The following is a 1,084,848-nucleotide window of genomic DNA, read 5'->3' on the forward strand; positions in this document are numbered from 1 at the left end:
GGACCGTTTGTCCACTCCACATCTCCAACAAATGTCAGAGAATGTCGGAAACATCTTACGGAGAACGGTCGGCACCCGATACCATCTAGTCTGAAGCTTATAATTTGTCTCTTGGGCCTTGCAAGAGATGGATGTTTTAAAGGGGAACTCCAGTTAGAGGTTAAAAGAAATGAAACTTCTGCAGAAGCATAACGCATTACTTACATATCTATCCCAGTTTTGAAACTACCAAAAATCTATTTGTTTTTTTTGTTTTTTCTGTATTGTGTTTCTGTCCTTCCTGGTTGAGCAGTTTCCATAATGCAATGCTTTCCCTCAGCTGTTCATCACAGTCCCCCACCCATCACAAACAGTTTAATTAGTGCAGCAGCTGCTTCTGGCCAGTCAGAAATGGTCGATCACTCAGGGGATTGGGGGGTCCAGCCAAGACTTCTGTGACATCACGCCCTGCCCCCTGTCTGCATCATCAGCCTGTCCTCAGCAATGTGAGACAGAGGCATGGAATATTGTCTTCTGCTCCCAAATTAGGAGACAAATGTGAATTGGCACAGAGGCCATTTTTCCTCACTTCCTGGATTTCTATCAGCTACCAGTGTGGCAGAACCGTACAGGTATGGTAATACATTATATAGACACATGTATATAACTTTTAATAAACAAGTTTTCCTTATGTGGAGTTCTTCTTTAAAGCACATGGTCAAGGATTTGGTACATACAGAAGCAGTGATTACCCTACCAAACTCCTTATGTGCATTTTATTTTTAATTGGGTTCGCTGAAGTTCCCCTTTAACATTTTAGGCTCAAAAACAGTATGCCATGGGAACATTAGGGGTGTAGAGTGGGTTCAGGGGTCCTGCCTCGCAGCTTTCTAGCCAGGCTGTAGTGAGGGGATTAAAGGGACACTTCCGTCAGATAAACATTTTTTACTCATTATTTATGGAAATCAATTTCTAGAATTTGAGTATTTTTTTTTTATTTCTCCAATTTTATGCAATTAAATATTAAACAACATTTCTATAAGCATTCAGGAGTCAGGCTTCAGTCTACTTAATTGCAGAGAAATCTATTTTACTTCTATTCTACTTCACTGCTGCTATAATGGGAAGATGTAATCTGCAATATAGTCCCGTTATAATAATGGGCGGGGATTAAAATGACAATGTCAGTGTGAATCCAGGAATTGATTTGAAAAGAGGAGAAATCCAGTCTTTCCTTTATGACCTGTTCTCTGATTATAGTCTGTTCCTGGGTTTGGCTTCAAATCTTTGGCAGATAATCTGTTGTCAGATCTGTTGGTGAAATAGGGCCCTAAGGGTACTATTACACGGAACGATAATCGGCCGAATTGGCCGAATTGTGTGTAATAGCGGTGCGTGGCCGGCGACTAACGATATACATTACCCATCCACGTTCCAGGGCTGCTCCTGCCGTCCGCTTCTCCCGGGGTCCCGCATGCGCTCTAGCTTCACAGCGGCCTGTCAGCTGATAGGCCGCGGCGGTCCCGGCCTGTGATTGGCTGAGCGGCCTAACAGCTGACAGGCCGCTGTGAAGCTAGAGAGCGCGCGGGACCTCGGGAGAAGCGGACAGCAGGAGCAGCCCTGGAACGTGGATGGGTAATGTATGCCAGTTTAGCAAGGGCTGCAAGGACATCGGTAACGATGTCCTTGCAGCTCTTGTCAAACGATTATCGGGCCGTGTAATAGGCCCAGTAAACGAGCAACGATCTAGCAGATCGCTGCTCGTTTACAGGTATTATCGGGCCCTGCTCGGCCCGTGTAATACCACCCTAAGTCTCTGAGAAAGATATTGTGCTCTTGCAAGGTTCTGGCAGAGAAGCGTAGATAATCGACAGTGATGACTCAGCAAACCACAAGTTTGCGGTTTGCTGAGCTATTACTGTCGATCACCTGCACCTCTCTGAGGAGGATATCATGCTCTTGATAGGTTCTGGCAGAGACTTACCTTCTGTTCATTGTCACTCAGACCAGTCCATTGCTGAGGATCCTCCATTGTGCTGCAGTGAACTTCTGATGCCTTTCCTAGTGTTGTGCCTACCTACACAACCTTAGAAGGTGAGTGAGTTTAGAAGCCAGGACCGGCCTTATGGGTGTGCGAGCAGTTCAGCCGCACAGGGCGCTGTGCACTCCCAGCAGGAAGGGAGCACCACTTTGCCTCTGATCTTGCTTTAATCTGTGCAGGAACTTTTTTCAGTGTAACTGCTCCTGTTGCACACAAAATCTAAGACAGCGCTCCATAGCGTAATTCAGACAGGCCTTAAGTGGTGAAAGTAAGCACAACTCTCACCTGAGCAGGTTGTGCTGGTGTAAGACACAACTCTTACTGATAACATGTGAATGAACCGCAGCCACTCCTGACTAATCCCCACAGGGATTAAAGACAGTCAGTATCCTCCTCCACTTCAAGGCGGATAAAACAGGTGCAGGTCCAAGGGGTAATAGTGATATAAAATATCATAAAATTTATTCAAAGAATTATGCCAGCGACACAATGCGTTTCGAGACCGGTCCGGTCTCTTTATCAAGTGTCTCACCACCGCTCTGAGGGACAGTGAACTGGCCCCCTGTGTAAAAAGTTTTGGGACCCCTGCTCTAGGGTATATATATATGCCTACTTGTATGTGTATATGTGAATGTATGTGTGTCTGTGTAAGCAGTATATACAGTGTGTGTCTGTATATACACTGTGTGCCTGTGTAAGCAGTATATACACAGTGTGTATGAGTGTTTGTATGTATGTATATGTACCTGAATGTATTCTGAATATATGTCTGTGTATGTTTACATATATGACTGTATGTGTGTGTATATATGTGTCTAAAAGGCCTTTTCAGCTTCCTCACAACCCCCAGACCATCACCAGCCTAGCTCTTGAAGTCTGTGTGCCATAAGATTTGATGGTGGCACACCTGTAAACTTCACAGTTTCCCTGGCGACTTCTCTTCACAGTTTCTCTGGCGATCTATCATGTCCTCTCTCCGCAGTTCTAGTGTACATCAGTAATAATTCAATATTGTAATAAAATATTATTGGGAAGGCTGGGTACTTCTTTGGGATGTGACACACAGTAGTAGCGAGTGGCTGGCAGTCTGAGGAGATTAGGATCCTATAAATGAGGTTGCCGGCTGCCCAGTAAAATTGTCAGTGTAGTTGGAGAAACTATGAAGGTTACCATACTTTTACCGCCACATCTCACAGCACATAGCTCCAAGAGATAGCCTGGGGGGAGCAGGGCGCCAAAAGAATATTCTGCACAGGGCGCCATCTACCCTAAGGCCTGCCCTGTTAGGAGCCTTTAGGGTGGCCATATTATACACAGGTTGGTACCTGGCATTATAGCACCAAGAAGCGCCCTTTTGTTTTTTTTTCTTAGAGTGGCAACTCTATTGTTCTCTGAATGAAGGGTAGATAACATGGCTGACGCAGTGTACATTCTTAAGACCCTATTCCACGGAACGATTCGTTCATGACGACTGGTCGTTACATCATTTGTCTTTCAAACATTTTGAAAGACAAACGACTGGTATAGCAGTGATCTGCTGCGGTCACCCAATGGAATAGGAGCGGCGACAGCAGACCGCCGCTATCCTCTATAGGCTGCCCGGACGATCTAGCGATCACCCAGGCAGCCCCGCGCCCCCCTCACCCGCTCACTGCTGCAGCATAGAATAGTGGCGGCAGCAAGCGGGGAACGAGGAGCGTTCGTTTGCTCCTCTAAGTTGGCCCGTGGAATAGGGCCTTTAGAGCCGAATTATACGGCCCAATCAGTAATGTAGGCAAGCACCCATCTGCTAGATTGGCAATTACTTACTAAGCCTATTACATTGCTTGATAATCATGCACAGAGTCAGTCTCAGGCCGCTCAGCCAATCACTGACTGTTTCGGTCCCTTCTCAGCCAGTGATTGGCTGAGTGGCTTGTCACTTCAGAGTCCGAAGCGAGAAGGACAACGGAGAGCGTGGAGAGGTATGTATAAACTTTTTTTTTTTTTTTTTTTTACACGGTCATCAGCCGTCTGCTGTGCATCGCTTTTACACATAGCGATGTGCATCCGGCGGCCGATGATTTTTAGGCTGGAATAAACAACAATAATAATTATAGTGCACTATATTGTAATCCGTATTCTTCTTCTTCCGCCTTTTCCAGCCTCCGTTCAAACTGCGTTTCAAAGCCCTCGGCGGTGCAAGTGTGCTATCTATTTTTGGTTCCGATCGGATTTGTAGTTTTTAAGAAATTTACGTTTAAAGACCCCTAATTTCCCATACAAACTAATGGCCCATTGGAAATAATGGCCACACTCTAAACGCTAACAGCCAATCACAGCACATATGCAAATAGCTGAAATGTAGCAGCCAATAGAAATTCTAAGGTCTTGTCCGTCAATGCCTCACAACATCCACACAGTCAAATGTCCACTATTGGCCAATAGAAGATGGAAGGTCCTTAACTATTTGGTCTCACTGACATTAGTAAGATTGTCATGGTAACCGAGCAATGATTTTTACCATTATAAGTCGCAGAGCTGCTCTTAACCCCTTAACGACAAAGGGCGTACAGTGCCTACAAGTAGTATTCAACCCCCTGCAGATTTAGCAGGTTTGATAAGTTGCAAATAAGTTAGAGCTTTCAAACTTCAAACAAGAGCAGGATTTATAAACAGATGCATAAATTTTACAAACCAAAAAGTTATATGGCTCAGTTAAATTATAATAAATTTTAAACACAACAGTGTGGGTCAATTATTATTCAACCCCTAGGTTTAATAATTTGTGGAAAAACCCTTGTTTGCAATTACAGCTAATAATTGTCTTTTCTAAGACCTGATCAGGCCGGCACAGGTCTCTGGAGTTATCTTGGCCCACTCCTCCATGCAGATCTTCTCCAAGTTATCTAGGTTCTTTGGGTGTCTCATGTGGACTTTAATCTTGAGCTCCTTCCACAAGTTTTCAATTGGGTTAAGGTCAGGAGACTGACTAGGCCACTGCAACACCTTGATTTTTTTTCCCTTTTGAACCAGGCCTTAGTTTTCTTGGCTGTGTGCTTTGGGTCGTTGTCTTGTTGGAAGATGAAATGACGACCCATCTTAAGATCCTTGATGGAGGAGCGGAGGTTCTTGGCCAAAATCTCCAGGTAGGCCCTGCTATCCATTTTCCCATGGATGCGGACCAGATCGCCAGGCCCCTTGGCTGAGAAGCAGCCCCACAGTATGATGCTGCCACCACCATGCTTGACTGTAGGGATGGTATTCTTGGGGTCGCATGCAGTGCCATCCAGTCGCCAAACGTCACATGTGTGGTTGGCACCAAAGATCTCGATCTTGGTCTTATCAGACCAGAGAACCTTGAACCAGTCTGTCTCAGAGTCCTCCAAGTGATCATGAGCAAACTGTAGACGAGCCTTGACATGACGCTTTGAAAGTAAAGGTACCTTACGGGCTCGTCTGGAACGGAGACCATTGTGGAGTACGTTACTTATGGTATTGACTGAAACCAATGTCCCCACTGGCATGAGATCTTCCCGGAGCTCCTGCCTTGTTGTCCTTGGGTCAGCCTTGACTCTTTGGACAAGCCTGGCCTCAGCATGGGAGGAAACTTTCAAAGGCGGTCCTGGCCGTGGAAGGCTAACAGTAGTTCCATAAGCCTTCCACTTCCGGATGATGCTCCCAACAGTGGAGACAGGTAGGCCCAACTCCTTGGAAAGGGTTTTGTACCCCTTGCCAGCCTTGTGACCCTCCACGATCTTGTCTCTGATGGCCTTGGAATGCTCCTTTGTCTTTCCCATGTTGACCATGTATGAGTGCTGTTCACAAGTTTGGGGAGGGTCTTAAATAGTCAGAAAAGGTGGGAAAAACAGATAATTAATCCAAACATGTGAAGCTCATAGTTCTTTGTGCCTTAACCCCTTAAGGACAGAGCCTGAAATGGCCTTAAAGAGAACCAATCATCAATGAAAATAAAAAAAATTTTTTACCCTAATTAGATGTATAAACTTATTTTATTAATATTTGTAAATATAATTTATTACTTTTTTGGCTGTGTTTTTAAAATATTTACTTTTTACTTTCCTATCTCGCGCCGGCTCTTTTCAAAAGAGCCGGCGCGAGACAGGAAGCTTCCGTCATGCAAAGCGGCAAGGCCGGGCGCCGCCATCTTGATGACGTCACTTGCGTTCCACTGCTGGAACGCAAAAGACTAAATCAAGATGGCGGCGCCGGTCTTGCTGTAGCGGACCAGAGGATCAGGTAAAGTATAAGATACAGACTGCAAAGGCAGTCTGTATCTTCATTTTGTCTATTTATTAAGATACAGACTGCCTTTGCAGTCTGTATCTTATACTTTACCTGATCCTCTTGTTCGGTGCAGGAAGGCCGCGCGCCGCCATCTTGAATACGTCACTTTGCGTTCCAGCGGTGGAACGCAAGTAGCAAAATCAAGATGGCGCCGCCGGCCTTGCTGTAGCGGACCAGAGGATCAGGTAAAGTATAAGATACAGACTGTAAAGGCAGTCTGTATCTTTCTGAAGTCTATTTATGAAGATACAGACTGCATTTGCAGTCTGTATCTTATACTTTACCTGCTCCTTTGTTCCGGTGCAGTAATGCCGGGCGCCACCATCTTGATGATGTCACGCTGGAACGCACCGCTGGAACGCACGTGATGTCATCAAGATGGCGGCGGCCGGCATTACTGCACCGGAACAAAGGAGCAGGTAAAGTATAAGATACAGACTGCAAATGTAGTCTGTATCTTCATAATTAGACTTCAGAAAGATACAGACTGCCTTTACAGTCTGTATCTTATACTTTACCTGCTCCTTTGTTCCGGTGCATTAATGCCGGCCGCCGCCATCTTGATGACGTCACGTGCGTTCCAGCGGTGCGTTCCAGCGTGACGTCATCAAGATGGCGGCGCCCAGCATTACTGCACAGAGGAAGAGGAATTAGGTAAAGAATAAGATACAGACTGCAAAGGCAGTCTGTATCTTCATAGATAGACTTAGGGAGAGAGAATCTTTGATAATAGGGATAGTAAATTTTAGGTGATTGGTTCTCTTTAAGGACAGGGACAAATTTAATGAATATGACCTGTGTCACTTTAGTCATTAATAACTTCGGGATGCTTTTACCTATCTGGCTGATTCTGAGATTGTTTTCTCGTGACATATGGTACTTTACATTTCTGGTAAAATGGAGTTGATACTCATAACGAATCTTTATGAAAAACACCAAAATAACGTGAAAAATTGTGAAAAAATGCATTTTTCAAACTTTGAAACCTTTCTGCTTATACAGAAAATGGTTATGCCACATAAATTATACATTAAATAGCATTAGCAACATGTCTACTTTATGTTGGCGGCATTTATTAAACTATATTTCTTTTTTTTTAGACAATAGAAAGCTTAAAACATTAGCAGCAATTTTCCAAATTTTCTGTAAAATTTCAAAATCAGATATTTTCAGGGACCTGTTCAGGTTTAAAGTGTATTTGAGGGGCCTGTGTGTTAGAAATCCCCACAAAGCACCCCATTTCAGAAACTGCACCCCCCACACTCTGCAAAAGCACACCCAGAAAGTGTTTTAACCCTTTAGGGGAGTCACAGAAATAAAAGCTAAGTGTGTAAGAAATTTGAAAATTTAAATTTTCTGTGCAGAGATTTTATTGTAATCCAATATTTTTCATTATTATAAACCTATTACCAGAGAAATGCACCCCAATATTGATTGCCCAGTTTCTGCAGTTTATAGAAATACCCCATATGTGGCCGTATTGCGCTATTTGACGCAACCACAAGCCTCAGATATAAAGGAGCGCCCAGTGAATTTCAACGCCTCCGTTATATTTGGTTATTTTTGACCGTACCACTTCAGGTTGGCAGAGGCTCTGGGGTGCCAAAACCTAAAAAACACCCCTAAAGGGACACCATTTAGAAAACTACACCCCTCAAGGAATGTAACAAGGGGTGCGGTGAGCATTTGGACCCCACAGGTGCTTCACAGATTTTCAGAACAATGTGGTGTAAAAAAGGAAAAATTCTATTTTTTACACTAAAATGTTGTTCTAGCCTTCATTTTTCATTTTTACAAGGGGATAAAAGAAAAAAAAAAACACCAAACGTGTAGCGCAGTTTCTCCCGAGTAAGGAAATACCCCACATGTGGACATAAAGTGCCAAGCGGGCGCAGGAAGAGCCTCCAAAGGGAAGGAGCGCCAATTGGCCTTTGCAAGCTGGATTTTACTGGAATGGATTTCAAGGGTCATGTCGCATTTACAGACCCCTCGTGCTGCCAAGACACTGGAAACCCCCCACAAGTGACCACATTTTGGAAATTACACCCTTCAAGGAATCTAACAAGGGGTGCAGTGAGCATATGGACCCCACTGGTGACTGGCACAAATGTGGAACAATGTGACGTGAAAGGGAAAATTTTAATTTTTTCACTTTCATGGCACACATGTGCCCGTCATCAAGGGGTCCATATCCCCGCTGCCCCCCTTGATAGATTCCTGAGGGGTGTAGTTTCCAGAATGGGGTCACTTGTGGGGGGTTTCCAGTGTTTTGGCAGCACGAGGGCTCTGTAAATGCGACATGGCGTTCATCATCCATTCTGGCCAAATCCAGCCTCCAAAATCCAAATGGCGCTCCTTCCCTTTGGAGGCTTGCCCTGCACCCACACGGCGCTTTATGTCCACATGTGGGGTATTTACGGACTCAGGGGGAATTGCTCTACACATTTTGTGTGTTTTTTTCTCTTTTAACCCCTTGTGAAAATGAAACATTTAAGGCTAAACCAACATTATAGTGTAAAAAATGTAATATTTAATTTTCACGCCATATTGTTCCACATTTGTGTCCGTCACCAGTGGGGTCCATATGCTCACTACACCCCTTGTTACATTCCCTGAGGGGTGTAGTTTCCATAATGGGGTCAATTGTGGGGGGGTTCAACTTTCTTGGCAACACAGGGGCCTTTTAAATGCAACATGGCCCCTCGAAATCCATTCCAGCCAAATCCAGCCTCCAAAAACCAAATGGCGCTCCTTCCCTTTGGAGGCTTACCCTGCACCCGCATGGCGTTTTATGTCCACATGTGGGGTATTTCCATAATCAGGGTAAATTGCTCTACACATTTTGTGTTTTTTTTATCTTTTAACCCCTTGAGAAAATGAAAAAATCAAGACAAGATCAATGATTTAGTGTAAAAATTAAACATTTTTTTTACACTAAATGTTGGTCTAGCCTTGATTTTTTCCTTTTCCACAAGGGGTTAAAAAAGAAAGTGAACACAAAACGTGTAGGGTAATTTCCCCTGAGTACGAAAATACCCCACAAGTGACATAATGTGCCATATTGGCACAGGGAAAGCCACCAAAGGGACAGAGCGCCATTTAGAGGCTGGAATGGAGGATGGAGGCCATGTCGCATTTACAAAGCTCCTGTGCTGCCAGGACAGTAGAAACCCCCCACAAGTGACCCCATTATGGAAACTACACCCCATAAGGAATCCAACAAGGGGTGCAGTGAGGATATGGACCCCACTGGTGATGGGCACATATGTGGAACATGTGCCGTGAAAATAAAAAATATTTTTTTTTATTTTCACGCCACAAATGTGGCCGTCACCAGGGGGCCATATCCCCGCTGCCCCCCTTGTTAGATTCCTTATGGGGTGTAGTTTCCAGAATGTGGTCACTTGTGGGGGTTTTCTTCTGTCCCGGCAGCACAGAGGCTCTGTAATTGCATCATGGCATCCTCTAATGGGAATGGCGGCCATACCTACTTAGCTGGGGAAAAGGGACAAATCTAATTTATTTGGGGGTATTAGGCCAATTATTAGTTTATAAGGTTGAAAATGACAGGTGTCCATCAAATTCAACCTGTGTTGATCCAGAGGAAGGCAAAAAACCGTCGTGAGGCAGACGACAGTAGCCTCATCACAGGGGAAAAATTCCTTCCCAACTCCATAATGGCGATCAGAATAATCCCTGGATCAACGTGACCCCTGAAATAGGAATAAGGGACAGAATTTAGAAAATGTAGAACTCCAATGACGTGTGGTGTGCCTTGGAGAGATCCAGTATGCAGAGGCCGGGGGGATCAGGACAGGCGTCAAACTGGAAAATGGTGTCCTTCCTGATCCCTCTGTTACGCCACACTTTGCACTTCTTCTGGGGTCTCCCGTTCTCCAGTGTGGGGGACGTCACCTGGAAAATGTTGTCCTGGTGCGATACGGGGTCCTTCATATCCAGAAGCGCTGGGTTCGCTCCATGGCTGCTAAATATTAGGGCTTTATTACTACTTCTGATATTTTCGTATTGTGCCGCAAGCTACAGTAGCTCGGGCAGCGAGAGACCAGAGGAGGGGGTGCTGGTATAAAAGTAATCCCCGTACAGGTGGTAACCTTTATCCAGCAGTGGGAAGATCAGTTCCCGGACGATCTCCCAACTAACTCTGAGGACGGGAGGGGGGGAGTGGGTTCATCTGGGGCTGGATTCGGGTGTCCCTTCCTTCATACACTGTAATGGTACGTGCACACTGCGGAATGGCGAAGGATAACCCTTTGTGCATTCCGCAGCTGGCACCCACCGGCGGACTGATGCAGACGTGCGTCTCCGCTCGTGTCACACTCCATTCTATGCACGGGCGGATTCCGCCCTCTGTCCAAAGAATGAACGTGTTCATTCTTTGGACGGACAACGGAATCCGCCCGTGCATAGGATGGAGTCTATGACACGGATGGAGACGCGCGCCTGCATCAGTCCGCCGGTGGGTGCGAGCTGCGGAATGCACAAAGGGTTATCCTTCGCCATTCCGCAGTGTGCACGTACCCTAAATCTGTAAGAGTACCCTGAGGTACTGTCACAGAGTTTGTAGAATTTCACGGCATACCGTGATCTCTTATTGGGACGGTACTGGCGGAAAAAGACGTGTCTGGGGGGCAGCGTACGCTACGCTACCCCCAGACACGTCACTGGATGATGATGATGATGAGGATGAATGGAGGAAAGAAGGATCCCCCCATTCATTCTCACTGGCTGTTTCGGTGTTGGAGGCAATAATAGCATATGCGTCCGACGCCGAAAACACCCTGGGGGCCATCTTTATACGGGGACTAGTATATGGAGTATGTAAATGTTTATTGTAAAACTTTATTTCATGTAGTGTAGTGTAATGTAGTGTTTTTTTGACAGTAAGAAAATAATATCCCTACGCCAAGAAAGGAGCTGCTGATAAATGCCGCACTTATGTGCGGCACTTATCAGCAGACAGTGGCGGTAGGATATAGGGGGAAAAAACGCTCCTACGCCAAAAAGGAGGAGTTGCTGATCAGTGGCGCACTTACGTGCGATGCTGATCAGTACTCAGCGGCGTTAGGGCGCAAAAAAAGTAAAAAAAAAAAAAAATCTTTTTAACCCAAAGCAACTGATCAGTGAATGATATTCACTGATCAGCCGCTAGGGGGCAGTAGAGAGAAGATTGCCGGAGATTACCGAGGCCCGCCGAACACGAGGACCCGAGTGTTTCCGAAGATTTCCGACGCTGGACGAACGAACCCGGAAGCGACGCGAAGAAGACGCGAGGACGGCGCGGATCGCAGATCTTCGCTCCGGACGGCCAGATCAGGTGAGTATGGTACACCTGCACTACACACACCTGTTCTGCACCTCTCAGCTACCTAGCTGGGGGGTGCAGAACCTGGCAAATCAGTTTTTTACAGACCGGCCGGCCTATCACGGCGATCGTGGGGGTGGCACCGCGGCCATCTTTAGTGGGGACACTAATGGCGATTGGTGCTATCTCGGACAGCACCAATCGCCATTACTTTCCGGGTCACTGATGACCCGGAAAGCTGAATTTAGCTGCTATATGCTGATCTGTATAGATCAGCATATAGCAGCGATCGTCGGCATGGGAGGGGTTAATCACCCTCCGTGCCGATGAGCAGAGATGGCCTGCTATACATTATAGCAGGCCATCTTCCCCGGCCGCTGTGTGTGAACACACAGCGATCGGCGAAACATCGGGCGTACGTATACGCCCGTTTGCGTTAAAGCCCACCCTGCGGGGGCGTATACGTACGCCCAATGTCGTTAAGGGGTTAATACTTTAGGGGAACCAAACAGAATTCTGGTGGTTTGAGGGGTTGAATAATAATTGACCCTCTGAATAAACTTTTCTCAATTTTAAAAAACAATAAACAAAGAAATAACATTCTTTTTTGCTGCAGTGCATTTCACACTTCCAGGCTGATCTACAGTCCAAATGTCACAATGCCAAGTTAATTCCGAATGTGTAAACCTGCTAAATCTGCAGGGGGTTGAATACTACTTGTAGGCACTGTATATTTACGCCCTTTGCCGGTAAGGGGCTTCAGAACGGGGCCGCGCGGCGACCCCGCTCTGAACCGCCACAATCCTGGGGGCCACATGTAGCCCGGGACCGCGGCTATTAGCGGGCATGGTCCGATCGCCGTGCCCGCTAATCAGGTAATTGGAGGCAGCTGTCAAAGTTGACAGCTGCCTCCGATTACCGGCTGCAGCACTTCCCCGGTGTCTAGTTGGGTGAGAAAACATCCCGGAGGAGCTATCTCTGTACCTGATGCCGGCCGGGGGCCTCTCCAAGAAGGCGCCGTCCCCGGCTCGGCACTCGTTTGTTTTCGGCTGCAGCAGCCGAAAGCAAACGAGTGCCGATCTCATTGATCTTTGCTGTATATCTATACAGCAAAGATCTCAATGAGAGATCAGAGTGTATATAATAGAAGTCCCCCAGGGGGGCTTCTAGTATATGTGTAAAAAAAAAAAATAAAGTGTTGTCAATAAAAAGCCCCTTCCCCTAATAAAAGTTTGAATCACCCCCCTTTTCCCAGGTTTTAAATAAAAGTAAATAAATAAATAAACATGTTTGCTATCGCCGCGTGCTTAATCGCCCAAACTATTAATTAACCCATAGCTGCACCAGGACGTTACTGAACGTCCTCGTGCCGCTATGGGAGTTCAGAGGGGGGTCGCACAGTAAACGGCGTAAGCGCAAAAAAATCCCAAAGTGCAAAATTGCGCATTTTTGGTCGCATCAAATCCAGAAAAATTGTAATAAAAAGCGATCAAAAAGTCATATATGCGCAATCAAGGTACCGATAGAAAGTAAACATCATGGCGCAAAAAATGACACCTCACACAGCCCCATAGACCAAAGGATAAAAGCGTTATAAGCATGGGAATGGAGCGATTTTAAGGAACATATATTTATTAACAATGGTTTGAATTTTTTACAGGCCATCAGATAAAAGAAAAGTTATACAGTACATGTTATATATCGTATTAATCGTAACGACTTGAGGAACATATATAACATGTCAGTTTTACCCCAGGGCGAACGGTGTAAAAACAAATACCCCCCCAAATAAACTGCTTGACACTTCAGAGGGTAAAGAGGGAGGCCGGACGTTCCCAGCGGCCGGTATGGGAGAGCCGTGACTTGCATGAGTAGCTGCACCGCGTGCCGATTGTCAGAAGAGTCTGAGTCGCTCACCCATGACAAGAATCTTTTGGGGGTGGGGGGAGAAGTGCTCGGGTCCCCAGAGTGAGAGGCAGCAGTCGGACCCTCTGTTGCTGCAGTATGTGAAAAGCGGGTTCTCATAGGCGGTAGGAGAGAAGTATTACCCCTTAATGACCGCGGCAGCTGTAAAGGATGGCTGGCGCCATCTTGTCCTGGAGGGATCTGGTCTTTCCTCGATTTATACTGCCGACGTGTTTGTTTTCTCTGCTGGTGCAGAGGGTGTAGGACAGGGTCAGCCAGAAGAGAGGGTTAGCTGTAGGCAAGATTCGGTAAAATTGCTTGAAGAAGGCTATAACAGGCAGGAGCTCTGCTAGAACACGTCTTCTCCCCGCGGCTGCAGGCTCCACCCCCCTCACTTCACTTAGTCACGTCACGGCAATTAACGAGTTAATGACACGCTGCAGCCTGTCATTAATGGTGAGGTGCCGGCTGCTCACTGCAGCCGGCCCCCACCTCCTATGAAGCGCATTCCGCTCCGGAGCATGCTTCATAGCAGGAGAAACACTCAGGACATACAGTTACGTTTAGGGTCGTCTGGTGACAGACTTCCATGGCGTAACTGTACGTCCAGGGTCGTCTAGGGGTTAAAGGAATGGGACACATGTCGCTCTTAAAGGGACGGGATCCAAGTCGCTCTTAAAGGGACCTGACCCAAGTCTCTCTTAAAGGGATGCGACCCATTTTGCTCTTAAATTGACGGGACCCATGTTGCTCTTAACTCCTTAACGACGCGTGACGGGTATACTTGTCATGCGGCCGTTAAGGGGCATCAGAGAGGGCTCCCGTCGTGAGCCCTGTCTGCAGCCCGCGGTTCCTGGTTGCTATGTGCAGCCAGGGACCGCAGGTCTTAGCCACCACAGCCGTCTAATTCACTGTTCAAATGCAGCTGTCAAAGCTGACAGCTGCATTTAAATAGTGACTGTGCCCCAGTCCCTGGTGTCTAGTGGGGGAGCTCCCCCCCCCCACAATGCAATCGCGGGGGGGAAGATCCGTTCTAATGAGCCGGCCGGGGCTCAGTGTTGGATAACGCTGATCCCGGCTCGGCAATCCATTCAGATGCTCTGCAGCAGACCATTATAATAGAGCACAGATCTATTGGATCATTGCTTTATGATATACACAGCATTATATACACAGTACTGTGTATATAGAAGTCCCCCTGAGGTCTTCTAATTATTGTATGTGAAAAAAGAATAAAGTGTTTTTATTTATAAATAATCCCCTCCCCTAATAAAAGTCCAAATTACCCGCCTTTTCCCATTTTTTAAATAAAAAATAAATAAACAAACATGTTTGGTATCGCTGCCTGCGTAATCTCCCGAAATATTAATTTAATTAATTCATGATCCTTCAAGGTAAACGGCATAAGCGCAAAGAAAAATTCCAAAGTGCAAAATTGCGCATTTTTGGTCGCATCAAATCCTGAAAAATTGTAATAAAAAGCAAAGGCACCAATAGAAAGTACAGATCATGGCACAAAAAATGACACTTCACACAGCCCCATAGACCAAAGGATAAAAGTGCTATAAGCATGGGAAATGAGCGATTTTAAGGAATGTTTATTTTCTGTAAAAGGTTTTATTTTTTTTTACGAGCCATCAATTAATATAAAAGTTATACAAGTTTCATATCGTTTTAATCGTACCGACTTGAGGAACATGTCAGTTTTTCCATAGGACACACAGCGTAAAACAAAGCCCCCCCCCCCCCCCCCCCCCCCCCAAAGAAAAAGAAATGTGTTTTAGCCTGTCATTTCAAAGTACAATTAGTGACGGAAAAAATAAGGGCTCATGTGGGTCCGTAGGTGTAAAAATGCAACTGCTATGGCCTTATATACACGAGGAGGAAAAAAACGAAAATTAGCCAGGTCCTTAAGGGGTTAAAGAGACGGGATGAAAGCCTCTCTTAAAGGGGAACTCCAGGTAGAGGTTAAAAAAAATGAAACTTCTGCAGAAGCATAACGCATTACTTACCTGTCTATCCCAGTTTTCAAACTACCAAAAAAAACATTTGTTTGGGGGGGGGGGGGGTTGCTCTGTTTTGTGTTTTTGTCCTTCCTGGTTTAGCATTTCTCAGAATGCAATGCTTTCCCTCATGTGATCATCACAGCCCCCACCCATTGCAATCAGTAAAATTAGTGCAGCAGCTGCTTCTGGCCCAACAGAGATGGTGAATCACTCAGGAAATTGGCGGATCCAGCCAAGCCTCCTGTGAGATCACGCCCTGCCGCCTGTCTGCATCATCAGTAAACACACATTGTGTGGAATATTTGTCTCCTAAGGGGGGATAGCAGAAGGAGCAGGAGACAATGTGAATTGGCACAGGGGCCTTTTTTTTTTTTACTTCCTGGACTTCTATAAGCTATCAGTGTGGCAGAACTGTACAGATACAGTAATACATTGTATAGACACATCTATATAACTTTTAATGTACTTTTAATAGAAAAAAAAGTTTTTCTTATCTGGAGTTCCCCTTTAAAGGGACAGGTCCCATGTCATTCTTAAAGGGACGAGACCCAGGGTTAAAGTTTTTCTTAAAAGGAAGTCACTGTTAAAGGGGTGCTCTTTTCAAGCACTGTGAGGGAGATTTATCACAGGGTGTAAAATTTAGACTGGTGCAAACTGGCCACAGCAACCAATTACAGCTCATTTTTTCTTTCACCAGAGCTGGAAGATGAGCTGTAATTGGTTGCTGTGGCCAGTTTGCACCAGTCTACATTTTACACCCTTTGATAAATCTCCCCCTATGTATTTCCCTGGAAATGCAAATCTAGTATTAGAAGAAGTTGTTCCGTGCGGAATCTCTGTGCCGATTCCTTAGTGTGAACGAGGCCTAATAATAGAAACAATAACTGCTAAGCACTATTTGCAGAATAATCTGCCCCAATTTATTTCAATAACCTGGGCAGGCAACACACACAATAAAACAAACATTCACGGACTGCTTCTGCTGTATTCGCATAAGACTGAAACAGAAGGGAACATCAATACTACATCTTGGGCATAGAGGGGGGCCTGTTATATGGCAGCACATAGGTAAAATATACACTAAATTAGGGGTATAGAGGGGGCCTACTACGTAGCGGCACTAAGGGACATATATACTACATTAGTGGCATTGAAGGGGACTACTATATGGCGGCGCATAAGAGAACATATTAACTACAGGGGTGCATAGAGAGGGCATGTTATATGGTGGCATATAGGGGACATATATACTACATGAGGGGGTCTACTATATGGCGGCACAAAGGGACACATATATACATTTGTGGCATAAAGGGGCCTATTATATGGCGGCACTAAGAAAACAAATGTACTACATTAGGGCCATAGAGGTGGACTGAGCAATATCTGCACCAATCTGTTTAAAAGTAACTAACAGCCCCATTAACCCCAGCACACTGATTGGCTGATAGAAACCAACAGGAATCAACCCACAGCGGATTGCGCTGCAAATTTGCAGCGAGAAATCCGCTGCGGATCCGGTACATGTGTTTGTACCCTAAAGCTATAAATAAATAGATACAAAACAAAAAAGTCACGGCACTCAGTTATTTGTGCATGCCAGGACCCAAGGTGTGAACTGCATACAAAGTTTCAAAAATCTGCAGCACTCGTACAGCATTCCGTGGCTTTATTATCCCATGTGCAAAAAGGAAAGCAACGTTTCTGTTTGCTCTATGCAAACAGTTTTTAAGCTGTGAGGATATACATGCCCCTTCTGGGGAGTTTATACACTGCAATACAGGTGCTCATAATCAATCAGTGTCAAAACACTCATCAGTCTTTGTAGACTGAGGGTACAAACACACTGGGCGGATCCTCAGTGGATTTCTCGCTGTGGATTCCTGCCGAGCACACTCATGGCCAAACAAACTTGCAGCGGGATGCACATCCCACTGTATGTCAGCAGCCCGCCCCATTCACCCTCCCCCCCGCGGGCCGCGGACATACTCATAGAGGGATGTCCATGTGTGCGTGTGTGTGTGTGTGTGTGTGTACAGTGCTTTATAAGTCTCGTCCCTATACTCAAATTTTAATTGTAATCAAAACCTTACAGCTTCCCCTACACTGCAATCTGGTCATCATGTCTATGGAGTGCGATGCCCTGGCCCCTGGGGGCCACTTCCGCAGTACTGTTGTTATGAGCGGGCAACAACCGGGGCAGCTGCAGGGTGTATACTTGTCACGGTATAGGCCTGAGGGCGGCACAGCTGTAGGGCCAGTCTGTGGAATCTGCGGGTGATGATGGGCATGCGATTCCTCGCTGCACCTAGTCAGGGCACCAGTTAGTGGACACCAATGCTGGGGTTCAGTAACAGCGGTTTTATTATAGATGAGGTAACTAGTAGCAACAGTTCTGTCCAGTTGCAACCGGGTATATAGCAGGCTTTGACAAATAAGGCAGGAGTGATGCATAGGCTGGGAGAACACGTGCCGGATGATGGGAGTAGGAGTATGAGAGAAAGTAGCGTTGCTGGGTGGATTAGCTTGAGAATAATACTTGCTGTGAATACTTGAAACGATGATGAGAAATAACGGAATGACACCCAGATGAGAGAAGGAACTCCGGACACTTGAGCAGGAAGATACAGCCGAAGACTTGAATACAGCAGAGCACCTGATCCACACTTCGAGAGGTGAAGTGGGACCTGCGACATGTCCAACTCCTCTGAGGCAGGAGAGAGACGACACACACCCTCCTTGCTTGGAAGCAGGGGGAAGACTCACTCCTCAGGAGGAAGTGGGAGATCACATGGTTGCCCCTGGCCAGAGCTAGTTGGCCATTGGAGGAACCATGGTTACAGGGCACTGGCACGGTGACGTGATCAGCAGCCTTGCATACCACTGTACAATGTAATAATACACAGGAATATATAAGAATATGCATGAGAATACACATAACCAGAGAATACCAGGGGAATACTAGCAGCAGTTGCAGTGCAAACAATTACCAGAACAGGCATTGACATAGCAATAGAAATGAGCATAATAGGAGTAGTAGTCTGCATGTTCTGGGACACTGCAGGAGACTCAACTTAGGTCACAAACGGAGTGTGAAAATACTATTTACTGCAGATCAATATGCCTAACCAATTAACTCCAGCCACAAGTGGAATGCACTCTGACAGGGTCTCCCGGCTGAGGAATTCAATCCCTCCAGTGGGCGGTGGAGGCAGCACAAGGTCTTGTTACTGTGCAAAACTCAGTGACCATGTGCAATAGATGAATGTGAACTGTGTCCAAGTGACATACTGGGTCCGGCTGTTCTGCTGTGAGTTGTGTTGCTGTGTTCTAGGCGGAGACCGAATAGGTAAGTGAATATTAAATGAATAAATGGACAAATAAATGTATCATTTGGATATGTATATACATCTCCTATGGAAGTGTCCAGCACGACCAGACTGCAATCTATGGACCGACAGGGGCTAAGCATATCACACCCCCCTTATCTACAATCGGTATATGATGTAACAGAAATCGTATATATATAATATTGGGATGATGCACTAATGTCGATACCTGTGTATAATCTACTAAGAAGTACCGTTCTCAGTCTTCACTTAATTGCCATATAATCAGGGGTGTAACTAAAAATGGCTGGTCCCCATAGCATACCAGACCTGAACAATACCACCATACTGTGACTGGATACCAACATCATACCAGACCTGAACAATACCACCATACTGTGACTGGATACCAACATCATACCAGACCTGAACAATACCGCCATACTGTGACTGGATACCAACATCATACCAGACCTGAACAATACCACCATATTGTGACTGAATAACACTGCCATACCAGACCTGATACCACCATAAACACAGAAAAATGCAACAGCTCACTGCAACAGCAAGATACAGACCCACCATAGATATGAAAATAATTAAAAGCAGCCCCCCCAACTGCCCAAAAAATTCCCACAAAAATAATGAGTCTCTTGGTTACTATTTGCAAACAGCGTAAACTGCCTCACCACGATAAGGTGGACTCATATCGAGGCAGACCCAGAGCCTACCAGTCTGCTACTGCATGTACTGTGTGTGTGTGTGTGTGTGTGTGTGTTTATATATATATATATATATATATATATATATATATATATATATAATACATCCAGCCTGGCACTGCATATGTGATATGCAGTGAGATTGTGAAGAACAAGAAGAAAGAAGGAGAGAGTGTTAAAGCGACTCTGTACCCACAATCTGACCCCCCAAACCACTTGTACCTTCGGATAGCTGCTTTTAATCCAAGATCTGTCCTGGGGTCCGGTTTTAGATTATGTCAAAAAAGAGACTAATTTTCTTCTATAGTTGTCCCATTCGAAGTAAAGTTCTGTTTCCCTCTGCCCCCCCCCTTAAAATCCTCCCATTCCCTTCCCACGCCTGCAGCTCAACCCCCCCTAGGGCCTATGTGCCGATGACGCCACGGAGGGGCGGGGCTAAGTGGTGCTGTTACCCTGAAGCCCCGCCCACTTAGCACAATCTGCAGTTGATAAAAAAATCACTTTTTACTTGAACAAGTACCATGGCGTATGATGTAAAATAAGATATGAAAACTGCTAAATTTACCCACTACACCTGTGTAGTGAAGTCATAATGCAAAAAGGGGGTGACAGTGTCACTTTAAAAGTCCACATTCAGACCATGTGGTTTCAAGGTGTTCAATCTGAAAATCCACTGCAACTTCTTAAGCTTCAGAATAGCCTGTCTATCACCACCCATTTTTGGGGGAGGAATGTGATCCAATAGCAAGAATGTTTAGCCTCGGTAAAGTTTTTGAAAACCGGTAAATTGAGTCGCCCTTTTGTATATGTTCAATGTTACTGGTCAACTCTTTGGAGCATGCCCAGAGGGATGGTCAAGCTCACTATAAATAAAGTGGACTTACTCCACCATGTAGTGAGGCATTTGCATACCACTGGTGTATGACTGTCTACTCATTGGCCAGACATTATTCCCTTCCCCCATATCAGGGAAATTCGCAATTTGAAGCACACAGACAAAGTAACCTGGGAGATCCATTTTGAGGTCTCAGTCAAAATTGCTCTAACATTTTGGAGGGGGCACCCGGATATTCCAATAGCGTACCTGAAGACGATCACAGACGGAGCCCTGATATAGACAACCGGTGACCCACCGATGACCCACCGATAAGACCGCGAGACTCCGAACCCGGAAGACAGAGTCCGGAGCCTGGGCGTGGGACGGCAGGATAGCCTACTGTGGCCAAAGCCCAGAACTGAAGAGACTGTGGGGTAATATCGAGAGCCTGGGAGGATGAGTGAGAAGGACTGCTTTGCACCAGCCTTGATTATGTGCTGCCTGGGGGATTGGTGTTGTCGACCCCCCGCTCTGCCCCTGTTCTTCTGCCCTTTGGGCGGCGGGCGGTGGGGCCGCTACGGCGTCCCGGCTGCTTGCGGTCCAGGGGCAGTCTGGTAGGGGGGCGGCCCCCTCCCCCTCTCTAGCCTGGAGGCGTCGCCGGTTAAACTATCAACGCAGGCCTGCTTTTAACAATCTGCTATGCTTATTACCCCAGTTGTGGCCTTGAACAGAGGAAGTAGGCTAAGGGTACTATTACACCAACAGATCTGATGACAGATTATCTGCCAAAGCTTTGAAGCCAAACCCAGGAACAGACTATAAACAGAGAACAGGTCATAAAGGAAAGACTGGATTTCTCCTCTTTTCACATCCACTCCTGGGTTTGGCAGATAATCTTTGGCAGATAATCTGTCGTCAGATCTGTTGGTGTAATAGTACCCTAATACACCCTGGAAGCTCCATTGTGAACTGTGTTACCTGCTTATTGAAGTTATTATCCAGATGTGAATATTGGAATTAGGATACGATCACTATGTGACATTTAAAACCCCTCCTTTTCTTGCAGAAATTAGTCCTGGAGGAAACTGCTAACAGTGTCCCGGCGATCAGAAGGTCTGGTGCAGATTCAGCTAAGGTTGGACTGTTTATATTTCTCAAACCTCCTGCTAAGTGGACCAATGTAAGTTAATCCATTCATTATCCTGCGGTGAATACTTACACACTATGGTCTACTTCTTTTTAGAGTAATCAACTCCACCGTAAAACTGTCACTAAGTAAAATAATGCCTCCAAAAACTCAGCAAAGACGTTCAGGGGGGATATCTCCCCAAAAAGATAATAACAAAAACTCTAGAATAGAGAAATACTCGAAATCGCCAGTGGCTACAACTAAAAGCTGGGTCGGTAGTGAGAGGTGGAGAGGAGAGTGGGGGCTCAAGATCCGCAACATTACAAGACTCGGAGGATAATGAGGAAGGAACTGGGCCCACAGAAATAACAAATAAAGTGGTAGAATCAATCCTCAAAGAATTACAAGTTTTTAACAAATCAATCACGGCCCTTTCCGGTCAGGTGGGGTCAGTATCTTCCGATTTTATGCTTTTACGGGCAGATATGAATGGTATTCGGGATAGGATGGTCGAGGTTGAGAAAGCCTTGCTACGACTGGAAGGTACTTTGACCTCCTTTAATAATAGCACTGAGGACCTCCAGAAGGATGTTAACTCTATGTGTAATAGACTATGTGAGATGGAGGATAGATCAAGGAGGTCAAACATAAGAATGATTGGATTCCCTGAGGGTTCGGAAGCCGGAGACCCGATTAAATTTTGTACTGCATGGATAAAAGAGAATTTTGATTTATCAGATTTTTCACCCTTTTTCTCTCTGGAACGTGCTCATCGAGTTCCTTTTAGGGCCCCCCCCCAGGGAGCTCCCCAAGGACTATGATAATAAAAACCCTATGCTCTGGTGACCGTGATTTGATCCTAAAACAGGCGACACTAAAAGACTCACTCAGCTATAATGGAACAAAAATCTCGGTGTACCCGGACTATTCCAGGGAGACGCAAAGGAGGAGAGGCTCGTTTAGAGAAATTAAAAAGAGACTGCTGCTGGCATTTCCTTTTCACAATTTTTTCCCTCTAAATTAAGAAGGACAGAACCTACTTTTTTACTGAGGCCAAGGAAGCTTTAAAATGGCTTGATTCGGAAGGAGTGATTCGGAAGGATGGGGGGGGGGGGGGTTGGGTATGGAAGAAATACACAGAATTTTTATTTTTATTTTTTTCTTAATTAAATATGAGTTTTAGGGTCTTTTGTTGGAACCTGAGAGGAATGGCCGAAAGGACTAAGAGAGTAGCTGCCTTTGATCTTATTAGCCGTCACCTCCCTGCAGTAGTGGCCCTTTTGGAGACGCACGGTATGGAGGAGACGAGGGCTAGGATGAGTCGCAGATGGGCATGTGCGGAGTATCACTCGGTCGTGTCAGCCTACTCAGCAGGTGTATCGGTGTACATACACCATAAAATCCCATATCAAGCCATCTCATCTAAAATAGATAATAGAGGCAGGTATGTCCTGCTCCACTGTAAGATCTTCGCTAGTGAAGTACTGCTTGCTTTTATTTATATTCCTCCACCATTTTCCTCTCAGGTTCTACGAGAAATAATTAGATGGTTTGATAAGAAGGCCGATTTACCAATGTTTTTGTTTGGGGACCTAAACTGTATTATAGATAGAGAATTAGATAGAAAGGGGCCACAAATTAAGAACAGTAATTGGTCCTCGCCTTTAAAAAAGCTTCTGAGTGAGATCGGATGGCATGATGTATGGAGACGGTTGTATAGGAACCGGAAGGGATTTTCATGTTTCAGTTCGACCTATGGTACCGCCTCTCGTATTGACTTAGCACTTTGTAATAGTAGGGCTTTATACTCTTAAAAAAAATGGTTTATAAAGTAAGGGCATTGTCGGAATGAAATCCTCATTGAACCAGATGTGCAAACTAATATCAGGAGTTTTATGTTCAACTCCCATTGGTTGGCGTTGTTCGACAATAAAGATATAATCCGTAAAGAATTAAAAGAATTCTGGGATATAAATGTGGGTTCAGCAGACTTACATACGATCTGGGATACGCTTAAGGCCTATCTTAGAGGCATCTTGAGTAGGGAAATCATTAAAAAGAAAAAACTGTTTAATAAACAAGAAGCTCAATTAATTGAGGCTTTACGCTTAGCGGAAAGTCAGCACGCGCAGAATAGTGTAGGGTCCTCTGTAGATAATTTAAAGGAAGCACAGAATAACTATAGAGACTACCTTACTTAAAAAGCACAGCATAACATTTTTTTTAGAGGTAGTCAAAGATTTGTAGAAGCAGGGAAGTCGGGTAAATTACTCGGTGAGGTTCTGAAGGCCCAAGGAGAGAATAAATATATAGCAGCCCTAAGGGACGAGTCAGGTAAGATCATACATAAACAGGAGGAAATACGGGGCAGGTTTTGGAATTTTTTTCAGCAGTTATATAGATCAGAAGAGGATTTGACGGAATCTAAATATGATAACTTTCTGTCTAGGATCCAGCTGCCTAAGGTAAATGAGGAACAGAATAGGCAATAAGAAAGACCAGTGGATCTGAAAGATCTGTGGGATGCCCTTAACAGTTTTCAGGGGTCTTCAACCCCGGGGTTGGACGGGCTACCCTTTGAAATATATCGGGAATTTGGGAATGTCCTATTACCCTGTTTTTTAGCTATTTTGAATGACTCCTATAGAAAGGGCATCCTCCCCGAATCAATGAGGGTTGCTAATATTGTTTTAATCACCAAGAAAAACAAAGATCTTTTGGAGCCAGAGGCCTACTGTCCAATCTCCCTGCTCAACACCGAATGCAAGATATTTGCTAAGGTGTTAGCACGGAGATTGGCGGAGGTTTTGCCAGGCTTGGTGGTCCCTGAGCAGGTGGGGTTTGTACCTAGGAGGTCAATTTTCGAGAATATATCCAGAGCCTATATGAATATTCAGTTGGAAAATGGAGGGCCCTCCTCCATCCTGTCGTTGGATGCTGTGAAGGCCTTCGACAGGGTGGAGTGGGGATTCCTCTGGAAAGTGCTGGAGAGGTTTGGAGTGGGTCCCGAATGCATCTCTCTTATAAAATTGCTCTATTCATCACCAAGAGCTCAATTATTAGTGAATGGTATATCTACGCAGGGATTTGACCTGAGGAGAGGGACACTCCAGGGGTGCCCCTTCTCTCCACTTCTATTTGATCTGTATATGGAACCCCTGGCGGAATATATAAGAAGTGATGGGGGTATTGAGGGTTTCTGCATTGGAAGAGGGGGTAGTCCTGATAGGATCCTATTATATGCGGATGATGTATTGTTATTCATTAAAAACCCACCAGAGAAGTTTATGTCAATAATAGATGATTTTGGACGAATCTCTGGATTTAAAGTTAACTGGGGGAAGTCCTCTCTTCTCCAAATGGGGAATTGTGGTGGGGATGAAATAGATCTGCACCTCCCAGTTATAGGACAACTCTGGCGGGACCCCCCCCCCCCCCAAAAAAAAAACCACAGACACCATACTCACCATCCCTCCGGTGACGATCGCCACTCCATTCGCCCGCTGTATGCCTCACCGTCACCTGCGTCCGCCGTCCAGCGATGCCTCTTACTTCGGGTCCATGGGAGAGAAAAGGCTGCCAGTGCGCTTGCGCACCGGCAGCCTTTTCATTGGCTGGAGCGCATCACATGGCTTCCAGCAAGCTCAGCCATCAGGGCTGAGCAAGCTGAAAGCCATGTGATACGCTCCAGCCAATGAAAAGGCTGCTGGTGCGCATGTGCACCAGCAGCCTTTTCTCTCCCATTCACTTTCAATAAAGACGCTGAGGAGGAAGAAGACCCGGACCGCCTCTGGCTCTGACGTCGTCGTCACCAGATGCCGCCTGGGAGAAGAGGACCGTGACTATCGTAATAGGTAATGTATACATTCTTTAACTTCCGGGGGGGGGGGGGGGGGGTCGGGGGTTGGAAAGTGGGGGAAGGGGGCCAGACCGGGCATTTAACCACATTACAAAGTTATAAAAGTGTTAAAAAAGCCCAAAATTTTTCGTGGGAGTTGTCCTTTAAGTATGTAAATAAAATAGATTATCTAGGGGTACAGATAAGTGCCGACATTAAAAAATATCTAGAGCTGAATCTCAGTCCATTACTAATTAGAATTTAAAAAAAGGTAGATACCTGGCTTAAACTTCCCCTTGCAAGGTAGAGAGGATAGCTACTCTTAAAATGGTTATTCTTCCTCAAGTCCTATATTATTTGAATGCATCCCCTATATGGATCCCCGATTTCTGGTTTAAGAGGTTAACATCTGTCCTCAACCGGCTGATATGGGGCCGTAAAAAAGTTAGAATGAAATATGAGGGTATGACCAAGGTAGAGGGAGACGGGTCTGGGTCTGGGTCTGCCTGACTTCCGACTTTACTTTTTGGCTGGAGTTGCCCATAGGTTGGCTCGTTGGAAAGAATCCCCAATTATTCTTTTTTTACTGGATAAACACTATAATCAGGTGGAGGATTTTTTTTGTTTGGCTGGAGGCAGGTCACTGTAATCTTAAGAGTTTAGGACACTACACATTTATTGGCTTATATGAGAAATCATGGAAGGCCCTTAAAAATATTTGTAAAATTAAAGGTAGCTTAGATTTCACCACTATTTGGGACAACAAGAATTTTAAGGATGTATTAGTTAATAAAGAATTGGCACAATTTTGGGTGAATAAAGGGATAACAAAGATATCTCAAATCTGTAAAGACGGGATGGCCTTGACTTTCGAGGAGTTACAGGGAAGAAATAATTTATTAGATGCACAAAGGTTTTTTTTTATTTACAAATGCAATCTGTTACACGTAAAATTAGGAACACAGAATGGAAAAATGTTGATACACATGAGTTAATAGAGTTGATGCACAATGGAATAGAAGGCAAAAGTAGAGGAGTACTGCCTTAAATTTATAGGTTATTGTTGAAGGAGAGGCATAGTTCACAGTTACAGAAGGTGAGGGGTAGATGGGAATCTGCACTAGGGGATATTCATGACATTTTATGGGGAACTATACTAAAGAATTTAAAAAACTGCTCGAAGAGCCCTTCCCACAGACTGATTCATTTTAAGTTATTTTACTGGCTTTACATAACTCCTAAAAGATTGATGACATACGGAAAAGATGAAGTAAGGTGTAAGAAATGTCAGGAGGTGGGTGTAGATCTATCACACTGTGGGATAGGGCTTTGGAGCATATTGATCATACACTCCGAACTAAGTTAAAATCTAGTCTATCCGTGGTGGAATGTATTTTGGGAGGACTGGTGGATGATGGGGCATGTAATACGTTAATCAATAGGTTGTTGGGGTGTGTAAGGGTATTCATTGTAAAGAAATGGATCGATGATAAGCCCCCTGCCGTGGAAGAGTGGCTGTCCCTGACCTACAAGGTCAAAGAATATGAACGACTGCTGGCTTCTAAGTCATCTAAAATAACCTTGCGTTGGAATAAGATATGGGGAAAATGGATTTAAGTTTCATGGTCCACCACCCACCCCCCCCACCCGTGTATTTCTTTCACTGGGGTGGGAGATAGAGGGGGGATGGGTGGGACATAGAGGAGGGATGGAGGGGGGGGGGGGGGGTTGGGGTGAAAAGGATTAGGCATTGGTTTTATAGTTGTTGTAATGGTGGATTTGTGTCGTTAAATATGTTCATTGCTTTTTCTTTAAAAAGAAAAATAAAATAATTAAAAAAAAAGTATGAATAGATGTAAAAGTGGGCAGTAACAAGGAGTAGAGAATAGAAGGACACAGATAAGTTAGTTGGAAATTATTGGTACGTTAGATAGTGTATAGATAAGTTTGGTAAAAGTCCACAACACATTGGGTTGGTGAGATAGAAGGCCAGCACAGTGGGGATATTTATAAAAAGAACTAGAAACCGCTGGGCTTAGCCAGCGCAAAGCATTAGCTTTGAGGTACGTAGCCTGATACGGTTACAGGGGTAGTCTTTACGTGAAGTTACATGATATTACGTAAGTTTTACAAGGGAGGTTACCGGATTTTAAGGGGCTTGATCAACCTCTTTATAGTTAACTATGGGCGCACATAGTTACACGGGTGTCCAATATGGACAGGCCATCCTCAAGGAAGGATGGGGTTTGACTGCAGCTGAGGTAGTATTGAAGGAAATTGGAGAATGGGCAGTAAAAGATAAAAAATGGGCAGTGGAAAGATTACAACAAAGCAAAACAACCAAAAGAAAGACGTTAGACATAGAACTGTGCAAGAATTTCAGTGATGAGAATGTGACTGATGTGGGGTGTCAGCAGGAAGACGTAGTGGTGATTTCTGCTCGACAAGACTCCATAGACAGGTCTTTTCAGAAACAAACCCTGCACATCAAGGAAGCCAGCTTAACCTCTTAAGGACATAGGACGTATGCGTACGTCATATGTCCTCACTTGCACTTCAAAGCGGGGCCGCGCGGCGGCCCCGCTTTGAAGTGCCGCGATCCCGGGTGCCGCGAGTAGCCCGGGACCGCTGCTATTAGCGGGCACGGTCTGATCGCCGTGCCCGCTAATTAGCTAATCGGAGGCAGCTGTCAAAGTTGACAGCTGCCTCCGATTACCGGAGGCAACGTTTCCCTGGTGTCTAGTGGGGGAGATCGCCGTTACTGATCTCCGTTACTGATGCCGGCCGGGGACGCGTCCAAGATGGCGCCGTCCTCGGCTCGGCACTCGTTCGTTTTCGGCTGCAGCAGCCGAAAGCAAACGAGTGCCGATCTCATGGATCTCTGCAGCATATCTATGCTGCAGAGATCTCAATGAGAGATCCAAGTGTATATACTAGAAGTCCCCTAGGGGGGCTTCTAGTATATGTGTAAAAAAAAAAAAAAAAAGTGTTGTTAATAGTAAAAAGCCCCCTCCCCTAATAAAAGTCTGAATCACCCCCCTTTTCCCAGGTTTTAAATAAAAGTAAACAAATAAATAAATAAATAAACATGTTTGCTATCGCCGCGTGCGTAATCGCCCGAACTATTAATTAATCACATTCCTGATCTCGTACGGTAAACGGCGTCAGCGCCAAAAAATCCCAAAGTGCAAAATTGCGCATTTTTGGTCGCATCAAATCCAGAAAAAATGTAATATAAAGCGATCAAAAAGTCGTATATGCGCAATCAAGGTACCGATAGAAAGATCACATCATGGCGCAAAAAATGACCCCTCGCACAGCCCCATAGACCAAAGGATAAAAGTGCTATAAGCCTGGGAATGGAGCGATTTTAAGGAACGTATATTGGTTAACAACGGTTTGAATTTTTTACAGGCCATCAGATACAATATAAGTTATACATGTTATATATCGTTTTAATCGTGACTTGAGGAACATGCATAACAAGTCAGTTTTACCCCAGGGCGAATGGCGTAAAAACACATTTCCCCCAAATAAAAGAAATGCGTTTTTTTTTTCAATTTCACCACACTTTGAATTTTTTTCTGGTTTCGCAGTGTACTTTATGCAAAAATTCAGCCTGTAATTGCAAAGTACAATTAGTGACGCAAAAAATAAGGGGTCATGTGGGTTTCTAGGTGGAAAAATGCAAGTGCTATGACCTTTTAAACACAAGGAGGAAAAACCGAAAACGTAAAAACGAAAATGGGCCATGTCCTTAAAGGGTTAAAGTGTCACTGTCGTGAAATTTTTTTTTGCAGAAATCAATAGTCCAGGCGATTTTAAGAAACTTTGTAATTGGGTTTATTATCCGAAAAATGCATTTTTATCATGAAAAAGCAGTTCGAAGCTCTCCCCCCTGTCTTCATTGTTCTCCTATGGAGAGAGCTAAAGAAAAGACCAAAACAGGACAACAAAGAGTTAATCAACAAATCCCTCACGGGATATCTCCTGTGACAGTCACCAGTGACCTGTCTGGGCTCGGATTACAGCTGTCACCCAGCTCTGTGCCTGTAATCCTCTGTTATCTGCTTTCTGCTGCCGGCTAACTCCCTCCTTCCTCCTCCCCCCTCCCCTCTCCCTAGAACAGACAGGGTACGACTCCTGCAACAAGTCACAATTTTCAGATTTTTCAGAGTGGATGAAAAAGAGGAAGGAGGGGGGGACCTGGGAAAAGGCTTTTTACATGCAGATAATAGCAGATTTGGCTAATAAACCCAATTACAAAGTTTCTTAAAATCGCCTGGACTATTAATTTCTCCCAAAAAAAAAAAAAAAAATACGACAGTGACTCTTTAAAGATGAAGGTACAAAGCTAGTGTTACTGACACTGTTCCAAAGATAGACAGTGTTACATAGTTTCAGTGATAGTGATGGATGGATGAGAGGGATGTGTGTCTCTGCTGCTGTGGGGATTGGAACCAGATGCTAAGTACCGTATGAATGGAATGTGCTGGTTTCCTGTTCTCCACTTGGGAAAGTTGTGTTGGTCTTTGTTTGTTAGCAGTGATGGTTTGGTTTGAGTAGATGACTGAAGCTTCATGTATCTTAAGATTCTTTTAAATTGGTTTATATCAAAAGAAATCCAGGTGGTATTAGGTGTACACACATTAGTTGGGTTTAACAAATTGAATAATTCTAATCAAACAATGATGAGTTTTGTTTTTTATTACAGTTATATGACATTGAGAAAGCCTTGTAAGGAGAAATGTCATTAACTATCTGCTTATATCTTAGGAATAAGAAAAAGGAAAATTTGGCCAGGAAAATAGAATATGGTATAACTGTATAGTTGATAAAACAATTTCGGTTTGGTAAATGACACTTTTTTTTAAAAATCTTTTTATTAATTTTTTCAATAAAAATAATACAAAACAGTCTAGGTCAGCAGTTTGGACATATTCACATCATAAGTCCAAACATCAAGGTACATATTACAAAAAAAACAAGACGAAAAACCATATTTCCACAACAAAAACTCCCCCCCCCTCCCCCCTCCCTCTCCGCAGGTGCAACAGCATACCACAAGTGTTAGTTAAAGGAGCCAGCTAACCAATGCGGTTCCATAACAATGTCTATCTTCAAGTATCCATAGCTTTCAACCGGCCTAGAGACCCCGCCAACTCTGACGTCAGTTACCATTTCGTGCCCACGAATGGTGCCATCAGCTCTTTTATCTCAAGGTCATTTTGCGGTGTTCATTTCTTTCATCAGAAGATTCCAGAATTTTTGGGTATGTTGACACGTCCATATGCCATGAGTCAGGTCAGTAGAAGTCTGCTGGCATTCTGGGCATGCCAGTAATCTGTCAGGCGCCAGGGGATGGGGAGATATATTAAATCCATAGATGGCTCTATGCATTCATTTATACTGAGTTTCTCGCCACCGTTCACTAGAGACCACTTTTCGCACCGCCGCCCATCCATCTAGAATTTTTTTTGGCATGTCATTATCATTGAAGATGGTTGCCCATTTGTTAAACATGTTCATACTTAGAGAATCGTTGGACCGAGTCCCCAGCTTGTAGTAGAGATAGGATAGTGACAGGTTGGTTGGGGGATCATTAACCATTGCGTCCATTTCAGTTGATTTGGTTAGGGAGGATATATCCCGTAGTCGTGAGGTCATGAACCCCATGACCTGAGAATAGACCAAGAACTGAGATGGATGCAGTGAGAATTTAGCACAGAATTCTGGGAAGGTGAGGAATCTGTGTTCCTGGTGATGGAACATCTGATGCAAGAAATGAATTCCAGATAGTCTCCACTTCCTGAACATCAGATTTTCTCCACCTTGTCTGAATTCAGGGTGTCCCCACAGGAGAAGATATCTAGACAGTAATTGTGGTAAACTGTACATCTTTCTCACGATTTTCCAGGTCGCTATAGTGTCTTTTAGAATAAGATGTTGTTTAACAGCAGAGGGTAGTGCCGAATATTTAGTGTGTAACAGTGCCGTCAATGACCAGGGGGCGGCAAGCGCCGTTTCTAAGGTGGCATTAGAATAAAAATTAGATTCCTGTATGCAATCAATGCAGTGTCTTAGTAAGCAAGCAATATTATATCTCCTCATCCGGGAAGTTTAATCCCCCCCTAGTCCTGGGGAGCTGTAACTTGGTCAGTGCTATCCGGGGTCTCTTACCTGACCAGATGTATCTCGAGAAGGCAGACTGAACCCTTATAACATCCTGATGTCGCAGCAGTAGTGGTATGGTTTGGAGATGATATAGTATTTTGGAGAAGCTTAACATTCTGATCAAGTGGCACCTGCCCAGGAACGAAAGGGGAAGTCCCTCCCATCTCCTCAGCTCAGCTATTATTTTCTGGAATAGCGGAGGGTAATTTAGATGATACAGAGATTCTGGGGTACGGCCAATAAGTATTCCTAGGTACTTAATCGATTTGGTGGTTACTTTAATCGGTGTGTCTGTAGATAACTGGGAACGAAGAGATTGGGAGGCAGACAGGTCTAGTAATTCACTTTTTGATAAGTTGATTTTAAACCCAGAAAATTCCCCAAACGCCTCCACCATCTGGTATTTAACTGGTGGATCTGTTTGTGGGGAGGACAAGAATAGCATTAGGTCGTCAGCGAATGCCGTTATTTTCGTCTCCACATGACCCACCTTAATTCCCCGTGCCAAAATGACACATCTTGAGTATAATAATGTGCATTGTGATTTCATTTTTTTTTTTAAATGAGCTCTTTATATATGTTGTTTTTGTGTGTAGATGATGTGATGGGCCCTTGTGTGTTTTGTCTTTGTTCTTGTGTATCGTTTTATGTCTGTCTGTGTAATAAACTTCAGCAGCAGCTAAGATGACCAGTCAACACTTCAATGGCCAATAAGTGACTGGACAGAAGACCACTGTACAATTTAGCCAGATCAGGGGGCAGTGACATAGAGAGTTGGGAGGAGAAAGGTGAGATGGAAGGGAGAGTGACAGCCCCTTTACCCATCGCGGACAGAGACAGTGTGACGTTACTTGGAGAGAAACAAACAGAACTCTGACTGACTTGTCTATGGACATATGTTCTTGGTGCATATACAAACAGTGTACTTCATATGTTGATATGTTGCATTTATTTGGGTAACAATAATTTGAGATACTAATAGGATGATATATGCATTTTTATATTACAAGATCAATTTGAATACATAACAATCTGAACCTCCATCTTATTAGGTGTGCTATCCTCAGATCATGTATGTGTTAATCGTATGAAGCTAAGAGTACATGAATTAGCTAATAATGGTGGAATCATTACTAATGCAGATTTTTGATTGTTCCAGTTTTATAAAGATGGATGATACAAGACAAGATATGCTGTGACTATGGAGAATGAAGTGATGCCACACCAACCACTCCCATCTGACATTGGAGATGAAGGTACTCTCTGAGATGTGTAAAATGGCTGAAGACTTTAAAGGTCTATACAGAGTACAGGTACACATTTTGAGATTGTCCACAGTTATGGGACTATTTGGCAGAGTAGAGACTTTGTTGAGTCCTTGGGTGAATTAACCAAAGTGCAGAGTTATATTTCATCTATTTAAAGTGACATTGTCACCTCCTTTTTTGCATTCTGACATCTCTACACAGGTTTAAAGGGTAAATTTAGCGGTTTTCATACCTTATTTTATATTATACGTTATGGTGCTTGTTCAAGTAAAAAGTCATCTTTTATCAACTGCAGATTGTGTTAAGTGGGCGGGGCCTCGCGGCATTAGCGCCACTAAGCCCCGCCTCTCGACAGCCATTGGAACAGGCTGGCCAAAGGTCTAGACTCCACCCCTTTACGTCTGCCAACCAATGGGCGCAAGGGGGCGGTGCCGACGGTGCTGTTGTGGGCGGGGCTAAGTGGTGCTAATGCCACTGTTGATAAAAGGACACTTTTTACTTGAACAAGCACCATGACAAATGGTATGAAAACCGCTAAATTTACCCCTTACACCTGTGTAGAGATGTCAGAATGCACAAAGAGGTGGCTGCAGTGTCCTGCCCCTCCCTGTGGTGGCACTATAAGGTGTACAGGTGGATTGGGGGGGGGGGTGCAAATGTCTCTGGAAATGGTATAAGTCTTTTGCAGAAAGAAGCACAATAAGCTGAGAGACCAATGGAAGAAGAAGGAGGTGGTACAGGGTGAGGACGGCATCTAGAGAGGTGGTAAGATCCTGGATTCTGCTAACAGCCTTGTACCCCATGATGACTCAGTATATGGCATCACACGTTCAGCACATGAAGTTGTGTATAGTATAGTATCCTTACATTGGTGGCCCCAGAATTCAACAATGATGAAATAAAGTGTGCACAGATGTGTATCATCTATTCTTATAGCTTATATAAAACAGTAATGGTACCTGTGTAAAGGCCTATGACTATCTTACCCATTCCAGAGACTATGAGTAGACTTCACAATGGGTCACTATGAGAATGTCCGGGTCTGTACTAATCTCTTTTTAGCTACAGGAAGTAATATGGCCAAGGAACAATTGTCTGAAGTGACTATGTGATAAGATGTCCCTGAGATCTGGCTCAGTAGCTGGTATCGTCCATCACGCCTGGTGACTATGTGATAAGATGTCCCTGAGATCTGGCTCTGTAGCTGGTACCTTCCATCACGCCTGGTGACTATGTGAAGAAGCATGTGAGGAGAAGTTTCCAGATATGTTGGTCACCTTCAGAAGTATTTAACAACTCCACTATGGATAAAGCTAGAAGGCACTATGATCTGCAAGTGTATTTCTAAAGGAACTGTTATATGACTCTTCACGGATCTTCAGTGTCTACAACTAAAGCCATCATGAAGTTACTGCAACAATGATAATTTATCAGATCATCCAATGTGTATACATTCTCTGATAGCCGCATAGTCTATGCTGTACATTGTTACACATGCTTTTACATTGTTACATTGTTGTTTGTCTTCCAAGAGGAGAAGCTGATGATGTCAGATTACTGAGATATAACACTGTATGGAGAGAATCAGAATCAGTGTTAAGGTGCCAATAATAGAGGAGGTTAATGCCCCATATAGAGTGAAAAACATCACAAGAGAGGGAAATCCTAGGTTGAGAGATTACAGTAAGGCCTGGTCACTGGGAATGTAAACTCCCTTATGGTAGGGGATGTTTAGGATTAAAGGTGAAATGCAGTTTCGATGGGTAATAGAAGTTGTAGTCTCTATAGGTTGTTGGAGTTGTATGATACATAACCCCAGTTGGAATTGATGATATAGAAGAAAATGAGGCCAATACTAGGAATAAAGGGATGGAGATACAATGGCCATTCTATTGATAGTTGTGACACTAGATGGTACCATAGCCCAATTGAAAGTCAGGTGAACAGTAGTGTGTGATGTATGACCCCGTATGGTTACTGGATATGACACATGTAATAGGTCACTATAGAAGTAGTGTTATAAGTTACTGTCTCATCTGATCATTGTTTGTACTTAGTTTGTTGAATCCAGCTGGTTGGTTTAATACGTTTCAGAAGTTTGCATTGTCATCTATGTGATGCTGGGAGGATCAGTTTTTATTCCATTGATAGAGATTAGGTACGATTCAGAAATTTACACTAACACCATATTAGGAAGTTTCTACACAGTGCAGGTACAGGTATACATCTATCAGACATTACACATCTCTTGCTTTTGCCTTTTCTGGTGAATGATTGTGCCCTGCTCTTCAGAACGGTATAGTAGCTGGAGAAGGTGAAGCTTAGAGGTGTGAAGTGAAATTATGGTTAAAGGAGAAGTCCGGCCAAAATTATTTTTTGATATTTTATTACTTATGGAAAGTTAGACAAATTACTAATGAACATTAATTATGGGAAATGCACATATAGGGCTATTTCCCTTAATTTAGTGATTTAGTAATTTGAGTGATAGTCTGGGACTTTAGTGCTTCCACTCTCCGGATATGTAGTCCGTTTGGTTATAAATACAGTCTCATTACAACTAACTCTGTGTTGCATACATGTTGCGATTCCACATCAGTTCATTAATAAAATTCATAAGTAGGAGATCAACAATAGTAATGAGCTGCGATGTAGTGGCGTTTGTAACGCCTCTCACCCGTCCTGGAGCGGCTGTTAGTGAGGCACTTCCTCTACTGGTCTCCCTTGTGAAGAGGCCGGTTGGTGATCACGGCTTCAGGCTGGAGCGGTCCTGCAGCGCGTCCTCGTGTCTTCTGCAGTTTGATTCGTGCGCAGTGTCACAGCCGCGCTCTCATTCCTAACCTCTCCGTCCTGAGACAGATCACTTTTACTAACAAGAAAACACAACACAACCTCAGTTTTAGGGAAAGACAGGCCATTAAGGAACTCCAGACAAATGCAAATATTATCATCCGCCCTGCAGATAAGGGGGGAGCTATAGTCATTCAGAATATTGAAGACTATAACCATGAATGTTTCAGACAATTAGCCGATCAAGCCACCTACACCAAACTTCGGTCTGACCTCCACAGCAGTTTATCAATCATCAATTATCAAGTTTGAGATAGAGGCTAAACAATTAACAGCACGGTTCCAAGAGAAAAAATAACCAAGCAACTATCATCCAGAATTCATTGGCCAAAGTTAGGGAATTAGAACGTCTATCTTTCTTTAACACAACTGACAAAACCTCCACAAAGAGAACAGAATCCATCATTCTCCCTTTCAATATTGAGCATAAAAAAGTAGAGAAACTCATCACTAAAAACTGGCATCTGATACAAAGGGATAGAGAAGTGGGACCTCTTCTCCCCCAAAGACCCCCAATTGTGTACACCAGGGCCCCAAACTTGGGAATCCAAATAGCCCCTACTGTACCAAGAAAATCACAGCGCACCACCAATCAATCTTGGCTAGAGATTCCGGGGGTTCCACAGATGTGGTAGTTGCCTGGGATGCAAAAGCACCCCCACCCCGAGAGATAACCTAAGCGTATCCTCCATTTCTAATAATTTTAAAATGGACATAAAAGAACTACTCACATGTAACACAAAGGGAGCGATATATGTAATCCAGTGTAGTTGCCCCAAACAGTATGTGGGGCAAACTAAAAGACAACTGAAAGTTCGGATCACCGAACATATAAAAAGGAGAGCTAACTCACCCCCTATCATCTCACTTTAAAGAAATACATGGCTGTGACCCCTCCCAACTGACATTTACAGCTATACAGAGTGTCCAGAAAGATTGAAGAGGGGGCGACTATATAAGTAAGATGTCCAGAATTGAGTCTCAGAGAATATTTGAGTTTGATAGCCTCGAGCCCATGGGCTTGAATGCAGACATGGAAGTGTTTGGTTTTTTGTAAGAAAATCCCTCGGTCCTAGTGACCTCTGTGCCACGGGCGATTCCGTGCTTGGCCGTCTTACACGGCACCGGAGCCGCCCCTGCCACCTTGGTTGCGTGTCATGACCATTTAGTATTATATCTGTACAACACACACAATTTATATAATCCTTGCAAGTTTATTATATATTATAATCGGAGATATAACTGATCTATTGTAAACAATATTAATTAAAACTATATCACCTATGCAATTTACTATATTCATCCTAATCTTTTAGTATCCTATTCACATTATGCGGTTATAATGCGTTTTTGAAGTCTGTCCAATATGACAATTGCTCTCTTATAGCATACATATTTTTGGTTCTAGAAGAATATATTGATAATTTCTTTCTACTAATGAGCATATGTACATGTCAATTTTTGAAACATCCGAATGCAGCAAACACTAAACTATGTCCTGGAACACCTTGGTCCGGTCCACATTTTCCTTTGAACACAGGACCAATAAGAGGACTAGTTATAAATACCCTCCACAGAGGAGGACAATACCGAATATTATCATTGCCACTGATGAAGGGGTTAATTTTTAAAGAACCTTGAAACGCGTTTGAAACACATTTTTGAGGACTAATACCATATAGGATTAGCCACTTTAGATTGAGACTGTCATTTTTAATTTTAATTTTTATTATTCCTTTTTACTTTTTATATTTTTTTCATTTTAATTTGTACTCTTCTAATCTACCTCCTATTGTGCAATTTCGCTCTTTTTTTGGGGGCCCCCCCTAGTGTATTCCAGTATCCCCTACATCCATAGCCACTATCTATAATTCAAATTCACATCCACATCTCCATCACCCCGGACGGAGAGGTTAGGAATGAGAGCGAGGCTGGGACACTGCGCGCGAATCTAACTGCAGAAGACAAGAGGACGCGCTGCAGGACCACTCCAGCCTGAAGCTGTGATCACCAACCGGCCTTCTCACAAGGGAGACCAGCAGAGGAAGCGCCTCACTACCAGCCGCTCCAGGACGGGCGTTATAAACGCCGCTACATCGCAGCTCATTACTATTGTTGATCTCCTACTTATGAATTTTATTAATGAACTGATGTGGAGTCGCAACATGTATGCAACACAGAGTTAGTTGTAATGAGACTGTATATATAACCAAACGGACTACATATCAGGAGAGTGGAAGGACTAAAGTCCCAGACTATCACTCAATCATCTACTATCATTTACTTTGTTCTGAATGAGCACAAACTACATTGTGCCTTCTTTGAAACAGTGACTTACAAGAGATGAATCCAGGGGTTTAATATTACACTATTTTTATATACGACTATATACCTGGCCAGCACCTAGCGGTACCGCAATATATAGAGACTATTTTTCTTTTTCTTTCTTGCCTCCTCTTTTTTATGCAATATTTTTTATGCAATATTTACTATTTTTATGATATTCATTGTGTATTCCATGTGTTGATTTTACTTTTCTTATATCACACAATCATGTTTACTACAAGTACTGCTTATTGAATCACATTAAATTTATATCTACTGTATGAAGTAGGGCTGATCTTTGTTCTTGAGGACTATACACTATTTTCATTATCCTATTCCATAAATGAATTCAATCAGTACATAAGAAGGGCACCGAGCAGGGAGGGAGAGACGTCCCGTTGCATCTACCTCCCCCTCCCTCCCTGCTCGGTGCTGCCGCCGCCACATATTCGCAGTACTATTGCCCCATCATCTGTTCATAGTATGAGCAGATGATGGGGTAATAGTACCATGGCCGATCTCCATCATTGCCGATCTATCATCGTCGATCCGCCACCGCCACACTGGACTGGACTATATACACTGAACTACTGCTCCCATCATCTGCTCATAATATGAGCAGGTGATGGGAGCAGTAGCTGGATTATCGCTATCACTTGCCTGATGCCGCTTTGCGCTCCCCCATGCTCCTTCTTCCGGGGTCCGGTAAACTTCCCCCTATCCCACTGCTGACTCCCCGCCTGGCCGCCGCTCTCCACTCTCCGCTCTCACATACAGGCTCCCGGTGCCCGCACTGACCATCTTCTCCCACATGTGCTGGCCAGGAAGTATCGGGAGCCTGTATGTGAGAGCGGCGGCCAGGCGGGGAGTCAGCAGTAGGATAGGAGGAAGTTTACTGGACCCCGGAAGAAGGAGCAGGGGGGAGCGCAGGGCATGATCGCTCCTGTGTGATGAGCGGCTACCCCTGCGCCCGGCGGCATCAGGCAAGTGATAGCGATAATCCAGCTACTGCTCCCATCACCTGCTCATATTATGAGCTGATAATGGGAACAGTAGTTCAGTGTATATAGTCCAGTCCAGTGTGGCGGTGGCGGATCTTTGGGCGGGCGGCGGCGAATCGGCGTTGATGGATCGGCAATGTTGGAGATCGGCCCTGGTACTATTACCCCATCATCTGCTCATACTATGAGCAGATGATGGGGGAATAGTACTGCGTACATGTGGTGGCGGCAGCACCGAGCAGAGAGGGAGGGGGGAGGTAGATGCACCGGGACGTCTCTCCCTCCCTGCTTGGTGCCCTTCTAATGTACTGATTGAATTCATTTATGGAATACTTTTGGGAGCAAGGACACTTGCTCCCCAAAGTATTCCATAGATGTATTCATTCAATAAAGCATACTGTACACTATATTACATTACTTTACATAGACACCCATAGAAACAATAAAGTCCCATAGACTTCTACGTATAGAGCGCCCCCTGCTGGACACTCCATAGTAATTACACCGTTCGGCGTGACGTCACTGTTTCTGAGAGAATTCTAACACTCCATGATCTACTAAATTAAGGGAAATAGCCCTATATGTGCATTTCCCATAATTAATGTACATTAGAAATTTGTCTAACTTTCCCTAAGTAATAACATATCAAAAAATAATTTTGCCCGGACTTCTCCTTTAAGAGGAGGAAAATGATGGAGTAATTTATATGTAACATCTTTATATGATTAACCAATAATTTCACTAATACATCTGATATAGGACAGCATGGAGAGGGGGTCTTGGTTACAGTATGCACACAACACCAGTTTTCTCACTCACTAGGATCAGCATATGTCTTAGGCTAAAGCATGCTTCCTAACAAGGATATAAGATACTATGCCATCTGCTAAAACCCATTACTATGTGCAACTACGTGCAAGTCCTTGTCTACCATATTAGGCATTACCTTACCTTGTCTTCTTTTAAACTATCTATGTATATGTTAAATGTTAGAGAGAGTTGGTCAAGCTTGCTCACCATGGAGTGAGGCATTTGCATACCACTGGTGTATGATTGTCTACTCATCTGGCCAGACATTCTTCCCTTCCCCATACTAGGGAAGTTTGCAATTTGAAGCTCACAAAGTAACCTGGGAGATCCATTTTGAGGTCTCAGTTGAAGCGAGTAGTATGATGGAGGGGCAGGAGAAAGAAGGGGGGTAGTATGATGATGGAAGGGCAGGAGGATGAAGGGGGTAGTAGTATGATGAGAATTTATTGCTCTTTGTGTACTGGATTTGGTAACAGTGTGATGGTATGTTGATAGGTACAGTATGGTTTATATATATATATATATATATATATATATATATATATATATATATATATACTTACTATTTGTTAGTTCTGTTCTAGGGTCACTTCCACACACTGAGCCCCCACATAACTATGTATTCTGATCTCCCACAAAGCATCCAGTGTACAATGTACCTAAGACGCTCCAACTACAACAGCTCCAGACACTACAACTTCCAGCATTTACTGATAGTCTGCATCCCTCAGGATATGCTTGGAGTTGTAGTACATATTAGCTGCCACTGTAGAAAGATATAGTGCTGGACCTTCAGGGCTGATGGTTGTAACAGATTACAGCCACCAGAAGCTTCTGCACAACAATCAATTGTTAAAGGGGTTATCCAGCACTACAAAAACATGGCCACTTTTCCCCCTACTGTTGTCTCCAGTTCAGGTGTGGTTTGTAATTAAGCTCCATTTACTTCAATGGAACTGAGTTTCAAAACCCCACCCAAACTGGAGACAACAGTAGGGGGAAAGTGGCCATGTTTTTGTAGCGCTGGATAACCCCTTTAAAGGTTTGTTCTCTCTGAAACTACAACTCCCAACATACCCTTTATTAACCCTTTGAGGACCAGGCCCAAAATGACCCAGTGGACTGCACAAATTTTGATCTTTGCGCTTTCGTTTTTCCCTCCTCCCCTTCTAAGAGCTCTAGCACTTTCAGTATTCTATCTACAAGGCCATGTAATGGCTTGTTTGTTGCAGGAATAGTTGTACTTTGTAATGGCGTCTTTCATTTTACCATAACATGTATGACAGAATCCCAAACATATTATTTATGAAGATATAAATAGGTGAAATCGTAAAAAAGAATGCAATATGGTAACGTTTGAGGGGTTCCTGTGTCTATGTAATGCACTATATGGTAAAAGCGACATGACACTATTATTCTATAGGTCAGTCCGAACACAACCATATGCAGGTTACACAGATTTTCTAATGTTATATACAGTATATATTTTTTTTATGAAATCCTTTTTTTTGGCAATTAATTATTAATAAAATGGGACCCTATTGTGACGCTTATAACGGTTTTATTTTTTCACCTATGGGGCTGTATGGGGTGTCATTTTTTTCCGCCATGATCTCTAGTTTTTATTAATACCATATTTGTGAAGATCGGACGTTTTGATCACTTTTTATTAATTTTTTTTTATACATAATGTAACATAAAATTGGTAATCCGCACACTTTTTTCCCTCTTTTCGTCTATGCCGTTCACCATTCACAATAACGCTTGTTATACTTTAATAGATCGGACAATTACGCATGCTACGGTATATTATATGTTTATTTCTTTTTAGATGTTTTATTTATATAATGGGAAAGGGGGGTGATTTAAACTTTTATTGGGGGAGGGGTTTTGGGGTAGTGTGATAGTGATTTTAACTTTTTTTTTTATACATTTTAAGTCCCTTTGGGGGACTTGTACACTCATTACTTTCATTTTATACACTGATCATTGCTATGCCATAGGCATAGCATTGATCAGTGTTATCGGTGCTCTGCTCATTTTGGCTTGTGCAGGCTCAGTGAACATATCGCCGATCGTACTGCGCAGAGGCAGGTGAGAGACCTCCAGCCTATAGAGAGACCTCTATAGACCAGACTGGGTATGTCTGATGCAACAAGTCACAATTTCCTGATTTTGTGCAGTGGATGGAAATGAGGAGGGAGGGGGGACCTGGGTAAAGGCTTTTTAAACGCAGATAATGGCATATTTGGCTAATAAACCCAATTACAACGTTTCTTAAAATAGCGTGGACTATTGATTTCTGCAAAAAAATAAAATAGGACAGTGACTCTTTAACCCCTTAACCCTTTGAGGACCAGACCCAAAATGACCCAGTGGACCGCGCAAATTTTGATCTTAGTGTTTCCGTTTTTCCCTCCTCCCCTTCTAAGAGCTCTAGCACTCTCAGTTTTTTATCTACAAGGCCATGTAATGGCTTGCTTGTTACAGGAATAGTTGTACTTTGTAATGGCGTCATTCATTTTACCATAACATGTATGATGGAATTCCAAATATATTATTTATGAAGATATAAATTGGTGAAATCGCAAAAAAGAATGCAATATGGTAACGTTTGGGGGGTTCCTGTGTCTACGTAATGTACTATATGGTAACAGCGACATGATACTATTATTCTATAGGTCAGTCCGAACACAACCATATGCAGGTTACACAGATTCTCTAATGTTATATATTTTTTTTAAATGAAATCCTTTTTTTGGCAATTAATTATAAATAAAATGGGACTATTGTGACGCTTATAACGGTTTTATTTTTTCACCTACGGGGCTGTATGGGGTGTCATTTTTTCCGCCATGATCTCTAGTTTTTATTAATACCATATTTGTGAAGATCGGACGTTTTGATCACTTTTTATTAATTTTTTTATATATATAATGTAACATAAAATCGGTAATCCGCGCACTTTTTTCCCTCTTTTCGTGTACGCCGTTTACCGTTCGCAATGACGCTTGTTATATTTTAATAGATCGGACAATTACACACGCTACGGTATATTATATGTTTATCTATTTATTTATTTTTATATGTTTTATTTATATAATGGGAAAGGGGGGTGATTTCAACTTTATTGGGGGAGGGGTTTTGGGGTAGTGTGTTAGTGTTTTTAACTTTTTTTTTTTTTACACATTTGAAGTCCCTTTGGGGGACTTTTACATAGATTACTTTGATTTCTACACTGATGAATGCTATGCCATAGGCATAGCATTGATCAGTGTTATCGGCGATCTGCTCATTGAGCCTGCCTGTGCAGGCTCAGTGTAGCAGATCGCCGATCGGACCGCACGGAGGCAGGTGAGAGACCTCCGGCAGTCCGTTTTACCGATCAGGACTGCGACTGCGTGAGTGTGACTGCGAGGAGTGTGACTGCGGGGGTCCCGATCGGTAAGTGACAGGGGACTCCCCCTGTCACTTACACTTAAACGCCGTTTAAGGAGTTAATGACACGCGGCAGCGCGATCGCTGCAGTGTGTCATTGCCGGTGAGGTCCCGGCTGCTGATTGCAGCCGGCCCCCACCTGCTGTGAAGCGCGCTCCGCTCCGGAGCACGCTTCATAGCGGGAGAAACACCCAGGGCGTACAGTTACGCCCTAGGTCGTCTGGGGACAGACTTCCATGGCGTAACTATACGCCCTGGGTCGTCTAGGGGTTAAGGACCGGGCCTGAAATGGCCTTAAGGACCGGAGTAAATTTTATGAATATGACCAGTGTCACTTTATTCATTAATAACTTCCGGATGCTTTTACCTATCCGGCTGATTCTGAGATTGTTTTCTCGTGACATATTGTACTTCCCATTTCTAGTAAATTGGAGTCGATACTTATAACAAATCTTAATGAAAAAAAACAAAATAGCGTGAAAAATTGTGAAAAAATGCATTTTTCCAACTTTAAAACTTTTTTGCGTATACAGAAAGTGGTTATATCACAAATTATATCAGCAAATTTCCAAATTTTCAGTAAAATTTCTAAATCAGATATTTTTAGGGACCTGTTCAGGTTTAAAGTGTATTTGAGGGGCCTGTATGTTAGAAAGCCCCACAAAGCACCCCATTTCAGAAACTGCACCCCCCAAACTCTGCAAAAGCATATCCAGAAAGTGTTTTAACCCTTTAGGGGAGTCACAGAAATAAAAGCTAAGTGTGTAAGAAATTTGAAAATTTTAATTTTCTGTGCAGAGATTTTATTGTAATCCAATATTTTACATAATTATGAACCTATTACCAGAGAAATGCACCCCAATAATTATTGCCCCGTTTCTGCAGTTTATAGAAATACCCCATATGTGGCCGTATTGCGCTATTTGACGCAACCACAAGCCTCAGATACAAAGGAGCGCCTAGTGCATTTCAATGGCTCCGTTATATTTGGTCATTTCTGACTGTACCACTTCAGGTTTGCAGAGGCTCTGGGGTGCCAAAACCTAAAAAACACCCCTAAAGGAACACCATTTAGAAAACTACACCCCTCAAGGAATGTAACAAGGGATGCGGTGAGCATCTGGACCCCACAGGTGCGCCACAGATTTTCCGAACAATGTGGTGTGAAAAAAGACAAAAGTATTTTTTACACTAAAACGTTGTTCTAGCCTTCAATTTTTCATTTTCACAAAGGGATAAAAGGAAAAAAAAAGACACAAAATGTGTAGCGCAGTTTCTCCCGAGTACGGAAATACCCCACATGTGGACATAAAGTGCCAAGGGGGCGCAGGACGAGCCTCCAAAGGGAAGGAGCATTTGGAAGCTGGATTTCACTGGAATGGATTTCAAGGGCCACGTCGCATTTACAGAGCCCTCGTGCTGCCAAAACACTGGAAACCCCCCACAAGTGACCCCATTCTGGAAACTACACCCCTCAAGGAATCTAACAAGGGGTGCAGTGAGCATATGGACCCCACTGGTGACGGGCACAAATGTGGAACAATGTGACGTGAAAATGAAAAATTTCATTTTTTCACTTTTACGGCACAAATGTGCCCGTCATCAAGGGGTCCATATCCTCACTGCACCCCTTGTTAGATTCCCTGAGGGGTGCAGTTTCCATAATGGGGTCACTTGTGGGGGGTTTCCACTGTCTTGGCAGCACGAGGGCTCTGTAAATGCGATATGGCGTTCATAATCCATTCTAGCCAAATCCAACCTCCAAAATCCAAATGGCGCTCCTTCCCTTCGGAGGCTTGCCCTGCGCCCACATGGCGCTTTATGTCCACATGTGGGGTATTTACGGACTCGGGGGAAATTGCTCTACACATTTTGTGTTTTTTTTTCTCTTTTAACCCCTAGTGAAAATGATAAATTCAAGGCTAAACCAACATTATAGTGTAAAAAATTTAATATTTCATTTTCACACCACATTGTTCCACATTTGTGCCCGTCACCAGTGGGGTCCATATGCTCACTACACCCCTTGTTACATTCCTTGAGGGGTGTAGTTTCCATAATGGGGTCACTTGTGGGGGGTTTCAACTGTCTTGGCAACACAGGGGCCTTTTAAATGCAACATGGCCCCTCGAAATCCAATCCAGCCAAATCCAGCCTCAAAAAACCAAATGGCGCTCCTTCCCTTTGGAGGCTTACCCTGCACCCGCATGGCGCTTTATGTCCACATGTGGGGTATTTCCGTACTCAGGAGAAATTGCGCTACACATTTAGTGTTTTTTTTTACCTTTTAGCCCCTTGTGAAAATGAAAAAATCATGACAAGATTAATGATTTAGAGTAAAAATTTTAAAAAAATTACACTAAATGTTGGTCTAGCCTTGATTTTTTTCAATTTCCACAAGGGGTTAAAAAAGAAAATAAACGCAAAACGTGTAGGGTAATTTCCCCTGAGTACGAAAATACCCCACATGTGGACATAATGTGCCTTATGGGCACAGGGCAAGCCACCAAAGGGACAGAGCGCCATTTAGAGGCTGGAATGGAGGATGGAGGCCATGTCGCAATTACAAAGCTCCTGTGCTGCCAGGACAGAAGAAACCCCCGACAAGTGACCCCATTCTGGAAATTACACCCCATAAGGAATCTAACAAGGGGGGCAGTGAGCATATGGACCCCACTGGTGACGGGCACATGTGTAGAACATGTGCCGTGAAAATAAAAAATACAATTTTTTTCATTTTCACGTCCCAAATGTGGCCGTCACCAGGGGGCCATATCCCCGCTGGCCCCCTTGTTAGATTCCTTATGGGGTGTAGTTTCCAGAATGTGGTCACTTGTGGGGGGTTTCTACTGTCCTGGCTGCACAGAGGCTTTGTAATTGCATCATGGCCTCCTCTAATGGGAATGACAGCCATACCTACTTAGCTGGGGAAAAGGGACAATTCTAATTTATTTGGGGGTATTAGGCCAATTATTAGTTTATAAGGTTGAAAATGACAGGTGTCCATCAAATTCAACCTGTGCTGATCCAGAGGAAGGCAAAAAAACCCTCGTAAGGCAGACGACAGTAGCCTCATCACAGGGGAAAAATTCCTTCCCGACTCCATAATGGCGATCAGAATAATCCCTGGTTCAACGTGACCCCTGAAATAGGAATAAGGGACAGAATTTAGATAATGTAGAACCCCAATGACGTGTGGTGCGCCTTGGAGCGATCCAGTATTCAGAGGCCGGGGTGATCAGGACAGGTGTCACACTGGAAAATGGCGTCCTTCCTGATCCCCCTGTTACACCACACTCTGCACTTCTTCTGGGGTCTCCTGTTCTCCAGTGTGGGGGACGTCACCTGGAAAATGTTGCCCTGGTGCGATACGGGGTCCTTCATATCCAGAAGCGCTGGGTCCGCTCCATGGCTGCTAAATATTAGGGCGCTATTACAGCTTCTGATATGTTCGTATCGTGCCGCAAGCTACAGGGCAGCGAGGGACCAGAAGAGGGGGTGCTGGTATAAAAGTTATCCCCGTACAGGTGGTGACCTTTATCCAGCAGTGGGAAGATCAGTTCCCGAACGACCTTCCCACTAACTCGGAGGATTGGGGGGGGAGGGGACATCTGGGGGCATCTGGGGCTGGATTCGGGTGTCCCTTCCTTCATACACTCTAAGGGTACGTGCACACTGCGGAATGGCGAAGGATAACCCTTTGTGCATTCCGCAGTTGGCACCCACCGGCGGACTGATGCGGGCGCCTGTCTCCACCCGTGTCATAGACTCCATTCTATGCACGGGCGGATTCCGCTCTCTGTCCAACGTATTCATTCTTTGGATGGACGACGGAATCCACCCGTGCATAGAATGGAGTCTATGACACGGACGGAGACGCGCGCCCGCATCAGTCCGCCGGTGGGTGCCAACTGCGGAATGCACAAAGGGTTATCCTTCGCCATTCCGCAGTGTGCACGTACCCTATATCTGTAAGTGTACCCTGAGGTACTCTCACAGAGTTTGTAGAATTTTACGCCATACCGTCATCTCTTATTGGGACGGTACTGGCGGAAAAGACGTGTCCGGGGGGCAGCGTACGCTACGCTACCCCCAGATACGTCATTGGATGATGAGGATGAGGATGAATGGAGGAATAAAGGATCCCCCCATTCATCCTCACTGGCTGTTTCGGTGTCGGAGGCAATAATAACGTATCCCTCTGACGCTGAAAACACCCTGGGGGCCACTTTTACATAGGGATTGGTATATGGGGTATGTAGTGGTGTAGTGTCAAACTTTATTCAATGTAGTGTGGTGTAATGTAGTGTTTTTTACGTGTTTTTTTACAGTAAGTATAAAAAAAAAAACTACGGCAAAAATGGTGTTGCTGATAAATGCCGCACTTATGTGCGGCACTTATCAGCAGACCGTGGCAGTAGGATATAGAAAAAAAACACCCTACGCCAAAAAGGAGGAGTTGCTGATTAGCAGCACACTTTCGTGCGATGCTGATCAACAATCAGCGGCGATAGGGTGCGGAAAATAGAAAAAAAAAAATTTGAAAAAAAAAAACAAACAAAAAAAACTTTTATTACATACTGAACATCCCTGTAGCTGCTGATAAGTGTATTACACATATCAGCCGCTAGAGGGCAGCAGAGCGGAAAATCCCGAAAACCCGACGCTGGAGCCGAAAATAGCCGAACGTGACGTCACGGAAGAAGCCGAAGACCCGAACGACAACACGAGGACGCCGCGAACCCGGAAGACGCCGATCAGGAGCCCGGGACAGGTGAGTAATGTACGAATACCTGCTCTGGACCCCTCAGCTACCTAGCTGAGGGGTCCGGAGCAGGTATTTATAACTTTTGGGGACTTTGATCGCCGTGAACGGCCGGCCGATAGCGGCCGGCCGTTCACGGCGATCGGGCCGGTGGCACCTGGCCACCATTACTTTTTACAGTAATGGCGGTCAGTGCCGTCCTCGGACAGCACCGACCGCCATTTTTTCCGGGTCATCGGGTTACCGATGACCCGGAAATGTTCCGATCGCCGCTATTGGCTGATCTGAACTGATAAGCCAATAGCGGCGATCGTCGGCATGGGGGGGGTTAACAACCCCCCATGCCGACAGGGAGAGATGGCCTGCAGTGTATTTCTGCAGGCCATCTCTCCCGATCGCATGCGGCCGGTCCGCGGCGCCCTCTTAAAGGACCCGCGTACCGGTACGTCATGGGTCCTTAAGTGACAGTGATCCATGACGCGCCGGTACGTCATGGGTCCTTAAGAGGTTAAAGCTTTGATAAGGCTAGGTAACGTGATTTTACCTACTTGCACCGTACCTATATGACTACACCTATATATACTGCCCTCTGAATTAGGAGATGATCAGAGCGTGATAGAGAGATGGTCTTGAAGAAGGAAAGGAATGCTGGCAGCACGTCAATGAGCACAGCTCCTTGAAAGTTATCATCTGTAGTCACAACACACAAGGAGAAGAGAGCCAGTAATCTATAAACAATTTATGGAAAATAACACGTTGTGCTAGCTTGACTGCGCAGTACAGGAAACTGCTACCATTTATGGACTGGCCTACCAGAGTGTGACATGTATGTGTCTTGTGACTTGGAACCCCGCCTGTATTAGATGTATACATATCTCATATGAATACACTGTGCATGAGTAGTACCGCCCCATATTCTGACTATCAAATGTGATTACCATAATAAAACTTAGCCATTATTATTCAGGCTAAGGGCCCATTTACACAGAAAGATTATCTGACAGAATATCCGCCAAAGATTTGAAGCCAAAGCCAGGAATGGATTTGAAAAGAGGAAAAATCTCAGGCTTTCCTTTATGACCTGACCTTTCTGTGTAAATGGACCCTTATAATCCTGATACATTGTCTTATCTGTGTCGGTGATTTATAAGTTCAGATATTAGGAAGAGCCCGGCACTCACCAAGTAGATTATGCTTCTTTATTGTAGTGTAGCAAACATATGGTACAAGGACGCGTTTCGGCCAAGCATGGCCTTCATCAGCTTAGGGCTGTACACCCCTAAGCTGATGAAGGCCATGCTTGGCCGAAACGCGTCCTTGTACCATATGTTTGCTACACTACAATAAAGAAGCATAATCTACTTGGTGAGTGCCGGGCTCTTCCTAATATCTGAACATTTTTCTCACCTCGAGCACCACCGCCACGGAAGTGCCGTCTTTTACATATTTCTACGGTGATTTATAAGTGACGAGTTGGTAATACTGTAGGTTACAGCTCTAGATAAACTTGAAACCATCCTTTACCTGGGTTGTTGACTTTTCTCCATAGAGACGGGTCAAAATCTAAATTTAGACTTATCATTTTGGCGCTCGATGGCAGGGACTCCATCAGCCTCTTGCAAACCAGAACGCAGATGTGACGGGATGTGATTTATCCGTCATCGGAAGCACAGATATATCTGTGCCTCAGGGGAGTGGATCTAATTAGATTCCTGTCACCTGCATTCTCTATATGTCTGTAATGCCGGGTCTAATTTGTTAGACAAAGAACTCTGTAACCCAGGATAGGACAAGGTTAAAGTGTTGCATTGCCGTCGCAAACTTGTGTGTTTGAGATAAGCTGTTGCTATATTTATGCTGAATTAAGGAAAGGGATTTGTTAGGAATGTGACTTTGCGCTCCTCGGTCCGTGCTGGGCGGCCGAGGAAGCGCTGAATTTCTGTCTGTGTTTGCACTGAATGAATTGTCTCTGAATTGTGTTTTACGTTTCAGCCACACCTGCCTTGCCTGTGAGACTTCTGGCAGTGCAGGGGTTACTGCACTGCTAGGTCTGTTCAGCTGAGCTTGGTGCTGGGATCAAGGCTGCTCCAATCAGCTGCTGGACCTAGTCTCATCCTGGATAAAAGGCAGCCAGCTCCTCATTTCCTTGCTGGCTATTAGAGTAATCTAGTCCCAGCTCCCCTTATCCCTGTCCTGTGTACCCTGTCCTATCTACCCGCTGTTGTTACCCTGTTACCTGACCTCCTGCCTGTTACCGACTATCCGCTATCTTCCTGATTTTGTACTTCGCTACCCGTGTATTGCTGACTTGGCTCATTTGACTCCGCTCTATTGTGTTTGTTCGTCTGCCTGCGTTTTGTGTTTCACTTACATCAGTATAGGGAGCGGCACCGTGGTTGTCCACGACCGCTTAGGGTCGTTTGCGGCAAGTAGGTAGGGTCAGAGGGTGGGTCTAGCTTCAGGGCTCACTGTCTCGTACTGTTTCTGCCTACCGAGTATGACAGGATTGCCGAACTTACTCACTTCTACGTCCCTACGGGGAGGCTGTGATTAATGCTTAACCCTTGTAGTACAGCATAGCATCAAGAGCAGCTGCAAGGTCACAGACAGAAGCAGGGGCTGTCTGGCAAATTTTAGCCTGGGGGGCAAGCACACAGCACTGGCCCATGAGTAGCCAGCTAGCGGCCCATCCTTCAAGGAACACTCTTCCCTGCATCAGTGCGGGGAAGGTAGATGGCCACCCACTCTCATACTTCTTTCAGCTGCGATGTTCCAACAGTAACATCTTCAGCCCTTCCAGTCATTTGTGAATAGTGAATTCTCACTTTCCTGTATAAATATATCGGACAGCTCATCAATGACACAGAACCGTCCCATAGACTTACATTGACAAAGTGACTTCTGTCCCCTTCACACAGAGCAGTAGGAATTCTCTGGTCACAAATGACAGGAAGGGCTGGAGACATTATCCAAACTGTCGGAACACTGCCGCTAGCAGAAGTACAGGACCGGGGTGCCATATACTGACCCTGCACTGATGTGGGGAGCAGGGGCGTTGCTAACGTCTCATGGGCCCTGGTGCAAGAGGTCAACTTGGGCCCCCCCCCCCTTTCACGACCAAGTGATGCTACTGGTAGGTGTATGTGTGTGTATGTAAATATATATATATATATATATATATATATATATACACACACTCCAAGACAGATATTACCAATAACACCAGCATATAGGAAGTGAAAATATTATCACCATATATATTACCGCCATACTGTTACTGTATACTGAGACCAATATTGCCAATAATACAAGTATACAAGGGGCAAATATTAACGCCACACCACAACCATCACCACCATATTGTTACTGACCAAAACCAGTATACTGAGACCAATAAAACACAGTACCAGATAACAAGTAACAAATAACACCACCACATACTGACTAACACCACTGCTGCTACTGAATAAGATCCACTGTACACAGATCACTATCACCTCACACACTCATATAGAGGTGGAAGCAGCTCCACACAGGTTGTATACACCATATACATTACAGCGCAGATATATCAGGTGACTCACAGGGGACGTCTTCTCTGATCGGAGTTCTTTCCTTTTCATCTTCTTCTCCATCTGCCCTGGGCCGTTATGAGAATTTCTCCGAGCCACAAATCCACAGAATCTGCCAGACAGACATATTAGTCTTCTCACACTGACACCACCCTCATCTCTCTACACACTGCACATCTGTACTGTCCCCTTTACACCCTCATTTAGTAGGTATAGTATATATAGATGGCCCCCACTGCATGTTGCACCCCCCTTCCCTTATAGATGGCCCCCTCTCCCCCTCCCCTTATAGATGACCCCCTCTACCCCCATTATAGATGCCCCCTCTCCCCCCCCCATTATAGATGCCCCCCTCCCCTTATAGATGACCCCCTCTACCCCCATTATAGATGCCCCCCTCCCCTTATAGATGGCCCCCACTCCCCCCCTTGAAGATGGCCCCCTCTTCTCCCCCCCTTATATATACCCCCTACCCTTATAGATGGCCACCTCTCCCCCCCTTGAAGATGGCCCCTCTTCTCCCCCCTTATAGATGCCCCCCTCTCCCCCCCCTTGAAGATGGCCCCTCTTCTCCCCCCATTATAGATGCCCCCCTCTCCCCCATTATAGATGCCCCCTCTTCTCTTCCCCCCTTATAGATGCCCCCCTCTCCCCCATTATAGATGCCCCCCCTCTCCCCCCATATAGATGTCCCCCTGTTCTCTTTCCCCCCTTATAGATGCCCCCATCTCCCCCATTATAGATGCCCCCCTCCCCTTATAGATGACCCCCTCTACCCCCATTATAGATGCCCCCCTCCCCTTATAGATGGCCCCCACTCCCCCCCTTGAAGATGGCCCCCTCTTCTCCCCCCCTTATAGATACCCCCTACCCTTATAGATGGCCACCTCTCCACCCCTTGAAGATGGCCCCTCTTCTCCCCCCCTTATAGATGCCCCCCTCTCCCCCCATTATAGATGCCCCCCTGTTCTCTTTCCCCCCTTATAGATGCCCCCCTCTCCCCCCATTATAGATGCCCCCCTGTTCTCTTTCCCCCCTTATAGATGTCCCCCTCTCCCCCATTATAGATGCCCCCCTCTCCACCCATTATAGATGCCCCCCTGTTCTCTTTCCCCCATTATAGATGCCCCCCTTCTCTTCCCCCCATTATAGATGCCCCCCTTCTCTTCCCCCCATTATAGATGCCCCCCTGTTCTCTTTCCCCCCTTATAGATGCCCCCCTCTCCCCCATTATAGATGCCCCCCCTCTCCCCCCATTATAGATGCCCCCCTGTTCTCTTTCCCCCATTATAGATGCCCCCCTTCTCTTCCCCCCATTATAGATGCCCCCCTCTCCCCCCATTATAGATGCCCCCCTGTTCTCTTTCCCCCTTATAGATGCCCCCCCTCTCCCCCCATTATAGATGCCCCCCTGTTCTCTTCCCCCCTTATAGATGCCCCCTCTCCACCATTATAGATGCCCCCCCTTCTCTTCCCCCCATTATAGATGCCCCCCTTCTCTTCCCCCTATTATAAATGCCCCCCCCCCTTTCCTCTATGCTAAGCAGTATTAAAAAAAACAAACACACAAACTCACCTGACAACCCGCTCCCCCGGCGATCCTCTTCTTCTTCAGGCGCTGTCCCCGGCTGATGCGCGGCTGCCGGGGGTGTCCCGTCCTCCCTGTACGCTGGGGCTGGGACTTCTGACACAGGAAGCGTCTCTGACGTGCGCTTCCTGTGCCGGAAGTCAGGGCCCCAAGCAGCTCACTGATGCGCCGCGCTGCCGGGGATAGGACGGGACACCCCCGGCAGCCGCGCATCAGCTGGGGGCCTGGGCGAGCACGCTCTTGTGACCGCAAGCAAATCAATGCTTGCGGTCACAAGAGTAATTTAAGGGGTGAGCAGTGCAGTGGCAAGGGGGCCGGGTCGCAGTGGCGACCGCTGCGACCCTGGTAGCTACACCACTGGTGGGGAGGGTAATGATAGGTAAGGGCTGGAGTGGTCCCAATTAGAAAGATTGTGCTGGTATGGTTTTTAGCTGCACAGTATAGATTTACTGTCCAGCTCCCAGAGACTACCGGCCACTGAGTATAAGATGCCGGCAAAGCTGGGTGACCATATCATACTGAGTATAAGATGGTGGGAAAGCTAGTAGACCACATCACACTGAGTACAAGATGCTGAGAAAGCTGGGTGACTTCCATCATACTTAGTATAAGATGGTGGGAAAGCTGGGTGACCGCATCATACTAAATAAATGATAGTTTGAAAGCTGGGTGACCCCCATCATACTGAGTATAAGATGGTGGGAAAACTGGGTGACCTCCATCATACTGACTACAAGATGCTGGGAAAGCTGGGTGACCTACATCATACTGAGTACAAGATGCTGGGAAAGCTGGGTGATCCCCATCATACTGACTACAAGATGGTGGGAAAGCTGGGTGACCCCCATCATACTGACTACAAGATGCTGGAAAGCTGGGTGACCTCCATCATACTGACTACAAGATGCTGGAAAAGCTTGGTGACCTCCATCATACTGAGTATAGGATACTGGAAAAGCTTGGTGACCTCCATCATACAGACTACAAGATGCTGGGTGACCTCCATCATACTGTGTACAAGATGCTGGGAAAGCTGGGTGACCCCAATCATGCAGACTACAAGATGCTGGAAAGCTGGGTGACCTAAATCATACTGACTACAAGATGCTGGAAAAGCTTGGTGACCTCCATCATACTGAGTATAGGATGCTGGAAAAGCTGGGTGACCTCTATCATACTGACTACAAGATGCTGGGAAAGCTGGGTGACCTCTAGCATACAGATTACAGGATCCTCGAGAAGGTGGGTGACCTCCATCATACTCACTACAAGATGCTGAAAAAGCTGGGTGACCTCCATCATACTCCCTACAAGATGCTGGAAAAGCTGGGTGACCTCCATCATATTCACTACAAGATGCTGGAAAAGCTGGGTGAAAACTGGGTGAGCTCCATCATACTGAGTACAGGATGCTGGAAAAGCTGGGTGACCTCCATCAAACTGAGTATAAGATGCTGGGAAAGTTGGGTGATTTTCATTATACTGACTACAATATGCTGGGAAAGCTGGGTGACCACATTATACTGAGTATCAGATGGAGAGAAAGATGGATGACCTCCGTCATACTGACTACAAGATGCTGGGAAACTGGGGTTTCTCTTTTTTCACCATAGCTTTTACCATTCTTGCTCTCAACCCCCCCCCCCCCCCCCAGGCAATCCCCCACCCATGGTTTATCCCGCCTTAAAGGGGTACTCCAGGCCAGGGTTATTTTTATTGTATGGCCGGGGGGGGGGGGTATTTTATTATATGGCCGGTCACTTACCTCCCCGGATTGTGACGCCCCTTGTCCCGTCTGGCCACCGCTTCCTGGACTGTGCTGCCGCTTCAGACGTGACGTCTCAAGCCGCAGCTCAGACCAGGAGGTGGCAGCGGGACAGGCTAACGGTGCGGCGCGATCCGGGACACGGCGCTGGAACCAGGGAGGTAAGTGACCGGCCATATAATAAAATACACCCCCCCCCCCCCCCGGGCATACAATAAAAATGCTTGGGTACCCCTTTAAAATGCCTCACATTGGCACCCCTATTAGTAAAAATAATAACAAAACAAAAAAACTAACACACATACTTATATGTATCCTCTATTTACTCCTGTAGATATATATATGTAGATATGTATATATATTCTCAATATCTATCCTGTATGTACTGCTGTATATATGTCTCCTGTGTGGGTCTCCTCCTGTATATATGTATCCTCTATGTCAGTGGTAGGGAACCTTGGCTCTTAAGCTGTTGCAAAACTACAACTCCCATCATGTATGAACAGCTAATGGCTGTCCAGACATGATGGGAGTTGTAGTTTTGCAAGAGCTGGAGAGCCAAGGATCCCTACCCCTGCTTTATGTCCTGCTGTGTAGGCCTGCTCTTGTATAGGTACCTTGCTTTCTGCAGAACACCATCTTTTCTGTAATCAAGCTCTCTAGCTAAGAGGCAGGAGTGACAGCTGGGAGGAGAGCGACCTCTAGTGGCCGAAGGAAGAACACTGCCTGCAGCCAAAACACTGACTTGCAGAGCAGTGTTCTGTTAACTATACACCCCATAGGTTTATAGTTCGTACAGGGGGCGGGGCTTCATCGGCCACCAGCAGCCCTCTTCGGGTGATGAGAACAGGAGAGGGCTGGTGCGGTAAGCGGCCACAGCAAGACCCTGAGTCTGTAAACGAACTGTCAGAGGCCACAGTGCGGCCCTATAATGTACTGGGGGCAGACCAGCCCGAGAGGCAAATGCCCCCCTGACCCCCGGCCCAGCCCGCCCCTGGACAGAAGGCACATAGACACTCTCTATGAACGGGTTCCTGAAGTGAAAACAATCTGTTTGGTGACCGGTGGAAATAGTACTTGTACTATTACTCCTTACTTGTGCCCTGACGGTTCGGTACAAGATGTAGGTGCCATGGATCAGTAGACCCATGGATTATTCTCGCCGCTTAGGAGGACAGCAAAGAGGGAAGGCTTCCTGCCCGCACAAGCAGGAGCCTACTATAAGACCTAGATAGGTCTGGACAATCCCCTATAAGCTACCTAGGGCTGGGTGCGAGAATGGGACAGATGTTCACTAAAAAGAGGAACCCATCATCTTTATGGGAGAGCTATGAGAAATTGAATAGCTAAGATATAGTTAGCGACGGGCATGAGAAGATGCGGTGCAAGACCTAGAACAGATCTTGAGGAGGTTTGATTTAAAGGCAGACACATGCCTTAGCCCAACCAGCCTCTGTCTCTCTGACCAATACCTGGGAAACTCTTTACACTCCTGTGCACACTTATTTTTGCCTTGTGGGTAGGTAACCAGGCCTATATGTAGCATGCAGGGCAAAATAGGTCCTTGGAATTTCCAGAAACCTTAGGGGTTAATCAGAGTTCTATCCCTAGTGGGGTAGAAGATGTTAGACAACTAAGGGGGAATCTAGGATTAGAGTTCTAAGAGGGGAGGGTGTGGAGTAGATAGAGAGATGAGAGACAGAGGGTCAGACAGAAGGAAAACAGGATAGGATAATGGGTGGGAAGCACAGGTCCAGCTGGGTGGACATGTGCGGGTGACCAACAAAATCTAGATAGAGACAGAATATTTACACACAAGGTTTGAGATAAGGGGAACGGGGTAATCTCACAACTCAGGCTGCAGTACCACTCTGCGCCACCAGATGTCCCCTTATCGAAAAAACAACCCGCACTAAAATTTATACAAACAACCACTGGGTTTTAGTTTAAAAATATATATATGATTTTTATTATGTATACATTGGTACCAAATACAAAATGTTTCTCATAAGAAAAAGGTTTAAAAATGACCACAATAAAAAAAGTGCAATACCATAAAAAGCTGGTGTTAGCAGATATACATCATCATGGAAGGTGCATCTATAATAGTCTCTTTTAATTCTAGTCCTCTGCCTCACTATGTCACACAGGGGTATATATGTATCTAGGGACTTAATGATCTCCTAGTCTCCCATATGCTTACATATAATTGCAAGAGGTATACAATCAGCTATTATTATCTTCTAATCCTATTGCACTCACCCATGCTGCCAGAACACCAAAGAGAGCCGTCCCTACGTACGTTTCGTTATCTTCCTCAGGGAACTGCCCCTATCTATTCCTTACCCCCTTATATATGTCTGGATCCTAATTAGTTTGCCCGTATTTCCGGGATTGCAGCGCGCCGAGCCGGAAGCGGAGGCCACGTCACATCCGGGCAGGCAGCTCACTCCTAGTGCGCATGACCGCAACATAACGTCACGGACATGCGCACATCGGACACTGAGGCCCCCCGGATACGACGTCGGCGTCAACAACCGTCTCAGCGCGCACGCCCAGAGTTGCCGGGTCACGTGTCTAAATCGTCCAATCAAAGTATGCTCTATCTATGCCATTGCAGATGTATATCTAAACACCACCCTATCCAAATACGCTGACCAGTGCTGAATGATCTTAATGTAGCAGGGATGTTTGCTCTCTGCCTGTAAATCCCATTATGTGAATACAATTTAAATCTACCTATTGTTTTAAAAATATATACATGTACATGATTATAAAGAGAAAAAAGTGAAATATCAATACGTAATCACATTATAAAGTGCAAGTGTGCAAAAATTGTAATTAATGCAAAATATACATTAATTAATACTACAATAAAAATCAAATCCATATACAGTGTAGAAATGAATAGAATATAATTATTCTATTATTATCATAAAGTGCTAGTGAAAAAAGTGCAATAAATACATGAATGAAACTGTGCAAAAATCCTGTGACAAAAATATATAGGGGGCTCGAATGAACCCCATATTGTGGGTCAAATGACACAACATATATCACTATATCCTATATTGATATCACTATAGTCCCGCCGGCTTCCCCATATTTCAGCACTGCCGTCTTCCCCATTTCCATGGTGTACTTCAAAAACCATCTTGCAAGGCACAAGGTTCACCCTAACTTGATCCAAGAGAGATCCTAAAATAGTCAAGAAACCTGAAAAAAATATATTAATGCAGATAGAGAAGAGTAAAGAAATGAAAAAAGACAGAAATAACAAGAAAAACAGTATAAGTATGGGTTCAAAGAAAAGAAACAAAGCTACAATTCTCATTTAGGCCACTTGGGGCCAAAGTACCTAAAATAGTGATCCACCGACACTCCTTTTGTGCTAAAATCTTCCGAACATTGCCTCTTCTGATTCCAACCTTGACTTTCTCAATGCCTCTCACCATAAAACTTTTAGGGTCACTGCCATGAAAGAGTTTAAAATGTTTAGGTATTGTTTTAAGAGTGTCAATCTCATCAATCTTTTTAGCTGCCAGGATCCCCCTTACGTGTTCCCGCACTCTAACTTTTAGCTCCCGTGCGGTCAGCCCCACATATATCTTACCACAGCCACACGTGGCATAATATACCACATGTGTGCTGCTACAAGATATATAATCCCGTATTTTATAGTCTCTCTCCCCATGAACTGAGGAGAAAGAGTCAGTTCTCAACACATTGGGGCAGGCAACACAGTTGCCACACGGGTAACATCCTGTTCTCATATGAGTTATCCCAAATGGATTCTCTGGTTTTGCCACGTAGTGGCTCTTAACCAGAAGATCCTTGAGATTTTTACCTCTTCTGGCTGTCATGGATGGAATATTAGGTAGTTTTGTTGCTAGCACTGGGTCTGTTTGTAAGACCGACCAGTGTTTCTGGAGAATACTCCTCATTGTCTCCCACTTACAGTTATATGTCGAGACAAATCTCACAGTATTGTCATTTTTCTTTCTCCTCATGTTGTCACCCGTCTGTAAAATATCTTCTCTCTTAGTTGTTTTCGCCCTTCTAAAGCCCCTCTCTATTACCCTATTACTATAGCCCCTATCCCTGAAGCGACCTTTAAGGTCCTCCGCTTGGGCCATAAATCTGGTCTCAGAGGAGCATATCCGCCTCATACGAAGGAACTGACCTGTAGGTACAGCTCTGATGGTGGCCGGTGTGTGTGCAGAGGTGGCGTGCAGCAGAGAATTAGTTGCTGTTGCTTTCCGAAATACGTCTGTCTGCAACAATCCATCGCTGCCACACTCAATTTGGATGTCAAGAAATTCTATCTTTTTCAGATCACTTTTATAGGTTAGTCTAATGTTGACATCATTTAGGTTCAATTCCTCCATGAAGTCCTTCAATTGGGACTCCGACCCCTGCCAAACAAACAGAACATCATCAATATACCGTAGCCAACACTGCACATGGGGTGCAGCCTGGGCGCCCCCACACTGAAAAACCCCCCTCTCCCAAAATCCAAGGAAGAGGTTGGCGTATGAAGGCGCACAGGCCGCCCCCATGGCAGTGCCCCGCGACTGTAAATAAAAACTATCCTTAAATACAAAGAAATTATGTGTCAAAATAAATTTTAATAGTTCTAATATTAGTCGGCAGGTGTCGGAGTCCCAATGGCTTGCATCGAGAAAGAACTTCACGGCTCGTAGGCCATCATCATGGCGAATACAGGTGTACAGGGACTCTACGTCTGCTGCCACCAATAACATGTCTGGATCCACAAAGATCCCATCAACCCTTGCCAGTGCGTCCGAGGTGTCCCTAATATATGAGGGCAATGTACTTACTAGAGGTTTTAAATAAAACTCAATGAATTTACATACTGGGTCACATAAACCATCTATCCCGGACACTATCGGACGGCCTGGCGGGTTAATGGGATCTTTGTGGATCTTGGGGAGAAGATAAAAAGTCGGTATTTGGGGATAATCTTTTATTAGTCCATCATAGACTTTTTTCGGGATAATTCCCTCCTCTACTGCTCGTTCTAAGATTTTTTGCAGTTCTAGGGTAAAGGGTATTACAGGATTAGATGGTAATTTTATATATGTATTTTTATCTCTCAATTGTTTAAAGGCCTCCCGTTCATATTTCTTCGTGGGCCAAACCACAACATTCCCCCCCTTGTCCGCTGCCTTGAAGACAACGTCGTCTAATTCACGCAGATCTTTTATTGCCATACGTTGATTTTTTGTGAGGTTATCCCCTGTTATAAATGAGGAAATCTCTCTTAATTCTTTTTCTACTAATTTAGTAAAGATCTCAATCTGCGGGCATAACGAAAAGGGGGGGAATGTTTTAGATCGGGGTACCACATTTGAGGGGAACCTACCTGGTCCCTGCCCATCTTGTTCCTGTAAAAGTTCCTCCAAGGTACGTATTGCCTCCATCTCCTCTGTAGTAAAATTATTTATATCTCCCTCTTTTTTGGAATGTAGTTTCATTAGCATTAATTTTCGGGAAAATAATTGGAGGTCCTTTAATGCTGTAAAGGAATCAAAATGATTACTTGGAGAAAAGGTTAAACCCATTGATAAAACGTCAAGCTGGATATCAGTGAGGCAATGTGAGGAGAGATTTATTACCTCAAGCCCTTGTCTTGGTTTTTTTCCATAATGGACTGTGCTGGGGGATTTTCTCTTTGTTCCCCCTCCTCGCTCTGTTCTGGTATAACTGAGGTCACGTGTAGCATCAATACGTGTGTTGTCTCTTACTGTGTCCCTCATTCTGGGACGTGTATCTACCGAGACTCTTGAGGACACCGAACTTGAACGAGACCTTGATATTGATCTAGACCGTGCTCTTATCCCATTCTGTCTCCATCTATATACTCTATTATTTTGCACGTCAGATAGGTCTCGTTGAAATTTCTTTGTCTTAATTCCACATATATCTTTTTCCCATTTAATAAAATCACTGTTCAGTTCCTCATTCATTTTTTCTAAGATATCTTTTGGGAGAGTATTACTAATCTTGGTCTGAATTTCATCGGCCTCCTCCTCCAACTGTAAAAGGGTTTTACTATTTAATTGTATTAATAACTCCATAAAACCCCGTGCACACTTATTGGAGTGGTCTTCCCATTTTGCTCTAAATTCTGTATCCTCCACTGGGAATGAAGGGAAAACCTGAACTCTTAGGCCTCTTGGAATCAAACCTTTAGATATATATTTCTCAAGGAAAGCTTTGTTCCACCATAATTTTGTTCTTTTATTTAAGATCTCTTTAAGTTCCTTAATGGAGTCTTTCATTGTATGATCATCAGATCCGGAACCCATACTAGGGTCATCTTTAAATACTTCATCCAGTTGCAATAACCATGACCGATCACGTGTCTTATAGTCCATGTTGGACAACAAACCACAAGCTGTGAAAACACACAGAAATAAATAATTACACACAAGGTTTGAGATAAGGGGAACGGGGTAATCTCACAACTCAGGCTGCAGTACCACTCTGCGCCACCAGATGTCCCCTTATCGAAAAAACAACCCGCACTAAAATTTATACAAACAACCACTGGGTTTTAGTTTAAAAATATATATATGATTTTTATTATGTATACATTGGTACCAAATACAAAATGTTTCTCATAAGAAAAAGGTTTAAAAATGACCACAATAAAAAAAGTGCAATACCATAAAAAGCTGGTGTTAGCAGATATACATCATCATGGAAGGTGCATCTATAATAGTCTCTTTTAATTCTAGTCCTCTGCCTCACTATGTCACACAGGGGTATATATGTATCTAGGGACTTAATGATCTCCTAGTCTCCCATATGCTTACATATAATTGCAAGAGGTATACAATCAGCTATTATTATCTTCTAATCCTATTGCACTCACCCATGCTGCCAGAACACCAAAGAGAGCCGTCCCTACGTACGTTTCGTTATCTTCCTCAGGGAACTGCCCCTATCTATTCCTTACCCCCTTATATATGTCTGGATCCTAATTAGTTTGCCCGTATTTCCGGGATTGCAGCGCGCCGAGCCGGAAGCGGAGGCCACGTCACATCCGGGCAGGCAGCTCACTCCTAGTGCGCATGACCGCAACATAACGTCACGGACATGCGCACATCGGACACTGAGGCCCCCCGGATACGACGTCGGCGTCAACAACCGTCTCAGCGCGCACGCCCAGAGTTGCCGGGTCACGTGTCTAAATCGTCCAATCAAAGTAGTATGCTCTATCTATGCCATTGCAGATGTATATCTAAACACCACCCTATCCAAATACGCTGACCAGTGCTGAATGATCTTAATGTAGCAGGGATGTTTGCTCTCTGCCTGTAAATCCCATTATGTGAATACAATTTAAATCTACCTATTGTTTTAAAAATATATACATGTACATGATTATAAAGAGAAAAAAGTGAAATATCAATACGTAATCACATTATAAAGTGCAAGTGTGCAAAAATTGTAATTAATGCAAAATATACATTAATTAATACTACAATAAAAATCAAATCCATATACAGTGTAAAAATGAATAGAATATAATTATTCTATTATTATCATAAAGTGCTAGTGAAAAAAGTGCAATAAATACATGAATGAAACTGTGCAAAAATCCTGTGACAAAAATATATAGGGGGCTCGAATGAACCCCATATTGTGGGTCAAATGACACAACATATATCACTATATCCTATATTGATATCACTATAGTCCCGCCGGCTTCCCCATATTTCAGCACTGCTGTCTTCCCCATTTCCATGGTGTACTTCAAAAACCATCTTGCAAGGCACAAGGTTCACCCTAACTTGATCCAAGAGAGATCCTAAAATAGTCAAGAAACCTGAAAAAAATATATTAATGCAGATAGAGAAGAGTAAAGAAATGAAAAAAGACAGAAATAACATGAGAAGATGCGGTGCAAGACCTAGAACAGATCTTGAGGAGGTTTGATTTGAAGGCAGACACATGCCTTAGCCCAACCAGCCTCTGTCTCTCTGACCAATACCTGGGAAACTCTTTACACTCCTGTGCACACTTATTTTTGCCTTGTGGGTAGGTAACCAGGCCTATATGTAGCATGCAGGGCAAAATAGGTCCTTGGAATTTCCAGAAACCTTAGGGGTTAATCAGAGTTCTATCCCTAGTGGGGTAGAAGATGTTAGGCAACTAAGGGGGAATCTAGGATTAGAGTTCTAAGAGGGGAGGGTGTGGAGTAGATAGAGAGATGAGAGCCAGAGGGTCAGACAGAAGGAAAACAGGATAGGATAATGGGTGGGAAGCACAGGTCCAGCTGGGTGGACATGTGCGGGTGACCAACAAAATCTAGATAGAGACAGAATATTGTAGTGTGTGGGGCAAACCCAAGCCACATAATTATGTTACACCTCTGTACCCATTTTATATCTGTATACAAACCCCAGACCCTGCAAAAAGCCAACCTACCTCCAATGGTGGCGTATATACCCTATGTTCTGCAGAAATCTTCCCCTTGGTCAGCTGTTGAAGTAGTTACTTTGATTCAAAGTGCCCCTGACCGATAGTAAGACCAATGCCTTTTGGAAGTGGGCAGCCTAAATTCAAATAGTGTACATTGCCATATAAGTGGAGATGGACAAGGAGAACAGTCCAGCTCATTGCTAGATATAGTACCAAGAGAGCTGAATAGGTTAATGAATATGCTGGAGGAGTTTAGCAGCATACAATGATTTGGCACATAATCAGCCTCACAAAAGTTTTTTGTTTGTGTTATTTGTTTTGATTTTTGTACAAGGTCATCAACCAATGGGCTGCAGATCACATGCAAGCAGAGTTAGAGAAAAAGAAAAAAAAAATCAGAGCTGTTAATGTAATCCCCTAAACTATATACTGTTATATTGCAGCCAGTTTTACAAAACTGGTGTTTCCCCTTTAGAAGTAGTTATGTTACTTTTTACAAAATGTTGATCATTTTCTGTTGTCCCGATCATAAAACATGTACTTATTTATGTACGCCACTTTTCTGTAATCAGCCCTCAAAGATGGCGACTGAGCCAACCACTCCCCCATATCATTCACGTCTGTATTATAATTGTGACGTCTCAAAACCACGCCCTAAGCCAACACCCCTACATCCGGTTATCTAGTCCGGTGGCCATTTTAACTCCTGGCATTTCTGTCCCCCGCTCATACTGCTTAGTGTCACTGAGGGGGGCGGGCACAGGACTCTCCGATTAAAAACTGTTTTGCACATTTATTAATGAATGTTATTACCTGATGGTTAGGAAAGTTAGATAAAGGTTTGTTCAAAGGAAAAGCAATAAGACAGTTTGAAGGAGCAAGGTCTATTAGACCTATTAGTGTATAAGATTGTTGTACGGAAGTGTCAGTAGGAGTCAGAGATAAAAAGCAAGTTTTATTAGGAATGTCAAGAGAAAAGTAATAATTGGTAAAGATCAAACGCAGAATTTTGTGCACTTATTAAGAACCCGATGGTATAAGAGCCCGTAGTAACTTATTACTGTAAAAAAAAACTACAATATTTTTTTTTTTTAGATATATCTATCCCAATATTGCAAGCAGATTTTCTTTAAGTGTGTGTCCCCAACGTATGATACTTCTAAGAAGTTTTTCACTCTTGTAATCTATGATTTTACTGCTCACTGCTCAAGGTTAGAAGTGAGGCACATAGCATTCTGCTTACTGATAAGAGCAGTGTATTGAAGGAATGGATTAATTTGAGCTAATAATAGTACAAATTAAGCTGAAGCTTCTGACACTTATAAAAAGAATATTCTATATACTCTATGTTTTACATTTCATCTTTAAAGCGACTCTGTACCCACAATCTGTCCCCCACAAACCACTTGTACCTTCGGATAGCTGCTTTTAATCCAAGAACTGTCCTGGGGTCCGTTCGGAAGGGGATGCAGTTATTGTCATAAAAAAACAACTTTTAATCCTGCAGCGCTGTGTCTAACGGCCGGGCCTTACATTTGTATATGCATTAGGTTGGCACCACCTCTCTGTCCTTCCTCCCCACCCTCCTCATAATTAGGAATGATCCAGGAACATTTACTGCTGTTTGAGCTTTGCACAGGTGTATTAATGATGCAGCCCATGTTCATTATACACACAGCCTGGGAATTGGAAGCAATCTGCCTGGAGCATTCCTAATGATGAGGAGGGTGGGGAGGAAGGACAGAGAGGTTGTGCCAGCCTAATGCATATACAAATGTAAGCCCCGGACGTTAGACACAACGCTGCCGGATTAAAAGTTGTTTTTATGACAATAACTGCATCCCCTGCCGAACGGACCCCAGGACAGATCTTGGATTAAAAGCAGCTATCTGAAGGTACAATTGTTTTTTTTTTTTGGGGGGGGGGGGGGGGGGTCAGATTGTGGGTCCAGAGTCGCTTTAAGGTGTGTTTTATTTGATCTATAGCAAAAGAAGGTTAAATGAAACTAGCTGAGTGTAAAATGATTTATTATTTTTTATTTTATTTTTTTATTTTTAGGGTTAATAGTTTTGTGATGATTAGAGCAAACTAGCTCATGACTTTATAAACCTATCCCTAGTAAAGCCAAACCCATATCCATGGCTCCAGTCTGCTCTCCTTATGGCCCCCAATATATATATATATATATATATATATATATATATATATATATTATTTTTTTTTTGCTTAGTGCATTGAATCCATCATCTCTGTTGCCTCCTGATGTAGATTTAAATGGGGGAGGGGATTGAGGTAAATGGGAGTAGCCCATTTAGATTTTTTTTATTTTTCAATTTTTTAAACACAGTATAAACTTTTTATTTTTAAATAAAGATGTTTTCGTTACTTATTGTGTTTGATATTTTAAATCTGAATGATGAAAATGTAATTGAAAGCCCAAATATTAATGAAAGTTTAAAAGTTTTCATTGTAGATTATCCCAGACTTTTCAAAGATGAATGACACAAGACGCAAGGATATATGTTGACCGCCATGCACCGTGACGTTCCACTGCAGAAACCGCTCCTGCCATAAGCTGGAGGTGAGGACAATCACTGAGACATGTCAGATGGTTGGAGGTAACGTTGCAGATGTCTATGAAGCCCACCATTATGGGTTAATTGGCAAATGAGAGATTTGTTTGGTCCCTGGGCAGGCCAATAACTAACCAATAAAAAAAAAACCTGTTCAAAGAAGAAAAGCTGCCATAGAGAGGTTCACACAGTCAACTCCAGAGATGGATGATGGATGAAGCTGCCGATGCTGTGGTTTCTGTGCCCTTCCCAAGGTAACCGTACATAGTGTCCAAGGGAATAGGGAGATGCTTCCGGTCTCTTCCTAATTTAACTGTACATAGTGTACAGGTGGATGGGGAGATGTGGATCTGTTTTTTAAGTCTTTTCCACAGACCAGCAGCGAGAATCTGAGAGACCAGCGGATGGAGAGGAGGTACAGGGTGTGTTTGCCAACCGCCTTGTATCTTACTATAAGTTATCTGACAGAACCAGCAGAAGGAAGCCATGTGTAATGTGGTGTAGTATATTCACATTGGGCGGCCCAGGGGTCAACAAATATAGCAAAGAGGGTTGTGTAGGTCTGTATTATCTACACCTGTCATAAACTACTGTAAGTAACACCGTAAAGTGACTGTCTGCATAGTCTGTCATCTTCCTGCCTGTTTCAGGGAATGTAAGTGGACGTCATCCAACTGCCACAGGTGGTCTATATAGGTATGTCCTTGTCTGTACTGATGTCTTCTTTACAGGTCAGCCAAAGCTATGGGAGAGAACAAAGCCAATGTCTGAGGTGATACTAGTGGCCTTAAAAAAAAGCTATATAACTGAGGCCAAGAGTCCAAGCATCTGTAAAGAGGCCTGTCAGTCAAAAGATAGGTTTAAGTTTAAAGATCCATACCAATGTTATTAACCATTACAAAAAGATCATATGGTATATTATTATTATTAAAAAAAAAGATTGAAACCTTAGATGATGTATAGTATATACTTTGCTTTTATTTCTATGGTGGTTATTTTATGTGTAATATGTGATGATCTCAGTGAAACAAGAGACAATTCAGTATGATCCAAATATTATATCGGTAACAAGCGCCCAGTTACTTCCTATTATTGGTATTACAGTACATTACAGTATATGATTATTTACAGGAAGAGATGTGACCAGTCATAAGACCTGTATGATCTAATCATAAAGACGTTTTCTAGGTACAAAATGAATTAAATAAAAGACTAAAAAGAATTGGAAATTTTGAGAATCCCTTACTGAAGATTGTGAATAGGTTATTATAAGTGAATCTAATGTTACATAGTAGGTCACATTGTAGAGATTTTATTGCATTTATCTGTTATGCTGTTATTGGTTTATGTATCAATCAACTTTTTATTTTGCTTTTGCCATGAGATAAGATTTGCTCACATCTAAACTTTTCCTTTTAGAGCCTGTTTGTGCTGTCCTCTGAAGGGAGTAGTACACACCGTTGAAGGAAAGCTAAAATTATTATGTTAATTTGTTTTCCCTGAGACCCATTGGCATCACAACATATGGGGTAAATTCGCCCCTGCGACGAAGGAATATTTAATAAAAAAAATAACAATTAAATTTTAATCCCCTCCTCCATGAGGTATAAATAGGCTCCACCTCCCCCTAGACCTCAGTCTAATTATAAAGAAACATAAAACACAGGGAGGGAGTCTTGTGATGCCAATGGGTCTCAGGGAAAACAAATTAACATAATAATTTTAGCTTCCCTTACGTCCCATTGGCATCACAACATATGGGGAATTAGCAAGCATTATCCCCAATGGGCGGGTTATTTATTACGTCCGCATTAAGAACAGATCTTGCAAAGGTTGTTCTTGACAAGAAAGAAGTATCTAGCCTGTGATATCTCACAAAGGTAGTCAAAGACGACCAGGTAGCTGCCTGGCATATGTCCTCAAGTGGCACAGCGGCACGCTCTGCCCAAGTGGAGGCCACAGCTCTAGAAGAGTGAGCCCTGGTAAATTCTGGTGGATCCAGATCAGCAGAGGAGTAACATAAGGCAATGGAGTCACAGATCCATCTGAATATTGAAGGTTTTGAAGCCTTTCTCCCCTTGTTCTTTCCTGCGAAAGGGATAAAGAAATTCTCGTCTTTACGAAAATCACCCACTCTATGCAGATAGATCTTGATAGCTCTGGATACGTCCAATAAAGAAAGATTCAAGTCTTCTTTAGATGATCCAGTAGGAGAAAATACAGGCAATACTATTGGCTGGTTGATGTTGGCAAATGAAGCCACCATAGGCAGGAATCCTGGAAGGAACCCAAGGATAACCTTGTCTTGGGGAAAAAATCACGTATGGAGGTGCGGAGTCAAGGGCTTGAAGTTCTCCAACTCTCTTAGCAGAGGTAATGGCTAGTAAAAGAGAAACTTTCAATGTTAACTTGAAGTCTACTTCCTCCCAAGGCTTAAAGGGAGGAAGACACAGGCGTCTCAACACAAAGGATAAGTCCCATGGGTCTACCAGGTTAGGCCTAGTCTAGCCTTAACAAAATTCTTTACCTCCAAGATCTGAAAGAAACGTGAGTTTAGGTGTGCAGAGAGGGCTGCTATCTGCACCTTGATGGAACTAGGTTTTAATCCTTTTTAGAAGCCTTCCTGTAAAAACTCCAATGACTGTGGAGTAGAAGGTTTAAGTCCATCAATACTCCTGCTTGCACATCAATCTTGAAAATTTTCCAAATACGTGCATAAGATTTATTTGTAGTGCTACTACGAGCGTGAGAAAGGGTATACTATACCTTCTCAGAAAAACTAGAGTCTAATACGGTCCTCTCAGTCTCCAAGCTGTCAAGCTGAGGCTGGAAAGATTCCTGCACAGGTGCTGACCCTGGAATATTAGATCCGGATGCAGAGGTAATCTCCAAAATTCCCCTCTGCTCATATTCATGGGCAGGGTGAACCATGACCCCTTCGGCCAGAAGGGAGTTATTATTACTGACGACTGATCTAGACTGATCAAACTCTGGGAATCATGGCTATGGGAGGAAAGATATACGCCAGCTGGTATGTCCATGGTATTGTCATTGAGTCCACTACCGTGGGATTGTCTGCCCTGTAAAGGGAACAGAAATTCCTCAATTTGGCATTGCTTGCTGATGCCATGAGGTCTTTCTGAGGAAGCCCCCACCTCTGGGTTAACTGAATGAACACTCTCCTTGAGAGAGACCATTCCCCCGGTAATGTCAGGCCTCGACTCAGTCAATCCGCCAATATATTGTCGACACCCCTGATTTAAATCGCAGAGAGTCTGGTTATTCTGGTTTCTGCCCAACAGAAAAATCTTCTCTACTTCCCTGAGGAGAGAAGGGGATCTGGTACCTCCCTGTTTAGGTACGCCACACAGGTCATGTCGTTCATCCGGATTCTGACTGCTCTCTGTAAAATAGGAGGAGAAAAATGAAGAAGAGCTAGGTAAATCGCTCTGAGCTCCCCCACGTTGGAGGGCAGAGCGGATTCCTGTTGACTCCAAGATCCTGCAGTCGTGATGACTGTCAGATGAGCTCCCCAATCTGTTCCTGAAGCATCTGTCGTGATGGTTATCCAGTGTGGTTCTGAAAATAAAACTCCATGTTTGACTTGTCTCCACCACATTAGAGAATGTCTTGTTTGAGTCGATAGAACATGCATCGCATCCAAGCCATTCAGTCCTCGGTTCCATACTGTTAGTGCTTCTCTCTGAAGAAATCTCATGTGCCATAACGCCCATGGCACCGCGTCCGCAGCTGAGGCAAGGAGCCCTAGAAAGCGCATTTATGTTCTTATGGATACCTGACGAGGAGGAATTAGGAATTAAGTCTGATTTCTCTATGTTGATAAGCCAACCTAATTGTTGAAGTATGTCCTGGACATAGTTCAACTGAACTCTCAGAAGATCCTGAGTCTGAGTCATAATCAACCAATCGTCCAGGTAAGGGATAACTTTATCCCCTGTAAACGGAAGCGAACCATCATGGTGACACTACCTTTGTGAAAACAAAGGGTGCGGAGGTATTCCGGATGGAAGGACTTTGAATTGTAAGTGTCTTACCTTCCCCTGGATTTGGATGGCGAAGGCTCTCCTGTGAGCCTTCAGAATCGGTACATGAAGATATGCATCCGGTAGATCTATGGTGACCATAAAATCTCCCTCCTGGAGGATAGATTTTACCGATTTTATGTTCTCCATGTGGAACGTCTTCTTTACGATGCACCTGTTGAGATATCGCAAATCTATAATAAGCCTCCAATTTCCGGATGGCTTCAGCACTAGTAACACTGGGGAGTAAACTCCCTGACAGATCTCAGATAGAGGAACACCCTTTAGAGCCTCAATGGAAAGGAGGTAAAGAATTTCTGTCTCTAGGACTAAGTGTCTTTCTGGCTTAAGATTTCTTGACAGAAGAAATCTTGGAAGAGGAAGAGATGATAAATGAAGGACATAACCATTTTGAATAATATTTAACACCCAGTGATCTTTTCTTAATTCTTCCCAGGCAGGGAGAAACAAACTCAGAAGTCTGTTTTCTTGTTGGTGTCCTTATTCTGCTGCTTCCCGAACCTCTTCTGGATTAGTTTCTTCCTCAACCTCTGTACTGGTATCTCCCTTTGCCTCGCTGAGGAGATTTTGCTCTGTGAAAGGAATCACCGCTCTTATAGGACAATGGTAGGGACTTCCCCTCCTTGTCAGACAATTCCTCCATTAATTTATCCAGCTCAGAGGCAAACAGCCTACCTGGCTGGAACTCCATATTACAGAGCTGAATTTTGGAGTTAGCATCTCCAACCCAGGGTTTTAACCATAGCGCCCTTCGGCAGCGGTCGAGAGCTTACTAGTTTTTTTACGCTAACCTGGTTCCCTGAGATGCATCATCGCAGAGGAAGTCAATGGCCATAATGACCTTTTTTAAGGAGCGAAGGACCTTGTCCCTGCTAGCTCTACCTTCCAAATTTTCCTGGACCTTGGCCAGCCATCTTCTTAGGCTTCTAGAAACCTCAAAGAAGAAATGGAGACTGCCCCTTGGGCTGCCGCTGCCGTATATGATGTCTTGAGGGCTACCTCCACCCTTCTATCCATCGGATCCTTAAGATTGGATCCGTCCTCCGCAGGCAGCACAGTACATTTCGACAGTTTGGCTATGGCCGGGTCCACCTTTGGAGGCTCAATCCAGTCCTTACATTGTTCTTCCTTGAGAACATATAAGGTCTTAAACCTCTTGCTCAAACCCGGAGCCTTTTCCGGTTCCTTCCATTCCGCCTGTAACATAGACAATGAAGTCTTACCCACAGAAAAAGCCCTAGGCTTTTTTGAGGAGGACCAATCCTATCCTCTTCTATTTCCTCAGGGTGTATTTCAGCTTGCACAGCTTAGCAGAGCTTGTGAATTCTATCAGCTGTGAAATACCCCCTGAATAATTCTTTCCCATCTTCAGAAGTAGAAGAGGTTTCAGAAGAAGATGACTTAACTTCATCAATCACAGTAAAACTGAAAATGACCATAATCCTACAGCCATAAAGTAATATACTCAAAGGCTGGGAGTAGAGAGAGAAATACTCCATTTGGTCTTTAACTTAGGACACAGGCGGCGATTCTCATTAGCCGCTAAAGTCTTTTGCACATAGTCCTTGACCCATACAACTACATCCTGAACATCAGGCTCCTCATAGGTTTAGGTCTGCATGAAGGACAGCGTACTTAGGCATTATAAATATTTTTAGGCATTCATAAATATTTTTATGAAAGAAAGGATGAATCTTATCTGGAAAAAATGATCCTCCTACGGTATCCATAGCCGTCAGGTAGTGGAGTCTCACACTCGGCACATGAAGTGCTTCCTTAGAAGGTCTTTTGCCAGCAGCAGGACTGGTCTCCATTTCAGACATCTGCAAATAATTAATGTATTACAATACATATAAACCACTAGCCTGGCTAGAGTAATATCGGAAAGAGACACTAGGTGGCAGCAACACTTACTTTTAAGTATATAGAAGAGAGATCACAGCACTTTGCACTCAGATGTTTTCTATTAGATCCAAATGAGCCACAGAAAATCCTTCCAGAGGAAGACAGCCAGACCTAGAGGTAGCAACAGCTTACCTTCTGCCTTAAAAACACACAGCTAATCCGGCATGCAGAGAGCGCGCCGCTGCCGGCCCCCGGAAGTGACATGACGCCGACGCCACAGTGCTGAGACGCACGCAGCGCCAATGCGTTCCACAGTCGAACGCGACTGGAAGAAAAGCTAGCGGCTCGGGTGACACGCAGAGTGCATTCCAAGACGCACTAGGTAAGAAAAACTTAAAAGCTAAGATCTGCAGAAGCAAATATCAGGATACTACCTGGACACCGGCTCCAGCGGCATCCGAGCAATCATTACCTGGAGAGAAAACCTGAATGCAACAGGTTAACAAAGCATAAAAACGGAGGAGGGACAAAGTCCCCTAGGGCTAACAGCAACGAAGTAAAAAAAGACTGAGGTCTAGGGGGAGGTGGAGCCTATTTATACCTCATGGAGGAGGGGATTAAAATTTAATTGTTATTTTTTCATTAAATATTCCTTCGTCCCAGGGGCTTGCAGGGGCAAATTTACCCCATATGTTGTGATGCCAATGGGACGTAAGGGAATCTTCAATTTCTTAGCAATTTCTCACATGGAATAGCCTTTATTTCTAAGAACAAGAATAGACTGTCGAGTTTCAGATGAAAGTTCTCTTTTTCTGGCCATTTTGAGCACTTAATTGACCCCACAAATGTGATGCTCCAGAAACTCAATCTGCTTAAAGGAATGTCAGTTTTGTAGCTTCGGTAACGAGCTAGACTGTTTTCAGATGTGTGAACATGATTGCACAAGGGTTTTCTAATCATCAATTAGCCTTCTGAGCCAATGAGCAAACACATTGTACCATTAGAACACTGAAGTGATAGTTTCTGGAAATGGGCCTCTATACACCTATGTAGATATTGCACCAAAAAACAGACATTTGCAGCTAGAATAGTCATTTACCACATTAGCAATGTATAGAGTGTATTTCTTTAAAGTTAGGACTAGTTTAAAGTTATCTTCATTGAAAAGTACAGTGCTTTTCCTTCAAAAATAAGGACATTTCAATGTGACCCCAAACTTTTGAACGGTAGTGTATATATAGGTTTGGGTATTGATAATAAGCTTTTATTTGTTTTGTTGTAACTGAGCTGTATATTGGCATATACTGTACAGACTCACCCATTGTTTAGTATTTTCTTTCGGTTATTGCAGATCTATCTACCACATCTGCAGAAAGTTTGTTTCTATAACTTTCAATAAAACATATAGTACTATTTTTGTCTATCCTATGGTGATGCCCATAAACTAATGGGAGTCCTTCAGGGTCTTATGCATGATACTGATCTGTTTGCCAGTAAAAATGTTTGTGTATTCTCTCTTGTATAAAACCTCGACAAACAAAAAGAAGGTCTACCATCATATAGGTGACTAACGTGATTATGTTTCTTTCTCTTATCGGTTCTCTTGAATCTGTGTCGCCTGGACATTTCTGGAGGTTGGATGCTAGAGTATTACTTGGAGGATGGGTCCACCCCTGGAGAAGATGTGGCCCCTCAAGCAACACTCGCCGGCTTGGGAGAGCATCTGAGGAACCATCTGGCTATTCACCAACTCCAGTGATCCCAGTCCAAGCTTCACGGATGTCAAATGGGGGACTGATAAGGCTAGGTGACGTGATTTTACCTACTTGCACCGTACCTATATGACTACACCTATATATACTGCCCTCTGAATTAGGACATGATCAGAGCGTGATCAGAGCGTGATCAGAGGGTGACAGAGAGATGGTCTTGAAGAAGGAAAGGAATGCTGGCAGCACGTCAATGAGCACAGCTCCTTGAAAGTTATCATTTGTAGTCACAACACACAAGGAGAAGAGAGCCAGTAATCAATAAACAATATATGGAAAATAACACGTTGTGCTAGCTTGACTGCGCAGTACAGGATGCTACTGACCATTTATGGACTGGCCTACCAGAGTGTGACATGTATGTGTCTTGTGACTTGGAACCCCGCCTGTATTAGATGTTTACATATCTCATATGAATACACTGTGCATGAGTAGTACCGCCCCATAATCAAATGTGATTTCCATAATAAAACTTAGCTATTATTATCCAGGTTTATAATCCTGATACATTGTCTTATCTGTGTCTGTGATTTATAATTGACGAGTTGGTAATACTGCAGGTTACAGCTCTAGATAAACTTGAAACCATCCTTTACCTGGGTTGTTGACTTTTCTCCATAGAGACAGGTCAAAATCTAAATTTATACTAATCAGCTTCATAAGTATAGGGTATTCTGAGAGTTATAGTTCGACTGAAAACATGTCATTCACAAGTGAGTTTTCGCAGATCCAGATGAATCCAGGATAGGGCCCGGGTCAGCATGTTGCTTTTTACCGATTCTTCTTTGGTGGGCCCCAAGGATCATTTCCTCTGGTGGGCCCCAGGTATCCCAGTCCGACACTGTGTCCATCTCTACTTTCTCCTTGTAGTTATCCATTTGAAAAAATGCCCAGACCTTGAAACTAAGCTATTTCAATAAAACAAGTTTAAAAGAGCAATCTTCAGCAAAATATGAAAAGAGAGCGGGAGTCTTTTTCCCCAAAGCTGTCTGCAGAATATTACACCAAGGACATACATGTTTCACTATTAGAGTATAGAATAGAGGAACACAGACAAAATGGAAGTCTCTAAACTCCACAGGGATGGTACATACAGGGCCGGATTAGGGTTGGTGGAGGCCCTGGGCAACAATTTTGTTGGGGCCCCCCCATTTCCTTCCCCCTAAAATAAACCATACAGCAATCTATACAGGTGGCTGATTACTGTAGGGGACTTACAGTAAGACAGGATGGGGGAGGGGTGTGCATCGCGGAGTGTTCCCACTTAATTCAATGCGAGAACACAGCACTTTAGCACTTTCTGTGCTCTCTTGCCCACTGTGTTAGCCACCACAGATAGCATATGCAGTTGTGAATCGCAGGCAGAACCTGGATTTGCAAGTCTAGGTCCAATCTTCAGTTCCCAACCATATAAACTACCTGAAGCATTAAAAAGCACCTAGAAAGTACTTAAAGGCTGTGTATAATCTATAGCGGCATATATAGCTGCACACAGGCTACATGTCATATGCTGCACACAGGCTATATATACCTTATGCTGCACACAGGCTATATATACACCATATGCTGCACACAGGCTACATGTCATATGCTGCACACAGGCTATATATACCATATGCTGCACACAGGTTATATATACACCATATGCTGCACACAGGCTACATGTCATATGCTGCACACAGGCTATATATAGTTAATACGGTTGAAAAAAGACACATGTCCATCAAGTTCAACCAAGGAGGGGATGGATACAGGGAAGGGGGAGGGACAGCGGCATAGCCACCGTGGTCGCAGGGGTCGCCGCTGCGACCTGGCCCGGCGTCAAGGGGGGCCCGCGCCCAACAATCTATCCCCTGCTCCCGGCCGTCCACCGCCGCGGGTTCCCGTCGCACTGATCACTCTTGTGACCGCAAGCATTCTTTCGCTTGCGGTCATAAGAGTCAGTGTCGGACGGGCCCCCGGCGATGCTCAGCTTCCCAGTGGTGTCCCCGGCATTCCCGGGCAGCATAGGCACCAGGGAGCTGTGTGCACCGGAGTTGTTACTTCCGGGTCAGGGAGCGCGTCGCTCCCTGACCCGGAAGTAGCAGCCCCGGCAGCGCACACTGAGCTCTCTTGTGCATATGCTGCCTGGGAATGCCGGGGACACCACTGGGAAGCTGAGCATCACCGACACCTCAGAAGAATAAAAGAGAAGGGAGCTGCGACGGGGGGAGCGAGGTGTTAGGTGAGTTTTTTTTTCTTTGTTTTTATCTGCTTTTCAGGTGACAAATATAAAAGGACAACACAGGCAATCTACAAGGGGGGTGGCAACAAAAGGGGGGCATGTATAGGGGAACAACACAGTGGGGGCATCTACATGGGGGGCAACAGAGAGGGGCCATCTATAAGGGGGGGCATCAATATGGGGGACAACATAAGGAGGACAACATAGAAGAGCCATCTGTAAGGGGGGCAACACAGGGGGCTATCTAAAAGGGAGGGGGGCAACATAAGTGGTCCATCTACAAGGGGGGGCAACATAAGGGGGCCATCTATAAGGGGAGGCCTTGTAAGGAGGGCATCTATAAGGGTGACATCACAGGGGGCCATCTAAAATGGGGGCAGAGGGGGACAACACAGGGGGCATCTTTAAGGGGGAATACACAGAAATGGTCAATCTGTAAGGGACACTACACAGAGGGGGGCATCTATAAGGGGGACTACACAGGGGGGGTGTATACTATAGGGGATACAGAGGGGACCATCTATAAGGGAGACTTCAAAGGAGCCATCTATAAGGGGGACTAAACGAGGGGGAATCTACTATAGGGGGACTACACAGAGAGGGGCTGCACAAAGGAGATGCACAAGGGGCCATCTATATGGAAGACTGAGCTAGGGACCATCTACACAGAGGGGGGCATATACTATCATGAGAATGACATAGTCAGCCTACCCACTTAAAGTGACTGTACCACCAGGCCCAGACTGAAGCACTGGAGGCGACCGACCCACCCCCAGTGGGAAGAAACCCTAGCCCCTCTATGACGTGTCTCCATTAGAATCAATGGATCCCTATCATAGAGGTGCGGGGGTTTCCTCCCACTAAGGGTGGGTCGGCCGCCTCCAGTGCTTTAGCCTGGGCCTGGTGGTACAGTCACTTTAATGAGGGAGTAAAGGGGCCAATACAGATGTGCAGTGTGTATAGAGATGAGGATGGTGCCAGTATGAGGAGCCTAATATGTTTGTCTGTCAGATTCTGTGGATTCGTGGCTCGGAGAAGTTCTCATGACGGCCCAGGACAGATGGAGAAGAAGATGAAAAGGAAAGAACTCCAATTAGAGAAGACGTCCAATGTGAGTTACTTGATATAACTGCACTGTAATGTATATGGTATACAGAGCCTGTGTAGAGATGGGGCTGCCTCTATATGACTGGATGAGGTGATGGTGATCTGTGTACAGTGGATGTTAGTCAGTATGCGGTGGTGTTAGTCAGTATGTGGTGGTATTTGTTACTTGTAATCTGGTACAGTGTTTTATTGGTCTTAGTATACTAGATTTGGTCAGTAACAATATGGTGGTGATGGTAGTGGTTGTGGTGGTAATATTTCCCCCTTGTATACTGGTATTATTGGTAATATCAGTCTCAGTTTACAGGATTTGGTTAGTAAAAGTATGGCGGTAATATGTATGGTGATAATATTTCCTATATACTGGTATTATTGGTAATATCTGCCTCTAGCTATTATCTATGTATCGCAACGCTTGGTCGAGGAACGGGGGGGGGGCCCAAGTTGAACTCTTGCACCAGGGCCCAAGGGACATTAGCTACGCCCCTGGGGAGGGATGATAAGTTCTATACATATGCATTTATATTATTTTGGTCTAAGAACTTGTCTAGCCCTGTTTTGAAGCCCTCTACTGTTTTTGCTGTGACCAGATCCTGTGGTAGACTGTTCCACAGATTCACAGTTCTCATGGTAAAGAAGGCTTGTCGCCTCCGGAGGTTGAACCTTTTTTTCTCCAGGCAGAGGCAGTGCCCTCTTGTCCTTTAAAGGGGGTTTTACCTGGAATATCATAGGTTGCACAAAGACTATATATCATAGGCTGCACAAAGACTATATATCATAGGCTGCACACAGGCTATATATCATAGGCTGCACACAGACTATATATCATAGGCTGCACACAGGCTGTATATCATAAGCTACACGCAGGCTATATACCATACACTGCACACAGGCTATATACCATACACAGCACACAGGCAGTGGTTTTGGCTTATAAAATCTGTAAGATAACTCTGTGTAAAGGCGAGTTAAGCGCAGTGATGTAGCAGAGCCGAAATTCAACACACAAATACAGTAGCAGAGCTGAATTTCAGTACAGATGTAGCAGAAGTGAATTTCCTTTAGGTAATATGATGTTTTTCACTGTAATGTCCCTGCAATGTCCCCTAACATCAAGTCCCTTCTGTGAAGTAGCTTTTACTTGTGCAGTCCCATGCAAAATATAGGGGGGCTGGCCTGTCCACTCTTTTGGTTCATCCTGCCTGAAGGATTTGGACCGGAGCCAGAGCACACTGGAGAACTAAACATGTCTTGTCTCCTTGTCTGGCGTCCTGTGACTGGCGGCTGGAGTGTCCGTGTGGTGCAGCTGACCTGAGGAAACTGGTGAGAGAGGAATGGGATTGGTGAATGTGGCGGTGAGAATGGAAATGGCCCAATTCATGGTTGGTAGGAGCAGAGGTTGGGAGCGGGGCCACAGTTTTACACTGGGGTACCTTGGGCCCACCAGGGAAAGTGACTCTAGGGTTCCACCCTACATAAACAGATTTCACCAGCAGCAGCAAACCATTCACATTAGCACAGTGACTTTGCATATAGCCATGTATGTGACCAGTGATGCTAGCACACGGCCAGTCACATTAGCAAAGCGACTTTGCATATAGCCATGTATGTGACCAGTGATGCTAGCACATGGCCAGTCACTGGTACAATTGTTTCTGTAGCACCATATGTACACAGCACAGAGTGCCTGCCACATACATTTTTGGTTCCTGGTCCAGTTAGGAAAACATTAAAGGGGTATTCTCACCTGCTAAGTGAAGGGGGGACTCCTTCCTGACAGGAATTCCTTTTTCTTGTAGTAAACTACTGGGTGTAGAGAATTCTCCTAGTACTTATCCTGTATTCACAAATAGAATTATTTTCTCATGCAGTTTTGCCACAATTTCCGCTGATACAGTAAAACTCTGCTATGAAAAAGCAGCGTGTGTATTATAGCAAAGAGCAACGTTTCCCTTTTCACTTCAGGGCACCCTACCAAATAGTTTTCTACAAAAAAACAAAACAACTTAATTCAGTGACTAACAGGTGACGTCTTCTTTTATCTGAGGCGTCACTTTCCTTTTCCTCTCCATCTGGCCCGGGCCATAATGATGATTTCTTGCAGCTACAATTCTTCTCTTCAGAACCTGCCAGACAAACATCTCAGGCTCCGCAGCAACTTCCTTCCCTTTCTCCTTCCTACCTATAGGCTCCCAAACTGTAGTAATTCTGCTGCTTGGTGTCATGTGCAGTAAAGTGAGTAGGAATGTGGGTTACCCCCTGTATGTAGGATCCTCTGCTATGTCCTCCATATAGTAATATAGTATATACCCCTGCTCTGATATATGCCCCAATAGTATATACCCCTGCTCTGATATATGCCCCTATAGTATATACCCCTGCTCTTATATATGCCCCTATAGTATATACCCCTGCTCTGATATATGCCCCTATAGTATATACCCCTGCTCTGATATATGCCCCTATAGTATATACCCCTGCTCTGATATTTTCCCCCATAGTATATACCCCAGCTCTGATAAATGCCCATATAGTATATACCGCTGCTCTAATATATGCCCCTATAGTACATACCCCTGCTCTGATTGTGCCAATACAAAACAAAACCTCATACTCACCTGATCTGGGCAGATGACAGGTCTTCTCTCTTCTGGCTCTTCTCTGTTCCTTCAGCCTGTCAGCCGCTGTGACAGATCCTCCAGAAGGCTCTATGATGTCACATCCCTGCTGGAGAGATCAGGTTTCTTTGCTGAGGTCCCGCAGTGTCCTCTTCTCAGTGAGGGGGAGGGGCGAGGGGGGAGTGAGGACCTCGGCAGGAGACAGGCACCCAGAAGCTTGCCAGGAAGAATCCATTCAAAGATGCTTACACAGGATTAACCCTACACCTCCCTCCCTCCATGGACAGCATGCAGTGTGGCCAGTGCTGTGTCCAGGTAGGGTTTCCACATGCTTTTTGCGCGTGGGACTAGCTCCCAGACACCACTTCCGTGTTTGGGCTAGTGGGGGCCCCCTAGTGGTGGAGGCCCCTGGGCAAGTGCCCCTGGTGCCCTCCCTTTAATCCAGCCCTGGGTAGATAAGTCTCTCTTAAAGGGGTTATCCAGCGCTACAAAAACATGGTCACTTTTCCCCCTCTCTTGTCTCCAGTTCAGGTGTGGTTTGCAATTAAGCTCCATTTACTTCAATGATACTGAGTTTGAAACCCCACACAATCTGGAGACAAGAGAGGGAGGAAAAGTGGCCATGTTTTGTAGCGCTGGATAACTCCTTTAAGTGACTTTCAAAGGGTCGGTATCAAAGTCGTTCTTAAAGAGCCGGGGCCAAATTCGCTCTTAAAGAAACACTACACACAGTAAGTCGCTCTTAAAAGGGACAGTACATAAGTCTCTTTTAAAGGGACAGTACCAAAATCGCTCTTAAAGCAACAGTATAAAAGTCGCTCTTAAAGGGACAGGGCCAAATTAGCTCTTAAAGGGTCGATGCCAAATAAGCTCTTAAAGTGATGGTACCTAAATCGCTCTTAAAGGGGCGGTACCAAAGTCGCTCTTAAGGGGGCGATACCAAAGTCGCTCTCAAAGAGATACAGATTCCACTTTTAATTCCTCACAGAGTCTTTGAAAAATGAAAGGTGGAATCTGATTGGTTGCTATGGGCAACTAAGACAATTCTACTTCACACCAGTTTGATAATTCTCCCCCTGTATATTTCCCTGGAAATGCAAATCTAGTTAATTATTATTATCGCAGTTACTGCTGCTTTTATTAGATTTTTTATTACACAATTTATCTTACACAATCTTCTGCTTATAATTGTTCAATGCTTCTCCACTACCTTCTTGTTTAAGTAGTCTGAATGTTGTTTTTTTCATCTATTTCATCACTAACAGCTGTAGTATGTAGTATTTAAGGTGGCCCAGGACTGACAATAGGAGAAGAGACATTTGAAGGGTGGAACTGAACCAAGGGGACAGTAGTTGAATTGATTTTAGCTGGTTTATATTTCATTCTAGGCTTTTATTTTTATTACTGCAAGCACCTGCTCTGGTTGTAATAACATAAGGAATGCTGAATCTTCAATGAGCAAAAAGACGTCTAAGTGCAGCACCCAGGGCCGTATTAATAGCTGCTGCCCTAGGCACTAAACCTGAAGACACCCCATTTTCATGCAGCGATTGGCATCAGGATTTTCTAGTTTCTGAACATCATATTGATATCTGATCAATCTTAGGCCACATTCCCACATTTACTGTACGTCACCACAGGATTTGTAGGCAATAGTTCCAGGCATCACATTTAACAACGTCACTCCAGACCTGACCAATACCACTATAGCGCCCCCCCCCCCCCCTCAAAAAGACACCAGATTTACTGGCAGGTCTGAATGGGAGGTGGGAGACTAAAAAATTAAAAACCAAAAAAAAAGTAGGTTTCTTCCCCCTGCAAGGTGCTGCCCCAGGCACCGTACCACGGGTGCCTAGTAGTAAATAAAGCCCTGACAACACCAACAAAATGTCCATTGCTCCTGATGTGAACTGAAGTGTCACCCAAGAAATTTGCTGCCTTAGATATCACTGGTAAGTACTCAAGGGTTTTCTCACAGGCTGGTTCTTTTGCCATATAAGACCTGAGGTCCAAGAGCCACACCCTGAGGGAGCCAGCTACACATGTTGCAGCTATACCAGTCCTTATTGAACTAGTTGCTTAATCCAAGATCTTTTTGGTCTAAAAATTGTCCTTCCTGTTCATGGGATTTGGCAGGAATCCTAGATCTTTAAATGGTAAGCTATTCCTTTTTTGCAATCTTTGTTACTGGGGCATGGGCTGTGGGGGCCTTATTCCACCCCATAGGGCCCTATTACACAGGGCAGATATTGTTACATGTAATAAAAACAACAATCACCCGAGTAGCCTATTACCGGCTGATCATTGTCTTTTAACATTTGCAAAAAGCATTGGCAGCCGACCGCGCATCGCTATGTATGATAGTTATGTGCGGCTGATGGCTGATGACAGTGTAAAGAAAATGAGATTATACTTACCTGTCCAGGCTCCCCCGCTGTCGTGCTGCCTTTTCCCTGCAGCCACGGCTAAAGCTTATGAAGCCATTTCTTAAAGCGATATTGTATCAACCAATTCACCCCCCCCCCCCCCAAACCAATAGTACCATCCGTTTGATAAGAATCGTTCCCATTCTTGTCTTTTAAAATGTGTCCAGTGCCTGGGTTAGGGTAAAAAGAAATCCTACTCAGGGGTGTTCCTAATGACAAGGCGGGTGGGGAGGAAGAAAAGAGAGGCATCACAGGCCTAGGCCAGCGCTTCTCAAACTTTTTCTACTGGAGCCTCACCCAACAGACCAAAGCAATGCCTGGGCCTCACCAGACTATCAAAGAGGGTGCCTGGGCCTCACCATCTGTGGTGAAAATCCATTTAAAAGCTGAAAATAATGCTAGGGCTGGCTTTCACCCATCTCTCAAGCACCTCTTCAGCTGGGTCTCACCAACAACTAGGGGGTGCCTCACTGGTAAGGCCCGCCTCACAGTTTGAGAAGCACTGCTCTAGGCCATGCCTCATTAACTCGGTTGCTGCAGATTATGGTTATGTTCACACGGCGTATAAGACCGGCCGTTCCGGTCTCTGCAGTACCGGACGGATGATCTTTCCAGCCGCAATGTTCTGATGCGGGCGCATCAGCGCGTGCCTGCATTAGAACTCTCATAGCACACAATGAAGCAAGCGTCCGGACATGTCAGTTCTTTGAGGCCCCGCATGGGATCCCAGCCAGAGCGTATCCCATAGAAGAATAGGCAGTGTTCCACACCGTACAAAGTACGGCCATTGTTGCAGATGGCATTTTAAAAGACATAACTGGGAAGGATTTAATCTCAAAGAATCACAGCCGCTGCACCTTTGTGCACACTGGGTGAGCCATGTCAGATATAGGGGTCGCTTCACACCTCTGATATATCACAATCAAGAAAAAATTTACTGACACGACAGTTTTGCTCTTATTTCTTTCTGTATTCATTTTTTCAGCAAAAAAGCAAATTTTACATACTTTTCAAGACTTTGCATAAAATACCCATGTGCAAAAAAATGGATACTTAATGGAACTCCGTCTTGGCGTCCAGCTCAGGGCGCTGTTGAAGTCCACATAACAGTTGTCCAGCAGAGACCTCCAAAGCCGGTGGGAGGCTCAATCATGGCGTCTTCACATAGCACGCGTACTGTATAAGGATTTAATCTCATCAAATGGACATTACCAGCAGTTTGGAGAAGTTGGTTGGCGTCATTAAGTGACAGGTCATTCAGCCAGTCACTGGCAATGTCCTGTCTTGGCCAGTGATAGGCTGAGTGGCCTGTCACTTTAGAGACTGCTTCAGAAGCTTCAGCAATGGCTGTGGTGAGTGAGGAAAAGGCAGCAGGATGCTGGGGGAGCCTGGACAGGTAAGAATAATTTGATTATTTTCTGTATAAAGCAAGCCTGTACAGACATAGCTAACGATGCCTATGCAGTCACTGCCCCATAATTATGGAGCCACCCTTAGTGTCTGTCTCTTCAAATTGGTACTTTCTTGTAAAAAATCTGGACACAAAATAATTCTTAGCAAGGTTTTCCCATCAAGACCTTCATATAAGGCATCTTCTGCTGAATGGGGGGACACGCTAATTGCCTTGATAAGATGATAAGCTGATCTGTATCCTCCCCTCAAAATAACTGGCTAGTGGAAATCCTTAATGCCTCAAGGCTGTAAACACTGTGCATCTTTAAGAGGACGCTCTGCAGGGACCAGAGAGGGTGCACACAGACCTCCCTCTTCTTATGCCTGCCATACTACAGCACAATGCCAGAGGGACTACTACAGATACAAATGTGAACAGCGCTCCATAGTGTGATTTTTAAATTACAAGTGGTAGGAGAGAAATTGGAGACTCTGAATTAGACCAGAATTAGTTGTGCAAATGTAAGGCAAAACCCTCAGTGGTAGTAGGTTGGTAAATGAACCGCAACCACTCCCAGGAACCAACTGGTTACTAAAAGCAAAATATTCCTCCACTCCAAACCTTGGGTAGCATCGGGCACAGGTCCAAGATAAGCATAAAGTCTTAACTCATAAGTTGCAGGCTGGACTGGACAGAGCCTCCATAAACTTACCGAAGGCAGGGCCGCCCAATAGCTTGTTTACAGACAGGTAAAGTGTCCTTAGGGTCTGCTTTTTCTGTATTAGAGATGCCAGCTGGATGCAGGAAGACTGTGATAGACCAGTATTAGTCAACCTTAGGTTTCAGGCTGACACAGCTAAATAGTGTGGATGTATCCATAGCTCTGAAACAAGTGAAGCTGATAATTTGTATATGTAAAGCAGTTGGGCATTCCAGTCGCCGCGTGTTCATTCACCACTGCTAGTCCTTCAGGCCTTCGGGCCTAGCCACATGTGTCCCTTGCATGTACTATAGATCTGGCCACCATCTGATCTGGTGACCGGATCTATACTACATGCAAGCGGCGTGTGGAATGCACGACTGCCGTTACATATACAAATTGTCAGCTTCACTTGCTTCTGAGCTATGGATACATCCACACTATCTAGCTGTGTCAGCCTGAAACCTAAGGTTGACTAATACTCGTCTATCAGAATCTTCCTGCATCCAGCTGGCATCGCTAATACAGAAAAAGCAGACCCTAAGGACACTTTACCTGTCTGTAAACATCGTGCGGCCCTGGCTTCGGTGAGTTTATGGAGGCTCTGTCCAGTCCAGCCTGCAACTTATATGAGTTAAGACTTTTTATGCTTATCTTGGACCTGCGCCCGATGCTACCCAAGGTTTGGAGTGGAGGAATTTTTTGCTTTTAGAGGGACTACTAGGAACAGAAGCTTTGGGCAGCAGAAGATCCAGGCTGCATCTGGAGAACCCCCCAGCAGACTTCCAGCTGCTCCCCACAAGGAGACTGCACTGCCAGGGAGCCCCAAAAAGCAAGTGCTGATGGGGGACCTGCAGCCTTTGAGGAGCAGTGAATCTTCTTCTCCTGAAATACACTGTACAGAAGCGCTCTTTTCAGGCCTCAAATCCACAGAACAGGAAACTTAAACTGAGGGGTGAAGAGGTGTTTCAGATTTTTATATTCTCAGGTTTCCTGAGAGGTGGGAGGTCCTCTCCAGGGGTGCTGTCATGTGAGTTAGGGTAAAAGTTTATTATTGAAAATATGCTAAGCACCTTTTACACAGAAGTATGCAAAGGATCATGAAAATCATCCATAGATCAAAATGAAATACAGTCTGCTTTGAAACTTCATGTCTCATCTATTTATGCCATCAGGTCTACAACCACACATAAAAATAGGGCAGTGAATAAAAAAAGAAGATGAGAGAGAGAGAGAGAGAGAGAGAGAGAGAGAGAGAGAGATCAATTCTAAATCCTGATCACTTAAAGGGGTTGTCCGGTGATAAAAAATTATTCACAGAATAACACACATTACAAAGTTATACAACTTTGTAATGTATGTTATGTCTGTGAATGGCCCCCTTCCCCGTGTTTCCCCCCACCCACGCTAGACCCGGAAGTGTGGTGCATTATACTCACCGCATATCGTGTCGTCCACGGTCTCCGATCGTCAGCAGTGACGTCTTCTTCGGGAGGCCGGCGGATCTTCCCGAGTGCCGGCAACCCTCTGCAGCGTCATCCGAAGCTCAGCCGCGATTGGCTGAGCATAACTGTGCTCAGCCAATCGCGGCTGAGCGGCTGATGACGCGGCCACGTCATCAGCTGCTCAGCCGCGATTGGCTGAGCACAGTTATGCTCAGCCAATCGCGGCTGAGCTTCGGATGACGCTGCAGAGGGCGGCCGGCACTCGGGAAGATCCGCTGGCCTCCCGAAGAAGACGTCACTGCTGAGGATCGGAGACCGTGGTCGGCACGTGACAGGTAATGTATAGCGCACCACACTTCCGGGTACACGGGTGGGGGTGGTGGGACACGGGGAAGGGGGCCATTCACAGACATAACATACATTACAAAGTTGTATAACTTTGTAATGTGTGTTATTCTGTGAATAATTTTTTATCGCCGGACAACCCCTTTAACTAGTCCTACAATGTAAACAGAAACAGTTGAATTAAAAGTAATATGCAGATAGTTGACTCCACACAATATATATACTACAGGATAAAAAGGATTAAATATCAAAATATACAGAACAAAGGGAATTGTTATAATAAAACCTGGCCAGAGATGCAGCATAAGAGGTTTAACCAGGTAAATAAAATTTATAGTGTATTTTTCAACATCACTAGAACTGCTAAACTGAAGAGTACATCATAGACCTTGCATACATTCCGCTTCCTAAACAGTTCAGCATTCCCATGAGAGATGCTGAGAAAGAACTTATGTAGCTACTGAAGGTCAGAACAGACAGGCATCTGGCAAAGAAATTAAATTCACAAAGAAGACAAAAAAAAAAACAAAAGGGAACATTTGGCAAAGCACACATCAAGGAAGGGATACTATTAAAAATACACATAACAGAACTGTAGGAGTCTTGTAACCGATCACATCTTTTTATCCATCGTTGATCCACCCCTTTTATAGCTTGTTTCTGAGTCTGGATGAAGGGGCACAAAATGTATCCACGGTTTCTTTTCTCAGGTATATGCATAGTAATTACTGGAAGCAGAAAAAAAAAATATTTGCAGGCTTAGGAAGGTTAGCAATTTGGTGATAAAAATACATGTAGACTTAAAAAAGAAATGTGTAGAAACGAACAAATATAAAAATACATAGAAAAAGAATTTTCTTATTCCTCTGCAACATTTCCCATGATATTTTTTTTGCTTATCTGGTAGACTAAAAAGTATATTGTCATTGTATATCATTTAAAAACAAAGTCTCTGTATATGGGCTACGTATTACGTGGATTGTGAATACACCATTTTACATATGGGCTTATACTGTTAGGGTGTTATTACACGGGCCGTTGAAGGCTCGATAAAAACTGTAAACGAGTGCCGATCTGCTAGATTGGCGCTCGTTTACTGGGCCTATTACATGGCCCGATTATCATTTAACAAGGGCTGCAGGGACATCGTCTGACAGGCCGCTCAGCCAATCACCGGCCGTGGCGGTCCCGGCCAGTGATTGGCTGAGCGGCCTGTCAGCTCAGACAGGCCGCTCTGAAGCTGGATCGCGCGGGACCCGAGGAGAAGACCGCAAGAGGAGCCCTGGATAGGTAATGTATATCATCAGTTGCCATCCGCGCACCGCTATTTACACGTAGAGATGCGCGGTTGGCACCCGACAATTGTAGGTTCAAACCTATATCAATCGTTGTCATCGGCTGATTGTTGTATTTATTACATGAAGCGATAATCGGACGAATCAGGCCGATTCGGACGATTATCGTTCCGTGTAATAGTACCCTTTAACTGTAGAATGTAGCAAAGTCTGCAGTTTTAAAGGAAAACTATCAGCTCTTTGTCGCCCCTTTCCTCCTCTTCCTGTTGCTTGTAAGTCCCACCATTTCCCCCAACTTTAATCCTAAACAAATATGTAAATTAGTACATAAGGAGTACTGGGGGTGTTCCTTGGCCTCCCAGAGCATCGTTCATCCCCCCATGTCTCCTACATTTATGCCTACTTATGCATTTTCAAGTATGCATAAGCAGGATGGTCTTAAGTACACATGAATGTAGAAGAAAACAGGCAGGGGGAACAGTGCTTTGGGGGGCAAAGGAACACCCCCAGTGCTCCTAACAAACTTATTGACATATTTCTTAAGGATTAAAGTTCATGAAAACAGCAGGATTTACAAGAGGAGCGGCAACAGGAAGCTATCAGCAGGTTTATTTGAATTAACTATTCTTCTTCTATTCCCATTGCTTTCAGAGGAGACTATGGTGAAAAAACTAAATTTTGAGATTAAAAAAAATATGGCAATATTTTCACTTTTATAATGTGCTTCATTGGAGTAATGGGAAATTGGACGGCAGTGCACACACAGTTGCTTTTGCAAAATATGACCATTATTTTACTGTGTGTGACCCTAGCCTAAAGATGGCCATAAATCTTTAAAGTCACTGTACCACCAGGCCCAGGCTGAAGCACTGGAGGCGGGCCGACCCACCCTTAGTGGGAAGAAACTCCAGCCCCTCCATGACGTGACTCCATTAGAATCAATGGAACCCTATCATAGAGGGGCTAGGTTTTCCTCCCAGTAAGGGTGGGTCGGCCCGTCTCCAGTGCTTTAGCCAGGGCCTGGTGGTACAGTCACTTTAATAACAGACAGCTGAATAATCGCTCAATCGCCAGTTATCTCACCTGACAATCACAATGGCCAGTGTTCTTTATGGGGAAAAATGTGTTTTTTTTAAAAAAAATGAAAGGTGGAATCTGATTCAATTCTACTTTACACCAGTTTGATAAATCTCCCCCTAAATATTTCCCTGGAAAAACAAATCTAGTGAACTATTATTATTGCAATTTCTGCTTCTTTTATTAGTGTTTTTTTTTACACAATTTATTCTTCTGCTTATAATTGTTCAATGCGTCTCCACTACCTTCTTGTTTCAGTAGTCTGAATGTTGTTTTTGATTATCTATTACATCACTAACATGCAGTATTATGCAGTATGTAAGGTGCCCCAGGACTGAGAATAGCATTTTCTGAAGATTAGGAATAAGTTTGCAAATGACTAGAACTTGTTTCACTGATGGGAGAAGAGACATTTGAAGGGTGGAAATGAAGAGAATGCCTAGGAAGATGCAACAAAGGGGACAGTAGTAGAATTGACTTTAGCTGGTTTATATTCCATTCTAGGCCCCCCGGACTCATCACATAAACTGCGCTTCTGGCACCGCATCAAGAGAATGCCACCCACCAGGCCCCCTTCCCAATCTCCTCCCTCCCTGAGGCCACCGGACTCCACAGACTTATGAGGTGATGTGTGCACGCACTAGCCGGCACGACGTACCGGACGCTGGGGACACGCTTCCCCAGTGACGTCACCAGGCACTTCATACATTGGACGGCCAGACCTGCTGCAGAGGCCACGCTTCTGCGGCACCTCTCTCCTGCTTCTTCTGCCTCATGTCACCTGGCAGTTCAAGCTTAGATAGCGAGTGAGTATTGTAACTGGGGTTATGGGGGAAATGGCGGCCGCCGGGTAGTGTGTATGGGGGGATCGCGGCCAGTGCAGGCATTGTTAGTGTGTGTGTCTGTTGAGATGGCGGCCGGGTGGGGTATTGTATGTAGGGGGGTCAAGTACTTTCCCAGCATCCTGTATGTCAGTGTATGTCACTATGTAAATGGATAATCAGATACCAGGGGAGTTATTTATCACACTGGCTCAGCAGCTTCTCCCTAATGTCCTACATGATCCTGGGGCGACTTCTAAGGGAATGAGGAAAGATATAAAGCAGCTTCTCCTGTGTGTGTGCAGTGGATGCAGCCAATCTCCAGCCTTCACTTCCTCAACTACTCAGAAGCAGCCTAGATGGAGCAGGTCATCTTTTCTGCAGACAAACTTCTATGTTTCTAACTATATATTAACCATACACAAAGAAACACTGCTAACAATGCCAGATCCCTATAATATAGAGGTCAGCCATAGTGATATAGAGGGGGTCACACATAATGATATAGAGGGGTCAGCCATAGTGATATAGAGGGGTCATCCATAGGCCTATATGTATCTGCTCTCTGTCAGTGTCCGCGCTCCTGTATCATCGCGGAACCACAGAAACTACTCGTTTAGCCAGTCAGTGACTACAACTTGGCCCCGCCTCAGTCCCTGATTGGCTGAGTGAGTATTTCTCAGTGGGGCTGTTATTTCACAGGATTGGGAGTGCATTGCACTGTGGGGGCATGGGGACGGGTAAAAACCAACCACCCCCTGTCCCCCCTGGATTTTTTACTGTTGCCCAGAATACCCTTTTAATTTCTGCCTCTCTCTCTCTCACACACACACAGCCTGCGGCAGCAATAGCACGTGCAAGCACACACATGCACAGCCTGCTGCAGCCATAGCAGACGCACAGCCTGCTGCAGCCATAGCAGACACACAGCCTGCTGCAGCCATAGCACACACAGCAAAACTTCATTTCAAAATTCATATCAAAACTCAATTCTAAATAGTTTTAGGATTTTTTCCGACTCTAACTCCAAAACTAGCTCTGACTCCACAGCCCTGGTTGCAGTGACATAAGGAATGTTGAATCTTCAATTTGCTGCCTTAGATATCACTGATAAGTACTCAAGGGTTTTTTCACAGGCTGGTAGGAATTGCCAAATAAGACCTGAGGTCCAAGAGCCACACCCTGAGGGACCCAGCTACACATGTGGCAGCTATACCAGTCCTTATTGAACTAGTTGCTGAATTCTAGATCTTTTTTTGTATAAAAATTGTCCTTCCTGTCCATGGGGTCTGGAAGGAAGCCTAGATCTTTAAAGGGGTTATCCAGCGCTACAAAAACATGGCCACTTTCCCCCTACTGTTGTCTCCAGTTTGGGTGGGGTTTTGAAACTCAGTTCCATTAAAGTAAAAGGGGCTTAATTGCAAACTGCACCTGAACTGGAGACAACAGTAAGGGGAAAAGTGGCCATGTTTTTGTAGCGCTGGATAACCCCTTTAAATGGTAAGCTATTCCTTTTAAGCTATTCCTTTTTTAGGAAACAGGTAGGGTGAACAGTGCTCTGGGGGGCCGAGGAACACCCCCAGCTCTCCTAACAAACTAACTGACATATTTCTCGTTCAATACTTTTTATTAGATTTTCTCTAACAATTTTTTTCTGATACAAAATCAAATTGGTATCAAATTAGTTTAAAAAACAAAGCACTATAGTGCCAAGGTAACAGCAATAAGTAAATGATACAAACATTCATGAATACAAAATATTCATAATAACAAAAAAAGAACTTTGGGTGTATATGCTCTCCAAAAGATTATCAAAAGGGTATAGAAATGTCAATCATTAAGGGAAATGCATAACATGTAGGTATGATAGATGTTATATTGTTAGGACTAGGATCATGCGTTCGGCTCCTAGCGATGCCGATGCGTGCGGTCAAAGAATACATAACAACCGCTCAGGCTGGTTGCTGGGGGCGTGACGACGGCGTCCATAGCAGCCGGACTGCTTTTTATGTTTTTCACTAACTCTGCTCTGCTACTCTGTTGTAGCAGTGGCCAGGGTGCTCTCCCCTGGCTGATCAGCATAAGCTGTAGTAGGTTTCACTAATGGTTGATTGACAGTTAACAAACCAGTCAGCTGTCAGTACCTGGTCAGTACCTGGGCAGCCCCTATCACGCCTGGGGCTGGGACTACAGGTTGCATAAATATCCTCCTCTGTCTTCCACCCCTTGCCTGTGAAAGTGCCTAGTTCGCTAGTGTATCTGGATCAAGTGTTTTTCCCTGCTTTGTATTTCTGGTATCTTGACTTCTGGCTTCTGACTAATCGACTACCCCTTGGACACGTTTTTGTACTGCACTGCTTGACTGTTACTGACTCGGATTCCTGACCTTGCTCTCATTGTGTTTTGTCTGTCTTGTTTCGTTCAGTGTTGCACTTAGTAGGTTAGGGTCTGCCGTCCAGTTGTCCGTTTGCCACCTAGGGCATCTGAGGCAAGCAGGTAGGGATAGCGGGGCGGGTGCCAGCTTCAGGGCTCACCTGTCCTTGTGTCTCCCTGTCCCTATCCTAACATATATAGTGATATGTAGCCAAGGGGCTCAACAACTCAAGCAATTTTCATAAGAGGAAGAGGAAACCTGGAAATTTTTGATATTCCATATGATTGTCAGGACTGACTGTTAGAAGGAAATACATAAAGGAGAATTATACCAGGGTTCCCATATACTTTTGAAGCGGGCAAAGGACTGGGATATTACGTTCTCATATATGAAAGTAGTGTTAATAGCTGCAATTACTTTCTGTTTTGTTGGAAGATTATCAGGCTTCCAGAACCTTGTTAGGATAATTTTGAACAGAATAAATAGTTTGCATGCTAACATTGGGAGGGCTGGGTGTATATCTTTTATACCAATGAACAAAAGCACTAATTGGGGATTCCATTCATTTAAAGGGAACCTGTCACCCCCCGTGCCGGGGTGACAGGCTCCCGACCCCGTAAGAGCCCTCTATACTCACCTAATCCCTGCCGGGTCCCGCTTCTGGAGGACTCTCCTGTCATTCTCTATGAGAGTTGGACTCATCTCTCAGCGCGCGCCGGGCTGCAGCGGCTGAGATCTCAGTCACCCGACCACCTCCAGAAGCGGGACCCGGCGGGATTAGGTGAGTATAGGGGGCTCTAACGGGGGGTCGGGAGCCTGTCACCCTGGCACGGGGGGTGACAGGTTCCCTTTAATGAAGGGTATATTGTAAAATATAGGTTTTTGCACTCTTGCCAGTATGGGTGAGTTTGGGGACATTTCCACAATATATGAAACAAAGAACCCGTGTTCTTGCAATTCCTCCAACACAGATTGGGTACATTAGGGAACATAGAGGCTAGGCGATCAGAAGTGTAATACCACCTTAGTATAGACTTGAGTGTTGATTCTATATGTGCACTACATGAGAAAGCTTTATGTATTGCTTTAAAGGAACATGACCAATCTGAGAGGGAAAATTGCTGGTTAAGTTCCCCTTTCTACATTTTAAGGGGGTGAGTTTTAGTACATTGATAATATGAGTCCATAGATTCATAAAACGGTTTTAGTCCCTTCTTTATACCTGTTAGTAATCTTAGAGCATTAAAATTAATATTCAGATCTGAAGGTGATAGATCATTGATGATGTGTCTTATTTGGAGGTAAACATGGAATTCACTTGAAGGGAGTGAAAATGTATCTTTCAGAGCTTGAAATGTCATTAGAACCCCATTTTGTCTGATTTGTTCTAAGGATAAAATATCTAATGAGGGGTGTGACGTAGAGTCACTTGATTTGTGAAACCTTATCCATGCTTGGGTAGACGCTATTATTATGGGATTGTGTGTTGGAATGGTATATATTCTCCAAAATGGGGTAATTAGGGTGTCTTTTAAGGATCAGGGTGAACAGTGATGAGTTTCTATTTGCGCCCAAGGGTAGATCTAATGTTGAGTCCCACCATCCTTTTAAGAAAGAGAGCAAAGTATCAATATAATAATTTTTCCGATTGGGAATGCCCATACCTCCAACGTACCTATGTTTTGACAAATTATTGAAGGCAACACGGGGTTTCTTGTATTGCCAAATGAACCGAGACATCACAGATTGGAGTTTTTTTTTTTTAAACTTATAGATATAATATTTTTGGTAGATAAAACATTTTAAAGTTGCTACCCTTCTTATCCATGATAACTCAAATTTAGATGTGTTTCTACATTCCTTATCAAGGGTTGCAAGAAATGGAACGTAAATCTGGGCATAAATAGATTTGATGGGGTAAGATGGGGTAAGGTTAGTTCCTAAGTAGTTGACAGAAAGTTTCTGCCAACCAAATGGAAATGATTCACGAAGGTTAACATGATCAGGGAGGCTCATTGGCAGGATTTGGGACTTGAGTTTGTTCAAGTGATAGTAAGAAATGTGTCCGAAAGATTTAATCAAAGACATGACATGGGGAAGAGAGGTTTCTGGGTTAGTGATTGTAAAAATTATATCATCGGCATATAAGGAGAAAAAAGCGACTCTGTACCAACAATCTGACCCCCATCCCCCCCAAACCACTTGTACCTTCAGATAGCTGCTTTTAATCCAAGATCTGACCTGGGGTCCGTTCGGCAGGGGAGGCAGTTGTTGTCATAAAAGCTTTGCACAGGTGTATTAACGATCCAGCCCATGTTTATTATACACACAGGTGGGGAATAGGAGGCAATCTGCCTGGAGCATTCCTAATGATGAGGAGGGTAGGGAGGAAGGACAGAGAGGTTGTGCCAGCCTAATGCATAAACAAATGTAAGCCCCGGGCCGTTAGACACAGCTCTGCCGGATTAAAAGTTGTTTTTATGACAATAACTGCATCCCCTGCCGAACGGACTACAGGACAGATCTTGGATTAAAAGCAGCTATCTGAGAGGGGAGCGGCGCGCAGACATAATGCCTCACACAAAACATGAGGAGAGAGGAGGCAAGATGGCGTCTGTGACACAGTCAGATGAGAAACTGCCACCAAACACTGCAGCACAGCTACCCAGACACAGACCCAGATGACAATATAATACCTGGGCTTAACATTTCATGTAAAACACTGGCTATTGAAGTAGCAAAAATACTGGCACCAGATATTAAAGCTTCTGTGGAAAACACCATAGCTGCCAGTTTTCATCAAATACAGACAGAACTCTCCATTCAGACTGCACGTATTACAGAGGTTGAGTCTAGGTACAACACAACTGAAAGTGAAATTTCTGTCATGAAATCTCAAATACAACAGCTCTCACTATCCAACCAATTCCTGAAAATTAAAACTGAGGACATAGAGAACCGCTCCATAACCAGCTAATGAAAATCTTTTCAGACGAATTACCTCAGGCATTAAATTTGACAGGACAATTCATTATTGAGAGAGCTCATAGAATTGGCCCGCCGCCATTTAGTGGCCAGTCAGGAAAATCACAGACCAATATACGTCCTAGACAGCTAATCGCTAAGTTCTTGAATTTTGCTGACAAGCAACTAATATTACAAACTTTCAAGAAAGCTAAAACAGAAATAACCATACGTGGACACAGAATCCTCCTATTCAATGACTTCTCTGCAGAGGTAGCAAAGCAACGCAAAACATTTGCACCTATTTGCTCCATGCTAGTTAAAGCACAAATTAAATTCGCTTTGCAGTTCCCAGCAACACTAAGGATCTTTGATGCGAATGGCGCATCCACCACTTTCACTAGGGTTGAAGATGCAAATACTTTTCTTTCCACTGTACAACTCACAGAAGTCTTGCTACAAGACACGGCCAAGCGAAGGAGACTAAACAACCCGTCTTCTCCTACAATGGATCCCATGAAAGGATAAACATCATCTCTCCCTTGGTTTCATGTGATTCACTTTAGTGAATATAGTCTTTTATATACTATCAGTATATTTCACCATCTTAATAGGCAGAATTACTATATCCACATATTTCACCTGTTGGATGCACAAGATGATATAATAGCTGTTGATATAATGCATAATTATCGTATACTGTATCTTGTTGTTATCTTACGGAATATACACAGTCAACGCATTTCTTATATTTTCATATTCCTATTGAAAATCTAGTCTGGCTGTAACAGATAGCCATTCTGGGTATACATCTATATATGCCAGTATTCATATGAATCCAATCTGTATATATACTTCTATACTCTTCTTTATCTTTTTCTTTTAATCTCTAAATAGTACTGAAATGTACAATTTAATACTCTAAATATATAATTTATATAACTAGATTCCTATCTGATGACATGGTTTCTCTCAAGTGCTATCTCTTATTTCCTTTTCTTATTCATAGTTTTACTAGTTCTAAGTGAGTAAATAAATGATGCACGTACTTACTAACATATCCTCTCCACCTCTCCTCTATATTTAAATCTTATATTCTTAATAATATTTTACAAGTGTGATATATTAATAATAATATTTAGTCCGGTGACAGGATTCTCCTCTTTGTGATTCAGTGTTAGATGACACTATGTTTTAGGCCTCATTTTGGGTGTGGGATGCGAGACCCACATATAATACAGTACGTGAAAAAAGTGAAGTCAACTACTTTTCTTTCTCTCGCATTGTAGAGTTAAGTACTTTCTATGTAATTTTCTTTCTCTATATCTTATTTTTTTGTGTAAATGTGTGTCTCTGTTATGTCCTTCGCACGACCGGCCCGCCCAGCCTCCATCATTCAGGTAACTTTATTGCTCTTTATTATCTGATACTGGTATTGTCATGGTGAAAATTATTTCATGGAATGTAAAAGGTCTCCTTTCTCCCACTAAACGTTTTATGGTTCTTCGCCACCTAAAAAAACTTAAATGTGACATTGCTTTATTACAAGAAAAGGACTTTTCTAGAATGCAAAAATTATGGGTAGGAAGGGTCATAGGTTCATCAGCTTCCCAGAGAAAAGCAGGAGTTCTCATACTTATCCACAAAAACCTATCCCAAAATGTCATAGATACTAAATCAGATGAAGAGGGAAGATTTGTCAGACTTTTAATGGACTCTCCCGCAGGGCGTCTCTGTATTTATAATCTATATGGCCCCAATACCAAACGAAAACCCTTTTTTCGTATAATAGAAAACTCTTTATTGCAGAAAAAAGAAAACAATATACTGGTGGGAGGGGACTTAAACGTGGTACATGAGATGCAGGAGGACAGAAAGAGAAATAATCCTTCTTCTAAATTTCCTACTTCTTTTCCTTCCAATCTTAAATCTTTCCTTCCTTCTTCTAAACTAACCGATATATGGAGACATCATAATCCAGAGAGTACACTCATTTTTCACACTCACAAAATTCATGGTCTACAATTGATTATTTTTTGTTATGTCCCTCACTAGTCCAGAAAGCCTCAGAATCCAAGATATTAGATATGGTCATATCTGACCACTCTCCTATTAGCATAGATTTAACTAATGATTTTCCAAGGGGTTCGGATATATTGTGGAGATTCCCTACATACTTAGCCAATAACTCAGATTTTCCTCAATTCTTGAAGGAATGGTGGTCTGAATATTGACTCAACAACAAAGAACATAAACAAAATCCTGTATTATTTCGGGAAGCCTCTAAAACTGTCATAAGAGGTAGAATTATATCCCACTTTCAGGGACTAAAAAGAAAGGCAAAAGAAAAACATGTCAAAACTTCTGCCTCTTTAAAAAATGCTTATTCAGACTTCCTATCCTCACCTTCCACCTCAAACCACTCAATTTGGGAATCCGCCAAAAAAGAATATGATTCTGCCATTGAACAGATAGAAAATTTTAAACTTGACCTACGATCGGGAGAATTCTATAAATTTGGGAACAAATCCGGAAAACTACTAGCGAATTTTGCCAGAGGTAGACGATGCCCAGAACATATAAAAACTCTCACTGACGAAACAGGTACCTTACACTCTAACCCTAAAACTATAAATACTATTTTGGAAAAATTCTACAGAAAACTATATTGTAATGAAGATTTAAATATTACTGAAGGTCATAAATTTTTAGATAAAATCACAATGCCCAAAATCACTGAAACCGACAAAACTTTTTTAAACAAACCAATTTCATTAAAAGAAATAGAACATACAATCTCTAAACTTAAAAATGGTAAAGCCCCAGGCCCAGACGGCTTCTCTGGAGAGTACTATAAAGCACTTCTACCTGAAATTACTCCCACCCTTATGGAGGTTTTTAATCATATCTTATCCAACAAATCCTTGCCTGCGTTGAGTAATATTGCTTTTATTAAACTATTGCATAAATCTTCTAAAGATCCCACTCTACCGGGCTCCTACAGACCTATATCTCTTATAGATCAAGATATGAAAATTTTATCTAAAATATTCGCAGACAGATTATCCACTATCTTACACAAAATTATTGGTGAACATCAGATGGGATTCATGAAAAAACGTGCAGCTGTTACTAACATACGAACGGTATTAGCTGTACAGGACGCAATCTCTGGCCGCAAACTAGCTACATCTTTCCCTGCTTTATTCTCTATTATTGCCGAAAAGGCTTTCGATAACGTTGACTGGAGATGGTTGGAAATGGTGCTAGATAGAGTGGGTATCACAGGCACTTTCAAGGAATACATACTATCTATGACAAACCTAAAGCAAAAATTCATACTCCAGGATTTCTTTCCTCTAGCTTCCCCCTACAAAAGGGCACACGACAGGGTTGCCCTCTCTCTCCCTTACTTTTTAATATCGCCCTAGAACCGTTGGCCCGTTTTCTCATTTCCTCTAATACATATGATGGTATTACAGTGGGAAAAAAAAGAGATAAAGTTAACCTGTTTTGCAGATGACATGCTTTTATTCTTACGTTCTCCCAAATCCCATCTACATAATATCTTGGATTCCCTGATATCTTGGATTCCCTTGGCTCCTTTTCTGGATACAAAATTAATATCTCAAAATGTCAATTACTTCCGTTACATAGAGGCTCTCCAGATTATACTTCTGAAGGTATGCCTGTAGAAATAGCTAAATCATATATAACGTATTTGGGGGTCCATATAGGTCGTTCTCCTATCGCACTCTATAAACAAAACTATAAACCACTTATTCTTAAAATTTGCTAAAATGATGTCATTTCCTAAACTACTTTATCCTATCCAAACAATACCTCTGCTACTCCACCATACTGATATTTCTCGTCTACACTCTATATTTATAAAATTCCTGTGGAATGGTAAAAAGGCAAGAATTGCTTGGGATAAACTTTGCCTTCCAAAAAATAATGGAGGCTTACAATAACCTGATATACGCCTATATAACCTAGCAGCATTGTTCCGCCACGCCAAGGACTGGCTTCAAGCATCTTCTCACTTTTCTTCTATTTCTTTAGATTCTCAACTTGTTTCTCCTCTATCTCTTTCTGGCCTCCTGCACTCCATACTCCCTCATATACCTTCTAAAGTTAAAAAACCTCTTCTCATTAACCCCTTAAGGACCGGGCCTGAAATGGCCTTAAGGACCGGAGCAAATTTTATGAATATGACCTCTGTCACTTTATTCATTAATCACTTCGGGATGCTTTTACCTATCGGGCTGATTCTGAGATTGTTTTCTCGTGACATAGTGTACTTCACATTTTTTGTAAATTGGAGTCGATACTTTTAACGAATCTTCATGAAAAAAAACAAAATAACATGAAAAATTGTGAAAAAGTGCATTTTTCCAACTTTAAAACTTTTTTGCTTATACAGAAAATGGTTAGACCACATAAATTATATATTAAATACCATTAGCAACATGTCTACTTTATGTTGGCGGCATTTATTAAACTATATTTCATTTTTTTTAGACAATAGAAAGCGTAAAACATTAGCAGCGAATTGCCAAATTTTTTTGTAAAATTTCAAAATCAGATATTTTTAGGGACCTGTTCAGGTTCAAAGTGTATTTGAGGGGACTGTATGTTAGAAAGCCCCACAAAGCACTCCATTTTAGAAACTGCACCCCCAAAACTCTGCAAAAGCACATCCAGAAAGTTTTTTAACCCTTTAGGGGAGTCACAGAAATAAAAGCTAAGTGTGTAAGAAATTTGAAAATTTTAATTTTCTGTGCAGAGATTTTATTGTAATCCAATATTTTTCATAATTATAAACCTATTACCAGAGAAATGCACCCCAATATTTATTGCCCCGTTTCTGCAGTTTATAGAAATACCCCATATGTGGCCCTATTGCGCTATTTCACGCAACCACAAGCCTCAGATATAAAGGAGCGCCTAGTGAATTTTAATGGCTCCGTTATATTTGGTCATTTCTGACTGTACCACTTCAGCTTGGCAGAGGCTCTGGGGTGCCAAAACCTAAAAAAACACCCCTAAAGGGACACCATTTAGAAAACTACACCCCTCAAGGAATGTAACAAGGGGTGCGGTGAGCATCTGGACCCAACAGGTGCTTTACAGATTTTCCAAACAATATGGCGTGAAAAAAGACAAAAGTATTTTTTAAACTAAAACGTTGTTCTAGCCTTCAATTTTTCATTTTCACAAAGGGATAAAAGGAAAAAAAAACAAAAAACATGTAGCACAGTTTCTCCCGAGTACGGAAATACCCCACATGTGGACATAAAGTGCCAAGCGGGCGCAGGACGAGCCTCCAAAGGGAAGGAGCGCCAATTGGCTTTTTGAAGCTGGATTTCACTGGAATGGATTTCAAGGGCCACGTCGCATTTACAGAGCGCTCGTGCTGCCAAATCACTGGAAATCCCCCACAAGTGACCCCATTCTGGAAACTACACCCCTCAAGGAATCTAACAAGGGGTGCAGTGAGCATATGAACCCCACTGGTGATGGGCACAAATGTGGAAAAATGTGATGTGAAAGTGAAAATTTTTATTTTTTCACTTTTACGGCACAAATGTGCCCGTCATCAAGGGGTCCATATCCTCATTGCACCCCTTGTTAGATTCCTTGAGGGGTGTAGTTTCCAGAATAGGGTCACTTGTTGGGGGTTTCCACTGTCTTGGCAGCACGAGGGCTCTGTAAATGCGACATGGCGTTCATCATCCATTCTAGCCAAATCCAACCTCCAAAATCCAAATGGCACTCCTTCCCTTTGCAGGCTTACCCTGCACCCGCATGGCGCTTTATGTCCACATGTGGGGTACTTCCGTACTCAGGGGGAATTGCTCTACACATTATGGTTTTTTTTTATCTTTTAACCCCTTGTGAAAATGAAAAAATCAAGACAAGATCAATGATTTAGAGTAAAAATTTTTAAAAAATTACACAAAATGTTGGTCTAGCCTTGATTTTTTTCCATTTCCACAAGGGGTTAAAAAAGAAAATAAACGCAAAGCGTGTAGGGTAATTTCCCCTGAGTACGAAAATACCACACATGTGGACATAATGTGCCATATGGGCACAGGGCAAGCCACCAAAGGGACAGAGCGCCATTTAGAGGCTGGAATGGAGGATGGAGGCCATGTCGCAATTACAAAGCTCCTGTTCTGCCAAGACAGTAGAAACCCCCCACAAGTGACCCCATTCTGGAAATTACACCCCATAAGGAATCTAACAAGGGGTACAGTGAGCATATGGACCCCACTGGTAACAGGCACATATGTAGAACATGTGCCGTGAAAACAAGAAAATGTAATTTTTTTCATTTTCACGTCCCAAATGTGGCCGTCACCAGGGGGCCATATCCCTTGTTAGATTCCTTAGTTAGTTTCCAGAATGGGGTCACTTGTGGGGGGTTTCTACTGTCCTGGCCGCACAGGGGCTTTCTAATTGCATTATGGCATCCTCTAATGGGAATGGCGGCCATATCTTTTTAGCTGGGGAAAAGGGACCATTCTAATTTATTTGGGGGTATTAGACCAATTATTAGTTTATAAGGTTGAAAATGACAGGTGTCCATCAAATTCAACCTGTGTTGATCCAGAGGAAGGCAAAAAACCCTCGTAAGGCAGACGACAGTAGCCTCATCACAAGGGAAAAATTCCTTTCCGACTCCATAATAGCAATCAGAATAATCCCTGGATCAACGTGACCCCTGAAATATGAATAAGGGACAGAATATTGAAAATGTAGAACTCCAATGACGTGTGGTACGCCTTGAAGCGATCCAGTATGCAGAGGCCGAGGTGATCAGGACAGGCGTCACACTGTAAAATGGCGTCCTTCCTGATCCCCCTGTTACACCACACTCTGCACTTCTTCTGGGGTCTCCTGTTTTCCAGTGTGGGGGACGTCACCTGGAAAATGTTGTCCTGGTGCGATACGGGGTCCTTCATATCCAGAAGCGCTGGGTCCGCTCCATGGCTGCTAAATATTAGGGCTGTTATTACGGCTTCTGATATTTTCGGATCGTGCCGCAAGCTACAGTAGCTCGGGCAGCGAGGGACCGGAAGAGGGGGTGCTGGTATAAAAGTCATCCCCGTACCGGTGGTAACCTTAATCCAGCGGTGGGAAGATCAGTTCGCAAACAATCTCCCCACTAACTTCGAGGATGGGGGGGTGGCATCTGGGGGCTGGATTCAGGTGTCCCTTCCTACATACACTCTAAGGGTACGTGCACACTGCGGAATGGCGAAGGATTACCCTTTGTGCATTCCGCAGCTGGCACCCACCGGCAGACTGATGCGGGCGCGCGTCTCCGTCCGTGTCATAGGCTCCATTCTATGCACGGGCAGATTCCACTCTCCGTCCAATGTGTTCATTCTTTAGACAGACGATGGAATCCGCCCATGCATAGGATGGAGTCTATGACACGGGCGGAGACGCAAGCCTGAATCAGTCCGCCAGCGGGTGCCAGCTACGGAAAGCACAAAGGGTTATCCTTCGCCATTCCGCAGTGTGCACGTACCCTAAATCTGTAAGTGTACCCTGAGGTACTCTCAGAGAGTTTGTAGAATTTCACGCCATACCGTCATCTCTTATTGGGACGGTACTGGCGGAAAAGAAGTGTCTGGGGGGCAGCGTACGCTACGCTACCCCCAGACACGTCACTGGATGATGAGGATGAGGATGAATGGGGGAAAGAAGGATCCCCCCATTCATCCTCACTGGCTGTTTGGGTGTCGGAGGCAATAATAGCGTGTGCGTTCGACACCGAAAACGTCCTGGTGGCCATCTTTATACGGGGATTGGTATATGGGGTATGTAAATGTGTAGTGGTGTAGTGTAAAACTTTATTTCGTGTAGTGTAATGGTGTTTTTTACATGTTTTTTTTAACATTAAGTGTAAAAAAAAACCTACGCCAAAAATGGTGTTGCCGATAAATGCCGCACTTATGTGCGGCACTTATAAGCAGACCGTGGCTGTAGGATATAGAAAAAAAAACACCCTACGCCAAAAAGGAGGAGTTGCTGATCAGCGGCGCACTTACGTGCGATGCTGATCAGCACTCAGCGGCGATAGTGTGCAGAAAATAAAAAAATAAAAAAATTGGAAAAAAAAACAAAAACCTTTCTTCAACACTATAGCTACTGATATGTGTATATTATATACACTTATCAGCCGCTAGGGGGCAGTAGAACGCAAATTCCGGAAAAAGCCGAAGTTTGACGACGCTGGAGCCGATTATTGTCGATGGGGACCGCTGGAAAAAGACGACGACGCCGACGAGGACGTGATCGGAACCCGGAAGATGCGATCGGGACGTTGGATCAGGTGAGTATGGGTCAATACCCGCTCTGGACACCTCAGCTACCTAGCTGAGGTGTCCAAAGCAGGTATTTAACCCTTTCATGGGGTACTTATATCGCCGTGATCGGCCGGCCGGTCGGTGCTGTTCTCGGACAGCACCGACCGCCATTGCTTTCCGGGCCATCGGGTCACCGATGACCCGGAAAGCTGCAGATCGCCGCCATTGGCTGATCTGAATTGATCAGCCAATAGCGGCGATCGTCAGCACGGGAGGGGTTAATCACCCCCCGTGCCGACAAGCAGGGATGGCCTGCTATACATTATAGCAGGCCATCTTCCCCGATCGCTGCGTGTGTACACGCAGCGCTCGGGGAAACCGCGGGTGTAAATGTACGCCCGTTTGCATTAAGGCACGGGTTTTGGGGGCGTACACTTATGCCCGCGGTCGTTAAGGGGTTAAAGATACGATTGCCTCCCAATCTCCCAATGCTTGTTTCTACAATGCTTCCCCTATGAGAAACAAGTTCTTTCCCCCTGGGCTACTCGAGCAACTTATTCCAAATTTGGAAACAACAAGGAATCATGCACTTGGGAGACATCTTAAGAAAAGATCATTACAATTTAATGTCATGGGGGGAAATTTGCAGTAAATTTTCCCTACCCACATCCGAAGAAGCTCAATACAAACATATTAAATCCTTTTACATGTCTCATACTATAGGAGACCATAACACTCTCTCTTCCGATACTTTTCATAAACTTCTACCGTCTGACAAGTCTCACCTTCCATTACGGGACATATATGATATTTTCAAAAACCACACTCAAATGAACAATAAACTAAAGGTTTTTAAATCATGGGAAGCAGACTTTCCTATCCCTCAACTACAAAACAAACTTCTAGCAGGCCTGAAAGCAGTTAGAGCTTCTATAATAAATGAACAATGGAGGGAAATGCACCTAAAAATTCTACACAAGGCCACATACGCGTTTGACCGGTCTTGGAAAAATGCACCCGAACATTTTCTGAAACAATGCCCTAAGTGTAGTCTTCACAAAGCTGATCTCCTTCATGGGCTTTGGCATTGTCCAAAACTACATAAATATTGGACAGAGATCAGGGAACTAATAGACTCCATTTGGTGTATTGCGCTACCCAACGATCCACCCCCATGTATTTTTCATTATCATTCAGTGAATTTGGATGGTGTAGAAACCCGCATATTTTTACTGCAGGGAATCCATGTTGTTTTACTTGTTACTATGAAATGTATATTACTGGACACTGGATAAAGGATTCTATTCCCACTATTTTTGAAGTCAAAGATACTGTCATACATCTCCTCCATTTGGAGAAAATCAATGCATTACATAGTCCGAATCCATCTCTAAAGAATTTTTTCAAAAAATGGAGGTTAATAATAGCTGAACTATTATCTCCTACTGAAATCATCACCTTCATGTCCTGTTTTAAAAATACAAAATGGTATATGGAAGCTGATGCCGCCAATAAACTAGGAAAACTCAAAATTCATGCTTCCACTAATTGAAAATATGTTATTTATTGAGCACCTATCTCTGACTTCAGACGGGGGAGCGGCGGGCTGGTCGTGTGTCTTGTGTTGTGTATGTCTTGTGCTTTATGTTATGTCCTTCGTAAGTTTTACTCTTTATTTTATATCATTTATCTGTCTTGTCTAGTTCCTCAATCTTGTCTCTTTTCAAGGTATTCTGGTATTAGGTACGAGTAAGAAACTGTTCTACTATTGGATAATATATCCCCCTTTTGTTAACAGCATTCTAACAACATAACTTATATGCATCTGGTAATGTACTCCGACTACGGACTACAATTTTCCCACTTCTCAAACTCTACAGAACATACTAAGGGACTCTTTTTGGGACATTTTATGTCTGACTTTTACACTAAAGAAATGTAATATTTTTCTTTTGTCTTATGTTGTTAAGTAACTAACATCCTCTCATAATGTGATGAATGAGATACTGTACAATATATAAATTTTTGTTACAATGCCGAAAACTAATAAAATAAAAAAAAAACAAAAAAAAAAAACAGCTATCTGAATGTACAAGTGGTTTGGGGGTGTCAGATTGTGGGTACAGAGTCGCTTTAAGTGAGAGTGTGGGCCTATTGGAATGCCAGTGATGTTAGGGTGGGATCTAAGGGCCTGAGCTAAAGGTTGAAGGGATAGGATGAAAATTTTATGGGGAAAGGGGGCAGCCCTGCCTGGTTCCATTACTTATAGGGAAAGATTCAGATAGGGATACGTTTGAGAAGCTCGTGGAGGGGGAGGAGTAAAGGGCAGTTATGGCTGATAATAATTTGCCTTCAAATACCATGGCCCTCAATGCCCAAAACGCAGTTAATGCAATCAAACTTTTTTGGGCATCAAGGGCCAGGGTCAAAGCGGGGATGTTATAATGTTGGATATGGTGAAAAATGTTCAACATACATCTTGAGTTGTCGCAACCCTGTTGGCCCTTTACAAAACCGGTCTGATTTGTATTAATTAACCCCTTAAGGACAGAGCCTGAAATGGCCTTAATGACAGAGACAAATTTTATGAATATGACCTGTGTCACTTTAGTCATTAATAACTTCGGGATGCTTTTACCTATCCGGCTGATTCTGAGATTGTTTTCTCGTGACATATTGTACTTTACATTTCTGGTAAATTGGAGTCGATACTCATAACAAATCTTTATGAAAAAATCCCAAATAATGTGAAAAAATTTGAAAAAATGCATTTTTCCAACTTTGAAACTTTTTTGCGTATACAGAAAGTGGTTATACCACATAAATTATATATTAAATAGCATTAGCAACATGTCTACTTTATGTTGGCGGCATTTATTAAACTATCTTTCATTTTTTTTTAGACAATAGGGAGCTTAAAACATTAGCAGCAAATTTCAAAATTTTCAGTAAAATTTCAAAATCAGATATTTTTAGGGACCTGTTCAGGTTAAAAGTGTATTTGAGGGGCCTGTATGTTAGAAAGCCCCACAAAGCACCCCATTTCAGAAACTGCACCCCCCAAACTCTGCAAAAGCATATCCAGAAAGTGTTTTAACCCTTTAGGGGAGTCACAGAAATAAAAGCTAAGTGTGTAAGGAATTTGAAAATTTTAATTTTCTGTGCAGAGATTTTATTGTAATCCAATATTTTTTATAATTATAAACCTATTACCAGAGAAATGCACCCCAATAATTATTGTCCCGTTTCTGCAGTTTATAGAAATACCCCATATGTGACCCTATTGCGCTATTTGACGCAACCACAAGCCTCAGATATAAGGGAGCGCCTAGTGATTTTCAACGCCTCCGTTATATTTGGTCATTTTTGACTGTACCACTTCAGGTTGGCAGAGGCTCTGGGGTGCCAAAACCTAAAAAACACCCCTAAAGGGGCACCATTTAGAAAACTACACCCCTCAAGGAATGTAACAAGGGGTGCGGTGAGCATCTGGACCCCATAGGTGCTTCACAGATTTTCCGAACAATATGGCGTGAAAAAAAATATATATATATTTTTTACACTAAAACGTTGTTCTAGCCTTCAATTTTTCATTTTCTTAAAGGGATAAGAGGCAAAAAAAGACACAAAATGTGTAGCGCAGTTTCTCCCGAGTACGGAAATACCCCACATGTGGCGATAAAGTGCCAAGGGGGTGCAGGACGAGCCTCCAAAGGGAAGGAGCGCCAATTGGCTTTTGGAAGCTGAATTTCACTGAAAAGGATTTCAAGCGCCATGTCGCATTTACAGAGCCCTCGTGCTGCCAAGACACTAGAAACCCCCCACAAGTGACCCCATTCTGGAAACTACACCCCTCAAGGAATCTAACAAGGGGGGCAGTGAGCATATGGACCCCACTGGTGACGGGCACAAATGTGGAACAATGTGACGTAAAAGTAAAAAATTTCATTTTTTCACTTTCATGGCACAAATGTGCCCGTCATCAAGGGGTATATATCCTCACTGCACCCCTTGTTAGATTCCTTGAGGGGTGCAGTTTCCAGAATGGGGTCACTTTTGGGGGGTTTCCAGTGTTTTGGCAGCACGAGGGTTCTGTAAATGCGACATGGCTTTCATCATCCATTCTAGCCAAATCCAACCTCCAAAATCCAAATGGCGCTCCTTCCCTTCGGAGGCTTGCCCTGCGCCCACATGGCGCTTTATGTCCACATGTGGGGTATTTACGGACTCGGGGGAAATTGCTCTACACATTTTGTTTTTTTTTTCCTCTTTTAACCCCTTGTGAAAATGATAAATTCAAGGCTAAACCAACATTATAGTGTAAAAAATGTAATATTTCATTTTCACGCCACATTGTTCCACATTTGTGCCCATCACCAGTGGGGTCCATATGTTCACTACACCCCTTGTTACATTCCCTGAGGGGTGCAGTTTCCATAATGGGGTCACTTGTGGGGGGTTTCAACTGTCTTGGCAACACAGGGGCCTTTTGAATGCAACATGGCCCCTCGAAATCCATTCCATCCAAATCCAGCCTTCAAAAACCAAATGGCGCTCCGTCCCTTCGGAGGCTTACCCTGCACCCGAATGGCACTTTATGTACACATGTGGGGTATTTCCGTACTCAGGGGAAATTGCGCTACACATTAAATGTTTTTTTTTTATCTTTTAACCCCTTGTGAAAATGAAAAAATCATGACAAGGTTAATGATTTAGAGTAAAAATTTTACAAAAATTACACTAAATGTTGGTCTAGCCTTGATTTTTTTCCATTTCCACAAGGGGTTAAAAAAGAAAATGAACACAAAACGTGTAGGGTAGTGTCCCCTGAGTACGAAAATACCCCACATGTGGGCATAATGTGCCATATGGGCACAGGGCAAGTCACCAAAGGGACAGAGCGCCATTTAGAGGCTGGAATGGAGGATAGAGGCCATGTCGCAATTACAAAGCTCCTGTGCTGCCAGGACAGTAGAAACCCCCGACAAATGACCCCATTCTGGGAACTACACCCCATAAGGAATCTAACAAGGGGTGAAGTGAGGATATGGACCCCACTGGTGACGGGCACTTATGTAGAACATGTGCCGAGAAAATAAAAAATACCATTTTTTTCATTTTCACGTCCCAAATTTGGCTGTCACCAGGGGGCCATATCCCCGCTGCCCCCCTTGTTAGATTCCTTATGGGGTGTAGTTTCCAGAATGGGGTCACTTGTGGAGGGTTTCTACTGTCCTGGCCGCACAGAGGCTTTGTAATTGCATCATGGCATCCTCTAATGGGAATGGTGGCCATACCTACTTAGCTGGGGAAAAGGGACAATTCTAATTTATTTGGGGGTATTAGGGCAATTATTAGTTTATAAGGTTGGAAAGGACAGGTGTCCATCAAATTTAACCTGTGTTGATCCAGAGGAAGGCAAAAAAAAACCCCTCATAAGGCAGACGACAGTAGCCTCATCACAGGGGAAAAATTCCTTCCCGACTCCATAATGGCGATCAGAATAATCCCTGGATCAACGTGACCCCTGAAATCGGAATAAGGGAGAGAATTTAGATAATGTAGAACCCCAGTGACGTGTGGTGCGCCTTGAAGCGATCCAGTATGCAGAGGCCGGGGTGATCAGGACAGGTGTCACACTGGTAAATGGTTTCCTTCCTGATCCCCCTGTTACCCCACACTCTGCACTTCTTCTGGGGTCTCCCTTTCTCCAGTGTGGGGGACGTCACCTGGAAAATGTTGTCCTGGTGGGATACGGGGTCCTTCATATCCAGAAGCGCTGGGTCCGCTCCATGGCTGCTAAATATTAGGGCACTATTACGTCTTCTGATATGTTCGGATCGTGCCGCAAGCTACAGGGCAGCGAGGGACCGGAAGAGGGGGTGCTGGTATAAAAGTTATCCCCGTACAGGTGGTGACCTTTATCCAGCAGAGGGAAGATCAGTTCCCGAACGATCTTCCCACTTGTTCCGAGGATGGGAGGGGAGGGGGCATCTGGGGGCATCTGGGGCTGGATTCGGGTGTCCCTTCCTACATACACTCTAAGGGTACGTGCACACTGCGGAATCGCGACAGCTAACCCTTCGTGCATTCCGCAGTTGGCACCCGCCGGCGGACTGATGCAGGCGCACGTCTCCGTCCGTGTCAGACTCCATTCTATGCACGGGCGGATTCCGCTCTCCTTTCAACGTGTTCATTCTTTGGACGGACGATGGAATCCGCCCATGCATAACATGGAGTCTATGACACGGGTAGAGACATGCGCCCGCATCAGTCCGCCGGCGGGTGCCAGCTGCGGAATGCACAAAGGGTTATCCTTTGCCATTCCGCAGTGTGCACGTACCCTAAATCTGTAAGTGTACCCTAAGGTACGCTCACACAGTTTGTAGAATTTCACACCATACCGTCATCTCTTATTGGGACGGTACTGGCGGAAAAGACGTGTCTGGGGGGCAGCGTACGCTACGCTACCCCCAAACACGTCACTGGATGATGAGGATGATGAGGATGAATGGAGGAAAGAAGGATCCCCCCCATTCATCCTTACTGGCTGTTTCGGTGTCGGAGGCAATAACGTATGCGTCCGACACCGAAAACACCCTGGGGGCCATTTGTATACGGGGATTGGTATATGGGGTATGTAGTGGTGTAGTGTCAAACTTTATTCAATGTAGTGTGGTGTAATGTAGTGTTTTTTTACGTGTTTTTTTACAGTAAGTATAAAAAAAAAAACTACGCCAACAAAGGAGTTGCTGATAAATGCCGCACTTATGTGCGGCACTTATCAGCAGACCGTGGCAGTAGAATATAGAAAAAAAACACCCTACGCCAAAAAGGAGGAGTTGCTGATTAGCAGCGCACTTTCGTGCGATGCTGATCAACACTCAGCGGCGATAGGGTGCGGAAAATAGAAAAAAAAAAATTTGAAAAAAAAAACAAAAAACTTTTTCTACATTCTGAACATCCCTGTAGCTGCTGATAAGTGTATTACACATATCAGCCGCTAGAGGGCAGCAGAGCGCAAAATACGGAAGAAGCCGACGCTGGAGCCGAAAATAGCCGAGAGAAGCCGAACGTGACGTCACGGAGGAAGCCGAAGACCCGAACGAAAACGAGGACGCCGCGAACCCGGAAGACGCCGATCAGGAGCCCGGGACAGGTGAGTAATGTACAAATACCTGCTCTGGACCCCTCGGCTACCTAGCTGAGGGGTCCAGGGCAGGTATTTACTATATTGTGGGACTCTGATCGCCGTGCCACTGGCCCGATCGCCGTGAACGGCCGGCCGGCCGTTCACGGCGATCGGGCCGGTGGCACGGTGACCACCATTACTTTTTACAGTAATGGCGGTCGGTGCCGTCCTCGGACAGCACCGACCGCCATTTTTTTCCGGGTCATCGGGTCACCGATGACCCGGAAAGGTTCCGATCGCCGCTATTGGCTGATCTGAATTGATCAGCCTATAGCGGCGATCGTAAGCACGGGGGGTGTTAACCACCCCCCGTGCCGTGAAGCTAAGATGGCCTGCTATGATTTATACCTATACGCCCGTTTGCGTTAAAGCCCAGGCAACGGGGGCGTATGGGTACGCCCGATGTCGTTAAGGGGTTAAAGAGGGTAAAAAAGGGGCAATTCTAAGGGCTAATAATTTGGCATACGACATATTTCTTTAGGATTTCAATCGTCAGTTGTCTCATCTGACTGCCTCCATTCAGAATGGCCGGTGTTCCTTATGGGGATGGGAGAGATAAGCTGCAATAAGAGAGCTCTAGCTCTCTTTAAAAACAAAGGTGTCAAGCAGTGGTTTACCATCATGTGAGCGCCGGATAAGGCCTTCTAAATCTAAAGGACCTTTTACATGAGCCAGTTATCGTGCAATAAGTCCTTAAAGTGACACTGTCACCCTTTTTTGCATTATGACTGCTCTACACAGGTGTAAAGGTTAAATTTAGCAGTCTTCATACCTCATTTTCTATCATACCTCATGATGCTTGCTCCAGTAAAAAGTGATATTTTATCATCTGGGATTGGGATACCTGGGCGGGGCTTCACGGCAGAAGCGTTACATAGCCATAGGCCATGCCCCCTCAGCGGCCATTGGTGTGGGCCAATGTAGTGGGGGTGGGGCCTAGACCTTTAGGCCGACCCTTCCAATGGCTGCTGAGGGGGCAGGGCCTATTCTTTGATGACGACAAAGAGGGGCGTTGCTAAGTTGCGCTGGGGGCGTGGCTAAGTAATGCTTTGCCCGTGAAGCCTCAATTCTGCAAATCATTGCTCTGTGTAATAAAAACAGAAGAAATGATCATCTGCTGATTGTTTTCTTTCAACTTGTTGAAAAATCATTGGCCGTCTACAACACATCACTATATATTATAGTAGTGTGCGTCTGACGGCTGATGAATGTGTAAAAAATGTATAAACTTTATACATGGTGTTCTTATCTCCTCTGCCCGCAGCTGCCACAGGCTGGCCGCAGTGCTGTCCAATCTCGACCAGTAATTGACTGAGCGGCCTGTCACTCCAGAGACCAGCACAGAAGTTCAAGCGGCAGCTGCGGGAAGCGAGTAGAAGCAAGAAGAACACTGGGGAGTGTGGACATGCATGTATAAAGTTTTTATTTTAGTTAAGGCAAGGGCTGCACAGACATCTCTAACAATGTCAATGCAGCACTTGCCTGACGATTATAGAGCCATGAAATAGGCTTAGTAAGCGAGCACCAATCTTGAAATCAGCACAAGCATGATATGTCAGCTGTACTCCACGAAATTCAAGAGGGGCGCAAACAATTTTGTAGGGCCATTGCAAACCTAGGGCATGGGAAACCCTAAGTACATCCTCTAGGACACTATCCTGGAAAGATTAAATCTTTTTTTTTTTTTTTTACCAAAATGTAGCCAGTGATTGGCTGAGCTGGCAGTCACTTCAAAAACAGGTTTGGAAGTGCTGGAGGTGGCTACGGTGAGCAGGGAACACGGGTACAAGACAGGTAAGTATAAACTTTTTTTTTTTTTTTTTTTTTTTTTAATCCTAGTATCAGTCATCGGCCATACATTGCTATTGCACGTAGCAATGCATGGTCGGCAGACGGCGATTGTTAAACATGCTAAAAGACAGTCATCAGCAATTTCTTTGGCTGATCCTTGCCTGTATTACACAGAACGATATCTGCCTGAAGCGGCAGATTATTTCTCCATGTAACAGGGCCCTAAGAGCAACCTTAGGTGCAGATTACAGTATTAGCTGTAAATAATATTTACACAGGATATTCGCATAGAGGTTTATAAGCCATGAAAATAACATAAGAGCAGATATCTCTCAGGACTTTATTAAAGAGGCACCACAAATTTTTAGTGGTGGGAGTGCATAGAAAATAATAAACATCCTATTCTCACCTAACCACACTCCCCTGGGATCCTCTTATGTCATCTTTAGGTCCCTCGCTGAAAGCTCTGGACATGACTTCCAAGACGTCCCCCGGTGGAGTGTGGTTAAGTGGTGGTCGGGGGAAAGGGGTGACATTCTGGTTTTTCAGGAGACTACTCTCTGGTCTTCTCCCAGTGTTTACTGAATCAGCAAATCAGCAGCTGAGGCAGGACTCCGCTGCAGCCACTGATTGGCTGAGCAGAGACTAGTGCAGTCTGAGCTCAACCAATCAGCCTGCAGCAATGTCCCTACTCTGCTGTTGATTGGCTGAGATTTGAAAATCCAAAGCCTGGCAAACTTCAACCTCAGTGTGACGGGCTGTGGTGAAAAGAGAAGACATCGGAGGTGAGTGTGGATGTTGTACTTCACTTCCTTGCTGGAATGGTTGCAGTGTGAGATCAGTCTGGCTCCCAAAGGGTTAAGTGGGGATCTAATGCGTCCTCACTTAACCTCATCCTTTTTTTAAATTGCCACTGGCTCTAAACTAAGGGTGAAAAGCTAGGGGGAGAGAGGGCACCCCTGACGCGTGCCTCTACTTAAAGTAAAAGAATCAGACAAGCTTCCATTCACACTGATCAAGGCACACACACCCTTGTACAACAGTTTTAACATTTCAATAAAGTTCTGGCCTATTCCGAATTGTCTCATTGCTACCCATAAATACTCCCACTCCACCCTGTCAAAAGCCTTAGTCACATCTAGCGACAGGATAGAGTTAGAGTCGGGCCCTCAAGTCCCCTTCATATTCTCCCACAGTCTTCTAACATTGTGTTTAGACATTTGGCCAGGGACAAAACCGCACTGGTCTGGATGTATTATCTCCCCCAAGACACTGGCCAGTCTATTAGCTAATACCTTGGCGAAAATTTTTGTAACAACATTTATGATAGATATGGGCCGGTATGATTCTACCTCCAATTTGTCTTTCTCCTCTTTCGGAATTAGAATGATAATGGCCGCACATTGATTCTGGAAGTTACCCTGTGGTCATTGAGTGATTTAGGACCTGCTGCAAAGCTGGAAGCAACACCTCTCTATGTTCTTTATAAATAGCCACCGGGAGCCTGTCACCACCCGGGGCCAATGAACCCTTTAATGCATCCAGTGCTGAACTAAGCTCCTGCAAAGTAATGGGAGAATCCAACATTATTTTATGTTCAGGGCCAATACACGGAACCTCAATGCTCTGAAAAAACTGAGCCACCTCCTCCTCAATTGTAGGTAACCTCAGACATATATAGCCTAGCAAAACATTCCCTGAAGACACCACTAATTATGGCATCTTGGCTTGGTATCTGGCCGTTTTCCAATCTAATTAGAGTGCTTGAAAACCACTATATTGTAATCCGTATTCTTCCGTTTCTTCTTCTTCCAGCCATTTTTCTGCGCGTAAAACAGCCCGAGCCGTTTTGCGCACAGACTCAGTTCAAACTGCGTTTCGAAGCCCTCGGCGGTGTGAGGTGTGCTATCTATTTTTCGTTTCGATCGAATTTTTCGTTTTTAAGAAATTTACGTTTAAAGACCCCTAATTTCCCATAGAAAATAATGGCCCATTTCAAATAATGGCCACACTCTAACCGCTAACAGCCAATCACAGCACATATGCAAATAGCTGCAAATAGCAGCCAATAGGAATTCTAAGGTCTTGTCAGGCAATGTATCACAACATCCACAGTAACATGTCCACTATTGGCCAATAAAAGATGTAATATATGGAAGGTCCTTAACCATTTTGTCTCACTGACATGAGTAAGATTGTCATGGTAACCGAGCAATGATCTTTACCATTATAAGTAGCAGAGTTCAGTCAGTAAAATAGCAGAGCTGGGGCAGCCATGTGGGAACGGTACCCAAGCCACTCTTAAAGGGATGGTACCCAAGCCACTCTTAAAGGGACGGTACCCAAGCCGCTCTTAAAGAGACGTACCCAAGCCGCTCTTAAAGGGGCGGTACCCTAGCAGCTCTTAAAGGGACGGTACTCAAGCCGCTCTTAAAGGGACAGTACCCAAGCTGTTCTTAAAGAGACGGTACCCAAGTTGCTGTGTAAGGGGAATTACATAAGTCGCTCTTACAGGGACAGTACCCAAGCCACTCTTAAAGGGATGGTAACCAAGCCGCTCTTAAAGGGATGGTGCCCAAACCGCTCTTAAAGGAACAGTACCCAAGTCGCTTTTAAAGGGACTGTATCCAAGTTGCCCTTAAAGGGACGGTAACCAAGTCGCTCTTAAAGGGACCTAAATGGGTCCCTTTAAGAGCAACCTGGGTCCCTTTAAGAGCGACCCGGGTCCCTTTAAGAGCGACCTGGGTCCCTTTAAGAGCGAAATGGGTCCCTTTAAGAGCGACCTTGGTCCCTTTAAGAGCAACCTGGGTCCCTTTAATGCCTTAGCGATCCATGACGTATCTGATACGTCATGGTGCCGCGGGGGTGTTCAGAGCGCTGATCCCGGCTGACATGTGCAACCGGGCAGTGCCTCTATTAACCGCGATCGGAGATCCGTTCTTCTGCCCATGTCGGGCCTCAGCGTCGGAATGACACTGATCCCGGCTCGGCAATAGATTGCTATGGCCTGCAGCAGGCCATAGCAATCTATGACAGATCTGATGGATCTTTGCTGTGTATATACACAGCATTGATCCCTATGAGAGATCAGTGCTGTTTATATACAAGTCCCCCAGGGGGACTTCTAGTTAAAGTAAAAATAAAAGTAAAAATGTTTTTTTATTAATAAAAAATCCCCTCCCCCATTAAAAGTCCAAATCACCCCCCTTTTCCCATTTTATAAATATAAATAAATAAATAAACAAATAAATAAACATATTTAGTATCGCCGCGCGCGTAATCGCCCGAACTATTAATTAATCACATTCCTGATCTCGCACGGTAAACGGCGTAAGCGCAAACAAATTCCAGGGTGCAAAATTGCGCATTTTTTGACGCATCAAATCCAGAAAAAAATTAATAAAAAGTGATCAAAAAGTCATATATGCGCAATCAAGGTACCGATAGAAAGTAAACATCATGGCGCAAAAAATTACACCTCAAACAGCCCCATAGACCAAAGGATAAAAGTGCTATAAGCCTGGGAATAGAGCGATTTTAAGGAACATATATTTGTTAACAATGGTTTGAATTTTTTACAAGCCATCAGATACAAGAAAAGTTATACATGTAACATATTGTTGTAATCGTAACGACTTGAGGAACATGCATAACAAGTCAGTTTTACTATAGGGTGAACGGAGTAAATGCAAAACTCCCCGAAATCAAAACAAATTCCTTTTTTTTTTTCAATTTGACAGCGCAAATTATTTTTTTCCAGTTTCGCAGCATATGTTATCGAAAAATAATGCCTGTCATTGCAAAGTACAATTGGTTTCGCAAAAAATAAGGGCTCTGCAAGCGCTATGGCCTTTTAAACATAAAGTGGAAAAAGCAAAAGTGCAAAAACGAAAATTAGCATTGACCTTAAGGGGTTAAGAGCGAACTGGGTCCCTTTAAGAGCGAAATATGTCCCTTTAAGAGCAAAATGGGTCCCTTTAAGAGCGAACTGGGTTCCTTTAAGAGCGACCTTGGTCCCTTTAAGAGCAAAATGGGTCCTTTTAAGAGCGACCTTGGTCCCTTTAAGAGCGACCTTGGTCCCTTTAAGAGCGACCTTGGTCCCTTTAAGAGCAACCTGGGTCCCTTTAAGAGCGAACTGGGTCCCTTTAAGAGCGAAATATGTCCCTTTAAGAGCAAAACTTAATGTTAAAAAACAAGTAAATTACACTACACGGAATAAAGTTTTACACTACACATTTACATACCCCATATACCAATCCCCATATAAAAATGGCCCCAGGGTGTTTTCGGCATCAGACGCATACATTATTATTGCCTCTGACACCAAAACAGCCAGTGAGGATGAAGTGAATGGGGGGGATCCTTTTTTCCTCCATTTATCCTCATCATCCAGTGACGTGTCTGGGGGTTGCATGGGGTACGCTGCCCCCCAGACACGTCTTTTCCGCCAGTACCGTCCCAATAAGAGATGACGTTATACATGTAACATATTGTTGTAATCGTAACGACTTGATGAACATGCATAACAAGTCAGTTTTACTATAGGGTGAACGGAGTAAATGCAAAACTCCCCGAAATCAAAACAAATTCCTTTTTTTTTTCTCAATTTGACAGCGCAAATGATTTTTTTCCAGTTTCGCAGCATATGTTATGGAAAAATAATGCTTGTCATTGCAAAGTACAATTGGTTTCGCAAAAAATAAGGGCTCATGTGGGTCTCTAGGTGAAAAAATGCAAGCGCTATGGCCTTTTAAACATAAAGTGGAAAAAGCAAAAGTGCAAAAACAAAAATTAGCTTTGACCTTAAGGGGTTAAGAGCGAACTGGGTCCCTTTAAGAGCGAAATATTTCCCTTTAAGAGCAAAATGGGTCCCTTTAAGAGCGACCTGGGTCCCTTTAAGAGCGACCTGGGTTCCTTTAAGAGCGACCTTGGTCCCTTTAAGAGCAAAATGGGTCCTTTTAAAAGCGACCTTGGTCCCTTTAAGAGCGACCTTGGTCCCTTTAAGAGCGACCTTGGTCCCTTTAAGAGCGACCTTGGTCCCTTTAAGAGCGAAATGGGTCCCTTTAAGAGCAACCTGGGTCTCTTTAAGAGCGACCTTGGTCCCTTTAAGAGCAACCTGGGTCCCTTTAAGAGCAACCTGGGTCCCTTTAAGAGCGAACTGGGTCCCTTTAAGAGCGAAATATGTCCCTTTAAGAGCAAAACTTAATGTTAAAAAACATGTAAATTACAATACACGGAATAAAGTTTTACACTACACATTTACATACCCCATATACCAATCCCCATATAAAAATGGCCCCAGGGTGTTTTCGGCATCAGACGCATACGTTATTATTGCCTCTGACACCAAAACAGCCAGTCAGGATGAATGGGGGGGATCCTTTTTTCCTCCATTTATCCTCATCATCCAGTGACGTGTCTGGGGGTTGCATGGGGTACGCTGCCCCCCAGACACGTCTTTTCCGCCAGTACCGTCCCAATAAGAGATGACGGTGTGGCGTGAAATTCTACAAACTCTGTGAGAGTACCTCAGGGTACACTTACAGATTTAGGGTACGTGCACACTGCGGAATGGCGAAGGATAACCCTTTGTGCATTCCTCAGCTGGCACCCGCCGGTGGACTGATGCGGGCGTGCACGTCTCCGCACATGTCATAGACTCCATTCTATGCACGGGCAGATTCCATCGTCCATCCAAAGAATGAACACGTTTTTTTCCAGTGTGACACCTGTCCTGATCACCCCGGCCTCTGCATACTGGATCGCTTCAAGGCATACCACACGTCATTGGAGATCTACATTTTCTAAATTCCTTCCCTTATTCCTATTTCAGGGGTCATGTTGGTCCAGGGATTATTTTGATTGCTATTATGGAGTCAGGAATGAAATTTTTCCCTGTGATGAAGCTATTGTCGTCTGCCTTACAAGGGTTTTTTGCCTTCCTCTGGATCAACACAGGTTGAATTTGATGGACACCTGTCCTTTTCAACCTTATAAACTAATAATTGGCCTAATACCCCCAAATAGGCATGGCCGTCATTCCCATTAGAGACTTGCCATAATGCAATTACAAAGCTCCTGTGCGGCCAGGAAAGTAGAAACCCCCCACAAGTGACCCCATTCTAGAAAACTACACCCCATAAGGAATCAAACAAGGGGGGCAGCCGGGATATGGGCCCCTGGTGACGGATACATTTGTGCCATGAAAATGAAAAAAAAAAGGGATTTTTTATTTTCACACCACATGTCCTACATATGTGCCAGTCACCAGTGGGATCCATATGCTGACTGCACCCCTTGTTAGATTACTTGAGGGGTGTAGTTTCCAGAATGGGGTCACTTGTGGGGGGTTTCTACTGTCCTGGCAGCACAGGAGCTTTGTAATTGCGACATGGCCTCCATCCTCCATTTCAGCCTCTAAATGGCGCTCTGTCCGTTTGGTGGCTTGCCCTGTGCCCATATGGCACATTATGTCCACATGTAGGGTATTTTCGTACTCAGGGGAAATTACCCTACACGTTTTGCGTTCATTTCCTTTTTTAACCCCTTGTGGAAAGGGAAAAAATCAAGGCTAGACCAACAGAGTAAAAAAAAAATTTATTTTTATACTAAATCATTGATCTTGTCTTGATTCTTTCATTCTTAACAAGGAGTTAAAAGATTAAAAAAAAAAAAAAACACAAAATGTGTAGAGCAATTTCCCCTGAGTACGGAAATACCCCACATGTAGACTTAAGGCGACATGCGGGTGCAGGGTAAGCCTCCAAAGGGAAGGAGAGCCATTTGGCTTTTGGAGGCTGGATTTGGCTGGAATGGATTTCGAGGGCCATGTTGCAATTAAAAGGCCCCTGTGTTGCCAAGACAGTTGAAACCCCCCACAAGTGACCCCATTATGGAAACTACACCCCTCAAGGAATGTAACAAGGGGTGTAGTGAGCATATGGACCCCACTGGTGACAAGCTAAAATGTGAAACAATGTGGCGTGAAAATGAAATATTAAATTTTTTACACTATAATGTTTGTCTAGCCTTGAATTTTTCATTTTCACAAGGGGTTAAAAGATAAAAAACACACAAAATGTGTAGCGCAATATTCCCCCGAGTCCTTAAATACCCCACATGTAGACATAAAGCGCCATGTGGGCGCAGGGCAAGCCTCCGAAGGGAAGGAGTGCCATTTGGATTTTGGAGGCTGGATTTGGCTAGAATGGATGATGAACGCCATGTCGCATTTACAGAGCCCTCGTGCTGCCAAAACACTGGAAACCCCCAAAAGTGACCCCATTCTGGAAACTACACCCCTCAAGGAATCTAACAAGGGATGCAATGAGGATATGGATGAAAAATGAAAATTTTCCCTTTCACGTCACATTGTTCCACATTTGTGCCCGTCACCAGTGGGGTCCATTTGCTCACTGCACCCCTTGTTAGATTCCTTGAGGGGTGTAGTTTCCAGAATGGGGTCACTTGTGGGGGGTTTCCAGTGTTTTGGCAGCACAAGGGCTCTGTAAATGCGACATGACCCTTGAAATTTATTCCAGTAAAATCCAGCTTGCAAAGGTCAATTGGCGCTCCTTCCCTTTGGAGGCTCGTCCTGCGCCAACTTGGTACTTTATGTCCACATGTGGGGTATTTCGTACTCGGGAGAAACTGCGCTACACGTTTTTTGGGTTTTTATTCCTTTTATCCCTTTGTGAAAATGAAAAATTGAAGGCTAGAACGTTTTAGTGTAAAAAATAAATTTCTTTTTTCACGCCACATTGTTCTGAAAATCTGTGAAGCACCTGTGGGGTCCAAATGCTCACCGCACCCCTTGTTACATTCCTTGAGGGGTGTAGTTTTCTAAATGGTGTCCCTTTAGGTGTATTTTTTATGTTTTGGCACCCCAGAGCCTCTGCCAACCTGAAGTGGTACAGTCAAAAATTACCAAATATAATGGAGGCGTAGAAATTCATTAGGCGCTCCTTTATATCTAAGGCTTGTGGTTACGTCAAATAGCGCAATAGGGCCACATATGGGGTATTTCTATAAACTGCAGAAACGGGAAATCAATATTGGGGTGCATTTTTCTGGTAATAGGTTTATCATTATGAAAGATATTGGATTACACTAAAATCTCTGCACAGAAAATTAAAATTTTCTAATTTCTTACACACTTACCGTGCTGGAGGACAATAACCCCCATCCTGGACTGATAAACAGGGCTCCAGTGGTGTGGAGGAACGGAGTGATCCTTCTGGTGTGTGGCGTCATCACGTCTTGAGCATGTTGCATTGGTGTAGAGATACGGTATTCCTGAAAGCTTGGAGTAGTGTAGTGGTACGTGAAAAGTCACTAGTAGAAGTTCTGGTGCATTTCAAAAGGGAATTTTTGTAAGTAAGAGACATTAGCAAGGTTATAGCCACTGTATATATATGATATGAAACAGTTTGTGTATAAAAAATCTAGTTTTAATTAAAATTCGAGCTAAAAACGAGAAAGAGTCATATATTAGAGCGCTGGTGCCATCTAGTGGGCAAAAGTGGTAATGCGTTCCTATATATGTTCAATGCACTCATTTAAACCTTCAGGTATCAATGTCTGCAATTTGTATATCCAATACGACTTACGTTTACATAAATTGGACCAGCGGTCTGTGTTTTCTTGTGAAATCTGTTCAATGGGACAAATAGATACAACATCAAAGGAGCGATTATGTACTTCTGTTAGATGTTTTGATACGCTCTGTTTAAGGAAGCCCCTATGTAAGATCTATGGCCATTTATCCTCTTGTGGAAAGCTTGTTTCGTTCTGCCCACATATTGTATGCCACAGATACAAGTCAATAAATAAATAACGTATGTAGAAGAGCAATTCATATGTTGTTTAATAGGAAATGTTTGGCCGGTACTATGAGATTTGAAAGAAGTGGTTCCATGTGCAACACAAGCAGTTAGGTCTCTCGCATCTAAATGCACCTTTTTTCTGTGATGATGCTGTTTCATTTTCTTTTAAAAAATAGCAAATATTTAAAAAAAATAGCGAAGCATTACCACTTTTGCCCACTAGATGGCACCAGCGCTCTAATATATGATTCTTTCTCGTTTTTAGCTCGAATTTTAATTAAAACTAGATTTTTTTTATACACAATCTGTTCCATATCATATATACAGTTGCTATAACCTTGCTAATGTCTCTTATTTACAAAAATTCCCTTTTGAAATGCACCAGAACTTCTACTAGTGACTTTTCACTTACCACTACACTACTCCAGCTTTCAGGAATACCATATCTTTACACCAACGTAACGTGCTCTGACGTGATGACGTCAAACACTAGAAGGATCACTCCGTTCCCCCACACCACTGGAGCCCTGTTTATCAGTCCAGGATGGGGGTTATTGTCCTCCAGCACGGTAAGCAATGAATTCTACCTATATATGAACACAATCATGTTTATCTAAACAGACCATGCACTTTAGTGACTACATACACTTTATGATTAATCTGTACAATCATTTCTTTGCATGGATTAACCTCTTTATTTATGTGGAGATATACGGTTGGTTGGTTGGTTGTTTATTTATCTATTGATTTACTGGTAAGAACTGGTTATGAATTCATGGACTTATGATTTATGAACTTTTGAACTTCGGAACCCCATGGACTTATGGGCTGATGAACTTTGCATATGTTATTTGCCCTTTGTTTACACAGTGACAACCTGCCATGTGCATATATTTCTTTACCTCTGTCCCAGGACTTCCTGAGGTCACCGACCCGGAAGCCCAATACGATGTCATTAGGATGTGCCTATATATTGCTCATGTAGTGTCTGCTCTGTATGCTTGATAAAGGCCCATGTTAGACAATATAGGGCCGAAACGCGTTGCAATAAAGAGTATATGTTTACTATGCCATCTACCTCTGGATGATCCCTGGTTGCACCGCTGTGTGCAAATCTGAATACTCCTGCGCTTATTATACCTGGTGTGGATTCGACTCTTGGTCCTGTAATCGGCTGATTACACATCTGCATTAGGGAAAACATGGCAGTTTATAAAAAAATGTGCTGAGCTTAAACTTAAGTCGGTCTTCGAGTTTACTCTGATATGGGGGAATACTAGGTTTGAGGAACTGAGGAGGATTGGAGTGATAAGAAGCCTGGAGAATAGAGGTATTATGAACTTGGGTAATGTGTATAACAGAGGGCAGGTTAAGAACTGGGAGGTAATTAAGACAGGGCCGGCTCCCTAGGACGCAAGGGTCCCCGGGCAGCCGCCTCCCATGCCCAATGGGTAAGACGGCCCTGCGCGCCCCCCCTTCCCCTTCTCTTGCGACCGCAAGCACTTTCTTGCTTGCGGTCGCTAGAGGAAATCCGGCCCCGGCTGATGCGTCGCTCCCCGGGGGATTCTCCGGGAGCGCACGCATCAGGAACCTCAGTGCGCGTCGCTGGGGCTTCCTGTACTGGAAGTCCTGGCCTGGGCGCACAGTGAGCTTCCGGATGTGTGCGCTCCCGGAGAATCCACCGGGGAGCGACGCATCAGCCGGGGAAAGAAGAGGAGAGGAAGCAGCGACGGGGGAGCGCTGGTAGGTGAGTTGGGTGTTTGTTTTTTTTATCTGCTGTGCAGGGGGGAGCCATCTATAAGGGGGGAATACAGGGGAGCCATCTATACGGGGGGGATACAGGGGGGAGCCATCTATAAGGGGGGAATACGGGGGAGCCATCTATAGGGGGGGATACAGGGGGGAGCCATCTATAGGGGGGATACAGGGGGAGCCATCTATAGGGGGGATACAGGGGGGAGCCATCTATAGGGGGGATACATGGGGAGCCATCTATAGGGGGGATACAGGGGGAGCCATCTATAAGGGGGGAATACGGGGGAGCCATCTATAGGGGGGATACAGGGGGGAGCCATCTATAGGGAGGGATACAGGGGGAGCCATCTATAGGGGGGATACAGGGGGAGCCATCTATAGGAAGGGATACAGGGGGGAGCCATCTATAGGGGGGATACAGGGGGAGCCATCTATAGGGGGATACAGGGGGGAGCCATCTATAGGGGGGATACAGGGGGGAGCCATCTATAGGGGGATACAGGGGGGAGCCATCTATAGGGGGGGATACAGGGGGGAGCCATCTATAGGGGGGGATACAGGGGGCAGCCATCTATAGGGGGGATACAGGGGGAGCCATCTATAGGGGGGATACAGGGGGGAGCCATCTATAGGGGGGATACAGGAGGGAGCCATCTATAGGGGGGATATAGGGGGGAGCCATCTATAGGGGGGGATACAGGGGGGAGCCATCTATACGAGGGGGGGGGGGATACAGGGGGAGCCATCTATAGGGGGGATACGGGGGGAGCCATCTATACGAGAGGGGGGGATACAGGGGGGAGCCATCTATACGAGGGGGGGATACTGGGGGGAGCCATCTATAAGAGGGGATACAGGTGGGAGCCATCTATATGAGGGGGGGGGATACGGGGGGATACAGGGGGGAACCATCTATAGAGGGGATACAGGGGAGAGCCATCTATAGGGGGGATACAGGGGGGAGCCAGCTATATGGGGGGAATACGGGGGAGCCATCTATAGGGGGGATACAGGGGGGAGCCATCTATAAGGGGGGAAAACGGGGGAGCCATCTATACGGGGGATACAGGGGGGAGCCATCTATACGGGGGGGATACAGGGGGGAGCCATCTATCCGGGGGGGGGGATACAGGGGGGAGCCATCTATAAGGGGGTAATACAGGGGGGAGCCATCTATAAGGGGGTAATACAGGGGGAGCCATCTATACGGGGGGATACAGGGGGAGCCATCTATAAGGGGGGGATACAGGGGGGAGCCATCTATAAGGGGGGGGGGATACAGGGGGAAGCCATCTATAAGGGGGTAATACAGGGGGAGCTATCTATAAGGGGCCAATACAGATGTGCAGTGTGTAGAGAGATGAGGATGGTGACAGAGTGTGGAGCCTAATATGTCTGTCTGGCAGATTCTGTGGATTTGTGGCTCGGAGAAGTTCTCATAACGGCACAGGGCAAATGTAAAAGAAGATGAAAAGGGAAGAACTCTGATCAGAGAAGATGTCCCATGTGAGTCACTTGATGTATCTGCACTGTAATGTATATGGTGTACAGAACCTGTGTAGAGCTGGGTACCTCTATATGACTGGATGAGGTGATAGTGATCTGTGTACAGTGGATTAGTCAGTATGCGGTGGTAATATTTGTTGCTTGTTATCTGGCATATATATAGAGAAGGGCAAAACAACATGTCTCATATAGACAGAGGAGCAACAACATGACTATTATATTATATATGAACCATGTTGTTTCCCTGTATTCTGTATACAGGGAAACAACATGGTTTATATATAATATAATAGTCATGTTGTTGCCCCTCTGTATATATGAGACATGTTGTTTTGCCCGTCTCTATATATAAGCCATGTTGTTTCCCTGTATATTGTATTATACAGTATACATACAGGGAGACAACATGGTTCTCATATATAATAGTCATGTTGTTGCCCCTCTGTATATGTGAGATATGTTGCAGATTGCTGTTGGAAGTGCTGTCTCCATTGCGTTTTTTGGATACTTTGAAGCCAACCTGGTCTGGTTTGGTGCGGCACGCACGGTTATTTTTTGTTTTTGTGCTGCTGAAAGACTGTGTTGTGAATTAAAGTTTATGTTAACAATAATTTGTATTTTTTATTGTACGTAATTGTACTGGCTAGGGGCGGGGTTGCAAAGATGGGGGGTTTTGATGGCGGCGGCCGCGGGGGGTGGGGCCCAATTCGCACCTCTGCCCAGGGGCCCATAATGCTGTTAAGATGGCCCTGAATTAACCCTTAGACGACCCAGGGCGTATAGTTACGCCATGGAAGTCTGTCCCCAGACGAACTAGGGCGTAACTGTACGCCCTGGGTGTTTTTCCCGCTATGAAGCGTGCTCCGGAGCGGAGCGCGCTTCTTAGCAGGTGGGGGCCGGCTGCAATCAGCAGCCGGAACCTCACCGGTAATGACACGCTGCAGCGATCGCGCTGCCGCGTGTCATTAACTCCTTAAACGCCGCGGTCGCCGAGTCCCCTGTCACTTACCGATCGGGACCCCCGCAGTGTGACTGCGGGGGTCCCGATCGGTAAAACGGACTGCCGGAGGTCTCTTACCTGCCTCCCTGCGGTCCGATCGGCGATCTGCTGCACTGAGCCTGCACAGGCAGGCTCAATGAGCAGATCGCCGATAACACTGATCAATGCTATGCCTATGGCCACAGGCAGGCTCAATGAGCAGATCGCCGATAACACTGATCAATGCTATGCCTATGGCATAGCATTCATCAGTGTAGAAATCAAACTAATGTATGTAAAAGTCCCCCAAAGGGACTTCAAATGTGTAAAAAAAAAAAAGTTAAAAACACTAATACACTACCCCAAAGCCCTTCCCCCAATAAAAGTTGAAATCACCCCCCTTTCCCATTATATAAATAAAACATATAAAAATAAATAAACAAATAAACATATAATATACCGTAGCGTGCGTAATTGTCCGATCTATTAAAATATAACAAGCGTCATTGCAAACGGTAAACGGCGTACACGAAAAGAGGGAAAAAAGTGCGCGGATTACCGATTTTATGTTACATTATATATAAAAAAAAATTAATAAAAAGTGATCAAAACGTCCGATCTTCACAAATATCGTATTAATAAAAACTAGAGATCATGGCGGAAAAAATGACACCCCATACAGCCCCATAGGTGAAAAAATAAAACCGTTATAAGCGTCACAATAGTCCCATTTTATTTATAATTAATTGCCAAAAAAAAGGATTTCATTTAAAAAAAATATATAACATTAGAGAATCTGTGTAACCTGCATATGGTTGTGTTCGGGCTGACCTATAGAATAATTGCATTATGTCGCTTTTACCATATAGTGCATTACGTAGACACAGGAACCCCCCAAACGTTACCATATTGCATTCTTTTTTATGATTTCACCTATTTATATCTTCATAAATAATATATTTGGAATTCCATCATACATGTTATGGTAAAATGAATGACGCCATTACAAAGTACAACTATTCCTGTAACAAATAAGCCCTTACATGGCCTTGTAGATAAAAACTGAAAGTGCTAGAGCTCTTAGAAGGGGAGGAGGGAAAAACGGAAACACTAAGATCAAAATTTGCGCGGTCCACTGGGTCATTTTGGGCCTGGTCCTCAAAGGGTAAAGAGTGAATATGATCTTCCTGAGGCACTATGATTTGATTATTTTCGTTTAAGGACTGCGTTAAAGAAGCTAGCAATTTTGAAGAATGGGTTATTTGATTATGATTTTTTGGTCGATCGTATTATGAGACAAGATATAGGGAAAAAGGTGATAGCACATATATACGCCCAATTGAAAAGTAGAGGTGAAAATAAGAAGTAAGGAAAAATGGGAGGAAGAGATTGGGAGGTTAACAGACAGCCAATGGCTCAAAATACTCTCTGGAATAAACTTGGCATCTAAATCCGGAAATCATAGAATTGTAAAGTTTAATATTGTACATAGAATTTATTTTACTCCTGTCCTCTTAAAGAAAATAAAGAAATGGCTGGACAGTAACTGTCCCATGTGTGCGTTACCCCATACAGCCCAGCTATGGCCATATTAGGGAAGGATACAGGATTGAAAGCAAGTAAAAAAGACTGTAGAAAGACCTTGAGATTATTATTTCTTGCCCGTTTGGTAATTTCCCGAAACCTGATAAGTGCTACCCCTCCTAGAAAGGAGATGTGGGAAGGATGTGTTAGAAAGTTTGAGCCTATGTACTGGTGATGGATCAGTGTCTGCACAAAGGAGGGGAAAAAAATTAAAATGGAGTGGTTATTGCATGGTTTTTTTTTTTTTTCTCCACCCCATGGCAGAGGGAGAGGGAGGGAAGGGGAGTGAACTGTAATATTTAAGTAATGTGAAATGGAATCTGTCAGTTGTCTACTGTTTAAGGCTATGTTCACACTGCGTATGAATCCGTCTGTAGTGCGAACCGCGAATATACGCACATAGTTTTGAGGTTGATGCGTTCGCTTGAAAGTATACGATATACGCCCGCACAGTGCACACTACGTATGAGCTTATAGCCGGATCGTATACGGCGCTGTGAGAAATTGTTTGAGAACGGAAATGTTGAAACTCACGGCCGTGGATTTCCATGCGGTCCAGTACGAAGTACTTATTTCAGCCAAATTGAACTTGATTTTTCGATCCAAAAGGTTCTGCGTGGTTGATGGGGCTGGGCGAAGATTTCCAAGTAAATGACCTGCCTCAGATCGCTTTGAAACAAGCTAGGGAAACATAACTGTACTGCGGGCGTATGTTCGCGGTTCGTACGCATCCGGCCGCATGTCTATTTTTCCCACGCCCATAGTTTCAGCCGCACTATACGGCGGCGTATGATCTACGGACGGATTCATAAGCAGTGTGAACATAGCCTAAATATGAAAAATAATAAAAGAAAGGTAAACAATGGGAAAAAAAAAAATCAATGCACAATTCCTAATGTGCATTAATTATAGGAAATGCACATATAGGGCTATTTCCCTTTACTTAGTAGATCATGGAGTGTTTAAATTCTCTCAAAAACCGTGACGTCACAAATCAGGTGTAATTCCTATGGAGTGTTCAGCAGGGGGCCCACTATATGTAGAATGTCGATGGACTGTATTGAAGTATATAGAAGAGTATGTAACGTCATGTAAAAACTACACTTTATTAATGGACTATGTATATGGAATAATTTGGGGAGCAAGAACACTTGCCTCCCAAATGGAGGGCACCGAGCAGGGAGGGAGAGAGGTTTTGGTGCATCTAACTACCTCCTCCCTCCCTGCTTGGTGCAGTGGGACAGAAAGACACTACTACTTCTCCCATCATCTGCTCATAGTAAATCCCCAGCACCAAGCCCGCCCCTCAGCCGATATAGCCCCCACCCACCCCACACCCGCTGCACTTACTATGAGCAGATGATGGGAGGAGTAGTAGTGTCTTTCTGTCCCACTGCAACAGGGAGGGAGGGAGGAGGAAGTTAGATGCACTGGCACCTCTCTCCCTTCTTGCTCAGCGCCCTCCATTTGGGGAGCAAGCAGGGCTGGACTGGGACTGAAAAGCAGCCCTGGCACACACACCCCACCAGCCCACATACAAGTCTCCCTGCACCCATTGCACCAACTGTGCCACGTAGAAAATTTTTCAGATATAATCAGATACCAGGTGTGCGCAGTATTATCACCCTGCAGACTATATAAGAGTATACAGATGTGATCAGAAACAAAATACTGAACAATTATAGATTATCTGTTTGCTCTCCTGTCATCTGTCTTATGATTCATACTAATAAAAGCCACAGTATTCTGCCCTGTAAACTATTCTTCAGGAAAAGCAGAGCCCCAGGAGAGCTTCATCTTATGGCCATGTTCACGCAACGTATGTTTAGCATAAATCACAAATTGCAACAACGGCCGTGATTTATGCGAAAACATACTTTGTGTTGGAATGAATAGAATGCTGGCCGGAGCATATACACACATTGAATAGCGGCCACATGCCAGTTCACACAATGGAGCGTGCGGCTCTGGCTGCATGCTTCATTGTGTGCAGCGGTGAATTGGGATGTGGGGCACATGGGTGCCCCCGCATCTGAATTCACCAGAAATGAAGATCAGCAGTAACACCGGCCGTTCTGTGACCCGCCCAGGTCACAGAATGGCAGGTGTTATACCATGTGTGAACATGGCCTAAAGTTACACTACTGAAATAATTCAGGGGCATCTTTCCTCCCTACCTTTGTATTGTGCAGTTCCCCTGTTATTCTTCCTGGAAATTGTTCCCTGGTCCCTATACACTGACCCATCCAATCATCACTGACAGTATCAGACTGTGGGGACACATCTTATTAAACAGAGGATGGGTAACAACCAGATGTCAGTCAGGCCTGGGATACATAGAGTGTTATAGAATGTTCTATTCTTGTGTCACTCTCCATGTAGACCAGGCCTGAGAGAACAACACCAAGCTCTAATGTAGGATTCTCCAGAATTGTTACCTCATGGGGGGCACAGATATTCCCTATAACAGAGGTCAGGAGAGCGGATAGTGACGGCCGGGGACTCACAGGTGACGCCTTCTCTCATCCGAGTCACTCTCCTATCCCAGATCATTAAGGAATGACCCCAGACCCCTAAAAAAATGAATATTGGCTGGTGTAAACTGCCCACAGCAACCAATCACAGCTCCTCTTACATTGTACCAGAGTTGAAAGCTGAGCTGTGATTGGCTGTTATGGGCAGTTTACACCAGTTGTATATTTACACCCTTTCATAAATCTTCCCCAATAACTATACAGTTTAACACCTCTTAACCCTATTCTTTATAGTGCACCAACTCCCTACCTGAGGTTGAAATGCACTATAAAGGATGGGGGGGGAGCAAATAACACCGCCATACCATGACCTCATATTACCACCACCTAATGACTAACAGTTATACACTGTATGCAGACCATGTATACCTCCATACAGTCAGCATATTACAGCACAGTTACAGTACACTCAGTGACTCACATGTGAAGTCTTCCCTTATTGGCGTCTTCCTCTTTGGTTGTTTTCCCCACTTGGCCCCGGCTGTCATGATGACGTCTTCTGGTCACCACTCATCTCCACAGAATCTGTCAGACACATTAGGCTCTGTTCATGACACCACCTACCTACCTCTATACAAGCTGCCCATCCATAGTGCCCCAAATGGTTATAACGCCCCCTTCTGTTGCCCATGCAGTATTAAATCAACCTTAATTCCAGAGTGCTACTATAATAGTGTCCCAAATAGTATATCCCCCAATAGTGCCCCCTATAGTAGGTAATCCCCCCATATACTAGTTAAAGCCTCTTACCTGATGCTTGTACATCACATTGCTAAAGAAATCTGTACATTAGTATGTTAGGAGCCCTGTGGGCGTTCCTGGGCCCCACTGCACCATTTGCCCCTGCATGTTGTCTCCTACACTCATACGTAAGACTAATTTACAGATTAGGATTAAAGTTCAAAAAAACATTGTGATTTATCCAAGCATCGGAGGAGCGAAGCTGGGAAGAGGAGGTAAGGGGCTACCAGGAGCCATCAGCAGCTTCAATTATAGCAGTTTTCCTTTCATTTCAACTGGGCCTCTTATAATAGTTTCCCCAATAGTAGGTAACTCCTCCTTGTACTGCCAGATATACTATTTACTCCCCCCAATAGTGCCCCTATAGTAGGTAACTTCCTCCCATCCTCTCTGACAGGGGCGTAACTAGGATTCATGGGGCCCCATAGCAAAAAAAAATATATGGGGGCCCCCCCAACATGCTCACCAGTCCCGGCAATATGGTGCTGTCCCTCTTCGGCAGCTCTGAGACGCTGTCCCCTAGGATGGGGCTGGGTGAGGAGTAGCAGGTTAGGGTGAGTCCCTGCAGGTGTGGGGACCACTTTGAGACCGGCGGGGGTGGGGGGTGTTTGACACTGGGGGCCGCTCATTATACCAACTACTATACAGGATGCTAGGAAAACTGAGAGACCCCATTATACAGGATGCCAGGGAAGCTGAGTGACCCCATTATACAGGATGCCAGGGAGGCTGAGAGACCCCATTATACAGGATGCTGGGAAAGCTGGGTGACCCCATTATATAGGATGCCAGGGGAGCTGAGTGACCCCATTATACAGGATGCAAGGGAAGCTGGTGACCCCCATTATACAGGATGCCAGGGAAGCTGAGTGACCTCATTATACAGGATGCTAGAGAAGCTGAGTGACCCCATTATACAGGATGCCAGGGAAGCTGGTGACCCCCATTATACAGGATGCCAGGGAAGCTGAGTGACCCCATTATACAGGATGCTAGGGAAGCTGAGTGACCACATTATACAGAATGCCTGGGAAGCTGAGTGACCCCACTATACAGGATGCCAGGGAAGCTGAGTGACCCCATTATACAGGATGCCAGGGAGGCTGAGAGACCCCATTATACAGGATGCCAGGGAAGCAGGGTGACCCCATTATACAGGATGCTGGGAAGCTGAGTGACCCCCATTATACAGGATGCCAGGGAAGCTGGTGACCCCATTATACAGGATGTCAGGGAGGCTGAGTGACCCCATTATACATCATACTAGGGAGGCTGGTGACCCCATTATACATCATACTAGGGAGGCTGGTGACCTCATTATACATCATACTAGGGAGGCTGGTGACCCCATTATACATCATACTAGGGAGGCTGGTGACCCCATTATACATCATACTAGGGAGGCTGGTGACCTCATTATACATCATACTAGGGAGGCTGGTGACCCCATTATACATCATACTAGGGAGGCTGGTGACCCCATTATACATCATACTAGGGAGGCTGAGTGACCCCATTATACTTACCACCCTTCCAGTTGTCCATGGCATCTTTCCTCCTCTGGCTCTGTGTACTCTGCTGGTGGGCATCGGGGGCGGAGCTTACCGCGGAGGGGGCGGGGCTTACCGGACATACCCGGGAGTCGGTACTATTGGCAACTATGGAGAGGGGTCGGGGACATGGCTCCCAGGCTGTCGCTCTCCTCTGGCTTAAATATGCGCCCGATGCATGACGTCACTTGCCTGTGCCGGCCCGGGATGCTACTTTTCTCTCAGCACAGGGGGCCCTGTATGTATTCCCAGAGCGAGGCTGGGCCCAGCAGACAGCGCCACCCACTGCACACACAGAAGTGCAGTGATAAGTGTGTGACAGTTTGGCCCTGACTCCGGCAACAGCCCGAAGAAGCTACTTAAGCAGCACCATTGCGGCGGCTTAATCAGCTGCTTTGGGCCGCTGTCGGACACCAAACTGTCACACACTGTCAAAGCCCCGCGGCCCACAGACTGACAATCTGGGCAGCCCAGCGGGCATTTGCCCGATCTGCCAGATTGCCAGTCCGGGCCTGGGAGCAAGTGTCCTTGCTCCCCAAATTATTCCATACACATAGTCCATTAGTAAAGTGTTGGGTTTTTTTTACATTACATACTCTTATAGTATATAGTCTATATACTTTAATACAGTCCATAGACTTCTACATATAGTGCGTCCCCTGCTGGACACTCCATAGGAATTACATCTGATTCGTTACATCACGGTATTTGAGAGAATTTAAACACTCCATGATCTACTAAATTAAGGGAAAAAGCCCTATATGTGCATTTCCCATAATTATTGTACATTAGGAATTTGTCTAACTTTCCATAAGTAATAACATATTAAAAAATACTTTTGGCCGGAGTTGTCCTTTAATTTCTAGGATGGATACCTTTATGGATTTATGGATCTTAATGTTTTTAAGGTGTCACCTCACTTCTTGTTGTGTTAGGCAGGTGAGATTTATGGAAGGATTTACATCATCACTAGTCATGTTATGTTATAGGATTCTCCCCGTGAATGCAGTAGAGAAGAATGTATTTAGTAGACCAGGCTTTTCCTCATCCCCCTCCACCAGAACACCCAACATTTTCAGTTTTAAGTCTCCTATTATTTATATGGGGAAGAACATTTTGGGATTCTTACTTTCTGTAGTAATTCTTTCTGTTGCAATTTTTACTTCTTTTATTTTACAATATATTCTTCTACCTATAATTGTTCAAGTTACACTTGTTTTAGTAGTCTTTTTTTTTATTTATTCATTTATTGCATCCCTAAAAACTGTAGTTAACCACATTGGTTATCTCCTATTTCTATTACATTTATTCCCACAGGCTTAAATTATAATCCAAATCTACACCTGCTGGAAGCAAGTGTAGATTTAGTACACTAGGCACAGGCTCGGGCGCCCGGCTGGTCGAATACACTAAGAGGCGTGTGCTTCTTAGTGAATCCTGCCGGGGGGGACGGGGGCTGAGCCTTATATAAGAGCGGCATACTTGTACACCGGTTTTCATAAATTCCCCCATTGTGTTGTTGTCACTATTACCTAGGTGACCCCCACTTCTACCTTTCTGGCCTATTGGTTAAAATCAGGTCCAGAATTGCCCCTTCCTTTTGTTTGTTCCTGCACTATTTGGGAAAGGTAACTTTATTTTAATATTTCCAAAAACCTGCTTCCTTTGCAGTAGCTGCAGGTTTCTGCTTTCCAGATTATATTGGTGTAGTTAAAGTCTCCCATAATAATGCTTCCTCATTTGTCTCATTAGGAGATTTTCTGCCTTTTCCCCTATACTTGGAGACTTATAACTCATTCCTATAAGGATTTTATTATGCTTCCTTTCTCCCCTTATTTCCACCCAAAGATACTCCACATTATCAACACATAAATGCTTCCACCCTCCTGCAGAATGGGCAGGATTTAACATACTGTATAGGCAGACCCCTCCCCCTTTCTTATTTGTACAGTCATTTCTGAACAGGCTTTGACCCTGCAGATTAACCTCCCAGTCATAGCTATCATCCAGCCATGTCTTGCTTATCCCCACTATATTGTATTCCTCTTCCAACATTATCAGTTCTAATTCCTGAGCTTTATTAGTGAGGCTTCTAGCATTTGTATACTTATGTTTATCCATAAGTATAAACATATACATATAATGCACGCGGTCCCTGGCTGTACAAAACAGCAGCGGGAGCCCTCTCTGCATCTCCTTAACGGCGGCATGACGGGTATACCCAACATGCGTTGTTAAAGGGTTAAACTGATAAGAACAGATACTACACTGATCTTAGCCAAAAGGCCGAGAAGCCATATAACAAGTTTTATTTGTGGATAACACATTTCAAGGTCGTTCTCTTTGTCAGATCCATAAAACATATACAGACAGTGAAAGGATTTATAGGTTAAAATCGGAGAATGAATTTTGAAACTCCCGAGAAAAATTTCTCATTGGTTCTTACATAAAAATATAAACAATATAAATATAAAATATAAAAAAATATAAACAATAGGGGAGATTTATCAAACTGGTGTAATGTAGAATTGTTTTAGTTGCTCCTAGCAACCAGATTTTACTTTTCATTTCTCACAGGTTTTTAAAAAAAATAAAAGGTGGAATCTGGTTGCTGGGGGCAACTAAGACAATTCTACTTTACACCAGTTTGATAAATCTCCCCCAATGTCTTAAAGTTTTATAATTTACAGTGGTACCTTGGTTTAAGAGCATTTTGGTTTAAGAGCTCACAGTTTTTCAAAATTGTGACTTGGTTTAAGAGCATTGTTTTGGTTTAAGAGCTCCCTGTACTGGGTGGGAGCGTGAGTGGAGGAGGGTCATGGTCTGCATAGTGTGGTCTACAGCCCTGTACTCTGACCCTGGAAGTCTCCCTCACCTTCCAAATCATAGCAGATCCACTTCAGGCTGAGGCTTGCATCAGGGGACAGGACTGTGGAGATAATCTCTTCATAGCTGTAACCCCCTCTCTCTCTCTGGACAGAGAGTGCTGCATATGTGCCCACATCTGCCCTGTTCATTCCTTCATGCTCCCTGCAATCTCTGTCCTTGTGTTTCCCATCCTCTGCATTACTGTACAGTAACTTATAATATCACATATTCTGCTGAATGTTTGTTTCATTTGTTTTACATGTTATTCAGAATAATAAATCCTTATTTTTGGGGTGTGGAACCAATTGTCTTCATTTCTATGATTTCTTATGGGAAAATTTGCTTTGGTTTAAGAGTGGATTTGGATTACAAGGTCCTGGAACAAATTATGCTCGTAATCCAAGGCACCACTGTATAGCCTAAAAAACACAGACTTCTCATACTATCACCTAACATCACAATAAAAATGTCATTTTAACAAAAATAAACTCGAAGCACGACAGAGGTAAGTGGCTAAGTTAACCATTTTATTTATCACTATTGCTTGCAGTCTCACGCTATGTGCGCCTGTTGGTGCTCTCTATTTTTCTAGTGAGTTGGTGCCAATGTGCACTATGACCGCTGGGTCTTCACCAGCCCCTCCCAGTAATCTGTCAACCCGATCAGCAATGTGACAAACTACAGTACCAGGTATATTGTACTTTTTACAGAATAGACAGCCAGTGTAGTGACTAGCACAGGGAAGAGGCATTAGTTTATCAGCTGGACAGGGAGATAAGTCTGGTAGCTGCATTTAGAATGGACTGAAGGGGGGTGGCTGGATGCTGTGTTGAGCAGCGTGTGCTGCTAAGCTCCATACAGAGAACTGGGGTATAACTTCATATAGTGACACTCCCACAACTCTCACTGCTGCCTGACTGGTTTCTTAAAGAGTAAGATAGTTAAGGTTGAAAAAATATTCCATCAAAGAGTCCATCAACATATGAGTCAATGACACCTGGAATTTCTAGCCAGTTTTCCATGTCAGTACTTGCCGGGCGTTAAGCCGCGTAGCAGTCTGCAATTTGACGAGGGCAAGCACCTTCAGCTTAGAATGGCCATTGACACAGAAGAAGGGCCTCATATGAGGAAGAATTCTGAACTGATACTTGCCCAGTCTGCATCTTTGTGGTCCTCCCAGTCCTTTAGTTCTAATGTGGATAACATTAACTCCTTGATGAACCTCTCTCTGCATAAGTACCTACAAATAGCTACTAAGGTGTGCTATGGGCCAAAATCACAGACGTCGCGTACTTTATCGTTATGATGCTGAGCTCTGAAACAGTTTAATTGTTCATGCTACTGTACGGATACAGCCGTGTGGTTCAGACCTTGGAGGAGGACCAGGATTCCACTCAGGCTTATGTAGCTTATTAGAGAAAGAGCCAGATTGCAATGGGTTAAACATAATCCCTTGCAGACAGCAAATGGCTACAAGGGCCCTCTCCCTGCAATCAATCTCTCTCTCTCTCTCTCTATATATATATTTATATATATATATATTTGCATGTCAGCTCCTGTGCAGTGAACTGAACATTTACATTTATACTAGCTAGAGAGAGATAGCTAGAGGCAGAGAGAGACAGGTTTAGAGAGGGTTATAGAAGGTTGAACCATGTCTGGAAGAGGATGAAGTGCCTTGGTCAATGACACAATTATTCTGCTGCTAGACACAGTGTTAGAACAGGTCACCTGAGGTAATCTGACAGGTGACTCGCTGGCTTAATTTAACTGAAGAGAGCTGTGGACAGCATGTTGATCACAATGACTCATTATACATGAGTGATTCTCCAACATCCACAGCTCTCCTGTGTGAAATCAACCCAGTTATTAAGGAGGTATTTTTCTATAACTCTCTCTCCTGGGAAGATCGACCACAGACGTTAAAGAAGGGCTGCCCCCAAGTATTGGCGGTATTGATGGATCTTGTAGTTTTCCCAGGGTCCAGCTTCCTAATACTGTTGTCTAAAGTTATCTCAGTGACATCCTTGGTGTTGCTGAGGTGCAGTAGAAATCAGCCTACAATGAGTTGAGCTATTATGGTTCAACAGTTAATTTACTCAAACTTCTGTTACAACTGGTAGAAGTCTTATCTGTGGAGTACCTTCGAAACCACCACCAGACAGAAATCTATCGACTGCAGATTTCTTTCTCAAATACAACGCTTATACCTTCTATGAAATATAACAACACAATATTCACAAATAAAGTGCAATAGGCATAAATATTATGATAAATAGAAACATAAGTTATAAAGTGGAATGGTCTTCTGCTCAATGAGAAACACTCTTAAAGTCCTTGGTAAGCCACTTGTAGTCAGCATCCATTCTGGTTCAGAGTACCCCTTTGACTTTTAAAGTCACTTGACACAGAGCCCATATTACAGTTATCCTGTAAATACCTGTAAACTAGAGTCTGGTGACTGCTGTAGTGGTGACGAGATAAAAGAAGAGTTCTGGCATTGTAAATCTATATAGTGTCCTTTGAACAAGAAGTCCCTAGAAAGACGTCCTCTAGATAGAACATAGGAAGTAGTATCCAATACATTTTCTGCATAAAATTGTCACTAAACATGATCCTTTATAAAAGACAACAGTAGCAATCACAATAGTGGTGTGTTTTTAATACACTAAACCCCAACAAAACTAACCACCTCCCTCTATAACAATAGGCAGTTTTACTGCAAAATACATGATGTAATTACCAGGAACATTTCTTAAATATTAATGTGGCCAACATGGCACAACTTTCAACCTGTGACCAATTTGGCATACATAGCTGTATTGCCTACACAATGCATAACAGACTCTCTAAATGTCCCTACTGAGCACCTCGCTTATGCAAGGCCAAGAGACCACAATCTGTGGACCCTGAAACATCTGAGTACACATATTTGGCATTCTTTGGGACTTGGGGAATTCTCTTAAAGCAGAAGGTGAGATGGTGTGTTCTGACTTTGGCACTGCCCCTAAAACAGATAATCGGGGATAATCTACAGGTCTTTGACAGCGCATTATATAATCTCCTATAATCAAACCAAAGATTATTGGGTTAACTAAATTTGATCCTGACCACCTATTTTTTTTACAGATCTCCTGTACTATTAGGTCACTTTACTTTACTATCCCGGCCTTTACTAGCCCCTCCACTACCCCTAATTGCTTAACTTCATCTAAGTTTAGAGTTATATCCAAGTACTCTTCTATTCTTAACTAGAACTAGATAGCTTAACTAGAGCTTTTACCATAGGCCCTTTACCTCATATTCCAGATTCCAACACATCCGCCACTAATTGTTGAAAAATATCATATATTAGGGACCCTGTCTTTTCTCTTTTGCCAGTAATTTACCAAATATATTAAAGAGGCAAGGTAAAATCCCTTAAAATCTGAAAGCCCCAATCCTCTTTCCCCCTTTTCTACTGTTAAGATATCTAGTTTCAGTCTCATAATTTTTCGGCCCCATATCAGGGCATTTATCATTGACCTAATTCTCCTTAATATTTTATCCCCTATCCACATTGGGTTAGCTCTAAAGACATAAAGGAGTTTTGGCAAACAGATATATCTCAATAGAACCATTCTATCCACTTTTGAAATAGCTAATCTTTGCCAGATTTCCACTTTCTGCTGTTCATCTATGACCCTATCATTCAATTCATTATACTCCTCTAAGCTTTAAATCTTCCTCCTACTTCGAAAGTCTCCAACGGGGGAATCTAAGATCCAGATTATCAGCCGGGTCATTAATATAGATTTAGACCAGTTTATTTGAAGTCCTGGGAATACGCCTATCTGATCTATAAGATGTATTACTCTAGGTACAACCAGCTGGGGATTCTTCAGGAACATTAATACATCATCAGCATAGAGAGACACCCTGTCCCCTCCACCCCTCGCCGATCAATTACTAAATGATCACAAAACAAACTAGCCATGAGTGCAATACAAAGTGCGAAGAGCAAAAGGAAGAGGGGGAACCCCTGCCTCGACTAAGGGGAAAAGGCTCAGACACCGACCCATTAACCAATACTGCTGCTGTAACATTTGTGTATAATAATTTTATCATTCCAACAAATCTCTGACCAAAGCCAAACTTGTTCAAAAGTCCCCACAAGAACTCCCACTCCACCCTGTCTAATGTCTAAGTAGCATCAAAAGACAGGTTGGAATGGGAGTCAGGAACCTGGGCAAACTGCAAATTTTCAAATAATCTTCTAATATGATGACCGTATGTCCTGGAATAAGCCCAAATTGATCTTCATAAATAATACCATTAATAACTTTATTCAATCTATCAGCCAGCACCCTTGTGAATATCTTAACATGAGTGTTTATTAACAAAATGGGCCTGTTAGATTCTACCTCCAAACTATGTTTTTTTTGTTTCTTTTCTTTAGCCTCTCTCATTGAAGGAGGTAACTGTCCAGTTTCAATTGACTGAGGCAGGACTTCCAGGAGAGCTGGTAAAATAATATCCCTGTGGATTTCGCATAACTCAAAAGAAAGTCCGTCCATCCAAGCCGAGTAAAGAATTCCCAGGAGTGGAATCTTGTGCTTCCAAAGAAATGGGGGCTTCCAGTTCTTCCCTTTGTTCCTGACTTCTTTCTTTAAATGTATCCTTTCCAAAAAATGTATGCTCTTCCTCAGTATATTTACATTCAGTGGAATATACCCCCTTAAAAACTCTCTAATTTGGGTCACAATCTGTTCTATTTGGTTTATTATACCTCACTTCAGCTGTTCCCAAAGCTTGAATTTTCCTGGATTCTTCCTAATTCTTAATTAAAGCCACAATTTGGACTCCTGACCCCCTGATATTTCTTTCTTGCCACAAATGCTACTTGATTGTTAGCCTTTTCTACTAGATATGAATTTAATTCCTTCTGAGAGGATCTCAACCTTTCAACTGATTTTTGTGTGCGTGTCTCTTTGTATTCTTTTTCATGCTCCCCCACCTTTCATTTAGAGAAGTTTCTTTAATTTTAAAACCCTTTTTTTAAGTAATGACTCTAAAATTCCCCCCTCTAATAACTGATTTCATGCAATCCCATGAAGCTGGGTTCAAATTTATTTTCCATATATCTTCTATATCTTTCCCTATTACCTCTTTTTGATCAATAAGCTCAAACCATTGTGGGTGAATAGTGCAAACAATAATATTCAGTGAAGTGTCTATCTCTACCAATATTGGACTATGGCCAGAAATAGTTTTTGTCAAGTATTTCACCTTCTTAATCTTGTGTGACATATTGTCATTTGTAAGCATCACATATATTCTAGAAAACGTTTTACTAGTTGGGTGCCTTTATCTTCAGACATCTCTGAATCTATATTCCTTAGCTAATCTCTCTAAATGTGGAACACCAGGAGGCCTCTTCAATTCCTTTTTCCCCAATGTACCTAAGTTTTCACCTTATACCTAAGCCTAAGAAATCCTTTGCATATTCAAATAAGAGATCCAATACAGTATACAGGGACAGAATATATATGAAAACCAGAATACACTCAAGACCCTTAACCACAGCATGAAAAAAAACATAGCATCCTTTGATCCCTTCACCTCTACTCTATCTTCTTGTGGATTAACACAGTAAAGCCGATTGAATAATATGAATAAAAGGAGTGGTACCAGAGTTAAAAAGTGTTTTTGGTTAGATGTGTTTCTTTAAGACTCACAATTGCTGGGAGATAATTCTTCAAGTAGCCCCAGATAACTGTTCTTTTGATTAATTATATTCCATGATATGATCCTGAAAACCATTTAGATAAAATTAGTATTACAATCAGAGGATCCGGTCTACTTACTTATGATCTTCAGTGTGTGTGTGTGGGGGGGGGGGGGGGGGTAAATTCTCGCCTCAGGCAGCAAAAAAGGTAAAATCGCCTTGATTACAATACAACTTATAAACAAACAAAAAAAACTATAACCCCTTCCCTCAGCATCCCTTACCTCCCCTCCCCCATTCTTCTATTTTGACCAGGTTAACAAACCTAGTCCCTAAACCTGAGCAATTCAGACTAAACCTCCTAGAAATACATCTGACCCTGTCACTTCAGACCCTTTTGATCATACCAATTAACGGCTTCTTGGGGGGGGGGGGGGATTTAAAAAAAAGTGTCTTCTCTTAAAATATAACCCTTGTAGTTGTTTTTTGACCAGTACAAAGGCCACTCTTTTCTTCTGTGTATTTTGGGCATAATCAGGAAATAGGTATCCTACAAAGAAGGGCTACAACACTTATATAATCCAAATACAATGCTTTATTAAATAATCAACTACATAATAAAATTCACACAGAATGGAGTAAAATAATTCTTCACACAGGATCCAACATCACAGCCACATGATTATAACATAGGAGGGCGCATATACAAGGCAGATGCCAAATCACAAACCACAATGGGAAAACAATGTTAAGACTCCAATGTCTATTGCACTGCCCTTCGCCAAAGTGCTAACTAACCTCCATACACCACTACAATCCTAAAGTGCAAGTGCCCAGATAGTACAACATTATATAAAGAGAATTGAAAAGTATAAGCTAGTGATATTACCTGTCACACTGTTTGTAGATTAACTCCTAACACGCTTTTTGCGTCCGGCTTGATCACAGAGGCCATACTTCCTTGGCCTAACCACTCCTTTTTATATGCCAGGTACTGGGCTGCTGGCGTATCGACGCTTCCCCATGTGAGTCACATTACGCTGCGACCCGACGTCAGACGCACCAGCCGGGAGGTCAAGGGCGTCCGACGCAGCGGTCGCGTTGCCATGGGACCACGGACGCGCTCACACTGAGTACGGCGTTGGACATATTGGTTCCCTATCTAAGGAGATTGCTGCAAATACCCATAAATAGATCCAGCGCTGGGACTGCGAATAGCCAGAATGCCACATGTCCAAACTAATAATAATAGAAATTAATGAGTTATATCTTCTACATTATATTCTACATGATTATCCTATAAAAGTGTAAGTGCAATGTGATACCTTATAGTCATGAAACATAAGTGTAATTACATCAATAATCTAAAATTTCATTCAATTCAACATATATCACTAAAATATAAGATATTATATTTGTAATAATATTTTAAGAATAAATATACAAATACCATGAAATCTAAATCCATATGCATATGATAAACATGATTAGATGGTGATCAAAAAATGAAATCATTTAAAAAATATATATACATAAAAAATATTCCTAAATATATATCTCTTAAGGTGTTAAAGGTAAAAAAAAAAAAATTAAAAATTCTGAAAATATAAAATATTTTTTTAGAAAAAATATAAATATATATTACGGTGTATAATGTACAAATGGAAATATGTGTAATCGTGTACGCTAGTGACTACTCTAAATATACAAACACCGACGAACATAACAATGTGCAAACACACAAAAGATGACCAATCCTTATTATGGATACAACAATGTGATGAAAAGGTGCATAGTGCTAAAATTATTGGCAACAAATATTTAATCTATATTGCGTAAACCCCAAATATATAAAAGAACCTGGCTCTCTATTATAGGAGAGGGGGGGATTAGAAAAAGACCTTGGCACAATTAGAAGCTCGATGGATAACTAAAGTGGATTGTGTGAGCCCGAAGGGCCTTAATGAGGTTCTGAGCTTTGCCCCATTCTTGTAATTCTGAGGTAATGATAGGGATGATCATTCTTGCAATTTAGAGCTAGCTATCGATAGGGATGATCAAATATGTGTGTAGCATGGGGTCCCTGTTGATCAGATTGTTTTTATGTGATATTAATGTTTTTATGTTTTTTATTTATAGATACCACCTAATCGCTCCTTGTAGCTGGGCCATCTGAGGATTCCTGTGAAGAAGATTTGGCACATACAATTACATTATAAGTTGGGACATCATCATATTTGTATTACGGACATAATGGACATCGCATGGGTTCTTTTATATATTTAGGAGTACGCAATATAGATTAAATATTTGTTGCCAATAATTTTAGCACTATGAACCTTTTCGTCACATTGTTGTATCCATAATAAGGATTAGTCATCTTTTGTGTGTTTGCACATTGTTGTGTTCGTCGTTTTTTGTATATTTAGAGTAGTCACTAGCGTACACGGTTACACATATTTCTGTTTGTACATTATACACCGTAATATATATATATATTTTTTTTATTTTTTATTTAGTAATATTTTTTTATGTATATATATTTTTTAATGATTTCATTTTTTGATCACCATCTAATCATGTTTATCATGATGTACACAATATGGATTTAGATTTCATGTTATTTTATATATTTATTTACAAAATATTATTACAAATATAATATCTTATTTAGTGATATATGTTGGATTGAATGAAATTATAGATTATTGATGTAATTACACTTATGTTTCATGACTATAAGGTATCACATTGACCTTGCACTTTATTAGGATAATCATGTAGAATATAATGTAGAAGATATAACTCATTAATTTGTATTATTATTAGTTTGGACATGTCAAGCAGGTTATATGCAGTCCTAGCGCTGTTTCATTTTAATGCTATTTGCAGTCCCAGCGCTGGATCTATTTATGGGTATTTGCAGCAGTGGCGTCGCTAGGCATAATCATTCGGGGGCCCAAGCCCTGAAAGAATTTAGCCAACCCCCGAAAGTTTTTTTGACCCCACTCCCGCGGTCCGCCGGTGCCGAAATCACTGCACCTGCTGCCTCTAGTAGTGACGCCTTGCCGGCACCGTGTATCGCCTGCCCGACGAGTGCCCGGACGCCACTCCACTTGTGACGTCACCACGCTATTTATTGGACAGCGGGCTGCAGTGGATGGCCACGCGCTCCAGCCCCACCTCTCTCCTGGCTCCGCAGGCATGCTCCAGTTTGTCAGCCGGCGTCCACTGTTATGCTACAGCCGTGTGCCCTGCCGCACTCCGCCACCTCCTGCTGCTGCACATTGGTGAGAATTGTAACCCCGGGGGAGGGAGGTTAGTGTGTGTGTGTGTTTGGGGCGTGGGGGATGGCGGTCTGCTGGTGTAGTGTGTGTGTGTGGGCGGCTCAGGTGGGGTAGAATAAGGGCCGCTTTAACCACAGGGCACGTGTCCACTGGTTAAAGTCACATGACAGGGGCCCCCATGAGCAGGACCCTATTTGCCACTAGGCACCTTTCCACCTATCTAATCCGCCGCCTGCCGCTTTTGGCCGCGTCTTACTGTGGCGCTGCATCTGTCTGTTATTCAGCCCACTTAATTCGGTGTGGTAACTCGGAGAACGCACAGACAGTAAAGCAGCAGAGCACAAGCAGCTCTCCTACTCCACCAATGAAGGAAGCAGCTATTTGTCAGGACTGCCCACCAATGGGCCGGAGAGGAGATGAATTGTCCCCTCCTCCTGCCAGACTGACTGCATCACAGCCCAGCATAAGAAGACCTGTGGACAAGGTGGTTGATCTAATAATCTAAGCGCTTTTACCAGGGCCACATCTGCCTCTCACCCTTTCCCTGTGCCATACATCCGCCTCCGCCGCCGCAGGGGCCTGGTGTGCTGTGGGCTTCTTGCTGATTGAATACCCATTGTATGCCGCTGGACTATCTGCTTACCTAGTTGTTGTCTCCCCCTTCCCAGCAAGTGTAGTTTAGGCTGCTGATAAGAGTGTCGGACATGCTCCAGGTCAGAGGCTGCAGAAGAACATAAGCACTAATAAGACTGGATTCTCTTTTTCTGCCACAATAAGAGGGGGACAGTTGGTAACAGGCTGCTTTGTGATTGTATCGTTTTCGGTTTGGCCATGTGCTTTAAAGGCTAGCCCTAGAACCTCTCTCCTGTTATCATCCAGCTTTTCCTGATAACAGAATGACAGATAGCTAAGTAATGCAATGTCTGCTTCACCTTCCCCCTATCTTTATAACTAGATGGGTATACCATTCAGAAGCATGGAAAAAATGAAGTTGTAATGTTAATGACTTTAGCTACCTGTCAGATGGCAGCCTGTATCACTCGGCTTTCCCAGGTGCCTGAGTGACCAATCTGGGGCAGCCACCACTGCTCCTTTATCACTGATAATCCAGTCCTGTCAGGTCCTCATCTGTGTGTCTGGACTTTAAATTTACCACTGCTCTGCATAACTTATAGTTAAATATGGTTACCATTTCAGCCCCATCTTTCTCAGGCTTCTGAATTGATCAGAACCAGGAGAGTTTAACTATAAAGCATTGTGAGGGATAAGTTGATGAAGTGGGACCCATGCTTTTATACTTCGTCACCATTACACCTTCCCGTCCTTTATAGGTTATCATTAGTGATAAGCAAGTACTAAAATGCTGGGGTGCTTTTTACTCAAGATGGAAATCTCCCGATACTCAAGTGCTCATTTCGAGTAACGAACCCCATTGAAGTCAATGGAAAACTCAAGCATTTTTGCAGGGGACCCAAGTTCGGTAGAGGGAAGGTCGTTTGAAAACCTGTCAACCTCAGAAAATGATGGAAACACAACGGAAATGCACAGGAAACAGCAGAAGCAGCATGCATGGATGCCTCTGAGGCTGCCTAATTGCACCATTATGCCAAATTCTGGGCAACAGCCTGGTTAAAACAGAGGTAGGCATATAAACCACCCAAAAACTTTGCCAGACATAGCATGGCGGTGAGGACACAGAGAACCATTAAAAACAGAGATACAGTAGCATATGAACCACCCCAACCATCTTGCCTGACACAGCATAGGGGTGAAGACAGAGTGACCAAGGTAGAAGCGGTAGCCAGTGAGCCTCCCAAAAATTAGGCCAGACACCGCATGGCAGTGAGCACACAGAGAACCATCAAAAGTGAGTGAGAAAGCAAGTGAGCCTCCCAAAAAATTGGAGTGAGGCCAGGGGCTGGGATTTATAGTGAACACAAACCTAGGTGCTGACAGCTAACTGGCTAGGCCAGCTGTCAGTCACCATCAAGGGTACACCTGATGCCAATCGACCGGGGTTGGTGAGGCCCTGGCCACGGCTACACAAAAAAAAAAGATAACACAGCTGTCTGGTTGCCAGGGACGCGATCAGCAGGCCCCCAGCAACCAGTCCTGCTCCACCGCAGACGTACTGTAGTGACGTCAGAGCATGGCAGTCAGGACACAGATAACCATTAAAAGTGAGTGAGGTAGCAAGTGAACCTCCTAAAAATTAGGCCAGACACAGCATGGCAGTGAGCACACAGAGAACCATTAAAAGTGAGTGAGGAAGCAAGTGAGCCTCCCAAAAATTAGGCCAGACAGCATGGCGGAAGAAGACTTGGCTGTTGGTTGAGAATTGAAGGAGGTGGAGGAGAGGAGATTCCAAGAATCTGGCTACGTGGAAGACTGGGTGGTGGATAAGTTACTGGACACATTATCCGCGTGATCCTCTGTTAACACTGCTGCGGTTTCAATATTGGTCTACCATGAGACCCCGTAAGTTGGGCAAAGAAGCTAGGAAGTGAACACCACTGCTCCCTCCTCAACAGGTGCTGCTGTGTAACCCTGCCCTGAACCAGGGCCTCTGCCAACTGCATAGCTTGGAACCCCATGCCCTTGTCCTCGACCCTTACCCCTGGGGTTTACCATTTTATGGACACTGCACAGTATGGAGCTTAGATACAGTATGCCTTGAGTAAGAAATACAGAAATAAAAAATATACTAGTGTTCCCACTAATTTTTGGGGGGCTGTGGGATACAATCTGTTGGTGGCTGCACCTACAGTATACACACTCTGTGACACCCCCTTTACACTCTCCAAGCAGTAGTGAACTTAGATATGGCTTGAGTAAGAAAGACAGAAATCTGGAAATATACTAGTGGTCCCACCAGTTTTTGGGGGACTGTGGGATACAATCTAGTGGTGGCTGCACCAATACACTCTGTGACACCCCCTTTACATTTTGCAAGCAGTAGTGAACTTAGATATGCCTTGTGTAAGAAATACAGAAATCAGAAAATATAGTAGAGGGCCCACTAGTTTTTAGGGGGCTGTGAAATACAATCTGGTGGTGGCTGCACCAATACACTCTGTGACACTCCCTTTACACTCTGCAAGCAGTAGTGAACTTAAATATGGCTTGAGTAAGAAAGACAGAATTCTGGAAATATACTAGTGGTCCCACTAGTTTTTGAGGGGCTGTGAGATACAATCAGGTGGTGGATGCACCAATACACTCTTTGACACCCCTTTACAATGAGCAGTGAGGTTCTATGCTGGTGTACTACAAATCACAGCAATACAATGTACTACAGCAGCACCACCAACCAAAAAAATAATAAAAGAGTACTGAGCACTTCTTAGGGGTCTGTATGCAACACATAATGTCCCCTTTCTGCCAGCAGCCGATCACCACACTGTTGCTGCTGAAATCGTGGTAGCAGCACTGCAAGTCCCAGCCAGCAGTCTGTAGTAATATAATTTAAAAACTATTTGAAGCCCTTACAAGGGCTGTTTGGTTGTTTCGCTAGTATTCCCTGCCTAGTGGAACCAGGGCCATTTTAATACATTGGTGGGCCCAGTGCACAGCCCTCAAGAGTGGGCCCCCCCCTTCCCTTTCGGCACATTGTATAATGTACTGAATTTGCCCCCACACTGTATCAAGAGCCCCAATACATACAGTAGTTACCTTATAACACTATTTCCACCATACAGTGATTACATATTACATAAAAACTGCACTGAACAAAACAGAAAGATATCACCAATGATACCATTACCTAATACTGCCACATCATGACCCCTAACACTACAACCCTATAACAGAGTGCAATTACATCCAGTGACTCACCGGGGGCGTCTTCTCTGATCAGAGTCTGTCAACTTTTCTTTTTCTCTCCATCCAGCCTGGGCCACCTTGAAGTCTTCTCCTGGCTGTGAATCTTCTCTCCAGAATCTGCCAGACAAATATTTTAGGCTCCAACACAAACAGTAGTTAGGTCCCTTGTACCCCTATACAGTAGTTACACCCCTCTGTGCCTCCATAGTTTTAAGGTGTCCCTGTAGTATATAGCCCCTCATGTGCTCCTCCAGTTATATACAGCCCTCCTGTGCGCTCCCCCATTAGTATATAGCCCCCCTGTGCACTCTCCCCAGTAGTATATATCCCCCCTGTGCTCTCCCACAATAGTATATAGCCCCCCTGTGCTCTCCAATAATATATAGACCCCTATGCTCTGCCCCATAGTATATAGACCCCTGTGCTCCCCAATAGTATATAGCTCCCTGTGCTCCCCCCAATAGTATATAGCCCTCCTGTGCTCTCCCCAATAGCATATAACCCCCCTGTGCTCTCCATAATATATAGCCCCCTGTGCTCCCCAATAGTATATAGCTCCCCTGTGCTCCCCCATAGTATATAGCCCCCTGTGCTCCCCCATAGTATATAGCCCCCTGTGCTCCCCAGTAGTATATAGCCCCCTGTGCTTCCCAGTAGTATATAGCTCCCCTGTGCTCCCCAGTAGTATATAGCTCCCCTGTGCTCCCCAGTAGTATATAGCTCCCCTGTGCTCCCCATAGTATATAGCTCCCCTGTGCTCCCCCATAGTATATAGCTCCCCTTTGCTCCCCCATAGTATATAGCTCCCCTGTGCTCCCCCATAGTATATAGCTCCCCTGTGCTCCCCCATAGTATATAGCTCCCCTGTGCTCCCCTATAGTATATAGCTCCCCTGTGCTCCCCTATAGTATATAGCTCCCCTGTGCTCCCCCATAGTATATAGCCCCCTGTGCTCCCCCATAGTATATAGCCCCCTGTGCTCCCCCATAGTATATAGCCCCCTGTGCCCCCCATAGTATATAGCTCCCCTGTGCTCCCTTATAGTATATAGCTCCCCTGTGCTCCCCCATAGTATATAGCCCCCTGTGCTCCCCCATAGTATATAGCCCCCTGTGCTCCCCAGTATTATATAGCCCCCTGTGCTTCCCAGTAGTATATAGCTCCCCTGTGCTCCCCAGTAGTATATAGCTCCCCTGTGCTCCCCAGTAGTATATAGCTCCCCTGTGCTCCCCAGTAGTATATAGCTCCCCTGTGCTCCCCATAGTATATAGCTCCCCTGTGCTCCCCCATAGTATATAGCTCCCCTTTGCTCCCCCATAGTATATAGCTCCCCTGTGCTCCCCCATAGTGTATAGCTCCCCTGTGCTCCCCCATAGTATATAGCTCCCCTGTGCTCCCCTATAGTATATAGCTCCCCTGTGCTCCCCTATAGTATATAGCTCCCCTGTGCTCCCCCATAGTATATAGCCCCCTGTGCTCCCCCATAGTATATAGCCCCCTGTGCTCCCCCATAGTATATAGCCCCCTGTGCCCCCCATAGTATATAGCTCCCCTGTGCTCCCTTATAGTATATAGCTCCCCTGTGCTCCCCCATAGTATATAGCCCCCTGTGCTCCCCCATAGTATATAGCCCCCTGTGCTCCCCAGTATTATATAGCCCCCTGTGCTTCCCAGTAGTATATAGCTCCCCTGTGCTCCCCAGTAGTATATAGCTCCCCTGTGCTCCCCAGTAGTATATAGCTCCCCTGTGCTCCCCATAGTATATAGACCCCTGTGCTCCCCATAGTATATAGACCCCTGTGCTCCCCCATAGTATATAGCTCCCCTGTGCTCCCCATAGTATATAGACCCCTGTGCTCCCCATAGTATATAGACCCCTGTGCTCCCCAGTAGTATATAGTCCTCTGTGCTCCCCCATAGTATATAGCTCCCCTGTGCTCCCCCATAGTATATAGCTCCCCTGTGCTCCCCCATAGTATATAGCTCCCCTGTGCTCCCCCATAGTATATAGCTCCCCTGTGCTCCCCAGTAGTATATAGCTCCCCTGTGCTCCCCATAGTATATAGCTCCCCTGTGCTCCCCCATAGTATATAGCTCCCTGTGCTCCCCCATAGTATATAGCCCCCTGTGCTCCCCAGTATTATATAGCCCCCTGTGCTTCCCAGTAGTATATAGCTCCCCTGTGCTCCCCAGTAGTATATAGCTCCCCTGTGCTCCCCAGTAGTATATAGCTCCCCTGTGCTCCCCATAGTATATAGACCCCTGTGCTCCCCATAGTATATAGACCCCTGTGCTCCCCCATAGTATATAGCTCCCCTGTGCTCCCCATAGTATATAGACCCCTGTGCTCCCCATAGTATATAGACCCCTGTGCTCCCCAGTAGTATATAGTCCTCTGTGCTCCCCCATAGTATATAGCTCCCCTGTGCTCCCCCATAGTATATAGCTCCCCTGTGCTCCCCTATAGTATATAGCTCCCCTGTGCTCCCCCATAGTATATAGCCCCCTGTGCTCCCCCATAGTATATAGCCCCCTGTGCCCCCCATAGTATATAGCTCCCCTGTGCTCCCTTATAGTATATAGCTCCCCTGTGCTCCCCCATAGTATATAGCCCCCTGTGCTCCCCCATAGTATATAGCCCCCTGTGCTCCCCAGTATTATATAGCCCCCTGTGCTTCCCAGTAGTATATAGCTCCCCTGTGCTCCCCAGTAGTATATAGCTCCCCTGTGCTCCCCCGTAGTATATAGCTCCCCTGTGCTCCCCATAGTATATAGACCCCTGTGCTCCCCATAGTATATAGACCCCTGTGCTCCCCCATAGTATATAGCTCCCCTGTGCTCCCCATAGTATATAGACCCCTGTGCTCCCCATAGTATATAGACCCCTGTGCTCCCCAGTAGTATATAGTCCTCTGTGCTCCCCCATAGTATATAGCTCCCCTGTGCTCCCCCATAGTATATAGCTCCCCTGTGCTCCCCCATAGTATATAGCTCCCCTGTGCTCCCCCATAGTATATAGCTCCCCTGTGCTCCCCCATAGTATATAGCTCCCCTTAGCTCCCCCATAGTATATAGCTCCCCTGTGCTCCCCCATAGTATATAGCTCCCCTGTGCTCCCCTATAGTATATAGCTCCCCTGTGCTCCCCCATAGTATATAGCCCCCTGTGCTCCCCCATAGTATATAGCCCCCTGTGCCCCCCATAGTATATAGCTCCCCTGTGCTCCATTATAGTATATAGCTCCCCTGTGCTCCCCCATAGTATATAGCCCCCTGTGCTCCCCCATAGTATATAGCTCCCCTGTGCTCCCCCATAGTATATAGCCCCCTGTGCTCCCCAATAGTATATAGCTCCCCCTCCGATATAACATTGAAAAAAACAAACACTGTTACTCACCTAGGTCCACGCGTTCCTCTTCTCTTCCCTCTTGTGGCCGCACTTGCTGCAGTCACAAGAGGCTGCACTCCCCTTACCCTCGCGCCGATGCTCCAGTGACGTCGGGCGCTAGAGGGAGAGTGCGGTCTCTTGTGACCGCAGGAAGTGCGGCCACAAGAGTGACTGACAGGGAGGGAGCCAATGGTTCTCTCTCTGTCAGTGTCGCTGCTGCAGCGCTGAAGCGCCGCAGCAGCAGCGGCGAACGGCGGGGCCCTGAAGGGGCCCCATGGAGGGGTAAGTAGATTACCCATCCATGGCGCTCCCCCCAGACAGGCTGGTGGCCGGAGCCCTTTGCGACCGCACTGGTCGCACATAGCAACGTCCGGCCTGCTCGGGGGGCCCCTTTAACCGGTGGGCCCTCTGGTTAAAGCGGCCCTGAGTGGAACGCTTATTCCCTCCCTAACACTCTCTCTGACCAGCAGCAGCTCTGTCCCTGATCTCTTTCAGCATACATGTGAGCCGAGCCTTGCCGGCCGCGCTTTTTATATGGCAGGGTCATCTGATTTGGCCAACCAATCGCTGCTATCGACATGTATGGGTCCCACGTGATCGGAGGATGTACCAAAGAGTCTCCTGCATGTTTATTGGCTGAGAAATAGCGCCCAAACTTACAGGAAACAGATGATGAGATTTTCTCGAGTATCGCGAGATGCTCGCACCCATAAAGTGCAGAAACATCTAGGTTACATCTAGGCACTTTGAATTCACTTCTGTTAAAAACGCACCATATTGCGTTTTTAACATAAGTGCAATGTGGTAACATAGCTTAACACTCATCCCACTCCGCTTCTAGGGACGTTCCGCATTCAAAGTGCCTAGATGTAACTGCATTCTGTTATAGGGTTGTTAGGATAGTGGTCATAGTGTGGCGGTATTATGTAATGGTATCATTAGTAATCTCTTTCTGTTTTGTTCAGAGCAGTTTTAGGGCAATATGTTATTACTGTATGGTGGAAATAGTGTTATAAGATAACTACCGTATGTACTCGGGTTCTTAATACAGTGTCTGGGCATTTTCTGGACTATTCACTGTTTGTGGAGCACCGATTCTGAAAACGCTGGGTTTGGTGGTGGGGTGGGGGTTGTGGAGTGCCAAAAGGAAAGGGCCCACTGTTGAGGCCTTTGCACCGGGCCCACCTTAAAACGGCCCTGGTTAGAATGTGTGTGTGTGTGTGGGGGGGGGGGGTCAGGTCTATAAATAACACCTAAAAAGTAGCTCAAGATTCGTAAAGAGTACCAAAACATATACCATCCGAAGAGCTCTGTACTATCCCGGTACACTAGCACCTAAACCCAGTGTACCGGGATAGTACAGAGCTCTTTGGATGGTATATGTTGTGGTACTCTTTACAAATCTTGAGCTACTTTTTAGGTGTTATTTATAGACCTTAATGCAGGGGTCTCAAACTTGCGGCCCTCGGGACACTAGTTTGCGGCCCCCACCTCAATGGTAACTTTCATGTAAGTGCGGCTCTCATCAGCTTCTCAGCCGCGATTGGCTGAGCTTAACTTTATGCTCAGCCAATCGCGGCTGAGCAGCTGATGACGCGGCAGAGGGGGGCCGGCATCAGGGACGGCTGCAGCTGTTCGCCAGCCTCCCGAAGACGACGGAGAGGTGGGCGGCGGCGGCAGTGGTGGGAGGGGAGGTGTGCGGCGGCGGTGCGGGGCAGGTGAGCAGTGCAGGGGCCTACAGCCGCCTAGCAGAGCCGCCGCCCCATAGCGTCCCTGCCGCACATGCAGCTCCCCGGTCTCTGGAGGAGGAGGCCGCGGGGACTGCAAGGTGATCGCATCGCTGCAAGTCCTGGGGCTGTTTAGCAGGATCGGGGGATGCAGTGCAGACGATCACCTCACCCTGCAGTGCCCGCGGCCTCCTCCTCCGGAGATCAAGGAGCTGCATGTGCAGCTGAGAGGAGAGTGCCGGTGCCGGGGGGTGAGAGGAGGAGGAGGAGGGGTGTGTGCCCAGCTCCCCCCAGTCCCCTCTCAGTGACCCCCAGCTCCCCCCCAGTCCCCTGTGTCACCCCCCAGCCCCCTCTCAGAAACTCCCAGTCCCCTGTGTCACCCCCAGCCCCCTCTCAGAGACCCCCAGTCCCCTGTGTCACCCCCTGCTCCCCCCAGTCCCCTGTGTCACCCCCTGCTTCCCCCAGTCCCCTCTCAGAGACCCCCAGTCCCCTTTGTCATCCCCAGTCCCCTGTGTCACCCCCTGCTCCCCCAGTCCCCTGTGTAACCTCCCAGCTCCCCTGTGTCACCCCCTGCTCCCCCCAGTCCCCTGTGTCACCCCCTGCTCCCCCCAGTCCCCTGTGTCACCCCCCTGCTCCCCCCAGTCCCCTGTGTCACCCCCTGCTCCCCCCAGTCCCCTGTGTCACCCCCAGTTTCCCTCTAAGAGACCCCCAGTCCCCTCTGTCCCCCCCAGTCCCCTGTGTCACCCCCCTGCTCCCCCCCAGTCCCCTGTGTCACCCTCTCCTCCCCCCAGTCCCCTGTGTCACCCCCCAGTCCCCTGTTTCACCCCCCAGCTCCCCCAGTCCCCTGTGTCAACCCCCAGTCCACTTCTTGTGGAAAACCTGATGCGGCCCAGCCTCACCCGGACTCTACCTCCAGCGGCCCCCAGGTAAATTGAGTTTGAGACCCATGCCTTAATGCATTTTTTTAATTTGTGACATATTGATCTTACTATGTAGTACCCTATCCTATTTTTTCCTTTCTGTGTACCATTATCATCTCCCTCTCCCGGTACTATGATGTTACCCCAATGATTGTGGGGGTCACCAGTATTCATATATGACCTCTGTGGTCATGTTTTAAGTCTTTTTGTGGTGTGGTTTTTGTATTCAATAAAGATTTATAATATTTTTATATAATATCTTGTGGAGTGCATCCATTTTTTGCACATATGCTTTTGTTCTCTCTTTTACTTATTATTATATGGGAGCACAGCACTGGAAATTATTGCTATATGGGGGCAAAGCAGGGGGCATTTTTATTATTATATTGGGCAAAGCAGGAGGCATTAATATTATATGGAGCACAGCAGGAGACATTATTACTATATGGAGGACAGCAGGAGACATTATTACTATATGGGGGCACAGCAGAAGGAATTATTACTATACGAGGGCACAGCACGTGACATTATTACTATATGGGGGCACAGTAGGGGACATTATTACTATATGGGGGCACAGCAGGGGATCCCACATACAGGGGGCAACCCACTTACCTACACACTTTACTGCGCATGATACCAAACAGTGTAATTACTACTGTATGGGACCCTATAGGAGGGGGAAAGGGAAGGAAGTTGAAGGAAATGTGCAGAGCCTAATATGTTTGTCTGGCATGTTATGAAGAGACGAATTGTAGCTGGCAGAAATCATCATGGAGGCCTGGGCCAGAGGAAAAGAGAATGTCTCAGATCAAAGAAGACGTCACCTGTGAGTCACTGTATGAGGTTTTTTCCTTTTGTAGAACCTTATCTGGTAGGAGTTCCCTGAGGCAGGAAAGGTTGGGAAACACTGACCTAGTGGATAGGAACAAGGGCTAGCCTCCCAGAGGTTGTGTATGCAGTGGAAGCTGTGAAGAGGCTGGCTGGGCTGTGGTGTGCACCACTGGGGTGTACTGCTTTCGATGACAGTGACCCTGACAGGAGACCAGGGCGGGTGGCTGCCTGTGTCTACTTAGCTGCAGTTATTATGAGTGGAGGAAATAGAGCTGGGCTAACAGAGCAGTAATTAGGGTAACTAGCTTCTGCACTGGGCTCCTTCACTAACCGCTTATGACAGCACTCAGAGGGCCCGTGCACCGGATGTTTTAGGACCCTAGCAACATCCCTGATTTGCAGCAATCTCCTCAGTTAGATAGGGAACCAATATGACCGACGCCGTACTCAGTGTGAGAGCGTCCTTGGTCCCATGGCAACGCGACCACTGGGTCAGACACCCGTGACCTCCCGGTTGGTGTGTCTGACGTCAGGTCGCCGCATTATGTGACTAATCATGTGACTTACATGGGGAAGCGTCGATACACCAGCAGCCCAGTACATGGCATATAAAAATAAGTGATTAGGCCAGGGAAGTACGGCATCTGTGATCAAGCCGGACGTGAAACGCGTGTTGGGGGTTAATCTACACACAGTGTGACAGGTAATATCACTAGCTTATACTTTTCAATCTTCTTTATATAAGTTGTGATCTGTGTATATGATCTGTGTATTTGCACTTTAGGATTGTAGTTGTGTATGGAGGTTAGTTAGCACTTTGGCAAAGGGCAGTGCAATAGACATTTGAGTCTTTACATTGTTTACCCATTGTGGTTTGTGATTTGGCATCTGCCTTGTATATGCGCCGTCCTATGTTATAATCATGTGGCTGTGATGTTGGATCTTGTGTGGAGAATTATTTTACTCCATTCTGTTTAAATTTTATTATGTAGTTGATTATTTAATAAAGCATTGTATTTGGATTATATAAGTGTTGTAGCCCTTCTTTGTAGGAAACCTATGTTGTAGCCTGGGCAGGCTTGTGGTGCTATAGGAATATAAACAGGAAATAGCATAATTTTATTATCCGGGGGCGGTGGTCACTGACCGACACGGTGTGGAGTTAGCGTAGGGACCCGTGTGAACCAGAGGACCTGCACGTTGGTACACGGGGCTATTATGGCTTGATCAAATCATATACAGACACTCTGGTGTTGATTTTTAATATAGGCCAAGTGGCATTAGTATCAGCCATAGATGGGATGTGCAGCCGTTCCTTTCTCTCCAGTTTTCTTAATTTTATTATTGTTGAACCGCAATTCCCACTTCACCACAATCTGTCTAAGGTTACTCCCTGGGGGGACAGTTTACTAGGGACCCTATGTGCCCTCTCCACTCCAAAGTATTCAAACAGTTTCCCTTTCCTCAGGGCCAGATTAAAGGGAGGGCACCAGGGGCACTTGCCCAGGGGCCTCCACCACTAGGGGGCCCCCACCAGCCCAAACACGGAAGTGGTGTCTGGGAGCTAGTCCCACGCGCAAAAAGCATGTGGAAAACCTACCTGGACACAGCACTGGCCACACTGCATGCTGTCCATGGAGGGAGGGAGGTGTAGGGTTAATCCTGTGTAAGCATCTTTGAATGGATTCTTCCTAGCAAGCTTCTGGGTGCCTGTCTCCTGCCGAGGTCCTCACTCCCCCCTCGCCCCTCCCCCTCACTGAGGAGAGGACAGTGCGGGACCTCAGCAAGGAAACCTGATATCTCCAGCAGGGATGTGACATCATAGAGCCTTCTGGAGGATCTGTCACAGCGGCTGACAGGCTGAAGGAACAGAGAAGAGCCAGAAGAGAGAAGACCTGTCATCTGCCCAGATCAGGTGAGTATGAGGTTTTGTTTTGTATTGGCACAATCAGAGCAGGGGTATGTACTATAGGGGCATATATCAGAGCAGCGGTATATACTATATGGGCATATATCAGAGCAGGGGTATATACTATAGGGGCATATATCAGAGCAGGGGTATATACTATGGGGGAAAATATCAGAGCAGGGGTATATACTATAGGGGCATATATCCGAGCAGGGGTATATACTATAGGGGCATATATAAGAGCAGGGGTATATACTATAGGGGCATATATCAGAGCAGGGGTATATACTATTGGGGCATATATCAGAGCAGGGGTATATACTATATTACTATATGGAGGACATAGCAGAGGATCCTACATACAGGGGGTAACTCACATTCCTACTCACTTTACTGCACATGACACCAAGCAGCAGAATTAGTACAGTTTGGGAGCCTATAGGTAGGAGAAAGGGAAGGAAGTTGCTGCGGAGCCTGAGATGTTTGTCTGGCAGGTTCTGAAGAGAAGAATTGTAGCTGCAAGAAATCATCATTATGGTCCGGGCCAGATGGAGAGGAAAAGGAAAGTGACGCCTCAGATCAAAGAAGATGTCACCTGTTAGTCACTGAAGTAAGTTTTTTTTTGTAGAAAACTATTTGGTAGGGTGCCCTGAAGTGAAAAGGGAAACGTTGCTCTTTGCTATAATACACACGCTGCTTTTTCATAGCAGAGTTTTACTGTATCAGCGGAAATTGTGGCAAAACTGCATGAGAAAATAATTCTATTTGTGAATACAGGATAAGTACTAGGAGAATTCTCTACACCCAGTAGTTTACTACAAGAAAAAGGAATTCCTGTCAGGTTGATAGGAGTCCCCCATTCACTTAGCAGGTGAGAATACCCCTTTAATGTTTTCCTAACTGGACCAGGAACCAAAAATGTCACATACATGGCTATATGCAAAGTAGCTTTGCTAATGAGACTGGCCGTGTGCTAGCATCACTGGTCACATACATGGCTATATGCAAAGTCGCTTTGCTAATGTGACTGGCCGTGTGTTAGCATCACTGGTCACATACATGGCTATATGCAAAGTCGCTGTGCTAATGTGAATGGTTTGCTGCTGCTAGTGAAATCTGTTTATGTACGGTGGAACCCTAGAGTCACTTTCCCTGGTGGGCCCAAGGTACCCCAGTGTAACACTGTGGCCCCGCTCCCAACCTCTGCTCCTACCAACCATGAATTGCGCCATTTCCATTCTCACCGCCACATTTACCAATCCCATTCCTCTCTCACCAGTTTCCTCAGGTTAGCTGCACCACACGGACACTCCAGCCGCCAGTCACAGGACGCCAGACAAGGAGACAAGACATGTTTAGTTCTCCAGTGTGCTCTGGCTCCGGTCCAAATCCTTCAGGCAGGATGAACCAAAAGAGTGGACAGGCCAGCCCCCCTATATTTTGCATGGGACTGCACAAGTAAAAGCTACTTCACAGAAGGGACTTGATGTTAGGGGACATTGAAGGGACATTACAGTGAAAAACATCATATTACCTCAAGGAAATTCACTTCTGCTACATCTGTACTGAAATTCAGCTCTGCTACTGTATTTGTGTGTTGAATTTCGGCTCTGCTACATCCCTGCGCTTAACTCGCCTTTACACAGAGTTATCTTACAGATTTTATAAGCCAAAACCACTGCCTGTGTGCAGTGTATGGTATATAGCCTGTGTGCAGTGTATGGTGTATAGCCTGCGTGTAGCCTATGATATACAGCCTGTGTGCAGCCTATGATATATAGTCTGTGTGCAGCCTATGATATATAGCCTGTGTGCAGCCTATGATATATAGTCTTTGTGCAGCCTATGATATATAGTCTTTGTGCAACCTATGATATATAGCCTGTGTGCAGCATATGACATGTAGCCTGTGTGTAGCATAGGACATGTAGCCTGTGTGCAGCATATGGTGTATATATAACCTGTGTGCAGCATATGACATATAGCTTGTGTGCAGCATATGGTGTATATATAGCCTGTGTGCAGCATAAGGTATATATAGCCTGTTTGCAGCATATGACATGTAGCCTGTGTGCAGCTATATATGCCGCTATAGATTATACACAGCCTTTAAGTACTTTCTGGGTGCTTTTTACTGCTTCAGGTAGTTTATATGGTTGGGAACTGAAGATTGGAACTAGACTTGCAAATCCAGGTTCTGCCTGCGATTCACAACTGCATATGCTAGCTGTGGTGGCTAACACAGTGGGCAAGAGAGCACAGAAAGTGCTAAAGTGCTGTGTTCTCGCATTGAATTAAGTGGGAACACTCCGCGATGCACACCCCTCCCCCATCCTGTCTTACTGTAAGTCCTCTACAGTAATCAGCCACCTGTATAGATTGTTGTATGGTTTATTTTGGGGGGAAGGAAATGGGGGGGGGGGGGGGCAACAAAATTGTTGCCCAGGGCCTCCACCAACCTTAATCCGGCCCTGCCTTTCCTAATGGTTTCCATTAACCATGCATGCATGCATACATTTCTTCATATCTTTACTCTCTGCTGCTTCTGGGAAACCCCCCACTCTTAAGTTCCCCCTTCGGGATCTGTCTTCTAGGGCCAGGACAAGGAGTTTTGGTGCCCTAGGCATTGAAAGCAAATGGCGCCCTTCCCCCAAAAAAACAAAAGGAAAGAAGTGCAGGTGCCTGCCGCATGGGGCTGGAGTCAGCTGCGGGGCACAGTGGGTGCAGGCAGGGCCGATTCTAGCTTTTCAGTTTATTTCCCCTACTGTATCCTCCCTGTAGCCCCCACACAGTTTATATCCCCCACTGTATATCCTCATAATCCCCCTCCTGTGTGCCAGTTACTCACCTCACCAATCGTTCCCACACTGCTGTGGCCGCCTGGATGCTGGATGGTCAGGCTGCACACTGATCTCATGGAGCAGCCTGACCAGGAAGACATCACTGGCTGTCACAGATCACTTCTAGATCGTAGGCCTAATGCAGCCTACAATTTAGAAGTCAAAGGCATAGAGCAGAGAGCTGATGTCTCCCTGCTCTGAGCTTCCTGTCAGCTCTGTGTGTACCCTTAATAATTCAGCAACACAATGAAACTGCAATGTGTGAACACAGCCTAGATGTTCTGCAACAGAACAGGGTGGAGGACTGTGATGAACAGCTGAGGGAAAGCATTGCATTCGGGAACCTGTACAACATTCTGGGAACTGCTCAACCAGGAAGTATGAAAACACAACACAGAACAAAACCCCCCAAAAACAAATGGATTTTTGGTAGTTTCAAAACTGGGATAGATAGGTAAGTAATGCAGAAGTTTCATTTTTTTTAACCTGTACCTGGAGTTCCCCTTTAAATTCTGCCATAGACAAGGAATCGGCTGCAGACAGTTCCCCCAATGTTAGTAGATAGCAAGGACATAGTTCTTCCCCAGAGGGAATGCTAGGGTTAGCCAGTGTTAAGTCCTGAGATCTTACACTCTTTAATTCCCTTCCCTTGCACATTTTCAGAGCACAGCAAGCATTCTCTCCCTGCCAGATAGCCCCTGGTTACCATCCTTTTACTCTGGTATAGAGAGAGATAGTCTCTCCGCTCCAGTCCAGAAGTCCGTTTGTCTCTCCTCTTCAGGTTGTGCTAGCTGCTTTTGCTCCGTGCCGTGTCACACTCTGGGACAGTGCTTCTCAATTCCAGTCCTCAGGCCTCACCAACAGGTCATGTTTTGAGTATTTCCTTAGTATTTTACAGGTGATATAATTATACTCAGTACATTAGGTATTCTCACAGGTTTTCTTTCTATGGGATATCCTGAAAACATGACCTGTTGGTGAGGCCTGAGGACTGGAATTGAGAAGCACTGCTCTAGGACATGGGTCTCCAAACTGCGGCCCTCCAGCTGTTGCAAGACTACATTTCCCATCATGCCTGCACAGCCAAATCCAAAGGTTTAGCTGTCCAGGCATGATGGGAGTTGTAGTTTCACAACAGCTGGAGGGCCGCAGTTTGGAGACCCATGCTCTAGGAGATACCAATGAGACCTTATGCTGACCACTGTAGCGTACACTTCAGAGAGGCTGCTTTTACCAGCCTCCTTCCCTGCGCACCACGCTTAAGATGGACAGGGTGCTTATAGTGCCACGTGCACTACCTCAGCAGATCATTTCTATTTCCCGGTCCGCTCTTTAGCCTTGTCGCTCAGCATTTAGGACCACCACCAGCAGGGTTCCCAAACCCTGGCACCTCTCTCACCAGCCACCAACAATTCCGGTAGCAATGGAACCTGTGCCCATCGATCTATGCAGCTACAGGAGCAGCTCACAGCGTCCAGCTCTCACAAGTTCCCCGCAGCCTCACGGTATATCTGAGGTAAGGCTGGTGCCCAGAGTCTAGCTACATGCATCCACCACACTGAGGTTCCAGTACGGAGGTGTGGTCCTTCAATTGCTTCAATTTCTTGGTCAGTCAAACCCTTGTTTTAAAGTGACTGTACCACCAGGCCCAGGCAGAAGCACTGGAGGCAAGTGCTTAGTGGGAGGAAACCCTAGCCCCTCTATGGTAGGGTTCCATTGATTCTAATGGAGTCAAATCATGGAGGGGCGGGGGTTTCTTCCCACTAATGATGGGTCGGCCCGCCTCCAGTGCTTCAGCCTGGGCCTGGTGGTACAGTCACTTTAAGAATGTGCCATTGTTAACATACGGTGTGTTAATGCGTACAGATTATTGGTTGCAATTGGTGAAAACAAAGCCAGGAATGGATTTGAAAAGATGAGAAATCTCAGTGTTTCCTTTATTACCAGTTCTATATTTATAGACTGTTCCTGGCTTTGGCTTTTATTTAGATGTAACTAAAAGGGAAAACTATTATTATTATTATTATTATTAATATTATTATTATTACAAACAGGGTTATTCACCCTTTTTCTAGTATGTATCTGACCCTCCCCCCTCCTTCTCTCACTCTTAATATACAGTAGATTAGACGATATTTAGAAGCAAGTGAGTGGCAAACTACTACACGCACAGACAGCAAGCCTGGGGGGGGGGGGGGGGAGCGCAGGGAGTTGCAAGAGGGGCTTTAAGGACAATCTTTAGATTTCCCAGGTGGTACACAGAACATAGCGGCGGTCTGCTTCCACTGCTCCTATTACAGGGAGTGATGGCCAGCAGACCATTGCAATAGTTATCAGTATTTTGGTCCATGCAATTGACATTGAGCATGTTGGCTGATTGTTGCCTTTCTGCACAAGCTATTACACAAAATGAATATCGGCCAGAACTACCGGTAATTGCCGAAAGTGGCCCATAGAAGATAGTAGCAGTCCTATTACATGGAGCTGCAGCCAGAAGACCATTGCTATTGTTATCAGGATTTTGGATCATGCAGAAAGGTAACAATCAGCCGACATAGAGCATGACATCCCCTCCCCTCAGTGACGCGCCTCCATCAGAATCAAGTCTGGCCATGTCACCGAGGGGAGAGGGATATCGTTACACTGGGAGCACTGGGCTCGCCTCCACTGCATAGAGTGGGCTGGAGTGCACGTAAAGAAACTGGCATGAAACACGAGTATTGGGCAGCATTTTGAGAAATGGACTGCACCACTGTGAAGTAAGTGCCAACAAGATAGTGTAAAAAAAAAATAAAAATCAGTAAGCGAATAGGTACATTCACTTTAACAAGAGTGAAGCCTCTAGACTTCTCAATTTAGATGCAGGGATGGCTGTTTCTTAAAGCGACTCTGTACCCACAATCAGACCCCAAGCCGCTTGTACCTTCGGATAGCTACTTTTAATCCAAGATCTGCTCTTTCCTGCAGGTGACAAGAGAGTGAAAGGGATTTAATGTGGAAAGTGAAAGACAGATTCAAACATAACCCCAAGACAGAGTGATTGGTGTTTAGAGGTTATGGATGTAGGTCTGTTAGCAGAGGGAGGAAGCTCAGTTTTAGTATGATTTAGCTTTAGATATAAGCAAGACTGTTAGACATGGTAGACTGTCTTTGGCTGGTATTTTGTGGGAGGGCAGGGCTGATGTCAAAGAAAAGGGTATATAACTGGGTGTCATCAGCATAGGGATGGTATTGAAAGCTAAACTTGCCAATAGTTTGTCCAAAGGGGGAAATTTAGAATAAGAAAAAGAGGGGACCAAGGACTGATCCCTGAGGAAACCCAACAGTAAAGGGAAGAGAAAACGAGGAAGAGTGGCAAATGGTACGCTCAAGGAGCGGTCAGATAGGTCGGTGGAAAACCAAGTAAGCGTCCTTAGGGACAATAGAATGGAGCATAGTGAGGAAGAGCTGGTGGTCTACAGTATCAAACAGTACAGAGAGACCCATGAGTGGTTGCCTTTAGACTTAGGAGTCAGGAGATGATTAGAGACTAGTTGAGAAGAGAACTTTCAGAGAGATAGTGGGTTAGGCGGGAATTGGCCAGATTGATAATTGGCTGTGGAGGACCAGCCTATAGATGTTTTTTTCAGTTATGGGATGTTTGAAAGTGGAGAGAAAGATGCCTACAAAGAGGAAGATGTTGGAATTTTTAGATAGGTAACTAGTGACAGCAGGACAGAGAAACTGTATGAGGTGTGAGGGAATAGGGTCACTAAAGTGGGTGGGTATTCTCACCCTTGTGTGTTGAAGAATCAGAAAGCTGAGAGAAACCAAGGTTAGCCAAGTTATGAGATCAGGCTATAAGAGTTAGGTAAGGGAAAGAATCTGTCAAAGAGGGGGACAAGGGTTCGAGGATTTCATCTAGGGGTGTAGTGAGCATTTGAACAAGCGTTTGATGAATGTTTTTAGCATTAGGTCATGAAAATGTATATCTTTTCCAGAAAAATTTATTTAGATTAAAATTTCTCATTTTAAAAAGGAACACCACAATTTCCCCAAAGTATGGCAGTACCATGTATGTTGTCATAAGCTGTTGTTTGAGCATAAGTAAACCACAGCCTTCAAACTATTTTCACTCTAAAGCGGAGAGTGTGAACCTCCAAAGTAAGGGCCAGCAGGTTAAGGGATTTAGACCCCATAGGTGTTTAAGGAAATAAGCTAAATCATTTGTAGATGTACTCTTAAAAATGACTCCTTTTCACAAGGAACACAGCAGAATATGCACCTGAAAAATTTGTACCCTTTAAATCAGTACCCTTTAGGTGACCATAAAGTGCTGTTTTTCTAGTACAGATATGCCAGAATACTTTTTGAGACACCATGTGCATTTGCAGTGCCCCTGTAGGATGAATAGAGTAGAAACCCCCAAGAAGTGACCACATTTCTACTTAATAGACATTTTGAGGAAAGTTTTTGGCACTACATCACAAAAACTAAAATGTACATTTTCCTAATACGTATAAATTACTCCTACATGGGGGATAATGCAGGGGTATATTATTACTATGCATGGGAAGATTATTAGTATATGGGACAATGCAGAGGGACATTATTACTATATGGGGGCAATGCAGGGACACATTATTAGTATATGGGGACAATGCAGAGGGACATTATTAGTAGTATATGGGGACAATGCAGGGGGACATTATTATTAGTATATGGGGGCAATGCAGGGGCAAATTATTAGTATATGGGGACAATGCAGGTACACATTATTAGTACATGGGGCAATGAAGGGGGGCATTATTAGTATATGGGGACAATGCAGGGGAGAATTATTATTAGTAAATGGGGCAATGCAGGGGACATTATTCTTATATGGGGCAATGCAGGGAGACATTATTACTATATGTGGGCACAATAGGAAACATTATATGGGGGCACAGCAGGGGACATTATTACTATAGAGGGTCACAGGACAGGGGACATTATTACTACATGGAGGTACAGTAGGAAGCATTTTATTATATGGGGGCACAGCAGGAGACATTATTCCCATATGGGGGCACAGCAGGGGATATTATTCTTATATGGGGGGCACAGCAGGGGATCCTACACACATTAGTGCACCAAACAGCAGAATTACTACAGTTTGGGAGCCTATGAGAGGAAAAGGGAAGGAAGTTGCTTGAAAAGTGTGGAGGCCTAAGATGTTTGGCAGGTTCTGAAGGGACCAATTGTAACTGCAAGAAACCATCATGGAGGCCTGGGCCAGATGGAGAGGAATAGGAAAGTGACCCCTCAGATCAAAGAAGACGTCTCAGTTCCCCAGGGATGAACTGAGTGAGGTGTTTTTATCAAGTTTCACCCTGTTGCCAAAATGCCGTAGAAACTGCCCTGGTACTACAGTGTCACCTCATTTTGTAATCTACACTACCGTTCAAAAGTTTGGGGTCACCCAAACAATTTTGTGTTTTCCATGAAAAGTCACACTTCTTCACCACCATACGTTGTGAAATGAATAGAGTCAAGACATTGACAAGGCTAGAAATAATGATTTGTATTTGAAATAACATTGTTTTTACATCAAACCTTGCTATCGTCAAAGAATCCTCCTTTTTCAGCAATTACAGCATTGCACACCTTTGGCATTCTAGCTATTAATCTGTTGAGGTAAACTGTAGAAATTGCACCCCACGCTTCTAGAAGCAGCTCCCATAAGTTGGATTGGTTGGATGGGCACTTCTGGCATACCATACGGTGAAGCTGCTCCCACAACAGCTCAATGGGGTTCATATCTGGTGACTGCGCTGGCCACTCCATTACCGATAGAATACCAGCTGCCTGCTTCTGCTGTAAATAGTTCTTGCACAATTTGGAGGTGTGTTTAGGGTCATTGTCCTGTTGTAGGATGAAATTGGCTCCAATCAAGCGCTGTCCACTGGGTATGGCATGGCGATGCAAAATTGAGTGATAGCCTTCCTTATTCAGAATCCCTTTTACCCTGTACAAATCTCCCACCTTACCAGCACCAAAGCAACCAAAGCAAAAATCACATTACCTCCACAATGCTTAACAGATGGCATCAGGAATTCTTCCAGCATCTTTTCATTTGTTCTGCGTCTCACAAACGTTCTTCTTCGTGATCCAAACACCTCAAACTTGGATTCATCCATCCACAACACTTTTTTCCAGTCTTCCTCTATCCAATGTCTGTGTTCTTTTGCCCATCTTAATCTTTTTCTTTTATTGGCCAGTCTCAGATATGGCTTTTTCTTTGCCACTCTGCCCTGAAGCCCAAAATCCTGCAGCCGCCTCTTCACTGTAGATGTTGACACTGTTTTGCGGGTACTATTTAATGAAGATGCCAGTTGGGGACCTGTGAGGCGTCTGTTTCTCAAACTAGAGACTCTAATGTGCTTATCTTCTTGCTTAGTTGTGCAACGCGGCCTCCCACTTTTTTTTTCTTCTCTGGTTAGAGCCTGTTTGTGCTGTCCTCTGAAGGGAGAAGTACACACTTTTGTAGGAAATCTTAAATTTCTTAGCAATTTCTCGCATGGAATAGCCTTCATTTCTAAGAACAAGAATAGACTGTCAAGTTTCAGATGAAAGTTTTCTTTTTCTGGCCATTTTGAGCATTTAATTGACCCCACAAATGTGATGCTCCAGAAACACAATCTGCTCAAAGGAAGGTCAGTTTTGTAGCTTCTGTAATGAGCTAGACTGTTTTCAGATGTGTGAACATGATTGCACAAGGGTTTTCTAATCATTAATTAGCCTTCTGAGCCAATGAGCAAACACATTGTACCATTAGAACACTGGAGTGATAGTTGCTGGAAATGGGCCTCACCAAAAACCAGACATTTGCAGCTAGAAAAGTCATTTACCACATTAACAATGTATAGAGTGTATTTGTTTAATGTTAGGACTAGTTTAAAGTTATCTTCATTGAAAAGTACAGTGCTTTTCCTTCAAAAATAAGGACATTTCAATGTGACCTCAAACTTTTGAACGGTAGTGTATACCCGTCAAGTAATTTATTTATGGGTATAGTAAGATTTTTTACCCCACACCCCACAAGTTAAAACTGAAAATTTTCCAGCCATTTTAGTGGCATCATACTGTTTGTTGTATCCCGCTTATACCCCAGGAGATGCACACTACATAAATTTAGGCTCAAATGAAAATGTATCAGGGGCAGTTAAGTGCCAAACTTGGGGTTACAAATTATCACCCATCCACATAATAGGTGATAAGTTATTGGTGGGGGTCAAACTGTTGGAACAACACTGATCAAATAAACAGTGGTCCATGTGGTAAGGGGACCTGGCGAATTGTGTCTGTTTTCATGGTATGCCACTGATAGTAAGCACCCCAACTGTGGCTTGCACCAGCACCTCCCCAGACAGCGCCAACCACATAGTGTACTCATACTCACCTGGCCTGGTGCTCCCCAGCTCTCACTTGTGTGCCGGGGAGCTAGGAGAATGAAGGAACACTGTTAGGCCAGGTTAGTTTCGGGGTGTACATGATCCATGGGGCCCTGTACAGTTTTTGCTATGGGGCCCCATGAATCATAGCTAAGCCCCTGCTCCTGAGTGCCCCTGCATGAGTGAAGCAGCAATTGTGTAAGTGCACTGCCACTCCATTCAAACTCTAGGGGTCTGACAAACATAGCAAAATACAGCACCTGGCTATCTTGAGCAGTCCCATAGTATGTGATTGAAGTCACAGTTCAGTGTGGATACTGTTGCTCCATTCATAAAGGGGCATTCATGGACCCTCTTTGTGATTAGTCAGGGCCACAGTAGTGTACCCTTACCAATCACCTGAAATCTAACCTATGGAAATTGTAATCTTGAGAAAACCTTATAATCTATGTGTCGCTATATTTTTGAAAAAGTTCCTCTGGGTGATAAAGTAGAGGCCCAGAAATGGGTTATAAACTGGACTTCCCCCAATCTATGGAAAGACCTGCACATCTTCCAAATTGTTCTATTACCTCTATCACGTATGGCAATTTTACTACAGCCTCTTCCAGAAAAATTTGCATATCATCCGCATACATGTTGATTTTATCTTCCTTGTCTCTAGCCCCAAAACCTCTTATGAATTTGCTTTAATTATATTGGATAATGGTTCCGAAGACAGAATAGGGGATAATGGGCACCCCTGCCCTTTCAGATGTTCCTCCATTAACCGCAACCTTTGCTTTTGGATTACTATATAGTAACCTTACCATATTCATATATTTATCTCCAAATCCATATCCTCCTAGGCTATTGCAGCATCCAGAGACAGGATGGAGTGGAATCGCCCCCCAGCCCCTATTTGGATATTATGGAACACCTATGTGATATTCTGCCTAATAGTAAGGCCTGGAATAAAACCACTTTGATCCACATGGATCAGATGTGGGATAACTTTCTTTAGCCTATTAGCCAATACCCTGGCATACAGTTTTATGTCTACCTTTAATAATGATATGGGCCTATATGATTTTTTTTTTATCATCAAAGCTACATGAGGACTTTTTCATGTGGAACCAATTGTATTTTGTAGCGACACTATTCATTTTACCACAAAACAGTGATAAAATGGAAAATAGAAAATTAAATAATCTGTGGGGGAAAATTGGGGGGGAAAATGCAGCTGGGGTTCCTTTTTTTACAGTTCGCTTAAAGGGAAAATGCCATGTTATCGGTGAGTCAGTACAATTACAACCATGCCATATTTTTCCTTTACTATTTTTATGGTAAAATTAAAGGTGTCATTATAAAATATATATTTTTTTTAAATCATTAATCTCGGTACATGGAAAAATGACTCTTTGAAGGTGAGATGGAAAAAAACAAGTTCACAAGTAGTCCAAAGAAGTGCTAATCACTGAGATTGCCATGTGAGGCTATGTTAACCCAACGTCAAAAATATTGTAGAGGCGTCCGATTTTGCTATTAAAAAAAAATGTCCGTTATGGCTGCGATTTAACTGACTGCAATGGCAATGCATTGAAGTCAATGTAAAGACTGACATCCAATGTACACAGTGTATTGAATAACGGACGTTTTTACCTCGGACGTTTTTACCGGGGACGTCAAAATAATGAACATGAACATTATTTTTGGACTTGTTTTGTAAAAAGCAGATATTTTTTATTAGTTGTTCACACACAGTTTTTCTTTTGTCACCATTCTTTCTCCGTTTTTACTATTAAATTCAATAAACTTTTTAATTAAGCCACATCCAAAGGCCAATTAGTAACCCCAAAGTAGAGTAATGTAGGGGAGGACAGCTAAATGACATTTGAAAATAACGGATGTCATTTCAAACAGAGCTGAAAAAACATTGTGTGTACATAGCCTTACTGTGCAGCCATTAATCCATGGAAAAGGGCTTTGAAAGAGTTCCAAAAAATGCCACACAGATGTCAATTGATATGAAAATGGATAGTGGCTTTTATTTTAGCAAGAGACACACATTTGTTCTTGGCTAGTATCCATGTAAAAAACTTGGAAATGTCTTTTGTGTCAGCCTTGACTATGCCACGTCAAATTGAGGGGCAGAAAATGATTATAATTTTTTTTTTTTGCAGCTATAATATTTCAATTATCTCTATAATCTTTGCATAAATAGGATTTGTTTTTCTGCATAACTTTAAAAGATGTTAATGGATAGAGCCCAGCAGAAGTGAGGCCTACACCTTATTCATTTTAATAGTCAAAGCAGCTGCTTACTGTCACTTTATATTATTGAAGTGGTTGGTGCCCAAGAGTATTAAACAAAATCTATCAGCCATTTTTGGAAAACTTAATGCTATAAATATACTGTACATGTTCATTCTTCAGCGCGGACAGGGCAGAAGCGCGCGCCTCCCATAGACTCCCATTATAAACGGGAGGCTAACGGCATTCCACGGCGGAATTCCGCAAGTTTTGCTCAGTGGGAACGGGGCCTAAATCTAAAGGTTGCATTACACAGCATGATAATGAGGTCAGCGCTTGCTTCCACCTTGTTCCCTGCATGCTGCCTATGCTATTACACGCACAGACAGCGAGTGGAGAGCAGTGGGAGGGGCTGTGGGGAGCAGTGGGAGGGGTGGCCTGGATAATCCTTAGATTGTCCAGGCTTTCCATTGAAGTCAGTGGCGGTTTACTGCTTCCACTCCTATTACACAGAGAGGTGCGCAGCAAAATGTCACTGACGTGTCCATGATTTTTCAACATATTAAAAGACCACGATCAGCTGTCATTGTTCGCGCTATTACACCAAACAATAATCATTGGATAATAATTTTGTGTAATAAGTTTACCATTTTACTTCATCTTACTTCAGTGCTATGAGAAAGGACAGAACAATAAAGCTCCTCCTTTCAACTGTAATTGGTATAAATACTATGGAGCTCAAAGGGTGCAGTATTGATTCTCACTGAAGAGAGAATGGAATGGGGAGACTTATTGGCAGGCATATTTTAAAGCGATTCAGTACCCACAATCTTTCCCCCCGAAACCACTTGTACCTTCAAATAGCTTCTTTTAATCCAAGATCTGTCCAACTTGCAGCCCTGTGTCAAATGGCCGTGGCCTAGAATATCTGTTCCCTAACTGTGCACCACCCCTCCGTCCCTCCTCCCCACCCTCTTCATCATTAGGAATGCCCCTAGAACATTTTCTCCTGTCTGAACATTGCACAGGTGCCTTAACGATCCAGCCCATGTGCTGTGCTGACACAGGTGATGAATTGTAGAAAATCTGCCTGGGGCATTACTAATGATAAAGAGGGTGGGGAGGAGGGACAGAGGGGTGGTGCAAAGTTAGGGCACAGATATTCTAGGCCACGGCTGTTTTGTACAGGGCTGCCAGTTTAAAAGTTGTTTTTAGGACTATAACTGCATCACCTGCCGAACAGTCCACAGGACAGATCTTGGATTTAAAGCAGCTATCTGAAGGTACAAGCGGTTTGGGGGGGGTCAGATCGTGGGTACAGAGTCGCTTTAATGTCAAATAATCTTTTGACAGGTAAATGATCTTAAACGATAACAGAACAAGTACTAATACTATTCCTTCAAGAACTTACTGTGTCACTCTCCTCGTCCGAGACAGATTGAACCTGGGGGTTATAGTGGAGTGGAGAATAAACCCAGGTCCGGTCATCTGGAGGCTACACAAGTATTGAGGAGAAAAAGTTTAAAAGAAGAATATGGGGGAAAAAAGACAGAAGAAAGTAACAGCAACAAAATATATGGATGTACATATGCCTGAAGGGTCTACAGGAGCCTCTTATATTGCTACAGAAAATACTCAGACTCAGGTCATGTTTGTTTTGTCACCTTAAATAAAATGATTTCACTGATGATACTCACAAAGTCAGTAGATGATGGAGCAGAGTGCATCCTGTTGAAGCGAGGGGAATACACCCAATATCGCCCATCTGTGAACTACTTGAAGAATGAGATGCAGCCAACACAGAGGTGAGAGACAGATCAATGAAGTGAGTGAGAGAATGGGATGAGATTGCAATGTATAACATAATACAGACCATAAAGTTTAAAGAATGAAAGGAAATCATAAATTCCTCTATATGGCTATGTTAACACAACTCCCAAAAAGGAAAAAAGACGTCCGCTTTTTGTGTTAAAAAGACATCCGTTATTGCACCCTTTTTATTGACTTTAATAAATTGCATTGAACTGTCTGGAATAACGTACGTCTTTTTCACACAGTGTATTAAATGACGAATATCTTTTGAAGTGAATGTCTCCAATACACTGTGAAAAAGTCCATCATTCCAGACACTTTAATGCAATTTATTTGAGTCAATTAAAAGGATGAAATAACGTGCGTCTTTTTTACACAAAAAGCGGACGTCTTTTTCCCTTTTCGGACGTTGTGTGAACATACCCTTAGGCTGCAAAAAACAAGAAAAAGTCTATGTATAAAGACAGTAGAAGAGGAAAGGCAAAATAAATGAAGTATATTTTTATACTATAATTCAGAAAATTGAAGACATGAAGAGTCAAGCTTTTAAGACATAGCAGTGATTTTATTTAATGCTAGCAGTGGGGAATAATTACTACAATTTGTCAAATTTATACGTTTGATTTTCATAAAAATATGTCTTTGATTACATTTTGTGGTGCAGGAAATGAAAACTAAACATTTACAAGCTAGACAAATAGAAAATTTAGATTCCAAAATGTGGGAAATTTCAATCTTGTTAAAACATTGTTTAAGGGTACAAACCCACACACCGTATACGCAGCTTATTTACTGCTGCGATACGCAGCAAATACGCAACAAACACACAACAAATACGCAGCAGATTAAATCTAAATAACTGGACACAGCATCAAATCTGCACCACCAAATCTGCTTCAAATCTGCTGCGTTTTTTCTGCGTATCTGCTGTGTATACGGTGTGTGGGTTTGTACCCTAAAGCAGCACTTGTGAGCTATTCTTATAAAAATTACAAATGGGAAGTAGTCCACCATTTACTACACATGCATGACTGTTGACAGAAATACATTTTACAAGTAGCTGCAATAATGTCACTTAAAGATGAGCCATGAGCTTAAAAATTTGTTCGCGATTATTGCGTCCATTGAATAAAATTTGCAAATGCAATACAAATGAATCTCATTAAAACAGCCAAACTATAGTAGCTACTAGAGATGAGGGAGTAGTACTATCGAGTAGCTATTTGATCGAATACTACACTATTTGAAATACTCGTTTTCGATCGAGCATCTGTCCAAAAGCACAGTAAAAATTTGTTTCCCCTCCCACCTCCCTTCGTGCTTTTTTTTTACTAATAACTATGCAGGGGGGGGGGGGGGGTTTGACAGACCCTAGGAGCACACTGGCATCACGAGAGCAGCGTCTACATTCTTTTGCTGGCTTAGGGCCCTATTCCACCAGATGATTATCGTTCAGATTATCGTTAAATCGTTTTCAGCCAAAGTCCGGACCAGACTATAAACAGAGAACAGGTTGCAAAGATAAGATTTCTCCTCTTTTCAAATTCATTCCTGGCTTTGGCTGAAAAAATCTGTAACAATCTGTTAGACATCTTTTGGTGTAATAGGGCCTTTAGGGAAAGTGAGCATCTTATCAGATTGTAGGCAAGAAAGACAGAAAAACCCCTTGTTAGGGCTTACTACACAGCACAGCATAGTATAGCATAGCATAGCATATACATACGCATATACAGTGCTTAGACTAGCAGCATATCAGCTAGTTAGACACACAAGCAGGCAGGCACGCATGCAGCTTAGAATTTTCCTGCATAGACCTGTGTCTGTCTATTTTGTCCTACAGGTTAATTGTTGCAGGACAGTTTATTGCACTCTGCGCCTGTTAAAATAAAAAACGTCTTACGTCTCGCCACCAGGCATACATAAAACTTCAGATGTATCTAGTGTATGCCAGGTTTGGCCTAGTTTCAGTGTGATAGCAACAGTCACAGTGCTTAATTTGGCTCTGTGCCAGGTGTTATAAAAATAAAAAAACACCTCTCATGTCTCGCTGCCAGGCATATGTAAAACTTCAGATATATCTAGTTTGTCCTACTCCTGGTGTGATAGCAACGGTAGCAGTGTTTAATTTGGCTCTGCGCCAGGTTTTACAAAAATAAAAAACACCTCTTGCCACCAAGCATACGTAAAATTTCAGATACAGTATATCTAATGTTCACCAGGTTTGGCCTACTTCCGATGTGATAGCAATGGCTCTGTGCCAGGTTTAATAAAAATAAAAAAACACCTTTCATCCCACCAAATGTGCCTTATTCACTTAACAGAGACTGTCGTCGTGGACATTCTGGAGCATACACGTTTACCTAGATTGTGTGATTGCATTTACCTCCGAATCTCTCTCCTACCCCTCTCCTACACTCCCTCCCCAACCTACCCCTCCTAACCCCCCTCCCCCACTACCCCTCCTATTCCACCTACACTGCCTTCTCCCGGGGGGTATCCCTGATGATACATAAATCTCCAAGATGGGAACCTGGCACTTCATACGTGGAGTGCAGGGCGGTGTTTGCCCAAGGCAACCTGGAACATATCCCCGTAGTGCTTTTGGGCATATATATAGCCCGCTTACTGAGTCTCTGGGCATCTTACATGAAGCTATACGCTTTGCAGCTGCCTACCCCCAGGCAGGTATAATTTGCATTGGAGAATTTAACTGCTTGATGGATGCCACACTAGATAAACTCCATGTATTACCCGCCCAACCGAGAACACATACTTGCACACCGCTGGCCTGTCCGATGGGTGAGATAGGGTGGGTAGACTTGTGGCATAACACACACACACAGCTTTTGGAATTCACATGCTACACTCCGGGATGAGATTCCATGTCTCGGATAGATTACAAGTTGTCATGGCCGCAGCGGCGTCCCGTGCTCCGGGCCGCCGCCGCGACCTCTCCATGCAGCCCCCGGGGTCCATGGGCAGGGACCCGGCGCTGCTACTAGTTCAGCCCCGGGGGCGCCTTACCTCGCCCCGCTCCTGTCACCCGCTGTGCCGGCCGGCGCGCGCGTCCCCGCCTCCTAGGGCGCACGCGCGCCGGCTGTCTCAGATTTAAAGGGGCAGTCCGTCCCTAATTGGTTGCTGCACATCACACTCTGCTATAAATTCCAGCCCTGCCCCACTACAGGTGTTGGAGCCTCTACATGCTTCCCATAGCGTTTGGCCCAGCTCCCTGTTGTTCCTGATTCCTGTCCGCTACCTGGTCCCTAGTCCTTGTTCCTGATTCCTGTCCGCTACCTGGTCCCTAGTCCTTGTTCCTGGTTCCTGCTCCTCTGTCACACTATTGCTCCTGTGTTCAGCCTGTCACCTGTGGTTACGCCTACAGACCTCTGCCAGCACCATCTCCTGCCTACTGCTCCTGCCTCGCCTGCTGTCACTAGCAACCAAACCAGGGGTAGCGACCTGGGGGTCGCCTGCCGCAGCAAGCCCATTCCGCCTTGCGGCGGGCTCTGGTGAAAACCAGCGGCCCCTTAGACTCCGCTCCCTAGCGCGGTTTTGTGCCATCACTAGTGTCGGCTCAGTGGATCCACTACTCCAGGCGTTACATTAGGCTCCAACCATGGATCCCGGCGAGGTGCATGATATCCGCGACATAGCCCGAGTGGTCGCCCAACAGGCTCTACAAATCCAGCAGCTCACTGCCGCCTTACAGCAGCTTACTACAGCCCAGCACACACCACCTCCTGCTGCTTCTTTGACACTTCGACTGGCTCTCCCAAGCAAAAACGCTGGTGACTCCAAGTTGTGCAGAGGATTCCTGACTCAATGCACCATGCATATTGAACTCTTAAGTAGTCAGTTTTCCACCGAGCGCTCTAAAGTGGCTTTCATCATCAGCCTATTGGAGGGTAGAGCTCTGGCTTGGGCCACACCACTGTGGGACCGAGATGACCCTGTTGCTGCCAATCTCCAAACCTTCCTGGCCGAGTTTCGCTCCGTCTTTGAGGAACCTGCCCGTGCGTCTTCGGCTGAGACTGCTCTACTCAATCTCTCACAAGGGAGTTCCTCCGTTGGCGACTACGCCATCCAGTTCCACACCCTGGCAGCGGAATTAGACTGGAATGAGGCCGCTCTAATAGTTACCTTCAAGAAGGGCCTGTCCAGTCGGGTGAGAGACGTGCTTTCCGCCCGAGACCTACCTACCTCCCTGAATTAACTCATCCTACTGGCCACCAGGGTCGATACTCGTTTTTCTGAGAGAGAGGAGGAGGTCTGGCATGAAAGGCGACTAAGCCTGTCCCGTCGCCATCACCAGCTGGCGCAGGTCTTCCAGAATCCTGACGTTCCGGTATTCCAGTCGACTCCTGAGATTCCTATGCAGGTGGAACGGGTTCATCTGACGCCTGATGAAAGAATTCGTTGTCTGGAGCTGAATCTCTGCCTCTACTGCGGTGGTCTGGATCACTTTCGGCTGAGATGTCCCCAACGTCCGGGAAAAAACAGCACCTAGGTCCGGTGGGAGAGGCCTCCCTAAGTTTGAATGCCACCTCTCCAAGGTTGTCTGTGCCAGTCTCCATCCAGACACCCACGGGACAAAATCACCAGACTACTGCCTTTCTCGATTCTGGGTCAGCAGGCAGTTTTATTGCAGCTACATTGGTCCAAAGATGGCGGCTACCCATGACCCAACTAGCCAGACCCCAGACTATCTCCTCGGTCACGGGCGAGATTCTTACTGACCATGTGCACTACCAGACTGCACCTCTAGTCCTCCAGGTGGGCACTTCACATCAGGAAAAGATCTTCTTCTACGTCCTGCCCCATTCTTCTTCCACCATCCTCCTTGGACTCCTTTGGCTGTGATTACATGCCCCTAAGCTAGACTGGAGAACCGGGAAGATTCTCAGTTGGGGTCAGGACTGTTTCAACCGGTGTCTGAGGTCACCTCAGCCCAAGTACTCTATGTTGTCTACCGACCCCGCCAAGCCTCTATCCGGCCTACCGGCGGATTACCAAGTCTTGCCTGATGCCTTCTCTGCCACGGAGGCGGACTCTCTACCACCTCATCGGGCGTACGATTGTCCCATAGACCTCCTTCCTGGAACTTCTCCTCCACAAGGTCGGGTGTATCCTCTCTCCGTACCCGAGACTGAGGCCATGTCCTCTTTCATCCGGGAGAACTTACAGAAGGGTTTCATCTGCAAATCCACATCCCCTCGCCACATAGGGATGGACTTCATCACCGATTTGCCTCCATCTGCAGGCAAGAAAGAGGGGGAGGCCAAAGGGGGGGGTACTGTCATGGCCGCAGCGGCATCCCGTGCTCTGGGCCGCCGCCGCGACCTCTCCATGCAGCCGCCGGGGTCCATGTGCAGGGACCCGGCGCTGCTACTAGTTCAGCCCCGGGGGGCGCCTTACCTCGTCCCGCTCCTGTCACCCGCTGTGCCGGCCGGCGCGCGTCCCCGCCTCCTAGGGTGCGCGCGCCAGCTGTCTCAGATTTAAAGGGGCAGTCCGCCCCTAATTGGTTGCTGCACATCACACTCTGCTATTAATTCCAGCCCTGCCCCCCTACAGGTGTTGGAGCCTCTACAAGCTTCCCATAGCATTTGGCCCAGCTCCCTGTTGTTCCTGATTCCTGTCCTACCTGGTCCCTAGTCCTTGTTCCTGGTTCCTGCTCCTCTGTCACACTATTGCTCCTGTGTTCAGCCTGTCACCTGCAGTTACGCCTACAGACCTCTGCCAGCACCATCTCCTGCCTACTGCTCCTGCCTCGCCTCGCTTGCTGTCACTAGCAACCAAACCAGGGGTAGCAACCTGGGGGTCGCCTGCCGCAGCAAGCCCATCCCGCCTTGCGGCGGGCTCTGGTGAAAACCAGCGGCCCCTTAGACTCCGCTCCCTGGTGCGGTTTTGTGCCATCATTAGTGTTGGCTCAGTGGATCCACTACTCCAGGCGTTACACATGTTTAGGAATCCCAAAGCATGTGCCATGCTTTCACAGGTTTCACATGTTCAGAGAGCAATCTCTGACCACTCTGCTATCTTAGCTTCTTTCAACTTCTCTCTTCCCAGTGGTGGCGGTGGTTGCCGTAAGATACATTGATTCTGGCTCTCTCAGTTTGGGGAGCAGGATAGGATCCCTGAACAATTAGAAACCTTTTTAGGGGCTCACATGCCGATCCAGAACCATGGCATCTACTGGGAAGCTTTAAAGGCATACTTGAGGGGATGTGTCCAAGCAGCCATTACACACATAAAAAAAGAAACAACTAGAACTGATAATGAACTGGCAACGACCTGTGCCCACCTTGCGGCTCAATTTATTGCTCACCCTTCAGATGCAGAGAGGGAGGCTTGGTGACGGACGGGGAGACGGTACATGGAAGTCCTTTATGAAAAGGCCAGATGCAGAGTATTTTTTACAAATCAGAAATTCTTTGAACAAGGAAACCAGTCCAGCAGCCTACAAGCCTATTTAATTCATCAAAACACAGCTTCCCCTGCAGTGATACAGATCCAGAACTCAGAGGGCTCACGCCTAAAAAATAGCAAAGACATTATGGACACCTTTTCTGACTTCTACCAACTATTATATTCATCCAACCTAATAAAATCCCCTTCTGACATAGATACTTACTTACAGCAGACTTCCCTACCTACTTTGACTCCAGACTTTCTGACCTACCTGGACTCTCCTTTTACACTGGACGAATTACGTGTAATCTGATTTTATTAGAAACAACATCTCAAAATATACATACAATCATACACAACCGAATATGATGTCATATGTAAATGCCAGACATTGAAAATTTTTGTTTTAGAACAAGGCAGCATAGAACACAGTAATACAAAAGAACCACATAGCATAACTCGAGAACAGCAACTACTAGTTATCAACAGGATAAGTGAGCTGTTATGGTAAGAGACCCTAAAAAGTATCATGTCTCTTAACCAGCTACCAACTTTAAGAATCTGCAACTAGAAGGGAGTAAAGAAAGAGAGGGGAAGAGTGAAGAAAACGTGAGAGGAGGGGGGAAAAAGGAGGGTAGAAGAGAGTGTATGAGGGGGCCCCGGGGAGGACTTTGTCGGAGAATGAAGGAAGTAAGCTCAGCCACAAAAGCAGCAAAAGCAAGCCAGCGTAGTCTCAGTGTGGAGATACCCGCTTAACCTGTTAGTCGGAGGAAGGTATCTGATTCCATGAACTGTCGCCATGGGAACCAAAGTTTGTCAAACTTTGCTGACTTTTCATGAAACTCAGCAATAAGCTCCTCCATCCGACCAATTTCTCTGAGTTCCTCTATCCATTCTGCTAGTGTAGGGAGATAAGTCGTTTTCCAGTGACGGGGAATTACCATGCGTGCTGCCGTGAGAAAGTGTCGCAATATCCCCTTCTTGACCTGTGCAAGGGAGCCCGGGATAAGTGACAACAAGGTCAGTTGTGGGGTGTTGGCAATAGTCCTGCCTGAGTATGCATTATAGATAGCCAAGACCTTGCCCCAAAATGTGTGAACTCCAGGGCAGGCCCACCATATGTGGAGCATGTCGCCAACCTCCCCATGGCATCGCCAGCACACCGCTGAGGTTTCAGGGAACATTCTGTGAAGCGTGGCTGGACAGTAGTACCATCTGGACATAATTTTGTAGTTCTTCTCTTTTGCCTTAGAAGCCATGGAAAGGCCATGCAACAGCCCACACATCTTTTGGGTAGCCTGCTGATCAAAGGAAATATTTAAGTCCTGCTCCCATCTGTCAAAGAAGGTCGCCCTATCTGGATTTGCCACACTAACTAATATGTTGTAGAGTACAGATATGCAGTGTTGTATTGCTGAAGTAGCTAAGACCAGATTGTCAAAGTCCGTAGGCGTCACCCTTTGGGAGATAGGCCCTGAGAAATTAGGACAATTGCTCGTATTCCAACCACGAAAGAGTACGGCCCTCCAACCGTGCTTGTAAAGATGTCAGGGAGGATACATTATCCCCGTCCATGCAGTCCCGCACCCGCGGATGAGATTGACGGTCCCATAGGAGGAAACGGGGTACCCTCCATCCCGTCTGGAATGCTGGGTTTTGAAGCAGTGGGGATAGTGGGCCTGGACAGTGCGATAAGTTGTTCCCTGTGACCCACTTGTCCCACACGCATAAGGTATGCAAGACCAAGAAAGGTATGTCAGACATGGCTCGGCGATCCTGCGAAGGGATCCAGGGAAGCAAGGCAATGGGAGAGAGAGAAAACTCCAAATCAACCCATCTCTTCATCCCCTTGTTATGTACTCAATCCAGGACCCTGCACAGGACCGCCGCCCCATGGTACAAGCGCATGTCAGGGAGATCCATGCCACCCACACACTTGGGTTGTGTAAGAGTAGTGAATTTAGTCCGAGGTCTGCTTCTTCCCCAAATGAATTTAGTAATGGCCCTCCGCAGGGTCTTGAAAAAGGCCATCGGGACATCTATTGGTACTGTCTGAAACACATACAGTAGTCTGGGCAAAACATCCATTTTAATAATAGCAATTCTCCCAAACCATGAAGTGGGCTTCAGAAAGTATTTGTCCAAATCTGAGAGGGTCCTAGTCAGCAGTGGAGCATAGTTCAATGCAAACAGAGAGCCGGACGTAGATGGGATTCTAATTCCCAGGTAGAGAATGGAATCTTGGCGCCATTGAAACGCGAAGGAGTCCCTGACCGCGCTGAGTTCAGTTTGTGGAATGGAAATATTAAGGCCTTCTGATTTAGTAAGGTTGACCTTAAAGTTGCTCAGGTCTCCGAACCTCTGGAATTCCCGCAGTACCGATGGAAGAGAGATAAGCGGGGAAGAGAGGTATAGAAGAAGGTCATCGGCATAGAGAGCAAGCTTGTGCTGGTCCTGCCCTACCACAACTCCTCCAATCGAAGCATTCCTTCGGAGTGCTACCGCCAGATGCTCCATTGTCAGTATATAGAGCATAGGAGACAAGGGACAACCCTGCCGTGTACCTTTAGAAATCTCAAAGGGTTCAGACAATAGGCCATTAGCTCGGACCCTAGCGGAAGGAGAGGAGTATAACACCATTGTCTTCTCTATAAACTGAGGACCTAGTCCCACCTGAGCCAGGGACGCCCGCAGAAACCCCCAATGGACCCTGTCAAAAGCTTTTTCTGCGTCAATCGACAGTCGACAGGAAACACAATGGGGATCCCGTGCAGCCGGCCCAGGACCTCAGGGTAAGTGTACGAAGAGTATTGTCCCTTGCCTCTCTGCCAGTAACAAACCCGACCTGGTCCCCGTGAATGATTTTAGGGATGTGGTCACAGAGACGGGAGATATCGGGTGGTAGTTTTTACAAAATTTATGGTCTTTATCAGGTTTGGGCAGGACCACCACATGAGCCTGTAACGATTGCCTAGGAAAGGGACACGTTGCTGATACACCATTGAGGCATCTAGTCATGAAAGGCAAGAGAAGCTCTTTAAAGGTCCTATAGAAACAAACTGTGAAACCGTCAGGCCCAGGGCTCTTACCCCCCTTAGCTTCTGTAATCGCACAACCTAGTTCAGTCTCTGTAAAGGGGGCATCTAAAGCCTCCGAGTCCTCAGTAGAAAGCCTCGGCAGGGCCGTATCTTCCAAATAAGCCGATATCCTCCCCTCCAGGGCACCTGCTGGCAACTCTGAGAAACGACCCTTAATGTTATAGAGGGATTTAAAATAAGTTTGAAAGAGAGCAGCAATGTCCCTGGGATTATGAACCGAGTCGCCCCAGGGGCCCTGAAGAACCGGAACATGCACAATCTGACCTTTTGGGTGAATCAAACGAGCAAGGGCTCTGCCACTTTTGTTGGAATGTTCATAGAGAAAGCAACAGAACCTTTCCTGTTGAGAGCAAGAGATTTTATTTAGAGCATCTTTCAATTGTTCCCTGGCAAGAGTCAGCGCAGCCAGGGACTCCCCCGTTGGATTCTGTCTGTGAGCCATCGACAGAGCGTCTACCTGGCTGCTAAGTTTAATGATTTTAGCGGCTCTCTCCTTTTTGAGTCTGGCTCCCTGCTGTACCAGAACACCCCGTATCACACATTTCAGCGCTTCCCATTAAAATGAGAGAGCCGTGTCATCTCCAGCGTGATTGTGCAAAAAGTCGCTAATGGTTTGGGTGACAGCTGCCTTACAGAGGGCATCTTTAAGTAGCAATTCGTTCAGTCGCCAAGTCCACTCCCTGGGCACCAACCCCGGCAGAGACAAAGTCAGAAAAACCGGTGCATGGTCGGACCAAACAGCCTTGCCTATAGAGGTCACCGGGAAGAGAGTCAGAGCAAATTGGGCCACTAGGAACAAATCCAATCTGCCATAAGATTGGTGAGCGTCTGAGTAGTGCGTGTAATATTTATCTGTGGGATGGGAAACTCTCCAGACGTCCACCAAGTTATGGAGGCTCAAGACCGATTGAGCAAGCCTGATTTCAGACCGTGGCACCGCTGTCCTGCCCGAGGAGGTGTCCATGGAAGGATCCATGACCATGTTAAAGTCTCCTCCGATCACCAACAACCCCTCACTGAAGGTAGAAATTGACCGTAGTATAGACCGGAGGGTGGACCCTTGTTTGGAGTTAGGTAAGTAGATGTTGCCTATGGTGTAAATGCGGTTCTGAATTTCCAATTTAACAAACACAAATCTTCCCTTAGGGCAAATCAAGGAATCTATGAGTCTATGTGGGAGAGATTTATGGACCGCCATGGACACCCCTTTGGACTTTGATATAGGATTGGTGCTATGTACCCACCCGTTGTAGTAATTTAGGCGCATGTGAGGCGTGTGGCCTGTCTTAAAGTGAGTCTCTTGCAATAGCAACACTTGTACTTTCTGTCTATGCATAGAATATAGGATTTGGGAACGTTTCTGTGGGACGTTAAACCCTCTGACATTGAGGGAGGCCAGTTTAACTCCTGACCCCGACATTCTCTCACCGTCTCTCCCCGAGCCCAAAGGACAAGAGGAAATGGGGAGGGATAGAGGGGGGGCGGAGAGAGAGTAGCAAGAGTAAGAGAAAGAGAGGGAAAAAGAAAGAAGAGGTAGAAGAATGGAGAATGACCACCCTGCAGTCAGAAATAGAGGGCTGCCAAGAGAGGAAGGCCCCCGGATACTAGCAGTAGCTACACTGCGAGGAAAACCCCAATAGGGTACCACGACGCACTCGGCGTCTAGTCTAGTGAGGGACGGACTAACAGATGAAGTACTGTGAGTCCTAATCGGGACACCATGTATGTGAGACACTTGTAGGAATCTAGAGTAACCCTATCATAGCATATAACAGTAAACAGCAAAACAATTAACCCTACAATGAAAGGTAAATCAGGCATGTATAAGCAACATCGTTAGAAAAACAAGAAGAAAGTTCCTCCGAAAATCAGAAGAGCATATACTGGAAGCGTGGAACAGAGGTTAGGAAAGCTTAGCAAAGGCCGCCCCAAAGGCAAGCCGAAAATCAGGCACACATACTGTACGTACATATATATATATATATATATATATATATATATATATATATATATATATATACAGATATACATACACATATACATATATGTACATACATCACAAAATCCCCCCCAATACCCATCAGTCTCCAGAAGCTGAAGCATTCATCGGGCGAGAAGGTCTGCTGGACGATTGCAGAATCGGATCCCAGTCAGGTAGAGTAATCTGTGGGAGATTCAATGAAGACAAGAAGACAGGCAGGTCCTCAGGAGCATGTAACTCATGCCGCTTGCCACCTCTGCGGACCACCAGTTGGAATGGGAATCCCCATGAATAAGGGATATCTTTGTCACGCAGTAGATCAAGCAGGGGCCTAAGGGCACGCCTCTGGGCCAGCGTCGCTCTAGATAGATCCTGTAAAAATATCAGGGGGGCTCCGTCAAAATCAATGAAATCCTTCTTTCTGACCTCCCGCATAATCTCTTCTTTTATTCTGTAGTGATGCAAGCGACAAATAACATCTCTGGGTCTATTCACATCTGAGGGGATCGGACCCAAAGTGCGGTGCGCCCGATCAATTTCAAACTCCTTTCCAGGTGGGCGCTTGAGGAGGGTGGCAAAGAGATCCTGCAGTGTGGGAATGAGGTCCACGGGTCTAGTCGCTTCCGGCAAGCCTCATATACGAATGTTATTGCGCCTACTGCAGTTTTCCACATCATCATGGAGTTTATAGAGATGTCGGATCTGTCTTTCCTGTACTGCTAAGGTAGCCTGCACATCGTCAACTGTCGAGGCCAGGGAGACTTGTTCAGTAGTTATATCAGAGACTTTGGCCTCCAAATTTGTAACTTCAGTTTTAAGAGAACTCAGTTCTTGTTTATAGGAGGTTTCAAGGCGTTCTACAGACTTTTCCATGTCAGAACGTGTGGGTAGGGACTTCATGTATTCTTTCCAATCCCAGTTTTGGCTCATTTCTGATGTAGCAGAGCTCAGGTGGCAGGCTGCACTATCCTTTGCAGGGGTAAATGTTGCTGGGGCAGGGGAGAGGGAAGCCATTACTGCTGTAAGTGGGGAGGTAGGGGTAAATCGCCCTGACTGTCCCCCTGCCTGAGTGGCGTCTCCCCTATGTGGCTGAAAGCCTGTAGTAGCCGGCTGCTGTGAGGTACCTGAGTGCCCTTGCTGTGTGCAGCTCCTTATCGCCTGCTGCTGCTGGCTGGAGGAAGCCGGCGGCGTCACGTGATCGGGACCCGGACCGAGTGCGGGGTCTGCCGCGGTGCTGGCTGCAGCCGTGTCTGCTGTCGCTGTCAATGATGGTCGCTGCTCCCTGAGGACAGGGATTGGGCCTTGGCCTCACTCGATGCGGCCAAGGCCTTTGATTCCGTTAAGATCCCTTTTTCACTGGCGGTGTTGAGGAAAATGCAATTTGGCCCAAACTTCATCAAATGGATCTCCCTCCAATATAAACGCCCTAAGGCAGCTATAGCAATCAATGGACTGGTGTCACATTCTTTTCAATTACAGAGGGCACCTGTCAAGGTTGTCCCCTCTCCCCCTCTTGTTTGTTATTTCTATTGAACCTTTGGCAGCGCTGCTTAGATGTGATGCAACTATACAAGGCGTGTCCTATTCGGCTGAAGAGGACAGAATTGGGCTTTATGCCGACAACATGATCTTATATTTATCCGACCCTGACGTGTCCCTCCCCAGAGCCATCCATATTATAGATGATTTTGGCCAATACTCCGGCCTTCGCATTAATAGGGATAAACCAGCCCTACATTACCTAAGTTCCACGAGACGTCCCCTCCTCCACTCGACTGTAGAAAGCCTCAAGGTGGTAGTTTCAGGTATCTGGGAATCATCATAACCAGCCTGGTGTCTCAAGTCCTCACGCTTAACGTTGAGCCTTTGCTTGATCTCTTTAGGAAAACTTTGGGATAACCAGGCTTTCACACACCTACTCACATTGGACCATGCCACCTATTGGGCGGAGAACGGTGTGCACTACATTTCCGATTTGTACACGGATGGGGTTTTGAGAGATTTCACATCCATTAGAGATACCTTTGGTATACCTCGAACTCACTTCTACAGATTTAACGCACTTAGCACACAGATTACCACCCCTTCTACTTCTCTCTCATCCTATCCACTCATAGGCATAATTAGATCCCAGGGGCCAGGTGGATTCATCTCATCACTGTACTCCCATCTTATAGAGGCAGCGGCATCCCATGCAACCTTGCCAGCGATACAAAAATGGAAAGCTTTAATTCCTGATCTGGATTAGGAGGATATCGGGTCAATCCTGGAATCTCACTGGTCAGTATCCCCGGCCATAAATAACAAGCTTTTTCAATTATATATTGTTCATCAGGCATATATTACCCCTGTACGTCTATACCACATGGGCCACATTCCTTCCTGCCCAAAATGTTTCTATTCTCTGGCCGATTTCTGGCACATGGTGTGGGACTGCCCCACCCTGTCCCAGTTCTGGGACGTGGTTTTACATCTCTTGTCAACAGTCATTATCATTCCTTTACCTTAGTGACCAGCTATCTGTTTGTTTGGTCTGCTTGAAGAGGAGGAATGGGACCATTATCATTGTATTCTATTTCGAGAGACCTTTTTCTTGGCTAGAAAGGCCATTGCCATGAAATGGATCGACCCGTGGCCTCCCTCACTAGAAATGTGGAAATCCCTGGTAAACAACATAGTACCGTATGAAAAGGTCCTATATATACACATAGGAAATGCCAGGGTAAATACTATAAAATATGGGAAGGGTGGACACAATCTCCTTTGACGGCCCCGCCTACGTCCATTATTCCTACATTGCAATAACAGATTATGGGGGTTGTACTCTTATCTGCATTATACAGGAAAAGTCTACTGTATAGAATGACATGGAGTGCTGTACCGTTGTTTACGACATATGGTTTATCAGCTATGTTCAGCTGCAAGTTGCAACTGTATTATGGCTAGAGATGAGCGAACCGGTTCGGCCGGTATGGAATCCGGTTTGGAATTTCCCAAAAATCTGAGTCCGATCGGATTCGGATTTTTGGAAATCCGCTCCGATTTTTTTTATTTTCTTGCTTTCTAAAATGGCAGCCACCATTCTAAAAAGCAGGAAGTGTTCCGGGCGGGAAAAGCGCTTTCCCATGATGCCCGGAACACATCCAATCAGCAGGGATCTTGTACTAGCCCACCCCCTGTGTGACATCGGTATTGCTTTAAAAGGAGCGATCACATGACCGCACGACGCAGTGTGTAGATGGAGAGAGAGAGACAGGAAGCAAGCTGCTGTTGTGTACTACAGACTAGTGAGAAGATATTGTGGGAAAGGAAAGATTAGGAAAGTGGAGAGGAGAAACATCTAGTAATTGAGAGTGAAATATAGAGAGGGCAAAAGATAGATAGATTAGGCATTGGACAGAAAAGGGTGCACGGGACCAAAACGTGCAGTACAGATATACAAGTCCTATACTTCTGAAAGTGTGTATATCACATCTGTCTTATCCTGAGTTACAAAAATACCTGGTTCAGGTGTATAGCATTGTATCTTAAAAAGAGTGCTATATACCCAATTTCTATACTTGGACCCTTCTGATTGAAAGTGTGTATATCACATCCATCTTATACTGAGAGACTAAAATACCTGGTTCAGGTGTATAGCATTGTATCTTAAAAAGAATGCTATATACCCAATTTCTATACTTTTTCCTGCATAGACCCTGTAATGGTGAATTTCCTGCATAGACCCTGTAAATGGTGAGTTTCCTGCATAGACCCTGTAATGGTGAATATTGAAGTCTAAAAAAAACCTGACTTAGAGATATCGAAAAGATAATGATGTTACTGACATGTAGAGCCCTAAACTCAACCAAATACACTACCCCCGTATCATATAGATGCTTTAACCCCTTGCCTCCACAGCATGTTTTGGCCTTAATGACCAAGCTCATTTTTCATAATCTGACCTGTTTCTCTTCATTTCATTATAACTCTGCAATGCTTCAACGTATGCTCACAATTCTGGGATTGTTTTCTCGTGACACATTGTACTTTATGTTATTGTATTCAATCAGTCAATATTTTTGGTGTTTTGTGGGGAAAAAGTGCAAAATGTTATGAAAAATTAGAAAAATTTGCATTAGTATGACTTTGAAAATTACTGCTTCTAAAAAAGTAGACCAACAAAACACAGTAATCACTGAACTCAAGGAGAACAGAGAAAAAAATTCCAATGAAGTACTCAATCAAGAGTCTCCACTGATGCCCCCAAAAATCTAAATATGCAAAACAAGAGTCCGTGGAGCCTCAGTTACGAGTCTCAAAACACGGGATAGCCAGATATCTCTAGCCTGTTGCCAATGGGGTGCCTCCATGATGGGGAGAGCACTACACCACCCTGATAAATAACCCCTTAAGTCCCACTCGGTTGCGAGTATTGGAACATAGACAGGGAAACAACAGGGTGGCCCCTTTTGTCAATGTCTAACTCAAGGTGCGAGTATTGCGATCATGACAAGGGCTTGCAAAGGCAGGCTTCCACCCACAGACAGCCATTTCGGGGTTTTTGCCCCTCGTCAGTGTGGGGTAGGATTCTGGCTAGTTGGGGCAATGAAAAATCAACCAACAAAACACAGTAATCACTGAACTCAAGGAGAACAGAGAAAAAAATTCCAATGAAGTACTCAATCAAGAGTCTCCACTGATGCCCCCAAAAATCTAAATATGCAAAACAAGAGTCCGTGGAGCCTCAGTTACGAGTCTCAAAACACGGGATAGCCAGATATCTCTAGCCTGTTGCCAACGGGGTGCCTCCATGATGGGGAGAGCACCACACCACCCTGATAAATAACCCCTTAAGTCCCACTCGGTTGCGAGTATTGGAACATAGACAGGGAAACAACAGGGTGGCCCCTTTTGTCAATGTCTAACTCAAGGTGCGAGTATTGCGATCATGACAAGGGCTTGCAAAGGCAGGCTTCCACCCACAGACAGCCATTTCGGGGTTTTTGCCCCTCGTCAGTGTGGGGTAGGATTCTGGCTAGTTGGGGCAATGAAAAACCATCAACAAAACACAGTAATCACTGAACTCAAGGAGAACAGAGAAAAAAATTCCAATGAAGTACTCAATCAAGAGTCTCCACTGATGCCCCCAAAAATCTAAATATGCAAAACAAGAGTCCGTGGAGCCTCAGTTACGAGTCTCAAAACACGGGATAGCCAGATATCTCTAGCCTGTTGCCAACGGGGTGCCTCCATGATGGGGAGAGCACCACACCACCCTGATAAATAACCCCTTAAGTCCCACTCGGTTGCGAGTATTGGAACATAGACAGGGAAACAACAGGGTGGCCCCTTTTGTCAATGTCTAACTCAAGGTGCGAGTATTGCGATCATGACAAGGGCTTGCAAAGGCAGGCTTCCACCCACAGACAGCCATTTCGGGGTTTTTGCCCCTCGTCAGTGTGGGGTAGGATTCTGGCTAGTTGGGGCAATGAAAAATCAACCAACAAAACACAGTAATCACTGAACTCAAGGAGAACAGAGAAAAAAATTCCAATGAAGTACTCAATCAAGAGTCTCCACTGATGCCCCCAAAAATCTAAATATGCAAAACAAGAGTCCGTGGAGCCTCAGTTACGAGTCTCAAAACACGGGATAGCCAGATATCTCTAGCCTGTTGCCAACGGGGTGCCTCCATGATGGGGAGAGCACCACACCACCCTGATAAATAACCCCTTAAGTCCCACTCGGTTGCGAGTATTGGAACATAGACAGGGAAACAACAGGGTGGCCCCTTTTGTCAATGTCTAACTCAAGGTGCGAGTATTGCGATCATGACAAGGGCTTGCAAAGGCAGGCTTCCACCCACAGACAGCCATTTCGGGGTTTTTGCCCCTCGTCAGTGTGGGGTAGGATTCTGGCTAGTTGGGGCAATGAAAAATCAACCAACAAAACACAGTAATCACTGAACTCAAGGAGAACAGAGAAAAAAATTCCAATGAAGTACTCAATCAAGAGTCTCCACTGATGCCCCAAAAATCTAAATATGCAAAACAAGAGTCCGTGGAGCCTCAGTTACGAGTCTCAAAACACGGGATAGCCAGATATCTCTAGCCTGTTGCCAACGGGGTGCCTCCATGATGGGGAGAGCACCACACCACCCTGATAAATAACCCCTTAAGTCCCACTCGGTTGCGAGTATTGGAACATAGACAGGGAAACAACAGGGTGGCCCCTTTTGTCAATGTCTAACTCAAGGTGCGAGTATTGCGATCATGACAAGGGCTTGCAAAGGCAGGCTTCCACCCACAGACAGCCATTTCGGGGTTTTTGCCCCTCGTCAGTGTGGGGTAGGATTCTGGCTAGTTGGGGCAATGAAAAATCAACCAACAAAACACAGTAATCACTGAACTCAAGGAGAACAGAGAAAAAAATTCCAATGAAGTACTCAATCAAGAGTCTCCACTGATGCCCCCAAAAATTTAAATATGCAAAACAAGAGTCCGTGGAGCCTCAGTTACGAGTCTCAAAACACGGGATAGCCAGATATCTCTAGCCTGTTGCCAACGGGGTGCCTCCATGATGGGGAGAGCACCACACCACCCTGATAGATAACCCCTTAAGTCCCACTCGGTTGCGAGTATTGGAACATAGACAGGGAAACAACAGGGTGGCCCCTTTTGTCAATGTCTAACTCAAGGTGCGAGTATTGCGATCATGACAAGGGCTTGCAAAGGCAGGCTTCCACCCACAGACAGCCATTTCGGGGTTTTTGCCCCTCGTCAGTGTGGGGTAGGATTCTGGCTAGTTGGGGCAATGAAAAATCAACCAACAAAACACAGTAATCACTGAACTCAAGGAGAACAGAGAAAAAAATTCCAATGAAGTACTCAATCAAGAGTCTCCACTGATGCCCCCAAAAATCTAAATATGCAAAACAAGAGTCCGTGGAGCCTCAGTTACGAGTCTCAAAACACGGGATAGCCAGATATCTCTAGCCTGTTGCCAACGGGGTGCCTCCATGATGGGGAGAGCACCACACCACCCTGATAAATAACCCCTTAAGTCCCACTCGGTTGCGAGTATTGGAACATAGACAGGGAAACAACAGGGTGGCCCCTTTTGTCAATGTCTAACTCAAGGTGCGAGTATTGCGATCATGACAAGGGCTTGCAAAGGCAGGCTTCCACCCACAGACAGCCATTTCGGGGTTTTTGCCCCTCGTCAGTGTGGGGTAGGATTCTGGCTAGTTGGGGCAATGAAAAATCAACCAACAAAACACAGTAATCACTGAACTCAAGGAGAACAGAGAAAAAAATTCCAATGAAGTACTCAATCAAGAGTCTCCACTGATGCCCCCAAAAATTTAAATATGCAAAACAAGAGTCCGTGGAGCCTCAGTTACGAGTCTCAAAACACGGGATAGCCAGATATCTCTAGCCTGTTGCCAACGGGGTGCCTCCATGATGGGGAGAGCACCACACCACCCTGATAGATAACCCCTTAAGTCCCACTCGGTTGCGAGTATTGGAACATAGACAGGGAAACAACAGGGTGGCCCCTTTTGTCAATGTCTAACTCAAGGTGCGAGTATTGCGATCATGACAAGGGCTTGCAAAGGCAGGCTTCCACCCACAGACAGCCATTTCGGGGTTTTTGCCCCTCGTCAGTGTGGGGTAGGATTCTGGCTAGTTGGGGCAATGAAAAATCAACCAACAAAACACAGTAATCACTGAACTCAAGGAGAACAGAGAAAAAAATTCCAATGAAGTACTCAATCAAGAGTCTCCACTGATGCCCCCAAAAATCTAAATATGCAAAACAAGAGTCCGTGGAGCCTCAGTTACGAGTCTCAAAACACGGGATAGCCAGATATATTCTAAAAAAGTAGGTCACACCACATAAATGAGTTACTAAGTTACATTAGCAATACGTTTGCTATGTGCTGGCATGATTTGGTTAACATATTTTATTTTTCTAGGGTGCTACAAGGCTTAGAAGTTTATCAGCAATTTTCACATTTTCATGAAAATTTCAAAAATCTATTTTTTTAGGGACCAGTCCAATTGTGAAGTGAATTGGAGCAGCTTGTATGTTAGAAACCCCCATAACTCACCCCATATTAAAAACTGCACCCCTCGAAGATTTAATTGAGAGGTGTAGTGAGCATTTTGACCTTAAAGGTGTTTGAGGAAAGCATTTCTTATTAGGACATAAAAAATTAAAGATCGGCTTTTTTTCCATTAATATTTTCTTTTAGTTTAAAATTTCATATTTTCACAAAGAACATATGCAAAAATGCACCCCAAAATTTGTAACGCAAGTTCTCCTGAGTACAAAAATACCCCATATGGGGGTATAAACCATGTTTGGGCATATGGCAGGGCTTAGAAGGGAAGGAGTGTCCTTTTGCATTTTCAGTGTATATTTTCATGGAGCAGTTTCTGGGTGCAACATGCGATTGGAGTGCCCCTGTAGTACCAGCAGAGTGGACCGCCCCACAAGTGACCCCATTTTGGAAACTAAACCCTTCAAATTAATCATCCAGGGGTGTAGTAAGTATAAGCACTCCCCAGGTGTTTGGAGAAAGTATTTAGCAGTGGGCAATGAAAATGGAAAAAATATTCCAGTAAAATTCATTTTTGGCTTGAAATTTCTAATATAATAAGACAGACAAGGAAATAATACAAAAAATGTGTTCCCCAATTTCTTCTGAGTACGGCAGTACCCTATGTGGGTCACAAACTGTTGTTTGGGGAAAGATGCTCTTCTCACATATTTTGTTAAAACAGTTTTTAGGGACCATGTGCGTTTGCAGCACCCCCCATAATGCTATTACAGAGGAAACCCCCCAGAAATTACCCGATTTTGGAAACTGGACATCACATAAAATTCTTCTAGGGGTGTAATGAGCATTTAGACCTCACAGGTGTTGGAGGAAAGTCTTAAGCATTTTCCCGTGAAAGATAAAATCTACATTTTTTACTTTATTATTTTATTTATGTTTTCACTTTATTATTTTGTTCCCCTATGGGACTAAACGCTGCAATTGTTAGATCGCTAGTATAGCACATAGCAGTACATCAGTGCTGCTATGTGCCATTCCTGTCAGTTTTACACTAACAGCCTGTGAGACAGAGCTTGTGGCGCAATCTCACAGGTTACCATACTGGGGGCCATGTTTAGCAGGTACACAGTGCAAGCACACACACACATCAGGACCCTGTGATAGCTAGTATAACAAATAGTAGTTTATCAGTACTGCTATGTGCTATAGCCTGACATTGACAGGTATAGCACATATCAATTCTGATGTACTACTATGTGTTATACTAGCTATCACAGGGTCCCGATGTGTGCAATCTATAGTGGTAACAGGAGGAGGGAGCTCCCCCTGTCACCCATCGGGACCCGTGCAGTGTGATGGGGAGTCCCGACGTGTGGCTGAGCCTGCTCATAATCAGTGGAGCCTGGCCCCCCGGCGTATCTGCAGATCTGACCCCCGCACCCCCCCCCTCCCGCTGAGTACATATAGTAGTATATAGGAGTGACAGGAGGAGGGATCTCCCCCTGTCACCTATGGGGACCCTCACAGCGCAATCGCGGGGTCCCGATGTGTCCCCCAGCTTGTGGAATCAGTGCACCAGAAGGCTCTGTCTCACACACTAAGTGACAGCCTGTCAGATCCTGCGGCGCGATCTCACAGTAGCGATCTGTGCAGTAGTTACTGTAGTGTAGTGTAGTAGTAGCAGCAGTTACTGATGCAAAGATTCTACAAGCTGGGGGACACATCGGGACCCCGCGATCGTAACTGCTACTACTACACTACACTACAGTAACTACTGCACAGATCGCTACTGTGAGATCGCGCCGCAGGATCTGACAGTCTGTCACTTAGTGTGTGAGACAGAGCCTTCGGCGCGATCTCACAGAAGCAGTTACTGGTGCACTGATTCCACAAGCTGGGGGACACATCGGGACCCCGCGATTGCGCTGTGAGGGTCCCCATAGGTGACAGGGGGAGATCCCTCCTCCTGTCACTCCTATATACTACTATATGTACTCAGCGGGGGGGGGGCGCGGGGGTCAGATCTGCAGATACGCCGGGGGGCCAGGCTCCACTGATTATGAGCAGGCTCAGCCACACGTCGGGACTCCCCATCACACTGCACGGGTCCCGATGGGTGACAGGGGGAGCTCCCTCCTCCCGTCAATCCTATAGATTCCGCGGTCAGTACTGACCACGGCATCTATAGGGTTAAACTGACCGTCGGGGCTCAGGTGTGTCTCCTGGCTGTTGCTAGGAGACCCTAGGTCCTGCCGGTGCCCAGAAACAGTAAACATCACTGTGCGATTTTGCACAGTGCTTGTTTACTTTCATGACGTCCTGGGACGTCATGATGCATTAAGCACTGGCATTTCATGACGTCCCAGGACGTCATTTTGGGGCAAGGGGTTAAACTATGAAATCCGAAGAAATACGAAATTCTGTCAAATTCTGTCATTATTCTTGTATATCTACCATGTCATGATTCTCTGATTTTACGAGTCAAATAAAACCGAATTTAAAAAAAAAACACCTCTCACGTCTCGGCACCAGGCATACATAAAACTTCAGATATATACAGTGTACGCAGGCTTGGCCTAGTTATGGTTTGATAGCAACGGCTGCAATATTGTTGTTGTTTTTTTTTAATTCATGTTTCTAGGGCTCAAGTAAAAGGCTTAAAACTTAATGTTTGTAGGGCTCACCTCGACATCATCCAAATCAAGTTTTTTGATGGTCTCAACTCTAACTTATCAAACTTACATTTTTACTGGTCTCACCTCAAGGCTCTCAGACTTAATTTATGGAGGGCTCACCTGAAGGGCCTCTAAATCAATTTTTAGAGGGCTCACCCTGTTTATTGTCACTTCTCCTCCGAGTTGGTATTGATTATTTTGGTGCCTTCTAACCTTCTTGTATTTAGTAGTTGTTTCAAATGAAGAAGCCGTCCAATCAACAATAAGCCACTGTGTCGGGTGTTTTTTTTTCTCTTCAATTTCAAACTAAATGTAATTCAACAAAAATGTTAATTTTTTTTTTTTAATTAAAAGCATCTAAAAATGTGTATATGGCTTTTCCAATCTCGCATCAGGCTAAAGCTGAGTCTCAATATTTTTGTTAGTAGAAGCGACAAGCTGACCCCAGGCACTAAAGTGCTGGAACGGTTCAATGGGAAGACCCCTGTGTTTCCAAAAGAAAGTACTTGACTGTACAGTTCACGGAGCTAATGCAAAAGAAATTCTTGAAATATTTTTTATTTAAGCATTATATTGCCCCCAAAAATTGCACCCCAAATACACTTATTGCGGGAAATGCACATAAAGTGCTTTTTTCCCTGCACTTACTACTGCATCAAGGCTTCACTTCTTGTATTATTTGGTAATGTCACGCCCCGACTCCTAGAGCTGTGTGGGCTAAGGCTGCTGGAGAGGATGATGGCAGAGGGTTGCTCAGTGTCCCTCCAGTGTCCTGTGTACCTTTGTGTCCTCCTGCCATCATCCTCACCAGCAGCCACAGCCCGCACAACTCTGGGAGTCGGGTCGTGACATCACCATTTTATCCAGGAAGTGAAGCCTTGATGCAGTAGTAAGTGCAGGGAAAAAGCACTTTATGTGCATTTCCCGTAATAAGTGCATATTGGTGATTTGTATAATTTTTGGGGGGCAATACAATACTTTAATAAAAATTTTCGCCTGACTTCTCCTTTAGGGCCAGAGAATAGGAACTGATGATAAAGAACTTGTCTGACACAGCAAACTTTGCCTTTGGTATCCAGAGGCACATCGATCTGGGAATTCAATTTGACCCAAGCATAGGAATTAATGGGCTGTATTTCAATGTGGTTCTTGGACGACTTTGCTCTTCTTGTTAGCAATATTAAATCAAAGTGTCAATTTTATTACAATTATTTTACCTTAATTTATTTTGATTTGAATTCAGTTATAATTTTAATTCAATTTTAATTCAATTTAAGTTATTTTTTTAAGTTTTTTTTTTAATTTAGAAAAATAAAAGATTGTCAGCATAAAAAGACCACTGGGTCCATCTAATCTGCCCTTTTAGTATTTTCTTTCTTATTATCTTAGGATAGATTAAATTCTGTTATTGTAGATTTACCAACCACCTCTGCTGGAAGTTTGTTCCAGGTATCTTTCAGTAAAATAATATTTTCTCACATTGCTTCTGATCTTTCCCCCAACTAACCTCTCACTGTGTCTTCTTGTTCTTGAGCTCAGTTTTTTACTAAAAACACTTCCCTCCTGAACCTTATTTAGTCCTTTAACATACTTAAAGGTTTCAATCATGTCCCCCATTTCCCTTCTTTCCTCCAGACTATACGGATTCAAATCTTTAAGTCTTTCCTGATATGGTTTATGCCTTACACCTTCCACCATTTTTGTAGCCCGTCTTTGGACCCGTTGGACCTCAATTTTATCAATGTCCTTTTTTAGATGAGGTCTCCAGAACTGGACACAGTATTCCAGATGTGGCCTCACCAGAGCTCTATACAGCGGGATCACAATCTCTCTCTTTTTACTGTTTATACCTCTAGCTATACACCCCAGCATACGATTAGCTTTCCCCACCGCCTGGTTGCACTGGTGACTCATTTTAGGGCTGTTAAAATCACTACCCCTAAATCCTTCTCTTCTGAAGTCTTTTTCAACACAGTACTGCCAATGTGATACTCGGATAGAGGATTCCTCCTCCCCAAGTGCATTATTTTACATTTGGAAACGTTGAACTTCAATTTCCACTGTTTGGACCACTTATCTAGCAAAGCTAAATTGTTTTCCATATTACTGACACCTCCAGGAATATCAACCCTATTGCACACTTTTGTGTCGTCAGCAAACAGACAAACTTTACCTACCAACCCTTCTCCTACAGTATGTTACTTACAAACATATTAAAAAGAATAGGACCCAGAAAAGACCCTTGTGGCAAACCACTTGTAACCAGTCTCTGCTCGGAATATACACCATTAACAACAACCCTCTGATATCTATCCTTCACAAATCCACTGAACTATCCAGGGATTAAGTCTAATTTTCTCCAACTTCTCTATCAGCTCTTTATGGGGAACTGTATCAAAAGCTTTGCTGAAGTCCAGATAGGCGATATCTACAGCATCACCTTCATCTAGTACTTTTGTGGCATAATCAAAGAAATCAATGAGATTAGTCTGACATGATCGGCCCTTAGTAAAGCCATGCTGGTGTGGATCCATCAAATTGTTGATTCTTAGGTGATCCATTATCTTCTTTTTTAGAAGAGTTTCCATCATTTTCACTACTACAGATGTCAGGCTTACTGGCCTGTAGTTACCGGGCTCTTATCTATTCCCCTTCTTGTAGATTGGTATAACATTGTCTGTTCTCCAATCATCGGGGACATCTTCTGTTAGCAGGGATTGGTTATACAGATCTGTCAGGGGGGAAGCAATCACAGATCTGAGTTCTTTAAGAACCCTGGGATGGATCCCATCTGGACCCATTGCCTTATTCAGCTTTAAACGGGCAAGTTCCTCTGCAACTTCAGTCTCTGAAAATACTGGAGCTGAACCCATATAGCTGGAGGCAATGCTGTGTCCAACCATCCTGTGATTGTGAAGGCCGCCTTCTGAAAACACTGAGTAGAAGTAACTATTCAAATAGTCAGCGATCGTCTTATCTCCAACAATAAACGTATTCTCCCCATTACTTATTTTAGTAATCCTGCAGCCATTCTTCTTCTTCTTCCTGTAACTTACTGTATATATCTGAAGGTTTTATTCCCCTCCTTAACAAATTTTGCCATTTCTTCTTCTTTTGAGGCTTTAGCAGCATTTATAATCTGCTTTGCCTCCTTCTGTATAATTTTATACGTCTCTCTGTCAGCTTCATTCCCAGTCTCCTTATACTTCCTATACACTGCCTTTTTTCCTTTTACAATGGCCTTAACCTCTCTAGTAAACCATAATGGATTCTTCTTCCTTTTACTTTTGCTAATGTAAAGGGGAAGTGTACTATATGTGTATAAATGTATATAAATTTATATGTGGATATATGTATACACAGATAGAATGTACACTGTCCTTTTCACCTTCCAATTAATGACCCCCAGCATTTATCCTGTTCTCGCCAGTTTTATAACCCAACAAGACAGGAGATTCCAGTAGGACAATAGATAGTTTCGGTTCCTGCAGCACAAGATGGAACTGACCCCTGAAATACTCGCTTGTCCACCGGGAAGGGGGCAGTTGGGGCATAGTGCCAGGCTACCTTACATGTGTACATAGAAACATGCAGGAACACACCCACAAACTTATGTATATAAACTCCAGCAATAGGGAAGCTAGGGAGGTCTTCACATCTTCATCCACCATCACACCATCCTAACCTGGACAGAGGGAGAAAGACTACTACTACCACCATTAGATCCAGACCGGATCCGGCTAAGTATCACTCAGCTGTGCCTCTCCCTCTGCTCCTATACTCTCTTCCCCCATAATACTATCTCTCTCTCTCTCTCTTCACCCCTCTCTACTCCCACAAACAGCTACACCTTAACCCCCTCACTACTGTGCAACCCACTCTCTCTGCATTAACCCCTCCTATTCTGAACTGTGCAGTTTACCCTGTGTTATATGGACAGATTAGCTGGGCAAGGGGAGGCGGTGTATGCATGTAGAGGTGTGTACGAATTTAGGGATCTAATATTCGGGTGGGTAAGGTTCATTAACTGTGGTGATTTATCTGCCTTTACTTTACATTATTAATGTGTTCGCTAATAAACATATTTTACTAGCACTATAAGTGTGATCAATCGCCGTGTATATTATAGGTCTTTAGGGGAACAGAGGGAAACTATACTAGGGAATAAGAAAGGGAAGGTGTAAAGTTGGAGCTCCCCTTTACTAGAGGTGGATCCCAACCTTACACCTTGTAAGGGAGTTATTAATAGAATATACAATATTTATTGATATTCATACTGTTAGGAATATGACTTTGAGCTCCTCGGTCCGTGCCGGGCGGTCGAGGAAGCGCTGAGTTTGTCTGTGGTTTTTTTTTACTCTGTCTGTATTGTGTTCTATTTGCCAGCCACACCTGCTTTTCCTGACAGACTCCTGGCAGTGCAGGGGTTACTGCTCTGCTTGATCTTCTCAGCTGAACTTGCTGCTGGGATCAGGGCTGGTCCAATCATCTGCTGGACCCAGTCTCTGATCCAAGATAAAAAGCAGCAAGTTTCTCCCTTCCCTGCTGACTATTAGAGTTCACTCGCCTGCTCAGCTCCCTGTTTAGTTACTCTGATCTCTGTATTCTGACCTTCCGCATCTGACCTCGACTATTCTCCTGTTTGCTGTTTTTGTACTTCACCGCTCGACTGTTGCTGACCTGGTTTGTCTGACACCTCTTATTGTGTTTTGTTCGTCTGTCCGTGCTTTGTGTGTCGCACCTATTTAGTGTAGGGACCGACTCCGTGGTTGTCCGGGCCATTTAGGGCCGTCCGTGGCAATTAGGCAGGGTCAGTGGGTGGGGTCAGCTCAGGGCTCACTGTCAGTGTCTTGTCAGACTGCCTTTGCCATACTGACCATAACACATACCTTACGGAAGCCCTTCTTCATATGGCGAGCCAAGCCCAAACTGTTTAATATTTATTTTTGTGCTTTCCTTTGGTAAGAACTGTATTGTTTTGTGAACTAAGATAGGCGGGAGTGGCGTGGACAGGTAACATAGGTACACGGTGTGGTGTTGTGTTATACTGTGCGTCTAGGCCTTGAAGTTTGGACAGGTAACACAGTTTTCTTTAGGCTTGCGTTTGAAAAATTAACAACAGCGAACCTATTTTATTTGTAATTTTATTCCTCAAGTATTAACGACTTTCTGTTTCCTTTACAATATCATCTGAGTAAAGATTTCTCGGTGAACGACTCATTGACGTCTACAGAACCAATGTTAATGTTCTTCAGGAGAAATTTAGCTGGTCGGAAAAAGGGATTAGAAAAGGAACCTTTTTCAAGCAGCCAAAGACAGAAGGACATTGACCGAGATCACTACTGAGAAAGTGAGTGTGGATTTTTCAACTCTTGAACGTTTAGCTAAACACAGTAGCTTCACACCAATAGCACCCACCGCGTACATGTCAGCAGAGATGTTATGGTCGGCTATATTAGATCAGGCCTATGCATATGATAACTCACATATCGGTAAAAAAAAGTGTTCTTAACAAAACTTCAAAACTGCTCCAAATGTTAGCAAAGCTAGTGTATACATATGAAGACACTATTTAGAAGCCAGAACACAGTGAAACACTAGCAGCCAACAAAAGGAAGGTAGAGGAAGTATGATGTTTCTAACTTTCACTGCTATTGTTGTGTAGAAAAGGTCAAGCAGGTACATATACTGGAATCTCAGTTAGAAGAAGAAACACAGTGTACAATTGAGAGAGGAAAGGAAATTTGCATGTTAGAATCAAGAATCTCTGATCAAGAGAGATACTGTTCTGACATGGACAAAGAAATCCTTAGGTTGTACACCGACATTAACCATTTCAAAAGCAGGGTTGCATCTACAGATGCAATGTTGGCGACACTCAAAGAGGATTTGGCTGCAAAGTCACAAATTATTGCGAACTTGCAACAAATCATCACGGATGTGTCTAGGTCTAGTGCATGGTACCCTTGCCCATGAAACAAGTTTGTGTTTCAGGAATGGCACAGGGAGACACAGGAGCAAGTGCTCCAATGCCTTATACTGATCACAGATCTGTGACTCCAGGTCCTGATGCTAGGACACAGGTAGAGCGCATGTTACAATATTCTCCAACACCCTTGGAGAATAGACATAACCGCTCACACGAGGAGGAATTAGATTGGGAACTGGGAAGTGGATGGGAAACTGTAAGATCCGCTGCCAGTCTGCCAAGAAAAAGTACAGGAGTTTATTCCTAACCACAACGGCATGGAAAGGATAAACTTCCTGTTAAAAATTTGCAAAGAAATCCCAAAGTATGATCCCAATGTGGATCCATTTACTGCATGCAATATATTTGAAGGCCACTGCAAAAAGTTTTCTGTGCCTCCAGAAAATCGCATGGAGTTGTTCAAGCTATGGCTACCCACACACCTCAACCAAAGGTATGAGGCAACTGGGAGAAAGAATCCCAAAAATGGCAAATTCATGATGAGGAAGAACGTCTTTCAATACTCATGAAATTAGCAACTGGCCATTGGGATGTTACTCCTGATATCCTGGCAAAGTTCAAACCCACCATACATGATGAGCCTTTGTCTCTCCGTGGCAGGTTTGAAGCCATGTACAGGAAGGTTACAAAAGATCAAGGTATAGCAGTTCCACAGGGCATGGTTCGCATGTTTGTGGAACGATTCCCATATCTTGAAATTGCAATACGTGCAGCTAAAGAACCATTGCTCACTGATGCAGCAATGATAATTGAGCAGTACAGACAAGATCTGCTGCACAATAAAAAATCCATAAAAGTTAGGGAACGTGGAAATGTAATTTTTTAAATCACATGATGATCGTGGCCACCATTCAAAGCCATACAAACATGTGTATCCCACAGCTCCACCGGCTCCACCATTGGAAAAGACAGGAAACATACGTTGTTTCCTGTGTTTACAATATTAGCACATGAGAAAAAATTGTCCACAAGGAGTCCACAAGACCCATTTTAACCCAGAATAAAATGGCAATAATAATGGTTTCAAAATAAAACCTAATTATGCCAAACAAGTGGGAGAACAGGCAGAAAGAACCCAGGGACATTTGCAAGGACAGACACTTAAACGTGTGGCGATTGTGAATGCCCCTGACAAATCAGAAGATGGAACAACACGTGCAGAAAATCACAAGTCTACACGTCGGGTTCCTCAAGAGAAAACACAGGTGGCAGTATGTACCACTGAGGTACCTACTGGGAGTCTAGTGCATCTGGACTGAAGGTTAGGGATCCCTAAAAATCTGGCTACAGTATGCCACATCATACTGGATACCTCAGGGAGACCCTATATTGAAGCCAGAATAAAAGATCAACCCTCACAGATTCTGCTTGACACTGGTGCTGAGATTTCTATCACCAATGTCAAACATGATGTGCTCCCTGACAGCCCTCAATGTGTGGTGATTGGATTTGATCACCAACAAGGGGGGGTGAGAGCCCACAGAATCAATGATGTTGTTATTAAGATCGCCAGATCTACAACCTTAAAAATCCCAATGTGGTATTACCCCGGTTCCGACAACATCATTGGTACCGACGTAATGACACAGAATGGATGGATCATTGACCTGGCAAACTGCATAGTGTGGAGGGGTCCTAGACAATCAAAGGTGTGTGTCATACAACGCCAGAATCTGGGACCACCCCTGCCCGCAATTGAAAATACTACCAACATGCTGGAACATAAATGGCCAGAGATCTCACACAACGTAGATCTTGAACCAATTCTGTATGAACATCCAGATTTGTGGGCCCAAAGCAAGAATAACTGCGGGAGAATAATTGGTGTCAAGGTGGACATCCAAGGTCCAGACCCACCACCCCAACGACAGTACCGCTTCCCACCCGAAGCAATGCAGTCGATCCTGGACACAATCCGGGATCTGGAAGAAAGGGGTGTGGTCATGGAGTGTAATTCAAAGTCCAATAATGCACTTTGGCCTGTTAAAAAGAAGGGAACGCCTACTACATGGAGTTAACTATTGACCTCCGTGTCCTAAATAAATACATCCCCATGTCCGCACCTGTAGTTGTCCAGACTCCTGACATCATGGCAAAAATAAGTGGCAAAAGTCACATATTCTCAACCATTGATATTGCCAATAGGTTCTTTTCAATTGAACTGACAGAGAGCTGCAGGTACAAGTTCGTACAGTAGGGAACAAACAGTATGTATTTTGCGTACTCCCCCAGGGGTTTCACAGCAGCCCTACATATTTTCATCAGGCATTAGCGGCCATATTAAATGTGTTCTCACGACCTGAATGCCTGCTACAATATGTAGATGACCTGCTCCTTCATACAGAGACCATGGAAGAGCACCTGGTTCTGTTGAGGGAACTGCTGGGACTCCTGTCCCATGCAGGGCTCAAATTGAGCCCTCACAAGGCAAACTTGGCCAAATCAGAAGTCACCTTCCTTGGCGTACAGATTTCCCATGGAGCCAAGGGCATTATGGCTGCCCGTGTGGATGTCATGGTGAAATTACCTAAGCCAGGTACTCTTAAGGACTTGCGAAAGTTCTTGGGAGTTGCTAATTTAATGAGAGAGTTTATAGAAGATTTTGCTGCCAAAGCAAAACCACTCTATGAACTGCTCAGAGGAGATGAACCTTCCTTGAAGGACTGGTCAGAACATCAGGAAGAGGCCTTTTTGACACTGAAAAGAGACCTCTCTTCTGCCCCAGTCCTAGCCACCCCTCATCCTGAGGGAGAAATGGCAATTCAGGCCCACGCTGGTGTAGAATCTATCTCAGCAGTCCTGCTACAACAGATAGGATCCGAGTATAGACCTCTGGGATACTTCTCCAGGCTCCTTACACCCAGAATTATTGAATCAGACCAAGCTCTCTGTGGACTACTAGACATAAAACAGAGGTTTCATGTGCCTTATCATCCACAGTCAGCCGGTATTGTGGAGAGAATGAACCGGACCATCAAAACCCGGCTCTCCAAGGCACTGTTGGAAAAAGGCTCCTCGTGGGTAGCCTCCCTTCCAGCAGTGCTCATGGGTATCAGAGCTACCGAGTCCACTGCAACTGGGATCCCACCTTTTGAGCTCATGACGGGGCACAAGATGCCACTTTGTTTCCCGAATGAGCCACAGGTATCAGAGCCCATAAGAAATGCTATTGCCAGAGATGTGTTCCTCCAGCAGGTTCAGCAGAACCTGAAGGAATTGCTGCTGGTCAAGGTGTTCCGCAAGGCTGGACCCTGGGATGCCAACTGGGAGGGACCATACCAGCTTCTTGAAGTAATGGGGGATACCATGCTAAAAGTGCAAAGGCCAAAAACCTTTAAGAAAAGGTCACGCAGAAGGCAAGCTGCCTTCTGGATCCACATCGACCAAGCAAAGGCCACCCGAGCCTCCCCAACCTAATTTCATAACAAATGGGTTGGGGAAGGGGGGGTCAAGATGGTTGATATGGATCCAACTTTTATTACACATGTCACACAATATCAAGCAGTAAAGAAAGGATTGTTATCTACATTATCCCTCACCAGATGACAAGATCAGAAACTAGGCCCACAAGATGGGGTCAGACACTCAGGGTTCTCATACACATAGTGATATCAAAAATCGTGACCCTAGGAAGCCCAACCACCCACAGTGAAGAGAGAGGTAAGAGCAACAAGACATCAATATCTAGTCCCCTTCTAATGGTGCAATGTCTAGAGGGTAGAATCTTACAGAGCCATACAGTAACTTTGAATTTGCACCAGGCCAGTGGTATTTGTATGGGTTCCGGAGAGATGGGCTTGCTGACGGATTAGTCCAACATTACACCCCGGCAGAGAACTACTCCACAATACAATATGATTTGCATGATCTGTGCACACTAGAATACAAACACTATGTAGCCTCTGATCCAACTCCCATTAAATCTACCAGGTGGGTATCTAAAAACCCACACTTACACCTATATGGTGGTACAGTCAGGAATACAACCGAAGTTCAATACACCAGGGAAGGTGTTCTGGGTCCAGAGGACACCACAGGGGCAGAATATGATGGTTGGTACATCCTGAAAGTTGTTTTCTCCTATTCAGAAAGAAAGGATGATCTAAGGGAAAGGACATATTTTGATAGGCCGGTGCCCATTATGGGTACCCTGAAAGCATATTGTATGTTGAGAGACTCTCATATGTTATTGACTAGAGAATCAAGTTACCCACAAGGCCATGTCCCTACTGATTTTTTGCAAACCAGTGTGATGATGTTGAAGTTAAATTGCAGCAAGACGGGGCAAGTGCTCTGGAATGACAAAAGTGACCCCTTACAGCCCACAGGCCTGTACTGAGCAAAGGTCCTAAAAGTGCGAACCGATGCAAGGAGCCCCAGGTATACTCAGGTAAAGGGATCTCCATCCATACGATCCTTTATGACCACCATTATGAGAGACATTTGTGTACCAGAGGTGATAGGATATTATTTTATTACCTATGCCCATTGGGGACCTGATACACAAATGGTAGTTTCAGATGCCAACCCTTGGAGATGGGATATTGTATGTAATGGTGTAGATCCTCCCATCGTAGATGTATGGATGGATGGCACCCCTATGACTGAAGAATACCGAAACATATATGTGTCCTCAGACTGGAAGGACCCACGTGGTAAAGATATTAATCTCAACATCAACATAGATGGAGCATTTGAATGGCCATTTTGTGAGGCTATAGATGAAGGGTGTTGGACTTTCACTCAGTGGGCAGCACCTATCCAAGATTTGGTTCTACGGGCAGGTGACAAGGATCAATGGTACCAGTTTAAAGGAAAGGGGCAGGTATGTGTCACTGTAGTCAAAATCCTGTCAGACACTGAACACCTCCAACCAGCAGTACCACACACAAATCCTTGCGATGCCCCTACACACAAATTAGCTGACCCTATTGTCCCTCAGTTGTCATCACCATGGACAATAATTACAGGGACCATGTTTACACTGAACACCTGGAGGATTTCTATAAATGACTTTAGGGTGGATTTCTGGGATCACCGTTGTGAGGAGTTTGTTAAGAACCAAATTGATATGTTGAAAGGATGGATAGAGGCAGATAAACCCAGGTACAGGAGTCACAGAAGGAGAAAGGATTTGATTGCTATGGGCCTAGGAGGATGAGCAATGGGAATAGGGGCCCTGAACACTATGGATTTGGAGGTCCTGAGGAGTAAGCTTGGAGACTTGGCGGGACATGCCAGCAAAGGTTTCAAGACCCAGCTTGATGCAAACCACATTTTAGAGGGTTTGCAACATTCGCACATAGATGCAACAACCTCTCTATCTTCTGCTCTAAGAGAAAAGTTTAGAAGGTTAGTTGTGGGTCTTCTGGTAGAGCAAGACAAAGTGCAGCTTGCCCTGGCATGTACACAGGCCCAGAGTGAACTCTCAGGCAACCTAAAACATATTGTGACCTCTTTATATAGTGGCCATTACCCATTTAATCTTCTTCGAAGGATAAGTAAACTCATACCTTCTTTTTGCAGTAAACCATACTAAATGGTGGCTAAATCAGTGGCATGGCTGCCTTAATCTTACTTGTACTGCATCCTCCTTAGTACCATCATCTGGTAACTCGAGGCTAGGATATAACAATGAGACCATACTTCATCCACAGCTCCCCCCTGGTGTCCTAACTTATGAGGGAGACCATCCTTATCTGTTTGATACAGATGGGTGTTGGAAGAAGGAGGATGCCATCCTCTGCCAAGGTGGCTATGACCGGGTGCTTAGACACCAGTGTTGGGATTCTGAGGGGTCCTGTGAAATGAAGGCTGGCCCTCTTCCGTCTTCCAAAATAAAATATCTGGGCCAGGGCTATTGGTGTTGGTATCAGGATAAGAATATTACTTTTGCTTTGTATGCTACTAACTGCACCGAAAGTGGAAAACTCCTCCCAGGGGCATATTGTACCCTTAACCCCGTTTTAGGTATAGATGTAGCAGATCAAAAGGGGAGGACACCAATCACTCCAGAAAAGAGAATAGACATCCGCCCTGACACCCCAGTGAGACTTCAGAAAATTCCTCTTGGATTTAGCACAGAACTGAGACGTTTGCTGCTAGACTTCAGCAAAGAGGAAAAGATCGTGGAAAAACTTAGAGGATTGGGAAAACAAGCCACCATCCAGCTGGAACACGACAAAATCAAAATTACAGGGATTGTGCATGCTCTAGATAAGGACTCCTCCGTGTCTTGGTGGGAGAGCCTTTTTGGTTACAGTCCAAAAGCTACGTCCTTCTTCAATCTGCTGATACATCCAATCATCATCCTCCTTATTCTTGTTGTCTTAATGTATCTTGGACTCCTTTTAGTTTATCGAAAGACAAAGAGACTGGCTAACCAACTACAGCAAGGCCAGATCCAGCACCATGAACTCCTACAAAGACAAGGGTCAAGGGCACATTGCTAATATACTGTACAGCCCTTTGGCCTGAGAATTATAACATATCTGTATATATTCTGATTTGTAATTATAGTTACATTTGCGTATATTATGTGTGTACATATAGAGACTCTAGGTGCAAATGTGTGACAGAACAGAATACATTTGCAGCCTATAGTCAATCCCCATCTGCATGTGGGTTTATGATCTACATGTATTTTGGAAGTGTAGAGATATGCTGTTTGCATGAGTCTCTATGTGTACAAGGTTTGATCGAGGTAATTACAACTTCAACCCTAAGAAAGGTATGATCCCTAAGGGATGGATTGAATGAGGATAATGGGGAATGGAGGCAATACTCCTCTCCACAATTAGGTCTTGGGCATAGAGACATCACCTTCTGCTTGGGGAGCCGGACCTGCGTTGGTAAAGACTCACGTTTCTGTCCATGAAACCCACAACAATTCAACAGAGATCCTCACTTCAATCAAGGTGATAAAGAGAAGCTCCTGACTAAAGTCAACGCCAAAGGATACCGACCTGTCTTTGAAGTCGACTTGGTCGGACCTGCCTTGGTAAAGACTCACATTTCTGTCCATGGAGCCAGCAACAATTCAACAGAGTTCCTCACTTCAATTAAGGTGATAAAGAGAAGCTCCTGGCTAAAGTCAATGCCAAAGGATGCCAACCTGTCTTTGATCCAGAGAACTGTTAAGTCGGCTGGGTAACAATTCAACCTAAATGCTGCCCAGGTTGACAAGATAATAAACCTTGCTGCTGGAAGAAATAGGCCATTTTTGAGTATGACTGATCAAACCCCAAAATGTCATTGGGACAGGCTGACACAGCAGACGCTCAGCAGATACAAGACTTGCACTCCAGCAAAGAGCCTCATTCCAGATCCAAGAAGAAAGAAGACCATCATAGTTGAACATAGGGTGTTCTGTGGATGGAGATGTTGAGTTAGGGTGGTATTACACGGGCCGAGCAGGGCCCGATAATACCTGTAAACGAGCAGCGATCTGCTAGATCGTTGCTCGTTTACTGGGCCTATTACACAGCCTGCAAGAGCTGCAAGGACATTGTTACCGATGTCCTTGCAGCCCTTGCTAAACTGGCATACATTACCCATCCACATTCCAGGACTGCTCCTGCCGTCCGCTGCTCCTGCCGTCCACTTCTCCCGGTGTCCTGTGCGCGCTCTAGCTTTACAGCGGCCTGTCAGCTGGTAGGCCGCTCAGCCAATCACAGGCCGGGACCGTCCCTGGAACGTGGATGGGTATTGTATATCGTTAGTCGCCGGCCACGCACCGCTATTACACGCAGCGGTGCGCGGTCGGCGCCCGACGAAAATAGGGTCTAACCTATATCAACGATCAGCCGATGATCGTTGTCATCGGCTGATCGTTGCATTTCTTACACGGAGCGATAATCATATCTACCATCTATGACGGTGCCGTGCGCCTTCTTACAGTATATAAATTTATATGTGGATATATGTATAGAATGTACAGGAGCTGTATACCCGAAAAAAAAAAAAAACAGTTTAATCCCCCAGGCACGTGACAAGCACAGGCGGGGAGGTAGTCATCTGGGCAGCTCCCCACCCTTGTCTAGTCACCGTGCTCTGCCTGTCAGATCGCTTCGAGGGATGATTGACAGACAGAGAGACCAGTAACGGACCTCTGTGCCTGTTTTTTATCCCCTCGGCAGGGGCGTAACTACCACTATAGCAGCCATAGCGGCTGCTATGGGGCCCTCCACATCAGGGGGCCCCATGGCCTGCTCCTGCAATACACTGGGCCCCCTGAGCCGTCATCATTTGCAGCACCGGGTGGCCCTGCTGGTCTCCTGGGTTTTGCAAATGTCCCTTTAACTGCAAGTACTCCTGACCAGAGCTAGCAGTTATGTAGTTATGACTTCACTTGACAATCAAAAGTTTGCTATGGGGCCCAGCCATTTCTAGTTACGCCCCTGCCCCTCGGAGTGCGCTGGCAGGCAGAGTGTGGTGACTAGACAAGGGCGGGGAGCTGCCCAGATGACTACCTCCCCGCCTGTGTCTGTCACACGCCCGGGTGATTAAACTAATTTTTTTTCGGGTACAGAACTCCTGCTGCGGACGGTACGTGCCACGGCTGCTGCAGGAGCTGTATACAGTGGTTCAAAAGCATGTAATGCAATGCAATGAAATAGATTTACACTAAAATAGCTTTACACTGATTATATTAAATAAAGAGTGGCAATTTTTCCAACAGCCTTCAGTTGGAGAAGATTTTCCCACTGAACTGTATTTTCTTAAAAAAAAAAAAATGGCGGAAATAATGTGTTAAAAAACCTTGCTGAATCTGGGCCTCTGGCTATTCCAAGACATGCATACATACAGATGTAGCCATCGTCACCATGATCGGGTTAACGCTACTGTGTAACTCACTTCTAACAACTGACTGCTGCCTGATCACTGACTACAGTTTGCAGCATTGTATCTGACAGTGACTGACTGATACTGTTAGCAACACTATTATTTTGTATAACACATCTGTACTGTGTGGCACTGATAGTCACTCATTGAACCACAGTATTGGATATATCACACATATATATATATATATATATATATATATATATATATACAATCTCCTCAAAGCCACTACTCTAATATCACATCCATGCAGTTCCCTATAGAAACACACTTCCCAGATGCTGAACACATACTGTACATCACTCTCACCTGTCAGCACTCTGTCCCACGCTCTCCTCTCTGCTCACTGCAGGGTGACAGGCTCCTTGTCTCTGCAGCTCCAGTGAGATTGGAATTACTGCAGGTGATGTGGGGCCCAGTGCACTGGTTACAATAGGTGAGACAGAGCACACATCAGTATTATGCCAAGTCTCACCTACTCTAACCAGTGAACAGGGCTCACCACATGCCGCAGAGAAGACTTTTTTTTTAACATAGGGATGCTTGGTGATTGGTATAAAACTAAGTACATCTCCCCGTTCACACCAATTGGAGCTGTGGCGTGAGGGCTTAAGTCACAGTATCTGCTAAGCATGAGGTTGTGAGTTCGAATCCCGGGTAAATTTATTAAAGGGAACCTGTCACCCCCCGTGCCGGGGTGACAGGCTCCCGACCCCGTTAGAGCCCCCTATACTCACCTAATCCCGCCGGGTCCTGCTTCTGGAGGTGGTCGGGTGATGAAGATCTCAGCCGCTGCAGCCTGGCGCGCGCGCTGAGAGATGAGTCCAACGCTCATAGAGAATGACAGGAGAGTCCAGCGCTCCGTCATTCTCTATGAGCGTTGGACTCATCTCTCAGCGCGCGCACCGGGCTGCAGCGGCTGAGATCTTCATCACCCGACCACCTCCAGAAGCGGGACCCGGTGGGATTAGGTGAGTATAGGGGGCTCTAACGGGGGTCAGGAGCCTGTCACCCCGGCACGGGGGGGTGACAGGTTCCCTTTAATGAAAGTTGCTCCTACCCATCAATCACAATAAAAATTTAAGTGGTGACAATTAAATAGGAAGTCATGAATGAAAATTAAATTATTGTAAACAACCAATTATTACTTGCAAAGTGGTATTTTAGTGTTTTCATTCATGACTTCCTATTTAATTGTCACCACTTAAATTTTTATTGTGATTGATGGGTAGGAGCAACTTTCATTAATAAATTTACCCGGGAGTCAAACTCACAACCTCATGCTTAGCAGATACTGTGACTTAAGCACTCACGCCACAGCTCCAATTGGAGTCAATGGGTAGATTTATTCATTATTATACCCATCCCTATAATACATAAAAAATAGAGGGAACTACAGTAATGGCTGATGATAGGTGAGCAGTGCAGGGACTGGCAGCCACAGGGGATTACCCTCAATGATGGGAATGCCCCTTCTTTAATCCCCTGCCCTGCGGACCCCCTGCTCACCTACTATATCATCAGCTGCCGCTCTGCTGCCCCCCAGGACCCTTCCCAAGCTGGCTGGCACTTGTGCTTCTGCACCTGCGGCCCCACTCACCTACTCTGTCGGCTGCTCCTGCTGTTCTCCACCACATCTCCAGACTCTCTATAACCCCGCAGATGGGTGGAGAGCAGCAGGAGCAGCTGACAGAGCAGGTTAGTGGGGCCACCAGTTCAGAAGCACAAGTGCCAGCCAGTTTGGGAAGGGTCCTGGGGGGAACGGTCATCACTGTCTAACATGGGGGAGTCAAGAAAATATGTTCCTGTTGACAGGGCCGGCCTTTGGGGTGTGCGACCTGTGCGCTTGCACAGGGCGCCTCACTCCCGGCCAGCTAGGGGGCGCTCTGGTAGACAGAGTGCTGCACTGCACATCTAACTTAGAAATGGAAGTTAGATGTGCTGCCTGTCTGCCGGGCGCCTCCCCCCAGCTGGCTGCCTGCCTCTTCTATGCAGCAGGGGTGAAGAACGCTGAGGGAGAAGCACGCAGAGAGGGAGAACTGGGACAGAGGAGGAGGCAGAGACAGAAGGTGGGAGAGACAGCAGCTGCACGGGGGAGGGCAGACACACAGGAAGTGCTGCAGGAGACACGGCCCTCCCGGGAACAGGCAGGTGAGAGCTGTGGTGCCGCTGGTACAGAACACAATCACCAGCACTGAGGAGAGGAGAAGGGCTGTAACCCGGGAATGCTGCTCTTAGCTGGGGGGAAAGGTGAGCGCTGTGCTTCCTGTACATAAAGAATGACTGCAGCTGTACACACCACACACAGGCATGTCTGTCATGTACCGCTCTCCACAGGCTGCAGGGGATGGCCTGGAATGGCCTGCTCTCTGTGTTATTGAAAGACTGATAACCCCATGGCCGGGGTTACACTCTCCCCATAGCTCCTTCCCCTGTGCCTGCTGCAGGGCAGCGTCATAACAGGCACTATACACTGGAGGCTGCCATGATGTGTGATGAGGAGCCCTGTATACACTGGAGGCTGCCATGATGTGTGATGAGGGGCCCTGTATACACTGGAGGCTGCCATACTGTGTGATGAGGAGCCCTGTATACACTGGAGGCTGCCATAGTGTGTGATGAGGAGCCCTGTATACACTGGAGGCTGTCATAGTGTGTAATGAGGAGCCCTGTATACACTGAGGAGGCAGCCATAGTGTGTGATGAGGAGCCCTGTATACACTGGAGGCTGCCATAGTGTGTGATGAGGAGCCCTGTATACACTGGAGGCTGCCATAGTGTGTGATGAGGAGCCCTGTATACACTGGAGGCTGCCATAGTGTGTGATGAGGAGCCCTGTATACACTGGAGGATGCCATGATGTGTGATGAGGGGCCCTGTATACACTGGAGGCTGCTATAGTGTGTGATGAGGAGCCCTGTATACACTGGAGGCTGCCATAGTGTGTGATGAGGAGCCCTGTATACACTGGAGGCTGCCATGATGTGTGATGAGGAGCCCTGTATACAATGGAGGCGGCTGCCATAGTGTGTGATGAGGAGCCCTGTATACATTGGAGGCTGCCATAGTGTGTGATGAGGAGCCCTGTATACACTGAGGAGGCAGCCATAGTGTGTGATGAGGAGCCCTGTATACACTGGAGGCTGCCATAGTGTGTGAAGAGAAGCCCTGTATACACTGAGGAGGCTGCCATAGTGTGTGATGAGGAGCCCTGTATACACTGAGGAGGCCGCCATAGTGTGTGATGAGGAGCCCTGTATACACTGAGGAGGCCGCCATAGTGTGTGATGAGGAGCCCTGTATACACTGAGGAGGCTGCCATAGTGTGTGATGAGGAGTCCTGTATACACTGGAGGCTGCCATAGTGTGTGATGAGGAGCCCTGTATACACTGAGGAGGCTGCCATAGTGTGTAATGAGGAGCCCTGTATACACTGAGGGGGCAGCCATAGTGTGTGATGAGGAGCCCTGTATACACTGAAGGCTGCCATAGTGTGTGATGAGGAGCCCTGTATACACTGGAGGATACCATAGTGTGTGATGAGGAGCCCTGTATACACTGAAGGCTGCCATAGTGTGTGATGAGGAGCCCTGTATACACTGAAGGCTGCCATAGTGTGTGCTGAGGAGCCCTGTATACACTGAGGAGGCCGCCATAGTGTGTGATGAGGAGCCCTGTATACACTGAGGAGGCTGCCATAGTGTGTGATGAGGAGCCCTGTATACACTGGAGGCTGCCATAGTGTGTGATGAGGAGCCCTGTATACACTGAGGAGGCTGCCATAGTGTGTGATGAGGAGCCCTGTTTACACTGAAGGCTGCCATAGTGTGTGATGAGGAGCCCTGTATACACTGGAGGCTGCTATAGTGTGTGATGAGGAGCTCTGTATACACTGGAGGCTGCCATAGTGTGTGATGAGGAGCCCTGTATACACTGAAGGCTGCCATAGTGTGTGATGAGGAGCCCTGTATACACTGAAGGCTGCCATAGTGTGTGATGAGGAGCCCTGTATACACTGGAGGCTGCCATAGTGTGTAATGAGGAGCCCTGTATACACTGAAGGCTGCCATAGTGTGTGATGAGGAGCCCTGTATACACTGGAGGCTGCCATGATGTGTGATGAGGAGCCCTGTATACACTGGAGGCTGCCATAGTGTGTGATGAGGAGCCCTGTATACACTGAAGGCTGCCATAGTGTGTGATGAGGAGCCCTGTATACACTGGAGGCAGCCATAGTGTGTGATGAGGAGCCCTGTATACACTGGAGGCTGCCATAGTGTGTGATGAGGAGCCCTGTATACACTGGAGGCTGCCATAGTGTGTGAAGAGGAGCCCTGTATACACTGGAGGCTGCCATAGTGTGTGATGAGGAGCCCTGTATACACTGAAGGCTGCCATAGTGTGTGATGAGGAGCCCTGTATACACTGGAGGCAGCCATAGTGTGTGATGAGGAGCCCTGTATACACTGGAGGCTGCCATAGTGTGTGATGAGGAGCCCTGTATACACTGGAGGCTGCCATAGTGTGTGAAGAGGAGCCCTGTATACACTGGAGGCTGCCATAGTGTGTGATGAGGAGCCCTGTATACACTGAAGGCTGCCATAGTGTGTGATGAGGAGCCCTGTATACACTGGAGGCTGCCATAGTGTGTGATGAGGAGCCCTGTATACAATGGAGGCTGCCATAGTGTGTGATGAGGAGCCCTGTATACACTGGAGGCTGCCATAGTGTGTGATGAGGAGCCAGGACTTAGGGGGGGTGGGGGTCTGCTGCACACATGCAACTCCCAGCATACCTCCTTGTGCACAACTCCCAACAGGTATGCTGGGATTTGTTGTGCACAAGGAGGTATGCTGGGAGTTGGAGTTGTCCAGCAGCAGCCTCCTGACACCACAACAACTCCCAGCATACCGTCTTGTGCACAAACAGCCCAGTATCATATCCACAGTCTGGGCACGGGTCATTACATTTGTATTTTTTAGCATTCCCTCCCAAAAAAACTTTATTAAGTATTAAACTGGTATCGAATATTGAAATAAAATTCTGGTATCGTGACATAACTAGTGTGTACATAGTTCTGTCATGTGTTTGTCTGTGTGATGTGCCTATCTCTGTCGTGTGTGTGTGTGTGTGTGTACATAGCTCTGTCATGTGTCTGTCTGTGTGATGTGCCTATCTCTGTCGTGTGTGTGTGTACACATAGCTCTGTCATGTGTCTGCCCGTGTGATGTGCCTATCTCTGTCGTGTGTGTGTGTGTGTGTGTGTGTGTGTACATAGCTCTGTCATGTGTCTGTCTTTCTGTCTGTGTGTGTGTGTGTATAAAGCTTCTGGTATAGCTCTGTCATGTGTCTGTCTGTGTGATGTGCCTATCTCTGTCGTGTGTGTGTGTGTGTACATAGCTCTGTCATGTGTCTGTCTGTGTGTGTATAAAGCTTCTGGTATAGCTCTGTCATGTGTCTGTCTGTGTGTGAGTATAAAGCTTCTGGTATAGCTCTGTCATGTGTCTGGTATAAAGCTTCTGCAGCAGCCACGGCCGGTACATGCCACGGATGCTGCAGGAGCTTTATACAGTGCTCCTGGGAACCATATCAGCCCAATTGGGCTGATTGGTTCCATTTTAAGTGTCCTTTCCACTTTGCTGATAGCCTGCATATTTTCTGCACTCAGACCTGCTGCAGAAAATCCTTAAAGTGACTGTACCACCAGGCCCAGGCTGAAGCACCCTTACTGGGAAGAAACTCCAGCCCCTCCATGATGTGACTCCATTAGAATCAATGGAACCCTATCATAGAGGGGCTGGGGTTTCCTCTCACTAGGGGTGGGTCGGCCTGCCTCCAGTGCTTCAGCCTGGGCCTGGTGGTACAGTCACTTTAATGTATCTGCCCTTGTATGAATAGACCCTTGGTGTGGAGGCTTATGTGTGGGTCTGCATGTGCTGTGCATATGTATGTGTGCTGTGTGTGTCTATCTGTGCTGTGCTGTGTGTGTGTGTATGTATGTGTGGGGGGCTGGGTGTGGTAGTTGTTTAGGGGGCTGGGTGTGGTAGTTGTGTGGAGGGCTGGGGGTTGTAGCTGTGTGTATGGTTGGGGGGTAGTTGTGTGAATGGCCGGGGGGTTTGTTGTGTGTATGGCTGGCGGGGTAGATGTGTGAATGGTGGAGGGGTAGTTGCATGTATGGCTGGGGGGGGGGTAGGGTAGTTGTGTGTTTGGCGGGGGTAGTTGTGTGTATGGCGGGGTGCCCAGGTGATGGGTGTTGTCTGGAGGGCTTGGAGGCTGAAGGAGCTTCATGTTACCTTAAAGGTGTGTGTGTGTGGGGGGGGGGGGGGGGCGCCGAAAAAGGGTTTTGCAATTTACGCCATTTACCCTAAGGCCGGCCCTGACATTATCCCACCTGACCCCCCCTCCTTCTCCACCACCACAACACATTATCCCCCTGACCCCCCTCCTCCTCCACCACAACACATTATCCCCCTGACCCCCCTCCTCCTCCACCACAACACATTATCCCCCTGACCCCCCTCCTCCTTCACCACAACACATTATCAGCAGATGGGATTCTTGCTCATATGAGCGCAGATCGGGGGGGGGGGGGGCAGAGGCTGCCGGGCGCCCGGGTGACAGTCTGGGGGTGGGGGCGCGTGTTGCGCTATCCAACCCAGGCTGTGTCAGGTCCCGGGGGTGCCAACAGCGCCCCCTAACTGTCGGACGCCCGGTGCAAGAAACGGCCCTGCTCTGGGCTGCTGTAGATTGGCAAGCCATGATCAGTGTCAGTGGGATGCTGAGGCCCGCCCGGTAAGAGGAAGGGATCCCCTTCTGCGATTGCATCACCGGGGGCACTAGACCACCACGGATGGGCTATAGGAGGCATTTAAATGCTGCATCTTAATTTCAGGCGCGGTGATCAGCACGCACCCGCTAATAGCCGCGGTGCAACGCCTCTCTGAATCTCCATAGCGAACACATGACGTTCCACCACCAAGACGGAAGAACTGAAGTGAACTGAACTGATCGCAGTGGGCAATTCTTCCAAGTAGGCACACTGGGGTAATATAAATCTTTATTTCCCCCTCGCCTGTTGGAACATGATCGTAATCGGCTGCGGGGGTCCTGATCAGTCAGTGACAGGTCCTTGTCCTTTCACTAACTACCTTAAAAGAGAAGTCTGGCGAAAATTTTTATTGTATTGCCCCTCCCCTCCAAAAAAAGTTATACAAATCTCAATATACACTTATTACGGGAAATGCTTATAAAGTGCTTTTTTCCCTGCACTTACTACTGCATCAAGGCTTCACTTCCTAGAAAACATGGTGATGTTGCGACCCGACTCCCAGAGCTGTGCGGGCTGTGGTTGCTGGAGAGGTTGATGGCAGGGGGACACTGAGGGGCACAGGGCGCTGGAGGGAGACTGAGTATCTCTCTTCCATTATCCTCTCCAGCAGCCACAGCCCACACAGCTCTGGGAGTCGTGTCGTGACATCACCATGTTATCCAGGAAGTGACATCACCATGTTATCCAGGAAGTGAAGCCTTGATGCAGTAGTAAGTGCAGGGAAAAAAAGCACTTTATGTGCATTTTCCGTAATAAGTGTATAATGGTGATTTGTATAACTTTTGTGGGGCAATACAATACTTCAATAAAAATTCACCGGACTTCTTTAAACACCGTGACCGCTGTGCATCATGGCGTTCAAATGGGTTAATGACAGGCTGCTGCGGGACCACGGCTGCCTGTCATACCAGAGTCTGAGGGCTGTAATTTAAACAGCCCTGCACACATCAAAACCCCTTCACAGCCAGGAATGTTTATATATGTTCCTGCTGCACATACCGCCATATAGCGGTATGGCTGGTGTAAAGGGGTTAAAGAGGTCCTCTACATCCAGTGTCTCAGGGTCTAGGGATTCTGCTAGGCTCAGCAAGAGCTTTCTTGCTGATGTCACTGGCAACTGGAATTAGGTCTCGGACACCCAATCACCACTCCCACAAATCTGTGTTACACTGGGACCACCTTCTGTGCCACCTTGGCTGCTGACACTGGCCGTACCCTGAGAAGGGCCAGATTTTTGGCATGCTTGGACATTTTTTTTTTGTTTGTAAACTGAACTAAACAGATTTTTTTTTATTGAAATGTAAGCAAAAACAGGAGGCAAGTCAATCGTTATGCACAAGCAGTGACTGACTTGCTATACTGTACCAACAGCAGCCAATAACTTCTTATTCACAACCACTGACTTGCCACAATGCAGAAGCAGCACAAAGTTTATTTGTATACTGGAAACTGACAGCACAGCTTTCACAAAAATCTACCCACAATCCACCCTCTCCTCTCTCTGCTCTAACTGCCTGCTTCCACCTACTCTCCACTTCATGCACAGACATTTTTTGTGTAGTTTCTCCAATATTTATTAAGCCACAAGGGCACTTCAACAGGTAAACTACATTCCTACTTTCACACGGAAAGAAGACTCTTTTTTTTTTTTTTTTTTTTTGTTTCCAGTATGGGTGTGACTCCCCTTTGATCACATTAGAACAATGCTGGCAGTGTAAACATTGAAAAGGGCCTGTACTCCTGCTGCGAATAACCCTCTGTGAATCTGAAATCTTAGTACCCACATCTGCCTTTACTAGCTTATCCCTTAGGTTCGGAGCCCTTTTGTTACACATGAGTGGTAATGACTTAAAGCGACTCTGTACCCACAATCTGACCCCCCAAACCCCTTGTACCTTCGGATAGCTGCTTTTAATCCAAGATCTGTCCTGGTGTTTTTTTCGGCAGGGGATGCAGTTATTGTCATAAAAACAAGTTTTAATCCTACAACGCTGTGTCTAACGGCCTAGGCTTACATTTGTATATGCATTAGCCTGGCACCACCTCTCCGTCCTTCCTCCCCGCCCTCCTCAGCATTAGGAATGATCCAGGAACATTTACTGCTGTTTGAGCTTTGCACAGGTGTCTTAACGATCCAGCCCATGTTCATTATACACACAGCCTGGGAATTGGAAGCAATCTGCCTGGAGCATTCCTAATCATGAGGAGGGTGGGGAGAAGGGAAGGAGAGGTTGTGCCAGACTAATGCATATACTAATGTAAGTTCCGGCCGTTAGACACAGCGCTACAAGTTTAAAAGTTGTTTTTAAAACAATAACGGACCCCCAGGACAGATCTTGGATTAAAAGCAGCTATCCAAAGGTACAAGTGGTTTGGGGGGGACAGATTGTGGGTACGGAGTCGTTTAAATTCTGCTATTCCTGGAGGTGCATCTTGTTATATGTGCCAGTATTTTCTAACCACTCTGTCTATAATGTGATTTAATGGATGAAATTTACAAAAAAGGGAATGTGCGGTAAGTTCTTTTTTTCTTGAATCACTCTAGGAATCATCGCCTGGTTCAATATATTTTTCTAGGATAACCCCTATCACTGAATCTATCTCTGTAAAACGTAGCTCACACATCTTGGTCTGAAACTATCCGGCACACACGATCAAATAGTGTGAAGTACTATTGCGATCTGTCTCCTTTCTATATAGATCATTTAGAAGCCTCCCCTCTTTGTAGTATCTAAGAAATTCACTCTCGTTTGGCCATAATTCATTGTAAATGTGAGATTACAACCCAAATACTATTCAAGTACTCAACAGTGTGTCCTGTGGCCTCTCCCTTATGCAAATAATAGCATCGATGAAACAATACCAGATCTTGGCATGTTTCTTAAACATCGAGTTAGGGTAAACAAAACATTCGTCAAAATCTGCCATATACGTATTTGCATATTGGGGGGGGCACATTAGATCCCATCGCTGATCCCCGTTGCTGTAAGTAAAAGAAGTCTTCAAAAATTAGAATTGTCCTCTCGTAATACAAGATTGCTGTGTATGGGCTATCTGACAGGAGATTTTTTTTTTTACCGATGCTATGCCTTTCTCATGTATGATAGACGTATAAAGGCTTTCAATGTATATCATCACTAGCCAACAGTCTTGTGTCACTGGTCCCACATTTTTTTAGTTTTTGTAGAAAATCACTGGTATCCAGTATGAAAGATTTGGTATTTCTCACTAGGAGAGTTAATGTTTTTTTCAAGGACTATAGATAAAAGGTTTAGTATCGAGTCCTGGTGGGTCATCTGAACTAACGTAGTGGCGGAGGCTGAAGGAATCCCGGCTGAGTGGAGTGTATACTATCTGACATGTCAGTTTTCTGCGGCCGCTATTCATTGAATAGTGGCCGCAGAAAACCCTGTCAGTTGGAGGGGCACCGGCCGCACACTCCATTGAGTTCAGTGGGAAGTTCTGATGCGTAGTTCTCAGCAGAGTTACAAAGATTGTAATGCATCTTGTTTTTTACGGGACAGGTTACCACGCACATGAAACACACCCTTCTCATATTTTTTTCTTAAATTTTCCATTTCTGACATAAGTTATACAAATGTCTCTGTGGCATGATTGCTAGAGATAAGTTTTCCAAAAGTCCGAGTCCGATTGGATTCGGATTTTTGGAAGTCCGCTCTGATTTTTTCCCCCCTTGCTTTCTAAAATGGCAGCCACCATTTTAGAAAGCAGGAAGTGTTCTGGGCAGGAAAAGCACTTTCCCATGATGCCCAGAACACATCCAATCAGCAGGAATCTTGCAGTAGCCCACCCCCTGTGTGACGTTGGTATTGCTTTAAGAGGAGCGGTCACATAACAGCATGACGCAGTCTGCAGAGAGAGAGAAAGAGGAAGGAGACTGTTACTGCACAGCTCAACATTGTCAAAACGCTGCTGGTGCTGCTGTACTACTGACTACTGAGAAAATATTGTAGAAAAGCAAAGACCAAAAGATTAGGAAAGCGGAGAGGAGAAACATATAGTGATTGAGAGAGAAATATAGAGAGGGCGAAAGATAAATAGATTAGGCATAGGAGAGCAAAGGGTGCACAGAACAAAAACGTGCTCTACAGATATACAAGTCCTATAGCTGGATCCTTGTGATAGTGTCTATCACATATGTGTTCCTGAGAGACAAATATACCTGGTGCATGTGTGTAGCATAAAACTCTAAAAAAAAAACTGCTATACAGATAGACAAGTACTGAAGTGGAACGCCTGCTAGACTGTATTACAGAAAATACTGTTCTCATCTACCAAGTGTAGAAATCCTAATTTGAATATAAAGTCATGGCAAAGCGGCAGCAGGAAACCTCAAAAAGCGTTTCAGGCAGAGGGCAGGGCAGAGAGTCTGCCTGAAGGGGCAGAAGAGGAAGTAGCGCAGGAAGAGGGTCCAGTGGCAGGCCTGAGCTTCCTTTGTCACACCCGGGTCGTGTCCACACGTCTAATTCCACAGTCCTGGAGTGGCTGGCTCACACTTCGACGTCCACAAGGATGAGTAGTGAGACAGACAGCCAGGTATCTGTGGGTACCTCGGACACGACCCTGACTTGGCACGGGCATGCAGCAATTCCCCCACCTCCTCCATATGACATCATCAGTAACATCCCGCTAACTTTTGAACCGCCGCCTGCCAGGGAACTGTTGGTGTCTATGAGCAGCCAATTGCTCTTTGATGACGATGAGCACGTGGGGGGAAGAGACAGGGGACAGGGCATAGCTGTGTCGGAGGTGATATCAGAGCAGGCCTATGTTAGGCCTGGCAGGAGAGCAGTAGGCAGTAGACGAGAGAGGGCTGAGCAGGAGCCTGATGAGGATGATAGCATCATTCTGGAACAGGATGATGCTACATCAGATGTTACATGGGATCCACGGCAGGATTTGCCTTATTCGACGGATTTGTCAACCTCCATGTTGACTACTGTTGCTCCTGCCTGGCGTCCATGTTGGCTACTGCTGATCCTGCCTGCCCTCCATGTTGGCTACTGCTGATCCTGCCTGGCCTCCATGTTGACTACTGTTGCTCCTGCCTGGCCTCCATGTTGACTACTGTTGCTCCTGCCTGGCCTTCATGTTGGCTACTGCTGATCCTGCCTGGCCTCCATGTTGACTACTGCTGATCCTGCCTAGCCTCCATGTTGGCTACTGTTGCTCCTGCCTGGCCTCCATGTTGACTACTGTTGCTCCTGCCTGGCCTCCATGTTGGCTACTGTTGCTCCTGCCTGGCCTCCATGTTGGCTACTGTTGCTCCTGCCTGGCCTCCATGTTGACTACTACTGCTCCTGTACTGGCCTCCATGTTGACTACTACTGCTCCTGTACTGGCCTCCATGTTGACTACTGCTGCTCCTGTACTGGCCTCAAATAACTATTGCTGGACCTCCACTGGCCTCCAATAACTACTACTGCTCCTTCACTGCATTTGTGACCTTTAATGGTGAATATTAAAGTTTAAAAAAAAAATTGACTTTGAGATATTGAAAAGATAATAATGTTACTGACATGTAGAGCCCTAAATTCAACCAAATACACTACCCCCGTATCATATAGATGCTTTACACTATGAAATCCGAAGAAATCCGAAATTCGGTCAAACCGGCCATTAAAAAAAAAATCCGGAAGTCCGGTCGGAACGAACTTTTGAAAAGTTCGCTCATCTCTAATGATTGCTTTTTGGGGGGGGGGTTGAAATTTGTTTTAATCCGCAGTCCCAGGTTATCAAGGCAGTTTATCAGTCCCAATTTTCTCTTGGGCTGTCACATTAGCAACATCATCCTTCTTTTTAGAAAAAAACAAAATTCAACTAATATTACGAAAGAACCTTGCTAGGCCCATGTCCATTGAGACAAACGTCTTGATTGACTCAATTGAATCTGGCTCTGCAACGATAGGGTTTCCTTCTGTTGTCTTGAGATGGTTATTAGCATAATATCAATGGAACATTTGTTCAATATTTTCTCAAAGTCCGCACAGTATCCTCTGCAAAAAAGGTTGGCCTCAAGTTAGGTCTGTCATCGCTGTATTTTTTCAGCCTGCACATATTCAGCCAATGTTGCTGTGTGCAAATCATATCCTGCAATCTTCTTAAGGCCTTGTTAGTTTTTTTTTTTCACTCTCTCCGTACGCTAGAACCTCATGGTTTAAATAAAGACTATGAAATAGGGAAACTGTTATAGATTTGTAACATAATAGTTATTTTTGTTTATTTTGCTTTTATTTCAGATACAGCTGAATGATGGACCACAGTAAATGTGGTAATACCACTTAGGTTGTCATTCAGTTATTTGCTTATTAAGATATTTCTTTATTATTCTTTGTATCATTCCATGTGTTTTGCAGCAAGACGCTAGTGCCTAAATTTCCTTATTCGTCTGCATAGTGACTCCTACGTGGACCTCCGAAATAAAGGACTGCCCTGTGGACCTTTTTTATTACAGAATTTTGCAGGTGCCATATTGGGCTTGCAAGACAGTTGAGGTGCCAAAAAACTCCCCAGTGGACCTTATTTTGGAAAGTACACCACTGACTATAAACTGCATGTATATTCTTCTAAGGGGTAGTGTGGCGTTTAACATTTCTTCACTAAACAACACACATTACAAAGTTATACAACTTTGTAATGTGTGTTATTTAAGTGAATGGCCCCTCTCCCCATGTTTCCCCCCACCTGAAAATGTGGTGCAGTATACTTACTGAATCGCTGTTGACCAAGTCATCTTCAGGAGGCCGACCGGGTTTGACCCAAGATGGCAGCCGGGGTCGACAGTGATTCAGTAAGTATACTGTACCACACTTCCAGGTAGGGGGAAACATGGGGAAGGGGGCCATTCACTTAAATAACACACATTACAAAGTTGAATAACTTTGTAATGTGTGTTATTTAGTGAATAAATGTTAAATGCTGCACTTCCCCTTTAAGTGGAGAGCTACGGAGAGTGGAGGCGCATGAGCCCTCCAATAGACATGCTGTTTGACACTGAGGGTGCATTTAGACCCCACAGATTTAGCATTGTACCATAACAGTCCTCTAAGATTCATAGCTTTTTTTATCATTCCATCAATGTACTTGTAGGATCACAATAACACTACTTAAAGCAATTATCCCAAGATTACAAGTTACCACCCATCCACAGCATAAATCATAAGTGATTGGTGGGGGTCCAACTGCTGATACTCCACCAAACATAAGAGCATTGTTCCTGAGTCTCCCTGTATGAGTGAAGCAGCAGTCATGCATGTGTTCTTGCAATCTATTCAAAACCTAGTGGGTCTGACAAAGATAGTGAATAATACAGCCCCCAGCTATCTCAAGCAGTCATATATATATATAGTATGTAAAGGAAGCCACAGTCCAGAGTGAATATTGCTTCATTCACAAAGGGGCATTTAGTGATCAGATTTTGTGATCAGTCAGGGTCACAGTGATTAAACCCACACCAATAACTTATGATCTGGAAATGTCATAAATTCTAATCTTCGAGTATGCTTGTAGAAAAATCCTGTTTTTGTGTTGCCATATTTTGACCATAACCATAACTTTATTTTTCACATGACGAAGATGTGTAGGAGCTTGTGAATCTAAATACTGTAGTTTTTATTAGTACAATTTAGGAGTACATGTGGCATTTTCACCAGTTACACATTTTTGGGGATGTAAAATTAAAAAAAAATTGTAATTCAATCATTTTATTTGTGTGCACTGTGCGGTATAAATGATATGTTATGTTATGATATGTTTATTCTGCAAGTCTGTATGATTATGTGATACCAAATTTATAGCTTCTTACAGGTTTTACTATATTTATGTTATTTTATGTTTACATTTGCACAATAGAATCAATTTAATAAAAATCTATGTCCCCATATTTTGACAGCCATAACATTTTCATTTCTTTTCTTCTTGAGCTGCATGTGACTTTATTATTTCAATTCTCCTTTTTTGGAGGCACTGTGACCAAAACCAGCAATTTATTTATTTATTGTTATATGTTTATTTATTACAATTAGAGATGAGCAAAGCGATATCCGGTGAAGCAGGATTTGCTGTCAATCCCACTGTCAATTCGCTTTGTTTTGCACAGCGTTTTGTTATCAAAATTCACTAAACATGGCGGCCAAGATGACGGCCCCTCACATGTTAGCTTACAGTATTGTCGTTTGGTGGGGGAAACAGATTATCCATAATCCCATGCGCCCCATCCAATCACCTGCGAGCCCCACTGTGATGTCAGCACCTCCTTCTCACCCCTTATATAAGGTGATTCACCTTCGGGGGGTGGGCAGTTGGCTGTATGTGTAGTGGATAGCAGGATCGCAGCAGAAAGTTAGTGTAGAGCAGGGAGAGAAATACAGAGAGAGGGACAGAGAGAAGGGGAGAGGATAGAAGTATGGATTGTGAGTAGATTCTGGGTATATTGTGGGTGTTTTTTTGTGACAGCAGGGAAGCCAGAGTCCAGTATCGCAAGTTACTGAGTGCTACTTCTCTGCATTACACCAAGTCACTGGGAGCTGGTTTTGTGCATTATACCAAGTCAATGGATGCTGGCTAGGCATTATACCAAGTCAATGGGTGCTGGCTGGGCATTATACCAAGTCACTGGGTCCTATTATCAGTCAGTGGGTGCTGTAATTTCAGTTGTCCATTGAAACTAGTCTGTGGGTGTGGTGCTTGAAGGTAACCCAGTGTTTCTGCTCAGTGGAGTTCCTGCTTTGTCAGACCTCTGTACAACAAAGTATTCAACACATTACATTCCCAGTAGACCCCCTCCCTTCCCAATTTGGTATAATCTGTGGCCTCTCCCATCTTTTGAGGCACCAGTCGTGGCACTATCCCCCATATAAATAACTTATTTGGCTCCTTCTAAATTTATTTAGCTCCTTCAACCATTCAAATGTGAATGCACACTAAATCACGCAAGGTAAACTGACTCTCAGCAACAAATTGCTGCTGGTAGTAGCTTTAGAAGGTTGTTCTATCACAGGTAGAGGACATCATCCTCCGTCATATATTCCCCAGGACGAAACATTTCTAACATTTTCTAAAAGCCTTATACCAATCAAGAAACCACAAGAGCCATTAAAACCCACACAATAAGTACCTTTGGTTGAATCACTGAGCGACGTCCAACTATCCTGGTGATATTGTAAAAACTCCAAGAACATTTATCAGCCAATTCACCATGCATGTCCGAAAAGATGGACCATGAATGCTATTATTCCTTCTCACAAGTGCCAGTGACTAAACACCCCATGGCTAATGGTAACAAGAAAGGAAATGTCCTCTTCGAGAAACATAGTCATGGGGATCGGTGCCTGGATAATACTTTTTTTGGGAATGGGTTGCATGGTGCACTTTGTGGAGGCATTGAGCTGATGTGGATTATATATGCCTGTGTTGGAAATGGTTTAAATTTAGGGTACACAGCCAGTTCTGGTGATTATATGACACAGATTCTTTAAAAAATGAAAGGTGGAATCTGATTAGGGGCAAATAAGACAATTCTACTTCAAACCAGTTTGATAAATCCTCCCCAAAGTTTTCAAATATGATATGTGTCATTTTATGTATTAATAACTTTGGAATGCTTTTACCAATCCAATGATGTGAGGCTCAAGACAGGTCAGCTGATGTTGTTACAGTCCACATTTGCATTGGCTCTGGCAGATGGTCTTATGTGCAGTGTACGAGAGGCTGAAGTGGGTACAAAGTTTCCACACCATTTTTAGGAGATCATTCAGTCCTGGAAAGGAGCAGAGAAGCCTATGCAGAAGGAGTTTTAGTTAGTTATAGTGTTTATTAGTAGTATATTGTAGTGTGTTTTATACAGTAATATATATATATATATATATATTTATATATACACACACACACACACACTACCGTTCAAAAGTTTGGGGTCACCCAAACAATTTAGTGTTTTCCATGAAAAGTCAAACACCTCTTCACCACCATACGTTGTGAAATAACTAGAAAGGTTAGAAATAATGATGTGTATTTGATATAACATCGTTTTTACATCAAACTTTGCTTTCGTCAAAGAATCCTCCTTTTGCAGCAATTACAGCATTGCACACCTTTGGCATTATAGCTGTCAATCTGTTGAGGTAAGCAGCTCCCACAGGTTGGATTGGTTGGATGGGCACTTCTGGTGTACCATACGGTCAAGCTGCTCCCACAACAGCTCAATGGGGTTCAGATCTGGTGACTGCGCTGGCCACTCCATTACCGATAGAATACCAGCTGCCTGCTTCTGCTGTAAATAGTTCTTGCACAATTTGGAGGTGTGTTTAGGGTCATTGTCCTGTTGTAGGATGAAATTGGCTCCAACCAAGCGCTGTCCACTGGGTATGGCATGGCGTTGCAAAATTGAGTGATACTGTCAGGATCGGGCGATACAGACAGGACAAGACAGTGGCCCTAGGTCTGAACCCCCCCACTGTCACCTGCCTACTTGCCTCAAGCGGCCCTAAGCAGCCGTGGACAACCACAAAGACGTTCCCTATGCAGCGTAAGTGAAACACAGAACAAGACGGACAGACAAACACAATATAGAATAGTAAAACAGTCCGGGTCAAACCACACGGGCAACGCAGTACACAATCAGTAACACAAGGGATAGTCAAAAGTCAGGCGGAGGTCAGAACACGAGTCAGGCAGAAAGGAATTAGGACGGGTTCGCAGGAATAGGACAAGGGGAGCTGGGATCAGAATGAACTAATAGCCAGCGATTAGAGGCTGGTTCTGACTTACTATTATACTGGATCAGGAGCCTGGACCAAAGGCTGATTGGTCCGGCCTCCTGAATCCAGATACAAATCAGCTGCAGCACTGCAAGCTGAGTGGCTGAGCGATCCGTCACTCAGCCTGCATTGAAGCTGTTCAGCTGAGTGCCGGACGGTGGTCACGTGACCACGGCATCCCTGGTTGTCAGGGATGCCGTCTGGTCTCCGTGACGTCACTCGGCTCCGGCGGGCTGAGCGGCGGCATGCTCCTGAGCCGGCCGCCGGAGCCGAGCTGGAGACAGACGTCGCTGGAGCCCGGGAAGGTAAGTTCCTGACAGATACCCTTCCTTATTCCGAATCCCTTTTACCCTGTACAAATCTCCCACCTTACCAGCACCAAAGCAACCCCAGACCATCACATTACCTCCACCATGCTTAAAGTGACACTGTCACCCCCTGACATCTCTACACAGGTGTAAAGGGTAAATTTAGCGTTTTTCATACCTTATTTCATATCATACGTCATGGTGTTTGTTCAAGTAAGAAGTGTCCTTTTATCAACTGCAGATTGTATTAAGTGCCTTAGCGCCACTTAGCCCCGTCCCCTTGATGCCCATTGGTTGGCCGATGTAAAAGGGGGTGGGGTCTAGACCTTTCGGCCAGCCTGTTCCAATGGCCGGCGAGGGGGCGGGCCAACTGTGGCATTGTGGGCGGGGCTAAGTGGTGCTAATGCCGCGAGGCCACGCCCACTTAATACAATCTGCAGTTGATAAAAGGACACTTTTTACTTGAACAAACACCATGACGTATGATATGAAATAAGGTTTGAAAAACACTAAATTTACCCTTTACACCTGTGTAGAGATGTCAGAATGCAAAAAGGAGGTGACAGTGTCACTTTAATAGATGGCGTCAGGCATTCTTTCAGCATCTTTTCATTTGTTCTGCTTCTAATAAACGTTCTTCTTTGTGATCCAAACACCTCAAACTTGGATTCATCCATCCACAACACTTTTTTCCAGTCTTCCTCTGTCCAATGTCTGTTTTCTTTTGCCCATCTTAATCTTTTTCTTTTATTGGCCAGTCTCAGATATGGCTTTTTCTTTGCCACTCTGCCCTGAAGCCCAAAATCCCGCAGCCGCCTCTTCACTGTAGATCTTGACACTGGTGTTTTGCGGGTACTATTTAATGAAGATGCCAGTTGGGGACCTGTGAGGCATCTGTTTCTCAAACTAGAGACTCTAATGTGCTTATCTTCTTGCTTAGTTGTGCAACGCGGCCTCCCACTTCTTTTTCTACTCTGGTTAGAGCCTGTGTGTGCTGTCCTCTGAAGGGGGTAGTACACACCGTTGTAGGAAATCTTCAATTTATTAACAATTTCTCGCATGGAATAGCCGAAGAACAAGAATAGACTGTCAAGTTTTAGATGAAAGTTCTCTTTTTCTGGCCATTTTGAGCGTTGAATTGACCCCACAAATGTGATGCTCCAGAAACTCAATCTGCTCAAAGGAAGGTCAGTTTTGTAGCTTCTGTAACGAGCTAGACTGTTTTCAGATGTGTGAACATGATTGCACAAGGGTTTTCTAATCATCAATTAGCCTTCTGAGCCAATGAGCAAACACATTGTACCATTAGAACACTGGAATGATAGTTGCTGGAAATGGGCCTCTATACACCTATGTAGATATTGCACCAAAAACAAGATATTGGCAGCTAGAATAGTCATTTACCACATTAGCACTGTATAGAGTGTATTTCTTTAAAGTTAGGACTAGTTTAAAGTTATCTTCATTGAAAAGTACAGTGCTTTTCCTTCCAAAATAAGGACATTTTAATGTGACCCCAAACTTTACGGGGTCACTTTACGGTAGTATATATATATATATATATATATATATATATATATATATATATATATATATATATATATATATTAGTGTATATAGTTCATTAACCCTTTTCCCTGTAACTTAGCCTAGTGAATTTGATTTTTATTATCTTGACTTGCAGAGATGAAGCTGCGCAATGGTAACTTTACCAGTTGAAAATGTGGTGTGGGGGTCCAGGTTCTTCCAGACAATGTGATGGTGCCTTCCATATGCCCACACATAGATATAGTACCTGGGTTTCAACACAAACCAACCCACTTTATGCTCACAGATGCTACAGATGGCTACATGGTCTTTTCGGCCACCAACACGGAAGAACTGCCAGACAGCTGATCGCAGTGGCCGATTCTTCGGAGCGGGCACACTACTAGGCTGTTTTGGATTGCCCCAGCTGCCTTGGGGTACCCGTTGAGTGCCTGGGCCTTGTCTACGTCTACTGGTTAATGCTGTATGCTTGCCCCTTTTTCCCCTTTTTGTTGTTAGTTCTGTGTTATATTGGTTAATAGTATACAGTAGTGTGTTCTATATAGTAGTGTATATAGTTCACTAATATGTTATGGTTAGTAGTAGTTAAATTGTTTGATTGAAATATTGTAGATATAGATTGTATAGGTTGTTAGTGGTAAGGAATAAGTGGAATTATGGTGTGCTTGATTATAATTTGTTATTTTTTATTAAGTTCTTAAGTTCAGATATGATAGGTTTATTTTTGGATTTTTGAATCTAAATTTTTAATATTAGAAATACATTGCAATAAACTTAGCCACTTGTCCATTTATAATCTTTGCCGTAGGGTGGGTGCTAATGTACTGCTGTCTTCTAGCTACTGTTGTCTCAGTAGTGGCAGTGTTTTCCCACTGGTCCCCACGGAGGAGGCAGAGGTAGATGTTTTTGACCTCCTGCTTCCAAGTGAGGATGCTGACCACTGACTTGCAGAGACAAGGCTGTGCGATGGTAGCTTCAGCTGTAGGTGGTTAGGGGAAAATAGTGGCTTGAGGGTCCCGGTTCTTTCTTACACCCAGATAGGATGTGGCATTCCAGCTGCTGTTGGATAGAAGGTGTATCACACTCTATGATCACAGATGCTACAGATAGCATCATGGTGGGAGGATGAGGCAAGGGTGGAGCTAAGCTGAGCTCTCCCGCTCGCCGATCGCACTACAAGCTGACGGCACAGAGCTAGTGCGGAGTCCAACATGCTGCTTCATTAAGTGAAGGGATCCAGGAAGCAGAGAGCGGTGGAGACCCCCGGTGGCTTCGGCACTGAGAAAGTGAGGCGCCGGAGTGCTGGTTCCTGTGTCTGTGCTCGGAGGCATCTGGCGGCCAGCGGTGGATACAGAGTTGACAGCTGCATCCAATAACCGAATGCAGCCGTTCCCTGGTGGCTAGGGGGGAGGATCGCTCCTCTGGGACATTGTCCCGGAGGAGCGATTCACACATCTTACCTCGTCCGGGGTCAGCGCCGTAATGGCGCTGATCCCAACTCGGCACTCGATTACCTCCGGCTGCAGCAGCCGGAAGCAATCAATGTGCCTATTGTGCGCATTTTTGGTTGCATCAAATCCAGAAAAATTGTAATAAAAAGCGATCAAAAAGTCGCATATGCGCAATCAAGGTACCGATAGAAAGAACACATTATGGCACAAAAAATTACTTCTGACACAGCCCCATAGACCAAAGGATAAAAGCATTATAAGCCTGGGAATGGAGCGATTTTAAGGAACATAATTATGTTAACAATGGTTTGAATTTTTTACAGGCCATCAGATACAATGAAAGTTATAAATATTTCATGTCGTTGTTATCGTAATGACTTGACGAACATATATAACAAGTCAGTTTTACCCCAGGACGAACGGCGTAAAAGCGGAAAAAAAAATAAAATAAAGGAAATGCCTTTTTTTTCAATTTCACCACACTTTGAATTTTTTTCTGGTTTCGCAGTGTACTTTATGAAAAAAATCAGCCTGTCATTGCAAAGCACAATTAGTGGCGCAATAAATAAGGGCTCATGTGGGTTTCTAGGTGAAAAAATGCAAGTGCTATGGCCTTTTAAGCACAAGGAGGAAAAAATGAAAACGCAAAAATTGAAATTGGCCGGGTCCTCTAAGGGTTAAATGTACATTAAAAGTTATATAGATGTGTCAATACAATGTATTACTGTATCTGTACAGTTCTGCCTTACTGGTAGCTGATAGAAATCCAGGAAGTGAAAAAAATGGCCTCTGTGCCAATTGACATTGTCTCCTGCTCCTGCTGCTATCCCCCCTAGGAGACATGTCTCACATTGTGTGTGTTTGCTGATGATGCATACAGGGGGCAGGGCATGATCTCACAGGAGGCTTGGCTGGATAACCCAATACCCTGACTGATTCACCATCTCTGACCGAACAGAAGCAGCTGCTGCACTAATTTTACTGATTGTAATGGGTGGGGGCTGTAATGATCACATGAGGGAAAGCATTGCATTCTGGGAAATGCCAAACCAGGAAGAAAAGAAACACAAAACGGAGCAAAAAACCCCCAAACAAATGGATTTATGGTAGTTTCAAAACTGTACTTCAAAGAATTGGAAAAAACTGAAACAGCTTTTAATATATATGCATCTAAAATGACTCTTGTCAAAAAATGTTAAAAAAAGAACGATAACAAACAAGTCTCAGATAAAAAGACTATTGCTGTATGTATCCAACCCACTCGGAAGGCCCTGTTATGTCAGATGCAGTATATGTGGACACTGGGACAAGGGTGAGAAATGGGGGGGGGGGGGGGGGAACCAGACTGGGCAATATGGTGCTATAAACCCTAATCTGGATCCCTAGCTGAGCCTCCTAGCTGAGCCTCCCCTAGGCAGAGTATCTGCCCTCAAAAGAGTGGCACCTAACCCTGTCTCCTATAGCTTTCCCTACGATAAAGGGAGCTAGCTATCTTACTAAACAAGGTCCACCTATATACCCTAATATGTGCTATTGGATGGTATCCACTCTATATACAAAAAGGTATACGCACTAAGTAGAGGCAAAAAGTGTCCAATATTTAGCAATCCTGTGTACAATGCAACATGCAGGTGTAAAAAAAATATATGTATGCCACCTATTGTACACCGTGTACTTGGTCAGTCACGATGGTCGCACAGGATAGATGTATAAGTGCAACTGTGTAATACACGATTATTTGTTAAACACTGCTGATCAAACACGTGTGGTATAAACTACAGCAGCATATAGTGACAATATGTGTGTATTTTACATGGGAAATAGGCGCACGACACACACCACATTACGCTATAACAGTCAGCGCAATAATCAGGCAGTAACTGTAAACCGTTGAGATCAAACATAGGTCTCAATGTAACAAAATATGCCGCTATAAACTGAAAACTCTGGCGTATCCAAAGACGCAGGATAGATGCAATATGGCCGCCTAAGGTCCAAAGTGCTCATAAGTGCTGGATACCACCGGAGACCTGACCACACTAGTGTATCCAAAGACACGGCACAGTAAAGCAGTGTAGGTACGTAGGACAAATAATAGAGGTAAAATCAATCAATATAGAGGCAGAGTCAGAGGTTTTGAAATCATATACTCATCTGACTACTAACGCGTTTCATATCCTCCAATCATCAGGAGACCAGGTATGAGGATGATGGATAGCGTCCATGTTCCAGGTGTCCATGGAGTGTGTGTAAACTCGCGATATCTCCATGATAGATTTGCCTCACCTTCCCGAGGATCCAAAAATATGGCGGCTTCCTACTAAGCGACACTTCCGAATAATCAATCCTTCAAAATCACAAACCCGCCAAAAACATGGCAACTACCTGAACGGCGAAAAAAAGATCATGTCTGCCGAGATAGGGCTCCTGCGTGAGTAAATAATCCACCGAAAAGGAACCCTCACTGTAACCACACGATAGTTTCAAAACTGGGATAGACAGGTAAGTAATGCGTTATGCTTCTGCAGAAGTTTCATTTTTTTTAACCTCTACCTGGAGTTCCCCTTTAAGGATATCAATTTGAAGTTTCCATTGCACCTGAGTAAGGCAACTTCCTCAAGTTCACACAAGTGGTATGAGGTATCCACTGCAGTTAGTGTTTTCCCCTTAGGTGCCACTACTGTGTTTGCTAGTAACTTGTTTGCACAGCTGAAGCTTTCCAGGGGTTAACTATTGTAAGTTACATATTGCCTTTTGTCCACTCACAGGTGCAGGTGCTTTCCCCCCTTTCTTTGTCGCTGCACACACACAGCCCACTAATCACAGACAGGGCTAGACAGATCCCTGTAGTTAGGACTTAGTTCCCCATGGCTTCACAGGGAAATTCTATAAACAATTTGCAGATTTCCTTGCCCCACACCTCATGAATTTGTTTAATTCTCCAGCTCACAACAATTCCCCCCGTCTTTTTTAGACGCCTTTATAACCGTTATTCCAAAGGAAGGGAAAGATCAAAATATTTGCAGCAATTATAGACCCATCTCTCTTTTAAACATAGACACTAAAATTTTTGCCAAGATAATCGCAATAATAATAATAATAATAATAGACTGGCCACGCTCCTTGAGTCTCTGATCAACCCGGACCAGGTCGGTTTCATCCCAAACAGGGAGGCTAAGGACAACACCTTGAGAGCATTCGCCTTGGCTAACTATACTCACAATTCAAAAAAACGTGCCTTGTTTTTGGCCTTGGATGCGGAGGCTTTCGACCGGGTTGATTGGAGATTCATGGAAGCTACTCTAACACAAATAGGATTAGGCCCCAACATTTTAACAAAAATCATGTCCCTTTATAAATCCCCCACCGCTAAAATCAAGATAAATGGTACTCTGTCTGAAAAAGTGGCTATAGAGAATGGAACGAGACAGGGCTGCCCACTCTCCCCACTTCTGTACATATTATGTATGGAACACCTGCTAGTTGCTATCAGACAAAACCCAGACATCACGGGCATCAAATTAAACAGCTGTGCTCAGCTTATGCTGATGACCTTCTACTTTTTCTATCAAACCCACACATTTCTCTTCCATCCTTGATGGCCACCGTAAAAGAATATACATACTACAGCAATTACAAACTCAACATAAGTAAATGTGAAGCCCTATGTATAAACATTTCAGACAGAGACCAAAAAAATCTACAAGAGAACTTTCCCTTTCACTGGTGCAAAAAATCCCTTAATTATTTAGGCACTAAGATAGCCACCTCCCAGAAAGACATTATTGAAGAAAACTACAACCCTATACTAAAAAAGATCAAAGAGGACTTACAAGACTGGGGAGGAAGGGGGTTCTCCTGGCTGGGAAGGATTAATATTCTGAAGATGAATGTCATACCAAGACTATTATATCTGTTTCAGGCTGTCCCAGCAGTGCTAACGCACACCTTCCTAGCCAGGATGAACTCCCCATTGACTAAATTTGTCTGGGCAAACAAACCTGCCAGACTAAAAACAAAAACATTAATGCTACCCAAACTAGAAGGAGGACTAGCCCTTCCTAGCTGCAAATTATACCATCAAGCTGCAGTTTTAAACAGGGTTCTGGAATGCTTTCATTACAGACACAAGAAACTCTGGGTAAAACTGGAAAACGCGACAACTGGCTTTGATACTGCAGCCATCCTTTGGACACCCAAAAACTTACTAAAAGACATCCCCTCCCTCTCTCAGTCCCCAATTAGTGCAACGATACTCGCATTAGCAAATTTATATCCCCAAACACCCTTGGGCCTATTCAATCCCGATGGACCTATGATCCATTGGGTAAGAATCCAAGGTTTCTACTGGCACTGCACACAGACTCATTTTTAGGGATTCCCATGAATGCAGGTATCACCTTCCATGACTTATTGACTCAGGATGGCCTAAAACCACTAACGGATCTCCCCTACAAAGAAAGAAGAGAGACAGAGGACACTAAATTAATTCAAATCCAATATTCTCAACTACAATCATTTATAGAGAGACAAAATACAAATTTAAAATTAAACAGAAAGTTGCTGCCTTTCGAAAGACTTTGCGCTTCTAATTCCCCCACATCGAAACCAGTTTCAACAATTTATAACCTACTTTTAGCTGACAAAGAAGAATCTCCCCCGGACTTTATAAAGAGCTGGGAACAAGATATAAACACATCCTTCACTAAAGACGAGATTGAAACGGCATTTTACCTAACTCATGAGACTTCGGTGTCGTGTAGTCTACAGGAGAAAAATTACAAGGTACTGTCTAGATGGTACATGGTGCCGGCTAGACTAAAAATCATGTACCCTGATAGAGGTGATGCCTGCTGGGGATGTGGGGAAATGGGAGGCACAATGTTACATATTTGGTGGAATTGTCCACGAATCCACTCTTTCTGGACCCATGTAGTTAAAATCTGCAACCAAATTAAAGAACAAAAAATTCAAAATAGCCCGCAACAAGCATTATTAATGATGGTACCTTTTCCTCCTCATCACTGTAAAAATTCCATAATAGGTTTGCTACTGACCGCTGCAAAAGCAGTGATAGCTAAAAAATGGAGATCCCCATCTCCACCAACGTTAAAAGAATGGATGGAGGAGGTCGACACTTACTTTAGACTTGAGGAATTAGTCTCTGACGTCACAAACACTAGACAAAAACATTCACACAGATGGGCTGCTTGGTCCACGCTAAAAGAAGACAGTCAACTCATGAAAGACATTGTCAAAGACTGCACAACTGCTTAGATGGCTACAGCCACGTTTCAGGAACTGGTTCCAGCATTTTTCCAGACAAAACTATGTTTTGTTTATTTTTTCAAATATCCTCACATTTGCACTTTAATTTTGTGCATGGTTCCTTGAGGTGCCCCCTTGTCGCCAACGTATATATCACACAGGTAAGAAAAAGCAAGAACTCTGATGATTGTCCTATTAATAAAGTGACTACGGTCCCACCACATTATCTCTCCACTCTCAACATAACTTACCAAGATTGGGGAAAGTGTTCAGCCGTATCCCTCTTTCCCATACCCCTCTCACCCAGTCCCTCATTCCCCCCTTTCTTTTTTCTTTCTTTCTTTTATTACCTTAGTTTTTTGTTATATTGTAGTATTGTCTTATTTCAAAAAACAAAAAAGAGAGTGAAAGTGACGAAGCCTTGTCATAACCACTTTCATTTTCTTTTTTGAGCTAATCTAAAACCAATCCTGGTGATGGCATTCACATTGGGTATAGACAAGCATAACCGCTTTATATGGCAATGTGTTACACTATTTGATATGTTTTATTACTTAAAACCTCTTCTCTCTTTCAATAAACCATAAATTTGAAAGGACTTAGTTCCCGGTCGGTTGAGTCAGTTCAGTTGGAGTTAGTTGAAGTCTGGATTCAGTGAGAGAGAGCGGACACACAGGTCTCTGATGAAGCCAAGACGGTTCATGGCTTAGGCCAGGTCCTCTGACAAGGACAAACTAGTCAGTTCTTTTTCCTATAAGCCCCAGATCTGCTATGCAGTGCTAAAACTCTACAGGGGGAGAAAAGCCATATAGGGATCACCTTATCCATGCCAGGAACCTCTCTACAAAGTGCAGGCAGTTACCTTAAGGGTACAAACACACACACCATATACGCTGCGTATTTACTGCTGCGATACATCGCAGATACGCAGCCGATTAGACCTATATAACTGAACAAAGCATCAAATCTGCACCATCAAATCTGCTGTAGATCTGCTGCGTATACGGTGTGTGGGCTGCGTATACGGTGTGTGGACGTATACGGAGCGAGTTTCTCGCTGCGTATTCGCAGTGAAACTCGCTGCGTATCCTGTCCCTGTGTAGTCAATGGCAGGCAAAATCGTAGCCTCCTTAACACATTCTGCAGCCCCGTCAGCCCTGATCGTCCCCACAGCCACCCGATCCCCCCCCCCCCCCGCAGCTCCGATTGCCCGCCCGGCAGCCCCAATCGCCCCCACGCCTGCCCTATGCCCCCCGGCAGCCGTGGGGACGATCGGGGCTGCAGGATGTGTTAAGGAGGCTGCGGGCGGCGGCTGGCTGGAGCATATACTTTACCTGGTCCCCGCTCCGGCTTGCTGAAGACACCGGGAACCTCCGGAGCCAGGATCAGGTAAAGTATACGCTCCGGCGGCCAGGGGGTTAAAAGGGCGGGCTGCAGACAAAATCGCAGCAGCAATTTTTCCTGCCATTGACTACACAGGGACGGGATACGCAGCGAGTTTCACTGCGTATATGCAGCAAGAAACTCGCTCCGTATAAGTTCTGTGTGTTTGTACCCTATGAGAGTCATAGAAACTGGCGACAGTGGTACCGAAAATTTTTTTAAAGTGGGGGCCCAGAAGCTCGGATATGGTACCACAATATAGTCATAGTTGAATCAGAAGGTGGCGGGGCAGTTGCTGGGGTTTTAAAAAAAAATCAAGAGCACAAGCCCCCTACACACACACAAAATCTTTCTATGCATGAGGGCCAAACAATACTGTTTTAGGCCATGTTCACACAACGTAAGTTTTGTATTAATCATGTCTGTTGTTGCAACAATGGCTGTGAAACAAAACGTACGTAGTAGTGCAGTCAGAGGGAATCCTGGCTAGAGTGTATACACATAGTACATATATACATACACATAGTATACACTCCGGCCGGGATCCCTACCAGCCGCATAAAAAACTGACATGTCAGTTTTGTGTGGCCGCTATTCACTGAATAACGGCCGCACAAGCCTGACAGATCACACAATGGAGAGTGCAGCTCTGGCATCCCAATTCACTAGAATTGAAGTTTATCGAGCCAGTACTGCAGTATCTGCCAGGATAAACTTCACTGAAACCAGACGTTCTGTCACCTGGCCAGGTCAAAGAATGGCTGGTGTCATACAATGTGTGAACACAGCCTAAGGCTCGGTTCACACGTTGTAACAGTGCGGCTGTATTTGCGGCTGTAATTGTGCGGCGGTATTTTTGGTGGTTCGTGTGTATGCTTGGAAGTATAGGATATGCGGCTGCACAGTGCACACTATGTCTGAATCTACGGCCCTATCGTAAACGGACCCGTAAAAAATGAACAAGACCATTGTTTGCGGCTGGACATGCGGCCGAGGATTGACAGGCGGTCCGTACGGAGTACTTCAAAAATAGCCGGCAAGTATGCCGAATGCCGATGCCTCTAATAGTTAATATATTAAATTAATCAAACACATTTTCTTTGTAATAAAGACACTTTCGTTGGTCAATAATTTATTTCTAACGAATCCATCATTTTGCAATTAAATATACTGTTAAAAAAAATAGATATATAAATAAATGTATATTTATCTATATATTTATTTTTTGACAGTATATTGAATTGCACAATGATGGATTCGTTAGAATTAAATTATTGACCAACGAAACTGAATTTATTTCCACGAAAATGTGTTTTATTAATTAAATATTAATTAGTACAGGAAGCTCTATAAGCCGTTAATTCATATTCCCGGCAATAGAGCATTCTGTACTAATCATCACTTTACTTTAATTAAAACATCAAATGTTTCTTCTAATTATGTTATGACAATAGCATTATTAGAAGAAACATTTAGAATTATATGTGCGCTCAGCTGATTGGCTGTTCGGCTGAGCGCACATATAATGAGCCGGTCCGCAGTACAGTGACTTCATTGTGCTGCAGACCAGCGAAGAGACAACATCGGGGTGAGTATAGAGCTCTCCCCACCCCTTCCCCAGCACTGCACCCCTCCCAGCAAGGAAGGGGGGGGTCAGTTAACCCCTTCCTTGCTGGGATGGGTGCAGTCTGACATCAGTCTGGCCCCCAGGGGGTTAAGGGGGATGCAATACATCCTCCCTTAACCCCTTGGGGGTCAGACTGTAAGCAGCGATCTGTAAAGATGCTGCATACTGTAAGGAGCACAACACCGCTCACAATGATGGGTGTTGTGCTCCTGTTTGTGTGTTTTTTGTGTGTTTCTCCCTTTTTGTTTTTCAGATATCGGTATCCTGGGGATTACGTCGGATTCCATGGACTACGTCGATGACCAGCGGTTGTTCTTTGAATTTTTTTAATAAAATGGTCAATGAGGGGTGTGGGGGTGTTTTTATTTGAATAAAAAAAATTTTAAACTTGTGTCTTGTCTTTATTTCTTTACTTTATAGTCTTAGTAGTGGAAGCCGTCTAATAGACGGAATCCATTACTAAGTTGGGGCCTAGTGTTAGCCGGTATAAAATGGCTAACACTAACCCCCTATTATTACCCCAGTACCCAATGCCACCAGGGGTACTGGGAAGAGCCGGGTGCCAGTGGTCCCGGAGCGTCAATATTGGCGCTCCTGGACCGGGCGGTAGCAGGCTGGTAAGATTTAGGCTGGGGAGGGCCTAAAACAATGGCTCTTCCCACCCTGGTGTTACCAGGCTGCTGTCGTTTGGTTTTTAACCCGGCTGGTTATAAAAATAGGGGGGACCCTATGCGGTTTTTTTTTTAAATAAATAAATAATTTAAAAAAAACGCATAGGGTCCCCCCTATTTTTATAACCAGCCGGGTTAAAAACCAAACGACAGCAGCCTGGTAACACCAGGGTGGGAAGAGCCATTGTTTTAGGCCCTCCCCAGCCTAAATCTTACCAGCCTGCTGCCGCCCGGTCCAGGAGCGCCAATATTGACGCTCCGGGACCACTGGCACCCGGCTCTTCCCAGTACCCCTGGTGGCATTGGGTACTGGGGTAATAATAGGGGGTTAGTGTTAGCCATTTTATACCGGCTAACACTAGGCCCCAACTTAGTAATGGATTCCGTCTATTAGACGGCTTCCACTACTAAGTCTATAAAGTAAAGAAATAAAGACAAGACACAAGTTTAAATTTTTTTTTATTCAAATAAAAACACACCCCTCATTGACCATTTTATTAAAAAAATTCAAAGAACAACCGCTGGGACGTAATCCCCAGGATACCGATATCTGAAAAACAAAAAGGGAGAAACACACAAAAACACACACAAACAGGACCCCCCTTCCTTGCTGGGAGGGGTGCAGTGCCGAGGAGGGGGTGGGGAGAGCTCTATTCTCACCCCGATGTGTCCTCTTCGCTGGTCCGCAGCACAATGAAGTCACTGTACTGCGGACCGACTCATTATATGTGCGCTCAGCCGAACAGCCAATCAGCTGAGCGCACATATAATTCTAAATGTTTCTTCTAATAATGCTATTGTCATAACATAATTTGAAGAAACATTTGATGTTTTAATTAAAGTAAAGTGATGATTAGTACAGAAAGCTCTATTGCCGGGAATATGAATTAACGGCTTATAGAGCTTCCTGTACTAATTAATATTTAATTAATAAAACACATTTTCGATGAAATAAATACAGTTTCTTTGTTCAATAATTTAATTCTAACGAATCCATCATTGTGCAATTAAATATACTGTCAAAAAATAAATATATATATAAATATACATTTAATTATATATATATTTATTTTAACAGTATATTTAATTGCAAAATGATGGAATCGTTTACATTTAATTATTGAACAATAAAAGGGACTTTATTAGACAGAAAATGTGTTTTATTAATTCAATATATTAACCATGAGAGACATCGGCATTAGTGCAGAGGATCGCAAACCCCGGTAATAGCGATTCATGTAAACTGTGTTCCCTGCTTTCCCAGATGCATCCAGAGGTGTTTGCATCACTTTCTTAACATTTTATTTGTTATTTTTAGTTGAACCAGATTTCCAAGTAAATGACCGTATGTTTTGAGCCGCATGTCTATTTTTTCCCACGGCCGGAGTTTCACCCGCACATTTACAGCCGCATAAAAAATACAGCCGCACAGTTACAGCGTGTGAACCCAGCCTAAGGGTGCGTTCATACATACAGAATCTGCAGCAGATTTGATGCTGTGTTCAGTTGTTTTAGATCAAGTCTGCTGCGGGTCTGCTGCGGATCCGCAGCAGAAGATCCACTGTGTGTGAAGCTACCCTTAATAGTGCACAGTACCTGCTTGCCATCACATGTGCAGCAGCATAATCTCTTTAGGGTGCGTTCACACGTACAGGATCCGCAGCAGATTTGATGGTGCAGATTTGAAGTCCCCGGCTGCAATCTGCAGCCGGGCAGTGCCTCTATTAGCCGGTGCGGGTCCCGTTGCTGCGTCGGCTAATTAAGCACTTCAATGCAGCTGTCAAACCTGACAGCTGCATTGAAGTGCTTTACACTTCACATCCCTGGTGTCCAGTGGGTCGGATCTCCCCCCCCCCGCGATGCGATCGCGGGGGGGGGGAGATCCGTTCTTCTGCCCGTGCCGGGCCTCAGCGTCGCAATGACGCTGATCCTGGCTCGGCAATAGATTGCTGTAGCCTGCAGCAGGCCACAGCAATCTATCACCGATGTAATCGATCTTTGCTGTGTATATACACAGCATTGATCTCTATGAGAGATCAGTGCTGTGTATTTATAAGTCCCCCAGGGGGACTTCTAGTTTATGTAAAAAAAAAAAGTAAAAAAAGTGTTTTTATTAATAAAAAAAATCCCCTCTCCTAATAAAAGTCCATATCACCCCCCTTTTCCCATTTTATAAATATAAATTAATAAACAAACAATAAACAAATAAACATATTTGTTATCGCCGCGCACGTAATCGCCCGAACTATTAAATTATAACATTCCTGATCTTGCACGGTAAACGGCGTCAGCGCAAAAAATTCCAAAGTGCAAAATTGCGCATTTTTGGTCACATCAAATCCAGAAAAAATGTAATAAAAAGTGATCAAAAAGTCGTATATGCGCAATCAAGGTACTGGTAGAAAGAACACATCATGTTGTAAAAAATTACACCTCACACAGCCCCATAGACCAAAGGATAAAAGCGCTATAAGCCTGGGAATAGAGCGATTTTAAAAATATCATTGTAATCGTAACAACTTGAGGAACATAACAAGTCAGTTTTACCATAGGGGAACGGCGTAAATGCAAAACTCCCCAAAATCAAAACAAATTTGTTTTTGTTTTTTTCAATTTGACAGCGCAAATTATTGCGTGCATGAAATAGCGGCGGCAGTGAGCGGGTAGACAGGAGCAAGCGAGCGCTGACAGCGCTCATTTGCTCCTCACAGTCGCCCCGTGGAAAAGGGGCTTTACCTAGTATTTTACTATTTGGCATATAATTGTACTTTGTTACTTCGACCCAAGGGCATAACCTATTATTTTTATTAAGATACTCCGGTATAGTTTTTTTTAGAAAACCCTCAAACGTTTTACCCACAATAGATGTTAAAAACTTCCAGGCCAAACTTCCAGGATCACTTTTTAACCCCTTTCTGAACACTGGCACCACCTTTGCTTGGCACCAGACCTGTGTAACAATCCCTGTCATAACAAAATCTTTAAAGTGACTGTACCACCAGGCCCAGGCTGAAGCAATGGAGGCGGGCCGACCCATCCTTAGTGGGAGGAAACCCCAGCCCCTCTATGATATGGTTCCATTGATTCTAATGGAGTCATGTCATGGAGGGGCTGGAGTTTCTACCCACTAAGGGTGGGCTGGCCCGCCTCTAGTGCTTCAGCATGGGCCTGGTGGTACAGTCACTTTAAATACTTGAAATAAGAGTTAGTCTATCACAGTACCTAATTCCTACAGAACTCTCGAATGGATGCCATCTGGGCCTGGTGATTTGTAGATTTTAATATTTTTTTTAGGTGGCACCGCGCTTCTTGCTAGGTTAAATAGGAACTTCGGATGGGGGGGATTCTATTAAAAGTACATAAAAAGTTTTATAGATGTATTACCATATGTTTGCGATTCTGCCACACTGGTAGCTGATTGACATCCAAGAAGTGAAGAAAACTGACCTCTGTGCCGATCCACTTTGTCTCCTGCTCCCTCTGCTCTCCACTCTCAGAAAACAGAGATTGCATGTCTCTGTCTCACATTGAGTTCGTTTGCTAAGCGCAGGCTGATGATGCAGACAGGGGGCAGGGCATGATGTCACAGGAGGCTTGGCTGGATATTGTATCCCACCCCCCTGAGTGATTCACCATCTCTGACCAGCCTCTCTATCCTACACCTGAGCAGACAAGGAGTGACAGAATCAGGTGTTACAATTTCACTGTGCAAATGTCTGCAGTGAAATTAGGGCTATGTTCACACATGCTGGAGTTTCATTGCAGTACTGCAGCGTCATCACAAAAATGATGCAGTAACACAATTAAATGATGCTAAACAGCACAGAGAATCAGAACCGGCACTGCCAATCCCACCTGGACTAATGCATAAATAGTATACCCCATGTAAGATAATATCGGATAAAGTCCTTGTGGGGCTCAACTTCAAAGATGCTTAATCATAATACATGTGTGGAGATGAGAAGAAAAAAATAAATTCAAAAAGTCCTTTACGTTATTCCAGTATCATTGTTACAGGTAGAGAATACAGTGTGCTGTGTGGTGTTAAAGAGAATAGAGCGTGCTGTGTGATGTTACAGGTAGAGAATACAGTGTGGTGTTACAGGTAAAGAATAGAGCGTGCTGTGTGGGTTGGACCACAATGAAATGATAAAGTACTGCATTTAATTCAGTGACAAAATGAAACTGCGTGTGAACACAGCCTAGATGTTCTGCAACAGTTTTGGGCGGGGAATGGGAAGGGTGGAGGACTGTGATGAACAGCTGAGGGAAAGTAATGCATTCTGGAATCTGTAGTATTGTGTACAACTGCTCAACCAGCTACTACAGCCACAAAATGCAAAACGAAAACCACCAAAGCAAATGGGTTTTTGGTAGTTTTAAAACTTGGTTAGACAGGTAAGCAACACTATGGGTGGCATTTATTAAGTCCGGCGTTTTTTACGCCGGACTTATAAATGCCCCCGCAGCTCTGGCGCTACGGAGATTTATGTAGAGGCGGACTGCCTCTACATAAATCCCGTGCGCGCCGGTGCGCACCGCTGAAAACCTACGCCAGCTGAGGACTGGAGTAGGTTTTCGGAGTACATTTGGGCGGAACGGATGGTAAATCGCGCGGACTCTGAGTCCGCGCCCTCCGTTCCGCCCACTACACGCCCCCTTTCCGCCCCCCTGGCGTACTCGGCGGAAAGTGCCATTTGCGAATAAAAAAATACGCAAATCGGCACTTTCCGCCGAAAATCATCCGTTCGCCGGATGATACATGTGGCCCTATATGCTTCTGCAGCAGTTTTATTTATTTTTTTACCTCTACCTTGAGTTCCCCTTTAAGCATTATAGATTTATGGATAATTTACATGTAGGATCATAATTTACAGTAGGATCATCCCTACTCACGCCATCTGTTATTGGATTACCTTTTTCTTGTGTACCTTTATGCCTGAGGGAAACGGTTAAAGTTGGTGAAAATTGTCCTTTCTGAAGTTCAATGGTTTTGTAGACTCCCCCGCCCCCGCCCCCCAACACCCATTTTAACCCCTTAAAGAGGACCTGTCACCCCCGGTGCCGGGGTGACAGGCTCCCGTTCCCCGCTAGGGCACCTTAGGCGTACCTGATCCCACCGGGTTCCGCTTTTTGATTCGGTCGGATGACGGAGATGTCAGCGCCCGAAGCCCGGTGCGCGCGCTCCTGAGATAAGTCCAACACTCATAGAGAATGACTGGTGAGTCCGACGCTCCGTCATTCTCCATGAGCGTTGGACTCATCTCAGGAGCGCGCGCGCCGGGCTTCGGGCGCTGACATCTCCGTCACCCGACCGAATCAAGAAGCGGCACCCGGCGGGATCAGGTACGTATAAGGTGCTCTAGCGGGGGGTCGGGAGCCTGTCACCCCGGCACAGGGGGTGACAGGTTCCCTTTAAGAACCGGGCATGAAATGGCCTTAAGGACCGAGGCAAATTTTATGAATTTGACCTGTGTCACTTTATTTATTGATAACTTGGGAATGCCTTTGTACTTTACATTAAACTTGTTATTAAAGTTATTAAACTTGTTATTAGGGTTATTAAACTTGTTAAACCAACAGCTGAAAACTGCGGAAATAGTTTTCCAACATCAACAGGGACAGTTGAATCAAATTCAACATGAGTGGGATGAAATGGCAGGGTCTCAATGGTGGAAAAATCTTAAAAAATCTGTAGATATGTGGTCAGAATCGTCAACACAAAAAGCTGTATTTAACATCTTGACGCATCCAATTGTAATTATTGCTATTATTGTTTTTCTTTAAGTGTTATATCAGTTATTTGTGATGTGGAAAGTTAGAAAAGTGTACAAAAAGATTAAGGTAGAGGTAGAAAAAGGGGATAACTTCCTACGAGATATGATAAAAAGGATGCAGTATTCCAATTCTAATCTAAATTTGAACAAAAAACCTGTCTATGCAGAGGATTCTGACATGGTTATGAAGAATAAGGGATATGCTTGAGGACGACTGTGATACGAATGTGATACGAAAGAAGAATAAATGAGTGTGATAGAATGGTTATGATCTGAGTATATATATATTTATTTCTCAATCATAATCAGGGGGACTTGTAAAATATACTAACATCACTAGTCTCTAACATAGTATAACCATGTCAATCTAAAGCATAAGACATAGTTTAAAGTTATAGTTGGTAGTAAGAGGGTAGATATATAGTATAAGGTATGAACCATGCTACGGACATCTTGTCTCAGGGAGTTAGTTCTGAGAATAACTTGTTTACTGCATTGCGGTAACATATGCTAGCATCAGTCATATAGATATATATACATTTGTAGGGAGAAGCAGAAGTATATTCTGGGATGTCACGTAGCTCCTTAGAAGTCACCATATAAGTTGAGGCTCAGAGACGGGAGGGGGGAGTTTTCAGCTATATAAGCAGGGAATATAGGATAAGATGGGAGGGAGGCCCTGAGAATGCTATCCATCTGCACACCAGGGTTACGAGACCTCTCCCAGGAACATCTAGCACTGGACACATGAACTGAAGGACATTTTTCAACTCCAGATAATGGACTCTGCTTGAAACAACAACCTTTGTAAGATAACTTGTTATTCTTATCTATACCTATAACTTTTGTATGCTCATTATTTTTGTGCATTAAATCATTGCTCCTATCTTTTGAGCAAGAAGCATATGGACTACGCTTGTCACCTTCTTTACAACTGCTGCTTTACTCTTTGCTGTGTAAGAGGATACGTGAGTGGCCCAAATTCTAACACACGGACACTCCAGCCGCCAGTCACAGGACGCCAGACAAGGAGACAAGACATGTTTAGTTCTCCAGTGTGCTCTGGCTCCGGTCCAAATCCTTCAGACAGGATGAACCAAAAGAGTGGACAGGCCAGCCCCCCTATATTTTGCATGGGACTGCACCAGTAAAAGCTACTTCACAGAAGGGACTTGATGTTAGGGGACATTGCAGGGACATTACAGTGAAAAACATCATATTACCTCAAGGAAATTCACTTCTGCTACATCTGTACTGAAATTCAGCTCTGCTACTGTATTTGTGTGTTGAATTTCGGCTCTGCTACATCACTGGCATTAACTCGCCTTTACACAGAGTTATCTTACAGATTTTATAAGCCAAAACCACTGCCTGTGTGCAGTGTATGGTATATAGCCTGTGTGCAGTGTATGGTATATAGCCTGCGTGTAGCCTATGATATACAGCCTGTGTGTAGCCTATGATATACAGCCTAAGTGCAGCCTATGATATATAGTCTGTGTGCAGCCTATGATATATAGCCTGTGTGCAGCCTATGATATATAGTCTTTGTGCAGCCTATGATATATAGTCTTTGTGCAACCTATGATATATAGCCTGTGTGCAGCATATGACATGTAGCCTGTGTGCAGCATATGGTGTATATATAACCTGTGTGCAGCATATGGTATATATAGCCTGTGTGCAGCATATGACATGTAGCCTGTGTGCAGAATATGGTGTATATATAGCCTGTGTGCAGCATAAGGTATATATAGCCTGTTTGCAGCATATGACATTTAGCCTGTGTGCAGCTATATATGCTGCTATAGATTATACACAGCCTTTAAGTACTTTCTTGGTGCTTTTTAATGCTTCAGGTAGTTTATATGGTTGGGAACTGAAGATTGGACCTAGACTTGCAAATCCAGGTTCTGCCTGTGATTCACAACTGCATATGCTACCTGTGGTGGCTAACACAGTGGGCAAGAGAGCACAGAAAGTGCTAAAGTGCTGTGTTCTCGCATTGAATTAAGTGGGAACACTCCACGATGCACACCCCTCCCCCATCCTGTCTTACTGTAAGTCCCCTACAGTAATCAGCCACCTGTATAGATTGCTTTATGGTTTATTTTGGGGGGAAGGAAATGGGGGGGCCCCAACAAAATTGTTGCCCAGGGCCTCCACCAACCTTAATCCGGCCCTGATGCATTGGGCTGGCACAACCTCTCTGTCCCTCCTCCCCACCCTCCTCATCATTAGGAATGCTCCGGGCAGATTGCCTCCTATTCATCAGCTGTGAGAGGACGGCACATGGGCTGGATCGTTAAGGCACCTGTGTAGTTTTCACTACAGAGGAATAGGAAAAATGGTGAAGAGGCCCAAGGCTGCCAGTTTAAGGGTGCCTTCACACCTACCTACACGCAGCGTTAATAACGCTGCAAGTCGGCTAGGTCCTGGCAGATCACTGTCAGTACATACACGCAGCGGTCTGAACGACCGCTGCGTGTATGTAAATCTGCCGGCTGCTTAACCCCTTCTGATGCTGGCCGGCCGCCTCCCGCTCAGTTCTGTATACATTACCTCCTCGCTCCACGGGGTCCCGGCGTCCTGCTCTCCCGCCCGGCCAATCAGTGGCTGCGGCAGGGCAAAACACTGATTGGCCGGGCGCGAGAGCAGGACGCCGGGACCCCGTGGAGCGAGGAGGTATTGTATACAGAGCTGAGCGGGAGGCGGCCGGCCGGCATCAGAAGGGGTTAAGCAGCCGGCAGATTTACATACACGCAGCGGTCGTTCAGACCGCTGCGTGTATGTACTGACAGTGATCTGCCAGGACCTAGCCGACTTGCAGCGTTATTAACGCTGCGAGTCGGTAGGTGTGAAGGCACCCTAAAAGTATTTTTTATGACAATAACTGCATCATCTGCCGAACAGACCACAGGACCAATCTTGGATTAAAAGCAGCTATCTGCAGGTACAGGTGGTTTGGCAGGGTCAGATTGTGGGTACAGAGTCGCTTTAAAGTGTATTTGAGGGGACTATATGTTAGAAAGCTTCACAAAGCACCCCATTTCAGAAACTGCACCCCCCAAACTATGCAAAAGCACATCCAGAAAGTTTTTTTTTCCAACCCTTTAGGTGAGTCACAGAAATAAAATTTTAATTTTCTGTGCAGAGATTTATTTGTAATCCATTATCTTTCATAATTATAAACCTATTACCAGAGAAATGCACCCCAATATTGATTGCCTCGTTTCTGCAGTTTATAGAAATACCCCATATGTGGCCCTAATGCGCTATTTGACGCAACAAGCCTCAGAAACAAAGACGTGCCTAGGGAATTTCAATGCCTCTGTTATATTTTGTCATTTTTGACTGTACTGCTTCAGGTTGGCAGAGGCTCTGGGGTGCCAAAACATAAAAACACCCCTAAAAGGAACACTTAGAAAACTACACCGCTCGAGAAATGTAACAAGGGGTGCAGTCAGCATTTGGACCCACTATGAAATAGACACAGAGAAACAGTAGATGGCGCACCCACAAACATATGACAAGTGTATTAAATTCTAAATGACATCTTTTATTATCACAAACACATCAAAAAACAAAGCAAATGGACAAACATTTAAAAACACCTAAAAACCCAATAAGGGTAAACCATCACAGGGAAAATGCATGGAGATGTGGCTCCCACCGCAAACAATATGCATTCCAGGCCCTGTATTCTACATGACCACATATATCTCAGACACTAATATCTGATATCAGTATCGTGTCTGAGGTATATGTGGTTATGTAGTATACAGGGCCTTAAGGGCATATTGTTTGGGGCTGCGGTGGGAGCAACATCTATATTTCCATGCGTTTTCCCTGTGATGGTTTACCCTTATTGGGTTTTTAGGTGTTTTTAAATGTTTGTCCATTTGCTTTGTTTTAATTTTTGATGTGTTTGTGATAATAAAAGGTGTCATTCAGAATTTAATACACTTGTCATATGTTTGTGGGTGCACCATGTACTGTTTTTCTGTGTCTATTTCATAACAGTTCTGTGGTTGGAACATAGGCAGCATCCAGGGTACATTTTTATAGCAGCTTCCGCCTTTTGTTGTATAGTAGCATTTGGACCCCACAGATGTTTCAAAGATTTTCAGAACAACGTGGCGTGAAAAAGGAAAAATTTATTTTTTTACACTAAAACGTTCTAGCCTTCAATTTTTAATTTTTACAAGAGGATAAAAGAAAAAATAAACACCAAACACGTAGTGCAGTTTCTCCCGAGTACGGAAATACCCCACGTGGACATAAAGTGCCAAGCGGAGCAGGATGAGCCTCCAAAGGGAAGGAGCGCCAATTGGCTTTTGGAAGCTGGATTTCACTAGAATGGATTTCAAGGTTCATGTCACATTTCCAAAGCCCCCATACAGCCAAAACAGTGGAAACCCCCACAAGTGACCCCATTCTGGAAACTACACCCCTTAAAGGACAACTCCCATGAAAAACTTATTCCCAGTAATTGAAGCACATTACAAAGTTATAGAACACTGTAATATACTTCAATCACCTGTCTGTCCTCCTTCCCTGTCTTTTCCCCCCTCAACCCCCCACCAGAAAGTGTAAGAAACTCCTTCATACCTAATTACTGTCGTCACCAGGCTGCTCTCTCAGCTCCTTCTAGTGACGATGAGTCATCAGCAGAAGGGCGGGACTAGGTCCTGTCACACCAGCCTCCCCCTCCCCTGCCTGGTCAGGTGACTAGGCTTGCTCAGCTCCCATTGGCTGAGCAACTGTAAGCCATCTGTCATTCTGCAACTCAATAATGACTCGTGACTGACTCCCGGCACATAACTAGCTACAGGACACCCTCCCCCATACTCCCTCCTGCTGCCGAGTGGACTCAGTGAGTGAGTGAGTGATGTCACTTGCTTATCTTTCTCCTCACTCCCGGCATGTCAGCTACACAGACGTCTTATCTCTCTCCTGCTGCCCTGACCTAATCCTGCAGAATGTACACTACAGTGAGGTGAAAGTATGTGTGTGCAGCTTCAGTGTGTGTATATAGCAGCCTGACTGAAGAGAGCCAGAGAGGGATGTCATGTGTAGTGTATGATGGGAGTTGTAGTGAATGGAGGGGCAGGCACTTGCTGTGTCACAGCAGGGGGCTGGCTTGTCACAGCAGCCAAAGTGCATCATGGGAAGCTGAAACCAGGAAGCAAGGAAGAAATGAAGAACAAGACTAGAAATCAGAAGGTACACAGACGGAGGGAAATTCAAACAGTGACAGCTCAGGAGGGATGATAAGTATAAAAGCTAGGTTTCTGATTGGTTTTTGTTTTTTTTTTCTTAGCGCGGGAGTTGTCCTTTAAGGAATCTAACAAGGGGTGCAGTGAGCATATGGACCCCACTGCTGACAGGCACAAATGTGGAACAATGTGATATGAAAGTGAAAATTTAAATTTTTTCACTTTCACGGCACAAGTGTGCCTGTCATCAAGGGGTCCATATCATCAATGTACCCCTTGTTAGATTCCTTGAGGGGTGTAGTTTCTAGAATGGGGGTCACTTTTGGGGGGTTTTCACTGTTTTGGCAGCATGGGGGCTTTGTTAATCTATTCTAGCCAAATCCAGCCTCTAAAACCCAAATGGCGCTCCTTCCCTTCGGAGGCTTGCCCTGCGCCCACATGGCGCTTCATATCCACATATGGGGTATTTACAGACTCAGGGGAAATTGCTCTACACACTTTGTGTGTTTTTTTTCTCTTTTAACCCCTTGTGAAAATGAAAAATTCAAGGCTAGACCAACATTATAAAGTAAAAAATGTAATATTTCATTTTCACACCACATTGTTCCACATTTGTGCCAGTCACCAGTGGGATCCATATGTTCACTACACCCCTTGTTGCATTCCTTGAGGGGTGTAGTTTCCAGAATGGGGACACTTTTGGGGGTTTTTAACTATCTTGGCAACACAGGGGCCTTTTAAATGCAACATGGCCCTCGAAATCCATTTCAGCCAAATCCAGCCTCCAAAAGCCAAATGGCGCTCCTTCCCTTTGGAGGCTCGTCTTGTGGACGCATGGCGCATTATGTACACAAGTGGGGTATTTCCGTACTCAGGGGAAATTGCTCTTCCCATTTTGTGTTTTTTTATCTTTTAACCCCTTGTGAAAATGAAAAAATCAAGACAAGATTAATGATTTAGTATAAAAATGTAAAACATTTTACACTAAATGTTGGTCTAGTCTTGATTTTTGCCATTTCCACAAGGGGTTGGAGGATGGAGGTCATGTCGCATTTACAAAGCCCCTGTGCTGCCAGGACAGTGGAAACCCCCCACAAGTGACCCTATTCTGGAAACTACACCCCTCAAGGAATCTTACAAGGGGTGCAGTGAGGATATTAACCCCACTGGTGACAGGCACATATGAAGAACATGTGTAGTGAAAGTTAAAAATACCATTTTTTTTCATTTTCACGGCACAAATGTGCCTGTCACCAGGAGGCCATATCTCCGCTGCACCCTTTGTTAATTTCCTTATGGGGTGTAGTTTCCAGAATGGGGTCACTTGTGGGGGGTTTCTACTGTCCTGGCAGCACAGGGGTTTTGTAACTGCAACATGGCAAACCTCTAATGGGAATGGGGGCCATGCCTGTTTAGTTGGGGAAAAGGGACAATTTTTAATTTATTTGTGTGTATTATGCCAATTATTAGTTTATAAGGTTGGAAAGGGCAGGAGTCCATCAAATTCAACCTGTGTTGACCCAGGGTAAGGCAAAAAATCCTTGTAATGTACCAATGGTAGCCTCATCACAGGGAAAAAATTCCATCCCAACTCCAAAATGGCAATCAGAATAATCCCTGGAACAACGTGACCCCTGAAATAGGAATAAGGGAAAGGATTTAGAAAATTTAGAACTCCAATGATGCATGGTACGCCTTGAAGAAATCCTTTATGCAGAGGCCAGGGTGATCAAGACAGGTGTCCCACTGGACGACGGGGCAGCCAAAACGCTGAAGATAGACGACGGGGAGAAGAGTACGAAGTGGGACCGCCGGATCTTCACTCCAGACACCTGGATCAGGTGAGTATGGTGCTCCTTCACCATACACACCTGTTCGGCACCCCTCAGCTGCCTAGCTGAGGGGTGCAGACCCAGGTAAGAAACTCTTTTTTTACACTTATCGCCTTGATCGGCCGGCCAATCACAGCAATCGTGTGGGTGACGCCGTGGCCACCCCCATACAGTACATGATAGGTGACTGGTGCTGTCTCGAACAGCACCAATCGCCATTGATTTCTAGGTCACCGATGACCCGGAAAGCTGAATTGTGCTGTATTTGGCTGGTCTGCATTGACCAGCCAATTACATCGATCGTCAGCACGAGGGGTGTAAATCACCCCCCATGCTGACGAGCCCAGATGGCCTGCTATACATTATAGCAGCCATCATTACCAGATGGCTGTGTGTGTACACACATCGATTGAATAAACCACTTGCGTTAAGGCGCAGACTGCGGGGGCGTACATTTACACCTGCGGCCATTGAGGGGTTAAAGGATTAATGAAAAATTATTCATTTATGGTCATCATTTCCTAGGTAACCCTCTACCTCTTCAGTTTGTGTGGCCAGGTAAAATTAGGTCCAGGAGTGCCCCCTCTTAAATGAGTGTTGCCCCTATGGATAAAGGGATTTATGATGACAATCTCTGTATGGTGCTGTGAAATTTGTTGGCTTTATATAAGTGATAAAAAAAATGTATGGTATGTCAGGTGTAAGGGTCAGCAATTAGTCTTAGATCACTTGCGCTATTAAATTTGATGGGATGAGAATGTCTAATCATGGACATAAACGTCAGGTAAGAAAGGCTATTTTCAGCAGAAGTGGACAGACGTGAAACAGATGAAGGAGGTCAAAATAAGTGAATGAACAAAGTGGAAAACTGAAGGTGATATTTTCAATTTAGATCTAACTGATGGAGGAATTATCAAGCTATGAAAAACACATGTCCATGTTGTTGAAATGAAAAACATATTTATAATGAAATAGCAAACTACATGGGTTTTATATCACAAAGCACTAAAGGAAACTACTGTAAGTCGAAGGGGGCATTCACACGTCCACAATTCTGCACACCTTACAGACAGGGAAGGCATGGAATGAATTTGTTCCCCGCCCGGCATGATGTGTCAATATCATGCCTGCAGCAGGGAAAATCTTTGAATCGCTGCGGCTCGGTCATTACAGTGCTGCGATGATACAAAGAGTTTCCCAGCTGCCGGCATGATATTGACACATCATGCCGGGGCGAGGAACAAATTCTTTACTTGCCTTTTCCGTCCGTAAGGTCTGCAAAATTGCGGATGTGTGAATGTAGCCTTAGGGGCAAATTTATCAAAGTAGGGATCTTGTGCACAAAAGCTGTGTGCTTTTTTTCAAGTTTGTGCCTTATGCTCCTTATAGGTTCTAAAATGTAGCACACAGAAAAAGCAAATACTTGACAAAAAGCAATGTACATAAAAATTTTATGTATTTTATTGGACACAAAATACTTAAATATCACCAATTAAAAACCTTTTTTGAACACTGTAAATCTGACCTTTAACCCACCCTCACATTTAGGACTTACTGTATGCCCAGTTTTGCATTGAGTTCCCGCAAATGGATGTACAGTTGCATTCGTGGATGACACAATATTTTCAACCAAACCACGTACGCACAAAGGCCTGGGGTGTAAAGACCCCCTTTACTGTAAACATCAACTTTAAATAGAACTTTTATTTAATAACTTCAAAGGCAGTACAAAAGGAGGTTATAAGCACAGTTATATGTGACTCAAAAGTAAATTCAATTATCGGATCATATGCAATTCCCAAATATCCACTATTAGTATATTTGCCAAGGCTGCAGCTCTTGGTCTTAACAGTCGCAAATATAACCGCTATTTAAAATGTCATTTAGCACCATTTCAAGGCGTTTTGTTGCATAATGCGACATCCTGGCTATTACCCTGCCACTGCCTGAATTAGTCTTTTATGTGGTCGCCTGATAGCTCCTTAGCGAACAATACCATTACTGTGAGGCAATCCACATCCGAACCATCGAAACTAACACTGCAGCACTGGGGTCCTAGGTTCAAACACCGCTAGAGGTAAATGGATTGGTTGATGCCATAACCATCAAAAAAGCCTATACTGATTACTTTATATACTTGTGGTGTGTTATTTTTTCCCCCCATACATAATTCTTTTGCAGTAAATTTCTGTCACATCGATATTGACCAAAACATTGACCAGCATGAAATTGACCACAAATTACCATCAGCGGCTGTCTATGTATGTTATACTTGTACAGTAAAACCTTGGATTACAAGTAATTTGGTTTAAGAGCATTTTGCAACACAAGATAATTTAAAAAAAAAGTAACTCTGTGAACTAGCAGATTTCTTAATACAAGCACCCTGTTGTCCCTATCCTGATACTCTGCTTGGTAGAAAGCCCTCACCTTACCTACCATATTTTTGGGTTGTGGAACAAATCGTCTGCATTTCTTACGGGAAGTTTTGCTTTGATCAACAAGTGTTCTGGATTGCAAGCATATTTTTGGAACAAAGTTTGCCATGTTGTGAACATTATTTGATAAGGCTCTAAATGCCTCCTGGCATTGATCCTGAATTACCAGAGCAAGTGTCACTATTAATTAGGGAGATTAGCCTAAAAGATTCCGCATCCAACATGTCCTTCTCAAGCTTGGGGAGAAACATAAGGGACGATTCACCCATAGACAATGGTAATTTCTTTCTCTCAGCTGCATCCCTTAAAGTTTGACATAATGCTGGCAAAAGAACACCCCTATAAGTTCTATAACGTTCATAAGGGAGTCCATCCTTCCCAGGGGTAGTATTCCCCAATATTCCATCTAAAGCCTTACTTAGCTTTTTAACCCTTAATGGTGCATCTGACTCCTTACTCTGCTGAGAGCTTATCTTGGTGAAATCTATTTTTTGCTGAAAATTCGGAAAGTCTTGTCTGGAACTAACTCCCTCGGACAAATAGAGATGTGAACAAGTCTTTTTTATTTTCTCTTCAATTCCCTTCACCTTATTAACTAGGGATGGTCCGAACCTGCCGAGGTTCGGGTTTGTACGAACCCGAACTCTCGGTAGTGATTCCCGCTGTCGGACGCTCCGTGGAGAGGGTGGATACAGCGGGAGGACCACCTGGAAAACTGGGATACAGCCATAGCCATAGGCTGTATCCCAGTTTTCCAGGCGGTCCTCCACTGTATCCACTCGCTCCACGGAGCGGCCAGACAGTGGGAATCTGATGCCGAGCGTTCAGGTTCATACGAACACGAACCTCGGCAGGTTCGGACCATCCTTATTACTAACCCATTTTTTCTCTTGTATATTAAAACTTTTCCTTAGTGCAGTAGTAGTTAGTAGGGTAGTTACTCTCCTTAAGGAGAGCTCGTCATAAAGATGTGAACAAAGAGAGGTCCCATCAAGTCTCGCTCAGTCAAGGAGCCTTAGAACATTGACTGGGGATTTTATGCCAAGCTAAACCATCTCTCCAAAAGGAAATATTTCCCATCTGCAGATAGCTATTTCAGGGGTTTTGCCCCTCATTAGTGCAGAGCAGGGTGTTGGCTGGCTAGAGAGAGGTCTATCAACGTGGGTCAAATGGGTAGTTACTTTCCTTAAAGAGAGCTCGTCATAAAGACGTGTGAAACTTACAGACCATTACTGCTCCACTGAGAATTCTGGGAAGAAAGGATATGCAAAATAGCTCTCACACCTCTTGAACAATAAATTAAATAAAGTCTCCAACACACTTGACTTGAAGGGTGGAGGTATATAGACAAATTCTAGTATACACTTCAAACACTCCACCCTGCAATGTAAAAATACTTATCGGCCCTCCCTATCTACTTTTTTCCTGTAAAGATGACACTCTACGCTCCTGTGTATAAGTACTGAGACTTTTCTAGAATAGTTGGAATATATGGAGTGGTATTGATGCAACCACCATAATTTATTAAGGACATGAACAGAGTCATCTTTCAGATGAGTTTCCAATAAACCAACTATGCTAGGTAGATAATTTTTTATGTAATTCATAACCGCCAGTTTCTAAAGTCGGTCAGCCAAACCCCTGATATTCCATATTCCCGCTTCGGGATTAGCCCCCAGATATGAACCGCAAACCACTTTCATCGCTGTGTCCCTGAATCCTTGGCACTCCCACTCAGACACAGTCGCTGATACCCCAAAGGCACCGCCCACTGATGCGTACACCGCTCTCACCGGCATCACACATGCAACACTCTAGGTTACCTTTAGCCAGCACTGAATATTTTGGTGTCTGTGCTGTGTCGCACAGCGCCCTTTCTTTCCGACCAGCAGTATGGATCAGTCACCAGCGATTCTCCTGCTCGACTCGGCTTTCACCCGTCTGTCTCCACCACCGCAAACTCCACCACAGACGGCACAAACAGAACCCAACTCCGCACCACAGGATCGACAGGCCAACTCCAAAGGACCAGGGCTTCACTCCAGCAGGGGCTCAACAGTGACATGCCCAGCTTCTCCAGGCCTCCAGCATCTCCCAGAACAGAACAAGTCCAATGGATCACAAGTACGCCAGCACGAAGCAGAAGAGGTGTGCCTTAGCACCTCCTCATGCTCCTCCTTGTTGATTGATCGTCCATGCCCAAACATTGCCAACACAGGCATATATTATCCACACCAGCTTAATGCTCCACCAAAAGACAATATGTAAACCAATGACCAAAAACAGTATTATTAAGAGACACATCCCTATGGTTCACATGCGTGAAGTCATGAGACCTAGAATCCTCATGCATTCTCGGATGGACACCTTCTTCCTTCTCTGGAATCTGTAGAATTCCAGGAGAAAATGATCCATCTTCTAATCCAGAAAGAAGACAGAAGATTCTGAGAATCCAACAGAACTCCCAGAAAGACCTTCTGCCTTCCGGGTACCAGGTCCGATTTTGGAAGATACATGATCCATCCCAAGTCCGCAAGTAACTTTTATTAGGGAGAGATGACCTGATGTCATCCATGTACGGGAACAGGGTTACCCATACCAGGGATTTGATGTGATCTGATGCTAGGTGGCAAAGAACCACAGAAGCTTTCCCCTGACCAGCAACCTGTCACCGTTTAGAAGATGAGGAGGGCTTACCGGAGCTAGGGTTAAGGAGGAAACCTTTCCCCTGTTCTGCCCCTCCTTTCAGGAAGATACACCTACCTGTCTTTCCCGAAAGGGCTGTTTTTTAGACTTTGGTTCCTCAGGGAAACATCATGTGGCAGAGAGTTGCACAGTCTTACCGCTCGTACAGTAAAGAACCTGCGTCGATGCTGAAGATAAAATCTTCTTTCCTCTAGACGTAGGGACAGGAAAACTGAGGGTGTGCCTTGGGGAGGGGCCTTTTATACTTAACTGTGTCCTGTCCCTACAGAGATGAAGGGAGCCTCCTCCAGTCATGGTGCTGTCATGAAGGAGGATGCTGTGGAAATATATTTTTAGATTTAAAAAGCTGCCTTTTTTACCATTTTTTTTCTTTTCTCTTTGTGTACAGAATCATGACTTGCAGTAACTGTAAAGACTATAACTGGACAGTAAAGAATATAATAATTTACTATCAAAATTGTGCAATGCATGGCATTTAAAAAAAAAAACATTGCTTAAAAATTTGCAGCTGAATGCTGAGGATTTTATGTAAAGCACTCTAACTAAATAACTGAACACAGTGTGAAATCTGCAGCAAGCACAGTACATCTAAATAGATCCTTTAAGGGGCTTTCCCACCTAAGAAAGTTATTTCCAGGTCTGGATACTGGTCTCTAGAGTGGAGCAGCGGGTCATCCATGCGTGCCACTGCTTCATTCATTCTTCATGAGAGGCACAGAAACAGCAAAGTACGGTGTTAAGAAGTTTCCAGCAGCTGCCTTAGAAGATGGATAGAGCTGTGGTGCAGGTGGGGATTGGGGCTCTGTTTTTTGAGATTGTAGAGGGGTCCTAGTTTTTGAACCCCCTGAAATCAAGTACTTATTCCCCATCCATAAGAAAAAAAAATAACTTTGTCAGATGGAAATAAAAAAAAATTTCTGCCATTAATTAAGGTGCTGATGACATTCTGAAAATTTTCTTCTTCTTAAAGTGACTGTACCACCAGGCCCAGGCAGAAGAACTGGAGGCGAGCCGACCCACCCTTAGTGAGAGAAAACCCTAGCCCCTCTATGATAGGGTTCCATTGATTCTAATGAAGTCACGTCATGGAGGGAATGGGGTTTCTTCCCACTAAGGGTGGGGCGGCCCGCCTGCAGTGCTTCTGCCTGGGCCTGGTGGTACAGTCACTTTAAGGCCCTATATCCTTGTATTTTAACATGTTAAAAAAACTTCAACGATAACGGCGGTCTGCTGTTGGTTCGTGCAATAGGAGAGGCGGCAGCAGATCGCCGCTATCTATGCCCCCCCGGACTCCTGCAAACGTGCGCTGATCTGACAGGTCAGATATTAGACAGAAGAAGGGGAAGGCATATCCTCTCTCTGACCCCCCCAGTGAAGAGAGGAGGCATCTACAGCTAATGGGCAAAATCCAAAATGAGAAAACAAGAAACAAAAAGTTTCTTGTTTGCTCTGGTTGCGAACAAGTCCATTGGCATCCAAACCTTTTTGTTATCATGCTAAAGACCTAGTTTAAAGGCCCATGCCTTCTGGATTAACTGAACCTGGTTGAGTCTGATGTTTTGTTCTCTTTTCCTCTTAGTGTACCGCTGAAAGAGAGGATAGATTTTTCTACAGAAAATAGGTAGATTTGAGATAAAAGTCTTGACAGAAGCTGAGATCTTTTGTACATCAGAACACACACACACATCAACGAAAGTGATGCTGGAGCTCCACAGAAAAGTAGACTTCTTCTTGACAGATGCCATCTCAAGGAGGGAACCTAACACTGGCCCAAAGACAAATTCACCATTTCCAGTTTTCCTTTAGAGGCTACATCTCCTTGTCCATGCTCTAAACCAATTCTAGTTATAAAATCAGCCACCTTAAAGGGGTATTCCACTAAAAATATATTTTTTTGCAATATTTAATAGTACCTAAAAAGTTAAATATATATGCAATTGGATGTTATTATAGCCTCTGCACAATTTTTGATCTTTTTTTAGGTGTCTCACCCCATGTCAACACAAAAATGCTGTAACACTGAGTCTTCTCCATCTTGTTTATTCCTCTCCCCCCTCCTTTACAAGACAAGGGTCACATGTCCTCTGTCTCTGTTTTGGGCTGGGTGGTAAACATTTACTACTTCTGACCCGGCCCACTGCAGAGACACAGGACATTATAGACTGACAGGAGAAGTGACAGGAGATACATTTCCCCAGCACAGCAGCCCCTGCGCACAGATGGATGAGGGATAGAGGGAGAGACGTGAACGCAAGGAGAAAACAACAATGGATGAGGGAGAGACGTGAACATGGGGGAGGAAAAAGCAATGGATGAGGGAGGGAGGAAGAAAGTATGACAGAAGGGAGGAGGGCGAGGAAGACATAGGAGGTGTGGTGCATTCTGGGAGTTAAGAGTCTCCTGTACAGTGCCATATTGAAAAGCATGACAGAATTTTAAAAACTTTGATTTGAGATATTGTCATGCATTAAAACAGGCATGGACTCTCGGGACAGGGATATAATATTACCGCTTTATAAAGCTTTGGTGCGGCCCCATCTGGAGTATGCTGTCCAGTTTTGGAACCAGATTCATAAAAAGGATGTTCTAGAGCTGGAGAGGGTACAAAGACGGGCAACTAAACTAATAAGGGGAATGGAGCATCTTAGTTATGAGGAGAGATTAAAAGAATTACATTTGTTTAGTCTGGAGAAGAGACGTTTAAGGGGAGATATGATTAGCTTATTTAAATATATAAATGGCCCCTACAAGAGATATGGGGAAAAGATGTTCCAGGTAAAACCCCCTCAAAGGACAAGAGGGCACTGCCTCCGCCTAGAGAAAAAAAGGTTCAATCTCCGGAGGCGACAAGTCTTCTTTACCATGAGAACTGTGAATCTGTGGAACAGTCTCCCACAGGATCTGGTCACAGCAAAAACAGTAGAGGGCTTCAAAACAGGGCTAGACAAGTTCTTAGACCAAAATAATATAGATGCATATGTATAGAACCTATCACCCCTCCCCCTTCCCTGTATCCATCCCCTCCTTGGTTGAACTTGATGGACATGTGTCTTTTTTCAACCGTATTAACTATGTAACTACTATGTAACTATGTATATAGAACAGAAGCATGCAAAAAATGTAAGAATAGTGTTAAAACGCCAGTGGGACACAGTGAGTACAACAGGACTGCTTTTGCAATTCTTTTTTTAAACTGCATTGGGTGCAATACCCCTTTAACAAAAATCTGGCCATCTTTGCCCGGACACTTACCTTTGATATCAGACAATTATAACAAACATCCTTGTATATTTTTAGGCTGACATCCATCCAGCCGATCCCCCAAGAGCACATGTGGTCCAAACACAGCAATCATCCAACCTGCATCAGACCTGTTACACTTGCATCTGTGGTGTCCCACCATGGGTTTTGCTATAAGTTACACCCTTTGCAAAAGCCTGTACTTTTTGTAAGTAAGTGGTGATGTAGTAGTGTAATGCTAGGTATAAATGGTGGCTATTTGAAGCATATTGGCAGCCATTTTATGTGTCATTCTCCATTTCACATCTTTAAAGGTCCTTCACTGATGGATGACCCAGATGACTGTATATATGAGACTTCTAGGTCATCCAACAAGTTTGAAGAAGGCTTTTACTGATTCAATGGAAATAGTTTGCCGAACCAACAGAACATTTGACCAGTCCCAGTGATTCAACAGAAAATAGTATAGCGCATAGCATCATCTAAACAAGAAAACCTCATATCATTGCTTTAGGATTAATCTGTGCATTGTCCCATTGTGTGAGTATTGTCCTCTTAAGGATTAGAACTGGCCATTCTATTCTTTAACATGAGGTAATACAAACAAACAGGACAGAGATCTGTGTATTCTAAACTTAGTGTAGCACTAAAGTGTATGAAGTTATTGATTCTAACTGTGTATAAAACCTGAGAGCTGCAGCCATCTGGTAGAGAGGTTTGGACCTATGGTAAGGACGCTTCCATAGTGTAGGCCCAGGACTTGGTCTCTGTCAGATCGCTGGAAGCCTCTCCCCAGTTGAAATTCTATGACAGATGAAGTATCGTTATGTTCCTGGCAGTGATTTGTTCTCTGTCCTGCGCCGATTTGTGGCTGATAGTTGGTTTTGGCCACTTGCGGCTTTGCTTGTGGCTGATACTAGAAGGACAGATGATGTGACTATGCACTAGTGATATTGTAAGTACTTAACCTTTGTATTCATATCTATGCAAAAGTGTACGCAATCTCATACTAAGAACACCTGGTTATTGTATTTCTGATATACCATCTCTATATAATCCTTTTTATAGATCTTTTTTATCATTTGTTTGATAAAATTGCGTTGTATCTTTATTGGTCGCCTTCTTTAAATACGTATCTGAACCTTTTGCTTAAGAGTTAGCAAAACAAGTAGTGTTAAAGTTTCGCCACAAGATGTCACTATTGTATGAATATGTACTTAGTTGCTGCACAGCTGTAGGATTGAAAGGGTTATTGCTTGTTTATATGTCACATGGATCTGTGGACAAATGACAGTACTTTCTTCTTTTATCCAATCTCTCTCTTTACTTCTTCTACATGCACTCATTTACCCATTCACAGCACACCTTACAAGGGCTGTAGATAGGAAGTCACGTGGGTAGAGGAAGAGTAGTGGTTCTTTATTGATGGACTATGTAGAGGAAGGACGCAAGCTAGAGCCCTCCCATACAGTGGTTCATTTGGGCCCTGGCCCTCTGCCAGTTGCCCAGTCTCTGTGTGCAGTCTAGGCTTTGACTCAGGCACATGAAGCTGACAGTTTCTCTTCAAGTAACTCCACTCAGCACTATGCAGTGTTAAACCCTGCACTAGAGAGGACGAGTCAGAGATCATCTCAAAACACTACGTGGACAAGGAGAGTGACAGTGTAGGACAGTATCCACAATAGCAAAGCTAGGAAGTGATCCGAAGCCTGTGAACTCTATCTCGCAGCACGGGTGTCAGCAGGGAACCCTCAGCATTCCGCTCATCCCAGGTAACAAGGTCTGGGACTTTTGTAACCCACTAGGAGGGGTCACCCGACACTGGTAGAGCAATATGTAGCTCATTCCGACAAGAGTCGATGCACGGGCACAAGTATTCTTCTATTTCTACCTCCAACATCCTGGCAGAGCACAGTACTACTTGGGTTGGGACTCTCACGACATCCCCCTCTCTGCTCCTCTGATTTTTCTTGCTACCTCTCAGCACGCAAGCCAGTCGGCACGACTGTACTACCTTCTATACTCTCACTACAGATCTGGATCCTAAACTATCAAGTGTGTTACTTAAGTGTGTTACTTGTGTCAAGGCAAAGCTGTATGTTCTGCTGCATACAAGTATCTTCAGAGTAAACAGATTTTTTTTATGATAAAGAGACTCTGTGATTCTTCGTCAAGCACCAACACAGTATACACTCAATCCTTGGGACATGGGTGGCATTGCCAATAGTCTGGGTGGGTCACAACTTCACTCTGGACCACCGTGACAACAGCCCAAGGGACCCCGTAACAACCTGACAGGACACTGTCCACAGGGGAACAAGGTGTAACCGGCCCTTTAGAATAAAATCAAGTGGGCCACCATACCTGTGTGCCCAACCGGAACTGGCGTCACAACATAACATCATAGGGTCCGGCTACATCTCGGCCAACAACCATAGAACTGGCGTCACACCTTACCATCTGGCAAGTGACTAGCCGTGTTGCTTCCACACCAGAGGTGCAAGACCACAACAACGTCTACACCTAAGCGACCACCATAGCATCCAGAGGTAAAATTTCCTCCCCAGGGAGGCATAAGGAAGCACAATCTATGCAAAGGGGACAATTACTGTAGACATATGCATCTCTCTCTGTAGGCTATATCACTTTGAATAAGTACTTACTGGAGCTCCAACTTCATATACGGTACCCTCTAATTTTATGGTGGCAACACTCCACTGAGGTAACCTCTTTCATCTTCATATATCCATAACCATACAATAACAGTGACTACTTGTGGTTACTTCCAATAAAGCAGCACAGTAGTCAACAAGAGAAGTATATCAATTGGTATACGCCTCATCAGACTGGACCATTCATCCATCTGTATATCCAAAATATGCATATTTTACTTGTGGTTAGTAACACTCCTTTATTTACTTCCCCAGATTGTTCTGCACAACTCTGTGAGAGGACAGCAGAGTTCCACACAATCCGTGATTAACCCTACTGCTATCATTGGAATCAAATGACACAATGGGGGAAATGCATTGAAAAGTGGATATACTGTACTGTAAAATCTTAGAGCTACAATAAGGAGTGTATGTCATCATTACTGTATTTACTATATGGATACCATAGCACCTAGTGGAACTCAACTGACTGAACTACTACCTAGTGTAGAGTAAGATCCGCTTGGTGTAGGGGATGCCTGACCCTAGCAGCTCCTAATGTACAAATATTGGATGTAATAAATAATAGTATATAATTGCCCGAGACTTATGCTGCGTTTACACGTAACGATTATCGTGCGAATTCGCACGATAACGATCGGATTCGAGCGATCATTGTACGTGTAAACGCAGCGAACGATTAAACGACGAGCGAGAAATCGTTCATTTTGATCTTTCAACAAGTTCTCAAATCGTCGTTGATCGTTCGCAAAAAATTCGCAGATCGTTCCATGTGAACAGTCGTTCGCCGACTTAACCAATGTGTGAGATAGGCTTTCCGTACGATATATCGTACCGTCTAAATGCTAATCGTTAAGGGAAAAAAATCATACTCCGACATCGTTAATCGTACGATTGGGCGAAATATCGTTCCATGTAAACGTAGCATAATCCTACCCTATACACCAACTTCCTTTCTGACACCTTTGTTAACAATCACAAGGGATGGATATGCAAGTTTGCATTTTGTATTTATGCTATTCATATGGATTTAATCTTATCTTCATGAATATAATTTTAGTTTACAGAGTTACAATTTTTAGAAGGAGGCAGCGGAGATGTGAACGGGCATTAGAGGAGAGCTGAAAGGTGTCCAAGCACGCGTAGAGTTCATCAGGGAGCAGTGGGTAAAATGAGAGGGCTTTCTACCCAGTACAGTATCATGATGGGGACACAGTGTGCGTTTATTAAGAAATCTTGCTAGTTTATGCTACGTTTACACGGAATGATAATTCGCCCCCATTGTACAATTAACAATTTCGAAGTAACGATTTTTTCTTATAACGATCAGCGTTTAGACGGAACGATATATCGTACAGAAAATTTGTTTTGCAATCGTTTCGCGATCGCTTAAGCCTATCTCGCACATAGGTAAAATCGGTGAAAGACTGTTTACACGGAACGATCTGCAAATTTTTGCCGAACGACGATTTAAGGACATGTTCAAAGATCAAAATTAACGATTTCTCGCTCGTCGTTCAATCGTTCGCTGCGTTTACACGTACGATTATTGTTCGAATTCGATCGTTATCGGGCAAATTCGCACGATAATTGTTCTGTGTAAACGCAGCATTAGAGTTACAGTTTTTTAAGATTGTTAGCTTGCCTTGCAAAACGCTCTTAAACCAATTTACTTGTAATCCAAGGTTTCACTGTATATAATATTATGCTGATACATGTTCAATGCATGTTCATTAAGAGATATTTTAAAACTTTCCTTCTTTTGAAAGGTGTATTCCCATCAATTAAACTTTTGTAAGGTGATAGGGAATGCAAAAGAAAGCAATTTTCTAATGCATTGCATTAGCAAAATTGTTTACTGTTTAGGTTTGGCCCCATCGTGTCCCTGTAGTGTTGATAGATCATTGCCTAGGTTCCTGACCACCGATCTAAGCTATAAGAGCCATGGGCAGGCTAAGGATCCAGTCGGGTGGTTGGGACCTCAGGAAGCAGCAACTATGGGTTTACTTCCCTCCACAGTCACACAAGTCTTTAGGGCTTAAAATATTACCACAAGGGAGAAACAGTGTATGTCATAATACTAGGCACAACACAATTAAGGGACAAAATAGTAAATCCTTTATTTAACATACAAAATACATAGAAATAAGCAAACCCTTAACCCAAATAAAAACACTTAAAATATTCCCGTACTGAAGGGACCCATGCAATGTAAATGGTCCCTACAACCAAAAAAACTGTGTATTAAATAAAAGGTGAAAAAAAACACCAAATAAGGACAACTTTTGGTAAATATCGGTATCCACATACAATCATATGGTAAAGTGCATAATCAATCAATAAATGACTCACAGCATAGAGATATTATACAGCAGAAGGTGAAAAACAAATACTAAAAATAAACAGTGCTAGTGTAAGGTATATGGATATCTCCCTGAGGGGTATCACAAAGCTGTTAGTGGTCCAGAAATGCCCTACGTGTTACGCCATGATCCCAAAACTTCATAAGGGGTACAGAATGCCCATAGGAGGCTTGCTTATACATTATTATAATTACACATAACAGCTGTAATCTTACCAACTTGTATATCCTCTCCAATAAAGGAGATCCCATGCTGTAAGCTCCTAGAGGTCATGATGCCCCTCAGCTGCTGCAAAACCTCATAATGCAACTCCTGCTGCAAAACCTGATTACAAAACTCAGCTGCTGCAGAACATACTACACCTCAGCTGCTCCAGAACTTCATAATTCACCTCAGCTGCTGCAGAACCTCATAATACACCTGAGCTGCTGCAGAACCTCATAATACACCTCAGCTGCTGCAGAACATCATACTACACCTCAGATGCTCCAGAACTTCATAATATCCCTCAGCTGCTGCAGAAACTTATAATACACCCCAGGTGCTGCAGAACCACATAATACACCTCAGCTGCTAAAGATCATCATGGTACACCTCAGCTGCTGCAGAACATAATACTACACCTCAGCTGCTGCAGAACCTAATAATACAAATCAGCTGCTGCAGAACCTCAAACAACTCAGCTGCTGCAGAACATCATACTGCACCTCAGCTGCTGCAGAACATCATACTACACCTCAGCTGCTGCAGAACCTAATAATACAAATCAGCTGCTGCAGAACCTCAAACAACTCAGCTGCTGCAGAACATCATACTGCACCTCAGCTGCTGCAGAACATCATACTACACCTCAGCTGCTGCAGAACCTCATAATACACTTCATACACTTCAGCTGCGGAAGATCCTCATACTACACCTCAACTGCTGTAGAACATCATACTACACGTCAGATGCTATAGCACTTTATAATATCCCTCAGCTGCTGCAGAACCTCATAATACACCCCTGCTGCTGCAGAACCTCATAATACACCCCAGCTGCTGAAGACCATCATACTACACCTCAGCTGCTGCAGAACATCATACTACACCTCAGATGCTCCAGAACTTCATAATATCCCCCAGCTGCTGCAGAAACTCATATTACACCTCAACTGCTGAAGATCATCATACTACACCTCAGCTGCTGCAGAACATTATACTACACCTCAGCTGCTGCAGAACCTAATAATACAAATCAGCTACTGCAGCACCCCATACACCTCAGCTGCTGCAGAGCATCATACTGCACCTCAGCTGCTGCAGAACATCATACTACACCTCAGCTGCTGCTGAACCTCATATTACACTTCAGCTGCTGAAAGATCATCATACTACACCTCAGCTGCTGCAGAATTATACTATACCTCAGATGCTCCAGAACTTCATAATACCCCTCAGCTGCTGCAGAACCTTTTAATACACCTCAGCTGCTGCAGAACCTCATAATACACCTCAGCTGCTTCAGAACGTCATACTACACCTCAGCTGCTGCAGAATCTCGCAATACACAATGACAAAATAATACTGATTACTGGGGTAACATGGGAATAATTGCTATACATCTAAGTGGTGTGTTTGTAGTATGGATGTAAATATATAAATTACATACGTGTATATCTCTATTTAACCCTGCTGTTCTGTTCGGTCAAAAATGACCGAATTTGAAATTTGATATTTTTTTAAATATTCATTCATTGTGGTTCATTGATTTTTCCTCTTTTTAAGGGGTTCTAACCAATAGCAGTTTTTATTTATTTATTTTTTGTTTCCTTTTTGCTCCACATCTTTTTTAATTTTGTACTGTTCAGTCAAAAATGACGGATTTATACTAATCTCCAGCCATTCTTTGAAAAAAGAAAAGGAGTTATAATCTCATTTTGGTCAATCAGTATCAGACAACAGAAAGCCAGACATAATTTTACATTACAATGCCACTAAAAAGGCAATTGATACTCTAGATCAACTCATAGGCACTTACACCTGTAAACGCAAATCTAATCGGTGGCCAATGGTTGTTTTTTACAATATTCTTGATGTGTCTGTGTAGAATGCATTTGTGTTACGGCGTGAAATAGATCTAAATTGGAACAAAAATAAACTGTATAAAAGACGAATGGGAATTTTTTTTAGAGGAATTGGGAAAATCACTGGTTAGCCCATATATTGAACAAATAAAATTAACACCCAGAGGTGATGGAGCTGCAGCCATTGTCCACAGGATCCAACAGCATGCTGAAGAAAGTGAACCAAGGGCTTTCACTAGCACTGCGACGATGGCCACGGCCTCCACCAGCAGCGCAACCAGCCTAATAAGGGTACAAACCGACACACCGTATACACAACAAATATACACAACAAAGATACGCAACAAATATGCAGATTTGTTGGTACAGATTTGATGCTGTGTTCAGTTATTTAGATCTAATCTGCTGCGTATTTGCTGCGTGTTTGCTGCGTATTTGTTGCGTATCGCAGCAGTAAATACGCTGCTTATACGGTGTGTGGGTTTATACCCTAAGTGTACAAACCCACACACTGTATATGCAGCTTATTTACTGCTGCGATACGCAGCAAATACGCAACAAATACGCAGCAGATTAGATCTAAATAACAGAAAACAGCATCAAATCTGCACCACCAAATCTGCTTCAAATCTGCTGCGTATCTGCTGTGCATACGGTGTGTGGGTTTGTATCCTTAAACAGAAATGATGCGCCTTCTTTCCAACATCAAATAATCACAAATCAAATGTGATATGTTGCAAACTACTTATGCAAAACACATGTAAATTATACTTGTGACAAATGCAAATAGTAAATTTAGCACCTGAACCTTATTTCACATTTTATATAGAAAAAAAATCTTTTTTTTTTTTTTTTTTGGAAAAAAAAAATATTTACATACAGTTTGATGTTACTAGTTATAGTTTACAGTTTTATAAAGACTTTTTTTGTGCAAATGTGCAATATGCATGAATAATGCAATAAGGCCATCTGACATTTTTTTGACACAAAAAAATATATAAATTAACCCCTTAAGGACCGGGCCTAAAATGGCCTTAAGGACCGGCGCAAATTTTATGAATATGACCTGTGTCACTTTATTCATTAATAACTTCGGGATGCTTTTACCTATCCGGCTGATTCTGAGATTGTTTTCTCGTGACATATTGTACTTCACATTTCTTGTAAATTGGAGTCGATACTTATAACAAATCTTTATGAAAAAAAAACAAAATAACGTGAAAAATTGTAAAAAAATGCATTTTTCCAACTTTAAACCTTTTCTGCTTATACAGAAAATGGTTATGCCACATAAATTATATATTGAATAGCATTAGCAACATGTCTACTTTATGTTGGCAGCATTTATTAAACTATATTTCATTTTTTTTAGACAATAGAAAGCGTAAAACATTAGCAGCAAATTTCCAAATTTTCAGTAAAATTTCAAAATCAGATATTTTTAGGGACCTGTTCAGGTTTAAAGTGTATTTGAGGGGCCTGTATGTTAGAAAGCCCCACAAAGCACCCCATTTCAGAAACTGCACCCCCCAAATTCTGCAAAAGCAGATCCAGAAAGTTTTTTAACCCTTTAGGGGAGTCACAGAAATAAAAGCTAAGTGTGTAAGAAATTTGAAAATTTTAATTTTCTGTGCAGAGATTTTATTGTAATCCAATATTTTTCATAATTATAAACTTATTACCAGAGAAATGCACCCCAATATTTATTGCCCCGTTTCTGCAGTTTATAGAAATACCCCATATGTGACCCTATTGCGCTATTTGACTCAACCACAAGCCTCAGATATAAGGGAGCGCCTAGTGCATTTCAATGGCTCCGTTATATTTGGTCATTTCTGACTGTATCACTTCAGCTTGGCAGAGGCTCTGGGGTGCCAAAACCTAAAAAACACCCCTAAAGGGACACCATTCAGAAAACTACACCCCTCAAGGAATGTAACAAGGGGTGCGGTGAGCATCTGGACCCCACAGGTGCTTCACAGATTTTCCCAACAATATGGCGTGAAAAAAGACAAAAGTATTTTTTACACTAAAACGTTGTTCTAGACTTTTCATTTTTCATTTTCACAAAGGGATAAAAGAAAAAAAAAAACACAAAACATGTAGCGCAGTTTCTCCCGAGTACGGAAATACCCCACATGTGGACATAAAGTGCCAAGCGGGCGCAGGACGAGCCTCCAAAGGGAAGGAGCGTCAATTGGCTTTTGAAAGCTGGATTTCAGTGGAATGGATTTCAAGGGCCATGTCGCATTTACAGAGCCCTCGTGCTGCCAAAACACTGGAAACCCCCCACAAGTGACCCCATTCTGGAAACTACACCCCTCAAGGAATCTAACAAGGGGTGCAGTGAGCATATGGACCCCACTGGTGACGGGCACAAATGTGGAACAATGTGACGTGAAAGTGAAAATTTTCATTTTTTCACTTTCACGGCAAAAATGTGCCCGTCATCAAGGGGTCAATATCCTCACTGCACCCCTTGTTAGATTCCCTGAGGGGTGTAGTTTCCATAATGGGGTCACTTGTGGGGGGTTTCCACTGTCTTGGCAGCACAAGGGGTCTATAAATGCGACATGGCGTTCATCATCCATTCTAGCCAAATCCAACCTCCAAAATCCAAATGGCGCTCCTTCCCTTCGGAGGCTTGCCCTGCGCCCACATGGCGCTTTATGTCCACATGTGGGGTATTTACGGACTCGGGGGAAATTGCTCTAAACATTTTGTGTGTTTTTTTTCTCTTTTAACCCCTTGTGAAAATAATAAATTCAAGGCTAGACCAACATTATAGTGTAAAAAATGTAATATTTCATTTTCACGCCACATTATTCCATATTTGTGCCCGTCACCAGTGGGGTCCATATGCTCACTACACCCTTTGTTACATTCCCTGAGGGGTGTAGTTTCCATAATGGGGTCACTTGTGGGGGGTTTCAACTGTCTTGGCAACACAGGGGCCTTTTAAATGCAACATGGCCCCTCGAAATTCATTCCAGCCAAATCCAGCCTCAAAAAACCAAATGGCGCTCCTTCCCTTTGGAAGCTTACCCTGCACCCGCATGGCACTTTATGTCCACATGTGGGGTATTTCCGTACTCAGGGGAAATTGCTCTACAAATTTTGTGTTTTTTTTTATTTTTTAGCCCCTTGTGAAAATGAAAAAATCAAGACAAGATTAATGATTTAGAGTAAAAATTTAAAACAAATTACACCAAATGTTGGTCTAGCCTTGATTTTTTTCCATTTCCACAAGGGGTTAAAAAAGAAAATAAATGCAAAGCGTGTAGGGTAATTTCCCCTGAGTACGAAAATACCCCACATGTGGACATAATGTGCCATAAGGGCACAGGGCAAGCCACCAAAGGGACAGAGCGCCATTTAGAGGCTGGAATGGAGGATAGAGGCCATGTCGCAATTACAAAGCTCCTGTGCTGCCAGGACAGTAGAAACCCCCCACAAGTGACCCCATTCTGGAAACTACACCCCATAAGGAATCTAACAAGGGGTGCAGTGAGCATATGGACCCCACTGGTAACAGGCACATATGTAGAACATGTGCCGTGAAAATAAAAAATACAATTTTTTTCATTTTCACGTCCCAAATATGGCCGTCACCAGGGGGCCATATCCCCGCTGCCCCCCTTGTTAGATTCCTTATGGGGTGTAGTTTCCAGAATGGGGTCACTTGTCGGGGGTTTCTACTGTCCTGGCCGCACAGAGGCTCTGTAATTGCATCATGGCATCCTCTAATGGGAATGGCGGCCATACCTATTTAGCTGGGGAAAAAGGGACAATTCTAATTTATTTGGGGGTATTAGGCCAACTATTGGTTTATAAGGTTTAAAATGACAGGTGTCAATCAAATTCAACTTGTGTTGATCCAGAGGAAGGCAAAAACCCCTCGTAAGGCAGACGACAGTAGCCTCATCACAGGGAAAAAATTCCTTCCCGACTCCATAATGGCGATCAGAATAATCCCTGGATCAACGTGACCCCTGAAATAGGAATAAGGGACAGAATTTAGATAATGTAGAACCCCAGTGACGTGTGGTGCGCCTTGAAGCAATCCAGTATGCAGAGGCCAGGGTGATCAGGACAGGTGTCACACTGGAAAATGGTGTCCTTCCTGATCCCCCTGTTACGCCACACTCCGCACTTCTTCTGGGGTCTCCTGTTCTCCAGTGTGGGGGACGTCACCTGGAAAATGTTGTCCTGGTGCGATACGGGGTCCTTGATATCCAGAAGCGCTGGGTCCGCTCCATGGCTGCTAAATATTAGGGCTCTATTACTACTTCTGATATGTTCGGAATCGTGCCGCAAGCTACAGGGCAGCGAGGGACCGGAAGAGGGGGTGCTGGTATAAAAGTTATCCCCGTACAGGTGGTGACCTTTATCCAGCAGTGGGAAGATCAGTTCCCGAACGATCTCCCCACTAACTCAGAGGATGGGGGGGGGGGGCATCTGGGGGCTGGATTTGGGTGTCCCTTCCTTCATACACTCTAAGTGCACGTGCACACTGCGGAATGGCGAAGGATAACCCTTTGTGCATTCCGCAGCTGGCACCCACCGGCAGACTGATGCGGGCGCGCGTCTCCGTCCGTGTCATAGACTCCATTCTATGCACGGGCGGATTCCGCTCTCCGTCAAATGTGTTCATTCTTTGGACGGACGATGGAATCCGCCCATGCATAGGATGGAGTCTATGACACGGGTGGAAACGCGCGCCTGCATCAGTCCGCCGGCGGGTGCCAGCTGCGGAATGCACAAAGGGTTATCCTTCGCCATTCCGCAGTGTGCACGTACCCTAAATCTGTAAGAGTACCCTGAGGTACGCTCACAGAGTTTGTAGAATTTCACGCCATACCGTCATCTCTTATTGGGACGGTACTGGCGGAAAAGACGTGTCTGGGGGGCAGCGTACGCTACGCTACCCCCAGATACGTCATTGGATGATGAGGATGAATGGAGGAACAAAGGACCCCCCCATTCATCGTCACTGGCTGTTTCGGTGTCGGAGGCAATAATAGCGTATGCGTCCAACAGCGAAAACACCCTGGGGGTCATCTTTATACGGGGATTGGTATATGGGGTATGTAGACGCGGAAAACCGCAACCGCCGTAATAACATTCGGGTGCGGGGGATCCCTGAGTCTGTCAAGCCCCAAGATCTCATGCATACACTCCAGGGCATTTTTAACCCACTGCTGGGAAAGCCTCCATCGGCACCCCTGGAAATGGACCGTGCACATAGGACTCTCGGCCCCCCCAGCAATGATCCTGCTAGACCCCGGGATGTGGTGTGCAGGATACACTATTTCCAGATCAAGGAAGCTATAATGCGCAAGGCAAGAGATCGGGGGCCTATAGACTTCAATGGGGCAGCTGTCCAGTTACTCACAGATCTATCCCGCACGACTTTGGCTAAGAGAAGAGCGCTCCGCCCACTGCTTGCTGTGCTTTGGGATCGAAATGTCTCCTACTCGTGGGGGTACCCTTTTCAGTTGCAGATCCGGCACCCGGCGGGCAACGTCCACCTCCGTACACCATCTGACCTCCCAGCGGTGCTAGAGACTTTGGACCTTCCCCGAGTTAGTATCTCAGAGTGGCCATTCCATCCGCCGCTTCCCCAAGGAGCTGGGCCAGATCGTCCTGGTCCCCGAAGGCCTCCACCGGAAAGGAGGCGCAGGCGGCGATCTCCAGAACCACCTCCGGCTGACCTGTGAAGACAGGCCTCGTGCTGCCTCCTGAAACTGGCCGTGGATTGACCTACCCCGGGCTTGCCGGCCACTAATTTGTGATTGCCTGTGGGGTGACCTGATGCCTACTTCCCCTGCGAGCTCCTACCCCCCTATCCCATTCCCTTCTTCGCCCTTCCTGGTCCTCTCCTCCCTTCCTTCCCTCCCTAATTCCTCCCCTTCCCTTTCCTTCCCTAATTTCCCTTACCTCTAGGCACCCTACGGCGCTGGATGGGACTCTGTGCATACTGCAGCATGGGACCTAGCCTCGGGGGGCTGATATGCCCTGGCCTCCCTATAATATTGGGGGTGGGTTGGGGGACGCCACGGCTTCCTTTTGTTGTCTGTTGGGGAGTTTAGGGGATCTCGATTCCTCTTATAGGATCATGGGGTGGTTGCTGTGCGTGCGGGCCGCGCGCCGGCGTCGCCACCGCTGGTCTTCACCTTGCTATCCCTCATGCTGGTGGCATCGCCTGCGCTCGGCGCCTGCGAGCGCAGCGTTTTCATTGGTGTTTTGTCTCCCTGTTCATGTCCTGGTTTATGCATTGTCTCCCACAACTTAGTCCAACTCTGCTCTTGTAGAAAATTAGTTTCTTGTTATTACTGTTTCTGAATTTCCAATGTTCGGGCGGTGAGGTGCTGGAGACGTACGGTATATTTCTATCTGCCTCTCCAGTCACTTCCCACATAGTTCACCTGAAGTGTTTGAGATAAACACAGTTACACGTTAGTGTATTTCTTTTCTTCCGTCCTTAGTGGATTGAGGCGGACAGATTGCCTACTTTTCTGTCCTTATCCTTCCCTCTTTCCTCCTTACTCTTCTTTCTTCCGGGTAATTGAGGACCCTTCCCTTCGGGCCTCCCTGGTTGCCTCCTCTATCACCTCCTCTTCTTCCTCTTTCTCTTATCCTCTTTTTCCCTCCCCCCTCCCAGCTTACCCCCCACAATGAATTCCCTCCAGATCACTACACTGAATGTCAGGGGCTTTAACAAACCTGAGAGGCGTTCGCAGATACTTTACCATATGCACAAAAAGAGGGCACACATCTTGTTGCTCCAGGAAACCCACTTCAAAACGGGACATGTCCCGTCTATACCTAATCGATACTACAGTCAGTGGTTTCACAGTACTAATGCAAATGCCAGAACGAAGGGAGTGAGCATAGCTCTACATAAATCGTTACCTGTATCCGTACTAGATACTTGCATTGACCCGGAGGGACGGTACCTTTTCCTAAAGCTCCAACTGGCTGAGAGAGTGTTCACCATTGCTAATTTTTATCTCCCCAACCAGAACCAGGTCCGGATGGGACGGCGATATCTCAGGGAGCTAACTCGTTTTGCTGATGGCCTCCTGATTACTGCAGGAGACTTTAATCTGGTGTTGGACCGTCGGGTGGACTCCTCCTCGGGCAGATCCTCCATCTCTCCTACCCAGCTACGTGCTCTCAAACGGTCGCTTTTTGACAACAGGCTGGTGGACGTGTGGCGGATACTTCATCCCGGGGTAAGAGACTATACGTACTATTCCTCGGTTCACGACTCTTATAGTCGGATAGATTTCTTCCTTATCGATCATCACCTGCTTTCCTGGCGCCCTTCGACATCCATAGACCCGATACTGTGGGCGGACCACTCCTCGGTATCCTTGTCCCTTCCCCTCCCCAATCAGACACCACGGGAGGGGTCCTGGCGCCTCAACCCTAACCTCCTGAAAGATGTAGTGTGCCAGGCTAATATCAAGACCGCCATAACTGACTTCCTGAATAATCACAGGGCAGATGAGACACCTTTACCCACCCAGTGGGAGGCACTCAAGTGTGTGCTCCGGGGGGGTCCTTATTCAAAATGGTGCCAGACTAAAACGCGCCCATAGTGCTAAAATTCAGGCCCTGCTCGCCAAGATACAGCAGGACGAGTTAGCCCATAAGCAATCCCTGAACCCTAAGGTCTTGGCGTCATTGCTGGAGGCTAGAACTCAATTGAAGGCCCTAATTGATCAAAAATACGCCCGCTTCCGGGAACGACTACGTCGTTTCTACTATGAACAATCCAACAAATGCGGCGCGCCCTTGGCCAGATTTCTCCACCCCAAAACGGGCAGCTCCTTTGTACCCTCTATTGCCGCGAAACATGGCACTACGCACGACCCCACAGACATTGTCGCAGTCTTTCGGGAGTACTACCAGACCTTATATAATCTTAAAGGGCCACTGCATGATATGGATGATGACACCTTCTGAGCAAAAGTGGACTCATATGTCACTTCCACGGCACTACCTACTCTCTCCGGGGAGGAAGCGGTCGCATTGGATTCCCCATTCTCTGAGGCCGAATTGGCATTAGTCATTAAGAATACGCCCAATGGGAAGAGCCCGGGACCGGACGGGTTTACTGCCCCATTCTACAAATTGTTTTCTTCCTTGCTCACCCCTTTTCTAACCCGGGTCTTTAACTCTATCTCCCCTTCCTGCTCTTTCCCCTCCCAATCCCTGATGGCCACTATTGTAGTACTCCCGAAACCCGGCAAGGACACGTCCTTGTGCGCTAGTTATCGTCCAATATCATTGATAAACTCTGATATAAAATTTTTCTCTAAAATGATCGCGAGTAGACTGGCACCATTGCTCCCTGCTGTTATTCATACCGATCAAGTGGGCTTTGTCCCCCGCAGTTATGGCTCTGTATGATGGCCCCACAGCTAGGGTTAAAGTCAATGGCCTTTTCTCGACTCCTCTGTCGATCGCAAACGGGACACGACAGGGCTGCCCGCTGTCCCCGCTGCTCTATGTTTTAGCTATGGAACACTTGGCGGTGGCTTTGCGGGCATCCCCCGATATTTCGGGTATCCGTCTGGGGGGCTCCCATTATAAGGCAGCGCTCTATGCGGATGACCTGTTACTCTACGTATCCGACCCAGCTGTGTCCATTCCTGCGATCCTCAGAGAATTTGACCTGTATGGCCAAGTTAGCAACTTCAAGGTGAATTACTCAAAGACTGAAGCCTTGAATGTCTCCCTCCCGCCACCCTGGTGCGGTAACTCCGCGACTCAGCTTCCTTTAAGTGGCAACCTCGAGCCCTCAAGTACCTAGGGGTGTGGGTCCCCACGGACCTGACTTCCCTATTCTCCCTTAACTCCCCCCCCCTGTTGGCCTGTACGAAAACGGACTTATCAAACTATAACCGTGCCTGCCTCTCCTGGTTTGGTAGGATTAATGTCCTTAAGATGGATGTCCTCCCTAGATTCCTGTATTTTTTTCAGGCCCTACCGGTTTGCATCCCGAGCATTTTTCTGAAACAATTACAAACCCTCTTCCGCAGGTTTGTCTGGGGCCCAGTGCGCCCGCGCATTAAGTACAAAACGCTTACGCGGACTAAACAGAACGGCGGCGCCGGCCTTCCCGATTTTTCCCTGTACAGCAAGGCCTGTATATTGCTGCGCCTGGTTGACTGGTTTCATAGAGCCTCTGATAAACAATGGGTTGCGGTTGAGGGGGCGCTGTCCCCTATACCTCTTCGGTCCTTGCCCTGGATATTCCCTGTACATCGCCCTCCGTTGGCTTCCTTCCCCCCACTCACTAGATACTTTTTACAGGCTTGGGACAGACTTCTCCCACTTTACAATCTCTCACGCCGCCCGGGGCTCATGAGCCCCCTATTTGGGGACCCGGCTTTCCCTCCAGCCTGTGACCGACCCACCTTTTTGCTCTGGTCGGCCTCGGAGGGCGCCAGGATCAGCCAGGTTCTAGGGTCAGCAGCTGTGATCCAGCCATTGCAGGAGTTACAAGATCTCTGCCCGGGGAGGAGGCTGTCCTGGTTGGAGTATGAACAATTAAAGGCATACCTGGCCCGATACTTTCCGGGGGGTATTCATATCGCTGAGCAAACTGAGCTAGAATCTTTGCTCCTGCAACCGTCACCTCCGGAAAAAGCCATCTCCCAACTATATCGCCTCCTACTGGCTAAGGATGCGGACCAGATCCTGCCTTATATCTCGGCCTGGGAACGGGAACTCTGTGTTACACTCTCTGAGCCAGACCTGGTGAAAATATTCACTCTCACGCATAAGTGGCCTTTGGCCTGCCATGCTCAGGAGAAGAATTTTAAAATTCTAACGCGATGGTACCGATGCCCCTCCCTGCTCCACAAGGTATATCCAAACGTCCCTGATACGTGCTAGCGCTGCATGACTGCTGTGGGATCTATGCTTCATATTTGGTGGGATTGCCCCACGCTGCGACCCTTTTGGGAGGCAGTCTTCGAGATCTATAATGTAGTTACAGATAAAGATGTGGCCCCCTCTCCTGCCTTGGCCTTGCTTTCTCTGGTTCCCAGCCCCTCTTCTGCTGCCAAGAAGGGTCTGCTGCGCCACTTTTTGACGGCAGCTAGAACTGTCATCCCTAGACATTGGAAGTCCACGGTAGCACCTTCCATTGCTGAGTGGGTTCTCGAGATGGACTTTATTTACCGAATGGAGTCCTTGACAGCGGAGGAGCAGGGCCGCAGCAAAAAGGTGGAGCTCACCTGGCTCCCATGGCTCACTTTTAAGGCAGACGCTTCTCTGGCACGATGGTTGGCATCGCAGCCCTCTTTTGGCAATCTATATATACTCCTGACACTCTGGGGAGATTTCAGGTGGGTGTTCCTCCCCGCTCCTCCCCTCCTTTCCCCATCCCCCTTCCGTCCTTCCGTCCTTCCCCCTCTCCCCTCTTTTCTTTCTCTTTTCTTTCCTTCTTGTTTCTTCTTCACTTCCTACATCTTTTCTCTCACTCTGTTCTTGCAAGTATATTCGCTTGTTATTGTTGTAGCTTATGTATCTCCATTAGGTCACTAGGTGACCCTTTACACTAGCATCTGTTTCGCTATGCTTAGGTGACGTTTCTTTGCCTATGCTGTTTGTTAGAGAACTCGTTACCTCCTGACTGCCTCTTTATGGAGATCGCACAAGCCTAGCTACCTGGCTTTTCATTGCATTTTTGTCTATTTTACTTATTTGTTTATTCTTTCCTTACTTATTTTTATGCTGATATCTTCGTTGCTTAGGATTACTCTATTTCCTCTTTGCTTGCTCTGTTGTGAAAAACTGTTAATAAATCTTGATTTACAAAAAAAAAAAAGGGTACCTGTCACAAAGTTAATGTCTCCAGAGCGGTTTTCAGATGCAGATGCTGCTGGGAGATTGGATTACCATGTTTTTTATTTTTGAACTGTTCTGGTGTGGGACATATCCAAAGCAATCTAAGGTACTACAGGCAGCTGTGTCTGCATCCTGCCCCAGAGACATTAGTCAAACAACGCACATGAGGGGAGATTTATCAAAAATGGTGTAAAGTGAAACTGGCTCAGTTGCTTCTAGCAACCAATCAGATTCCACTTTTCATTCCTCACAGACTCTTGGGAAAATGAAAGGTGGGATCTGATTGGTTGCTAGGGGCAACTAAGCCAGTTTCACTTTACACCATGTTTGATAAATCTCCCCCATGGTCTTATCACACGTCTCACATTTCATTTACACACATTCATTTTTCATCCAATGCCATTCTCATCAATTTTGTTTTTCCACAGTTTTTGTTTCTCACTAAGTGTAGATATCGTTCCGAGTAACTGATTTCATTGTGATGTATTGATCAATGTGGCCAGTGACTCAAGTTTTCCTTTCCGTCACCTGGTGGTAGATGTCTGGATTCTACAAGTATTGGTCTCTTTTCATGAATATAGAAATTGAACCCATGGACCCTTTCTTGACAACAGGCCATCCATGCTTGGACTTGAGATTGGACTCAAATGTTGAGAACATTTTATGTATATGTTGTAAATAACTCATTGTTTCAGTTGTATATAGTCCCAGTTTCCACATTGTACCATTCCTATAGGAAGACTGACTCATGGTTCCTAAGGGTATTTTTTTAGAAAAACTTTTTAAAGCTGTTCCAATGTCCCATGGGGGTGGGAGTCCTGTGCCCTCTAACTATAAGGGTATATTACATTTAAGCGTTTTGCCATATTTTTTTATATTGAGTGCTTAAAAAAACATGGGCAATCACTCTTCCTTTAATTTGTCTAAGAAGCGTGTTTGTTTACAGCTTTGTTAACTTCAATATTGTTTGGTGATTGTTATGTTGGTGTAAACACAATAACACTGTAACCATGATAACACATTTCCATTATACCCTGGTTGGCAGCTGATGGTGGTCACTAGCTAACATGTATTGATGGCCACTCTGATAGGTTCATGTATTTAATATATTAAAGAGGTTGCCCAAGAAAAATTCACTTATACTCTATCAACAGGATAGGGGGAAAGTAGGAGTCTGTGGGGGGTCCAACCTCTGTACCCTCTGCCAATCTCTGTATCGGGCCTCGACAACTCCGGAAAAGCGACCCGCGGCTCTATTCATTCCTACAGAGCTGACAGAAAGAGCCAAGTACAGCGCTCTTCTGGTGTACCCGTCACTCTATAGAAATAAATAGAGACGCAGGTCTTGTGCTGGACCTGCGGCCTTATTCATAACAGAGCTGGCGGGGCCCGATACAGCGAGATCGGCGGGGGGTACTGAAATAGGACTCCTCCGACCTCCGAAGTATGCATATGATATGGCTGCACAATACTGGTATGCAACGGTGTTATTTGCGCATGCGCCTATCCTAATGAAGATAGCTGAGCACCATCTTACCATCTTATCAACGACCATATGTGTATCTGCGCATGCGCATTACCCTTGATAGCCGCTATGGACTACACATGCTGTTTTTTTTTTTTTTTTTGCACTGCTCACCAGTCGACGTGGTACAAGTGCCCATGTATGTGTGCCTTGGCACAAATTGGTCCGTTTGTGCTGCTGTCCTTTACTTATTTGTTGGGTTATTGGGTATATAGCCAGTACATTTGGCTGCGCATGCGCACTGCTTCTAGCACACGTCACAGGCATTATATTGGCTTCAATCTAGCTGTTTACGGCATGGGATCCCCTTCCTCCTTAGTAGGGATATACAGGTTGGTAAGAATACAGCTGTTAATTATGTGTAATTATGATAATATATAAGCAAGCCTCCTATAGGCACTCTGTACACCTAAAGAAGTTCCGGGATTGGGGCGTAACATGTAGGGCATTTCTGGACCACTAACAGCTGAGTCATAGCCCATGGGGAGATGTCCATATAGCTAGCACTGTTTCTTTTGGGTATTTGGTTTTCACATTTGGCTGTATAATATCTATACGCTGTGAGTCATTTATTGTCTGATTATGCACTTTGTCATGTGATTGTATGTGGATACTGATGTTTACCAGAAGTTATCCTTATTTTTTTTTTTTTTACCTAGTATTTAATAGGTTGTTTGTTGGTTGCATGGACCGTTCACATTGCACGAATTCCTCCAGTACGGGAATACTTTAAGTGTTGTTAATTTAGTATTATATGACATACACTGTTTCTCCCTTGTGGTTATTGTCTATTTATGGTATGTCATTCTATAAGCACCCGGTACATGTGCAGTTTGCTCTGTTTAGTTCTTTGCTCTAGGGTTTGGAATGTCTATGGAGGCGTGAAACCTCCCAGAAATACACAATAAAGGTCAGATAATTTAGATCGGCAACTCTATGAGTACTATTACACGGAGCGATAATCGGCCGAATCTGGCCAATTATCGTTCCATGTAATAAAGACAACGATCAGCCCATGATTGTTGTCATCGGCTGATCGTTGATATAGGTACTCACCTATAATCGTCGGGCGCCGACTGCGCACCGCTACGTGTAATATCGGTGCGCGGCTGACGATATGGAAAGAGGAATACATACCTATCCAGGATGTAGGGCTCCTCTTCCTCTGAGCTTCTCACCGGGTCCCGCGCGCTCTGGCTTCACAGTGGCCTGTCTCAGCTGACAGGCTGCTCGGCCAATCACAGGCCGGGACCGCCACGGCAAGTGCTTGGCTGAGTGGCCTGTCAGCTGAGACAAGCCGCTGTGAAGCTGGAGTGCGCGGGCCCCTGGGAGAAGCACAGAGGAAGAGTAGCCCTGCAACCTGGATAGGTATGTATACAGTTTAAACAAAGGCTGCAAGGACATCGGTAAAGATGTCCCTCCAGCCCTTGTTAAACGATTATCGGCCTATGTAATAGGCCCAGAAAACGAGCGCTGATCTAGCAGATCGGCGCTCGTTTAGAGGTATTATCGGGCCCCCATCGGCCCGTGTAATACCACCCTATGTCCCAGCACTGTACCCACCCCCACCTGCTCCTAACCAGGAAGTAAGCGGGGAGGAAGTGGTGCCGATTTGAATTATCAGAAGATGAGGCAACCCGTTTAAGAATAATTATGGTTATATACTGAAAATAATTATACTAAATGTCTAGAGCAGCATGTCTAGACATTTGGCCACTTTATTGCTGCTATACCATCACAAAATAAAATTAAGAAACCTGTAAAGTACTTACAAAATAAATATCGGTCACAGGCACCTCATCATCTTCCTCAGATAGTTGACTGCCTGTTTCTTCACATGGACATGGCCTCTCTGCACACCCTGATGCCTCACTGTAGAGTGAAATGGTTGCAATAAAAACTTTGCCGGAAAAAAAACAATTCCTGCATATCCTATGTATATTGGCAGGACAAACTAATTAGACAGGACAACCCTTGTAAAAGAATAAAAAGAAATTTTTATTCCCTTTGGGGCAAAAAAACATTCATTTGGATGTTATTTCTTACCCATGCTTCTCCTCCTCTAGTAGAATGATAGGATTAGATTGTGTGGGCTCCACCTTAACTGCAACCTGATGAATGCTTTCCTCTGCTTGGGTCTCCTCATAGGTTCTAAACAGAAACACAATGTATAAAACACAGAGCTTAACAACAGTTTCTCCAACAATGTTTAGTAAAAGTGTTTGTCATAGTACTGGCGCAGAAAAGGGGTACAACGGTACCCCTTTGCACTTACAATTACACATTGCACTTAAAAGTATCACTGTCATTATAACTTTCAAAATCTAAATTAACAGTAGATGTCATATAAAGCAAGTTTGCAACTTACATTTATTATTTTGTTGTTGTTGTTATCATGCTGTAAAACAAATCTGAACAAGCTATTGTCTCCCATATAGTTATTACTGTACCAGTGTGATGAATATTCCTGTGTGCATGAGTATATGTCATGTTATGTATTTATAGAGATTTAATAAAGCAGTACATTTTCAGATTGAATCTGTCCTTATTAAGGTTTTATCCCTTCAATCCCTTAGTGACCACTGATATGGCTTTCTACAATGGTCAATACTGGTCCTTATTTTGATCCCATAGGCTTTTCACAGTGCTATCAGAATAAGTGTTCCTGGGCCGGTATCTCAAGGGATCAGCTGTCAGTGTGACATGATAAAATAACCCCCCACCGGCTGTGTAAAAAAAACAAAAAACTAAAACATAAAAAAGCACCAGAATTGCTGTATTTTGTCAATCCACCTTAGAAGAAAAAAAGTATTAAAAGAGATCAAAAAGTCATATATTGGTATCAATAAAATTGCCTCTATATAAAGTAACTTTTAATAGATATGCATTAGCCCTTAGAGGCATGGATGAAGAAATCCCGGCACTCGCAACTGTAATTTCATATATGATGTTTTATTGTGTGAAAGCTGCACGCTGGAACGCGTGCAGCTTTCACGCAATAAAACATCATATATGAAATTACAGTTGCGAGTGCTGGGATTTCTTCATCCTTGCTACTGAACATTGCTACATGCACCGCAGGTTGGTAAGAATACAGCTGTTAATTATGTGTAATTATGATAATATATAAGCAAGCCTCCTATAGGCACTCTGTACACCTAAAGAAGTTCCGGGATTGGGGCGTAACATGTAGGGCATTTCTGGACCACTAACAGCTGAGTCATAGCCCATGGAGATGTCCATATAGCTAGCACTGTTTCTTTTGGGTATTTGGTTTTCACATTTGGCTGTATAATATCTATACGCTGTGAGTCATTTATTGTCTGATTATGCACTTTGTCATGTGATTGTATGTGGATACTGATGTTTACCAGAAGTTATCCTTACTTGTTTTTTTTTCTACCTAGTATTTAATAGGTTGTTTGTTAGTTGGTTGCAAGGACCGTTCACATTGCACGAATTCCTCCAGTACGGGAATACTTTAAGTGTTGTTAATTTAGTATTATATGACATACACTGTTTCTCCCTTGTGGTTATTGTCTATTTATGGTATGTCATTCTATAAGCACCCGGTACATGTGCAGTAGGGATGCACGATGCACCGAAATATCGATACTACTATCGATATTTCGGGCAAAAAAACGGTTCGATACCAGGATTTCCTGGTATCGAAACTTTAAGTTAAGCTGAGAACACGGTGGGCGGCTAGCTGAGCGCCGGCCGTGTTCTCTATGTGCCTCCCCCTGCCCCCTGCAGTCTCCTCCTCTGCTCTCCCTCCCTCCACTCCCATTGGCGCCATTTTCAAATAGCCGGCACTTAGCTATTGCTAGTGCCGGCTATTTAAGTATATAGATGCCGCTGTCACACTGACAGCGGCATCTGACCCCTCCTGAGCCCGCTCCATATACAGCGAGGGTCGGCTACTGTGTGTAACAGACCCCCGCTGCTGGTGTCTCTCTGATAACACAGTCCGGCTCCGCCAGACTCTGTTATCAGAGAGATGATTTATGCAGAGGAGCCGGAGCTGCACGGACGAGAGCGGCTGGAGAGGGAGAGCGGGAGAGGAGGACGGAGGAGAAGGCTGGAGGGAGAGCGGGATGTCCGGGAGAGAGGACGGAGGAGAGGGAGAGCGGGAGGTCCGGGAGAGAGGACGGAGCTGCACAGAGGAGAGCGGCTGGAGAGGGAGAGCGGGAGGTCACGGAGAGAGGAGGACGGAGAAGGCTGGAGGTGGGGAGGATTAAGAGGGAGAGCGGGGGTCTGTGAGATCCGGGAGAGGAGGCCGGGGGAAGTGCAGCACATGTGAGGATCCAGCCGGCTGGCAGGTGGGGGAGGTGGCCGGGACTAAGAGGAGCAGATAAGATCGGCTGTAGTGTGTGGGATCCTGTGTAACCTCCTCTTCTCTTCCTCCGCAATCTTGGTAACTGGTGCAGCAGAGCTGTCTTAGTGATAGCTGATGCAGCAGAGCCGTCTTAGTGATAGCTGATGCAGCAGAGCCGTCTTAGTGATAGCTGATGCAGCAGAGCCGTCTTAGTGATAGCTGATGCAGCAGAGCCGTCTTAGTGATAGCTGATGCAGCAGAGCCGTCTTAGTGATAGCTGATGCAGCAGAGCCGTCTTAGTGATAGCTGATGCAGCAGAGCCGTCTTAGTGATAGCTGATGCAGCAGAGCCGTCTTAGTGATAGCTGATGCAGCAGAGCCGTCTTAGTGATAGCTGATGCAGCAGAGCCGTCTTAGTGATAGCTGATGCAGCAGAGCCGTCTTAGTGATAGCTGATGCAGCAGAGCCGTCTTAGTGATAGCTGATGCAGCAGAGCCGTCTTAGTGATAGCTGATGCAGCAGAGCCGTCTTAGTGATAGCTGATGCAGCAGAGCCGTCTTAGTGATAGCTGATGCAGCAGAGCCGTCTTAGTGATAGCTGATGCAGCAGAGCCGTCTTAGTGATAGCTGATGCAGCAGAGCCGTCTTAGTGATAGCTGATGCAGCAGAGCCGTCTTAGTGATAGCTGATGCAGCAGAGCCGTCTTAGTGATAGCTGATGCAGCAGAGCCGTCTTAGTGATAGCTGATGCAGCAGAGCCGTCTTAGTGATAGCTGATGCAGCAGAGCCGTCTTAGTGATAGCTGATGCAGCAGAGCCGTCTTAGTGATAGCTGATGCAGCAGAGCCGTCTTAGTGATAGCTGATGCAGCAGAGCCGTCTTAGTGATAGCTGATGCAGCAGAGCCGTCTTAGTGATAGCTGATGCAGCAGAGCCGTCTTAGTGATAGCTGATGCAGCAGAGCCGTCTTAGTGATAGCTGATGCAGCAGAGCCGTCTTAGTGATAGCTGATGCAGCAGAGCCGTCTTAGTGATAGCTGATGCAGCAGAGCCGTCTTAGTGATAGCTGATGCAGCAGAGCCGTCTTAGTGATAGCTGATGCAGCAGAGCCGTCTTAGTGATAGCTGATGCAGCAGAGCCGTCTTAGTGATAGCTGATGCAGCAGAGCCGTCTTAGTGATAGCTGATGCAGCAGAGCCGTCTTAGTGATAGCTGATGCAGCAGAGCCGTCTTAGTGATAGCTGATGCAGCAGAGCCGTCTTAGTGATAGCTGATGCAGCAGAGCCGTCTTAGTGATAGCTGATGCAGCAGAGCCGTCTTAGTGATAGCTGATGCAGCAGAGCCGTCTTAGTGATAGCTGATGCAGCAGAGCCGTCTTAGACAGATATCACTAACTTTATTTTTAACACAATAAAATAAAAAAATAGTCCAAAAATTGGTATCACTGTAATAGTGCAGGGGTATTATATTTCTACCACTGTATTTTGTTTTGTTTTTTTATACTTTACTAAGTATCGAACTGGTATTGAGTATCGAAATAAAAAAGTTAGTATCGGTATCGAACTCAAAATTCTGGTATCGTGACATCACTAATGTGCAGTTTGCTCTGTTTAGTTCTTTGCTCTAGGGTTGGGAATGTCTATGGAGGCGTGAAACCTCCCAGAAATACACAATAAAGGTCAGATAATTTAGATTGGCAACTCTATGAGTACTATTACACGGAACGATAATCGGCCGAATCGGCCCTATCTGGCCAATTATCGTTCCATGTAATAAAGACAACGATCAGCCGATGATCGTTGTCATCGGCTGATCGTTGATATAGGTTCTGACCTATAATCGTTGGGCGCCGACTGCGCACCGCTACGTGTAATTGCCTCTATATAAAGTAACTTTTAATAGATATGCATTAACCCTTAGAGGCAAGGATGAAGAAATCACGACACTCGCAACTGTAATTTCATATATGATGAATCCATAGACATTCCATAGACACCGCACCACAGATGTGACCGGAGTGCCGGTGGTTTTGAAATTTGTTAACCCTTAGAGGACCCGACCAATTAAAATTTTTGCGTTTTCGTTTTTTCCTCCTTGTGCTTAAAAGGCCATAGCACTTGCATTTTTTCACCTAGAAACCCATATGAGCCCTTATTTTTGAGCCACTAATTATAGTGCTTGAAAAGCACTATATTGTAATCCGTATTCTTCTTCTTCTTCTTCTTCTTCCGTTTCTTCTTCCAGCCATTTTTCTGTGCGTAATACAGCCCAAACCGCTTTGTGCACACACTCCGTTCAAAGTGCGTTTCGAAGCCCTCGGTGGTGTGTGGTGTACTATCTATTTTTCGTTTCGATCGGATTTGTCGTTTTTAAGAAATTTACGTTAAACGACCCCAAATTTTCCATAGAAAATAATGGCCCATTGCAAATAATGGCCACACTCTAACCGCTGACAGCCAATCACAGCACATATGCAAATAGCTGAAATATAGCAGCCAATAGGAACTCTAAGGTCTCGTCATGCAATGTATCACACCATCCACAGTCACATGTCCACTATTGGCCAATAGAAGATGTAATATATGGAATGTCCTTAACGATTTTGTCTCCCCGACATGAGTAAGATTGTCATGGTAACCGAGCAATGATCTTTACCATTATAAGTACTCAGATCGCTCTTAAAGGGACCCAGGTCACCCTTAAAGGAACGCAAGTCGCTCTTAAAGGGACCCAAGTCTCTCTTAAAGGGACGGGAGCCATGTCGCTCTTAAAGGGACCCAAGTTGCTCTTAAAGGGACGGGAGCCATGTGGCTCTTAAAGGGACCCAAGTCGTTCTTAAAGGTACCCAAGTCGCTCTTAAAGGGTCCCATGTAGCTCTTAAAGGGATCCAAGTCGCTCTTAAAGGGACGGGACCCAAGTTGCTTCTAAACGGACGGGACACTCCAAAAGGTATGGGACCCATGTAACTCTTAAAGAGACCCATGTCGCTAGAGCGACCTGGGTCCCTTTAAGAGCGGCCAGGGTCCCTTTTAAGAGCGACCTGGGTCCTTTTAAGAGCGAAATATGTCCCTTCAAGAGCGACCAAGGTCCCTTTAAGAGCGGCCCGGGTCCCTTTTAAGAGCGACCTGGGTCCTTTTAAGAGCGAAATATGTCCCTTCAAGAGCAACCAAGGTCCCTTTAAGAGCGAAATTGGTCCCTTTAAGAGCAACCTGGGTCCCTTCTAGAGCAAAATATGTCCCTTTAAGAGCGACCTGGGTCCCTTTAAGAGCAAAATATGTTCCTTTAAGAGCGACCTGGGTCCCTTTAAGAGCGAAATTGGTCCCTTTAAGAGCGAAATATGTCCCTTTAAGAGCGACCTGAGTCCCTTTAAGAGCGAAATATGTCGCTTTAAGAGCAAAATGGGTCCTTTTAAGAGCAACCTGGGTCCCTTTAAGAGTGAAATGGGTCCCTTTAAGAGCAAAATGGGTCCCTTTAAGAGCGATCTGGGTCCCTTTAAGAGCAAAATGGGTCCCTTTAAGAGCGAAATGGGTCCCTTTAAGAACGAAATGGGTCCCTTTAAGAACGAAATGGGTCCCTTTAAGAACGAAATGGGTCCCTTCAAGAGCGACCTGGGTGCCTTTAAGAGCAAAATATGTCCCTTTAAGAGCGAAATATGTCCCTTTAAGAGCAAAATATGTCCCTTTAAGAGCAAAATTGGTCCCTTTAAGAGCGACCTAGGTCCCTTTAAGAGCAAAATGGGTCCCTTTAAGAGCGATCTGGGTCCCTTTAAGAGCGCAATATGTCCCTTTAAGAGCAAAATGGGTCCTTTTAAGAGCGACCTGGGTCCCTTTAAGAGCGAAATTGGTCCCTTTAAGAGCGAAATTGGTCCCTTTAAGAGTGAAATTGGTCCATTTAAGAGCGACCTGGGTCCCTTTAAGAGCGAAATTTGTCCCTTCAAGAGCAAAATATGTCCCTTTAAGAGCAAAATGGGTCCTTTTAAGAGCAAACTGGGTCCCTTTAAGAGTGAAATGGGTCCCTTTAAGCGTGAAATTGGTCCCTTTAAGAGCGATCTGGGTCCCTTTAAGAGCAAAATGGGTCCCTTTAAGAGCGAAATGGGTCCCTTTAAGAGCGAAATGGGTCCCTTTAAGAGCGACCTGGGTCCCTTTAAGTGCAACGGGGGCCCTTTAAGAGCGATCTGGGGCCCTTTAAGAGTGAAATTGGTCCCTTTAAGAGTGATCTGGGTCCCTTTAAGAGCGAAATAGGTTCCATTAAGAGAGACCTGGGTCCCTTTAAGAGCGACCTGGGTACCTTTAAGAGCGACCTGGGACCCTTTAAGAGTGACCTAGGTACCTTTAAGAGCGACCTGGGTCCCTTTAAGAGCGAAGGGACCCACGTCGCTCTTAAAGTGACCCAGGTCGCTCCTAAAGGGACCCATGTCGCTCTTAAAGGGACGGGAGCCAAGTTGCTCTTAAAGGGATGGGATCCAAGTCGCTCTTAAAGGGACGGCACCCAGGATTAAAGTTAAATGGAAGTCACTGGTAAAGGGGCGCTCTTTTCAAGCACTATGTATTTCCCTGGAAATGCAAATCTAGTTGTACTTTGCAATGACAGGCTGAATTTTTTCATGAAGTACACTGCGAAACCAGAAAAAAATTCTAAGTGTGGTGAAATTGATAAAAAAAACACATTTATTTTATTTAGGGGTTTTTCGTTTTTACACCGTTCGCCCTGGGGTTAAACTGACTTGTTATATATGTTCCTCAAGTTGTTACGATTACGATGATATGTAACATGTATAACTTTCATTGTATCTGAAGGCCTGTAAAAAATTCAAACCATTGTTAACAAATATATGTTCCTAAAAATCGCTCCATTCCCAGGCTTATAGCGCTTTCATCCTTTGGTCTATGGGGCTGTGTCAGGAGTAATTTTTTGCGCCATGAAGTGTTCTTTCTATCGGTACCTTGATTGCGCATATGCGACTTTTTGATCGCTTTTTATTACAATGTTTCTGGATTTGATGCGACCAAAAATGTGCAATTTTGCACTTTGGGATTTTTTTGCGCTTACGCCATTTACCATTTGAGATCGGGAATGTGATAAATTAATAGTTCGGGCGATTATGCACGTGGCGATACCAAACATGTTTGTTTATTTATTTGTTTATTTTTATTTATAACATGGGAAAAGGGGGGTGAATCTGACTTTTATTAGGGGAGGGGGCTTTTTATTAAGAATTTTTACACTTATACACTTATACACTTATACACTTATACTAGAAGCCCCCCTCCCCACTAGAAACCAGGGAAGTGCTGCAGTTAGTAATCGGATGCAGCTGTCAACTTTGACAGCTGCATCCGATTACTCTATTAGCAGGCACGGCGATTGGACCGTGCCCGCTAATAGCTGCGGTCGCGGCCTATGAGCGGCGCCCGAAACCGCGGACCCGCTTTGAACGCGTGGAGGCGGCCCTGGATGTACGGGTATGTCCAAGGTCGCCTAGGGGTTAAAATGCTAAAATAGCAACAGACAATGTAAAGTGCTCACCTCCACAGCACACATATACACAAAAAATACAAAAATAGCCACAGGCCAAATATACACAATGTAGCCTAGATTTTAGCACAATGGCTCACAAAGGAGATCAGCATATACAACTAGATTTGCATTTCCAGGGAAATACATAGTGCTTGAAAAGAGCGCCCCTTTACCAGTGACTTCCAGAGCGCCCCTTTACAAGTGACTTCCAGAGCGCCCCTACCACGTCCGTAGGGGAACAGTGAGCCCTAACTGAACCCAGCCCCTTGTCCCTACCTACTTGGACGTACTGCCCTAGGTGACAGACCCCAACTGGACGGCAGTCCCTATGCTGCTAAGTGCAGGGCCAGACAAGAAGAAAATTCAGCAGTCCAAGTCAAACCAGCAAGGTACGTATAAACCACAAATCAGAACCAAAATCACAGTGAGAAAACAAGCCAGAGGTCAAATCCAAGATAGCAAAACAGTACAAAATCACAATACAAAAGGAATACGGTTTAAATAGGCCAAGGTCAGAAACACTGTCAGGAGCGAGGTACAAAATCAGATAACAAGCCAAAGTCAGGAAACAAGTGCAGAGCTCAGGAACACAGGGAGTCAGAACAAAGACTAATGTTGGTGTAGTCAGGGCCGTATTTGCCATTAGGCACCCGTGGTCCGGTGCCTTTGATGTTGTATCTATTTGCCCCATTGAACGGATTTCGCAAGAAAACACAGACCGCTGGTCCAATTTATGTAAACGTGAGTCGTATTGGATATACAAATTGCAGACATTGATACCTGAAGGTTTAAATGAGTGCATTGAACATATATAGGAACGCATTACCACTTTTGTCCACTAGATGGCATCAAAGCTCTAATATATGACTTCTCGTTTTTAGCTTGAATTTTAATTAAAACTAAAAAATTTTATACACAATCTGTTCCATATCATATATACAGTTGCTATAACCTTGCTAATGTTTCTTACTCACAAAAATTCCCTTTTGAAATGCACCAGAACTTCTACTAGTGACTTTTTCACTTACTACTACACTACTCCAGCTTTCAGGAATACCGTATCTTTACACCAACGTAGCGTGCTCTGACGTGATGACGTCACACACCAGAAGGATCACTCCGTTCCTCCACACCACTGGAGCCCTGTCTATCAGTCCAGGATGGGGGTTATTGTCCTCCAGCACGGTAAGCAATGAATTCTACCAATATATGAACACAATCATGTTCATTTGAACAGACTACGCACTTTAGTGACTACATACACTTTATGATTAGTCTGTACAATCATTTCTGTGCATGGACTAACCTCTTCATTTATGTGGAGATATATGGCTGTTTATTTACTTTATTGATTTACTGGTAAGAACTGGTTATGAATTCATGGACTTATGATTTATGAACTTTTGAACTTCGGAATCTCATGGACTTATGGGCTGATGAACTTTACATATGTTATTTACATAGTGACAACCTGCCATGTGCTTATATTTGTTTACCTCTGTCTGCCATGTGCTTATATTTCTTTACCTCTGTCTGCCATGTGCTTATATTTCTTTACCTCTGTCTGCCATGCGCTTATATTTGTTTACCTCTGTCTGCCATACGCTTATATTTGTTTACCTCTGTCTGCCATGCGCTTATATTTGTTTACCTCTGTCTGCCATGTGCTTATATTTGTTTACCTTTGTCTCAGGACCTTCTGAGGTCACCGACCAGGAAGCCCAATATAATGTCATTAAGATGTGCCTATATATTGCTCATGTAGTGTCTGCTCTGTATGCTTGATAAAGGCCCATGTTAGACAATATAGGGCCGAAACGCGTTGCAATAAAGAGTATATGTTTACTATGCCATCTACCTCTGGATGATCCCTGGCTGCACCGCTGTGTGCAAATTTGAATACTCCTGCGCTTATTATACCTGGTGTGGATTCGACTCTTGGTCCTGTAATCGGCTGATTACACATCTGCATTTTCTTCTCCCACCGTTGGTGGTGACGTCCCCCAGTACAGCTGCGGAGTACACCCCTTTATGCTGCATATAGAGTTGTGCCTAAATTCTGCACAACCTATCCAGGTGAGTGGACCCCTGTAAGACCCTGCTACCTGTTAGGGTCACGGCGGCGTCCCGTGCTCCGGACCGCCGCCGCACCCTCTCTCCCACATCTGCAGCAGCCGGTGTCCATATGCAGGGACCCGGCGCTGCTGTTGCTTCGGCCCCGGGGGGCGCCTCACCTCACCGCACTCCTGCCCGTCGCTGTGCCGGCCGGCGCACGCGTCCCCGTCTCCTAGGGCGCGCGCGCCGGCTGTCTCAGATTTAAAGGGGCAGTGCGCTCCTAATTGGCTTGAATGTCAATCACTCCCCTATAAGTTCCAGCCCTGCCCCCTTTCAGGTGTTGGAGCCTCTACATGCTTCCCATAGCGTTTGGCCCAGCTCCCTGTTGTTCCTGATTCCTGTCCGCTACCTGGTCCCTAGTTCTTGTTCCTGATTCCTGTCCGCTACCTGGTCCCCAGTCCTTGTTCCTGGTTCCTGCTCCTCTGTCACACTATCGCTCCTGTGTTCAGCCTGTCACCTGCGGCTACGCCTACAGACCTCTGCCAGCACCATCTCCTGCCTACTGCTCCTGCCTTGCCTCGCCTGCTGTCACTAGCAACCAAACCAGGGGTAGCGACCTGGGGGTCGCCTGCCGCAGCAAGCCCATCCCGCCTTGCGGCGGGCTCTGGTGAAAACCAGCGGCCCCTTAGACTCCGCTCCCTGTTTTGTGCCGGTTTTGTCCCGGTTTTGTGCCATCGCTAGTGTCGGCCCAGTGGATCCACTACTCCAGACGTTACACTACCATTCACCTGGTTATCTTTTATTACACGAGGAAGCGCCCCCTGTCCCTTTTTTTCTCTATATCTACAGTACACCCTCCAGGCGGCCATAAAACAAGACATATCGCCCCCGGTCATCTATCTTTTTTTCCCTAATTTCGACCTGCCTGTGTACATATACCGAGACCCCAGATGAATAGGAAGAGAGACTAGAGTGGAAGGATTGTGAAGCCCAAGAGCGAGTAATCCTTGACACAGTATCAGGCGTGCTATGAGATTCCAACAAGCAAACTATCGCTGGGAGATACCTTCTTATTCGGTAAAAAATGGCACACCTTTTAGTCGGGTCCCCCTATCCCCCTCACATTCCATGTTATTATTCTAAGCTCCATTATCTATGTGGATAAAGAGAAAAACAAAACAAAAAAACAACAGACCCTGCAGCGACGGCCCAACCCTCCTCCTCCAAGTCCACCCCCCCATCCCGAACCCCCGAGTAACCCGCTCCACCCAGCCCCCCCCCCCAACCCACTCTGTGACCCATTCCACTTAATGGGTCTTTTAACCTGGCATACCACCCATCACCTGCCGGCACCACTAAACAAAATTATCATGTGTGAGTGCAGGGGTCAACTAACTTATCATGCCTTAAAGCCCTGTGAATCCATCCACTCAGATGCTTCCTCAGTTTTAACAAAGAAGTGGGATTTATCTTGGTATATTACCCTGAGTTTGGCCGGGAACAGCAAGGAGTATTTGACACCGTTGACCTGAAGTCTCTTTTTTTACACCGTAAAAACTAGACCTTTTCTTTTGTGTCTCCATGGCATAGTCAGGATAGGCTGAAATTCTAGATCCCATACATGTCCAGCTTTCATCTTTACCACTTTCCCTTGCGGATCTAAGAATGACCTCTCTGTCCCCTGAGCACATAAGCTTCAGAATGATAGCTCTAGGCCTACCTCCCTGAGGAGGTGCCCTCATTGGGATCCGGTGGGCACGCTCAACACAATAAAATGACGACAGTTTCCCATTGCCCACCGCTTTTCCCAACCACTCCTGGATAAACCTCCCTGTATCTTGGCCCTCAACCCCCTTGGGGAATATGATCAATCGTAGATTTTACCTTCTAGCCCTGTCCTCCATATTAGTCACCTTGTCATTTAGGGTTTTGTTACTGATCAGTAGTTCGTCTAGCTCTTTCCTAATTTTTGCAAGTTCATCTTCTGTAGAAGAAATACGGGACTCTGCTTCAGAACATCTGCCCCTGACTTTCCTTAAGTCTTCCCTAATCAGGGAAACCTCCGCACCCACACCCTCAATCCGAGTAGACAGCCCTTCCACCGAAGAGACACATTTATTAATAGCATCAAAGATGGCTGATAGAGAGGGACCTTCACTTTCACTCATATCTGAGCTACCACTTTGGTCCGCCCTCCTCTCATGGGTGTGGCCAGGGGGATTTTTGCCACCTTTTTTGCTAATTGCTGGGGAGGCAAGGAATTTATCCATCTTCCCAGATCTCTTTGAACTTTCTTTATTGGGACTGACTGCCTTCTTGACTGGCATCTTTTCAGGGCTAGATGTCTCTTCTCCAGAGGAGCACCTCACTACTGATTCTTTGCTTTTACCTTTCCTCTTTCTTACTTTTTCTCCTGCCACCTTTCAGCTTACCCCTTTCCAACAGAAAGTGACAAGCAAAAAACATGCAAGCAGGTGAATATGGTTAATTCACACAAGCACCTAGTAGATTCCAAAGAAGCAACAGACTAAACAGTTCATCGCACTGAGTGTGGAACAAGGGGAAAAAAAGCTCCTCACGCACAGCAACAAAACAGACAGGGCTTAGCTCTTAACTGCAGTCCAGGGCTATGAGCCAAGTCCTTGCTCCATAGATAACTCACTGCTCCAACCCCCAGCCCCTCATCCCCCTCACACATAAGCAGATACAAGCCTGTCTTCAGTTGGTCTGGGCAGCATGGATTCCTTCTGTCATTCCACTCCTCCAGTTCAAATGCTTAGGGTCTGCACAGATGTTGTATAAGTCCCAGGGTCAGCATACACTCGTCTCTTCAGCTAGTCCATACAGCCAAGCATCAGCATGTAGTCAGCATGGACTCCTCTGCAAGGTATCATCAGTGCTCACACATCACAGTAGGGAGCAGCCGCATGGTGCAGGGAGGTGTTGGTGGGAGGAGCACATTCACCTGGCTCCCATCATGCCCCACTCCGAGAAGAGCAACCTTACCACCACAGGCATGCACGTCACTTGGAAGCAAAGCACTTGGTTGAGAGGGAGAGAGCAAACGCAGGATAACCTGAGCTGCCACTGCCTCTTCCCCTGTTTTGTGTACTGGCACTGCAGTCCAAACCACCTACCAGGACACCTCCACATCTTCCTCTGCTTCAACCCCTTTGGGGTCTTTTCCTTCAGCCTCCCCTTCGCCTGCACCATTGTGAGTCTTGTCCCATCAGTTGTCAATATCCCAGGTGTTTATTGCACATGCCCAAGCCTTAAACGGGCACATCTCCAAACTGCTGGCCCTGGAGATGTTGCCGTTTAGGCTTTTGGAGATGCAGGAGGCCGCGCTAAAGCTCATCAGCTTGGGTGATAAGAAGCACAGCGCCTCGGAGGTGATGGACCCCATTTCGCAGCAGAAATGTGGTTGTCGCCACTGCAGCTAGGACCAGGCATGGTCGTGTGTGATAATGGCCATAACCTGGTAGAAGCTCTGGAGCTTGGCTAACTCCAACACATTCCATGCCTTGCTCACATTTTTAATTTGGTAGTGCAACAATTGTTTTCTTTTTTCCCCATTTCCAATTTTTATTAAAAATTTTTATAACAGAAAGAAAAGAGAAAACCAAGTAAAACAAGCTTATGACATGGGTCATATAACAAAAATAAAAATAAAACAGGGGTGGTGTAAAGGGGGAGTTGGATGAGAAAGCAAACCAGGAAAGGGGAAGGGACCTGGGGAAACACATAGTAAAACAAACCAATCATCTTACAATTCGTAAATAGCAGCTTATACAAACCACTGTGTCAGGTAGACTAACAAACGAAGAACCAGAATTTATCAAAAAGGTATTTTGTGGTGTATTTGCCTGGCAAGCAAAAAAGAAAATGGCCAATGATTTAAAAAAAAAAAAAAAGGACTGCCAGAGCCACTGGTGAAAGTGTGCCGCTTGTGGGTACACTTTTGGAAGTCTACCAAAGCCGCTGCTTGCCTCAAAAAATTCCAGCAACGCCTACATTTGCCAAAAAAACGGTTCTTGTGCAACGTGAGCACTGGCTGGAATTCCCCATATTATATACTGTCCAGCATCTGCATATACAGTAATATGGGAAGCTTTGATGGACTACCAGCTACAAAACCCACATGTGCTTCCAATTCAGCTCCCTCAGTTTGTCAACCATGATTGGCCATGGATGGCAGACATATGTGAAGTCTTACGCACATTTGAAAAATCCATCAAGAGGGTCAGCTGAGATGACTCCATAGTCAGCATAACCATCCCACTCCTATGTGTTATGAAAGAATCCCTCATTGCCATAAGGGAGAACGCCTTGCGCACAGAAGAGGCCAGGATAGGAGAAGACTTAAAGGGGTAGTGCGGCGCTAAACAATTATTCACTAAATAACACACATTACAAAGTTATTCAACTTTGTAATGTATGTTATTATAGTGAATGGCCCCCTTCCCCTTGTTTCCCCCCACCCACGCTAGACCCGGAAGTGTAGTGCTCTATACTCACCCGATTCATGTCGACCTTGGCCGCCATCTTGGGGACAATGATGTAATCTTCGGGAGGCCGGCCAAACCGCTCCGACCATCCCTCATGCCGGCCCCCCTCTGCCGCGTCATCAGCTGCTCAGCCGCGATTGGCTGAGCATAACTGTGCTCAGCCAATCGCGGCTGAGCAGCTGATGAAGCCGAGGAAGGGGGGCCGGCAAGAAGGAGGGCTGGTGCGGGGGAAACACGGGGAAGGGGGCCATTCACTAACATAACATACATTACAAAGTTGAATAACTTTGTTAATGTGTGTTATTTAGTGAATAATTGTTTAGCGCTGCACTACTCCTTTAATGGAGCTAGACAGTCAGACCACACTCCTGTCAGCTTCTCAGCACCAATTGTAGGAGGAAGAGGCGGACAAGGACGTGGAGGAGGCTGTCAGCTACACTTGCGAGGGTAGCAGTGAAGTTGGGTACGTCCCAGTGGTTCAGCATAGATGGGGCGAGGAGGGGGTGGAGGAAGAAGAGGAGGAAAGCGAAGTGATGCCGATTCACAGTCTGGCACACATGGCTGACTTCATGTCAGGCTGCTTTTCCCGGGACAAACGTTTTGTCCACATAATAGAGAACAAACATTATTGGATTTTTGCAATCCTCGACCCACAGTATAAAGCTAAGGTCTCCTCTTTTATTCCAGTAGAAGAGAGAAACAATAGATTCTCTGAATACCAAAAGGAACTTCTGCAGAACATGATGGAAATCTTCACACCTAATGTTGCTTGAGGCAGAGAGAAGACTTCATCCCAGAAACTGAGAACATCTAGCAGGTCTACAGCCATCAGGAAAACACTCTCCAAAGAGTGGGACATTTTCATGGCAGCCACTTGGGAAATTTCCACCACTGTGGGGCCAGTTGTGAGCAGGAGGGAAAGTATCTGCAGATGTTGCGGGAGTACCTGGCGGTTCGAACCCTGTCCTCTCTAATCCCTGTGCGCCCTACACTTATTGGGTCTTCAAACTAGACACGTAGCTGGAACTGTCCCTCTATGCCTTGAAGGTGCTGGCCTGTCCTGCCGCCAGCGTTCTCTCAGAGAGGGCATTTAGTGGAGCCGGGGGCATTATCACCAATAAGCACAGCCGTCTGTCAACTGACAGGCTGACGCTTATCAAAATGATCCAAACTTCAAAAACACATCAACCATAGGCACAGGCTTTGTATCCAAAGGGATATATTTATTTCATCCCAGAAACTGAGAACATCTAGCAGGTCTACAGCCATCAGGAAAACACTCTCCAAAGAGTGGGACATTTTCATGGCAGCCACTTGGGAAACTTCCACCACTGTGGGGCCAGTTGTGAGCAGGAGGGAAAGTATCTGCAGATGTTGCGGGGGTACCTGGCGGTTCGTAACCCTGTCCTCTCTAATCCCTGTGCGCCCTACACTTATCGGGTCTTCAAACTAGACACGTAGCTGGAACTGTCTCTCTATGCCTTGAAGGTGCTGGCCTGTCCTGCCGCCAGCCTTCTCTCAGAGAGGGCATTTAGTGGAGCCGGGGGCATTATCACCAATAAGCACAGCCGTCTGTCAACCGACAGGCTGACGCTTATTAAAATGATCCAAACTTCAAAAACACCTCAACCATAGGCACAGGGCTTTGTATCCAAAGGGATATATTTATTTCATAGTCCAATAATTATAAACGTGTTTTCAAGGCACACGGCCTCTTCCTCAGATAAGAATGGACAAAACTAGACAAACGGCATAAAACACTCCATGAATAAACAGGCATGTAGCCAAAAATACAGGCTGACTCACGTGTATTTAGAAGTTAGAGTGGAAGAAAATCTAGGTTCCAGTGACCACCAGTGTCTATGGTTTGACGTACAAACTGACTACGTCCAATCCAATACTACAACAAGAGTATTGGATTTTAGGAAGACAGATTTTAATAAAATGGGGGAGTATTTAGATAAAGAATTAAGAGGGTGGGATAAAACATCAGGGGCGAGCACTCAGTGGGCAGAATTAAAAAATGTCATATTAAAGGCAACTAGACTATATGTACGAGAAGTTAGCAAAAGTAAAAGGAAGAAGAATCCATTATGGTTTACTAGAGAGGTTAAGGCCATTGTAAAAGGAAAAAAGGCAGCGTATAGGAAGTATAAGGAGACTGGGAATGAAGCTGACAGAGAGACGTACAAAAGTATACAGAAGGAGGCAAAGCAGATTATAAATGCTGCTAAAGCCTCAAAAGAAGAGGAAATGGCAAAATCTGTTACTGCGGGGAATAAAACCTTCTTCAGATATATAAGTGACAGGAAGAAGAAGAAGAATGGCTGCAGCATTACTAAAATAAGTAATGGGGAGAATACGTTTATTGATGGAGATAAGGCGGTCGCTGACTATTTGAATAGTTACTTCTGCTCAGTGTTTTCAGAAGGCGGCCTTCACAATCACAGGATGGTTGGACACAACATTGCCTCCAGCTATATGGGTTCGGCTCCAGTATTTTCAGAGGCTGAAGTTGCAGAGGAACTTGCCCGTTTAAAGCTGAATAAGGCGATGGGTCCAGATGAGATCCATCCCAGGGTTCTTAAAGAACTCAGATCTGTGATTGCTGCCCCCCTGACAGATCTGTATAACCAATCCCTGCTAACAGGAGATGTCCCCGATGATTGGAGAACAGCCAATGTTATACCAATCCACAAGAAGGGGAATAGAGAAGAGCCCAGTAACTACAGGCCAGTGAGCCTGACATCTGTAGTAGTGAAAATGATGGAAACTCTTCTAAAAAAGAAGATAATGGATCACCTAAGAATCAACAATTTGATGGATCCAAACCAGCATGGCTTTACTGAGGGCCGATCATGTCAGACTAATCTCATTGATTTCTTTGATTATGCCACAAAAGTGCTGGATGAAGGTGGTGCTGTGGATATCGCCTATCTAGACTTCAGCAAAGCTTTTGATACAGTTCCCCATAAAGAGCTGATAGAGAAGTTGGAGAAAATTGGACTAAATCCCTGGATAGTTCAGTGGATTTGTGGTTGGCTGAAGGAGAGATATCAGAGGGTTGTTGTTAATGGTGTATATTCTGAGCAGAGGCTGGTTACAAGTGGTGTGCCACAAGGGTCTGTTCTGGGTCCCATTCTTTTTAATATGTTTGTAAGTGACATAGGAGAAGGGTTGATAGGTAAAGTTTGTCTGTTTGCTGACGACACAAAAGTGTGCAATAGGGTGGATATTCCTGGAGGTGTCAGTAATATGGAAAATGATTTAGCTTTGCTAGATACGTGGTCCAAACAGTGGAAATTGAAGTTCAACGTTTCCAAATGTAAAATAATGCACTTGGGGAGGAGGAATCCTCTATCCGAGTATCTCATCGGCAGTACTGTGTTGCAAAAGACTTCAGAAGAGAAGGATTTAGGGGTAATGATTTCTGAAAGCCTTAAAATGAGTCACCAGTGCAACCAGGCGGTGGGGAAAGCAAATCGTATGCTGGGGTGTATAGCTAGAGGTATAACCAGTAGGAAGAGGGAGATTGTGATCCCGCTGTATAGAGCTCTGGTGAGGCCACATCTGGAATACTGTGTCCAGTTCTGGAGACCTCACCTAAAAAAGGACATTGATAAAATAGAACGGGTCCAAAGACGAGCTACAAAAATGGTGGAGGGTGTGAGGCATAAACCATATCAGGAAAGACTTAAGGATTTGAATCTGTATAGTCTGGAGGAAAGACGGGAAAGGGGGGACATGATTGAAACCTTTAAGTATGTTAAGGGACTAAATAAGGTTCAAGAGGGGAGTGTTTTTAGTAAAAAACTGAGCTCAAGAACAAGAGGACACAGTGAGAGGTTAGTTGGGGGAAAGATCAGAAGCAATGTAAGAAAATATTATTTTACTGAAAGAGTAGTAGATACCTGGAACAAACTTCCAGCAGAGGTGGTTGGTAAATCTACAATAACAGAATTTAAACACGCCTGGGATAGACATATATCTATCCTAAGATAATAAGGAAGAAAATACTAAAAGGGCGGACTAGATGGACCCAGTGGTCTTTTTCTGCCGACAATCTTCTATGTTTCTATGTTTCTATGTATTAGTTATAACAACATATAGAGAGAGATTTATCAAACATATTGTAAAGTAAAACTGGCTCAGTTGCCCCTAGCAACCAATCAGATTTCACCTTTCATTTTCAAAAGAGTCTTTGAGGAATAAAACATGAAATCTGATTGGTTGCTAGGGGCAACTGAGCCGGTTTCACTTTACACCATGATTGATAAATCTCCCACATAGAATATACAAAGAAAAGTAAACTTACAGTTAGTAGTGTGTGAGACCTAGCATGCTGCCCACACCTCTATCTGCAGTAGCAAGACCGTGTAGGACCTTTGTCATGTTGGTAATGCACATGCTCACTGGGTCATTGTCGTGGTAACAACCCGATGCCAAAGGTCCTTCTACACTCAGCAGGAGATGTATTGCTACATAGCAAATTTTGTTAAGCTATGTATGTGCTGTTTTAATGGAAACATGAAATAAACATATAATGAAAATATAAACTGTACGACCTATGTATACGAACAGAAATATAGAGATGGCTAAACCGCCGGCCCCAGGCAGACATACGGCTCCGATAAGTGGACTGGCATGTATGTCTGGGTGTCAGCATGCAGGCACCCACCAAAGAGTAAAAAATATATCAACACATACAAATAAATAAAAACAATTTGGGAGATTTATCAAACATGGTGTAAAGTGAAACTGGCCCAGTTGCCCCCTAGAAATCAGATTCCACCTTTCATTCCTCACAGACTTGTAAAACACAATAGTGGAATTTGAACATGCCTGGGGTAAAAATATATCTACCCGAAGATAATAAGTAAGGAGTTACCAAGTGGTTAGATGGACCAAGTGTTTTTTATCTGCTGACAATCTTCAAGGTTTCTATGCACCTGGCTTCTGTTTAGCCATGCAGGGTCTCCTCCTGTTCTTCGCTCTGCAGCAGAGCTGTAACGCACATGTACGCACTGTAACGCACTGTAAAACCAAAGCCCTGCTGCTAAGAGCAGCGTCATGTGACAGCAAGCATAAAACAGCTTACCTGCATTCACAAGAGCAATTAGCAGGGCCAGTGGATCCTCACTCTGTAAATCAGAGCACTGCTCTAAAGCGCTCATTAGGAGCGGCTGCAGTTAAATGTGTTTTGTGCAGCACCTGGTGACTGAATGGGGCCCCTGACCGAAGCCTGATGCCAGCTATGCAGTCTCTGCCTGTGGGCGGCTCGGACTTGTGTCCCTTCTGGGAGGGGCCTAGTTTAGCTCGGGTTCCCAGGCCCAGTCTAGCTTGGAGGGCCAGTCTGAACCTGGTCACCACATTTTAAAGATCATAAAAGAGAGCACTTACCTGACATCATATCCCGATGATTGAGTACGCCTTCTGTGAGAAAGAGACGAACAGTTTATGCACAAGTGTAGACAATGTTGTATGTTAAATGACATGCTAAAAAATAAAATAAAACTGTGTACCAAATGAGGGCTTGTTTTCTGCATGACCAATTGTAATTTGTAATGACAACCTTCACATTATCATAAAATATACTCCAAAACACACACAAAAAAAAAGGTTTTAAAAATTTTGGGGTTCAGTCTTTACACAATTCACTGTGTGGTAAAATAGGCGTTACCTATATTCCTTATTTTGTCACTATTACAATACTCAATTTGCACATATTTTACTATGCTGAAAAAAAGAAAAACCTTATGAAAAAAATAAATAAAAAATAAAATATTCACCATTTTCTTCCCCCCTATAACTTTCTTACTCGTCTGTGTATGAAACTGTATTCTGCTAGCCCTCCCCGTACAAAGGAATCTTTAGAATGCCCAAGTTTTCCTGTGTTCTCTATGGGGAGGGGTACACCACAAAGAGAGCTCTCTTACTGCAGCTTATCCCCCTCTGAACCCCTATCATCATCGACATAATCTGTTGTTGGTTGTTCTCGACAGCCCCATACACCACTGTGAGTGGTTTGGTCAACATACTGTAAGTAAACCTGAGCCAGCTAAAACTGGTACAGTGTGTTTAGTCTAAGTTTTATTTATCTGCCTTACTATATGCTACTTACTATTTCCCCAGTTTTATTGCTTGAGCAAAGAGCAACCTTTCAAGGAAGCATAGAAGATTGTTTACATAAAACTGCCTCACACACAAAAGCCTACTCACCGATAACGGGGGTGTTCCGAGGTTTCAGACGGAGAGCGTTCTGGAATGGACAGAGAGGTGGAAGACAGAGTAGTGGCAATTGAAGCCGTAGTGGCCTCTTCAAATGATGGAGGTGTGCAGGGAAGCAAGTCTGCACGACCTACAGGAATATAAAATGAAAAAAGCAATGACTACAAGATACTGAAAATGTAATCCAACAAATGTTAACCCTTAGGGGACACAGCCAGTTTTCATTTTTGCGTTTTCGTTTTTCCCTCCTCGTGTATATAAGGCCATAGCGCCTGCATTTTTCCACCTAGAGACCCAAGTGAGCCCTTATTTTTTGCGCAACTAATTGTACTTTGCTATGGCAGATGTAATTTTTGCCTAAAATGTGCCGGGAAACCAGAAAAAAATTCAAAGTGTGGTGAAATTGAAAAAAAAAACGCATTTCTTTTATTTGGGGGAAATGTGTTTTTACGCCATTCACCCTGGGGTAAAACTGACTTGTTATGCATGTTCCTCAAGTTGTTACGATTAAAACGATATGTAACATGTATAACTTATATTGTATCTGATGGCCTGTAAAAAATTCAAACCGTTGTTAACAAATATACGTCACTTAAAATGGCTCCATTCCCAGGCTTATAGCGCTTTTATCCTTTGGTCTATGGGTCTGTGTGAGGTGTCATTTTTTGCGCCATGATGTGATCTTTCTATCGGTACCTTGATTGCGCATATATGACTTTTTGATCGCTTTTTATTACAATTATTCTGGATTTGATGCGACAGAGATTGCGCAATTTTGCACTTTGGGATTTTTTTGCGCTGACGCCGTTTACCGTGTGAGATCAGGAATGTGATTAATTAATAGTTTGGGCGATTACGTACGCGGCGATAGCAAACATGTTTGTTTATTAATTAATTAATTTATTTTTATTTATAAAATGGGGAAAGGGGGGTGATTCAGACTTTTATTAGGGGAGGGGGTTTTGTGTTATTAAAAATACATTTTTCTTTTACTTTACACATATACTAGAAGCCCCCCTGGGGGACTTCTAGTATATGTACTCTGATCTCTCATAGAGATCCATGCAGTATAGTTATACTGCATGAATCCATGAGATCGGTGTTCTATTACTTTTGGCTGCTGCAGCCAAAAGCAATAGAATGCCGAGCCGGGATCAGCGCCATTACGGAGCAGACCCCGGCCCGGGATGGATGCAGGGATCGCCCCCCCCGCAATCGCGCCGCAGGGGGGGCGATCCCCCCACTAGACCACCAGGTATGAATAAAAGCAAGTATTTAGAAGCAGCTGTCAACTTTGACAGCTGCTTCTAAGTACTTAATTAGCGGGCACGGCGATCGGACCGTGCCCGCTAATAGCCGCGAGCCCGGGCTACACGTGGCACCCGGGATCGCGGCAGTTCAGAGGGTGGTCGCCGCGCGACCCCCCTCTGAACTCCCATAGCGGCACGAGGACGTTCAATAACGTCCTGGTGCAGCTATGGGTTAAACACTGCACATGATAACATTAAATTCCTCACCACCAATTATTTTTTACAGAGGTGATAATTAAGGATGGTCCGAACCTGCCGAGGTTCAGGTTCGTATGAACCCGAACGCTCGGCATCAGATTCACGCTGTCTGCCCACTCCGTGCAGCGGGTGCATACAGCGGGAGGACCGTCTGGAAAACTGGGTACAGCCTATGGCTGTATCCCAGTTTTCCAGGCTGACCTTCCGCTGTATCCACCCTCTCCACGGAGCGGGCAGACAGCGGGAATCATTGCCGAGAGTTCGGGTTTGTACGAACCCGAACCTCGGCCAGTTCGGACCATCCCTAGTGATAATCCTAATTTGCTACTCAATCACCTCCTACTTGCTACTCAATCTCCTATCTATATATCTGTCTATCTTCTATCTCCTGTCTATCTATCTATAGCAGGATAGTGAAGCGGCACTGGAGTTCAGGTAGGCAGGTGCCAGCGGATGAGCGTCGACCACAGCTCACGGTATATATAATCAGGAAAGTCCACGGCACACTTAGGATCAAAGTTCAACGGTGATTTATTGTATCATAACAACAGCAATCCAAGTGACACAACGTTTCTACGGCTTCACGCCGTCTCACACTTGAAAATGACGGCGTGAAGCCGTAGAAACGTCGTGTCACTTGGATTGCTGTTTGTTATGATACAATAAATCACCGTTGAACTTTGATCCTAAGTGTGCCGTGGACTTTCCTGATTCTATCTATCTATCTATCTATCTATCTATCTATCTATCTATCTATCTATCTCCTATCTATCTATCTATCTATCTATCTAATCTCCTTCCTCTTCTACCTATCTAGAGTATACAGCAGAACAACCACACAGGTGTCCAGGTTGCCAGTAGGAATGATCTCAGCTGTGGTCCAGTAGCTGCAGTTTCCCACAATACTTCCAGTTCCAGTGATAGATGTGTGCTTTTATTCCACAGCAAAGTAACAGGTGCAGCACAGCAGTACAAAAAGTCAGATGCAACATTTCAGCGCTCTCCAACGCTGTTTTTGAGCATGCTTGTAAAAGGCTTTGGAGATTGCTAAAATTTTGTATTTATGAAATGTTTGCATCGAATTTTATTTTTATGCCACATTAACAAGGAGCAAAACTGGTGGAATTCTCTGCCACGAAATCTCACCAGCCTCCGTGTCATAATGGGAGTCTATGGGAGACTCGTGCGCCTCCTCTCTTCGCACAGAAGAATGAACATGTTCATTCTTCAGCGTGGAGAGAAGAGGCTCGCGAGCCTCCCATAGACTCCCATTATGACACAGAGGCTGGTGAGATTCAGGAATTCTGCCAGTTTTTCCCCATGTGAACGGAGCCTTATCGGGCCATATCGCCCAGCCCTAAAAACAGCACTGGGAAAAGTTGGCTACTATATAGGGCACCATTGGGGGGGTAAATACTATATGCGTTGCTTTTTCTGTGCCGCACATTTGACACAATGGATGCAGGGAGAATTGTATATGGTGGTGGGGTGGGGTTGGCTGGTGGGGTGGGGTGCGCCCACATCCGAATTTACCAGAAATGAAGATCATCCGGCCGGTACTGGAGTACCAGCTAGGATGATCTTCAGTAACATCGGCCGTTCTGTGACCCGGCCGGGTCACAGAACAGACGGTGTTATACGTCATGTGAACATGGCCTAAGGCTAGATTCAAACTCGCATTGGACTTTGTTCAGTATCTCCACTACATACACCATTTGGTGCCACAAAACAGAGCCAGATGTGTTAAACAATGGGGTCCACTGGGTCTCCTCCAGTGTTGATTTATTCCACAGGCTTGCAGGATATTTTGTCCACTTAGAGTCTTCAAAATAAAAGGTACTTAAAACAGCTCTGACACAAGTGTGAACCTAGCCTTATTGATGTTCATATATACGTGTTTGTTTAATGTGAATAAACTCACAATTCATGAGACACATCTGCATTATTTCTTGGTGGTTAGGGGATCTCATGCATAGCATCCTACATAAATACTGCCATGAACAGTTCCATTGATACGTTGTAAAAAATGAAGAAAACAAAATGCTGGAATAAAAAATAACTGATTACACTTACCAGCAGGGCTGGGCCATATGGCTAACAATTTATGTCTAAATTTCTTTTCTTTTAAAATTACATGTATAGTATTTTTAAATAGATTTGCATTTCCAGGAAAATACATAGTGCTTGAAAAGAGCACCCCTTTACCAGTGACTTTCTTTTAAGAGAAACTTTAGCCCAGGGTACCGTCCCTTTAAGAGAAACTTTAACCCTGGGTGCCATCCCTTTAATAGCGACCGGGGTCCCGTCCCTTTCAGAGCGACTTGGGTCCCGTCCCTTTAAGAGCGACCTGGGTCCCATCCCTTTTAAGAGCGACTTGTGTCCCTTTAAGGCTGCATTCCCACGTTCTGTGATCCTGACGGATCACGGACGTGGAATGCATGTACCGGAGTCCCCCCGCGGCCGGACAGCATCTGTAATTAGATGCTGGGAGTGGGGGAGACTGTATTCATAAGCGCCGCGCTGTAGTAACAGCACCGCGCGGCTGATTCATTACAGCGCGGCGCTTATGAATACAGTCTCTCCCGCTCCCAGCATCAAATTACAGATGCTGTCCGGCCGCGGGGGGACTCCGGTACATGCATTCCTCGTCTGTGATCCGTCAGGATCACGGAACGTGGGAATGCAGCCTAAGAGCGACTTGGGTCCCTAAAGAGTGACTTAGATCCCTTTAAGAGCAACCTGGGTCCCTTAAAGAGACCCAGGTCGCTCGTAAAGGGACCCAGGTCGCTCTTAAAGGGACCCATTTCGCTCTTAAAGGGTCCCATTTTGCTCTTAAAGGGACCCATTTCGCTCTTAAAGGGACCCAGGGACTCTCAAAGGGACCCAGGTCGCTCTCAAAGGGACCCAGGTCGCTCTCAAACAGACCCAAGTCGCTCTAGCGACATGGGTCCCGTACCTTTTGGAGCGACTTGGGTCCCTTTAACCCCTTAGTGACCGCCGATACGGCTTTCTACGGCGGTCACTAATGGGCCTTATTCTGCTGCCATCAGCTTTTTACGGCGATGGCAGAGAATAAGATTGCGGGGCCGGGACGGCCCCCACCCCAACCCCTCAGCTACCTCCGGCCCCCCCGCTTACCGTTATTAACGTTATAGCGGCGGCCGTCGGTAAAGAGGATTACTGGTGCTGCCGCCGCCTTTCATCTCCCCCCGCCGTGAATCTACGGCGGGGGGAGATGAAATAAGTGTATATCAGACCCCAGATCAGACCCCCCCTAGTGCCCCGATAACTAACCCCCCTCCCCCGGCGGCCATCATTTCCAAGATGGCCGCCGCCATCGCTGTGAACCGACTAACGTCGGTTAACAGCGATGAAAGAGTTAAAATGAATGAAAGCCCCATGCTCTCCACCACCGGAGGTAGCGGAGAGCATGGGGCAGTCATCGGGGACCCCCCTGTGGGGTCCCGGTACAAGCGATCAGCGGTATATACTATATACCGCTGATCGCTTGTACCATGTGCTCCCGGCACTTTTTATCCCCTGTCACCATAAATGATTGGTGACAGGGGATAAAAAGTGATGTCCCCCCACCCCCCAAGTCGCCCCCCACCCCCCCTGTCACCCACGTCCCCCAGTCACCTCCCCTTCCCCATATACTCACCGGAACCCACGGAGCTCCTTCCTCCTCGACGTCCTGGCTGGTTATGAAGTGCGCATGCGCTCCACAACCAGCCAAGCTCTGAAAATTTAAAGTGACAGAGACCAATTTGGTCTCTGTCACTGAACTATGATTACTGTGATAGAAAATATCACAGTAATCATAGTAATACAGTGAAAATGAATATGTAAAGTACAAAAAGTGACAAACATACAAAAAAATAAAACACACACTTTTTATTATAGTAATAATTGCAGTTTACTCCCAAATTACCCCTAACCCCTCCCCAGATTACCCGTAACCACCGCACGTTGCCCGTAACCACCGCACGTTGCCCGTAACCACCGCACGTTGCCCGTAACCACCGCAAATTGCCAGTGATCCCCTCCAAATTGCCCGTAACAACCCCAAATTACATGTACCCACCCCAGATTACCTATAAGCACTTCAGTTTATCAGTAACAATCCCAGATTGTCTGTAACCCTTCCAGGTTGCACATAACCCCCCCAGGTTCCCCGTAATCACGGCAAATTACATGTAACCCCCCCAGATTGCACGTAACCACCGCGCGTTGCCTCTGACCACGCCACGATGCCTCTGCCCACGCCACGATGCCTCTGCCCACGCCACGATGCCTCTGACCACGCCACGATGCCTCTGACCACGCCACGATGCCTCTGACCACCGCACGTCGCCTCTGACCACCGCACGTCGCCTCTGACCACCACACGTCGCCTCTGACCACCACACGTCGCCTCTGACCACCCCAAATTGCCAATGACCCCCTCCAGATTGCGGTGCCCATGTCAGATTACAGGTACCCACCCCAGATTGCCTATAAGAACTTCAGTTTATCCGTAACCACCCCACGTTGCCCGTATCCACCCCAGATTGTCTGTAAGCACTGCAGGTTGCGCGTAACCACCCCACGTTGCCCGTATCCACCCCAGATTGTCTGTAAGCACTGCAGGTTGCCTGTAACCAGCCCACGTTGCCTGTAACCACCCCAGATTGTCTGTAAGCATTGCAGGTTGCCCGTAACCACCCCACGTTTCCCGTAACCATCCCAGATTGTCTGTAAGCACAGCAGGTTGCCCGTAACCAGCCCACGTTGCCCGTTACCAGCCCACGTTGCCTGTAACCAGCCCACGTTGCCTGTAACCAGCCCACGTTGCCTGTAACCAGCCCACGTTGCCGTAACCACAGCAGGTTGCCCGTGACCACCACACGTTGCCCATAACCACCACACGTTGCCCGTAACCACCCCGCGTTGCCTGTAACCACCCCACGTTGCCTGTAACCACAGCAGGTTGCCCGTGACCACCCCATGTTGTCCGTAACCACCCCAGATTACCTGTAATTACCTCAGGTTGCCCATAACCACCCCACATTACCTGTAATCTCATTTTTTTTATTTTATTTTAGTAACTGCACTATTCTAATAACCATTACTAGCTGCGGTTTTGCTCCTGTAAATTGGCGCTCCTTCCCTTCTGAGCCCTGCTGTGTGCCCATACAGTGGTTTATACCCACATATGATGTACCGTTTTACTCAGGAGAACCTGCGTTACAGATTTTGGGGTACGTTTTCTCTCCTGTTCCTCGTCAAATTGAGAAATTTCAAACTAAACCAACATATTATTGGAAAAATTCGAGTTTTTCATTTTTACTGGCCAATTTTGAATACTTTCCTCTAATACCTGTGGGGTAAAAATGGTCACCACACCCCAAGATGAATTCTTTGAGGGGTGCTCTTTCCAAAATGTGGTGACTTTTGGGGGGAATCTATTCTGCTGACACTACAGGGGCTCAGCAAACGCACCTGGCGCTCAGAAACTTCTTCAGAAAAATCTGCACTAAAAATGCTAATTGGCGCTCCTTCCCTTCTGAACCCGGCTGTGTGCCCATGCAGTGGTTTATGCCCACATATGGGGTACTGTTCTACTCAGGAGAACCTGCTTTACATATATTGGGGTGACATTTCTCTCCTGTTCCTCGTGAAATTGAGAAATTTCAAACTAAAGGAACATATTATTGGAAAAATTCGAGTTTTTCATTTTTACTGTCTACTTTTGAATACTTTCCTCAAATACCTGTGGGGTCAAAATGCTCACCACACCCCAAAATAAATTCTATGAGGGGTGTACTTTCCAAAATGGGGTGACTTATTGGGAGATTTTACTCTGCGGACACTACAGGGGCTCTGCAAACGCACCTGGCACTCGGAAACTTCTTCAGCAAAATCTGCATTGAAAAAGCTAATTGGCGCTCCTTCCCTTTTGAGCCCTCCTGTGTGCCCATACAGTGGTTTACGCCCACATATGGGGTACCATTGTACTCAGGAGAACCTGCGTTACAAATTTTGTGGTACTTTTTTCCTCTTGTTCCTCGTGAAATTGAGAAATTTCAAACTAAAAGAACATAATATTGGAAAAATTTGAGTTTTTCATTTTTACTGTCTACTTTTGAATACTTTCCTCTAATACCTGTGGGGTCAAAATGGTCACCACACACCAAGATGAATACTTTGAGGGGTGCACTTTCCAAAATGGAGTGACTTATGGCGAGATTTTACTCCGCTGGCACTACAGGGGCACTGCAAACGCACCTGGCGCTCGGAAACTTCTGCAGCAAAATCTGCATTGAAAAAGCTAATTGGCGCTCCTTCCCTTCTGAGCCCTCCTGTGTGCCCATACAGTGGTTTATGCCCACATATGGGGTACCATTGTACTCAGGAGAACCTGCGTTACAAATTTTGGGGTACTTTTTTCCTCTTGTTCCTCGTGAAATTGAGAAATTTCAAACTAAACGAACATATTATTGGAAGAATTCGAGTTTTTCATTTTTACTGTCTTCTTTTGAATACTTTCCTGTAATACCTGTGGGGTCAAAATGGTCACCACACACCAAGATGAATTCTTTGAGGGGTGTACTTTCCAAAATGGGGTGACTTATGGGGGTTTTTCTCTCTGCTGACACTACAGGGGCTCTGCAAATGCACCTGGCACTCAGAAACTTCTTCAGCAAAATTTGCATTGGAAAAGCTAATTGGCGCTCCCTTCCTTCTGAGCCCCGCTGTGTGCCCATACAGTGGTTTACGCCCACATATGGGGTACCGTTGTACTCAAGAGAACCTGCATTACAAATTTTGTGGTGCTTTTTGTCTCATATTTCTTTTGAAAATGAGAAACTTTAATCTAAACGTATATATTATTGGAAAATTTAAATTTTCAATTTTTTTACTGCCTAATTGTGAATACTTTCCTCCAGCCCCTATAGGGTTAAAATGCTCATTATACCCCTAGATTAATTCTTTAAGGTGTGTAGTTTCCAAAATGGGGTCACTTATGGGGGTTTTCAGGATACCAGACTTCTAAATCCATTTAAAAAAAGAACTGGTCCCTAAAAAAATCAGTTTCACGAAAATGTGATAATTTGCTGATAAATTTCTAAGCCCCATAACACCCTAAAAAAGTAAAATATGTTTACTAAATTATGCCAGAATAAAGAAGACATATTGGTAATGTGACTTAGTAACTAATTTATGTGCTACGACTTTCTTTTTTTAGAAGCAGAGAATTTCAAAGTTCATAAAATGCAAATTTTTTTTATTTTTCATGATATTTTGATGTTTTTCACAAAAAACACACAAAGTAGTGACCAAATTTTGCCACTAACATAAAGTGCCATATGTCACGAAAAAACAATCTCAGAATCGCTAGCATACGTTAAAGCATCACTGAGCTATAAGAGCATAAAGTGAGACAGGTCAGATTTTGAAAAATTCGCCTGGTCATTAAGGCCAAAACTAGCTGCAGCACGAAGGGGTTAAGAGGAACATGCGTCCCGTCCCTTTAAGAGTGACATGGCTCCCATCCCTTTAAGAGCGACTTGGGTCCCTTTAAGAGCGCCTCTTCTACTTATAATGGTAAAGATCATTGCTTGGTTACCATGACAATCTTACTCATGTCAGGGAGACAAAATAGTTAAGGACCTTCCATATATTACCTCTTCTATTGGCCAATAGTGGACATGTGACTGTGGATGTTGTGAGACATTGCCTGACAAGACCTTAGAGTTCCTATTGGCTGCTATATTTCAGCTATTTGCATATGTGCTGTGATTGGCTGTCAGTGGTTAGAGTGTGGCCATTATTTCCAACGAAAAATAGATAGCACACCTCACACCGCTGAGGGCTTCGAAACGCAGTTTGAACGGAGTCTGTGCGCAAAGCGGTTCGGGCTGTATTACGCGTTGAAAAATGGCTGGAAGAAGAAGAAGAAACGGAAGAAGAAGAAGAATATGGAATATGTGTCAGAATACACTAAGGGGGGACATTTATGAAAGTAACGCCCAAGGCGTACGCGGGGCAGAAGGCGCAGATTCGCCCCTTCTTCCTGATGTAGCCTGCCGTATCCCTTTCTCACCTCATAGGAGGGCGGGGGAGTGTTGCGGTAGGACGTGGAGGAAGCGTGGCATCCTCCCATGCCTCATTTATCATGATTTACACCTGGGAGCAGGTGTAGATTTGTTGCGCCTCTTAGTGAATTCGGCCGCGGGGGGAGGGGCTTAATTTAAGACCGGCGTACAAGAACGCCAGTCTGGATAAATCCCCCCCCCAAGTGAACAGTACATCCTATTCATGTTTTGTTTTTTTTTAGGAGAATTACCAACATAAAACCTTGGTCAGCCCCACTTGGGGTATGTTTACATTAAAAAAGGGCTGTGTGTGAAGGGGGGGATACGTTAGCATAACAACAGAAAGTTATTTTATTGTATAATGTAGTACAGGGTTCCTCACCCTAAGGTACGCATACCACAGGGAGTAAACGGGAGGCATCAGAGGAAAAAAAGGGTGAGGAGGTAAGTTTGGAAAATCCAGTTAGGGCTGGGCAGTTAGAGCACCTCTCGGTTCCTCTCACACTGAGCTGACAGTGCAGTGTGTAGTGAAGTTAGAAACAGCTCTGTGTTGTTTAAGTGTTTCATTTTTTTGAGCAATGCAGCATCATTCAATCGACTGTAGTGGGTGCAGTTGCATCATTATCTGTACCACAGGCCGTGCTTCCCCATCAGTGAGGTGACCAATGACCTCTGCACCGCCTGCTCGCGTCCTCCCTCCACCTCATCATCCCTGTACAGCATCCTCTAGCTCCTTCCATACCTACCTGTGCCCCTGCTGGTTCCCAAATAAGTAAGCCTGTCTTCGTCCTCTCTCCTCTGTCTTTCAGCCTATCTTTATCTATCTGTCTATCTGCTCCTTGTTATATCTATCTCCAACTTCTTCTATCTCATATCTATCTATCTATCTATCTATCTATCTTATATAACAGCAAGTCCAACAGCACTCGAGAATTTGAAAAGCAAAACTTGGTGATTTATTCCATTAGAAAAAAAGCAAAACAGCACATGTGTCAGTACAGTATATGCCATCCTCAGGCATATAGGCCTTTGAAGCATTGCACATACCCGCACATGCTGTGCTGTTTTGCTTTTTTCTAATGGAATAAATAACCATATTTTGCTTTTCAAATTCTGGAGTGCTGTTGGACTTCTGTTGGGGTTTGGAATCCTGATTGGGGTTTTCCAGCTGGCACCCTAAGCTGTTCTGTGTGCTGCTATCTATCTGTGTTTGCGCTATCTATCTCCGACTTCTCTTATCTACAGTGGTTTGCAATAAATTTGAATATCACCAAAAAGTTGTTTTTTTTTTATCAGTAATTCAATTCAAAAAGTGACCTCATATATTCTATAGAGTAATCACATACAGAGTGAAATTTTTCAAGCATTTATTTCTCTTAAAGTTGATGATTATGGATTACAGCCATGAAAAACCCAAAAGTCAGTATTTCATAAAATTAGAATAATTAACCCAAAACACCTGCAGTGGCTTCCTAAGTGTTATAAAAGGTCTCAGTCTGGTTCAGTATGCAACACAATTATGGGAAAGACTGCTGACTTGACAGTTGTCCAGAAGGCAGTTATTCACACACTCCACAAGGAGGGTAAGCCACAAAAGTTCATTGCTAAAGAAGCTGGCTGTTCTCAGAGTGCTGTATCAAAGCATATTAATGGGAAGTTGAGTGGAAGGAAAAGTGTGGTAGAAAAAGGAGCACAAGCATCCAGGAGAACCGCAGTCTTAACAGGATTGTAAAGAAAATGCCATTTAAAAATTTGGGAGAGATTCACAAAGAGTTGACTGCTGCTGGAGTCAGTGCTTCAAAAGCCACCACATACAGACGTCTGCAGGACATGAGCTACAAGTGTTGCAGTCAAGCCACTCCTGACCAAGAAACAGCACCAGAAGTGTCTTATTTGGGCCAAGGAAAAGAAGAACTGGACTGTTGATGAGTGTTCCAAGGTGCTGATTTCAGGTAAAAGTAAATTTTGCATTTCATTTGAAAATCAAGGTCCCAGAGTCTGGAGGAAGAGTGGAGAGGCACACAATCCAAGCTGCTTGAGGTCTAGTGTGAAGTTTCCTCAATCAGTGATGGTTTGGGGAGCCATGTCATCTGCTGGTGTAGGTTCACTATGTTTCATCAACACCAAAGTCAACGCTGCCGTCTACCAGGAAATTTTAGAGCACTTCATGCTTTCCTGTGCTGAAAAGATGTTTGGAGATGGAATTTTCATCTTCCAGCAGGATTTGGCACCTGTCCACACTGCCAAAAGTACCAAACTCGCCAGACCTAAACCCCATAGAGAATTTATTGGGTATGTCAAGACACCAGACCCAACAATGCATACGAGCTGAAGGCCGCTATCAGAGCAACCTGGGCTTCAATAATAACTCTGCAGTGCCATCAGCTGATCGCCTCCATGCCGCATTGATGCAGTCATTCATGCAAAAGGTGCCCCGACCAAGTTTTGAGGGCATTTACTGTACAGACTTTTCATTTGGTCGACATTTCTGTGTTAAAAAAACATATTTTTTTTCGGTTGGTTTTATTTAATATTCTAATTTTCTGAAATACTGACTTTTGGGTTTTTCTTGGCTGTAATCCATAATCATTAACTTTAACAGAAATAAACGCTTGAAAAAGTTCACTCTGTATGTAATGACTCTATAGAATATATGAGGTAAAGAGCCTCTTAGACATACCCTCTCTATTATGTATCAATTACTACTTGCCTCACCCGATGAACCTATCCCTGACTTTATTGTTAAATGGGAGGCGGATTTAAAGATTAACTTTACTGCGGAACAACGCAAGCGTATCTTTTGCCTTGCTCATAAGTCATCAATCAGCTCCAGATTTCAGGAGACAGGATAAACTGCTGTCGCGCTGGTACAGAGTTCCAGCAAAGCTCCATGCCCTGATACCGACAATTGATCCGTTGTGCTGGAGATGTGGGCTGCTGAGCGTACACTGATGCACATGCTGTATTCTGGGACTGCCCTATACTTTCTGTTGGTGAGGCCTGAGGACTGGAATTGAGAAGCACTGTTCTAAGAGACACCCTGCTCCGCAGGGATCGCGGCCCTCCTCGGACTGATTTCTGCCCCCCACCCCCTCCTTACTCTGTCCTATTCTGTCTTATTTTATTTGTTTATGGCCCAATCTATTTATACTTTATCTTATTTATTTTATTTTTCTTCCTATTTATTTATTATTTTTTTCTTATCTCTCCTCTGCCTTTACTTTCCCTTCCGTGGGAAACTTCTATCTTTGTTCTTTACTCAGGCTCTGGATCTCGTTACTAGGGCTTTTTCCTTTTGCACTGTTTATAACATATTGAAAATTGTTGTATGTTGGGCGAAAGGGTTGTAACTTCTTCCCCAAGCGGCTGACTTTACCTTGGAACATAAGGAGTGATTTTGACTCTTTCATATGTTGCTGTATTCACTCTTTGCCTGTATTGTCATTTATCCCTGTCTGGTGTTGGAGTTGTTTCTGATGTTTTTGCCTGACATCAAATTAAATAAAGAATTTAAAAAAAAAAAAAAAGAATATATGAGGTCACTTTTTGAATTGAATTACTGGAAAAAAATAAATAAGTTTTTGTTGATAATCTAATTTATTGCAAACCACTGTATCTACCTCCAACTTCTCCTATTTAGCTCTCGAATTAAAGTAATAAACGTGTGCTTTTATTCCATTTCGCAGCAAAGTAACAGGCGCAGCACAGCAATACAAAAAGTCAGCATGCTTGAAAAAAAAGAGGAGGAGATCACTGAAATGTTGCATATGATTTAATTTTTTAGGCCATATTGCCCAGCCCTAGGGGGCAGTAATGAGAGAAGTTGGCTACTATATAGGGTACTACCGGGGGGGGACCACTATTTTAGGATTGCCTACTGCATGAGAGAATCAATGGGGTTGAGGGTGTAACTTCTATATGGACCAGTGTTAGGGTTGGTTCACACTACGGAATCCGCAAGGATAAGTTCCAGTAGATTTCGTGGCTCGTACCCGTTCATGGCGGCGTGCCTATCCGCTCGTGCCATAGACACCATTCTATGGCCGGGCAAATTCCGCCTTCTGCCAAAAGAACTTACATGTCTATTCTTTCGGTGGACAGCGGAATCAGCCCGGCCATAAAATGGTGTCTATGGAGCCGGCGAGGACTTGTCGGCGTGGATTCCGTAGTGTGAACTTGCCCTTAAGGGGTACTGTTAAAGGGTTTTCAAAGATAAAATAACTTATCGACAGAATAGGGGATAAGTAAGTGATCGCCGGGGGTCCGACCTCCGTACCCCCTGGCAATCTCTGTATTGCCCCACAGATCCTTTGTTTTGAATAGGGAACTGTACATCACCAGACGCTCTATTCATTCCAATGGAGCTGTTGGAAAAAGCTGTAGTGCTGTACTCTGCTCTCTCCAGCAGCACTATAGTGATTGGCTGTCTTCGGTGTCTCTGTTAGTGATTGACTGAATTGCCTGCCGCTTCAGACACCAGATCTGAAGTTCCGCCGGCCAACATACAGTCTGCTAAACAGTGTGCTGGACAGATCATAACATAAATCAGTTGGCTGTGTGTGGGGGGCAGCCTGCCCCTTCAGAGACCAGCTCTGAAGTTCAGCTGACCACTGTGGACATTGGGCAGAAAACGTAGATACCAGGGAGCTGGCAGAGGCACCAGGGAGCATAGAGAAGTATGTATGTACTTTATTATTTTATTTACAGGTTCAACAGTCATCAGAGCATCACTATTATACTTACCAATGCGCAGATTTTAGGTTAGGACCAAAAGACACAATCAGCCGATGATCATTGTCATCGGCTGATCATTGTCTTTATTACATAGAGCGATAATCTGCCGAACAGCCCTGATTCGGCAGATTATCGCTCCCCATAATAGAGCCCTTATATGTGTGTCAGCAGATTCTGTGGAGAGGTGTTGTGTCCAAAAGAAGTCATCATGACAGTCTGGGCTAAGCGGGGAAGACAACGAAAGAGGAAGCGTCTGATGAGAGAAGACGTCACCTCTGAGTGCCTGAATGATGGAGTCACTGTCCTCTCTCTTGACATCTGTTATCGGAAATATTTTTGTCCCCATAAGATAATAGTTAGCATCTTAAGTTAGACCTCCGTGTTGTTCTTTTCCTCTGTTATTCCTCCTAGAAATGTAAGACAACAGGCCTGGTCTACATGGAGACTTTTACTGACATATATTATAACACTTCTCTAGGTATGCCAGGCCTGACTGTCATCTGGGTCAATATTAATGTAGCGGGTTGCACACCAGTAGCAGAGTGGATAAATGATTGCTATGTTCTAATTAATATCCACAAGTTTGCTTGAAAAAAATTGAATGAGTCTTTTGTGCTGCAGGTGCATAAAGTGCTTGTTTATTTTACAAAGATTCATTTAGCTTCACACATCATAACACAATCTTTAGTCGGATGTTTCGGGGGTTATCTACACCTTTGTCAAGGGGTCTGTGTTCCGGCGATCCGGGTCGCAAGATGGCATCTGGGTATCACCAATCTTCTGCTCAATATGTGGTGAGGTGGTTGGTGTTGGTGTCAGCTCAGCCAGTGATGTTATAGTCGTGACGTCAATGCTCGTCCGACACACAGGTGTGATGTTGATACCTGCTTATTTGTGTAGATGGCTGTGTTTCCCAAATGGTCGGTAACCTGATGGGTTGTAGTGAGTCCCTTGGGCTCTTGTCACGGTAGTCCTGAGTTGCAAGTGACCCGCCCGGACTATCGGTACTGCCACTCACAAAAAAGGGAAAAATAACCCAAGGTGTACGGTGCTGTATGTATAGGTGCTGGTGCATAAAGAATATTCCCAGCAGTATAAAAATACAAAAGCTTTACTGTTAAGTCCTTCCATATAACAATACACGTTTCACAGAATAGATAAATCTTCACACAGATTTTTAGTGCTTGAACTTGTTATGCTTGAGGAAGTGCTTGAGAGTAGCAAGAGAGAAGAGAGGTAGTTGTAGTGGTGCATGAAGAGTAGAGTATAGGAGTTGGCCAGAGGAGCCCCAATTCAATGTAGCTGTGTACTCTGCCGGAACCTGAAGATATACTTTGTAGTGAAGTGTTTACTTGTATTTGTGTATAGACGTTGGTCTGACCACTTTCTGCCCTACAGTTGTAAGCTACTCGTCCTGTCAGGGTAATACAAGCCCCAGTCGTGGTTATCTGGGTGTAGCTAAGTGTCTGGGGGTGTTCCAGTTACCTGCACTGCACGATAGGGTAGGTAGGCATTAAGTACTGGCTGCTTTGTCCTATCGAGGTTAGTTCCTCTTGTGCTCAGGATACTGCCCTGCTCTGTGTAGATGCGTTCTCAGCGTGGGTTAAGGTGTTCCTTGATGACCTCTCCCTTAAAAGTGCTTAGCACTGCATGGTAGTAATTGTGAAAGAACTGGTTGTTTCTTGCTGTATCTATACACTGTGGTGTCTAAACTAGACTGGCTCCATTGTCCCAGACAGGGGTCCTGGCATCAGCCAAGCCTTGGCTTAACTACAGCAGGAACAGTAGTTTTTGCGTCTTCCCTCTCTGAGAATCTGGTAGGAACTTAACTGCACTTCCTCCACCATGTAACTCCTTCTACAGGGGCCTACAGTGTGCCGCGCTCTGAGTGGTGGAGACAAGTGTGTGCAGGAGAAAGGAAAAAAAAGAGATAGGCTGAGAAGAAAAGAGCACCTCCTATTGGTCAGTAATAAACACATGGTACAACAGAAACATCAACCCAATGCTGACCCCAGCTGTGCAACACACAGACATAAAGAAAGCACTGACACCTATTGGCAAAACCCTAGAATACCTCATCACCACTTTATGTATAATCTGATTTTATTGGCAACCATGCAAAATAACAGATACACATTAAATCACATGCAATAAACTGCGACCTGCAAGTCGCATGGTGTCAGGTTTTCTAATATAATAAAAGAATACAAATAGAAGCAGCTATCAGTTATAGCATAATGCTGCTAGAGGTGCCCAAGGCACCAAACAGAACCACCAGCAAAAAGTAACATTGATGGATATGCAGGTTGGAAGAAAAAGGGAAAAGAAAGACAAAAGAAAAGAAAGAGGAAAAAAGGGAAACAAAGATGAAGAGAAGATCAGAGGGAGAGAGGGGGATGGCAGGGGGAGGAAAATGGCTACCACAGTCAGATAGGCTCGCCAACCCCAGAAACACAGAATCTCCGGATGTCAGAAGTTAGCGGATAAGAGCAAGGAACTCCTCTGAATCCATGAACAAGCGCCAAGGAAAACAAATTTTTTCTAATTTGTCAGATCGATCATGGGCCTCAGCCACTAACTCTTCCATTCTGCCAAGGTCTCTAAGCTCACTCATCCATTCTGCCAGGGTAGGTACAAGGGGAGTCTTCCAGTGCCGGGGGATGACCATGCGGGCAGCAGTCATGAAGTGTCGCAAGAGTCCCTTTTTGGAGAGAGAACCCGGTAGTTTAGATAACAAAGTCAGTTGGGGAGAGTTGACGACGATCTGTCCAGAATACGCAGTGTAGATTCCCAAGACTTTGTCCCAGAAGTCACGGATCCCCGGGCAAGCCCACCAGATGTGCAACATATCACCAGCTTCCGTCAGGCACCGCCAACAGTGGTCAGAGGCCTCAGGGAACATTTTATGCAAGGTGACCGGGCAGTAATACCACCTCGAGATAATTTTATAGTTCTTTTCCTTAGCTTTAGCAGCCATGGAAATGCCGTGGGTTAGTTCGCATATCGTCTGGACTGTGAGTCAAGAGAGGTGTTGAGGTCTGCTTCCCATTTATCAAAGAAATAAGCTCTGTCAGGGTTAGCGATACTGACCAAGATCTGATAGATAACCGAGATACAATGCGGAATGGCAGATGTGGAGACAACTAGGTTGTCGAAGTCAGTGAGTGCCGGGTTGTAAGTGTCCCGTGGGAAGAGGGCCCTAATGAAAGAGACCAACTGACTATGTTCCAGCCAGGACAGCCGACCTCTTGCAGACTGGGCTTGAAGAGAAGCCAAGGAAGAAACTGTCCTGCCCGTCATGCAGTCACGTATTCTAGGACAGGCAGATCGGTCCCATAGCAGGAACGTGTGTGTCTGCCATCCGGGCTGGAATTTCGGATTCTGGAGAATAGGGGAGAGCGGCCCAGGGGTAACAGACAACCTCCGTTTAGCAACCCATCTATCCCAGACACAAAGCGTATGAGACATCAGAAAAGGGAGACCTGGGAAAACCTGACGGTCCTCAGGAAGTATCCAGGGGAGGACAGAGGGGTCAACCGGCACAGGGAAAACATCAGGTCCACCCATCTCTTCAGACCTCTGCTGTGTACCCAGTCCAGGACCCCACGCAGAACCGCCGCCTCATGGTAAGAACGCAAATCAGGGAGACCCATGCCACCCAGGGATCTGGACTGTGTGAGAGTTGAGTATTTGATCCGTGGTCGGCTCTTGCCCCAGATAAATTTTGAGATGGCACGGCGTAGGGTCCTGAAAAAGGCCACCGGCACGACAATGGGTACAGTCTGGAAGATGTACAGCAGTTTTGGAAGGACATCCATTTTTACAATAGCCATCCGTCCAAACCAGGAAGCTGGTTTCAAGAAGTAAGAGGTCATTTCTGACAAGACCCTATTCAGCAGGGGAGTATAATTCAAGGCAAAGAGAGAGCTAAGAGCGGAAGGGACTCTAACACCTAGATACTCAATAAAGTCCGCATGCCATTGAAAAGGAAAGGAGGCTCTGACCACACCAAATGTCTCCTGTGGGATTCAAATGTTGAGACCCTCAGTTTTAGACAGGTTGACCTTAAAGTTACTAAGGTCACCAAACCGCTGAAATTCCTGGAGAATGGAGGGAAGGGAAGTGATAGGAGAGGATATATATAGAAGCAGGTCATCCGCATAGAGTGCCAATTTGTGGTGGTCCTGCCCAAACACTGCCCCCTTGATTGTGGGATTTTGCCGTAGGGCCACAGCCAGGTGTTCCATTGTGAGAATATAAAGCGTGGGAGACAAGGGACAACCTTGGCGTGTACCATTGTGAATCGTAAATGAGCTAGAGAGTATGCCATTGGCCCGAACACGGGCTGACGGGCAGGAATACAACGCCATGATCTTATCTACAAAATGCGGACCAAGTCCCACCCCTGCCAGGACCGACCGCAGGAACCCCCAATGCACTCTATCGAAAGCCTTTTCAGCGTCAACAGAGAGTAAGCACAGAGGGGATCCCGAACGGCCAGCCCACGACAGCAGCGAAAGTGTCCGAAGGGTATTGTCCCTTGCCTCCCTGCCCGGGACGAAACCAACCTGGTCGTCATGGATGATTTGGGGGATAAGGAGACTCAGACGAGTTGCCAGCACCTTAGCGTAGAGTTTGAGATCACAGTTGATAAGGGAAATAGGGCGGTAATTTTTGCAGTATTTGGGGTCCTTACCAGGCTTGGGCAGGACCACCACATGTGCCTCCAAGGATTGGCGAGGGAAGGGACAGGAAACAGAAACGTCATTAAAGCACTCAGTCATAAACGGAACTAACAATTCCTTAAATATTTTGAAAAATCCGGCAGTAAAGCCATCAGGCCCCGGGCTCTTACCCCCTTTAGTATTAGTGATGGCTGCCCGAAACTCATCTTCCGTGAGGGGAGCTTCCAATTCTTCAGCCGACTCCGCAGGAACGGTAGGTAATGCTGTGTCTAGCAGATAAGCGGACACCCTAGTCTCCATTTCCTCCATTGACAGCTCCGAGAAACGGCCCTTAGTATTATAGAGAGAGGAGAAATAGGAGCGAAAAAGAGCTGTGATTTCTTTGGGATTATGTACCTCCTTGCCTTGGTGATCGAGGAGACTAGGGATGTGCGTAACCCGCGTTCTCGGATGAATCAAGCGGGCCAAAGCTCTGCCGCTCTTATTGGCATGTTCACAGAGAAAGCTACAATACCATTCCTGCTGAGAGGAGGAAGACTGAGCAAGAGTATCTTTTAGTTGTTCCCTAGCCAGGGTCAGTGCAGTCCAGTTCTCATCAGTGGCATTTCGTTTATGGGCTGTGGAAAGTGCCTCAACCCGACCTAGCAACGCTACAATTTTTGCGCTCCTCTCTCTCTTAAGCCGAGCCCCATGCTGGATCAGGGTCCCCCTAACAACACACTTAAGAGCCTCCCATTGTAGAGGTAAGGGGGTGTCATCAGAAGCATGATCTCGCAAGAAGTCCTGTATTGTCTGTGACACAGCTGCTTTGCATGCCACATCCCGAAGAAGTGACTCATTCAGTCTCCACGACCATTCCCTGGGTACCAACCCCGGCAATTGCAAGGACAAAAAGATAGGGGAATGATCCGACCACAGGGCAGTGCCTATGCTGGCCGCAGGGCTCAGAGTCAACGCAAACTGCGCCACAAAAAACGTGTCCAGTCTACAATATGTGCGATGTGCATCAGAATAATGGGTAAAATCCTTATCCTTAGGATGAAGGATTCTCCAAACATCAACTAGGTTATGTAGACTAAGGGTCGACCTTGCCAACGCGTACTCAGAGCGCGGCACGGCGGTCCTGCCGGAGGAGGTACTCATCACCACTTTAAACTGGGAGTAGAGGCTTTTTGACAGGCAATCTTGTCAGTGATGATTGAACAGGGTTGAAGGGAATGGTAACACCCAATCATCAATTTATACATAGATTTCCAGGAGGAATAACAGGGGGACAGCATAATACAGAGGCAGGGAGGAAAGATGCCCCTGAATTATGAAAGTAGTTTAAGATGAACCTATTTTAAGGCTCTCTTTTTCCTGAAGAACTTAATAGTTTACAGGGAAAATATTTTTTACCTTAAGGGTGCCTTCACACCTACCGGATCTGGTACCATTCACGCCTATGATAGCACATTAGCGGGACCGGAGCCGGGATCCTCACTGCAGCCGCGCCACCGAGCAGGTACTTTATGCTCTTGGCGGCGGGCTGCAGGATGCGGCCGGGGATGCGGGCTGCTGGATGCGGCGGGGGATGGGGGGATGCGGCCGGAGATGGGGGATGCGGCCGAGGATGGGCTAATGCGGCGGCGGGGCTGCTGACAGCGAGGGGTTAAAACACATATTCACATATTCATATTGACATTACTTGAGCATTAACCCCTTCCCCCAATATGACGTCCAGGGACGTCATGAAGAGCAGTGCCAGAACGCATCATGACGTCCCTGGACGTCATGCTTTCCTGCCTCCCCCCTCTGTCCCTAGTTGAGATCGAGCAGCAGGAGGAGGCTGTGTCACACAGCCTCCTCCTGCTGCCACTGCCCAGAGAGGAGCCGCGCTCCCCCCAAGCAGTTAACCCCATAGACGCCGCGGTCTGTGCGACCGCAGCGTCTATGGGGAGAAATGCTCCCCCTGCCGATCGGGTGCCTGGGAGGAGGCTGCGGCACATGCTGCTGCGCTTCCCCCAGGCACCCCTTCTCTGCTGTTGAGCCCCCCCGTGTGGCCGCCCCCTCCCCGCGTGGTCGCCCCCTCCCCATGTTTCCCCATCCTCAGCCGGCCCCTCCTGCCGATCGGGTGCCTGGGGGGAGGCTACGGCACATGCTGCTGTGCTCCCCCAGGCTCCCCTTCTCTGCTGTAGAGCCCCCCAGTGTGGCCGCCCCCTCCCCGTGCTAACCCCCCCCCTCCCCTGGCTCCCTCTGCAATCTCTCTCCCCCCCCCGACCGTAGCCGCGCGAGCATATATATATATATAAAATAAATATATATATATATATATATATATATATACATAATAAATACATATATATATATAATAAATACACACATTCCGCATCCCCCCTTTAAAAATGATCCCCTATAAATAAGATACACATATTTGGTATCGCTGCATCCGTAATGACCCCGTCTATTAACCCGTTACATTAATTATTCCACCCGATTAACGCTATAAAAAAAATAAATAAAAAACTAACAAAAATGACAATTTATTGTTAATCCCGCCCCCTAAATAATTAAGGAAAAACCACATGTCAAAAAGTCACATGTACCCAAAAGGTGTACCACTAAAAACGTCAGCTTATGCCGCCAAAAAAAAGCCCTCACATAACGCCATTGGTGAAAAAATTTAAATGTTACCACTCTTACAATATGCAAGACACAAACAGTATTTATAGTATAAATGCCATAAACTATAACAAAAGCTATATAACATGGATATCACTGTAATCGTACAGACCTGATGAATAATGATAACATGTCATATGTGACGTATAGTAAAGGGCGTACAAAAAAAATGATGAAAAACATCTGCTAAATTGTGTTTTTTATTCATACCACCTCATAAAAAAATAATTAAAAAATGATCAGGGTATCACATGTCCCCCAGAATGGTACCGATGGAAATGTCAACTTGTCTTACACAAATATTTTGGCACCGCAAGTCCTCTGACATGGTATAATGGCTAAAAAAACCTCTGAAATAAAAAAGAACCCCAAAATTCCCCAGGTCTCTGTCATGTCTGCGGCCTGTGGTTGAGTCAGGTGACGCACTGCGGCCACATATGGGGGATTTCTAGAAACATTGGAATATGGGGAATAAATAGCGAGTGGTATTTCTCGGTTAGTATTTGCTGTGTAAGAGGAAAAAAATGGATTAAAATGGAATATCTGCCAAAAAAATGAAAATGTTAAATTTCCCCTTCAACTTGCTTAAATTTCTGCGAAACACCTAAAGGGTTAATACACTTATAAAATGTTACTTTGAATACTTTGAGGGGTGCAGTTTTTATAGTAGAGAGATTTATGGGGGTAACTACCATACAGGCCCCACAAATCCACTTCAGAACTGAACTGGTCCCTAATTAAATCAGAATTTGAAATTTTCCTGAAAATTTGAAAAATCGCTGCAAAATTTCGAAGCCCTCTAACATCCTAACAAGTAAAAGAACGTTCACCAAATGAGGTCACCATAAAGCAGACATGTTGTAGATGTTGCAGTAGTAATTAGTTCATGTGGCATGACTATCTTTCTTATGAAAAGAGAGTTTTGAATATACAGAAACATACGTTTTTCAAATTTTTGCCCAAATGTTGTGTTTTTTACAAAAACCTACTGAGTGTATCAACCAAAGTATACCACTAAAATAAAGAGGAATATGTCACGAAAACACAATCTCAGAATAACCGCAATAGTTAAAAGCATCACAGAGTTACCACTTCATAAAGAGAGACAGGTCAGATTTGAAAAATAGGCCCTGGTCATTAAGGCCAAAACAGGCTGAGGAGGCAAGTGGTTAATACTGAGATATGCATGTACTTAAAATGATTACAAAATGAGAGAAGCTGTCAAAAAATTAGGAAAAATAGAAAAAATGTACAAATAAAAACCAAGTGGTTATGACACAGCTCTCAGTGGGGTTAGTGGAACAGAGTCCCCACGTGTTCCGTCCTCAAGACTTCATCAGGGTTATTATTTGTACATTTTTTCTTTTTTTCCCTAATTTTTTGGCAGCTTCTTTCATTTTGTGATCATTTTGAGTACATGCATATTTTTTCATTTGATCTTGACCTTTGGGTATTTAGTAGTGAATATGTTGGATTTGGCATTATTGTTTGCTTTTATGGTTATAACTTTATTTCTATATGCAGCTCCCAGTACATCTGGAATAGGATGGGGTGTGGCTGCACACTGAGCCTTACCATGTTCTGTGCTGGATATGTGTGTTGTAGGTTTTAAGTGTTTTTAAATGTTTGTATTAAGCAGCTGTACTTAATAAAATTGATCTTGTAATTTCTTGTAATTGCTTAGTGTGCAGCCTTTTATTCCTAGCTTGTTTCTCATGTTTTGTTTCTCATGTTGTGTAGTTTGAGCTAGGGGTTAGCACCCAGTAGTTTGCAATTGAAGTGGTGCCCACAGATGTTTTGTGTATAACTTAATACAGTAGACATACCTTGCTACTGGGGCCAATTTATCTGACTACAGGGGCATACTTGGTTGCATGGGGCATTTCTGTCTAAAGGGGGCATATCTGGCTGCAAGAAGCATTGCATCTAGCTACAATGGGCATATTTGGTTACAAGGCGCATTAATATTGTGGAAGGGGCATTATAAATGGCTACAGGGGGCATTGTTTAAGCCCACAGAGGCTACTATTATCTGGCTACAGGTGGCATTATTTCTGACTACAGGGGGCATTGTTACTGAGGAAGGGGACATAATTATTTGGCATTACTTGAGCATTAATACTGAGACTTCGAGATCAGTGACATTTTTATTGTGTGTGTGTGTGTAATCTGATCTGGGAATCAACTTCCAACAGATCGCAACCAGCATCTGGAACATCTCATCACATGAGGGGTACTGTACTTGGCTTGAAAAGATGCAGCATACTTGCATGGTCCTTAGTAGATTCTGTTAAAGGGTACCTGTAATATAGTGTTATCACTAATAGTACTGACTTTAGCGTGTTTTTGCATGCTTCACCCCTGACAGGAAGTAGAAAAGCGAAGGACTACAAACTGAGTAATGCTTACAGCTCCTCAGGATCTCCCTTTCTTTGCAAACAACACATCATCTTTAGTATCACAAGTCCCAGTCCCCTCCTGCCTACATCACTATGGGAGTTTCATTGCAGTACTGTTGCGGTACTGCAGCGGCTTCACAGAAATAATGCAGTACTGCAATGAAAATCACTCACTGTACAATTCCACTATTTTACCTCAATTACCGCAATTTGCAGAAAAAAGCAGGAAAATATAACCAAAAATGCAATAAAAACACTATTGGTGAATACAGTCTTAGCAAGAGTGAAGGGTAATTACATGATGCTGCCTTAGGCTGTGTTAACACATTGCAGTTTCATTAAGGTATGGCATCATGACTTCCGGTTCCGGCGCGGCTATGTAAATAGGTGAGAATCGGAGCTCCCGCCCGGTACCAGCCTGTACCTCTCCAAAACTGTCCGGTGGATGACAGACTGCACGCCCTCTAGCCCCAGGGAGCCCCCGGGAGTCACCATGGACAAATTCGTCCAGAAAGGGGCCCCGAAACAGTCTGGCACGGCGCCAAAAGTGCATACCTCTGAGCTGCAGCACGCCGGACCCAAGATGGCGCCCGCAACAGGAGAGGGAGGAGGAGACACAGCTGACATGGAGACAAGCTCTGTGCAGCCGCAGCAGCAGCAGCACCAGGTCAGGCAGCATGACACACACAGCTCCCAGCCTCCGGCCATACAGCCCCTAACCACTACTCCCCCATCAGTCACACCAGCTGGGCCAGCATTTGACTACAAGCAAATGGCCGCTGAAATGATGAAACTAATGTCCCCTGAGGTGCAAAAATCAGTGGAACAGACTATCAGATCCACATTACAACAGATCCAGTCTGAGCTCAAAGATCATGCCACACAAATCACCTCATTAGAATCCAGAGTATCCTTTCTAGAAGACGAAAACAAGGAGACTCAGGATCGCTTGCAGCTAGTGGAAGATGAGTTATCCAGAGTTAATGACAAGCTTGAGGATTTGGAAAAATCGGTCGCGGCGCAACAACTTGCAACTGGTAGGGGTGAGCGAGAGGGTCCTACCATCTGAATTACAGACTTTTAGCGAAAAAGACCTACCTAAGGCAATGGGACTGCAACATCTCTGTAGAGTAGAGAGAGCACACAGATTGGGCCCTCCACTTGACACACGCAACCAATCAGAGTCATCCAATCTCCCTCAGAGACCGCGCCAAGTTATCTTTTAGCTTCTCGATTACAATGATAAACTTGAACTTTTACGCGCATTTCACAAACGCAAGGAGCCGCTTACATTCCATCGCGCAAAAATTCTATTGTTCGAGGATTTCTCTGCGGAGGTAACAAAAAAAAAAAGACGGGCCTTCAGCTCTATTTGTTCTTCCCTCTACAAGGCTAACAGACGCTTCCAGTTGCAGTATCCAGCCATTCTGCGGATCTTTCACAGTGATGGTTCCTATTCATCATATACTTCCCCCGAAGCAGCAGCTGAGGCACTGAACCTGCCAAAGACTTAATCGCAGTCCGAAGCTACCAGTGGTCGCCGTGGAGGTAGAAATCGTTCCTTGTCACCAATGGAAGCAAGGCTGTATAGGATCAGTGCTGCACACCTCTGCCTTAAATTGTAAAGCCGGTGCTCAGTGGTAACTGGGTTCTTCAACCATAAGTCTTGTATAGGAGAAAACCACGGCACTCGATGTTGCAAGAATAAGAGAGGGTTTTTATTTAGCAAATAGATACAAGGTATTTACTCCGACCGTACATAAGGAATGCAAGAGATGAGACCAATAACATATAGTGCGACGTTTCGGTCCGCTATGGACCTTCCTCAGGCAATGGGGTCTCTGTAAAGAACAAATATGCGGTAAGTCAGTACAGCTAGTATATAGTAATACTTGGGGTAAAACCACAGTATCTAAGGTGTAGGGCATACAACACAAAATAACAAATAAAAAATTCCATATCCAAATGGTAAGCTGGAGGACTATATACATATATACATATATACAAATGCAGACAAAGGGAGGCTGAAGACTACGTAGGGGACAGCTAGGTATAAGATTCGTCCCGCCCCCGGACATGACGCAGTACGGCTACTGCCGCCATGTGACCAGTCTACCCCAGTGTCACATGACTCCACCTCTTCCGCCCCGCACATGACGTCTATGCCACGTGACTCGCTCGTACGCGGTCATGTGATCTCGCCCGCCTCCATTTAGCCCGTCTGGCGGTGCCCCACACACACTCCACCGACCCTTCTCCCTGCATATAGCACATGAGGTAAGAATGAGGCTCCATATTCTACCATGTTTTTGCACTCCAGATATCGCTTCTCCTTACAGCCCAGTATGCTTCTGTGCTTTTTCCTCTTCCTGAGTACTTTTCTCCTTTGTTGTCTCCTTTTCCCCTCTCCACCCCCCTACCCCCTCCTCCGTGGTCATCATTTCCTTTTCGTACTTGCATGCCTCTACTCCTCTCTACAGACTGCATGTCCTAGAATTGGCCACCAGATGGCACCATATAACCATTATGTATAGCCAGCCCACTAATCTTATACCTAGCTGTCCCCTACGTAGTCTTCAGCCTCCCTTTGTCTGCATTTGTATATATGTATATAGTCCTCCAGCTTACCATGTGGATATGGAATTTTTTATTTGTTATTTTGTGTTGTATGCCCTACACCTTAGATACTGTGGTTTTACCCCAAGTATTACTATATACTAGCTGTACTGACTTACCGCATATTTGTTCTTTATAGAGACCCCATTGCCTGAGGAAGGTCCATAGCGGACCGAAACGTCGCACTATATGTTATTGGTCTCATCTCTTGCATTCCTTATGTACGGTCGGAGTAAATACCTTGTATCTATTTGCTAAATAAAAACCCTCTCTTATTCTTGCAACATCGAGTGCCGTGGTTTTCTCCTATACAAGACCAATGGAAGCAAGACACAGTTCCCCTGCCCATAACAGATCTTCGCAGGGGAAGCATGCAGAGCGCAGAAGACGTTCCTCTGGTCGATTTGCTGACGGAGCTCGATCTCCCAAGCCGGATTGAAAACTGGACTATCTCCTCATTGGACACGTAACGTAGACTTTTGTCAGGCAACTACAGTACAGCTGGTCATTATGAGCAAAGCATCTCTGTGCTCCTTATCTCAATAAGGAACACAGACAGGAAAGTTTATAGAACCAACCTAGCAGGGCGCTGTCAATGTTCCATTATAAGTTATGTTAACACCTTTGTTTACAGGTTATTCCCCCTCTCCATTATTGCATTTTGAGATGTATTGCGATATTGTAAGGTGCGATTACCTACTTTACCCTTAACTCAGGTATAACTGTTCTGATATATGATAGCACAGGCTCCAGTCACACCATAATAGTTATACATTCATGGAGACTGAGTTTTCTATAGTTCATTCTCCCAATTCACTACTAGTGGGCCTTGCCTCCTGATCTTCTCGTCGAGGCTGGGGAAGGGACTCCGATGTATTACGTAGCCGAAAAAAGAAAGTCCTCTACCCACGTGACGGGAGTGATTGTAAGGCCATCTCCACACTTGTTATGGGTTATTGTTTGGTAACCCGATTTATCGGGACCCAATTGTTTATTGTTTTTTTTTGTTCTCATGTTCATTTCATGGCAAACCTTTCAACTACTACAGCATGTGACTTCATTATATATATCTGGTATATACTCAGGGAAACAGAACCGATTCATAACAACCACTCTAGACTCACTGATTCCTTACTTACTTGCCTGTGGCTCTTCTCCCGTCTTAAATTATTTTCATGGTAGACACCATCAAAATAATTTCGTGGAAGGGGCTTCGTTCGCCACATAAACGGGTCAAATTACTCCGCCACTTAAAGAAAATGCGTCCTGACGTTGTATTGCTTCAGGAAACGCACCTAGTCGCGGCCACTGCACTGTACTTGTTATTTCGACAGCCCAAGTACATAACCTTACATTTATCAACATTAACTTCATTTGCTATTTATCTGCCCAAGCCTCCAGCAAATCCCTCTGTATTATAATATTCTCCTCTGTGGTGATTACTTTATCCAGTTTAGTATCATCTGAAAAAAATGATTCTACACCGTAGCCCCACTACAAGGCCAATAATAAACATATTAAAAATAGGTGGACCCAATACTGAGCCCTGCGATAACCCTTTAGTACCTGTCACCTAACCACCCTCTGTTTCCTATCACTTAGCCATTTACATATATTTTCTCTTACTCCCAGCATCCTCAATTTAGACCAACCTTTCATGCAGCACAGTAGCGAATGCATTTAAAAAGGTCTAGACTATAACTGACCTCCTTGGAGAAGCTGATCAGATTAGTCTGACAGGACCGATCGCTCATGGTGTTGTGCTATAAGATTATTTTCATTAAAGAGGTTATCCAGTTTTCTCCCTTTCTGTTCCTTTCTTTTTATTTTCCAAATATTTTTATTTGATTTTTATAAGTAATAAAGCAAAGAACTACAAGGTGCCATGCAAGGCATAATCATTGTGTCGTATACAAAACAAAAATATGAAGAACCGTTGCTGGTAAAGGGACTGTAACAGAAGAGAACGAGATATATGATGAGATACTCAAGAGCACAGAGTGAATATTATGACATACAGTGGGAGATACCCATACCACCACAGAACAGAGGAGCTTAAGAGTAAACAGAGTGGCAAAGGGTAAAAATCTTCATAGAAGCTGTAAGGCCCCCAAGGTTCCCTTCAGCGACTCCGTACAATACCATTTTGTGAATTAGAATGGTTTAACAATGTCGTGAATTGCGTGCAAATCATAGTGTTTCAAAATAAAGGGTCTCCACTTCTGGAAGAATTTCTTAGTACCAGAATCTTTATGCCTCTCCGTATCTATCTTATCAATCCCAAAAAAGAGTTTTTTCTGTGCCACTACCAAATCAAGGTCAGGTACAGTAGGCAATAGCCAATTGGTGAACAAACACCGTAAAGCAACCAGCAAAGTGATGTGCACCAACTGTGGTATTGCCCTGGTATCCGATGCAGATTTGGGGGGTCTCAATTGATGAAATAGGAGTGCTTTCAGGGCCAAGTCAAGCTTAACCTTGTAATTGGTATGAATGTAAGATATTATCATGGTCCAATAGGAGACCGTGAAAGGGCAAGTCCATACTCTATGCCAAAGGTTAGTCAGTAAAACTGGCTGGGAGTCTGAGGTCTGCGTCCGGTGAAATCTAATACCGTCAGAACCTTGCGGATGTTTACTACGGATACTACTTCCTCACAAAACCCACCTGGTGGGTCCCCACTAAATTAGGGAGAAGGACAGACAACCCATCCGCAAGATCTTACTTGGCAATTTTATATCTTGGTTTATTAGGGATATGGGGCGGTAGGAACCCCGGTTCAATAAGTCTTTACCCGGCTTGGGGAGGACTCTAATATGCGATTGTTTTGCCAGGGCGGAAAAAGTGCCTGTATTCAAGACAAAATTAAAATAATCGGTGAGCACCCGAGTGACTTGAGCTGACAGAATTTTGTAGAATTCAGCCGGGTGCCCATCGGGTCCAGGAGCCTTCCCATTATGTAAGGATTTAATAGTGGCCATAACCTCTTCCTTTGTAATATCAGTACTAAGGAAATTACGATCGTCATCCGATAATGACGGTAACTGGAGACTTTTCAGAAAACTCGCATTATCTGTCGCGCTCGTCGGGGGGAGCGTCGTAAAGCTTTGTATAAAAGTCAGTCAAAATGTCATTAATCTTACGAGGTTGTTTGCTTACGGTACTGTTGGCGTCTTTAAGGGCTAAAATATGGGAAAGGGGATGTCTACCTTTGGCCAATCTGGAAAGAAGACGCCCCGCTTTGTTGCCTTGGCGGAAAAAAAATCCGTCTCCAAGCTGGATCTATAAATATGCTCCCGCCTATCTAGCCAAAGCTCGTAGGACTGTCTCGCTTCCTGCCATCCCTTTTTTGTCTGGTCATTAGAGGAGAGCAGGAAGTGAGAATATGCTATCTGTAGCGTTGTGCTGGCTTTTTGATAATGAGCTAAGGTTTTACGTTTCATAGTAGAGTGGTAAGCCAAAATTTTACCTTGTATTACTCCTTTTGCGGTTTCCCAATAAAAGGTTCCGTTTTGTCTATGTTCAGCATTATGTGATTCAAATTCCAGCTACCAACCTTTCATTACCTCATAAAAATGCGCCATCTTTTGCTAAATAGGAGGGGAAGCGCCAAATATAATCAGTAGACTTAGGATATGAGGTGTAAAGTTCTAGCGTCACTGGAGCATGGTCAGAAAAAACCATGTCCCTAATCACCACTGCCGCAGTTCTGGACGACAACAGTGGACTAACTAGGAAGTAATCTATACGCGACCATGATTGATGGACATGCGAGAAATGGGTGAAGTCACAAGTATCAGGATGACGCTGACGCCAAATATCGCACAGATCTGTGGCAGTGAGGAACATAGGAAGTAGTCTATCACTAGGCCGTATGGGCATGCGCCTACCAGACGGGTGTTTCCTGTCTACCCCTGCATCAACTACTGAGTTGAGCTCACCCCCCACTAATTTCCAAGGTTCGCTGTCGCTATGCAATTTGCCCATAACCCTATCAAAAAACTGTTTGTTGTCAGTATTAGGCCCATAAACTTTGGGTCTGTCCCCTATGGTCTAGCATTCCATGAGAAAAGCGTCCCTCAGTATCAAGGTCAATACTCTTGCTTTCCCAATGCGTTTCCTGGAGTACTATATCAGGATGGAAGCGCTTTAGATGTTGCAGTAATATAATACGCTTGTGGGGCGAATTGAGGCCTTTAACACTCCATGTGATTACATTTATCGTTTCAACCATAAGCAGACCTTCTCAAAGGGGCAAACAATCGGTAAAAATAGAGTATAAATACAGTAGAGGATGAGGAAGCAACGGGTAGAGCACATACAGAGTAGAGAGGCAATATAGGAGCTGGATGAGCAATTATCCATACAATCCCTTCCCAGTAGGCTGGGATACTGGAGTCCACATAAACCCACAAACAACTAAAACAAAACACAAAAAACAGAAAAACAACCCAGTAGAGAAGCAGTTGTCTCATGATTCTCTATAGCGGTAGTGATAGACTTCCTTTTTTCAGGAAGTCTATCTGTTAAAAACGTACTCCCTGCATGAAAGAGTAATAAGAGCTGCAAGGTGTGGCACAGAGTACCAATAACATATGGTATAACTAAATGCAATGAAAACATGAGTAAGCTATAAACACAGCAAAAGCAAGAAGATGTACGTGGGTGTTTACACATCCGGACTCAGGCAACAAGACCATAAGAATAAGAAAGAAGCAGTCCAGAAGGTAAACCCCTGCAAAGGCACTTAGTAGAAAGTTGTCATCAGTTGCGCCTAAGACTTAATCAAAACATAACAATAGAGGAATGAAAAGGTGTTAATTAGGACAAACTATCTCAGTCAGGAGATGGAGATCGGTCGCCTTCAGAATGCCTGCCTGAATATCTGATGCCCTTGATGGTCGGGATTCCAACGGTGATGGTGAGCGCTGTTTACTAGAGCCACAGGGACCTTGGGGGGGCGTAAGGATGTCCGCCAGAGCCTTTTCAGCTTTAGCAGGAGACGTGAAGGAACGGGATGAGCCATCCGACTTATACACACTCAGGGTAGCTGGATATTGCAATTGAAATGCTACGATCTATGCGAAGGTTATTCCTTTGTGAGCGTTTTTCCAGGTCTTCCAATTTGTCAGCCATTTTAGAGTATCTCTCTTCCGATTTGCTGAACTTTGTGTACAAATCCTCATTTTCTTACTCCAAGTAAGTAATCCTTTGTTCCCATGTGTCAAGTCGAGTCGCGTTTTTTTGTATTTCTGGAGCAAATAGTTTTGCCACGTCAGCAGCTAGTTGCATATGATTGATGCCTGAGGAAACAACAGCAATATCAGTGTCACATGGCGCGTTACCTTGTGGCGAAGCAGGGGCTGTGTCCCCTAAAGAAGCAGGAAATAGATCTGTCTGGCTAGTAGTCATGTCCAGTTCCGCGGGTGGAGGCGCAGCTTCTGGTTGCGTAGTGGGTAGTTTGCCAGTGTTGACAGCAATATAGTAACAGGACAGTAGATGGCGCCAGAAGATCACAAATATGAATTTTCCCACAGGAGTTAAAGGACAACTCCGGCCAAAACTATTTTTTATTATGTTATTACTTACGGAAAGTTAGACAAGTTTCTAATGTACATTAATTATGGGAAAGGCACATATAGGGTTATTTCCCTTAATTTAGTAGATCAGGGAGACCTCTGATTCTCTAAAAAAAAAAACGTAACGTCACGAACCGGGGGTGTAATTACAATGGAGTGTCCAGCAGGAGGTACACTATATATAGAAGTCAATGAGTACCATTGACTTCTATATATAGTGCGCCCCTGCTGGACACTCCATTGGAATTACAATGGATGTGTATGTTAATGTAATATACAGTATGTTTTAGATTGAATACATTTATGGAGTACTTTACATGGAGTACATTTATGGAGTCCCCAAAGTATTCCATAAATGTAATCAGTCAGTACATTTGGAGGGCACCGAGCCGGGAGGGAGAGAGGTGCATCTACCTCCCCCCTCCCTCCCTGCTCAGTGCTGCTGCCATACATACACACTGTACTACTCCCCCATCATTTGCTCATAGTATGAGCAGATAATGGGAAAGTAGTACCATGGCCGATCTCCATGGTAAGGCCGCTGAACCGCTGCTCCCCGCCCGCCGCCGCAGCCGCTCTGGACTACTACTCCCATCAACTGCTCATAGCATGAGCAGGTGATGGGAGGTAGTAGCTTGGTTATCGCTATTACATGGCTGATGCTGCTGAAGCCGCACAGGGGAGAGCCGCTCATGACAGTGCAACCATCATGCCCCTCCCCTCCCCCCTCCTTCTTCCTGGATCCAGCCAAACTTCAACCCTATCCCATGGCTGACTCCCCGCCCGCCCGATCACACATAGCGGCTCCTGGTGTCCCCGGCCGGCACGTGTGGGAGAAGGGAGCCGGTATGTGTGATCGGGCGGGCAGAAAGTCAGCGATGGATTAGGGTTGAAGTTTGGCCGCATCAAGGAAGAAGAAGGAGGAGGGTGGAGCGGAGGGGGATGGTGGCTACACTGTGATGAGCGGCTCCCCCCTGCGCGGCATCAGCCATGTAATAGCAATAACCAACCTACTACCTCCCATCACCTGCTCATGCTATGAGCAGTTGATGGGAGTAGTAGTCCAGAGCGGCGGCGGCAGGCGGCGAGCGTCAGTGGGGAGCGGCGGTTCGGCGGGCTTACCATGGAGATCGGCCATGGTACTACTCCCCCATTATCTGCTCATACTATGAGCAAATGATGGGGGAATAGTACAGTGTGTATGGATGGCAGCAGCACCGAGCAGGGAGGGAGGGGGGAGGTAGAGCAAGGACACTTGCTTCCCAAAGTATTCCATAAATGTATTCAATCAAAAACATACTGTATAGTACATTCACATACACATCCATTGTAATTCCAATGGAGTGTCCAGCAGGGGCGCACTATATATAGAAGTCAATGGTACTCATTGACTTCTATATACTGTATAGTATGCCCCCTTCTGGACACTCCATTGTAATTACACCCCCGGTTCGTGACATCACTTTTTATATTTTAGATAATCTGAAGTCACCCTGATCTACTAAATTAAGGGAAATAGCACTATATGTGCATTTCCCATAATTAATGTACATTAGAAATTTGTCTAACTTTCCTTAAGTAATAACATATTAAAAAATAGTTTTGGCCGGACTTCTCCTTTAATAGTGATAAAATGGAGTGATGCAAACGTCCACTGGGTGGCTCCAGATAGCTTGAGTAAGTTCAGCAGTTAGGTGAAAATCCCAATAATTGTAGGGAGGGTGAGCTCAGGATGTTGGGAGTTACACAAAGGATGTGTGGATTAATCACCAGGTTGTACGAGGCATGCACCGGATGATGAGTTATACAAAGGATGTTATACACAGAATGATGTGGGAACCGCACAGGATGGTAGGAACTGTACACTGGATGGTATGAGCTGTATACCAAGAGGTAGGAGGTATTTACTGGATGATAGGAGTTATACACAGAATGGTGGAGATAATGCACAGGCTGGCAGGAGTTATGCACCAAATTATGTGAAAGTTGCTCTGGATGGCAGGAGCTGCACACCGGATGATGTTGGCTGTGTACTAGCTGTGAGAAGTTATGCACAGGGTGGTGGGAGCTATGTGCAAGATGAAGGGGGTTACACTCCGGATGGCTAGAGTTCCGCACCACTGTACTGCCGCAGAAGATGTGACGCTGGAGGGCTGTGCAGGCACTATGTGAAGTGCTGGTTCAGCTCAGGGTAATAGCTGTGCAGCAGGGCAAATATGCTGTTGCGGTCCCCAGCTGCTGCCCATTTCCACATGGGAAAGATGGCTCCCCCCCCAGCCAAAGAAGCAGGGTTGTGTGCCCAGAGACCCTGGCCGGCTATCCCAGGCGTGGTTCCCGCTATGTGCAGGTACTGAAGGGTGAGTCCGGTGGCGTGAGGGGAGGAATGGTAGTGTGCCTCACTTGCTCACTGTTCCACAATGGCGGCAGCTCCCTTACTTCCGGTTCTGCGGTGCAGCGGGGCCCCGGATGGCGGTCGGGCTGTCAGACGGGTGAGTCAGGTCTTGTCACCCTGTCAGGGAAGTATGGGGGGTCCACAGGAGCTGTTCTAATTAGCGGGGTCGGCGGGAGCTCCGGCACCTCCGTCCTCACATGCCTGCGCCGGAACAGGAAGTTCTGTTCCTTTCTTAAAAGTTATACATACCACCCATGTGCTCTCAGTTTCGGTCTGGTCACTTTCCCTGACTTTGACCCCTCTCCAGCCTCACAGAACATTTCATGGCACTGGGCAGTCTTGTCAGTGAGAGATTCTTTTCTAATTGGTTCCCTTCCTCGGGGCTGATTTCAATATCTGGGCGTCTGAATACCTATGGGTTTGTTACACTCAGTTTCACATGTTTCTTTTTAGCGATTAACAGTGCTCATCAGAACCTTCATCACATGGTCCCCAATAGAATCACAGAAATGGACCCTGCTGCCTAATAGCAGTGCAGCATTCTGGGGAGAAGAAATAGACCATCTGTGTTTTATGGAAGGAGAGAACAGCGACCACTACTTCCCCTATCCAGCAGAAGCTCTAAGCTGTATATACATGCAGGGTCATCACAGGACCTCAGTGGCAGTCTTCAGCACTACATAGAGGCTAGGTTCACACTATTTATCTGTGCGGCTGTATTGCGGGCGGTAAATCATCGGCCGGATTTTTCCGGTTCATGCGTACGCTGGAAAGTATACGATATACGGCTGCACAGTGCACACTATGTATGAATCTACGGCCCTATCGTAAACGGACCCGTAAAAAATGATCAAGACCATTGTTTGCGACTGGAAATGCGGCCGTGGATTGACAGGCGGTCCGTACGGAGTACTTCAAAAATAGCCGGCAATGATGCCGAATGCCGATGCCTCTAATAGTTAATATATTAAATTAATAAAACACATTTTCTTTGTAATAAAGTCCCTTTCGTTGTTCAATAATTTCATTCTAACGAATCCATCATTGTGCAATTAAATATACTGTTAAAATAAATATATATATAAATAAATGTATATTTATATATATATTTATTTTTTGACAGTATATTTAATTGCACAATGATGGATTCGTTTAAATTAAATTATTGAACAACAAAACTGATTTTACAACGAAAATGTGTTTTATTAATTAAATATTAATTAGTACAGGAAGCTCCAGTAAGCCGTTAATTCATATTGCCGGCAATAGAGCATTGTTTGGTGTTTTTTTTTTTTTTTATAAAATGGTCAATGAGGGGTGTGGGGGTGTTGTTATTTGAATAAAAAAAATGTTTCACTTGTGTGTTGTCTTTATTTCTTTACTTTATAGACTTAGTAGTGGAAGCCGTCTAATAGACGGAATCCATTACTAAGTCGGGGCCTAGTGTTAGCCGGTATAAAATGGCTAACACTAACCCCCCATTATTACCCCAGTACCCAATGCCAACAAGGGTACTGGGAAGAGCCGGGTGCCAGTGATCCCGGAGCGTCAAAATTGGCGCTCCTGGACCGGGCGGCAGCAGGCTGGTAAGATTTAGGCTGGGGAGGGCCTAAAACAATGGCTCTTCCCACCCTGGTGTTACCAGGCTGCTGTCGCTTGGCTTTTAACCCGGCTGGTTATAAAAATAGGGGGGACCCTATGCGTTTTTTTTTATTAATTATTTATTTATTTATTTTAAAAAAAAAAACCCGCATAGGGTCCCCCCTATTTTTATAACCAGCCGGGTTAAAAACCAAACGACAGCAGCCTGGTAACACCAGGGTGGGAAGAGCCATTGGTTTAGGCCCTCCCCAGCCTAAATCTTACCAGCCTGCTGCCGCCCGGTCCAGGAGCCCCAATTTTGACACTCCGGGACCACTGGCACCCGGCTCTTCCCAGTACCCCTGGTGGCATTGGGTACTAGGGCAATAATGGGGGGGGTTAGTGTTAGCAAATTTTATACCGGCTAACACTAGGCCCCGACTTAGTAATGGATTCCGTCTATTAGACGGCTTCCACTACTAAGTCTATAAAGTAAAGAAATAAAGACAACACACAAGTGAAATTTTTTTTTTATTCAAATAACAACACCCCCACACCCCTCATTGACCATTTTATAAAAAAAAAAACACCAAACAACCGCTGGTCATCGACGTAGTCCACGGAATCCGACGTAATCCACAGGATACCGATATCTGAAAAACAAAAAGGGAGAAACACACAAAAAACACACAAACAGGAGCACAACACCCATCATTGTGAGCGGTATTGTGCACCTTACAGTATGCAGCATCTTTACAGATCGCTGCTTACAGTCTGACCCCAAGGGGTTAAGGGAGGATGTATTGCATCCCCCTTAACCCCTTGGGGGCCAGACTGATGTCAGACTGCACCCATCCCAGCAAGGAAGGGGTTAAGTGACCCCCCTTCCTTACTGGGATGGGTGCAGTGCTGGGGAGGGGGTGGGGAGAGCTCTATACTCACCCCGATGTGTCCTCTTCGCTGGTCCGCAGCACAATGAAGTCACTGTACTGCGGACCGGCTCGTTATATGTGCGCTCAGCCGATCAGCCAATCAGTTGAGCACACATATAATTCTAAATGTTTCTTCTAATAATGCTATTGTGATAACATAATTAGAAGAAACATTTGATGTTTTAATTAAAGTAAAGTGATGATTAGTGCAGAATGCTCTATTGCCGGCAATATGAATTAACGGCTTACTGGAGCTTCCTGTACTAATTAATATTTAATGAATAAAACACATTTTTGTTGTAATAAAATCAGTTTCGTTGTTCAATAATTTAATTTAAACGAATCCATTATTGTGCAATTAAATATACTGTCAAAAAATAAATATATATATATATAAATATACATTTATTTATATATATATATATATATATATATATATATATATTTATTTTAACAGTATATTTAATTGCAAAATGATGGATTCGTTTAAATTTAATTATTGAACAATGAAAGGGACTTTATTACAACGAAAATGTGTTTTATTAATTCAATATATTAACCATGAGAGGCATCGGCATCGGCATTACTGCAGAGGATCGCAAACCCCGGTAATAGCAATTTATGTAAACTGTTTTCCTGCTTTCCCAGATGCATCCAGAGGTGTTTGCATCACTTTCTAAAGATTTTATTTGTTATTTTTAGTTGAACCAGATTTCCAAGTAAATGACCGTATGTTTTCAGCCGCATGTCTATTTTTTCCCACGGCCGTAGTTTCAGCCACACATTTCCAGCCGCATAAAAAATACAGCCGCACACATACATAGTGTGAACATAGCTAGATACTGTAAACCAGATGAGCGTCCGTATTCCTGCTCAGCTGTACTATGAAATGCTTAAGAAAAGCTGATTGCCTGTGCTGGCGGCTTCTATCATGTTACAGTAGAGGCAGCCGCATTTGGGAATATACTGAGGAATCATATGGGGAAATGATGGCTGGGTGTTGTTTGTGTGGTTATTACTTCAGATTGGCTAGTGGTCACTGGGGGGAGAGAATGTGAGAGGTATTACAAGAAGTATGACAATTGTTATATTTTAATAGATCGGACAATTATGCACGCTATAGTATATAATATGTTTATTTGTTTAATTATTTTTATATGTTTTATTTATGTAATGAGGGGTGATTTAATCTTTATTGGGGGAAGGGCTTTGGTGTATTTTTTTTTTTTTAAATTAACTTTTTTTTTTTAACACATTTTAAGTCCCCCTGGAGGACTTTTACATGCAATGATTAGATTGCATACACTGATCATTGCTATGCCGGTTAGACCACGCTGAGGAATGTAAGAGTCCGTGAAAGCGATCGGGACCCCCGCAGTCACACTGCAGGGGTCCCGATCGGTAAGTGACAGGAGCTGCAGCCGGTCCACACCTGCTACGAAGCACGCTCCACTCCGGAGCGCTCTTCATAGCTCCTTAGTGACCCAGGACGTACATTTATATCCAGGGTCGTCTGGTGACAGACATCTATGACGTAACTGTACATCCAGGGTCATCCAGGGGTTAAGGTAGCACCACACTTTTTGTTGGGTTAGGTATGTCATCTGGGATTTTCCTCTGTGAATACAGTAGAGAAGTATGTATTTAGTAGATTGGCCTTTTCCTAATCCCCTCCAGCATTACACCAGATTATTCGTGAGGGGACCAAGAGGTTTTGAAGGTCATACAACTATGGAAAGAAAACACCTATTCTGGTAAACACCTGAAAGTGATAGCTATCCTGTACAAGTCATAAAATAGCAGGTAGAGGATCTGGCTTGACCAGCTTCAGAAATGTTTGATATTGAGGATGAACTGGCACATGTAGAAAAGCATCTTTCAGAGCTGTGCAGTGGTGGATTAAATGTACTCTGGCCTGTCCACCCAACCTGCCCCAATATTGCTTATGATCTTTCCCCTTAACTAACCTCAAATTGTGTCCCCTCTTTTGATTATGTGCCCTCTTTCCCTTCTTTCCTCCAGACTATACAGATTTAGATACTTAACCCCTTAGGGACCAAGCCTATTTGGACCTTAATGACCAGGCTCCTTTTTCAAAATCTGACCTGTCTCACTTTATGCGCTTATAACTCAGTGATGCTTTAACGTATGCTAGCGATTCTGAGACAGTTTTTTCCTAACATATGGTACTTTATGTTAGTGGTAAATTTGGTCACTGTCTTGTGTGTTTTTTGTGAAAAACATCAAAATATCATGAAAAATTTGCACTTTACGAACTTTAAAAATTCTTTGCTTCTAAAAAAAAGAAAGTCATATCACATAAATTAGTTCGTAAGTCACATTATCAATATGTTCTTTTTATTCTGGCTTCATTTCGTAAACATATTTAACTTTTTTAGGGCGTTACGGGGCTTAGAAGTGTATCAGCAAATTATGAAATTTTCATAAAATTTCAAAAACTGATTTTTTTTTAGGGTCCAGTTCTTTTTTTAAGTTGATTTAGGAGGCTTGTATACTGGAAACCCCCATAAGTGACCCCATTTTGGAAACTAGACACCTTAAAGAATTAATCTAGGGGTATAATGAGAATTTTAACCCTACAAGGGCTGTAGGAAAGTATTCACAATTAGGCCGGAAAAAAATGGAAAATAGAAATTTTCCAATAATATATTTGTTACGATTAAAGTATCTCATTTTCATAATAAACATGAGAGAAAATGCACCCCAAATTTTGTAACGCAGGTTCTCCTGAGTACAATGGTACCCCATATGTGGGCGTAAACCACTGTCGCCAATTAGCCTTTCCAGTTCAGATGTTGCTGAAGAAGTTTCTGAGCGCCAGGTGCGTTTGCAGAGCCCCTATAGTGTCAGCAGAATAAACCCCCCCCAAAAGTCACCCCATCTTGGAAAGTACACCCCTCAAAGAATACATCTTGGGGTGTGGTGACCATTTTGACCCCACAGGTATTAGAGGAAAGTATTCAAAAGAAGACAGTAAAAATTAAAAAAAAAAAAAAAAAAATTTCCAATAATATGTTTGTTTAGTTTGAAATTTCTCAATTTCACGATGAACAGGGAAGAAAACTCACCCTAATATATGTAATGCAGGTTCTCCTGAGTATGACGGTACCCCATACGTGGGCATAAACCACTGTATGGGCACACAGCGGGGCTCAGAAGGAAGGGAGCGCCAATTAGCATTTTCCATGCATGATTTTTCTGAAGAAGTTTCTGAGCGCCAGGTGCGTTTGCAGCGCCCCTGTAGTGTCAGCAGAATAGAACCCCCACCAAAGTCACCCCATTTAGGAAAGTACACCCCTCAAAGAATTCATATTGGGGTGTGGTGAGCATTTTGACCCCACAGGTATTAGAGGAAAGTATTGAAAAGAAGACGGTAAAAATGAAAAAATTGAATTTTTCCAATAATATGTTCATTTAGCTTGAAATTTCTCAATTTCACAAGGAAGAGGGGAGAAAACTCACCCCAATATATGTAACGTAGGTTCTCCTGAGTAGAACGGTACCCCATATGGGGGCATAAACCATTGTATGGGCACACAGCCGGGCTCAGACGGTAGTGGGCGCCAATTAGCATTTTCAGTGCATGATTTTGCTGAAGAAGTTTCTGAGCGCTAGGTGCATTTGCAGTTCCCCTGTAGTGTCCGCAGAATAGAACCCCCCCAAAAGTCACCCCATTTTGGAAAGTACACCCCTCAAACAATACATCTTGGGGTGCAGTGAGCATTTTGACCCCACAGGTATTGAAGGAAAGTATTCAAAACTAGAACGTAAAAAAGAAAAAAAAAATTTTTTTCCAATAACATGTTTGTTTAGTTTGAAATTTTTCAATTTCACTAGAAACAGGGGAGAAAAAGCACCCCAATATTTGTAACGGAGCTTCTCCTGAGTACAATGGTACCCCATATGTGGGCATAAACCACTGTATGAGCACAAAGCACGGCTCAGAAGGGAAGGAGTGTCATTTTAGTTACAGGCAATATGTGAGTGTTTACTGGCTATCTGGAGTTGTAATGGACAATCTCGGGGTGTTTACTGGCTATCTGAGGTTGCGACAGGCAATCTGGTGTGGTTATGGGCAATCTGGGGTGGTTACGAGCAGTCTGTGCCAATCTGGGGTGGTTACGGGCAATCTGGGGTGGTTACGGGCAATCTGGGGTGGTTACGGGCAATCTGGGGGTGTTTACTGACTATATGGGGTGGTTACAGGAAATCTGGGGGTGTTCACTGGCTACCTGGGGTGGCGACGGGCAATCTGGGGTGGCGAGGGGCAATCTGGGGTGGCGACGGGCAATCTGGGGTGGCGACGGGCAATCTGGGGAGGCGACGGGCAATCTGGGGAGGTTGCGAGCAATCTGGGGTGGTGACAGGCAATTTGGGGTAGCTACGGGCAGTCTGTGGCAATCTGTGGTGGTTACGGGCTGTCTGTGATGGTTACGGGCTGTATGCAATGGTTACGGGCTGTATGCAATGGTTACGGGCTGTCTGCGATGGTTACGGGCTGTCTGCGATGGTTACGGGCTGTCTGCGATGGTTACGGGCTGTCTGCGATGGTTACGGGCTGTCTGGGGGTGTTACGGGCAATCTGGGGAGGTGACGGGCAATCTGGGGAGGTGACGGGCAATCTGGGGAGGTGACGGGCAATCTGAGGTGGTTACAGGTAATTTGGGGTGGTTACAGGTAATCCAGGGTGGTTACAGGTAAACCAGGGTGGTTACGGGTAATCCAAAGCACTTGACTTTGGTGACGTGTAAAAAAGTGCAGGCACCATTTGGAACAAGCGATCAGTGGTATATAGTATATACCGCTGATCGCTTGTACTGGGACCACACCGGGTGGTCCCCGATCATTGCCCCATGCTCTCTGACACCTCTGGTGGTGGAGAGAATGGAGCTTTGATCATTTTTAGAAATTCCATCACGGGGGCGTGGCCTGGACATGGCGCTGAGCGGCAGCACAGAGTAAGAGCTCCGCTTAGCCACCGGTGTTTTCGCCGCCCGACAGCGTCTGATAGCGGTCTGACACAGCCTTGATGCCCAAGAAGGCTCCCCCCAAGGCCCCCGAACCTACAGAGGTGACCCCGAACCGGAATAGAAGCGGGATCCGGCGCTTCTTCACCGACACGCCGGCTGCCAGAGCGCGCACAGCTACTCCCAAGATGGCCGACCGCTCCTCACAGCAAAGCACACGGGCGGCGGTGGGGCTGCAGCTTGCTCCAGCGCTCTCACAGGACTTCCCCCCTATGTTGTGTGACCGGGATCCCCATGATCTTGCCTCCAGGTCCCCCACAGGAGAGATGCCTACTTCAGGTATGGAACTGCAGGCGCTGCGCGCCCAAATGGCGGCCATACCTACTAAAGCTGACATGGAGGGGTATATGGCCAAGATGGAGGCAGTCTGTAAGGCTGAGATTCTCTCCCTAAAGTCTGATTTGGTGTCCCTAACCTCCACAGTGCACACTTTAGAGGAAGTGTCAGCTGACATAGAACTTGCACAGGAGTCACAGCAGCAGCAGCTGGACTTACACACACAGCAGATTCAGCAACTGTACGATATGGCTGACGATGCAGAAAATCGGAATAGGCGGAATAATATCCGCGTGCGGGGGATACCAGAAGCGGTTAAACCGCCTGACCTATTTCCAACACTGCAGGCCATATTTAATTCACTCCTGAACAAACCGCCTGACCATCATATTGAAATGGACCGGGCTCATAGAACACTCGGCCCGCCTAGCTCTGACTTGGCAAGACCCAGAGATGTTGTGTGTCGGGTGCACTATTTTCAAGTTAAAGAGGACATTATGAGGAAGGCCAGGGACGCTGGCCCCACTGATTTTGATGGAGCCCAAATCCAGCTCCTGACGGATTTATCCCGGACCACACTGGCCAAGAGAAGAGCGTTGCGGCCTCTATTGACTCTCCTGCGTGACAAAAACCTGCTGTACTCCTGGGGCTACCCCTTTCAGCTGCAAGTTAGACAAAATAACCAAGCATTTTGCCTGCGTACTCCTGCAGACCTGCCGGATCTTCTTGCGGCCTTACATCTCCCGCCAGTTTCTATTCCTGACTGGCCCTTCATGCCGCCGCTGCCTTCGCGCGCTCCTCGCCCTCACCAGAGCACGTCGGGACCTCCGTACCCCCGCAGACGCCGCAGAAGAGCCTCGACAGCACAGGTTCCAGATGCACGTCTTCCTGAAAGTTGATCTTTTCATGATCTCCTTAGGTGGCACCATTGATGCTAGCATTCCCTTGGTCAACATCTCGACTTAGAGACTGTTTGGTTACCCCCTGTTTTTCACTCTTTTTTGCCTCTGAATGTTGAGTGCTGTGACCATGACTGTTCTTTGAGTGTTCCTTTGCCTTTCCTTTTGGCTCTTATGCCCCTGTGGCCTTATGACGGTGATATGTGGCGCGTGACGCGCCGGATTTGGGGGGGGGGGGGGGGGGGGGGGGAGGGGGAGGGTTGCCTGTTGTGTTCTTGGCTATTTCTGTTATCGCTATATAGTTTTGTTATGACCACACTTATGCTCCCATAGGGTGTGTTAGAGACGCCTGGTGGCACTATAATGTCTCTCGGCACTTTCCAGTTACCCCCCAACTAGTCTATTCGTGTTAGTTTTTACACGATTAGCCCTTAGGGCTCCTCTTTCCTTTGTCCTTAGTGGACCTAGGTGGACAGTTCTGCTATAGGCCTGTCCTGTTTTGCTGGCTTCGGCCGGCGTTGTTTCCACACCTTTCTTCCTCTACTTCTCTTTCTCTAGTTTGGTTATTCTTTTTCTCTTATCCCTTTGTTTCCTCTTTCCCATACTCTGACCCTGCTTCCTCTCCCTTCCCACCCCTTCTCTTCCACTTTGTGTCCGGTTGCATGATGGCCTCGCTCAGGATCACTTCTCTGAACATCCGTGGTTTTAATAAACCAGAGCGACGCTCACAACTGTTATATCATATGCACAAGCAGGGGACACAGATACTGCTGTTGCACTTCAGGACCGGACACATTCCAGACCTACCCTCCCGATACTACACACATTGGTACCATAGCACCAATCCTGACGCTAGATCCAAGGGGGTGAGCATTGCTTTTCACAAATCTGTGCCCGTCTCTGTTCTGGACTCACTAGCGGATTCCAAAGGCCGTTATTTGTTCTTAAAAATACAACTGGGTAACCGTGTATATACAATTGCTAATTTTTATTTTCCCAACCAGAACCAGTCGCGGGTTGCCAAGCAATATCTGACTGCACTGTCGGGATTCTCAGAGGGGCTCCTTGTGACGGCTGGCGACTTTAACCTGGTGATGGATAGATCCATGGACTCTTCCTCGGGCAGGTCAGCTCTCTCTCTCCCACAGACTCGTTCTCTCCGAAAGACCTTGTTTGACAGCAGGTTAGTGGACGTCTGGCGGGTCCTGCATCCGAGAGACCACGACTATACATATTATTCCGCTGTACATGATTCCTACAGCAGGATAGATATGTTTCTCATTGACCACCATCTCCTCTCCTGGCAACCCAGGGCGACTATTGACCCCATGACATGGTCGGACCATGCCCCCATCACATTGACATTGAGCCTTCCGGATCCCACTCCCAAAGAGTGGAACTGGAGACTCAATCCCAATCTGCTTAAAGACGTCGGCTGCCAGGCAGCGGTCAGGGACGCCATCAGCAACTTCCTCACTACCCACGCCTCTGATGACACCCCCCTGCCCTTCCAATGGGAGGCCTTGAAGTGTGTGGTCAGAGGGGTGTTGATTCAACACGGGTCGCGCCTGAAACGGGACAATGCGGTTAAAATGTCACGACTACTGGAAAAAATTCATGACCACGAGACATCCCACAAACAGTCCAGAGACCCTGCGGTCTTTGCATCCTTACTTGACCTTAAAGGTCAATTACAGGCCTTAATCGATCAGAAATATGCACGCTTTAGAGATAGGGTGCGACGCTTCTTCTACGAATTTTCCAACAAATGTGGGTCTTCCCTTGCCAAATTCCTACGTCCTAAAGCCACACAGACTTTTGTCCCTTCTATTGTTTCCCAGCAACATGAGACATGTCACACACCCCTAGCAATCGTGAACACATTTAAACATTACTACCAGACACTCTATAATCTCAAAGGCCCGCTGGCTGACATGTCGACGGAGGCATTCCAAGCAAAAGTAGAACAGTATGTGCAGTCTACGGCCCTCCCAGTGGTCTCGTCAGACACAGCCGCGGACATAGACCTGCCCTTCTCAGAACAAGAGTTGGCCCTCATTATTAAGAATACTCCAGGGGGTAAGAGCCCAGGTCCCGATGGGTTCACAGCCCAATTCTATAAATCCTTCGCACCACAACTCACCCCGTTCCTGACGAAAACATTCAATGCCGTAAGCCCCTCCTGTCCCTTCCCTCCACAATCTCTGATGGCCACAATAGTAGTCATCCCCAAACCAGGGAAAGACCCTAACGTTTGTGCGAATTATCGCCCCATCTCTTTAATTAATGTGGACCTGAAGTTTTTTTCCAAAGCGCTGGCCAACAGACTGGGTCCCTCGCTCCCCGGTGTTATTCATACTGACCAGGTCGGGTTTGTCCCACGCAGGGAAGGGAGGGACAATGTCAACAAAACGCTGCTTCTGATGTCCCACGCACAAAGGTCCAGTGTACCCGCATGCATGGTCTCTGTCGACGCCGAAAAGGCATTTGATCGGGTACACTGGACCTTTCTTCATGCCACCCTGCGACAGATTGGCCTGGGGGAGGGTATGTTAGGACGGATAGCGGCACTATACGTCGGTCCGACTGCGAGAGTCAGGGTCAATGGCATTATGTCAACCCCGTTCCCTATTGCGAACGGAACGCGCCAGGGATGCCCACTGTCGCCGATGCTGTATGTCCTAGTGATGGAGCACTTGGCAGTGGCCTTGCGCGCGTCCCCTGACCTCTCAGGTATCAGACTTGGACGCACTGATTACAAGCTGGCACTTTATGCTGACGATCTATTGATCTATGTATCTAATCCGGCGGCTTCCTTCCCGGTCATTCTGAAGGTGTTTGAGGCCTATGGCCACGTCAGCAACTTCAAGGTAAATTATTCCAAAACGGAGGTACTCAATATCTCCCTCCCCCCCGACCTGATCCCGGCGTTGCGCGACTCGTTCTCGTTCCGCTGGCAAACGTCGGCTATTAAATACCTGGGAGTGTGGATCCCCACAATCCTTTCTAAATTGTTTTCCCTTAATCTCCTCCCTTTGTTGACACGCACCAAATCTGACCTTGCCAAATACAATAGACCGCAGTTGTCCTGGTTCGGACGCATTAATGTAGTGAAAATGGATGTCCTGCCGCGCTTCCTTTATGTGCTTCAGGCGCTACCCGTACACATCCCGGCCACCTTTTTCAGACAGGTGCAGACTCTGGTGAGGAAGTTTGTCTGGGGCCCTCTTAAACCGAGACTAAAATATAACACCCTGACACGCTCCAAATTGAGTGGTGGGGCAGGACTTCCAGACTTCCTACTTTACTATAGGGCGACGATTCTCCTCCGGGTCGTGGATTGGCTACATGGTGGTGGCAGCAAACAGTGGGTGAGCGTGGAGGGGGCCCTGTCACCGATTTCTTTGAAATCACTTCCATGGGTATTCCCTATCAACCGGCCGCCCATGGAGACCTTCCGACTTCTGACAAAATGTTTTTTGCAGCTGTGGGACAGGCTGCTACCGCGGTGTGGCCTCTCGCACCGCTCTGGAGTCATGTGCCCCCTCTTTGACGACCCGGCCTTTCCCCCTGCCTGTGGGAGAGAGAACTTCCTGGGGTGGTCTTCGGCCGCCGGAGTACGATTGGGTCAGGTCCTGGGAGCTAGTAAAACCCTCCCGCCCTTACCTATTTTGCAAGCGGCCTGCCCGGAGAAGACGCTTTCTTGGTTCGAATATGCACAGTTGAACGCCTCTCTAAAATGTAGATTCCCGAATGGGATTTTATCTAACACTCCTACGGACCTGGAAGCGATTCTCTTGGAATCCTCTCCCCCGACCAAAGTTGTCTCCCGTATTTACCGTATCCTGTTAGCTGACACGGCGGCTTCCGACCGTTCATACATGGGGGTTTGGGAGCAAGAACTGGGTCGCTCCTTCTCGGCATCGGAGAGAGTACACATCTATACCCTGACTCACAAGATGCCCATGGCCTGTCACTCCCAGGAAAAAAACTTTAAAATCCTCACTAGGTGGTACAGGTACCCACAACTCCTCCACAAATGATATCCGAATGTAACGGACCTCTGCTGGCGGTGTCAGGCAGAGGTGGGCACCATGCTCCACGTATGGTGGGGTTGTCCGGTCGTGAAGCCCTTCTGGCACACAGTTTTTAAGATCTACACTCAGGTCACTGGCACCTCTATCTCACCCACACCCGAAGTGGCTTTGTTGTCCCTGCTCCCTGGGCCTCCCTCTGCCGTCAAGAAAGGCCTGCTGCGCCACTTCCTCACAGCGGCTCGAGCAGTGATCCCCAGGCATTGGAGGACCCCTCTTCCGCCTACCATTGCCGAATGGGCTGCTGAAATGGATTTCCTGTACAGGATGGAATCCCTGACGGCTGAGGAACACCTACAGGGTAGCAAAATAGACAGGTTATGGTTTGCCTGGACATCCTACAAATCTGATCCCCGGTTTGTGCAGTACCTGGCTTGAGGGGCTTGGACGTGCACCCGGCCACCGAGTTGATCTTCCCTACCTCCTTTCCCCCTTCCCCTCCTCACCCAACACCCTGCCTTCCTTGCCTTTCTTCTCTTTATCCTTCTCTCCCTACTGCTTAACGCTACTCCTCGCTTTTTGTTCTCCTTTTCTCAGATATTGGAGGCTTTACAGTCTCGCATTTGCATCATATAGGGGGTTATTGCCCCCCCCCCCCTTTTTTTCTTTTTTTCTTTTTCTCTTTCTTTTTCTTTCTTTGTGCCCCGTTGGGCATCTTTGGTATTAAAATATGGTTCATTAGCTCAATTGATACCTGTTTCGAATGCAAACTACGAACTTGTCTACTTATCGCTTACCTGGTTCATTTACTATGTACATCAGTGTGGGGTCTGTTTCCCCCAGCACACGCATATCTGTACTTTGTTTAAAACCTTTAATAAAAGCTGATTTACACAAAAAAGAAATTCCATCACTGTGAACAGAGTCTGGCGGCGGCCATCTTGGAACAGATGGCCGCCCAGGGAGGGGAGGGTCAGTGACCAGGTCACTAGGGTTAATTCTGGGGACAGGGGGGGACATGTTCTCATCTCCTCTCACCGTGGATTCACTGTGAGAAGAGATTAAAGCGTTTAGCTGCGTTGGCAATGCCCGTTACCGGTCGCCGCCGTTGTACTGTTAATAACGGCGATCGCCGGTGAGGGGACTGGCCGGGACTGAGCCCACACTCTGCCCCGACTTCTCAGCGACCTCCAATAGCTGAGAGGAGGGGGCTGCGTGCATTACCAGCGCCGCTGCACTATTCTGCACCATCGCCATAAAGAGCTGATGGCAGCAGAATAGAGCCCATTAGTGATCGCCGTAAAAATCCGTATCGGCGGTCACTAATAACATAATACATGTATTCTCTGGGTCACTACGGTTACGGCGATACCACATTTGTATAGGTTTTTTTTAACTATTATCACTTTGGTGCAATAGAAACTATCTTCCTAGCAAAAAACCCACAAAAACTGTCGCCACATTGCAAGATCCATAGCGTTCTTATCTTTTTTGCGACAGAGCTGGTTTGGGGGTTAATTTTGGCGGGAAGATCTGTAGTTTCTATTGATACCAAGTTTTATATGTATATGACTTTTTGATCTCTTTTATGACGTATTTTCTAAAGTGGATTGATAAAATACAGCTATTCTGGTACTGTTTTTTTTATTTATTTTTTACAGCGTGTGTCGTGCGGTACAATTATTGATATAGTTTTATAGATTGGGTCGTTACGGACGTAACAATACCAAATATGTATAGGATTTGTGTTTTTGATCACTTTTATGTCACGTTTTATTGGGTATAGGGAATGTAATGCATCTTTATTATTGGGGGGGCTGGGGGGGCTGTGTTGTGTTTGGTGCAAATTTTTTTTCCCTTTTTTTTCCCTTCACACTAGTGTACATTACTGTACACTAGTGTAAAAAACTTAGATCACTGATACAATACATTGCAGTACCTGATGTACTGCAATGTATTGTATAATGCCTCATGCTGACAGGCAATAGCCACAGCCACCCCTGTCAGCATGAGGCATCTCCATGGTGACCCCAGGGACCTTCATTAGGACCCCGGGATCACCATGGAGACATCGGAGGACCGGACGGCGCCGCGGGACATCGCGATCACGTAAGTGACCCACGGCGCCGACCGGAACCCGTTAGATGCCGCTGTCATGGTTTGACAGCGGCATTTAACGGGTTTAACTGCCCGCAGCGGAGAATCCTCCGCTCTGGGCAGTTTCAGGTGGGGGTCAGCGGTCACACTGACCACTGATCCCAAGCCCTGCTGCCGCCGCCAGGCGCAGTTCGTTCAGATGCGTACGCCGTTAAAAGGCAGCACGGCGAAAAGGCAGCACGGCGGTCACTGAGGGGTTAAAGGGGAATTTTTTTGAAAAAAATTCCAAACAGGGCAAGGTTCTTACTAATGTTTCCCCTTCATGTGGTTTTACAATAGTCCCATCACTCTGATCCAGTTTTCTTCCTGCTCTATATCTTTTGCTATTGCTCTTCCGTGCACTAATCTCCCAGTATTCTTCGCAATGCACACTCAGAAAATCCTGTTTCTCCCACCCCTGTATCCCTGTCCCTCCACAATGCTCCGCCCCTTTTAGGGCCTTGCATCAATGTTAAACCCCTTTCCGTCCACAACCCACCCTCTTTCTACTCCATGTCAAGTCTGCATCCTCAGTCTGCTCGGCAAACAAACTCAATGTGAGATGGAGCTCATATGGTCTTCGTCTCCTGCAGGAGGTGGTGGAGAAAGGAATAAGTCTCAGACATGATATTTATTTTTGACAGCATGAAGGTAGTTATACACTTTAGACTTATGGCAGCCAAACCAGTCGCTTGCAGTGGATTTGGCAATCAGTCCATGGTGTATGGGACCACCGACAGTTGATGGAAAATATAGGCACATAACACAATTTTTGGTGTTAAGGTGGCCACAGCTTTACTTAAATTACAGGACTTAAACAACAACAGAAGCTGGACGAAGGGCTAGGTCGCTGAGATTCATGGATACTGAGAGATCACCAGCTGTATGACCGACAGCATTTAGCCAGACGGCAATAAAGATGGTGGCACATTCTGGCTTGCCATTCTATCAGAGCCAGTACATTTTAAGGGCACCAACGACCCTACTGAAGAAAAAAAAGGTATGTGCTCAAGCACCGTGCCCGCCCCTGGATGACTCAATTATGACATCCTTAACCCCTTAACCACGCATGACGGGTATACCCGTCATGCAGCCGTTAAGGGGGATCAGAGAGGGCTCCCGGCGTGAGCCCTCTTTGCAGCCTGCGGTCCCTGGTTGCTATGTGCAGCCAGGGACCACGGGTATTAGCCGGCGTGGGCCGATCACCGCGGCCGGCTAATTAACCATTCAAATGCAGCTGTCAAAGCTGACAGCTGCATTTGCATAGTAACTGTGCCCCCTCTCCCTGTTGTCTAGTGGGAGATCTCCCCCCCGCGATGTGATTGCGGAGGGGAGACCCGTTCTAATGAGCCGGCTGGGGCTCAGCGTCGGAATGACGCTGATCCCGGCTCGGCAATCCATGTAGACCATTATAATAGAGCTCCGATCTGATGGATCGGTGCTCTGTTATATACACAGCATTGATCTCAATGGGAGATCAGTGCTGTGTATATAAAAGTCCTTCTAATTACTGTATGTAAAAAAAAAAAAAATTAAGTGTTTTATTAATAAAAAATCCCCTCCCCTAATAAAAGTCCAAATCACCCCCCTTTTCCCATTTTATAAAAATAAATAAATAAATAAATAAACAAACATGTTTGGTATCGCCGCATGCATAATTGCCCGAAATATTAATGTATTTAATTCATGATCCCTCACTGTAAACAGCGTCAGCGCAAAACAATTCCAAAGTGCAAAATTGCGCATTTTTGGTTGCATCAAATCCAGAAAAATTTTAAATAAAACGATCAAAAAGTTGCATATGCGCAATCAAGGTACCAATAGATTTTGCTGTTATGGTTCACAGCAGCACAGTATAGATCTACTGTGCAGCTCACAGAACATAACAGCCGGGGAAATAGATGTTTTATTATGCTGCACAAGCTCAGGAGAGGGGCGGCATCTAAGCGATGTGAGAAGGTACAAGGTGTTACAGTAGATGACAGATATGTGTCGCCGAGGTGCCTAGCCTCGGTGAAGTGAGCTGGTAGCTTTTGTCATTAACTTTTGGTTAAAGGGGAACTCCACATAAGGAAAAAAAAATTCTATTAAAAGTACCACACTGGTAGCTGATACAAATCCAGGAAGTGAAGAAAAATGGTCTCTGTGCCAATTCACGTTGTCTCCTGCTCCCACTGCTCTCCCACCTTAGGAGACAAATATTCTATGCCTCTGTCTCACATTGTGTGTGTTCGCGGATGGTGCAGACAGGGGGCAGGGCGTGATGTCACAGGAGGCTTGGCTGGATCCCCCGAACCGCTAAGTGATTCACCATCTCTGACCGTCCAGAAGCAGGTGCTGCACTAATTTTACTAATTGTGATGGGTGGGGGACTGTGATGAACAGCTGAGAGAAAGCACTGCACCCTGGGAACTGCTCAACCAGGAAGGACAGAAACACATACAGAACAACCCCCCCCCCCCCAAACAAATTGATTTTTGGTAGTTTCAAAACTGGGATAGATAGGTAAGTAATGCTATATGCTTCTGCAGAAGTTTCATTTCTTAACCTCTACCTGGAGTTCCCCTTTAAATAGTATGGCTGTTTGCACAGCTGATCCGGGCTGGCCTTTCACTGGAGCAGTCTTAGAGCTGGGTGGGATGACTGCTCCCACGTATTCCAGGCCGGGTTTTCTGTGGCCTGATAAAATTCAAGTAGCTCAGCAGAGCTAGGGGTGTGGTTCCAACTCTGGAGTTTGTTGGACTTGCAGCAGAGTGTGTCAGCTGGGAACGTGCAACTGAAAAGGACCTGTAAGTTTTTGTGACATCCACTTGGACTTTATATTCTGTTTTGCTGAAGTCAAGCCATTGTTGTTTTAGTTCTACTGCACCTGGAAATAAAAGGACTGCTGTTTGGCTAAACTGCATATGGAGAAAGACTTTTCAATCACCACTTGAACTAATCCCCACATATGATGTTTTAGATGTGGGCAGTAATCCTGTGAACTTTCTGTATGTCCTGGGTCAAGGCTGCAGTACAGAGCTAGACCACACCAGCAGCCATGGAGGTGGTGATCAAACAGCTTATGCAAGCAAACCTCCAACAACAGCAGAACAAGTGCTCAGCAACAGAGGGCACATACAGAGGCAATGCAGGCCCAGCAGGAGACTAATAAACTGTTCATCCAGCAGATGGCTGTGCTGTCAGATGCCATCCGTGTGTGGGAAAATCCACCCGGAACTGTGCTGGATAAGGGAAATCAAGTCAGAAGGACTGTGAGGGAAGCTCTACAGAAGATGACACCAGAGGATGACATTGAGGCTTTCCTTACCATGTTTGAGAGGGTGGCTGACCGGGAAAATCTGTCACCGGATCAGCGAGCTGAAGTCCTGCCCCCATATTTAACCAGGGAGCCCCAAAAGGCTTATTATGATTTGACTTTGCAGGACGCTAAAGAGTACCCCAAGTTGAAAGCCAAGATCTTGGCACGGCTCTGTGTCATATTGGCTGTCAGGGCTCAGAGGGAACACCACTGGGCCTATCACATGGGCAAACCTCAGAGATCCCAGCTATTTGACCTGTTACGTTTAGTTTAGAAGTGGTTGCAGTCAGAGCTATGTTCCCCAGCCCAAATGGTGGAGCATGTGGTGATGGATAGGTTCATGCACTCTCTTCCCCGACCTATCCAGTGCTGGGTTGCACAGGGTGACCCCCAGACTGCAGATGACCTGGTGGGACTGGTGGAGAGGTTTCACACTGTGGAGAAATCCCTGAGGGGAGGGGAGTAAGTGTCTCTACTGGGGAGCCCAGAGGGACAGTAAGTTACCTGGCCCAAAATCCTTTCGAGAGGGTTGTCCCAAGACTAAGGGAGGGGCGGAACCCGTAACCAAAGGGTCTTCTCGGGAGATGCTGGAGATGTCGGGGTCCACGTCATATGGCAGCCCAGTGTCCACTCACAACAGAGCCAATGGACTGCTCTGCAGGCCGCCGCAGTTCCCTCTTTGCACACCCAGCATACAGCGCTGTTCCCACCAATGGAGAGGGACCCCCAATGTGTACACTGACTGTTAATGGCACTCTTGCCACGGGACTATTGGATTCAGGGAGCCTGGTCACACTCATCTCAGCCTCTCTCCCTCATGTGCTGCTCCCTGGGAAAAATCTGGGGGTCACGTGTATCCATGGGGACACCAAGGTGTATCCAGTGGCACGAGTGGTTCTGAAGACAGACTGGGGTACCCTGTCACATAATGTGGGATTGGTTAAAAAACAGTTGCATGAAGCTATTATTGGTTGTGACTGTCCCCTGTTCTGGGACCCGTGGGAAAAGGCCACTATGCCAAATCGTCCATGGGGTTCAGACAACCTGAAGGGTCGGGGACAGGAGGTAAACCCGGAGTTCCCGAGGACTGTCCTAGTAGGGGAAAATGAGGCAACCTCAAAGGATAATGTCCCTGACATGGTGATGGTGATGGTGTCCTGGGGAAATTTTGTTACAGCCCAACTTAGAGATTTGACCCTGAAAGGCATCCTAGAGAATGTTGTGGTCCTTAATGGGGTTCCCCAGCCTGGGGCAGACGACCAGTATCCACACTTTAACATGAATAGGGACCCGTTATATCGGGTGACCAAAATAAGAGACAAGGTGGTGGAGCAGCTACTGGTGCCAGAACCATATAGGAATATGGGAATGGATATGGCCTGCTCACATGTGTTGGGTGGTCACCTAGGGGCAGGTAAATCGCTCGAGAGAGTTCTACAGCGTTTCTATTGGCCAGGATGTTACCGAGAGATTTGTCAATCTTGTCCTGTCTGCCAGGTCAATTCCCCGGTAGCCCATTTTCGTAGTCCTCTGGTCCCATTACCAATTATTGAGGTTCCCTTTGAGAGGATAGGAATGGATCTGGTAGGGCCGTTGATAAAGTCAGCTAGGGGGCATCAATATATTCTCATAATTGTAGACTATGCCACCCGGTACCCTGAGACTGTCCACCTAAGAAGTCCCACATCCAGAAACATCACCAGGGAGTTATTCCATGTCTTCTCCCGAATGGGCATTCCCAAAGAGATCTTAACAGACCAGGGAACTCCGTTCATGTCTAAGGTGATGAAGGAATTGCGCAAGGTATTGAAAGTCACTCAATTGCGCACATCGGTCTATCACCCACAAACAGATGGCCTTGTTGAACATTTTAATAAGACCCTGAAGGCCATGCTGAAGAAAGTAGGGGAGAAGGATGGGCGGGACTGGGATTATCTTTTACCATACCTGCTGTTCTCAATTAGAGAAGTGCCCCAATTCTCTACAGGGTTCTGCCCCTTTAAATTGTATGGCAGGCACCCCAGGGGTCTCTTAGATGTGGCAAAGGAGACCTGTCAAAGTGACAATAACGCCCTACAAAAGTGTGGTAGAGCATGTAGCCCAAATGCAGAGAGGATCTCCAAGGTGATGCCCACTGTAAAAGAGCATCTTCTGCAAGCTCAAGAGGCACAGACCAGGGTCTATAATAGGTCTGCTCGTCTGAGACAGTTTAATCCAGGAGATTGTGTACTAGTGTTAGTCCCCTCTGTGGAGAGCAAGTTCCTAGCCAAGTGGCAGGGTCCCTACGAGATAGTGGAGAAGGTGGTTGAGGTCAACAATAAGGTCCATGAACCAGGAAAGAGGAAGCCCTTTCAGATCTACCACATTAACCTGATAAAACCGTGGAAGGAGAGAGACCCCCCTGAACTTTCTTGCCTGGTGACATAACCAGAGACAACCTCTGAGGCAGTTAAGATTTCAGAGACCCTATCCCCCTCCCAAAAACAACATTTTAGGGAACTGCTGCAGAAGAATAAAGATCTCTTCACGGATACTCCCGGGTGCACCTGTGTAATAGAACATGAGATTCTTACAGATCCCCAAGTAAGAGTAAATCTGATAGGATCCCTGAAGCCCGCTGGGAGGTCATTGCCAAAGAGGTCGAGAGAATGTTAAAACTGGGTCCAGTCCCATAGTGTTGGTGCCAAAACCAAATGGTAAAAGGAGATTTTGTAATGACTACCGCAGGCTTAATGAGGTATCCATGGTGGATGCCTACCCCATGCCCAGGGTAGATGAGTTGGTGGAACGACTAGGGCGGCCCAGCTACATTAGCACCCAGGACCTCACTAAGGGAAACATTGCAAATCCCACTGTCCAAACAAGCTAAGGAGAAGACTGCTTTCTCCATACCTGAAGGGTTGTTTCAGTACCTCCAGATGCCATTTGGGTTGCAAAGGGCCCCTGCCACTTTCCAGAGGGCCATAGACCATGTTCTACATCCCCATAGGAAGTATGCCGCTGCATATTTAGATGACATTGTCACCTTCAGTCATGACTGGGGAAGTCACCTCATTAAGGTTCAGACTGTCTTAGACGCCTTAAGGAAGGCTGGTTTTACTATAAACCCAAATAAATGTGCCCTAGGGATGGAGGAAACTAAGTTACATAGTTGGGAGAGGAGAAATTAAGCCGCAATTGAATAAAGTGGAAGCTGTTCAGAACGGGCCCCCCCACTCACAATGAAACAGGTCAGGGCATTTCTGGGGATTGTGGGATACTACAGGCGGTTCGTCCCCAAGTTTGCAGAGACAGCAGTTCCACTCGTTGACCTCACAAAGGGCACAAAGTTGGCCATGGTGAATTGGTCCCCAGAGGCAGAGAGGGCCTTTCAGGAGCTAAACAGGCTCTGTGTAGACAGCCAGTGTTGGTGGCCCCAGACTTCTCCCATGAGTTTGTGGTCCAAGCAGATGCATTGGATGTTGGTTTAGGTGCAGTGATGTCCCAGGTAGTGAACGGGGAGGGGCACCCAGTAATTTTCCTCAGCAGAAAACTGTCCCCAGCAGAGAGAAATTATGCCATCATCGAAAAAGAGTGTTTAGCTATAAAATAGGCATTAGACTCTCTTAGATACTATTTATTGGGAAGGAAATTTAGGTTAGTGTCGGACCATGTCCCACTTAAGTGGATGCAAGATAAATGCTTTTTGCTTTATTTGTATAGCGTACACAGATTCCGCAGCACTTTACATAGTTTTTGCCAATTATTGCTTCCTGTCCCCATTAGGGCTCACAATCTAAATTCACCTATCTGTATGTTTTGGGTGTGGGAGGAAAGGGGAGTACCCGGAGGAAACTCACGCAAACACAGAGAGAACATACACAAACTCTTTGCAGATGTTGCCCTTGGTGGGATTTGAACCCAGGACCCCAGCACTACAAGCCTACAGTGCTAACCACTGAGCCACAAGGGAAATAATGCCAGGGTTACCTGCTGGTTCCTTGCCCTGCAAGAGTTCTTCTTTTCGGTAGAACACAGACCAGGAAAAATGCAGGGAAATGCAAATGCGTTGTCAAGGGTGCATAGTCTGGTGGCTGAAGGTGCCCTGGCTTTTGACAGAGGGGGTATGTGAGAAGGTACAAGGTGTCATAGTAAATAACCGATAGGTGTCACCAAGGTGCCTGGCCTTGGTGAAGTGAACTGGTAGCTTTTGTCAGTAACCCTAGGATACTGACACTTTTGGTTAAATAGTATGGCTGTTTGCACAGCTGATCTGGCCTGGCCTTTCACTGGAGCAGTTTTAAGAGCTGGGTGGGATGACTGCTCCCACGTATTCCAGCCCGGGTTTTCTGTGGCCTGAAAAAAATCCAAGTAGCTCAGCTTACTACGCACTGACAGGCAGAGAGCAGTGACTAGTTACAGGCGGGTCCCAGCCCACATGACTAGTTGCTACCCCTCTCCCAGCCTCGCTTGGCATAATTAAACTTCTTTTCCACCTTTATAAAGCTACTGCTGCAGTCACGGCAGGTATGTTCTGCAAGTTACACAGTAGATCTATACTGTGCTGCTGGGAACCATATTAGCCCAATTGTGCTGACTGGTTTCCTTCAAAGTGATACTGTCACCCTCTTTCTGTATGAGAACTTTTTTACACAGCTATAAAGCCTAAATTCTGCAATTTTCATACCTTACTTTATAATAGTTTTCTTGGTGCTTGGTCCAGTGAAAGATGCTTTTTATCATCGGTGGACTGTGCCATCTGGGCCGGGCTTAACAACTGTTGCGCCACTCTGCTTACCCACATTGGCGCTGTGGGCCTCGCACCTCTGTGACGCCATTGGTGCCTAGGCCCCCTCTGTGGCAACTGGAATGAGCTGATCTAGAGGGGGTGTGGCCTAGACTTCTAGGCCGGCCCATTTCAATGCCGATGACGTGAGAAGTCCTCATACAGAAAGGGAGTGACAGTATCACTTTAAGGCTGGCTTTAAGGGTCCATTTACACAGAAATGGACAGATTATCTGCCAAAGATTTGAAGCCAAAGCCAGGAATGGATTTGAAAAGAGAAGAAATCTCAGGCTTTGCTTTATGACCTGATCTCTGTTTATAGTCTGTTTCTGGCTTCAAATCTTTGGCAGATAATCTGGCAGATAATCTTTCTGTGTAAATGGACCCTAAGTGTACTATTACACGGAACGATAATCGTTCGAATCGGCCCAATTCGGCCGATTATCGCTCCAAGTAATTAATACATTGATCAGCCGATGACAACGATCATCGACTGATCGTTGATATAGGTTCTGACCTATATTCGTCGGGCGCCGACCGCGCATCGCGGCGTGTAATAGGGGTGCACGGCCGGCGACTGACGATATACATTACCCATACACGCTCCAGGGCTGCTCCTGCGGTCCGCTTCTCCCCGGGTCCCGCACGATCTAGCTTTAGAGCGGCCTGTCAGCTGACAGGCAGTGCCGGCCTGTGATTGGCTGAGTGGCCTGTCAGCTGACAGGCGGCTCTGATGCTAGACCGCACGGAACCCAGGGAGAAGCGGACCGCAGGAGCAGCCCTGGAGCGTTGATAGGTAATGTATATAGTTTAAGCAAGGGCTGCAAGGACATCGGTAACAATGTCCCTGCAGCCCTTGTTAAACGATTATCGGGCCGTGTAATAGTAATAGTAATGTAGCAGATCGGCACTCGTTTACAGGTATTTTCAGGCCCCCGTCGGCCTGTGTAATACCACTCTAAGTTATGGAAGCAGGGCCGTCTTAACATTATAGGCCCCAGGGAAGAGCTGTGAACTTTCCCCCCTGCCCCTTAACCAAACCATAAATTGCCCCCCCTTCCTTAACCAGGCCCCAGTATATTATACACCCCACTATCAGGTCTTGTGGAGGGGGTAAAGAGCGGCCTGTAGAGGCTGGATGCAGAATATACTGCCTCCAGCCTGAACTAGCAAGTTTGCTTTTCTATAAACCAGTACTTAGGATTAAATTAATTGGGGGTCGCTACCAGCGTGCGGGGCTTGCCAAAACAGGAAAAGAGGAGCTGGGGTTGCTCAGAGCTGTAACTGTGACCAGGGGGCTACCTATGACCCATGGGCCCCAGGACACCTGACTACCCTTCCCAATGGAAAAGACATCCCTGTATGGAAGTACAGATAGATAAATGAAAGATACCATGTCCTAACCTTAACCTAACAGCTATCTAACAATGTCAGCAGTTTGGAATGTGAACTGCAGCTGACAGATTCACTTTAATAAGTTGTCCACAATAACAAAGAACTTTTAGGGTATATTCACACGGGCGTCTCGCATAAGAAATCTGCAGCTAATCCGCAATACATATATTAATAATAAGAATAATATGTGTGCTGCGGATTAGCTGCGGATTTCTTATGCGAGACGCCCGTGTGAATATTCCCTTAACAACCTACCTTCATCCTCTAATGTAGGATAGCTGCATGCTCCTCGCAGGTCATATTTTCCTTCCTCTTGTTCTATAGGAATTTGTCCTGCAGAGAATGCTGCAGATGGTCCCAAAGGTCGAGATGCCAGTAGAGTGCTTCGTCCCTTCTTAGATGGAGAGGACTTCAGCGCTGCAACAAATAAAACTATAATGTAGCGTTAGAGATAATTTAAAGATTTAAAATGTTTTAAACATTTTTTCGCTCATATACTGCAGCATTGGCTATTAGAGGTTCTCATTTGTGCATTGTGCTCACCTGTTTTGGTGGATGTGGCAGGAAAAGGATTTCTGCCATCTTGATTCATATTTGCCCACTGAAATAGTTTTTTAGTACTGTCCACCTTTCCTATGATACCTCTGGCTTTGCAGATAAAGGAGGTGAAGTTTCATCACTGCTGTTACCCTGCTGTTACTACTGCTGTTAGGGCCATATTATACAAAGCGATTATCAGCCATTACGGCCGATAATTGCTTAGTGTAAGGGTCCCTTTACACACACAGATTATCTGGCAAATTTTTGCAGCCAAAACCAGGATTGGATTTAATAACAAGAGAAATCTCAGTCTTTCCTTTATGACCTGTTCTCAGTTTATATTCTGTTCCTGGCTTTGGCTGCAAAAATCTGTCAGATAATCTTTGTGTATAAAGAGACCTTAATAAAAGACAATGATCAGCCGACATGCACGATTGTCAGCTGATCATTGGCTTTCAACGTCTTTCAAAGCGTTGAATGACGAACAACAACGATCTGCTACCCATGCAATAGGAGTGGCGACAGCAGACCACTGCTATCTCCTATGGGCTGCCTGGACCATCTGACAATTGACCGGACTTACAGGACTTACCCGCTCGCTGCTGGCGAGCGAGCAGGGAACGAAGAACAAGCAAAACCACACCCTCAATTCTTCCCCAATAGCTGCTCACGCTCAATTTTGCTGGAATTATTACATTTAAACTCATGTTAAATAATACAAAATAGAATGCCTGCCACCTGACTATACAACACTGAGGTGAAACAGAGCAAATGCACTACCTTAAATGCACAACATATTAAACAAAACAATGAAAAGCCTGTCCTTAAGGAGTTTTGCTAAAATAACCCAATATTTCATCAAATCACAGCCGCCCACTCCTGCCTTTCTCTCTCTGCTGCGGGGAACACAGAGCGGGGAATCCCCATCATAATGACGGAAATCCTCTGTGCTGCTGTCCCCTGCACCACTCACCTAGCAGCCACTGGCTCCCTCTTCCCCTGTCGGATCTGACTCCTCTACCTTCACCAGCTCCTGGCACCTTTATCTAGGCCGCCACAAGCCGGAGCGTGCAGCAAGTAATATATGCTCCATCTGGCGGGGGTTAACAGGGTGGTCTCCTTACATACTGGCAGCTGAATGTCAATCCCGCTGCGAGTATGTCTTCTCATAGAAATTACAGGTTAGGGATCCGCAGAGGATTTTGCTGCAAATTTGCAGTGAGAAATCCGCTGCGGATCCGCCCTGCGTGTTTGTACCCTCTGAGGAAAACAGTCATGCCACATAAACTAATTATTAATGCCACTACAGCATGTCTACTGTATGGTGATGTCATTTGGTGAACGTCCTTTTATCTTTTAGGCTACGTTCACACTACGTATATTTCAGTCAGTATTGCAACCAAAACCAGGAGTGGATTAAAAACACAGAAAGGCTCTGTTCACACAATGTTGAAATTGAGTGGATGGCCGCCATATAACAGTAAATAAATGACATTATTTCAATATAACAGCCGTTGTTTTAAAATAACAGCAAATATTTGCCATTAAATGGCGGCCATCCACTCAATTTCAACATTGTGTGAACAGATCCTTTCTGTGTTTTTAATCCACTCCTGGTTTTGGTTGCAATACTGACTGAAATATACATATACTGACTGAAATATACGTAGTGTGAACGCAGCCTTAGGATGTTAGAGGGCTTCAAAATTTTGCAACGATTTTTAAAATTTTCTGGAAAATTTCAAATTCTAATTTTTTTTTTTTAGTTACCTCCATAAATCCCTCCACTGTAAAAACTGCACCCCTCAAAGTATTCAAAGTAACATTTCATACGTTTATTAACCCTTTAGGTGTTTCGCAAAAATTTAAGCAAGTTAAGGGAAAATTATAAATTTTCATTTTTTTGTCAGATATTCTATTTTAATCCATATTTATTCTCCTGGTGAATATTGGAGGCTTTTTTATTTCAGTTTTTATATAGCCATTATACCATGTCACAGAGGCCTTGGGGTGCCAAAATATTTTAGCAAGACAAGTTGATGCCGTTTACTATACGTTACATATGACATATTATATTCGTCAGGTTGGTACGATTACAGTGATATCCATTTTTAAGATAGCGTTTGTTATAGAATATGACATTCATACTAGAAAAACTGTGCATATTGTAAAAGCTGTAATATTTTTTTTTTTTAAATTGCCAATGGAGGTATCTGATAAGACTGGGAGATGTTATTTTACCTGCTCCACCGTGACTTGTGGGACTACACCTACTGTATATATACAGCTCTCTGAATTAGAAGCTGATCAGAGCGTGAGAGAAGAATGTGAACTCTCGCTCACAATGATTTATTCCAGGAACTCTGACGCATATGTTAAGTTTGCAATACTTGAATGCACTGTGCATGAGTAGAAACACCCCTTATCATGTCCATAAAAGCTAATGCTAAGTTTACACGAGGCGATTATTGGCCCGATCGTACGATTAACGATTTCTAAGTAACGATTTTTTTTTTTTAAAACGATCAGCGTTTAGACGGTACGATATATCGTACGGAAAAATTGCTTTGCGATTGTGCGCCCGCAGACTGGCCCGCCCCCCCGCTCAACCACAGCCCCCTGCGCCACCCCGATTGCCACCCCCGCCGCTCCGATCGCCACCCCTGCCGCTCCGATCGCCACCTCCGTCGCCGCTCCGATCGCCCCCCACCGCCGCGCCCAAGAGCATACGTTACCTGCTCTGCGCAGCAGGTCTTCCGACATCCCCGACTCCCATCTTCAGCGCATTGATTGGCTTAAGAGATGAGCCGGGAATTTCAAACGGCTCCTCTTCAGCCAATCAGTGCTCCTCTTCAGCACTTATTGGCTGAAGGGGAGCCGTTTGAAATTCCCGGCTCCCCTCTTCAGCCAATCAATGCACGGCAGCACTGATTGGCTGAAGGGGAGCCGTTTGAAATTCCCGGCTCCCCTCTTCAGCCAATCAGTGCTGCCGTGCATTGATTGGCTGAAGAGGGGAGCCGGGAATTTCAAACGGCTCCCATGGGCGATCGGAGCGGCGTCAGGTGGGGGTGGCGATCGGAGCGTCGGTGGCGATCGGAGCGGCGGCGTGGGTGGCGATCGGGGCGGCGATCGGAGCGGCGGAGGGGATCGGGGCAGCGGGGGTGTCGATCAGAGCGGCGGCAGGGGTGGCGATCGAGCCGGTGCAGGGGGCTGCGGATGAGCGGGGGGCCAGGCTGCGAGCAGGAGGCCGGGCGGGGCTGCGGAGGGCGGGACTATCGCGCGACGACTGTTTACACGGAACGATCGGCGAATTTTTTGCGAACAACGATTTATGAACATGTTAAAAGATCAAAATGAATGATTTTTCGATCGTTCGCCGCATTTACACGTACGATTATCGTGCCGACGATCGCTACTATTGGCTGATCAATTCAGATCAGCCAATAACGGCGATCTTCAGCTTTCCGGGTCATCAGTGACCCGGAAAGCAATGGCGATCTGTGCTGTCTGAGACAGTACCGACTGCCATTACTTTTTAAAGTAATGGTGGCTACAGTGCCACATCCCATTGCCATGATCGCAGCGATACATGTCCCCAAAAAGTGTTAAATACCTTTTCTGAACACCTCAGCTAGGTAGCCGAGGTGTTCAGAGCAGGTATTTGGCCATAGCCACCTGATCCTGTCGTCCGGAGCGGTGTCTTCCGGGTCCCGCGTCGTCCTCTTCTTCCCGTCGTCTATCTTTGGCCTTTTCAGCCAGCCCGTCGTCTATCTTCGGCATTTTTTGGCCCCACCTTCGTCTATCTTTGGCTTTTTCCAGCTTTTGTGTACTACTGCCCCCTAGCAGCTGGAAAGTGTATATAATACAATTATCAGTAGCTATAGGGTAGTAGAGAGTTTTTTTCCTTTTTTTTAAAACACACCTGCGCATGTAAGTGCGCTGCTAATCAGCAACTCCTCCTTTTTGGCGTAGTGCTTTTTTTTCAATATCCTACTGCCACTGTCTGCTGTTAAGTACCGCGCATAAGTGCGGCATTTATCAGCAACACCTTTTTTGGCGTAGGTTTTTTTTTTTTTCTTAATGTTAAAAAGGCACATAGAAACACTACATTACACTACACGAAATAAAGTTTTACACTACACCACTACACATTTACATACCCTATATACCAATCCCCATATCGGGTGTTTTCGGCGGAGGAGTATGCTATTATTGCCTCCGACATCAAAACAGCCAGTGAGGATGAATGGGGGGATCCTTTTTTCCTCCATTCATCCTCCTCATCATCCAGTGACGTGTCTGGGGGTAGCGTAGTGTATGCTGCCCACCAGACATGTCTTTTCCGCCAGTACCTTCCCAATAAGAGATCACGGGATGGCGTGAAATTCTACAAACTCTGTCCGTCACGTTAATTCTTTGGACAGAAGGCGGAATCCGCCCGTGCATAGAATGGAGTCTATGACACGTGTGGAGACACGCACGCCCGCATCAGTCCACCAACAAGTGCCAGCTGTAGAATGCGCGAGGGGTTATCAGTCACCATTCCGCAGTGTGCACGTACCATTAGAGTGTATGAAGGAAGGGACACCCGAATCCAGGCCCCAGAATGCCCCCCCCATCCTCGGAGTTAGTGGGAAGATCGTTTGGGAACTGATCTTCCCACTGCTGGATAAAGGTTACCACCTGTACGGGCATAACTTTTATACCAGCATCCCCCTCTTCTGGTCCCTCGCTGCCCAAGCTACTGTAGCTTGTGGCACGATCAGAAAATATCAGAAGCAGTAATTAGAGCCCTAAAATTTAGCAGCCATGAAGCGGACCCAGCGCTTCTGGATATGAAGGACGATGTATTGCACCAGGGCAACATTTTCCAGGTGACGTCCCGCACACTGGAAAACAGGAGACCCCAGAAGAAGTGCAGAGTGTGCCGTAATAGGGGGATTAGGAAGGACACCATTTTCCAGTGTGACACCTGTCCTGATCACCCCGGCCTCTGCATACAGGATTGCTTCAAGGCGTACCACATGTCATCGGAGTTCTAAATTTTCTAAATGTTTTCCCTCAGTCCTATTTCAGGGGTCATGTTGATCCGGGGATTATTCTGATTACCATTTTGGAGTTGGGAAGGAATTTTTTCCCTGTGATGAGGCTACTGTTGTGTGGCTCATGAGGGTTTTTTGCCTTCCTCTGGATCAACACAGGTTGAATTTGATGGACTCCTGTCCTTTTCAACCTTATAAAGTAAAAATTGGCATAAAACCCCCAAATTAATTAAAAATTGTCCCTTTTCCCCAACTAAACAGGCATGGCCCCCATTCCCATTAGAGGCTTGCCATGATGCAATTACTAAGCCCCTGTGCTACCAGGACAGTAGAAACCCCACAGAAGTGACCCCATTCTGGAAAGTACACCCCATAAGGAATCTAACAAGGTGGGCAGCAGGGATATGGCCCCCTGGTGACGGGCACATTTGTGCTTTGTAAATGAAAAAAAAAAATTGTATTTTTTAATTTCACACCACATGTTCTACATATGTGCCAGTCACCAGTGGGGTCCATATGCTCACGGCACACCTTGTTAGATTCCTTGAGGGGTTTAGTTTCCAGAATGGGGTCACTTGTGCAGGGGTTTCTACTGTTCTGGCAGCACAGGGGCTTTGTAATTGCGACATGGCCTCCATCCTCCATTTCAGCCTCTAAATGGCGCTCTGTCCCTTTGGTGGCTTGCCCTGTGCCAATATGGCACATTATGTCCACATGTGGGGTATTTTCGTACTCAGGGGAAATTACCTTACATGTTTTGTATTCATTTCCTTTTTTAACCCCTTGTGGAAATGGAAAAAAATCAAGGCTAGACCAACATTTAGTGTAAATATTTTTTAATTTTTACACTGAGGCTGGGTTCACACTACGTATATTTCAGTCAGTATTGTGGTCCTCATATTGCAACCAAAACCAGGAGTGGATTGAAAACACAGAAAGGATCTGTTCACACAATGTTAAAATTGAGTGGATGGCTGCCATTTAATGGCAAATATTTGCTGTTATTTTAAAACAACGGCTGTTATATTGAAATAATGGCAGCTATTTACTGTTATATTGCGGCCATCCACTCAATTTCAACATTGTGTGGACAGAGCCTTTCTGTGTTTTTAATCCACTCCTGGTTTTGGTTGCAGTATGAGGACCACAATACTGACTGAAATATACGTAGTGTGAACCCAGCCTAAACCTGAACATGTCCTTAAAAAAATCTGATTTTGAAAGTTTAATGAAAATTTTTCACGTTATTTAGTTTTTTTTATAAAGATTCATTATAAGTATCGACTCCAATTTACCAGAAATGTAAAGTACCATATGTCACGAGAAAACAATCTCAGAATCAGCCGGATAGGTAAAAGCACTCCCAAGTTGTTAATGAATAAAGTGACACAGGTCATATTCATAAAATTTGTCTCGGTCTTTAAAGGGGTACTCTATAGTGCTATAGTGCTATTTCCCTCAATTTAGTAGATCAGGCAGGCTTTACTTCCTCAAAAAAAATGTGACGTCACGTCTCAAGTCTATCTACCAGCAGGGGGCGCGTGTACAAGTATAAAAATGGAATAGACGTCTATTCTCCCTCCCTGTGCTGGTCCCCCCTCTCTCTGCCTGGTCCTATTACAGCTGCTGCTCACCCCAACTAGCCGCCTGTCTTCTCAGCCCGTCTCCCCCCTCCCGTGCAGGAGCGCTCGCCCTCCGCCAAGTCCCGGCGGGGTGAGTGCTCCTCCACCGCCCCCCAAATTGCCGGCCCTGATTTATAAGCTGACCGCCCGGTCCTGTGCACAAGCGCTCACCCGCCGTCCGATCCCAGATGCTCATGCATCTTCTATCTTGCCGTCCGGTCCTGTGCACGAGCGCTCACCCGGTGCTTGGTCCCGGCAGAGTGAGCTCTCATGCATCTCCTATCTTGCCGCCCTGTCCTGTGCATGAGCGTTCACCCGCCGCCTGATCCTGCATCTCCTATCTTTTGAGGAAGTAAAGCCTGCCTGATCTACTAAATTGAGGGAAATAGCACTATATGTGCATTTCACATAATAAGTGTATATTAGAGATTTGTATAACTTTCTTTATGTAATAACATATTTAAAAATACATTTTGCCCGGAGTACCCCTTTAAGGCCATTTCAGGCCCGGTCCTTAAGGGGTTAAGTCAGACAAAACAAAAGGGCTCTTTTTTTTGCAGCATAAACTGACGTTTTTAGTGGTACACCTTTTGGGTACATGTTTCTTTATTTTTAGGGGGCGGGATTAACAAAAATGTTCATTTTGTTTAGTTTCCTATTTATTTTTTCTTATGGTGTTAATCGCATGGGAAAATTAATGTAACGGGATAATAGATGGGGTCATTATGGACAGCAATACCAAATAAATGTATCTTATTTATAGGAGGATCATTTATAAAGGGGGATGGGGAATGTGTTCCCTTTTGTGAACAATTTAATCCAGCCATCGCTATTATACTTCTGCTAATGACCTCTGTTGTGTACAGCCCCCCACCCATAGTAATATTGCTCCCTACTGTATACAATGCCCCTCCCATTATGCTCCATATTAAAAAAACAGGCCCTCGGAGCCCACTGGCATCGCCAGAACAGCATCTACATTCATTGGCTGGCTTATTCACGTGACCTTCAGGTTATAAGAATTTAGCTTTTCCTCATTGTCAGATGCCATCTTGAAGTTAGTGAGGGAGAGAGATTCCAGCAGGGACAGTGAGGATTTAGCTGCATCAGGCAGGAAAGACCCCAAAAGCCCTTGTTAGGGCTACAAGTATACACAGCACAGCATATATCTAGTTATTCCCTATGAATAGGTCAACTACCAACGCAGTTGCAGCTCATTCTCACAGACAGGCAAGCAGGCATCTGCTCATTGTGAAGAATTGCCTGCATTTAATCTTTTTGCTCCTACAGTCTACAGTCATGGCCAAAAGTTCATATTATGAGTAACAAAAGCTTATATTGACAGTTAGAATGAGTTAATGCAGCAAGTCAATATTTGCAGTGTTGACCTTTCTTCTTCAGGACCTCTGTAATTCTCCCTGGCATGCTCTCAATCAACTTCTGGACCAAATCCTGACTGATAGCAGTCCATTCTTGCACAATCAATGCTTGCATTTTGTCAGAATGTGTTGGTTTTTGTTTGTCCACCCATCTCTTGATGATTGACCACAAGTTCTCAATAGGATTAAGATCTGGGGAGTTTCAAGGCCATGGACCCAAAATCTATATGTTTTGTTCCCTGAGCCATTTAGTTATCACCTTTGCTTTATGGCAAGGTGCTCCATCATGCTGTAAAAGGCACTGTTTATCGCCAAACTGCTCTTGGATGGTTGGGTGAAGTTGCTCTTGGAGGGCATTCTGGTCCCATTCTTTATTCATGGCTGTGTTTTTAGGCAAGCTTGTGAGAGCCGATTCCATTGGCAGAGAAGCAACCCCACACATGAACGGTTTCAGGATGCTTTACAGTTGGCATGAGACAAGACTGGTGGTATCGCTCATCCGTCTTCTCCGAATAAGGTGTTTTCCAGATGCCCCAAACAATTGGAAAGGGAAAATGACTTTACCCCAGTCCTCAGCAGTCCAATCCCTGTACTTTTTGCAGAATATCAGTCTGTCCTTGATGTTTTTTCTGAAGAGAAGTGGCTTCTTTGCTGCCCTCCTTGAGACCAGGCCTTGCTCCAAGAGTCTCCGCCTCACAGTGCGTGCAGATGCACTCGCACCTGCCTGCTGCCATTCCTGAGCAAGCTCTGCACTGCTGGTAGCCCGATCCCGCAGCTGAAACAATTGAGATGGTCCTGGCGCTTGCTGGTCTTTCTTGGGCGCCATGGAGCCTTTTTGGCAACAATGGAACCTCTCTCCTTGAAGTTCTTGATGATGCGATAGATTGTTGACTGAGGTGCAATCTTTCTAGCTGCGATACTCTTCCCTGTTAGGCCATTTTTGTGCAGTGTAATGATGACTGCACGTGTTTCTTTAGAGATAACCATTGTTTACAGAAGAGAAACAGTGATGCCAAGCACCAGCCTCCTTTTAAAGTGTCCAGTGGTGTCATTCTTATTTAATTATGACAGATTGATCTCCAGCCCTGTCCTCATCAACACCCACACCTGTGTTAATGGAGAAATCACTGAAACGATGTTAGCTGGTCCTTTTAAGGCAGGGCTGCAATGATGTTGAAATGTGTTTTGGGGGATAAAGTTTATTTTCTAGGCAAATATTGACTTTGCAGGTAATTGCTGTTAAGCTGATCACTCTTTATAACATTCTGGAGTATATGCAAATTGCCATTTAAAAAACTGAAGCAGTAGACTTTGTAAAATGTAATACTTGTATCATTCTCAAAACTTTTGGCCATGACTGTAGTGTTGCAAGTAGTCCGCATACATAGTGCATAGACTAGCAGCATATCAGCTAGTTAGATAGACAGATGGGCAGACACGTAGCTTAGAATTCTCCTGCATAGACCTGTGTCTATTTTGTCCTACAGTTGAATTGTCGCAGGACAGTTTATTGCACTCTGCACCTGTTAAAAAGGATAAAAACACCTCTCACGTGTCATTGGCATGCATATCTAAAATTTCACATATATACAGTGTCCACCAGGCTTGGCCTATTTCCGGTGTGATAGCAATGGTCGCAGTATTTGATTTGGCTCTACACCAGGTTTAGAAAATAAAACAACACCTCTGACGTATTGCCGGCTGGCATACATAATATTTTAGATACATACAGTGTAAGACAGGCTTGGCCTAGTGTTATAACTACGGTCGCAGTATTTTATTTTGCTCAGCCCCAGGTTTAAAAAATAAAAAAAACCACCTTTGACGTATTGCCAGGTGGCATACGTAAAATTATAACTTTATAATCATTCTTGCACTGTGGGACAGGGCAGTGCAGGGTCTAGATGGATGTGTGGGACAGCAGTTCAGTGTCAGGATGGATATGTGTGTGTGTGTGTGTGTGTGTGTGTGTGTGTGTAGTGAGCTAAGGGGGGAGGGGGTTTTACTGTGGGACAGGGCAGTGCAGGGTCTGGATGGATGTGTGGGACAGCAGTTCAGTGTCAGGATGGATATGTGTGTGTGTGTGTGTGTGTGTGTGTGTGTAGTGAGCTAAGGGGGGAGGGGGTTTTACTGTGGGACAGGGCAGTGCAGGGTCTGGATGGATGTGTGGGACAGCAGTTCAGTGTCAGGATGGATATGTGTGTGTGTGTGTGTGTGTGTGTGTGTGTGTGTGTGTGTGTAGTGAGCTAAGGGGGGAGGGGGTTTTACTGTGGGACAGGGCAGTGCAGGGTCTGGATGGATGTGTGGGACAGCAGTTCAGTGTCAGGGTCTGGATAGATATGTGTGTGTACCCCCCGGTTCAGCTTCTTTCTCTGGATTCCTTAATTTCTCCCTATCAGTAACTTGCATTTATGTACTGCTGAAAGTTTAAGGGTTAAACCTATTTGTTTGCTGCAATAAAAAGGTCTCTGATAAGAAGAAACTGAAGGGGGTAGAGAAGTGATTATTATTCACTGTACAGGTCCATATTACTACAGCATGGCCCATTGTCCAAAAATCTAGTCAGCTGATTGGAGACATGTCAAGCGTTTTGATCGGTTGGGGTCTGAGTGTTCACACCGGTACTATTCGGGAGAACAAGCGGGGAGAGGACAGAGCTGCAGCGCTCCTGCTCTGTGTCACATGATGAGTCAGGCCCCGACTGATTGTCTATGTAAGTCTATGGAGCCAGACTGATTTTACTGACACAGAGTGGGAAGCGTATGGTGTATGGAGTATGGTGTTCTCCCGATTGGTACAGGTGTGAACACTCAGACCCGGATTGATCAAAACTTTTGACGTATGTATGATATATCAAAAGGTTTTTTTATGATGACAATGACCCTTGAATTATTATTTTTTTTTTAATTCAAATCTTTATTTTTACAATTTTATAAAAAAGAAACAAAAATATTTTACAAAAGAAATTCAAGTACAAATACAAACTCAAACAGTGTGTACATTCCAAATACAAGTACCAATAACCGGTATGGCCCAAAAATTTATCAAACCCACAACAGTATCGGTATCCAGATCCCTTGGCACAAGCATAGTTATTTAGCAAAAACAAATACTCTATTTATAACTTAAAGGGCAATCACCCTAATCATTTTCAGTATGGTGTTCTCCTGATTGGTACAGGTGTGAACACTCAGACCCGGACTGATCAAAACTTTTGATTTGTGTATGATATATCAAAAGGTTTTTTTATGATGACAGTGACCCTTGAATTATTAATGCATTAAAGGACCATGAAAAACTTTTTCCCAGTAATTGAAGCACATTACAAAGTTATATAACTCTGTAATGTGCTTCAATCACCTATCTGCCCCCCTTCCCTGTCTTTTCCCCCCTCCACCCCCCACCAGGAAGTGCCCTAAACTCACACAGACCTCATTACTGTCGTCACCGTCACCAGGCAGCTCCTTCTTGTGAGGATGAGTCATCAGCAGGAGGGCTGCTCTAGGTCCTGTTACACCGGCCTCCCCCTCCCCCTCCTTGTCAGGTGACTCTGCTTGCTCAGCTTATCTTCTCTAGTGACATGACTCCTTCACTGAGTCCATGGCAGCAGGAGAGAGGGTATGAGGGGAGGGGGGAGCTGCCTATGTGCCGAAGTCAGTCTGAGGGAAGATAAGCAATTGAGATGTGACAAGTGATGGCTTGCAGTTGTTCAGCTAATGGGAGCTGAGCAAGCCTGTCACCTGACAAGGCAGGGGAGGGGGGAGGCTGGTGTAACAGGAGAAGGAGCTGAGAGAAGAGCTTGGTGACGGTGACGGCAGTCATTAGGTCTGTGTGAGTTAGGACACTTCCTGGTGGGGGGTGGAGGGGGGAAAAGGCAGGGAAGGGAGGCCGATAGGTGATTGAAGCATATTACAGAGTTATATAACTTTGTAATGTGCTTCAATTACTGGGGAAAAAAATTTCATGGCACTTGTCCTTTAAGTCTAAGTGCAGCCTTGGATTTGTAGGGTGATCTGTGTGGTGATATGTATGGTTATACATGGTGATCTGTGTGGTGATATATGTGTGGTGATGTATGTGGTGATATGTGTGGTAATAATATTTTATTATATTTTTGCTCTATCCCCTGGGGTTCTCTGGTCACCTCCACACACTGAGCCTTTACAGAACATCTTGGCGGAATTTATCTAGACTCGCATACCCTTACACCGGTCCTAAATAAAGCCCCGTCCCTATGCAAACTGTTGATTTAGTATGAGGTGCATGCCTCTTAGTAAATCTGTGGGACTTACACCTTTTCCCTCACACCTTTTCCCTGGTTTATGCCAGGGCCATAAATGATAGATTCCCCTTATGTATTCTGATCTTCCATAATGCATTAGGTGTACATTGCACCTAAGAACCTGCAACTACAACAGCTGCAAACACTACAACTCCCAGCATTTACTGATGGCCTGCAGCTCTCAGGATATGCTGGGAACTGTAGTACATATGAACAGAAAACAAGGGGTTTTACCCTCAGGAACTACAACTCCCAGCATACCCTGAGAGCTCTATAAGTGTAGGGCATGCTGAGAGTTGTAGTTGAGATCAGTGCAGGATGGGACAGGGTCAGCATGTCATTTCTCACTGGTTGTTTAAGTTACCCCATCATCAGTTCCACACACAGTTCCCAGACTGCAGTACAGCACAGACACCGGGCCCACCAGAGCACTCTTCCAGTGCACCCTGATGACTGTGCTGTGCTGTAGGGACCTCCTGTGAATCCAGGACCTAGATACCTGGGTGAACATGTCATTTTGCAGAGGGCCCTCTGCAGCCTGGGTCCATTCCTGCTCCTGCTCCAGCTTCCTGCACCTCTGCTCTGGGTGTGTGTATGTGGGGGGGAGGGGGGTGCTAAACTGAATCTTTGCCCAGGTCCAGGAAAAGCTGGCTACACCTCTAACATAGAGGCTATATTGAGTTTGGAGTGTATTGTTGAGGGGCTGTGTATGATAGTGGTGTAATACTGCGATTTGAGAGTGTTAGATGCACCCAGGCATGCTTCCTGGGTTGTCCCATTGCATTCCAGAGGTGTCTGGATCATTTTCTGAGGTGTCATTGAGGACTTGGTGACCTCCAAGTGGTCGAATTTACATTTCCAAGAAACAAGCATTTTTCTCCTATAGACTTTATTGGGGTTCGATATTCGATCGAATAGTCGAATACTGTGGTCTGTTAACCCCTTAAGGACAGAGCCAATTTCGATTTTTGCGTTTTCGTTTTTTCCTCCTTGTGCCTAAAAGGCCATAGCACTTGCATTTCTCCACCTAGAAACCCACATAAGCCCTTATTTTTTGCGTCACTAATTGTACTTTACAATGACAGGTTGAATTTTTGCATAAAGTACACTGCGAAACCAGAAAAAAATTCAAAGTGTGGTGAAATTGAAAAAAAAAACGAATTTTGTTTATTTTGGGGAAATGTGTTTTTACGCCATTCGCCCTGGGGTAATAACTGACTTGTTATCCATGTTCCTCAAGTCGTTACGATTAACCCATAGCTGCACCAGGACGTTATTTAACGTCCTCGTGCCGCTATGGGAGTTCAGAGGGGGGTCGCGCGGCGACCACCCTCTGAACTGCCGCGATCCCGGGTGCCGCGAGTAGCCCGGGCTCGCGGCTATTAGCGGGCACGGTCCGATCGCCGTGCCCGCTAATTAAGTACTTAGAAGCAGCTGTCAAAGTTGACAGCTGCTTCTAAATACTTGCGGTTATACATGCCTGGTGGTCTAGTGGGGGGATCGCCCCCCTGCGGCGCGATTGCGGGGGGGCGATCCCTGCATCCATACCGGGCCGGGGTCTGCTCCGTAATGGCGCTGATCCCGGCTCGGCATTCTATTGCTTTTGGCTGCAGCAGCCAAAAGTAATAGAACACCGATCTCATGGATTCATGCAGTATAACTATACTGCATGGATCTCTATGAGAGATCAGAGTGCATATACTAGAAGCCCCCCAGGGGGGCTTCTAGTATATGTCTAAAGTAAAAGAAAAAAGTATTTTTAATAACACAAAACCCCCTCCCCTAATAAAAGTCTGAATCACCCCCCTTTCCCCATTTTATAAATAAAAATAAATAAATAAATTAATAAACAAACATGTTTGCTATCGCCGCGTGCGTAATCGCCCGAACTATTAATTAATCACATTCCTGATCTCACACGGTAAACGGCGTCAGCACAAAAAAATCCCAAAGTGCAAAATTGCGCATTTTTGGTCGCATCAAATCCAGAATAATTGTAATAAAAAGCGATCAAAAAGTCATATATGCGCAATCAAGGTACCGATAGAAAGATCACATCATGGCGCAAAAAATGACACCTCACACAGACCCATAGACCAAAGGATAAAAGCGCTATAAGCCCGGGAATGGAGCGATTTTAAGGAACGTATATTGGTTAACAACGGTTTGAATTTTATACAGGCCATCAGATACAATATAAGTTATACATGTTACATATCGTTTTAATCGTAACGACTTGAGGAACATGCATAACAAGTCAGTTTTACCCCAGGGCGAATGGCGTAAAAACACATTTCCCCCAAATAAAAGAAATGCGTTTTTTTTTTCAATTTCACCACACATATAATTTTTTTCTGGTTTCCCGGCACATTTTAGGCAAAAATTACATCTGCCTTAGCAAAGTACAATTAGTTGCGCAAAAAATAAGGGCTCATTTGGGTCTCTAGGTGGAAAAATGCAGGCGCTATGGCCTTATATACACGAGGAGGGAAAAACGAAAACGCAAAAATGAAAACTGGCTGTGTCCCCTAAGGGTTAAAACGATATATAACATGTATAACTTATATTGTATGTGATGGCCGGTAAAAAATTCAAACCATTGTCAACAAATATACGTCACTTAAAATCGCTCCATTCCCAGGCTTATAGCGCTTTTATCCTTTGGTCTATGGGGCTGTGTGAGGTGTCAGGAATGTGATTAATTAATAGTTCCGGCGATTACGCACGCGGCGATAGCAAACATGTTTATTTATTTATTTGTTTACTTTTATTAATAACCTGGAAAAAGGGGGGTGATTCAGACTTTATTAGGGGAGGGGGCTTTTTACTATTAACAACACTTTTTTTTTACTTTTACACTTATACTAGAAGCCCCCCTAGGGGACTTCTAGTATAAGTGCTTTGATCTCTCATAGAGATCTCTGCAGCTTTCAAATATTTCACTACTCGCTCATCTCTAGTCCTATACATAAATCTAAAAGGAGGCGAATATGGGAGAGAAGCCTCCTCTATTGACCTCCAATAGTATAAAAGCATTTAAAACACAGAAAACTGTATCCTGTTTGCGTCCAAGAGAAGATACCCCATAGTGACCCTAGACCCTATTGCACAACATGGATCCTACAATAAAATAACCAGAGTAATAAATAATGCGACATGCATAGTTGCCAAAAGTCCCAGTTTTCAGAAGACAGTCCTGGCAAATTCATGTCCTGTGAATCCCCATCCCCTCCGTGGGAAGTGCCACCCCTCGCTAACCCCCTATGTCGTTTGCTATAAGCTATAATTACACATGAAGGGGGGGGATGATAAAGGGGGTAGTAGTATGATGATAGAGGGGCAAGAGGATGAAGGGGTAATACTATGATGATGAAAGGGGTAGTAGTATGATGAAGGGCAGTATTATGTTGATATGGGGAAGCTACATCATATGGGCACAGACAAGCAGTACATACAGTCAGTCAGCAGAGTGCTTGCTCTGGGCTATAGCCAGCATGCTGCTCTGAGGGTGACCCTTGGTTGCCAAAGGTTCAATATCATCCACAGCAGCCATGGTACCAGCTACAACTGTATCACTTCCTGATGTGTATCTAAGCTTATCAACTGTAATACCGTCTGCTGAGCCACTGTATCTCATCCTATCATGTGATACTGTCTGCTGAGCTGTGTATGTAATCCTATCCAGTATGATACTGTCTATTGTATTGTTGTATCTAAGCCTATCATGTTATACTGTGTGCTGGTGACCTGATAGTGGCATGTGTAATATACTGGGGACCTAATAGGGGGTGTATAATATACTAGGGGCCTGATAGTGGGGCATGTAATATACGTGGGACCTGATAGTTGGGTGTATAATATACTGGGGACCTGATAGTGGGGTGTGTAATATAGTGGGGATCTGATAGTGGACTGTAAGTTGAATATTCTAATGCTTTAGTTAGTTATTCTAATGCTTTAGAAAATACATACTGCAACCATACAGTGTAATTGTGTTAATGATAGAAGAGATAACTCATTGTCATTGCATAAATACAGATGCTTTTTGTAAAACAGATAATAGTAGTGGCTGGTTACTTTCTAACCGTTCAATAGCTATAGTCAGCTTTTATAATTATACACTATCTCTTAAGGCCCTATTCCAGGGGCCGTCTACAAGAGCAAACGAGCGCTCTCAGCCCCTGCTCCTGCTCCTCGTTCCCCACTCGCTGCCGCCGCTATTCAACGCAGCAGCAGCGAGCGGGAGGGGCGGTGGAGAGCCATAGGAGCCCATAGGATACAGCCCATAGGATACAGCAGCGTCTGCTGCCGATGCTCCTATTCAACGGAGCAACGGCAGCAAATCGCTGCTATATCAGTCGCTTGTTTTTCAACATGTTGAAAAACAAGCAACTGCAACGATCAGCCGACATGAACTATGTCGGAATATTGTTGCACTCTATTCCACGGGACGATTATCGTCCGTAGCAGCTGATATCGGCCGAATACAAACGATAATCGTTCCGTGGAATAGGGCCTTTAGTTGTAACTGTGCTGGCTTGCCCTATTCTAGTATTCACTTTTTGCTAAAGCCCCTATTACACACGGTGACGGAGAGGAGCAAACAAAATGTACACAAACTAGGCTGGCACCACAAACCGTAATAGATGGAGTGCTAGTTTCCACAACCTAAACAACATACAAAATTACCAACAAAAATGGCTTGAAAAAGTAAACTGCACCTCCTGATAGTAGAAAAGTTATATACAATCTTTATTATTTATTCACATATATGCAAGGGACAGACATTTAAAACCATTTAAAAACAAACAAAATACTATTCACTGGTTCCAATCCAACACGGCAAAAACTGACCTATCATAGGCAAATGCTAGGAGCAGCAGCATAGATGAAAGAGAAATAACCCAAATGAAATACAACTCAAACCATAAGTACCAATACCCCAATATCCAATATATATCCTAATATCCGAAATATAAGGTGTTAAATACAAATGACCAAATGATACATGTACTCGTCTTTTTGAGGACTGAACAGGGCTGGGACATGACCCCCCTCCCCCTCCTCACTACTTTTGGCAGTTGGGGTAACATTCCCGGCATCATGTGACTCACCGCTTCTCCACAAATCACTCGTTGTGCAGTTTGTTCTGACTAACTTGGATACAGTACCACAGTATTTCTGCATTTAGGGTAGCTTCACACGTACTGGATTCGCAACAGATTTCACGCCATGAGTTTGCAATGAAATCCGCAGCGAATCCTGGTAGTGTGATCTTCAATGGGGTTACATACCCGCAGCAAGTATGTAACCTGACCCCTTTAACCCCCGCCACCCGCAGCTGCATGTGAGGCTCATAGCTCCCGTCGGTCCCGTTCAGCCAATCAGTGCACAGCCCCGCCGCAGTCACTGACTGACTGAGCGGGACAGATGGGAGCTGGGAGCCTCACTGTAGGGGATTAAAGGGGCTAGGTTTTCCATCCACTGCGGGTATGTAACCCCCATTGAAGTGACAGTACCGGAATTCGCATCGGTTTTCTTGAAATCCGCTGCAAATTCGGTACAAATGAAGCTTCCCTTAATCTGCCCTATGTAAGTTCCCCCTTAGCCCTGCCCTGTCACACACCATAACACTTTTTTATCACATATTTTATTGAAGTTCTGTCAATTGCACTTTGCGTGTTCTGTAGTGTACACCATGTAACAATGTTTAGCATGGTTTTGGTCGCTGTTAAAAGCTTTGTAGTTTGCAGACTTTATTAAAGATGTTTTATAATTTGTGATTTGTAGATGTTATAAAAGTTTTGCAAACAACCCCCCAAAACATTAGACTTTGGCAATCCAGCAGTATATACTGTTTAAAAATTTTACTTATGCCAACAGGCAAAAGAGGCAACTATGTCAATAGAGGTGTTAACACTGTGGGGGGAATTTATGAAGACTGGTGTACAAGTACACTGGTCATTTATTTGGCCCCATCCCCTTTTCCCCGGCAGGTAAATCCGGCCAGCCAGGCGCCCGAACTTGCGCCCAGCGTACCAAATCTACATCTGCTTCCAGCAGGTGTAGACTTGGATCATGATTTACGCCAGGCATTAATCATTACCAATGAGGCGTGGGAGGAGGCCACACCTCCTCCCCACCTTGTCACACCCCCTACAAGCTACCCCAGCTTATGGCTTCTTTCTCTCTTTGACATACAGTATATTGGTTGGTTTTCTATCTCTTAGCCCTTTGTGTAAAATCTATTTTCACGTCTTTAACCCATTCAAATTCCTCATAGTCTGGAGTGGGTGAGAATGACAGTCCTTTCTTCAATACTCGCATTTGGTCAGGATTTAATATTAGGGACGATAAATTGATAATCTGCATCTCATCATCTTTAGTGTTGATTTCATTAATCAAGCTTGTCTTTCATCCCTAAAAAAATTAGAAGGGATGTTTGGACCTGTCGCACCCATTGGTAATTTGGGTGATGTATTCATTGTTGTAACATTGTCTGGGGTACTCATAGAAGATTGTTGTAATACTGGTGTTGAACTTTGTAACCCGCCTGCATTGGTCCCATATGGTGAAGAATATAAGGATTATGGTTGTACTACTGAGTTGCATCTTGCCTCTGCAGATGCTTCGGGGACTGGGATGATTTATACACCGGTTGGTATTTTTTTTGGAAGGTTTTTCGCTTGGTGCCCAGTCTTTGGTCCTGTTATGAAGTGGTATTTGTGCTGTTTTCTGGTTCAGATATATCTGATTAAGAGTAATCAGTGTCCCTTTGTTTGGGTCTAGGTTGAAGCTGGTGCGGGTTGGGCCTCTTTTTATATTATATATATTCACTGTTTCAAGGTCCATCGTATCTCTGGTAAATTTTCTGTGTTTTCTTTTCTATTTTTTTGCTAATTTAATTAATTTTTTCTTTTTTTAATTCTAGTTTTTTCTGGGTTTTTCTTTTTAAAGAAAACTTGTACTTCCTGAATTTCTTTGTCCAGTTGTTCATTTGATTTTTGAAAGAAAGTCCTTTCGTATTGTAAAAGATAGTTCACCCGTAGCAGGAAGCTATCTGTTAGAAGATTTTTCCACCCTTCTTAAATTTGTATGTTCTTTGCAACTGCCTAAAGGCTGTCTCTATATAAGTTTGGCCTATTGGTAAAGTTTCTTTTGAAAAAACCTAAGAAGCTTCAGGTGTATAAAAGTCACTTAGGTTTTTGAAACAGAAAACCGGCCATACTAGTGTTGTTCTATATTAGATTCTTGTCCTTTATGAGAGTAGGGCACAAAGAAAAACACAGTGCGTCTTGGACGCAAGCAGGATACAGTTTTCCATTTCCTTTTAAATGCTTTTATACTATTGATGGTCAGTAGAAGAGGCTTGTCTCCCATATTTGGCTCCTTTTAGATCTATGTATAGGACATTTTTAACCCCTTCACGTCAGCCATCTGTATATATACGTTCCTATTGCACATGCCCCGTGCAGTAGGAATGTACATATACGTTCCTGCTTTGACGGGGGTTTGTGATGAGAACGGGATCGGTGCAGGGACAGCGATCCCGCTCTCATCTGAGTGAGGCACCGGAGATAATGAGAATCAGCTGCGATCCCGCAGCTGACCCCCATTAACCCCTTAGTGACCGCCGAAACGGCGGTCACTAATGGGCCGGTGCCGCCGCTATATTTCATCTCCCCCCACCGTGAATCCACGGTGGGGGGAGATGAAATAGCTAAAATCAGACCCCAGACCAGCCCCCCTAGTGCCCCGGTATCTAACCCCCCCTCCCCGCGGCGGCCATCAGATCCAAGATGGCCGCCGCGATCACTGTGAACAGACTAATGTCTGTTTACAGTGATCTCTTTGTAAAAATGAATGAAAACCCCATGCTCTCCGCCACCGGAGGTAGCGGAGAGCATGGGGCAGTCATCGGGGACCCCCCCCTGTGGGGTCCCGGTACAAGCGATCAGCGGTATATACTATATACCGCTGATCGCTTGTGCCATGTGCCGCCGGAACATTTTATCCCCTGTCACCAAGAATGATTGGTGACAGGGGATAAAAAGTGATATCCCCCCACCCCCCCAGTCGCCCCCCACCCCCCCAGTCACCCCCGTCCCCGAGTCACCCTCCCCTACCCCATATACTCACCTGATCCTGGAGCTCCTTCCTCCTCGGTGTCCTGGCTGGTTATGAAGTGCGCAGGCGCTCCACAACCAGCCAGCTCTGAAAATTTAAAGTGACAGAGACCAATTTGGTCTCTGTCACTAAACTATGATTACTGTGATATAAAATATCACAGTAATCATAGTAATACAGTGAAAAAGAATGTGAAAAGTACAAAAAGTGACAAACATACAAAAAAATAAAACACACACTTTCTATTATAGTAATAATTGCAGTTTACTCCCAAATTACCCCTAACCCCCCCCAGATTACCCGTAACTACCGCAGCTAGCCCGTAACCACCCCAGGTTGTCCGTAATCACGTCAGATTGCACGTAACCCCCCAGATTACCCGCCTCTACCGCACGTTGACCGCAACTACCGCACGTTGCCCGTAACCACCGCACGTTGCCAGTGACCCCCTCCAGATTGTACGTAATCACCCCAGATTGCCTGTAACCACCCCAAATTACATGTACCCACCCCAGATTACCTATAAGCATCTCAGTCTATCCGTAACAATTCTAGATTGTCTGTAACCCCTCCAGGTTGCCCGTAACCACCGCAGGTTGCGCATAACCACCGCAGGTTGCGCATAACCACCCCAGGTTTCCCGTAATCATGCCAGATTACATGTAACCCCCCCAGATTGCACCCAACCACCGCAGGTCGCGTCTGACCACCGCACGTCGCCTCTGACCACCGCACGTCGCCTCTGACCACCGCACGTCGCCTCTGACCACCGCACGTCGCCTTTGACCACCGCACGTCGCCACTGACCACCGCACGTCGCCACTGACCACCGCACGTCGCCACTGACCACCGCACGTCGCCTCTGACCACCGCACCTTGCCTCTGACCACCGCACCTTGCCTCTGACCACCGCACCTTGCCTCTAACCACCCCAAATTGCCAGTGACCCCCTCCAGATTGCCCGCAACCACGCCAGATTACAGGTACCCACCTCAGATTACCTATTAGCACTTCAGTTTATCCGTAACCACAGCAGGTTGCCTGTACCCACCCCAGATTGTCTGTAACCACCCCAGACTGTCTGTAACCACCCCACGTTGCCCGTAACCACAGCAGGTTGCCTGTAACCACCCTAGATTGTCTGTAACCACAGCAGGTTGTCCGTAACCACAGCAGGTTGTCCGTATTCACCCCAGGTTGTCCGTATTCACCCCAGGTTGCCTGTAACCACCCCAGGTTGCCTGTAACCACCCCAGGTTGCCGTAACCACAGCAGGTTGCCCGTGACCTCCCCATGTTGACGGTATCCACTCCAGATTACCCGTAACCACCCCAGATTACCCGTAACCACCCCAGATTACCCGTAACCACCTCAGACTGCCCGTAACCACCCCAGACTGCCCGTAACCACCTCCAAATTACCCGGAACCACCCCACATTACCTGTAATCCAATTTTTTTTTTATTTTATTTTAGTAACTGCGCTATTCTAATAACTATTACTAGCTACTGTTTTGCTCCAGCAAATTGGCACTCCTTCCCTTCTGAGCCCTGCTGTGTGCCCATACAGTGGTTTATGCCCACATATGGGGTACCGTTGTACTCGGGAGAACCTGCATTACAGATTTTGTGGTTTGTTTTCTCTCATGTTCCTTGTGAAATTTGGAAATTTCAAACTAAACCAACATATTATTGGAAAAATTCAAGTTTTTCATTTTTACTGGCCAATTTTGAATACTTTCCTCTAATACCTGTGGGGCCGAAATGCTCATCCTACCCCAAGATGAATTCTTTGAGGGGTGTACTTTCCAAAATGGGGTGACTTTTGGGGGGGGGGTCTATTCTGTAGACATTACAGGGGCGCTGCAAATGCACCTGGCGCTCAGAAACTTCTTCAGAAAAATCTGCACGGAAAATGCTAATTGGCGCTCCTTCCCTTCTGAGCCCGGCTGTGTGCCCATACAGTTGTTTATACCCACATATGGGGTACCGTTCTACTCAGGAGAACCTGCGTTACAGATTTTGGGGTGAATTTTCTCTCCTGTTCCTTGTGAAATTGAGAAATTTCAAACTAAAGGAATAAATTATTGGAAAAATTCGAGTTTTTTATGTTTACTGTCTACTTTTGAATACTTTCCTCTTATACCGGTGGGGTCAAAATGCTCACCACACCCCAAAATGAATTCTTTGAGGGGTGCACTTTCCAAAATGGGGTGACTTATGGCGAGATTTTACTCCGCTGGCACTACAGGGGCTCTGCAAACGCACCTGGCACTCAGAAACTTCTGCAGCAAAATCTGCATTGAAAAAGCTAATTGGCACTCCTTCCGTTCTGAGCCCTGCTGTGTGCCCATACAGTGGTTTATGCCCACATATGAGGTACCTTTTTACTCAGGAGAACCTGTGTTACAGATTTTGGGGTGAATTTTCTCTCCTGTTCCTCGTGAAATGGAGAAAATTTTAACTAAAGGAACATATTATTGGAAAAATTTGAGTTTTTCATTTTTACTGTCTAATTTTGAATACTTTCCTCTAACACCTGTGGGGTCAAAATGCTCATCCTACCCCAAGATGAATTCTTTGAGGGGTGTACTTTCCAAAATGGGGTGACTTATGGGGTTTTTTCTCTCTGCTGACACTACAGGGGCACTGCAAATGCACCTGGCGCTCGGAAACTTCTTCAGCAAAATCTGCAATGGAAAAGCTAGATGGCGCTCCCTTCCTTCTGAGCCCCGCTGTGTGCCCATACAGTGGTTTACGCCCACATATGGGGTACCGTAGTACTCAAGAGAACCTGCGTTACAAATTTGGGGGTGCGTTTTCTCTCATGTTTCTTTTGAAAATAAGAAACTTTAATCTAAACGTATATATTATTGGAAAATTGTAATTTTTCATTTTTTTACGGCCTAATGGTGAATACTTTCCTCCAGCCCCTGTAGGGTTAAAATGCTCATTATACCCCTAGATTAATTCTTTAAGGTGTCTAGTTTCCAAAATGGGGTCACTTATGGGGGTTTCCAGTATACAAGCCTCCTAAATCAACTTAAGAAAAGAACTGGTCCCTAAAAAAATCAGTTTTGGAAACTTTTACGAAAATGTGGTAATTTGCTGATAAATTTCTAAGCCCCGTAACACCCTAAAAAAGTAAAATATGTTTATGAAATGAAGCCAGAATAAAGAGGACATATCGGTAATGTGACTTAGTAACTAATTTATGTGATACGACTTTCTTTTTTAGAAGCAGAGAATTTCAAAGTTCATAAAATGCAAATTTTTTAAATTTTTCATGATATTTTGATGTTTTTAACAAAAAACACACAAAGTAGTGACCAAATTTTGCCACTAATATAAAGTGCCATATGTGACGAAAAAACAATCTCAGAATCGCTAGCATACGTTAAAGCATCACTGAGCTATAAGAGCATAAAGTGAGACAGGTCAGATTTTGAAAAATGAGCCTGGTCTTTTAGGTGCAAATAGGCTTGGTCTTGAAGGGGTTAATAAAGAAACTTAATTTTTGATGTGCAACCTGCGGTATGCATATGCTTTCTTTCTTTTTCATGGACAGATATGTTGGGACTATAAGATTTTTGTGGTGAACATTTTTAAAGATGGTTATGTTTTTTCTAATTTTCCATTTTACTATCTCTACTATAAAATATTCCTGAAAACTTTTCATTTTGGCCACTAGTCATAAAACTAAGCTGAGATAGGCTCCTGGAAAGTGACCTGCACATTATTACAGCAAAAGGTGACACCATTAGATAGCAAAGATAATAGCATTTCTGTCTCCGCCTACCTGTAGAATAACCTTTACACAGTTAACAGAAATTACTAGGCGTGCTCACAAGTGTGTCACATAAAAGGGCCGCATCTGCCATGAGGACGCCACCACTGTCTTCTGTATCGTTAAAGTGACTCTGTACCCACAATCTGTCCCCCCCAAACCACTTGAACCTTCAGATAGCTGCTTTTAATCCAAGATCTGTCCTGGGGTCCGTTCAGCAGGTGATGCAGATATTGTCCTAAAAACAACTTTTAATCCTACAGCGTTGTGTCTAATGGCCCGGGGCTTACATTTGTATATGCATTAGGCTGGCACCACCTCTCCGTTCTTCTTCCCCACTCTGCTCATTATTAGGAATGATATAGGAACATTTACTGCTGTTTCAGCTTTGCACAGGTGTCTTAACGATTCAGCCCATGTGCCGGTCTGCCACAGGTGGGGAATAGGAAGCAATCTGCCTGGAGTATTTCTAATGATGAGGAGGGTGGGGAGAAAGGACAGAGAGGTTGTGGCAGCCTAATGCATATACAAATGTAAGCCCCGGCCGTTAGACACAGTGCTGTTGGATTAAAAGTTGTTTTTATGACAATAACTGCATCCCCTGCCGAACGGACCCCAGGACAGATCTTGGATTAAAAGCAGCTATCTGAAGGTACAAGTGGTTTGGGGGGTCAGATTGTGGGTACGAAGTCACTTTAAGGCGTAAGGGTGCAGGCACAGCTGATAGGTGGCACAGGGCAGTGAGCGATCAACTCTTTGTACTGTGTCTTTTACTTCTAGACTGCAGGTTGCATTAGGTCCGTGTTACATGGCTTGATCACTAATGTAAACGGGAGCTGATCTACTTGATTGGTGTTTATTTAATAAGCCTATAACATGGCTTGAAATTCCTGCAGCAAGAGCCAGCACGGACATTGTTTGCGATGTTCTTGAAGCACTCGCTGTATATAACAAATAATAAAGTATATACGTTAACTCTTAACGCTCCCAGTGTTTTTCTCCCCTGCAGCCACTGCTTGAACTTCACAGCCGACCTCTGAAGCCAATCACTGGCCGAGACGGGGCAGCACCACGGCCAGCGATTGGCTGAGCGGCAAAGATTAGTGTAAAAGCTTCAGCAGAGAACGGGCAGAAGCATAAAGTACACTGGGAGCACAGAGAGGTTTCTATTAAGTTTTTTTCTTTACGCAGATATGAGCCATCGGCGGATGATTTTTAGACAGGGCCAAAAGACGCGATTAGATGATCGTTGTCATCGGCTGATAGTTGTCTTTATTACACAGAGCAATAGTCTGCTGAAATGGCCTAATTTGGCAGATTATCGCTCCATGTAATAGGGCCCTTAGGTCTGTGGTCTAGAAGTGATCTGGAGCAGAAAGTGATGGGCGCCTACAGGCAACTCGTTGAGATCAGTATGCAGCCTGAACCAAGCAGCATCTAGGAGGGAAAAACTGCTTGGGAGCAACTAGAAAGGTGTGTAGCTGTTTTTTTTGTTTGTTTTTTTACTTTGCTGAAAGAAATTATCTACGAGATAAAGGGCACAGGAGAAGGGATTATTCGGCTTGAGAGGCACAGGAGGGTAGATTATTGCTATGCTAGAAGCTGCCCATATAAAATTGCACTGAAAATAAATGTAAAAAAAATTGCAAGCAGCAAGATTATAAAAAAACAAACAAAAAACATGTTCTAGTATCTGGCTATAATCAATACAAAATCTAGGTGATACATTGCCTTTAAGAGAAAACCACTTATCAATCAGCTATACCAGTAAATGACAGTGAACCTTCAGTTCAAGGACACTTTAACTCTTCAGAGCTTCAGAACATATCAGGCTCTGTTATTTGAGTGAAGGGTCAAATCATGGATACTGATATCCTAATAAGGTTTGCATTGGTGATTCAGTGACCAGGGCTACTTACAGGATGTTTTTCGGAACACTGTGTTGGTCATGAACTTAAAGAATCGTTCAGCATAAAAACTTGGCCGGTGTACAGATACTGTGTCCTAAAAAAGTAAACAAAAAGTATATAAAATCAAATATCCACATACAATATACACCATAAATGTTTATACTATCAATAACCAGTGGCCTAGCTGAAGATACTCCCAGAATATTTTATTGTCTTCTGACCCACATTGAGAACATAACAGAAAAGACAGTCAAGTTGACAGACCTCATTGTTACCAGGTTGGCTTTTTAACCCCTAGCTGCACCAGGACGTTACTGTACGTCCTGGCGTCTGTGGGGGCGTTCAGAGGGGGCCACGCAATGACCCCCCTGAACCGCCGCGATCCCGGGTGCTATATGCCGAGACCGTGGCTATTAGCGGACATGGTACGATCGCTGTGCCTGCTAATTAAGTATTTAGATGCAGCTGTCAAAGTTTGCAGAGGAGCGATCCCCTCATCTGTTACTGGCCAGGGTCTGCGCCGTAATGGTGCTGATCCCGGCTCAGCATTCTATTGCTTTCGGCTGAAGCAGCAATAAAACACTGATCTCATGGATTTATGCAGTATATCTATACTGCATAGATCTCAATGAGAGATTAGTGTAGTGTTACTAGAAGTCCCCCAGGGGGATCTTTAGTATGTGTGTAAAAAAAAAAAAAGAAGAAAAATGTTTTTTTCATTATTAAAAAAAATCCCCTCCCCTAATAAAAGTCAGAATCAACCCCCTTTTCCCATTTTAGAAATAAATAAATAAATAAATATGTTTGGTATCGCCGCATGCGTAATCGCCTGAACTATTAAAAAGTCGAACAAAGCAAACAAGCGATTTTAAGCAACATATACTTTTTTAAAAGGTTTTAATTTTTTAAAAGCCATCAAATAAAATAAAAGTTATACAAGTTACATATCGTTGTAATTGTACTGACGCGAGGAACAATACCCCCCCCCCCAATACACGGCTTTATAGCGCGTGTATAGGAAAAAACGAAAGCGCAAAAATGAAAACTGGCTAAGGGTTAATTCAAAATAGACAAAATTACAGGTAACCGCTAAAGAATATTTTAGACATCTGCATTGTCTTCCTAGACAAATCTGCATTGTTTCATGAAGGGCTCATTGTTTCACGAGGGATAATTATTTCACAAGGGATAATTGGTCTAACAAGCCAATAATGCCCTATGTAAGTCAACAAGCAGAGGATGGAGAAGCACATTCTCAGTAGTAGGCTGATTGATTCATTCTAAGGGCCCTATTACACCAAAAGATGTCTGACATTATTATTTTTTTTAGGCAAAGTCAGGAACGGACTATAAATAGAGAACAGGTCGTAAAGATAAGACTGAGATTTCTCCCCTTTTCAAATCCATTCCTGGCTTTGGATGAAAAAAAATCTGTAAGATAATCTGTCAGACATCTTTTAGTGTAATAAGGCCTTAACATGTTAAAGGGGAAGTCCAGGTAGAGGTGAAAAAATAAACCTGCTGCAGAAGCATGTAGCATTGCTTACCTGTCTAACTATGTTTTGAAAGTACCAAAATATATTTTCTTTGCTCTGTATTTTTGGCTGTACTTCCTGGTTGAGCAGTTTACACAGTACTACAGATTCCAGAATACATTGCTTTCCCTCAGCTGTTCATCACAGTCCTCCACTATGCCCATTTTCCGCTTAAAGCTAATGCAAAACACATATAGGCTGTGTTCACACATTGCAGTTTCGTTGTGTGATATTAATTGCAGTACTTTATCATTTCATGTTGGTCCCACCCACACATCACGCTGTTACTACCTGTAATGTTGATATTGGAAAAAATTAAAGAACTTTTTGAATTTTATTTTAGTTTTTTTTCTTCTTCTCATCTCTATGCATATATTATGATCAAGTATCTTTTTATCTTTAAAAGTTGAGCCCCACAATAAGGACTTTATCAGATATTATCGTGGGATATACTGTTAATGCCTGTTTTTTGTCCAGGTGGGATTGGCAATGCCAGCTCTGATTCTCAGTGCCATTTAGCATCATTTAATTGTGTAACTGCATCCGTTTTGTTAAGATGCTACAGTACTGCATTGAAACTCCAACATGTGTGAACATAGCCCTAATTTCACTGCAGATTTTTGTACAATCAGTGAAGTTGCAGCAGCTGCTTCTGTCACTCATTGCCTGCTCAGGTGTAGGACAGAGAGGCTGGTCACAGATGGTGAATCAGTCAGAGAGTGGGAGACAAGTTCCAGCCAAGCCTCCTGTGACATTACACCCTGCCCCTGTCTGCATCATCAGCCTGTGCTCAGCAAACAAACTCAATGTGAGACAGAGGCATGTAATCTCTGTCTCCTGAGGGGGGAGAGCAGTGGGAACAGGAGACAATGTGGATTGGCACAGAGGCCGGTTTTCTTCATTTCCTGGATGTTAATCAACTACCAGTGTGGCAGAACCGCACAGATAAGGTAATACATTGTGTCAACTAATCTATAACTTAAAAATAACTTTTAATGGGGAAAAAATCCCCTATCCGGAGTTCCCCTTTAAAAAAAATTCTTGAGGATATGGAAGGACAAATAATACGATAATCCTGCATGATAAATCAAGCCATGTAAAGGCTTATTATTAATGTGTGTTAATCTAGGACAGCTGACGCATAAATATGACATTGTGGCCATTATTATTATATGAAAGTCACAGCAGGTGACATTTCACTACATGGGGGTGCAAAATAGAGGGCATTATCACTAAGCGAGGTACACAGTGGGTGCATTATTACTATAGAGGCACAGCAGGGAATATTTTACTATGCGTGGGTGCACAGCAGTTGGCATTATCACTATGGAGCACAGCAGGGGACATTTTAATATAAAGGGGTGTACAGCAGTGGGCATTATTACTATATGGAAGGCACAGCAGGTGACATTTAACTACATGGGGGTGCAAAGTTGAGGGCGTCATCACTAAGTGGGGTGCACAGCAGGGGACGTTATTATTATGGAGACAGAGCCCTGGGTATTACTTGGAGAGGGAATTATTACAATGTGGAGGGCACAGCAGGGGGCATTATTACTATATAAAAGGAACAGTAGGGAGCATTAATACTCTAAGGTGGGCAAAGCAGATGCACACATACCTACTCCTTTTACTGTGCATGAGACCAAAAGAGAAGAATTACTACTGGTTGGAATCATTTTGTTTAGGGAGGGGGGTGGTAAGGGAAGGAAGTTGCTAGAAAAGCACGAAGTCTAAGATGTTTGGCAGGTTCTGATAAATTGTAGCTGGACGAGAACACAATGCTGGTCTGGGCTGGATGGAGGGAAAAAATGGGAAAGTAAAGACCTCAAATCAAAGAACATGTCACCTGTGAATTGTTGAATGATGTTTTTTTGTATAACATTATTTGGGGTGTCCTAAAGTTAAAAAAAAATTCCAAGGGGTGCCCTGTGTTGAAAAGGGTTGGGAAACACTGATCTAAGAGAACATTCTCAACTAGATTTGCATTTCCAGGGAAATACATAGTGCTTGAAAAGAGCGCCCCTTTAATAGTGACTTCCCTTTAAGAGAAACTTTAACCCTTGATACCCTCCCTTTAAGAGCAACTTTGGTAAAGTCCCTTTAACCCCTTAAGGACCGGGCCTGAAATGGCCTTAAGGACCGGAGTAAATTTTATGAATATGACCAGTGTCACTTTATTCATTAATAACTTCGGGATGCTTTTACCTATCCGGCTGATTCTGAGATTGTTTTCTCGTGACATATTGTACTTCCCATTTCTAGTAAATTGGAGTCGATACTTATAACAAATCTTAATGAAAAAAAACAAAATAGCGTGAAAAATTTTTAAAAAATGCATTTTTCCAACTTTAAAACTTTTTTGCGTATACAGAAAGTGGTTATATCACATAAATTATATTTTAAATAGCATTAGCAACATGTCTACTTTATGCTTGCGGCATTTATTAAACTATCTTTCATTTTTTTTAAACAATAGAAAGCGTAAAACATTAGCAGCAAATTTCCAAATTTTCAGTAAAATTTCAAAATCAGATATTTTTAGGGACCTGTTCAGGTTTAAAGTGTATTTGAGGGGCCTGTATGTTAGAAAGCCCCACAAAGCACCCCATTTCAGAAACTGCACCCCCCACACTCTGCAAAAGCATATCCAGAAAGTGTTTTAACCCTTTAGGGGAGTCACAGAAATAAAAGCTAAGTGTGTAAGAAATGTGAAAATTTTAATTTTCTGTGCAGAGATTTTATTGTAATCCAATATTTTTCCTAATTATGAACCTATTACCAGAGAAATGCACCCCAATAATTATTGCCCTGTTTCTGCAGTTTATAGAAATACCCCATATGTGGCCGTATTGCGCTATTTGACGCAACCACAAGCCTCAGATATAAAGGAGCGCCTAGTGAATTTCAATGGCTCCGTTATATTAAGTCATTTCTGACTGTACCACTTCAGGTTTGCAGAGGCTCTGGGGTGCCAAAACCTAAAAAACACCCCTAAAGGGACACCATTTAGAAAACTACACCCCTCAAGGAATGTAACAAGGGGTATGGTGAGCATCTGGACCCCACAGGTGCTTCACAGATTTTCCGAACAATGTGGCGTGAAAAAAGACAAAAGTATTTTTTACACTAAAACGTTGTTCTAGCCTTCAATTTTTCATTTTCACAAAGGGATAAAAGGAAAAAAAAGACACAAAATGTGTAGCGCAGTTTCTCCCGAGTACAGAAATACCCCACATGTGGACATAAAGCGCCAAGCGGGCGCAGGACGAGCCTCCAAAGGGAAGGAGCGTTTGGAAGCTGGATTTCACTGGAATGGATTTCAAGGGCCATGTCGCATTTACAGAGCCCTCGTGCTGCCAAAACACTGGAAACCCCCCACAAGTGACCCCATTCTGGAAACTACACCCCTCAAGGAATCTAACAAGGGGTGCAGTGAGCATATGGACCCCACTGGTGATGGGCACAAATGTGGAACAATGTGACGTGAAAATGAAAAATTTCATTTTTTCACTTTCACGGCACAAATGTGCCCGTCATCAAGGGGTCCATATCCTCACTGCACCCCTTGTTAGATTCCCTGAGGGGTGCAGTTTCCATAATGGGGTCACTTGTGGGGGGTTTCCACTGTCTTGGCAGCACGAGGGCTCTGTAAATGCGACATGGCGTTCATAATCCATTCTAGCCAAATCCAACCTCCAAAATCCAAATGGCGCTCCTTCCCTTCGGAGGCTTGCCCTGCGCCCACATGGCGCTTTATGTCCACATGTGGGGTATTTACGGACTCGGGGGAAATTGCTCTACACATTTTGTGTTTTTTTTCTCTTTTAACCCCTTGTGAAAATGATAAATTCAAGGCTAAACCAACATTATAGTGTAAAAAATTTAATATTTCATTTTGACGCCACATTGTTCCACATTTGTGCCCGTCACCAGTGGGGTCCATATGCTCACTACACCCCTTGTTACATTCCTTGAGGGGTGTAGTTTCCATAATGGGGTCACTTGTGGGGGGTTTCAACTGTCTTGGCAACACAGGGGCCTTTTAAATGCAACATGGCCCCTCGAAATCCAATCCAGCCAAATCCAGCCTCAAAAAACCAAATGGCGCTCCTTCCCTTTGGAGGCTTACCCTGCGCCCGCATGGCGCTTTATGTCCACATGTGGGGTATTTCCGTACTCAGGAGAAATTGCGCTACACATTTAGTGTTTTTTTTATACCTTTTAGCCCCTTGTGAAAATGAAAAAATCATGACAAGATTAATGATTTAGAGTAAAAATTTTTAAAAAATTACACTAAATGTTGGTCTAGCCTTGATTTTTTTCCATTTCCACAAGGGGTTAAAAAAGAAAATAAACGCAAAACGTGTAGGGTAATTTCCCCTGAGTACGAAAATACCCCACATGTGGACATAATGTGCCTTATGGGCACAGGGCAAGCCACCAAAGGGACAGAGCGCCATTTAGAGGCTGGAATGGAGGATGGAGGCCATGTCGCAATTACAAAGCTCCTGTGCTGCCAGGACAGTAGAAACCCCCGACAAGTGACCCCATTCTGGAAATTACACCCCATAAGGAATCTAACAAGGGGTGCAGTGAGCATATGGACCCCACTGGTGACAGGCACATGTGTAGAACATGTGCCGTGAAAATAAAAAATACCATTTTTTTCATTTTCACGTCCCAAATATGGCCGTCACCAGGGGGCCATATCCCCGCTGCCCCCCTTGTTAGATTCCTTATGGGGTGTAGTTTCCAGAATGGGGTCACTTGTGGGGGTTTCTACTGTTCTGGCCGCACAGAGGCTTTGTAATTGCATCATGGCATCCTCTAATGGGAATGGCGGCCATACCTACTTGTAGCTGGGAAAAAGGGACAATTCTAATTTATTTGGGGGTATTAGGGCAATTATTAGTTTATAAGGTTGAAAATGACAGGTGTCCATCAAATTCAACCTGTGTTGATCCAGAGGAAGGCAAAAAACCCTCGTGAGGCAGACGACAGTAGCCTCATCACAGGGGAAAAATTCCTTCCCGACTCCATAATGGCGATCAGAATAATCCCCGGACCAACGTGACCCCTGAAATAGGAATAAGGGACAGAATTTAGATAATGTAGAACCCCAATGACGTGTGGTGCGCCTTGGAGCGATCCAGTATGCAGAGGCCGGGGTGATCAGGACAGGTGGCACACTGGAAAATGGTGTCCTTCCTGATCCCCCTGTTACGCCACACTCTGCACTTTTTCTGGGGTCTCCTGTTTTCCAGTGTGCGGGACGTCACCTGGAAAATGTTGCCCTGGTGCGATACGGGGTCCCTCACATCCAGAAGCGCTGGGTCCGCTCCATGGCTGCTAAATATTAGGGCGCTATTACTGCTTCTGATATTTTCGGATCGTGCCGCAAGCTACAGTAGCTCAGGCAGCGAGAGACTGGAAGAGGGGGTGCTGGTATAAAAGTTATCCCCGTACAGGTGGTGACCTTTATCCAGCAGTGGGAAGATCAGTTCCCGGACGATCTTCCCACTTGTTCCGAGGATGGGGGGGGGGAGGGGGCATCTGGGGGCTGCATTCGGGTGTCCCTTCCTTCATACACTCTAAGGGTACGTGCACACTGCGGAATGGCGAAGGATAACCCTTCGTGCATTCCGCAGTTGGCACCCACCGGCGGACTGATGCGGGCGCGCGTCTCCGTCCGTGTCATAGACTCCATTCTATGCACGGGCGGATTCCGCTCTCCGTCCAACGTATTCATTCTTTGGATGGACGACGGAATCCGCCCGTGCATAGAATGGAGTCTATGACACGGGTAGAGACATGCGCCCGCATCAGTCCGCCGGCGAGTGCCAGCTGCGGAATGCACTAAGGGTTATCCTTCGCCATTCCGCAGTGTGCACGTACCCTGGATCTGTAAGAGTACCCTGAGGTACGCTCACAGAGTTTGTAGAATTTTACGCCATACCGTCATCTCTTATTGGGACGGTACTAGCAGAAAAGACGTGTCTGGGGGGGCAGCGTACGCTACGCTACCCCCCAGACATGTCACAGGATGATGAGGATGATGAGGATGAATGGAGGAAAGAAGGATCCCCCCATTCATCCTCACTGGCTGTTTCGGTGTCGGAGGCAATAACGTATCCCTCTGACGCCGAAAACACCCTGGGGGCCATCTTTATACGGGGACTAGTATATGGGGTATGTAGTGGTGTAGTGTCAAACTTTATTCAATGTAGTGTGGTGTAATGTAGTGTTTTTTACGTGTTTTTTTACAGTAAGTAAAAAAAAAAATTACGCCAACAAAGGAGTTGCTGATAAATGCCGCACTATGTGCGGCACTTATCAGCAGACCGTGGCAGTAGGATATAGAAAAAAAACACCCTACGCCAAAAAGGAGGAGTTGCTGATTAGCAGCGCACTTTCGTGCGATGCTGATAAACACTCAGCGGCGATAGGGTGCGGAGAATAGAAAAAAAAAAATTGGGAAAAAAAAACAAAAAAAAAAAACAAAAAAACTTTTATTACATACTGAACATCCCTGTAGCTGCTGATAAGTGTATTACACATATCAGCCGCTAGAGGGCAGCAGAGCGGAAAATCCCGAAAACCCGACGCTGGAGCCGAAAATAGCCGAACGTGACGTCACGGAAGAAGAAGAAGACCCGAACGAGACCACGAGGACGCCGCGAACCCGGAAGACGCCGATCAGGACCCCGGGACAGGTGAGTAATGTACGAATACCTGCTCTGGACCCCTCAGCTACCTAGCTGACGGGTCCAGAGCAGGTATTTATAACTTTTGGGGACTTTGATCGCCGTGAACGGCCGGCCGATAGCGGCCGGCCGTTCACGGCGATCGGGCCGGTGGCACCTGGCCACCATTACTTTTTACAGTAATGGCGGTCGGTGCCGTCCTCGGACAGCACCAACCGCCATTTTTTCACGATGACCCGGAAATGTTCCGATCGCCGCTATTGGCTGATCTGAACTGATAAGCCAATAGCGGCGATCGTCGGCATGGGGGGGGGTTAACAACCCCTCATACCGACAGGGAGAGATGGCCTGCAGTGTATTTCTGCAGGCCATCTCTCCCGATCGCATGCGGCCGGTCCGCGGCGCCCTCTTAAAGGACCCGCGTACCGGTACGTCATGGGTCCTTAATTGACAGTGATCCATGACGTGCCGGTACGTCATGGGTCCTTAAGAGGTTAAAGACCAGCTTAACTACTGACCCTTGAAGAGAGGCTTGGGTACCGTCCCTTTATGAGCGACTTGGGTTCCGTCTCTAAGAGCGGCTTGGGTACTGTCCCTTTATGAGCGACTTGGGTACCGTTCCTTTAAGAGCAACTTATTTAATGCCCTTTAAGAGCGATTTGGGTACCGTCCCTTTAAGATCGACTTGGGTACCATCCATTTAAGAGCTACTTGGGTACCGTCCCTTAAGAGCGATTTGGGTACCGTCCCTTTAAGAGCTGCTTGGGTACCGTCCCTTTAAGAGCGACTTGGGTACAGTCCCCGAGCTCTGCTATTTTACTTACTGAACTCTGCTACTTATAATAGTAAAGATCATTGCTCGGTTACCATGACAATCTTACTCATGTCAGGGAGACAAAATCGTTAAGGACCTTCCATATATTACATCTTCTATTGGCCAATAGTGGACATGTGACTTTGGATATTGTGATACCTTACCTGACAAGACCTTAGAGTTCCTATTGGCTGCTATATTTCAGCTATTTGCATATGTGCTGTGATTGGCTGTCAGCGGTTAGTTTGGCCATCATTTCCAATGGGCCATTATTTTCTATGGGAAATTGGGCTTCTTTAAACATAAATTTCTTAAAAACGAAGAATCTGATCGAAACCGAAAATAGATAGCACACCTCACACCGCCGAGGGCTTCGAAACGCAGAATACGGATTACAATATAATACTAGATTTGCATTTCCAGGGAAATACATAGTGCTTGAAAAGAGCGCCCCTTTACCAGTGACTTCCAGAGCGCCCCTGTACCAGTGACTTCCAGAGCGCCCCTTTAACAGTGACTTCCAGAGCGCCCCTTTACCAGTGACTTTCTTTTAAGAGAAACTTTAATTCTGGGTGCCGTTCCTTTAAGAGCAACTTGGGTCCCATCACTTTAAGAGCAACTTGGCTCCCATCCCTTTAAGAGCGACATGGGTCCCTTTAGGAGCGACCTGGGTCACTTTAAGAGCGACCTGGGTCCCTTCGCTCTTAAAGGGACCCAGCTCGCACTTAAAAGGGACCCATTTTGCTCTTAAAGGGACCCAGGTCGCTCTTAAAGGGACCCAGGTCGCTCTTAAAGGGACCCAGGTCGCTCTTAACCCCTTAAGGACCGGGCCTGAAATGGTCTTAAAGAGTCACTGTAGTATTTTTTTTTTTTTTTTTGCAGAAATCAATAGTCCAGGCGATTTTAAGAAACTTTGTAATTGGGTTTATTAGCCAAATATGCCATTATCTGCATGTAAAAAGCCTTTTCCCAGGTCCCCCCCTCCTTCCTCTTTTCCATCCACTGCAAAAAATCTGAAAATTGTGACTTGTTGCATGAGTCGTACCCTGTCTGCTCTACGGAAATGGGAGGGGGAAGGAGGAAGGGGGGAGGAGGAAGGAGGGAGTTAGCCGGCAGCAGAAAGCAGATAACAGAGGATTACAGGCACGGAGCTGGGTGACAGCTGTAATCTGAGCTCAAAAAACAAGCAAGCTAGTGGATTCCACCAAGGTGGTCCACTTGCATCCACCGGCGCTACTCACTATAAATGTATATATCAGAATGCTGTCCAAAAGGAGTACAAGTGTCACATATGAAATCCGCTCCTGGGCTAAAAACAACACTGGCTAACTCTGCAGCCTTGCCAATCCGTCTAATGCAGGCACTACAAGTCTCAGCTCGCCCTCTCCAGCATAAGATACCATGGAACTGATCCTACTTGGGTAATTGGAGCAAACAATAAGAGAGCAGGTCCAGCACAAACGGTCCGCGGCAAGAGAAAACAGGATACAAATCCAGTGTAAACAGTCCGGGATATTGGATGCAGTGGCACAGGTAATAATCCTTCAGAACTTGAGTCCAGGAACAGGCAGTATAGTGGATGGAGTGTGGGCACGCTCCGGCTGGCAACGTGCACCACAAAAACTTCCGCCCGTAGATCTTAGTGATGTCACAAAGCCAAAGTAAGGAGGCCGTAGTAGACCAAAAAACCTCCAACTAGTTTCAGAAAATGGTTCGTTTTCCTTCATCAGGGAGGGGCTTCATTGGTGTGCATTTTCTGAAACTAGTTGGAGGTTTTTTGGTCTACTACGGCCTCCTTACTTTGGCTTTGTGACGTCACTAAGATCTACAGGCGGAAGTTTTTGTGGTGCACGTTGCCAGCCGGAGCGTGCCCACACTCCATCCACTATACTGCCTGTTCCTGGACTCAAGTTCTGAAGGATTATTACCTGTGCCACTGCATCCAATATCCCAGACTATTTACACTGGATTTGTATCCTGTTTTCTCTTGCCGCAGACCGTTTGTGCTGGACCTGCTCTCTTATTGTTTGCTCCAATTACCCAGGTAGGATCAGTTCCATGGTATCTTTTGCTGGAGGGCGAGCTGAGACTTGTAGTGCCTGTATTAGACGGATTGGCAAGGCTGCAGAGTTAGCCAGTGTTGTTTTTAGCCCAGGAGCGGATTTCATATGTGACACTTGTACTCCTTTTGGACAGCATTCTGATATATACACTCACCGGCCACTTTATTAAGTACACCATGCTAGTAACGGGTTGGACACCCTTTTGCCTTCAGAACTGCCTCAATTCTTTGTGGCATAGATACAACAAGGTGCTGGAAGCATTCCACAGAGATTTTGGTCCATATTGACATGATGGCATCACACAGTTGCCGCAGATTTGTCGGCTGCACATCCATGATGCGAATCTCCCGTTCCACCACATCCCAAAGATGCTCTATTGGATTGAGATCTGGTGACTGTGGAGGCCATTTGAGTACAGTGAACTCATTGTCATGTTCAAGAAACCAGTCTGAGATGATTCTAGCTTTATGACATGGCGCATTATCCTGCTGAAAGTAGCCATCAGATGTTGGGTACATTGTGGTCATAAAGGGATGGACATGGTGAGAAACAATACTCAGGTAGGCTGTGGCGTTGCAACGATGCTCAATTGGTACCAAGGGGCCCAAAGAGTGCCAAGAAAATATTCCCCACACCATGACACCACCACCACCAGCCTGAACCGTTGATACAAGGCAGGATGGATCCATGCTTTCATGTTGTTGACGCCAAATTCTGATCCTACCATCCGAATGTTGCAGCAGAAATCGAGACTCATCAGACCAGGCAACGTTTTTTCAATCTTCTACTGTCCAATTTCGATGAGCTTGTGCAAATTGTAGCCTCAGTTTCCTGTTCTTAGCTGAAAGGAGTGGCACCCGGTGTGGTCTTCTGCTGCTGTAGCCCATCTGCCTCAAAGTTCGACGTACTGTGCGTTCAGACATGCTCTTCTGCCTACCTTGGTTGTAACGGTTGGCTATTTGAGTCACTGTTGCCTTTCTATCAGCTCAAACCAGTCTGCCCATTCTCCTCTGACCTCTGGCATCAACAAGGCATTTCCGCCCACAGAACTGCCGCTCACTGGATGTTTTTTCTTTTTCGGACCATTCTCTGTAAACCCTAGAGATTGTTGTGCGTGAAAATCCCAGTAGATCAGCAGTTTCTGAAATACTCAGACCAGCCCTTCTGGCACCAACAACCATGCCACGTTCAAAGGCACTCAAATCACCTTTCTTCCCCATACTGATGCTCGGTTTGAACTGCAGGAGATTGTCTTGACCATGTCTACATGCCTAAATGCACTGAGTTGCCGCCATGTGATTGGCTTATTAGAAATTAAGTGGTAACGTGCAGTTGGACAGGTGTACCTAATAAAGTGGACGGTGAGTGTACATTTATAGTGAGTAGCGCCGGTGGATGCAAGTGGACCACCTTGGTGGAATCCACTAGCTTGCTTGTTTTTTGTTTTTATTGTATGGATGACAGGTCCATTGATATCCCCGTGCAGCACCACTAATCGGGTTGTGGCGCATTTATGACTGTCTCTGTGAAGGAGACAAATACCTCTGTAATCTGAGCTCAGACAGGTCAGTGGTGACTGTCCCAGGAGATAACGGTGAGGTATTTGTAGATTAATGCCCCTATTCCACTGGTCGTCAGAGGAGCAAACGAGCGCTCTCAGCGCTCGTTTGCTCCTCGTTCCCCCCGCTCGCTGCCGCCGCTATTCAGGGCGGCGCAAGCGAGCGGGTGAGTGCGAGAGGGGCGGCGGGTAGCTGCGGGGGGGCTGCCCGGGGGATCGCCAGATCGTCCGGGCAGCCCATAGGATATAGCAGCCTCTGCCGCCGATGCTCCTATTCAACGGAGTGACGGTAGCAGATCGCTGCTATATCAGTTACTTGTTCTTCAACATGTTTAAAAACAAGCGACTGCAACGATCAGCCGACAAGAACGATGTCGGCTGATCGTTGCACTCTCCGTCCCGCCCCCCCCCCCCCCCTTACCGACGATCGCCGATATTAACGTTATAGCGGCGGCCGGCGGTAAAGGGGATTACCGGTGCCGCCGCTGCTTTTCATCTCCCCCCGCCGTGAATCCACGGCGGGGGGAGATGAAATAAGTGTCCTCTCAGACCCCAGATCAGCCCCCCCTAGTAGGGAATTACTAACCCCCCTCCCCCGGCGGCCATCATTTCCAAGATGGCCGCCGCCATCCCTGCGAACAAACGATGTTTGTTCGCAGGGATGGAAAAGTTTAAATGATTGAAAGCCCCATGCTCTCCGTCACCGGAGGTAGCGGAGAGCATGGGGCAGTCATCAGGGACCCCCCTGTGGGGTCCCGGTACAAGCGATCAGCGGTATATACTATATACCGCTGATCGCTTGTACCATGTGCTGCCGGCACTTTTTATCCCCTGTCACCATAAATGATTGGTGACAGGGGATAAAAAGTGATGTCCCCCCACCCCCCAAATCGCCCCCGTCCCCCAGTCACCCCCCCTTCCCCATATACTCACCTGATTATGGTTGCGCATGCGCTTCACAACCAGCCAACTCTGAAAAATTTAAAATGACAGAGACCAATTTGGTCTCTGTCACTGAACTATGATTACTGTGATAGAAAATATCACAGTAATCATAGTAATACAGTGAAAATGAATGTGTAAAATACAAAAAGTGACAAACATACAAAAAAATAAAACACACTCTTTTTATTAATTATAGTAATAATTGCAGTTTACTCCCAAATTACCCCTAACCCTACCCCAGATTGCCCGTAACCACCGCACGCTGCCCGTAACCACCGCACGTTGCCCGTAACCACCCCAAATTGCCAGTGACCCCCTCCAGATTGCCCGGACCACCCCAAATTACATTTACCAACCCCAGATTACCTATAGGCACTTCAGTTTAGCAGTAACAATCCCAGATGGTCTGTAACCCTTCCAGGTTGCACATAACCCCCCCAGGTTTCCCGTAATCACGCCAGATTACATGTAACACGCCAGATTGCACGTAACCACTGCCCGTTGCCTCTGACCACGCCACGATGCCTCTGACCACCGCACGTTGCCTCTGACCACGCCACGTTGCCTCTGACCACGCCAAATTGCCAATGACCCCCTCCAGATTGCGGTGGCCATGCCAGATTACAGGTATCCACCCCAGATTGCCTATAAGAACTTCAGTTTATCCGTAACCACCCCACGTTGCCCGTATCCACCCCAGATTGTCTGTAAACACTGCAGGTTGCCCGTAACCACCCCACGTTGCCCGTAACCACCCCAGATTGTCTGTAAGCACAGCAGGTTGCCCGTAACCACCCCACGTTTCCTGTAACCACCCCACGTTGCCTCTGACCACGCCACGTCGCTTCTGACCACGCCACGTCACCTCTGACCACCGCAGGTTTCCTTCGACCACCGCAGGTTGCCTCTGACCATTGTATGTTGCCTCTGACCACCCCAAATTGCCAATGACCCTCTCCAGATTGCGGTAACCATGCCAGATTACAGGTACCCACCCGAGATTACCTATAAGCACTTCAGTTTATCCGTAACCACCCCACATTGCCCGTAACCATCTCACGTTGCCCGTAACCACCCCAGATTGTCTGTAAGCACTGCAGGTTGCCCGTAACCACCCCAGGTTGCCGTCACCACAGCAGGTTGCCCGTGACCACCCCATGTTGTCCATAACCACCCCAGATTACCTGTAACTACCTCTGGTTGCCCATAACCACCCTAGGTTGCCCGTAACCACCCCACAGTACCTGTTATTAATTTTTTTTATTTTATTTTAGTAACTGCGCTATTCTAATAACCATTACTAGCTCCGGTTTTGCTCCGGCAAATTGGCGCTCCTTCCCTTCTGAGCCCTGCTGTGTGCCCATACAGTGGTTTATGCCCACATATGGAGTACCGTTTTACTCAGGAGAACCTGAGTTACAGATTTTGGGGTACGTTTTCTCTCCTGTTCCTCGTCAAATTGAGAAATTTCAAACTAAACCAACATATTATTGGAAAAATTTGAGTTTTTCATGTTTACTGTCTACTTTTGAATACTTTCCTCTAATACCTGTGGGGTAAAAATGGTCACCACACCCCAAAATGGGAGGGATGTACTTTCCAAAATGGCGTGACTTATTGGGAGATTTTACTCTGCTGGCACTACAGGGGCGCTGCAAACGGACCTGGCGCTCAGAAACTTCTTCAGCAAAATCTGCATTGAAAAAGCTAATTGGCGCTCCCTTCCTTCTGAGCCTTCCTGTGTGCCCATGCAGTGGTTTATGCCCACATATGAGGTACCTTTTCACTCAGGATAACCTGCGTTACAAATTTTGGGGTACTTTTTTTCTCTTGTTCCTCATAAAATTGAGAAATTTCAAACTAAAAGAACATAATATTGGAAAAAATTTAGTTTTTCATTTTTACTATCTAATTTTGAATACTTTCCTCTAATACCTATGAGGTCAAAATGCTTACCACACCCCAAAATGAATTCTTTGAGGGCTGCACTTTCCAAAATGGGGTGACTTATGGCGAGATTTTACTTTGATGGCACTACAGGGGCGCTGCAAACGCACCTGGCGCTCGGAAACTTCTGCAGCAAAATCTGCATTGGAAAAGCTAATTGGCGCTCCCTTCCTTCTGAGCCCTGCTGTGTGCCCAGACAGTGGTTTACGCCCACATATGGGGTACCATTGTACTCAGGAGAACCTGCGTTACAAATTTTGGGGTACTTTTTTTCTCTTGTTCCTCGTGAAATTGAGAAATTTCAAACTAAACAAACATATTATTGGAAGAATTCGAGTTTTTCATTTTTACTGTCTTCTTTTAAATACTTTCCTGTAATACCTGTGGGGTCAAAATGCTCACCTCATACCAAGATGAATTCTTTGAGGGGTGCACTTTCAAAAATGGGGTGACTTATGGGGGTTTTTCTCTCTGCTGACACTACAGGGGCACTGCAAAAGCACCTGGGGCTCAGAAACTTCTTCAGCAAAATCTGCATTGGAAAAGCTAATTGGCGCTCCCTTCCTTCTGAGCCCCGCTGAGTGCCCATACAGTGGTTTACGCCCACATATGGGGTACCGTTGTACTCAAGAGAACCTGCGTTACAAATTTTGGGGTGCTTTTTCTCTCATTTTGTTTTTGAAAATGAGAAACTTTAATCTAAACGTATATATTATTGGAAAATTTAAAATTTTCCATTTTTTTTACTGCCTAATTGTGAATACTTTCCTCCAGCCCCTGTAGGCTTAAAATGCTCATTATACCCCTAGATTAATTCTTTAAGGTGTGTAGTTTCCAAAATGGGGTCACTTAGGGGGGTTTTCAGGATACCAGACTTCTAAATCCATTTAAATATGCAAAACAGGAGTCCGTGGAGCCTCAGTTGCGAGTCTCAAAACACGGGATAGCCAGATATCACTAGCCTGTTGCCACGGGGTGCCTCAATGATAGGGAGAGCACCACACCACCCTGATAAATAGCCCCTTAAGTCCCACTCGGTTGGGAGTATTGGAACATAAATAGGGAAATACCAGGGTGGCCCCTTTTTGTCAATGTCTAACTCAAGGTGCGAGTATTGCGATCATGACAAGGGCTTGCCAAGGCAGGCTTCCATCCACAGACAGCCGTTTCGGGGTTTTTGCCCCTCATCAGTGTGGAGTAGGATTCTGGCTAGTTGGGGCAATAGCAAATCGACCAACAAAACACAGTTATTACTGAACTCAAGGAGAACAGTGAAAAAAATTTCAATGAAGTACTCAATCAAGAGTCTCCACTGATGCCCCCAAAAATTTAAATATACAAAACAGGAGTCCGTGGAGCCTCAGTTGCGAGTCTCAAAACACGGGATAGCCAGATATCACTAGCCTGTTGCCCCAGGGTGCCTCCATGATAGGGAGAGCATCACACCACCCTGATAAATAGCCCCTTAAGTCCCACTCGGTTGCGAGTATTGGAACATAAATAGGGAAATACCAGGGTGGCCCCTTTTTGTCAATGTCTAACTCAAGGTGTGAGTATTGCGATCCATTTAAAAAAAGAACTGGTCCTTAAAAAAATCAGTTTTGGAAACTTTCACGAAAATGTGATAATTTGCTGATGAATTTCTAAGCCCCGTAACACCCTAAAAAAGTAAAATATGTTTACCAAATTATGCCAGAATAAAGAAGACATATTGGTAATGTGACTTAGTAACTAATTTATGTGCTACGACTTTCTTTTTTTAGAAGCAGAGAATTTCAAAGTTCATAAAATGCAAATTTTTTAAATTTTTCATGATATTTTGATGTTTTTCACAAAAAACACACAAAGTAGTGACCAAATTTTGCCACTAACATAAAGTGCCATATGTGACGAAAAAACAATCTCAGAATCGCTAGCATACGTTAAAGCATCACTGAGCTATAAGAGCATAAAGTGAGACAGGTCAGATTTTGAAAAATTAGCCTGGTCATTAAGGCCCAAACTAGCTGCAGCACGAAGGGGTTAGGGACTGGAGCAAATTTTATGAATATGACCTGTGTCACTTTATTCATTAATAACTTCGGGATGCTTTTACCTATCTGGCTGATTCTGAGAATGTTTTCTCATGACATATTGTACTTCACATTTCTTGTAAGTTGGAGTCAAAGAAATTTGAAAATTTTAATTTTCTGTGCAGAGATTTTATTGTAATCCAATATTTTTCATAATTATAAACCTATTACCAGAGAAATGCACCCCAATATTTATTGCCCCGTTTCTGCAGTTTATAGAAATACCTCATATGTGGCCCTAATGCATTGTTTGACGGAACCACAAGCCTCAGATACAAAGGAGCGCCTAGTGAACTTCAATGGCTCCGTTATATTTGGTCATTTCTGACTGTATCACTTCAGGTTGGCAGAGGCTCTGGGGTGCCAAAACCTAGAAAACACCCCTAAAGGGACACCATTTAGAAAACTACACCCCTCAAGGAATGTAACAAGGGGTACGGTGAGCATCTGGACCCCACAGGTGCTTCACAGTTTTTCCGAACAATATGGCGTCAAAAAAGACAAAAGTATTTTTTACACTAAAACGTTGTTCTAGCCTTCAATTTTTCGTTTTCACAAAGGGATAAAAGAAAAAAAAAAAAACACAAAACATGTAGCGTAGTTTCTCCCAAGTACGGAAATACCCCACATGTGGACATAAAGTGCCAAGCGGGCACAAGACGAGCCTCCAAAGGGAAGGAGCGCCAATTGGCTTTTGGAAGTTGGATTTCACTGGAATGGATTTCAAGGGCCACGTCGCATTTACAGAGCCCTTGTGCTGCCAAAACACTGGAAACCATCCACAAGTGACCCCATTCTGGAAACTACACCCCTTAAGGAATCTAACAAGGGGTGCAGTAAGCATATGGACCTCACTGGTGACGGTCACAAATGTGGAAAAATGTGGAAAGTGAAAATTTTCATTTTTTCACTTTTACGGCACAAATGTGCCCGTCATCAAGGGGTCCATATCCTCATTGCACCCCTTGTTAGATTCTTTGAGGGGTGTAGTTTCCAGAATGGGGTCACTTGTGGGGGGTTACCACTGTCTTGGCAGCACGATGGCTCTGTAAATGCGACATGGCGTTCATCATCCATTCTAGCCAAATCCAACCTCCAAAATCCAAATGGCGCTCCTTCCCTTCGGAGGCTTTCCCAGCGCCCACATGGCGCTTTATGTCCACATGTGGGGTATTTACGGACTCGGGGGAAATTGCTCTACACATTTTGTGTTTTTTTTTCTCTTTTAACCCCTTGTGAAAATGATAAATTCAAGGCTAGACCAACATTATAGTGTAAAAAATGTAATATTTCATTTTCACGCCACATTGTTCCACATTTGTGCCCGTCAACAGTGGGGTCCATATGCTCACTACACCCCTTGTTACATTCCTTGAGGGGTGTAGTTTCCATAATGGGGTCACTTGTGGGGGGTTTCAACTGTCTTGGCAACACAGGGGCCTTTTAAATGCAACATGGCCCCTCGAAATCCAATCCAGCCTCAAAAAAACAAATGGCGCTTCTTCCCTTTGGAGGCTTACCCTGCACCTGCATGGCGCTTTATGTCCACATGTGGGGTATTTCCGTACTCAGGGGAAATTGCTCTACACATTGTGTTTTTTTTTTTATCTTTTAGCCCCTTGTGAAAATGAAAAAATCAAGACAAGATCAATGATTTAGAGTAAAAATAAAAAAAAAATTACACTAAATGTTTGTCTAGCCTTGATTTTTTTCCATTTCCACAAGGGGTTAAAAAAGAAAATAAACGCAAAGTGTGTAGGGTAATTTCCCCTGAGTACGAAAATACCCCACATGTGGATATAATGTGCCATATGGGCACAGGGCAAACCACCAAAGGGACAGAGCGCCATTTAGAGGCTGGAATGGAGGATGGAGACCATGTCGCAATTACAAAGCTCCTGTGCTGCCAGAACAGTAGAAACCCCCCACAAATGACCCCATTTTCACGTCCCGAATGTGGCCGTCACCAGGGGGCCATATCCCCGCTGCTCCCCTTGTTGGATTCCTTATGGGGTGTAGTTTCCAGAATGGGGTCACTTGTGGGGGGTTTCTACTGTCCTGGATGCACAGAGGCTTTGTAATTGCATCATGGCATCCTCTAATGGGAATGGCGGCCATACCTATTTAGCTGGGGAAAAGGGACAATTATTAATTTATTTGGGGGTTTTAGGGCAATTATTAGTTTATAAGGTTGAAAAGGAAGGGAGTCCATCAAATTCAACCTGTGTTGATCCAGAGGAAGGGAAAAAACCTCGTAAGGTAGACGACAATAGCCTCATCACTGGGAAAAAAATTCCTTCCCGACTCCGTAATGGCAATCAGAATAATCCCTGGATCAACGTGATCCCTGAAATAGGAATAAGGGAAGGAATTTAGAAAATGTAGAATTCCGATGACGTGAGGTACGCCTTGAAGCGATCCAGTATGCAGAGGCCGGGGTGATCAGGACCGGTGTCACACTGGAAAATGGTGTCCTTCCTGATGCCCCTGTTACTCCACACTCTGCACTTCTTCTGAGGTCTCCTGTTTTCCAGTGTGGGGGACGTCACCTGGAAAATGTTGCCCTGGTGCGATACGGGGTCCTTCATATCCAGAAGCGCTGGGTCCGCTCCATGGCTGCTAAATATTAGGGCTGTTATTACTGCTACTGATATTTTCGGATCGTGCCGCAAGCTACAGTAGCTCGGGCAGCGAGGGACCGGAAGAGGGGATGCTGGTATAAAAGTTATCCCCGTACAGGTGGTGACCTTTATCCAGCAGTGGGAAGATCAGTTCCCAAACCGGGGGGGGGGGGGGGGGGGGGGGCATCTGGGGGCTGGATTCGGGTGTCCCTTCCTTCATACACTCTAAGGGTACGTGCACACTGTGGAATGGTGAAGGATAACCCTTTTTGCATTCCGCAGCTGGCACCCACCGGCAGACTGATGCGGGCGCGCGTCTCCGTCCGTGTCATAGACTCCATTCTATGCACGGGCGGATTCCGCTCTCTGTCCAATCTGTTCATTCTTTGGACGGACGATGGAATACGCCCGTGCATAGAACGGAGTCTATGACACGGGTGGAGACACATGCCTGCATCAGTCCGCCGGCGGGTGCCAGCTGCGGAATGCACAAAGGGTTATCCTTCTCCATTCCGCAGTGTGCACATACCCTAAATCTGTAAGAGTACCCTGTGGTACTCTCACAGAGTTTGTAGCATTTCACGCCATACCGTCATCTCTTATTGGGACGATACTGGCGAAAAGACGTGTCTGGGGGGCAGCGTACTCTACGCTACCCCCAGACACATGTCTGGATGATGAGGATGAGGATGAATGGAGGAAAGAAGGATCCCCCATTCATCCTCACTGGCTGTTTCGTTGTCGAAGGCAATAATAGCGTATGCGTCCGACACCGAAAACGCCCTGGGGGCCATTTTTATATAGGGATTGGTATATGGGGTATGTAGTGGTATAGTGTAAAACTTTATTCAATGTAGTGTAGTTTAATGTACTGTTTTTTAAGTTTTTTTTAACATTCAGTATAAAAAAAAACCTACGCCAAAAATGGTGTTGCTGATAAATGCCGCACTTATGTATCAGCAGACCGTGGAAGTAGGATATAGAAAAAAACACCCTATGCCAAAAAGGAGGAGATGCTGATTAGCAGCGCACTTACGTGCAATGCAGATCAACACTCAGCGGCGTAAGGGTGCGGAAAATACAAAAAAAGACGTGGCACCGTGGCCACCATTACTTTTAACCGTAATGGCGGTCGGTGCCGTCCTCGGACAGCACCGGCCGCCATTATTTTCTGGGTCATCGGGTCACCGATTGCCCGGAAAAGTTCCGATCGCCGCTATTGACTGATCTGAACTGATCAGCCAATAGCAGTGATCGTCGGCATGGGGGGGGCGGGGTTAACAACCCCCCATGACGACAGGGAGAGATGGTCTGCAGTGTATTTCTGCAGGCCATCTCTCCCGATCGCATGCGGCCGGTCCGCGGCACCCTCTTAAAGGACCCGCGTACCGGTACGTCATGGGTCCTTAAGTAACAGTGATCCATGACGTACCGGTACGTCATGGGTCCTTAAGAGGTTAAAGGGACCCAGCTCGCTCTTAAAGGGACCCATTTTGCTCTTAAAGGGACCCATGTCGCTCTTAAAGGGACATATTTTGCTCTTAAAGGGACCCAGGTCGCTCTTAAAAGGCACCCAGGTCGCTCTTAAAAGGCACCCAGGTCGCTCTTAAAGGCACCCAGGTCGCTCTTAAAGGGACCCATTTAGCTTTTAAATGGACCCAGCTCACTCTTAAAGGGACCCATTTCACTCGTAAAGGGACCCATTTCGCTCCTAAATGGACCCTTTTTGCTCTTAAAGGGACTTAGGTCGCTCTTAACCCCTTCGTGCTGCAGCTAGTTTGGGCCTTAATGACCAGGCTAATTTTTTAAAATCTGACCTGTCTCACTTTATGCTCTTATAGCTCAGTGATGCTTTAACGTATGCTAGCGAGTCTGAGATTGTTTTTTCGTCACATATGGCACTTTTTGTAAGTGGCAAAATTTGGTCACTACTTTGTGTGTTTTTTGTGAAAAACATAAAAATATCATGAAAAATTTTAAAAAATTGCCTTTTATGAACTTTAAAATTCTCTGCTTCTAAAAAAAGAACGTCATAGCACATAAATTAGTTACTAAGTCACATTACCAATATGTCTTCTTTATTCTGGCATAATTTGGTAAACTTATTTTACTTTTTTAGGGTGTTATGGGGCTTAGAAATTTATCAGCAAATTATCACATTTTCGTGAAAGTTTGCAAAACTGATTTTTTTAGGGACCAGTTCTTTTTTTTAAATGGATTTACAAGTCTGGTATCCTGAAAACCCCCATAAGTGACCCCATTTTGGAAACAACACACCTTAAAGAATTAAATTTAGGGGTATAATGAGCATTTCAACCCTACAGGGGATGGAGGAAAGTATTCACAATTAGGCAGTAAAAAAATGGAAAATTAAAATTTTCCAATAATATATACATTTAGATTAAAGTTTCTTATTTTCAAAAGGAACAAGAGAGAAAAAGCACCACAAAATTTGTAACGCAGGTTCTCTTGAGTACAACGGTACCCCAAATGTGGGAGTAAACCACTGTATGGGCACACAGTCAGGCTCAGAAGGAAGGGAGCGCCAATTAGCTTTTCCAATGCAGATTTTGCTGAAGAAGTTTCTGAGCGCCAGGTGCGTTTGCAGTGCCCTTGTAGTGTCAGCAGAGAGAAAACCCCCCAAGTCACCCCATTTTGGAAAGTGCACCCCTCAAAGAATTCATCTTGGTGTGTGGTGACCATTTTGACCCCACAGGTATTACAGGAAAGTATTCAAAAGAAGACAGTAAAAATGAAAAACTCGAATTCATCCTATAATATGTTCGTTTAGTTTGAAATTTCTCAATTTCACGAAGAAAAAGAGAAAAAAAGTACCCCAAAATTTGTAACACAGGTTCTCCTGAGTGACAAGATACCTCATATGTGGGCATAAACCACTGCATGGGCACACAAGAGGGCTCAGAAGGAAAGGAGCGCCAATAAGCTTTTTCAATGCAGATTTTGCTGAAGAAGTTTCCGAGCGCCAGGTGCGTTTGCAGTGCCCCTGTAGTGCCAGCAGAGTAAAATCTCCCAATAAGTCACACCATTTTGGAAAGTACACCCCTCAGAGAATTCATTTTGGGGTGTGGTGAGCATTTTGACCCCACAGGTAATAGAGGAAAGTATTCAAAAGTAGACAGTAAAAATATGTTCCTTTAGTTTAAAATTTCTCAATTTAACGAGGAACAGGAGAGAAATGTCACCCCAATATATGTAACGCAGGTTCTCCTGAGTAGAACGGTACCCCATATGTGGGCATAAACCACTGCATGGGCACACAGCCGGGCTCAGAAGGGAAAGAGCGCCAATTAGCATTTTCAGTGCAGATTTTTCTGAAGAAGTTTCTGAGCGCCAGGTGCGTTTGCAGTGCCCCTGTAGTGTCAGCAGAATAGATTCCCCCCAAAAGTCACCCCATTTTGGAAAGTGCACCCCTCAAAGAATTCATCTTTGGGTAAGGTGACCATTTTTACCCCACAGGTATTAGAGGAAAGTATTCAAAATTGGCCAGTAAAAATGGAAAACTCGAATTTTTCCAATAATATGTTGGTTTAGTTTGAAATTTCTCAATTTGACGAGGAACAGGAGAGAAAACGTACCCCAAAATCTGTAAAGCAGGTTCTTCTGAGTAAAACGGTACCTCATATGTGGGCATAAACCACTGTATGGGCACACAGCAGGGCTCAGAAGGGAAGGAGTGCCAATTTACTGGAGCAAAACCGCAGCTAGTAATGGTTATTAGAATAGCGCAGTTAATAAAATAAAAATAAAATAAAAATGAGATTACAGGTAATGTGGGGTGGTTACGGACAGTCTGGGGTGGTTATGGGTAATCTGAGGTGGTTACAGGTAATCTGGGGTAGTTACGGACAACATGGGGTGGTCATGGGCAACCTGCTGTGGTTACGGCAACCTGGGGTGGTTACAGGCAACGTGGGTGGTTACGGGCAACGTGGGGTGGTTACGGGCAACCTGCAGTGCTTACAGACAATCTGGGGTGGTTACGGGCAACGTGGGGTGGTTACGGGCAATGTGGGGTAGTTACGGATAAACTGAGGTGCTTATAGGTAATCTCGGGTGGGTACCTGTAATCTGGCATCATTACCGCAATCTGGAGGGGGTCGTTGGCAATTTGGGGTGGTCAGAGGCAACCTGCGGTGGTCAGAGGCGACGTGGCGTGGTCAGAGGCGACGTGCGGTGGTCAGAGGCGACGTGCTGTGGTTACGGCAAACTGGGGTGGTTACAGGCAACGTGGGGTGGTTACGGGCAACGTGGGCTGGTTACGGGCAACCTGCTGTGCTTACAGACAATCTGGGGTGGTTACGGACAACGTGGGGTGGTTACGGGCAACCTGCAGTGCTTACAGACAATCTGGGGTGGATACGGGCAACGTGGGGTGGTTACGGGCAACCTGCAGTGCTTACAGACAATCTGGGGTGGTTACGGGCAACGTGGGGTGGTTACGGGCAACCTGCAGTGCTTACAGACAATCTGGGGTGGATACGAGCAACGTGGGGTAGTTGCGGGCAACCTGCAGTGCTTACAGACAATCTGGGGTGGTTACGGGCAATGTGGGGTGGTTACGGAAAAACTGAAGTTCTTATAGGCAATCTGGGGTGGGTACCTGTAATCTGGCATGGGCACCGCAATCTGGAGGGGGTCATTGGCAATTTGGGGTGGTCAGAGGCGACGTGGCGTGGTCAGAAGCGACGTGGCGTGGTCAGAGGCCACGTGCGGTGGTCAGAGGCCACGTGCGGTGGTTAGAGGCAAGGTGCGGTGGTCAGAGGCAACGTGCGGTGGTCAGAGGCATTGTGCGGTGATTACATGCAATCCGGGGGGTTACATGTAATCTGGCGTGATTACGGGCAACCTGGGGGGGGGGGTTATGTGCAACCTGGAAGTGTTACAGACAATCTGGGATTGTTACTGATAAACTGAAGTGCTTATAGGTAATCTGGGGTGGGTACATGTAATTTGGGGTGGTTACAGGCAATCTGGAGGGGGTCACTGTCAATTTGGGGTGGTTACGGGCAATGTGCGGTGGTTACGGGCAACGTGCAGTGGTTACGGGCAACGTGCGGTGGTTACGGGCAACATACGGTGGTTACGGGCAACGTGCGGTGGTTACGGGCAACGTGCGGTGGTTACGGGCAACGTGCGGTGGTTATGGGTAATCTGGGGGGGTTAGGGGTAATTTGGGAGTAAACTGCAATTATTACTATAATAAAAAGTGTGTGTTTTATTTTTTGTATGTTTGTCACTTTTTGTACTTTATACTTTTATTTTCACTGTATTACTATGATTACTGTGATATTTTCTATCACAGTAATCATAGTTCAGTGACAGAGATCAAATTGGTCTCTGTCACTTTAAATTTTCAGAGTTGGCTGGTTGTGGAGCGCATGCGCACTTCATAACCAGCCAGGACGCCAAGGAGGATCAGGTAACGTATATGGGGAAGGGGGGTGACTGGGAGACGGGGGGGGGGGGGGGGTGACTGGGGGGCTGGGGGGCGACTTTGGGGGACGGACACATCACTTTTTATCCCCTGTCACCAATCATTTATGGTGACAGGGGATAAAAAGTGCTGGGATGCACGTGGCACAAGCGATCAGTGGTATATAGTATATACCGCTGATCGCTTGTACCGAGACCCCACAGGGGGGTCCCCGATCACTGCCCCATGCTCTCCGCTACCTCCGGTACGGACCCCATACACTGCCCCAACCCCTGGGGGGGGCTTTCCCGGCCCCGCTATCTTATTCTCTGCCACCGTAAAAAGCTGATGGCAGCAGAATAAGGACCCTTAGTGACCGCCGTAAAAAGCCGTATCTGCGCTTACTAACGGGTTAAAGGGACCCAGGTCGCCTTTAAAGGGTCCCAGGTCGCTCTTAAGGGTACCCAGGTCGCCTTTAAAGGGTCCCATGTCGCTCTTAAAGGGACCAATTTCACTCTTAAAGGGACCCAGGTCGCTCTTAAAGGGACCCAGGTCACTCTTAAAAGGACCCATTTTGCTCCTAAAGGGACATATTTCGCTCTTAAAAGGGACCCGGGTCGCTCTTAGAGGGACCCATTTAGAGCGATTTGGGTCCCTTTAAGAGCGACTTGGGTACCGTCCCTTTAAGAGCGCCTTGGGTACCGTCCCTTTAAGAGCGACTTGGGTACAGTCCCTTTAACCCCTTAAGGACAGAGCCTGAAATGGCCTTAATGACAGAGACAAATTTTATGAATATGACCAGTGTCACTTTATTCATTAATAACTTCGGGATGCTTTTACCTATCCGGCTGATTCTGAGATTGTTTTCTCGTGACATATTGTACTTTACATTTCTGGTAAATTGGAGTCGATACTCATAACAAATCTTTATGAAAAAAAACCAAATAATGTGAAAAAATGCATTTTTCCAACTTTGAAACTTTTTTGCGTATACAGAAAGTGGTTATACCACATAAATTATATATTAAATAGCATTAGCAACATGTCTACTTTATGTTGGCGGCATTTATTAAACTATCTTTCATTTTTTTTAGACGATAGGAAGCTTAAAACATTAGCAGCAAATTTCCAAATTTTCAGTAAAATTTCAAAATCAGATATTTTTAGGGACTTGTTCAGGTTTAGGCTGGGTTCACACACTGTATACTTCAGGCAGTATTTGGTCCTCAAGTCAGGTCCTCATAGCAACCAAAACCAAGAGTGGATTGAAAACACAGAAAGGCTCTGTTCACATAATGTTGTAATTGAGTGGATGGCCGTCATATAACGGTAAATAACTGCCATTATTTCAATATAACAGCCGTTGTTTTAAAATAACAGCAAAAATTTGCCATTAAATGACGGCCATCCACTCAATTACAACATTATGTGAACAGAGCCTTTCTGTGTTTTCAATCCACTCCTGGTTTTGGTTGCTATACAGCCTCACAAATACAGCCTCAAATATACATAGTGTGAAGTGTATTTGAGGGGCCTGTATGTTAGAAAGCCCCACAAAGCACCCCATTTCAGAAACTGCACCCCCCAAACTCTGCAAAAGCATATCCAGAAAGTGTTTTAACCCTTTAGGGGAGTCACAGAAATAAAAACTAAGTGTGTAAGGAATTTGAAAATTTTAATTTTCTTTGCAGAGATTTTATTGTAATCCAATATTTTTGATAATTATAAACCTATTACCAGAGAAATGCACCCCAATAATTATTGTCCCGTTTCTGCAGTTTATAGAAATACCCCATATGTGACCCTATTGCGCTATTTTACGCAACCACAAGCCTCAGATATAAAGGAGCGCCTAGTGAATTTCAATGCCTCCGTTATATTTGGTCATTTTTGACCTTACCACTTCAGGTTGGCAGAGGATCTGGGGTGCCAAAACCTAAAAAACACCCCTAAAGGGACACCATTTAGAAAACTACACCCCTCAAGGAATGTAACAAGGGGTGGGGTGAGCATCTGGACCCCACAGGTGCTTCACAGATTTTCCGAACAATAAGGCGTGAAAAAAGAAAAATCTATTTTTTACACTAAAACGTTGTTCTAGCCTTCAATTTTTCATTTTCTTAAAGGGATAAGAGGCAAAAAAAGACACAAAATGTGTAGCGCAGTTTCTCTCGAGTACGGAAATACCCCACATGTGGCGATAAAGTGCCAAAGGGGCGCAGGACGAGCCTCCAAAGGGAAGGAGCGCCAATTGGCTTTTGGAAGCTGAATTTCACTGAAAAGGATTTCAAGGGCCATGTCGCATTTACAGAGCCCTCGTGCTGCCAAGACACTGGAAACCCCTCACAAGTGACCCCATTCTGGAAACCACACCCCTCAAGGAATCTAACAAGGGGTTCAGTGAGCATATGGACCCCACTGGTGACGGGCACAAATGTGGAACAATGTGACGTGAAAGGGAAAAATTTCATTTTTTCACTTTCATGGCACAAATGTGCCCGTCATCAAGGGGTCCATATCCTCACTGCACCCCTTGTTAGATTCCCTGAGGGGTGCAGTTTCCAGAATGGGGTCACTTGTGGGGGGTTTCCAGTGTTTTGGCAGCACGAGGGTTCTGTAAATGCGACATGGCGTTCATCATCCATTCTAGCCAAATCCAACCTCCAAAATCCAAATGGCGCTCCTTCCCTTCGGAGGCTTGCCCTGCGCCCACATGGCGCTTTATGTCCACATGTGGGGTATTTACGGACTCGGGGGAAATTGCTCTACACATTTTGTTTTCTTTTCCTCTTCTAACCCCTTGTGAAAATGATAAATTCAAGGCTAAACCAACATTATAGTGTAAAAAATGTAATATTTCATTTTCACGCCACATTGTTCCACATTTGTGCCCGTCACCAGTGAGGTCTATATGCTCACTACACCCCTTGTTACATTCCTTGAGGGGTGCAGTTTCCATAATGGGGTCACTTGTGGGGGGTTTCCAGTGTTTTGGCAGCACGAGGGTTCTGTAAATGCGACATGGCGTTCATCATCCATTCTAGCCAAATCCAACCTCCAAAATCCAAATGGCGCTCCTTCCCTTCGGAGGCTTGCCCTGCTCCCACATGGCGCTTTATGTCCACATGTGGGGTATTTACGGACTCGGAGGAAATTGCTCTACACATTTTGTTTTCTTTTCCTCTTCTAACCCCTTGTGAAAATGATAAATTCAAGGCTAAACCAACATTATAGTGTAAAAAATGTAATATTTCATTTTCACGCCACATTGTTCCACATTTGTGCCCGTCACCAGTGAGGTCTATATGCTCACTACACGCCTTGTTACATTCCTTGAGGGGTGCAGTTTCCATAATGGGGTCACTTGTGGGGGGTTTCAACTGTCTTGGCAACACAGGGGCCTTTTGAATGCAACATGGCCCCTCGAAATCCATTCCATCCAAATCCAGCCTTCAAAAACCAAATGGCGCTCCGTCACTTCAGAGGCTTACCCCGCACCCGCATGGCGCTTTATGTACACATGTGGGGTATTTCCGTACTCAGGGGAAATTGCGCTACACATTAAATGTTTTTTTTTAATCTTTTAACCCCTTGTGAAAATGAAAAAATCATGACAAGATTAATGATTTAGAGTAAAAATTTTACAAAAATTACACTAAATGTTGGTCTAGCCTTGATTTTTTTCCATTTCCACAAGGGGTTAAAAAAGAAAATGAACACAAAACGTGTAGGGTACAGGATAATGTGCCATATGGGCACAGGGCAAATCACCAAAGGGACAGAGCGCCATTTAGAGGCTGGAATGGAGGATGGAGGCCATGTCGCAATTACAAAGCTCCTGTGCTGCCAGGACAGTAGAAACCCCCGACAAGTGACCCCATTCTGGAAACTACACCCCATAAGGAATCTAACAAGGGGTGCAGTGAGCATATGGACCCCACTGGTGACGGGCACTTACGTAGAACATGTGCCGAGAAAATAAAAAATACAATTTTTTTCATTTTCACGTCCCTAATGTGGCCGTCACCAGGGGGCCATATCCCCACTGCCCAACTTGTTAGATTCCTTATCGGGTGTAGTTTCCAGAATGGGGTCACTTGTGGGAGGTTTCTACTGTCCTGGCCGCACAGAGGCTTTGTAATTGCATCATGGCCTCCTCTAATGGGAATGGCGGCCATACCTATTTAGCTGGGGAAAAGGGACAATTCTAATTTATTTGGGGGTATTAGGCCAATTATTAGTTTATAAGGTTGAAAATGACAGGTGTCCATCAAACTCAACCTGTGTTGATCCAGAGGAAGGAAAAAACCCCTTGTGAGGCAGACGACAGTAGCCTCATCACAGGGGAAAAATTCCTTCCCGACTCCATATTGGCGATCAGAATAATCCCTGGATCAACGTGACCCCTGAAATAGGAATAAGGGACAGAATTTAGATAATGTGGAACCCCAATGACGTGTGGTACGCCTTGGAGCGATCCAGTATGCAGAGGCCGGGGGGATCAGGACAGGTGTCACACTGGAAAATGGTGTCCTTCCTGATCCCCCTGTTACGCCACACTCTGCACTTCTTCTGGGGTCTCCCGTTCTCCAGTGTGGGGGACGTCACCTGGAAAATGTTGTCCTGGTGCGATACGGCGTCCCTCACATCCAGAAGCGCTGGGTCCGCTCCATGGCTGCTAAATATTAGGGCTCTATTACTGCTTCTGATATGTTCGGATCGTGCCGCAAGCTACAGGGCAGCGAGGGACCGGAAGAGGGGGTGCTGGTATAAAAGTTATCCCCGTACAGGTGGTAACCTTTATCCAGCAGTGGGAAGATCAGTTCCCGGACGATCTTCCCACTTGTTCCGAGGATGGGGGGGGAGGGGGCATCTGGGGGCTGCATTCGGGTGTCCCTTCCTACATACACTCTAAGGGTACGTGCACACTGCGGAATCGCGACAGATAACCCTTCGTGCATTCCACAGCTGGCACCCGCTGGCGGACTGATGCAGGTGCACGTCTCCATCCGTGTCATAGACTCCATTCTATGCACGGGCGGATTCCGCTCTCCGTCCAACGTGTTCATTCTTTGGATGGACGACGGATTCCGCCCGTGCATAGAATGGAGTCTATGACACGGGTAGAGACATGCGCCGCATCAGTCCGCCGGCGGGTGCCAGCTGCGGAATGCACAAAGGGTTATCCTTCTCCATTCCGCAGTGTGCACGTACCCTAAATCTGTAAGAGTACCCAGAGGTACTCTCACAGAGCTCTTAGAATTTCACGCCATACCGTCATCTCTTATTGGGACGGTACTGGCGGAAAAGACGTGTCAGGGGGGCAGCGTACGCTACGCTACCCCCCAGATATTTCACTGGATGATGAGGATGAATGGAGGAAAGAAGGATCCCCCCCATTCATCCTCACTGAGGCAATAATAACGTATCCATCTGACGTCGAAAACACCCTGGGTGCGATCTTTATACGGGGATTGGTATATAGGGTATGTAGTGGTGTAGTGTCAAACTTTATTCAATGTAGTGTGGTGTAATGTAGTGTTTTTTACGTGTTTTTTTACATTAAGTATAAAAAAAAACCTACGCCAACAAAGGAGTTGCTGATAAATGCCGCACTTATGTGCGGCACTTATCAGCAGATCGTGGCAGTAGAACATAGAAAAAAAACACCCTACGCCAAAAAGGAGGAGTTGCTGATTAGCAGCGCACTTTCGTGCGATGCTGATCAACACTCAGCGGCGATAGGGTGCGGAAAATAGAAAAAAAAAATTTGAAAAAAAAAACTTTCTACATTCTGAACATCCCTGTAGCTGCTGATAAGTGTATTACACTTATCAGCCGCTAGGGGGCAGCAGAGCGCAAAATACGGAAAAAGCCGACGCTGGAGCCGAAAATAGCCGAGAGAAGCTGAACGTGACGTCACGGAGGAAGCCGAAGACCCGAACGAACACGAGGACGCCGCAAACCCGGAAGACGCCGATCAGGAGCCCGGGACAGGTGAGTAATGTACAAATACCTGCTCTGGACCCCTCGGCTACCTAGCTGAGGGGTCCAGGGCAGGTATTTACTATTTTGTGGGACTCTGATCGCCGTGCCACCGGCCCGATCGCCGTGAACGGCTGTCCGGTACCGGCCGGCCGTTCACGGCGATCGGGCCGGTGGCACGGTGACCACCATTACTTTTTACAGTAATGGCGGTCGGTGCCGTCCTCGGACAGCACCGACCGCCATTTTTTTCCAGGTCATCGGGTCACCGATGACCCGGAAAGGTTCCGATCGCCGCTATTGGCTGATCTGAATTGATCAGCCTATAGCGGCGATCGTAAGCGCGGGGGGTGTTAACCACCCCCCGTGCCGTGAAGCTAAGATGGCCTGCTATGATTTATAGCAGGCCATCTTCCCCGATCGCTGTGTGCGAACACGCAGCGATCGGGGAAACATCGGGCGTAAATTTACGCCCTGATGCGCCAAGTACCAGGGCGCGAGGGCGTAAGTTTACGCCCGATGTCGTTAAGGGGTTAAGAGCGACTTGGGTACCGTCCCTTTAAGAGCGACTTGGGTACCGTCCCTTTAAGAGCGACTTGGGTACTGTCCCTTTAACATCAACTTATTTAATGCCTTTTTAAGAACGGATTGCGAATCGTCCCTTTAAGAGTGGCTTGGGTACTGTCCCTGTAAGAGCGACTTATGTAATTCCCCTTACACAGCGGCTTGGGCACCGTCCCTGCTACATGGCTGCCTCAGCTCTACTATTTTACTGACTGAACTCTACTACTTATAATAGTCAAGATCATTGCTCGGTTACCATGACAATCTTACTCATGTCAGTGAGACAAAATCGTTAAGGACCTTCCATATATTACATCTTCTATTGGCCAATAGTGGACATGTGACTGTGGATGTTGTGATACATTGCCTGACAAGACCTTAGAGTTCCTATTGGCTGCTGTATTTTAGCTATTTGCATACGTGCTGTGATTGGCTGTTAGCGGTTAGAGTGTGGCCACTATTCCCAATGGGCCATTATTTTCTATGGGAAATTAGGGGTCTTTAAACGTAAATTTCTTAAAAATGACAAATCCGATCGAATCGAAAAATAGATAGCACACCTCACACCGCCAAGGGCTTCGAAACGCAGTTTGAACTGAATCTGTGCACAAAGAGAAGAAGAAGAAAGAAGAAAGAAGAAGAAGAAGAAGCTTTTCAAGCACTATAACTATGTAATGCAGTCAGTCCATCCAAAAGGGCCCTATGAACTGCAAAATTATCCCAAGCCTTGCTATTTTATCATTGCTTAGCTGACTGCATTAGTTATAGAATTTGTACTCACCCCATCATGAACGAGAGCTTTCCATGTGTGTTCTAGCTTCTTTATTAACCTGAGAAAGAATACGTATGTAAGTAGCAGTTACAGAGTTACCAACAATTTGAAAGCCCTGCTCTTAAAACTGGACCAATATGTCCACCGATGCCCTCAAACTCTTATTTTTGCACACCTGCCAACAGCCCCACTCTTGCCAGAACAACTTGTGGACAAAAAGTGGAAAAGTTGGCACGTATGCATCTGTTATATAGGCACTAGCAATAGCTAATAGTGTGTTTACACAAAGAGATTTATCTGACGGATTTTTGAAGCCAAAGCCAGGAATGGATTTGAGAAGAGGAGAAATCTCAGTATTTCCTTTGTGATCTGTTCCCTGTTCAAAGGACAGGGGGGGGGGTTGTTCTGTTTTGTGTTTCTGCACTTCCTGGTTGAGCAGTTGTACACAGTACTAAAAGTTACAGAATGCAATGCTTTCCCTCAGCTGATCATCACAGTCCCCCACTCTGCCCATTCCCCGCCCAAATCTGTTGCAGAACATCTAGGCTGTGTTCACACATTGCAGTTTCATTGTTTTACTGAATTATTTGCATTACTTTATCATTTCATTGTTGTCCCACCCACAAACACAGCACGCTGTATTCTCTACCTGTAACGCTGATATTGGAATAAAGAACTTTTAGAATTTTTTTGTTCTTTTCATTTCCACGCACATATTATGATCAAGCATATTTTATCTTTGAAGTTGAACCCCACAATAAGACTCTGATCCTCTCTGCCATTTAGCATCATTTATTTGTGTTACTGCGTGATTTTTGTGAATACGCTGCAGTACTGCAATGACACTCCAAAACGTGTGAACATAGCCCTAATTTTACTGCACACTTCTGCACAATCAGAGAAATCAGTGCAACACCTGCTTCTGTCTCTCCTTGCCTGCTCAGGTGTATTGAGGGGCCGGTCAGAGATGGTGAATCACTCAGGGGATTGGGGGATCCAGCCAAGCCTCCTGGGACATCACGCCCTGCCCCCTATCTGCATCATCAGCCTGATCTCAGCAAACACACACAATGTGAAACAGAGGCATGGAAGATTTGTCCCCTAGGGTGGGAGAGCAGAGGGAGCAGGAGACAATGTGGATTGGCACAGAGGCCATTTTTCTTCACTTTCTGGATTTCTATCAGCTACCAGTGTGGTAGAACTGTACAGATACAGTAATACATTGTATAGACACATCTATATAACTTTTAATGTACTTTTAATAGAAAACAAGTTTTCTTTATCCAGAGTTGCCCTTTAATTGATTTCATAACGACCATTGTATGTTGAAACCATTGTATGTTGAGACTAGTGATGAGCAAGTACTAAAATGCTCGGGTGCTCATTACTCAAGACGAATATCTCCCGATACTCGAGTGCTCGTTTCGAGTAACGAACCCCATTGAAGTCAAAGCATTTTCGCAGGGGACCCAAGTTCGGTAGGGGAAAGGTCGTGTGAAAACCTGTCAACCTCAGAAAATGATGGAAACACCATGGAAATGGACAGGAAAATGCAGGGGCAGCATGTATGCATGCCTCTGAAGCTGCCTAATGGCACAATTATGCCTAATTCTGTGCAAAAGCCTGGTTAAAACAGAGGTAGGCATATGGACCACCCAAAAACTCAGCCTGATACAGCATGGCAGTGAGAACACAGGGAACCATTAAAACAGAGGTAGCATATCATGAATTAGCCAAAAATTCAGCCTGACACAGCATGGCAGTGAGGACAGAGTGAACCATTAAAAGTGAGTGAGGAAGCAAGTGAGCCACACACTGCATGGCATTAAGCACACAGAGAACTCCCGGGAGCAGCAGTAGCCAACATGGATGCCAGTGAAGGCCCAGCAGTAGTCAACATGGATGCCAGTTAAGGCCCAGCAGTAGCCGACATGGAGGCAAGGGCAGGCACAGCAGTAGACAACATGGATGCCAGTAAAAGCCAAGCAGTAGTCAACATGGATGCCAGTTAAGGCCCAGCAGTAGTCAACATGGATGCCAGTTAAGGCCCAGCAGTAGTCAACATGGATGCCAGTTAAGGCCCAGCAGTAGCCAACAAAAATGTCAGTTAAGGCCCAGCAGTAGCCAACATGGATGCCAGTTAAGGCCCAGCAGTAGTCAACATGGAGGCAAGAGCAGGCACAGCAGTAGTTGGATGGCATTAACCCCTTAAGGACCGGGCCTGAAATGGCCTTAAGGACCGGAGCAAATTTTATGAATATGGCCTGTGTCACTTTATTCATTAATAACTTCGGGATGCTTTTACCTATCCGGCTGATTCTGAGACTGTTTTCTCGTGACATATTGTACTTTGCATTTCTGGTAAAATGGAGTCGATACTTATAACGAATCTTTATGAAAAAAAACAAAATAGCGTGAAAAATTGAGAAAAAATGCATTTTTCCAACTTTAAAACTTTTCTGCTTATACAGAAAATGGTTATACCACATAAATTATATATTAACCCCTTCACGTCAGCCATACGGCTATATACGTTCAAATTGCCGATGCCCCGTGCAGTTGCAATGTATATATACGTTCCTGGCTTGGAGGGGAATTTGAAGTGTGTAGGACTGCTTTAGTGACTGCTTTACTGCATGAAACCTTTCTTTATATATTCTAGTAGGTCTCCCACGGGATTTCCTTCACCTCCCTTCTGCACGATCACTGTCAGAGCTAAGAAAGTGCAGCGGTACATGTAATGGAAGCTGCAAACTCTTCTTCTCTATGCTACAGCTGTCAGCAGTGCTTAAAAGACTGATAAGCTGTAGTTTACTAAATGATAGCTTTCTTTAGAAGCTTCAGCATCTGTCCCATGAGATTTCATTCATTCCCGTGCTGTAGGATCGCTAGCAGAGCTTAGATTTACAGTGCTGCACATAATAGAAGCAGCCGATATTCTGCTATAGCTCTCAGCACTGTAAATCTAAGCTCTGCTAGCGATCCTACAGCACGGGAATGAATGAAATCTCATGGGACAGATGCTGAAGCTTCTAAAGAAAGCTATCATTTAGTAAACTACAGCTTATCAGTCTTTGAAGCACTGCTGACAGCTGTAGCATAGAGAAGAAGAGTTTGCAGCTTCCATTACATGTACCGCTGCACTTTCTTAGCTCTGACAGGGATCATGCAGCAGGAGGGTGAAGGAGATCCCATGGGACTGCTGCTTAAATTTCTCAATATTTCTTAACTTTATAAGTTTCAGCAGCAGTCCCATGGGATCTTCTTCACCCTCCTGCTGCACGATCCCTGTCAGAGCTTAGAAGTGCAGCGGTACATGTAATGGAAGCTGCAAACTCTTCTTCTCTATGCTACAGCTGTCAGCAGTGCTTCAAAGACTGATAAGCTGTAGTTTACTAAATGATAGCTTTCTTTAGAAGCTTCAGCATCTGTCCCATGAGATTTCATTCATTCCCGTGCTGTAGGATCGCTAGCAGAGCTTAGATTTACAGTGCTGAGAGCTATAGCAGAATATCGGCTGCTTCTATTATGTGCAGCACTGTAAGGGTAGCTTCACACGGGCGGGCTCGCAGCGAGATTCTCGCTGCGAGCCCGGCAGGTCCTGGCAGTTCCCATAAACTACATACTTGCTGCGGACCGCAGCGAGTATGTAATTGTACCGCGCTTAACCCCTTCTACTCCCGCCGGCTCCCCCGCTGTAAGCAGCATACATTACCTGTCCTTGCTGCACGGGTCCGGCGTCCTGCTCTCCCGTCCGGCCAATTAGTGTGTTGCCCAGCCGCAGCCACTGATTGGCCGGGCGGGAGAGCAGGACGCCGGACCCGTGCAGCAAGGACAGGTAATGTATGCTGCTTACAGCGGGGGAGCCGGCGGGAGTAGAAGGGGTTAAGCGCGGTACAATTACATACTCGCTGCGGTCCGCAGCAAGTATGTAGTTTATGGAAACTGACAGGACCTGCCGGGCTCGCAGCGAGAATCTCGCTGCGAGCCCGCCCGTGTGAAGCTACCCTAAGGGTGGTATTACACGAAGCGATTTTTTTCAATTAACAATTAACGATAAACAATCTCCAACGATCGCAATAGCGGTTGCCTAATAATCGTTCGTTTTACTACACGGAAAGATTATCGGTTATATTGGAGCAACAAAATTCAAGAACACTCCCCTTTCAATTTGCGAATGAACAGGGAACGGCTAACGACATCTTATTCAAACGAACGATGTGCGAACGATGTGTAAAAGACAAACGATAAAAATAGATTCAAAACCTATTAAACGACCAGCGACCAATCGTTCGTCGTTTAATCGTTGTCTACTATTACACTTAAAGATAATCGTTCAAATACGACCGATTGAACGATTATTCGAACGATAATCGCTTCGTGTAATACCACCCTAAATCTAAGCTCTGCTAGCGATCCTACAGCACGGGAATGAATGAAATCTCATGGGACAGATGCTGAAGCTTCTAAAGAAAGCTATCATTTAGTAAACTACAGCTTATCAGTCTTTGAAGCACTGCTGACAGCTGTAGCATAGAGAAGCAGAGTTTGCAGCTTCCATTACATGTACCGCTGCACTTCTAAGCTCTGACAGGGATCGTGCAGCAGGAGGGTGAAGGAGATCCCATGGGACTGCTGCTGAAATTTCTCAATATTTCTTAACTTTATAAGTTTCAGCAGCAGTCCCATGGGATCTCCTTCACCCTCCTGTTGCACGATCCCTGTCAGAGCTTAGAAATGCAGTACTACACATAGTAGAAGCAGGGATGTGTGTACTACAGCTCTTATTAGTGCTTTATTGATTGCCACCCTGTAGATTACTAAATGATAGCTTTCTTTAGAAATTTCAGCTGCTGTTTCATAAGATTTCATTCATTCCCGTGCTGTACGATCCCTGACACAGCTTAGATTACAGTGCTACACATAATAGCAGTAAACGATCTTCTCTGATGTTATATGTGAGGATGATCAATATATATTCACGATCTTGAATAAAATATCCCTGATCACTCATATTTGGCAAAGCTCCTCACCCCCCCCCCCCCACACACACACACCTTTTTTGTTTCTTTTTGAAGCTGGTGTCCTGTTTTCCTTTGGGCACTAGATGTCATGGCTAGATGGATTGGGGCCATATAGTGAGAGTCCTGGATATTAACAGGTTCGCTTATCTCTTACCAGACTGGGGGTGCAATAAAACGTCCTCATGGTGTAATGGCTTTATGACAAGGGGTCTGGCTGCAATATGCATCCAGAGTTCACGCAGGAGACAATCAGAGGTCACTGTAGACGTCTATGGAGAAACTTGACCTCTTCAGAAAGATGACAAGCTGTCATATTCCAGAGGTGAGATTCGCTACAGGTCAGCAGGGTAGGGAGAGGGACCCACCATTGTAAAAGCAAGAAAGTGGCTCTAGGGGAACCCAGGAAAACCTGTAACTCCCCTAATCGGGTACACACCAGACCCATGGTTGGTATGCCCGTGACCGGCAGGTGATGCCCCGTAGTTTGATGCCCCTGGAATGCTGATCGGAAACACGCCTGCCAAGTTATGAGGATTTGAAAATTTTCAGGCAAGCGTCTCCGGTCATAAAAGATGGACCATTAGCTCATTAGCATAGTCCCTGTCACCCCCCCTGTGAGGTCAGAGGAGGGAGGGAGACAACTGCTCTCACCATGCTTGATAAGGCAGGGAATATGATGGGAGAGTGTTCAACACTTGGGGAACTTGTTATGAGTGTGTTGGCCCGCCGTTCCTGCTAATCCCCATAGCGTTCCAGTTCCAAACAGCCCGATAGCAAAGTAGGTTCTGGTTTTCTCCTTTTTATTTTAAGAACTGTTTTTACTGTGTATGTATGTGTCTGTATATTTTGTACCATCTCTTTTTTATTGTGACCTGTACTGTATGCACTGTCCTTTTTTATTTGATATTAAATTTCACTTTAATAAGAGCTTTCCTGTGTTCTAAAAAGGCCCTATGTCTCTGAAGTAAAACGTTACCAGGGGTAAGTGATTACCATAAGATTGTGATAGATTTGTAGTTGTAGTAATTTGTAGTTGCCTTAGGTGTGCATAAGGGTAAGGTGTCACGTCAGCCTTATTGTGACGTGTGGTGGCAGCAGAAAACGTGTACCTGGGTGTTAGGTTCTGGTTGGTAGCTGATCCAAGACGGTCCGAGGTGAGCCCGGTTGCCTACTAGCCAGAACCTAAGTCACGAGGATCGTGACAAATTGGTGGCAGCGGTGGGATATCTTAGAACATTAAGTCTGTGGAGTAATAAATTGCTCCGTACACTTAAGGGCTGAGTTATCTGTAGCAGACTTTCTCAGTCTACAGGAAGTGCATACACTTGGTTATAACAGACATATATATATGTGAAACAGTTTTTCCCCTCCCCTGTTCTCTGTTCTTCTATCCTATCTTTTATTTGGCAAATCCCTGCTAAAATGGCGGAGGCATATCGAAACTACACGAGAGATGGGCTGCGCAGTCTTTGTGAGCAAAGAGGTCTGGAAGGAGGGAATCGCAGTAAAGACCAGCTGATCCAAGCATTGATGGAAGATGATGCCCGGCCAGAGCAGCCTGTGGTCACCACACCATCATCGGAGGCAGCAGAGGGTCCGGTTCTGGAATCCATGGGGCACCAACGTACCGGTAGCGCCAGTCCCCAGAATGGTACGGACTCTCCTTTACCTTTGATTCTCCAACAGATGACCGACTGCGACCAAGCTTTGCGGTTGGAGCTTATACGGGAATTTGCAGCAGCAGCAGCACGACAGCAGGAGGCTGATCGAGAATTCGCAGCACGCGAACGCCAAGCTGAACGAGAATTCACCGCACGACAGGCAGAGGCCGAGAGGCAGCATCAGCTGGAACTAGCACGTGCCCAGAGGTCCAGTAATTTCCCACCCAACCGTGAGTCCAGTGAGACGGGACACCTTAAACCCCGTTTAGATCACTTCCCGGTGATGGAGAAGGATGGGGACCTGGACACGTTTCTCAGAGGCTTTGAGAAAATTTGCAGACAGTACCAGTTGCCTTGTGAGCAGTGGGCGCGGTACTTGACCCCAGGACTGAGAGGTAAAGCCCTGGAGGTTTTTGTCTCCTTGCCCAGAGACAAGGACGGTGACTATGAGGCCATTAAGCAAGCCCTCATCCAGAAATACAATCTCTCGCCAGAGATGTATCGGAAACGATTCCGGGCTATGCAGCGTGGACCTCATGACAGTTACTCAGATGTCGTTGATGGATTGAACACCAACTTTCACCAGTGGATCGAAGGACTGTCTATCCACACCTTTGAGGATCTCAAAGACCTGATGGTCAAGGATCAGTTTTTGCACCTGTGTCCCGCAGAAGTTCGTCAGTTCATCTTGGACCGAGAACCCAGAGACGCAGCGCAAGCAGCCAAGCTGGCCGACGCCTACACTGCCAATCGGGCCCCGCATCAGAAGCCGGCAGTGACCAGCTGGAAAGGGGGTAAGCAGACTTCTACCAACTCTGTCCCTGCTACTCGACCCTCTGGGGGTTTTACCCCTGTGGTCCCCACCAAACCTGTTGCTGATACCCGCATCTGTTTTATGTGTCGCAAAGGGGGACATATTAGTCGAGACTGTCCCGAGAGGAAGAAACCAACCCCTGTGCCCAAATCACCGTTTTCCCCATCTACTGTTTTGTTCGTGGGTGGACGGGGAGGGAAGCTCAGTGATAACATGCAGGCCGTTACCGTGGGTAACAAAATCACGATGGGCTTGAGGGACACTGGGGCGGAGATCACCCTTGTTCGCCCTGAACTGGTGAACGAAGAGGACTTAATCCCTGGGAAAACACGAACTGTGACTGGGATTGGAGGAGTGAGCCCCGCTTTGCCCATGGCGAGGGTATTTCTTGACTGGGGGGCTGGGAGTGGAATAAGGGAGGTGGGAGTGACGGATCATATTCCCACGGATGTCTTATTAGCCACTGATCTTGGTTCCTTAGTCTCCCACTATGTACCTGCTGATGTCAGGGAGGATTCACAGGTTCCTGGCATTTCGTGTGAGTCCCCCTCATTGGTTGGTGCTAGTGCGGAGGTCTATAAAGATGACCTCACTGTTTGTACTAACCCTTTAAATGTGATAAACATGAGTACTAATCCTGATGCCAATTACATAGGTAATGAATCTGATGTATATAACCAGGACTGTACCAGGCTTCCATCTGTCCCCCTCACCCCTGATCCTCAGCAGGTGGGCGGAACAGATTGTAAGTACATAGCTGTGGTGACGCGTAGTGGGCGGGGCCACTCTGACACAGTGAGTGGAAGCTCCTCTGCGGTGTGTATACCAGCAGCTGGAGGGTCAGCTGACAGCTCACAGCTGACTCAAGGCATCAGAGCAGACGAGGTGATGTCTGGCAACTCTCAAAGTGACTGGGCCCAATTTCAGGCAGCTTTGCTGACTGATGGGACGTTACAGAAACTGAGAGAGCTGGCTGATAGCACCCCGGCTGAATCGGATACCGAGCGGATAACCTGGGATCAGGGCCGTCTCTATAGGCAGATGATTCCCACTGAGGATCAACCGGAATGGGTGCAGAGTAGGCAGCTGGTAGTGCCTCGTCCATTCCGGGAGCGACTACTGCAAGTGGCCCATGAGATACCCCTCGCAGGCCACTTGGGTATCCGCAAGACCCAGGACCGGTTGAAACAGCGTTTCTATTGGCCGGGTATGGGAAAAGAAGTGGCTAACTTCTGCCGGTCATGTCTGGTCTGTCAAAGGATGGGAAAGCCTGGGCATGTTCCCAAGGCTCCCCTCATCCCTTTACCGATCATAGATGAGCCGTTCCAGCGGGTGGCCGTAGATATTGTAGGACCGTTAGCAGTACCCAGTAGTTCTGGCAAAAGCTACATTCTGACCGTGGTAGATTATGCTACTAGGTACCCAGAAGCAGTTGCCCTATCCTCCATCAGGGCCGATAAAGTTGCGGATGCACTTCTCACCATCTTTTCCCGAGTAGGATTTCCTAAGGAGATGCTGACGGATCAGGGAACACAGTTTATGTCTAACTTGATGGAGTGCCTCTGCAAGAAAATACAGGTGCAGCATCTGGTCGCCAGTGCCTATCACCCACAGACTAATGGTCTGTGTGAGCGGTTCAATGGCGTCCTCAAGCAGATGCTCAAGATGCTTGTGGAGTCCCACGGACGGGACTGGGAGCGGTACCTCCCGCACCTGCTATTTGCTTACAGAGAAGTACCTCAGGCATCCACTGGGTTCTCTCCGTTTGAGCTCCTCTATGGAAGACGAGTACGGGGTCCCCTAGATCTCATCAAGGAATCCTGGGAGGGAGAAGTGGGTCACCCTGACGTCTCGGTCGTAGACTATGTACTAAGATTCAGGGAGAGGATAGAAACCCTGACCGGCCTGGTTCAGGAGAACATGGCCCAGGCGCAGGATAATCAGAAAAGGTGGTACGACCGAAATGCCCGAGAGCGCATTTACGCCGTCGGACAAAAGGTGTGGGTACTAGTACCCATGCCTCAAAACAAGCTGCAGGCCGCATGGGAAAGTCCTTACACCATTCACCAGCGGGTGAATGATGTGAACTATGTCGTCACTATTGATCATATTCGCAAGAAGCACAAAGTGTTTCATGTTAACATGATCAAGGCCCATGTGGAGCGTGACACGTGTGTCATGCCAGTGTGCAGTCTGCCAGAGGAAGGGGAGAGTGACAGTCTAGTTGACGTCGTAGCTGATGCAAAGACCGAGGGGACCCTAGCCGAGGCCCAGCTGAACCCACAGCTAACAGAGACCCAGAAGTCCCAACTGTGGGCGGTGCTGAACCCTTTCCTGTCCACGTTCACGGGGAAACCAGGGAGGACTAGCCTTGCGGTGCACCATGTAGACACGGGCGCGCACCTCCCTATCCGACAGTCAGCCTACCGGGTCTCCTTAGAGGTGCGGGCGGACATGAAGAGGGAGATAGAGGAAATGTTGGGCATGGGCGTGATCCAGAGATCCCATAGCTCATGGGCCTCACCGGTTGTTCTTATCCCTAAGAAAGACCGGACAACTCGTTTTTGTGGGGACTATCGGAAACTGAATGCCATCACGGTGTTCGATGCGTATCCGATGCCCCGCATTGAAGAGTTACTGGATCAGCTCGCCGGTGCCCAATACATCACGATTATGGACTTAAGTAGGGGATACTGGCAGATTCCCATGTCCAAAGAAGCCCAGGAGAGGTCAGCCTTCATCACGCCATTTGGGCTGTACGAGTATGTCGTCATGCCCTTTGGCATGAAGAATGCCCCTGCCACATTTCAGCGCTTGGTTAACCAGCTGCTCGAGGAGTTTGAAGGGTTTGCAGTAGCTTACCTGGATGACATCGCTGTGTTTAGTCAGACCTGGGAGGATCACCTGTCCCACCTGTCACAGGTGCTACAGCGGATCCAAACAGCCGGGCTGACAATCAAGCCTGGAAAGTGTCAGATGGCCATGACAGAGGTCCAGTACCTTGGACACAGAGTAGGGGGAGGGACCTTGAGACCTGAACAAGGTAAGGTGGAGGCTGTTGTAGCCTGGCCCACCCCCAAGACCAAAAAGCAGGTGATGTCCTTTCTAGGGACTGCAGGGTACTATAGGAAGTTCATTCCCAACTATAGCACTCTTGCAAAACCCTTAACGGACCTCACAAAAAAGAGATTGCCACAAGTGATTAGTTGGACCCCAGATTGTGAGCAAGCTCTAACGGCGCTAAAGCAGGCCCTGGCAAGCGCACCAGTCTTGCAAAGCCCCGACTTTAACCGCCAATTCATCGTCCAGACTGACGCCAGCGCATATGGCCTAGGCGCTGTGCTCAGTCAGGTCAATGCAGCAGGGGAAGAGCATCCCATACTTTACCTGAGTAGGAAACTGCTATCTAGGGAAGTAGCATACGCCACGGTGGAGAAAGAGTGCTTAGCCATCGTGTGGGCCCTGCAGAAGTTGCAGTCGTACCTGTATGGGCGCCGATTTACGGTCATTACTGATCACAACCCTCTGAGTTGGTTACACCGGGTAGCTGGTGACAACGGGAAGTTGCTGAGGTGGAGTTTGGCGCTGCAGCAGTATGAGTTCACCATCCAACACAAGAAGGGAAGTAATCATGGTAATGCCGATGGATTGTCCTGGCAGGGCGAAGTGGTCGAGGATGGCGTGGGATATTGATGGATGGATCAATAGTCCCGTGCCATATCTCAAAGGGGGAGGTGTGAGGATGATCAATATATATTCACGATCTTGAATAAAATATCCCTGATCACTCATATTTGGCAAAGCTCCTCACCCCCCCCCCCCCCCCCCCCACACCTTTTTTGTTTCTTTTTGAAGCTGGTGTCCTGTTTTCCTTTGGGCACTAGATGTCATGGCTAGATGGATTGGGGCCATATAGTGAGAGTCCTGGATATTAACAGGTTCGCTTATCTCTTACCAGACTGGGGGTGCAATAAAACGTCCTCATGGTGTAATGGCTTTATGACAAGGGGTCTGGCTGCAATATGCATCCAGAGTTCACGCAGGAGACAATCAGAGGTCACTGTAGACGTCTATGGAGAAACTTGACCTCTTCAGAAAGATGACAAGCTGTCATATTCCAGAGGTGAGATTCGCTACAGGTCAGCAGGGTAGGGAGAGGGACCCACCATTGTAAAAGCAAGAAAGTGGCTCTAGGGGAACCCAGGAAAACCTGTAACTCCCCTAATCGGGTACACACCAGACCCATGGTTGGTATGCCCGTGACCGGCAGGTGATGCCCCGTAGTTTGATGCCCCTGGAATGCTGATCGGAAACACGCCTGCCAAGTTATGAGGATTTGAAAATTTTCAGGCAAGCGTCTCCGGTCATAAAAGATGGACCATTAGCTCATTAGCATAGTCCCTGTCACCCCCCCTGTGAGGTCAGAGGAGGGAGGGAGACAACTGCTCTCACCATGCTTGATAAGGCAGGGAATATGATGGGAGAGTGTTCAACACTTGGGGAACTTGTTATGAGTGTGTTGGCCCGCCGTTCCTGCTAATCCCCATAGCGTTCCAGTTCCAAACAGCCCGATAGCAAAGTAGGTTCTGGTTTTCTCCTTTTTATTTTAAGAACTGTTTTTACTGTGTATGTATGTGTCTGTATATTTTGTACCATCTCTTTTTTATTGTGACCTGTACTGTATGCACTGTCCTTTTTTATTTGATATTAAATTTCACTTTAATAAGAGCTTTCCTGTGTTCTAAAAAGGCCCTATGTCTCTGAAGTAAAACGTTACCAGGGGTAAGTGATTACCATAAGATTGTGATAGATTTGTAGTTGTAGTAATTTGTAGTTGCCTTAGGTGTGCATAAGGGTAAGGTGTCACGTCAGCCTTATTGTGACGTGTGGTGGCAGCAGAAAACGTGTACCTGGGTGTTAGGTTCTGGTTGGTAGCTGATCCAAGACGGTCCGAGGTGAGCCCGGTTGCCTACTAGCCAGAACCTAAGTCACGAGGATCGTGACATTATATCTCTCAGCACTGTAAATCTAAGCTCTGCCAGGGATCATACAGTAGGGGAATGAATGAAATCTCATGGGACAGCAGCTGGAAAGTCATTATCTGGTGAAGGGTGAAGAGAGCCATCAATCAATAGTACAGCCCAGAACTCCAGAATTCTTTCCTCTCTTTTTCAGTCTCCCGCCATATCCCCCCTCCCCCAACACACACACACTCCCCCACACCTTAGTGTCAACTCCTCCCTTTTCCCTGGTTTCTGCCCAGAGATCATGGGCCAATGAACAATCTCTGGGCAGATGATTTCCATCATTCTCCAATCATAGTGAGCAGAAGAAAGTTTATTTGCAAAACAAACTTGCCCTCTGCTCTGAACTCTGAGCAGCTTGCAGTTTCAGTCTGGCTGCGAGTGAAAGAGAGGGGAAAATTCTTACAAAGCTTCTACAGTGAAGAATATATATCTATAGTGTAAAAAGTCAAGAAGAATTAGAAAAGTTCTATCTATATTTTATCTCCTGTCCATCTTAGTGATACAGTTAGGCAGGTAGGGAAGGAGAATCAAATACGTTACACACATTATACATATTATCTTTTGTCCATCTTAGTGATACAGTTAGGTAGGGTAGAAGAAAAGAAGGCAGAAGAAACAAGAAAAGAAGAAGAAGGAGCCGGAGAAGAATAAAGAGAAAAAAAGACTCAGAAAAGTTACAAATATACAATTGCATATATAGACTGATAACTTGTTATATCTAATAAAGAAATACAGTTAGGTTGCATTTCATATATAAATCTATAATATAGTATTACATATATATTTCTGTAGGTCTGTTGTTAAATCTTTTGTTGTATTAGATATACATCTATATCTATCGGTCAGTTAGGTGCGCTTGCTCATAGTGTTATATATATTTCTATAGGTTTGTTCTTAGGTGATTTGTTGTATTAGATATACATCTACTGTATATCCATCAGTCAATAAGGTGCGCTTGCTCATAGTGTTATATATATTTCTATAGGTTTGTTCTTAGGTGATTTGTTGTATTAGATATACATCTACTGTATATCCATCGTTCAATAAGGTGCGCTTGCTCATAGTGTTATATATATTTCTATAGGTCTGTTCTTAAGTGATTTGTTGTATTAGATATCCATAAATCACTAAGGTGCACTCACTGATACTGTTGCAAATATATTGCTTTAAGTCTGTCCCTAAATTGGTTACCTATCTACATTAAAAAATATACAAAAAAGAAAACTAAACAATAAAAAAAAATGTCTTGCAAAAGGTACAGTGTGGAGGAGGCATATGAACTGTTGTTCTCGAGCAGTGATCATTCTGAGAATGCCAGTGACATCAGTTTTAGAGGCTTTGAGGACAGTGACACTGAAAGCTCTGATAGTAATGGGCATGCTGCCCCATTAGCAAAAATCCGCAGAACCAGGATGCAAAATTTAGCCATGCCAAGCACCAGTACAGACATGCCAACTACAAGCAGTAAGCAGGTGTCTGCTGAACTTTTACCGGAGCAGCTCCCTGAATTTCCTACTCTGAATTGGCAAACACCAAATACAGGCTCCCCCTTTGTCCCAGAATTTAATGTGGTCCCTGGTGTTAATTTGGATGTAACAGGATTTGACCCTCTACATTTTTTTCAGCTGTTCATAACTAATGAACTAGTTGAGATTTTTGTTAAAGAGACAAATTTATATGCAGCCCAATTTATTTCCCAAAACCCCTTGTCATACTATGCTAGGACTGGACAGTGGACACCCACAAATGTAGATGAATTGAAAAAATTTCTAGGGTTAACACTTTTAATGGGTATTGTAAAAAAACCTACACTGCGGTCTTATTGGGAAGCAAGCCCCATCCATAGCACCCCATGTTTTCAAGCTGTTATGCCCAGATATCGATACGAAATCCTTATGAAATTTTTCCATTTCAATGACAACAGTCAATGCCCCCAAAGTTCTTCTCCTGATTATGACCGGTTGTATAAAATTAGGCCACTTCTAAATTATCTGTCTGAAAATTTTTTATCAGTCTATACACCCTCTGAAAATATATCAGTTGATGAGTCACTTGTTAAATTTAAAGGAAGGTTGCATTTCAAACAGTTTCTTCCATCAAAACGAGCCAGATATGGCATAAAACTTTACAAATTATGTAAGAGCACAACAGGCTACACTTCTGCGTTTCGAATTTACCAAGGGAAAGATAGTCAATTAAACCCCCCTGGATGCCCAACTGGAATTGGAACAAGTGCAAAAATTGTTTGGGAACTAATGGGCCCAATGTTGCACAAGGGATATAAATTATACATTGATAATTGGTACACAAGCATTCCCCTTTTACAAAACCTGCAAAAGGCAAATACAGGAGCATGTGGCACATTCAAGAAAAACCGCAAAGGTTTCCCACAATCTCTTTTGGCCAATAAATTAGAAAAGGGACAATCTGATAGCCTCCGTAGTGGCAACTTACTGGCACTGCGCTACAGGGACAAAAAAGATGTCCTTATGGTGAGTACTATTCACAGAGAAACCACAGTGCCCGTAACAGAAAGGGGGTCAACCACTGAAAAACAAAAACCTGTGTGTGTAGTAGATTACAACAAATACATGGGGGGGGGGTTGACTTATCAGACCAGGTTCTTAAACCCTACGAGGCAATGCGCAAAATGTATGTATGGTACAAAAAAGTTGCAATATATCTCATGCAGACCTCAATGTACAATTCTTTTGTCTTGTACAAATATTCTGGAGGAACTCATACATTTCTTTTATACCAGGAAGAAATTTTAGAAAAATTGCTGTACCCCACTACAGGCCCTATGTTGCCAATTCAACCTGAGGATATAAGCAGACTGACTCAAAGGCATTTTATTGCAGCAATTCCTCCAACACTAAACCAAAGAAGTCCTCAGAGAAGATACCGTGTTTGTTCAAAAAAAGGTTTAAGGCGAGACACAAGATATTTTTGCCCTGATTGCCCCTCTCTGCCACCACTGTGCATACAACACTGTTTTAAAATCTATCACACAGCCCCACACTTTTAAAATTGCTGTTCTTTAGAAAAAATATAGCCTCAGTAGTGAAAATAAATTTTTGTTACTCCCTTTATCTCATTTGTTTCTAAAAACGTAAACTTATTGTTCTATAGTAAAGTATTGTAACCCCATTTGCTAATGAAAAGAGTCCATCTTAGGTCTGGGCACAATGAAATGCCCTAGCAGTTGGTTACGTACACAAGTAGGGCATGCTCATACTGAGCAGTGTTCCCATCTCTTTTCTTTAGTAACTTGTAGTTTGTGGGCTGTAAAATTCACAACCCTCCCCCTTTTAATTTTTCATTATACCCCTAGATGAATACATAGACAAGCGTCATTATAGTTTTACTCACACAAAATCAGAATGTCTGTTACAAATATCAATATACATATAGATGAATACATTGCAAATGGTGCAAATAGTGCTTGACATGGTACCTGAATCCAGTTCAAGCAAAATCTGTGCTTAAAATTCTCAATGGCGCTCCTTCTCTTCTGAGCCTTGCCAAGGGCCTTAACAGTATATTAGGACCACATATGGGGTGTTTTTTTATTCCGGAGAAATTGCTGAATACAATAAGGGGTGCTTTTATCTCTTTATTCCTTTTCAAATTGCTTTTTTTTGTTTTTTAAGTAGAAATTTTAAGAAAAAAAAGCAAATTTTCACTTTCTCTGCCTGATTCTAAAAGGTTTCCTCAAACACTAAACACTCACTATACCTCTAGATGAATTCCTTGAGGGGTCTAGTTTTCAAAAAGGGGTCAGTTCTGGGGGTTTCAACTCTACTGATACCACAGTAATGTTGCAAATGTGACTGAATCCAATTCCAGCTAAATCTGTGCTAAAAATGCTCAATGGCGTTCCTTCCCTTCTGAGCCCGGCTGTGTGCCCATACAGTGTATTATGCCCACATATGGGGTACCGTTGTACTCAGGAGAACCTGCGTTACAAATTTTGGGGCACTTTTTTTCTCTTGTTCCTCGTGAAATTGAGAAATTTCAAACTGAAGGAACATATTATTGGAAAAATTCGAGTTTTTGATTTTTACAGTCTAATTTTGAATACTTTCCTCTAACACCTGTGGGGTCAAAATGCTCATCCTACCCCAAGATGAATTCTCTGAGGGGTGTACTTTCCAAAATGGGGTGACTTATGGGGGGTTTTCTCTCTGCTGACACTACAGGGGCTCTGCAAATGCACCTGGCGCTCAGAAACTTCTTCTTCAAAATCTGCATTGAAAAAGCTTATTGGCGCTCCTTCCCTTCTGAGCCCAGCTGTGTGCCCATACAGTGTATTATGCCCACATATGGGGTACCGTTGTACTCAGGAGAACCTGCGTTACAAATTTTGGGGCACTTTTTTTCTCTTGTTCCTCGTGAAATTGAGAAATTTCAAACTGAAGGAACATATTATTGGAAAAATTCGAGTTTTTGATTTTTACAGTCTAATTTTGAATACTTTCCTCTAACACCTGTGGGGTCAAAATGCTCATCCTACCCCAAGATCAATTCTCTGAGGGGTGTACTTTCCAAAATGGGGTGACTTATGGGGGGTATTCTCTCTGCTGACACTACAGGGGCTCTGCAAATGCACCAGGCGCTCAGAAACTTCTTCTGCAAAATCTGCATTGAAAAAGCTTATTGGCGCTCCTTCCCTTCTGAGCCCGGCTGTGTGCCCATACAGTGTATTATGCCCACATATGGGGTACCGTTGTACTCAGGAGAACCTGCGTTACAAATTTTGGGGCACTTTGTTTCTCTTGTTCCTCGTGAAATTGAGAAATTGCAAACTAAAGGAACATATTATTGGAAAAATTCGAGTTTTTGATTTTTACAGTCTAATTTTGAATACTTTCCTCTAACACCTGTGGGGTCAAAATGCTCATCCTACCCCAAGATGAATTCTCTGAGGGGTGTACTTTCCAAAATGGGGTGACTTATGGGGGGTTTTCTCTCTGCTGACACTACAGGGGCTCTGCAAATGCACCTGGCGCTCAGAAACTTCTTCAAAATCTGCATTGAAAAAGCTTATTGGCGCTCCTTCCCTTCTGAGCCCAGCTGTGTGCCCATACAGTGTATTATGCCCACATATGGGGTACCGTTGTACTCAGGAGAACCTGCGTTACAAATTTTGGGGCACTTTTTTTCTCTTGTTCCTCGTGAAATTGAGAAATTTCAAACTGAAGGAACATATTATTGGAAAAATTCGAGTTTTTGATTTTTACAGTCTAATTTTGAATACTTTCTTCTAACACCTGTGGGGTCAAAATGCTCATCCTACCCCAAGATGAATTCTCTGAGGGGTGTACTTTCCAAAATGGGGTGACTTATGGGGGGTATTCTCTCTGCTGACACTACAGGGGCTCTGCAAATGCACCAGGCGCTCAGAAACTTCTTCTGCAAAATCTGCATTGAAAAAGCTTATTGGCGCTCCTTCCCTTCTGAGCCCGGCTGTGTGCCCATACAGTGTATTATGCCCACATATGGGGTACCGTTGTACTCAGGAGAACCTGCGTTACAAATTTTGGGGCACTTTGTTTCTCTTGTTCCTCGTGAAATTGAGAAATTGCAAACTAAAGGAACATATTATTGGAAAAATTCGAGTTTTTGATTTTTACAGTCTAATTTTGAATACTTTCCTCTAACACCTGTGGGGTCAAAATGCTCATCCTACCCCAAGATGAATTCTCTGAGGGGTGTACTTTCCAAAATGGGGTGACTTATGGGGGGTTTTCTCTCTGCTGACACTACAGGGGCTCTGCAAATGCACCTGGCGCTCAGAAACTTCTTCTGCAAAATCTGCATTGAAAAAGCTTATTGGCGCTACTTCCCTTCTGAGCCCGGCTGTGTGCCCATACAGTGGTTTATGCCCACATATGGGGTACCATTATACTCAAGAGAACCTGCATTACACATTTTGGGGTGCTTTTTCTCTCATGTTCCTTTTGAAAATGAGAAAATTTAATCTAAACGTATATATTATTGGAAAATTTTAATTTTTCATTTTTTTATGGCCTGATGGTGAATACTTTCCTCCAGCCCCTGTAGGGTTAAAATGCTCATTATACCCCTAGATTAATTTTTTAAGGTGTGTAGTTTCCAAAATGGGGTCACTTATGGGGGTTTTCAGGATACAAACCTCCTAAATCAACTTAAAAAAAAGTACTGGTCCCTAAATAAATCAGTTTTGGAAACTTTCACGAAAATGTGGTAATTTGCTGATAAGTTTCTAAGCCCCGTAACACCCTAAAAAAGTAAAATATGTTTATGAAATGAAGCCAGAATAAAGAGGACATATCGGTAATGTGACTTAGTAACTAATTTATGTGATACGACTTTCTTTTTTTAGAAGCAGAGAATTTCAAAGTTCATAAAATGCTAATTTTTAAAATTTTTCATGATATTTTGATGTTTTTCACAAAAAACACAAAAAATAGTGACCAAATTTTGCCACTAATATAAAGTGCCATATGTGACGAAAAAACAATCTCAGAATCGCTAGCATACGTTAAAGCATCACTGAGCTATAAGCGCATAAAGTGAGACAGGTCAGATTTTGAAAAATGAGCTTGGTCTTTTAGGTGCAAATAGGCTTGGTCTTGAAGGGATTAAATAGCATTAGCAACATGTCTACTTTATGTTGGCAGCATTTATTAAACTTTCTTTCATTTTTTTTAGACAATAGAAAGCGTAAAACAGCAGCAAATTTCCAAATTTTCGGTAAAATTTCAAAATCTGATATTTTTAGGGACCTGTTCAGGTTTAAAGTGTATTTGAGGGGACTGTGTGTTAGAAAGCCCCACAAAGCACCCCATTTCAGAAACTGCACCCCCCAAACTCTGCAAAAGCACATCCAGAAAGTTTAACCCTTTAGGGGAGTCACAGAAATAAAAGCTAAGTGTGTAAGAAATTTGAAAATTTTCTTTTTCTGTGCAGAGAATTTATTGTAATCCAATATTTTTCATAATTATGAACCTATTACCAGAGAAATGCACCACAATATTTATTGCCCCGTTTCTGCAGTTTATAGAAATACCCCATATGTGTCACTTTCACGGCACAAATGTGCCCGTTATCAAGGGGTCCATATCCTCATTGCACCCCTGGTTAGATTCCTTGAGGGGTGTAGTTTCCAGAATGGGGTCACTTGTGGGGAGTTTGCACTGTCTTGGCAGCACAAGGGCTCTGTAAATGCGACATGGCATTCATCATCCATTCTAGCCAAATCCAACCTCCAAAATCCAAATGCCGCTCCTTCCCTTTGGAGGCTTACCCTGCGCCCACATGGCGCTTTATGTCCACATGTGGGGTATTTACGGACTCGAGGGAAATTGCTCTACACATTTTGTGTGTTTTTTTTCTTTTAACCCCTTGTGAAAATGATAAATTCAAGGCTAGACCAACATTATAGTGTAAAAAATGTAATATTTCATTTTCACGCCACATTGTTCCACATTTGTGCCCGTCACCAGTGGGGTCCATATGCTCACTCCACCCCTTGTTACATTCCTTGAGGGGTGTAGTTTCCATAATGGGGTCACTTGTGGGGGGTTTCAACTGTCTTGGCAACACAGGGGCCTTTTAAATGCAACATGGCCCCTCGAAATCCATTCCAGCCAAATCCAGCCTCAAAAAACCAAATGGCGCTCCTTCCCTTTGGAGGCTTACCCTGCACCCGCATGGCGCTTTATGTCCACATGTGGGGTATTTCCGTACTCAGGAGAAATTGCTCTACACATTTTGTGTTTTTTTAAATCTTTTAGCCCCTTGTGAAAATGAAAAAATCATGACAAGATCAATGATTTAGAGTAAAAATGAAAAAAAAAATTACACTAAATGCAAAACGCAAAACGTGTAGGGTAATTTCCCCTGAGTACGAAAATATCCCACATGTGGACATAATGTGCCATATGGGCACAGGGCAAGCCACCAAAGGGACAGAGCGCCATTTAGAGGCTGGAATGGAGGATGGAGGCCATGTCGCAATTACAAAGCTCCTGTGCTGCCGGGACAGTAGAAACCCCCCACAAGTGACCCCATTCTGGAAACTACACCCCATAAGGAATCTAACGAGGGGTGCAGTGAGCATATGTGTGCAGTGACGGGCACATGTGTAGAACATGTGCCGTGAAAATAAAAAATACAATTTTTTTCATTTTCACATCCCAAATGTGGCCGTCACCAGGGGGCCATATACCCGCTGCCCCCCTTGTTAGATTCCTGATGGGGTGTAGTTTCCAGAATGGGGTCACTTGTGGGGGGTTTCTACTGCCCTGGCAGCATAGAGGGTTTATAATTGCATCATGGTATCCTCTAATGGGAATGGCGGCCATACCTATTTAGCTGGGGAAAAGGGACAATTCTAATTTATTTGGGCGTATTAGGCCAATTATTAGTTTATAAGGGTATATTCACATGGACGGGCTCGCAGCGAGATTCTCGCTGCGAGCCCGGCAGGTCCTGGCAGTTCCCATACACTACATACTTGCTGCAGTCTAAACAACCGCAGCGAGTATGTAATTATACCGCCCTTAACCCCTTCTGCTCCCCCGCTGTGTATATACTTTACCTGTCCTCGCTGCACGGGTCCGGCGTCCTGCTCTCCCGCCTGGCCAATCAGTGGCTGCGGCTGGGCAACACACTGATTGGCCGGACAGGAGAGCAGGACGCCGGACCCGTGCAGCGAGGACAGGTAAAGTATATACACAGCGGGGGAGCAGAAGGGGTTAAGGGCGGTATAATTACATACTCGCTGCGGTCGTTTAGACCGCAGCAAGTATGTAGTGTATGGGAACTGCCAGGACCTGCCGGGCTCGCAGCGAGAATCTCGCTGCAAGCCCGCCCGTGTGAATATACCCTAAGATTGAAAATGACAGATGTCCATCAAATTCAACCTGTGTTGATCCAAAGGAAGGCAAAAAAAACCCTTGAAAGGCAGACGACAGTAGCCTCATCACTGGGAAAAATCCCTGGATCAACGTGACCCCTGAAATAGGAATAAGGGACAGAATTTAGATAATGTGGAACTCCGATGACGTGTGGTACGCCTTGAAGCGATCCAGTATGCAGAGGCCGGGGTGATCAGGACAGGCGTCACACTGGAAAATGGCGTCCTTCCTGATCCCCGTTACCTCACACTCTGCACTTCTTCTGGGGTCTCCCGTTCTCCTGTGTGTGTGGGGGACGTCACCTGGAAAATGTTGTCCTGGTGCGATACGGGGTCCTTCATATCCAGAAGCGCTGGGTCCGCTCCATGGCTGCTAAATATTAAGGCTTTATTACTACTTCTGATATTTTCGGATCGTGCCGCAAGCTACAGTAGCTCAGGCAGCGAGGGACGAGAAAAGGGGGTGCTGGTATAAAGGTTATCCCCGTACAGGTGGTGGTAACCTTTATCCAGCAGTGGGAAGATCAGTTCCCGAACGATCATCCCACTAACTCAGAGGATGGTGGGGGGGGAGGGGGGGCATCTGGGGGCTGGATTGGGGTGTCCCTTCCTTCATACACTCTAAGGGTACGTGCACACTGCGGAATGGCGAAGGATAACCCTTTGTGCATTCTGCAGCTGGCACCCACCGGCGGACTGATGCGGGCGCGCGTCTCCGTCCGTGTCATAGACTCCATTCTATGCACGGGCGGATTCCGCTCTCCGTCCAACGTATTCATTCTTTGGACGGACGATGGAATCCGCCCGTGCATAACATGGAGTCTATGACACGGGTGGACCCGCCTGCATCAGTCCGCCGGCGGGTGCCAGCTGTGGAATGCACAAAGGGTTATCCTTCGCCATTCCGCAGTGTGCACATACCCTAAATCTGTAAGTGTAAGAGTTTGTAGAATTTCATGCCATACCGTCATCTCTTATTGGGACGGTACTGGCGGAAAAGACGTGTCTGGGAGGCAGCGTACGCTACGCTACCCCCAGATACGTCATTGGAGGATGAGGATGAATAGAGGAAAGAAGGATCCCCCCATTCATCCTCACTGGCTGTTTCGGTGTCGGAGGCAATAATAGCGTATGCGTCTGATACCGAAAACACGCCGGGGGCAACTTTTATATAGGGATTGGTATATGGGGTATGTAGTGGTGTAGTGTCAAACTTTATTCAATGTAGTGTAGTGTGGTGTAATGTAGTGTTTTTTACAGTAAGTTTAAAAAAAAAAAAACTACGCCAAAAATGGTGTTGCTGATAAATGCCGCACTTATGTGCGGCACTTATCAGCAGACCGTGGCATTAGGATATAGAAAAAAAAAACACCCTACGCCAAAAAGGAGGAGTTGCTGATTAGCAGCGCACTTTCGTGCGATGCTGATCAACACTCAGCGGCGATAGGGTGCGGAAAATAGAGAAAAAAAAAATTTTGAAAAAAAAAAACCTTTATTGCATACTGAACATCCCTATAGCTGCTGATAAGTGTATTACACTTATCAGCCGCTAGGGGGCAGCAGAGCGCAAGATCCGAAAAAAGCCGACGCTGGAGCCGAAAAAAAGCCGAACGGGACGTCACGGAAGGAGCCGAAGACCCGACCAGAAGACGAGGACGCCGCGAACCCGGAAGACGCCGATCAGGATCCCAGGACAGGTGAGTAATGTACAAATACCTGCTCTGGACCCCTCAGCTACCTAGTTGAGGGGTCCGGAGCAGGTATTTATAACTTTTGGGGACCATGATCGGGCCGGTGGCACCGTGACCACCATTACTTTTTACAGTAATGGCGGTCGGTGCCATCCTCGGACAGCACCGACCGCCATTTTTTCCGAGTCATCGGGTCACCGATGGCCCGGAAAGGTTCCGATCGCCGCTATTGGCTGAACTGAACTTATCTGAACTGATAAGCCAATAGCGGCGATCGTCGGCATGGGGGGGTTAACAACCCCCCATGCCGACAGGGAGAGATGGCCTGCAGTGTATTTCTGCAGGACATCTCTCCCGATCGCATGCGGCTGGTCCGCAGCGCCCTCTTAAAGGACCCGCATACCGGTACGTCATGGGTCCTTAAGTGACAGTGATCCATGACGTACCGGTACGCAGGGCCGGCCTTTGGGGTGTGCGACCTGTGCGGTTGCACAGGGCGCATCACTCCGAGCCAGCAGGGGGGCGCTCGGGCAGACAGAGACAGCTGCACATCTAGCTATAGAAATGTGTGCTGTCTCTGTCTGCAGGAGCGCAGGCACACTATAGGAGGAGGAAGGCGCAGGGCGATCAGCCATAGAGGCGCCCGGGCAGAGAGAGGCAGTTCTACATACCTATCTTTGGTGTAGAAAAGATCACTGTATGTCTGCAGGAGCGCCGTTAGAAACCACTATAGGAGCAGGGTGCCGGGCGGCCAGCTGGGGGAGCGATCGGGGCAGACAGACATACACAACATGCATTATGTGACAGTGTCGTGCTGTGTATGTCTGTCCGCCCCGATCGCTCCCCCAGCTGGCCGCCCGGCACCCTGCTCCTATAGTGGTTTCTAACGGCGCTCCTGCAGACATACAGTGTCCCTTTCTTCACCAAAGATAAGTATGTATGCAGAGCTGCCTCTCTGCCCGGCCGCCTCTGTGGCAGATCGCCCTGCGCCTTCCTCCTCCTATAGTGTGCCTGCGCTCCTGCAGACAGAGACAGCACACATTTCTATAGCTAGATGTGCAGCTGTCTCTGTCTGCCCGAGCGCCTCTGTGGCAGATCGTCAGCGTCTCCAGTGTCCCGACGGCCGAGTGACGTCACTGGAGCGACGTCCTCCGAGCAGAGGAGACGCATGGCGGGGAGCCAGGTGAGTTAAAGTGTCTGGTTTTTTTTTGTATGTGTGTTTGTCAGTCACTACATCGGGGGAGGGAGTGGCAACTACCTACCTACAACTACCTTCCTACAACTACCTACCTATAGCTACCCACAACTATCTACAGCTACCTACAACTACCTACCTATAACTACCTTCCTACAGCTACCTACAACTACCTACCTATAACTACCTTCCTACAGCTACCTACCTACAACTACCTACCTACAACTACCTATAACTACCTACCTATAACTACCTACAGCTACCTATAACTACCTACAGCTACCTATAACTACCTTCCTACAGCTATCTACTTACACCTACCTATAACTACCTACAGCTACCTATAACTACCTTCCTACAGCTACCTACAGCTATTTACTTACACCTACCTATAACTACCTATAGCCTGGGCCGTATTTACCACTAGGCACCCGTGGTCCGGTGCCTAGGGCAGCACCTTGCAGGGGGCAGCACCAGGGAGCAGGGGGGCAGAAAAAACTATTTTTTTTGTTTCCCTCCTCCCGTTCAGACTTGCCAGTAAATCTGGTGTCTTTTCCAGGGGGGGTGGGGGGTATGGTGGTATTGGTCAGGTCTGGTATCGCCAATAGGTACGTGTAGATAGGGTGTCTTCAGGTTTAGTGCCTAGGGCAGCAGCAGCTGGTAATACAGCCCTGCCTATAGCTACCTATAACTACCTTCCTACAGCTACCTACAGCTATCTACTTATACCTACCTACAGCTATCTACTTATACCTACAGCTATCTACTTACACCTATCTATATTTACCTACAGCTACCTACCTACAGCTACGCACAACTACCTACCTACAACTACCTACCTACAGCTACCACAGCTACCTATAACTATCTACCTACAGCTACCTGCTTATATGGTGGCACTGAGCTGCCTGACTACTATTTGGGGGCATGTATAGGGCATACTGCTTATATCTAGTGTTGAGTATTGTCCTATGTTAATCTATTATTATTTTTTAGTTGTATGTGGTATTAAAGCTTGTCTCTATTCACATCAATGGAACTGGGTTGTAATACCACAAACAACCTGAGGACTGGGATGGAGCTGTTTATGAAAGAAAGTAGACATGCCTTTTTGAATCCTGGATAACTCCTTTAATAGGGTTGTCTAAAATTGGAAAAAGAACAGCTACTTTGTTGCAGTAACAGCACAGCCACACACTATATATAGTCATGGGTCCTTAAGAGGTTAAAGGCCCAGCAGTAGTCAACATGGATGTCCATTACTGCTCTGGTCAATCCTGCCTTAAAAACGGCTACATCTAAAAAGGTAGAAGGTACTGGTGAAAGAATGGCAGAGGACACCCGTAAGATAAGATGACATTCACAGATAATATGGTTCAAAAGGAAGGTAAATTGAATTTGACTATGAATTTGACTGTAGCAGTTGGGGTAACATTCCCTGCATCATGTGAATCCCCACTTCTCACCCCCACCGTTGTTTTAAGTTTGAATTTGACTTTGAACGTGACTGTAGCAGTTGGGGTTAGTTTAACTGGTTGACTTGCGGAACAGCGCACAGATGCGGTGCACCTTGGGCAGGGCCGTCTTACCCATTGGGCATGGTAGGCGGCTGCCCGGGGGCCCTTGCGTCCTAGGGGGCCCCTGGCCACTGTCACAGCGGGCAGGGGCCCCCTAGGACGCATGGGTCCCCAGGCAGCCGCCTACCATGCCCAATGGGTAGGACGGCCCTGCGCGCCCCCTTCCCCTTCTCTTGTGACTGCAAGCACTTTCTTGCTTGCGGTCGCAAGAGGAAATCCGGCCCCGGCTAATGCATCGCTCCCTGGGGGATTGCCAGGGAGCGCACGCATCAGGAACCTCAGTGCGCATCGCTGGGACTTCCTGTACCAGAATACGGGGGAGCCATCTATAAGGGGGGAATACGGGGGAGCCATCTATACGGGGGGATACAGGAGGGAGCCATCTATACGAGTGGGGGATACAGGGGGGAGCCATCTATAAAGGGGGAATACGGGGGAGCCATCTATAGGGGGGAATACGGGGGAGCCATCTATACGAGGGGGGGATACAGGGGTAAGCCATCTATAAGGGGGGAATACGGGGGAGCCATCTATAGGGGGGGATACAGGGGGGAGCCATCTATACAGGGGGGAGCCATCAATAGGGGGGATACAGAAGAAGCCATCTATACGAGAGGGGGGATACAGGGGGGAGCCATCTATAAGGGGGGAATACGGGGGAGACATCTATAGGGGGGGATACAGGGGGAGCCATCTATACGAGGGGGGGATACAGGGGGGAGCCATCTATAGGGGGGATACAAGGGGGAGCCACCTATAGGGGGGATACAGGGGGGAGCTATCTATACGAGGGGGTGGGATACAGGGGGGAGCCATCTATAGGGGGGAATACGGGGGAGCCATCTATACGGGGGGATACGGGGGAGCCATCTATAGAGGGGGATACAGGGGGGAGCCATCTATAAGGGGGGAATATGGGGGAGACATCTATAGGGGGGATACAGGGGGAGCCATCTATAAGGGGGGATACAGGGGGAGCCATTTATAAGGGGGGATACAGGGGGAGCCATCTATAAGGGGGGAATACGGGGGAGCCATCTATACGGGGGGGGGGATACAGGGGGGAGTGATCTATAAGGAGGGAATACGGGGGAGCCATCTATAGGGGGGGATACAGGGGGGAGCCATCTATACGGGGGGGATACAGGGGGGAGTCATCTATAAGGGGGTAATACAGGGGGGAGCCATCTATAAGGGGCTAATACAGATGTGCAGTGTGTATAGAGATAAGGATGGTGACAGAGTGTGGAGCCTAATATGTCTGTCTGGCAGATTCTTTGGATTCGTGGCTCGGAGTTCTCATAACGGCACAGGGCAAATGGAGAAGAAGATGAAAAGGAAAGAACTCTGATCAGAGAAGACGTCCCATGTGAGTCACTTGATGTATCTGGTGACTGTAATGTATATAGTGTACAGAACCTGTGTAGAGCTGGGGCTACCTCTATATGACTGGATGAGGTGATAGTGATCTGTGTTAGTGATGTCACGATACCAGAATTTAGAGTTCGATACCGATACCAACTTTTTTTTTTCAATGCTCGATACCAATTCGATACTAAAAAATTATATTTAAGGAAAAAAAACAAAACAAAAAAACATAAGAATAGAAATGACCCCCCCCCCCTCCCCCAGGTTCAGGTCAGTACTAACCAATTTATGTTCCCTATTTGTATTACTTTAAAAATAAAGTCCCCATTATTTCAAATAAATAAAAACTTGCCCAACTCTGACTCACTTTTTTTTATCTCTCCGCCTGTCTGGCTGGGGGGTGAGGGGCATTTTTTGCGCTGTGATCTGTAGTTTTATTTAGTACCATCTTTTTATGGGGTACTGAATTGGGTGGTTTCTGCACTTGCTCGGTTTACCGTGCGTGATCAGGAAAGTGACAGGTAGTATGGACAATAACACTTCAGCTGCCAGGGATGGGGATTGTAGTCATGTAACACACAACTGCTATCAGGTGGGAGGATGGGGGTTGTAGTCATGTAACACACAAGTGCTATCAGGGAGGATGGGGGTTGTAGTCATGTAACACTTTAACAATCAGAGGGTGATGGGGGTTGTAGCCATATAACAGACACCAGCCAGCAGGGGGGATGATGGGGGTTGTAGCCATATAACAGACACCAGCCAGCAGGGGGGATGATGGGGGTTGTAGCCATATAACACACCAGGCAGCAGGGGGGATGATGGGGGTTGTAGCCATATAACACACACCAGCCAGCAGGGGGGATGATGGGGGTTGTAGCCATATAACACACACCAGCCAGCAGGGGGGATGATGGGGGTTGTAGCCATATAACAGACACCAGCCAGCAGGGGGGATGATGGGGGTTGTAGCCATATAACAGACACCAGCCAGCCGGGGGGATGCTGGGGGTTGTAGCCATATAACACACACCAGCCAGCAGGGGGGATGATGGGGGTTGTAGCCATATAACACACCAGGCAGCAGGGGGGATGATGGGGGTTGTAGCCATATAACACACACCAGCCAGCAGGGGGGATGATGGGGGTTGTAGCCATATAACACACCAGCCAGCAGGGGGGATGATGGGGGATGTAGCCATATAACACACCAGCCAGCAGGGGGGATGATGGGGGTTGTAGCCATATAACACACACCAGCCAGCAGGGGGGATGATGGGGGCTGTAGCCATATAACACACCAGCCAGCAGGGGGATGATGGGGGTTGTAGCCATATAACACACACCAGCCAGCAGGGGGGATGATGGGGGATGTAGCCATATAACACACCAGCCAGCAGGGGGGATGATGGGGGCTGTAGCCATATAACACACCAGCCAGCAGGGGGGATGATGGGGGATGTAGCCATATAACACACCAGCCAGCAGGGGGGATGATGGGGGTTGTAGCCATGTAACACACACCAGCCAGCAGGGGGGATGATGGGCGCTGTAGCCATATAACACACCAGCCAGCAGGGGGGATGATGGGGGTTGTAGCCATATAACACACACCAGCCAGCAGGGGGGATGATGGGGGATGTAGCCATATAACACACCAGCCAGCAGGGGGGATGATGGGGGTTGTAGCCATGTAACACACACCAGCCAGCAGGGGGGATGATGGGGGTTGTAGCCATATAACACACCAGCCAGCAGGGGGGATGATGGGGGCTGTAGCCATATAACACACACCAGCCAGCAAGGGGGATGATGGGGGTTGTAGCCATATAACACACACCAGCCAGCAGGGGGGGGATGATGGGGGCTGTAGTTTTACTATTCCTGGTGTCAGGGCATGCTTACCGGTGACCTGGATTTGTCTGTGATCTGCAGGTTACAGCCCGCCTCCCCCTCCCAGTCAGAGTCAGGCCGACTGTAAACCCCCCACATTGTGTCTGCTCCGGAGTCTCCTGCCGGCCCCACACTCCTGCCGCCCCCACCACCTCATAGTCCGGTGCAGATGTAGTGGCTGCATCTCCTGCCGACCCCTGCTCCAGCCTTCTCCTCTCCCGGACACCGCTCTCCCTCTCCAGCCCGTGACCATGCTCTGCCCGCAGTCATTAGCAGCGGGGGTCTGCTATACACAGTAGCCGACCCCGCTGTATATGGAGCGGGCTCAGGAGGGGGGTAATGCCGCTGTCAGTGTGACAGCGGCATCTATATAGTTACATAGCCGGCACTAGCAATAGCTATGTGCCGGCTATTTGAATTTGGCGCCGACAGGGGGAAGAGGGTGCGCGCTGAGGAGATGACAGGTGGGAGCAGGGGGCGGCACACAGAGAACACGGCTGGCGCTCATATAGCTGCCGGCCGTGTTCTCTGCGCTATACTTTATGTTAAACTGCATAATAGCGCAGTTTAACATAAAGTTTCGATACCAGGAAATCCTGGTATCGAACTGTTTTTCGGCCCGGAATATCGATAGTAGTATCGATATTTCGGTGCATCGTGCAACACTAATCTGTGTACAGTGGATTAGTCAGTAGCAGCGGTGGTGTTAGTCAGTATGCGGTGGTAATATTTGTTGCTTGTTATCTGGTATATATATATATATATATATATATATATATATATATATAGAGAGAGAGAGAGAGAGAGAGAGAGAGAGAGAGAGAGAAGGGCAAAACAACATGTCTCATATAGACAGAGAGGCAACAACATGACTATTATCTATATCATAAAAATCAAAGTCTGTCTGTCTGTCTGTCCTTCTGTCTGTCTGTCTGTCTGTCCTCTATAGACTTCCAAACGCCATAACCGTTTGACCCCAAATTTGGCACACAGATACATTGGGTGCCCGGGAAGGTTAATGCGAAGGTCCCGTCCCCGCCAGATGTACAGGAGGGGAGGGGGAGGGGAAAGAGAGGCGCCCCATAGAGATGAATGGGAAAATCTTCTCACTGCAAACACAGGTGATATAATTAGCTGCAGCAGACACGGCAGTTGGAGCCTTAGCAACCAATAGGATTACTGCTTTCATTTTCACAGGGAGCAATGGTTGCTAGGGAAGCTGCCTCACAACATCTATACAGTACATGTATATACAGGACCCCCTACTCCATCTATACAGCACATGTATATACAGGACCCCCTACTCCATCTATACAGTACATGTATATACAGGACCCCCTACTCCATCTATACAGTACATGTATATACAGGACCCCCTACTCCATCTATACAGTACATGTATATACAGGACCCCCTACTCCATCTATACAGTACATGTATATACAGGACCCCCTTCTCCATCTATACAGTACATGTATATACAGGGCCCCCTACTTCATGTATACAGTACATGTATATACAGAACCCCCTACTCCATCTATACAGTACATGTATATACAGGACCCCCTACTCCATCTATACAGTACATGTATATACAGGGCCCCCTACTCCATCTATACAGTACATGTATATACAGAACTCCCTACTCCATCTATACAGTACATGTATATAAAGGGCCCCCTACTCCATCTATACAGTACATGTATATACAGGACCCCCTACTCCATCTATACAGTACATGTATATACAGGACCCCCTACTCCATCTATACAGTACATGTATATACAGGGCCCCCTACTCCATCTATACAGTACATGTATATACAGAACTCCCTACTCCATCTATACAGTACATGTATATAAAGGGCCCCCTACTCCATCTATACAGTACATGTATATACAGGACCCCCTACTCCATCTATACAGTACATGTATATACAGGACCCCCTACTCCATCTATACAGTACATGTATATACAGGACCCCCTACTCCATCTATACAGTACATGTATATACAGGACCCCCTACTCCATCTATACACTACATGTATATACAGGAGCCCCTACTCCATCTATACAGTACATATATATACAGGACCCCCTACTCCATCCATACAGTACATGTATATACAGGACCCCCTACTCCATCTATACAGTATATGTATATACAGGACCCCCTACTCCATCTATATAGTACATGTATATACAGGACCCCCTACTCCATCTATACAGTACATGTATATACAGGACCCCCTACTCCATCTATACAGTACATGTATATACAGGACCCCCTACTCCATCTATACAGTACATGTATATACAGGGCCCCCTATTCAATCTATACAGTACATGTATATACAGGACCCCCTACTCCATCTATACACTACATGTATATACAGGAGCCCCTACTCCATCTATACAGTACATATATATATACAGGACCCCCTACTCCATCCATACAGTACATGTATATACAGGACCCCTTACTCCATCTATACAGTACATGTATATACAGGACCCCCTACTCCATCTATACAGTACATGTATATACAGGACCCCCTACTCCATCTATACAGTACATGTATATACAGGGCACAACAGGTATACCAAACTGTGACTGGGTAACACTGCTACACCAGCCCTGACCAATACCGCCATACTGTGCTGGATAACACTGTCATACCAGACCTGACCAATACCGCCATACTGTGACTGGATAACACCTCCATACCAGACCTGACCAATACCGCCATACTGTGACTGGATAACACCTCCATACCAGACCTGACCAATACCGCCATACTGTGACTGGGTAACACCGCCACACCAGACCTGACCAATACCGCCATACTGTGACTGGATAACACTGCCACACCAGACCTGACCAATACCGCCATACTGTGACTGGATAACACTGCCACACCAGACCTGACCAATACCGCCATACTGTGACTGGATAACACTGTCATACCAGACCTGACCAATACCCCATACTGTGACTGGATAACACTGTCATACCAGACCTGACCAATACCGCCATACTGTGACTGGATAACACTGCCATACCAGACCTGACCAATACCGGCAAACTGTGACAGGGTAACACCGCCACACCAGTCCTGACCAATACCACCATATTGTGACTGGATAACACCATCATATCAGACCTGACCAATACTGCCATACTGTGACTGGATAACACCGCTATACCAGACCAATACCGCGATACTGTGACTGGATAACACCCCCATACCAGACATGACCAATACCGACACACTGTGACTTAATAACACTGCCATACGGGTAAATACAACCCTGCAGGTATACAGGAAACTACAGGTATACAGGACCCCAAAACTATACACTACAAGTGCACGGGACCTCCACAAAACTATATACTACAGGTATACAGGACCCCAAAACTATATACTACAGGTATACAGGACCTCCACCAACTATATACTTCAGGTATACAGGACCTCCACCAACTATATACTACAGGTATACAGGACCCCAAACTATACACTACAGGTATACAGGACCCCAAAACTATACACTACAGGTATACAGGAACTCCACCAACTATATACTACAGGTATATAGGACCCCAAACTATACACTACAGGTATATAGGACCCCAAACTATACACAACAGGTATACAGGACCTCAAAACCATACACTACAGGTATACAGGACCTACACCACCTTCACCAACTCTATACTACAAGTATACAGGACCCCAAATATACTACAGGTATACAGGAACTCCACCAGCTATATACTACAGGTATATAGGACCCCAAACTATACACTACAGGTATACAGGACCTCCACCAACTCTATACTATAGTTATACAGGACCCTCAAACTATTTACTACAGGTATACAGGACCCCCGAACTATATACTACAGGTATACAAGACCTCCACCAATTATACACTACAGGTATCCAGGACCCTCAAACTATAAACTACAGGTATACAAGACCTCCACCAACTATACATTACAGGTACACAGCACCAACTATATACTACAGGTATACAGGACCCCCGAACTATTCAGTACAGGTATACAGGACCTTCACCAACTGTACACTGCAGGTATACAGGACCTCCCTCAACTATACACTATAGGTATACAGCCCCCCCAACTATGCACTACAGATATGAGAGACCCCTAAAAACTATACATTGTGGGTATACAGAACCCCTCCAACTATGCACTACAGGTATACACTAATTCCACTGATTAACTGAGATGAAACAATACCTTTAGCTTGGCCTCCTGGGCACCTTAGAACAAATCTAATTAACACACTGACACTTTATACCCGGGCAGCGCCGGGTACATTTTCTAGTATTATATATGAACCATGTTGTTTCCCTGTATTCTGTATACAAGGAAACAACATGGTTATCTATATCATAAAAATCAAAGTCTGTCTGTCTGTCCTTCTGTCTGTCTGTCTGTCTGTCCTCTATAGACTTCCAAACGCCTGAACCGTTTGACCCCAAATTTGGCCCACATATACATTGGGTGCCCGGGAAGGTTATTGCGAAGGTCCCATCCCCCCCAGATGTACAGGAGGGGAGGGGGAGGGGGAAGAGCGGCGCCCCATAGAGATGAATGGAAAAATCTCCTCACTGCAAACACAGGTGATATAATTAGCTGCAGCAGACACGGCAGTTGGAGCCTTAGCAACCAATAGGATTACTGCTTTCATTTTCACAGGGAGCAATGGTTGCTAGGGAAGCTGCCTCACAACATCCACAGTAATAACTGGTAGATCCCCTACTCCATCTATACAGTACATGTATACAGGACCCCCTACTCCATCTATACAGTACATGTATACAGGACTCCCTACTCCATCTATACAGTACATGTATATACAGGACCCCCTACTCCATCTATACAGTACATGTATACAGGACTCCCTACTCCATCTATACAGTACATGTATACAGGACCCCCTACTCCATCTATACAGTACATGTATATACAGGACCCCCTACCCCATCTATACAGTACATGTATATACAGGACCCCCTACTCCATCCATACAGTACATTTATATACAGGGCACAACAGGTATACCAAACTGTGACTGGGTAACACTGCTACACCAGACCTGACCAATACCGCCATACTGTGCTGGATAACACTGTCATACCAGACCTGACCAATACCGCCATACTGTCACTGGATAACACCTCCATACCAGACCTGACCAATACCGCCATACTGTGACTGGATAACACCTCCATACCAGACCTGACCAATACTGCCATACTGTGACTGGATAACACTGCCACACCAAACCTGACCAATACCGCCATACTGTGACTGGATAACACTGCCACACCAGACCTGACCAATACCGCCATACTGTGACTGGATAACACTGTCATACCAGACCTGACCAATACCGCCATACTGTGACTGGATAACACTGTCATATAAGACCTGACCAATACCGCCATACTGTGAATGGATAACACTGCCATACGGGTAAATACAACCCTGCAGGTATACAGGACACTACAGGTATACAGGACCCCAAAAATATACACTACAAGTGCACGGGACCTCCACAAAACTATATACTACAGGTATACAGGACCCCAAACTTTACACTACAGGTATACAGGACCTCCACCAACTATATACTTCAGGTATACAGGACCTCCACCAACTATATACTACAGGTATACAGGACCCCAAACTATACACTACAGGTATACAGGACCCCAAAACTATACACTACAGGTATACAGGAACTCCACCAACTATATACTACAGGTATATAGGACCCCAAACTATACACTACAGGTATACAGGACCTCCACCAACTCTATACTATAGTTATACAGGACCCTCAAACTATTTACTACAGGTATACAGGACCTCCGAACTATATACTACAGGTATACAAGACCTCCACCAATTATACACTACAGGTATCCAGGACCCTCAAACTATAAACTACAGGTATACAAGACCTCCACCAACTATACATTACAGGTATACAGCACCAACTATATACTACAGGTATACAGGACCCCCGAACTATACAGTACAGGTATACAGGACCTTCACCAACTGTACACTGCAGGTATACAGGACCTCCCTCAACTATACACTATAGGTATACAGCCCCCCAACTATGCACTACAGATATGCGAGACCCCTAAAAACTATACATTGTGGGTATACAGAACCCCTCCAACTATGCACTACAGGTATACACTAATTCCACTGATTAACTCAAATGAAACAATACCTTTAGCTTGGCCTCCTGGACACCTTAGAACAAATCTAATTAACACACTGAGACTTTATACCCGGGCAGTGCCGGGTACATTTTCTAGTCTATATAATAAAAATCAAAAAGTCTGTCTGTCTGTCTGTTCCAAATAGACTTTGAAACGCCTGAACCGTTTGACCCCAAATTTGGCACACAGATACATTGGGTGCCCGGGAAGGTTTTAGCGAAGGTCCCGTCCCTGCCAGATGTACAGGAGGGGAGCGGGAGGGGAAAGAGCGCCCCATAGAGATGAATGGGAAAATCTCCTCACTGCACACAGGTGATATAATTAGCTGCAGCAGAGACGGCAGTTGGAGCCTTAGCAACCAATAGGATTACTGCTTTCATTTTCACAGGGAGCAATGGTTGCTAGGGCAGCTGCCTCACAACATCCACAGTAATAACTGGTAGACCCCCTACTCCATCTATACAGTACATGTATATACAGGGCCCCCTCCTCCATCTATACAGTACATGTATATACAGGGCCCCCTACTCCATCCATACAGTACATATATATATACAGGGCCCCCTACTCCATCTATACAGTACATATATATACAGGACCCCCTACTCCATCTATACAGTACATATATATACAGGGCCCCCTACTCCATCTATACAGTACATGTATATACAGGGCACTACAGGTATACCAAACTGTGACTGGATAACACCATCATATCAGACCTGCCCAATACCACCATACTGTGACTGGATAACACCGCTATACCAGACCTGACCAATACCACCATACCATGACTGGATAACACCGCCACACCAGACCTGACCAATACTACCATACTGTGACTGGGTAACACTGTCATAACACACCTGACCAATACCACCATACTATGACTGGAAAAAACTGCTATACCAGACCTGACCAATACCGCCATACTGTAACTGAATAACACTGTCATACCACACCTGACAAATACCGCCATACTGTGACTGGATAACATTGCCATACAAGACCTGACCAATACTGCCATACTGTGACTGGATAACACTGCCATACCACACCTGACCAATACCGCCATACTGTGTCTGGATAACACCACTATACCAGACCTGACCAATACCGCCACATTGTGACTGGAGAACACCGCCACACCAGACCTGACCAATACCGCCATACTGTGACTCGATAACACCACCATACCAGACATGACCAATACCGCCGTACTGTGACTGGATAACACCGCTATACCAGACCTGACCAATACCGCCATACCCCCTCGACAAGACACCAGATTTTCTGGCAAGTCTCAATGGGAGTGTACTTCCCCTCTGCAAGGTGCTACCCTACGCACCAGACCATGGGTGCCTAATGGTAAATACGACCCTGCAGGTATACAGGACACTACAGGTATACAGGACCCCAAAACTATACACTACAGGTGCACGGGACCTCCACCAACTATATATTACAGGTATACAGGACCCCAAACTTTACACTAAAGGTATACAGGACCCCAAAACTATACCCTACAGGTATACAGGAACTCCACCAACTATATACTACAGGTATACAGCACCTTCACCAACTCTATACTACAGGTATACAGGACTCCAAAGCTATATACTACAGGTATACAGGACCTCCACCAACTCTATACTACAGTTATACAGGACCTTCAAACTATGCACTACAGGTATACAAGACCCCCTAACTATATACTACAGGTATACAAGACCTCCACCAATTATACACTACAGGTATCCAGGACCCTCAAACTATAAACTACAGGTATACAAGACCTCCACCAACTATATATTACAGGTATACAGCACCAACTATATACTACAGGTATACAGGACCTTCACCAACTGTACACTGCAGGTATACAGGACCTCCCTCAACTATACACTACAGGTATACAACCCCCCCAACTACACACTACAGGTATACAGGACCCCCCCCCCCCCAACTATACACTATAGGTATACAGCCCCCAGAACTATGCACTACAGATATGCGAGACCCCTAAAAACTATACATTGTGGGTATACAGAACCCCTCCAACTATGCACTACAGGTATACACTAATTTCACTGATTAACTCATACAATACCTTTAGCTTGGCCTCCTGGGCACCTTAGAACAAATCTAATTAACACACTGACACTTTATACCCGGGCAGCGCCGGGTACATTTTCTAGTCATATATAATAGTCATGTTGTTGCCCCTCTGTATATATGAGACATGTTGTTTTGCCCCTCTCTATATATATATGCCATGTTGTTTCCCTGTACATTGTTTTATACAGTATACATACAGGGAAACAACATGGTTCTCATATATAATAGTCATGTTGTTGCCCCTCTGTATATATGAGACATGTTGTTTTGCCCGTCTCTATATATAAGCCATGTTGTTTCCCTGTATATTGTAATATACAGTATACATACAGGGAAACAACATGGTTCTCATATATAATAGTCATGTTGTTGCCCCTCTGTATATATAAGACATGTTGTTTTGCCCGTCTCTATATATAAGCCATGTTGTTTCCCTGTATATTGTATTATACAGTATACATACAGGGAAACAACATGGTTCTCATATATAATAGTCATGTTGTTGCCCCTCTGTATATATGAGATATGTTGCACTGGTGTGACAATAAACCCTGCAGATTGCTGTTGGAAGTGCTGTCTCCATTGCGTTTTTTAGATACTTTGAAGCCAACCTGGTCTCGTTTGGTGAGGCATGCACGCACGGTTATTTTTTGTTTTTGTGCTGCTGAGAGACTGTGTTGTGAATTAAAGTTTATGTTAACAATAATTTGTATTTTTTATTGTACGTAATTGTACTGGCTAGAAGCGGGGTTGCAAAGATGGGGGGGAGGGGTTTCATGGCGGCCGCGGGGGGTTGGGGCCCAATTCGCACCTCTGCCCAGGGGCCCATAATGCTGTTAAGACGGCCCTGACCTTGGGGTAAGGAAGCGCAGCAACACTAGGTTGAAGACGTGGACCAGGCATGGTACATGTGTGAGGCTGACGAGTTGCAGAGCCGCCACCAGGTTCCGCCCCTTGTCACACGCAATCAAACTCCCTGCTAATTAAACATGAATCTAGGTGCTGACAGCTAACTGGCTAGGCCAGCTGTCAGTCACCATCAAGGGTACACCTGATGGCTGTAAAACAGCTGGCTGGTTAGCGGGGCGCGATCGGCGGGCCCTCGACAACCAGTCCTGCTCCTCCGCAGACGTAGTGTGACGTCAGAGCTTGGCAATGAGAACACAGAGAACCATTAAAAGTGAGTGAGCAAGCAAGTGAGCCTCCCAAAAATTAGGCCAGACACAGCATGGCATTGAGCACACAGAGAACCATTAAGGGTCTGTTCACACGTACAGACTCGCTGCGTAAAACTTGCACAGAACTCGCATCAGACTCGCACAAAAAAGTATTTTTTTGTGGTGTTGAACTTGCCTGTGAAAATCAAAACTCGCATGTAAAAATCGCACCAAACATGCAGCGAGAATACAAATATATTGACTTGATAGCAATCAGTATTGCTGTGGATTTATGTGCGAGAAACTCGCAGCGATAAATACGCAGCAAATCTGTACATGTGATCAGACCCTAAAAGTGAGTGAGGAAGCAAGTGAGCCTCCCAAAAATTAAGCCAGACACAGCATGGCATTGAGCACACAGAGAACCATTAAAAGTGAGTGAGGAAGCAAATGAGCCTCCCAAAAATTAGGCCAGACACAGCATGGCAGTGGGCACACCGAAAACCATTAACCTCTTAAGGATGCATGACGTCATGCGCCCACAAGAGGTGTTCAGAGCGCCGCCGCTTGTAGCCCGGGGCCGCAGGTATTAGTGGGCATGGTCCGATCGCCGTGCCCACAAATACAGTAATCAGATGCAGCTGTCAAAGATGGCAGCTGCATCCGATTACCGGATGCAGCACTTCCCTGGTGTCTAGTGGCGGAGATCGCGATCTCCGTGAGTGGTGCCACCTGGGATATCCACCAAAATGGCGCTGATCCCGGCTCGGCACTCGGATGTTTTCGGCTGCAGCAGCCGAAAGCATCCGAGTGCCGATCTCATTGATCTTTGCTGTATAAGTGTTCCCTACTTAAGTACCGGCCGGATGATCCGCACCGGGCGCGGAACTCTGATGCGGGCGCATCAGCGTGCGTTCGCATCAAAATTTCCCATAGCACACAGTGAATCGAGCGGCCGAAGCCGCTCGCTTCATTGTGTGAACTGACAGGTCTTTCGGCGTCCGGAATTCATTGAATTCCGGCTGCAGGAAACTGACATATCAGTTTTTTGCGGCCCCTTATGGGCTCCCGGCCAGAGCGTATACGATGTGTGTACGCTCCGTCCGGGATCCCATTCATCAATAGGCATTGTTCCACTCCGCAAAACTACGGCCGTAGTTCTGCGGCGAGAACTACGGCCGTAGTTGTACGTTGTGTGAACATAGCCTTATACTGTGTTCCTCGGCAGGAATGATAGTGGAAAAGTTGTGTTTGTACCGAGGGTCCAGGAGGGTGAACACCCAGTAATCTGTGTTGTCCAAAAAAATTTTAACCCGAGGGTCACGGGAAAGACAGGCTAACATAAAATAAGCCATGTGTGCCTGGGTCCCAACATGCAAGAACTCCCTCTCCTTACTAGCCTCAATTTCCTCCCCCTCCACCAAATCCTCCTCTTCAGGCAATACACGCTCAACAACTAAGGATTGAGCATGGGTACCCTCTTCAGTGGCGGCAGCAGTCTGCTCCTCTTCTTCATCCTCCTCATCCTCTACTCCGTTGTGAGAAACTGACGTCAGGGACAGGGCTATCTAGCAGCGGCTGTTCTTGACCCGTCTCCTGAGACGAAAACAAAGTGTCAGACTTCAGGCTGAGCAAGTAGGATTTAAGCAGAAACAGCAGCGGGATGGTGAGGCTGATGATGGCGGCATCGCCGCTAACCATCTGTGTTGACTCCTCAAAGGGGCCCAGTACCTGACAGATAGACATCCACGTCGACTGCTCATTGTAGATTTGAGGTAGCTGACTGACCTGACTACAGCTATGCACAGAGGTTGACATCTGGCATTCCACAATGGCTCTGCGTTGCTGGTAAACCCTGGCTACCATCTGGAAGGTGGAATTCCACCTCGTGGGCACGTCACACAGCAGTCTGTGAGCAGGCAGTTGCAAGCGTCTTTGCACTGCCCTAAGGGTGCCAGCATCCGTGGTTGACTTGCGGAAATGTGCACAGATGCGCCGCACCCTGGTGAGCAAGTCAGCCAAATTGGGGTAGGTCTTAAGGAACTGCTGCACCACTAGGTTGAACACATGGGCCAGGCATGGTACATGTGTGAGGCTGCTGACTTGCAAAGCCGCCACCAGGTTTCGCCCGTTGTCACACACAACCATACCTGGTTTGAGGCTCCGTGGCGCGAGCCAAAAATCTAAAGGCGCCGTTATGCCCTGCAGCAACTCCTGGGATGTGTGCCTTTTGTCGACTAAGCTCGGCAGTTTCAACACCGCCTGTTGGCGCTTACCCACCGCACTGCTGATGCTGCAAAATGGAGGCAACGTGCTCGTGGAGGGAAATAGAGAGGAGGAGGAAGAAGAGCAGGAGAAAGAGGTGTACAACTCATGAGAGACCGCGACCGAGGTAGGCACGGCTATCCTCGGTGTGGGCAGCACATGAGCGGAACCAGGGTCAGTCTCTGTCCCAGCCTCCACCAAGTTGACCCATTGTGCCGTCAGGGAGATATAGTGTCCCTGCCCGCCAGCACTTGTCCACGTGTCCGTGGTTAGGTGGACCTTGTCGCTGACCGCGTTGGTCAGGGCACAGATGATGTTATCCGACACGTGCTGGTGTAGGGCTGGGACGGCACACCGTGAAAAGTAGTGGCGGCTGGGGACAGAGTACCGAGGGACAGCCACTGCCATGAGGTTCCTAAAAGCCTAAGTCTCTACCAGCCGATAGGGCAGCATCTCCAAGCTCAGCGGTTTGTCTATATGCACATTTAGGGCTTGTGCATGCGGGTGAGTGGCAGTGTATTTACGCTTCCGTTCAAAGGTCTGCTGCAGGGACAGTTGAACGCTGCGCTTGGACACCTTGCTGGAGGGTGTGGAGCATAGTGGAGGTGAAGTGGTGCGTGTAGGGCGGGAGGTCCTCGTGCCTGGGGCCTGGGCGGGGGGACTGACACACAGCACATGACAAAGGGGAAGGAGCAGGTGTGCGACTTGCAGTCAATGAACGGCCTTGGTTCCACTGAATGGGGTGTTTAGCACTCATATGCCTGCGCATGCTGGTAGTGGTTAGGCTGGTAGCCCCTGATGATCCTGGCGTGGCACACATTGCACACTACAGTCCGTCGGTCATCCGCACTTTCTTTAAAAAACCTCCAGACATGGGAACATCTAGCACTGGCCACGGGAGTTTTACTCCGTGAAACAGTTGCTGATCTACTCGCTCTGCCCCTGCTTCTTCCTCTGCCCACCCCTCTTCCTCTTCCAACTGATCCTGCGAGTGAACTTGCCTCCCCCTCAGAAGCACAGTCTTCACTAGGCTTATCCACCCAGCTCGGGTCAGTCACCTCGTCCTCATCCACCAGCTCTTCCTCCATTTCCTCACTCTCCTCCTCACTTTGAGTTACATCCATGACAACAACCTCATCGTCTGACAACCAGGTCTCATCGTCACCATCAGACACCTCTTCCAACCCCGCTTGCAAGTCGCCACTCTCAACACCCACTGACTGCGTGACCTGCATAGTTTGGGCATCGGGACAGATCAACTGCTCCGGTTACTCTTGACTCAGGGAAGGGTCCAAAAAAGAGTTCCTGGGAGCATGGTGGTGGATCTGAATCCCTTCTTTCCCTGGAGGGGCCAGGCTGTGGGGAAGGAAGCTGAGCTAATGGAGCAAGGGTTCCACTCTCTTGGGTAGGGTGGCAGGACTGCATGGAAGACTGGGTGGTAGATAAGTTACTGGACACATTATACGCTATCCACGTGATCACCTGTTCACACTGCTGCGGTTTCAATATCGGTCTACCATGAGACCCCATAAATTGGGCAAAGATGCTAGGTAATGGACGTCTGTGGTGTGCCACTGCTACCTCCTCAACAGGTGCTGCTGTGTCACCCTGCCCTAAACCACGGTCTCCGGTAACGGCACCACTTGGAACCCCAGGACCCCGTCCTCGACCCTTACCCCTGGGGTTCACCATTTTATGGACACTGCACAGTATCGAACTTAGATAGGCCTTGCATATGAAATACAGAAATCAGGAATAATACTTGTGCTCCCACAAGTTTGGGGGGGGGCTGTACGGTACAATCTGGTAGTGGCTGGAGCTAGACACACGCTGGGATACCCCCTTACAATGAGCAGTGAAGTTTTATGCAGGTGAACTACAAATCCAAGCAATAAAGTGTAGTACCCACTAGTTTAGGGGGGGCTAAACGGTACAATCTGGTAGTGGCTGGACCACACTCTCTGACACCCCCGGCCAATGAGCAGTGAAGTTCTATGCAGGTGTACTACAAATCCCAGCAATCCAATGTAGTACAGCAGGACCACCAGCCCCAAAATCAAAAAAGAGTACACTGAGCACTTCTTAGGGGTCTGTATGCAACACCTAATGTCCCCTTTCTGCCAGCAGCCGATCACCACAGTGTGCTGGTTAAATCGTGGTAGCAGCACTGCAAGTCCCAGCCAGCAGTCTGTAGTAATACTATTAAAAAACGATTTGAAGCCCTGAAAAGGGCTGTTTGTTTGTTTGTATTACTAGTATTCCCTGCCTACTGGAACGCTAAATCCTACACGATACTCTCCCTGAGAAGCAGCAGCTCTGTCCCTAATCTCTCACAGCATGCGTCTGAAGCGAGTACTGCCGGCTGCATGTTTTATATGGCAGGGTCATCTGATCTGGCCAACCAATCGCTGCTATCAACATGTATGGGTCCCACATTATCGCAGGATGTACCAAAGAGTCTCCTTCATGTTTATTGACTGAGAAATAGCACCAAAACTTACAGGAAACGGATGATGAGATTTTCTCGAGTATCGCGAGTTGCTCGTCCGAGTAACGAGTACCCTAATACTCGATCTAGTACCAAGTTAGGATGAGCATGCTCGCTCATCACTAGTTGAGATCAAAATTCTATGGAAAACTGGCCCAGGTAAAAAGCAGAACAAGACATGTAGTATCACACTATACTGAGAGAATCACTACTAGACAGCCAACCAGTGCATGCATTTCAGTAATACTGGGATTTTACCAGTAAAATGGCCGCTTTCATTGGTTGATCATCTAGTTATTTACATGTGTTACGGATCCTGACTGTTTAAAGCATTTTATGTTGAGTCTGGTCTCAAGTTACGATGGTCCATAAAGGACCAATGTATGTTGAAAATATTGTATCTTGAGGCCATTGTAAGTTGAGGGATCTCTGTATTTTATTTCAGTAATTAAAGTGAATTTCTTAGCTGCAATTCATATTCAAAACCATTGATGGTGTTAGATAGTGGTGAGGTCATGGAGACCTTTCAAATATTTCAAATGGTACCTTTCAAATATGCAGCTGTGCCTCGAGAACATAAAAAACTGTTTTTATTCCATTGTGCATAGTTTCAATTCTAAATCTACTAATCTGCTGTAAACTGGAAAGCCTCCTAACTACCCCTCCCATATGAAGAAACTTGTAGAAGTCAGTACTTACTGGTTAAAATTCCATTTATTTCTCATCTTGATAAAATCTTGTAACAAAAACTCCATAAAAGTCCATAGAAAATGTACTGTATACAGGACACACAGCTGATGTGTTTCTGGCCTTACCGGCCCTTAATATGTGATTAACCCATTAACTACCCTGGGCATAATGTTGTATAATGTTGTATAATGAGCATACATTTATGCCCAGGGTTGTTAAGGGGTTAACCCGATTGCTGTGTGTACACTCACAGCAATCAGGTAATGATGGCTGCTATAAAGCATAGCAGGCTTTCATAGCTTCTCGTTAGTGTTTAGAGAAAAGGGGGACATGGTGCCACTCTCCAGATCACCGCGATTGGCCGTCCAGGCCCGGGCGGCCAATGACGGCGATATAAGTTAAAATAAATATTTAACTTTGGTCTGCACCCCTCGGTTAGGTAGCTGAGGTGTGCAGAGCAGGTGTGTGTGGTGTGTTGCACCACTTACCTGATCCAGGCATCCAGAGCGAAGAATCTGCGATCCCACGTCGTCCTCTTCTCCCCGCCGTCTATCTTCGGCTTTTTTTTTATCCATCTTCAGCTATCTTCGTCCAGGTACGTTCTACTGCCCCCTAGCAGCTGATTAGTGCATAAAATACACTGATCAGTTGCTTTGGGGTGTAGAGCTACTTTTTCTTTTTTTTTTTTCGCCAGCAACTCCTATTTTTTGGCGTAGGTTTTTCCCCCCCTTCTGATTAAAAAAAACAAACAAAAACACATTTTTTTTGTATATCCTACCGCCACTGTTTGCTGAAAAGTAACGCGTATAAGTGTGGCATTTACCAGCAACTTCTTTTTTTGGCATAGGTTTTTTTTTCTTGCTGTTAAAAAAACACGTAAAAAAATACTACTACTACACAAGCCTACATTACACTACACTACTTGAAATAAAGTTTTACACTACAATATACATTTACATACCCCCACATACCAATCCCCATATAAAAATGGCTCACAAGGTGTTGTGGGAGATTAGCTCTGTAGAGCAGGGCAAACAGCAGGATTGGCAGTCAGAGACAGTGACACAAACTTTTACAAAACAGAGATGCCCCTGTTTGTTTATTGAAACCAAAAGAAATTCAGCCTTACATACAGGCACAAAGTAAAATAAATCCTGATTGTCTGAGATCTAACTAACACAGCAAATCCTAGCTATACAGGTGACTTGCTACTAGTCACCCAAAATAAAACAACATCAGTTGGTACAATACCAGTGTGGCTCAAAGTCCAAGCAGAAGCTTTAGCAGCCCTGACCCTCTCCACAGCCAGGAGAGACCTCCATGCACAGCCACACCTCTATACACTCTGTGCCTCCTCTTATGAGACCTGTGATCAGTGGCCTCCAGCACCTGGGCTGACTTGGCCAGATAGAAAAACCTGGACGGACCAGAAAGGGAATGACATGCCCCACTACCAACCTGCCTGTCATTTCATAAAAATCCAGGCCCTTTTACAGCAACTAAAAACAGTCCCATAGCAAGTAGTTTGCTATGGGTTTTAACTTTCCTGGATTCCTCCATATCTTACCCAGCTTTCCCTGGATGAGGTATGGACTTTCTGGAACCTAGTATTCACATATGACAGGTACCTCGGGGAGAAATAGCGATTCCCAACCACAATCCCTGTCACTGTCTCACATACCCTCCCCCTCTGTTCGAACCTGTGGGGGCTAACACTTTTGGCCATCAAACAGTGTGTTCGGGACAGCGCATCTGCGTTACCTTGAAGTTTACCTGACCTGTGCTCTACTGAGAACTTAAAATTCTTTAACGTGAGGAAACACCTTGTGACTCGTGCATTTCGTTCCTTGGCCTGACTCATCCAGGTAAGAGGGGCGTGATCTGTAACTAACTTAAAATGTCGGCCTAACAAGTAATACCTGAGCGATTCTAAGGCCCATTTTATTGCCAAGCATTCACGTTCCCCAATGCTATAATTTTTCTCAGGTGGTGTAAGTTTCCTGCTCAGGTACGTTATAGGGTGTTCTTCACCTCCTACCTCCTGTGAAAGAACGGCACCTAAACCCACATCAGACGCATCTGTCTGAAGCACAAAGGTCTTTGCAAAATCTGGGGTGATCAACACTGGATCACTACACAGAACTGACTTTAACTTTTAAAATGCCCCCTCGGCTTCTGTACTCCACTTGACCATAACAGACTTGTTGCCCTTAGTAAGATCGGTCAGGGGAGCTGCTATGGTAGCAAAGTTTGGTATGAACCTGCGATAATACCCCACTATACCCAAAAAGGCTCTCACTTGTTTCTTGGTTAAGGGTTTGGGCCAATTTTGGATAGCTTCCACCTTGTTTACTTGGCGTTTAATCACAGCTCTTCCTATTACATACCCCAGGTAACGGGCTTCTTCCAGACCTAAAGCACACTTTTTAGGGTTGGCCGTTAACCCTGCCGCCCTGAGGGAATCTACTACTACTTGCACTTTTGCCAAATGACTTTCCCAGTCATTACTGAAAACAATGATATCATCCAGATATGCAGAGGCATACCTGCGATGGGGTTTGAGGATTATGTCTATTAACCTTTGGAATGTGGCGGGGGCTCCATGTAACCCAAAGGGTAAACAGACATACTGAAAGAGACCATCTGGGGTAACAAATGCGGTTTTCTCTTTAGCAGTGTCAGTGAGGGGTACCTGCCAATATCCTTTAGGTAAGGTCCAGGGTAGAGAAAAACCTATAGCATGGCCAAGCCGCTCAATTAATTCATCAACCGTTGGCATTGGGTATGCGTCAAATTTTGACACCTCATTCAGTTTTCGCAAGTCATTACAAAACCGAAGTGTCCCATCTGGTTTTGAAATGAGGACTATGGATTTGACCACTCACTTTTTGACTCCTCAATAACCCTGAGGTCCAACATGTTTCTGACCTCTTCTGATATGGCCTGCCTACGAGCTTCTGGTACACTGTATGGCTTCACATGAACCCGTACCTGTGGTTCAGTGACAATGTCATGTTTTATCACAGAGGTGCGCCCAGGCAAATTTGAGAACACATCTGTGTTTCTAAGGACAAACTCCTTTGTCTCCTGTTTTTGGGCTCTGGATAATGTATCTGATATCTGCACCTCTGGGACCTTTTTACAAGGGGGGCTTACAACTGATAACGGGCTCTACTGAAACATCCTTACTAGTGGGGGCTCCTGCCAACAGAGACTCTCTGTCCTTCCATGGTTTGAGTAAGTTTACATGGTACAGCTGTTCTGGCTTCCGTCTACCTGGCTGGTGCACCTTATAATTTACAGGTGCCACTCTCTCGATCACCTCATACGGCCCTTGCCACTTAGCTAGAAACTTACTCTCCACAGTTGGTACTAGCACCAACACTCGATCACCTGGGCTAAAGGTTCTAATTTTAGCTGACCTATTGTAGACACGGCTTTGTGCCTCTTGCGATTGCTGTAAGTGGTCCTTGACTATGGGCATGACAGCAGCAATCCTATATTGCATAAGGGAAATATGCTCTATTACACTTCTATAAGGAGTGCGCTCCTGCTCCCAGGTCCACGTGGGTGTCTGCCATACACCAACTCGAATGGGGAAAAACCTGTGGAGGATTGGGGAACCTCACGGATGGAAAACATTAAATAAGGCAAAAGACAATCCCAATCATTCCCATCCTTACTAACCACACTTTTCAACATGCTTTTTAATGTCTTATTGAACCTTTCAACCAAACAGTCCGTTTGTGGGTGATACACAAATGTACGCAGGTGTTTAATTTTCAATAGCGTACACATTTCTTTCGTGACCTTTGACATGAAGCGTGTCCCCTGATCTGTAAGGATCTCTTTTGGAATACCTGTACGAGAGAACATGTGGAAAAGCTCTTTAGCAATTAATTTAGCGGAGGGGTTTCTCAGAGGCACAGCATCTGGATAGCGTGTAGCATAGTCTTACACCACTAAGATATATTGATGTCCTCTTGCGGACTTAACTACTGGGCTGACCAAATCCATGGCTATCCTTTCAAAAGGCACCTCTATAATGGGTAGTGGTACTAAAGGACTCCTATAATGTGACACAGGAGCAGTGAGCTGACATTCTGGGCATGACTCACAGTACCTTTGTACTTCCTCATGGACCCCTGGCCAATAAAAGCGCTGCAGAATACGCTCTTTGGTCTTTTCGCATCCCAGGTGACCACCAAGTACATGTTTGTGTGCAAGATCTAAGACCATTCTGCGATGTGGTTGAGGTACCACTAGTTGCTCCACAACTTCCCCACATATGTTATCTACCCTGTACAGAAGATCCTGGGTGACTGCCATGTGTGGGTACATCTTGTTGGCCCCTGGAAGTTGTGACACCCCATTCATCACGGTAACATTCTCTCTGGCTTTTATCAAGGTGGGATCCCTGAGCTGAGCAGTGCCAAAGTTATCACGTGACACTTCCAAGTCAGGCATATCAGGAACTTCTTCCTGGACTTCACCCTCACCAACCAGTACAGCTAAGGGAACATTGTCACTTTCTGTGGTCACCCCTATGGCTGGTACCTCAGCATCTGGGTCAAATGGAACCGGGGTTACCTCATGACATACATTATCAATAGTAACATTCTCAGTGTAAGTTACCTGTTTTCCCCGCCACAAGTCCCAAAATAGGGGAAAGTCTCTTCCCAGTATCACATTATACATTAGAGACTTAACCACACCCACTTCATGAGACGCTATCCCACAAGTAGTTGTTATTGGGACCACAGGGGTAGGATACTCTTTGGTTTCACCATGTATGCACAAGACCCCGACAGTATGTCCACTGTGTGTTCCAGGGTCTATTAGAGAGCCATGCACTAAAGTCACCAAGCTCCCAGAGTCCAACAGAGCTAGTACTGCATAACTTCCAATTGACACAGTACACATTTGAGGTTCAGTCTCTGACATAGTCTCTGCAGCAAGAACAGGTCGTGCAAATAAGGAGATGTCTGGAGGTGTTGCATTCTATGGGCTCAGTCGTCAGGGGACAATTAGCAGCTATATGCCCCAGTTCATGGCACCGCCAACACTGTATACGGCCCTGGTCTCGACCTTGAGACCATGGTCGTTGACCAAATGTCCCTGTTCCTGGGCCCAACCGCTAGGTCCCCCTCTGAGCCACATCCCCTTGAGACCTTTTGCACCCCTTTAGTAACTGGAACAGTCTTACTAGTTGGCTTCAATGGCTTGTTGTCCCTGGAGCTGGCACGTCTTGGCGACACCTGTAGTAGCTCCTCGGTGGCGCTATACTTCTCCACAAGATTCAAAAGCTGGTCAGCATCTGTAGGCCCAGGTTGTCCAACCCAGCGCTGGATCCTTGGAGGAAGGGAGCAGATGAACTTGTCCAGGACCACTCTCTCCACAATTTGTCCAGGGATAGTTTCCTCAGGTTTCCTAAGGCTTCTTAACAAGATGGATCAGGTCATGCATCTGTGACCGTGGTGGTGAGCTTTCAGAATAAGTCCACTTGTGCACCCGGCCTGCTCGCACATGCATTTTTGACCCCAAGTCTGGCAAGGATCTCACCTTTGAGCTTCTGATAGTCTCTGGAGTCTTGCTCACTCAAATCATAGTACGCCTTCTGGGATTCTCCAGTCAGAAATGGCGCCACAACATCTGCCCATTGGTCAGCCGGTAACTTCTCACGCACTGCAACTCTTTCAAAGACCATGAGATAGGCTTCCACGTCATCTGTGGGTGTCATCTTTTGGAGTGATGTCTGTACAGTGGCCCTTGCAGATGGTTGCGGACCCTGAGTCCCTTGCAGTACAGAGCAGTTTCCTGCAGTTCGCTGAGCTAAGATTGCCTCGGCCATTTTCTCCACCACTAGCCTGTGTGCCTCATTTTGCTGCTGAAGCATAGCCTGGGTTTCTTGCTGTTGCTTCCGCATGGCCTGGGTAAACGCTTGCTGCTGCTTCTCAGCTTGCATCATGACTTGTTTCATTAAGTCCTCCATTGCAGCAGTCTCCTTTTTCAGCTCTCCTGCAGCTTTTATCCAAGACATAAACAGGTATCTCTGTACAAAGTCCTTTCAGTGTGTATGTCTCTTTAAGACTGCGTTTTTATGCCCACACCGAGCACCATATGTGGGAGATTAGCTCTGTAGAGCAGGGCAAACAGCAGGATTGGCAGTCAGAGACAGTGACACAAACTTTTACAAAACAGAGATGCCCCTGTTTGTTTATTGAAACCAAAAGAAATTCAGCCTTACATACAGGCACAAAGTAAAATAAATCCTGCTTGTCTGAGCTCTAACTAACACAGCAAATCCTAGCTATACAGGTGACTTGCTACTAGTCACCCAAAATAAAACAACATCAGTTGGTACAATACTAGTGTGGCTCAAAGTCCAAGAAGAAGCTTTAGCAGCCCTGACCCTCTCCACAGCCAGGAGAGACCTCCATGCACAGCCACACCTCTATACACTCTGTGCCTCCTCTTATGAGACCTGTGATCAGTGGCCTCCAGCACCTGGGCTGACTTGGCCAGATAGAAAAACCTGGACTGACCAGAAAGGGAATGACAGGCCCCACTACCAACCTGCCTGTCATTCCATAAAAATCCAGGCCCTTTTACAGCAACTAAAAACAATCCCATAGCAAGTAGTTTTCTATGGGTTTTAACTTTCCTGGATTCCTCCATATCTCACCCAGCTTTCCCTGGATGAGGTATGGACTTTCTGGAACCTAGTATTCACATATGACAGGTACCTCGGGGAGATATAGCGATTTCCAATCACAATCCCTGTCACTGTCTCACAGTGTTTTCAGCGGAGGAGTTATACGCTCTTATTGCCTCCGACACCAAAATTGCCTCCGCCAGTGAGGATGAATGGGGGGATCCTTCTTTCCTCCATTTATCCTCATCATCCAGTGATGATGACTATGCACTTAGGTGTCCAAGGAGGACGCCTCGGGCTGCCCCCCAGACACGCCATCCCATCCCGCCCCCTGCCCCCCAGACAGGTGAACCTATCTGGACCCCAGACCCCCAAAATTATCAGCCCCAGATTCCTGGCTTTGTAGCACGAGCAGGAAACCAAATTAACCCCACAGGTTTCAGAGAAATAGACTTTTTCAAGTTCTTTTTCTCTGATGACCCCATAAATTTGATGGTGGCGCAAACAAACTTGTACACACACCAACTTATAGCCCAGAACCTCTCCTCTTCTTTTGCTAGGCCCATGGCTTGGACCCCTGTTGATGCAGCAGTAATGAGAAAACTTTGGGGGCTCCTGTTGCACATGGGTCTAGTTAAAAAAAAAAACACAATTCGGCATTACTGGAGTGGGGATATTATATATAATACCCCACTTTACAGTATGGCCACGGCGCGGTTTCGATTCGAAGCCTTAAAATTCTTGCATTATAACAACAATGCGAGGTGCCCCCCGCGAGATCATTCATATGACCACCTGCACAAAGTATGGACAGTCATAGATCACTTCTCATCCAAATTTACTGAGATGTATATCCCAGAGAAATACATCTCAGTAGATGAGTCCCTCCTGAGCTTCAAAGGAAGACTCCATTTCCGCCAGTACCTTCCCAATAAAAGATCACGGTATGGAGTGAAATTATACAAATTCTGTGAGAGTACCTCAGGGTATATGAGGGTAGGGACACCCAAATCCAACCCCCAGAATGCCCCCCCATCCTCGGAGTTAGTGGGAAGATCGTTTGGGAACTTATCTTCTCACTGCTGGATAAAGGTTATCACCTGTACGTTGATAACTTTTATACCAGCATCCCCCTGTTTCAGTCCCTCGCTGCTCGAGCTAAATCATCCGGTAAGACAACTGATGCCAAAGGGTGAGAGCAAGGCCTTTGCCTGTGAAAATATGTTGGTCAAATATAAGGACAAATGTGATGTCCTTATTTTGACCACAATTCATGGGAATAGCACCACCCCTGTCCCTGTGAGAGGTACCACAAAGATGGTGAACAAACCTGATTGTGTTCTAGACGACAATCAGCATATGGGAGGAGTTGGTCTCTCAGATCAAGTCCTCAAACCATATAACGCCACGAGAAAAACCAGAATGTGGTAAAAAAAAAGGTGGCCGTACATCTGGTCCAAACAGCGATGTACAACGCTTTTGTGCTGCACCGATGTTCCGGCCACCCAGGGAAATACCTTGAATTCCAGTAAGCAGTAATAAAAGCCCTAATATTCTGCAGTCACGGAGAGGGCCCCAGCCCTTCTGGATATGAGGGACCCCGTATCGTACAAGGACAGCATTTTCCAGGTGAGGTCCCCCACACTGGAAAAAAGGGGAGATTGCAAAAGAAGTGCAGAGTGTGCCACAAAAGGGGGATTAGGAAGGAAACCATTTTCCAGTGTGACACCTGTCCTGATCACCCCGGCCTCTGCATAAAGGATTGTTTCAAGGCGTACCACACGTCATTGGAGTTCAAAATTTTCTAAATTCTTTCCCTTGTTCCTATTTCAGGGGTCACATTTATCCCAGGGATTATTCTGATTGCCATTTTGGAGTCGGGAAGGAATTTTTTCCCTGTGATGAGGCTACTGTCGGCAGCCTCACGAAGATTTTTGCCTTGCTCTGGATCAACACAGGTTGAAATATGATGGACTCCTGTCCTTTTCAACCTTATAAACTAATAATTGGCATAATACCCACAAATCCATTAAAATTGTCCCTCTTCCCCAACTAAATAGGCATGGCCCCCATTCCCATTAGAGGCCATGTTGCATTTACAAAGACCCTGTGCTGCTAAGACAGTGATAACCCCCCACAAGTGACCCCATTCTGGAAACTACGCCCCTTAAGGGATCTAACAAGGCATGCAGCGGGGATATGGCCCCCTGGTGACGGGCACATTTGTGCTGTGAAAATGAAAAAAATTGTATTTTTTATTTTCGCACCACATGTTTTACATATGTGCCAGTCACCAGTGGGGTCCATTTGCTCACTGCACCCCTTGTTAGATTCCTTAAGGGTTGTAGTTTCCAGAATGGGGTCACTTGTGGGAGGTTTTTACTGTCCTGGCAGCACAGGGGCTTTGGAAATGCGACATGGCCTTCATCCTTCATTCCAGCCTCTAAATGGCGCCCTGTGCCCATATGGCACATTATGTCCACATGTGGGGTATTTTCGTACTCAGGGGAAATTACCCTACACGTTTTGTGTTTTTTTTTCTCTTTTAACCCCTTGTGGAATTAAAAAAAAAAAAAAAAATCAAGGCTAGACCAACATTTAGTGTAAAAAAAAAACATTTTACCCTAAATCATTGATCTAGTCTTGATTTTTTTTCATTCTCACAAGGGGTTAAAAGATCAAAAAACACTTAATGTGTAGCGTTATTTCCCCCCAAATACGGAAATACCCCACCTATGGACATAAAGCGCCATGTGGGTACAGGGTAATCCTTTCAAGGGAAAGAGCGCCATTTGGCTAGAATGGATGGTGAATGCCATGTCACATTTACAAAGACCCGGTGTTGCCAAGACAGTTACCCCATTCTGGAAACTGCACCTCTCAAGGAATCTAACAAATTTTTTTGACTTTCACGCCACATTGTTCCACATTTGTGCCAGTCACCAGTGGGGTCCATATGCTCACTGCACCCCTTGTTAGATTCCTTGAGGGGTATAGTTTCCAGAATGGGGTCACTTCTGCGGGGTTTCCACTGTCCTGGCAGCAAAGGGGCTTTGTAAATGTGACATGGCCCTCAAAATCAATTCCAGCCTCCAAAAGCCAAATGGCGCTACTTCCTTACGGAGGCTCGTCTTGCGGCTGCGTGGTGCTTTATGTCCACATGTGGGGTATTTATGGACTCGGGACAAACTGCTCTACACGTTTTTTGTTGTTTTTTTTTTTCTCTTTTAAACCCTTGTGAAAATTGGCTGTGCATAACAGTGCTCAGCCAATCGCGGCTGAGCAGCTGATGACACGCTGGAGGGGGGCCGGCATAAGGGAGGGCTGGAGCGGTCCGGCCGGCCTGCTGATGATGTGTTCAACCCAAGATGGCGGCCGGGATAGACAGCGAATACGTAAGTATAATGCACCACACTTCCGGGGTGGGGGGAACACAGAGAAGGGGGCTGTTAACTTAATTAATGCACATTACAAAGTTGTATAACTTTGTAATGTGTGTTATTTGGTTAATAAATGTTGAAGACCGCACTACCCGGCCGGTGAGACCAGAAACGCGTCAGACTGTGTGTCCTGTATGCATTTTCTATGGACTTTTAGTTACCAGATTTTATCAAGATGAGAAGTAAATGGAATTTTAACCAGTAAGTGTTGACTTCTACAAGTTTATTAATATTGTGTGCTCAGGATTCAAAGGTCCCTTGGTCGTGCACTGTCCAGGTGATCTGGTTTCTACCATCTGTTTGCTATATACCCCTCGCATATGTTGTATTATTATTATTTATTTATACAGCGCCCTATACAAGTGATAAGGGGTAACAAACAAGAACAATACAAGATCAAAACACATAACATGAAGGCAAACGGCAGACTGATAAATGGGGGAAGAGGACCCTGCCCGCGAGGGCTTACAATCTATAAAGTAAGGGGGGAGAAACAGGAGGTAAAGTGCAGCCAGTCAAGTGTGATGGAGAATTATATTATTGAATTATCAGAATTGTTGTAATAAATATGTGAGACCTTCTTTAGCACAGCCAGGTAAAATTCCAGTGCAACCTCTGTTCTTTTCCAGAGATGAAGCCCTTATTCAGATTTCAGTCCCAGAGACAGCAAATGGTTACAATGTAAATGACTTCCAGCGGCTGTAACAGAGACCCGGGAGCGGCAAAACCGGGGCGCGAGGACTGTTAAATATACCTTCTTAATTATTTTCCCGCACCCCCTGCCTGCCTCTCATTTGTTAGTTTCATAAGACAACTTCTTTCAAGGGAACCTGTCAGCTGTAATTCGTGTTCCAAACTTCTGACACTGTTAGACGCTGTTCGGTCAAGATGACACATGGTACCTTAACCCCTTAACGACCCATGACGTACCTCGTATATCTTGGTGCCGTTAGGGGAGTTCAGAGAGGGGCTGCACCGTGAACACGTTCTGAATCGCTGCAATTAATAACCGCGGCTATTAGCAGGCACATCTGATCGCTTTGCCTGCCAATAAGGACATGCAACTATCAAACTGACTACAACATGAGTGGGACCAAAATATCGATCTCAATCTATACACACTGTTTTCTCTCTTATGCTCACCTAGGCTTACCTCCTATTACTCTGTGTAGATACTTTGAACCTTTTAGTGTACACAAAGGAATGGCTAGTTTTCTTGCAGCAGGTATAAACACTGACAGTTGAGCTGAAGAAGCTCGGGAAGTGTTCTCTGAGAAAAAACTGACAAACACCACCAACAAAACCCCATCTATCAGTACAACTTTTAAGGGCCTACAGAATAGATACAAGGGTAATATAAAATCTTAGGATAGGTTCACACTGAACTGAGAAGTTCCCGTGGATTCCGTTGCTCGTCCCTGTTCGCACCTGTGCACGTTTCTGCCCGTCCCATTCTTTTGGCGGACGGCAGAATCCACTTGTGCATAGAATGGAGTCTATGGCACAGGTGGAGATGCACGCGTCCGCAAGCAGGGGTGAGCAACGGAATCTGCTGGAACTTCTCTGCGCGGATTTCTCAGTGTGAACCACCCTTACTCAGAAACAAAATCCACAGCAATAAAATTGTCCTCAAAGGGCTCTGTATTAATATTATCCCTGCTAATCATTTCAAACTCCTCCAACTTCATAAGAAGTGGGAACAGGAGGCCACTGCATCTTCCTTGAGGTTCATGAATCTTCTGTTAGAGAAAGAAAGGCTTACATTAGCAAATACGACACAAAAGTTAGAGGATACCATCAGGGGCGTAACAAGAACTGGTTGGGTCCCATAGCAAACTTTTGATTGGGGCTGCCCCCCACAACTGACCACTAAGCCGTGAAAAGAGGCCAAAATATAGTGTCCCACCATGGTTGTTGCCTGTTCTTACACATCTCGCAAAAGCCTGTCTTAGTGGTGGTGAGGTATTACTTAAGTTTTGCCACTAGATGTTGCTGTTATTTCTACTGTATGCCTAGGTAGATCAATGTATATCAATGATAGCTCTTTTCCTTTTCTGCCTATCTCTATCCTTCTCTTTTCCTTGCACTCTCTTCTCACCCACTCACAGCACACAATACAGGTGCTGTAGGAAGTTGTCACATGGGGAGAGGAGTATAGCCACACCCTTGGGAGTCTTACCCTGAATTCTGTAGAGGAAGGACCCAGACTAGCACGCTCCCAACAGTGGTCAAGCTGGGCCCTGGCCTATACCAGGTCCCCTGTTACGGGACTCACACAGTCAGTCCAGTGCAGTGTAGCCTGAGGTGTGGTAGTAGATGCACGCACATGGGACCAGAGAACACTTCTTTCTTTAAAGCAGCACTTCTACACATTATGCAGTGCTGAACACACACTTAGAGAGGACAAGTCAGGCATCATCCCAGCCCCCGCCAAGAACAAGTCTAAAAGTGCAGGACGGTATCCTGAAGACAGAGGAACTGATCCGGATAGAGCAAAGTTGCTAGAAGCCTATGTACTCTATCTCTCAGCATGGGTGTAACCAGAAAATTCTAACCACCCTGCTCAACTCAGGTAACAAGGTCTTGGGCTTTTGTCACCCTCTAGGATGGGTCGCCCAACACTGGTGGGCAATAGTATTCCCTCTACTCATAAGTATTTTACTCATTCTACTTCTCAAGTTCCGGAAGAGCACAGTACTACTTTGGGTTAAGATTCTCTCGAAATCCTCCTCTCTACTTCTCTGAACTACTTCTACCTCTCAGCACACAACACAGTCAGGATAACTGTACTCCTTCTCAGCTCTCAATACAGATCAGGTCATGAAAGGTTAAATTAAATTATGAAGCTGAAACTTACTGAGTATCACTGTATCAAGTATTCTGGCAGTAAAGAAGTGTTTATTTATTTTAACTGGACTCTTGTGATTCTTGTACAAGCACCTACATAGCCATTGCACCTTCCTTGGGTCATCTCCCCTTTCTGTGGGTGGTGGTACCGATAGTCTGGGTGGGTCAACTCCACACCACCGTGATAAGTACACAGGGGACCCCCAAACAGCCCGGCAGGTTACTGACCACAGGGGAAAAGGTATAGCCAGAATTACTAAAATAAAAGCAGGCGTGCCATCATACCTGTGTGCCCAACCGGCACTGGCATAACGACAATATAACACCTGGCTACGCTATATCTCGACCACCCACTACACTAGTGGAGTCACATAGTACCATCTAGCAAGTGACCGGTCGCGCCGTCCAGCGCCACCACACACACACACACACACACACACACACAATGAGGAAAAGCATTGTAGCACCATGACCACTGCCATTACCACTATACTGTTACCAACCAAATCCAGTATATTAAGAGGAATAATACGAACAGTATCAATTTACATGGGACAAATATTACCACCTCTCACTGACTAAAATCACAACATACTGAATAATGCTACCACTGCTACGGAATAAAATCCACAGTCCACAGTCCAATACCACCAGTGGCCATATAGTGGCATGTATAAGCTCCACACAGGCTCTACACGCCATAAGTGATTACAGTGCAGTTACAGCCTATAGCTAGGTTCAGACTATGTAACTGTGCGGCTGTATTTGCGGCTGTAATTGTGCGGCGGTATTTTTGGTGGTTCATGTGTACACTGGAAAGTATACGATATACGGCTGTACAGTGCACACTATGTATGAATCTACGGCCCTATCGTAAACGGACCCGTAAAAAATTAACAAGACCATTGTTTGCGGCTGGAAATGCGGACGTGGATTGACAGGCGTACGGAGTACTTAAAAAATAGCCGGCAATGATGCCGAATGCCGATGCCTCTAATAGTTAATATATTAAATTAATAAAACACATTTTCTTTGTAATAAAGTCCCTTTCGTTGTTCAATAATTTAATTCTAACGAATCCATCATTGTGCAATTAAATATACTGTTAAAATATATATATATATATATATATATATATATATATATATATATATATATATATATAAATAAATGTATATTTATATATATATATTTATTTTTTGACAGTATATTTAATTGCACAATAATGGATTCGTTAGAATTAAATTATTGAACAACGAAACTGATTTTATTTCAACGAAAATGTGTTTTATTAATTAAATATTAATTAGTACAGGAAGCTCCAGTAAGCCGTTAATTCATATTGCCGGCAATAGAGCTTTCTGTACTAATCATCACTTTAATTAAAACATCAAATCTTTCTTCTAATTATGTTATCACAATAGCATTATTAGAAGAAACATTTAGAATTATATGTGCGCTCAGCTGATTGGCTGATCGGCTGAGCGCACATATAGAGCCGGTCCGCAGCACAGTGACTTCATTGTGCTGCGGACCAGCGAAGAGACAACATCGGGGTGAGTATAGAACTCTCCCCACCCCCTCCCCAGCACTGCAACCCTCCGAGCAAGGAAGGGGGGTCACTTAACCCCTTTCTTGCTGGGATGGGTGCAGTCTGACATCAGTCTGGCCCCCAAGGGGTTAAGGGGGATACAATACATCCTCCCTTAACCCCTTGGGGGCCAGACTGTAAGCAGCGATCAGTAAAGATATTGCATACTGTAAGGTGCACAATACCGCTCACAATGATGGGTGTTGTGCTCCTGTTTGGGTGTTTTTTGTGTGTTTCTCCCTTTATGTTTTTCAGATATCGGTATTCTGGGGATTACGTCGGATTACGTGGACTACGTCGATGACCAGCGGTTGTTTTTTTTTTTTTTTTTTTTAATAAAATGGTCAATGAGGGTTGTGGGGGTGTTTTTATTTGAATAAAAAATTTTTTAACTTGTGTCTTGTCTTTATTTCTTTACTTTATAGACTTAGTAGTGGAAGCCGTCTAATAGACGGAATCCATTACTAAGTTGGGGCCTAGTGTTAGCCGGTATAAAATGGCTAACACTAACCCCCTATTATTACCCCAGCACCCAATGCCACCAGGGGTACTGGGAAGAGCCGGGTGCCAGTGGTCCCGGAGCGTCAAAATTGGCGCTCCTGGACCGGGCGGCAGCAGGCTGGTAAGATTTAGGCTGGGGAGGGCCTAAACCAATGGCTCTTCCCACCCTGGTGTCACCAGGCTGCTGTCGTTTGGTTTTTAACCCGGCTGGTTATAAAAATAGGGGGGACCCTATGCGTTTTTTTAAATTATTTATTTATTTAAAAAAAAAAAACTGCATAGGGTCCCCCCTATTTTTATAACCAGCCGGGTTAAAAACCAAACGACAGCAGCCTGGTAACACCAGGGTGGGAAGAGCCATTGGTTTAGGCCCTCCCCAGCCTAAATCTTAACAGCCTGCTGCCGCCCGGTCCAGGAGCGCCAATTTTGACGCTCCGGGACCACTGGCACCCGGCTCTTCCCAGTACCCCTGGTGGCATTGGGTACTGGGGTAATAATAGGGGGTTAGTGTTAGCCATTTTATACCGGCTAACACTAGGCCCCAACTTAGTAATGGATTCCGTCTATTAGACGGCTTCCACTACTAAGTCTATAAAGTAAAGAAATAAAGACAAGACACAATTTAAAAATTTTTTTTATTCAAATAAAAACACCCCCACACCCCTCATTGACCATTTTATTAAAAAAAACAACAACAAACAACCGCTGGTCATCGACGTAGTCCACCGAATCCGACGTAATCCCCAGGATACCGATATCTGAAAAACAAAAAGGGAGAAACACACAAAAAACACACAAACAGGAGCACAACACCCATCATTGTGAGCGGTGTTGTGCTCCTTACAGTATGCAGCATCTTTACAGATCGCTGCATACAGTCTCGCCCCCAAGGGGTTAAGGGAGGATGTATTGTATCCCCCTTAACCCCTTGGGGGCCAGACTGATGTCAGACTGCACCCATCCCAGCAAGGAAGGGGTTAAGTGACCCCCCTTCCTTGCTGGGAGGGGTGCAGTGCTGGGGAGGGGGTGGGGAGAGCTCTATACTCACCCCGATGTGTCCTCTTTGCTGGTCCGCAGCACAATGAAGTCACTGTGCTGCAGACCCGCTAATTATATGTGCGCTCAGCCGATTAGCCAATCAGCTGAGCGCACATATAATTCTAAATGTTTCTTCTAATAATGCTATTGTGATAACATAATTAGAAGAAACATTTGATGTTTTAATTAAAGTAAAGTGATGATTAGTACAGAATGCTCTATTGCCGGCAATATGAATTAATGGCTTACTGGAGCTTCCTGTACTAATTAATATTTAATTAATAAAACACATTTTCGTTGAAATAAAATCAGTTTAGTTGTTCAATAATTTAATTTAAACGAATCCATCATTGTGCAATTAAATATACTGTCAAAAAATAAATATATATATATATATATAAATATACATTTATTTATATATATATTTATTTTAACAGTATATTTAATTGCAAAATGATGGAATCGTTTAAATTTAATTATTGAACAATGAAAGGGACTTTATTACAACGAAAATGTGTTTTATTAATTCAATATATTAAACATGAGAGGCATCGGCAACAGCATACTGCAGAGGATCGCAAACCCCGGTAAAAGTGATTCATGTAAACTGTTTCCCTGCTTTCCCAGATGCATCCAGAGGTGTTTGCATCACTTTCTAAAGATTTTATTTGTTATTTTTAGTTGAACCTGATTTCCAAGTAAATGACCGTATGTTTTCAGCCGCATGTCTATTTTTTCCCACGGCCGTAGTTTCATCCGCACATTTACAGCCGCATAAAAAAATACAGCCGCACACATACATAGTGTGAACCCAGCCTATAACTCACAGGTGTCGTCTTCTTTGAGTGCATCTCAGGAGGTGTCTTCTCCAATTGGAGTTGCTTTCTCCATCCAGCCAGGGCCACCATGAGGACTTTTCTCAGTAGGATCTGTCAGACAAACAGTTTAGGCTCCTCACTCATGCCCCATCATCCTCCACATCTATTTGCTCCATCTGTTCCCTCATATAGTAGTTACCCCCCCTTCCTCCCGTATCCATATAGTAGTTAGACCGCTGTGTCCCTCATTAAGTAGTTAGACCCTTCTGTGCCACCCCCATTATAGTAGTTAGGCTCCTTTGTGCCCCTATATAGTAGTCATACCCCCACTGTGCATCTGTATAGTAGTTAGGCCTCCGTGTGCAGGTAGCCTCCCCTAGTAGATAGTATCCCCCATGTAGCCATTTCTCCTATAGGTAGTTTCCCTGGTAGGTAGGCAGGCATCCACCTGTAATTTACCCCCCTGGAAGTTAACCTCCCCCTATGTAGTCATTTCATGGGGTAGTTAGCCCCTTCTGTAGGCATCTCCCCTTTTAGTTAGTCTCCTCCCTCCATATAGATATCTTTCCTGGCAGTCAGCCCCTTTCCCTATTTAGTTATCTCCCCTGGTAGTTATCCTCCATCCTTCCCATGTAGGCATCTCCCTGGGTTAACCCCTTCCTTAATACAGGCTTCCATCTGCAAATTACTCCTCTCCCAAGTAGGCAGTCCTGTTAGTTAACCCCCAAGGTAGACAATCCCATGTAAATTCCCCAACCCCCCCATGTAAGTAATCCCATGTAAGTAACCCTCCTCCCCCCATGTAGGCAATCCCATGTAAGTTAACCCCCTCTCTCCCATGTAGGAAATCCTATTAGATAACCCCCAGTGTAGGCAATCCCATGTAAATTAAACCCTCCCCCTATGTAGGCAATGCAATGTAAATTAACCCTCTCCCCTATAGAGGCAATCCTGTTATTTAACTCCAAGTGTACATAATACCTTGCAAATTAACCCCCTCTGCCCCCATGTAGGCAATCCTATTAGTTAACCCCCAGTGTAGGCAATCCCATGTAAATTAAACCCTCCCCCCAGGTAGGCAATGCAATGTAAATTAACCCTCTCCCCTATAGAGGCAATCCTGTTATTTAACTCCAAGTGTACGTAATACCTTGCAAATTAACCCCCTCTGCCCCCATGTAGGCAATCCTATTAGTTAACTCCCAGTGTAGGCAATTCCATGTAAATTACTTACACACACCCCACATATGTAGGCAATCCATAGTAATTAACCCCCTCCCCAATGAAGGTATCTCCCTCCCCCTTTCCCATGCCTGCATCCCCATGTTAAAAGAAAAAATAAAAAACTTTTACTCACCTTACTGGAGCTGAAACTTCTCCTTCATCCTGCTCTCAGAGCAAGAGTGACGTCACTCATGCTCCGGAGCGCTGGGGATGGAGAGCAGCCCCTTGTGACCGGAGGCAGAATGCTAATGGCTCCTGACCCTGTCAATCACAGCCCGGCCTTTAACTGCAAGCAGGAGCACTCACAGTTAAAGTGACAGGTCCAGGAGGCCGCCGGATGCTGCAAATGATGTGCTCTTAGGAGGCCCGGGCCCCCTGATGCCGCAGACCCCGTAGCAGCAACTACGGCTGCTACGGTGGTAGTTCCGCCTTTGGATACCATCCAAACTGCCCTGTCCCATAGAGATCATCAAGATTTTGGGGAGAAAGAAACTGAATTACAGAACCAAATAAATTACTGGGAAAAAAGGTTTTCATGGCACTTGTCCTTTAAGAGGAGCGGTCTGCAGAGAGAGGAAGGAGACTGTGTGACAAAAAGCTGCTGCTGCTGCTGTACGCTGCTGTACTGACTACTGAGAAGATATTGTACAAAAGCAAAGACCAAAAGATTATTAGGAAAGCGGAAAGGAGAAACATATACTGATTGAGAGAGAAAAAGATAGGGCGAAAGATAGATTAGGCATAGGAGAGCAAATAGTGCACAGAACAAAAATGTGCTCTACAGATATCTAAGCACTATAGCCTTGCGAGAGTGTATATGACATAAGTGTTATCCTGAGGCACAAATATACCTCGTGCATTCGTGTAGAATAAAACTCTAAAAAAAGTGCTCTACAGATATTCCAAGTACAATAGTTGGATCCTTGTGAGAGTGTATATGACATAGGTGGACCTCCACTGGCCTCCAATGACTACTGCTGCTCCTTCACTGCATTTGTGACCTTTTTCCTGCATAGACCCTTTAATGGTGAATTTCCTGCATAGACCCAGTAATGGTGAATATTAAAGTCTAAAAAAAAAAATTGACATTGAGATATTAAAAAGATAAAGATAAAAGATGTTACTGACATGTAGAGCCCTAAATTCAATTAAATACACTACCCCCGTATCATATATACAGTGAGTCCAAGAAGTATTTGATCCCTTGCTGATTTTCTTTGTTTGCCCACTAATAAAGACACTATCCTTCAGCACTTTTAATGGTAGATATATTCTAACATGGAGAGACATAATATAAAGAAAAAAATCCAAAATATAATTTTAAAGAATATATTTTAATTAATTTGTATTTCAATGAGGAAAATAAGTATTTGATCCCTCTTGCCAAACACTCAATACTTAGTGGCAAAGCCTTTGTTTGCAAGCACAGCGGTGAGACGTTTGTTGTAGTTAACCACAAGTTTAGCACACACACCAGGGGGAATTTTGGCCCACTCTTTGCAGATTCTCTCTAAATCATGAAGGTTGGTGGGCTGTCGCTTGGCAACTCTGACCTTCAGCTCCCTCCATAGATTTTCGATCGGATTGAGGTCTGGGGACTGGCTGGGCCACTCCATGACCTTAATGTGATTTTTCTTGAGCCAATCCTTTGTTGCCTTTGCTGTATGTTTAGGGTCGTTATCATGTTGGAAGACTCAACCCGGCCCATTTTCAGAACCCTGGCAGAGGGGAGGAGGTTGTCCCTCAGGATTGTGCGGTACATGGCTCCATCCATCTTCCCAGTGATGCGGTGAAGTAGCCCTGTACCCTTGGCAGAGAAACACCCCCAAAACATTATGCTTCCACCTCCATGCTTGACGGTGGGCACAGTGCTCTTGGGGTCATAGGCAGCATTTTTCTTCCTCCACACATGGCGGGTGGAGTTGAGGCCAAAAAGTTCAATTTTGGTCTCATCTGACCACAAAACCTTCTACCAATAACTTAGTTCATCTTTCAAATGATCATTGGCATATTTGAGGCGCGCCTCCACATGTACTCTCTTCAGCAGGGGTACCATTCGGGCACTGCAGGATGTGAATCCATTGTTGCGCAAAGTGTTGCCAATTGTTTCCTTGCAAACTGTGGTCCCAGCTGCCTTCAGGTCATTTGCTAACTCCTGCCGAGTGGTTGCAGGACGATTTCTGACTGTTCTCAGCATCATTGCCACCCCACGAGGCAAAATTTTCTTTGGAGTACCGGGCCGGGGTCTGTTGATTGTCATGTTATACTCTTTAAACTTTCTGATAATTGCACCAATAGTTGTTACTTTCACATCCAACACCTTACTAATCTTTTTGTAGCCCATTCCAGCTTTGTGAAGGTCAACAATTGACTCTGAGGTCCTGTGACAGCTCTTTGGTTTTACCCATGTTGGAGACTTGAAATCTGTGTGATCTGTCTGATTCTGTGGACAGTTGTTTTTCACATAAGTGATAGTGAGAACAGGTGGCTTTAGGTCAGGTAACAAGTTGATTGGGAGTGTCTAACTGGTCTGTAAAAGCCAGAACTGCTAATGAATACTAAGGGATCAAATACTTATTTCACTCCATGAAATACAAATCAATTAATATATATTCCTTAGATTTATTTTCTGGATTTTCTTTTTAATATTCTGTCTCTCCATGTAAGAATACATCTACCATTAAAAGTATAGAATGTTCATGTCTTTATTAGTGGGCAAACAAAGAAAATCAGCAAGGGATCAAATACTTCTTGGACTCACTGTATGCTTTAAACTATGAAATCCGAAGAAATCAAAAATTCTGTCGTACCGAACTTTTCAAAAAAATCGGGAAGTCCGGTCGGAACTAATTTTTGAAAAGTTCGCTCATCTCTAGTCACAACCTCGGCTATGAAAAAGGACACCAAAATACCACTACCACCTCTGCTAATCAAAATCATTAATTTATGACATTACAAAAGTTTCCCTTCTAAACAAGGGTCTTTCATTTGTACCCACAAACAACTTTTAAGTTTTTGACTGAATAAAAGATCTACAAATGTTCGCAAGGAAATTGAAATGGAGGACGTTCTTAAAACTTTATGAAAAATGTAGATGCATGGAACTCTGTCTGACAGTAGAAGATCTCCCAAGAGTTGATACTTTAGCATCACTATTAGCAGACAATGAATGGGATAGGAGCCACGGCCAGTTTTCTTCTTGTCATTTACAATCAAAACGCATGCCCCCAATAAGTGACTCCGATAACATAGATATCTACGTTAAAGTTGTCAGTCAGGAACTAGAAAACTTTGCATAAGCTCCTTGGATCAAAACAAATAATCTAACAAAGGAGGAACAGGTGGCACTTAAAGCGTAACTGTCATTTTTTTTTATTGCAGAAATCAGTAGTATAAGCTATTTTAAGAAACTCTGTAATAGGTTTTATCAGCCAAAAAAGCCTCCTTTTGTACTCAAGATGCAATCTCCCAGCCAGACTTCTTATCTGTGCATTATCAGGCAAACACGTCTACATTACAGAGAAGCCAGTGAAGACGGGTTCTGCTCTCTCCATTCTATCCTTATGGAGGGGGGAGGGGCCGAGGGAGATGAGGGAGCAGGAAGAGGTGACATGAAGGTCAGCTGTTTGTAGACTCTCTGGGCACCTAAACCGCATGATTCTGGGGTCAGAAAGGTCAGTGCTTATCTATGAACTTACTGAGAGAAGATTGCAGGGTGTTGTGCTTTGCAAGACTGCTCCGTGCTCAGTCACTCCTAACAGCCCCTCCCCTCTCCATAGCCACATAATGGAGACAGAAATCCTGCTTCTTCTGCAGTGAGGGGGGAGGCTGGGAGATTGCTTTTTCAGTCCAGAAGGAAACTCTTTTGGTTTATAAAACCTATTACAGAGTTTCTTAAAATCGCTTGTAATATTGATATTTAATGTTTTAAAAAAAATGGCCCTGAAATGACAGTTACGCTTTAAGAAATTTAAGAACAACAGGGAAATTATTATCTAGAATGCTGATAAAGGTGGGAATCTGGTGGTTCTTGATCATCTGGCATATCGTAACATGTACCTAGTGGTCCTACAGAAAAGAGAGGGCTATAGGATAATGGAAGGGAATCTGACCGTACGATTCCAGAAGGAGATAAAAGGTATCCTCAACTGAGCTATAATGACAACGTCATTGATAAACATCATTATGAATTTCTGTATCCCCAATACCGATGCACGTCAATTCATGACTAACCAAAGTCCATAAAGGCTTGAACCCACTAAAGTGTGGACCGATAGTCACCGGTATTAACAACTTGACCCAGAACCTAGGAATATATCCGGATGAGATCCTACAGCCATTAGCCACCACTCTACTGTCTTATATAAGGTACAACATCAACTACCGTGTTTCCCCGAAAGTAAGACAGTGTCTTACATTCTTTTTACTCCCAAAAGTCCCACTATGTCTTACTTTTGGGGTATGTCTTATATTGGACAGGGGTGTATGACTGTATAGGGGGGGGAGACAGGGGTGTATGACTGTATAGGGGGGGGAGACAGGGGTGTATGACTGTATAGGGGGGCGGACAGGGGTGTATGACTGTATAGGGGGGGGGAAAAAGGGGTGTATGACTGTATAGGGGGGCGGACAGGGGTGTATGACTGTAGTCCCCTCAGTAACAGTGCAGGACTGTAACATAGGAGGAATGGATGTGCTGCAGCTGGCAGGATAACACACACAGCTCACACACGTGAGGGCGGCTGTCCTGTACTCCCCTCAGTGAGCAGGGACGCCGGACCGGACGGGTGGTGGGCGCATGGACGGTGCGGCAGGACGGGGCCTCAGAGAGGGCGGACAGGTGCGCGCACGGGGGGTGGGGGGAAGGTCGCTTGGACCAGACGGGGGCGGTGCGGGCAGTCACCTGGGCCCTGCTGCTCCTTCAGCTCCCGCACCAATACCGGCGTCCCTGCACATGACGTGCAGCGCTCGTGCCGGGCCGCGCGCGTGTGTGTGTGTGCGCGCGCGTGCGAGCCTCTGACAGTACTATGTCTTACATTCGGGGTATGTCTTACTTTAGCCCAGCCCCCGAAAGTCCAACTATGTCTTACTTTCGGGGGTGTCTTACTATCGGGGAAACACGGTAGCTCTCCAAGTTAGAAGACTTCATTATGGAGGAATTATTGTATGCAGCATTGATATTGAGGCTTTATATAGCTCAATTCCTCGTGACCATGGGATAACAGTGACAGACCATTTACTAAATATCAAAGTGTCCACCTTTGAAACCACATCACCTTCATTTTGAATTCATTTTAATGTTTATACTCACCCACAACTTCTTATTCAATGGCTGCTACTACCACCAGCTCAGGGGCACAGCTATGGGGAGCCCTGTGGCCCCCACTTATGCCAACTTGTTCCTGGGCTTGTAAGAAGACTCCATAGTCTTCGGAAATGAATATGAAGTATATCAACAATGCATTGCATTTTGGGGTCGTTATATGGACAATGTCCTCATATTCTAGACTGGATTCTCACGAAGGTTCAGGGATTTCATCACAAGCCTCAAGAATAACATTGGATTGGAGCTCACATTTGAGAATAACCAGGACGAAATATTTTGGATGTAATGATTGAAAAAGCAGATGGCAAAATCCATACCACGGCCTACCGGAAACCAACTGCTGGCAACAGTCTTCAATGGGAAAGTCATCATCCCAAGAGCCTTAGAAGAGGGATTCCTAAAGGCCACTACTTTTGTATACGGTGGAATTGTACTACAGAAAAGAACTTAAAGGAGGAGGCGGATTGCCTTCGCCAGAGGTTTAAAGAAAAGGGGTACCTCAACCCTGTGCTAACTTACCGATTTGCCCAGAGTAAACCGCACCAACAACTTATAATCTCTAAAACAAAGGAGAACACAAACGCTACCATTGAGGTTCAGATCATCAGCACTTTTGATAATGCTGCCAGTCAGGTCAGAGGGATTCTGGAAAAATATTGGCCCATTCTCAGAAGCAATGAGACTATAAGACAGGGGTACTCAACAACTTTTAGTGAAGGTCCACTTACCGGGGTCTATAGTCAGGTGAAGGTCCGAGCTGAACATCGTTTCACAAACGTTCAACTATTTACATACAGAATTGCTGCTTATTAGCGGGAAAACTGGCATTTTTTTCTCTCTCACCAGCCCTTTGATATAAGGTACAAAGGGGGTTACTGCCCTGGTAGTATATAGCCCCCTTGTTGCTCCCGCAGTAGTATATAGCCCCCCCTGTTGCTCTCCCAGTAGTGTATAGCCCCCTGTTGCTCCCCCAGTAGTATATAGCCCCCCTGTGCTCTCCCCCTGTAGTATATAGCCCCCTGTGAGTTCCCCCCCAGTAGTATATAGCTCCCCCCAGTAGTATATAGCACCCCGTGCTCTCCCCCTGTAGTATATAGCCCCCTGTGATCTCCCCCTGTGAGGTCCCCCCAGTAGTATATAGGCCCCCTGTGCTCTCCCCCCAGTAGTATATAGCCCCCCTGTGCTCTCCCTCAGTAGTATATAGCCCCCTGTGAGGTCCCCCAGTAGTATATAGCCCCCCTGTGCACTCTCCCCCTGTAGTATATAGCCCCCCTGTGCGCTCTACCCTTTATAGGATGGCCCCCAGACAAAAAAAACAAACAAACCCCAACTCACCTAGCACCTCGCTCCCCCGCTGCGCCTGTCTTCTCTTCTCCTGTCCTGATATGAGCTCTGTAGGGATGTCCCGGGGATTCCCCAGCAGAGCGTGCATCAGTGACCTCAGTGTACGCCGCTGTCCTGTACTTCCGGTAGAGCAGGCTGACGGCGTACACTGAGGTCACTGGTGCGCGCTCTGCTGGGGAATCCCCGGGACATCCCTACAGAGCGCGTATCAGCCGGGGGCCGGACCAACACTGCCCCCAGCCCCACAGGCGTACTGCAACCAAAGGACAGTACGCCTATGGGGCGGGACGCAGTGCGGTGGGGAGCGGGACCTCCTAACTGTCCCAGAACGGACCGAATTCGGGGCGGTTTGGAGGTCTGACCAGGGGTCCGGACAGCTGGCCTCCGTGGTCCGGGTCCGGACCGCGGTCCGCCAGTTGAGGACCCCTGCTATAAGAGATATGATCCCTCCTAAACCTCTGAATACCTACAGAAGGGGAGGGAATTTGGGTAATCATCAAACAAAGAGCCATTATGCTCCACCCACTACATAAGGAACCTGGTTGGATAATCGTCCCAAAGCATGCAAGTATTTTTGCACCTCTAAGATCTTTCATAGCCAACTAGGTGGTAGGGAATATACCATTAGGCACTGTAAAACCTGCATAGTGGTAGATCTAGCCACCTATCCCTGCCCCCAATCCTATGTTGGAAAAACATCAAGGGAACTCAGCAGAAGGACCTTAGAACACATTGGTGACATCACTCACTCCAGGGAAAAAAAACTCTTTCCCTACACATAAGGGACACTCACCCAATGACCCCTATAACATCTCCAAGGTCATAGACATAAGGGGAAGAGACCTGGACAACTTACTACTCTGCAAGGAAGCAGAATGGATTTTCCACTGTAAGACAGCAGCTGGGAAGGTCTTTAATGGTGTATATATTGCAGATAGGTTCTTCAGATACATGTTACCGAGGTACCTGACCTTGGTAAAGTAAGAGCCGATAATTCAGCTGTGTTAGCTGCAGTTAAGTGGCTGACACCTTTTTTATAGTTAGTATAGTTTGCAGACAGCTGATCCGGGACGGTTCTTACTGGGAGTAGTCAGTGTTGGGTGGGTGACTACTCCGCATGTTCCAGGCCACAGTTTGTCCGGCCTTTATAGAGCCAGATAGTCAGCTGGATGGTGGGTGTGGCTGCTACACAAGGAAAATTATGGTGTTAATTACGTAATTTATTATTGATTTAAATATAGAAATATATGCGTTATTCATTTATTAGTTCTGCAATTTTTTCTTTGGTTGATGTTACCAGGATAAATGGCCAAATGCCTATTGATTACCACATAAGGGTCTGGTTTCTGCTGTGGTGACAAACAGTAAATGTGGGAACGCGGCCTAAGACTGATCAGATATCAATATGATCAGAAACTAGAAAATCATTATGCTAATGGTGAGTGAAGATGGGGTGTCCTCAGGTTTAGTGCCTAAGGCAGCAGCAGCTGTTAATACAGACCTGCCTGGGGCTGTATCTGGCCTCGTAAAACCTAGGAAACATGCGTAACTAATAACGTAGACTGACCACATGAGGCAACGTATGATGTCACTGCCACCCGAGCCCTAACAGGCAGTGGCCTCAGTACCAATATTAAGCATGCACAGCTGTGGTATAATTAAGTCCCTTGCGCCAGTTCCACCCTCTCTGGTCCCCCTTTTTGAAGAGGCCACAGACACCAGGGAGATTGACGCACATTACCCGCTTTATTTGGACGATGCCGCACCCGGACCAGACCCCATCATCCACTGGCACAATGTAAGTAATTTCAAGAAGCCTATTCAATTTATATGAAAGTATGTGACACTATTCATACAGCCTACCACTACATGTCTCCCCCAAAACAGTACCTATCATATTTCCCCGGGTCAAACGGGAACCTATCTCTGCATTTTCTACCCTCGCAAGTGGCACCCCCACACGCTTTACCAGGGCTATTGTAACTACCAATAGACACCCACCTGTATCTATCCTAAGTAAGTGTACCCTAAATATGAACCCCATAGTTATGGTGTGTATATATATATATATATATATATATATACACACACACACACATATATATATATATATACAGTGTGCACACAGTTATCTAAGATGTCACACACTTTTCAGAAAACGGACCTATGCCTCAAAAGTTAGTCATTTTGGGAATTATGTGATTTCTGTAAAACCAACCTACTAACCTCCTTATATTGGGATAACTACCTTGACTTACAAGTGCCTAGAATAATGACAAAAAAAAGTTTACTGACTACAATATAAAGGGGACCACTGACCTTACATAATCTCCACAGATACAATGTCTGAATCATGATTCTGCTTTCTACGGCCACTACACCTATCCACAACCATGACTCTGAATGGACATCTTCTGCCAACTGAGACCTTTATACACATTGACCTTACACCAGTCATGTCAAACACTGGCCTGCGGGCATCAATTGTATTTCCTAGAGCTGGCCCACCTATAGGACATCGCAACAGATTATAATATGGGCGGTCTTCTGGACCATCCATACTATAATCTGTTGCGATGTGCTAAAGGGAACCCTGGATATGACCCCCAGAACCCACCCCACCCCTGAATACGGTCCCCGGAACCCACCCCACCCCTGAATATGGCCCCCATGCTTACCCCATCCTGCTGGTCATGCTACTGATGCCAGTCGCACTGCAAGGATACGGCCATATCTCCGTGGCGGGACTGGCAGGGGTAAGTATTGGGGCCATATCCAGGAGTGGGGTGGTTTCCAGGAGCCGTCCAGGGGAGACAGGTTCCCTTAAAATCTAGGCCGCAGGCAGATCTGGCTCCTCCGCCCCCTCCACTTCAGGCACATGAGCCAAGCTCCATTCAGGATATAAAGCGCGGGCAGCACCGCACGAGGGCACCAGAGACATGGTCCTTCTCCACAGGCAGCAAGAGTACCAACTGTGCCCCTGTCCCCAGCAGAGGTATCAGCGGCATTCAGGGCCTAGGCTGGCTACTGCATGGGGCACTATTATGAGAGGCTAGCTACTACACGGGGCACTATTAAGGGGGCTGGCTACTTTATGGGACACTATAACTATGTGAGGCACTATATAGAAAACCATTGGGGGGACTGACTTCTCTATGGGGCACCATTGTGGGGATTTACCATATAATTTATCGTAGTACAAAGTGCTTGATGACGCACGCCGCTCTGGCAGTGCCAAGAATTCTGCAAGCCACTCTAAAAGTTCAAGATATGCTGCTTGTGCGCTTCAATGAATATCAAGGTTGGCCTGCGACTTTGTCCAAGTTTTTAATTTTGGCCCACTGTCTATTTCAGTTTGACACCCCTGCTCTTCACTCTATCATGTACAGACATAATCCAAATATTGCCACCTCCATGCCTAACTCCCTGAGGATCCCACAATGAAAAGGTGTGGGTGCTCCTGCATAGTGACATCCTCCCTCTCCAAGCAGCCAGCGCAATCAGCTGCATGGTAAATGCGCCTGCCGCCTGGGGAGAGAGGATGTCACTGTGCACAGAGCTCCAAGTCACCCTCAATACAATGGCCAACAGCATCCCCCAATACACATGATATTACCCTTTCCTTCTCTTTTTTGGCTGCCATTGCACTTGCGGCATAGGCTTGATGAGTTTATGAGTCCATCCTTGAAAATTTAAACAGGAAGGGTCTGAGCATGTCAATCACACACAATGGTGGGTGTAGCTTGATTTTCCCCTCGGCTACGGCATCTTTGGTTGACATAGATAACGGGAACAAAGGTGAGAGATGGGTCAGTTTTTAAGGGGTATAGGAGTTTTCTTCTTTTTTTTTTTTTTGGTTTTTCTACAAGGTGTGCGCATCATTGTCGGTTTCTAAAAATGCCCTAATACAGCGGCCTGGGAGTCTTAGGGTCCATTTACACAGAAAGATTATCTGACAAAGATTTGAAGCCAAAGCCAGAAAAACTATAAACAGAGATCGGGTCATAAAGGAAAGCCTGAGATTTCTCCTCTTTTCAAATCCATTCCTGGTTTTGGCTTCAAATCTTTGGCAGATAATCCGTCAGATAATCTTTCTGTGTAAATTGACTCTTAGATGCATCAACGCATGCTCCCTCTGCTGTTCTTGTTTCAATACTGTGATGTTTGCATTACTATGAGTTTTCAGGTGGCTGGAGTGTGTCAGCAATTCCTGCAAGATGAAGGCATTGAAGCTATGGACTGGTCCGCCCATTCCCCAGACCGAAATCTGATTAAGCACATCTAGGACATTTTTATTAATTTATTTATTTATTATCTTTTACACTTTAACTTTTAGTTCCCCTGGGGAACTTTTATTCTTACTACACTTATCTCTCATAAAGATAACCACAGTATACAGAATTGATCGATTAGATCAGTGCTGGATTGCTTTGGGCTGCCGGAACCCATTGCAATCCATCATCGAGCCGGGATGAGCACCATTGCTATGCTGAGGCCTGGGCGGTGGGTTAGATTAAGGGACTTCTAATGCGTCATTAAGAGGTTAATATGATGTATATATTTGTTCAAGTATCTTCATTTTCTGTTTCTCACTTTTTTTTTTTTCAGAATTGCATGGAAGGTGTAGACCAGATGAACTTTCCACTCATGGGAAAATGAATCTGCCCACAATGACGAGTCTCTGGGATGGAGGGAGAAGTAAGCAGGAATATTGTGGTTTGAAAGGGTTTCAAACAGATCCAAATGAGGAAATGGTGATTGTGGTGATCAATATCCCCTGTGAGCTCAACATTATGAACAGAGGTCACTCATCCAGCCCTTCTAGCATTTCTGATTCCTAATTCCAAATGTGATGATTATCTAGTGTCCAGACCTGAGACCAGGAACTAAGTGGGTCATAAACACCAGGGCCCAAAAAACGTGTTTACAGAAACAATCCACACCCTGGTCTGTCACAAACCAGAGACCCAGAGAGGTTAGGTAAGGGACACCGGAGGTCACCCATAGAACACCATTCTGGCATCTGACCCCTCCAGAAATATTGAATTTGCACATATTCTAGAGGTATGCTTTTGCAGAGGTACACAGGACACTGATACAAACCTACAGTTTTAAAAGTGGCCTTATCGTCCCATGGGAACAGGAAGCATTTGGATAACTTCCACTGTATTGTGCCAACCGTCACCATGTTTGGTATGTACGCGTGCAGGAGGTGATAACAGAGGGAATGGTATAACTGAGACGTTGCTAGGATAAACACCTGCAGAAATATTGGAATATGAACATCTTGAGGCAAGTGGTAGAATACCAAGGGTGTCATAAACCCAGGGTTGTAAAAGGCCATTACCATATTCCCTGGCCTTGTCTGATATCAGAGAAAGGAGGGTGGGGAGAGGGTCTCTCACAGTCCTTTAAAGACAGAAATGGCTGATAGAAAATTGTCTTTCTTTGGGGATCCCTTGTTGGATGGACTGGCCTATATTGTGCTTCCCCAGGCAACTGGACTAAAACAACGCATAATGTATTAACTTCTGTTTTTTCTCCCTTTTATTTTAAGAACTGTATTTCACTGTATATATATGTCTGTGTATTTTATCTTGTATTTTTCTTAAATAACCCTTTGTTGTAAGCACTGTCTTTTTTATGATATTAAATTTCACTTTAATAAGAGTCTTATTGTGTTCTAACGATCCAATGACTCTAGGAAGAGCATTACCAAGGGTGAGTTGTTACTCTGGGAATTCTATAGCGTATATTCTGTTCTATTGTGCTAGGTGTGTTTAAGGTAAAGTGTCACGTCAGCCTTATATGATGTGTGGTGGTGGCAGCAGCAAGATATGAGGAGGTTCTGGTTGGCAGTTGACAGAGGGGGGTCCAGCGTGACCCTGTAAGCTGGCATCTAGAACCTAAGCCACGAGGATCGTGACAAATTGGTGGCATCGGTGGGTAAGTCACGGAGATCGTGACAGTGATAAACTTAAATGCTGCATTGCTGAGAGACCACCCTCCTGGACAGATGTTCTTCCTGCTTAGAAAGTCTACCTGGGTATTGCAGGAGCCCTTCAGATGAACCACAGTCAGACTTTTCAAATGTACTTCTCTACAAAAGAAGATTATTTAAGCAATGTTCTCTGTAAAGTATTAGAACATGAGCATCTTACCAGATGTAGAGACACTTGGAGAGATTCCCATATAACCAGACAATGGAAGACTTTCACTGACAGATCCCCTTAAAGAGTGCTGAAGAACACATGCTCCCCATCCTCTCTTGCTGGCGACTGTGGTTGCCATGACAGGAGGAGCCTGGAGTCAGTGGACTCCTCTGTTTAGGTTCTTCTCCTGAGATCTTGATCCTGAGACTTCCTATCTGAGGACATATTTGCATGTTCCGTGCACAGTCCATATATATTGTTTAAATCTTTGCAATACTGTACTGAAACAGCTGTGCAGCTATGTCAGTACAATACCACAAAAGATTTAAAACGATTTGGAGTTCCTGGCATCATATTGATAAATGATGACGGGAAGTCTGTGAATCTGGTCTGTAGCACATCTACCATGCACGGACTGTGGTCACAGAAAGTGTGAATCCCCCTTAAGGACCATGGATTGTGATTCCACCTAATAAGGATAATGTTTTTTTAATGAATGATTCTGAATAAGCCAGAGCCCAGGCTACCAGCAATATACATGACTATTTTATGGAGTCTATCTTGAAATAGTATTATGACACTAGACAACTTAGCGGCTTTAGGTCTATTATTGACAAGCTGGACCCATTGGGCTTCTTCACAAGGAAAAGATGGAAAAATTACCCATAACCTTCTTGTTAAACTAGAATGATTGCACTCATAGCCACAAGTTTCTTGATTCCCTCCTTGATTGATCTTAAAATCTTAAAGTGTAGGTGGAATTTTCCCCCCACTCCTTGAAGTCCCTAAGCCTTCCATCCACTCTGAAGTCACTGTTGCTTGGGTTAGGGTGGTTGGCATTGAGCAGGATGTCCTTCCCTCTGTCCCACCATTTGGGCTTGCCTCTGCCTCTATTTTTCTGGGTTTTAAATTTCTGCTTAAAAAAAAAGGAAGCTTCCGCCCCTACTTAGCTTCTGAAAGAACCTTCTTCTTAAAAGACACTTTATCAATAATTTTGTCTATGGCCAGCCAAACACATATTTCTCCTAGAATGAAGTGGTGCATAACTTGTATTTTTAGACAGCGTCTCCAGAAAGAAATCCCTTCACCAGAAACACTTTCTGGGTCAGGGGTAGAATTCTGCTCTGTAGTCTCTGGAGGAACTACCCATTTTAGGCATGAAGTCATACATTTGCCATTGGATACCACTGATTGTATGCTTCTTATGGAAAGGCACCGGGATCAACCACCAGCAAAATGGACGGACATGCCTTCTGTCGCTGCATCCAGAATCATTGGAAATGCAGAAAGTAGAATTTTCCAGCCAAAGGATGTGAGCCAATCCCAGAAGGATGCAGGGAAGAGGAAGGGGAATAGGCCAGAACATCAGAATCCTCATATGCAGCATCCATTATGTAGAAGCAGCATCACTGGAAGTAGGCCATAGCCAGAGCAGCATCTGTAATTGCCTTCATCAAAACCACAGAGTAATCGGATAGCCTTAGAAACAATCACCAGGGTAGTGGGCAGTCTCCGCTGAGAAAACTGAAGCCACCCATTAAGAGATGGCCCCACAACAAAGGAACATCAGCAGAGGAATGGTGATGTGTAAGGTCCTACCAGCATTTAGAGGCGCTGGAGGCAGCTTACTCCAATTAAAACACTGATGTCCAGATGAGAGAAGTTTTTCTTAAAAGATACCCCATTTTGAAAAACAGTGATATCTCTCACTGAGTGTGTTTTGGGGAGGGGCCTTTTAACCTTTGCATTTTTCATGTCCCTATTATGCCATGAGTGTCAACCTCTGGTGGTGCCATCATTGAGGGCAACTCGAGAAATTAACAATATACCAGAGCCTCTACAGAGAAAGTACAAATTGGTCCCTAATCTGGAAAAACCACCAAATCCCAGAGAGTGACTAATCTGGAGACACTACATACTAAGTACCCACATGCAGCTATAGTTAAATCTCTGAGACCAATTTGTTGGAGCTGTGGTCTAGGGGTAACTCACCTGTCTATAGACCTGCCAGCAGTTCATTCTTTGGTTCAAATACCCTGATGGAAATGAAATATAGGTCTTTCTTTTTTCCTTTTTTTGTCACTATTGTATTATTCTTAAGGTTTTGTTCACACCCAGTATTTTTGCTAAGTACATTATTTTGGTCAAAATTTTGGTCATTATTTTGCAACCAAAACTAGGAGTGGATTGAAAACACAGAAAGGCTATGTTCACACACTGTTGAAATTCAGTGGATGACCATCATTTAATGGCAAATAACTGCCATTGTTTTAAAATAACAGCAATTATTTGCCATTACATGACGGCCATCCACTCACGTTCAACAGGGAATTGAACCATTTGATTTGAAGAATGAACGGCTGTCAGGTCCCTAGACAGGTGAGTTACCCCTAGACCACAGCTCCAACACATTTGGGTTCAGAGATTCAACTATATCTGAGTGTTTCTTTCAGGCATAAACTGAATGTGGCACAAACAACTCCTCTATGACTATTCATTACAGTAGGAGACTGTAGATAATCCATTGCACAGAAAATTACCAAAAGACACCATGCTCACTAGGGGACTGCCAGCTACAGCACACTTTCAGCACTTTAGGTAGGGCCCAGGTGCTGACAGATTCCCTTTAAATCACTCCAGCTCCAACTATTTAGAACTCTTGCTGATTTCGAAAATATCTGCTTAACAAATTCTCCACCAAGGGGCATGGTTTCTATTCTATACATCCTACTCCTTGACATTTATCACTAAAAGCCATTATTTTACATGCAAAAATGGAGAGGGGACTTGGACAGGGAAATCTCCCAGTGAGATTGGGATAAAGCTTTAACGGGAATCTGACAGCTCCCGAGCCCTACCTAAATTGCTGTCAGTGTGCTGTAGCTGGCAGTCCCCTAGTGAGTATGGTAATTTTCTGTGCAGTGGATTATGCACAAATGTGAGCTACTGTACTGAAGAGGCAAAGAGGAGTTGTTTGTGCCCCACTCTGGCACACCTCACCACTCCTTCCTCCTCCCTTTTCTTAATTAATAATGAATGCTGCCCGGCCTGCTGCTCGCTCAGCTATGAGCCAGTGTAATAGACAAAAAATAGGTAGTGGAATTCAGCTCACCTCCCCGTGTGTCCATTAGGGTCTCGGCATATGCAGGAGGGTGCACGGTTCCTGGCGGTGGCTGTCCGTCGGCAGGTAAATGGTTTGTGAGTAGTAAGGATCCGGCACTCCAAAAATGGGTTAAAAATCCAAAAATTATTAAATCATTTTAAAATTCAGCTGAGCGTGTCATGCTGTGTGGCCAAGTAGACTGACGCGTTTCGGGCATGCGTGCTTAGTCATACAGACTATGACTAAGCGCGCATGCGCGAAACGCGTCAGTCCACTTGGCCACACAGCATGACACGCTCAGCTGAATTTTAAAATGATTTAATAAATTTTGGATTTTTAACCCATTTTTGGAGTGCCGGAACCTTACTACTCACAAACTATAAGCCAGTGTGTCTGATTGCAGATCAGTCCTCTGCAGTCAGTTTATGTCTAAGGGGCCTATTTCACGGAGCGATTATGAGACGAATTGGAGCAATCATCGGCAGAATCGTCCCAATTCGGCCGTTTATCGCTCCGTGGAATAGAGAGAACGATCAGCCGATTATCGTGTCATCGTCTGATAATTGGTTTAGGTTCAGACCTAAAATCATTGTTCGTCACCAGAGCATCACTACGGTGGAATAGCGGTGTGCGCGGCATCGACCGACGATTTCAGCAGCATCATACATTACCTGTCTGGGCTGCAGGTCTTCTCCTTCTTCCTCCCGGTGTCCCGCAGCGCAGCAGCTTCGGAGCGGGGCTGTCTGAACTGACAGACCGTTTAGCCAATCACTGGCCGGAACCGCCGCAGCCAGTGATTGGCTGAGCGCTCTGTCGGTGACGAAGTCCCTGCAGCCCTCGCTTAACGATCATCGGGGCCGTGGAGTAGGCCCAGTAAACGAGCACCGATCTAGCAGATTGGCGCTCGTTTACATAGTTGATCAGGCCCTGCTCAGCCCGTGGAATAGGACCCTAAAAGAACCACTCAGATATAGTTGAATCTCTCAGCCCAAATGTGTTGAAGCTGTGGTCTAGGGGTAACTCACCTGTCTAGAGACCAGCCAGCAGTTGATTCTCTGGTTCAAATCCCCTGATGGAAATGAAATATAGGTCTTTATTTTTTAAAAAAAACAACTTATTTTTGTATCCTTTTCAACGGTATGTTCACACACAGTTTTTGTGCTCAGTATTTTGCAACCAAAACCAAGAGTAGATTGAAAAAAAAACATAGAAAGGCTATAAAAACACTTAAAAATGAGCAGATGGCTGTCATTTAATGGCAAATATCGGACGTTGTTTTAAAATAACAGCCATTATTTGCCATTAAGTGGCTGCCATCCGCTCAATTTAAACACAGTATTTCAATAGTGAGCAAAATACTGTGTGTGAACATAGCCTTAACAATGATACAATAATGAGGGAAAAAAACAAAGACCTCTATTTCATATCAAGCAGTATTTTTGGTGGAAAAGTATTTGGCGCTGCACTAGAGACGTTTTTATTGCTGCACTGTGGTGCTGGTTTGGCATTAGTAGGGGATATTAGGCGTTTGTTAGAAAGACTCCAACATCAACATGGATTAGCTGGTGAGACAGGAGTACAAAAAGTTTGAGAAGCCCTGAGCTACTACTTACCTGTATGATTGTAAAATGTCGATGATTCCTATATACAGTAAAAGACGTTCCCCTTTGCCATTCACAGCTGGAATTCCTCCCATTCTAGAAAAACAGACAAATATAGATATAGTAAATTGAATGCGGTATAACCTGCTCCTAATAAATCAGATTACATAATATTAAAGGGGTAGTTCACAAAAAAAAATGTTTCAAATCAACTGGTGCCAGAAACAGGCAGAGGTTTTTTAATTTAGTTGTATTAAAACATCTCAAGTACTTATATTCTGCTGCATGTCCTGCAGGGAGTGGTGTATTCTTTCCAGTCAGGAGAGCAAGGGAGGTTTTCTATGGGTATTTGCTACTGCACTGGACAGTTCCTGACATGGACAGAGGTGGCAGCAGAGAGTAGTGTGTCAGGCTGGATAGAATACATCACTTCCTGTAGGACATACAGCAGATGATAAGTACTGAAACACTTGAGATGTTTTATTAAACATAAATTACAAATCTCTGGCACTTTCTGGCACAGTTGACTTGAAAGAATTTCGTTGGTGAAAATCCCCTTTAATAAAGCATATTTATTAGAAATAAAAAGTAAACTTTGAATTCAAATTGGAAAATCTGACTTGCAATGGATACTGCCACGTAATGAGATCTTCCGGTCCTGGCTACTATCAGCTTGGGGACATTTAGACTTGTGAACGCTCAGCAAAAATGGTTGTAGATGCTGAGTATGAATGAAGTCTATGCTCCAGCACTTAACCTTACTTCTGGAAATCACACTCACAGATGCCCCCCCCCCTCATTTTTTAGTGCGCCATAGTTATACGCAAGAGTTCTTCTTAAGGGTATATTCACACGAACGGGCTCGCTGCGAGCCCGGCAGGTCCTGGCAGTTCCCATACACTACATACTTGCTGCGGTCTAAACGACCGCAGCGAGTATGTAATTATACCGCCCTTAACCCCTTCTGCTCCCGCCCGGCTCCCCCGCTGTAAGCATACTTTACCTGTCCTTACTGCACGGGTCCGGCGTCCTGCTCTCCTGTCCGGCCAATTAGTGTGTTGCCCAGCCGCAGCCACTGATTGGCCGGGCGGGAGAGCAGGACGCCGGACCTGTGCAGCAAGGACAGGTAAAGTATGCTTACAGCGGGGGAGCCGGGCGGGAGCAGAAGGGGTTAAGGGCGGTATAATTACATACTCGCTGCGGTCGTTTAGACCGCAGCAAGTATGTAGTGTATGGGAACTGCCAGGACCTGCCGGGCTCGCAGCGAGAATCTCGCTGCGAGCCCGTTCGTGTGAATATACCCTAAAGCAGTTTTCTAAGAAAATCTTATGGCACCACTAACTTATAGAGGTTACACCACATTCATAAATTAATGGTCTGTGGACAGGCCATAAATGGATTTTGCCCAACGTACCAGGTACATCAGGACTGCATGTGCAATAACGCAATTCAATGTACCAGGAAAGTCACAAAGATGACACCAGCAACGGAGCAGTGCCGCTATCATTTGCAGCAGGAACCATCTGCCACACATTGCTGGGTACCCTTTGAAGGCTGCAGTCAGTGTAAATGTAGCATCTAACAGAGTGACAGAGACGGGTCTTCTTCTGTCTTTCATGAGTAACCTGCAAAATGATCGTGGGTACCAATGGCCATAGCAGGTGGAAGCCTCAGAATGGCCTGCAATCCCCTGGTTACAGAAGGTGATCAGGCCCTGCACTGGCAGAGTCTGATCGGCAATGCCTCTTAGTGTAATATAGACAAGCATAATACACTCCAGGACAAATCTGTACTGCAGTGTATTATACCTGCCATCAGATTTGTACTGCAGTGTATTATACATGCCATCAGGAGACCACTCAGTCTCAGTGGCGTAGCTACCATAGAGGCAGGGTAGGCAGCTGCTATGGGGCCCGTGCAGGAGGGGGGGCCCAGGGGAGAAGATAAGACCCATCCTTTCTACTTAATCCCTTATGTACTGCAGTGTGTAAGTGACCTAATGTTTACTTACATACTGCAACACAAAAAAGGGATAAATTGACTGTACCACTAGGCCCAGGCTGAAGCACTGGAGGAGGGCCAACCCACCCTTAGTGAAAGGAAACCCTAGCCCCTCTATGATAGGGTTCCATTGATTCTAATGGAGTCACGTCATGGAGGGGCTGGAGTTTCTTCCCACTAAGGGTGGGTCGGCCCGCCTCCAGTGCTTTAGTTTGAGCCTGGTGGTACAGTCACTTTAATAGGCAGAAGACAAAGAGATCTCTGCTTAACTGCACTGATAACCCCTGGTCTATCAAGTAGGAAAATGTGCAGAGCTCCCTGCAGAGGTCAAGGGTTATCAGTGCACCAGCTGTAAAACAAATATCTCCTTGTCTTTTGAACTTTGGGTCACTTACACACTGCAGTTCATAAGGGGTTAAGGGATAAGGTAGTCTGCTCCTATACACATGTATTTAACCATAAGGGCTCCTAATGGGCCCCTATAGTTAAAAACAGTGTAGTGACAGAGCAAGCAGCCATTGGCTATCTGCTCTGCCAGTCACTCTTGTGGCTGCAGGCGGGATTCTGCCTCTTGCCACAAGTGATTTTGTTTTTTGGCCACATCACAGAGACAGTGCTTTGTGTTGTGCATAGGGGAGGGGGGCCCTTACAGTTTTTGCAATGGGGCCCCATAAATCCTAGCTACGCCCCTGCTCAGTCTAGTACCCTAATGGGACAACAGACCAAAAAAAAAAAAAAAAAAAATTAAAAACAACAAATCACATTATTAAAGCAGCAAATTAATCAAATAAAAGGTGATCAAAATCACATGTACTACAAAATAGAACCACTCAATGTCATCCCTCAAAAAAACAAGCACAACCCTGTTAATGAAAAAAATGGCTCTCCGTATATAACAATGCAGAAACACAACTTCTTTGTAACAAACAAAAAATGGTGTATATGTAACACACCACACAAAGTATAGAAATTAGGTATTTTCATATTTGTACCGATTCAGAGAATAAAAGTAAAATGTAATTTTAGGCCTGCTCGCTTTTATTTCTTCAAGCATCTTCTTCCTTTTTCTGGTCCATGCCTTAATGACACCTTTGGCCACTAGGGTGTGCATGTGGCTACATGCTGTGAATTTATAAAATAGAGAAGAAATCAGGCAATACCTTTTGGAGGCTAACTGAGTATATTTGATTGTAAGCTTACAAGTGATGCTATACAGAACTAAAAAAATCACAGACTTATATACACACTAAACAGAGCTCATCAAAAGATTTTAGGAAACTTTAGAATTAACAAAATGCAATATACACAGGGTCTGCTTACAACAGGTCCATAAACTAAAGCTCGGGAGGCGTGACAAGAGGATAGTAAGCTCTTGCTGCTATCTGATTGTTGTCAGATTAATGGCCTGATAGCAATTAATGGTCTTTATAGCCAGAACAGGTCACACATAGGCCGACATGAAGCTGGCATGGATATTGAGACCATGTTGCAAAGTTTTAAATTTGAGCATTAGTTTATATTCCCATTCCCTTCTTTCTCTTTGTGTCTTAAAATGTCCCATTAAGACTGTAACCCGCAAGTCTTCTACTGTGTGTCCTTCTCCAGAGAAATGTGCAGCCACAGGGAGATCTGTCCGGCCGTTGTTAATAGTAAATCGGTGTGAGTTCATACGTTGACTCAGTCTCTGCCCTGTTTCCCCCACATAGAGGCCTGTAGTGGGGCATCACACACACATGATCAGATACACCACATTGGAAGATCTGCAAGAAAATGTTCCCTTGTTTCTGTGTACCTCCTGTGACTGGTACACTGTCAGAGATATGGATATGTGTGCAGGTTTTGCACCGGTTTTGTAGGCAGGGTGAGGTGCCATTATCTGCTGGGGCTTTTAGAGCACTGTGGACAATGATTTGTCGCAGGTTTGGTGGTTGCCGAAATGAAAGCAGTGGGGGGACTGGGAATATTTCTTTTAGTCTGCTGTCCTTGTGTAGCACAGATTGGAGTTCCCTAGAAATCTTTCGTAGGATCTCCAGCTGTGGATTGTAGGTGACAACTAGGGACACTCGGGGTTCATCATGGGCCTACTTGTATGTGAGGAGAGTGTCCCTGTTGATGGCTGCTGCTTGGCTGATCTGTTTGTCCGTCATGTTTGGTTTGTAGCCCAATTGGAGGAATTCAGTCCTAAGATTAAGGAGGTGCTGGTCCAGGTCTGCTTTTTCTGAGCAGATACGGTTGTATCGAATAGCCTGGCTGTATATAATGGATTGTTTTGTATGTTTGGGATGGAAGCTGTCGCTTCTCAGGTAAGCAGTTCGGTCTGTCGGTTTGCGGTATATTGATGTAAATATCTGGTGGTCTTTAATGCATATAGTTGTGTCCCAAAAATTTATTTCACTGCGGGAATGGCTTAGTTTGAGGTTTATGGTGGGGTGAAAGTCGTTGAAGTCTTCATGAAATTTAAGCAGGGCCTCCTCACCTGCAGTCCAGATAATCAGGATATCGTCAGTGTACCGAATGTAAGTCATAGGTTTGATGGTGCATGTGGATAGGTATGCTCCTTCCAGTTCTGCCATAAAAAGATTTGCATACTGGGGTGCACATCTTGAACCCATTGATGTCCCCATTCGCTGGAGGTATAGGTCATCTCCAAGGGCAAAATGGTTATGGGTTAGCAGGAATTGAATGAGTTGTGTAATTGGTTTTATTGGGAGGTCTTGTTTCTCCAGGTGTTTTCAACATGCTGCAATTCCATCCTTGTGGGGGATGTTAGTGTACAAGGATTCCACATCCATTGTTGCCAATATGGTGTCGTCAGGTAGTGGGCCTAAGGCTTTTAGTTTGTTTAAGAGGTCAGTAGTGTCCTGGATGTAGCTGGGAGTGTCACTGACCAGGGGTTTTAGGATATTTTCTACCCAACCAGAGATATTTTCTGTCAAGGTCCCAATGCCTGAGATTATGGGTCTCCCTTGGTTGCCTTCTTTGTGGATCTTGGGGACCATGTAGAAGCAGCCTGGCCTGGGATCTTCTGGAATTAGCAGTTTAATTTGTTCCTGGATGTTAATAGGAAACTTCTTGATCATGTCCTTGAGTTGTTTTTTGTAGGCCTCTGTGGGATCACCTTCAAGTTTAGAGTAGTGGACGGGGTTGGATAGTTGTCGGTTTGCTTCCTGGACATAGTCACTGGTGTTCATGATGACTACTGCGCCCCCTTTGTCAGCAGGATTTATTTTTATGTCCTGATTTCCTTTAAGTGATTTGATAGCCTTCTGTTCTTGCAGGGTAAAGTTATGTACTTGTAGGGTAAGGTTATGTACTTGTTTCTTTCTTTTCTCCAGGATTTCAGATTTTACTTTGTTTCTGAAGCAATGTATTTATCAAGTGTTGAATTGGTTCCAGGCCGTGTTGTCCAAGTAGAATTCTTAGAGGGTTTCCTTATAAGCTTTTCAATACCAGGATCCGTGTTGCAGGGAGGGTCTTTGTCATGGAAGTATTCCCTCAGTCTTATTTTTCTGAAGAACTCCTCCATGTCGTTGCAGAGTTTGATGCTGTCAATGTTTCTTGAGGGGCAAAAGGAAAGACCTCTGGAGAGAACATTTCATGTTTGTTTGGCTTGTAGGAGGAGAGGTTCACCACACAATTCTGATGAACCGGGCTAGGGATTGTGGCCGTAGTAATGGGGCCTCTTTGTCTCAGTCTATGGAGCTTTTTCTTTTTGTTATGGATCAGCATGTCCTGAAGTTCTAAGTAGTATCTTTGAAGTTTGGCCTTCATCTGCTCTGTGTCATTCTCCAGTAATGCTTTTAGAGTTTGTATCTCCACCTCTGTTTTTCTCTTGTTGTTATATGAGATTTTTATATTTTATATGGATTAAAGGGTTTACCCAGCAAAAAATCTTATTCTTTCAAATCAACTGGTTTCAGAAAGCTTTATATAGATTTGTAATCTACTTCTATTTAAAAATCTCAAGTGTTCCAGTGAATTTATAGAGGCAGCTTGTCTCCGCCTGCTGGTGCCTTCTGCCAATCTAGTTTAAAATGAATTCTGGATTTAATGGGCAACCACAGCAGTGACTGGCACAGGGGTGAGACATCAGTGTAATGGCTGGAGAGGAAGATAAGGGTCCTTTTACATGGAAAGATTATCTAACAGATATCTGCCAAAGATTTGAAGCCAAAGCCAGGAATGGACTATAAACAGGGATCAGGCCATACAGGAAAGCCTGAGATTTCTCCTCTTTTCAAATCCATTCCTGGTTTTGGCTTCAAATCTTTGGCAGATAATCCGTCAGATAATCTTTCTGTGTAAATTGACTCTTAGATGCATCAACGCATGCTCCCTCTGCTGTTCTTGTTTCAATACTGTGATGTTTGCATTACTATGAGTTTTCAGGTGGCTGGAGTGTGTCAGCAATTCCTGCAAGATGAAGGCATTGAAGCTATGGACTGGTCCGCCCATTCCCCAGACCGAAATCTGATTGAGCAAATCTTCAAATCTTTGGCAGATAATCTGTCAGATAATCTTTCCATGTAAAAGGGCCCTAAGGGTGGTATTACACGGGCCGAGCAGGGCCCGATAATACCTGTAAACGAGCAGCGATCTGCTAGATCGTTGCTCGTTTACTGGGCCTATTACACGGCCCGATAATCGTTTGACAAGAGCTGCAAGGACATCGTTACCAATGTCCTTGCAGCCCTTGCTAAACTGGCATACATTACCCATCCACGTTCCAGGGCTGCTCCTGCCGTCCACTTCTCCCGCCGTCTGCTTCTCCCGGGGTCCCGTGCGCGCTATAGCTTCACAGCGGCCTGTCAGCTGGTAGGCCGCTCAGCCAATCACAGGCCGGGACCGCCGCGGCCTCTGATTGGCTGAGCGGCCTATCAGCTGACAGGCCTCTGTGAAGCTAGAGCGTGCGCGGGACCCCGGGAGAAGCGGACGGCAGGAGCAGCCCTGGAACGTGGATGGGTAATGTATATCGTTAGTCGCCGGCCACACACCGCTATTACACGCAGCGGTGCGCGGTCGGCGCCCAACGAAAATAGGGTCTAACCTATATCAACGATCAGCCGATGATCGTTGTCATCGGCTGATCGTTGCATTCATTACACGGAGCGATAATCGGCCGAATCGGGCCAATTCGGCCGATTATCGTTCCGTGTAATAGTACCCTTAGTCTGGCTGCTGCTTTCAGGATAGACTGAAGAGGGGAGAGTTTACAGAAAGCAAGACTGATTAGTAGGGAGTTACAGTAGTCAAGATGTAAGTGGATCAGGGAGACAGTCAGAGTCTGAGCGGTGTCAGTGGTGAGAAATGGGCGGATTCTGGAGAGGTTTTTGAGATGAAGGTGAAAAGAGCTTAAATATAGGGAGTAAAGGATAGATCAGAGTCTAGCATAACCCTCAGACATCAAGCTTGATGCACAGGAGTAATGCTAGTACCACAGACAGAGTGAGATGTCAGGTTGAGAATGGTTAGAGGGAAGGAAGTTCAGTTTTAGAAAGATTAAAGGGTTTACCCAGCAAAAATTCTTATTCTTTCAAATCAACTGGTTTCAGAAAGCTTTATATAGATTAGTAATTTACTTCTATTTAAAAATCTTGTGTTCCAGTACTTATCAGCTGCTGTATGTCCTGCAGGAAATGTTTTCTTTTCAGTCTGACACAGTGCTCTCTGCTGAAGAGGAGCCCATGGAGCCTCATTGAAGAGACTCGCTGCCTCCATAGCCGCCCCGATTCGGAAGGAATGTGGGGCAAAATTCGCCCCTTCCAGCCCCAAGGCACCTAAAAACCTCCGAAAAAGCGGCATAAACTGATACCACGACAAAAAAGAACCGTCCTCGTGCCGCAGAAAGGGACCTGCCCCAGACCCCCGAAACACCAGAAAACGCTCCAGACACCGCACCAGACACATCAAGGCCCCATGCACCGACCTCAACACATCACGCCCCCTACCCAACGGGTCCGTTTTCGACCGGCGCACCTTCTCCTCTTCCAGCCAGACATCTTCACGCAACAAACCCCCCGCCTTCTTGGCCGACGGGGACACCAGCTCCCCCACCCGCAAGGCCCCCCAAAAAAACCACGAGAAGGCTAACCGGAACAACAACACCTCTCCATCCGACCGACACACAGCAGCCAAACACACCCCAATCCGGTCCAATAAGCCATAAGACACCGGCCGTCTGGTATCGGGCCGTATCTTACCCCTTACGACCAGGAAATCCTTCGTGGCATCACGAAGCCCCCGCAGCTTGAACCCAAAGGCCAAAGCCGCTACGAAACGATTATCGACCAGCCCGCTGCCGACGCACAACCCAACTAGCCTATCACTGTCATAACCCAATCCTGATCTGACTGTACTCCCTCCCAGTCTCTTTCCCACACCGCCCACTCATTTCATGCTGATGAATAGGCCTTCCACGTGCTCCTGGCCAACGAAGACTGCACCAGCTCCCCCGCCGTCCTCAGACCAGCCGCCATAGATGTTGGGGGCAGGCTATGCCTTCCACGGCCGCCTCCGGGACCAACAACTGAAAGCGCTCCCACTGCTGGCGAAAAAGAGAATCGTCCACTGAGTTGTGAACTCCAGGCACATGAACCGCCACCACCCAAGAATTGAGAGAGAGAGACAGCGTAACACCAAGTGCCTAAGCAGCCGAACCACAGGGGGAGAAGAGACAGACCCCTGATTGATGGCTGTCCCCACCGCCTGATTATCACAATGGAAATGAACTTTTTTTATCCTGAAACTTGTCCCTCCAAACCTCCACCGCTAACCGCCTGCAGAACACCCTCCCCATGGGCATGATGCGGCAGGCAAAGTTCAGTTTGCCCAACAGTGACTAAAGATCCCTCAACTGAACCTTCTTAAAGACTTGAGCCGGCTTCACCTCGAGTTTCAGAGCCTCAAGCTTGTCTTCAGGCAACCTGCACTCCATCCGGACCGAATCAATAGTGTTTCCCAAAAACTTGAGCGCTGTTGCCGGCCCCTTAGTCTTTTCCTTAGCCAGAGGAACCGCGAAGTGACCCGAAACCCACTCCATGGTTCCCATCAAGGTACAGCAAATGGGCGACCCGGGAGGCCCGACTAACAAAAAATCGTCGAGGTAATGTATCACTGATCTCACGCCCGCCAGGTCCTGAACCGCCCATTCAAAAAAAGAGCTAAAGGCACATGTAAACAAAAAAGGAACCCTCCCAGTGACATCCCAACAAACGCATGCTGACTGGGTGGACCAGGTGACGGAAAGTGGACTCAATGTCCATCTTTGCCATCAGCGCACCCTGCCCATACGTCCGTTCGACCGCTGCATCGAACGAAGTGTACACCACCGAGCAGAGCTCGGGGTTGATGCCAGCATTGACCGACAAACCATGCGGATGAGAAAGGTGGTGAATAAGCCGAAATTTGTTCGGCTCTTTCTTCGGGATGACACGTAACGGGGACACCACTAGATCAGGTAGAGGAGATGACAAAAAGGGGCCTGCCATCCTGCCCAAGGACACCTCTTTGGCTAACTTTTCAGAGACGACCGCAGGAAACTGATAGGCCGACCGCAGATTCCGGAGGGAAAAAGGAACAACGTAGGGAAGGGAAGGGATGATGAAACCTTCGGAAAACCCCTCAGTGAGCAGAGTCGCCATGGCACTGTCCGGATAACAGTCTAGAAAGGGGCGAAAACCCGAGCCAAAACCACCGGAACCTCGACCCTTACCTCTCCTGTAACACCGAGCGGAGCCATGGGAGGTCCCACCGCAGTACCCGCACGCATGCAAAAATTTGCAGGCAGTCCCATACTTGCACTGGCCGTCGTTGAACTGCCAGCACAAACCTGCCTTGCCCCCTCCTGACTGAGATCCCTGACCCGAGGAAACTGATTGGCCGGACGACCCTGCCCCACCCAGAAAGGGCTGCCCGAATCTAGAGGGGCCCATGACCCTCAGCCACAACCCGATATCCTTCTGATCCCATTTTATTGAGGGCCGCACTTCTTTCCGCTGCCGAAATTGTTCGTCATACTGAAGCCACGACTGCCCGCCGTAGACCCGTTATGTGGGTCTGGCAGGTCCTGGCAGTTCCCTGTCACTACTTACTCACAGCAATCTGAAAGACCGATGCGAGTATGTAATTCTGCCGCCCTGCCGCGGCTGGGCAATACACTGATTGGCTGGGCGGCAGAGCAGCATGCCAGGACCCCGTGCAGCCAGAGCCAGGTAATGTATACAGACAACGGAGCGGGAGCCCAGCGGAGGAGGCAGAATTACATACTCGCAGCGGTCTTTCAGATCGCTGCGAGTATGAAGTGATAGAGAACTGCCAGGGCTTGCCAGACTCGCGCTGCGAGTCGGTAGGTGTGAACCGACCCTAAGACAGGGAACCAGTGCAGGCACTTCATTAATATTGGGGTTTTAACAGTAAAATGGCCAGTTTCATTGGTTGATCATCTAGTTATTTATATGTGCTATAGCATTGTGCTCAGCCGCGATTGATTCGGCCGGCCGGCCAAAGATGACATTTGGCACAAGATGGAGGACATGCGCGACACGGATCAGGTAATGTATAATGCACCAACACTTCGGGGTACACGGGCGGGGGGGGGGGGGGGTCAAGGGAAGGGGGCGATTCACAGACATAACATACATTCCAAAGTTGTATAATTTTGTAATGTGTGTTATTCTGTGAATAATTTTTTAGCGCCGCACTACCCCTTTAAGAAGTGAGCTCAGCTTCCAGCTGGCTGTCAATCAAGCAAGGATAGGTTAAGGCTGGGTTCACACTGCGTTTTTGCAATCCGTTTTTTTCATCCATTTTTTGCAAAAAATCGGATGAAAAAAACGGATTTGTGTGCATCTGTTTTGATCCGTTTTTCCATTGACTTCCATTGTAAAAAAAACTGATCAAAACGGATGTTTTTTTGACGGACGCAAAAACGTAGCTGACACTACTTTTGTGTCCGTTAAAAAAAACGGATCCGTTTTGATCCGTTTTTTTAAAAATGGAAGTCAATGGAAAAACGGATCAACACGGATGCACGCAAATGCATCCGTTTTTTTCATCCGTTTTTCGCAAAAAAAAAAACGGATTGTAAAAACGCAGTGTGAACCCAGCCTAAGTGTGGGGAGGCAATACAACCCCTTAGCACTTCATAAGGAGGAAAGCTTCTTTCCACCAGAGAATAAAAGCATTTTTTTGCCCTATGGAAGCACAGCAATATATAGTATAGCAAAGGTACATTTATCCAGTGTCGGACTGGAGTCCTTGGGCCCACCAGGGGAAATCATTCTTGGGGCCCACCCTTCTGCCACTATACTTATGTATGGTAACATTAATAAGGGTCCATTAACACGGCGTGATATGGGGCAGTGTAGAGCTGTAAACGATTGCTAATCAGCAGGGCAGGAATATATAGAGATGTGCGGCCAACAACGATTTTTACAGCCGCACAAAAGATCAAATCAGCCGACTATCGGCCATTTGCTCGCTTGTCAGCTGATCTCTGGCACTTTTACATGGGGCTTCCTAGGAGCGCTTGTTACCGATAATTGGCCGGTGTAATTGGGCTATAAGACAATTTTCTTTGCATGATAACACTGTATACTACTGTATGCTACCAATAGCACCAGTATATAAAGAGCAAATATCCCCACACATATTACTGCCATACTGTTACTGACCAAATCCTGTATACTGAGAGTGATATTACCAATAATACCAGTATACAAGGGGGAAATATTATCACCATACATATTACCGCCATACTGTTACTGACCAAATCCTGTATACCAATAATACCAGAATACAAGGGGGAAATATTACACCACACCATAACCATCACTACCATATTGTTACTGACCAAATCCAGTATACTGAGACCAATAAAACACAGTACCGGATTACAAGTGACAAATACCACCACATACTGACTAATACCACCATCTACTGACTAATACCACCATATACTGACTAACAACGCCACATACTGACTAACACCACCACATACTGACTAAGGATGGTATTACACGGGCCGAGCAGGGCCCGATAATACCTGTAAACGAGCAGCGATCTGCTAGATCGTTGCTCGTTTACTGGGCCTATTACACGGCCCGATAATCATTTGACAAGAGCTGCAAGAACATCGTTACCGATGTCTTTGCAGCCCTTGCTAAACTGGCATACATTACCCATCCACGTTCCAGGGCTGCTCCTGCCGTCCGCTTCTCCCGGGGTCCTGTGCGCGCTCTAGCTTCACAGCGGCCTGTCAGCTGGTAGGCCGCTCAGCCAATCACAGGCCGGGACCGCCGCGGCCTCTGATTGGCTGAGCGGCCTATCAGCTGACAGGCCTCTGTGAAGCTAGAGCGTGCGCGGGACCCCGGGAGAAGCGGACGGCAGGAGCAGCCCTGGAACGTGGATGGGTAATGTATATCGTAAGTCGCCGTCCACGCACCGCTATTACACGCAGCGGTGCGCGGTCGGCGCCCGACGAAAATAGGGTCTAACCTATATCAACGATCAGCCGATGATCGTTGTCATCGGCTGATCGTTGCATTTATTACACGGAGCGATAATCGGCCGAATCGGGCCAATTCGACCGATTATCGTTCCGTGTAATAGTACCCTAACTCCACCACATACTGACTAATACCATCGCTGCTACTGAATAATCCACTGTACATAGATCACTATCACCTCATCCAGTCATATAGAGGTGGACGCAGCTCTACACAGGCTCTATACACCATATACATTACACTGCAGTTATATCAGGTGACTCACAGGGGACGTCTTCTCTGATCAGAGTTCTTCCCTCTTCTTCTTCTTCTCCATCTGTCCTGGGCCATTATGAGAACTTCTCCAAGCCACGAATCCACAGAATCTGCCAGACAAACAATATTAGGCTCCTCACTTTGTCACCATCCTCATCTCTATACTAACTGCACATCTGTATTGGCCCCTTTACACCCTCATTTGGTGGGTAGCCCTGACTCTATGTGTGTGTATATATATTATATTATATATATATATATATATATATATATATCCCTTATAGTATATGGTCCCCTCTGTGTAGACACCTTATAGATGGTCCTTTGTTCAGTCCTCCATATAGATGGCCCCCAGTGTTGTCCATGTCCCATATAGGTAGACCCCCTTATGTTGTCCATCCCCATATATATAGCCCCTCCATGTTGTCCTTCTTCAATATAGATAGCCCCCTCATGTTGTCCATTCCCCCCATATAGCCCCCTCATGTTGTCCATTCCCTCCTATAGCCCCTCATGTTGTCCATCCCCCTATAGCCCCCTTATGTTGTCCATCCCCCTATAGCCCCCTTATGTTGTCCATCCCCCTATAGCCCCCTTATGTTGTCCATCCCCCTATAGCCCCCTTATGTTGTCCATCCCCCTATAGCCCCCTTACGTTGTCCATCCCCCTATAGCCCCCTTACGTTGTCCATCCCCCTATAGCCCCCTTACGTTGTCCATCCCCCTATAGCCCCCTTACGTTGTCCATCCCCCTATAGCCCCCTTACGTGGTCCATCCCCCTATAGCCCCCTTACGTTGTCCATCCCCCTATAGCCCCCTTACGTTGTCCATCCCCCTATAGCCCCCTTACGTTGTCCATCCCCCTATAGCCCCCTTACGTTGTCCATCCCCCTATAGCCCCCTTACATTGTCCATCCCCCTATAGCCCCCTTACGTTGTCCATCCCCCTATAGCCCCCTTACGTTGTCCATCCCCCTATAGCCCCCTTATGTTGTCCATCCCCCTATAGCCCCTTCATGTTGTCCATTCCCCCCCATATAGCCCTCTTATGTTGTCCATCCCCCCCTATAGCCCCCAGTGATGTCCATCCCCCCCTATAGCCCCCAGTGATGTCCATCCCCCCTATAGCCCCCAGTGATGTCCATCCCCCCCTATAGCCCCCAGTGATGTCTATCCCCCCCTATAGCCCCCAGTGATGTCTATCCCCCCCTATAGCCCCCAGTGATGTCCATCCCCCCTATAGCCCCCAGTGATGTTCCCCTATGATAAAAAAACAAAACCCAACTCACCTGTTACCACGCTCCCCCGTCGGTTGCGGGCCTCTTCTTCTCTCTTCCCCGACAGAAGAGAAGCTCCTGGTCCCGGGCAGCTCCGTCACCACTGAGCTCTGTGCGCGCCGCAGTGGCTGGGACTTCCGGTATGCGTGTACCGGAAGTCCCAGCTGCCGCATCGCACACAGAGCTCAGTGGTGACGGAGCTGCCCGGGACCAGGAGCTGCACATCTGTCAGGGGTGGCGGAGGTACGCTTCCGATTGACAGCGCAAGAAGCCATAGGCTTCCCGCGCTGTCAATCACTCTTGGGACCGCAAGCAGCTTCTTGCTTGCGGTCCCAAGAGTGATTGACAGCGCGGGAAGCCTATGGCTTCTTGCGCTGTCAATCGGAAGACTGCCACATTTAACTGGAAGTGATCACTTCCAGTTAAAAGGGTGAGGAGCGGCAGTCGGCGGCTGAGTGGGCTCCCCAGGAGCATGGGGGGCACCGCTGGGCTTACTGGGTGGAGACCACATTGATGTGGTCTCCAGCCCTGTGTCCTTTGACTGGGGGGCGGGGCCTACTCCTGCTCGGGGCCCAGCGGGGAAATCCCCGGTCCCCCGGTGGCCCAGTCCGACACTGCATTTATCTCTTCGCCCCATTCCCCATCCTTGAGTCTATGGGACAGGCGGAACTGCAAGTGAAGGCCGCATGAAAGAATATGCTTGAAGTCCACGCGCGTATTGCATAGTGTGCACATACCCTAAAATCCATGTTGTAGAGCTACAAAAAGTTGCAGTGTAGTCATGGCCATAATGTTGTAATTTGAAGTAAAATTGTCTACATAATCTATTTTTGCTCTACACAATGAGAATACAGTGGAAAAAGGTAACTCATATGCAGAAAAAAAAAATATGCCAAAGGGTTCCTCACGTGTCATCAGTATCTATAGACTCCCCACGTGCTGCTCCTCCCTGAATGGATTCCATTGCTGTAGAGTATAGAGCTTTTTGTGCTACTGGACGCTTTTCATCAGGCCGACTCTGTGCCCCTTCTGTTTGCCTCTCTCTTTCCTGTTGCTCTGTGTTGTGCACACCTAAAAGGAGGCTGTAATCCATTATCTTGAAGCTTTCTAAAACCTGGAAAAGATATTTGCAAGTATGGTTCAATATCTTCAAGTAGATAATATTTTCATATATCATACAAAATACACAAATGCTGACACAGTATAAAAAGTATAAAAAGAGATGCCGGAAGCAATAGAAATGATTGGATGATCACAGGCAGTGGCGTAGCCACCGTGGTCGCAACGGTCGCCATGGCGACCAGGCCCGCCAGCCAAGGGGGGGCCCAGCATGCCCCTCACCCCCTTCCCTTATGAACTCACTGTGTCTCTATCCGCCGGTGTCCACTGTATGTATGGATCCCATCCTCTGCCAGAACGCTGTGCAGGGCCCAGGCTCCTCCCCCAGGCCGTACACTTACTGCAGTAAGGAGCCGCTGTGCCCAGGGACGCACCACATGTCAGGGGAAGTGACAGTTTTGCCTTTGCCAGTGCTCCTCCCGGCCTGCAGGGGGCGCAGGCTGAGCATTTCCTCTGAAGCCCTGGAGTCAGCAATGACAGGACAGCAGGTGAGTGTGTGGTGATCTGCGTACTGTGAGATGGAGCAGGAGGGCAGGGTAATGAGTGATAATAGTACAGCTGCTCCCCAGTCATGTCCTCCTGAGATCAGGGATCTGCTCCCCTCTCTCACCTCTCCTGTCATGTATGGCTGCTCCAGCCTCCATAATATCAGTGTGGCTGCAGAGGTCCAGTCAGAGGAAGGGGGAGCTTGTTCTCTATTACAGTCTGTGTGGGTGCAGCCAGGCCAACCTGAGAGAGCAGGGCAGTGACAGCGCCATAGTCCTGTGCCCAGAGACCCCCAGGCCCCTCACTGCTCTCCAGAGACCCCCATCCCCCCCTCTGCTCTCCAGAGACCCCCCCCCCCCCCCCCTCTGCTCTCCAGAGACCCCCAGCTCCCATTATATGCTGAGTAGGACAAACCCTGATACCAGAGCCCTCTATGATGGTGAGTGCAGGGCCGTTTCTAGGACCGGGCCGGCCAGGCCACCGCATGGGGCGCCGACAGCTAGGGGGCGCCCGGCGGCACCCGACAGTGCCCAGCCCCCCACTAACTCACCAAGTAAACTCACCAAATAAACAGTGCCTCACGCAGCACATCAACAGCGCCCCCCGCCAGGCCCCCCTCCCCTCCCCCTGAGATATTAACATTAGCCAGCACCGACCCTCCGTCCTCCCTCTAGACCAGGGTGCCGCAAGTTGAGGGGGTACGGGCCGGCAAGAGGCATGGAGAGGACGTTAACTTAAAAAAGCAAGCCAGGGCTGAGCAGTTAGAGCACTGTCGGCTCCTGTCACATGTAGCTGACAGTGCAGTGTGTGAGGAAGTAAAGGGCTCTGGGAGAAAGCGCTGCGGCTGCCCTACTCACGGCCTGCTAACTTTCTTCTAAATGTGTGCTCAACATAAATCAGCCGACTGTGTGTGGGCAGATTCGGCATTATCTGTCTGGTGACCTCTGCATGGCCGTGTGCGTCCTCCCTCCTTCTCCTCCCTGTGCAGTGTCCTCTCCATGCCTATCTGTGCCCCTGCTGGTAAGCCTGTCTATGTCCTCTCTATCCTGATATATTCTCTCTCTCCTGTTTGTCTATCTATCTGTCAGATCTATCTATCTATCTATCTCCAATCTATCTATCTCCAATCTATCTATCTATCACCCCTATCTATTCATCTAAAAATACAGAAGTTACATCTTGCTATAAGGTGCATGTCTTGCTACATGGGGAAAATCTGGATGCAGGGTGGAGTATAAGGGCATATGTGTCTGCAGTGGACCTACTTGACTATAAGGGGACAGCAAGGGACATTATTACTATATGCAACCACAGCAGGGGACATTATTACTATATACGGGCACAGCAGGGGACATTATTACTATATGCGAGCACAACAGGGGACATTATTACTATATGCAGGCACAGCAGGGAACATTATTACTATATGTGAGCACAGCAGGAGGCATACTTACTTTACTGCACGTGACCCCAAATAGTGCAATTTCTACTGTATGGGACTCTATACATGGGAAAAGGGAAGGAAGTTGAAGGAAAACTGCAGAGCCTAAAATGTCTGGCAGGTTCTGAAGAGATGAAGAGAATTGTAGCTGGAAAAAAATCTTCCTGGTGGTCTGGGTTGGATGGAGAGGAAAGGGAAAGTGACGCCTCAGATCAAAGAAGACGTCATCTGTGAGTCACTGTATAATGATTTTGTATTCAGTAGAACATTATTAGGTAGGGGTGCCACACTGTTCTATGCTGCTTCATACTGCTTCTTCCTAGTAACCAGAATCTTGATAAAAGCCCCTTCCTTCCCCTGGGCTGAAGTGAGTGAGGTTCAAGGGGGGGCGCTTTTGTCAGGATTTGCCCTGTTGCCAAAATGGCCTAGAAACTGCCCTGAGTGAGTGTGCATATGTACTAGTCTACACGTGTAACTATATGTCATGTAGGTGTAACAGGTGTGCATGCATACTGTATATGTGGGTGATATAGATATATATTACTGTTATTATTTTTTTTACCTCTCATTAACTAATGATAGTTATATCCATCCTGCCTGATGCTTGTTTCCACATTGTGCTGAATATCTGTCATGATCTCACTAGTATTGCTTAGTGTCAGGCTGTGTGACGTTTTTGGCATTAGGACCAATTCACACCGAGTAAAATCGGTGGAATCCCTCCTCTGCTTCTGTGGCTCTCCGCTCCAAGAATTGACATGTCAGCTCTTTGAGCAGAGAGTGGCAAAAGTGGAGCCGCGCGAGCCGTCCCATTGAAACAGACGGCAGGAGGGAATCCGCCGCAGAGGGCTCCACCATGGAATTCTGCTGACTTTACTCTGTGTGAGCATACCCTTAGGCAGCAGAAATGATAGATACCCCCTAGTATAATGGTATATGAACAGTGAGAATATTTGTTTCCTGCATAGTTTGTTGGCATCGCTACACCTATGTCTGCATGCTGGGGGTGCAGACTGCAGTGTCAGGTCTCAGGACAGAGAAGAAGCTGCCCTGGAAGTGAAGCTGCATGCAGCATCTTAAAAAAGACATAATATACCATCATTACCTAGCCTCTCCAGCACTATATTACCGTTTAGCGACCCCCACCAGGCCCTGGGAATAACTTCTCAGCCAGGTTGGCATTTTCCCCTGTGCTGTAACATGATCAGAACTCAGGGGTGGTAAAATGCCTTCCAGCGGGGTTACCGAAGCCTGTGACGCAGCACATGGGGAGAGGCGAGTAATGATTTTTTAGCATGTTCCCCCTACGCGCTGCCAATTATTTAAAATTGCTAGACTTCTCCTTAAGAGAGTAAGACAGTTGGAAATTCTGAACGGAATCTCCACTGCGGACTCCACTCAGAGTACCGTCTATCTGTCTCAATGTGATCTCACACGGCTCTCCATGCAAAGAATTGACTTGTGAGATCACATTGAGAAAGATTGACAGACAGAACTCCGAGTGGAGTCCGTAGTGGGAATTCCGCTCAGAATTTCTGCCGGTTTTGCTAAGTGTGAACAGGCCCTTAAGCCTGCAGCTTACTAGAGAGGAATAGTGGCAGACTGAGGCTGGAAGCCAGCCCAGCAGGGAGCAGAAAGAAGGCAGGTACCCATTTCAGCCCGCCAATGTATTGGGAACAGTCAGGCCAGTACGGGTAATTAGTAAAAATTGTTATATATACATAAATACACTTATCTAAATGTCCCTATTACCCACCTATAGTAGAATTCCACATATTGATGGCCGATCCTCAGGATAGGATATCAATATAGGATCAGGGTGCCAAAAACCCACTGGTTAGCTGTTCTGCAGGGCTGTCACAGGTGAGTCTGCACTTTTAACAAAAACAAATGGCTTTCTTCCCTAGGTAGCAACTATTCAGAGTGAGGGTGCGTGCACACTACGGAATTGACGCGTATAATCCGCGGCTTAATCCGTCGCTCGTCCCCGCACGCGGCGGCGCGCATTTCCGCCCATGCCATAGACACTATTCTATGCACAGGCGGATTACGCATTCTGCCGAAAGAATTGACATGTCATTCTTTCGACGGAACGTGGAATCCGCCTGTGCACAGAATAGTGTCTATGGCACGGGCGAAAATGCGCGCCACTGCGTGCGGGGAGGAGCGACAGAATACGCTGCGGGTTATACGCAGCAATTCTGTAGTGTGCACGCACCCTAACTGCAGATTAGCTCCCATATATTGTATCAGGAGTATAGATCAGCAAACCTGGAGCATGCTCAAGTCCATCCAAACCCGAACTTTCGGCATATGATTAGCGGTCGCTGCTGAAGTTGGATAAAGCCCTAAGGCTATGTGGAAAAAAAGGATATAGTCATTGGCTGTATCCATGTTTTCCAGACAACCTTAGAGCTTTATCCAAGTTCTGCAGCCGCCGCTAATCAAATGCCAATCGTTCGGGTTCGGATCGATTTGAACCCGAACCCGGTTCTCTCATCTCTAATCAGGAGTTGAGCTGCAGTAACCCAGCAGGGCCACTATGCAGTGAATGGAGCAATTTGCTTTTGGCGCTGTCCACAGCATAGATTCAGTTGCAGCAGCCCCCCAGAACTATTGTAGCAAAATTGTACAGAACAAGCACATTGTGATTGGGAGTGGCACTTGAAGAAGCGTGTAGAGATGAGCGAACCAGGTTCGGGTTAGAGTTCAGCCAAACCCGAACGTTCGGTATTTGATTAGCTGTGGCTGCTGAACTTGGATAAAGCTCTAAGGTTGTCTGGAAAACATGGATACAGCCAGTGACTATATCTATGTTTTCCACATAGCTTTAGGGCTTTATCCAAGTTCAGCAGCCACTGCTAATCAAATACCAATCGTTCGGGTTCGGCTGGACTCGAACCCGAACCCGGTTCGCTCATCTCTAGTAGCGTTGCATTGCCTATGGCGGGGGGCCCAAGTTGAACTCTTGCACCAGGGCCCATGAGACATAAGCTACGCCACCTGATCACAGGACAACAGGAATAAATGTGTGTACACATAGTGAGCATCAACAGTTACATATGCAGGTACACGTATAATACAAGAGTATCATAACTAGTGGTAATATCTAATAGTCAAATATCTCAGGGCTACAACAGTTACCCAGTACAGCCTACTAAAAAGTCACAGATGGTCCTTGCGTCCCATGGATCAACTCATCCAGCGCTGCGTTTCGCCCTGGAAGCTTTATTAAAAGTTCTGGAAATCAGGCTCTCACCAGTATTTATATCTCCATCAACCAATAGCACACAAGTTATGCACATGAACGTCGCTTACCAATCATGCTTGACCCAATCACGCTTGAACATATGGGCAGGGACGCCACTTTAACGTCCAACCTTATACCTCAACCCGGAAACAACATCGCTTCTCCTCACATGACAGGAGGCAGATCCTACCTACTGCTCAGGAACCAAAGATGGAGCTGGTCATATGGTATATATATCACATGATCCAACTCACCTAAACTTCCAATATTAACTAAGTGCATGCACAGAGCTCCAACATGATGCTGATCATGTGATCGGACAACTCATGGAAAGAATCACGCACGCAACTGGATGGAAGTTACGGACTTAAACATCACACAACAAATAACATGCAAAACTCAAACAAGGATGTGATTGGTAAGTAAAAACTAGTGCCTAAACAAAAAATGATCAAGTGCAAAAAATACATACTTATCCTCCATTAATATATATATATATATATATATATATATATATATATATATATATATATATACATACATACATACATACATACACTGGTTTGCAATAAATTAGAATATCAACAAAAAGTTATATTTTTTTTAGTAATTCAATTAAAAAAAGTGACCTTATATATTCTATAGAATCATTACATACAGAGAACTTTTTCAAGCTTATATTTCTGTTAAAGTTGATGATTATGGATTACAGCTAAAAAAAAACCAAAAGTCAGTATTTAATAAAATTAGAATAATTAACCCAAAACACCAGCAGTGGCTTCCTAAGTGTTATAAAAGGTCCCTTAAAGGGGTATTCCCCCCTAGAGCTAAAAAAAATGTAATGCTCCCAAACCTAGCTGGCCTTACTCACCAAGTCCCTCTGAGTATTTTGAGACGTCTCCCACCTTTCTAGCTGCTGCCGTTCCTGAGTTACAAGTTTTTCTAAAAGCCGATCTATATCCAAGATAGGAAACTACATTTCCCATCATGCAATGCTTATGCCTGATGATGGTGAAGTAGCAGAGCTGAGACAATGAAGGAGATGATGACAGTGTAGCAGAGCTGAGATTGCGGTGTTGGTGTAACGGTGCTGAGATGGCGGTGTAGCAGAGCTGAGTTGGGGATGACAATGTAGCAGAGCTGAGTTGGCGGTGACGGTGTAGCAGAGCTGAGTTGGGGGTGACTGTGTAGCAGTGCTGAGTTGGTGGTGTTGGTGTAGCAGAGCTGAGTTGGGGGGACGATGTAGCAGAGCTGAGTTGGGGGGGGCGGTGTAGCAGAGCTGAGTTGGGGGGGCGGTGTAGCAGAGCTGAGTTGGGGGGGCGGTGTAGCAGAGCTGAGTTGGGGGGACGGTGTAGCAGAGCTGAGTTGGGGGGAATATGTAGCAGAGCTGAGATGGCGCTGACCGAGTAGCAGCGCCGAGAAGGTGAGTGCCGCGTGTGAAGGTGGTGCCCCATGGCTGATCACGAAGGGGGGGTGCCACTTGGTGATCGTGCGGTGGAGGGGTTGGGCGGTGATCGCGGGGTCAGGTGGCGCTGGTGATAGGGGGGCGGAGCTTGACACGGGCGATCGGGGGCGGAGCTTGACACGGGCGATTGCGAGGGACGGAGATTGTCGATTGCCGCGGGTGATCCGGGGGGGGGTAGTGATTGCCGCAGGGCGATTGCGAGGGGTCGGAGTGTGTGTGCTGCGAGTGAGTACGGAGGCTATGCCGCGGGTGAGTGAGGGATGCCACAGGTGATGGGCGGGGCGGTTGGTTGTGGGGCAGAGGGCTGTGTGCTGCGGGTGAGTGCTGCACGGTGCGCCGGGAGGCTCTGGACACAGGGGGTGAGCGGGTGGCTGCTGTTAGGGAGACAGTGACAGCTGCGCTGATCACTGTCTTCCTCTCTAACAGCAGCCACCCCATCAGTGTTCTCAGTCACTTCACTGTGCTGGGACTGAGGACACGTGATAGGTGGGGGCCAGGAGCAGGGAGCGTGTGGGGTTGGACTGAGGTCTGATGATTCTATGCATTCCGTGGGGGTGAATACAGCTGGATAACAGCAAAACTGTGCAGAATCCATAATAACTTTATATTGGAAAGATGAAAAGCTATGGGTGGGCAACGTATTAATGCAAAAATAATTTTGGGGGGAATACCCCCTTTAAGGCCCTATTCCACGGAACGATAATCCGTGGAATAGAGTGCAATAGAGTGCAACGATCAGCCGACATCGTTCATGTCGGCTGATCGTTGCAGTCGCTTGTTTTTCAACATGTTGAAAAACAAGCGACTGATATAACAGCGATCTGCTGCCGTTGCTCCGTTGAATAGGACCGTCGGCAGCAGACGCTGCTGTATCCTATAGGCTGCCCGGACGATTACCCGGGCAGCCCCCCCGCCCCTCCCGCACTCACCCGCTATTCAACGCGGCTGCAGCGAGCGGGGAACAGGGAGCAAATGAGCGCTGAGAGCGCTTGTTTGCTCTTCTAGACGGCCCATGGAATAGGGCCTTTAGTCTGGTTCAGTATGCAACACAATCATGGGGAAGACTGCTGACTTGACAGATGTCCAGAAGGCAGTCATTCACACACTCCACAAGGAGGGGAAGCCACAAAAGTTCATTGGTAAGGAAGCTGGCTGTTCTCAGAGTGCTGGATCAAAGCATATTAATGGAAAGTTGAGTGGAAGGAAAAGTGTGGTAGAAAAAGGAGCACAAGCATCCAGGAGAACCGCAGTCTTAACAGGATTGTAAAGAAAATGCCATTCAAAAATTTGGGAGAGATTCACAAAGAGTGAACTGCTGCTGGAGTCAGTGCTTCAAAAGGCACCACATACAGACGTCTGCAGGACATGGGCTACAAGTGTTGCTTTCCATGTGTCAAGCTACTCCTAACCAATAAACAACGCCAGAAGCGTCTTATCTGGGCCAAGGAAAAGAAGAACTAAACTGTTGATGAGTGTTCCAAGGTGCTGATTTCAGATGAAAGTAAATTTTACATTTCATTTGGAAATCTCGGTCCCAGAGTCTGGAGGAAGAGTGGGGAGGCACACAATCCAAGCTGCTTGAGGTCTAGTGTGAAGTTTCCGCAATCAGTAATGGTTTGGGGAGCCAGGTCATCTGCTGGTGTAGGTTTGCAGTGTTTCATCAGCACCAAAGTCAACACTGCCGCCTACCAGGAAATTTTAGAGAACTTAATGCTTCCCGGTGCTGAAAAGATTTTAAGAGATGGAATTTTCATCTTCCAGCAGGATTTGGCACCTGTCCACACTGTCAAAAGTATCAAGACCTGGTTTACTAACCACAGCATCACTGTGCTTGATTGGCCAGCAAACTCGCCAGACCTTAACCCCATAGAGAATTTATGGGGTATTGTTAAGAGGAAGATGAAAGACACCAGACCCAACAATGCAGACGAGCTGAAGGCCGCTGTCAGAGCAACCTGGGCTTCAATTACACCTCTGCAGTGCCATCAGCTGATCGCCTCCATGCCACATTGATGCAGTCATTCATGTAAAAGGTGCCCAGCCCAAGTATTGAGGGCATTTACTGTACAGACTTTTCATTTGGTCGACATTTCTGTGTTAAAAACTTTTTTTCAGTTGGTTTTATATAATATTCAAATTTTCTGAAATACTGACTTTTGGGTTTTTCTTGGCTGTAATCCCTAATCATTAACTTTAACAGAAATAAAAAGTTCATTCTATGTAATAAATATATGAGGTCACTTTTTGAATTGAATTACTGGGAAAAAAATAACTTTTTGTTGATATTCTAATTAATTACAAACCACTATACATATATATATAATATATATATATATATATATATATATATACTCTTATACTAGAAAATGTACCCGGCGCTGCCCGGGTATAAAGTGTCAGTGTGTTAATTAGATTTGTTCTAAGGTGCCCAGGAGGCCAAGCTAAAGGTATTGTTTCATCTGAGTTAATCAGTGGAATTAGTGTATACCTGTAGTGCATAGTTGGAGGGGTTCTGTATACCCACAATGTATAGTTTTTAGGGGTCTTGCATATCTGTAGTGCATAGTTGGGGGGACTGTATACCTATAGTGCATAGTTGGGGGGGTCCTGTATACTTGTAGTGTGTAGTTGGGGGGGGGGGCTGTATACCTGTAGTGTATAGTTGAGGGAGGTCCTGTATACCTGCAGTGTACAGTTGGTGAAGGTCCTGTATACCTGTACTGTATAGTTCGGGGGTCCTGTATACCTGTAGTATATAGTTGGTGCTGTATACCTGTAATGTATAGTTGGTGGAGGTCTTGTATACCTGTAGTTTATAGTTTGAGGGTCCTGGATACCTGTAGTGTATAATTGGTGGAGGTCCTGTATACCTGTAGTATATAGTTCGGGGGTCCTGTATACCTGTAGTGCATAGTTTGAGGGTCCTGTATAACTGTAGTATATAGTTGGTGGAGTTCCTGTATACCTGTAGTATATAGCTTTGGGGTCCTGTATACTTGTAGTATAGAGTTGGTGAAGGTGCTTTATACCTGTATTATAGAGTTGGTGTAGGTCCTGTGTATCTGTAGTGTATAGTTTTGAGGTCCTGTATACCTGTAGTGTATAGTTCTGGGTCCTATATACCTGTAGTATATAGTTGGTGGAGTTCCTGTATACCTGTAGTGTGTAGTTTTGGGGTCCTGTATACCTGTAGTGTATAGTTGGTGGAGGTCCTGTATACCTGAAGTGTATAGTTGGTGGAGGTCCTGTATACCTGTAGTATATAGTTTTGGGGTCCTGTATACCTGTAGTGTAAAGTTTGGGGTCCTGTATACCTGTAGTATATAGTTTTGTGGAGGTCCCGTGCACCTGTAGTGTATAGTTTTGGGGTCCTGTATACCTGTAGTGTCCTCTATACCTGCAGGGTTGTATTTACCCGTATGGCAGTGTTATTCAGTCACAGTGTGTCGGTATTGGTCATGTCTGGTATGGCGGTGTTATCCAGTCACAGTATGGCGGTATTGGTCAGGTCTGGTGTGGCGGTGTTACCCAGTCACAGTATGGCGGTATTGGTCAGGTCTGGTATGGAGGTGTTATCCAGTCACAGTATGGTGGTATTGGTCAGGTCTGGTATGGAGGTGTTATCCAGTCACAGTATGGCGGTATTGGTCAGGTCTGGTGTGGCAGTGTTACCCAGTCACAGTTTGGTATACCTGTTGTGCCCTGTATATACATGTACTGTATGGATGGAGTAGGGGGTTCTGTATATACATGTAATCTATAGTTGGAGTAAGGGCAGGGGCGTAGCTAGGGGTTCAGCCTAGGGGGGGCGAGCAAGTCTGAGTGGGCCCCCAACCGATTATGTTACCCAAAGGGAACCTCACTTGACAACAATGCTTTCTAAATAATAAAGGGTATATTCTGCTCCATTACTCAGAGTGAATTAAGATTAAGAGCAGTGTTAGAGGCTTCTACATTTACATATATAGACACATAAAATGAAAGAGGTTCTTCAGGATAAGAAAAACATGATCGCTCTCTTCTAGAAAAAACCACCCCTGTCTTTATCGTGTGTGTGTGTGTGTGTGTGTGTGGTATTGAAGCTCAGTTGCTTTCCACATGTCCCACACTGTTTTCCACATGATCAGCTCCCCGTTTCCACATGTCCAGCTCCCCCTGTTTCCACAAGTCCAACTCCCCCTGTTTGCACATGTCCAGCTCCCCCAATTTTTCATATGTCCAGCTCCCCCAGTTTTTCACATGTCCAGCTCCCCCAGTTTTCCACATGTCCAGCTCCCCCAGTTTTCCACATGTCCAGCTCCCCCTGTTTCCACATGTCCAGCTCCCCCTGTTTCCACATGTCCAGCTCCCCCAGTTTTCCACATGTCCAGCTCCCCCAGTTTTCCACATGTCCAGCTCCCCGTTTCCACATGTCCAGCACCTCCCCCCCCCCCCCCTATTTTCCACATGCCGTACACAACCTCAGTTCACTCACTGCACTCACCCATCCGATGGCAGGTGATGGCGGGCATCGGCATCACATTATAATGGGGGCGGCAGCAGCAGCAGTCATAGGCGGCCGTCCGGAACTGACCTGGTGCGAGCGCGGGAGACGGAACAGCGTGGCACCAGAGGTGATTGATAGGTGGGCGGGCCAGGGCGGCGCACGTACCCGCAGCGGTGCGCTGAGGCCGTACGCAACCTCAGTGCACCTGATCAGGTTAAGATGGTGGCGGGAGGGGGGAGGGAGGGGGCTGAGGCTGCACTCACCCATCCAATGGCGGGCGATGGCGGGCAGCGGCGTCAATAATCTCTGGAGTACACAGTGGGCCCCTGCCAGAGTGGGCCAGGGGCGGCCGCCCCCCCCCCCCCTGCCCCCATCAAATTTCGCTACTGAGTAAGGGGTCTACCAGTTATTACTGTGGATGTTGTGAGGCAGCTTCCCTAGCAACCATTGCTCCCTGTGAAAATGAAAGCAGTAATCCTATTGGTTGCTAAGGCTCCAACTGCCGTGTCTGCTGCAGCTAATTATATCACCTGTGTTTGCAGTGAGGAGATTTTCCCATTCATCTCTATGGGGCACCTCTCTTTCCCCTCTCCCTCCCCTCCTGTACATCTGGCGGGGACGGGACCTTCGTAATAACCTTCCCGGGCACCCAATGTATCTGTGTGCCAAATTTGGGGTCAAACGGTTCAGGCGTTTGGAAGTCTATAGAGGACAGACAGACAGAAGGACAGACAGACTTTGATTTTTATGATATAGATATATATATACACACACACACACACACACACACACACACACACACACACACAGGGCCGGCGCATCACTCCCGGATAGCTGGGGGGGGGTGGCGCTCAGGCTTTCCTTCTGCTCGAGCGCTCCCCTAGCTGACAACCCGGTGCCCTGCGGTGATTTCTCCGGGCACTCTTGCTGCCCCTTCCCATAGGCGTACTGTCCTATCAATCTTGTGACCGCATGTTGCGGTAACAAGTTTCATAGGACAGTACGCCTACGGCTGATGCGCGATCGTCAGGGATTCCCCAGCAGAGCACGCACCATTAACCGCAGTGTGAGCCGGCAGCCTTGTACTTCCGGCACAGGGAGCTCTATGCCAGAAGTACCGGCCCCAACGCACACTGAGCTCATTGGTGTGTGCGCTGCTGGGGACATCCTCACAGAGCGTGCATCTGCCGGGGGACACTGCTGAAGACTAGAGACGCGGCGGGGAGTGAGGTGTTAAGTGAGTTGTGATTTGTTTGTTTTTTTATCTGCACAGAGGGGGTCATCTATAGGTGGAACCCATAAGGGGACATCTATAAGGGAGCAGCATATGGGGAGACGTCAATAAGGGGGCAGCATATGGGGAGACGTCTATAAGGGGGCAGCATATGGGGGAGACGTCTATAAATGGGCAGCATAAAGGGACATCTATAAGGGGGGGCATAAGGGGACATCTATAAGGCTGGGCCATCTATAAGGAGGCAGCATAAGGGTGCAATCTGTAAGGGGGCCATCTGTAATTCATTAAATAAGTTCAAGGGAGGCCTGGATGCTTTCCTTGAAAAATTATGGGCATTAGATAAAGTTATGGGCATTAGATTTCCAGTGATACGTTGATCCAGGGATTATTGCTGATTGCCATTGGAGTCGGGAAGGAATTTTCTCTCTGTGATGGGGCGATTGTCATCAGCCTTATAGGGGTTTTTCCCTTCCCCTGGATTAACACAGTAGGGTTTCCCTAGGTTGAACCTGATGGACTCTTTGTCTTCTTTCAACCTTATTGACTATGTTACTACGTATGATACTATGTAAGAGGGACATCTATAAGGGGGCAGCATAGGGGGGGGCCATCTGTAAGAGGGACATCTATAAGGAGGCAGCATATGGTGGGCAATCTATGAGGGGGACGAGGGGGGGTGGACAACACAGGAGGGCCATTTATAAGGGGGACAACACAGGAGGGCCATCTATAAGAGGGGCAGGGGGGACAACACGGGGGGGGCGCATCTGTAAGGGGGGCTACACAGAGGGGAGCCATTTATTAGAGGTAATACACAGAGGGGGCCCTCTATAAGGGAGGGCTACAGAGAGGGAGGCCAAATACTATAGTGGGACTACACAGGGGGGGGGGGGGGGCTCTCAAGGAAATGCCCATGGGGGCATATATAAGGAAGACTGAACAAGGAGCCATCTTTAAGGTGGCTACATAGAGGAGGGGGGCATATACTATAAGGGGGATTGCATAGGGTCAGCCTACCCACTCAATGAGGTTGTAAAGGGGCCAATACAGATGTGCAGTTTGTAGAGAGATGAGGATGGTGCCAAAGTGAGGAGCCTAATATGTCAGTCTGGCAGATTCTGTGGATTCGTGGCTCGGAGAAGTTCTAATAATGGCCCAGGACAGATGGAGAAGAAGATGAAAAAGACGATCCCCTGATATAACTGCACTGTAATGTATATTGTGTACAGAGCCTGTGCAGGGCTGGGTCTACCTCTATATTACTGCAGCGGTGGTGTTAGTCATTATGTGGTGGTATTATTCAGTAGCAGCGGTAGTGTTAGTCAGTATGTGGTGGTATTATTTGTTATGTGTAATCTGGTACAGTGTTTTATTGGTCTTCGTATACTGGATTTGGTCAGTAACAATATGGTGGTGATGGTAGTGGTTGTGGGTTGGCGGCAATATTTCCCCCTTGTATACTGGTATTATTGGTAATATTGGTCTCAGTATACAGGATTTGGTCAGTAACAGTATGGCGGTAATACGTATAGTGATAATATTTTTTTCCTATTACTGGTATTATTGGTAATATTGATAACTACATGGCTGGGGGAGGGAAGTAGTAGTTTGTATGGCTGGAGGGGGAAGAAGAAGTTGTGTGTATGGCTGGAGGGGGAAGTAGTAGTTGTGTGTATGGCTGGAGGGGGAAGTAGTAGTTATGTGTATGGCTAAGGGAGGTAGTAGTTGTGTGTATGTCTGGGTGAGTAGTAGTTGTGTGTATGGCTGGGTGAGTAGTAGTTGTGCATATAGCTGGGTGAGTATTAGTTGTGCGTATGGCTGGGTGAGTAGTATTTGTGTGTATGGCTGGGTGAGTAGTAGTTGTGTGTATGGCTGGGTGAGTAGTAGTTGTGTGTATGGCTGGGTGAGTAGTAGTTGTATGTATGGCTGGAGGGTAGTAGTTGTGTGTATGGCTGGGTGAGAATTAGTTGTGTATAGATGGAGGGGGTAGTAGTAGTTCTTTATAAGGCTGGAGGGGGTAGCAGTGTGGTAACCCCCGGATGATGTTGTAGCGGTGGGACGGCCGGTCGGATGGACAAGATACAGCAGAACCTTAAGGGTTTTGTCAAGTGATGCCAGTGCCTGGTGGGCACACAGGTGTGATGGCACGCCAGCTTTAAAAGAGTAAGGCCAGTTGTACCCTTCTCCCCTGTGGTCGGTCCTGTTGGGTTGCTGCAGGGTCCCTTGGGATAGTGTAGTCACAGGTGGTCAGAGCGGTGTAGTAACCCTCCCGAATGATGGTAGGACCCGCCACCCACAGAAAGAGGAAATGTCCCAAGGTTGCGGTGTAAGTGCTGTGCAGGTGGTGGTGAATAATTACAGACTCAGCTGATAATGTTGACTTGATTTGATACTTGTTAATGTGCAGCAGGTAATACAACAAATCTTGAAATACACTTGATACAGTTCCAATAAATACACAAACATAGAACCACCAGATCTGTCTGATAAATGCTGAGTAGGATGTAGTCGAGTTGATAAAGTTGTACTGAGGTAGCATAGTAGAGAGGAGAGTGCCGTGAGAGTCTCAACCCAAGTAGTAATGTGCTCTGCTTGGAGGTGGGAGTGCATAGAAAAATACTTGTAGAAGAAGAAGAGTCAACCTGTGCCTGTGTATTGACCTTTGCTATAGTCTTCACACCACCTTATGCCCACTAGCTTTGGCTGAACCGTACTAACGGGTGACACAGGCCCCAGACCCTATTACCTGAGATGAGCGGAACACCTGCGCTGTGAGATGGAGTTCATAGACCTTTAGTAACTTGTAACTTTGCTCCACCCGGATCAGTTCCTAGCTCTTTGACTCTTTTGTGGATACAGTCCTGCACTGTAGTTACTCTTAGTCCTCGGCATGGGTTGAGATGATCTGTTGGCTAGTCTTAACAGTGCATCACACAGCGTGTTTGACGCTTCAAGAAAGAGGTTGGTAAGGGGGCTCTGTCCTGCATCCTACCCATGCAGGGTACAGACTAAGAACTTGAACTGTAGAGGGGGGACCTGGCAGAGGGCAGGGGCCCAGGTAGAACCACGATGGAGAGCTATCTGAGCTGCGTCCTTTCTCCACCGAAGCTTAGCTAAGACTCCTCCTTCACCCAAGGGACTAACTTTCTAACCAGCATGTAAGGTGTGCTGTGGTTGGGTGGAAAGAGTGCAATAGAAGAGTGGAAAGAGGAGAGGTGATAGGACAGAAGAAAGGAAAGATCCTACTGGCTAACAGAATCTGGTACATATACATACAATAACCCTTTGAGATACTTCAGCTGTGCAGCTTCTATACTTTAGCTATACAATACAGCGACATCTAGAGGTCATCTTTAGTAATACTGTAGCTGCAAGAAGACCACACAAAAGGACAGACTTTTACGAAGGGTATGAATAGGAGCAACACCCATAGTGGGACACCACAGTAGTAGTTCTGTGTATAGAGAAGTCATAATGCAAAAAGGGGGCGACAGTGTCACTTTAAGCTTGAAATGCTTTTAGCGTTCTTTCGACAATCTTTTAGTGGTCAGTATCTTTCTTATTGCTCAAAATTTGTCCATGACCTCTTTAAATGCATTCCACCCTTCTTTTTGAGGATCCGTCATGGTATTAATAAACAATAAGCCTTCTAGTGTCTGATATGACAAACACACCTTCCTTCAATTTTTCCTCTGAGCAGGGGCGGGCTGGGCCAGTCTTCCCCACTACATCACAGGGCCGCGCTGCGGCTGCAGGTTGTGGGGGTCACAGACTACGCAACAGCCGCTCACTCAGTGTGGGGCCGAAGGAGTGAGAGGATGATCACTGCAGCTGCCGCCACCCCCAGCCTTCCCCTGGCTAGGCGCTGGGTAAGCACCCAGGAGCGTAGCTAGGATTCATGGGGCCCCATAGCAAAAAACTGTATGGGGCCCCCCTCCCAAATATTATATATATATATATATATATATATATATATATATATATATATATACACACACACACACATACACGGTGATGTGGCAGAAAAAAATTCTCTTGTGGCCAGAGGCAGAATCCTGCGTGCTGCCACAACAGTCATTGCCAATGTCTGCTTGTTCTGTCCATCCACTGTATTAAACTATAACAGCATATTAGGATCCTCATGGTTATATACATAGGTGCAGGAGAAGACTACCTTTTGCTTAACCCTTTATTTACTGCAGTATGTAAGTGACCCAGTGTTCTCTTACATGCTGTAACACGAACAAAGGGTTAATGCAGAAGACAATTAGCTCTTTCCTGCTACTCCAGCAGAGGTCAGAGGTTATCAGAGAGCTAATTGTCTTGAGCTTATATTAACCCTTTGTTTGTGTTGCAGGATGTAAGAGAACATTGGGTCACTTACTTTCTGCAGTACATAAGGGGTTAGGCAAAAGGACACAGGAGGCTCTTATCTTCCCTGGGCCCACTCACTCCACGGGCCCCATAGCAACCGCCTTCCCTGCTTCTATAGTAACTACGCCACTGTAAGCACCCGCTGCGCAGCCTGAGTCCCTTAACCTGCAGCCGCTGCCAGTGGAGGGGCGCAGCGTCTGGCCAGAGGAGAATGATTTCGGCCTCTGCCCCCAGCCTCCACCAGCCACGGCCACAGGTTAAAAGGTCTGAGGGCCACAGCAGCTTACCCAGCATCTTGTCGGAGAAGGGGGAGGATTTGCCTCTGCCACCGCCCCCCAGCATTGGTATTGGCGCATACATACGTAGCCTGGCCCAGAAGTGCAGGAGAGGAATGCGGACTGGAATCCCAGGTGCACTGGTAGCAGACAGCCCACTGGCTGCCTGCAATGTCAATCACTGCCGCCCCCCGGCCTCCATTGATGTCACTCGTTTGCAGCAAGGAGAAGAGGAGCTGTGCACGAGCCAGCCAGGTCACTAGGTGAGTATAGGAAATCTCCTTTTTTTTTTTTATTATTTCAGCTACAACAACCAGAGTACAATGATGTTTACTACCCATGTCTGTCTCCTGGGGGGAGTTGCTACCTACGTCTGTCTCCTGAGGGGGCAAGCTGCAGGGGAGTTCACTACCTATTTCTATCTAGGGGGCTTAATTACCATGTGGTTACATGTGGTACTTTTACAATCTATGGACTCTATAGCTAACTGCTAAATGGGGGAACAGAGGAGGCACTACATACCAATACTGTATGGGTGCAGAGAAGGGCCTAACTTCTGTTGTGGATGCCCAGATGAGGGCCTAACTAGTCTACTGGGGCACATAGGGGACGCAGCTACTCTATTGGGGCACAGAGGGTCTTGACATCTATACGGATGCACATAGAGGCAGGGGCTTTTTAGTTTAATGGGGGACAGAGGAGCACTAGCAACTCTATTGGAGCACAGAGGGGACCCAACTACTATATGGATGCACAGAGGGGGGCCAACTAATATATGGGGCCACAGAAGAGGTCTATACTGTATGAGCGAGAACCCTTAAATGTTTATCTCACAGATTCTGTGGTGATGAGTTGTGTCTGGTAAAAGATGGCTGTGCCATATGGAGAAGAAAGTGAAAAGTGAGCACCTACGATCAGAGAAGACGTTACCTGTGAGTCTTTAGTAACTGCACTGTAATCACTTAGATGGTGTGCAGAGCCTGTATACTATTGGTGTCTACTTCTAAATGGGTCAGCGTATGGGGATGATAATGGTAATTGTACAGTGGATGTTATTTAGTAATGCTATGGGGATGCTAATTGTGAAGGTGTGATAATATTTGTTTTTTTTATATGCTGGTATTATTGGTCTTGGTATATTGAATTTCAGTAATGGTATGGTGGTATTAGTTACTATGGTGGAAATGGTTGTGGTCATGGTGATGATATTTATTATGATATTTATTTCAGGCTGGGGCTTGCATCAAGGGGCAGGACTGTGGAGGTAATCTCTTCATAGCGGTAACCCTTCTCTCTCCGGACAGAGAGTACTGCTATACTGTGCCCACGTATGTCTGGCTCATTCCTTCATGTTCCCTGCAGTCTCTGTCAGCCCCTGTGTTTCCCATCCTCTCCATTACTGTACAGTAACTTATATGACATATTCAGCTGTTTCTAAATGTTTGTTTCATCTGTTCTACATGTTATTCAGAATAAATCATTATTTTTGGTTTGTGGAACCAATTGCCTGCATTTCAGTGATTTCTTAAGGAAAGTTTTGCTTTGGTTTAAGAGTGGATTTGGATTACAAGCACAGTCCTGGAACGAATTATTTATCCAGTAAAACCTCGGTTCCCAGACACCTCGGAGTTCGAACAATTCGGTATTCAAACAAAAATTTCCCTCTGAAGTTATGCTGGGTACTCGAACATTGCGCAGTATCCGACAAAACCAGGGGGATAACTGTCAGCTGAACTGATGTTCAGCTGACAGAGGTGTTCGGGAACAGTGAGAGGCAGGAGCGGGCGGCTATTTAAACTTGCCGCCGCGCACCTGCTCCTCTCAGCTGCCGGGGACACCCTGTAAAGGAGGATGATGGGATTCCCCACTTCTTTACAGGGTGTCCCCCGCAGCTGAGTGGAGCAGGAGCACGGCGGCAAGTTTTTTTTTTACTTAATTTTTTATTATTTCCAACTAGATTAAAATTTACATACATTATCAACATACACAGAATATGCCAAAATACCAATATATCAAAGCATAAAATAAAGTACATAGAATTATATACCCCACCATACACCCACCCACCCCACTGGAGAGGAGAGAGGGAAAAGAAAGAAAAAAAACACACACAAAAATATTCAATCGTTTCTACACAACTCTGTGTTTATCCACTTAATCCAGATTTTTTGGTGTTTATTACCGGCTTTGATAGAGCATGTTCTAGCTTTATACTCTTTAAATTTACATACCCTATGGGCCAAACCCACCCACTCCTGCAATCTAGGCGGGGCGTCTGAAAACCATTTTCTAGCTATTACAACCTTTACCAAAGCTACCAATTTATTTAGGAGAGACCTCATTCCCCCATCATATGGAAAAGCTCCTAAGAGTAAGGTAGGAGCATCTGACTCCGTAAACAGAATTTTACATCTATAAAGATAATCCCTAACTTCTTCCCAGAAGCCCTGAATATAAAAACACTCCCAATATAAATGAAAAAAATCCACCTCCTCAAGATGGCATTTAGGACACTCAGAATTTAACCTACATCTCCTCCGGAAAAGATCCAGGGGAGATAAATACAATCTATATAAGAACATAAGCTGAATAAGTCTATGAGCTGTAATGACCGAACAACTCTGAATATTTGACACTGCATAGTCCCAAACCTCATCTGCAATAATTCCTATGCTTAACTCCCATTTTTCCCTTGTCTTCCTCAGTGCAATAGCGTCTCTTTCACTAATTAGCATCCTATAAATCACCCCTAAGTGTCTCCTTCCTTCTGGAGGGTCTCTAATATAATCTATTACTTTATGTGAAACTACTTTCCAGTCAGTTTCAGCCCCTGTTGCTCTGAACGCGTGCAATAATTGATAATACCATAATTTTTGTGTATCCACTAGTGTACATCTATCTTGCAACTCAGCAAAGGAAACCATCTTACCATTCTTGACTAACAGAGATATATTTAACCCCTCTAACTATCCAAAACTGTGAATCAACCATACTACGAAATTCTTTTAAGTGTACATTCTCTCAAATAGGAGAAAAAAACCAACCATTTCCCCTTCACTTTACATACCCTTTTAATTGCGTTCCATGCTTTAATATATAACTCCCCTTGTGTCAGGACTTAAACTCCTCCCAGTGCAGCCTCCAAACCTACAAAAAAAATCAAACCCTCCCCCAACCTTCCCCAAAATATATTGTATAATTGAAGAGGATTCCCATTTCTTAAAAATCTGTGCATTTATAGCTAGAAAATAAAACTGCAGATGAGGTAAGGACATGCCACCTTCGCCTTCTCCTTGGGACCAGATGTCATATTTTATTCTGGGCCTTCTCTTCCCCCAAATAAAACAATTCAAAAGACGGGTAAGTTTAATAAACAAGGATTCGGGAATCCATACTGGAGAGACATACAGTAAATACAGAATCTGAAGGAGTAGGGTCATTTTGACTATGGCCATCCTATCTGCCATAGATATTGGCAGTCTACTCCAAAACTCTATTTTACTCTTAATTCTCTTTATCAGAGGGGCAAGATTAGGGGCTTGTCGCCTCCGGAGATTGAACCTTTTTTTCTTCAGGCGGAGGCAGTGTCCCCTTGTCCTTTGAGGGGGTTTTACCTGGAACATCTTTTCCCCATATTTCTTGTAGGGGCCATTTATATATTTAAATAAATTAAATTGGCGGCTGCCAAGGCTAATAAAATAATGGGATGCATCAAAAGAGGTATAGATGCTAAAGATGAGAACATAGTTTTGCCTCTTTATAAATCACAAGTCAGACCACATATGGAATACTGTGTACAGTTTTGGGCACCGGTATATAAGAAGGACATAGGTGAACTGGAGCGGGTACAGAGGAGGGCCACAAAGGTCATTAAGGGAATGGGTGGGTTACAGTACCAAGACAGGTTATCAAGCTTGGGGTTATTTACACTAGAAAAAAAGAGACGTCTTAGGGGCGATCTGATCACAATGTACAAATATATGAATGGACAGTACAGAGATCTTTGTAGTGGTCTTTTTACTCCTAGGTCTGTAACCATGGCAAGGGGGCATCCTCTACGTCTAGAGGAAAGAAGATTTCATCATCAGCATCGACGCGGGTTCTTTACTGTACGAGCGGTAAGACTGTGGAACTCTCTGCCACATGAGGTTGTCATGGCTGATTCATTAAATAAGTTCAAGGAAGGCTTGGATGCTTTTCTTGACCAATATAATATCACAAGTTATGGGCATTAGATTTCCGGTGATACGTTGATCCAGGGATTGTTCGGGTTGCCAAATATCCTCCCTGTGGTGGGGTGATTGTCGTCTGCCTCATAGGGGTTTTTGCCTTCCCTGGATCAACACAGTAGGATTTACCTGGGTTGAACCTGATGGACTCTTGTCTTCTTTCAACCTTATTTACTATGTTACTATGTAATCATATCTCCCCTTAAAATCTCTTCTCTAGACTAAACAAATGTAATTCTTTTAATCTCTCCTCATAACTAAGATGCTCCATTCCCCTTATTAGTTTAGTTGCCCGTCTTTGTACCCTCTCCAGCTCTAGAACGTCCTTTTTATGAATCGGGTTCCAAAACTGGACAGCATACTCCAGATGAGGTCGCACCAAGGCTTTATAAAGCGGTAATATTATATCCCTGTCCCGAGAGTCCATGCCTGTTTTAATGCATGACAATATCCTGCTGGCCTTAGAAGCAGCTGACTGACATTGTGTATGGGTTAAGTTCTTTAATACTTTCAGATGCCTTACAATCCGTTGTAGAGATGTATTTAATGATAGGCTATGTTAATTTTGTTATGCTGTGGGGAGTGGCCTTTAATAATTCTTTTATCATTAGTTTCTTACTGCACCTTTTAAGGAATAAATGTAACCTGTCTCCTTTTCTGTCCTCTCAGATCTGCACTTTACCCTAAATGGGGGTGTAGGCTGCTCATGTGTTTATTATTGGGTGTTCTGTTTGTGAGATGGTTATCTTATCTGTTATGAGCTTTTCCACTTTCCCGGGGCGGATATGCGGACACTTTCACTCTTAGTCTGCCCTCTATAAATAGACGCGTATATAGTCCGGTTACCCTTTCAGGTTCTCCCCAAAGGTGTTGCTACCGTTGGATTTAAGGGGGTTACTTTCTTTGGTAGACCCTTGCTTTCTTTATTGAGAGTGAGTTATTGTTCCTATTCCCTGGTCTTGCTTCTAGCACTTATTGCTCATTCAAATTTTCTCTTGTTTTTTTTTTTTTCCTGCTTTTTCTTTCCTTTTCTCTTTTCCTCTCACCCCCCCCCCCCCTTTTTTTTTCTCCTTCTTTTTCTCTTTTTCCTTTTTTCGGGGTTCATCCCCTGGCTGGCTCTATTGGAGAGATGTCAGGAAAAGACATTAAAATAGCATCTTTGAATGTTAGAGGCTTCAACACTCCGCAGAAACGCTCACAGATTTTATATGCGATGCACAGGCAGAAAGTCCATATCCTGCTCTTACAGGAGACCCATTGCAGGTCCGATCATGTGTCTAATATGCGTCTGAATTACTTTAATTCTTGGGTACATAGTACTAACCCTGAGGCTAGGTCTAGGGGTGCTTCTATAGCTCTACATAAGTTTCTATCACATAAACTCCTTGGTTCCTTGATTTGTCTGGAAACTGGAAATTAAAACCAGGATCTACACAGTGGGCAATATATATCTACCAAACTCTAAGCAAGGATCTACCTTGCGTACTATTCTCAGAACCGCTTCTACCTGTAAAGAGGGTACTTTGCTTTTGGGGGGTGATTTTAATTTAGTGATGGACCCCTCCATGGACACTTCTACTGGCAGATCAGCAGTACCCGCTCGGAGATAACGCTTGCTCAGTCTGTCCTAGGTTTGTACGCTCTTGTGGATGTGTGGATAATTCTACACCCTAGAGATAAAGATTTCACGCATTATTCGTTTGCCCACAATTCCTATGGCAGACTGGACATGCTGTATGTCGCACAATTTGCGCTGACTTTAAACCCACGGGCCTCTTTAGGTAATGCCCTATGGTCCGACCATTCACCTATCTCTCTCTATCTGACTCTGCCAGGATTGGTGCCCAGGGAGTGGATGTGGAGATTGAACGAAACCCTCCTCGGGGATGTGGTCTGTAAAGCGTCAGTTACACAGGCTATCAGGGATTTCCTTAGGGATCATGCCTTGGATTAGACAGCTCTTCCCTATCAGTGGGAAGCACTTAAATGTGTGATATGTGGAATCTTAATACAGCAGGGGGCTAAGATAAAGAAGGACCGGAGCGCTAAGATTGTCAAATTATCCACTATGCATAAACAAACTGCCACGGAAGATGCTTTGGCGGCCCTAACTTTAGCCAGGGAACAACTTAAAAATGTACTCAATAAATCCTCTCTATCCCAACAAGAACGTTACCATAGCTTTTTGTATGAACACGCCAACAAGAGTGGCAGGGCTTTGGCGAGGTTGATACATCCAAGGTCGGCTGCTGCGCATATTCCTAGCCTGCACGACGGTAGGGGTGGCGAGATACACAATCCTAAAGAGATTCCTGCTCTTTTTCAATCGTACTTCTCCACCCTTTATGATATACGGGGTCGCTTTGCTAATTCACCCCCTGCTGTTATGCAGGCTAGGATATCGGAGTACGTAGAGGACATGGCCCGGCCTCAGCTGTCTTCAGAAGAATCTAAGGCTCTAGATTCACCCCTCACAGAGGATGAGATCGGGGTTGCGATCTCAGCCTTAAAAGGGGGTTAGAGCCCTGGCCCCAGATGGCTTCACCGCATGCTTTTTTAAAACATTTAAGGAGCTTCTCCTCCCGTTTGCAACCAAATACTTTAATAGTATCTCTGCCACTTGCCCTTTCCCTAAACAGTCGATGGAGGCGCATGTGGTGGTCTTGACCAAGCCGGGCAAAGATTCTAAGCAATGCAAGAACTATAGACCGATCTCTCTGATTAATTGTGACATCAAACACTTCGCTAAAATACTGGCTTCCTGGTTGAGCTTGCATTTTCCCAATCTAATCCATGTAGAGCAGGCGGGCTTTGTCCCTGGCAGGGAGGCAAGGGACAACACCCTCAGAACTCTTTTGTCTGTCGATGCTGGAAAGGCATTTGATAGGGTGCACTGGGGGTTCCTGCGGTCATCCTTGATACAGGTTGGCCTGGGCTCTCAATCTGTAAATTGGGTAATGATTTTGTACTCTTCCCCTTTACTCTTCCCGCCCGAGTGCGAGCCAACAGCATGTTGTCGGCTTCTATTAACAACCACAACGGGACCCAGCAGGGGTGCCCCTTGTCTCCCATGCTGTATATTATAACAATGGAAAATTTTGAAGTTGCCTTGCGGCGCAATCCTAACATTCGGGGGGATATGGTTGGGCAAGACCACCACAAATTGGCTCTCTATGCAGACGACCTCCTGGTGTACATTTCGGCCCCCACCACTTCCCTACCGTCTATACTACAGGAGTTCCAGAAGTTCGGGGATGTAAGCAACTTTAAAGTTAATCCGACGAAGACAGAAGGCCTTAACATCTCTCTTCCTCAGAAAGAGTTTCACGCTGTTCAGTCCTCATTTTCCTTTCAGTGGCACCATGACCATATTGTGTATTTAGGTGTGAAAACAAACCATTTTCTGAAACTATTCGGAGGTTTTTTGGTCTACTATGGCCTCCTTACTTTGACTCTGTGACATCAGTAAGATCTACGGGCAGAAGATTTGTGGTGCACGCTGCCGGCCGAAGCGTGCCCACACTCCATCCACTACACTGCCTGTTCCTGAACTCGAGTTCTGAAGGAAATATTACTTTTGCCACTGTATCCAATACCCCGTACTGTATACACTGGATCTGCATCCTGTTTTCTCCTGCCGCGGACCGCCTGTGCTGGACCTGCTCTCTTACTGTTTGCTCCAAAACCCAGGTAGGATCAGTTTTTTGGAATCTTATGCTGGAGAGGGCAAGCTGAGACTTGTAGTGCCTGAATTAGACGGATTAGCAAGGCTTTAGTGGACTCCATATGTGACACTTGTACTCCTTTTGGACAGCATTTCATTATATATATATTTATAGTGCGTAGCGCCGGTGGACGCAAGTGGACCACCTAGGTGCAATCTACTAGCTTGCTTGTGTTTTAGTTTTATTATATGGATGACAGGTCCATTGATATCCCCATGCAGCACCACTAATTGGGGTGTGGCGCATCTAGGACTGTCACTGTGAGCGAGACAAATACTTTAGATGGTAAAACAAGGCTAATGATGGATTGGATGGAATAATATATTTCTTCTCTTTTTCAGACAGAATGCCAGATGTCCAGGCTTCATTGAATAATATTTTGATTCCAAAATAGAGAGTCACAGTGCCTTCACTAAAAAACACTGAAAAAAGAAGTAGAGTTGTGGAGTGCACAGTGGGTATAGCGTTGTGGATCTGGGGATCGTGGTGCTGCTCTCTATAGCAAAGATTCGTGATAAACCATACAAATGTAGAAAAACAAGAGCGCACTCACCACGTAAAATGTCTTAATTTTTATTGATTCATCATTGGTTAAAAGCCATCCATGTACAGTCGGGTGGTAGAAACGGCAATGCACTTAGATCACAATAGACGTGACAGCTGCTTTGCGCCCTGCCATCGCTTCTATCAGACGTCGCTACCTGAGTCTCGTTCACAGGTGTGTTATACACCTAATGACGTAAGTGAGGGGGCGTATCAAAACATTTAAAAACAACATGTGATAAGCTCTATGTTAAAGGAACATACTAAGATCTATCCTGTCATTTAACCCACTTGGACCCTGAGCATTCGTAGCCAGAATCAAGCGTGCTTCTTTTTGTAGAAGTAATTTATTTACATCTTGCCCGATTTTACATTGCACTTTTTCCAGACCCATAAATTTACCTTTTTGATGTCATTATTGTGTATATTATTCATGTGTTTGATGAAGCATGTAGCACCTATTCCAGTTCGTAACGATCGCATGTGCTCGCTGAACCTGCGGTTTACACATCTAATGGTCTTACCTATATAGTACAAACCGCAGGTGCAGGTCATGGCATATAGGACATTTTTACTCCGGCAACAAATCAGGTCTTTTATTTTTTGAGTGACGCCTCCCAACGTGACTATTTTATTTTCACTGTAGTATGGACACCAGGAACATGACCCACATTTAACTAATATTTTGAGTTCTGTCAGGTAAGTATTTGTCAAGTCTTCTGACGGAAGCACGATCTACTTCCCTGCATCATTGTCATTCAATAGGGTGAACGTCCCTTAGTCTGTTCTTGCTATTCCCACCCACCTATTATGGTGCTCATATTGTGAATATATTGATCCCTCTTTTCTTCTCTTATTGTTCCAATAAGCCTAACATTTCTTCTTTTCTAGCTTATCAACATATATTATTGCTAGTATTGGGATCCCATATTCTAATAAAGATACTGTTGTTTTAAAGACACATCCAAAAAACAGTCACATGATCAGAATGGGTTAATGACGTCAATACCAGTAGGCCTATATACAATTTTATTCTTATATTGTATTTTATTGTATTCTTTAGCACCTTATGAATTGCCTTTGGTTATTATGTATATTTAAGTGACATTTTATTGTTTTTACTGTTTTAATTCAGATATGCAACAACTAGAGTTGGGGGCAGGGCTAAGTCACATTCTCCGGCCAGAGTCTGGCAATTAAAAAGCTAGCTATCGAAGGTTATCTGTATGTCTCTTAACTTGAGAAAGGGCTCCCCAAACCCTTATTTTCCATCTGACACAGTGCTGTCTGCTGACATCACTGGCCCTGACAGGAACTGTCCAGAGTAGGAAAGGTTTTCTATGGCGATTCTATGGGGACTAGCTAAAAGTGTATTGATTACATCATCTGAGAGGCTCCTCCCTCTTAAGATTACCATCTCAGAATACAGGCTGTCAAGTGCAGATGGGGTGTGCCTGGATGCTTCACTGGTCCCTGGTGAAGGAGATCTTCTTTGTCTGGGAGGATTCATGGTGGGCACTAGGACAGTTGTGTGAGAAGGGTGAGCCATGGTGTTCTCGGCCAAAAGGGAGCTATCAGTATTATAGCCACCCAGTCTTCCACTCCCTTTTTTATCACCCTGGCAATCAAGTTGAATGAAGGGAAGTCATAACCTCTCTTGTTCTTTCAATGTTGGGCAAATGCAATCACTGCTGTGGAACAATGCCAGAGACCGAGGGAAAGAATCTGGACAGTTTTTTGTTCCTCCACCTTTGGAGAACCAAACAAAAGTTTGTTCTGAATGCTTTCATCGATATCTAGTGTACAGTGCCACCAGCTTATTAGGCAGTTAGAGGGTCACAGATGTACTTTTTCTTTTAATCAATGTAGCTGTAAGAGCGCTTGTTTTTTGTAGGACAAAAGAAATACTACCAGTAGGTAAAATAAATAAAGGTAAAAAAATATTCACCAATAAAGTTAGCACAGGACTAAAACTGAGAAAAATTCACTGTCACCTTTAGTCACTGTGTTTATATGAAATAAACACAGTGACTGGCGACGTAAGTGATTTTATTATTTACTTATTTTTTGGTAGGAAAAGTTGTATTTTTTTTAATGGCACCAGTTACAAAACATAAAGGCATTATTTTACATCTGGAAACATTGAACTGTAGTTTCCATTGTTTGGACCACATATCTAGTAAAGCTAAATCATTTTCTATATTACTGACACCTTCAGTATTATCAAACCTATTGCACACTTTTGTCTCATCAGCAAACAGACAAACCCTGCCTACCAAACCTTCTCCTATGTCACTTACAAAAATATTAAAAAGAATAGGACTAAAACAGACACTTGTGGCACTCAACTTGTTAATGGAGTTTATTCAGAGCAGAGACTGATTACAACAACCCTCTGGTATCTAGCCTTTAGCCAAACACAAATCCACTGAACTGCAACATTGGCCTCTGAAAACACGGAGGTAGAACAGATACAGCTTAAGGCAATTCTATGGGCAGCCATACTGTGATTGTGAAGGCCTCCTTCTGGAAACACTGCCCATAGCGGATACTGGACGACTACCTCCAGAGCAACCTGTGGCTATGCTTTGACTGAAGGAGAATGGCAGTGGATGGTGTCTCACCGGGACTGCACTTTGCGTATACGATGGAGTGGTTTGGCTGGGGCTAGTATGTGCGGGAGATTGTGGTGTGGATCAGACGTCCATGGACATGTTTTGGGAGCTGTATATTACTCCCTTTTTCTCCCCTTGTGTTGGGGTTCTGGTGGAGAAACACACTGGAAGATCAGCCACCACGCATAATGAATTAATCCAACTGTCTCAAACCATCCTCCCAGCAGCCGCAATGTCAGTTACGAGATCATGCAATGCACACTGGTCAACATGTCATGTTGCTAGTATGACAGATTATTGTAGAAGACATTGTGCTGATGTGCAAGTAGTAACAACCAGAGACTAGTCAGATAATGCTAATGTAAGTGGGCTATACCTCCGTATAACAAAGAAAATCTAGAAGGGGTATTACACTTAAAATATAACTTTTACTAATTCCTATTAAAACTTAATCCCCACATGACACAAAATACAAACAAACTATATACATATGGTGGCCTCAGACCTTCCAAAGCCGATAGAGCCACCGAAACAGTCAGAAAAACAGTCAGGGGTTGTGCAGACAAATGATAAATGGTGTTATCTCACCCATCTGACGTCTTGTTCAAGCACAGTTCCTTCTGAGTCACTTGCAGAGGTAGGGAGAGCCCAGCGTCCAGGTGTTGGAGACCCACTGGCCCTACTATGCCCTAATTAGGTTACAGGCCGTACTACCCCTGCTCGCACAGGGATCGACAGGGCACTCGCCCTAAAAAGAGCAACCCCTGCCCTGAACTACCCCTTTGTAAGAAAAACCCAAATTTTTCCCTTCCTAACGTGCAGGTCCCCTCCGACGCGTTTCTGCCAGGTATACTGGGGTTATCAAGAAAGCAAGTAACACAAGGAAAAACAAATATAGAACACAAGATAAGTTAATCCAAAAAAGAAAAACTATAAATAAGGCTCCGGTATGGTGTCCGTGCCTATTGGGGTACGCATGGATGGTCCCTGCAGTGGCAGGTGACCCCCTTCCTGACGTTAGTATAAAGCCAGGACGCTGTGGGAGCAGTGGCTACCTGTTCCTGCGTCGATACACAGGGATTAAATCACTTCAGTCCGCGCTGCAAATCGTCCGACGTGCCGCGTCACTACGCATTGTGACGTCATCACGTCATTCTCACGGTGCGCTGCGGCATTACCTAGGCGACCTCTGTACACAACTCAAGCGCCGTCTAGTGAACCAAAAGATCCCATTGGGTTTAAAGCAGGATATCGCAAACTGGTTACAAGGTTACTGGAAACACTGAGATATATTTACACTATGTATTTACATAATATACAAATGTACAAAAAACACATCTAATGGTCAAAATACAACACGGTAAGAACCGAAAGCTATACATCCGTTATGTGCACACTGTGTGAACTATATATGAGTCTTATTTATAGTTTTTCTTTTTTGGATTAACTTATCTTGTGTTCTATATTTGTTTTCCCTGTGTGCCTCGTTTCCTTGATAACCCCAGTATACCTCGTTCCCTGTGCGAGCAGGGGTAGTACGGCCTATAACCCAATTAGGGCATAGTAGGGCCAGTGGGTCTCTAACACCTGGACGCTGGACTCTCCCTACCTCTGCAAGCGACTCAGAAGGAACTGTGCTTGAACAAGATGTCAGATGGGTGAGATAACACCATTTATCATTTGTCTGCTCAACCTCTGATGTTTTTCTGACTGTTGCGGTGGCTCTATCGGCTTTGGAAGGTCTGAGGCCACCATATGTATATAGTTTGTTTGTGTTTTGTGTCATGTGGGGATTAAGTTTTAATAGGAATTAGTAAAAGTTATATTTTAAGTGATGTGCAAGTAGGACTGAGCAGCTTCTCTCCACCTCTGGGAGTTGTGAAGGACCTCTGGAACCAGATATTTTTTTTTTTAACGTGGCAGAGTAATGTATTCAACAACAATAGGCAGGGGGAAGCTGCAGAGATACCGGATCTGGGACATTAAAATCAGTGATTGGCTCTGGCTGGAATCTATCTAATGCCAGCACTGATATCTCCAAGTACTATTACTGGTTCTCACCTGTGCTTAATTACTAAAAGATAGGAGCGACCTAAACCTAGGCACACATACAGTATATGGTAAAAAAAGGACTGTGAGCTTAAAGGGGTATTCCAGGGAAAATCAATAATTTAGCAAGGGAAAGGGTTAACCAAGGTTAACCCTTTCCTAATATACTTACCTGTCCGTTTTTGGCCCCCCAAGGAGATCTCCAGTCCGGTCACGTGAGCCTCCAGCCTGCCACTCCGGGATCCTCTGTCCTTCCGGTTCGGTGACGTCACTACCCGGCCGGCGTCTGCTGTCTTTCTTATTAGCAGCAGAGCACTGAACCCTGACTGGCTTGGTACCGTGCAGCCAATCAGGGTTCAGTGCTCTGCGTCTCCTGCTGTAAGTTATCAGGGTTTGGGGGGGGCTCAGTGTCCGTGTCAGAGCTACATTAGGGCAATGTGAGGGGTCCCTGCCGCATTACTTCCCCTCCCGGGACTCAGGGTCAGTATCGCTGACACCCGGGGGGGAAGTCCCCCCCCGGCCCCCCTCCCTGTGTCCCCGTCAGATCTCTCACCCCCAGAGTGCGCTGCCGCACTGGCCCGATCTCTGCACCTCTGATCTCCTGCATCAAGCAGCCGGCGGTACTCAGCTGATAGGCGCTGTGTGACTGAGGCAGGAGAGATGACTTCCTTGCTCCGTACACAGCGCCTGTCAGCTTAGTTTAATCGGGGTGATTGACAGGCGCTGTGTACGGAGCAAGGAAGAGATCTCTCCTGCCTCCTGTCACACAGCGCCTGTCAGCTGAGTACAGGTGCAGAGATCAGTGCCGAGATCGGGGCCAGCGCGCTCCGGGGGTGGGGGTGAGAGATCTCTGACAGGGACACAGGGCGGGGATCAGCAGCCGAGACACATTACTTTGCAGGACTCCCCCCCTCCCTGTGTCCCTGTCAGAGATCTCTCACCCCCACCCCCGGAGCGCGCTGGCCCCGATCTCGGCACTGATCTCTGCACCTGTACTCAGCTGACAGGCGCTGTGTGACAGGAGGCAGGAGAGATCTCTTCCTTGCTCCGTACACAGCGCCTGTCAATCACCCCGATTAAACTAAGCTGACAGGCGCTGTGTACGGAGCAAGGAAGAGATCTCTCCTGCCTCAGTCACACAGCGCCTGTCAGTTGAGTACCGCCGGCTGCTTGATGCAGGAGATCAGAGGTGCAGAGATCGGGCCAGTGCGGCAGCGCACTCTGGGGGTGAGAGATCTGACGGGGACACAGGGAGGGGGGCCGGGGGGGATCAGCAGCAGCCGATAAGCATTACTTTACAGGACTTCCCCCCCCGATACTGACCCTGAGTCCCGGGAGGGGAAGGGATGTGGTGGGCGGCATTACTTTATTCATAGCTCCGCTCCGGGTGTCTGGTGGCTATGAATGAAGTAATGCGGCAGGGACCCCTCACATTGCCCTAATGTAGCTCTGACACCGACACTGAGCCCCCCCCCCCCAAACCCTGATAACTTACAGCAGGAGACGCAGAGCACTGAACCCTGATTGGCTGCACGCTACCAAGCCAGTCAGGGTTCAGTGCTCTGCTGCTAACAAGAAAGACAGCAGACGCCGGCCGGGTAGTGACGTCACCGAACCGGAAGGACAGAGGATCCCGGAGTGGCAGGCTGGAGGCTCACGTGACCGGACCGGAGATCTCCTTGGGGGGCCAATAACGGACAGGTAAGTATATTAGGAAAGGGTTAACCTTGGTTAACCCTTTCCATTGCTAAATTATTGATTTTCCCTGGAATACCCCTTTAACTTTTTCATCCTCTTTCTGGCAATTCCTGGTTTCTAAACCCTTTTTGAAAGACCCTTAACCTGCAAGGCTGCGATCACCTTACTACTGCCACTAAATAAGAAACCACCACAAAACCATTGGAAAAACATGCACAAACAAAAGCCATATTTACAACCCCCCCCGACCCCCAGCCCACAGACACTAAGAACCAAGTTAAGGTTGATGTACGCAGTATTGGAGGAGGAGGCTGAAGGGGAAGATTAAACCAATATGGTGCTTGACCAGATTTCTTCGGGAAGTCCAAAAATGTAATGTCAGACTTATGAAAGTCCAGCTGCAAATGGAAGGCTTGGTATCCGATGTGTCATTGCCCCAGTATGGCTATATCCCAATCAGAGTCTTTGAAGTAGGTGTTACAACAACTAGGTTCAAATCATCCCTAAATATAATGGCTGTCCGCTCACAGATCTGGTTTCCTAAGCTGCGAGCATTCATACACATTGCACAAAGATTATTACTAAGATTTATTTTATTTATATTGTCAACTGCATCTACTGCACCAACAACTGTATCAACTTTACCAACAATAACTTAATCAACCGAACCAACCACTGCATCAACCACTACATCCACCCTACCAACAAAAACCGCATTACCCACTGCATGTACTGCACCAAACACTGAAAACTTCGGTACGTAGGACTTCGGTACGTAACAACTGCTTGAACCGGTTGCTAGGGCCATGCCGGCAGCATCCATAGCAGCCAGACTGCTTCTTGTTTTCTGCTCTGCTCTGCTTGTTTTCTGCTCTGCTCTGTCATGGCCCTAGCAACAATGAAGTCACTGTGCTGCAGACCCGCTAATTATACGTGCGCTCAGCCGATCAGCCAATCAGCTGAGCGTACATATAATTCAAGATGTTTCTTCTAATAATGCTATTGTGATAACATAATTAGAAGAAACATTTGATGTTTTAATTTAAGTAAAGTGATGATTAGTACAGAATGCTCTATTGCCGGCAATATGAATTAACGGCTTACTGGAGCTTCCTGTACTAATTAATATTTAATTAATAAAACACATTTTTGTTGAAATAAAATCAGTTTTGTTGTTCAATAATTTAATTTAAACGAATCCATCATTGTGCAATTAAATATACTGTCAAAAAAAATATATATATATAAATATACATTTATTTATATATATATATATATATATATATATATATATTTTAACAGTATATTTAATTGCACAATGATGGATTCGTTTAAATTTAATTATTGAACAACGAAAGGGACTTTATTACAACAAAAATGTGTTTTATTAATTAAATATATTAACCATGAGAGGCATCGGCATTACTGCAGAGGATCGCAAACCCCGGTAATAGCGATTCCTGTAAACTGTTTCCCACATGCATTCCAGAGGTGTTTGCATCACTTTCTAAAGATTTTATTTGTTATTTTTAGTTGAACCAGATTTCCAAGTAAATGACCGTATGTTTTCAGCCGCATGTCTATTTTTTCCCACGGCCGTAGTTTCAGCTGCACATTTCCGGCCGCGTAAAAACTACGTAGTGTGAACATAGCCTTAAAGGGGAACTGCACATAAAGAAAACTTATTTTCTTTTAAAAGTATGTTAAAAGTTATATATGTGACTATATAATGTATTACCATATCTGTACAGTTCTGCCACACTGGTAGCTGATAGAAATCCAGGAAGTGAAGAAAAATGGCCTCTGTGCCAATTCACATTGTCTCCTGCTCCCACACCTTAGGAGACAAATATTGCATGCCTCTGTTTCACATTGTGTGTGTTTGCTAGGCACAGGCTGATGATGCAGACAGGGGGCAGGGTGTGATGTCACAGGAGGCTTGACTGGATCCCCCAATCCCGAGTGATTCACCATCTCTGAGCTGCCAGAAGCAGGTGCTATGTTCACACATGCTGGAGTGTCATTGCAGTACTGCAGCGTATTCACAAAAATGATGCAGTAACACAAGTAAATGATGCTAAACGGCAGAGAGGATCAGAGCCAGCACTGCCAATCCCAACTGCATAAAAAAAGGCATAAACAGTATATCCCATGTAAGATAATATGGGATAAACTCCTTAATGTGGGGCTCAACTTCAAAGATAAAAGATGCTCGATCAGAATATGTGCATGGAAATGAAAAGAAAGAAAAAAAAAAATTTTTGTGTGCTGTGTGGTGTTTCAGGTAGAAACTGCGTGCTGTGTGGTGTTACAGGTAGAAACTGCGTGCTGTGTGGTGTTACAGAAAGTAACTGTGAGCTGTGTGGGTGGGACCACAATGAAATGATAGAGTACTGCAAATAATTCAGTAGCACAATGAAATTGCAATGTATGAACACAGCCTAGATGTTCTGCAACAGATTTGGGCGGGTAATGGGCAGGGTGGAGGACTGGGATGGACAGAGGGAATGCATTGCATTCTGGAACCAGTACTGCATTCAGGGAACTGCTTAACCAGGAAGTACAGAAACACAATAGAGAACAACCCCCCACAAACAAATGGATTTTTGGTAGTTTCAAAACTGGTATAGATAGGTAAGTAATGCTATCTGCTTCCAGTGTCAGACTGGTAGGCCCCAGCCCCCCACACAGTTAACACACTGTCACACTGGCAGGGCCCCCTGACAGTGACAGCACTGCCCATCTAGCAATGCTGTCACCTGACTGGGCACTCACTTACCCAGTCAGGTGACAGCAAAGCTCCCTTGGATGACGATGCCCCCCGTGGTGTAACTGGGCCCCCGCCACACTGCTCCCATCCTCTTGTGACCACAAGCAGTTTTTCGCTTGCGGCCACAAGAGGTACCCTGGCCCCCGGCTTCTGCTCGTCTCCCTGTGTCCCGGATGGCGCACGCATCATCACCGAGTCGGTGTGCGCTGACGGTGGAGACTTCCAGAAGAGAGAGCGCGTGTTAGAGACATTCCCTCTGCCGGAAGTACCATCCCTGGCGCACACTGAGCTCACAGGGACACAGGGAGACGAGCAGGAGCCAGTGGAGAAGAGAACCTAAGGGGGAGCGTATTGTAAGGGGAGATGTTTTTATCTTTTATTTTTATCTGCTTTGCACAGAGGGGGGAACCATCTATAAAGGGATAAAAGGGGGGGGGGGAGACGATCTATAAGGGGGATAACACAGGGGGAGAGCATCTATATGGGAAATAACACGGGGGGAAACCATCTATAAGGGGGATAATGCAGATGGGAGACTATAAGGGGCATAACACAGGGGGGAAACCATCTATAAGGGGGATAACACAGGGGGGAACATCTATAAGAGGAGTAGTACAGGGGGGGACCCTGGGGGATAGTACAGGGAGACAACACAGGGGGGCATCTATAAGGGGGATAATACAGGGGAGGGCATCTATAAGGGGCATAATACAGGGGCACCATCTATAGGGGGATAATACAGGGGACATCATCTATAAGGAGGCTATACTGGGGGGAGCATATACTATAATGGGGTCACAGAGTTAGCCTACCCACTAAATGAGGGTGTAAAGGGTTCATTACAGATGTGCAGTGTGTATAGAGATGAGGATGGTGCCAGAGTGAGGAGCCTAATATGTTTGTCTGGCAGATTCGGTGGATTCCTGGCTCGGAGAAGTTTTCATAATGGCCCAGGGCAGATGGAGAAGAAGATGAAAAGGGAAGAACTCCGATCAGAGAAGACGTCTCCTGTGAGTCACCTGATATAACTGCACTGTAATGTATATGGTGTACAGAACCTGTGTACCACTGGGGCTACCTCTATGTGACTGTATGAGGTCATTGTGAACTTTGTACAGTGGATTTTCTTCAGTAGCAGCAGTGACATTAGTCAGTATGTGGTTGTGTTAGTCAGTATGTGGTGGAATTATTTGTTACTTTTGAATCTGCTATTGTGTTTTATTGGTCTTAGTATACTGGATTTGGTCAGTAATAATATGGTGGTGATGGTAAAGGTTGTGGTGTGGCGGTAATATTTCCCCCTTGAATACTGGTATTATTGGCAATATTGGTCAGTATACAGGATTTGGTCAGTAATGTCAACTCTGTCAAGGCCCAAGTTGACAGTCTGCAGCCCTCAGGATATGCTGGAAGTTGTAGTACAGTAGTACTCTGATAACGTCCACTGTAGACAGATGTATTGCTGGACCTTCAGGGCTGATGGTTGTCACCCACAGACTGCAGCCACCAGGAGACTCTGCACACACTGATTTATTAAAGGGTTGTCCTCTCAGAGACTACAACTCCCAGCACAGCCTGAGAGCTGTATAAATGTAGGGTGTTCTGAGAGTTTTAGTTCGACTGAAAATGTTATTCAGAAAGGATTTGTCACAGATACAGATGAATCCAGGGAAGGAGTGGGTCAGCGTGTTGTGTCTCACTGGTTCTATATTGGTGGGCCACAAGGATCATTTCCTCTGGTGGGCCCCAGGTACCCTAGTCCGACACTGTATGCAGAAGTTTCTTTTTTTTTTTCCTTTCCCCTTTAACAAACACGGTATTCACATTACCTGCACAAGGATACCTACACTTAAGTATTAATTGTGAGCAGTAATAACATCTGCACAAAGTTAAATGAATCAGGGCCGGCCTTTGGGGTGTGCAACCTGTGCGGTTGCACAGGGCGCATCACTCCTGGCCAGCTGGGGGGGCACTCTGGCAGACAGTCAGCTGCACACTTAACTGGTCTGGCAGACAGACGTTCTTTCTGTCTGCCAGAGCGTCCCCCTAGCTGGCCACCTGCCCTCCTTGTACAGTGGTTGGTTTGGGGCGCTCCAGAAGACAGACGGGCTAGAGACCCGGCAAATTAATGTTCCGGGTAGGTCCCTGTAAGCCCCGCCCCCCACCGTCAAGGCTTGCCCCGGCCCCCCCCGCGGGTGGGATGCTGACTCTTTCCTTGCCACAATGCAGCCTGCTAAACTGTATGCCGGACAGGTTCCATCAGTGTGGTGACCTGTGACCTCTGACCAGCCAAGTGCGTCCTCCCTCCTCCTCCTCAGCAATTTGTGCAGCCTCCAGGATCCTGTGCCCCTGCTGTAAGTCTGATGATTCTTCTCTCTTCTCCGTCTAGCTCTTTATCCTCCCTCCCATCTACCTCTCTCCCTCCTATCTATCTATCTATCTATCTATCTATCTATCTATCTACTGTCTATCTGTCTGTCTATGCATAACTACTGCCCCCAGCATACCCCCACAGCCAAACAGTGCATAACTACTGCCCCAGCATACCCCAACAGCTAAACAGTGCATAACTACTACCCCAGCATACCCCAACAGCTAAACAGTGCATAACTACTGCCCCCAGCATACGTCAACAGCTAAACAGTGCATAACTACTGCCCCAACATACCCCAACAGCTAAACAGTGCATAGCTACTGCCCCCAGCATACCCCAACAGCTTAACAGTGCATAACTACTGCCCCAGAATACCCCAACAGCTAAACAGTGCATAACTTCTACTCCCAGAATACCCCAACAGCTAAACAGTGCATAACTACTGGCCCCAGCATACCCCAACAGCTAAACAGTGCATAACTACTGCCCCCTGCACGGTAAACAGTGTAATTGCCAAATAGGCCAAGTCCAAATTTGCTGTTTTTTAGTGAAGTCACATACCAGAAAAAAATTCAAAAAGTGATGAAAAGTTCACATATATGACAGTTTGGGTGGGGGGGGGGGGTAGACAGTTGTTGGGGGGCCAAGGAAAGTTTCGCACAGGGCGCCATCTACCCTAAGGCCGGCCCTGAAATGAATACCAATTATTGTGTATGAGTTTTGACACTGCCTCAACCTCCTATATGTTTTTACAAAAAAAGTTGAGCATTTAGGTCAAAAAAATCTTTTTTTTAATCAATATACATTATATACAAAAACATTTAAAAATCGAAACACACATTAACAAATTGTGGCAATAGGATTAAAGGACAACTCCAGGCAGGGCGATTTTTTGTAAAAGTGCTGGGAAGGCTGTAAGAAATGTGTTCTCACCTCCCTAGCATCCTACTAAGCCAATCAGTGTGCTGTCCCACTGCAGCCACTGATTGGCTGACTGGGACACAAGGGAACCGGAAGCCTGAGAAAGCATGAATGCAGGCAGGTAACAAAGCTGCCCAGCTGCTGGGTCAAGTGGGAGGGGGCATTACATACTCGCAGTGGAATGAAAATTTGCTGGGAGTATGTAAAGCCATAGAAAATGACAGGATCACAGCGGATTTTGCTGTGGAACTTGCTGCGGATCCTGTACCATTTGTGAAACTGGCCTGGCTGTATTAAACCATCTGAGCTGTGCTGTAAGCAAACGCTGATCTGCTAGATTGGCATTCACTTCCCAAGCTTAGTACATGGTTCAAGAATCGTACGGCTAGGGCTAAATAATCACTAGTGATGCTCACGCAGCCTTTGTGTATCTCTTATTACACACAGAGATATGCGGTTGGAAGATTATATTTTAACATGTTAAAAGACAGCGCTCATCTAATGAGCAAGCATTTACTTGCTCATCAGCTGATTGCTGGTTCTATTATGCTGCATTTACAGACAGATTTATATGACAGATTTTTGAAGCCAAAACCAGGGACAGACTATAAAAAGAGAACAGGTCATGAAGGAAAGATTGAGATTTCTCCTCTTTTCAAATCCATTCCTGGCTTTGGCTTTCAAAATTGGTCAGATAAATCTCTCTGTGTAAACGCACCACTACACGGGAAGATAATCTCTCTGTGTAATAGGGCCTTTAGTTAGAAACCTTTTATTAAAAAGAGAGCAAAATGGAAAATTCAAAGATACAAAATTCAAAACTATATACATAAAAACTAGTTAAGCAATAGGTAATTTTTTAATAACACATGCTTCTGCATTGAGGTTTCATTCTTCTTTGAGACCACCTTAAAACTGTCAATAGAATTGGAAAAACAAATAAAATGCTAGGTAGGGGTCCTCTTAGTGCAATCTTTGGCCATCCATGGGCACAATTAAGGCGCTTTACACGGCACAATTTATCGAGCGTCCAGGCCACACAAATATTGTATTGTTTGTGTAGCTATTTAAATACATTGCTATGAGCAGCACATAACCTGTTTACACAGGGCAACGTGCAGCTGATACACAATAACTTATAAGGCTGCACAACAGATGTGATCAGCCGAGGAACAGGCGTTTTCAAGATTCTCCCTGATCACTGACTGCACTTAACTGCCGTATAGGTTATTCTCGGCCTTTTGGCTAAGATCAAGTGTAGTATCTTGTCTTACTGAACTGCCTTGACTTGACGGCTCAGGTCCTGGGGTACCCCCTGCACTCGGCCTTTGGGCATCGGCGATTTAATTCGTCTTAAGCTCACTGCAGCTATTGGGTGTAGGGCTATTCCCCAGGAACGAGAGTGAACCTTCCTCTCGGCCTGCTGCTCGATTGTCCTGTGCCCGACGGTTTGACCTGAGAACCACTTCGATCCCGCCTGCCGACGAACGATCGACGAAGACGCCCCGGAACCCCGAGAAGGACGACGCTGAACCCCGAAGAAGCCGGCGACGAGGATTTGCATCTCTCCGCCCCCTTCGACGAGGATCTGCATAGCTCCGCCCACCAGGAAAGAGCTCGACCGGGAGAAGCGATGGCCTCTTCAGCAGCGGAGATGAAGAAGACCCAGCAGAAGGAAGCGAGGAAGAGCCAGGAGGCCCGGGTCGTGGATGCCTCTTCCTCTGCCGCCCCAGCTCAGCCGACGACCAGCAAGGCTGCGGATCCAGGCGTCCCTACACTGCGGCCCTGGATGCGCACTACGGTGGCCATGCGACTGAAGAAGGTGGATGGTAGAGAGCCGGACATGTCTGAGGATGTGTTCGCTAAGAAGATGGTCCTGGACCAGGGTTTCTCCAAGGCTGAAACCCTCAGCATTTTCTTCTTCACGGGGATCTTCTATGTGACATTTGCCTCCTTCAACACCTGCAGGAGGTACTGGGAGGCGGTAAAGGCAGCGAGGCCCGAATCCCCTTTCTCTCGCTTTGTAAGCAACTGCTTAATCCAAAGGGAGGAGAGGCGGGTGACGGTTTCAATCCTTAACCCGTACATCCCAGGCAAGGACATCGCCACATTCCTTGCAAGGTACTGCACAGTGGTCAAGGAACCCTCCAAGATCCTGAGCAGCCTTGGATTCTGGACTGGCAAGTGGTCGGTGGTCGTGAGGCTCAACAGGGATGAGTCATCGGACGACGGTTTCCAGCACCTGCCTCAGGCTTTCTCTTTGGGTGACGCTCCAGGCTTCATCTATTACCCGGATATGCCGCAGATCTGCAGGAGATGCAGCAAGAAGGGTCATCAGGCGAAGGACTGCAGCGAAGATTCCTGTAGAGTCTGCCGAGTGCCGGGGCATGGGACCAAGGACTGTCCGAAGGCAAAAACCTGCAACCTCTGCGGCCATGCGGACCACAGCTACAGGGCCTGCCCCCAGAGGGAAAAGAGAACGTGGGCATCCGTGGTTGCCAAAGCTCCGACCGGCCAGCAGCCGGCCGTAGCCCAAGCAGCGCAGAAGCCCAAGGAGAAGGAGAAGAAGAAGAAGGAGGGTAAGAGGACGACGGCCCCTAACCCTCCCCCCACCCCCGCCCTCCCTACCCCTTCCCCCTCCCCTCCTTCCCCCCCTCCCCCCTCTCCCTCCCCGCCCACCCCCACTGAGGAATCCCTCCCCTATCCCATTGCCTCAGTGGGTCCCCTGTCCCCCGCCCCTACCCCCACCCTCCCACCCCACTCCCCCAACCCAGCAGCACTAACCTTTCCTCCCGCTGCTGTGGTTCTCTCCTTGGAGGATTTTCCCCCTCTTGTCCCCACAGTGGTTCCCGACAGGAAGAGGAAAGTGAGGGACAGCCCATCGGCTGAGACCTCCAAGAAAAAGATCATCGAGGTCTGCGAAGATGACCTCCCGGAGGAAAGCGACATGGATCAGGTGGTGGAGAATCTGGTCGACGAACCGGAGGCTTTCGACTTCGAGGACGTCCCAGAGAATGCACACCTGAAAGAGGCGCTGGAGGAGTGCATACGGGAATGGGTCGGGCCGGCGGGCCCCGAAGAAGAGGATCCGCCCGACCGGAGTGGTATCGTATGAGTCTGTGACTAACCCTTTTCTTTTCTCCCCATGGCTAATCTTTCCATCTTTAGCTTAAATGTGCGGAGTATGAGAGATAGGTCTAGATTCCAGACAGTTCTTTCGTTTTTAAATGCTCAGTTGTGCGATGTGTATATGTTGCAGGAATGTGCTCTGTCCTCTTCTAGGTCCTACAACCATCTGGCCAGGCAGTGGTCCCACGGTCCCTCCTACTGGTCCGGCGGGGGCGACTGTAAGTCCGCAGGGGTCGCCATCCTGATCAGGGGAGGCAACTTTACACTTGATTCTGTTCAGGAGCTTGTCTGTGGCAGATTGCTAATTGCAGACGGCTCTTGGGCGGGGGAGCCCGTAAGGCTCATCAATGTGTATGCCTCTCCTGAGAAGGGTGCGCGTCTGGAACTATTCCAGGCCCTGCGGGCCCAGCTCGCAACCTCCAGGGCTGTAGTGTTGGGTGGGGACTTCAACTGCCCCATTGAAGCGGACGGACGCAGTTCTGGGACATCTGTCAAGTTGGATGTCACATCCAAACTGCTCATCGAGATGGTGACTGAAGCATCCTTGCAGGACGTTGTTGGGTCCATCGGGAACGGCTCTGTTAATTATACATGGAGCCGCCCCGATGGCTCGCTCCGTTCTCGGATTGACTTTGTGTTTGCCTCTCGAGCAGTCAGGCAGACTAGGCACTCTATGGTTCCCTGCTTCTTCTCTGACCACAGGGCCATTCTGTTTCAAGGGGTTCTGGGCCATGGTTTCCCATCTGGCCCAGGCTCTTGGAAGCTGAATTGTGCTCTACTGGCTCAGGAGGAGGTTCTGGAGGAGCTTAGAGAGGCCTACATCGTATGGCGCAACGATAAATGTATGTTTGAGCGTGTCAGTGATTGGTGGGAATTTGTTAAGGTTCAATTTCGCAGTTTCTTTCAGGCCAAGAGTCGTCAACAGGCGTGCGGAAGAAAGAGGGACTTCAGGAGGCTGCAGCGCGAGCTGCGGTCACTGCAAGACCTTCTCCGGTGCGGCTGGGACGTGAAGGAGGAGCTGGAGGAGACCAAAAAGAGCTTGCAAAGGCACTTTGAGGAGGAATCCAAGCGAATCGTCTTCCGTTCCAAGGTGGAGAACCTGGAGAAGGGTGAGAAATGTAACTCGTTCTTTTTCAGGAAACTCCACGCCGGCCACACGCCCCTGACTGAGCTGCGGGATGAGACCGGAAGTTTGCGGAAGGGCAAAGAGGACGTGATGGGGGTTGTCACTAGCTTCTACCGCAGCCTCTACGCCCCGAAGACCACCGACTCCGAAGTGGCCGACGAGTTCCTGTCAGGTATCACTAACGTTGTTGATCCCGCAGGTGCGTCGGCCATGGACGCCCCCTTGACGGTGGGGGAGCTGCTCTCTGCCGCTAAATCCTTTAGGCCTGGCAGGACCCCGGGCAGTGATGGTCTCCCAGCGGAGCTCTATGTAGCGCTGGGGGATCTCATTTGCCCGGACCTGTTGGAGCTGTACGAGGAGATGGTGGTGGAGGGCAGAATGCCTCCGTCGTTGAGGGAGGGTATGATCACGATCCTGTATAAGCGGAAGGGGGAGAGATGTGACTTGAAAAATTGGCGTCCCATCTCTCTCTTGAACGTGGACTACAAGATCCTCGCCAAGGTGCTGGCCAACCGGCTGAAGAAGGTCATCGGTCAGGTCGTCCATCTGGACCAGACCTGTGGCATTCCCGGCCGCAGGATCGCAGACAGCCTCGCCCTAGTGAGGGACACGGTCCATTACATCCAAAGCCGCCGTGCACACGCGGCCCTGGTCAGCCTCGATCAGGAGAAGGCTTTCGACCGGGTCTCTCACGAGTTCATGGGCAGGGCACTGCGTAGGTTAGGACTTGGTGATATGTTTTTGTCGTTTTGTTAACGTGATGTATTTTGATATTTTCAGCAGGGTACTGGTGAACGGCTGGAAGACTGACCCCTTTCCGGTTCTTTCTGGGGTCAGACAAGGCTGCCCTCTCTCACCTCTCCTTTTTGTTTGTGTTATAGAATCCTTCGCGGAGGCTATACGGCAGAACGGAGAGATCAGAGGGATCACCGTACCCGGACCCGATCGACACGAGGTCAAGTGCTCGCTGTACATGGACGACGTGACCGTCTTCTGCGCTGACCAGCGTTCGGTGACCGCACTCGTCCAGACCTGCGAGAAGTTCGGAAAGGCTTCAGGGGCAAAGGTCAACTGCGGGAAGTCGGAGGCTATGCTCTTCGGGGAGTGGCACCTGGCTTCCTCCGCCCCCTTCCCGTTTACCATCAAACCGGACTTCATCAAGATCCTTGGAGTCTGGTTCGGAAAGGAAGGCGCGGCCCTCAAGTCCTGGGAAGAGCGATTGGCTAAGGTCAATACGAAGATCGGGCTGTGGAGCCTCAGACACCTCACCATTGAGGGCAAAGCATTGGTCCTGAGGAACGAAGTTCTGCCTGTGCTTCAGTACACCGCACAGGCCTGGCCCCCCCATGTCACCGTCTGCAGGGCCATCACCAGGACCGTGTTTTGTTTCATCTGGGGCTCCAAAATGGACAGAGTGAAGCGCTCCGTGATGTACAAGGAACCCCGCAAGGGCGGAAAAGGTGTTCCGGATATCCCTACCTTGCTGCGGGCAGCCTTCGTATGTGACTGTGTGCGGAGGACTCTGCAACAGAAAAATGGCTCTGCGGGCAGGTCCATGTCTCGCCTGTTCCTCCTCCCCCTCTGGAGGGGTCTGAGCTGGGACAAGTGGGACAGCTCCATCCCTTACAACTGGCACACTCCCTGGTTCTACGGGGGCGTCGTCAAGTTTGTGAGGGAACACCAACTGGAGGGACTCAAGCCCGACTTGTGGAAGCCAAAAACTGTCCACAAGCTCATCAGAGCACAGGACCCTATGGAGCTCGTTCCAGGGCTCACTGCGGCCACCGCAGAGACTGTATGGACTAATGTGGCTTCGGCGAAGTTGACCAACGGGCACAAGGACTTGTCTTGGATGGCCATTCAGGGGGGACTGCCCTTGAGGTCATTCATGCATGCCCGCAACCTGTGCAAAACGCGGTACTGCCCCCGGTGCCCCTTCGTGGAGGAAACATCTTTGCACCTCTTTTGGCAGTGTCCGTTTGCTCAGGGCCTGTTGGACGCCCTGGAACTTGAACTCAGTGACTGCGTGCCCAGGAACAGGCTAACGCACTGCGCGGTGCTGTACGGCCTGTTCCCTGGGAATTTCGGCGATGAGGCAACCCGGGAGGCCTGGCGCCTTATGAACTGTTTTAAGGACGCTATATGGCTTGCCAGGAACCGCCTCATTCTGAAGAAGGAGAGGATGTCCTTTCTGGACTGCCGCAGGCTGGTCCACAGCCTGCTCAGAGACTATTCCATCATGGACAGATCGGACCAGGAAGAAGAGGATTGATACCCCTCTCCTTCCCCCTCTCCCCTTGTGTTGTGTCGTCTTTCAATAAAGCTTCGGGCCTGTGATTTCCCCTCCCTACCCCCCTCTTTCCCACCCCCCTTACCCCATCACTTGTCTGTATTGCTTTATTGTTTGTTGTTTTAGGATTGCTAAGGTATGCGGGAATGTTAGTGTAGCGGGTGGTATGATGTATAGCGTAGGGAGCCTGTGCTGTATGTTGTACCATGGTGCTGAGTATGTAGTGTCTTATTTATTGAACTGTGCTGCGTCACAGTTTATGTATGCCTGACGACGACTGATTGTAATAAAGATATTTTCAATCAAAAATAGGTTATTTTTCTGTATGGCCCAAAAAGTAAAACTCCAGCACCAAAGCTGCTTGGGTGCTGTATTATGGTCACTTCATTCAAATACCCTAAAATGCATCAATGGCATTGATAAATCTGCTGTAGGAAAAAAAAAGTCTAAAAACTCTAATATGCCATTAGTTTGACTAACATATTTTCCCCAAAAGACTTCTACTATGTACATCATGGATGTGTAACTATAATTTAAACCCATTTTTTCGAAAAACAACTTACCAAACAATCTCTCTGCAGGGTCTTAACCAATGCACTGAAGGTATCATTATCGAGGAGCAGTCCCTCTGGCGAATCCTGCATAAAATCCAGGTCTTTGTATGTAGGACTACGTTTCTCTCTTTCTTTCTTTGATGCACGTCTCTTGTAAGTGGAACCCTTAAGGTCATACTTGTAATGCATACGAACAACTCTTGGCAGAATATTGTTCATGACCACAACACGGATATTTTTTCCTCCAGACTGCACACAATACAAACCATAGAACTTGGGCAGAAGTGTCCGTGGGTTCTGGTTCAGGTTCTGTTTCAATTTAACAAAAAATTAAAAAATTAATGGAAGCCGGTTCCTTCTCACTATCACTAGCATGGTCATTACTGTAGACTCCCTAAAGCTATGACATTTTAGTATGATCATTGTCTTACACAACATTACATTGTTACATAAATGTACTAAAATAACTTACAATGTGAACTTTCAAAATATCAATTACAAACAAGTTGCTCCAACATTAAAGAGGTTATCCAGGCAAAATAATAATAATAATAATAATAATAATAATAATAATTTCTTTATATTAGTACCAACTGATTCTGCAGCACTTAACACAGCTTTGTAAATTTAGTCCCTATGCCCATTAGGGCGCATAATCTAAGGGCCATTTTCACATGGCGTAAGAGACCGGCCGCTCCGTGTGTGCACACAATAAAGCACACAATACACACATAGCACACAATAGCACACAATGAAGCAAGTGGACGGAGCAGTTTGCTTCATTGTGTGAACTGACAGAGCTTTCTGCGGCCGCAATTCACTGAATTGCAGCCGCAGAAAACGAACATGTCAGTTCTTTGCGGCTCCGCTTGGGATCTCATAGAAGATAAGGAAGCTTGCCTAGGCATACAAAGTACGGCCGTTGTTGCCGATGGCGTACTTTTACGCTGTGTGAACATAGCCTAATGGTGCGTTCACACCTACAGGATCTGCAGCTGATTTTCTGCAGCAGATTTCATTTAAATAACTGAACACAGCATCAAATCTGCTGCAGATCTGCTGCAGATCCTGTAGGTGTGAACGCACCCTAAATCTGTATGTTTTCAGTGTGGGAAGAAACTGTACCCGGAGGAAACCCACACAAATACAGGGGGAACATACACTCCTTGCAGATATTGCCCTTAGCAGTTCATCCATCCGGTACTGCAACGCCGACCGGGTTGAACTTCACAGACAACATCCGTTCTGTGACTTTGCTGTTTCACAGAACGGCCGCTGTCAACAGCATGTAAATGGAGAGAGCACCGGGGGGCTATATACATGCGAAGAGAGCACAGGGGGGCTATATACAGGGGGGGAGAGCACAGGGGGGCTTTATACTGGGAGAGCGCACAGGGGGGGCTATATACGGGGAGAGCGCACAGGGGGGCTATATACTGGGAGAGCGCACAGGGGGGCTATATACAGGGGGGAGAGCACAGGGGGGGGCTATATACAGGGGGGGAGAGCACAGGGAGGGCTATATACTGGGAGAGAGCACAGGGGGGCTATACACAGGGGGAGAGAGCACAGGGGGGCTATATACTGGGAGAGAGCACAGGGGGGCTTTATACTGGGAGAGAGCACAGGGGGGGGCTATATACAGGGGGAGAGAGCACAGGGGGGCTATATACAGTGAGAGAGAGCACAGGGGGGCTATATACAGGGGGAAAGAGCACAGGGGGCTATATACAGGGGGGGGAGCACAGGGGGGGCTATATACAGGGGGGGAGAGCACAGGGAGGGCTATATACTGGGAGAGAGCACAGGGGGGCTATACACAGGGGGAGAGAGCACAGGGGGGCTATATACTGGGAGAGAGCACAGGGGGGCTTTATACTGGGAGAGAACACAGGGGGCTATATACAGGGGGAGAGAGCACAGGGGGGCTATATACAGTGAGAGAGAGCACAGGGGGGCTATATACAGGGGGAAAGAGCACAGGGGGCTATATACAGGGGGGAAGAGCACAGGGGGCTATATACAGGGAGAAAGAGCACAGGGGCGCTATATACTACAGGGGGAGAGCACAGGGGGCTATATACTACAGGGGGAGAGCACACAGGGGGGCTATATACTACAGAGGGAGAGCACACGGGGGGGCTATATAAAGGGGGAGAAAGCAAAGGGGGGCTATATACTGGGAGAGAGCACAGGGGAGCTATATACTACAAGGGGAGAGCGCACAGGGGCTATATACTACAGGGGGAGAGCGCACAGGGGGCTATATACTACAGGGGGAGAGCACACAGGGGGGCTATATACTACAGGGGTAGCTATATACTACTAATGCAGTCACCCCCTGTGTACCTAATTTTAAAGGGCTGGTGAGAGAGAGAAAATGACAGTTTTCCCACTAATAAGCATCAATTCTGTATGTAAATAGTTCAACACCCTTTGTGAAAAGTAACAAAACATATTCCCTAATGATGTTCAGCTGGGACCTTCACCTGATAAAAGTTGTTGAGTACCCCTGTCATAGACTATTGGAAATCTTTTATTGATGTACGTCGTCAACGTGTCAATGCAGCTATTGATACATTATTTACCCAAGTTCCAGCCTGCATTAACCTATGGATCTAATAACAGTACTAGGATGGCAGACCTGGTAACCTTATTAGTTAATTAGTCCCCCAGATCCCATGTTTATCAATCAGAACTGGACTTAAAGGGAAAAATACTCTGTTGACACAGACTCAACTGCAGAGTTCATTTCATACAATTTACTGTAGCATCCAGCATAAGGCTAGGTTCACACAGCGTAAAAGTACGGCCATTGTTGCCATCAGCAACAACGACTGTACTTTGCAAGTGTGGACTAGCCTGATGTTTTTCTATGGGATCCCGGCCGGAGCGTATACACATAGAATACGCTCCGGCCGGGATCCCTCGCTGCGCTGCAAAAAACATGCATGTCATGTCAGTTTTCGGCGGCCGCTAATCATTGAATAGCGGCCATAGAAAACCCTGTCAGTTCACACAATGAAGCGAGCGGCTCCGGCCGCTTGCTTCACTGGGTGCAGTGGAGAGTTCTGATGCGGGCGCACGCTGATGTGCCCGCATCAGAACCCAGCGGCTGCAAAGATCATCCGGCCGGTACTGCAGTACCGGTTGGGATGATCTTTTCAGAGACCGTCCGCTCCATGACCTGGCTGGGTCACACAGCGGCCGGTCTCTTATGCTGTGTGAACATGGCCTTTTGGAATAACATTTATTACATGTTGAAACTGTAATGTGTTCTGATGTATGCAGCTGCCTATACAGTTCAGTTCTTCTGTCATCGACTCCTATTGTTAAAAAATAAATAAACACAACAGTAGAAGAAAAACTGTCCCTAAGGGCTCTATTACACTGGGCAATTATAATCCTACTAGGCTGATATCACCCTGTGTAATAGGCCAACCATCATTGATTTTTCGGCACATGAGAAAGGCCCTATCGGCTGAGCTGTAATTGGTTGTTGTGGCCAGTTTACACCAACTTCTGTTTTAAACCCTTTGATAATTTTGTGTATGCTGATGAAAGTGCAATTGACACTGATTTTAAATGTAAGAAAATAATCAGCTTACCTATACTAGCTAGATTGAATTTGCAATTTACTATAGATAATGTCCCTTTTCAAAGAGAAGTTGTGTAATACTTACATTACAAAAAATTTTTTTTACATAGATTTGGCTGGCAGTACATACACAGCAAATGACAAATTCCCTCTATGTGTTTTAGTTACTTATAAGAACATGACAGACTATCATAGTAAAGATCAAGAACAGACCAGTGAACATACCATGTAATATCCAGGTAGCAGTTTCTGCAGGAACTCTGCTTCTTTATGCATAACTGTCTTGATAATGAATTCATCATCACTAGTTACATAGAAGAGAGATCCACTTGCTCCAGGATTGGAGAGTTCAATAAGTGGTTCATTGCAAAGAGAATACTGTGAATTAAAGCAGCATAAAGAAATAAAGCCAGACTTTGAACAAAAAGTACTTTGTCTCACTCATACAGTTTAATTAACCATGATCGCTCCTCTGTTAAAAAGAAAGACATATCCATCACCCAAAGAGTGTTACTTAAAGCCACAGCCACCTATTAGGGCCAGTTCACACGAAGTAAAAGGGGCGTAATTCCGCGACAGAACTCTCCACCGCAGAATCCCAACAGCCACAGCCTCTGTGTCATACAAGATGTCGATGGGAGGGCTCGCACACCTCCGCTCTCTGTGCCATGTCAATTCTTTGAGTGGAGTGGTGCAGAGAGGCATGCGAGCCCTCCCACCGACAGTCTGTATGACACAGAGGTTTGCAGGATTCCGCAGTGGGGAGTTCCATCACAGAATTCTGCCTCTTTTACTCCATGTGAACTGGCTATTAGGACGGAAAGAAAAAAAAAAAGACAAAAGGTAAAAATACATTTTATTAACAGTTTTCTGACTGACCAAGTACATGTATATACAATAATTCTGGAACATCTTTTCTTAAAGCTCTGTGAAATGTCATTCCTCTGTTTGGGACCTTGCACACTACAGAAATCATGCGGACATCTTGCTGCAAATCCGTGCGCTCCCGCTTGACTCTCATCTAGTCCCATACACTCTATTCTATGCTCGGCCACCCAAAGAATTGACATGTCACTTCTTTGGGTGGACGTTGGAATCCACCAGAACATAGAATGAAGCCTATGGGACCATCATAACTTCAAGCAGGAGTGGGGGGGGGGGATGGGAGACAGGATACATGGCAAGTTATCCACATGATTTCCTTTGTGTGTAAGGGCTCTTATTCTTGCTATAATTTATGACTGAATAACCAGCTGGATGTTAACAGCTAGCGGTTTGTCAATACACTCTCAGCTCTATTTAGGGCCTTTTACATGGGCCAACTTTCGGACATTTGTCCCACATGTGCACTCACAGGCTTTTAAAGATTATCTTTATTTGGCTGCCTATCCCTCTGTGTTAAACTGGAGGAGATGTGCGGTGGATAGGAAACTGAAAGGTTTTCAGATGACTAGCACACAAGCAGTGCATACTTACCAACAGTGCTTCTTTCTGGTAGTGTCAATGATGTGTCCTGCATCAGCCCCACTCTCTGGTCATGGCAGTATCTCTAGGCTGGAGATAGCTGTAAAAGTGGGGGCGGGAGATGAAGCAGCGTCCGTAGAGCAAGATGCATCTGTGACACTGTCAGAAAGAAGGTGAAGCTGTTGGATCACATGGCAGTGATGATGGAATCATTCACGCGGCCCTGCTGCTCTACTATTGTGCCATGTAAAAGCACCGCAAAAGAGTGCTGATCAGTGTGGGTGGACAAGAATCTTCTTCTGTGGACCTCAGAATAACAGTAGCATGAGATTACAGAGCTATAAGAAAAGATGTATCAGAATTTTTATTTTATAGGCATTGCATATATTTATTCAAACAGACAGGTAAGGAATAAAGACATGTACTCTTTATTTCAATGCCTGTGATATCTTCTGGATGACACTGCTCTGTCGCTTTTGCTGCATTTGTTTATGTCTAACTTCCCTATTTAGCTCTATGACTGGCTGATTGGGGAGTGGAACCTCACTGCATGAGTGGGGGTGGCAAGTATTCAAGCTTTTGTTGTTTTAATGCATGGGGAGGCATAGGGTTAACTCTTGAGGACATCTCTGGAAAAGGAGTGAAAGGAATCAGCTTCAAATAACCACTGAGCAGTCCCGGCATTAGAAAAATATATCATACATAGCATGTTATGGCCGAATGTCAGTGTGTATAGGGAGGACTGGAGAGATAACCGCCAGCTGACAGTTACTGAAGATGTATAGTGACCTTAAAGGGGTACTCCAACGAAAAGCTTTTTTCCCAGTAATTAAAACACATTACAAAGTTATATAACTTGTAATATGCTTCAATCACCTATCTGCCCCCCTTCCCTATATTCCCCCCCTCAATCTCCCACCAGGAAGTGAAGTAAACGCATTCCTACTTAATGACTGTTGACCCCAGGAAGCCCTTTTGTGACAATGACCTCATCAAGAGGGAGGCGGTAAGATGGTAAGTGGGATAACTATGTTTGATTGATTGTTTTTTTTTTTTATCAATGCCGGAATACCCCTTTAAGACTTTGTGGCTATTCAGTGTCACTTGCAATTTGCAGTACACCCTTTCGTTTCTTGTCATTTTTCCAAGATCATTTGTACTAGTGAATCACTAAATGGTCTTAAGAATGACAGTAATTTTACAATGAATGCTGGGAACATTTATACCACTTTGGTGCCGAAAGGCATAAAGGAATAAAACAAATGAAGAGTCATGCTCACCAAATAATCATCTGGGCGAATTCCAAAGAGTTCACGAAAATATCGGAAAGCTACAGGAGCATATGTCTTAAAGCGAAAGTCTGGGTAATGATGGGCAGGTGTAAGATTACTCCCTTCACTGCAAAGTAACAACAGGGTTAAAGATTAGTAAGAGATATTGTGAAAGCCATTGCACACTGGAGTCATTCTCCTCACCTAGGAAAGAAGATGCTCTCAACAACGTAGAAGTCTTGCATTAGGACATCTCTTTCTGGTTTGGAACTTAGATTTCCTACTGTATACCCAATACCTAATTGTATGGCACCTTTTAATGTAGTAGATGTAGTCTGAGGAAAACAAAAAGGTATGTGGGATTAGTATAAGAACACAAAGCTGACTGATCTTGTAGATTCTCATTCTACATTCTCTAACCTTTTTATAGGTGGTTTCTCCTGAGGCATCTACTCCACGGTGCCCAATCTTTTTACCAGCTCCTGGCTGAATAAAGGAAAGACTTATTGTAAGGCAGAGGTAATAGGCAGTCACCAGTGCAACCAATAATCAAGCCGAAAATGAGAAAACATGACTGTCAGGAATATACAGGTCAACACGCGCCAAGCCTGGCTGTCCAGTGACTGGGGGAGGGGAGACCTTACCAAAACAGGGGAAAGGATCAAACACCAAGGACCAAGGTCTTAACCAAAGACCAAAAGGGGGAGAAGACACAAGATAATGGGATCGGAGGAGATTGGGAGCTCTGGGTTCCCCTGGGTAGCACTAGCCCTACAGGTTGATTCACCTCACCAGAAGAATAGCTAGGATTCACAAGCCCCCATAGCAAAAAAAATTTAAGGGCCCCCCCTCCCCTACTTACAACACAAAGCTATATAAACACACATACATACATACATACATACACACACACATATACATATCATATTTTATGCTCTCAGATGTGGCCAAAAAATTAAATCTCTTGAGCAGAGGCAGAATCCTGGCTGCAACCACAAGAATGACTGGCAGGGCAGAGAGCCAATGAAAGCCCACTGTTTTTACCTATAAGAGCCCATTAGAAGCCCTTATGGTTAAATACATAGGTGCAGGGTACCTTCTGCTTAACCCCTTATGTACTGCAGTGTGTAAGTGACCTCTGCACAGAGCTCTGTACATTTTCCTACTTGATTGTGGCAGCTGGAGAACAGAGGTCAGAGGAGATCTCTTTGTCTACTGCTTGTTAACCCTTTTTTTGTGTTGCAGCATGTAAGTAAACATTGGGTCACTTACACACTGCAGTACAAATGGGGTTAAACAGAAGGACACACGCTCTTACCTTCTCCCCCGGGCCCCCCTCCTGCATGGGCCCAATAGCAACTGCCTACCCTGCATCTATGGTAGCTACGCCACTGCACCTCACACACTCATGCTTTACACCCTATCCCCGGGCTGTAACTCGAGTGTTAATCGCCACCTGACACCCAATTGACCACGAACACTGCCTGCTTGCTGGCCAACACAAACACGAACTTTGCTGTGTCTGGTCCCACCAGTCGCTGTCATACACGTGAACCACCGATCGCTGCCAGACACACTCGCACGAAGCACGCACACAAACCTTTGCTATGTTGGGACCCACTGTCTGTTGTCATTCACGTGATCCACCAGCAGCTGCCAAACACCCAAACACAACATACATACACAACTTTGCTGCTACCACCCTATCTGTTAAGTTACTGGGGAGACAGGGAACCCAAATAGTGTTCCGCTCGCAAGCAGACACACCCACACGGTAGAGCAAGCCACCCAGTCATACAACAAACGGTCACACACCGCACATGCACTCTTCCTGGAGCTAACTAGGTTCGTTTAGGCAATAAGACAAACCATCAAACTTTTAGGTTTAATGCATTAAAATGGACAGTATTTGGTTACAAAAAGATGGTTAATAAAAGACATACAGACACTGCAAACAACAAAAATAAATAAAAGTTAAAAAAATAAGATAGTTCAAATAGTTAGGACAGGGATGCGTTGTATAGTTCTTCCTTCCCAGGGGATATGGGCTTAGAAAGTGGTGCACAAACCAATTCGATTGGATCCCTAACTTTGTGACACTTACATGTTCCCCAAGTCTCACTTTTATGTAAGACCTGAAAGGGTTGGCCTGAGAGGCGTCACCTGACATCTCTGACTCAGCCCCTCTCGGCAGAGCTTCAGCCCAACCCCCCACCCCCCCTCAGCCCTCAAGGGAACACGCCTGGAAATATCAAAAAGATACTTTCCCATATCGACGGTACAGGCCACACCCCTTCTTAATATTTCATATCTCACCGTTTGATTCCTGGCATATCAAACATGATATGCCCCGGCCATTCAGAAGGGGAGATCTCCCTTATGGGATGATGATGACACATTGATGGACCATACTTGGGTTCCCTGCAATGTCCTAATCATATCCAACGCTAGGAAACTGTTTCTGTGGCTCTATGTTTTATTTGGAGAGAGTTATGGAAGATTTCATATTCTTTTTCTCAAAAAGAATCTACCCACTGCTGGCATGGAGTTAGTAAGCCTGCCTTAGAGGTGCGATCTCAACACTCTAGCCACAATCTACTCCACCATCTCCTTCGCAGCTCCATGCTTATTGCCCCTTGCAGAGAGCCTTTTGGTCTTTTACAAAGGATAATCAGACGACTCCAAGCTAATCAATAATTGCATATGATTAACTTGGATCAGCTATGCGCCTGCACCAAAATGCTATTACACTAAATCTATGAAATATCAATTACAATCTATAAAATATCCACTGCACGAATACATATAAAAAACACACCTCACATAACCCCACTTTACATATTCATGAATAGGGACAGGGCTGTCCATATTCCTCACAATTATATTTTCTATCTTTACCTAACACAGCGGCACATATGTCACATTAGTGTTCCCACTGTTAAAAACTGCTCTTATATAAAACAATGCACTGGAGAAAATTTAGAGGACAGCTGTCTTTAAAAGGGGTTGGCCACTTAATAATAAAATTGTTCTGTGTACAGTATAAATATGGATCCTATTATAAAGAGTGATAATTGTCTGATTCTGACAATTCTTGCTCCGTGTAATAGAGACAACAATCAGCCGATGACAACAATTATGTCTGATCGTGTCTTTAGGTGCAGACTTAAAATTGGCTGCTGACCACACATCGATACGTTTAGTAGCAATGCACAGCCGACGGCTAATGATTGAATACAGTGTTACATATTACCTCTCCACGCTGCTGGTCTTCTCCTGCCCACTGCTCTAACGCCCGATGCCGCGGCAGCAGCTCAGACAGGCCTCTCTGAAGCTGCTGCGGTGGTGTCAGGAGTGAAAATAGAGAACAAAAGAAGACCGGGAGCGTGGACAGTTTAGGGAAAGGGCAGTTTAGGGAAAGGGCAGTTTAGGGAATCGAGTTGTGGTGCAGACTCTTGAAATTCTGCACTGAGGAGTGTGGACAGGTAAGTATGAACTTTATTCTTTTACACAAGGCAAGGGCTGCACAGATATCGCCAACGATGTCCATGCAGTCCTTGCAGAACAATATTCGAGCAGTGTAGAAGGCTCAGCAAACTAGCACCATTTTAGCAGATCGGCACTCGTTTACATTGTTGATCGCGCTGTGTAATATAGCCCTTATTCTAGATGCTGAAAAGGGATTGGATAGGTTGAGTTGGCTTTTTATGTTTGAGACTTTATGCTACTATGGTCTTTCAGTTCCTTTTCTGACTGCGGTCCAGGCACTTTACTCTACCCCCACAGCCTTAATTCTGTTGCCCAATTCCAGTTCTTGTTTCTATCAATAATGGAACCAGACAGGGCTTACCTTCTCCCTACTTCTTTTTGTGCTTTGTATAGAACCCTTAAAGGCTAAAATTCAACTAAAATTCTAACATCAAGGAGGTCCAGATAAGAGGATGTAAATGGGGGCTCGGTTCACACGTTGTAACAGTGCGGCTGTATTTGTGGCTGTAATTGTGCGGCGGTATTTTTGGTGGTTCGTGTGTATGCTTGGAAGTATAGGATATGCGGCTGCACAGTGCACACTATGTCTGAATCTACGGCCCTATCGTAAACGGACCCGTAAAAAATGAACAAGACCATTGTTTGCGGCTGGACATGCGGCCGAGGATTGACAGGCAGTCCGTACGGAGTACTTCAAAAATAGCCGGCAATGATGCCGAATGCCGATGCCTCTAATAGTTAATATATTAAATTAATCAAACACATTTTCTTTGTAATCAAGACACTTTCGTTGGTCAATAATTTATTTCTAACGAATCCATCATTTTGCTATTAAATATACTGTTAAAAAAAATAGATATATAAATAAATGTATATTTATCTATATATTTATTTTTTGACAGTATATTGAATTGCACAATGATGGATTCGTTAGAATTAAATTATTCACCAACGAAACTGAATTTATTTCCACGAAAATGTGTTTTATTCATTAAATATTAATTAGTACAGGAAGCTCTATAAGCTGTTAATTCATATTCCCGGCAATAGAGCATTCTGTACTAATCATCACTTTACTTTAATTAAAACATCAAATGTTTCTTCTAATTATGTTATGACAATAGCATTATTAGAAGAAACATTTAGAATTATATGTGCGCTCAGCTGATTGGCTGATCGGCTGAGCGCACGTATAATTAGCGGGTCCGCAGCACAGTGACTTCATTGTGCTGCGGACCAGCGAAGAGGACACATCGGGGTGAGTATAGAGCTCTCCCCACCCCCTCCCCGGCACTGCACCCCTCCCAGCAAGGAAGGGGGGGGTCACTTAACCCCTTCCTTGCTGGGATGGGTGCAGTCTGACATCAGTCTGGCCCCCAGGGGGTTAAGGGGGATGCAATACATCCTCCCTTAACCCCTTGGGGGTCAGACTGTAAGCAGCGATCTGTAAAGATGCTGCATACTGTAAGGAGCACAACACCGCTCACGGCTGGTTATAAAAATAGGGGGGACCCTATGCGGTTTTTTTTTTTTAAATAAATAAATAATTTAAAAAAAACGCATAGGGTCCCCCCTATTTTTATAACCAGCCGGGTTAAAAACCAAACGACAGCAGCCTGGTAACACCAGGGTGGGAAGAGCCATTGGTTTAGGCCCTCCCCAGCCTAAATCTTACCAGCCTGCTGCCGCCCGGTCCAGGAGCGCCAATTTTGACGCTCCGGGACCACTGGCACCCGGCTCTTCCCAGTACCCCTGGTGGCATTGGGTACTGGGGTAATAATAGGGGGTTAGTGTTAGCCATTTTATACCGGCTAACACTAGGCCCCAACTTAGTAATGGATTCCGTCTATTAGACGGCTTCCACTACTAAGTCTATAAAGTAAAGAAATAAAGACAAGACACAAGTTTAAAATATTTTTTATTCAAATAAAAACACCCCCACACCCCTCATTGACCATTTTATTAAAAAAATTAAAACAACAATCGCTGGTCATCGATGTAGTCCATGGAATCCGACGTAATCCCCAGGATACCGATATCTGAAAAACAAAAAGGGAGAGACACACAAAAAACACACAAACAGGAGCACAACACCCATCATTGTGAGCGGTGTTGTGCTCCTTACAGTATGCAGCATCTTTACAGATCGCTGCTTACAATCTGACCCCCAAGGGGTTAAGGGAGGATGTATTGCATCCCCCTTAACCCCCTGGGGGCCAGACTGATGTCAGACTGCACCCATCCCAGCAAGGAAGGGGTTAAGTGACCCCCCCTTCCTTGCTGGGAGGGGTGCAGTGCCGGGGAGGGGGTGGGGAGAGCTCTATACTCACCCCGATGTGTCCTCTTCGCTGGTCCGCAGCACAATGAAGTGACTGTGCTGCGGACCGGCTCATTATATGTGCGCTCAGCCGAACAGCCAATCAGCTGAGCGCACATATAATTCTAAATGTTTCTTCTAATAATGCTATTGTCATAACATAATTAGAAGAAACATTTGATGTTTTAATTAAAGTAAAGTGATGATTAGTACAGAATGCTCTATTGCCGGCATATGAATTAACGGCTTATAGAGCTTCCTGTACTAATTAATATTTAATTAATAAAACACATTTTCGTGGAAATAAATACAGTTTCTTTGTTCAATAATTTAATTCTAACGAATCCATCATCATGCAATTAAATATACTGTCAAAAAATAAATATATATATAAATATACATTTATTTATATATATATTTATTTTAACAGTATATTTAATTGCAAAATGATGGAATCGTTTACATTTAATTATTGAACAATAAAAGGGACTTTATTAGACAGAAAATGTGTTTTATTAATTCAATATATTAACCATGAGAGACATCGGCTATAGTGCAGAGGATCGCAAACCCCGGTAATAGCGATTCATGTAAACTGTGTTCCCTGCTTTCCCAGATGCATCCAGAGGTGTTTGCATCACTTTCTTAACATTTTATTTGTTATTTTTAGTTGAACCAGATTTCCAAGTAAATGACTGTATGTTTTGAGCCGCATGTCTATTTTTTCCCACGGCCGGAGTTTCACCCGCACATTTACAGCCGCATAAAAAATACAGCCGCACAGTTACAGCGTGTGAACCCAGCCTTAAACTTTAGTTGCAGATGATGTGCTGCTAACTCTTACTTCTCTACCCTCTTACTCTTACTTCTAGACCCTTCCCTCCCTTCAGGCTACTCTGCACATGCCACAGGCCACTCGAACATGCTAGGCTACAAGGTGAACTCCTACAAAACCGAAGCCCTGCCTTCTGCCCCTGACCCTCTTGAAGCAGAATTAAAAAATATATATATATATATATATATATATTTTTTTTTTTTGCAAAAAAACGTTTTTGTTGTATAGGTTACACACACACACACACACACACACACACACACATATAATATAATATATATTACACATAAAATATATATACATACATAATATATACTGTATATATTAAGCCAAAGCCACAAATGGATTTGAAAAGAGGATAGATCCAGTCTTTCCTTTATGACCTGTTTCCTATTTATAGTCCGTTCCTGGCTTTGGCTGCAAAAATCTGTCAGATATCTGTTGGTGTAATAGGACCCTAAGTCTACCTGGAAAGATAACTGCAGCCTATAATGCTTGAAGAAAGTGTGTGGGGAGCTCCAACTGAAACCACCTAGGAGGGAAAAAAACGGGTACATCTCTACCATAATCAGTGTTGAGAACAATATCAACTCTCAAAAAAACTGTACAGTAAAGTGCCTTGTGTTAACACAGATTATACATTTTACTTTTTTATTGATCATTTGCAGTGATTTCCCAGTGTAAACAAAATTATATCCAAATTATCCCTGCTCATCCCACACCATGCGTAACACTCAGGGCCGCCATCAGGGCAGTATTGGCGGTACAGCTGTAAGGGGCCCGGCCTCAAACTAGGATCCAGGGGGGCCCGGCCGTCCAGCCTCCCTTCATACAGACTCCTTACAGCTGTACCGCACAGGCAGGAAGAGGTAGAGACACAGGGGGAGGGTCCGGAGCCGCTGTGGGGAGGGATTAGTACAGTGTATGGGGGGCTGAGGGGGCACTGTTATGGTATATGACGACATAGTGGGGATTTTTATAGTGTATGAGGGGCTGAGAGGGCTCTGTTATGGTATATGAGGACATAGGGGGGATTATTACAGTGTATGAGGGGCTGAGGCGGCTCTGCTATGGTATATGAGGATATAAGAGGCATTATTACAGTGTATGGGGGGCTGAGGGGGCTCTGCTATAGTATATGAGGACATAGGGGGATTATTACATTGTATGAGGAGCTGAGGGGGCTCTGCTATGGCATATGAGGACATAGGGGAGATTATTACAGTGTATGAGGGGCTAAGGGGGCTCTGCTATGGTATATGAAAATATAGTAGGGATTATTACAGTGTATGGGGGCTGGTGGGGGCTCTGCTATAGTATATGAGGATATAGGAGAGATTATTACAGTGTATGAGGGGCTGAGGGGGCTCTGCTATAGTATATGAGGATATAGGAGGGATTATTACGGTGTATGGGGGGGCTGGTGGGGGCTCTGCTATAGTATATGAGGATATAGGAGAGATTATTACAGTGTATGAGGGGCTGAGGGGGCTCTGCTATAGTATATGAGGATATAGGAGGGATTATTACAGTGTATGGGGGGCTGAGGGGGCTCCGCTATGGTATATGAGGATATAAGAGGTTCTGGTGTAAGAACTCTACTTGATAGTACAGTTATGGTGTGGGTGAGTGCACTACTTGGCTAGCACCAAAAACCGAAAAGTATATGTGTAATTAGTAGGCTCTCTAGCAATACCCCTTAAATGATGCTATAATAATGTTTGGTACTAAATATAATTATAAAAACATGGTAAGTAATATAAGTCTCGTATTATAAATGAGTCACAGTTATATAAAACTCTTTTTATCTTAATCAAAATGGGTTAAAATTCATGGAAACATATATAATCTCTCTCTCTCTATATCTATATCTCTCTCTCTCTCTCTCTCTCTCTCTCTCTCTCTCTATATATATATATCTTATAAAATGATCATAAAGTTATAAATAATATAGTTCAGGATGTTATAAGTTGTGGTTCATAGAATATGGTTTTGTCCACATGCGACTTTTGCAGGGCCCTTGCAAGTCGCTGTGATTTGCTTCTACTGTGCTTAGATTAAATTATCGATCCTCTGTTTGTCAATTCAATGTAGGTTGCAACAGTTGGTGACACTTATTAACATTTTCACAGAGGTAATATATTTAAGTGTATGAAATCGGTGGAAGTCCACCTCTCACCAGTCCGGAGATTCTGTATCTGCGATGTCTGCGGCCGCAGGTTGTAGAAAGCAGATGGAGGATTGTTTAACTTGTCTTGCTTAAGGAAGTCATCGGGAGCTCTCCTCGTATCATGCGTTCCTCGTATCATGTGTAGAGGGTCTTATTTGGAGCGCTGTCCGGCCCACAGCGATATACTCAGTATCTGGTTGTCTCTCCTGAAACAGATTGGTGTTCACCCTTGTCTGGGCGCTGCTTCCGTGATCACTGTCTGTGTGGAAGTGTTTGCAGTGCATCCAATATGCAACAGGAGAGATTGGACTGGTGGTGGTGGTTAGCACAGTGTATCTTTGTGGTAGATTCAATAATTGTAGCTGCAGTTGTAGTTGCTACAATTATTGAATCTACCACAAAGATACACTGTGTTAACCACCACCACCAGTCCTATTATTTACCTGTCTGTTGCATATTGGATGCACTGCAAACACTTCCACACTGACAGTGATCACGGGAGCAGCGCCCAGACAAGGGTGAACACTCATCTGTTTCAGGAGAGACAACCAGATACTGAGTATATCGCTGTGAGCAGTGGCGCCGCAATGATGAGGCGACCTGAGTCGTCTGCCTCAGGCGGCGCCACCAGCTGTTATCATGGGGGCGGCATTCAGTGGCGTAGCTACCACGGTCGCAGCGACCGGGCCGCTACTGTACTGCCACTGTACTGCTCCCGAGTCCCATCCCACTCCTTCTTGTGACCGCAGGCAATGTTTTGCCTGCGATCACAAGAGGAGGCTGGGACGGCCCCCGGCTGACTTGCGGGGCTGGGAGCATCTTGAGGGCAAAAAACAGGTCCCGCGAAGCTCCGCCCCCTCTGCTGGAAGCCCCGCCCCCAGCCGCGGTAAGCCCGCCAGCGCGCGTGACAAGAAGAGTAGAGTAACCACTCAGGTGAGTAAAGATTTTTTTGTTTTAAAGGGCATGATGGGGGTGTAGTCAGGCCCGCTTCTGCCATGAGGCGGAATGAATTTGCGGTCCGGCAGGGGGCGGCATTATGTCCCCCCTGCTGTCATTTTTGTTAAGTATCACTTAACAAAAATGACAGCGGACGCTCACCTGTCCCGTCGCCCGCGCTCTCCACATCCCGTCAGGTCCCGCGATGTCACCCTGCAGCTGTCACGGACCTCCAGGCTGTGGTGAGTGCCCGGGGTCGGTGGGGGACGCGCTGGGGTGATCGGGTCGCGAGGGACCGCCCCGCGCAACCCGATCACCCCACTCACTCACCACAGCCTGGAGGTCCGTGACAGCTGCAGGGTGACGTCGCGGGACCTGACGGGATGTGGAGACAGCAGAGATCGCGGACCGGCTGCGGTGTGGGACAGGTGAGTAGATGGCGGCGGCGGGGGGGGGGGGGTGGGGGGGGTTGGGGGTTGGTGGACCGGGGGGATGCCGGCTATCACTCGGGGCGGCCGCCTGAGGTTTGCCTCAGGCGGCAGAAACCCTTGAATCGGCCCTGGGTGTAGTGGTATGGTGGTGGAACAAGAGGATGATGGGGGGTATAGTGGTATGATGATGGAACAAGAGGATGATGGGGGGTGTAATGGTATGATGATGATGATGGAACAAGAAGATGATGGGGGGTGTAGTGGTATGATGGAACAAGAGGATGATGGGGGTGTAGTGGTATGATGATGGGGGTGTAGTGGTATGATGAAGAGGGGTGTAGTGGTATGATGATGGAACAAGAGGATGATGGGGGGTGTAGTGGTATGATGGTGGAACAAGAGGATGATGGGGGGTGTAGTGGTATGATGATGATGGATGAAGGGGGTGTAGTGGTATGATGATGATGATGATGGAGCAAGAGGATGATGGGGGGTGTAGTGGTATTATGGAACAAGAGGATGATGGGGGTGTAGTGGTATGATGATGGAACAAGAGGATGATGGGGGGTGTAGTGGTATGATGGAACAAGAGGATGATGGGGGTGTAGTGGTATGATGATGAGGGTGTAGTGGTATGATGATGGAACAAGAGGATGATGGGGGTGTAGTGGTATGATGATGAGGGTGTAGTGGTATGATGATGGAACAAGAGGATGATGGGGGGTGTAGTGGTATGATGATGGAACAAGAGGATGATGGGGGGTGTAGTGGTATGATGATGAGGGTGTAGTGGTATGAGGATTAAGGAACAAGAGGATGATGGGGGGTGTAGTGGTATGATGATGAGGGTGTAGTGTTATGATGATTAAGGAACAAGAGGATGATGTGGGGTGTAGTGGTATGATGATGGAACAAGAGGATGAAGGGGGGTGTAGTGGTATGATGATGAGGGTGTAGTGGTATGATGATTAAGGAACAAGAGGATGATGAAGGGTGTAGTGGTATGATGATTAAGGAACAAGAGGATGATGAAGGGTGTAGTGGTATGATGATGAAAGGGCAGGAGGATGAAGGGGGTGGTAGTATTATGATGGAGGTGTTTGTAGTATGATTATGAAAGGGCAGGAGGATGAAAGGGGTAGTAGTATGATGATGGAGGGGCAGGAGGATGAAAGGGGTAGTAGTATGGTGATAAAGGGGCAGGATGAGGGGACAACATGGGGAGCATCTGTAAGGGGGATAAAATGGGGGGCCATCTATATGGGGGATAACATGGGGGGCATCTATAAGAGGGACAACACAGGGGGCCAACTATAAGGGGGAAACATTGGGGGCCATCTATAAGGTGGACTACATGGGGGGTGTATACAATAGGGCATGCACAGAGGGGGGCATGTACTTTAAGGGGGGTCACATAGTGTCAGGGCTACCTACTAAATGAGGGTGTAAAAGGGACAGTACAGATGTGCAGTTTTTAGAGAGATGAGGATGGTGTCAGTGTGAGGAGCCTAATATGTCTGTCTGGCAGATTCTGTGGATTCGTGGCCCAGAGAAGTTCTCAAAATCGCCCACAACAGATGGAGAAGATGAAAAGGGAAGAACTCCGATCAGAGAAGACGTACCCTGTGAGTCACTTGATATAACTGCACTGTAATGTATATGGTGTATAGATCCTGTGTACAGTGCGTCCACCTCTATATGACTGTATGAAGTGATATTGGTCTATGTACAGAGGATTATATTCAGTAGCAGCGGTGGTGTTAGTCACTATGAGGTGGTATTATTTGTTACTTGTTATCTGGTACTGTGTTTTATTGGATTTAGTATACTGGATTTGGTCAGTAACAATATGATGGTGATGTTTGTGGTGTGGCGGTAATATTTCCCCTTGTGTACTGGTAATATTGGCAATATTGGTCTCAGTAAACAGGATTTGTTTAGTAACAGTATGGCGGTGATAATATTTCCTGTATACTGGTATTATTGGTAATATCAGTCTTGAGATATATATATATACCAATAGCATCGAGAAAGGGGGGGCCCAAGTTGACCTCTTGCACCAGGGCCCAAGAGACATTAGCTACGCCCCTAGGGGCGGCATTCAGTGGCAGATTATAATATGGGCGGTTCGGGCGGCCGCCCACATTATAATCCGCCACTGATTGTACCATGTACCAGAGACCCCCGCGCCAGGACAGCATCTGTAATTAGATGCTGGGAGCGGGGTAGACTGTATTCATAAGCGCTGCGGTGTAATGAATCAGCCACGCGGTGCTGTTACTACAGTGCAGCGCTTATGAATACAGTCTCCCCCGCTCCCAGCATCTAATTACAGATGCTGTCCGGGCTCGGGGGGACTCCGGTACCGGCATTCCACGGAACGTGGGAATGCAGCCTTTAGTCCCCCGGCTGATGTGTGGCTGACGGAGGTGTCCCATCCTGTCTCCGGCAGCGCGCGCATCAGAGAGCTCCCTGTGCACTGGAAGTCACAGGCGCACGGGGAGCTCTCTGATGCGCGCGCTGCCGGGGACAGGAAGGGACACCCCGGGCAGCCGCACATCAGCCGGGACCAGACCAGAGAGGCTCAACGGGGGAACGGATGGCAGGTGAGTTGTGTGCTTTTTTTTTTTTTTTTGTTTTATCTGCTGTGCAGGGGGGGGACCATATATAAGGGAGAGGGAAGAGGGGGACCATCTATAAGGGAGGGGGGGAAGAGGGGGACCATCTATAAGGGAGGGGAAAGAGGGGGACCATCTATAAGGGAGGGGAAAGAGGGGGACCATCTATAAGGGAGGGGGAGAGGGGGACCATCTATAAGGGAGGGGGAGAGGGGGACCATCTATAAGGGAGAGGGGACCATCTATAAGGGGGGGAAGAGGGGGGCCATCTATAAGGGGGGAAGAGGGGGACCATCTCCTAAAAGATCAGCACCCTCCTCTCCTGACATCCTCTGTGCTGCTGGGACTTCTCCTATAGGATTAGCACCCTCCTCTCCTGACATCCTCTGTGCTGCTGGGACCTCTCCTATAGGATTAGCACCCTCCTCTCCTGACATCCTCTGTGCTGCTGGGACCTCTCCTATAGGATTAGCACCCTCCTCTCCTGACCTCCTCTGTGCTGCTGTGACCTCCCCTATAAGATCAGCCCCCTCCTCTCCTGACATCCTCTGTGCAGCAAGGGACCAAACATTATGTTTATTGGGGACAGCAGTTGGGGGGGGGGGCAGTAGTGGATTATAATGTGGGCGGATTGACCGGGGGGGGGGGGGCATCATCCTATAGTTCGCCTCAGGCAGCAGAGAGGCTAGAATCACCCCTGGCTGTAAGACGGACAGCGCTCCAAATAAGACCCTCTACAGAATACAGAATCTCCGGACTGGTGAGAGGTGGACTTCCACCGATTTCATATACTTAAATATATTACCTCTGTGAAAATGTTAATAAGTGTCACCAACTGTTGCAACCTACATTGAATTGACAAACAGAGGATCGATAATCGATAATTTAATCTAAGCACAGTAGAAACAAATCACAGCGACTTGCAAGGGCCCTGCAAAAGTCGCATGTGGACAAAACCGTATTCTATGAACCACAACTTATAACATCCTGAACTATATTATTTAAAAATTTATGATCATTTTATAAGAGATATATAGATATATATATATATATATATATATATATATATACACAGATATATATATATAGAGAGAGAGAGAGAGAGATTATATGTGTATGTGTATAGTTACATATGTTTCCATGAATTTTAGCCCATTTTGATTAAGACAAAAAGTGTTTTATATGACGGTGACTCATTTATAATACAAGACTCATATTACTTACCATGTTTTTATAATTATATTTAGTACCAAACATTTATATAGCAACATTTAAGGGGTATTGCTAGAGAGCCTACTATATGAGGATATAGGAGGGATTATTACAGTGTATGAGGGGCTGAGGGGGCTCTGCTATAGTATATGAGGATACAGGAGGGATTATTAGACTATGTTCACGCTACCTATTAGACCGGCCGTTCCATGAGCCGGCCCGGGTCACGGAACGACCGGTCTCTGCTCAGATCATCCAGGCCGGTACTTAAGTACCAGCCGGATGATCTTTCTGGCCGAAGGGTTCTGATGCGGGCGCATCAGCGGGCGCCCGCATCACAACTTCCCATAGCACACAGTGAAGCAGTGAGCGGCTTGCTTCACTGTGTGAACTGAAAGGGTTTCCTATGGCCGCAATTCATTGAATTGCGCCCAGAGAAAACTGACATGTCAGGTTCTTTGTGGTGCCGCACAAGATCCAGGCCGAAGCGTATACGATGTGTATACGCTCCGGTCGGGATCCCATTGAAGCAGAGGCAGTGTTCCACTCCGCAGAAAGTATGGCTGTACTTTTACGTAGTGTGAACATAGTCTTAGTCTTACAATGTATGAGGGAATGAGGGGGCTCTGCTATGGTATATGAGGATACAGGAGGGATTATTACAGTGTATGAGGCAGGGCCGGGACAAAGAGTAGGCAGGGGCAGGCGATGGCCTAGTGCGCCAAACAGCAGGAGGCGCCACCAGGCCGAACCTGGAAGCAGCATACAGGAGTTGATTACATCAGCCCCCTGCTGGGAGATGCACAGGTCTGTTGAGTCCTCAGCTGCTGCTGCTGCTGTTGTTCATAGGAGGGGGGAAGGACGTCTCCCTGCTGGGACACTGCTCTGGCTGAGCTCCCACTTCCAGGAGGCGTCTGACCTGCTCCAGGACACCAGCATGGGGGAATGTGCAGCATTACTCACATCGCTTGCTGCACATCCTCCAGGCTTTGGGAGCTGCTCAGCTGTTGGGCCAGGGAGGAGGAGGTGAAGCACCAGCAGCCTGCAGAGACCACACAGGGTGACCAGGAAGTGTCTGCCTGTGTCTTGTCAGCTGCTCATCTCTGCATCATCATCAGCCCCTCCATTACAGTCCCAGGATGGTGAGGACAGAAAGTCCAAACAACCTAGCTGAGAGGTAGCTGTTTTGTGTCTCTGTGTGTGTACATAAGAGTGTGAGTGTGTGTGTGTATACATAAGAGTGTGAGTGTGTGTGTGTGTGTGTGTGTACATAAGAGTGTGAGTGTGTGTGTATACATAAGAGAGAGAGTGTGTGTGTATACATAAGAGTGTGAGTGTGGTGTGTGTATAGATAAGAGAGAGTGTGTGTGTGTGTGTGTGTGTGTGTGTGTGTGTGTGTGTGTGTGAATATATACACACAAATGTGTGCCTGTGTGTGTACTGTACATAAATGTGTGTGCCTCTATGTGTGTGTATACGTAAGTGTGTGCCTGTGTGTATACTGTACATAAATGTGTGTGCATCTGTGTGTGTGTAAACTGTACATAAATGTGTGTGTATACATAAGTATGTGCCTGTGTGTGTGTGTGAGTATATATATATATATATATATATATATATATATATATATATACAGAAATGTGTGTGTCTGTGTGTATATCCACAAATATATATACACAAAACTATATACAACTGGTGGCAGCACACAAGGGATATATATACACAACGGGGGGCAGCAATGGTGTGGCGGTATTATTCAATGGTATCAATGGTAAAAGATAGTGATATCTTTTGGTTTTCTCGTAATACAGTGTGGGGGCACTTTCTGGGCTTTACACTGTCTGTGCCGCGCCAATTCTGATAACAGTGGCTTGGGGGGGGGGGGGGGTGTTGCCATTTGCCCTCTCTGCCTAGGGCACCAAAACTCCTTGTCCCGGCCCTGGTATGAGGGGCTGAGCGGGCTCTGCTATGATATATGCGGACATAGGAGGGATTATTACAGTGTATGAGGGGCTGAGGGGGCTCTGCTATGGTATATGAGAACATAGGAGGGATTATTACAGTGTATATGGGGCTGAGGGGGCTCTGCTATGGACTAATGAGGGTGCCATTACTTTGTGAAGCACTATAAGGGCAATTAAAGGGGTAGTGCGGTATATAAAATTGTTCATCCTGTCATTGCACTACTCCCATGTAGGCTACAAAGCACTGGCGACTTCTAGGAGAGTATCAACTGCTAGAAAAAATATAAATGCGCTGATACTATATATTATTGTGCGACCTGGGACATACTGTTTGTATTAAATCATATCCAAATATAGATCAGACCTAAAAATCCTACAAGGACCTATCTGGCACTCTATTTGGGAATACTACTAGACCTATGCCCCACCACTTGCATATACCATCGGAAGAGGCATATATATCGGTGGCCCACCCTCCATGTCATCACCCTGGCTGTGGTTTCATTCCGTCCGATGGTTTCTAAGAGTTAATTACTATGTGCCTTCACCCTCCCCCCTTCACCTTTTTTTCATAAACTATTTTATATATGTCTGTACATAGGTGACACTTAGTTAGACCTCCTTCTACATGTACGCTAGCTCCCTATTTAGGTGATGCGGCACTAGGTTAGGCTGCACACATATATGCTTTCGCATGCTTTGAGACATCAGTAGCAGGGGGAACTAATATAGTCTTCCTTCTGGATTAACAGATGGCCACTGTACTATCTTTATTTCCGGTTCTGGGTAGGGACATTGGTTGTAGTTCTACATGTGTAACAATAAACGTCGAACAATACTTGCATATTAAGTGCAATTTTCCATCTTATGCGTCGACATTTGGTATTACGACTTTTCTGTGCCAGAAAAGTCGTCATATCCCTCACCTACTCGCCTGTCTGCTCAGCCATATGAGAAGGAGGAGAAGGCAGTCACCGCCTGACACACAGTACTTGCGGTCCGGACCTCGTCAAGGCCACCTGGATGTTTTCCTTGCGAGGAGCCTGACTGACCAGCAGCTATGGAAACATCCCGCACCAGACAGCGTCTCAGGTCAGCCCAAGCAGGTAAGCCTGCTGTAGCTCCTATGGTGGTAGCCCCAAAACGAGCTGAAAAGGAGGAGAACATATAGTGGAGGCTTCCACGTGTGGTGAAGACAGAGGGGATCCCCTATCAGCTACAGCACATGGCGGCCAACACTTCCTCACAGCCTGTGGCTGCAGGGCGTTCACAAGATCCCCGGAATTGGCAGGAACATATGAGGTTTCTCCCTAGCAGATAAGAAATGGAGCAGTTTGTCCAGCGTTTAGAGACTTCCTATAAGCAGGAGCTAACATCTTTTAAAAGCTGCTATTTAGACAACAGAGGCCAAAGTGTAGGAAATAACTGCTGATCATGCTGCCCTGTCTGTACAATCGGAGGAGACGGTTACTAAGGTGGACATGCATGAGTTTCACATCGCGCAGCTGTAACGCCTGCATGATGACAACGAAAATAGAAGCAGGCGCAATTCTGCGAGGGAAGAAATTATGCGGAATGCTAAGAGGTAAGACATGGCGGCAGATATCACACGGTCAGAGAACCATCAGATCGGTCCTCCTTACTTGGCTCTTCCTGAAGTACATACATCTGCCAGGATGGTTGCTGATTCCCTCTTTACCTGACAATGGGGGTTCTGCACAACCAACTCTGGACAATGCTTTCGCAGACGGTTGAAAATTCTCCTTGTCTCTTGTAATTGAGGACATGTTGCCAACATGGTGACTCCATGTTGCCCGCTGGAAATTGCTGTTTCTGCCTGATTATGCTTGCTTAGTTCTTCACTAATTTTCTGCCTTCTTCTTCTCCTCTCTCTCTGCTCTTCTTTTTTGGCTGCCTAAATCTGAAGGGTTAAACAGCAAGGGTAAGAGTTATCTCTGATCCCGGCCTTTGTGGTTGGATACTCGCAACTAGTTGGGCGGCATGCACACATCCATGATATATGGTCCGGTCCGCAGACTGCACTCTTGACCTCGTATGGAGCTCTCAGCACCATGATTTATTATGATACTGGGAGCTTTGAAAAATGTAAAGCTCTGTGCTCCTGTAGTCACAAAGTCGTGTCAGTTCAGCAGCATATAACTTTAGCTGATTTGGAGCTCCTGGCATCATAATAATAAATTCATAAGTTCCATAAGAGGTCAAGAGTGCAGTCCTTGGTATACAGTCAGCTTGCAGACGGTATAACACAAATGTGCGCTGCTGGGTATTGCGGTAATTGCACAGACCTGAATAAAGATAACATGCCACTTTTATCAAACAGTGTATAAATTGTACATCTTAAAATTAGCTTAATTTATATACTATAGCTATATACTATTGGGAGAGCGCACAGAGGGGCTATATGCTTCTGGGGGAGCGCAGAGGGAGCTATATACTATTGGGGGGAGCACAGGGGGTCTATATACTTCTGGAGGAGCGCTTGGGGGGTATATACTATTGGGGGAGCACACAGGGGGGGCTATATACTACAGGGGAGCACACGGGGGGCTATATAGTACTGGGGAGAGCGCACAGGTGGGCAATATACTACTGGGGGAGCTCACACGGGGGCTATATACTACAGGGGGAGCTCACAGGAGGGCTGTTTATAACTGGGGGAGTACACAGGGGTCTATATACCACAGGGACACCTTAAAACTGGGGGCACAGAGGGGTGTAACTACTATATAGGGGTACAAGGGACTGTAGGTATTAGAGCCTAAAATATTTGTCTGGCCAGGAGAAGACTTCAAGATGGCCCACGCTGGATGGAGAGAAAAAGAAAATATGACAGTCTCTGATCGGAGAAGACACCCCCTGTGAGTAACTGAATGTAACTCCACTCTTTTATAGGCTTGCAGTGATAGAGGTCACGGTGTGGTGGTATTATGTAATGGTATCATTGGTGATATCTTTTGTTTTGTTCAAAGCAGTTTTCATGTAATAATGATTACTTATTATGGTGGACTCAGTGGCGTAGCTACCATAGAGGCAGGGTAGGCAGTTGCTATGGAGCCCGTGCAGGAGGGGGGCCCGGGGGAGAAGTAACGAGTGTTTGTCCTTCTGCTTAACCCCTTCTGTACTGCAGTGTGTAAGTGACCCAATGTTTACTTGCATGCTGCAACACAAAAAAGGGTTAACAAGCAGAAGACAAAGATGTCCTCTGATAATCTCTGACCTCTGTTCTCCAGCTGCCACAATCAAGTAGGAAAATGTGCAGAGCTCTGTGCAGAGGTCACTTACACGCTGCAATACATAAGGGGTTAAGCAGAGGGTATCCTGTTCCTGCAACTATGTATTTAACCATTAGGGTTTCTAATGGGCTCTTATAGGTAAAAACAGTGGGCTGTCATAGCAAGCAGCCATTGGCTCTCTGCCCTGCAAGTCATTCTTGTGGTTACAGCCTGGATTTTGCCTCTGGTCACAAGAGACTTACCACATCACAGAGCATAAACTATATGTATATATAGCTTTGTGTTGTGTGTAGGGGAGGGGGCCCCTTAAAATTTTTCGCTATGGGGCCCTGTGAATCCTAGCTACGCTCCTGGTATAAATTGTGTTATAAGGTAACTACTGTATGTATTGGGGTTCTTAATACAGTGTGGGGCACTTTCAGTACATTATACTGTGTGTGGAGCACGGATTCTGATAATGCGTGCGTGTGTGTGTGTGTGGGGGGGGCACTCTTGAGGGATGTGCACCGGCCCTGGTTAAGCATTGTGGAGGAACTACTGCAAGGGCCGATGGCTGGGCCTGACCCTGCTATAGGGCAAAAATAGAGGTGCCCACCAGAAGATACTGTCCCACAGCTCAGCTCCCTGCACACTGCTCTGCTCAGCTGACACACAGACAGCCCGGCCTCTATGTAGCTGAAGGCTGTGCAGAGCCTAAACCATATACAGTGTGTATATCCCCCCTCCTCCTGATCGTCCAGCCGACTTCACTGTGAGTGGGCTGCAGCTGGATTGGTGGAATAAATCCCCGCCCCTTCCAATTCTCTTTGTGTACATGCGCTGCAATACAGAAAGCTACCAGGCAGCTTCTGCTCTTTTCCCAAAGTACTTGTGTTTTAGATGTGTGGTTTTGGAATGGGCACCTAATGCTGGTCAGGCCACTGACTGTAGTACCGGCAATACTGCCTTGATGGCAGCCCTGATGACATCTATTATCAGATTTTCTTTAGCATGGAAGGGGTGTTATTCCTCAATGGTGGGTATACCATGTGTAACCTTCCTCCTGGAGCACGGGAGTTCCAAAGTTAGCAGTAACCGGCTGCTTACTCAGGCAGTCAGTCAATTATTCTTGAGATGGCCATTTGTCATAAATTAATAAGGGATGTGTGCGGCATAAGCTGATTATACTTCATGGGGGGAGCCACTACTGTTGTTGCTAGTTAGGTCCCTTAACTAGGTTAGCGCTTAGAGCACTAGTTACAGGTATTTTTTTCTGTGGAGTCTAGGTCTCTACTTCATATTCATAGTCTTCCTGTGCAATGTGAGATAGTTTAACGAGGACAGCAACTCCAAACATGAAGGGATCTGAATCCCTAGGTACTTGTTCTGTAAGTCCTTGTTTCTATGTTTTGGTTCTGATTTTGTGTGGTCCAATTCTTTTTTTCACCTGTTTGTCAATATTCTTCTGTTTTTCCTCCCTGATTCCTCCCTGCCGTGTCTTCTCATAGCCCCAGTTTTGATTAAACTGGCGTCCCTTAAAGGACAAGTGCCATGAAAAACTTTTTCCCAGTAATTGAAGCACATTACAAAGTTATATAACTGTGTAATATGCTTCAAACACCTATCTGCCTCCCTTCCCTGTCTTTTCCCCCCTCCACCCCCCACCAGGAAGTGTCCTGACTCACACAGACCTGATTACTGTCGTCACCGTCACCAAGCTCTTCTCTTAGCTCCTTCTCCTGTTACACTAGCCTCCCCCCTCCCCTGCCTTGTCAGGTGACAGGCTTGCTCAGCTCCCATTGGCTGAACAACTGCAAGCCATCACTTGTCACATCTCACTTGCTTATCTTCCCTCAGACTGACTCCGGCACATAGGCAGCTCCCCCCTCCCCTCATACCCTCTCTCCTGCTGCTGTGGACTCAGTGAAGGAGTCATGTCACTAGAGAAGATAAGCTGAGCAAGCAGAGTCACCTGACAAGGAGGGGGAGGCTGGTGTGACAGGACCTAGAGCAGTCCTCCTGCTGATGACTCATCCTCACAAGAAGGAGCTGCCTGGTGACTGTGACAACAGTAATCAGGTCTTTGTGAGTCAGGACACTTCCTGGTGGGGGGTGGAGGGGAGGCAGATAGGTGATTGAAGCTTATTACACAGTTATATAACTTTGTAATGTGCTTCAATTACTGGGAAAAAGTTTTTCATGGCACTTGTCCTTTAATGTAAGGGGCTTTAACGAGCTGTCTAAACGTTATGTTATGTATGCTATGCACAAACAACATGTTCACATGCTCTTGTTACAGGAGACACACTTCCGAACAGATCATGTGCCTCGGCCAGGGTCGGGACTAAGAGTAGGCAGGGGTAGGCGATGGCCTAGGGCGCCAAACAGCAGGGGGCGCCACCAGGCCGAACCCGGAAGCAGCATACAGAAGCTGATTACATCAGCCCCCTGCCGGGAGATACACAGGTCTGTGAGTCTTCTGCTGCTGCTCCACAGGGCCGGGGGGAGGGGTGGCCTACGGCTGAAGACACTGCTCTGGCTGAGCTCCCTTTGCCAGGAGGCGTCTGACCTGGTGCAGGAGGCCAGCATGGGGGAATGTGCAGCATTACACATCCCCTAGGCTCTGGGAGCCAGCTGCTTAGCTGTCGGGCCAGAGAGGGGGAGGAGGAGGTGAAGAACGGCAGCCTGCAGACACAGCACATGATGACCAGGAAGTGTCTGCCTGTGTTTTTTGTCCTGGGCCTCTCCTGTCAGCTGCTCATCGCTGCATCATTATCATCAGCAGCAGACCCCTCCATGACAGTCCCAGGACAGAGAGGAGAGAAAGTGCAAGCAACCTAGCTGAGAGGTAGCTGTTTTGTGCCTGTGTGTGTGTACAGCGACAACAAGAGTGTGTGTGTGTGTGTGTGTATACATAAGAGTGTGTGTGTGTGTGTGTGTGTGTGTGTCACACTGAGAGGTAGCTGTTTTGTGTCTGTGTGTATGTGTACATAACAGTGTGTGTGAGAGTGTGTGTATACATAAGAGTGTGCGTGTGTATACATAAGAGTGTGCATGTGTATTCATAAGAATGTGTGTGTATTCATAAGAGAGTGTGTGTCACACTGAGAGGTAGCTGTTTTGTGTCTGTGTGTATGTGTACATAAGAGTGTGTGTGAGCGTGTATTCATAAGAGTGTGTGTATACATAAGAATGTGTGTGTCACACTGAGAGGTAGCTGTTTTGTGTCTGTGTGTGTGTGTGTACATGTGTGAGAGTGTGTGTGTCACTCAGAGGTAGCTGTTTTGTGTTTGTGTGTGTTTACATGAGTGTGAGTGTGTGTATTAAGAGTGGGTGTGAGTATTCATAAGAGTGTGTGTGTATACATAAGTGTATATACTGTACATGTGTGTGTGTATATGCATAAATGTGTGTCTGTGTGTATATGCATAAATATATATACATAAAAATATATGCAACTGGGGGCAGCACACAGGGGATATACACTCACCGGCCACTTTATTAGGTACACCATGCTAGTAACGGGTTGGACCCCCTTTTGCCTTCAGAACTGCCTCAATTCTTCGTGGCATAGATACAACAAGGTGCTGGAAGCATTCCTCAGAGATTTTGGTCCATATTGACATGATGGCATCACACAGTTGCCGCAGATTTGTCGGCTGCACATCCATGATGCGAATCTCCCGTTCCACCACATCCCAAAGATGCTCTATTGGATTGAGATCTGGTGACTGTGGAGGCCATTGGCGTACAGTGAACTCATTGTCATGTTCAAGCAGAAATCGAGACTCATCAGACCAGGCAACGTTTTTCCAATGTTCTTCTGTCCAATTTCGATGAGCTTGTGCAAATTGTAGCCTCAGTTTCCTGTTCTTAGCTGAAAGGAGTGTCACCCGGTGTGGTCTTCTGCTGCTGTAGCCCATCTGCCTTAAAGTTCGACGTACTGTGCGTTCAGAGATGCTCTTCTGCCTACCTTGGTTGTAACGGTTGGCTATTTGAGTCACTGTTGCCTTTCTATTAGCTCGAACCAGTCTGCCCATTCTCCTCTGACCTCTGGCATCAACAAGGCATTTCCGCCCACAGAACTGCCGCTCACTGCATGTTTTTTCTTTTTCGGACCATTCTCTGTAAACCCTAGAGATGGTTGTGCGTGAAAATCCCAGTAGATCAGCAGTTTCTGAAATACTCAGCCCTTCTGGCACCAACAACCATGCCACGTTCAAAGGCACTCAAATCACCTTTCTTCCCCATACTGATGCTCGGTTTGAACTGCAGGAGATTGTCTTGACCATGTCTACATGCCTAAATGCACTGAGTTGCCGCCATGTGATTGGCTGATTAGAAATTAAGTGGTAACGTGCAGTTGGACAGGTGTATCTAATAAAGTGGCCGGTGAGTGTATATACATATGGGGGGGGGGGGGGCGCCATTTGCCTTCTCTGCCTAGGGCACCAAAATTCCTTGTCCCGGCCCTGGCCTCAACTCCAGACCCAACATTACACCTACTGGTTGCACAGCACCAATCCAGAGTCCAAGTCCGAAGGTGCCTCAAATGCGATCCACAGATCCTTACAGCATGATCTTTTGGGCACCATGGTTGACCCCATTGAAAGGCATGCCTTTGTTGAACTCAGAGTGGTCTCATCCACTTACACTATAGGTAACATATACCTCCCAAATGCGAACCAGGGTAGGGCCTTGAGGGACATGCTTTTAGAGATGGATGCATTTATTGAAGGAACACTGACTGTAGGTGGGGACTATAAAGGGAAAAGGAAACACCCTTTTCTTTTTTGGCTAAAGTCCCTGAAACATCCTATCTTGCATATATTTATGTCAGGATTATCATCAATCTCCATGGTCATCCTGACCATCTTAATTAAGGGGTCTACATCTTCAGTAGATAACATGGGGGAGTCAGATAAATACTATGAAGATGCCAAATCAAAATCCTGAATCAGTTCTCTAATATCCTTCAAAAGGGTAAATTCATGCGGGCGGATCCGCCGGGAGTCTCACACATGAAATCCGCAGCTAATCCACAATACATGTATTAACCGTATTAACCCCTTAAGGACAGAGCCTTAAATGGCCTTAAGGACAGAGACAAATTTTATGAATTTGACCAGTGTCACTTTATTCATTAATAACTTCGGGATGCTTGTACCTATCTGGCTGATTCTGAGATTGTACTTCACATTTCTGGTAAATTGGAGTCGATACTTATAAAAAAATCTTTATGAAAAAAACCAAAATAACGTGAAAAAATGCATTTTTCCAACTTTGAAACTTTTTTTCTTATACAGAAAATAGTTATGCCACATAAATTATATATTAAATAGCATTAGCAACATGTCTACTTTATGTTGGCGGAATTTATTAAACTTATTTTTTTTAGACAATAGAAAGCAGCAAATTTTCTGTAAAATTTCAAAATCAGATATTTTTAGGGACCTGTTCAGGTTTAAAGTGTATTTGAGGGTCCTGTATGTTAGAAAGCCCCACAAAGCACCCCATTTCAGAAACTGCACCCCCCATACTCTGCAAAAGCACATCCAGAAAGTGTTTTAACCCTTTAGGGGAGTCACAGAAATAAAAGCTCAGTGTAAGAAATTTGAAAATTAAAATTTTCTGTGCAGAGATTTTAATGTAATCCAATATTTTTCATAATTATAAACCTATTACCAGAGAAATGCACCCCAATAATTATTGCCCCGTTTCTGCAGTTTATAGAAATACCCCATATGTGGCCCTATTGCGCTATTTGACACAACCACAAGCCTCAGATACAAAGGAGCGCCTAGTGAATTTCAACGCCTCTGTTATACTTGATCATTTTTGACTGTACCACTTCAGGTTGGCAGAGGCTCTGGGGTGCAAAACATAAAAAACACCCCTAAAAGGGACACCATTTAGAAAACTACACCCCTCAAGGAATGTAACAAGGGGTGCGGTGAGCATCTGGACCCCACAGGTGCTTCACAGATTTTCAGAACAATGTGGCGTGAAAAAAGAAAAATGTATTTTTTACACTAAAACGTTCTAGCCTTCAATTTTTCATTGGAAAAAGGAAAAAAAAAAAACCGTGTAGCGCAGTTTTTCCCGAGTACAGAAATACCCCACATGTGGACATAAAGTGCCAAGCGGGCGCAGGATTTCACGGGCCATGTTGCATTTACAGAGCCCTCGTGCTGCTAAGACACTGGGAACCCCCCACAAATGACCCCATTCTGGAAACTACACCCCTCAAGGAATCTAACAAGGGGGGCAGTGAGCATATGGACCCCACTGGTGATGGGCACAAATGTGGAATAATGTGACGTGAAAGTGAATATTTGAATTTTTTCACTTTCATGGCGCAAATGTGCCCGTCATCAAGGGGTCCATATCCTCATTGCACCCCTTGTTGGATTCCTTGAGGAGTGTAGTTTCCAGAATGGTCACTTGTGGGGGGTTTACAGTGTTTTGGCAGCATGAGTGCTCTGTAATTGCAACATGGCGTTCATCATCCATTCTAGCCAAAACCTCCAAAATCCAAATGGCGCTCCTTCCCTTGAGAGGCTTGCCCTGTGCCCACATGGCGCTTTATGTCCACATGTGGGGTATTTACGGTATTTTGCTCTACACATTTTTTATTTTTTTTTTCTCTTTTAACCCCTTGTGAAAATGATAAATTCAAGGCTAGACCAACATTATAGTGTAAAAAATTTTATATTTCATTTTTATGCCACATTGTTCCACATTTGTGCCAGTCACCAGTGGGGTCCATATGCTCACTACACCCCTTGTTACATTCCTTGAGGGATGTAGTTTCCATAATGGGGTCACTTGTGGGGGGTTTCAACTTTCTTGGCAACACAGGGGCCTTTTGAATGCAACATGGCCCCTCGAAATCCATTCCATCCAAATCCAGACTCCAAAATCCAAAGGGCGCTCCTTCCCTTTGGAGGCTTACCCTGCACCAGCATGGTGCTTTATGTCCACATGTGGGGTATTTCCGTACTCGGGAAATTTCTCTACACATTTTGTGTTTTTTTATCTTTTAGCCCCTTGTGAAAATGAAAAAAATCATGACAAGATCAATGATTTAGAGTAAAAATTTAAAAAAAAATTACACTAAATGTTGGTCTAGCCTTGATTTTTTCCATTTCCACAAGGGGTTAAAAAAGAAAATAAATGCAAAACGTGTAGGGTAATTTCCCCTGAGTACGAAAATACCCCACATGTGGACATAATGTGCCATATGGGCACAGGGCAAGCCATCAAAGGGACAGAGCGCCATTTAGAGGCTGGAATAGAAGATGGAGGCCATGTCGTAATTACAAAGCTCCTGTGCGGCCAGGACAGTAGAAACCCCCCCACAAGTGACCCCATTATGGAAACTATACCCCATTAGGAATCTAACAAGGGGTGCAGTGAGGATATGGACCCCACTGGTGACGGGCACTTATGTAGAACATGTGGTGTGAAAATAAAAAATACAATTTTTTTCATTTTCACATCCAAAATGTGTCTGTCACCAGGGGGCCATATCCCTGCTGCCCCCCTTGTTAGATTCCTTATGGGGTGTAGTTTCCAGAATGGGGTCACTTGGGGGGGTTCTACTGTCCTGGCCGCACAGAGGCTTTGTAATTGCATTATGGCATCTTCTAATGGGAATGACAGCCATACCTATTTAGCTGGGGAAAAGGGACCATTCTAATTTATTTGGGGGTATTAGGCCAATTATTAGTTTATAAGGTTGAAAAGGAAGGGAGTCCATCAAATTCAACCTGTGTTGATCCAGAGGAAGGCAAAACATCCTCGTAAGGCAGACGACAGTTGCCTCATCATAGGAAAAAAAACCTTCCTGACTCCATAATGGCAATCAGAATAATCCCTTAATTAACGTGACCCCTGAAATAGGAATGAGGGACAGAATTTAGATAATGTAGAACTCCAGTGACGTGTGGTATGCCTTGAAGCGATCCAGTATGCAGAGGCCGGGATGATCAGGACAGGTGTCACACTGGAAAATGGTGTCCTTCCTGATCCCCCTGTTACGCCACACTCTGCACTTCTTCTGGGGTCTCCTGTTTTCCAGTGTGGGGGACGTCCCCTGGAAAATGTTGTCCTGGTGCGATACAGGGTCCCTCATATCAAGAAGCGCTGGGTCCACTCCATGGCTGCTAAATATTAGGGCTCTATTACTGCTTCTGATATTTTCGTGCCGCAAGCTACAGTAGCTCGGACCAGAAGAGGGGGACCAGAAGAGGGGGGTGCTGGTATAAAAGTCCCCGTACAGGTGGTGACCTTTATCCAGCAGTGGGAAGATCAGTTCCCGAACGATCTTCCCACTAACTCCGAGGATTTGGGGGGGGGGGCATCTGGGGGCTGGATTCGGGTGTCCCTTCCTACATACACTCTTAAGGGTACGTGCACACTGCGGAATCGCGACAGAACCCTTCACGCATTTCGCACCTGGCACCCACCGGCGGACTGATGCGGGCGCGTGTCTCCGCATGTGTCATAGACTCCATTCTATGCACGGGCGGATTCCGCTCTCCGTCCAACGTATTCATTCTGTGACACGGGTGGAGACGCATGCCCGCATCAGTCCGCCGGCGGGTGCCAGCTGCGGAATGCACAAAGGGGTTATCCTTCGCCATTCCGCAGTGTGTACGTACCCTAAATCTGTAAGAGTACCCTGAGGTACTCTCACAGAGTTTGGAGAATATACCGTCATCTCTTATTGGGACTGTACTGGTGGAAAAGACATGTCTGGGGGGCAGCGTACGCTACGTTACCCCCAGACACATCAGTGGATGATGAGGATAAGGATAAATGGAGGAAAAAAGGATCCGCCCCATTCATCCTCACTGGCTGTTTCGGTGTCCGAGGCAATACTAGCGAATGCGTCTGATACCGAAAACACGCCAGGGGGCCACTTTTATATAGAGATTGGTATATGGGGTATGTAGTGGTGTAGTGTCAAACTTTATTCAATGTAGTGTAGTGTGGTGTAATGTAGTGTTTTTTACGTTTTTTTTTTTACAGTAAGTAAAAAAAAAAAAAAAAACCTATGCCAAAAATGGTGTTGCCGATAAATGCCGCACTTATGTGCGACACTTATCAGCAGACCATGGCAGTAGGATATAGAAAAAAAACACCCTACGCCAAAAAGGAGGAGTTGCTGATTAGCAGCGCACTTTCGTGTGAAGCGGATCAACACTCAGCGGCGATAGGGTGCGGAAAAAAAAGACAAAAAATTGGAAAAAAAAAAAACAAAAAAACTTTTACTACATTCTGAACATCCCTATAGCTGCTGATAAGTGTATTACACTTATCAGCCGCTAGAGGGCAGCAGAGCGCAAAATCCGGAAAAAGACGACGCTGGAGCCGAAAAAAGCCGAACGGGACCCCACGGAAGAAGCCGAAGACCCGACGAGAAGACGAGGACGCCGCAAACCCGGAAGACGCCGATCGGGACCCCAGGACAGGTGAGTAATGTACAAATACCTGCTCTGGACCCCTCAGCTGCCTAGCTGAGGGGTCCAGAGCAGGTATTTATTACATTTGGGGACTTTGATCGCCGTGCCACCGTGACCACCATTACTTTTTACAGTAATGGCGGTCGGTGCAGTCCTCGGACAGCACCGACCGCCATTTTTTACGGGTCATCGGGTTACCGATGACCCGTAAAGGTGCTGATCGCCGCTATTGGCTGATCTGAATTGATCAGCCAATAGCAGCGATCGTCAGCACGGGGGTTGTTAACCACCCCCCGTGCCGAGAAGCTAAGATGGCCTGCTATGATTTATAGCAGGCCATCTTCCCCGATCGCTGTGTGTGAACACGCAGCGATCGGGGAAACCGCGGGCGTACATTTACGCCCTGTTGCGTTAAAGCCCAGGCAACGGGGGCGTAAGTGTACGCCCGATGTCGTTAAGGGGTTAATAATTATAAGAATAATACATGTATTGTGGATTAGCTGCGGATTTCGTGCGTGAGACTCCCGGCGGATCCGCCCTTGTGAATTTACCCTAAATGAGTTTCTTTTTGCATACTGGACATTCCCTGCTTCTTCGGCAGAAGCTCCTAGTTTATTTCTTAGCCTAAAAATACACATGCATAAAAAAAGGACTCAATACAGAGCTAACAAACAGAAATATGACTGGCAGTAAACCCCCCTTTACCCCATCATATCAATGCACAGATGTCAGTAGATGGTTTAGGGTTATCAGCGTGCTGGCTTTCCATCCTATTAGGATGTATAATTGGAGGGCCAATTACACCCAAACACTGGAATTTGCCACCTCCTCAAATTTGGCACCAGGGACTGAATGGCTCCTCCGCAGCCCTGCAGAATCCCCGGAAAGGTCATCATCTATTCAAGACGCACACACCTGCACACAATGTACGCCCCAGAGGATGTCTCTTCTGACAGGTGAGAGAGATAGAGAGAGAGAGAGAGAGAGAGAGAGAGAGAGAGAGAAAAAACAGGGTCAGCACTAAGTGGGATGCCAGCACTTAGTGGTAAGAGCCAGTTGCCCCAGTCCCCACTACTTTCAGGATCTGATGAGAGGTGTAGAAACCACTTCCTGCCTACTGCTCCAAAAGGACATAATACAGAACTGGCAATAAAGGGGAGGTCTCTTCGTTTATGGATCCAACTGTTGTTTCCTGTTCAACGACGTAGGAGGTGGACCTCTTCATGGGTGCAATCACAGGGCAAGGGGGAAATTTCACCAACATCTCAAAAAAAAAAAAAAATCTCTAGAATCCACCCATTTGTCACCATTGACACAGCTCAGACTCTTACTGTTGCTCTGATCCATTCCTGTCTTGACTAATGTAACTCCCTACTAATCGGTCTTCCTTTCTCTAAACTCTCCCCTCTCCATTCTATCCTTAACGCAGTAGCCAGGCTCATCTTCCTCTCCAGCCGCTACACCAACGTCTCTCCTCTGTGCCAGTCACTGCACTGGTTAACCATTAAGTCCAGAACTCACTTCAAACTCCACACCCTCACCCATAAAGCTCTCAACAACTCTGCCCCTCCATACATCTTCTCCCTCATCTCTACCCGTGCTCTACGCTCTGCTAATGATCTAACCCTAACATCCAAACATGCTGCACCAGTTCTCTGAAATGTCCAACCCAAAGACTTCATACTCAATACTCACAGCTTCAAGTGTGCCCTAAAGACTCATCTCTTCAGGCTCGCTTATAACATTCCCTATACTTGTTTCCCCTTCTGTCGTCCCCTCACTCTATATCTCTGATGGCTCCTGCACTTTATATGTTTTACTTGTAATCAGATATTGGCGTTGTTACTGGCCCATCCTGTTCTTTCCAACTATGTACAATGGCTGGACCATGCACAAATAAAGCACTTGTGCCTGGTGTCGACCCCAGTTGTAGTCTGTAAGTTCCAGTGAGCAGGTCTTGTTTAGACTTTGTATTTTTATTTTATTTATTCAAATTATCTGTGTATTATGTAACCTCTGTATTGTATGTATAAAAAAAAAGCGCTGCAGAATCTGTTGGCGCTAAACAAATAAATATTATTATTAATGTCTCTACTACCTAAACCTTTTTGACACCCTTTTAGGTCCCCCTTGCTGAATTACACACCTTACAAGCTCAATTTCTACACTTTATCTGGGAGTATAAATGCCATAGAAGTAGATCATGTTCATTACCAAGGACCAGGGACTACACACAGTAGCCAAGCTCCTACACTACTACACTATTAGGTGGCTCATTCATACCAAAAGCTCATACCAAATGGCGATTGAAGAACTCTGGCGATTGAAGAACTTCTGTCCGCCCCAACTCCCTGATGGGAGTCTGAGCTTTTTTAGTCTGACACTTTGGTCCCCCGTTAGCTTCCAATAGCTCCCATATGGTCTCACTACTCTTAAATGCTCTCCGCCCCCTTGGTCTCCAATCCTTGACAGAGACCAATTGGTCTACCGCAGAGATTTCCCACCTAGCAGACATGGTCAGCCTTGTTACGCTTGAGCTTCACCAATTCCAATATCAAAATAACTCTACACTACAGAGATATATCCATAAGGATTAAATCCACCTATAAGTCCCTTAAAGTGACACTGTCACCCCCTTTGTGCATTCTGACATCTCTACACAAGTGTAAAGGGTAAATTTAGCGGTTTTCATACCTTATTTCATATCATATGTCATGGTGCTTGTTCAAGTAAAAAGTGATCTTTTATCAACTGCAGATTGTGTAAAGTGGGCGGGGCCTCCTGGCATTAGCGACACTTAGTCCCGTCCACAGTGCCACCATTGGTCCTAGACTTTTAGGCCAGCCTGTTCCAATGGTCGGCGAGGGGTGGGACCAACAGTGGCACTGTGGGTGGGGCTAAGTGGCTGGATGACTTGTTATACACCTGTTTTACTGCTCTGCATTGCTGGTTTACTCTGCCGATTTTTAAGAAGACTGACAATTTGAATATTTTGTAACTTAAAGAACAACTCCGGTCAAAATCTATTTTTAAATATGTTATTTCATAAGTAAAGTTAGACAAATTCCTATATATACTAATAATGGAAAATGCACATATAGTGCTATTTCCCTCAATTTAGCAGATCAGGCAGGCTTCAATTCCTCTAAAAAAAAAAAAAAAAGTGACATCTGACCCAGATGTATATACCTGCAGGGTCCAGCAGGGGGCGCGGTATACGTTACATTACATGTAAAATATAACAGGGTCATTCCTTCGCTTTCTGCACAAAATTTAGCTAGGGAGGGGGGTGCTGATCACTACACTGCACAGGATTTCTGAAGAGATCGGGCGGCCGGGGGATGGAGGTGTTTGGGGGGCTTTGGGCGATGATTGAATTACGGGCTTCTGTCAGGGCAGGGGGGAGGTTGCGGACCTTGCAGGTATATACACCGGGGTCGAGACCACTTTTTTTTTTTTTAGAGAGAGAAATTGAAGCCTGCCTGATCTGCTACATTGGGGGAAATAACACTATACATGCATTTACCATAATTAGTGTATATCAGGAATTTGTCTAACTTTGCTTCTGAAATAACAATATTAAAATAAATTTTGGCCGGAGTTGTCCTTTAAATATCACATTTTCATTGTTTGTTCTTTGTATTTTATGATTAAAAAAAAATATATTACATAGGAAATGTTAAACATTTTTATTAGTTTTAGGAAGATTTTAAAATAAAAATGCACAATATGTATTTTTCCAAAACACGTTTCTTACCTCTAAAGCGCCTCTCTTTCCAATAACATCTATTAACAAAGAAAACAGATATATTTATTACTGTAAAGCTGAACTACAACTAAATGGTGCTCTTAAATAATAACAAACAAAAAAAAAAAAACAACACATTGTCATGACTTGAAATGACTTTAAAATAAATAAATTCCACCCCACTTAAGTAAAAAAGTGGTTATGGACGGTGGAGGTCACTTACTTCCCCGGTTCCAGTGCCGGGTCCCGGGATTGCGCCGCCCCGTACACCGTCCCGCGGCCGCTTCCTGGTGTGAGCTGCCTTGAGATGTTGCGTCTCATGCGGCAGCTCACACCAGGAAGCGGCCGCGGGGCGGTGTACGGGGCGGCGCGATCCGGGACCCAGCGCTGGAAACAGGGAGGTAAGTGACCTCCGCCGTCCATAACCACCCCCTCCATGGCCATAGCTGAAAAATACCCCCGGGCCGGAGTACCCCTTTAAGAATCTGCATAAAACTTCAGTACTAAATACTGGCAGCCATTTTCCCTTCTTAGGGCCCTATTCCACCGGGCGATTATCGTTCAGATTATCAAATCTATCAGATTATTCAAATCTAAACGATAATCATTCAGTTGAAATGCAGTTAACGATTAACGACCGAATCGTTGATCGCTTTATAAGACCTAGACCTATTTTTATCGTTGCTCATTCGCAAAACGTTTGCAAATTGTTCGCATTGAATAAGACATTGTTCAGTCGTTCGCAGTAGATACGAACGCAATAGCGAAGAAAAAACTAAATCGCAAATACAATCATAAGTAACGATTATCGTTCCATGGAAATGAGTGAACGTTTTCAGGTCTTTCGCAATAGCGGTCGTTTGAGATCATTAATCGTTGACGATTATGCAAACAATAATCGTTCGGTGGAATAGGGCCCTTAGTGTTGGTGTCTTGTTGTCAATATACACTACCAATAGTAGAGAAGATAACTCTAGTTGGTCACCATGACCTGCTGAAAGACAAGAAGTTAAATTCACGTGGGCACCATCCAGCACTTATCATTGGCCATTCAGAGTCTAAAGGGCTGTAGATCGCCTTGTATTTGGAACCACCCATAAGCTTCTCACAAGTAACCAGGTCAGCTGTTTTCATTCACAACTGTTGAGTTAATATATTCAGTGGGATGAAGATATTGATATTTGCTTATACAAAATATAACATTCTTAACACAGCCAGCAAAAACCAAGCAATTTCCAGAAGTCTTTGTATACAGTACCTAAAATATCCAAGATTAGTTTACAAGGCTAGTTAGTCCAGCAGCATGTACAGCCACAACCCAATGTACAGCAGTGTGTCTGGTTGGAAGTGTATAGGTTGCAGCACTTGCCCAAACACAGCAACTTCCTCAATCAGCTGATCTCCAGGGGTGTCAGACGCTAAGCATAAGCCATCAATGACAGCACCACAACTGAGGATGTCACCAGGGGCGCATCTAGAAGGGGCTGGGCCCCATAGCAGACTTTTGTTTGCCGACCCCCCCCCCCTTTTCCCGACGGACCACTAACCAGTCAAGTCTAGTCATAACTGTAAATGCTCGCCAGGAGTGCTTGCAGTTAAAGAAACATTTGCAGAACCCGAAAGCATACCTCCCAACTTTTGCTAGGAGGAAAGAGGGACTGTGACAGCAATGCGCCAGCCCCCATAGCCACATCACCTATTACCATTATATGAGAAACAAATATTATCACCACATCTTTACCACAGTGATGAATAGCCCAGATACCATTACTAAATAACATCCACTATACAAAGAGCAGTACTCTCCCTCAGCAGTGACCATATAGCGGTAGATTAGGCTGTACACAGGCTCACCAGACCTTATAAGTGATTATATTGCAGGTATTCAGTGACGGGGATGTCTTCTCTTGTTGGTCATTTTTGCGTTTCTTCGCCATCATGCACAGTCATCTTGAAAACCTCTCCGGCCATCTGCGAGACAAACATTCTCATCTTCATCCGCTTCGCAGTAACTCTCTGTGCCCCCATATGGTACAGATCCCTCTGTGCCTCCATATCCAATTGTAGTAGCCCCCTTCCCCCTAGTTAATCCCACTGTAGTAACCCCCATCTTCCCATAGGACACACTATAGTAGCCCCCCTCTTCCACACACACTGTAATAATCCCCCCTCTCTTTGTTAATCTCACTGTAGTAATCCCCCCTCACCCAGTTAATCCCACTGTAGTAGCCCCCCTCCCTTTGTTAACCCCACTGTAGTAACCCCCCCCCCCCCCCCATCATAGGTCCCACTGTAGTAACCCCCACCTCCCTATATTAGGTCTCACTGTAGTAACCCCCATCTCCCTATAGTTGGTCCCACTGTAGTAACCCCCATCTCCTGTAGGCAGAATCCATCCCTGACAGAAAATAATAAAAACAAATACTCCTCTAGTCTGGAGCAGTCAAAGAGATTCCAGTGGGCTGTCTCTCTTCTCCAAGCTGCTGCTGAGGTCACAAGTCAGGGACAAAGCAGGAGAGGAGCAGGCAGCGCCCACCCAGCTCAACTCCCTGCCCCCGAAGATCTCTGCTCCAGCCCTGCGGCTCCTGCTTTCATCTTCTCTGCCTGTCCCTGACCTGTGATGGCACCAGCAGCAGCGTGTGGAAGATAGGAGGAGAGACTGCAGGTACCGCAGGGCTGGAGCAGAAAGCAGTTGAGCTGTTTGTGAGGCTGCCTGCTCCAAAAGCTCCCTGTGTGTGCAAATAGCATCCCTGAAGCCACCTGACACTGTCAGCAGCCTCAGGAGCCGCTGACACTGCCAGATGGATTAAGTGAGGCCCTCCTCAGTGTCTTGTAGCGACCATGAGGGGGGGCAGCGGGACACATGGGGTCTGTCCCAGGATGGCGGGACATCACCCCAAAATTGGGACTGTTGCGCTGGATCTGGGATGTATGCGAAAGGCCTGCTTTGCCACCTAGTGCTGCAAATGATTATAGCCCAGGGGGGCCAGTGTATTGCAGGAGCGGACAATAGGGCCCCATGTCGCAGTGGGCCCCATAGCAGCCACTATGGCTGCTACCGTGGTAGTTAGGCCCCTGGATATAACCCTTGAAAGTATTAGGAACAGGAAATACAGAATTTAAAAGAGCACTTCCCGCTGTCCCTTCTCAAATAATGGTGTTCTAACAAATTATAACAAAACCATACAGGACCACAAATGCCAATAAAAAGGGAGTGAAATCTAAGGGTGCTGTCATGGACTCAAAGTAAATTATCGGTAAGTCATAATTCTAGCGTTACACATGGTCCACGTGGAGACATACCGACAGACTCTCAGGGAGGGACCATTATCTACAGCATCTTTGTTCCAAAAGTCATGTCCTGAGAAGTGCCCAAAGCCTTAAGCAGGTGTAAGACGAAGACCACGTGACTGGTGGGTCTTTGCAGATTTGTTTGATAGAGGCTGCTGACTAGGCCTCCCAAGAGATTGTCATAGCCCAGGTATAAAAAGCCTTGAGTCATAAAGAAGGATTTTTTTGCCCATAGCAGAAGATGACTGACAGATAGAAGAGTTTACTTTTTGAGGGTATGTGCACACTAACGGGAACACCCGCCGTAGATTCTGCAGCTGGCACCTGCTTGCGGACACTGACGGCCGTGTGCATCTCCGCCGTTCCCATGGGCTTCTTTGTATAGTTTTCCAGATTCCGCCCGAAAAATGAATCCGCTCATTCTTCGGGCAGATGGCGGAATCTGGAAAACCATACAATGAAGGCTATGGGAGCAGCAGAGATGCACGCGGCTGCCAGTGAGAGCGAGCTGCAGAATCCGCGGCAGGTGTTCCTACATTGGTAAGGAGCAATGAAGGGTTAAATTAACCCCTTAAGCCAATTTAAGTTTCTGCACTTCTTTTTTCTTCTTGTATTTAAAAGGCAATACTGCATATATTTTTTCACCTACAGACCCATAAGGGGTCAAAAAGAATTTGGTGGAACCAATTGCACTTTGCAGCTACACACTTCCTTTTTAATAAAATATGTAAAACTGAAAAAAAAAATGTGCACAGTGAAATTGGTAAAAAAAAACAAACACTATTTATTTTTATTTTAGGAGGGTTTTGTCTGTAGTAAAACTGACATGTAATCTGTATTCCTCAAGTACAATTACAATAGGCAATTTACATAACAAATTTAGTTTTTTTTAAATATATTATATATATATTTTATATATATACTGTTATATATATATATATATAAAATATATATATATAACAGTATATATATATATATATATACACACACACACACACACAGTGGTACCTGGTAGCCTAGTTAACCCCAGTGTCTGTCCCTGGTAGCAAAGTTAACCCCAGTGCCTGTACCTGGTAGCCTTGTTAACCCCCAGTGCCTGCCCTTGGTAGCCTTGTTGACCCCCAGTGTCTGTCCCAAATAAAAGACATCCCACTTACCTTTCCTGCTCAGGTCCTCTTCTCTCCCCACTAGTCTGCGCCCATCTTCTCCTGCAGGCGGCGCGATGAAATGATGTCATCGCGCGCAGCCCGCAGGAGAAGGAAGACGTGCGCCGCTCTGGTGGGGCAGGGGATGGCACTCACCGGGATTCACAGCATCTTCCTGTGTCTGTGATGGCTGCCAGACACAGGAAGATGCTGTGAATCCCGGCTTCTGCCCCACCAGAGCGCCGCACGTCACAAGGGAGCCGCGGGCCTCATGGGGAGGTCTAAGGGGCTGGATGCGGCCCGTGGGTATCCCACCCCTGCCGTAAAGGATGAGTGAGGAGTTATTGACTACTGTACTATAATTGCTGAATTTGTTAAATGTTTGTGTACTTTACAGTATAGTGCTGTTCTGTACTGTAGTGAGTATTGTATGTAATTATTGGTTGGTTCTGGAACCAATTAAACACAATTACATTATTTCCTATGGGAAAACACTGCTCGGTTGTCAAACTGCCTTCCTGAAACAATTACGTTTGAGAACAGAGGTACCACTGTATTTTTATTGGAGTTTCATATATATATATATATATATATATATATATATATATATATATATATATATATGTATGTACAGTGTATAATATATATTTTAACAAAGGTTGTACCAATCATGCATTATTATGCATGAGTATACAGTTGGACTTTAGAATCATATGATCAATATAAAATGGTAACAAACACGTTAGGCCTTTTCAAAACTGCAGCAGTTCACGTAAATAATCAGAAAGAAAACACTTTCTCAATACCGTGTACATATCTTGTGGTGTTCCTGAGCTTCCATAAAATAACAAAAGAACAGAAAAACAAAATAACAAAAGACTCAATATCAGTGTCCCCTGTGGCAGACACAGTTTCCTCAGAGATTGAGCCTAGTCCACTTTTAGGTACCACTCTTAGGGCCCTATTACACGGGATGATTATCGTGCAAAAAATCGTTATATCATTCAAATTTAAACAATAACTGCTCTGTGTAATTGCAGGCAACAATTGAAAAATCGCTCGTGAGTCATTGATCGTTGATTTAGATCTGAACCTAAAATCTTCATTAATCGTTCGCTGTAGTTCCACATTTTTTCACTAATCGTTCCGTGTAATTGCACATTGTTCATTGTTTTGCTGGGATCAAATGGAGTAAACCATCATAGTAACTATTGCAACAACGATCGTAACTAACGATTATCGTTCTGTGTGAACCATTTCAGGTTAACGATAAACGTTCAGAAAAAAGATAGTTTATCGGTGAAAATCGTTCCGTGTAGTAGCACCCTTACTGGCAAAACTTGAGTTATCAAGAAAAATGCAAATAAAAGATTTCCACTTACTAATGAAGGATTTCACCCTGTTCTCCTTTAGTTGCCCAGTATTTAATTGATCAATTTTAAAGATAAGATCTTATCTGACCTAGGATTTAGGAGATAAATTGAGAGAGTTGCACAACTTCGCCACCAAAATGAACGTATGCATGAGGTATGTCATAGTAACAGAGTCCATCAGGTTCAACCTAGGGAAACTCTACTGCAGACGTGTCAAACTCAGGCCCCCCAGCCGCCCCAAAACCACAACCCCCACCATGCCCGGATGGCCAAAGCTAATGGTGTGTTTACACAGACAGATTTATCTGACAGATTTTTGAAGCCAAAACCAGGAACAGACTATAAACAGAGAACAGGTCATAAAGAAAAGATTGGAATTTCTCCTTTTCTCAAATGTATTCCTGGTTTTGGCTTCAAAAATCTGTCAGATAAATCTGTCTGTGTAAACGCACCATAAGCCCTGGCCGTCCAGGCATGACGGGACCCGCAGCTCCGCAACAGTGAAGGGCCAGCGCTTGACAACCCCGTCCTACTGTGTTAATCTAGGGGGAAGGCAAAAACCTCCATGAGCCAGATGACAATTTCCCCATCACAGAGAGAAAATTCCTTCCCGACTGCAATGGCAATCAGAATAATCCCTGGATCAACATATCACCAAAAATCTAATGCCCATAACTTGTAATATTATATTGTTCAAGAAAAGCATCCAGGCCTCCCTTGAACTTATTTAATGAATCGGCCATGACAACATCATGGGGCAGAGAGTTCCACAGTCTTACCGCTCGTACAGTAAAAATCCTGCATCGATGCTGTAAAATCTTCTTTCCTCTAGACGTAGAGGATGCCCCCTTGTCATGGTTACAGACCTAGGAGTAAAAAGATCACTACAAAAGATCTCTGTACTGTCCATTCATATATTTGTACATTGTGATCAGATCGCCCCTAAGACGTCTTTCTTTCTAGTGTAAATAACCCCAAGCTTGATAACTTTGGTACTGTAACACACCCATTCCCTTAATGACCTTTGTTGCCCTCCTCTGCACCCACTCCAGTTCAGCTGTGTCCTTCTTATATACCGGTGCCCAAAACTGTACACAGTATTCCATATGTGGTCTGACCAGTGATTTATAAAGAGGCAAAACTATGTTCTCATCTTTAGCATCTATGCCTCTTTTGATGCATCCCATTATGTTATTAGTCTTGGCAGCTGCTGCCTGGCACTGATCACTAAAGTTGAGTTTACTGTCCACCAATACCCCCAGGTCCTTTTCGGAAGTAGTTACCCAGTGTTTTATTATTTAGCACATAACTGTACTTATCATTTCTACGGCTCAAATGCATAACCTTAGATTTATCCACATTAAACTTCATTTGCCATTTCACCGCCCAAGCCTCTTGCTTCTCCAAATCCCTCTGTAATATGATATTATTATCCTGTGTGCTGATTACTTTACCCAGTTAAGTATCATCTGCAAAAATGTAGCCCCTCTACAAGTTCATTAATAAAAATATTAAAAAGAAGTAGACCCAACACTGACCCCTGTGGTACCCCACTAGTAACTAAAACCCAATCTGAATATGTTCCATCAATGACCACCCTCTGTTTTCTATCACACAACCAGTTACTTACCCATTTGCATATGTTTTCCCCTAGTCTCAGCATCCTCATTTTATAAACCAACCTTTCATGCAGCACAGTATCAAATGCCTTTGAAAAGTCCAGATACACAACCTCCACAGCCTCCCCCAAGTCCAGTCTATAACTGAACTCTGTCATTGGCTTGTCCTAAAGGGAAATATGCAATGTAACCGTTTGGGCTTTAATGACAAAGCTCTGTTCTATAAGCTCTGCAAGAGTCTTCCAATATGGTGTGTCCTTAGAGAAAGTTAGTAGCCCTCAGTACCTGGAGGGGAACACCTCGGACAGGCAGTGATGCTATCTGGATTGGCAGGAGACTTCAAGAGTGAAAATCCATATGAATAATTTTAAACTGTGTCTCACACCATTTTCCATTTATCACTGTTTTGCATAACAACCCTTAACCCTTGAGATCGGTTAAAATAAATTAGACGAGTTGACTTTGTTCTTACAGTATTAAAATACAAATAACTTGGTTATTTCATCTGTGCAGGAATAGTCCTATATCATAGTATAAGGACAGCGTGGGAGTTGGTGTCATACACATCAACAGAGGTCTTTTAATTGCTTTTATGGGTTAGGGTTATATTTTTGTACATTGAATAAAATATTTTTTTGATAATCGATTCATGCTTGGTGTGCCACTTGGTTTCCCCATTTATTTATTTTTCTCTAGTGATACAAATAGAGAGGAAGGGACAGATTCCATAGTCTCCCTCTTAGTATCCTGTATAGGAACGACAAAGAATGGCTAACCTCCTCACTCACTAAATGTCCATATAGAACATTAGAGCCTATATATTTAAGCCCGTTTTTAAGACGAGACAAGAGAAGAGATATAGGAGTAAATGACCTGCCCTGTATTATGTCGGACGAGGTTCCATGCCAGGTAACAGGTCCTCCACTGTATTTATACATCTAGATCTCCAGACGGAGAATAATTTTGTCTCCCATCGGAAAATCCACATGGTCCTAGAATCCTATATATTTACATGAATAAAGAGTTTCAAAGCAGTTCTGACATTTTCCCTAGCTGCTGCTCAGAGGGTCTGTCTCCTCAGGTTGGTGTTTAGCCACACCACCTAAATAAAATTATTTTTTTCTTTTTTTTTTTTACATGAACAGCAGCCCCAGTAGACAGATGGACCCCCAGGCATGGATTGGGAAGAGCTACTGCACAGTATTAGGGGTTTGGACGCAGTTCCCATGATACAGATTCGCTTTAAAAAATGTAAATTAAAAAAAAAGTTTAAAAGAGCTCTATTATAACCCTCATTACGTTATTTCTTGGTCTATGGGATTATTTGATGCCTTATTTTTTGCGCAATTATCTGTACTCTATTTGTACTTTATTTGTACCTTGCTTGTGTATATGCAAGTTTTTGATCACTTATTAACATTTTTCTGGATGTGATGAAAAGCCCACTTTGGTGGGTTGTTGCACTTAGGCAGTTTACTGTGCGAGATCAGAAATGTGAAAATTTTTTGTGCTTTCGTTTATTCCTCCTCGTGTATATAATGCCATAGTACTTGCTCCACCTAGAGACCCAGATGAGCCCTTATTTTTTGTGCCATTAATAGTACTTTGCAATGGCAGATGTAATTTTTGCCTAAAATATGCTGTGAAACCAGAAAAAAATATATATATGTGATGAAATTGAAAGGTGGGGAGCAGGTGATGTATACGTTCCGGCGGCGGGGGGTTAACGGGGTGGGCTGCTGACATACTCACAGTGGAATGTCCATCCGCTGCACATTTGTCTGCCCATAGAGTGTACAGGGCAGGGATCCACAGCGTATCAGTTATGTGTGAAGCCACCCTGAGGGTACTTAATTATAAACCTTTATCTAGACCTTGCTTAACCCCTTCACTTCAGCAATCGGTATATATATGTTCCTATTGCACATTCCCTGAGCAATGGGAACATATATAAATGTTTCATGCAGTGAAGGGGCTTTAAAAGTGTGCAGGGCCACTCCAATGTGACTGTTCCCGCAAACATTAGTGTCGCCAGCGGTGGAAGCAATGAAAGGCAGCTGCAGTCACATAGCTGCCTGTAACTAATCCCTTAAACACCGCAATGCATAGCGATCGCACTCTTTAAGGAAGTCAGTGACAGGATAAGCATTCGTCACTGACTGACTGGGACCCCCAATCACTTACACTGACAGGTGGGGGTAAAACACTTACCTTCGTCCTGTAGGATCACCGACCTGTGCATAGAGATTGCTCTTAGGCAGACTATGGAAAGGTCGCTGATACTACTGATCAATGCTATGCTACGGCCCTAAGGGACATATATATGCAATATAAAAATGTGTAAAAAATAAATAAATAAGTTTTAAAACATTTTTTAAAAAACCTTAATAAAATAAAGCCCCAATAAACATTTATATTACCTCCTTTCCCATTATACAAATAAAATAAAAAGAGAAAAAGAAACACCAGAATTGCTGTTTTTTAAATGATATATTTTAGAAAAAAATTAATAAAAAAGCAATCAAAAAATTAGTTTTACACCAATATGATACCAATAAAAAATGGAGATCATGGTACAAAAAAATTACGCCCTAACCTGATCTGTAAGTGGAAAATAAAAGTGTTGCGTCTCTTAGAAGGCAAGGAACATTGCTTCATATTGACCTGGACATCTGTGTATCAATGACCTATGGCATGCAGGTATTAATAATGTCTAGTATTCTGGGAATATCAGACTAAAATAAACTGGGTGGAGAATTACCAAACAGCAGGACTAAATATTCAGCAACTTAAAAAGCCTGCCACTTTGTTGTCTTCACCCCTTTAGATGGATGGTAGAGATAGGTTTGGCTTTCCTCTTTAGAAAAGAGAATATTTTGCTGTTGAGAACTTGAAGCGGGACAATTATCAAGACTGGCGCTCACCTCTTCTTTGCCTTGTCATGCTTCTCCCCACCGTACGCCCATCAGGTGAGCCAGGGTTACGGCTGTGAGAAAGGGTTATGGCAGAAAGAAGGCAAGAATCTACGCCTTCTCCCTGGCATACACCAGGGGTGCAGCCATGGTAAATCTCACCCCAATTTTGTGTCAACATTCTTGTCTTTAGTAAGCCACTACTGTGGAAATTGTCTGAATAGACTTTAAATGTTGCTGTTGAGGAGATGTTCTTTAGCTTTCAAAGCTTCCCAAACAGCCGCTAGCTCCCAGAAATTTGAGGACTGGAGACTGGTTTTCTCTGGCCACTGACCATGGAAGTTAAAACTCTGAAAATGAACACGTCAGACCAACTGACTTGTATTGGTGGTGACTGGAATCACTGGACACCCCAAGACTTCATTGTTGACATTGTGAACGACACATACCATATGCAAATAACATATTAGAAATAGGAGAAAACCAATGTGGTTAACTACAGCTTTTGAGGGTGCAATAAATTGTAAAAAAAATAAAAAACCAAAAAAACAACCATTCAGATTTCTAAAACAAGAAGGTAGTGGGGAAGCATTGAGCAAGTATAGACAGAAGAATAAATTGTGTAAAAACAAATGAAGCAAAAAATTTTTCAGAGGAGAATCCTATAACAGATGACATGACTACGGAAAATCCTCCCATAAATCTAACCTGCCTAACACAAGTGGGGCAACGCTTTAAAAACATTAAAATCCATAAATTACTGGGTCCAGAAGGTATTTATCCTAGAGTTTTGCAGGACTCAAGTACTGTATTAAACAGACCCTTATTCCTAATATTTAAAGATTCTATAATGACAGGGATTGTTCCACATGACTGGCACATAGCTAATGTGGTACCAATATTCAAGAAGGTGTCAAAGACCGATCCTGGAAACTATAACCCTGTAAGTCTAATATCTATAGTGGGTTAAGTATTCGATGGCTTTGTAAGACATGCCATATTAGAATTTCTTAATGAAAATAATCTTATAAAGCAGCACCAGCATGGGTTTATGAGGGATCGGGCCTGTCAGACTAACCTGATCTGCTTCTATGAGGAGGTCAGTTAGAGACTGGACTTAGGTGAGGCTATGAACATTGTGTATCTGGACTTTTCAAAGGCATTTGATACTGTGCCGCATGAAAGGTTGGTTTATAAAATGAGGAAGATTGGACTAGGGGAAAACATATGTAAATGAATAAGTAACTGGTTGAGTGATAGAAAACAGAGGGTGGTTATTGGAACATACTCTGATTGGCTTACAGTTACTAGTAAGGTACCACAGGGGTAAGTATTGGGTCCACTTTTTAATATGTTTATTAATGACCTTGTAGAGGGGCTACAGAGTAGAATCTCCATTTTTGCAGATGATACTAAACTGGGTAAAGTAATAACCACAGAGGAGTATAAAATATTACAGAGGAATTTGAAGAAGCTGGAGGCTTGGGCGGAGAAATGGCTAATGAAGTTTAATGTGGATAAATGTAAGGTTATGCATTTGGGCCAAGAACAGTCATGTGCTAAATAATACAACACTGGGTAAAACTGCTTCTGAAAGGGAACTGGGGGTATTGCTGGACAGTAAACTCAACTTTAGTGATCAGTGCCAGGCAGCGGCTGCCAAGGCTAATAAAATAATGGGATGCATAAAACGAGGCATAGATACTAAAGATGAGAATATAGTTTGGCCTCTTTATAAATCACTGGTCTGACCACATATGGAATACTGTGTACAGTTTTGGGCACTGGTATATAAGAAGGACAACTGGAGTGGCTACAGAGGAAGGCGGCCAAAGTCATTAAGGGAATGGGTGGGTTACAGTACTAAGACAGATTATCAAGCTTGGGGTTATTTAGTTTAGAAAAAAAATCTTAGGGGCAATCTGATCACAATGTACAAATATATGAATGGAAAGTACAGAGAGCTTTGTAATGATCTTTTTACTCCTAGGTCTGTAACCATGACAAGGAGGCATCCTCTAAGTCTAGAGGAAAGAAGGTTTCACCATCAGCACAGCCGTGGATTCTTTACTGTACAAGCAGTGAGACTAGGGAACTCCCTGCCATAGGTCATCATGGCTAAGTCATTAAGGCTGCAAACCCACTCCAGGCCCTATACTTTCAATGACAGACAAAAACGCAGCAAGGATGTACATCCCTGCTGCGAGTTTATCTGCAGCCCGGCCCGTTAACCCCCCCGGCCGCCGGAGCTGATAATTTACCTGATCCCGGCCCGACTTCCTCCGGCTTGCATCGGCGGCTCCCGGCGTGTCCGGCTCGGCCAATCAGTGCGCTGCCACGCCACAGCGCACTGATTGGCCGAGCGAAATGCGAAGACACCGGGAGCCGCCGAAGCAAGCCGGGGTCGGGATCAGGTAAAGTATCAGCTCCGGTGGCCGGGGGGTTAACGGGGCGGGCTGCAGCCAAACTCGCAGCAGGGATGTACACTCACCGGCCACTTTATTAGGTACACCATGCTAGTAACGGGTGTTCTACTGCTGCTGTAGCCCATCTGACTCAAAGCTCGATGTACTGTGCGTTCAGAGATGCTCTTCTGCCTACCTTGGTTGTAACGGTTGGCTATTTGAGTCACTGTTGCCTTTCTATCAGCTCAAACCAGTCTGCCCATTCTCCTCTGACCTCTGGCATCAACAAGGCATTTCCGCCCACAGAACTGCCGCTCACTGCATGTTTTTTTTTTTTCGGACCATTCTCTTTAAACTCTAGAGATGGTTGTGCGTGAAAATACCAGTAGATCAGCAGTTTCTGAAATACTTAGACCAGCCCTTCTGGCACCAACAACCATGCCACGTTCAAAGGCACTCAAATCACCTTTCTTCCCCATACTGATGCTCGGTTTGAACTGCAGGAGATTGTCTTGACCATGTCTACATGCCTAAATGCACTGAGTTGCCGCCATGTGATTGGCTGATTAGAAATTAAGTGGTAACGTGCAGTTGGACAGGTGTACCTAATAAAGTGGCCGGTGAGTGTATATCCCTGCTGCGTGTTTTTTCTGTCATTGAAAGTATAGGGCCGGGATCCGTAGCAAGCCTCGCTGCAAATACGCAGCGAAGAACTCACTGCGGATCCGGCAAGTGAGTTTGTAGCCTAAATAAGTTCAAGGGAGGCCTGGATGCTTTTCTTGAAAAATATAATATTACAAATTACAGTTGTACCTTGGTTTAAGTGTAGCTTGGAGCTCACAGTTTTTCAAAATTGTAACTTGAAGAGTAGGGATGGTCCGAACCTGGTTCGGTTCGGGTTCGTACGAACCGGAACTCTCGGCAAAGATTCCCGCTGTCTGCCCGCTCCGTGGAGAGGGTGGATTCAGCGGGAGGACCGCCTGGAAAACCGCCATAGGCTGTATCCCAGTTTTCCAGGCGGTCCTCCCGCTGTATCCACCTGCTGCACGGAGCGGGCAGACAGCGGGTATCTAATGCCGAGAGTTTAGGTTCATACGAACCCGAACCTCGGCAGGTTCGGACCATCCCTATTTAAGAGCATTGCTTTGGTTTAAGAGCTCCCTGTACTGGGTGGGAGGATGAGTGTGGGAGGGGCAAGGTCTGCATAGCGGGGTCTACAGCACTGTACTCCGACCCAAGAACCCCCACCCCCTTACCTTCCAAATCATAGCAGATCCACTTCAGGATGGGGCTTGCATCAGGGGACAGGATTGTGGAGGTTATCTCTTCATAGCTGTAACCCCTCTCTCCGCAGACAGAGGCACTGCATTTATGTGCCCACATCTGCCCTGCTCATTCTTCATGCTCCCTGCAGTCTCTGTCAGCCCTTGTGTTTCCCATCTTCTCCATTCCTGCTATAATGTGCCTGCACTCACACTCAGCTATACACACTGCTGCTATAATGTGCTTGCACTTACACTCAGCCATTCACACTGCTGTATATAAAGTTTCTACCACTGTCCTCCTGCACAGCTCTGTGACTCTCACTCCCTGATTGGTCCATGCCAAATACAGACTCCCTCCCCATTGCCGTCATGTGACCACACAGACCTCTGACAGCAGCCCTGCTTCTCTATTCTAGCCTGTTGTGCTACACTACTGCATTATCTGCATCTCCATTCTGTATCTACAAACTGCTGCTGTTTTTTCAGGTTTATGCACCTTACTATACATTTTACTCCACATGCTGATTGCTATAGTGTACAGTAAGTTATAATATAACATTCAGCTGTTTCTTATAGTTTGTTTCATGTGTTCTACATGTTATTCAGAATAAAAAAAATCATTTTTGGGGTGTGGAACCAATTGTCTGCATATCAGTAATTTCTTATGGGAAAATTTGCTTTGGTTTAAGAGTGCATACAAATACTTGGAATTGGAATACAAGCACAGTCCTGGCACCACGGTATGGGCATTATAATTTTTGGGACTTCTTTTTAATTAGTTTATTAATGACCTTGTAGAGGAGCTACAGGAGTAGAACCTCCATTTCTGTAGACAATACTAAAATGGGTAAAGAAATTGCCACAGATGAGAAAAATATAATATTACTAAGGGGTTTGGAGAAGCTTGAGGATTGGGCAGATAGATGGCAAATGAGGTGTAAAGTGGATAAATTTAAGGTTATGCACTTGGGCTGTCGAAATAATAAGAACAGTTATGTGTTAAAGCAACTCTGTACCCACAATCTGACCCCCCCCCCCCCCCCCCCCCCCCCCCAAACCGCTTGTACCTTCAGATAGCTGCTTTTAATCCAAGATCTGTCCTGGGTCTCAGTTCGTCGGGTGATGCAGTTATTGTCCGAAAAAACTACTTTTAAACTTGCAGCTCTGTGCCCTATGGCCGGGGCTTAGATTGTGTATGCATTAGGCTGGCACAACCTATCTGTCCCTCCTCCCCGCCCTCCTCATCATTAGGAATACTCCAGGCAGATTGCCTACTATTCGGCAGCTGTGTGAATACTGAACATGGGCTGGATCGTTAAGGCACCTGTGCAATGTTCACACAGGAGACAATCTGCCTCCTAAGGTTCTAGATTGATAGAACATAAATTATATTATTGAGGAACATTTTTTAAACTCATATGAAAATTCAGTGATAACATTTTGAAAGATTTTTCTAAAAGCTGGAGTTGGTACATTTTTTCCTGATTCCAACTGAGACTGCTGTCAAAACTAGCTCCCACCCAGACTCCACAGCCCTGATAAACATTGTATGTATATATTTGTTTATGCATCTATGTAATGTGCCAGTGTGTGTTAGTACTATGGATGTATACATATAATGTGTATGTATGCATGCATTCATGCAATGTATGTGTGTTAGTACTATTGATGTAGAGTGCCTGTGTGTTTGTGTGTAAGTACTATGAATGTATAGACAGAGTGTGCATATGTTTGTATTTGTGAGGTTTTTGGAGAAACCGGCATGTACATCTCAGGTAATGGCTGCTCAAACCACACATTTTATTCTAGCCCTCTGTAATACTAGGCTAGACCCCCCAACTTTCCAGGGACAGAGAGCCATCATAGCTCTTGTAACTACAGGCTACACTCAATACTTTCTCGGTGCACATAGCAGGTTGATGTAATGAACCCTGCCTGACTATATTTATTTATTTCAGTCTATTGTGGGGACACTTTTTGGGGATTATCGACTGTGAGGGGCACTATTTTGAGATTTAACAGTGTTAGGCCATGTTCACACAACATATGTTTTGCATAAATCACGGCTGTTGTTGTAATTTGCAGCAACGGCCGCGATTTATGCAAAACATACATTGTATTTGAAAGAATGGAATCCCGGCCAAAGTGTATACACATAATATACCCTCCAGCCGGGATTCCAACTGGCCGCATAAAAAACCTGACGTCAGTTTCCTGCGTCTGCTATTCATTGAATAGCGGCTGCACAGACATGTCAGTTCATACAATGGAGGGTGTGGCTCCAGCTTTGAAAACAGACTCCATCAAAAAAATATGCGTGTAGTGGGAGTCACAGAAGATGGAGAACCCACTCAGTACTTTAAGAACTGGCTTAGAGATACATTTAAGATGGACTTTGTCACACTTATTTGCTGCTGAGCGAGCCCACAGAGTCCCGCACAGACCCCTGCCTCTAAGGGCACCACCCTGTCCTGTCCTGGTGAAGCCAATTTGGCAGATCATCACTCCTTGTAATAAAGACAACAATCAGCAGCTGATCATGTCTTTAGGTCCTGACCTAAAATCATTAGCCCTTGATGAATGATAATTAAGCTGTGTAATAGGCTCAGTAAACGAGCACCGATCTAGCAGATTGGTGATTGTTTAATAAAGTGATCGTGCCATCTAATATGGCCCTAAAGACAGTCTTACACAGTGTGATATTCACGAATTACATGGCTTGATTATTTTCCAATTGGCCTGATTCGGCCAATTGTTTCCTTGCAAACTGTGGTCCCAGCTGCCTTCCGGTCATTTGCTAACTCCTGCCGAGTGGTTGCAGGACGATTTCTGACTGTTCTCAGCATCATTGCCACCCCACGAGGCGAAATCTTCTTTGGAGCACCGGGCCGAGGTCTGTTGATTGTCTTGTTATACTCTTATATACTCATGTTATATTCTAAACTTTCTGATAATTGCACCAATAGTTGTTACTTTCACATCCAACACCTTACTAATCTTTTTGTAGCCCATTCCAGCTTTGTGAAGGTCAACAATTCTGACTCTGAGGTCCTGTGACAGCTCTTTGGTTGTACCCATGTTGGAGACTTGAAATCTGTGTGATCTGTCTGATTCTGTGGACAGTTGTTTTTCACACAAGTGATTAGTGAGAACAGGTGGCTTCAGGTCAGGTAACAAGTTGATTGGTAGTGTCTAACTGGTCTGTAAAAGCCAGAACTGCTAATGAATACTAAGGGATCAAATACTTATTTCACTCCATGAAATACAAATCAATTAATATATATTCCTTAGATTTATTTTCTGGATTTTCTTTTTAATATTCTGTCTCTCCATGTAAGAATACATCTACCATTAAAAGTATAGAACGATCATGTCTTTATTAGTGGGCAAACAAAGAAAATCAGCAAGGGATCAAATACTTCTTGGACTCACTGTATATAATATATATATATATATATATATATATATATATATATATATGAGAGAAAGGTGAAAAATTCCAATGGAGTACTCATTTAAGAGTCTCCATTGATTGTCCCATACAAAATTTGAATATGCAAAAAAGGAGTCCGTGGAGCCTCAGTTACGAGTCTCAAAACACTGAGGCTCCACGGACCCCTTTTTTGCATATTCAAATTTTGTATGGGACAATCAATGGAGACTTTTTTTTTTTTTTTTTTTTTTTTTTATAAATTCTTTATTTAACAGTCACATTTTCTGACAAAGAAAAGCTGAACAATCAGGGGCAAACACACCCCGAGCCAGAGAGTTGCAAAGAAAAAGACACATTTGGCCATGGGGGACATATGTGGTATACACAGTAGAATAGGAAGGTAAAATTGAACATTCAAGTCATAGCAAACGAGAGGGGACTGTGTCCACATGTTCCCTGAATTATTGTGATGGCCCGGTGGCTACCCCCAACCGTCAACCCCTTCGTCCTTTTCAACTAAAGGACCAGCTAGAGGAATTTCCAGCAGAAGACGCTGAGGTTCAGAAGGCAAGGAGATGGTGGGAGAAAAACAGAGGAGTGGGGATATGTAAAGAGGGGTAGAGGACAGGGGAAGAGGGGAGAGAGAGGTCAGTAAGGGAGACCGGGGGGGGGGGGGAGAGGGCAGGGTAAGAGAAGGCGAGGAAAGGAAGGAACTGCGGTAGAAAGAGAAGGAAAGAGGAGAGGAAGGAGAGGGGGAAAAAAAAAAAAAAAGGGGGGGGGGGGTAGAAGAAGGAATAGCAGGGAAGGTCTGAGGGCAATGTCCAGGCCTAGGTGTCCCTACTATCGCAGGCCCGCAAGCGCTCAGGGTAACATCTAAGTCCCTCCGGCACTCTGGGAGGGTTCTGGGCACAGCAAGGCTGTATATTCAGCCGTGTCCTGGAATTCCATCCAGGCTAGCCATGTACCTGTAAAACGAGCGTTCTGGTCGTGCAGCACAGCTGTGAGGTCCTCCATTCTCATAAGTTCATTCACCTTAGAGATCCAGAGAGAAACAGGTGGGGGGACTGTGCGCTTCCAGTAGAGAGGGATGCACGAGCGAGCCGCCATCACCAGAAAGCGTAGCAGGGAACGCCTGTACTTTTTTGTGGACAACTCAGTGTGGTGAAGTAGGAACAGGGCAGGCGTGAGGTCCACCGAGGGGCCAATGACCCGTCGGATGGTCTCCCTAACCTTGTCCCAGAAAGTTGTGAGCACCGGGCACGACCAAAACACATGCAGATGGGTACCCTCCGCAGTCCCATATCTCCAACACATCGGATCTACCTCAGGCCAAATCGAATGCAACCGCACCGGCACCCGGTACCATCGTGTAAGGATCTTATAGCCCGCCTCTTGGAAGCGTGAGCTCAAGGAGCCTTTATGGACAAGGGACATAATGTCAGTCCTTTGCGCCGTGGAGAGAGAGAGGTGGAGGTCATTCTCCCATTTTGTCAGAAATGGAGGGGGTTCCTGGTCGGGCGGGATCAGCAGGTCGTTGTAGAGAAGTGAGAGTGCATGACGTAGTTGGCCAGAGCCCTCGCACAACGTCTCCAAATACGTCTTGGAGGTAGAGAATTGTGCGGCAGGGGGGAGAGTGTGTAAAAAGTGTGTAAGTTGGTTAATACGCCATGCGCCTAGTGGTCTTGGGTCAGAAATGGCCTCCAAAGCCACAGGAGACAGCCATGTTGCCTGGGATATGAAATGGTAGGCTCTGAAAATGTTGGCACTCGCCCATGCTCTGAAGCCTGGGTCCGAAATCCCAGGTATAAAATCCGGATGACCAATAATCGGTGACATAGGTGAGGCGAGTGGGAGCACGCGGCTGCGGACCAAAGCGTCGGCACAGGCTAGGAGTGTCGGGCCTATCGTCGGGTGTGAGCGTAGGTCCGGAAGGGAGGGGCCGGGGAGCCAGGGGATGCAGGCTAGAGGAATGCTGGTGGAGGACTGTTCTATTTGGACCCATGGCTTCAGAGCCGCATGTCTACACCAGTCCACGACCCGGGTGAGGACCGACGCCAAGTAATACAGGTGGATATCCGGGAGGGCAACGCCACCGCTGTCTTTTTTGCGACACAGTAAAGCTCGTTTAACCCGCGCTGGTTTACCGCCCCATATGAATCTGGTCTGAGCGGAGGTCACGGCCTTAAGGAACGATTTCGGGACACGAACCGGTAGGCATTGGAAGGCATATAGCAACTTTGGCAGCAGAATCATTTTGAAAATGGCACATCTGCCAAACCACGTGAACAGTCCCTTGCTCCAATTGGCGCAGCAGGACTGAACCGTCGCAAGAATTGGGGGGAAGTTAGCAGAGAAGAGGTCTTTCGGGTCAGCAGTGAGGTTGATCCCTAGGTATTTGAGCACCTTAGAGGCCCAGCGGAATCTAAAGGAGGCGCGAAGTGACAACACCGTCTCACCGGGCAAAGATATGTTGAGTGCCTCAGACTTTGCATAGTTGATTTTAAAATTAGAGAGTGAGGCAAAGAGTTCCAACTCTCTCAGTATGACTGGTAGAGTAACCTGAGGGTTAGTCACAAAGAAGAGCAAGTCATCCGCATACGCGGCTACCTTGTGTACGGTGTTGCCCACTCGCAAACCCCCGATATCCTCAGTCCCCCGCACAATTCTCAAGAAGGGCTCTAATGTCAGCACAAAAATGAGGGGAGAAAGAGGGCATCCCTGTCTTGTGCCGTTAATAGGAAAGCGGTCTGAGAGGACGCCGTTCACCCGGACAGTGGCAGAGGGGTTGGAGTAAAGGGACAGAATCCAAGATAAAAAATTTTGACCTAAACCCAAGGCCCGTAAGGTCTCCTCCATAAACGTCCAGTTGACCCGGTCGAAAGCCTTTTCGGCGTCTGTAGAAAGAAGCATGAAAGGGGTACGGTGGGCCGAGGCATGATGGACCAGGTCAACTGCACGAATGGTATTGTCCCGGGCTTCACGTCCCGGTAAAAATCCCGTCTGATCTAGGTGAACGGCGCCCCCAAGGAGGGGGGACAGTCTAGAGGCCAGGATCTTTGCAAACAGCTTCAGGTCAACATTCAAAAGGGATATTGGCCTGTAGCTGGCACAAAGGGAGTGGTCCTTCCCCTCCTTAGGGATGACTGAAATGACCGCCCTGGTGGTGTCAGTGGGAAGCGAGGTGCCCTCGGGGAGTGAGTTAAATGCCTCGAGGAAGCGGGGGGTTAGTAGTGGTTCAAGTGCCTTATAATAACCCAGGGAGAATCCGTCGGGGCCCGGTGCTTTCCCGGACTTGGAAGCCTTAAGGGCCGCACGGAGTTCTGTGACAGAGAGCGGCTCTTCCAAAGCAGAGAGAGCCTCCTCAGGGAGACGTGGAAGGCCAGATCGGGCTAGATAGTCCCTGATACGGGAACGAAAAGATTGGCTGCATGTAAGGGGATTAGATTGGTCTGTAGAGTATAAAGCAGCGTAGAAGTCGCGGAATGCCCGCGCAATGCCCACCGGTAGGTGCTCCCATCCTCCTGAGTCAGTAACAATTTAGGGAACGTAAGTCCGAGTGCGTTGAGCTCGCAGCGCCCTAGCAAGGGTCCGTCCGCACTTATTCCCAAACTCGTAGAAATGGCGCCTACATTTCACCAATGTGGCTTTGGCTTTGTCTAGGAGATGAGTGCGGAGGGACTCCCGAGCAGACAGTAGCCTCACCGTATTATCTTCCGTAGGGGTAGATTTGTGGGTCTGCTCTAGGTCTCGTAATTCTGCCAGTAAACGGGTCGTTTTAGCTGCCTTTTCCCGTTTAAGTCGCGCCCCGTGTTTCACCAGGATCCCTCTAGCCACACACTTATGTGCCTCCCAGACCACCATAGCCGAGGACTCCCCACCTCCATTGGTATTGAAATATTCGGTCAGGAACTGTCTAAGGTCCGCAAGGACCACAATATCCTGGATCAGAGAGGAATTAGGCTACGTTCACACAGAGCAAAAGGAGCGGATTACGCAAGGAAATATTTCCGCCTGAAATCAACTGACGCTGAATTCCGAGCAGAATATAAGCAGAATGCAAGCAGAATCCCTGCGTATTCTGCTAGGAAAGTGTTCAGCTCGTAATCAGCTCTTGACAAATTCAGCGCGGAATACTCGAGGAATCCGCGCTGAATCCGCATGCATTCAGCGCTGAAATTCAGCGAGTATTTGGTGAGTAAACTAGACTATACCAGAACATATACTAGAATCCTCCTCCCCCCCTTTTTCCCCATTTCCGCGCTGATTCAGCGAGTAATTTCCGCTTGTATTACGCTTGTATTCCGCGCTGAATCCGCGCTGAATCCGCACTGAAACAGAAAATCAGAGCCCCATTGATTTGTATAGGCTTCCGCTAGCGGAAGAATGAACATGTTCATTCTTCTGGCGGAAAGCGGATTAGTTCAGTGAGGAAATTCCACTGTGTGAACTGCAGAGCAGAATTTCCATTCAACACAATGGAAATTAGCTCTGCACCTATTTTAACGGCTGAAATTTCAGCGCTGATTCAGCGCAGAAATTCAGCTGCTTTTGCTCAGTGGGAACGAGCCCTTAAGCTGCCACTGCCATTGCACGGGGTATGGTTCCGGCAGAGCAAGAGTGAGAGAGATCATGGCATGGTCTGAGAACGTAATGGTATCAATCGCTGCACTTCTGAATAAGGATAAGTGTCCGTGTTTTAACAGGAGATAGTCTAACCTTGAGTAGGTGTCATGTACTGGGGAGTAAAAGGAGTAGTCCCTGTCCCCCGGGTGGCCAAGTCTCCATGTGTCAATTAACTGGTGTTCGTGTAGTAGGGCGTTCATGCGGGACAAGTGTGAGCGACTAACATGTGAGGATCCTCTAGAGGTATCCAATGATGGATCCAACGCTAAGTTAAGATCCCCACCAACGACCAGGATCCCCTCCTTAAAATCATCAATGGCATCGAGGTACGTCTGCATCGCATGCGCCTGGCCCGAGTTAGGGAGATAGAGGGAAGCAAAGGTAAATACCTGCGTGTTGAGTTTACCCTTCACAAGAATCATACGGCCCTCCTCATCACACCGGGTATCCAGGAGTTCCCAGGGTAGCGAACGGGATATAAGGATGCTAGTACCTCTTGCTTTCTGGATCGGTGAATAGCTGTGGTAGGAGAATGGGAACCAAGAGTTAGTTAGGGAAAACTTATGAGTGGAGAGCATGTGCGTTTCTTGGATAAAGGCGACCTGGATATCCTGCTTTTTAAAGAGATTCATCATTATGGAGCGTTTGCCACAATCATGTAGGCCCTTAACGTTAAGGGAACCTACTTTCAGGAGACCCTGAAGCCTGGAGGCCATTGCCCGTGAGAGAGTGGGGAGGGGGGGGTTGAGGAGGGAGGGAAAAGCGGGGGAGAAAAGAAAAAAGAAAAAAAAAAAAAAAAAAAAAGGGGGGGGGAGGGGGGGGGGGGGGAAGAAAGAAAAAAGGGGGGGGGAGGGGGGGAAGGAAGGGTCAAAGTAGGGAAGGTGGGGAAGAGGGATGAGAGAACAAACGGAGGGGAGGAGGGAAGGGACGAAAGGAAGAGGATAAAGGAGGAAAAAGGAAAAAAAAAAAAAAAAAAACAGGGAGGGATAGAAGAGGGGGGAACCAGAGAGAGAGGACAGATAGCACTAATACGTGCTCGATGGAGGCAGAGCTCCCAGAAAGAAATAGAGGAAAAGAGAGACAAGGCAAGATAGAGTGGAGACGTAGAAAACCATGGGGTGAGGGGCCCCGAGCCACAACCTACAGATCCAACAAAAACCCTTCAGAACAAAAGGATCACTGAGCCTCCACATCTCCAACACAGCAATGGGTGTTAGGGTGCAGAGGACCCAGGGCAAAGACTTAAGTTACAACTAAGAACAGTGAAAAAACTTAATGAGGCAACAAAGGAAGGCATCAGTGGGCACCAGAGTGCGAAACATATGCGGGTGATAGTGGATCGGACTGAGCAGTCCCCAAGAGTGGAGTCATAATGCGCGAGCAGACCAAAAAGAGAAGTCAATCCCTGCGTTGGCCCAGCTATAGGGATGGCCGACGAATCCATCACAGACAAAGTACGGATCCTCCATAAACAGATCCTCACAGAAAGCAGGGAGATAGTACGGCTGTGTCAACCCCGTCAAGGCCAGGAAAGTGATCGTCTCGCCGGGCCGTTACCACAAGGACGGTTGATGACACGGTGGAAACTTGTTTCTAGTCAGCTCCCGCAGGTGTATCTGGAGATGGAGACCCGATCGTGAAAAACAGTATATGCGGGCGAACAGTAACGGATGCGGGCGTGTCAACGCCGCGACTTCTAAGCTTCCATCGGGAGTCCCAGAGAGAGGTCCACAATTGGTGGGGGCGAGACATGTTGGGAATGGGTCAAATCGGTGGAGACTCTTGGATCTGCGGCGGCGCAATTGCGCAGTTGGTGGCGGCAGGTCCACATCCAGCCAATCCGGAACGGAGATGGGAGGCCTGTCCAGGAAGGTGAACAGCTGCGGGAGATCCTCAGGACATCTGAGGAAGAACGTAGCGGAGTCCTTGCGCACCATGACCTGGAAGGGATGGCCCCACCTGTAGGATGCCCCTGCCTCTTTAATTATTGTCAGGAGCGGCTGCAGAAGGCGTCTCATAGAGAGTGTGCGGGCGGAGACGTCAGGAAAGAGGCGCACTGTCGTGTTCTCATACTGAACAGTACCCGAATTTCTCATGGCCGCCAGTATGCTCTCCTTGTCTGGGTAGTAGTGTAAGCGGCACAGGACATCTCTTGGCGCTGCGTTTTCCCTCGCCGGTGCCCTGGCCACTCTGTGTACTCTGTCAATAGCATAAGTAGAGTCCAGAGGTCTGGAGGTAGCTATGTTGAAGAGCTCAGACACTCTGCGAGGCAGTTCATCACCCCCCTGAATCTCCGGCAGGCCTTTTACACGTACATTGTTTCGCCTCCCCCTGTTTTCCTGGTCATCTAGAAGGAGTGTGAGATGGCGGGAATGTTGGCGGATGCGCGCCATGTCACTCTCCAAATGATCCACCCTGGAGGACAAAATGGCGGATGATCCCTCCACTGCCGTGGTGCGCTGGGCCAGCTCCTCCACCTCTGAGCGCACCTCCGCTATAGCCTGCTGGTGCGCAGATTCTATGCGGCATACAACCGCATCCAAGTCCTGTTTCGTGGGCAGGGCCTGTATAAGCTCCCGCAGGAGCTGGAAGTCCGCGGGCCGCGTGTCACCCTGTGAGGAGGCCTCCCCTGTCAAGTAGCGGTCGCGTGAGGGCTGCGGCCTGGAAGTCCCCGGCCAGTCCGTTTGTCCCGCATCATCCCTGGTATCGGAGTCTGACCAAGACACCGGCTGGTGAGTTTGGCTGCTCGGGAGGGCACAGGGAGAGGGGGCCGGATGTGCAGCAAGCGCCATGTTGCCGCTGCCGGCGGCCTGCGTCCCGGATCCCGCCGGCTGGAGATACCTGTCTATGCGGGCGGACGCCACCGCCGAACGGGTAACCGGGTGCTGGGGTGTCCCCACTGTCTTTTCCTTGCGATTTGTCATCTGGAGTGTGCTGTAACAGGCTTGTGTAAGGGTGGATCTGCGTGCGGTGGCCTGGAGCTCCGGCAAGATGCGTCCTCACGGATCCATAGCTAAGCCACGCCCCCCCCAATGGAGACTCTTAAATGAGTACTCCATTGGAATTGTGATTGTTGTGTTTTGTTGTTCTATTTGTCATTGCCCCAGTAGCCAGAATCCTGCTCCACACTGACGAGGGGCAAATACCCCGAAACTGCAGTATGTGGATGGATACCTAGCCTTGGTAACCCTTGTCTTATGTCGTTATACTCGCCACAGAGTTAGACTTTGACTTGCAGGGGCCACCCTAGTGTTTCCCTATTTAAGTCCCAAAGCTCGTAACAGAGTGAGGACCTGAGGGACTACGGTTCAGGGTGGTTTGGTGCTCTCCCCACTAGGAGGCACCCCTTGGCAATGGGCTTCCTTCTCTGGAGAGAGGGATATCTGGCTATTCCAGTGTTTTGAGACTCGTAACTGAGGCTCCATGGACCCCTTTTTTGCATATATATATATATATATATATATATATATATATATATAATCCTGTGACTAGGTGTGACTCCTCCAGAGTCCTGACTACCACAGAGATCAGGAGATACAGGAGGAGAAAGATATGCAGCAGCCACATGTTTCTTTTGCTGCAAATCTTTCCTCGCCTGTCTTTCCATGATTTGCTCCTCAAAGGGGCCCGCCGAGGCTCTGTCACCCAAGGGCCCACAAAAAGCTGGAGCCGGCCCTGACATCTTTGCCCAAGGTTATTTCTCTTGTAGGGTAATAAGGCAGATACTCTAGTCTCTCAATTAACTGGCAGAAATCCACATGGACGCCGGTTGATGTAGTGACCCCTCCCTCCTTGGACCTTTCCTTACCTCTTACTTGTTAGGGAATTTAAGTAATTGAGAGTAATGTTCTTGAGATATGTTTGTATCTATGAGTGACTCAACTTGCCACCAATATTGACTAGGTTTTATTATAGTGCTTGAAAAAGCACTACATTGTAATCGGTATTCTTCTTCTTCTTCCAGCCATTCTTTTGCAATTAATACGGCCCGAACCGCTTTGCACACAGACTCCGTTTAAAATGCGTTTCAAAGCCCTCAGGGGTGACAGGTGTGCTATTTTTGGTTTGATTGGATTTGTTGTTTTTAAGACATTTACGTTTAAAGACCACTAATTTCCCATAGGAAATAATGGCCCATTGAAAATTATGGCCACACTGTAAACGCTAACAGCCAATCACAGCACATATGCAAATAGCTGAAATATAGAAACTCTAAGGTCTTGTCAGTCAATGCCTCACAGTCACATGTCCACTATTGGCCAACAGAAGATGGAAGGTTAACGATTTTGTCTCACTGACATGAGTAAGACAGTCATGGTAACCAAGCAATGATCTTTACCATTATAAGTAGCAGAGTTCAGTCAGTAAAGTAGCAGAGCTGAGCCAGCCATGTAGCAGGGACGGTACCCAAGCCGCTCTTAAAAGGGACGGTACTCAAGTTGCTCTTAAAATGGTCAGTACTTAAGCTGGTTTTCAAAGGATGGTACTTAAGTCTCTTTTAAAGGGACAGTACTTAAGCTGGTCTTAAAGGGACAATATATAGGTCATTCAAAGCGTAGGCACCAGAGTCGCTCCTTAAGGGACTGTGCCAAAGTTGCTCTTAAAAGGTAGGGTATCAAGGGTTAAAGTTTCTCTTAAAGGGAAGTCACTGTTAAAGGGGCGCTGTTTTCAAGCACTATGTATTTCCCTGGAAATGCAAATCTAGTTCAAAGTTGGGGTGTGCTGTAAACTTCCCATTTCAGTGGTGGGCAGAGCTAATCTGCTGAAAATGATATGAATGCCCCAGATTTATCCCATTCACAACTCACAGATATGGATCCCTCTGCGATTCTTCATGAACTCCACACTCTCTTTAGTGATCTAGTTTGGGGCTCTCAACAACCTACAATACACTTAGAAATTTTAAAGGGCCAAATCAGATGCGGTTCTTGCGATTCCTAATGTAATGACACCAAGGACACCAGTGTTAAAAGACATCAACAGAATTTTAGTACTCCATTTTTATTTGAAAGAAGATGTTTACTGCATGGGATAAAAAAAAAAATCATATCAGGGTTAGCCTATTGTCAATTAATAAGGGTCTTGATATTTTGATGGATAGGGAAGATCAGTCTAAGTGGCGGCTCTATAGGAGACTCAGGCTGCAGGGATGCCGGTTAGACAATGCTACCCTGGGTGCCCCAGTACAGCTTCATTCTTCTACAGATCCTTTGGAGAGCTGAAAAAACTACTTTCTGTACCAAAGGACAACAGACAGAACTGTGGATGGAGGGGTTGTTACTTCTTTTATAGATCAAAGATCTACTTTCCTGTCCAACGGGAGTAGTTAAGGAGTGCCTCCATCGGGTTAGGGAGAGAAAAATAAAATTTGACCGACTCTTTATGAACAGTTTGAGAGCTCCCACTCCACACCACTGCGACTAAATCCCTTAGAGAGATGGATTTGGAATCTCTAGATGGGCAAGAAGCCCCCAAGCGTGCCTCCTGTTCCGGTTTTACCCACTTGACTGCTCATATGCTGACCGTGCAGCAAAGGAGGACTTCGCTGATGTCCACAGCTGTGTCTGGTGCAGTGTCACGTTCCCTGCTGTCTCCATCCCCCAGCTTACAGTAAACGGCACAGGCATATGTATCGGTCTCCAGCAGGCCTGAAGCAATGAGAGCCCGTCTGCAAGAAGTTACATCCAGTCTGGTCAGTGGAGTGCTGGGGCCGGAAAGGAGAGTGAAGGAGGAGAGGTGACGTGTCAAAATGATGGTTGTGGAGGCACCTGTCAGAAGTCCTGAGCGTTTTCCCACCTGCATGACTGCGACCCTGCATCCAGCTTTAGAACTGCTAAACAGATCAGTTGTGGAAATTGTTCTGGGAGAAGACAGTAGACACAATGGAAGTAACAAGCCAAGCGCAAGAAGAGGTGGCGAGTGTTGGTGGTCTTCCTGGAGCTGGGCAGCATGGGAAAGGAATGGGGGAGCCCCTGTCTGATGGACATAATGCTCATATTGATGCCCCCAATATGCAGGATAGGTAGTGGAGGCTGAACAAGTATTTGAGAATCCAATGGAAGATGTTGTACAGCCTAGTTGGGGGTGGAGGAAGTGTTGTATAAGGGGAACAGTGGAGGAATACAAGAGGCTACAGATGTTGGATTTAATGGGGCTGCTGGAAATGAGGACTGCGACCAGGATGTAGATTGGGATTGCTCATCTGTTTGCGCATATTTACAGCTGAGGAGTGAAAGAGACAACTAGTTCTGACTCCATGAGCGAGCTTCACAATATGTGGGCTCATCTTAGAGCAATATGGAAATGATGTAACTAGACTTGAAACAGGTTATAGAACTGAAATAACATTGCATACTGAATTATAGCAGGTGGAAGAAAGGGTGGAAACTGTAATTGCTTCTACACAATTACTTGTTAACAGCATGGATGCCCAGCAAGTACATTTAGACACTCATGCTTTCCAAATAAATTATCTCATGGACATGATAAAAGATATGAAAAACATGGGAAGGTAAAATAATTAAGGAGTTCATGGGCTACCTGAATCAGTAGAACCTGCCCAAATCCCCACTGTTATGCAAACTGCATTTAAGGGGTTATTGGGAGCCCCATGTGACAGCATAATTGAAGTAGATAGAGCCCACAGAACTTTGGGTCTGGGATCCTCTGTAGGGGCCATAGAATATTCTGCAGCGGCTAAGAGGGGGGGGGGGCAGAAATTGCGCATCCACTACAAATATTGCCAGACTTACCAAAGTTTACAGAAAAGACAGGCCTTGAAGCCACTTGTGGATGAACTGTGGGACGGGACATAGCCTATACATTGGGGTTTCCGTTCAGCCTACAAGTTTGGCATGATGGGAACATATTGATTTGGAGATCTACAGTTTTATTGTTTTTTTTACTTCAACATTGGGACTGCCACCCATATTGGTAAATGGCCTGTGATACCAATGAGTCCACAAGCAGTTTTGAACCCAAGGTCAAGAAGAAATCAAAGAAGACAGTCTTGGTCAAATCAGTTTGTGATAAGTCATCCATTGGCCTAAAAACAATGGAGCAGAGCAAAACTGAATGTGGACTGAACATTAATTTGAACTTTTTTTTTAATTTTCTCTTTCTTCCTCTTTTTAGGTTTTATCATCTATGATCTCCCCTATAAGGCTTTGATAGGAAACATTAGTTGAGATTTCACGGTTTTCTATCATGGTAGTTAGAATAGATACAATGGGTATAAAAGGATTATAACAGAAATATATATTTCTTCTACAGGATATGTGGGGCTATTAAAGGAGAAGTCCGGTGAATTATTATTATTATTTTTTTTTTAAAGTATTGTATCGCCCCCCAAAAGTTACAAAATCCCCAAAAAGATACAAATCCCCAATATACACTTAATACGGGAAATGCATAAATCGCTTTTTTTTTCCTCTGCACTTACTACTACATCAAGGCTTCACTTCCTGGATAAAATGATAATGTCTTGACCCGACTCCCAGAGCTATGTGGGCTGTGGCTGCTGTAGAGGATGATGGCAGAGGGATGCTCAGTCTCCCTCCAGTGCCCTGTGTCCCTCAGTGTCCCCCTGCCATCATCCTCTCCAGCAGCCACAGCCCGCACAGCTCTGGAAGTCGGGTTGTGACATCACCATTTTATCCAGGAAATTAAGCCTTGATGCAGTAGTAAATGCAGGGAAAAAGCAGTTTATGTGTATTTCCTGTAATAAGTGCATATTGGTGATTTGAATAACTTTTGGGATAAAATACAATACTTTTGCCAGACTTCTCCTTAAAGTCTTTTAGGCGGTGTGTAAGGGCCCTGATTATCTGACAGATTTTCTTAAGCCAAAGCCAGGAATGGATTTGAAAAGAGGAGAAATCTCTGTCTTTCCTTTATGACCTGTTCTCTGTTTATAGTCCATTCCTGGCTTTGGCTCAAAAAAAATCTGTCAGATAATCTGTTGGTGTAATAGAGCCCTAAGAATAGGGGTCTGGTGGGAGTATCAGTACTCTAGCCTGGAAAGACATTACTCACTGGGAGAGAGAGGTGTCCGTAATCAGGATACTAAGGGCCCTATTACACCAACAGATTATCTGACAGATTTTTTTGAGCCAAAGCCAGGAACAGACTATAAAAACAGAACAGGTAATAAAGGAAAGACTGCAATTTCTCCTCTTTTCAATTCCATTCCAGGCTTTGGCTTAAAATCTGTCAGATAAAGTGTTGGTGTAATAGGGCCCTAAAGTGCTGAGTCCCCAGAGGACGGGAGGGTATTAATTGTGAGTGTTGTTTTTTGTTGTAGTCCCCCATGTGCCCCCCCCCCCCCCCACACACACCACCACCACCTTTTTTTGTGAATGGAATAAACTTTAGTCCTTGAAATGTGTGGGGATTTAATATAGCCCAAAACCTAGTCATGTATTACGGAAAATGCATTAACAAAAAGGTCTCATTCTTATGCTTCAGGAGACTCATTTTAGGGTGGGGCGTGCACTACAAACAGGGACAGGTAGAATACCTTGTGGTTACATATCGCTAACCCAGACTCAAAGACTAAGGTGGTTTCTATTGCAATTTACAAGTCTCTCTAACAGGAATTCAATTTCCTTATTGATGTGGAAGGCATATTTGTTTTCCTAAAAATACAGGTTAATAGTAAGTTAACAATTGTAGTTATCTTATGTCCACCAAACAATGCCCAAACGCAAGCTTGTCAGAAATACCAGAACATGTTGAAGGATTTCGCAGAAGGGGTGCTATTGGTTTGGGAGGGGGGTAATTTTACTATGGATCCTGAGGTTGATTCTTCATTTGTATATAGTGGTATACCCAAATCTGGTCCAACAAAACTTTGACACATATTGCACAAAGCACATTTAGTAGGCGTATTAAGAACACTTAACCCTTGAGTGAGAGATTACGCCTTTTTCTTCTGCACGCCAGTCGTATAGCAGTTTTGGGGTTTTTTTCCAGTCACCATGCACTTTTATGGCAACTGAAAACCCCATAAGGCATGCACTCTGGTCAGATCATTCACTGGTTTACTTTTCTGTGGAGATGCCAGACCTATATGCACAGCAATATTTTTAACCAGGGCTGTGGAGTCAGAGTAAGTTTTGGCTGGAGTCGGAAAAAACGTAATGACTCCAGCTCTAAAAAAAAAAAAAAAAAAAAAAAAAAAAAAAAAACCTGAAAAAAACTTCAAAATTGTATAATTGAGTTTGCATACCAATTTTATGAATGTTACTCACCAATATATTTTATGTTCTATCAATCTAAGGACCTTTCCCCATATATCAGTAAAGCAATGACCCTATTAGATAAGGCTGGTCAGGGAGATGCTGTTGGTCACTGTTTGGCAGTTTGTTTCTGAGCTGGAAAAGTCCATTGTGTGTCTGGGAGTGTGGTGGGGGGATGATTGTATATGAGCAGCAATGTAATATGAAGATATCCTATGTAATATATAGAAGGAGAAGAGGCCACAAGTAGTAAAGTAGTAAATTACTGCAGTCAATATGGTTTTCTCTCCGGGAGAAGATTGTGTGTTTTGCTTTCGTGTGCTACGGCTGCAGCAGGCTGTGTGTCTGTGCGCACGCTATGGCTGCAGCAGGCTGTGTGTCTGTGCGCACGCTATGGCTGCAGCAGGCTGTGTGTTAGAAAGGCAGAAATTAAGGGGTATTCTGGGCAACAATGAAAAATCCAGGGTGGACAGGGAATCATAATAAAAAAATATAAAAAAATGCTATTTACCTGCCCCCGTAGTGCAACGTTACAGCTCATGGTCCCCAGTGGGCTCCCGATCCTGTGATATCATGGCCCCAATTAGAAATGCCTGCTCAGCCAATCAGTGAGTGAGGCGGAGAACAGCTGAAGTCACTGACTGGGTGAGCGTGTAGTTCCTGTGGGGCCCCAATGATTCCCGAGCACAGACGCTGACAGAGCTGATAAATCTGGGCCTATGACTGACCCTTCTATATCACAGGTATCTGCAATTGGTAGCAGTGTTTCTTTGTATGGTGAATATTTAGTTAGAAACATAGAAGACTGTCAGTAGGAAAAGACCACCTGATCAATATAGTCTAGTTCTGTCTAGCTGCATCCACTGCACACACACTGGAGAATGTGCTTTGTATCTTTGCCTTACTCATTTAGAAGTCGCCCCAGGATCATGTAGGACATTAGGAAGAAGCTACTGAGCCAGTTCTATGTTACACTAGTGTGATAAATAACTCCCCTGGTGTCTGAATGGCAATTTATGAAGGAGCTGGAGTCTGAGTCTGTCCCTGATAAAATCAGGAGTCCGAGTTGGCTTACCAGCTCCACATCGCTGGCTTAAACCATAGTTTGCTCTAAGAAACTGAATGTGCAGAGAAAATACAAAAAACACTGAAGGATTTTTTTGTTAATCACAGTTCCGATACTTTGTCACTCCCTATACAGTGGGAAGCACTTAAAGCGAATGTACCATCAGTACATTCGTTTTAAGTTTTGCACAAAGACACCGGCATGAACAAACCAGTACCACGCTTCCCAGTTCCCGCGTGCAGCACCATTCTATTCGCTGGCACTGGCCCAGGCTGAAGCACAGGAGGCGGGCTAGATCACTCCACATTGGGAGGAAACCCCACCCCTCCATGACACTGCTCCATTGATTCTAACAGAGGGCATCATAGAGGGCCCGGGGGGGGCTTGAGCCCAGGCCAAAGCTCAGTAGTAGACTGGCGCCATGCACGGGAACTGGGCTAAGCTTTAAAAAAAAAAAGCGCTGTTTTATCCATGTGCAAAACTTAAAGCAAAATGTACTGATGGTACATTCGCTTTAAATGTGTCCTTAGAGCAGTATTTATTAAACACAGAACACACACAAAAAAAGAAAAATACACACAAAAAAATAATTTATTAAGATACAGAATTTAGAGCAGCAGCACAAAATCATTAACACAAACAACTTTGCATGAATTACTTTCTACTAGAAAGGAACTTAGAAGTATACTGGACCATAAATATTTATACCTTAGGGGCCAAAATAGTTTTTTTTTCTGAAAATGCAAACATGTCAATTCTTTAGGCAGATGGTGGATTAAGCCAATGGGACAGGCGCAGCCTCAGCTTCAATTTTCTGCAAGGAACATGCCCTTTAAATAGAAACCTAGTGCAATTAAGTACTTAAGATTTTTAGTGCCAAGAGACCTAGCTCAAATGTTCAAATAAAACCTCTCGGAGAGAACAGCAGGAGACTTCAAGCAGTATTCATATCATGAGTCAAATCGCTGTCATGGCTTGGAAAAGTTAACATTACTAAGATGGACATAATGCCACACTTCCTATATATTTTCCAATCAGTACCAATCCGGCCCCTGTGGCTTTCTTTAGGAAATTAAAAGCTATGTTTTCTACATTTATTTTGGGGGAAGGGGGGGAGGCGGGGGTAGGTAGGATAAGTTATCGAATAGAATCACAACTAAAAGAGCATGTAGGGGTGTGATTACAAGATCATAACTTATAACATGCTGCAGTGGTTATGCTTCGTCTGTCATATTGGCATTTTCATAGAAAGACGAAGCAGTGGGTTTCCCCAACGGGGAATATGGTCCATCTGGAATATGGTCCATAGAGCCGGATGAGCGATATAGCAGAGCCGGATGAGTGATATAGCAGAGCCGAATGAGTGATAGTGCAGTAACAAATAGCAAGTTTCATATCTGGAAACAGATTGCACAAACAGAGATTGGTGCAGTGTGGTTGAATGCTGCTGGTGAGTACAGGAGGCAGGGGACTGCTGCCGCTGCTGGTGGTTACCGGGGGGCTGGTATTCAGGTGCCGCAGGCGCTGCTGGTGAGTCCCGGGGGGGTGGGGGGGCGGAGTGAGCGGGTGCGGGGGGAGGCAAGTGCCGCTGCAGCCGCGTTTGTGAGTCCTGGGGGGGAGGGAGCAGGTGTCGCCGTACCTCCCAACTTTTGCGAAGAGGGACATGTGCGCCGCGGTCCCCATAGCGACGCTCCATAGCCACACTCCATAGCCACTCCCCTACAGTGATCACATGCTGTTGACTGAATACTACCCCATATAGTATCCAATCCAAATTATAGTGCCCTATACAGTATCCAATCCCTCCAAAAGTGCCCCGTATAGTATCCAATCCCCCATTATAGTGCCCCACATAGTATCCAATCCCTCCATATACTGTGCCCCATAGTATCCAATCCCTCCATATACTGTGCCCCACATAGTAGCCAATCCCTCCATATACTGTGCCCCACATAGTAGCCAATGCCCCCATATAGTGTCCACATAGTAGCCAATGCCCCCATATAGTGCCCACATAGTAGCCAATGCCCCCATACAGTGTGGCCCGACCAGAAAAACAACAAAGCAGTAACTCACCTGTCCGCCGGTCCCAGCAGCTCCTCTCCTTTCAGAGCGCGCACTCCCATCATCCTCCGGCGCGGGCAGCGGGGGAAAGACGCAGCCTGCGCCGGGTGTCCTTGCAGCCTCTATAATTCATGATAGACGCCACAGGATGCATCTGGCACAGGCAGTGTCTGTATACCCCACTGCCCACGCCGGAGGATGATGGGAGTGCGTGTTCTGCCAGGAGAGGAGCTGCTGGGACTGGAGGACAGGTGAGCCCCCCCTGCCCCCGGCCCAGCCCGCCACTGTGGCCCCACAGAACAACAACTAAGCGGTAAGTCACATGTCCACTGGTCCCAGCAGCTCCTCTCCCGGCAGAGCGCGCACTCCTGTCATCCTCCGGCGCGGGCAGCGGGGAATACAGACACTGACTGTTCTGGATGTGTCCTGTAGCCTCTATCATGAACTATAGAGGCTGCAGGACACATCCAGCACAGTCAGTGACTCTGTACCCCACTCTGGAGGATGACAGGAGTGCACGCTCTGCCGGTAGAGGAGCTGCTGGGACCGGCAGACAGGCGAGTTACCGCTTAGTTGTTTTTCTGGTCGGGCCACACTATATGGGGGACACTGGGTGATATGGCCACCGCTGAGTCCGATGGGGGGGGGGGGGGGGGGGGGTTGGGGAGGAATGTCAGCCGGCGCTGCTCCCGCTGCTGGTGAGTCCGGGGCGGGGGGGGGGGGAGCGAGGGGGTTTGGGGGGTGAGTGGGTGTCGCTGCCGTGGGTGCTACTCTGAGTCCTGGGAGGGTGAGCCTTCGGCTGGCTGCCGCAAATTTTTTGGGGGAAATACCCCTTTAAGAGCGTTTTGCAAGAAGAGCTCAAAGTTTTTCAAAATTGTAACTTGGTTTAAGAGCATTGCTTTGATTTAAGAGCTCCCTGTACTGGGTTGGAGGGGGAGGGGCATGGTCTGCATAGCAGGGTCTTCAGCACTGTACTCTGACCAAAGAAGTCTCCCTCACCTTCCAAATCATAGCATCCACTTCAGGCTTGGGCTTGCATCAGGGGACAGGACTGTGGAGGTAATCTCTCTATAGCTGTAACCCCTCTCTCCTGGTTAGAGTGCGCTGCTATACTGTGCCCACATCTGCCCTGCTTATTCCTTCATGCTCTTTGCAGTCTCTGTCAGCCCTTATGTTTCCCATCCTCTCCATTACTGTACAGTAACTAATGTGACATTCAGCTGTTTCTAAAAGTTTGTTTCATTTGTTTTACACGTTATTCCTGATAAAAATTATATTTGGGGTGTGGAACCAATTGTCTGCATATCAGTGATTTCTTATGGGAAAATTTGCTTTGGTTTAAGAGTGATTTGGATTACAAGCACAGTCCTGGAACGCATTATGCCTGTAATCCAAGGCACCACTGTATAACAAAATGTCTCTTGCCTGTATATCGCAAGAGAGAAATTCTAAATTAATATCCTGTTTGGCATAGATACCCAGTCTTGATACCATTGGTCTCAGAGTTATGTTGATGCTGTGGAACAGAAAGAGGCACCATGGTATCTATGGTGGGAGTGCCCCGAAATGCAACAGTTATTGGAAAAAATATTTTTAGTATATATTGTAAATGGATCACAGATAACGATATCCCATGTACTGGCAAAATAGCTCTATTGTCGGTGGTTCCAGGTCCCATTGCCTTCCCAAAAAGGAGTCTTCTGCATCACCTCCTGGTTGCCACAAGGACAGTGATCCACTGTACATGGAAAAGTCACATCCCTCCAACTACTGTATACTGGAATGGATACACAAAGTGAATAATATTAAAAAGGATGGAGGAGTTAGTAGCAGCGACATCAATAGAACCCACTAGGTTTAGAGTGGTATGGGATCTTGCTGGTATATGGCCCACTATGAGATGAGTATTATGGGAGTGTAATATGAGATATAATATCTGGGACTGCTTTGTTTGGGGGAAGTTGATGGGGACCATCAAGGAAGGGAGGAATACGTGTAAAGTTTTGTTTATGCAGGGGGGAGGGATTAGGATAGTTACCTGTGTATTTGTATTTTTTTTTTGTTGTTGTTGATGGGGTTGTATATTATGTGTGAAAAATGCTAAGAAGAATAATTAAACTAAAAGTTAACATTAGTAATTTAAATTACATTTGTGCTGATTAGGCTCCCAAAAATCAACTGCACAGACCTTGCAAATGGGTCTCCTATTATGTTGGGCGTTACAGGCTCCAGAGCTCCTTCACACTGGATATTGTCACCCCCTTTCCATATCAGGAGTTCTCAGCTCGATTCTTAAAGCGACTCTGTACCCACAATCTAACCTGACCCAAACGGCTTGTACCTTTTGATAGCTGCTTTTAATCCAAGAAATGTCCTGGGGTCTGTTCGGCATTAGGCTGGCACACCCTCTGGGTACAGAGAAGCTTTAAGCTTATATTGTGAACATTTAATATCGTACCATATAAAGAATTTCTTTGAGGTCTCCCCCCTCAAAAATGCATGTATTTGTTGCTGTACAATGGCGTAGGAGCAGAGCTTAACGTCTGTGGAACGTCTTATCTCCGCCCACATCGGCATTATAGGCCCCGCCCCCCTCAGCAGGCATTGGAATAGGCCAACCTAGAGTCCTAGGCCCTGCCCCTTCTAAGTTGGCCCATTCCAATGGTTGCAGGCCTGGAGAGGGCAGGCCTAGACTGCAATTACATCACGGAGGCGTAGGGCCTATGGTGCAGATTGGGGCGGAGATATGGGGGTTCCACAGTCATTAAGGGGAGAGACCACAAAGAAATCCTTTATACAGAAAGACATGAAATGTCCACATTATAAGCTTATTAATGGTTCTGAGAACTACTTATATGGAAAGGGGGAGACAATATCACTTTAAATGGTGTGTTTAGACCATGGGTCTCAAACTCAATTTACCCGGGGGCCGCTGGAGGTAGAGTCTGGGTGAGGCTGGGCCGCATCAGGTTTTCCACAAGAAGGGGACTGGGGGGTGACACAGGGGACTGGGGGGAGCTGGGGGGTGACACAGGGTACTGGGGTAGAGAGGGTGACACAGGGGACTGGGGGGAGCTGGGGGGTGACACAGGGGACTGGGGGCGGAGAGGGGTGACACAGGGGACTGGGGGGAGGAGAGGGTGACACGGGACTGGGGGGAGGAGAGGGGTGACACAGGGGACTGGGGGGAGCAGGGGGGTGACACAGGGGACTGGGGGTGACACAGGGGACTGAGGGTCTCTGAGAGGGGACTGGGGGGAGCAGGGGTGACACAGGGGACTGGGGGGAGCAGGGGGTGACAGGGGACTGGGGGTGACAGAGGGGACTGGGGGTCTCTGAGAGGGAACTGGGGGTCTCTGAGAGGGGATTGGGGGTGACACAGGGGACTGGGGGGAGCAGGGGGTGACACAGGGGACTGGGGGTGACAGAGGGGACTGGGGGTCTCTGAGAGGGGACTGGGGGTCTCTGAGAGGGGACTGGGGAGAGCAGGGGGTGACACAGGGGACTGGGGGTGACACAGGGGACTGGGGGTCTCTGAGAGGGGACTGGGGGTGACACCGGGGACTGGGGGGAGCTGGTGGTCACTGAGAGGGGACTGGGGGGAGCTGGGCACACACCCCTCCTCCTCCTCTCACCCCCGGCACCGGCGCTCTCCTCTCAGCCGCACATGCAGCTCCTCGATCTCTGGAGGAGGAGGCCGCGGGGACTGCAGGGTGAGGTGATCGCATCGCTGCAAGTCCTGGGGCTGTAAAGCAGGATTGGGGGTCTGCACTGCTTCCCCTGATCCTGCTGAACAGCCCCAGGACTTGCAGCAATGCGATCACCTTGCAGTCCCCGCGGCCTCCTCCTCCAGAGACCGGGGAGCTGCATGTGCGGCAGGGACGCTAGGGGGGCTAGGCGGCTCTGCTAGGCAGCTGTAGGCCCCTGCACCGCTCAAGCTCACCTGCCCCACACCGCTGCCGCACACCTCCCCTCCCACCACCACCGCCGCTGCCCACCTCTCCCTCGTCTTCGGGAGGCCGGCCGAACAGCTGCAGCCGTCCCTGATGCCGGCCCTCCTCTGCCGCGTCATCAGCTGCTCAGCCGCGATTGGCTGAGCATAAAGTTAAGCTCAGCCAATCGCGGCTGAGCAGCTGATGAGGGCCGCACTTACAGGAAAGCTACCATTGAGGTGGGGGCCGCAAACTAGTGTCCCGAGGGCCGCAAGTTTGAGACCCCTGGTTTAGACTGAGATTGTTTCTGGCTTTGGCTTCAATAATCTGTCAGATAAGACTATGAACACAGCACAGGTCATAAAGGAAACACCTGAGATTCCTCCTCTTCTCAAATCCATTCTTGCTTTGGTTTCAAAAATCCGTCAGATAGATACTAATGTAAAAAATAGATCTAATGTAAAGATATTAAAAGCCCACATATCAGGCAATGTTACCTTAAGCCTAACTTTGGTGATTTCATCTTACACATATGCAGCTTTGTTATGATTATTCCTAGATATTAACCCCTTCCCGCATAAGGACGTGCCGACACGTCCAAATCTGCATGCCGTGGCAGTTAACCCTATAGGTGCTGCGATCTGTGCGATCGCAGCACCTGTAGAGCTTCAGGAAGGGAGAGTCCTCCCTCCCTCTTTCATCGGGACTGTGCGGTGAGATCACACAGTCCCGATGGAGTTGTGACATCAGAAGGCCCCAATACAATATTAAATGTTAAAAAAAGTTCCCATATTTAGTATTGCCGCGTGCGTAATTACGCTGGCAATACTAATATTACACAAACCTCTTAGTGACCACCAATACATATTTTCACGGCGGTCACTAATGGGCTTTATTCTGATATGTACACCTTTTAAAGGGCATACGTATCCGAATGCTCTGCCGCCCCCTGCTGCGGCAGAGAGCGGGGGATTAGCTGTCAGTTTGACAGCTGATCTCCCCGGAGCAGAGGATCCCCTGCTCCGGGTAGTTTAACCCATTAAAGGACAACTCCGGCCAAAATTTTAATATATTACTTATGGAAAGTTAGACAAATTTCTAATGTACATTAATTATGGGAAATGCACATATAGGGCTATTTCCCTTAATTTAGTAGATCAGGGAGACTTCATATTCTCTACAAAAACGTGACGTCACGAACCGGGGGTGTAATTCCAATGGAGTGTCCAACAGGGGCGCACTATATACAGAAGTCAATGAGTACCATTGACTTCTATATATAGTGCGCCCCTGCTGGACACTCCATTGGAATTACAATGGATGTGTATGGGAATGTACTATACAGTATGTTTTTGATTGAATACATTTATGGAATACTTTGGGGAGCAAGTGTCCTTGCTCCCCAAAGTAATCCATAAATGTATTTAACCAGTACATTTCGGGGGAACCCCCCCCCCACCCACCCCGGGCCAGACCCGACTCCCCCCGAGCCAGCCCCAGCCAGAGCACATCACACCACATTTATCCGAAACACTAAAGAGAAAAAAAAAGAAAAAAAAAACAAAACACCACAGTATGCCATCCGACGTGTCCATCCTGCCCACTCAACCAGCCACTTAGCTATATTCCCCTGCCCACGTCCGTTACCCCCTACCCCCCCCCCATACCATTGCATGCTTTCACACCATACCAGACACGCATCCAACCATGGTTTATGGTCAGCACAAGTGTCCAGACACCTCTCATTGATAAATTTCACAACTTGCAGGGGACACACCCAATCCAGATCTAACAAGGCAAAAAAAAAAAAAAAAAAAACAACACACATCTCCAGCCAAGAACAGGCCCGGGGGGGCCCAGACCAGACGAGCAGAGAGGGGGGGGGGGACCCCCCCACGTCTATACCCATGCACGAGATCTTACACCTCCAGGGTCGCGGGGATGCCCCACAGCTAACAATCCACAAAAAAGAGGAAAACAAAAACAACCATAAAATATTCCTCTAATTAGAATTAACTCCCTCCCCTCCTCCCCCTGCCAAGGTGAAAGATAAGAATAACAGATTACTGATTTCAAATTTAACCACACAATTCTCCCAGTTTTTTACATTTGGGGTCTCAGATGACATCCACTTCCTCACTATTACCAGCCTTGCATAGAACAACAGCCTCATAACAACTCTTCTATCGCTCAGACTCTGTTCACAGTGATGGATTCCTAAACCTGATCAAAGTTTCATTATGTCCACCACCGGAGGTGGCGGAGAGCATGGGGCAATGACCAGGGACCACCCGGTGTGGTCCTGGTACAAGTAATCAGCGGTATATACTATATACAGCTGATCGTTTGTTCCAAATGCTGCAGACACTTTTTATCCCCTGTTACCATAAATCATTGGTAATGGGATAAAAAGTCAGATGCCCCAGATTACCTGTAACTACTCCAGATAGCCAGTAAACACCACCAGATTGCCCGTAAACACACCCAAATTACCTGTAATCTCATTTATTTTTTTTTAGCAACTTTGCTATTCTAATTACCGATACTAGCTGCGGTTTTGCTCCAGCAAAATGACACTCCTTCCTTTCTGAGAGCTGCTGTGTGCCCATACAGTGGTTTATACCCACATATGGCGTACCACTGTACTCAGGAGAACCTGCGTTACAAATTTTGGGGTGTGTCTTCTCCCTTGTTCATAGTGAAATTTCAAACTAAACATACATGTTATTGGAAAAATTCTATTGTTTCATTCTTACTGACTAATTTTGAATACTTTCCTTTAATACCTGTGGGGTCAAAATGCTCACCACACCCCAAGATGAATTGTTTGAGCGCTCCTTCCCTTCTAAGCCCCGCTGTGTGTCCATACAGTGGTTTATACCCACATATGGGGGTACCATTGTACTCAGGAGAAAATGAGATAATTTAGTTTAAACAAATTACGGCCTAATCGTGAATACTTTCATCCAGCCCCTGTAGGGTCAAAATGCTCATTGTACCATAGGGCTGGGCGGTATAGCGTAAAGATACCGATACAGTCACTGGCGTCGGTTAACCGACCTCAACTCTGCCAGGACAGTATCTGCGGTATTCCCCCGCTCCTCTTTACCCGGCAGCCGCATGCTCTGCTCCCCTCAGTTAATCTCCCTCACGCTCCGGCTTCTACGCTGCCTGGCCAAAACTATTCTGCTGTCGGGGGGAATCGCCATGTGTGACTCTCGGTCCAGGACACAATAACAATAGTTACCAATAGTTCTACCTGCTTCACCCACACTGAGCGTGGGGCGCTGTGGATTCTAGTAAAGGGAGAGAGAGGGGAGTGCCGGGTGGAGAGGTGGGGGCCGGAAAGCTGATGCTCAGATTCACCTTCCGATCCTAGCCAGGCCGAAGATATACTGCTGCAGGGCTAGGGACAGAAGATCCTGCTGCTGAAGAGGAAGACTGGAGATCAGACAGGCTGCGCACAGGCGTGCTATGTGCTCAGCGCTGCTGCCGGGCGGCTCACTCATTTCTCCTAGCTTCTCTGGTGCCCTCCCCCCCCCCTCCCGCACATACAGTAGCTGCAGGGGTCAGGTATAGGTCGGCACCTCCATGCTTCACCGGGCACCGCTCTCTGAGGAAGCAGCCATGTGTGACGCTCAGCCCGGGACACTGCCGGCAAATGTATGTGCTACACAAACACTGAGTGACAGGGGCAGAGGATGAGAGTGACAGTGACAGTGACAGTGAGAGAGAGAGAACCTGACCCCAAGTGTAGAGGGAGAGGGGCGGGAGCGCTCAGGAACAGCATGTGGCAGAGTGACTGGGGGTAGATATTAGATAGAAAGATATAGGTAGATAGATAGGGGATAGACTGATTGATTGATAGATAGATAGATAGATAGATAGATAGATAGATAGATAGATAGATAGATAGATAGATAGATAGATAGATAGATAGATAGATAGATATGTAAAGTAGTCGTCACGGCACTCCCAATGTAGTGTAGAAAAAAATGTGTTTATTCCATAGAAGTCAGCACAGCAAAAAATCAAGTGGCAACGTTTCTGTGGCCTCACGCCACCATTTTCAAGCCCAAACAAGTGAACAATCCATTTCCTTAAATACAGGTGGTTCATTAAACACATCACATTCATTGGTTATCACATATGTCAATCACAGGTGTTCATCTCAGTAGATTACCTTGCATGTGTGCATATATGCGGTGCACAAGGCTAGTGCAAAAATACAAATAAAAAAATTCATGCAAATACAAAAGTGCAGTGCACATTATTATACAACTAGTGTCCCATAGTGTCCATAAAGAGTCATATTGTCCATTAAACAAATCGCCAATACACGTAGGTATTAGTGACAGATATGCTTGAAAAGCCAGGAAACATCGGAGCAGGAACTGGCTGCTACGAGCAGTAGGAGTAGAAAGCATCATGTAGCTATGGCAACAGTTGACGTCATCTCAGGGCTGGCTGAACAGTACATCTTAGCTGTACGGCAGACAGCATAATTCCGATGTCATTCAGCATGAGCGTGATAGGAGTAGGAAGCGTCATGAAACTGAGGTAACAATTGGTAATAATCTCAAAGCCGGCTAACTGATCAGGCTAAAAAGGGGGGAACGTCCTGAGAGGGGAATCTCGGCTTGGCTGTCCTGTAGACAGCTTGCATCTTAGCTGTAAGGCAAACAGCATAATTCCGATGCTATTCAACAATGCGTCCAAATTGGGCGGACTCCACCCCCACGTACGCATTATCCTACCACCAGGACCCGTCAGGTCGCTGTAGAGAAACCGCTCAGGAACCGCATCCCATCAGAACCGCTTGATCTGTATTGTTCCCAGCTACTGTAAAGTGCTTGCTCCTTGCTCAACATGATGCAGTCCAGTTACTTGCTCCAATGCGTCCCGTTTACATATACTCATATCTAAAAGGCAAAAAAAGAGAACATGTAAGTATCAACTTGACATATCAATTGTAGCATTCTGCTAAATAAGGTAATAAGTGTATTGTTCACTTCACCTCAGTCAAGACCAACACACCATGTGAGACTGGCTGCAACAATGACTATCTATTCAGATGTTTAACAATTTTGTATTCCACGTTAAGCCCGTGTTCTCCACGAGCATCAGTCTTAAAAATCCACTCTAGTTCTTTTCTTTTAAGAACCAGCTGTCTATCGCCACCCCTACCAAGGGGGCTGACCCTGTCCACAACCATACATCTGAGGTCCCACTCTGTATGACCCTTTTCAATAAAATGCTTTGCCACTGGTAATTCTATTTTACGTTTCCTTATAGAATACCTATGCTGATTAATCCTCGTTTTAAAGTCCCATGAGGTTTCCCCCACATAGATGTATCCACAAGGACACCAGAGGATGTACACCACCCAGTCTGACACACAGTGTGTCAGACTGGGTGGTGTACATCCTCTGGTGTCCTTGTGGATACATCTATGTGGGGGAAACCTCATGGGACTTTAAAACGAGGATTAATCAGCATAGGTATTCTATAAGGAAACGTAAAATAGAATTACCAGTGGCAAAGCATTTTATTGAAAAGGGTCATACAGAGTGGGACCTCAGATGTATGGTTGTGGACAGGGTCAGCCCCCTTGGTAGGGGTGGCGATAGACAGCTGGTTCTTAAAAGAAAAGAACTAGAGTGGATTTTTAAGACTGATGCTCGTGGAGAACACGGGCTTAACGTGGAATACAAAATTGTTAAACATCTGAATAGATAGTCATTGTTGCAGCCAGTCTCACATGGTGTGTTGGTCTTGACTGAGGTGAAGTGAACAATACACTTATTACCTTATTTAGCAGAATGCTACAATTGATATGTCAAGTTGATACTTACATGTTCTCTTTTTTTGCCTTTTAGATATGAGTATATGTAAACGGGACGCATTGGAGCAAGTAACTGGACTGCATCATGTTGAGCAAGGAGCAAGCACTTTACAGTAGCTGGGAACAATACAGATCAAGCGGTTCTGATGGGATGCGGTTCCTGAGCGGTTTCTCTACAGCGACCTGACGGGTCCTGGTGGTAGGATAATGCGTACGTGGGGGTGGAGTCCGCCCAATTTGGACGCATTGTTGAATAGCATCGGAATTATGCTGTTTGCCTTACAGCTAAGATGCAAGCTGTCTACAGGACAGCCAAGCCGAGATTCCCCTCTCAGGACGTTCCCCCCTTTTTAGCCTGATCAGTTAGCCGGCTTTGAGATTATTACCAATTGTTACCTCAGTTTCATGACGCTTCCTACTCCTATCACGCTCATGCTGAATGACATCGGAATTATGCTGTCTGCCGTACAGCTAAGATGTACTGTTCAGCCAGCCCTGAGATGACGTCAACTGTTGCCATAGCTACATGATGCTTTCTACTCCTACTGCTCGTAGCAGCCAGTTCCTGCTCCGATGTTTCCTGGCTTTTCAAGCATATCTGTCACTAATACCTACGTGTATTGGCGATTTGTTTAATGGACAATATGACTCTTTATGGACACTATGGGACACTAGTTGTATAATAATGTGCACTGCACTTTTGTATTTGCATGAATTTTTTTATTTGTATTTTTGCACTAGCCTTGTGCACCGCATATATGCACACATGCAAGGTAATCTACTGAGATGAACACCTGTGATTGACATATGTGATAACCAATGAATGTGATGTGTTTAATGAACCACCTGTATTTAAGGAAATGGATTGTTCACTTGTTTGGGCTTGAAAATGGTGGCGTGAGGCCACAGAAACGTTGCCACTTGATTTTTTGCTGTGCTGACTTCTATGGAATAAACACATTTTTTTCTACACTACATTGGGAGTGCCGTGACGACTACTTTACATATTAGTTTGAAACCTGTGGTTGGAGGACGTGTGCACTGGCACCCACTATCTAAGACTGTGCTGCTGATTATACTTCAAGATAGATAGATAGATAGATAGATAGGAGTCCTATCTATCTGTCAAACAATATAGGCAGCACACTAAATGAACTGTGGGTGCCAGCAGACGAATCCCAGACCTTGGACCAAGTCAGCTCGTAAAAAATACTCTGCAGCACTCTGATGGTAATAGAAACGTAAATTTATTCCATATAACAATGTGCAGCAAACTTCACAAGTAATACACGACGTTTCGGCGTCTCCTATGCCATTTTCAATTGCCAATTGAAAATGGTGTAGGAGACGCCAAAATGTTGTGTATTACTTGTGAAGTTTGCTGCACAATGTTATATGGAATAAATCTAAGTTTGTATTACCATCTGAAAATGGGGTTTTCAAAAGGGGTGTGGCTTTTAAAAGGGGTGTGTCATAATTATCGGTCAATTTATCGTTACCGCAGCTACATGTACGATAAACCGCGATATAGATTTAGGCCTCTATCGCCCAGCCCTATTGTACCCCTAGATTAATTATTTAAGGTGTGTAGCTTCCAAATTGGGGCCACCTTTGGGTATTTCCAGTATACAAGCCTCCTAAATCAACTTAAAGAACTGGTCCCTTAAAAAAAATAAATTTTGGAAATTTCATGAAAATTTGATAATTTGCTGATACATTTCTAAGCCCTGTAACACCCTAAAAAAGTTAAATATGTTTACAAATGAAGCCAGAATAATTTATAATGTGTGATATGACTGTTTTTACAAGCAAAGAACTTCAAAGTTTGTAAAGTGCAAATTTCAAAGTTTTCATGATATTTTGACGTTTTTCACATAAAACACACAAGATAGTGACCAAATTTTGCCACTAACATAAAGTAACATATGTTACAGGGGAAAAAAAAAAAAAAAAAAAACAATCTCAGAATTGCTAGCATACATTAACCCATAGCTGCACCAGGACGTTATTTAACGTCCTCGTGCCGCTATGGGAGTTCAGAGGGGGGTCGCGCGGCGACCACCCTCTGAACTGCCGCGATCCCGGGTGCCGCGTGTAGCCCAGGCTCGCGGCTATTAGCGGGCACGGTCCGATCGCCGTGCCCGCTAATTAAGTACTTAGAAGCAGCTGTCAAAGTTGACAGCTGCTTCTAAATACTTGCGGTTATACATCCCTGGTGGTCTAGTGGGGGGATCGCCCCCCTGCGGCGCGATTGCGGGGGGGCGATCCCTGCATCCATACCGGGCCGGGGTCTGCTCCGTAATGGCGCTGATCCCGGCTCGGCATTCTATTGCTTTTGGCTGCAGCAGCCAAAAGTAATAGAACACCGATCTCATGGATTCATGCAGTATAACTATACTGCATGGATCTCTATGAGAGATCAGAGTGCATATACTAGAAGCCCCCCAGGGGGGCTTCTAGTATATGTCTAAAGTAAAAGAAAAAAGTATTTTTAATAACACAAAACCCCCTCCCCTAATAAAAGTCTGAATCACCCCCCTTTCCCCATTTTATAAATAAAAATAAATAAATAAATTAATAAACAAACATGTTTGCTATCGCCGCGTGCGTAATCGCCCGAACTATTAATTAATCACATTCCTGATCTCACACGGTAAACGGCGTCAGCACAAAAAAATCCCAAAGTGCAAAATTGCGCATTTTTGGTCGCATCAAATCCAGAATAATTGTAATAAAAAGCGATCAAAAAGTCATATATGCGCAATCAAGGTACCGATAGAAAGATCACATCATGGCGCAAAAAATGACACCTCACACAGACCCATAGACCAAAGGATAAAAGCGCTATAAGCCCGGGAATGGAGCGATTTTAAGGAACGTATATTGGTTAACAACGGTTTGAATTTTATACAGGCCATCAGATACAATATAAGTTATACATGTTACATATCGTTTTAATCGTAACGACTTGAGGAACATGCATAACAAGTCAGTTTTACCCCAGGGCGAATGGCGTAAAAACACATTTCCCCCAAATAAAAGAAATGCGTTTTTTTTTTCAATTTCACCACACATATAATTTTTTTCTGGTTTCCCGGCACATTTTAGGCAAAAATTACATCTGCCTTAGCAAAGTACAATTAGTTGCGCAAAAAATAAGGGCTCATTTGGGTCTCTAGGTGGAAAAATGCAGGCGCTATGGCCTTATATACACGAGGAGGGAAAAACGAAAACGCAAAAATGAAAACTGGCTGTGTCCCCTAAGGGTTAAAGTGTCACTGTCGTGAATTTTTTTTTTTTGCAGAAATCAATAGTCCAGGCGATTTTAAGAAACTTTGTAATTGGGTTTATTATCCGAAAAATGCATTTTTATCATGAAAAAGCAGTTTGAAGCTCTCCCCCCTGTCTTCATTGTTCTCCTATGGAGAGAGCTAAAGAAAAGACCAAAACAGGACAACAAAGAGTTAATCTACAAATCCCTCACGGGATATCTCCTGTGACAGTCACCAGTGACCTGTCTGAGCTCGGATTACAGCTGTCACCCAGCTCCATGCCTGTAATCCTCTGTTATCTGCTTTCTGCTGCCGGCTAACTCCCTCCTTCCTCCTCCCCCCTCCCCTCTCCCTAGAACAGACAGGGTACGACTCCTGCAACAAGTCACAATTTTCAGATTTTTCAGAGTGGATGAAAAAGAGGAAGGAGGGGGGGGGGGGGAACCTGGGAAAAGGCTTTTTACATGCAGATAATGGCAGATTTGGCTAATAAACCCAATTACAAAGTTTCTTAAAATCGCCTGGACTATTGATTCTGCAAAAAAAAAAAAAAAAAAAAAAAATACGACAGTGACTCTTTAAAGCATCACTGAGCAGTAAATGCATAAAGTGAGACAGGTCAGATTTTGAAAAATGAGCCTGGTCATTAACCCCTTCAAGACCAAGCCTATTTGCACCTAAAAGACCAGGCTCATTTTTCAAAATCTGACCTGTCTCACTTGATGCTCTTATAGCTCAGTGATGCTTTAACGTATGCTAGCGATTCTGAGATAGTTTTTTCGTCACATAAGGCACTTTATATTAGTGGAAAAATTTGGTCACTACTTTGTGTGTTTTTTGTGAAAAACCTCAAAATATCATGAAAAATTGAAAAAACTTGCATTTTATGAACTTTGAAATTCTCTGCTTCTAAAAAAAGAAAGTCGTATCGCATAAATTAGTTACTAAGTCACATTACCAATATGTCCTCTTTATTCTGGCTTCATTTCATAAACATATTTACATTTTTTAAGGTGTTATGGGGCTTAGAAATTTAATCAGCAAATTACATTTTCGGGAAAGTTTCCAAAACTGATTTTTGTAGGGACCAGGTTTTTTTTAAGTTGATTTAGGAGGTTTGTATACTGGAAACCCCCATAAGGGACCCCATTTTGGCAACTACACCCTAAAGAATAAATCTAGGGGTATAATGAGCATTTTAACCCTACAGGGGCTGGAGGAAAGTATTCACCATTAGGCCGTATAAAAAAACTGAAAAATTTAAATTTTCCAATAATATATACGTTAAGATTAAAGTTTCTCATTTTCAAAAGGAACATGAGAGAAAAAGCACCCCAAAATTTGTAACGCAGGTTCTCTTGAGTACTACGGTACCCCATATGTGGGCGTACACCACTGTATGGGCACACAGCGGGGCTCAGAAGGGAAGGTGCGCCAATTAGCTTTTCCATTGCAGATTTTGCTGAAGAAGTTTCCGAGCGCCAGGTGCATTTGCAGCGCCCCTGTAGTATCAGCAGAAAGAAAACCCCCCCATAAGTCACCCCATTTTGGAAAGTACACCCCTCAAAGAATTCATCTTGGGGTAGGATGAGCATTTTGACCCCACAGGTGTTAGAGGAAAGTATTCAAAATTAGACAGTAAAAATAAAAAACTCAAATTTTTCCAATAATATGTTCGTTTAGTTTGAAATTTCTCAATTTCACGAGGAAAAAAGAGAAAAAAAAAAAAAAAAAAAAAGTACCCCAAAATTTGTAACGCAGGTTCTCCTGAGTAAAAAGGTACCTCATATGTGAGCATAAACCACTGCATGGGCACACAGCGGGGCTTAGAAGGAAAGGAGCGCCAATTATCTTTTTCAATGCAGATTTTGCTGAAGTTTCAGAGCGCCAGGTGCGTTTGCAGTGCCCCTGTAGTGTAGTGTAGTTTGGGAAGTGCAAAATTCATTTTGGGTTGTGGTGAGCATTTTGACCCCACAGGTATTAGAGGAAAGCATTCAAAAGTAGACAGTAAAAATGAAAAACTTGTTTTCCAATAATATGTTCCTTTAGTTTGAAATTTCTCAATTTCACGAGGAACAGGAAAGAAAATTCACCCCAAAATCTGTAAGGGTATATTCACACGGGCAGGCTCGCAGCGAGATTCTCGCTGCGAGCCCGGCAGGTCCTGGCAGTTCCCATACACTACATACTTGCTGCGGTCTAAACGACCGCAGCGAGTATGTAATTATACCGCCCTTAACCCCTTCTGCTCCCGCCCGGCTCCCCCGCTGTAAGCATACTTTACCTGTCCTTGCTGCACGGGTCCGGCGTCCTGCTCTCCCGTCCAGCCAATTAGGGCGGGAGAGCAGGACGCCGGACCAGTGCAGCAAGCACAGGTAAAGTATGCTTACAGCGGGGGAGCCGGGCGGGAGCAGAAGGGGTTAAGGGCGGCATAATTACATACTCGCTGCGGTCGTTTAGACCGCAGCAAGTATGTAGTGTATGGGAACTGCCAGGACCTGCCGGGCTCGCAGCGAGAATCTCGCAGCGAGCACGCCCGTGTGAATATACCCTAACGCAGGTTCTCCTGAGTAGAACAGTACCGCATATGTGGGTATAAACCACTGTATGGGCACACAGCCGGGCTCAGAAGGGAAGGAGCGCCAATTAGCATTTTCCGTGCAGATTTTTCTGAAGAAGTTTCTGAGCACCAGGTACGTTTGCAGAGCCCCTGTAATGTCTACAGAATAGAACCCCCCAAAAGTCACCCCATTTCGGAAAGTACACCCCTCAAAGAATTCATTTTGGGGTAGGATGAGCATTTTGGCACCACAGGTATTAGAGGAAAGTATTCAAAATTGGCTAGTAAAAATTAAAAACTTGAATTTTTCCAATAATATGTTGGTTTAGTTTGAAAATTTCTAAATTTCACAAGGAACAGGAGAAAAAAAAAAAAAAAGTACCCCAAAATCTGTAACGCAGGTTCTCCTGAGTACAACAGTACCCCATATGTGGGCATAAACCACTGTATGGGCACACAGCAGGGCTCAGAAGGGAAGGAGTGCCAATTTGCTGGAGCCAAACCGCAGCTAGTAATAGTTATTAGAATAGCGCAGTTACTAAAATAAAAAAATTAGATTACAGGTAATGTGAGATGGTTACGGACAATCTGGGGTGGTTATGGATAAACTGAAGTGCTAATAGGTAATCTGGCGGGGGTCACGGGCGATGTGCGGTGGTCAGAGGCAACGCGCAGTGGTTGCGTGCAATCTGGGGGGTTACATGTAATCTGGCATGATTACGGGCAACCTGGGGTGATTATGCGCAACCTGGAGGGGTTACAGACAATCTAGAATTATTACGGATAGACTGAAGTACTTATAGGTAATCTGGGGTGGGTACATGTAATTTGGGGTGGTTACAGGCAATCTGGGGTGATTATGGACAATCTGGAGAGGGTTACGAGCAACGTGCGGTGGTCTGATTTTACTTATTTCATCTGCCCCCACCGTGTATTCTTGGTGGGGGGAGATTAAATACAGCGGCGGCATCGGCCCATTAGTGACCGCCATTTCGGCGGTCACTAAGGGCTTAATGGGGGTCAGCTACGGGATCGCAGCTGATTCTCATCATCTCCGGTGCTGTACACAGATGAGAGCGGGATCACTATCCCTGTAGCGATCCCGCTCTCATCATAAACCCCCGTCAAAGCAGGAACATATATATACATTCCTACTGCACGGGGCATGTGCAATAGAAACGTATATATACAGATTGCTGACGTGAAGGGGTTAAGGCCTAAATAGGATTGGTCTTAAAGGGGTTAAACTTCCTTACAAAGCTGTTCTTAAAGTGTAGCTGTCATTTCACAAAACTTTTGACATGTCAGAGACTGCCAAAAGTTTTGATCAGACCATTGTTGCACATATATGTACACTCATTCTCTTTGATATGCATGCCCTGTTTACGTCCTGCGAGATTACTCATATCTGTCTTCCTGTTGTCCATTGTCTTCTTTCAATAAAAAAAAGTTTTGATCTGTCCGGGTCTGAGTGTTCAGACCCATACCGATTGGTAGAAGAAGCACCGCAGCGCGTACTCTCCTGGCTCGGTGTCACGTGATGAGTCGGGCTCCATAGATCTCCATTACAAGTCCGACTGATCTTGTCACAGAGTCGGGAGAGGGTGCTCTGTAGCACATCTTCTCCCGGCTCTATCTCCCAAACAGTATGGGTCAGAACAATCCGACCCAGACCGATCAAAGCTTTTGACAGCTCTCTGACAAGTGTCACTGTCGTTTCACAAACCTTTGACTTAAGGGTGCCTTCACACCTACCGGATCCACAGCGGATCTCACTTCTGCGGATTCAAAGCGTGAATCGCTGTGGATCCGGTATCAATTCACCCCTATGATCGCACATATTCGCAGCGGGATTGACATCCCGCTGTGAATATGTGCTTTAACTCCCTGGTGCCTGCAGCCCCGCCGTCGCATCCCCCCCATCCCGGCCACATTGGTATTTCCTTTGCTCATAATCAGAAGAGAGCAGATGAGGCGGATTAGACAAGAACAGATTTAGGAGAAGTGCATTATGGCAGTGGCTGGATTTAGCCTCAGGAAGGAGGGAGTATGAAAGATTAATCGGCTGATGACATCATCCCCATATACAATCTTTATGCCTTGCTATGCAAAGAGCAAGCTTTGCTGCCATTTATTAGCTGGGCAAATGGAAATGACCCAATGCAAAGCAGTGCACACTTATCATACCCACCAGTTTGTAGACTCTTCTCTCTAATTTCTCACATATCAAATACAAAAAGGCAGTAGGGGCTTCTAAGGACATGTCAGGTTTTTTTCTAGAGATTTCTAAAATGATGACAGTGGAGTGTGGAAGGAATTGGTTAAACCTTTATTTTATTTTTTTTATATATACATATTTTTTTTTTTTTATTTCCAAGAGCCAGGAAAGAGAAGTCATGTGAACTTTCTTTCCAGGCCCGGACTGATAATCTGGCATACCAGGCAAATGCCCTCTGGGCTGCCCAGATTATCAGTCGAAGGGCTGCCAGTAATTTCCCCCTCTCCGAGGCATATCACCAGCCACAACATGCTCGCAGCGGCTCGCGGCTGCCGGAGCTTTTTGAGGCCTCTAAGCTGTGCTGGTGCTCGTCCGCAGAGGCTCACAGCTACAGCCCTGCGGCGCCAGCACATCTCTCCTCTGCTCGGGCTGTAACGGATGACGCCACACGCCGCCGCTGAGCATCGGGCTGCTTATCCCGAAACCTGTAGGTAGAGGCTCACAGCTCCAGCCCCGCGGCGCCGGCACATCTCTCCCCTTCTACTCAGTGGCGGCATGTCATGTAAACCGTTACTGCCCAAGCAGAGGAGAGATGTGCCGGCGCCGCAGGGCTGGAGCTGTGAGCCTCTGCGGACGGTCTGCATCAGGCTGCCTATCCCGGAACCTATAAGCAGCTAAGGGACCAGAGAGGAACAGAAAACCTGCTGGATCCGCCAGAGGCGAGTATAATTATTTTTTTTCCCCTCTTTTCAAATGAGTGCTCCTAGACAGTGAGAGCTACATTTGGGGCCTACAACATGTTGGGGTTACAAAAAGGGGGGGGTCTATACTATGTGGGGGCTGTACAGGGGGACAATACAATGTGAAGGCTACAGTGGGAGGCCTATAATATGTGGGGGCAATAATATTTGGGGCTATACTATGTGGGGGCTGGCTATACAGGGGACGTATACTATGTGGGGGCTATACAGGGGGATATACTATGGGGCAACACAGGGGGGAAGGCTATACTATATGGGGGGGGTCTATATTATGTGGAACTGTACAGGGCATCTATATTACACAGCACAGAGTGGCTCTAATACTATATGGGCACACAGCCCACTGGGCACGCTGCCTGACTACTATTTGGAGGCACATATTGGGCCTGACTGCTTATATAAAGGCACAGAGGGGAAACTGTTACTGTGTAAAGCAATGGGAAGTATAAGGTTAGGATGATGCTGGAGCGTGGAGACTAAAGTTTTTGTCTCACAGATTCTGTGGAGAAGAGTCATGGCTGGAGAAATCTTCATGATGGGCTGAGCCAGATGGAAAGAAAAAAAAAAAGAAAAGAAAAGAAAAAACAGACAGCTTTGACTACCAAGAACGTCACTTATGATTCATGTAGAGAAGACGCCTCCTGTAAGTCACTGGATGTAACTGCTCTAAAATCACTTTTAGGGCGTGTTCACACGCACAGGATCTGCAGCAAATTTGGTGCTGGGTTCAGTCATTAAGTGACAGTGATATCTGCAGCTTCAAAGCTGCTGCAAACCCTGTATGTGTGAACACACCCTTAAAGGGTTGTTCAGCGAAAATATTTTTCTTTCAGATCAACTGGGGTCAGAAAGCTATAGATTTGTAATTTACTTCTATTAAAAAGTTTCCAGTCTTCCCATGCTTATCAGCTGCTGTATGCCCTGCAGGAAGTGTTGTTTTATTTTCAGTCTGACACAGTGGCCTCAGCTGACATCTGTGGCCGAGACAGGAACTGTCCAGAGTAGGAAAGGTTTTTTATGGGGATTTACTGCTGCTCTGGGCAGTTCCTGTCTCGGCCAGAGGTGGCATCAGAGAGCACCAGATCAGGCTGAAAATAAAACAACATTTCCTGCAGGACATACAGCAGCTGATAAGTAGTGGAAGACAGGAGATTTTTAAATAGAAATAAATTACAAATCTACATAACTTTCTGACACCAGTTGATTTGAAAGAAAACTAATTTGGCCAGAGTATCCCTTTAACATGCATAGAAAATTGTCTTACCAGTGCCAACATTATACAGGATATGGGTAATATTATATTTTTACATATCGTAAAATTTTCCCTAGAGCCCTGGTTACACCTCTGATCTTTTTTTAGCCTGTAGCTGCTTGATAGATAGATAGATAGATAGATAGATAGATAGATAGATAGATATCTATCTATTCACATAAATGCAACTGATCTGCAATACCACACAACACGACCTAAGGACATTGTGCGATATGGTGTGTGGGCTGGAGGGGTGTGAGTGCCAGGGCTGATTTTCAGTCCCAGTCCGGCCCTGTTTCTTTCATACTTGTTACAATTTAAAGAAATTGTCCAGTTTTAAAAACCCATTTTGAAATACTGTATTAAGGAATTCTGAGTTGAGGTGAGGTCCTTCATTAACCCACGTGACAATAAGGACGGCCTCTCTCTGACTTTGGAGAACCCTTCATATTTTTGTTAAATTGACTTCAAGGGGCTTAATGTTACACTTTCCCCTGCAACAGCACAAACTACGGAAGAAAAAAGGGATGCCAGCTTTTCCCACACATTGCAGGTAGAAAGGTGCAAATTGCTTTGTTATCTCTGCAGTCTGCTTATCAGACTGCTGCCTTCTAACTCAGTGCCGCTCCTCCCCAGGTGCCAGGAAAAGCTGGATCTAGTCCTGGGAAACTGGGAGAAATCTTTCAGGATTGGAGCAAGTTTTTCCAGGTACTCGTGGAGGAGCAGCACTGAGTTAACAAACTGCCGAGATAACAAAGCAATTCAGCTAATGTTAATTCGCTTATCCCTAATTACAGCTCATCACTGAGGTTCTCAACTGCAGAGGCAGCAAATTTTATTTTTAGAGGGACTTTTGTAACAAAGGTATATTGACCAAAGTTTATGACCCCTGTCCCAAAATAAATAAATAAATAAACTGTATGCTCACACCGGCAGTACAGACCATGATGGTGCTTCTGTTTACTTCCTCTAAAGATGAGCTGTTACCACATGCTTTCCGCATGTTCACACTACGTATATTCGTAAAACGACGGTCATTGTTGCCGATTGCAACAATGGCCTTGATTAATACGAAAATAGACGTGACATTGCCTCCTATGGAATCCTGGCCAGAGTGTATACACATAGTATACACTCCAGCCGGGATCCCTAGCGGCACCATAGAAAACAGGCATGTCAGTTTTCTGCGGCCGACCGCCGCAACAATTGTATCAGGAAGCTATGTTAAAGGGGTAGTGCGGCGCTAAGAAATTATTCACAAAATAACACACATTACAAAGTTATACAACTTTGTAATGTATGTTATGTATGTGAATTGCCTCCTTCCCAGTGTTCCCCCACCCCCCATTGTATAACTTTGTAATGTGTGTTATTTTGTGAATTTCTTAGCGCCGCACTACCCCTTTAAGTCAATCTGTTGGGGTAAACCCTTAATTGTGATCAGGTTAACACAGGCTACATCTGTATATATGTATGTGTATTGTTACATATCTGGAGTCCATGCAGGCTAAATACCCATTGTCTGCCCAGAGTCTTGCACCAGATTGTCATCTGGTGTCACAGGTAGAGTGATTACATATGTAAGATGACACTGTCATACCAACTGGCAAATTCTCTCTGCCGTGATCAAAGGGTTTTCATCTGCAAGAATAGGGGAAACTATGGTAAAAAAGTACTTAGTATGGCTCATGGAGGGAGGAAGAGAGAAGAGGACAGGAAGAGGAGGGGACAGGAAGGAGAGCCCAGACCGGAAGAAGATGGAGAACTGGGTGGTTAAGAGCTGATAGTGTGTGGTAACTATGCTTGAAATTTCTGTTGTTGAAATTGATGTCATATTTTAGTTTCATGTAATGTGCCTTCAGTTATTGTCGATTTGTATTGTATTTTTGTAATTCTTATCTTTCTGCTCTTTTATATGTTTATACAACTCTTATAACAAACATAAAATCAGCATTCCACTCTGACAATATGTGATTTACTTTACACTCGCTCTTTTATTTTATTTACTGGCCCAACCTCGAATCTAGACCCAGTAAGAGGGTGGTGTGTATGTGTGTGTGTGTGTGTGTGTGTGTGTGTGTGTGTATTATCTATACTCTAGATACATAATATATTTTCTTACATAGTCAAATAATTTGTTTTAATATTAGTAACATGATTTGCTTCCACCCAAAGTGAAACATTTGTAATCCTGTATCCTCACAATTAAGGGTGTGAACAAGTCAAAGACTGGCTTTGGCTTAAAAAAAAACTGCCAGATAAATCTCTGTGTAAACCCCTAAGAACAGTTTTCAGAGGCAGTGGACTCTGAAACATTACAGATAGCATGTTATCATGCTATTTCTCCCCCTGACTGGATCTATATGGGTAAAGATATGGAATCACAGATTTTAGGTGAAAGTAATTAATGTTACTAATGTGGTACTAAGCGTCTTTTTAAAACAAACAATGAGATTAGTTCTTGTTTGCAGTGCCTTTAAAAAAGGCACTATGAAACATGTATCCATTAACTTTCATTGTTATTGGTTGCATATCCTGTGTTCACACAGTGAAGTGTGGCAGATAACAATAGATTTTGGTGGATGCCTCTGGAAGAGACCCCCCGCCCCTGTATAAGCTATTATGACCCATATGTTCCATTAAATGCAATTCAGGCCACTCTGTGCCCCCATATATTATAGGCATGCACTTTGTTATGGCAATACTGACTGTCATTATGGTGGCACTCCAGATGCAATGTTAAAGTCTAGCAAAGTATACTTTCCACTCCACATAAAAAGTCTTCTTGATATAACAGCATACGACTATGAATCCCAAGCCCCTTCACTGCACATCCCAGCATGCTTTGTTCTCAAGATGCAGTTTTACTAGAAATAGACAAGAAAAGCTGCCATAGGCCCCTCTATAACACCTCAATGCATATTACCCTCACCTATATCATGGCCTGCACATTACAGTGCTGGCCAAAAGTATTAGCACCCCTGCAAAATTATTGATCATTTTACACAAAACTCCAAAAATGGGCTGGACAAAAAGTATTGGCACTCTCAGCCTAATACTTGGTAGCACAACCTTTAGACAAAATAACTACTAACAACTGCTTCTGGTAACCACCAGTGAGTTTCTTACAATGTTCTGCTGGAATTTTAGACCATTCTTCTTTGGCAAATTGCTCCAGGTGCCTAAGATTTGAAGGGTGCCTTCTCCAACCTGCCATTTTGAGATCTCCGCAGGTGTTCTATGGGATTCAGGTCTGGACTCATTGCTGGCCACTTTAGACGTCTCCAGTGCTTTCTCCCAAACCATTTTCTAGTGCTTTTTGAAGTGTGTTTTGGGTCATTGTCCTCCTGAAAGACCAATGACCTCTGAGGGAGAGCCAGCTTTCTCACACTGGTCCCTACATTATGCTGCAAAGCAACCCCAAAACATGGAATGGAAGATTTGTCTCCTAAGGGGGGAGAGCAGAAGGAGCAGGAAACAATGTGGATTGGCACAGAGGACATTTTTCTTCACTTCCTGGATTTCAAACAGCTACAGCGTGGCAGAACCGCACAGATATGGTAATACATTGTATAGACAGATCTATATAACTTTTTTTTTTTTTAACTCGTTTATTAAAAACTATTAGGCATCGTAAATACATACAGGACATGTGTTCGTATACAGGAAAACATAAATACAAGAAGGATCCGCAAAAGTATAGTCCGTGTTATGCGTCTAATTCTTGATACAAGGCAAATAGCATACTACAGAAACATCAACATAAAGCAAGGTCAGTACATACCCCAAACACTTAAAGAATGTGCTAAAGAACTCCGCAACTCACATTTGAAATAAGGAGATCTTATCGGTACATACAGAACATAGAAGAAAAAAAAAAAAAAAGTAAAAACTATATATCCTGGATATATGTAAGACTAGGAATTAGAGCCAGACAAGGTGTCCCTGAGGTGCGTAAATCCGTTCGTGGAATAATTAGTAGCCGAGTGTTTACACCACATTCCCCATACTTTTTGGAGTTTGGCAGGACACCCCCTGTGTTTAAATACTAAATTTTCATAGGACACAACAGTGTTTACCAAAGTTACCCACATTTGGATAACGTGGGTGACCTAGGGTCCATCCACTTGAGTGAGATAGCCTTCCTGGCCATGAACAACGCTTCCTTTAGACAGATCAGCTGATGAGGAGTCCATACTTCCATCATCCAGGATACCGAGAAAGCATCCTTTGGGCTCCAACTCAATTGGGCGCTGCATAACACTACTAAGTTGTTTAATCACATCCTCCCAGAAAGACCGTATGAACGGACAGTCCCAAACCATATGCCTAAAGTCAGAGTGGGGGTGGTGACATTATGGCATTCTGGTGAAGGATGTCTTCCCATCTTATGTAACCTATCCGGTGTTAAAAAACACTGATGGAAAATAAAAAGTTGCATCAATTTATTATTGATCGCAGGCGACACATACAGATGGGAAGACAACGTTTCTTTATATAATCATCTGACAAGGATGGGATCCATGTTTTCCACTTATCCAGCACAGGGAGTGGGGCAGCTTTTATTACCGCATCCAGTAAATACGTATAAAGAGTGAAAAAGAGATTTTCTATGCGAGACTTCTGATTGCCCGGAGATGGCTCTCTCCTACTCCCCCAGCGGTAAATGAATGGAGGATTATTGCCGTGACATTAGAGCGGAACAATCTGGCGTCTCTTTAGGGACTGATGGGGGGATGAGTTGGGGAGGGGTTCAAGCCAAGGCGGGGGGGGGGGGGGTTATGGACAGGATAGGTGGGGTTTTGGATAGGTGGGGTTGGGGTGGGTGGGTGCTACTGGGGATTTGAAATGTGAAATGTTATGTAAACATGTAATCCGATATGTTTTGAGCTGTGTAATTGGAGGGTGTTTGTATGTTTTTGAAATTTAATAAAAAAGAAATATAAAAAAAAAAAAAAAAAATACGTATAAAGAGTAGAAATTATTCCACGAGGGCCCTGAGACTTAAAGATACCTATTAAAGGGTATTTAGACATAGGGCGTTTAGGGATATCAAACTGCGCAGTAACAGCGTGGCGAAGCTGTAGGTACTTATAAAAACACTGTCTAGGAAGGTCATATTTCTCCTGTAGTTGTTGGAAAGTGCGAAACCCTCCATCTGCATAGACACCAGTTAAAAAACTAACTCCATGCTCTATCCAGAATGTCTGGTCTAGATTAGGACCTAAGTGGGTCAAAGGAGGATCATACCAAATCGGCATATCTAACATTACATATGTGTACTGGTAGATCCGTTTAACTGAGGACCAAACGTGCGAGGCCAGATGGTGAAGGGGGAGCCAGTTGCGAGCAGATTTACCTTCTAGTACCGGCCAGAGGTGCCTAAGGCCTAAGTAATAAGCCAGATGGTGCTCTCTATTAGGCAAAATCCCAGCCTTAACCCATATTCTCAAGTAGGTAAGGTGGGCAACTAAATAATATAGATAAAAATCAGGGAGGGACATTCCACCAGCTGCTTTGGGCCTCTGCAGTACAGTCAGTCTTACTTTTGATATATTATTTCCCCACACGAACGAGGGAAGTATGGCGTCCAGCTGTTTAAAAAAGGATTAAGGAACAGGAGAAGAAGCATGTTCGAGAACATATAGACATTTTGGTAATATCACCATCTTGACTAAGTTTATCCGACCCGGTACTGCTAGTGGGAGGGGGGCCCAAACTCTAAATTTGTCTCTGACATAGGACAACAGCGGGTAAATATTCCAAGCCAGGTCCTCCAAATAATCACGACTTATTATCCCTAGATATTTGAATTGAGACACTACTTTCAGTCCAGAGGCCTCCTCCTCCCATCCCACTGAATTAAGGGGCATAAATGCTGACTTACCCAATTAATGCGTAGGCCCGAATAGTTACCAAAGGATTCAATAATATTAATAGCTAGTGGAGTGTGACTGTGGGTTGAGACTTACATAAAATCAGGTCATCAGCAGGCCTTGGGATTATAGTAGAGTAGGGAGATCCACTTTCTAAAGACAGGGCCAAACCCAAATAGTTGAAGGTCTGCAAACAAAATAGGCCATTCAATGGAGTTGAAGGCCTTAGCTGTATCTAAGGAGGCCAGTGCCCAATCCTTCGTTGCTGCTACCCCCACCTGAGCAATCACCTGAACTCTCCGTATATTATCAGAGGTCGACCTCCCAGGCATAAAGCCAGCTTGGTCAGAGTGGATGATTTCAAGGATAACTTTATTCAGATGATTGGCCAGGATTTTAGTGAGTATTTTATAATCTATATTTAATAGAGATATCGGTCTGTAAGAACCGCACTCCAAGGGATCTTTATCGGGTTTGAGGATAACAACTATAGTGGCATCATAGAATGGATCTGGAAGTTTACCTTTCCCCAGAGCTTCATGCAGAGTTGCCAGAAGGCAAGGCGCCAGAACATCAATGTATTGCGCATACACCTGTAACGGAAACCCGTCAGGGCCAGACGCCTTGCCCTTTGCCAAGTCCCCAATAGCATCAGTTACCTCCTCCAGAGTAATTGGGCCCTCTAAATAATCTCTACTATCCACTGATAATTTGGGGAAGTATATCCCATCAAGATAAACCTCAAGATCAGAAAGCAAGGTATCATTTTGGGCAGCATGCAAAGACGTGTAAAATTGCACAAAACGATTCGCAATGTCCTGATTCGTATTAAGTACAGTCCCCTGTTCACTATTTTAAGTATAGCAGGGAAACGGTTATTCTGGTGAATCAAATATGCTAGCAGTTTACTGGACTGGTTACCCAGTTCAAACGCGGACTGCTTATTAAAAAAAATAGTCTCCTGTTGGCCTTCTGCAGTACGTGTAAATATTTATATACAAAAAAAGGTTCACAGTAGAGGGACTGAATCACCTTCAATATCAGTACGGTACAGCCCTAAACTGTAGCCCTAGGTGCCACTCTACCATATACACAGAAAAAACCCACCACAAAGATGAATACACAATAAAATTATGGGCATAAGTTGTGAATCATTCCAGAAAATATTTTATTTACCATGATTGTGATAGTAACATGATAAGAATATAAAAAACACTTAAAAAATATATTTAAAAACAACCAAATCTTATTACAATTCCATATATTACTGACAAACATAGAATGAATGGATTAACACATACTGGGTGCCTCACAGGGGATTGTCTAGTAAAATGCCACTATATTTGTTACCATGGATTAAATAAAGTGAACTACTATTAAAGCAATATTGTAAAAAAGACAAACCACAAGCCCTTCGTCTTATCAGCACTCACCCATTCTTACTATGAGGGTCACAGCCGTCCCTACGTACGTTTCGCCTCAACCGGGCTTCCTCAGGGAAGTGCCCCCCTAAATCCTCGTCTCCCTTATATACATACCGGTCCTCACTATGAGTTAACATTGCTTCCGGACTCGTCGGACTGGAAGTCGAGGCCGCGTCACCTCCGGGTCAGCAGCTCACCCCATGCACGCATAGCCGCGACACAAGGAGAGTCACGGACATGCGCACCAGGAGATTTGAGGCCACCTGGAAGTGACTGCTGCATCAATGACCGGCCGGGCGCGCTCACCCATCCACTATGCACTCCCACATTAACTCTAACCTCACTGGGACAGCGGTGACTAGGTAGATGATAGTATTATATACAATGATCATGATACAATGAAAAGAGACAACATTACTAATTAGAAATCTTAATCAAACAAAATCATGAATAAACCCAAAAATTTATTACAATATAATTAATATCCTAGTGAAAATATCAATTGTGACTCCTGGTGACTCCTGTATCTCCTGGTGCGCATGTCCGTGACGCTCCTTGCGTGCGCGGGGTGAGCTGCTGACCCAGAGGTGACGCGGCCTCGACTTCCGGTCCGGTGCGCCGACGAGTCCGGAAGCGATGTTAACTCATAGTGAGGCCCGGTATGTATAAAAGGGAGACGGGGATTTAGGGGAGCAGTTCCCTAAGGAAGCCCGGTTGAGGCGAAACGTACGTAGGGACGGCTGTGACCCTCATAGTAAGAATGGGTGAGAGCTGATAAGACTAAGGGCTTGTGGTTTGTCTTTTTTACAATATTGCTTTAATAGTAGTTCACTTTATTCAATCCATGGTAACAAATATAGTGGCATTTTACTAGACAATCCCCTGTGAGGCACCCAGTATGTGTTAATCCATTCATTCTATGTGGTTTGTCAGTAATATATGGAATTGTACTAAGATTTGGTTGTTTTTAAATATATTTTTTAAGTGTTTTTTATATAGTTCTTATCATGTTACTAACACAATCATGGTAAATAAAATATTTTCTGTAATGATTCAGAACTTATGCCCATAATTTTATCGTGTATTCATACGTGTAAATATTGTCTACCAGCTGTTAGCTATGCCTCCCTCCCAACGTCAGAAGGGTCCGTTATATATGACCTCTCGAGCATTGCACATTTCACCTCAAGGTCCCGCTCCTCTGCGTCACCCAACTTTTTCACATTAGAGATCGAAGATTGTAAGCAACCCCTAAGGTAGGCCTTGAGGGTTTCCCATAGAACTAACTCATCCTCATGATCCCCATTCAATTGGATAAATATTTGCAGCTGATCAGGTATGCGGTCATTATCTGTAAATAAAGTCAGCCAGAAGGGATTTAGTTTCCAGGTCCGCACACTTCAATCAGGAGGACCCAAGGTAAAAGCCAGAGGAGAGTGATCCGAGACAGACCAGGTGAGGTAGGCAATATCAGTTATGTTAGAAATGAGAGATGGGTTACCCAAAACATAGTCAATACGAGATAAAGTCATCCTCCCTACAGTAAAGCAGGAGAACACAGAGGTTGGATAAAAATGGCAATACGCATCCAACCATCCTAACTCAGATAACAATTGTGCCAAAGGAGAGGAGGAGGTGAGTAAAGAAGGGTCAGCTCCCTGTTTATCATAATAAGGGTGCAGGAGCATATTAAGGTCCCCCATACACATGATCTGGGCACCGGGATATGCCGCAGCAAAAGCCGCGGCCTGATGCAGCACATCCAGGGTCCCAGGAGGAGGGTTATACATGCCTAGTAAAACAAAAGGACTGTCAATAAGGGCATGAATAAACAAAAAACGTCCCTCAGAGTCAGATTTACAGGTTTGTACTTCCCATTTCAGGGACTTATGTACTAACATAGATACACCCCTAGAATAGGAAGTGTGACAGGAATGCGCAGCCCACTGTACCCAAGGTTTGCGTAACCACCCGTGGTGCTCAGGGGTGAGGTGCGTTTCCTGCAGACACACTATATGAGGGCTATGCTTACGAATAAGAGCATGTATCATAGCCCTTTTCCAAGGATGTCCCATCCCTCTGATATTCCATGAGAAAACTCTAATGGACATCATACCAAATTAGAACATGGAAGGTACCGATAATTAGTAAGTGTAAAACCATAAAGAGTGAATGCGGTAAATAGAGAAACTAATCTGCCTTGCAAACAAGAACAATAAAAAATAAGCAACAAACAGCCCCAAGGGGCCAGAGGACCGTAGTCAGCAGAACAAGTGAAAGATATGTAACAATGTGGCATTAGTTACGGGGGAGGTCCCGCGTGTCTGAGAGGGCAAGGTAGTAACGCCACCCCAGTGAAAAACCATAGCCCCCCGCCCCGCCACCACCACCGGTGGCCACAGTACAATAAATGAAACATGTAAAAGCAAAAGGAAAACATAATATGTATGACTATAAACATGGGGAGAAATCTGGCTGCTCCAAACCTAAGATGTATATAGTCTTAGCACCATCTAGTGGAAAACATTTAAACTGCAATATGGAATATCTTATACATTCAAGAACTAAAAGAATTTAAAATAACTCAAAGGAATAAATGATGAGGGAGACCAGGAGTATAAGGGTGAGTACATAAGGCACGTTGCAGAAGGTAGAACCATCTCACCCATATTGGTCAATTGAGACTAGAAACGTCCTAAGTCCTCAGTCCTGCGGCATCTGTCTTTTACAGCGCACCCAATCATGTGCCTCTCGAGGAGACGAGAAAAAGTTCTGTCACCATCCACAACTCTTAGGCGTGCCGGGTATGTCATGGAGTATGGGATTCCCAGCTCACGGAGATGTAGTTTCACGGACGTGAAGGAGGCGCGTTTCTTCTGAAGATCAGAGTAGAAATCCGGAAAGATGGATCCATGGGCTCTATTACAGGTGATGTCTTGCAGTTGTCTCGCCAGACGCAGGACCAGGTCCCGATCATTACAATTAAGTATTCTAGCTAGCAGAGGCCGCGGTGGAGATCCCGGTGGTAGCGGTCTAGTCGAGACTCTGAGCCCGCTCAACAGCAAAAGCGGCAGAGAACGGAGCATTAGGGAACAAGTCTCTGAGCCATTTTTCCACAAATTTGCCAGGATGTGCTCCCTCAGAACGTTCAGGCAGGCCAATAAAACTGAGATTATTACGCCGAAGGCGATTTTCCAGGTCGTAAGCCTTTTCCTTCCACGCTTCAGAAGATTTCTCAAGAGCTGTTATAGCAGCAGGCAGAGGAGCTGTTCTTTTTTTTTTTTAAATTCTTTATTTAAATTGACGTCAGGCAAAAAAAGACATCGGAAACATCTCCGACAGTAGACATGAGTGAGAGACAATACTGCAATAGAGTTATTACATCAGCATATGACAGAATAAAAAGCGCAGCAGAAAGTGAAACCGCAGTTCCACTGAAATAAGGCCGACTGAAGGAGAAGCTCCAACCCCTCCGCCCAACGAACAACATTTCTTAGTGTATTATAAACAACATGTACACCACAAGCTCCAGGATCAAGATCCAGAGCCGTAGTGACGAGAAAAGAGAAAGATGGTCCCGAGGAGGGAAAGTAAGATAGGACAAAGTAAAAGGAGCAGATTAGCAAAAGAAAAAAGGAAAGGAGAAAAGAGAAAATAATTAAGTAAAGGCAAGGGAAGACTGAGAAACGAGGACAGGGATGGGGGGGGAATAGGAGGGGAAGGGGGGGGGGGGATAGAGAACAGTCCGGGGCGGTGAGGGAGGGGGGGGGGGCACAAACCCAGCGACCCAAGGGGCCTTCAGGGCCGACAGCGAGCAAGGCCTCAAGCTGAAGTGGAGTCTCTCAGTAGGTCTTTATAGGACTCAGTATCTTGAAATTGCATCCATGTAAACCAAATGCGTTTGAAGCGGTCTTCGTAGTGTAGGACACTGGAGGTCAGGTCCTCCATGTACATCAGGTCATTGACTTTGGACAGCCAGAGAGAGGGGGATGGGGGACCTTGCTTTTTCCATAACAAGGGAATACAAGAGCGTGCTGCCATCACCAGGAATTTAAGGAGAGAGCGCTTATATTCACGTAGAGGAATCTCGCAGTGATGGAGGAGAAAAAGCGCCGGGCCCATGGGCAGGGTGAGACCAGTCACTTCTCGTATCACCCTAATAACTGTGTTCCAGAATGGAGAGAGAACTGGGCAGTCCCAGAATATATGCATCAATGTACCCTCAGCAGTCCCACATCGCCAGCACAACGGGTCTACCGACGGCATTAGGGCATGAAGCTTTGCAGGGACTCGGTACCACCGAGATAGCAGTTTATAGCCAGCTTCCTGGAATCTGGAGCTGATTGACGACTTATGGGCCAAAACAGAAAATACGCGTACGCTGTTCCGCAGTGAAGGTAATCTGCAAGTCCGCTTCCCATTTAGCCATAAAATCAGGGATGGGTTCTTCGGGTGAGGACAGTAAGAGCTGGTACGTGATGGAAAGGGTATGTCTAAGAGGTCTCTTTTCAAGACAAAGAGTCTCGAAAGAGGTGAGAACCCTCGTAACCTGTGGGGGTGTGGGGAGAGAGGAAAGATAGTGACGAAGTTGCGCGACCCGAAAATGACCCAAAGGACAAGGGTCATCCAATGTCAAGAGCGTGCTGGTATCAACCCATGAACTCCCAGATAGGAAATCTGTGATCCTGCATTTCCCCGCCGCTACCCACCGTCTGAAAACCGGATCAGTAAAGCTTGGCGGAAAATTTGGATGGCCCAAGATGGGAGCCAGGGGGGAATGCACATCAAAGAAACACTGTCGTAACACCCTATCCGCACAAATTTTCAATGTGGGTCCTATGGTCGGGTGTGTCTTCAGAGAGGAAATGGCCGGGCAAGTGATCCATGGGATCACCTGGAGGGGAACCTGAGAGGACGCCTGTTCTATCCAGATCCAGGGTTTCGTATTCGAGTTTCTACACCAGTCTAGCACATGTGTCAAGTGTGAAGCTAGGTAGTAGCGTCTAAGGTCTGGAAGTCCGATCCCTCCCTGCTCCTTGGGTCTAAATAACGTCTTCCTCTTAATTCTAGCAGGTTTATTTCCCCAGATAAACCGGGTTTGAATGGATGTGAGAGAGCGAAGGAAAGCAGTAGGGAGAAGCACTGGCACACATTGAAATAGAAAGAGCAACCGTGGCAGAATGTTCATTTTAAATATTGCACAGCGGCCAAACCAGGTGTGCAAACCTTTTGACCACTTTGCACAATCAGCAGCAATCCTAGAGAGGAGTGGGGGGTAATTGCGACGGTATAAATCTGCGACATTAGGGGTCAGGATAACCCCTAGGTATTTAATGACATCGTCTGACCATTTAAAACTGAATTTAGGTCGAAGCTGAGTCACCATAGCATCCTCTAAAGTGATATTAAGGGCCTCCGATTTGGAAAAATTTATTTTAAAATTGGATAGTCTCGCGTACGTGTCAAACTCCGTCATGAGGTTAGGCAGGGATATTAAGGGGCTGGTAACAAAGAACAATAAATCGTCGGCGTACGCCGCCACTTTGTAATGCTGACCTCGGATACACATGCCCGAGACATTTGGATTCGATCTAATGTAGCACAAGAAAGGCTCCAGGGTCAAAATAAAGATCAGGGGAGAGAGGGGACATCCCTGCCGCGTGCCGTTGTGTATGGTCAAGTCACCAGAGAGAATACCATTTGCCCTAACTTTAGCGGTGGGCGAGGCATATAGGGACAGTATCCAAGCCAGGAAAGATGGGCCCAGACCCAGGTGTTTAAGGGTCTCCTCCATGAAGGTCCAATTAACTCGATCAAAGGCTTTCTGCATCGGTTGAGAGAAGCAGCAAGGGGGATTTGGAGATGTTCGCCCTGTGGATCAAGTTAATGGCCTTCATGGTATTGTCTCTGGCCTCACGACCAGGCATAAAGCCAGTTTGGTCAGGATGGACCACCCTAGAAAGAAGTGGTGCAAGACGAGAGGCAAGAATTTTGGAAAATAATTTGAGATCTACATTGAGCAGAGAAATTGGCCTGTAATTGGCACATTCTGAGGTATCTTTCCCCGGCTTGGGTATGACTGCTATATGGGCTCTAGTGGCATCTAGCGGCAGTGAGGCCCCCTGAGTTAAAGAGTTAAATGCACTCAGAAAATGTGGGCTCAATTGTTCCAAAAAGGTTTTGTAGTACAACAGACCGAATCCATCAGGTCCCGGGGCTTTCCCTGTTTGTGTCTCTTTAATAGCTACCGCTAATTCACCAGCCGTAATAGGGGCTTCAAGTGCTTCAATGTCCTCATCTTTAAGTGGTTGCATACCAGATTGCGACACATATTGACGTATTTTATCACGGAATGCGGAATCCACTGTGGCAGGGTTAGTGGCGTCAGTGGCGTATAGACGAGAATAGAAAGATCTGAAGGCCTCTGCTATATCTAGGGAGGAGTGCACCTTGGAACGGGAGGAAGAGTGAATATGAGGGATGTAGGATTGCTGCTGTTGTGCTCGGAGTGCTCGCGCCAAAGATCTGCCACACTTATTTCCATGTTCGTAGAAGTGGCGTCTACATCTGGCCAGGGTAGCCTTGGCTTTATGTGTCAGTGCCTTCCTCAGTCTCTCACGAACCTGCATTAAGGTGACCTTGAGGTCCTCCGAGGGGTTGGTCTTATGTTGCCTCTCCACCCCCTAAGCTCCTCGAGCAGTTTTAGTATCTGCGTGGCCCTGCCTTTTTTAAGTCTGGCCCCATGTTTGATTAAAGTCCCCCTAGCCACACATTTATGGGCTTCCCACAAAATCCCTGGGGAGACGTCCTCAGTGGCATTCGTATGAAAATAGTCCGTCAGTGTTGCTTTCAAGTCACTAACTACAACTGTGTCTGACAGAAGGGATGAGTTCAGTTTCCATTGCCACTGCAGGGGGATGGGGCTGGGTAAGGAGAGCCTCATTGACACTAAAGCATGGTCAGAAAAGGTGATATTGTCTATGGAGGAGGCAGAGATTAGGTGAAGATCTCGATGGCGAATTAGGAAATAATCGAGTCTGGAGTACATATCTCTAGCAGGGGAGTAAAAGGAGAAATCTTTGTCTGTTGGGTGTAAAATCCTCCACACATCCATCAGTTGAAACTCCCTCAGGGCTGCATTAAACCGCCTACGAGTGGCGTATGTCAGATGTGACATCCCAGTGGAAGTATCAACTTTCGGGTCTAAGGCTATGTTTAGGTCCCCCCCCCCCATCAGCAGCGTACCCTCTGCAAAGTCCTCAATCAGCTCCAGAAACCTATTGAAAGTCGCGTCTTGACCCGTGTTTGGCAAATAGAGCACCACTATAGTGTACATCAGTGTAGCAATGCGACCCTTGACCATAAGTAACCTTCCCTCACCATCACTGCGAGAGTCGACATATTCCCAGGGCACCAAACGTGACAACAAAACGCTCACCCCTCTGGCTTTAGTATCGGACGTATGACTGTGATATACATGGGGGAACCAGCCGTTAGAGAGTTTGAATTTGGCATCAGCTGTAATATGTGTTTCTTGGAGAAGCGCTACATGGATCTGTTTAGCTTTTAGGGTGTTTAAAAGAATGGATCTCTTACCCGGGTCATGTAGTCCCTTCACATTCAAGGTTCCCACCTGGAGTTCTGATAGCACGGACGTGGGCATGATGTCTAAAATCGGCAGAGGGGTCTCGGACCGTCCCGGGTAGGCCTCACAGGAAAGGGAGGAGAGGGAGTAGGGGAAGAGGGTAGACGAAGGGGAGGAGGAAGGGGGGAAGACGCAGAGGTGAAGGGAGATTAGATAAAGATAAAGAAAGGATCAGAAAAGAGAGATCAGAGAAATGTAGAATAACAAAACAAGACAGGCACTAAAGTGCACGTGGAACCAAGGTGGTCCACAAGAGAGTAGAGAGCAATGGAAAGCGACGGGTGGGAGCTCCGCCACCTCCGTACCTATACATTGGGAGAGCAAGACACAGTAAAATTAGAGTAAAGCAAACAGTGCAACAACGCATGTCGTATCCCACTCAGTAACCATTGAGGGGTTCCTGGACAAACCCAAATAACTGGGGGAGGGGGGAGGGGAGGGAGGAGGGAGAGAGAGAACCCAGGGGGAAGGGGGCAACATAAGGTAAGCCAGCTTGCCGCTAGCGGACCCAACCAAATAAGCAAGTATATATTCTGAACAAATAACTGTCCCATTATCCCCATATATTGTCAGCAAATGGCGGCAGCGTATCTGACAACAGGCATATCTCAGCGCCGAATGACATCATGGAGAGTCTTTGAGGATTCTCGAGAAAGACAGTACATCAAGGCGGCAACACCAGCTGTCAGAGGGAATGGATCTGGAGTAGTTCCAAATGTAACGTTGTACTACGTCCCATACACTTCGCCTTAAGCCTCCTGCGGGAAGTTCTGAGAACGGTCTCTCGCCGGCATCCAAGGGACATCTACTGTCGCTTCCGGTCGGGGAACACGTGCCGAAGAACGTCTACGCCGATTTGGAGCATGTGGTGGGTCTTGTCGTCCCAGGGCTAGCCAGTTGGGTAGAGAGAAGGCAGGAATACCTAGAAATTGGAAGAGTGCTCCAGCATCCTCAGGACTGCGCAGCATGAAGGAAGATGAGTTTTTCCTGATGATGTGAAAGGGGTGACCCCATCTGTACGTGGCCCCAGATTCTCTGATCTTAGCTAGCAGGGGTTGCAGCAGCCTCCGCATGTACAGTGTACGAGCTGAAACATCAGGGTACAGACGTACTGTGCGTCCGTCAGGGATGTCATTGTCTAGGTCACGGACTGCTTTCAGGATCATTTCTTTATCAGTAAAATAATGTAGCCTGCACAGGACATCTCTCGGGCCCATATTTTCTCCAACATAAGCTCTTGAGACCCTGTGTACTCTATCAATTGTGAATGAGGCATCAGCAGGGCGATTTGTGAGTTGATTGAAAAGGCGAGTAACTCTGTTAGGAAGATCATCACCAGCAGGTATTTCAGGCAGTCCTTTAATCCGAATATTATTTCGGCGTCCCCTGTTTTCTTGATCATCTAAGTGCAGCGCCAGCGTCTGCATATGGCGCCTGTTCGCCTCAGCCTCCTGCTCCAATGCTGCCACCCTGGTATGTAATGCTGAGGTAGCAGATTCAGTAGCTGTGGCTCTGCTGGCTAATTGCTCCACTTCAGCTCTCACAGTTTCAATGGCTTGTTGTTGGGACAGCTCAATGCGCTGCACTACCGCATCTAAGTCACTTTTTGAGGGTAGAGCCTGAATAAGCTCTCTGAGAGCATATAGTTCTCCCTGCAGAGAAGATGGCTGCTGCGGCTGTGTGAGGGAGAAGGAGGCAGCCTGAGTTGCCGTCGTGCGCTGGGGCAATGGGTCACAGTCCCAGGGGAAGAGAGGAGAGGGAGTAGGGCTGGGGGAGCCCGAAGGCTGTTTCTCACTCTGTGCCCCCTGCGGAGGAGATGTAGTGAGGTCCTCACTGCTCTGTCCCGCACGTGTCGGCGCCATGTTGCTCGGCACGTGCGCCGCTGCCGTCTGGTGAGGGGACCGCCGGTACCTTTCAAAGTGGGAGCGGAGGGAGGATAATCGTGCCGACGGGTGCGGGGACTTCACCGGAGGTCTCTTGCGGCTGCCGGGCATGCCAGGGAAGGAAGGGGAGTCCAGGAACAGAGGTGGAAGGCGCTGAGGTACACGGAGCTCCCGTCGTGTGCGTCCTCACAGCGCCATCGCTAAGCCACGCCCCCAGAGGAGCTGTTCTATCCTCTATATCAGAGATACGGTCCTCAGCATGGCGGACCCTCTCTCAAATTCTGGAAGTCCTGTCTCAATAGACATATCAATCTTCACCTCCTGTAACATACCTGTTAAGGAGGCTTTGCACACAGTTATAGCTGCCAGTAGCTCCCGCAACGTGGGCTCCGCAGGTTCTTCCTGCACATCTCCTGCATCATGCTGGTGGTCAAAGGAGTGTTGCTGCTGAGCAGATACCTGCGGCTGGCGGGAGCTTTGCTGCGCAGAGGAGCCGGCGCCATCTTGGCCAAGCGCGCGGGCATAAGTTTGCAGCCTTTCCGTCCCGGCGTGTGTTTTATTAGGGCACATGTCGGCCTTCCGGGTGGCGGAGCGTGATCTGAGGCGCTGCGGCAAGCAGGGGGAAGCCATGATGAGGTCAGGATAGCAGGAGACACGGGACTCTGCACGGAGCTATCGCTACATGCGACCTTACGCTCCGGCGCTCAAGCCACATCCATATAACTTTTAATGTACTTTTAATAGGGAAAAAGAAAAAAAAAAAAGTTTTCCTTATCCAGAGTTTCCCTTGAATACCAAAGCATTTGTGATTGCAATCATTTTCAGGAAGAAATCAAGTATTATCCGACAGAATTGTAGGGGTGCCAATACTTTTGGCCAGCACTATACATCCTAAACGCTGCATATACAAGTATTACACATCACTGTGCAGAGCAACCAGCAACTGAGTGCCCTGCTACATTAATTCTGCGTATTGATTTATTTTTATTATTTTTTTTAAATCAAATAAGCTAATTGTCAGCCTCCCTCGGGATGATATTGATTAGTTCTCTAGCCCTAGCTGTAGGCTGGGCAATAAAAATAACAGACCTCTCTATTTTTCGCTTGCAAAATCAGTGTATTAAAATCCTTATTTTCCTCACTGTTGGTCGAGGACTCCGTGACCCACTCTAAGGGAAATCAAACCAAATGGCATAGCAATGATCAGGATAAGCAATTTAATGATTGCATGTATAAGTCCCCTAGTATAAAAAAATAAAACATACCACACATGGCAAAACCCCCTCCCCCAATAAAAGTTTAAATCACCCCGTTTTCCCACTTAAATAAAAATATCAGGAGGGATTGTCTGATCTGAATTGTATATAACAATATTCTTCGTGTACAGTAAACAATTTTTTTTTTTAATAAAAAGCAATCAGAAACTCCCACTTGCAAAAATAATAAAAACAATAGATCATGGTTGTTTTATTGTGACCCGGACATCCTTGCATCTATAACCTTTGGTCATGAAAGAGTTACTATTTTATTCTGCACTTCACACATTAAAAATTTTAAAATACTTGCAAGCCCGATTCTAAGCATTCCTGAATAGTTTCTTCAAAATTACCCTTTTTACCCAAGATTACCCTATTTTCAATTGTCTACACTTTATTATACTAGAAATAAAGTTTGTGAGGGCTTTATCAAACCTAAAGATTGGTAGCTGTCTGGGATAAAATAGGGAGTTTTAAGTGCACTACCAGTTCATTGTACTCTAGGAACGTAAAAACTGGAAGACAATAAAGATTAAAGTAGGCAGTGGTACCTCTGTTTTGGAAAGCTTCAAAGTTCAAATTGTTCAGTGTTCAAGCAAAAATTTACCTGGAACTTAAAGCCCTATTTCACGGGTCGTTTAGAGGAGCAAACGAGCGCCCTCAGCGCTTGTTTGCTCCTCTTTCCCAGCTCGCTGCCGCCGCTATTCAACGCGGCAGCAGCAAGCGGGTGAGTGCGGGAGGGGCGGCGGGGACCTTCAGGGGGGGCTGCCCGGGTGATCACTGATCGTTCGGGCAACCCATAGGATACAACAGAGTCTGCTGCCGATGCTCCTATTCAATGGAGAGACGGCAGCAGATCGTTGCTGTATCAGTCGCTTGTTTTTCAACATGTTGAAAAACAAGCGACTGCAACGATCAGCCGACATGAACGATGTCGGCTGATCGTTGCACTCTATTCCACGGGACGATTATCGTCCGTAGCGGCCGATATCGGCCGAATATGGACGATAATCGTTCCGTGGAATAGGGCCTTTACCTAAAAGCCCATCAATCTGAGATGGACTTTCTTGTACTACACCTTTCTTGCGTGACCTACCATTATACTACTGAGGAAGGGGTCAAGCAGGACCCAGAAAGGAATTTAGCGCAATCACAGGACAGTCCCATCTTCTTTAATACAGCTTCTTCACACAGGTCCATGGATATTGGATTGATCAATAACTAAACATTACATAACGTGCATAGGCCCCACACCAACCGGCCCGAGTGCACTCACTCCTTTGGATGTAGTAGAAAAATGTGTCCTTTACAGCAGGTTATTTCAGCGCAGCCAAGTAATATCCTCACCCACAGGTGGTATACCACTACATTTCCAGCGAACTTCTGTAACAAAGTAAAGTTGCAGCATGAAACTAGCCTGAATCAGGAATAGCAGTACTAGGAAGCCTCTACTTCGCTCAGACGCCATACCGCTTCAATTAAATCTCTCTAGGCACAATGTAAGATTAGGCGGATTACCAGAGTTATTTGCAAAAAATGTTAATTTAAAATAACTTTTTTTTTGTGTACCCAGATTTCATGCAAGCTAATGTGTCTCTATGTCTACAAGTTAGCCTAGACTGATGCTTGTAAAATCATGGTATCTTGGTGAAAACATGGCCTATTCATATATTGTATGGCTACCATTTCTTTGTAACACATGCATAATTCTGTCTGCAATTGAGATCATTTTAAGAACCAATACATTTCAATGGCTCGTTCACATCTGTGAACAGCATGGCTTAGTAGATAATAAAATCATTCATAACAGTTTTTGCCTGGTTTTAGTTTTATAAAAAGAGCTTTGTTAGAATCCTAAATATCAAAAAGGCGTGATCTATAATTTCCTGGGCCCTAGCACCTCTTAGCCCCAACTGTATGCACAATGAGGGAGATTTATCAAAACTGGTCTAAAGTAGAATTGGCTCAGTTGCTCCTAGCAACAAAACAGATTCCACCTTTCATTTTCTAGAGAACCAGTGAAGAAAGAAAAGGGAAAACTGATTGGTTGCTAGGGGCAACTAAGACAATTCTACTTTACACCAGTTTGATAAATCTCCCCCAATGTGTGTTGCTGATTATTCATAGAGACAGGCTTAAAGCACAGTGCTAGGGACCAGGGAATGGTAGGCTTCCACCTCCTTGACACTATTCATGGATCGAATAAAGGTATTTTAAATGGAAATAAAACACAAACATCTATCTATGGAACATATTAATATGTTGTGAGCGGATAGTCCTGTAAACAAGGGAGGCCTGTGCTGTTCTCTTCCAGGGGGATTGTATATGAGCAGCAGTGGGGAGTGCCTGATCTTCATGAATACCCTTGGTATCATGAAGATTGGGGAAAATACACCAGGTAAAACCTCAAAGGAATCGCCATGGTGTTCAGGGCTGGTGGATTGTCTGACTTGTAAAGGGAACCAAATGCCCCCTGACACGGTCATCCCTCAGTGAGGCAGTCCGTAAGTGTATTGTGATATGCACAGCAAATAACCTGGTTATCCTGATCTCAGCCCAAGAAAAAAAAAATTCTATTTCTCTGAGGAGTGACTGAGACCTGCTCCCTCTCTGCTTGTGGATATAGAAAACATAGGCCATGTTGTCCACCCTCACAAATTAACAAGGGCACAATGTATGGCTCTTCTCTCCCCTACATTTGAGGGAAAAAGACTTTCTTCTCCCTTCCACGACCCAGAGACAGTGAGGTGAAAGACAAGCTCCCCAGCAAGACCCAGAGGCATCAGTGGTTAGAATAAGCCAATCTGGTTCTTTGAGATGAGATCCATGCCTGACTTTTCTCAGTCATGTTAAGGATCTTCTTGTGCTTGTGGCATATGAACATAATCTAGATCCACCAGGTTCCAACTCTAGGCTTGCAAATCATTCTGCAATAGCCTCATGTACCACAATGCCCATGATGCTGCTTCTGCAGCAGAAGAAAGAAGGACCAGGAATCTCATCAGGGTCCTGAAAACAACCTGACGAGGGATTTGCAGCAAATGACATCCATGCTGAATTCCGAATACCCCTTGAGGTGTAGGGCAAAATCTCATGACCCAGGAATTTCTTTGTGGTGGTTAGAACCAGCTCTAAATTTTTCCTGGTTGATCACCCAACCTAAAGGCCCTATTCCACCACCAGATCTGACGACAGATTATCTGCCAAAGATTTGAAGCCAAACCCAGGAGTGGATTTGAAAAGAGGAGAAATGCAGTCTTTCCTTTATGACCTGTTCTCTGATTATAGTCTGTTCCTGGGTTTGGCTTCAAATCTTTGGCAGATAATCTTTCGTCAGATCTGTTGGTGGAATAGGGCCTTTAGGTTGGGTGATCAACCAGGAGAAATTTAGAGCTGGTTCTAACCACCACAAAGAAATTCCTGGGTCATGAGATTTTACCCTACACCTCAAGGGGTATTCAGACCTAGACCTAGAAGGTCTAGAGTAATCTTCATCTGTGCTTCAAAGGGGAGGCTATTTTTCTTAGCCATCTTTGCTACAGGGGCATCTATTGCAAGGGCTTGATTCCAAGAGCTGCACTTGCCCTCATCAAAAGGGATACTTCCTTTTATACAGGGCATGAAAATTTGCGATCCAGATTTTGCCACTCCTATCTATGAAGGGTTTAACACTAATGCAGAGAAAAAAAAATATGATTTTTGATCGCATCTTCAACGGACAAGGGGACTTTGGCATCTTTCATATTCAAGGAGGCTCTGATAGCCTTAATGAGCTGTTCAGTGTCCTCTGTGGGGAAAGGAGCTCTACTACTAGTGTCTGGCTCTTGCTCCTCATTCAAGGAAGAAATCAGCTGCACTTTTCCCTCTTCCTGGCCATTAAAGGGAAATTACTGCTGCAGAGGTCCTAGTGTGACCAAGTTGTTCTGCCGAGGATTCCCTAGGGACCTAAAAAGCCCAAGCTTCTTAAACAGTACTATACTTCATCCCAGACAATTTGTTTTAAACTGTCTGCCAGGGAAGTAGACTTCTGTGAAACTAATTTATCCACACAGTATTGACATAGTGATCTAGGATAGTCATCATAAAGTGGGGTTTTGCAATCAGCACACTTTGTGATGCCGTTTAGAGGATTTTTCCCTTGATGATAAAACAGAGACCAATAAAAACAGCAGTGCAAACAAACCCAATTAGTAAAGAGGAAAGGACAATTTGGGTACCATTCATCCCATAGGTACTGGACCCTCCGGATTCTCCTTTGGATGATATTTCATGGCGTCCTTTTTCCCCACCTATCAGAATGCTCAAGACATGCTGGAAGATGAAGCAGATAATACGAGGTGCCGAGGGTGTCCTGGCTTTTTGAATCTGCCTGGGTCCAATCGAGTTTTGCATCGCCAGAGGTGGCACGTGACGTCATTCCCACGCGAGTGTGCAGACGCACGCCGCCGCTTACGTGACCAAAAAAGCAGAGCTTGCAGTCTGATGTCATCAAAGAGCGCGGTGCTCCTGCACGTGTGCGCCAGCAGCCTGGTGGGATGAAGACGGCCTACCCATTCACAGCCCCCAAGAGCCTCCCCACTGAGGGTAAACCTCCGCACCCACCAGGGGCCTCACACACCAAACTTCCAGGCTGCTGTCCTAAGTCAGACTTCTGCCTCCGGGACGCCGCACTGAGTGGCAAACAGCAACCTGCAAACAGGGACCTGCAGGCACAATGAAAAGGTGCGTCAATCTTCATCCCAGGATGGGAGTCTTCAGAGACCTCCTATCCGCTGGTTACGAAACCTGAACTGAGGTGTGAAGAGGTGTGTTAACTTTTATCTTCTCAGGTTTCCTGTCCTGCGGTGGGAGGGCCTCTCCAGGGGTGCTGTCATAGGTTGTGTGGGTAAAGATTAATACTATTAATCTGTGAAGAATGAAAAGTGGAATCTGATTAGTTGCTAGAGGCAACTGAGCCAGTTCCAGTTTGATAAAGAACCTCCTGGCGTTTGAACAGCTGCACTTTTTACATGTTTATTAATTATAATGTTTATCAATTATAAAATATACATGCATACAAAGCAGACTAATTATAATATATATTATATATATACACATACATACACAAATGGAAATCAATAAATATCAATAGTACAAGTGATTTAAAAAAAACTCTAATGGGTTTTTTTAAGTAAAAGTTTCCTTCTGTACTCAAAAAGCTGTTTTGCAGCTTCCCTCGTAACTTCAGAAGAAGCAGGATGTCTCTGTGCATTATGGTCTATGGAGGGGGGAGGGGGATGAACACGGAGAGGAGAAAACGTAGCCCTGCAAAACACTACATCCTGCAATCTTCTCTCCCCAAGTTCCCAGATAAGAACTGACCTTTCTGACCTGCAAATGCAGTGTTTTAGGTGCCCAGACAGTCTCCAAACAGCAGAGCTGGTTCACACCTCTTCCTGCTCACTCATCCCCCTCGGCCCCACCTGCCTCCATAGGTTATAATGGCACTCAGCAAATCAGTCTTCACTTTGCTTCTCTGTAATGAAGACTGCTTTGCCTGATAATGTACAGACAGGTAGTAAGTTGGGAGGCGTGAAACAACTTAAGTACAGAAAGACTTTTTTTTTTGCTTTAAACTTATTACAGAGTTTCTTAAAGGGGAACTCCAGGTAGAGGTTAAAAAAATGAAACTTCTGCAGAAGCTGCATTACTTACCTATCTATTCCAGTTTTGAAACTCCCAAAAATCCATTTGTTTTGGGGGGGTTTTGTTCTGTTTTGTGTTTCTGCACTTTCTGATTTATTAGTTGTACACAGTACTACAGGTTCCAGAATGCAATGCTTTCCCTCAGTTGTTCATCACAGTCCTCCACCTGCCCAAAGCTGTTGCAGAACATCTAGGCTGTGTTTACACATTGCAGTTTCATTGTGTTACTGAATTATTTGCAGTAATTTATTATTTCATTGTGGTCCTACCCACACAGCACGCTGTATTCTCTACCTGTAACACCACACACCACGCTGTATTCTCTACCTGTAACACCACGCTGTATTCTCTACCTGTAACACCACGCTGTATTCTCTACCTGTAACACCACGCTGTATTCTCTACCTGTAACACCACGCTGTATTCTCTACCTGTAACACCACGCTGTATTCTCTACCTGTAACACCACGCTGTATTCTCTACCTGTAACACCACGCTGTATTCTCTACCTGTAACACCACGCTGTATTCTCTACCTGTAACACCACGCTGTATTCTCTACCTGTAACACCACGCTGTATTCTCTACCTGTAACACCACGCTGTATTCTCTACCTGTAACACCACACAGCACACTGTATTCTCTACCTGTAACACCACAAAGCACGCTGTATTCTCTACCTGTAACACCACACAGCACGCTGTATTCTCTACCTGTAACACCACACAGCACGCTGTATTCTCTTACCTGTAACACCACACAGCACGCTGTATTCTCTACCTGTAACACCACACAGCACGCTGTATTCTCTACCTGTAACACCACACAGCACGCTGCATTCTCTGCCTGTAACGCTGATATTGGAATAAAGTAAAGAACTTTTTTTTTCTTTTCATTTCCATGCACATATTAAGATCAACCATCTGTTATCTTTGAAGTTGAGTCCCACAATAAGGCTCTGATCCTCTTTGCCGTTTAGCATCATTTACTTGTGTTACTGCATCATTTTTGTGAATAAGCTGCAGTACTGCAATGACACTCCAGCATGTGTGAACACTGCCCTAAGTTCACTGCACAATTAGAGATATCAATGCAACACCTGCTTCTGGCCAGTCAGAGATGGCAAATCACTCAGTGGATTGGGGGATACAGCCGCGCCTCCTGGGACATAACGCCCTTCCCCCTGTCTGCATCATCAGCCTGATCTTAGCAAACACACACAATGTGAGACAGAGGCATGGAAGATTTGTCTCCTAAGGGGGGATAGCAGAAGAAGCAGCATTGTCTGTACCTGGGACTCTGGTAGTGTGATAGACAGGGGCACCCTACCCCATATTTTCTGGGATTGTCCTTGGCTGAAGCTTAATGGGAGGTGTTAAGTGCTTGATACCAGCAGTGTTGGGCCCGATAGTGCCTTTTATGCCACTCTCTTATCTACTTAAAGTGAATGTACCAGCAGGCCTAGGCTGAAGCACTGGATGCACGATGCAACCAGGATGCAACTTCAAATCTGCTCCAGATCCTGTACATGTGAGCACACCCTAAACATCATGGTCAGTCTGTTGGGTCAAAAGCCAACATTTTTATATCACTCATCTTTAATTCTCAGACGACATATGCCTCTCTATAAAACTATGGATGTCTACAATATAGGTAAAATAATTCACCTACAGCTTTAAACAGAAACAACCATTGGGCCTGTTTTACACATCCCGTTCTAAAAGCTATAGTCATGGGTTCTTTTACATTAGTAACTGCGTTTTTGCAATCTGTTTTTTTTTTTTTTTTTAAAACGGATGCATTAGTGTGCATCCGTTTTTCCATTGACTTCCATTGTATAAAAAACGGATCAAAACGGATCCGTTTTTTTTTTTTACGGACACAAAAGTAGTGTCAGCTGCATCCATTTTTTTTCATGTTTTTTTATGCAAAAAACGAATTGCAAAAAACGCAGTGTGAACCCAGCCTTACTGAATTGCTTGCAGACACAAGAGAATAATGACAGAATAGGTTCACACTGCATTTTTGAAAAAAAAAAAAAACACGGATGCATTTGTGTGCATCCATTTTGATCCATTTTTTCAAATGGACACAATAGTAGTGTCAGCTACATTTGTGTCCATCATTTTTTTTTTTTTTTTTTTAAAGGAAGTCAATGGGAAAACAGATGCACACAAATGTTTTTTTTTTTTTTCATTTTTGCAAAAAAACAGATTGCAAAAACACAGTGTGAACCCAGCAGAAAAATGGGCCTTGAAGATGACTCCCAGGAGATTCATTCCTCCAGATCATAGTCAATGGCTCACACTGCAGCGCACTCAATGATACTGGAGGACCCTCAATGCCATTCAGTGGATGACTCCTACTAATGATAACACAAGAACTTCATTCCCAGTCTGAGATTATATGCAGGCATGCCACTGGACCAAAGGATCATGAGGGACCTTGGTACACAACACCCTGGTGCAGAAACCTCCTAGCAGTCAGATGGCATGGGATTGATCCATACACAGCTAGATGGATAGCTACTTCATATCAGAGAGGTTAGCAGAAGGAATAAAGATAGCTCATTGTCAGATAGGTGACTGACAGATACGACTCCTCAGCAACATCAGAAGACACTGAGATGAGCTAAGCCTATTATCGGTCCCTGCACACCATACAGCATCCGGCCATTTCTACATGCCATCCGGCCTACGTATGAGCGCTCACCTTTCCCGAGCTCAGCCACGAACTCCCCGACCACCGGCTGCAGGCTCTCCCCAAATCCCTCTTCCTCCTCGGGTTCCTCCATCCTCCTTGATCCTCAGTCGTCCTTTTGACAGCTTTGCCGGAGGTCTTGCCTCTTACGTCATCACGTTTTGCGGCGTTTTACGTCATAAGTCCCTTTTCCAGTAAGGCGAAGGTTCGCGAGTTCTTGGACGCCATCTTTGCTAATGGCAAAAAAAGTAAATAGCGAACTTAGCAGAAGCAGGAAAGCTGCATGGCTGTCTGCCTCGTTTAAAGTTGTTATAACACCCCGGTACTTCTGTAGACTGCCCAGTAACGTTACGTAAACGCAGTCATTTTACTCATGTTCAGAGCTCTGCGGGAAGATGCGGCTCCTAGAATAAAATGCCCCGTGCTGCCTTTCATTGCACTGGTGAAAGCGTGTGCGCAATGAAAGGGTTAAAAGCAGGTGTGCATTTCCTCAGGAACGCACAGGGTTAACCTGGCTGACTGTCTCAGGCGAAACCAGGAAATACTCAAAGCCTGCAGATACCTGAGGAGCGAGAGCCAGAACGAGCAGCTACCTGCGGAGAGGACGTCCCCACCAGGTACGGAGACCCCTTCCCGTCAGTCTGTCACGGCTTTACCCCACGGGTCCATAGCTCACACTTTTGCTTAGTCCGCCCACCGGGAAGCTTCTTGTGCTGTTGTACATCTCGGGTTTGGAAAGTCCAGATACTCGGAGGGACATCTAGAATAGGTGTGACGGGGCTCCAGCCTGCGGACCCCGTCTAGACCGTGTGCTGCTGCTGTGCACGCTCCGGCGAGTCCGGAGAGCTGAGTGCTGCGAAAGAAATCTAACTGGACTATTGGGGAGAACAGCTGGTAGATTTGTGTGTGTGGGACTTTACGGTGTAGTAGCCAGCTAAGCCATGACTAGCAGTATACTGTAATACATTCTGGTTTTCTCTGTTATCAGCCGTGCCATGCTACATGTAATCTTCAATGTGAATTCCTGCTCTCATCTCATACATGTCCAGTCTTTTAGGCTGGGCTTACACAGCACTTTTTCCCCGTGACAGTGGCGAGAGTCGCAAGAAACTCCATCTAGGACAGGTGATGGGGATCATGACCCATGATAAGTGCCCCTAGTAGCAGTCGGCCAGTGCAGTTATCAGTGGTATCCTCCCCTTATGTACATGGACTGTTGGTACCGAGGTGACCGCGCCACTTCAGCATACACTGCCCTATGTAAACAGACTGCTCAAACAATGCTGAATGCCAGACCTAGAAGTTTCCGACTTGCTTCACTGTGACCCCCTCCCTGCAGACTGTACTTCAGTCACACTGCTCGCCTTAGCTCACCTACAGACAGAGCCACATGTACCACCCCAGTGTGTAGAGCCGAGCACTCCAGCACCGGCGTGCTGTGCCCATTCAGTGCCTGCAGGGTGAGTTTCGGTGGAATGTTTATGGGGACATCAGAACTGGTCTGACCAGCTGGGGAGGTTCTACTCCTGTTTCTCAGCCCTCCTGGTCATGAAAGTTTGCAACTTGCCCTTTTTTATAGTGTAGGCTGGTGTGACACTTCGCTTGAGATCAGTTTGGGGATCCATTATTTTGTTAGGCAATGAGCAGACACTAGAGATGAGTGAACCGGGTTCGAGTCCATCCGAACCCGAACGTTCGGCATTTGATTAGCAGGGGCTGCTGATGTTGGATAAAGGTCTAAGGTTGTCTGGAAAACATGGATACAGCCAATTACTATATCTATGTTTTCCACATAGCCTTAGGGCTTTATCCAACTTCAGCAGCCACCGCTAATCAAATGCCGAAAGTTCGGGTTCGGATTGACTCGAGCATGCTCCAGGTTCGCTCATCTCTAGCAGACACCAGATGGAGGCATGAATGACCCCATTAATGTAATTGGAATCTCTTATGGTCCGTTTACACAGAGCTATAATTCGCCCAATGGATTGTTTAACGATTTTGAAACAACAATTTTGTTTTTATAACAATCAGCTTTTAGACGAATAAATCGTTATTACGATCGTTTTTAAGATTGCTTAAAGAGGGTGTACCATCAGGCCTGATACCCATGGATAGAACGGCGCCTACACGGGAACCGGGCCACGGCTTGAAAAACGGACCGCAGCACCAGCTTCCCCGTGACGGTGCCGTTCTATTCGTGGGTCACATTAACGAGGATGTCCCTGATGGTACATCCTCTTTAACCCTTTAAGGACAGAGCCAATTTGCATTTTTGCACTTTTTTTCCTCCTTGTGCTTAAAAGGCCATAGCAGTTGCATTTTTTCACAGGCTGAATTTTTTCATAAAGTACACTGCAAAACTAAATAAAAAATCAGTGTGTTGAAATTGTAAAAAAAACAATTTTTAAAATTTTTTATTAGGGGGGTATTTGTTTTTATGCCTTTCACCCTGGGGTAAAACTGACTTTTTGTTTATTTTCCTCAAGTCGTTAAAATTACAAAGATATGTAACATGTATAACTTTTATTGTATCTGATGGCTTGTAAAAAATTCAAACCATTGTTAACAAATATGTTTCTTAAAATCGCTCCATTTCCATGCTTATAGCGCTTTTATCCTTTGGTCTGGGCAGGGCTGTATTAACAGCTGCTGCTGCCCTAGGCACTAAACCTGAAGACGCCCCATCTTCACGCACCTATTGGCAATACCAGACCTGACCAATACCACCATACCCCCCACCCCCCTGGAAAAGACACCTGATTTACTGGCAAGTCTAAACGGGAGGAGGGAAACTAAAAAAATAAAAACAAAAAAATTAGTTTTTTCTGTCCCGCTGCTCCCTGGTGCTGCCCCCCTGCAAGGTGCTGCCCTAGGCACCGGACCACAGGTGCCTAATGGTAAATACGGCCCTGTCTATGGGGCTGTGTGAGGTGTCATTTTTTTTGCACAATGATGTGTTCTTTCTATCGGTACCTTGATTGCGCTTATGCAACTTTTTGATCGCTTTTTATTACAATTTTTTTTGGATTTGATGCGACCAAAAAATGCGCAAATTTGCACTTTAGGATTTTTTGGTGCTTACACCGTGAGAGATCGGGAATGTGATAAATTAATATTTTGGGCGATTACGCAGCGATACCAAACGTTTGTTTATGTTTATTTATAACATGGGGAAAGGGGGGTGATTCAAACTTTTATTAGGGGAGGTTTTTTTTTTATTAATAATCATATATATATATATATATATATATATATATATATATATATATATATATATATATATATATATATTTTTTAAACAGATTTAGTACTAGAAGCCCTACTGGGGGACTTCTAGTATAAGCACACTGATCTCTCATTGAGATCTACGCTGAATAGTTATACTGCATAGATCAATGAGATGCAGCCGAAAGCAATCGAGTGCCGAGCCGGGATCAGCGCCATTACGACACAGACCAGGTAACGGATGTGTCGATCGTTCCCACTAGACACCAGGGATCAAGCCCACTAGACACAGGGATGTGGACAGCCCGCATTTTAAATGCAGCTGTCAACTTCTGACAGCAGCATTTAAAATGCTGATTAGCGGGCATGGCCTGTGGCAGTTCAGAGCGGGGTTGCCGCACGGCCCCCCTCTGAAGTCCCCGAGGCGACCACAGGCCCTATGTCGTTAACCCTTAGACGACCCAGGGCGTATAGTTACGCCATGGAAGTCTGTCCCCAGACGACCTAGGGCGTAACTGTACGCCCTGGGTGTTTCTCCTGCTATGAAGCGTGCTCCGGAGCGGAGCACGCTTCATAGCAGGTGGGGGCCGGCTGCAATCAGCAGCCGGGACCTCACCGGTAATGACACGCTGCAGCGATCGCGCTGCCGCGTGTCATTAACTCCTTAAACGCCGCGATCGCGGCGCGACTGCGGCGTTTAAGTGTAAGTGACAGGGGGAGTCCCCTGTCACCTACCGATCGGGACCCCCGCAGTGTGACTGCGGGGGTCCCGATCGGTAAAACGGGCCGCCGGAGCTCTCTCACCTGCCTCCGTGCGGTCCGATCGGCGCTCTGGTCACTGAGCCTGCACAGGCAGGCTCAATGAGCAGAGCGCCGATAACACTGATCAATGCTATGCCTATGGCATAGCATTCATCAGTGTATAAATCCAAGTAGTGAATGTAAAAGTCCCCCAAAGGGACTTCAAATGTGTAAAAAAAAAAAAAGTTAAAAACACTAACACACTACCCCAAAACCCCTCCCCCAATAAAAGTTGAAATCACCCCCCTTTCCCATTATATAAATAAAACATATAAAAATAAATAAATAGATAAACATATAATATACCGTAGCGTGCGTAATTGTCCGATCTATTAAAATATAACAAGCGTCATTGCGAACGGTAAACGGCGTACACGAAAAGAGGGAAAAAAGTGCGCGGATTACCGATTTTATGTTACATTATATATATATAAAAAAATTAATAAAAAGTGATCAAAACGTCCGATCTTCACAAATATGGTATTAATAAAAACTAGAGATCATGGCGGAAAAAATGACACCCCATACAGCCCCGTAGGTGAAAAAATAAAACCGTTATAAGCGTCACAATAGTCCCATTTTATTTATAATTAATTGCCAAAAAAAAGGATTTCATTTAAAAAAAATATATAACATTAGAGAATCTGCGTAAACCTGCATATGGTTGTGTTCGTACTGACCTATAGAGTAATGGTATCATGTCGCTTTTACCATATAGTGCATTACGTAGACACAGGAACCCCCCAAACGTTACCATATTGCATTCTTTTTTGCGATTTCACCAATTTATATCTTCATAAATAATATATTTGGAATTCCATCATACATGTTATGGTAAAATGAAAGACGCCATTACAAAGTACAACTATTCCTGTAAAAAACAAGCACTTACATGGCCTGTAGATAAAAAACTGAAAGTGCTGGAGCTCTTAGAAGGGGAGGAGGGAAAAACGGAAACACTAAGATCAAAATTTGCGCGGTCCACTGGGTCATTTTGGGCCTGGTCCTCAAAGGGTTAAGGGCTTAAAGCGTAACTGTCATTTTTTTATTGCAGAAATCAGTAGTATAAGCGATTTTAAGAAACTCTATAATAGGTTTTATCAGCCAGAAAAGCCTCCTTCTGTACTCGAGAAGCAATTTCCCAGCCTCCCCCCCCTGACTTCTTATCTGTGCATTATCAGGCAAACACGTCTTCATTACAGAGAAGCCAGTGAAGACTGGTTCTGCTCTCCCATTTTATCCTTATGGAGGGGCCGAGGGAGGTGAGGGAGCTGGAAGAGGTGACATGAAGGTCAGTCGTTTGTAGACTGTCTGGTTACCTAAAACGCTGGATTCTGGGGTCAGAAAGGTCAGTGCAGGTCAGGTCAGGTTCTTGTGCTGTGCAGGACTGCTCCGTGCTCAGTCACCCCTAACAGCCCCTCCCCTCTCCATGGCCACATAATGGACACAGAAATCCTGCTTCATCTGATGTGAGGGGGAAGGCTGGGAGATTGCTTTTTCAGTACAGAAGGAAACTCTTTTGGTTTATAAAACCTATTACAGAGTTTATTAAAATCGCTTGTACTATTGATATTTAATGTTTTAAAAAAAATGAAATGACAGTTACGCTTTAAGCCCATCTCACACATAAGGTGAATCGTTGAAACACTGTTTACACAAAGCGATCTGCGAATTTTTAGCCAACGACAATTTGAGAACATGTTGAAAGATCACAATGAACGATTTTTCGCTCGTCGCTTGATTGTTCGCTATTGGAGATGAGCGAACTTCGAGCATGCTCGAGTTGATCCGAACCCGTACTTTCGGCATTTGATTAGCGGTGGCTGCTGAAGTTGGATAAAGCCCTAACGCTATGTGGAAAACATAGATATAGTCATTGGCTGTATCCATGTTTTCCAGACAACCTTAGAGCTTCTAAGTTCAGCAGCCCCAGCTAATCAAATGCCGAAGGTTCGGATCGACTCGAACCCGAACTCGGTTCGCTCATCTTTATTCGCTATGTTTACATGAGCAGATTCTCGCTTAAATGCAATCGTTATTGCAAAAATTTGAACGATAATCGTTCCTTGTAAACACACCATTAGGTGTCTGTGTGCACCTTTTAATGTCCGTTCTTGACTATCCAGCACCTTCTGTGACAACCAAGCGCTTGTTACACCAATTTTTCTTTGCAATGATACCCTTAGGCCATGTTCACACAACGTATGTTTTACATAAATCACGGCTATTGTTGCAATATGCAACAACGGCCGTGATTCATGCAAAACATACGTTACGTTTGAATGAATGGAATCCAGGCAGGAGCGTATACATAGTTTACACTCTGTCCGGAATTCCATACGGCTGCACGGAAAACTGACATGTCAGTTTTCTGCAGCCGCTATTCATTGCATAGCGCCCGCAGAAGACATGTCACTTCACACAATGGGGCGTGCGGCGGTGAATTGGGATGCGGGTGCACACTGATGTGCCCGCATCCCAATTAATCAGAAATGAAGATCCTCTGTAGTACCGTCCAGGATGATCTTCTCTGACACCAGCCGCTCTGTGACCTTAAAAATCTGTCAGATAAATCTCTCCGTGTAAACCCACTATTAGGCTATGTTCACACACCATATTTTTTTATGACAAGAAGGCCCATTGTTTTCAATTTAATGGATAATGCAATGATTTGCATTGTTTCACACAATGTACTGAACAATGGCCGTTTTGCTATGGTCGTTGAAATAATGTTCATGTCATTTCTTTCCAGATGTTGTCCATAGACCTCAATAGACCGGCCATTGTTCAATGCTAAAAACAAAACTTTTGTTTTGAGTGCCAAATAACAGCCATTGTTTATGTATCGTGGAAACATAGCCTTAAAGTGTCACTGTCTTAAGGGTGCCTTCACACATACTGGATCCGCAGTGGATTTCACGCTGCGAAATCTGCTGCGGATCCAGTGCCATTCGTCCCCATGAGAGCACACGGCAGTGTACTGCCGTGCACTGATTGGCTGAGCGGGACCTGAGCCGGGAGCCTCAGATGCAGCCACGGCGCCGAGCAGGTAATGTATGCTCTCCGCTGCGGGTGGCGGGGGGTCAATTCACATACTAACAGCGGGATGTTAATCCCGCTGCGAGTATGTGCTCTCATAAAGATGAATCGCACTGGATCCGCAGCGGATTTCATGTGTGAAGGCACCCTAACTTTCAAAATCTAAATCAACAGGGTATATAAAATAAAGCGTTTGCAATTTACTTATATTTATTTTTAGTTATAACTAGAGATGAGGTAGCCAGGCCAAGGTTTGGGTTCATACGAATCGTTGGCATTTGAATCCTCCTGTCTGCCTGCTCCGTGCGGAAGGTGGAGACTGCCCGAGTCTCTCTGAAAAACATGGATACAGCATAGTTCATAGGCTGTATTCCTGTTTTCCCACCTGTATTCCTGTTACCCATGGACTGGGAAGACAGCGGGATTCAAATGCCGTTGGTTCGTATGAACCCGAACCTCGGCCTAACTCTCTCATCTCTAGTCATCCTGCTTTAAAACAAAGTTATACTTGCTTAAAAACTAGGTCCAGTCTCCTGAAGGCAGCGTTTTGGTTTTGTGCTGGTTGAAAAAAAAAGACTAAACTCAGGAAGTCTTGATCTGTACAAAGTGTCACGGCTCAATGTGTCCATCAATCACATCACTACAAGGCTGTGAGCTCTCAGATTTCCTGTGTTTAGTCTGTTTTTCTTTTCTTTAACCCCTAGGCGACCTAGGACGTAGCGGTACGTCCTGGAAGTCTGTCCCTAGACAACCCTGGACGTACCGGTACGTCCTAAGCTATAAAGCGTGTTCCGAAGCGGATTGCAGCCGGCCCCCACCTGCTATGAAGCGCGCTCCGCTGCAGCGTGACATTAACTCTTTAAACGCCGATCGTTAAAACGGACCGCCGGAGGTCTCTCACCTGCCTCCGTGTGGTCTGATCGTCGCTCTGGTCACTGAGCCTGCACAGGCAGGCTCAATCAGCAGAGCGCCGATAACACTGATCAATGCTATGCCTATGGCATAGCAATGATCAGTGTAAACATCTAAGTTATCTATGTACAAGTCCCCCAAAGAGACTTAAAATGTGTTTAAAAAAAAAAAAAAAGTTAAAAATCACTAACACACTACCCCAAAACCCCTCCCCCAATAAAAGTTTAATTCACCCCCCTTTCCCATTATATAAATAAAACATATACAAATAAACATATAATATACCATAGGGTGCGTAATTGTCCGATCTATTAAAATATAACAAGCGTCATTGCGAACGGCGTAGACGAAAAGAGGGAAAGTGCGTGGATTACCGATTTAATGTTACATTATAAATTAAAAAAAAAATAATAAAAAGTGATCAAAACGTCCGATCTTCACAAATATGGTATTAATAAAAACTAGAGATCATGGTGGAAAAAATGACATCCCATACAGCCCCATAGGTGAAAAAATAAAACTGTTATAAGCGTCACAATAGGGCCATTTTATTATTTATTTGCCAAAAAAAAGGATTTCCTTAAAAAAATATGTATAACATTAGAGAATCTGTGTAAACCTGCATATGGTTGTGTTCGGACAGACCTATAGAATAATGGTATCCTGTCGCTTTTACCATATAGTGCATTACGTAGATACAGGAACCCCCCAAACATTACCATATTGAATTCTTTTTTACGATTTCACCTATTTATATCTTCTTTGTAAATAATATATTTGGGATTCCGTCATACATGTTATGGTAGAATGAAATATGCAAAAAATCAGAGCGGCACTCCGTGACAAGCGGGTGGTGCACGAGGAAGGGAGCACAATCCCAACAAAATCCAAGAGAGCAAAAATCCCGGCAACTCACCACTGGATCATCATGTAGTATAGCTTTATTTCCATAAATCAAGTGTGAACATATTAACAGCAGAATATGCTGTTAATATGTTCACACTTGATTTATGGAAATAAAGCTATACTACATGATGATCCAGTGGTGAGTTGCCGGGATTTTTGCTCCCATGGTAGAATGAAAGACGCCATTACAAAGTACAACTATTCCTGTAAAAAACAAGCCCTTACATGGCCTTGTAGATAAAAAACTGAAAGTGCTAGACCTCTTAGAAGGAGAGGAGGGAAAAACGAAAGCGCAAAGATCAAAATTTGCGCGGTCCACTGGGTCATTTTGGGCCTGGTCCTCAAAGGGTTAAAGGGGTTATCCAGCGCTACAAAAACATGGCCAATTTTCCCCCTCTCTTGTCTCCAGCTCAGGTGTGGTTTGCAACTAAGCTCCATTTACTTCAATGGAACTAAGTTTGAAACCCCACCCAATCTGGAGACAAGAGAGGGGGGAAAGTGGCCATGTTTTTGTAGCGCTGGATAACCCCTTTAACCAGCACAAGACTAAAAAGCTGCTTTCAGGAGACTGGACCTGGATTCCACTGCAATTCCTGATACTGTGAATTGTATGGGTTTACACACTCGCAGTGCATCTTTTTATTTCGCTGCAAGTATGGAAACCTCGCCATCCTTAATTGCTGCTGGCTGGTGAATTCTTTACCTGTACACACTCTGGCCTGCTTCTGTGGTTCCCAGCTCCCTGATGCTACAGCCACTGATTGGCTGTGCGGGACGTCAGGGAGCCGGGGGGGGGGGGGGCGAGGTTTACATAGCGAAATAAAAAATCAGCTGTGAGTATGTAAATCCATATAAACTGACAGTACCAGGAATCTCGTACCAGAACTTGCAGCATAAAACCACTTTGATTCAGGTACGTGTGAACCCACCCTAAAGGTGCATTCTTATGTACAGGATCCGCAGCAGATTTGAGGGCGCAGAAGTTGTAGATTCAAAGCAAATCTGCAGTTTCAAATCTGGGCCATCAAATCTGCTGCCGATCCAGTACTTGTGAGCGCACCCTTAAAGGGAATCTGTTTTATAGGTCACAGCACTCTATTCAACATGGTATTTGCAGCTTAAAGGACAAGTGCCATGAAAAACTTTTTCCCAGTAATTGAAGCACATTACAAAGTTATATAACTCTGTAATATGCTTCAATCACCTATCTGCCTCCCTTCCCTGCCTTTTCCCCCCTCCATCCCCCACCAGGAAGTGTCCTGACTCACACAGACCTCATTACTGTCGTCACCGTCACCAGGCAGCTCCTTCTTGTGAGGATGAGTCATCAGCAGGAGGGCTGCTCTAGGTCCTGTTACACCAGCCTCCCCCTCCCCTCCTTGTCAGGTGACTCTGCTTGCTCAGCTTATCTTCTCTAGTGACATGACTAATTCACTCACTTAGTCCATGGCAGCAGGAGAGAGGGTATGAGGTGGGGGGGCTGCCTATCTGCCAGAGTCAGTCGGAGGGAAGATAAGCATGACATGTGACAAGTGATGGCCAGGGGCGGTCTTGGCATTTCTGGGGCCCCAAGCGAAGTTATGTCTGGGGCCCCCCCTCGACACGCATTCCATAACAATAGACCGCTGTGTGTTGCCCCAGTAGTATATACCCCTTGTGCGCTACCGCCAGTAATATATACTCCTTGTGTGCTGCCCCCAATAGTATATACCCCTTGTTTGCTTCCCCCAGTAGTATATAGACCCCTGTGTGTTCCCCCAGTTATATATAGCCCCCCCGTGTGCTTCCCCAGAAGTATATAGACCTACTGTGTGCTGCCCCAGTTGTATATAGCCCCCCTGTGTGCTCCCCCCATTTATATAGACCCCCGATGTGCACTCCCCCAGTTAAACAGACCCCTGTGTGCTCCCCCTCCCATATAGTATATAACACAATAAAACAAACACTTATACTCACCTGGGTCCGGGTGTCTCCTCTTCTCTTCACTCTTGTGGCCGCAGGAAGGGTTTTCCCTGCGATCACAAGAGGCCGCGCTCCACAAGGACAAAGCTGCCACTTGTGACCACAGGGAAAACCCTTCCTGCAGCCACAAGAGTGACTGACAGGAAGGGGGCCAATGTCTCCCGCCCTGTGAGTGCTGCTGCTGCATGTAACTATGAGTGCTTATTACGAGCGCTCATAGTTACAGTTCAGATGGCAGCAGCGAGCGGGGCAGTGGCCCTGTCCAGCGGTTTTGCGCACAAGAGCGGGGCGTGGGGGCCCCCCCGGATGTTGTGGGCCCCAAGCGATCGCTTGGGGTGCTTGGTGCCAAAGACCGCCACTGGTGATGGCTTGCAGTTGTTCAGCCAATGGGAGCTGAGCAAGCTGTCACCTGACAAGGCAGGGGAGGGGGGAGGCTAGTGTAACAGGAGAAGGAGCTGAGAGAAGAGCTTGGTGACAGTGACGACAGTAATCAGGTCTGTGTGAGTCAGGACACTTCCTGGTGGGGGGTGGAGGGGGGAAAAGACAGGGAAGGGAGGCAGATAGGTGATTGAAGCATATTACACAGTTATATAACTTTGTAATGTGCTTCAATTACTGGGAAAAAGTTTTTCATGGCACTTGTCCTTTAACCGTCCATGTAGCAGCAAATGTGCAATCTTAATGTAACCAAGTGTCAAAGAAGAGTTGCGCCTCTCCGGGCCATGCCATGGTCTATAGTTCCTGTGCCACTGATGATGTGCATGTCCTGCATCCCAAACTCATTCAAGCACCTTAGCCAAGAAGAGCGCCCCTTCCGTCCTGAGCAGTGAAGCTTACTTCCATCAATGCACATGTGCCGCTCTTCTGGTGGGTTTTTGAATTTATTTTTTTTTTACAGCATGTGTCGTGCGATATAATCAATGATATAGTTTTATAGATTGGGTCGTTACGGACGTGGCGATACCAAACATGTATAGTTTTGTGTTTTCTAGGGGGTTTATATATGGGGAATGCATTTTTATTACTAGGGAGGACTGGAGGGATTTTTTTTTTTTTTTCATATGTTGCAAACTTTTTTTTATTTTAACTTTTACACTAGTCTACATTTAATGTACACTAATGTATACTATCAAGGCTGTGGAGTCGGAGTTGGAATTAGTTTTGGCTGGAGTCGGGAAAAATGTACTCCAACTCCACCTTTAAAAAAATCTTAGTTCATATCAAAACTCAAATTTTAAATTGTTTTTGTAATATATATTATGAGCAACATTCTAATAGGACACTGGCCCTATTAGATAAGGGTGGTCAGGGAAAAGTTGTTGGTCACTATTTGGCAGCTTGTTTCTGAGCTTGAAGAGTCCATTGTGTGGGGAGAGATCTGTGCTGTTCTCTTCCTGGATGCTGGATGACTGTATATGAGCAGCAGTGTGATATAAAGATAACCTGTGTAATATAGAGGAGGAGGAGAAGACATAAGTAGTGCAGCAGTAACCTCTGTCCTCAATGTGGTGTTTTTCTTCAGTGTTCTATGGCTGCAGCTGTGTGTGTGTGTACGCGCGCGCGTGCGCTATGGCTGCAGCAGGCTATGTGTGTGTGTGTGTGTGTGCGCGCGCGTGCGCTATGGCTGCAGCAGGCTATGTGTGTGTGTGTGCGCGCGCTATGGCTACAGCAGGCTGTGTGTGTGTGAGTGCGCTATGGCTGCAGCAGGCTGTGTGTTTATGCGTGCTAAGGCATTCCCCCACACCCACAGTGACCCCTCTATATCACTATGTGAGACCCTCTGTATATCACTATGGCTGACCCCTCTATATTACCGGGATCTGGCATTGTTAGCAGTGTATGTATGGTGAATATTTAGTTAGAAACATAGAAGATTGTCAGCAGGAAAAGACCACCTGCTCAATGTAGTCTAGTTCTGAGTTGTTCAGAATCCGCTCTTAATTTCTGCTTGAAATTCCTCCGAGTCATATATATACACTCACCGGCCACTTTATTAGGTACACCTGTCCAACTGCATGTTACCACTTAATTTCTAATCAGCCAATCACATGGCGGCAACTCAGTGCATTTAGGCATGTAAACATGGTCAAGACAATCTCCTGCAGTTTAAACCGAGCATCAGTATGGGGAAGAAAGGTGATTTGAGTGCCTTTGAACGTGGCATGGTTGTTGGTGCCAGAAGGGCTGGTCTGAGTATTTCAGAAACTGCTGATCTACTGGGATTTTCACGCACAACCATCTCTAGGGTTTACAGAGAATGGTCCGAAAAAGAAAAAACATCCAGTGAGCTGCAGTTCTGTGGGTGGATGTTGATGCCAGAGGTCAGAGGAGAATGGGCAGACTGGTTCGAGCTGATAGAAAGGCAACAGTCACTCAAATAGCCAACCGTTACAACCAAGGTAGGCAGAAGAGCATCTCTGAACGCACAGTACGTCCAACTTTGAGGCAGATGGGCTACAGCAGCAGAAGACCACACTGGGTCCCACTCCTTTCAGCTAAGAACAGGAAACTGAGGCTAAAATTTGCACAAGCTCATCGAAATTGGACAGTAGAAGATTGGAAAAACTTTGCCTTGTCTGATGAGTGTCGCAGCAGAAATCGAGATTCGGATGGTAGGGTCAGAATTTGGCGTCAACAACATGAAAGCATGGATCCATCCTGCCTTGTATCAACGGTTCAGGCTGGTGGTGGTGGTGTTGGTGTCATGGTATGGGGAATATTTTCTTGGCACTCTTTGGGCCCCTTGGTACCAATTGAGCATCGTTGCAATGCCACAGCCTACCTGAGTATTGTTGCTGACCATGTCCATCCCTTTATGACCACAATGTACCCAACATCTGATGGCTAATTTCAGCAGGATAATGCGCCATCTCAATCCAATAGAGCATCTTTGGGATGTGGTGGAACGGGAGATTCGCATCATGGATGTGCAGCCGACAAATCTGCAGCAACTGTGTGATGCCATCATGTCAATATGGACCAAAATCTCAGAGGAATGCTTCCAGCACCTTGTTGAATCTATGCCACGAAGAATTGAGGCAGTTCTGAAGGCAAAAGGGGGTCCAACCCGTTACTAGCATGTTGTACCTAATAAAGTGGCCGGTGAGTGAGTAAGTATATATATATATATTTTATATTATATTATATATATTATATTATATATAATTTATATATATTATATATATAATTTTTTTTTTTTTTTTATTGGGATTTCCTCTCTGTTGTTCACGCTGCAAAATTTCCAAGCAGAATTTGCTGCCGCAAATCTGCTCTCTGCCCCAAAGAATTGACATGTCACTTCTTTGGGCGAATTCCGCCAGAGGAATCCTATAGAAGTCAATGGGGCTTGAATTCTGCTTAAAATTCTGCTTGAAATCGGCTCCTATTCTGCCAGAGCAGAAAAGAAGAGGAATTTCAAGCAGAAATCTTTCCTCTTCAATTTCTCGTCTATTGCTCAGAGTGCATGATCCCATAGAAGTCAGTAGGGCTTAAATTCAGCTGTGAGCGGGTCTCCCGTTGTCTGAGGTCTGATCCACTCGATCACCATGGAGAATCCTGCTCCTACTACTTCAGACAAGCCTCCTCAGTCATCCCAGGCGGTAAGTGTGCCTACCTCAGCCAGCTACACTCCATGCTACATTCTATCATCTATCATCATGTATTCTATAACATACACTCACCGGCCACTTTATTAGGTACACCATGCTAGTAACGGTTGGACCCCCTTTTGCCTTCAGAACTGCCTCAATTCTTCATGGCATAGATTCAACAAGGTGCTAGAAGCATTCCTCAGAGATTTTGGTCCACACCTACACATCCCCATCTGTATTACCAGGTAGAGATCTTACTACACCAATTCAGTTTTTTTTGTATACAGTATGTTTTAAGTGTTTTTAAGCCCTTCTTTTTTTTTTTTTTCTTCCCTAAGTATAAACGTTAATACAGTATATTGATATTTTTACATCATTGTGATTGTGCAGTTCATATATACCTGCTTCCCTTTTTCTTTTGGTCGTTTGCTATTGTTTGTCACCGGTGGACTCGCACACCCTTTCGGCTACCAGTGGTGCCTGCCTGGAATTTTGGTCCACAGTTAGTAGTTAATCCCAGATCCTTTGTTTACATTGCACAGTATGCCTTAGGGGCCTATTCCACGGGAGCGATAATCGTCCGATTTGGCCGATTATCGCTCGTGGAATAGAGAAAACGATCAGCCGATGATCGTGTCATCGGCTGATTGTTTATTTAGGGCCAGACCTAAAATCATCGGTCCCCCACCACACATCGCTACGGTGGAATAGCAGTGAGCGGCGGGCAACCTACTATTTGAGAAGCACCATACATTACCTGGCAGGACTTCTCCTCTGCTCAGTCTTCCTCCCCGAGTCCCGCGGCACAGTGTCAGCAGCTCTAGAGCAGCTTGACTGAGCTGTCAGACCGCTCAGCCAATCACAGGCCAGGACCGGCGCGACCAGTGATTGGCTGAGCAGTCTGACAGCTCAGACAGGCCGCACCGGAGTTGATGCTGCGCTGCGGGACCCGGGGAGCAAGACGGAGCGGAGGAGAAGTCCTGCCAGGTAATGTATGCTGCAAGGACATCGGTAATGAATTGGCCCAGTAAACTAGCTCCGATCTAGCAGATCAGCGCTCGTTTACATCGTTGATCGGGCCCTGCTCTGCCTGTGGGATAGGACCCTTAGATTATTGTTTACTATGTACGCTAGATCCACCAATGAACCAGGTGATTCCTCTGACATCAGAAGGGGCTTCCGATTGGTCAGCGTCATGGACATGCGCAGCTCAGTGACAACAGCGCTAGCTGTACTCGCCATGTGCAATCCCCATTTACACTGTTGTATTATCTACCTATAATGTTGTTCATAATTATCGTTCTGATCTGTTTTGTCCATTTCAATTTTTCCACTTATAGTCCTTATTATATTCACATATGTATATTTTCACATATGTATATTTACACTGAAGTGTATGCACAATATTTGAGTTTACTATTTACTTTTGTTAGATGGACTCTGTGTAGCACTTTATTAATTGATTGCCAGTAATCTTATTGCTGTGTGAACACATATAACAGTGGTACCTCGGTTCTCAAACTTAATTGGTTCTGAAAGGCAGTTTGAGAACCGAGCAGTGTCTTCCCATAGGAAATAATGTTAATGGATTTAATTGGTTCCAGCACCAACCAATAACACTACTCATTTATTACATTGAAAAGTGCCACGTTTTATCCCTACTGTACAGTGCAGAATGGTACTATACTGTACAGTGCATTATATACAAGAAATGTTCAACAAAACCAGCTATTATAGTACAGTAGTCACTGACTCCTCACTCATCCTTTACTGTATAGTGCCCACCCACCCCAGCACTGTAACAGATAGGAGATGATGGTGCACTGACTGTACTACTACTGTACTGTATATGCACTCTAGCAGTCTCATACAGTACAGCACTGTATGTAAAGCCTTACCAGTGCTAAACTCACCAGGTACAACCCACCATCCATGTTCGCAAAAACGTTCAAATACTGAGTACTTCAAGACTGGGGGCCCAAAAAGTGTTTGAGAACCGAGCAGAGTTTGAGAACCAAAGCAAATTTTCCTTGAAAATACAGTTTGAGTTCCAAACAGTTTGAGAACCGAGGTACCACTGTGTGTTTTTGTGTGTGTGATATATATTATACTCTGACTTGAGCACATGTTATTACACTGCTTGAAAAAGCTCTCAATGTGAGATCGAAATACCGAAAGTTTTTTGGGTGGAATAAACACCATGGGGGAGATTTATAAAAGGATCATGCAGATGGTCATTGGCGATCTTCAAATGGGCCTAAATATGCTTGTGTGAGCAGGGGGACCTTGCGTACTCTGCAGGGGTTATCCAGCACTACAAAAGCATAGCTACTTTCTTCCAGAGACAGCACAACTCTGGTCTCCAGTTCAGGTGTGGTTTGCAATTAAGCTCCATTCACTTCAATGGAACTGAGTTACAAAACCCCACCCAAGCTAGAGACAAGAGTGGTGCTGTCTCTGGAAGAAAGTGAGCATTTTTTGTAGCTCTGGATAAACCCTTTAAGCCATTATGGCATATATCTTTCGAACAGTAGTCTCTGAGACTGTGGTCTCGGCTCTTTTTAGGTCATTGACCAGGTCCTCCTGTGTAGTTCTGGGCTGATTCATGACCTTTCTCAGAATGCTCCTTACCCCTTGAGGTGAGATCTTGCATGGAGCCACAGACCGAGGAAGATTTGACAATCATCTTGTGTTTCTTCCATGCTCTAATATTGCACCAACAGCTCTTGACTTCTCACCAAGCTGCTTGTCTGTCCTGTACCCTGGGGGGGGAGGGGGGGCAATTGTGAAATGATTGCCGCCTGCTGAATCACAGGCTGCAGTCATTAGCATTGGGGGCCGCTCCATTTGCGGCTCGGGAGGGGTTAAATGCCATTGTCAGTTGTGACAGCATGTACACAGTGAAATAGCTGGCACACACGATCAATAAGTACCGGCTATTTAAGGTTAGCGCTGCTGGTGGCGGGATGAGGAAGTGACAGCAGGGGGCAGCACATAGAGAACATGGCCGTCGCTCAGCTAGCTACCTGACGTGTTCTCTGCACTATACTTTGTTAAGCTGCGCTATTACATATCAAATACCAGGAAATCCTGGTACGAAACCATTGTTTTTGCCCGCAATATCTATAGTAGTATCGATATTTCGGTGCATCGCGCATCACTATGTATTTAGCCATCAGAATGAGGAAGATGGCTACCTTTTTGTACCAAGCCTTAATTTTTTGACTAACCAAATAGGGCTATAGGACTTTAAGTTAACTACCCCCCCCTGCACCCTTTACACAGTGTGTGTTTTTGTGTGGTGGATGTCTTCTCTGTAACTACCACTGTGGTCCCCGCATGCACATTGGTCAGCAAGTAGACCTCCTTCTTGTCACTCCATTTCACTTCAAGCAGCTGGTCACTTGCAAATGAGTGGCTGTCCCTTTGTCAATCCCCTTGACACCGGCTGCTGTGGGAGACCAGTTCTGTTCTTAAGAACAGTACCACAGGCTGCATGGAGGGCATTATAAAGGGGTACGCTGGTGTAATTGTTTGTGTAGACATGGTACCCCTTTTGTAGGAAGGGTTCGACATTAATGCCAATTCCCTCTGGGCAGCCTGGGGGGTTGAGGTGGCTGTCCCTGCCCTTTTATATAAAAAAGACAAAAGTGTAGCCTGTAGAGCTTTCACAAACTCTATAGAGCTTGACAGCATACCAGGCTCTTTTGGATGGTATGTATTGGCGAAAAGACAGATGGCCCTTGAAACTCATTAGGGACTTATCTACTGATAAATTTAGAGAAGGGGTGTATACATTTTAAAATGAGTCCTGAAAGGAGGGACAGAAAGGGTCTTAATGGGGGGGAATAAACGGTCTTCTGGGGGGAATTTGAGAATTATCCGTAAAGTGCATGATTCGCATTATGGCCTCATACCGTGTACGGGTCATAACTGCTGCAAATACAAGGGTGCTGTTGGTCACTTAAAGGGACAGTGTCAAATTTTTGAAAAATTTTTAATAAAAGGTAATAAGAAAAAATAGGTGTTTTGCATTTTTTTAATTTTTTTTTGCATAGGGCTTGAGTGTCTTTTAATCAAATGAATGTATGCACAGGGGGCTGCCATTTTAATAGTGTCTGTGTGTGACGTCATTTCACGACACACACACAGACACTATACGGCACCTCCATAACATTAGAGTGAACCGACGGAGTCCGTCTGGTTCACTTAAACTGGAGGCTCCGTCGCTGTGTACTGCGCATGTGCATAGACATGTGCAGTACACAGCTGAATTAACTGGGGCGGGTTGGCGGCGCCATTTTTTTGAAGTCCCTGCCCAGCAAGAGGAACGAGGACAGGGGAGGAGAGAAACCGCACAGAGAGTAGACAGGAAAGCTCTGTGCAGCTCTCTCCCCTCCCCAGCCTCCCCAAACAGTGTCGGACTGGCCCAGGGACCGCTCCCACTAACCTTCCAGCAGACCAGCCAGGGGTGGGCTGGATAGGACGGTCCCCCCAGTACAGATACGGGGATGCAGTGAGCTTTCGGCACGGACAGGCTGTAATACACCGGCCCGGAAGCTCACAGCTGCTGCCCCTCGGTTACCGGACTTCTCTCCTGCTCGGCGACCACGTGACATCGCGACGCTGCAGAGCAGGAGAGAAGTCCGGTAACCGAGGGGCAGCAGCTGTGAGCTTCCGGGCCGGTGTATTACAGCCTGTCCGTGCCGAAAGCTCACCGCATCCACTGTACTGCGGGGAACCAGCCTGCCTCTACTGCGCCTCCTCCCTGTGCCCCACGTAAGCTTCTCCCCTGTCACTCCAGCCTCCCTTCACATCAGCTCCCTCCTGTCACCCCAGCCTCTCTTTCCCCCCCCCCTGTCACCCCAGCCTCTCTCTCCCCCCCCCCCCCGTCACCCCAGCCTCTCTCTCCCCCCCCCCCTGTCACCCCAGTCTCTACCCCCCTGTCACTCCAGCCTCTCCCCCCTGTCACAGCAATAGCCGTGTGTGTGTGTGTGTCTGTGTGTGTGTGTGTATATGTATGTGTATGTGTATATATATATATATATATATATATATATATATATATATATATATATATATATATGTATATATATATATATATATATATATATACATATACACAGAGGAGAGTACAGGCTATTGCTCTCTGGTGTCAGCAGTGTCACACGTTATATGGGTAGAGGTGGTGTGTATGTGTATATATATGTATGTGTGTATGTGTATATATATATATATATATATATATATATATATATATATATATATATATATATATATATATATATATATATATATATATACTTTCCTGTGTGTGTGTGTGTGTGTGTGTGTGTGTGTGTGTGTATATGTATATATATATATATATATATATATATATATATATATATATATATATATATACCTCTGTGTAACGTGTGACACTGCTGACACCAGGGAGCAATAGGTTGTACTTTCCTGTATGTGTGTGTGTATATCCTCTGTGTAACGTGTGACACTGCTGACACCAGAGAGCAATAGCCTGTACTTTCCTGTGTATGTGTGTATGTATACACATACACACACAGGAAAGTACAGGCTATTGCTCTCTGGTGTCAGCAGTGTCACACGTTACATGGGTAGAGGAGGTGTGTGTGTGTGTGTGTGTGTGTGTGTATATATATATACTCTATATATATATATTACTCTAGTTTACTCTATAAATTGCTGCACGCTGTGAATACAGGGGCCTGTGGGACAGTTCGAAAAAGCAGGGTAGGACTCCCACCTGAATTGCTGTCCAGGCGGGTAGAAAGGGGGGCATCATTTGCGCTGGCAAGTGACAACCTGCTCGCTGTCAAGTGGCATGACAGAAAGCAGGTCTTCATGATCACCACCCTGCACGCAGACACCTCAGTGGTGGTAAGGGAGAGGGGGGCCACCACTGAGAGCACTAAACCTGCCTGTGTCTGCGAGTACAATAGATTTATGGGTGGTGTGGACTTGTCCGACCAGGCGCTGCAACCCTATCTGGTGAAGCGCAAAACCAGGGCCTGGTATAAGAAGGTGGCAGTCTGCCTTATTCAGACTGCCACCTACAACGCCTTTGTGGTATATCAGAAGGCACAGGGGACGCTCACATTTCTGCAATTCCAGGAGGAGGTGATTGAGCGTCACCTGTTTGATTCTCCTACCCCTCAGCCGTCCCTAGAATGTCAGGATGCACGCAGACTCAGAGCGCCACTTTTCACACCCTCTCCCTGCCACTGCCACCCGAAGGTACCCCCAAAAAAGGTGCAGAGTTTGCCGCAAGAACGGAAGGAGGAGTGATTCCTGCTATTGCCCCATGTGTCCATCCGACCCAGGCCTCTGTATTCACCCTTGCTTTGAAATTTACCATACTGTGTCCCAATATTAAATTTATTTCAGATGCCAAAAAGGGTGGGTGGGGGCAGGGCCGGATTAAGGTTGGTGGAGGCCCTGGGCAACAATTTTGTTGGGGGCCCCCCCATTTCCTTCCCCCCAAAATAAACCATACAGCAATCTATACAGGTGGCTGATTACTGTAGGGGACTTACAGTAAGACAGGATGGGGGAGGGGTGTGCATCACGGAGTGTTCCCACTTAATTCAATGCGAGAACACAGCACTTTAGCACTTTCTGTGCTCTCTTGCCCACTGTGTTAGCCACCACAGCTAGCATATGCAGTTGTGAATCGCAGGCAGAACCTGGATTTGCAAGTCTAGGTCCAATCTTCAGTTCCCAACCATATAAACTACCTGAAGCAGTAAAAAGCACCCAGAAAGTACTTAAAGGCTGTGTATAATCTATAGCGGCATATATAGCTGCACACAGGCTACATGTCATATGCTGCACACAGGCTATATATACACCATATGCTGCACACAAGCTACATGTCATATGCTGCACACAGGTTATATATACACCATATGCTGCACACAGGCTATATATCATAGGCTGCACACAGACTGTATATCATAGGCTACACGCAGGCTATATACCATACACTGCACACAGGCTATATACCATACACTGCACACAGGCAGTGGTTTTGGCTTATAAAATCTGTAAGATAACTCTGTGTAAAGGCGAGTTAAGCGCAGGGATGTAGCAGAGCCGAAATTCAACACACAAATACAGTAGCAGAGCTGAATTTCAGTACAGATGTAGCAGAAGTGAATTTCCTTGAGGTATTATAATGTTTTTCACTGTAATGTCCCTGCAATGTCCCCTAACATCAAGTCCCTTCTGTAAAGTAGCTTTTACTTGTGCAGTCCCATGCAAAATATAGGGGGGCTGGCCTGTCCACTCTTTTTTGGTTCCTCCTGCCTGAAGGATTTGGACCGGAGCCAGAGCACACTGGAGAACTAAACGTGTCTTGTCTCCTTGTCTGGCGTCCTGTGACTGGCGGCTGGAGTGTCCGTGTGGTGCAGCTGACCTGAGGAAACTGGTGAGAGAGGAATGGGATTGGTGAATGTGGCGGTGAGAATGGAAATGGCGCAATTCATGGTTGGTAGGAGCAGAGGTTCGGAGCGGGGCCACAGTGTTACACTGGGGTACCTTGGGCCCCCCAGGGATAGTGACTAGGGTTCCACCCTACATAAACAGATTTCACCAGCAGCAGCAAACCATTCACATTAACACAGCGACTTTGCATATAGCCATGTATGTGACCAGTGATGCTAGCACACGGCCAGTCACATTAGCAAAGCGACTTTGCATATAGCCATGTATGTGACCAGTGATGCTAGCACACGGCCAGTCACTGGTACAATTGTTTCTGTAGCACCATATGTACACAGCACAGAGTGCCTGCCACATACATTTTTGGTTCCTGGTCCAGTTAGGAAAACATTAAGGGTGCCTTCACACCTAGCGACTCGCATCGTAAATTACGCTGCGAGTCTGTCAGGTCCTGGCAGATCACTTTCACTACATACACACAGCGGTCTGAACGACCGCTGCGTGTATGTAATTCTGCCGCCCCCTTAACCCCTTCAGCTGCCGCCCGGCTCCCGTCCCACTCCGCTGTATACATTACCTCTTCTCGCTGCACGGGGTCCCGGCGTACTGCTCTCCCGCCCGGCCAATCAGTGGCTGCGGCAGGGCAACACACTGATTGGCCGGGCGGGAGAGCAGTACACCGGGACCCCGTGCAGCGAGGAGAGGTAATGTATACAGAGCGGGAGCGGAGCGGGAGCCGGGCGGCAGCTGAAGGGGTTAAGGGGCCGGCAGAATTACATACACGGAGCAGTCGTTCAGACCGCTGCGTGTATGTAGTGAAAGTGATCTGCAAGGACCTGACTGACTTGCAGCGTAATTTACGATGCGAGTCGTTAGGTGTGAAGACACCCTAAAGGGGTATTCTCACTTGCTAAGTGAAGGGGGGACCCCTATCAACCTGACATGAATTCCTTTTTCTTGTAGTAAACTACTGGGTGTAGAGAATTATCCTAGTACTTATCCTGTATTCACAAATAGAATTATTTTCTCATGCAGTTTTGCCACAATTTCCGCTGATACAGTAAAACTCTGCTATGAAAAAGCAGCGTGTGTATTATAGCAAAGAGCAACGTTTCCCTTTTCACTTCAGGGCACCCTACCAAATAGTTTTCTACAAAAAAAAAAAAAACAACTTAATTCAGTGACTAACAGGTGACATCTTCTTTGATCTGAGGCATCACTTTCCTTTTCCTCTCCATCTGGCCCGGGCCATAATGATGATTTCTTGCAGCTACAATTCTTCTCTTCAGAACCTGCCAGACAAACATCTAAGGCTCCGCAGCAACTTCCTTCCCTTTCTCCTACCTATAGGCTCCCAAACTGTAGTAATTCTGCTCAAGAGACATGGGGGGGGGGCCCGCTGGCATTATTAGTATATGGGGGCACCTCTGGGGGCATTATTAGTGTATGGGGGCACCTCTGGGGGCATTATTAGCGTATGGGGCCACCTCTGGGGGCATTATTAGCGTATGGGGGCCACCTCTGGGGGCATTATTAGCGTATGGGGGCCACCTCTGGGGGCATTATTAGCGTATGGGGGCCACCTCTGGGGGCATTATTAGCGTATGGGGGCCACCTCCGGGGGCATTATTAGCGTATGGGGGCCACCTCTGGGGGCATTATTAGCGTATGGGGGCCACCTCTGGGGGCATTATTAGCGTATGGGGGCCACCTCTGGGGGCATTATTAGCTCATGGGGGCCACCTCTGGGGGCATTATTAGCTCATGGGGGCACAGCAGGGAATCCTACATACAGGGGGCATCCCACATTCCTACTCGCTTTACTGCACATAACACCAAACAGCGCAGTTACTTTGGGAGCCTACAGGGGGTAGAAAGGAAAGGAAGCTGCTAGAAATGTGCGGAGCCTAAATTGTTTGTCTCGCAGGTTCTGAAAAGATGAAGCATATCTGGAAGAAATCATTATGGAGGACTGGGCCGGATGGAGAGGAAAAGGGAAAGTGACGCCTCAGATCAAAGAAGACGTCACCTGTGAGTCACTGTATGACACTTTATTCTTATTTTGTAGAACATCATTTAGTAGGGGTGCCCTGAGGTGACAGCTACTACATTATCTGTACTCAGAGATATCACTGTGTTATCTGTGCTGTTACATAGGACTGCAGGTGACATCTACTACATGATCTATACTCTGAGATATCACTGTGTTATCTGTGCTGTTACATAGGACTGCAGGTGAAATCTACTACATTATCTGTACTCAGAGATACCACTGTGTTATGTGGTGTTACATAGGACTGCAGGTGATATCAGGTGATTTCTCCAGGTTGCAGAAGTTCAAACTTCATCGTGCCCTGGTGTGCTGGTGTCTGTATGTGTGTATACATGTGTGCTGGTGTCTGTGTGTGAGATCAATTCTAGAGAACTGGCTCATATATCCCATTTTCCCCAGTGGCTTAAAATGTAACCTCTGTTATACAGTTATAAAATTGTAGAACCTAAATGTGAACAAGGTGCAATTCAAATAGACACTTACTTGTATAGCTGTCTCTTGTGCTCTGTATGCAGTGCATTATATTCACCCTTGCAACGTACAATTTATAGCGTGTCTACAAGCCCAGCGGGGCTCATTATGATGGAGACTAAAACTTAAACAAGAGTGGGGTAGGGGTTCCCCTGTATTCAGAATGCTGTTGAGTGCTAGGCAATGCCCCGTCTGGGATTATTGAATTTCGAGGGTCTATGCAGAGCAGGATAAAGACACCTCTGCTGCACAAACAGGATCTCCTAGAAAGCGTTCTCACCACCATGTATTCGCTATCACTGTCTTGGGTGAGCTAAACTAGTCTGCCTGGGGGGCTGTGTGATTTGTATATGCTCACTAACATGGAACAGCCTCATTATATTAGCCTTATCAACATATTCTATGTTAGTGAGCATACCGGGGGGGGGGGGGGGGATATTGGTGAACATATACAAATCAAACAGCCCCCCAGACCCTCGAAATTCAATAACCCCAAACGGGGCATTGCCTAGTACTCAACAGCATTCTGAATACAGGGGAACCCCTACCCCACTCTTGTATAAGTTTTAGTCTCCATCATAATGAGCCCCGCTGGGCTTGTAGACACGCTATAAATTGTACGTTGCAAGGGTGAATATAATGCACTGCATACAGAGCACAAGAGACAGCTATACAAGTAAGTGTCTATTTGAATTGCACCTTGTTCACATTTAGGTTCTACAATTTTATAACTGTATAACAGAGGTTACATTTTAAGCCACTGGGGAAAATGGGGTATATGAGCCAGTTCTCTAGAATTGATCTGAACCAAATTATACCTCCCAGCAAGGCGTGGGTCGAACACACAATTTTTTTTTTTATTAATGTGGGGGGCCCAGACATTTTGGTTGTATGGGGCCCCGAAATTCCTGATGGCGGCCCTGATTCTGCTGCTTGGTGTCATGTGCAGTAAAGTGAGTAGGAATGTGGGTTACCCCCTGTATGTAGGATCCTCTGCTATGTCCTCCATATAATAATATAGTATATACCCCTGCTCTGATATATGCCCCAATAGTATATACCCCTGCTCTGATATATGCCCCAATAGTATATACCCCTGCTCTGATATATGCCCCTATAGTATATACCCCTGCTCTTATATATGCCCCTATAGTATATACCCCTGCTCTGATATTTTCCCCCATAGTATATACCCCTGCTCTGATATATGCCCCTATAGTATATACCCCTGCTCTGATATATGCCCCTATAGTACATACCCCTGCTCTGATTGTGCCAATACAAAACAAAACCTCATACTCACCTGATCTGGGCAGATGACAGGTCTTCTCTCTTCTGGCTCTTCTCTGTTCCTTCAGCCTGTCAGCCGCTGTGACAGATCCTCCAGAAGGCTCTATGATGTCACATCCCTGCTGGAGATATCAGGTTTCCTTGCTGAGGTCCCGCACTGTCCTCTCCTCAGTGAGGGGGAGGGGCGAGGGGGGAGTGAGGACCTCGGCAGGAGACAGGCACCCAGGAGCTTGCCAGGAAGAATCCATTCAAAGATGCTTACACAGGATTAACCCTACACCTCCCTCCCTCCATGGACAGCATGCAGTGTGGCCAGTGCTGTGTCCAGGTAGGGTTTCCACATGCTTTTTGCGCGTGGGACTAGCTCCCAGACACCACTTCCGTGTTTGGGCTGGTGGAGGCCCCCTAGTGGTGGAGGCCCCTGGGCAAGTGCCCCTGGTGCCCTCCCTTTAATCCGGCCCTGGGTGGGGGTGATTCTTTGTACGGACAAAATTTCCTTATAATTTCTATTTCATTTTGTGGTTCATTATTTCTGGAGAGGCATTCATTTTAAAATTTACTGTACTGGGGATAAAAAAAAACGGCAAAAAGGTTGGGAGGGAGGGCTTCTTTCAGGGAGTCAATTTCTTTATAATTTCTGTTTTATTTTGTGGTGTATTATTTCAGGAGAGGTATTATATTTTTTTTGTCAAAATTGGGAATTGTAAAAAAAAAATCTATCCACTTCTACTACACTACAAGTGCTGTCCACACAATCCTTCATCAGTAATCTGATCCCACGCTTTTTTCTTTTTTAATGTACTTTAGTAATAGCTCATAGGGACCCCCAAAAATTGACCAGGCTATAATTGCCTACATAAATGAAACCATTGATCACGCTTTTAAATTCCTTAATTCTTACACCCCTAATGTCAGTGCACCTTTTTCATAGCGAAGCCAATTGTGCATATTTTATTTTTAAAATTAAAGGCAGCATTACTCTGGAAAAGTAGCATTTGTGATCATTTGATCATCCTTCAACTGTTCTTATGACCTATGTCCACCCACAGAAGTTTTTCCATTCCTAATACTGTATTCTCATAAGGGCATTTTTTTTATCTTTTTTTGAAGGATATGTAATAAAGCTGTTCAATATCAATACACTATGGGCTTAAATATAAATTCTTCACTATTGTATCACTATAGTGATACTTTACTTTTCAGACGAATGGTAATGGACACGGTCTCTATATATTTTGAAGGTGATTGGTTGTTTTGTGCACCTAACGGTTCCTACTTTCCCGGGCAGGGACCTGTTATTGTGTACCGCATCACTTACCACATTCGTTTCTCATATAGGGATTGATGTGGCAACAGAGGTGTTGTATGACCAGTCGCTATAAAATAATAATCTTGTCTTCATAGCCCTACAAGTGTTCTTTCATATTTAAAAAAAAAAAAGTCCAGTTTTCCACACAGTTGGATCTTCCTCAATTTTTTTTATATATTGCCCTTCACTACAGAACTTTTTTTTTTTTTCCTGCTACATTTCAGACCAGAATGTTGTTCTTGATGTCATCAAAGTGACACAAATGCGAGAAATCTGTTTCTGTGGCAAGACATAGTCATATTTACAGGTAGTTACTGTATTAGGAACATGCCCACTTAGGGGTACTCTGCTTTAATTCTCTACTTTTTGTTGCCAATAGGGATTTCACAATTTTTACACCTGTTGATTTTTAAAATTTGTTTGTTAATTTACCTGCTGTGCATTGATTTTGTCCAAAATATATTCTCTATTTTTTTTTCCCAAAATGTGGTAATTTTTGGAGGTTTCCTATTGTTCTGACAGCTCTATACACCTCCAAGTGAACAATAGGGGCCTAATAGATTTATTTTATTTTTTTAAGAAAATGGGTGCTCTAAAATCATTGGATCCAGCTTTGTGTCCATACATTGAGTTAGGGCCACAATAGTTATATTTTTGAACTTAGAAGAAATGGAATGATAAATTAGGGGGTGCCTTTTCTCATTATGTGTGAAAGACGAATAACATGTCTTTAAAATGACACGTTGAAAAAAAAAAAAAAGAGAACATTTTGCCACTTTCACCTGCTTTGAATTAATTCTGTCCAAACACTGTGGGGTTAAAAGACTCACTTTACCCCTAGATGAATTCCTTATGGGGTCTAGTTTCCAAAATGGGGTCATTTGTGGGGGGTTTCTATTGTTCTGGCAGCTCTTAACCCCTCCAAGTGAACAGTGGGGCCTAATAGATTTTTTTTTAAAGCAAAATGGGAGCTCTAAAATCATTGGATCTCGCTGTGTGTCCAAACATTTAGTTAGGGGCAAAATAGTCATATGTCATGTCTGAACTCAGAAGAAATGGGGCAATAAATTAGGGGTCCCTTTTCTCCTTATCATGTATTTTGAAAGGATAACATGTCTTTAAAGTGACACGAAAAAAAAAAAAAAAAAAAGAAAATGTCACTTTCACCTGCTTTGTGTTCATTTTTTTTTCAATACACTGTAGGGTTAAAATACTCACTGTTTCCCTAGATGAATTCCTTAGGGGGTCTAGTTTCCAAAATGGGGTCATTTGTGGGGGGGGGGGGGGGGGGGGGGGGGTTTATTGTTCTGGTAGCTGAATACCTCTCCATAAGTACAATGGGACCTAATTGATTTTCAAGCTAAATTGGTGCTCTCAAAACCACTAGGTGCCCCCTTAATTTGGAGCCCTGCCCTGTGCCTAGACATTAAGTTAGGGGCACAATGGTCTGACGCCCAGGAATACATTACTGACACTGCCCTGCCCACACTGAAAACAGAGGATGTAGAGATGTTAGAGGAAGACATATCTGAACAGGAAATCAGGTTCGCCATTAAAAACACCCCAGCCGGTAAATGCCCGGGCCCTGACTGGTTCACCCCTTCCTTCTACAAATCCTTTAGTAACCTTCTCTCTCCCTTTATGGTGAAGGTGTTTAATTCGGATGGCTCTTGCTGGGTGCCTCAGTCTCTGGAGGCACATATTAGTGTTTTACCTAAACCAGGCAAGGATCATACTCAGGTTACCAACTACAGGCCCATATCGCTTATCAATGGTGATATTAAACTGTTCTCCAAAACACTTGCCAATCGCCTGAGGCCGCTCTTGCCTGGGATCACACACTTAGACCAAGTGGGGTTTGTACAGGGGCGGGAGGCGAGGGACAAAACCAACAAAACTCTGGCTCTCATCTAGGGCCAAAGCTCATGCACTACCGTGTTGCCTTCTTTCGGTTGACGCGGAGAAGGCCTTTGATCATGTTAACTAGGGCTTTCTCCAGGCCGCTTTGCGCCAAGTTGGTGTTGGTCCTCGCTTCCTCAGCAGAATCCTGTCGTTATACACAGGTCCCACGGCAAGAATGCGCGTCAACGGGGCACTGTCCACTCCCATTTCCATATCCAATGGCACGCGACAGGGGTGTCCCCTTTCTCCCCTCCTGTACGTCCTGGTAATGGAGCACCTAGCGACAGCCATACAAGACAATCCTAGTATTCACGGACTTTCAATACAGGGGACCGAATATAAAGCTGCTCTATACGCGGATGATCTCCTCCTGTATGTTACTTAACCCCACATCTCTTTCCCGTCTTTTATATCTGAGTTTCAGCGCTTTTGCCGGGTGTCTAACTTCAAGGTAAACTACAAGGGATGGTCCGAACCGAGTTCGGTTCGTACGAACCCCAACCCTCGTTAATGATTCTCGTTGTCTGCCCGCTCCCCGGAGCGGGCGGATCCAACGGGAGGGCCGCCTGGAAAACTGGGATACAGCCACAGCCATAGGCTGTATCCCAGTTTTCCAGGCGTTACTCCCGCTGTATCCGCAGACAGCGGGAATCTGCTGCTGAGCGTTGGGGTTCATACGATCCCGAACCTCGGCAGGTTCGGACCATCCCTATAAACTACACAAAATCTGAAGTACTAAACATCTCTCTTCCCACCGACACTGCCGCCTCCATTGCCAACAATTTCCCTTTTAGATGGCAACGGATCACCTCACATATCTTGGAGTAAATGTTCCTGCCGACCTTACCCGTCTATACTCTCTTAACTACCAACCCCTCTTAGTTGCACACTGAAAGACCTCCTCACATATAATAAGAAACCCCTATCCTTGTTCAGCCAAATTGATGTTATAAAAATGGACATTCTCCCCCGGTTCCTGTATATCTTTCAAACTCCTCCTATCATGCCCCCCCCATCTTCTTCCGCAGATTGTGTACAGCATTTCTAAAGTTCATTTGGAATAGCTCACGCCCTAGGATCAAATACTCCACGCTCTCCCGACACAAGTCAGATGGGGGTACGGGTTTACCCGGGGGCCTCAGTTCTTAGGCGCCTGCTAGATTGGCGGTACAGTGCTGAATCAAAACAATGGGTCCGGCTTGAACAAAGGGAGATCCAGCACCCTATATCTAACATTCTATGGCTCCCCCCGACCGCCGCCTCTCCTTTTTCAGCAGACTTTCCCTTGCCCAGAGTGGCATTGAACTTGTGGCGCCGCCTGGTGCGGGGTAACATACTTTCCAGACCCTTTAGCCCGCTCACCCCACTGTTCTTTAACCCTGACTCCCCCCCCCCCCCCCTCGGCGTACAGGAAGGATACGCTTTTGCTTTGGAAGGCCCAGGATAATCCCTGCTTCCAGACAGTGCTGGATGGCAAACCTCTTCCCTCCCTTGAGGATCTGCAGATGCGCGCTGGCTCCACCAAGCTCTCCTGGCTCGAATACTCTCAGCTCAGTTCCTACCTTAGCCCTCGTGGGGGCCGTAGCTCCCTGTTGTCTACCCCTACTTCCTTTGAATCCCTATTCCTCTTGGACTCTCCCCCTGAGCACTGTATCTCTGTGATATATCGCCTTCTCTAGCAGGATGGGGCGGACAACCCCCCTGGGTTTTGGTCTTCTTGGGAGAGGGACCTGGCAGCTACAATCTCACCGGAAGATAGACAGAAAGCACATATTTTCACCTACAAACTGTCCACGGCCTGCTCTGCGCAGGAACGGAACTATAAGGTACTATCCCGATGGTATCGGGTCCCGACGAAGGTGCACTCCATGTTCCCGTCAGTATCTGACCTCTGCTGGCGGTGTAACAGTGAAAGGGGCACCATGCTCCACATGTGGTGGGGGTGTGACACGCTGACTCCGTTCTGGTCAGGTGTTTTTGATGCCTACCCGTTGATATCAGGGCAGACGGTGCCCAGGACTCCCCAGGTGGCACTTCTATCTATTCTCCCTGATGCTAAAGGCCGACAGAAGAAGAGTATCTTGTGTTTCTGTCTGTCTGCAGCTCTGACTGTCTTCCCCCGCCACTGGCGCTCTACGCACACACCCACCATGGCGGAGTGGCAGGCCGAAATGTCGCACCTCCACCGCATGGAGGAGCTGTCTGCTGAGGCTTTGGGGTCCAATAAGCGATATAAGATGGTTTGGATGCCTTTAGTTGCTCTTTCGAGATACTCCTGCCTTTCAAACATTGTTTGCTGAGGCGGTAACCCAATGAGCTTCTTGAATATACTATTGCCTTTCTTCCCCCTGTAGGGGGTTGGTCCCCTTGGTCAGGGCAAGTTCCCCCTTCTCCCCCCCCCCCCCCCCCCCCCCCCTCCTTTTTGCTTCTGTTTTGCCCTTTCCCCCACCTGTCTGTCCTTCTGTTTTCTTTACTTTTTCTTACTCGCCTCCTCTGACCTCCACTCGGTTTCTCATCTATAGAATGTTTTGATATAGGTTGTTCTGCTGCAATTTTCTTGTAATGACAGATGCCCACCGGGCCCGGTGTAGCTCATGATCGTCGAACCATCGATACCTGGGGGGTTCCTTGGACTTTATTGTTTCAATCGTTGAACACTTAGGGGTCCCTGACCCATAGATTGTCTGTTGGGTCTGCAATGTTGCGCCTACCCCCAGGTATAATGCCTTACCCAAACACAGAGTGCCCCCATAGGCACCCTCTTAATTTCACTTCCTGCTTGCAGCGGACTTTTGATTGTGTGTTACACGTGTTTTTGTTTTTTTGTTTTTGTTCCTGTATTTGTTATGATGGACCCTCTTTGTATACTGTTTATATGTTTCCTTATCTTCTTGTAAAACAAATAAAAATTGATTACACATAAAGGTTAGTCTGCTGGACAAAGTCCAGGACCTGATTCCCCCTATGATTAGGTGAAAATAAAAAACATAGGGGGTGAAATCTCAGACATCAACATTGATGCCAGGGGTCTCTATAAGGAATTTTTTTGGGGAAATTATCCCATCAGATCCCACAGTGAGCGAAGGACTACACGATTAGGCCCTGGATCATGCCTGGCAGCTGCGCCAACCTGCATGAGAGTGGGGGGTCCAGAGACTGGAGACGTCTCTCTCAGACAAAAATTCTGCCTCTGGGGCAGTCTCTTGTCTCGCTGTCTGAGTTGCTAGAGCATATCGGGTTATATGCTTGCGCTGCAGAAAACAGCTGGCGCCTACCACAATCCATTTTTATTTATTAGGGGTAATCTGAGGGTGATTACAGGTACTATGGGGTGTATTCAGCAGAAGATGTTCTTTTTACATGAAGAGAGCCACGCTGATCAGTTTCCACATTTCCTAACCAGAGGAGGTGGAGGAGGAGGATTAGCTTTCTCTTTGTGTGGGGCATCCTTACTCTAAAATAGAGAAGCATAGTCTGAGTGATGCTAATCAGTGGATACACAGCATGGAGCAGAAGGGGTATACATACATGCATGCATAAATCAAATGCCAATCCTAGTGTAGCTGGTACTTAGTAGCAGGCACACTCACCACCGGAGGCTGTTGAGTAGGCTTCTCTGCAGCAGAGAAAGCAGCGTCAGACTCCATGGTAGAACGGCAGCATTGGGCCTCAGAGGACGCCGACCCACTCAATCCGGACTTTTCAAATTTGCCGCCAGCGTCCGATGGAAAACCGGAAGTACCGCCTGTCACGATCCCCGTGACTTAGGTTCTGGATGATAGCCTACAGGGTCACACTGGACACCCCTCCGTCAGCTGCCAACCAGAACCTCCTCAAATCTTGTCGCTGCCACCACACATCATATAAGGCTGACGTGACACCTCACCTTAAACCCACCTAACACAACTACAACAGACTATACTCTGTAGCCTTAAGAGATGAGAGTCTTCTTGTGTTCTAACGATCCTATGACCCTAGGAAGAGAGTTACCAAGTTATCTCTCTTCCTAGGGTCATAGGATCGTTAGAACACAAGAAGACTCTTATTAAAGTGAAATTTAATATCCTAAAAAGGACAGTGCATACAACAAAGGGTTATTTAAGAAAAATACAAGATAAAAAACACAGACATATATATACAGTGATATACAGTTCTTAAAATATAAGGGAGAAAAAACAGAACTTAATACGTTACGTGACGTTTTAGTCCAGTAGCCTGGGGAAGCAGAATATAGGCCAGTCCATCCAACAAGGGATCCCCAAAGAATGGCCATTTCCTATCAGCCTTATTTGTCTTAAAAGGACTGTGAGAGACCCTCTCCCCACCCTCCTTTCTCTGATCTCAGAGGAGGCCTGGGAATATGGTAATGGTCTTTTAAAACCCTGGGTTTATGACACCCATGGTAGTCTACCACTTGCCTCAAGATGTTCATATTCCAATATTTCTGCAGGTGTTTATCCTAGCAACGTCTCAGTTATACCATTCCCTCTGTCATCACCTCCCGCACGCGTACATACCAAACATGGTGAAATACAGTGGGAGTTATCCGAAAGCTTCCTGTTCCCATGGGACAATAAGTTCACTTTTGATACGGTAGGTTTGTATCAGTGTCCTGTGTACCTCTGCAAAAGCATACCTTTAGAATATGTGTGAATTCCATATTTCTGGAGGGGTCAGATGCCAGAATGGTGGTCTATAGGTGACCTCCGGTGTCCCTTACCTAACCTCTCTGGGTCTCTGGTTTGTGACAGACCAGGATGTGGATTGTTTCTGTAAACACGTTTTATGGGCCCTGGAGTTTATGACCCACTTAGTTCCTAGTCTCAGGTCTGGACACTAGATGATCACCTTTAGGAATCAGAAATGCTAGAAGGGCTGGGTGAGTGACCTCTGTTCATAATGTTGAGCTCACAGGGGATATTAATCACCACACCGCCTCTTCCGGTGAGTGACGTCAGCGTGTATAGACGCCACTGACTAGGCCTCAGATGTCACTTCCGGAACGCTGTCTTTACCGGAAGTAGGCCGCAACCCCGATACCAAGTCGCCGCCTAGTAGTGTCTGGGCTGCGGGACACATGCAGAGAGCGGAGAAACCGGACCCCGCGCGTGTCCCCGCCACTCGGAGATGGCGCGAAATGTCGTCTATCTCCCACCCCAGGATCTAGGATCCACCTGCTGCTGCCCGGAAGGACGGAGGCCCAAGACCCCGATCGATCCTGCTTGGGGGTAAGTCCTTTAATCTTCTGATGGGGAATATTTTCACCACGGATCCCCCACCTCTCGTGCCTGCCCTACAAGTTTGCAGGTGATCTGGGGGTAAAACCGGAGCTAATAACCAAAAAAGGTATAGCGTTTTTTAAGAAACAAAGATCATGGGCGATCTGGCGGTAAACCCTAACTAGTAACGAAAAAAGTATATTGCAGTTACTAGAAAAAAATATTGCAGCTAGTAACGGCAATTAGATTTGCCTGATTACTGGGGGGGGGGGGGGGGATATATAATAATTTTTTTTTTTTCACAGTATAATACAGCACTGAGTTTGCAGCTCTTTTTTTTTCCTCTCACAAAGCAACTACAGTGCAATCTCTGTTTTATAAAGTGTATAACAGTGATCGTTGGTACGGGAACCTAAACTACAGGTCCCTACAGTATACCCCAACCCACAGCTACCTCTGGTAGCAAAAAAAAGGGGCTGCAACCCTTTTCAATGCGACTATACTTTTCTGAAAAGAAAAAAAAGCTGATGGCTGCAGAATAGAGCCCATTACTGACAGCCATAAAAAGCTGTATCGGCGGTCACTAAGGGCCCTATTACACTGAAAGATGTCTGACGGATTATCTGATAGATCTTTTCAGCCAAAGTCAGGAACAGACTATAAACAGAGAACATGTTGCAAAGATAAGGCTGAGATTTCTCCTCTTTTTAAATCCATTCCTGGTTTTGGCTGAAAAAATCTGTAAGATAATCTGTTAGACATATTTTGGTGTACTAGGGCTTTAAGGGGGTTAAACTGTCACTGCAATTTTTGAGCCAAAGCTAGAGGTGGATCCAGCAGAAGGAAAAGCCCTCCTTTTGGATTTCCTTTTGTATCTACTGGTTCAAAAACTAGTAGTATATAAAAAAAAAAGTAGTATATAATGTATTGGCCGGAAGGAGACTCCTGATCTTCATGTCTTGTCTGCAATGTAAGCCACACAGAATAACATCCTAGAAAACAGATTGAATAAATAGCAGTTCGCACACAGAAATGTCAGTCCCTGAGCATTGCAGAAAAATGACTAACCAAATATACATGTCAGTGCAATCCTAGAAAGACACCTTATCCCTCCTCATGTACTCCACCTGCTTCCCGTCATGATTCTCCGCCTTCTAAATTTGTCTTCCTATGTCACTGTGGGAGGGCACATTCTAGAGAAAAACACAATTGCACAGGTGAGGCTGGAAGAAGCCTTCCACCGAGGCAAGTCCCAACCCCTTCAGAGCTTTTGTCTGTTTTCCCTATATAAGGGATCAGACGAACTACCAGGACTGTTTGCTTGTGGTTTCTGGGATGGCTGTAAGGTTTCAGGTAAGTAATTGCATGTTTTCCAAACACAGGTAGCATATGATATGGAAAGTAAGTATAGTGTTAGTAGAATGGCCCCTTGACAATTCCAGCTTTAACAGTGATTCACCGCCATGAAATTGCAGAGGCTAACAGTACAAAAGGGTACAGTGCATGCTACAGACAGGTTATTGTGTATGTCACATGTTTCCTCATCTGTGTTATTATCTTAACATCTCATTGTGGGTTTGTTTACTAGTATGTAATGCTGTTTTATGTATGGTTATGTGCAGCTCTTACCTCCATCCTTCTTGTGGTAAAATGTGTGAAGATTTTGTATCTTTGTGCTTTGTGACTTCTAAATGCGCTTTGTCCTGTACAGATCTTCATTATGCATTCTTTCACAACTTACAGAGCCCCTGTAGATCAGAGTAGCCATTAGAAAATACTGTTGGTTGGGCACATATTGTTTTCAGCAATCCATAGCAGGTGTTCCATAGAAAATCATTGCAGGCCGTAGTTTGCCCACAGGCTGTGAGCCCAAGTACAGGGAGTTTGGTTTTCTCTCAACTTAAGTTTCCTTCATTGTCTGGCACGACAGGTTCTATTAGTAAAACAATATTACAGAATAAAAAATCAAGTACGGTATTACCTAAGCTATGAGTCTTGGTACAACCAATCTTTCTAGCAAGGAAGAAAACAGGAGGTCATTTGACACAGATGTCCTTCATCCTTATAAGCCTCACAAAAGCATTAATGAGAAGTCCGTACTGATGTAATAACACTTAGAAGGGGAAGTTAGTGTCCATATGCTGCACTTTTTGGTAAAATGTGTCAGCAGCGCATGAAGAACAATTGCTGTAAACGTCTGCATATTGTACAATGTTCACTTTTAGGGTACCTTCACACGGATTCACAGCGCATTTCACCCTGCGAGTTTGTAGCGAAATCCGCTGCAAGTCTTGGTACAGTGAAGTTGAATGGGGTTGCATACCTGCAGCTGCCGTGCACTGGCTGATGGGGACCGACGGGAGCCTCACACGCAGCCACGGCGCTGAGCAGGTAATGTATGCTCCATGCACGAGCTGCGGGTGGCAGGCGGCAGGGGGTTAAAGGGGCCAGGTTACATATCCGCAGCGTGTATGTAACTCCATTTAACTTACTGTTCCAGTATTCGCAGGGGATTTGGCTGCAAACTCGCAGCGTGAAATTCACTGTGAATCCAGTACATGTGAATCTACCCTAAAAGGGATTATTCAGGGAATTTTAGGGACTTATACATATACCTATACATATGGCTGGGGGATGTTAAAGGGGTTATCCAGCGCTACAAAAACATGGCCACTTTCCCCCTACTGTTGATTCCAGTGGGGTTTTGAAACTCCGTTCCATTGAAGTAAATGGAGCCTAATTGCAAACCGCACCTGAACTAGAGCCAACAGTAGGGGGAAAAGTGGCCATAAAGTCATAGTTACTTTCCCTGCTACCTTGCACCTACTGTTCCAATGCCTAAAATTCTTCATTCACTGAAGGTTTTTGATCCAAATTCTGTATTTGTTTTCTAAACAGGTGTCTGAAATGGAGGAAATGACTATATGGGAGCAATATACTGTCACGCTGGCCAGGGTAAGTGCGTATGTGACTACATTTTAAGAATGACAGGTTTTGTTGGCTTGATTTGTATACAGCTTTATTGAGGCCAGAAAGCTGTTGCATGTTCGTCTACATGGATGCACCACCTAGTGATCAGCATCATGCCAAATGTTTACATTTGATTTAATCTAAGAACAAGTAAAGCAGCTACAAAGTTATAAGCAATAAAGTTTAATTTGGTGCACTAACTCATTGTACTATCGTGCAGATTTAATGCTGTGTTAAGTTATCTAGTTACATTGATATCAAATCTGCTGTGGATCTGCAGCAGATCCCGTATGTGTGAACGCACCCTTAAACCGTTTCGGAGCTCCCATCATCATCATCATCATCATCCTCATCAATGATGATGCTGGGAACTCCTAACTCCATTGTGCAGCACAGTGTCCATATATACAGATCATGCATGGAAAGTGTGAATAAGAGGCATGAGGCTGCATTCACACGTTCTATGAAGTTGTCTGTGCGCACAGACAAATTTGTAGCCCATTGCTTTGTATTGGGCTATTCACATATTTATTGTTTTCATGGATCTCCAATCCTTTCCATTTAAAAATAGGACATGTCATAACTGAATGGAAGCACGGCGCAGATTCCCCATAGAAATCAATGAGATCCATATTTTTCACGGATGTGACATCTGTGTTCATCCGTGAAAAACCTGGATGTGATGCAATCAATGTAGTACAAAATTGCTTTAAACAGATCCGTAACAAGATCAACAGCTAAACCCGGAAGTACAGGTCTCTATGGAGACAGAGACATAATCAGAATATCATGCACGTGACCCTATTGCATCCAATGGGTGTTGCGCATATTATAGTCTGTTTGCGTCTCCGTTTCAATGAAGACACAAACTTCTGGTTTAGCAGTGGATCTTGCTGCTGATTTGGAAGCAACCACTCGTGACTGGTATACTTTGTTGTAGCAAATAGTGACAATATGTTCATGTGGACTTCCAGATGTGCAGGGCCTACAAACGAAGTGTGTCTGGCACAACCTCCACTAACCTAGGCTGGGCTTGCTTAGGCTATCTCATTGTAACAAAAACTTCAGTTTTTATTGCTTTGCATTAATTGCATAAGGGCCCATTCACATGTACAGGATCTGCAGCAGGTTTAAAGTTTCAGCTTTGAAGCATCAGATGTTGTTCCATCATTTATTTACATTAATATCTTCAAATTGGCAGCAGACCATGTACTTCTGAATTTACTAGGTATGAGCAAAATTACTGTACTAGTCAAGGGAAGTGCTTGTCAACTGGCTGCCTTTGAACTTGGTGCTGCTCCACTCCAGGTGCCTAGAAAAGTGTGATCCAGTCCTGGGGAACTCCCAGGACCAGATTCAGCTTTTCCAGGCACTCTGAGAGGAGGGGCACAGAGTGCAAAGGCAGCCGTCTGACTAGCCGTCTGCCGAGCTTAGCGAAGCGCTTAGCTAGTACTCTTATTTTGCTCATCCCTAGAATTTACCCTAATGTAAAAATATTGTGCCTTCTGTCATTCTTTTGTAAACCTACTTGATGAAAGGACCCCTGTCTGATTGCAAATATACTTTTTTCTCCCCTCACCTTCACGACGGCACCACGGGAGTTAACTCATGCCCGAGGGACAGGCAAAGCACAAACACGAGAGGTTAAAAGCCCCTCCCCACTAGCACCAGTGCTTTTCCTGTCCCTGTAGGTGGGGGATCCATGGTGAAGATGAGAAGATCCCCTGTTTGAAGATTTATTTTCCCCTTACCAGCAGGTATCGATTGGGGTTTAAAGGGGAACTCCGCATAAGGAAAACTTTTTAAAAGTACATTAAAAGGTATATAGATGTGTCTATACAATGTATTACTGTATCTGTGCGGTTCTGCCACACTGGTAGCTGATAGAAATCCAGGAAGTGAAAAAAAATGGCCTCTGTGCCAATCCACATTGTCTCCTGCTCCTTCTGCTTTCCCATCTTAGGAGACAAATATTCCATGCCTCTGTCTCACATTGTGTGTGTTTGTTGAGAACAGGCTGATGATGCAGAGAGGGGGCAGGGCGTGATTCACCATCTTTGACCAGCCAGAAGCAGCTGCGCTGATTGTGCAAAAGTCTATAAAGAAATTCGGGCTGTGTTCACACATGTTGGAGTGTCATTGCAGTACTGCAGTTTCTGCACAAAAATGATGCAGTAACACAAATAGATAATGCTAAACAGCAGAGAGGATTAGAGCCGTCACTGCCAATCCCACCTGCACAAAAAAACAAGGCATAAACAGTATATGCCATGTAAGATAGTATCGGATAAAGTCCTTTTTGTGGGAATCAACTTCAAAGATAAAAGATGCTTGATCATAACGTGTGTGGAAAGGAAAAAAAAAAAAAAAAAAAAATTTTATTAAAGTTCTTTGCTTTATTCCAGTATCAGCATTACAGGTAGAGAATACAGCGTGCTGTGTGGGTGGGACCACAATGAAATGATTAAGTACTGCAAATAATTCAGTAACACAATGAAACTGCAATGTGTGAACACAGCCTAGATGTTCTGCAACAGCTTTGGGCGGGGAATAGGCAGGGTGGGGGACTGTGATGGATCAGCTGAGGGAAAGCATTGCATTCTGGAACCTGTAGTACTGAGTACATCTGCTCAACCAGGAAATACAGAAACACAAAACAGAACAAAACCCCCCTAAACAAATGGATTTTTGGTAGTTTCAAAACTGGGATAGATAGTAAGTATTGTTATATGCTTCTGCAGAAGTTTCCATTTTTTTTTTTTTTTTTTTTACCTCTACCCGAAGTTCCCCTTTAACCTCCTTCCTTCCCAGGGATGTGGCTGGCTGATCTTCGGATCTTCGGTAAGAGATGGCCCGCTGGTTCTCCTCGTGCCATCCCTTACGTGGCAGGGGCACGCAGAGAGTTTTCCATTGCTGCGGCCTCCGAACCTCTCCTTTGTATGCGCCCGTCCCAGGACTGGTCGTGCTGTGGCAGGCGCTGCGGCCTAGTGGTCGGGCGTTTGCAGCCTACTTCCGCAATGTACAGGCGTTTGGCGGAGGTGAGGCCTAGTCTTTCAGAGGTGCCTTCAGTGGGGGGAGCACGCTGACGCCATGTGCCGGAAGAGGCAGTACTTCTGGTCTTCCGAAGATGCCGGGCGGCAAGTTTGGAAAATCTGCTGGGTTGTGTGTCATCAGTCTTCTGAGGTCTGATCCACTGCATTACCTATGAGGAATCCTGCTGCAGACTAGCCTCCGCTGCCGGTGGCAAGTGTGCCAACTAAAGTCTGCTACACTTGGGGGAGAGTGCTAGGGGTCAGTTTTGTATAGTACTGACTGTCCCAGTTTTGTATTTCCCTCTCCTCTTCTCTATACCTTTCAGGGTGGTATATAATTACTCTGTGTGGGCACCAGCCTGCTGTCTTCACCTTGGTGCTAAGGGCTGTGATAAACATTTATATATATATATATATATATATATATATATATATATATATATATATATATATATATATATATATATATATATATATATGCTTTTAATCATAGCTTTATTTTTGTGAGGAGCTACTCCTGTTAGGAGATTTATCTGTTACTATGAGGGCCCCTCTCCTTCATTAAGGTGACTCTGTACCCACAATCTGACCCCCCCCCCCCCAAACTGCTTGTACTTCAGATAGCTGCTTTTAATCCAAGATTTGTCTTGTGGTTGGCAGGTGATGCAGTTATGGTCCTAAAAAAAAACAATTTTTAAACTGGCAGCCTCGTGCCCTTTTGCCGTGGCTTAGTTTGTGTATGCATTAGGCTAGCACAACCTCTCTGTCCCTCCTCCCCACCCTCTTTACCATTTTTCCTATTCCTCTGCAGTGAAAACTACACAGGTGCCTTAACGATTCAGCCCATGTGCCAGGCTCACACAGCTGACTAATAGGAGGCAATCTGCCTGGAGCATTCCTAATGATGAGGAGGGACAGAGAGGTTGTGCCAGCCTAATGCATACACAATGTAAGCAAAGGGCACGAGGCTGCCAGTTTAAAAGTTGTTTTTAGGACAACTGCATCACCTGCTGAACGGACCCCAGGACAGATCTTGGATCAAAAGCAGCTATCCGAAGGTACAAGTGTTTTTTTTTTTGTTTTTTTTTGGGGGGGGGGGGGGGTCAGATTTTGGGTACAGAGTCTTTTTAAGAAGAACATATGCCCATCCTGTTTTAATGTCATCATTATAGAAGCCAGTTCTTCCTTGCTATCTGTTCGGTCAGATAATGTGCAGTTACCACACCTATTGTGCTATACCTTCAGAGGCGGAACTACCGCCGTAGCGGCTGCTACGGGGCCCCGCCGCATCAGGGGGCCCGTGCCACGGGCCCCCGGAGCTGACATAGTCTGCAGCACCCGGCGGCTGAGCAGGCCTCCCGGGTGCTGCAGCTGTTTGGGGTCCGGGGGTGTCCTGGTACCTGGGGGCAGTACTGGTAACGGACTCAGCATCCGCCCGGGCTAGAGAGCTCAGAGTCCACCCCCCGGCCTGTACTTCCGGCACAGACGCTCCGTGACCCGGAAGTACAGGCCGGGGGGTGGACTCTGAGCTCTCTGGTACCTGTGCTGCCGGAAATAGGACGGGACGCGCGAGGGCCCCCCACTTGTCATCCAGTCCTATCCCCGGCAGCACAGGTACCAGAGAGTTCAGAGTCCGCCCCCCGGCCTGTACTTCCGGTACCAGCCCGGGCGGACGCCGACTCCGGTACCAGTGCTGCTTTGGAATCCCCGGGATACCCCCCAGGAAGCCCCCTGGGGAGAAGCAGAGAAGACAGCCGACGGGGGAGTTAGGTGAGTTGTGTTGTTTTTTTGTTTTTTTTTTAATCTGCTTTGCTATGGGGGATATACAGGGGGGGCATCTATGGGGGATAATACAGGGGGCCATCTATGGGGGATATACAGGGGGAGTATCTATGGGGGATATACAGGGGGAGTATCTATGGGGGATATACAGGGGGGCATCTATGGGGATATACAGGGGGGTGGCATCTATGGGGGATAATACAGGGGGGTGGCATCTCTGGGGGATAATACAGAGGGGGTGGCATCTATGGGGGATAATACAGGGGGGGGCGGCATCTATGGGGGATAATACAAGGGGGTGGCATCTATGGGGGATAATGCAGGGGGGTGTCTATGGGGGATAATACAGGGGGGGGCATCCATGGGGGATATTACAAGGGGCCATCTATAGGGGGATTATACAGGGGGCCATCTCTAGGGAGAGAACATAAGGGGCATCTATAGGGGGACAACATGAGGGGAATCTTTAAGGGGGGGCAACATGGGGGACCATCTATGAGGGGGATGGAAAGCACAGGGCGGTCATTTATAAGGGGCTAACACGGGGGCATCTGTAAGGGAGAATACACAGAGGGGCATATACTATAAGGGGCTCACATAGTGTTAGGGCTACCAACTAAATGAGGGTGTAAAGGGGCAAATACAGATGTGCAGTGTGTATAGAGATGAGGATGGTGCCAGTATAAGGAGCCTAATATGTTTGTCTGGCAGATTCTGTGGATTCGTGGCTCGGAGAAGTTCTCATAATGGCCCAGGACAGATGGAGAAGAAAATGAAAAGGGAAGAACTCTGATCAGAGAAGACGTCCCCTGTGAGTCACCTGATATAACTGCACTGTAATGTATTTGGTGTACAGAACCTGTGTAGAGCTGAGTGTGTTGATGGCGTAGTGGTCGATCGATCGAGGAAGGGGGGGGGCCCCAATCAAAAGTTTGCTATGGGGCCCAGCCATTTCTAGTTACGCCCCTGTATACCTTCTTATGGCTTCAGCTGCTTCCAGCGTACCAGAGGTACCTGTTAAAATCTAGGAGTCACAGGGCCTGTCCTCTGCTTCTAGGTTTGAGTCTATTACACTATTTGACTCAACTATTTGAATCCAGTAATTTATCTATAGGCTTCTCTGCTCTATCAGATTTGATACACAGAGTTTAGGGAATATTTTCCCATTTGATCTTACATTCTCTCTGTCAGACTTCCACTGGGCATGGAGGATACACAAGAGGTGTGATCTATTGGAGATGAGTTCTTTGCTGGTCTTTATTAAGAGGAAGCTAGTTTCCCTATTCAGAAGACCTTTCAGGCCCTCATCACTGATGATTAACAAACCCTGTGAAGAATGGGATTTAGACACCCAGGTGGTTAGAGTTGCCAGTAATCACCATTTGTAGGCTTTTCAACTCAATGCTGCGTTTACACAAACGATAATTGGCCCGTTCGTATGCTTAACGATGTCGGAGTAACAATTTTTTTTTTCAGAGCGATCAGCGTTAAGACTGTACAATATATCGTATGGAAATTCGTTTTGAGATCGTTTTGCGATCGCTGAAGCCTATCTCACACATTGGTTAAATCGGCGAACAACTGTTTACACAGAACGATCTGCGAATTTTTTGCGAACGACGATTTTAGAACATGTTGTAAGATTAAAATGAACGATTTCTCATTCGTTGTTTGATCGTTCGCAGCGTTTACACTTACGAGTATCGTTCAAATTTGATCGTTATCGACTGTTACTTTTCTCTTGTAATTTCCATTGTAAAAAAAAAAAACTGCTCAAAACGGATCCTTTTTTTTTAATGGACACGAGTAGTGTCGGCTACGTTTTTGTGTCAGTCAAAAAAAACTGATCCGTTTAGATCCGTGTTTTTTTTTTTTACAATGGAAGACCATGGAAAAAAACAGATGCACACAATTTTTTTATTTTTTCATTCATTTTTTTGCAAAAAAATGGATGAAAAAAACTGATTGCAAAAACGCAGTGGGAACCTAGCCTAATGTTGCTGCTACATGAGTTCTTGTGCAGTACATATGGGAATCAATCAGAGGCGACCATCAAAATAAATAAATGAATAAACATATAGGTTCCCTCGGTAACACATTATTGATCGTCTTTGCTTTTCAGCGATTCCTTAGCCACCTTGGCTGATTCTTCAGCAGTGATGGACTGTGTGGTTGCCAGCAATTGGATTCTACCTTTTATTTAATATATATATATATATATATATATATATATATATATATATATATATATATATATAATTTTTGGTCTGCCCTTGATAGTCTGTTATAAGTAGACCTTCAGTAGCTAAGGAGTAATGGGTGCACTACTGCACCATAAAATTCAGGAACATTATAGGAGTAGTGCAAGGAAAATCACTGGAGCTCCCCAAGGCCTCCCAGGACTACACCAGGTCACTATCCTGTCACCCAAGACAGCTGGATCCTGAATTTTATTCTTCCAGGGCTTCAGTATAGAGTTATCTTTTCCCAAATGTTTTCTAGTCCCCCTACCTTCTCAGCTTCTTTAATCGGGGCTCTTCTACAGTGTCTAGAAGCTGATAATGCCATGTGTTGTGACTTCTGTCCCCATGCCAGGGTTAAGGAAGGGGCACTTTTCAGCTGTTCCTTATTTAGTAACTGAATGGAACATATAGGCTTAGTATGAACCTGCAACCCAGCAGATTTGTCTGATACAGAGGATTCTAGATGGAATCCATGTAGTAGACTGTTCCACTTAATCCATAGCATGCTATGATGGCATTAATCGACTTAGAGATGCTTGTACTATGTTTAACTCTTGTCTTTGGTTGCTGTTTACATGGGTAGTTGTGTCCAGCATTATCAATTCAGCGCTCTCTCCTTCGGGATTTCCTCAGCCCTTTTGCATCTTCTCTTATTTTATGAGGGAGTTGATTCCCTACCTTTATCAGTTTGGGATAAATGTTTCCTCCTGTCTGGTCAAGTTTTCTTCCTTTCATAGATTCCGCATAGAAGCTGTTGAGAATATAACGACAGACAGTGATGATCTTTACTCCTGGGGGTAGCCGATAAACAATCAGAAATCCGATCTCAACCCAGACACCCAAAATATATTTGGGGACCCTCCGGATTCCAAGGTAATAATGTCCGCTCTCCCCTCAGATTAAGTATTCCTGATGGAGAAGACCAGACTCTTCGAAATGTAGCAGGCCTGTTTACAATTGAGGACTATGTCCATTTGGAATCCATGAACACTTATTTTCCAGTGACACCTTAGAATCAGACTCATTCCAGATTCTTACTGTAATAAACTAATAAACTTGTTGTTCTGAATCAGCCACAGGTAATTTCTTAGCGCCGCACTACCCCTTTAAGGAGGAAGGTCCAGATTTTATCCCTCAATTGGGTCTGCCTCTGATTTGTTCGCAGATTGTCAGAACAAGAAGGTATAGAAGTTCTTTCCAAGAGACGATCCGGTGGCAGTGCATGTACTTGAACAGCCTTGATTTTCAGTCTTATATACATTTTCTTATCATTGGCTCATTCCTGGGACACTACAGAAAATCCTGACAGGGGAAACTGCTGTCATTATCTGGTACCGTTTCGGCCAGAAGGTATAGTTAGGCCTTGTGTGGAGACGAGTCCTGGAGCCCTCTGGGTTCTTCCACTTTTAATTTTGAGCCTTTGCCTTCTACTTTATCAGGGACCAGTTCTGTCCGGATCTGTCAAGACTCAAGATGTCGACCTGAATCCTGGGTTTATGTTAAGGAGCAGAGGCCTCTCTGAGGCTGTGATTTCTCTTCTAGGATATACTGTATCTGAAGGTCTCAAGTCTGCCACTCTTATGGTGCATCTTGCAACCTTATCTGCTATTTATCATTATATCATATATCATCTGCTATTTATCATGAATCTTAGATGTGTTCAGACAGGAATGCGTGTAAACAGGAATCCTACTTTAAATCGACATTCCCCTTGGGATTTTAACATTGTACTTGAAGGCCTTAATCTTCTTACCTCCAAACCTATTTTGGAGTACTGCCTCAAGTTCATGTTCTACCAGCTATGTATCTCACATCAGAGTATTTGGACATACAGAAGCCCACCTTTTATCAGTGCATGCACATTGCTGAAAGGACATCTTTTTCATTTCATCGGCATGGTTCTCCAGGGTACAGCCCGCCAGGACAAGAGCTTGCACCAGTATAGTGTCATACTGATCCTGATTTGTTTCCACGGTGGTATCATCTTTCGTTTTCTTATGACCATTCTGTAACAACTCCAAAGATGATTAAGGATGGAAATTTTAGTCTTGGACCATAGGGAAGCGGTAATACAATTCCTGGAATCCTGTAACACTTGAAGGAAAAGATCAAGTTAATCTTCTTCATTTAATTCCAGAGGAAGAATATACTGAAGGTATAGGGCTGCATTCACATCTTGGGCGAAGAAGGCTTACGTGTCTTTACATCAGATTGCAGAGCCATCACCTGGTATACTACTTTTGCCATGCATCATAGTTGGCAGTTTTAGCTCAGTGAAAACCTGGTTTTGGTAAGGAATGTCTTCAGGCTGTGGCCCCAAAGAGTTTGTATTTCTCCTTTGAAGCCATCGTGAAGGTGACGGGAGAAAGTAGTATTAATCTTACCCGTAAGACGTTTTCTACGAAACCTTCACGACGGCGCCAACATCCCTCCCTATATTTTATTGCTGAATATAATACTCACATGGTGCTCAGAAATTGTTATAATGCACTGGTGCTAGTGGGAAGGGGAGGGGCTTTTAACCTCTTGTGTTTGTGCTTTTCTTGTCCCTAGAGCATGAGTTAACTCCTGTGGTGCCGTTGTGAAGGTTTCGGAGAAAGCGTATTCGTATTGTATTTTTTACACAGAAATATTTAACATTATCCTATGCATTGTAAAGGGTGGAATGGGCAGGGAATATCAAACAAGCTGCAGATTTTAAAATGTGCAGCATTTTCAGCAATTTAAAAGTCAACTTACAAAAATCGGACATCTTGAACATCACCCTCCTCCTGATGAGGTCTTCTCCCTGAAGCGAAATTCCCATTCTGTTGGACAAGTGACTCCATTAAATATTTGGGCACACATCCCTGCCGACCCATCTAGGCTCTATGAATTAGATTACAAACCCCTGTTATCAACTATAGCAGGGGTACTCAACAACTTTTAGTGCTGAACATCAGTAGGAAACGTGTTTTGTTACTTTGTCACAAACGTTCAACTATTTATATACAGAATTGCTGCTTATTAGCGGGAAAACTGGCACTTTTTTCTCTCTCACCAGGCCTTTGATATTAGGTACAAAGGGGGTGACTGCCCTGGTAGTATATAGCCCCCCTGTTGCTCCCCCAGTAGTGTATAGCCCCCCCCTGTGCGCTCTACCTCAGTAGTATATAGCCCCCTGTTGCTCCCCCAGTAGTATATAGCCCCCCTGTGCGCTCTCCCCCTGTAGTATATAGCCCCCTGTGAGCTCCCCCCAGTAGTATATAGCCTCCCCGTGCGCTCTCCCCCTGTAGAATATAGCCCCCTGTGAGCTCCCCCCAGTAGTATATAGCCCCCCTGTGCGCTCTCCCCCTGTAGTATATAGCCCCCTGTGCGCTGTCCCCCAGTAGTATATAGCCCCCTGTGAGCTCCCCCCAGTAGTATATAGCCCCCCTGTGCTCTCCCCCTGTAGTATATAGCCCCCTGTGAGCTCCCCCCAGTAGTATATAGCCCCCGTGAGCTCCCCCCAAGTAGTATATAGCCCCCCTGTGAGCTCCCCCCTGTAGTATATAGCCCCCCTGTGAGCTCCCCCCTGTAGTATATAGCCCCCTGTGATCTCCCCTGTAGTATATAGCCCCCCGTGCGCTGTCCCCCTGTAGTATATAGCCCCCCCGTGCTGTCCCCCTGTAGTATATAGCCCCCCCGTGCGCTGTCCCCCTGTAGTATATAGCCCCCTGTGAGCTCCCCCCAGTAGTATATAGCGCCCCCGTGCTCTCCCCCCAGTAGAATATAGCCCCCTGTGAGGTCCCCCCCAGTAGTATATAGCCCCCCTTGTGCTTTCCCCCTGTAGTATATAGCCCCTGTGAGGTCCCCCCTGTAGTATATAGCCCCCTGTGCGCTCCCCCAGTAGTATATAGCCCCCTCAGTAGTATATAGCCCCCTGTGCGCTCCCCCCAGTAGTATATAGCCCCCTCAGTAGCATATAGCCCCCTGTGAGGTCCCCCCTGTAGTATATAGCCCCCTGTGCGCTCCCCCCAGTAGTATATAGCCCCCTCAGTAGTATATAGCCCCCTGTGAGGTCCCCCCTGTAGTATATAGTCCACCTGTGCGCTCTCCCCTTGTAGATGCCCCCCAGACAGAAAAAAAATAACAAAAACAACTCACCTAGCACCTCGTTCCCCGCTGCGGCTGTCTTCTTCTCTTCCCGTCGGTCCAGCCCCCGGCTGATACGCGCTCTGTAGGGATGTCCCGGGGATTCCCCAGCAGAGCGCGCATCAGTGACCTCAGTGTACGCTGCCGGCCTGTCCTTCCCGGAAGTGCAGGCCGGCGGCGTACGCTGAGGTCTGTGGTGCGCGCTCTGCTGGGGAATCCCCGGGACATCCCCAGAGAGCGCGTATCAGCCGGGGGCCGGACCGACACTGCCCCCAGCCCCACAGGCGTACTGACATCTAAGGACAGTACGCCTATGGGGCGGGAGGAGTGCGGTGGGGAGCGGGACGGACCGGATCCGGGGCGGTTAGGAGGTCTGACCAGGGGTCCGGACAGCTGGCCTCCGCGGTCCGGGTTCGGACCGCGGTCCGCCAGTTGAGGACCCCTGAACTATAGTAAAGGACCTCTGAAATTGGAGTTCACTGCCACTCTCATGGTTTGGCAGAATTAGTGTGCTGAAAATAGACACTGTACCTAATCCCTACCTATCCCTACCCAGTACCTACTTAAAACAACTTTGACAGTTGGCCTCCAAGTTTGTATGGGGGCAGTCGAGGGCTAGACATTCTGTACTCACTCGTCCCAAAGAACTAGGTGGCACAGGCATGGCAGATTTTACACTCTACCACAGGGCATATATAGCCACATGTGTTTTTAGATCTTTTCCACCTTAAACATTCCAAATTGTGGGTGGAGATTGAGCGGACTCTATACCCTCTCCTGTCCCTGAGGATTTTTTTGGCTGCCAGGAGGTGACCTAACCCAGAAGCTTCAAATTTCACCACTACTAACGACCCTATCCCAAGCGTGAAGAGGTTTCGCTTCTTCACTGGGACTGGTTCATGTTCCAGGCTCTCTCACCCCATTTTTGGGGAATCCTATCTTGATCCGATCATACACTATTCCCTACATCACACATTCACCTACCTAGGGTCAGAGATGTGGTATCCCCCTCTGGGATGAGGTCACTAGCAGAAATGAGAGTGGAGTGGGCCCAGGAATGTGGCTCCAAGTCAGGAGTATGATTGGATCTCTAGCACCTATCACTGTATTGACAGCTCCTCTGACGTCATTTGAAAATATGTATGGCTCAGAAGGCTCCTTTGCATAAGATTTTGTTGGTGTATGGCTTTCTTATATCTGAAGGGGCAGAGGACACACCCTTGAGTTTCCAGGAGATGTGGCAGAGAGAACTAGGACGTACTATACCCACTGAAGAGTGGTCCACGTCCAGGATACTCACACATAAATTATCCATGGCTAGCAGAGTACAAGAGCTCAATTATAAAATTACACGGTGGTACCGGACACCTGAGCGCCTACATCAGATGATTCCATCCACCTCCTACCTATGCTGGTGGTGTCAGAGACGTGGGAACTATGTTACCCCTCCATCTTCCTTGTCTTTTTCTTTTTTCCTTTGCATACTTAAATGTTGTGTTTATGAGATCTAGACCGGTTGTTATCATATACCTAAATGTCTTATTCTTTTTCTAAAAATGAGTATACCACGAATGTAAAACAATGTTCTACTATGTACAATGAATCTGGTGTACTGCTAAAAATACATTTAGCACCTAAAATGTGCAGCATTTTGTAACTTTCATAAAAAAATCTTTACATGAAAACTTCATTTAGGGTAGCTTCACACATTCCACATGGCATTGGATCCGCAGCAGATTTAACTAAATGAATGAACACAGCATCAAATCCGCACTCTAAAATCTGCTGTGGATCCGCAGCAGATTTGATGTCATTTAGTCAAATCTGCTGCGGATCCCCAGCAGAAAATCTGCTGCGATACGGTACGTGTGAAGCCACCCTTAATGAAGAATCTAACCTGCTGATAAGTCTGTATAGCGCACAGGGTGCTTAGGATGAAGGTAATTTTGTTACCTTGATCCTTGGTTCTGTTTTTGGGATGCTGTGCATAACTTCAAAACGTGTGTGAGGTCCTGGGGCTCCTGACTCACTGGCTACATACATCTCTATACGTATTTTATTGGTTACCTATTATATTCCACAGGATTGTTGTCTTCCCTAATTGGCAGTGTACTGCAGGTATATGGTATATGCTTCCTGGATTCTTTTTGATTACCTGCTCATTTGTTTGGACATACCTGTCGAGCTTAGCCCCTTTTGCAATTTACTTTCCATACGAATACCTGTGTGTTAACCAAGTCCCTAGTTCTGTTCTTTATGATTTGTCCATGTTGTTTTATGTATAGACCCTTTATAGATCTTTGTAATTTTTTTTTTAAGTTTTAATTTCCCTATAAAGGCTTTTTTCTATTCTTGTTAAAGGGGTTGTCAAGCAAAAAAAATAATTTCTTTCAAATTCAACTGGTGTCAGAAAGTTCTATAGCTTTGTAATTTACTTCTATTTAAAAATCTCAAGTCTTCCCATACTTATAAGCTACTGCATGTCCTGCAGGAAGTGTTGTTTTATTTACATTCAATAACAGTGCTCTCTGCTGCCACCTCTGTCCATGTCAGGAACTACTACCAGCTCCTAGTAGGCTTCCGAGAAAGTATAATCATACTAGTGAAAAAAAACCTGGGAACTATAAAATGTGGTAGTAACAGATGCCTATGCTGTAGCTGGATCTCTGAGAATCAATGCGTTTCTTTCGCTTCCCATAGTACGGGAGAGACCTTCCAAATACAGGGCACGTCTGATTGTTCCACTCAGTTTGCAATTTATTTACTGGAATGCCCCTGCAAACTTCAATATGTGGGCCGTACGGTGCAAACCATACGAGCAGGCATAAATAAACATAGATCCAATATTAAACGTGGGTTTCTTCTACATAGTTTGTCCAAACACTTCTTTTTAAAACATCATTGTGACCCATCCCTTTTAAAACTTACCATTTTGGAGAGTATCCCTGCAGATAGAGGTGATAGATTCAGACGCCTCATCAATTGGGAGTCGTTCTCGATCTTCACGTTATCCACCATGTTCCCACATGGTCTGAATGAGACCATAGAAAACCCAAAGTAGGTTGTCTGCTAGCTATCTGTTCACATAGTGCAGCAGGTCCATTGAAATGAGTGCAATAGTATTGATTTTTTTATGTTCTATAGTAATTGTTCACATTGCAGCAATTTCATGGGATTTTGTGCATTTGGGGTATTAGTATTAGTTTACATACTGCAGAAGGCTTATGGGACTATGTACATTAGTATTTGTTTACTCACTATAGTACAATAGCATCTGTTTACACACTGCACATTCTATTGGGATGACGTGCATTAGCATCTGTTCACACACTACAGCAGGTTCATGGGATCATGTGCATTAGTATCTGTTCACATACTGCAGTAGGTGTATTGTTTATTATCTGTTGTCACTCTGCAGTTGGTCAATTGGGTCATGTGCAATAGCTTTTGTCCATTATGTGTAATGGTATTTGATTACACACTGCAGCAATTTTATGGGATTATGTGTGTTAGAATCTGTTCACACACTGCAGCAGGTTTGTAGGATCATGCGTATTAGCATTTGTTCACACAATGCAGCAGGTTCGTAGGATTATGTGTATTAGCATTTGTTCACACACTGCAGCAGTTTTATGGGATGACGTGCATTAGCATCTGTTCACACACTACAGCAGGTTCATGGGATCATGTGCATTAGTATCTGTTCACATACTGCAGTAGGTGTATTGTTTATTATCTGTTGTCACTCTGCAGTTGGTCAATTGGGTCATGTGCAATAGCTTTTGTCCATTATGTGTAATGGTATTTGATTACACACTGCAGCAATTTTATGGGATTATGTGTGTTAGAATCTGTTCACACACTGCAGCAGGTTTGTAGGATCATGCGTATTAGCATTTGTTCACACAATGCAGCAGGTTCGTAGGATTATGTGTATTAGCATTTGTTCACACACTGCAGCAGTTTTATGGGATTATGTGTATTAGCATCTGTTCACACACTGCAGCAGTTTTATGGGATTATGTGTATTTGCATCTGTTTACACACTGCAGCAGTTTTATGGGTTTTTTTGTGTTTTAGTATCTGTTCACACACTCTGACTTCAACTGTTTGCCTAGTTCAGTCCACTAGTTATAATTGCTGATATGGACTTATGCACAATCATCGTCGATTATGTCCGAGATTATAATGATACAAATATGTGTATTTTTAAAGTGGATTTATATACATGAGAGAGTTATTTATGGTATAGCGTATTATGCATTTTTTGGAGGGTAAGGGTTAACCCTTGTTTGATCCTCCCCATGATGATGTAAGCAGTGGTGGTTCCACCCTTAACATTTCTCTTTCTCTTTCTCTTTCTCTCTCTCTCTCTCTCTCTCTCTCTCTCTCTCTCTCTCTCTCTCTCTCTCTCTCTCTCTCTCTCTCTCTCATATTCATATATATATATATATTATAAAAATAGAAAACCGCAGCACTCCAAATAGACTAAAAAAACTGTGGTATTTATTTTCACCCAAAAACTTGCGACGTTTCGCTCTCACTGAGAGCTTTATCAAGCAGTGTGCAACATGTGCTCAATGCATAGTATAAATGTGTTCTCATACAAATAAGATGATTGAAAAGCAATCAATAAATCAAGTGAATACATATAAAATTCATACAATATACAGTGGCAGTGAATCACAAAATAGGACATATTGAAATAAGTCACCATGTGCATAAGTGACAATAGTGCAAAACAACTCTAATAGAAAATAATCACGTGCTTTACAGATAAATATTCCTAATACATCAATTGGGTACACAGCGGGGGGTCACTCACCAAGGAGACGTTAACAGGTGTGGCAATATCACAAATACACGAGACGTTACAATAGAAATCATGGCGATTGCATCGGTGCTCACGGCGTCTCTGCAGCACCACTGCGCATGTCCATGTGGCTAGCCAATCCGGTGCCCTGTATAAGTCACTGGGCAACCCGACAAATTCATTGGTGGAGCCAGCATGTTTTGTAAACATAACTATACGAGTTGCTGTGAAAACTGTAGCTCAGTAAACAAATAATAAATGCATATATGGGCATATACTCGGTAATAGCTCACACCTCCGCAGCCCAGCGCTCCGATTGTCATGGGAAACAGGTCCAGCCCGCCGGCACATACCCAACCATAGGTCAGCCACCCGCCGGCAAGGCTAAACGAGAAAACGCATTGGTGAAAACCGCTGGAGCACCGGCACCGGAACCCCATGCGATCCACTCAACATTAGCCCCATGGGGGCCAAGGCTTAGGAGAAAACAAACACACCACCGAGTGGGGAGTGTAACGAATAAATAAACAATGATGTGAAAAAAACGCAACAGTGTGCACAGCAACATAGTCCATATAGTCAAGATGTTAAATATAATGCCACCGTCATCCTGCATCTTGTTAACCCCATGTGTCCCACAAGTAAATTGCTTGATCCTTCACATCTAGATAGAAAGAAAGAAAGAATAATTAATTATACAAATATATTCATATATACAGAGCAACATGTTACAATAGTCCAGTAAACCCAAGGACATGCAATAACAGAAAACCACAAAAGAAGAGGCAGAGCGACTATCTGAGATATCTAGGCAATATTTTAAAATCGGCATTGAGACCCTTGGGTTTAAGGGAGTCAAGTTTGTGGATCCACCATAGTTCTTTCTTCTTGAGTATGGCTAGCCTATCCCCCCCCTCTGGTAGGCACAGGAATATGATCAATAATCATCGCTCTGAGATCACTCTCATGGTGATGATTTTCAGTAAAGTGCTTCGGCACAGGAAGATCCATCCGTTGTGTGCGGATGGTATACCTGTGTTGGTTAAGCCGAGTCTTAGCATCATAAGTAGTCTCACCAATATAAAGGGGACATGGGCACCGAAGAGCGTAGATGATCCATGAAGAATTACAAGTTAAATTCCCCTTAATTCTGTACATTTTACCTGTGTTGGGATGGGTGAACGTATCTCCCTTTACAACGTACTTACAATTGACACACCTCCTACACGGAAAGCAGCAATCTCCAAGTGGACCAAGCAATAATTGGGTTGGAGGTCTGTCATTATGGGTACTAGCTTTGACTAGTCTATCTCGCAGACTAGGTGGTCTTTTATAGGACAATAGAGGTTTGTTTTGGAATTCAACAATGTTAGGAAAGCTCCTAGTAAGGATAGGCAAATTTTTGTGTAAAATCTGTGCTATCTGGCCGCTGATACCACTAAACTCCGAAACAAACGGAATCCTCTTGGTCTCAGTGTGCCTATGACTTTTTTGCAGAAGACTACTGCGCTCAAGAGCCATGATCTCTTCTTTAAATCTATGGGTAAGTTTTTTAGGATACCCACGTACATGAAATTGTTCTGCTTTCTGGTTAATGGCAGTGCGGGCTCTGTCAGGATCCTCAACAATACATTTTATCCGAATAAATTGACTCTTGGGTAAAGAGTCAATAGTTTTCCTAGGGTGGTTGGATTCATACCTTAAGAGAGTGTTTTTGTCTGTGGTCTTAGTATATAAATCAGTTTTAAATTTCTCACCGTCCCTATAAACCAGGGTATCAAGAAATTGAACCTGGTTCTCAGACACGGTGAGCGTAAATCTAATGTCAGAGTCCATGTTGTTCAGAAAGTCGTGGAAATAGTGGAGGTCAGTCAGACTCCCTCCCCAGGCGAGGAACACATTGTCTATGTATCTCCACCATGCCACAACATGGCGGGCGTGGTGGGACACATAGACGTGTGACTCCTCGAGGTGGGCCACAAATAAGTTGGTGAACGAAGGCGCCACATTAGAGCCCATAGCGGTCCCTTTCTTTTGCAGGTACATCCTGTTGTCAAAGAGGAAGAAGTTGCACCTTAAGATCATGTCCAGTAATTTCAGCAGAAAATCTATACATCTGCCACTGTAGTTGGACCCATGTAGTGTAGCGGCAATAGCATTAATACCTTTTTCATGGCCTATGGCTGTATAAAGGCTTTCTATATCGAGTGAGGCAATGTAGGTGACTTGTGATGCCTGTAGAGTACTCAGTCTGGTCAAAAAGTGAGTGGTGTCCTGCAAGTGTGATGACATAGCGTAAACAAAAGGTTGTAAAACTTTATCAAGATATTCAGAAGCTTTACATAGTATGGAACCCTGGCTAGCTACAATTGGGCGGCCAGGTGGGTCAATCAATGATTTATGGATTTTAGGGAGTAGATAGAACAAAGGGATAACTGGAAAGTCAACCCATATAAACTCCTTACTTTTTTTTATCAATATATCCATTAGATACAGCTTCATCCAGTATGTGTTTGAGTTTATTTTGAACCTCAGGTGTAGGGTCAGTATTGAGGACCTCATATACATTGGTGTCAGTGAGTTGTCTCAATGCCTCTTGAACATATTTTTGTGTGTCCATAACCACGACACCACCACCCTTGTCAGCGGGTTTAATGGTGATGTCGTGGTTAGTGAGCAAGTCATCACAAGGCTTTCAATTCAGATGTAGTCATATTAGCATTGCCCACAAAACCACATGGTGCATTGTATTTCAGTTTCGTGACATCTTTTTCACAAGATCAATATAGGTTTCAATAGGGTGAACGGTATTGATTGGCACAAAATCACTTTTGACAAACAGGTCAAGTGCTTTCAGTGTCAATTCAGACCTATCTATGGTCTGTTGTGGCCCTATAGACGCATCAAGTGTGGAACTCCAAACACAAAGTTTCAATCTCCTAAAAAATTGCCATAAATGCATCTCTAGATCAAACCATTTGACAGTGTTGCCTGGACAAAAAGACAGTCCTTTTTCTAATACCCGCATGTGTGAGTCCGATAATATAACAAAAGAGATGTTTACCGCTATTTGGTTTCTGCGGTCTAATTCACCCTGTTCTTCCTCGTCTGGCCTTGAGGACGTGTAGTCATCTGATTGGAAATGCTTTTTGTAGCGCTTGCGTCTTTTTCCGCCTCCTCTGGTAGGTTTCTGAAAGAGGTTTCCCGACGTGGAGCCTGTCCTAAAAAAACTTTAGCAGGGGAATCAGTAGTAGAATTATTACTCGGTGCACGACCCCGTTTGCCACGTCTGGAGACGTTCGATGTATTGGATTCATTAGCCAAATTCCACACATAAATATTCCCGGTGTCATAGTCCTTAGTGTCTCTGCGCCATTTGCGTTTTTTAGTTTCCTGAATTTCATTTTCGTGTTTTTGCAAAAAAGTTTTAAGTTTATCCATATGTGTAGAGAAATCTTGTTCACTCAAAAGTGATTTCAAGTTTTCTTCTAATTGTATAATTTTGGCTTGCATAGTGTCCAAATCTTGTTGCAAAAAATCAATATTGAGCAAAATAATATCCAAAGCATATCTACTGGATATAGCTTCAAATCGTGTCTTGAATTCAACATAATTAGTGTGAAACATAGGTTTGAGGCGGGATCTCATGCCTCTAGGTATGATGTTGCTATTGTAGTACTCACATAGAGTGGTGAGGTGTAGGCTCAGTCCAATCTCCTTTCTGGATTCCACTTCTAGTTCTCGTTTAAGATCACTTACTGAAGGTGTTCGCAGAAAAGTCGCATCTCTCCTCTCTCTTGATAGAATCCTGCTAGCCTCCTCCTCATGAAAACTCGACCGATGGGTGAAGTCTCTAGTAGCCATTCTAATGGAAGCAATAGATGAATTGGTGCCAGCATTCCGGTCCATGTTATATGGAATAAGCTAAGTCCTGCAGCACTCCTCAAATGAAAGACAGGTTGGTGCCTGGCGGTATGCACAAGGGACCAGTCGTGCAGAATGTATAAAAAAATAGAAAACCGCAGCACTCCAAATAGACTCAAAAAAACTGTTTTTTGAGTCTATTTGGAGTGCTGCGGTTTTCTATTTTTTTATACATTCTGCACGACTGGTCCCTTGTGCATACCGCCAGGCGCCAACCTGTCTTTCATTTGAGGAGTGCTGCAGGACTTTGCTTAATATATATATAAGTATATTATATATATATATATATATATATATATATATATATATATATATATATATATATATATATATATATATATATATATATATAATTTTAGTGGAACCTTGGTTTAAAAGCGTTTTGGTTTAAGAGCTCACAGTTTTTCAAAATTGTGACTTGGTTTAAGAGCATTGTTTTGGTTTAAGAGCTCCCTGTTCTAGGTGGGAGCGCGAGTTGGGGAGGGACATGGTCTATATAGCGGGGTATACAGCACTGTACTCTGACCCAGGAAGTCTCCCTTGCCTTCCAAATCATAGCAGATCCACTTCAGGCTGGGGCTTACATTAGGGGACAGGACTGTGGAGGTAATCTCTTCATAGCTGTAACCCCTCTCTCCCCGGACAGAGTGCTGCATGTATGTACCCACATCTGTACTGCTCAGTCCTTTATGCTCCCTGCAGTCTGTCAGTCCTGAGTAGTCCATGCTGAGCACACACCCCTTCTTCATTGCTGTCATGTGACCACACAGATCTGACAGCAGTCCTGATTCTCTATTCTAGCATGTTGTACTAGGCTACTGCATTATAGGGATCTGCAGTTCCACCCTGTATCTACAAACTGCTGCTGTTTTTCAGGTTTATGCACTTATTATACATTTTACTCCACATGCTGATTGCTATACTGCACAGTAACCTATAATATCACATATTCAGCTGTTTATAAATGTTTGTTTCATTTGTCTTACATGTTATTCAAAATATAAAATCATTATTTTTGGGGAGTAGAACCAATTGTCTGCATATCAGTGATTTCTTATGGGAAAATTTGCTTTGGTTTAAGAATGGATTTGGATTACAAGCACAAGCAAAGTCCCAGAACGAATTATGCTCGTAATCCAAGGCACCACTGTATATAGATAGATATATAGATATATATGTGTGTGCCTTTGTATTATTATGGTATTAGACACTTGATAAAGAGACCGGACCGGTCTCGAAAGCGTTGTTGCTGGCATAATTCTTTTAATAAATTATATGATATTTTATATCACTATTACCTCTTGGACCTGCACCTGTTTTACCCGCCTTGGAGTGGAGGAGGATACTGACGGTCTTTAATCCCTGTGGGGATTAGTCTGGAGTGGCTGCGGTTCATTGACATGCTATCAGTAAGAGTTGTGCCTTACATCAGCACAACCTACTTGGGTAAGAGTTCTATGTGCTTACTTTCACCACTTCAGCCTTGTCTGAATTACGCTATGGAGCGCTGTCTTATATTTTGTTTCATGTCAGGAACTGTCCAGAGAAGGAAGGGTTTTCTATGGGGATTTGCTACTACTGTGGAAAGTTCCTGTCTCGGCCAGAGGTGTCAACAGAGAGCACTGTTTCTAAATGTAAATAAAACAACATTTCCTGCAGGACATATAGTAGCTAATAAGTATGGAAAGACTTGAAATTTTTAAATACAAGTAAATTACAAATCTATATAACTTTCTGACATCAGTTGATTTGAAACAATTTTTTTTTTCCGCTGGACAACCCCTTTAATTCCTAGGTTCTTTTGCATTGGGAATTTGTGTATTTATTCCTTTTCTTGTGGGGGGGATTTAGAAGTTAATAGAAGTTTTAGACATGTTAATGAGGCGATCATTGGAGGTGGAACTCTCAGTGCGAGTTGTGCACATTATAGTTTAATTGCGTCCCTGTTTCAATGAAGACCTGAACTTCTGGATTACCAGTGGATCTTGCCTTTGATCTGAAAGTGGCCACTCGTGACAGGTACAGCTGGGGTGGATTGGTGCACCGAGGGTCATAGTCCCAACCCAAGTGCACCAAGCGATCTAATTTACTTATCTAATCAACTACAGATACAGATGAGCGAACCGGGTTCGAGTCCAACCGAACCCGAACGATCGGCATTTGATTAGCGGGGGCTGCTGAAGTTGGATAAAGCCTTAAGGCTATGTGGAAAACATGGATATAGTCATTGGCTGTATACATGTTTTCCAGACAACCTTAGAGCTTTATCCAAGTTCAGCAGCCACCGCTAATCAAATGCCGATCGTTCAGGTTTGGATGGACCCGAACCCGCTCATCTCTAACTACAATGTTTCTGAAAACAGCACTTAGAAAATTATCTTCATCCTCAGTACCCCATGCACTATAGGGAGATATCAGTAGGTTACTGAAAGAGTAGTAGATGCTGAACTAACTTCCAGCAGATGTGGTAGGTAAGTCCACAACAACTGAACTTAAACATGCCTGGGATAGATATACCTATCCTAAGATAAGAAAGTACAGTACATACTAAAAGGCCTTCTATGTTAGGTGCTTCTTTAATTGACAAAATTTTTTGCATTCTCGATTATCACCTAAGTTATGCTTGTTACAAAAAATGCTCATAATGAAGGAATCTGTCTACAGGACTCTCGTAAAGGATTTGGCATTGCCATCTCTGGAGGTAGAGATCGGCCATCTAGAACAAATGGAGACAATTCTGTAATCGTGTCGGATGTTGTTCGTGGTGGGCCTGCTGATGGTAAATTACAGTATGTACAGCTTTTTTTTCTATAGCAACAGCATTTTTTTTATAATTATTTGGAGATGATGCTTCCACTGCCCACTGGCCTATAAACTTGTTCTTGGACTAAGGGCCCTATTCCACCGGACGATTATCGTTTGCATAATCGTTAATCATTAACGATCTCAAACGACCGCTATTGCGAAAGACCTGAAAACGTTCACTCATTTCCATGGAACGATAATCGTTACTTATGATCGTAATTGCGATTTGTTTTTTATTCGCTATTTATTCGCTATCGCGTTCGTATCTATTGTGATATTGTGAACGACCGAACAATGTTTTATTCAATGCGAGCGATTTGCGAACGAGCAACGATAAAAATAGGTCCAGGTCTACGATTTCTCGTTTGGTTGTTAATCGTTAACTGCATTTCAACCGAACGATTATCGTTTAGATTCGAACAATTTAACGATAATCTGACCGATATTGTCCGGTGGAATAGGGCCCTAAAAAGACGCATAAGATTTTCTTATACATTTGGTGAAGATTTATTTCTCATGGAGAGACAGCTAAAATTTGGTTACAGTCACTTATTGTGGTACACAAACTTAGTAGTTTTAAACAAATATGCATGGCCCAGTTAGCTGTTTCTCCCACTTATTATTTGTCAACGCCCTGGAGCCTTTGTGGGTCTTCCCAACAGTAAGACCATTATGTTTGGTAGAAGCGCCTACTGACCCCCCACAGCTAAATAAATGGTTGGATAACGCTTTAAATTTCATTCTGATCTTGCTATATTTTTTTCATTATGCAGAACAAGAGATCACATCGTAATGGTAAATGGTGTATCTATGGAAAATGTGACTTCTTCATTTGCTATTCACACACTAAAATCCTGTGCCAAAACTGCAAATGTGGTAAGTTGGTATTCTATTTTACCTAGTGATTGCTAAATGCCACAGTGACCGTTTTTGTTTTGAAACTGAGAGCAAAAGTCTGACTGGCCATTATAGAGAACGCCTTGACATGTGTGCTTATCAAGATTCAAACACTTTCCCCACCCCAGGCATTATATTAATACGTGATGCCTGGCAGGGTTAGAGTCTACTACAATGCTTACCTGTCCTGTCCTGTTCTATCTTATACTGAATATGAGAATAAGTGTACACAAAGAAACTAGTAGTGTGGTCTGAGGTTAGGGCTTCCATGTGAAGATAATTTGGGAGTTAGTCATTATTTGTCAAGATTTTTTTGTTTATACCTTGTCAAGAAGTCATTTTGCATTATAGCTACCTCTAGGGGAACAAACAAAACCTCTGTGGTAAAAACAAAAACAATGCACTTTGTCATAGCTTAGAAAATGACCTTGCATAATAGAGACCTGAAAAGTGAATATTTTTTTTTATTTAACCTATTGTAAGTAAGCTTATGATATGCAGCAAAGAAATGTGAGCCACACATAGTGCCCTAACAGGGAGAATAGTAGGGTCTTACATTTGTGTCGTCTTTGACCAGACAGCTTTTAATTTTCTATGAATTACTCAATTTTGACACCAATTTACCAGTGTTCATACCACTTAATCTACTGTCCTTATGGCAACCTTACCTGGACGTGATTCAGACAGAAGTGCCACAAAGTGTTTTGTAAATCACACTTCAGCTGGAAAGCGTACACCTTATTTCTGACTCCTAAAATGTCCTTATCTGTCTCTAAAATCATTTGCCCATAGTTACCAATTATAGTTCAGGTTTAATTTTAAAGGACAACTCTGACATTTAACTTTTTTTTCATTAATTAACACACATTACAAAGCTGTATAACTTTGTAATGTATGTTACTTGCCTATCTAGCTGTTTCTGTCCATCCTCCCTGTGTAAAAGAAAGCATATATACCTAATTACTGTCAACCACGTCCTCTTCTCCCACCGCCATTTTGTGTCGATCTCGTCATGGGTGTCTTCTTGTACATATAAGTGGGAAAGAAAAGGCTTCTGGTGCACTTTTCATTGGCAGGATTGTGTTACATGGCTTCCAGCTTGCTCAGCCCTGATTGGCTGGGAGCCATGTGACGTGATCCAGCCAATGAAAAGGCTGCCGATGCGCATGCCCACCTCTTTAGCCTTTTCTCCCCTATTCATTTGAGTGGAACCCGGAAGTCACGAAGAAACAACAATTCCGTCTGGAGCTGATGGGGACTGCGGCCGGTGGGAAATTCAAACAGCTATCGTCTCCAGAGGGATGGTGTGTGTGTGTTTTTTTTTTCTTTTGTTTTTTGTTGTCCTTTTTAAGGGTATGTTCACATTTACTTTATTTGCTGTATAATTCATCCTGCTGATTTTCAGTGATTCATTTTTATGTTGGGCAAATCTGCACCTTCAGGTCCACACCATCAAATCTGCAGCAGATTTAGGGCCCTATTCCACCGGATGATTATCGTTAGTTAATCGTTAACGATTATGCTATCTCAAACGACCGCTATGGCGAAAGACCTGAAAACGCTCACTCATTTCCATGGAACGATAATCGTTACTTATGATTGTATTTGCAATAGTTTTTTCTTTGGTATTTCTTCGCAATTGCGTTCGTATCTACTGCGAACGACCGAACAACGTCTTATTCAATGCGAACGTTTTGCGAACGAGCAACAATAGAAATAGGTCTAGTTCTTATAAAGCGATCAACGATTTCTCGTTCGGTCGTTAATCGTTAACTGCATTTCAATCGAACGATAATCGTTTAGATTCGAACGATTTAACGATAATCTGAACGATAATCGTCCGGTGGAATAGGGCCCTAAGTGTGAATGTACCCTAAAGTGGTAAAGTTGAAAACTGAAAGTGGGTGTTTGTTTATTTTTACAATGTTACAGCGCTAGATTTGTCCAGACTTTTTAAAAATGTCAGTCTGAAGTGTGTCTCTGCCATGTATTCATTTGTGTGCTTATAGGGTTACATATGTCAGCTATTGACTCATATTAAAACAAAAACCTATATTTTTCAACAAGGCTTCAGTATAACTAAGACTTTGGTGCCCTGTAGAGATGAGTGAACCTCGAGCATGCTCAAGTCCATCCGAACCCAAACTTTTGGCATTTGATTAGCGGTGGCTGCTGAAGTTGGATAAAGCCCTAAGGCTATGTGGAAAACATGGATATAGTCAATGGCTGTATCCATGTTTTCCAGACAACTTTAGAGCTTTATCCAATATCAGCAGCCCCAGTTAATTTAATGCCGATCGTTCGGGTTCGGATTGACTCGAACCCGAACCCGGTTCACTCATCTCTAGTGCCCTGCTGTTATAACAGCTAAATGTATGCCAAAAAGGCATTTATTTGGCAAATATTTTATGGTCTGTAAGTATGCCATAGAGCCATTTCAGTTTTAAAGAAAACTCATCACCTGTTTCACGAAGACATAACCACAGACAGCATGAAACGCTAACAGGCTTTCTCCGTACAGTGGTATATGAGTTACTCTGAAACACTTCACCTTAATCATACATAAAACACTGATCAGATATGGGACTCCTGGTAATCTGGACGGTCCCCAGCAGTTATTTTATTTCATTCTTCAACAGCCCTGATTAATTTGACTCTTTGGTTGATTACTCAGGGCAGGCTCAGCGAGGATAAACTGCTGGAGACCCCTTTTTAGCTGGAGTAAAATGGTTCCCTTCTGTGCTGGTGTAAAAAAATTTTTAGTTGTAAAAATAGATGCTTCCTTTTAGAATACAGTGGTGCCCTGGATTACGAGCATAATTCGTTCCAGGACTGTGCTTGTAACCCAAATCCACTCTTAAACCAAAGCAGATATTCCCATAAGAAAGCATTGAAATGCAGAAAATTGGTTCCACCCCCCCCCAAAATAATGATTTTTTTATTCTGAGTAAGGCTGGGTTCACACTGCGTTTTTTTTCATCCGTTTTTTCAAAAAACGGATTAAAAACTGATAAAAAAAACCTGATGCATTTGTGTGCATCCGTTTTTCTATTTACTTCCATTGTAAAAAAAACTGATCAAAACGGATCCTTTTTTTTTAACGGACACAAAAATAGTGTTAGCTACGTTTTTGTGTCCGTCAAAAAAACAAAAACATTTTTTTACAATGGAAGTCAATGGAAAAACTGATCAAAACGAATGCACACAAATGCATCCGTTTTTTTCATCCGTTTTTGCAAAAACGGATGAAAAAAACGGATTGCAAAAACGCAGTGTGAACCCAGCCTAACATGTAAAAATAATCAAAAACATTTAGAAACAGCTGAATATGTTATTTTAAGTTACTGTACAGTATAGCAATCAGCATGTGGAGTATAATGTATAGTAAATGCATAAACCTAAAAACACAGCAGCAGTTTGTAGATACAGAACAGAACTGCAGATCTCCATAATCCAGTAATGTAGTACAACAGGCTAGAACAGAGAAGCAGGGCTGCTGTCAGAGGCAGGGCCGTCTTACCCATTGGGCATGGTAGGCGGCTGCCCGGGGGCCCTTGCGTCCTAGGGGGCTCCTGCCCTGTGACATGTTCCCTGGCCCTTTAACTGTGAGTGCTCCTGATGAGCGTTTGCAGCTGTGGGACTGTGCACAGCTCGCTCTTGTGGCCGGAAGCTGCATTCTGCTTCCGGTCACTAGAGGTCTCTCTCACCCCCTGCATTCCCGTGCGGAGCAGGAGAGTGACGTCACCAGCAGAGCCCTGAGAGGAAGGAGAAGCTGGAGGCCTGAAGCACAAAGCCTGAGTGAGTATGTGCTGATACCAGAGGGGGGGAGGCTAGCTGGCAGGGAAGGTGTTAATCATGGGAGTGCTCTCTGCAGGGATGCCGACAGGGCCGTGGGTGAACTGGTAAACAGGGAGGGGGAGGGATCGGGGGTGTAACTCCTCTGAGTGTGTATATATCTCCATTCAGTGTATACAGCAATGTATTATATACTTATCCTCCTCCTGAGTGTGTATCTCCATGCAGTGTATTATATACTTATCCTCCTCCTGAGTGTGTATATATATCTCCATTCAGTGTATACAGCAGTGTATTATATACTTATCCTCCTCCTGAGTGTGTATATATATCTCCATTCAGTGTATACAGCAGTGTATTATATACTTATCCTCCTCCTGAGTGTGTATATATATCTCCATTCAGTGTATACAGCAGTGTATTATATACTTATCCTCCTCCTGAGTGTGTGTATATATCTCCATTCAGTGTATACAACAGTGTATTATATACTTATCCTCCTCCTGAGTGTGTATCTCCATTCAGTGTATACAGCAGTGTATTATATACTTATCCTTCACCTATTACTCCATTGTTGTCTCCCTGTATGTATACTGTATAATACAATATACAGGGAAACAACACGGCTTATATATAGAGAAGGTCAAAACAACATGTCTTATATATACAGAGGGGCAACATGACTATTATATATGAGAACCATGTTGTTTCCCTGTATGTATACTGTATAATACAATATACAGGGAAACAACACGGCTTATATATAGAGAGGGGCAAAACAACATATCTCATATATACAGAGGGGCAACAACATGACTATTATATATGAACCATGTTGTCTCCCTGTATGTATACTGTATAATACAATATACAGGGAAACAACATGGTTCATATATAGAGAAGGACAAAACAACATGTCTCATATATACAGACGGGCAACAACATGACTATTATATATGAACCATGTTGTTTTGCCCTTCTCTATATATAAGCCATGTTGTTTCCCTGTATATTGTATTATACAGTATACATACAGGGAAACAACATGGTTCTCATATATAATAGTCATGTTGTTGCCCCTCTGTATATATAAGACATGTTGTTTCCCAATATACTGTATAATACAGTATACACAGACTCCCTGTATTATACAGTATACAGGGAGACAACATGGCGTATATGCAGAGGGACAGCAACATGTCTCATATATAGAGAGGGGCACCAATATATATTAATTAGGCTTTTACCCACCACCTGTATACCCCACATATACCTGTACCCCCCATATATATATTTGTACACATATATCACTATTATAGGCTATATAACCACCTACCTACTGCTCCACCCTTATACCTGTATCTATATGGTAGATAAATAGGTGGTAAGGTATATTGCCTGTAATAGTGATATACTGTATGTGTGCAACATATATGACAATCACTATTATAGGCAATATACAGTGGTGCCTTGGATTATGAGCATAATTCGTTCCAGGACGGCGCTTGTAATCCAAATCACTCTTAAACCAAAGCAAATTTTCCCATAAGAAATTATAGAAATGCAGACAATTGGTTCCACACCCAAAAAATAATGATTTATTATTCTGAATAACATGTAAAACAAATGAAACAAACATATTGTGATATTATAAGTTACTGTACAGTAATGGAGCGGATGGGAAACACAAGGGCCCCTCCCCCACTCCCCCTCCCACCCAATACAGGGAGCTCTTAAACCAAAGCAATGCTCTTAAACCAAGTCACAGTTTTGAAAAACTGTGAGCTCTTAAACCAAGTTACTCTTAAACCAAGGTACCACTGTACCTTACCAGATAAGAGGGGCGGCGGCCGCTAGGGGGGGGGGGGGGTTAATTCGCACCTCTGCCCAGGGGCCCATAATGCTGTTAAGACGGCCCTGGTCAGAGGTCTGTGTGGTCACATGACATCGGGACTGACAGACTGCAGTGAGCATGAAGGAATGAGTAGGGCAGATGTGGGCACATAAATGCAGCACTCTCTGTCCGGGGAGAGAGGGGTTACAGCTATGAAGAGGTTACTTCCACAGTCCTGTCCCCTGATGCAAACCCCAGCCTGAGGTGGGTCTGCTTTGATTTGGAAGGTGAGGGAGACTTCCTGGGTCAGAGTACAGTGCTGTAGACCCCACTATGCAGACCATACCCCTCCCCCGCACCCACCCAGTACAGGGAGCTCAAAAACCAAAGCAATGCTCTTAAACCAAAGTACATTTTTGATAAACTTTGTGAGCTCTTTTAGCAAAACGCTCTTAATCCAAGTTACTTTTAAACCAAGGTACCACTGTAGTTGCAGTCACTTTTATTAACCTCTTAAGGACGCATGATGTACCGGTAAGACATGCGCCCGTAACCAAGATGGCGCCGCCCTCGGCTCGGCACTCGTTTGTTTTCGGCTGCAGCAGCAGAAAGCAAACGAGTGCCGATCTCATTGATCTTTGATCAAAATGTATATACTAGAAGTCCCCCAGGGGGGCTTCTAGTGTATGTGTAAAAAAAAAAGTATTGTTATTAGTAAAAAGCCCCCTCCCCTAATAAAAGTTTGAGTCACCACCCTTTTCCCAGGTTTTAAATAAAAATAAATAAACATGTTTGCTATCGGCGCGTGAGTAATCGCCCGAACTATTAATTAATCACATTCCTGATCTCGCACGGTAAACGGCGTCTGCGCCAAAAAATCCCAAAGTGCAAAATTGCGCATTTTTGGTCGCATCAAATCCTGAAAAAATGTAATAAAAAGCGATCAAAAAGTTGTATATGCGCAATCAAGGTACCGATAGAAAGAACACATCATGGTGCAAAAAAATGACACCTGACACGGCCCCATAGACCAAAGGATAAAAGCGTTATAAGCATGGGAAGGGAGCGATTTTAAGGGACATATATTTGTTAACAATGGTTTGAATTTTTTACAGGCCATCAGATACAATAAAAGTTATATATGTTATATATCTTTTTAATCGTAACGACTTGAGGAACATGCACAACAAGTCAGTTTTACACCAGGGCGAAAGGCTTAAATACACCATCCCCACAAATAAAAGAAATGCGTTTTTCGGGGGGGGTTTTTCAATTTCACCACACTTAGAATTTTTTTCTGGTTTCGCAGTGTACTTTATGCAAAAATTCAGCGTGTCATTGCAAAGTACAATTAGTGACGCAAAAAATACGGGCTCATGTGGGTTTCTAGGTGGAAAAATGCAAGTGCTATGGCCTTTTAAACACAAGGAGGAAAAACGAAAACGCAAAAACGAAAACTGGCCCCATCCTTAAAGGGTTAAAGGTCAACTCTAGCAAACAAACATTTTCTCTCAAATCAACTGGTGTCAGAAAGTGATTTGTAATTTACTTCTAATAAAAAATCTCAAGTATTCCAGTACTCATCAACTGCTGTATGTCCTGCATATCTGTCTGTATATGACATACAGCAGCTGATAAGTACTGGGAGACTGGAGATTTTTTTTTTTTTATAGAATTAAATACAATAGCAATACAAGCATCTATTGCTCTCTCCTCTGTACGAGGCCTATGCCTCCACTTTCTATTCAAGCCCTAGAACCTAATTTTAGGGTCCCTTTTTCTTATATAGTTTCTCTGTTATATAAAAGTTTAAATTTTGTATGTTGGGCAGAAACTTTGCACCTAAATGGCTTCTATTAGCTTGGAAATTTTTGTTTGCACCCAAGAGTGGTTTATGTGTAATCTGATTTTGTTAAAGAGTTTTTCCTTTTGAAAAAAAAAGGGGAAACAAGAAAAGACGACAAGAGAAGAAAAGAAGAAGAAAAAGAAATCCTCTCCGGTCGGGACCGCAGACAGTATCAGCACATCCTCTCATGCCCCCACCAATCTTGAGAAACAGAGAGTATGCAGGTCGCAAAGCTCAGCTGATCAATCGTAGGAAATCCGGGGAATCCCGAAACAGAATCCATCCCCCCCACGCTCTGGAAAAGGCCGCGTTCCGGTCCTTATCCTCCGCAATCAGTTCCTCATATCTACAGATCGAGTTGAGCTCCGCCAGCCACTCTGTCATAGAAGGGCAAACCTGTGTCTTCCAATGTCTCAGGATGACCATCCGTGCCGCCGTCAGGAAGTGTCTCAGAACCCCTTTCTTAATTGAGGCCAGGGAGCCCGGGATGAGACTCAGTAGGGCACATTGTGGGGAATTAACCACCTTTTTCCCGAATATTTCTGATATAATGAGAATATCTGGTCCCAGAAAGGCTTAAGTAAGGGGCAGGCCCACCAAATATGCAAAATACCTCCCTCGGCAGAACCACATCTCTAGCAGTCCCCGGAGGCAGAAGGATGCATGCGGTGGATATCTGCAGGACAACGATACCATCTAGACAGTATTTTATAGTTTTTTTTTCTTTCGCATGTGAGGCCACAGACAGTCCATGAGTAAGAGTACAGATCTTGTCAGAGAGCAGTCCACCTCCCATCTCTCAAAAAAGGGGGCGCGACGAATTGCTGAGGGACTGGAGTAGGCGGTAGAGCCGAGATAGTGTCTGTGGCCCAGACGCGTCCGAAAGGAACCATTTGTCAAAATCAGAAAGCGACGTCTGCAGAGCCGCCGAGGCCACCAAAGCCCTAAAGGGGAGCAACTGCCCATACTCCAACCAGGAGATCTGCACATCAGGGAAGCTGGACCGAAACGATTCTATGAAAGGCAGAGCCCCCCGAGGGAACACCTGATGACCCAAGAGGTGTTATCCCACGCCAGAAAGGTGCGTCTAGTCAGTCCCGGTCTGAACCCAGGATTTCCAAATAGAGGGGACATCGGGCCAGGTTGGGAAGAAATCCCAAATCTCGCCACCCATTTGTCCCAAATACAGAACACATGTGGAGCTAGGAATGGCCAGGAGTCCGGCTCTCCCCTCTCAGTTCGGGAAAGCCATGGAGCCATAAGGAGATTAGAGGGGGAAACAGATCCCTCCAGCAACACCCACAGTTTTGCATGCACCGCATGAGACCAGTCTAGCAAGTGGGTAAGAATCGCTGCTTCATGATACAATTGGATGTCAGGAACCCCTGCACCGCCAGATGTCTGGGTTTAGCTAAGATCCCAAGAGTGGTTTAGACTCTGTCTTATGCTGTTGTGAATACTCTTATGTTATATTGTTATATATTTCTATTTGGAATTGGTGATGTTTCTGATTGTTTTGTCTGACTTCGATTTTAAATAAAGAATTTTAAAAAATAGCCAAATATCTGGCACTTTCTGATTTCAGTTGATCTGAAAGAAATTTTTTCCCGTCTGAATTGCCCTTTAGTAGAAAATGTTATAGATTGTTGTTTTGCCCCTTGATATATTTATACGTACCTTTTAGGTCACCCCCTCAGCCTCTTTTACAAAGAAAGTCTGACAGTGTTTGTTTCTGCATAAAACTGGTGACAAATTTCTTAAAGACAGACTTATAGTAACTATAGTAATGTCACAAATCTTTTTAGCTGACTTGGAAAATGTTTATAATTTTTTTTTTCTCCTGCTACAGACTGTAAAGCGACCTAAAAAAATTAAAATGCCCACGAGTAACCCTTTACCAGCATTTACAGGACCCTCACGAATTTCAGAAGGCTTATCTGATTCCTATGGCAGAGATGAAGAATACCAGCCAGATTCTCCTGTGCAGTGGAAAGAAAGATATGCAAGTTCCAGCAGAGAGGGTTGTGAGGATACAGCACAGGGTTATGAAGGCGATTCTTCTAGTGAACGAAGCTCTGAAGCATCTCGCACAACCTCTTCATATCATGGCAGACAACGAAGGACCAGGAGTGGGGGAAGTGAAACTGGAAATTATTCAAGGAGGAGAGCTGGTAAAGAAAAATATGGTTTGGGCAGCAATACAATGGCTTCCAGTAGAATGAAAGATACTGGTAGTGGTTTGGAAGATTCTATGAATGAGTCAAGAGACTACTCAAGGCAAGGATCTAGCAGTGGAGCAGAAAGGGACCAGAATGGCCTAGAACTGGTATCTGGGTTCAAACGACTACCCATGCAGGATGTACTATCCAAGCCTGTTAAAACGGTACTGATAAAAAGCACGGATAATAAAGGTATGCTGCATTATTATTATTATTATTATTATTATTTATTTATAAAGCGCCCTTAGTTCCAGAGCGCTATACAATAGATAGGCAACAGGCAGGAACAATACAAGGTCAGAAAACATTACATGAAGGCAAAAGACAGACTGGTACATGGGGGAAGAGGACCCTGCCCGCGAGGGCTTACAATCTATGCATTGCACCACTCCTCATAATTATGCATATATCTACATATAAATATCTGCAAATCCACATATACTCATTGAAAAAAACTTAATAATGTTAATAATGCACCCAGACAGAAATATTCAATTGTTTCATGCATGCACTTACATTATAAAAAATAGGTGCAGCTCACTCAGACAATTGGGGAGATTTATCAACACGGATTTTTCTATGTGTGGTCTATTTTTGCTGTGGCAGTAATAGACTGGTCTATTTAAATTGCAATTTACTATCAGGGATAAGCCTGGTCTATTTTCTGTGGTGCTTATTTGTTTGTCACAGAATTGTCTCTAAATAGTCTCATTGGTAATGAGCATTTTCTTCTCCCTTCCTTTTTCAGATACCGGCATGCAGAGGATTACATCGGATTCGTTTGGACTACATCTATGACAAGCGGACTTTAGTGTTTAATAAAATGAGGGGTGTGGGGATGTTTTTATTTGAATTTTTTTTCTAGGTGTATTGTGTTTTCTTTTATTAATTTACAGGCTTTGTAGTGGAAGCTATCTGATGGAATCCATTATTAAGTCAGGGACTTGCGTTAGCTGGTATAAAATGGCTAACACTAACCCCCCCCCCCCCCCCCTCAATATTACCCCAGTACCCAATGCCACCGGGGTATTTGGAAGAGCCAGGTACCAGTAGTCCTGGAGCGTCAACAAATAGTGTTCCTGGACTGGGCGGTAGCAGACCAAAAAATGGCCCTTCCCACCCTGGTACTACTAGGCTTCAGCTGTTTGGTTTTTAACCCAGCTGGTTATGGAAATGGGGGGAACCCTATGCATTTTTTAAAAAAAGATAAATAAGAAAAAAAACCACAGGGTCCCCCCCCTTTTCATAATCAGCCGGGTTAAAAACCAAAAAAAGCAGCAGCCTAGTAATACCAGGGTGGGAAGGCCCATTTATTTCGGCTCTTCCCAGCCTAATAATACTAACCTGCTACCGCCCAGTCCAGGAGTGTGATTTTCTTTTTCTTTTTTACGCTCCGGGCCTACTGCTACCCAGCTCTTCACAGTAACCCTGGTGGCATTGGGTACTGGGGTAATATTGGGGGGGGGGGGGGGAACCGTGTTAGTGTTAGCCATTTTATACCCCCTGGTTGACGGAATCCTTTATAAGTCTGTAAAGTAATGAAAGAGAACACAACACACCTAGAAAAATCTTTTTATTCATTAAGAACACCCCTATGGTCGTTGTCCATTTTATTGAACATTAAAGTTCGCTGGTCATCGACTAAACAAAGTCCAAACAAATCTGACGTAATCCTCTGCATACCGGTATCTGAAAAACAAAAAGAAAAACACAAGCAAAACAAAGTGTGCCCACACCAACAAGTAAGGGTTTAACCTTACAGGATGCTGGGAAAACTGGGTGAACTCAGGCATGGGAGTTATGGTCTGTAAAAGACTTTTCTGGCACTGCACCTGCACCAGCAAGGAAGGGGGTTAAGTGCCCCCCTTCCTTGCTGAGGCAGATACAGTGTGCTGGGGGGTTGATGGTAGGGGCTGTGAGTTACCTGCTGCTGCTGCTTCCTGGACAGTTGCCAACAGTCCCGGTAAGCCCCTTTCCCACGCGGCAGTAAGCTCTGCCCACCGTACTGCCCATGATGGGGGCGGGGCTTACCTAACTTACTGGGACTGCTGGCAACTGCAGGAAGCAGCAGCAGTTAACTCCCATCCCCTACTCTAACACCACCCCACCCCCAGAGCTCACTGCATCTGCCCCAGCAAGGAAGGGGGCACTTAACCCCCTTCTATAAAGATAGGGAGGGCACCACCTAAATAGAGATATTAGGGTGCTGCAGTTAGGGCTGGGCGGTATACCGTCAAAATACCGATACCGTCTCTGGCGTCGGTTAACCGACCTCAACTCTGCCAGGACGGTATCTGCGGTATTTCCCCCCTCCCTCCTCCTCCTCCTCACCCTGCGGCCGCATGCTCTGCTCCCCTCTGTTAATCTTCCTGAGGAGGAAGACTGGAGATGTGACAGGCTGCGCACAGGCTGTGTGCTCAGTGCTGCTGCTGCTTCCGGGCGGCTCTGGAAGCTGCACGGTGTGCCCTGCCTCCCCTCTCCCGTACATAAAGTGGCTGCTGGGGTCAGGTATGGGTCAGCACATCCTCCCCCCACCGGTCACCGCACTCTGTCCCGCACAGGAATCCTCCTCGCCTCATCTTTTGGCAGTGATGAAGCAGCCGTGTGTGACGATCTGCCCGGGACGCTGCCGGCAGATATATGTGCTACAGCACTGAGTGACAGGGGGCAGAGGATTCCTTCCTGTGCGGGAGAGAGAGAGGCCGGGGGAGCATGGAGGTGCTGACCTACAGCTGACCCCAACTGTATGTGCGGGAGAGGGGGGGGGGGCAGGGCAGCATGTGACAGTGACTGGGGGCAGATATTAGATAGAAAGGTATAGGAGCTAGATAGATAGATAAATGATAGATGGATAGATAGATAGATAGATAGATAGGTAGACAGTAGATATCTCCTATCTCCTATCTATCCCCTATCTATCTATCTCCTATCTATCTATCTATCTAGTAAGTAGATAGCCCACGGCACTCAAAGGGTTAATGGTGCGTAATGTACTGTAGATTTATTCAAAAAAACAGTGCAGCACATCGTTTTTTTTTTATAAATCTGCGTTTTGCACCGTTAACCCTTTGAGTGCAGTGGGCTATCTACTTACTATTTGAATACAGTCAAGAGTCAAGACCTAGGTCCGCTGGCACCAACCCAACGCCAATTGAGCAGTGCTGCTTTTTCTCTTTTTTTGTATCTATCTATCTATCTATCTATCTATCGCCTATCTATCGATCTATCTCCCATCTATCTCCCATCTATCTCCCATCTATCTCCTATCTATCTCCTATCTATCTCCTATCTATCTATCTCCTATCTATCTATCTCCTATCTATCTATCTCCTATCTATCTATCTCCTATCTATCTATCTCCTATCTATCTATCTCCTATCTATCTATCTCCTATCTATCTATCTATCTATCTATCTATCTATCTCCTATCTATCTATCTATCTATCTATCTCCTATCTATCTCCTATCTATCTATCTCCTATCTATCTATCTCCTATCTATCTATCTCCTATCTATCTATCTCCTATCTATCTATCTCCTATCTATCTATCTCCTATCTATCTATCTCCTATCTATCTATCTCCTATCTATCTATCTCCTATCTATCTATCTCCTATCTATCTATCTCCTATCTATCTATCTCCTATCTATCTATCTCCTATCTATCTATCTATCTATCTATCTATCTATCTCCTATCTATCTATCTATCTATCTCCTATGTGTATGTGTATGTGTGTGTGTGTGTGTGTGTGTATGTATATATATATATATATATATATATATATATATATATATATATATATATATATATATATAATATACACACACACTGGGGTAGATTTCTCAAACATGGTGTAAAGTGAAACTGGCTCAGTCGCCCCTAGCAACCAATCAGATTCCACTTTTCATCCCTCACAGACTCTTTGAAAAATGAAAGGTGGAATCTGATTGCTTGCTAGGGGCGACTGAGCCAGTCTCACTTTACACCATGTTTGAGAAATCTACCCCACAGTATATAGATAGATATAGCAAAAAATATAGGCAGCACAATAAACAAACAGTGGGTGGCAGCAGATGAATCCCAGACCTTGGATCAAGTCAGCTAGTAAAAATATTCTGATGGTAATACAAACGTGAAAACGTTGGATTTATTCCATATAACAATGTGCAGCAAACTTCACAAGTAATATACAACGTTTTGGCATCTCCTACACCATTTTCAAGTGGCACTTTTAAATGGTGTAGGAGATGCCAAAACGTTGTGTACTACTTGTGAAGTTTGCTGCACATTGTTATATGGAATAAATCCACGTTTGTATTACCATCGGAAAATGGGGTTTTCAAAAGGGGTGTGGCTTTTAAAAGGGGTGTGTCATAATTATCGTTCAATTTATCGTTACCGCCGCTACATGTACGATAAACCGCGATATTGATTTAGGCCATTATCGCCCAGCCCTAGCTGCAGTGCATGATAATACATACCAGAAAAAGACAAGCACTTAAGTGCAGCATGCCTTGTAATCAACTATCAAATACCAAAATTAAAACATAGACATATGTATTAAAAACAATTAAATAGAAACAACCATGTAGCATCACCGCAATACGGTGTGCTATCCTTCCCTGTCTATGATGACTACCAATAACCACCCATGTCCCTAATAGGGGAGTAAAGCGCAAGCATTAAACAGATGGGTATGGGTCCAACGATATACAATAACAACTCTGAGTATAAGAATGGCCCAACCCCTGTGTATGGCATTGCTACAATATGTATACCTATATATGATCCAATGGGTGTATACCCCAGGGTCCATATGCACACTGCAATACCAAAACCAAAAAAAGGGGAAAGAAGGGGGGAAAACAAACCCACCCCGCTAACCAACCATGCAGGACCAAAAATCACAAAGTTTTATATAATCATATATCTTTATTTGTATGTATGAAAAGTATATTACAAAACAAGATTAAAATAGTTTTTACATAATGGAGGAACTGACACATGAACAGAACCTCAGAACAATGGTGGTGGTAAATAATATAGAGCAATATATGTACAAAATACAAAAATAGTAAATAAATTTACACAGACGGAGCACTGGGCATTGGGCATGTAATAGACTAAATTTCAAGCATAGTGCTTAATAAAGTGCATACAAAATACTACCCATATGTCCTTAATGCAACGACCACCATACCACTCACCCGACGCGCGTTTCGCGTACTTGCTTTATCGAGGGTGATGTCACAAGTGGTAGGCTTTCCTCATTTATATCATGGTCAACCAATCCATAATGGATCTATGTGAATGTGAATGTGAATCTAGTGCCCAAAGCGGTCCCGATTTGCTGAAGAGAAGACCTTCAGACCCTAATCATGTCTAAAGTAAATTGCTTCTGGTCCACCAACATTGCCCCTTCAGTAGTGAAAGTGGTCAACTGCTAGTGTACAGAAAACTAATATAAAGGGTGGCTAGGATACAACTTGGTAACCAACTTTATTCTTCTATCCGTTTTATAACTTGTGCAGTGTCCTTAACCCCTTCCTGCACATGGCGGGTAGGGGAGTACAGAGCGGGCTAATTAAGCCATTCAAATGCAGCTGCATTTAAATGGTTTGTGCACCCCATCCCTGGTGCCTAGTGGGGGGATCGCATCGTGGAGGGGAGATCCCTTCTTTTTACCGAGTCGGGCCTCAGCGCCACAATGACTCTGACCCATTCTCTGTAATCCATAGATTTGGGCTGTAGCAGCCCAAAGTAAAACCGCACTGATGAGTGCTGTATTAAGTATACTGTACTGACCTCTATGACAGATCAGTGCTTTAATAATAAAATTCCCCAAAGGGAATCAAAGTTAAGATATTAAAAAGAAAATAGTTTTTTTTTATTAATAAAAAATCCCCTCCCCTAATAAAAGTTTAAATCACCCACCTTTTCCTATTTTATAAATAATAAATAAACCTATTTGGTATCGCCACGTGCATAATTGCCTGAACTATTAAATTATCACATTCCTGATCTTGCTTGGTAAACGGCGTAAGTGCAAAAAAAGGCCAAAGTGCAAAATTGTTAATTTTTTTTTGTCACATCAAATCAAGGTACCGACAGAAACTACAGATCATGACGCCTCACACAGACCCATAGACCAAAAAATAAAAGCGTTATAAGAATAGTAATAGAGCAATTTTAAACACATTTAGTATTTATTTTTAAAAGTTTTAATTTTTTAAAAGCTGTCAAATAAGTTTGACATCATTGTAAGCGTAATTACTTGAGGAACATAGATGACATATCAGTTTTACCATAGGGCGAACAGCGTAAACACAACCACCACCCCCTTCCCACCCCAATCAAAAGAATTGCACTTTTTTTTCATTTCACTGCACAAATCAATTTTTTTTCTTGTTTTGCAGCATTTTTTATAAAAAAAAATTAAGTCTGTCATTGCAAAGTATAATTGGTGTCGCAAAAAATAAGGGCTTATGTGGATCTGTAGGGCAGAAATGAAAATTGACCAAGAAGGGAAAGGGTAAAAGTGTGTCTTTTAAGCAAATGTTTTGTGAGGGTTTTGGTTGTTTGAGCTGTCTTCCCTATTTTGTTCAGTGGTTGTTGTGTGTGTTTTGTTTCTGTTAGTTCTGTGTCTCCTTCGTAATTTCTTTTCTTTGGTTTGCTGTTGCCGGATGTGGAGGAGTGATTTTGAATGGCTTGTATTTGAGGGTCTGCTGATGTTCGTGTTAGAGTTCTGCACAGCTGCCGTTTATATCAATTGAGATATAGCTAGCGGGGCTCCACAGCACAACAGAGTGTAACTGAGGCTGTCTTGTCATCTGCCTTCACCACACTCATAGCTGACTAACCGGAGCTATGTAGACAGCAGGAACATATTGACCACAGAAATGACAGCGGTGCACTTGCACCAAATGCTGTATTACTATTCCATCTTCCCTGAGCAGCTTTTACAGTCAGATCTCCCCTTATGCAGCAGGGCCAGAACTTGGTGATCTCATACTGACTACTGCTACATTGTATTCAAAAGTCTTACTCTCATTGGATACTACCTCACTGTCTCCAACTTGGATATGTTTTTAAATACTTACATGGCTCTTAATACATTGTATTGAAGTGTCTCCCATAAGAAGTGAACACTTCGGACAGTTCTCATACAGTTTGTGCTAATAACTTGTAACAACACTAATGGCTCCTACAGCCCTATTGATTTGGCAGCTTTGGTACTTCAACCCCCATCCGCACAAGGACTGAGGAGGATGTTGGGAGTATTTAGCCTATGAAATTGCATTGTTTTTTACAGACTGCACACTTTAGGGATTTTCCAACGGCCGTGGCCTTTATGAACTTTCTTTATCAGTGTCCATATGTGCTTACCTTTTATTATTAACACAAGGGCCCTAAGGTATAGGCATTGTATTATTGTTATTGTTATTATTGTATCCAATATGTAGAGGACAGATTTTTTTTGATTTATCTAAATGCAAAACATGCAAAGTTAAAAGCATTTAAAAAGCAAAAAGTGCCTAGCCCTGCTAAGGTAGGAGCAAGGCACCCCATATACCAACTCCCACTACACAGTATGTGGTAGGAACCTGCAATAGTACAGATAAAAAATATAACATACGGTCAAACAAAACGGTTGTTTCGGATGATACACTTTACATTTTCTTCTCCATCTGACCCAGACCACCCACCTAACCTATAATTCATCTCTTCAAAACCTGCCAGACAATCTTAAGCTCCAGCATCTTCCTTTTCTTTTTCTCACCTGTAGGGTCCCAAAGAGCAGTAATTCCATGGTTTGGTGTCATGCGCAGTAAAGTTAGTAGGTACATGGGTTGCCCCCTGTATGTAGGACTCCCCATATAGCAATAATGCCTCCCTGCTGTGCACCCTTATCCCCCACATAGTGATAATGCCTCCTACTGTGCATGCCCCACATAGTAATAATGCCTCCTGCTGTGCCCATCAATGCCTCTTCCTGTGCACCACACAAATTAATAATAATAATGCTTACCTAATCTGTGCATGGAGTGGGTGCCTCTATCTGGCCTCCAGCCTGTGAGAAACAGGGATGGGATGCTCCAGCAGGCACAATCATGTCATATCATTGAGTCTGCTGGAAAGATCCTGTTTTGGCATCTCATTGACTGCGGGCATGAAGTACCTGCAGCCTATGAGAATCAATGGAGGAGATCGACGCTGACAGTTCCTGCTCCTACATTCTGTTCTCTTTTGAGGTTTGACCCGCTCATCCTACACTACAGTAAACGGGCTGAATATAACAGCAAGAGGGGCATCCCTAGAAGCTAGCTGGCCGCAGCTTCTGGGAATACATAAAGGGAGCAAGTGCACTAGAATGCCACAGCACCTCAGTTGGGATCTGCTGGATTAGACACTGGTTCTTGCCAAAAGAGGGCATGAAAGGGCTTTTCCTGCTGTAGTTTTATAGGCTCTTAAAGGCTACTTTTGGGTAGTTTACCTGTTGGTAAGAGATTGAGTATGGGTATGTTATAAAGGCATGTCTGCCCATAAAATAAAACATTTTGCCAAGTTAATAGACCCTGATATTAGCCGCATAACTAGGCGGATGCGGAAGAGAAGCTGGATGCTTGTTTTGAAGAATTGCTCTCAAGCTAGGCTGTCCTGAGCAAGCTGTTACAAGGTGTTGGGAGCAGTGGTTACATGAGGACTCGCACATACCAGTTCTTTGTCCACCATCGAGACACAAATTGCACCCTCGTTACATATCTCTGCCAGAACCATTTCATCTGGCATTTTTCAGCACGATTTAGCTTTCTTTCACACACACTGTCTCTCAGGAGTGTCTTCGCCAAATTGAAACACTTCTTCTTTGGCCTGCCTGCGCACCAATCAAGCATAAGTCTGGTTCAGCATATGTCTGCAAGGTCTCCAGGTCCAGCTGCAATATGCAATACAACTGTCCTGCAGGATACCACACTGATCCTGTCTAGCTGTATCTCATCTTGTATCCAGACAGCCCAGCAAATGCTGGAGCCTCCTTTCAACTCTAAAGTTTTCATATGTGTGTGTATATATACACACACACACACACACATACTGTATATACAGTATATGTATTATGTGTGTGTGTATATATATATATATATATATATATATATATATATATATATATATATATATATATATATAATAATTATAAAATAAGAGCAGTCACCACTCACCGGTCCAGTTGCAATGTACATGTATGTGACTTTTTTGGGCTGATATTTGCAACTGGAATGATGAGGGCAGACTTCTGATTGTGTCTTTGCTCTTCGCTGTTGCTGTCTTGTGGCCAGAATCATCTGATGTCCATCCAGCCCTTAGCCTGTGTTTGTGAATTGAGTCCTTTGGTGCCAGATCTGCTACTCTGTTTTACATATATATAAAATTTAAGTTTTTCTCTTTCTAATTGTTTTTTTCTAATCTGTTTTTATTCCTGCAGAATACGGTTTAAAGCTCGGCAGTCAGATCTTCATTAAACACATTACAGAGACTGGTCTGGCAGCCCAGGAAAAGTTCCTACAAGAGGGTGACCTTATTCTCAAGGTTATTAATGGCTCCCCTACCATCTACATGCTCCTCTTTCCCACATTGTAATCTAAATTGAGTGCTAGCTCTATCAGTCTATAATTATATATTCTGAATTTACAGATAAATGGTGTGACAAGTGAGAATATGTCTTTGGCTGACACAAGGAGGCTTATTGAGAAGTCAAAAGGCAAACTTACCCTTACTGTTTTAAGGGATAATCGACAATTCTTGGTCAACATTCCAGAAGTAATGGACAGTGAAAGTGATGATAGGAGCTCCATTCCAAATGGTAAGACATGAGGATATTATTATTCCTTCAATAGATCGAAAAGTACATATATCAAAATACATGGTGGATAAATACCATAAGACAGTGATATAGAAAAGGAGGCGATATTCTACATTTCTAATGTAGGGGAAAATAGACATGTGGCCACAGCATTTTGCAATTTAGCCATGTGCAATAACAGTATAACTGGATGCCTTGTTTGGTGGATAAGCTTGCAGTATGATAATTTATGCTATACAAATGTGGCTCTGTCAACAGAATATGTGTCCTTGTTTAAAAAGATTATCCAGGCTTACAAAATCATGGCTGCTTTCTTCCAGAAATGGCACCTCTGTCCTCATCTTGGTTTGGTTTTGCAGCTCTATTCCATTGACTGGGATAATGCCAACTGCAATACGACACACAAACTGAGGACAGGTCTGGTGCTGTTTTTGCAGATTAGCTGTGTTTATTCTAATCCTGGATAGCCCCTTTTTAAAGTGTTGCTGTCATTGTAACCTTCAAAATATAAATCAAGTAGGGAATGATATAAAGCAAGTTTGCAATTTTCTTTCTTTCGTTTTTTTGTTCGTTCGTTCGTTCTTTCTTTTGTTCTTTCTTTCTTTCTTTCTCTGTCTTCCTTTTCCTTTTCCTTCTCCTTCCAGGTCTAGTCTCCTGAAGGCAACTTTTTAGTTTTGTGCTGGTTGGGGAAAAAAAGACTAAACACAAGAAGTCACAGCCAGTACAGATTGTCACCGCTTAATGCGTTTATCAATCAAATGACTTCCTTCTCTGTGAGTGAAGATATCCCATACAAAGAACACCTGTGATAATACCTGATGCACCGAGTATAATTATATTACCTATGAAATACTAAGGAAATCAAAACATGGCGTGTTGGTGAGTGGGGGTTGAGTTTATTAAAATGTAGGGCTTTTTTACCCGATTACCAATTCACTGGTCAACAGCCAAAAAGGTTTCGACATGAAAACAGTTGAACTTAAATAATTATAGGGTGCTGATTTGAAATTGGCTCTAATTTTCAAGATATAGACGTACTTTCTATACTTCTCACAGCCTGTGATACAATACTAGGAAAAGTTTGCATCATCAACTGGTATATTGCATCATCTTAGAATGACCAATAGTTATGGTATAAGGCTAGGTTCACACTGCGTTTTTGCCATCTGTGTGCCTCCGTTTTGATCTGCTTTCTATTGACTTCCATTATAAAAAGTATCAACACTACTTTTGTGTCTGTTAAAAAAACGGATCCGTTTTGATCATTTTTTTTTTTTTTTTTTATAATGGAAGTCAATGGAAAGACTGATTTAAAACGGATGCACACAAATGCATCCGTTTTTCATCTGTTTTTTGCAAAAAAAAAAAAAAAAACGGATGGAAAAAAAAACCCGGATTGCAAAAACGCAGTGTGAACCTAGCCTAAGGTATCTGGGTAAATGGAACCCATCAATGCTTGCAGGTTACTGCTAGACAGTTATCAGAGACAATCCCATGTATGAATACAAAAGACATGTGTAAATGCACAGAGTAGCCATTGAATAAGGACCTGCATTCGAGAGTTCAATAAACATAATTTGTAAAAATTCTTGGATATGCCTGTAAATTGTTGTTAATTTCAAATAGAACTGTGTTTACTATGAATGTTTCAAAAGTTTATGTAAACAGTAAACTTGCTTCCTTATAATTGCAGAAGTAATAAATATATAGGCTATTATACTGTATTCTATACAATTCACAAAACAGTAACATAAGAACTCTTCCATATCATAGAAACTAGAGCCAATTAACATTTTTCTTTGTGATATTTGAATTCAGCACATAAAAATCAGTAAGAAATGGATAATTTTATTTCTGAACCAAACAACTTTTGAAAATTTGTTGACCAGTGTTACAAATTGGGATCTAATGGGGAACATTACTTGATAGACTAAAAAATACTTTTTACCATGAGCACTGTGGAGCCTTTTCTTCTTGGTGTCACAATAGCCCCTGCCACACTGAATACCTTCTTCGATGCAACACTGATGACTAGGCATGACAGCAGAGACAAATAATAATCTGCCAGTTGTGTGAGTGGCTGAAATGAGATTATTGAAGTGCTCTTGCACCGACAATCACTTTGCTATGTGCACCTCTCCTCCCTACTGTTCTTGGTATACTGCTATGGCGGCTGGGGTCCTTCTCATCCACCACCTCTTATCCATCTCCCTCTGCTGTTCACAGTCAGAGAAGCCACCCATTGTTGTCTAGGCTTCTTTATGTTAAAGGGGTTATAAGGCCTTAAAAAAAAAAATATGTACAAGAAATGTATAGGCTAGGCACTGCTTCTCCGTGTACCTCGCAGGTGCTGGGTATATGCGGTGTAGCCTGGGAGTCTCGGATGCGTGTATGATCATGCACTAAGGTGGTGCTCTGCCCGGATACAGTCCAATATAACGTAGCAGAATAAATAAGAAGGCGGTCACTCACCATACAAGTGCTGGATTTATTGTATCTTTACCATAATAGGGTACAGGCAGTCATGCTGTGTGCGTTCCACTAAGGCTACGATCGTTTCGCGTTTGCACGCTTCCACTGGCCTCGTAGTACCTCGTTGGTACTACGAGGCCAGTGGAAGCGTGCAAACGCGAAACGATCGTAGCCTTAGTGGAACGCACACAGCATGACTGCCTGTACCCTATTATGGTAAAGATACAATAAATCCAGCACTTGTATGGTGAGTGACCGCCTTCTTATTTATTCTGCTACGTTAAAAAAAAAAACAACACACGGTTACTTTCTTCCAGAGACCGCATCAGTTTGGGTGGGCTTTTGCAACTTAGTTCCATTATAGTAAATTGCACTTTATTTCAAACCACACCTGAACTGGAAACAAAAGTCATGTTGTCTCTGAAAGAAAGTGGCCTTGTTTTACAAACACTGGATAACCCCTTTTAAACATCGGAGTGGTGTTGGTCATGTAGCTGACTATCCTTTTTGTCAGAACACTCTCCAGGACATGAAGCAGTGGAAGCACGGCGTTCATCCTGTACTCATGCCTGCATCCTCAAATAATATAAGGAATCAGCAGGCATCACGCTTTATCTTCAAGTGTGTGACTTGAAAATTGCAGTGATGCTGCTCTAATAGCCTATGTGGAATTCCGCCACTGCCAATCTCTGCTCGTACAGATGGTCCAACTTGTGGAGAAGATCAGTCAATTTTCTAGTAGGCCAAGCTCTCTTTGAATCTCGAAGAGGGCGTTCCATGCAACGTATGAATGGGTGAAGTGCATGCAAGGTTTCCGGCGCAATGAAGGATCAGAAAGATCTTTGCACAATGACTTCAGCCAGGTGCAATGTTTGAGCAAGCTATCCCTGATGCAGTGTCGACACAACATTCTTCCTATTATTGGTGACTACAGTTCCCAATTACAGTTGGCAAGTGATTAGCCAAGTGGAGACTTCCTCATGGATGCAGCAAAGTAGTTCTTGTCCACAATGGCTGATTTGAACCAGGCTGACAAATGTTAGGACAGCGATGCCCTAACATCAGTGGTATGACCTCGGGATTGGGTGTACTGATGAGAAGATGAGGAAAAAGGGGTGGAGGCAGAGGACAAAGTGTCTGCAGAAAGCTCTCAAAGGCACAGTGAAGGCGAGAGTGGATCCTGCCACAAAGGAGCATTGAGGTTCCGATTTTGACAAGCAGCGAGGTGTTGGCATTTGCATGGAAGTGGTGCCTAGGTTTTCACCCTTCGCAGAACTCACCTGGGCACAGTGTACATCGTATCATGTAAACTACATTATTAAAGGAAGTACACAGAAACATATATGTAATTTTTATAGTCTTGATGCGTCATCATAATCTTCATAATTGGGAACAAACATGTCCTCTCCCAAGCTTGATTCATCAATAGCCATGCAGTAGGAACCTGTACTTTGGCTAGTAGCTGCCCCTGCCTGGCCCTTCTGACTGCTCTTAATTGTGTCAACTACCCCTGTCTTTTTCTTCCCACTTAGGAATTGCCTTTAAACAGATCCTTCACATCCAGTGTCTTAAGGTCTAAGGATTCGGTTAAGCTCAAGAGGAGCTCTCTTGCAGATGGTACTGGCAACTGCAATTTGGTCTAAGACACCCAATCACCATTCCCACGAATCCCTCTTGGACTGGGACCACCTTCTGTGCCACCTTGGCCGCTAACATTGGCCGTACCCTGAGAAGGGCCAGATTTTTTGGCATGCTTGGACATTTGTGCTATGTAAAGTGAACTAAAAAAAAATGTGTATTCGGATAATGTTTAAGGGTACAAACCCACTTGACGTATTTACTGCGTGAATCAGTCTTAAAAATAAGCAGGCAAAACGCAGGTTGGCTTTATACAATTGTTCTGTGTTAAAATACGCAATTGCGTATTTTTGAAGCATGAAGCTTGTTGTTAGCAAAGCATCAGTTGTTAACAACCTGTGCGAAAAACGCATGTAGCTTCATGCTTCAAAAATACGCGATTGCGTATTTTAACACAGAACAATTGTATAAAGCCAACCTGCGTTTTGCCTGCTTATTTTTAAGACTGATTCACGCAGCAAATACGTCAAGTGGGTTTGTACCCTTAAAACATTTGAATACTGTGTACCCACCACACATACTTGCCTGTAATACACAAATATGAGGCAAGCCAATTTTTTTGGCGGAAAAAAAAGAATGACTGACTTGATAATACTGCAGAAACAGCAGCCAGTCACTACTTAGTCCGAAACAATGACTTGCCATAATGCAGAAGCAGCACCCAGTTTATTTCTGTACTGGACACTGGCTGTACAGCCCTCAATAAAATATACCCACAATCAACCCTCCTATCATCTTCTCTCTGCCTATCTCTCTATTCTTCTCTCTCTGCACCAACTTTTTACTTCCACCTAATCTCCACTTCACACACAGACTGACCGCCTCTAGGAAACAAATCACCTTATATAAAGGGTTAGAATGCTTTAGCGTCCATTGATGTTGAGAGCCTCTGCATCCGCATCCCTCATGATGCGGGTTGTAGTGAATATTGATTGGTTCTTAGAAAGGGGGCACAATTCCTCTGTACTGCTGTCATTCTTTAATGAAGGGTTTCTTTTTGTATTGAATACTAACACTTACCAGTTTGAGGATAGGTGGCAAAGGCAGGAGATCGGCACTGCCATAGGCACACAGGTCTCATGTACTCTGCACCCCAAGAACCTCAGTGATCTGTGATCTTTCACGAATTTTGTATACTTTGACGAAATAAAAAATTGTTTGAATGCTCAGCTCTTGTGTGCATATGCTTTTATCCCACTGTGTTTGAGTTGTATAGTTCACATGCATAGCTGCACTCTATATAGTGTGGTGCCCAACTTCTTGTTTTAAAGTGAATGTACCACCAGGTACATTCGCCTTTAACATGACCTACGGATAGATTGGCGCCGGAGAGGGGAAGCCGGTGCCGAGGCCCATTTTTAGAACCGCGGCCTGGTTCCCGTGTGCGGCGCTGTTCTATCCACTGGTACCGGGGCTGGGGCACTAAAGGCCAGCCCCCAGTGGGAGGAATCCCCCGCCCCTCTATGACGCGGCTCCATTGATTCTAACAGAGCCGCGTCATAGAGGAGAGGGGATTTCCTTCCACTGGGGGCGGGCCGGCCCGTCTCCAGTGCTTTAGCCCCGGCCCGACACCCGTGGAATGAATGACTCCATACACGCCTCCCCTTGCTAGCGCCGATCTATCCGTGGGTCATGTTAAAGCAAATGTACCTGATGGTACATTCACTTTAAGTTATTGACATGTGGACCTTTTTTGTTTGGGTATACCACCACTATTTTTGTTTCCTATAGTTTATTAAATTGTTTCAAAAAACTAAAACACTATTGCATGATTCTACTTAAATGCCCTACTTTAAAGTGTCAAAAATCAATAGTACAGGCAATTTTAAGAAACTTTGTAATTGGGTTTATTAGGCAAATATGCCATGTTCTGCATTCAAAAGGACTTTCCCCAGGTTTCCGCGCCTTCTTCCTCTCTCTCTTTCACTGCTCATTAACAGGAAATCTTGACTTGTTTACATCAGTCGAGCCCTGTCTAATCTATGGAGAGGGGAGGAGGGAGGAGTGAGATTAGTCACCAGCTGAGAGGAGAGAGCAAAGGATTACACAGCGGGAGCTGTGTGAAAGTCTGTATTCAGAGAGGTCCGTGCTGACTTCAGAGGAGAGAGCCCAGTGATGTAGCTGTAAATTGTTGTCCTGTTTTGGTTCCTCATCTCCCTGCACCCTCCCCTCTCCAAAGAGAACCATGAAGACATGGGGGAGAGTTTCAAACTGCTTTTTCATAATAAAATGCATTTTCTCGGATAATAAACCCAATTGCAAAGTTTCTTAAAATCGCCTGTACTGTTGATTTCTGCAAGAAAAAAACAAAAAAATTAACGACAGTGACACTTTAATGCTAAAATATCACTATAGTGTGAAATTTTTATGTTTTCCATAAATTTCAACAGAAAAAAGGTAAAATTGGCAGCACATCTATGACTCTGTTCACACTGCAGGTTGTACGCTACTTGTGGCTTAAAGGCAATCTATCAGCTCTTGGGCCTTATCTAAGGTGCTGACAGTGTTCTGTAGTTGGCAGTCCCCTAATGAGCATGGTGCTTTTTGGTAATTTTCCATGCAGTGGATTATCTCATACTGTACTGAAGAGGCAAAGAGAAGTTGTTCGTGCCATACTCTGGCACACCTCTCCACTCCTTCCCCTCCTCTTCATGAATGATCAATGCTGCCCAGCCTCCTGCTTGCTCAGCTGTCAGCCAGTGTCTCTGCAGATCAGTCCTCTGTAGGCAGTTTATGTCTGAAAGAAAGACTCAGATATAGTTGAAGCTGTGGTCTAGGGGTATCTCTCCTGTCGAGACCTGCCATCAGTTTATTGTCTGGTTTAAATACCCTGATGGAAATGAAATAGAGGTCTTTATTTATGTTTTCCTCATTATTGTATCATTTTCAAGGCTATGTTCACACACAGTATTTTTGCTCAGTATTTTAGTCAGTATTTTGCAACCAAAACCAGAAGTGGATTAAAAACAAAGAAAGGCTATGTTCACACACTTGAGTGGATGGCTGCCATTTTATGACAAATAATTACTATTTTTAAACAACATCTAATATTTGCCATTAATTAACGGCCATCTGCTCAGTCTCAACAGTGTGAGAACATAGTGTTTCTGCGTTGTCAATCCACCTCTGGTTTTGGTTGCAAAATACCGAGCAAAAATACTGTGTGATCATAGGCTTAAAAATGATACAATAATGAGGGGGGGGGGGGGGGGGCATAAATTTAATTTCCATCAGGGGATTTAAACCAGAGAATGAAATGCCAGCAGGTCTCTAGACAGGTTAAATACGTGTAGACCACAGCTCCAACACATTTAGGAGAAGAGAGTATACTTGTGTTTCTTTTAGAAAAAAAACCTGCCTAAAGAGGACTTATCTGCAATCAGAGACACTGGCTGACAGTTGAGCGAGCAGGAGGCTGGGCAGCATTGATCATTCATGAAGAGGAGAGAGGGGAAGGAGTGTAGAGATGTGTCAGTGTGTGGCATGAACAATTTTTCTGTGGCTCTTCAGCACAGTAGGAGACATAAGATTGGACATAATCCACTGCACGGAAAAATACCAAAAAAGCACCATGCTCACTAGGGAGATGCCAGCTACAACACACTGCCAGCACTTCAGGTAGGGCCCAGGAGCTGACAGATTCCCTTAAAGTACAGACAAAAAAAAACAAAAACAAAAAACAGAAATTGCAACAGCAACCCACAGGTGCAAGGGCTTACCATATATACTCCTCCCAGTGTACACACGATAAACACCTGCTCTGTAGATATTAAAAAGTGAGGATCTTAGCAAACTATTTGATCAAACAGATCAAAATGCTAGAGTGAAAATGCTAGAGTAGGGACCATGTCTCTGAGGACACCTTAACGTTGGTGACAAAGCAGGTGTTTATGGTGTGTACACTGGGAGGCGTATATATGATAAGCCCTTGCACCTGTGGGTTGCTGTTGCACCTTCTGGTTTTTTTTGTCCCATAAATTTCACCTGCAAGCCAAATAAAAACTTTTTGTGAGTGGTGTGCATATATGTGTTTAAAATAGAGGTTCCTGCTGTGCCCGGTATTTTAGGTAGAAGCCACAATGCCCATTGCTGTGCTTTGCACGTAGTAGCATGTAATGTACTTGTCACTTGGCATTGCACAGTGAAGGTTGGTGAGGTGCATGTCACATGCTGCTTAATGCACAGGCATGTTAGTATCAGGACAGATGACACAGCAAGGGAGCGTGTCAGCTTCTACCTGCATTACGGGACACAGAAAGAACATAGGTATGTGAGGGACACAGACCTGTGGCAATACAGTATAAAGTGGGCATCCACTTTTAGGGGCTAAAAGTTTTTCTATTTTGCCAAACCTTTAGAGACTTTTTGACATAGACAATCAGCAACTATATAATTATTGTATGTCCTTTTGAGACGCTAGTTGTATTTGTAGATGTAGAATCTATAAATCAGTTTTTTTGTTTTTTCTTTGACAGGTGTTTCAGAGCTGAGTTCGGATCAGTCCCCACCACCTTCGCATCCCCCTCCACCCCCTCCAGGACAAACCCATAGCAGCTCTTCTGAGAGTCTAGAGAACACTGTGTAAGAGTCACTATTCAGCTTTCTTATGCACAAATTATTACTTAGTTTGCAGGTATCTCTTTATCCTTTTTTCTTTTTTTTTTTTCCAAATTTGTTTTCTAGGGAGAGTCATCCACCCAATGGAGTACCAAGCCCACAGATAGATATGTTAGAACATGAAAATGGTAAGATACTGTCGTAATAGCTATATTGTAGTTGTGATTAACATGTTCATTCTTCAGCGCGTACTGAGCAGGAGCGCGCACCTCCCATAGACTCCCATTATGAGCGGGAGGCTAACTGCATTCCGCGGCGGACAATTCAGTCGCGGAATTCCGCTACTTTTGCTCAGTGGGAGCGGGGCCTTAGAGGTATTCAGTATAGATGCTGCCTCTAGTCATTAAACAAACTATAATATTAGAAAAAAATCAATCTGAGTAAGTGCACAATGCAGGCCTAAAGTATACCTTTGCAGAAATAGTACAAGCAATTATAAGAAACTCTGTAATAGGTTTTATTAGGCACAAAAGCCTGCATCTGAGGGGGAGGGTAAAAAAAAACAAAAACAAAAAAAAAACGCTTTCTGAGTACAGAAGGAAACGCTCTTGCTAAATAAAACCTATTACAGAGTTTCTTAACCCCTTAGCGTCCCATGATGTATCTGATACGTCATGGTGACTCTGGGGGAGTTCAGAGTTCACTCTGAACAGCATCGCTCCCGGCTGTGATCTGCAGCCGGGGAGCGCCTGTATTAGCCGGCAAGGGTCCGGCTAATTAAGCACTTCAATGCAGCTGTCAAACATGACAGCTGCATTGAAGTGCTTTATACATAATCTCCCTGGTGTGATGTGATCACAGGGGGGGGGAGATCCGTTCTTCTGCCCATGCCGGGCCTCAGCGTCACACTGACTCTGATCCCGGCTCGGCAATAAATTGCTCTGGTCTGCAGCAGGCCAGTGCAATCTATCACCGATGTGACTGATCTTTGCTGTGTATATACACAGCATTGATCTCTATGAGAGATCAGCACTATGTATATACAAGTCCCCCAGGGGGACTTCTAGTTAATGTAAAAAAAAAAGTAAAGTGTTTTTGTTAATAAAAAATGTAAAAAAGTAACAAATCAAAAATGGATACATTGGATGGATTGCAAAAAATGCAGTGTGAACCCAGCCTTATGCTTCAAAGGAGACGTCCAGCTAAATATTTTATTAAAGTATTGTATTGCCCCCCAAAAGTTATACAAATCACCAATATACACTTACTATTGCATCAAGGCTTCACTTCCTGGATAAAATGGTGATGTCACGACCCGACTCCCAGAACTGTGTGGGCTGTGGCTAATGGAGAGGATGATGGAAGGGGATACTGAGAGACACAGTGCACTGGAGGGACACTCACCATCCCTCTGCTATCATCCTCTACAGCAGCCACAGCCCACACACCACTAGGAGTCGCGGGGTGACATCACCATTTTATCCAGGAAGTGACATCACCATTTTATCCAGGAAGTGAAGCCTTGATGCAGTAGTAAGTGCAGGGAAAAAAGCACTTTTTAGCATTTCCTGTAATTAGTGTATATTGGTGATTTGTATAACTTTTGGGGGGGCAATACAGTACCTTAATAAAAATTTGCGCCTGACTTCTTTAAAATCGTTAAAACGTTCCTGTCATTTGCAGTAACTTTTGGCATTTCCTAAGACATATCTGTTATGCTGCGTTTACACGAAACGATAATTGGCCCGATCGTACGATTAACTATGTCGGAGTAACGATTTTTTTTTTTTCATAACAGTCAGCATTTAGACGGTACGATATATCGTATGGAAATTAATTTTTCGCTTAAGCCTATCTCACACATTGTTTACACGGAACGATCTGCAAATTTTTTGCGAACGACGATTTTAGAACATGTTGTAAGATCAAAATAAACGATTTCTCGTTCGTCTTTTGATCGTTCACAGCGTTTACACGTACGATTATCGTTGGAATTCGATCATTATCGTGCGAATTCGCATGATTATAATCGTTCCGTGTAAACGCAGCATTAATGTAAATCCTTGGTGAAGTTAATTTAGAAGTCCATATACACATGAGTAATGTTTGACCCCAGCAGGGGTCTTTTTTTAGGCCCTTGATAGACTTGATAAAGACCCAGCTGAGATGTTGCTCGTGTATATGGATTTCTGAAAAAGATTTAACCAAGTATTTACACAGCCAGTTGTTGTTGAAATTCTTTTATAAGTTCCCTGACCTGTTGGGATTGAAGAACTGCTGACGTGCATTCACTTTCTAACTACGCCTCACTGTACTGACATTTTGGGGCTGTTGAACACTGGTTGTTTGGTATTTCTGATCATACAGGGTTGCACTCTTGAGAGCTGCTGCTGTCCCAAGATATAGCCAATAGAAATGCACGGCGGCACACATCTCTCCCTGGCTGTCAGCCAATTCCAACTTGTTCTCTTAATTATGGTCTATGGAGTGAACAAGTCTAATATTCTGCTAATCGGGGAGTGGATCACAGGATCTCAGGGGTGAGGCCCAGTGTGATGAGTAACGTTTTACAGCTACCCAACACCACTATCACCTATATGATAGAATTTAACACTGCTATATGATGATGAATGCAGGCTGACTGTGAAACTTTTCATGCATGCATGGTTAATTATAGAGATAAGCGAACCGAACTTCCCAAACTCATTTTCTTTCCAAATGCTGCAAGAAGTTTGCTTGTAATGCTTGGAATTGGGTCGTCTCATCCATTCTTGCTTGTGTAGTGCTGTATTAGTACTGTATATAGCTATTTATATATATAGATAGATAGATTTTTTTAATACTTGCTCTTTCTAACCAGTTAATAGTGAACCTTCATTGGATATAGCGTACATGCAAGAAACTGAGCCACCTATGGATAAGGACAGAGCTGAACTACAAGTGGGGTATCTAAAATTTTATTTTCTTGACAAATTTCTCCGTAAATAACACATATATTTTCTTTGTTATTTTAATTAAATTTTACTTCTTTAGTCTTTTTTTAGTCATTCTTTCTTGTTTGGTTTTTTTTTTTTTTTTTTTTTTTAATTATTAATCAGTTCGTGATTAAGCTGTATGGGATAGACTGTGACCCCCTTATTCTAGCTCATACCAACAATTAAGACAAATTAAATGGAGCAATCATAGAAGGAAGGAGTATCACTCAGTAATATATTCCCGGTGGAAATGAGTATATCTAGTATAGACAGTAATCCACTGGTACACTTTATGAGAATAGAAGACAAGATAGTCTGGAGTATTCAAATGCAAGTGCTTTTGTACATCATTTATTGTGAAATCGTGATACAACACAGACAGAATCCGATGTTTCGGTGAAGGCACCTTTATCTAGGAGTCTATGGACATGAAATACAGAGACCAGCAGGGACCAGGTCTTTGTATTTCATGTCCATTGACTCCTAGATAAAGGTGCCTTCACCGAAACGTCTGATTCTGTCTGTGACAGAGAAAAAAAAAAAATGGTCATCCATTTATACGCTACTAAATTAAATGGAGCAACCATGGCCGCTATTTTCTTCCCAAATTTTTTAACCACCTTAGTGTCTGGGTTTAGTTTCACTTTTTTTCCTCCTTGCTTTCCAAAACTCATAACTTTTTTTATTTTTCGATACAGAGCCATATCAGGGCTTGTTTTGTGGGACTAATTGTACTTTCTCATGACTCCTTTCATTTTACTATAAAATGTTCAGCAAAACAAATGGAGACTTTGGGGCTTTTTGTTCTTACAAACATACAGTAAAAGGTTATCTATGGGTCAGTGTGATTACAGCATACCTAATTTATGCACATTTTTAGCTTTTGTTTTATTTTAGAATGCTTAAATGTTAACCACTTAGATACCGACCATACGCCTTTTTTACGGCGGTCACTATTGGGCTTTATTCCTATCTTAAGCCTTTTTTCTGTGCTGTTTAAAAAAAAATAAAAATGTAATGTTAAAAAGGGTTAAAATCTCCTATCTCTAAGCTGGAAAAAGATAAGAGGCTGCAGGGAGTGGTCCCTCATAACACAATCAGTGTTTAATGAATAATGGTGATTACATGTAATGTGAATGGCAGCTGTCAAAAAGCAACATTACGAGAGCATGAGGAGTTACGTTCTTTAGGTGATAGTGTAATTAAGGGAAGGGGTTGTTGATGTTCTTGGAGGAAACCCCTGCAGGTGGTATATTTGTTAATATGGTAATGGTTTGCTTAAACTTGCTCTCTCTTTTTTTTGTTTTGTGTCTTGTGTATGAAAATCCTCAATAAAATTTAAGAAGAAAAAAATTAGCATTGATATGGCCATATGGGAGCAGACATGCTGTCCATAGTACCCTTATTAATGGATTGGGGACATAAAACAAGAAATCATCTGTATATAATGCCAGCTTATAATGAGATCTACCAAGTCGTATATCCCGTGACATCTACAGAGGATCTTAAAGCCACTGCGAGGTGCTCCATAGCCAGAAGATACAGCATGGGTGACAGAGGTCATCTCTGTCTTGTGCCGTTCGCTATGGCAAATGGTGCGAACATGAGGCTGTTAACCCACACGTGCTGTGGGGCCGCTATGAAGAGCCATTATTTTACCTAGCAATCCCTCTCTAAACTCAATTTAGCGTAAGGTAGCATGTCAAAGGCCTTTTCGGCGTCAACCTATATAACACATGTGAGGAAGCCAGCTGTCTGGGCATGGGACAAGAGATGGAGGGTCTCGTTCAAATGATCTCTCGCCTGACACTTAGGCACAAAGCCTGGTCTGTATGTGTAATACTCGGTAAAAATGAATGGAGCTAATCTATTGGCTATCTTTTTGGAGTAGAATTTTATGTCTACTTTAATTAGGGAAATGGGGCATTTTAAACAGGTGAGCTATCTTTCCCAGGCTTGGGGATAACTATCGTCCCCATCAGGGATTGCGCTAGGAGGGGGCAGGTGGAGGAAATAGAATTAAAGACATTTGTTAAAAGGGTGCTAACTTTTGGGAGAATAGCTAACAAGATTTTGCGGTGTAGCCATCCGGGGCTGGGCTCTTCCCACTAGGTTACATAGTTAATACGGTTGAAAAAAGACAATTGTCCATCAAGTTCAACCAAGGAGGGGAAGGATTCAGGGAAGGGGGAGGGGTGATAGGTTCTATACATATGCATTTATATTATTTTGGTCTAAGAACTTGTCTAGGCCGGTTTTGAAGCCCTCTACTGTTTTTGTTGTGACCAGATCTTGTGGTATACTGTTCCACAGATTCACATTTCTAATGGTAAAGAAGGCTTGTCGCCTCCAAAAGTTGAACCTTTTTTTCCTCCAGTCGGAGGCAGTGCCCTCTTGTCCTTTTGAGGGGGTTTTACCTGGAACATCCTTTCCCCATATTTCTTGTAGGGGCCATTTATATATTTAAATAAATTGATCATATCTCCCCTTAAACGTCTCTTCTCCAGACTAAACATATTTAATTCTTTTAATCTCTCTTCATAACTAAGATGCTAAGGTGTTTCCTTAATAACTGCCTCAAGTTCAGTGGTAAAGAATGGAGTATCTAGATCAGTTACCGCTTCTGACTGAAGCGTGGGAAGTTTAGTGGAGGAGACATACGCCTCTACCATTTCCTGAAACAAGGCAGGAGACATGTCTGCTAGGGGGCCTCCTAACTTATAAAGGGACTGGTAAAAGTCTCAGAAGGACTCAACAATATCTGTGGGAGTATGAAATGTCCCTCTACTAGGTGATGGATGGGACAAAACTATGGAGTGCCTTCGGGTGAAGAAATTTAGCGAATGCATAACTGCACTAATTAGAATATTTGTAAAAGAAATGCTGCATGCGTTCCATAAAATGCGCATTTTTCTGGTCTAAGAGTTGCTGCAGTTGGTTCCTGTGGTTGGTTCCTGTGGTCGATTAGTGCGCCCAAGATCACCAGATTGCGTGTCTGTTTACACTGTACGTCGTCTCCTTAGCATTGATCTTGGTTAAGAGTTGTATGGATTTTCAAGGCGCACTCCTTTATTAGTCATGACCCATGTTGTATCACAATGCCCTTAATCACTAATTTGAATGATTCCCACTGGAGGGGCCAGGGAGTAACCTCAGAGTCATGTGTAATGAAAAACTCCCCAATGGCCTGTTTAAAGAGGTAGTGCGGCGGTAATCAATTATTCACAGAATAACACACATTACAAAGTTTTATACAACTTTGTAATGTATGTTATGTCTGTGAATCGCCCCCTTCCCGTGTCCCACCACCCCCGCACGTGTACCCGGAAGTGTGGTGCATTATACATTACTTGATCCGTGTCGCGCATGTCCGCCATCTTGTGCCAGGACGTCATCTTCGGCCGCGTCATCAGCCGCTCAGCCCCGATTGGCTGAGCACAGTTATGCTCAGCCAATCGCGGCTGAGCATCTGATGACGCTGCAGAAGGCGGCTGGCATTAGGGATGGTTGGAGCGGTTCTGTGAATAATTGTTTACCGCCGCACTACCCCTTTAACATCTGCCTGACAGGCTACATCCTTGGAGATTGGAATTAAGCCTCCACGACCACTCACGTGGGACAGCATTAGGGAGAGGCAATATGAGCGTGACAGGGGCGTGATCCGCCTAGATCATCGGTTCAATAGTTGCCTGGAGGTGCCAGGAGAGGAGATGATTGTCAATGAGGCAGAAATCAATGCTGTTCATGATTCCTATAACCGTAGAGTAAAACGTGTAATCTCTTTCCCCTGGAGTGCAAAATTCTCCAAATATCCTCCAACCTAGATTCAGAAAGAAGTTTCTTTAGCGAGCGGTTTTGGGAAGAAGACAACGATGACCTGCCCAAGGAGGAATCCAACCCTTGATCAATGACCATGTTTGTAAGAAATATGATTATTGACAATATTAATGCATACTAATACTGAACAATAATATTCCCACGTAAATTCTAGGGGGACGGTCAGCGAAGGAAACTCACAACAACAGCGCATATGAATACAAGGAATTATATTATCCACAAAGGCAAAGTACAGTGTGAAAGTTAAGAAAACAACAAAATAATACTTGCACAAACCCACCACAAATCCAGAACAGTTTATACAAAACCCCAAATCAACAATAATGAATCTCACAAAGACATAACAGCAAATAACCCATTACAAATCCAAACAGTTTATTAAGCAATGATCACAAATAATCAGACAATACCCCTAAATCAACAATAATCAACATTCACAGCTACCAAAACCAGCTATCTACTATAACAAAAATACAATAAAATAATAATGAACAGCCAGCAGTATAGCTACAGAGTCTGAACTCTAGCCCTCCAGGCCCAGGTCACTCCTTCCAATCGTTTGGTCTTCCCAAGAATCTCTCCCAGAGATCTTAGCACCCAGCGTGCTAAGGAACACCAACCTCAGAGACCTCTGCCTCTTAGACCTCCAAGCTACCTCCCAGGGTGCCCTTCAAGGTGTCCTCCCTGATGTCCAAAACCTGGGTATTTTTATAGTGATTTTAGACTCCCACTTCCGAATTTTCCCATGAGAGCTTGAGACGCCAAGTCTCTGTCCTCGATCAAAGCAAGTTCTTTGATCTTTGTGCATTCTCTCCCAATACGCAAAAGAATGACAATGTCATCTTATCCTGTACTTAACATAACGAGTAAACAACTTCTTTGTTTGCGCATTGTGTGAGACAGCACCAGCAGACACTGTGACTACGACTTCTTCAGGCACCTGAATCCTATCTTCAGGAGCCTTTGTAATGTGACTAAACATAAACATTTCTCTGGCCTCCTGATTAACAATGTAGAATTAACAATCACCCCTGGTTAAACTGTTTATAGGAATCGAATTTAGACTCTTGTGATATACTGCTGACTGTTCTTAACAAATGTACAATATTAATGCTTTGTACATAAAACTATATTTTATACATATTTGCATGTTACCACTTTCACCATCGCTGTATATCTTACATGTTGAAGGCGCCCACCATGTCCAGGAGACCCTCTGCGAAGCCAGTCAGCTTCTCAAGGAACTGTCATCCAGCTTGGAGCTGGTTCCTTTTAGGGAAAACACATACTTTTAAGGAAAGGGTAACGCCCCTTGGGATCTGCAAGGGTATCCAGAACAGAGGCCGGCAACGATTCGTGTATGGCTATACTGATAACCTACAGTTTTGCTTCCAGATTTGTACTTAAGTGCCAGTAAACATAGTGTCTGTTGGGCATGTCTGGCACATGGCCAGGCTTAAAATGCATTTCTTGTAATAGGAGTATTTGCACCCTCTGTTTGTGCATATGATATTATAACTGCAAGCGTTTTTCTGGTATACTAAAATCCCTAATGTTTAGGGAAGTGATCTTCAGGGACGTCATGTTATGGGAGGAGGGAAGGGAAGAAACAGGAAAAAAAAGGAGTCTGATTTTAGCTCAGAGGTACACATGGAGCTGCTGTTGGTAAGGGCCATGAGTACACTTACTAGTACTATATACTAAACAATTTTACTATAAAGTGGGCAACCCCTTTAATAATTTTTCCTTTATAGCCCTTAATCCCCTATAGCCCACTCTAAGCCTAATATGCCAGTGGCTTGCCAAGCTCTCTAATGCCTTGAAAGTCCCTCCTCTTTTTATTATCCTTCACCCTTAGGCACTCTTTGGCACCCATTTTAGCCACTTAAGAGATTTTGAAGAAAAAAAAAATAAAGGTTAACAGTTACACATCTTTGGAGAAAAGGTAATATGTCCGTTACAACCTTGATTTTCTTACCTACATTCTATAGTAAATTAAACCATTATTTCCATATGTGAATTAATTTTATAAACATGCATCTATTGGTGCTGTATGTATATATAAGTGGTTTTGCAAGTCTTGACACATTTTTTTTATATTAATTTTCAAGGTATAGTCCTGAAGCACGCCTAGTCCAGTTTCAGAAGGAAAAAAGCATTGGACTTCGCCTTGCTGGGGGTAATGATGTGGGAATATTTGTTGCCTCCGTTCAAGAAGGGAGCCCTGCAGCTCGGGAAGGCATGAAAGAGGGTGATCAAATCCTTCAGGTGAGCATTCTTTTTAAGATTTGGCAACTTATATTACCTCTTTGCGTATACTGTTCTTGCCCCTTGCAACAAAATTCTAGTTTTGTCTTTCTCGTCACAGGTGTGCTGTCGTCAACACAACGTTGTTTTTAAATTGGGGAAACATTTTCCTTTTACTAGAATAAGTGCTGTAACTGATTACGACCATGCAAATGAATAGGCTCATTACTTACAACCTATATTACTTTTTCCCCCCATCTGTTCACTTTTTTTCCACTCAAAATTAGTCATATTTAATTTTTATTTTATTCTGTGTGAAGCTAGCCCAAAGAGGTAATTCCACACGGTGACCATGCACTCCCCCCATTGTTCTCCATAGGCAAATAAAGGCTTAGTGGTGGACACAGGGGGCGGGGCATGGTCACATGCTTCTCCATGTCAGCCATCTTATGGACAGACTCACCGAGAAGCAGGGCAGCACAGCCTGGAGGAGGGGAGTCTTATTTTAGCTCTGAGGCACACAGGGAGCTGCTGTCAGTTAGTGCAGTGAGTACAGTTAATAATACTGTTCACTGAACAATTTTACTATAAAGTGACCAACCCATTTAACATAAAAATCTTTATTTAGACAATAGGTCATTTTATGATGACACAGTCCCTTTAAGGATAGGGGGCCCGCACTGACCCAGCGGAATAATAATGTCCTCTAGATGGAAAAGCATAGGTGTGCCAAAAACATTGCTCACATAAATCTAATGGAAACTGCTGTGTATGTATTGCAATATGATATATTAACTATCAATTACTCTGTATATTGTTTGCTCACTGTGCGGGCTATTACCGCAATACATACACAGCGGTTTTCATGAGATATATGTGAGCAATGTTTTTGGCACTCCTGTGCTTTTCCATCTAGAGGACATTGTTATCCCCCTAGGTCCGAGCAGGCCCTCTATCCATATGCTTTATCTTAAGTTGTTGATGGTCCTGGTTTAGCTGCAGTGTTTTTGAAAGCGCTTTATAAAGTTGTACCTATTCATTGCACAACCCTAAGGTTACAAACCCACTTGGCGGGTCTGCAGCGAGTCTCCATGCTGCGTTTTTGCAGCGAGACTCGCTGCAGATCCCGGCCCTATGCTTTGCTTTTAATGGCAGACAAACACGCAGCCCCGGCCGCCCCCCCCCCCCCCCCCCCCGCAGCCCCGGCCGCCCGATCGCCCCCCCGCAGCCCCGGCCGCCCGATCGACCCCCCCCCCCCCCCCCCCCCCCCGCAGCACCGATCGCACGCCCCCCCCGATCGAGCGGCCGGGGCTGCAGGGGGGCGTGTAAGCGATCAGTGCTGCGGGGGGGGCGTGCGATCAGTGCTGCGGGGGGCGATCGGTGCTGCGGGGGGGCCATCGGGCGGCCGGGGCTGCGGGGGGGCGATCGGGCGGCCGGAGCTGGGGGGGGGGGCGATCGGGCGGCCGGGGCTGCGGGCGGCTGGCTGGAGCATATACTTCACCTGGTCCCCGCTCCGGCTTGCTGAAGACATCGGGAACCGCCGGAGCCGGGATCAGGTGAAGTATCAGCTCCGGCGGCCGGGGGGTTAATGGGGTGGGCTGCAGACAAACTTGCAGCAGGGATGTACATCCCTGCTGCGTGTTTGTCTGCCATTAAAAGCATAGGGCCGGGATCTGCAGCGAGTCTCGCTGCAAAAACGTAGCATGGAGACTCGCTGCAGACCCGCCAAGTGGGTTTGTAACCTAAAAGGTGAGTGTGTGAGAACTACAACTTCACTCTCTGCACTACCACTCCCCCTCCTTGAAATCTGACGATATTGCACCAGGAAGCCCCCTGCACTTCTGTTTCTCTTTTCTAGTACATTCTCTTTAGAACATACGTAGTGTCCATTGTCTTTGTTCATATGTGTATTGGTCATAAAATAAAGGCTCACCGCACCATTGGTAGGGTATTAGGACAGTAATGTTCAGTGCATGTGTATATATAAACTACTGACATGTACTCAAGTCAGTTCAACAAGCTTTATAATTGTGTAGTTAGAAGAATTCCCCTACTGTTTTCATACTAATTTGGAAAATATTCATCAATGTCTGCAACATTAGGGGATGATATAGTATTTTTACCCCTTAAAGATGCCAATTTTAAATAGATTTAGCATAATCATCTCATTTATTGTTCTAAACTGTTAACAGAAACTAACATCTCTTTTCAAACACTCATCTCAAATGATGGCAGCCTGAGAATAATGTTACTGGAATGGCAATGTCATGTGCAGCTCCTCTTTAGGTGCACAGTTTACCAAGTGTTCACTATATCCCAGCATGTAAGTTTATTTGCTCTTGCCATCTGCAGGTAAATGAAACCAGTTTCCACAACATTACACGGGAGGATGCCATACAATATTTGATGAACTTACCACAAAATGAAGAGGTTATAATACTTACACAGGGCAAAGAAGACAGTAAGTCAAACAGTTTGGATATATTTCCTGTACTGTATGCTCTTTGGCATAAGGCACATACTACAAACTGATTATATTATAGTTTACAGAAAGATGATAAAGTCCAATGTTGGTGATTCCTTTTATATCCGTGCACACTTCGATTATGAGCCAGATACTCCATCTGGCCTTCGCTTCACTCGCGGCGAGATATTCCATGTACTGGACACAATGTATCGTGGGAAACTTGGAAGTTGGCTTGCCGTGCGTGTTGCCCATGATTTAAAGGAGATGGACAAGGGAATTATACCAAATCGTGTTAGGTAAACTGGTTGCTAAACCACCTTATTTTTTATTTGTATTTCATCTTACTTGACTGTAAAATTGCAATTCAAACTTTTTCAGGGCAGAACAATATGCTAGCTTAGAAAATGTCCTAAAGCCTCAGTTGTCTTCAGGACCAAGAGCTGAGTTTTGGAAGCTGAGAGGCTTAAGGGGAGCCAAAAAAATATTAAAGAAAAGTAGAGAAGATCTGTCTGCAATTACTAGCAAGGCAAAGTATCCTCCATATGAGAAAGTAGTGCTTCGGGAAGGTAAGACACCAAACTTTTTTTTACTTCCTCTTATCTTGTAATTTGCCTATATGTTTTTATAGGCTTGTAACTTGCCTATATGTTTGCCCTTTTAAGTTATTTCTTTCTTATCTTAGGATAGACAGGCATGTTATTTTATCCCAGGTAAGTTTAAATTTAGTTATTGTAGATATACCTACCACATCTGCTGAAAGTTTGTTCCAGGTACCTGCAACTTTCGGTAAAGTAAGATTTTCTCATGTCGCTTCTGATCTTTCCACCAACTAACCTCAGATTATGTCCCTTGTTCTTGAGTTCTATTTTTTCATATTCTTTTGTAGGTGAGGTCTCCAGAACTGGACACAGTATTCAAAATGTGGTCTCACTAGAGCTCTTTACCTCTAGCTATTCAATTAAATATCAAACCCCATTAAAGTCAGTGAGAGAAAAATGCTTGTTTCTTGGAAACCTAAATTCGACCACTTGGAGGTCACCAAGTCCACAATGACACCTCAGAAAATGATGCAAACACCTCTGGAATGCAACTGGGACAGCAGGGGAAGCATGGCAGGGTGCATCTATCACACCCAAGTAACAGTATTACGCCACTATCACAGCCTCTCAACAATACACTCCAAACACAATATAACCTCTATGTAAAGTGGATGTAAAAGAAAAATTTTCATGCACCCCTTTAAATTACGTTGCCTATGACAACCACAGATGTAAGTGACATAGGAAAAGGTTTGGTAGGAGAGGCTTGTCTGTTTGCTGATGACACAAAAGTATGCAATAAAATTGATATTCCTAGATTAGTCAGGAACATAGAAATAGATTAAGCTTTACTATGTGGTCCAAATAATTTTTCCAAATGTAAAATAATGCTTTTGATGAGGAGGAATCCTCTATCTGAGTATTGTATCGGCAGTTCTATGTTGGCATAGACTTTAGAAGAAAAGGATTTAGGGGTAGTGATTTCTGAAAGCCTTAAAATGAGTCACCAATGCAACCAAGCAGTCAGAAAAGCAAATCGTATGCTGGGCAAATCGTATAGCTAGAGGTTTAACCAGTAGGAAAAAGGAGATTGTGATCCCATTGTATAGCGCTCTAATGATACCACATCTGGAATACTGTGTTCAGTTCTGGCGACCTCACCTAAAAAAAGGTATTGATAAAATGTAACAATTCCAAAGACTGGCTATGAAAATGGTGGCAGGTATCGGGCACAAAACATATCCAAAAAGGATTTGAAGCTTTATAGTCTGGAGGAAAGAAGGGAAAGGGGGACATGATCGAAACCTTTAAAGGAGAAGTCTGGCGAAAATTTTTATTAAAGTATTGTATTGCCCCCCCAAAGTTAAACAAATCACCAATATACACTTATTACAGGAAATGTTTATATATAAAGTGTTTTTTTCTCTGCACTTACTACTGCATCAAGGCTTCACTTCCTGGATAAAACGGTGATGTCACAACCCAACTCCCAGAGCTGTGCAGGCTGTGGCTGCTGGAGAGGATCATGGCAGAGGGATTCTCAGTGTCCCTCCAGTGTCCCCCTGCCATCATCCTCTCCAGCAGCCACAGCCCGCAAAGCTCTGAGAGTCGGGTCGTGACATCACCTTTTATCCAGGAAGTGAAGCCTTGATGCAGTAGTAAGTGCAGGAAAAAAAGCACTTTATAAACATTTCCCGGAATAAGTGTATATTGGTGATTTGTATAACTTTTGGGGGGCAATACAATACTTTAATAAAAATTTTCACCAGACTTCTCCTTTAAGGACTAAATAAAGTTCAAGAGGAAAGTGTATTTAGAAAAAATTGAACTCAAGGACAAGGGGATGCAGCCTGAGGTTATTTGAGAGAAAGATCAGAAGCAACATGACAAAATATTACTTTACAGAAAGAATAGTAGATTTAAACAAACTTCCAGCAGATGTGGAGGGTAAATCTGCAATAACTGAATTTAAACATGCCTGGGATAAACATATATTTATCCTTTAGTAAGGGTGGGTTCAACCTGAGGAATCTGTGCGAAGAAGTTCCTGTGGATTCCATCACACGCCCCAGCTTGCGGCCATGCGCATATCTGCCTGTGCCATAGACTCCATTCCATGCATAGGCGGATTCCGCCGTCAGCCGAAAGAATTGACATGTCAATTCCTTCAGCGGACAGCGGAATTCACCCGACCATAGAATGGAGTCTTTGGCACAGGCGAAGGAGCGAGCGACGGAATCTGCGGGAACTTCTCTGCACAGATTCCTTAGTGTGAACCCACCCTCAGCACAAACAAGATCTGTGGTTGAATATTCATTTTTATCAGTGACAGATGATCTGCCACTGACAAAAGGAGTCTCATCGAAATATCATGTCCCCCCCCCCCCCCCATTTTGTTAATTAATGGTTTCAAATTAAATTCAACAAACTTCTCTACGTTTTTCATAATCCAAATGCCTAAATATTTGCGGCCCTGACCTGGGTCAACCAGCCTAAGGCTGGGTTCACACTACGTATATTTCAGTCAGTATTGTGGTCCTCATATTGCAACCAAAACCAGGAGTGGATTGAAAACACAGAAAGGATCTGTTCACAATGTTGAAATTGAGTGGATGGCCGCCATTTAATGGCAAATATTTGCTGTTATTTTAAAACAACGGCTGTTATATTGAAATAATGGCCGTTATTTACTGTTATACGGCGGCCATCCACTCAATTTCAACATTGTGTGAACAGAGCCTTTCTGTGTTTTTAATCCATTCCTGGTTTTGGTTGCAATATGAGGACCACAATACTGACTGAAATATACGTAGTGTGAACCCAGCTTTAAACCGTAATCCGGCAGAGTGTCCTTATGGTCTATATTCAGAAGTGATTACTTTTTCCAGTTGACCTTCAGGCCTGCTACTGCTCCAAACTCGCCGGTTCCTGTAAAAAAAAATATATATATATAATTTTAGCCTCGGTGCCCCCCAATCCAAATCCTTTAATACTAGAATCTTGTTTAATAAGACACAAAAAAGGCTCAATGTATAAGGCATATACAAGGGGGAGAGGGGGCAGTCCTGTCGAGTCCCTCTGGAGAGGGTAAACTGCTCTGTGACGCAACCTTGCTACCGGAGATACACAAGTTTTATCCAGACTATTAAGTGTTTGACCCAAAAAAAAGCTTCTAAAGCCCTCTAAAGGAAACCCCAGAGCATCTATCGACAGGATGGAACGGGGCACTCCCTTCTCCACTTGAACACTCGCAAACACTTGTTCGATATTCATAAATACAGGACGACCGGGTATAACTCCATTCTGCTCTCAACTTGCTCTATGGTTTATGATGGTTTTTAACCTAGAAACAATAATTTTGGAGAAGAAAATCAGAGTTAAGCAGGGATATAGGTCTAGATTAATCGAATTCTCTTGGGTCCTTATCTATCTTCGGTAAAAATTATAATCATTGCTTCCAACATTGACCAGGGAAGTCTCCTTGTAAGACAGGGTTCATTAATCACTTCAAGTTGGCAAGCCTAACTATACCTTTCATAAAGGTCAAACGGCAGTCCATCTTGGCCTGGGGAGGAGCCATTTGGTGCAGTATTGATAGTGTGCTGGATTTCTGCCACGTAGATGGGGACATTTAACCCCTTCATCGGTTTTTGTGTTAATTTAGGCAGCTCTATTTTAGCGAAAAAGCTCTTTTGCTGTATATAGTTTCTGATAAAATTGAACAAAAGCCTTCTCTATACTTTGTTGATGTGTATTAACAGTCCCATCCTGTCCCACAATAAGTTCTATATCCCTACTTGGTTCCTATGCTCTAACTATTTCTGCTAAAGTTTTGTTCGGCCGCCCGCCTGCCCTCAATTTTATGCTTTTACATTCTGGAAAATAAATTTTGTACAGTGTTCTCTCCCTTTATATAAGCTGATAAGTCATCCTGTGCGTTCTTCAGATCAATCAGGTTCTCATAACTAGGCGTATCTAGAAACTTCCTCTCACTATTAAGTACCACTTCTTCCAACCCCCCCTCTCTTGCTTTAACATTACTTCTCTTCTGGTTTAATTTCTTTACATAATAACCCTCTAATATAGGCCTTTAGCGAATCCCACACCACTTGTACCTCAGCCATTCAATTATTGACCTGCCTACTAAAGGTAATCTCCCTCCCAACCTCATTGCTTTCATCAACTAAGGTCAACCAGTATAGTTAACCCTACAAGGTTTCCTACAGTGAGAGCCCTTACCTCCTAAATCTAACTCCAATGATGGTGTATGGTCAGATATTGTTTTAGGTTCATAAATCATTCTCCTAGTCTTCCCCAAAGCTATACTATTACAAAGAGCCATATCAATACGTGATGCAGAATTGTATATGGTGCTATAGCATAAGAATACTCGTTTCTCTTGGTAGAGGGACCTCCATATGTTCTCCCAGCCAACCTCCTGGACGAACTTTGCAAGGGGGATCTCTGAGTAGCCAGATGCCCGTAACTCCTCCTGTCCTTGTCAGGATTCATGATCATATTAAAATCGCCATTTATAACCAGGGGAGTAGTTCCCTTATTATGCATAAATTGTACCAATATGGTCATTACCTCATACGTGAAGGGGGAGAGGGGGATATAGACAAAGGCCAATACTATCTGGGGCCCTTCTAGCCTGCAATAAAGAAAGATATAATAAGACATGGAGAGAAAGAAGCTGTTGCACATCACACCTATGGCTGACACTAATGCTTCTCGGCCACATTCAAAAACCAACGCCAGTATGTTGGTATATAATTTGATCAGACCATATTGCCCCATGTCCAACGTGCCGGTCTCCTGATTCACATGGGTCCCTACACTATCTCCACACTTGGAGCCCTGCAACCCCAATGTTACAGGACCAAGCTCAAAGGGCCCCCCGCAAAACCCAGCAGGCACCACTGGCGGAGAAAGCTGCCGCCAAACACAAGCGTAAATATGAGCTTGTACTCACCATAGCTCCTGCAGGTAGAATGGGAAGGATAGAAGGTACTATGGCCTCACTTCCCTGCTTGTACATTCTATGGCCTCCCTTCCCTGCTTGTGCACGCTTTGCGGAGTTGGCAGTCGCTGACTAACACAGTGTGGAGATAGTGTCGGGACCCATGTGAACCAGGAGACCGACACGTGGTACATGGGGCAATATGGTTTAATCAAATTATATGTCCGCCTTTTCAGTCTATCTCCCAACCCACTTATGTTCCAAGTAAGCAGCCTAGTCTCCATCTAAGAAAAAAAACTAAACACCACAGATCTCCCCCCCCCCCCACCCCCCGCAACCCACTCGCTAAGCCTTGCAAGTCTCTTACCTTATACAACACCCCTGGACCCGACCCGACCCCACATCCTACAAATCCATATAATGATTATTTAAATTATCGTCATTATCAACCGGGATATCTTCCTTATCAAGCCATTCCGTAGCTTCCTAGACTGTTTGAAAAAAGAAAAAAAAATTATCCTTATACACAAACCTCTATACACAAACCTCAGTTGTGAAGGAAACAGAAGTGAGAATTAGATAATCTCCTTATCTCCTTTTTAAATTATTCCCTTTTTTTTTTTTTTAATTGCCCGAAAGAAATCTGGAAACATTGCGATCTTCGCTCCATGATAAGTCAGTTGTCTCTTCTCTCTTCTTTCTCAGGATTATGTGCCTATCTCTAGAAAGCAATGTTTTTACAATCATAATTATGGGCAGAGCCCCTGGGGGTGGTGATTATCTCGGAACTCGGGTCCTTTCAATATTGAAATGTATAGAAAGGCTGTCTGCCCCTATTTGTTCAATTAACCATTGATACAAAAACTTTTCTGGATCATCATCCTCTGATCCTTCCAGTAGGCCTAGAATGTGAATGTTAGCTCTCCTCGATTTATCTTCAAGATCCGTGATCTTCTTGTGTAGTGGTGCATTATCCTTTATTATATCCTTTTTCCTTTATAAGCACTATATTGTAATCTGTATTCTTCCGCTTCTTCTTCTGCCTGTCATACCTCTGCGATTTATACAGCCCGAACTGCTTTGCGCACAGACTCAGTTCAAACTGCGTTTCGAAGCCCTCGGCGGTGACAGGTGTTGTTTTTGGTTCTGATCGAATTTGTCATTTTTAAGAAATTTAAGTTTAAAGACTCCTAATTTCCCATAGGAAATAATGGCCCATTGGAAATAATGGCCACACTGTAAACTTTAACAGCCAATCACTGCACACATGCAATTAGCTGAAATATAGCAGCTAAAAGAAATTCTAAGGTCTTGTCAGTCAATGCCTCACAACATCCACACAGTCACATGTCCACTATTGGCCAAAAGAAGATGTAGAAGATGGACGGTCCTTAATAGTGATGAGCGAGTACTAAAATGCTCGGGTGCTCGTTACTCAAGACGTATATTTTTACTCTGTTGCTCGTTTCCAGTAACGAACCCCATTGAAGTCAATGGGAAACTCGAGCATTTTTGCAGGGGACCCAAGCTCAGCACAGGGAAGGTTGTGTGAAAACCTGTCAACCTCAGAAAATGATGGAAACACCACGTAAATGGACAGGAAACAGCAGGGGCAGCATGCATTGATTACTCTGAGGCTGCCTAATCACACCATTACGCCAATTTCTAGGCAACAGCCTGGTGGTCAACCTCAAGACAAAAGTGCTGACCCAGACCAAGATGGGCAAGGCACATGCAACCACAGTCAAATGCCTGAAGGTCTCTTTGAATGTCAAAGGCCTTGGAGAGTGTTCCCCTGACAGTGCCTGACAAGCTGACTGCTCCCCTCCTCCCCCCTTAATAACTTGTCTTTTTAAGTTACTAGGCTGACCAGGGCTGGGGCATGACACCCCCTGACTACTTTAGCAGTTTGGGTAATTTTCCCTGTATCATGTGACTCACCACTTCTCCCCACCACTAGTTTGACTTTGAGTTTGAGTCGCTCAGTGGTTAGCACTGTAACCATGCAGCGCTGGGGTCCTGGGTTCAAATGCCCCAAAGGACAACATCTGCATGAAGTTTGTATGTTCTCTACACTTGATCACCTGTTCAGACTGCTGCGGTTTCACTGCGGTGTACCCTGAGGCCCCATAAGTTGCGAGAAGAAACTAGGGAGTGAATGTCTGCGGTGTGCTTTGAAAACTGAAATTGAACATTAAAAAAAACCCATAAAGTGGCCTTGATGAGGCAGGCGTTCAACCTCACAAAAATTAGGCCTGACACAGCATGGCAGTGAGGACACAGAACGATTAAAAGTGAGGTAGCAGGTGAGCCACCGAAAAATTATGCCAGACACAGCATGGCGGAACAAGAATTGGCTGTTGGCTGAGAATTGAAGGAGGTGGAAGAGAAGGAGGAGAGGATATACGAAGATTCCTCATGTTGAGCTGCTTTCCCCGGGTGGGCAGTTGAATTCAGGTGAAATTCAGGCTTTGTTCATTTCTATAAGGCAATTAGCAGTGAGCTTGGATATGGCTACACTAAGAAATAAAGAAATAAGAAAATATACTGGTCACACTAATTTTTGGAGGTTGTCGTATAGTCTGTGTGTAAGTGGTGGTAGCAGCTGTACTACAAATCACAGCAATACAATGTACAACAGCAGCAGCACCAGCCACAAAAAAATATAATAGCACTGAGGACTTCTTTGGGGTCTGTATGCAACACCTGCTGTCCCTTTTCTGCCAACAGCCGATCACCACAGTGTGCTTCTAAAATCGTGTTAGCTGTACTGCAAGTCTCAGCCAGCAGTTTGGAGTAATTTAAAAAAAAAAAAAAAAAAAGATTTTAAGCCCTTACAAGGGCTGTTGGGTTCTTTCTATAGTATCCCTGCCTACTGGAACGCTAATTCCCTCCCTAAGGCTACGTTCACACAGAGCAAAAGGAGCGGATTACGCAAGGAAATATTTCCGCCTGAAATCAACTGACGCTGAATTCCGAGCAGAATATAAGCAGAATGTAAGCAGAATCCCTGCGTATTCTGCTAGGAAAGTGTTCAGCTCGTAATCAGCTCTTGACAAATTCAGCGCGGAATACTCGCTGAATCCGCATGCATTCAGCGCTGAAATTCAGCGAGTATTTGGCGAGTAAACTAGACTATACCAGAACATATACTAGAATCCTCCCCCCCCCCCTTTTCCCCATTTCCGCGCTGATTCAGTGAGTAATTTCCGCTTGTATTACGCTTGTATTCCGCGCTGAATCCGCGCTGAAACAGAAAATCAGAGCCCCATTGATTTGTATAGGCTTCCGCTAGCGGAAGAATGAACATGTTCATTCTTCTGGCGGAAAGCGGATTAGTTCAGTGCGGAAATTCCACTGTGTGAACTGCAGAGCAGAATTTCCATTCAACACAATGGAAATTAGCTCTGCACCTATTTTAACGGCTGAAATTTCAGCGCTGATTCAGCGCAGAAATTCAGCTGCTTTTGCTCAGTGGGAACGAGCCCTCACGCTCTCACTGACAAGCAGCAGCTCTGTCCCTATTCTCTTCCAGCATGCATGTGAGCCGAGCACCACCGGCCCAGATTTTTATATTCCAGGGTCATCTGATCTGGCCAACCAATCACTGTTATCGACATGTATGGGTCCCACATGATCGCAGGATGTACCAAAGAGTCTCCTGCATATTGATTGGCTGAGAAATTGCGCCCAACCTTTCAGGAAACGGATGATGCCATTTTCTCATGTATCGCAAGATGCTCGTCCGAGTAACGAGTACCATCAAGTACCCTAATACTCGAACGAGAACCAAGCTCGGACAAACATGCTCGCTTATCATTAGTCCTTTAAGATTTTGTCTCACTGACATGAGTAAGATTGTCATGGTAACCGAGCAATGATCTTTACCTTTATAAGTATCAGAGTACAGTCAGTAAAGTAGCAGAGCTGAGGAAGCTATGTAGCAGAGCCGATACCTGCACTATGTAGCAGAGCTGAGGCCGCCGTGTAACAGAGACGATGCCCACACTACTTGGCAGAGCTGAGGCAGCCGTGTAGCAGAGCCGACACCCACACTACGTAGCAAAGCTGAGGCAGCCGTGTAGCAGAGCCGACACCCACACTACGCAGCAGAGATGAGCCAGTGATGTAGCAGAGCCGATACCCGCATGATACAGCAGAGCCAAGTCAGTGAAGTAGCAGAGGTACCCAAGTCTCTCTTAAAAGGACTGTACCCAAGTCTCTCTTAAAGGGATGGTATCCAAGTCGCTCTTAAAGGGAGGGTATCAAGGGTTAAAGTTTCTTTTAAAGGGAATCACTGTTAAAGGGGTGCTCTTTTCAAGCACTATGAATTTCCCTGGAAATGCAAATCTAGTTAACATATCTAATTTCTTCCCTGCCTCCTTCATTTGCCCTTCCAGACCTGGAACAGCTTTCTCCATACCCAATACACTATCCTTGATTTTATTCATTTCATTCCTTATTATTCTGGTTCGTATTCTGGTTCGTAACGGTTCGGTTCGCTCATCCCTAGTACCAAGCAAATATAGTCAAAAGACAAGAATTAGATGCCTGGTAAAGTAATTGGCTACAACTAGATGCGCCCCACCTAAAGTAAATAAAGGTTATTCAATTAAATACTTTACCAGATATTTAACTTTACAGTTATTCAGTATATCATTTAAAAAAAGAGAACAAGAATAAGGTGGCGAGTATTAAACAGCCAGTAGCAGGTGTATAGTTTTAATATATTGTGGCTTGACAAAACACCACAGCCTATCCAGTATTGCAGCTCAGTCCAGCCACAAATAAAAAAAATAAAAAAAATAAAAAGTGTGTGGGGGGGGGGGGGGGAGGGGTGTCTAAAGAGAACATGGAAGTACCAGATGGCAAAACAACCTGTAACAATGGTCAGATATAACCCCCCCCCCCCCCCCCCGCCCCATAGAGTATAGAGTATACATGCAGACACTCATCCCAGCTTCTAATGCGAGAGGTAAGAATAGGAATCAAGGCTCACAAAACAAAAAGCCACTTATGGTTAAGATGAAGCAGATTAGCCCTGTTATATAATATCACAGATATTTTAACTTTGCTTTCTACAAAAATACAGAGCTAGAACACAGTTCTTAAAAATCCAGTAATACGTATAAAGTGCTCATTTAAGTGTCACAATTTTTAAAGGGAATCTGTCAGCTCCTGGGCCCTATCTAAGGTACTTAGTGTGCTGTAGTTTGCAGTCCCCTAGTGAGCTTGGTGCTTTTTGTTAATTTTCCGTGCAGTGGATTATGCACAATTTCATATCTCCTACTGTACTGAAGAGGCAAAAAGGAGTTGTTTGTGCCACACTTTGGCACAACTCTCCACTCCTTCCTCCTCCCTCTTCTTAATGAATAATCATTACTGTCTGGCCTTCTGCTCGCTCAGCTGTCAGCCAGTGTCTCTGATTGCAGATTAGTCCTCTGTAGGCAGTTTATCTCTAAAAGAAACACTCAGATATATTTGGAGCTGTGGTCTAGGGTTAACTCTCCTGTCTAGAGACCTGACAGCAGTTCATTCTCTGGTTCAAATCCCTGATGGAAATGAAATATAGGTCTTTATTTATTTATGTTTTAATCATTATTGTATCATTTTATCACACGCAGTATTTTTGCTCAGTATTTTGCAACAAAAACCAGAAGTGGATTAAAAACTTATAAAGGCTATGTTCATACACTGTTGAAATTGAGTGAATGACTGCTATTTAATGGCAAATAATTACTGTTATAGTGCTCAAAAAAGCACTATATATTGTAATCCATATTCTTCTTCCGCTTCTTCTAGCCATTCTTTTGCGATTAATACAGCCCGAAACTCTTTGCACACAGACTCCGTTCAATCTGTGTTTCGAAGCCCTCGGCGGTGACAGGTGTGCTATCTATTTCTGGTTCCCATCGGATTTGTTGTTTTTTTAAAAGAATTTATTTTTGAACTTTTGCATATAAAGAACAAAATAACATACATCCGCAAGCTAGGACAGTAAATAAATGACATTGTGCCAGGATCATCAGAGCAACACAAGAATCATAAAGATAGGCATAGACATAGGGGGTTGTCTAAACACACAAGTACAACCGGAATCGATTCACAGGTAACCACTGTGTCCCCGCCAGCGGAGAACAAGCCAACAGACAAACAAGACACACATGCACAAACACATACCGCCGTGCACCACCCCCTTACCCCCAGTCCCACCCACCCAGGTACTCAACCTGTTGTGGAATCCAGCATCAGCCAGTGAATCCATATTTTTTTTTAATTTTGGGGGGCATTTACGGCTTTCATACAATATTTGGAATAGGGGAACGTAGGAGTTGACCAAGTGGATCCACCTACTCAGGGCAGGGGGCTCAGTGCTCTTCCACTCCATAACCACTACTTTTTTAGCACAAAAGAGGATGAAACGGATAAACATTCTATAGTACTTATTCTGTGTGATGTCATTGATTAGGCCTAACAGGCACACTGCCGGGGTACAAACTGAGGGGAAGTCAAACTTGTCAGACAAAAAGCGGAGAACTGAATTTTGGGGCAGTCCCAAACGGCGTGGATAAATGTTCCCACTGCTTCCTGACACCTAAAGCGGCGTCTGATGGCAGTACTCCCATTTTCTTAAGCCGCTCCGGGGTGTAGTATGTCCTCTGCAAATATCTAAATTGGATAAGGCGATCTCTGGCACTAACCACTGTGGCGTAGAGAGGGGATCCGAGAGAGAGGGGATGTCCCTTGCCCATTGAAGGAATGCTTTTTGGAAAGGAGAGCCCTCCTGTGGGTTTAACAAGAGGTTAGAAAGGCTTAGAAAGGTCGTTAGTGCCCAGAAGTTTCTCAGCAGAGGAAAACTCTTGTGGGACATTTAGGTTCCCGAATTGAGCTGTGATCGAGCGGCGCAGCGTGAGATAATGGAAGAAGGCCGTACGAGGGACACCATATTTATCCCGTAACATATCAAAAGAGTAAAATTCAAAATCGGGGGAGAAAAGAGGAGCCAGGTAACGGACACCATGTTTACCCCATAGCACTGCGCCTGGTAGGTTCAGCAGGTGAGGGTTATGTGGGTTAAGCCATAGAGGCGTTCTAGGGGAGGGTAGGGGAGAGGGAAGAAGCCTGTGCACCACTGACCAAACTCTGAGGACGGTACGTATGGGAGTTAGCCACTGAGAGGAAGGAGTAAACCTGTATAGAGCATTGACAAGGCCTTCGTAAGTCCCCAGCAAGGCTCCTGCCAAAGCAACCGCGGTGTTACCCAGGTCCAGGTCGAGCCACCAGTGAGCATACACTAACTGGGAGGCCAAAAAATACTGATGCATATTGGGGGCCGCTAGACCTCCCCGATGCTTGGGCGCCTGAAGAGAGACAAGACCTATCCTAGGTGCCTTGCTTTGCCAATAGAAGGATCTCAGTAACCTGTCCAAACGGGTAAAGAATCCCTTGGGGGGGAGAAACAGGCGATACCTGGAAGAGGTAGAGGAATTTCGGAAGGAAAATCATTTTAAAAATGTTTATCCTGCCCAGGAGAGAAAGCAGTAGCGTTTCCCATTTGCGGAGACTTCGTTCCACGGACGTAAAGAGGGGGGTCAGATTAAGAGACATGTAGTCATCCACAGAGGCTGTGACCTCAGCCCCCAGGTATTTAAATTGCCGTGCCGCCGTCACTTGACCAGGCAAGTTACTTGGCAGAGGGAGGGAGGCGTCCAGAGGCATCAAAACCGACTTAGACCAGTTAACCACCAGTCCTGACAGAGCCCCAAAGCGGTCTATGAGTTCCATAAGGGACTGGAGGGAAGGGCCGGCATCAGCCAGATAGACCAGGGTATCATCGGCATATAGAGAGACCTTCTCCACCAGGGACCCTCTGGGAATACCCACAACTGAGGAGGAGGCACGCACGGCCGCCGCCAGCGGTTCAATGGCGAGAGCAAAGAGGAGAGGTGAAAGCGGACACCCCTGCCTCGTCCCCCTGCCAAGTGGAAAGGAAGCAGAAATGTCCAGGTTAGTACGGATTTTAGCTGTAGGGGCAGTGTAGAGAAGACGAACCCAGGCCCGAAAGACCGGCCCAAATCGGAATCTGCCGAGGAGGGACCAGAGATACCGCCATTCAACAGAGTGAAAGGCTTTTTGTATATCTAGGCTGAGCACACAACCGGGAACAGGATCTTCCTTACTAGCTGCAATATTCAGGTACAGCCGGGACAAATTAATATCCGTGGCCCTCCCCGGCATAAAGCCAGTCTGGTCCGGGTAAACAATTGATTGGATAACCCATTAAGCCTGGTGGCAAGGACTTTGGCCAGGATTTTCACGTCTACATTCAGGAGTGAGATGGGTCTATAAGAGGACGGAAGGAGAGGGTCTTTGTTAGGTTTCAACAATAGGATAATTAAGGCTTCTCTGAGGGAATCTGGGAGGATACGGGAATGCAAGGAGTCATTATACATGTTAAGGAGCAAGGGGGCCAACGAGTCTGCATTATTCTTATACCACTCTATAGTTAGTCCATCAATACCGGGGGTTTTCCCAACCGGCATAGTTTTAATGGCCTCCAGAATTTCCTCTGTAGTGATAGGGAGAACCAGGGTTTCCGACTGAGAAGTCTTAAGGGGCGTGAGGGGAATAGAATAAAAAAAGGCTGTATATTCAGCAGGCCGCACGAAACAGTGGGGGCAGTAGAGATCCCTATAGAAGTCCCAAAACACTGTGTTAATATCTTGCGGGTCAGACACCAGGGTCCTGGAGTTGTGATAGGCACCAGGGATAGAAACAGGAGGACGGTCCGCCCTTGCCAGGTACGCCAGAAGTTTGCCATTTTTTTTCGCCACACTCAAAGAGTGAGGCTTCTTTACCAAGGAGTTTCTTCCGAATGTGTTCCTTCTGCAAGAACAGCAGGTCCCTCTGTGCCATGGCCCACTTTCTCCGTTTGTCCTCAGTGCGGCACACCGCATATTCCGCCTCCAACGTACTAATTTGGGATTTTAGGTGGGATTCCTGCTGAGAGTAAATGGCTCTCTGCCCCGCCACCCCGGTGACAAACACTCCCCGAATAGTCGCCTTATATGCATCCCATTTAATCAGGGGATCTGGGTGTGAGGCGTTATGTTCCCAATACGACTTATGCGCCTCAGATAAGACTCCCTGAACCGCTTCAGAGGATAGCCAGCCAGGGTGTATACACCACAGTCTAGAGGGAATTGGGGGAGCTAACCTCAGGGAAATTACCAGTGCGGAGTGGTCTGAGATCCCTCTATTGGTATACTAAGCATCGACTACTAATGGCAGCAGGTCTGGTGAGGCAAAAGCAAGGTCAATCCTAGAAAAAGTGTTATGGACCGAAGAAAAGTAAGAATACTTAACCGCCCTAGGAAATTTCTAGCGCCAAACATCGGTAAGGTTCAGAGCAGCGCACCACGAGCAAACGTGGGGGGATGCTGGGTCCACGCCACTAGTTCTATCTAGGATAGGGTCAGGTACAGCATTAAAGTCCCCTATAAAGAGCAGCGGACCTGAGGGAAAAGCAGAAATTTTAGTGGAGAGTACATCCAGGAGTGAGATAGAAAAGGGAGGAGGGACATACACAGAGATTAAGGTGAAAGAAAGCGAGCCACACGTGCAATGAACAATCACATATCTGCCAAAATGATCGCAGTCAACCTGAGTGACCACAATTGACAGAGATTTAGCTACTAAGACTGAGACACCCCTGGAGCTGGTAGAGTAGGTGGCATGATAGCTGTTAGCTATCCAGGCCCTCTTCAGGGCAAGGAGTTTTTGACCAACAATATGCGTTTCTTGCAAGCAAATAATGTGGTGGGAATGTTTTTTAACAAAATCAAGGACCAAGGCCCTCTTAAATTTCGAGTTCAACCCCCTAACATTCCAGCTTACTATTTTAAGTGACGCCATCACGGATCCAGAGGAAAGGATAGGGACAGGGAAGGGAAACCCGGCAGTGGGAAAGCAGGAGGGGGAGGGCACGGCCAATCATACATTCACTTACAGACCACACACAAACATATACAGCTAAACAATTATACATCCTAACAATATCTAAAAACCCAACGCCCTGTCTAGCACTACAACACTGGAACTAATAGCGTAGACCTTGACCCTAACTATTAACTATCTTGGGGGGGTAGAGACTCCCCAGAGGCAATAACCACTAACTAGCAGTAGAGGGGGTGAAAAAAACAAAACACACACTAACCTTCCCCCCTCCCGCCAACCATATTATAGGGTGCCTCCATAGGATCCCGCTAACACTATAATAGGAAGTAAAGACTATGCATGAAACTCGAGGATACATCCTACCCTCCCCTGTGAACCCCCAGTCCCGAAAGATAGCAGTCCTGACATGGTGGTCACCGCCTAGCGTCCTTATCCTTGAGGGCGATTGTCAGGGGCCGATTCTGCCCACTCCAGAGCCGCCGACGGTGAGGTGAAGAACTTAGTGGAGTTCCCATCAATAACACGAAGGCGGGCCGGATACATCATGGAGTACTGATACCCCTTAGCCCTTAACTTGGTGCCAACCTCTGTAAATTGTGTACGCTGTTTGCGCAGTTCCACAGAAAAGTCAGGGTAGAAAGACACTCTGGCATTATCCATCAGGATTTCTCCTTTAAATCGAACCGCCCTCAGGATAGCATCCCGATCTCTGAAGTGGAGAAGTCGGATCAGGAAAGGCCGTGGAGGGGCTCCCGGCGGAGTAAGTTTCGCAGGGACTCTTTCAGCCCGTTTAATTGTGAAGAATTCAGAGAAAGTGTCACTAGGGAGAATATGTCGCAGCCAGTTTTCTGTAAAAACCACCGGGTCATCACCTTCAGATTTCTCTGGAAGACCGACTATACGAACATTGTTCCGCCGAAGGCGGTTCTCAAAGTCATCAGCCCTGCTCATGATAGCTTTCATCTGTCTTTGTAGATCAGAGATTTGTGCTGGGATAGGGTGCAGGGTATCCTCCGCCTCAGAGACCCGCTGTTCCACCTCTGCCGTACGTTCTCTAATTTTTTGCGTTTCATGACGGAGGATGACAAAGTCTTGGCGCAGTTCATCCACTTTAGATACCATCATGGTCTGGCACGTGGTAATAGCGGCTAGCACTGTCAGAGAATTTGCTGTCGATATCAGTAGCAGAATATTGTGAGCGTTCAGGGGAATGCAAGCGTGCAGGACTTAGTGAGCCCTCAAAGCAGGAGAGTTAACTTTCTGGTGAGGCCTCCCTCCCTCTAATCACGGACCTAGAGGATCTCCCCCCTTGCTTCACCACCTGATCTGAACCCCCGGCCGCCGTTTGATTAGAGGCGGCGGGCATCTCATCTATAGCCTCCGATCCAGAGTCCACATCAGGAGGAGCAGCAGACATCGGGTGCTGGGAATTTCCCCCCCCCCTGTTTCCCCTTGTGTGTACCTCCTTTTGAGCCACCCATTTAGCCAGTGGGTGCACCACAGCACAGCAGACAGGGTGAAAACAGTACGTGCTAGGCCCAGCGCTGGGAGCGATGCAGGAATCTGTCACCTATCCAAGATGGCCGCCGTTCCCCTTAAATGAGGGCCTTTGCTGCAGCAGGCGTGGGCCGATAGAGCCAGGGGACAGAGTCTTACTGTGCAGGGGAGAATGCAGACAGCCAGGCTCCCAGCACACTGGGCTTGTGTGATGCTGACAGGCAGGGAGCAGGCACACTCCACGTGCACACCGTACACAGTGGGAGCCGGGAACCGCAGTCCAGGGGAGGGGGCAGGCCTACCCGATATCCTGGCTGTCTCCCGTGTCTGTCCGCCTCCGATCCGGCAGAGTCGCAGCTGGTAAGAAGAGGTGCACGCCGGTCGGCTGGTGATGCTCCGTCCGGCAGAAGCAGAAGGCCACAGGCTAGAACGGGGAGGCAGGCCTAATCGCGGACTCGGAGGATCTTCCGTCACCTCCCGGGGGTACCGGAACGGACCGCAGGCTGCAGTGCGACTTGAGGGGGGAGGGCCGCCTTCCACAGGGCACTCTGGACGGGCAGCGGGAGGAGGCACAGCAGGCCGCGGCTGGAGCGGGATGCAGGCCGGCCGGTACACGTCACGGAGCCGGGACCGGGAGACACAGGGAGGGTCTGTAGGTCTTCCCCGCCGCAGGAGAGAAGCTGCAGGGTCTGAGGAGAGCAGCCACCAGGATTAAATCAGGGTAATACGAGCAGGATGGCCGGAGCTCCTGTGCCGCACGTCCTCTCAGGCAGCCATCCAAACCCCTCCCCCCGGATTTGTCGTTTTAAAGAAATTTACGGTTAAAGACCCCTAATTTCCCTATAGGAAACAATAGCCCATTGGAAATAATGGCCACCCTGTAAACGCCAACAGCCAATCACAGCACATATGCAAATAGCTGAAATATAGCAGCCAATAGAAATTCTAAGGTCTTGTCAGTCAATGCCTCATAACATCCACTCAGTCTCATGTCCACTATTGGCCAAAAGATGATGTAGAAGATGGAAGGTCCTTAATGATTTTGTCTCACTAACATAAGTAAGATTGTCATGGTAACCAAGCAATGATCTTTACCATTATAAGTAGCAGAGTTCAGTCAGTAAAGTAGCAGAGCTGAGCCAGCCGTATAGCAGAGCCGACACCCGCACTATGTAGCAGAGCTGAGGCAGCAATGTAGCAAATCTCTCTTAATGGGACGGCACCCAAGTCGCTCTTGATGGGACGGCACCCAAGTTCTTAACCCTTAGAGGAGCAGGCCAATTTGCATTTTTGCCCTCCTTTTTTTTTTTTTGCTCCTTGTGCTTAAAAGGCCATAGCACTTTTTCACCTAGAAACCCACATGAGCCCTTATTTTTTGCGCCACTAATTGTACTTTGCAACGACAGGCTGAATTTTTGCATAAAGTACACGGCATAACCAGGAAAAAATTCAATGTGTGGTGAAATTAAAAAAAAAACAAAATTTTTTTTAAAAATTTGGGGGTATTTGTTTTTACGCCGTTCGTCCTCGGGTAAAACTGACTTATTATATATTTTCCTCAAGTCGTTACAATTACAACGATATGTAACATGTATAACTTTTATGTGATGACTTGTAAAAAATTCAAACCATTGTTAACAAATATATGTTCCTTAAAATCGCTCTATTTCCAGGCTTATAGCGCTTTTATCCTTTTGGTCTATGGGGCTTTTGGTCTATGATCGCTTTTTATTACAATTTTTCTGGAATTGATGCGACCAAAAATGCGCAAATTTGCACTTTGGGACTTTTTTGCGCTTACGCCGTTTACTGTGTGAGATCAGGAATATAGTTCGGGTGATTACGCACGTGGCGATAACAAACATGTTTGTTTATTTTTATTTATAACATGGGAAAAGGGGGTTGATTTAAACTTTGGCAGCTGCATCTGAAAACTTGATTAGCGGGCACGGCGATCTGACCATGCCCGCTAACAGCCGTGGTCCTGGGCTACATGCCGCACCCAGGACCGTGGCTTTTCAGAGCGGGGCCGCTACGCATACAGGTACGCCCAGGGTTGTCTAGGGATTAAAGGGAGGGTATCAAGGGTTAAAGTTTCTCTTAACCCTTTGAGGACCAGGCCCAAAATGACCCAGTGGACCGCGCAAATTTTGATCTTAGTGTTTTCGTTTTTCCCTCCTCCCCTTCTAAGAGCTCTAGCACTCTCAGTTTTCTATCTACAAGCCATGTAAGTGCTTGTTTTTTACAGGAATAGTTGTACTTTGTAATGGCGTAATTTTACCATAACATGTATGATGGAATTCCAAATATATTATTTATGAAGATATAAATAGGTGAAATCGTAAAAAAGAATGCAATATTGTAACGTTTGGGGGGTTCCTGTGTCTACGTAATACACTATATGGTAACAGCGACATGATACTATTATTCTATAGGTCAGTCCGAACACAACCATATGCAGGTTACACAGATTCTCTAATGTTATATATGTATTTTTTTATGAAATCCTTTTTTTTTTGGCAATTAAATATTAATAAAATGGTCCTATTGTGACGCTTATAACGGTTTTATTTTTTCACCTACGGGGCTGTATGGGGTGTAATTTTTTCCGCCATGATCTCTAGTTTTTATTAATACCATATTTGTGAAGATCGGACGTTTTGATCACTTTTTATTGATTTTTTTTTAAAATATATATAATGTAACATAAAATCGATAATCTGCGCACTTTTTTCCCTCTTTTCGTGTACACCGTTCACCGATCACAATGACGGTTGTTATATTTTAATAGATCGGACAATTGCGCACGCTATGGTATATTATATGTTTATCTATTTATTTATTTTTATATTTTATTTATATAATAGGATAGGGGGGGTTATTTCAACTTTTATTGAGGGAGGGGTTTTGGGGTAGTGTAATAGTGTTTTGAACTTTTTTTTATTTTTTTACACATTTGAAGTCCCTTTGGGGGACTTATACATTCACTAGTTTGATTTCTACACTGATGATTGCTATGCCATAGGCATAGCATTGATCAGTGTCACTTACACTTAAATTCCGCGATCGCGCCGTTTAAGGGGTTAATGACACGTGGCAGCGCGATCGCTGCAGCGTGTCATTACCGGTGAGGTCCCGGCTGCTCACTGCAGCCGGCCCCCACCTCCTATGAAGCGCGCTCCGCTCCGGAGCGCGCTTCATAGCGGGAGAAACACCCAGGACGTACAGTTACATCATGGGTCGTCTGGGGACAGACTTTCATGACGTAACCCTACGTCCAGGGTCGTCTAGGGGTTAAAGGGAAGTTACTGTTAAAGGGGCGCTCTTTTCAAGCACCATTATTTCCCTGAAAGAGCAAATCTAGTTTTAAAACAACAGATATTTGCCATTAAATGACGACCATCCACTCAATTTTAACAGTGTGAGAACATAGCCTTTCTGTGTTCTCAATCCACTCCTGGTTTTGGTTGCAAATTACTGAGCAAAAATACTGTGTGTAATTATAGCCTTAAAAATTATACAAAAATGAGAAGAAAAAGACCTCTATTTAATTTCAATCAGGGGATTCAAACCAGAGAATGAACTGCTGGCAGGTCTCTAGAAAGGTGAGTTACCCCTAGACCACAACTCCAACACATTTGGGAGAAGAGAGTCAATTATACTTGACTGTTTCTTTCAGACATAAACTGCCTACACAGGACTGATCTCCAATCTGACAGCTGAGCAAGCAGGAAGCCGGGCAGCGTTGATTATTTATGAAGAAGAGGGAGGAGGAGGGAGTGGTGAGGTGTGCCAGAGTGTGGCACTAACAACTCCTCTTTGACTCTTCATTACAGTAGGAGACATAAGATTGTACATAATCCGCTGCACTGAAAATTACCAAAAAGGCACCATGATCGCTAGGGGGCTGCCAGCTACATTACACTGTCAGCACCTTCAGTAGGGCCCGGGAGCTGACAGTTTCCCTTTAAGGCGTTAAAACCTATTTGCATGTTTCAGCCAGTCCAGCAACAACCAGCCCAAGATAGTCATATAATTATTTTTAGTGTCTCTCTTGTGTGGCTCCTTTGATTAATAGAGACAGTCTTTATTACCAAGTCCCATCCATTAGTTATCTAATATAACCGTCAAAATAAATTGTTCCTCCCACATTTATCAAGGATTATCTGTTGTGTGCTTGTACTTCTCCTATGGTGGATAAAAGCAAGGCCTCCTTCTGTATAAGGTTTTATATGTACTGGGCTCCTTGGGGCAACAGTTCTGCCATCCCTGGGTTACATGTCTAGTCTGTGTAAAATAAATCCTCTCAGCCAAGTCTTCATACATCACAAAATTAACATTGTGTCTTTTCAATAAATTAAGTTAACTAATAAATTAGTTAAATTATGTATGACTCCGAACGAGTCACCTGATCCAGTGGTGGGGAACCGCCGAACACTGCTCCCAGCCACCAACAGACATCCCAGCCATAGCAGAGTGACACATATTCATCAGAGGGAAATGAGAAAGGGGGGCGCAGCAGACACCGTCCCGTCACATCTTCACAATCCGAGCCCATCAGCAAATTACCCGGTACTGTAGGAGGAGAGGATGCATGGGAAGAGACGGCCCAGGAGAGCCGACTGCCACGTGAGCAGGTCATGCCGTTACGTGACCCCATCTAGTCTACACACTTTAAGGAATTCATTCATGGGTATTGTGAGCAATTACACCTCACACCCACAGAAATCTTCCAGAACTTGATGCAAATCAGGTGGTGCAAAGTGAGAATGGCAGGTATGCTATTTTGCAGAGGTTCCCACTCATTTGACTATTGGCCAAATAGTAAATTTCCCTCTATTAGAAATAAGGAGCATATTACCAAAAAAGATAAAACACAGTTGAAATCGGGACATAAGACTATAAAATATTAACCCCTTAACGACATCGGGCGTAAGTATACGCCCCGCAGGGTGGGCTTTAATGCAAACGGGCGTATACTTACACCTGATGTTTCCCCGATCGCTGTGTGTTCACACACAGCGGTCTGGGAAGATGGCCTGCTATAATGTATAGCAGGCCATCTCTGCTCGTCGGCACGGGGGGTGATTAACCCCTCCCATGCCGACGATCGCTGCTATATGCTGATCAATACAGATCAGCATATAGCAGCTGAAAACAGCTTTCCGGGTCATCGGTGACCCGGGAAACCAATGGCGATTGGTGCTGTCCGAGAGAGCACCAATCGCCATTAGTGTACTGGGGAAAGATGGCGCCGATGCCACCCCCACAATTGCCGTGATAGGCCGGCCAGTACCGGCCGGACCATCATGGCGATCAAACTGTAAAGAAACAGTTTTGTCGGGTTCTGCACCCCTCAGCTAGGTAGCTGAGGGATGCAGAACAGGTGTGTGTGTGTGGTGCAGGTGTACCATACTCACCTGATCTGGGCGTCCGGAGCGACGATCCGCGGTCTTCTTCGCTTCACTTCCAGGTTCGGTCGTTCAGCGTCGGAAATCTTCGGAAACGCTCGGGTCCTCGAGTAATCGACGGGTCTCGGCAATCTCCGGCAGCGTCGCTTTACTGCCCCCTAGCGGGTGATCAGTGAATATCATTCACTGATCAGTTGCTTTGGGTTAAGAAGATTTTTTTTTTTTTTTTTTGCGCCCTAACGCCGCTGAGTTCTTTGGACAGAGGGCAGAATCCGCCCGCGCATATAATGGAGTGTGACACGAGAGGAGACGCACGCCTCCATCAGTCCACCGGCGGGTGCCAGCTGCGGAATGCACAAAGGGTTATCCTTCGCCATTCCGCAGTGTGCACGTACCCTTAGAGTGTATGAAGGAAGGGACACCCGAATCCAGCCCCCCCCCCCCAATCCTCGGAGTTAGTGGGGAGATCGTTCGTGAACTGATCTTCCCACTGCTGGATAAAGGTTACCACCTGTACAGGGATAACTTTTTTACCAGCACCCCCTCTTCTGGTCTGTCGCTGCCCGAGCTGCTGTAGCTTGCGGCACGATCCGAAAATATCAGAAGTAGTAATAAAGCCCTAATATTTAGCAGCCATGGAGTGGACCCAGCGCTTCTGGATATGTCGGACCCCATATCGCACCAGGACAACATTTTCCAGGTGACGTCCCACACACAGGAGAATGGGAGACCCCAGAAGTGCAGACTGTGGCGTAACAGGGGGATCAGGAAGGACACCATTTTCAAGTGTGACGCCTGTCCTGATCACCCTGGCCTCTGCATACTGGATCGCTTCAAGGCGTACCACACGTCATTGGAGATCTACATTTTCTAAATTCTGTCCCTTATTCCTATTTCAGGGGTCACGTTGATCCAGGGATTTTTCTGATCGCCATTATGGAGTCGGAAAGGTATTTTTCCCCTGTGAGGAGGCTACTTGTTGTCTGCCTCAGGAGGGTTTTTTGCCTTCCTCTGGATCAACACAGGTTGAATTTGATGGACACCTGTCATTTTCAACCTAATAAACTAATAATTGGCCTAATACCCCCAAATAAATTAGAATGGTCCCTTTTCCCCAGCTAAATAGGTATGGCCGCCATTCCCATTAGAGGATGCCATGATGCAATTACAAAGCCTCTGTGTGGCCAGGACAGTAGAAACCCCCTACAGGTGACCCCATTCTGGAAACTACACCCCATAAGGAATCTAACGAGGGGGGCAGTGGGGATATGGCCCCCTGGTGACGGCCACATTTGGGCCGTGAAAATGAAAAATTGTATTTTTTATTTTCATGGCACATGTTCCACTTATGTTCCCGTCACCAGTGGGGTCCATATGCTCACTGTACCCCTTGTTGGATACCTTATGGGGTGTAGTTTCCAGAATGGGGTCACTTGTGGGGGGTTTCTACTGTCCTGGCAGCACAGGAGCTTTTTAATTGCGACATGGCCTCCATCCTCCATTCCAGCCTCTAAATGGCGCTCTGTCCCTTTGGTGGCTTGCCTTCTGCCCATATGGCACATTATATCAACATGTGGTGTATTTTTGTACTCAGGGGAAATTGCCCTACACGTTTTGTGTTCACTTTCTTTTTTAACCCCTTGTGGAAAAGGAAAAAATCAAGGCTAGACCAACATTTAGTGTAAAAAATGTTTAATTTTTACACTAAATCATTGATCTTGTCTTGATTTTTTCATTTTCACAAGGGGTTAAAAGATAAAAAAAACACAATGTGTAGAGCAATTTCCCCTGAGTACGGAAATACCCGACATGTGGACATAAAGCGCCATGCTGGTGCAGGGTAAGCCTCCAAAGGGAAGGAGCGCCATTTGGCTTTTTGAGGCTGGATTTGGCTGAAATTGATTTCGAGGGGCCATGTTGCATTTAAAAGGCCCCTGTGTTGCCAAGACAGTTGAACCCCCCCACAAGTGACCCCATTATGGAAACTACACCCCTCAGGGAATGTAACAAGGGCTATAGTGAGCATATGGACCCCACTGGTGACTGGTACAAATGTGGAACAATATGGCGTGAAAATGAAATATTACATTTTTTACACTGTGTGTTTTTTTCTCTTTTAACCCCTTGTGAAAATTAAAACCAACAATGTGTAGAGCAATTCCCCCTGAGTCCGTAAATACCCCACATGTGGACATAAAGTGCCATGTGGGCCCAGGGCAAGCCTCCGAAGGGAAAGAGTGCCATTTGGATTTTGCAGGCTGGATGTGGCCAGAATGGATGATGAACGCCATGTCGCATTTACAGAGCCCTCGTGCTGCCAAAACACTGGAAACCCCCCACAAGTGACCCCATTCTGGAAACTACACCCCTCAAGGAATCTAACAAGGGGTGCAGTGAGGATATGGACCCCTTGATGACGGCCACATTTGTGCCATGAAAGTGAAAAAATGAAGTTTTTCCCTTTCACGTCACATTGTTCCACATTTCTGCCCGTCACCAGTGGGGTCCATATGCTTACTGAACCCCTTGTTAGATTCCTTGAGGGGTGTAGTTTCCAGAATGGGGTAACTTGTGGGGGGTTTCCAGTGTTATGGCAGCTCGAGGGCTCTGTAAATGCAACATGGCCCTTGAAATCCTTTCCAGTAAAATCCAGCTTGCAAAGGCCAATTGGCGCTCCTTCCCTTTGGAGGCTCGTCCTGCGCCTGCTTGGCACTTTATGTCCACATGTGGGGTATTACTGTACTCGGGAGAAACTGCGCTACATGTTTGGTGTTTTTTTTTTTTTCTTTTATCCCCTTGTAAAAATGAAAAATGAATGCTAGAACAATGTTTTAGTGTAAAAAATAGAATCTTTTCTTTTTTACACCACATTGTTCTGAAAATCTGCGAAGCACCTGTGGGGTCCAGATGCTCACCGCACCCCTTGTTACATTCCTTGAGGGGTGCAGTTTTCTAAATGGTGTCCCTTTTAGGGGTGTTTTTTAGGTTTTGGCACCCCAGAGCCTCTGCCAACCTGAAGTGGTACTGTCAAAAATGACCAAATATAACGGAGGCTTCGAAATTCACTAGGCGCTCCCTTATATCTGAGGCTTGTGGTTGCGTCAAATAGCGCAATAGGGCCACGTATGGGGTATTTCTATAAACTGCAGAAACGGAGCAATCAATATTGGGGTGCATTTCTCTGCTAATAGGTTTATCATTATGAAAGATATTGGATTACAATAAAATCTCTGCACAGAAAATAAAAATTTTCAAATTTCTTAAACACTTCGCTTTTATTTCTGTTACTCCCCTAAAGGGTTAAACTTTCTGGATGTGCTTTTGCTGAGTTTGGGGGGTGCAGTTTCTGAAATGGGGTGCTTTGTGGGGCTTTCTAACATACAGGCCCCTCAAATACACTTTGAGGCTAGGTTCACACGATGTAACTGTGCGGCTGTATTTTTTATGCGGCTGTAAATGTGCGGGTGAAACTCCGGCCGTGGGAAAAAATAGACATGCGGCTCAAAACATACGGTCATTTACTTGGAAATCTGGTTCAACTAAAAATAACAAATAAAATGTTAAGAAAGTGATGCAAACACCTCTGGATGCATCTGCGGTTTTTTTAAATTATTTATTTAAAAAAAAAAAACGCATAGGGTCCCCCCTATTTTTATAACCAGCCGGGTTAAAAACCAAACCACAGCAGCCTGGTAACACCAGGGTGGGAAGAGCCATTGGTTTAGGCCCTCCCCAGCCTAAATCTTACCAGCCTGCTGCCGCCCGGTCCAGGAGCGCCAATTTGGACGCTCCGGGACCACTGGCACCCGGCTCTTCCCAGTACCCCTGGTGGCATTGGGTACTGGGGTAATAGGGGGTTAGTGTTAGCCATTTTATACCGGCTAACACTAGGCCCCAACTTAGTAATGGATTCCGTCTATTAGACGGCTTCCACTACTAAGTCTATAAAGTAAAGAAATAAAGACAAGACACAAGTTTAAAAAATTTTTTATTCAAATAAAAACACCCCCACACCCCTCATTGACCATTTTATTAAAAAAATTAAAACAACAACCGCTGGTCATCGACGTAGTCCATGGAATCCGACGTAATCCCCAGGATACCGATATCTGAAAAACAAAAAGGGAGAAACACACAAAAAAAACACAAACAGGAGCACAACACCCATCATTGTGAGCGGTGTTGTGCTCCTTACAGTATGCAGCATCTTTACAGATCGCTGCTTACAGTCTCGCCACCAAGGGGTTAAGGGAGGATGTATTGCATCCCCCTTAACCCCCTGGGGGCCAGACTGATGTCAGACTGCACCCATCCCAGCAAGGAAGGGGTTAAGTGACCCCCCTTCCTTGCTGGGAGGGGTGCAGTGCAGGGGAGGGGGTGGGGAGAGCTCTATACTCACCCCGATGTGTCCTCTTCGCTGGTCCGCAGTACAATGAAGTCACTGTACTGCGGACCGGCTCATTATATGTGCGCTCAGCCGAACAGCCAATCAGCTGAGCGCACATATAATTCTAAATGTTTCTTCTAATAATGCTATTGTGATAACATAATTAGAAGAAACATTTGATGTTTTAATTAAAGTAAAGTGATGATTAGTACAGAATGCTCTATTGACGGGAATATGAATTAACGGCTTATGGAGCTTCCTGTACTAATGAATATTTAATTAATAAAACACATTTTCGTGTAAATAAATTCAGTTTCGGTGTTCAATAATTTAATTCTAACGAATCCATCATTGTGCAATTAAATATACTGTCAAAAAATAAATATATAGATAAATATACATTTATTTATATATCTATTTATTTTAACGAAAGTGTCTTTATTACAAAGAAAATGTGTTTTAGTAATTTAATATATTAACTATTAGAGGCATCGGCATTCGGCATCATTGCCGGCTATTTTTGAAGTACTCCGTACGGACCGCCTGTCAATCCTCGGCCGCATGTCCAGCCGCAAACAATGGTCTTGTTCATTTTTTTACGGGTCCGTTTACGATAGGGCCGTAGATTCAGACATAGTGTGCACTGTGCAGCCGCATATCCTATACTTCCAAGCATACACACGAACCACCAAAAATACCGCCGCACAATTACAGCCGCAAATACAGCCGCACAGTTACAGCGTCTGAACCCTTTACAGGTCCCTAAAAATATCTGATTTTGAAATTTTACCGAAAATTTGGAAAATTGCTGCTAATGTTTTAAGCTTCCTATTGTCTAAAAAAAATGAAATATAGTTTAATAAATGCTGCCAACATAAAGTAGACATGTTGCTAATGCTATTTAATATATAATTTATGTGGCATAATCATTTTCTGTATAAGCAGAAAGGTTTCAAAGTTGGAAAAATGCATTTTTTTAAAAAATTTTCACGCTATTTTGGTGTTTTTCATAAAGATTCGTTATGAGTAACGACTCCATTTTACCAGAAATGTAAAGTACAATATGTCACGAGAAAACAATCTCAGAATCGTCCGGATAGGTAAAGCATCCCGAAGGTGACACTGGTTATATTCATAAAATTTGTCTCTGTCCTTAAGGCCATTTCAGGCTCTGTCCTTAAGGGGTTAAAGGGTTAGTGCGACGTTTTAGTTTTTCCGCTTAATTAACACACATTACAAAGTTAGATAACTTTGTAATGTGTGCTATTAAGCAGTCTGATAATTTTTTCAACAAGAGTTGAGTGAACCTACCAAAAGTTCAGGTTCGCTCATCTCTATTGTCAATCTTTCCCATGTATCCCTGTCATCTTCAATTAATTCCTCTTATCTAATGTACTACTGATTCTGTTACTTAATTGTAATTACCTTACCTGTTCCTTTACGCAGCAAGTTTCAAGAGGCCTGTAGTAATCCTGGGTCCTATAACAGATATTGCACACATAAAGCTCTGTGCTGACCTACCGCAAGAGTTTGAATCTGCAGGTGAGTTCCGCTTTAAAATGGTTACTTTTAGCATACACAAACGTATGCTAAAGGAAAAAAAAGCATTTGTTTGTTCCGTGATCCAACCAGATTGCACAAAGTTACATAGTTTTTTTCATCCATTCCCCCCCCCTCCATGAAACGTATACAATAAACTGACTGCAAAAAGTAAGTGTGAACCCATCCTTAGAGAAAAGTTTAATTTCAGTGCTATAAATCTGGTTTGGGGAATATACAGTACAGATCAGCCACTAACAGTCTCTCATGTTTTTGTTGCAGAGAGTGTTTCTCGTGATGATGGGAGTTCCAAAGTTATCAAACTGCAACTTGTAAAAGAAATTGCGGAACAGGTGAGATGAAGTATAGTGAACTTGTGAACTGATCTTGCCTAAAAAATTACAAGTTTGACTTATTTTTTTAGAATAACATAGTATGGGCCCATACATATTCAAACAGGGTAAGGGTAAAATGTGTAACAATAGTACTTTTTAGGACTAACTGGACCACAGACTCCCTTTCAACAAAGCATGCACAGGTAGGTAGTCCATGTTGTTGTTGTTGTTGTTGTTGTTGTTTTTTTAAAACCTCCATTTAACCCCTTAACGACATCGGGCGTAAACTTACGCCCTCGCAGCCTGGTACTTAACGCACCAGGGCGTAAATTTACGCCCGATGTTTACCCGACCGCTGCGTGTAAACACGCGGCGATCGGGTAATGATGGCTGCTGTTACTAACAGCAGACCACCGTAGCTTGCCGGCACGGGGGGGGTGATTAACCCCTCCGTGCCGACGATCGCTGTAATTGGCTGATTTATCCAAATCAGCCAACTACAGTGATTTTCCGGTTCCCGGGTCATCGGTGACCCGGGGACCCGGAATTTAATGATGATTGGTGCTGTCCGAGACAGCACCAATCATCATTAGTGTGTATACTAGAGGGGGCCATGGTGCCACCCCCCAGATCGCTGCTATTGGCCGGCCAAGCCCGGCCGGCCAATAGCGGCGATCAAAGTAAAAATAAATATTTTTACTTTGATCTGCACGCCTCAGTGAGCAGAGCAGGTGTGTGTGGTGTGTAGTGCACCATACTCACCTGATCGTAGCGTCCGGTGCGGCGAATCGGCGATTCCGTGGCGTCCGCGTCTTCGTTCGGCGTCGGCTTCTTTCCACGTCATCGTTCGGCTTCTTCGTTCGGGTCTTGTCGCGTTTTTTTCCGGAGATCTTCGGCTATTTCCGTCAGGTACGTAGTACTGCCCCCTAGCGGCTGGTTAGTGTATATCATACACTAATCAGTGGCTTTGGGGTGAAGAAATAGCAGTTTTTTTTTTTTTTTTCCCCTCAATTTTTTTTTTTTTTTTTTGCGTCCTTTCGCCGCTGAGTGCCGATCAGCATCGCACGTAAGTGCGCCGCTGATCAGCAACTCCGCTTTTTTGGCGTAGGGGTTTTTTTCCCCCCTTTTCACCCTTTTTTTTTCTATATCCTACCGCCACTGTTTGCTGAAAAGTACCGCACATAAGTGCGACATTTATCAGCAACTCTTTTTTTGGCGTAGGTTCCCCCCCCCCCCCCTTACTGTGAAAAACACGTAAAACACAAAACACTACACTACACTACACTACCACACATTACTTTACAATACATCTAATAAAGCTTTACACTACACCACTACACCACATTACATTTACATACCCCCCTACCCCAATCCCCGTATAAAAATGTCACAGAAACGATTTTCGGTGGAAGAGGCGTACGCACTTATCGCCTCTGACACCGAAACAGCCAGTGAGGATGAATGGGGGGATCCTTCATTCCTCCATTCATCCTCATCATCATCATCCAGTGATGATGATTATCCACCACGGCGTCCAAGGAGAACGCCTCGGGCTGCCCCCCGTCAATCCATCCCATCCCCTGCCCCCCAGACAAGTCATCCCATCCCGCCCCCTGCCCCCCAGACAAGTCATCCCATCCCGCCCCCTGCCCCCCAGACACGTCATCCTATCCCACCCCCCGTCCCCCAGACAGGTGACCCCATCCCGCCCACTGTCCCCCAGACAGGTGACCCCATCTGGACCCCAGACCCCCAAAATCATCAGCCCTGGATTCCTGGCTTTACGGCAACGGCGGGAATCCAGGTTAACCCCACAGGTCTCAGAGAAATAGACTTTTTCAAACTCTATTTCTCTGGTGACCTTGTAAATTTGATGGTGGCGCAAACAAACCTGTACGCGCACCAATTCCTGGCCCAGAACCCCTCCTCTTCTTTTGCTAGGCCCATGGCGTGGACCCCTACTGATGCAGCCGAAATGACTAAATTTTGGGGGCTCCTGCTGCACATGGGCCTAGTAAAAAAACCCACAATGCGGCAATACTGGAGTGGGGATATTATATATAATACCCCACTTTACAGAATGGCCATGGGACGGGTACGATTCGAAACCCTCCTAAAATTCTTGCATTACAATGACAATGCAAGGTGCCCACCACAAGATGACCCCTCATATGACCGACTGTACAAAGTACGGCCGGTCATAGAGCACTTCTCAGCCAAATTTACTGAGATGTATATCCCAGAGAAATACATCTCAGTAGATGAGTCCCTCCTGAGCTTCAAAGGAAGACTCCATTTCCGCCAGTACCTTCCCAATAAAAGATCGCGGTATGGCGTGAAATTCTACAAACTCTGTGAGAGTACCTCAGGGTACACTTACAGATTTAGAGTGTATGAGGGTAGGGACACCCAAATCCAGCCCCCAGAATGCCCCCCCATCCTCGGAGTTAGTGGGAAGATCGTTTGGGAGCTGATCTTCCCACTGCTGGATAAAGGTTATCACCTGTTTGTTGATAACTTTTATACCAGCATCCCCCTGTTTCGGTCACTCGCTGCCCGAGCTACAGTAGCTTGCGGCACGATCCGAAAAAACCAAAGAGGCCTCCCAAGTCACCCTGTTAGAGAAACGATGAGAAGGGGTGCGTGCAAGGCCTATTCCTGTGAAAACATGTTGTTGGTCAGATATAAGGACAAGCGCGATGTCCTTATTCTGACCACAATTCACAGGAATAGCACCACCCCTGTCACTGTACGTGGTACCACAAACGTGGTGAACAAACCTGATTGTATTCTAGAGTACAATCAGTATATGGGAGGAGTTGATCTCTCAGATCAAGTCCTCAAGCCATATAACGCCACGCGAAAAACCAGAACGTGGTACAAAAAGGTGGCCGTACATCTGGTACAAACAGCGATGTACAACGCTTTTGTGTTGTACCGATGTGCCGGCCACCAGGGGAAATTCCTTGATTTCCAGGAAGCAGTAATCAAAGCCCTGATATTCGGCAGCCACGGAGCGGGCCCCAGCGCTTCTGGATATGAAGGACCCCGTATCGTAGAGGGACAACATTTTCCAGGTGAAGTCCCCCACACTGGAAAAAAGGGGAGATCCCAAAAGAAGTGCAGAGTGTGCCACAAAAGGGGGATCAGGAAGGATAGCATTTACCAGTGTGACACCTGTCCTGATCACCCCGGCCTCTGCATAAAGGATTGCTTCAAGACGTACCACACGTCCTTGGAGTTCTAAATTTTCAATATTCTGTCCCTTATTCTTATTTCAGGGGTCACGTTGATCCAGGGATTAGTCTGATTGCCATTATGGAGTCGGGAAGGAATTTTTCCCCTGTGATGAGGCTACTGTCGTCTGCCTCACAAGGGTTTTTTTGCCTTCCTCTGGATCAACACAGGTTGAATTTGATGGACTCCTGTCCTTTTCAACCTTATAAACTTCTAATTGGCCCAATACCCCTAAATTAATTAAAATTGTTCCTTTTCCCCAACTAAATAGGCATGGCCCCCATTCCCATTAGAGGATGCCATGATGCAATTAGAAAGCCCCTGTGCGGCCAGGACAGTACAAACCCCCCACAAGTGACCCCATTCTGGAAACTACACCCCATAAGGAATCTAACAAGGGGGGCAGCGGGGATATGCCCCCCTGGTGACGGGCACATTTGTGCTGTGAAAGTGAAAAAAATAGTATTTTTCATCTTCACAGCACATGTTCTACATATGTGCTCGTCACCAGTGGGGTCCATATGCCCACTGCACCCCTTGTTAGATTCCTTATGGGGTGTAGTTTCCAGAATGGGGTCACTTGTGGGGGGTTTCTACTGTCTTGGCAGCACAGGAGCTTTGTAAATGCAACATGGCCTCCGTCCTCCATTCCAGCCTCTAAATGGCACTCTGTCCCTTTGGTGGCTTGCCCTGTGCCCATATGGCATATTATGTCCACATGTGGGGTATTTTCGTACTCAGGGGAAATTACCCTACACGTTTTGCATTTATTTTCTCTTTTAACCCCTTTTGGAAATGAAAAATATCAAGGCTGGACCAACATTTAGTGTAAAAAAAAAATATATTTTTACACTAAATCATTGATCTAGTCTTTATTTTTTCATTTTCACAAAGGGTTAAAAGATAAAATAAACACTAAATGTGTAGCGCAATTTACCCCAAGTATGGAAATACCCCACATGTGGACATAAAGCGCCATGGGGGTGCAGGGTAAGCCTCCAAAGGGAAGGAGCGCCATTTTGCTAGAATTGATGGTGAATGCCATCTCGCATTTACAAAGGCCCTGTGTTGCCAAGATAGTGGAAAACCCCCAAAATTGACCCCATTCTGGAAACTACACCCCTCAAGGAATCTAACAAGGGGTGCAGTGAGGATATTGACCCCTTGATGACGGGCACATTTGAGCCGTGAAAGTGAAAAAATGAAATTTTTTACTTTCACGTCACATTGTTCCACATTTGTGCCCGTCACCAGTGGGGTCCATATGCTCACTACACCCCTTGTTAGATTCCTTGAGGGGTGTAGTTTGCAGAATGGGGTCACTTGTGGGGGTTTACCACTGTCTTGGCAGCATAGGGTCTTTGTAAATGAAACATGGCCCTTGAAATCCATTCCAGCCAAATCCAGCCTCCAAAAGCCAAATGGCGCTCCTTCCCTTTGGAGGCCCGTCTTGCGGCCGCAATGCGCTTTATGTCCACATGTTGGGTGTTTACGTACTCGAAACAAACTGCTCTACACGCTTTGAGCTTTTTTTCTCTTTTAAACCCTTGTGAAAAGGGAAAAAATCAAGTATAGACCAACATGTAGTGTAAAAATGTTTTCATTTTTACACTAAATCATTGACCTAGACTTGGTTTTTTCATTTTCACAAGGGGTTAAAAGAGAAGAAACAAAACAAAACGCGTAGAGAAATTTCCCCCGTGTACGGAAATACCCCACATGTGGACTTAAGGCGCTATGCGGCCGCAAGACGGGCCTCCAAAGGGAAGGAGCGCCATTTAGCTTTTTGGGGCTGGATTTCGGTAGAATGGATTTCAAAGGCCATGTTGCATTTAAAAAGTCCCTGTTCTGCCAAGCCAGTGAAAACCCCCCACAAGTGACCCCATTATGGAAACTACACCCCTCAGGGAATGTAACAAGGGGTGTAGTGAGCATATGGACCCCACTGGTGACGGGTACAAATGTGGAACAATGTGGCTTGAAAATGAAATATTACATTTTTTACACTATAATGTTGGTCTAGCCTTGAATTTTTCATTTTCACAAGGGGTTAAAAGAGAAAAAAAGCCACAAAATGTGTAGAGCAATTTCCCCCGAGTCCGTAAATACCCCACATGTGGACATAAAGCGCCATGTGGGCGCAGGGCAAGCCTCCGAAGGGAAGGAGCGCCATTTGGATTTTGGAGGTTGGATTTGGCTAGAACAGATGATGAATGCCATGTCTCATTTATAGAGCCCTTGTGCTGCCAAAACACTGGAAACCCCCCATAAGTGACCCCATTCTGGAAACTACACCCCTCAAGGAATCTAACAAGGGGTGCAGTGAGGATATGTACCGCTGGATGACGGGCACATATGTGCCGTGAAAGTGAAAAAATGAAAATTTTCAATTTCACGTCACATTTTTCTACATTTGTGCCCGTCACCAGTGGGGTCCATATGCTCACTGCCCCCCTTGTTAGATTCCTTGAGGGGTGTAGTTTCCAGAATGGGGTCACTTGTGGGGGGTTTCCAGTGTTTTGGCAGCACGAGGGCTCTGTAAATGCGACATGGCCCTTGAAATCCATTCCAGTGAAATCTAGCTTCCAAAAGCCAATTGGCGCTCCTTCCCTTTGGAGGCTCGTGCTGCGCCCCCTTGGCACTTTATCGCCACATGTGGGGTATTTCCGTACTCGGGAGAAACTGCACTACATGTTTTGTGTCTTTTTTTTCCTCTTATCCCTTTGTGAAAATGAAAAATTGAAGGCTAGAACAACATTTTAGTGTAAAAAATAAATTTTTCTTTTTTCACGCCATATTGTTCGGAAAATCTGTGAAGCACCTGTGGGGTCCAAATGCTTACCGCACCCCTTGTTACATTCCTTGAGGGGTGTAGTTTTCTAAATGGTGTCCCTTTAGGGGTGTTTTTTAGGTTTTGGCACCCCAGAGCCTCTGCCAACCTGAAGTGGTACAGTCAGAAATGACCAAATATAACGGAGCCATTGAAATGCACTAGGCGCTCCCTTATATCTGAGGCTTGTGGTTGCGTCAAATAGCGCAATAGGGCCACATATGGGGTATTTCTATAAACTGCAGAAACGGGGCAATCAATATTGGGGTGCATTTCTCTGGTAATAGGTTTATAAATATGAAAAATATTGGATTACAATAAAATCTCTGCACGGAAAATTAAAATTTTCAAATTTCTTACACACTTAGCTTTTATTTCTGTGACTCCCCTAAAGGGTTAAAACACTTTCTAGATATACTTTTGCAGAGTGTGGGGGGTGCAGTTTCTGAAATGGGGTGCTTTGTGGGGCTTTCTAACATACAGGCCCCTCAAATACAGTTTAAACCTGAACAGGTCCCTAAAAATATCTGATTTTGAAATTTTACTGAAAATTTGGAAATTTGCTGCTTATGTTTTAAGCTTTCTATTGTCTAAAAAAAATGAAAGATCGTTTAATAAATGCCGCCAACATAAAGTAGACATGTTGCTAATGCTATTTAATATATAATTTATGTGGTATAACCACTTTCTGTATACGCAAAAAAGTTTCAAAGTTGGAAAAATGAATTTTTTTACAATTTTTCACGTTATTTGGGTTTTTTTTCATAAAGATTTGTTATAAGTATCGACTCCAATTTACCAGAAATGTAAAGTACAATATGTCACGAGAAAACAATCTCAGAATCAGCCGGATAGGTAAAAGCATCCCGAAGTTATTAATGAATAAAGTGACACTGGTCATATTCATAAAATTTGTCTCTGTCATTAAGGCCATTTCAGGCTCTGTCCTTAAGGGGTTAATCTGAGGCTTGTGTTTACGCCTAAAGTTTTAGCTAATTCCTTGATCGGAATCGGAACATAAGTCACCACGTATTGCGCTTATTAATAAATTGTGTTCCTGAATTGATAGTCCATCTCTATTGCGTCTATGACTGAATGTGGTAACCGCTCACCAATAAATTTTATAAAAATCATATACTAATTAGCAATTTGGGTGCAAAAGGGGCATTCCAAAGCCTTCCAATGCACTGCTACATCCACCATTCCATTAAAAAAGCCGCCTTACCAATAGTCATGAAGGCCCGCTGTGTAGTGGACTCCAAAATTGCCCAATGACAAGAGGACTTTGGTGCCCCTAGTGTTCTCCCGCATGCTTGGGATCTTCGGGAATTCATTGATATCACTGGGTCTTCATTAATATTGGCATTTTTCACAGAGCAGCCTGGGAGATGCAGCAATGCACTGGGGAGAAGGGGTGCTAGAGAACACCCCACTGCACCTAAACTGCTAATTAGTACATTACTACAGTGGTACCTCGGTTGTCGAACTTAGTTGGTTCCGGAAGGAAGTTTGAGAACCAAGCAGTTTAAAAAACGAGCAGTGTCTTCCCATAGGAAATAATGTAAATTTAATAATTGGTTCCAGCAGCCACCAATAATTACCTACAATACTCACTTATTACACTGATAAGTGCTCAGTATAATCACTACAGTACAGTACAGAACAGCACTATACTGTACAGGACATTAAACATAAATGTTCATCAGAACCAGCAATTATAGTACAGTAGTCACCAACTCCTCACCTATCCTTTACTATATAGCGTCCCCCCCCATCCAAGCACTGTAGTGTATGGGAGATGGTGGTGCACTGCCTGTACTACTACTGCACTGTATATGCACTCCAGCAGTCTTATACAGCACTGTACTGTATGTGAAGCCTCACCACTGCTTAACTCTCCAGGTACAACCCACCATCCACGCTCGCAAAAACGTTCAAAAACCGAGCAAAGTTCAATTCCAAACACTACTTCTGGGTAAATTTTCGTTCGAATACCAAGCAGTTCGAGTTCCAAAGCGTTCGAAAACCGAGGTATTACTGTATTTGGATTAAAAAAAAAAAATCCAATATATTGATCTATAACCTGGTGATAGATTACTTTTAGTGTCTGTTCAAACATACCGGATCGCAGCATATATCACGCTGCAAGTTCCGCATCAATTTGTATTGGCTTTTACATACTTGCAGCAGATTTTTCATTCTGCTGCAAGTATATAAAGCCTCATCTCCCTTAACCCGACGCAGCACGGTGAATGCTTTACCCATCCGCGCTCTGTTCTGCTTCTGTGGCTCTCGGTTACCTGACGTCCCATTCAACTAATTAGAGCGCTGCTGCAGGACAGCTCAGTGTCTCGTTCATGTGACCATTTAAATATGTTGCTATTGGCTGCCCAAATTTTGATGCTGTACATTTTCTCGCCGTAACAGGCCAAACTATATCCGGGGTTAAAGTGGCCCAGGCTAGATTATACCTCGGGGTATATTTTGGGCTAGGCCAATTTATACCCCCTCAGGCCATATTATACCCCCATGAAATCAGTAGCATTGAGTGATATACACAAGAATTTCTTAATTTTTTAGACATTTTTGTGTTACACTGCCTCTCCTTTTTTTTTTTTTTTTTTTTGCCCCGGGAGGGTTAGGGGTTTTCTATTAACTACTTTTTTTCATTACATTTATCATGTACAAATTTTCAGTTTTTGTGCAAAATCCTATCCTAGTGAAGATTTTTTTTAGCCAAGCTGTTCTAGCCATAAATTGTGCAATAAAATGTGCAAGGTTTATCAAAGCACTTACACGTAATGATTTTTTGCGCAACTGTAAAATTTTGCATAGCCCATAAACAGCATCTCCTGTTCAAAAACATTGTGCAGAGTCCCAGTTTGTATTTGTACTTTATTGATTGTATTATTAAAAAATTTTGTAACTTGATAAATATTGCAATAAAAAAATGGTGCTGATAAGTTCCCCCCATAGACTTTTATTACTTCAACCAGAGAAACTTTGTGACTTTCTTATATTAGTCCTGAAACTTTGAGTTATAAACATGGCTTTACATCAGGTGATTGTTGGGTGAATGCTAATGGGTCGTCTGATGAGCACATGACGTTTCATACACCGATCAGCACATGACGTTTCATACAGCAATCACTACATAAGTGTTATACACTGATTAGGTGACCCGGAAGTCCTGCAGACATAGGAGACAGCACACTTTTCATCAAATTAGAAACCGTGAACCAGCGAAGTGACAACTTTATGGCCTGGAGGGATATAGCGTGGCCTAAGCCAGGGGTCCCCAAACTTTTTAGACAGAGGGCCAGTTCACTGCCTCTTAGACCATTGGAGGGCTGGACTATAAAAAAAAAAAAAAAAACTATGATCAAATCCCTATGCACACTGCAAATATCTTATTTTAAAGTAAAAACAAAACGTAAACAAATACAATATTAGAATAAAGAACCAGTAAATTTAAATCAACAAACTCACCAATGTTTCGATGGGAACTACGGGTCTGCTTTTGGGTAATGAGATGGTCAATGTCCAGTTCCATATTTGTCACTGCTAGGCGTAACAAGTGATGAAAGTGTGTATCCGTTAGTCTAGATCTGGTTGAAGATTTTTAGATGTTTCAGGGTATGTGCACACTGAGGAAAAGGCGAGGAATTAGGTGAGGAATTAAAGTGGAATTTCAGCTTGAAATTCCTCCCATAAAATATGTACAGTGCAATGTCTCATTGTGTTCAATTGGTTTTCTGCTCTGTTTACACTGCAGAATTTCCATGCAGAATTTTCTGCAGTAGATCTGCTACAGGAATCCTATAGAAGTCAAAGGGGGGCTTAAATTCTGCTTGAATTCTGCCTGAAAACTTTCTGCTTCAATTCCTCGAGAATTGCTCAGTGTGCACATACCCTCATTCTGGAAAAAGTCTGTTCACGGACATAAGTGCTTCCAAAGATGGTTGCCATTTTGAGTGCATGGTTTCTGAGATTAGGATATGTCTCAGAGGGGTGAGATGCATAGAAATTAGGCAAGCTGCTTGACTTGAATGCGTCTGTTAAGCCAGTTCCAGTTGGTAAATTGTATCCACGTTTTCAATGTCAATTGAAAATGGATTACGGAAAAGTTGTATGTCCTGTTCATGGAGATGAAACTCTTTGAATCCTAATTGGAACTCCTCTTGCAACTTTTACAGTAAATCCAAACGTTTCTTTTTGGGAATGGAATCAAGGGATTTTCCGCTAACAGATTTTGAGTTAAGGAAAGATGGCAGAAATTTTCCTCCTTCACTTGTTTGATGAGGAGGCCTAATTTTACTTCAAATGCTTTAACATGTGATTGCATATCACAGATGAGCTTCCCTTTTCCTTGAAGTTGCACATTGAAACTGTTGGCGAGGTGCCATTTCCATTCTGCATCATTGAGCTCTGGTGTCTCAGAACTCTCCCTCGACTCAGCCAATGGACTTCTGTGTGGTACACAACATGTTCATAGGCAACATTTAGCTCAGACAGAAATTCCTGAAATTGTCTGTGGTTTAGTGCATTAGCTCTAATGAAGTTAACTAAGTCCCACTTCGATGATTTACTACATAACGCTTGTTGGTGGGTAAGGCAGTGTATGGCTATTGGATGAGAATGGTTACGTTAGTCCATTTCATGACTTATGCGAGCAATTACTCCTTTCCTAGACCCCACCATACTAGGAGCACTATCAGTCGTCACACTGGCTAGTTTAGCCCAGTCCAGCTCCAAATCCTTCAGTTTGGGAGACCTTTTCATAGATATCCTCTCCTGTAGTTGTTCCTTTGATGCTTTGCAGTGCAGCAAGCTCTTATGTCCTACGAATAAAAAATTAGAAGTTTTTGCAGAATCATGACCATTATTGCTCTCGTCGAGTGCCATTGAAAAATAGGAAAGTTTTCTTGCACAATTTTGCAAACACTGATGCAAATTGTCTCCCATTTTTTCAATCCTTCGTGTAATTGGAGATCCTGAAAGACTAAGGGTGGTATTACACGGAACGATTATCGTTCGAAAAATGGTTAAATCGTTCGGATTTGAACAATAATCATTTCGTGTAATAGCAGGCAACGATTAAACGACCAACGAGAAATCGTTGATCGTTTAATAGGATCCAGACCTATTTTTATCATTTGATTGTTCGCATATCGTTCGGTGGAATAAGAATGCACAGCTGAAACGTACGCAATAGCGACGACTAAACGACCGCAAGAACGATCATAAATAACGATCATCGTTTTGTGTACTTGGGCGAACGATTTCGGGTCGTTTGCCTTAGCGGTCGTTTAAGATCGTTTATCGTTAGTCGTCGGAAAGTTGCTTGGTGTAATAGTACCCTAACTGTACTTAATAAGTCTGCATTTTGTGGACAATTTTGTGGACACATCTCTTTGGCAACAGAAAGAAAGCACTCCTTAACAAAATTTGCCCTCCACAAATGGTCTGCCAGTGCACGCTATTAGCTTGGCTACTTGAAATCTTGCTCGCAGTGATATTTAGCTGCTTCTGCTTCACAAAAGTATTTTGCTGAGTTGTCAATGTATTTTTCAGTTTTAATATTTTATTTTTTTTCTCACATCTCCGACCAAACAATCATATTTATCTTTATGTTGAGTTTGATAGTGTCGCTGCAAATTGTATTCTTTGAACATAGACACTAAGTTCTGGCATATCAAACACACAGCTCTATTCTTGTACTGCATGAAAAAGTAATCATAAGTCCACTGTTCTTTGAATATCCTACAATTTTTTTCTTTTTTGACATCATGGTCTCCTAGGGATTCCAAATTGCTATTAGTAAAATACAGATAGATAGAGCTGTACAAAACAATATACCAAGAATAATTTTCCCCACACAGAGGCATACAGACTGCACTGTCCATCAATGCAACCTTCCCATTTCACATTATTTCAGCCTTACCAGTGGCCATACTGGTGAAACTCCACTTTTACCTCAGGCTCACACTGGTGCGGTGCAAGAACCAGCACGATTCCGCCACCATCACCTTTTCAGTTCACTCTACCCTGTGCGAACCGCAGTGCGATCTGTGAACTCACACAGGAATCTAATTGCATGGGTGGGAAGTCCAATGCAATCATATTCCACGGCAGGAAAAAAGAAGGCATGATGCGTCCTGTGCTGGCTCCAGGTTTTTGTGGGCCTTTGGGCAACTGAGCCACATTGGGCCCTTTTGTGGAGCAAATTATGTGGTGTCATCATTAGGGGGTTTCAGCAGAGGTGGGGGAGATGAGAGTTCAAGGGCCTCTGCTGAGACCCCCTTATAGTGACAGTAGACCACTGCTTGCTACTCAGTGAGAGTTGCTTTATTTTTTCTTTGTACTTTGCATGTTCAAATAAAGAAGACTTGACTACTACGGAAAGAAGAGGATTGCTTTTTTTTATATATAATAAAAGGGTCAATGAGGATTTTCTAGGAGGTTTTATTTCAATAAAGATCCTTTTAAAGTTGTGTTTTTTTTCCTTATTTCTGGTTGGCTTAGTAAATGGAAGCTGTCTAACAGATGGAATCCTTTACTAAGCTGAGCTTAGCGTTAGCCACTAACACTACCCCCCCACCCCCCATTTATTACCCAGATACCTACCGCCACCAGGGATACTGGGAAGAGCCAGATACCATGAGGCCTGGAGTGTCAGAAAATGACAACCCGGGATTGGTTGGCAGCAGGCTGGTGTTATTAGGCTGGTAACATCCAAAATAAATGGCCCTTGCCACCCTGATATTCATAGTGCTGCTGCTGCTTTGTTTTGTGTCTGGTTGGTTAAGGAAAATAGGAAGGACCCCATGCATTGGTTTAATAAATAAAAATGTGTGGTGTCCCCCCTATTTTCCATGACCAACCAGATACAAAACTAAGTAGCAGCAGCCTGTCACTATCCGGGTGGCAAGGGCCATTTATTTTGGCCGTTGCCATCCTAATAACACCAGCCTGCTGCCGCCCAGTCCCGGATTGTCATTTTTTGACACTCTAGGCCTGATGGTATCTGGCTCTTCCCGGTACCCCTGGTGGCGGTGGATACCGGGGTAATAAATGGGGGGGGGGGTTAGTGTTAGTGGCTAACGCTAAGCCCAGCTTAGTAAAGGATTCCATCTGTTAAGACAGCTTCCATTTACTAAGCCAAATAGAAATATGGAAAAAAAACCACAACTTTAAAAGGATGTTTATTGAAATAAAACTCCCCAGAAAACTCTAATTGACCCTTTTATTATATAAAAAAAGCAATCCTCTTCTTTCCGTAGTAGTCTAGTCTTCTTTATTTCAACCTGTAAAGTAAAAAATAAAATTAATTAAAGGAGACCTGTCACCCCCCCATGCGGGGTGACAGGCTCCCGACCCCCCGTTACAGCCCCCTATACTCACCTGATCCCGCCGGGTCCCGCTTCCTGATCCGGTCGGGTGACTGAGATATGAGCGCCCGAAGCCCAGCGCGCGCTCACAGGAGAGTCCAATGTTTATAGAGAATGACTGAGCATCGGACTCTCCTGTGAGCGCGCGCGCCGGGCTTCAGGCGCTCATATCTCCGTGACCCGACCAGATCAGGAAGCGGGATCAGGTGAGTATAGGCGGCTGTAAGGGGGGGTCGGGAGCCTGTCATTCCGGCATGGGGGGTGACAGGTCCTCTTTAATGACACTTTCACTGGTAGTCTACTGTCACTATTAGGGGATCTCAGCAGAGGCTCTCCCCAGCCTGTGCTTAGACCCCCTATTAATGACAGTAGAAAAAAAAAAAAACTACCAAAATAAAAGCATCTATCTTCCTTTCCACCCCTCACTTAGCCCCCACTCACCCCCTCACTCCCCACTCAACCAGCCCCCCCCCTCAGTCCCCCTTTACCCCCTCAATGACCCCTCCATCTGCCGATTAGTCACCACACCTGCTAGATTGCTTGGAGGAGGCACCTCTGGCAGGACAACATGCAGGACGAGCACAAGTAACAGTTACACTCCTCATGCGCACCCCGCTGCGGCAGCCCGAGACAAGTGATGCCACGAGTGAGGAACATAACTGTCACTTGCACTCGGGAGGATGAGAGGACCTGCTGTCAGCGATTCACTGAACAGGGGCCTCGGGGTGGTGGTGGCGGTGATGGCGGTTGCGGCATGGATGCAGAGCAGTAGATACGGGGCAGGGTCAAGGATAGGCGGCGGGGGAGTTTCAGTGCACCTGGCGTGATCCGGAAGGGGGACCTCTTTTATTGGTGGTCAGTGAGAGGAGTCCTCTCATTGACCACCAATAAGAGTTGTCCCTTCTGGAAGTGCGGTGGGGGCCGCAGTTTGGGGACCTCTGGCCTAAGCTATTTTACACCCCTGGGTATGAAAATATACTGGGGTATACTGTGGCCTGGGCCAGAGGTGAGAAAACCAGTGAAGTGATAACATTATGGCCCTAAAGGATGTAGTATGGCCTGTGTAAAAGGGGCTTTATAGTTGTCACATTTCTAGAAAATTGCTCGGGCAATATGAGGGCCCTCATAAAAATGTACAATCAGACAAAAAGAGGTAAATTAAAAAGCAGCATATTCCAGTACTTCACTGTAATCAATAAAACAAAAAATGCAATCAATTGATGCAAGAAGAGAAAGTATTTTAGGCTTTGATGAAGCGCTTGTATCTTAAAACAAAGAACATTCCTTTTTAAGATTGGTACTGTGTCTCCGATCAATTTTTACGTACATTGTTGTGAACATTGCTAAGATTAAAATGTTTAGGATTAACACAACCAACCCATGGAAGAGTTTCACGCATCAGGATTTTTTTTTTTTCATGAATCTAAAATGTTTCTTTCTCATTTAGAATAAGCATGCACTACTGGACATCACACCAACAGCAGTGGAACATCTGAATTATGTGCAATTCTACCCAATTGTAGTTTTCTGCAACCCAGAAAATAGACAGGGGGTTAAGGCAATGCGACAATGGCTACTTCCAGAATCCAAGAAGAGTTCTCGGCGTTTGTATGCTCAAGCTGTGAAACTGCGCAAGAACAGTTCCCATCTTTTCACAGGTGATCACACACTCCCATCTTCTGCACATTTGATTCCTTTATTGATGTTTGTTTTGTTTTTCTCTTACTACTATCACAAAGTAATAAACAATCATTCATGTATTTTAAGCCACTATTAATCTGAGTGGAGCAAGTGACTCGTGGCTTCCAAGTTTGAAGGAAATTATTCGTACAGAGCAAGCAAGGCCCATATGGACTACTGAGGACAAGGTAAAGATTTTTAGTTCCTCTGAACTTGAGGAGATGGTAGTGGGGAGCTGTAAGCCAAAATTCCCTGCTGCATTTGGGAACCAAGACTAATTCCACACTGAATTTGCAGTGCATGTTTATAATTTGTGTGGGGAAAGGTCATGGTGTATATCTAAAGCATATTCATAAACTCCCATCACCTGACAAAGGTCAAGAGTCGTTTTGGCTACTGGGTGATACCTGTCAGGGTTTGTTGGATGGAATAGCCAAGACTTCCAAATCCAGTAAAAGATGGAGAAAAAAAGATATAGATATACTGTATATATTACTTTGCCAATGAAGAGGTCTGTAATTTTTATCATAGGTACACTTTAACTGTAAGAGACAAATTAAAAAATCTGCAGAAAAACACATTGATTTGTTTTGATTTTTAAATAAAAACTTTACATTTTATTGCATGAAATAAGTATTTGATAAAAAATAAAATAGAAGTTATTATTTGGTACGTAAACCTTTGCTTGCAAAGGTCAGACTTTACCTGTAGTTCTTGACCAAGTTTGCACAGACTGGAGCAGGTATTTTAGCTCCCTCCAAAGACTTTCTATTAGGTTACGTTCTGGAGACTGGCTAGGCCGATCCAGGGCCTTAAATTGCTTCTTATGGAGCCGCTCCTTAGTTGCCCTGGCTGTGTGTTTCAGGTCATTGTCATGCTGGATGACCAAGCCACGACCCATCTTCAGTGCTCTTACTGAGGGGAGGAGGTGGTTGGTCCAAATCTCACGATACATGACCCCATCCATTCTCATGCTTCATGGTTGGGACTGTGTTCTTGGGGTTGTACTTATCCTTCTTCTTTCTCCAAACATGGCTAGTGGAGTTGATGCCTAAAAGTTCTCCTTGGGATCATCCAAATGGTCATTGGTGAACTTCAAATGGGCCTGGGCGTAAGCAGGGGGACCTTGCGTACCCTGCAGGATTTTAATCCATGATCATGTAGTGTGTTACTAATGGTAATTTTTGAGACACTGGTTCCAGCTCTTTTCAGGTCATTGCCCGTGTCCTCCCGTGTGGTTCTGGGCTGATTCCTCACTTTTTCAGAATCATCCTTACCCCACAAGGTGAGATCTTGGCTGGAGCCCAAGACCGAGTAAGATTGACAGTCTTCTTGTTTTTCTAACAATAGAGCCAACACTTGTTACTTTCTGACTAAGCTGCTTGTCTACTGTCCTTTAGCTCACCCTAACCTTGTGCAGGTCTACCATTTTGTCCCTGGTTTCCTTAGACCGCTCTTTGGTCTTGGCCATGGTGGAAAGGTTGCAGTGTGTGTGTGATTGTGTGGACAGATTTTTTTTTTTTTTTTTATACAGGTAACAAGTAAACAGGTGCAGTTAATACAAGTAATGAGTCCAGTACTTCTTAAAGAAAAACTAACAGGTCTGTGAGAGCCAGAATTCTTCCATCAAATGATTTGATCAAATACCTATTTCATGCAATATAATGCAAATTAATTATTTAAAAATCATACAATGTGATTTTCTGGATTTTTTAATAGACTTTCACAGTTGAAGTGTACCTATGATAGAAGTTACAGACCTTTGCATTTTCTCCACTGTATATATGTTTGTATGATGCACTGGGTGGGGTGAGGCTAACAAAAATGTATATATTTTTTTATTTTAGGCTGATTCTCTAGTTACTGAACCTCTAGATCTCATGAATGGGTCAGCAGTTGGGTCTACAGACTACCTGAGCTGTGACAGTCGGGCAAACAGTGACTATGAGGAGACTGATGCTGAAGGTGGAGCTTACACTGACCAGGAGCTGGATGAAGATTTTAAAGAACCGGCACTAGCCCGATCTTCTGAGCCTGTTGAGCATTCATCTCTTTACCATGATGTCAACCCGCCATATGATTCATCATATCACTCCAAAGGCCATTCATCTATTGAGACTTCTTCCTACCATGGAAAACAGTCACCTACTGAACCATTGTCTGATTACAGAGGTCAATCACCATCTCATGATAATTACAGTCCTACACAGGTAAATCATTGTCATAACAATAGCACGCTTTTTGACTACGTAATATAATGGATAGCACATGAATAATATATTTCTTAAATGTATCATTAAAAACAGCTTCACATATTTTGACAAAGGCATCAATATCTAAAATATATGTAATTCACTTTAATAAAAAAAAATACTTTCTGTATTTAATTGAAAGTTAAAATATTGCATACTAGGTGTTACTCTTGTTGCTCCTCCGCCTGTTGTCAATACATGTTTGTCTATGACAGCTGCAGAGCTTGGACAAAATACAGGAAGTGTGTGTTGTACCTTCAGAGTCCTGTGCTTTTCTGTCCTGTCAATCACATTTCAATGAGTCTAGTAGCAGGTGAGCAGCCGTTAACCCCTTCCCTCTGCAGGACGTACCAGTATGTCCTGTGGTGGGTGGGGACGTCTAGAGAGGGGCCGCGACATGACCCAGCTCTGAACCGCCGCAAACCCAGCTGCTTTCTGCAGCTCTGGACCGCAGCTATTAGCGAGTGCAGCGATCAAACATGACAGCTGATCCCAGCTCTGCAATCCATGTATCTGTTCTGATGGATCAGTGCTCTATTATACACACAGCATTGATCTCAATGGGGGATCAGTGCTGTGTATATAGTCCCCTAGGGGGCTTCTAATTAATGTATGTGGAAAAAAAAGTTTATTAATAAAAAAATCCCCTTCCCTAGTAAAAGTCAGAATCACCCTCCTTTTCCCATTTTATAAATAAATAAAAATTTCTGATTTTGCACGGTAAACGGTACAAGCGCAAAAAAATTCCAGAGTGCCGTAACACGTCATCAGCTGCTCAGCCGCGATTGGCTGAGCACAGTTAAGCTCAGCCAATCACGGCTGAGCAACCAATGACGCGGCAGTCAGCATCAGGGACAGCTGCAGCGATTCGCCGGCCTCCCAAAGATTACGTCGTTGACAGAAGATCGGGGACGGGGGTCGACACGTGTCAGATATGTATGGTACACTACACTTCCGGGTCCACATGCGGGGTGGGGGAACACTGGGAAGGGGGCGATTTACATACATAACATACATTACAAAGTTGTATAACTTTGTAATGTGTGTTATTTTGTGAATAATTTCTTAGCGCCGCACTACCCCTTTAACTTTCATGATTTCCACTAGTCTACTTGATGCACAATTTTACCCAGTTGAGAAATTTGCAGTAAAATAATGCCATTTTGATGCAACTTCACAAAATTTTCAGCAAAATTGTTGTAAAAATTGTCACTTTAAATTGAACAAATCAAACAAAGATATTAACCCCTTCATGACCAAGGTCATTGGTGCCCAGATGTCTAGGTCAAATTAATGCAATGTGCCTCCCCGCCTTTTAAGAGCCATAGCGCTTTTATTTTTCCACCTACAGGGCAGGTTGGGGTGTCATTTTTGGGCCATGATCACTAGTTTTTATTAATATCTAGAGATGAGCGATACTCGAGCATGCTCGAGTCGATCCGAACCCGAACTTTCGGCATTTGATTAGTAGTGGCTGCTGAACTTTGATAAAGTCCTAAGGCTATGTGGAAATCATGGATATAGTCATTGGCTGTATCCATGTTTTCCAGACAACCTTAGAGCTTTATCCAAGTTCAGCAGCCCCCGCTAATCAAATACCAAACGTTCGGGTTTGGATCGACTCGAAACCGAACCCGGTTCGCTCATCTCTATTAATATCAAATTGGTGTAAAGGAAAAAATTTTGATCACTACTTATTTTTTTTAACATGAGCTATTACACCAAATGATTATCGTCTAGTAATCGGCTAACAATCATCTGGTGTAATAGGGCCCTTAGGCAGGAAAACCAGGCCCTTCACAACCAATCGAAAGCAATATGCTGCCCAAAACCAACACTGTTGCAAGCTTTGAAAGGTAACACCCCTGGAATGCACAAGTGCGCTGCCATCATCCTACATCACTACTACTTGTGGTATTATGGGACCGCCTGTTTTAACTGAGTCCTTGGAAGTTAAGGCTAAAGGGCAACTCTAGCCCTCCTTACTTGAACCCAGGCTCCCTAAAGGAGGAAGCCACTGAGGCAGGCGAGGATCCTCTTTCTCGAGGTATCCTGACCCTTCCAGTGATTTGCATTAAAGGGGAACTCCGGATAAGAAAAACTTGTTTTATATTAAAAGTACATTAAAAGTTATATAGATGTGTCTATACAATGTATTACCGTATCTGTGCGGTTCTGCCACACTGGTAGCTGATAGAAATCCAGGAATTGAAGAAAAATGGCCCCTGTGCCAATTCACATTGTCTCCTGCTCCCACTGCTTTCCCACCTTAGGAGACAAAAATTCCATGCCTCTGTCTCACATTGTGTGTGTGTTTGCTAAGGACAGGCTGATGATGCAGACATGGGGCAGGGTATGATGTCACAGGAGGCTTGGCTGGATCCCCCAATCCCCTTAGTGATCCACCATCTCTGAATGGCCAGAAGCAGGTGCAGCACTAATTTTACTGATTGTGATGGGTGGGGGACTGTGATGATCAGCTGAGGGGAAGCATTGCATTCTGGGAACTGCTCAACCAGGAAGGACAGAAACACAATACAGAACAAAACCCCCCAAAACAAATGGATTTTTGGTAGTTTTAAAACTGGGATGGACAGGTAAATAATGCTATATTCTTCTGCAGAAGTTTCATTTTTTTCAATCTCTACCTGGAGTTCCTCTTTAAATTTCCTATGCACCCACTTCTACTTTCCATAATAACAATAGAAGTGGAGGTAACCATAGTTGCTATGTCAAATCATGTACATCTGCCTACATTTTATCTTACTCTTACTATCTCTTACTCATTATCCTGTGGAGGGGGGACAAGTAAGTTTTAATCAGAAAACACCTTTGAGCTCCCTTTACCCAGCTTGATGTGGCACTAATCAGCAAGATTAGCGCCTGTTTGCAGTGCCTTTAAACGGCAAGACAATCTTGTGAACAATCACTGTATCATTCCTGCGACCACGAAATGCAATGTTATCGACCGCATATGCCCTGTTAAGCCCATTCATGACCAAAGGTCATTGATGCACATATGTCCAGTTCATAGGGAAGCATTGTTCTCCTTCTGGCCTTCTACGAGCCATAAACCTTTTATTTTTATTTTGCACGCTACGACACCAAATATGCACTCATGTACGTCATACTTTGACATTGCGCATGCGCAGGGAGTCCTGTGAATTCCCAACATGTGTTTCAACCCGGGCCGCCCCCCCTTTCCAATGTCCTATTCTGATGCGCATCTGCTGGTGGTCTGTCGGTCGTGTGTTGGATCACCTGATCCTCTGCGTCCCATCAACAGTGTTCTCTCTATCTTTACGGAGAATGGCCACTGTTAAACATCTTGTCATTGGGATTTCCCACTACAACCAGTGACGTAGTTCATGGACATTGGTGGTGGTGCTCTGGTGGTGGTGCTCTGGTGGTGGTGGTGCACACTGAAGCACTCAGTCAGAGGTTATTTAACTCCGTACTTAGCATTCTTCTTCAGTTGCACCAGGTGTGCCAAAACACATCATACTTTTAGCTCTTAAATTGCACTACACTGCCATTACCTACTGCTCTCTCTGCAGCTGGGCCTATTGTATTTCCCTATTTACAATGTGATACCAGTCTACTAAACTATAATACATTTTAATACTAAATGGCAGTGTGGTAGTGTCTTTTTAAACGTTTGCATTTTGTTTAGTTCTTCAGTTTACTTGTATATGTTTTTTTGGGGTATATTGATCAGTTATAATAAAATATTCCCAGTACTCCTGGGTTGATTATTGGGAATAATAGAAATTGGCACAATGTTCAGTGTTTCCCTAAATAGTCCCTTTCACTAAACCTAATTGAGTAATAGTAGAAATGTTGAGTGCAGTTTATATATAATGTTTCTGTCTGTTGCAGGAAGGAGCAATAAAGCCCCATCTTCAGTGGAGTCACAACAACAGGTAAAATAGAATAATCACCATTACATCTGGTATTTCAATTTTCCTCCTTATATTAATATGTTGCCAAAAGTGGCAGCTGGTATTGACAGATCCCCAGAGCCACATGAGAGGTTCCACAAACATTATTATTTGATGCTACGCTATTTAACAAAACAAACATACTTTGTGCTGGAATCACACACGGCAGTTTTTGTGCCAAAAACAAGAGGATTCAGCAAAAAAGAGAAGTACTTTCTATTTCTATCCCATTTGAATCCACTTCTGGTTTTGCCACAAAAACTGCAGCGTCAGGTTTCCAAAAAACTGCTGTGTTTTTTTAGCATTATGCATACATTAAAGGGAAAAAGTATCATAGCTTGATGCATTAAATCCATCATGGATCCTGTAACAATATGGTCTCACTTAAAGGAGTAGTGCGGCGCTTCATAAACTAATACTAATGCATTCACAGCTGCTAACATTGCCTATGTACTATGTGCTGTATTACCCAGTCGCCGCCTAGAATGCAGTGCGTCATATAGCCGGCCCCTCTACCCGCCCACCTTATCAATATTCCTCCCCCAGCCCTGTAATGCCCTGACGCTAGGTAGTCCTTCTTCATAGATCTAGGGAGAGCTCATACAGGACGGGACTCATAGACTGCACGAGCTGTGAGCGATCTGCTGTGTACTGTGAACAGAATCCCTCTGTGTCTATCCCTCCACCCTCCTGCATGAGCTGTCAACGATCTGGAGAGGAGGAGACACAGAGGGATTCTATTCACAATACACATCAGATCGCTGTCAGCTCCTGCAGGAGGGGGGAGGGAGAGACACAGAGGGATTCTAGTCTTCATAGACACCTGTCCTCCTGGAGCTCTAGCCGTCTGCTGTGTATTGTGACTAGAATCCTTATCTGTGTCTTCCCCTCTCTCACCCATCCTGCACGAGCTGTGAGCGATCTGATGTGTATTGTGACTAGAATCCCTCTGTGTCTCATCTCCAGATCGCTGACAGGAGGGGGGAGGGGGAGACAGAGAGAGGGATTTTAGTCACAATACACAGCAGATCGCTCACAGCTCGTGCAGGATGGGTGAGGGAGGGGGAGACGCAGAAGGATTCTAGTCACAATACACAGCAGATCGCTGACAGCTTGTGCAGGAGAGAGGAGGGGGAGACACAAGTACAGGTTCCGATGTAATTGAATCCCCGGGTGTCACTGCTTTGTACCTGCTCTCTGTACTTGTGAGCAAAGTGAAGAGAACAGATACAGAGCGGAGACACTCAGGGATTTACTTAGAACAGCGCATGTTCGTCTTACTGGTTGTGATAGGATTTGGCAGTCACATGCTTTGCTCAGCCAATAGTAGACGAGCAACATCATGGAGAGGGACAGAACTAGGGTCTGAGCTTGGGGCGGGCTGATGAGGGGACAGACCGCCCCGGCCAGCCCACCAAACGTCATGGATGACGTATTGGCACAAAATGGCTGCCGGACCTATGTGCCGGCACGCAGAAAAAAAAGATGGAACTACAGAACTTCCGGCGGGGGGGGGCGGGACAGTCCAGAACAGCATGAAGACGACCAGACAGGTAATAGCAGTACATGACAAATTTATATAACTTTGTCATGTGGTGCTAGATTTGGAAAAAAGCATAGCACCGCACTACCCCTTTAAAGACACAGTAGAATCAATATCATGCCGGGAGCAGAAAAAGTGTTTGAGACTTCACAGCACTTTAATGAAGCAGCCACTTGGCTTCAGTGTCGTGAAGATTCAAACAATTTTCCCGCTTCCAGCATGATATTGATAAATCATGCCAGGCGGGGAAAGACTCTAGTACAGGGCTTTCCTGTCCGTAGTGTCTGTAGAATACAGGACATGGGAATAAGCCCTAAACCTTTACATGCTGAAAATGGACATATAATAGTCACTAATTAAAAGAGAAGTCCGGCGAAAATGTATATTTTAAAGTATTTTATTGCCACCCAAAAGTTATATAAATCACCAATATACACTTATTACGGGAAATGCACATAAAGGGATTTTTTCCCCTGCACTTACTAATGCATTAAGTGTTCACTTCCTGGATAAAATTGTTGTCACAACCCGACTCCCAGAGCTGTGTGGGCTGTGGCTGCTGGAGAGGATGATGGCAGGGGGATGCTCAGTGTCCCTCCAGTGCCCTTGTCCTCCTGCCATCATCCTCTCCAGCAGCCATCCCATCCCCCGCACAGCTCTGGGAGTCAGGTTGTGACATCACCATTTTATCCAAGAAGTGAAGCCTTGATGCAGTAGTAAGTGCAGGGAAAAAAGCACTTTATAAGCAATTCCCGTAATAAGTGTATATTGGTGATTTGTATAACTTTTGGGGGGCAATACAATACTTTAGTTAAAAGTTTCGCTGGACTTCTCCTTTAACTATGTTCTGTCTATTAAACTTATGATCATTTATAAAAATGTTTGATGTCATGCAGACATGTCAAAAGTAGTCTCAATGCAGATACCCCCCCCCCCCCCCCCACTAAGTGTACATTATAATGTTAATGTGTTTTCCCTGAGACCCAATGGCATCACAATGTATGGGGCATTATCACCCCTGCGAGCCCCTGGGACAAAGAAAAATTTTAATAAACTCACAAAATCTAAAGATTGACTCCTCCCACAGGAAGTATATAAGGAAGCTATTACGTGACCTCAGCAATCAAATTATAAAGTAAAATAACAAGGGAGATAGCCTTGTGATGCCAATGGGACATAGGAAAACACATTAACATTATAATGTACACTTCCCTTATGTCCCATTGGCATCACAATGTATGGGGAATTGGCAAGTAGTATCCCCCATAGGAGGGCTTTCCTGCACAGCAGCATTTAGCACTGACCTAGCAAAGGTCGTACAGGCAGAGTGAATGGAACCAAGTCTGTAATGTTTCACAAAAGTAGAATGGGAAGACCACGTGGCTGACTGACCAATCAGATCTAGGGGAACCAGACTGCGTTCCGACCAACTGGTAGCAACAGCCCTGGTGGAATGCGCTTTAGTAAAGTCCGGGCACGGCAGACCCGCAGAAGAATAGGATAGCTCAATGCACTCACAAATCCAATGGAGAGTTTAGAAGCCTTCTTTCCCTTGTTCTTTCCACGGAAAGTCCTTGACCCTGCGTAGATAAATCTGAGGGAGATATGGAGACATCTGTAGACATCTAGGGATGAAAGATCTAGGTCATCCTGATTGGGATCTTCATGAGAAAAAAAAACAGGTAACACAATAGCCTGATTGATGTTTTCAAACGTAACACATTTCGGAAGAAATACTGGAAGAAATATTAAGATCACTCTCTCTTCATAAAACACTGTATAAGGATGTTCAGACCCTAGAGCCTGTAACTCCCCTACCCTTTTGGCAGATGTAACAGCTAAAAGAAAAATAGTCTTGAGTGTAAAAAAATTTCAAATCAACTTCAAGAGGTTCAAAGGGAGCACCACAAAGTTGCCTGAGGACTACAGACAGGTCCCAATTAGAGATGAGCGAACTTTTCAAAAGTTCGGTCTGACCGGACTTTCTAATTTTTTCGGAAAGTTTGGTTCGACCGAATTTCAGATTTCTTCAGATTTCATAGTTTAAAGCATCTATATGATACGAGGGTAGTGTATTTGGTTGAATTTAGGGCTCTACATTTCAGTAACATCATTATCTTTTCGATATCTCAAAGTCAAATTTTTTTTTTTAGACTTCAATATTCACTATTACAAGGTCTATGCAGGAAACTCACCATTACAGGGTCTATGCAGGAAATTAACCATTACAGGGTCTATGCAGGAAATTAACCATTACAGGGTCTATGCAGGAAATTAACCATTACAGGGTCTATGCAGGAAATTAACCATTACAGGGTCTATGCAGGAAATTAACCATTACAGGGTCTATGCAGGAAACTCACCATTACAGGGTCTATGCAGGAAACTCACCATTACAGGGTCTATGCAGGAAACTCACCATTACAAGGTCTATGCAGGAAAAAGGTCACAAATGCAGTGAAGGAGCAGCAGTAGTCATTGGAGGCCAGGCAGGAGCAGCAGTAGCCAACATGGAGGCCAGGCAGGAGCAGCAGTAGCCAACATGGAGGCCAGGCAGGAGCAACAGTAGTCAACATGGAGGGGTGGCAGGATCAGCAGTAGCCAACATGGAGGGCAGGCAGGATCAGCAGTAGCCAACATGGAGGCCAGGCAGGATCAGCAGTAGCCAACATGGAGGCCAGGCAGGAGCAGCAGTGGCCAACATGGAGGCCAGGCAGGAGCAGCAGTAGCTAACATGGAGAGCAGGCAGGAGCAGCAGTAACCAACAAGGAGGCAAGGGCAGGCACACCAGTAGTCAACCTAGAGGCCAGTCAAGGCCCAGCAGTAGCCAACAAGGAGGCAAGGGCAGGCACAGCAGTAGTCAACATGGATGCCAGTTAAGGCCCAGCAGTAGCCAAGATGGAGGCCAGGGCAGGAGTAGCAGTTGTAATGGGGTGACATGAGCAGCTGAAGCAGAATAATGAGCTCCATGGACAGAGAGAGGCGAGAGGTAGCAGGGCAGCAGGAAGGGTGGAATGACCAGTAAGGTCTAGTTCACATATAGGCCATAATAAATGCAGAAAAGGTCCTACATCTTGGTGACAACAGGACCAAATCCTACTCTGTGGTATCAGGAGCAGGTGTCACAAAGTCCTTATCTATCCATGTGGCGTTCATTTTGAAGTTGGACGTTCCACACTATCACAGGACAATCTGGTTCTCCTGGGACTGACAATATGACCTGCTGCACTGAAAACTCGCTCTGATGACACACTGCTGGCCAGACAGGAGAGTATGTCCAAAGCAAATTCAGCGAGTTCTGGCCAGACATCTAATTTTCCCACCCAGTAGTCCAGGGGTTCCGGCACGTTAGGTGGCAACGTAGAGTCCAAAAACACCTGGACTTGCTGTTTGAGGTGTGCCGCCATGTCATTGGCAATTTGGGGTGGTCAGAGGCAAGGTGCGGTGGTCAGAGGCGACCTGCGGTGGTTGCGTGCAATCTGGGGGGGTTACATGTAATCTGGCATGATTACGGCAACCTGCGGTGGTTAGGGCAACCTGGGGGGGTTACAGACAATCTAGATTTGTTACGGATAAACTGAAGTGCTTATAGGTAATCTGGGGTGGGTACATGTAATTTGGGGTGATTACGGACAATCTAGAGGGGGTCACAGGCAACGTGCGGTGGTTACGGGCAACGTGCGGTGGTTACGGGCAACGTGCGGTGGTTACGTGTAATCTGGGGGGTTACGTGCAATCTGACGTGATTACGGACAACCTGGGGGGGTTACGGGCAACCTGCGGTAGTTACGGGTAATCTGGGGGGGGGGGGGTAGGGGTAATTTAGGAGTAAACTGCAATTATTACTATAATAAAAAGTGTGTGTTTTATTTTTTTGTGTGTTTGTCACTTTTTGTACTTTATACATTCATTTTCACTGTATTACTATGATTACTGTGATATTTTCTATCACAGTAATCATAGTTCAGTGACAGAGACCAAATTGGTCTCTGTCACTTTAAATTTTCAGAGTTGGCTGGTTATGTAGCGCATGCGCACTTCATAACCAGCCAGGACGTCGAGGAGGGAGGAGCTCCAGGATCAGGTAACGTATAAGGGGTAGGGGGGTAACTGGGGGACGGGGGGTGACTGGGGGGGGGGGGGCGACTTGGGGGACGGACCCTGACACTTTTTATCCCCTGTCACCAATCATTGATGGTGACAGGGGATAAAAAGTGCATCCCTGCACTGTGAACAGGCGATCGGCGGTATATAGTATATACCACCGATCGCCTGTTCCAGGACCCCCTACCCCCTACCTCCGGTGGCAGAGAGCATGGGGTTTTAATTCATTTTTACATTTCCATCGCTGTGAACAGATATACTCTGTTCACAGCGATGGCGGCGGCCATCTTGGATCTGATGGCCGCCTGGGGAGGGGGGTTAGTGACTGGCTACTAGGGGGGGGGGGGGCTGATCTGGGGTCTGATTCACTTATTTCATCTCCCCCCACCGTGGATTCACGGTGGGGGGAGATGAAAAGCACTGCAGCGCCGGGCCATTAGTGACCGCCGTATCGGCGGTCACTAAGGGGTTAACTGCCGGGATCCGGGCACGGCGCGGATCTCGGCAGTTGAGGCGGGTGCCCGGCTATCACTGACAGCCTGGCCCCGCCGGGGATGACAGGAGTGCAGCTCCTGCACCCCTGTCATCCCGTGGACGTACCGGCACGTCCATCTGCAGGAACTGTATGCAGATTTGGACGTGCCGGTACGTCCATATGCGGCAAGGGGTTAAACGGCAGAGCCTGGAGCACCAGCAACTTGGCCAGGTGGGCGTTCAGCTTGACTGCTGCGGGATCGCTGGGTGCATATGTCTGCCTCCGTTTTAGGGACTCAATGATAACAGGCTGCCTACTGCTAGCAACACAGGGGCCACCAGCCAAAGAAGGGAGTGAAGCCACACTCCCTTCCACAGAGGAGGTCTGACTCTGTGAAAGTACCTTCTGACTACTGCTGCTTCCTGCTGCTGTTGACCACGGCTCTGCCTGGGCTTGCTGTGACCCACTATCACCCCGTTTCTCCCAGGCAGAAAGGTGGTGGCGCTTCATATGGGCAGCCATGGCACTGGTGCCAGGATGGCAACTCTTGCCTCTTTTAATGTGCCTGTAGTACAGGCGACAGATGACCACGTAGGTATGCTCCGGGCACTTTTTTAAAAACTGCCACACAGGAGAGGTGTAGAGTCTAGTACCGACAGGCTGCGAGGATGGGCGGGCGCTGACGATACTAGGACCTGCAGTGGAGGAGGGTTCTCCAGTGGTCATCTGCTTGTCCCGGCTACACTTCTGACTTGTTAGTTGACTACTGCTGCCTGTCTGCTTTTTAGTTGTGGCGGGCCTGCTGGCGCACGGATTCCCGGTTGACGAATCCGTTGAATAATCCAAATCCTGCCGTGGATCCCATGTAACATCCGATGTAGCATCACCCTGTTCCAGAATGATGCTATCATCCTCATCAGGCTCCTGCCCAACCCTCTCTCGTCTACTGCCTACTGCTCTCCTGCCAGGCCTAACATGGGCCTGCTCTGATATCGCCTCCGACACAGCTATGCCCTGCACTTGATTGTTCCCTGTCTCTTCCTCCACGTGCTCATCGTCATCAAAGAGCAGTTCGCTGCTCATAGACGCCAACAGTTCCCTTGCAGGCGGCGGGTCAAAAGTTAGCGGGATGTTGCTGAGGATGTCAGATGGTGGACGTGGGTTAATTGCTGCGTGCCCGTGCCAAGTAAGGGTCGTGTCCGAGGTACCCACAGATACCTGTCTGTCTGTCTCACTACTTGTGTACGTCTAAGTGTGAGCCAGCCACTCCAGGACTGTGGAATTGGATGTGTGGACCTGACCCTGGTGTGACAAAGGAAGCTCAGGCTTGCCACTGGACCCTCTTCCTGCGCCACTTCCTCTTCTGCCCCTTGAGCCAGACTCTCTGCCCTGCCCTCTGCCTGAAACGCTTTGTGAGGTTTCCTGCTGCCGCTGTGCCATGACTTTATATTCAAATTATGATTTCTACACTTGGTAGATGAGAACAGTATTTTCTGTAATATATAGGACATATATATTCTCCCTAATGTCCTACATGATCCTGGGGCGATTTCTGAGGGAATAAGGAAACATATAAAGCAGCTTCTCCTGTGTGTGCAGTGGATGCAGCCAGTCTCCAGCCTCCATGTCCTGAACAACTCACAAGTAGACTAGATGGAGCAGGTGGTCTTTTCCTGCTGACAATCTTCTATGTTTCTAACTAAATATTCACCAGACACACAGAAATACTGCTAACAATGCCAGATCCCTGTGATATAGAGGTCAGCCATAGTGATATAGAAGGGGGTCACACACAGTGATATAGAGAGGGGGTCACACATAGTGATATAGAGAGGGGGTCACACATAGTGATATAGAGAGGGGGTCACACATAGTGATATAGAGAGGGGGTCACACATAGTGATATAGAGAGGGGGTCACACATAGTGATATAGAGAGGGGGTCACACATAGTGATATAGAGAGGGGGTCACACATAGTGATAGAGAGGGGGAGACACATAGTGATATAGAGAGGGGGTCACACATAGTGATATAGAGAGGGGGTCACACATAGTGATATAGAGAGGGGGTCACACACAGTGATGTAGAGAGGGGGTCACACACAGTGATGTAGAGAGGGGGTCACACACAGTGATGTAGAGAGGGGGTCACACACAGTGATGTAGAGAGGGGGTCACACACAGTGATGTAGAGAGGGGGTCACACACAGTGATGTAGAGAGGGGGTCACACACAGTGATATAGAGGTCACAGTGATATAGAAGGTCACTGTGGGGGCACACAATAGCACACACACACACACACACACACACACACACACACAGCCTGCTGCAGTCATGGCACACACACACACACACACACACAGCCTGCTGCAGTCATGGCACACACACACCCACACAGCCTGCTGCAGCTATAGCACACACAAAGCTTGCTGCAGCCATAGCGCACACCACACACACACACAGCCTGCTGCGGCCATAGCACACATACACATAGCCTGTTGCAGCCATAGTGTGCACACACACACAGCTTGCTACAGCCATAGCACACATACACACAGCCTGCTGCAGCCATGGCACACACACAGCCTACTGCAGCCATAGCATGCACGCACACACAAACAGCTGCAGCCATTGAACACTGAAGAAAAACACACAATCTTCTCCCAGAGAAAACACCGCACTGAGGACAGAGGTTACTGCTACACTGCTTATGTCTTCTCCTCCTCCTCTTCCTCTATATTACACAGGTTATCTTCATATTACACTGCTGCTCATATACAGTCATCCAGCATCCAGGAAGAGAACAGCACACATCCCCCCCACACACTTTTCCATGACCACCCTTATGTAATAGGGCCAGTGTCCTATTAGAATGTTGCTCATAATATATATTCATGAGCAAAACTTGTAGAATTCATATCAAAATTCTATTCTACATTTTTTAAAGTGGAGTCGGAGTCGGTACATTTTTTTTTACGACTCTGACTCCAGCCAAAACTAGCTCCGAATCCGACTGCGACTCTGCGACTCAGACTCCACATCCCTGCTTGGAAGAGTTCGAGAAGTTGAGAGACAGAGGGAGCTGAGGCGTCGAACTACTTCTCCGAACACCATTTTTGAAAAATCTTTCAGATGCGCAGATATGACTTGTTTGTTGCTTCGCTTCTGGCATGAGATAATGTCTGCAATACCCGGTCCATTTTAATGCCATAAGATCAATCTCCGGGACTCCCCATCTGGATGTCAATTGATTTGAATATGTTGCTGGACAGAGAGCATTCTCCTGGAACTGTCATACCTTTGCCAGAGTGTTGTCTACACTCCTGATAAGAAGAGCAGATAACCTGGTTTTCCTTGACTCTGCCCAAATGAAAATCTTCTCTACTTCTTCGAGAAGCATCTGTGATCTGGTACCTCCCTGCTTGTTGAGGTATGCCACACAAGCCTTATTGTCCGTTCTGATCCTTACAACTCTCCGGAGAAGGAATGTAGCAAAATGAAGCAAGGCCAGGTAAATGGCTCTGTGTTCCCTTACATTAGAGGGAAGGGCTGCTTATGTGTCATTCCAAATGTTGGAGACCATTTTGTCTTCCAGATGGTCTCCCCAGCCCGTTCCTGACGCATCTGTTGTAATTGTGATCCAATGCGGCTCCTCTATATCTGCTCCGTGAATCACCTGTCTCCTCCGTATTAAGGTCCTTCTGGTTCCTGTAGAAAGAATGTGAACAGCATCCAGGTCCTCTAACCTGCGATTCCAAGCTGTAAGGATCTAATTTTTGAGGTACTGCACGTGCCAAAGGGCCCAAGGAACATCCTTTGCTGAAGAGGACAGGAGCCCTAAAAACCTCATCAATACTTTCAACGTTACCTGACGTAGAGGAATGAGAAATTGAGCTCCCCTTTGAATACGCGTGAGTCTCTGGGGAGTCAAGTACAACTTCATTAAGTTGGAGTCTATTACAAACCCCAAGAAAGTCATTACCCTGGATGGAGATAGCTCCAACTTGTCCTCATTGATTATCCATCATAGCTGGTGAAGAATATCCAGGACAAAATCCAATTGGGATTTGAGAAGAGTCTGAGTCGGAGCCATAATCAACCAGTCGTCCAGGTAGGGCACAACTTTTATGTCCTGGAGACGTATGATTACTATGATGGCCCACACCACCTTTGTAAAAACAAAGGGGGCTGAACTTATTCCGAAGGGCAAGACTTTGAACTGTAGGTGTCTTATCACACCCTTTATCAGTACCGCAATTCTTAGAAATTTCACGCTGGAAGAATAGGAATGTGGAGGTAGGCGTTCTGGAGATCTAAGGATACCATGAAATCTCCCCTCTGGAGAATGGATTTTACTGATCTTATTGTTTCCATACGGAACTTTTTCTTTGCCATAAACTTGTTTAGATACCTGAGATCTATAAGCCTCCACTTTCCCGATGGCTTGGAAACGAGAAAGACTGGCGAAATAGACTCCTTCTGCCTATTCTGCAAAGGGAACTTCTTCCAGCGCGGCGATGGAGATAAAATGAAGCATCTCTCTCACTCTCTCTCTCTCTCACTCTCTCTCTCTCTCTCTCTCTCTCTAGAGTCAGCTGTTTTGCTGGACCTAGAGTGCGGGAAATCTCTGAGGAGCAAGAGGATTCAAAGAAAGAGCATAACCATCTCTGATAATTTGTAGAACCCCAAAATCTTGTATTAATCTTTGCAATTCACTGAAGTTAGGCGGCCACCTACAGGAATACTTCTGGCGTCAGTCTAGCTTCTTAAAAGAGTCTTTGGACTGTTTGTTGTTTCCTCTTCTGTTATAGTTTGATCGTCTTCCTTGTGTCTAATACCGACCTTTTCCTCTCTGGGGGGACTTACCCCTCCGAAAGGGCTGCCGAAACTTAAGTCATAGGAAGAGATTTCTCTTTCTTATCTGAAAGTTCTTACATGAGCTTATCCAGCTCAGACCCAAACAATCTGCCAGGCAGATATTCCAGGTTACACAGCTGAAATTTAGAAGCATTATCACCAACCCAAGGTCTCAGCCAAAGAGCACAACCACCGGCAGTTGTAAGGGCCATGGTTTTGGAGGCTAACCTGGTCTCCTGTGACGCAGCATCACATAAAAAAAATAAATCAAAGAGGATCCCACCTAGTCAATGATCTTAAATTCTGACCCCTAGGGCAGAAAGACTAAGGGTGGGAGCGGGAGCCGAGCAGGAGCTGAAGGGGTTAAGGGGCCGGCAGAATTACATACACGCAGCGATTGTTCAGACCGCTGCGTGTATGTAGTGAAAGTGATCTGCCAGGACCTGAGAGACTTGCAGTGTAATTTACGCTGCGAGTCGCTAGGTGTGAAGGCACCCTATAAGCATTTCCCGTAATAAGTGAATATTGGTAATTTGTATAACTTTTGGGGAACAGTACAATATTTTGATTAAAAAATTTTTTTGCCAGACTTCTCCTTTAACTCAGTGCCATTCCTCCCCTGGTTCTGGAAAAACTGGAAAGAGTCAAAAGGCAGCAGGCGGATTGCAGAGAAAACAAAGTGCTTCCCTTCGCGCTTTCTGTAAATTCGCTTATTTCTATAACTAGAGTTGTGCAAATTTACAGTGTTATCAAAGCAAAGCACTTTGTTAACTCAGCAGTGGGCTTATCAGCCTGCTGCCTTTGAATGCTATGCTGCGGGAGTTTAAAGACAGCTGGCTGATATACCAAGCTAACAAATCTCTTTGCTTTGTTAATACTGTAACTTTGCCCATCTCTATTTAATACTTTCATAAAGTAAAGGTCTTATACCCCCTCACTGTATTATTGGCTTGACGGACAAAATAAGATATTTTCCTGTTCTATTCTGCATACTAGCTATAACCTCTAAAATGTCAACAGGGAATATGAACACGATGCACTTCGCAGAAAATTTAATCATGCAAGAAGTTCCAGCTCAGATGAAGATTACAGTTGGGGAGGTCCGGCCACTGATCTCTAAACCTAAGCGAAGATTCACTACATGATACAAACACTGTCAATAAAAAAAACTTTTGCACCAGCTTTCTTTATTTTATACAATTTAAGCAGATGCCGCTATGAACAAAACATTTGCATTAACATTTTTTTTCTGTAGCATGTATAATAAATATAATTTTTCATATCGATGTCCATTTATTGGTCTTATAAGAAATAACTGAAAGTAAGGAAGACAAGTGGTAAAGTATTGCTGTTGGCTACTAAGTGTTTCACCTTTTAGGCTGCATTCACACGTTCCGTGTAGTTGTCCATGCTAACAAATCCGTGTGCACGGACAATTTTACAGCCCATTGCTTATTGTTGGGCTATTCAGACATTTCGTGATTTCACAGATCCGTGATCTGTTCCGTTAAAAAATAGGACATGTCATTACTCGGAACAGATGCACGGAAAGGATTCCCCATAGAAATCAATGAGATCCATGTTTTTCACGGATGTACACGGATGTGACATTTGTTTTCATCTGTAAAAAACATGGATGTGATGTAATCAATATAATTTAAAATTCTTTAAACAGATCTGTGAAAAAAACATGGACACTGATACATAATGGATGACAAAATGGACTGTTTTTCACTGATCACGGAGGTAGCTAGCAGACGACGGACTTCATCATAGGAATGCCACTGGAACATTTTCTCCTGTCTGAACATTGCTCAGGTGCCTTAACTGTCCAGCCCATGTTCAGTATTCACACAGCTGATGAATTGGAGGCAATCTGCCTGGAGCATTCCTTTTTTTTTTTTTTTTTTTTTTTATAAATTGTCTTTTTATTATAGTTTTTAGTATAAACAAAGTAAAACACAGATATAAAGGAGAAATGTAGCAAAAATATGCATATACATAATGAACAAACTGTCCTATGACAGAAAAACAATCGCCCGCTCACGAAAAAGAACTGTGAGTGTAGCAGCTGTATGATTCGGGCTATAAGGCAACATAAACCAAATATAACACAGGAGAAGGCGAAAAAGAAATCCTGCTCATAAATGTCATCCCGGAACCAAGGGAAAAATATATAATAACAAAACGTACGGTATCCTTCAGGACCGGGAAGGTGAACTTATATAGTAGTACTGTAGGCTCACCTCTATTGCCAATAATGAAAGGAGAAGAGAGAAAAGAGGAGAAAAGATGAGATAGCATAATAAGAGATGTGGGAGAGAAGTACGGGGGGGGGCGGGGGGAGAGAGTTATCTCGAACGCCTGTCCCAGAATGCATCCCAAGGCTCCCATACCGAGCGAAATTTTTCAATTGTGTTGTTTAAAGTCGCTGTGAGCGATTCCATACTACGAACATCCCTAATTCGTGTCAGCAAATCCATCGAGGAAGGAGGGGAAGTGCTCTTCCAATGAAGGGGAATAAGACATTTGGCAACTGTAAGGATGTGAAGGAGCATCTTGGCCGTGCGACTCCCGACAGACTTAGGGGGGACATTAAAAAGAAAGTGTAAAGGAGTCATAGGGAGTTGTGTATCTAAAACCTCTTGTATGGTGTTCCGGACCATCACCCAGTACGTCTTGATCAAGGGGCATTCCCAGAAAATGTGGAAGAGGGTACCCGGAGCAGATTGGCATCTCCAGCAGGTATTAGGGTAGGCAGGGTTGAACTTGTGGAGAAGGGAAGGAGTATGATACCAGCGCATGAGTAATTTATATTACGTTTCTTTGTATTGGGTACATAAAGAAGATTTGGCTGCCTTACTCCATATTATCTGCCACATAGGGCCCGAGATCGTGATACCCAGGTCCCGTTCCCACTTGTCCAGGGGGGTCCGCCGGGAAAAGCAGGCGATAAATATCAGAAATTAGCCCTTTAGAGGAGGCACCCCTTAGACAAGAGTTTAAACAGAGTAGGGCGGGGACAGGTCAACGAGCCCAACCTGGAACGGAAGAGGCCACGAATCTGTAGGTAAGAAAAAAAATGCGCTGGGAGAAGCCGTATTTTTCCCAGAGAGCGGAAAAGTCAGGGAAGGTTCTAGTGACCGGATTTACCAAATCGTAAAACCTGAACAATCCTGCCGCCGACCAGGGTTGGGCCACAGATTGAGTTATGCTAACCGGGAAGTCAGGCGTGTATAGGAAGGGCTCCAGGGGGGAAGAGGGAGCAGAAAGGCCGTATTTAGCGCGACACTGGGACCACATGTTTGCCATGAAAGCCATTGGAGCTAATAATGCGGAGTCCGGCAGTGCGCGCTTAGGTGCCCAAAGAAGGGCGTAGGGATGAATAGGGGCAATCCAAAGCTTTTCAATGTCCACAAATTTCTTAAAGGAGCGCAGGGACACCGAGGAAGGAATTGTACAGAGGTGTGCTGATAAATAGTATCTGGAGATATCCGGAAATGCCAGCCCACCCCTATGGAGAGAGAGAGAGGTATCCCGTGGCGTCCCTCTCTCCAAAGAAACCTGAGGAAGAGTGCCTAAATACCCCGAAGGGTGGGTCGGGGGACCGCTACTGGAAGGGTTTCAAAAAGGTGAAGGAATTTAGGAAGGATTGCCATCTTTATTGTATTAATGCGGCCTATGAGGGAAATAGGCAAGTGAGTCCAGGAGTTCAATAATTTAGAGACCTCAGCGATCAACGGGGGAAAGTTAGCCTGGTATAGATGAGCATAAGACACGGTAAGTTTGACTCCTAGATGTATAAGGGAGGAGGACTGCCATGTGTATGCGTAGGAGTTTTGTAGGGAGGTCAGAAGGAGCTCGGGATGTTTATAGGGAGAGCATCTGTCTTGGCGGTGTTTATTTTATAACCGGATAATTTACCGAACGATAGAATAAGGTTGTGTAAGGTGGGTAGGGAGAGCAAGGGTTGAGTGAGAGTAAGGAGGACATTGTCCTCGTATAGGGCAATTTTAAATTCCCTGTCGTGCAGGCGCACGCCACGGTTGTCCGGATGGGCCCGAATAGCGGCCGCTAGCGGCTCAATGCACAGAGCAAAAATTAAGGGGGACAACGGACATCCCTGGCGCGTGCCGTTACGCACAGGGAAAGAAGAGGAGGTGGCGTGGGGGGAGCCTAACTGCAGACATTGGTGTGGAATACATTGCATGAAGAGCGGTGATAAATTCCCCCCGAAAGCCCAGGTGTTCCAAGGTGGTAAACAGAAAAGGCGGTCAAACGCCTTTTCCGCATCAAGGCTTAGGAGGAGCATGGAGGAGCGTTGCTTATAGACCGCATCAATCAAGTCAATTGTCCGACGGGTGTTATCCCCCGCCTGTCGGAAAGGGACAAAACCGACCTGATCATGATGTATTAGCTGGAGGAGCCAGACATTAAGGCGATTAGCCAGCGTTTTAGCAAAGATTTTCAGGTCGGAATTGAGAAGAGTGATGGGTCTATAATTTGCGCATACCGAACCATATACTTTTCCCGGTTTGGAAATCACTACAGTGTGTGAGTACAGCATGGTGTTCGGGATAGGGTCCCCATGGAGGAAAGAGGCGAATAATGTTAGGAGATGTGGGTTGAGGACCTCCCCAAACGTTTTGTAATACAGATACGGAAAACCATCCGCCCCAGGGGATTTGCCGTTCGGTAGGGCTTTAATGACCTCCTTCAGCTCCTCTGAAGTAATAGTAGCGTTCAGATGATCCAGGGCTTCCGGGGGGAGCTTGGGAAGGGGTGGAGTGGAAAGAAAGAAAGAGATGAGAGATTGGCGGGCCACTGGGTCATCAGGTAAAGGTGAGGACAAGGAATAGAGGGAAGTGTAATAGTCCCGAAACATATTCGCTATCCCTTCTGGATCATATACAGGAACTCCAGCCGGGGAGCGAATACAGTGGGGCGCTGAAGCATACGAGATTCAACGGCAGAGAGACGGGCTCTCCACTGTGATATTTGTTCTAGCCTATTCTTTTTCAGGTGGGACGCTAATGATATGCAGTGGCCACGCATCACAGCTTTGTGGGCCTCCCAGAGTGAGGCAATAGAAGAGACCGGGGAAGCATTGAGGGAGAAGTAGGAGGACAGGTGTTGTTTCAGAACGTCCCTGTGTTCCGGTACCTTAAAAAGGTGTTCATTAAGTTGCCAGTGGAATCTACGAGGTGCACAATGGGACAGAGCAAGGTCCAGGAGCACAGGTGCGTGGTCTGACCACGTAATATGTTCAATGTGAGTAGATGTAAGAGTGCGTAAAGATAGTACATTACCAAACACGTGGTCCAACCTGGTATGCGTCTGGTGAGGATGAGAGTAGAAAGTGTATTGGCGGGCAGAAGGGTTGTGGATATCTAAGATCTGTCCTGGGGTCCGTTCGGCAGGGGATGAAGTTATTGTCATAAAAACAACTTTTAATCCTACAGCGCTGTGTCTAACAGCCGGGGCTCACATTTGTATATGCATTATGCTGGCACCACCTCTCCGTCCTTCCTTCCCACCCTCTTCATCATTAGGAATGATCCAGGAACATTTACTGCTGTTTGAGCTTTGCACAGGTGTACGATCCAGCCCATGTTCTTTATTCACACAGGTGGGGAATAGGAAGCAATCTGCCTAATGCATATGCAAATGTAAGCCCCGGGCGTTAGACACAGCGCTGCCGGATTAAAAGTTGTTTTTATGACAATAACTGCATCCCCTGCCGAACGGACCCCAGGACAGATCTTGGATTGAAAGCAGCTATCTGAAGGTACAAGTGGTTTTGGGGGGTCAGATTGTGGGTACAGAGTCGCTTTAAAGAGAACCTGTTAGGTCTATACCAGGTACACAGCTGTAGATCCCAGCGTACATGTCGGGGACTGGACCTTCAGTTTGTGTGTGGTATTGCAGCTCAGTTCCATTGAAGTAAATGGAGCCAAGTTGTAATACCACACACAGTCTGAGGACAGGGGTGGTGCAGTGTTTGGACAAGAGTTGCTATATTTTTTTTTAATCCCTTTTATCCTGACTAATGGTGTGTTTACACAGACAGAGATATCTGACAGATTTTTTAAGCCAAAGCCAGGAATGGATTTGAAAACAGGAGAAATCTCAGCCTTTCCTTTATGACCTGTTACCTGTTTATAATCTGTTCCTGGCTTTGGTTTCAAAAATCTGTCAGATAAATCTCTCTGTGTAAACATACCATTAGTCTGCACTCCATATAATGGCAGTATAAGTAGTAAGGCGTTAATTATTAAAATGTGTCACCATGTTGGGATGGTACATGTATGTGTAATCAAAGATACATGATGAGCTGCTAGATAGCTATTTCCTATCTATCTATCTATCTATCTATGCAAAGAAGGGGTCCGTGGAGCCTCAGTTACGAGTCTCAAAACACGGGAATAGCCAGATATCCCTCTCTCCAGAGAAGGAAGCTCATTGCCAAGTGGTGCCTCCTAGTGGGAAGAGCACCAAACCACCCTGATACGTAGTCCCTCAGGTCCTCACTCTGTTACGAGCTTTGGAGACCTGAGGGACTACGTATCAGGGTGGTTTGGTGCTCTCCCCACTAGGAGGCACCCCTTGGCAATGGGCTTCCTTCTCTGGAGAGAGGGATATCTGGCTATTCCCGTGTTTTGAGACTCGTAACTGAGGCTCCACGGACTCCTTCTTTGCAAATTCAATTTTGTATGGGACAATCAATGGAGACTCTTAAATGAGTACTCCATTGGAATTTTTCACTGTTCTCCCTGAGTTCAGTGATTGTTGTGTTTTGTTTATTTATCTATCTATCTATGTACAGTATCTAGAAAACAGATAGTCCACGGCATTTACAGAGTTAACAGTGAAAAAGTAGGTGATTTATTGCACACAGCACTCCAAAGGAAGACACGACGTTTCGGTAACCTCACGTTACCATCTTCAAGTGTACAAAGTGAAATACATCCGTAGTATATGTACACACACACAACTCAGTGATTGGTTTACATTGATTACAAATAATTCACACATGTGTTAAAAAAATAGTATTAGTCTTACCGGTAAGACGTTTTCTCCGAAACCTTCACGACGGCACCACAGGAGTTAACTCATGCCCTAGGGACAGGAAAAGCACAAACAAGAGAGGTTATAAGCCCCTCCCCTTCCTGCTAGCACCAGTGCATTATAACAATTTCTGAGCACAACGTGAGTATTATATTTAGCAATACAATATAGGGAGGGATGTTGGTGGCGTTGTGAAGGTTTCGGAAAAAACATCTTACCGGTAAGACTAATACTATTTTCTCTCCTCACCTTCACGACGGCACCACAGGAGAAATACCAACAATTTCCCCTAGGGCGGGGCCACAGCCTGAAGACTTTTCTTACCAAACCAGGTCTTTACTGAGCTGAAACTGCCAACCACGATGCATAACAATAGTAGTAGACCAGGTGATAGCTCTGCAATCTGATCTAAAGATGTGTAAGCCTTCTCCGCCCAAGAAGTGAATGCAGCCCTGAATGAAAGGGCCTTGATCAATAAAGGTAAAGGTAAGTCCTATACCTATGCTTCCATACAGCATTCCGGATTCCACCAGCTACAAACTGCTGGAAATCTCTTCAGTATATTCTTCCTCTGGAATTGAATGAAGATTAATCCAGGTGTTACAGGATTCCAGGGACTATATTACAGTTTCCCTACGGTCCAGGAATAAAACTTCCATCCTTGGAGTTGATACAGAATGATCATAAGACAAAGAAAGATGACACCACCACAGAAACAAATCGGGATCGGTGTGACACTATTCTGTCCCTCTGGAAAAGACAGTAAGGGTGTTATTACACGGGCCGAGCAGGGCCCGATAATACCTGTAAAGGAGCAACGATCTGCTAGATCGCCGCTCGTTTACTGGGCCTATTACACGGCCCGATAATCGTTAAACAAGGGCTGCAAGAACATCGTTACCGATGTCCTTGCAGCCCTTACATAACTATATACATTACCCATCCACGTTCCAGGGCTGCTGCTGCGGTCTTCTTCTCCCCGGGGTCCCGCGCAGGGCCGTCTTACCCATTGGGCATGGTAGGCGGCTGCCCGGGGGCCCTTGCGTCCTAGGGGGCCCCTGCCCTGTGACATATTCCCTGGCCCTTTAACTGTGAGTGCTCCTGATGAGCGTTTGCAGCTGTGGGACTGTGCACAGCTCGCTCTTGTGGCCGGAAGCTGCATTCTGCTTCCAGTCACTAGAGGTCTCTCTCACCCCCTACATTCCCGCGCGGAGCAGAGGCGTGACGTCACCAGCAGAGCCCTGAGAGGAAGGAGAAGCTGGAGGCCTGAAGCACAAAGCCTGAGTGAGTATGTGCTGATAGGAGGGGGGGAGGCTAGCTGGCAGGGAAGGTGTTAATCATGGGAGTGCTCTCTGCAGGGATGCAGACAGGGCCGTGGGTGAACTGGTAAACAGGGAGGGGGAGGGATCGGGGGTGTAACTCCTCTGAGTGTGTATATATCTCCATTCAGTGTATACAGCAGTGTATTATATACTTATCTTCCTCCTGAGTGTGTATATATCTCCATTCAGTGTATTATATACTTATCTTCCTCCTGTATGAGTGTGTATATGATCTCCATTCAGTGTATACAGCAGTGTATTATATACTTATCTTCCTCCTGAATGTGTATATATCGCTCCATTGTTGTCTTCCTGTATACTGTATAATACAATATAAAGGGAAACAACATGGCTTATATATAGAGAAGGGCAAAACAACATGTCTCATATATACAGACGGGCAACAACAACATATATAATAGTCATGTTGTTGCCCCTCTGTGAGAGGAATGAGTTAATCCATCCGAAGAAATAAGAAGAAAAATTAAATCTTTTCTAAATGAACTTTCCTATATGACTGAACTTCAAGGACACAGCTGGTCTACCACCTGTTTTTAGCAGATAATTAATGTTATTTTATTATTCACATTTTTGTAAGCAGATAACAAAATGTTCATGTATCAACATCCTTATGTAAACAATTTTTTAATATCAACATCCTTATGTGTTCAATTTTTAATTGAACATTTAATCTTACTGTATGTCCATATCTGTCAAAACATATCTGTAGTTATCCGTTCTTTTGAAGTTGATGACTTGCATAGTGTATGACTTTGCATTTTACATTCATATCCATTGGTTTTTTCCTGTATAAATAAAGGTGGGTTCTCAGAGATAGCAGAACACACCAGACTTGTTTGCAAGATACGTTGTCTGTGTCTTCATTCTAAGTGCATGGTGTGGGAGAGGGGATCCGGACCCATTCTCCAACTCAATTAGGAAACAGCCAACAACAGTAGGCCTTCTTTGGGAAGGCACCTCGACATTATTGGCGCCCGTGGACAGGGACACGCCCATTACATCGGGAGATCGGATGACCTGCACTGCTGTACCAGGAGAGAGAGGGGTGAACAAGGAGACCACAAAACCTGGCCAGGTAAGAGTAAAAAATTTGTTTGCTCTTTTCTGTGCTCTCCTCCTTCACATCTTTCTTACCTACCTCTGCAGAGTAAGTTATCAAAGTGAACTCACGATAGGCGTGTTAATTTGAACTCTGTTCTCCTCTTGTTGGCTGTTCTATGTTTGTTTGTCCTAACTTGTGAGGGATAGTATATAGTAGGCGAAGAATTGCTCATTCATGCTAAAACTGTTACTCAGGGCCCGGCCGTGGTTGTCACACAGATCCTCATAAACACGGAGCGTTGTGCAGTGGGAACAGTGCCAGTGCTAAAACCACTTTGGAATGAGCCTAGTAGCCTAACTATACAAGGACGCTGGACAGTAGTCTGGTTGTTTCCAAGGGAAAGATCTGTAATATGCTAATCCCTGTCCTCTGTATACTTGGGGTAACTTGTTTTGCAATCTACATAGCAGCAAGAGTATATTTCAACATTAGAAAAGGAAGCCCTGAACCGTGGAATATTCTAAGTCCCAGCTTTTGGTAGTGATCCGTGGTCATAAGTGTACAGGACACAAGAAAGAAAATCATCAGTTGATCATTCTGGGTGCCTCCTGTTATACGATCACGAAGTAATATAAAATGGGACAAACAGAATCAAAAGGGGTTTCTGCAACCCACATAGTGACCTGCCGATATGGCAAAGAACAAGCAAAAAGGGCAAAAGCAATGTTGAAATATTTTAACATCCAACACGATGCTGTTTTTAACCCCAATACTTGGACTGAAGTCCAAGAGACAAGGGGAGGATTAATAATTGATAATGGATGGGAAATGACAGTTACCCATATGAAAGATCTATCTCAACAGGCAAAGGACCAACAATGGATGTATGACTGGAAAGAGGGAACCTGGGATATAACCCAGAGGGGAGATAACAAAAAGGGACTGAGCCTTACTTCAGTCTCAAATCCCCCCCCTTCTTACACAAAAACAGTAAACGGACCCCCGGGATGGGTATGTTTCAACTGTGGTCAACAAAACCCAAACTGGGAGGACACTTGCCTGGCATGTGGGGCACACAAGCCTCATCCTGATGCTTTGCACCCTGTGATTGAGAGAAGGATATTTATTAAGGAACCAATAGATCCTAATAATCCTGATGCTCCACGAGATTACCAACTAAGAGCATTTGATGAATATAAACCCTGGCAACCTGGGGATCAAATGTCCCTGTTGCAGAATGCACCAAATCCTGGAATAGCTCCTGTTAGTTTTTGGAGGTACCTAGATCAAATTCAAGGTACATATAGAGCCGCTTGGATAGACATGATGGATCTCTGTAGAATGAAAATGAGCCCAGTTCAATTTTCCCAACTCCAGGCACATATTGGCAATCGTGCACCTCATGACATAAGGTCAATGGCATCAGGACAACAGTTTATGCCACATTTAAATGTTTTTTGCCAAATGCAACAGAGACAAAAGGGATCCGCAGGACCAGTAATGCAAGGTCCTCAGGAATCAGTGACTGACTATTCTTTCAGACTAAACCAGTCATATCAAGATGAGGGACTGGATCTACAAGATGCAGCAGTCAGAAGATTGCTAGCAAGAGCTTTCATAGATGGTTTAAGACACCCAATTGCAGATAAACTGAAATTATGTTGCCCAGAGTGGAGACAGGCAGATAATGTGGATGATATGGTTACAAAAGCATGTGGAATCCAATTGGATTTGCAGGAAGGAAAACAAAAAAGAGTAGTGGTAGCTGTGGCCAATGAACAGCAACCTGGCCAGAAACCACGGAGAGGTCCCACTTGCTACTATTGTGGTGAGATAGGACATGTGATTAAGGAATGCAGGAAAAGAAAACGGGATAATAAAGAAGCTTCGTGCTTTTCTGGGACTCGTATCTTACTGTAGACAGTGGATACCAAATGCTGCAAAACTAATGCAACCATTGTATGACTGCACAAAAGAAATTCCTTTCAAATTTCCAGCAGAAGCGGCAGCTGCATTTCAAACTCTCAAGCAAGAATTGTTGAGAGCCCCTGCCTTGAGTTTGCCAAATTACGAGTATCCTTTCTTTCTCTTTATTAGAGAAATAGATGGGTATGCTTTGGGAGTCCTTACTCAGAAACATGATGGCAAACATAGACCTCTGGGGTACTATTCAGTCAAATTGGACTCAGTGGTCAAAGCAGCTCCCACTTGCCTAAGGACTGTTATATCAGTACAAGTCATTGTGGATAAAGCATCAGATGTATCTCTAGATTATCCTACCACCATTCTCACTACTCATGACGTCTATGCCATACTAACACAGGTCCAAACTAAGCATCTGTCAATGGCTAGACAAGTCCGTATGCAATGTGCACTTCTCCTTCCTCCTAATTTCATCTTTCAAAAACTCACAAGTCTAAATCTGGCTGAACTTCTCATATTCACAGATTTGGACAGGGGGGAAAAGGACAGTGACAATGGTGAAGAAACACTTGAAATCATGGAACACGACTGTGCTGAACTAATAGAAGCAGAGTCACAACCTATTCACAATATTTCAAGAATCCCATTGCCAAATCCTGTGCATGAATTTTTCATTGATGGCAGCAGGTTTGCTGATGAGCATGGCAAATTCCATACTGGATATGCTGTGGTAACCCTGCATGAGACAGTGATATGTGGCCCTTTGCCGCCAGGCTGTTCTGCCCAGGTTGCAGAATTAACAGCACTGAAAAAGGCCATAGAACAAGCAGGAGATGATGCCACCAATATCTACACTGATTCAGCATACGCACATGGCGTAATCCATGACTCAGGCCACATTTGGGCAGTAAGAGGGTTTCTGACTGCAGTAGGAAACCCTATTAAGCATGGGACTCTGATCAAAGAACTCATAGAGACAGCTGCAAAAACCAGAGATCTTGCAGTGATAAAAGTGGCTGCTCACACACGAGCAGATACCAAGGAGGCCAGAGGGAATGATTTGGCCGACAAAACTGCAAAGAAAGCAGCTCTTCTTCCACTAGAACCTGATGAAGAAGTGGATACTGTGAGTGAACAAACAGAATTACAAAAAGTCATTACAAAGCAGAAAATTCTGGTATGCACCAGGGTTCAGGCACTATGTGAATGAACGCCTAAGGGTATGTCACATTTGCCAGGCCAATAACCCTGGACAGACAGTAAAAGTCCCACAAAAACATTTACCAAGGGCTTATTATCCCTTTCAGAGACTTCAAATTGACTACATCCAGATGCCAAAGTCTGGTCCACATGAGTATGTACTTGTCTGTGTGGATCTCTTTTCTGGATGGCCAGAGGCATATCCGGTAAAGTCAGCCAATGCCAGAAATACAGCAGCTAAGATTGCTATGGAACTGGTTCCAAGATTTGGCCTACCAGAAGTCATTGAATCAGATCGAGGAACGCACTTTACTGGTCAAGTGTTCCAAAATGTGTGTCAAGCTTTGGGTATAGACTCAGCACTACACACCCCCTACAGGCCACAGGCCTCAGGAAAGGTGGAAAGGCTGAATGGTACCCTTAAGCTGAAAATACAAAAAACAATTCAAGAGACACATAAACCATGGCCACAGTGCTTACCAATTGCTTTGTATTCAGTGAGAACAGCACCTCAGGGCAAGACTAAACTCTCTCCATACGAAATATTGTTCGGGCGGGTACCACAGTTGGGGTGTTATCTACCACAGCAGTTGGAAATGAATTGCGATAACCTATCTGCATATGTTATCAGTTTGCAAAAGCAACTAAATAATAACCATTCTCGAGTTTTCTCTTCCCTTCCAGACCCTGAGGCTGATACTGGAGGCCATAAATTACAACCTGGTGATCTTGTCTATGTAAAGAAGCATACTCGAAAAAGTCTTGAGCCCAGATTTGATGGTCCATTCCAAGTGCTTCTGACAACGCCTACATCTGTCAAGTTGGAAGGAAAGGAGACATGGATCCATGCCAGCCATTGCAAACTTGCATCATGATTTTGATCCTAACTGGGTTGAGTATATCCTTGTTAAAAAAATCTGAGTCTCGAGAAAACATGTTACTAACACATCACAAATTACTTAACATGGAACTAAATGTATCTGACTGTTGGATATGTACCCACTCCCCAGTAACTGCATCTTCTCTTGCTTATCTAGCTATTCCTGTCCCATTTGAAGAATTTCTTGATGTTGATTCCTGCTGGGACCAATTAGCTAATAATGATACACAGTACAGTAGTCAGTGGAATGTCAGTGTCACAATTCCAATAGTAGGGTGGATATCTTTTCCATGGTGGGCAGGGGAAGTGAGGTCTCCAACCAAAGGTTACCAATACCTAGCATTCAAAGGGGGTAGTTGGGTGAGGAGAAACTCTACTCAAATAATACACATGGGAGATGTGCCCTTAGAGAATGTAAAAATAGTATTCAATAGGACAGATGCTAGTAAAGGGACATCAGATGTATGGAAACCATCCCTATTGGAGAGAAAGATCATAGATTCTAAATGGGAATGGTCACATTTATTCAAAGGTGGTAATGAGACAACCTGTCAGAATGAACAACATAACTTGTGGTGTAATGATTCATCGGCATACAGTCCAAACGATCCTACATGTGGAAACCCAGATGCTGGATATTGTAGCCCTTTGGGACAAGATCCTGAGTGGTGTGCAATAAAGAGTGTAAGCAAATTGATTGATCTTGCCCATCATCTAGTTTTACAGCATTCTCACCTATGGGACCTCCCAGGAGGAGTGTATTGGGTCTGTGGAAGGAACGCCTACAAATGGCTCCCTGTGGGGATAAATGGTACCTGTACAGTGGTAAGATTGACACCTGCTACCTTTATAGTACAGACTGACGACCTCCCAATAGGTAAAATCCCTAGACATTCACTGACAAAAAGGGCCAAGGACAATAAACCGCGACATAATGGAAGACCTCATCTAGTGCAGATGTCAATGGCCAACAAATTTTTTAGTACTTTATTTCTGTATCCTATGGTGATGCAAACTTGGGACAAATTAGTTGAAGCCACAGATTATTTAGATGATCAGATATTTGACATACTGGATATACTTAACACCTCAGTAGCAGTGCAGAGGCAACTTATGGTAGTTACTAACCAGCACACTGTGGTACTTGATTTTCTGACTGCTGCTCAAGGGGGGATGTGTCAGGTAGTTGGCCCTACATGTTGTCATTATGTAAATGATCAGGGAATAGTGCAAATCACAGCAGGACTGGATAAAATTGCACAACTAAGGAAAAAACATGATGAGATGATTCTGGCAGACCAGGATAAATGGTGGTCAGGGGCATTAGCTAGCTTAAATCCTGCAAATTGGTTCAATGGTATGGGAGGATGGTTCATGGGAATACTACAAACAGTTTTTCAGATAATGTTGTTTCTTTTATTGGTCTATTGTGTAATCAAAGGATTATGCTGTTGTTGTCAGCAAGTTACAAAGACTAAATCTTATACTCTATAAGTAATGATGTTTGTTTCTTTTCCTTCTAGATTGGCGTTATGATGAGGAAATTTCTTGGAGGAGGATATGCCCATGTGGCTCTAGGTGATGGTGTTGGACCCAGAAGCATCCGCACCCTGACAACCCTCGTCGGTCAGAGAGTGTTTAGGGTGCATATTGGGATTTAATCCTGTCCAGGACCCAGATTTCTTCATCATCGCCAAAAAGGGGGGAAAATGAGAGGAATGAGTTAATCCATCCGAAGAAATAAGAAGAAAAATAAAATCTTTTCTAAATGAACTTTCCTATATGACTGAACTTCAAGGACACAGCTGGTCTACCACCTGTTTTTAGCAGATAATTAATGTTATTTTATTATTCACATTTTTGTAAGCAGATAACAAAATGTTCATGTATCAACATCCTTATGTAAACAATTTTTTAATATCAACATCCTTATGTAAACAATTTTTAATTGAACATTTAATCTTACTGTATGTCCATATCTGTCAAAACATATCTGTAGTTATCCGTTCTTTTGAAGTTGATGACTTGCATAGTGTATGACTTTGCATTTTACATTCATATCCATTGGTTTTTTCCTGTATAAATAAAGGTGGGTTCTCAGAGATAGCAGAACACACCAGACTTGTTTGCAAGATACGTTGTCTGTGTCTTCATTCTAAGTGCATGGTGTGGGAGAGGGGATCCGGACCCATTCTCCAACTCAATTAGGAAACAGCCAACAACAGACATGTTGTTTGGCCCTTCTCTATATATAAGCGTGTCGTTTCCCTGTATACTGTATAATACAGTATACACAGACTCTCTGTATTATACAGTATACAGGGAGAAAACATGGCGTATATGCAGAGGGACAGGAACATGTCTCATATATAGAGAGGGGCACCAATATATATTAATTAGGCTTTTACCCACCACCTGTATACCCCACATATACCTGTACCCCATATATATATATATATATATATATATAATTATAATATATGGTATGGTTGTACACATATATCACTATTATAGGCTATATAACCACCTACCTACTGCTCCACCTTTATACCTGTATCTATATGGTTGATAAATAGGTGGTAAGGTATATTGCCTATAATAGTGATATACTGTATGTGTGCAACATATATGACAATCACTATTATAGGCAATATACCTTACCAGATAAGGGGGTTTTGATGGCGGTGGCCGCTGGGGGGAGGGGGCTTTGGGGGGGGGCAATTCGCACCTCTGCCCAGGGGCCCATAATGCTGTTAAGACGGCCCTGGTCCCGCGCGCTCTTACGTCAGAGTGGCCTGTCAGCTGACAGTCCACTCAGCCAATCACAGGCCGGGACCGCCGCGGCCTGTGATTGGCCGGGCGGCCTGTCAGCTGACAGGCCACTCTGACGTTACAGCGCGCGGGACCCGGGGAGAAGAAGATCGCAGCAGCATCCCTGGAACGTGGATGGGTAATGTTTAGTGTTAGTCGGCGCCTGACAAAAATCCCTTAAGAAGTCCCTGAAGAAGTAGAAGGCGAAGGCTCATATCCAAAAGTGGAAGAGCCCAGAGGCTCCAGGACCCGTCTCCGTACAAGGCCTGACTACCTTCTGGCCGAAATGGTACTGGATAATGACAGCCATTTCCACTGTTAGGATTTCCTGTAGTGTCCCAGGAAAGAGCCAAAAGATAAAGGAATGTATACAAGACTGAAATCAAGGCTGTTAACAGGTACCCCTGGTATGCTGAAAGCTGCTAAAGCCATAAGAAGGTATAGCAATAGGCGTAGCAGCTGCCATATCATCCTTCATTATCTGACCGAACAGATAGGAAGGAAGAACTGGCCTCTATAATGATGACATTGAAAACAGGATGTTTTATGTTCTTGTTAATGAAGGAGAGCCCGCATAGTAACAGGTAAATCTCCTAACAGGAGTAGCTCCTTTTCACAAAAATAAAGCTAGGAGCAAAACCTTATCCACACATACATATATAAATATATATATCACAGCCCTAAGCACCAAGGTGAAGACAGCACGCTGGTGCCCACACAGAGTAATTATATATTACCCTGAAAAGTATAGGGAAGAGGAGAGGGAGATAGAAAACTGGGACAGTCAGAACTATACAAAACTGACCCCTAGCACTCTCCCCCAAGTGTAGCAGACTTCAGTTGGCACACTTGCCACCGGCAGCGGAGGCTAGTCTGCAGCAGGATTCCTCATAGGTGATGCAGTGGATCAGACTTCAGAAGACTGATGACACACAACTCTGCAGATTTCCCAAACTTGCCGCCCGGCATCCTCGGAAGACCAGAAGTTCTGTCTCTTCCGGCACATGGCGTGTGCAGTGTCCCAGAACAGCCCTTCTTATGCTCACACTTTCATTGTAAATAGTTCTGTTCTGGAAAACTATGGTCCACTGCAAACTGCGTGTATTGTGTCCCACTTCTCAGTATTTAAGTCTGCCATTTCAGTTATTTATTGCATGTATATTCAGGTATCAGTGTCAAAAGGTATTATGTCGCCTCCTAGTGTTCAAGGATGGTACTTCTAATGTATATTCCTCTGTACATGCCTAATGGTGTGATGATGCAATGGCTGGATGTCACGTGACTGTGCCCTGCTTCCATGGTAACACCAATGGTCATCGAGCTTTTGGCTGGGGTTACCATGTGACTTTCTGTGCTACCGCAGTCTATTCTCTACCATCAAGAGGATAGGTTGTGTTAGTCCTCTCTCTCTCCCTGCAAAAGAGAGAGGCCTGCGTTGTGCTCTGCTGCTCCAGTCAACTGGCTGTGTTTCTGTCTCAAGTCTCAGGATTCTCATCTGGGTGTCGATTCTTCAGTCATTCTTCAATTCCTCTCATCATCATCTCCTCAAATCATCAACCGCAAGTATCCACTTCAAGCCTCATTCCACCCAGCATCTCTGCTTCAGTATCACTACTACTCCCATTATTCAGCACTCTAGTCTCACAGCCTATTGCAGCATCACCCATTATTCTGCTCTATTCAAGATTGCCTTATTCCCGGTTGCATCCGGAGAGACTGTTACTACTAGTTACCACCGTTACAATAAATACACAACTACCGTTGTTTCTGAACCTTGGCATTGGTGTGATCATTGGTGCCCTGACTAAGGACAACGAAGAATCGCATGCCCAGTATTCCCGCATGGTCAGGAGCCCGGCTTCCAGCTGTAGTACCCTCGTGCCTACACCGTGACAATATTCTCCTACAGCTGCCCCGATTCCTGCACCCTCACAACATCTGTATACTGCGGAGTGGCCCCTAGGGGCCAGGGCATCGCATTTGGCGTCACGAACAGGATTACGTTCACATTGTGTGCCCCAAGACTGTGCCGCAACCCCAAAGAGACTTTGTCATATCACCATGGGGGTAATCGAGGCACTCAGGGCCCTGAACTGTACACAAGATGGCTGCTGTCTTCTTCAATTTCTAACTGCGCCATACCCCGGAGAGGAGGGGGTTAATTGCCATGCTGCCTAAGCGCGGGAATCGCCCGGCGCCATAGACTTTGCATTGACTGCTCCTGATTGGCTGCCTGCGCCAGATGACGTCACTGTTGCCGGGCAGACTGCTGGGCCGGAACTTCAGCCTCTGCGCTCCGCCTCCTCCCAGGTCCTCAAGACCACGCCAGTGCGCAACAAGATGGCGTCCTGCAAGGAGTGCACCCTTGCTATTGCTGTACTCGTGCTACCGGAGCCTCCCGTCTCTTCGCCAGCGTTCGATCCGGCATGCCTGCTGGCTCCGCTGCCCTCGGATAGTGACAGCAGCTGGGGATCCGTCCGGTCCGAAGACGGGGATCAAAGCCTGGCCTCCACTCCAAGCTCCCCTGACAAAGGTGAGGAGACTTCTTCTGGACTCAGCGGTGCCTCCAGCCCCGAGCATTCCGGCTCCTCCCGCTATACGTTCTCTACCGGACCATCGCTCTCCTCTGAGGACGACCGGATTCTGGACGAGTCTTCACCGGTGCCTCCAGATCCTGGTCCCGGGGGTAAGACTTTCCTTAAGGGCCCAATATCTCCGGGCCTATGGCGGCCTCCAGGGCGTGATTCTCCGCCCCTACCACAATGGGTATTCGGCCGGGAGCCCAAAGTAATGCAGCTAGTGGAGGATATACAGCGGGCTCTCTCTCTCTCTCCACCCGCCACTAAAGCTGCACCCGCTATGGCTACTACTGCGCCTGCAGCCTCCACTATTGCCTGTCAGTCTGCATCAGCTACTACTGCCAGCGATGCTTTCTCTGCCAAAGCCGGCCTAGTGCCGGAACCACCACCATCAGTGCCCTATCCTGATTATGCCCCACTCTGGGGTCATCCATATACCCCCTACCTGGAGTCTAATGCTGCATCCGAGCGGCTCTTCATCCGCAAATTGGAAAGACCCAGGCCAGGTGCAGCTCCTCTGGAGAGGAGAAGGGGGACTGTCACAAAATTTGACAAGCAGCGGGGCTATGGTCTGGTGATGGACTCATACACCGGACTGCTGGTGCTGGTCAACAGACGAGCAGTGATGCGGGATTACCAGCCAGCCTACCTCAACAACCTTACTCCTGGAGAGGTCATTGAGTACACCCTGATAGGGTCCCCAAAAGGTCCATGGGCTGCAGCAGTTACCCGGCCTAAAAATCCAATACAACGGCCTTTCCTACCAACTCCATCAGAGAACTGGGAAGAAGATTGGCAGGATTTCAAACCTCTGGGCTCTATCACTGCTGCTTCCAAGGCCCCAGGTTCAGCCACCACCACTGCTCACTCCACTGCTCCTGCTGCTGTGGCTAAAGCCGCCTGCTCGACCACCTCAGTGACATACCACGTGGCTCCCATCATTTCCCCCATCACCACAGTGACCCCTAGCGTTGTGGTCACCACTGCATCCAGCGATGCTTCTGCTCCTGGTCCTCCACGCTTCTATTATCCATGGGAGAAGAAGAAGCAAAGGAAGGAGAAGGAGCCTCATGAGGTTCCTCCTGCATCTTCGCTATAATCCGCTACAGAGACAAAAGTCCTTAACTGTTCCTGTTCTGTTGTTGTTTGCTGTGTGAAGTTCCTGCAACGTTCAAGGTTCGTGCCTGGTCCTCCTGACCAAGTCCCTGTACTAACCAGCTATGTGCTGATGGACACTCCCTGACCAAACTGTTCTTCAGTGCCTGTCCCAGAGCCTTTACATGGACGATGTTCTATGTTGCCTAAAGAGACTCTACCACACAGAGACACTTACCCAGTTCTTCCTAAAGCACTTTTCATTATTATGTGATTGTCAGAAGTTTATTATTCTACTTCAGTATTGCACTTCAATAGTCAAAAGTCTATTTTCTTGTCAGAGTTATATATATATTTTCCTACCTCTGAGTAAGCAGAAAAGTCATTTAGATAGTCTCAGAGTAAGGTGTGTCTTTAGAAAAGGTATTTCTTCTCACAGTGTATATTTTCATGTCAGAGTCAGACAGTTTCCTCCTCTGAGTAAAGAAGTCAGCCTATATGTTATATCTATAGCCGCAGAGAAAGTGTATTTTCTAAAGAGTGTATTTTCAGAAGGATTTTCTATTTTCTCCATGCATGATATTATTGTGTCTATTATATCTACAGCCGGAAGATTTATTTGAGCCAGTTTTCTTCAGATGTCTTCGGAGTTATGTGAGCCAGTTCTCCTCAGGACCTCGCAGTATTTGTTGTCTTTTGTATTTCCCTTCCTTTTGTTTCCAGTATTTGTTCACCCCTGTCTTGTCCCAACACAGAAGTTACCACACATAGTCTTACCTAACATTCACACTGGTCCATACATATTGCACCTTGGATACCCTTTCGTGTGTTTGGCCTATTGAGTAATTGTGTTGTATGATTGACCCATATGCATGGGCGCCCAGATGTATGCTTGCTTTTATTATTTTATTCTTTCTCTTTCAGGTGTCCAAGACACTTCACACAGACACCCAAGGTAGTACACAGGTCTTCACAGTTCTCCTCCAGTAGGGTAACACTTTATACAGGAAACCTACTGTCAAACTGACTGGAATATTGAGGGTCGCCCGCCAGCAGTTAAGTTGTCCTGACTTCCATGTCAGATGGTCCACGCACTAACTACCTGTAACCAGAGTACGTTAGGCACCCCTAGGTGAAGTCCTGCCACTAGGGTTTTCTTTCTCTTCATATCTCTTGTCACCTGTGCCTTGAGCGTGGGAAACACACATCTACATATTCACTCACACTAACATTCCTTCCTCTTGTCTTGTTGTCCTGGTCCTCTATGTTCTTTCGGCCACATCTACCTCAGCTTGTGGTTCGCCGAGGTCGGCTCATTTCTAGTAGGGAGGTATGCAGTGTCCCAGAACAGCCCTTCTTATGCTCACACTTTCATTGTAAATAGTTCTGTTCTGGAAAACTATGGTCCACTGCAAACTGCGTGTATTGTGTCCCACTTCTCAGTATTTAAGTCTGCCATTTCAGTTATTTATTGCATGTATATTCAGGTATCAGTGTCAAAAGGTATTATGTCGCCTCCTAGTGTTCAAGGATGGTACTTCTCATGTATATTCCTCTGTACATGCCTAATGGTGTGATGATGCAATGGCTGGATGTCACGTGACTGTGCCCTGCTTCCATGGTAACACCAATGGTCATCGAGCTTTTGGCTGGGGTTACCATGTGACTTCCTGTGCTACCGCAGTCTATTCTCTACCATCAAGAGGATAGGTTGTGTTAGTCCTCTCTCTCTCCCTGCAAAAGAGAGAGGCCTGCGTTGTGCTCTGCTGCTCCAGTCAACTGGCTGTGTTTCTGTCTCAAGTCTCAGGATTCTCATCTGGGTGTCGATTCTTCAGTCATTCTTCAATTCCTCTCATCATCATCTCCTCAAATCATCAACCGCAAGTATCCACTTCAAGCCTCATTCCACCCAGCATCTCTGCTTCAGTATCACTACTACTCCCATTATTCAGCACGCTAGTCTCACAGCCTATTGCAGCATCACCCATTATTCTGCTCTATTCAAGATTGCCTTATTCCCGGTTGCATCCGGAGAGACTGTTACTACTAGTTACCACCGTTACAATAAATACACAACTACCGTTGTTTCTGAACCTTGGCATTGGTGTGATCATTGGTGCCCTGACTAAGGACAACGAAGAATCGCATGCCCAGTATTCCCGCATGGTCAGGAGCCCGGCTTCCAGCTGTAGTACCCTCGTGCCTACACCGTGACAATATTCTCCTACAGCTGCCCCGATTTCTGCACCCTCACAACATCTGTATACTGCGGAGTGGCCCCTAGGGGCCAGGGCATCGCACGTGCTCCCCCCACTGAAGGCACCGCTGAAAGACTAGGCCTCAGGCCTGACCTCCGTCGAACGCCCGTACATTGCGGCCGGAAGTAGGCCGCAAACGCCGACCACTAGGCCACAGCGCCTGCCACAGCACGACCAGTCCCAGGACGCGCATATACAAAGGAGAGGTCCGGAGGTTGCAGCAACGGAAACTCTCTGCGCGCCCCCGCCACGTCAGGGATGGCACGAAGAGAACCAGCGGGCCATCCCTTACCCCAGATCCGAAGATCAGCCAGCCGCCTCCCTGGGAAGGAAGGAGGTTAAACCCCGATCGATCCCTGCTGGTAAGGGGAAATAAATCTTCAAACAGGGGGATCTTCTCATCTTCACCATGGATCCCCCACCTCTCGTGCCTGCCCTACAGGGACAGGAAAAGCACTGGTGCTAGCAGGAAGGGGAGAGGCTTTTAACCTCTCGTGTTTGTGCTTTTCCTGTCCCTAGGGCATGAGTTAACTCCTGTGGTGCCGTTGTTAAGGTGAGGAGAGAAAACCATCAAGGTTGTACAAAACAAAGCTTGATTGTGCAGACAAGGAGGACACTGCCCACCCTGGGCGTGTGTGTCCAGATACGTGTAACATGGTCATGTGATTGTTTGAATTCCCACCCACAGTGTTTTTAGTGGATCACAGTGTCCGTCTCTGTCTCTGTTTGAAATGGGATCACTTGAACAAGATTGCGTATAATATGATTGGAACATGAAAGTCTGTATAACATAGTTGCTACTTGCTATAGCCGGTTCTGGACTCACCACTCAGCTCGGAAGATCATGACAGTTGGCACATGTGCAGTGAAGAAAGGTAGAGACCTGCGTTCTGCGTCGTCATGGTGAAATGAGCCTTCCCACAGACTGACCGCAAGCAGGCACGCAAAGACTAAAAGATGGAACCGCAGACGAGTAATTTGGATGCGGATCTGGACATTCCAAACACCAATGCAGCACATCCATTTGCCTTTTCAACGGATGAGGTGAATCAGATTATGGGAGAAGTGGAAGATGAAGCTCCATATCTAGATGTACCTGCTGCGATAGACATGCAAAGAAACTACGAAAACCTCTCTAAACGGACAATTACACTCCAGTTACATATAAGTACGCTTGCCAGATATTATCGAGAACATCGAGTTCCTAAAGGTATGAGGACTAAATTGAGACCACACAAGCTGTTAGAGGATCCTGATCTCTTCGACGAAAGTTCGAAGAGATCTCTGACAAATATGCTTTTGAAGTGATTTTTCTACAAATGTCCAATTTACAAAAACAACTTAAAGTGACCCGTACCAGACTTGATGATGTTGATGTTATGCTAAAGTCGACATTATCTACGGAGGATTACAAGAATAATAAACAACAAGTATTTCTCACCAAGTTCCGGGCGGATCTCCAGGAGGAGAAAAAACACAAATGGTATCGCGACATCCTTGATTACCAGACAGGCCGGGTGTATCTGTGGACAGACCCATCGGACCAGAATGTGATCTAAAAAGACAAAGAAGAAGGACACTGTTCACACCAGTTCTTCCAAGAGTGATACAGAGGATGTTTTTTTAGGACAACCCCAAGGGGCCGTTCCAAAACCCGACGGGGAGGAAAAAGGAGGAAAAGAGCCACCAAAAGAGAAGCGGAACAGAATAAACAGCAAGAACAATACCCCCAGGATGAACACAAGGAAAAAGTAATTGTGGTAAATATATCTTCATTTTCCTTATCAGATAACCATGTTAAAATATTGTCTAAGGGTTTGAACTTTTGCCCAAGCTCCAAACCGGACTGGTTCGAACTGGACTTGGATTTGACACGACTTATACGTAGAGTCAATTTAACCGTGTGGTTTAACAATGTAACTAAAACTGTTTCTACTAATGAACGTATTGCACCTAAAGCTTTCAACTTAAACCGATTAGGTTTAAAGGACAACTCCAGCCCAAACTATTTTTTAATATGTTATTACTAATGGAAAGTTAGACAAATTTCTAATGTACATTAATTATGGGAAATGCACATATAGGGCTATTTCCCTTAATTTAGTAGATCCGGGAGACTTCAGATTCTCTAAAAAAAGGTGACATCACGAACCGGGGGTGTAATTACAATGGTTCGACAGCAGGGGCGCACTTTATATAGAAGTCAGTGAGTACCATTGACTTCTATATATAGTGCGCCCCTGCTGGACACTCCATTGGAATTACAATGGAAGTGTATGTAAGTGTATCATACAGTATGTTTTTTATTGAATACATTTATGGAATACTTTGGGGAGCAAGTGTCCTTGCTCCCCAAAGTAATCCATAAATGTAATCAGTCAGTACATTAGGAGGGCACTGAGCAGGGAGGAAGAGAAGTGCATCTACCTACCCCCTCCCTCCCTGCTCGGTGCTGCTGCGGCTTCCACGTATGCACAGTACTACTCCCCCATTATCTGCTCATCTTATAAGCAGATAATGGGGGAGTAGTACCTGTGCTATCACCATAACGAACGAACGCCGCCGCCGCACCGCTGCTTGTCACAAGGGCTTCAGGATGCCCCCTCCGCCGCTCTTCCTCCTCCTCCTCCCAGCTAAGAAGTTCTAGCTATCCCGCCGCTTACCACCGCCGCTTACAGCCTCTCTCCGCCGCTGCTCTCTGCGCCCAGATACCGCTTAACGGTCCGCACTGCATGCCGGCCGGGAACAGGAAGCACCCCCACCCCGCAGGGAGCACGGCGCTCCCGGTGCTTTCTGTTCCCAGACGGCATGCAGTGCGGACCGGGAAGCGGTATCTGGGCACAGAGAGCAGCGGCGGAGAGAGGCTGTAAGCGGCGGGATAGCTAGAACTTCTTAGCTGGGAGGAGGAGGAGGAAGAGCGGCGGAGGGGGCATCCTGAAGCCCTTGTGACAAGCAGCGGTGCGGCGGCGGCAGTCGTTCGTTATGGTGATAGCACAGGTACTACTCCCCCATTATCTGTTTACAAGATGAGCAGATAATGGGGGAGTAGTACTCTGCATACGTGGAAGCAGCAGCAGCAGCACCGAGCAGGGAGGGATGGGGGAGGTAGATGCACTTCTCTCCCTCCCTGCTCAGTGCCCTCCTAATGTACTGACTGATTACATTTATAGATTACTTTCGGGAGCAAGGACACTTGCTCCCCAAAGTATTCCATGAATGTATTCAATAAAAAACATACTGTATGATACACTTACATACACTTCCATTGTAATTCCAATGGAGTGTCCAGCAGGGGCGCACTATATATAGAAGTCAATGGTACTCATTGACGTCTATATAAAGTGCGCCCCTGCTGTCGAACCATTGTAATTACACCCCCGGTTCGTGACGTCACCTTTTTTTAGAGAATCTGAAGTCTCCCTGATCTACTAAATTAAGGGAAATAGCCCTACATGTGCATTTCCCATAATTAATGTACATTAGAAATTTGTCTAACTTTCCATTAGTAATAACATTAAAAAATAGTTTTGGCCGGACTTCTCCTTTAAGGCTGGAAAGTGATTTTACACCCCCTACTCTACCTGCAGCTATTGAAACGTTTCAAAACTTGGTAAAAAATGATGTTAAACAATTGCGTGAAAATATGTTCTTTGAACAGGTTTTTCATCCAAATCTTACCTCTGAGGAGGTATCATGTCTTCAGTCCCTGATCCATGACTGCGATCTTGTCATCAAACCTGCAGACAAAGGCGGGGCAATCGTGGTCATGGATCCGGAGATGTATCTAAAGGAAGCAGCCAGACAACTTGGTGATTAATGAGGTATACCGGGTTCTCCACAATGACCCTAAATTCTCCATACAAAAAAAGATTGAGGGCATTATTCAGGAAGGGCTCAGTCAAAATGTCATAGACGAGAAGGTGTCACATATCCCAAAATGCCACTCTTGTATTTCTTGCCCAAGATACACAAGAGTATGATCAACCCGCCTGGGAGGCCCATTGTGTCGGGCAGGGGATCTATTACCAATACTATCTCTATCTTTCTTGACAGAGTACTTAGGCCTTTAGCTATCAACACTAGATCGTTCATACAAGACACTACTGACTTTAATAGAATTTCGAACATGAGAATACCAGATGGAGTACTATTGGTGACATTGGAAATTACTAGTCTTTATACTTCGATTGACCAGGAAATGGGACTATCTGCGGTAGCCTCTTCACTACACAAACTTAACCTCACTAATGCTGAATGTGATTTTATCATGCAATTGTTATCTTTGGTCTTGTCACACAATTACTTTACCTTTAATGACGTGATTTACTTACAACAGAGGGGCGTGGCAATGGGCTATGATGGCACATCTCGAGGAGCACCTTATCTATGTGGCGCCCCTGTTCCAGAATGTCCTGGTCTGGTGGCGCTACATAGACGACGTGTTCCTCATCTGGAGGGGGGATGAGGACACGTTATCTGGATCTGTCGACATGCTCAATAGGTTGGACCGGACCATCAAGTTCACAGACAGACAGGTTATCCACTAACATCTATAGGAAACCTACAGACTCCAACACTACATTACACTTTTCCAGGTGTCATCCGAAACAGATGATACATTCCTTGCCATATAGTCAAATGCTGAGGGCAAGACGTATAATAGACAATCGGTACAATCTGGATGAGGCATTAACTAGAATGACAGGGGATTTCTATAAAAGGGGATATCCTGATCGACTATTACAGACATGTAGACAAAAAACTACATTGCACCCTAGAGAAGAATTACTAAAGAAAAAAACTCCTAAACATGACACACAAAAAAGAATACCTTTTGTATCAACCTACACAGATTGTTCTCCACATATAGGGATGATAGTAAAAAAAACATTGGAAGATTCTCATTGACACATATAGTAACATTCAAGAACTGAAAGTACCACCCTTACTGTCATACAGGAGAAGCCAGAATCTTATGGACAGACTGGTGAAAACAGACATTAGCATGAGAAAGACACGTCAGACATTTTTGGGTACACAAAAGACGGGTTGCCTCCCCTGTGTGGGTTGTGTTACACGTAAGCATCTTGTTAAAGTACAATTCTTTACATACCCCAGTAGTTCTGTGACATACAAAATCAGACATTATCTTACATGCACTACAAAGTGGATAATCTATGTCCTGTGGTGTCCTTGCAATATCATCTACGTAGGGGAGACGACATATGATCTCAGAACACGTTTTGGACAACACAGGTATTCAGTAAGAAAACAAAAATTAGAGTTTCCTGTCTTCAAGCATTGTGTGGAAGAAAAACATACAGAGAATGATCTTAAAATCATGATCATCGATATACCCCCTTTAAAATATGGAGGCAATAGACAAATGTTATTAAAGAAGAGAGAGTTTGAATGGATCCACAAATTGGATTCACTGTCCCCTAGGGGACTCAACATCGAATACAAAGTTAGCAATGATATGCTCACGTGACCTTTCCGTATACTTAATCCGTCTGATTTACCGGTTCATGAATGGGCATCTTGTGAAATACATTTATAAATTTATTTTTTGATACTTACCTCATTTGTATTTACTTGTAGATTCATCTCCTTGCTGCCGGATGGATTCCACCATGGAATCGACCAGTTGGCTATGCTCCTACATCTCTGATTTTCTTCTCTCTACCTGCTGTTTCCTGCAGAGCAAAAAGTACCATTGGGAGCAGTTCACATGTGACGGTAGTGTTGCGCTCAAGATAAGGGACCTGGAGAGGTCCTTGAACACTGACCCGGTTTGTAGGACGAGTATTGCCCTCCGACATCGGGTGGTTATCCTGGATCAGGATGCTTTCCGGGTTTGATGGGAGTCCCAGTCCGGAAGACACGGGAGCAAGAAAGTTCCTGTACAGGACAAGCTGTGCCCCGGGGTCATGTTCATGGTACCTGCAAACAAATGGTTAAAACTACCAAACAGTGATTCTCCCAGTCTGTGGGAAGGCTCATGTCACCATGACGACGCAGAACGCAGGTCTCTACCTTTCTTCACTGCACATGTGCCAACTGTCATGATCTTCCGAGTTGAGTGGTGAGTCCAGAACCGGCTACAGCAAGTAGCAACTATGTTATACAGACTTTCATGTTCCAATCATATTATACGCAATCTTGTTCAAGTGATCCCATTTCAAACAGAGACTTTTGCTCTTTTTAAATCACGGACACTGTGATCCACTAAAAACACTGTGGGTGGGAATTCAAACAATCAAATGACCATGTTACACGTATCTGGACACACACGCCCAGGGTGAGCAGTGTCCTCCTTGTCTGCACAATCAAGCTTTGTTTTGTACAACCTTGATGGTTTTTTTAACACGTGTGAATTATTTGTAATCAATGTAAACCAATCACTGAGTTGTGTGTGTGTGTATATATACTACGGATGTATTTCACTTTGTACACTTGAAGATGGTAACATGAGGTTACCGAAATGTCCTGTCTTACTTTGGAGTGCTGTGTGCAATAAATCACCTACTTTTTCACCGTTAACCCTGTGAGTGCTGTTTGCTATTTAAAATATGTTCTGTGGTCAAGATCCAGGACAGCTGGCACCCAACTTTCCTCGTGAGCAGTGCTGCTTATATTTTCTGTTCTATATCTATCTATCTATCTAAATATCAAAAATTGACTGCAGCACTCCAGACTTCTATAAAAAAACTGTATAATGGTTTATTCCCTAAGAAAACACACACGGAAAAATCTGTGATGTTTCAGTCCTTGAGTACTGCAGTCAATTTTTGATATTTGTCTGAATAGACACATGTGGATCAAGGTGGGGAAGCTGGCACCCATTATCCAACATTTATTCTGAGTGCTGCGTACTTTGTATTTTCTATCTATCTATCCATCCATCTCAGGTGTAAGTAGAGCCCCAGGACAAATTTTAGGATATATAAAAAGCAAACACATATATAAAGAATTTTCTGTGCATGATAATACTGTCATAGTTGCCAAATAACAACAGGACAAGTAATACCATCACACCATGCCAACTACCCTACCATACAGTCACTGGATAATACCACTATGCTGTCACCAAATAATAGCCACTAATCTCCCAAAGCAGTGAAAATAGAACACAGGAGTCAAACTCCGTCCCTCCGGCTGTTACAAAACTACAATTCCCATCATGCCTGGACAGCTAAAGCATGATGGGAATTGAAGTTTTGCGACAACTGGAGGGCCGGAGTTTGACACCCCTGATAGAGAGGTAGATCCCAGCTATATAAAGGTTCTGCAGACCTTATGAGTTATTATAGTGCAGTTACATCTTCTCTGCATGAAGAGACGTCCACTTTTTCTTTTCTTCTTCATCTGGCTCCGGCCATCATGAAGGTTTCTCTGGCCATGACTCATCTCCACGGGATCTGCCAAACAAATATTTTGAGCTTCTTGCTCCAGTATCATCCTCATCCTCATCTATACAACATCCTAAATTTCCCCATATAAAATAGCCCCCCCTGCTGTATATCCCTACATATAAAATAGCCCCCCCGCTGCAAATCCCCCTCTATAGAATAGCCTCCCCGCTGCACATCCCCTCATAAAGACTAGGCCCCCTAATGTACATCCCCCCATATAGAATAGCCCACCTCTGCTGCACATCCCCCCATATAGAATAACCCCCCCTGCTGTACATGTACATCCCCCATATAGAATACCCCCCCTGCTGCACATCCCCCCATATAGAATAGCCCCCCTGCTGCACATCCCCTCCATATAGAATAGCCCCCTGCTGCACACCAGCCCATATAGAATAGCCCCCTGCTGTACATGTACATCCCACATATATAATAGCCCCCCTGCTGTACATCCCTACATATAGAATAGCCCCCGACAAATGTACTTCTCTCCATATAGAATAGCCCCCCTGCTGTACATCCCCCATATAGAATAGCCCCCCGCAGAACATCCACCCATATAGAAAAGCCCCCCTGCTGTACATCCCCCTATATAGAAGACCCCCCCACTATACATCCCCCCCATATAGAATTGCACCCCTCTGCTGTACATGTACATCCCTCCATATAGAATAGCCCTCCCTGCTGTACATCCCCCATATAGAATAGCCGCCCCTGCTGTACATGTACATCCCTCCATATAGAATAGCCCCCCTCCCTGCTGTACATGTACATCCCTCCATACAGAATAGCCCCCCTGCTGCACATGTACATCCTTCCATATAGAATAGCCCCCCCCCCCGCTGTACATGTAAATCCCTCAAAAAGGAATAGCCCCCCCCCCCGCTGTACATCCCCCAATATAGATTAGAACCCCCTGCTGTACATGTACATCCCTCCATATAGAAAGCCCCTTTGTTGTATATCCCCCCACAGAGAATAGCCCCCCGCTGCACATCCCCCATTATTGAAATAGCTCCCCCTCTGCTGTACATCCCCTATATTGAAATAGCCCCCCCCCCGCTGTACATCCCCTATATTGCAATAGCCCCCCCTCTGCTGTACATGTACATCACCCCCAGCTGTGCATCCCCATATATTTAACAGCCCCCCCTGCTGTCTTCATCCCCATGTAGAACCCTTTCTCACCTCTTAGCTTGCTCCCCAGCAGCTTCTTTCTCAGCCCTGCTGCAGCGCAGCGGTGGCCTCTCTCCTCCCAGGTCCTCTGTGGCGCGTCAGGGAAGTGACATCAGCTGCCGGGGGCCTGGCATAGGTTTCAGCAGACGTGCCTGTGCGCTACACGTCTGCTGCGTTGCTTTTTTAAAGGGGCAAAGCGACCTCAAAGGTTGCGGCTTAGGAGGACCAGGAGAGGGCCAGCCCATTGACTGGCGATCTGGTCAGCCCACCGGGAAACACAGGGTCGGGTGAGTGGTGTAAGTTGTGTATTAATCACTGAAATAAAAGTCTGTGAGATATAGCAGTCTGGCACTATCTGGTTGAGGTAGATCAGAACATGGTAGCAATGCAGGGGAGTGAAAGAATTACGGAGGTGCTCACCCAAGGAGAAAAAATGTATATGTAAACCAAATGAAAAAAGAATATATTGAAGGCACTCACCGTTAAAATGAAAAAAATCTTTATTTAGTCTTCTTTAAAAACATCCATGTTATGTGCAGCAGTGAATCGGGACGCCAGAGCACAACTGATTGCTAATACATGACAGCTGTTTCGCAAGTGGGACCGTGCTTCTACGGATGCTGGCTGGGTTTACACAACCTCAGGTTATAAACCTAGTACGGCCATGCACACTTCAGCCTAGACGTCTCAAAAGTAATGTGAAAAAATTAAGTTAAAAACAAAGTAACAATCAAGAATGCTTTTTTCCTTTTTACAATGCAGGACCCTTGTTGCTGACGGACCCTGGGCATTAGTAGCCAGAATGATTTTAGCCTCCTCTTGCAACAGTCTTTTGTTAAAATCTATATATCCAGCACAGGGCCGCCATCAGGAATTTCGGGGCCCCATACAACCAAAGTGTCTGGGCCCCCCACATTAATAAAAAAAAAATTGTGTGTTCGACCCACGCCTTGCTGGAAGGTATAATTTGGTTCAGATCAATTCTAGAGAACTGGCTCATATACCCCATTTTCCCCAGTGGCTTAAAGTGACACTGTCACCCCCAATAATCATTTTTCAATCTTTACAGGTGTGTGTAACCCGCCTATATCTCTCTGCATACCTGTAACTATTTTTCAGTTTCATGAGGTGGCTTACCCTGAAATTGTAATTTGGCCGAGTATCTTCTAGCGCCACTGGGCGGGGCTTGGTCCCTGAAGCGCAACATAGCCCCGCCCATTACAGCGCCGTTGACCCCGCCCCCTTGGGCTCCGTTTTGAGGCCTCCTTGACGTGCGCGTCCACATCTCCCGCCGTCTTCCGCGTGCGGAAGCGTCATGTGGCGCGCAGGCGCAGAAGGTGACCGCCGGGTCACCCACAGCCGGGCTGTGCGTGCGATCGCACAGCCCGCCGATTACACCGGCCGCACCGTCCCTTGTTGTGTGGGACTCTCCGGAGGCCTCGCTGCGGCTGTGAAACCCTCCTCACAGCCAGTAGCGAGGCGCAGACATAGTGCGCCGGCGGTCCTTTTCGGCGCATGCGCAGTGCGCGGCGGACGCCGCAGTGCGCCTGTGCACTATGTCTGCGCCTCGCTGCTGGCTGTGAGGAAGGTTTCACAGCCGCAGCGAGGCCTCCGGAGAGTCCCACACAACAAGGGACGGTGCGGCCGGTGTAATCGGCGGGCTGTGCGATCGCACGCACAGCCCGGCTGTGGGTGACCCGGCGGTCACCTTCTGCACATGCGCGCCACATCACGCTCCAGCACGCGGAAGACGGCGGGAGATGTATGACACCAGCACACATGTATTTATAAACACACAGACACACACTTACTCTAACCAGGGAAGCTCCAGGTCCCAGGTGCTGCAGTCCCTCTCCTCACACAGCGGCTCCCTGCCCCTCCCCCTCCTTCTCCGACATCCCAGCACAAGTGAAAGCAGGAAGAGGAGATAGTGAGGGGCGGGGGAGGGGGCCCTGTGTCTCTACTGCTTCCTGCCTGTGCGGTACAGCTGTCACGAGCCTGTATGCAGGGAGGCTGGATGGCCGGGCCCCCCTGGATCCTTGTTTGAGCTCGGGCCCCTGACAGCTGTACCCAGGGGCATAGCTAAAGGCTGATGGGCCCTGGTGCAAAATGTTAGCTTAGGGCCCCCCCATCTAACCCGATCAGGCAAAGTCATATCTAACGTTATATCCAATTACTCTAATGTGCCACCATGTTCTAATGCACTGCCTCCACCTCAGGTACTGCACTACTGCCCCCTATAATTAATGGACTGTACTGTGTCATTGTCTAATCATTGTATTCCAATCTTTGACTCTCCAGCTGAAAAACTACAACTCTCATCATAAACTGCCAGTTGGAAACGATGGGGGTTGTAGTGCTGCTACCTGAAGAGCCACATGCTGCAAAACTACAACTCCCATAATAAACTGTCAGCAGGGCACAATGAAGTTTGAACTTCTGCAACCTGGAGAAATCACCTGATATCCCCTGCAGTCCTATGTAACACCACATAACACAGTGGTATCTCTGAGTACAGATAATGTAGTAGATTTCACCTGCAGTCCTATGTAACAGCACAGATAACACAGTGATATCTCTGAGTATAGATCATGTAGTAGATGTCACCTGCAGTCCTATGTAACAGCACAGATAACACAGTGATATCCCTCTGAGTACAGATAATGTAGTAGTCACCTGCAGTCCTATGTAACAGCACAGATAACACAGTGATATCTCTGAGTACAGATAATGTAGATGTCACCTGCAGTCCTATGTAACACCACAGATAACACAGTGATATCTCTGAGTACAGATAATGTAGTAGCTGTCACCTCGGGGCGCCCCTACTAAATGATGTTCTACAAAATAAGAAAAGTGTCATACAGGGACTCACAGGTGACGTCTTCTTTGATCTGAGGCGTCACTTTCCCTTTTCCTCTCCATCCGGCCCGGACCTCCATGATTCCTTTCAGATATGTTTCATCTTTTCAGAACCTGGGAGACAAACAATTTAGGCTCCCCACATTTCTAGCAACTTCCTTTCTCCCTCCTGTAGGCTCCCATAGTAACTGCGCTGTTTGGTGTTATGTGCAGTAAAGCGGATAGGAATGTGGGATGCCCCCTGTATGTAGGATCCCCTGATGTGCCCCCTGTATGTAGGATTCCCTGCTGTGCCCCCATGAGCTAATAATGCCCCCAGAGGTGGCCCCCATCAACTAATAATGCCCCCAGAGGTACCCCCATGAGCTATTAATGTCCCCAGAGGTGCCCCCATGAACTAATAATGCCCCCAGAGGTGGCCCCCATGAACTAATAATGCCCCCAGAGGTACCCCCATACACTAATAATGCCCCCAGAGATGCCCCCATGAGTTAATAATGCCCCCAGAGGTGCCCCCATGAACTAATAATGCCCCTAGAGGTGCCCCCATATACTAATAATGCCCCCAGAGGTGCCCCCATGAGCTAATAATGCCCCCAGAGGTTCCCCCATATACTAATAATGCCCCCAGAGGTGCCCCCATATACTAATAATGCCCCCGGAGGTGCCCCCATGAACTAATAATGCCCCCAGAGGTGCCCCCATGAACTAATAATGCCCCCAGAGGTGCCCCCATATACTAATAATGCCCCCAGAGGTGCCCCCATGAGCTAATAATGCCCCCAGAGGTGCCCTTATGAACTAATAATTCCCCCAGAGGTGCCCCCATACACTAATAATGCCCCCAGAGGTGCCCCCATATACTAATAATGCCCCCAGAGGTGCCCCCCATGAGCTAATAATGCCCCCAGAGGTGCCCCTAAAAAAACAAACATCATACTCACCTAATCCGGGCTGTGTGGCTGCAGGCAGCAGCTCTTCCTCCTCTTCGGGCTCCAACTTGCGAGCCGCAGGGACGGGTCTTCCGGCAGGCGTGATGACATCACATCATCACGCCTGCCGGAAAGGTCACGTCCCGGCGTCCCATAGGCTGCTGGCATGAAGTGGAGGGAATACAGGAGGAGGACGCTGACAGGTCCTGCTCCTGTATTCTGATCGCTTTAATGTTCCGCCCGCTCACTGTGCGGGCGGAACATCAAAGCGATCAGTGCATCCAGAAAAGCTTCTCGGGATGCTCAAAAACAAGTGGCAAGGGGGGCCGTGCGGGCCCCCCTAGCATAGCGGACGGGGGGCGGTGTACTGCCCTATCGGCGGCCCTGATCCAGCAGGACGGAGTCGTTTTAGTCCCATGAAATGTAAGCAGTTTTGATCGCCTGCATGTTTTTCTTTTATATGTTGGATCAGCCACAGCGCTCCCTTCTCAGTCCGTATTGATCTTATGTGTTCGCTGAATCTTTTATTGAGGGGGCGGATAGTTTTCCCAATGTAGAATGCTCCACATTGGCATATAATAGCGTACACAACATGTGACGTTTTACAACAGATCATTTCTCTTATCACATATTCAACACCTCCAACTTTTGCATTTTTACCGGGGAGAAGGTACCTGCACCAGGTGCAATTACCGCATCTAAAATTACCCTGCGGTACAACTCTATCTAACCAGTTCGGTGTGGGTTTTTTTATCTTTAAATTCACTCCTTACCAGTGCGTCCTTGTGCAGCAGTTCTTTCTGTCTTACATGCAGTTTCTAGTTCTCTCTGAGGATAACCCCTATTCAGCAGCCTTTCTGTAAGTTGTGCTTGTACCGTAAACAGTTCATCTGAGTCATTTATTATCCTTAATCTCAAATACTGCCCGTGCAGTGTCCCAGCACATAGGTTCTTTCTTTCTAAAAGTATTCTGTTAGTTTAAGTGCTGGAAGGTGTAATAGACAATATTTTATGTTTCCCCCAGTGTTTAGGTCTGGTATTGCATCTTATTCTGTCATAATACTGCTCATGTATATCGATTTGCTTATTTGTTAGTCATGTAGAACTACAGAAGGAGGTAAAGAGTGAAAAAATTATTCTTGGTGTAATCTATAGACCCCCCAACATTACTGAGGGGATAGATGGTCAGTTGAATAGACAAATAGAGCGGGCTGCCCGGGAGGGAACAGTAGTGGTAATGGGGGACCTCAACTACCCAGATATAGATTGGGGTCACGGTTCAGCTAAAACCACAAAGGGGAGGGAATTTCTTAACCTACTGCAGGATAATTTTCTGGGCCAGTTTGTGGAGGAGCCAACTAGAAGTGATGCCTTGTTGGATCTGGTTATTTCTAACAACGCTGAGCTGGTTGGGGATGTCACTGTCCATGAACACCTGGGTAATAGTGACCACAATATAGTGACTTTTAGCTTAAAGTGTAGAAAAGAAAAACATGTTGGGAGGGCAAAAACTCTTAATTTTAAAAGGGCCAATTTTCCAGGGTTAAGGGCAGAACTTCAGGGCATAGACTGGGAGCGGCTGCTGTCACATACTGATACTGATAATAAATGGGAAATCTTCAAATCCACATTTAGGGTATATTCACACGGGCGTCTCGCATAAGAAATCCGCAGCTAACCGCAGCTAATCCGCAATACATATATTATTAATAATAAGGGTATATTCACACGGGCGTCTCGCATAAGAAATCCGCAGCTAATCCGCAGCTAATCCGCAATACATATATTAATAATAATAAGAATAATATGTGTATTGTGGATTAGCTGCGGATTAGCTGCGGATTTCTTATGCGAGACGCCCGTGTGAATATACCCTAAATAACTGTACTGCCAAATATATTCCTATGGGTAACAAATATAAACGGTTAAAATCAAATCCCACATGGCTTACAACCGAGGTTAGAAGGGCTATAAATGAGAAAAAAGGGACATTCAAAAAATATAAATCAGAGGGGTCAGCTGTAGCATTTAAACATTACAAAGAAGTCAACAAAACCTGTAAAAATGTAATAAAAGCAGCAAAAATTCACAATGAAAGGCAGGTAGCTATAGATAGCAAAAGAAACCCCCAAAAATTCTTCAAATATATTAATGCAAAAAAACCAAGGTCAGAGCATGTAGGACCCCTAAATAATGGTGAAGGGGAATTAATAACTGGGGATTAGGAGAAAGCTGAGTTACTTAATGGGTTCTTCAGTTCTGTATATACAAAAGAAGAGGATGGAGCTGTTGTGGGTGGGGCCAGTACTGAGGTGGGTGGGGCCAGTGCTGCTAACACATGTAATGTACTGAACTGGTTTACTATAGATATGGTCCAAGATAAATTAAACAAACTCAATGTAACCAAAGCTCCAGGGCCTGATGGATTACACCCCAGAGTTCTTAGGGAACTCAGTTCTGTAATTTCTCTACCCTTGTATGAAATATTCAGTGACTCTTTGCTTACTGGTATTGTTGCTGACGGACTGGCGTAAGGCAAATGTAGTGCCGATCTTCAAAAAGGGCTCTCGAACTTCCCCAGGTAACTATAGACCTGTAAGCTTAAAGTCCATTGTGGGAAACTATTTGAGGGGCTTATAAGGGACTACATCCAGGAATATGTAGTGGCTAATAGTATTATAGGTGATAACCAGCATGGTTTTACTAAGGACAGAAGCTGTCAAACCAACCTGATATGTTTCTATGAAGAGGTAAGTAGAAGCCTGGATGGCGGCGCAGCTGTGGATATCGTGTACCTGGATTTTGCAAAAGTGTTTGACACAGTTCCTCATGGACTGATGGGTAAGTTAAAGTCTATCGGTTTGGAAAATTTAATGTGTAACTGGATTGAAAACTGGCTTAATAATCGTACCCAGAGAGTGGTGGTTAATTATTCCTACTCCGAATGGTCCCCGGTAATAATTGGTGTACCCCAAGGGTCAGTACTGGGCCCTCTTCTGTTTAACTTGTTTATTAATGATATTGAGAATGGAATTAACAGCAATGTTTCTATCTTTGCAGATGACACCAAGCTTTGTAGTACAGTACAGTCTATGGAGGATGTGCAGATGTTACAGGATGACTTAGACACACTGAGTGTTTGGGCATCCACTTGGCAAATGAGGTTCAAATGTGGATAAATGTAAAGTTTTGCACCTGGGTACTAATAACCCGCATGCATCATATGTCCTGGGGGGAGTTACTCTGGGAGAGTCGCTGATGGAGAAGGATCTGGGTGTACTTGTAGATAATAGACTACAGAACAGTACACAATGTCAGTCAGCTGCTTCTAAGGCCAGCAGGATATTGTCATGCATTAAAACATTCCACCCCCCGCCCCCCAGACAAGTCATCCCATCCCACCCCCCGTTCCCCTGACAGGTGACCCCATTACGCCCCCCCGTCCCCCAGACAGGTGACCCCATCTGGACCCCAGACCCCCAAAATCATCAGCCCTGGATTCCTGGCTTTATGGCAACGGCGGGAATCCAGGTTAACCCCACAGGTCTCAGAGAAATAGACTTTTTCAAGCTCTATTTTTCTGATGACTTTGTAAATTTGATGGTGGCGCAAACAAATCTGTACGCGCACCACCAACCAAAATGGCACAAAATGACACCAAAACAGTACATATTATACATATAGTTAATAATATAGATTCTAAATGTATTTATACTCAGTGTGAAACCTGGGCCTGTTTTCTTCTCCCCCCTGTGCTTCTCTCCACCATACTTCTCCCCCCTACTTCTCTCCACCATACTTCTCCCCCCTGCTTCTCTTCACCATACTTCTCCCCCCTGCTTCTCTCCTGTGCTTTTCTCCCCCATGCGTCTCTCCTGTGCTTCTCTCCACCATACTTCTCTTCCCCCTGCTTCTCTCCACCAAACTTCTCTCCCCCCTGCTTCTCTCCGCTGTTTCTCTCCCCCATTCCCATGTTTCTCTCCCCCCTGCTTCTCTCCCCTGTTTCTCCCCCATCCAAGTTTCTCTTCCCCATTGTTTTCTCCTGTTTTACAGGGGCACCATAGTTTGGGGAATTTTCCCCGCGGCACACCCGATGTACAACGCTTTTGTGTTGTACCGATGTGCTGGCCACCCGGGGAAATTCCTTGATTTCCAGGAAGCAGTAATCAAAGCCCTGATATTCGGCAGCCACGGAGCGGGCCCCAGCGCTTCTGGATATAAAGGACCCCGTATCGTACAGGGACAACATTTTCCAGGTGAAGTCCCCCACACTGGAAAAAAGGGGAGATCCCAAAAGAAGTGCAGAGTGTGCCACAAAAGGGGGATCAGGAAGGACACCATTTACCAGTGTGACACCTGTCCTGATCCCCCGGCCTCTGCATAAAGCATTGCTTCAAGGCGTACCACACGTCCTTGGAGTTCTAAATTTTTTAATATTCTGTTTCTTATTCTTATTTCAGGGGTCACGTTGATCCAGGGATTTATTCTGATTGCCATTATGGAGTCGGGAAGGAATTTTTCCCCTGTGATGAGGTTACTGTTTTCTGCCTCACAAGGGTTTTTTTGCCTTCCTCTGGATCAACACAGGTTGAATTTGATGGACACCTGTCCTTTTCAACCTTATAAACTTCTAATTGGCCTAATACCCCCAAATTAATTAAAATTGTCCCTTTTCCCCAACTAAATAGACATGGCCCCCATTCCCATTAGAGGTTTTCCATGATGCAATTAGAAAGCCCCTGTGCGGCCAGGACAGTACAAACCCCCCACAAGTGACCCCATTCTGGAAACTACACCCTGTAAGGAATCTAACAAGCGGGGCAGCGGGGATATGGACCCCTAGTGACTGCCACATTAGTGCTGTGACAGCACAGCACATGTTCTACATATGTGCCCGTCACCAGTAGGGTCCATATCCTCACTGCACCCCTTGTTAGATTCCTTGAGGGGTGTAGTTTCCAGAATGGGGTCACTTGTGGGGGTTTCTACTGTCCTGGCAGCACAGGAGCTTTGTAAATGCAACATGGCCTCTATCCTCCATTCCAGCCTCTAAATGGCGCTGTCCCTTTGGTGGCTTGCCCTGTGCCCATATGGCACATTATGTCCACATGTGGGGTATTTTCGTACTCAGGGGAAATTACCCTACACGTTTTGCATTTATTTTCTCTTTTAACCCCTTTTGGAAATGAAAAAAATCAAGGCTGGACCAACATTTAGTGTAAAAAAAATTTAGTCTAGTTTAGATTAGTTTAGATCTAGTCTTTATTTTTTCATTTTCACAAAGGGTTAAAAGATAAAATAAACACAAAATGTGTAGAGCAATTTCGCCCAAGTACGGAAATACCCCACATGTGGACATAAACCCCAATGTGGGTGCAGGGCAAGCCTCCAAAGGGAGGGAGCGCCATTTGGCTAGAATGAATGGTGAATGACATGTCGCATTTACAAAGGCCCTGTGTTGCCAAGACAGTGGAAACCCCCCAAAAGTGATCTCATTCTGGAAACTACACCGCTCAAGGAATGTAACAAGGGGTGCAGTGAGGATATTGACCCCTTGATGACGGGCACATTTGTGCTGTGAAAGTGAAAAAATGAAATTTTTCACTTTCACGTCACATTGTTCCACATTTGTGCCCATCAATAGTGGGGTCCATATGCTCTTTGCACCCCTTGTTAGATTTCTTGAGGGGTGTAGTTTCCAGAATGGGGTCACTTGTGGGGGTTTACCACTGTCTTGGCAGCATAGGATCTTTGTAAATGAAACATGGCCCTTGAAATCCATTCCAGCCAAATCCAGCCTCCAAAAGCCAAATGGCGCTCCTTCCCTTTGGAGGGCCGTCTTGCGGCCGCATGGCGCTTTATGTCCACATGTGGGGTGTTTCTGTACTCGAAACAAACTGCTCTACACGCTTTGAGCTTTTTTTCTCTTTTGAAAAGGGAAAAAAATCAAGTATAGACCAACATGTAATGTAAATTTTTATTTTTATTTTTACACTAAATCATTGATCTAGACTTGTTTTTTTCATTTTCACAAGGGGTTAAAAGAGAAGAAACAAAACAAAACGCGTAGAGAAATTTCCCCTGAGTACGGAAATACCCCACATGTGGACCTAAGGCACTAAGCGGCCACAAGACGAGCCTCCAATGGGAAGGAGTGCCATTTAGCTTTTTGGGGCTGGATTTCGGTAGAATGGATTTCGAGGGCCATGTTGCATTTAAAAAGTCCCTGTTCTGCCAAGCCAGTGAAAACCCCCCACAAGTGACCCCATTATGGAAACTACACCGCTCAGGGAATGTAACAATGGGTGTAGTGAGCATATGGACCCCACTGGTGACAGGTACAAATGTGGAAAAATGTGGTATGAAAATGAAACATTACATTTTTTACACTATAATGTTGGTCTAGCCTTGAATTTTTCATTTTCACAAGGGGTTAAAAGAGAAAAAAAGCCACAAAATGTTTAGAGCAATTTCCCCCGAGTCCGAACATACCCCACATGTGGACATAAACCGCAACGTGGATGCAGGGCAAGCCTCCGAAGCGAAGGAGGTTGGATTTGGCTGGAATGGATGATGAACGCCATGTCGCATTTACAGAGCCCTCGTACTTCCAAAACACTGGAAACAAGTGACCCCATTCTGAAAACTACACCCCTCAAGGAATCTAACAAGGGGTGCAGTGAGGATATGTACCCCTGGATGACGGGCACATATGTGCCGTGAAAGTGAAAAAATGAAAATTTTCATTTTCACGTCACATTTTTCTACATTTGTGCCCGTCACCAGTGGGGTACATATGCTCACTGCAACCCTTGTTAGATTCCTTGAGGGGTGTAGTTTCCAGAATGGGGTCACATGTGGGGGGTTTCCAGTGTCTTGGCAGCACGAGGGCTCTGTAAATGCGACATGGCCCTTGAAATCCATTCCAGTGAAATCCAGCTTCCAAAAGCCAATTGGCGCTCCTTCCCTTTGGAGGCTTGCCCTGCACCCACATGGCGCTTTATGTCCACATGTAGGGTATTTCTGTACTCGGAAGAAACTGTGCTACACATTTTGTGTTTTTTTTTTCCTTTCGTCCCTTTGTGAAAATGAAAAATTGAAGGCTACAGCGTTTTAGTGTTAAAAAGAAATTTTTCTTTTTTCACGCCATATTGTTAGGAAAATCTGTGAAGCACCTGTGGGGTCCAAATGCTCACTGCACCCCTTGTTATATTCCTTCAGGGGTCTAGTTTCTCTAAATGGTGTCCCTTTAGGGGTGTTTTTTACGTTTTGGCACCCCAGAGCCTCTGCCAACCTGAAGTGGTATAGTCAGAAATGACCAAATATAACTAAGCCATTGAAATTCACTAGGCGCTCCTTTGTATCTGAGGCTTGTGGTTGTGTCAAATAGCGCAATAAGGCCACATATGGAGTATTTCTATAAACTGCAGAAACGGGGCAATCAATATTGGGGTGCATTTCTCTGGTAATAAGTTTATAAATATGAAAAATATTGGATTACAATAAAATCTCTGCACAGAAAATTTCAATTTTCAGATTTCTTACACACTTAGCTTTTATTTCTGTGACTCTCCTAAAGGGTTAAAAACCTGTCTGGATATGCTTTTGCAGAGTGTGGGGGGTGCAGTTTTTGAAATGGGGTGCTTTGTGGGGCTTTCTAACATACAGGCCCCTCAAATACACTTTAAGGCTAGGTTCACACTCTGTATCTGTGCGGCTGTATTGTGGGCGGTAAATCATCGGCCGGATTTTTCCGGTTCATGCGTATGCTGGAAAGTATACGATATACGGCTGCAAAGTGCACACTATGTATGAATCTACGGCCCGATCGTAAACGGACCCGTAAAAAATGAACAAGACCATTGTTTGCGGCTGGAAATGCGGCCGTGGATTGGCAGGCGGTCCGTACGGAGTACTTCAAAAATAGCCGGCAATGAGGCCGAATGCCAATGCCTCTAATAGTTAATATATTAAATTAATAAAACACATTTTCTTTGTAATAAAGTCCCTTTCGTTGTTCAATAATTTAATTCTAACGAATCCATCATTGTGCAATTAAATATACTGTTAAAATAAATATATATATAAATAAATGTATATTTATATATATATTTATTCTTTGACAGTATATTTAATTGCACAATGATGGATTCGTTTAAATTAAATTATTGAACAACGAAACTGATTTTATTTCAACGCAAATGTGTTTTATTAATTAAATATTAATTAGTACAGGAAGCTCCAGTAAGCCGTTAATTCATATTGCCGGCAATAGAGCATTCTGTACTAATCATCACTTTACTTTAATTAAAACATCAAATGTTTCTTCTAATTATGTTATCACAATAGCATTATTAGAAGAAACATTTAGAATTATACGTGCGCTCAGCTGATTGGCTGAGCGTACATATAATTAGCAGGTCCGCAGCACAGTTACTTCATTGTGCTGCGGACCAGCGAAGAGGACACATCGGGGTGAGTATAGAGCTCTCCCCACCCCCTCCCCAGCACTGCACCCCTCCCAGCAAGGAAGGGGGGGTCACTTAACCCCTTCCTTGCTGGGATGGGTGCAGTCTGACATCAGTCTGGCCCCCAAGGGGTTAAGGGGGATGCAACACATCCTCCCTTAACCCCTTGGGGGCCAGACTGTAAGCAGCAATCTGTAAAGATGCTGCATACTGTAAGGAGCACAACACCGCTCACAATGATGGGTGTTGTGCTCCTGTTTGTGTGTTTCTCCCTTTTTGTTTTTCAGATATCGGTATCTTGTGGATTACGTCGGATTCCGTGGACTACGTCGATGACCAGCGGTTGTTTGTTGTTTTTTTTTTGTTTCGTTTTTTATAAAATGGACAATGAGGGGTGTGGGGGTGTTTTTATTTGAATAAAAACATTTTTTAACTTGTGTCTTGTCTTTATTTCTTTACTTTATAGACTTAGTAGTGGAAGCTGTCTAATAGACGGAATCCATTACTAAGTCGGGCCTAGTGTTAGCCGGTATAAAATGGCTAACACTGGGGGGGCGTGGCTTGAGCATGGCTGAGTGAAGACGCGTCTCTCCTCAGCTCCGGGCACTGATCATCACTATCGGGACACAGAGCGCCTCCAACCTGGCACAGGGATGCCCACTAGGGCTAGAAAGACTCCGGCAACCCCACTGGTGACCCCCCGGGCCTCTATTACCCGCTTTGTCCACTCTTTATCTCCCTCCCCGACGGCCGCCGCGAGCAGCACCAAGATGGCTGCCGTGACCGCCACGAGGAAAGCGGCCCCACAGCTGAATCCGCCTCTCCCGGACCTGAGCCAGCCGCTCCCCGAGATCTTCATGTCTCGGGGAACCCCCGACTCACCTGTTCGCTTGCCCTCGGAAGGGGATCCGCTGCCAACCACCGCTCCGACCGCTCTATTAGCGGAGGTGAGAAGTCTGCTCCAGGCCCTCCCCACACGGGCCGAACTCACAGCGCAGCTGTCCCACATGGAAGAGCGACATGGCAGGGACATGGCGGATCTGAAGTCTGCAGTTGCCTCAATAAATTCCTCTATCGGCTCACTAGAATCACGGCAGTCGGAGCTGGATAAACAGGTCTCTGCTGTAATCCCCCGTGTAGAGGCCCACGATGCGGTTTTGAGGGACTTCCACGTGGACGACCTGGAAAACAGGGGCCGCCGCAATAACGTCAAGATCCGCGGCCTCCCTGAGGACATAGGACCGGACCGCCTGGTGGACACTGTCAGAACCATCTTCAACCAATACCTGGGGGACCCGGAAGACACGCACATAGAAATGGACAGGACACATCGAGTGGCCGGACCCCGCTCCCAAGACCGCAACCGCCCGCGGGACGTCCTGTGCCGTGTCCACTACTATCAGCAGAAAGAATCCCTGCTGCAGCGCGCCTGGGAGCTGGGTCCCCTGGACTACCAAGGTGCGGAAGTCACACTGCTCCCGGATCTGTCTCGCCGCACCTTAGCAATGCGGCGCCTCCTGCGCCCTCTCTTAGAGGCGATTAAGGACGCGGGGGCATCTTACCGCTGGGGATACCCCTTTCACCTCATCGTGAGACGCGGAGGGGCTTTTTGCACGGTCCACACACCTGGAGATCTCCCGGATGCTTTTCAGCTTCTGGACATCCCGAGCCTCCCGATTCCGGACTGGACCGCTCCTGCTCTTCCTCCCCCGGCGGCTAGACCTGCTCCAGGGCAACAACCACCCCACCGCGACCAGCCCCGATCCCGCTCCCCCCGCCGTGCTGACTCCCGCCCGACTCCCCTCCCGCAGCGCTCTCCGGTGGTACTGTGAGGGAAGATGGAGGACTCCCCAAGAAGCTGCCGTGAGTCCTCTCTCCACATTGCTGCGATGTTGTACGCAACTCCCTTCTCCATCTCTGCGGGACTCCGGGTCACATGGGCTGCCAGGTACTGTGTTTGTCTGCTCGGGCGCCCCGATACCCGTCTCCACTCTAGCAGCTACCATGCGGCCCCATGGGACACCTGACTAACTCCCTTCCCACCCCGAGGACTCGGGGTGGTGTTGCCTCCCGCTCACTATGTACTCCCAATTCCCCCGCGTGGGCTCCCCACCGAACTATCCGCCCACCACGGGAAGTTGCCGAAAGGGGACATGTCACTATTCATACCAATTCACCCTGTGCTGGGATGGGCACTGCATGTGCACTAGGTCGAGGGTCCCCTTACCACCCTGCTTCCGTCCCCCTCCCCCCCTGACTGTGCCCCCCCCCCTTCCATCACCTAGCCCCCCCTGCCTCTCCCCCCCTTCCCTCTCCCTACCCCCTCCCCCCTCTTCCCTCTCTGTAATCTCCTTCCCTCTACCTTCAGGTCTACGCGGCGCAATGCGGGAAACCTGCAGTACTGTTCAATACCCACTAGAGGGTAGTGTCACACCATGTTCGGGGGTCCACTATGGTTCATTAATTACCCTCTATGCGAATTCACAGTTCTAGACCTGTTTCTGTTAGGTTGGGGTTGTATGCCCCCAGGGGCTGCATCTGTTCATTTGCACATATGTATACATGTTTCAGGATGTAAGTGTGTAGTTGTATATATGTGCACATATACATATGCATTCCTTTCTGGTGTCCCGATGGCACTGGTATACCATGCCTCAGGCCACACTGCAACTCAATTACTATGTTTCTTATGATTCTGTGGGAACTCCTGGGGGCTCGCAAATGTCATATGTGCCACAATGTAGCCCATGTTTTTTTTTTTATATTGAGTGGAATAGGTTGTTTAACTGTTATTTCTTTCTGGTTCTTCTTGCACAATTGTTGCTACCTATGGTGGCTGCTTGAGGGACACTCGGCCACCCGTGATGTAATGTTCGTCCCTTCTTACTCCGTGCACTGAGTGCCCGGATAGCTGAGCTCCCCGACTGGACTCCGTGAACGCTCTTGGCGTGGCGTGACCTCTGGCCTGCTCCTCCACGTTCCCCCGCGTGGTGGCTTTCTCACAGGCTCTGCCTATCCTAGTGTTTGGGTCTTTGACACCCGGCTTTCTTTGTCTCATTTCTACTCTCCCCCCCCCCCCCCCCCCCCCCCCCGCTCCTTCCCCTAGTTCTCTCCTCTCTCACCCCGTGCCCCTCCCCCCCCCTCTCCTTTTTATTTTTACTTACTCACTTCTTTATCTCCCCCCCTCCCCCCCCCCCCCCCCCTTTTTCCCTCTTTTCTTTTTTCCCTTGTGGCCGCTCCTCGCGGAGCCATGTCTGCTGTTCTTTGTGTCTCGCTGAACGCGCAGGGCCTGAACATCCCGGAGAAGCGGTCTTCCCTGCTACGTCTTCTCTGGTCCAAACGTGCCTCCGTGGCTTTTCTCCAGGAGACCCATTTCCGGAGGGACCGCATACCGCGTCTGTCTGATCGTAACTTCCCTGATGTCTTCCATAGCTGCTCCTCAGACTCTAAATCTAAAGGGGTATCTATCCTGATTGCCCGCTCGGCTCCCTGGGAGTTTCTAGATCAGCTGTCGGACCCAGAGGGCCGGTTCCTATTGGTGAAAGGCAAGATGGCGGGCACGCTCTGCACCTTTGGCACAGTTTACCTCCCTAACACTGGTCAAATAGCCTTTCTGGAACACTGTTTGTCCGAAATGGAGGCCTTCCTGGAGGGGGGGGGGGGTGGTTTTCGGTGGCGATCTCAACCTGGCCCTGGACCCCCTTCTCGATTCCTCAACTGGCCACTCGTCCCTCTCCTTTTCCGCTTTACGTCGGGTTAAACGCACTCTCCATTCTTTTCAGCTGATCGACGCCTGGAGACTTCAGCACCCCCTGGATAAGGACTACACCTTCTTTGACCACTACTTCCATTGACCCCATCTCCTTCTCGGATCACGCTCTCATTTCCCTCTCTCTCACCCTCGCCTCTCCCCAACCCCGGTCATGGCGTTGGCGTCTTAATGACTCTTTGCTGCGGGACCCGACGGTCGTGGCTGAGATTCGCTCTGACCTGACCAATTACTTTGCTACCAATGTCACCCCTGACGCTTCGCCCACAGTGGTCTGGGAGGCTCACAAATGCTTCATACGAGGTACCTTTATCAAAGTGGCCACTCGGCTTAAAAAGGAGCGCTCTGCCAAGATCTTGTCCCTGGTCTCGCAAATTGCAGTCCTTGACAGACAGCACAAAAGGTCTCTCGCAGCATCCACGGGTGCGGAGTTGGCGGCCCTACGGGGCAAGCTAAGAGATCTTACATTTGCCTCTGCCAAGGCCTCCTTAGCACGTTGCCGTCGCCATTACTTTGAGTTCGGCAACAAGCCCGGCAAAACTTTGGCTCGGGCACTGAGATTGCAGAGGGCCCGCTCTTTTATCCCCCAAATTTCCTCAGCCAGCGGCACTCGTTTGTCGCCCACATCCCAAATAGTAGACGCATTCCGCGCATATTACATAGATCTTTATGGGCTCTCCTCTACATCTGGCCCCAACAGTCCCGACCCCCCCCGTCTTCCATCGCTTCATATCTCCAAGACTCAGGTCTACCCTCTCTGCCAGAGGAGAGCATTTCTCTGCTCGAATCCCCCATCTCTATTTCGGAATGGGAGTGGGCGATCAAATCCTCCCCCTCTGGTAAGGCTCCGGGCCCGGACGGTCTCACTTTACCCTACTACAAATCGTTTGGCCCTCTCCTTCAAGACCACTTTTTGTCGGCCTACAACTCTGTCTCCACCGGTTCCAGTCTCCCCCGTGATTCACTCCGTGCCAATATCTCTGTCATCCCTAAGGAAGGCAAGGACCCTTCGCGATGCCAGAACTACCGTCCTATTTCCCTCCTGAACTTGGACCTTAAGTTTTTCTCCAAAATTCTTGCCGCCCGTCTTACCCCCTTGCTCCAGCCTATTATACACCTAGATCAAGTAGGCTTTATGCCTTCCCGAGAAGCCCGGGATAACACCACCAGGGCGATTAATATTATCCACCATGTTTGCACTGCGGGCCCTCCCTCCATGCTCCTGTCCACGGACGCTGAGAAGGCCTTTGACCGAGTCAGCTGGCCTTTCCTTTTTGCCACATTTAGACAATTGGGCCTTGGTCCGCATATGTTGGAATGGATTGGCTCTCTCTATTCTCAACCTACGGCTCAGGTCTCGGTCAACGGCCTTCTCTCTTCCGCGTTCCCTATTGCCAACGGGACGCGGCAGGGCTGCCCCTTATCTCCCCTCATTTTTATTTTGACCCTTGAACCCTTCCTTAGACACGTCAGGAATAATGTCAACATTGCGGGGGTTCGAGTGGGGTCGGTGGACCACAGAGTTGCAGCCTACGCGGACGACTTATTGTTTTTCCTCTCTCAGCCTCTTGTCTCCCTGCCTAACCTTCTCTCTGAGCTTTCTCGCTATCAATATCTCTCTAACTATAAAATTAATCTGCAAAAATCGGAAGCACTTAACCTTTCTCTTTCCCCTACTGTCGCAGCCTCATTGGCGGCTTCTTTTCCTTTCCGGTGGTCGCGTTCTTCTCTAACATACCTGGGTGTTCAACTCACTCCCGCAACAGCAGACCTTTTCAGAGTCAACTACTTACCCATGCTCAAGCGCATTGAAGCAGACTTGCTCAAGTGGCATGGGGGTACCTTCACCTGGTTTGGGCGTTGCGCGATATTCAAAATGAACGTCTTGCCGCGCTTGCTGTATCTTTTTCAAGCCCTCCCGGTTGCGGTCCCCCTATCCTACTTCCGGCATCTGTCTACACTTCTCACCAAATTTATTTGGGCACACAAGCAACCTCACATCGCCAAATCAATCCTATACCGCTCGAAAGCAAAAGGAGGTTTAGCTCTCCCCAATCTCTACCAATACTATGCAGCGGCACACCTCACCCGGGTCCTTGACTGGCACCGCCATGCCCCCACTAAACTGTGGGTTGGACTGGAACTGTCACTCTCCCCACTCCCCTTGTTGGCAGCCCCGTGGATCCCGGCTTCCGCGCGCTTTGCCGGCTCTCATCCCTCTATCGTTCCCACATTGAAGCTGTGCCATAAGCACCTTTCTGCTGGCTTCCTGGCCCCTCATCCCTCCCCCATGTTCCCTATCTTGGGCAACCCCGCCTTTTCGACTAGCTTGGAGGACCCGGTCTTCCGAACATGGACGCGAGCTGGCGTCTTTCGAGCCTCCGCCTTTCTTCATGGCTCGACGTGGCACTCTCTTATTGACCTTAGGAACTCCTCTGACCCAGCCCCTCTGGGGTTCTGGAGGGCCCTGCAACTCCACCATTTCCTTTCTTCGCTACCGAACCCTTCTGGCTTTGCTCGCCCCTCCACGCCCTTCGAAACCCTCTGCCTGGGCTCTGGCCCACTCAGACACTCCCTTTCTCTTCTCTACACGCTGTTGGGCTCCCCGCCGGAACAACCACCACCCCCCTTTCTCACTGCATGGGAGGAAGACTTGGATATCTCCCTATCGGCGGCTCAGGTTGACAGGGTCCTTACCTGTACCCATTCCAGCTCCATTTCCTCGCGCCTCCAAGAGGCGGGTTATAAACTACTCTCCCGGTGGTATCGGGTTCCCACTCGACTCCATCGGATGTTCCCGGACGTTCCGCCACTGTGCTGGAGAGACTGCGGCGAGGAGGGCACTCTCTTGCACACCTTCTGGAGTTGTCCCGTATTGGCATCTTTCTGGAAGGAGGTATGGCGTATTTCCTCCACTTTCACGGACCGCCAGCTCCCCTTCTCCCCGGCGCTCTTTCTCCTGCACATTGCGGATATCCCTCTTAAATCTTACCGCCGTTCTATCCTCCGGCACCTGATTAATGCCGCACGAGCCTGTATCCCGGCCCTTTGGCGCCGTCCTGATCCCCCCAGTATAGCAATGTGGATCCGAAAAGTTGAGGATCTCAAACATCTGGAGGACCTTACGGCCCAGTTGCACGGACATAACGCGAAGTTTTTCCGGACATGGTTCTACTGGGACCAATTCACTGAGACAGATGAGTATAGGACCCTGCTGGCTCAGTGAGGAGCGGCCCTGCCTGTCCCCCTCCACCCCTCCCCCCCTTTATGCCCTTTCCCTCTTTTTCGTTCTGCTCTCATTTCTTTACCTGCTCTACTGGTCTCCCCCAGAGGTTCCCTTCTGGGGCCTCCTCCAGCGCAGCTGTATGCTCAGGGCTCTATGCCCTTCGGGCACGGTTTTCCCTACAGTGAGCTGTACAGTGCCTCTGCATGTCTACTTATATATGAGGTTTTCGTTGTTGTGGTTTAAACGAGTTCTCCCTCCAATAACAATGTTCCGCCCTAAGGGGTGTGGTCTACACTGCTGTTTTTAGTTGGTGTATCTTTTGGTTATTTCTTTGCTGCTGTTTTTATGTAAAATGCTTGGAAAAATTTAATAAAACTGAGAATTAAAAAAAAAAAAAAAAAAAAAAATGGCTAACACTAACCCCCCATTATTACCCCAGTACCCAATGCCACCAGGGGTACTGGGAAGAGCCGGGTGCCAGTGGTCCCGGAGCGTCAAAATTGGCGCTCCTGGACCGGGCGGCAGCAGGCTGGTAAGATTTAGGCTGGGGAGGGCCTAAAACAATGGCTCTTCCCACCCTGGTGTTACCAGGCTGCTGTCCTTTGGTTTTTAACCCGGCTGGTTATAAAAATAGGGAGGACCCTATGCGTTTTTTTTTTTTAAAATAATAAAAAAAACCCGCATATGGTCTCCCCTATTTTTATAACCAGCCGGGTTAAAAACCAAACGACAGCAACCTGGTAACACCAGGGTGGGACAAGCCATTGGTTTAGGCCCTCCCCAGCCTAAATCTTACCAGCCTGCTGCCGCCCGGTCCAGGAGCGCCAATTTTGACGCTCCGGGACCACTGGCACCCGGCTCTTCCCAGTACCCCTGGTGGCATTGGGTACTGGGGTAATAATGGGGGGGTTAATGTTAGCCATTTTATACCGGCTAACACTAGGCCCCGACTTAGTAATGGATTCCGTCTATTAGACGGCTTCCACTACTAAGTCAATAAAGTAAAGAAATAAAGACAAGACACAAGTTAAAAAAATTTTTTATTCAAATAAACCCCCCCCCACACCCCTCATTGACCATTTTATTAAAAAAAACAACAACAAACAACCGCTGGTCATCAACGTAGTCCACGGAATCCGACGTAATCCACAGGATACCGATATCTGAAAAACAAAAAGGGAGAAACACACAAACAGGAGCACAACACCCATCATTGTGAGCGGTGTTGTGCTCCTTACAGTATGCAGCATCTTTACAGATCGCTGCTTACAGTCTGGCCCCCAAGGGGTTAAGGGAGGATGTATTGCATCCCCCTTAACCCCTTGGGGGCCAGACTGATGTCAGACTGCACCCATCCCAGCAAGGAAGGGGTTAAGTGACCCCCCCTTCCTTGCTGGGAGGGGTGCAGTGCTGGGGAGGGGGTGGGGAGAGCTCTATACTCACCCCGATGTGTCCTCTGCGCTGGTCCGCAGCACAATGAAGTCACTGTGCTGCGGACCTGCTAATTATATGTGCGCTCAGCCGATCAGCCAATCAGCTGAGCGCACATATAATTCTAAATGTTTCTTCTAATAATGCTATTGTGATAACATAAATAGAAGAAACATTTGATGTTTTAATTAAAGTAAAGTGATGATTAGTACAGAATGCTCTATTGCCGGCAATATGAATTAACGGCTTACTGGAGCTTCCTGTACTAATTAATAAAACACATTTTCGTTGTAATAAAATCAGTTTCGTTGTTCAATAATTTAATTTAATTTAAACGACTCCATTATTGTGCAATTAAATATACTGTCAAAAAACATATATATATATATAAATATACATTTATTTATATATATATTTATTTTAACAGTATATTTAATTGCAAAATGATGGATTCGTTTAAATTTAATTATTGAACAATGAAAGGGATTTTATTACAACGAAAATGTGTTTTATTAATTCAATATATTAACCATGAGAGACATCGGCATACTGCAGTAGATCGCAAACCCCGGTAATAGCAATTCATGTAAACTGTTTCCCTGCTTTCCCAGATGCATTCCAGAGGTGTTTGCATCACTTTCTTAAGATTTTATTTGTTATTTTTAGTTGAACCAGATTTCCAAGTAAATGACCGTATGTTTTTAGCCGCATGTCTATTTTTTCCCACGGCCGTAGTTTCAGCCACACATTTCCAGCCGCATAAAAAATACAGCCGCACACATACATAGTGTGAACATAGCCTAAACCTGAACAGGTCCCTAAAAATATCTGATTTAGAAATTTTACTGAAAATTTGGAAATTTGCTGCTTATGTTTTAAGCTTTCTATTGTCTAAAAAAATGAAAAATCGTTTAATAAATGCCGCCAACATAAAGTAGACATGTTGCTAATGCTATATAATATATAATTTATGGAAAAATGCTTTTTTTCACAATTTTTCACTTTATTTGGTTTTTTTTCATAAAGATTCGTTATAAGTATCGACTTCAATTTACCAGAAATGTAAAGTACAATATGTCACGAGAAAACAATCTCAGAATCAGCCGGATAGGTAAAAGCATCCCGAAGTTATTAATGAATAAAGTGACACAGGTCATATTCATAAAATTTGTCTTTGTCATTAAGGCCATTTCAGGCACTGTCTTTAAGGGGTTAAGGCCCAATAAGTCTGTGTGTCCTTTAACTGCCTTAGGGCTTCTGCCTTGTAATCCTTCTTTTTTTAGAATAACTATGTTACCGCCTTTGTCGGCTTTTTTTCATTATTATACTTTCTTGTGCTTTTAACCATTTTAGCGCAGTAGATTCATCTGTGGTTAAATTGGATGGTGATTTAGGGTTTACCAGTGCCTTAACATCATCTATCACCCTTTTCCTAAAGAGATCCACACTACTGCCTCCCGGAATCGGCGGTGTGAACCTGGACTTCAATCCTCCTGTGAATTCCAACTCTTCATCCCATTTATCATCACTTACACCACCAATTCCTCCAGCTCCATAAGTATGGAGAGGCAGTCCTTGTCCTCACTTGTATGCGCACCTGCAAGAAAAAAAATCTAAGTCTCCCACATTAGTTGGGAGGTCCCCTTCGAGTCTCTGTTCACATACATTTTGCGTCTTGAGTGCGGCAAAGTGTTTTTTCAATTGTAACTTTCTTGTAGCCTTGAATAGATTGATTTCAAATTGCACCACATCAAAATCCTCCACCAAAAATGTTGTCCTTTATTCAAAAGTGATATGACATTAGTGTCCAGTTCTATATCTGTGAGGTTTATCACTGATTGTGGACCATTGTCTGCTTTTATTTTAACATCCTCTAATCTCTCTAAGTTACCGATTTCCTTTTCATGCTGTCTGTTCCTCTTTTTAGAACCGCGCCCTCTTCTTGTCTTTTTTTCTAAAGGGATTGTTTTTTCACTCTTTTGGTCATAGGTCTGTTCTCTATCAACGCCTCCTGATTTACCCGGTAAGATGGAATCATTTTTTATTGTTCTTTGCTTACTGTTACTTTTCAGCTTTTCCATTTCTTCTCTTGAAGACTACTTAGATTCTGTCGTTCAAAAATCCGATGTTTTTTTATATCCACCACTGTTGGTACGTTTTTTCGGTGTGAATGGGCGCTTAGGGTTGAATCTTCTCTTGTATGGTTGTTTTTTAACAAGCGGTTTTAAAGCGCAATGAAACGGAATATGAAACCATCACCAGGGAATTATGTAAAGCAAAAATTGAATTACGCAAAAAATCAACGTAACAATCCTATTCAGATTTTTCCAAAAAAATAGAGCTTAAATTGTCTAAACTGCAGGATTAAAAAAAAGAATTAAAAAAGGACAAATTCACCTGAGACAAACAGGATTACGAGGATGGGAGAGCCTTTGTTAAAAAACAACCACACAAGAAAAGATGCAACCCTAAGCGCCTATTCACTACAAAAAAAACGTACTAACAGTGGTACCGCAGTATCCAAAAAGCCCAGTTTGGTATCATATACCTAAGATACACAAGGGGATTGTTCCACCCCCAGGGCGCCCCATCGTTCCAGCTATCAATTCTGTGACCGAACCCCTGTCGAAGTACTTGGACTGGCTCCTACGTCCTATGTTAAAATCTGCGCCCTCTACACTAAAAGACACAAATGAATTCCTTCTTGCCTTGGAGGATCTCACTTGCTCTCCCTCAGCTGTGCTATGCACAGTTGATGTGGAGAGTCTTTACACTAAAATACAGCATGAACTTGAAGTATTATAAAAGAAATTTTACAAAAAAAAACTAATCAAAGTGGTGATTATGTAGAGTTTATTTGTGAATCCCTACTCTTCATCCTTCAGAATAACACCTTCATATTTGTTAATCAATGGTACCTGCAATGTGAAGGCACAGCGATGGGCACGCCCATCGCGTGCTCATTCGCTAACCTTTACCTGGCCACACTTGACAGCAAGATGATATACACTACATGAAATCCCTATGCCAAAGTTATTTTTAGGTACTTTCCCTTCGTGGACGATGTGTTCATTATCTGGAACAATACTGAGGACGCCTTTATGGACTTTGTCTCCTATCTAAATTCTAATGACATGAACATGGCCTTTACTTCCAAATGCGATAAAGCGAGTATCGAGTTCCTGGACGTAAAAGTAAATATGGCAAGAAGGCAAAATAAAAGAAGGCAAAATACACACTACCAGCTTCTGAAAGCCTACTACATGTAACGTGTTCCTACACCATCAGAGCTACCACCCACGGCATACTAAAAAGGCTGTCCCATACGGGCAGTATTTGAGATTAAGGAGAATAAATGACTCAGATGAACTGTACAAGAACAACAACTTACAGAAAGGCTGCTGAATAGGGGTTATCCTCCGAGAGAACTGAAAACTGCATGTAAGAAGGCCCTTGGTTTTAAAGCCCTATTCCACCAACAGATCTGATGACAGATTATCTGCCAAAATTTGAAGCCAAACCCAGGAGTGGATTTGAAAAGAGGAGAAATCCAGTCTTTCCTTTATGACCTGTCAGGGCTTCAGACTAAAAAATTTACCTAGGAGCCATTGGCTCCTAACCTGAAAAATTTAGGCGCCAAATAGAATATTTGGTCGCCAACATTTTAAAACATGTAAAATTAATGTTATGTTAAATGGGACTTACTGTGTGCAGAGGCCACGGCAGCAGCCTCCTCCTTTAGATCCTTTCTTTTCTTAGTTTGAAAACGTTCAACATGGAAACTTGCAACTTGACAACCATATACCCCCCTGCTGCCGGTGTGTTCCCTCAGCCAGCTGCCATCTTACCGGCAATGATCTACTATATATATATATATATATATATATATATAGCCCCCGGCAGCCGATGACATATAGCCCCTGTGGCAATGTATATGGGAAGTGGTACTGTGCAGTGTATATACATACAGACACTGAGGGAAGTGGTACTGTGCAGTGTATATACATACAGACACTGAGGGAAGTGGTACTGTGCAGTCTATACATACACACTGAGGGAAGTGGTACTGTGCAGTCTATATATAGCTGGAGGGCCATAGATTTGGAAACGCCTATACAGAAGCATGCTATATTTTATGTCATTCTTAGGCTGCATCGACAAAGAACTACAAGTCCCAGCTCACCTACAAAAAGGATTTCTCCACCTGTAAAAATAAAGTTCCACCCCAGCGATGCCTACAGCCGCACTTGTATCTATAACCCCGCCAGCTCCCAGTCCCTGGCTGCAGCACAGCACCTACCAGACAAGTAGTTGGTCCATTTCAGCAGCGAACCCTCCATGTCCTGCAGCCTCATAGCCCCGCCCCCTACAAGAGGCGATCTCGTCCATGAGCGAGTAGCCTCAATCCCCCGCCCAGGCCTCGGTCCCCCCACACACATTACTGGCCGGCCGCCACCCCTGCCGTCCCTCCGGTTGTACTCACCCACTATCTAAGCTTGGTGCCGCTGGGGTGAACTTGAAGAACCGCGGCGCCGGGTGAGGAGAGGCGGGAGAGAAGCGCTGGAGGAGTGTGGCACCTCTGCGGCCGTCCGTCCAATGAATGACGGACGTGCTGGATGACGTCACTGGAGAAGCGTGTCCCCGCACACGTCATCCAGCACGTCCATCATTCATTGGACGGACGGCCGCAGAGGCGCCACGTGATTCGGCGCAGCGTGCGGAAGGCGGAAGTCCTTAAAGAGACAGCGCGCCGCCGGGGCCAGTCGCAAATGGCGCCCAGATTTATTAATTGCCATTTGCAAGATGTCAGTCGCATTGGCGACCATTTTGGTCGCCATCTGGAGCCCTGCCTGTTCTCTCTTTATAATCTGTTCCTGGGTTTGTCTTCAAATCTTTGGCAGATAATCTGTCGTCAGATCTGTTGGTGAAATAGGGCCTTTAGCAGGAAAGAACTGCTGGAAAAGAGAAGCTGCAAGAAAAAGGATACAGAAAATAATAAAAATCTATTTGCTTTCTCATTCAAATACAGTGCTATGGCTAGTGTAGTACGTAAAGCCATTCACAAAAATTAGGACCTGATCAGAGCTGACCTGATATTAGCAAGAGTGCTACAAGACAGACCTGTGTTCTCTTTCAGGCGATGTGGTAATCTCAAAGATGCACTGGTAAGGAATGAATTTAAAGATTAAAAAAAACACACCGAACTGGTTAGATAGAGTTGTACCGCAGGGTAATTTTAGATGCGGTAATTGCACCTGGTGCAGGTACCTTCTCCCCGGTAAAAATGCAAAAGTGGGAGGTGTTGAATATGTGATAAGAGAAATGATCTGTTGTAAAACGTCACATGTTGTGTACGCTATTATATGCCAATGTGGAGCATTCTACATTGGGAAAACTATCCGCCCCCTCAATAAAAGATTCAGCGAACACAAAAGATCAATACGGACTGAAAAGGGAGCGCCGTGGCTGATCCAAAATATAAAAGAAAAACATGCAGGCGATCACAACTGCTAACATAGGCTAAAATCATTCTGGACACTAATGCCCAGGGTCTGTCAGGACTCAATGATAAAACTGAACTCAGTATGTTCCTCTAGAAAATATTAATACCTATAGCAACAAGGGTCCTGCATTGTAAAAAGGAAAAAAGCATTCTTGATTGTTACTTTGTTTTTAACTTAAAGGGGTATTCCCCTAAGAGCTAAAAAAATGAAATGCCTCCAAACCTAGCTAGTCTTACTCACAAAGTCCCCTTGAGAATTTTGAGCCGTCTCCCGTCTTTCTAGCTGCTTCCGTTCCTGAGTTACAAGTTTTTCTAAAAGATGGTCTATATCCAAGATAGGAAACTACATTTCCCATCATGCAATGCTTATGCCTGATGATGATAATGATGATGATGTACCAGAGTTGAGAAGGTGGTGGCCATGTAGCAGAGCTGAGATGTAATGGGGATGTAGCAGAGCTGAGATAGTGAGCACGATGTAGCAGAGCTGAGATAGTGAAAACGATGTAGCAGAGCTGAGATAGGGAAAACGACGTAGCAGAGCTGAGATAGTGAAAACGATGTAGCAGAGCTGAGATAGTGAGAACGATGTAGCAGAGCTGAGATAGTGAGAACGATGTAGCAGAGCTGAGATAGTGAGAACGATGTAGCAGAGCTGAGATGTGATGGGGATGTAGCAGAGCTGAGATAGTGAGAACGATGTAGCAGAGCTGAGATAGTGAGAACGATGTAGCAGAGCTGAGATGTAATGGGGATGTAGCAGAGCCGAGATAGGGAAAATGATGTAGCAGAGCTGACATGTGAAGGGGATGTAGCAGAGCTGAGATAGTGAAAACGATGTAGCAGAGCTGAGATAGTGAGAACGATGTAGCAGAGCTGAGATGTGATGGGGATGTAGCAGAGCTGAGATGTGATGGGATGTATCAGAGCTGAGATGTGATGAGGATGTAGCAGAGCTGAGATACTGAGAACGATGTAGCAGAGCTGAGATAGTGAGAACGATGTAGCAGAGCTGAGATGTAATGGGGATGTAGCAGAGCCGAGATAGGGAAAATGATGTAGCAGAGCTGACATGTGAAGGGGATGTAGCAGAGCTGAGATAGTGAAAACGATGTAGCAGAGCTGAGATAGTGAGAACGATGTAGCAGAGCTGAGATGTGATGGGGATGTAGCAGAGCTGAGATGTGATGGGGATGTAGCAGAGCTAAGATAGTGATGGGGATGTAGCAGAGCTAAGATAGTGAGAACGATGTAGCAGAGCTGAGATGTGATGGGGATGTAGCAGAGCTGAGATAGTGAGAACGATGTAGCAGAGCTGAGAGTAAGAACGATGTAGCAGAGCTGAGATAGGGAAAACGATGTAGCAGAGCTGAGATGTGATGAGGATGTAGCAGAACTGAGATAGTGAGAACGATGTAGCAGAGCTGAGATGTGATGGGGATGTAGCAGAGCTGAGAGGGCGGCCGCAGGTGAGAGGGCTGCGGGCGGCCGCAGGAGAGGGCTGCGGGCGGCTGCAGGTGAAAGGGCTGCGGGCGTCCAGGGGTGAGCAGGCTGCGGGCGGCCGCGGATGAGGGGGCTGGGGGCGTCACACAGTTGGGGCTGCAGGCACAGGAGCGCTGCGGGCAGCCACCGGGTGAGCGGGGGTAAATGCACAGCCTGATGGAGAGGGGAGGAGTGAAGGGGTTGTGCACACAGTGTGGGGGGAGGGAGATGCATGATATGGGTGATCTCTGTGGGGGGCGCCGCTACACAGTTGCACTTATCGGAGGCTGCCAGCGGCCACCGGGAGACAGGGGGCACAGACTCTGGGTACGCTCAGGGTGGGGAGGTTACATAGAGCTGGTGACCTCCAGGGCGAGGGGCACACAGTGGGCGGTGCTGCTGTCAGAGAGGCAGACATCTGCAGCGTCTCACTGTCCTCCCTCACTTCAGTGGACTGGGTTAGAAGCGCTAACCCAGTCTATTGAACAGATGGAGGACACGTGATGCCCTCTCGGAGGGTCGGGGCCAGGAGCAGGGAGCGGTGTCGGAGTGGACTGAGAGCTGATGATTCTATGCAATCTGTGGGGGTGGGGGCACCTAGATAACAGCAAAACTGTGCAGAATCCGTAATAAATTTATATTGGAAAGATGGAAAGCTACGGGTGGGCAATGTATTAATGCAAAAATAATTTTGGGGGGAATACCCCTTTAATTTGTTACATTACTTTTGAGACGTCTAGGTTGAAGTGCGCATGCCCGTACTAGGTTTATAACCTGAGGTTGTGTAAACCCAGCCAGCATCCGTAGAAGCACGGTCCCACGTGCGAAACAGCTGTCATGTATTAGCAATCGGTTGTGCTCTGGCGTCCCAATTCACTGCTGCACACAACATGGATGTTTTTAAAGAAGATGAAATTAAAAATTTTTTCATTTTAACGGTTAGTGCCCTCAATATATTCTTTTTTCATTTGTGTATTAATCACGGCCGATGTGATTAACAACAGCTGTGATTAATACACAACCTAAGTGCAGTGCAGTTAGAGGGAATCCTGGCCGGTGTGTATACACATAGTCAATGCTCCGGACGGTATCGCTGGTGACACCGCAAAAAACTGACATGTCAGTTTTCTGCGGCTGATATTCATTGAATAGCGGCCTCAAAGAACCTGTCAGTTCACACAATAGAGTGTGTGGCTCCAGGCCGCACGCTCCATTGTGTGCAGCAGGGAATTCGGATACAGGCACACACTGGTGCGCCCGCATCCGAATTCATTAGTAGCAAAGATCATCAGTAACACCGACCGTTCTGTGATCTAGCCGGGTCACAGAACAGCTGGTGTTTTACTGAATGTGAACATTGCCTTAAAGTGGTGAGGAGAGGAATTTCCTTGAGGGGCACATTTTGCAGTTTGCTTTATTTGTGTATATTTATATATTAATTATTTATATATATATATATATATATATATATATATATATATATATATTCCCCATGGGGTCTTATTTGACCACTTTTAACCCCTTCAGGACCAGGCTAATTAAAATTTTTGCCTCTCCATGTTTAAAAGGCCATAGCGCTTGCATTTTTTCACCTAAAGACCCACATGAGCCATTATTTTTTTTTGCCAGCGGCTGCTTGTCTTACTGGTCCTGAGGTTCGGGTATGATTTTCCAACTTATGGGCACAACCAAGAAACAAAAGCCAGTGTCCAGCTCCTCTCTATGCTGCTTCTTTGCCACCGGGACAGAGCACCCTAAAGATGGCGCCGGCCAGGTCCGCTCCTCTGTAAGCAGCACACAGGCTTCCCTCTCACAAACAGCACTACAGTCTAAACGACTCCCCTCAACTGCAGAGTGCTCTCCAGTTAAGCCTTTGGCCTCCTCACCTCTTCTCTTTGAGATTCCCTCTCCCTGACAGTCCCCTGAAACGCCATCGAAACAGCACAAGATGGCCGCCGGCACTGCTGTACCTGCTAATAGCAGTAAATCACCTCCCCTGCTGCATTTCTCCCTGCCATCAGACCTAGAGTGTGCATTGGCTCCTCTTCCAGTCAGAAGACCCTTCTCCTTGCACTAGCTTGGCTAAACAAAAACAAAGGCTGACAGCCTCACCCGAGGAAGCGCACTTACAAGATGCCCCTGCTGACATGTGGGACAATATGGAGATTTAGGAAACAACAGATGCCTTTGCTTCCTTTTAAACCTCAAACACTGTTGTCTCTGGTATCACCCTGAAAGAGATGCTTTTTGCCTTCAAGGAATCCCTGCATAGAGACTTTTCTACAATGCTTACTCTACTCAAATCGGCTCTGAATAAAGTGGGAGAAAGAGTTTCACATGTAGAAAACAAAATGGCGTCCTTTGCTACAGCACACAACATTCTAGTAGACGCTCATAACGACCTTGATGATACTGTTCTAGCCATGAAAGCAAAACTGGCAGATGCCAAAGACAGAAATAGGAGGAACAGTATCAAGTTCAGGGGTATTTCAGAAAATATTCTACCTGACTGCTTAGTTCCATATATTCTGAAAAAGGCCAAACAACTGTTCCCCTCACTGGAAAACTGTGCATTGACAGGGCACCCTGTGTGTCTAAGCCCACATCCATTCCTGATACTGTCCCCAGGGATGTGCTTGCCCACTTCACATTCTATCAAACCAAAGAAAAACTAATGCTGGCGGCTAGACAAAAACCTGTTCCAGAACCAAACTCCAACCTGAAGCTGTCTGTGGACCTTTCTGCAGCTACCCTCCAAACTAGGAAGGATTTGGGCCCTGTGAATGCGGTGCCATACCGGTGGGGCTATCCTACCAAACTGTTGGTGCACTACAAAGAATCTACCCATGCTATCGTGACTGTTGCAGAAGGCCTGCAACTGCTCAAGGACTAGGAATTGCCTCTACCAGACGCGCTACCCCCAAGACCACCAAAATCCTCGCTGAAACCCGGAATGGCATCAGAAGGGCACTCGCTCATATCCTTTACGACATTTTGTGCTTGTGTGAGCTTATGTAATAAGTGACGTAATTTCACATTGCTATTCCTATCTTACTGCCCTTACTGTGGCGTTCATGAAGCCGTACCTGTTGTCATACATCTACTGTTCTTGTTTGTGCTATATTGCATTACATGTTTGTTGTAAGTGGCAAGCAACTGTTTCTCTTTCTGTATAAACCCATCTCCTCTGATAGTCAGTACCTATGTAGCATCCTTATCCTTCATTAACCAAGGGATTGCGTGTTCTATCTATGAATAAAAGGGGTCTCAATATTCCCTTTAACCCCTTCGGGACAAGGCTAATTTTCGTCTTTGCGTTTTCGTTTTTTCCTCCTTGTGCTTAAAAGGCCATAGCACTTCCATTTTTCCACCTAGAAACCCACATGAGCCCTTATTTTTTGCGTCACTAATTGTACTTTGCAATGACAGGCTGATTTTTTGCATAAAGTATACTACGAAACCAGAAAAAAATTGAAAGTGTGGTGAAATTGAAAAAAAAAAAAAGCATTTCTTTTATTTGGGGGAAATGTGTTTTTACGCCATTCGCCCTGGGGTAAAACTGACTTGTTATGCATGTTCCTCAAGTTGTTACGAACAAAACAATATATAACATGTATAACATATTGTATCTGATGGCCTGTAAAAAATTCAAACCATTGTTGACAAATATACGTTCCTTAACCCCTTAAGGACAGAGCCTGAAATGGCCTTAATGACAGAGACAAATTTTATGAATATGACCAGTGTCACTTTATTCATTAATAACTTCGGGATGCTTTTACCTATCCGGCTGATTCTGAGATTGTTTTCTCGTGACATATTGTACTTTACATTTCTGGTAAATTGGAGTCGATACTCATAACAAATCTTTATGAAAAAAAAACAAATAATGTGAAAAAATTTGAAAAAATGCATTTTTCCAGCTTTGAAACTTTTTTGCGTATACAGAAAGTGGTTATACCACATAAATTATATATTAAATAGCATTAGCAACATGTCTACTTTATGTTGGCGGCATTTATTAAACTATCTTTCATTTTTTTTAGACAATAGGGAGCTTAAAACATTAGCAGCAAATTTCCAAATTTTCAGTAAAATTTCAAAATCAGATATTTTTAGGGACCTGTTCAGGTTCCCAAGTGTATTTGAGGGGCCTGTATGTTAGAAAGCCCCACAAAGCACCCCATTTCAGAAACTGCACCCCCCACACTCTGCAAAAGCATATCCAGAAAGTGTTTTAACCCTTTAGGGGAGTCACAGAAATAAAAGCCAAGTGTGTAAGAAATTTGAAAATTTTAATTTTCTGTGCAGAGATTTTATTGTAATCCAATATTTTTCATAATTATAAACCTATTACCAGAGAAATGCACCCCAATAATTATTGTCCCGTTTCTGCAGTTTATAGAAATACCCCATATGTGACCCTATTGCGCTATTTGACGCAACCACAAGCCTCAGATATAAGGGAGCGCCTAGTGAATTTCAACGCCTCCGTTATATTTGGTCATTTTTGACTGTACCACTTCAGGTTGGCAGAGGCTCTGGGGTGCCAAAACCTAAAAAACACCCCTAAAGGGACACCATTTAGAAAACTACACCCCTCAAGGAATGTAACAAGGGGTGCGGTGAGCATCTGGACCCCACAGGTGCTTCACAGATTTTCCGAACAATATGGCGTGAAAAAAGAAAATTTTTTTTTTTCACTAAAATGTTGTTCTAGCCTTCAATTTTTCATTTTCTTAAAGGGATAAGAGGGAAAAAAAGACAAAAAATGTGTAGCGCAGTTTCTCCCGAGTACGGAAATACCCCACATGTGGCGATAAAGTGCCAAGGGGGAACAGGACGAGCCTCCAAAGGGAAGGAGCGCCAATTGGCTTTTGGAAGCTGAATTTCACTGAAAAGGATTTCAAGGGCCATGTCGCATTTACAGAGCCCTTGTGCTGCCAAGACACTGGAAACCCCCCACAAGTGACTCCATTCTGGAAACTACACCCCTCAAGGAATCTAACAAGGGGTTCAGTGAGCATATGGACCCCACTGGTGACGGGCACAAATGTGGAACAATGTGACGTGAAAGGGAAAAATTTCATTTTTTCACTTTCATGGCACAAATGTGCCCGTCATCAAGGGGTCCATATCCTCACTGCACCCCTTGTTAGATTCCCTGAGGGCTGCAGTTTCCAGAATGGGGTCACTTGTGGGGGGTTTCCAGTGTTTTGGCAGCACGAGGGCTCTGTAAATGCGATATGGCGTTCATCATCCATTCTAGCCAAATCCAACCTCCAAAATCCAAATGGCGCTCCTTCCCTTCAGAGGCTTGCCCTGCGCCCACATGGCGTTTTATGTCCAGATGTGGGGTATTTACGGACTCGGGGGAAATTGCTCTACACATTTTGTTTTTTTTTCCTCTTTTAACCCCTTGTGAAAATGATAAATTCAAGGCTAAACCAACATTATAGTGTAAAAAATTTAATATTTCATTTTCACGCCACATTGTTCCACATTTGTGTCCGTCACCAGTGGGGTCCATATGCTGACTACACCCCTTGTTACATTCCTTGAGGGGTGCAGTTTCCATACTGGGGTCACTTGTGGGGGGTTTCAACTGTCTTGGCAACACAGGGGCCTTTTGAATGCAACATGGCCCCTCGAAATCCATTCCATCCAAATCCAGCCTTCAAAAACCAAATGGCGCTCCTTCTCTTTGGAGGCTTACCCTGCACCCGCATGGCGCTTTATGTCCACATGTGGGGTATTTCCGTACTCAGGGGAAATTGCGCTACACATTAAATGTTTTTTTTTTATCTTTTAACCCCTTGTGAAAATGAAAAAATCATGACAAGATTAATGATTTAGAGTAAAAATTTTACAAAAATTACACTAAATGTTGGACTAGCCTTGATTTTTTTCCATTTCCACAAGGGGTTAAAAAAGAAAATGAACACAAAACGTGTAGGGTAGTTTCCCCTGAGTACGTAAATACCCCACATGTGGGCATAATGTGCTGTATTGGCACAGGGCAAGCCACCAAAGGGACAGAGCGCCATTTAGAGGCTGGAATGGAGGATGGAGGCCATGTCGCAATTACAAAGCTCCTGTGCTGCCAGGTCAGTAGAAACCCCCGACAAGTGACCACATTCTGGAAACTACACCCCATAAGGAATCTAACAAGGGGTGCAGTGAGCATATGGACCCCACTGGTGACGGGCACTTACGTAGAACATGTGCCGAGAAAATAAAAAATACCATTTTTTTCATTTTCACGTCCCAAATGTGGCCGTCACCAGGGGGCCATATCCCCGCTGCCCCCCTTGTTAGATTCCTTATGGGGTGTAGTTTCCAGAATGGGGTCACTTGTGGGGGGTTTCTACTGTCCTGGCCGCACAGAGGCTTTGTAATTGCATCATGGCATCCTCTAATGGGAATGGCGGCCATACCTACTTAGCTGGGAAAAAGGGACCATTCTAATTTATTTGGGGGTATTAGGCCAATTATTGGTTTATAAGGTTGGAAATGACAGGTGTCCATCAAATTCAACCTGTGTTGATCCAGAGGAAGGCAAAAACCCCTCGTGAGGCAGACGACAGTAGCCTCATCACTGGGAAAAATTCCTTCCCGACTCCATAATGGCGATCAGAATAATCCCTGGATCAACGTGACCCTTGAAATAGGAATAAGGGACAGAATTTAGATAATGTGGAACCCCAATGACGTGTGGTACGCCTTGGAGCGATCCAGTATGCAGAGGCCGGGGTGATCAGGACAGGTGTCCCACTGGAAAATGGTGTCCTTCCTGATCCCCCTGTTACGCCACACTCTGCACTTCTTCTGGGGTCTCCTGTTTTCCAGTGTGGGGGACGTCACCTGGAAAATGTTGTCCTGGTGCGATACGGGGTCCTTCATATCCAGAAGCGCTGGGTCCGCTCCATGGCTGCTAAATATTAGGGCGCTATTACTACTTCTGATATTTTCGTATCGTGCCGCAAGCTACAGTAGCTCGGGCAGCGAGGGACCGGAAGAGGGGGTGCTGGTATAAAAGTTATCCCCGTACAGGTGGTGACCTTTATCCAGCAGTGGGAAGATCAGTTCCCGGACGATCTTCCCACTTGTTCCGAGGATGGGGGGGCATCTGGGGCTGGATTTGGGTGTCCCTTCCTACATACACTCTAAGGGTACGTGCACACTGCGGAATCGCGACAGATAACCCTTCGTGCATTCCGCAGTTGGCACCCACGGGCGGACTGATGCGGGCGCACGTCTCCATCCGTGTCATAGACTCCATTCTATGCACGGGCGGATTCCGCTCTCCGTCCAACGTATTCATTCTTTGGACGGACGATGGAATCCGCCCGTGCATAACATGGAGTCTATGACACGGGTGGAGACATGCGCCCGCATCAGTCCGCCGGCGGGTGCCAGCTGCGGAATGCACAAAGGGTTATCCTTCGCCATTCCGCAGTGTGCACGTACCCTAAATCTGTAAGTGTACCCTGAGGTACTCTCACAGAGTTTGTAGAATTTCACACCATACCGTCATCTTTTATTGGGACGGTACTGGCGGAAAAGACGTGTCTGGGGGGCAGCGTACGCTACGCTACCCCCAGACACGTCACTGGATGATGAGGATGATGAGGATGAATGGAGGAAAGAAGGATCCCCCCATTCATCCTCACTGGCTGTTTCGGTGTCAGAGGCAATAATAACGTATCCCTCTGACGCCGAAAACACCCTAGGGGCCATCTTTATATGGGGACTAGTATATGGGGTATGTAGTGGTGTAGTGTCAAACTTTATTCAATGTAGTGTGGTGTAATGTAGTGTTTTTTACGTGTTTTTTTACAGTAAGTATAAAAAAAAAAACTACGCCAACAAAGGAGTTGCTGATAAATGCCGCACTTATGTGCGGCACTTATCAGCAGACCGTGGCGGTAGAATATAGAAAAAAAACACCCTACGCCAAAAAGGAGGAGTTGCTGATTAGCAGCGCACTTTCGTGCGATGCTGATCAACACTCAGCGGCGATAGGGTGCGGAAAATAGAAAAAAAAAATTTGAAAAAAAAAAAAAAAATTTCTACATTCTGAACATCCCTGTAGCTGCTGATAAGTGTATTACACATATCAGCCGCTAGAGGGCAGCAGAGCGCAAAATACGGAAAAGGCCGATGCTGGAGCCGAAAATAGCCGAGAGAAGCCGAACGTGACGTCACGGAGGAAGCCGAAAACCCGAACGAAGACGAGGACGCCGCGAACCCGGAAGACGCCGATCAGGAGCCCGGGACAGGTGAGTAATGTACAAATACCTGCTCTGGACCCCTCGGCTACCTAGCTGAGGGGTCCAGGGCAGGTATTTACTATTTTGTGGGACTCTGATCGCCGTGCCGCCGGGCGGCCGTTCACGGCGATCGGGCCGGTGGCACGGCGATCACCATTACTTTTTACAGTAATGGCGGTCGGTGCCGTCCTCGGACAGCACCGACCGCCATTTTTTTCCGGGTCATCGGGTCGCCGATGACCCAGAAAGGTTCCGATCGCCGCTATTGGCTGATCTGAATTGATCAGCCTATAGCGGCGATCGTAAGCACGGGGGTGTTAACCACCCCCCGTGCCGTGAAGCTAAGATGGCCTGCTATGATTTATAGCAGGCCATCTTCCCCGATCGCTGTGTGCGAACACGCAGCGATCGGGGAAACATCGGGCGTAAATTTACAACCTGATGCGCCAAGTACCAGGGCGCGAGGGCGTAAGTTTACACCCGATGTCGTTAAGGGGTTAAAATCGCTCCATTCCCAGGCTTATAACGCTTTTATCCTTTGGTCTATGGGGCTGTATGAAGTGTCATTTTTTGCGCCATGATGTTTACTTTCTATCGATACCTTGATTGCACATATAGGACTTTTTGATCGCTTTTTCTTACATTTTTTCTGGATTTGATGCGACCAAAAATGCGCAATTTTGCACTTTGGGATTTTTTTGTGCTGACGCCGTTTACCGTGCGAGATCAGGAATGTGATAAATTAATAGTTGGGGCGATTACACATGCGGCGATACCAAACATGTTTTTTTATTTATTTACTTTTATTTATAACCTGGGAAAAGGGGGGTGATTCAGACTTTTATTAGGGGAGGGGGCTTTTTATTGACAACAACACTTTTTTTTTTAACTTTTACGCTTATACTATACTTATACTTTTACACCCCCTAGGGGACTTCTAGTATAAGTGCACTGATCTCTCATAGAGATCTCTGCAGCATAGATATGCTGCAGAGATCCATGAGATAGGCACTCATTTACTTCCGACTGCTGCAGCCGGAAGTAAACGAGTGCCGAGCCGGGGACGGCGCCATCTTGGAGCGGTCCTCGGTCGGCAGCACACACAGAGATCACTCCTCCGGGATAACGTCCCGGGTAGTGATGTCACGATACCAGAATTTTGAGTTCGATACCAATACCAACTTTTTTTTTTCAATGCTCGATACCAATTCGATACTTAATAAATTATATATATTTTTTTAAAAAACACAATAGAGATCCCCCCCGACTGTCAGGTCTGTACGAACCATTACTTTATAAATAAAGTTTCCATTATTTAAAATAAATGTTCTTAAAAAAATAGCCCTATTCTGATTCCTAACATGGCTATGGGGCAATCTGTAGTTTTATTTAGTAGCACGTTTTTATGTGGTACTGAATTTGGTGGCTTGCACCATTTACCATGCGTGATCAGGAAGGTGATAATCCTATAATATGCACAATAACACTTTAGCTATCAGGGGGGATGATGGGAACTGTAGTCATGTAATACACTTCAGCTATCAGGGGGGATGATGGGAACTGTAGTCATGTAATACACTTCAGCTATCAGGGGGGATGATGGGAACTGTAGTCATGTGACACACACTTCAGCTATCAGGGGGGATGATGGGAACTGCAGTCATGTAACACACTTCAGCTATCAGGGGGATGATGGGAACTGTAGTCATGTAATACACTTCAGCTATCAGGGGGATGATGGGAACTGTAGTCATGTAATACACTTCAGCTATCAGGGGGGGTGATGGGAACTGTAGTCATGTAATACACTTCAGCTATCAGGGGGGATGATGGGAACTATAGTCATGTAACACACACTTCAGCTATCAGGGGGGATGATGGGAACTGTAGTCATGTAATATACACTTCAGCTATCAGGGGGGATGATGGGAACTGTAGTCATGTAATACACTTCAGCTATCAGGGGGGATGATGGGAACTGTAGTCATGTAATACACTTCAGCTATCAGGGGGGATGATGGAAACTGTAGTCATGTAATACACTTCAGCTATCAGTGGGATGATGGGAACTGTAGTCATGTAATACACTTCAACCATTAGGGGGATGATGGGAACTGTAGTCATGTAATACACTTCAGCTGTCAGGGGGGATGATGGGAACTGTAGTCATATGATACACTTCAGCTATCAGGGGGGATGATGGGAACTGTAGTCATGGGGGGGGGGTGATGGGGGTTGTAATTGCACTATTCCATCTGGATTTGGATGGCAGAGTAATGTGCAGGCTACCACCCCCCTCCCCCTTCCCTTCACAGTCGCAGCCAGGCCGACCTTTTGCTCACCCCCCACATTGCTGATGCCGGCCCCCGGGAGTGTCCTGACGGCCGGCCTCACAGCTACCTCCTGTCAGATCTCCTCCTCGCCTCCCCCACCTCCAGCCTTCTCCTGCGTTCTCCCCTTCCGGACCATGCAGCTCTCAGCGGCTCTCCTCCCTCTCCTGCCGCCGACCCTGTGCTGCCCCTCTGCCCTTGTCAGACACTCACCGGCCCAGCTGTGTCTCATGCTCGGTGCCTGTGGAGGGGGGGGAAGGTCCTCACCTTAGCCCATAGGACCCGCAGCTGCCAACCCCGCAGTGACACACACGTGTCCCGGGGCTGGCGATGTCAGAGGCAGGAGCAGCGACGGAAAATTTGCTGGCGGCAGCTGCATGGTAGGTGGAAGATCTGGACCCGAGTGAGAGCGCAGGGTCCCGGGTCTGTGTCCGCAGGGGTGGCACAGAGAGAACATGACAGGCGCTCAGGTAGCCGCCTGTCATGTTCACAGCCTTATATGTTAAACTACTCTATTTTGTAGTTTAACATAAAGTATCGATACCAGGAAATCCTGGTATTGAACCGTTTTTTTGCCCCGAAAATCGATTTTTCGGTGCATCGTGCATCCCTAGTCCCGGGGGAGCGATCTCCGCCACTAGACACCAGGGATAAGCTGAATCCGGTAATCGGATACAGCTGTCATGTTTGACAGCTGCATCTGATTACTGTATTAGCGGGCACGGCAATCGGACCGTGCCCGCTAATACCGGCCGTCCCGGGCTACAAGCGGCACCCGGGCCCCGCTCTGAACGCCCGCACCCGCGCGAGGTCGTACAGTTACGTCCTCGTGCAGGAAAGGGTTAAAGTGACTCTGTACCCACAATCTGCCCCCCCCCCTCCAAACTGCTTGTACCTTTAGATGGCTGCTTTTAATCCAAGACCTGTCCTGGGGTCCGTTCGGCAGGTAAAGCAGTTATTGTCCAAAAAAACAACTTTTAAACTTGCAGCCCCGTGCCCTATGGCTGTGGCTTAGCTTGTATATGCATTAGGCTGGATCAACCTCTCTGTCCCCCCTCCACGCCCCCTTCATCATTAGGAATGCTCCAGGCAGATTGCCTCCTATTAGTCAGCTGTGTCAGCACGGCACATGGGCTGGATCGTTAAGGCACCTGTGCAATGTTCAGACAGGAGACAATCTGCCTGGAGCTTTCCTAATGATGAAGAGGGGGGGAGGAAGGACATAGAGGTTGTGCCAGCCTAATGCATACACAAGCTAAGCCACGGCCATAGGGCACGGGGCTGCAGGTTTAAAAGTTGTTTTTTTGGACAATAACTGCTTTACCTGCCGAACGGACCCCAGGAAAGATCTTGGATTAAAAGCAGCTATCCGAAGGTAGAAGTGGTTTTGGGGGGGCAGATTGTGGAAACAGAGTAGGGATGCACCGAAAAATCGATACTACTATCGATTTTCGGGGCAAAAAAACGGTTCGGTACCAGGATTTCCTGGTATCGATACTTTGTTAAACTACAAAATAGCGTAGTTTAACAGAGTATAGTGCAGAGAACATGACAGGCGGCTACCTGAGCGCCTGTCATGTTCTCTATGTGCCACCCCTGCAAACACAGACCTGGGACCCCGATCTTCCGCGCACCATGCTGCTGCCGCCGGCCGTTCCTGCCTCTCACATCGCCGGGGGGTCCCGGGTCAGTATAGCATTACAGAGCAGCGTCGGCGGCAGGAGAGGGAAAAGAGAGGCTGAGAGCTGCACCGTCCGGGGGAGAAGGCTGGAGGTGGGGGAGGCGAGGAGGAGATCTGACAGGAGGTGGATGGCTGTGAGGTGGGAGCCGTCAGGACACTCCCGGGCCGGCATCAGCAATGTGGGGGGTGAGCAAAAGGTCGGCCTGGCTGCAACTGGGGGGGGGGCTGTAGCCTGCACATTACTCTGCCGCCCGAATCCAGCTGGAATAGTGCAACTACAACCCCCATCATCCCTGATAGCTGAAGTGTATTACATAACTACAGTTCCCATCATCCCTGATAGGTGAAGTGTATTACATGACTACAGTTCCCATCATCCCTGATAGCTGAAGTGTGTTACATGCCTACAGCCCCCATCATCCCTGATAGCTGAAGTGTGTTACATGACTACAGCCCCCATCATCCCTGATAGCTGAAGTGTGTTACATGACTACAGCCCCCATCATCCCTGATAGCTGAAGTGTATTACATGACTACAGCCCCCATCATCCCTGATAGCTGAAGTGTATTACATGACTACAGCCCCCATCATCCCTGATAGCTGAAGTGTGTTACATGACTACAACCCCCATCATCCCTGATAGCCGAAGTGTGTTACATGACTACAGCCCCCATCATCCCTGATAGCTGAAGTGTGTTACATGACTACAAGCCCCATCATCCCTGATAGCTGAAGTGTGTGTTACATGCCTACAACCCCCATCATCCCTGATAGCTGAAGTGTATTACATGACTACAACCCCCATCATCCCTGATAGCTGAAGTGTGTGTTACATGTATACAACCCCCACCATCCCTGATAGCTGAAGTGTGTGTTACATGTATACAACCCCCATCATCCCTGATAGCTGAAGTGTGTGTTACATGTATACAACCCCCATCATCCCTGATAGCTTATGTGTGTGTTACATGACTACAGTTCCCATCATCCCCCTGATAGCTGAAGTGTTATTGTGCATATTATAAGATTATCACCTTCCTGATGACGCACGGTAAATGGTGCAAGCGGAGAAACCACCAAATTCAGTACCACATAAAAACGTGCTACTAAATAAAACTACAGATTGCCCTACAGCCATGCAGGCTAAAAGATAAAAAAGTGTTAGGAGTGAGAATAGGGCAATTTTTTAAAGAACATTTATTTTAAATAAGGCAAACTTTAGTTTTAAAATAATATGGTCCGTACGGGCGCATCTCTATTCTTGTGGGGGGTTTTTAAATAAAATTTATTAAGTATCGAATTGGTATCGAGCATTGAAAAAAAAAAGTTGGTATTGGTATCGAACTCAAAATTCTGGTATCGTGACAACACTAGTACAGAGTCGCTTTAAGCGAGCAGTCATGTGGAGGGAAATTACTAACCATAAAGCAGAAGTAGTATGTATCCAGGAGACGCACTCTGGAGGTGCCTCCCCTCTAACTTTACAGCACAAAAACTTTTTTACTATTCTACTTTCTACATTTTTCAAAAAAAGGTGGGGTGTGATGTTTGCTTTTAACTCCTCCCTTGCTTTATATATACACTCACAATTTATAGACCCACAAAGCAGGTATATAGTAGTTGTCTGAACTATCAATAACCTCCCCTATACTATTGTGAATATATGCTCTACTAATAATTATCTAATAATCTAATAATTACTCGTTACTGGAAAAGGACCGATACACCCCATATTAATGAAGTAATCCACACGGTAGGGCTAGGACGATTGTCGATTTAAATCTCGAGTTTTTTCTTTTTTTTCTTAACAAACTGAAAATTTTTCTCGCAACGTCAGATACTATTTTAATGAAGTTTGAGATAATAACTGTATTGCTTCCCAGTGTAACAGTGCTCCCCCTGTGACAAGGGCAGCCTGGGGTTGACTGAGGGGGACTGGGGTGGAATGGGGCAGACTGGGTGTGCCTGCGGGGGACTGGGGCAGCTGGGGGTCACAGAGGGGGACTGGGGGGTGACTGAGGGGGACTGGGGGGGCGACTGAGGGGGACCGGGGCAGGACTGCATATGTATTGCTTCCCAGTGTAACGGTGCTCCCCCTGTGACAAGGGCAGACTTGGGGTGACTGAGGGGGACTGGGGCAGACTGAGGGTGGCTGAGGGGGACTGGGGTAGCTGACGGGGACTGGGGGTGACTGAAGGGGACTGGGGGGTGACTGAAGGGGACTGGGGGGTGACTGAGGGGGACCGGGGCAGGAGTGCATATGTATTGCTTCCCCTTTAACAGTGGTCCCCCTATGACAAGGGCAGACTGGGGGTGACTGAGGGGGACTGGGGTAGACTGGAGCAGACTGGGGGTGGCTGAGGGGGACTGGGGAAGATTGAGGGGGACTGGGGCAGCTGAGGGGGACTGGGGGTGACTAAAGAGGACTGGGGGGTGACTAAAGGGGGCTGGGGGTGACTGAGGGGGACCGGGGCAGGAGTGCATAAGCAGGTCCCCGGTCTCTGGAGGAGGCAGCAGGGACTGCAGAATAGGGTGATTACTGGAGCTTTACAGCGGAATCCAAACCGCTGTACAGCTCCAGGACCTGCAGCAATCTTTCTGCAGTCCCTGCTGTCTCCTTCAGAGAATGGGGAGCGGGATGCTGTGTGTAAGGGGCGGGGCAGGTCAGCAGCTCCTGGACGCCGCCCTGCTGCATCTCTCGGGATTGCCCGCCCGCTGACCGCACACCGCCGTCTGCCCGCCTGCCCCTCTCCGGACTGTTTGGCAAGCCAGACACTTTATTACATCGCCCGCCTCTCTCTGGATTGCCCGCCCGCCCCACACTGTCCCACGCCGCCTACACGCCCGCCCCACAGCGCCGGCAATAATTTTTGTGATAATCGAATTTACGATTTTCACAAAAAATCAAATCCATTCCAAAATTCTGGGGGAATTAATCAAATTACTTTGATTAATCGCCCAGCCCGTTCGAATTCTGCTCCTATTACGCCAGAGCTGAATAGGCAAGGAGTTTCAAACAGAAAATTTTCTCTTCAATTACTTAGTGTGCACATACCCTAAGAGTCCTTTTTACAAAGCCTAACATAGGGCCGTGCAGGGACACGAGGACGAGCCCGGGACTTGTTTGCTGTTCCTTTATACAGCACAATTAACTGAGAGGTCGGGCCACATTGTTTGTGCAGCCATGGAAACTGACAGTACAGACCTGCATATATCCGTCAGTTTTCAGATGCATACTCACCCCTGCAGTGCATACATACCCTCTGTGCTGCTTGTGATTTAGCATACTGCTGTCTGTCAGTCAATAATTCTGGAGGAGGAGGCAGTGGCATGTGAACAGAGCCTTATGGTGTGCTTACACAGAGAGATTTATCTGATAGATTTTTGAAGTCAAAGCCAGGAATGGATTTGAAAAGAGGAGAAATCTCAGTCTTTCCTTTATGACCTGTTCTCTGTTTATAGTCTACTCCTGGCTCTGGCTTAAAAAATCTGTCAGATAAATCTGTCTGTGTAAACGCACCCTCACTGAGAGCAGGGCCGGCATTAAGGTAGATTTGGCCCTGTGCGAAAACTTTTTTCAGCACCCCCCCACCCCAGGGCCTCTGCTGAGACCCCCGTAAGGTGACATAAAGCTCCTCCAGCATCCCACTCCTCCAGCCGACATCCAACACCCTTCACCCGACCCTCCCAGCCATAGAAACAACTACTACTACCCCCTCCAGCCTTATACACAACTACTTCTCACCCAGCCATACACACAACTACTACCTTCCAGCTATACACACAACTACTACTCACTAGGGCTGGGCGATATTGGCCTAAATTAATATCGCGGTTTATCGCACATGTAGCCGCGGTAACGATAATTCAACGATAATTATGACATGCCCCTTTTAGCAAACCACACCCATTTGCCGTGCCAAACTGGCGATATTTTGATTAGAAAAAGTGAAAAACAACTGAACAGCAATCCATGGTTAGTCTATTATCATTATTACTATTTGTCATTATTAGGGGTCTCAGCAGAGACCTGGATGTGTATATACAGGTATACAGCCTCTACAGGATGTGTATACACAGGGGGTCATATAGGAATACATGTGTATAACTATATGGGGGGTGGATAGGTGTATATGACTATATGGGGGGATGGATTGGCGTGCATTACTATACAGGAGGTACATAGGGATAGAAGTGTATGACTATATGGGGGTGGATCGGGGTGTATTACTATACAGGAGGTACGTAGGGATGGGGGTACAGAACTATACATGGGAGTACATAGGGATAGGGATGTATGACTATACAGGGGGCACATAGGGATAGGGATGTATGACTATACAGGGGGCACATAGGGATAGGGGTGTATGACTATACAGGGGGCACATAGGGGGAGGGGCAGACAGGAGTGTATGACTATACAGGGGGCACATAGGGATAGGGGTGTATGACTATACAGGGGGCACATAGGGATAGGGGTGTATGACTATACAGGGGGCACATAGGGGGAGGGGCAGATAGGAGTGTATGACTATACAGGGGGCACATAGGGATAGGGGTGTATGACTATACAGGGGGCAGGGTAGATAGGGGTGTATGACTATACAGGGGGGCGGACAGGGGTGTATGACTATACAGGGGGGGGATAGGGGTGTATGACTATACAGGGGGGATAGGGGTGTATGACTATACGGGGGGGATAGGGGTGTATGACTATACAGGTCCCGTCCGAGCGCCCCCCCCCCCCCCCCCACCCGGCCGGCGAGCGCTGCACACGTTGTCCTGTGTGTGCAGGGACGCGGCCATGTCAGAGCTGGAGGAGCAGCAGCACGTGAGGGCGGCTGTCCTGCACTCCCCTCAGTGAGCAGGGACGCCGGACCGGACGGGTGGTGGGCTCATGGACGGTGCGGCAGGACGGGGCCTCGGAGAGGGCGGACAGGTGCGCGCATAGGGGGTGGGGAGATGGTTGCTTGGACCAGAAGGGGGCGGTGCGGGAGCTGAAGGAGCAGCAGGGCCCAGGTGACCGCCCGCACCGCCCCCGTCTGGTCCAAGCAACCATCTCCCCACCCCCTATGCGCGCACCTGTCCGCCCTCTCCGAGGCCCCGTCCTGCCGCACCGTCCATGAGCCCACCACCCGTCCGTGCCGGCGTCCCTGCACATGACGTGCAGCGCTCGTGCCGAGCCGCTTGTGTGTGTGCGCGCGTGGGGCTCTGACAGGACGGGCGCGGGGACATAAAAATACAAAAATACCGCAATTACCGTCCTGGCTAAGTTGAAGTCGGTTAACCGACGCCAGTGACGGTATCGGTATTTTTGCGGTATACCGCCCAGCCCTACTACTCACCCAGCCATACACACAACTACTACGCCCCCAGCCATACACACAACTACTAATCACCCAGCCATACACACAACTACTACCCTCCAGCTATACACACAACTACTACTCACCCAGCCATACACACAACTACTACTCGCCTAGATTTTTTTTATCAATTTCAATTTCTTTGAAAATCGTAAATTCGATTTTCAAGGAAAAGAAAAAAAAATGCCCTCCGACCTGCAGGGGGAGCAGTGGCACTCTGAGCAAGCTGCTCCTCCTGCAGGTCAGAGCAGCACCGGCCGCCTGTACTCGGAGCACCAGTGGCCGCTGCCGTACGCCTGCCCGCACCTGGAGCACCAGTGGCTGCAGCCGTACGCCCGCCCGCACCTGGAGCACCAGTGTCCGCCGCCGTACGCCCCGGCCGCACCTGGAGCACCAGCAGCCGCAGTCCGACCCTACCCAGAGCACCAGCGGCCGCCGTCGCACGCCCAAGGCCAGAACAAGCTACTAGCTCCAGCTGAGTACCCCCAAGGATGTGATTGATTATAAACATTGCCTTAGGGTTGTTTCACACATACACTTTGCAGCGCAATCCGCTGCCATACTCTGTACTGTTATGGCATATGGCTCTGCGCTGCGAGAATGTAGCCACTGCCTAATACACTAATTAGCTGCTGGGCCTTGAACAGATCCTGCTTACCTTCCTGCGCTCCCACCTGCTTCTTAGTCTTGCGGGTCACTAACGGACACTCAGCCAATCAGTGGCTGCGACAGGACAGTGCACTGACTGGCTGAGCGACCATCAAGGAGCCACAGAAGTAAGCTGGAGCGCAGACAGGTAATGATATGTCCCTGGAGCCAGATATGTTTCCTGCAGCCAATTACATCCTTTGCAGACACATATACCCCTTTCGGCTAGGTATGCCCCCTGAAGCCGGATATGCCCCTAGCCAGATATGTCCCGTTTAGCCACTTATGCCCCTGCAGTCACATATGTTTCTTGATGCCAGGTATGTCCCCTGTAGCCAGATATGTCTCTTCCAGCAAGATTTGTCCTTTGAAGCTGGATATACCTCTTACTGCCAGATCTGTCCCATGGAGCTAGATATGTCCCCCTGCAGCCAGATACCTCCACCCATTATAGCCAGATACCTCCCCCTATGTAGTAAAAAACCTCCCTATGTAGTCAGATACCTCCCTCTATGTAGTCAGATACCTCCTCATGTAGTCAGATACCCTCTCATGTAGCCAGATACCTCCTTCATGTAGTCAGAAACCCTCCCATGTAGTCAGATACCCTCCTATGTAGTCAGATACCTCCTCCATGTAGTCAGATACCTCCTTCATGTAGCCAGATACCTGCCCCATGTAGCCAGATACCTTCCCCATGTAGTCAGATACCTTCCCCATATAGTCAGATACCTTCCCCATATAGTCAGATACCTTCCCATATAGTCAGATACCTCCCCATATAGTCACATATCTCCCCATATAGTCACATACCTCCCCATATAGTCACATACCTCCCCATATAGTCATATACCTCCCCATGTAGTCAGATACCTCCCCATGTAGTCAGATACTTCCCCCATGTAGCTACATACCCTCCCATGTAGTCAGATACCTGCCCCATGTAGTCAGACACCTCCCCATGTAGTAAAATACCTCCCCTTATGTAGACGGATACCTCTTATGTAGTTAGATACCTCCCCCATAAAGTTAGATACTTCCCCCATGTAGTTAGATAACTCCCCATGTAGCCAGATACCTCCTAATGTAGTCAGATCAAAATAATATTGCTGCACTCGGAGATAAATAGAGTTCAATGGGTGCCGTCTGTCTCACCAGGTACCAGGTGACGGAATATAGAAGACAATATGACTGCAGCACTCCGGGATGAAGAAAAATTTAGGTTTATTTGCCCATGAAACACAAGTGCGACGTCAGATACCAGATACCTCCCTCTATGTAGTCAGATACCTCCTCATGTAGTCAGATCCCCTCTGATGTAGCCAGATTCCTCCTTCATGTAGTCAGATACCCTCCCATGTAGTCAGATACCTCCTCATGTAGTCAGATACCCTCTCATGTAGCCAGATACCTCCTTTATGTAGTCAGATGCCCTCCCATGTAGTCAGATACCTCCTCATGTAGTCAGTTACTTCCCCCATGTAGCCAGATACCCTCCTATGTAGTCAGATACCTCCCCCATGTAGTCAGATACCTCCTTCATGTAGCCAGATACCTGCCCCATATAGCCAGATACCTGCCCCATGTAGCCAGATACCTTCCCCATATAGCCAGATACCTTCCCCATATAGTCACATACCTCCCCATATAGTCACATACCTCCCCATATAGACAGATACCTCCCCATGTAGCCAGATACCTGCCCCATGTAGCCAGATACCTGCCCCATGTAGCCAGATACCTGCCCCATGTAGCCACATACCTTCCCCATATAGCCAGATACCTTCCCCATATAGTCAGATACCTTCCCCATATAGCCAGATACCTCCCCATATAGTCAAATACCTCCCCATGTAGTCAGACACTTCCCCCATGTAGCTACATACCCTCCCATGTAGTCAGATACCTGCCCCATGTAGTCAGACACCTCCCCATGTAGTAAAAAACCTCCCCTTATGTAGACAGATACCTCTTATGTAGTTAGATACCTCCCCCATAAAGTTAGATACTTCCCCCATGTAGTTAGATAACTCCCCTTGTAGCCAGATACCTCCTAATGTAGTCAGATCAAAATAATATTGCTGCACTCGGAGATAAATAGAGTTTAATGGGTGCCGTCTGTCTCACCAGGTACCAGGGATGAAGAAAAATGTGGGTTTATTTGCCCATGACACACAAGTTTGACGTTTCAGCTCTATCGATAAGAGCTTTTCTCAAGCTTGAGAAAAGCACTTATCGATAGAGCTGAAACGTCGCACTTGTGTGTCATGGGCAAATAAACCCACATTTTTCTTCATCCCGGAGTGCTGCAGTCATATTGTCTTCCACCTCCTAATGTAGCTAGATACCTCCCCATGTAGCCAGATACCCCCCCCCCCCATGTAGTTAGATATCTCTCCAGGTAGCCAGATACCGCCCCATGTAGTCAGATACCTGCCCCATGTAGTCAGATACCTGCCCCATGTAGTCAGACACCTCCCCATGTAGTAAAATACCTCCCCCTATGTAGACTGATACTTCTCATGTAGTTAGGTACCTCCCCCCATGTAGTTAGATACCTCCCCCATGTAGTTAGATACCTCCCTCATGTAGCTAGATAACTCCCCATGTAGCCAGATACCTCCTAATGTAGCTAGATACCTCCCCATGTAGCCAGATACCTCCCCGTATGTAGTTAGATACCTCCCTGATGTAGCTAGATAACTGCCCATGTAGCCAGATACCTCCCCCATGTAGCTAGATACCTCCCCATGTAGCCAGATACCTTGCTATGTAATCAGATACCTCTCCCATGTAGCCAGTATGCAACGTTTCAATCTTCTTGCTTGACAAAGATCTCATTGAGAAGATTGAAACGTTGCATACTGGGTGAATAAACTATAACACTTTTGTTTACTTTAGTTCTGAGTGCCGCCGTACGCCCCGCCCGCACCTGGAGCACCAGCAGCCGCAGTCCGACCCTACCCAGAGCACCAGCGGCCGCCGTCGCACGCCCAAGGCCAGAACAAGCTACTAGCTCCAGCTGAGTACCCCCAAGGATGTGATTGATTATAAACATTGCCTTAGGGTTGTTTCACACATACACTTTGCAGCGCAATCCGCTGCCATACTCTGTACTGTTATGGCATATGGCTCTGCGCTGCGAGAATGTAGCCACTGCCTAATACACTAATTAGCTGCTGGGCCTTGAACAGATCCTGCTTACCTTCCTGCGCTCCCACCTGCTTCTTAGTCTTGCGGGTCACTAACGGACACTCAGCCAATCAGTGGCTGCGACAGGACAGTGCACTGACTGGCTGAGCAACCATCAAGGAGCCACAGAAGTAAGCTGGAGCGCAGACAGGTAATGATATGTCCCTGGAGCCAGATATGTTTCCTGCAGCCAATTACATCCTTTGCAGACACATATACCCCTTTCGGCTAGGTATGCCCCCTGAAGCCGGATATGCCCCTAGCCAGATATGTCCCGTTTAGCCACTTATGCCCCTGCAGTCACATATGTTTCTTGATGCCAGGTATGTCCCCTGTAGCCAGATATGTCTCTTCCAGCAAGATTTGTCCTTTGAAGCTGGATATACCTCTTACTGCCAGATCTGTCCCATGGAGCTAGATATGTCCCCCTGCAGCCAGATACCTCCACCCATTATAGCCAGATACCTCCCCCTATGTAGTAAAAAACCTCCCTATGTAGTCAGATACCTCCCTCTATGTAGTCAGATACCTCCTCATGTAGTCAGATACCCTCTCATGTAGCCAGATACCTCCTTCATGTAGTCAGAAACCCTCCCATGTAGTCAGATACCCTCCTATGTAGTCAGATACCTCCTCCATGTAGTCAGATACCTCCTTCATGTAGCCAGATACCTGCCCCATGTAGCCAGATACCTTCCCCATGTAGTCAGATACCTTCCCCATATAGTCAGATACCTTCCCCATATAGTCAGATACCTTCCCATATAGTCAGATACCTCCCCATATAGTCACATATCTCCCCATATAGTCACATACCTCCCCATATAGTCACATACCTCCCCATATAGTCATATACCTCCCCATATAGTCAGATACCTCCCCATGTAGTCAGATACTTCCCCCATGTAGCTACATACCCTCCCATGTAGTCAGATACCTGCCCCATGTAGTCAGACACCTCCCCATGTAGTAAAATACCTCCCCTTATGTAGACGGATACCTCTTATGTAGTTAGATACCTCCCCCATAAAGTTAGATACTTCCCCCATGTAGTTAGATAACTCCCCATGTAGCCAGATACCTCCTAATGTAGTCAGATCAAAATAATATTGCTGCACTCGGAGATAAATAGAGTTCAATGGGTGCCGTCTGTCTCACCAGGTACCAGGTGACGGAATATAGAAGACAATATGACTGCAGCACTCCGGGATGAAGAAAAATTTAGGTTTATTTGCCCATGAAACACAAGTGCGACGTCAGATACCAGATACCTCCCTCTATGTAGTCAGATACCTCCTCATGTAGTCAGATCCCCTCTGATGTAGCCAGATTCCTCCTTCATGTAGTCAGATACCCTCCCATGTAGTCAGATACCTCCTCATGTAGTCAGATACCCTCTCATGTAGCCAGATTCCTCCTTCATGTAGTCAGATACCCTCCCATGTAGTCAGATACCTCCTCATGTAGTCAGATACCCTCTCATGTAGCCAGATACCTCCTTTATGTAGTCAGATGCCCTCCCATGTAGTCAGATACCTCCTCATGTAGTCAGTTACTTCCCCCATGTAGCCAGATACCCTCCTATGTAGTCAGATACCTCCCCCATGTAGTCAGATACCTCCTTCATGTAGCCAGATACCTGCCCCATATAGCCAGATACCTGCCCCATGTAGCCAGATACCTTCCCCATATAGCCAGATACCTTCCCCATATAGTCACATACCTCCCCATATAGTCACATACCTCCCCATATAGACAGATACCTCCCCATGTAGCCAGATACCTGCCCCATGTAGCCAGATACCTGCCCCATGTAGCCAGATACCTGCCCCATGTAGCCACATACCTTCCCCATATAGCCAGATACCTTCCCCATATAGTCAGATACCTTCCCCATATAGCCAGATACCTCCCCATATAGTCAAATACCTCCCCATGTAGTCAGACACTTCCCCCATGTAGCTACATACCCTCCCATGTAGTCAGATACCTGCCCCATGTAGTCAGACACCTCCCCATGTAGTAAAATACCTCCCCTTATGTAGACAGATACCTCTTATGTAGTTAGATACCTCCCCCATAAAGTTAGATACTTCCCCCATGTAGTTAGATAACTCCCCTTGTAGCCAGATACCTCCTAATGTAGTCAGATCAAAATAATATTGCTGCACTCGGAGATAAATAGAGTTTAATGGGTGCCGTCTGTCTCACCAGGTACCAGGGATGAAGAAAAATGTGGGTTTATTTGCCCATGACACACAAGTTTGACGTTTCAGCTCTATCGATAAGAGCTTTTCTCAAGCTTGAGAAAAGCACTTATCGATAGAGCTGAAACGTCGCACTTGTGTGTCATGGGCAAATAAACCCACATTTTTCTTCATCCCGGAGTGCTGCAGTCATATTGTCTTCCACCTCCTAATGTAGCTAGATACCTCCCCATGTAGCCAGATACCCCCCCCCCCCATGTAGTTAGATATCTCTCCAGGTAGCCAGATACCGCCCCATGTAGTCAGATACCTGCCCCATGTAGTCAGATACCTGCCCCATGTAGTCAGACACCTCCCCATGTAGTAAAATACCTCCCCCTATGTAGACTGATACTTCTCATGTAGTTAGGTACCTCCCCCCATGTAGTTAGATACCTCCCCCATGTAGTTAGATACCTCCCTCATGTAGCTAGATAACTCCCCATGTAGCCAGATACCTCCTAATGTAGCTAGATACCTCCCCATGTAGCCAGATACCTCCCCGTATGTAGTTAGATACCTCCCTGATGTAGCTAGATAACTGCCCATGTAGCCAGATACCTCCCCCATGTAGCTAGATACCTCCCCATGTAGCCAGATACCTTGCTATGTAATCAGATACCTCTCCCATGTAGCCAGTATGCAACGTTTCAATCTTCTTGCTTGACAAAGATCTCATTGAGAAGATTGAAACGTTGCATACTGGGTGAATAAACTATAACACTTTTGTTTACTTTAGTTCTGAGTGCCGCCGTACGCCCCGCCCGCACCTGGAGCACCAGCAGCCGCAGTCCGACCCTACCCAGAGCACCAGCGGCCGCCGTCGCACGCCCAAGGCCAGAACAAGCTACTAGCTCCAGCTGAGTACCCCCAAGGATGTGATTGATTATAAACATTGCCTTATGGTTGTTTCACACATACACTTTGCAGCGCAATCCGCTGCCATACTCTGTACTGTTATGGCATATGGCTCTGCGCTGCGAGAATGTAGCCACTGCCTAATACACTAATTAGCTGCTGGGCCTTGAACAGATCCTGCTTACCTTCCTGCGCTCCCACCTGCTTCTTAGTCTTGCGGGTCACTAACGGACACTCAGCCAATCAGTGGCTGCGACAGGACAGTGCACTGACTGGCTGAGCGACCATCAAGGAGCCACAGAAGTAAGCTGGAGCGCAGACAGGTAATGATATGTCCCTGGAGCCAGATATGTTTCCTGCAGCCAATTACATCCTTTGCAGACACATATACCCCTTTCGGCTAGGTATGCCCCCTGAAGCCGGATATGCCCCTAGCCAGATATGTCCCGTTTAGCCACTTATGCCCCTGCAGTCACATATGTTTCTTGATGCCAGGTATGTCCCCTGTAGCCAGATATGTCTCTTCCAGCAAGATTTGTCCTTTGAAGCTGGATATACCTCTTACTGCCAGATCTGTCCCATGGAGCTAGATATGTCCCCCTGCAGCCAGATACCTCCACCCATTATAGCCAGATACCTCCCCCTATGTAGTAAAAAACCTCCCTATGTAGTCAGATACCTCCCTCTATGTAGTCAGATACCTCCTCATGTAGTCAGATACCCTCTCATGTAGCCAGATACCTCCTTCATGTAGTCAGAAACCCTCCCATGTAGTCAGATACCCTCCTATGTAGTCAGATACCTCCTCCATGTAGTCAGATACCTCCTTCATGTAGCCAGATACCTGCCCCATGTAGCCAGATACCTTCCCCATGTAGTCAGATACCTTCCCCATATAGTCAGATACCTTCCCCATATAGTCAGATACCTTCCCATATAGTCAGATACCTCCCCATATAGTCACATATCTCCCCATATAGTCACATACCTCCCCATATAGTCACATACCTCCCCATATAGTCATATACCTCCCCATATAGTCAGATACCTCCCCATGTAGTCAGATACTTCCCCCATGTAGCTACATACCCTCCCATGTAGTCAGATACCTGCCCCATGTAGTCAGACACCTCCCCATGTAGTAAAATACCTCCCCTTATGTAGACGGATACCTCTTATGTAGTTAGATACCTCCCCCATAAAGTTAGATACTTCCCCCATGTAGTTAGATAACTCCCCATGTAGCCAGATACCTCCTAATGTAGTCAGATCAAAATAATATTGCTGCACTCGGAGATAAATAGAGTTCAATGGGTGCCGTCTGTCTCACCAGGTACCAGGTGACGGAATATAGAAGACAATATGACTGCAGCACTCCGGGATGAAGAAAAATTTAGGTTTATTTGCCCATGAAACACAAGTGCGACGTCAGATACCAGATACCTCCCTCTATGTAGTCAGATACCTCCTCATGTAGTCAGATCCCCTCTGATGTAGCCAGATTCCTCCTTCATGTAGTCAGATACCCTCCCATGTAGTCAGATACCTCCTCATGTAGTCAGATACCCTCTCATGTAGCCAGATACCTCCTTTATGTAGTCAGATGCCCTCCCATGTAGTCAGATACCTCCTCATGTAGTCAGTTACTTCCCCCATGTAGCCAGATACCCTCCTATGTAGTCAGATACCTCCCCCATGTAGTCAGATACCTCCTTCATGTAGCCAGATACCTGCCCCATATAGCCAGATACCTGCCCCATGTAGCCAGATACCTTCCCCATATAGCCAGATACCTTCCCCATATAGTCACATACCTCCCCATATAGTCACATACCTCCCCATATAGACAGATACCTCCCCATGTAGCCAGATACCTGCCCCATGTAGCCAGATACCTGCCCCATGTAGCCAGATACCTGCCCCATGTAGCCACATACCTTCCCCATATAGCCAGATACCTTCCCCATATAGTCAGATACCTTCCCCATATAGCCAGATACCTCCCCATATAGTCAAATACCTCCCCATGTAGTCAGACACTTCCCCCATGTAGCTACATACCCTCCCATGTAGTCAGATACCTGCCCCATGTAGTCAGACACCTCCCCATGTAGTAAAATACCTCCCCTTATGTAGACAGATACCTCTTATGTAGTTAGATACCTCCCCCATAAAGTTAGATACTTCCCCCATGTAGTTAGATAACTCCCCATGTAGCCAGATACCTCCTAATGTAGTCAGATCAAAATAATATTGCTGCACTCGGAGATAAATAGAGTTCAATGGGTGCCGTCTGTCTCACCAGGTACCAGGGATGAAGAAAAATGTGGGTTTATTTGCCCATGACACACAAGTTTGACGTTTCAGCTCTATCGATAAGAGCTTTTCTCAAGCTTGAGAAAAGCACTTATCGATAGAGCTGAAACGTCGCACTTGTGTGTCATGGGCAAATAAACCCACATTTTTCTTCATCCCGGAGTGCTGCAGTCATATTGTCTTCCACCTCCTAATGTAGCTAGATACCTCCCCATGTAGCCAGATACCCCCCCCCCCCCCATGTAGTTAGATATCTCTCCAGGTAGCCAGATACCGCCCCATGTAGTCAGATACCTGCCCCATGTAGTCAGATACCTGCCCCATGTAGTCAGACACCTCCCCATGTAGTAAAATACCTCCCCCTATGTAGACTGATACTTCTCATGTAGTTAGGTACCTCCCCCCATGTAGTTAGATACCTCCCCCATGTAGTTAGATACCTCCCTCATGTAGCTAGATAACTCCCCATGTAGCCAGATACCTCCTAATGTAGCTAGATACCTCCCCATGTAGCCAGATACCTCCCCGTATGTAGTTAGATACCTCCCTGATGTAGCTAGATAACTGCCCATGTAGCCAGATACCTCCCCCATGTAGCTAGATACCTCCCCATGTAGCCAGATACCTTGCTATGTAATCAGATACCTCTCCCATGTAGCCAGTATGCAACGTTTCAATCTTCTTGCTTGACAAAGATCTCATTGAGAAGATTGAAACGTTGCATACTGGGTGAATAAACTATAACACTTTTGTTTACTTTAGTTCTGAGTGCCGCCTCTTTTTCCATTTTTGCATTACGTCGGGACCTGGGTCTGGGACCGTGAGGCAGAGCACCCTACCTGAGCCATTGAGCCACACAGAGCCTTTTAGCAATTCTGGATATTCCCCATGTAGTCAGATACCTCCCAATGATGTTACTATCGATTAGTGCTGAACTGAGTGAGGTTTGGGGGGGGGGGCCGTCACCCCTTGGAATTTTTTTTTTTTTACCTCAGGGCAGCACTAAAAAAATAACGTTCTACAAAATAGAAATAAAACTAGTTCAGTGACTCACAGGTGACGTCTTCTGAGGCATCACTTTCCTTATTTTTTTTCCCTCCGGCCCAGGCCTCCATGATGATTTCTTGAAGCTAAAATTCATCTCTTCTGAACCTGCCAGACAAACATCTTAGGCTTCACACTTTTCCAGCAACTTCCTTCCCTTTTTCCCACATATAGGGTCCCATACAGTGGTAAAGCACTGTTTGGTGTCATGTCTAGTAAAGTCAGTAGGTATGTGGATTGCCCCCTGCTGTAAGATCCCCTGCTCCATATAATAATAATGTTTCCTATTGTGCCTTCCATATAGTAATAATGTCACCTGCTGTGCCCCCATATAGTAATAATGTCTCCTGCTGTGCGTCCATATAGTAATAATGTGCCATGCTGTGCCCCTATAGTAAATGTGCCCCCTGCCCTGTTCCTCCATATAGTAATAATGACCCCTTCCCTGCTATGCCCCCATTGTAAATCCCCCCCCCCCCCCATGCCCCAACTCAAACAAAAAACGTTATACTCACCTAATCCGAACATGGAGCGAGTCTTCCTCTCTTTTCCTGCCTCTGAGCCAAGGGGAGATCACATCCAGGCCCAGAGCTGCAGAGTGAGGGCCAAGGGGGAGAGAGGGGGTGAAAGAGAAAAGGTGAAGGGGGGAGAGGAGGTGTGATGGAGGCAGAGAGGAAGTGAAGGCGAAGGCGGCGGTGAAGAGGGGAGATGGAGGATGGGGGAGAGAGGAGGTGAAGGGAGGAGATGGCGGAGGAATGGAGAGAGGTGGTAAAGGGGGAGATGGAGGAAGGGTGGAGAGAGGAGGTGAAGAAGACAGAAAGAGGAGGTGAAGGTGGTGAAACGGGAGACAGAGAGAGGTGGTGAAGGGGGGAGATGGAGGAAGGTGAGACAGAGAGGAGGTTAAGGGGGGGGGGAGATGGAGGAAAGGGGGTGAGAGGAGGTGAAGGGGGAGACAGAGAGAGGTGGTGAAGGGGGGAGATGGAGGAAGGTGAGACAGAGAGGAGGTTAAGGGGGGGGTGGAGGAAGGGGTGTGAGAGGAGGTGAAGGGTGAGACAGAGAGAGGTGGTGGAGGGGGGAGATGGAGGAAGGTGAGACAGAGAGGAGGTTAAGGGAGGTGGGGTGGAGGATGGGGTCTGAGAGGAGGTGAAGGGGGAGACAGAGAGAGGTGGTGAAGGGGGGAGATGGAGGAAGGTGAGACAGAGAGGAGGTTAAGGGGGGGGAGATGGAGGAAAGGGGGTGAGAGGAGGTGAAGGGGGAGACAGAGAGAGGCGGTGAAGGGGGGAGATGGAGGAAGGGGGAGATGGAGGTAGGTGAGACAGAGAGGAGGTTAAGGGGGGGGGGGGTGGAGGAAGGGGTGTGAGAGGAGGTGAAGGGTGAGACAGAGAGAGGTGGTGGAGGGGGGAGATGGAGGAAGGTGAGACAGAGAGGAGGTTAAGGGGGGTGGGGTGGAGGATGGGGTCTGAGAGGAGGTGAAGGGGGAGACAGAGAGAGGTGGTGAAGGGGGGAGATGGAGGAAGGTGAGACAGAGAGGAGGTTAAGGGGGGGGGAGATGGAGGAAAGGGGGTGAGAGGAGGTGAAGGGGGAGACAGAGAGGCGGTGAAGGGGGGAGATGGAGGTAGGTGAGACAGAGAGGAGGTTAAGGGGGGGTGGAGGAAGGGGTGTGAGAGGAGGTGAAGGGTGAGACAGAGAGGTGGTGGAGGGGGGAGATGGAGGAAGGTGAGACAGAGAGGAGGTTAAGGGGGGTGGGGTGGAGGAAGGGGTTTGAGAGGAGGTGAAGGGGGAGACAGAGAGAGGTGGTGGAGGGGGGAGATGGAGGAAGGTGAGACAGAGAGGAGGTTAAGGGGGGGAGATGGAGGAAAGGGGGTGAGAGGAGGTGAAGGGGGAGACAGAGAGAGGTGGTGAAGGGGGGAGATGGAGGAAGGTGAGACAGAGAGGAGGTTAAGGGGGGGGGTGGAGGAAGGGGTGTGAGGGGAGGTGAAGGGTGAGACAGAGAGAGGTGGTGGAGGGGGGAGATGGAGGAAGGTGAGACAGAGAGGAGGTCAAGGGGGGTGGGGTGGAGGAAGGGGTTTGAGAGGAGGTGAAGGGGGAGACAGAGAGAGGTGGTGGAGGGGGGAGATGGAGGAAGGTGAGACAGAGAGGAGGTTAAGGGGGGGTGGGGGGTGGAGGAAGGGGTGTGAGAGGAGGTGAAGGGGGAGACAGAGAGAGGTGGTGAAGTTGGAGAGAGATGTGAAGGGGGGAGAGAGGAGGTGAAGGGTTGGGGGGTAAGGAGGGGGGTGAGACACGCACAAACTCTCCCAGCCGCTGGGAGAGACTGCACAGCTGACAGTCAGCCGGTACCAACCCCCCCCCCCCCCCCCCCAGCTCAGTATCACACCCCCCGCCGCTGGCTGCTCTGCTTGCTTGGTTGGTTCCCGGGATGCGGTGGGTGCTATGCGGCGCTCAGTAATCGACCCCCCCCCCCCCCCTCCGATGCCAAAAACATCACCCCCTGCCCATCTTTAACCCCTGTGTACCCCTCATCAGATCTAGATCTGCAGCGCTAGGCCGGCTCAATTTCTCTCAGCAGCAGCTCACTGTGCCCCATCCCACACACAGAATAAGAAAAGGTGAGCGCTGCAGATTTGATGAGGTGTACACGGGGGTTAAAGAGGGAGAGGGGGTGATGTGTTTGGCATGGGGGGGGGGGCGATTACTGAGCGCCGCATAGCACCCCCCGCATCCCGGGAACCAACCAAGCAATCAGAGCAGCCGGCGGCGGGGGGTGCTCAGGTTGAGAAACCATGCACTAGGGGGAAAAAGTATTTGCTACTGATAGTAAATACCCAGCTGCTGCAGAGACGGTCGTTTCCCGTCACAGGGAAGAATAGGAACCGGGTCCTTATCGGTGATAGTAGTCAACTGAAGCGGGCTCCGGCTGACGAGTCACGAGGCACTGAGCACGTCCTTACGCATGTGACGGGACGTGTAACTGCTAGTGTCACTGGTATCCCGCGTCCTGCGCTCTGTGGTAAATTTGAACTTTGCTGCAAGCGGCAGTGGCGCGAGAGACAGAGAGAGAGAAAGACACAGAGAGAGAGAGAGAGAGAGAGAGAGACAGAGAGAAAGAGAGAGGACAGTGCTGGGAGGTGAGTCGGGCACCGTGAGCGGAGATTAATCTATTGCTTGATGAGAAATGGATAAAAGAAAGGTATCAAGTCCACTGAACACAGGGAGACATAGCAAGAATGCGGGAGCTGATGAGGAGGAGGAGCAGGACACCAGCACATCCTTTATTAATGGTGGATCCCAGTCAGACACTGCAGAGGTTGGAATCATTGAAAGCATTTACTTGAAGAACTTCATGTGTCACGGGATGCTGGGCCCGTTCAACTTTGGTCCAAACATTAACTTTGTTGTTGGGAATAATGGGAGTGGGAAAAGTGCCGTTCTGACGGCTCTTATAGTGGGACTAGGGGGAAAAGCTGCCCTCACAAACAGAGGGACCTCAATAAAAGGATTTGTGAAGGATGGACAGACTTCTGCTGATATTATAATTAGATTAAGGAACAGTGGAGAAGGTGCCTACAGGCCTGAGGTTTATGGAGACTCAATTGTTCTACAGCACCGGCTCACAATGGATGGCGGACGCAGGATTAACATAAAAAGCTCCTCAGGCTCATTGATTTCCTCTAAGAAAGAGGAGCTTATTTCAATTCTTGACCATTTTAACATCCAGGTGGACAATCCTTTATGTGTTCTTACACAAGATATGAGCAAGCAGTTGCTTCATAATAAGAATGAGGGGGACAATTATAATTTCTTTATGAAAGCAACTTTGTTAGAGCAGATGAAGAATGATTATTCCTACATCATGGAGACCAAGACCAGGACTTCCGATCAAATCAGTTTTGGCCAAGAGAGACTTCATGAGCTAAAGCAATATTGTATGGAGAAAGAGGAGAAGTTTAAAAGCCTGGCATCACTATCGGAAATGAAGCTAAGGCTGGAGGAGCTCAAGAAGAAAATGGCCTGGGCATTGGTGAACGAAGCTGAGAAACAGATCATCCCATTTAGGGAGCAGTTGGCTGCTGATGAGGGACGTGTTATCAAATTTGAGCAGAAAATCATAAAATGGCAGGACAAAGTTAAAAATGCCCATGAAAGTTTCCGAACACTAAAAGACAAACTAGAGGAGATCACAAGGGACGCCGAAGCTTTAAAGCCTCTGTGTATTGCATTGAAAGACGGCATGCAACAGAGAAAACATTTTTTTCATGAAAGTGAGGTTTTGTATAACCGGTTCAGAATGGAACGAAGACGTCTGGAAAGGGACGCCGAGCAGCTCAACAGACGTATTCAGGAGTTACAAAACAGTGGGGATAATGTATCTGAGGAAAAAAAGATCACAAGACTAGACGAAATAAACCAGCTCAAAGATCATATTAAAGCACTTCACGACCAAGACATCACAACTTCTGAACGGATCAACCAGTTTCAAGAAGCACTTTATAGGGACAAGGAAGAACGCAATAAAATAGTTAACGCAGAGTTTGAGCAAAAACAGAAGGTGGAAGCTCTGAAACGACAGATAAAAGAGTTACAGGAGAGTAAAACGGACAGGTTGAAAAGATTTGGACAGCACATCCCCGCTCTACTTGCAGAAATTGATGAGGCTTACAGGCAGAGGCGATTCCGGGTGAAGCCTGTTGGACCATTAGGGTCGCTAATTTATTTAAAAGACCCCCAGCTGGCCCTTGCAACAGAAAGTTGTCTGAAGTATCTGCTTCAGGCCTTCTGCTGTAATAATCATCAGGATGAGAGGACGTTGCAGGGTCTCATGGCGAAAGTCTTACCGCATGGTTACAGGCCTCAGATTATTGTCAGTCAATTCCAGGATGAAATGTATAACGTTTCACAAAGAGCAGTGGTTCATCCCGACTATCCATCTGTATTGACCGCTTTGGAAATTGATAATCCTGTAGTCGCCAACTGCTTGATCGATATGAGAGGAATTGAGACAGTGCTGCTTATAAAAAATAACAGTGAAGCTCGCAAGGTCATGCAGAAAAGGTCTCCACCGCAAAACTGCAGAGAGGCTTTTACTGCTGATGGAGACCAGGTCTTTCAAAACCGCTATTACTCCTCCGAGTTTAACAGAGCCAGATATCTGAGCAGCGATGTGGAAGGGGAAATCACTCACCTGGAGAGAGAAGTTAATGACACCGTGAGTCAGTTTTCCTCTATTCAGCAGCAACTGCATTCAATTGACTTTGGCATCAGGAAAAACGAAGTCTTACTCCGTCAACATAATGAAACAAAGAAGAGAATACAGGTACAGATTAGAGAAGCAAATGCTCGATTAACAGAACTGGAGAATGTGGAGGAACAGCCGTCCATCGATATATCCACCTTGGAGAGTGAGGTGCAGGAAAACAAGAAGAGAATTGAACATGTAAAAGAGAAAATGGAGAAGGCCAAATTGGAAATGGAGGAGAATAAACCTCTGTTCTTGGAGTCTGAGCGTCAGTATGAAGATATGAAATCAAGAATTAACTCTGTGACAGACATTGCTGAACCGCTCAAGGAAGATCTTAATAAAGTGGACCAGGAAGTGGAGGACTGCAAGCATCAGCTGAAACACTATGAGGATAAGCTCAAGGAGCATCTAAATGGAATAAAAAATCGCAAAGATGCACTGAATGCTAAGGAAAAAGACCTGGAGGAAAATATCGCCAAAGCAAAACAAATTTATCCAGAGCGGATGGAAGTTTCCCGTACAGCCAGAAGCTTGGATACTGAAATCAATCACCTTCGAGAGAAGATCAACTCAGAACATCATCTTCACGGGAACAGAGAAGACATAATAAAAGAGTATCAAGCTGCAAAGGAGAACTATCAGGACATGGAAAGTAAAATCAAGAACCTGAAAGTGTTTTTGGAATTGTTAGGTCACATCATGAGTCAGCGATACAAGATGTATCAGCAGTTTCGAAGGTATCTTACTTTACGATGTAAGTTTTACTTTGACTCCTTGCTGGCTCAGAGGGCTTATTCGGGGAAAATCTCCTTTGACCACAAGAATGAAAAGCTCTCAATAGCCGTCGAACTCGGAGAGGGAAACAAGGCAGCGATGTCAGACATGAGGTCTCTGTCCGGAGGAGAACGCTCTTTCTCCACTGTCTGTTTTGTGCTTTCTCTCTGGTCGATTTCAGAATCTCCCTTCAGATGTGTGGATGAATTCGATGTCTACATGGATATGGTGAACAGGAGGATTTCTATGGACATGATGCTTACCATGGCCGATTCTCAACGGTTTCGACAGTTTATCGTGCTTACTCCACAACAAATAAGCTCCCTCCCTTCCAGTAATTTTATCCGAATTCTCAGAATGCAAGATCCTGATCGAGGACAAACCACTCTATCTTTTCGCCCTGTGGACCAAGAGGAGGAAGACGATTGAGCTGACCCCTCTTGATGTAGCACACACATCAATGAAGGTTTAATTGCTGCTTTTTATATGTTTATTACTTTAAGTTATAAGGAGCCAAGTCATTTCATTCAATAGATGAATCCACAATGTAATTTACTTAAGGAGGATGTACCATTAGGTACATCCTCTTTAATATGACCCACGGATAGAACGGCGCCATCATGGGGAAGCCTGTTTTTTGAACCGCGGGCCGGTTCCCATGTACAGCGCCGTTCTATCCACCGTTATCGGGCCTGGGCTGAAGCACTGGAGGTGGGCCGGGCCGCCCCCAGTGGGAGGGAATTCCCTCCCCTCTATGATGTGGCTCTATTGATTCTAAAGGAGCCGCGTCATAGAGGGGCGGGGGATTCCTCCCACTGGGGGCGGCCCGGCCCACCTCCAGTGCTTCAGCCCCGACCCGGTACCCATGATAGAACGTGGTTAAAAAACCAGCTTCCCTGTGACGGCGCCGTTCTATCCGTGGGTCATATTAGAGAGGATGTACCTGATGGTACATCCTCTTTAAAGCTGCTCAGCTTCCATTGGTTACACGTCACTCTTAAAGGGGTATGCCAACAAAAAACTTGTCGGCTGCTGTATGTCCTGCGGGGAGTGGTGTGTTCTTTCCGGTCTGGCACAGTGCTCCCTGCTGCCACCTCTGCCCATGTCGGGAGCTGTCCATGGCAGCAGAGGCTTTGTGTAGTGGTTTGCTGCTGCTTTGGACAGTTCCTGGCGTGGACAGAGGTGGCATCGGGGAGTGCTGTGTCGGACTGTAGAGAGTGCACCGCGTCCTGCGGAACATATAGCAGCTGATAAGTACTGGAGATTTTTTAAAATAGAAGTAAATCACAAATCTCCGGCACCAGTTAATTTGAAATCCCCACCCCGCTGGAGTACCCCCTTAAGCTTATTCCCTCTAATCAGCTACCCAATGCAGCTAATGCCAGATCACATTGGGGCCCCTTTTGGTTTCATTTATTAGGTGAAGTAAGAGTTGGTTCCCCCTTATAACTTTTGATAGACCAGATGTGATCCTGTGTGGACCGGGATCCATCTGGGGGAGCTCTCACTAGTCTGTGTTCCCAATACTTGGCCTCACTTCACAGACTGCTCATATATATATATATATATATATATATATATATATATATATATATATATATTATATAATCCTCTTTTTATTTTTAATGAGGCTATGCCAAAAGTCTAATTTAAAAAAACTACTAATGTTAGCATTAGCAGTTTTTTTTTAGATTCTTGGCATAGCCTCGTTAAAAATAAAAGGAGGAAAAGGAAAGTATACTAATGAGAGCTCCACCAGACGCATCCCGGTCCACACAGGATCACCTTGTTGTATCCACTACTTCCATCTTGCAGCACTAAAACTTTCGATCCCCCCGGAAGTGTCGTACCGGAAGAGTAAGCTTCGACTAGTGTACGGCACTTCCGGCCCACGGTGTCTCGAGCTCTAACCACCAGCAGACTGAATGTTCTGGTACCGTGGACCCCCGGACCCAAAAGCCGCACTCTCTCATTGACACAACAAGCTTCCTTCGTGCCTCTTCTCCCACGGGGCGCGTGTGATCTCGATCAGCCGGCTCTCCATTCCTCTACCGGGGATAGAATCGTTGCTTTCGAGTTAAAAGAACTACAGAATCACTTGTCATTGTGGAAAAGCAAATTCACATAGAAGCCTTTTTATTTTCCGGGCACAGGTCAGAGCGGCATTTAGCCTAGGACCTGGACTTTACTATATTCATGTCGCAGGGTTCCCGGTCTCCAGTACGAAGGCGCCGTTTTGATAAGTGGCGTAGAAGCCGGAATTCTGAGCGGTCTGATAGCTTTGACTCTGATGACAAGTCCCGGAGCCGGACACGTTCAAACAGCAAAGAGAAAAGTCTGTATCAAGAGACTTGTAGCAGTCAGGACATCAGTAAAGCTAGACTCCGAGCCGGGTCCAGCAGTGAGGAGAGAGATGGTAAGAGCGAATGCCAAAGGGAGCGCAGCGAGGAGAGCAGGGGCAGAGCCGGGGGACAGAAGCACCATGCCTCTTCTAGCAGTGAGGGGGGCAGGGGCAGAGCCGGGGGACACAAGCACCATGCCTCTTCTAGCAGTGAGGGGGGCAGGGGCAGAGCCGGGGGACAGAAGCACCATGCCTCTTCTAGCAGTGAGGGGGGCAGGGGCAGAGCCGGGGGAGAGAAGCACCATGCCTCTTCTAGCAGTGAGGGGGGCAGGGGCAGAGCCGGGGGACAGAAGCACCATGCCTCTTCCAGCAGTGAGGGGGGCAGGGGCAGAGTCGGGGGACAGAAGCACCATGCCTCTTCTAGCAGTGAGGGGGGCAGGGGCAGAGCCGGGGGACACAAGCACCATGCCTCTTCTAGCAGTGAGGGGGGCAGGGGCAGAGCCGGGGGACAGAAGCACCATGCCTCTTCTAGCAGTGAGGGGGGCAGGGGCAGAGCCGGGGGAGAGAAGCACCATGCCTCTTCTAGCAGTGAGGGGGGCAGGGGCAGAGCCGGGCGACAGAAGCACCATGCCTCTTCCAGCAGTGAGGGGGGCAGGGGCAGAGCCGGGGGACAGAAGCACCATGCCTCTTCCAGCAGTGAGGGGGGCAGGAACAGAGCCGGGGGACAGAAGCACCATGCCTCTTCCAGCAGCGGTGAGAGGGGCAGAGCCGGGGGACAGAAGCACCATGCCTCGTCTAGAAGTGAGGGGGGCAGGGGCAGAGCCGGGGGACAGAAGCACCATGCCTCTTCTAGCACTGAGGGGGGCAGGGGCAGAGCTGGGGGACAGAAGCACCATGCCTCTTCCAGCAGTGAGGGGGGCAGGGGCAGAGCTGGGGGACAGAAGTACCATGCCTCTTCTAGCAATGAGAGGGGCAGAGCCAGGGGACAGAAGCACCATGCCTCTTCCAGCAGTGAGGAGAGCTTTAGGCTAGCAATGCACAATGATTCTGCTAGCAGTAAGGAAAGCTTGGGAAGGAGACCCAATTCTTACACTCTGGAATGGCAAAGGAGAAAGAGAAACCGTGCCCATACTGGTCCGGAGTGCAAGAGAGGAAGCCGGATTCATGCTCAGTCCAGCAGTCCAGAAATTCAGGGAAGGAGGAGGCATCATTCCAAATCTAGCTGTGAAAAAATCTCCAGAAAAACACATTCCACTTGCAAAGATAGTGTTGGAAAAAGGAGACATCGATCCCGCTCTAACAGTGAGGAGGACTACAGGCAAAAAGACGTCAATTTCGGATTGAAAAAGGACATCTCCCATAATAGCATTCGGAAAAGGTCTAAGCAAAGAAAGCACCGTGATCGTTCCAAAAGTCAGGAACACTTTGAGAAAGAACATCGGCATAGAAGTTCCAGGAGTGAAGAAAAGCACAAGAAAATGTGTAGGAAATCCAGGTAAGGGCTATAAATGAAAAGCTTGTGTGCATTAAGGCATTGTTCACATGGCCATAATATAGCTCTGCATTGTATGGAGCAGTAATGGCACTCCCATGGATCCTGATTTAGCTCTTAAAGGGGTTGTCCGGCGATAAAAAATTATTCACAGAATAAGGGTACAAACCCACTTGACGTATTTGCTGCGTGAATCAGTCTTAAAAATAAGCAGGCAAAACGCAGGTTGGCTTTATACAATTGTTTTGCGTTAAAATACGCAATTGCGTATTTTTGAAGCGTGAAGCTACATGCGTTTTTCGCACAGGTTGCTAACAACTGATGCTTTGCTAACAACAAGCTTCACGCTTCAAAAATACGCAATTGCGTATTTTAACGCAGAACGATTGTATAAAGCCAACCTGCGTTTTGCCTGCTTATTTTTAAGACTGATTCGCGCAGCAAAAACGTCAAGTGGGTTTGTACCCTAACACACATTACAAAGTTATACAACTTTGTAATGTATGTTATGTCTGTGAATGGCCCCCTTCCCCGTGTCCCACCACCCCCCACCCGTGTACCCGGAAGTGTGGTGCGCTATACATACCTGTCACGTGCCGACCAAGGTCTCCGATCCTCAGCAGTGACGTCTTCTTCGGGCTCTTCCCGAGTGCTGGCCGCCCTCTGCAGCGTCATCCGAAGCTCAGCCGCGATTGGCTGAGCATAACTGTGCTCAGCCAATCGCGGCTGATGACGCGGCCACGTCATTAGCTGCTCAGCTGCGATTGGCTGAGCACAGTTATGCTCAGCCAATCGCGGCTGAGCTTCGGATGACGCTGCAGAGGGCGCCCAGCACTCGGGAAGATCCGCTGGCCGCTCGAAGAAGACGTCACTGCTGAGGATCGGAGACCGTGGTCGGCACGTGACAGGTATGTATAGCGCACCACACTTCCGGGTACACGGGTGGGGGGGTGGTGGGACACGGGGAAGGGGGCCATTCACAGACATAACATACATTACAAAGTTGTATAACTTTGTAATGTGTGTTATTCTGTGAATAATTTTTTATCGCCGGACAACCCCTTTAAAGGGGTTATCCAGTGAAAATATTTTTCTTTCAAATCAACTGATATCAGAAAGTTATATAGGTTTGTAATTTACTTCTATAAAAAAAAAGTCTTCCCATACTTTTTAGCTATTATATGTCCTGCAGGAAATGTTTTATTTTCAGTCTGACACAGTGCTCTCTGCTGACATCTCTGGCCGAGACAGTAACTTTGTCTCGGTTTTCTATGAATCCCTGTAGAAAACCTCTCCTGCTCTGGACAGTTCCTGTCTCGGAGAGATATCCAGAGATATCAGCAGAGAGCACTGTGTCAGACTAAAAAAAAAAAAAAGTATGGGAGGATTTTTTAGTAGAAGTAAATTACAAATCTATATAACTTTCTGACACCAGTTGATTTGAAAGAGAAAGATTTTTGCTGGACAACCCCTTTAAAGGGAATGTACCATGCCTGCTGCAGACTTAGCATGTTCAAACACACACGCACAGACTGCTGCAGACACACACACACGGCCTACTGCATTCGTAGAAAGTACACACAAACACTAGGCCTGCTGCTGCAGCAGCTATAGAGAACACACACAAACATGCAACCTGCTGCAGCCTTAAATGGAATCTGTCAGCTCCTGGGCCCTACCTAAGGTGCTGACAGTGTGCTGTAGCTTACAGCCCCCAGTGAGCATGGTGCCTTTTTGGTAATTTTCCGTGCAGTGGATTATGTGCAATCTTATGTCACAGAACAGTTGTTCGTGCCACACTCTGGCATGTATCCTCCTCCCTCTTCATGAATAATCAATGCTGCCCGGCCTCCTGCTCGCTCAGCTGTCAGGTTGCAGATCAGTCCTCTGTAGGCAGTTTATGTCTAAAAAGAAACACTCCGGTATAATTGAATCTCTTCTCCCTAATGTGTTGGAGCTGTGGTCTAGGGGTAACTCACCTGTCTAGAGACCTGCCAGCAGTTCATTCTTTGGTTCGAATGCCCTGATGGAAATTAAAGTGACTGTACCACCAGTCCCAGGCTGAAGCACTGGAGGCGGGCCGACCCACCCTTAGTGGGAGGAAACCCCGCCCCTCTATGATAGGGTTCCATTGATTCTAATGGAGTCACGTCATGGAGGGGCTGGAGTTTCTTCCCATTAAGGGTGGGTCAGCCAGCCTCCAGTGCTTCAGCCTGGGCCTGGTGGTACAGTCACTTTAAATGTCTTTTTTTCTAATTTTATCATTTTTTAGGCTATGTTCACACACAGTATTTTTGCTCAGTATTTTGCAACCAAAACCAGAAGTGGATTGAAAACACAGAAAGGCTGATCACACACTGTTGAAATTGAGTGGAATAGCCTTAAAAATGATACAATAATGAGAAAAAAGACCTCTATTTAATTTCCATCAGGGGATTCAACCAGAGAATAAACTGCTGGCAGGTCTCCAGACAGGTGAGTTACCCCTAGACCACAGCTCCAACACATTAGGGAGAAGAGATTTAATTATACCTGAGAGTTTTTTCAGAAATAAACTGCCATAGAGGACAGAGGCCAGACAGCTTTGATTATTTATGAAGAGGGGGGCGGATGCATGCCAGAGTGTGGCACGAACAACTGCTCTGTGACTCTTTAGTACAGTAGGAGACATAAGATTGTACATAATCCGCTGCACGGAAAATTACCAAAACAGCACAATGCTCACTGGGGGCTGCCAGCTACAGCACACTGTCAGCACCTCAGGTATGGCCCAGGAGCTGACAGATTCCCTTTAACACACACATTCTGCTGCAGCCATAGTGTTCACACACACATTCTTCTGCAGCCATAGCACACACACATAGCCTGCTGAAGCCATAGCTCACTGAAGAAACTTCTCCCAGTCTTCTTGCCATTATCATTTGGATCCTTCATTCTCAGAGACTTAGGCTGCATTCCCACGTTCCGTGATCCTGACGGATCACGGACGTGGAATGCATGTACCGGAGTCCCCCCGCGCCCGGACAGCATCTGTAATTAGATGCTGGGAGCGGGGGAGACTGTATCCATAAGGGCCGCGCTGTAGTAACAGCATCGCGCGGCTGATTCATTACAGCGCGGCGCTTATGAATATAGTCTCCCCCGCTCCCAGCATCTAATTACAGATGCTGTCGGGTGCGGGGGGACTCCGGTACATGCATTCCACGTCCGTGATCCGTCAGGATCACGGAACGTGGGAATGCAGCCTTTATTATATGCCATGGAGAGGCCAAAGTACAGTGTAGGGTCAATCCCGGCATGAGGCCACCTTATTGTGGTGGGAAGGCTCACACATTTTTGTGTGTTTACAATTTCAGCCATAGCAACGTGAATAGTGTTTTAGGAGAGCTGACCAAATTTGTCTTTTTGCAGAGAATAAAAAATGTACAGTATTGAGGTCCTCAAGGATAGTTAGAGAAAGGATAAATTGGTTGGTAAAGGAGGTTGTATCTTGTATATTTGGAAATTAAATGTTTACATGTGTTAAAATGTGTAAATGTGTTAAAATATATAAACAAGCAATTTATTTTATAAAAACAGCATAATTATCATAATGCACAACAAGATAATGGAAGACTAGTTCTGGTACCAGAAACTGATGAAAAATAAAAGAATCAAAAACAGTCTGTTAAGACATCTGATGCAGAAAATATAAAAATGCACAGTGTAAGAATAAAAATAAATGGATATGGATAAAAAAATGACGACCAGGTTATAAGCAAAAAAATTAATAAAGAAGAAAAAGGGAGAGAAAATTAAATACAAGAATGCACATATGAAAAAATCATGAAAAAATTGTGTGTGAGTCTATAGAGATGATCTCATTCATCTAACTTAAAGGGGTTATCCAACGCTACAAAAACATGGCCACTTTTCCCCCTACTGTTGTCTCCATTTCAGGTGTGGTTTGCAATTAAGCTCCATTTACTTTAATGGAACTGAGTTTCAAAACCCCACCCAATCTGGAGACCACAGTAGGGGGAAAGTGGCCATGTTTTTGTAGCGCTGGATAACCCCTTTAATGATTGCTGATGCCGTGGTGTTGGAACAGTGATGTCTAGAACTCTAGATAATTGATGTCTAGATAGTTCATGGCAGCGACATGTAGATAATTCTCAGCAGCGGTTTGCAGATAATGTGTTCCTTCAATTATAATTGCAGAATATTCAATACAAACTGGTTAACAGTTTATAAGATTAATGGTAAGTTCATAGGGTAAATTAGTTCATAAGCGCAAGTGATAGATGAATTATGTGAGAGCTGATTTATGTTTCAGCTCACAGGCTGTGTAACTTCTTAGTAGGCAAGCAGTATTGAGCTGTAGTTAGTCGTTTTGTATCATGTAGTGATATTTTGTAACGCTGCTTGATTGGTAATCAACAGTAAATGTATCACTTACAGTCCGGTGTCAGACACCTCTCACCCGTCTGACGCTGTAGACTGGTCTTAGGTGATGATGGGTCTGTTCGGGGAATCCCTTCTGTGGAGTGGTCTTCCTTTAGGCTGTCAAACGACTACTGCGTTGTCTGACGCTCAATAAATAATGTTGATGTCCTGCGCTTGCGCAGAGTGCGTTATTGACTGCGGGGCCTCGTGGAATTTTTGGCGCTAATTTTCAAATCGTGCTGCTTATTAGTAGTAAATTGTTTAGATGAATGGATATGATCAAATCCACAAATAAAGTTCTTATGATACTATAAAAGGATGGCTGGACACGTTTCGATTCCCTCTTGGCATCTTTATCAACAGCAAAAAAGGTAATGGTTCTATGGGGAAAAAAGCTTGTGTATTTATGCAAACAGCATCTGGCCTGATTGGTCCTTCCTTGAGTGGGGTCGGGCTTGCTGAAAAATGTGGAATGGATTGTTTTTATTTGTGTTTATAATTACCTATATATCCTATAACAAATCGGAGTTGGCTATAAGAAATAGTGGCCAGGACAAGTATGGATTAAAACAAGTGTAGTAGTATATCGATCATACATAATAAAATAGCATAATAAAATAATATAACATATCCATACATTTTATATAATATTTGTCTTAAATCATGAATAAAATAACCCTATAAAGGTGATAAATAGTAGGTTAGTGGTAAAATATTTATAGATATAACATGCATAAAAATCATGAAATGGATAGAGTGTGTATAATGAAATATAAAGAGAGTACAATTTGTTGAGCCTTTTATGTATTTATAAACTTGTAAATATAAATGTGTGAATGGATGAGTAAATAAATGAGTTTGTATTTTTATAAAACCTTGAAGGAAGAGATATTGTGATTGGCTGGATGTTAATAGAAGCATTCCGTGACTTTGTATTACACAAGCGGCTAAAACAACAATGGGACATTAAAAGTTTATCCCATTACCTAGAACTGGACCTAATACCTAAAGGTCTTACATTGTATAAACACGCAGCCAATGATCTTACCAATGAAGAATTCAGTAACAAATGGGGCACCTTTTTGAATCTCTTCATGGCCTTTTGGGAATCTTCCACCTAGGGCTGGGCGATATTGGCCAAAATCAATATCGCGGTTTATCGCACACGTAGCCGCGGTAACGATAATTGAACGATAATTCTGACACGCCACTTTTGTAAGCCACACCCCTTTTGCAAGCCACACCTACTTGCCATGCCAAAGGGGCAATATTTTGATTCACAAAAGTGAAAAAAATAACTCACTTAGCAGCAACACAAGGCAGAGCCATTTAGTGCATACTAGTTATTACAGTATAGGGGCACGGCGCACAGTATAGGGGCACGGCGCACAGTATAGGGGCACGGCGCACAGTATATGCACAGTATAGGGGCACGGCGCACAGTATACTGTATGCACAGTATAGGGGCACGGCGCACAGTATATGCACAGTATAGGGGCACGGCGCACAGTATACTGTATGCACAGTATAGGGGCACGGCGCACAGTATATGCACAGTATTGGGGCACAGCACAGTATTTGGGCACAGTATAGGGGCACAGCGCAGTATATGCACAGTATAGGGGCAGAGCGCAGTATATGCACAGTATAGGGGCACAGCACAGTATAGGGGCAGAGCGCAGTATATGCACAGTATAGGGGCACAGCACAGTATAGGGGCACAGCGCAGTATATGCACAGTATAGGGGCACAGCGCACAGTATATGCACAGTATTGGGGCACGGCGCACAGTATATGCACAGTATAGGGGCACAGCGCAGTATATGCACAGTATAGGGGCACAGCACAGTATTTGGGCACAGTATAGGGGCACAGCGCAGTATATGCACAGTATAGGGGCACAGCGCAGTATATGCACAGTATAGGGGCACAGCACAGTATATGCACAGTATAGGGGCACAGCACAGTATATGCACAGTATAGGGGCACAGCGCAGTATATGCACAGTATTGGGGCACGGCGCACAGTATATGCACAGTATAGGGGCACAGCAAAGTATTTGGGCACAGTATAGGGGCACAGCACAGTATTTGGGCACAGTATAGGGGCACAGCGCAGTATATGCACAGTATAGGGGCACAGCGCAGTATATGCACAGTATAGGGGCACAGCACAGTATTTGGGCACAGTATAGGGGCACAGCGCAGTATATGCACAGTTAGGGCTGGGCGATATTGGCCAAAATCAATATCGCGGTTTATCGCACACGTAGCCGCGGTAACGATAATTGAACGATAATTCTGACACGCCCCTTTTGTAAGCCACACCCCTTTTGCAAGCCACACCTACTTGCCATGCCAAAGTGGCAATATTTTGATTCACAAAAGTGAAAAAAATAACTCACTTAGCAGCAACACAAGGCAGAGCCATTTAGTGCATACTAGTTATTACAGTATAGGGGCACGGCGCACAGTATATGCACAGTATAGGGGCACGGCGCACAGTATAGGCACAGTATAGGGGCACGGCGCACAGTATATGCACAGTATAGGGGCACGGCGCACAGTATATGCACAGTATAGGGGCACGGCGCACAGTATACTGTATGCACAGTATAGGGGCACGGCGCACAGTATATGCACAGTATAGGGGCACGGCGCACAGTATACTGTATGCACAGTATAGGGGCACGGCGCACAGTATACTGTATGCACAGTATAGGGGCACGGCGCACCGTATATGCACAGTATAGGGGCACGGCGCACAGTATATGCACAGTATTGGGGCACAGCACAGTATTTGGGCACAGTATAGGGGCACAGCGCAGTATATGCACAGTATAGGGGCACGGCGCACAGTATATGCACAGTATAGGGGCACGGCGCACAGTATAGGCACAGTATACGGGCACGGCGCACAGTATATGCACAGTATAGGGGCACGGCGCACAGTATATGCACAGTATAGGGGCACGGCGCACAGTATACTGTATGCACAGTATAGGGGCACGGCGCACAGTATATGCACAGTATAGGGGCACGGCGCACAGTATATGCACAGTATAGGGGCACGGCGCACAGTATATGCACAGTATTGGGGCACAGCACAGTATTTGGGCACAGTATAGGGGCACAGCGCAGTATATGCACAGTATAGGGGCACAGCACAGTATAGGGGCACAGCGCAGTATATGCACAGTATAGGGGCACAGCACAGTATATGCACAGTATTGGGGCACAGCGCACAGTATATGCACAGTATTGGGGCACGGCGCACAGTATATGCACAGTATAGGGGCACAGCGCAGTATATGCACAGTATAGGGGCACAGCACAGTATTTGGGCACAGTATAGGGGCACAGCGCAGTATATGCACAGTATAGGGGCACAGCGCAGTATATGCACAGTATAGGGGTACAGCACAGTATAGGGGCACAGCGCAGTATATGCACAATATAGGGGCACAGCACAGTATATGCACAGTATAGGGGCACAGCGCAGTATATGCACAGTATTGGGGCACGGCGCACAGTATATGCACAGTATAGGGGCACAGCACAGTATTTGGGCACAGTATAGGGGCACAGCACAGTATTTGGGCACAGTATAGGGGCACAGTGCAGTATATGCACAGTATAGGGGCACAGCGCAGTATATGCACAGTATAGGGGCACAGCACAGTATTTGGGCACAGTATAGGGGCACGGCGCACAGTATATGCACAGTATAGGGGCACGGCGCACAGTATACTGTATGCACAGTATAGGGGCACGGCGCACAGTATATGCACAGTATAGGGGCACGGCGCACAGTATACTGTATGCACAGTATAGGGGCACGGCGCACAGTATACTGTATGCACAGTATAGGGGCACGGCGCACCGTATATGCACAGTATAGGGGCACGGCGCACAGTATATGCACAGTATTGGGGCACAGCACAGTATTTGGGCACAGTATAGGGGCACAGCGCAGTATATGCACAGTATAGGGGCACGGCGCACAGTATATGCACAGTATAGGGGCACGGCGCACAGTATAGGCACAGTATACGGGCACGGCGCACAGTATATGCACAGTATAGGGGCACGGCGCACAGTATATGCACAGTATAGGGGCACGGCGCACAGTATACTGTATGCACAGTATAGGGGCACGGCGCACAGTATATGCACAGTATAGGGGCACGGCGCACAGTATATGCACAGTATAGGGGCACGGCGCACAGTATATGCACAGTATTGGGGCACAGCACAGTATTTGGGCACAGTATAGGGGCACAGCGCAGTATATGCACAGTATAGGGGCACAGCACAGTATAGGGGCACAGCGCAGTATATGCACAGTATAGGGGCACAGCACAGTATATGCACAGTATTGGGGCACAGCGCACAGTATATGCACAGTATAGGGGCACGGCGCACAGTATATGCACAGTATAGGGGCACAGCGCAGTATATGCACAGTATAGGGGCACAGCACAGTATTTGGGCACAGTATAGGGGCACAGCGCAGTATATGCACAGTATAGGGGCACAGCGCAGTATATGCACAGTATAGGGGTACAGCACAGTATAGGGGCACAGCGCAGTATATGCACAATATAGGGGCACAGCACAGTATATGCACAGTATAGGGGCACAGCGCAGTATATGCACAGTATTGGGGCACGGCGCACAGTATATGCACAGTATAGGGGCACAGCAAAGTATTTGGGCACAGTATAGGGGCACAGCACAGTATTTGGGCACAGTATAGGGGCACAGTGCAGTATATGCACAGTATAGGGGCACAGCGCAGTATATGCACAGTATAGGGGCACAGCACAGTATTTGGGCACAGTATAGGGGCACAGCGCAGTATATGCACAGTATAGGGGCTCAGCACAGTATAGGGGCACAGCGCAGTATATGCACAGTATAGGGGCACAGCACAGTATATGCACAGTATAGGGGCACAGCACACAGTATATGCACAGTATTGGGGCACGGCGCACAGTATAGGGGCACAGCGCAGTATATGCACAGTATAGGGGCACAGCACAGTATAGGGGCACAGCGCAGTATATGCACAGTATAGGGGCACAGCACAGTATATGCACAGTATAGGGGCACAGCGCAGTATATGCACAGTATAGGGGCACAGCGCAGTATTTGGGCACTTACAGCTCCTGCAGACACCAGGGACAGGCTGAGGGCAAACAGCAGCTCCAGCACCTGGGCACTGGGCACATACAAGGAGAAGAGGATCTGCAGGGGCTGGCAGCTGCTTCCTTCCTGCGGGGTAGTGACAGCTCTAGATCGCAGTACCATCTTCTACAGGTTCTCTCCCTTGGGCTACTCCCGCTCTCCGCGCTCTGATGGGACAGGTGCTGGGTGGGGAGGGGCTCTGATTGGACAGGCCGGGACGGGTGCATGGAGAAGGGCATAGCGCGCTCTGATGGGACAGGCAGCGTGGGGAAGCATGACGCGCTCTGTCGGGCAGGAGGGGGTGCGCTCTGTCATGCCGCGCACGGAGATGGGGGGGGGAGGCGCGCTGTCATGCCGGGCTCTGAAGTATGGGCATCCCTGCACAGACGGCACACGGGGTCGGGGGTCGCGCTCTGTCATGTCGGCCTCCCTGCACAGAGAGCACACTAATTCACTGCTCACGGCTCAGGCGGGGAAAGCGTGAAAATACCGCACATACCGTCCTGGCAATGTTGAGGTCGGTTAACCAACGCCAGAGACGGTATCGGTATTTTCACGGTATACCGCCCAGCCCTACTTCCACCATCACACATCACCTCAATACACAACTATTATGTTGGGAACGATATATTGATGACGTTATACTAATCTGGAAAGGCTCTGACATAGAATTAACCGGAAAGGCTTTGACATAGAATTAACCGATTTCATATCCTCACTTAACAACAACTGTTTCAATCTTAAATTCACTCCATATATTAGCAACCAACATATAGACTTTCTTGATCTTACCATTTCAGTACAGAACAAGTTGACCTGCCACACATATACAAAACCCACGGCAAAGGACAGGTACATCCTATTCTCCAGCTGCCACCTGCCAAGATGGCTTTTGAACATCCCTTCTAGCCAGTTTAGACGTTTAAAGCGTAATTGTACATCAGAGGATACGTTCTGTAAGGAAGCAGCACTACTTACCATACAATTTAAAGCTAAAACATTTCCAGACAACACTATACTTAATTCATACACCAAAATCAAGAACACCGAAAGATCAACATATTTCACAGAAAAAGAACCTACCCCACAATCTCTCTCTACAGAAAACACACCTTAAATCATTCTACCATATAACCCACACTACAGAAAAATTGAAAAGATTATACAAAAGAACTGGCCTATCCTCTGCCAGGACAAAGCATTAGCACCCCTACTACCTCAGAAGCCACCAATTGTATTCTCCAAAGCCCCCAATCTGGGATTGAAAGTAGCTCCTACCATCAAAAATCCTTCACAAAAACAACCAACCTAGTCTTGGCTATCCACTCAGGGCTTTTATAGATGCGGGATGTGCTCTTGTTGCAAGCACACAAAATTCCCAAAAAAGACATCCAAAGTGTCCTCCACTTCTAATGACTATACATGGAATATAAGAAAACTGCTGACCTGCCAAACCAAAGGTGTCATATTCATGATACAATGCCCATGCTCTAAGCAAAATATTGGACGAACAAAAAGACATCTTAAGACTCGTTTTCATGAGCATTTTTACAACATACAAAAATGCAACGATAAACGTCCTCTATCCTCTCATTTTTAACAACATCACAATTTTGACACTTCAGGTATCCAGTTTTCTGCACTACAGACAGTAAAGCCAAGCTGGAGAGGGGGCGACTATATTACAGCCATGTCTAGAGCTGAATCTAGATTTATCTACGACTTTGACACAGTAGCTCCAAAGGGTCTAAATGAGGAACTAGAGATCTTTGGTTTCATCTGATTCATTTCCAGGCCTCTGGGGCCCTTTTCCACGGCCCGTCACCTGCCAGGCTGTCTATCAGCGCGGTGACTGACCCTGCGGTTGGTTCCTAGGGGCCCATCCATTCTTCTATTAACATCCAGCCAATCACGATATCTCTTCCTTCAAGGTTTTATAAAAATACAAACTCTTTTTATTAACTCTTCCATTTACACATTTATATTTACAAGTTTATGAATACATAAAAGGCTCAATAAATTGTGCTCTCTTTATATTTCATTATACACACTCTATACATTTCATGATTTTTATGCATGCTATATCTATAAATATTTTACCACTAACCTACTATTTATCACCTTTTTAGGGTTATTTTCTTCATGATTTAAGACAAATATTATATAAAATGTATGGATATGTTATATTTTATTATGCTATTTTATTATGTATGAAAGATATACTACTACACTTGTTTTAATCCATACCTGTCCTAGCCACTATTTGTTTTAGCCAACTCTGATTTGTTATAGGATATATAGGTAATTATAAACACAGATAAAAACAATCCATTCCACATTTTTCAGCAAGCCCGACCCCACTCAAGGAAGGACCAATCAGGCCAGATGCTGTTTGCATAAATACGCAATATTTTTTCCCCATAGAACCATTACCTTTTTTGCTGTTGATAAAGATGCCAAGAGAGAATCGAAACGTGTCCAGCCATCCTTTTATACTATCATAAGAACTATATTTGTGCATTTGATCATATCCATTCATCTAAAAATTTACTACGAATAAGCAGCATGATTTGAAAATTGGCGCCAAAAATTCCACGAGGTCCCGCGGTCAATAATCCACTCTGCGCAAGCGCAGGACATCAACGCTATTTATTGAACGTCAGACAACGCAGCAGCCGTTTGACAGCCTGAAGGAAGACCACTCCACAGGAGGGATTCCCCGAACAGACCAGTCTACAGCATCAGACGGGTGAGAGGTGTCTCTGACACCGGACTCTTAAGTGATACATTTACTGTTGATTACCAATCAAGCAGTGTTACAAAATATCACTACATGATACAAAACGACTAACTACGGCTCAATACGGCTTGCCTACTAAGAAGTTACACAGCCAGTGAGCTGAAACATAAATTAGCTCTCACATAATTCATCTATCACTTGCGCTTATAAACAAATTCACCCTATGAACTTACCATTAATCTTATAAACTGTTAACCAATTTGTATTGAATATACTGCAATTATAATTGAAGGAACATATCTGCAAACTGCTGCTGAGGATTATCTACATACCGCTGCTGAGTATTATCTACATGTCGCTGCCGTGAACTATCTAGACATCACTGTTCCAACACCATGGCATCAGTAATTATTAAGTTAGATGAATTAGATAATCTCTATGGACTCACTCACAATTTTATCATATGTGCATTCTTGTATTTAATGTTTTTTCTCTCTCTTTTTCTTCTTTATTAATTTTTTGCTTATCACCTGGTCGTCATTTTTTTTATCTATTTATTTTTATTCTTACACACTGCATTTTTATATTTTCTGCATCAGATGTCTTAACAGATACTTTTATTTTTCGTCAGTTTCTGGTACCAGAACTAGTCTTCCATATCTCCACTACTACACCCTACCTAGATGGAGGCACAAAGAAGATCTCCTATACTATATGGGGCACAGAGTAGCACATTTTTGGAAGAACTACTTATATGGGGCACAAAGGGGGCTTGTCTACTACATGAGAGCACAGGGGGAGCACTGTTACACTGGGAAGCAATATAGTTGTTGTCTCAATCGTCATTAAAATAGTATCTGACGCTACAAGGAGAAAAATGTTCTGTTTATTTAGCAAACAGAAAAAAAAAAAAAAATAATATATATATATATTTTTTTAATTTTTTTTTAACTCCTATTACCAGCTATAATATGATTGCTATGCATTTGCAGTGTTATATATATGAACTTTTTTTTGTTATTTTTGTTTTTGTTTAAAGGTCTATTTCTCGTGAAAGGAGGAAAGCTGGAAAGAGGAACATTGAAAAACATAAAAGCAACATGTCTTCCTCAGAGGATGAGAGGAGCAAAACACAAAAAACACAGCGAAAATCAAGGTCAAAGTGCTCAGTGTCCTCTATCTCCTCTTCATCTCCAGCCAGATCTCAGAGCCCAAGTGATTTATTTAATGCAGGCTTGACTCTGCAGGAATGTTTAAAACTAAAGGAGGAGAAAAAGAAAAAAAAAGAGATTATGAAAGCAATGGAAACTCCAGAGGAAAAAAGAGCGAGACGTTTAGCCAAGAAAGAAGCCAAAGAGCGAAAGAAGCGAGAGAAGATGGGTTGGGGAGAGGAGTATATGGGATACACTAATACAGACAACCCATTTGGAGATAATAATCTACTAGGCACCTTCATCTGGAGTAAGGTTAGATCAATGTTTCTGAACCTTTTCAAGCAGCCCCTAGCAACGGGATGCTTTCAATGAGTACCCCCAACAAAGCTAAATTATGTTAATAACATATCGAAGAGATGAGCGAACCGGGTTTGGGTTCGAGTCTATCCGAACCCGAACGATCGGCATTTGATTAGCTGCACTTGAATAAAGCCCTAAGGCTATGTGGAAAACATGGATATAGTCATTGGCTTTATCCATGTTTTCCAGACAACCTTAGAGCTTTATCCAAGTTCAGCAGCCACCGCTAATCAAATGCCGATCGTTCGGGTTCGAATGGACTCGAACCCGAACCCGGTTCGCTCATCTCTAATCCTAATACAAATACTTTATTCACGTACAGACAGTGTTTTTAGCCACAAATATTATTAATGGCCTGTGGCTGTTGAAATATTGTTCTCTGTACTTCAAAAAAGTGTGAATTGAAAATCTGGTGTCTTGGATCCAGCTATATATTGATACAGAAATTGTGGTGCTTTTTGTATATTTGCATACTTCTGAATTAGGCCCCGTGCACACAAAGCAAGAGCGGCAGAATTGTCCGCCGTGGAATGCCACCAGCCTCCGTGTCATAATGACACACTATGGGAGGCTCGTGTGCTGCATATCTCAGCACTGAAGAATGAACATGTGAGTGGAGAGAAGAGCCACACGAGCCTCCCATAGAGTGTCATTGTGACACGGAGGCTGGCGGAATTCCGACGCTCTTGCTCTGTGTGCACTGAGCCTTATAGCATTTTTTATATTAAAAAAATTATAAATCATTATTATATTTTTTTTATGTTATTATAACACCATAGTGCATAAATAAATACTGATCTACTTGTAGTAAACAGATAATGCAATATAAGGCTATATTCACATGCTGTAAATGGCCGGTCTCTGCAAAGATCATCCCGGCTGGTACTAAAGTACCGGCCAGATGATCTATCCTGCCGCTGTGATCTGATGCGGGCGCATCCATGCGTGCCCGCATCAGAACTCCCTACAGCACACTACGAAGCTAGCGGCCGCTCATTTCACAGTGTGCACTGACAGAGCTTTCTGTGGCCGCTATTCAGTGACATGTCAGTTGTTTGCGGCGCCGCTAGGAATCCCGGCCAGAGCATGTACCATGTGTATACGCTCCAGCCAGGATCCCATAGACAGCAAGCCAACGTATTTTTTCGTATTAACAACGGCCGTAGAAATACAAAAAATATGTTGTGTGAACATAGCCTAAACATAAATGCTTTTCTGCCAGTGACCAACATCACACAGACTCAGCCCCCATTCAATTCTAAGGCCCAAAGGTAGTTGGATAGTGACTATGTTTAAATAATTTATTTTTACGGATACAAGTTTTTACTCAAAAGTGCGGTGTGCTAATCTTTTGAGTGAAAACTCAAAAGTGTGGAAAATCAGTTGAATAACTAGCTGATAAAATTTGAACCATGGAAGTAAATTGGTTCCTTAGCGGTCTGTGAAATGTTCTTTTGGACAGCCTTAAAGGGGTTATCCAGCGCTACAAAACATGGCCACTTTTCCCCCTCCAGTTCAGGTGCGGTTTGCAATTAAGCTCCATTTACTTCAATGGAACTGAGTTTTAAAACCCCACCCGAACTGGAAACATCAGTAGGGGGAAAGTGGCCATGTTTTTGTAGCGCTGGATAACCCCTTTAAATGGAATAAAACCTCGGCCATGCATAATTTTAAATAGGCATTGTCACTCCAAATAACTTTTGGCATGTCTTTGCTACTTAACTTTTTTGTTTACATGACCTAGTTGGCACCGACGCATAGATCCGGATGTGGCTGGTTTTGTGACATATATGCAAATAGGGCTGCTCTATGCACTGGAGGCTGCCCAGCGTACCCCCAGTTAGTGATGTCACAATACCAGTATTTTGAGTTCGATACCAATACTTGATTTTTTATTTCGATACTCGATGACTGTGGTGTGCGAGATAATTTTTTGAAATGTGATCTGCAGTGTTATTCGGTATCACGTTTGTATATAGGTGACCGTTTGATCACTTTTTTTTTTAATGAATTTTTTGGGGGGTTGTGATGTGACCAAAAATCAGCTATGTTGTTCTTGGCTATTTTAGCGCTTACCTTGTTTACTGTGATCATTTTATAGTTTGGGCAATAACACTTCAGCTATCAGGCTATGCTGAGGGTTGTAGTTGTGTAGTAGTTGTGTAATATTTCAGCTATCAGGGTATGCTGGGGGTAGTGACTATTTTCAGGTGGTTTTCCACACGTGTACATGTTTGACTTGAACACGTGTACATATGGGAAATGAACCAATAATTAGCTGACCACATTCGGCCCATTGAAGCATCTTTCTATGCACCTTAATTGCATCTGACAGATTCACAGCCAGGATGTGTGCGCATAGCCTAATATGGTCACACACATGTGAACTCCAGGGGGATCGCTGTGAGTGATGATCAATCCCTGTACAGCACTATAGAATATCAGCATATTCTATAGTGCTGTACAGGGATTGATAATCACTATATAAAGGACATAGTGTTCTGCAACAGTCACATGGCATCACTATGGGGTCAGCAGGGGCAGGGGTCAGCACACAGAGAATATAGCTGGCGCTCAGCTAGCTGCCAGCCGTGTTCTCTGCACTATACTCTATTGTTAAGCTGCGTTATTAGGCAGCTTAACAAAGTATCGATACCAGGAAATCCTGGTACGAACCATATTTTTTTGCTCTAAATATCGATAGTAGTATCGATATTTCATCCGACATGGAGATAGAGGAGTGGCTGCACATCACACCTATGGCTGATACTAATGCTGCTAAGCCTATTTAAAAAAAACAACTTCAGGATGTTGGAATATGAATTGATCAAGCCATATCGCCCCGTGTACCAACGTGCAGGTCTCCTGGTTCACACGGGTCCCTACGCTAACTCAACACCATGGCGGTCAGTGACCGCCACCCCCGCAAAGCATGCACATGCAGGGAAGGAAGGCCATGAAGTGGCCCTGCAACCCCCATGTCACAGGACCAGACCCAAAGTGCCCCCCCAAAAAGTCCCAGCCAGCACCACCGGCGAGGAAGGCTGCCCCCAAACAACCCAAGTATGGATATGGTATTACACTCACCAAAAACTGCTGCAGACAGAATGGGAAAAACATGGAGGTACTGTCTTGTGAGCACAGGTATATGCTCTGCTGACTTAGGTCACATGGATCTTTTAAAGGGGAGTGCCAGCTGCCCAGAAAGGGGAGAAAAACACAAAATCCGACATGGAGATAGAGAAGCGGCTGCACATCACACCTATGGCTGATACTAATGCTGCTAAGCCTATTTTAAAAAGTAGCAGGAGACACCTGTGCACACATGACTTGTACCTCCTATCCTTCCAATTCTACTTGCTGGAGTGTGGTGAGTGTTTTAGACGTTGTTCACACGTGTTGTTTAGTGACAGCCTTCTCCGCCGGCGGTGCCTGCTGGGATTTACGAGGGCCTCTGGTTATCGGTCCTGTGACAGTGGGGTTGCAGGGCCGTTCTATGGCCTCCCTTCCCTATTTTTGCACGCCTTGCGGGGATGGCGGTCGCTGACTGACACGGTGGTGAGTTAGTGTAGGGACCCATGTGAGCCAGAAGACCTGCACCCTGGTACATGGGGCAATATGGTTTAATCAAATTATATACCAACATCCTGGAGTTGGTTTTTAAATGTAGCTGAGAAGCATTAGTATCAGCCATAGGTGTGAGGTGCAGCGCTATTTTCTCTTCTTGTCTGTATAGTATCAATATTTCGGTGCATCGTGCATCCCTACCCCCAGTACACCGATATCCCCTCCACTCTGTGATGCGCCTTCAGAATCAAGTATGGCTGTGTCACCCAAGGGAGGTGATATCTGTGTACTGGGCCAACAGTGCATAGAGCGGCCCTATAAGCACACCACAAAACTGGCACAGATGGATTGTTGGCACTCTGATCTATGGATAAACCTAAAGAACTGGATGTCAGCTCACCGGATCTATGCGCCTGTGTCGACTAGATAATGTAAAAAAATACTGCTCTGTCTGGCGGCTGCCGCACTCAACAATACTGTACACTGTGCCGCCAGAGATTGCTTTTCCCAGGTAATGTATGGGCACCAAGCCTTGCTTAGGCCCTGAATGTCATATGGATGGGGTTGCAGTACTGTATGAAACAGATCATCCCCCCCAGTCAAATATCATTTAGGAAAGAGTCTACCACAAGGGACCCTGCCTCCTGGGCATAAGTTACCCTGCCCCTACACAAGTGACTCTGCCTCCCAAACAACTGCCCTTCCCCTCGTTTTTACTTACACATGGGTGGAGCTGCTTACTTCATTGGTGGAGCAGGGGACCTGCTTGTGCTCTCCTGTTCCTGAGTGTGCAGGTGCTGCCTAGGCTGTGGAGTCGGTAAGCCCCAGGCCCTGACCCTGGCTCCTTCATAAATGACCAATCAGAGGAGTTATTTGTCACACTGCTGTAAAGTAGATCTGGCTCAGCAGATTCCTAATGTCCTACATGATTCTGCGGCGACTTCTGAGTGAATTAAGGCCCTATTACACGGGCCGACAGTGAGAAGCAAAGGAGCACTGTCGTCGCTCTTTTGCTCCTTGTTCACCGCTTGCTGCCGCTGCTATTACACGCAACAGCAGCCAGAGGGGGAGTGCAGGAGGGGCGGGGCTGCCCGGGTGACCGCTGATCGTCCGGGCAGCCCATAGCATATAGCAGCGGTCTGCTGCCGACGCTCTTATTCCACGAAGCGACGGCAGCAGATCGCTGCTATGTAAGTCGTTGAAGACGTTGAAAGACATGTTGAAAGACAAACAACTTCAACGATCAGCTAATCAGTTTCCTATTCCTCGGTACAATTATCGGACGAATACGGCCAATAATCGCTTCGTGGAAAAGGGCCTTAAGTATTCACCATACACAACAAAACATTGCTAACAATGCCAGATACCTGTGATATACAGGGGTAAGCCATAGGCCCGGATTTATCAGCTTTCTGTCAGTGTCTGTGCTCCTGAATCATTGCAGGGGCATGGGTATCGGTAAATAGGACTTTTTTTTTTTAATTATTATTATGATCCCACCACCCGCACTCATTCTCACAAATCTTCTGTTTACTGCTACACTACTTAGGGCTGCTTCTCTTTCCTATCCTTATTACACAGGATATCTTCATATTACACTGCTGCTCATATACAGTCATGCACACATCCAGGAAGAGAACAGCACACAATGGACTCTTCCAGCTCAGAAACAAACTGCCAAATAGAGACGACCAACTTTTCCCTTACCGCTCCTTTCTAATAGGGCCAGTGGTTCATTATGGGGAAATACCTTTTTAACTAAATGTACAGATGTAGCCACCTTTAACATGATCCCTGACGCGTTAATTTTCTGATTTAATGCGTCAGGGTGATGGCAAGGAAAGTTCTTTGGTGTAGTTCCAGACTTGGCCAGTAGGTGGCAGTACTACAGTTGAAATCATTTACTATAGGAGTTCAGCTCTGGTGCTATCTGCGGCTGTGTCCTCTCTCTCTACTGCAAATGCCATAAACTCTCCTAAACTGTAACCCATATTTAAATCTGTACTGTAATGACAGAACCTGGTTCTGTAATTTATTAGAATCATATTATAAGGCCCTTATTGCAATGCCAGAACCTACTGGGTTCTGTCATTACAGTAAGGGAAATTAATATGCGCCAAACTCATGATCGTTTTTGGTATCTAGTGGAGAGAGAGGATGGCCAGCAGATCATGGCAGATATCTCTGAGTACAGATAATGTAGTAGATGTCACCTGCAGTCCTATGTAACACCACAGATAACACAGTGATATTTCTAAGCACAGATAATGTAGTAGATGTCAACTGCAGTCCTATGTATCACCACAGATAACACAGTGATATTTCTAAGCACAGATAATGTAGTAGATGTCAACTGCAGTCCTATGTATCACCACAGATAACACAGTGATATCTCTGAGTATATATAATGTAGTAGCTGTCACCTGCAGCCCTATGTGAGATGATAGCCCCTTTACCCCCTGTGTTGTGAGAATGCCAGTCAGCATGGGGCAAAGGGTGCACTTTACTGAGGGAGGGGATACTGGGAGCAGGTAAGGGGCACAGCATGCACATAGAGGGGGAAGGGGGAAGCAGAGGGCAAATAACCTGAACTGTAGCCCCACCACATCTAGTGCTCTATGATGCCTCCCCCAGTACTGTATATAAACGGCACCCAGCACTTCCGAGACCCCCCATTATATAACCCTGCTTCCTCCCCATGTGCAGACCCTTCCCCCTCCCTCCAGTACTGTATAAAAGCTGTACCTGATCCCTTAGAGATTAGACAGCCCCCTCCCCCAGTGCCTGAAATCATGTAAAAAAAAAGTTAGTGAATATTTGTAGAGAAAAATAAAGGTGTTTGTGTGTTGGGTACAGATCTCCCCATATTCAGGTGATGGTTGCAATTTGCTACTTCTGTAAGGATCACCTGATGGGTAAATCTGTTCTGAAAGAAAAAAACACCTTAATTTTTCTCTAAAAGTATTGTCCTGTCATCCCACAGAGCCTTTCCCTAACATTGTGTCATAGACTGCAGGAAAAGAAGCCGTCATTTCCTACTCACACATCACTATCCCCTCCTCTGCGATGCTTGCCTTCTTCTCTCCGCGATGTGATGCCGTTCTTCCTCTATGACATTCACTTCACTGCTCAGTAACTCTTAATTGATTCATTGATACTTTTCTTAACCACATAGTAAACACCAATTTATTGTGGTAATTGATAATGATGAGTGACAGTTAGGCTACAGACACAGTAATAAACATGTTGCTGCTGGAGGGACTCGATCTCACGGCCCTCACCATGGGAGGCAGAGCCCTTACCTCTACTCTCTGTCCCATTGTATTACAATGGAGTTCAGTCTGTAATCTTACAGCTGCCCTGCCATAGTGGGCTACACTGACAGGGCAGCTAAAACATTGTATGTTTGTAGCCCAGCTGTCACTCATAAACAATTAGCACAATAAATTGGTGTGTAATATGTGGTTAGGAAAAGTATGAATTAATCAATTAAGAGTTACTGAGCAGTGAATGAGATAGAGAGTGCAGAGGAGGATACATAGGAGAAGGAGATCGCAGAGGAGGGGATAGCACTGTGTAAGTAGGAAATGGCTGCATCTTTTCCTTCAGTCTATGACACAATGTTAGGGAAAGGCTAATTGTTAATGTGGGATGACAGGACAATACTTTTGGAGAAAAATTAAGGTGTTTTTTCTTTGCGAACACATTTACTCATCATGTGATCCTTACAGAAGTTGCATATTGCAATAAGCACCTGAATATGGGGAAATCTGTGCAAAAAACACCTTTCTTTTTCTCCAAAAATATTCACTGACTTTTTCACATGATTTCAGGCACTGGGGGAGGGGGCTGTCTAATCTCTAAGGGACCAGGTACAGCTTTTATACAGTACTGGAGGGAGGGGGAAGGGTCTGCACATGGGGAGGAAGCAGGGTTATACAATGGGGGGTCTCGGAAGTGCTGGGTGCCGTTTATATACAGTACTGGGGGAGGCATTATAGAGCACTGGATGTGGTGGGGCTGCAGTTCAGGTTATTTGCCCTCTGCTCCCCTCTCCCCCTCTATGTGCATGCTGTGCCCTCACCTGCTCCCAGTATCCCATCCCTCAGTAAAGTGCACCCTGTGCCCCATGCTGATCGACACACACAGCACACAGAGCAATGGTGGGACAAGGGTGAACAGAGCCTGGGCTGTACACACTATGCAAACATCCCCCACACCCCTCCTCTCAGCAGTGATTGATGTCCTTTCTCCAGCACTGGTCCAGGATACAGGTAGAGGGGCTCCCACTGGCTCAACTGATCCCCTCTTACAGGAGCCCGCACAGTGCTGAGTCCTGGGGTGCAGAGTGTACAGGGCTGGGACTCAACTCAGCTCTGTGGAGAAGACTGATCTGTCCCTGCCCGTGCGGCTACACATGCAGCTCAGTCTGGTAAGGTGCAGCACAGAGGCATGGAGAGCAGCTGTCAACTACTGCAGAGGCAGGGGAAGGTCTGCCATGTAGCAGACCTGCAGTCCCTTTACCCCCTGTGCTGTGTGTGTCGATCAGCATGGGGCACAGGGTGCACTTTACTGAGGGAGGGGATACTGGGAGCAGGTGAGGGCACAGCATGCATATAGAGGGGGAAGGGGGGAGCAGAGGGCAAATAACCTGAACTGTAGCCCCACCACATCTAGTGCTCTATGATGCCTCCCCCAGTACTGTATATAAACGGCACCCAGCACTTCCGAGACCCCCCCATTGTATAACCCTGCTTCCTCCCCATGTGCAGACCCTTCCCCCTCCCTCCAGTACTGTATAAAAGCTGTACCTGGTCCCTTAGAGATTAGACAGCCCCCTCCCCCAGTGCCTGAAATCATGTGAAAAAGTCCGTGAATATTTTTGAAGAAAAAGAAAGGTGTTTTTTGCACAGATTTCCCCATATTCAGGTGCTTATTGCAATATGCAACTTCTGTTAGGATCACCTGATGAGTAAATGTGTTCGCAAAGAAAAAACACCTTAATTTTTCTCCAAAAGTATTGTCCTGTCATCCCACATTAACAATTAGCCTTTCCCTAACATTGTGTCATAGACTGAAGGAAAAGATGCAGCCATTTCCTACTTACACAGTGCTATCCCCTCCTCTGCGATCTCCTTCTCCTATGTATCCTCCTCTGCGCTCTCTCTCTCTCTCTCTCTCTCTCTCTCTCTCATTCACTGCTCAGTAACTCTTAATTGATTCATTCATTCTTTTCCTAACCACATATTACACACTAATTTATTGTGCTAATTGTTTATGATGAGTGACAGCTGGGCTACAAACATACAATGTTATAGCTGCCCTGTCAGTGTAGCCCACTATGGCAGGGCTCCCTCCAGCAGCAACATATTTATTATTGTGTCTGTAGCCTAACTGTCACTCATCATTATCAATTAGCACAATAAATTGGTGTTTACTATGTGGTTAAGAAAAGTATCAATGAATCAATTAAGAGTTACTGAGCAGTGAAGTGAATGTCCTTGAGGAAGAACGGCATCACATCGCGGAGAGAAGAAGGCAAGCATCGCAGAGGAGGGGATAGTGATGTGTAAGTAGGAAATGGCTGCTTCTTTTCCTGCAGTCTATGACACAATGTTAGGGAAAGGCTCTGTGGGATGACAGGACAATACTTTTGGAGAAAAATTAAGGTGTTTCTTTTCTTTCAGAACAGTTTTACCCATCAGGTGATCCTTACAGAAGTAGGAAATTGCAACAATCACCTGAATATGGGGAGATCTGTACCCAACACACAAACACCTTTATTTTTCTCTACAAATATTCACTAACTTTTTTTTTTACATGATTTCAGGCACTGGGGGAGGGGGCTGTCTAATCTCTAAGGGACCAGGTACAGCTTTTATACAGTACTGGAGGGAGGGGGAAGGGTCTGCACATGGGGAGGAAGCAGGGTTATGCAATGGGGGGGGGGAGGGTCTCGGAAGTGCTGGGTGCCGTTTATATACAGTACTGGGGGAGGCATCATAGAGCACTAGATGTGGTGGGGCTACAGTTCAGGTTATTTTCCCTCTGCTCCCCCCTTCCCCCTCTATGTGCATGCTGTGCCCCTCACCTGCTCCCAGTATCCCATCCCTCAGTAAAGTGCACCCTGTGCCCCATGCTGATTGACACACACAGCACAGGGGGTAAAGGGGCTATCAGCTTCATTCATTCTAGTCACATATTCTAGTTATCTCTGCTGTTACATAGGACTGCAGGTGACATCTACTACATTATCTGTACTCAGAGAGAAATCACTGTGTTATCTGTGGTGTTGTATAGGACTGCAGGTGACACCTGCTTCATAGGTGATCATAATGCTGGGAATGCCTAAACTGTGTTCTGTCACTATAGAAAACAATTTGAAATTGCCGCCAACTCAGGGAGACTTTCTGCTTTGGCTACAGAAACCCAGTAGAAAAGCTGAAAATCTGCACTGTGTAATTTTACATTGATCCATGCGCCACCTGGTGGTGAAATGTAAGAATTACATGTAAAATCTCTTCACGCGTTAAGGTATCTTTGACGGGGAAACGTTACTGTGTCGGGCTGATGCGTCAACGCGATCATGGTAAGGATGGCTACATCTGTATTATATATATATATATATATATATATATATATATATATATATATATATATATATATATATATATATATATATATATATATAATAGATGGGCCTTAGATTGATATAACATATATTTAGCAACAGTTATAAAATTCAGATGAAGTCAAGAATCAAACTTTTTTATAGTTTTTTTTTTTTTTTTTTTTTTTTTTTTTTACTTTATTAAAAGCTGGAGTCTACAAGCTGGTACATGTTTTTTTTCCCCCAACTCCAGCCAAAACTAGCTCCGACTCATAGCCCTGGGTACCGCCCATTTGTACATAGATTAAAATATAGTGTATGCATACATGTACCCCTCAGCCTGCTTCGTATCAAGATTGAGAAACACTGAGCTAGATAACTCCAAATTTATTTCTAATTACTTCTAGTTTACATTTAAAGGGCTATTCTGGCTCAATAACATGTTAAAAATCTACTGGCTGGCCAAGCTGGTTCATTAATGCAGCCAGTGACTGGTTGAGCAACATTTGTGGTAGGGAGGACACATAGCAGGAAAACAGAAGCAACGGAGACCAGGAGCTGTGAAGGAAAGGGACAGGTTTTTTTTTTAGGTTTTTTTTTTTTTTTTTTTTTTTTAATGGCACCCCCAGATCCTTTTTCAATTTTTTTTTTTATTGCTCTGAAATGCCCCTTTTTAAATGTATTAGTTTTTTTTATTTAAATGTCATATATAAAGTGTATAGTTTTGTCTCATAGAAATAGTTTTTTTATAGGCTCTGGAGAAGAAAGGAATTGGACATTTTAATGAAAAAGATTTGAAAGATCGGAACAAACAAATACAAGAAGATAATCGGTTAGAGCTACAAAAGGTGAGGTTTAACATATTTCAAAAAAATCTTTTTAATTATACTTGTTCTTTTTGTTACATTACCCTCCATGATTTTGGGGTTCTTATTGCTTTTATTGAGATTGAGAGTTCCCTTCATGTTGTTCAGCTATTTCTCATTCTCGCTATATCAGGGGGTAGTATTAGAGCTTGCCAGTTTGCCAGTAGTACTTATACCTGGACTTCCTTTCCACTGCTATGCCAGGACTTAGTGCTCTGGACTGAACAGGTTGGCACTAGAATTCTCCCTCTGTAAGGTGTCTGTCATCTTGCAATCAGATAGTGAAGTCCCAATGGTGGGACAGTAAAATAAAGTTAAAAATAAAATGTAGAGATATTTAGTATCTCAAGCTTTATCTTTGGCTGTCCAGGCATGATGGGAGTTGTAGTTTTGGAACAGTTGGAGAGCCAAGGTTCCCTACCCCTGAGTTAAAGCATCACAAAGCTATAACAGCAAAAATGGGCTTTGGTCCTTGAGGCCAGTCCTAAAGGGGTAAATACAATGTAAAGTAGTCATTGTACAGCCTGTGTAAATTTGGTGTGCCCTCAAAATAATCCGGCACACAGCCAATAATGTCTAAACCCCTGGAACCAAAAACGAACACAAAAATGGCAAAAGCGGCCTTGTTACACATTTTCCCTCTGCAGTGTCATGTGACTCTTTTGGTGTTAGGTTTGAATAAGGAGCAGGTGTGTTAACTTTGTTATCACTCTCACTCTGGTCACTGGAAGTTCAACGTGGCAAAGAAGAACTCTTTGAGGTTTTAGAAAAAAAAAAAAAAAAACCTAATGGTACTTTTACACGGAGCGATAATTCGCCCAATCGCACGATTAACGATTTTGAATGAACAATGTTTTTTTTATAACTATCAGCGTTTAGACAGAACAAAACATCGTACGGAAAATTCGCTATGCGATCGTTTAAGCCTATCTCAAACGATCAACGATGATTTGAGAACATGTTGAAAGATCAAAATGAACGATTTATCGCTTGTCGTTTGATCGTTCCCTGCTTTTAAACGTACGATTATCGTTCGAATTCGATCGTTATCGTGCAAATTCGAACTATAAATCATTCCGTGTAAAAGGACCATAAGAAGACTTTCTCATAAAGCTGGCCAAGGCCAGACGTGTCAAACTCAGGCCCTCCAGCTGTTTTAAAACTACAATTCCCATCATGACTGGACAGCCAAAGCTATAGCTTTGGCTGTCCAGGCATGATGGGATTTGTAGTTTTGCAACAGCTGGAGGGCCTGAGTTTGACATCCCTGGCCTAGTCTATAGCGGGCTGCAGCTTGGAAGCCATAACAATACAGAGGTTTAACAAAACAGATTCAACTCAAAACAGTCGACCAAAGAGGTTGAGAGAGTACATGCTTCATAACCAGAGGTTGTCTTTTCAAAATAGATGTATGCTTCTATTGTGCTGTGAGGGCTGTCAGCATTTCTTCAGAGATTAAAGGGGTGGGGGTCAACCCATCAGTGCTCAGACTGTATGCCGCACACTGCATCAAATTGGTCTGCATGACTGTTTGAGAAAAAATCCTTTTCTAAAGTTGATGCACAAGAAAGCCTGCTCAAGACAAGTGGAATAAGGACATGGATTACTGGAACCATGTTATGTGGCCTGATGAGAAAGATAAACTTATTTAATTCAGATGGTGTCAAGTGTGTGGTGTCAACCAGGTGAGTAGTACAAAGACAAGTGTGTCTTGCCTACAGCCAAGCCCGGTCATGGGAGTGTCATGGTTTGGGGCTACATCAGTGCTACTTGTCGTTGGGAGCTACAGTTCATTGAGGAGACTATTAATGCCAACATGTACTGTGACATACTGAAGCAGATCATGGTCGTCGCCCTTTGGAAGCTGGGACGAAGGGCCGTATTCCAACACAATGCTGACCCTAATCACACTTTTAAGAGCTAAAGGTGCTCAAACCTTATTGCGCATCTGTGGGGGCCTCCCTTAAACAAACGGAGGAGGGAGTGCAAGGTTGCTAACATGCACCTTGCTACATGATGATATAATGAGTAAGGGGCCTATTCCACGGAGCGATAATTGGCCCGATTCGGACGATTATCGCTCCGTTGAATAGAGAATGATCAGCTGAGGATCGTGTCATCGGCTGATCGTTCATTTAGGTTCAAACCTAAAATAATCAGTCGCCTCTCGCGCATCGCTACAGGGAATAGCGGGCCCGGTAGGCAACAGACTATTTCACAAACATCATACATTACCTGTCCAGGCTGCAGATCTTCTCCTTCTCCCAGGACTGCCGCGGCCAGTGATTGCCTGAGCGCTCTGTCAAGCCGCTCCGAAGCTGATGCTGCCGCGCAGGACCGGGAGAAGGAGAAGACCTGCGCCTGGACAGGTAATGTATGAAACAAGGGCTGCAAGGACATCGGCTGTGGAATAGGCCCAGTAAACGAGCGCCAATCTAGCAGATCGGCGCTCATTTACATCGTTGATCGGACCCTGCTCGGCCTCTGGAATAGGACCTTAAAGGAGAAGTCCGGCGAAAATTTTTATTTAAGTATTGTCACGGGAAATGCTTATAAAGTGCTTTTTTTTCCCCTGCACTTACCACTGCATCAAGGTTTCACTTCCTGGATAACATGGTGATGTCACGACCCGACTCCCAGAGCTGTGCGGGCTGTGGCTGCTGGAGAGGATGATGGCAGATTGATTCTCAATGTCCCTCCAGTGCCCTGTGTCCCCCTGCCATCATCCTCTCCAGCAGCCTTAGCCAGCACAGCTCTGGGAGTTGGGTCGTGACATCACCATTTTATCCAGGAAGTGAAGCCTTGATGCAGTAGTAAGTGCAGGAAAAAAAGCAGTTTTTAAGCACTTCCCATAATAAGTGTATATTGGTGATTTGTATAACTTTTGGGGGGCAATACAATACTTTAATAAACATTTTTGCCAGACTTCTCCTTTAAGTGGAAGAGGATTCCAGTGGTAACCTGCGAAGCTCTAGTGAAAGTAAGTTAAAGCCGTGCTGTAAAATATTGGTGGCCACACAATGTATTGACACTGGGCAAAATTTGGCCATTTTTACTTAGGGGTGTACTCTTTTGTTGCAAGGGGTTTAGGGTGCATTTACACATACAGGACCCGCTGCAGATCTGCAGCAGATTTGATGGTGCAGACTTGAAGTTGCAGATTCAAAGCAAATAAAATCCGCACCATCAAATCTGCTGTGGATCCTGTACATGTGAATGCACCCTCAGGGTGCTTTCACACGTACAGGATCTGCAGCTGATTTGATTGCGCAGATTTGAAGTTGCAGATTCAATGCAAAGTAACTCTGGGCCATCAAATCTGCTGCGGATTCAAATTTGCGCCATCAAACCTGCTGCAGATCCTGTATGTGTAAACGCACCCTTAGGCTATGTTCACACTACGTATATTTCCGTCCATAGAGCGAACCGCGAATATACGCACGTAGTTTTGAGGTTGATGCGTTCGCTTGAAAGTATACAATATACGGCAGCACAATACACACTACGTATGAACTTACGACCGGATCGTATACGGCGCCGTGAAAAATGAACAAGACCATTGTTTGAGGACGGAAATGTTCCAACTCACGGCCGTGGATTTCCATGCGGTCCCGTACAAAGTACTTATTTCAGCAAAATTGAACTTTTATTTTTCGATCCAAAAGGTTCTGTGTGTTTTATTGGGCTGGGCGAAGATTTCCAAGTAAATGACCTGGGAAGCATAACTGTACTACGGGCGTATGTTCGCGGTTCGTACGCATCCGGCCGCATGTCTATTTTTCCCACGGACGTAGTTTCAGCCGCACATGTCCGGCCGTACGCGCCCGGAAACGTACGTAGTGTGAACATAGCCTTAGGGTGCGTTCACACGTACAGGATCCGCAGCAGATTATCTGCAGATCCGCAGCAGATTTGATGGTGCAGATTTCATACTGTGTTCAGTTATTCAGATGAAATCTGCTGCGCATCCGCAGCAGAAAATCCGCTGCGGATACGGTACGTGTGAACATACCCTAAGGTTACAAACACACTTGCCGGATCTGCAGCGAGTCTCCTTGCTGCGTTTTTGCAGGGAGACTCGCTGCAGATCCCGGCCCTATACTTACAATAGCAGAGAAACTCGCAGCAGGGATGTACATCCCTGCTGTGATTTTGTCTGCAGCCCGCCCCATTAACCCCCCGGCCGCCGGACATTATACATTACCCGGTCCCCGTTCTGCTTGCTTCGGGGCTCCCGGTGTCTTCACGGCCCGCCCGACCAATCAGTGCGCTGCGGCGGGGCAGCGCACTGATTGGCCGGACGGAACTTGCCGGGAGCCGCTGAAGCAAGCAGGACCCGGGATCAGGTAATGTATATCCTGCCCGCCCCCCTGCAGCCCCGATCGCCCCCGGCCGCACGATCGCCCCCGGTCGCACGATCGACCCAAGCCCCGCAGCCCCTGGCCGCACGATCGCCCCCAGCCCCCGGCCGCACGATCGCCTGCAGCCCCCGGCCGCATGATCGCCCGCTGGGGGCGATCGTGCGGCCGGGGGCTGCGATGCTGGGGGCGATCGTGCGGTCGGGGGCTGCAGGGCTGCAGGCGATCGTGCGGCTGGGGGCGATCGTGCGGCCGGGGGCTGCGGGGCTGGGGGCGATCGTGCGGCCAGGGGCTTCGGGGCTGGGGGCGATCGTGCGGCCGATATACATTACCTGATCCCGGCTCCTGCTTGCTTCAGCGGCTCCCGGCACGTTCCGCCTGGCCAATCAGTGCGCTGCCCCGCCGCAGCGCACTGATTGGCCGGGCGGGCCGTGAAGACACCGGGAGCCCCGAAGCAGGAACGGGGACCCGGTAATGTATGTCCGGCGGCCGGGGGGTTAATGGGGCGGGCTGCAGACAAAATCGCAGCAGGGATGTACATCCCTGCTGCGAGTTTCTCTGCTATTGAAAGTATAGGGCCGGGATCTGCAGTGAGTCTCGCTGCAAAAACGCAGCAAGGAGACTCGCTGCAGATCCGGCAAGTGTTTGTAACCTTAGATATTATTTGTTGTGAGTTACTTTGAGGACACACAGAATTTAGGGCATGTTTACACTGAGCAAAAAAGGTGGAAATCCTGCCTGCCTCATTGTCCTAATGTTACGTGAACTGCCTTACACTTATACAAGCTGTACACTTTTTTTATTGTATCACAGTATCTCATATTCAGTGTTGTCCCATGAAATGGTGCTAAGTTAAATGATGTGACGTTTACTATTTAAAGGCCCATTTACCCATTCTCTACATTTGACATACATTTAAAATGTCAGATATCCTCTTCAGTTGGCACCCGCTGTCTCCAGGCTGCTTAACCCTTTCACTACCTGGAGTCATTGATTCCTCAATGCTCAGGTCGTGTTTGGACATCAGCTTATGGAATCATAATGATCCCATAAGCTGATGTCCGTATCTCTGTTCCCTGCTGCTGTTACGATCTTGTAACAGCGGCAGGGGAGGGGTGTGGGGGGGGGGGCGCGCCCAGCCTTCCCTCCCGATCCCCGACGGCTTCTGTAGCCAGTAAACCATGGCTACCATCGGGGCTCTGCGATCAGGGGTTGTTCAAGATCAGAACACAGCTACTTTCTTAAAAACACAGCACCCACACGAGCCCCAATGTAGTGTGTGTGTGTGTTATGTCATGCTCTTCCCTTTCCTTAACCCCTTTGCCTCCCATGACGTACCTGGTACGTCATGGTGGCACAAGGGAAGTTCAGAGAGGGGTCCAGAGGTGTCCCGCTGTTATCTGCAGCCGTGGAGTGCCTCCATTAGCCGACGCGGGTCCCGCTGCTGTGCCGACTAATTAAGCATTTAAATGCAGCTGTCAAACCTGACAACTGCATTTAAATGCTGTTCTCCTGATGTGTCTGGTGTCTAGTGGGACAGACCCCAATCCCCCCCCCCCCCCCGCCCCATGAGAGATCAATGCTGTGTATATAGAAGTCCCCAGGGGAACTTCTAATTAAAGTAAAAAATAAAGTAAAAATGTTTTTTTTTATAATAAAAAAAATCCCTTTCCCTAATAAAAGTCCTAATCACCCCCTTTTCCCATTTTATAAATATAAACTAGAAAATGTACCCGGCGCTGCCTGGGTATAGGGTGTCAGTGTGTTAATTAGATTTATTCTAAGGTGCCCAGGAGGCCAATCTATGTTCTTGTTTAAGGGGAAATCCCCAGTAGCCCTATATGCCCTTATATACCCGACAGTTCTGCACTGTTTATGGAAATTGTAGCTTAGGCACATTAGAAATAAACTAAACTTCAAACATCTGTCCTGTATACTTGTAGTGTATAGTGTGGGGGTGGGGGGCTGTATACCTGTAGTGTATAGTTGAGGGATCCTGTATACCTGTAGTGTATAGTTGAGGGGATCCTGTATACCAGGCCTCCCTTGAACTTATTTAATGAATCGGCCATGACAACATCATGTGGCAGAGAGTTCCACAGTCTTACCGCTCGTACAGTAAAGAACCCGCGTCGATGCTGCTGATAAAATCTTCTTTCCTCTAGACGTAGAGGATGCCCCCTAGTTATGATTACAGACCTAGGAGTAAAAAGATCACTACAAAGATCTCTGTACTGTCCATTCATATATTTGTACATTGTGATCAGATCGCCCCTAAGACGTCTTTTTTGTAGCGTAAATAACCCCAAGCTTGATAACCTGTCCTGGTACTGTAGCCCACCCATTCGCTTAATGACCTTTGTTGCCCTCCTCTGCACCCACTCCAGTTCAGCTGTGTCCTCCTTATATACCAGTGCCCAAAACTGTGCACCGTATTCCATGTGTGGTCTGACCAGTGATTTATAAAGAGGCAAAACTATGTTCTCATCTTTAGCATCTATACCTCTTTTGATGCATCCCATTATTTTATTAGCCTTGGCAGCTGCTGCCTGGCACTGATCACTAAAGTTGAGTTTACTGTCCACCAATACCCCCAGGTCCTTTTCGGAAGTAGTTTTACCCAGTGTTTTATTATTTAGCACATAACTGTACTTATTATTTCTATGGCCCAAGTGCATAACCTTACATTTATCCACATTAAACTTCATTTGCATTTGATGGGCATATTATATAACTAATCCTTGGTGTTCACCTTTATATACAGAAGTAACATCTGTCCTATTATATGTGCATATCATAGTTAAGGATATTGGACTGGTTTCCATCGGGCTTGATGAGCATATTAAGTAGCTGAATTCCCCCCCCTTTTTTTTTTTTTTTTTTTTTTTTTTTACAACTGCTTTGTTACATGTGTGTGCATAACTATTAGTGGGGATATTGCAACTGGGTCACCTTAACTATGCCACCAAAACCAGCTAATAAAGGGGTTCCTAAAGGTTCCCCAAAAGATAAGGTGGAGGGCACCAGGCTGGATAAATATTTAAAGACCCCTCCGGCAGGGAAAAGGTCTGGTACTAAAGATAGACTCCCCCTTGTTTCCAATCCGGGTACTCCCGGGTCTAGGTTCTCAGCACTGGCAGATATGGGTGCTGAAGGGGAGGGAGAAGTTGGAGGAACAGCCCCTCAACCAGAACTAGGAGAGATACTGGCTGAAGTACAGAACTGTGTTAGGGCTATTTCAGGGCTATCTTCTCAATTATCCCAGGTCTTGTCGGATATTACACTAATTAAAGATGACCTGAATAAAGTTAAGGATAGCGTAATGGGAATAGAAAAAGAAATGCCCACTATTGATCAAGCCCTGAAACACTCACATAGGGAATTAGAAGGTCTGAGGAAAGACAATCTAGAGGTCAGGACCAAATTGCAAGAACTAGAGGACAGGTCACGAAGATGTAATCTCAGGATAGTGGGATTCCCAGAAGGGGCGGAGGGGAACAATGCCACAGAGTTTCTACAAAAATGGATAAAAGAAACGGTAGGGGAGGCTGAGCTGTCCCCGTTGTTTGGGATAGAGCGAGCACACAGGGTCCCTGCAAGAGCCCCACCTCCTGGTGCCCTCCCACGTACATTAATAGCAAAAATTCTGTGCTCAGGGGATAGAGACGTGATTCTGAAGAAGACGAGGAATCTGGGAGATTTACAATATAACGGCAATAAGGTGGCGGTTTTCCCGGACTTCTCCAGAGCTACGCAAACTCAAAGGGCAAGCTTTGCAGGGGTTAAAAAACGGTTACATCAGGCGGAGATAAAGTTCTCCTTGCTGTTCCCGGCTAAGCTTAGAATCATGTACAATAATAGTGTTATGTTTTTCAGCGATTCACAAGCTGCTTCTGACTGGTTGGAAAGGGAAGGTCTATGAGGAGAATCTGCTCCTCTGTTATTTTTTCTGTGTATACATTACAGGCCTGAAACGACTAGCTTTGAGTTGGGGGGGGGGGGGTGGCAGCAGCAGGGGGGAAGGAGGGTGCAGTAGTAGGAATCCTTGGTATGTTGGCAAGGGTTAAAAGGGGTGTGGGATCCGGGAGGGGATCAGCCGGGGGGGAGGTTAGGGATCTTTTTTTTTTTTTTTTTTTTTTTTTTTCTTCTTTTTTTTTTTTTCTCTCTTTTTTTGTCTATCTGCCTACCGTTATGCTTTTCTTATGCGTGAATGATCTCAGATGGTTAGGGTTATCACATGGAATATACGCGGATTAGGTGACCGCCTCAAAGGTATAGCATATTTCATCGGATTAACAACTATCTACCGGCGATAGTATGCCTTCTTGAGACTCACCTTACCTGCGAATCCGTACAGAGTATTTCTAAGGGATGGACCTCAATGGCACTACACTCATTTGGCTCCTCATATTCCTCCGGGGTGACGGTTATGGTGCATAAGAAGGTTGATCTTGAAATCAAGGGGCATCGGTCTGACAGTAGAGGGAGATTTGTTTTTATTTGGGGGACTCTGGAAGGGATAAGCACAATCTTGTCTATCTTCCTCCCCCTTTCTCCGTGAACCTACTTTTGGAGTTATGGAATTTTATCAAGGATAAGGACTATATTAACTTATTGACTTTATATGCGGGGACTTCAATTGTGTGATGGAGCCTAGGGACAGACAGTCCTTGAGCTGTAGGCAAACGACTGTTAATTCTCCTTTGAGGGTATATTCACACGGGCGGGCTTGCAGCGAGATTCTCGCTGCAAGCCCGGCAGGTCCTGGCAGTTCCCATACACTACATACTTGCTGCGGTCTAAACGACCGCAGCGAGTATGTAATTATACCGCCCTTAACCCCTTCTGCTCCCCCGCTGTGTATATACTTTACCTGTCCTCGCTGCACGGGTCCGGCGTCCTGCTCTCCCGCTCGGCCAATCAGTGGCTGCGGCTGGGCAACACACTGATTGGCCGGGCGGGAGAGCAGGACGCCGGACCCGTGCAGCGAGGACAGGTAAAGTATATACACAGCGGGGGAGCAGAAGGGGTTAAGGGCGGCAGAATTACATACTCGCTGCGGTCGTTTAGACCGCAGCAAGTATGTAATGTATGGGAGCTGCCAGGACCTGCCGGGCTCGCAGCGAGAATCTCGCTGCGAGCCAGCCCGTGTGAATATGCCCTGAAAAGGTTTGCGGAGGAAGGGGGATGGTATGATGCGTGGATGGTATGATCCATCGATCGATATTTTCTCTTGTTTTAGTGCATCCCACAAGGCTGCTTCGCGCATTGATCTTTTATTGTGCAACCAAGATGGGTTAAGAGAGATTAGTCACATAAGTTATGCGCCTAAATCCATATGAGATGATACGCCTCTGATTTGGGAGACACGAGGGGTGGGCCTGGTACGGGCCTCTACTCGTCAGTTTAGGCTGAACCCACATTGGCTTCTCTTATTAGACAATGAAGAATTTATTATGAAAGAAATTGAGATGTTTTTGGAGCACAATGTGGGCTCGGCCAAAATTCAAACCGTGTGGGATGCACTGAAATCATATTTGAGGGGGATATATGTTAAGGAAATATGTAAGAAAAAAAAAGAGCTATGTGGCTAAAGAAACGGTCCTTGTAGAGAATATTGGTAAAGCACGGGAGGAGTATTCTTCTAACTTGGGGGAGGAGTACTTAGACAAATTAAAAACAGCACAAGAAGAGTACGCTAATTATATGACGGTAAAGTCTCATAATAAAATGCTATTCTCTGATAAGAAACGTCATAGGGAAGGCAATAGACCTGGGAGGTTCGTCGCTAATCTGATACGGAATCAGATTGAAATAACTGAAATTAAAACCATACGGGGCCTTGACGGTTCTTTGATAACTGATCCAACCCAGATAAGGGACAGGTTCGTGGATTTCTTCTCAGGTCTATACGCATCCTCCAATCCTAACCTTGCCGGCTTAGACAATGATTTATTTGCACATATACAGTTGCCTAGGGTATCAGAGGAAAAGATGTGTTACTTGGAACAGCCTATTACTTTAACAGAATTAGAAGAAACCCTGGCATCAATTAAGGGGAACTCGGCGCCAGGCCCAGATGGTTTCCCATATGAACTCTTCCGCCGATTCTCTAGGGTACTTTTACCATTTTTGTTGAGGGTTCTTAATGAATCCTGTGAACAGGGGGAGTTACCGGGCTCAATGGAGGAGGCGGTCATCACTCTTATTAAAAAGAAGGGGAAACATGCAGTTGAGGTGGAGGCATATCGCCCCATCTCACTGCTTAACACAGACTACAAAATTTTCTCTAAATTAGTAACTAGAAGGTTAAATTCTGTCTTGGAGGATGTGATCTCAGATGATCAGAGTGGCTTTAGGCCGGGGCGCACGGTCTTCACCAACATCAAGAGAACCTTTCTTAATATGCAGATTGCGGAAGGAAGCGATGGAGCTTTGGTCGCACTTGATGCTACCAAGGCCTTCGATCGTGTTGAATGGTTGTATCTGTGGAAGGCCTTGGGGGTTTTTGGTGTTGGTGAGGGCTTGGTCCGCATGATACAATTAATGTATAAAAACTTGCAGGCAAAAGTCAGTGTCAATGGGGTTCTGACCCCCTCCTTCAAAATTAATAGAGGTACAATAGAGGTCTCTCCCCCACTCTATTTTGCTTGTATATAGAGCCCCTGGCAGAATGGTTGCGTAAGTGTTGTAAATTTCAAGGCTTTGGGGTTAGAGGTAAAGATGAGAAAATACTCCTGTATGCTGATGACTTGCTTCTCTTTGTCTCCAACCCCAGGGAAAGTATACCAATTATTGTGGAGGGGTTTCGTAATATCGGTGGACCTATGGGTTTGGAGATAAATTGGACCAAGTCATCAGTTCTCCCATTGGATGGGAAACTGAGCACACCTATAGAGGGACTTAAAATTCTTAGGCCAGAACAGGAACTAGATTATCTAGGGATTGCTATTACAGTGGACCCCCATAGGTTTATAGAATGCAACTTGAAGAAGGCCTTAGATAAGATTAAAGGTAAAGCTAAGATATGGGGAAAATCCCTATCTCTATGTCGTCTAGAATTGCCTTAATAAAGATGATGGTGCTCCCTCAGATTAACTTCTATTTGTCGGCCTCTCCGGTCTGGATTAAAGACCAATGGTTTCGAGGCTTGGAGTTTGTTCTTAATGGGTTAATCTGGGGGAGAAAGAGAGCCATATTAAAATACTCCCATTTCTGTCCCACGATAAAGGAAGGTGGACTGAACTTACCAGATTTTAAATTATACTACTTGAGTGCTCAATTAGCGTTTCTATTAGACACTAAGAATCTCACTTTTTTAAGGGACCAGGGTTTGGTTAAGCAGGATAAAGATATAATTACACAATGCGAGTCAGGGGGGATACAAGTTAAGGGTCAGGGGAAGGATTGGTTTGGGGAACACTTAGATGGGGTACCCCACTAGTAACTAAAACCCAATCTGAATATGTTCCATCAATGACCACCCGCTGTTTTCTATCACACAACCAGTTACTTACCCATTTGCATACGTTTTCCCCGAGTCCCAGCATCCTCATTTTGTAGACCAACCTTTCATGCGGCACAGTATCAAATGCCTTTGAAAAGTCCAGATATACAACATCTGCAGCCTCCCCCAGGTCCAATCTATAATTTACCTCTTCATAGAAGCTGATCAGATTAGTCTGACAGGACCGATCCCTTATAAATCCCTGCTGGTGCTGCGTCATAAGATTATTTTCATTAAGATACACCAGTATAGGATCTCTTACAAACCCCTCAAATACTTTACCTACTATAGATGTTAGACTTACGGGCCTGTAGTTTCCAGAATCACTCTTTGACCCCTTCTTGAATATTGGTACCACATTAGCTATGCGCCAGTCCTGTGGAACAATCCCTGTCGTAATAGAATCTTTAAATATTAGGAATAACGGTCTGTCTAACATAGTATTTAATTCTTGCTAAACTGTAGGATGGATACCTTCTGGGCCCGGTGACTTATGGATTTTAATGTTTTTAAGGCGTCTCCCCACTTCTTGTTGTGTTAGGCAGGTGAGATTTATGGGAGGATTTATATTATCCCTTGCCATGTCGTCTGTTATGGGATTCTCCTCTGTGAATACAGTAGAGAAAAATTTATTTAATAGACTGGCCTTTTCCTCTTCCCCCTCCACCATTACACCCAGATTATTTTTGAGGGGACCAACATTTTCGGTTTTAAGTCTTTTGTTGTTTATATAGGTGAAGAACATTTTGGGATTCGTTTAACTTTCTGTGGCTATCCTTCTTTCTGTTGTTAGTTTTGCTTTTATTTGCTTTTTACACATTCTATTCTTCTGTCTATAGTTGCTCAATGCTTCCCCACTACCTTCTTGTTTTAGTAGTCTGAATGCTTGTTTCTTATCATTTATTGCACCCCTTACAGCTGAAGTTACCCACATTGGATTTCTCTTATTTCTACTACTTTTATTCCCATATGGTATGTGTCGATCACACGATTTACCCAGGATGCTCTTAAATATGTCCCATTTCTCTAGTGTACTTTTATTTCTGAAGGCATTGTCCCAGTCTATGTTCCCAAGGTCCTCTCTTAGTTTTTGGAAATTAGCCTTCGTGAAATTTAATGTTTTTGTAGCCCCTCTACTAATCATTTTATTGAAGGATAATTGAAAACTTAATATGTTATGGTCACTATTACCTAGGTGACCCCATCCCCCCCCCCCACCTCTATTTTTGATATTCTGTCTGGCCTATTGGTTAAGATTAGGTCCAGGAGTGCCCCCCCTCTTGTTGGTTCCTGTACTAGTTGGGAAAGGTAATTATCTTTTACTATTTCCAAAAACCCGCTTCCCTTCTTGGAGCTGCAGGTTTCTGCTTTGCAGTTTATATTCGGGTAGTTAAAGTCCCCCATAATAATGACTTCCCCCTGCTTCGCTGCCGCATCTATTTGTCTTATAAGATTTTCTGACTCTTCCACTATACTTGGAGGTTTATAACTCACTCCTATAAGAATTTTATTATTCTTCGTCCCTCCCCTTATTTCTACCCAAAGAGATTCCACATTATCATCACTTATATCCTCCCGCAGAATGGGCTTAAGGCATGATTTAACATAGACAGACCCCTCCCCCTTTCTTATTTTTACGGTAATTTCTGAATAACTATAACCCTGGATATTAACAGCCCAGTCATAACTCTCATCCAGCCAGGTCTCGCTTATCCCCACTATATCATATTTCTCTTCAACCATTATGAGTTTTAATTCCTCAGCTTTATTAGTGAGGTTCGAGCATTAGTATACATACATTTAATATGTTTGTCCATATTCCCTTTCCTCTTGTCACTTGTGACTGTTCTAACCCCTCCCGCTGCTCCACCCCCAGTTCCATAATCTAGGCCCAGCTCTCCATCTACTCTGTCTTCACTTACTATATTGTAGTTGCCTTCCCCCGGTCCCTAGTTTAAACACTCCTCCAACCTCTTAGCCATCTTCTCCCCCAGCACGGCTGCACCCTCCCCATTGAGATGCAGCCTGTCCCTACTGTAGAGCCTGTAACCGACCGAAAAGTCGGCCCAGTTCTCCATGAACCCAAACCCCTCTATCCTACGCCAGCTCTTGAGCCACTTATTTACCTCCCTAATCTCCCGCTGTCTCTCAGGTGTGGCTAGTGGTACAGGTAATATTTCGGAGAATATCACCTTGGAGGTCCTAGTTTTAAGCTTCCTGCCTAAGTCCCTGAAATCGTTTTTAAGGACCCGCCACCTACCTCTAACTTTATCATTGGTGCCAATGTGCACCATGACTGCTGGGTCATCGCCAGCCCCTCCCAGTAATCTGTCAGCCCGATCCGCGATGTGACGAACTCAAGCGCCAGGAAGGCAACACACCGTTCGACGATCCCGAGCTTTGTGACAGATTGCCCTGTCGGTCCCCCTAATAATTGAGTCCCCCAATACCAGTACCTGCCTGGCCTGCCCTGAACTCCTGTTTCCCACCTTACTGGAGCAGACACCCCCCCTGGCTTTCAGAGGCAGTGTCCTGCTGCAGCAATGCCACCCCTGAATCAACATCCCCCTCATCCGCCAATTTGGCAAACTTGTTGGCGTGTGCCAGATCAGGACTGGCCTCCCTCACACTCTTCCCTCTACCCCATTTTCTAACTGTTACCCAACTAGCTGCCTCTTCCTCCTGTACCTCCATGCTATCACTTTCTCCCCTATCTACCCCTTGGAGCGCTTGGTGGAGGTCCTGTATACCTGTAGTATATAGTTGGTGGAGGTCCCGTGCACCTGTAGTGTATAATTTTGGGGTCCTGTATACCTGTAGTGTCCTGTATACCTGCAGGGTCGTATTTACCGTTAGGCACTTGTGATCTGCCTAGGGCAGCACCTTGCATGGGGGCAGCACCAGGGAGCAGGGGGAAGGAAACAACTTTTTAATTATTTTTCTAGTCTTCCACCTCCTGTTCAGACGTGCCAGAAAGTCTAGTGTCTTTTCGAAGTGGGGTATGGTAGTATTGGTCAGGTCTGGTGTGGCGGTGTTATCCAGTGACATTGTGGTGGTATTGGTCAGGTCTGGTATGGCGGTGTTATCCAGTCACAGTGTGGCGGTATTGGTCAGGTCTGGTATGGCAGTGTTATCCAGTCACAGTGTGTTGGTATTGGTCAGGTCTGGTATGGCGGTGTTAAATGTGACCTTTTGGAGCTATTACCTACCTATCTATCCTGATGCTAATTGGTAAGTGAGGATGGGGCGTCCTCAGGTTTAGTGCTTAGGGCAGCAGCAGCTGGTAATACTGCCCTTAATACATGTACTGTATAGATTGAGTAGGGGACCCTGTATACCTGTAGTTTCCTGTATACATGTACTGTATAGATGGAGTAGGGGGTCTACAGTTATTTCTGTGGATGTTGTGAGGCAGCCGCCCTAGCAACCACAGCTCCCTGTGAAAATGAAAGTAGTAATCCTATTGGTTGCTAAGGCTTCCAACTGCCGTTTTGGCTGGAGACCTGCAGCTAATTAATAATTGGCTTTGAAAAAATACATTGTCAAAATGTCTTATACATGAGTGGTAACTTTGAGAGCTTCAGCATTGAACTGCGCACAGCATTTTTCCCCTTTTTCCCTGGCCCAATCGGAGTGGGGCTAGGATGTTATGGATTTTTTTTTGGGCTGAGAACTTCCCTCACTTCATGTGAATATACCCCTTTAGAAGTTGAAATTACGTTTTTCCTTTTTGGCCTATTTGGTGAATAATTTACTTTTACAGGTAAAGCAACTACGTTTGGAAAGAGAGAGAGAGAAAGCCATGCGAGAGCAGGAACTGGAGATGCTACAACGGGAAAAGGAGGCAGAACACTTTAAGACCTGGGAGGAACAAGAAGACAACTTTCATCTTCAACAAGCAAAACTGAGGTGGGTACTAAATAAAGGTTAATAAAATAAAATATAAACCAAAGTTATAGTAATCAAAGATCCCTAAGTGGGGGGGGGGGGGCTCACATTAGAATGCTGTATAAAGAAAAATTAGTAATATGGGGACAGTGGCCAGAAGAGGAGGTTCTAGCAACTAGGTACACTACCAACAACAAGTGCAATAGTGAAGTGGCATAAATAAAAGGTAGACATGTGATAATATGGTCCATCGCTCCAGCTTCTTTTTCTGTTTTTGTTATGTTATTCTATATGATTACACTTTTAGACTTCTTTTTTTTTCCTCCCCCTATTTAAAACAGATCTAAAATACGTATTCGAGATGGCCGAGCAAAACCTATAGATTTGCTTGCAAAGTACATCAGCGCTGAAGACGATGATTTGGCTGTTGAAATGCATGAGCCTTACACGTTTTTGACCGGACTCACTGTCTCCGATCTTGAGGATTTGCTAGAAGACATCCAGGTATGTTGTGTTCCATCCCAGTAAAGTCTGGCTAATTTATATAATAAAGAATTGGAAGAATAACTGTTATGGCATCTCACCAGGCGCTCTCAAGCAGTTGCTAACTGACATCTGCCTCTCAGCATCACCCTCTGTCCGCGCGCCAGTATCTCTGAACAGACTATACTGCCTCTGTTACATGTTTTGCACTTTAGCACCCTAACCATGTATTTAGTGGTGCCCTCCCTACCTATATGCCCTCAGTATTAAAGCTAAGCCATCACTCACGGAGAAACCTTCAATATATGTATTAGGTTAGATGTAAGTCTCAACCCTCCAGTGATAAGTCCGGTCAGAGAGGCTGGCGTTTGGCACTAATGGTTATAGGCCCTCTAGCAAACTCCCTTCATGTGTGTATATACAGCAGTAAATATTCACATGTAGGGCTGGGCGGTATACCGCAAAAATACCGATACCGTCACTGGCGTCGGTTAACCGACCTCAACTTAGCCAGGACGGTATCTGCGGTATTTTTGCTTTTCTATCTCCCTGTTAGAGTGCCCCCTCACTGCGCCCATCCTGTGAGAGCGCCCCCCGCACACACGCACGCCGCCTGGCATTAGCGCTGTACATTATGTGCAGGGGCGCTAATATCAGAGCGGGAGGTGGTGGAGGAGCAGCAGTGTAAGAAGGCCCCGCCCCCCGCAAGTCCCGTCCAAGCGCCCGCCCTCCTTACCCGTCCGGTCCCGTCTGAGGCTCCTCACCTGTCCGATACCACCCCACCCCCAGCGGTCCAGTCCCGTCCGATGCCCCCCACTGGTCCCGTCCTGTCCGAGGCCCCCCACCTCTCCCCTCCGAGGCTCCTCCCCCACACACCCGGCCGGCGAACACTGCCCATGTTTCCTGTGTGTGCAGGGACGCCGGCGTGTCAGAGCTGGAGGAGCAGCATTTGGGGGCGGCTGTCCTGTACTTCCCTAAGTAACAGTACAGGAGTGTAGCATAGGAGGAATGAATGGGCTGCAGCAGGCAGGATAAGTTATAGGAGACATCCTGCTGCAGCCCATTCATTCCTCCTATGCTACAGCCCTGTACTGTTACTAAGGGAACTACATTTCCCTGTATAGTAAAACACCCCTATCCGCCGCCTTGTATAGTCATATACCCCTGTCTGCCCCCCCCTGTATAGTCATACACCCCTCTCCGCCCCCCCCTGTATAGTCATACACCCCTCTCCGCCCCCCCTGTATAGTCATACACCCCTCTCCGCCCCCCCTGTATAGTCATACACCCCTGTCCCCCCCCCCCTGTATAGTCATACACCCCTCTCCGCCCCCCCTGTATAGTCATACACCCCTGTCCCCCCCCTGTATAGTCATACACCCCTCTCCGCCCCCCCCTGTATAGTCATACACCCCTGTCCCCCCCCCCCTGTATAGTCATACACCCCTGTCCCCCCCCCCCCTGTATAGTCATACACCCCTGTCCCCCCCCTGTATAGTCATACACCCCTGTCCCCCCCCCCTGTATAGTCATACACCCCTGTCCCCCCCCCCCATATAGTCATACACCCCTGTCCCCCCCCCCTGTATAGTCATAAACCCCTGTCCCCCCCCTGTATAGTGATACACCCCTGTCCCCCCTCTGTATAGTCATACACCCCTGCCCCCCCCCCCCCCGCTGTATAGTCATACACCCCTGTCCCCCCCTGTATAGTCATACACCCCTGTCCCCCCCTGTATAGTCATACACCCCTCTCCGCCCCCCCTGTATAGTCATACACCCCTGTCCCCCCCCTGTATAGTCATACACCCCTCTCCGCCCCCCCCTGTATAGTCATACACCCCTGTCCCCCCCCCCTGTATAGTCATACACCCCTGTCCCCCCCCCTGTATAGTCATACACCCCTGTCCCCCCTCTGTATAGTCATACACCCCTGTCCCCCCTCTGTATAGTCATACACCCCTGTCCCCCCCCCACCCGCTGTATAGTCATACACCCCTGTCCCCCCCTGTATAGTCATACACCCCTGTCCCCCCCCTGTATAGTCATACACCCCTCTCCGCCCCGCCTGTATAGTCATACACCCCTGTCCCCCCCCTGTATAGTCATACACCCCTCTCCGCCCCCCCTGTATAGTCATACACCCCTGTCCCCCCCCCCTGTATAGTCATACACCCCTGTCCCCCCCCTGTATAGTCATACACCCCTGTCCCCCCTCTGTATAGTCATACACCCCTGTCCCCCCTCTGTATAGTCATACACCCCTGTCCCCCCCCCCGCTGTATAGTCATACACCCCTGTCCCCCCCTGTATAGTCATACACCCCTGTCCCCCCCCTGTATAGTCATACACCCCTCTCCGCCCCGCCTGTATAGTCATACACCCCTGTCCCCCCCCGGTATAGTCATACACCCCTCTCCGCCCCCCCCTGTATAGTCATACACCCCTGTCCCCCCCCTGTATAGTCATACACCCCTGTCCCCCCTCTGTATAGTCATACACCCCTGTCCCCCCCCCCTGTATAGTCATACACCCCTGTCCCCCCCCTGTATAGTCATACACCCCTGTCCCCCCTCTGTATAGTCATACACCCCTGTCCCCCCTCTGTATAGTCATACACCCCTGTCCCCCCCCCCGCTGTATAGTCATACACCCCTGTCCCCCCCCCTGTATAGTCATACACCCCTGTCCCCCCCCCCTGTATAGTCATACACCCCTCTCCGCCCCCCCCTGTATAGTCATACACCCCTGCCCCCCCCCCCTGTATAGTCATACACCCCTCTCCGCCCCCCCTGTATAGTCATACACCCCTCTCCGCCCCCCCTGTATAGTCATACACCCCTCTCCGCCCCCCCTGTATAGTCATACACCCCTGTCCCCCCCCCTGTATAGTCATACACCCCTGTCCCCCCCCCTGTATAGTCATACACCCCTGTCCCCCCCCCTGTATAGTCATACACCTCTGTCCCCCCCCTGTATAGTCATACACCCCTGTCCGTCCCCCCTGTATAGTGATACACCCCTGTCCCCCCCCTGTATAGTCATACACCCCTGTCCGTCCCCCCTGTATAGTCATACACCCCTGTCCGCCCACCCCGCCTGTATAGTCATACACCCCTGTCCGCCCACCCCGCCTGTATAGTCATACACCCCTGTCCGCCCACCCCGCCTGTATAGTCATACACCCCTATCCCCCCTGTATAGTCATACACACCTGTCGGTCCCCCCTGTATAGTCATACACCCCTACCCCCACTGTATAGTCATACACCCCCATCCCCCCCCCCCAATGTATAGTCATACACCCCTATCCCCCCTGTATAGTCATATACCCCTATCCCTCCTGTATAGTCATACACCCCTGTCCACCCCCCGCCCTGTTATAGTCATACACCCCTTCCCCCCCCCCCCCCCCCCCGTATAGTCATACACCCCTATCCGCCCCCTGTATAGTTATACACCCCTGTCCGCCACCCCTGTATAGTTATACACCCCTGTCCGCCACCCCTGTATAGTCATGCTCAGTGAGTTTTTTTACTTTTTTGATATTGACAGTTTTTCATAGCAAGTGGGTGTGGTTTGCAAAAAGGGGCGTGTCATAATTATCGTTCAGTTATCGTTACCGCGGCTACATGTGCGATTAATCGCGATATTGATTTTGGCCCATATCGCCCAGCCCTATTCACATGTGTAGTTAACCCCTTAGTGACCGCCGATACGGCTTTCTACGGCGGTCACTAATGGTCCTTATTCTGCTGCCATCAGCTTTTTACGGCGATGGCAGAGAATAAGGCTGCGGGGCCGGGACGGCCCCCACCCCATCCCCCCGGCTGCCGCCGCCTTTCATCTCCCCCCGCCGTGAATCTACGGAGGGGGGAGATGAAATAAGTGTCCCCCAGACCTCAGATCAGCCCCCCCTAGTAGGGCGATCACTAACCCCCCTCCCCCGGCGGCCATCATTTCCAAGATGGCCGCCGACATCGCTGTGAACCGACTAATGTCGGTTCACAGCGATGTAAAAGTTAAAATGAATGAAAGCCCCATGCTCTCCGCCACCGGAGGTAGCGGAGAGCATGGGGCAGTCATCGGGGACCCCCCTGTTGGGTCCCGGTACAAGCGATCAGCGGTATATACTATATACCGCTGATCGCTTGTGCCATGTGCATCCAGGCACTTTTTATCCCCTGTCACCATGAATGATTGGTGACAGGGGATAAAAAGTGATGTCCCCCCACCCCCCAAGTCGCCCCCCACCCCCCCCTGTCACCCCCGTCCCCCAGTCACCCCCCGTTCCCCATATACTCACCGGACCCACGGAGCTCCTTCCTCCTCGACGTCCTGGCTGGTTGTGAAGTGCGCATGCGCTTCACAACCAGCCAACTCTGAAAATTTTAAGTGACAGAGACCAATTTGGTCTCTGTCACTGAACTATGATTACTGAGATAGAAAATATCACAGTAATCATAGTAATACAGTGAAAATGAATATGTAAAGTACAAAAAGTGACAAACATACAAAAAAATAAAACACACACTTTTTATTATAGTAATAATTGCAGTTTACTCCCAAATTACCCCTAACCCCTCCCCAGATTACCCGTAACCACCGCACGTTGCCCGTAACGATGCCTCTGACCACGCCACGATGCCTCTGACCACGCCACGATGCCTCTGACCACGCCACGATGCCTCTGACCACGCCACGATGCCTCTGACCACGCCACGATGCCTCTGACCACGCCACGATGCCTCTGACCACGCCACGATGCCTCTGACCACGCCACGATGCCTCTGACCACGCCACGATGCCTCTGACCACGCCACGATGCCTCTGACCACGCCACGATGCCTCTGACCACGCCACGTCGCCTCTGACCACGCCACGTCGCCTCTGACCACGCCACGTCGCTTCTGACCACGCCACGTCGCCTCTGACCACGCCACGTCGCCTCTGACCACCGCACGGCGCCTCTGACCACCCCAAATTGCCAATGACCCCCTCCAGATTGCGGTGCCCATGCCAGATAACCGGTATCCACCCCAGATTGCCTATAAGAACTTCAGTTTATCCGTAACCACCCCACATTGCCCGTAACCACCCCACGTTGCCCGTAACCACCCCGGATTGTCAGTAAGCACTGCAGGTTGCCCGAAACCACCCCACGTTGCCCGTAACCACCCCAGATTGTCTGTAAGCACTGCAGGTTGCCCGTAACCACCCATGTTGCCCGTATCCACCCCAGATTGTCTGTAAGCACTGCAGGTTGCCCGTAACCACCCCACGTTTCCTGTAACCATCCCAGATTGTCTGTAAGCACAGCAGATTGCCCGTAACCAGCCCACGTTGCCCGTAACCAGCCCACGTTGCCCGTAACCAGCCCACGTTGCCCGTAACCAGCCCACGTTGCCCGTAACCAGCCCACGTTGCCCGTAACCAGCCCACGTTGCCCGTAACCAGCCCACGTTGCCCGTAACCAGCCCACGTTGCCCGTAACCAGCCCACGTTGCCCGTAACCAGCCCACGTTGCCGTAACCACCGCAGGTTGCCCGTGACCACCACACGTTGCCCATAACCACCTTACGTTGCCCGTAACCACCCCACGTTGCCCGTAACCACCCCACGTTGCCCGTAACCACCCCACGTTGCCCGTAACCACCCCACGTTGCCCGTAACCACCCCACGTTGCCCGTAACCACCCCAGGTTGCCGTAACCACAGCAGGTTGCCCGTGACCACCCCATGTTGTCCGTAACCACCCCAGATTACCTGTAACCACCTCAGGTTGCCCATAACCACCCCAGACTGTCCGTAACCACCCCACATTACCTGTAATCTAATTTTTTTTATTCTATTTTAGTAACTGCGCTATTCTAATAACCATTACTAGCTGCGGTTTTGCTCCTGTAAATTGGCGCTCCTTCCCTTCTGAGCCCTGCTGTGTGCCCATACAGTGGTTTATGCCCACATATGGGGTACCGTTGTACTCAGGAGAACCTGCGTTACAGATTTTGGGGTACGTTTTCTCTCCTGTTCCTCGTCAAATTGAGAAATTTCAAACTAAACCAACATATTATTGGAAAAATTCGAGTTTTTCATTTTTACTGGCCAATTTTGAATACTTTCCACTAATACCTGTGGGGTAAAAATGGTCACCACACCCCAAGATGAATTCTTTGAGGGGTGCACTTTCCAAAATGGGGTGACTTTTGGGGGGAATCTATTCTGCTGACAGTACAGGGGCTCTGCAAACGCACCTGGCGCTCAGAAACTTCTTCAGAAAATTCTGCACTGAAAATGCTAATTGGCGCTCTTTCCCTTCTGAGCCCGGCTGTGTGCCCATGCAGTGGTTTATGCCCACATATGGGGTACCGTTCTACTCAGGAGAACCTGCTTTACATATATTGGGGTGACATTTCTCTCCTGTTCCTCGAGAAATTGAGAAATTTCAAACTAAAGGAACATATTATTGGAAAAAATCGAGTTTTTCATTTTTACTGTCTACTTTTGAATACTTTCCTCTAATACCTGTGGGGTCAAAATGGTCACCACACACCAAGATGAATACTTTGAGGGGTGCACTTTCCAAAATGGAGTGACTTATGGCGAGATTTTACTCTGCTGGCACTACAGGGGCTCTGCAAACACACCTGGCGCTCAGAAACTTCTGCAGCAAAATCTGCATTGAAAAAGCTAATTGGCGTTCCTTCCCTTCTGAGCCCTGCTGTGTGCCCATGCAGTGGTTTATGCCCACATATGGGGTACCATTGTACTCAGGAGAACCTGCGTTACAAATTTTGGGGTACTTTTTTCCTCTTGTTCCTCGTGAAATTGAGAAATTTCAAACTAAACGAACATATTTCGTGGAAGAATTCGAGTTTTTCATTTTTACTGTCTTCTTTTGAATACTTTCCTGTAATACCTGTGGGGTCAAAATGGTCACCACACACCAAGATGAATTCTTTGAGGGGTGTACTTTCCAAAATGGGGTGACTTATGGGGGGTTTTCTCTCTGCTGACACTACAGGGGCACTGCAAACGCACCTGGCGCTCAGAAACTTCTTCAGCAAAATTTGCATTGGAAAAGCTAATTGGCGCTCCCTTCCTTCTGAGCCCTGCTGTGTGCCCATACAGTGGTTTACGCCCACATATTGGGTACCGTTGTACTCAAGAGAACCTGCATTACAAATTTTGGGGTGCTTTTTGTCTCATATTCCTTTTGAAAATGAGAAACTTTAATCTAAATGTATATATTATTGGAAAATTAAAATTTTCAATTTTTTTACTGCCTAATTGTGAATACTTTCCTCCAGCCCCTGTAGGGTTAAAATGCTCATTATACCCCTAGATTAATTCTTTAGGGTATAAACCCACACACCGTATAAGCAGCGTATTTACTGCTGCGATATGCAGCAAATACGCAGCAAACACGCAGCAAATACGCAGCAGATTAGATCTAAATAACTGAACACAGCATCAAATCTGTACCAACAAATCTGCTGCAGATCTGCTGCGTATTTGTTGTGTATCTGCTGTGTATACGGTGTGTGGGTTTGTACCCTTAAGGTGTGTAGTTTCCAAAATAGGGTCACTTATGGGGGTTTTCAGGATACCAGACTTCTAAATCCATTTAAAAAAAGAACTGGTCCCTAAAAAAATCAGTTTCACGAAAATGTGATAATTTGCTGATACATTTCTAAGCCCCATAACACCCTAAAAAAGTAAAATATGTTTACCAAATTATGCCAGAATAAAGAAGACATATTGGTAATGTGACTTAGTAACTAATTTATGTGCTACGACTTTCTTTTTTTAGAAGCAGAGAATTTCAAAGTTCATAAAATGCAAATTTTTTTAATTTTTCATGATATTTTGATGTTTTTCACAAAAAACACACAAAATAGTGACCAAATTTTGCCACTAACATAAAGTGCCATATGTCACGAAAAAACAATCTCAGAATCGCTAGCATACGTTAAAGCATCACTGAGCTATAAGAGCATAAAGTGAGACAGGTCAGATTTTGAAAAATTAGCCTGGTCATTAAGGCCCAAACTAGCTGCAACACGAAGGGGTTAATAGATATTTAATACAGTAATTGACACATATATACTTATATATTAAAAACCGAAATGGAATAAAACAATAAAATTATAAAATAATGTAGTGGTATAGTGTCTTTTGTATCGTGGTATGCTTAGAACTTGTCTTTCGTATAATTGTGTATATTTGTACACCTGCGGCTTTGCAGGGCCCTTGTAAGTCACTTTGGTATCTTATTTCTAGCCTTTAGTTGTATATAGTTAATTGTACAATTAAGTTAAATGTTCCTTATACTTTTATACCACTGTCTTGTAACCAGTATTTGTCCATTGTGTAGAATTGATTTGTTTTGTCTGTCTGCGTATTAGTCGCAGTACCGTATTTTCCGGCGTATAAGATGACCCTTTAACTTGAAAAATCTTCTTAGAAGTCGGGGGTCGTCTTACACGCCGGGTATGGTCACCCCATACGGTGAGGGAGCTCAAAAATGGCAGCATCCCCACTGTATGGGGTGACTATTATAAAAAAACAAAACAAAAGAACTGTCAACTCACCTGGGGCCCATTCCTGTTCCTGCTGCAGGCAGTGTGATGTATGCTGCCTGCCCCGGAGATCCCCAAAGTTTTCCCGAGCAGCCAAGCGTTTAATCGGAGAAGCTCTGCTGCCGAGAGAGCTTAGGGAGAATGACAGAGGCTCCGGAAGTACCCGAAGCCTGGGTCATTCTCCCGAAGCTCTCCCGGCAGCTGAGTGTCTCCAATGAGATGCTTGGCTGCTCGGGAAAGCTTCGGGGATCTCCGATGCAGGCAGGGTACTTCACACTGCCTGCAGCAGGAACGGGCCCCAGGTGAGTTAACTGTTTTTTGGTTTGTTTTTTTGTTTTTGTTGTTTAGCGGCAGTTGGGTTAACATTTTCCGGCGTATAAGGCAAAGCCCTGACAAAAAGTCAGGGGTCGTCTTATACGCCTTATAAGCCAGAAAATACGGTAATTGGTTATCTCCATAATGTCAATCATGATCCTCATTATTAATAGAACGTTTTTTAGTTATTACTTAGTATATATAACAAGTGGTGGACATCCACCTCTCACCGGTCTTGTGGTCGGCTTTTGCTTGCTCCTTAGATCTGCAGAGACTCTGCAACTGTAGCCGATAGATCTGAGGACGTGCGCTGTCAGGCAGTTGTCTTTCACTGGTATACAGTGTTTGTATGACGGAATGGGCGTTCCTCCTTCTCTTTGTGCCTCCTCTTTCTATGTTGTCCACTTAGTTGCAACTTTTAGACACATTTCAGAATAGCTCTGTATTCTTTCCAAAGTAAAATGTTGCAAATGTCATTTACCCATTCATGAGGGATTTAACTATATGTTAAGTTCATGCTAATTTCTGAAGTGGATTCTTACCGAGACTCCGGGTAATCTCTGGACTGCGTTTATTTGACTGTTTAAATCTTAATCACATAGCTTTGATAAGAGACAGGTAGGACGCTGTGCGCATGGCTACTGACTGTTTCGGGGGTGAATCTTCCTGCTTCCTCTGGCCTCAAAGGGTTTCAACTGGGTGTCAGTTACATATGTTCTGTTACATTACCGGCAAGGGGGTGTGGAAACACACAGAAAGTGAACATCATGGACATGTATGATGATAAAACTAAATGTCATGACATGAAATCTGTCGTTGAGAAACTTATGAATGGGAGAAGAGGGAAGGACAGTGTGAGTATATTGGATGGAGCAAGCAGGGAGCTCCTGCTGTTAAATAGTACTGTGAAGTACTGAGTGAGCAGCTGCTGAGGGGAAAGGTTTTACACTGTAGTAGAGCAATCAGCTCAAGGCACAAGGATACAAAGTCACTTCTAGGTGAGGAACTGTGTTGAATAGAGCAGTAAACATGCTTCTGATACAGTGTTTCCCCAAAAATAAGACCGTCCCTAATAATTTTTGTTCCCAAAGAGACACTGTGTCTTCTTTCTGGGGATGTCTTTTTTTTTTTTTCTCGAGAGCACCACCAGACAAGCACGTTGAGGGAGACTGGTGAGTGTCACGGGAGGAAGACTGGTAAGCAGCACGGGACAATCACGAGGAGGGTGGGGGTGAGCGGTGGCAGGTTGTGGTAGATGGCCTTACTTTTGGAGTGGGCGGGGCCTTATTTTCGGGGGGTGCCCTACTTTGGACTGCTTGGTAGATTAGTCGCGGTGCGTTAAAGTGTCACTGTCGTGAATTTTTTTTTGCAATCCATAGTCCAGGCGATTTTAAGAAACTTTGTAATTAGGTTTATTAGCCAAAAAATGCATTTTTATCATGAAAAAGCAGTTTGAAGCTCTCTCCCCTGTCTTCATTGTTCTCCTATGGAGAGAGCTAAAGAAAAGACCGAAACAGGACAACAAAGAGTTAATCTACAAATACCTCACCCATAATCTCCTGGGACAGTCACCACTGACCTGTCTGAGCTCAGATTACAGCTGTCACCCAGCCTGTAATCCTCTGTTATCTGCTCCCTCCTCCCCCCTCCCCTCTCCCCTCTCCCTAGAGCAGACAGGGTACGACTCATGCAACAAGTCACAATTTTCAGATTTTTTGCAGTGGATGGAAAAGAGGAAGGAGGGGGGGACCTGGGAAAAGGCTTTTTACATGCAGATAATGGCATATTTGGCTAATAAAAACAATTACAAAGTTTCTTAAAATTGCCTGGACTATTGATTTCTGCACACAAAAAAAATACGACAGTGACTCTTTAAGGAGAATGCCTTATTTTGCGAAAACATGGTTTTAACTGATACAGGCAATTACTATGTGTGCCGTAACTGTTTCCAACTGAGGGAAACATTCTACAACACAGATGTCAAACTAGGGCCCTCCAGCTGTTGCAAAACTACAATTTCCATCCCATTTGGCTGTCCAGGCATGCTGGAAATTGTAGTCTTGAAACAGCTGGAGGGCCTAAGTTCACCCCTGTTCTACAATGTGGCAGAGTGAGTGGCTTGGGGCACTATGGTAAATAATCACTACTGATAGCTGTAGGACATCAGCACAGCAGGGGTGGAAAACAAACTGCCAGGAGACAAACAGTTAAGTGTAATGACAGCAGGGAAGGGATGGCTGCTAATGCATAGCAGGCTGTGTGCTTATACCCCTATGACAGGCCAGGGCTCTGCAGGGAGGGGGAGATGTATCTGCGCTACTAGTACAAGATATTTTTGGGCCGTTGCCCTTTTGCTTTGCAATACTATTTGTATATTTGATGCAGCCTGTACTAATTATTTTGTAGCACATGCACGGAGTAGTTCGCCAGTTAATCTATTGGAATATTTTCATGTGGTATGTTCAGCACTTTGTATGACATATCACTGATATTTGTATTTTACGAATGTGATTTTGACCATAGATATGACAGAATTTGTAGCACTCCCTGCATTAATCAACCACTGTAATTTATATAATAATTTAATCATATAAAGATTTCCCATCATTACTTTATTTACATTTTCGTTTCAGATTTACATGGAGTTGGAACAAGGAAAGAATGTAGACTTCTGGAGAGACATGACGACTATCACCGAGGATGAAATTTCTAAACTGCGCAAACTAGAATTATCTGGCAAGGGGCCAGGTAACACAACTTTTTGCTGCATAATTGTATTTGTATTTATTTTATTTTTTTAAGTTCTCATGTATAAATAGTAAAATGGCTGAGAAGGTTCCTATTTTAGTTGGTTGATTTAAAGCTGCACTCGCACTGCGTCAGAGGTTCCATTTGATTGTTAGGTTTATTTAATTAGAGGAAAAAAAACAAGTAAAATGGCTTTATTGGTCTGTTGTAGCTCATCCATTGACTAAATAATTTTACTGGTAATTTTACTGGTGGTAGTTGTACATAAAGGTGTAAAAGCAGGAGGAGATTATACTTTGATTCTGTGTTTGCCAAAGGTGCCTTCTTGAAACAGATGTGGGGTCTTGTATCCAGGCACTCAGTTACTTACTTTTTTTTTCTGGTCATTCAGCTACTTTGGGTGCCAGTGTATTTGGAGCAGCACATTGTAATCTTGCAAAGTCACTAAGAATATATGAACATGTTGCAGAGAGTAAAAGGGGGAATTCCAATCTTAACCAACATAGTTAACCCGTTGACTACACAAGGTGAGCATGCTCATCCTGGTGCTGTCAACAGTGTATAGAGCGGATGCTCCATACATAGCTCCATAATAGCTTTCATGGAGAAATCATCCATGGTGGCTGTTTAACCATTTAGATGCCGCTGTTCCTCCTGTAGGTAATCCTCACTGTAGTAAGCATCCCCAGTAGGTAAATTCCTGTGTGCGTCAACTCCTGAGTAGCCTCGGCGTAGGACCGTGAGCGCATGAGTGACGTAACTTGTGCGGGGGGGGGGGGGGGGGGGGTTGACAGGCAAGTAAGCCATGACTAGTCACAGCCCATATGACTAGTTCCCGTCTCTCTCCCTGCCTAATGTGCAGCGTTAAAACACGTTTTACTGGGATATGAAGATTCTGAAGGAGCAACCACAGACATGGTAAGGGGACTCCTTACAACATTGTTTAGGTGCTGCTAGGAGCTCAGTCAGCACAATTATGCCGATTAGTTCCCTTTAATTCAACACATATTTTACCTAACCAGATAACCCTTTTAATATATTCGCAAAAATATTTAACATGTCAAGCCCAAGTTTAGCTGTCTTAGATGAGATAGGAATACCTATTTAAGTTTTCAATCATGTAAATTTTTTGGGAGTTGGTAGTATGCATAACCAGGCAGTGTTCACAATTTTGATTGTTTGCAATATTTCTACACTGTTACAATGTACGTGATCATTAATCTTATTTATATCATGCAGTCGTTAAACTGCTACTGAAGCTTTACAGACAATTACCAGACAAATGCTGAAATTATGTAGCAAAAAAGTTTACATCTTTATTGAATACATATATAAAAACAATTCATAAAAAAGAGAAAGACCAAACATTAAAAGAAGGGTGGCGGGACGTGGCTTGAGGCTCATGGAGTGAGGACGCATTTCCCTCAAGCTCCCGGGCCGCCGAGCTTGTACAGCCCTGTGACACCCTGCACCCGCTTTCTTATGAGGTCCAAGAAGCACCAGAAACCCCCTAAGACTCTCCCTGCCTCCAGGACTAGCAGATCCTGCCAGCCGACGCTTCATAAGTACCTGGCCCCGGAGCTTCAGAGTACCGCGCCGGGATCCAAGATGGCGCCGGATCCCCCTGTGACAGTCACCCGGGCAGGAGCAGACACCTCCGCTGCGCAGCACAGCCTTCCTCCAGCGGCGGGCGCCCCCGACCGAGCGGCCCCTGCTTCCTCTGCCGTCCGTGGAGCTCAGGGTGGCCCCCCGCTCTGAGAGTGGTGAGTCCGCCCTGTTCTTCTCCCCTGGCCCCATGTGCTCTGGCCATGATGCCCGGCCGGCGCCATTAGAGCAGAGGCCCTACACACGCAGGCAGGCTTCTAAAGAGAGAGCAGCTCTGCAACCAGTGCCTGCTCACCAGCATGCAGAGACTCGGCCCATTATCCCTGCCTCTCCTGACCTGCAGGACACTGACTTTGCTATGACCCCCTCCATCTTGCAGACCCCAGATAGGGCATGGTCATCCCCCTCCTCTCACTCGTCCATGGAAGAGACCTGCGACCTCCCCCCTGACAATATGACACCGTGGGCACAGTATTTGAGGAATCTTCCCACTAAACAGGACTTTCAGTCACTGATTTCAGAAGTCCGTTCGGCCTGTAGAGCAGAAATTGTTGCAGTAAGGAATGATATAAAAGCGATTGCTGACCGAGTGGAAGTACTTGAATCTGATCATGAACAAACCAGGTCCCTGACTTCTGACTTGCGTAACACCTCCGAGGCCCAGACCCAAGCCCTCAGAGAAATGTGCAGGCAATTGGAGGACCTTGATAATCGTGGCCGCCGCCATAACATTCGTGTACGGGGACTTCCGGAAGCAACCGGACCTGAAGACTTGCACGTAATCCTCCAAAAGCTATTTATCCAGATTCTGGGTCTACCTGAGGACTCTCCTATTAAACTGGACCGGGCCCATAGAGCCTTGCGCCCCAGGGGCAGCTCCACCACACCTCGGGATGTCATTTGTTGCGTCACGGATTTTACATCCAAAGAGAACATTATGCGCAAAGCCAGGCTTCTACGCTCCATCACCTTTGAGGGCACCGACATCCAGCTATTCCCTGACCTCTCCCGCATTACTCTCCTCCAACGGAAGCTACTCTGTCCTCTGCTTGATACCTTGAGAAATGAGGGGATCACTTACCGCTGGGGTTTCCCCTTCTCCCTAACGGCTAGGAAAGATGGACGCTCTGCAACCTTCCACTCTCCGGAGGTCCTCTCTAAATTCTGTGATACCTTTGAAATCACCCCTCCGGTGCTCCCGGACTGGGATCAGCTGACTCCCCCTCCTCCGCTACCATGCATCTGGACGCCGGCTCACCACAAGGGGAAGAGAGCCTGCACTTTTGCTTCTGCTCGTCTGGACCCCGCCTGATCGGTTCGGCGGGAACTGTGGTGGCCAATAGGATGTGACTCTTCTCTTTGGGTTACCCCACACGAAGGGATCTGAGTATATAGTCTTGGTTCTGATTGTTCTTTTATCTATTGCATCTCAATGCATACTGTTTTCCGTTGTTCTTCTTAGCAGTATAGTTGATCTATGTTACTGTTTCTGGTGCTTCACTGTTTGCCCCCTTGTTGTTGTTGTTTCCCCCCCCCCCTTTCCTTCCCCTCCCGCCTCCTCCCCCTTCTCCCCTACCCCCTTCTATCCCTCCTCAACCCCCCCCCCCCTCCACCCTTCACCTACCCATCTTTCCCCCCCCCCTCCCCCGTCAACCGAGTGCCGTAGGTACTCTTATTTGCACTATCCCTATTCTCCTTTACGATGTGTCACCGGAATCTTGGGTGGAGGCCCCGATCGTCCTGCTGTTTTGGCGGGGCGGCGGGACCCCATCCCCTCATGTTATTTGCATAGTCATTGAGGCGGCCCGGGTCTCGCTTTCTTGGTGATTCCCCTGGCCTCTTCTGCGCTCCCCGCTAGATACGTGCGGACCGCACTGTTTACTTTTCTTATATGTTACTCTGGTGGCCTGTTTTGGTCACTGCCTTTTGGCGCCAAAATTCGGTCCAGTATCTCACGCCTCTTAGGGCGTATGGTCTTTCCAATTTTTGTACTGTTTTCTTCTCTCTAGTGCTTTTCTTTCTCTTTCTTTTCTCTCCCTCTCCTCCTGACTCCCCTACCCCTATCTCGGACCCTGTCCCCCGCTTCTCCTATACCTCTGTTGGAGGTGGAAGGGTGTCCTGGTGTGAGTGGATTTTGTCGCACCTATTCCCTCCTCACCTGAGCATCCTCCACACTTGCTCGACCTTACCCTCCTATTGCCTCGATTATGGTTAGGTTGGTTACCCATAATGTTAAGGGGCTGAACTCCCCAGCTAAGCGCAGACTTGCTCCTCAGGAAATGAGACGGCTCAATGCTGACATTGTCTTCTTACAGGAGACGCATTTTGACGCTCATTCCTCTTTTAACTTTGCCAAACGCTGGTACCCTCGTGCATACCATGCGTACTCCTCCACGAAGAGAGCGGGTGTAGCCGTTTTACTGGGGAGCTCCTACCCATTCCAAATTACTAAAGACATCTTGGACCCCCAAGGCCGATATATTATTCTGCATGGATCTTTTTCTGGGGCTGCCCTTACCCTTTGTAATCTGTACGTCCCTAATGTTAAACAAATTGCTTTCCTGCGTAAGGTGTGCAAGCTCCTTGAGCCTTTTCGAGACTCTACCCTGCTTGTAGGTGGGGATTTTAACCTTGTATTTTCTCCTTCTGCAGACAGGAGCGCTTCTTTCTCTTCCACTCTTCCTCCCCAACTCTCTCAACAGTCCCGTAGTTTCCGTCAGATAGTCCGTGCCCTCCAGCTCTTCGACCTTTGGCGCGTCCACAATCCTTCTGCTCGCCAGTACACTTTCTATTCCCACCCTCACCAGACGCACACCAGACTGGACCACTTCTTCGGTAATGTACTAACCTTACGCACCCTTACATCCGCCTACATAGAACCCATCACGTGGTCAGATCACGCACCTGTGCTGTTGGACCTGGCCCTCTCTCGCTGTGCACCCCGTCGATGCCACTGGCGGCTTAATGAGAGGCTTCTCAAGGTCCCGGAGCACAGGGACGTCCTGAAACAACACCTGTCCTCATACTTCTCCCTTAATGCCCCTTCGGTTTCTTCTAGTTCCACGCTCTGGGAGGCCCATAAGGCTGTGATGCGTGGTCACTGCATTTCACTAGCATCCCATCTCAAAAAGAATAGACTAGAACAAATAGCGCTCTGGAGGACCCGCCTTTCTACCCTGGAATCCCACATGCTTCAGCGCCCCACGGTCCCCACGTTGCGTAAAATTGTAGAGGCACGGGCAAAGCTTAAGGACCTGGCCATGGCACAGGTCGAGAAACTTATGCATTATTCTAGGCGCCTTTATTATGAACGAAGCAATAAAGCCCACTCCCTCTTGGCAAAGCAACTACGGGACCGTCAGGCTCAAACAACGCCCTTCTGCATTCGCTCTCCCACTGGAGTCCCTGTGTACGACCCAGAGGGGATATCGAACCTGTTTCGTGAATACTACACCTCTCTTTACTCTTTGTCTTCTTCCTTACCCGACGATCCTGTACTCCGTCACTCCCTTATCACTTCTTTCCTTTCCACCCTCCCCAAGCTCCCCTCGGAGGCCCTTGACCACCTAAACGCTCCCATCACTCTGGAGGAGCTGGAGGAGGTCATTAAAGCTCTGCCGAACGGTAAATCCCCAGGGGCAGATGGGTTCCCATACTTATACTACAAGACGTTTGGAGAGGTTCTTAACCCCCACCTCCTGAAACTATTTACGTCTTTCCTTCAGGGGGAGCCCATCCCAACTGGGGAAGGACGGTTCGGCATGCGCAAATTATCGACCCATCACTCCCCTCAATTCCGACCTGAAAATTTTTGCTAAGCTGTTGGCCATTTGCCTGAACGTTTGGCTCCCCCAGCTGATTCATCACGATCAGGTCGGTTTTGTCCCGTTTCGCCAAGCGGGGGACAATACCCGCCGGACAATTGACTTGGTTGATGTGGTCCATAAGCAAGTGAATTTATCACTGCCCTCCATGCGCTATACTCCACGCCAACATCTGCAGTTCGACTCCCTCACGCCACCTCTCCTCCCTTCCTGGTACGTAATGGTACACGCCAGGGATGTCCTTTGTCCCCCTTAATTTTTGCCCTATGTATTGAACCCTTGGCAGCCGCTATTCGGGCTCATCCGGACATTCACGGCGTACGCCTGCACGATAGGGAATTTAAAATAGCCCTCTATGCGGACGATGTCCTCCTTACTATCACTCAACCGTTACTCTCCCTACCCTCCTTGCACGGACTTATCTCATCATTTGGCAAACTATCTGGATATAAAATAAATACCTCCAAGACAGATGCCCTCCCTATAAACATCCCTGATTCCCTTCTAGCTTCCCTACAGAATTCATACACATATACATGGCAGTCCTCCTCACTTGTCTATTTGGGAGTTAAAATCACCTCTTTCAGGCCAACTTTACCCCACTGATCAAAGAGGTCTCTAACTTACTTAACTCATGGTCCCACCTCCCTATCTCCCTCATAGGTCGCATTAATATGATAAAAATGGCGATTCTCCCTAAATTCCTCTACCTCTTTGAGACCCTCCCTGTAGCGGTCCCTAGGCCCACCCTTTGGGGCATCCAGGCTCTGTTTCTCAAATTTCTTTCACATATTCTGGGAATGTCCTTTAATTGCTACTTACAGGACGGCTGTCCGAAACACTATACAGGAGGTCTTGGATATACAGGTTCCTATAACACCCCTTCACTTTCTCTTTAATGTCTCCCCCCCAAATCCATCGGGAGCCGCACAGCTAAAATGCTCCTTCATATCCTCACTGCTGCCAAATGCCTCATCTCCCTACACTGGAAGAGTACCTCCCCCCCTTCCTTGCTAGATTTGCTTACTCGGATCAGGGATGTCCATAGTATGGAGTCGCTTACAGCAACCCTGAACAATACAGTTGAAAAATTCAATGCGGTCTGGGACCCTTGGGACACGTTCTGGGACAGGCGTCCGAGATAACCCCCCCCCCCCCCTCTCCTCCCCCTACCTTTCTTTCTCCTCCTTTAGGGTGGTATTACACGGGCCGAGCAGGGCCCGATAACACCTGTAAACGAGCAGCGATCTGCTAGATCGTTGCTCGTTTACTGGGCCTATTACACGGCCCGATAATCGTTTGACAAGAGCTGCAAGGACATAGTTACCGATGTCCTTGCAGCCCTTGCTAAACTGGCATACATTACCCATCCACGTTCCAGGGCTGCTCCTGCCGTCCGCTTCTCCCGGGGTCCCGTGCTCGCTCTAGCTTCACAGCGGCCTGTCAGCTGGTAGGCCGCTCAGCCAATCACAGGCCGCGACCGCCGCGGCCTTTGATTTGCTGAGTGGCCTATCAGCTGACAGGCCTCTGTGAAGCTAGAGCGCGCGCGGGACCCCGGGAGAAGCGGACGGCAGGAGCAGCCCTGGAACGTGGATGGGTAATGTATATCATCAGTCGCCGTCCACACACCACTATTACACGCAGCGGTGCGCGGTCGGCGCCCGACGAAAATAGGGTCTAACCTATATCAACGATCGTTGTATTTATTACACGGAGCGATAATCGTCCGAATCTGGCCAATTCGGCCGATTATCGTTCCGTGTAATAGTACCCTAACTCATTCTTCATCTCCCCCCTCTCTCTTATTTCTCTTTGTTGCTCTCTTCTTATTGCCAACAATAGAGGTGAGCCGTTGCTCCCGTGATGTAAGCTTATTTTTCCAGTTCCGGGCTGTACATCGCATCTTTTTGTTCAGCTAAATTTACCTGGTATTGGGAAGACATCTCAGCAATAAGGCTGGGACTCGCCTTTTTTTTACTGCGGCTGGCTCTTGCTCAAATACAGCCTGGCCCATATGCTAGTTACCTGAACTGTCTTCCTGTATTACCTGGGTGGTTTCACCCTTCTTATATGGCAATATGTTGTTTGATGTCATGCGCATTGTTGCTATTTTCCTTTCATGTACCTTTGTTTGGTTTTGTTTATATTGAAAACTTCAATAAAAAGACAATTTATAAAAAAAAAAATAAAAAAAAATAAAAAGGTGGCTGTCCCGGAGGTGGTTCTATAATTGTTGCTTTGTTACATATGCTGCAATCCCTGACCAACAACCTACATCAATATACAGGTGGATTACATAAGACACAATACAAAGGGACGTTAAAATAACATAACATCTCTAAAGTGCTAGTGCATATAATTCATTGTATTTACCAACACCATGCTACTAATCCTACTGTCCACCCATTATCTGCCTTTACTACCCCAGCAAGTATAGGGATCCAGCACATTAGATACCTAGCAGTCCATTACCGTGTATGACCTCCGGGACGCCACCACCTGACTCGTGTTTCGTTGCCTTCGTCCGGGGGTCGAAGGCAACCCCCAGACAAAGGCAACGAAACGCGTGTCGGGGTGGTGGCGTCCCAGAGATCATACACTGTAACGGACTGCTAGGTATCTAATGTGCTGGATCCCTATACTTGCTGGGGTAGTAAAGGCAGATAACGGGTGGACAGTAGGATTAGTAGCATGATGTTGGTAAATACAATGAATTATATGCACTAGCACTTTAGAGTTATTTTTTTTTGTTATCTTAACATCCTTTTGTATTGTCTTATGTAATCCACTTGTATATTGATGTAGGTTGTTGGTCAGGGATTGCAGCATATGTAACAAAGCAACAATTACAGAACCACCTCCGGGACAGCCACCGTTCTTTTAATGTTTGGTCTTTCTCTTTTTTATGAATTGTTTTTATATATGTATTCAATAAAGATGTAAACTTTTTTTGCTACGTAATTTCAGCATTGTTTTCCTTTTTGGTAATAACCAGGCAGTGAACTGAAGTGAGAAAGCTCCAATGTAATGCTTATGGGGGCAGTACATGACAAAGGGGTTTTCTATTTGGTGATGTCTGAATCTGTCATGTATGGTCCCCACGGTCATGCACTAGGCATAATGCTTCTTCCATATGTCCAGTAAATATATTTTGTAAATGTCAATTTCCAGACCCATATGGTTGCATTGGGATTTTTCCTGAAGGGTGTCCATGTAGAAAAATAGCTCTGGAAAATAAAGGATATGTCCAGCACAGAACTATGGGGGCATCTAGAACTCTGGAAAGCTCCCAGATGCACATTGCATGACAGCCTGGGCCAGCACCAGGGAAGATGATGCCCAGGTGCTGGCCAAGGAGGGCAGACCTCCCTAAACAGGAGCGCAGACCATTAAAAAGCGCCAAAGTGATTGATCGGGCCAGGAGCCATTGGCTTCTGACACACTCTTGTGGCCGGTGGTAGCATTATACCTCTGACCACAAAAGGCAGCTACCTCGCCTCCAGCGTTGCAGAGTCAATTGTGTTCACACAGCGACAGAGGAGCGAAGGAAAAGCCAGAAGAGAGCACCTCTGCAGCCAGCGAATATGATTTTTATTTTTTCCTCTGTTCTGACGGCCAGGAAACAGTTTCATGAAGACTCCTGAAAGGCTTCCTCATCTGTTTCCTGACAGGATTGCAGCGGATTTCACAATGCGAGTTCCATAGCAAAATCTGCTGCGATCGTGTGTCCTGTCATTCTGGATTCTGGATTTTTTATTCCACTGCAAGTACGTAAAGCACCACTCTCCTTAACCCATCGCTGCCCGCTACATTAACAGTCCGCGCTCCAGCTCCCTGATGCCCTGCTTGCCAATCAGTGGCTGGCGGAACAGCGCACTGATTGGCTGAGCAGGACTTTATAGAAATTTGTCAAAAGAGAAGAAAACAGATGTAGGGATTGTTCAAATGGCAGCAGTGTAAAAAAGGAGACACTATTCAAGATTAGGAAATATTTAACTTTTTTTCTTTCTTCTTTCCCAGGAGAGAGACGAGAAGGGGTCAATGCCTCTGTCAGCACAGATGTGCAGGCTGTGTTTAAAGGAAAGACCTATAGCCAACTACAAGTAATATCTCAAGGGATTGAGAGCAAAATAAAAGCAGGAGGGCCAAATCTAGATATTGGTTACTGGGAGAGTCTGCTTCAGCAGCTTCGGGCTTACATGGCAAGAGCAAGGCAAGTCAACATTGTTTACCTTTTTGTTTTTGTCATACATTTCTTTGACTTTGGCTTAGTTTTGTCCATGTTATTGTCATCTTCCTTCCATCACATTATGCTTAAAGGGGTATTCCCCCCAAGAGCTAAAAAAATGTAATGCTCCCAAACCTAGCTGGCCTTACTCACCAAGTCCCCCTGATTATTTTGAGACGTCTCCCATCTTTCTAGCTGCTGCTGTTCCGGAGTTACAACTTTTTCTAAAACATGGTCTATATCCAAGATAGGAAACTACATTTCCCATCATGCAATGCTTCTGCCTGATGATGGTGAAGTAGCAGAGCTGAGACAATGAAGGAGATGATGAGAGTGTAGCAGAGCTGAGTTGGCGGAGACGGTGTAGCAAAGCTGAGTTGGAAGTGACGGTGTAGTAGAGCTGAGTTGGGGATGACAGTGTAGCAGAGCTGAGTTGGAAGTGACGGTGTAGCAGAGCTGAGACAATGAAGGAGATGAGAGTGTAGCAGAGCTGCGTTGGCGGTGACGTCGTAGCAGAGCTGAGTTGGCGGTGACGGCGGAGCAGAGCTGAGTTGGGGAGACGGCGGAGCAGAGCTGAGTTGGGGGGACAGCGGAGCAGAGCTGAGTTGGGGGGGGGGGGGCGGTGTAGCAGAGCTGAGTTGGCGGGGCCGGTGTAGCAGAGCTGAGTTGTCTGGGACGCCGGTGTAGCAGAGCTGAGTTGGGGACGCCGGTGTAGCAGAGCTGAGTTGTCTGGGACGCCGGTGTAGCAGAGCTGAGTTGTCTGGGACGCCGGTGTAGCAGAGCTGAGTTGTCTGGGCCGCCGGTGTAGCAGAGCTGAGTTGTCTGGGACGCCGGTGTAGCAGAGCTGAGTTGTCGGGGACGCCGGTGTAGCAGAGCTGAGTTGTCGGGGACGCCGGTGTAGCAGAGCTGAGTTGTCGGGGACGCCGGTGTTGCAGAGCTGAGTTGGCGGGGACGCCGGTGTAGCAGAGCTGAGTTGGCGGTGATGCGGGCGGGGGGGGGGGGGGAGGGGAGGGGGTACCCAAACACAGTTATATATCTTCCTTATAGGAAGGAATTGCCAATTCCACAGCCTTCAGTACCCACTTCAGCCATCAAAAGTCTTGTAGTTCAACTAGAAGTGCTTTTGTTGCCCCAAGAAGTCTGTTTTTAGCACAATCTTGGGTCTCGATCCACCTCACTATGATCTGAAGGCGTATGCTGTAGAGCAGACATGTCAATTCTTTGGGCGTATGGTAGAGTGCGCATGAGACATCCTATTCAATGAAAGGACAGGTGGAACTTCAAGCGGAGCCTGCACCGCAGGTTCTGCTTGAAATTCTGCACACATTCCTTAGTGTCATTTATATGTCCCCTGTTGTCTGAGAGGGGATTCTGAGAGTGGGCACAACACAGCTTGGGAAAAGGACACAGTGAAGGACACTGTGAACCAGAGAAAAAGAGGACGACGGGAACTGTAGGAAGAAGGATCACAGACCAACGTTTTTTACCTGAAACACACACACACCAGAGTTCTCCTTTAACCCCTTAATGACAGAGCCTGAAATGCCCTTAATGACAGAGACAAATTTTATGAATATGACGTGTCACTTCAGTCATTAAAAACCCCAAATAACGTGAAAAATTGTGAAAAAATGCATTTTTCCAACTTTGAAACTTTTTTGCTTATACAGAAAGTGGTTATACCACATAAATTATATATTAAATAGCATTAGCAACATGTCGACTTTATGTTGGCGGCATGTATAAAACGATCTTTCAGATATTTTTAGGGACCTGTTCAGGTTTAAAGTGTATTTGAGGGGACTGTATGTTAGCCCCACAAAGCACCCCATTTCAGAAACTGCACCCCGCAAACTCTGCAAAAGCACATCCAGAAAGTGTTTTAACCCTTTAGGAGAGTCACAGAAATAAAAGCTAAGTGTTTAAGAAATTTGAAAAATTTTATTTTCTGTGCAGAGATTTTATTGTAATTCAATATCTTTCATAATTATAAACCTATTAGCAGAGAAATGCACCCCAATATTGATTGCTCCGTTTCTGCAGTTTATAGAAATACCCCATATGTGGCCCTATTGCGCTATTTGACGCAACCACAAGCCTCAGATACAAAGGAGCGCCTAGTGCATTTCAACGCCTCCGTTATATTTGGTCATTTCTGACTGTACCACTTCAGGTTGGCAGAGGCTCTGGGGTGCCAAAACCTAAACACCCCTAAAGGGACACCATTTAGAAAACTAGACCCCTCAAGGAATGTAACAAGGGGTGCAGTGAGCATCTGGACCCCACAGGTGCTTCACAGATTTTCATAACAATGTGGCGTGAAAAAAGAAAAATGTATTTTTTACACTATAACGTTGTTCTAGCCTTCAATTTTTCATTTTCACAATGGGATAAAAGGAAAAAAAAACACAAAGCGCGTAGCGCAGTTTCTCCCGAGTACAGAAATACCCCACATGTGGACATAAAGTGCCAAGCGGGCGCATGACGAGCCTCCAAAGGGAAGGAGCGCCAATTGGCCTTTGCAAGCTGGATTTTACTGGAATGGATTTCAAGGGTCATGTCGCATTTAAAGAGCCCTCGTGCTGCCAAAACACTGGAAACCCCCCACAAGTGACCCCATTCTGGAAACTACACCCCTCAAGGAATCTAACAAGGGGTGCAGTGAGCATATGGACCCCACTGGTGACAGGCACAAATGTGGAACAATGTGACATGAAAGGGAAAATTGTCATTTTTTCACTTTCACGGCACAAATGTGGCCGTCATCAAGGGGTCCATATCCTCACTGCACCCCTTGTTAGATTCCTTGAGGGGTGTAGTTTCCAGAATGGGGTCACTTGTGGGGGGTTTCCAGTGTTTTGGCAGCACGAGGGCTCTGTAAATGCGACATGGTGTTCAGCATCCATTCTGGCCACATCCAGCCTCCAAAATCCAAATGGCGCTCCTTCCCTTTAGAGGCTTGCTCTGCGCCCACATGGCGCTTTATGTCCACATGTGGGGTATTGACGGACTCTGGGGAAATTGCTCTACACATTTTGTATGTTTTTTTTCTCATTTAACCTCTTGTGAAAATGAAAAATTTAAGGCTAAACCAACATTATAGTGTAAAAAATGTAATATTTCATTTTCACGCCATATTGTTCCACATTTGTGCCCGTCACCAGTGGGGTCCATATGCTCACTACACCCCTTGTTACATTCCCTGAGGGGTGTAGTTTCCATAATGGGGTCAACTGTCTTGGCAACACAGGGGCCTTTTAAATGCAACATGGCCCCTCGAAATCCATTCCAGCCAAATCCAGCCTCCAAAAACCAAATGGTGCTCCTTCCCTTTGGAGGCTTACCCTGCACCCGCATGGCGCTTTATGTCCACATGTGGGGTATTTCCGTACTCAGGGGAAATTGCTCTACACATTTAGTCTTTTTTTTTATCTTTTATCCCCTTGTGAAAATGAAAAAATCAAGACAAGATCAATGATTTAGTGTAAAAATTTAACATTTTTTACACTAAATGTTGGTCTAGCCTTAATTTTTTCCTTTTCCACAAGGAGTTAAAAAAGAAAGTGAACACAAATTGTGTAGGGTAATTTCCCCTGAGTATGAAAATACCCCACATGTGGGCATAATGTGCCATATGGGCCCAGGGCAAGCCACAAAAGGGGCAGAGCGCCATTTAGAGGCTGGAATGGAGGATGCAGACCATGTCTTAATTAAAAAGCTCCTGTGCTGCCAGGGCAGTAGAAACCCCCCACAAGTGACCCCATTCTGGAAACTACACCGCATAAGGAATCTAACAAGGGGTGCAGTGAGCATATGGACCCCACTGGTGACGGGTACATATGTGGAACATGTGCCCTGAAAATAAAAAATACAATATTTTCATTTTCACGGCCCAAATGTGGCCGTCACCAGGGGGCCAAATCCCCACTGCTCCCCTCGTTAGATTCCTTATGGGGTGTAGTTTCCAGAATGGGGTCACTTGTGGGGGGTTTCTACTGCCCTGGCAGCACAGAGGCTTTGTAATTGCATCATGGTATCCTCTAATGGGAATGGCGGCCATATCTATTTAGCTGGGGAAAAGGGACAATTCTAATTTATTTGGGGGTATTAGGCCAATTATTAGTTTATAAGGTTGAAAATGACAGGTGTCCATCAAATTCAACCTGTGTTGATCCAGAGGAAGGCAAAAAACCCTCGTGAGGCAGACGACAGTAGCTTTATCACTGGGGAAAAATTCCTTCCCAACTCTATAATGGCGATCAGAATAATCCCCAGATCAACGTGACCCCTGAAATAGGAATAAGGGACAGAATTTAGATAATGTAGAACCCCAATAACGTGTGGTACGCCTTGAAGCGATCCAGTATGCAGAGGCCGGGGTGATCAGGACAGGTGTCACACTGGAAAATGGTGTCCTTCCTGATCCCCCTGTTACTCCACACTCTGCACTTCTTCTGGGGTCTCCTGTTTTCCAGTGTGGGGGTTGTCACCTGGAAAATGTTGTCCTGGTGCGATACGGGGTCCTTCATATCCAGAAGCGCTGGGTCCGCTCTATGGCTGCTAAATATTAGGGCTCTATTACTGCTTCTGATACGTTCGGATCGTGCCGCAAGCTACAGTAGCTCAGGCAGCGAGGGACCGGAAGAGGGGGTGCTGGTATAAAAGTTATCCCCGTACAGGTGGTAACCTTTATCCAGCAGTAGGAAGATCAGTTCCTGAATGATCTCCTCACTAACTCCGAGGATGGGGGGGTTCATCTGGGGGTGGATTTGGGTGTCCCTTCCTTCATACACTGTAATGGTACGTGCACACTGCGGAATGGCGGAGGATAACCCTTTGTGCATTCCGCAGAAGAAAAAAAAAATTGGAAAAAAAAAAAATCTTTTTAACCCAAAGCAACTGATCAGTGAATGATATTCACTGATCAGCCGCTAGGGGGCAGTAGAGTGACGCTGCCGGAGATTGCCGAGGCCTGCCGAAACCCGAGGACCCGAGCGATTACGAAGATTTCCGACGCTGGACAACCGAACCCGGAAGTGACCCGAAGAAGACGCGAGGACGGCGCGGACCGCAGATCTTCGCTCCGGACGCTCAGATCAGGTGAGTATGGTACACCTGCACCACACACACCTGTTCTGCACCCTTCAACTACCTAGCTGAGGGGTGCAGAACCCGACAAAACTGTTTTTTTACAGTTTGATCGCCATGAAGGGCTGGCCGGTACTGGCCGGCCTATCACGGCGATTGTGGGGGTGGCACGGCGCCATCTTTACACAGTACACTAATGGCGATTGGTGCTATCTCGGACAGCACCAATCGCCATTGCTTTCCAGGTCACCGATGACCCGGAAAGCTGTTTTCAGCTGCTATATGCTGATCTGTATTGATCAGCATATAGCAGCGATCATCGGCACGGGAGGGGTTAATCACCCCCCGTGCCGACGAGCAGAGATGGCCTGCTATACATTATAGCAGGCCATCTTCCCCGACCACTGTGTGTGAACACACAGCGATCGGGGTAAGTATACGCCCGTTTGCGTTAAAGCCCACCCTGCGGGGGCGTATACTTACGCCCCATGTCGTTAAGGGGTTAAACATCTTACTGTTCCTTGGAATATTTGAGTCTGCCCTCAAATTCAAACTTTATACCAGACTCTTTATCTCCTGAAATTTTCTGTATTTACCCCTTGTTGATGTACTTATTCCCTGTGTTGTGGTTAAGTTATTGCAGCACCCTTCCTTCTTTGTGACCAAGTGACACCCTTTTTCTTTTTTTTTCTTTTTAAATATTTATATAAGTCCTTTACTTTGGTGTGCTAGGCCTCTAATCCCTGTTCCCCAAATGTCTCCTTCCTCTGTATTTATATTTACTTTGGTGGAAGCTTGTATGGGTAAGGGGTCCTAGCTAATGTATCCAAAGAGCCACTCTATTAATTTGTCTTAACTGGCCTTTTTGTGCTATAATAGTATTTTGTGCTATAATAAAAAAATATGTATATTTTTCTTACAGGCTTAGAGAGCGCCACCAAGATGTTTTACGTCAAAAGCTCTTTAAGCTCAAGCAAGAGCAAGGAGTAGAGAGTGAGCCTTTGTTTCCTATTGTAAAACAGGAACCAGATTCTCCAGATGAGAGGTAAATTTTATTTGAGGTTTAGAATTATGAATAAAAAAGACCTTGGACAGCTACAATATTAAGTGTTATGTTTTTTGTTTTTCTTACTAAATCAATTAAATGCTTAGGCAAGTTATGGGAGATCCTTTATCAGAACAAGCAGGCTCATCTGCTGCAGCACCTGAGGAATCTAAAGAGGCACCAGAAGAAGAAGGAAAAGATGAAGGTGGAGAATCTGTACTCATGGAAGAAGACCTCATACAACAGAGCCTGAATGATTACGATGCAGGCAGATACAGTCCCAAACTGCTGACCAACCAGGAGTTGCCATTTGATGCACATGTAGTTGACTTTGAGGAAGACCAACAAAGGCTGGTGTTGTGCAGACAGCAAATGCAGGTGACAGGTAAGGCAGGATTGGATGTGTTGCTTTAAGGGTAGGCTCACACTGGTTGGATTAACTGTAGAAAATCTCCACTCAATCTGAAAGAAAATCCAAAAGAAAATTTGTTACTAAAGTTCATGCATTTTGGAGCATGTTTGACTGTTTATGAAAACAAATCATCAGTTTTAAAATCTGCAACATGTTGCTTGTGGATTCTGCTGATTCACTTCCAATGGGAAAGTCTGTTTGCATTAAAATCCATATTTATGAGCGGTGCATAACAAATTGACATGCACTTTTAATTACGTGGGGGGGGGGGATCTGCATTGTGTAAACGAGGTTTGTTACAGTCATATTCATTTGTCTGCTACAGAATTTTGTGGCAGATTTCTTCCAGTGCAAATCATCTGCAAAGATCTGCAGCATTTCTGTCCCATGTGAACTTAACCGAAAATGTTAGTAATGGTTGTTTTAGGCTTAAAAGGTTAAAGCGAATGTACCACCGGTACATTGCTTTTGCAATTTTTACCTGGATAGAGCGGCGCAGGGAGACCAGGGGTGAAGCACTGGAACCACATCACAGAGGGGAGGGACGATCGCCACACTGGGGATGGGCAGGCCACCTCCAGTGCTTCACCCCTGGCTGGTGCTCAGTAATAGACCGGCGATGTACGTGCAGTTCGCCGCGCAGTTCTGGCCACAGCTCATAAAAAGGCCCGCTGCGCCGGTGTATCTATGCAAAAATCACAAGAGAGATGTACTGTGCTACATTCGCTTTAAACAAACATTGCCAGAAACGTTTTTCCAGAAACTGCACCACTCTTGTCCTCAGTTTGGAGCTGTTGCAGCTCTGTTCCATTGATGTGAATAGAGCTGTTCCATTGATGTGAATAGAGCTGAAGTTCGCCTGTCATTTTTAAAAACTTGCACATTTTTGTTAGATCAGTGGTGTCAAACTCCTAGCCCTCCTGCAGTTGCTTAACTACAATTTTCATTCATGAACCTTTGGTTTTGGACTATTCTGTAAGGTGACCAGGTGATTTTAGTGCTCTCTCTGCTGTTATCGAGCACCAGAGAGTCCCCACCATGGTGCTCAAGTATTTCTCATTCTCTTCATTTCAGGGAGTTGGGCTGTTTTGCCATTATTACACAAAGGGATTTCCCTATTCCTTACTGCTATGCCACGGTCTGGAGGAAATGCACTGGACTGTACAGGGTGGCACTATGCTGGGAGTCATTTTGGTAATACCTGCGTTACATTAGACAGTTCCCTCAGCAGCATCTCTTTACACCCAAGGTCCATTCTAGGACAAAAGAAAAGATATAACACAACTGTAAGCTGTTCCTTGGTTTAGGTACATCCTGGAAATTTAACAGGTTGGCACTATGCTTGGGATCAGCTGTTTGCTAGAGCCACTGTGCTGACAGACACCGTAAACAGAGCCCGAAGCAGAAAGCTTTGCACATTTTGTCATGGCATTGCTGTGGCCGCTACACAATGTAGAATCTAAAGACTATGTTCACACATTGTTGAAATTGAGTGGATGGCTGTCATTTAGTGGCAAATAATTGCCGTTATTTTAAAACGGCCATTGTTTTAAAAAACAACAGCTGTTATTTGCCATAAAATGGTGGCCATCCACTCAATTTCAACTGTGTGTGAACATATTCTGGTTTTGGTTGCAAAATACTGAGCAAAAATACGGTGTGGCAACATAGCCTGAAGGGGTTTTCCAGTAGTTTAAAAAACTTAAAGGGGTATTCTGGGGAAAAATCAATAAATTAGCTATGGAAAAGGTTAACCAAGGTTAACCCTTTCCTAATATACTTACCAGTCCTTTATTGGCCCCCCAAGGAGATCTCCGGTCTGGTCACGTGAGCGTTCAGGCTGCGACTCGTGGATCCTCCTCTTCCGGTTTGGTGACGTCACCATATTCGGCCGGCTTCTGTCATTCCTCCTTATTAGCAGCAGAGCACTGAACCCTGACTGGCTGGCTAGTGTGTAGCCAATCAGGGTTTAGTGCTCTGCGTCCCACCACGCTCCAGGTCCCCTGAGCCTGTTGTACCAGGGGTTGTGGGGGCTTAGTGCCGGTCACCAGTTACATGGGCTGGGCCGGCGTCAGCGCTATGTGAAGGGTCCCTGCATCCAACAAACCCCGCCCCGATGCCCCCATCCCCCCCCCCCCCCCCCCCCCCGTGTGTCAGTGATGCCGACCGTGTCCCGGGAGGAGATGCGGCGGGCGGCGTTACTTTATTGATATCTACCAGACACCCGGAGCGGAGCTATCAATGAAGTAATGCCACCCGCCGCATCCCTTCCCCTCCCGGGACTCAGGGTCAGCATCGCTGACACCCGGGAGGGAAGTCCTGCAGAGTGGTGCTGATCCCGCTGGTCCGGTCTCTGCACCTTTTTCAAGCAGCCGGCCGTACTCAGCTGACAGGCGCTGTGATTGTGTCCAGGAGAGATTTGCTCTGTGCCTGTCAGCTAAGTTTTATCGGGATGATTGACAGCTGAGTACAGCCGGCTGCTTGAAAAAGGTGCTGATACCGGACCAGCGCGGCAGCACACTCTGGGGGGTGGGGGTGAGCGATCTTTCAGATCACACAGGGAGGGGGGCTGGGGGTGGGGGGCGTTCAGCACCACTCTGCAGGACTTCCCTCCCGGGTGTCAGCGATGCTGACCCGGAGTCTTGGGAGAGCAAGGGATGCGGCGGGCAGCATTACTACATTCACAGCTCCGCTCCGGGTGTCTGCTAGTTATGAATGAAGTAATTCCGCCCGCCGCATCCCCTCCCGGGGAACGGGGGGGATGTTGGATGCAGGGTCCCCTCACATAGTGCTGACGCCCCCTCACATAGCGCAGATGCCGGCCCAGCTTATGTAACTGGTGACCGGCATTGAGCCCCCACAACCCCTGGTACAGCAGGCTCAGGGGACCTGGAGCGTAATGGGACGCAGAGCACTAAACCCTGATTGGCTACACGCTAGCCAGCCAGTCAGGGTTCAGCGCTCTGCTGCTAATAAGGAGGAATGCCAGACGCCGGGTATGGGGACGTCACCGAACCGGAAGAAGAGGATCCGCGAGTCGCAGCCTGAACGCTCACGTGACCAGACCGGAGATCTCCTTGGGGGGCCAATAAAGGACTGGTAAGTATATTAGGAAAGGGTTAACCTTGGTTAACCCTTTCCATTGCTAATTTATTGATTTTTCTTTTCCTGGAATACCCCTTTAACCACAGACATTGAAAAAAAAAGGGAACTCTCCACCATTCTGGTATCCTTTGCTTCAGGGCAGCCGCAGCTTCGACTCCTGAATTTTAAGGGGCTCCAACTCCTTTGTAAATGACCAATCAGACACCAGACATCAAACTAGTGTAAAGTAGCTCTGGCTCTGTAGCTTCTTTGCAATTTCCTATATGATCCTGGGGCGGCTTCTGAATGAATAAGGCAAAGTTATAAAGCAGCTTCTCGTGTGTGTGAAGAAAGGTGATTTGAGTGCCTTTGAACGTGGCATGGTTGTTGGTGCCAGAAGGGCTGGTCTGAGTATTTCAGAAACTGCGGATGGTAGGGTCAGAATTTGGCGTCAACAACATGAAAGCATGGATAGATCCGGCCTTGTATCAACGGTTCAGGCTGCTGGTGGTGGTGGTGTCATGGTGTGGGGAATATTTTCTTGGCACTCTTTGGGCCCCTTGGTACCAATTGAGCATCGTTGCAACGCCACAGCCTACCTGAGTATTGTTGCTGACCATGTCCATCCCTTTATGACCACAATGTACCCAACATCTGATGGCTACTTTCAGCAGGATAATGTGCCATGTCATAAAGCTAGAATCATCTCGGACTGGTTTCTTGAACATGACAATGAGTTCACTGTACTCAAATGGCCTCCACAGTCACCAGATCTCAATAAAATAGAGCACCTCACCTGGATTAATTTTGCGATAGGCACAACTCTATCAATTGCCCGCTCCGGGTCATTCACGGCCAGACCGGGGATTGAAGCAATTAGGAAGCACAGAGAGACTCAGCAGAGGCCATCTGGGACACGGATACCCTTCAGGTCAGTCAGGCGCAGGTGTAGACATCATGTGTAGCGATGGATGGGGGCACGTGACGGCATGACGTAGAGACGGCCGTCGTTCCCTGGGCACGCCCCTTCCTCCCCGCTGCTTACCGGTTTGAGCCCGGCCATGGGGACTCGGATGCCGTGCCGTGCTGTGGTCTGACCCGGTCTACTATGGGGGCTGGCCGTTGCAGTCGGCTGCCGCTTTGGCGGCGGGACCTGGCTCCAGCTCCGACGCTGGGAGCAGAGGCAACACCTGAGGAGAGGTCACGTGGGAGCCTGCGTTACAGACGAGGCGGAGAGTGGGAGGTTCGCTCTCTCGCATGGCCCCCACTGCAGCACGACATAAAACTCCCGCCGCCATGCACTCTGGGAAGACGCCGGGTCCACAGAGGACACACGTGGGGGACCCGAGACTGCCGAGTGCGGAGAATCAGCCCTGGACTTCACCGGAGTGGTGAGATGCTTCTGGCAGGCCAGCATGTCTCCTTTTCTCTGCTTGTTTTTTTTTTTTCTCTTGGCTGGGCAATGTTAGTGGGCCCAAATCATGGCAAGACTACTTGTTTTTTATACTTGAAGAATGGAGTGCCTCCTGACTGTGATTTTTGATTGCAGGAGCTTTCTTGTCTGTGGGAGGACTGTTTTAGAGGATGCATGTAAAGGCTGCCCATTTGCACTAAAGAACCAGGGGCTGCAGGAAATTCCAACTGGAACCTGCTTGAAAATTTTGCTACTAAAGAAAGGAAAAGGAGGCCCGCGGTGTGCTAAAATTTTGGAGTCTTCCTGCATTTCCCGGATATGTTACCCTCATAAACAGCGGCCTTGTTATGTTATGGACTAGCTTGAATCTGCCTCTGCCAGCTGAGTCCCTCTATACCACGTATATGCATGAAATTATGTACGAATTGTAGGTGAAATGCAGCAATATTTTCGAGCCGGTAGACTGCCTGGGAAATATAATGCCATTTAAGAAAGGGAAGGGAGGCTTGATATATGCTAAAATATTGGTGTCCCCTCATAGCTAAACCCCCTCTGTACTTTGTATGTGCGTGACATTCTTATTTACGGGAAGGGAGGGCTATATTGTTTATGTATGTCTGGCCACAGGTGATGCTCAAGCCTGGAGACTGTCTGGGGAAAAATACAATCCCATCTGAGAAAAGGAAGGGAACGTGTTATATGCTAAAATATTTGTGTCTCCTCACAGCCAAACCCCCCCTATACTTTGTATGTGTTTGATATTTCTGTGAATTACGTGAAGGGAGGTCTTTATTGCTTTTGTACGTTTGGCCACAGGTGACGCTGGATTGGGTAACCTGGAATGCCAGTTAAAAGCAATAATAGGAAATCAAGAGGTAATCCCTCCTCTGATGCTAGCTCTAAGATGGAAAAATATCTAAAATCTCCCACCCTGTCTAACAAAACCAGGGCCCAGAAAGGCCATAATGGTCAAAAATCTAGATGTGATGTGTTAGAAGAAGAGGGGGGTGGGGCTGAGGGGGAGCACTCTCCGATGTTAGAACAAATACTCTCTGAGGTGCAGAAATGCAACACAGGGCTAGTGGATGTAAAGGAGCAGATTGGGGGCCTTGCAGTAGAGTCCTCCCTTATTCGGGATGACCTAAATAAAATAAGAGATCGAGTATTGGGAATGGAGAGAGCTGTACCGGGATTAGAAAATCAAATGAAGGAGGTATTAAGTAAACTAAATACTCTATCCAAGGACAACTCAATACTCCAGGAAAAAATCACAGATTTAGAAGATAGATCCAGGAGGTCCAACATCCGCATGCTGGGGTTTCCAGAGGGTACAGAGGGGTCTCAGCCGGAACATTTTATTTTTGGGTGGATAAAAGAGACAGTAGGGGCTGATAACCTCTCGACCCACTTTAATGTAGAAAGAGCTCATAGAGTTCCTGGAAAAGTACCTCCTCCAGGGGCCCCACCGCGTACCCTCTTAATTAAGATCTTATTGTCCAGAGATCGGGATATTATACTAAGGAAGATGAGGGAAATGAGGGAGATACTGTTTAATGGTCAGAAGATAGCAGCATACCCGGATTTCTCAAAAGCAACACAAAAGAAAAGAGAAACCTTTAGGGAAGTAAAACGACGGTTACACAATGCTAAAATCCAATTTTCCCTGTTGTTTCCCTCAAGGTTAAGACTTACTTATAATGGGAAAGTTCATTTCTTTCAAACAGCTCAGGAGGCCTCCGACTGGTTAGATAGGGAAGGAATCTAAAGCGGAAATTGCAGTGCCACAAATAACTTATGTACTCTTTAGGCCATGTATTTGGGATTGTTGTGATTGTATATGGGCAGTGGAGGTGGGGAGGGGGTCCCGGGGAATTTTGTGAAGGTTTAGGGACTGGTCAATTTGGCTGGTCATTGGTGGGGAAGGGGGCGAGGGGATGGGTGGATAAGGGTGGGGAGGGCTCTGGGGGGGGAGTGGAGGAGAGGAATGGGAACTTGTCCTTTTTGTTTTTTTTTTTGTTTTTTTTTTGCTTGATAATTGTTGATGGCTACAAGGATTCTTACATGGAATATTAGGGGTTTGGGGGAGCGCACCAAGCTCCTGGCAGTCTTTGATTGCATAAGCCACTATTTGCCAGCCATAATCTGTCTTCTGGAAACCCACTTCACACTTGAGACCAGTCATAAAGTGCATAGACAATGGGCATCCGATATAATTCACTCTTATGGCACGAATTATTCAGCCGGGGTTTCGATACTTATTCACAGACAAATTAAGTTTACGGAAAAGGGGAGGAAAGTAGATGATAAGGGCAGATTTATATTTATACATGGGAATCTGGAAGGCAGTGAAGTGGTGATGGCATTTGTTTACATCCCTCCCCCATTCTCTTATGAGGTCCTGATCAAGTTGGTTCAATATTTGCAGGACAAGCCAAATGCGCTACTGTATATTAGTGGGGATATGAATATGGTTATGGATCCGGAACTGGATAGGAGAAATAGGGGTTCTCCGACTACCCCCCGGCTCACCCCGCTTGCTAAGTTTGCTTGTGAGGTTGGCTGGGTGGATACTTGGAGATCCCTATATGGGGAAAAGAGGGCCTATTCTTGCTTCAGTGCTTCACACAACACAGCTTCACGAATAGATCTAATGCTCTGTAATGAAGTAGCTCTAGCTAAGGTCAAGTGTATGTCGTATATGGGGAAAACTATATCCGACCATACACCAGTAGTGGTATTATTAAGATGGGACAAAAGTGATACTTCTGGGGAAAGAATATTTCGTGTCAATCCTCATTGGTTGACAATTATTGACGCTGAGAGCAGGATTGGCGACGAGATAAACTCTTTTTGGCAGATCAATAAGGGCTCTGCTACACCCCAAATTGTTTGGGATACGTTAAAAGCCTATATTAGGGGACTATATTAGGGGAAATCTTGGCTTGCAAGCGGAAATTTAGAGGTAGGGAAAAAGAACTGGAGGACCGAGCAACTGCCCTCCTGGAGGAGTTTCACCGCGATCCCTCTGACGATAATTTGCGGCTCCTCAGGGAGGCACAGGATTCTCATGCCTTGTTCCTCCTTGAGAAGGCGGAACAAAAAAATTTCTTTCGCGAGCAGAAAAGGTTTATAGTGGCAGGTAAGCCTAGTAAGACCCTCGCTGATATCGTCAAAGCTCAAGATCCTAGGAAAAGAATAGAGGCCATTAAGGGGGACTCAGGGGAGATTATTAGAGAGGAGCATGATATAAGGAGGGTGTTTAGGGAATTCTATAGGAATCTATATTCCTCGGAGGGGGATGCGCCTGAGGATCGGCTTAACCAGTTCTTTAGTGGAGTGAAATTACCAACTGTTACAGTAGAACAAAGAGCGAGTTTAGACAGAGAGATTTCCCTAAGTGAGTTACAAAAAGCTTTAAATTCTATGCCCAATGGTTCTGCTTCTGGACCAGACGGGATTCCAACGGAATTTTATAAAAAATATGGAGGGGTCTTGCTGCCAATCCTGCTCGAAGTGCTTTATGAATCCTGTTTATCTGGCAATCTGCCACAGTCTATGACGGAGGCCACAATAGTTATCTTCCCCAAAAAAGATAAAGATAATACTGAACTTGATTCATATCGTCCTATCTCATTGTTAAATTCGGATATTAAGTTATTCTCTAAAATCATAACACTCAGGTTAAAAGAGGTTGTTGGATCATTAGTTAATGAAGATCAAAATGGATTTATCTCACAGAGATCCACCTTCACGAATATTGAGTGAGTCTTCGCGGATGTTCAGGTTGTTGGAGATAATCCCCACTCTATCCTGTCGCTTGATGCCACTAAGGCCTTTGACAGGGTAGAGTGGGGATATCTGTGGAAGACTCTCGGGGCCTTCGGCCTCGGACAGAACATAATAGCCTGGATTAGGATGATGTACGATTCACCTAGGGCGAGACTATGTATAAATGGGGGCATGTCCGAATGGTTTACCCTCACTAGAGGTACCAGGCAGGGGTGCCCTCTATCCCCGACTATTTACGCTCTATATATAGAGCCCTTAGCTACAGCTATCAGACAAGATTTATCTATAAAAGGCTTTGGCCTGAAGTCGGACTTGGGTAAAATAATTCTTTATGCTGACGACATGCTTGTTATGGTGCAGAACCCAAAAAGGGCAATACCCAGAGTAATGGACTGTCTTGAGCGATTTGGAGAAATCTCAGGGCTTCGGGTAAATTGGAGCAAGTCTGCGTGTCTCCCGATCGGTCAAGAAGAAATCCACCCAGATTTTGGTCTCATGAAGCTAAATAAAGATGATAGCATTAAATATTTGGGGATTAATATCTCATCCGACCCAAGAAGATACATTGAGCTAAATGTTAAACCTCTAATCAAAAAATTGGATAAGAAAATAGATATTTGGCTGAGATTACCCCTTTCCCAAGTGGATCGTATAGCACTTATTAAGTTGATAATACAACCTCAGATAGTATACGTATTGCGCTCTGCCCCTGTCTGGGTCCCTAATAAATGGTTCACATATATAGAAGCACAACTGAATCGTCTCATCTGGGGAAGAAAGCGTGTGCGGATCAAATATAAACATCTTACAGTAGGGGAAAAAGAGGGAGGGCTCTCATTGCCGGATTTTAAGTTATATTTTTTTGCACTGCATTTACAAAATATTCAGAGGAATAGGGATACACTTTTAGGGAAGTTCATTTTAGGTTTAAATATAAGATGTGGCAAGCACCTCCTCAATATTTTAGAGGTTGGTGCGAATAGTAATAAAGATTTCACATATTTGCACTTATGGAGTAAAGTTTGGAATAGTACTAAGAGATTGTGTCACATAATGGGTAGTACGCAATTTACACCGCTGTGGGGGAATCCTAAATTAGGCGAGTTAGGCAAGATAGAAACCAGTTTTTGGGTTCTTAGAGGAATCACGGTATTGGATCAAGTTTTTGAAGGAGGGAAGCTACTGAGTTTTGATTTATTAGCACAAAAATATCAGCTAGATCAGCGAGGTGTAATATATTATAGACAGTTAGCACATGCAGTGAAGTTCACTCAAGATCAGGGGATATTCAAGACACAACCACATGAGATCTTTGCACATATCTTGACACTTAAAGGGAATAGAAAAGGAGAGTTGGGAAGACTGTATAAGTCGATTATTAAAATTTGTACTGAGAATGCACACATGGTTTGTAAGCAAAAATGGGAGCGTGAGATAGGTGCTATCACACAGGATGAATGGGGTAACATTTTCAAAATGGCAAGTACAATCACTATTAATAAGAATCATAAACTTATCCAATGGAAGATACTTAGGAGACTGCACTATTCTCCACAGTTTCTTAAATTAATTAATAAACGTACAGATGCAATATGTAGTAAATGTGGCTGGCATGATGCTTCCAATTTGCACCTACTATGGGAGTGTAAGGTGATACAGGAATATTGGCAAAAGGTAGTGATCAAAATAGAAGAGCGAACAAAAGTAAAGATCCCATATAATCCCTTATGCATAATATTAGGCTGTACAGTGCAAATATCGGAACATCAAATATTAATAGCTAAATTGCTACTTATTGCGCGGGTAATCCTTATGAGGCATTGGGTGGATACAGAAGAGCCCCCCATGCTCGAGTGGTTACATTTGGTAAATAAGATCAGGTGTTATGAAAAGATTTACTCTGCAAGTAATGATAAGGGAAAAAAACGATTTGGTAAAATATGGAGCATATGGTAAATGCGGTCGAAGTCATCATTGCAAACATAATATAAAACTCTTCATTTTTTTTTTTTTTTTTTTTTTCTCCTTTCCTGCTCACTTCTCTTTCCTCTCAGGGTCCTCAGTTGGGTAGGGGTGGGAGGTGGGTGTGGGGGGTGGTTGGGGAAGGGATCGTTATATAATAATTAATTTGCTTTTTGTCTGTATACCATATCCGGACTCTTTGTAGTACTGGGGTATGGATTTTATGGTAAACGATAATGAGTATTAAGGTCTGATAAGGATGTTCTATTCTGTATATGTGTATGGTGAAATCGTTATACGGGTTAGGATCTATCCTTGTGCGAAAATGTATTATATATATTGGCAGGGATTCGGGTTGTGCCGGTCCCTGCTTTGTTTGTAAAACTTGTTTTTTATTATGGGAAAAATTTAATAAAGACTGATTAAAAGGAAAGAATATACACGGGAAAAGAAAGACAAAATAAAAAAAAAAAAAAAAGACATCATGTGTAGCAATGCATAGGAGTGAGAGCTGGCCACCAACACACTATGCTATCTTGGACCAAAAATTAAAAACTGTTCAAAGCGCGTTTCGGGCCCTGTATTAGCCAACCTTATCAGTCATACTCACCAAGTCCCTCTGAGTATTTTAAGCCATCTCTCACCTCTCTATGTGCTGCACTTCTCATTTTTTGAACTTTTTTCCTGAATGGTTGTATACAGCTATCATGGCACCGGTGGGGAAACTGCATCATGCAATGCAGCGCCATCTCTTTGGACCATATCTGTCAGTCTCCAAACCACCCCTGCTGGTGACACTAGCCACCAGACCACACAACCACCTCACAAGTGTCAGGTGCAGCATTTGCACAGCCTCCATCTGCCACCACAAATTTCTTATTTTTGGTCCAAGATTGGATAGTGTGTTGGTGATTGGCGACAAGCGCTCATTCCTATGCATTTCTACACCTGCGCCTGGCTCACTTCATGGGTATCCCTGTCTCAGATGGCCTTTGCTGGGTCTCTCTGTGTTTCCTATTTGTCTCTCTCTTTAACCTCTTAAGGACATATGACGTTCCGGTACGTCATATGTCCTCACTTGCACTTCAAAGCGGGGCCGAGCGGCGGCCCCGCTTTGAAGTGCAGCGATCCCGGGTGCCGCGAGTAGCCCGGGACCGCTGCTATTAGCGGGCACGGTCTGATCGCCGTGCCCGCTAATTAGCTAATCGGAGGCAGCTGTCAAAGTTGACAGCTGCCTCCGATTACCGGAGGCAACGTTTCCCTGGGGTCTAGTGGGGGGAGATCGCTCCTCCGGGACCTTGTCCCGGAGGAGCGATCTCCGTTACTGATGCATGCCGGGGACGCGTCCAAGATGGCGCCGTCCTCGGCTCGGCACTCGTTCGTCTTCGGCTGCAGCAGCCGAAAGCAAACGAGTGCCGATCTCACGGATCTCTGCAGCATATCTATGCTGCAGAGATCTCAATGAGAGATCCAAGTGTATATACTAGAAGTCCCCCAGGGGGGCTTCTAGTATATGTGTAAAAAAAATAAATAAAGTATTGTTAATAGTAAAAAGCCCCCTCCCCTAATAAAAGTCTGAATCACCCCCCTTTTCCCAGGTTTTAAATAAAAGTAAACAAATAAATAAATAAAAAAACATGTTTGGTATTGCCACGTGCGTAATCGCCCGAACTATTAATTAATCACATTCCTGATCTCGTACGGTAAACGGCGTCAGCGCAAAAAAATCCCAAAGTGCAAAATTGTGCATTTTTGGTCGCATCAAATCCAGAAAAATTTTTAAAGCGATCAAAAAGACGTATATGGGCAATCAAGGTACCGATAGAAAGAACACTTCATGGCGCAAAAAATGACACCTCATACAGCCCCATAGACCAAAGGATAACAGCGCTATAAGCCTGGGAATGGAGCGATTTTAAGGAACGTATATTGGTTAACAACGGTTTGAATTTTTTACAGGCCATCAGATACAATATAAGTTATACATGTTATATATCGTTTTAATCGTAACAACTTGAGGAACATGCATAACAAGTCAGTTTTACCCCAGGGCGAATGGCGTAAAAACACATTTCCCCCAAATAAAAGAAATGCGTTTTTTTTTTTTTCAATTTCACCACACTTTGAATTTTTTTTTCTGGTTTCGCAGTGTACTTTATGCAAAAATTCAGCCTGTAATTGCAAAGTACAATTAGTGACGCAAAAAATAAGGGCTTATGTGGGTTTCTAGGTGGAAAAATGCAAGTGCTATGACCTTTTAAACACAAGGAGGAAAAAACGAAAACGTAAAAACGAAAATGGGCCCCGTCCTTAAAGGGTTAACACACACACAGCCTGCTGCAGCCATAGCACACTGAAGAAAAATACACACAAGAAAACAGCACATTGAGGACTGGTTACTGCTGTACTACTTTATGGCCTAATTTTTTTGTTATTTTCCCATCCAAGTAATTGTTTTTTTATTAACTTTGAACAGTGTACATTAATGCTTTATATTAAGTTGAGGATGAGAGAAGCTTTCTATATAGGTATATATAAGTATAATACAGATTTACAACTGGTTATAGTACATGTTGGTAACAATCAGTAATTTAGTTCTTTTTACTTAAAGAAGTCGTCCAGTGAAAACTTTTATTAAAGTATTGTATTATTACAAATTATCAATATACACTTACTACGGGAGATGCTTATAAAGTGCTTTTTCCCTGCACTTACTACTGCATCAAGGCTTCACTTCCTGGATAACATGGTGATGTCATGACCCAACCCCCAGAGCTGTACGGGCTGAGGATGATGACAGAGGGATGCTCAGTGTCCCTCAATGTCTCCCTGCCATCCTCCTCTCCCGCAGCCACAGCCCGCACAGCTCTGGGAGTCTGGTCTTGACATCACCATTTTATCCAGGAAGTGAAGCCTTGATGTAGTAAGTGGAGGGAAAAAGCACTTTAAAAAGCATTTCCCGTAATAAGTGTATATTGGTGATTTGTATAACTTTGGGAGGGAGCAATACAATACTTAAATAATAACTTTTGCTGGGATTCTTTTTAACTCTTTTGATTCCTATTCTCATTAACTCATTTCATTCACATTTCTGTTTCTAGGAGATGCCAGTGAGAGCCCTGAAGACATCTTCATTCGGAAGGCAAAAGAAGGCATGGATGGGGATGAAGCTCAGTTTAGTGTGGAAATTCCAGTCACCAGCAAAGCTTATCTCTGGGCTGACAAATATAGGCCTCGAAAACCTCGTTTCTTTAATCGTGTCCATACTGGATTTGAGTGGAATAAATATAACCAGACTCACTATGATTTCGACAATCCTCCTCCAAAAATTGTGCAGGGCTATAAGTTCAATATTTTCTATCCAGATCTTATTGACAAACGATCAACACCTGAGTACTTTCTCGAGGCTTGCCAAGACAATAAGGATTTTGCAATTCTTAGATTTCATGCAGGGCCACCTTATGAAGACATTGCCTTTAAAATTGTGAATCGGGAATGGGAATACTCTCACAGACATGGTTTTCGTTGCCAGTTCTCCAATGGTATCTTCCAGTTGTGGTTCCACTTTAAGAGATATCGCTACCGAAGATAGGACATCAAAATGTATTTTCCCATTTGTAAATGTTGACCTTTTATAAATAACTTTTTGTTTTGTTGAAAGAAGATTAAAATTGGTTCTGTTTCAATATAAATATAAAAAAATAATTATATAGTAATAATTTTGGGTCCTGGCTAAGGTGGTTTTGGTGTCCTCTTTAGGACTGTGCGCTCTGCCGGGAACAACTTACGAGCCAGCAGGAGAGTCACAGCGCAACCTGCCCCAGGCAGCCGAGAAGCAAGTTACGGAGGTGCAGTGCTACAGTGACCCCCTCCCCCCCCATGCGGGCGTGAGTGCAGCCTCCCTGTGGCTTTTTCGGTGCCTCACCATCAAGTGTGTGTTGGTGGGAGACTGGGGAGTAGTGCCGCGTCGTGTGTATGAGGCTTGGGAACAGGCTTTGACTGATGCCCGCCTGCCTGCAAACTTGCCCGCACCGCCGGTTCACCGTCTCCCTCCATGGCGCTGTTCCTATGCATATCAGTCAGAGCCTGTTCCTGCGCCTCACCAACCTGTGACCCGCCTGACAGCTGGGAGATTCCCTGAGCTGAGGGGGCATTTGTTAAGGGAGCTTGTTTAAAGTGGAACAGGTAGCCTAAACCTCGGCCAGCCGCAAAGGTTAATCTTCCTGGTGGCCAAGTTTCAGGCTGTCTGTTCCACCTTAAATAAGCTCCCTTAACAAATCATAGACATGTCAATTCTTTTGACTGTTGCTTTGGGTGACTTTTTCTGGATAAAAGTACCCAGGGACTGGTAGTCCTACCCCATGGTAGCAAATATTGAGAAATCCCAGACTTCTGCCAGTACAGTTAAGAAATAAGTTACTTTGTCACAGCTGTGGTGGCGTTCCGTGCTCTGGGCCATCTCCACACCCAGTCCTCTGTCATGAAAGACGCTGGAGCCCATGGGCAGTCTCAACCTCCCCTTTGGCTCCTTTGGGCACCTTACCTCTCCCTGCTCTTTCTCCATCTTGCTCTGGTCCCCGCTTCCTAGGGTGTGTGCATGTTGGCTCTTGCAGATTTAAAGGGGCAGTGTGCCCCTAATGGTGGTTTGCACAAGCACTTTCCCTATAAATAGCTTCAACTGCCCTGACCCCCTTGTTGGAGCCCCTGCATTTTGCTACCCCTAAATATTGTGGTCCCAGCTCTGTTCTCCATGACTCTTGCCCATGGTTCCTAGCTGTGAGTTCTGCCCATGCTATCTGCTCTGTTCCTGTCAGCTGACCACCCTATGTTGTCTTCAGCTTCACTTTGCCTGCCACCGCTAGCAAGCTAAGCCAGGGGTAGTGACCTGGGAGTCGCCTGCCACAGCAAATCCATCCCTCTGTTGAAGGCCAGCGGTCCTGTATAGTTCACTCCCTGCTGTGGCTTACACATCACTCATGGCGGTCAAGTGGTTTCACAACTAGTCATTACGTTCTTGTTATGCTAACATTGCCTCCTCTTGCACATGTCCAGGCTCTTGTGAAGTTTGCCAATGACAATCTGCATGATCCAGAGCAGGCATTGGGATCGAAGGTCATGTGGTCAGATGAGACAAAAATAGAACTTTTTCGTATCAACTCCAATTGCTATATTTGGAGAAAGTATGAGTAAAAGCCTAAGAACACAGTCCCAACCATGAAGCATGAGGGTGGAAACATCATACTATGGGATGCTTTTCTGCAAAGAGCAATGCATGACTGCACTGTATTTAAGGGATGGATGTGGCCATGTATCGCAACATTTTGGCAGAAACCTTTCTTGAGTAAGAGCATTAAAGGGGTACTCCAGTGGGGGGGGGGCACTTTTTTACTGGGACCAGGAAAAAGATGTCCACTCACCTCCCCGGTTCCAGCCGCGGGTCCCGCATCGCGACGCTCCGGTGCCCGGTTCCCGGCCGCTTCCGGGTGTCTGACGCGGGCTCGAGACGTGACGTCTCACGTCTGCTCAGCGACTCAGTAAAGGAGGCGGGATCCATTTTAAGTCCGCTCAGGTCCCGCCTCCTTCACTGAGTGGCTGAGCGGACCTGAGACGTCACGGGACCCGCCGCTGGAACTGGGGAGGTGAGTGGACGTCTTTTCCCTCGGCCACCTCCTCCCCACTGGAGTACCCCTTTAAAGATGGGTCATGGCTCGGTCTTTCAGCTGAAACACACAGCTGGGCAGTTAAAGGAGTTATCCACCTAAGAGTGAAAAAATAAAATGCTAGCTGGTCTTATTCGCCAAGGCCTGAGAAGGTTTTACACAGAACTCTTGGATCCTAAACATCATCTCTCAGGGATACAAAATAGTCTCCTCAACGAAGATTCCTTATCTCCTGGCAGTCTTCTCAGTTCCTCCAGACAGAGCTAATCAACGGTGTCCAAATTAATTTCTGCAGAAGTAGTATCTCCTGTCCCAGTCATGAAACTAGGGAAGAGACATTACTCAAGCCTGTTTCTGGTGAGGAAACCAAACGGGACTTTCATGTTGATCATCAACGTTAAACCGATCAACAGATTTGTGGAATACGGAAGATTCAAAATGGAATTGGGGTTGACCACTCCTTTCATCCCAGAAGGTGCAGTAATGGCATCTATCGATCTGACAGATGCTTAATAACATTTCCCTATCCATTCCGAAAGAAGAGAAAAACATAGATTAGGTCGGCACTACCTAAATCACAGCAATATGTAGCTGTCTTGCAACCGGACTCAGCGGAAGTTGGAAAGTGATTGCAGCAATAAAGGTGGTGCTCATTTGGAAACCGCACAGAGAAACTGTAAATCCAACAACAGTGGAAGATAAAGAAAACCGCAGCACTCACCAGATGCTAATCTTCTTGCTTTATTGTAGCCATAAATACAGGGATTCAAACCAAGGATACACGCAGGTGAGGGAGGACGAACAATAGGTGCATATCAGCAACGGACCGTTTTGTGCGCAAGCGCACTTCGTCACGGCTAAACAATACGTCATGACGTCTGCTGATCATTAAATAGATACTAGTGAAGACAGACACAGGTGCAATATTTAGCTGGGAGGAAAGGGTGTGGAAGTCGGCACTCCTGGACGTAGAAATATAAAATTTTACTTTTATTCGTGCATATTAAAATTCGATGGTGGGCATAGCAGGACCTACGCGTTTTGCGCTACTGCGCTTAATCATGGTCTGCATGATTGCACAGGTGCAATATAATTAAAAACATCACACACATATACTAAAAACATTAAAGGAAGGCATGAAATTCATTCCGGTCATTAAGACCGAGCGGGCCCGTGGCATTAAACAAAGAAATAAGAAACGCTTTTCTTTTTAACAGAAATTTATGCAAATCAATGCCGCGGCTATCTGGGAACACCCTTTCCAGTCTGATGAACTTCAAATCCCTGACATCACTATTGTGGGCAGATCTCATGTGTTCAATGAATCTCGCTGCCCCTTTACCTGTTCGGACTGACGTACAATGTTCGCTTAACCTTACCTGCAATTGTCTGACCGTCTTACCGATATAAAATTGTTGACAGCTACAGAAAATCATATAAACAGTAAACGTGGATCTACATGTGATAAACTGTCTTATGTTCCAGTTAACACCTCCCATATTTACAGAGTTAAGAGCCGCATTATGTTTACAATGTGCACAGTGATGACACTTTTTGTTTCCAACTGGGGTATTTAGTAACCCATCGTTCCGTTTTGGAGCCAGGAATTTACTAGATTTTAATTTGTCTCCTAGTGTCGTGTTTTTTTCTAAAAGTTATTAGCGTTTTTTTGTTTTTTTTTATAAATTGTTGATTTATAGGATTTTTTTTAGAAACAATAAAACACAGAGTGGAATGGAATACAGCAGAGCCATTTAAGCCAGCAGAACCCAAATATATGAGATTGTAAGAGGTATAACATGTCTATGACATAGATAGAATCCCACGAAACTCAACAACAGTCATCAAGCACCTATTACATTGTAAGGTTGATACACTAACCGAATAACAAAACTTCTGAATAACCGATGCAAAATTGTTTTGACCGTCTTGAAACAAAACTTAATGGGGTATAACAACCTGGCTTGAATCATGGAACTTCCATAAGCGGGATATTTCTCCCATCAACTTAACACTAAACAAAAAAGGACAACATTAAATAGACACAGGACAGGAACATCAGGGAGGGAGGGATCTGGGGGGTTCAGATAGATTTGTGGAGGAACGAAACAGCTCATAGTATATGTCCCATAGTGCCCACACTTTGTTGAAGGCCTCTACCCTGTCTTCGTTGGAGGCCGACATGTACTCATGCCTCCTAATCTCCTGCACCCTGTTAATGAGATCTACTGCCGAGGGCATCCGCACCTGTTTCCAATATTTCGCAATCAGACATTTTGCTGCTGTGAGTATGTATAGAAGGAGACGGACCGCTGGTTTCCGCATATTCTTAGGCAGCACATTTAGGACATATATGAGGGGGTCTAAGGGAATAGTCATTTGGAAGATGGCTAACAGCAGGCCCTGGATTCCCAGCCAGTACGGCCGTAGCCCTGTGCAGTTCCAAAAAATGTGCGGAAGGGAGCCCTCAGCTATGCCACAGCGCCAACAAGTAGAGGGAGTAGCGGGGAATAGACGGTGAAGGAGGTCAGGGGTATGGTACCAGTGCAGAAGTATTTTATATTGGTTTTCCTTATATGCAATACACGAAGAGGACTTGGCCGCCTGGGACCAGATTACTTGCCACAGTGCCGGCGGAATAGGTTTACGAAGGAACCGTTCCATTTTGGCCATGTATGTGTGGGAGACTGGGGAGTCACCTGGGGGGTTATTGAGGATAGTATATATTTCCGATATAAGCTCTTTCGTGGATAAAGTACCCTTACAGAGGAGCTCGAACCCCGTGGGTTTCGGAAATGGCCTATTATTCGTCATTTCCGAGGCGAGGTAGGACACCTGTTCCTGGTATAGAGCAGCACTCAAGGGTAACTCGAATCTCTCCCTCAAGGCACAAAATGGTAGAACCTGTCTCTTAATAGGGCAAACAATGTCTGCAAAGTGAAACAAGCGGGCCGTCTGCCACGGGAGGATAGTGGCACGATCATAGCTATTTTGCAGCAGGTACGTATATAGAAATGGGGTAAGCATAGAAGGCTGAGCCCTAAGAGGGTGACCGCGGTTACCCCTCAGCCAAATCTCCCGTGTGTGTTTCATAGGCCCTAGTAGCCAGTCCGTGGTGCCCGAGTAGTGGGGGGACCATATAAGTTCACTGGGGTGGATCGGTGCCATCCACAACTTCTCGATTTCGGTCCACTTGTTATAAGCCGATAGCGAGGTCCACGAAGCAATCCCACGCAGGTGGACTGCTAAATAATAGAGGGACATATTAGGCATTGCCAGTCCTCCGCTCGATTTTCCGGCACATAGAACAGATCTAGCTATCCGATGACGCCGTCCACCCCAGATGAAGTTCAGCAGAGATCCCTGAAACTTACGCAAGGCAGCAGCAGGTATGGGGATGGGCAGGGTCTCTAGAAGATAAAGGAAACGGGGTAAGACGTTCATTTTAATCGCATTGATCTTCCCCAGTAAAGACAAAGGGAGGGCAGACCATTTAGTGAGCTGTGTGGATATGTCTCTAAAAAACTGGGGAAAATTATGTTTAAAGAGTGAGGAGAATGACTGGGTCATGTTAATTCCTAGGTATTTCAGGGCGCTATCCACCCATCTATATGGGTAGGACCCCTGGAGTGTTTGGACCAGAGGGAGGGGTAGATTCACTGGGAGGGCTTCAGTTTTTTGGGGATTAATTTTATAGCCCGATTAGCGTTTTTTTAGATGCAATATTTTTCAGCACTGGGTCACCTTCTAGCACATACCAGTACTTCAAAATTGCACTTCTGAAAGTGGTATTCATAGGAGAATTACCAAAAGAGAAACAGAATCTTTTATTGTTACCGTTTTTCTGCTTAGTGGCACGTTTCCTATTACAGGTGAGTGATTCTCTGGAAATATTTTTGCTTTCTTCTCAGCTTTATTTAAAATCCCTTGGGGGTAACCTCGTCTGAGAAGTCTCTCTTTTAGTTCATTAGCCTGTTTATGATATGTTTCGGGTTTGCTATTAATCCTTTTGAGTATTAAAAGTTGGCCATAGGGAATAGCTTCTTTAACTGTCTGGGGGTATGAGCTATTATAATGTAAGTATGCATTGCTTGCAGTGGGCTTACGAAACCCTTCAGTACAAATAGTGTCGTTATCTATATAGATGTTTACATCCAAGAAGCTGAGGAAAATCCCTCCAAACACCCCTGTAAAAAGCATGTTCATGTTGTTAATATTGTTTAAGTGCTCAATGAAGCCTAGGAACTCCTGTATCGTGCCATCCCAGACCATAAGAACATCATCCATGAACTTATAGAACGATTTCATGTGGATACTATAGCGATCGTTTAAAGAAAAAACAAAACGTTGTTTAAATATGGCCAGGAACATATTAGCATAAGTGCACGATACAGGAGTCCCCATGGCCGTACCGACCATCTGTCTGTACCAGGATTTTTCATACTGAAATGTGTTGTTGGATAGAATGAGGTTTAATGCTTCGCACACAAATGTGCAAAAAGCGTCAGACTTGTCTGTGTCAGAAAGAAATTCATGGACTGCTTCTATACCTGAGTTGTTTGGAATACGGGTATATAAGCTCTCTATATTGAGAGATACCAGGTTATATCCTGGCTGCCAGGCAATAGATTGCAACACTGACAGTAGGTGGTTCGTATCCTTCAAATAAGTAGGGATAGAGGTAAGCAGTGGCCTCAGGAGCCAATCCACATATTTGGAGAGTAATTCAGTCGTTGAACCGATCCCCGCCACAATGGGGCGAGTCAGCGACTTATGAATCTTCGGCAGGTAGTACCATTTAGGACATTTGGGAGAGTCAGGAATCAACTTATTAGCTGTATGTTCAGAGATAACATTATTCTCCACATTAGATCTCAACAGAGATATTAATTTGTCCATTATCTTCAGTGTAGGATCATTGGGGAGTTTGCAGTACGTTGTGGTGTTGCTCAATTGACGATTAGCTTCTTCAGCGTAGTCAAGAGCAGACATCACGACTGTACAGCCGCCCTTATCAGCCCTTCTAATTAGAAGGTCTGGTCTACTACGTAGCCATTTTAGGGCTCTCTGTTCACCAGGTGACAAGTTACTCTCTGCTCTAGGGTACATTAAAGCCTTACCTTCTTGTTGAACCAAATTAGAAAAAACCTCCAGGGCTCCCCCTGGTTCTAGTGGTGGGGAAAAGGTTGATTTTTTTTTTTACCTCCCTTAAAATCTTGAATTTCTTTCTCGGATGGCATGTCAGTACTTCCATTATTCATTAAACTTAACAGACAGTCAATCCCTTGCAGATCCCTTGAATCAAAGTCATTTTACGTCAGTCCGAACAGGTAAGGGGGCAGCGAGATTCATTGAACACATGAGATCTGCCCACAATAGTGATGTCAGGGATTTGAAGTTCATCGGACTGGAAAGGGTGTTCCCAGAGAGCCGCGGCATTGATCTGCATAAATTTCTGCTAAAAGAGAAGCGTTTCTTATTTCTTTGCACCTGTGTCTGTCTTCACTAGTATCTATTTAATGATCAGCAGACGTCATGACGTAGTATTTAGCCGTGACGAAGTGCGCTTGCGCACGAAACGGTCCATTGCTGATATGCACCTATTGTTCGTCCTCCCTCACCTGCGTGTATCCTTGGTTTGAATCCCTGTATTTATGGCTACAATAAAGGAACAAGATTAGCATCTGGTGAGTGCTGCGGTTTCCTTTATATTTCACTGTTGTTGGATATCGCTATCCATGCTTCCTCTCAACTCTCGAGTCCGGGAGGCCATGTCTTGGTTCGATGATGACCTGCATACTAACTGCTCCCTGGAGCCATGCTCACTCCAGATGTCTACAGAGGCAGATCATGTCTGTTTGGAACAGACATAAATCAGGTTTAGAAAAGAGACCCTCTTTCTTCATAGGTCCGGCAGTCCCTGAAGTGGTGGTTGGACCCGGTGTAACAGGCCAGATTAACCCCCGTCCAGATTATACCCTAGTATAAAATGGCCTAGGCCAGAGTATACCCCAGGGTATAAAATAGCCTAGGCCAGAGTATACCCCGAAGTATAAAATAGCCTAGGCCAAACTATACCACTCCAGGCCAGAATATACCCCGGGGTATAAAATGGCCTAGGCCAGAGTATACCCCGGGGTATAAAATAGCCTAGGCCAGAGTATACCCCGTGGTATAAAATAGCCTAGGCCAAACTCTACCCGGTGTTTAAAATAGCCTAGACCAAACTATATGCCGGGGTGAAACATAGCCTAGACCAGAGTATATCCATCCAGATCAGAATATATCCATCTAATGTCCAAACAGGCCACAGTATACCCCGGGGGATAAACTCTATACCTGGGGGTGTAAAACAGCCTAGGCCATGCTATATCCCTCCGGGCCATACTGTTATTACTTTACTGGTTTTCTAACCCCTGGCCCAGGCAACAGTGTACACCAGGGCATAGATTTTCATACCCAGGGGTGTAATATAGCCTAGGCTATACTATAAACCTGGGGACAGTCTAGCCCAGGCCACAATTTACCCCACCAGATTATATCCCTCCAAGTTATGTCACTGTTTTTCTCAGTTCTGACCCAGGCTACAGTATACCCCAGGGGATATATTCTATACCGGGGGGTGTAAAATAGCCTAGGCCAGAATATATCCCTCCAGGTCATATTGTCATGTCATGTTATCACTTCACCTTTTTCTTCACTTTATCTCTAATTTGTTGAAAAGTGCGCAGATTTTTATTTTAATTTATTATCATACTCGGACACACATCTGCTCCCTCTTGTTGAGAAATACAGTACAGTGCTTACATTTAACTGACAGTAGGTGGCGCTGTCCCATCACTGCATCTTCTGCACTATTTAAAGTGACTCTGTACCCACAATCTGCCCCCCCCTTCCCGCCCAAACCACTTGTACCTTCGGATAGCTGCTTTTAATCCAAGATCTGTCCGGGGGTCCGTTCGGCAGGGGATGCAGTTATTGTCATAAAAACAACTTTTAATCCTGCAGCGCTGTGTCTAACGGCAGGGGCTTACATTTGTATATCCTTTAGGCTGGCACAACCTCTCTGTCCTTCCTCCCCACCCTCCTCATCATTAGGAATGATACAGGAACATTTACTGCTGTTTAAGCTTTGCACAGGTGTATTAACGATCCAGCCCATGTGTCGGGCTGCCACAGGTGGGGAATAGGAAGCAATCTGCCTGGAGTATTCCTAATGATAAGGAGGGTGGGGAGGAAGGACCGTTAGACACAGCGCTGCAGGATTAAAAGTTGTTTTTATGACAATGACTGCATCCCATGTCGAACAGACCCCAGGACAGATCTTGGATTAAAAGCAGCTATTTGAAGGTACAAGTGGTTTGGGGGGGTCAGATTGTGGGTACAGAGTCACTTTAAGCAGGTGGAGGTATTTATGGGCTGTGCAAAATTTTTACGGTTCTTGAGCAAAAATCATCATTAGATGCAAGTGCCTTGATACATCTTGCAAAATTTATTGCACAAATTATGCGTTTTTTTGCAGTCGGTTTTTTCTTCATCCTTTTTTGCACCCAACAAAAAAATGGATTGAAAGATGGATCAAAACATCTTTTTTAGTGTACACAAAAATGCGGTCAATTTTATATTTTATATCGGTATTTGTGTAGGCTAAAAAAAAGGATGCATTTTTATCGTTTTTTTTATTATGGAATGGAAAAACTGATTAATGGAAAAACTGATCAAAATTGAGGCACACAAACGGTTCCTTTTTCTCATCCATTTTGCAAAAAACAAATGAGGAAAAAAATGGACTGCAATAACACAGTGTGAACCCAGTTTAAAACAGCTTGGCTACAAAGCTATGCTAGGGTAGGCTTTTGTGCAAAAAAATGAAAATTTGCACTTGACAAATCTAATGAAAACTAGTTAATAGAACAACCCTCCTCCCCCTTGCATATATTGAAAAAAGGTGCAGGCATTAAAAACTGATGTAAAATAGCGCAAAACCCTTAATAAGTCTTCGACAGGTATTTATGTAATGCATAAAATTTCGCCAAAAAAACCCATAAATGTCCCCTATGGCCCCGTTCACACTGAGCAAGAATGTTGGAATTCTGCGAAAATCCGTGAAATCTGCTCAAAGAAATGACATGTGATTTCTTTTAGCGGAGAGGGGAGGAAGCAGACGCACGCGCGCCCTCTCCTTCACTCACAGTGAGACACTGAGCACGTCTGGATTCTGAGGCGGCGTGCTCCGCTGCGGAATTCCGACGTTCTTGCTCAGTGTGAACGGGGCCTATGGGGGAGGCAACCAATTGGATTTCACCTTTCATTCCTCATAGACTATTTGGAAAATGAAAGGTGAATTGGTTGCTAGGGGCAGCTGAGCCAGTTTCACTTAACACCATGGGGGAGATCAAACATGGTGTAAAGTGAAACTGGCTCAGTTGCCCCTTCGAAACCAATCAGATTCCACCTTTCATTTTCCAAAGAGTCTCTGAGGAATGAAAGGTGGGATCTGATTGGTTGCTAGGGGCAACTGAGCCAGTTTCATTTTACACCATGTTTGTTTAATCTCCCCTATGTGTTTAGATTTTTAAGATTTACATCAGTCAGCTTCTCATTTACCTCAGCAGACAAAGCCGAATCCCCAATAAAATGTTGAAAAATTAAGTATTTCTTGTGTCACTCAATGCTACTGATTTCATGGGGGTATAAAATGGCCTGAGGGGGGTATGAATTGGCCTAGGCCGAAATATACCTCGGGGTATAAAACCCCGGGTAAAGTTTGGGCTGGGGATATACTTTAGCCTGTTACACCGGCAAACCTGTCAAAAGGGGTCGACTGAAATCCTCTTACCAAGACTATTGTGAACACAGATGCAAGTCTTGCGAAATGGGGAGCTCAAATAGGTTCACTTTTTCTACAGGGCCTTTGGACCCCAGAGGTAGCAGGAAGATCATGGAACTACAGAAAACTATTGGCAGTCTGGATGTCACTGAAACAGGCAGAAGATATGCTAATTCAGCAATGTCCCTCATCTGCGACATCAGGGAAGTGCAAAAGAAAATTCTCTACGGGACATCTTGCCCTCCACTCGCTCATGAACACGCACACACTACACATTTTGTCACACTACAGCTCCCGTCATACCCTGAAAATCCACTAGTTTTCACAGCATGATGGGAGTTTTCATTTTGTCACGTCTTTAGAGCCACAGAAGATGCAAAAGTGATGATTTATACTGTTATATCTGTTGCTTTACAGCTGGGGACAAAAATTACAACTCCCATCATTCACAGATAGTAAAAGGCTGTCCAGGCATGATGGGAATTGTAGTTTTGTCACACGTATGGAGCTACAGCTCCCTCTTATCATCCCTGTCCCTCACATGATCCTTCTCATCATCCTTCTCCCTCACATCATCCCTCTCCTGATCCCCTGTCCCTCTCATCATCAATATCATCATCCCTCTCCCTCACAGCATCCCTTTCTCGATCCCCTGTCCCTCTCATCATCATCATCCCTCTCCCTCACATCATCCCTCTCCTGATCCCGTCCCTCTCATCATCATTATCATCATCCCTCTCGCTCACATCATCCCTCTCCTGATCCCCTGTCCCTCTCATCATTATCATCACTCTCATCATCCCTCTTCCTCACTCTCATCATCCCTCTCATCAATATCATCCCATGTCCCTCTCATCATCCCTGTCATCAGCACTCTCATCATCTCTCTTCCTCACTATCATCATCCCTCTCCCTCAAATCATCACTCTCATCATCCCTGTCATCATCATCAATTTCCTCACTATCATCATCCCTCTCATCATCCTTGTCACCATCAATCTCACCATCCCCTCTCATCATCTCTCATGTGAGGGGATCATGAGAGGAATGATTTAAGGGAGAGAGATGAGTAGAGGGATTATGACAGGGTCAGGGGATGATGACAGTGACGGGAAAGAGCATGGGAAGCAGTGGCGTAGCTAGGATTCATGGGGCCCCATGAATCCTGTACGCTCCCCTACCCCCCACCCGACTGCCAAACACAGACAATGACGCACATATACACACACAGAGGCACCATTAACATATATACAGATACGCCACTGACATACACACATATATACGCTGTAATGTGATTACACTGGTGCTGATATATACACCATGAGTAGACTGTACACAGGGACATCATCTCAGTGTAATAAGAAATACTCAACCAGAAATAAAACAAAATGCAGCAGATATTAATGGTGGGTTCTTTTATTAGAGCCCAGCATTAATAGAAGCTGCTGCAGAACATCTTTGGGAGCAAACCTGTCAATCACTTGAGACACTACTGACATACACACACACATATACACCAGTGTTACAGACTATATATACACTCACTGGCCACTTTATTAGGTACACCTGTCCAACTGCACGTTACCACTTAATTTCTAATCAGCCAATCACATGGCGGCAACTCAGTGCATTTAGGCATGTAGACATGGTCAAGATAATCTCCTGCAGTTCAAACCGAGCCTCAGTATGGGGAAGAAAGGTGATTTTAGTGCCTTTGAACGTGGCATGGTTGTTGGTGCCAGAAGGGCTGGTCTGAGTATTTCAGAAACTGCTGATCTACTGGGATTTTCACGCACAACCATCTCTAGGGTTTACAGAGAATGGTCCGAAAAACAAAAAACATCCAATGATCGGCAGTTCTGTTGGCGGAAATGCCTTGTTGATGCCAGAGGTCAGAGGAGAATGGGCAGACTGGTTCGAGCTGATAGAAAGGCAACAGTGACTCAAATAGCCAACCGTTACAACCAAGGTAGGCAGAAGAGCATCTCTGAACGCACAGTATCTCGAACTTTGAGGCAGATGGGCTACAGCAGCAGAAGACCACACCGGGTGCCACTCCTTTCAGCTAAGAACAGGAAACTGAGGCTACAATTTGCACAAGCTCATCGAAATTGGACAGTAGAAGATTGGAAAAACGTTGCCTGGTCTGATGAGTCTCGATTTCTGCTGCGACATTCGGATGGTAGGGTCAGAATTTGGCGTCAACAACATGAAAGCATGGATCCATCCTGCCTTGTATCAACGGTTCAGGCTGGTGGTGGTGGTGTCATGGTGTGGGGAATATTTTCTTGGCACTCTTTGGGCCCCTTGGTACCAATTGAGCATCGTTGCAATGCCACAGCCTACCTGAGTATTGTTGCTGACCATGTCCATCCCTTTATGACCACAATGTACCCAACATCTGATGGCTACTTTCAGCAGGATAATGCGCCATGTCATAAAGCTAGAATCATCTCAGACTGGTTTCTTGAACATGACAATGAGTTCACTGTACTCAAATGGCCTCCACAGTCACCAGATCTCAATCCAATAGAGCATCTTTGGGATGTGGCGGAACGGGAGATTCGCATCATGGATGTGCAGCCGACAAATCTGCGGCAACTGTGTGATGCCATCATGTCAATATGGACCAAAATCTCTAAAGAATGCTTCCAGCACCTTGTTGAATCTATTCCACGAAGAATTGAGGCAGTTCTGAAGGCAAAAGGGGGTCCAACCCGTTACTAGCATGGTGTACCTAATAAAGTGGCCGGTGAGTGTATATATAGACACAGATACATACACATACTAACATATACATATATACCCACAGATACATACATACTGTACACTCACTGACACACATACACAGCACTTACAGCTCCCAAGCTTCCCCCCCCTCCTCCTCCTGTAGTTCTGGGGTGGAGGCTAGAATGTAGTTGCCAGGGTAGATGCTATTTCCAAGTGAATCTATGTACCCTTGATGACATCACGCCCATGTGACTTGTGTGGGAGGAGCTTAAGTTTTCCCGGCCTTTCTTAGCATTAGGGAGGAAGCAGCTGGTCAGGGTCAGTCAGGACTGTCCTGCTGCAGGGAGGACCTTTGATGATGTCATGCCCATGTGACTAGTCTCATGTGTGGGAGGAGCTATCTTCCTCTGCTAGGTTTTCTATGAGTGTTTTGAGGAGAGTCAATGGACCGACCACAACCTCCAGGATACTTCCTAAGGTGTCGTGGCGCAGATGGATGTGGAAATTTGTGGCCAACTCTGGAATTTTGTGGAGTACTCTGGAGGTTGTGGTTGGTCCGTTGACTCTCCTCAGAACACTGGTTGTACCTACCCGCTGACTATTGGGCCAGTCGGAACACTCCTGGTGACATTGGCTGCGGTGTATATTGTTGGCCCCCAATAGTGTTATGCCTATAATTAGCGCAACACTAAAAGGTGAGTGCACTTGCACACATATTTCAAAGACATTGTTTTGTCTATATTTATCTGCTTTAGTAATATTGCACCAGAAGGCGCCTTTCTTTTCTTTTTCTTCTCTCTAGGTTTTCTATGAGGCAACTGGTTCCCCGGGCTTTTCATGAGGCAGCAGTATAGTGAGTTCAGGGTAAATGATCAACATCAGGTAAACCACTGTTTTGTGGGGTCAGGGGTGTGTGGGTGCACTGTTATGTGATGGTCTGCAGTGTCAGGGGTGTGTGGGGGCACTGTTATGTGATGGTCTGCAGGGTCGGGTTTGTGGGGGCACTGTTAAGCGATGTTCTGCAGGGGTGTGTGGGGGCAATGTTATGCGATGTTCTGCAGGGGTGGGTGGGGGCACTGTTATGCGATGTTCTGCAGGATGAGGGTGTGTGGGTGCACTGTTATGTGATGGTCTGCAGGGTCAGGGGTGTGTGGGTGCACTGTTATGTGATGATCTGCAGGATCATTGGTGTGCAGGTGCCCTGTTATGCGATGTTCTGAAGGATGAGGGGGTGTGGGTGCACTGTTATGCGATGGTCTGCAGGATCAGTGGTGTGTGGGTACACTGTTATGCGATGACCTGCAGGGTCAGGGGTGTGTGGGTGCACCGTTGTGAGATGCTCTGCAGGGTCAGGGCTGTGTGGGGGCACTGTTGTGAGATGCTCTGCAGGGTCAGGGGTGTGTGAATGCATTGCTTTGGTCGAAAGCCCAGCTGCCAGCAGTGATACCCCCACCCCGCGGCACCAACCATTCCCCCCTGTCCCCTGAACCTCTGCAGTGCTGCCACCGCAGCCCCCAACCCATCTTGCCCCCCTCCCCCAGTGATGATCACAACCACCGGACACCATCTACCACCCCCACCCAGGACCGCAGTAATGATCTGGCCCTCTGAGTGGCACAACTACACCCCCCCTGAACTTACTGATGAAGGCGGGCTCTGGGCTTCTGCTCCTGGATCGCTGTAATGATTGATAATCGGACCCCCCTGAAGCTCTGCGGTGCTGGACGTCGCAGCCCCCAACCAGCCTGTACCCTCCTCCCCCCATTAACCCCCACCCGGGTGTGCAGTAAAGATAAGGTCCCCTGAGTGGCACAAATCCCACACCTCCCTAGCTGATGAAGACGGCCCTCTGGGCTCCTGGACTGCTGTAATGGTTACAGCGGGTGAGATGGGGGACCTCACAGTGCAGAGTGATGAGTGCCCCTCTTACCGGGAGCCCGATGGAGTGCCCCTTGTATAGCGCCCCGCTTGCTCTCCCCTCCACCCCCACACTCCCCCTGAACCTCAGCAGTTCTCCGAACCCCCCCCCCCCCCTCAACTGAAGGTGAAAATATCCCCACCCGAACCTTAGCAGCCCAACTCTTCCCCCGGACATCGGGGCTGATCCTCCATCCCAGAGCTCGGACGGACCTCAGTAGTGAAAATATCAACAGTGACAGCCTGACAGGACCTGAGATTGACAGGAGAGGTGAGATTACCCCCTAAAACTACAACCCCCACCATGTCCTGCTAACAGTTCATGATGGGAGTTGTAGTTTTGCAGCCTGTGGCCTTCCAGAACTACAACCTCCATCATGCTCTATAGGCTGTTCATTTTGGGAGTTGTAGTTCTGAAACAGATGACAGCATAGGAGGCTGAGGCAGTAGCACAGTAGAGCTACATCTCCCAGCATGGTGTGGCAGCACTACAGTACACAAGGGGGACGTGGTAGTACATGTGATGTGTGTGGAATGTATGTTGGCACACAACTAGACCATAGAGCTGGGCGATTAATCGAATTAATTCGATTAATTCGCCCAGAGTTTTAGAATCGATTTGATTTTTTGTGAAAGTCTTAAATCCGATTTTCACAAAAATTTTTTGCGGGCGGTGAGGTGCACGAGGAGAGAAAGAGTTGCATGAGGCAGAACATGGGGCCGCTCAACGTGCTTCTTGTGGCCGGCATTCTCTAACAGCCAAACACCGGGAGCGAGACACCCATCACAGTCACTCTACCCCCGCAGGTGAGTGACCATCTGAACCCGAGCAGCACGGTCTCTAGCGCTGCCTCTCCCTGCAGAGACCTGACAGCTTCGCGGGCATGGCAGCGGGGCCGGAGGTGAGCGGTGCCTGGGAGCGGAGGGTGCACTCCGTACTGCAGGGGAGAAGGACATTTCCCAGAGAGTGCCGGCCACATACGGACTGCCGCCTCCCTGTACAGCCGGCAGCGGAGCGCCCCCTGTGTGTCACAGCGCACTGGTAGCCAGTGGAAGAGCAGCCGCAACTGGAACGGCTAAATACAGCCTTGGTCTCTGGAGGAAACCGCAGGGACTGCAGGGTAAGGTGATCGCGTTGCTGCCGAGTCCTGAAGCTTTACAGCAAGATCGGGGGGTGCAGTGCAGATCCCTGATCCTGCTGTACAGCCCCAGAACCTGCAGCAATGCGATCACCTTACCCTGCAGTCCCCGTGGCCTCCTCCAGAGACCGAGGCTGCCCCAGTCCCCCTCTGTCACCCCCATTTCCCCCTTAGTCACCCCAGTCCCCTCTCCCTCACCCCCAGTTGCCCCAGTCCCCCTTCAGTCACCCTCAGCTGCCCCAGTCCCCCTTCAGTCACCCCCAGCTGCCCCAGTCCCCCTTCAGTCACCCCCAGCTGCCCCAGTCCCCCTTCAGTCACCCCCAGCTGCCCCAGTCCCCCTTCAGTCACCCCCAGCTGCCCCAGTCCCCCTTCCGTCACCCCCAGCTGCCCCAGTCCCCCTTCATTCACCCCAGCTGCCCCAGTCCCCCTTCAGTCACCCCCAGCTGCCCAGTCCCCCTTCAGTCACCCCCAGCTGCCCCAGTCCCCCTTCAGTCACCCCCAGCTGCCCCAGTCCCCCTTTAGTCACCCCCAGCTGCCCCAGTCCTCCTCTGTCACCCCCAGCTGCCCCAGTCCCCCTCTATCACCCCCAGCTGCCCCAGTCACCCCCAGCTGCCCCAGTCCCCCTTCAGTCACCCCCAGCTGCCCCAGTCCCCCTTCAGTCACTCCCAGCTGCCCCAGTCCCCCTTCAGTCACCCCCAGCTGCCCCAGTCCCCCTTCAGTCACCCCCAGCTGCCCCAGTCCCCCTTCAGTCACCCCCAGCTGCCCCAGTCCCCCTTCAGTCGCCCCCAGCTGCCCCAGTCCCCCTTCAGTCGCCCCAAGCTGCCCCAGTCCCCCCTCAGTCGCCCCCAGCTGCCCCAGTCCCCCCTCAGTCCCCCCCAGCTGCACCACTCGACTCCAGCTCGCCTAGCCCTACTAGACCATATTGAAAACACTTTTTTTTCCTAATCAGGAAATGTTGAAAGCATTTCCGGATTATTTCCTGAAGGAAAAAAAACGGATTGCTGTCAGGAAATTCTGATGCCTTCCTGAAACCTTCTAAAGGCCTTTTGCTCAGGATTTCCTGACAATAAAAACTGATACGGACATGTGAAGGGGGTCTTAGGGTCCATTCACACTATGCAAAGAATTGAAGAGGAAATATTTCTTGAAATGAAAGATATCTGCTCTGGCAGAATTCAAGTCCCATTGACTTCTATAGGATTCCTCTAGCGGAATCTGCCCAAAGAATTATGTAGCAACCAAAGAAAAGAAAAGTACTAAATCAGCATACCCAAAATATTATATCAAAGAATATAATTTTATTTAAGCACAAACATGACACATAAAAACATTTAAAAACATACAACCATAGTGCCAGCCATAATAAGCTGCACTAAACCCACTGTTCCACAAGATGGCAGTAGTATACTGCCTATATCCCACAATAAGGAAAAATAGTGCAGAGATTCCTGCATGTAAGGACGAAATGCAGGTAACACAGGTAAGGTATCAATGATGCATAATATCCTGCCACTTCCCTCTACATGCAGAAAAATATAAGCCTATGTACAAACAATGTAAGTGCCATAAGGCTATCCTACACAACCTGCACCACGGCCAATATGGAGGGGACAGTAGGAGAAGAACCACCCAACGCGTTGCGTCGCACAGTGCGACTTCGTCAGGGACAAGAATATTGTGCTCCCTACAGTCTTATATACATATAACATAACTTGCAATAACCGCCACCTGATGCCGACGTCCCGCCGCTCCGCACGGACCGGAAGTGCCCTCTGAACTATGATGACGTATGGCGCATGCGCAATACCGCGTAGCTCCGAAAGGAATGAATACAAGAATATTATCACACTATGCATATAAATCAATTATGAATTAATATTGGCCTAATAAACTCTTCCATGAGTTCAAATAATAAGCCTAATAAATAGCCATATCTCGCGCACATGAAAAGCCAGTTACTGGATGGAAGCCATGATCCTCATACACAGCATCCGTCACTTAGTGCATGCGCATTGCCCCGCCCGGCCACTGTAAATAAAGACATCAGTGGTGATAATATCATGAGTCTGGCTAAATGGCAGCGCATGCGCAGATGGAAATATGGAAGCCATCTTATTATGGATGAATACAATTCAATTTATGTCAACTAGAGCTATATTTACATGTTGTTAATCACGCTACGAAGGTTAGTGGCCATCTAGTGGCTATTGAAATTATTGCATACATGGTAAAAATTCAACCTCACCAAAATATATATATATAGAAGAACTCAGCGGTAGTATTGATATATATTTAAAGGGATATTACCATAGCTATATAAATATGTAGAGTCAACCTGTATAAAATATCAAAATACATGGCCACATATATGAAATGCAATAACGTGAATCACTGTGTATACCTACTAAACCAATGTAGATCCCATAATTTAAGTAAAATACTAGTGCCATAAATTTTCATTATACGTAAAAACAAGAAATACCTACTATAACATATATAAACACCATTTAGGGCACTTCGTGCCCTTCAGGATGTATATGTGACCGGTCACATCAAAAACTGTGAAAAATACAATAAATAATGAATGATAAAAACTAATGAAAAACGCAATAATAAATTAAACCCTAAAAAATGTGATAATCCAATAAAACAAGAAAAATTAAAATAAAGTGAAGGGTGTCCCTAAAATGTGATAAATCCCTTACATGATTTGGATAAATAAAAATAATAAGTTAATTAATATATAAATATATGTAAACATAATTGTATAGGTAAGCCCCACATCAGAGAGCTACAACCATGTTCCTCGGAGCAAAAAAAAAGAAACCCATCTGTTTATGTACAAGAACTCATAGGTGTTTTATTCACTGCAATGTAAAGAAAAATGTTTTTTAACCCAAGAAACCAGTAAATAGCAACTCCTCGTTCATGCCAAAGGGATTAATGGAATTAAGTTCAAATATCCCTCTGGATTCCTTCTGAAGTAAAGAGCTACTACAGTCCCCTCCCCCTTGGACCCACCATAACTTTTTCCAAACCCACCATCTGGAGCCCCCGAGTCTTACCTTGGTGTTGTTCTAGGAAATGAGCCGCCACTGCCGTCAATGTTTTGCCTTGCTGGGCATCACGTTTAGCCAGGTTTATAGTGGATAGGTGCTTTTGGATTCTTTTTCTCAGCTCCTGTGATGTTTGTCCCACATATACTTTTTGGCGAGGACATAAAATAGCATAAATCACCTGTCTTGTACGGCAGTTGATATAGTGTCTTAATGGATATACTTTGCAGTTTTGTGGATCCTTGAACTCTTTTAGAGGTTTATTAATAGATTGACAAATGTTGCATTGTCCACAACCATATGTTCCAGTGTGTTTATGTCCTCTCCCTGTGGATTTTGTTGGACTCCTAAAGTGGCTTCTAGTAAGAATATCCTTCAGGTTTGGTGCTCTTTTTGCTGTAATAAGTGGCCTTGGGGGGATATGTGGAGCTTTTTTTGTGTCTGCCAATAAGATGTGTCAATTATTATTTAAAATTTTTGACATTTCTTTCCATTGGTTGTTATATGGAGTGATGAAACGTAATTCCTCCTTGGTCATGCGTTGTCGTGGTGTTAAGATAGTTGCACGATCCATATTCTTGGCCTTTTCATACGCTTTAGAAATGATCCTATGAGGATATTTGCGGGCTTTGAATCTTTGGGTAAGCTCCCAGGCATGTTTCTTAAATTCTGTGGTCTCTGAGCAGTTTCTCCTAATTCTTTGAAATTGGCCCACTGGAATTCCATTACAAGTATGAATTGGATGAAAACTGTCATATGATAGGAGACTATTAGTCGCTGTCGGTTTCCTGTAAAGAGTTGTTTTAATGTGATTGTCTTTTAACTGTACTGTCAAATCCAAAAATTCAACCGAATCCATGGAAACATGTGATGTTAAATGAATGTTGAAGGGGTTTTGATTTAATTCCTCTATGAACTGACGACATTCTCCCTCCGTACCTGTCCACAAAAAAACAATATCGTCAATAAAGCGATACCAGAAGTAAACCATATTTTGAAATGAAGCCATGGGGTACACGTGCTGCTCCTCCCACCAACCTTAAAAGAGGTTGGCGTAAGAAGGAGCACACCGTGCCCCCATGCCAGTACCTGAAATTTGTTTGTAATATTTACCGTTAAACATAAAATAGTTGTACTGCAACACAAAATCCAGGAGCTCAATAATGAGAGTCGTGAAGTTGATCCGTATTTTGTCGTTTGTCCAAATATACATTATTGCATGAGAGCCATCACTATGTCCTATGTTAGTATATAATGCTTCCACATCACACGTAACCAAAATGGCATTCTTGGGTATGGATGCATCTTAAAGCAGTTAAATTAAGTGCATTGAGTCTCTTAGATATGAAGATGGCTCAGTCACCATGGGTTGTAAATAAAAGTCGATGTATGAATAAGCCTTTTCTGTTAAACCTCCTATTCCAGCCACTATAGGGCGACCCGGAGGATTCTGTTGATTTTTATGGATCTTGGGAACCATATAAAATGTCGGTACAATAGGAGTGGATACAGACAGGTATTGTTGCTCGCTTGCAGTAATGATAGAATGTTCCCTAGCTGTATCTAGAAGACTGTCAAATTTGTTTTTAAAGATGTACGTGGGATCTGATGGAAGTAGTTGGTAGTAAGCTGTATTACTAAGTTGTCTATTAGCTTCTTGTATATATAGATCCACTGGCCATAGCACCACATTCCCCCCCTTATCTGCTTCCTTGATTAGGAAATCTTGTTGTCTGCTCAAGTTATTGAGCGCCTCTCGTTCCCCTCTAGTGAGATTCTGTGATGTAATTCTATTAGTGGGGAGTTTTTTAATGGCACTGCAGACAACATTAAAGAAACAATAAACAGATGGAAACATGGATAGGGGTGGTGCTGTTTTAGAACATCTGTAAGATGATGCATGGTTAAATTGATGATCTGTAATTCCATATGGTCCGAGTCTACTTGGGTAATTGTTTTTTGTGAGGATTGTTCCAGGGTGGTCGATGTGTGGGCACTCGTTTTCTGGGGTTTATGTCTCCCCCTTCTGGTCCTGCGTCTGTGTCGCTGGATAAAATATCACTTGAACTTTGTTCCCTATTATCCACCTTATGCGTATACTTTTTTGGGGTACGGGGGTATGTTTCCATTTATAAACGGTTTGGTTGTCATAATCCTGTTTATCTCGCGTGTATTTTACCCTTTTGCCTTTGATAATTTCTCGTTCATACTTATCAATTACCTCCTTCAAGCATTCCTGGAAGGGTACAACCATGGTGTTCTCATCAAATTTTGTCAATTGTTGTTCCAGATCACGTATCTTTTGTTTTGTAATCTGGAGTAGTTTTTTGTCATGTTCCAATAGCATATTAGTGATGATACGTGAACATTGTCCTAATTCGGTTTCCCAAGTGCTCTTGAATTCTGGCGTGACTTCCCAGGAGGGAAAAATTTGTACCCTTAGACCCCGGGGTATAATGGTGGCTTTAACATATACCTCCAAGCTCTTGATATTCCACCAAACTCTTGTGAGTAATTTATGATTTTCTATAATGTCTCCCGTGATTTTAGTAAAGTCAGGATCTCCAGTATCCTCTACTGTAAATACATTTGTCGCCTGACTGCTCCATAGTGCCTCCCTGGCCTCCAAATCAAATGCCATCACTGCAAGCAACAAAAAATATGAACAAGTAAATACATATAAATAAGTAAATCTCTGATTCACAAATTAATCCAATCCCCGTTCGTGTGCCACCTCTCAGAAAAAGGTTACATGTGTGAGGGATCAAAACATGATGCCTCAAATAACCAAAAGGAGACAATTCTTAAAAAGATGAAAGGGAGGGCACCACAAAATGAAAGCTGACAGGGTGCTATAGTACTATGACTCTGAATAATGTAGCAACCAAAGAAAAGAAAAGTACTAAATCAGAACACCCAAAATATTATATCAAAGAATATAATTTGATTTGAGCACAAACATGAGACATAAAAACATTTAAAAACATACAACCATAGTGCCAGCCATAATAAGCTGCACTAAACCCACTGTTCCACAAGATGGCAGTAGTATACTGCCTATATCCCACAATAAGGAAAAATAGTGTAGAGATTCCTAGATTCCTGCATGTAAGGACGAAATGCAGGTAACACAGGTAAGGTATCAATGGTGCATAATATCCTGCCACTTCCCTCTACATGCAGAAAAATATAAGCCTAAGTACAAACAATGCAAGTGCCATAAGGCTATCCTATGCAACCTGCACCACGGCCAATATGGTGAGGGGACAGTAGGAGAAGAACCGCCCAACGCGTTGCGTCGCACAGTGCGACTTCGTCAGGGACAAGAATATTGTGCTTATATGTCCTTATATACATATAACATAACTTGCAATAACTGCCACCTGATGCCGACGTCCCGCCGCTCCGCACGGACCGGAAGTGCCCTCTAAACTATGATGACGTATGGCGCATCCGCAATACCGTGTAGCTCCGAAAGGAATGAATACAAGAATATTATCACACTATGCATATAAATCAATTATGAATTAATATTGGCCGAATAAACTCTCCCATGAGTTCAAATAATAAGCCTAATAAATAGCCATATCTCGCGCACATGAAAAGCCAGTTACTGGATGGAAGCCATGATCCCCATACACAGCATCCGTGACTTAGCACATGCGCATTGCCCCGCCCGGCCACTCTAAATAAAGACATCAGTGGTGATAATATCATGAGTCTGGCTAAATGGCAGTGCATGCGCAGATGGAAATATGGAAGCCATCTTATTATGGATGAATACAATTCAATTTATGGCAACTAGAGCTATATATACATGTTGTAAATCGCGCTACAAAGGCCATCTAGTGGCTATTGAAATTATTGCATACATGGTTAAAATTCTACCTCACCAAAATATAATATATATATATATATATATATATATATATATATATATATATATATATAAAACTTAGCGGTAGTATTGATTTTTAGGTCTTTTTAGGTTGGTGGGAGGAGCAGCACGTGTACCCCATGGCTTCATTTCAAAATATGGTTTACTTCTGGTATCGCTTTATTGACAATATTGTTTTTTTGTGGACAGGTACGGAGGGAGAATGACGTCAGTTCATTGAGGAATTAAATCAAAACCCCTTCAACATTCATTTAACATCACATGTTTCCATGGATTCGGTTGAATTTTTGGATTTGACGGTACAGTTACAAGACAATCACATTAAAACAACTCTTTACAGGAAACCGACAGCGACTAATAGTCTCCTATCATATGACAGTTTTCATCCAATTCATACTTGTAATGGAATTCCAGTGGGCCAATTTCAAAGAATTAGGAGAAACTGCTCAGAGACCACAGAATTTAAGAAACATGCCTGGGAGCTTACCCAAAGATTCAAAGCCCGCAAATATCCTCATAGGATCATTTCTAAAGCGTATGAAAAGGCCAAGAATATGGATCGTGCAACTATCTTAACACCACGACAACGCATGACCAAGGAGGAATTACGTTTCATCACTCCATATAACAACCAATGGAAAGAAATGTCAAAAATTTAGAATAATAATTGACACATCTTATTGGCAGACACAAAAAAAGCTCCACATATCCCCCAAGGCCACTTATTACAGCAAAAAGAGCACCAAACTTGAAGGATATTCTTACTAGAAGCCACTTTAGGAGTCCAACAAAATCCACAGGGAGAGGACATAAACACACTGGAACATATGGTTGTGGACAATGCAACATTTGTCAATCTATTAATAAACCTCTAAAAGAGTTCAAGGATCCACAAAACTGCAAAGTATATCCATTAAGACACTATATCAACTGCCGTACAAGACAGGTGATTTATGCTATTTTATGTCCTCGCCAAAAAGTATATGTGGGACAAACATCACAGGAGCTGAGAAAAAGAATCCAAAAGCACCTATCCACTATAAACCTGGCTAAACGTGATGCCCAGCAAGGCAAAACATTGACGGCAGTGGCGGCTCATTTCCTAGAACAACACCAAGGTAAGACTCGGGGGCTCCAGATGGTGGGTTTGGAAAAAGTTGTGGTGGGTCCAAGGGGGAGGGGACTGTAGTAGCTCTTTACTTCAGAAGGAATCCAGATGGATATTTGAACTTAATTCCATTAATCCCTTTGGCATGAACGAGGAGTTGCTATTTACTGGTTTCTTGGGTTAAAAAACATTTTTCTTTACATTGCAGTGAATAAAACACCTATGAGTTCTTGTACATAAACAGATGGGTCTTACCCCGCTCTCTTTTTTTTGCTCCGAGGAACATGGTTGTAGCTCTCTGATGTGGAGCTTACCTATACAATTATGTTAACATATATTTATATATTAATTAACTTATTATTTTTATTTATTCAAATCATGGAAGGGATTTATCACATTTTAGGGACACCCTTCACTTTAATCACTGTTATTTTCATTTTTTGTTTTATTGGATTATCACATTTTTTAGGGTTTAATTTATTATTGTGTTTTTCATTAGTTTTTATCATTCATTATTTATTGTATTTTTCACTGTTTTTGATGTGACCGGTCACATATACATCCTGAAGGGCACGAAGTGCCCTAAATGGTGTTTATATATGTTATAGTAGGTATTTCTTGTTTTTACGTATAATGAAAATTTATGGCACTAGTATTTTACTTAAATTATGGGATCTACATTGGTTTAGTAGGTACACACAGTGATTTACATTATTGAATTTCATATATGTGGCAATGTATTTTGATATTTTATACAGGTTGACTCTACATATTTATATAGCTATGGTGATATCCCTTTAATATATATCAATACTAGAGTTCTTCTATATATATATAATATATATATATATATATATATATATATATTATGGTGAGGTTGAATTTTTACCATGTATGCAATAATTTCAATAGCCACTAGATGGCCACTAACCTTCGTAGCGTGATTTACAACATGTATATATAGCTCTAGTTGCCATAAATTGAATTGTATTCATCCATAATAAGATGGCTTCCATATTTCCATCTGCGCATGCTTTTCATGTGCGCGAGATATGGCTATTTATTAGGCTTATTATTTGAACTCATGGGAGAGTTTATTCGGCCAATATTAATTCATAATTGATTTATATGCATAGTGTGATGATATTCTTGTATTCATGCGCCATACGTCATCATAGTTCAGAGGGCACTTCCGGTCCGTGCGGAGCGGCGGGACGTCGGCATCAGGTGGCGGTTATTGCAAGTTATGTTATATGTATATAAGACTGTAGGGAGCACAATATTCTTGTCCCTGACGAAGTCGCACTGTGCGACGCAACGCGTTGGGCGGTTCTTCTCCTACTGTCCCCTCCATATTGGCCGTGGTGCAGGTTGCATAGGATAGCCTTATGGCACTTGCATTGTTTGTACTTAGGCTTATATTTTTTTGCATGCAGAGGGAAGTGGCAGGATATTATGCATCATTGATACCTTACCTGTGTTACCTGCATTTCGTCCTTACATGCAGGAATCTAGGAATCTCTACACTATTTTTCCTTATTGTGGGATATAGGCAGTATACTACTGCCATCTTGTGGAACAGTGGGTTAAGTGCAGCTTATTATGGCTGGCACTATGGTTGTATGTTTTTAAATGTTTTTATGTCTTATGTTTGTGCTCAAATCAAATTATATTCTTTGATATAATATTTTGGGTGTGCTGATTTAGAACTTTTCTTTTCTTTGGTTGCTACATGATTCAGAGTCATAGTACTATAGCACCCTGTCAGCTTTCATTTTGTGGTGCCCTCACTTCCATCTTTTTAAGATCTGCCCAAAGAATTGATATGTCAATTCCTTGAGTGGAAAGCTGAACGCTCCGTGCGGAAATTCAGCCGTGTGAGCAGCAGAGCAGAAATCCCATTAAACGCAATGGAAAATTGCTCTGCTATTTTTTGGGGTTGAATTTTAAAGGGAACCTTTCATCCCCCGTGCCGGGTCAGAGCCCGGCCAACCCCCTGCTAGAGCCCCTTATACTCACTTCGTTCCTGAAGTCCCGCTCCTGGAGTTGGTCTGGGGACGGAGATATCACCGTGGAAAGCCTGGCGCGCGCTGCTGAGATGAGTCTGACGCCCATTCTCTATGGGCATTGGATTCATCTCAGCAGCATCGGACTCACCTCAGCAGCGAGCGCGCCAGGCTTCCTACAGTGATATCTCTGTCCCCGGACTGGCTCTTTAAGCGCTAAGAGTATGTTCGCACTGAGCAAATGTGACAGAATTCCGCCGCGGAGAATCACGCCTGCCTCAGTGTCCCATAGTGTGTCTATGGGAGGGCTAGCTCGCCGCTGCTCTTCCGTCATGGAATTCCGCCACATTTGCTCAGTGTGAACATACCCTCATTCAGTAAGGATGTTCCTCGCCTTTTGCTTAGTATGAATTGGAAAGTATCAGGATTTCCTGACAGTAATCAGTTTTTACCTTCAGTAAAGAAGTGTTTTCAATGTGTCCAACATACATACCCACACGGCCCCTCGTGTACCCTGTTACAGTCTCCCCCTCATGTACTGTAGTCCTGCATATTACCACACACCAAGCCGGGAAATGTAGCTCTACAGCTTACCCTAAAAGCCATGCTGGGAGATGTAGTTCTACAGCTTATCCTATACGCCATGCTGGGAGGTGTAGTTCTACAGCTTACCGTATATGCCATGATGAGGAGTTCTATAGTGCCACTGCCTCCCCTTCCTATGCTGTCATCCTCTAATCTGTAAAGGGAACTCATCGTTGCACAGTGAGGTATGTGGGGGTTGCCCTGCGTTTGCTAGTCTCATTTGCTGGGGGCTTCCTTTAAAGGGAACCTGTCACCACCCGTGCCAGGATGACAGGCTCCATTGTGCCGGGTCCCGCTTCTTTGGCCGATCCCGGGACGGAGATTTTCCCGCGGGAAGCCCAGCGCGCGTGCTGCAGAGGTGAGTCCAACGCTCATAGAGAATGAATGGTGAGTCCGACGCTCCATTCATTCTTTATGAGCGTCGTACTCATCTCAGCAGCGTGCGATCAAGTAAGTATAAGGGGCTCTATCGGGGGGTCGGGAGCCTCTCACCCCGGCATCGGGGTGACAGGTCCTCTTTAAGTTGCGTTTTGTGCAGCTTAAAAGGAACACTGGGGTAACAAATCAGGAGTTCTGGATGCTTTCCTGGTGTGCATTAGGAAAGTGTCCGGAGTTCTGGTGCTCCCGTATAGTTCTATGGGGGCGCCTGTGCCAGAATTTCAGACGACATTAGGACAGAATGTAAAAAATCCTGACTTATTTTCCGGCACAGACACCATTGTGCCGAGGTTGGGGGGGGGGGGGGTTAGATAGGAAGATAGCAGGAATGCTTCCAGGATCGCCTGTGGTCTTCTCCCAGCAGCAGTCTAGTGTCCGCTGCACTGGCACTGTGTCTGCCTGGGAGCTCCATGCAGTCGCCCACCCTGGCCTGTCACCTGCCACACAGACTGGCCTGTCACCAGAATTCCGAACACATTCCCGATGTGCACCAGGAAAGTGTCCAGAATTCCGGCACTCCCATAGACCTCTATGGGGTGTCTCAGACATCCTCATGACATATCCCTGCATCGGATAAAAAAAAAAAATGTGACAATAACCTTAATTTTCATGATATTGATTGCATAAAAAGCCTTGTACACAGTATTAGTTTATACAACCAGAACCTGTTGACAGATCACTGTACAATATTAATCTTTGAATTGTTTGTAATAAAAGTATGTTAAAAAAAATGGTTTCATGTTTTTATTGGGGTGGGGGAAAACTGGGGGTGTTGTTTCATTGTGTTTATTGGGGTGGGGGAGAGGTGATCAGCTGCTGATTGGCTGAGCTGACACTGCACAAGTCTTTCCTCAGCCAGTCATTGGCTGCAGCAATGCCCCGCCTCAGCCGCTGATGGCTGATTTGAAGAGACAGAGCCCAGCACATTTCAAGCTCAGTGTGCTGGGCTCTGGAGAAGGAAAATGTTGAAGGTGAGTATGGACACTTCCCCCGCACTGCACCCATCCCAGCAAGGAATGTGTGTGTGTGTGTGTGTGGGGGGTGGTCGTTTAACCCTCTTCCTTGCTTGGATGGGTACAGTGTGAGATCGGTCTGGCCACCAGGGAGTTTAGTGGGGATGCAATGATGAAGAGGGTGTGAGGAGGGACATAGGGGTGGTTCAAAGTTAGGGCACAGATATTCTAAGCTACGCCTGTTGGGCACAGGGCTGCGAGTTTAAAAGTTGTTTTTTAGGACAATAACTGCATCACCTGCCAAACAGACCCCAGGACAGATCTTGGAGGACTTTCCTAGAGGGTGACACAGGCCCCAGAACTTGTTACCTGGGATGAGCGGAATGCTGAGGGTTCCCTGCTGACACCCGCACTGCGAAATAGAGTTCCTAGGCTTATCGCAACTTTGCTCTATCCGTATCAGTTCCTAGGTTTTGTGGATACTGTCCTGCTCTGTTACACTCCTTGTCCACGGCGTGGGTTGAGGTTGTCTTTGGCTTGTCCTCTCTTAAGAGGGGTTTACCAGTGCATAGTGCTGTGTAGCGTTAGTGAGAAGAAAACTGAGTACTGTCTTGTGTCCTACCCATGCGGGGTTCTAGCTAAGACTGACTTGCTCGTCCTGTCTCCCGCGTAACTTCCTACGTCTAGCATAACTAACGTGCCCTGTAAGTGGGTGAAGAGTGCAATAGAAGAAGCAAAAAGAGAGCTAATAGGAGAGAAGAAAGACAGATTCCTACTGGTGTGCAGATTCGTGTAACACATAAAGAAATAATAACCCTTTACATCCTTCAGCTGTGCAGCTACCAATACACATGACACAGTGACATCTAGTGGCGAAACTTTAGTACTACTTTCATCACATGAGTACAAGAAGTACAAACTTTTACGAAGGGTGTATAGACTAGGGATGCACGATGCACCGAAAAATCGATACTACTATCGATTTTCGGGGCAAAAAAACGGTTCAATACCAGGATTTCCTGGTATCAATACTTTATGTTAAACTACAAAATAGAGTAGTTTAACATATAGTGCCGAGAACATGACAGGCGGCTACCTGAGCGCCTGTCATGTTCTCTTTGTGCCACCCCTGCGGACACAGACCCGGGACCCTGCGCACTCACTCGGGTCCAGATCTTCCACCTACCATGCAGCTGCCGCCGGCAAATTTTCCGTCGCTGCTCCTGCCTCTGACATCGCCAGCCCCGGGACACGTGTGTGTCACTGTGGGGTTGGCAGCTGCGGGTCCTATGGGCTAAGATGAGGACCTTCCCCCCCCTCCACAGGCACAGAGCATGAGACACAGCTGGGCCGGTGAGTGTCTGACAAGGGCAGAGGGGCAGCACAGGGTCGGCTGCAGGAGAGGGAGGAGAGCCGCTGAGAGCTGCATGGTCCGGGAGGGGAGAACGCAGGAGAAGGCTGGAGGTGGGGGAGAAGAGGAGGAGATCTGACAGGAGGTAGCTGTGAGGCCGGGCCGTTAGGACACTCCCGGGGCCGGCATCAGCAATGTGGGGGGTGAGCAAAAGGTCGGCCTGGCTGCGACTGTGAAGGGAACGGGGAGGGGGGCGGTAGCCTGCACATTACTCTGCCGCCCAAATCCAGATGGAATAGTGCAATTACAACCCCCATCACCCCCCCCCCCCCCATAACTACAGTTCCCATCATCCCCCCTGATAGCTGAAGTGTATCACATGACTACAGTTCCCATCATCCCCCCTGATAGCTGAAGTGTATTACATGACTACAGTTCCCATCATCCCCCCTGATAGCTGAAGTGTATTACATGACTACAGTTCCCATCATCCCCCTGACAGCTGAAGTGTATTACATGACTACAGTTCCCATCATCCCCCCTGATAGCTGAAGTGTGTGTTACATGACTACAGTTCCCATCATCCCCCTGACAGCTGAAGTGTATTACATGACTACAGTTCCCATCATCCCCCCTGATAGCTGAAGTGTATTACATGACTACAGTTCCCATCATCCCCCCTGATAACTGAAGTCTATTACATGACTTCAGTTGCCATCATCCCCCCTGATAGCTGAAGTGTATTACATGACTACAGTTCCCATCATCCCCCCTGATAGCTGAAGTGTATTACATGATTACAGTTCCCATCATCCCCCCTGATAGCTGAAGTGTATATTACATGACTACAGTTCCCATCATCCCCCCTGATAGCTGAAGTGTGTGTTACATGACTACAGTTCCCATCATCCCCCCTGATAGCTGAAGTGTATTACATGACTACAGTTCCCATTGTGGAGTTGAGAGGACATTTTGTCTCTGTTACTCCATTCTATAGTCTTAAAATGTGTATAATGCTGTGTATAATGCTGTGTATGCAACTATTGGGAAAGAGGCCCCCGCTCTGTCTATTCACCATCTTTATTACAAGGAGAACTTGTTTATTTACTATGTCTATGGCTAGTGGAATCTGTCCTTTACTTTAGGGTCTGAGGATCGTTGACTATAAGATTAGAGCAAGGACAGCTTGGGACATATGGCAGCTCTTGCAAGATATGTAAACACCCAGGGTTCAGATCCCTTGAAAATAAGAAGTTGTTTAATTAATCTTCGCCCCTCACATGCTGAGTAATAGAATACATAACTGACACTCACTCCAATCAGAACAAGAATTACTATGTATGTAACATCTAACCAACAGGAGCTTGGTCACTGCCCATGTCCTTCTTGGTTGGACCCCAACTTTCTTTGTATGTATAAATATGTGTTTTTGTCCAATAAATGATGAGCTTGATTCACAGAATCCTGTGTCTGTGTCATGTCTCCCAAGCTTGTAAAAATGGCCTACTGATAATTTAGAGTCCCGCTAAGACTGGGGTGGGTGTTTCCCCCACAGTTAATGGCACCTAAGATGGGACTGGCATCATATCTGCATTGACGACACCCAAACCTGGGAGAATTATGGTTCAGAGACCCACAGACCAGACCAGCTGCAGCATAAGGCAGCACCCAGGTATAGCGGGGAGACTTTATTCTAACTCTCACCCTAACATTTTCTGGTGCCCATTGTGGGGCGTGGCCTATACACCTCAACTGAATGCTGCACATCTGGACCACAAAGGCAACCTGAGAAGGAACGCACAGACTTGTAACAGTGCTGGCACAGGTAAGGACATTTAAGCTTCTTACATTATTACTCTGTGCTTTCCTATTTGGGTTTGCCTACAGTCTGGTGAGTTGCATGTTATAGACTGAGTTAGGCTAGGTTCACACGCTGTAACTGTGCGGCTGTATTTTTTATGCGGCTGTAAATGTGCGGGTGAAACTCCGGCCGTGGGAAAAAATAGACATGCGGCTCAAAACATACGGTCATTTACTTGGAAATCTGGTTCAACTAAAAAAACCAAATAAAATCTTAAGAAAGTGATGCAAACACCTCTGGATGCATCTGGGAAAGCAGGGAAACAGTTTACATGAATCGCTATTACCGGGGTTTGCGATCCTCTGCACTATAGCCGATGTCTCTCATGGTTAATATATTGAATTAATAAAACACATTTTCTTTGTTATAAAGTCTCTTTCATTGTTCAATAATTAAATGTAAACGATTCCATAATTTTGCAATTAAATATACTGTTAAAATAAATATATATATTAATAAATGTATATTTATATATATATTTATTTTTTGACAGTATATTTAATTGCACAATGATGGATTCGTTAGAATTAAATTATTGACCAACGAAACTGAATTTATTTCATCGAAAATGTGTTTTATTAATTAAATATTAATTAGTACAGGAAGCTCCATAAGCCGTTAATTAATATGCGGCAATAGAGCTTTCTGTACTAATCATCACTTAACTTTTATGAAAACATCAAATGTTTCTTCTAATTATGTTATCACAATAGCATTATTAGAAGAAACATTTAGAATTATATGTGCGCTCAGCTGATTGGCTGTTCGGCTGAGCGCACATATAATGAGCCGGTCCGCAGTACAGTCACTTCATTGTGCTGCGGACCAGCGAAGAGGACACATCGGGGTGAGTATAGAGCTCTCCCCACACCCTCCCCAGCACTGCACCCCTCCCAGCAAGGAAGGGGGGTCACTTAACCCCTTCCTTGCTAGGATGGGTGCAGTCTGACATCAGTCTGGCCCCCAGGGGGTTAAGGGGGATGCAATACATCCTCCCTTAACCCCTTGGGGGTCAGACTGTAAGCAGCGATCTGTAAAGATGCTGCATACTGTAAGGAGCACAACACCGCTCACAATGATGGGTGTTGTGCTCCTGTTTGTGTGTTTTTTGTGTGTTTCTCCCTTTTTGTTTTTCAGATATCGGTATCCTGGGGATTACGTCGGATTCCATGGACTACGTCGATGACCAGCGGTTGTTGTTTTAATTTTTTTAATAAAATGGTCAATGAGGGGTGTGGGGGTGTTTTTATTTGAATAAAAATTTTTTTTAAACTTGTGTCTTGTCTTTATTTCTTTACTTTATAGACTTAGTAGTGGAAGCCGTCTAATAGACGGAATCCATTACTAAGTTGGGGCCTAGTGTTAGCCGGTATAAAATGGCTAACACTAACCCCCTATTATTACCCCAGTACCCAATGCCACCAGGGGTACTGGGAAGAGCCGGGTGCCAGTGGTCCCGGAGCGTCAAAATTGGCGCTCCTGGGCCGGGCGGCAGCAGGCTGGTAAGATTTAGGCTGGGGAGGGCCTAAACCAATGGCTCTTCCCACCCTGGTGTTACCAGGCTGCTGTCGTTTGGTTTTTAACCCGGCTGGTTATAAAAATAGGGGGGACCCTATGCGTTTTTTTTTTTTTTAAATAAATAAATAATTTAAAAAAAACGCATAGGGTCCCCCCTATTTTTATAACCAGCCGGGTTAAAAACCAAACGACAGCAGCCTGGTAACACCAGGGTGGGAAGAGCCATTGGTTTAGGCCCTCCCCAGCCTAAATCTTACCAGCCTGCTGCCGCCCGGTCCAGGAGCGCCAATTTTGACGCTCCGGGACCACTGGCACCCGGCTCTTCCCAGTACCCCTGGTGGCATTGGGTACTGGGGTAATAATAGGGGGTTAGTGTTAGCCATTTTATACCGGCTAACACTAGGCCCGAACTTAGTAATGGATTCCGTCTATTCGCAGGGGCGGCCTTGGCATTTCTGGGGCCCCAAGCAAAGTTATGTCCAGGGCCCCCCCCCCCCCCCCCCCCCCCCCCCCCACGACCCCCCCCCCCCCCCACACACACACACACCAGCATGTTTTTCAATGTCAAACAATGAAAGAATTTTATTTCTACACTTATCGTATATCACACTGTTTTTAACACACTCTTTCACATATGACTAAAAGAATTTTGAAAGTGTCACTGCCGTTTAATTATTATTATTTTTTGTTTTCAGCAATCAATAGTCCAGGTGATTTTAAGAAACTTTCTAATTGGTTTATTAGCCGAAAAATGCATTTTTATCATGAAAAAGCAGTTTGAAGCTCTCCCCCCTGTCTTCATTTTTTTCTATGGAGAGGGGAGGGGTGGAGGGAGATGAGGCACCAAAACAGGAGTTAATTTACAGCTACATCACCAGGCTACTCCTCTGAAGTCAGCACTGACCTCTCTGACCTCTGAATAGTAGCTTTCACACAGCTCCCTCTGTGTAATCCTTTGTTCTCTGCTGCCGACTAATCTCCCCCCTTGTTACGGCCGCGGCGGCGTCCCGCGTTCCGGGCCGCCGCCGCGACCGCTGCCTGCCCTATGCAGCAGCCGGTGTCCATAGTCGGGGACCCGGCGCTGCTGTCACCTCGGCCCCGGGGGGCGCCTCACCTCTCCACGCTCCTGTCTCCCGCTGTGCCGGCCGGCGCGCGCGTCCCCGCCTCCGAGGGCGCGCGCGCGCCGGCTGTCTCAGATTTAAAGGGGCAGTGCGCTCCTAATTGGTAGTTGCACCCAATCACTCCCCTATAAATCCCAGCATGCCCTGTCCTTAGTGTTGGAGCCTCTACATGCTTCCCATAGCGTTTGGCCCAGCCCCTGTTGTTCCTGAGTCCCTATCTGTTACCTGGTCCCAGTCCCTGTTCCTGAGTCCTATCCGTTACCCGGTCCCCAGTCCCTGTTCCTGGTTCCTGTTTCCCAGCCACTCCATCTGTTCCTGCGTTCAGCCTGTCACGTGCGCTCTCACCTGCAGACCTTTGCCAGCGCCATCTCCTGCCTACTGCTCCTGCCACGCCTCGCCTGCCGTCACCAGCAACCAAGCCAGGGGTAGCGACCTGGGGTCGCCCGCCGCAGCAAGTCCATCCCGCCTTGCGGCGGGCTCTGGTGAAAACCAGCGGCCCCTTAGACTCCGCTCCCTGGTGAGGTTTGTGCCATCGCTGGTGCCGGTCCAGTGGATCCACTACTCCAGGCGTTACAGTAGGCTCCAACCATGGATCCCGGCGAGGTGCCAGATCTCCGTGACGTCGCCAGAGTGGTCGCCGCAACAGGCTCAACAAATCCAGAAACAGTCACAGCAGATCCAGCAACTCACTGCCGCCTTACAGCAGCAGACTACTGCCCAGCGCACACCATCTCCTGACGCTGCTTCTTCACTCCGACTGGCCCTCCCAAGCAAGTACTCTGGGGACTCTAAGTTGTGCAGAGGATTCCTGACTCAGTGCACCATGCACATTGAACTTTTGAGTAGTCAGTTTTCCACCGAGCGCTCTAAAGTGGCTTTCATCATCAGCCTATTAGAGGGTAGAGCCCTGGCCTGGGCCACGCCACTGTGGGACCGTGATGATCCTGTTGCTGCCAATCTCCGGGCCTTCCTATTCGAGTTTCGCTCCGTCTTTGAGGAACCTGCCCGTGCTTCTTCAGCCGAGACTGCTCTCCTCAACCTCTCTCAAGGCAGCTCCTCTGTTGGTGACTACGCCATCCAGTTCCGCACCCTGGCAGCTGAATTGGACTGGAACGAGGCCGCCCTATTGGCCACCTTCAAGAAGGGCCTGTCTAGTCGTGTGAGAGACGTGCTCGCTGCCGAGACCTGCCTACCTCCCTGAACGAACTCATTCTACTGGCCACCCGAGTTGATACTCGTTTTTCGGAGAGGGGAGGAGGAGGTTCGGCATGAACATTTACTAAACCCGTTCCCGTCGCCATCCCCAGCTGGCGCCAGTTTTCCAGAATCCTGACCTTTCGATGTCCCAACCCTCTCCTGAGATTCCTATGCAGGTGGAACGGGCTCACCTGACGCCTGATGAAAGAATCCGGCGCCTGGAGCAGAATCTCTGTCTCTATTGCGGTGGTTCCGATCACTTCGGCTGGGATGTCCCCTACGTCCCCAAACATCCGGAAAATGCTCGCACCTAGGTCCGGTGGGACAGGTGTCCCTAGGTGTAAATGCCACCATTCCAAGTCTGTCTATGCCAGTTTCCATCCGGACTCCCTCAGGACAAAATCATCTGACTACTGCCTTCCTCGATTCGGGGTCAGCAGGCAGTTTTATTGCGGCCAACATTGGTCCAAAGATGGCGGCTAACCCGTGACCCGACTAGCCAGGCCCCTGACTATCTCCTCGGTCACGGGCGAAATTCTTACCGACCGTGTGTACTACCAGACCGCATCTTTAGTCCTCCAGGTGGGTCCTTCACATCAAGAAGAGATATCCTTCTACGTCCTGCCCCATTCTTCCCCCGCGGTCCTCCTGGGACTCCCGTGGCTACAAGAACATGCCCCTCAGCTGGACTGGAGAACGGGGAGATTCTCAGTTGGGTCAGGACTGTTCCCACCAGTGTCTCAAGTCACCTCAGACCAAGTGTATTATGTCATTTCCTGTCCCGGCCAAGCCTCTATCCGGCCTACCGGCAGAAGACCAAGACTCGGCGGATTGCCTTCTCTGCCGAGGTGTACCCTCTCCCCGTACCCAAGACTAAGGTCGTGTTCTCTCACCACCGGAAGAACCTTACAGAAGGTCCCTTGCCACGTTATACCGCCTGATCGCCTAGTACCAGTCGTCACCTCCACTCTTCAGAGAGTACCCCCGGAAAGACTCATGTTCACCCTGCGCTTCGAAGAGGTTATTTTGAACTGGGGACATTCCCTCGTTGGAGGCCGGGCACCCGGGAGTCCGTAAGACCGGCCAACGGATCTCTCGCCACTACTGGTGGCCCAGCCTATCCCAAGATGTCAAAGACTTTGTGGCTTCCTGTACCATTTGCAGGCAAGAAAGAGGGGGAGGCCAAAGGGGGGGGGGTACTGTTACGGCCGCGGCGGCGTCCCGCGTTCCGGGCCGCCGCCGCGACCGGCTGCCTGCCCTATGCAGCAGCCGGTTTGTCCATAGTCGGGGACCCGGCGCTGCTGTCACCTCGCCCCGGGGGCGCCTCACCTCTCCACGCTCCTGTCTCCCGCTGTGCCGGCCGGCGCGCGCGTCCCCGCCTCCTCGGGCGCGCGCGCGCCGGCTGTCTCAGATTTAAAGGGGCAGTGCGCTCCTAATTGGTAGTTGCACCCAATCACTCCCCTATAAATCCCAGCATGCCCTGTCCTTAGTGTTGGAGCCTCTACATGCTTCCCATAGCGTTTGGCCCAGCCCCTGTTGTTCCTGAGTCCTATCGGTTACCTGGTCCCAGTCCCTGTTCCTGAGTCCTATCCGTTACCCGGTCCCCAGTCCCTGTTCCTGGTTCCTGTTTCCCAGCCACTCCATCTGTTCCTGCGTTCAGCCTGTTCACGTGCGCTCTCACCTGCAGACCTTTGCCAGCGCCATCTCCTGCCTACTGCTCCTGCCACGCCTCGCCTGCCGTCACCAGCAACCAAGCCAGGGGTAGCGACCTGGGGGTCGCCCGCCGCAGCAGTCCATCCCCGCCTTGCGGCGGGCTCTGGTGAAAACCAGCGGCCCCTTAGACTCCGCTCCCTGGTGAGGTTTGTGCCATCGCTGGTGCCGGTCCAGTGGATCCACTACTCCAGGCGTTACACCCCTCCCCTCTCCATAGAACAGACAGGACTCGACTGTAAAAGAGTAGAGATTTCCTGATAATGAGCAGTGAATGAGAAAGAAGAGGGAGGGGGGACCTGGGAAAAGGCTTTTTAAATGCAGATAATGGCATATTTGCCTTAAAAACCCAATTAAAAAGTTTCTTAAAATTGCCTGGACTATTGATTACTGCAAAAAAAAAAAAAAAAAATAATAATACGACAGTGACACTTTAACAATAAAATACTGTAAGTTGTTGTTTGCTGGTCCACATTTTGTAGTTAGTGTTTTCTGTACTGCTAAAATGCTGTGACAGCTCTCCTTCCATAATCAAAACTGAACCACCCTGACTTTGGCTTCAGCAAAATTTGAGATGATGTCTTCCATATCTAATGATCTACGGACTTTCTGCTCAATGGAGATCATAGCTAAGCCATTCAGCCTTTCTTGAGACATGGTGGAGCGCAGATAATTTTTGATCAATTTTAAAGAGGAAAAGCTTCTTTCTCCAGAAGCAACTGTGATGGGCAATACCAAGAGTAAGCGCAGGGCAATGCTCAAATTACCATAGAGCTCCAAAATATTCTCTTTGTAAATATAATCTAACATAGCTGCAGGAGAAGAGATATGATCAGGAAAACTACGGACGGCTGCCCTGACTTCCATAATCAAGTCTTGGCTGTCAACATCACCCAGAGTCTACTCCAGTTTGTGGCAAGACTCCTCCAGGGTCTCCTCTTGAACTGCTTTTTTCAGGTTATTTACAGAGTATAAAAACCCAAACAGAGAAAAAAAAAAACCAACTTGCGTGAACCTATCACTGATACTAGTAAGTGCTGTATCAATCAGGGGAAGGAAAAACTTTTGGCTGAAAATCTGTTCTGGTGTAAGCTGAGCTTCCTCATGCCCCTCATAAAGGAACCTGCGTGCTGTTCTACGTTGTCGTACAGCTTTGAATGTCATTTGTACCTGTACTTTCTCAGCAATTTCTTTTGCTTCACTTTCGGCTGATGAAAGGCCGTTATCCCGGTACTCCTGGAGAAACTGTTTAACACTGTCAATCTCCCTTTTCAGTGTATCAATTGCCATATTAGGGCTCTGTAGGAGTTTACTTACTTTGTTAATGTTGTACAACACATTGTACCAAATTACAACACAGAAAATAAACTGCCATGATGTCAGTTCCTTATACAGATTCTGTGCTGAAGACAGTGTCTCTCCATCCTTTTTCTCAGCAGCATGTTCAATTAGTGCAGATAAGGCCTCCAACATTTCAGGATATTGGAATCGTAGGGCCTTCACACTATCAATACGGCATTCCCATCTTGTTGTTGAAAGATTTTTCACAGTGAGTCTTACATGGTGTTGTAGGATTGACCAGCGTTTCACTGAGAAACTAAAAAGGTTGTAAAGACGCTGAAGAATGCCAAAAAATGTCACTGACAACACAGAAGATCTGGCAGCATCAGCCACAACAAGGTTAAGTGAATGACTGCTACAGGGAACACACAGTGCTTTACTGTTGATTTCCAGTAATCTTTTCTGGACCCCCTGCTTGTGGCCCATCATGTTACTTCCATTGTCGTAGGACTGACCACGACAATCTGCAACGTTAAGTTTCAAATTTTTGATCTCCTCAATGAGGGTATTAAAGAGGCCTCTCCCTGAAGTGTCCTCAACAGCGAAAAAGCCAACAAAGTGCTCTGAAATGGAGGCTCCAACAGATGACTCACAATTCACAATCCGTAACACCAGGGACAGTTGTTCATGGTGACTAGTATCTGGTGTGCAATCCATTATTACAGAAAAATATTTGGCCTTCTTAACTCTTTGTACAATTGCATCCCTTGTTTTCTGCCCAACTAATTCAATGATCTCATTCTGGATTCTTTTACTAAAGTAGTGATCTTTAATCTCACTTTTATCAATCCTTCTAAGGTGTTCACTCATGACAGGATCAAACTGTGCCATTAACTCTATCTGGCCAAGAAAGTTACCATTATGGGGCTCAAATAGTTTCTCTGAATGGCCTCTTAGTGCCTGGTTGCGTTCTGCTAAATGACAAACAATGGCAATAACCCTTCTTAAAACACCTTTCCAATGCTGTACTTCAAGAGCACGTAATTCCCTACTCGCAGTGTCAATGGCTGTGCCTGTTTTTAGCCTCTCTGCTAATTCATGCCAGGACTCCATATTTGCATAGTGTTGTCTGCTTTTTTCGTGCTCTCTTAAATGATGGTGAATATTTATCCATGTGCGAAAGCCACCACTTCTAAGAGCAATTTTGCTTCCCCGTTCAAAAAGAGTGCAACAGAAGCAAAAAACAGAATCCCTGCTCAGTGAATAAAGAAGCCACTTTCGATGTATTTTCTCTCCATTTTTCATTTTTAGGTAGTAACTGTCAACAGTAAACCGACGAGGCAATTTGTCATCATTCTGGGGAAAATTAAAATCCTTTACTTGAACAGGACCACGTCTGACAAGATAACATCTCTGTTGGTCCGTTAACATTTCTGGCCACAGTGCCGGGTCATCAGAAAGTATTGTAATATCATTGTTAATTTCACTCACCACCTGATCTACGCTTAAGGATTGAGATTGTGAAGTCTTGGAAGGACTTGAGCCAGCGACTTCTGCTATAGGTGCAGCAACAGTAGCTACAGAGACTTCTGCTATAGGTGCAGCAACAGTAGCTACAGAGACTTCTGCTATAGGTGCAGCAACAGTAGCTACAGAGACTTCTGCTACGTCTTGTATCTGAACTGTGCTCAACAGCCCCTCGTCATTAGACTTTTTATTTCTTGTTCAGCATAGGGAGCTTGCCAAAGCTCACTAATTTCTTATCTTCTTCTCTTTCTCTCTCTTCCTTTTTTGGGCACCGCTGAGGTATGAGCGTTTCATATTTTTTTCTGTCTTATATCAGTATATTATTCTCCTATCTGTTTTGCTGTACACACTTGCTGTATATTACTCTCCTATGTTCAAGGGAGCCTATGAGGTCCATACCAGGTAGAGAGCTGTAGAAAGGTGTGGGGGAGATACAGTACAGTATAAGTGACATGACCTTTAGGGCCCTATTCCACCGGACGATTATCGTTCGCATAATCGTTAACGATTAACGATCTCAAACGACCGCTATTGCAAAAGACCTGAAAACGTTTACTCATTTCCATGGATCGATAATTGTTACTTATGAACGTATTTGCGATCGTTTTTTCTTCCGTATTTCTTCCCTATTGCGTTCGTATCTACTACGAAAGACCGAATGAAGTCTTCTTCAATGCGAACGTTTTGCAAAGGAGCAACGATAAAAATAGGTCCAGGTCTTATAAAGCGATCAACGATTTCTCGTTTGGTCGTTTTTCCTCAACTGCATTTCAACCGAACGATTATCGTTTAAATTCGAATTAACTATAATCTGAACGATAATCGTCCGGTGGAATAGGGCCCTTAGTCCAGTGTAAAGTTTTATAATCCGCCTTTTCATTGCCAGCTGAAGTGTCGAAGAGACGGAGCCGACCCACACCTGCACCTCCTGCCCTGCCCCTTCCTGCTCTGACTGACTGACATACATGGATGGGCTGCGGCTGTCGCTGTGACACTTCAGCTGTTGGTAATGAAAAGAATTATTATAAATGAGTGATTATAGTGAAATTACATCCAATGACTCACAGGAGGCGTCTTCACTGCATCAATTGTAAGTGACGTTTATTGCTGAAGTTGATGGCTTTTTCCTGTTTGGCTATCCTTTAGACTTCTCCAGCCGTGACTCCTCTCTGCAGGATCTACCAGAAAGACAAACATTTTAGGTTCCTCACTCCAGCATCATCCACATCTAGATACAAACTTCCCAAGTGTATTGCTTCTCTCAGTAACCAAGCTCCCTCTATGCCCCCATATAAGCTCTCCTTCTCTGTAGCTGCCTTCTTAAGTTGTCCCCCATAGAGATGGCCCCTCATGCTGTCCTGTCCCCCATAGAGATGACCCCCATCATGCTGTCCCCCATAGAGATGGCCCCCACGCTGTCCCCTGTAGAAATGGCCCCCATCATGCTGACACTGTCCCCCATAATCCTGGCCCCCATCATACTGTCCCCCATCCTTGCCCCCATCATGCTGTCCCCCATTATCCTTGCCCCCATCATGCTGTCCCCCATAATCCTGGCCCCCCATCATTCTGTCCCCCCATCATGCTGTCCCCCATCATGCTGTCCCCCAATCATCCTGTCCCCCATCATGCTGTCCCCCAATCATCCTGTCCCCCATCATGCTGTCCCCCAATCATCCTGTCCCCCAATCATCCTGTCCCCCAATCATCCTGTCCCCCCATCATGCTGTCCCCCCATCATGCTGTCCCCCCATCATGCTGGCCCCCATCATCCTGGCCCCCATCATGCTGTCTGCGATAATCCTGCCCCCCATCATTCTGTCCCTCATAATCCTGTCCCCCCATCATGCTGTCCCCCAATCATCCTGTCCCCCCATCATCCTGTCCCCCCATCATCCTGTCCCCCATCATCCTGTCCCCCAATCATCCTGTCCCCCAATCATCCTGTCCCCCCATCATCCTGTCCCCCCATCATGCTGTCCCCGATCATGCTGTCCCCCCATCATGCTGTCCCCCAATCATCCTGTCCCCCCATCATGCTGTCCCCCAATCATCCTGTCCCCCCATCATGCTGTCCCCCAATCATGCTGTCCCCCAATCATGCTGTCCCCCAATCATCCTGTCCCCCATCATGCTGTCCCCCATCATGCTGTCCCCCAATCATCCTGTCCCCCCATCATGCTGTCCCCCCATCATGCTGTCCCCCAATCATCCTGTCCCCCCATCATGCTGTCCCCCAATCATGCTGTCCCCCCATCTTGCTGTCCCCCAATCATCCTGTCCCCCCATCATGCTGTCCCCCATCATGCTGTCCCCCCATCATGCTGTCCCCCCATCATGCTGTCCCCCAATCATCCTGTCCCCCCATCATGCTGTCCCCCCATCATGCTGTCCCCCAATCATCCTGTCCCCCCATCATGCTGTCCCCCAATCATGCTGTCCCCCAATCATCCTGTCCCCCATCATGCTGTCCCCCATCATGCTGTCCCCCATCATGCTGTCCCCCAATCATCCTGTCCCCCCATCATCCTGTCCCCACATCATGCTGTCCCCCCATCATGCTGTCCCCCAATCATCCTGTCCCCCCATCATGCTGTCCCCCAATCATGCTGTCCCCCATCATGCTGTCCCCCAATCATGCTGTCCCCCATCATGCTGTCCCCCAATCATCCTGTCCCCCCATCATGCTGTCCCCCATCATGCTGTCCCCCATCATCCTGGCCCCCATCATGCTGTCCCCCCATCATGCTGTCCCCCATCATGCTGTCCCCCAATCATCCTGTCCCCCCATCATGCTGTCCCCCATCATGCTGTCCCCCCATCATCCTGTCCCCCATCATGCTGTCCCCCATCATGCTGTCCCCCAATCATCCTGTCCCCCCATCATCCTGTCCCCACATCATGCTGTCCCCCCATCATGCTGTCCCCCAATCATCCTGTCCCCCCATCATGCTGTCCCCCATCATGCTGTCCCCCAATCATTTTGTCTCCCCATCATGCTGTCCCCCATCATGCTGTCTGCCATAATCCTGCCCCCCCATCATGCTGTCCCCCATAATACTGGCCCCCCATCTTGCTGTTCCCCCACTGACCATGCTGTCCCCCATCATCCTGTCCATAAAAAAAACAAAAAACAAAACTCACCTCTCCTGCTCCCCCGTCGGCTCTCTTCTTCTCCTGTACTGTCGGACAGGTCCCCGGCTGGTGATCTGTGGCTCAGGACTGGAGATTCGTTCCTGACAGGTGACAGGCCGGCCGCCGACAGCGCACGCAAAACCGCGCCAGTAAAATGCGCCAGGGCTGTTACTTACTTCCGGCACACGCAGCGTGTGCCGGAAGTAAGTACCAGCCCTGGCGCATATAGTGCGACCTTGCGTGTGCTGTCGTCCTGTCACCTGCCAGCTGGGGCCAACACACTCGGGGCCGGCACGGACTTCCCTTGCCGTGCCGGCTCCCCTGCTCGGCAGAGTCCGGCTCCTGCCATGATCTCCCTTGCGGTCTTGGGCACCAGAGCGGGGCGCCGCGTGGGGGCCTCCTGGACATCGGGGGCCCCACGCAAGTGCGTGGTATGCGTGGTGCCCAAGACCGCTACTGTCTATTAGACGGCTTCCACTACTAAGTCTATAAAGTAAAGAAATAAAGACAAGACACAAGTTTAAAATTTTTTTTATTCAAATAAAAACACCCCCACACCCCTCATTGACCATTTTATTAAAAAAATTAAAACAACAACCGCTGGTCATCGACGTAGTCCATGGAATCCGACGTAATCCCCAGGATACCGATATCTGAAAAACAAAAAGGGAGAAACACACAAAAAACACACAAACAGGAGCACAACACCCATCATTGTGAGCGGTGTTGTGCTCCTTACAGTATGCAGCATCTTTACAGATCGCTGCTTACAGTCTGACCCCCAAGGGGTTAAGGGAGGATGTATTGCATCCCCCTTAACCCCCTGGGGGCCAGACTGATGTCAGACTGCACCCATCCCAGCAAGGAAGGGGTTAACTGACCCCCCCCTTCCTTGCTGGGAGGGGTGCAGTGCTGGGGAGGGGGTGGGGAGAGCTCTATACTTACCCCGATGTGTCCTCTTCGCTGGTCCGCAGCACAATGAAGTGACCGGCTCATTATATGTGCGCTCAGCCGAACAGCCAATCAGCTAAGCGCACATATAATTCTAAATGTTTCTTCTAATAATGCTATTGTCATAACATAATTAGAAGAAACATTTGATGTTTTCATTAAAGTAAAGTGATGATTAGCACAGAATGCTCTATTGCCGGGAATATGAATTAACGGCTTATGGAGCTTCCTGCACTAATTAATATTTAATTAATAAAACACATTTTGGTTGAAATAAAATCAGTTTCGTTGTTCTATAATTTAATTCTAACGAATCCATCATTGTGCAATTAAATATACTGTCCAAAAATAAATATATAGATAAATATACATTTATTTATATATCTATTTATTTTAACAGTATATTTAATTGCAAAATGATGGATTCGTTAGAAATAAATTATTGAACAACGAAAGTGTCTTTATTACAAAGAAAATGTGTTTTAGTAATTTAATATATTAACTATTAGAGGCATCGGCATTCGGCATCATTGCCGGCTATTTTTGAAGTACTCCGTACGGACTACCTGTCAATCCACGGCCGCATGTTCAGCCGCAAACAATGGTCTTGTTCATTTTTTACGGTCCGTTTACTATAGGGCCGTAGATTCAGACATAGTGTGCACTGTGCAGCCGCATATCCTATAATTCCAAGCATACACACGAACCACCAAAAATACCGCCGCACAATTACAGCCGCAAATACAGCCGCACAGTTACAGCGTGTGAACCGAGCCTTAAAGTGCATGCCACGCCATTTGTTTAGGAAGAACCCTGCAGTATAGTTATACCTGGGCCAGCTGATTGAATGAGTGACTCCTTCTCCCTACTGAGAGAACTCTGCACCGCCCTTATAGTCGTGTTCGCCCTCTGGATCTGTTCCAGTAGGAGGGAAAGGGTTCCTAGAGTATTCTTGATCCCTAGAGGAAAGTCCCGACAGCACTGACCTTGGAGAGGCAGAGGAAGCTAGAGGACTACTAGGACGGGAGGAAAAATAGAGGAACCAGGCTTAGATGGGTAAGGTGCAGAGTAGACTGGGGAGTGATGCAACAGAGGGAGGCAAAGTGCAGTGAAAACATGAGGACGCTCATGAAAGGTCTTGGCTTACTACCAGGAGGTAGATTGGTTGAAGAAAATTAGTTTAGACAAACAAGCACAACTGTGTAAAATGCAACTGTTAGTAAAAGTGTAACTTCCAGCCATAAATGAAGGCTTGTATTTGTTATGTGTTGTAATGGTTTGTATTGTCATGACATGTAAGAGTTTTAATGACGTTGCATGTGTTTTTGCACTGCAGAAAAATGTTGTTTGTTGCTTATTTGTATTCTGGAAAGCAGGGCGAGTCTTGAGCAGTTAATAGTTTCTGTTCAACTTATGAGACTGATGTGTTGTTTATATCTCTAATATAGAGTTGGTGGTGAAGAGTCTCACTTTGTAAGTGTGAGGTTTTTAAGTCTAAGTTACTAGATATTTATGTTTGAAACTAATGAAGGAAATGGTCATGGATGTGATTTGTTAGTTACTTTAGAAAGGTATCAATGCAAGTGACAGAAGGTGATTTGTATTTGGAATCTCCAGAATATGGGACTTGGTTTGTATTTTGAGTAGTAAGAAAGATACAGACAGATACTTCTGCTCAGTAATAGCGCAATGGTTGAGATAGGAATTGTAACAATTGTTGGGAGAAATGAAGTTGGGAATTGAGTTGTGTTGACTTTTTAGCAAGTTTTTTTTGTGTTATCTCTGTTGAATAAGAGTGGTTTGGTGCTGTGTGTTTGTCATTTGATGAAAGCGTATGGCTATTTTGTCTTTGAGAACAATAAACTTAATCTCTATGTAAACATAGGGTTATGGTTGTACTTTGTCCGTTGTTTTAGTGTTTGTATTTTCTGTTTGTGGACCAGTCAGATTGAGGATAATCTGATGGTAAATGATGACTTCATAGGATTGTTTATCTTATGATATAACTAATATGTCTGTGTTTTCTCTAACAGGTTCTTGGAGGAGTACTGCTTTATATGTATTATGTGTATAACCTGCTGTAATGGATCCATTTAAATTGGCAAATTGGGGTATAGGAAAATCCATATGGTGATGATATTGATTAAACCTTATTAGATTTGAAAAATAACAATTTTGTTTTGTTTGTTTCCACAGCTGTAGGAGATTTTTGCCCTAATTAAAAGTTCTTTGTTTATTCCACAGTTGTGAAGGATGGAGACCAAGGACTTCAACTGTGTGAAAATGTCATTAATTGTCTGTTTATATTATAGGAGAGTAAAAAAAAAAAGATCTGGCCATGAAAGAGACATTTTTTGATATGGTTAACCACATTTTTAAGGCATTTTATGATGCTTTTTAATTTTTTTTGAAAGGAGCTCCATGTGTTGTTTTATTTTTATCATTTCTTTTGTGTCAATTTTTATCATTTCTTTTGTGTCAATTGTATGTTATGAATGGATGGGCCCATATGTGTTTTATGTTTGTACATGTATTGTTATATGTGTTGTCTGTCTTGTGATTGGGAATATGACCCTGAAGATGGGAAAGGAAAAAGCATGTAGCAAACTAGAAAGAAACCATGAAAGTAAGATGTGTCCTCACGCAGATGGAAGCTGCCAAAACAGCTTGGGAAAATAAAGGAGAGAATTAGTGAGAGACCTGCATCAGGGTGGTGGAACAGAAAGTTTTATATGAATGTCATTAGAAAAGTGATAATTGGAAAAGATCGAACCTAGAATTTTGTGCACTTATTAAGAACCCCATGAGAGATTGGAGTAACTCATTGTTACTGTGACTTGTTTAACAAGTCTTTGTATGTGTGTATATATATATGTGTATATATATATATATATATATATATATATATATATATATATACAGGGCCGCCATCAGGAATTTCGGGGCCCCATACAACCAAAGTGTCTGGGCCCCCCACATTAATAAAAAAAAAAAAAAAATTGTGTGTTCGACCCACGCCTTGCTGGGAGGTATAATTTGGTTCAGATCAATTCTAGAGAACTGGCTCATATACCCCATTTTCCCCAGTGGCTTAAAATGTAACCTCTGTTATACAGTTATAAAATTATAGAAATTAAATGTGAACAAGGTGCAATTCAAATAGACACTTACTTGTATAGCTGCCTCTTGTGATCTGTATGCAGTGCATTATACTCACCCTTGCAACGTACAATTTACAGCGTGTTTACAAGCCCAGCGGGGCTCATTATGATGGAGACTAAAACTTATACAAGAGTGGGGTAGGGGTTCCCCTGTATTCAGAATGCTGTTGAGTACTAGGCAATGCCCCGTCTGGGGTTATTGAATTTCGAGGGTCTGGGGGGGCTGTTTGATTTGTATATGTTCACCAATATACCCCCCCCCCCCCCCCCCCGGTATGCTCACTAACATAGAATATGTTGATAAGGCTAATATAATGAGGCTGTTCCATGTTAGTGAGCATACACAAATCACACAGCCCCCCAAGCAGACTAGTTTAGCTCACCCAAGCCAGTGATAGCGAATACATGGCGGTGAGAACGCTTTCTAGGAGATCCTGTTTGTGCAGCAGAGGTGTCTTTATCCTGCTCTGCATAGACCCTCGAAATTCAATAATCCCAGACTAGCACTAGAATTGCCTAGCATTCAAAAGCATTCTGAATACAGGGGAACCCCTACCCCACTCTTGTATAAGTTTTAGTCTCCATCATAATGAGCCCCGCTGGGCTTGTAGACACGCTATAAATTGTACGTTGCAAGGGTGAATATAATGCACTGCATACAGAGCACAAGAGACAGCTATACAAGTAAGTGTCTATTTGAATTGCACCTTGTTCACATTTAGGTTCTACAATTGTATAACTGTATAACAGAGGTTACATTTTAAGCCACTGGGGAAAATGGGATATATGAGCCAGTTCTCTAGAATTGATCTCACACACAGACACCAGCACACATGTATACAGACACCAGCACACATGTATACAGACATACAGACACCAGCACACCAGGGCACGATGAAGTTTGAACTTCTGCAACCTGGAGAAATCACCTGATATCACCTGCAGTCCTATGTAACACCACATAACACAGTGGTATCTCTGAGTACAGATAATGTAGTAGATTTCACCTGCAGTCCTATGTAACAGCACAGATAACACAGTGATATCTCTGAGTATAGATCATGTAGTAGATGTCACCTGCAGTCCTATGTAACACCACAGATAACACAGTAATATCCCTCTGAGTACAAATTATGTAGATGTCACCTGCAGTCCTATGTAACACCACAGATAACACAGTGATATCTCTGAGTACAGATAATGTAGTAGTCACCTGCAGTCCTATGTAACACCACAGATAACACAGTGATATCTCTGAGTACAGATAATGTAGTAGCTGTCACCTGCAGTCCTATGTAACACCAAAGATAACACAGTGATATCTCTGAGTACAGATAATGTAGTAGTCACCTGCAGTCCTATGTAACACAACAGATAACACAGTGATATCTCTGAGTACAGATAATGTAGTAGCTGTCACCTCGGGGCGCCCCTACTAAATGATGTTCTACAAAATAAGAAAAGTGTCATACAGGGACTCACAGGTGACGTCTTCTTTGATCTGAGGCGTCACTTTCCCTTTTCCTCTCCATCCGGCCCAGACCTCCATGATGAGTCCTTCCAGATATGTTTCATCTTTTCAGAACCTGCGAGACAAACAATTTAGGCTCCACACATTTCTAGCAACTTCCTTTCCTTTCTCCCCCCTGTAGGCTCTCATAGTAACTGCGCTGTGTGGGATGCCCCCTGTATGTAGGATCCCCTGCTGTGCCCCCTGTATGTAGGATTCCCAGCTGTGAGCTAATAATGCCCCTAGAGGTGGCCCCCATGAACTAATAATGCCCCCAGAGGTACCCCCATGCACTAATAATGCCCCCAGAGATGCCCCCATGAGTTAATAATGCCCCCAGAGGTGCCCCCATGAACTAATAATGCCCCCAGAGGTGCCCCCATGAACTAATAATGCCCCCAGAGGTGCCCCCATATACTAATAATGCCCCCAGAGGTGCCCCCATATACTAATAATGCCCCCAGAGGTGCCCCCATGAACTAATAATGCCCCCAGAGGTGCCCCCCATATACTAATAATGCCCCCAGAGGTGCGCCCATACACTAATAATGCCCCCAGAGGTGCCCCCATATACTAATAATGCCCCCAGAGGTGCCCCCATATACTAATAATGCCCCCAGAGGTGCCCCCATATACTAATAATGCCCCCAGAGGTGCCCCCATATACTAATAATGCCCCAGAGGTGCCCCCATATACTAATAATGCCCCCAGAGGTGCCCCCATATACTAATAATGCCCCCAGAGGTGCCCCCATATACTAATAATGCTCCTAGAGGTGCCCCCATATACTAATAATGCCCCCAGAGGTGCCCCCATACACTAATAATGTCCCCAGAGGTGGCCCCATACACTAATAATGCCCCCAGAGGTGCCCCCATACACTAATAATGCCTCCAGAGGTGCCCCCATGAGCTAATAATGCCCCCAGAGGTGCCCCCATATACTAATAATGCCCCCAGAGGTGCCCCCATACACTAATAATGCCCCCAGAGGTGCCCCCATACACTAATAATGCCCCCAGAGGTGCCCCCATATACTAATAATGCCCCCAGAGGTGCCCCCATACACTAATAACGCCCCCAGAGGTGCCACTAAAAAAAACAAACATCCTACTCACCTAATCCGCGCTGTGCAGGCAGCAGCTCTTCCTCCTCCTCTTCGGGCTCCATCTTGCGAGCCGCAGGGACGGGACTTCCTGCAGACGTGATGACATCACGCCTGCCGGAGGGGCACATGATCACGGCCCGGCCTCCCATAGGCTGCTGGTATGAAGTGCCGGCAGCCTATGGGAGAGAATACAGGAGGAGGACGCTGACAGGTCCTTCTCCTGTATTCTGATCCGTGGCCGCAGCTTCTCGGGATGCTCAAAAACAGGTGGCAAGGGGGGCCGTGCGGACCCCGCTAGCGTAGCCCCCCCCGTGTCTCTTAAGGTCCAGGCCCCATACGGCAGTACCACTTGTACTGCCCTATCGGCGGCCCTGTATATATATATATAAGTTCTAGGCTAATAGTTTTTCCTACTGAGGTATAATTGTGTGTCACTATCTGGTATTTTTCTAAGAAGTGTTTGCTCTTATAATCTGTGATTTAACTAATTCAAAGTTACCCGAGAGATGAGACGGTGGGGGCTTAGTGATTGAGCATTTTGTCAGCGCTTACTCCTAGGAGAGGACACTGGATGTTTCTGCAACTTCAGGGATAATGCACTAAGCAAAAACAAGTGATTTTGGTGAAGTCTTATTTTGATAGTACTTGTAGTACGCCCTCTTTTATTACAGGGATAAATAATATTAGAGTAAACAGAGAGAAGTGTATCTATATGTGCATATATGTCTATTGTGTATCTATACGAGTATATATATGTATGCTTTCATGAGACTGCTGACTCTTATAACGAATTATTCTATATATGTTTCACATTTCATTTTCTATGTGTCCTTTATTTTAATTTATAGCAAGAGAAAGTTAATCTGAGACTAGCAGGGGATATGATGTAGTATTACTTTTCTTTTTGGTGATAACAATTTTGTAAAGATTATAACAAACTATTATAATATAGTAAGCCCATGGGGGAAAGAAACAACACTTTATTGATCAGGAAACGTTTTAATATTAGTAACTGGGAAATTTATAGAGGAGTCTGGAACCTTTAACTGCAACCTATAGAGAGCTATGAACTAGGAGAAGATCTACACACCTCTGAGACAATCTACACTATATAATACCAAAGATAACCCCCATAAGTGAGGTAAGATGAGGGTCAAAACATCTGACTTTCCTATGCACAAGTCCACTAGTTGGGGGGTCATTCACTAGGAATGATTCGTCAAGTAACTGGTGAAGAGGAATCGGTGCATTGGGACAGATGGGTGAGGTTCTTTTATAGGGACAGAATAGACTTTATAGGGGGGATTGTTGTGGAAATAAAGAAAATTCTGTATATTCCATTGTTAAAGATGGCCCCCATATCCTGGCCAACGCCTAGAGGTGTGTAGTGTTATACTTGGCTATGTTATTATATTCCTATAGGCCAAGTACAAAAAGGGGGGAGAGAAAGGAATTAAGCGGATGAGTTTAAGCACCTCACAAACTGTTAATTATTTATTTGTTGACTACAGATGTTTATTGAGATGTTTATTGTGTTTTTGTTACTTATTGTTTTAAATTTTTAATCTGAAAGGTAAAAATGTAACTGAAAACTTCATTAATATTTAGGCTTAAGTTATCATTGTAGATAATCCCAGACTTTACAAAGGTGGACGACACAAGACACAAGGATATACGGTGACCTCCATGCAGAATGACATACCACTAACAGTAACCACCCTATCCGAGGTGTGAGGACAGTCACTGGGACATGTAAGATGGTTACAGGTAACTTTACAGATGTCTATGTGAACTCCAGGTACACTTTTTGATCACCCACTATAATGGGTCAATTGGCGAGTTTGAGATTTGTTGAGTCCCTGGGCAAATCAATGTGTAAAAACTGTTCAAAGAAGAAGAGCTGCCATAGAGCGGCTGACACGCAGACAAACCCTTAGGCCAAAAAGGGTGACAGATGAACGAAGCTGCCGATGCTGCGGTTTCCGGTCTCTTCCTGAGGTAACCGTACATAGTGTACAGGTGGAGGGGGAGATGTGGATCTGCTTGTTTTTAAGTCTTTTCCGCAGGCGAGCAGTGACAGGCCGTGAGACCAGTGGATGGAGAGGAGGTACAGGGTAAAGATGGCATCCAATAACTATTTGCTGACAGCCTTGTATCTCACTATAAGCTATCTGACAAAACCAGCAGAAGGAAGCCATGTGTAATGTGGTGTAGTATCCTCACATTGGGCGGCCCAGGGGTCAACAAATATAGCAGAGAGGGTTGTGTAGGGCTGTATTATCTACACCTGTCAAAACCTACTGTAGGTAACCCAATAAAGGTGCCTGTCTGCATAGTCTGTGACCATTGTGCCTGTCTCAGGGAATGTAAGTGGACGTCATCCACCTGCCATAGGTGGTCCATATAAGTATGTCCTTGTCTGTACTGATGTCGTCCTTACAGGTTAGCTGAATGTCAACCACAGCTATGTGAGAGAACAAAGCCAAGAGGCAATGTCTGAGGTGATAATAGTGGCCTCATAGCAGGAAAAGAGGCCCGGAGTCCGAGCGGCTTTATCAGTCAAAAGACAGGTTTAAGGATCCATAGCAATGCCGCTAACTGTGACAAAAAGGATCATGTGATATGTGATTTCCATGAAAAGGCTTTGAAACCTTAGATGATGTATAGTTTACACCATGTTTTTCTTTCTATGGTGGTTATTTTATGTATAATATGTGATGATCTCAGTGACACGAGAGACAATTCAGTAAGATCCAAACACGTCAGTAATAATTGAACGGTTAATGTATGTTAGTATAGTATAGTATATACAGGAAGAGATGGGACCAGTCATTAGACCTGTGTGATCTGATCATAAAGATGTTTTCTAGATACAAAATGAGGTAGAAACATGGAAGATTGTTGGCAGAGAGAGACCACCCTAGTCTGCCCCATTAGTATTTCCTTCCAGTTATTGCAGGTCTACCTACCACACCTGCTGATAGTTTGTTCAAGCATCTACTACTCTCAATAAAATAATATTCCCTTGTGCTGTTTCTGGCCTTTCTCCCAACTAACCTCAGACTGTGTCCCCTTGTTCTTGTATTCAGTTTCTTATTACTACCACCCTCTTCCTCTTGCTGATATGATATAAGATGGAGGATTCCTCCTCACCAAGCGCATTATTTTACATTTGGAAACACTGAACTAGAGTCCCTGGCAGATGTGACCCACATGCGTATAATGATACCTTAGGGGTGTCAAATGGGGGGGTACCCGATAATATTAAGGCCGGGACCAGGGAAAAGCTGGATTTAAAGCACTGACCCCTATAATAACGGTAACAAGAATGTAGATTGGGATAAACTACACCCGAGAGGCAACTACGAAGCTGATAATAGGGAGAGTGGGTGGGGAGACACTTATCATTTCTGAATCCTATAAACATATGTGTAGAGGGGGGCGGCTTATGAGTATGTGTGCTTATATGTGTACTTTAAGCTCTTTTTCCATTCGCCTTATGTCTATTTATATTATATGTAATCATGAGACTAAAATGTGTTTCATTTTATGTGCATTAAAACTGTGACGAAACCGTGGATATCATACACTATGGAGGTCCAGGACGAAGATATCATACACTATGGAGGTCCAGGACAAGGACTCTCTCAACAGTACAAAGGACTGATTGAACCCCTGCACCTCCTTCAACCGTTGTGCCTTGCGGAGTCCGGCAAAGAACCATAAAGAATGGACAATGGGGGTGAAGGGGAGGTGGATGGGGGTTCAAATGGGGGAAAATGTGGAGTTGAGAGGACATTTTGTCTCTGTTACTCCATTCTATAGTCTTAAAATGTGTATAATGCTGTGTATAATGCTGTGTATGCAACTATTGGGAAAGAGGCCCCCGCTCTGTCTATTCACCATCTTTATTACAAGGAGAACTTGTTTATTTACTATGTCTATGGCTAGTGGAATCTGTCCTTTACTTTAGGGTCTGAGGATCGTTGACTATAAGATTAGAGCAAGGACAGCTTGGGACACATGGCAGCTCTTGCAAGATATGTAAACACCCAGGGTTCAGATCCCTTGAAAATAAGAAGTTGTTTAATTAATCTTCGCCCCTCACATGCTGAGTAATAGAATACATAACTGACACTCACTCCAATCAGAACAAGAATTACTATGTATGTAACATCTAACCAATAGGAGCTTGGTCACTGCCCATGTCCTTCTTGGTTGGACGCCAACTTTCTTTGTATGTATAAATATGTGTTTTTGTCCAATAAATGATGAGCTTGATTCACAGAATCCTGTGTCTGTGTCATGTCTCCCAAGCTTGTAAAAATGGCCTACTGATAATTTAGAGTCCCGCTAAGACTGGGGTGGGTGTTTCCCCCACAGTTAATGGCACCTAAGATGGGACTGGCATCATATCTGCATTGACGACACCCAAACCTGGGAGAATTATGGTTCAGAGACCCACAGACCAGACCAGCTGCAGCATAAGGCAGCACCCAGGTATAGCGGGGAGACTTTATTCTAACTCTCACCCTAACACCATCATCCCCCCTGATAGCTGAAGTGTATTACATGACTACAGTTCCCATCATCCCCCTGATAGCTGAAGTGTGTTACATGACTACAGTTCCCATCATCCCCCCTGATAGCTGAAGTGTGTGTTACATGACAACAACCCCCATCATCCCTGATAGCTGAAGTGTGTGTTACATGACTACAACCCCCATCATCCCTGATAGCTGAAGTGTGTGTTACATGACTACAGTTGCCATCATCCCCCCGATAGCTGAAGTGTATATTACATGACTACAGTTGCTATCATCCCCCCTGATAGCTGAAGTGTATAACATGACTACAGTTCCCATCATCCCCCCTGATAGCTGAAGTGTATTACATGACTGCAGTTCCCATCATCCCCCCTGATAGCTGAAGTGTATTACATGACTGCAGTTCCCATCATCCCCCCTGATAGCTGAAGGGTATTACATGACTACAGTTCCCATCATCCCCCCTGATAGCTGAAGTGTATTACATGACTGCAGTTCCCATCATCCCCCCTGAAAACTGAAGGGTATTACATGACTACAGTTCCCATCATCCCCCCTGATAGCTGAAGTGTATTACATGACTACAGTTCCCATCATCCCCCCTGATAGCTAAAGTGTTATTGTGCATATTATAGGATTATCACCTTCCTGATCACGCATGGTAAATGGTGCAAGCGGAGAAACCACCAAATTCAGTACCACATAAAAACGTGCTACTAAATAAAACTACAGGTTGCCCCATAGCCATGTTAAGAATCAGAATAGGGCTATTTTTTTAAGAACATTTATTTTAAATAATGGAAACTTTATTTATAAAGTAATTGTTCGTACAGACCTGACAGTCGGGGGGGATCTCTATTGTGTTTTTTAAAAAAAAATATATAATTTATTAAGTATCGAATTGATATCGAGCATTGAAAAAAAAAAGTTGGTATTGGTATCGAACTCAAATTTCTGGTATCGTGACATCACTAGTATAGACACATAACACCCGTGGTAGGACACCACATCAGCACCTCGGGTCTGGCTAGGTAGTGAGAGATTCCCTTTAGGGTGCAAACACACGACGTATCCGCAGTGAGTTTTTCGCGAAACTCGCTGCGGATCCCGTCCCTGTTTACGTAATGGCAGACAAACACGCAGCAGGGATATACATCCCTGCTGCGAGTTTGTCCGCAGCCCGCCCCGTTAACCCCCCGGCTGCTGGAGACTATACATTACCAGGTCCCTGCTCCTGCTTCCTCCAGTTTGCTTCGCCAGTTCCCGGTGTCTTCACGTCCCGCTCGGCCAATCAGTGCGCTGCCCTGCCACAGCGCAGTGATTGGCTGAGCTTGACGTGCCGGGAGCCGCCGAAGCAAGCCGGAGGAAGCTAGGGCTGGGATCAGGTAAAGTATCAGCTCCGGCGGCCGGGGGGTTAACGGGGCGGGCTGGGGACAAACTCGCAGCAGGGATGTACAGTTGATTTGAACAAATTTTTTGTGAACTACCCCTTTAAGAAACTTAAAATACCCATGTGCTGGCATCTCTCTGGCCTGTATAATGTGGTAGATGGATCATTGAGTTCCATCCACCTCCCATTCTCAGTTCACTCTGGATCAGTTCACTCTGTGCGCCTGCAAGGAGGACTGTGGCTGACTCTCTCTGAGCTTGTCAGGCTCAGCTTTTTAGTGATGAGCTGCTATTGAGTTTACCAAAGCCCCCCAATCTCTGGCAACCATGGACTCCAGGGGTAGGGCCTAGCTTTGGCTACATTCTAGCCTGCTCGTACTGAATGGGCTAGATTCCGGACTCCAGGGATAGGACCTACCTCTGGCAAATATGGACTCCAGGGGTAGGACCTACCTCTGGCAACTACATTCTAACCTTCTCATAGTGAATGGGCTAGATTCTGAACTCCAGGGGTAGGACCTACTTCTGGCAACTATGGACTCCAGGGACCTCTGCCAACTACATTCTAGCCTGCTCATAGTGAATGAGCTAGATTCCTGACTCCAGGGATAGGAGCTACCGCTGGCAACTGTGGACTCCAGGGGTAGGAGCTACCTCTGGCAACTATGGACTCCAGGGGTAGGACCTACCTCTGGCAACTACATTCTAGCCTGCTCACAGTGAATGAGCTAGATTCCGGACTCCAGGGGTAGGACCTACTTCTAGCAACTACAGGCTACAGGGGGTAGGACCTACCTCTGGCAACTACATTCTAGCCTTCTCATAGTGAATGGGCTAGATTCTGAACTCCAGGGGTAGGACCTACTTCAGGCAACTATGGACTCCAGGGGTAGGACCTACCTCTGGCAACTACATTCTAGCCTGCTAATAGTGAATGGGCTAGATTCCGGACTCCAGGGGTAGGAGCTACCTCTGGCAACTATGGACTCCAGGGGTAGGACCTACCTCTGGCAACTAAGGACTCCAGGGGTAGTACCTACCTCTGGCAACTACATTCTAGCCTGCTCATAGTGAATGGGCTAGATTCCAGACTCTATTCTAGCCTGCTCATACTGAATGGGCTTGATTCCAGACTCTAGGGGTATGACCTACCTCTGGCAACTACATTCTAGCCTGCTCATAGAGAATGAGCTCGATTCTGGACTCCAGGGGTAGGACCTACCTCTGGCAACTACATTCTAGCCTGCTCATAGTGAATGGGCTAGATTCCGGACTCTAGGGGTAGGAGCTACCTCTGGCAACTACAGACTCCAAGGGTAGGACCTACCTCTGGCAACTACATTCTAGCCTGCTCAAACTGAATGGGCTAGATTCCGGTTTCCAGAGGTAGGAGCTACCGCTGGCAACTATGGACTCCAGGGGTAGGACCTACCTCTGGCAACTACATTCTAGCCTGCTCATAGTGAATGAGCTAGATTCCGGACTCCAGAGGTAGGACCTACTTCTGGCAACTACGGCTACAGGGGTAGGACCTACCTCTTGCAACTACATTCTAGCCTGCTCATAGTGAATGGGCTAGATTCCGGACTCCAGGGGTAGGACCTACCTCTGGGAACTACAGACTCCAAGGGTAGGACCTACCTCTGGCAACTACATTCTAGTCTGCTCAGTAGAGAACAGGCTAAATTCTGGACTCCAGGGGTAGGAATTACTTTTTAGCGACTCCAGGGATAGGACCTACCTCTGGCAACTACATTCTAGCCTTCTCCTTCTGAATGGGCTAGATTCCGGACTCCAGAGGTAGGACGTAACTACATTCTAGCCTGCTCACACTGAATGGGCTAGATTCCGTACTCCAGAGGTAGGAGCTACCGCTGGCAACTATGGACTCCAGGGGTAGGACCTACCTCTGTCAACTACATTCTAGCCTGCTCACAGTGAATGAGCTAGATTCCGGACTCCAGGGGTAGGACCTACTTCTAGCAACTATGGGCTACAGGGGTAGGACCTACCTATGGCAACTACATTCTAGCCTGCTCATAGTAAATGGGCTAGATTCCGGACTCTAGGGGTAGGACCTACCTTTGGCAACTACATTCTAGCCTGCTCATAGTGAATGAACTAGATTTCGGACTCCAGGGGTAGGAGCTACCTCTGGCAACTACGGACTCCAGGGGTAGGACCTACCTCTGGCAACTACGGACTCCAGGGGTAGGACCTACCTCTGGCAACTACATTCTAGTCTCAACCTCCTGGCTGATCTTCAAATAGAAGTATTGAGGACCTTTGGGTCATGTGATCATAAGGTCCTTCATCCCTCTCCTTCTGTGCCGTGCAGGACCTGGCAGGTCCTGCTCCTCTGTTCCTCTCCTTTTGATGTTCAGCCCGCTTACCCGGCACTACAGTGAGGGGGCTGAACAGTGCAGTGGCGGGTCCCTCTTCCTCTCTGGACCCCTGGGGGAGCGGGGTACAGTGGTTGGCTGTCAGTGGCATACACTACCTACCATGAATGCAGAGCAGGCTTCCTCGGGCCCCCTTCCTGCAGGGGCCCCATAGCAGTCGCCTTCCCTGCCTTCATGGTAGCTACGCCACTGATGGGAAGCAATCCAGAGAGGGACTTTCAACAACAGGGGCAGGCAAGCAGTGATCTGAGTGCAGGGGGGAGTAAGGGTAGTTCTCAGCGATGCGGGGAAAATGGGTAGCGGTCTGGGGGAGGCATGGGTTAACAGCATGGGCTGGGCACACAGAGTGAGGCAGTGATGGGGGGCAGGGAAACACAGTGCAGCAGCGATCGGGGAGGGGGGTAGGGACGGCAGAGGCACACAGCACACAGTGAGGAAGTGATCGGGGGGGGGGGGGGCTGTTAGGGGCACACAGTGAGGAAGCGATCCGGGGGGCTTTCAGGGGCACACAGCACACCGTGAAGCAGCAATCTGGGGGGGGGGGGGGTAAGGATGGCAGGGGCATACAGTGAAGCAGCGACCTGGGTGAGGGGGCAGATAGGGAGATGGCAGAAGCGATATCAGGAGAAGGGATGGGGTGGCAGAAACTGTGGCCATGAGTCCTCCCTCCCATCTGCAGTACCCATGCTGCAGGGATGGGAGGGAGTATGCCATTGTGTAGTGAGGGGAGGACGGATGACTGGAGCTCTCTCTTCTATGTCCTCCGGTGTCCCAATCATTTTGAAGCCTGCAGATGACCCACAATACCGAGGGGCGGCAAGAGGGACAACAGTGGCCAGGACAGAGGAGAGGTTCTCACTGGTCAGTGAAGAGGGAGGGAGGGATGGAGGGGGTGTGTGCAGGACTAGGGCGGACCATATGAGAATCCGTACAAAGCTGCTGCTTAGGCAGAGTACGGATTTCCAGGAATGTAGAACAGTTTTGATCAAGTAACAAGTAGCCAAACACAGCTCTGAGGGACATTCATCTGCATGTATTTCGAAAACCGTTCAGTTTTAATTCTATAAGTTGTTAACATTGTTATCATGACCTAGGCTAACTAAAAATAAATTGAAAAAATATTTTATAGTTGCGCTTTAACTGTTACCCACCTCAAGGGCTCAGAAAATGTGGAAGAACATTGTCTGAGCAGGCATGCCATTCGTCCGGGGGAATGGTGTCTCAAGGACGAAGTCTTCTAGATGTTAACCCACAGGTGAGGCAGTCCTCAGATAGATTTATTTGCCAACAAACAGAACAGGAAGGTTCACAAGTTTTTCTCCCTAAACTCTAGAGATTGTGCTGCAGGTATAGATGCTCTGGCTCAACCCTGGAAGTTCCATCTGGGCTATGGGTTTCTATGCTTTCCACTAATTCCAAGGACACTTAAGAAGATTCTAGTGGAGAAAGCAACAGTAATACGCCTAGTTCCATACTGGCCAAGGAGAGCTTGGTTTGGCCTTGGAATCTGGCCATGAAATTTCCATTTCTTCTTCCAAGGGATTCAGACCTTCTTCAGCAGGGCCCGCTTTGTGATCCGGACATAGCAGTTCTCATGAGGTTAGTTTGGATCCTACGCAACAGAGGTCTCTCCTAAGAAGTCTTTAAAACTCTTCAGAAGAATAGGAATCCAGTCAAGAATAAGATCTACCTCAAGATCTGGAAGGAATTCTGTGGTTGGTGTCCTAACATTTCTCATACTGGATTTTTTTACAGGCTGGTCTAAACAAGGCCATTAGGCCTGCTACACTTAGAGTTAAAATGGCGGCCTTCTCAACTAAACAGTCCCCTGTTGTCAGAAACCTTCATCCTCCATGGGACGGCAACACAGTCCTTGAAGGCCTCATGCGTTCACCTTTTGAATGCGTTCACTTCCCTCCCTATGTTATTGCATAATACTGACGAGGTGCCAGTAATTTTTATAGTGCAATGGTGTTAGTGTGTGTGTGTTTGTGGGGGTGGGGGGACAGGTGGTTATGTTGTGCTTTTCCTGTCCCTAAGGAACGAGTTATATCCTGTGGTGCTGTTGTGAAGGTTTCGGAAAAACCCTAAGTCTAATACTGTTTTTTCCCACAGTAGTTCTAGCTTTTAGTTGTCTGAACCAGGGGTGTGTTTCATTGTCGGCTGCTTATTAAAGTCTGTAAAATAAGGTGCATGCACTCAATGCAGATAGATATAAACTAATGGTGATACAGATAGGCTTGTATACATAAATAGTACTTATGACATTGTTGAGGAGATAAAAGATTTTTTTTATGTTCCATGTCTATGTAATTCTAATAAGGAAAATAAGCACTTGTAACCAGCTAGGGTCTGCTGAGCATCATTAGTTTGACCTTTCCTCATTGCATCTTTTGTCTGCCTTTCTGCTCCTAACCTTTGTTTCACTTTTTTCCCTACAATAATGCTTTTAATTATTAATGCACTATGTCATTTGTATGGAGGGTTCCTTTGCCTATTCTCTATCCCAACTGTTTAGGTACCCTTTGTTAGTTGTGATACGCATTTGAAAGAAACTGACAAATGAAAACCTTTATTATGTAAATAGCTTCAATATTAAGTTTAAACAATTTGCTTAAAATTACTGGTAGCAAGAAAGGGATTTATTTACAATACCCACAGTTTAGTAAAGCCCTGGTTACGTAAACATGAATAAATAATAAAATAAGGCAGACACTGAAAATGTTAGTAAATATTCAAATATTAAGAAGCATATGCCTTGGCACCCACAGGTTGATGCTGCATATCAGTGTATGTTTGCTTATGCATTGCAATCACACCAAATAAGCACATGCACATGTATTACACCTTGCATTTTGCATAAATGTGGATAAAAACTGCAGCCAGTCAGCCAGCCTTGTTTCCAAATCGCATTCGTGTGAGATTTGGAAACAGGGCTCAGCTTCCGACTGATTGTCAATAAAGCAGGGATAAGGATGTCAGGGAGAGCCAGAAGGTGCTACAGCCGTAATCACTTCAGGGGCTTGGGAACACCTCTTTGACACTATGCTTTTATAAAGTAGAACAATGCTTTTATTCTCCAGTGCAAAGACAGATTATTATTAGGACTTGGGCCGTTCGTTCGGCTCGGCGTCCAATTCAGCCATAATTCATAATTTTCATGTTTTTTCACATACTCTGCTCTGCTATTCTTTGTTGTAGCAGAGGCCAGGGTTTCACTCCCCTGGCTGATCAGCATAGGTGTTGTGTGTGTTCACTGATTGTTGACTGACAGCTGACTTACCAGTTAGCTGTCTGTATCTGGACAGGACCTGGAGCCTCAGCCCCAATCAAGTCTGGGGCTGGGACTCCAGGCTCCATAAGTATCAGCCCTGTGGTCTCATTTATTGCCTGCGATAGAACCTGGTTCCTCCTGTGTCTCTTGACCTAGCATTACTCTGACTTTGTACTTCTGATACCTGACCTTTTGGTATGGACCTCGATTATTCTTTGGATCACGATTTTGTACCTATACTGACTAGCTGTTACCAACTCGGACCTCTGACTTCCCCTTGCTCGTTTGTTAGTCTTGTCTCTGTTTTTTGTGTATTCACTTTGCCAGGTTAGGGAACGCCGCCCAGTTGTCTGCAGCTACTTAGGGCTGTTGTGGCAAGTAGGTAGGGCCAGCTGGGGCTGGTGCCAGTTCTAGGGCTGCACTCGTCTTGTTTTCCCAGAACCCCTACCTGACACAGATCTATGAAAAGTACTGTGTCTAAAAGTGTTGAGCGAACTTCATGAAAGGGTCTGGGTTCTAGATAACAAATTATTCTGGGGTCTAGGTTCACAACCTGTGGTAGTTTTCCCCCATAGTGAGTATTCCCTGGAGTACATTTATGAACTGTGGATAAGAAACAATGTATATCAGCTCACTGGTATATAGCAGTCCTTTGGTGCCTAGATCCACACCTGGCCTCCACACCTGGCCAGTGCATTCATAACATCCAAGAAAAAGTACCGTATATTGTATAAGACGACCCCCACCTTTTCTAGTTAATATATAGACTTTGGGATATACTTGCCGTATAGGACTACCCTTCTTCCAATGCACACCAAATAAAAATTAATTTAAAAAATCAGACAGCAAGATCTGAGATGCAGAGAAAGAATTACAGTAATATTGGTAGGATACAAGGGCGGGTGAGACAGTTGAAAGAGTTGTGTTTTTCTGGGCACAGTGCCACTCTATTATATCTCTTTTTTCCCATACCCTTGATGCTTTCAGCTTGCTCGGCCCTTCATACAATTGCCGCATACGGCGGGGATGTAGCTATTTTTTTAGCTCCACCGTATGCGGTGATCGCAGATTCTCCAGTCTGATTTCAGCACCCACCCTATAAGACGACTCCTGACTTTTGAGAAGATTTTCCAGGGTTAAAAGTCTTATACGCAGGAAAACTGTACTTGCAAAGAAAGATGCTTTTACTGTAATTCATGAGTTGCATGAACACCATTGTGCAGGGACCCCCAGACAATCAGACGTGTTTCAAGCACATGTGCGCTCACCTAAGATTCCATTATCACCACCCTCCTTAAATAACAACCACCACAGGTGCATGTTACAGGTGTGTGGGTCTTACGTTAAATAAACTAGAATGCATGCTAAGACCACATAAACTATTATAAAGCATATACATGCATGTATATATATAGGCCTTATTCTCATTTTCCGTAAGGTTGTCCGTGATCACTGACAATAATATAGCCCATTGCTTTCTATTAAGCTATTCACACGTTCCGTTTTTTCACAGATCCGCAATCCGTTCCATTAAAAAAAAAAAAAAAGTCATAACTTGGAAAAGATGACAGCATGGATTCCCCCATAGAAGTCTATGAGATCTGACATCTATGCCATCCGTGAAAAACATGGATTTGATGTAATCAGTGTAATTTAAAAAGCTTCAAACAGATCCATGAAAAACACAGACACGGATGGAAAACTGATGCAATTACGGATGTTTTTTCACGGATCACCGAGGTAGATAGATAGTGGACTTCATCCAAGGACTTATTCACATGTTCAGTTATTTTTAAGGTCCATGGATGAAGACCGCTATCTACCTCTGTGATCCGTAAAAAAACCCCACATTGTTATGCAATTCACAGAGGAATCACAAAGTGCCTACAAACCGTGAGGTTTGCGAACAAATGTATTGACTTCACATAAGATGGAAAAGACATTGGGGGGGGGGGGGGGGGGAGTTATCAAACTTGTGTAAAGTAGAATTGTCTAATAGTGCGTTTACACAGACAGATTTATCTGACAGGTTTTTTAAGCCAAAGCCAGGAACAGGACCATAAACAGGGAACGGGTCATAAAGGAAAGACTAAGATTTCTCCACTTCTCCATTTTTCTCCATTCCTTGTTTTGGCTTCCAAAATCTGTCAGATAAATCTGCCTGTGTAAACGCACCATTAATTGCCCCTAGCAACCAATCAGATTCCACCTTTCATTTTTCAAAGAATCTTTGAGAAATGAAAAGTGGAATCTGATTGGTTGCTAGGGGCAACTAAGACAATTCTACTTTACACCAGTTTGATAAATCTCCCCCATTTGGTTCATTAGTAAGTGCAAAATTCAATCCTTGTGATAATTTAATATGGTCCTGTTTTAGAACCCTGGAGGATAAGTTCATCACTGTTTTCTCTTGGCTTTTCTTTTCAACTCCCTTGTCTCTGTGTCTATTTTTCTTCCCTAGGGATGGTCCGAACCCAAACTCTCGGCAATGATTCTCGCTGTCTGCCCGCTCAGTGGAGAGGGTGGATACAGCGGGAGGACCGCCTGGAAAACTGGGGTACAGCCATAGCCATAGGCTGTATCCCAGTTTTCCAGGCAGTCCTCCCGCTGTATCCACCCGCTGCACAGAGCGGGCAGACAGCGGGAATCTGATGCCGAGAGCTCAGGTTCATACGAACCCGAACCTCGGCAGGTTCAGACTATCCCTAACCATCCATATTCCAGACCCTTCTCTGGGCTTTGGTTTGTTTTTTGCCTTTTTATTTTTTGCATAATAGGAGACTCTGGTATTCAGTTGTGGAGATGCTTCTGAAGCCGAACTGTCTAAATTATTAGTCTCCTTTATGAGGATCTGAATGTCACTTTGGGCTTTCTAGGTTTTTTGTTTTTACTCCACCTTTTTTCAATATGGATTTCGGTGTATTGTCATTTTTCTTCCAACACCCTTCTCCCACATATACCTTTTCCATTATAATATATGCATTAGAACAAGAGCGCACATGCGCTTTAAAATTGTTGGAGGGTCGAAGGTTCCCCCTTCCTGCACTACATTATCATAGATTACATTTCTGCAGGGAAAACAAGGTCCCCCTGCTCAGTCTATTATATTTTTGAAGTTCACCAGTGACCATTGGGATGATCCAGAGGAGGCATGGGAGAAGGTTATGTGGTCAGATAAGACAAAAATAGAACTTTATGCTATCAACTCCACTCTCCAGGAAGAAGGAAGAGTACAACCCCCCCAACCGTGAAGTATGGGGGTGAAGACATTATACTTTGGGGGTGCTTTTCTGCAAAGGAGACCAGACGACTGTATTGAAGTGAGGACCATGGATTGGGGGCTTGTATTGTGAGATTTGGTTAACAGCCTCCTTCCCTCAGAGCACTGAAGACGGGTCACGGGTCATCGGCTGATCGTTCATTTAGGTTCAAACCTAAAATCATTGGTCACCATCCGCGCATCGCTACGTAGAATAGCTGTGCGCAGCGGGCGACCGACGATTTAAAAACATCATACTTAACCTGTCCAGGCTGCAGGTCTTCTCCTTCTCCCGTTCCCGCACGCAACAGCTTCGGAGCGGCCTGTCTGAGCTAAAAGACCACTCAGCCAATCACTGTCCGAGACCACTGCGGCCAGTGATTGGCTGAGCAGTCTGTCAGTTCAGACAGGAAGAGAAGCCTGGGCAAGTAAAGTATAAAACAAGGGCTACAAGGACATCGGTAACAATCTCCCTGCACCGCTCGCTAAACAATTGTGGGGCCGTGGAATAGGCCCAGTAAACAAGCGCCAATCTAGCAGATCGGCGCTCGTTTACATTGTTGATCGGGATGGAATAGGACCCTTAGACAGAATCCCTGATCCAGTGTGTGCAAACCTGGTCAAAAGCTACAGGAAACATCTAACCTCTGTGACTGCAAACAAAGTTTTTTGTACCAAATTTAAAAAAAAAAAAAAAAAAAAAAAAAAAGGCAAAATTGTTATTTAAAAGTCAAACAATGTTATTTTCTGGATTTTTTTCTTTATAGATTATGTTTCCCACATTTTAAGTGTACCACTGATAAAAATTACAGATCTTTGTAGGTGGGAAAATTTGCTAAATCGTCAGTGTATCAAGTACTTATTTTTCCTGCTGTATCTGTAGTTTGCTAAAACTTTTCTTCGTCTAGCCTTTC

The 1,084,848-nt window shown here is 45.5% G+C and overlaps 4 protein-coding genes, 1 long non-coding RNA gene and 1 pseudogene across 15 annotated transcripts; 4 read left to right on the forward strand and 2 right to left on the reverse strand.

Annotated features, from left to right (window-relative positions):
- Positions 1–86,007: 86,007 nt before the first annotated feature.
- On the reverse strand, positions 86,008–679,218 carry PIP5K1C (phosphatidylinositol-4-phosphate 5-kinase type 1 gamma). Of its 8 annotated transcripts, XM_069962583.1 has the most exons (20): positions 678,413–678,472; positions 597,667–597,695; positions 582,906–583,127; positions 565,655–565,720; positions 565,439–565,569; positions 565,244–565,361; positions 562,725–562,877; positions 558,911–559,210; positions 513,654–513,859; positions 498,719–498,802; positions 418,930–418,978; positions 385,913–385,997; positions 359,472–359,648; positions 300,189–300,327; positions 299,370–299,402; positions 279,625–279,729; positions 279,351–279,450; positions 169,853–169,927; positions 169,567–169,650; positions 86,008–86,626 (listed from the first exon to the last, which is right to left on the reverse strand). In XM_069962583.1, exons 3-20 carry the CDS (start codon positions 583,002–583,004, stop codon positions 86,624–86,626), a joined length of 2,007 nt encoding a protein of 668 aa, XP_069818684.1. In that variant the 5' UTR covers positions 583,005–583,127; positions 597,667–597,695; positions 678,413–678,472; the 3' UTR covers positions 86,008–86,623. The 8 variants fall into 8 exon arrangements, with proteins under 8 accessions (XP_069818684.1, XP_069818685.1, XP_069818683.1 ...); XM_069962584.1 differs by lacking the exon at positions 582,906–583,127 and having other exon boundaries at positions 359,472–359,633; positions 678,413–679,218; XM_069962582.1 differs by lacking the exon at positions 582,906–583,127 and having other exon boundaries at positions 678,413–679,218.
- On the forward strand, positions 121,056–139,742 carry LOC138786002 (uncharacterized). Its single transcript, XR_011362175.1, has 3 exons — positions 121,056–121,130; positions 138,517–138,732; positions 139,487–139,742. It is a non-coding gene; the product is annotated as an uncharacterized lncRNA (long non-coding RNA).
- Positions 133,421–133,508, reverse strand: LOC138787696 (U2 spliceosomal RNA; annotated as a pseudogene).
- Positions 678,662–841,092, forward strand: TJP3 (tight junction protein 3). Of its 4 annotated transcripts, none has more exons than XM_069962580.1 (21): positions 678,662–679,017; positions 715,442–715,498; positions 738,085–738,209; positions 738,999–739,101; positions 748,447–749,008; positions 758,300–758,403; positions 758,509–758,677; positions 767,263–767,368; positions 767,471–767,532; positions 770,205–770,289; positions 776,268–776,424; positions 778,756–778,864; positions 778,947–779,166; positions 779,249–779,436; positions 807,071–807,166; positions 807,446–807,516; positions 822,404–822,614; positions 822,724–822,824; positions 824,484–824,846; positions 828,768–828,811; positions 840,831–841,092. In XM_069962580.1, the coding sequence occupies exons 2-21, from the start codon at positions 715,451–715,453 to the stop codon at positions 840,928–840,930; spliced, it is 3,024 nt and encodes a 1,007-aa protein (XP_069818681.1). In that variant the 5' UTR covers positions 678,662–679,017; positions 715,442–715,450; the 3' UTR covers positions 840,931–841,092. The 4 variants fall into 4 exon arrangements, with proteins under 4 accessions (XP_069818681.1, XP_069818682.1, XP_069818680.1 ...); XM_069962581.1 differs by lacking the exon at positions 678,662–679,017 and adding an exon at positions 679,795–679,860; XM_069962579.1 differs by lacking the exon at positions 678,662–679,017 and adding an exon at positions 713,754–713,896.
- Positions 841,093–929,233: 88,141 nt separating this feature from the next.
- Positions 929,234–932,797, forward strand: LOC138787308 (structural maintenance of chromosomes protein 6-like). The gene has a single exon (XM_069964540.1). It carries the CDS (start codon positions 929,401–929,403, stop codon positions 932,665–932,667), a length of 3,267 nt encoding a protein of 1,088 aa, XP_069820641.1. The 5' UTR covers positions 929,234–929,400; the 3' UTR covers positions 932,668–932,797.
- Positions 932,798–935,479: 2,682 nt separating this feature from the next.
- Positions 935,480–1,018,975, forward strand: CACTIN (cactin, spliceosome C complex subunit). The gene is made up of 10 exons (XM_069964541.1): positions 935,480–936,074; positions 949,465–949,891; positions 960,869–960,964; positions 976,611–976,756; positions 977,077–977,239; positions 988,747–988,861; positions 998,311–998,503; positions 1,004,529–1,004,651; positions 1,004,759–1,005,036; positions 1,018,414–1,018,975. Exons 1-10 carry the CDS (start codon positions 935,614–935,616, stop codon positions 1,018,902–1,018,904), a joined length of 2,493 nt encoding a protein of 830 aa, XP_069820642.1. The 5' UTR covers positions 935,480–935,613; the 3' UTR covers positions 1,018,905–1,018,975.
- Positions 1,018,976–1,084,848: the final 65,873 nt, after the last annotated feature.

Source organism: Dendropsophus ebraccatus, chromosome 3, assembly GCF_027789765.1.
Source record: "Dendropsophus ebraccatus isolate aDenEbr1 chromosome 3, aDenEbr1.pat, whole genome shotgun sequence".
NCBI classification, from domain to species: Eukaryota; Metazoa; Chordata; class Amphibia; order Anura; family Hylidae; genus Dendropsophus; species Dendropsophus ebraccatus.

Excerpts from the sequence above, each read along its gene's own strand:
- PIP5K1C (XM_069962582.1), bottom strand. The coding sequence starts at position 678,494 with ATGGAGGAACCCGAGGAGGAAGAGGGATTTGGGGAGAGCCTGCAGCCG. Across the intron at positions 279,451-279,624 it reads CTAGAGGAGGAGAAGCATGG|TGAGGCATCAGGGTGTGCAG; the intron begins GTAAGAAATAAC and ends TTCACTCTACAG. Across the intron at positions 169,651-169,852 it reads CTCCATCATCTACTGACTTT|CCTCCAGATGACCGGACCTG; the intron begins GTGAGTATCATC and ends ATACTTGTGTAG.
- TJP3 (XM_069962578.1), top strand. The coding sequence starts at position 736,821 with ATGCTATCAGTAAGAGTTGTGCCTTACATCAGCACAACCTACTTGG. Across the intron at positions 739,102-748,446 it reads GTGCCAAAACTGCAAATGTG|ACTGTAAAGCGACCTAAAAA; the intron begins GTAAGTTGGTAT and ends CTCCTGCTACAG. Across the intron at positions 776,425-778,755 it reads AGGGTGATCAAATCCTTCAG|GTAAATGAAACCAGTTTCCA; the intron begins GTGAGCATTCTT and ends TGCCATCTGCAG.
- LOC138787308 (XM_069964540.1), top strand. The coding sequence starts at position 929,401 with ATGGATAAAAGAAAGGTATCAAGTCCACTGAACACAGGGAGACATAGC.
- CACTIN (XM_069964541.1), top strand. The coding sequence starts at position 935,614 with ATGCACAATGATTCTGCTAGCAGTAAGGAAAGCTTGGGAAGGAGACCC. Across the intron at positions 998,504-1,004,528 it reads GCTTACATGGCAAGAGCAAG|GCTTAGAGAGCGCCACCAAG; the intron begins GCAAGTCAACAT and ends TTTTTCTTACAG. Across the intron at positions 1,004,652-1,004,758 it reads CCAGATTCTCCAGATGAGAG|GCAAGTTATGGGAGATCCTT; the intron begins GTAAATTTTATT and ends TTAAATGCTTAG.